This window comes from Melozone crissalis, unplaced genomic scaffold (genome assembly GCF_028551555.1).
Source record: "Melozone crissalis strain CALT ecotype California unplaced genomic scaffold, PUWL_Pcris_2 ptg000045l_1, whole genome shotgun sequence".
NCBI classification, from domain to species: Eukaryota; Metazoa; Chordata; class Aves; order Passeriformes; family Passerellidae; genus Melozone; species Melozone crissalis.
The window spans coordinates 22,056,973-23,194,073 of NW_026535823.1; the positions used below are offsets into that span (position 1 = coordinate 22,056,973).

At 47.2% G+C, this 1,137,101-nt stretch overlaps 26 protein-coding genes across 50 annotated transcripts; 16 read left to right on the top strand and 10 right to left on the bottom strand.

Annotated features, from left to right (window-relative positions):
* Positions 1-27,373: 27,373 nt before the first annotated feature.
* Positions 27,374-33,489, bottom strand: PIF1 (PIF1 5'-to-3' DNA helicase). Its single transcript, XM_054286112.1, has 11 exons — positions 33,016-33,489; positions 32,630-32,939; positions 32,380-32,533; positions 31,739-31,853; positions 31,558-31,664; positions 31,019-31,158; positions 30,274-30,380; positions 29,409-29,496; positions 28,730-28,875; positions 27,668-27,859; positions 27,374-27,430 (listed from the first exon to the last, which is right to left on the bottom strand). The coding sequence occupies exons 1-11, from the start codon at positions 33,487-33,489 to the stop codon at positions 27,374-27,376; spliced, it is 1,890 nt and encodes a 629-aa protein (XP_054142087.1).
* Positions 33,490-33,662: 173 nt separating this feature from the next.
* On the top strand, positions 33,663-36,624 carry CFAP144 (cilia and flagella associated protein 144). The gene is made up of 4 exons (XM_054285746.1): positions 33,663-33,792; positions 34,508-34,567; positions 35,386-35,489; positions 36,500-36,624. Exons 1-4 carry the CDS (start codon positions 33,663-33,665, stop codon positions 36,608-36,610), a joined length of 405 nt encoding a protein of 134 aa, XP_054141721.1. The 3' UTR covers positions 36,611-36,624.
* Positions 36,625-36,654: 30 nt separating this feature from the next.
* Positions 36,655-41,505, bottom strand: EBNA1BP2 (EBNA1 binding protein 2). Its single transcript, XM_054285745.1, has 9 exons — positions 41,419-41,505; positions 41,252-41,335; positions 40,844-41,001; positions 39,974-40,097; positions 38,763-38,852; positions 38,460-38,535; positions 38,118-38,208; positions 37,631-37,811; positions 36,655-37,286 (listed from the first exon to the last, which is right to left on the bottom strand). Exons 1-9 carry the CDS (start codon positions 41,497-41,499, stop codon positions 37,236-37,238), a joined length of 936 nt encoding a protein of 311 aa, XP_054141720.1. The 5' UTR covers positions 41,500-41,505; the 3' UTR covers positions 36,655-37,235.
* Positions 41,506-41,593: 88 nt separating this feature from the next.
* Positions 41,594-63,784, top strand: CFAP57 (cilia and flagella associated protein 57). Its single transcript, XM_054285497.1, has 22 exons — positions 41,594-41,777; positions 41,858-42,174; positions 43,460-43,743; positions 43,912-44,077; positions 45,013-45,165; positions 46,235-46,374; positions 47,045-47,210; positions 47,600-47,713; positions 48,214-48,426; positions 49,062-49,235; positions 50,460-50,621; positions 51,051-51,206; positions 53,258-53,351; positions 54,021-54,211; positions 54,604-54,777; positions 55,910-56,068; positions 56,460-56,603; positions 57,708-57,824; positions 58,863-58,997; positions 59,081-59,224; positions 63,011-63,137; positions 63,421-63,784. The coding sequence occupies exons 1-22, from the start codon at positions 41,594-41,596 to the stop codon at positions 63,585-63,587; spliced, it is 3,681 nt and encodes a 1,226-aa protein (XP_054141472.1). The 3' UTR covers positions 63,588-63,784.
* An 8,522-nt stretch (positions 63,785-72,306) lies between these two features.
* Positions 72,307-75,939, top strand: TMEM125 (transmembrane protein 125). Its single transcript, XM_054286004.1, has 2 exons — positions 72,307-72,409; positions 72,519-75,939. Exon 2 carries the CDS (start codon positions 72,825-72,827, stop codon positions 73,485-73,487), a length of 663 nt encoding a protein of 220 aa, XP_054141979.1. The 5' UTR covers positions 72,307-72,409; positions 72,519-72,824; the 3' UTR covers positions 73,488-75,939.
* A 2,321-nt stretch (positions 75,940-78,260) lies between these two features.
* CUNH1orf210 (chromosome unknown C1orf210 homolog) lies at positions 78,261-80,399 on the bottom strand. The gene is made up of 3 exons (XM_054286267.1): positions 79,988-80,399; positions 79,196-79,342; positions 78,261-78,853 (listed from the first exon to the last, which is right to left on the bottom strand). Exons 1-3 carry the CDS (start codon positions 80,397-80,399, stop codon positions 78,504-78,506), a joined length of 909 nt encoding a protein of 302 aa, XP_054142242.1. The 3' UTR covers positions 78,261-78,503.
* A 5,358-nt stretch (positions 80,400-85,757) lies between these two features.
* Positions 85,758-98,648, top strand: TIE1 (tyrosine kinase with immunoglobulin like and EGF like domains 1). Its single transcript, XM_054285798.1, has 23 exons — positions 85,758-86,220; positions 86,686-86,973; positions 90,288-90,398; positions 90,505-90,660; positions 90,751-90,882; positions 91,171-91,311; positions 91,516-91,644; positions 92,010-92,155; positions 92,288-92,432; positions 92,690-92,848; positions 93,023-93,160; positions 93,278-93,568; positions 94,594-94,884; positions 95,412-95,605; positions 95,827-96,037; positions 96,190-96,300; positions 96,404-96,594; positions 96,721-96,834; positions 96,999-97,069; positions 97,322-97,362; positions 97,485-97,581; positions 97,830-97,929; positions 98,089-98,648. Exons 1-23 carry the CDS (start codon positions 86,175-86,177, stop codon positions 98,158-98,160), a joined length of 3,375 nt encoding a protein of 1,124 aa, XP_054141773.1. The 5' UTR covers positions 85,758-86,174; the 3' UTR covers positions 98,161-98,648.
* A 1,349-nt stretch (positions 98,649-99,997) lies between these two features.
* MPL (MPL proto-oncogene, thrombopoietin receptor) lies at positions 99,998-105,501 on the top strand. Its single transcript, XM_054285498.1, has 12 exons — positions 99,998-100,100; positions 102,174-102,303; positions 102,643-102,818; positions 103,017-103,270; positions 103,347-103,503; positions 103,662-103,791; positions 104,050-104,222; positions 104,326-104,468; positions 104,598-104,757; positions 104,918-105,005; positions 105,125-105,212; positions 105,298-105,501. The coding sequence occupies exons 1-12, from the start codon at positions 99,998-100,000 to the stop codon at positions 105,499-105,501; spliced, it is 1,806 nt and encodes a 601-aa protein (XP_054141473.1).
* A 617-nt stretch (positions 105,502-106,118) lies between these two features.
* On the top strand, positions 106,119-110,922 carry CDC20 (cell division cycle 20). Its single transcript, XM_054286100.1, has 10 exons — positions 106,119-106,315; positions 106,862-107,007; positions 107,639-107,735; positions 108,262-108,390; positions 108,746-108,942; positions 109,271-109,365; positions 109,680-109,911; positions 110,021-110,146; positions 110,317-110,434; positions 110,744-110,922. The coding sequence occupies exons 1-10, from the start codon at positions 106,123-106,125 to the stop codon at positions 110,920-110,922; spliced, it is 1,512 nt and encodes a 503-aa protein (XP_054142075.1). The 5' UTR covers positions 106,119-106,122.
* Positions 110,923-114,175: 3,253 nt separating this feature from the next.
* ELOVL1 (ELOVL fatty acid elongase 1) lies at positions 114,176-128,104 on the bottom strand. 2 transcript variants are annotated; one of them, XM_054285809.1, is made up of 8 exons: positions 128,082-128,104; positions 117,844-117,905; positions 117,219-117,409; positions 116,977-117,057; positions 116,714-116,770; positions 116,281-116,386; positions 115,997-116,133; positions 114,176-115,603 (listed from the first exon to the last, which is right to left on the bottom strand). In XM_054285809.1, the coding sequence occupies exons 2-8, from the start codon at positions 117,887-117,889 to the stop codon at positions 115,349-115,351; spliced, it is 873 nt and encodes a 290-aa protein (XP_054141784.1). In that variant the 5' UTR covers positions 117,890-117,905; positions 128,082-128,104; the 3' UTR covers positions 114,176-115,348. The 2 variants fall into 2 exon arrangements, with proteins under 2 accessions (XP_054141784.1, XP_054141783.1); XM_054285808.1 differs by lacking the exon at positions 128,082-128,104 and adding an exon at positions 119,747-119,871.
* An 11,919-nt stretch (positions 128,105-140,023) lies between these two features.
* On the bottom strand, positions 140,024-149,593 carry MED8 (mediator complex subunit 8). The gene is made up of 7 exons (XM_054285754.1): positions 149,548-149,593; positions 146,817-146,935; positions 145,678-145,822; positions 145,224-145,364; positions 144,731-144,812; positions 143,501-143,749; positions 140,024-140,493 (listed from the first exon to the last, which is right to left on the bottom strand). The coding sequence occupies exons 1-7, from the start codon at positions 149,551-149,553 to the stop codon at positions 140,429-140,431; spliced, it is 807 nt and encodes a 268-aa protein (XP_054141729.1). The 5' UTR covers positions 149,554-149,593; the 3' UTR covers positions 140,024-140,428.
* Positions 149,594-149,639: 46 nt separating this feature from the next.
* On the top strand, positions 149,640-202,153 carry SZT2 (SZT2 subunit of KICSTOR complex). 4 transcript variants are annotated; one of them, XM_054285565.1, is made up of 72 exons: positions 149,640-149,674; positions 149,899-150,024; positions 150,175-150,348; positions 150,695-150,865; positions 152,681-152,812; positions 154,778-154,937; positions 155,411-155,517; positions 155,673-155,883; positions 156,918-157,088; positions 162,110-162,341; positions 163,005-163,134; positions 164,363-164,505; positions 165,057-165,209; positions 165,557-165,671; positions 168,185-168,390; positions 168,777-169,001; positions 169,435-169,513; positions 169,801-169,898; positions 170,151-170,319; positions 170,810-170,924; positions 171,412-171,525; positions 172,017-172,214; positions 172,336-172,448; positions 172,974-173,115; positions 173,635-173,793; positions 174,399-174,603; positions 174,806-174,918; positions 175,408-175,666; positions 177,002-177,167; positions 177,252-177,344; positions 177,524-177,605; positions 177,737-178,018; positions 178,383-178,521; positions 178,760-178,876; positions 178,985-179,048; positions 179,408-179,593; positions 179,666-179,998; positions 180,126-180,315; positions 180,713-180,787; positions 180,947-181,085; positions 181,321-181,441; positions 181,682-181,811; positions 181,918-182,070; positions 182,187-182,289; positions 182,645-182,762; positions 182,992-183,103; positions 183,520-183,638; positions 184,105-184,269; positions 184,952-185,036; positions 187,288-187,476; positions 187,589-187,786; positions 188,125-188,294; positions 188,470-188,636; positions 189,051-189,148; positions 189,964-190,096; positions 190,207-190,334; positions 190,629-190,759; positions 190,949-191,131; positions 191,558-191,828; positions 192,027-192,106; positions 192,408-192,533; positions 194,249-194,454; positions 194,573-194,666; positions 195,992-196,072; positions 196,477-196,551; positions 197,422-197,635; positions 197,912-198,095; positions 198,394-198,516; positions 198,754-199,255; positions 199,575-199,691; positions 199,773-199,841; positions 201,997-202,153. In XM_054285565.1, exons 1-72 carry the CDS (start codon positions 149,645-149,647, stop codon positions 202,138-202,140), a joined length of 10,905 nt encoding a protein of 3,634 aa, XP_054141540.1. In that variant the 5' UTR covers positions 149,640-149,644; the 3' UTR covers positions 202,141-202,153. The 4 variants fall into 4 exon arrangements, with proteins under 4 accessions (XP_054141540.1, XP_054141541.1, XP_054141542.1 ...); XM_054285566.1 differs by having other exon boundaries at positions 194,576-194,666; XM_054285567.1 differs by having other exon boundaries at positions 181,324-181,441.
* A 1,195-nt stretch (positions 202,154-203,348) lies between these two features.
* HYI (hydroxypyruvate isomerase (putative)) lies at positions 203,349-206,241 on the bottom strand. Its single transcript, XM_054285569.1, has 8 exons — positions 206,046-206,241; positions 205,858-205,969; positions 204,623-204,737; positions 204,398-204,476; positions 204,173-204,222; positions 203,930-203,999; positions 203,634-203,768; positions 203,349-203,443 (listed from the first exon to the last, which is right to left on the bottom strand). The coding sequence occupies exons 1-8, from the start codon at positions 206,239-206,241 to the stop codon at positions 203,355-203,357; spliced, it is 846 nt and encodes a 281-aa protein (XP_054141544.1). The 3' UTR covers positions 203,349-203,354.
* Positions 206,242-258,908: 52,667 nt separating this feature from the next.
* PTPRF (protein tyrosine phosphatase receptor type F) lies at positions 258,909-633,744 on the top strand. 10 transcript variants are annotated; one of them, XM_054285901.1, is made up of 36 exons: positions 259,112-259,214; positions 347,859-347,939; positions 388,722-388,883; positions 439,472-439,617; positions 442,284-442,425; positions 526,843-527,031; positions 534,557-534,574; positions 543,241-543,351; positions 559,709-559,978; positions 562,697-563,278; positions 563,809-563,942; positions 564,915-565,059; positions 570,208-570,513; positions 573,383-573,576; positions 579,775-579,801; positions 582,020-582,137; positions 584,340-584,918; positions 585,543-585,640; positions 590,831-591,084; positions 591,830-591,920; positions 594,878-595,090; positions 598,208-598,362; positions 601,537-601,652; positions 604,369-604,401; positions 607,258-607,355; positions 615,111-615,234; positions 617,171-617,346; positions 623,258-623,377; positions 624,420-624,574; positions 625,859-626,144; positions 627,809-627,987; positions 630,424-630,550; positions 630,755-630,880; positions 631,508-631,662; positions 631,795-631,930; positions 632,065-633,744. In XM_054285901.1, the coding sequence occupies exons 3-36, from the start codon at positions 388,799-388,801 to the stop codon at positions 632,131-632,133; spliced, it is 5,757 nt and encodes a 1,918-aa protein (XP_054141876.1). In that variant the 5' UTR covers positions 259,112-259,214; positions 347,859-347,939; positions 388,722-388,798; the 3' UTR covers positions 632,134-633,744. The 10 variants fall into 10 exon arrangements, with proteins under 10 accessions (XP_054141867.1, XP_054141876.1, XP_054141866.1 ...); XM_054285892.1 differs by lacking the exons at positions 259,112-259,214; positions 570,208-570,513 and adding an exon at positions 258,909-258,966; XM_054285891.1 differs by lacking the exon at positions 570,208-570,513.
* A 4,716-nt stretch (positions 633,745-638,460) lies between these two features.
* Positions 638,461-661,372, top strand: KDM4A (lysine demethylase 4A). 2 transcript variants are annotated; one of them, XM_054285902.1, is made up of 22 exons: positions 638,461-638,551; positions 638,853-639,005; positions 639,199-639,374; positions 640,522-640,636; positions 641,397-641,590; positions 643,001-643,050; positions 643,550-643,653; positions 644,711-644,848; positions 645,736-645,986; positions 646,765-646,955; positions 647,901-648,247; positions 649,935-650,055; positions 650,616-650,794; positions 653,045-653,249; positions 653,547-653,623; positions 654,326-654,381; positions 655,161-655,269; positions 656,121-656,309; positions 657,012-657,182; positions 657,632-657,751; positions 658,345-658,437; positions 659,445-661,372. In XM_054285902.1, exons 2-22 carry the CDS (start codon positions 638,868-638,870, stop codon positions 659,583-659,585), a joined length of 3,165 nt encoding a protein of 1,054 aa, XP_054141877.1. In that variant the 5' UTR covers positions 638,461-638,551; positions 638,853-638,867; the 3' UTR covers positions 659,586-661,372. The 2 variants fall into 2 exon arrangements, with proteins under 2 accessions (XP_054141877.1, XP_054141878.1); XM_054285903.1 differs by having other exon boundaries at positions 638,461-638,547.
* An 11,439-nt stretch (positions 661,373-672,811) lies between these two features.
* ST3GAL3 (ST3 beta-galactoside alpha-2,3-sialyltransferase 3) lies at positions 672,812-846,241 on the top strand. Of its 5 annotated transcripts, none has more exons than XM_054286318.1 (13): positions 672,812-673,543; positions 677,993-678,137; positions 712,521-712,568; positions 714,342-714,476; positions 721,655-721,697; positions 739,749-739,841; positions 777,915-778,009; positions 790,527-790,590; positions 798,332-798,427; positions 802,762-802,948; positions 821,976-822,122; positions 831,161-831,307; positions 842,067-846,241. In XM_054286318.1, exons 2-13 carry the CDS (start codon positions 678,023-678,025, stop codon positions 842,154-842,156), a joined length of 1,260 nt encoding a protein of 419 aa, XP_054142293.1. In that variant the 5' UTR covers positions 672,812-673,543; positions 677,993-678,022; the 3' UTR covers positions 842,157-846,241. The 5 variants fall into 5 exon arrangements, with proteins under 5 accessions (XP_054142293.1, XP_054142292.1, XP_054142295.1 ...); XM_054286317.1 differs by lacking the exon at positions 672,812-673,543 and adding an exon at positions 677,223-677,276; XM_054286320.1 differs by lacking the exons at positions 672,812-673,543; positions 714,342-714,476 and adding an exon at positions 677,223-677,276.
* A 3,651-nt stretch (positions 846,242-849,892) lies between these two features.
* On the top strand, positions 849,893-854,367 carry ARTN (artemin). The gene is made up of 4 exons (XM_054286322.1): positions 849,893-849,938; positions 852,869-852,939; positions 853,071-853,260; positions 853,630-854,367. Exons 1-4 carry the CDS (start codon positions 849,893-849,895, stop codon positions 854,067-854,069), a joined length of 747 nt encoding a protein of 248 aa, XP_054142297.1. The 3' UTR covers positions 854,070-854,367.
* A 970-nt stretch (positions 854,368-855,337) lies between these two features.
* On the top strand, positions 855,338-886,344 carry IPO13 (importin 13). Of its 2 annotated transcripts, none has more exons than XM_054286315.1 (20): positions 855,338-855,443; positions 864,776-865,512; positions 870,888-871,028; positions 871,178-871,319; positions 872,292-872,458; positions 872,818-872,938; positions 873,231-873,378; positions 873,523-873,704; positions 874,575-874,601; positions 875,277-875,411; positions 875,642-875,785; positions 876,169-876,249; positions 876,836-876,973; positions 877,048-877,144; positions 878,970-879,022; positions 884,845-884,911; positions 885,085-885,143; positions 885,260-885,349; positions 885,499-885,680; positions 885,795-886,344. In XM_054286315.1, the coding sequence occupies exons 1-20, from the start codon at positions 855,378-855,380 to the stop codon at positions 885,892-885,894; spliced, it is 2,877 nt and encodes a 958-aa protein (XP_054142290.1). In that variant the 5' UTR covers positions 855,338-855,377; the 3' UTR covers positions 885,895-886,344. The 2 variants fall into 2 exon arrangements, with proteins under 2 accessions (XP_054142290.1, XP_054142291.1); XM_054286316.1 differs by having other exon boundaries at positions 885,798-886,344.
* Positions 886,345-886,794: 450 nt separating this feature from the next.
* DPH2 (diphthamide biosynthesis 2) lies at positions 886,795-890,475 on the bottom strand. The gene is made up of 6 exons (XM_054285988.1): positions 890,324-890,475; positions 888,884-888,996; positions 888,551-888,771; positions 887,720-888,358; positions 887,413-887,598; positions 886,795-887,323 (listed from the first exon to the last, which is right to left on the bottom strand). Exons 1-6 carry the CDS (start codon positions 890,468-890,470, stop codon positions 887,193-887,195), a joined length of 1,437 nt encoding a protein of 478 aa, XP_054141963.1. The 5' UTR covers positions 890,471-890,475; the 3' UTR covers positions 886,795-887,192.
* A 256-nt stretch (positions 890,476-890,731) lies between these two features.
* Positions 890,732-897,137, top strand: ATP6V0B (ATPase H+ transporting V0 subunit b). 2 transcript variants are annotated; one of them, XM_054285731.1, is made up of 8 exons: positions 890,732-890,868; positions 893,770-893,818; positions 894,293-894,376; positions 894,813-894,890; positions 895,466-895,535; positions 895,815-895,866; positions 896,253-896,443; positions 896,820-897,137. In XM_054285731.1, the coding sequence occupies exons 1-8, from the start codon at positions 890,802-890,804 to the stop codon at positions 896,841-896,843; spliced, it is 615 nt and encodes a 204-aa protein (XP_054141706.1). In that variant the 5' UTR covers positions 890,732-890,801; the 3' UTR covers positions 896,844-897,137. The 2 variants fall into 2 exon arrangements, with proteins under 2 accessions (XP_054141706.1, XP_054141705.1); XM_054285730.1 differs by lacking the exon at positions 890,732-890,868 and having other exon boundaries at positions 892,911-893,818.
* A 2,612-nt stretch (positions 897,138-899,749) lies between these two features.
* B4GALT2 (beta-1,4-galactosyltransferase 2) lies at positions 899,750-906,309 on the top strand. 2 transcript variants are annotated; one of them, XM_054285721.1, is made up of 7 exons: positions 899,750-899,853; positions 902,060-902,446; positions 902,806-903,041; positions 903,113-903,303; positions 903,579-903,701; positions 904,771-904,875; positions 905,009-906,309. In XM_054285721.1, exons 2-7 carry the CDS (start codon positions 902,131-902,133, stop codon positions 905,157-905,159), a joined length of 1,122 nt encoding a protein of 373 aa, XP_054141696.1. In that variant the 5' UTR covers positions 899,750-899,853; positions 902,060-902,130; the 3' UTR covers positions 905,160-906,309. The 2 variants fall into 2 exon arrangements, with proteins under 2 accessions (XP_054141696.1, XP_054141695.1); XM_054285720.1 differs by lacking the exon at positions 899,750-899,853 and adding an exon at positions 899,904-899,976.
* A 506-nt stretch (positions 906,310-906,815) lies between these two features.
* Positions 906,816-924,111, bottom strand: SLC6A9 (solute carrier family 6 member 9). Of its 3 annotated transcripts, XM_054285973.1 has the most exons (14): positions 924,046-924,111; positions 921,484-921,627; positions 913,038-913,194; positions 912,751-912,882; positions 911,439-911,691; positions 911,227-911,359; positions 910,665-910,799; positions 910,483-910,586; positions 910,170-910,407; positions 909,949-910,083; positions 909,558-909,657; positions 909,210-909,310; positions 908,851-909,021; positions 906,816-908,634 (listed from the first exon to the last, which is right to left on the bottom strand). In XM_054285973.1, the coding sequence occupies exons 2-14, from the start codon at positions 921,511-921,513 to the stop codon at positions 908,422-908,424; spliced, it is 1,902 nt and encodes a 633-aa protein (XP_054141948.1). In that variant the 5' UTR covers positions 921,514-921,627; positions 924,046-924,111; the 3' UTR covers positions 906,816-908,421. The 3 variants fall into 3 exon arrangements, with proteins under 3 accessions (XP_054141948.1, XP_054141947.1, XP_054141946.1); XM_054285972.1 differs by lacking the exons at positions 921,484-921,627; positions 924,046-924,111 and adding an exon at positions 917,152-917,260; XM_054285971.1 differs by lacking the exons at positions 921,484-921,627; positions 924,046-924,111 and adding an exon at positions 917,140-917,260.
* A 31,507-nt stretch (positions 924,112-955,618) lies between these two features.
* LOC128943170 (Krueppel-like factor 2) lies at positions 955,619-958,785 on the top strand. The gene is made up of 3 exons (XM_054286007.1): positions 955,619-955,716; positions 955,972-956,947; positions 957,732-958,785. Exons 1-3 carry the CDS (start codon positions 955,624-955,626, stop codon positions 957,905-957,907), a joined length of 1,245 nt encoding a protein of 414 aa, XP_054141982.1. The 5' UTR covers positions 955,619-955,623; the 3' UTR covers positions 957,908-958,785.
* A 5,515-nt stretch (positions 958,786-964,300) lies between these two features.
* Positions 964,301-994,409, top strand: DMAP1 (DNA methyltransferase 1 associated protein 1). Its single transcript, XM_054285650.1, has 10 exons — positions 964,301-964,339; positions 964,712-964,867; positions 967,416-967,507; positions 967,896-968,091; positions 972,399-972,557; positions 973,663-973,830; positions 974,771-974,956; positions 977,809-977,880; positions 988,748-988,820; positions 990,640-994,409. The coding sequence occupies exons 2-10, from the start codon at positions 964,766-964,768 to the stop codon at positions 990,984-990,986; spliced, it is 1,395 nt and encodes a 464-aa protein (XP_054141625.1). The 5' UTR covers positions 964,301-964,339; positions 964,712-964,765; the 3' UTR covers positions 990,987-994,409.
* Positions 994,410-997,317: 2,908 nt separating this feature from the next.
* Positions 997,318-998,437, bottom strand: LOC128943186 (translation initiation factor IF-2-like). The gene is made up of 2 exons (XM_054286028.1): positions 997,856-998,437; positions 997,318-997,746 (listed from the first exon to the last, which is right to left on the bottom strand). The coding sequence occupies exons 1-2, from the start codon at positions 998,174-998,176 to the stop codon at positions 997,351-997,353; spliced, it is 717 nt and encodes a 238-aa protein (XP_054142003.1). The 5' UTR covers positions 998,177-998,437; the 3' UTR covers positions 997,318-997,350.
* Positions 998,438-998,454: 17 nt separating this feature from the next.
* ERI3 (ERI1 exoribonuclease family member 3) lies at positions 998,455-1,126,558 on the bottom strand. Of its 2 annotated transcripts, none has more exons than XM_054286029.1 (8): positions 1,126,482-1,126,558; positions 1,116,725-1,116,999; positions 1,102,693-1,102,809; positions 1,096,563-1,096,622; positions 1,094,256-1,094,347; positions 1,074,496-1,074,568; positions 1,033,441-1,033,540; positions 998,455-998,885 (listed from the first exon to the last, which is right to left on the bottom strand). In XM_054286029.1, exons 2-8 carry the CDS (start codon positions 1,116,974-1,116,976, stop codon positions 998,803-998,805), a joined length of 777 nt encoding a protein of 258 aa, XP_054142004.1. In that variant the 5' UTR covers positions 1,116,977-1,116,999; positions 1,126,482-1,126,558; the 3' UTR covers positions 998,455-998,802. The 2 variants fall into 2 exon arrangements, with proteins under 2 accessions (XP_054142004.1, XP_054142005.1); XM_054286030.1 differs by lacking the exon at positions 1,126,482-1,126,558 and adding an exon at positions 1,126,456-1,126,478.
* Between the last annotated feature and the right edge of the window lie 10,543 nt (positions 1,126,559-1,137,101).

Genomic DNA, 1,137,101 nt, shown 5'->3' on the forward strand with positions numbered 1-1,137,101 from the left:
CCCAATGCCATGGCAGAGGGAGAGGATGAAATTATTAAGAAAACAGCAGGTTAAAAAATTGAACAGGAAATCTTACCAGGTTATGCAAATGCTACGTGAAATTTTAATTTAAAACTCATGATGATGCTGATTTTCCAGGTAAGAAAAAAAGGCTTAATGAAGCTTGACTAATTAATTTTAGAGGTGAACCTCTGCTACATTCTGCAGTGCAGAAGCTGAGGAGAGCAGGTGGGGCTTGTTACAGCCTAAATTCTACTGTTACTTTTCAGAGCATCCTTACAGCTTAAAGCAAGCTTGCCATGTGCACCTTACTGAAACAACCAGTATATATTGCCCTGCCCAGATTCCTTCCCAGCACAATTCATCTGAACCTCACTCAGCTGCAGGACAACCCAGATCCATTAAAAAAAAAGTTTTAGTCCCTGAATACCTCTGCATGTGTTCCTGGCAGGAGACAAGGAGTGCTGGGCACCATTCCTGCCATTGGAAGTTCAGCTCCTCACCTCCCTGTTACTCAGTGTCATGGTAACAATTCAGCACAGCCACACAGCACTTGCAGACCTGGCATGTCCTGGTGTTCCCCCCCAGCCCCATTCTAATGCACACACACAAACTCTCAAATCAAGGCCTCCTAACTTTATTTCAACTAAACATTCTTTAAAAAAATTATTTAAGAATTTAAAAATCAATGTTGGCCGCACCTAACAACATGTAAATATGCAGAGATCAAAACAGAAAGGTCTGTAGAGGTTCTTGGAAGTAGAAAAAAGCAAACTCTAGAAATCAGTAATCTTTTCAGACTGCTGATATTTTATTTTCAATGCATGCTCATCTGAGAGCTTCAGGTTTCTGTTTTCAAATATGCTTATTAACCAGTGATCATTTTCCACTGAACCACATATTATTGGGATTTTTTAAATATAAATGAAAAAGTGCATGTTTTCTGTTATTTGTAATTTATTTTTAATTAAATGTGTTTTAACAAAAACAATGGCTTTTTTTTTATGCAGGGAAGAAAAACCAAAACAAAACAAAAATCCCACATGCTTAGAAAAGAACAGTGTCTCTCCCAGACAGCTTTCCTCTAATTAAAACAGGCCAAGCAACTCTGAAGGAGTGCTGTGTCTGCTTATGCCACTAAACGTTTTGTCTGTATAAAAATAGTACAATAATCAACTCTATGAATTGCTGCAGCCTCCATGAGAGGAAAACCCACCAGTAAATATTCTGAAGGGTGTTCAAAAGCTAAATGATGTGTTTGAAAATGCTCTGTCATTTGCAAGTAACTGTTGACTGGAGAATATGGTTGGTCAATAGGTATTTCTTGTACATTCTTCAGTAAAAGATGGATTTGGTTTTTCCACTATAAAGTTTTTACATTCTTTGCTGTGTTATCAATGCTTTACACTCCCACTATTTTTATGAGCTATAACTAACATCACAAAAGTACTGATACTGTTTCACACTGAGATATGGCCATGTCACTTTATCCTCTAATGAGATTTTATCTGGAGAATACAGCTGAGCACATAAAAGGAGCTTAGGAAAAGGAACCAGCCCAACTTCAATCGTGGCATGGAAGGCCTTAAATTGGAACAAAATTTAAATGCAGCATTTCAGTTTAGGAGAATGCCTCCCCCTGAACTAAGGAAGCAGAGACACATCCTGCCTCCCTCCTCCAAAGATCCAGCCTGTTTTTGTGGGCTAAGCTCTGTCCTTATCCAAATGGTTTGTCTTAAAAAAAAAAAAAAAAAAAAAAAGAAATAAAACCACCACACCTCTCCTTCTCCCTTCCCAAGGCATTATCTAATGTTTCATTGCACTTGAAAGGAAAAGCTTCAAAGTGCAGCAGGAAAGACAAATATATTTAATTCAGGAATGAATTCATTTTGGTGCAGGGCAGGGGAAGGAAGGGTGGAGATTTTCACCACTCTCAAATAACATGGAGAGGGTCTCACCCCCAGCAGTGCCAGAACTGAGTCACCCTGTTCAGCAGCATCCTGCTCACACCATCACAAAACAGGATGTAAACTACCCGCAAGTGCAACTGCTGGTCTTGTTTCAGGGAATTATATAAATTAGCATTATTTTAGCATGCTATAAATGAATCTTTAACCCAATTACCATAATTTTAGGAATAAAAAAGGCTTTCACGGATTTTTTTTTTCCTGTCTTGGATATGTTTTGTTCAGTTATGGCCACAATGTTTAGACATGTAGAAAAGAATTTGATTTGTGCAACCACAAAAGTAAGCAATATTTTCTCAGTAGCAAAGGTGTCATATGGAAATATTTACAGAATATGGTCAGAAAGTCCCAAGAATCACCTATTCCTGTTCTTAAGCCCCATTCTGTAGCTGATTCCTGAGTTATGAAACCAATTGAATTATACTGAAATCCAACTCTACTCCTTCCATTAAGATTCTCTCTGTGAAATTCTGTTCTTGGCAAATTTAATGTCTTACCTAGCCACAGCATGAGCAACAGCAAAAGCTGCTTTTAGATCTGGAATCATGAGTTTACTTCTCTGAACCCAAATAAGTGCTACCCTACTGCTCTGTTCAATCCACACTCTCCTTGGAGCCTTCAGAGGCTCCAAGCAGCCACCATGCTGTGCCCTAGTGCCAACAGACTTTGCTCCACTGGATATAAAGTGAGGAAAATAAATTGTTATTGAAGTTATTTTCACCCATAAAAGTTGCCAGTAGCAAAGTGCTGCCATACTTTGAAGAGTCCACCTCAAATTATTAATATATATACACTCAAGGAAAACACCTTTACATCTTTTCAAACATCTGAAAAGTCTCATGCAATTTTTTAACAAAATCTATGCCATGCAATTGTTTAATGAACAATTTTACCAGTTTACAGCTGACAACAGCCTTGCCTTCGACAGTTGTCCACACTGCTGTGCAATAGTGAACAGGAAGATAAAAAGATGCATTTATAAGGGGATCTTAAGGTGTTTAATAAATTAAAGAACTTGTGAATATTGCCTTGTTGGACAAAACAGCAACCTTGAAATCCAAGTTTCAGCACTGAACACAAGACTAAGTAAATACAGGAATTCAGCCTGAGTATACAGATCTCAGAATTGTTTAATGACATTATCACACCGTCCTTTCCCCAAAGGAAGTTCTGGGATTCCGGGTTGTTGTTTGGTTTATTTGTTTGGGTTTTTTTTTTTTTTTTAATTAGAGTGAGGTTTGGGGTTTTGGGTTTTTTTCCATTTGTCCACCCTTTTCTAGTTCAAAAGATGAAACTCGCAAAAGAGGAGTTTGAATCAGCATTACATGAACATGCTGTTTCCTACAGGTTCACCACTTCATTTACTAGAAAAAGAATTATACAGTGCATGAGAAATGGTTTTAAAGAAAAGCTGCAGAAGTCTGATGATTTAAATCTTTGAAAGAAGCTGTGAAGAGGTGGATTTTGAACCTGTCTCTAACAGAAATCCACTGCAATGGTCTTTGATTTAATAGCTGGGCACTGATATTATTTTTCCTCATTTTCTGGACTTGGAATTTGAAACCACAAGGGCTTTTTTACCAATGCACTGGGTATTGCAGCTGCAATTGAAGGTAATAGGAGTTGCAGTCTGATCACATTAATTGATACATAATGCTGAGTGCTCTGAACAAAAAATCTTAGGCACTCAATATTGGACAGAAGCATAAAAAGACACATTAATTGTTTTCCCTGTGACTCACTTTCTTTCCTATAAAACAGTAATCATTTTTAATGTCAAGGTGTCATATTGCAGTGAATGGCATAAGAGTGTCCATTAGGAAATTAGGCAACCTGCCTTCAGGAAGAGCTTTCACTGTCATGAGTACCTCGTGGCACAGAGCCACACTGGGGCATGGTGGAGCAAACAGAATATTAAATAGCTGCTCTCCACCTGCATCTGACCAGCCCATGAACATAAATAAGCCAGAACCACTAGAACAAAAACATGTTATTTATAATATAATTTAAAACTATGTTTAGAAGATAATGAGACTCATAATTAAGATATTAAATAATAAATAATGTAAAATAATTAGGGCTGCAGAAGTAATCCCACTGGCATTTTAAATTTTGAATGCTTAGGTTTCTTACTGTTTTTGTATCCCAAAAGTCAGAGGCACAAATTCCATCTCCTGCCATTACTGGCAACCCTGGGATATACCACTGTAAATTTTACTAACTTCCAGAACCATTGAGGACTCCCACTCCTGAGAAACCAACTCACACAAAAGCAGCCACTTCTAGACCCACGGTCCAAGGCACATCCTTCCCCTGATGGGTGGTAGCAGCAAAGAAAGGAAGATGCTGTCCTGTGGCACACTCCAGTCTAGTTAATACTGAGTGCAGGATCCACCAGCTCAGGCACTGAACAGGACACAGCCTGAGCTGTCCCTGTCCCTTGGGACTGCCCTTTCTCAGTTAGAAACTCTAATAAGAAAGCCTGCCACTGCTATGCTAACTTTGAGAAAAGCTCCAACCACCTCCACATTATTTTAAGAGTCCCAATAATGCAAGAAACAGAAAGACTCTGAGTAAATCCATTTAACAGTCCAAATAAAGTACATACAGTGGTCCTTAGAAAATGACAAAAGCGATGTTCAGTAATTTTGATATTTTATGACTTCTGGTGACCCTGGTATTTTGCTCAAAGTTGTTTCTGAATTTTTGAAAAGTCATTAAGGTCTCTGTTAACATCTTGCCCAAACTGAAGACTGAAGATTCACACATCCACTACAGTGACAAAACACTAAGATTTGGCAGTCTAACTGTTTTTAAAAACCCTTTTTACAAGCAATGCAATCCTGCCATAGATCGCTCCAAGCCAAGTAAGAGACTTTACGGACACAGTGGCCTTTGATGTAAAAGACCAAGTTTTGCAAAGTCCTCACTGGAAGCAAGTTCCATATCTCCAGGAGAAGTTGATTAATATTGCTCTGTACATCTCAGGAGTAAAGGAATCAGAACTTGGATCCAATTAACTTGAGAACATCTAAATGAAATGTGTTCATTATGCAGATTTTTAAAATTAATGGGCATGACAAATTAAGACCTTTCCTGCCCCTATATTTTCAAGATGATTATCAGCATCTCATTTTTCTATGTCTGTTCTTAATATTGAGAGCATACCACCAGTGTTAGCAGGTCACATAACAACCTATTTATTTTTCACCAAAAGTAGAAGTAATGTTGCATGTCAACATCCAGGACAGGCAAAAATAAGCCTAGAGAGACATAGTTTTTGGAAATAAAATTATTTTAATCATCCTCAGGTGGGTAAGACTCCTCATTTCATTTTCCCCCAGAGAAATATTACTAGAATTAGTGTTAATAAAACTACAGTATTTCTGTTAATCCACCAGAGAGCATCAAATTTTAAAATAGCTTGTAATTTATTATGCACAGCATAATACAGTTCTGTAACACTTTTATTGTTTTTGAGACCGTATAGCATTTTCCTTATCAAAATATGACATAATTCTTCCCATAGCTCAGTTGTCTCTTTATAATGCTGCAGTACATGATAAAGAAAATACTTTATAGCTGAGGATAAACTTACTGAGTCTGGCTTTCCATTTTAATAAAATTTACAACAGCATTTGGAGAAACTGCAGTACCAGATTTCACTGACTGAAAAAAAGCACACATTGGTAGCTAAGATTTACTTTACACCTGTTTTGGCATTTTGTATAACAGTCATGGAAGCAAGCTGTCAGGACAATGTCCATGAAGGATTTTAGGACAGGCTTAATTGAAATTCAGGGGTTCAGATGCAAATGGGATGGCTGCTAGCACTGGAAAGTGTCAGAGCACATGGGTTGCTTAGATTTTTTTTTTTTTTTTTTGCATGACACTAAATGCAACACCTACCTACAAACACAAAGTTCCTGCATTTTATTAATCCAAAATTAAGTTATCTTTTGCAGTTAAAGGTCGCTAAAGTAGATTTGCATATCTTTGGAGCTGGGATAGAGGGAGATTTTATTATATTGGACTAATCCTCTCCTTTAATTCCCTTAATGAACTATCATTGCAGAAGCAGATGCCATGGGAGAAATGACCAGATCCACTGAACTTTGTCCAGGATGATATTTATATTCTTCCTGGTATAAATCAAAATCTTTTGAAAGTTTTCATGAGAAAGAAGAAATAAACCTGACTGTTGGGTGAAGTCATGACCAACTGAGAGGCAACTGGGTCAGAAGCTGAGTGGGAAGAAGGAGGGACAGTGCTCATAGTTCAGACATAGCCTTTGTATTCTTGGACAATTTGCTTTGCAATTTAACATTTCTGTATCTTTTTCTGATAAGAATAAATAAAACTGCACATTGCTGTGGTAAAAATCTTAGTTTAATGTAATAGCAACCAGTAAAGAGTTCCCCTTTTGGAAACACCAAGGCCATCACACTCTCCTCCTGTCAACCCTGCAGTTTACTGCTGTTGCTGCAGTGTGCCAAGGGTTGTAACATTAGTAAGGTTTCAGCTGGGACTAAAGGCCTTGGAATCATTAATAGATGATGGAGGTGATAAAAATGACAATCAGAAATTACCATGTTGCAACTCCAAGAGCATTTCCTTCCTTCCTTCCCCTGGTTGCTATTTTTAAATCCCACAAAGGGAATCATCAGGAATTCCTCCAAGGTGACAGCAGCTCTGTGCTAGAAGGGTGAAGGCACCAGGCCACTGACTGGCACAGTTCAACAGAGCAGCACCAGGGCTGGGTAAAGAGCTGACAGATTGCTGTTTAATTCTGTTTTCACAAACAGAAATGGAGACTGTTTTGCTAAAGAGAAAATCTCTTCCTTTAACATAGCTTCCCCAACAGAAGGCCTGACTAAGTGAGAGCAAATCTGTGAATTTTCAAAGCAGTTCCTTAAACTCACTTGAGGTTTTACTGACATTTACATTTCTAGAGCATGCCCAGTTTATTTCCAGCCAGCATTCAGAAGCCATTATTTGCATCGCTTGAAGCTTTTCTTTTGCACAGTCAAAACACACACTGCTACACAAAGTGAGTTCACTGGAGGGGCAGGAGAATTTAGCTTCAAATACATTTCGAACAGGAGCTCTGCTGTTCTTTGAACAAAAAACTTTTAGAGTTTTATCATGTCTCTCCTTGAGAGTAGCTGCAGAAATAACATGGGGTTCTCCCCAACCTTCCACCTGCTTTCCTTCATCCTTCCTTCCCTGTCCCCAAACAGGGATGCTGACCACAGCCAAACTAGAAAAGTATTAGAGATCACCCACATGGCGGCATATTTATATACCCAGGTAAATGCTGGGAAAAAGTAATTTGATACAGCAAGGGGAGATGGGTTGTTAGAGGAAATAATATCAGCTGGGGAGCAAGCAACAATCTACAAAAAGCCAGCATTTCTGTTTAACTGCTTGCTTGCTGCAGGTGACAAAAATAATGACTAAACTCTCATGAGGCAAAATGAAACTAGACCAGGACTCTGCAAGTCTGCATGGAAGAACCTGAGAGAGAGAAGACCACGAGACAAGGCTGGTAACACACAGATCTCACCATGACACAGATGGAAATTTAAAGTCTTAAATATTTTAATTTAATTTCTATGTTAATTTAATTACTACTTCAAGGAGGCATTTGCTCAAGCGTTTAGCACACATTTGCGGTTCCTTTCTAAAACTACAAAAGAATTTTCAATGATGTGTGAAAATAACTGGGGAATATTCTCTAACAAAACATGAACCTATTTACAGGAAGTCAAAATTCACCTATTCCAAGATTAGTCAGAAAATTTCCTTATTGTGGCTGAAATGCAAGTAAACAGTACTATGATTTAGCCCACTGAGAAAGAAAACTCCAAGAATTTCTCAGGAACTTCCTAAACGTGCTATAAAGTAATTCACAGAAATCAGGATCTGCTCTAAACAGTTTAGGAATTTAAGACACTACTTGTTGTTGCTGATTATACTGCATGTGATGAAATCACAAAAAAAAAAAAAAAAAAAGAAATAAAAAAGAACCCACATCTCTTTGAGCCCAGATTTATATTGGCTCTTTCAGTTCTCACTTCAGACCACAGTGTCAGTACTGGAACATCTTATTCCAAAAGCAAATCATTTACACATTGGAAAAACAAGCCTCACGAGGTGGTCATGTCACCCACCCCTTCCACAGTAAGTACATGCATTTTTAGTGAGGTAAATGCAAATAAATCTAACAGCTTGCTCCTCTGGCGCAGAATTCTTTCCTAAGAAGAAGTTATTTCAACATCTTCTGTGCCAAGTGAATGCTGTTGGCTGTTACTTGTGCCTGAGAGCTCAAGGCATGGCTGCGAAGCAGCACTGGCTGAGCTGCAGCCTGGATACCCTCACAGCACCAAACAGCAGCTCCAGGAATGGTGGCCACCACTCACACAGACACCAAAGCACCTTCTCTGTGAGGGCCAGCAGCTTCACTAAGTGTATAGCTGGCCTAGGTGCATGTCATGACAAACTAGAAGGGTTTCTCTCTTCAACTTGGATTAGCAAATGTCACATCATATATTCCTATGAGAACACTGCAACCCAGAAGAGGATAAGGATCTAAAAGAGTGTGAGTTTATTTAATTATCTACAACATAATTAGCCACAGTGTGGGTACATATATATGTCTGCTTTGACACATGTATGACTGTGGGTGTACGTATATGAAGTCCTCATATAATTAGCTTCTTTCTATGGCTGTGAACACACTTGAGTTTTCTCACACTAGCCCTCAAAATTGTTTCAGGGTATTTTTCTCACAGCCTTTAATGGCTTAGTTACCAAATGAAGTAACAATTTAAATAGTGAACACTTAGATTTGTTTTGGAAAGTGAGAGAGAAGAAACCTTCCCAGAAGGATAACAAACAGAATTTGTAGTCAAACAGCCCTCTAGCAATAACAGAGCACAAGAACAATGGTAGAGCCAGGCACTGGCCACCTCTAAGACAGATTATTTGTGATGGGGTTATGCTGTGCTTTGAGACAGAGTGCTCAAATTTCTACAGCCATGTCTTTCCTCCTCGGGGTTCAAAGGCAAACCATGGGAGAAGAGTTAGTACATTTTGGTCAAGATTTTAGCAGAGGGCAATGAAACATAAAATAACATAGAAGAACAAACTTGTTACCACTGAGCTCTCCAATTCTCACGGAATGCTTTTGCTTGGGAGCACGAATGCAGCAGCATTCAAGGAATGCACCCTTTAAAGTGACAAATTCAAAAGCCACCCAAGCACATAGACTGACCTCCATTCCCCTTCATGGTGTTTGGTTGGGTACAACAGCTCACTGCAGTTCTTAAATGCCATTCACAACTACAACAGTGCAATTCATGGCTGGTACTTAACAGTGACTCTCCAGGTGAGAAGATTGAATTACTTTTCAGAGTTAGAGTTTTCTAACTTGCCCTCTCTAACCTTGCTGCTCTCCTCTCCTTTCCAGCTGTCTCAAGTGCAGCACTCTGATGGCACAGAATATCTGAACTCAGCCTGACTTAGCCAGACATTTTGTATTTTTACATTTTCAAATAGCTCCACCAGTCTAGATAACAAATCAGAATCAAATATTGCATTCATATTCCTATGTTACTTGTGGCCCAACCAGATTATTTTTATTTAAAAAAAAACCCTAACATAAAAATAGTTTTTAAAATATTGGCATTCAATGGTATGGACCACATCATCAGTTAGATTATAAAGCAAAAACTGTCAGGGACAGACACTGAGGTGACCAGGATCACCTGGGCCTGTCTGGTCTTACTTTGAAATCAGTCTCAAGAGGAAGAGAAATAAGGGAATAATAGACATTGGGCATCCTAGGGCAAATACCAGTAGCATGTTTTGTATGGACCAAGACCCAATCTACCATTTCTTCTTGGAATTAAATAATAGAATGGGCTTGTCTATCTGAATTTCCCACTTAAATTAACTGTTGGAAAAAACTGATTGTTTCCACTAAAGTATTCACAGTTATTAGGAGATAAACCACAGAAAAATGCATGCAAATAAAACAAATAAGCTTTTAATAGTCAGAGTCATGATTCAAATTGGATCCTTCAGTTTCTGAGGAATGACTGCCTTTTCTGTAGAGCTGGGGGATACAAATCATGGCAATATTCCTGTCTGTGACCAGCCAAACATGATGCAACATCACAGGAAGGAGGTACCACCCCTTTGTAATGATCTAGTTTGGATCCTCACAATAAGAAGATATTCATATTGCCTCCATATGTTTTCCATTTCATTTTTCAAAATTCCCCTAAGTTAATCTGTTGTGTCATCTGGACTTTATATCGCTCAGTCCTGCTGTGGCAGCAGTTCATAACATACATATGAGAAAAGTGAATTATCTCACCGGAATTGCTGTCCTTTGGAATTAATTATCTTTTTGTGATCCTCCCTGGAAGGTTTTTTGAGAAAAGTACTGTCTCTGTTTGCCCCCTAGCTGATCCTCACATACCCTGACGAGTGAAATTTCAAATCAGTTGAAAATTCCTGTTCTTCTAAGGAACAGATGAGAAATAGACTGTCATTGATGAGGATTTTCAGATTTGTCATTTGTATCCTCACAGTGTTTGCCAGAGACCCTCCATGTGATTGTTCTCTGGAGCTGTGAGTTCACAAGTGACCCTTACCAGCTGATAAAAGCAAAACAAACCAAAAAGCCCTTGAGCCATTCTGGATTGACTCCATTTATAGGAAACCCCCTGTAGGAAAAGAATAATCACATATGCTTATATAACTAATTGAGTTAATTCCAGATTTTCTTTCCCCAAGCCTAACACTCAGAACCTCATAGGGAAGCTTTTGACAGATTTATTTCTTTAGCAAGATTACAGCCTTCACCTATTACAGCTCTTACTCTTCTCAGTAATCAAGTGACAGTTTCCTGAACACAAAGCCTCAGACACAACCCTAACACTCCTGCTGCTGAATTTCATGATCATATTTTATACCAATTACTTGTTTTTCTGTCATTTAGGGGGGTTAAGCAGCCTTGAATTGGCTGATATTATTCTCCAGAGAGAAGGTGGATGTGGACAGTGGTTATTGCACAAATTAACATGCTTCCGTTGTACTACTCAATGATTCCCCCACCCTTAGCTAAAATGATGCCTTGAGGTTGTCACAAAACTCTATAAGCCATGTCTGTGAAGATCTCACACAAGCACTTTCTGTGGTCACACACTCCCAAGGATAGATACCCATAACTCTTTTGGTAAAAATGTGTTTCATTAAAAGCAGGGGAAAGAGTTATTGCTGCCTCCTTCCTGTGTAATAGCCAGCTGCAGAACATCTGCCAGGGCAAAAAGAGACCTGTGCAAACCTTCAGAGAGAACATAACAACCACCCTAGAGTGCTCTTCCATGGGGGCGTCTCTATCTCACACACCCAGCTTGGCCATGGCAGGGTTACCAGGGAAGGGATCCATCTCCAGGTGAGGGCTTTGGGTCATCAAGCAGGTTTCAAGCTTGCCTTCTTTTCCCTGAAAGCTGAACTAGGATGGGTGTAGAAGTCACCCAGATGCACCAGTGAAGCTTGAGCAGCATCCACCTCCTCCTCCAGGAGCTTTAATTGTTGGCTGCTGCTGGCAAAGCTCTGGCTCTTGCATACAAGTCACTAAATGTCTGGGAAGCACCCAAATACTGACTGAGGCCATAAATGCCAGGCAAGACCCTGGGGAAAAACCTCAGCACAGTTTCAGTGCTGCCCATCTGCCAAAACCTTTTTGGCAGCCCATAAAAGGGACTTCCAGCACTGACCACCTCTTCCTAAAGTTTTCCTTTGCCAAAGTCTCATAAAGGGTGCACCTACCCACCAATGCCAAGCACAGCAAGTTAGAACATCAATATTGACTCAACTTCAAACTGAAACCTTGCAGTGACCCAAAGGGGGACTGAGCTGCCTGGCTGTAGGAAAAATACCCAACGCAGCATAAAGATCCAAGGCTAGCTCACCCAGAACACAATAAATACATGCTCTAAAAAACTCTCCTGATTTTGCTACCTAGATTTCCTGGCCAATGCAAGGCTCTCTACCCACTGCTGCCATCCCTGGATCTTTTCATGCTGCAACCCTCAGTTACAAGTTCTCCAAATCCAGCACACTCTCACATAAGGCATCAGTTTCATTAACTAACCAGCAAAAATAGTGCTTAAATTCTGCCTAAGCTTGCAGGCAATCAAGAATTTAGATTTTCACTCCATTTCATGATTTAGAGAGCCCTCTAAAATAGAAAATACATCTTATTATTGATATTTTCTGCACATGACATCATGTTTTTGGCATGGTACAAGCATTCTATGTTTTACAGTGCTGACAGCTGTATTCTGTCAAAATATATGTGCAAAATCTGTGGAGAAAGGTGAAGGAAAAGGCTTCAACTATTCATTGGCCTTTCATTCTCTTCAGAAGTGCTTGCCCCTTTAAGAACACATTTTTCCCTTTCTTTTAGAACATCATTCCAGTATCCTACTCAGAATGCGTTACAAGGATTATTCTATGTCAGATGAAGCATGGTAAAACACTGTTATGTGAAACAAATAGAAAATAGATTTGCGTCCATCTTTATGCTGATTTTGTAAATCACAGAATCAAACTGATATAAGCTACCACTTATGCTGCTTGGAAATGTTCCAGCACACCCAAGAAGTACTGTGTCTTCCTGAGAATACACAGCAGCAGATGACACACAGTAAGACTAAGGCTATACGAATAACTGATATTGCAGGTTGCTTGGGGAGCACAAAAACTCATTTCTGATTAGTCAAAAATATTCTCAGTTCTTGGGGAGGAAAAAAAAACAGAAGGAAAACAGAAGGCAGCATTTCATACCGAAAGGTTTTAACCCTCTGAAGTGTGGCTGCAGAGACACTGCCAGAGAAAACACTTTAAATGTTGCTTGCATATTCTACACAAGAGTCATTAATACTGGTTTTCAGAGAGATTTTAAAATGTTCTGTTTAAAGAGAAAAACTAGAAACACATCAATCCATATGCACAGCTATTATTAAGTTTCCATTCAAACTTTTCATTAATAAAAGAAGGTTTGCCACATGGGTTTTATACCTGCTGCATAGAATACAACAGCACAATCCATATACTTGTATCCCCTGAAGAAAACTGAAATTAAACTCCAATTTTTTTTTTTCCTCCTGGAGCATATTTAGCAGAATACTTTAATCTGTTAATATCTGTGTCATATCATTCTGCAGAATGGTATTTGACTTATAGGAAGAATCATACCCCTTTAATCTAAGGCCTGTTCACCTGTATTTCCCTGTCCTCTGGGGATGGAGTGCAAATAGTAAAGCTCTGGTGTCTTCGCTCTATTGGTTTTGCATATATGGATCAAAATTTAAAACAACAAAAAACTATAAAGCATAAAAAAATTATATCTGTCATCCATAAGGACATAAGAGAGTCTCAGGCCAAAAGCTGGGCTTTGACTGCCATTCCCATCACCATCCCTGAGGCATTCTAATCCATATCAAACTCTAAAGGTTTTTAAGCAACCAGAAAAGAGATATTGTTTTCTACAAAGTCATTAAGTTCTCTACTAGTCATACTATGCAGTTCTCCATGGCTTTCATTTTACCTTTAAATAACAAACTCAGCATTATCTAACACAGTGCCTCTAAAAATTCAATCAGAAACACTTTCTTCCCAGCCCATATTTAATCTTAGCACTTGAATAGTATTCTACACCTTCAAAGCAAGCGCAGTAAAAATATTTAAGCTAATCCTCACGACACTTCAAGATCTACATTTTTAAATGATTTAAAACAAAGCGAAAGATTTCTAATACTAAGAAAAAAATCATTCTAAAAAGGGGAAATAAATACAACATACATTCATTATCGTGAACATGCATATGAAACTCCAGGCTTGCATGAGAGACAGCATAGCCCACACGAGTGAAGATATTCTGAGATGTGTTAGTAGTAGAAAGGCAGCGCTGCACACATAATGTCTCAAAGAAAAAGCACTCCCAAGAGCACCTCACCAACCCAGCTTCATTTGCAAACCAGCTTTTATCAGCACATCCCACTCCTTCCACACTCACCCAGAACAAAGCTCAGCTCGGTCTCCTGAGTGCAAAGCTGCTGGAGTAGGAAGCAGCTCCCTCCCCTGGATCTCAGCCACATCAACCATGGATGGGGCAGCAAGTAACCCCAATAACCCACCCCACCCTTTCCTGGGAATCCTGGGCAGCTGGGACTGTCACAATCAGAGCTTCTGCTCTGCAGCTGGTTGGCAAAGCCAGTGTAGTCTTGTCCTACCTGCTCACTCCTTTAGTAACTGTGCTAGGTTTACAAATTCTGTGACAGCTGTATGCATTTAAGCATTTGAAGATCGGGTTTTCAAAGGTATTTAAGTATTTAACTCATTTGCTACAACCAAAATCAGACACCTAACTCTCTGCAGCTGTAGGCCTTAATTCTGTGCAAATATTGTCTCCCAGCTCGTTAGTTAATCTGATTATTTGGCACAAACAACTCGTTTGTGTTACTTTCTCCAGTCAGGTTCTTTTTGCTTCCTTTCCCTGGCTCTCTTGGTGTGTGTTGGCTCCTTCTTTCCTTCATGTTAGATTACATAGCTCAAATTGATCCCCACTTGTAGCTTACTGCTGGGACTCCACTTGGTATCTCATTTCACATTTAATTTCTTTTTGAAGTAGATGCTATAAAACCAAGGTGGACAGTTGGGATCTAATTTAAGCAATCAAACTATGCTGATACTGCCATCAGCTCACCACTTACAGAGACCATGAGAAACTCTTCCAGTTCATAAACTGTCCAAGTTTATTAAAAACAATTTTGTTGCACCTGGCAAGGCCACCCCTTTCCCTCCCTCACGTCTCTCTGGAAAAATACTTCAACCACACAGGAGGAAAATGTGCTCTATGAACTTGTTTAGGACTGATAAAGCAAAGCTCCTCAGTTCCTCCTGCAGACACAAAGGGTCTGGGGCTGCATTTGCAGTGATGAACGCTGTTCTTAACCACAAAGCCACCCAGAGCAAATCACTGTAGAGTCACTCATACAACCAAGTAATCCCTAACTTCCCTTATCTTGATCAACTGAATAGCCAAATGGAAAAAATCAACAATCTCTTTTCTTGCCCTTCTTGCCAGTTGTATCTGCTATGTCAGAGAATCTCTCCCAAATCCTTTCATACAAATTGTTTCCCAGATCTGCAGAGCTGAAAACTTGACTGCAAAAGGGAAAGATGTGGAAGGCAAAAGACACAGATGTTTTTCCTGAGGAAGTTTAATTAATTGTGTTTATAACATATAAATGATGTTAAAATTCTTTGGGAGTGCCAAGTTCTTATTTACTATCACAAGCAGTAATGGAGAACAAGAAATAGCATGACCACTGTACTTGGTGGTGATTTTAGGTTGTGACTTAGGTGTTCTGTAGCCTTTTCTTTCAACAGATAATCACAGACCACATAATACAATAGTGGAAAGCTCTTCTAGTGCAAATAAAGGATGGGGGGGGGGACTAAAAAAAAATGCTCAATTTCTGCCCCCTCTAATATGTTTCTATGGTATTGGAACCTCAACCCACCTTTTAGCTATTCATGTCCATGCTGGTTTTATTCTGTTCTGGAAATATCTTTGTTCCATTAGAAGGCACTGCTCCCAGGTGAAATAGATAAATACAAAGGATGAGTTGGCAATTAAACATTGCTTTTCTTCCTCCAGCTTCTACAGAGGGTTTGTCCTTGCTGGCAGTCCCAGCTGGAGGACCACAGTGCCATCTCTCTCTCTGAGCAGTGTTTGCAGCACTGTTTAACCTGCCTTGGCCACAGGACAGAGTTGCTGTCAGGATGAATTATGTTGGTGAATGCTAAGCAGGCAATCATTGCAGCCATTGTGCATCCCAGCATCCCTTTTATATAGCTACAAACAGTTGCCCCACAGCCATTTTGCTGTGGCCATCCTGTTTCAGCAGCACCTTAGTGAAAGAATGTGAAATCCCGTTAGTTACCATCCTGTGTGCAGTGTGATTGAAATACTGCAGTCTGTAGCATGCCAAAACAAATGATTCCTGCAGAAACAATGGGGCTGGAGTACAGTGGAATGCAGGTGAGACAAACAGGCTCAGCTGGCACAGCTCTGAGCAGCTTTGCTGGTGAGAACATTGGGCAGGCTGGTAACACAGTGCTGTGTTCTGGGAGCAAGCACAAATGCCTGCAGCCAGCACTCCTGACTGCCACCAGCTACCAGCCTGAGCAGAGGCAAAGGTTCAGTGCCTTAAATAGCAAAGAAGAGATTTCTCAAAGCAAGATGGGAACTTTCTGGGGAATCTTGCATATCAGGCTCAGGAAGCTCAGCCCTAGAGATGGTGAGGTTAAATAGGTTGCAAACTGTGTGACCACAGAACTGCAGAAGCAATCTTGGTGTGTTAGGTCTGTGCACTGCAGAAAATCACTGATTTTTGTTCCCACAAGCAGTTATGCAGTTAAGCCAATATGATGTAGAAATTGTCTTTGTCAGCCTTAGGTTGCAGGTCATATGAGGTGGTGATCAGCCTAAAAAGATGTGTCAGGAAGACGTGGGATGAAGAAGATTACAATTCCAGCTAGTCCTGTGAATTAAAATTCAGTGAACCTGTACAGATACTAGTGAGCAGTGCATGACATCATGCAAACAGAGTTTAAAACACAAACCCAGCACATCCTTTCCCTTTGTCTCTCACAAGACAAGGATTTTCCCATACAATCATTAACTCCAAAAGGAAATTAATTGTTCTTCAGTGATTTAAGATTAAGATCAAAGCTACTAAAGCAGCAGCTCAGCTGAAGTGAGCCAGTGCTTAGGAAGAACACATGCTACCAGTTGCACACTTGGAGACTAATTTACAGTAGTGCTGAGTGCTCTCAGTGCCAGCTGCAGCCAGGTGCCATGGGAGGAGATCAGCACAGCAGAAGATCAGGCTCTTTGATTTAAAGAGCCACAGAAAGACTACCTGTGGGATCAAAGTATGGATGACAATGACTGTCAGTAAGAGTCAAGCATTTTGGAAACACAAGTTGAAGCCAACAAAATAATCTGATCTATGCCCCACTCCTCAGAAAGGCATGAAATTCAGCACTCTAATAATCTGGGGGTAAAAAACATCTGTGGAGAGGAAAAAGTGGTGTTGCAGTAGCTGAGTTTTTAAGGTGACTGCTGGACAGATGCTTGATGGGTGTGCCTAAAGGAAGGCTATTATGTCCTCCAACTGGTAAAACCCATCTCTGCAAATGGTTGGTGTAGGAATTCTTGTATTCTTGCAGAAGATAAAGCACAAGCAGATACACACACAGCCCTGTGACTTGTCTGCCCAGCTGTTCAGCAGTTTCCAAATCTGCATAAATATAATAAATCGTATTTTACTACAAAATATATTCACTCTAGCACCCATAAATACGACATTTTATTGCAGAATCTTAATTCAAGGGTATTTCTATGCCCTCATTTAGTAATTGCCTCACCCCCTGACAGCTACAGCTCTATCAAGATGATCCTAGTAATATTCATTATATAGTTATTTATTAAAACTATGTCACACTCTACTCTTTCCCCTTTCCAACCAAAAAGGAAACGTGGCTAAAGCTTTGTGGTTTTGGTAAAGACAGAGGAGGAATTGAGTACACCAGGAACATGCTACAAGTGCTTTGGGTTTGTAAATTCCCACTTGTGTCAAACTGCAGGCTCTGGATTGGATCAATGACATCCACAAACGTGAAAATGAAGGAAAGTATTTCAGATTGTTTTGTCAAGCTGGAAAGATTCAATGCTGACCTTCTTTTTAACTTTGCCCTTCCTCATCCTCAAGACCATGAAACAGTGGATAATGCCTTCACCTGTGCCCTGCTGCAGTTTCTCGATTGTGATCAATTTTTTCTGCCTCTGGAAATGCAGAGGGAGCCTGAGTAAACTGGACCACAGCAGTATGTAGCAGTAAAAAAAGCCTCATTCTGTTGGATGTAAAACATAAAACTGGGAGAGAAAACTAGTTTGTAGCTCATCCAATATTTTTAAGATAAAAGTGTCTCCACCTGTCCTATCACTTATAACAAAAGTTGATATATCTACATCTGGAAAGAAGGATGCTCCCAGAACCTGTGAGAATCACTGCACATCCACATGAAGCTTTTCTTTTCTCTTTTCTTGTTTTTCTTTTCTTTCAGTGTGATCCACACCATAAATCTTCCAAACAATAAACTCCCAAAGCCACCCTGATTGCTTGCGTTCAGAAGGCAACTGCAATGTACTGCAGAGGGAGAAAAAGCACAAGTTAATAGAGCCTCAAACACCTTTAGATAATAGAGGCTTTCATCTGTCTGGAGAAATAGATGGAGGCAATGCATTTAACCTGGGAGAACAACTCCAAGATAAGCTTCCCCTTGGAAACTGGACACAGAGAAAAACAAGGTTATTCCAGAAGGTAAATAGGATATTCAGAAGAGGCTTGGAGGACAGCACATGGAAAGGAGGTGCAGTTTTCTAGTTCTTCAGGAAAGATAATCTCTCATGGCTCCCTAGTCACTGGATGCCAAATACTGTGATAAGTACATTGCTGGCATGCTAAAACCCCAATTAAACAGTTTATCTCGTCACACCAATGTCAAGTCAAGTCTCACACATTGCAGTAACACATTTTGAAAAAACAACATTTATGGCTCTTTGTGGAGAGGAGATGGATATAAATGCCCATAATTTCTTTGCTGTGTTATGCATTAATGCTTATTATCAGTTGTTGCCAGAGCTGAGCAATTTGTGAATATGTTAAGCCACCCCTGCTGCAGCCTGTAGATGCCTTGAGTTTTGCCTATATTTATGCAATTAAGCAGCATTTAGGTTTCCACTGCCAGGGGTGATTTCTGTGGTAATGTGTTGTGAGCTTCTCTCCAGGACAGGCTTTCAATAATAAAGATTCAACTAAAGTTTTAGTGTAAACACACTGTTGAACCTTGAGGATTAAATGCACAAGATTTGAGCACTGAAAATAAAGGCAGGTTGGGTATCTGCCTTGTTTTTTCTTGGCTGGCTGAGCAAGCTTTGCTGAACAGGAAATGATCTTGCTATGAATTTAATCAGCGTCGCATTTAGTGTGCCCTAAGTTTCACATCTTTCCATATTTTCTCTGGCTGTAACTGTTTTCCAACAGCTGTTAGTGAAAACTGCAAGAAAAAAACCATATTCTGATAGCCTCTTAAATATATACCCACAAATCTCTATACAGCTTCTCATATGCCTTGACACAAATTTGGATCAAATGGACTATAGGTCCTACATGTCCTCAATTTTCCCTGTAAGAAATTGAAGGAAGAGGAATAATTAGAAAATAAATAGCAGTATTTATTATTTTTAATAAATAGCAGAACATATAGAAGAATATATTCTTCTATATTCTTCTTGGAATTAACAGGTTTCTCTAGGATAAAGAAGGGCATAATAGTGCCATTAAATTTTGCATGTTTATGATGGATCATAAAGCTGAGTGCAAACCCTTGTGCAAAGCTCCCACTGAGGCCCACATGGGATGTTTAATGTCATTTACCCATAACAGTCACACTTGGCATAAAACCTAATCAGTAAATTGATAAAATACACTGAGGCTACACTTGCTTAGCTTGAAATATCCAAAGTAAATGTCTAAATAGTGGCTATGTCTGACCAGAATGAAGCCAACACAGTTTACTCCGTGCCTCCAGGTTCCCAGCTGCAGTCCCAACAAGCCTGATGCACCTTGCCCAGGAGCTTGGACTGCAGTTGAAACTGAAGACCAGCCAAACTCAAGAAAATGTATGTCTTTCTAAGCACCAGTTTCCTTAAGCAACTTAAGGAAAGGGTTTTAACTGATGCACTTGAAAAAGAAATGTGAGGAATTTATGCTTTTCCTCAGCTGATGTACAGGGAAAATACCAGATAAGATGGATCAGGTAAAAAGTTCTACCCATTGCAGTTAAGAGAAACTGGACACAAAATATTTGCAGAAATTGTTTGTTTTAAAGTGCAGTAATTAAACCTGTTGTAGCCATGTCAATGTGTACATGTTTTGAGGACACTGTACTCTCACCTTTCAGGGAAGAAGCTCAGGGCTTGCAAAAGAAAAAAAAATCAACAAGGAGTCTACCCCTCGTCCCTGAACAAGTGTAGCTGCTTTCTGAGTGATGTAGATTGGCATACTTGTAGAAGGGTGGTCCTTCATTCTCTGCATAACCACCTTATAAAACAGCAGGCATTGCTGAGGGCAGGAAATCAAACTTGATGTGCTGATGGAATATGGCAATTCCTAGAGCACTACCAGTGGTTCATTTCCATACAAAGTCCTCCAGACAGCCAGATAAGAATTTCACCCTCCCCTGGATATCTCTGTCAACAGAATTTGCATGGCATGCAGTATTTATGGCATCCTTCAGGCATTCCACAGGACTTGTCTCACACTGGCATCTGCACTTGCCCAGGTGCGTGTCACATTCCCTGACAGGTTATGGAGGAACCCCTTGGCACAAGAGCTCCAAGAGGCAGTCATGAGACTAAGTATCAAAATGTTTAGTTGGGATTATACTGAGACTGTAAAATATTATGAATTAGCCCTGTGAAAATACCTATTCAAGGCAAAAATTGAGACACAGCAGGCATTCCACATAAAGAAACCGTCTGGCACACCAATAGCTAATTGGTTGTTATCGTTTAGTATATTTGCAGAATGGAGCATAAGGAAACAATTAAGCCTGCATACCACTTAAAAGCTGTAAAGTGATTTTTGAAAATCTTGTTTGATAGAAAATAAGAGCAGCTTCCAGCCTGCTAAGTAGGCAATGCAGTTTTCTTCTGATGTTATATCACTTACGTAGCATTTAAAATCAGAATGCACACTCTTCCCCTACTTTTATTGTCAATTATCTTCTCTTTAATGAAACTGCATATTTTAGAGGGAGGAAACAATCCCACACTTCTAAAAAAGTGAACTGAACAGGGGCTGTTTACTTTAGTGTTTAGTAACATCAGACCAACTTCACACAAAGAGCTGGCTTGTAGTCTATTTCCTGAGCAGCGTTTTCCATTCAAATATGTGTTAGGTAGCATTTTCCCCCTCAGTTATTGGAAAGTATGCAAAACAAAAACTAGAAAAAATGTAGTTTTCATTTCACTATAGAAAGCATACACATTTAGGGGTTTATCACAAGTAAATTCCCTTTGAAATAAGGAACCGGCAGCCAAAGTCTAGATAAAGGGGGAAAAAAGGAGATATAAAGCAGTTTCCTCCCCTGTCAGCATGCTAAGCAGAAAATTCACTTGTTACTTCTAGCAAATATTTTCAGTGAGAGCAAGATGAGAGGTAAAGACAAAATACGTTTCACTGAGCTCTGGCAATAAAATATCTTCCCTTTTGGTAAGATTTACAGGGGGTTTTGTGTCTTTTTCCACTTGTTTGGGATGAAATCTATTTGTATATAACCAGCTTGTGGACACATCATCATTCTATGTATTTTATATACTTACACATTGCACATCCTTTTTGTCATCTCTAAAATGTCCTAGAAATGCCTTCTCCACCCACTTCCCCCACTTCAAGGAGTCCATCACAACAAAACATAATTCATGTGAGTCAAAAGAGATTTACTGAAACATGTTGCTAGGTTTTCTACTGTTCCAACACTTGTCCACATGTGCAGTGTATGTGCCCCTAGCCACAACTTCTTTTCAGAGCTCCTCACCATCTCCTCAAGGACTGGGATGATGAGTAATTTGTCTGCCCCCAGCACCAACTTCACCACAATGCTTCCTAATGGCTTCTGAACAGCCTGTCCATCTGCTGCCCCCAGGTGAGCTGACAAACTCTTCTGCAGCAGGGAACAGCCAGCAGCTCCTTTGGAATTGGAGCTGCAAATGCTGCTGAACGGCCCTTGCCTGGGTGCTGCACCTGTCCCTCCTTCCTCACGTCATTAGCTGTATTTTTATACTTCTGGCTATGCCACAGTGACACCAAAGGTGCTAAAGGATGATCTTGTGCCCGACCCTGCTCTTTCAGACACTTATGGACCATATTGGATCTCTTAACTATCCCAAGGACACACAGGCGTTATTGAATCTGGAAAAATACTCAGTAACTATTTTAAATTTACCTCTCCTGCACTCCTTGATCTGGACATATTGCTAGTGATTCCATTCCTCTGGCTCTAAACAGCGTTCTTCAGAGGCTATGTGCCCTCTTCATCTTCCGTTTTGGACATAATTTTCACCTCAGCTTGATATCCCACTCCCAGCACCCTGCTTGGAGCTGTTAGAGCCTGGTACAGTGCTGAATCTGGTTTTTTGCAGAGGTTGGGTTTTTTCTGTTTAGTTCGGGGGTTTTCCCCATTATTTTTTTTCCAAGAACATCTCATGAAATCCATAGCAAAGGCTATTAAGGGCCTCTTTCTCATATTAGTGTCCTGACCCCAAAACTGAGCACTGCAAGATGATCTACACTTTACAGAGTAATTGAATGAATATCACACATAGGAGTTTTTGCCTGAAGCTTTTGAGGTATTATATTTTATGGAGGCCTTGACACTTTCAGGACAAGTGTCAAAACCTGATTATAATTTGTTTTGACAATATTTCTGTTAAAATATATAGGGCATCACAAACAATACTTTTGACCTTGTACTGTTTTGAGATCCGAGAGCGCACAAGACTTCACAGCAATCTGTCAAAAATATTACTGTATCTTGAACATGAACTTAAAATTGTTTCTACAGAGCCATTTTTATATTTTATTTTTAAAACAAAAGGAAGACATGTAGTATTTGTCCCAAAGTTTAAACTGACAGCAATAATTATGGCTAATGAAGACAAAAGGACAAGATTTTATGAAAGTTTATCATTTTAACCTGACTGAATCATCTGATGTGTTCTATTTTCAGTGGGGATTTTATGTTAAAATAACCATAGCTTGCTACCATCACATGTAAAAGGGTTAAGGTTATTGCAAGGTCTCTCTCATCTGGAAAGGAAATTGTTTGGGTAAAACTCAAACAATTTCAGAGCTTCCTTCTTTATTATTAAAGCTTCCTTCTTTATTATGACATTAGATCTGGTAACATCCCCCTGCATTATGCATTGACAGTCTGGCAAGGAATTACTAGTACATTGCTGAAGATTCAAGATCTGTTTTTAAAATTTACTTTGTAATTCCAAGTGTCAGTTGAAAGAACCTGGTGTTATTATGGTCAAATATTTTATTGCAAGGTGTCCTATTAATCCAACACAAACACAAAGGTAATTTCTCTGGAATTTTCTTATGGAACAACCTAAAAACTGGCTGGTCACTACATACTCTCTTCTCAGATAAATCACAACCTTTAGAAGTTGCTTTTTAATCCAAGTTATTCTCATTAATTCACATCCATGTTTTTCATATTTGATCTGTTACATTCAGTAAATTTGTCCAGCCTTCACTTGGAAATACTAAGATATGTGATGCCTTGTTTTTGTGAATTATTATCTATTGGAATAATCTTAAGTAGGTTTACTTATGTTTTTAATTTAATGTCTGGCATTGTCTTCAAATAAGTTGTACCCTTTGTAACATGATATTTAATTAGAGGGAATCACAGACCTTTCAGTAAACAAAAGAGAATCCAAAATCTGAAGATCTGGACCAACTTGCACAGACCTCCAGCTGAAAGTCTGTGCAAATCCCCCTGTAATTCTCAGGGTGTTCATAGTAATTCAATAAACAAAAATTAAGTGTCCTACAGAAAACTGATATACAGCCTAGTGGCTTAAGAAGCAATAGATGGAAGGTGTGGTTCCTGTACACATTCACTTGTCTGTTGACAAAAAACACATATTTTGAGACATAAGAGCGGGAAAAAACCCCAACGAAGTCCATATAATAATTTTCAATAATAATTTAAAAACCTTAATTAAAAATCTTGAATTTCTGTCAGAGACATCTTTATCATAGCTGTCATTGCAGAAATATTGTGATAAACAATTTAGTAAAAGCATGTACTACCTTGGAACCCAGTTGCCCACCTGTGGTACCAGTTAGGAAGCTGTTGGTGCCTACAGAGCTGCCACTCCAGGAAGGCTCTCATACATTCTTTGTCACATCTGACTGCCCCCTGTATCAACACCATAACAAATTTAAAAGAAAAAAAATAAAATAGTGTAGTATTCAATAATTATAAGTGAAAAACTACTCTTAGACTTCCTATCAACTTATTTTGCCTCTATAACCAGATTTCATAAATTAAAACTAATCAGTAGCTCAGCTAAAATATTCCATACAACATCTTATGATTTTTAATAGTAACAAGCATAAAATAGTTATATAGGAAACAGCAAAACAGAAATTTTACACATCTAAATGCAATCTCTAGCAATTCAGGTCTTTTCTCGTGCTAATAATAGTACTGCTTAGATTTAACAGCAGAAGACAATTACATGTCACGGAGTGGCCTAATATAAAATGAGAAACTTGTAATATCTACAAGAAAAAATGACATTATTAGCATTGATAGCACAACCAATAATGTACTGTATTTCCATTACTTAAGGGTAGCATTTTTTAATCTATTCAGAGCAATCCTGGATATGAAGGTCTAATTCCTGGACACAATCTTATTACAGCATCCAAATCAACAGGACTCTTGCTGCCTTTCCTGTGCTCACAGGACTTGTGGGCACAGGCTGAGGACACATATTTGTTTAATTATAATGAAAATGTCACATAAAGAACAGGAAGGATGTTAAATCACCATACAAAGACTTAAACTGGAAGCTGGTAAGGTTTTAATAACACTCTGTTTGTGAATTATGCTTCCATTAACACATAAATGTATTACGGAGCTTTAGCTGGTATAAAGCAGTTTCTTATGGTTTAATGTATTTGAAATGAGAATGGCTGTACTTTGTGGTAACAGAAATACCAATTATGAATCAAACTCTTAGTTTCATTCACTTAATAATAGCTGCAGCTAAGGCAGATGTTTAAAGGCTTAAATTATAAGTATTGGTTTTGTTGTTTTGCTTTTTTTTTTAAATCCCATGGTGGTGTACTGAGTTCTAGCTCTAGATAGTACCTCTGTAAGAAAATTTAATATGGAAGAAGGGATATTTATTGTATGACAAGATTTTTTTTGCTCATGTAGGAAAGCATTATTCCATTTTAAAAATGCCTCATCATAATCCCAACCCAAGGGGAGCCATGACAGAGCCTGCCAGCTCAGATTTGTCCTAACTGCTTCTTTTCGGATTCAAATAGCAGCTTTCAAACTCAGCACCCATCCATATATCTGCTCTAGCTGGAAGTGAGAACATCCAGGGTTTACACAGAGGGACACCTTTTGGCCTCAGAGCAGCTGCCAGCCTTTCAAAAGCCACAGTGATTCTGCTTCCACAGTTCCATCACTGAGAATGCATCCACAATATTTCACGTAGATTTAATACTAAATGAAATATTAGCCTTTTCATCTTTAAGTTCTGTTTAGCATTTTATCTCAAATTGGCACCAACCCACCCCGCCATACAACTGCAAAGATTTCAGTCCCTAAGTCCATGAAAGCTGCAGTTAAGTGAGTTACTGCACAAGATCATAATTAAAAGTTTATTTGCATTGCACATAATCACAGTCTTACACTCTGAATTGTTTTACAATTACAGGGGTACTTATTAAAGGATTTGAACCTGCCTTGTTGCTCTTACATAATCCATCAATAAATCAATTTATTGTCAATGACTGGACTTGCCTGGCATAGTCTTCATAGCTGCCTATCCCAACAGTAAAACTCACTTTAGCATTCTGGGCATTTTAGGTCCCACACTTTAAAGTCCAATGCAACATAAATCCCTGATCATGCTGCAGCATCCCATCTTTAAAAACTTACCAGAGTGCCAACTGAAACCAGCCCCCTGTCCAAGCCCAAGGTTTGGGATTTGCTTCCATAGGCTCCAGCTCCACCTCCAGGTACTTCCATACACTCCCCATCAAACTTCTTTGAAGAAACAATATGCTGATACATTAAGAACCTCTCTAAATAATAGCCACACTGCTGTCTTACACTGCTGCTACCTCCAAGACTCTACCTTCTCAAGCCCAGAAAAAAAATTCAAAACAAACAAAGAAACCCAAAAGAAAACAAAAAATTACTAAAAAAATACATTTTGAAATCCTATTGAAATCTGTTTTCTGTTATGTTAACCACTGGCTAGCCAACATCCTTTCCTGGCCTTAAGGAGAGCAGCTGCTAAGAAATGGCCTTCAATTTGCTTACACTGCAAAGGCTTTTTTAGAGAATTCCCCTGCATGCAAGAGATAAGTTCCAGATGGATGTTATTTCATGTTATTCCCATATGTAAAACATTTTAAAAAATGCAAGTTACTTTGTATTTTAGCACTTTGCCTAAAGCTAAAGACCAAAGCTTCTCCTTTATTAAGAAGACAGCACATTAGTTCTGCTCATCTCTGCTTCTGCTGAAACTAGTGAAGTTACTTCCCATGTCCTTAGCCATTCCTCTATTGCACACTCAAGTTCCACCTTATTAGTCAGACATTTTTTCCAGGAGAAACTCCCATCTGAATGGGCCTCATGTGTTTAAACAAGAGGGGTCCCACCAGCACCCATCTCCTCTAACCCCCTTCTTGCTCATGGGGTAATGAATCTCCACAGTTCTTATAGTTCCATAATTATGGGTACAAGATGTAGGATTTCCTCCTATTTTTAAATAGTGCCAGCTCATCTCAAAAGGTTAAGAAAAAAAATCACCTCATTGTATGCAACAGATTAATAAAAATGCTATATATCAGCATAACAGGCAATGTGCAACTCTGACAGTTCTGCTTGTGGAAGAAGTTATGCAGACTCCTGGAGTCAGGCAGCAAGGACAGCTCTCCTCTTGCAGGCAAATCAAGTATTCCAGATATTTAGCCCTGCTTTCCCTTGTGTCAGCAGCTCCTGTGAGCAATCCATCCAAGCAAAGAGGACACTTTCTGTCTCTGCACAGTGGTAAACTTGAATAAAAGCACACAGGCCTCAGTCTATATGTGTAGATAATAAAATACAATTAGCAGGCAGGAGAGAATGGTAGGAAGGTCCCTCAGACTGGATAAAACTGTAGAAATGTCCTTGTTCAGTCATTTTGTTTGCTAGAGTTGCATTTGTGACACAGAAGTACTCAAGGCTGGGGGCTCAGAAGGGTCTGCAGAAGCCTTCCAAATTCCAGAGATGTGAGATGGGAATAGTTCTACATATCCAGAGTCAGCTGAATGAAGCAAACATCCAAAAAATCTCCTTTGACTTTGTGTTATCAAATATACACAGCAAGATTGTTGCATCTCAGCAGGCTGAGCTGACACCTCACAGAAACTAGAAGAGCATTCTCAGTTGCATTTCCGGTTCTCCTTCTCATCAGTATCTGAATAGGTGTGTAATGAATCCTTTGATGAGAAAGAAAAAAAAATACCATAAATTTATTTAGTGCCCACTTCTCCTTAATTCCTTACTGCAAGGGGAGGATCAAAGGATCCCAACCCATCCTTTCACCCACAGGACCAGGTAGTGTTACACAACCCCAACATCACAGGAGTATTTTGCCACACCAAGAGCTGCCCTGCTGCATGCCCTCTCTGCAGTTCCATCTCTCCTGAAAATCCCTGTGTGGGATTTTCCTTTACCTGAGCTGGAAGCTGGTGGTGCCTCAGGTGCCTGTAGAAGTGCAGCACAGCAGGGTCAGCTCTCACTGCTTTGGGGTCGAAATCCAGGACACGGAGCCCCGCGAGGCTCCGGGCGCGGGACAGGGCCACGTAGGCCTGGCCGCTCTCAAAGACACGGGACAGGGAGATCTCCACACAGTCCAGAGACATGCCCTGCCAAAGGCACAGAGGGCTGGCTTACACAGCAAACAAACAGCATTGGGATGTAGCAGCACTAACCTGTGAGTCTGTCCAAGGTACCGTCTTTTGATTTTAAAAGAAGGGAATCAGCAGAAAGCAAAGGCATTTTTCCACTGTCAGGAAATTTCTAGTAGACAGTAGGATCCACTAACTAACTCCAGTGAGGCTCTTCTTTTGTGAAACTCCATAAATCTCATCTAATCAACATAGCAGGGACAGAAATCCTGCTGGTTTCACTCTTAGTAGTTAAGTGGAGCAGGCACCTTTCTCAAGCAGTCCTCAGGGAGACCTGAGAGAGTTTGGGTTGTCCCAGGTGCAGCAGAATTCACAGCATGGTGTAGCTTAAACTGTGGCACAGGAATAAACTCACAGGTCACAGGTCTCCAAGACCATATTTATCAAGTATGAAATCTTATGGAAAGGAAGGAACTTTTAAAATATTACATTGTTACACTGAAAGTTATATTGAAAAAAATCCCCACTGCACACCACGAAAGGGTGAGTCCAGCCCAAAAGAGCACAGCTGTGGCTCCAGCAGCCTCCTCAGTGACACTGCAGAGCTCAGGTCCCTCATGCTCTCAGGGGAGCATGACCCTCATCAGCCCACAGTGATAAATAATGCTGCTGTATAGCCCAACTCCAACTCTGCAGATGGCAGTGCCCTTAGGGAAACCCCAGCATCACTGACAGCCCCACTCTCTGCAGCTAGACACATATTCTGGAGTTCCCCCCAGCAAGGGCCTTTCAGCTTTCCCCCCTGTTTCACCAGCAATACAAGCTCACCCAGGAAATAAGGTTTGTAATGGTGTAAAGGTCTACAGACAGCTGTACAACAACACCCACCTGACTCTTGTGAATGGAAATGGCCCATGCCAATTTTAAAGGTAATTGCTGACGACTCAGATGAACTCCTGATGGTCCTTTGATGACCCATTTCTCCATTTTTATGAGCTGTGTGACCCCACAGAGAAACCTCACCTTAGGCAGCCCTGTGGGAATGGGAGCAGGAAAAAAATCAGGGATGTATTCCTGACACTCAACAGCCAGGATGCCAGCAGCTAAAGAACACCTTTTTTTCTGCCTAAACCTAACTTAAATCCAGAGACAGTTAACAGCATGTCCTGAAATGATGTTTGACATCTACTTAAGCAGAAGAATTAAAGGCAGATATTTTACCAGTTGACGTGCAGAGAAAAATACATTTTGCAGGTAGCAGAACATTATTCTTTGAGAAAAACAAACAAAAATTAATCAAAACTTGCTTCAGCAGAACAAACAGGAAATTCAAATGAGCACACACATTTACATACAGACTACAGAACACAAGAGGCCTACAGATAGCTGTAGCTGATGCAGTGCCTGACATCACAGCTCGTGAGAGCCCCAAGCTTGCAGAGATCTCTCTGCTTTCCCTCAAATTATTACCAAGCTGTAAACAAATTAAGAAGTCATCAGCCACCAATGACACACTGTTTTATTATTTTCCCACTTCCTTCAACAAAAGATCAAAAGACTTACTCACCCTTCTGTTCACTTTCAAACCCTACAACAACACCTCGTGCCCCATTCACCAGCCCTTGAGACACATCAAGGTTCTTTGCTAACATCACCTACAGAGAGAAAGAAATATCTTCAATGCACTGCTTCTACAGCCTGTTCAGCTACCTGCAGCTAAACCTCTTGCCAGGAAGCATGAGCACATCAGGCTGATTTGGCCAAATCATCCTATCCTGCCTATTGCAGCACCATCTCCCATTTGATTGGAATTATTTCATAGCCTTTCCTTCCTAGGATTCCTAACTACATCATTTTACAGCACTGAACATTTTACTTGAGTTATTTCTCTGTGAGCTCAGATCCAGGGAGCAGTTTCCCCTTCACCAGGCATCATCAGCCTATGCTCATACAGATTCTGGGAACAGCAAAGGAACAAGTTTCCAAAGCAAACAGTACTACTAAGTACAATCCCACATCCTTTCCATTCTGACAGCCCCAGCTCAGAGCTAGGTGCCCAGTCCAGCAAATGTGGCAAGCTGTGCCCTACCTTTACAGGTGGGGAGGGCTGCTGTACCTGGAGCTGAGACTGCAGGCAATGACTGCTTATGCTCTCTGCTACTGGAAAGCTTCTAAATTTGACTGGACATGTCTGTCAAAGTCACAGCAATCACCACTGTCCTCAGGACATGGACCTGAACTCATCTTCTGTCTGGATAAGACTCTAAGCAGAAAAGATACAGAGATTGGGATCATCTGTTGGCCTGGCATTGTCATTCTAGACTGAATTGCATTCTAATATATTAATCTACTCTATACATTTCTCTGATATTCCTCCATTTTTCTTATGCCATTTGTTCTGTTCTATCACACATGTATGCACACACACTTACCTGAGCTCCAAGCTTTAGCTCAACTCTACCACCCACAGGACACTGAGCATCAATTAACTTCACTAGCATTGGGTCACTGTCCAAAGCCTCAAACACATGCACTTCTCCTGTTAAGGAGAGAAAGACAGAACTTATAACTGTTGAACTTACTCTACACAGCATTTCAGGAGGTTCAGCATTTATTTCTAACAGCAATTCCTTTTTTAACATCCATTCTGCTCTGCTGCTAGGAAATCCTCACACAAACCTAGTCACATCTAACAGCAGAGAGCTCATTATTGCCTCTCTTCCCTATCTAACTTCCAGAGCATGAAAAGGCACAGGAATGAAAGGTCAGCAGTAACTAAGAACTGAGCAGACAGCATTTTGAGCAGTTTCACTCACTACCAACAGCAGATTTCCAAAACAGACTAAGGAAGAATCCAAGGGCCAGCAAGGGAGACAAAAAATTAAATAGTCTTTAATTCAAGTCATGGCTGGATAGAACATGGCCTTTCTAAGATGCTATAGAAAGAAAAAGTAGGGGTGTGGAGGCAAGCAATGAGCTTGCTGTTTCTTACAAACCAGTGACATTGTGGCTTTTTAAACAAAAAACTGAATTTTTTTCCCCAGACACCTCAACTCCAACACACAGAGCTTGGACTGGTGCTGCTGTGATGACAGAACACTGGTCCCACCCCAGTACCCCCACTGCACCCACACAGAGCTCAGCCCCAGAGCCAGGAGCTTCCTCCACCGAGTTCACCTGGGAGCTGTTGCAAGCGTCTCTCGTTGGTTATTTCTACATCATCTTTATGGGTGCACAGCCTCGTAGCCAGGATCCCATCACGCTCAGACTTGTGAGCAGCTGTCTGCATCAGCTGTCTGGTAACCTCCTCTGTGCACCTGGTAGCCAGGAAAGGGGAATTCTTCTTTAAAGTGATCAGGGACAGGTTTGAGCAGCAGTAACCTCACACAGCTAGATCAGTCTGTGCAAGCCACAGGCCTCCAGAGAGGGCAGAGAAGGACACCTGCATAAAGTGAGAGAGCAGAGCCAGTGTGTGCCCCAGCCCTCCCAGCTCAGGATCCTTCGAACTAATTCACAGAAATTGCACAGGGACCCTAGGAAGTGTCCTTCCTTACCAGAGCAGCATATATGAAACCTATCTATGTTAACTAAAGCACTTATAGCTTTTGCCCACAGCCACACAGTCCTGACAGCATACAGAAAAGTGAAAAACTGCACCTTACTCTGATCCACCTGTGGGTAGCAGGGATTACAAAGAGAGATGAGTTTATCCTCACCTGCCTAAACGGATTGCACTCAGGATTGAGACAAAGGTCTTGTCAGTCTGTCTCCGCACTTCAGTCAGCTCCATGTTTACGTGGATGCATTTCCTCCAGCTTTTTGCCTGGAAAAATCATTCTCTTGTTAAGAAAGAGGCAGACTTGAAGTATGAGAATGAGTTTAGGAACAGTTTTGTACCTGGAAGCAGAACTTGGTTTCTTCATTAGCCTTGCAGACTGGGGGTAGCTGTAAGAAATCCCCACAGATAATTAGCTGAATTCCTCCAAAAGGCTCATCCCGTTTTCTGACGGCCCTAAAAGGGATAGAAGAGAAGTTTTGAATGTCTTCCAGAATCTGGACATAGTCAGGTCCCAGAAGTTACTTCTCAATCTGTCAGTATATTCAAACCTGGACAACTGCAGTGAAAGATGCTTATCCCCAGCCTCTGAAGAGCTCAAATAATTAAGCAGTGCTAGTACAAGACATTAAATTCACATTGCTTGCCTAGCCCAGAGGTCATTACCAGTCTTGGTTCTTTAGTGGCTGTTATACTACAGCTACTTCTCTCTGCCAATAGAGACCTTTTGGACAGAGCTGTATATTCTGGACTCAGCTCAGGAGATGGAGAGAACAACCCAAACAGCCACAGCTACGAGTGAGGAATGGACATGACCAAAATCTATCTCATGGTAAAGATCGACCCAGATGCTATGATTTCATGCTTCCTTACAGTCCTGTACCAGTAGCTGCCTTGTATCCATTCACAAAATGAAAGAATGGTAGCAGACTGGAAGTTTAGGGAAATTCATTTCTGCTAGTTTGACCTGACAATTGCTCACCTTGCCACCGCTTCCAGCTTGTCAAAGAACTTGCCATCCACCATTGAGATCTCGTCAATAATTAAGTGCTGGCAGGCCAGCCAGTGCTGGCGCACCCCTGGCCTCTCTGCCAGCTGAATGCACTGTTCCAGCGGTGCCTTCCCAGAGCCGATCCCTGCCACAGGACAAAAAAGCAAAGCTTTAGGATGCTCCCGATTCTTTGGGAAGGGAGTAAGAGCTCCCAGCCCCTCGCTGTCGGGCAGGCCATCACCTGCAAAGGCGTGGAGAGTAGTGCCACCGATGTGACAAGCCGCCACTCCCGTGCTGGCTGTAGCGTAGGTGATGTTGGGAGGGAGGGACCCCAAGATCCGCTTCAGCAGGAACGACTTCCCAGTCCCTTCGAGAGAGAAGCAACAGGTCAATGGACAGGACTTTCCCCCATCGGGGAGCCGATGAGAGTGGCCGGGACGCTCACCTGCAGAGCCGGTGAAGAAGATGCTCTTGCCGCTCCGCACGGCGCCCAGCACCGCCTCCTGCTCCGCCGAGAGCCTCGCCGGGGGCCGCCTCTCCTTGCGGGGCACCTGCGGGACAGGGGGGGCGCGCTGTGAGGCTGGGCAGGGCCGCTCCCCGGGGCCGCCCCCTCGCCCGGGCACTCACCTCCGCCGGGGGCTGCCCCCGCTCTTGGCGGCGGCCGGGGCTGCCCAGCAGGTCCCGCTCCTGCACCGGGCTGATCACGGAGAAGGACGGCGGCGGCCGCTCCAGCAGGCGGGGGCGGCGCGGCGCGTCCCGCGGCCCGGCGGCCACCTTGAGGCGCAGGAGGCGGAGGAAGCGGCGCAGCGCGTCCGGGGGGCAGTCGGACAGCAGCACCTGGGCGCCGTCCGGCCCCACCCGCACCGCCGCCCGCCCCTCGCCCGCGAACCGCGTGAAGAGCCTCACGGCGTCACCGGCCAGCACGAAGCTCAGCACGGCCGCCGCCGCGCCGCTGCCGCCGGCCACGCGCAGCACGGGCTGCCGCAGCTCGTTGCGGCCCAGCAGCACGGTCGCGTTCCGCATCAGGCGGCGGCGCGGGGCGAGGCCCCCCGGCAGCGGCTGCTCCACGGCCGCCGTGCAGCGCAGCTCCGCCGCCTCCATCAGCCCCGCCGGCCGTTCAAACGCGCCGCGTGCGCCGCCGCCAATCAGCGCCGGGGGCTTTAACTCGGCGGCCAATAGGAGGCGGGAAGGGCGGGGCGCGAGGCGGGGCGCCGCGCGGGCCAATCGGCGGCCTCGCCGGCAGCACGCGGCGTTGCCGGGGCAGCGGCGCGGGCATGGCCGCTCGCCGCGGAGAGCGGGACCCGCCGGACGCGCGGCAGAACCTCCTCCGGGCAGAGCGGGCCAAGAAGGAGCGCCGTTGGCAGCTGCTCTTCACCCAGTACACTGTGAACCCCGTCCATCCTGGTGAGGCCTCCCGGCCAGCCACAGGGAATCGGAGTAAAGCCCCGGGGGCAAAACAAGCGGTGAGGGGAGGGGGGGGCCGGGGCAGGCCCGCAGCGCTCAGCTGCACTCAGGGACCGACAGCCGCAGCCAGGCTGGCAGAGCGGTCGGCGAGAGGGTAAAGCTGGAAAGGGCAACTGGAGCACTTCCCTTTTGCACACTCAGAGACAGAATCGACACATGACCCGCTTGCCTAGATGGTGCCTTCAGTAACCACGTACAAGTGAGGCAACTATTTAGGGTGTGGAATTTACAAATTCAGTGTGAATACAGAGCCAAGATGGGGTAGAGGGCCCCGACACTACACCCTGTTCCTTCAGGTCCTGATCACTTTCTACCTGCTAATTCACAGTCTGTGCTAGCACAGGCAGGTGATGTAAATAGATTCTTTCAGGTCCAAGTTTTTCAATAAAACAACAAAGAAAAACTATTTCCTGAGACTTGGCACTCTGCAGGCCATCTCTTGGCTGGGATGGGACTCTGATATGGCAAGCACAGGCAGCATCCTATTGAAGGGTCTTTAGCACAGTTAATGCCCTTCCCTTCCTAGAGGTTGCCATTAATCAGTATTTCTAACTCATTTTCTTCTATGCACAAGCAGTTCAATCATACATATTCTATACTTGGCTGTGATGCCAAATTCACATTAAAGTCATTCACCTGTCTCATTTCTCTGCAGTCCACATGGTCTCTAGGAAGCCAATGTCTTGGCACGAGAACATACAGGAGCCCATAGATGGTAAGAAGTCTCGGAAAAGCTTGTGATAACTACATAAAAAATTATTAACACATAAGATTTAGTAATTGTAACCAGTCTAAAATAGCATGTGTGTGGAAACACCTCTGTGACCAGATAAGTTAAACTCATTTATAATTTTTGTTTGTAAAGCAGGTTTTTTTCCACTTTAAGGCCCTTTCTCATTACTTTCCATTTTCAGCACATTTGCAATTATACTCTTATTTTTGTTTTTAATTAAAATATAGATAAACTATAAAATAGATAAAATTCCTTATACTATAAAATTTTGGTTGCGAATCTAAACCTCTCAGGAAAACAAAAAGACCTAGAAGCATGTTGCCTGCCATTGCAGATTCTACCCAACCACCATGCAAGTTAAACTGCTGAAATGACTGCCCAGTCTTACTTTAGAGTACTGGTAAGAGCCCTTATAGCAGCTGCTCCCTTATTTCTAACATGCTAATTGTGTCTAAAAACCTTAATGCTCAGGTAAGGTTGGCTGCTCTATTCAAGGACTGGGGAGGGTGGCAAACCAAACCAGAGAAAGGCTGTAGGTCTCAGGCAACTGAGAAAGTCGAGAGCTGTCATGGAGCACTGGTTTGTACTAGACGTGGTGTAGGAAAAGCAAGATGCTGCAGTACAGTAGTCAGGGACACAGAATTACAGGATAGTACTGTCAGGCAAATCTTGAAACTTCCTCAGGAAATATTTGAGTAGAAATGTCACTGTGCATTCTGACAGAATCATTCACAGAAGCACAGGGGCTGTTTTTAAACACACTTTCATTTGTATTTGTGTCCCGTTTTTTAAAACAACAGATGAATTCCTGAAACTTCTTCACCGTGCAGCAGAGGTGCCAAGAGAGAAATACTCAGAGCCACAAACTGAAAGCCAAGTAATTGGCTGGAATACAAAACCTTTGGTGAGTAGGATGCTTAAAGACTCAGCCCTTTACAGGATTCAGAGATGTTAAGCCTGCCACACTGAAAAATACTCAAGCAGGAAAACAATTTGTGACAAACAAGGAAAACAAGAATTACAGGGAATGAGCAGAGCTGTTCACAGAAAATAAGTTTTTACAATTTACACCTAAGAGGACTCTTCACACTGGCAGAGACTTCTGAACAGAGAAGCAGTACACTTCCCCTGAGAAATCTGACTGCAAAACATCTACAGAGACAGTGACAGCAGACTGCCAAGTGCCACAGGTGTACTCAGGGCTGTTTATTAAAGCACTCAGCCATGAGAAATGGTGTAGTGATGTACTGAAGTACTGTGAAAAGAAACGTGCTGCTGCACAGCATCTTTCAAAGTAATTGCAAGCAGAACCATAAAATTAATAATCATGTAAGTATACCCAAAGCAGATACACCAGTGAGGATTCATCTGGGGAACTGTGAATAAACAGGAGGAGAAGAAATATGATTAACAAGCTGAGACATCAATCATATCTGGCAAACAGTTGTGATGATGACTGACTTTGCAATTAGCGTTTTGGGAAAGGCAAATTTTGGCCTGTTATAAAGAAAACTAAGATAAATAAGAAAATAAGACAGTCTTCATTGACTTTTCATATTATATATCAAGTAAAGTAGTTAGTAATGACAAGAGTGGAGACAGACATCCCAGCTAGGCTCTGTGGTATTAAGGAACTGCTGGTAGGATTACTCTGGCAGGGTGGAGGCAACTAAACTTGTGTGTAGGGAAGCAAGTTTGATTCTTAGAGTCAGAACTGATGATGTTTAATTTGTTAAGTTTTCCTTATTCAGCAGGTTTGACCATAACAAAGCAGAGAACAGTACAGTGGTACCCTGCTCTTCTGTCATTTGGACATTCCTCAGCAGCAGGACACCACACATCACTCCCCCAGGAGGGACTCCTACTACTGATTTTAGTAAAAGCCCATGACTGTTTCTGATTCTTGTTTGCCAGGTTCCTTTTGACCGCAGTGATACCAGATTCTACTTCCCACGCCAGACAACTGAAATTACCATCCTTGGCTACCCTGCACCACGGGGACAGATGCCTAAAGGCCAGGAGTAAAGCCAAAGATAGATGTTAACAACATCTAATGTGTTAGGTCCTGTTTGTTATCTAGCAAGTCTGGAAGATTTCTAGTGAGAGACAATAGGAAAGAGAACTTCAATCTGTCCAGATTTACAACCTGACAACAGTGTCACAAATAAACCTATCTGTAAGGCTCTGTATTTGTCTCATTGCTGTTCCTATACCCATCTACACAGATAATCTAAAAAACCACTCTAACATCTCAAAAAGCTTCAGACTTCTTATTTTGACATTGGCAACATGACCCAGAACTCAAGGTCACCAACTTCATCTTAACAGTAGTGGTGGAAAAAGCTGTCAGAATGAAGGGAACAAAGGGCAGACTTCAGCCACCATTCACTGAACAGCTAAACATGAGTTACACATAGTTCTGTGCAAACCACTTAATGCATTCACACAAAACAGGTTTAAGTAGAAAACAATCCTTCAACAAAACAGACAGTAAGAAAAAAATTAAGTGATAAGGCACTGTTTCCACTGGCTTTTTTTCCTTGCCACTGCAAAGCATCCAGCTTGCTCCACAGTTAACTGCTTGATGACAGCAGAAACACATCTTGCAACACAAAGAAACACAGGAACCCCTCTGGGGAGCACAGTTCTCTTAGCGGGCTCTGTTCTTCATTTTCTGCCTTGCTCTCTTTCCAGGTCTCTTCTGCAAAAAAAAAAAGATTTGGATTTTTATTTTCATGTTCTCCATCTTTGTTTTAGCTCTGTAGCTTGGGGAGGATACCAAAGAGAGGGTATTTGTCAGAACGTCTGGACAAGAAGGTTTTGGCACACAGGTAGCAAACAGCACTTTTTAACTCCCTTTCTGATTTTCCTGCTGATACCAAACCACTGTCCCCAACTCTGTTAGTAACTGAATTATGCTTAGCTCCCAAAGACAGGCATCCCTTCCTGATGCTGGAGACACATATCATGCACTCATCTCTCCCTGCCAGACATGGACTGGCTTCCAAGCCAACCAGGATCGTTTTCATGCAACATTTTACTTACATTAAGAGCTTTTTTCCCTCCTTTTCCTCCTCTTCCTCCTTTTCCTGGGCCTTTGTTGTGAGCCACTTTTGCCTGGAAGCTGGATACGTCATTAAAACTCTCCTTTGTGTTCCACTTTGAGCCCTTCTTCTTCCCACCAAAACCAAACTTCTGATTTTTGTATCGTCTTTTGGCATTTGGCCTGAAAAACAACCAACCAGCATCACTGCCTACATTCCTTGTTCCAGAAAGCTCTCAAGACACACAGATATATACTCATGGTATCCCATCAACCATCATAAACCTTTCCCCTCTTAACAAAGATGCAGAAATCACATTTCAGTCTCTGCTCCATTTTGGCCATAGTTTTCTTCTCTTTAGGGACAGAATACCACCTTGGACTTACTTTAACACTAAATAGAACAGTTTTCCAGTTCCCCAAAATTATCCCCTAAAAAGACTGAAAAATCAGACATTCTGTGTTTAACTCTCTCGTTTCTGGTCTCACCCCTTCTTTGGCCGTTGACTTGCATTGCCTTTTTTATTCCCTTGAGATGACGTCTGCTCTTCATCTAGAAAGTCCAGCTTGTCAGAGAGACCTGCAAGAGTGAAGACATCACAGAAAAGACAAATTTTCAGTCTAAGCAAGTAATAGCAACAGGTCACCCTCACTGAAGAACAGCTGCTTGGGAGCTTTTTCACTGCCACAGGCACACAATTCTGCACAGCAGCAGCTTTCCAACCTCAAAGCCCAGAACTACAGACACAGTGACCACATCACACTGCCCTACACTGCTCACACACCACTACTGCCCTTACACATTAGTTCTCTTAGACAGGTTGACTTTACCTTTCTGGTATTTCTTGACTGCATTCAACATATTTTTCTTCTCCTTCTGTCTCCTCTGCAGAACCTCAACTTGCACCTGAGATTAGAAGCAGAATGTTAGTGTTGTTCCTTGCAGTGTCCCATACTTTTTTTTAAGGTATCCTGTGTTTTGTTCTGTTTTCCTTCAGAGCAGCTAGACAGGAGACTAGACAGCTTCTGTGTGTTTTAGCCAGACTCCGGTGGCTACCCTTTTCCAGCCCCCCAGTCAGGCTCCAAATTCTGGTCACAAATCCTTTTGCACATGTCCCTTTTGTAGCTCCTCACCTTCTTGCCGTATTTTCTCATTGCACGGAGTTGTTTTGCCTTCTCAGACCTTTCCATTGCTTCCTGTTTACTCTTAAGTTTCTGTCGAATCTAATTAGGGAATAGAACAGAATTTATCAGTAACACAAAAGAAAAAAAGAGAATTTTATCATTTCTGTACTGATCTATAGCCAAAATCTGGCTAAAAAGACAAAATTCACACAAGAGAGAAGAAAAAGCCTTATAATGGGCTCTAATGGAACTGAGAGTATCATGTCAGTCTATTTGGGTGTACAAAAAGACTTAATAGTTTCTTTCTTGTCATTACTAAAAGTAAAGCACTGAAGAGAAGAAAACAGTCCTGTAGAAAACATTTTTTCTGCTCCTTCCTTGTTCACAAACATTTTTAGAAGGATGCTGCCTTATGGAGAATTACAAAGATTTCAACACAGATCTTAGTGATTCAGTCTAGTGACTCCAGTAGGAGATAAAAACTGTTCTTCAAATGAAATCAGCAACAGAAGAGAACAGTAATGTGCAGGATTTACTTAAGCCTTAGTACCAGCTAATTATCGTTCTACAGCTTATCCAGAAAGGTTCCATCAGAAAGCAGAACAGTGACCCAATGATACAGGAAACGCCCAACTAGACTCCAGCTCATGTTTCTTTAACTTATACAATGCAGACTTTTTTCCAAATCTAAACCAAAATATAGAGTTGAATTTTGAACAAAGACTACAGTCAAAAGGGGAATGTGTGAAAGACTTATTTCCTACATCTATCTAATTTCCTATCCAAAACAGATTCATTCAATAACATACAATTTAAAATCACAGAAAACCAGAGCACACTGACAATAAACAAAAGGTGATACTTAAATAGGAAAAAAAGGATTGCATTAAAGCCACAGCAAGTTTTATGACAAAGAGCAAAACCACAGGTAACTTTACATCCCCTAACACACCTACTAAGAAAAATTCTCCCTTTTTAATATTAAACACATTCAGGACAAAATATAAATCATGTTTTTCTACTTTATCATCCAACCTGTTATAAAAATCCCCACCTAAACAAAAAGAAATCTCCTGTCACAAAGTTTCAAACCCAGTCATTGTCACAGGAATCAGAAAAGCGATGAAGGTCAGTACTCACACATCACACCTTAAGTTTAATCCCTACCCCAGGTTAAAACACACACATTACACTGAAAGAAAACCATTCCCTGCACGTACCTTCTGCATCTGTTGGTCTGATTTGGCCATCTCTGCAAAGTAATCATCCGGCCTCCTTGTGGGAACTTGGAGCTTACGGAGCCGAGGGAGGGCCTCCAGGACAGCTGCCTGTGCCTGCCGGTAGCTGGGAGAGAGCACAGCACCACTGTCACTGCCCCAGCTGTCACTGCACTGGCTCTGTCACTGCCCAGCCCTGTCACTGCACCAGCTGTCACTGCACCAGTTGTCACTGCCCCAGCCCTGTCACTGCACCAGCCCTGTCACTGCACCAGCCCTGTCACTGCCCCGGCCCTGTCACTGCCTGTTGGGCACCTCACAGTGCTGACACAAACTGCTCACACAAGCAGGCTGACACTGGGATCTAGCAAGCATTGGTCTGGTCTAGCAAACATTCAGTGCTACTGAAAGCAGCTTAGGTGCCAGTACAACATTAACATTTATGCCTTGCACATATATATTTATCTTATTTCCAGTTATAGCTTTTTATGTTGGAATATAAAAGGCAAAGCAAAACAAGAGAACTGTAAGAGCACCAAAACAAACCCACAAAAAAAAGTCAGTATCTTGTGTTAAAGCGTTACTCCTGCCGTCAAGGAGCTTTTAAATTAACTCAGCAAACAATGAAGTCTGCTATGAAGAGAGAAATTATTCATTTTAAGTCACACAGGAGTTGAATATACTAGCACTAATTTGTAGTTGTTTTGGAAAACATTCAGAGCCATCGAATGTAAAATAACATGGCCAAGAGTATCACAGTGACAGCCAGTGTGGCAGTCTGCAGCAGTCTGCAGCATACTGGTGAAAGAAACATAACTCCAAAAAGGCAGCAATACAGTGAGACACGACATGAAATGTCTTTTTGACACTTACAAACTCATCTCTCTCTGGAAATCATTCTCAGGGTCAACGGCATCAGACGTAGAAGCATTCTGAGAAACGGGGTCCGCGACCGGGCCCAGAGTCACGTCCAGCCTTTCCACCCATGCGAGCTGCTGCCTGAATTCGGCCAGGCACTGCTTCAGGCCGTCCTGTGAGAGGAGCGCAGCTCAGCACAGCCGCGCACCGACCGATCCGCACGGCTGGCCCGGCTCAGCGGCCGAGAGACCCCGCGGGCTGCTCCTGGGGCCGCCGGGCACACCCGCAGCCCGCCCCGCAGCGCAGAGCGCCCGAGCCCGCCCGGCCCCGGCCCGCGGCCCCGCCGAGGCCCCCGCGCCCCGCTCCCGGCGCTGGGGCCGCGGCCCTGGCCGGGCTTCTCCCGGTCCCCGCGTTCCCGCTCACCGTGTCATTGCGCCGCTTCGGCTGCTCCTCCAGCACCACGTTGAGCCCCGGCTTCAGCGCGCCCTTCGCGAAGGCCTCCTGGAGCTGTGAAAGGGTTCGGTCAGTCCGCGCCGCCGGCAACGGGCGGCCCTTCCCCACCGGGCTCGCCACGGCGGCCACGGGCTCACCTCCGAGTCCGAGAGCGAGGAATCCTCCGAGTCCGAGCCGGAGTCCGAGAAGGAGCCACGCCGCGCCACCGCCGCCGCCATCGCTGCCGCCCCGTGCGCCGCTTCCGGCCGCGTGCGCCGCCGCTTCCGGGGCCGCCGGGGCCGCGGTCGCCACGGCGACGGCGGCCGCGGCAGCATGGCGGAGGCGGAGGCGGCGGCGGCAGCGGCGGCGGCTGCCGTGCTGCCCGTGGCCGTGTTCGGCTGCCGGCCGCGGGTGGCCGGCGGTGTCTGCTTCCTGGAGGAGCGGGTGGTGCTGCACGCCGCGGGGGCGGGCTGCCTGCGGCTGCACATCGATCACAAGTGGCACAACTTCATCCCAGGTGGCCCCGACCCCGCTCCCGACCCTAACCCCGGTGCCGGTCCCGACTGCGGCCCGCCCTGACCGCTCTGCTCCCCGCAGGCACGAAGAAGAGCCGGGGCGTGCAGGCGCTGGCCGTGAGCCCCGACCGGCGGTTCCTGGCGCTGTCGGAGGCGGCGGGGGAGCGGCCGGTGCTGGCGGTCTATGAGCTGTCGGCGGAGCGGGCGCGGCGGCGCAAGGTGCTGGCCGCCGAGGAGCAGCCGGCGCGGCAGGCGGTGTCCCTCGCCTTCTCCCCCGACAGCCAGCTCCTGGCGGCCGCCACCGCCCCCCCCGAGGGCCACCTCGCCTGCTGGCTCTGGGAGAAGCAGCAGCTGGTGGCGACCGTCCGCGTCCCGGCCGCGGGTGACGGCCCCTGCCAGGTAAGGGAGCGCTCCAGCCCCGCCGGCTCCCAGAGCTGCCGAGCCCGAGCTGTGCCAGCGGCCCTGCCCATCGCTATTAACACTCCCGTTCAGCTGACTGGTTCTTCGGGACCATACTCCACTTTTCAAAACTTTGGATAAAACGATCAAACTTTTGGACATGCGATCATCCTTCAGGACGTGTGCACAGTGCATTTTCCCGTGGCCGCATGGCTTTTTATCCACGGCAAGAGGAGGAGAGGGCTCCACACTGTAGAATCCATACAGTTTCTCTGACCTTTCTTGACATCTGCTGTTGGCCTCCCTCAGCAATAGGACACTAGGCTAAATAAAGTTTTGCACTGAGCCATAATAGACATTCTCATGTCTGTATCTGTTATATCACATGAGATTCTCTTACATCACATGAGATCTATGTTATGAGGCCAGTATAACAGGCACTGAGTGTGCAATGTGTCCCTTGTGTCCCTGCAAAAGCACACACTAAATAGATGGGCTGTGCCCAGTAGTAGTAACACACTTCTGGAAGCTCTCAGTGCACCTTTTCCTTCCTGCAGTTTTCTGTGTTCAGAGCGGAGGAGAAGAGTGGCTAGGAGCAGGCTGATGGCACGCAAATGATTTCTGCATTCAGGTTTGGGTGCCCCTTTTTAGGTTCGTTCATGTAGGGAGGTCTGACACTTTCAGTCCATGTGTTGGTTGAACTCCAGCTGACATTTTTTCTGGGGTACAGCTACAAGCAGAGGTTGGCTCAACCACTGAATTCATGAGCTCAATTCCTAAAGAGAGGGGAATGTAAAGACTCTGGCTATGTAAAGTCCCATAAAGCATAAAAAATTAACTTAAACTACCCTTCCTATCCATGTTGAATATTGAGATGGCTATTCCATCATTTTCACAAATAAAACACCTAATTATGTGAATTCATGTACATACTGTTAGCTTGAAACACAGGAATACAGAACTTATTCCTGGCCTTTTGAGAACAAATGGTCCAACTTTTCAAGAAGCTTGCTACTGGAAAAATTTGTTCATCAGTAGTAAAGAGGTATTTTGGCCTTACTTTTGTAATTTAATTTTAATAGACACACTTTTGAAAGGCAGAAAACTGCAGTATGTAGTTATGGTGGCTAATTCTTACTCTCTTTGGTATCCTTGTATGTTTCCCTGAACCATCTTCCCTTGTTTGTATTCCTGTATCTGGTATAGAAAGTCTTCAGAACAGGTATAATAATTGCTTATTTGAACATAGTTGGAAAAAATATTTCCTCTCTTTTTTGTTCCATAGGTGAGCTTTAATCCTCAAGACAATACCCAGGTTTGTATCACTGGAAATGGCTATTTTAAACTTTTCAAGTACAGTGAAGGATATTTAAAGCAGATGAATTTACAAAGGGGAGAGCCAGAAAACTACTTGTGCCATGCCTGGCTGTCTGCGGAGGAAGTTATATGTGGCACTGACACAGGCAAACTTAGCTTGTTTGAGACTGGAGACCTGTACTGGGAGAAAAATTTGGAGTACAGGAAACCACCCAGGAAACAAGAAGAAGGTACAACAGAAGAACATGAGAGGTAAATCTCTTCAATGTTATTAATAATAGTTCCATGCTTTTGCAGGCAGATTAGTTCCTTCCTTCCTGTCCAGTTCATGTTGTCAGTTGCTGCTAAGCATTTTTTGATTTGTGCTTCTTTATTTTTAAGTCTTTATGCATTTCCTAATTGCATTTCTGGTGTTTCTAGTGGAGCGACCTGTGAAGATACCAGTTTACAACAGCATTCTTTGCCTCAAATATCTGCAGTTGCAGCCTATTCCAAAGGCTTTGCATGTTCACCTAGCCCAGGAGTTGTTCTTCTGTTTGAGAAGATCTCTGAAGAGGAGGCCTATGAGGAGAGACAAGAAGTCTGGGTAAGGAGGGAAAAACCTTTTGTAAGCAATATGCAGCAGAGCCCTGTTTAGAGAACTGTGAGTGTTTCTGATTTAGTTATTAATAATAATTTTTAGCACACTGCTAAACTGTATTGTAAGGATTAGCTAACTATCCTAGTGATGTCAAATGGAGTTGCCAAAGGTCACACTGATAGTGCCTGATGACCTTCTGCATGGTAGTTCTGTATGTTTCCTTCCCACATATAAAATGTGCTTTGAGGCTGCTAAACTTCAGGAAACCTTTAAGAAACTTTTATTTGTGGAGACTTTCAGGACTAAGAGATAGTTTACATCAGTTTTGAAGAACTTGGCTGCTTGTTTTTTTCCAAGTAGAGGCTTTTCTCCCTCAGGTATTTATTAGAGCTGTCATGAGACCTATGCACTCTTAAATAATCCTTCTAAATGTTCTATAGCAAACTGTATGCATTGACCTACTGAAATCTCTGGATAAGAACATTTAACTCTAATGAACTGGTCAAGACTTCATACTCTCACTCTAAAAGGTTGGATCTTCCCTGTGCATGAGATCCTCTAATAAGACTTCTACCTTAATCATACATTACAAAGAATTGTTATTCTAATCACAATTTTTAGGCAGTTCTCATTCTGACACTTGCTAGGTTTTTTTTCTTGATATTTTTCTACTACCATTTTAATTCTTGTTTAGTGCAGTACTTCATATTACTGCTGAGATGTCCCCTGATACTTTATTTCAGCTGTAATGTTATGAATGCCATTAGATTGTCCTCTGTTCCGTGCCTTGCAGTATTTATATGCCATTAAATATCCAGATTGTCTTGCTGATATTATGTATGTGCTTATTAGAGGAGCATTACAGCAAAAGTTTGTGTGTGTATGCCTACTGCCAAAATATGGAAACCTGGCACATCCCACAGCATGCCTTTCTTGTGCAGCTGCCTCAGGACTTGTTCAGCACTGACCCAAAAAAGTCAAGCAGACAGGACATTACATGGATATGCTTCAGCCCCTCTGAGGAAGTGATGGTTGTTAGCACAAATAAAAATCAGCTCTACATGTTTACTATGTTCTCCAACAAACTTATAAGGGTAAGTGCAGTTCAGTCACATTGCACAGCTTTCATGTCCAGTATTGTAATGATACAGGCTAGTCAGTGTTGTTTTCTGTGATGTGTTCCCATTAAATCCTTCAAATGAACCCCTAAAGCTCAAGATGTGAAGTGCTCAGTGTGCTTCTCTGAGGGCAGTATTTCTGTAGCCCCTTGCTCAAGGCTCCCTCCCTGTGAGTACCTGATGCTATTCGGGAGGAGGATAAAGAACACTTAAGACCATTAAAGAGTGCCTGTTACTGCTGAACCACTTCACTAAGGCTTTAACTGAGATATCCTCCATGTAACTCTGTGGTCCATGCTCCACTTTAATAGGCAGAAACTTTATTGCAATGATAAAGCTGGAAGAGCCATGGGAATCTCATTCTACTCTAAAATGATAGTTGGTGAAGCCTTAGCTAGAAGTGGAACCTCTCTGTGAAATACAAACATAATGAAAAACCTTCCCTACTCTAAAGGAATTAAATAATACAAGGATAAGTGGAAAATGTATTATCATTAAATAGACTTTTATGGAATTGAGTACCTAACCTGTGTGCAGACATAAGGAAAGATCTTTACAGGAAGAGGGGTTGTAGTTAGGGGTTCTGTTTCCACATGCAGCCTAACATTTTATTGGTGCTTCACTTCCAGCATGTGGTAGCTAGACATCCTAGTGAAGTTTTCTATCACTCAGCACTTGACTTTTTTTTTAGCATCTGCCTGACCAGAAGGTATTAACTGAATTCTTGCAGGTCCGGTTTTATTTATTTATCTAACTTGCCTTTTTTTTATATACCTACAATTATGTTCTACTCTCACAGCTCTGCCCTGCATCACTTTTCTTGATTATTAATTCTGAACTTAAAACTAACAATGTCAGGCTTTTAGCATTTTTATGTTCAGACCAGGGCAGTGAAAGGATGAAGTGGTTCCCTGAAATCTATTCTACAACTGTATGCAAAGACCTATGATAGATAAGTGAAAAATGTATAAATGTAAAAATGAACTCTGCCTTACTGCCTTCAATGAAATATTTGTGATTTCTTAATGTTCTCATTCCTTCTCAGGAGAAGATATCTTATTTTTCATATATGAATTTCCCATTGCATTCTAATTCAATCACTGGTCTGGACATGTGTACTTGGAAACCCATCCTTGCTACGTGTTCCCTGGATAGATCTGTCCGCATCTGGAATTACAAGAAAAAGTAAAAGAGTTGTTTGTATTTGTTATTACCTCTTGCTTTTTTGTATATTGTATTTAGGAGGCAACAGCAGCAATCTCATATGAATGAGAGTGTTGTTCTGGTAAAATTCTTGTGTAGTGTGGGATGTAAATGGTATTACTGACATGATTTGGGGAGTGTGAATATGCAGTGCCTTTAAAACTGGTGCCAAAAGAATACAAAGCCTTTTCTATTAAGCTATTTCTGTGTCAGACTCCTTGTGTTTTGGAAAAAACTCTTTCATTCAGCTTTGTCTTAAGATACTGTTGCCCCATATCCTGCTTCTTAGGCATAGATCTTAAGCAAAATGACTCCAGCTCTTGAGGTTCCCTGGAGGGAAAAACAAATCTCAAGAGATGCTTGTGTAGGATTGCAATCAGCAGTTCATTTACCTTCTTCATTATATTACAGTACACAAGGTTTTGCTCTTGCACCTCCCACACCTTCTCTGTGAACCAGAAAGTCAAATTTGCTTTTGTTTCCTGTAACATCTCTGTGATCATTACTTACCTGAACAACAACACACTTCCTCAAGGACAAGGCAGAGTCAGATTTTAGCTGCAGGCATCCTTGCTGGGCCAGATAATATCCTGTCAAGTGTGCAATGGGGAGTTTGTGCTATTCCATACTGCTCAATGTTTTTCTCTTTCAGCACTTTGGAGCTGTGTAAGGAATATCAGGAGGAAGCACACACAGTATCCCTTCATCCCACTGGCTTTTTCTGTTTGGTTGGGTTTTCTGACAAACTACGATTTATAAGTCTCCTGTATGAGGACATGCATGTTTTCAAGGAGTTTGCTGTGAAAAAGTGTAGAGAGGTAAGGAGTGGTGCAAAAATGAAATTGGAGAGTTATGTGGAGCAGAGTGCTGAAGAACATGACAGAAAATAAAAACTTCTCCAATACATCCTAGTACTATATGTGATATCCTATATCAAAGCTTAGAGAAATTGATTCTGACTATTGGAGAACAGTCCCAGAGGCTGATGTGTGTGGGAAGCAGCAGAAGGGATAATTTGCTTAGAAATACTCCAGAACTGAATTTTACAGGGGAAAGCATTGATTAAGAAAACTGTAAGTGGCTAATTATGTAATAGAGTTTTCTTTTCATGCAACAATTTGATATTAAAGGATGTAATTGAAATTCAATGCATGAGTGTTTTTATCCATTCCATCTACAGTAATGGGTGGTTATGTTCTTTTTGTAGTGCTCTTTCAGTAATGGAGGCCATCTTTTTGCTATAGTTAATGGAAATGTGATTCAAATTTATTCCGGCATCACCTTTGAGAATGTTACTAATCTGAAAGGACATACTGGGATGGTAAGTAAACAAATCTTACACAGTACCACTTATTAACATATTAACTAGTTGCTAAGATGCATTTTGAAGAGGTAAAGTACAATTTTGGATCTTGAGATGGCCCCAAAATGTAAAAACAGAAATAGAAAACTTAGTTTTCATTGGTCAGAAGGCAAAATGTTCATGCACTAGATACACCTGAAAAGTCTGCCCTTAAATTGAAAGTGAACAGTTGGCAGCTGGCTGAACAAAGTAAAATATCCCAGTAATACACCATAAAAATAAAATCTACTACTCCATATTGAAATGAACTTTTTCCTGATAGCGTGTTCACGAAGTAGTTCTTACTGGTTTTGGTTTTTTCTAATGCTAAAATAGAATTGGTTGAGAAACATTTAGAGGCTTTTCAGTAAGACTTTGAAGTATGATTCTAAGTTGTCATGGCTTTAGCAGTACAATGACTCCATGCTGTATGTCTGTAATCTAACATCAAGCTCCTTGGTGTGTTTTACTTTTGCCAGGTACATGCTATTAAATGGAGTTCAGATGACACTAAACTTGTCTCCTGTGACACACATGGTGCTGTGTATAAGTGGAATTTGTTGACAGGTAAAAAGGAGTCAGAGTGTGTGCTCAAGACCTGCATCTACAGCAGCATTTCCCTGACTTATGATGCCAAAATTATCTTTGCTGTTGGATCTGACCAAACTCTCAAAGAAATTTCAGAGTCTTCGGTGAGCTAAGAAACACTCCTGGATTTTGCTACATTCTCTGGGGAGGGTACTGGTGCTTTGCTTTCCTTAGCATCCATTTGGTAAATAGGAATCAGTCTGGTTTTGAAAGCTGTGGTATTTACTGACACTTTTGTGTTCTTCTGTCTTTTACAATGAAAGCTGAGATTTTGTTGTAGTTTCGTGTTTTTGTCATTTTACTTGCATTCACCTAGAAATCTGCTAATCCAAGTAACAAACTAGCTAGGCAATATTGCATCAACTATTCTGCTGAAATACAAGTGTATCTCATCTATCACTGTATCTACGTGCATTTTTTCCCAGAAAAGTAGTAAATTGTATGTGAAAACCATTACATCTTTTAGATCACACATCAGCTTGGCCTGAAATTTTAATACTGGTAACTATAACAAATATAGAGATTTTATATCAAATATTTATCTTAAATACAATTTTTTTTCAATGTATAAAACTTAGTACTAATTACTGTTGAGGCTATACTTTTATAGGCATATAGATTCTTTTAACTGCACTATGTGCTGCAGGCAGAGGTATAACAATTGCTCATGCAGTATGTAATCAAATATGTGCTGTAATGTGAGGTTTGTGTGATGGTTGTGCTGTTGGTTGATGTGTAGATCAAGCATGAGGTGCCTGCCCGTGATGTTGTTTACACCACTGTCGCTGTCTCGCGTTCCGGGTGCCTGGTTTTTGTTGGGACCTCCCTGGGGACAATTCGAGCTATGAAGTACCCATTAACTCAGAAGAAGAATTTCAGCGAGTACCAGGCCCATGCAGGTGCTGTTACAAAGGTAGCACAGAGTTCTTTCTTTTCCCTGTAATGCCAGCTGCACACAGCTCCTTTTTTAGGGCTGATTTTCCTTCTCAATTCATAGTATGTTAAAATTAAGGCTGAGTCTGCACATGGAGAATGAATAGCACAGCATTCATAGGAGTCCTGTCTCTAGATATGTCAGGGAATAAGCTGTTGACTGAAAAGTGGCTTACACCAGATTACAAAACATGGCATATTGGATGGAGAACTTTGATACAGCTCCTTCTGGAAAGAGGAAGGTAATTTTGTCATAGAATCTTTTAGGTTGGAAAAGAGCTTTTAGGTCATCAAGTGCAACTGTTAACCCAGCACTGCCAAGTCTACAGTAAACCATGTCCTCAAGCACCACATCTGCACATCTCTTAAATATCTCCAGGGATGGTTCCTGTGCCACTTTCTCTTGTAGAGGAGAATCACATTCACCCATTTCCAGAGGGCTGAGACTTCTCTAGTGAGCCAGTACTGCTGCCAAACGACTGAAAGGTCTCAGTGAGCACTTGTGCCAGCTCTCTCAGTGTGCTTTGGTAGGTCCCCATTCTCCAGGAAGCCACATGTTCTGTGTTGTTAAAGCTGGTCATAAATTTGGTATTTTAAGTACCACTGTCAACTACAGCACCTTGACTTATCCCCACACAGTCCAATATTAGAATATGAATTTAAATTACTGTAACTCTCACCTCAGCTGTAAGCTGTATCAGCTCCCAGGTACTCTATGCAAGATCAGGCAGCCACAGGAGGTCTGGAGGACATGGCAGCAGTTATTACTACATAGTTCTTGGTGAGCTTAGTTGTAGTTTCAAAAGAAAACATTTAGCCATCTGTTGTTCACACAACTTCTCAAAGAAAAACACTAGAGACCTTTGGAGTTGTCATATAAATGGCCTATCTGTGCTATAATAGTCTAGAAAGGTCTTTTCTGTTTCAGGTTTTCAAAAATCGTGCTATGGCTTTGAGACCAGAAGCAGATCCAGTATCTACACATATTATTTCCCTTCCCTTTATTATTTCAACCAGAGTGGAACAGGAGTAGGAAACATAATCAAAATGTTGGTAGTGGGACTGTGTTATTATTTCCACTGTTGAATTTCTGGGGTAGAAATGAAGAGAGTGTGGGGGTGGGGAGAAAAATGTGGTGTAAAATAAAATTGTATCTCCATTCTTCCATGTCTCCTCTATTATTTTGTTGTCTCTTCCTTCTAAGATGACAGTAACAAGTGATGACCAATTTCTACTGACTGCCTCAGAGGATGGCTGTGTATTTATCTGGAGAGTGCATGATAAAGAACCTGGGGAAGTGAAAGAAGAGCAGAAACTCGAGTATGCTGAGGAAGTGTTGATCATGAGATCAGATATAGATGAGAAGGTAGGAGGAGCAACTTGTGAACATAAACCATAGGATTTCTGTCAATTGCACTTGCATAATGCTTGTTACCAGCCAGTCCAGTATGGCTTTGGTCAAAGAGGTTACAGCCAGTTGCTGCAGTGGCTTGTCAATATGCAAACAGCAGTGTACAAACAGCAAGTGTGGACTAGATTTTTCTCTAATACGTTCCCCAATCTCTTGAAAGCACTTCTAATGGAATAGAGAAGTCAGAAGATGCATTGCTATAAACTATCTTCTAAGACAGCAAAGGAACTTTAGTTCTAGGACTTCTTGGTCATCTGTCTGAAGATTCTCTGTGAAGGCTGTTGTTCATAAATATGTGCATGTAAATAAAACATCCTTAACAAGCTGTTGTTAACAGCAAATATTCCCTCCCTTAAAACTGTTTTCTCATCCATGTCCTAACAGACTCAGGCAATACTAGACCTGCAGAATTGTGTGAGAGATCTACAGACAGAAAGTGAGTACGAGCTACGTCTCAAGGACATATACTGTGAAGAAAAAATAAAATCATTGGAAGAGAATTTCACTCAGGAAATAGACTTCCTTAAAACTAAACACCAGGTATGATTCATGTTGCAGAACCAAATACTAAGAAATCTTTCACTGAAGAGTTGAATTCAAGCTTGCATTACATATGTAGAAATGCCATACAGCATCTGAAAGCATTCCTTTCCAGTTTAAGATGTTCTTGATATTTATAAAGCATGAAACTATCTTTGAGTTAAGTATCTTACACGTACAAGGGGATGCAAGAGTTCTCCTAGGTACCCTGTAAGTATTTTCCACATAAAACCAGCACAAAAAATACTGCCTGAGCCTGAGGATCAGTAGTAGAAATGGCACTGTGCCTTAAAAGCTCCTTTCCATATAAGACTGCAGCTGCTGCAGGATCTAACAGTTATTTTCCTTAATGCTGCCTTCTTTATGTCCTGTCTGCTTAGATTTTTAAGAACATCTGCTGAGGTTTCTTGTATGTTTTTTGAAAACAAAAGTAAAATTTATTCCCTGCATGTCTTCTGTTTGTGTGCTTATTGATTTCTTTGTGGTCATGAAGCAGGGCTCCCCTGAAAAGCAAAGGCTATGATAATTCTTCCCAGTGTCTTGTTTATGTGTGTCTGATAATGCTATTCTGTCCATCTGACTGGTGCCCACATTGGATTTCTGACCTGTAATTTGTTATATTTATGGACTTCTTTTAGATATAGAAGGCAAGGGATCCAGTAATAATTTCTTTGGCAGTGCTCAAAGTAAGGGATTATATATCACATGATTCAATCCTGTCAACCTCATGTTCTTTTTGAGTTTTTGGGTGAATATTGTCCTGTTCTGGTGATTTGTTACTGCTGATTTTGTCGAGTTGTGCATAGTGCCTTTAAGCAGTATTTCTGTTTGACTCCACATAAAGAAGTTCAGTATGAAAGCTTGTCAGGTGACTTATTAGTTGTAGTATTTTGCAGGTTTGTAATTTCCAAGTTCTCTCTTTATACCTCTCTTGTCTTTTGGCCCTACAATTGTTCCAGTAGGTTTTTGATATTCATTTTTTGAGGAGGTTTAATTATTCATTTTAATGTTTTCTTCAAGTATTTTATCAGATTCTTTGGCTTGTCTCATTGTGGGTTTTTTTGTCTAAATAACTTGAGTTTAAACTTTTCTATTTTTCTCTCTTTTGTAGAACATAACCTTGTACAAGAAAACCATTTAAATTCCTCTGTGGATTCCTCTACCTCTGTTTTATCTCTGCTGGGTGTTTTTCTGTGGTTCTTCAGGTCTTTTGATAAGTAGTGCTTGGCTATATATTTATAATAATCTCAGCTGAAAATTCTCTGACTTGTTGATTATAGGCTTGTAAACAAATACCTTTGAAGATGAATATGGTTCTCTAGGCAGGCAAGTTGTACTTCCTGTCCACGTATCAGTACATGTTAAGATTAAACTGAATGACAGCTTTAGACTGAAAGGGCTAAATTTTCTAGTTGTATCCATCAGAAAAATGGAATATTTTTGTTTATGAAAGACCCATGAAGTTGTTGCAAGAAAAAGGTGAAAATATTGTAACTATGGTACAATTCCTAGCATCTCTGGGAAATTTCTCAGCTATTTTCTTGCTCCAGTTCTTTGTGCTTTTATAGAAGATTAAGTAATTTACAGTGGCAGGCTGACATTTCAAGCAAATGGCATTTAAAATTCACTCTTGCTTAGGTTTATGTCATAGTATGCAAATGTCAGCATTTTAGGACCTCAAAGTTGCTTCAAGTGAGACAGGAAGCAGCTTGAACTTTAATATGTGGACAATAATTTATGGAACTGCAAATTCTCCTCAGGCAGGCACACATAAAGGAGTGGAGGCTTTTGTAGCTCACAAACTTTTCTTTTTAGATTAGGATCAGTAACTTGTGTTATATGAACACTGTTTGCTGCTTTTCCTTAGCTTAACTTGTCAAAACAAACTAATATGTGGGAAAACTTGTTTTAGTGACACATGGCATCTCAGTTTTGGTGAGAGATTTCAAACGCATTTCTGCTTTCCTCACCAAGGGCAATAGCACAAACAATTTGGACATTGCTTTGTCTAGTTTCAACTTAAAATGTATTTTTCTTATTTTTTATCCCAGATTTTACAGGAAGAGAAAGAAAAACAGAAGCTACAACACGAGGTTCAACTGTCTGAGCTGATAGATAAACAGGCCAAGGAGGTGAAACAGCTAGGTTAGACTGTAACAAATGTTTGTAACTGGAAACTGGGGGAAATGCTGTATTGACAGCAAGTCACAGGGAGGGATTACTAGAGCAGAGGTGTAAAGAAAAATGGATGTATGTCATGTAGGTATTTGGTGCAGACCAAATGGGTGTCTAAACTGCACCATACATGTGCCTATGATGAGAACATGCACATGGACCCTGTGTCTTTGAGGTTTAGTACTTGAGATTAGTAATTTCTTCATTAATTTTATGCACAGCTCACTGCGCAAGAACAGTGCAGTCATTCAATTCAGCAATGAGGTGCACACAGCCTGGAAATACCTGGACTCCAGATTTGTAGTCAAGATAAAAATACTGCAAATGAGTACCAAGGAGTCCCCCCATAAATGACTCCATTGCCTACTCATACTTTGTAGCAGTTGAGCTCATACAGCTCTGCCATGGTTGTCATCCCAAGGAAGTGCCTAAATTAGTTGTCAATTTTGCATGGCTACAGAGTCTAAAGCCCCTGTATATCTGATGAAGAAAGTAATTTTACTTGTAATTCTACTTGTAATTTATTGCAACCAGCTGCCAAAAAGACAGTAAATAATAAGGCAGTGATAGCTGCAGAAGGATAGGATTCAGTCTTCTTTTCTATTAGTTTTATCCATTCCATATGTTTCCTGTTAACAGAATCTGACAGTAGTCAGAAACTCTCAATGGAAAATGAGAAATACCAGGAGCTTCAGGTGAAATCCCAGAAGATGGAGGAGGAATATGAGAAACAATTGCACAGTTTGGAGGAAAGCAAAACCAAGGCTATGGCAGAGCTAAAAGAACAGTATGAGAAAAAACTGAAACATAAATCTGTTCTGCTGGAAGAGGTAGGAAGCTTGATTTGCACACAGCCTGGAAGAAACAGCAATTCTAATTGCATCAAAACCAGCAATTTTAAAAGATCCTAAGTGATACTGGTTTGTGATTTCTTGCAGAACAAGTTTGCTGATGTTAGTATTTGGGCCAGATTCCTAACTTGAAGCTTTCAAGTCTTAAGAATTATTAAATTAAAAAACAAAAACAAAAAACTCAATGTGTATGTTTTCAGTTTCTAAAGTTGCTTTAATCCACTAAAAAGTTATCTTAGATTAAATTGCTGCAACTGAATATTTCACTAAACATAGATTCTCCCGGGAGAAACACAGTAACAAATAACTTTTTATTTCCCTCCTTTATTGGTCTCTTACAATTCTCTAATGTTTGTTTTCCTTAACTGCAGACAAAGGAGAGTATGATGAAGCAGATTAAAGCACATGAAGAAATGGAGAAACAAATTTATGAAGATGGAGACAAAGAAATCTTCGAGCTCAAAGACAAGTATGAGAAACAACTCTTGGAGGAAAAGGAGTCCAACATCCAACTGAAAGGAGAAATAGGAGTCATGAATAAAAGGGTATCTTTTATTCTGTGCTAGTATCAGAGCTTCACAAGACCTAGAACTGAGGACTGAATGTGATTAATGGCATGTCAGTTTAGTCCATTTATCTAGTCTGTAAATATGTGGCATTTCATATGAGAACAGTAGGTTAGTTTGAATGTTTAGAGTATTTGGACAGAAGAAGAAGCTGTCTGCTGATTGTATTGCTGATATGATTAGAGATAGATGATACAGGAGGTATGTTTTTATTAGTACACTTTCTCTGATCTGCATAGTTTTGAGCTATAAATAATATTGTTCGTCCTATGACAGGAAAGAAACGAACTCTTAATTTTTCTATCATTGAATACTTTGCTGTATTAGTAAAATACTTCTACTGCTTCATTCGATGCAATAATCCCTGTGTTTTGTTTGCATCATCATTTGTTATTGGCTTTACTGGAATTTTTAAGGAGACATAAAATATTTTACCTCTTTTATGGTCTGGGTAGTACATTTGCCTAAGGATGTTAGAGAGACATTTTTTTGTTTTTTGTTTTCTCCAGTATCTATCTGGAGACAGAGAGGTTCTTTTCATACCCTCTACTATCATGGTACTGTCTTTTTAATTTCTTTATCTTTTAGACCTCAAGGTTTTCTTCATGTGTCCTTACAGGTTGTCCAGTGCCATTCATTGGTTCCAACTTTCTTGGTTTTGCAGATCTTAGTACTGAGGCAGGGATTTTGAGGGTACCCAAGAGCTATGAACTGGGCACCCTTCCAGTCTTCCATCTTTAGAGATGTATTGCCTTCACCTTATGAGAATATTCCATGGATTGAGTGTTAGCTGCAGCTGATGCTTAGGTATAATATCCATACCCTTCTTGCTGCTGCATGCAATTTCCTTCCCTTCCTTCCTTCCTTCCTTCCTTCCTTCCTTCCTTCCTTCCTGTGCAGCAGATATTCTTGTCAGAATATACAGAAAAAGCAAAATGGACACTCAACCCCCTTTTGAGTTAGAGGCATTTAACTGATGAGCTGCTCCTTCCTCATATCTTAATTTTATATCCTTTATCCACACTGTCTACAAGGTATCCTACAGAACAGGAGGACCAAGCTGTGCACAGCTTTTGGAGACTGGTAAGTTCTCACTAGTTTGCCTCTCTAGTTGAACAGCCTACAGAAAGAGCTCAAGGACCGAAACAGGGATATTGAGGAAATGAGACTAGAACAGCAGAAGCTGCAAGACATCATTAAATCACTGGAAAAGGATATCTTTGCACTAAAGACAGATGTTAAAGAGAGAACTGAAACTATCCTAGAGAAGGTGAGAAAGTGGACAATTGGATGAGGTCAAAATCCCCTCCCTTAATTAGAGATACTTATTAGTTGTGATAATATCACATGACTGAAGAGTCAGCTTCAACTTAATGAATTTGTGATCTCCAGTTTGGGGTTTTGGTTTTTAGTTGGCATTCTAAGCTTTTTTTGGAGAGCTCAAGTTCAGGATGTTGACCTCCTTATCCCCTGTTCTGGGATCTGTAGATGGCTCAGCATTTTTTGCCCCTTCCCATCTAACCTGTAGATTTGCAACTGGAGTTCAATCTTCCACAAGATCTGTGACTGCTGGTTTTGTCTCTTCCATATTTGTATCTTGTCCTAGGGATCTGTGTGAGAGTGCTGGCTCTGATTCAGATATCTGTACCCATTTCTTCCAGGAGAAGTATGTATATGAGCTAAAAATGAAAAATCAGGAACTGCAAAATTTCAAGTTTGTACTGAGTTACAAAATAGAGGAGTCTAAGAAGCAAATAGAGTCACGTGAAAATGATATTGAGACAATGAAGAAACAGATCAGTGAGGTGAGTAACACTCTCATTTGGCCTCTGCTACTAGGCCCATTGTCTAAATACAAACATGACCCAACAAGTCCGTGAAAGATTCCACCCTGGTTGTTCCTTGACTTCTTTCAAGGATACATAGCACTGATTCAATATCTGTGCAGCTAATAAAAATACCTGTGGAAAATAGCTAATTAATTTTCTATCACATGCTACCAGTGATCCACATAGTTATTTCAGTTCCTGTATGTAATTCTAAATTTTGCTTAAAAATAGATCTTATCGTTATGTGGTTGCCCTCCATGTGCCTTACAGAATTTGCAAGACACTGCTTTTACTGATCTGGCAGAAAAGAGTACATTTCTTCTCTCAGAAATGTTGCAGATTTATGCAAACATAATTCTGCTAGAGGTTAGGTATATGGACAAATTGTATTCATCAGTTGATACATGGGAAATTTGAATGTATTCATACTTAGCATGCAGCAAATTCATTGAGGGAACTTATTTATGATAGAAGCTTACTTGGATCTCTGCATAGATGTATCCTTAGCTCAATCAAACTAGGACTATGGTGACATAGTCTTTTAAATAAAATGCAAACTAATCAACAATTTGTATGTACTTCAGACTAGCAAGATGAAATCCCTGTTGTCTTTTCTGGTCACCATCTTGTGCCATAAGTAAATTCTATAGTACCCTTATTGTTTTTTCCTGCGTGTTCTGCATAACTACCCACAGTTTTCAATCTATTTGTTTCTTTTCAGTATCAGGGTCTAGTTATTGTTGCCCTTTCTCTTTCCAGTATTGACTGTCCATTTCCCCCTCATCCATTTTTTGTTCAGATGGAACGGTAGAGCTCCCGTTCAGCTCAAGGAATGTAAGGGGTATCACATAATTTAAATTAATGTGACTCAGCAGGGAGTTGCACATTCATTTGTGTGGTTTTCTGTATATTCTGACAGAGGGCAGTGTTGTTACAAAATTGACGTTTCTCATGTTGCCTTTCGACCTGAAGGGGGACCTATTCCCTCAAGTCTGTGTTTCCAGCCTCTGGTTTTCCTGTTATGTGTTATTTTTTCACGTCTCCTTCTAGCCCTGATTTCCTCCTCCCGCTTCCTTTCAGATGGAGGAGGAGCTGGAACAATTCCGCAAGGAGAGCGTAGAGCTGAAGCTGAACATCACCCAGCTGCAGCAGAAACAGAAGGCAACTGCTGGAGAGGTGCACAGAGAGATGGAAAAGGTATGGGGTACCCCCACCATGCAGGTCCCCCAGAATGGCATTGGTGGGGACACAACCCTGGTGAAACATTAATCTGAGCAAACAGTTACTGCAGGGCTGCTGTGTCCAAGGACCAGGAGAGTCTCTGCTCAGGGGGGACAAAGACACAAAACTTCCAAGCCTGCAACCAGCTTAGAGCATTCATATTTTTAAAAAATCCAGTTATTTATGAATCAACACATATTGTCCTGAGTTTAAGAAAACAGTGAGGTGAATGCTGAACTACTTGTTCCTGCCCAAGTCTGAAATCTGGGGACACTTGGCCTAAACAGGAGCAGCATGCAGGATACCACCTAGGCATTAGTAGGACAACAGAAAGGAAGGTCTCATTAATGGAGGAGTCCAGGACCCCTTGTTTGACAGCATATCAGACATGAGGAAAGAAAAGGGACTGCAGGGGAAGGTGGAGGAGCTTAGCAAGCATGAGAGCATGGGTGAGGAAGCAGGTAGGGAGGACTGGCAGAAACCAAAAGAGAATGAGAAGGCAGTCTTGATGTGAAATCAGCAAGCTGTGCATGTGTCTGATACGTTTTGTCCCTTGCCTTCTCTCCTTAACTGTTGGTGTGTTGTTTCTAAATAAGAAGGTAGGACAGCATTTGGACAATGCTCTCAGGCACATGATGTGGCTCCTGGGGATGTCCTGGGCAGAGCTGAATTGGACTGGTGGGTCTCTCCCACCTCTGCATATTCTGTGATTCTGGGTTTAGGAAAGGACAGTGGGCAATAGCATAATGAGCCACTGTTTTTCAGTTGTCATCTTTGCAGGTTGTCACTGATATTACCTAATAAAAATATTTTGGCTTATTATTATTCCTAAAATCTATGACTGCTGTTCAACACATAATGCTTACATTCCCAGTGAGTTGTTAATTAATTTTTTTTAATGAAGTGGAAGAAAGTATATGAGAGTTTTCACAAGTTCCACTAGACTTTCTAGAAAATTGCACAATGGAGTGTTCTGATGAACCAACTAAGAATGTGACTGCATTGTTCTTGCAGAGGCAAAATATGGAAACCCTCATCAAACGATTTAAGGCAGATCTTCATAATTGTGTGAGATTCATCAACGATTCCAAAAAAATGAAAGATGGTATCCGTGAGCTCTACACCAAGTATATGCATCAGCCAGACGTGGTGAGTCAGGACCTTTGCCTTCTCCCTGCCCATGACTGTGTCTAGTAGTGTCATTACTGAGACAACATGCTGTGCCCTCTCAGGTGGAGGCTCAAGCAGAAGATGCAGATTTGCAGCAGCAGTACAAGAAACAGCAAGAGTACAACGAGAGGAATTTGGCAGTTTTGAGGAAGAAGGTGATGAAGGATAAGGAAATACAGCACACTGCTTACATGCGCATCGTACAGGTAATCAGCCTTTTCCTCGTGCTGTGGAGTGGGAACAAAGGAAATGCCTGCACATAAGAGACTTAATTAACCTTTCTGCTATGGTTTCTTAGGACTTTGAAATAGTTTTGGTTGACTTTCTTGCCAGAAATTCCTACATTTTTCAAGTGCTTCCATTAACTTTTCTGAACAAAAAGAGTAAGATCTCGGAAGTCAGAGATCAGTCAGGCTTTTGTTTATCTCCCACTCCCTAAAAGGAGATAGGGAACTTCTGTTGCATGGATGTTTTAAAGGAAATTAACGTACCTACTTTTTATTTCAAACAGTACTTATAATTGCCATCATAGTCAATTTGCCCTTGCTTGGATGCCAAGCTATATCTGCTATGTAGTAATGTTTAGGAAGTAATTTTGGAGGAAGAAAAGGAAAAAAAAACCCTTCTTTGTCCACATAGTCCATCCCTACTGGTGTGAATTGAGAAGAACTTTTTGCTTTTCACATCCAAAATTTTCAAGGAAGTTCAGAAACAGATGGGGAATATGTCTATTTGTACTAAGATCTCTTGCTCAGAATCCTTGTTTCTTACAAGGCAAAGTAAACTCGTGACTGCTGGGGTCAAAGATCCAATTTGTTTTTATCTGGAGTGGGAGGACCTAGAGCTCCACACCAGACATCCTAGAAGGACAGCTTTCTAGTCTCTTCTTAACATGCTCTCCTTCTGCTCAGTCAGCATTTCCTTTTCCCCTCAGTAGCCCTTTCTACATTGTTACTTTATTGTGCTTCCTCAGGATCATTAAATCTCCTCCCCTCCTAAGTCATCTGTTGTTTGCTATTTATTCATAATTTGCTTCTTCAGGGCTAGACAGCAGCAATCTTCTTCCTTGATGCTATTTTAACTTTTTTTTTTTTACTCTTTCTGTGAGATAGATGTTTCCCTTGGAACAAAAGGAGATGGGTTCAGAAAATAACCTGAAGAATTTCCTTACTGGAATAGGGTGACAGATGGTGTTCATAATGATAATACTTGATGTCTTGGATCAGTAAGCCTAAAATGAAATGATGATTAAAACCAAATTAATAAAACATCTGGAAGATGAAGATATCAAAGATTCTAACCAGCCTGGTTTCTTCAAAGAAAAAGCAGTTCTCTGAAGTCCAGTAGATTAATGAGATTTTATAACCAGCAGGAATTATCATGGCCTTCCAGTCTTTCACAGTGGCTTTTAAGACTAGTTTAGACAAACTTCTGTGAGGATTTGCTTTGAAAAAGCAAATGACATCTTGACAGTCTTCCAGCTCTGTATTTCTATTATTCCTCAGTTGCAGTTACATTTTCAGAGCTATGCCCTCCTCTTTGAGAGATTATTCATAGGTACACTCCACTAGTGACTGCTGCAACAGATGATTAGAACTGTCAAGATAATTTTAGTTATTCTTACCAGTTGACAAGTTGCCTGTTATTCAGCTATTAGTTTTTCCTCCAGCCTTCTGTATTTGTAATGGTTTCTTTGGATACATAAAAACAGAGACACTGAATAACCTTGAAGTAGTGCTGCTTAAACTGAAACCCATATAGGATGAAATGTTCTATATGTCCTACCTGTCTCTGACAGTCAGCACTGTAGGGACTTCCTAGACTGTAGATTGCATCCATATGACATGTCATTGTACCTGATGGCCTCATTATCCATGCATTTGATCAGTCCCTTTTCTGAAACAATTGGTTCTTTGACACAACCTCCCATGACAATTAGTTTTCCCATGAATATTTGTTTTATATATCCATTCTGTGACGTTGCATTGCAGTGCAAGCATTCTGTCAGAATGTAAATATTGAATTAAAGGCTAATCTCTCTGGAGAAAAGGCCTCTTCAGGAAAATATTAGCAGTGTCAACCAACAGTCTTTTAGCATCAAGCAAACTAAACAAGACATTTTTACATAACCCAGATTGCTTCATCAAAAGACTCTGTATTGTATTTTCTGATAGACCAAAAGCAAGATCTTCATTTCACAGCAGCAGGTAATCACTTGGAACGAACATATGAAGGTGGTCATGACTAAAGTGCACCTAAAGGCAAATGTTATGACCCAACCCTGAAAGCTGGTTAAAAGAAAATTACCTTGACTGATTATTGGAAGTTACCCTCTTCATGTGCTCTTTCAGGATCAAGCTCTGGAATAAATGCATGGAGTCAAATTTCATCTGTATTTAAAGGCTTGCATTAGAGAAGTCAGACTCAGCAAAACATTACAGTTCTAAAGCTGCCTGAGCACACCAACTCCTGCTGCATTTCTAGTCCAGCATAAGCACTGCAAGAGCAACTCTTCTTGCCCAACAAGTTCAGAACTTAATGAATCCCACACTCTTCCTCCAGTCAGTGATTCTCAGCTGAGGAGAAGCTAAAGCACAGCTGCTCTACTTGTCTTAGTGTGAAGTCTTGATAATCTTGCCCCACACATGCCCTGAGCTACTGCTGCCAATCTGAAGTCCTTGAGTGCAGGCACAGACTGAGAGGTGCAGTGGGCTTTGTACTTCACTTCTGACCAGCCTGCAGTTGTGTGGTGCCAACACTTTATAAGGATACTCAAAGGAACTCAGTCGTATGCTTTGCACAGTCTTTTGTGGCAACATAATTATCTCTATCAACCAAAATTATCATTAAAACAAAAGTAGAAAATAAGATTTGAAGGCACCATTTTCATGGAAAAATTTCATTTATCCTTGTTCTTATCTCCTGCTGTTTCAGTGTGTTCCCTACTGCTTGAGACTGGTATTGTGAGGTAGCCTAAACATGCCTTTTTGCCATCTATCTTTTTGAAATATTGCCATTGTGTTCCAAAAGTTCTAAAAAACACACCTCAGGTAGCTGAAATAGTTGCTGAAGTAGTTCAAGTATGATGGCAGCTGTTCAACATTTGCCCTAGTTACTGATGTGTTATTTCAATGTCCTTGTAAGAAGCAAATATACAATTGTACTTCACTCTCTTGAATACAGAAAAGAAATATTTAGTTAATGGTGCTCCCGTTTCTAAATCATGAGCAGCAGTATTATCATCCTTAAATAGTATTAACCATACTGGTTTTGCTAAGTCTTTGAATCTGTTGCAACAATAGGTAAATTACATTTACTGGCACTTTCACAGCTCTTTCAGGAAGATGCTTCATGGTAGGCTACTAAAAAATTAGAGGATTGAACTCTTATGGGCTAAAAATGGACTTAAAAAAAGAATAAGAGATTAATACATTGTCAACTTTTCCTTATAACAGCTTGTTAGCAGTAGGTACCTCAAGTCTCCACATGCTTTATAGATTTTCTAATAATTTGGAAGGTGTGTGGAAAAGTAATGTCTGTCAGAACTAATGAAGAGGGCTTTGACTAATTCCAAAGAGATAAAGATAATTTAAGTGAACAAATACATAGTGACAAATGAAAAGTAAAATAATACACACTGGAGGGAGAGACGGGAATTCTTTGCATTAATTCTGAATTAATTGGATATATTTAGGAAGGCCCTGAGCTTCCATTTGGAATTGGCAAGGAAGATGATACCTTGGAGTGCAGCTGCAGTCAGAAAAGCAAAACAAATATTGGTTTTTTGAGCTTACATGGTTTGAATACTGTCATGTACTGAGTCACATCTACTGTGATCTTACCTGAAATGTTGTGTACTCTCCTGATTGCCCAACACCTGCTTGTGATACTGATTCTGTACTTCCCAGTGTCTTTCTCAAAGATATGAAGATACATCTTGCTCAGCCAGATAGTGCCTGTGTCTTTCCTTATGAGCATGTTTGTTTTTGCAGGAAAATATGAGTCTGATTAAGGAAATTAATGACTTGAGGCAAGAGCTGAGGGTGGCCAACACGCAGGTGCACAACCTCGAGTCTGCACTGAGACTAAACAAGAGCAAAAAGGCAATTCAAGACACAGGTGAATAGCTCTTGTATATTTTCCATATTGTCAGTACTCATGGCAGAAGCTCTTTTGGTCCTTGGTGAACAATTTTATTACTGTCTGTGTTTCATTCTAACTTGTCTGCCTGGTGGTACCTGGTACATTTTAATGTTAATTGTAGAAGCTGCTAAATCCTGCAGATTCTTACTATTTAGATCTACTCCTTCAGCCCTGAAAGATTCTTTCCTTTGTTCATGCCCAAGAACTGTATGAGCTGGACCTTTTTACTGTACTATGTCCTCTCTGTTTTATCCTCTAGCTCCCTCCGCTGAACTTCCATCAGGCCCAGCTGTCCTGAGGCTGAATCCAGAGATGGAAAGTGAAAAAATCATAGAAATGCAGCAGCTAGAAATTCAATATCTGCGAGATCAAGTCCAGGAGATGGGGAAAGCCCTGAACTCTCCAGGTGCAGTCTCTTTCAGTTAGAAATCTTCCTGACCTGAATCTGGGAAGAAGCCACAAGACACAGCAACACTGATGTGGTTCAAGGATGCTTTATGTTATTATATCCTCCTGGCAAGATCAGAAATGCAACAGCATAGACTTACATCATCCTATACTCTTCCTCTAGGAGCATTTATTAAACAATCAGTGCTCTGAACACTTCTACTTTCCTGAAATCTGCCCTTTTCATGAGACTTAGAAGCCTGAAGAAAAAAAAATAAATTCATGCTAGTGTTAGACTAACCTTTGTGCCTTCATATTAGGTATTCATCTTTCTCCTGGAAACTAATGTGTCCTAATTCAGAAGAGCTGGTCAAACTGTAGGCCTTTTCTGCTAGAATTCTAATTTGGTGTCATTGTGCTGCAAAATTCAACATCAGCCTTTTGTTTTCCACTATTAAATTGCCTATGTCCATACAAAGGACTGCTGCTCTTAAGACCGATGTCATTGTTATTCCAAGCAGGTATCCAGTCACAGATTAACAATCAATTACCTTGTGAGGACAACCTTTGACTCATGCACACACAAGCTAGAGCCCTTGGTAAAGCCTCTGCTTTCTGTCTAGAGATGTGCTGTCTCATCTGCTACAATTATTTCAGCAGGACAAAAAAGGCAGCCCAGTTTCAAACTCCCCAAATCTGGAATAAAGTCCAATCCTTATGCCATAATTCCTATAACTTTGATAAACTGGTTTTTGTTTGTCTTTTTTTCAATATCTGCAATCCCTTTTTAGTTTTTCAGTGAAATTCTCCTAATAAGTCACTCTACAAAGTACTCATACACAGAAAAAGGCAGGGAGTAATTTCTTTAATAATAAGGGGGGAAAAAAAACACCAGATTTTTCATCCTTTGTTGTCACTGCATGACACACTGTCCCACTGAGGACTATTTCACATCTATCAGAAGTTTGAGCTACTGGTTGAGCATGGAACTATATAGCATTACAACAGCCAGTATATTTCTGTTTCATTTCCTATCCTGAGTTGTGGAAAAGTGATAAGTACTTTTAATATACTCCTAATATTATACAGAAGAAGGTGGTGCCAGGGCTGAGTAACATGTAAGCTGCAATACCATCAGGAATACCACTCATTGCCAGGGCAATACCATGGCAAAATAGATGGTTCCATGAGCTCCAATGATTTTGGAGACTTCAGCTGAGTGCTTTGTCCATGAATGTGGAATTAACTTTCTTTGGTCTATTTTTTTTTTTCCATTTTGCATCTTTAATCTGTATGGAGCATAGGTTTCACAGGAGCAAAAGGAAGAAGTTAATGGTCTGTTAATGGGCTAGCTTAACACCTTTTCTTCCTCCTCCCCTCTCCATATAATCATCTTGATACATCCTGTAGAGAAAGAGGATGTAATTAATGTAATTAGTAAATATTTTAGAACCTAGTTCCCTCTAAAATTTTCAGGACACACCCATTTTAATTTGCTAGGCTCTCGTGTGGTATAATTTTCTCCTCTCTCTGTCAGGACAAATTGAGTGCTAGAATCATACACCACACTGGTTTAATAGTTGTGGTTTAGAGAAATGAAATCAACTTGTCTAAATAAGAAGAATCTTTTCCTAATATCCCAATACAGATAGTGAATTATTTCTAAATGGTGACTGATATGCTTAAAAATATATCCCTATGTCACCCTTGGTAGCAAATTTTAAAGGCAATACTCAGCCTGTCAGATGAAGCCTAGGTAGCTTCAGCTGCCAGACTTAGGCTGAGGAGGATTTTGAACTTAGTGGCCAAGGGGCAGCTAAAACATTGCTTGTATAGAGGAGCATTAAACATCAGGCACAGCAGTGTTACAACTAATCCTCAACAGACCTGCTGGAAGCAAAGTAGATGTACAAGCCCCTTCCATACTGGGAAAAGCAGACCAAGGTCAAACTCCCACACACAAACTCTATAAATGTTTTAGAATTAATCTGTAACTGGATTATGGTTTTGTGTGCTAATAGTCTTCTGAATTCTCTCAGGGTGCAAAATCATTTTCTGCTTTCATCCTCTCTTGACCTTCATTGTTCTGTTTCTCCTACTGGTATCTCCCTAAAGGAGCTGGTAAGGATTTCATGCTCTTATAAAGCTACAGCCCACTTTTTAAAATGACTACATGGCTATCTGAATAAGGTTTCCCCTTAGATAACATTTTTGCTAAAAAACCCAGGTTCTTCTGGATAGGGTCAAGCTCATTGTTCAAAGGTGTTTGTATAGGAAAACCTATCACATACCATTTGTTTTTTTATGTGTAGGACAACATCCTTTGGACTGATGATATTTCACAAGTCTCCAAAGACATATCAGATTTTTCTCATACAAATTCCTGAACCTGTCACACTACTTGGTTTCTATTTGATTAGCATGTCCTAAGCTTCCCTTCTCACAGCCTGATAAAAAAGTAGCATGTGACTTAATAACCAAGCCTCCCTTTCCATTAGCCAGGCAAGAGCTTTTGTTCAGTCCTGTACTCTTCTTCCTGCATTACCCTGTAGATTTTCTAGCTGCTCAGACTAACAGTAATGATCCCTTCTGCTATCATGAAACCTAACCAGGAAGGAGGGGACATTGATCAGTCTGGGAATCCCATTCCCCTACTGAATTCAACATTCCTGCTACTCCCTTTTGTTATTCTTCAGCTCTTAAATGAATGTTTTTCTGTTTCCCTGATTCCTCTCAAAATAGTTACCCTTTTTTCCCCACTGGACGACCAGGAAATCAGCTCTTCTGCAGCTTGGTAAACTTTGCTGGTGCTGATGTCTCCCAGGGAGGGGGTTGTGCAGCTGCCTTTTGTTGGGAAGATGTGACAGTAACATCTTGCCTGACTTGAGTGCTTGCCTGAACTTCTGCCACAGAAAGAAGCAGTCCTGATATGACTGGATGGCCCTAACCTATAAAGTAGAGCAGGAGCTATTTTATTTAATACCAAATACTTGCTGAGTGTGTCAAATGTCCCCTAGCGCTGCCCCGTGCTGCCTGGGAGCTGCTCTGGCACCCGTTCACCTCCAGCTGGGAGGAAATGAGCCACCTTCCAGGATCGGTGTGTGGCCAGAGGCCAGATCCTGCCCGGGGAGGGAGGGGTAGCACCTGCACACCGGCGCGGTCTGGAGCGTCTCCAAGAGCAGCAGCAGGTTTGCTGAGACGCCACCCAGCTGGGGAATGCACCTGCCCGGGCGGGAGGCGAGGGCTCCGCCGCACCGCGGGGCTGCCGCGCACCGGCAGCGGGAGCCTCGCCCGGCTCCTGGCAGGCACTGGCAACAGCAAGGGAAGAGATTTTCCCCGTGGGCTCCCTCGTCAGCTGGATCCAGTGGCAGGAAAGCCAGGAAAAGCCATTGCTGCCAGGCTGGAGCAGGGAAGTGTGCCGGGGTGTCGCATGTGGGCAGTGTCTGCTGCAGGTGAGTGATCCCTTCCTCCCTGGGAGCTGGGCAGCAGCTGCTGGCAGGTTCGAGGCTGCTTCAGACTCACTTCTTAAGAGACCCTGCTTCTTGCCTCCAATTGATTTCTTCCTTGTGCTATTGTTTCCTCTCAGACTTGGGAGTTTCTTGTTTCCCTTGGAACTCCCAGGCCACCCTTGTCAGAGGTGTATCGGGACAGGCTCTGCGGGGCCAGGATAATGGATGCCTGTTGAGTGTACAAAGAGGAAGGGGAGCGTGACATTTCACAATGGAGTGTGCCAAAGCTGTCTAGATCTGTGTATAAGGACCCTGTTACAAGAAGCCCTCCACCACCCCTAAGGCCAGAACCCCTAGGCTTGGGGAAAGGAAGGGACAATCCACCATCACTCAGGGCTTCCCAAATGGGGTCTCATGGCAGGAGCACTGCTGGGACAGATGCTCACTTGTGGGACAGCATTATCCATCTGTCAGGGGAGAGAGGGTGGGCTCTCCCCAGAGGTGCAGATCAAACTGCACAGCTTTGTATGGATCCTGAGCAGCACAGGAAAGGAGGAGCATTGGGAATTGGTGGTTGGTGTGGCAGGCAAAGGAGTGTGGATCTCTAGTTAGGATTTTGGGCAAGACACATGGATGCCACATAAAAGCCCCACTACTCCCATTCCTTGCAGGTTCCTCTATTCCCAGCCCTGAGTTCTCAGAGAGGGAACCTTCCCACATGCTCCCAGGTGCACAGACAGGCCTCAAGCACCGTGACACTCAGAGCTTCTGGTTTGTGCACTAACAGTAATTCAGTCATAAAACAAGATACATGAGCTGCATTCTCTTTGAGCCTATAGGGAGTTAGAACAGAATCAAATATGCTTAGGAAGCATTTCTTTACTGAAAAGGTGGTCAAACACTGGAACACACTTCCTAGAGAATTGATTGATACCCCAAACCTGTCAGTATTGAAGAGGCTTCTGGCCAATGCCCTAAAACACATTCTTGAATTTGGTCAGCCCTGAATTGTTCAGGCAATTGGACTAGATGATCATTGTAGGTCCTTTTCCATTGAAATACAATAGAATAGACAACGCAATAGGCTAGAATAGACAAACTAGAACACAATAGACAGAAGAGAATGTACTGTTTCAGTTGGAAGGGACATGCAACAATTCAGGGCTGACTCTCTTGGTAAAGAAATGCTTCCTAAAGCATTGGGGGTTGAAAAAATTACATGGAAATTATGGGGAAATGTTTATGCCTATTCTGGACTAAAGATTTTTGTGAGGCACTGAGTGGTGGCAGGTCCATTCCAAACAGGCTATGGACAGATCAGGCGAAGAAGCAAATAAGCTGTGACGGACTGGGAAAACAGAGGGCTGAGATGGCTTGGATTTGCTTGAGATTGTGAAGCTCTGCTGGCTCTCATCCACACTGCTCAGGTAAAAAATTTTATGTATTGTTATTTTATAGGAAATCTTGTTCGACTCTCCCAGTCTCCATGATGCTTATAAAGTCCACATAAAAGCTGCATGAAACCCTTCCAAGGCTGGAAGTACAAGGAAGTGCTGCAGGAGCCTGTCTCATCCTCAGACTTCCCCTCCTAAACCCTGTGGGTAAGCATTGTTTCGAGGGGTACCCTGGGTTTGAGAAGAGAGGGAAGTGAGAAACATTTCAAGAGCTGAATTGCATGTGGTTCTGAAATTGAATTGTTAATTAATGTACAGTCTGTGGCCTGTCTGCCAGTTATCAGTCTGTCAGGCACAAAAAGTTTAAAAGTTACTAAATATATGCATGTATCACTCCGAGGCATTCAGCCAGGGTACATCTCCCACACCTGAAGCCAGGAGTGGCCAGGAGCACATTGACGATGACCCTCAATTTCCACTTAAATGTTGTCAGAGCAGGGAAAGAAAAAAACAACCAACACAATGGAAAAGGAAAACCATGAATACTTTTGTTTTCCTGCATTCCTAGTGCTTTCCTGCTCTTCCTCCACAGCTGCCAGCCAGCAGTGGGGAAGGACAGAATGTCACTTTTTTCCTGAAATGTGCTCTTTGGACTTAAAGCATTGTGTGGCTGGGCTGGTCCTCTCCTGCTTTTCTCTTGCACACAGAGATGGAAGCACAGAAGGTGCTGGCTTCAGTAGTGAGTAAACGTAGAGATTGATGACCCGTGATCCACACTATCAAATACACCAATCTGATGGGCCACTGGCTTATTATGGCCTGTCCCAGACCAGTGAGACCAGTTAGCCTAAAGAACACCAAAAGAAGGGGCAACAGCTTTGGGTGGCTGTCCTCCCTCATGGCAGAGCAGACATCTATATTCCTTCCTTCCTCTCAGTCTGATCTGGGCAAAGTGATGTGCTGCACAGTGCCAAGAAAGCAATCAGCAAAGCTGCTGTGAGATCAAGGTTCATCCCTTCTTCAAGGAGTGGTGGGTGACAGTCCAGGATAGCTTTGGTTTAACATAGGAAGAGTTTTCTGAAGAGGGTGGGAGGCAATGCACCCAGCCTGAGGAATGAGAAACTGCAGCTAGATTTAAGGAGGAATGTTTTCATGGTGAGGGTGATTTAACTCTGGAATGATCCCTGAGGGGCTATAGATTCTCCTTCCTTGGCATGTAAATGAATGGGGCCCTGACCTGCTCAGTCTGACTTCTAGGTGAACTCTGCTTTAAGCAGGTGACTTCACAAGGTCCCATCCCACCTTAATTATTCTGTGATTCTAGGAGTAAAAATACTGTTATTAGCAGCACAAGCCCTCAGGGTCTAGAGAAGCAAGTGTGGATGGTTTTAGAGCAAAAAATTATATTCCCAGAACATTTCCAAACAGATGCAAGGAAACATGAAAGCACACTTCAGTGGAAGCCTTTGCCTCTCCAGTCATTTGTTTAACAGAGGTTAATGCAACACTGGGAAACTCTCCAAATAATCTGCTTAATAGAGGTTAATATAACACTGGGAAATACATGCTTGTAGAGGTGATACCCAATTTTGTTCCTCGGCCAGAAGGTCCTATGGTTTTATTTTGCTCTCTTGTCCTTCTTCTGAGCATATAAAAAACTAAAATGGTTAAATTTTAAAAAGTAACATGAGAATGCAGTGCTGCAGCCTGATTTTTGATCACATTTTCCCTCATTGTGGTTCATGCTGCTGTGGTTTCCTTGTTTACTGTTTGACTCGTGTAACTTGGGTCAAGCAGCAGAAGGACACAGACTTTGCACTTCTCCAAGCTTTATGTTCTCTTCAAATCTCAATCTAATCTATAAACATGCTACCTACTAGACTCACCCATTCACTGCTAAGGAGGAGATAAGGCACAAGAGAGAGCAATGTTTAGAACCAAGCTGATTTGCATCGGCTAAGGGAACAACTCCAGACTCAATGTCTCCTTGCCTCTCTCTACTTTAATAGTGCCTCGTGACATCCTCACCTGGGGACTTGTGTCCTGGGCACACACAAGGTATCTGCTGTCTCATGCAAAATCAGAGTGCAACCCAGCAGGCACAAACCGACAGGCTCAGCCACAGCTCTTTTCTCTCTCTAACTGCTGCTTTCTGATGGCTCTGGCTCCAGCCAGGAGCTGTAGGACTCCCATGGTTCTCCCTGTCCCCTCTGTGTCCTGGGTGTCTGTGCCGCAGCCATCGCTGCCCGGCTCCCCGAGCTGGATCAGCCCCGTGCGGGACCCGCCGTGCCCACAGGCTGCCCATACCCGCACCCGGGCTGCCCATACCCGCACCCGTGGTGCCCATACCCGCACCCGGGCTGCCCATACCCGCACCCGGGCTGCCCATACCCGCACCAGTGCTGCCCATACCCGCACCCGGGCTGCCCATACCCGCACCAGTGCTGCCCATACCCGCAGCCGTGCTGCCCATACCCGCACCCGGGCTGCCCATACCCGCACCCGGGCTTCCCATACCCGCACCCGTGCTGCCCATACCCGCACCCGGGCTTCCCATACCCGCACCCGTGCTGCCCATACCCGCACCCGGGCTGCCCGCACCGCGCCCGCACAAGGGCTGCCCGCACCCACACGAGCTGCCCGCCCCGTACACGGGCTGCCCGCACCCGTGCAGCGCTGGCAGCGGGCCCGGAGCCAGGCCACAGTGACCTCATGCTCCATCGCAGCCGGGGAGTGACTCAGGAGGAGCCCGGCCTGACACTGTCAGGCCGTGTCTGGTTCGGCACTCCCCGCACAATTGTGCTCCCTCTCCCCCCGGCCGTGTTGGCTGCGCCCCGGCACACGGGTTTGAGGTGTTTGCTGCCCTGGTGCGTGCAGAGCTGCCACGTGTGGAGGTCATAAATTGTCCCTGCCTGTGTGCAATGAGCCCTGAGCCCAGTGCTGAGCAGAGCAGGGTACAAACAGAGTGTGTTTGACATGGCCTGATGGGCTCCTGAGAGCCATTTCTAGCAGGCAGGGTGGCTGTCCCCCTGCCCAGAAGTGACACAGCTCTGACACAAGGGACCTGAGTCAGTTCCTGTCCCTGCCATGGGCTCCTGTAGGACTCAGAGCAGTTCATGTGTGTGCCTGTGGTGGTCAAGAGTGCATGATCCTGTCTAGGAGGTGACTAGAGAGGCCGTCCTTGGGTCTCCAGGGCTTGCCCTGTGTCTCCCAAGCTCAGCCATTGCTGACATGCTCCTGTGCTCTCCTCCCCAGCACCTCTCCATGGTTTGGGTACCAGCTGTTCCAGAGGGCCCCTGTGGTGCTGTGGGACCAGCTGGAGCACTCACATACCAGGGACACAAGCCTGGGAACCAGGAGTGCTGGGCTGGGACAAGGTGCTGTGATTGGGGAGCCCAGCTAAGCACAGTACCTCGGAGCCAGTGCTGCCCTTCCTCTGCTCCCCTCCAGTGGCAAGGTGCTTCACAGACCAGTAGCAAGGAGAGCAAAATCTCAGGGTGCCAGGCCACAGCTAAGGGCTCTTCCCAGGGAAGTGCTGAGATCACTGGACATGTAGCTCCCAGATTTCTGTAGGGAATTTCTGAGGGGAAACCACCGTCAGTGCAGGGATGAGGACAGGGCTGAGAACATGCAGCTATGGCAGATCTCATTCTTCCAGCCACTGGAGTGGAAGGGTTAAACCCTGGTCCTGACCCCCACCTCCCCTTCTGGGCAGCAGAGCCAGTTGGTGACAAGAGGCTGATGCTGATGAGGGAGCATGTGAAGCCAGAGCTGTGAATGGGGCTTTATCCCAGAAGGGACCTGCCTCTGCTCCGTCCCTGCCCTGCTGCCAGCACCAGCTGCAGGCAGAGTCCCTCGGGCAGCAATGTGCCAGCAGCCTCTGAGCAGGGCACACGGCACTGGGGAGGCAGGAGACTCGCCCTCGGGGCAGCCTGGGGTTCCCCCACAGCACACACAGGTCTCCCACGAGGACATGCAGCTGAAGCACACAGGGCTCCTGTAAGGGAAGCACAGCAAGGTCTGCAGGCCAGCCTGAGAAACCAAGGCCCCAGGTTTGGCACAGGATTATTTGGTACAGGGGAGCAGGGTCTCTGGTTAATGACATCTTCTCTTCTTGACTTTTTCAGATGAAAGACACAGCAAAGGAAGGAGACAGCCCTGGCAGTTCCCCTATGGTGCTGCTCCAGGAATGCTCCATCATGTTTCACAGCCCTGTCTCGGTGGTGGGTTCAACCCCAGCATGTGGATCATAGCTCTCCAGGTGGCACCACTGCAAAAGGAAATTCCATCAGGATCCAAAGAATGAGACTGAGACACCACTGCTGGAGAAATGCAGCTGCCTTCACCACTGCTGCTGCACTGACCCTCCATTTGCTCTAAGGGTGCAAATTCATCAGTGCCACCTCTGTGCCCTCTTCACCCAGCTGCCCGCCATGCCAGAGCTGGCAGAGCTGAGCAGCCCCCGCACCCCTGCGGATGCGGACCACATCCAGAGGAATATCTTGGAAGAGCATGTGGAGCTCTGGTGGTTCCAGGACCCCAAGAAGTCCATCCTGTGCTACGGGATGGCCGTGGTGCTGATCCTGGCCTGCGGGATTGGGGGCATCATCCTGCTGTACAGCACCAGCAGCCGCTCCGGAGAGTGGCGGCTCGCCGTGGGCACCACGCTCTGCCTGCTGGCCCTGCTGGTGCTGCTGAAGCAGCTGCTGAGCTCTGCGATCCAGGACATGAACTGCATCCGCAGCCGCGATCAGATCGAGCTCCTCAAGAGCGGAGGCTTCTCGGACTGCCTGGTGCTGCTGCTGAGCGCCCTGGTGCTGCTGGTCTGCGGGGTGGTGCTCACCATCCTGTCCACCACCAGCATGCAGCTCAGCCCTGCACGGCCGCTGGCCAGCATGTTCACCAGCGGGGTCATCCTCCTGACCGCCGGCAGCGCCATCCTCCTCTGCCTGCTGCTGTACCTGCTGTGCACCTCCTGCCGCCGGGCGGCTCCGCGGAGCCTGGAGGCCGGCGACATCCGCGTCTTCACCATCTCCGGCCGCCTCGCTGGAAACAGGCGGCTCCCCCCCACCTCCAGCATGGCCAACCTGATCTGACCCAGGACACCTCTGCGTGAGCCTTAGCGGATACAACCTGTCAGTGGTGGCCTTTCCCAAGGAAGGGCGAGAGCTGCCCTGTGTTTCTGCTGGAGATGACTGGCATGTGCTTTGCCCCAGGCTGATGGCACAGCACAGACTCAGGGCACCTGGATGGGCTCTGACCTGGCTGGCATTTTATCTCCACAAAGCCTCCTGTGTCAGCTGCTGCCTGCCTGGCTGTGACCATGTTACAGAGTGAAGGTGAGCCTGTCTTGTACCCCGGGAACCCCAGTACTTGTTTGGTTCCTGCAGTTCCTGGAGCTGCGTCACACACTCTCCTGGCAGGAGAGGCTGTAATTGTGGGTGATATAAAACCAACCCGTGCTCTGGGCAGAGCCTCCAGCTCCTGAGTGAAGTAGAGCCTCTAGCAGCTGGTGAATGGCAGGAGACACTTTGCGTGTCAGCAGGCACGAGGGAGCCTGGTGGGAGGTATGGCTGCAGGGGCTGCTCCCAAAAGTCACCGGTGTCTGTGGGAGTGAGTGTGGGATTTGCATAGGATTGTGTGTGCCAGAGCCACAGCATGGCTGCACCTCACATGAAATGCTGTTTGTGTTTGCGAAGCCAGGATCTGTTCCAGTGTTACATTTCTGCAGCCCACCATCACCTGTGGTTTATCAAAGGGGTGATCAAGCAGTGCTGGTGTCAAGGCCCTGATGGGTTATCTGTGCTGGACTCAGTGTTGGGGCTGTGTTATCATGCCAGGATGCTCCAGCTACAAACAGCAAGGTGCAGTTGCTGGGGGATGGTGATGAGATGCCCAAATCCTGGGGCTGAGGCCGCCCTCTGCAAAAGCTGTGCGAGGGGAGTGTGCTGTGCCCTCCCACAGGAGTTTCCCAGGCAGAGGCAGGAGCCCTGCAGCTCATCCCAGTCCCTGCTTGTTCCCATGCTGTTTCTGTCTCCCAAGTGCTGCAGCTGCTGAAGGGCAGAAAAGTTCCTCTACTGTCACTTGGGCCTTACCTGGAGTTTTTTTGGTGTTTTATCTCTACAAGGTGTCTTGTTTTATCACCAAGGTCTCTCTACCAGAGGCAGACTAACAATTCACCCCAGGAACTTGTCCTGTGACTTAAGTCTAATTTACCTGACAAAATTCTCATTTTCCTCAGACTCACTAACCATTTCACTGCCCTTTCCATAGACATAGATCCCAACCTCCTGCTGAAGATGCCCCTGCATGACCTTCTCTTCCTCTGAGCCAGTTGGTCAGAGCATGGTGCTAATAACACCAAGGTCATGGGTTTGAACCCCATGTGGGCCATTCTCTTAAGAGGTGGTCTCTGTGATCCTTCTGGACCCCTTCCAGCTCAGACTGTTTTGTGATTCTTCATCTTGTCTGCTCCCATCTTTCCTTCACCTGAGTTGCTCTGCCCCAGATGTTGGTTTTGCTCATTATTTGCCAAGTGCCCTCTCCAATGAAACAAGACTGAGCTATTGTGTTTCAGTGCCTGGTAGCAAATTTTTTGGAAAAGGAAGGTAGCTGATTCCCTTGCTAACAGCACAAATCACTGTCCATGTTACACCTGGAGGCAGTGTCAGAGCTCACCACCAGCTGGTCAGTGAGGGCTTCACCCCTTCACAGCTCCAGACCAACCATTCCCAATGCAGTGAGATCGCATGAAACCACATCTGTATTCACCTGCTCCTGTCCTGCTACTGCTGACTTTCCTCTGCCTGAAGCCTTGGATTGTTTTCCCCAATGTAAAGGTACATAATCTGAGCTTTTCTCTCTGTATCTCTGTTATTGCTACATTTTCCTCTGCCACTTTCACATCATCTGTAGATGTTATTAAACTGCTGTTTCCTCTTCTCTCTGCATCTCCTCCCTTAATCTGCCCAGGAGCTCAGAAGGTGGTGGTGAGCTCAGATCCTCCTGTGCTAAATCTCTTGAAAGATGAGCTTTCCCTCTGGGCTGTTTGGCCTCAGGCCCACCAGGGACCCCTGTGGTTACACAGGAGGGAACAGGTCAGAGCTGAATGCTCTTGCACCACCATCACCATTGCTGCTGCTCTGCAGGTCTGTGTCAGGGCATGGGCAGTTATGCCAGCCTGCCCCCCTCTGCCAGCACCAGAGGTCCAGCAGTGACTGCCAGCTCCACAGCCTGCACGTGCTGGCAGGCCACAGCTGCCTGCACACCAGCTGTTTTGCACATCTGGGCATTTCTGTGAAGAGGCATGACTGTGCCCAGCTCGCAGCTCCGTGCTGCCTGCATGTCAATGTGAATCCTGTCCCCTCCGCAGCCCCTTCAGAAGGTGCCCCGAGTGCCTGTGACTTGTGCCAGGAAAGGGTGATTGACTGTGGGCCAGCAGCCCAAGGAGAAAATGGCTAAGAACAGGCTGTGCCTGAAGATGGTGGCTGGCTGTCCAGCTGCCCAGAGGGACAGCCTGTGCAGCCCAATCCCTGACTCCCCTGTGCAGCACAGGTGTGGTTTGTTTTGGGTTCCTGTGTTGTGTGTGGACATACATAATAAAGTGTTACAGAAGTTGATTGTGTTGAAGGCTGATACTTGAGTGCAGACCTCTCTGCAGAGCAGAGGTGTCAGGGCTGGCCTCAGCCCAGGGCAGTAATCACAACAGCCCAGGGTCCCTCGTGTGGCTGTGGTTCTGGATCACCAGCTAGTGTGGCAATGCCACCACAGCCCCAAAAATGCATGTACTTCTTTCATGATACACAATTCCCACTTCCAGATCCATATTAATCTCTCTCTGCTTAAAAACCCAGACGTATCCAGATCCCCTTACCACCACTCTGTGAACCTGAGACCTTGCTATGCCCCTGAAAGATACTCACATGGAGCACACAAAACCTCTGAAAATGTCAGTGCAGGCTAGCTTGTTTACAGAGAAGCTGTTTCACCCTGTGGCAGGGCTGAGCCTCACACCTGGAACCAGTCTGCCTGCATACCTGCCCCTGCTCCCAGCCAGGCCCTCATGGCAGCTTCCTGGGTGGACCCCTGGAGAAGGATCCTCCTTCTCATGCTCTGACCCTTTGTATTCCCAGCTCTGCATGCCAGATGTATTTCCCCCCAAACATGAGTTGCCAGGTTCCTGCACTGCAGCTGCCTGAGGGCAGAAAATGCACACAAACACACACACACACACACACAAAAGAAAACCTACCATGTCTGCTTGGCTAAAAAATAAATGGATGGACTTATGAGCAGGGTCAAAGTAGACAAGCCATCCAACCACTAATGCTGAGGGACTGGTGAGTAAGATCCTGGACAAATAAGCCTGGGTGCTTGTATTTTTAACTTCTTTTAAGACATCACCGAGACTAAAAAGAAAAGACTGCATCCAGCATAAATTCCTGTGATGTAAAAGTATGTTGAAAAGCCCAGCAAATACCCTCCAAAAGATAACTGAAATGCTTTTTCCCAGCCCTCAGATTTAAATCTCTTACCCAAAAGATATTAGAAATTTCCAAAAATACTGTGTATAGTGTATTTTCATAGATAGCTGATGAGCCCAGAAGACAAATTATGAGACAGTAACTGAAAAAGTAAAGCTCACTTTAGAAATATGGCATGTAAGAGCAAAAGTTGGCTAACCACTGAAAGAAGCCAGCAGGTTTTCCTCCTGCTCAAGGCTTCAAGTGCCACATTTGCTCTCTACCCTGTCTCATCCATCCAATGCCTGACCCATTTTCCCCCTTTGGTTTGCATACTCTGAGGTGTATTATTTACCTTTTTTATACACTAAATGTTATAATGAGTGGAGAAATAGAAAGGCAGCTAGCAGTGAAATAGAGATTTAAAGGAGGTGGGGGAATTAGCTGTGTGGCAGAGCTTTGAGAAATGCTGTCCTGTGTTATCTCATGCTCTGGAGCATGACAAAGAGACTCCTGAGCTATCAGGGATGGTAATGACTGGGCTGTGCCCTGGGCAATCTTCCCAATCAGTTGGTACCAGCCTTATGAATCACTTTCTAAAGGTGAATGCCACTGCTGCTCCCTGCTTTTAACTCCAGAGTAACCCATGAAGGCACGATCAACTCCAGCAGAAATAGCTTGCAGTTACCTGTGTCTCATGTGCTGTTCATCATACCACAAAGATGACAGGAATGTAAAAATTATTGCATTTGTGCAACTCCACAGCTGAAGAGACACATGGAACTGTGTAATGGGTGCTGGGGACAGGGTCACCTCACCCCAGTGCATGGGCCTGGCACTGCAACTGGCAGCACTGATGAGTTTGCTCAGCTCTGCATAGCTGACAGGGAAAGGTGTCTTTTAGCTTGTCTTCCTGGAGAGGAAAGAGAGAAAAGAAAGAAGGGCTATGGCTGGAGAGACATGCACAGAAACCCTGTGATGGTGCATTAGGGCTGCCTACACCACAGCAGGTGAAATATTTGTTTGGACAAGAGCACTCATTGTGCCACAGATGTGGTCTCTCATCGCCACAGTTAGAGCAATGTATTTATGGCCCTTGAAAGCACTTGCAAAAAAAGCTGCACCCCAGCTGTGGGGCTGGGGGTCTCCTCCCAGCACTGCCACTGGGAGAGTCCCACCAAACCACTGCAGGCAGAGGCAGGGCTAAATCATGCTTTAATCACACCTCAGAGTAACAATGCATTGAGGGACAGAGCAGGGCTGAGGCTGGCACCATGAGGCAGTGGGGCCAGTGCCCAAGACCCCATGGCAGCACCCGGGCAGGCTCCTCTTCCCACTTCACCTGGCTTCCTGGACACGGTAGGCACCACCTCCTTCATCCTCAGCATCCGAGCAAGGCTGGGAAAGCAGCACCTGGTTTGGTGTCCCTGTGTCAGTGCAGCCTACTGATGTCATGCTGGGACGCTCTGGGACCAGCTGCTTTCAGCCTTCATCATCATTCCTAGTCCATCCCTCTCTCCCCTCCTCTCTGCTCCCTTCCTCCTGCCCCAAACACGTGGGGCCCAAAGCCAAGGACAGGTAGGAAAGGGGTGGAGCTAGGGAGACAGCAAGAGGCCGCAGCAGTGGTGGCTGAGCTGTAAGCTTGTAAGCTCAGATGGAGCGATGCAACTCTTGCTCCTCTTTTGTTGGCAGCTGCTCACTGGGCTGGATGTAGTTGTCCTCGATGAAGCCATCATCATCCTCAGCTTGCAGGTCAGCAGCATCAGTTATGGAATGGCTCCCACAGGAGCCCCTGTCCCAGCTGCTGCTGTCCTCCATGGGGCTGCGGCCGATGGAGCTCATTTCAGGCAGTGGCCGGTGGCGGTAGCTGGCGAAGTTCTTGTGGGCAAGCTTGCACTTGGCAGCCAGTGCAATCAGGATGGAGATGCCAATCGCTGTCACCAGGAATCCCACCAGGTATGGCCAGCTCCTTCCCCCCTTCCCGGCAGGCAGTGCAGTGCCTGTGACACAGGAAAAGCACATGGTCAGCCTGTGGCACACCCAGGGGATGTGAACACTGGGGGCAAAACTGCCTGACAGCTGGCTGGTACTGCTGCCCATCACTGTGGAGTCTGTGCTCCATGTGGCTTCGTGGCACCTGCTAACTTCCTGTCACAAACCCAGCAAACACCTCCAGGAGTTGGCCACCCTCCCACCAAGCCACTGCACCAGTGTGGCCGAGCAGCCTGGGCCTCTGGGACTGTGGGGCAGAGCAGGGGGTCTCCACCTGCAGCCCCACCCAGTATGACGGAGGACAGGAAGGTGCTAAACCTTATGGACACCTCTGAATCTGCTCAACTTACTGTTGTTCTCAGTCACTGTGATATTCTGTGGTGTGGTGAGCTCACGAGCAAACCGCTGCTTAACCTGGCAGCCCAGGTGCTGAGAATCCAGAGCTGCAATCTCCCGGCCCCTCAGCCCCGGGGGGGACACGCAGGTCACCTGCACAGCTGGGAGACAAATGGGCTAAGGTGGGATGGGGGTCTGCACCCATCCCCTCTCCAGTTTAGAGAAGATGATCCCCGCTTGCTCCTGGGTTGATGGGTTGCATTGCAAGGTGCTCCTGGCTCTGCCTTACAGACTCGCTGACCCTCAGCATATTGTAGGAAACAACCAAAGGAAAAATCCCCTGACCAAGGAAGTATGTGTGACTCTGATTAGCAGCTCTTTTAAATTGGATACAGACAAATTCATGGATACCCACAGAAACCCCACTGCTCTTACTTGGAGCTGAGCTCAAATGGTTGGAGCCTGACCTGGCTCCAGAGAGGGAGCTGCCAACTCCTCAACAATGAAAATGTGGTCACTCTACAAAGACACGTAAAGATGGATTTAGAGGCCAAATTGTACATGCAACCCATTTCCCAGAAGAGTAGCCAAATTATCCTGCTGACATTCTTAGAAATCCGTGGTATCCTGTGTAACTGCAAGCAAGGAACGGACACATCACCTTTTGGTTTGCTGTCCCTCAGCAGGGTAGGACAGAGAGCCATCTCAGACCTTGCCCAGGGGTCAGAGCAAAGGGATCAAGCAAGACTCCTACACTCGGGGTTCTGCCTGCCCGACACACTCCCTGCCACCCACCCTCCACTCACCTCTCCTGCGCCGCAGCCACTGCTGCAGAGGGTGCGCGCTGCAGTCGCAGGCCCAGGGGTTCCCTTCCAGAAGGACCTGTGGGACCGTCTCCAACAGCTGCAGGCTCCAAGGGTCCACAGAGACCAGCGCGTTGTGCTGCAGGTCCAGGTGGAAAAGGGCCTTCAGCGGCAAAAGGAAAGGGACATCAAGCTCTTGCAAGCTGTTGTTTCTTAGAAGCAGGGTGTGCAAGTTTCCCAGGCCCTTGAAAGTGTCCATGTGGATGTGGGTGATGCTGCAGCTGCTCAGGTCCAGCAGACGCAGCGCCCCGAGGTTGGAGAAGACTGCTGGGCTCAGCGTGAGCTTGGCATTGCTGGACAGGTTGAGAGAGTGCAGGGAAGGGAAGTGCTTCAAGAGAGTCCTGTGATGGGGCATGACCAAGGAGTTGAAGGAGAGGTCCAAACTGGTGATGTTTCTTGGAAGGGAACTTGGAGTGTGCTGAAGGTTCTTCCCACTGCAGTTGGCCCATCCCTGGGAAAAGAGCTGCTGTTTGAGATGGGCTATCCATGATGGGGAGTGTCTCCATAGAGAGACTGCTCAAAGGTTCAAATGTCTTAATTACCCTTGCAGAGTTTAAAAAAGCAAAGACACACACATGTTTAAAAAACACATGAGCTACCAGACTGGAGCGGGCCTAGATAAATGGAGAAAGATGAGCAGGACAGCCCAGGACTGAGAGCAGCTGACTGAAACAGTAAAGGAGGAGCATGCAGAGCTGGAGGAAAAACCCAAATGGATGAGTGCAAAGGCAGCAGGTTGTCACCTCCCTGTCCTTCCATACAGGGCAGTTGTCATACAGGGTCAGTTTGCAGAGGGCCTTCCTTTTCCTCCCCTGGATCCCCACCTCCAGCCCCCTGGGAGCTCTTGTGTGACACAGGGGCATCCTCCCAGCTGGAGCAGGGAAGCAGGCGAGCCTTGCCTGTTGCAAGGGCAGGCAGGAAGCTGACCAGGCTGCAGAGCTATAGGCACCTGTACCAGTCACCCGTGCCTGGAGCAGCTCCCTGGGGCCTGTGCAGGACAGAGCACCAATGCTTCCATCTATGCCACATTCCTGAGGATACACAGTGGGTAGCCATGGCTTACTGCTGGCTGGCTGTGTCAGTATTGGGAAACAAAACCTTAGGCCAAGCACCATTCACTGCCCCAAAAGACCAGCAGAGCAGGATGGAAGGATGTCAACCCACATAGATGGATTTATTTTTTTTACCAGTAAAACAGGGTGCCCCAGCTCAAACAGTTCTGAGGAGCAGACTGCAGCATGGGTTACTCTTGCCTGGGCTTTTAGTGGGAGGGGGTCAAGTGTCCAAACTGAAGCTGCCAGACAGCAGGTCAGCAATTTAAGTTTGGTTTGGCAGGCACAAGCTCCTGCTAAGCACTGTGTTTGGACTTTGCAAACAGAGATGCTGTGCTTTAAGTTTACTGTGGTCCATAGTCCTGGGTTTCTGTGTTGGCTACATTCCAGACAGCTGAGCTTTCCATTTCCTTCACCTGTCTTTTCATCCTCCTAAATCTCCTATCAAACCCTGCTGCTCCTGCTTGGCAGAGGAACAGATATGCCCTTAAAAACCTCAGGTGCTGAGGACTGGGTTATAATTGGGCCAAGCCACAGGGGCACCACATGGGCCCTGTTTCCAGCTCAAACACAGCTGGGCTCAGGGAGGCTTTGGAAAACAGTGCAAACCTTTGGGTGGAATAACTGAGAGCTCAGTGGAAAGGTCAGTGGCCCATGACAGCCACTTTCCTTCATTCTCTCAGCTCCTGCCTGATGCAGCCAAGCTGCTGGCTGCAGTGCTTGTCCCAGTGGCTTAGCAGTGTTTCCTGCTCCTTGCCGGGTGCTCAGGGATCCTGGCCCCAATCACCCTGGCTGCAGTCACTGCATCACCATGCACTGGGGAAGGGAGTGAGGGGTTGGGATCTCCCCAGGGATGTGACTCATGGCTGCTTGCCTTGCACCCCTCATGGGCAGCTGTGTTACACCTGCAGCCAAGAGACCCCCACAGCCAGAAATGCCATGACTCAGACAAGGCTCTCCCAGGCTGTGCTCTGAGAACAGGCTGGACAACATGACACGTTCAGCCCAAGGCTGGGAGCAGGACAGCCAGGCTTTGGGCATGAGCAAACCACTTCTGTGGCTGGTGGCCACTGGCACAGCACATCTCCCAGTTAACTCCACTGCCTCCCGTGGGTTTTCATCACTCATCTTCTCTTGAGCCGTGCAGAGCAGGAGCTGCCCGCCAGGCCCCGCTGCCCATGGCACCCCGGCTGTGCTGGCAGGCCCAGGAGCCGGCCCTGCCCACCCCGCTGCTGCCCGCGCCGCAGCCCCCACGGCCCCCCTACCTGGTGGTCAAGGCTGCAGGGGTGTCCCGTCACCACTGACCAGGCGCAGAGGAGGCTGCAGACCCAGCAGAGCAGGCAGGTAGGAGCCATTTGGCTCCAGGAAACTTCCGGCCAGAAAAACAAGTCTCGGGGAAAGCTGGGAAGCCGGCAGAGCCGGCCCTGCCGGGCGAGGTGTGGCCGCGGCCGCTCGGCTCAGGGCCGCCACCGAGTTCTCACAGGCCGGCCCCGCACTCAGCAGCGCCCGGGACCCGGCCCGGCTGCCGCCCCGGCCCCGCTCCTCCCGAGCTGGTGAAAGGTAGCGGTGCCAGTTACACATTAACAGCCGCGCCCCATCACCTCCCAGCCGTGTGGCCGCCCGTGATCGGCGACCAGGACTGCGTGCTGCGCTGTGGGTGCCGTGCGGGCTGCCGAGGTGGCAGCAGGATCCTGGGAGGCTGGGGAGCCTCCAGAGGGAGGAAGGGGCACGGCTGTGGCATCTGCCCTGAGACGCTGCACTGGAGGAGAGCAGCCTGAACCTGGTCCACGCACCTGGGACAGGGACATACAGCCAGCCCCGTCGGGGGAAGCTGGGGCTGAGGCAGCAGGGAAGTATCCTACAGGAAAATAAAGGTCTTGCTGGAATTCCAGCAGAAAGGTGTTTAAAGCATGCAGCAAACTGGCAGGTCGCTGGGCCCAGCCGCAGCAGCTCAGTGAACAACACCTGTTCATGAAGGTCCCAGAGGATGGGAGTGCCCCACCACCTTCAGCACTCTCCGTGCAGACCTGCCAGTAGTTCTCCCTTCCAATCCTGCCGTGCAGTCAGTGAAAGTCTGAGAAATCAGCATCTCATGGGTGTTTGCTGGCATGCCAGACCTGCTCCTGTGCCCACGGGTGATGGGGCGGGTCAGTGGGCAAGGCTGGCAGAGCCACAGGCCAGGCAGGGAAAGAACTGCTACACCTTCTCCTGGCTTTGCCTCTGAAGCAGGAGGGAGCCCCAAGCTCTCTTCCCTGCTCCCCTTTCCCTGGTCCCATGCCTGCTCATCGACAGGAAGCCGATTGCCAGCAAGAGCACTTCGGAACTGTCGGCAGCTGGGACAGGATGGCCCCTCCTCCCCCAGCTGCCAAAGGTCCCCTCCACAGCCGCACATCCACCCTTTCCTCAGGGAAACGGCTTCCCAGCAGCCTGTCCCTCATCCTGTGGGCATGTGCTGGATGGCAAGGCAGCAGGCAGCTCCTGCTTCCCAGCTGCCTAGGCAGGCTGGGGATGCTCAAATACCCCACTTCCCAAATGTTCCTACGCCTGGTGCAATCAGTCCTTACCCCAACTTTGCACACAAAACAAAACAAATATCCAGAGAAGCAGGACTAGAAAGTGTTGCTGAGGCAGGCCAGTCCAATGGTGGGTCTGCAGGGTGTTTGCATTTCCTATCAGGAAATGTATCTGTGCATTATGGTTTCTGACATGAGGTGCCATGCATTAGAATGTGCAAATGATAACAAAAAGTGGTATTTTTGTCAGTCTTGGGGGGGGTGGGGGGTGTTTTGTTTTGTTTTTTTAGTATGTTGTGATTCAGCAAAAAAGCTGAGGATCATGAAATCAGCAGATATGCAGGGGCTTGGAGTGTCCTGTGGATTGGGCAACTGGAGCTTTCCACGTTGCAGGAGAGCAAGTGTGGAGAGCTGCTTCGGCTGTGCTCAGCTGTGCCTATCCCTCTGGTGCCTCTCCTGGAGACAGATAAACTTAAAGTGGAGCTGTAAGGTCCTGCCTGGCCACAAAACTCCCCAGAAACGTTTCCTACCCTACCTCCAGCCAAAGGAATCTGCATATAGCTCAGCTCTTATCCAGGTGCTTCTGGAAAAAAACACAAGCAAACAAATCACATTGGATCAGATTCCTCAATGGATCCCTGAGATCTCCTGGGTATGGCCTGGTGCAGAGAATGACCCCATATGGCTTCCATTCCACAAAAATTCTGCGTAAATAATCCCATCCTCAAACGGATCCTGCCTGAAAGAGGGCATTTCACAGAGTGCACTCTAACTCGGGCTCTGTGTGATGCACTCCCCCACAGCTGCCAGGGAAGCACAGAATGAGTTGCACATGTAAGGACACAACTCTGCGCCTGACTGGCCCCTACAGCCAGCTTCATTTTCCAGGCAAATGGGGGCAGCTGCATCTGGTATCCACCTTTTTCAGATCCTCTCCCCGCTCCCTGCCATGGGGTGGCCAGGCAGCTGCACTGTGAGAGCCCCTGCTCACTGCCATCCCTCCCTCGGCATGCCATGGGCACCGCGCGGCCCCAGAGCACTCTGTAAATAGTCGGAAGCGATGAATGGATTTCCCTTTCCTCTCCATGTGTGCTTTAGATTTTTGGCCGGATACAGCATGGGCCCAGGACACATCAAAACATGAGACTCACTCCCTGGCAGCCCTGGCTTTTCACATGGGAACAGTTTGATTTGTGAAGCAGTGTGAGGTTTGGTGCGTGAAGCTTATGGAGATTTCATGGGGAACGTTTTTTGTTTGCCAAGCAAAGAGCCTGGAGCCTGCTGGTGGCTGGCACAGCCTCCATGCTGGGAGTGAGACACTGGGCCTGGGCTATAGCAAGGCCATGCTCTGCTGTGCCCATGCCACCACTTTGCATGGGAAAGCACTTAGGGAAAGCCAGGCTTTCTCTTTCTTCCCCTTCCCCCCAGACATGTTTACCACAAACCACAGGGTTTTCTCCTCAGGCAGTGGCCACCCTACCGTGTGAGCTGGGCAGCTCGTTGGCGCCCTGCCCGTGCTTCCACTCAGCCCCTATCAAGCCGGACAGTGTCCCCCGATGGGCCCCGCAGGATGAGTCGAGCCCTGGCACCGCAGGGAGCCCGGCTGGGCCCTCCCTCGCACCCCAGAGCCCGGGCGGACCGTGACTCGCACTCCAAGCCCGGGCGGAGTGTGACTCGCACCCCGAGCCCGGGCGGGCCGTGCCTCGCACCCCGGAGCCAGGCGGGCCCTGCCTCGCACCCCGGGGCCCGGACGGGCCGTGCCTCGAACCCCGGGGCCCGGGCGGGCCGTGCCTCGCACCCCAGCTCGTGGCGGCGGGAAGCTGAGGCGCCCCGAGGTGTGCGCGGCCTCAGCCCCGCCGCACGCCGCTCCCCGGGGGAGAGCCTGTGCAGGGCTGCTCCCGACGGCTCCTGGAGTCAGGGCCGTCTCCAAACAATGGGTGGAGAGCAGGAAACGCCGCATGGGAAACAGGATTTGGCTCCGCTGCCGCCGCCAGCCACGGCCCCTTGGCCCCTTTCCTTTCCCTGCTCCAGAGAGCCCTTCCCACAGCCATCGGCCACGGGGCTGCACCGCGGGGATGGGGATGCCACTGCCCGGGCGGGCTGGGGCATGAGGCGCTCTGAACATTGGACGAAAAGCGGGGTCGGGACACCTCCTGCCCGGGCCAGGGGCTCAGCATGACTCAGGGAACCCTGAGCACGCAGCCCTAGCCCTGGAGAGGTGGGCGGCTGCCTTTCCCTGGAAGAGCTGCCACCAGGCAGGGGATCCCAGCGGTCCCTTGGCCAGCAAGCCCTGCTCCTGAGCATCTGGCTGGCCACAGAGCCAGAGAAACGGGGGCATCTCTCAGTCCGTGTCCAGGCTATGCACCACAGGAGGTGGTCCCAGCTGCCCTGGAAGTCAAGCAACAGCACGGAGAAGAGATGGGGGACATGGGCAGGGAGCAGCGGACCTGAGCTGCTGCTCATGTGGAGCTCCTAGGCAGCCACAGCCTCCAGCTCTGAGCCCCGTAGCCAGGAAATGCTGGGGATTTTCTGACCTCTACCAGATTTGGAACAAGCTCCAAGGACATGGGACTCCAGCTTTATCTTCTACTTCTCTTCCCACATCTGGCAGGTAAATTGCTCCTTTTCATATCACTTAAGTGAGCAGCCCCTGCCTCAGAGTGGCTTGGTGGGAAGAGGCAGCTGTGGAAGCTCAGTGGCGCCATCGGAGCAGGGTTGGGAGGGAGGAAATGTCCCTTTGTGATCAGCCATTTGGAGCTCTCAGAGGCCTCTGGCTGTCTCTCTCTGACATGGGAGGAGAGTCACCCCAAGAATCCCATTCTGATGCATGCTTGGCTCATGCTGGGGAGCTGATCCAGCTGGGGTCTCTAAAAGGAGAGCAGAAATGTGAACCGTGTCATCCCGATATGTCTGCAATGCGCCTTGCTTTGCCTTGGCTGTGCCTTCAGGGCTGGGGATGGCAAAAATGTTCTGGAAAGGGGGAGACATCTGGGTGACAGGATCTGGCCCCGAGGCAGGGCTGGTGTGGCCATGCTGGTGCCCAGCTGTGATGTGCCCTTGTGTTCCCTCACCCCAGGGGCCATCCTGGACATCACCCTGGTCGCCAACGTGCAGAGCCTGTCCCACTCTGACTTCTTCCTCTCCTGCGTGGTGGGGGAGCACGACGTGAGCTACCTGCAGATCGAGCGGGAGAACAAGATCGTGATGACTCACCCCAAAATGAACTTCCAAAACTACCGCAACCGCAGCAACCAAGTCCAGGCCAGGGGCTTCTCCAAGGCTGACCTGGTGGGGATCCTCTACTGCCTGGGGCGCACCCCGACCGAGCAGGCCCAGGTGGTCTATGTGCACAACAGCCACAATGGTGAGTGCCTTCTGGGGGCAGCAGGAGGCCCCTGCCTGCCAGTCGGGTGCACAGGGGACCTTCCTGCCCTGTACTGCGCAATCCCAGCACCAGGCAGGGAGGTAGGGGGACAGTGGTGACCCATAAGCTGGGTTTGGGGTCGACCAGCCCTGGTGGCAGGGAGATGGAAGGGAGGTGGAAGGGATGTTCAGCTGGAGGAGCATGGTCGAGCCCCATGGAGGAGGTGTCTGTGTTTATAATGAGGCTTGGGAGAAGGGCAAGGTCCAAGAGGAAGCTGAGTGCCCTTGGAGGAGGTTGTGGGGTCTGGAAATCATTAACCAGAGCAGGGGGTAGCCCTTTGGAGCTGTGCCAGCCCATTCCCTCACTACAGGCTCAAGGGGAGGAGGTAGTGCTGGGGCAGATCTTTGGCAGCCTCTCAGGTGCTGGACAAACACCATCCCGGGGCAGCACACCACCGTTCCAGCAATGGGGCTTGCTGAGAGGCGCTGCCAGACTGCACTGTAGCCAGGGGCAGTGCTGGCCTCATCTCCTGCTCCTGTTTTGGGCTATAAGAATCCAAAGGGCCTCCCTGGGCTGACCAGCAGCAGGGACACCACCTGGGGCAGCATGCTCCCACACTGCCCCTCTGACCTTCCCTCCCTGTGCTTGAGACTTTGCAAAACTGAAATTTTCTGTGATATTTGCCTCAGGATGCTTTCTAGCTCTTTTTTAGAAAGTCTAGCTTAGACAGTGTCCTTTTGCTCAGAATAAGAGGAGGGGATACAAGTTTCCCTGCCCGTGTTAAGACAGAGCTTCAGCAAGGATATTGACTGTCTCCAAGGTGGGGCACAGAGGCTGCTGGTGTGGCCTAAGCATTCCCCAGGGAGCAGGACTCAGCTTTTGTCCTTGTAAAGAGGCTCAAGCTGAAAAATGGCAGTGGTGCTGTTGGAAACAGAGCTGGATTGTCTGAGCAAGCAGGGTGGCACTGAGGAATGGAGCAGAGGCCAATGGAGACAGTGTGGGAGACATGACCAGCAGCACGGGGTGAGGAGCACAGAGGGATTTCTGTACCCCCAGATGTCTTTGTTTATAAATCATGGATGGAGGTGATGGCTCTGGGGCTCCATGTCTGGGACAGTGCTTCCCATGGTGGGGTGTTCTCAGTCAGCCCCCACTCCTGGGTCCTCTTAGCCAAAAAATAAAATAGTGCTTTGGAGGAGCCCCTGTGGGAGTTACAAGTGCCAAAAAGGTGTCTCTTTCACAAGTTTCTAAGAACCTTCTATTGCTGTGTTTAGAGGAGAAGGTAAAAAAATAAAGGAATTAGTAAGCAAAAAGTTGACATGTTTGCAGGGGAGCTGGATACAGAACCCACTGAAGTGGCTTGGTGTGTGCCATCTCTCCTGTTTAGCCTGAGAGAACACCAAAGCAAGCCAGGGTGATTAAACAGTGGGTGGGGAATGCTGTTAGAGGAAAGCTGGCAGCTCCCAAAAGGTCATGCATGGAGAAGAACTTAGGAAGTTTGATAAATTTTGGAAGGATTACTGAAAAAACAAAGTAAAGCAAACCAAAGAGATCCTGAGAAGCAATTTCAGAAGTGTTTAAATCTGTCAATAAACTATCTTTTACACTTTCCAGAGCAGAAAGACACCCAGAAAAACAACTGCAGAAAACCAACATTTTAAAAATTTTTGTATCTGTGTGTACAACGGAAAGGGTGGGAAAATTTGCTGGAGGATCTGTCTAAAATGCCACTGTTGTTGGCAGGAGACAGGTGATAAATTGCAGAATGGAGCACCAGACATTGCCAGGCTGGGTGTGCAGTGAGCAAGGCTGTCCTTGGGAAACCAGACCTTCCTAAAACTTCTGGGTAGGGAGTTACAGGCCTGAAAACTCAAGTCTGAACCTGGAAAAATAGCAAAACTGTAATAAAGAGCAGAATATGTGGTGGCATGGTCCCTGAGAAAGGGTTTGCTGTGGTAGGGTTGCTGGGGTGGCAGCAGTGATGATGCTGTGAAAAATTGATACTGTCTGCTCAAATTCCTGGAGAAAACTGGGAAAAATCCCTCTCCGAGGTTCTTTGAGAGAAACTTTGCACCCAGGGGGTGGCAGGAGTGATCTTTGCATGGGTAAATAACTGACTAAAAAAAGGGAGAGTAGGAATAGGAGCAGTTCTTGTCACACGAGGGAGTTCCCACTGGCATGGCACGAGGTCTTTGCATGGACCTGTGTCACCAGCTGTGGGTGCAGAGCTGAGCAAGCAGCCATGCTGCCTGCTGTCTGTCCCTGAGCTGCCTGGGGAGATGATGAATGCACTGTGGAGTGACAGAGAGGGAAGAGATGCTGTCTGGGAGGGCTTCAGTGATGGGGTGACAGGCAAATAAATCGGTGTGCACAAATGCAAAGCGTTGCATTTAGGGGTCCCCAGGGAACTGTTGCCTTTCATTCCAGGGAGTGAGGTGGATTGAAACAGAGTGAGGGCCATATCTGTGAGCCCACCACTGAGGGCTTCAAAGTCCATGGAACAAAGATCCCAATTAGAGGGATAGATGGGGAGGCGATTCTGGGAAATGACTGCCAAGTGTGACCTGCGGTGCCCTTCCCTGGGCGTCTGCAGCATGTGCTGCTTCCTCCTGGTCCTTGGCCTCAGAGGGGCGGGACACAGGGCTGGATGTGTTTTAGCTCCAGCCTGGTGTGGCTCTTTTAGTGTGTGCAAGCTGGAGAACTGCCAGGCTCCAAAAGCCAGCAGCCGCCTGTGTCCTCCTTTGTGTCTGTCCTGGCACGCCCAGGGCTTGGTTTCCCAGGCCTTAAGGTATTTATAGCCCTGTTTGTGCTCAGGCTGGGGTCTGGCTGACTCACATTAATACTCCAGGGGTTCATTGCTGCTGCACACCCCAGCACCTGGGGAATCAGGAAAACAGCCGTGACAGGGCTGCTGCTCCTGGGGGCTGCAGTGCAGCCTCCTGCACACTTAATTCCCCTTACCAGCCCTGCTTTCCCTGCCTGCAGCACTCCACACCTCACCAGCAGGCAGGGTGCACCATGCACACTTGTTCAGATGTCACCTCCCCAGACTGCTGCCACCAGCATCCTGTGCAGATGGTGGGCTGGTCAGAGGGCAGGGTGCCAAATCCCATTCCTTGGTGTCTGCCTGAAGGGGCTCAAGGGGCCAGGAAGGGAGCCCTGTTCCTGCAGAGCCTTGGGGGTCCTGGGTCCAACATGGAGCAGACAGGGAGATGTGTCATGACATTCCAGCAGGAACATGCCAGGGTATGTCCTGGTGTGAGTGCCCTCAGGGGGTGACTGCTGTGCAATCTGTGCCTCCTCCTCCTCTGCAGCCCACCTCTTCCCAGTGAAGGCCACACAGTCTGTGAATGTGGCCGAGGCAGCCACCTTCTCTGCCAGGATCCTCAAGAGGAAGGAGACAGATGTTATGTGGAAAAGAAACGGCAAGTAGTTCCAAGAGCAGACCCAGGGCTGGAGCTGCTCCCAGCTGGTGCCTGGCACTGGCCCCGGGGCACAGGAGGTCACAGATAACCCTCTGTCCCCTTGCAGGCACCTACTACCAAACCACGGACCGGGGCGAGGTGCAGGATGACCACGTTGTCCTGACGCTCCCCAATGTCAGTGTCAACGAAAACGGTGTCTACAGTGCCACGTTCATGGGGGACAGCCCTCTGTGGAGTGCCTTCTACCGCCTCATCGTGAGAGGTGAGCAGGGCCCTGGCTGCCTGGGACTGGGGACAGCCATACCCTGCCCTGTGGCAGGTGGCACTCTGGCCCTCTCTGCTCTCTCTGCAGCCTGCCCTGCAAAGAAATGGGGACCATCCTGTGACAAGGACTGTCCCGACTGTCTGAACGGCGGCATCTGCCACGACCACGTTGGTGAATGCATCTGCCCTCCAGGGTTCATGGGCACCCGCTGTGAGAGAGGTGGGTTCCCCCTGCCCAGCACTGGGTGCTGTGCCCAGGGCCTATGTGGGGGCTCTCTTGCACCCCTAGATCTGAGCACTGCGTCTAGAAATGCCATGTTCATCCCCAGCATCTCCCTACCCTCGGTGCCCTCTCTTTCTGGGCCAGGGCTGGACCAGCCACATGGGTCCCATGTTTCCTCCAGGTGGTGATATGGGGCTTGGGGCACCCGAGCCAGCTCTGTGCCATGCACAAGCAGTAAGGGCATGGATGAAGGGTGGGTGAGGCCAGACCATGCTTCTTTTCCAGCCTGCCAGGAAGGCCAGTTTGGCCGCAACTGCCAGGAGACGTGCCAGAGAGCCCAGGGCTGCCGGGGGCTGAGCTTCTGCCTTCTCGACCCCTATGGCTGCTCCTGTGCCTCGGGCTGGAGCGGCTCCCGCTGCGACCAAGGTACAGGGACATGGGTGTCCATCAGCTCTCACCCAGCTGGGCTTCCTCCAGGGCCTGGCTGCTCTCCAGCAGCACCTCTGCAACCCTCTCCTCATCTGAGGGTCAGCACAGGTTGAGCAGTACAGCTGCCTGCATCAGCTGCTTGCTGTCTCTCTGATCCTGTGCCATGGCCAAGGGTAGCAGTGAGCTCTTCTCTTCCCACAGCCTGTCCCTCAGGATTCTACGGCCCTGACTGTGCCCTGGAGTGCACCTGCCAAAATGGAGGCAGCTGTAACCGCTTCAGTGGCTGTGTCTGCCCCGCAGGCTGGCATGGGCAGCACTGTGAGAAGTCAGGTGAGGTTGGCATAGGGCTGTGGCAGGTTTCCATCCCCCACCCTCTGGTGTGTGCTGGCTCCTTCCTCAATGGCTGGGAGGGCCATTGGCTATTGGTCTCGCCAGCTGGTTCAGCAGGACCCCTTGGCTATGGAATTAGACTCCAAGTCTGTAAAACCAGGACATTGCAAGGGCAACATCTGGTCTGGATCCCAGCATTATCTGTGCTGAGAGTGTTGCTAAGCCCAGCATGTGGGGTGGGGATCAGGGCTGGACCACAGCATCCATCACCTTTCCCTTGGCACCATCTAGGTCCAAGAAAAGGTGCCAGGCTTTCTTGTAGGGGAGGAGCAGGGCCAGCCCTAATGTTGATTTCTGTGTACCAGACCGGTTCCCCCAGATCATCCAGCTGGCCTCAGAGCTGGAGTTCAACCTGGGCTCAGAGCCCATCATCAGCTGTGTGGCCATTGGCAACCCACTGCCCACCAGGGACAGCGTGGAGCTGCGCAAGGCTGACGGCACTGTGCTCAAGGTACTGCCCCTTGCCCCTTGCCCCACCACCACAGCTCCCTCACGAGTACATGCAGCTGCTGGGCAGCCTCACACTCATGGGGGCTGAGCCAGGGGCAGAGTGGAGGGGCTGACAGCACCCTCTGTGCCACAGGTCATCAAAACCATCATTGAGCCAAAGCAGATCACCTGTGAGTTTGAGGTGCAGCACCTGACAAAGGCGGACACGGGGCTCTGGGAGTGCCGGGTCTCCACCACCGGGGGCCAGGACAGCCGGAAAGTCAAGGTCAATATCCGAGGTGAGGAAAGTGTGGTGGCAGGAGCAGGACAAGCCAGGGTTGCTGGGGGAGGCTGTCAGCATGGTGTGCAATACCACCACTGCGCCTGACTGGGTGCCTCCCATCGTTGGCTGCAATGCCAGCAGACAGGTTTGGGTGATTATAAAAGACTCTCCTGACAAAGCTGGAAGGAGCCAAGAGGTGGCAGATGTATTCATGCTCTCTGTGCTCCTCGTTGCTCCCAGTCCCACCAGTGTCATTCCCTTCTTCCCCCCAAGTGCCGCCAGTGCCCTTGAGCGCCCCCCGGCTGTTGGCCAAGCAGAGTCGCCAGCTCGTGGTGTCACCTGTGGACAGCTTCTCTGGTGATGGACCCATCACCTCCATCAAGCTCTTCTACAAGCCCAAGGATGACAATTCAGCATGGTCATCCATTGTGGGTATGTGCCTGCAGGGCTGAGGGACACAGATAAAACCTGTGTGTGGGTGGGTGAGGTCTGGGGTGGGCAGATGTCTCCATACCAGGCCCCGTGTGGTGATGCTGAGGAGGATGCTGGTGGCAGGGCAGGCTGTGGATGATGGGCATGGTTTTGACATGTTTTCTTGGCCAACAGTCGACAACAGCGAGAACATCACCCTCATGAACCTCCGGCCAGTGACCGCCTACATCGTCAAGGCGCAGCTGAGCCGGCCAGGGGCTGGTGGGGAGGGCAGCAAGGGTCCTGAAGCCATCATGGTGACTGACTGCCTTGGTGAGCCTCCATCTCCTTGGCCCTGACCCTGACCCTGGCCCTGACCCTGCACAGCACAGAGCCTGAAAGGTCTCACAGCTGACGTGCTGTGAGATTCTGCTGCCTTTTTGTTTGCAGAGCCCACAGTCAAACCTGTGATCGAAGGCTGGTCCGTAGAAAAGAAAAATATGCTTCATGTCACCTGGAAGTTGCCAAGCAACCATGAGCCAGCACATGGGTTCATTGTCCACCTCTTTGACTCTGCAAGGCGGTTGGTCTCTGAGAAAAACATCACATCCATCTCTGTGCTCTCTGCCCGCATCGGGGGCTTGGAGTTTAACAAGGAGTACAGGCTGGAGGTGCTGGTGTACCACTGCACCAGCCTGGGGCCACCCTCTGACCCTTACAAGGTCATGATCAACAGTAAAGGTGGGTCCAGTGGAATGCTGGGAACTGTAACAGGGAATTACAATGATAAATCAGTTATAATTGTAACAGCAACCATCCCCAGGTCTGGCTGCTCCTTCTCCCATCTCTGATAGAACATGAACAGCTGTTTGGGGAAAATGAGCCCTCCTTTCCCCACTAGATCCTGCAGTCTCCAGCACCAAGGAACTGAGAGACATCCTAAGCTGAATGTGACATTCAGATCATCCAGAGTGATGGTCACAAACAAATCTGTTCTCTACACCCTTGCTCAAACCCTGATGGACCTGTCTATACTTGCAGCCTTTACAATACCCTGTAGCAACTAGTTCCTCTATATCATTATACTTTGCATGAAAAAATACTTCCCTTTTGGTTTGCGTTAACTCTGCTGCCAGGTAATTTTGTTGTGTGGTCACTAGGGCCTGGGGAGCCCTGCAGTCCCACCTCTGGGCACACACACTCACAGCCCCTGGAGTAGGTAGAAGACCATGCAGAGATGGAGCACCAGCCTGACCAAGCTTTCTGGCAGCCAAGGGCAAAGGCATGCATGAGGCCTTTGGAGGGGGGCTTGGCACTGTACAGTACACATTGAGAGGACTGATAGACATCAGGCTTGAGGGATGGCAGGTTTCCTCTGCTCTCTGCTTCTAAGAGCTTTGTATGATCTGGAAATTAAGGGTTAGGGATGTGGGCAGGCAGGAGAGGTCTCAGAGGAGGTGGTGGGCAGAAAGTATGTGATGGAGGCCTGAAGGAATAAAAAGTCACAAGAGCTAGTCAATCACAGGCATTTAGACCTCAGATGGTGTGGCTGGAACGTTTGGGAGTACAGTCCTGCTTCACTGTGGTACATGGAGAGCACCTCCACCTCCTCCAAGCAGGGGCTGGGGTCCCTGAAGATCCCTCAAAGCTGACCTGGCTCTGGTTGCCCATTGCCATCCTCAGGGTTCAATCCCAACAGCAGCACTGAGCCTGGGCAGCACGAGGAGCCCCATTCTGGGCCTGACACTCTTCTCTCTTGGTCCCAGGGCCCTCCTCCCCGCAGCTGCTCTCGGCAGAGCCCGTGTCCGACACCGCGGTCAGGCTCTCCTGGCAGGTGCCTGAGTACCCCAACGGGGGCATCACCAAGTACATTGTGGAGCTGCAGCAGGTGGGGGGCACCAGTGAACCCCAGTGGATTGACACCGACAGCGGCGCCGAGACCACCAAGATCGTTGGAGGCCTCAATGCCAGCACCAGCTACCAGTTTCGTGTCCGTGCCAACTCCCATGTGCCAGGGGAATGGAGCCTGCCCGTAAAAGCCAAGACCCTCGGGGACGGTGAGAGGGGTGTCCCAGCAGGCAGGGGGCTCACAGCTCTGCTGCAGCTTGGGCTCAGATTCTGATCAGCAAAGAATGATCGGGGTGCTTGTGGCACCTTCTGACCATGGCTCTGAAGCAGCAGCCAAAGATCAAAACTCTTGGTGTCTTAAAACCTGCTCCTCCTAGTCCTACAGGGGCAGGGGTGGCATGATGACGTCATGGCACCTACAGAGTGACTCTGCCTTGGGCAGCAGGGGATGTGAATCAAGGGGCTGGGGGAGCAGAGCAGAGCAAGCATTGGAGGAGATCATGGCTTGACCCAAAGCTGGTTGGAGGTCCAGAAACCAGTGGTTCAGTGTCAGGAGCTGGGCTGTGACACTTTCCCCTCTGTGCCACTGTGGTACCGGGAGCTCAGGATGTGGTTATGGTATCTTCATTGGGGATCTTGGTGCTGGGAGAGGGCTGCTGCCATGGTGGTTGGCCACTAGTGCAGGCCAGGCAGGGCTTGACCATGCACCACAACCCTCCATCCCTCCTTTTGGCAGGAGTGCTGAGCGTGCCGCCCAGCCTGGGCAGCCAGGGCACTGAGCAGGCGGGAACAGACCAGCAGCTGCTCTTGGCCATTGTTGGCTCTGTGTCCGTCACTTGCTTCACCATCCTCTTTGCTCTCCTGGCACTTTTCCTCATCAAGAAGAATTTTTTCCACCGGCGCCGCACCTTTACGTACCAGTCTGGCTCGGTGAGTGCCGCCTGCCCCGCCAGGACCGTGTCCCCTGCTCCCCAGGTCCCAGCCCGCTCCAGGTCACGTTCCATAGCCTCCAGCCCGGATGCAGCCAGACCTCACTTCCACACGGAGAGGGTGCGGAGCCCACCCTTGCCCATGACTCCTGTCCTGCTGGGACTGCCGCGTGGGCGGGCAGGTGCCCGGTGCCTCTAACCTCACCCGCTTCCATCTGCCAGGGGGAAGAGACCATCCTGCAGTTCAACTCAGGGACCCTGACCCTCACACGCCGGCCCAAGCCGCAGCCTGAGCCCCTCAGCTACCCCATCCTGGAGTGGGAAGACATCAAGTTTGAGGACATGATCGGGGAGGGCAATTTTGGGCAGGTAATCAGGGCCATGATCAAAAAGGACGGCCTGAAAATGAATGCAGCCATCAAGATGCTGAAAGGTGAGTGCTGGGGGAGGCAGGCAGGGTGGGCTGACTGCTGCAGCTGTGTCCTGAGCCATGCTTGTGCTGGGGAGCATCAGGAGTGTTTTGCAGAGAAGCAGAGGAAAAGCCCCTGTTGTAGCCCGAGGTGTTCATCCCCTCTTTGCTTCCAGAGTTTGCTTCAGAGAATGACCATCGGGACTTTGCTGGGGAGCTGGAGGTGCTGTGCAAACTGGGCCATCACCCCAACATCATCAACTTGCTGGGTGCCTGTGAGAACAAGGGTGAGGGCTGTCCCATTCTACCCTGCCCCACCACCCCTGTCCAGCTGTCTATTCCTTTTTGCTGGGGAGAGCCCCAGTAGCCCAACCTCCTCCTGCCCCCCAGGCTACCTGTACATCGCCATTGAGTACGCTCCATATGGAAACCTCCTCGACTTCCTCCGCAAAAGCCGAGTCTTGGAGACCGACCCAGCCTTTGCCAAGGAGCACGGCACTGCCTCCACCCTCACATCCCAGCAGCTCCTCCAGTTTGCTTCAGATGTGGCCAAGGGGATGCAGTACCTGAGTGAGAAGCAGGTACATCCCAGCAAGCCCCTCAGATCACCCTCTCCCTGAGGCCTGGGGGTTCCCCATCAAGGAATGAGATCCCTGAGGCCAGCAGGAGGGAGCATGTAGCTCCTGTTAACTGCTCTTCCCTTTCAGTTCATTCACAGGGACCTGGCAGCAAGAAACATTCTGGTGGGAGAAAACCTGGCCTCCAAAATTGCTGACTTTGGCCTCTCCAGAGGGGAGGAGGTCTATGTGAAGAAGACAATGGTGAGCCAGGAGTGAAACATCCCCATGGGGCCTGCACCAGTGTGGTGGGCAGGATGCCCACCATCGGTGTGACCAACCCACCATGGCAGGACTGGCTGGATCACAGCTGTCTTCCCCCCAGGAGGCACTCCTCCAGCCCTGATGGTGGCTCTCTCTTTCCCCAGGGCCGTTTGCCAGTTCGCTGGATGGCCATCGAGTCCCTCAACTACAGCGTGTACACCACCAAGAGTGATGTGTAAGTGCTGCAGGCCGGGGGCACCGGGCTGGGGCATGGCTGTGGCACCTCCACCCCTCTCTGGTGCAGTCAGAGAGGCAAGGCTATTGCTCTGGGTGCTGCAAGGGCAGGAGGTGATGCTGGTGCATCTTCCTGAGGAGCTGCTGGCTCAGCCCAAGCGCTGGCTGCCTGTTCCACCCTGGGCTTTGCCCTGTGTCCATCAGCGGGGCACAGCTGGGCGCTCTGTCACAGCCTCGGCTCCTCCCCTTTCAGGTGGTCATTCGGTGTCCTGCTCTGGGAGATTGTCAGCTTGGGTAAGGCTCTTCCCTGTCCCCTGCCTTCACTCAGGTCCCTGTAGGTCTGGTTATCCTGGGGCCCTGGGGGGAACACCCTAGGGACTGTCACCTCCTCAGCCCCTGGGTGTCTCTGGCTGCAGGGGGGACACCGTACTGCGGGATGACGTGTGCCGAGCTCTATGAGAAGCTGCCGCAGGGATACCGCATGGAGAAGCCGCGTAACTGCGACGACGAGGTGTAAGTGGACAGAGCCTGGGCTGGTGGTGGCACCAGGTAACCCCACTGCCCCACAGGGCTCGCACCAACTTCCAGTAGCTTCTGCCTGGTTGCCTCTGCATTGTGGCTGAGGAATGGGCTGGGGTCCCACACCCAAACACCTTTCCTCGGCTTTAGTTTCCCGCCTGCTTTCCCCATCTCCCGCAAGGAGCTTTTCCGTCCCCTCTCCTCCCGTGCTCACTGAGCCGCCCACGACTCTCCGCCCCCAGGTACGAGCTGATGCGGCAGTGCTGGCGGGACCGCCCCTACGAGCGCCCTCCCTTCGCCCAGATCTCCATGCAGCTCATCCGCATGCTGGAGGCCAGGAAGGTGAGTGGTGGCAGCAGAACCATGCGTGGGGGTTAACCCCACCATCACTTTTTGGGTGCAGGGACACAACAGGGCACAGTACCCGTGAGCATGCTAGTGGGGACAGGAGGTAGATGTGGACATGCTCACAACTGGCTCCTAACTGGGGTTCCCCCACAGGCCTACGTGAACATGGCCCTGTTCGAGAACTTCACCTACGCGGGGATTGATGCCACTGCCGAGGAGGCGTGAGGCTGCGCTGGCCCCAGCCTGCTGGAACAGTGCTCTGGGGACAAGGGGCTGCTCATCCTCTCCAGGGCCAAGCAGCCAAATGGCAGTGCCCCTTCTCAAGAGGGCCTTCCCTGCAGCAGGACTGTGCCGTCCCCTCCCTGGCATGGTGCCAGCCACTAAGAGCCCCACACTGTTGGGACATGCTGGGGTGGCCCCCAAGGACAAACAGCAGCAGGGTCCTGGCAGCAGAGCAGGCAGGAGAGGGCCTCCCTCAGGAGCCAAGGCACTGCCTAAGCCCACGGACACAAATGCTTAAACTTTGGGGCAAGAGGAGGAAGCAGCAATACAGCTGCAGCCCTCAGCATGCTCTGGGCCTGAAGTGGTGCCAGGGGCTGTGAGCAACGCTGCTGGCATGGGATGGGGCCACCCTGGTGGGTGCAAAAGGACAATGTTGGCTGTGCACAGCCTCCAGCTCTGCAGTGACCCTTTGGAGATGTCAGCTCTGCCTTATGGACAATAAAGATCATGCAACAGCCGGGTCCAGAGGAGTATTGGTGGGGACCCACCTCTGCCCCACTGACAGCACTGGGGAACAGGATCCGCTGCTGTGGTGGGCACTCCTCAGAATCCTGTTCCCACTGGGGTCCTGTGATAATCCCCAGGAATGTCCCAGCATTCCCAGACAAGTCCTGGGTCTCATCATGGCATGGAGATGGGTTTTCTTAGGATCCAACTGGGATCTTTTCCCACACACACAATTAAGACTTGGTCTTGTCCCCAAATGGATATGAAGAACAGACTAAGTCCTTCCTATGCACAGCTGCCACTTGCATGCTTAAAAATTGTTCCTGCAGCTTCCCCCCAGCTGCTCCTCCAGCTGGGTCTTGTGCTCTTTGGTGTGACCTGCAGCCCTGCCCCATCTCTGAGGTCCCCAGTGAATGGGGACTGACCCTTACAAACAGCCTGACATGTGCCACTTCTTCTGCACCCCCTCTTCTCCCAGCTGGGGACAGTGTCTGGGGCAGTGTCACCAGTCCTGCTCACGCCTAGGTCTTTTTTTGACAAAATTTGTCTGTGGCAAGTTGGGGCTGGCACTGCTCTTCCCTCAATGCCTCTACTGCTGTCCTCAGCTGCTGGGCTTGGAGAAGCAAACCTGGCCTTGGTGCACAGGGGACACATGTGCAAGTGGCTCCTTGTGCCCTGGCTGGTGCTCCCTGTGCTGTGCAATAGAGCTGTGCCCTGGCAGGGTGGGAGACCCTCCAGCACCAGAAGTGATGGACTGGTTGAGCATGACTGTGGGACCTCACTGTGGTGGCCCTGCTCCTGCACCACTAGCACTGGCACCTCTGAGGGCTTTGCTCCCTGTGCCTGCAGCTCTGCTCCCAGCACTGCCACAGACACAGTGCTGCTGGCAGAACACACCTGGAGTACACCAGTGCCAGGTGGCACAGGACACCATGGAGGCAGATCAGCTGTGCCACATCCCGTGCCCCTGTGTGGCAGCACCCCCAACAGCCTGCCCTGCCCCACACAGGGGCCTCCCTGGTTCCTCGGGGGTTGTTTTTCTTCCTACCCCATCCTCCCACATGCCAGCAGCCACAAGGGCAGGAACATGCCGCCTATCTGATAGGAGCAGTCTCTCTTGGCACTGCGGCCGGCAGCAGGGGGGCTGTGGCCTTGTGGTTTCAGGCACAGGGAAGTGCTGGTGATGGGGTGGGGGGAGCCCCCAGCCAGGCTTCCTGAGCTGCACAGCCACCACTTCCCAGATAAAGGTATCGCCTGGAGGAGCCGCAGCAGCTCCCAGGACACCGGGAAGGGACGAGTGCGGCACGCGTGGCTCCGGCACGCAGGTTGCAGGATGGCAGCCTGCCTGTGCCAGGGCTGGCAGCTCTCACTGCTCCCTGCCATCCTGCTCAGCCTCCGCAGCCCACCGTCAGCCCCTGAGCCAGTGACATCCCAAGGTAGGTCATTGGGGCTATTTTGTCTCCCAAAGGATGGGCCAGAGAGCGGCTAGAATGCCAGGTGTGGGCAGCGAGCAGCCAAAATCTATGGGATTGGGAAGGGGCCATTCCAGGAGGGTGTGCAGGGAGTGTTCAGGGTGAGCAATGGAGCGTGCTTCTCACTTGTGGGACATCCTGAGATGCTTGGAGTAAAGGAATATTCATGCTCTCTGCAAGCAGAGCTTGGCTGCCCATGGGCTGCCCCTGAAGATGGCAGCCTGGTGCTCCCAGTCCTGCTGAGGTAGCACAGGGGCTCCTCACTCATCAGAAGTTCTCAGAGTTATGACGTGATGAGGGTTTGAACAAGACTCAACATCTGATGGCACAGCTCTGCACCACGGGCAATGCAGTGGCACTTCCAGGCTAACCCCAGGGCTCCTGGAGCCTTGCTGTCATGATCTTACTGTCCTGCTGGACATCCTCATCTTAGCTGATCGCTGGCCCCAGCCTGGCACACTGCACCTGCCAGAGCCACTCCCCAACTTTGTCTCATTTCAGAATTAAATAATGCATTCTTTAAGCACCTCTTTAGCCCCTTTAGAACCTTCTGTAACACCATAAAAAACATTAATTGAATAAAACCCTGTTGATCTGCTTGTCTCTCCAGCCCCACCCCAGGTTTCTGGCCAGGATAGACTTGGGAGCACATTTTGAGTCACCCCCCTAGGGGCAGTGGGACGAGGGTCAGGGTTGGACTCTGCCCACAGCCTCTGCAAAAGGGCTCTGTGCCTTGAGCCCTCCGCTGGTTTGGCAGCACTGCCCAAGCATGGCTGGTGGGGGCTGCAGAGCTGGGCAGCTGCCCCTCCTAAGAAATGGGCTGTGCTCAAAGATGCTCTGATAGTCCACAGGACCAGGGTGGGCTCCCACTGATGCCATGGGTCCCTGTGCCACCGAGCTACTGGGACCTGGGCACTTCCTCTCCTGGTGCTCGGAGCTGGGTGAGGCCATGGAGCCTGCATGATGCCTGGGGTGGGGTAATGGGGGAAAAAAGAGAGAAACGGGTGGGGGGGCTGTGGCAGAAATGGGACAATGGGAATGGGGAAGAAGGCAACACAGGTCTGGGAAATGAGGAACAGGGTTGGAGGGGGTCAGGGCAAGAGAAGGGACAGGGTGAGCAGAAGGACACCAAGAAGGTGACAAGAATACTGGGAACTGTGACTTATTCTTTGCCCAGGGTGGGCTCAGCTGGCAGTGTAGAGGTGTGTAGTAGAGAATGGATTTACTCAGCAAATGCAGCAGACATTGGCAGTGGGCTTGTGGGGTCCCAACGCTGGGGGCAACCCCTGGGGAAGGCAGCAAATGCTGGTAGGAAGAGGAGGAGGAAGAAGGCTGGAGCAGGTCACAGGGCAGAGGGAGTGGGGGGAGAAGGGACTGCTGGAGCAATGCTGGGGACAGCAAGACCACCCCTGTGCATCACACATCTGCACCTTGGGGTTGTCCCCCCTTTCACAACAACAAGAGCAGACACCCATATGTCAGCAGAGCTACCTGTGCTTCAGAGAGAGATCCTGCAGGGTGTGATGCTCCAGTTTGTCTGTGTAACGACAGGGAGCACAGCTTACTGAGGGGGACAGCCATGCCCCCAGGGCAGGGGTTTGGGTATCCCCCCTGCTCAGGACCACATGCCCCCACACCAGCCCCCAGGCCCTTTCCCTTTCCCTGGGGTGCTGCTCCTCCTTATCTCACTTCCGTGCACCTTCCGGCATGAGCAGGGCAGGGGTGCTTCCCCCTGATCGCTGGGCCCTGAGCTCCCCCCGCCGACCGCAGGGCTATTTCGGGATGTTTGTTTGTCCTCAAGGACCTCGTGTACTGAGGAGGGGGCGTGGTGGGGCCGGGGGGAGCCCTGCACCAGCCAGGACCCCGGTGCCAGCCAGCAGCCAGCACGGGTGCCGTGTCCCTCCCCAGTGTGCCAAGCTGGTGGAGAGCACCCGTGCCACGGCCATGCCCAGGCTGCCCCGCGTGCCTGAGGTGGAAGCAGGTGAGATGGGGATGGGTTTGTGCCCAGGGGCTCCTTCATGGCCACACTCCTCCCAGACGCTGCACTGCTAGCAGGCGTGTCCGAGGACATCCTCTGTTTCTCCCGCTGCTTCGAGGACCTCACCTGCTTCTGGGACGAGGAGGAGACAACAACTGGGATGTGCCACTTCTACTACTGGTACAGCAGGTAGGAGATGGTGGGGGCACTGCCCAGCCTCCTCCTTGCTGCACAGAGAGCAGCAGTGGCAGTGTGTCACAGCAATCTGGGCCATCCCAGTGGCTCCAAGCTGCAAGGAGAGATGGAGAGCCCACGGAAGCCATACAGCAGCCACCCCACACCCTGCAGCAGGGCTGGGGCCTGGTTGTGCCTTAGTCCCATGGGGACGGTGCCCTGCAGCGGATTATGGCACGGGAAAGCAGCTGGTGACACCGAGGTCTCGGTGCTGTGCCCCACATTGCCTCTCCTCAAGCCTGGCCCGAGGCAGGAGGTGTGAGGTGCTGCAAGATCCCACTCTCCGTTCCTCAGGGATGTGCCCACAGCGTGCGTGGTCTCCATGTGGCCCCGTGGGGCTGGTGGGAAGCGACATGTCTGCGTCTTCCCCAGCCAGGACGTGCGGCTCTTCACCCAGCTCCACCTCCGTGTCCTGGATGCCACCACAAACCACACCAAGTACTGGCGGGAGCTCAGCGTGGACGCCGTGGGTGAGTCCCTTTCACTGGGCAATGCCCTGTGATAACTGGACAGCCCCCAGCTCTGGGTCCCCTGACCTTCTGCCTGCCTGGCAACACCGTGAGTGGTGGAGCCTGGGAAGGGACTTCCATGTGTCCCCCAGCAGGAGCAGGCATTGCCCGGGCTGGGGCTGCTACAGGAGGACAAACACCCTGGCATGTTCTCTGCAGGTCTCATTGCTCCCCCAGGGAACATCACTGCCCGCTGGGCCGGGGCTGCGGGGCAGCTCTGCGTGTCGTGGCAGCCACCACTCACTGACTTCCCCAACTTCTTCCTCTACGAGGTGCAGTGCTGCCCTGCCAGCTCCCCAGGGGTGCCCTGCAACACCACATTGAACCCCGGTGGGCAGCACCCTGGGGACCCCTCTCTGCAGTCAACTGTTAGCACCCACACACCCAGGGCAGCCTCCTCAGCACTGGGACAGGTACGTAGAGGTGTCAGGGATGGGCAGGGGGGTTTGGAGCCTGCAGTTGCTCCTCAGCTTGGCCCCTCTCCTGCAGAGGCTGGTCCAGGCCAACACTTGGATGGTGCTTCGGGACCTGGAGCCAGGGGTGAGGTACCACATCCAGGTGCGCAGCAAGCCCGACGGCACCTCCATGGACGGCGTCTGGGGGCCCTGGTCGCAGGTTCTGGCTGCAGAGACACCCCGCTCCTCGGGTGAGCAGCCATCCCCTCTGCAGGGTGCTGGCAGTACAGCAGGGAGACACCCCTGGGGCTGCAGGGGGTGGGGGTCCTGTTGTAGGCAAGGTGTGACTCCCAAGTTCTGGGGGCCATGGGGAAGCAGCCCCCTCCCTGTCCTGGCTCTCCCTGCCCAGGAGACATCGGGCTGTGCTGCAGTACCCCCGACCTGCGGCACGTGCGCTGCGAGTGGAGCTGGGACCCTGCAGAGCCCCACAGCTCCCACCAGCTCTTCTACCGGCCACCTCCGAGCGGGGCTGGCACAAGGTAAGGGGCATGGCAGGCAAGGTGGCACTCGGGCAGGCACATCCCAGGGACCACTGGTCCTGCTGTGTCCCAATATCCCACACTGAGCCCCTTGCCCATACCCTACTCTGTCCTGTCCTTCCACCACCAATCTCATATCCCCTCACCACATTGCACCTCTAACTACAAGCAGCAGTAGCTTTCCTGGGGAAGAGCAGGAGGAATGCTGGCTGTGGGTATGCTTTGGTGGGACTGACTGGCTCCCCACTCCTCCCACAGGGAAGATGCATGGCAACAGTGCGAGGAGGTGAGCAGGGGGGCACAGGGCACCTATGCCTGCACCTTCCAGCCCAAGGCTGGCAGTGCCATCTCTGTCCTGGTGAATGTCACCAGGACCCGCATGCTGCCCACACTCAGCTACTTCAAGGAACCCTTTTGGCTGCACCAGGCTGGTGAGTCCCAGTGCCACCACAGCCCCTGCCTGGCTCACAGGGGACACAGTGTCCCATGTCCCGTTTCACAGGAGCGACAAATGCCTATCCCCAACACCAACAGTGCTCACAGATGCCCCACAGCTTGTGCAGGCAACAGTGTCGCAGGGCCGGCTGAGCCTGCAGTGGCTGCCGCCCCTGGAGCTGCTGGCAGAGCACCTGGACTACCAGGTCCGCTATGCCACGGAGAACAGCCATGACTGGAAGGTAAGGCCTGCCCAGGATACCCCGAGCAGCGCTGCTGACACACAGCAGGCGCGGGGTCGGGCAAAACGGGACCCGCCCCTTGGTGCCAGCCCACAGCAGCCATGCCTCCAGCTCGGCTCTGCCCCGCAGGTCCTGCAGGTTCCAAGAGCAGCGAGGAAAGAGGTCCTGGACCTGCGGCCAGGCTCCCGCTACCACGCGCAGGTGCGGGCCCAGCCCAGCGGGCCGTGGTACCGGGGCAGCTGGAGCGCCTGGTCCAAACCCGCTGTGGTTGATGCCGTGGCCGATGCGGGTAAGGGACAGGGCTGGCGGCCGCAGGAGCCACACGCCTGACGGCAAGAGGCGGAGAGTGCTGGAAATGGGCTGGCGAGCATGGGGCAGGGGGCTGCGAGGGGCTCAGAGATGGTGGGTCTGGGAAGGGCTACAGTTCTGGCGTTCCTCCTCCGATGCAGGCTGGCTCATCCCCAGTGTTACGGTGGTGCCGCTGCTCTTCTCAGCAGTGCTCCTGGGGCTGCGCTGCACCTTCCCCTCCCTCTACAGGTAAAGGGCTGTGCCGGGGGCAGGCGGGGGGGTCCAGCACCAAGCCTGGGCACCTTGCACGGGGCATTAGGGCACCTCAAGTCTGAGGGTAAATTCGATGCCCCTTCCTCCGTACCCAGCAATGTGAAGCAGAAACTCTGGCCGCCCGTTCCCGACCTGCACCGTGCTCTGGGCAGCTTCCTCCAGGAAAGCAGCAAGCACGGCCAGGTGAGTGGGTGGGCAGGGCGGCTCAGCTGCTCCCGGGGGCAGCTCGAAGGGCAGCCCCTACCTCGTCCACTCCGTGTCCCCCCAGGCCAGCGCCTTCGACAAGCAGCCGTCGGAGGAGGCCGTCCTGCCCTGCCTGCTGGAGGTGCTGCCCGGCCCGCGGCGTGAGGCGGGCCCGCCGCCGGAGCACGGTGGGGGCCGCCTGTCCAGCACCGACATCGCCAACCAGTCCTACCTGCTCATGAGCGGCTGGGAGCCGCGGGCAGCCACGACCGCCCCCACCCCGCCATAAACTCCTGTTCCCCACGAGCCCCCGCCTGGTCCCTCCTTCACCGCCCCGCCCCCGGCCCGGATCGCCCCGCCCCAGCAAGAACGCTCCGCCCTCGTCCCGCCTCCAGTCCCGCCCCCTCCCTTCACGCGCGGAGCGCCCCGCCCCGTTCCGTGGCTCAGCCAATCGCGTTGCGTCGCGCGGCCGTCGCCTGGCAGCGCGCGGCCGTTGGGTTTGAAGCGGCCAACCGCGGCCCCGTAGGCGCGCCGTTTAAAATGCTGCCGAGCGGGAGGGGCGGGCGAGCGGCGGCGGCGGCGCGGCCGAGGTGAGCGTGCCACAGGGCCGGAGAGGCTGTGGTGAGGCGGGCGAGGGGAAGGGAGCATGTCGCTTATCGGAGAGAGCCCCAAAGGACGGCTGGAAGGGGTGTCGGCTGATAGAAAGGACCCCCGAGGAGGGGAGGGAGGGCGTATCTGCTGATGGAAAGCGTTCCGAGGAGCGGTTGGGGAGAGCGGGGGTGTCCGTTGGCGGGGAGGAGCGGCCGGAGCGCTTGCACGGTCCGGTGGTGGGGAGCCCGGCGGGGCCTGTCGGAGTAGGCTCAGCCCGGACGGTGGGCACGGTTAACGCCGCCCGCCCGCCTGCAGGACCATGGCGCAGTTCCTGTTTGAGGCGGACCTGCACGGGCTGCTGAAGCTGGACACGCCGATCCCGAACGCGCCGCCTGCGCGATGGCAGCGCAAGGCCAAGGAGAGCGGCCCCGGGCCCAGCCCAGTCGGCGTGTCGCCCATGAAGCCGGCCAATCGCTCCCACAGCTCCAGTAAGACGCCGTCCAAGACACCCGGTGAGCGCCGGCCACCAGCGGCAGAGGTTGAGTGCGGGAGCCTCGCCCAGGCTGCACGTCTGTAGCCATGGGGCTCTGGGCTCCCTGCCACTCTGCCCTACCGGCTGCTGCTCAGGCAGGAGGAGGTGGGCTGTGCTCCTGACAGCCACCCACCTCCTTGCCAGCGTGAGGGGCAGAGCTCTGAGCCCTGGGGCTGGCGAGCTGCTGATCCCCCAGCTGAGCCTTGCTGGCACAGCTGCATGCTGGGACAAGTGTGGGCGGGACTGTCAGCTGACAGCTTTACATCCTGTGAGCGTTTTTGTATCTTCTCCTTATCTCTGGACTCTGGAATTGTTGCACTAGACCCAAGGAATTGCACCACATAGTCCCTAACCAACTTGGTGGCAAGGAGGAAAATATAAGTTAGTTGTGACTGGGTGGTATGAGATCTCAGAGTCCTACTTGTCTGGCGGGTGTGATGTGGAAGAGTGCTGGGTTTGCTCCCGTGAAAGCTCTAATACAGGCTGTTAAATAGCTGTAAGACAATATTTTCATATGCAAATGCAGGTAAATCTGGATCCAAAATTCAAAGCACTCCCACAAAGCCTGGGGGGGATCGCTACATTCCCAACCGCAGCACTATGCAGATGGAGATGGCAAATTTTCTCCTAACCAAAGAAAATGACCCTGCTGAGGATTCCCCTACCAAGAAGGTGAGCTTGTTGCTAAGTTACAATTACTTCAACAACCACTACTCCTTCCTGCCCCTTTACAGAGCAGTAAACTATAGGTTCTATCGAGTGGACACACGAGACTGACAAGTCCCAGCCATCACTACTTGCAGCTCTGGGCTTCAGGAGCCTAGGATGAGATTGAAGCTGTAGAGACTACCATGGACTCTAAGCCTATGCTGCTTCTGGTAGCAAAATTTAGCTTTTGACTAATGAGATTTTAAAATGTAGCAGGCAACAAAAACACAAAGCTGTAAGCCTATGCAAAGTGAAACTGCTGGTGGTAGCTATTCTAGGACAATGTCTCCACAGGGAACACTTCTGGAATGTTTTACACTGTGTTCTGAAATCTGTTTATGAAGCATTTGGTTGCTTTGTGGCTGTGGCTTTTCCCACTGGCAATGACACTGAATTTGCCATTGTGTGAAAATGTGAGCAGGACGATGTATGAAAGTCTGAGGGAAAACTGCTTTGACCTGCCTCTGTGTGACTGATCCTTGCAGCACAGTCAAACATCTTCAGATTCTAAGAGAAGGGGACTTAGGTCTCTGTTTAAATTGCATTGTGGGAGTTGTTTTAAATGCATTGCACTGAGGGTGATTTGTCTCTGTAGGAGCAACAGAAAGCCTGGGCAGTGAATCTGAATGGTTTTGATGTAGAAGAGGCAAAGATCCTCCGCCTCAGTGGAAAACCACAGAATGCTCCAGAAGGTATGATACAGGGTCTGTGTGAGCTGAATCAGCAGGAGAGATCAGGTCAGGGGAACAGCAACACAGAGGCTCTGTGTGTGGTCACAGGAGAAATCAACTGGTTTCTGAGAGCTGTACAGGCTGGAGTCTCCTTTCTTAAGGTTCCTGAGGTGGAGGGAGGGCATAACAGTTACAGTGAATTTGTTTAGGAAAGTTGTTATGACTGCCAGTTGGTCACCTGTACTGCAGGTTCCAAACCTTCATGAAGTCTGTAAGAGCATCAAACTCTCTGCTGTGCACTTTCTAGCTTAAACTGCAACTAAGTATAATGGGATTCAAAAACCCAAGTGTTTGTTAAATTTGTTTCCATGAATGAGGAAATCGTTGCCCCTGTTCAGCAGTTCATACTGCCAGTGATTTTAGTGCACTGCACACTTGTGTTTCTCTTAGGACTTTATTTTCACTCCAAGGGATTCCTAGTTGGGTGAGCAGCACTCAGCTGGGAGGAAACTAACTCAGGTTAACAAACCTGTTCCTCTGCACACAGGCTATCAGAATAACCTGAAAGTGCTTTATAGTCAGAAAATGACACCTGGATCCAGCAGGAAGACTAGCAGATACATTCCCTCAAACCCAGACCGGATATTGGATGCACCAGAGATCCGCAACGACTACTGTAAGTAGGGTACAGGGTTGAGTGCTGGGCACCCAGAACATTCTGCACTGGATTGCTGTTCCTAGTTCAGTGTAACTGGGCTGTCTCTATTATTTTGTGTACCCAGGCTAGCACAGACCACTTCTGCAGTGTCCCTGTGTGGCCTTACAGGGACAGTGGTCTAGGGCACGGTGTAGGTGCCTTGGAGCAGGGTACATGGCCCCAGCAGCTGGGCACAGTGACACTCAGAAGGCTGCCCCTCACCTATACGTGTGTGTGTGCACATGTGCACCCACACCTGCTGCATCAGCATGGGTGAAGGGCAGGGCTCTCTAGCCAAGCATGGTGTGACCTGCATTGCTCTTTCAAATTGTAGATCTGAATCTCATAGACTGGAGCTCCCAGAACTTCCTGGCAGTGGCTCTGGACAACTCTGTTTATCTGTGGAGTCATGCTACTGGGGAGATTATCCAGCTGCTGCAGATGGAGCATCCAGATGTGTACATTTCATCTGTGTCATGGATTAAAGAAGGAAACTACCTCGCTGTCGGCACAAGTAGTGCTGAGGTTCAGGTGAATGCAAGAGTAAAACTAGAGGTGTTTTCTAGGGATTGACAGAACTGTGGGGCCTTGGAATATAACCTTGGCTGGCAGAGGAAGGATGCCATGCACCTGACTTGTCTTCCCTGGTGTGGGGTGGAACTACCCAGTGTGCAAGGCAGGGTTTGGTTTGGGGGCTTTCTGATAAGTAGCGTTACCTTCTGTGCTATAGTCATGAGATACACAATTTCTCTGTTCCCTTACTGAGAAAGCTGAATGCCAGAGCCTGTGCAGTGAGGTTCCTAGAGCATAAAAACAGGATTGGGTTTCTTCTGAAGAACTTTTTGCTTTGCCTCTCTAGCTATGGGACATTCAGCAGCAGAAACGTCTCCGAAACATGACCAGCCATTGTGCCCGTGTGGGAACCCTCAGCTGGAACAGCTACATCCTCTCCAGGTAAAGCAGTGGGTCAAGGGCAGTTTCCAGTTGTTGCAAACTCCTATCCCTCAATCTATGTGTGGCATGGGTTAGGGATGGCAGAGAGAAGTTTGTCCTGGCTTGGGATTCTTACTCAGCCTTATCTGTTTGGGCTCTGAGGAGAAGGCCTCTTTCCTGTATTGCAATTTGTGCTGAAGTTGTAAAGAGCTTGTGTGGGTGTTTCACTCACACCAACAGACCTGTGTTGCTGGTAACACAGTCTTGCAACAACAAAAATGGATTTGGGTGAAAACGTGCAGCCTGACCCTGCAAGCCTTCTCTTCTCTCTGCAGTGGGGCACGGAACGGGCACATCCATCACCATGATGTCAGAGTGGCTGAACATCACGTGGCCACCCTTGCTGGCCACACACAGGAGGTGTGTGGACTCAAATGGTCTTTAGATGGGCGCTACCTGGCCAGTGGCGGCAACGACAATCTGGTGAACGTCTGGCCATGCACCCAAGGTGGGGGTGGAGACTTTGCTCCCATACAGACCTTCACTCAGCACCAGGGTGCTGTCAAGGTGAGCACAGAGCTGCCACGGGCAGATATGTGTGTGCAAGGCAGGCATGCAGCCCTGGCTGGGTGCAAGTTGCCTCTTGTATGTTTTAAAATGAACTCTCCTCTCTCAGGCTGTGGCGTGGTGCCCGTGGCAGACGAATGTTCTAGCCACTGGAGGGGGCACTAGTGACAGACATATCCGCATCTGGAACGTCTGTTCTGGTGCCTGCCTCAGTACCGTCGATACCCATTCCCAGGTGAGATATGAACATCAGCTTGGACACAAACATCTTCTGGCAGCACACCTACACAGACCTGCTGGCTCCTCAGGCCCAGAGGCATGGGGAAGGAGGGGATCATGCTCACCTCTGAGTAGTGAGCATCAGCACAAGCCCCCTGTCTCACCTGTGTCACTGCCTCTTTGCAGGTCTGTTCTATCTTATGGTCGACTAACTACAAGGAGCTGATTTCAGGCCATGGATTTGCACAAAATCAGCTAGTTATATGGAAATATCCAACAATGGCCAAGGTTGCAGAGCTGCAAGGTAGGTGGACAGGGCCTGGGTGGGAGAGGGGGGGCTGTTAGAGGTTGAAGACAGCTGCACTCCTTGGTTTGAGCCTGCAGCATCAACTGATACAGGACAGTATCTGGGGCCATGCTGCTAGGAGTAAAGCATGCCCACGGGCTGTGGAAGAGATACCATTGCTCCAAGTGTATGCTTGGGGTCTGAAATCACGCTGCCACAGCCAGTGGGGGGACAGCTATGCAAGCTGGCAGGGCTCATGGGAGCATACAGGAGTAAATGTGCATGTGCTGATCAGCTCAGCCCTGATTGCACACTCCTCCTCCTCAGGCCATACTGCTAGAATCCTCAACCTGACCATGAGCCCGGATGGTACAACAGTGGCATCAGCAGCTGCTGATGAAACGCTGCGGCTCTGGCACTGTTTCGAGATGGACCCCATCAAGAAGAAGGAGAAAGAGAAAGCAAACTGTGCCAAAAGCAGTATTATTCACCAGAGCATCCGCTGACAGCATGGGATTGTTGTGGGGAGGGGTATATTTTTGGTTTAAATGTTGTACAGTATTTTAAATGTTAATAAACTGCTTGACTTTTCCTTAATGGAGTCTGATGGAAGAAAAAGCCATGGCTCCTAAACCCAAGTCCTTCTCCCCGAGGCTGGGGATCTGGGCAAGGAGTGGAGACCTAGGTCTTAAGGGCCAGTTTACAGGCCCCTGAGCTTAGCACAGCCTAGAAGAAGGATGCTGTGCAAGGGCTGTACTTCTGTTTCTGTCCTAGTGGAGACAGATATGTCACCTGCCCCATCTAGGTGCTGACTACAAGCACAGCGGTTCCACCACGGGCTCAGCTGAAAGCACAGCATGGCTGTGGCCTCAGTTAGTGTTGTCCTGGCCTGTCTCACCACCACAGGGACCTTACTGTGGCTCTGCAGGCACATCTCAGTTTGTCTTGTTAGCTACAGGCAGCCATCACTGCCTGCTTATGGTGCTGGAGTAGAATAGCTTTTGGAAAAAAAAGGAGGGGGGGAAACATAGAGCAACAGCTGTAATCACCCCAAAGGCTGGAAAGGGGCTGGCACTGGCATAAAGCCTGATGCAAAACAAAAGGTAACTGACACTGCCCCAGCCAGCCTGGATGTCATGCAAGAGCCACGCAAAGCACCACCAACCCTGTGCTCAGCCTTCAGTCACGTATTCTTCCAACAACTCTGATCTCCCTTCCCCTCCTGCTGACAGGAAGCCCTGGTGCCTCACTGAGGCTTCATGCAGGGGAGCAGGCACCAGGGCTCAGCTCACATTTATTGGAGCTTGACTCCCCTACACTTGGAAAAATGCCTTTTTTCCAGGCTGAACTGTGCTGGAGCAAGTTGCAGGAATCATATTTGAGCCCTTACCTGACCAACAACCAGCTCAGCCATGCTGCTTTGCACGGTGGAGCCACAGTGTCTGAGGTTGTGGGGCTGCACCAGACCCATCATGCCTGTCCTTCAGCTGCACCAGCATTGCCAGGGGCTGCTGGGGACACTGCACAGCTGATAAGCACCTTGGCCTGTACAAAGCAGCTCCACCAAGCCTGTGCCTCCCATCAGCCCTCAGTGATTAACTGAGGGTGGATTATTAACTGTTTTCACCTTTCCCTCAGCACAGTACCACACTGTGCCTAGCACCAGCTCTGCCTCCTGAGTCTTGCAGCAGCAGGAACCTTCAAAGGTTCCAACTTGTGATCTGCCAAGGCCAGCGAGTGTGTAACCACACCCACCAGAGCACATCCCCCCCCCCCCCCGCCAAAGCTGATATGGGGGACACAGTCTCAAAAAACAACTGAGCCAGCACCTTCCCAGCAGTGCTGCTGGTGCATCCCCATCAGGCTACTTGGGGACACAAATCCTCGGGCCACAGCTGTCTCTAAAGGGGAAGCAGGCAGGAACCCAGATGCAAGGCTGGGCTCTTCCACAGAGCTGTGCTGCTGCTGTAGGAGCCCTGCCCCACACCCCTGCACTTGGTGCTGGGAGTTAGCACAGACTTGCCCTGTAGGGCCACAGCTGATTAGGCCTTCCCTGGTCCCTGACCTGGAAGGAAAGCTTTATATGCCAAAAAGTTGCTGTCATTTTTTCAGTCCCATGTAAAAGCAGCTCAGCTTTCTCACAGACTCTTTCTTTCTCCTTAGCACATGCCCCACACCCAGATGCTGTGCATTACACAGCCCTTAGAGGACATCTGAGCATTACTAGAGGGTAATGATACTGCAGGGTCTTTGACCCCATGCTGGTCTCTTACAGTCCTGGAGTGAGGAGGAGCTGAGGAAGGAAGTGGGCACTGATCCAGCAGGCCCAGTAAACACAGCCCTATAAGGTGTGAATTCAGTTCACAGCATGACAGCATATTAATTACCAAGTGCCATGGCCAGCCCATAGAAGAGCACAGCTAACAGGAACAATTGGAGGAAGGGAGAGCAGAGCACATGCAGGGAACAGCCCATTCTAAAATACCAAGCATAAGTAGTTTAAAGCATTGTTACTATTTTGGGCAAAAGCAAAGACAATCCCATCTTTAGCAAGAGCCAGCGGGAGGGGAGAAGGAGGCTTGACAGGAAAAGGTCAATGTCAGCTGGACCATCACCTACAGCTCCTGAAGTGGTGACTTCTGAACACTGACCTAACATTACACACCACTTCAGCATGGACAAGAACAAATTCTCATCCAAGTCTTTACTTCCAGAGAAGCATCAACAACTGGGAAAACACTGCATGACTTCTTACAGACAAGCACATTGAGTGCTGTAGAAGAGGGTGATGGCTGTGTGCAGCTTAGCCATATTAGTCACACCAGTTCAGGGCACTTGAAGATGTTTTCCTACATTTCAGAGCATGGCCTTGAGGTGTACAGCAGCCCAGGTCAGAGCAGCAGAGCTCTCTCACACCAGGCTCTGCTCCAGGGCTTTAGCTGGACATCCACCAAAGCCCTCCCACCCCACAACCCAACCCTACAGTGAAACTCAGCATCTGGAGGCTGCTGATCTAACACATTCCTCCCAGCCACATGCTGCCCAGCTGGCTCCCCACTCTTCTTCCCAGGCTTGAGTCAGCACCCAGGCTGCCTTCTGGTCAAGAGGGCCCCAGTCATGGGGGGATGGGAAGGCAGCCCTACACCCCAACAGCACCGAAGGAACCCCAGAATGAGACAGTTGGAAAAATAACAAAGCCCAGCCAGGCAAAGACATACTTCTGCAGCAAAAACAAGACAGCAACATTAACCTTCCTCTGACCAGCCTGAGCTACATTGTGCACAGATCCATGCTGCAGGGGCATTCACAGATAGCAGCAGTTTTTGCTTTGGCAGATTCAGAAAGCAGCAAACTGCTGTTTCTCAAGCACTCAAGTTTCCTGAGTCTCTATTCCCTGCTCTGCCATACCTCAAATCCCCATAATTTCTGAAAAGCAGCAGTTCCTCCTGGGCAGGTGGCCCAGGACCCAGCCCACACCCACACTCCACCCCAGCCATTTTTTGACAGGGTGGAGTCACTTTCACAACAGAAGCCTTGACACACATCCAGCCCTGAGCACTGCTCTACCAAAACAGTTGGAAACAATCTGCCATCTGCTTCATCAGCACACAACCATCACCCTCTTCCCCCAGCACAAACCTGCTACACCAGCTGCTTCTCCCAGCCCTGCCTTCAACCACCCTGGGCAGGACCAAGCACCTGGAAGAGCTTTTGCTTATATTGAGTCAAGAAAACAAGAGAACAGAGCCATTTCTCCTTCTGTTTGTTTATTTGTGATAGAAGAGCAGCCCAATCTGACAGGGCCTGGCTCCTTCACCTCGTCCTCGAGGCCATCAGCATGTTTTGGTTACAATCAGAGCAGGTGTTGGGCACCAGGCCAGGAGAGCTGCTGCACTGCCTTGCTGAAGGACAGAGCACATCTTCACACAGGCCCAGTCAGATCCACAAAGGCAAGACGTGCTCACTTAAAACTGCCCTCAACTGTGCTCAGGCAAGGCCAGAGCAGGGCTGGATCTGAGCAGGAGAGCCCAGGAGCTGATTTTAGGGGCACTTATTGCTCAAGTCTTGAATGAACAGGAGTGGAAGTGGTCCAAGACTTGGCTGAGCTTGGTCTCCCCCACTATGGAGCAAGCCACCAGCTGCCTTAGAGGATCAGGTAAGTGTGGCTTAAGCCCACACTGAGCACCCAGCCCAGGCACAAGGACAGCAAGGCAACCTGGGCTTATCACAAGGGGGAAGCCTTTCAGGCTGTCACAGCCCCTGCTATGTACTAGGCACAGGGCATGGGTACCGTACTGGGCAGGTCTGGGCCCTTAAGTCCCACAAGTACTGCCCCTACGTTCTCCACTGACACCTGGGCACAGATATGCCAGGGCAGGGCTCCCAAGCTGGGCACACAGGGACCAGAAGGGACATGCAGCACTGTGGCATGGAGCAAAGTGGCACAAGGCATCATAGAGCAGGAGCACTCACATGAGCTGGCAGTAACGAGCAGCCAGGGATGAATCTGCTCATCCATACAAGCTCTTGTGAGACAGGGAAGAGGAGAGGGCACCAGGACAGGAAGCGGTCTCTTCTTTTGGTCCTACTCAGAAGGAAATGGCCCCTAGGCAGAAGAGCCAGATGTAGGCACTTGGGGAAAGTTCCTTTGGAAACACTGGAATGGGACTGCAGCCCCACAGCTGTGATGCAGGCAGCTGCCTCTCTGCTCAGCAACACTGAGAAACAGCACAAGCCCTCCCAGGAGCAGAAGTGGCCCATAGCTGCTCAGAGCAGAGGGGCTGAGCGTGCAGACAGGGGGCAGCAGGACTGGGCACAGGGGTACAACAGTCTGTAGGCACTTGACTTGGCTAGTGGCACCCAGGAGCAGAGGGACAGGTCCCAGCTGCCTCTGCCCCGGGGCTCTCATTGGCTCTGGGAGCACTTTACCCTCTAGTTGGCTTTGACCTTGCCATTGGTGACAGTGCCATTTTCATGGATGCTGCTACCGTTGTGCTGGGCTGCTTGTTGAGCCACCCTGGGCAACCGCTTGCCCTTGGTGTAGGACTGGTACCAAAAGTTGGAGAAGAGGATGAAGAAGATGGTCCCATAAATCCAGATAAGGTGAATGAAGATGGGGAACTGGTATTGGCAGTTGGGCATGAAGTAATACTGGGAGATGTGGACGGAGACAATCACAAACTGTGCCTGGGAGCAAGGCAGAGTAAGAACAAGTTATTAATGGGAGCAGGGTCAGGGAACCCACTAGAGACCTTATTTTTAAAGGCAGCACCTAGACTCCTTTCCCAGTCTAAAGTAGAGCTCCTTATGGTGAGGCATTCAGCAGCAGCTGGAAGAGGCAGGCACAAGTCTCAGAGCAGCATGTGCCTCTCACCCTCCCAGCACAGCTACAGCCCAGGAGCTGAACAGCACCCACACCCCAGCCAGGCTGGTAGGGCTATCAGAGGGCAGAGCTGCTAAAAACTCAGAGCAATATGCTACAGAGGAGACTACTGCTGCTGGGGCTGCACCTTTCAAAGGTACAAGGGCTGGCCTGCCCTTCACATCAGGCACATGTTCTGCTCTAACCCACAGACTCACCAGCTGGATGGCTGTGATGTGCTTCTTCCACCACAGGTACTTCTGAAAGGCAGGTCCTGCTGCTGAGAGCCCATAGTAGAAATACATGACAACATGCACCATGGAATTGATCATGGCATGGAATGAGCCCATTCCTCCTGTTAAGATAGATTTTCTTAGTGTAAGTCAATACTCAACAGCAATCAGCTACGCAGAGCTGCTAAAGCCCAACAGGGCCAAAACCCCTTCTCAGCATGCTGGGGTAACCCTACCCAATCCTTGCACCCAGACAGTTGCCATCTTACCTGGACCAAACTTGGCTCCCCACCACCAGCTCCATGGCAGAACAGAGTGGTGGAAAAGGTGCAGGAATGTGACCTGCTCATTCTTCTTCCGCAGGACAAAGATGACCTGCAATGAAAGCCCAACAGCATTAAGAACCTGCAGCCTGGGAGCAGCTAGAGCAGGCTGGGCCACTAATCCAGTGTGTGCTCTCAATGATGCTTCCCTCCCCCCCCACTCATTGTTATCACCCATTAGGTCACCCCACAGCTTCCAGAGCTGAAGCATGTAAAGAGTGGCCTCAGCACCAACATTCCAGGGTGGCCTCCTTGGCAGTGATGCCAGACAGAAGCACTACCAGGTCAGACTGGAAGGGCTGCAAAAGCACCTACCCCAAATACACTGGGCTCAGCTCCCTGCCCAGCAAGTGGTGAAAAGGCCTTCTCAGTAACTCACCGTGTCTGTCAGTTCGATGAACTTGGAGAAAACAAAGAGCCAAGCAACACTGACCATCTGTAACAGAACAAGTTAACATCAGAGACCTGCCCCAGCCTGAACAAGCCCAGAGAGTGAAGGGCTTCATACAGTTATCCTGGCATGAAACCAAGGCCCAGAGACTACACATCCTCTGCCTCAGGAAAGGCAGGAGCTGTGACCCTGCCATCCAAACAGAAGCACTAAAAGCCCCCCCACTTATCAGGAGAGGGATGGGGACTCACCCTGAGGGCCTTGGGGTCCTGTGAGAAGTCCACAGGGTCACATCGCCAGGTGTACCCAGTGAGCCACCCTGCCATCAGGAACTGCAACAAGAGCGTCATCAGGGTGAGGCCTAACACATCACCCACTGCACATCAAGTTCTGCACAGAAGGACAGGGAACAGCCAGGAAAAGGGCTCCCCATCACCCACACAGCCTGCACACACTGCTTTACACATGCCCGACCAAGCTACCAATAACTCACCTCATAGACTATGTAAAGGGAGAGTCCCACCAGAAAGAAGTTGTATAGCACCATGAACTTCTTCAGGTTTAGAGGCTTCCTGTTGGCCATTAGCCGGGGACCCAGGGATAGGACAAAGTAGACATATCCCAGGAGGATGCCCATCACGAGGAACGGGGACTGCATCAGCGGGTAGTCAGCGATGCGGGGGTCTGCAGAGAGAGCCACAGTGCACAGCAGTCAGCATCCTCAGCCCAGCCTGCTGCCAGCACTGCTACTCCACAGGGGAGGCAAGGGCACGGCAATCCTGCTCCAGGACACGAGTGCAAGTAGGGAAGCAGTCTGGGAGCAGAGGCTGGTGAAGCCAGACTCAGCACAGTATAGCCTGAAACCATGCTGCAGGGCAGCCTGGAGATCATCTGCCCAGGAGAACACAAGTGCCCCAAAACAATTTACCCAGGCACTGATGCAAGACAGCCTCATAACAGACAGTACAAAACCCCCAGAGTTGCATCTGTGTAAGGGCAAAGGCAGGATGCAGTTACACCAAGGAATGCCTCAGGGATGACAGACCACCCCCCAGTGCCTCTGGCACTAAAGCATGTAGTGCTACCTGTCTGATAGCTGGGCAGAGCCAAACACTGACCTGCTTTCTTCATGAAGTCCTGGTACATAGTCACAATCCCCTCCATGGTGGTGGCAGTGTCTCTGTGGAAAGAGGCAGGGAAGATCAAGAAGCTGTTTTCCCAGGACAGCAGCCTACAGAGCACAGCCCTGCAGATCAGTAAACCCCAAGCCCAATTTCAGAGAAACAGTCATGCATCTGCCCAGTGTTGCTTTCAGCTGATCACACACCAGAATCCACTTTCCAGCTGAGCTACAGGCCACCCCACTTCTCACAGAGCCTGGCTCTGTTTCTCTCCAGCTCTGCTGGGAACCCCATCATCAAATGCCAGCAGTCCTTCCCCTCACTCAAGGCAAGAGCCCAACATTTCAAGCCAGCTAGGAAAGCTTCCAACCTCAGCACTGTATCTCCAGCCCCTTAATCTTGCTCCTGCTGTACAAGCTCAAGCGTTATCACCCACAAGCATCACGACACTGCCAGCAGCATTGGCAGCCATATCACTCAGCACTTGTCTGTCTGACCCTGGAGCAGAGATGCAGGGCTGGCCCACACTCTCCACAGCACAGTGCCTTTATGGTCAGCTTTGGGCTCCTGCCAACTGATTGCCACCACAGAAGCAGCACATCATCACTGGCAGTCCCATTACATGAGGAAGGAAATCCATAGGTTCAGAAACAAACATCAGTTTCTGAAGTCTAAGTTCCTGGTTTCACATCCTTGCACAAAACCCTCTGGACAAGAAACTACTACCACGTAACCTAGTACCTCAGGGGCCAGGTGCATCCTGCTTGGCAATGGCATTTCCACTCCCCTCCAGACAAGAGAAAGCCATGTGATGGAAGGCTGCAGGGAGAAGGACTGGCACTCCCCACACTTGCTCATCCTCAGTATGAACACACACCAGAAAGTGATCTGGGCAGATGCTGTCCAGAAAAGCAGGAAGGGCTCTCACTGTTGCAGGCAAGTTTTAAACACCCTCACCCCTTCCCTGTGCTCTCCAACCTCTCCCCAGCCCACAGGACACCAGAGCAGCAGGAAGGGAGGCAGAGCATAGGCCCAGCCTCACCTGACTCATCCATCTGCAAGGGAGGCATTCCCCACAGCTGCTACCAGACACTCCACCTACCCCTTCCCTCCAAGAAGGTGCACTGGAGTCACAGCCCACACATGGCCTGGGAAAATGGGTCCCCAGCCCAGTCTTCCCAGGAGGTATATTGCTGCCACCACCAGGAAGCACATGGCCTCTTCCAGACCAGCAGCCAGCAAGCTGAAGCCAGAGTACCCCTCTTCCCAGAAAGGTCCCTGAGTACTCAGCAGCCACTGCCACCTCAAGCCCTCACCAGCCAACACCAGCACTGCTCCTTCAGCTTCACAGCAAGAGGAAGAACTCACTGCCATCTTTGCTGCAGGCAGGGTGGCAGCAGACACTTCCTGTGCAGAGCTACCAGGCACCTCCATGGCAGGCTTTACCAGCAGTAATATTCAGGGAGGCCTGGCACACACCATTCTGGCTCACCATTCCCTGCAAATCAGTTTGGTGCAGCAGTGGTGCTGGCTGTGTGCCTGCCCAGTCATCCCCTCTGCATTCCTCCAGACTGGGGAGTGCCACCTAACCTCTTTGCAAGGGCAGCAGGCAGGAAGAGGTCTCCTCCTTCACCTCCATCCTCCAAAACACCCATTCCCCCAAGCAAGGCTCCAGAGCAGCCTGCACAGCCATGCAGCCCAAGCACAGAGCCCAAGAAGTTTTGCTGTGTTTCAGAAAGCACAGAAGGTGGCTCCTTGTGCCATCTTGGAGGCAGATAGAGCAACAGGGCAAAGCCCATTTAGACTGATCCCCCCACATATCAGGGGCACCTCAGCAGCACAATACCTGTTCACCCTCCCAAGCAAGGTTTCAAAGGGCTTTATAGCAAGTAATACTCACTTGTAGTATCACTGTGATGCAAGTAATATTTAAAGTTCTGGGTGCTGCCAAGATAATCCACTCACCATGTGCAGCAAAGGCCAGCTGGAAGTGTAGCAGGAACTATTGCATCCTTAAGAGACACTCAAGGCTCAGCTGTGGGAAACACAGTAAGCACAAGTCTGGAAAGCTGCTGAGCTTTATGTTGCTCTAATGGCTAAGAGCAAGCTCCAAACTTGTCTGTCTAGTTTCAGCTTTCAACCACTACATCCAGCTACACCTTTATTTGCTAGATTGAGGAGCCCTCAAGAGTCAGTTCCCAGCAGAGGCACCTGACTATTCAAGGTCTGTGTTTATCTTATCAAGGTGAATGAGTCAGCCTTACTACAGGTCCAGGGCAGAGACAAAAATCCTGCTGAGTTCTTGCCTATTTTGAGCAGGCCAGGATGAGAAGAGAGTGCCAGCTGTCTTTGAGCTCAGAGCTGCATCTCACACTGCAGGAACACACTTCAGCTCAGACACTATGGATCACTTCCCTGACCCCAGGCCAAAGTCTCCAGTACCACTGGCCAACTAGGACCCAGCTCAAAACAATGCAGGGGCCATGACAGCTATGCCCCCCAGCAGGGGGAGATGCCCATTTCAAACCAGGACTGGCACAGAGGTGCCCACCAACATGAACAGTAACAAGTCTGCCTTATTGCTGTTTTGTGAAGCACCTCTACACTCCTACAGCCACACATGCCACAGAAGTTGGGAGGCATTGGACTTGTCCTGAACACAGGCTCTGGGCAAGCACCAGGATTTCTACAAGACAGAAATAGTAGAATTATGCTACTAGTACAATTATAGGCCCTTATGGAAAGGACCTATAAGTTTTCCTTGGTTTCTCTAGGCAGAACAACATCCTGCTAAATTAAGCTAACAAGCAACCACATCTCCAGAGAAACCCCTGAGGTCTTCAGGTCTTTGGGAGACCTGGCATCTGTCCCCACTGGCATGCTACATCATCCTACATCAAAGTGGCCAAAGTATGCCTTGCTCAGTGAGCGGATGCAGCTATGTCTGGCCCTCCTCTGTCCCTCAAGGGGCAGCCACTGACCTTGAGGAGTTGACAGCTGAGCAGCAAAGTGGGAGTTGCAGGGCACACCCAAGAGTTACCTGCACTAGGCAGGGGGGTGTGAGGTGCACTGCCTGCCTAAACCATGCCTGCTCCATGCCAGCCTTCCTGCTGCAGGCAGGGGTTTTCCAGCACAGAGCACCAACTCTCCAGGAACCTGAGCTCTTTGACACTTTGAGAGGGGTTCATCATCCAGACAGGCATCAGCTCTTGCTGCACTCCACATCACACACTGCAGGTGTCCACAGCTCAGTGGTTGGATCTGTCCTCTCTGCACATGGGGGACACTTTAACTCCCCCTAAATCCTGACCTTCTTAAGCAAGGAGTTGGGAAGAGATGCAGAACCCAAAACCGAGCCTTGAACATCTGAAGAGAAATCAAGCAAATAGGTCCAAGCATCCCAAATGAGCGGGAGCCCTAGGGGCCCAAACACACCCTAGATGATAGAGAGAAACCTTGCAACACATCTCCTATCTCTCAGCAACAGGGAGTCGCTTCCCCACGTCACACAAAAAGTTCCCACTATTTGCAAACTAGGGTATCAGGCCACAATCTGCTCCAGTAACCAACACCAAGGATTAAATACTTGCTTACACCAAGCAATGTGTAGACTGCATATTTCCAGCAAGCTATACAGCTAATTAGTGCAACTTCAGCAGCAATAGCAAGGCCTTTTATGAGCAGCCCCAGTGAGGCCACAGCACTGTCAGAACCACGACACTGACAGAGACCAGAGTTAGTTTTGTTACCAGCCTTGCAGGGCACACATCTCCCCACACAACTATCTGCAAGCACAGACTCTGCCCCAGACATGGAACACTCCTACTCCTCAGCATTCAGGTCAGAAATCAGTCCTGTAATAAGTGCAAAAGCAAACACCCCCATCTCCCCACTAGTTTAATTAAAGGCAGCACCAAAACCATCTGGTAGGTGGCCACAGAGCTGCCACCCCAGGGAGAGCTGGCAAAGGGCCCTTGCTGAACTGGCTGAAGCAGGCCTGGCCCTGTAGGGCTCCCCAGGGAGTAGCAGCCCTCAAAGGTCAGGAGATAATCAGTTGGCCAGATGTGAAACTAACTCACATTCTGACCTACAGGCTGGCAACAAGGCTTGCTGCCTGATGCAGCTTTGAGCTCCACCACCTCTCAGGAAGAGGTATCTTCCTCCCCCAGCTCCTCACCACAGCACCTACCCAAGTGCCTGGCATTCCAGAAAGTCACCATGGGGTCCAGCAAAGGCTGCACACAGCCCCATGTGCTCATGGGCTATATTCCCCTGCAGAAGAGTGGAACTGATGAAGCCAGCCACGGACAGGGGTGTGGCTGCACACACAAGGCTGGCACCACTAAACATCACCACCAAGAGCTGACAGCCACAGCTCCAGCAGCTTTCCTGAGCTCATGCACATTTATCTGCCCCAAACAACACACAGGCAGCAAGGCAGTCAGAGCAAGACAAGAGAGAGAAGGAGCCCAGCCAGCAATAAGCTGCAAACTCCTGTTTTCTATCAACTCTGCAGTGGGATCACTCTAAGACTCAAGTGTACAGTGAGGCACAGAAAACTGAATTTGGATCCCCACTGCCTGCTGCTCTGTGCTCAGTGAAAGGGAGAAGGGCCTGTAACCCGGCAGTACACACTTATTTCACACACAGCATCTCCTAACACCTGCTCAAACACATGCAGCACAGGCCACTCAACAAGAGAACTGTATTCAAGTACACTTGCATTCCTGTTAATAATTTCAGCCATTCACTGAAGACTCAAGTTAAGATAGCATTGTCCACATGCTTCCAAAGTAATGTTTTTTTCTCAAAAGAAATCAGTATAAAGACATGCGTGTCACCAGCTCATCAGCCACAGAAGACAAGTCTGGCAGGACAACCAGAGCTTCTATGTTAAATGTGGAAAGTCACACCAACAGATATGGGCAGTAGAGCCACTCTGCTAGCCTGGCACCTCAGCTCTGAGGACTTGGGGCAAACTCTGATTGGAATTTGAGAACAACCATTCCCAGCACTCCAGTCACAACTTAACTACAAAGACTGCAAGGAAATTTTATGCTAGCAGCACCAGATAAGTTTTCCTATTTGAACCCTATCCATTAGTCACTTCCTCTGGCTTGCATGCTTCATGCTGAGTGCAAAGGACATGGCTGACAACCTGGTACCCTGTGCTCTACACCAGCACATTGTGAAGTCAGTACAGGAGGCACTGTGAGACATAAGGGATGCCAACTCTCAAAGCTGTGATATGTAACAGCTCTTGCAAGAGCTGCCATTGCAACCAGTGAGGGAATCACACTGGCTGGGTGCTGCTCCTGGCACATTGGACCCAAGTGGCAGGAAGTGCCCTGCCTGAAGCTGGGCAGTTTCCTCATCCTCACCAAGTGTGTGTTAATACCCTATCGCTCTCTCACGCAGTGCCTGTAAAACCCTGAGGCCTTTGGACAGCATCCTACAAACAGGTTAAGCTCTCCCCTTCCCATACTCACTGGAAGCAGGGAAAGCAAGAGGAGACTCCCAGATTAGCAGGAGAGCTCTGACTGACAGTCAGTGTGGCACCTCACAAGCTTTCAGGGAAAGGGGACATCCATTGCAATAGGGTTTGGTAACCTTGTACAAAAATCAAGGCAGATAACCAGAATTCAAGGTCCCACGTGAGCACACCAAGAGCAGTAAGAGGTTTAATATGCACAGCACACTTTTTGCAGAGGCAGCACCTCCTCAAGCTGTGAAGAGTAGGTTTACTCCTTATCACATTCAAAGCTGGTGGCTGCATTTCAGAGAACTGGTATCAGTAGAGATGACAGCAGATGACAGGAGAAAAAAAAAACAGAAAAGGCAACATTAGAAAGAAAATCTGACATAGCAAAGAACAAGGGAGTAAAGAAGTGAAGGAAAAAAGAAACAGTATGAGATACCAACAGAAGTAGGAAAAAAAGGCATTTCCTTTCTGAATAACCATATTGATCTGTGTCACTCCCTCATACAGCACCAGGGGAAGGTAGAGATGGCTGAGCTCCCTCTCTGAAGTGAAAGCACCCAGCAGCTCCCCAGAGTGCACAGAGCACGCTCAGGAAGGACAGAGCTAGGCCAACTCCTAACACCTGCATCCAAAATCAGGTCAGCCTTCTAAAGCCACCTAGCAAAGAAACAGAGTACCTCTATCTGGAGGTGGGACAGGCTGTACCACAGCACTCATCTCTGGTTTTAATCACTATGCAAATGCCTCAATACAAGGCTTCACCTCTCTTCTCACAGCCCTGGCTGTAATCATGACACAGTAATGATTAGTGTGCTCTGCCCCACTCAGGCCTGTGCATTAATTAGACAGGTACAGCAAGACAAGATGGACATCAAAATCTACAAGGCAAGATGCAGAAAGGAAAGACTCACAAACTCCCTCCAACAGCTTTGACTATTCAAGAAGACCAGGCATGAACCCAGAGACATTTCTCAACAAGACAAGGGGCCACTGCCTGGAACTTACCATGGCACCAGCTTTGGGTCCTGCACCCTCCACACCAAGAAGGCAGTGCAGTCACACAATCTTCTAACAAGAGAGCAGGACGTTCTCTGACAGAATGAAGATGTCATAGTCCAGTAGCACAGTACATGCACCTAGAACCCAACATGCCTGAGGCTTAATGGTTACCACCTTCGAGGAGGTTCACAGCCTTCCAAGCACAAAGAAAGTGAAGTGTGAAGCCTGGCTATCTCACCACAGGTGTAGATTGACCGCTCAAAGTCAGTGCACTTGCTTCTACAGCTGTACCGACAGGGAAAGCCTCTAGGGTTAAATAGAAGCAGCATGAGTTCTAGAATGTATGTGCACAGAGCAAATTTTAAACTATGAGATCAAGCTAGCTGGTCTGATCCACAGGCTAAGAGAGCTCCTAGCCACAAAGCTGGAGAACTTGCTGCCAGTGACAGCTCACCACCCCAACCCATCCCAGAGCAAAGAATCAACCCTATGACACACGACATCAAGAAACATCAGACCCAGTTACCACCTCCACCACCCTCAAGCCACTGAAGGCTCAGAATGCAGACAACAGCCTGATGGTGGGGAATAGGCTGTGGCAGCTGCAACTTGTCATCTCTGAGCAACAGCAGCCCCACAACTCCTGCAGGGAAGAGTCCTGGCTCCTGGGGACCGTCTCCTCCCTATAAGAGCCCAAGCTGCCTCACCTGTTTGACTGGCAAGAACCAGACTTTCCAGCCCAAGTACTCCCACCATCTGACAGCCAGCAGGGCCCAGCTACCAGAACTCCAACACAAAAGCACAGAAACACAGAGCATCTCTTGGGCCATCACAGGCACCACTCCCAGTATCCCTCACAAGCATCTCAGGCTGAGTGTTCACTGTGCTGTAACCCCCAGCAGAAAAGAAGAAAGCATTCACCTGTAACATTCAAGGACAGCACCCAGTAAAGCACCTGCCCCTGAGACCAGTTTCAAAAGTTCCTCAGGATGCAAAGCTTTTCTCCACCAGGAGAGAAAGGAGACACTATCCAACTTCAACAAGCTCCCTTACATGTGGTAAGAGACACCTCTAGGTCAGAGTGAGCTTTTACTCCTTAGTGTCAGTTTTAACAGTACTTTCATATTAACACTTCTTCCCTGAAGGACCTCATTATCCCCCCCCTCCCAAGTGGCTTTCAGGAAACAAAAATAAGAATACAACATAAGGCAGGACCACAGAGGCCCAGGCTGTGTGGGTGGCACAGCTTAATCCCCACAGCAAGATGTAGCAAGTAGATGCTGCAACAACTGGCATCTTGCTGTTTCTCATAGGAACAGGCTATTAGCAGCAGCTCACACCCATGAGCTAGAGGGGCTTCCTAGGAAAGAGATAAGGCACAGCAGCCTCAGCCAAGCCCCAAGGACTCAGCCAGCTGTTGGACTCTAAACCACCCTAAAGAAGCTGCCCAGCAGGTCTGGTGGGAAGGTCAGCTCCATCCAGCTAGGAATCTGCCCTGGCTGCATTCTGGTAGAAGAGAAGGTGGTCAGTTTGGGACAGCACAGCAGGACAGATGCACTGCTGCACAGGCAATCCTGGCCTCCAGGAGGGGAAGAGATGCTCTGAGGAAATGCACTAACAGGTAAAACACCCAGTGTTATTCCACGCTGCCCACTGAGCATAGGAAGGAGTATTCGCTCCACTTCTCCCTCCCTGCCTTTAGGACTTCAGAACCGACATGATCAGTCACAGGGAAAGCACCTGACAGCCCCTCTGCAGGCAGCAGCCCAGGCACCGAGGCATAGACTGCCACCCCCAAAGCTTAGCCTCTTGTTGCAATGCCTATTTATGCTGCCTCATTTAGTCTGTTACAACGTAAAAATAAGTAGCTTTCCCAGCTTTCCCTTCGTTACAACAGAGGAACTGGCCCACGTAAAGAGTTCTACACACCATGCCCTGAACTGCCAGGGCTTATCGAGCCCGCAGTGGTCAAGGAAGCACAGACCGCTGTGAACGACCACACCAGTGCCAGGTCAGCCCGAGGCCAGGCAACTGCTGCTACCAGGGGGGTGACAGTGACTTCCTCCTGCTTCTGCTACCAGGGGGGTGACAGTCACCGTCTCCTCCTGCTGCTGCTGCTACCAGGGGGGTGACAGTCACCGTCTCCTCCTGCAGCCACGTTCCAGAGCGAGGGCCAGCGGGAGGCCAAGCACCTACACGAGCCGGCACTCAAAGCTGACATTGTGTCGCAGCAGCGGGGGAGGCCTGGTACTGCCACCCTGCCCGGGGGAGGAGGGAAGAGCCATCTGAATGGTTACATTGATGCCGACTGCTGGGGAAAAGAAAGCTGCCCGGCCGCCGGGGGTTGCTCGCGCCCCGCTGCAGAGAAGCCCCAGGAGACCACAGCCCTCGGCTGCTCGGCGTACCCGCGGCTCAGCCCGGAGTCCGTGGCAGGAGCCGGGCAGAGCCCCGCTTAGCCTTGCTGCCACCCCTGCCAGTCCCTCTGGCAAAGGCCCCGGCCCCGCTGCCGCCGGAGGGAGCGCCGGGTCCCCCCGCCCGGGCGGTTCCCGGCCCGGCTCGGGTGTGGCGCCGACGGGCCCGGAAGCGGGGCCTGCGCGGCTGGAAGGGCCGCAGCGGGCCCACAGAGGCCCCGCGCCGCCGCCGCGATGCGCGCGGGTTCAGCCACCTTCCAGCGAGCCCGCGGGGCTACTCCGCTGCCTGTGGAGCTGGGACGATCCCGCCAAAGCGCCAACAGGGCGATGCCGATCTCGCTCCTGAGGCTGCGCAGCCGGCGGTCCCTGAGCCGGGAAGCAGGCGTACCCCGGGCTCGGGCCACCGGCCAGCAGCGGCGAGGCAGCCCCGTCACGGCCGGCACCCAGCGCGGCCTCTGGCAGAGGCCGGTGTTTGTGCCACGGAACACAGCGTGGAGGAACAGTCCTTGCCCCCGGCCGGCCGAGAAGGCATCCCAGCCTCGCATAGAGGGGCCGGCTCTGCCCCGAAGGAGAGCGGCCGACTGCTCAGGGAACGGCACCCTTCCCTGGCACCCTGGGTGCGCTGAGACAGCGGCACCAGGCTGTGAGCCAAGGAGCGCTACAGCTCCTCACAGGACCCTGTTGCTTTTGAGAAAAAACCACAAACCCAAAAACCACTTCAACACCTCAACTCGGACTCCACTTGCGTCCCTCCGTCTGACACGGGCAGGTTTGCACACCGGTGGACTTACCACACGGTACTGCGGGTGCCCCCCTTTCCGGAGAGGTGACAGCCTCTACAGCCGCACCCAGCGTGATCGCCCGCCATGGGCACGTCACAGCACCACAACACCCATCCCACCCATCAGGCCACGGCCTCCCCACCCTTGCGCTGAGGAGACATCACACACCTCCTCCCATGACCGTGAGCATCCCAGGTGAGGGGAAAATGGACATATACGCACACGAGCCTCCTCCAGCACACGAGTTAACAGGTGCCAAGCAGCACATGGCATCCCCGGGGCAGGACCCACCATTCCCCGCAGCAAAGCTTAATTCCCCAAAGCAGCTAAACCCTGCTAAGGCCTCCTCAGCATCCTCCGGCTCGGCAACCACCTTCCGAAGCCGCCTCAGCACATCCCAACGACCAGCCTCGACCCACCGGTAACCTCGGACACCTCCACCCAAACTCCCCCTCGCAAACACGCCAAATAACCGCTAGAACAGACCAGACACCTCCCAGCCGGGCCCCTACGAGGCCAGAACGAGCCCCACACCCTCCACCCCACGGCCGCCGCACTCACCGCCAGCCGCACCCCGTTCTGCCGCCGCCACGGCCGCCCCCGCCATTAAAGCGGGAAGCCCCGCCCCTTCGTCGCTGCCGATTGGCAGAAAGTGCAGAGTCCCACCCCCTTGAGAGTCGCGGCCAATCAGCGCGCCCATCGCGTCCCGCCCGTTCCGTGGCCACGCCCACCGTGGTGGGGCTTGAGGGTCCGGGCGGGCTCTGCCTGTGGAGCCAAGCGGTGTGAGGGGAGAGTGGAAAATGGCTGGGAAAGGATACGGGCTGCGGCAGGGTCAGTGAGCGGTGCGGAGCGCTGGCTCGAGGGTGGTGGTGACGGCATGAGGGAGACCCGTACAGGTCCGTAAACCTGGGGCTCACAGGCTTTTATCCCCCTCGTGACACCGCAACAGGCACCGCGAGCTTTCGGAGACACCGGGCAGAGCCCAGACACGCCGGCCCGGACCGCGGGCAGTTTCCAGAGCGTTTCCGTCCTGTGGCGCCTCCACAGCCAGGCCAATCTGCATCCTAAAAAGTGCCCGGGACTTGAGTCGCGCTCGTCTGCTCTGAAGGCGTTTTCAGAACTCACTATTCTAATTGTTAGGAATCATCTTCTCATTTCCAGCTTAATTTGATTCACGGCTGGTTAATAAACACTTATTCCTGTGCCAGTATTGTAATTTATCTCACCACGGTCCTGCCTTGGTGTTCGTGCTGCAGTGTGTTTGTAGACTGCAATCATCTCCCTCTCAGCCATTACAGGGAAGACTAAACAAGTTTTTCCAGCATTTTCTTACTAGTCTCCCTGTTCCTGCCTCTAATGCCATGGTAGCTCTATTTGCTGTTCACATTTCCCCTCCTGAGGATGGGTGACCAGGAGCAGTTACACACTTGTGCTCACCTAGTGAGAGTTTCCCACCTGGACACAGGCAGGGCTGCATTTGCAGAGGCAGGTCAATGTCTCTTCTGGTGATTTTCTTGCCCTTTTTTGGTGGTACAGCATTCATTTACTTTCCCCTACATTGTTAATGCACTACAACATTCTGATTTCATCAGATTACACCTAATATTTATGCCAGTCCTTAAGGAAAATAATTTATAAAAATATCCACAAAGTACCTCAGTAGTAACCCGTGTGTCCTGATATGCTCCCTTTCCTCAATCTTTGCTTTTGTCTTGACCCAAACCACTCCTTCCCACATGGAATTCCTGTGCTTGTTTCTGCCCCAACACCTACCATGGTACCTAACTGGTCAACTGGTCCCAAGGTTCAGAGTTGCTTGCCTGGAAGACACACAGGGCCTATAGCTTTATAGAAAGGGGGTTTTTTTAAGCTATCAAGTTAGTCGACAAAATAAGTGTTATTTTATCCTCCATTTCATGCCTGTGTTCTGTGTTACTCTTTAACTGGATACTGTTAACACCAGACTGGCGGAGCCAAAGCAGTCTAGATTGCTTTTCTCCCTTGTTAAGTATAGGCATCAGCCTTGTTTGTTACTCTTCACTGTTTTTCTTTTTTGTTCTTTTATTTTGCAACATTATTTTTAGCTGATTTGTGTTCCAATTCAATGGAAACCTTGCTACAAAGTTTGTCATGAAATTAGAGATCAGTGGATTCCTTCTCACTTTCTCATACTGGATTATTTTCCACCTTGTATCCAGCATCACATAGCTTTCTCCAAGCATTCCTCTCTCGTCTGGATCCACCCTTGCTGGCAGGCTTGTCAGGCTCTAACAATGAGCCCCAAATTGCACAGCCCAGCCTCTTCCTGCTATTGGAATTAATTTCCAGGTCACTGTCTTTTCTTCTGCTTTGAATGCAATTTATTTCTCCTCTCTTGGTCCTGGACTCTACTTCCCTGTTGTGTCTGCCACCTCCACCATTATTTCTGTATGTTAGTTAGCTCATTAGTTTTTTTCATTTCTATTGCACCTTCTGCTTCACTCCTTAATTCTCCAACACATCTAGTAGATTTCACCATTTTACTTCTCCTCCATCAGTTTGTTCTTCTTTTCACACTCACTAGCTTTGATGGGTTCCCTTTGTCTGCACATTGGCCTTTGTTTACTTCCCATGCTCAGCAGGTGTGTGGGCTCCTTGGTGCTCACCCTTCCCACAGTTGGCAGTGCTGCAGCAGCCTGGGCAGGAGCTCCAGCTGGAGCAGGGACCCTGGGCTGCAGGAGGACCCTGGCTGCAGGGACATGGATGTGGTGCTGTGCTCTCCAAGGGGTGGTGCAGGGTCCCCTCCTAAGCCCTGGGGACAGCCTCCAGCAAGGACTTGACTAATGTGGTACGTGTGGTGGATCTGGGTTTCTGCCTTCCAGCCTCTTTGGAAGCAGGGTAGCACAAGAACACATAGCAAGGAAAATCCCTCAAAAATAAGGGAGGTGGGGGACACAAGTGATGTGACCTGTTGTGTACAGCCTGATCTTCCCCAGGTGTCTTGGGACAGAATCTTTCATAGATGAGTAATCTTCTGCTTGCATCTTGAATCCTGCCCATCTGAGCTGAAATCTGGGGAGAGAAGCTGTTTGCAGCCAGCCAAGTGTGTCACCCTGACTACAGTCGGGACCACCAGACCAGAGATGATCCTGTCACATGCCTGCACGAGGGAGTCCTGCCTGCCCTAGCCACTCCTGCAGCTGGCACAGCCCTACAAGTCATTAATTCTTCACCTGCAATGCAAGAAACAACCTGAGCTGGCTCCCAGCAGCCTGGGCTGCACCAGGCTCCTGTCTGGAAAAGCTTAAGCTCCTTCCTCTATTTCTTATCCTGGAGAACAACATACCATTTTCACTTTAGCTTTAGTGAGGGTCTCGCTGGTCCTTCTTAGCACGGGGACCCAGTCAGATGGAGGTGGGTGGGAGCCTCTGCATTCCTCCCTTGCACTGTTGCCTCCACTGCTCCTTGTCTCCTGCTTTCTCCTTGCTCCTTGCAGAGCCAAGGGCGCCTCTCTCCCCTCACAGCTCTGCCCTGGTGCAAAAAGCAGGCGTGGGCTAATGTAACTTGCTGAAGGCACAAATACTGAAGCCATCCTCGGTGCACACAATTACCAGACTATCAGATGGGAAGGTCTGTAAGAACTAAGCAATGGAAAAGGAATGAAGTTCATTGAGAGGTTATGACCTCAGGGATTAGTAATCATAATTTTTTTTCTGCATGTAATGAGAGATGCTGGTGCAGTGTTGCACCTTTTCTGGTGCCAGTCTTGAAGACTGGCTTAGGCTCACCATGCACCTGGGTGGGAAATAGGAGGTTTCAGTCTCTTCAGGTGTCCAGTTTCTCAGTTTTCTGACAATTTAGAAATTCTAAAAATATTTGTTTTCTGAGGAACTAAAATATCCTTTTTATCATGCCTGGTTTATATAGTAAATTTGTATTCTCTTGTTCAATGAATTTACAGCTATGAATTTTTTTTAAATACTGATCAATTGAAGTAAAAACTTCAAATTAATTCAGTGAAATTAAACACATAAACAATTGGCCCTGTCATTTTTCAGTAATGTATTTGACACACATAGTAAATTTACACACCTTAATACACTTGAGGAGTGGAAAGATGATTTACAGATCCTCCCATCCTTTTCTATTTAATCCTGAAAAACCAAAAATTTTGCATGTGATCAGATAAAAACAGTGAATGCAAATTGGCCCTCTAATGTTGTTGTACCCTTCTCCCTTTCCCTGAGGTTGGGCTCTAAAGCAGTATCAACCACAAATCATTGCTGCACACTTTCTCTGTGGCTCCAAGGAAAAAAATGGTAAGTTGAATTTGCTCACAATCTCAACGCATCCAAGAAATGCTCCTACAACACCTCTGTCTATACTGAGAGAATCAAAAAAGCCTTTTATGGCCACTAAAAGTGGTGAGAGATGACACAACTCAGCACCTGAAGGCCCATTAAATGCCATCATGTCACTCTGCAATTCCAGTAAGTGGAGGTGGGCAGGTAGGCCATGCCTGGGCATGTGTTCAGGCTGATATCAAGATCAAGTGACTCACCTTGTGAAAAATTTTTGTTATTTGTGCTGATTACATTGTAGTGGCAGTAAAGGCCAAATACCCCATCACTGTTGCCCTCTTCCCTTAAGCCAAAAGAAATGCTTGCATTCCTGGAATCTGAGGTCCCTATAAGCCCCTCAAGCTACCAGCAAACAACCCACAACATTTCTGTAGCCAACAGGCACGAAATGACCCGCTGAAACCCCCGTTGTAACATGACACTGTAGATTTACATTAAAATGTCACCTGCAAAAAGGCACTCTCTGAGATGGAAGGGGCAGTGTGAGCATCACCTGGGATCTTGCGGGCACTGTGGTGGTGCCCTGGAGCTTTGACAGCAGACTTTCACCCCGGCGTGTTTAATTGCTGGACTTTGCCTGCCAGCTGGGGTGGGCAGCACACATGACTGTTGTTTCCTACTGGGACAAGAATTCTTTGTCAGCTGCATGGCAGCCTCTCCAGCGTGAGCCCTGCCACCCACCTCCATGGGCTGGCAGCATCACCCCAGCAATACAGGGCACCTTGGGGTCCTCCACAGACGTGCCAGAAGTTTCAGCCCACTCTGGACCTGTTAAAGCATCCTTACTTGTTCCTGTGGCCTGGAGGATAGTTTTATGGAATAATGGTGCTTGTTTCAAATCCACCAAATCATGGGGCAGGGGGAGGGAAAGAAGCCGAGCCATAGCCACAGCAAGGTGTCTGAGGGTGCTAAAAGCCTGGAGAAGCCCATTCTTCAGTGTCTCTGCAGGGCAGCAGGCATGGCAGGACCACCTCAAGGCCCAGAGTGCACTGGCAGGAGGCTGGAAAGGGTCAGGAGGTCAGAAGGTTTCAGGACATGCAGCTCAACAGGAGTCCTTGGTTACTGTACAAGTGTTGGTGCCTGGCCACAGGCCACACCTTGGCAGAAGACCACAGGAACTCTGGGAGCTCTGTCTCTTGTAGGGACATGAAAACTGCCCCTTCTCAGGGACCTTTCAAGGCTGGGCACATGGGCACATGCTCCTGAAGAGAGAAAAAGCAGGTGATGAGAAAGCCATGGCCCTGCTCATCTCCAGAGTCCCCTTTCCATACAAAGTAATTTCATTTTACCTGTGATTTAAAGCCCACAGGAGTTGATCATCTCTGGCAACCTGTCCCAGACTGCCTGGAGCCTGAGGGAGCAGCTTGGTGAAGCTGTGTGACCTCTTCACTCAGGGAGCTGGGATCACAATCAGATTTGGTGACTCGACACCCATATGCCACGCTCCACAGCTGTGTCCCAGGACTGTCCTCCTAACTTGTGGAACAGCGGTGCCATGCAGCTCCATGGAGTGACCAAAGGTAGAAGAAAAAACCCTCTCAAGTGCTTCAGGCTGTGCTGGGGACTTTCCTGAGAAGATTTTGCCTTGACCTTAAGCAGCCACAGAGTCTCAGCAGAGGCTGCCCAGGGCAGGGGTCGCAGGTGCTGCACCTCGGCCATGGGGCAGTGGGGTGTGAGCTGCCAGGCATCAGGCTGAGCACACTGCTGGTCACTCCACAGGGACTAAGCCATAGAAAGGATATTGTCAGAGCAGAGGATTGTTCTGGGAGAACAGGCTGCACAAAGAGGAATTGTTTTGCCATGAAATGAGGCCATGTTTAGCTCCAGCCAGGGCTGGGCTTTGCCTGCCTGTCTGGGCTGCAGGCTGGCAGGGGATACTCTCCTCTCTGGCCTGCCTGGCATCTTCTCTGCTTCTGAGGTTGTCCATTGGCACAGTCGGCAGCACAAGTACATGTCCTGAGACCCACAGTGGGTAGGGAGAAAAAGGAAATGGAGGGATAAGAAAACTTGTGGCAGGTCTGCCATGGCCCACTGCACCTGCCTGGCAGGTCCAAGGGGCACAGGGAGAGGGGAGAGGAGGAGTGGGGCAGCTCCCATGGGGAGGGGCTGCACTGTTTCTCCCAGTAACAGGTGTATACTCACCTCCCCAAAAAGTGTTGTCAATGGCCTCCCTGAATGCGTGTGAGGGGACAAGCATCTTACACCTGAGCTCCAGCAAGACACACCAGGGAGCACAGGACACAGAGGCAAAGGGAGAGGGAGCTGCGTGCTCAAAACGTGGGTTGGAATACTCCTGTAATTTCCTATTGGTTTTACTCCCTGTGTGAGTGAATCCCAACATTTGAGAGGAATGGTGGTTGCACCCACAGCAGCATTCTGTGAGTCATTACTTCCCCAGCAGCTGCAGTGGGGCTTCCGCAGCCCAGGGCTGCCCGGCTCCTCCCGCCGTGGCCCCGGGGCTGCCCGGCTCCTCCCGGGGCTGCCCGGCTCCTCCCGGGGCTGCCCGACTCCCCCCGGGGCTGCCCGGCTCCTCCTGGGGCTGCCCGGCTCCCCCAGGACTGCCCGGCTCCTCCCGGGGCTGCCCGGCTCCTCCCGGGGCTGCCCGGCTCCTCCCGGGGCTGCCCGGCTCCCCCAGGACTGCCCGGCTCCTCCCGGGGCTGCCCGGCTCCCCCCGGGGCTGCCCGGCTCCCCCCGGGGCTGCCCGGCTCCTCCCGGGGCTGCCCGGCTCCCCCAGGACTGCCCGGCTCCTCCCGGGGCTGCCCGGCTCCCCCAGGACTGCCCGGCTCCCCCAGGGCTGCCCGGCTCCTGCCCAGCTGCGGGGGGGGCTGCACACGTGGGAGCTCCCGCACAGCTCCGTGTGCAATCAAGTCACAACCTGGTGCATTGTTCTGCTGACAGAGCAAAACAGGCTGTGCCATCGTGACAACGATGATGATGAAGATGATGATTGATGCTGTTTCTACTGCTGTGATGCCCATGAGAGCTTAAACACACTAAAACAAGACAGCCAAAATTGGTTCCACAGTTGCACTTATGCAGAACATGTTTCTCAGGGGGATGCAAACAGTTCCTGTGTTAGCTACTGCCACGGGTTCTTGGGGCAGTGCTTTGAAGTCCTGCCATGATGCTGCAGCAAAGCAGGAGACAAGAGCTGTCTCTCATATCACACAGCAGGATCCCGACTTCAGTACCAAAAATAAACTCCACATAAACATCCGCTGCACGTTTCAAAGGCAAATTCCCATGGAAGCAGCACACCTCTGCTGCAGGCCAAGGTGGGCAGAGCCCAAGACTGGGAGGTGGCAGGGGGAGACAGACATGTCCCACCAAAGCCACCTGGCAACAGGCATAGAGGGGGGAGGTCTGCCTTCAAAAGAGGAACACCCTGGGAAATGTTGCAGCTTTGAAATAGCACCCACAGACAGCAATGCCCCAAAGCATGGCCTTTACCCCAATGCATGGCCAGCAAATAAAAAACTTCATGCAAAAGTACCCTGGGGCACAGTCTTTACTCAGAGGAAAGCAGCTGCCATACCAGGCTGGACTTAGCACCCACTGCTATTTCAGTGCAGAAACTGCTTGGACACAATGGTAGCAAAGGGAGAAGGCTTAGAATCAGCAGGTAAATCAATGACAGAATCTGAGCAGCAGTGATAAGATAGCTGCAGCAGGAACTACAGCTCTTGAACCCCTGACTTTAGAAAATATGCATCTCAGTTAGAAATATACATGCAGTAATTTCCTTTCTTTAAAAAACACACACCAAAAATATAAAAAGGACAAAGGCTTCTCCTTCAGAGGAGCCAGACAGCATGCTTTGCATTATGCTTACGTACAGGGTTACCCCTAGGGAAATTGCAGAAGGTTTTCATTAATTTCTAAGTGCAGGTTTCAACCAAGGCAGTGTTCCTGGATCCAGCCAGAGAGCTGCAGTATCATAGGAACAATAAATAAACTGTGGAATCACATCAGGTTGAACTATTTTTATGGCATGTATTACAAACACATTCAAAAGTCCTGTTTCTTGAGCATGAGCTTTTACCACCACAGCATCTCTGTGAGGTACAAAGTTGTAACATTTTGTGTCTAAGACAGTTGAAGATTTATTGCCCTTGGGTGGAAGGAAGAGATCCATGGGATTTTTTGAAAGCAGCTGTGTATTCATTTGTAGGTACCAGCTGTCAGAGAGACAGGCTCTTCCTCCCTTGGGGTCACCAAGCTCATGCAGGGAGCCCAGGGAAAAGCAAAGACCCAGACTGGGGAGCTGTTTCCACCACTTGACCGCTTACCCTGTGGTTGTGCCTTTGACTTCCAAGCAGTCTCTGAGCTTTTCAGAGGTCAGTTAAAATGCATCTTCTGCTGCGGTTTCCATGTGTTTGTCTCTCCTCAGTGAGCTGCAGGTGAAGCTGCTTTGGAAACAATGCAGATGAAAAACTTGGCTGAGCACCCTTTGGCAGCACTCACCCCATTATCTTGCTTCTTAGCATAAAAAGTGCTCTGGCTTCCTCAACCCAACCACCACAAGACCTCTTCTTTGGTCCCAGATGTTTCTGGCAGAAAGATCCTATCCTAGCAGGAGGATGGAAACCAACCCTGCAGGGCACACCAAAACCCTGCCTTACCTGTGGTACGGAACTGAAGAGGTTCCCCTCACTCCTCTGTCCCCCTATCTTTTCAGTTGCTTCTTCCCTCACACCTCACACACTTCACTTCACTACAAGGCTTAATGACATCCACTGAAAAGATCTGTAGGTTAAAAAAACAAACAAAATGTTATGTTTTGCTTGTTTAAACAGAAGACATCTGTGTGCACATCGCTGCTTGGGGATGGGACAAGAGAACAAACAAGCAGCAGGTGTTTGTCGTGCTGATCACGGGATGCAGAGAGATGCAGGGAAGTGGTGGCACCACTCTGAGCCTCATGGCTCCCAGGGATGATGCAGCCCAGGGCAGCAGCAGGACAGGCTGTGGGCACGACCCAGCATGGCTGCATGTGCGATACAGACTGGGAACAGTGGGCCTGTGGGTAGCTGGGCAGGAAGGAAAGGCAATAAATATCTCTCTCCTGCATTTGGGAGAAGGTCAGATGAAGCATTCCTGTCATGAGGGTGAAGCACTTTCCACTCTAACAGTAACTCAGGAAGATGTTAAAAACAGTTGCATAAGGCAAATGTTGAAAATTCTTCAGTCTGGGTATACTGCATCTAAAAAAATAACACCCATTTTTAAACATCCAAACTATTAATGCTGAGATCCAGCAACACAAGGAAACCTGGAGAAGCTCCAGAGAACAAGCAAGTTGGTGTTATGCCAGCATATTAAAAGAGTAAACAGGATGGCCTGGTAAACAGGTGTGTCTATTCAATAGACATCCTATGGAAAAAAATGACCAAAAAATATGTGATCATATTGATAAAGACTTAAAGCAGAGAAATGTAAATACCAATCAACAAGGATTACAGACAATAAGCCTGTCAGACTAACATGATAAATTTTTTGGCACATTCTTCAGTATCAGAGTGCTGGTACAGCTGTGTGCGCAGTCAAGGAACAAGCTCATGGGTGGCCTGGCCAAGTGTGAGGCAGGAGAGGAGCTGCTCCCCTCTGGGAGCAGGTACTGAGCATATGTTTGCAGCAGGGTAAAGCTGGTTACAGGTACTGAGGGGAGGCTTGGGGGGCCAGAACAAACCTGTGCCCTTCTCCATCACTCTCCTGCACCTGAACTGGAGCCCAGACAGCCCAGCAGCACCTGCCATGCCAGGGCTGAGCTTCCTTCCTGCCAAAATTATCCTGCTTGGAAGAGATGAGTTCAAAAGGGATTGGATAAGGCAGGGGAAAAAACACAAGAGTTCAGAATGGCAGCACATCCCATGCTCACAGGAAGTGTGCTTCCCAATCACCTACTTGGCTGCTGCAACAGCAGGACACAGCCTGAGCCTTTGCCCTGACCCAGCAGGTCACACTTTTATTCTGACACAGCGCACTGGGAACAGTGAATCCCTGTTGGACATGCAGACCACAGTGACAAGCAGTGGACCATGAATTCCACAATAACTTTATGGGTAAAAGGCTTGTCCCTGTTCCATGTTTAAACATTCAAACACTAGCAGCGACTGGATAAGGAGGTTAAAGTCGCTCTACATCTGAAATTCCCATTCCCACAATTAGAATAGCATGTCCTAGTCCAGTGTCCCAAGGGACACAGATGCATAAGAAGATTTGGATGTGAGTCAAGAAATGGAAAATATGCCTTAAAGCAAAAGGGACTTTCATCAGTTCAGTCTGTCTTAACAAAGGATCAGGAAAGCTTGATCATAATATCTGACTCCTCTGGTACTAACAACTCAGAGGCTCAGTTCCTTCCTGAGAAGATCCACTGACTTGAAGGAAATTAAAAAAATGCAGCTTCAGTCTAAGGTGAAACAAGGAAAACAGTTTCTAGAACAACCTACCAGCCACTGTAGCAGGGACACACCAATTTAAAATCAACTGTTTTCCTAACAACAGTGCTCTAATTTACACAAGAACTAATTCGAGGCAGCATGTGTCATGCAGGAAGTTACGCTGGGAGCCTGGGAGCCTGGCCAGCCTCCTTGCTTTATAATCTACGGAAAAAAACCTGCCTGTGCTTCCCTCCCTGCAGTCCAATTGTGTGAAAGGTCTGGCCTGCCCCACTGGAGGCGGTTTGGGAGGTGTTACTCAGGCTGGCGTGGGCAGCAGGCAGCCATGCCCTGCCTGTGTCCTGGGCTGCCCGAATCGCTCCAGGCAGCTGCTGGCCCTGCGCTCTGGCACCGAGGCATTTTAGCTTTATAAGGAAGCCAGTCTGAGGGGATGAGGCAAAGCAGAATCCTAGAGCTGAGGCTCCATGAATGATGAGTGCCAAAGATCTGACACATACAGTATTCTGCCTTCCTTTCCAACCAAAGCAAGGACATGAGACAGAGCAGGGAACAGCCATCCCCATGGTTCTCAGCATGCCACAGGAATAGCCCTGCAGACTCTGATTCCCCGGCTGCCAGGCTTGGTTTTGCACAAACCACTCACACTGGAACCACTAACCTGCCTCCCCACCAGTTCCCTGCTGTAGTCAGTGGCATCCTAGAGAACCAGGACCTCTACCTTCATTAGGAGCAAAAAGCAATTGCACTAGTCTGGCTGGGATGCTGCCACTGCAGACAGACTCATTTGTAGTGGAGCAGCTTTGCTATCGTATAAGCTGTTTGTGCTTCCAGCTCAACTTTCTACTTCCCAGCTCAGAGCTTTTCAAGGGCCAGCATGTCAAAATGGGTCAATAACTGCCCTAGTGACAGCTTTGCGGACGGTTTTGTTTTGGGAGAACAGCTCACAGCCTCCACAAATAAGCTGGATCTGATTAGCTCAGAGGCAAGCAGTGCAGGAGCAGCTGCAGGCTGTATCTGCTGAGTGGAGATTTCCTCACCCAAAGATTGCTGACAGATGGTATTGAGTAAAACATACTGCTGGCTTTCAACACAAGTCAGAAGGAAGTCCATGCAAGAGCAACCATAGGCAGGACATTTGTCCTTTAGGATAGTGCTGTATGTACTGACAGGCTCCATGGGCATGTGTCCCCACCCTTTTCTCTCACGGGAATCTCTCATTAGGCAGATAATATGTTACAGCTCAAGAGCATAAAGTAGAACAGGGATGGCTTCACAGTGCTCAGTTCCTAAGAGAAATGGGCCAGACTTCACAACCTGGCCCATCCAGAAGTGTCACAGTCCTGCTCACCTTGAAATACCTTTCTGAAGTGATAAATGACTCCTGAAGCAGCTAATAAACTTTATAGAAAACAGATGCAGAGAAGCACAGAAGTGAAATCAGATCCAGCTGGGATTTGCTGCAGCATCAGAATACAAAAGCTCTGTGCTTCTGTTCCTCAAGTGCTGTCTTCTTGCTGTGGGCCTTGAAATAGTCCTTCCCAGTATTTTGCTTTCTGGAGTAGAGCCATAATTGGTTTTTGATGCACAAGATGTTTGCTTCTTATGTTTGTACCCTGCTGACTCACTCTGCTACACCCCTTTACACACAGACCTGCAGCTTAGCCTCCAACATTTTCAGTGTGGTTTAGACTGGTGCTGCTCTGTAGCCTTACCCAAAGGGAAATAAGAGCCCTTATGAGCAAAGAGATGGACACAGAGTCTCACAGTGAGCATAACAAGGTCTTTATTAAACAAGACCGAGTAAAGAAAGAACATACCAAGTGAACAAGCAGAAACAAGGAGCTCTGTGCAGCTCTTCAAGTTCTCTGTCAGGAAAGGGTAGTGATCCTCCAGAACAGACCTGGAGAAGATGGCATCCATACCAGAAGCAAAGTCCTCTGCTCTGGCTGAACAGAGAAGTACTTGTGTCCAGGAGACATGGCCAGCAGCAGCTCCACACAAGCCACCCAGCACTAAATAAAATCCAGGGAAGGGCCTTATAAATCCTGTCTTCCCAAATATGGTGTGTGGATATGTGAAGGGGACTTGGAAGTCCTAGAAGGAATCCAGGTGGGGTGCCTGCAGCAGTAACAAATGTTGCTGTTCCCCGGGTCTGGTTCATCTCAGCTCATCTCTGATATGGATGCATTGAGGCAGATTTTATATTTGTTTTTATGCCACTCGGCATTTTTCCTGCAGAGAGAAAAGAGAAAAAGCAGTACAAAATCAGTAATATGAGAGGACATTTGCTCAGGAGCACACAAGACTCACAACTACCCTGTCTGGGCTTTTCCAGTTCTACTCCAGGCTCATTTGCTACAGAACCTTTCAGCTTCTGACCTACACGATCAATCTCTTCCACAAATTGGCATCTTTCTCTACTGACAAATCTCCTTGACAATTCCTGTGTCCCCCTGCTATCCCCTTCAATTCTACTATTTTTTCATCCTCAGCAAGCCTTTCCCTTTGTCAGGAGGGTCCTGCAAGAGTGTTGGACTTAGTCTCACAGAAGCTGCTGGCAGCAGCACACACAGAAGACCCCAGACTGTGTCCACTTCCATTTCAGAGTCTCAGTAGCCCCTTCCCTGCAGCATTATTTATAGTCAGGGAGTATATATAAATTGCTAAGCCTCTCTCAGATTTCGTAATTTCTTGTAACCACATCCACCTCTTGGGCATTATTACTCTCTGCTGATAGCAATCTCACATGGGAGTGTCTTCAAAGACATCTTACTAGCAGCTTACACTAAGTAAGTAGAGTGTTAGACAAAACTGAGATGATCTGAAAAATAAATAGTGATTAAAGAGCAGCACAGAGAGATATTAAAAAAACACTCCTTCAGTGTCTTCAAATTGAACCAGAAAAAAAAGGGTAACTTCTGAAAGTTAAAGTTATAGTGCAGCAGGATGAGAAAAGATTTGATAAGCAAAAGCCTAAACCAATAAAGATAATTAAACTTTCTCAAACATATTCATAGTGGGTCACTCCCAGCAATGAATGGACAGGTACCTAATAGAGATCTAACAGTAACTGATAGATACTAAAAATCAGAGACAAATACTGTTAGATATCACTCCAAAAGCAACAGTGAACCAAACTGTATGGTTCACCCACATCTGAGACACTGTGAGTGGCTGTGGTCTTCCCAGTCTTGAGAACAACCATAAAAAGTGCATGTAAGAGTGAAAAGGAAGATCCAAGTTATAATTTTCACACAAAGTCATATTAAGGAGAATAGGACTTAGCAAAGGGAAAACCACCTAAAAATAGATAAAGGAAGGAGACATGACAGATTTCCAAAACATGAAAACTAGTATGGAGGAGGTAACTGAGGAATGGTTATTCACCATTTCTCACAACATGGGTAAAAAAAGAAAAATGCAATAAAATTATCAAGCAAAATATTCAAACATCAAAAAGATTTTAAGCAAAATGTGATAAAACTGTGGGACATACTGCCATGGGCGTTGTAGAAGTCAAAACTGCAATTCAAACGGGAACTGCAAAAATTAATGGCTCCTGGACCCAATGGTATCAAACCAAATTCTCGCTTAAAATCCCTAATAGGCAACTGTGGTAAAGATATACTTTGTTCTTGTATTCTTTCAGGCTCAGCTATGGACACTATCAAAAGCAGAATAGTGCCCTTATCAAGAGGTACTTTCCCCATCACACAGGCTGGACAAGTGCTCTGGTTATCAGTGCACTATCTGCTAGCCCTACAGAAGTGACTGCCTCCCCAGCCCGGATACAGTATCTCTGGGTATTCAGGAGGAATCACAGGAGGTCTTCTTTGTTACCAAATTACAGGGGAAATTACTTTCTAACTCTTACATAAATACATATTTAACTCAGGATCAATACTGTTGCTCAAGTACACATCTGAACAACAATCATTATATACAGGCAAGAAAACATCAATTAGGATATGGGATATCCTAAACTGCAATTAACATAAACATTCTGACAATACAGGGTTAGCCTGCAGGTCCCCCAGGCCAACCCCATTCCTGACAGCAGAGGATTTTTAAGTAGGAATACCAGAATAGGGCAAGCCTGCAGTGACATCCCTGCAGAATACCTATTCTGCTTCTAACATATTGTGCCTCAGGGCCAAGGAATCAGAGTTGGTATCCTCAGGATTAGATGTCGACTAATTTCTCTTCCAGAAGTCTATTTACTTACTTCTTTTCCCATCTCATATAAACATTATCTGCCTATCACACACTAGGCAATGTGCTCTACACTGTAATTATTTAGTATTCAGAAAAGTATCTCCCTTTCATTCTAAATCTACAAGCCCACATTTTGATTGGTGCAGTTTCACCAATCTTTCTGTATCATGGGAGGCAAATGAGGCCTCCTGCAAATGAGGCAAATCATTCCTCATTTGCCTGCTGTATATAATTTGGGATTTTATATGCTTCCAGTTTCTTCTCCCTAGCCCAAAGCTATGCCCACTAGCACAGGAGATATCAGGACTGCCCATAATATTGCAGATGTGGCTACCAAATGGATTTACAGAATAGCCTAAAGATATCCTGTTTCTCTGTTCCTTTTCTAGAAATTACTAGCATTTGGCTTGCATTTCTGCCCCAACTGAACACCCAATTATTGTCTTTACAGAACTCTTCTATCATAGATGTATTTCACAAACACAAGTAACTAGGTAAGAGTCCAGGTCCTGGATGTGTAGTCAAATTTCTATGCCTATGTATTTCACTTTATATTCAATGCAAATGTCATCTACTGCTGTTAAGCAAAGTCACTTTGTATAGGAAATCCTTCTACCTTTTTACAGAAAACTTTCTTTTCTTACCTTAAATAACTCATTATCATCAAACTTTTCCATTTTATTACCTACCCACAACTTAAATTTCACAGGAAAACCCCCAGTATCCCTGAAAACTACACTGTGATCTCTCTCCACATTGATTCCTATGTTCACTAAGTCTATTATTAAAACAGTATTGCAGTGGGAGTTAAGAAGCTGAAGCTGGTTGGCTGGGATCCACCTTACCCTCTGAGCCAATTTTAAACAGGTATTACTCCTCAATTATAACCTGACTCATATCATTAAGGCCCAAAAGGAACCTCACACTTAGTCACATCTAAAAGGTGACTGGGGAGGAATCTCCACATCTGCATTTGTCTTTCCTGGTCCCTTGGTTTCAACTGATCTCAGATATGGAACTTTACCTGGCTGTCCTGCTGGTGCCATCTGCACTCCTGCCAGCATTGGCTGCTGCTGAGCTGGAGCACCTGTCATTGGGACCTGCTGCATGCCTGAAGCACCTGCAATGATGGCCCCAGCTCCTGGCTGGCCTGACTGGACAGATGCCCCAGAGCCCGGGGGTCTGCGGTTTGACAGCCCCTTCCCAAAGGCCACAGCTGCTACCAGGGCATTGGTGTCTGCAGGGTTGAAGGTCTGCTTGTTCTGTCGTAAACCTGTGAAAAATGAAGGTAGTTTGGAAGTTATTTTTAGACTCGGCAATCAGGTCTAAGAAGTAGCATAGCTAGTCCTGAATTTACTTTTCGGCTCCTTTAGTGCGTGCAATAGAGATCAGTTTTCTTGCAGGCTGTCCTACAGGAGTCTCAGCAAGGTCAAAGAAGCTGCAAAATCAATGGACACTGGTGATCCAAGAGCTGTTTCACTGACAGCAGGGCATAATCTGCTCGTGGAAGGAGGATAGAGTGACCTAACTCCTCCATGCCCATAAGGAGCTGCCACTAAAGGCTATTGCAAGCTGAATCCTATGGCAGGTAACACTGTGATTCAGACAAACAATAGCAACACCCCCTTTTGGAAGCTCATAAGCAAGGTGGTGTCTGCAAGTCTTTTTGCCACACATGTGTCCAGTTACACTGTTATTCCCAGATAGTGGACAGAATCTGTGCTCAGGTCCTGCGTCAAAGATGAGAGTAAAAACAATGCCATTGTCTTTATGAATAGTGTGTGGCACTCCCAGGAATAGTGAACACCACAACCAGAAAACCATGAGCCCGAAGCACCTATTATCTAGACAGGATCACATGAGCCTGCCAACATGGGGACTCCTTCAGAACATAGCTAAAGGGTTTCTCATTCACTGCTGTTGCATTTTCACAGCTATTTTTATTAATTAAAGTTGATTGGGAAATTTTCTTGGTAGATACTTATCACCTCCTTAAAGGTGGATGTGTCAAAGGGCTGGAGTGACCTTCCTGCTATGCACAGGTCACACAAGGAAAACACACTGAACCCACAGGCTCCCTTCTCAAATTAGGGGGCTCCAGGACAGCCAATCTTGCATCTTCTGGAATGTTTTCATTTGTGCTGCTCAACTGTGTTTGCCATACTTCAGTCTCTCCAATATACTTATTTTTCCCCTCTAATCTCTCAAATTTGCTGCTTAGACTCCATATCCCACTTCCACCTCAGTGACATACCTCCACTTTCAGATTCACGCTCCTCCTTACTGATTTTCTCCAGCAAATTTGAGCACATTTTATTCAGACTTTGGATCTGTTTCTGCAAAATGAAAACTGTCAGAAACTGCCAGGATACCTCCAACTCAGTACAAATCAGCAAGATAAATGAACAAGCTTTCCCTTCCCTGGATCCATGTAACCAAATATAAGTGTTTTGTAGCTGATCTTAGAGTGCCCAGTGCTAATGCAGGAGGGCACTATGGAGATGGGATAGCCTTCACCTCTGACTGGATGGAGGGCACCTCCTGTGAACAGACAGAGAGCTGAATACCCTTGTGAAACTGTGGAGGAAATCAAACCTCAGCTATGGTCAGCTGGAGAAATCTCAGACAGGAAAGGACACAGACGAGAAAAAGAAAACTGTCAAATGGAAGGGTGGAGGAAGCAGTTAAAAGGCATCTCATGCCCTAGGGGTAAGAGGCAGAAGTATCAAACCCTTCTGTTTACCTACCTGTGCTGCATCAGGGCTGATTCGAGCTGCATCTGTGATCAGCTGCTTCTCCTGCTCCTCCACCTCAGGGTCAGGCTTAGTTCGAAGGTGGTCGGGCACCACTTCATGGCTGAACACCGGCACACGTCCCTCTGTCTGCCTCTGCAATGGGGCACAAACCTCACTCAGAGCCTCTCCCTCCAGCCCAGCAGCAGGCAGCTCCAGACCAGGGCACAGGCCATAGTGCTGGACAAGGCTACAGGGAAAACCTTGATCTGGGGAGCCTTAGGAAGTTTCAACAACTTGTCTAGGAATTTGCACTGTGCTTGTTTAGTAACAACAACGTAATTATTAACAGCAACACTTCCTGTAAAGTATATCCAGTGCAAGTGTTTGTAGGTGAAAACCCCACAGCAAAGCAGCTCTCAGGCAGAAGTACTTCTTGCCCTTTCTGATACTCAGGGGACATGCTTACCATGATCTCCTCATCGCGGTCTGGAGACAGCACCAGCGGGATGATCACCTGGTTCCGCAGCAGCGGCGTCTTCTCGTGCTTTAGCACTTTATTCAAGGTGTTCAGCTGTCCTGAGAGCAATGCAAAGCTGTCCAGAACTGAAGGCCTGGAAAAGCAAATAAAGAAGATAGAACATGGAAAGGGGATGTCACATAGGGCTTTTCTCTCTTCTTCACTCAAATGGCTGAGGAGCAAGGAAAAAACACTACTAGTCCTCAAATCAGTCTGCTCCAGATAGTAAGCAGTAAAACCAGGGCTGAACATGCAGGTGTGGACAAACCCCAGTCCTAACTGGAAAAGGCTCAAATGGAGCAAATATCTCAGGGACATTACAAGCAGTACCACTGAAAGTGGCAGTTGTGTGGGATTTCAGTAACACACAGAGAAGCACTTCTTTCCTTTCACCACCTCTCCCAGTGAAACTCTGGAGCAAGGTCTAAGAAACAATTTCATTCTGAAGCAGTACAGCCAGGGCAGAAGACATTTGTAGCTTGGTTATCCAGACTAAGAAACAATGAAGCTAAACAACTGATTATCTTTTCAAGGAGGTTCTCTCCAGCTTAGTCTCTGCGCTGGATTCATCAGCTCTCCTGCCTTCTGCAACATGAACTATAAACGCTAACTTGTCTGGGAAGCTTTGCTGCAGTGGCAGACACTAAGATTACCATATAGTTTATTAAGCTGCATCTATAACATCTTTATGTTCCATATTCTCCAGGAAGAGAACATCATCTTGCAAGGCTCTCAAACTGCAGCAAAGCAGAATCAGCAAAACACAAAAGCTCAGTTTACATCAGAGCCACAAAAAGCCAGAAAAGGTCAAGAAATGCAGAAAGAACCATTCCTCATTTTATAGTGTATGTGGGTCTCTAGTTCCCATCAAATGTCTGGATTAAAAGGTGTTAGTGTGACTCTAATTACTCTATGGCATGAAGCCAATGGACTTCAACTGGTTTTCTTGTGGAAGATCTGTAATGGTTCCTCCAGCACAAATGTAAAAAGAAAATTTAAACCTATGGACAAGAAGCTAATGTTTTTTAATTAATCCTTTGAGCCAAGTCTGAAGAGCTCTGGCAGTGATCAACAGTGAGACACCTTACCATGTGAGTCGATCATACTCGTTTTCCAGCTTGTAGATAAAACTGACCAAGGAGTTCTTAAGGTCGGCCACCTGACTGATGAGTGCCTCCAGGGTCAGCTCCAGCTGCTTCTCCTCTCTCTAAAGAAAGGCAAGACAGACAGGGAAGAGAACAAAGAAGTTGTGAATCCACACCCATGCATCCATGATCCAATCTGTCCTACAGGCAGCCTCCTTTTCAGAGAAAGCAGAGGCATTGGAGATAAAAATCCCATTATTTCACACATCAGTGTGACCCTTTCCCTTGGGTCAGGCTACTTAGGCAAGAGACTTGGGCCTGAGACAAATGCTTGGCCAGCTGTCCTGCTAAAGATCTGGATGAGTGTCTGAAAACACAATCATTTACACCTGCTTTTCACCACATCAGGCCAAGTCACCAAAACTAGCTCACGATACCTTTGTAAGCCACTTAAGCTAACCCAGATCAAAGTAGGCATTCCCTCAGCCTTTTCTGAAGCAGCTGTGGGTGCTGTGACGTCTTCATCCAAAACAGTCTTTGCAAAATGAGTACCAGGACCGTGGACTACTGAAGACTCCAGTCTGTGCCGTTCTTTACTTTCTTTCTGCCCATGTGACACCTGCAGCTGGCAAGGAAACTGGCAGCTCCTCCTGGCGCTGCCCTGCCGTGACACAGACTGGCACTGTACCCACACACACCCCTCACCTCCTGCCTTTTGCTGGGATTATATTGCTTAAGAAATCTTCCCCACTGACATCCCCTTCCGGGTGAGGGAGGATTGGTGACAGACAAAGTGTCAAGACTGGGGATGTGCTGCTGAAGACATCAAGGCACGTCCTTGACTCTTCCAAAATCCCTCCAAACTCATTTCTACTCTAACTTACTCATGCGACAGTGTTGTGCAAAATATAATTAAAGTCCCAGCCCTAAGGAACTGCTCGTGTAAGTTGAGAACTGTACAACAATCCAAGAGGAGGGTGGGACAAAGCAATCAAATAATAGAAAGGGAATACCGATTGGAGAAGCAGATAGAGTGACTCACATCGTTGGCATGCTTGCTATTGGGTTTGTTGTTGCTCTGTTCAAACACACTGGCCCAGGGTAAGCTTCATAGAGAGATTATCAGGCACCTTCCATGTTCATGAGAACACAACATTATTCTATTTTATTTGTACTCTGACAAGTCGGTAATCACTGATGGGACTCCATTTCACTTTAACCACCTTAAAACAAACAGCTGAATAAACCTTATTAAAATGTGATCCCCAGTCCATGGCGTGGACTCATGAACAGATTGCTGCTGGCTGTTCCACCTAGAGATAAAAGCACTCTCCTTCATCTCGCGACGGGACTAGTCAGTTCCTGTCCAATTAAGAAATGTGCCTGCAACAGTTTGTGTGCCCAGTGTTTGTGCAAGGAGGTTAACTACTGCCTACATTACAGGCCGGGCTGGCAGCCAGCGTTTTACTGCAGAGGTGCCAGGCTGGGCACCCACGGCCATTGCCCTGGCCCCCTGCCCGTGCTGATCCAAGAAGGCCTCAGGAGGATGAATGAAACCCCATTGCACAAGGAGCACTCTCACGCAGCAGGGCACTCCAAGCCTCCCTCCCCAGGCTCCTCCCAAAGCCATCGGGAGCTGGAGGCACACACAAGATGTGCAAGAAGCACACAGTGAGACTGACCGGCGATTCCAAGGAACGCTGTGCCTCCCCAAGAGGACACTTTGAGGCGTTTGTTAGCAATGTTACATTGGCCCGAGGTAGTAAAGGTAGGGCTTATGGTAAGGGCTCTGAAGGACCTCCTGATATGGAGCAACTGAGAGGTAAAGGTGAAATACAGAGTAGGTAAAGGTAAAACAATGCAGAAAGAGAAACAAAGGAGAAAAAAAAATCCTGGCTGGCAAAACAAAGGGGGAAAAAACCCCATGACTTTCTGTATACAACTACATTATCTGAGCTGATAACGTTTTAACTCTATAAGATCTCAGGATTATCTGAGGGTAACCCATGAAAACATCTGGCCAGTCCTGGAAAGGCAGTCAAAGAAGTAAAAGCAACCACAGAAGTTATTAGAAAAGCAACAGAAACTAAGCATCATTATGTCACCACATAAATACATCCCTCCTTTACATCTCGAATACTACATGTCACTCACTCTTGTTCCCCCCACTGCAAAGGAACAGAGTAGGAATATGTACTGATAAAGGTAACGAGGATGATGAATAGTCGTAGTTCCAAAAGAAAAAAAAAAACAAACCAAAACAAAACTTAAAAAAAACCAAACAGTGAAAAAGCAGTAAAAAGCCTGGTATGACTAAGTGGCTGAAACAAGGAGAGACAATGTAACAAGCCCTATAAACGAGGAATAGCGGGACAAGCTGTTTTCACTTCCTTTTCCAGCGGGACAACCAGAACATCTGTCTGAGGCCAGCCAGCTGCGCTTTCAAACAAACCAAAGGAGGTGGACCTTGTCCTGTCAACCTGCCCTCAATGCTCTTTTCTCTGGACAACGCGGATGCCACAAATTCACAGCACTTCATAATTCGGTTCTTTTCCCATTAACAACGTTTCATTCAAGCGGAACGGGGGCACTCAGCCGCACACACGCTCACCCCACGGCCGGGCAGCAGCAAGGGGCCGTGCACAGCAGAGCACCGCACCGGCTGCTCGGGGACGCGCTCCCGGCAGCCCCGGCTCGGCTCGGCTCGGCTCGGCCCGGCTCCCCCGGCCCTCACCTGCATGGCGGCGGTAGCGGCGGCGGCGGCGATGGCGGCGGCGGTCCCGCCCCGTTGTCCCGGGAGAGTCGCACTTCCGGGGCGGGGCCGCGCGGACATGGCGGCGGCCGAGCGGCCCGACGGGGAGGTGGGTGCGGGCCGGGAGCGGGGCTGGGGGAGCCGAGCCGAGCCGAGCCGAGCCGAGCCGAGCCGAGCCGAGCCGAGCCGAGCCGAGCCGAGCCGAGCCGAGCGCGCAGGGGACACGGCCGCCATGGGGAGCGGTGGGGCCGAAGCAGCCCGGGGTGAGCGGCGGCGCGGGCGCTGTCCGGGGCTGCTCCGGGGCTGACCTGGGCCGCTGTGCTCCCGCCGCAGGTGGAGGAGGCCGGGCACGTGTTCCTCCTGATGAAGAAGGACTATCGCATCTCCCGCAACGTGCGGCTCGCCTGGGTGCTCAGCCGCCTGCACCAGGTGATCCGGGCCGTGCCCGAGCCCGAGCTGGTGAGTTGGTGCTCAGGGCCGCTCGGTGTCACCGCCGCTGGTGCTGCACCGCCCGGCAGCACCTGCACCCTGCAGGGCACTTTCCTTTCTCTGAGTCTTCCTTTGGTGTGGCTCGATGTTCTGTCATGTTCCGTTTGCTTGTTCTGGCAGGTAAATTCAGAAAATGAGCTTGATGTTCTCAGTATCCTGCCTAATGGGTGGCAGCCAGACGAGCCGGTCCAGCCCAGGCCCTACCTCCTCGTCCCCTCTACGCGGGTCACCTTCCTGGCCCGCCAGTACCGATTTGTGATTGAGCTTGATCTGAGCCCTTCCACGGGGATTGTGGTAAGAGCAGAAACTGCCTCTGCCTGGGGTGTTCTACATTAGAACAGAAACCCATTTCTATTTGCTGAGAAAAGGTTTATTGCTCTCAGTGTCAGCCTGAACTTTTGCAGAAGTCTTGCTTTTCCTGGGAGGGAGCCATGCTGTGCCCTTGGCTGGGAACTTAATGGCAAATCCTGTTTCTTCATTGGATGCATAATGTGTGACTGCTGTTTACAGGAGTTGTCACTTTAATCCAGCTGCCATTGCAGAAGGATGTTTGTGGTTGACTCTGCTCTGTGGGACGACCACCAGTGAGACTGAAGGTCCTAGGAGATGAAAAAGCCATTCCCTTTCTCTGTTTCTGTAGGATGACTCAACGGGGGAGATAATTTTTGATGAAGTGTTTCATGCCCTTTCCCGATGCTTGGTGGGATTGTTGAGACCCTTTCGTATCCCTGGTTCAGACATTATCTACCAGCCAGAAATCTTTGTCACCATCCAGGTGTATTCCTCCATCATTGGCCTGCAGTCCCACCAGGTAAAGTTCAGGCTCTGCCTTGGCACGGCGTCAGCAGCTCGCTGTGCTGTGCAGGTGTTCTGTGAGCACAAGGGAAATGGGGCAGGTGGCAGCTGGGCTCTGCTGCAGGTTGTCTCACTAGAACACATGGCCTGGCATGATGCAGTGTGTGTGTGAGCAACTTCTCCTTCCTGGGCAAGAAGCAGAGGTTTCTCTGGAGATTGCTGCCCTCAGGCATGATCTTAGAGTTGGGCCACAGGAAATATTTACCTCATGTTGAATGTGTGCTTATTGTTGTTGTTCTTGTTTTGTTGTTTGGGGGTTGTTTTTGTTTTTAATTTCTGTTGGTTAATTCTTTTTGCCTGTTTTAATTAGCTTGAAGCATTCAAGAAGAGCTTGTATGACCAAAACCTTGTCTCCCTATTCCAGCTCTGTAGCAGTGGTTAATTCAAAGATAATTGCCTCTTCCTACAAACCTTATTTTTTTTGCACTGGTCTGAATATGCTTCTTCTTGCTGAAGGGAGCAGCCAGCCCCAATATTGAGATTTATCAGTGAGATTTTACTTGTGTCATGTCAGGTCTGTTTAATAAATTTGAGTCTGGATTATGGGGCCAGTGTTGTTTTTGAAGTCCATCCTTGATCTCTTCCACCTTTCAGTATTTTCACGTAACTTATGTGTTTATGGTGGTGAATTCATCCCTTTGCTACCACACCAGGGGAAGTGTGTGGTAACAGGAGGAGCCTGTTAGTCTGTGCTTGTTCCCTGCCTCCCCTTCCCCAGCCCTCCCTGCCTAAGCCTTCTGCCAGGGTTTGTGTTGTACCTGAGGAGTGTGGCCATCACTTTGGTCTATTCTGAGGTGCTACTGGAGTGAGTGCTGCAGGAATTTTTCCATTTGCTATTGATGTTTCATCTTATCCAGCAGTCCTGCAGACCATCACGCTGTGCCTCAGTATCTCCCCTATTTACACTATACTGAGCACCCTGAAGTTCCTACATTTTTCTTCTTTGAACCTCTCTAAATTCCTGCTTTGTATATGAGGCCATGAACTGTGATTCCTGGGAACAACTGGATAATTCTGTTTCTTTTATGGAGGAAAAGGTGTATGTGTGTATGTATTGCTCATCCAGGAAAGACTCTCTGTGGTGATAATTTATTTCTCCTGTGTCACTGTGAGGCCTTGCCCATATGAGGCTGAGGGATGTGGGTAACATGCAGCACCCCACCAATCTGCTGAAGTCTCTGTCTGCATGTTGTATCTTTGTGTCTGGTTGTGGACAGGGATTGCCTGTACCAGGGTGACATCTGTAAACACAGGTGTCATGCCTGTCACCCTGGGGAGTTTCTGTGCTGGCAGGCTTACTCTGTCACATCACTCAGCTTCTTGTAATGTCCACTCTAATTGTTTCTTTTCTTTATTTTAATTTGCTGTTGCCCTTGGAAGATAATTTGATCAGTCTATAGGTAAGGTAGATTAGAATAAACAGGCTTTTCTTTAGAAGCATCAGACTGCAGTTAATGGTTTTTAACAGTGATCCCACATCACCTTCTTCTAATAACTGCTTATCCCGGAGAAAGTCAGATGAAGCAGAAGTTTCTTGCCCAAGAAGGAGACTCCCCAAAGTGTCACATAGGCATCTGCTGTGGCATGCACAGCAATTGCCATGGGGTACCACTGCTCACAGGCAGGTGCTTTTGAGCAGGAACAGAGAGAAGTGGCCTGTGCTGTACCTGTGCTTTGTCAGGGATGTGTTTGACCTTCACTGTGCAGAACTGTGTTCCTGTGTACCTATAAAACCTTAACTTGATGCCTGACATGTGTGTCCTTGGGCCAGGTACTGTTCCAGGGCTGTCAGCTGGATGAGACGAAGCGTGAGGCCTTTCTGCACCAAGTTTACACACAGCTCTGTGCCTTTGAAAACAAAGTGGCAGAGATGCTTCAGCAACAGTATGAGCCCAAACCACAGGTAAGGAGGGCGGGGGTAGCTGGGCTCTCTTGGCTTCCTGGAGATGTGCACTCTGAAACCCCTCTGGGGTGGGGTGGCAAGAGGAAAAGCAGCATAGGTGTGCAGAAGGAACAGCTAAGGACTTGGTGAGATAATGTTGTGGGATCCAGCAATGAGACATGAACACTGAGGAAGCAGAACCATTAAGTGTTTAGAAGGACTGGTGAGGGTGGTTACCTTCCCCAAAGTTCATGTGCTGTAAGACAGCCTAACTGTAGGTCATGGGAGAAATGGTAGGATGTGCTTTCTCTCTGAAAAATGTGGCAGGAGAGGTGATTATGTCCATGTAATTAATCTATAAATAGCAGCAAATACGCCCTGTTACATTTCTTGAATGAAAATATTTCTTTGTTACCATGAAAACTGGCCATGAAGCTGAATAAACAGCCAGTTTTTTCAAGTTCTCCTTGAAATCTGTGACAGATGTTGCTTAGTAGCCATGGATATATGTATCAGCAAATTAATGATAGAGTCCTAGTATGGTGTGGGTTGGAAGGGACATTTAAAGATCACCTCCCTTGACCTGCTGGCCATGCTGCTTTTGATCTTGTTGCAGTCAAAGTCATTGCTGGGCTGGCTGAGGTTATTTGGTCCTTAGTCAGCATTAGTTATTAGAGTTCAGGCAAAAAGGAAAAGAAAAAAGGCCCAAAATCAGATGACCAAGAGGCTGTTGGTGATGTATTGCAGTTGCATATCTGAAGTGCTTGGAATCTCATATTCTAGCTGCAATTTGTATGTTTCAATGCTAAAACTGCTGGCCCTGAAACAGAAAGTAGATTGCCGGAAGTAAATAACTCAGCTGGTGAGTCCAGATGGTGTTTTTGCAGTGCTTTGTATGCATTCCTGCTTGATGCAATATTTCTCTCATGGTAAACTACCCTGTAACTTCTTCCATGCAAATGGGGGAGAGAGACGCTCTTGCAGGCCAGAGGGACTGGTGAGTCCTGCCACAGGCTCTGGGGTGGAGGTGGGAGGCCCCAGGGGAAGGGCAGGGACTGAAACTTTTTTCACTTTTGAAGTTGCACTTGCTGTATCATTGTTAACAAGTATCTGAGTTTAAGGCATCTGGCAAATTAGAGTGAGGGACAGTCAATATTTTTTTCTCACAGGCACAAGCTGCTCCCATTTGTACATAGCAAAAGTTTAGTTCTAGTTTTATTTTCCCAGCTCCAATCATCTGTAGCTTTGTAGAGGGGTGGGGGTCTCAGCCATTCTGTGCATTAGCAGTAAAAACAAAGCCATGTTTTATTACAGGGTTGGACTGCCAGAGCCTTGTGGGGATTAAGGGACTATGAATACAGTAGGTTTCTCACTGGTGTAATTATACAAATTTCAGGCTTTGCCTAGGGGATATTTTTCATAGAAGGTGCAGAAGCTTACCTGCATTTGTTTATATCCACACTGCATAATGAGAGCCATTTGAGTTAAATGCATAGACACTAGACTTTGTCTTTAGAAGGCTCCTTGCCCCCTCTGCTGCAGAGCTTCACAACTGAGACACAGCTGCCTCTGCCTTCCAGTGTTTCTGAGCTGAATATAGTAGATTGAGTAGATGCTGAATAGCTGCAGCTTCTAAATGGCAGGGGGAGAAGGAGGTATTCACATCTCTTTAACTGGGAACTGCTTTGCTCCACAGAGGAGTTTTAGTGACCCCAATTTCCCCTTCTATTAGAAATCAGCTTTGTATAAAGCTCTGAGTCTGCTGTCCCTCCACCTTCAAGCAGCCTTGCCCAGCTGCTCTAAGGGGCCCAAGTGACCAGGATTTTTAAAAGCACCTGGAATTAAAGCTACAGATGGAGTCTGCTGCAGTGCTCCAGAGTACCATGGGACTGCCAGACTGAAGGTGTTTGGAAGAGTGAGAACCAGAGTTGAGCTGAAATCTGCCCCATGGGGCCTTGTGTTTTGGTTTTTTTTTAACTTTTCCAGGTGGATTTATCCCCCCTGAGCCAAGAGAGCCCTGGTGATGTGCAGGAGTCATCTGGGAGGAAGCCCAGTGTGTCTGTGGTCACTGCTGACGTTGGCCTGGTCAGCATGGTCCGGCAAGGGATCCTGGCCCTGCAGCTGCTGCCCTCCAACTCCAGCGCAGGTTGGCTGCGTCCTCGGGGTTAAGGTTGGCCTGGTTGTTTGTGAAGGGTTCTGTTCCTCCTGCTGTAGGCTGAGGTTGATTTTATATGGGCTGGTGTGTACATGGGCCTTTCTGTTAGGGATGAAATTTCAACTGAGGCGTTTACTCTGCATTCTGGGGGCAAATTGTGGTGGTGGGAATGGGGAGGACCACACTGTGCCAAGTGCTGTGTGTCAGTGTTGGGGAGTTTGTGAGGCAGTACAGGTGTGACTGTTGCTCAGGGCAACCTGGGCTGTGAAGAGCTGTGCCCTTTCTGTGTGCTGTGCTATACCTAATCAGGATGTTTGCCAGCTCCATAATGCTTTGGAGGCTCTAAATCACCTCAGGATTTTCCTTCTACTTTTTCCCTGCCTAAACTTTGTCTGGTGTATTTCCTGGGACAATGATAGCTGTTTGAGATGGAGGATGGCACTAAGGTGCTGCCTTGTTTCCAGGTATTATAATAATTACGGATGGTGTGACCAGTGTCCCCGACGTGGCTGTGTGTGAGACCTTACTGAACCAGCTGCGCAGTGGCACTGTGGCCTGCTCCTTTGTGCAAGTATGTCTGCTGCTACCTACCAGTGTGGGTACCACAGGGACAGAGGTGGTGGTGGCATTCACCTCCAGAGGGGAAATGTGGGTCCTTGACCAGCTGTCTGCTTTGTTCTCAGCACTGCTGTTCTCTCTCAGGTGTCTCCTTTATCCATCCCATAGGTGGGCGGTGTCTACTCCTATGATTGCAGCTTTGGCCACGTTCCCAATGTGGAACTGATGAAATTCATTGCCATGGCCACTTTTGGTGCTTACCTCTCCACGTGCCCCGAGCTGGATCCCCTGAGCCTGGATCTGAATGTGTATCACAAGGCATTTCTGCTGTACTCCTTTCTGCGTACTGGGGAGTCCCTGAACCCAGAATATTACTGTGGTGAGGAATGTGCATGTTCTTGTTCCAGTAGATGGATGTCTTAGAGCGCCTCTCTTTGGGGTGACTCTCCAGGCTTGGTTATGCTGATACTCTCCCTTGTCATGCCTTCTGTAGGCTGTGGGCACAATGGGTCACACAGCCTCCCCTCTGGGTTCCAGGAATTGGGTGAACCAGGGAAAACAAATATCTTATTTTCCACCATTCCCCTAGCTCAGCAATCTGCAGTTAGGCCCACTGTGTTGGGATGTGGAGGGGGTTGGAAGCTCTTCCTTACCCTTCTGTTGCACACTGGCTAGCTCTCAGGAGGGGATGTTCTGGAGAGCTTGTCCTAACAGGGCTTGCAGATGGCAGTTTGGATTGAAAAACTAGACCCCTAAGAACTGTCCCAAGTGCCTCTCCTGGCTGTTCTTATTTTGTGACTGTTAGTGACTGAGAATGTGCCAAGAGAGATTAGTTTAGTTACCAGTAAGACATGGAAACACCCTTTCATGTCCCAGTGATATGCTGGTGCCATCTGCTCTTTCTGTAACTTGGCAGCAGAAGCCACATTAACTGGCAAGTTTGAAGAGTGTTGGCTTGGGACTTGAAAATGTTGAATCTTAAAAAGATCAGCTGTTAGTGGCTTAAGCTCCACATCCTGATACCTTTTAAAAAGCACCTGGGAGCTCAGGATTTTCCAGGGAAATCAGTGAAGCCCCAAAGCTTGCTGTGTGACTGTTGAAACAGATGTGCAGTTTCTGCCTGTCTAGGCTGAATGTGGAATTCCAGTGCGTGCCTTATCACAAACGCTGTCCGAGAAGAAGCAGTGCCTGACACCGCACCCTGTCCCTTTCCCAGGCCTCTTGGCCACACTAATGAAGCTGTTTGCAGTATTGCAGAATCAGGAGTGGGTGTAGGTGGTGCCTGAAGGATGTACTGTTCCTCAGGCGAGCAAGTGTTCCTGGCAGCTTATACGAAGCTCTTGGGGAGACCTGTTCCTACAGGATGGGGCTCAGGGGAGCTGCTCCCTCACAAACCCATCTCTGCCATTGCAGTGTCCCAGCACAGGCTGTTCAATGAGCACCTGGTGTCTGCAAGCAGCAACCCTGCTCTGGCCATGCGGAGGAAGAAGCACACAGAGAAGGAGGTGCACGCTGACCTCGTCAGCATCGTTTCGGTCCGGCTGCGCGAGGGCTACAGCATCCGGGAGGTCAACATCACCAAAGGTGACTGCTGCCTTGGGGCTGGACACAGCTGGGACTCTGCTCTCAGCTGCTGAGAGGAAAGCACTGGGTCTGCCATCTCAGCAGCGCTGGTGTTGTGGAGGAAGGAGCCATTTTCCCCAAACTCTGTTTTCATGAATAATTGCCTGATGCAGGGCTGCCCACTGTTGTGCAGTTATGTACTTGCCAGGCTCACCCTCTGGGCAGGGACAGCCAGTGACGCTCTGTATCTTGGAAATGATTCCCCACAACTGCAGAGAAACTAGTGACAGAACTGGGGTTTGCAGAGTTTTTTTCAGATTTCATCTCTAGTTCTCCTTTTTTCATCCCTTTCTATTCTCTGCTAGAAGCACTCCAAAATACTAACATGAAGTTGAGCCCTTTGGTACAACAGACTTAATGCCTCCAAACTGCAGTCTTCCAAAAGAAGAAATTGGGCAAAACAAGGATATTGTTAGGTGAAAATGTCAGATTAGTCAGGACCATAACCAATTCTAGAAGACCATAATACCTTCCAGTGTTCCTGCTCTCTTACCTGATTCATTAGACATGGCACCTGGAGTGTGAGAACTAGCTGCTGACTGGGGACCTTGAGGGGTTTGATTATCCTTAGGAGTGCCAGTAAATCCTACCTAAATTTCTATCTCCAGTTGTGACTAGTGATAGTACTTTAACTTAAGGGGAGATGAAAAAATCCAAAAGCAAGCTTATTAGTACTCTAGAATGTGTTTTATATCAGACAATCAGTCTGTGATCTAACTCCAAAACCACTCTAAACTTGCCATGTGATGTTTTCTGTGAATTTACCGTGGTCTGCCTAAAAAACATATAAATCCCCTCTGCCCCTCTCTGGTTGGAAGGCTGTCCCAGAGCTTCATTGCTCTTTAGCTTCCGTTCTAAACTCCCCAAGGCCAAGCTAGACCTGTGTGACTATCATCTTTAATTAACTTTATCCTCCTTCTCTGACTTGCACGAACATATTTAACAACATCTTTCTCCTTGTAACCTTTTGGCAGGTTAATATTAAGCAAGCCAATATTTCACCTTTCTCTTGTAAGGGCAGGCTGTATTGTTTATTCAGGTTAATAGCTCTTATATTTTTTCCCTTAAGTTGTTTTCTTTTCAGTTTGATCTCATATTTCTCAAAACAGTTGATGAGTGTAGTAAGTGTGGTTGAATCAATGCCTTGTTCAGCAGTATTAATATTTCCCTGCTTCTGAAGTAAAATGCCAAATCTGATAGATGAGGAATCACGTGGGCTTTCTCCATGACTGTATTGCAGAAATCCCTGAGTCTTTCACACACCTTTTCTTTCAGCTGATGAGTCCTTGGAGATGTTTTTTGGGTTTTGTTTGTTTAGTAGTCCCTAAATGTGCTGTCCTTCACATGATATTATTCCTAAGTTTATCTTGCTCAGTTCACATACCTGTTCCTCTGTGATGCCTGGCAATTTCAGTTTATTTGCCTTGATGCATCTTACAAACTGAATGGATCTAAACCACCTTTTTGGGGGGGAAGATTGCTAACAATCATATTAGGTGGGATAATTCCTAAATTTGGTCTTACATTAATCTCTCTAGTTTCTTGTTTCAGGAATTTTCTGCTAAAAGTAATTCTTGTTTCAGGAATTTTCTGCTAAATTTTCCAGGTGAGACAGCTGTTCTGGTAATGTCTGCGAGTTGTTTTCACTAATGTAGGTGAGGCATGAGATTACTTCCCTTAAATCCAGGCAGATGAGATCCATTGCATTCTCCTTGGCTAGAAGTGTCTGTGAAACAGTGTGACAAGTCCATTCCTGTCCTCAGTGTCTTTTATTCTTCTGTGCACAAGTTCACTTACAGCTTGAACAGGGCTGGATAAAAAGCCTTTCTCTTTAATCTGGCAGCAATGCTGAAATGCTTTTGATGGCTGTGTAGTCCTATATAGAAATGCTGGAAGAGCATTCACCAGGTATGAATCATTCAAAAAGCAGTCAGACAAGTTCATGTTGTATCTTTTTGTACAAAGGTATAGCTACAACCTCTGGGTCAGGATATTGTAAAGCAGTGAATTCCTACACTCTGGAGGAATGGATTAGAAATATCACCACATGTTATTATACTCCCTGCATTTTCCTCCAGATATTTGCCTGCTGGCTTTTACTCCTTGGAATGCTAAATGGATTGGTCTCCCACTTTTACAAGAGCAGAAGAGCAGCTGGATCAGAGTGACCTTCTCTGGTGAATAACTAGGGGCAGGTGTACAGGGAGGAGTAAGAGCAAGATAAACACACATGATAATAACCTCCATTCTCCTTTACTTTTTTCTTCCTTTGAAGACAGAAATAATTTCTGTGTATTTTTTTACAAAAAATTTAAAAATGAAATGTCAGAGGTTTCAAAAACATGGAGTGTATTTCTATGCAGCCTTCAGACTAGTAGCAGATAATGTTACTTAATACTTGGGAAAGGCTAAATGCTCTGGGGAGTTGGTGAAAAATTTGCTGAACTAACAGGTTAAAGTAGAGTTGAGAAATTATTCAAGACATTTAGACATTCAGCACTGCCTTTGCTAAGGAAAAGCGTGTTTGGCTAATCAGGGTTCTCTGAGCCATTCTACAGAGAAGTGTATAACAAAGAACAGTTAATTAACCTGGATTGCCAAAACTTGCCAATTAAGGGCTGTTAAGGAGCCAGCTGGCTGTGAAGCAAGAGGAAAAAAGTGTAGCTGTGGACTTTGACACTGTCAGTTTTCTCCTTCACTTTACCAAAAACAAAATAGAATAAAAAGCTAGCTTTGTGCTCAGAGTTGCCTGGAGAGGTTGTTTGTGATATTTATAAGTACTCTGGTTACCCTCACTGTTTGATTTTTAAATATTTAGGTGTTTAGGAGGCAACTTGGTTATTTAGGAATGCAGAAGTGCATGTGAAGGGGAAAGGATTGGAAGGTATGGAGGAGAAAGAAGCTTTGGGGTTATGGTGTGTAATGGAGCCCAGTTCTTTTACTTGCTGGGACATTGTTGGGGGATCTCCCTCTATAACAAAAAAAAATTCTCACTGACCATTTTGTGTTGAGGACAGCCTGGAGGACAGTCTTCAAAATATAATCTTCCTCTGTGAATCAGTCCAGCACCAAAACTGGCTGGGTACTAGCTGAGCAGTGAGAATGGCTGTTCTCTAGTGACAGGAATCAGGAAGACAGAGTGAGCTTTCTGAAAAAATCAGAGCTGGATGTTGTGAAGGAAATCAAAGTAGAAAAAATTTTATTTGCTATTAACTCAGGAACCAGAAAGATATTGCTTTGCAGTAAAAAAAAAACCCTAAAGATTAATCTAGATGTAACTTCAAACTAAGTAAATATTTTGCCTGTGTTTTTAGTTCTGCTTGTGTGGGATCACAGGAGTGAAGCCAGGATGACTAATGGAAACAGAAGTGGAAGTAGGAAATATTTTCATTTATGATCTAAGCAAAAATGTGGGAATTTATTTATCATGTTTGCTGTTGATGAAGTAGAAAGGCTTTATTAGGAGAACCAAAATATTGTGCAGAAAGCAGTGGATGAGCTCTAAAGCAATAAGAATGAGGTGACAGTATGAAATAAAAAGAGATGAATCCATAAATTCTTGTTTAGCCTCTCTGATAAACAAGACATCTTCATAGGAAACAACAGATGGTGCAGTCCTGGCAAGTGCATTTGTGGTAACACAAACCATCCATTTTAGAAAGTATTACTGACTTTAAATAAAATCCTACTAATCCCCCAGATCAAGTACAGGTAAAATACACTACACACTTTTGATCATCCTTGTTCAAGAAAGGTGAATTCTTAAGGTGCAGGAAGGTCTGGGTGTGTTAAGGGGAATGAATGTTCTGTCACAGTAACAGCTGAAACTGGGAATGGATTTCTCAGTACTGCACACTCCTTGTCAATGTTATGGAAATGAAGTTTCTCAGAATAAAAATAATCTAATCAAAAGAACAACCAAGCATGAATTTGGCATGTACTCTGGAAGGTTTCTTCTAAACGTTGATGGGGGAAGAGTCCTTGGAAGGTGCCTCCCTGCAGGGACCATGAGAGCAAAAAGATAGCTTTAAAGTGGAGCTCAATCAGCCCATGAAGGAGATGGCATGATGTGTCTATGACAGCAGCAAATGCAACTCTGCAGGAAACAGAGCATCCAGGCTGATGATCTGTTCAGAAGGTTTCTAGCACATCCAAACACTTATCACACAAACCCTGCAAGTCTGGCAAACTGTAGAGCAGGCTGGACATAGAATAGATGATGGAGCAGTTGAAATCACAGCGTGGTCATGTGTTTCCCTGGGATGTTTCAGTACAAATACATATGCACAGTCAGCAGGAGTGGGATAGTTCTCTGCTCTTTTGGCTCAGCAAGGCCTGCTGTCAGGTGTTTCTGTTAATCTTGTTTGACAGGCTCATTTAAAGGAAAAGGTTAGAAGAAGGATAGGTGAATATTCATTCTTAACATCTTAACTTCAGGAAGAGAAGGTAAACATGTTGAGAAGCTTTGAAGATTGAAATTCTAGATTGCATGAAATACAGTCTGTGCAGGATGAATAGAGATTAATTCAAGAATTAGGCCTCATCTTCCAGGTTGTTTGTGATCTGTGTCCATCAGATACCTGTGTTTCTGCGATGGGATGGATTAACTCTGCAGTGTGGATGACAAAACTTTACAGTTGAATGGCCCTGCTCATCTGTGCAAAAAACCAGTTTTCTTGGAAACAAAGATGAGGCTGTGAAGAAGAGAGCCCATTGCAAATGTCAGCACCTCCTCTGAGTTTCAGTTACCTTCTCTGGTGTAGGTAGTGCATTGCAAACTGATTGCCAAGTGCTTCAGTGCAAGCAAAGCCTCCCTCAGTTGGAGAGGAGAGAGAGTGACCAGCTAAAGCAAACAGTTGTTAGATTGCTTTGTTTCCCTCAGCAATCAAACAATCTCATGGTACTCATAAATCCCTGGTCAGAGATAATGCTCAGATGTGTACAGAACAAGAACCTGAACTTTCTCTTCTGCTCCCATGCAGGTGGGTCTCAGCTGGAGGTGAAACTAGTGCTGCTTTGGAAGCATAACATGAGGATTGAGTACTTAGCTGTGACACCCTGGCCCCTGGACCCATCAAAACGCAGCACTTGGGTGGAAGTGACCATGGAGGGAAGCTATGACATTTTACACGACATCAGCTGCACCATGAGGAAGCCCATCACCAGCCTGTACCGCACCACAGTCATCCGGCGCTTCTGGAACACCCTGCAGAGGTCAGCTGCACCATGCCCAGCAGTTTCCAGTGCCACCAAGTAATTCCTTCCTTGGCATGCCACGATGAGGGTTTTGCAGGTGGCCATCCCAGCCCACGGTTCAAAAGGAACGTGCTCTGAGGAAGGGGAATGACTCATGACTGATTACAAGCTTGCTGTCTAGCCAAGGAAAAGATTTCAATTGGTCTGTGATCTAGTTTGTAAGAATGCTTCAGGGTAATGGTATTGCTGCTCCTGGATCTGGATCCTGGGATGCAAACCTTGCCTCTGACTGCCATCCCATGGAGATCATGTGTTCTTATAGCACAGCCTTACAGCTGTGCTGCATGGTCACACTGGGAGCAGTAAACAATCACACAAGTCTCTGGGGCTGAAGTGCTTGTGGGTCACAACTGTTTCCTGCCCAGGGTGACTGTTACTCCCAGATATCCAGCAGATTGCTCTTCTAGCACTTCATTTCCAGCTCTGATCATCCTCTACGTGGATGAGGCTTCTACACAGGAGCCCCTCTAACACATGGAATCACAGCATTCCCTGTAAAGCTCTGTTGGTGTAGATGGGCTTCCAGGACACAGAGAGTGCTGTGTGTGCAAGCCCTGTGCTGACTGGGGCAGCAAGGGGGAGAGCATGGGTTTTTGTGGCTAACTGCCTCTTCTTTTCCAGCATCAACCAAACAGATCAGATGTTGGTACATCTGCAGTCTTTTGACACAGTCCCAGAACACTTTACCATTCCTGAGAGCACCAAGAATGGGGTGCCCCTCTTCTACATCCCCCCAGGCTCCACCACTCCGGTATGTTCCCTCTCTCTCAGTTTAACGTGGGACAGGTTGTCTCCCCTGCCTATTCTTGTACTCAGGCTTCATCTCTTTCTTGTCTTATCTTCATCTTATCCTGCTCTGTCAGAGAGTTCAGGTGTGGTGCAATGAACATCCCATGCTGTACATTTCCCCCTCTGAGACATCACCCTATGTCTTAATTGTTGCAGCTACACCTCTAAGCTGAACATCAAGTCTCCTAAGTGTGCTGTGAAACCTTCTCCTGCAGTGCTGTGGTGTGTGAGACTGATAGGAAGGCTGACACTCTTGCTTTTGCTGTGCCTTTTCAGTGGATACCCCATAGGCATGGAGTTGCTGCTGGCTGTGCAGCCAGTGCCCTGGAGATGTAGCTCAGGACTGTCAGGTGAAGATGCACTGTGTGCTGAATAGTTGTTTAATAGGCTCATTGCTCTGAGCACTCATGTGGAAGGTGCAAGAGAGATACTTGTCATCTGCACAGCAGAAACTAAACAAAATATGAGCTAATAGTTTCCACTGCAAAATTCAAACTCACTGAAACTCAGTAAGTAGAAGAGCCAGCATGTTACCTGTTCCCTGCCACCAGTGTCCTTGGCATAGATGGAAGAGGACTAGGAGATCTTAAAGCTAGGAGAGCTTTACCTTCAGAGAACTATCCCTTTTATTTTATTGCTTAAGCTCTTCTTTAGGTTTACCTAGTCCATTTTCCCTATGTAGGGCTATGTCTCCCACAGTATATCTGGGGCATCCCATCTTATGGGTAACCACCACTGTATTTCTATGTCAGCAGAGTTGCTGTAGTTGGTGGAATCAATGTCACCATATAAACCTATCAGAGTTGCCCAGTGCCACCCATTCTGGCACCCTATTTGCCTGAGCACTTTCAGATGAGTAATCTCAGTGTTTAATTACTTTGCTGACACAAGCCATATATCCCACTCTCAATCAGAAGGCACACCATTACATATGCTATCTTTTTCATGGTTGATTTACTTGATGCTAAGTAGTTAAATTCCTAATTAACTTGACATTTCAGGAGCCTAATTTATTTTTGCTTACGCTGTACTGCCTGTTTCAATGTGAGCACACTTACTCTGTTCAGAGGAAATTACCCAAAGCCAGAGATGTGACCTTCTTATTCTGCAGCAGCTCAGCTGCTGGAGAAATTCTTGCTCTCTCTGGATGGAGAACTTTTGTGCTGAATATTGTCCCATCATTTTCTCAGGTATTATCTCTGCAGCACAGTGGGTCTGACTCGAGCCATTCCCAGTTTGCCTCCTACTGGAAGCCCATCCTTTCCATGGATGCCAACTTCTGGCAGAGGTGGCTGCACATGCATCGTATAGTCGTCCTTCTGGAGCATGACACGTATGTGATGGGCAGGGCTGAGCTGTGTGCTCACTGTGGGCCAGCCTGGGAAAGCAGGGTGTCCAGGGAAGGGTCTCACTAGTGGGGCCTGATGGATGCTAAAAGTTTGTTTATCTGAGAGGGGCAGTAGGTTGGGAAGTCATCTTTGATTGGAACAATAAGTTGTTTCTCAAGTCCCTCTTGGGTTTTGATTTTCTGTTTGCAGGGCGTATGGGGCCATTCATTTGGGAGCTAACCCACAGTTTGCTGCTTTCCCAAAAGCATTGCTTTCTTGAGGCTGGTCCTAGTTGCAGAATAATGTGAATCATAGCCATATATTGCATGGAGGGAGATAGGATACAAGGGATATGCTCTCTGCAGCGTGGAAATTCCAGTGCACTCAGGAGTGTGACTCTCCCCAGTGCTTGGAGAGGTGCTTATTCATTGGCTGTTATGGAGGAAAAAAGGCTGACAGCCCAGTCAGAGTAGGATGGATGTAGCAAAGCCCCTGTGGATTTTGGGGGAAGGAGAGACACTGCAGCTCTGCAATGACTGTGTGTCCCACGCTGCAGGCCTGTGCCCAAGCACCTGCACACGCCGGGCAACAACGGGCGCTACAGCACCATCCAGTGCCGCATCTCGCACTCGGCGCTCACCTCCCTGCTGCGCGACTGGAGCAGCTTCGTGCTCGTGGAGGGCTACTCCTACGTCAAGCTGATCCACGGGTGAGTGCTCTGAGGCACTGCTGTGTGGGGAGCTGGGCCTGTGGCCAGACCAAGGAGCTGGTTAGACCAGTGTGTGGCTGTGGGCCTGAAGCAGATGTTTACAGGAGAGGATGAGAGCTAGACAAGAGGGTATGAAATCCTGCAGTTTCTGAACTGTTCCATTGTGTTCAGGTGCAGCCTGGAGGGAGAGAGAAGCCAGCTGAGGGGCTTTGCTTGCTGGAACTGATGTGTGTTACTGTGAGGCTGTGTGAATTGTTTGGCTCTGTGGAGCAGAACCTCTGCTTGGTCTGGCATGTTAGCAGCAAGATCCATGCCATTTCAGCCTTGTCCTGATCCCTCCTCCCTAGGTCTGAGGATCTTACCCCTTCCTCGTTCTATGTGGTACGAATCATCTCCAAGGCTCCTTGCATGGTTCTCCGGCTGGGCTTCCCCATTGGCACACCTGCACAGGCCAGGAACAAGGTGAGAGCTGCCTGTCTGCTTCATGGGGTGGGGGCAGAGCAAGAAGTTCTGAATGTGGAAATGATGGGTAGATCACAGGCAACACTGTAGGCAGCTACCCTCTAATAATAACTACCATGTTAAGGCTTAGATGGGCTTGAATCTACTGTAACAGAAAGGGTCATTTGGGACAAACTTTGTTTGTTAAGTCTATGAAAGATCTAAACCCAAAGACTCGAAGATCAATAGAATAGCTGGTCACATGGGTGTTTTTCCCACTGCTTAATTCAGTTGTGGGGCTTGAAATGACTCAGAGGTTATCTAGTCTGTCCTTCTGACCGAAGCACAATCAATACCATCTGTAAAGAACAGCAGATACTTGTCTGACTCATCTGCAAAGACCTCTGTGATAGATGTACTGCATGTTCCCTGGGCTATCTCTTCCAGGACACATATATTGAATCTATTGGGCAGGGAGGAAGTTAATAGTTAAAATGCAAACAATGCCCCACATAAGCAGTACAGGGAGAGAAAAAAAATTAGTACCTAGGAAGTGTTTTCAGGATAAAAGTCTGTCAGATAGACTTTAATAACTTTTTTGTATCAAAATAAATGAGCTGCCCTAGTCAGATGCAGAAGGTGAAATTGCTGTTTGAACTCATTCCCCAGTTATAATGTCTGAGACAAGTCTAAGTGTTCCTAGGTAAAGCATGAGAAAGATACCCTGCTATTAAACTGTGTGAACTTTTTAATATAAACAAGAGGTTTATCATTAAATCTAGATCTTTTATCTTCATGAAAGAAATCTTTGGTTTGGCTTAGCTTTAGTGTTAGAGACTAGTCTGAGGAGAAGCTAACAAACATGGGAAGGGCCATCTCTTTCCAAGATAATGAACCCAGATAATGCTAAATGTTCTGGCACTCTGGCAGATCTGCCCTTTCATGACTTCAGGGGATCCAGGACTTGGGCACTTGTTGCTGGGTCAACATGTGGGCTTGGTAATGCCAAGTGACAGGTTTTTTTTTTGGAGTTCCCTCTGCAGGTGCAAATGAAGAAAGTATGAGACAGGCACCATACCCTGCAGCTATGGGCAAGCTCCAGGTCATTGCAGTAGGAACTATATGTAGATCATTAATTGTATCAGCCATAATATTTTTTTTTTTTTTGCCTGCTATAGAGCTGATTAACTACTTAGTGTGGAGGATGGCAGTAGAACTTAGCCTGCTTTGTTTAAGGGAAAGGGGTTTTTGTGCTGAGCAGTTCAAATTTCCAATGCTGAAGGAAAGCACCTCATACAGTCGACTTTCAGAAAGATTTTTGGTGAGACTTTGCATAGGGCATGACTGTAGAACTGTAGGAATGGGATGTCATAAAGCAAACTGCCTTGGGGAACAAAGGAAGGAAATTGAAAAGTGCTCTGTTTCATCACAGCAGAAGCTGTTTGTGATTTTCCCAATCTTTTTTCTAGTCCAAGGGTAGGGAACTCATTTGCAGAAAGGTAACATGAGCTGAGGAAATGTGCAGGTGGCACAAAGCTATTTCAACCTCTGTGCTTTGGTGACACCTAAGTAGCACAGTGGTGGCTGGAAGCCAGTATGGATAACTGCAAAATAGTGGGATTTGGGAGCTTAAGCACCATTAGTGATTCTGTAATACCAATATGAAACCTTGAAGGGCACCCAAGTGGCAGCACAGTGCAGGAAAGAACTCTTGTTTAACATTTGGGTTTGGAGACATTCCTTTCCTTGAAAAAGACATAGTAATGATGAGAAAAGTTACTGAAATAGTTAGTGTTGAGGAAAATGGAGAGCTGCTGTTCTTCTGTTTAACTACAATGGTAATAAAAATTGAAAAAAGTTGAACAGAGATCATGAAAAGAAATCTAACTATAGAAATTTCAAAGAAAACACTGGGCTATTGTGGGAATCAGATGCTGGTGTGGGTTGAACTGTATTCAGAGCTACGAAAAGCTTAAAAGAGTAATCAGGAAGTCATTGTGAAAGTATCTTGGAAAAAAATAACCTAAAAAAATAGCTCAGGCTCCTGAAACCTTTTGCCATAGAGGTTTGACAAATGAATATGGTAGTGGGGGAATATGTAAGACAGAGCCAGAGCTGTTCCCACAGCTGATATGGACTAGTTTACATTTACTGTAGGTGTTGAGGGGAGGAGGAGGGAAGAATGAGGGTGCATGCTTGGACTGCATCTGTGGAGGAGCTGGCATGCAGTTAATTTGTTTTTAATCTGAGTTGTGGAAGGCAACTTCTTCAGCCTTGAAATAGTCTCTGGGGGGTTTTTTATCTTCCTTTTGCTTTTAAAAATACTTAAAATAGGGACCAGAGAGCCTTGTGTCATCTTGATCTTGGTCTTGCTAGTGCCTCAGAAGTAAAATTACCTTCAACTCCTGCTCTTCTGTGTATTCAAGGAGTATTCTGTTCCTTTTGGTCAAGCTCTTGTTCTAGACACTTATTTTGAGTGGTTTATGTCTCCAGATAAAGTTGGTCATGTTTGCCTTTTGCTTTTGCCATGACAGATAGTGGAAGAGTTACGGGACCGAATCTTGCAGCTGCGCTTTCCCCACAGGGTGCAGAGCAAGGAGGCAACTCCAAAAGCAAAGAGGAAAATGTTGGGCAGTAGTTCTCCCTCCAAGTCCCCACCTGTGGCTGGGGCCCAGTCAGCCCTCTCAGACAGACCCTGCCTTGTTGTGCTGCACAAACCGTTGGAGAAGCTGCTGATCAGGTAGGGATGGGGTACCAGGCTGTCACCACCTTGCCCTGTGAAGGGGGAAGGAGGAAGATCTGTGGATGGTGCTGTCAGCTGTAGGATGAGAGTGCTGTGAATGAAACTGGTGCTTGTTGGGGTGGGTTTGGATTGCATGGCTGTGAGTTGTAGCAGGGATTCTTAGTGGACAGGTAGATTTATCACTCCTAATGAAGTACAATGTGGAAGTAATTTAGGTACTGCTCTCTGAGCAGGATCCTGTGCTGGGCCAGCACATTCTGCTGTTGGAAGACTCTGTCCTGGGCCCAACAAGTGGGCTGTGAATCCAGACAGCTCTGACCCTAAACAAAAAAAAAAAAATTATTTTTTCCATGTCAGCATGCTACACTTCTGCCCTCTCCCAGGTATGAGAAGCTGCCTTCTGACTATCGAGCCCCCTTCATCCTGAACCTGGAGCACCCCCCCGTGTCTGGTCCCCTCACCATGGTGGCCAATCGCACCGCCTCCTCCACCCTGGCTTCCCTGTCCCGCTACTTCTACCACCAGCGCTGGATCTGGAGTGTCCAGTCAGGGCTGGCACCCGCTGTGCCCATCACTGCTGTGGCCCAGCTCCTGTCCACACTCACAGAGTAAGTTGCACACCAGACAGGGGTCCTTTCTCCAAGCTGGTCCTGGGGGTACAGGGAAAGCAAGGTCAACCTTGCTTATTACATTTATGAGGCCTTATAATAGGTAAGAGTTAAAGCTGCCATGCAGAGGGTTTTGGTTCTGTATGCAGCTTCTAGAGCCACTTGGGTCAGTGCTTTACCCAGTTCTGCAGCTGTAATTGGAGAAAGTGAGAGAAAATGTCCTGGAAAACGTGTAAAAGGTGTTACTGTACCTGGCATGTGCTGATCTTCACACGGACTGTTCTGGTAGTGTCATATCTCCCCATTCTCTGTGTGCAGCTCCCTGTCTTGAGAAGGACAGTGTTTTGGGGTGAAGGGTACAGTCATTCTTGCATTTAAAGCTTGCAGTATGGGTGGAGAAGTCCTGCAGGTCTGACTTCCTCTCTGTTGCAAGGGTTCGTCTGTCAGAGGGTTTCCACTTTGCATCCAGTGGGGATGGCATTATCAACATGGTGCTGGAGCTGCCCATGCAGGTGAGCCTGGCTGCTGTCCTCATTGCTGCTCCTGGGGTGGATTCACCTTCCTGTGGTAGTTTTATCATCTGCACACACCCCTGACACGTACAGGGAGAAAGTAAAGCCACTTGTGGGTTGGGCATTTTTCTACCTTCAGCTGCATTTAGAGAGCTGCTTTGTGGTAGCTGCAGTGCTGGAGGAGTTCTTGGGGTTGGGACAGCCTTCCTCTTTTCATCAGTGCTGTTTGATGGGGCTCTCTGTATAAGGGGATACTGGCTAGGGCTCATGCAGTGTCTTCTCTCCAGATTGATGGCTCAGGTGAGAGCAGCAGTGACAGGGAGAAGCACACCTGTGTTGTCCAATACATTCTCTTCCCTCCCCACTCTACCTCCACCAAGGACAGGTGAGGCTGCTCTTCTGCTCTCAGGGGGGGTTGGCAGTGGAGTCACAGCTCCAGACTTTTGCAGCCAGTGTGGAAAGGAGGGAGACCTCCACCATCTGGTACAGATAACCAGGTGTCATTGATCACCAGGTTGCTGGGGCTTTGCCTGCCACTTTTGGGTTCCTGTGGCTGCTCTCACAGCTCTGAGAGAAACTGCAGTGGGCTGCTGACTCTGTGCCACCTCACAGGACTTTTCTTTTGACTTCCCTCCAGCTTTTCCACAGATGATGACAATGATACAGAGGTAGAGGCCATTGAAGTGGACACAGAACTGAACTTGGTCACTGAGTGCTGGGTAGAGCCACAGAGTGGCCATGTGCACAGCACTGCTGAGAACTGGAAGCACCTCCATGGCTTGCCTTACCAGAAAATACCCAAAGCGGTGAGTCCCTGAAAGGGGAGGGGCATGGGCTCTTTTGTGGAGGGAGAAGGGTTCAGGATAAGTGCACCACAAAACTTCAGGTAAATACTGAGGGCCAGAAGAGATGGGCATGCTAGTCACAGAAGTGTCTGAGAGGACTCTAAAAGAGGAACTGGCCACTGGCCATAGGAGGTTTCTTGATTGCAGTGCAGTGGATGCAATGCTGCTTTGGGATAGCTGGGAAAATACAAATTATTTTGTGAAAAGTCATTGCATTGGAGGAGAGCAAGCTGGACCAGAGCAGGGACTGCAGGTCGTGCTACCAGAACTCCTCCTGAGCAAGGTGAAACCAGGCTAAAGGGCTGGTGGAGAAGGAGGGAGCAATGAGTGAGAATAGGGCAGATCAGGGAACAGGATTATAGGTGTTCCTTCTCCTTGCTTTTTGACTCTTTTCTTATGCATTTGTGGGTATAATTCTGCTGCATAAACTGACCCTTAACTCTTACTGCAGCTCTATCCCCGGGACCTTGCGTGCATTGCCACCATGCTGACCTTCGAATACATCAGCCAGCTGTGCCAGAACAAGGAGTGGGTCTGCCCTCCCTCAGACACCAAAGCTGCTGAAGGTGAGTCCACCATCTGTGTCCTAGCAAGCTTGATGGAACAAAGAAGCAGCTAGGTCTTGAATATCTTTAGGACCCACAGAAGGTAGAACAGGTATTTTGACAACTTTGTAGACTTTGATGGCTGTGGGCTACTTTTTTGCACTTATGCTAAGTTGGCAGAGAAAGGCTTCATCCTGGGAAGGCTGAAAAAGCACTGAGGCTTTCTGCCTAGGCTGGAGAGGTGACAAGGTGACCTCGCTTGAGCAGGGAGGTTGGTCCAGGTGACCTTTCCAACATCAACCATTCTGTAATTGTGTGAGAGCAGCTGACTTCAGGAGCAGGGGGAAGATGAGCTCATCTCTTCAGTGATAGGGCTGGTGTGCCTGGGCAAGTGGTTTTATAGAAGTCATAAAGGATATTAAGGAGGAGCTCCTCTGTTCTCAGTTTCAAGTCACAGTTCCCAGAGCAGTTTGTGGAATGCTGATGGTCCTGTTCATCTCTGTTGCAGATCCAGACATGGGGCCTGGCTTTCGAGTGCATGAGATCCCATTCCAGTTCAACCTCATGAAACTCTTGCCCAGGTGCCAGCAGGTGGAAATGTTCTTTCTAATGCTGACAAAAGGTAGGTGCCCCTTCACCACCTGCCTCCCCTTGTGTTTCCTCCATGACTATGGACAGCCTGCTCCACGTGCTTGTCTCCTTGGGCAGCAGTATGTGAGCACTGCCATGCTTCTTTTGGTAGCTCAGTGCTGTTCTTCCCAGCTCTCAGCCCCAGGCTGTCCAGCTATATTGCTGCCTTTCCTGGGATGATAATTTGTAAGAGCTGCTTTTGAAATCATTAAACCTAGACAGCAGCTTTGTGATGGTGGTTCTTGTGTGTACCCCCAGCATCTCCACAACAGTTAGAGTAGCAGGGTAGGTGAGTGCAGGGTAACTAATGATGCCAAAATTCCAGGGCCGCCTCAACACTATCCAAGTCAGTCTTGCAGAGGTGCTGGGGAAATTCCTGGCTATGTGGAAGTGTTGTTTTGCAAAGGGCTGTCTCTTGGGGTTGTGGGCAGGTGGTGGCTATGGAGGTGCTGTCTCTGAAGCTGCCATGGTTCTGTTTTGAAGCAGAGAATGAGGTGACCAAGGACTCTTCATTTGTGCCCAATGAAATGCTACTAAACCTCTTCCATGGCTGCCTTCAGCATGACCTCAGTGACAGGGAGATCCCCATGGCTGATGCTGATCATGTGGCTTTCATGGAGCAGGTTCTGCAACGGGATCGTGATGGCCATCAGCCCCCCTTCACGCTCCCTGTCATCAGAGGTAAGGACCAGGAGTGTGGCAGTAGTGACACCAGCAGCAGTGAGGTTTTTCAGGAGCCTTGCTTTCAAGTCTCACCCTCAGCTGGGGTGTCTCAGATTGGTTTCTCTGTGCTCCATTTCAGAAGAAACCCTAAAAGCTTCTGGGACCCTGGAGCAGCAGGATGCTTCTGCATCCTATCATCTTGTTGGCAGCAATGGCACCAGGGATATGACTGGCTCCACAAGTACTCTGCAGGTACTGCTGTGCTGCTGTCCTTCTCCTGAGCCCCCTCAGAAACCAAGGCAGCAGCTGATAAAGAGCAGGAGAGTTAAAAGGGCTGAGAAAGGCTGAAAGGCAGCTGTTCTTGCCCACCTCTGGCAGTAGTTTAGGCTGTATCCTGTGTCTGAAGTCAAACAGGAATCTAGAAGGTGTGTGGGTATTTGCATTCACTCTGGTTCAAGCCTGTTACAGCAGCACTGGTACTGTGCTGCAGGTTGTTCTGAAACCATGGGCACTCACTGCCTAGAGTCAGAATTAGCCCCAGCACAGCTGGCTAAGCATCTCCTGACTGTTGTGCTGTACTTCCTGGAGCCAGGCTGCTCCCAGAATGGTGACTTCTAGAGCCAGGCTGCTCCCAGAATGTGCAGAGGTGACCAGGGGGGTTTCAGTGCTGTGCCAACCAGCAGGCCTGGAATAACTTGCTCTGTGGGCTTGCTACCTGCCTCAAGGTGGGCCTGTGCCATATGCCATGAGTTTATCCAACTTCTGCTCTTCCACCAGAGCCTTGGCAACACAGAGCTGCCTGAGGATGATGTGACACTGAGTGACACCTTGGGGCTCTTTCCCCCTCAGTGGCGATGTTATGCCAAGCTGGTCAACCCGCAGCACGTGTTCCTGACCTTCCTGCCAGCCACCTTCTCAGGTGAGGGGGTCTGTTGTGGGGAGCAAGAGGAGGCAGCAGTCCTGCACACCTCCTCAGAGAAACAGAAAAACCATAGTCAGCTCCTGTAGGGTGGAGAGAAAATTGAATAGCAGAGTTCATGCACAGTCTTTTTGCACCACATGGCCAGGAATAGAATAGTGCCAAGTGTTGAATGTCCTGCTCTTTCCTCAGCATGGGGTGCTGCCCACATAGGGTTTTTAGGTGGGGGATGTGGTGTTAAGTTGTTTGCTAGCTGCAGCCATTTGGACTGTTTTCCCAGTGGGGTTGTTAAGGAATGGATTAAGGAGGTTGCTAATGGGATGGTCTGGGAGAGTCACTGCTTCTGGGCATTGGCAGTGCTCTGGCTTCCACTGAGCCACTGGTGAAGGCTGCTAGGCTCAGATGAAGTTGCTTCTACACACAAAAAGGTAGCAGGAAATCTGCTCTCTTGGGAATGTAGATTGAGAGGTTAAGCTGTTCTCACTGGTCAAAGGATGATTTTATTTCCTTTTCCTCCAGATGTGCAGAAGCTGATGGCTTGTGGGTTGGACAAATCTCCAAAAGATGAGAGTCGATCTGGAGAAGATACCATGGGACCTGTCTGTGCAGAGCGAGTCAGAGCTGAAGAGGGGGATGCTGCAGTGCCATTGCCAACCCTCAGCATAACGCCAGCTCATGGTACTGACAGCACCTTGTTAAAGTATTGGTATCCTTGCTATTCTTGAGCATACTGTTGAGCAGATTAAAGCAGGAGGAGTAGCAGGCTGCGGCAGCCTGTCAGCTCCTGCCTGGCAGTCAGCAGAGTTGAGACAAGAGGCACAGTGATGTTCATGGGGGCTTGAAGGAGTGTAATGTGAGTTGGGTGCCTATCGCCTAAGGTTTATTCCTTGTGGGCAAGAAGGTTGCAGGTGAGATAGAAGCTACTAGGGATGGCAGTAGTGGGCTGCACTGGAAAGTCAGTGGCTCTCATTTCATGATCCAGACTGACACTGTCAGCAGCACACTGTCTTAGGGAGAAGAGCACAGGTCTTAAGGTGTATGGGATTTGATTGCACAGCCCCTAGGGCAGATCAGACATGCTCACAGTGATGATGAAGGGTTGTGCTGCTGCACGAGGTAGTGGTGGTGGTGGTGATGAGCAGTCATGGCTGTAAAGGGGATCAAGGTGGCCAAAGCACTGAGCTGAGTGGTTGGATGCTAGGCAAGAATGAGTGGTGAGAAGCTTGAAAAACCAATATCTAACAATATCAGAGGCCTTCATCTTAGAATTGTCGCTTTTGCAGAGGTGAGCCAGGACGCTGGGGAGCAGGGTGGCCCCTCACGGAGAGATGTGCACATCTCCTTCTGCCGGCAGAACTCGCAGTCTGAGCTGGCCGAGAGCCGCCGCTTCCGCTGCCCCATTTACATCTACAGCTGCTCCCTGGAGCTGCTGCGAGAGCAGCTCGTCAGCCCGCGGGCACAGCGCCCTCCTAGGGACATCTTCCTCAGGTAATGCCCACCATACTTGGTACCTAGACAGGAAACAGACAGGGCTGGCTCTGGCCCTGTCTTCTTGGAATGGCTGGGCCTCTCTGCTTTATAGCAGCCACTTGCCTGTGCATGCCCTAGGCTCTGCTTCACTGGCACCAGAGCCTTTTACAGTCTAAAATGTGCTTCACTGGTGCTAAGGGCTGTGGTTCCTCTTCTCCAGGTCCCAGTCTCTGGAGCGTCCTCCAACTGCTGCCTGGCTAGACCACAAGCACAAGGAGTTGGTGACTTACTGCACCCTGCTGCAGGAGCACTCCCACCAGTGCTATGTGAAAGGTGAGCAGCAGCACAGTGGGACCTGTGGCAGGGTTGGGATTGGACCCTGGATCTTCTTCTAAGAAAGCAATGTCTCACTTTCCTTTCCTTTCCTTCCTAAGAAAGCAATGTCCTCACTTCCTTCTTACTCCAAGCAAAGGGAGGAGCTGTGGGACAGATGTACCACCAGGAGGGATTTAAAGATGCCTCTGTGCATTCCCTATGGGCCTTACAGAGGCTGTTCTCAAACCTGTGGAGTGCTGTGAAGGAGCATCCCTGCTTTGATGCCTTCCTCTCACCTTCAGATGCCGTGGGCACTCTGGTGTCACCCAAGCCAGGCTAACACATAGCATGGGTGCCCTGGCTGCCTCCTGACTCCAGCACCAGCACTGACTCCAGCTCTCTGCTGGGGCTTGGTGAAGATCCATCCATATGTGCCCACTGCCTCACTCCCACAGCCTCACATCCTTGGGCTGCCATGGGATGCTCAAGCACTGTGTTTATCTCTAGGGCTGTTCAAGAGCCTTCAGCAGTCACACAGCATCAGCTCCCAGGACCTGCTTACTGCCATGGACTACTGTGAGGAGCTGCTCCAGGAGATTGACATCACCAACTTCCTGCTGACGGTGTGCAGCCACGTGCGCTCGTTCCGAGAGAGCCACCAGCATTTCCACACACACTCCAAGGCAGCCAGCTTCCAAGTGGGCAGCATGGAGCAGGAGGAGGAGCAGAGCTCTAGGGAACGAGGTGTCTTGGTCTCTGAGTCAAGGTAGGGACCCACCTCAGTCTTGCTTCTCTTCTTAGCATCGTGCCAGGACAAATCTTTTTTCAAGCAACTTCTAGTGCCTGCTAGAAGGAATGCTGTAGGGCAGGGCCACACAGAGGAGCAGATACTTACAGTGAGATACCCACCTGGTATGGTGTCCACCAGGACCCTCTATTTTTTTACAGTCTCTGATGACATCCATCCTTTCTTTCTCTGATAGTCTGGGCTCATTGCTGTCCCATCTGGCCTGAGCTGGAGGGCAGTTTGTTTGCAAGCCTGCAAGACTTGTTTCTGGAGAAATTATGCATCTCCTGCTGCTGCTTGACTCATTTGAGTTTGCTGTTGACTCTGGTGTGAATGACAGCTTTGTTATCCTTTTCTAATGAATAAAGTGTCTCTTTTTAAAATTAAAGCTCTTGGAAAAAATGCACAAGGGAAACACCAAGGCAGAATTGAAATACGCTAAACTTCTGTCCTGTTCCTTAGGGTATTTATGAGGTTTGTATCTCCTCTGAAAGCTTAAGGGAGAAAGAAGTGCTGTCCCTTAGTGTCTGTCAAAGAAACAGACAGTTTCTTTATGTGAATTCACTAGCATTTGTTGGGACTATCCAGTGCTATGTCATCTTGTACTGTAAATCATTGAGGTGAGACTGTGATTTTGAAGAATTTTCAGTGTTTAAAAAGTAAGGTGACTTCAAGTGCTACTTTCCCCAAGAAAAACTGTGGCTTCCTTTTTCTTGTTGTTGTTTATAGGGTCTTATGAATCACCTATCTGAATGCAAGTTGCCTAAACTTTTACTGAAGTATGTATAGCTTGTAACACATTGCACCCAGATCTGCCATCTGTATCACTAATTTGAGTATCAGGGGAGTGCTTTGACCAGTAAACATCCCACTCCTCAGACTGCTTTTCCTGAGTTTTAGGGAATAATTCTGTCATGGAACTGCTGAGTGAGCATGGGCTGAGCTTTGCTGCCCAGACCCTGGGGTGCTGATGTGGTGGTACTTGCTGTGAGGTGCCCTGGACTGGCTGCTGGTAGTTGAGGTTGCTGCAGGCCTGTCCTGTAGTTAGTCTGTGTCTCTGTTTCCCAGGCAGGGGGTGTGTGTGGTGTACAGACCTGGAAATATGATCAGCATGGTGAAACTACCTCAGGCCTGGCTTCAGACAGCAGCTGGGCACATGGGTGGCTGCTGGGCTGTGGGTTTGTGGGTGTTCAGATTGTGTTGACACAGATGAGGTTTGGGGAGTTGGGAGGTGGGATGCTGGCAGGATGGATAACATGTAAAACTTGTCTTGTTTCTCAATCTACCTGTCTGACCTGTCCACAATCCTGTCAGTGCTGAAATGGAAGACTACAGTGAGCAGGACTCCCATAACATTGCCAGCCCCACAGAGGAGCCAAAGAGCAGTGTGGGCACCAGCTGCTGTTCAGAATTTCCCCTCTCACTGCTGGAAATTGGACAGCCCTGCCAGGCACACCCAGACTTGCATAAAATTATCCAGGTGAGGAATGTGCAAGCTTGATCTGGCTTCAACAGGAGTGTGTAGAGTAGGATGTCTGTTTCATACTTGGGATTTCTCTTTTAGGAAAAATTCCTGGAAATTGGAAGTTTACATTTCAAGCCAGTGCCATCAAATCCTCACTATTTCTTCTACTGCCCACCATCAGCCAAGAAAGAGGTAGGCATGAGGCTGTTCTGGAGGCACCTGGTCCTTGTGGAGTAGCTTTTCTTGGTATCAAATATGGATTTGAGGCTGGCAGACCCATGGGTAGACTTAGTCCCTGGAGCTCCCATCAACACCTGATGATGTATTGCTTGGCATGGTTGTAGTATGTGCCCTTTCTCTCTCCATCTCAGGAAGAGGCATCTCGGGATCAGGCAGACAGGAAAGGCAGTGAGGACATGGAGGGGTCAGAGGCAGAAATGGCAGCTGAAGAAGGTAAAATGTGCTTGCTCTGTCTTGGAAAAGAAAATGTCTGTCCATGTGGTGATGCCTTTCAGAGCTGGGTGTGTCTGGTTGGGTCTCAGAGGTGTGGACCTGGTTTGCTGACAGGGAACTTGTATCAACAGGAGCAGTGTCTGGGTGCTGCATTGCCACAGAGAGTGACCCAGAGCTGGAGGTGGAGTACCGTGAGAAGCTGGAGCACGAGTTCCCAGACACAGATTCCCTCTCAGACTCCAACACAGTGAACCAGGATGATGACTCCTTCAGCGTGCTGGGAGGGGACTCTCTCAATGAGCAGGAGTTCCTGGAGCAGGAGATGCCCCCGCTCTTTGTGCACCTGACCTGCTCAGTGAAGCTGCGCAGCCAGCACAGCTCCATGCCCGTGCAGTCCCTGCCAACCTGTCTAGGTAAGAACAAGTCTTGCTGGGGGGTTAAATGGCAATAGGGCTTCTGTCAGGTCCCTGCTGGGTGAGCAGCCCCTGGAACAAACATGCTGTGTCTTAAACAGCAATCTCCCTGGACCAGCCTTCACTGTAAACCCTCAGGGTTTGCCATCATCAGACAAGGGCTTTTCCACCAGGTCTCCCACTTGCTGTGGGATTGGTCATGGAAGGTTGAAAGGATCATGGAAGATGATGGTGGCCTTCTTGAGCCTGTCCAGGTGTGTGTGACAGCCACCTCTTGCAGTCTCTGTACTTGCCACCAGGCTGGGTATGTGTGCAAGCAGAGATGTTTGTTGCTTGAGTCCCTTGGTTTGTGATCTCTCCTCAGGGGAAGTTCTGGGCTGCCTGGAAAGCTGCCAGGGCTTGAACACCATTGACTTGGGGGACCTCTGTGTGACCCTGGACATCTTTGTGTTGACACTGCCCCTGGAGATAGAAGTTGTGAACACAGACATCCTTCACAACAGGTAGGTGGAAAGAGGCCCAGCCACCCACCCTCTGCCTGCCCTAGCCAGACAGTCATTCTTGGCTCATCTCCATGTACTGAGGCTTACAATTCTTCTGCTCACAGAGCCCGTCACAGCCTTAAGAAAACTAAAATATTTCCTAGATAGGCTCACCTTCCCTAGAGATCCCTTTTGTGCTCTCTGTGTCTGTTTATCCTCTCTGGCTGCAAGGCTCAGGCTGCTCTCTCTCCTGTGACAGATGCACCTCTGAGAGCAGCGTGTCCTTCACGCGCTCTCCAGGGCAGCCGTCCTCCTTCCGCTCGGATGAGGACATCATGCACAACCTGGAGCGGCTCCCATCCACTGGGGATGAGAGGTATGGCCCTGCACAGCCCTCACTGCTTCCTTTTACTGCCTGGGAGCTGCCCTGTGGGAGCTGCATGAGTGAGAAGGACTGGTTGATTGTTTTTCTCCTCTTTCCTAGGCACCCTGCCCTTTCCAACCTCCCTGGAGTGCACAGGCAGGCTATTGAAGCCACCATGAATGAGGTAAGCCAGATTTGCCTCCCTGCTTCCAGCTAGAGCACTCAGCTGCTGTTCCACACTTCCTAGCCTGCTCCAAGCTGCAACCTGTCAGCTGAACTGACTGTTAGGCTTCCTGGTGTCACATAGGCTGTTATCCTTGTGGTTCCCAAAAGTGTGGGATTACCCTGAGAAAATGCTTGCTGCAGTTGGGGTGGGCCAGGCAGAGCTGTCTTCTAAAGGCCTTTTCTTAGGTGCATTCAGGAGATGAGGGATGTGGCTGATGAGAGAGGCTACCTTCATCCTGTTGGGTCTTGGGTGAGAGTTGAGGGAGGCTTGCAAACTCAGGTCACCTGGATGTTGTTCTGTGTCCTTGCTGTGCTCAGATTCGCTGGCTCCTGGACGATGAGATTGTGTCAGCGCTGCGTCACTCGCAGGTCATCAGCACCTCCATCCTGCACAGGGTGGCCACCCACATCTATAACTCCAAGGGCAGGCCCAGCTGCCACAGCGAGGTGGTGCTGCTCCAGTTTGTCTTTGGGCCTGAGCACTCTCTGGAGAAGTTCAAGGAGGTAAAGAGAAAGCCCTGAGGCAGCAACATGCTTTGCTTGCTAGCAGGATGCTTATTCTTCTCTGTGTTGCAGGAGTTCAGGAGAATGGCTCTGCCAGGCTACATGCTGAATGCAGAAGGCAACGACTACCACTACATCTCCATCAGCCGCCTGCACTCCAGGAGGACTGCTCCAGAGCCTTCAGGGACACCCTGCTTGCAGCAGCCAGCTGCAGGGGGCACCAGGACGGGTGGTGGCCAGGAGGGGACCAGTGAAACAGAAGCAGAAGGCTCTGAGCTGTCACACCACACAAGCTGTGTCCTCCCAGAAGAAGGCCAAGGTCTCTGGGAGTGGCCAGAGAGTGAGACACGCATTGTGCCAGACACAGGAAACCCTGCAGGTGGAGGCAGCCACACACAGAATGAGGTGAGAAGCACTGAACAGTCTGTTGGTGAGAAGCTGTGGGACGCTGATAACAAAATGTAGAAGAATGATGGGATTTTTAATCCCTGCCTGTTTTTCTGGTAATTTTTGTGACTTTGGCTTTATGTAGGCTCCAGGAGATATGCTGAGACTTGATCAAAGCAGAGCATCAGGCCAGGACTCCATGGAAGAGGCAGTTCCAGAGACGACCCTACAGTCATTGCCATCATCATCCTCTGAAAAGGGAAACAGTGAGAAATCACCACTGGTGACACCATCTGCAGCAAGCCTGTCTGAGTCTGTAACACAGGGCAGGGAAGGTAGGAGCTGCAGTGTGGGCAGGATGTACCTCAACATCAGAAACTTTAGAAGGAAGAGGCCAGTTCTGGCTGTGACATACATAATATAACTGCTACTCCTGGTTCTGTCCCTAAATACCTCGATTAGTACCAGGACTTTGGTCTCTTCCTTGCCAGGGTGCTGGCAATTCAGTGCTTAACAGTACCCAGGATGCTGTGCTGCTGCACTGATATCCCTGATGACATGACTGATATTCCTGGTGGCTTCAGAGTGGCTGTGAGAGCCCCATTCCCCAGCACTGCCTCCCCATGGCCAGCACAGCCTGCGTGTCCTGTGGCATGATGTTTCTCCAGCAGATGGGGCATGTGATGGGGCTTAGCAAGTACTTTCATGGCCAAACCCCTCTTCTCTTTGCAGGCTCCAGCAGGCAGCGTCCCAGCCGTGTGCAGAGCCTCGTGTCGAGCCAGGGCAGCATGGACTCCGACCATCTGGGTGAGCCTGCCAGGGCAGGGGGGCACTGACAGTGACACACAGGAGGTGTCTGTGTGCCTGGGCTGGGGTGAGCCCTGAGGGCAGGGTTTGTGAGTGGCTGCCCTGCCCAGGGAGGAGGTGTTTTGCCAGGCCTAGGGCTGAAGTGAGGCTGCATTGCAGGTTATGATGGGGGAAGCAGTGACTCGGAGTATGAGGAGGCGTTAATGAGTGACCAGGAACCCAGGTGTCCCCTTATGCCAGATTTCTGGCTCATCATAAAAATCCATCAGGACCGAGTGGAGGTCTACTACCATACACGGTAAGGAGGCTCCCCTGTCTGACCACTGCCTCTCTGCACTGTGACCTTGTTGCCACTCACTCATCTCTGGATACAATCTCCTCCTTGCCCAGTGTGGGTGGGAAGTTGCAGGACTTGACTGGTGCTCTATAAGGGGAAAATTGCCATCTTTTCACACTGTGTTCCTGCTCCCAGCACCCAGTGATGGGTGCTGTCCAGGTGCCCTACTGACCCCATCCTCCCTTTATTCATAAAGCAGCCTGAGTGTGGAGAAGGCAGAATCAGCAGAGACAGAAGAGGAGCAGCCAGGGGAGTGCCAGAGTCTCAACCAGGTGGTGGTGAAGAAGATCAGTGAAATCTGCAGGGTTGTCAATCAGGTAATAGATCTTAAGAGGGCACTAACAGACCTGCCAGTGATTAGATGGTTTAGATCAGAAGGGACCTCTGGAGGTTGTCTAGTCTGGGCTTAGCTCAGAGGGCCTGGGGAGCCAGTTCAGCTGGTGGAGTCCCAGCTTGGGGGGGTCACAGGAAAAGGGACTCAGTTTGTCCCTAAACACTTCTTGCTGTCTTCCGTGGCTGTGCAAGCAACAGAACCAATCTTTCCTCATCCTTTGCAGCGCTTGCTGCTGCAGGACCTGCATGACAGCCACATATGCAACTCATTACTGGTGGCAGAAAGTGAGGAGGACATCTGGAAGAGTGAAACACCCTATACTTCATACAGGCAGCGTGTGATGCCCACGGATGGTATGGATATTCCCTTAGCCATGCCTCAGCTGTAGTGCTACAGAGATGCCTAAGAAGATGTTAGCTTCCATGCTGTGGCCCCAGCTGTGTCCTGTGTTCTTTACAGATTACTCTGTAGAGGAGAGCTACCAGCCCCGGGACTACCTGGCTGCCACCATGCAGTTCATGCCAGGGCACTTTGCCTGTGGGGTGGTGTGGAGCACACTCATCCACGTGCACTCACGCCTCAAGATGGGCCCCAACATGGGTGTCTCACGAGGTGCGTACAGCCCAGGCTCCTCTCTCCCCTGTGGCGTGTCAGGAGTCCAGCTGCTGGCTGGATTGGCACTCCAGAGCAGGGTGTGTGGGATAGCTAATGTCCCACATTGCCCACAGCTATCCAGGCTCTTCGCTCCGTGCTCAACGCCTTCTCTGTGGTGAACAGGAAGAATATGTTTGTCTACCAGGAACGTGCCACTAAATCTGTTTTCTACCTCCGGTAAGAAGCCAGCCTGACTTGTTGGCCTTGCTATGTGTGTTACACAGACTGAGAGCTCCTTGGGACAGAAAGTGTCTGCCCAGCCTCAGGGACCAAAGCAGCAAATATCTGATTTCTGAGGAGTCGGTCACATCAAGCAAGACCCATCCTGCTCTCCTTGTGCTTAGCCTTTACATAGGAGGAAAAATGATGGCTTTTTTGAGGGGGCCAGAGAGCAATTTCTCCACAAACTCCATATTCTAAGGACTAGTCCCCACAAAGTGTACAGGGGAGAGCAAGGAAGATGTGGATCTTCTGTGGATGTACGATGTTGTCATCTTTGGGAATGAAGGCTGACATGTCTTTCTGTATTCAGGCTGACTGAAACCACCCACAGTGGGAAGGTGTGGGAAGCAGAGAGCAGCCTGAGTGCATCATCTCGTTCGCTGGCACTGACACGCAGCCAGGAGCCCATTTACACTGAGGATCTCATGGTGAGTCTGCTGCTCTCTGTCACTGGATGTGGGTGCTCATGGTCACAGGAGTGGAGGCAGCTCAGTAGTTCCAGCAACCTGGATTTTATGTGGGGTAAAACTTACACTAGAGATGTGTGGAGTGGGCAGCAGTGGATGGCATCTGCCTGACCCTGCTGGCAGCCTGGGACAATGATGGATCTAGAATTCATATGAAACTACTTCCACATGGCTGCTTTTGTTTCTCCAGGGTTCTCGTTCCTCTCTGGACACTGCCTCTTGCCGTAGTGTGGACTCTGCCCGCCCTGTGGGACAGATAGACAGACACATCCAGCTGATGGTCCATGGTGTTGCCCCAGCAGGTATGAGCATCTGACAGCAGAACTGTGCTGATGTAAAGCAGAGGAACAAAGCTCTGCACGCTGCCCTCTTTGCTCGAAGAGAGGAATCTCACTCCTGGGCAAATAGCTCTTCCTTAGCCCAGAGCTGCTCTCTCTTCTGTGTGGGTGTAAATATAAGGAAAGGATCCATAGTCTACAGTGAAGCCTCCTGCAGATCCTGTGCAGGAGTGCATTTGTCTTTGCCTACTGCACCACCAGTCTTCTGTGATTATAACTCCATAGAAAAAGACGTCTGAAGTAACTGATGGTGGGGAAAGTCATGTTCCCTGTGGGAAGTGTGTGAGGATGGTACATCATAAACAGGGAGGGAGAGGTGGCTGTAGTCATTGTTACTGGATGGGGTGAAAAAGCTGCTGTTACCTGTGCTCCCCTGTCAGGGCCTGAGATCACAGATGAGCTGGTGAAGGTGCTGCGCAGACGCCTGGATGAGGCCACCCTGGACATCATCACTGTCATGCTGGTGCGGAACTGCAAGCTGACCCCAGCAGATGTGGAGGTACCTCACTGCCTAATCTGCTCTCTTCATCCCAGAGCACTGTCCTAGATTTTCACCTGTCTCAGCTGCTCCTGCCCCAGGGGCAGATTGCTACATCCTGTTCCCTGCTCCAGTGCTTGGTCAGGCTAGCATTCACTGAGGGATATACTGTGTGGGTGCCAGGGTAGCTGGGAGATTCCCTCTGCTGGGTTTGTAGCGCGGCAGGACTGTGCCCTCCTTCCCACACCTTGGAATGAATGTCTGCCTGCATCTTGGGGCTGTCCTGGGCAGGGCCAGGAATTGGACTTTGATGATCCTTGTGGTCCCATCTAATCAGGATATTCTATGATCTGTCTCAGGGCACTGCCTAGAGTTCTGCCCATCACACTTCTCCCTTTGCAGAGCCAACTGACATCATTTTTATCAGTATTAGAGCCCCAGGGCAGGCTGCTAGTCCCAGCTGGGTTTTAAAGGCTCCTGTGTGCAGTTTATCCAGCCCCCCGGGATGCCGCCCACCGAGGTCCTGCAGTTCTCGCTGCCGCCCTCGGCCGCGCCCTGGCTGCACGCCGTGGCCCATTACCTGCGCCAGAACCTGCTCATCTTCCTGCACACCCCCAAGTACACTGACAGCAACGTGGAGCACCACTTCAAGGTGAGCAGGGCTGGGGCTGGGACAGCAGTCTGCCCACTTTCAGCTGCTGCTGGGGGTGTTTGTTGGGGCAGCTCAGACACCATGTTGCCAGCTCTGCCATGGAGGGTTGGGGAGAAACTGACACTAACTCCTGAGGCCTGGGGGAGTTTTTACAGGACGGCACATCCTGATGAACCCAGACAGGCCATGCTGGCATGACAGGACAAAAAGCAGCAACTACAAAACTCATGCCCACAGTCATCTCCCAGGAGCATGGGAGATGACCCCCTTTCAAAGCTGAACCTGGCTCCTTGCATGGCTCCCTCAGATCTAAGGACTGAAACATCAGGATTAATAAAAATTTGGGAGCTGCTACCCACTCCTTAGCAGGGCCATAGTAAAGACAGAGGGTAGTAAAGACAGATACATAGTGCCACATAACTCTGTATGAACTGTAAGGGGTTCCTTCACCCCAGTAGTGGTGAACCCTGTGTTGGCAAGTGTTTTGAGTAGATCTGGATTTGATTCTATGGGTTTGAGAATGAGCTCTACAAGCCTCTTTCCATTTAAGGCAAGTTCTCTAATCTTTGTCAGTATTCTTCCTTGTTCTTCTTAGCGTTTGGGAATCTGCTTGTGCACAAGCCTCTTTCCGTTTAAGGCAAGTTCTCTAATCTTTGTCAGTATTCTTCCTTGTTCTCCTTAGCACTACTTCAACCACAACGGCAGCATCCCTGACCAGGATCTCTATTTGTACAACAAGCCAGGTGGCCAAGGCACTGGTGGAAAAGGTATTGTACTCAGTTCTTCTGAAACAGGGTATGGGGGTGTGTGCTGGGAGGTGTTTCCATGCTGGAGAGCTATGAGTGATTGAGGAGGGTCAGTGCTGGGGGAGTGTGTTCCTCCATGGCTGCAAGGTGGGTAAGGTAAGGTGCCTGAGGCGCTGCACACCTCTGCACGTGTGGCAGAGCAAAGTAAGGCCTCTCACAAAGCAACTTGCTAAGCTTGACCTGTTGCTGCAGGAAGCAGCTCTAGACACAGCCAGACCTCAGTGTGGGGCACAGAGGCTCCATGGGGCTGGAGGTGGGAGCAGTTGTGGCAGAAGCCTTGCTGCAGAGGGAAATCTGGGTGTGTGTGGGCAATGTCCTTGTTTTTTCTCTAGACTGCTGGAGAGGGGATTGGTAGGGCCCACCCTGCAGCAGGTTGTCACATCATGTTTTGTCCAGGCCGTGTGGTCTGTCACCTGGCCATTGTGTAACTTGTGCCCCTCGTGCACTGTTTGAATGTTCTTCTGTTGTGTAGGTACCATGTCGGACCTTGTGCAGCACCTCTTTCCACTCTCTCACTTCCAAGGTAGCACCCCTGGCTCCAAGTGTTACTCCATCTCCTTTTCCCATGCAGCTCTCTGGTCCCAGCTGTTTTTGTTCTCCTTGTGTTGTGGCTTCAGCTCTGACTCCTCTGTGTGTTTGTGTGTGTATGTCTATTTAGCTGAGCCCTGTTTCTTGCTGGCTGGATAAAGGAGCAAACAGAACCTGTTGCCTTGAGGTGGCAGCTCAGTGATTCCCAGCTTGCAAGCAGTGAACTCCAAAGTCCTGCATCTTTTTTCCCACAGGTCCAAACAGGCATCTCTTCCCTGAGGAAAATGGGAGTCCTGATGTTTCAAATGTCATTGATGCTCCAGGGTGTAGCATCCTCACTCTCCCAGTGGCTGTGTCCTGGTGTGGGGTGTTCCCTTGCTTAGCAAAGGGCTGGAGTGGCCAGGCACTATTAGATGTGTGCTTTGTAATCCAGTGAGCCTGGGTCAGAGGTGGCTCAGAGTCCCCCACAGATGGGAGATAACAATTCAGCACCCCACCTCCAGTGCAGCAGGCAGTAAGACCCTTGGCAGCTCCTGCTGATGTACCTCACTGAAGCAGAGCAGAGATACAAAAATGGATGTAATAGGGAAATGTGCCAGAGGCTGAAGAGGCTGAGTGTGGGAATTTATCCAGGAGAAGAAAAGGGGAATGGTCTATAATTACTACATGATCATTCAGCCATTTTGGTGGGCCTAGGGCCAACTGCCAAGGCAGAGTGTTGAGGAGTTTGTGCCCTTTACTGCTTAAAGAAAGCAAGTCTGGTTGGTAGAGCTCAAATTCACTGTCATGTGGGGCAGATTTCCTGCTCTGTATTGACACCCATATCCTGCAGAGCTGCCCTGCTGCAGCAAGAGGCTCTGTGGGGGTTGCTCATAGGTGTAGTTTCCTTTCCTCAGTGTGGATGCACATGAGCTGCCCTCTGATTTGAACCTCTCTCCTTTGTGAGCATCTCTCTGATCCCAGTGCGTTCTCCCTTGTGTCTGCTATGCCTTGGAGGAAAGGTTGCTGCAGAGCTTATGCTTCACAGGGAATGATGGGCACTGGGTGGTTTGTGCTGCTGAGCCAACAGGCAGGGACTGAACTTTTACCTGCAGTGACTCCAGGCTAGTCCTGGGTGTGGGCCTGCCTTATCCCCAGTCCTGCCTGGAGTGCATGGAGAAGGCACTTGATCCTGTTCAGGTGTACAGTGAGGAGGGGGCTGTGAGTGTAATCTGCAACAAGGTGTCCTATCTGCAGGGACTATACATCCCTCACAGCCTGGAGGGGGATGATGAAGAGTATCTGGGCCCTGAACTCTGTCCCTTAAGAGGACAGGAATGGTGAGCCCCATCCTGGATCAATCTGCATAAAGGCTCTCCTGGTGCAAATGGAGATACTTTCCTCTTGCATGTGATGCTGGACAACCCAGGAAGCTCCTGCAGGGCAAGGTGAAATCTGCTGTGACTCAACAGGAGAGAGATTCTTGGAATGACAGGGACACCCTGTGCCAAACATGCTTCTTACCCTGGCTCCCCACAGGCACAGCTAGCCTCTGCTCCCCTGGCTGCCTCCCCTCCTGTGGGCCCTGCCTGTGACACTCAACTCAAGTGGTGACATGATGGTCTCAGCTGGCAAGGTGCAGGCAGGCATGTGGGGCTGTACTTGGTGGGTGTTGATGGAGGCTGTCTCGGGTTCTGCCCCGCAGGAATCGCGTGCATTGCGCTGACATTCGTGGATGAGCATGGCAGCCCCACCTTGCTGCCCCACGGGGAGAGGCCTGACCCTCTGAAGCTGCCTTGCTCCTCTCCCATTGCGGGCCTGCTGCAGGAGAGCGACTTTGAGAGCCTCACAGCCGTCAGCAGGCACCAGCCTGGGGCTGAGCCGCTGCCTTCAGGTGAGGAGCTGGCCAGCAGCCGCCATTGCCCACAGCCTGCACGTCCCCTGGGGCACCTCAGGGGCTGGGAAGGCAGGACTGAAGAGCCAGCAGAGCTCCCCTGTCCCCACAGAGCCTTGCGTGCGGGTGCGCCTGGATATCTGGGAGAAGGGCAACATCAGCCTGCTGCAGCTGTCGGAGAAGCTGCGCGGGGCCCTGCGCCACGCGCTCTGTGACGCCGTCATGGAGTTCCTCGTGCTGCCGGCCCCGCTCTGCGTGGAAGCCGCCTGCCCCCTCAGTGCTGCTGACCTGGAGGACCTGAGCTCTGCGGGTGAGAGCCTGGCCAGGATGGCCACCTTGGGCCTTCACCCAGCCCTGCTCCTCCTGCCTGGCCTGCAGGAGCTTGGCTGTGCTGGGGAATCTGGTTGGGTGGGCAAGGAGGGAGAAAGCTGCTCTCCCCTGTGGTGTCTTGGGGAAGAAGCATCATAGACATTGGTGTTGGAGAGATATTTAAGGGTCTGTCTGTTCCCTGAGACTGAATCCACTTTACTGGATGTCACTGATGGCTCTTTCCCTTCTCTCCAGCCAGGCTCTGGCCAGACACAATGGGGTACCCAGCAGCTTTGCAGGGGGAGGCTCTGCAGAGTTTGATTTGCTTTGTCTCCCCAGGAGGCCTAAGGAGGACCATGTCAGAGACCAAGGGCTTGGCCCTGGCCAGTGGGGGGCCTGGCAGAAGCTGTCCTCCACCCCTGCACTTCACCTCTGCACCTTCACCAGGCTCTGGAGAGCCAGTGACACCCACAAACAAGCTGGGACGCCGCAGCTTCTGGGACATGCTGGTAATGTGGCTGAAGGAACAGGACCTATAACGTCCTCATAGTGTCAGAGGAATGGACAGTAGGCATCTGGCTGGGAGTGGGAAGCCAGGCTTGCAGCAGGGACTTTGAGATCAGGGCACTGACTGGGCTGTGTATGTATATAATGATTACTTTAACTTATCCCTTCCTCTCCTAGAGCAAGACAGAGTCCTCAGAGCTGGGCAGCCCCAAGACTACTGACGACATTGTGCTGGAGAGGCCAGAGGAGGCTCGCACCAGGCGGCGGCACAAGACAGAGAATGTGAAGCAGCACCTGAGCCAGGATCGGGCCACAGCCACAGCTGAACTGGAACAGGCACAGAGGCAAGCACAGCCTGCAGGCTGGACAGCCAGGATGCTGTTCCCCCAGTCTGTTGTACATTGCTCTGCATCCTGATGGCCTCTGGACCACACTCCTTTTCCTTGTAGTTTCTCCATTACACTGCAGTTTAGGAAAGCTGCTTTCCACACACAAAGCCTTATCCCTTACTGCTGGAGTGTTGCTGGGAGCACAGCTGTTTCTCCCTGCCAGAGATCCCTTCTCTGCACTGTGGGGCCCTGTGCAACACCTGACACTCATGGCTACTGACCAAGAGTGACCCAGCTCAAGGATTGTGTCAACCCAAAAAGGAGGCTGCCAGGGCTCTGCTCTGGAGCTGTGAGGGGACTGTTGCACTTTTCTACCTTCACTACAGATGGCTGATGTAGTGTAACTGTGCTTCCGTTCCCTCTCCTCAGGCGCCGGGCCTGCCAGTTGGAAGAAGGAGATGTAGGTACCATGCACCCACTCTTCAATCAAACCTGCCAGCAGTGGATGGCATTCATGAACCACCTGGGTATGTGTTTCAGCTCCTCCAGATGGGCTGGGAGTGGGCCTTTCTACCCAGAGCTCTCAGGACAAGTCCTCTTCTGGCAGCATCCATCTTCATTCCTTGCTGATCCTAGTTACACACCCTGTCTCTCCCCAAACCTCCCCAGAGTCACATTGGTCTCAGGGCCAGCATCAGCATTAGAAAGCTGTTGCAGGAGGCCTGGCATGTGCCTGTGCATCAGAACAAGAATTCTAAGGCCTGGGTTATGTCTGCTGTACTCTTAGTCCAGGGCTTGCTGAACTTGCCTGCAGCTGCTTTGGAGAGACCTGGACTCCAGCAACCGGCTGTGGTAGTGCTTGAGCTCCCAGGTGTAGCAGGGATGGAGTATCTGAGCCTCTGCAACATGCTCTGGGACTGTGAAGTTTCATGGGAGACCCTCTTGCAGGCAGGGAGGGAGAGGATTGCAGGGATTTGGGGTTGTATGGCTGCCATGTTGCTACTATCTGGTTGCCTTTCACTTTGGTGTTTGTTCATCCTCTCACACTTCTGCTGGCAAAGTAGAGCTCTCCTCTTCCTCTGATGTGGAGTAAGTCAGGGAACAAGTAATAAGTGGGGGAATAAAGTGCTGTGCTCGGAGCATACAGGGTGTTTGGTCCAGGTCCCACTTTGGGCCAGAACCTGAAACCAGGGGTTAGTTCAGGCTTCATCTTCTCGTCCATGTAAGGTTCTTGTTCTCCAGCTCTGCCTGCCTCAGGCCCTTTGCCCTCTCCACTGCTCATGTGGACAGGATGTGGCTCTGGGGCAGCTTGGCACTTGTCCTACAGTACATCTTCCTGCAGGGTGCCCGTCAGTGCAGCAGTGCTCCTTGGAGATGGTTTCTCGTTTCCTCCTGTCCTCCATCCTAGTGGAAGTGGTGAACCTGGTCACTGCCCTGGCAAGTGACACCTCTGTCAAAGTGTTTGAGCAGATCTGGTGAGTTATGCAATTCATAGGTGGCTGTTTAGCACCAGCAGGTGTTGATCAGCTGTACTTCTACTGCCACAGCTCTACTTGGCAGCCACCTCTGGGGCTTTTCTTTGCAGCTACCATCGGGGCACTGCCTTCCTGCCCTACAAGTCTGGTCAGAATACCAGCGCTTGCCCTGGAGTCATCAGACACTTCATCCTGCTGGGACGCAACTTCCAGCAGTGGCGTTGCAGCACAGAACAGGGTGAGTGCCTGGCTGTGGTCCCTGGGACTGTGCTGGGGTCTTTTGGGGGGAGGACATCAATGAACAGGGGTCCCCTCCTTACTGGGACAGACTGCTTGTGCCCAGAGGTGGGCACTGGGTTGTCTGGTTTTGCCCTCTGAGACCGTACTCTTGAATGTGCTTGTGACAGTTTATTTCAAGATGAGCTGAGCAGTACTATAGCAAAACATCCTGTGATGACATCTTAATAGCATGGTGGGACATAAAAGTATGGGATGAACCAGTACCAAGGGTCATAATTGTGGCTTCTTCCAGTTCACAAAGGGCTCCAGCGCTTTGAGGCCATGGAATTCAGCTCAGCAGAGAGAGGCTCTGATCCCAGCCTTGTTGGTCGAGACCTGGTGCCCCGACAAAGGTTCCTCTTCATGGAGATCATTGACAAAAAGGTAATAATGGCTGTGGCTGGTAACAGGGGACTGTAACTGAGCTCTTGCCATTCTCCCTGTTCCAGCCTGTCATCTGAAACTGGCTGCAGCTGCAGCAAGTACCACCAGAGCACCTGGGGCAGTCTGAGCCACCATGCAGGCTCTCTCTGAGCATGTCCTTAAGTCTTCCTCCCCTTCCTCTCTCTCCAGCTGACCCTCTACACGTACAACTGGTCCCCAGACCTGGGGGCCAACTTGAACTGCTCCCTGACACGCCTGCTGCAGTGGCAGAATGCCCGGTCCCACATCGTGCACTGCCTGATCAGCCAAAAGCTGGGACTCTTCCACCACCACTGCTTCATGGACACGCCCTGGCATGAGGACAGCAAGCAGGTAGGGCACCACTCCAGGCAGGGCAGTCCTTTCTTCTTCAGGAAGGGCCTGGGCAGTCTGGGGGTCTGAGGAAGCTTGCAAGCACCTTTTGTGTCTTGATTGGCAGGGCATCCCCAGACATTCACATGTCCAACTTGACCATTTCCAGCCAAACTGTTGCCCTGCTTTTGGAGACAGGTGATAAGAGAAGCCAGGTCCTTCTGCTGGCAGCACTTATTGGTGACTGAATTACTTAGAGTGGAGGCTGAGGAATGGGCTCCCCACTTCACATTAGAGTCATGGTGGGCCCAGATGTGCTCTTTTTGGAGCTGGTAGTGAAAAGGCTAACACAGATCTCAGCAGATGGCCAGAATTGGATTTACTCTGGGGGTTCTTGCTCCAGGGCTGGCAGCAAGGAGGCTTTCATGGCTGTGTCTGTTTGCTTAGGAGCCAAATCCTTTCCTGAACTCCACTTTGGAGGTGGATGCGCTGATCCGGAGCCCGTGTCCCCCACCCAGCAAGGAGCAAGGCCGGCTGGGCAGCTCTGCCCGCAGCCTCCCGCCCCTGCACTTCCACCCCGACGTGGTGCCCTTCGACGAAGCCCTGCGGGATGTCACCACCATCAGGCGCTTATCCCATGGGCCTGACCTGGGACCTTTTGACCCTGTGGCTCGGCATGGGGCCCAGTTCCTGGAAATCAAGAGCATGGAGAGGAAGGGTAAAGCTGATAGGGGGGGTGATAGCATGGGAGCCTGCCTAATAATCTCACTTCTGGAAAAGGAGATCAGAGCAGAACAAGAGTTTTGTCAGGGGACAGTTCTCTGTGGGAATGGGTTATGGCCTGTTCAGGATGGGAGTGAAGGAGAGTAGCAATACTTGTGGCTTGATGCTCTTGTGACTGCTCTCTTTCCTTCAGAACTGGAGAAACAGATGAAGATTGAAAACCTCTTTGTCACCTGGCAGCAGAGATCAGCTCAGTCCAACATGCCTATCAGTGTGAGTGCAGCCTGGACAGGTGGTGGGCTGGGCCTTCTTACAGCACACTGGGGGCACCAGCAAAGGGGAGCACTGCAGCTCTGAGCAGGGTGTGTGGTGAGGGTGGTGCTAGGCAGTGGAGCTGTGGTCTCTGCTTGAACTTTTGGGCATGGGGCCTCACTGTCCAGCACTGGAAAGGCTGTAAAGTAGAGGATTGGCCCTGGTTATCTCCATGTGAGCAGCACTGCAGTGTCATGGAGAGCTTGTTCCCAGCCTCGGTGAGGGGTGTGTGCTGTAACTGTGCCCCTCTCATGTCGTGCAGCTGGCAGACCTGGAGACTCTGAAGCAATCCTCACGCCTGGTTCACTACTGTGCCACCCCCTTGCTCTTTGACCCGGCCTTCAGGCAGCAAATCCAGACTGACCAGCTGGGCAAGGTCGAGGGGAAGGTGAGTGTCAGCAAGCTCCAGTGGGGTCAGGCTTTGTGCACAGGGACAAAGGAGCTGTCTTTTCCCAAGACAGGGCTGCTCTGCCCTCACTCCTAAAATACAGGATGGATTTGAATGCTGTAAGTTGGAAACTGAGAAAATCCTTGGGTCCTCAAAGCTTTTCTCCTGCAGCTACATTATCCCTGGAGAAGATTGATTTCCTTTTCTACTCGGGGAATTCAGGGCTGAGTCTGGAGAAGCCATCAAGGACACTGTCTGGTGCTGGTCTGTTAAGGAAGCAAAACTTCCCTTATGCATTCAGCAGCCAGACCTGGTGAGCCTTTTCTGGACCCAGCAAATAGCCAAAACAACTGAAGGCAAACGAGCTGAATCCTGAGCAGGTTGCAACCTGACAGACTAACCAGTGCAGATCCTGTAGTGGCTGTTCACACTCTGTATGTGTGTCAGAAGGAAAGAACAGGCTGTTGTAATTTATCAGAATGTCAAAAGGATTTTGACAGTCTTTAAGCAGAAGTTGCTACAGAAATTGAACACTCACAGGTGAAAGGGAAAGTATCATCACAGAATGAAAACTTCACTTTGTTTTTGGAACAGAGGAAAAGGGAAATTGGTTATTGGATTTGAAGAGCCTTGCAGCAGAGGTTTCAAGGTGCTGTATTGGTTTCTGTATCTCTAGGTCTTTTGCTGGGACGTATCAGTTGCCAGGCTTTGCAGTGCTGGAGGGCTGTTCAGATTGGTCAGAATCTGGAAAAAGAATGCAAGGAACTCAAAAGGCACCTGAGTAGCCTGTGAAATAAGAGCTTTTGTGGGAGCTGGGACCTGGTTCACAGTAAAATAGCACAATGTGGAGAGAAATTTGAATCCTCTTGTATTGTACACTCACTGCAGAGCCTGTACAGAGCACACATCTCAGTGGTTTCTGCAATTTGTGAACAGTTGGGTGCAGCAGACACTGGTTAGAGTACATCAGAAAGAGGTGTTAGTGTAATGGGTAATATTCTAATAAATTTCTAAAATACTTGTGTATTAATGTCTTCATCTGGCCAGTTAGTGTGAGACCAAACATCTTGTGGCAAAGGCACTGAACTGGAGAGACTTGGAGAAGGTCAGTGAGTAACTGGAGAGATGCCAGGTAAAGAGACATCTCTTGTGGTTGGTGGAGCAGATGATAGGCAGAAAGCCAGATAGAAACATGTAACAGAACTGCAGGCTTAAAGTAGAGAGATCAAAAAAAGAAACCTTAGTCTCTCTCAGCACATAGAAAAGGAGTATTCAAGACATCAAAAGGAGACCTGAGTGTTTAGAAGGAAACACTGTTCCTTTTCAGTGCTACTGAACTGCTAGGAAATCCTGAGAAGTCAGCAGGATTCATAAGGGGATTGGACTCTTACCATGGTAATAGGAGCTGAAGCTCTGAGCTTTGCATGAGCCAGTTGTGAGCCACTAACACTTTGTGGAAGCTGTTCTGGGGGAGGCAGATGTTCTGGGGGAAGCAGCAGGTTCCTGCAGGTTATTGCAGCGCTCTGAGGTCAGTGCATGGCTGGGTAGATCTTGGATCTTGCATTTTGGTGCATGCACTGGGACAGTGCTTGGACAACCAGATGTTAGTGCTCTCTGGCAGAGAGAGATCTACCTTTTGCTCAGCCAGTGTACCTGGTGTCCCCTGCTGGGGCCAGTCACAGCAGTTGTCCTCAGGGATTTACCTTCTCCTGCAGAAGCGGCACCGCTCCAATGACTCCACAGCGTCGGGGAGGGATCGCAGCCACAGCTGTGACTCGGCAGATGCACTGCCCTGCAAGGGGAAGGAGGAGCCCTGGCTGCAGGAGATGTGCAATGCCTTCCTGCAGCAGTACATCCAGTACCTGCAGAGCATGGGCTTCATTCTGGTCCAGGTGCGGCCACCGTCACCTACCACTCGCAGGTCAGTGCCGTGCTGGGAGCCCTGGTGTTTGGGAAGAGCCAGCACACTGAGCTGTGCCCTGGTTTGACACAATAGGGCTTGGCTCCCTGCTCAAGGCTGTCCCTGCTCTCATTTCCAGTAGCACAAGCCGGATCCGAGCTCTGGCAGCAATGGGAGTGGAGGGTAGAGGGTCCTTTTCCTACACAAAGCCGAAACCAGAGGGAAGTCCAAAGGTGAGTGCATTTCTGTTACAAGAGTAGAACTGGGATGGAGGTCAGGCTGAGGAGTGGGCCAGTTCTGGTTGGCTTTTGAAGTTGTTTCAGGCAGAAAGGATGTGGGAGGGCAGAGAAAGCATGTCTAGAGCAGCACCATCTTTGAGAGTTTGAATGTGATGAGATCTCTTTGCCCTCCTGCATGTCCTCCTACAGGCCTCAGAGCCCTTTCCTGGCATTGGGTGGAACCAGGTCAAATAATCAAAAGACTGGTAACAGCTTGGAGCTGCTCAAAAGAGGAATAGGATGACCTAGGGCAAGGATCTGCTTTTGGGTGAGATTCTGAAGTATTACCTGTCAGAGAACCTTCAGCATCTATGCTTAAGGGCAACTCTAGGGCAGAAGGATCTTTAGTTAGAGTGAAATGAATGCAGAAGTTAAAGAGGTTGGAGAAGATAAGCCTGGAATGGCTCTACTGTGAGAGCAGGCTGAGGTTCCTCATGTATAAAGAAGTGGCAGCTAGGGGGGAACAAGTCAGAGCTCTACAATATTGCAGCTAACCTGGAAAGGGATTGACCCTTTCCTGTCTTATTCAATACAACACCTAAAGACCATTAAATGAAAGTATTTGGAGCCAGTTTTAAAACTAAGGAGAGTGTTTCTTTGAGCAGCAGGTTTTGTGAACACATGAGTTTTGTAAACATGAGCTTACAAGACTGAATAAGTGAGTACCTGGGAGAGGAATCCACTGGAGTCTCTAGCTAAGTAGAAACTACCTATGGCTTGTGGAATCACCCTGGGATGATGGGTGCATGTAGCATTTACTCACCCTTTTCTGATACTTTATTGGCATCTGCCTTTGGCTGATCTTGGTGCAGGACTGCGGGTAAGACAACACCTTGTAGATAAAACAAGAAGAGAGCAATCTGCTGAGCAAGTTAAGAGGGAGCAAATGAATTTGCTGGCAGCTAAACTCTGAATTGAGACAGGATGTCTCTGATTGCTGCTGTATCAGGCAGGCACAATGGTCTGGGAACACCACAGCAGGGAGTGAGGTTCCGTGGACACTATTGTTCCTTGGCTCAGTGTCCTATACTCTAGAGACACCTTGTCCTGAGCAAGCAGGAGGTGAAGGGATTGATGTGCCTGGTGTGTTCTCTCAAAGGCTGTTTATTAGGTTTGTTAGGATTCTTTTCACTGTCAGCTCTGCCATCTCCTCTCTTCTCTCCAGTGAGATTGCTCAGTTGATGAGGCCTCTCTTTTTCCACCTCTGCCACAGAACATTGTGGCAGCTTCACACCCCTGTGAGCCAGAGAACCTCTTCAGCTTTGTCCTTCTCTTCCCAGAGCACAAGCCCTGCTGTTGCCACCTACCATCTACAGAGAGCTCTTCCAGGTGGGATTGTGCTCATGGAGTTGGCCTTCCAGGTAAGAAATAACAAGAAACAAAATATGATCTCTAGGGTATCTTCAGGGACAATGTTCAGAGGTGACAAAGGGAGTGATGAGGAGTGCAGCAGGGGCATGTGATTCTTCATTTGTCCTGGCCCGCTTCTTTCATGGTCCTGCAAGCTTGGGATCAGCTGGAGATGATTCTGCAGGGCTCAGAGCAGTAAGAGTTGCCTGGAGGAATGATAATGAAGAGCTCAGCACTAGTTAGGGTGCTCTGTGCTCAGCCACATGTTGGCTGGTCTGGCTTGGTTCAGACAAGAGGCGAGACAGAACGTGGGGTGAGAGTGTCTGGGCCCCAGGCCAGGTGTGAAGCGTGGGGGCTGTGCTCCTTCCCTGGAGGGGCCCAAGGCTGTGCTGTGCTCACGTGCTCTCTCCTCCAGGGCTGTTATTTCTGTGTGAAGCAGTACGCGCTGGAGTGCTCGCGCATCCCCATGGGCCAGTCCGTGAACTCGCAGGTAATGGCTCTGCAGGCACAGCTGCTGCTCCTCAGGGGCAGGGGATGCTTCGTGGGGAAGAGTGATCTCTGGGACATAGTGGGCATTTCAGGCATAGCAAGTTCTGGAGACCTCTGCTCCCTCCTCATGGAGAAGCAGAGCCTCACAGAGCCTTCTGCAGCCACGTGCCCTCCATGGCGCTGCTTGAGCAGGGCTGGATTGCAGTAAAAGGGGGTGGGAGGTTTGGCAAGAGGATGACTCTTGTCCTAGCTTGGGGAGCCAGACAGAGCAGACTGGGGAGGAATAGGAGCAATTCTGGCAAAGATGCCTGCTCCAAGGAAAGTCAGTGCATGGCTCTCTGCTTCCCCTGGAACAAGAAGGAAGTGGAATGGGAACAGGGATCTGTGAACATGATTCCTGCCCTTTGCTAGAGGATATTACTTTCTGCTCCAGAAAGGCTCCTTTGTACCTCTGTGCCTTGCTCTACAACACTCTGGGGCTGCTTGCTCCCTTCCCCTTTGTAGGGTCAGGGTGTCTCCTGCCTGTTCCCAAGGGCACTGTATGTCTGTGTAGAGGCTGAACAGCCCCAGGCTGTCTGAGACAGGAGGCATGCATGACCATACTGTCCTTTCCAAGAGAGCTCTGTAGCAAGGCTGGATCTTAGATATGCCAGGAGTGTCTCTCCTAAGCTTAGAGCCTTCCAGGATCTTGTCTGCAGATTTGCTGAGCCTTTCTTTCCTGGAAAGCTTGCACGTGCACGGGGCAGTGTTATGAGGCTGCTCTGGTGCCGGGGCAGCTGCACTGGCTGAGCCATGCCTTGTCAGCAGGGCTTTGCAGGAGGGTGTGAGGTGCCTGGTAACACTCCTGCCTTGACTCTGTGTCCCTCCACAGCTGTCTATGCTCTTCACGGAGGAGTGTGACAAGGTGCGGGACCTCATGCATGTGCATTCGTTCAGCTACGACTTCCACCTGCGCATAGTCCACCAGTACCTGCTGGGCTCCCACATGGCTCTGCGCCAAGGCTACCATCTCACCAGCTTCCTGGAGGATTTCATTGCCCATCACTCTGACATCCCCAAGTTTGGCCGTAATCACGTTTTCCAAGGTATGTAGGTCAATATATGATCAGTCTGGGATTGATCACCAGCACATAACTTGGCAAAAGTCCTTTACAAATAAACCTTCCTGACCTTTGGAGTATTCAGGGAGATGACAGGGTGAGGGTGATGGGAGGGTCTGAGCTCCAAGGAAGATCCTTGTTGCCCTGTTGTGGAAGGGGCAGGTTGGTTGCTCTGTCTCCTGGAGTAGATGGGAGGACACTGCTCTGCCCAGGTAAGAGGCACAGAGTGTCTCCTCTGATAGCAATGTATTTTTCCACTAGGCACGCTGGCCCTGCCCACCAACATGATCACTGCACACCAGCTGTACAACTACATTGCTGACCACGCCAACACCTACCACATGAAACCCCTGCGCATGGCCCGACCGGCCACGGGCAATGACAGCAAGAAGGGAACACCAGGCACAGAGCAGAATGAATATGCACTGGTCTCTATTTGGAACAGGTGAGTGCATCTGCTGCAAGTTCCTCGAGCTGCTGGAGATTGGTGGCAACCTGCCAGTCCTGGGGACACTGCCCTAAGGTGCCAGCAAAGCTGATTGTTCTATACAGTGCCAGACAGCAGTTCTGGCCAGTCCTTCTGAGATGGCCAATAGTGGTGTGTATGTATGCAGCTGCATTTGACATTTCCCATGGCACTTCTAAGGACTCCTGCTGTGTGGAATTCCCTGTGTCCGACAGTTCTGTTGTGATCAGAGAACAAAGTGAGGCTTCCTTCATACTGATGTGCTTTTTTATCCCAGCTCGGGCTCCTACAAGGATTCTGAAGGTCTGCGTCACCACGATGACTTCGATGTGTCCCTCCTGGTTTGCCACAGTGCTGCACCGTTTGAGGAGCAGAGCGAGGCAGAGAGACGCATGCTCCGGTGAGCACTGGGGGCCAGGGACAGCAAAGCTTCCTGGCTGGGGAGGAGGGCTCTGGGAGGGACTGGTTCTGTCTGGAATAGCACAGGCAGAGTTGGTGGTGTCTGGGGAGGATCATTGTGAGAACCCGGGCAGAGAAGCATTGTTTCTGACGGGGACAGAGGGGCCTGTGGTTCATTTGCAGTGCAGCTGAGAGGGGAGCAGCCCTTCCCCAGCTCACAGTGTCTCCTTGCTCCTAGGTTGCGTTTCTATGTCATCATGACGAGCCAGCGGGAGCTGTTTCCGCGGCTCACGGCCGACATGCGCCGCTTCAAGAAGCTGCCGCGCCTGCAGCGGGAGGTGCTGGAGCCCGTGGTGGGCCGGGCGGCCTGGGAAGCAGCGGAGCCAGAGCCGAGCCTGGGCCAGCAGCCGTCGGCAGAGCGGGAGCTGTGGCAGGGCGTGGAGGACAGCGGCGAGTTCTATGCGGGGGGCACGCAGGTCAAACTGGGGCCAGGGCTCTTCTACACCTCTCCGCTCTTCCCCCTGCTGGCCTCTGAGGTGGCCTCAGCCCAGAAGCAGCTCAGCAGCATGGTGCAGCTGGCCAAGTGCCACTGCCGCAGGGACAACCTCTGGAAGCGCCTCTTCCTTCTGGAGCCTCTGGCTTCTGACAAGCTGAAGCTGGGCAAGCTCTCGCTGGTGGAGCTGGAGGAGCTGCTTGATGCCGTGCACGGGAAATCCATCGCAGATGTCGACCCCCAGCTGGTGAGCAGCAGGGATGGGGCACAGCACAGCAGCTGCTGTTCTGCTCTGGGGATGGAGTGGGGTGCCAGGTGAAGGGGCCTGCAATGCACATCTCTTCCTGCTTGGTGGGAAGGTAGAGGCAGGAACACAGCTCCTAACTGGCAGGGGAAGGGGGAGGCTGCATGGACCTGCCTATAGAGAGTGAACAGCCCTCAGTCAGCATCCTCAGTGAGCTGTGAAGGTTGCATCTGATTTGGGGTCTGAAAGCTGTTGTAGCATTATGGCTGCTGGTGCCATAGCTAGAGGGAGGCTGAAGATCAGGCCTTTTCTATGCCTGCAGGAATGCTTCCTCACCATGACAGTCTCCTGGTACCAGAGCCTCATCAAGGTGCTGTTGAGCCGCTTTCCCCAGAGCTGTCGGCACTTCCACAATGCTGAAACCGGCACCCAGTATCTGGTAAGACACAGCCCATTGCCCACCTGCAGCCTGTCCCTGTGTCCTTGTCCTTTCTAACATGCTCTGTGACTCTCCTGACAGGTTGTGCTCAACCAGAAGTTCACAGATTGCTTTGTTCTTGTGTTTCTTGATTCTCATTCAGGAAAAACGGTGAGTCCTTGGGAACAGAACAACAGCTATGTGGGTTCAGGCCAGGAATCTGTCTAGATTGATCCAGCAGTGGCCAAGGGCATGTGTGAATGAGAACACGACCAGGTCAAGAAGCTTGTAATGCTTCTCCTAAATATTGTCCCAGCATCTGAAAATCTATAGCTTAGGCCCATCTTGAGCTAGAAGTGGCCTTTGCATGTATTTAATCACCCTCCACAGCTTTATTTCCTTTGGTTAATTTCTGACTTCCTCTGACTTGCAGCTCTGTAAGGCAGCTGCAGTCTAGGTGAAGTTCCTTGGCTTATTTTTGAAACTCTTACTGTTCTTTCCATGTGATGTTCCTTTGTTCTTGTATTAGAAAAGAGTGAACACTTGATCCTCTTTTCCTTCACAGGATTGCTTTTGGATCATTTCCTCAGCTGTCTCTCTATCCAGGCTAAGCAGTCCTTCTGTATTCAGTCCAAAGTCAGATCATACTGAGTCTGGCTGGGAGGGGTCACCAGTGCTGTGGGCTGCTCCTGTCTGGGCAGAAAGGAAGGGGACCTGCACTGTCAGGGTCCTAGCAAACCTGCAAGGGCCTTTGTCTTCACTGAACTTGAGGGAAAAAATACTTTGATTTCAGTTGTGCTTCCAGGCAGGGTACAGGATAGGTCACAGGGAATGCAGCTCCATATGAGAGCAGGGCATCTACAAGAGGCTTCAGTCCACAATAAGGCTTCTGCAGAGACTGCGGAGTAACTGATGCTGTATAAAATAAATCATGCTCCATCTGAAAAGCAGGTAGGGGAGACAGGAGAGGTGGTGCTTGCTGAAAGGCTGCTCAGTGCCTCCTGCCACCTGATGATCATAGTGTCACCTTGTGGTCATCGATATAATAAACCCAGAACCTCCATCCCCTCTCCCAGTGACTCTCATTTTGTAACAGAAGTCCTTTGTTTTCATAACATTGTGTTTTGTGCTTAGCATTCATCCCATTCTTGTGGCCTCTCAAAACTCTCTCAGGGTTTTGGGGCTTTTTTTTTGCATTATCCCAATTGTCTTTTGTATTAGTGCCTCAAATTTTATCAGCATACTCCTCATCTTTGTACCAGACTTGTTAAAGTACTAGGCAACGTGACTCCCAAAACCTGTCCTGAAGGAACTCTATCTGTAACCTCTCTCCGTTTCCCCTTTCAGCATTGCCATGTTTTCATCTTATAATTTTTGAGTTAATTCCTATCTTTTCAGCTTACCTAAATTTCCCATGTGACACCACATCAAATCCGTCCTGAATCTCAGATAAGATGTACCATGATTCCTTTGTCTAGAAATATTGCCTTATCAAAGTGAATTTTAGTGTTAGCACATCACTTTGGTAACACTGGACTGCATTTCCCTCATTCCCTCATGGTTCTGTCTCTCCCAGTCTGCTCTGAAACCTTGCATGCTGCTGGAGCTGGGCTCACAAATAACATCCTTTCTCCTCCTAAATTAATGGTGGTACATTTGCTGTTTTGTAGTTACACAGCTCTCCTCTTGGCTTTACCAGTTTGTAAGGGACCCTGGCTACTGGATGTGCTGCATTTCAACTCTGGAGAACATCCTGTCCCTGGGTCTTGCCTCCGTGACGCTGATCTGAGTGCACTGAGTCACGTTTTTGTTCTGCTTCAGCTCCTGCAACCTCTGCCTGCTCCCTGTTCCTCTCTGCCTTTGCCCTGCCTTTTCAGTAGTCACTAGTCAGAGTGGAGCAGGCAGCATTTATTTTTAGGATTGTGGTTATTACATTTAATCTCCTTCCCTTCCCCATTTGTTGCACTCCTACTCTTTCCCTTAGAAGAAGAAATTTCCCTCTAATTTCCCTGGAAGCGCCTGTTATTGTGGAGGCAGTAGGATCCCCTCCTCTCCTGTGGCTGCTGCCAGGATTAGTGTAACTGCAGATGCATGAGAGCTGGGACAGAGTGGGCAAGTCCTTACACAGAATTTCCAGCAGAAAAATTGGAAGTAGGCTCAAACATGCTCTGTCACAGGAAGAGGCACTAGTGTAGTGCCTTTGACATTTTGGGACTTCTCCCACTATTTGCCTAACACTGCCAAAAAACTGTCCACACACCAGGGCTAGGGATTGCACAGTGCTTGTCTGCATCCTGTCCCCTGATCCTCTCCTCTCTCTTGGCAGAGCCTGACTGTGGTTTTCCGGGAGCCGTTCCCAGTGCAGCCCCAGAACAGCGAGAGCCCTCTGCCACAGCTTGTGTCCACATACCATCACCTGGAGTCAGTGATCAACACTGCCTGCTTCAACCTGTGGACAGGCCTGCTCTAGCACCGGCACCCTCATCCTGGAGCAGCGCCTGTTCCGACCCCGGCACGGCCGTGCCATGGTGACCTGGGGAGGAGCAGTTCTCTGGGGGAACCTGTGTGTGGGCACTGCAGGCAGCACTGCCAGTGGCACCTGTGGCTGCTGGCCCAGGAGCCTGGGGATGTGCATGTCCTCACTGGCTGGTATGGCCCTTGTGTGCTGTTTTCAGTGGGCCTGATACTGAATGGCCTTGAACCAAACAGCAAGGGCAGGAACTTGGCTGCTGCAGCCTGGCTGAAGCAGAACAACTCTCAGGGATGTGGCTTTGGCAACCATAGGTGAGTTCTGCCTGCTGGGAAGGCACTGAGGAGCATGCACGGCACCATCTTCTGCACAGGGCAGCACTGCACAGTGCTCTGGTTTCAGGAGGAAAGACTCCTGAGTGCAGAGCTGCCTGACTGGGCAGTGGGAACAACTGCTTCTGGCCTTTTGCTTTCCTTGGGAGAGCATGAATGGGACAGGAAGGGTGAACTGGATCACAGGAAGGTTTTATGGAGGTGTACATTTGAGCCATTGATCTGTCTGTGAAATAAACTGAACCATATCCCTGCTCTGTTGCTGTAGGCTGTGGAAAGCTACCTGTGGAGGATGCAGAGCAGCTGTGGCTATAGGTTGGGTTTGTTCTGAAATCTTACACTTGCTCCAGAGCAAGAGCAGCAAGGCAGTCAGCCTTGAGTATCCATGCGCAGGCAGCTCCCAGCCTATTTATTACCTTGGATCAGACGTTCTGGGAGGGGACTGCTTGCTTCACTTGCAGCCCTGCTGCAGAGTCAGTGCTGGGCACTGACAACAGCCATGAGAACTTTAGTACCTGGAAGTCCAAAGTGTTCTTTCCACAACTTCAGGCACCAGCTGGAATGCTCCCCTTATTGGGGAGACTTAAACCTCTCCCTGGAAACCTATGCAGCCTGGAAGTTAAAGTTTTCTGTGTACCTGAAGTCACCTACAGTGGTGCCTGGGCCATCACTAAATTGAAGATGCTACAGGTGGTACTTGTGTAGATGAGGGTCCAAGAGCTTGGGCTGGCCCAGTAGAGCCTCGGTAAGGGCAATGACATAGATGCTCCTAACTTCATTCTGGGAAATCATCCCACCCACCACACTCCCCTAGTCCTAGAGAAGACACGTGCTCCTCTGTTAAGCCATTGCTTTGTCTTTTATTCTCATGGTTTTCTCGTTTTACTTGGCTGCCTTGCTGGTCCCACCGTGCTGCAGCCCTCGGCTTTCCCAGTAGGATCGCAGCCAGCCCAGACCTTCCAGGGTGTCTCCTGCAGTGACAGACAAGGTCTCCTGCTGCAGCTGGAGCAGCTTCTGTTCAGGACACAGCCCTCATCCCCAGGTAGGGATGACACCCACTACCTGTGCCCCCCAGGACCTGCCTGTCTTTGCACAGTACCCAGCCAGCTGGCCTGTGCTTGGCCCTGCCCTGGCCTGTGCTTAGACCTGCAGGCCACTCACCCTTTGGAGCATACTCGCACCCCACGTAGCCAGTGTAGCCGAGGGACTCCAGGAGCTCGAAGATGTAGGGGAAGTTCAGCTCCCCAGGGCTATCGGGCTCGTGCCGCCCTGGCACCTGTGCAATCTGGATGTGACCTAGGGAGGGAAGGGGAGAGGCCGTGCCCAAGGCAGCCCTGCCTGCAGCCTTCTTTGGCATGAGACAAGGTGACCCAAGAGCAGCCCCACACCCCCAGCCAGCTACAGCAGAGCCTGGAGTAGGAGGACCACTCCCCAGTGGTCTGGGTGCAGAGTGTTACCGATGAGTGGGAAGTACGTCTCCAGGTTGCGTGACAAATTGCCATCCATGATCTGGCAGTGAAAAAGATCCTGGGGGCGAGAGAGTAAAATGGAGGGTGCAGCTGGCCAGCTGAGCAGTTAAGGACAGCTGTGCTATGGTCCCTGTCCAGTGTCCCCAAGAGGGTGTAAGAAGCCCATGGCCACCAGAACTCTTTGTGGACCTGTGCAAGTTTCTCTCACAGAGAGCTTCAATGCTGACTCACCAGCTGCAGCTTCAGATTGGGGCGTCCCACTTTCTCCAGGATGGCAGCAGCTAAGGGGGCAAGAAATGAGAAACCATTGCCTCCAGGGTGGAAGCTTTGCAGAGAAGCCCCAGTACGCCCTTTATCAACTGTGCTCCTTCAGCATCTCCCTCCTTGTGAGGCAACCTCTTGCCTTTCAGACTTTGGAGATCCTTCTCTGAAGGACACTCTTGTTGTCTGGCTTACCTTGGTGTGGGGTGTTCAGATAGTAGCGAGGGTCAGTGATGCGGTTGTTGATAGGCTCCAACAGTCCAATCATGTCTTCCTGTAACACAGTAATGTCACCCTGCAGAGCCTCCTGTCATCTCTGCAGCAGGAAGCATAACTTTCCTGTGCCAGGCTGGTGGGATATTCCCCATCGTGGGTATCCTAAGAGCTGCACACACAAAGGAGGACCCATTCCCTACTTACCTGGGACAGGAGGTCAGCAGTGTATTTGAGATTCTCAATGAAGGTGGTTTCCATCTCACCTGCCACTGCAGCCCGGTCTGTGCCCAAGGGAACCCGCCCAGCCATCACATGAATCCTACAGGCACAGAAAGATTATCACAGCCAGCAACTGAGAGCAGCTGGCCTGATCTAGTACACCTTCCTCTGCTGATGGAAAAGGGCGCCAGGCTGGGGGAGCAGACACAGAAGGGGGTAAGAAGAACCCTCTCTTCTCCAGGAGGCACAACAGCAGCCAGCGAGCTGCCAGCCAGGACACAAATATGCACCATCCCACCTCAATACACAGAGGGCTGACTTTGAACCTTTTGCCTGACAAAACACAGACCTTGCTTCTTCTCTCTTTTGTTAACTGCCTTCAGCTCTTTCGCCCTGACTCTGGAACTTTCTTGGACTCTTGCTCCTTGGCAGGGCCCCAAACCAGCATGTTGGGCAAGTGGCATGCTGCTTCTGCCAGGGGCCTGTGTCATGTGTGGTGTCACTGCTTGCTGGCTGTGAGCAGAGAGGGGACAGTGCCCCATGCTGGACTGCCCTGCATTGAAGAGCTCAAGCACCAGGCCATCTTCAGGGGGGAAGGCACACAGCAGAAATAAAAACCTTTTCAATGTGCAACCAGTGTGTAAATGGTGCTGGGCAGCCTCTAGCGTGCCTAGCCCATGCCCTCCAGAGGGCTTTGGACTGAATTGCAACAGGAAAGAATGGTGCAAAATAAGAGGAATAAAAGGACCCTGTTGGTTTGCTGAAGGGAGCTGTGCCAGGCTAATTGCATCTTTTACGGTGTCTCTGCTGTGCTGGAGTCAGCGTGGCCTCAACAAAGCAACTGTTGTGGTGTCCTGGTGGAAACGATTCGTGCAGTTGAGGAGGAAAAAGGGAGGATTATCCTGGGGCCTGTTGTGTGGAGGTGGGAACAAGAGCCTCTGCTGCGAAGGGCAGGGTCAGGCTCGTGCCTGGCAGCTCTAGGTCCGAGCACGCTGAGGCCGCGGCCGCGCACAGCGGGGTCTGCCCCGAGCTGGCTCCGTCCGACGCAGCCGAGCAGGAGATGCTGCAGGAAAGGCTCCGTGTCCCGGGGGCGGCGGGCACCGCGGGGCAAAGGGCAGCTCTGCTCGGGCGCAGCGCTGGAGCAGGAGTACAGCAGAGGAACCCCCCGACAGCCGCGGGGCCGGGGCGCGGCCGGAGCGGGGGGCCCGCCTCGCACCTACCTGCGGCAGCCCACAGCCCTGGCGTAGTGCACGGCCGCCTCCAGGCCCTGCCGGAAGGCTGCCTGCCGCCCGGGCACGGCCGCCAGCCCCAGCTCGCCCGCCTCCGGGTCCCCTGGGAGAGAGCGGCAGGGTCGGCGGAGGGTCCTCGCTAGCCCACGCACGGGGGGAGCAGCGGGACGCGGCCGTACCGGGGGGGGTGTTGAGGAGCTCGATCCGCACCCGCGCCCGCTCCGCCGCCGCCCGCAGCTCCTCGGCCGGGCAGCCCGCCGGCCAAGCCGCCTCCACCGCTCCGAACCCGGCGGCCGCCGCCGCTTCCAGCCGCGCCGGCAGCGCCGGGAGCTCCGGGAAGAGCCATGAGAGGTTGGCGGAGAAGCGCAGCGCCATGGCGGCGGGGCGGGGCGGGCCGGGGCGGTGCTCCCGCGGCCACTCCGGGCACCGCGTCCCGCCCGGGCTGCCCCGGCCCGCCCGCAGAGCGCAGCGAGCCCCCATCGGCGGGAGCAGTGTTGGGTTCGGCCCTGCGGCCGCTGAGGGCTCCGGGACATGCCCGCGGCCGTGGGTGAGCGGCCCCACGCCGCCTGTTACGCGCGTGGGGCTCCCGGCTGCCCCGAGGGCCTGCGGGACAGGGCCGTGCTGGGGGCGCGGGGCGCTGGAATCCGCTCTGGGAAAAGGGAGTTTTGCCCTCTTAATTGGTTTCCTGGGGAGCTCGCCTCTGACAGCGTCTCATTATGCGAGAAACGCTCTCTCCTTTTGTCCCATGCTCTGCATATTTTACCATAAAATGTTCATCTCCAGTTCTGCAGAGCCGTGGCTCGGGCGTGCAGGAGTGTGACCCGGCGGTGCCCGCAGGCAGCCCCGCGCTCCCAGTGCCCATTCCCCGTCCCCAGGCACACTCGCAGGCTGCCCGGCTGGGGTGCGTGCCCTGCCCTGCCCATGCCCGGGGGCTCTGCCGTGTCTCACAGAGCGGGTACCATGAGCCGTGGACATTTTGCAGCTCCTTTTGTTTCAGCTTGTTCCTGGGGCCTCCTACCCCGTGCCAGGGGAGCCCTGCATGGTCCGGCTCCTCTGCAGCCCTAGGCAACTGCAAGCCCCAGGAATTTGCTGTGCTGTGGGAGCCCAGCCTGGGTAGAGGCCAGACACAGCAACAGGTTTTTGGTGGGGGGGTCAGTGCCGGGGCAGGGCTGGCGAAGGGGATAACAGTGGTGAAGCTACCCACTAAGGAGTCTCAACTCAATTAAAGCTATTGATTAATCAATTAGAAGAGGCTTGAGTTAACTTCTCAGTAATAATCCAAACTATCAATTGCAGGGAGTGGCATCCATGTCCTCGGGATGCAAAGGGGCCAAGAGATGAAAAGCCTCTCCACAGGATCCAGCACCAACCAGGCTGTACACCAGGACCAGTGTATCCCCATGACGGCTGTGCCCTGAGCTCCATCACCCCTGCTGGGGTGTCCCTCCCGGCTTCCCGGTGTTGGGGCAGGCTTTGCAGGGTGATGAGACCTGGCTGGCTGCACGTACATCCCCAGCTCTCCTCCTTATCCAGCACACATGTCCCCAGGACACAGACTGCTCCCTGCCCACAGCCGCCATGCCAGCAGAGCGCTGCACCTTACACATGTCCTGGGGCCTCACTCTGTGGTGCACAGCAGTTGTCATCCTCTTCAATCTTTTTCAGGAGGCACCCGAGTGCAGCTGTGTGGATGGCAGAGCTGCACAGTCATTGGAATCCCTAGAAAGAGAGCTGGTCTGGGGCTGCAGCCTCACTGGGTCCTTGCACCTCAGAACAGCATTCACTGAGGCCGTGCATCGCCCCAGCAGCCCTGGGTGCATCTCCAGCTGGAGCCCAGGCCCCTGGCAGGGCCAAAGTCCAGGAGTCAGTGTGCGGGAGCAGAAAAGCTTTGCTGGGTGGGGGTGTCAGTGAATAAACACAGAACTGAGCCCCAGCACATGAGTGACCTGAGCAACCAGATGGGAATGCACAGAGCCCTCATGTAAACCTGCCCTGCGATGGCAGGCGAAGCTGAGGGCCCTGTGCTGAAGCATTAATAGCATCTTTATGTCTCTGGTAATATATTGCATTGATTTTCTCATGTTATAACTGCGGTTCCTGCATTGCAGGCCGGTGTTTTGTCACTTTACCTTGACAGGACGCAGAGGATTTACTCCCTGCCGTGGCACACACAGCTCTGGAGCTGTGCCTCACGCTGCTGCTGGGGCCTATGCTCAGCAGCCTCTGTGCGAGGAGCCAGCACAAGGAGCATGGGGGCAGATGGGCCTCGTGTCCCCAAGGAAGATGAGGAGGGGGCCAAGTGGGGCGCTGGAGAGGGAGAGCAGCTCTGTACCAAGCATCTCTGCTGCTGCCCAGGAGTTTTATTAGCCTGAAGAAATCCAAGCTTCTGCACATTTTATTGTCGAGCTGACATTTCGTTGCAGACCCAGCTCTGGCCTCTGTGGTGGCTGGGATGGGGAGGTGGCAGTGCCTTGGGGTGCCCTGCGGTGCCAACAGTGGAAGCTACCCACTGAAGTGGGGACACCAGTCCTCCCAGCACCCCATAAATCTTTCATCTCATTTTGCTGTAGGGCAGGTTTTATCTTTCTCCTTTATGAAAGATGTTTTAATTTAAATTGACATTTCTGTTTTTAACTGCTTGTCCCAGGCTCCCAGGTGGCTTAGCTGGCACCCCGGGGGCCATGAGGGATGAGGTGCTGTGGGCTGGGGTGTCTGGATGGTGCCATCCCACTGACACTTCTTACCCCATCCCTCCTGGGCACCCCCAGACCTGTCCCATTCCCCCTGCACCCTGTGGCTGTGTGAGGGAATCCAGGGCTCAGGCTGGGAGGGGCATCCCAGGCATCCCTTCCCCCCAGGCTTTCTTCTCTCCTCTAAAGAACCCCAATATTTTGCAGCCATGTTTGGATTTTGGCTTTTATAAGGAGTAAATTCTAGCCTCTTTATGTGTAGAAAATGGCTGGGAAAAATAATCCACATAATTTTGGATTATTTTGGAGGCAGCTGTGAGAGTTTTGCTTGTATTAAATCTCATGATTTTTCACCAAAGATGGTCTTCCTTAAACCTATGCCCTCAGGATGCAAAGGGGCCAAGAGATGAAAAACCTCTCCACAGGATCAGCACCAACCCAGCCCCTCCTCCCCAGCTGTACACCAGGACCAGTGTATCCCCATGATGTTCCCTGAGCTCATCACCCCTGCTGGGATGTCCCTCCCAGCTCCCCAGTGTTGGGGCAGGCTTTGCAGAGTGGTGTGACCTGGCTGGCTGCATGTACATCCCCAGCTCTCCTCCTTACTGAGAATCTCACCTGAATTTCTTGGACCTCCTTGTTTCCATGGCCATGGGCACCAGTGGTAGTTTGACTCAAGGACCTGGCACTGAAGAGAGGTGTCAGCCCTGGTGCCCACTGGGGACTCCTTGGTGGGATTGTCACTCTGTCAAGTCCTCCCCTGCTTACCCTGGTCAGTGCATACTGTACAGAGTTAATTTGTTAATTAGTGTGTTTCTGCTGCTGAGCCACCTGTTTTCTGCTGTTGAGGTCCGCTGTGCCCTTCAGCCACCTTCTTGCTCAGTTTCCACCTCCTAAAATCAAGAAGGTACCTTCTGCTGCTAATTATGGAGTGCAGCAGGACTGTGCCACAGCTGGGACTTGCCCTGGTCCTGTGGAGTCCTCCCATCCTGGACCTCCTTTCTCCTCCTCCTCTTCCTCTTCTTCATCTTTGCCTTCTTCTTCTATTTCTTCTTCCTCCTCTGCTCCTTCCCCTCCATCCCTCCAGCCCCTCCATATCTCCTCCATTCCCCTATCCCCTCTGCCTTTCTGTCCCCTTAATTTTTCTGGTTCCAGACACTGCACAGCACATGAGAGATGCAGGGAAAGATGGTAGTCCCTCCCAAAGCTGTGACAAAGATTCCTCCAGGATCCCTAATGAACACGTTGTCCAGCTCAAGCCTTTCTTGCAGTCTCAAAAAACACGTGGATACAGAAAATCTGTATATAAGTCATGGGAAACAAAAGCCCAACCTTTGCCAGCTTATGGCTATTCTTCATCAAGAAGGATTGAACTTGGTGCAAACATGATATAAATCCCAGCAGAGCCAAGTTAAGGACTGAGCACCCCTGCCTCCCTGCAGCTCCCAGCATGGGTGGGCTCTCCATCAGCCGGCCAGGATTTTCTTGCTATTCCAAGATTTTGTAGGAAATTAATGAGGAGGCCAAATTCTCCTCCAGCTCTTGGAGGAGGCCAGGGCGGGCGGTGCCTGGGCCCGCTGAGCTGGCAGATGTTGTTTAACATTCCCGGCAGTAATTAATAGATGGTTTCATCACTCTTGTACAATTCAAGCATGTCGTCCTTCTTCTCTCCAAATACAGAGCAGAAATATTTGTTAAACGTGGCTGGTGTTTTCTCCTCATCATTAGTGCTCAAGCAGCTCCAGCCGCTCCAGGATTTATCACCGTGCCAAAATTTTGTTTGGCCTCATGATGCTGTCACCATCCCTCCCTCCACTGCTGGCTCCTCCTGTCTAGAGGCTCCCTTTATCACGTCCCCTCTGATTGATGTCCTGCTGGTTGCACCCTCTCCTTTACATCATGATTATGGATTCCTCCCTTTTCCATTCATTACACAGCAGGAGGATGGGCTTTGGCCAAACCGTCTCCCTGACCAGGGCACCCTGTGGAATTCAACCCAGAAAGGGTCTGTAGGGATCACTCCCACTACTCAGCACCCATGGTGGGCTGCAGGGGAAGGGCTCCCCTGGGGGTGCTTCATCCCACAGTGTCCAGGTGGGCTGGTGAGGCTGCCCCAAGCAATGGCATACATATGTGGGGACACAGCCTGGGTTGGGCTGGGCACAGCATGGTGACATCAAGCAGTGGCTTGGGAGCAGGACAGAGCTGCCTTGAGGGAAGTGGCAGCCCATTAGCCAGCATTGCTGGCACCCCAGGGAATCACTGCAGATACAAATTAATTGGAACCTCCCAGCTCATCATTAGTTATTAATAGTATGTATTAGTTATTAGCTATTAGTTATTAATAGGAGCCTGCCAGCTTGCCAAGAGTTCACTCCAAACAAAAGCAAGCGGGTTCCCCCCAGGAGTGAGTGCCCTGCTCACGGCAGTGGCATGGCACAGTGTCAGTCCCCGTGCCCAGAGTGGGGACATGGGGAACAGGTGCTCAGCAGTGTCCAACCTGAAAGGGGAAAGCAGAGCCCAGGGAGGGAAGGGGATGCGTGCCTGGCTGAGCTGAGGCTGACCAGGTGCCCGGGGGCTGAGTTCAGCCCTTCCCTGCCTGCAGGTGCAGAGATCCTATGCGTGTCCAGGGCACAGGCAGCCTGGCTCTCACCCCCTCAGTGAGCAGCCCCAGCAATGCCGGCCCCAGCACACTCAGCCCCGTGCCCGACACCGTAGGGCACAGGAGCCGGTCCTCGTGGCCCTCCTCCCCAGCACAGCCCGCTGCAGCCCAGTCACCATGTTAAGCCATCTCTTAATTAATCAGGCTGATTGTAATGTGTTTTTAGGGCATTAAAATTCAATTGTGGAATTCTCCGCTGGCTGGGCTCGCAATGAATACAGAAGTTTGCCTAATTAGAGCTGACACGCAGCCGGCGGGAGAACCAGCCAAACAGCCCCGCCAGGGATGCCCACCCCGGGCCCCTCGCCTGGCCCAACACCCCCATCCCTGCCGCTGCGGGGACCAGCACCCACCACTCTCACCGTGGGCACCCAGCCCCTGCCCGGGGCACAGGGAGGGCAGCTCTGCCTGGCCCTGGTGTCCTTGGGGACAGCCTCATCCCTGCACCCGTGCCAAACCCCTGCCCGGGCACCCGGCAAGAGCAGAAGAGATGTTTCCTTATCGGCAGCATCAGGTCTTCGTTGTCATTACTACGGCAATTATCATCTCATTTGGAGTCTTTAGCTGCCATAATCTGTCTCTTGCACTGATTTATTCCGCAGGTCTCTTCCCCAGACGTGCAGGAGGGAAAGAGTCATCAATAAGGAGTCAACGAGCTCCGTCTCCCGGGAAAGCCTCCTCCCATCGGGAGCTGAGCAGAGGTGCCCTGGGGCTGGACCGTCCTCCCGGAGCAGAGCAGGGCTGCTCACATGGCCGGGGCCGAACCGAAACACCGAAACACCGAAACACCGAAACACCGAAACACTGAAACCCCGAAACCTGCCACTTCCCAGCACCATTGCAGAGCCGTTCCCCCCAAACCCGGTGGGTGTTGATAATTTCAGTTGCTGCTGGCACCAGCACACACGGGCTGAACTGGCTGTACATACTCAGGTGGGCTGGGAAGCACAGGAAGGTGTTCAGGGATGGAGAGGCACGCAGGGGCCACTGGGCAGGGTTACCTCCTGCCTGGCTCTGGCGTGGCTGGGCCAGCAAAGCCCTGCTCCCCATCCTGCTCCTGTGCCCACATCTCCATCCCTGCCAGGAGGGAGCCGTGCTGGCCGGGCACCAGGCAAGCAGGGCTGTGCTGTGGGCTCCAGGCTGGTGCATCCCCTGGGAAGGGCTCTGCAGTGACAGGTGATGGATGCAGTGGGAGCCATCTGCTCACACTGGCTGGCCCCACTGCCCAGCTCTCCCTGGGCATCACTGGGGCCGGAGAGGGCTCTCCTGCCTACAGTGAGCAGCCACCATCTCTCCCCATACACAGGGGACCCCAGGCACAGGGCTGGTGGCAGCAGTCACCCCAGCAGTCAGCAGTCACTCCTGAGCACATGGAGCAGGATATCATCCCTGCAGTGCCCCCAGGAGAGATTCTGTGTCTCCACAGCCCATGGTGCCCATCCCTGCTCCCACCCCCAAACCCTTGTTTGCAGCAGGGTCCCTGAGGCAAGTGTGGTGTCAGCAGGACAAGGGACAGTGACTGAGTTTGGGCACAGGTAGGAAGTCACTGCCCGAGTCCCCACAGCACAACTGAGCCTGGCAGTGGGGCACAGTGAACTGGGGCAGGCAGGGTGGCAGTGATGCCATTGCTCCTCACAGCTCCATCCCCAGTTCAGTGACTCGGCTCCCATCCCACCATTGCACCCACCACAGCTCAACCTGCCTAATGGAATCCACTTACATGCAAAATCCCCACAAAAAGTGGTAATTAATGAAGTCCCTTTCATTACCATTATGCAAATACGATTAATTTCAGCTGTTATGAATATGCAAATATTACAATTATGCTCTAATTGCCAATGTGTGTAAGGGAGTGGGCAGAATATCAAGTCTCAGACCAGGGCTCAGGAGCTTTGGGGTGCAGAGTCACTCCAGGACGTTTCAGGCAGGAGGGGGCAGCCCAGCTAGAGGGGCTCTACCTGCTCCTGTGGGCTCAGCAGAAGGGTGTGTGAGGGCACAGGCAGCAGGGACATACATCAGCCACCACCTGCCTGTGTCATGGATCCTGCATGGGCTCATTCTACCCTCCCCCCAGTGCTCCAGGATAGGCTCCAGAAGCTCTGCACTGCATCGTGACCCCTAGCCCCTCTGCCAGGTAAGCCTGTCCCCAACAACACTGCCCCTCCACTCCCCCTCCTGTTCAGGCTCACATGACAGTCACTGGGCTGCAGGGAGGAGGAGGCAGAGGAGGAGGAAGGCTAGCAGGACACGTGGTGCTACAGGGCTAGAGGCAAATGGCAGCGAGGGGCAGAGATGTGTCGTGACCCTGCTCCCTGCTGGCTGAGGCAATGCCAGCCCCGTGCCCATACACAGTGCCACTGCTTTTGGTAAGCCCCAGCTGTGTGTCACTGGTGCAATCCCAGGATGGAGCCGTTGTCACCGTTGCTGCAAGGGGATCCTGTCCCCTGAGCAGCTGAGCCCTCCAGCCCTTCACTCACCGTTTAGTTGGGGGTTTGGCATGTCCTGGGGTGCTTTGGGCATGCTGGGGCTGGGGGCAGTCAGCACATCACGGGTGCTCTGGCAGGGCTGCAGCGAGCGGGCTGTGCCCATGTCCTGCATGGGGCCGTGGGGTGTTCGCTTTGGGATGCCCTGCGTGCGTCTCCTCCCGCGGCAGGCCGGCCCAGCCGGGCCGGGCCGTGCAGCCGGCAGCCAGCAGGCTGTGCTCCTGCTCCCCACAGCGCTCGGCAGGCACGCCGGGAAGGGCCGGAGCAGGGCTCTGCTCACCGGCCGTGCTGCCGCCTCCCCCAGCGCTCAGCCTGTCCCGGGACAGCCCCGAGCCGGTCCCAGCTGTGCTTGGAGCCGCTCCCAGCTGTGCCTGCAGCTGGCAGAAGCACCTTTCCCGAGGCAGAGCAGGTCACATCTGCTCCAGCGCCTCCCAGCCCGGTCCTGCCGTCCCTGTCCGGCCAAGCGCCCGTCCCGGACCCGCGGGGAGCGGGAGCGGCGCCTGCCCGTCCGGGTGGAGGGTGCTGGCCACCGGCTGAGCTCCGTGCAGGGGCTTTGTTGTGCCACAAAGCACGGGGGTGCTCTCATTCTGTCACCCTAGCCCCCCACTGCAGCCTTCGGTCTCCTGTCCCCACTGGTGCAGGCTGCCATGCAGGGAGGGTGGCAGAGGAATAGGGCTGTGGGGACACTGCCGTCCCTGCAAGGACGCCAGTGCCTGCCCCCCACGGCCCCAGCAAACCCATCTCCACAGCCCAGCGAGGGTGATGGCTCTGAGCCTGGGGAGAATTTTCTTCACCCACCACGACAAGTCTCTTTTCCACAGTGGCAGGGACTGGTTGAAATGCACATTTCCCCCCCCCCCCCCCCCCCCCCCCCCCCCCCGTTCCTCCCATGTGGGATGAAGCGAGACTCCCCCATTACTGCTGGTTTGAGCAGTGCCTTACTGGAGGACTGCTCGCACCCAGGGAGGAGAAACCAAGCAAGGCAGCAGGTAGCAGGGTGCCCAGGGGCTGGCAGGGACAGGCAGATCCCATGCCTGCACCCAGTGGCACAGCCTGGGCTTGTCCCCAGCCCCACATCCCCACATCCCTCTGGCCTCTAACCACGGGGCTCAGCTAAATGAGAAGGAGGAGGAGGAGATTGAGAGGCTCCTCAGAGCTGCCTCTTGGTTTCCAAGGCGATGAGACATAATGGCTGTTCATCCCGGCAGGATCATCCCTCTGTGCTGGAGCTCTGGAAGAAGGGGCTGAGGATCAGCTGCAGCCCCCAGCCCTGGCATTCCAGCTGCCCAGCCCTGGCATTCCAGCTCCCCAGCCTGTTGGGACGTGCTGAGCACCCACAGCCTTGTCCCTGCCGGGGCCAGCTGTGCTCCGTGCAGGTCAGCACTAGCCCAGCACTGCTCAGGGGCACAGTTCACTTCACTCAAGCCGTTCCCTGCCAGTCGCCATCAGGAGGGAGCACGATGTGTGATTCCCCCACACTGCTGCCACCATGCCCTGCGCATGCTGGTAGGGTGCCAGACCTGGGGTGACCCTCAAGGCTTTCAAACCAAGCATGGGCCACCATGGGTGCCGTCACCTCTGTGTCCAGTGGTCCTCCAGTGACTCGCAGCAGGTGCTTGGTGTTCTATTCCCTGGGGTATGACGAAGGCACAGTCACAGCCCTGCTCCCTGTGATGCCCCTTGTGTTTTCCCAACTAATTGAATTCAGAGAGATTTCTTCCCAGCAGTGCCAATCGATGAATCCTGTGTTATCGGGCCCCCCCTCCCCCCCACCCCGGCCCTTGGGATGGATATGGGCAAAGGGAAAAATTGAATTTGCAGCCATTTTCATTGGGATTTAATTGGGCAGTCTCACCTCGTTGCCTTAATCCCGGGCACTGACGTGCACAGCAGAGACGGCAGCTCCCCTTATTTATCACTTTTCAAATATTTGCCTCTTTGCAGTTGTGGGAAATCGATGCTCCTGCCTGTGGCATGCCGGGAGCGACCTGGCCGGGCGGCCGGGCGGCTGGGGATCCATCAGCCGCTGCCATCGCTATCGACAGGGCGATTGGGGTTTAAGAGGCACTTTGATAGCAGAACCGGCACACATTAAGTGCTCGTCATCAGGGGATGATCATGACTTATTACGGCTAATTCTCCCCGCGCAGCGGCAGCGCTGCAGGGCCCTTCCTCGCTAATCGCCGCCCGGCTCCGAGCCGCGGCGCCGGCGGAGCTCTCCCCGCGCTCCCGGGGGACCGGGCACAGCCCCGGGCTCGGTGCTCGGAGCCTCTGGGGGTCCTTGTCCCCGGGGTGTGGGGTATGGCTGGAGGACTGGGCGTTTTCTCTGCCCCTCACCACATGTCCAACCTGAGGGCGGCTGAGTCCCTGCCAAGCTCCTGCCGGCCCGGGTGGGATGGTGCAGGGACTGCAAAGCTCTGGTGCAGTCACGGCCATGGGTGGAGGGGACAGATGCTCACACTGTCCCCCTCACCCCTCACTGAGCCCCGGGGGTGGCTGCGTTTCCTCAAGCCATCAGCATCCTGGTGACCGAGGGTCTCAGCTGGACAGGAGACAGGACCAGCATCTGTGAGGATGGCAGCACTGCCAAGGAGTCCTGTGCAGCTCGTGTGTACCCAGGGATGGAGGACAGCTGGGCTGTATGGTGTCCACGCTTCCTGCAGTCTGAAGTGGGGAGGAAGCTCTTCCTGAGCTCATTCCAGGCAGCCCTCAGTGCTCCTGGTCACTTGGCTCTGGTCCCATGTTCACCTCCGTGGATGCCTCCTCCCCAGGCTGCTCCAGGATCCCTGAGAAAATCTGGGCAGCCTTCAGTTCCCTGGCAGAGATACTGTGGGGCAGCCACATGGGCTCTCACTGTGAAACCAGCCAGATTAGTGTCATCCAGCCCTGTCACTTGGAAGATGTCCAGAAATGAGCAGCCAGAGAGAGAGGGATCCTCAGTGGCAGCAAACAGACACTGCTGTCACCACACAGTGCCTCTGGCACACCAGGGCTACCAGCTCTGTGCTGGCAGAGGGACCATGGAGGCACTTCCCAATGGGCCTGTGCAAGGGATGGGAGCAGCAAGTGGTCCTGTCCTGTCCCCTCTGGGTGGGGAAGGGGGGTGCCAGCCTCCCAAAAGCAGCACTGAGACAGGTGGGGGATGCTCCTGGGTTGCACAGACGTTCCCCAGCCATGGTGCAGAGGACAAAGCTCTTGGCAGCTGGGTGCCAGAGCCTTGCTGGCCTGGGGTGGGCACACCCTGCAGGAAGGACATGTGGAATTTGGAATGGCTCCATGCCTGACTGCTGCAATCTTGATGAAATCCATCCATCCATCCATCCATCCGTCCGTCCGTCCGTCCGTCCGTCCACCCACCCATTCCTCCCTCCCTTTCCTTCTCCCTTTCCAGCCAGGCTTGTCCTGGACTGTCCATCTTGGGTCACACTGGGGCTGGCTGCTCTGGCAGTGAAGACACTGCTTCTAATTTCCAGGTCAAATTCTTCCACGGCCAGTTCAAACCCATCATTCCTACTCCAATGCTGTGCTCCAGCCTGGCAGGGCTGTGCCCTCCTCATCCTCATGTGTGCTCAGAGAGAGAGCCTGTGCCCTCCAAGTCCTGGAAGTCTCCATGGGGACACCCTCAGGTGGACAGTAGGGTGCTTGCAGAGGGTCTGAGCTCAGTTTCCCCCACAGCTCCTTGTCCTGTGCCCTTGCCCTGTGTCCCCAGCCACCTGCCCTGGCAGTTTGAGGTGTGCTGTTCCCAGAGCCACCCCTGGTGTGACAGGCTTCACCTCATGTGCTCATTGCAGTGGGGCTCAGCCCCACAGGTAGCCTTTAACAAGGAACCTAATGAAACACAGGGGTTAAACCAGGCCCATGGGGCTGGTGACATGCAGCTGACTGCTGGCTCCCATGGCCTCGGTGCCACGGCCACCAGTGACTCCAGTGGGGCTCCCCAGGGCTGTACTGCTCATCCTAGCGTGAGGAGCAGCTCCCAGCACAGGATGCTCCAGAAAGGGCACAGGGGCCAGCTTTCCTCCCTGCCACTGCCGTGTAGGAGCCCCTCTCTGGAGATGAAGGATTCAGCAGAGGCTGAGCTGGGGCCTGGGGCTTTGGAGGATGGGAATTTGTTTCCCTGTTAAGAGCTGGGTTTGGCTTTTTTAGCAGCCTGTTTATGGGAACGGAACCGCCCCAGCGTGAATTATTCATGGCCCCTCACAGGCTCATTCTCAAAATATCAATTTCTCCCAGTCATGTCAAGCAGCACTTAAGCCTAAAAGCCTTGTTAAAATGAACCAGTGGCCCAGTGAGCTGGGGAGGGGATGGAAGCAACCAGGAGCAGAGCTCTGCAGGGGGATCCTACCCTTGGCCTCCCCACCCACCTCACGGGTCAGGAATTGCAGGAGAGGAGCTGGCATGGGGTGGAGGGCCGGCATGGGGACGGCAGGCATCACCCCGGAGGGGAGCAGGGAAGGTGATTGCAGTGCCTGGGGACACTCCCTCCAGGACAAGCTGCTCTTCTCAGGCAGAGGGGATATGCAGATCTCCCTGCTCTGGGCACCACGGCAGCACTTATGGAGCCACATGAGGAATTAATCAGGTGGAGGAGCAGGGACAAGTGCAGGCATTAGCACGGGGAGCTGCTGCAGCACACACCAAGACAGCTGTGGCCACAGATGCCACAGTGATGCTCTCCTCCCGCAGGGCTGCAGCTGGGACACTGGGACCCCCCTGCACTTGCACAGAGCCCTGCTCAGCAAATCCTCCTCCCTGGCTGGGGACCATCGATGCCAAACCCTCTGCCCTCCTGCTGGCACAGGGAGAGGGCAGGGCAGGCAGGCTGAGGGCATCTCCAGCTACCCCAGCAGGGCAGCCCCCGTGGCAGCAGGGACCTTGCAGGCAACAGCTGGGCCAGAGCAACACTGCTGGTAATTACTAATTAAAATGCAGATGCTCCCCAAACTGCAACTTTTAGTTTCTCTAGCAACTGCTAAATGGAAAGCAATGAGGCAGGGAAACACCGAGTGATGCTGTGGGCGCCGCTGTGCCAGTGCTGGTGTCAGTGCAGGCAGGGGATGCTGGTCCTGCCCTGGGACACCCCAAACACACCCCACAGCCCCCTGGGGCATTTCCAGCCTGGCTGCTGGGAACAGAGCTGGTGGTGGGCCTGAGCCCACAGGGCCAGCAGGCAGCATCCTGCCCTCCCCCTGCTTCACACAACGCCATTCCCTGCAGCCCCTGGGCAGGAGCAAGGCTGGATTTATTCCTTGTCACCTGCTCCAAGCCCACCTGCTGCAGATTTCTTGAGCCCCACTGGCCTCCAGCAGGCCTGTGCATCCTGTCCTTGCCCTGTGCTCACAGTGATATCAGGTGGGTGGAGAGCCCATGGCCAGTCACAGTGCCCCAAAGCTCCAAAGCAGGGTTGGGAGCTGGTTTTCCACAGAACCAACTGCTCACAGGGAGGCAAAAAACCTAAACAAATAGAAAACTCAGAGATTGATGTGCCCTGCCCACAGAATTGTGTAGAAATGTGTTTCAGGAAGGAAGACACCCCATTTCTCATTAAAGCTATACCTAAGCACATCACCTCATGTTGCAGCTTGCTCTGCTGTGCTTTTCCTGGCACCTCGGGCTGTGATGCTGCAGCAAACCATCTTCTTCCTCATTTCTCAAACCTTCCACACACCAGGGAAGTTTACACTTACATTACCTGTTGCTCCAAACAGTAAACAGTTTTAATCCCCAGGGCCTCTCCTTGGCAAAGCCTTTCTCTGAAGTTTCCCCATTAACAAGACCAGGTAGGGAATCTGTCCACGGGCAGGTTTTTAATCCATCTACTGTGTCCTCTTATTTCCTCATAAAACAAGTTTTTAATCAAAATGTCATGTGGCAATAAGTGAAATCTGAAGGGAAATCCATGGTGCTTTGCTGGTGGAGCTGTCTGTGCCTGCCAGGCTCTGCTCCTGCCCAGCGGCAGTGGGTCTGTTGTACAGAGGTGATGGGGGACATACAGAGGGTTCCCTCTTGGCTTTTTGACATGGCCCCAGATGAACCCTCCATCATTTCACTGAGTTCAACATCTCCCCACTTGGTCTTTGCTTTTTGCACCATCCCTTTTTCTTTGCCATCCTTGTCCAGGGGAAAGCGGCTCTGCCTCCAGCAGGGGATTTGGACCATGTTCCAGGTTTTGGGCACAGCTCTGTTTTCCCCCCTTTTGTCTAAATTAATGTCTGGAGAACTCATCAACAAGATCCCTCTGCACTGGGCTGATCCACCTGCACCCACAGACCTGTCCCTGCTGCAGCTGCAGTTCTTGGCACATTCCCTCCTGCTGCAGGGCTGTGGGTCACCTGCCCACTGGCATTATCAGCACCAAAGTGAGTGCCAGAGGGGCTGCACAGGTGCCCTGGGTGGGAGGATGTCAGCATGTGACAGTGTGATCATTTCCATGGCAACAGCATACGACAGCACCGTGTGCTGCTCCCCGCTGCTGGTGCCGGTGCCTGGAGCTGGGGTGGCCATCAGGGTGTTCTCCTGGAGGGAGCAGCATGGCAGGGACCCCTCCTGCCACAGGTGGGGTGCAGAGGGCTGCCAGGACCCTGAGATCCACCTGAGCAAACCACAGCTGGTCCCTGACCCCCTCTGTGAACGTGGGGCAGGGCTGTGCCCACAGCTGGCTCACTGGGGGCATGTGGAAGGCAGGGATGCCCTTGCCCAGGTCCCCGTGCCCTGCAGGGAGGGCAGAAGCCTCTCAGGAGCACCACAACAAGGTGGGTGCCACAGCTCTGCCACCAGCATGAACTCCTGTCCCTGGCAGGCACAGGACAAGGCAGCATCCCTGTGTGCCCTATGAATGAAGGCACTGACACGCAGACATGCACACCATGCAGACCCTGAGCACAGCACCCTGCTCTGAGCAGAGCCAACTCTCAGCCCTGCTCCAGGGGGGCCTGGCAGCTCCCACTCCCTCTGCTCCTGCCCTTCTGCAGCCCACACTGTGCCCAGGCTGAGCCTCCAGGGGCTGGAGCTGAGCGTGGCAGGGGCTGCAAGGCCAGTGAGAGCAGGACAGGTCGGCAGGGACAGAGGGCAGGTGACCAGCAGGGCAGTGCTCAGCCTTGCTCCTGTCCCCAGCACGCCTGTTGCTCAGAGAGACCTGCCAGGGAGAATGGAGTGGGCACTTAATCTCCCCCTGCAAGTTTAATTAATGGGCTGCAGCACTCATTCTGTGCTGCCTTAATTGGTACAAGCTGCAAACGCTGTGGAGCCTGGAAAAAAACATTTGGAAATGAAAAATATATTAAGCAGGAAACAGATCAATGGTTCTTAATGAAGCTGATTCGGGGGCTGCCTGTCGTCGAGGGGCCAGGACCCGGGAGACACAGCTGCTGCCCCGGGGCCATGGCCCGGGCACGTCCCTGCTTTGTGAAATGAGCAGCCCTGTGCACCGAGCATCAGCCCCGCTCCTGCCTGCTGGAGACTGGTCTGGGGCTCTGCCTGGTCTGTGTGGGGAGCTCTGGGGCCATGGGGCTCTTCCCCAGCATTTTTGAGGGCAGCTTGAAATCTCCTTGCAACAGCTGGAGAAGCCAGCCCTGCTCAGCTGGAGCCCCCTTCCACCCCTGCACAGCTGGAGAGGCACCCCGCACACAGCTGGAAAATCACCTCTGCTCATCTGCAGCCCCTGGAACAGCTGTAAAGACCACCCAGGGTACAGGTGGGAGGGTAATCTCAGCACAGCTGCCCTTGTGGGGCTGCCCCAAGAGCACACCCAGCCCCGAGGGCCCGGAGTGGGGTTGCTGAGGGCTGTGGGCAGAGCTGGCCGTGTTTCACTGAGGTGCTTTAATGGGAATTTCTCCCTTTGCACGGGGAAGGGGCACAGCTGGGCTGATCTCCATGAGGGGGCCAGGGGTGCAGAGCTGTGCTGAGGGCTGTAATTGCCTCAGCTGTGCACAGAACATTAGCTGTGCTTCCCAGATATTTGCTCAGGGGAAAACAAAGTCATAACTCACCAAATAAATCATCTCGCAGGCGCAGCACCCAGGGAGCAGGTGCCCCCTTGCACTCATGCAGCTGGCCCAGCACAGAGCATCCTCCACCATCCCTTGGGGGCTGGCAGGACCCCTCAGGACACACACTGGGGGGCAGAGAGGGTGCCCAGGGAGCTGAGGGGTGTGCTGGGTGCTGGGAAGCAGCAGTGCAACCCTCCCCACTGAGGGCAGAGGGGTGAGACACCAAGGACTGGCTGTAAACAGCCACATGCCCCAGCTCCTGTGCAGACTAGCACAGCTCCTGGACCCTCCAAGCTGCGGGGCCAGGAGAGCCCTGCAGGTCCCCCACATGCCAATGTACACCCCAAGGGCGCCCATTGCCCAGAGTCCAGGCCCATGAGAGCTGTAAATCCCCCTGAGCCCTGCGTGGGAGCAGAATGCCACGTGGGAAATGGGGAGCTCGGCACTGGCCCGTTTCACACAATACATTTCATTTAATATTTGGCATTTCACTTCATTTACTTGACAGCCAGCTAACAAATTAGCACGGCATGGTATCAATAGCTCCAGACTGTGTGGATTAAAATCTGTTTAACCAATAGATCTGAAGAATAAAATAGTAAATGAGAGCAGTGTGGCTGCTCCGCTGGGGCTGCAGCACAGCTGGGAGAAGAGCAAACTGTGTTCTGACATCCAAGGGGGATCAGCCACCAGGTCACCAAGTGGGAGGGCCCTGTGGCTCCCAGTGCTGGCAGCAGCAAAGAGGACACCAGAATAGCTTGGTGCAGCTGTGAGCAGGGAGCTGTGGGGAGGAGCAGCCCCTCCTGCCCCTTGGCTGCCCGGCTGGCTTGGCAATAGGCAAAGGGGTCTTCAGGGACCACTTTGATTTCCTGATGCTAAATCCCAGCCCCACTAATGTGATTGCTAACAGCATGTGGCCCCTAATAGGGAAAGTACCCTGCAGCCTGCCTGCCCGCCTGGTACAAATTGCAAATCTTGTTATGGGGTTGTGTCCAGATTTTTAACGTGATAATAACTCCCCTGCTCAATTATGCCTCTGGCTCAGTGTCCTGATGGTCCCCAAGAAAGGGTTAAGCAGCTGCACTCTTCAGGAGGCAGAGATGGGGAGGACAGGGGTTGTTTATGGGAACTCCATCATGATGCCCCAGGGTCTCAGAGCTGCCCTTTGGTGGCAGCAGCCCCACAGGGTCCCCAGTGATTCCTGGCTGGGGAATGCTGCCTGTGCTGCCTCACACGTGGCCCCTGCCCCATGGATCTGACTCCTGGTGCTAATCCCAGGCTGGGCAGCAGTAGATGAAGCCCAATCCTGCACATAGTTTCCCTCCTACCAGCCTTGGGCACAGCCATGCTGCTCCCAGTCAGCCATGCATAGGCTGCTCCTCACAGTCTAGTTACAAAAAGAGATAAAAAAATGGATAAATAATTTAAAACATTGAATCCTTTGCACCTCTTTAATGCTTTGCACTTTCAAGGCCCGGTGTGCCCATTAATTAATGAATCACATCAAACACTCTCACCTTGCATCTCTCCTGGTCTTGCTGTCCCTGCTGTCCCCAACCCTTCCCAGGTGCCCTGGCATGTCACCAACAGCCCCTTCCCAGCCTGGGGCTCTGTGGTGGCAGCCCTGGCCTGGCCAGACAGCCCCAATGCAGCCCTGGGGTGCCCTCAGGCCTCCCATGACATCCCCCTGTCCTGTCCCCTGCTGCTCCCGGTGTCACTGGGATTACTGGTGGGTGCTGTGGTGAGGCTGTCACACTCGGGCTGACATTACATATTTGTTACTCAATATCTTTTTCAAGCCTTTGAGCGTGTCACAGAATTGAGACCACGTAAGTACGGGGATCATTTTCCTTCTCCCGCCTCCAAAACTCAGTCACCCTGCAACAGGGTGTAATAGCTGTTTAGCAATATGTAGGGATGTTACTCAGCAGGGGGAGAAGGATCCCACATCCCTAAAAGGTGATGGATGCGTAAGTGGAAATTGCTCCATCCTGTGTTTACCTGCAGGAGAGCTGAGCTGGGCCACGGGGGTCGTGCTCAGCCCCCAGTGCGGGTACACGCTGCTCTCAGTTCCCTGCTCCTCCCCAGCCCTCCCTGCTCCCAGGGATCACAGCCAGCCCTGCTCCCAAGGGATCACAGCTGTGTCACAGCCCTGCTCCTGGGTCAGGCAGGGTGCTGGGTGTCCCTGGCTCCCTTGCAGGCACAGCAGGAACAGGCAGGGCTGCTGCCCACAGGAAGCCCTGGGTGTGTGCCAGCTGCCTGCAGTGTCACAGGAGAAGTGGGGCTTAGTCCAAACAAAGAGGTGTTTTCAGAAGGCAGAAATTAATAACACAAACCCTAATTTAAAATTATATTAGGCTATCAATTACTCCCCAAGCATCCAAGAGCTCCGCTGCCAGCATCAAATTGCCAGCTGTGATAAATGGTTTTATTGGAACTTCATAAGGTCTGAATTATTTGCAGATAGGAAATTTTCATAGATTAATTAAAATTTTGTAACAAGCTGGAGTGGTTTGTGGCAATCCCCTTCATGACTGGCCTAGGGCAGGGCTGGGACTCTCATTTCCCCAGGTTGTCGCCAGGGACCACCATGGCAGGGAAGCCTTGCTGGTGCTGTGAGAGCATTGCAAGGAAAAATCCTGTGTGTTTGGCAAATTGGAGGAGACAATTATCAAACCCTGAATGGATGGATGATTGCAACGTGCTTGGCTTGAGCCAGGACTATCCAGTGTCATTTCTTGTATTAGAGTTCTTCTAATACTTCAGTAAAGAGTGAGTAGAGGAAAAAACCACTCGACAGTTTATTCAGATTTTCAAAAAGCCTTTTGACAAGACCCAGCACAGGAGGTTACTATAGAAATTAAGTTGTCGTGGAGCGAGAGGCAAAGTATTGCCATGGATCAAAGGCTCACCAAGAGAGAGAAAACAGAGGAGGAATAAACGGGCAGCTGTCATCCCAGCACAGGGCAGCTGCAGGGGCTTGCAGGCTCTGCCAGGCCCTGTGTCACTTGACACATCTGTGGGGTCTTGGGGAGGAGAAGCAGCCCTTTGAGAGACACCGTGTGGAAGCTCCTGGAGGTTTGGGGCTGTTGCATGTGGGAGGTGCAGTGTGGCAGGCAGATCGTGGCAGCCCTGCAGGGCTGAGCTGCAGCACTCCTGCCTTGCCTGCCCAGCCCTGCTGGTACCCGGGCACAGCAGCAGCAGCATCCAGCTCCTCCAGCTCCTCCTCTGACAGGACACACTGCCAGGACTGGTAATTTCCTGGAGAGATGCTGAGAGTCAGTTTAGAGAGCAGACAGGCTGGCAGTGCCATGCTGCCCCCAGTGCTGCCTTGTCCCTGGAGTCACCCTCTGGCCTGCAGTGTCCAGGCTCAGCACCCAGAGCTGCAGCCCATGGAGCAGAGCCCCCAGTCCAGGGCACACCTCTGTCTGTGTAGGGGACACACCTGGGGATGCCCTGAGCCCCAGTCCTCCATAGGACCCTCTTGCACATGTGGCTCCAGATGCAAGGAGCAAAGGGGGGTTGACACCCTGACAGGCAAAGCCAAGCCACACAAGCAAGAACAGGATGAAGGGTGGCTCTGAGTCACACACACCCCCAGATGAGGTGTCCAGAGAGGTGCATGCACAACAGGAGAGTTGGGCTGTGCTCTGGGGGTGCCCGGCCCACCCACCCGGGCAGGCAGAAGTTCAGCAGGGCTTTGGCACATGGCTGCCCCATCCCATCCCATCCCATCCCATCCCATCCCATCCCATCCCATCCCATCCCCATTGCAGCCCCAGCAGCCAAGCACCGTGCAGGGTCAGCACTGGCGCCAGCTCCTGCTTCTCCCCCTCCAAGGAGAACCTGTTCAGCAGGAAAGGGGCCCCACGGTGCCTCTGTGCAGATAAGGGAGGGAATGTAAACACCCTCCCAGCCCCGGCATCCCAGCTATCTGAAGTAGCAAATGCCTCCGGAGCAAATTCCTCCCCTCTGCCTCCTGCATCAACTGTGGGGGCCTCAAGATCTGCAGGGACATGTCCACCTCTTGCTCTCCTGCAGCCCCTCATTTTCATTCATCCCACACACCTGTTTGCCCCCTTCACGTCTACCTGACCCTTCCCTGGCTCCCTGGGAGCTTTCTGGGCCACCCTACACAGTCACCCCATCCCTGCAGGAGGATGAAGGGTGGTGGTGAGCTACCCCCTGCTCTGGCAGCCTCAGCCTCCTGCCCAGGCTGGTTTTGCCAGATGAAATATCTCTGCCATATGACCCTGCCAGCAGTCAAAGAGCATTTCTCACTGATTTCAGCATTTCTCACCAATTTTGCCAGCTGGAGAACACCCATGCTGAGGAAACAGAGGCCTTGGAAGAGGCTTGGGGTGTTTCAGGGCACCCCAGTATGGGGCACTGAGCATCGCTGCCCGGTGCTTTAGCTGATATCAGACAATAAAACTCCTCCCCCCTCTGAAATGAGAAAATGCAGCTGCTGTTTGCTCCCTTCCTGCATTTGTGGGCTGTGGGGGCAGTGCTGCTGCAGCCCTGGGGGATGCTGCAGGGTGTTGGGAGGAGCCACAGGTGCTCACTGCTTCCTCTCTCACCTGTCTGTGGGCTCCGTGTCCCTCCCGTCCCCCTCAGCACCAGCTGCTGAGCTGCTGCCTTGTGACCATGGCCAGGGGCTGCTGCTCACAGGAGGGATGCAGGCAGGGACAAGCAAGCAAACTGCACCCGGGGACGTGCATGGCAATGAAGAGTCCCCAGGCACCAGAGAGCACTTGGAAGGGTGCAGGGCTGCAGAATCCAGGAGTGCTGGAGCTGGCATCGCAGCATCCCAGAATGCTGCATCTGCAGCGAGAGGCTCCCAGAGAACCTGTTGATATGGCAACCCTGCACGGGAGAGAGCCCATCCCACTCACCTCTGCATCCCCTCCGGGCCCCTCCTCACAGCCCCCAGCCCTGCAGTGTCCCAGCCAGACCCATGGTCCCTGGGGGACACACAGCTCGTGCTTCAGGGGTGAAATACAGGCAGATGTACAGCAAAATGCTGCTCACATCAAACACTCTCGTGGAAAACTCATCCAGCATTCTCAGACGATGCAGGGCTTTCAGTTGCCTTTTGGATAGGGGACCCCAAAGTCCCTGTGGGCTCCTCTCTGCAGTGCCAGTGATGCTCACAAAACCTACAAGGAGAGGGATGGATGGATACTGGAAAAAGAACAGAAACCACGCCAGAAAGGGGTGCTAGTGCAGCAGAGCCATGGGGTGGGCAGTGCAGCTGCTGGCTACCCTGGCTCACTTAGGGACTGAGCACTGTCCAGGTGGGGTGACAAGCTGTGAGTTTTGGTTGAGAAGAAATTCAGTAGCCTGGAAGTCCTCAGCATTCACTGTTTCTCTCAAAACAAGGAGAGCACCCAAATTAGTTGGCTTGGCATTTTTAAAATCAAGGAAATACTTTCTCATGACACAGATTGAAGCTGCAGACCCATGGGTCTGGTGGGGGCAGAAGGGGATCAGTTCCCACCTCCTGTGTTGACCCTTTTTCTGTGTGTGACAGCACTGGCAGTGCCCACTGGCTTCACCCAGCCCCATTTGGCTGACAGAGCCCTTTCCTTTCCCCCTTGTCTTTGGGAATGTGAGAGTTTTCCTGACTGTGAAATGTCTCTGCACAGTGAAAATCCTCCCTGTCCTGCACTGCCAATGTTTGGGGGTTCTGGGGAGGCAGAAGCATCCCCACAGCACCCACACTGGCATTTGGGAACATTCACAAGGTGACAAACATTGCTGGGCACATCAGACATCAATTTTTCAGCTGCCAGCACTGATGTTGGAGGGTCTGGGTGCTCAGGTGCGGGGGGACAGTCTGGTGGCACCACCAGCTCTCAGGTCTGCCTTTGGAAAAGGTGGGAGTCACTGGTGATCACAGATTCTGGCTCTTTAAAATCAAATGGTGCTTAAAATTAAATCTCTTAGCTGGTGACTGAGATTTGATGGATGAAAGGCATTTCTCCACATTTCCAAGAGATTTTTTGATGGCAGCTCTGCCACTGGCCTCCTTACCCTCCCCATGTGTCAGCCTCAAACATGGTGATGGTCCAGCTGCCTTCAGGGATGCACAGGGCACCCTGTGACCCCTGGGAAAGGTGAGCACGGGCAGCAAGCAGAGAATTGCTATGAGATGTAATTAAGTCAGACAAGGAGCAATTCCTCACTGCAGAGCTGCAGTGGGCTGCTTTAGAGTGTGATTCAGATCCATTCCAAGAGCTGCTGAGCCTTTAATCCTACCTGCTAATCCCCTACCTGAACCTTTACCTTCATTTTCCAGGGACTTTGGTGCCTTATCACAGCAGGGTGGTCTCTTCAGAGGGACCCCCTGAAGGTTGGTGCCTCCAGCAGTCCCTTTTGTAGGGGCCAGAGCAGGTGTTCACACCACTGCAGATGTTTCTCTCTGCCATGGGGGGACAGGGCTGTGTCCCCAGCACAGCCCCAGCACCTGCAGCGATGCTTGAGCTGTGGCCAAAGGCTTTCCCTCCACATGGGCTTGTTTCTGCCTCCCCATGGCCTGCTGTGCCCAATGCCACACCAGCCTCAGACATGTTCTGGCAGCTTGAGAGCACTCGAGGACCCACACGGATGCAAGCCCCGGGTGTGGGTCTCAAAGGCAGAACATGCATTGGTGCTGATGCAGCACAACACAGCCCTGGCACAGGGAATGCTGGCCTGTGCCAGAGGGCTTCTCCCAGGTGGGAAAACAAACCTGGATGAAAGGTAGGATGGCTCCTTGCTGGAAACCCCAGCAGTAAGGCTGGCTGGTGGATCCCAGCGTGGTTTGACCTCCTGCAGGCACTGGGGGCTCCCCAGGGGCCGTCCCAGGGCTGAAGCTGTGACCCCCAGAGCAGGACCTGGGGTGAGGCATGCAGGGCCCTGGCACAGCCCTGGGCAGGGATGGCGCCACAGGATGACCTTCAGGAGCAGTGGCAGCACCAGCTGGCAGCCCTGCTGCGGGAGGCAGAGGGAGGAGGCCATTAGGAGTGTCAGATGTCTGCGGTGCCATCGCACACCGGACGCCTGTCTCCGCACCTGGTTAATTATTAACCACCCCGTGCTGCTGCTGCTGCTGCTGAGGGGGCACAGCCAGGCCAGCCCAGCACCGCTCTGTGCAGGGACTGCTGCCAGAAGTCATCTCCAACCCAAGCACAGCCCTTCCTGCAGCACCCCCACTGACTGTGGCATAGCAGCAAGGCAGCCCTTGGAGCAGGGAATCCCACATCCCACAGAATTGCTGTGCCACCAGCCAGGGACAACACACGTTCACAATAACGCCTCTCTTTTCTCCCCTGCAGACTTGTGCCTTTTTTTCTCTTCTTCTCTCCTCCTGGCTTTGCCATATGCAATAAGGAGTAAATAAAGAACACTGATGAAAAAAAAAAAAAATCAAGGGAAAGGCTGGGAATCCTTTCCCTGCAATCTCACTCACACCAGTCCTGGAACTCTGGTGTTCCCTGAATCTGTGATTTACAGGGCTCAGGCACTGCCTGCTCTAAGCCCTTGATGCTGCAGCCAGGAGGAATCAAGAGAGCCAGGAAAGCTGGTGGGACAGCATGGGGATGCCACTCCAGGCCAGATGGGAACTGCAGGAGAGGGGTGACTTGGAGAGGCACAAGAGGTGACTTCCACTCTAAGACACATATCCAAAGCACCGTAGGCATGTTTCTTTTCCTCTAACCAGCCTCATACAAGCCCCAGTTTGGCTTTCAGCTGCTGTTTGAGTGGCTGGTGGGAAAAGAATAAAAGACTTCTGAATTTCAATAAAAGCCCCCTTATCTCATCCCTCTCCATCAAGGCTGCTCCACATTCTCTGCCTTCCAGGCTCAGTGATTTGCATGGTAATGGCCTCTTCATCCCAGGGGCAGATGGGGAATTTCGCTGGAGCCAGACTGCCGGCTTGGCCTTGAGGCAGAGGGCAGGGCCAGGGCTCTGCCCCAGCAGCAAGGCCCGGCAGGAACCAGGCTGGTGAGCGCAGGGGGAGAGCCCTGGCAGTGGGGAGCCCCAGGGCCCCCCAGCAGTGCGGGGTGTGTGGGGAGTGTGCATGGCACGGGCCGCCTGGCGGGACGCTGGAGCTTGGCTCGGAGCGCCGCTTCTTCCCTGCTCGTGCCAGATGGCGGCTGGTGCAGAAAGGCAGAAATGTTTAGTAGATATTTCTGTTCTGTATTTGGAATGAAGCAGGAGGATATATTCATCTCCAGATGATACTGTGGATGGAATATAAATCCTGCCATCTGTAACAATGGGGGATGTGAGGCATGATCTCCTCGAATTCAGCATTTGCAGATCATCCAGACAGCTGATGCTCTAGAGTCTAGAAGGAACGAGCTCAAGCCAACACCACAGCTTAAGAGATCTTAGAAAAATGGTCAAATTCTGAAAGATTAGAGAAATGTCAGTGTAGTTCCACTGTTTGGAAAAATTTAAAGGCACAGCCCAGAGACATGCACATGAACTGGTCGGTTCATGTCTTTTTGTGGGGTCTTTTTTCGGACAGCCTTATAGGTCTGATTGATAAAGGCAAGTGTACCATTATAGCAAACCGGGATTCCCCAAAGCATTTTGCCTATTACCACATGACATTTGGAATGCAAAAACCCACAATACAGAAGGAATTATCAGAGCAGGAACTAAGTGGACTAAAACCCATCTCAGATCTCACCGTGTGGTGGCTGCTGGGGACACTTCAGAGGATGGAGGTGTCCCCAGTGAGACTCCTGGGGGAATCTGTTCCTGTTGGAACAATGTGTATGTTTTTATCCAATGGTCAACCTGACCATAAAAAAGCTGTGATGGTGAAGTCTGCAGGTGATGCAGTGACTGGCAGGGATGTTAATAACGAGCAGGCCATGTTGCTGTTTTAGTATCTTCTAAATTGCCTGGTAATATGGCCATAATCCAACTAAATGCATTTTAATTTGGGTGCATGCAAGCAAAGGCAACTGGGAACAAAGATTGCAGCCTTTATCTCCAGGATGAGGCTTGGAAAGCTGTGACAGAAGGAGGCTCAGGAATGATTTTGGGTAGCTGACTCCACATGAGCTCTCATTTCAACAGCATGCTGAAAGCATCCAACATCTTCCTTGAATATATAACAGGAGAGTATCAAACAAAAGCAGGGGAGCATCTCAACTCTTCACTGTTACTGTTGAAATGATTGCTATGGATGTTATTGGCAACTTGAGTGTCTAGAAGTAAAAAGGTCACCAAAGTTCAGGAAAGGAAAGCCATACGTACTATCCAGGCATCAGAAAACAAGCTCTGGTACAAGAGTGGAATGGTACAAACGACTCAGTTTGCTGGAAAGAAGATTGAGGGATGCTCCAGTCTCAGCCAGAAATGTTCCTGACAGTTCAGCAGTCTCTGTCTCACAGAGGAGCAACGAGATCTGAAGGCTGAAGCAGCAGTTAGAAAAATTCAGTCTGGAAAGGAAATACAAGATACTAGCAGGAGGGCAGGAGATGTTGGATCAGCTACCCAGAAGGCAGCAGTTTTACCAATTTTACAACCAATTCCTGTATGTGAGATGGGTAAATGCAGATTCTGGGGGGGCTCCACAGCCTTGTTGTGCACAAGCCCTTCTGTACCCAGGGGTGCCACAGCTGTCCCAGGGACACCAGGACTGCCTGTGCTGGCCTTGACATGGTCATGGCCCGCATGGCACAGGGCAGGAGGTGGCTCAGGACTGGTTCTGTTTCCCTCTCTCCCTTCTTTCCCAGGATGTTGAGTCCAGCTCAGCAGGGCTGGGCAGCTCTCAGGACACAGGGATTGGACACCCTGCAAAGGAGTCACCCCTTGCTAAGCTGAGCCTTGAGCCCAGAGCAGCACGCTTTGTGAGTGCCCCTACCCAAGCACCTCTGCAAGGATCCCGCTCCTCTCTGAAAGATTAAAATGTCTCATTTGGGGAAAAAAATGCTGTGGATATAAAGCAATGTCTCTTCCTTAGTGATTTTGGGTTGTTTTTTTTTTTTAATTATGAAAATGTATCTATTTCTTTGAAATAAAAAGTTTGGAAGTTTGGTGTGTTATTTTATTTCCCTTGCCTCTTCTCCCATCTCTTTCCTGTTAGTTGTTCCTGCTCTGGAGTGGAGCAGAAGGATAGTGGGTGGGGACTGCCTTATGACTTTTCCCTTTCTAGCTGGAACAATGCCAAACTTCTTCAACTTTGGAAAAGTGACAAGAGAGAAACAAAAAAAAGAAACACTAATTCTGGTGATCTGAAATGGCAGAATAAGAAAAACGGGTTTGGGGTGGGCTGGATTTTTTCCTGAAGAAGAAAATTAAAGCGGGTAAAGTGAAATCCATAAACACACAGGTGGAGAGAATGTGACACAAGTGAGTGAGGGTGCACAGAGGTGTCAGATTTTGGAAACAGAAACAAATTAAGGAAAATATTTCATTGGAACCAAGCAAAACAGAAATAAGATTTTTCATTATGTTGCTTTTCCATTTTTCTCTCTCTGGGCAACAGCTAGAGCCCTGTCAGGGGCACAGTCACATCCCTTCAGGGAATGAGCTCCTGTCCTTTGCCAGGGACATCTCCTGGAGAGCCCTGCACCAGGCAGCCCCAAGCTGGAAGAGCCAAAGGAAGTGTCTCCTTCCTTGTCTGCATGTGGATTTCTGAGTCTGCACAGCCAAGAAAATGTGGTTGTGATGAGATTTGGAAACTTAGAGGGAGAATTAGAGAGGGAATAAGCAAAATATGTCAGCGCTGTCGCTGCATTGAGGCTGGAAACCAAGGGAATAGGCAGGAGGAATGAGAAGTTCTCATGCATGAAGTCAATTGTGATTTGGCTGGCATTGCAGAGGTCTGGGGGGAGGGAATGTGACTGAAATACCAGTGGGACACTGTGCAGGGAGCAGCGCTGGCCTGCCAAGCCCCCAGCAGGCATCCTGAGAGGGGAACCAGCAGAATCCTGGGGAAGGCAGCAAAGGCAGCTGCCACCATTGCAGCCATGGAGCCCTTTCACACCAGGATGGAGCCTTGGTGCTGAGCACAGGGCACATGGGAGGCTCTGACGTTGTTTAGAAGGAAAGCTCATTTTTATTCATAATTAATTGCAATGCAGATTAGTAGTGGATGCACATGTGATGGGCTTAAACCTTAAAGCTCAAACATAGGATTGTTGAAAACTTAGTGACTCATTAATAACAGACAGACTTGTGTGGAGAGGATCATTAAGTAAATGAGTTACAGAAGGCTGTGAGAAACTGCAATAACCTGAACCTCAGCCAGAGGCTTTTGGGGTGAAATTGAGCACGGGCAGCAGGTCAGCTGCTGGGCTGGGCTCTGCACTGCTCTTGCATAGAGATGGGGGGAAAAGCCTGGCAGGCACCAGCAGGGCTCAAATCCCTCTCTCAGAATAAGCAGCTATTTATGCTGCATCGTTTCCAAAACAAAAGGCTAAAAGTGAAGAAAATAAAGGAGGAATGAGACATTTTCTGACAGGCGGGAGTCCCTGTTTACCGAGTTTTGTTGGAAACACAAGAAGAAAATCATATCATATCTAGTCAAATATGGCACAAATGATGCAGAAAATAATTCTCTGTGGTAGTGGTAGAGTTGTGCCAGGGTGATTTCTGGCACAGAGGGTAGAGACAAGATTGCACATGCAGTGAATGCCAGCAGAGCAAACCCTTGTGCAGGGGTAAATAAGCTCAAATGTGTGGTCAAACTTCATAGTGAAAAGAAGGAGAAATGAGTGTGCAGCCACCAGAAGTTGGCAATGTTGCCAAGCACAGAAACCGTTGCCTCCGTCCACCCAAAATATCACATATTTGTCATTATTTGTCTTCCAGCTTCTGAGAAGGCAGTTGCATCAGGTTTTAATGCCGTTCTCTGAAGCTCTGTGGGATAGTAACTTATTTCCCTCCCCTACAAGATAAAATAAATTGGCTGGAACTGGGGAATAGATGTGTTTATGGAAGTATCCTTGAAACTGGAGCCCTGGGCAATGCTGTGCTGAGCCAGCCCTGCCCTGGGGCACAGGTGAGGGCAGGGGGTGATGGGCTGAGGGCAGGCACCTCCCTTGGGACTGGGCAAAGGCATAAGCCACTCTGGAAATCACTGTCTGAAAGCAGCACAAGGTGCTGCAGTAACGGGAATTAATCAAGAGCCTATAACAAAGACTGCTTTGCATTTAGAATATAAAAAAGAACAACAACACACAACACTGTTTGTCTTTAAACAAGCACCAGATAATGAATTTCCAACAATTCTATCCAGAGGCGCCACTTGAGAACCTCTCCTGATTATGAACTTAGAAATATTTTTATTGTAAATGCCACAGGATGACATATAGGGAGACATTCACCCTGTGCCACTCCACACTCTCTGTGACAGTCGAGTCCCACTTTAGTTTAAAGCTGGTGCACAGAATGTCATTTACATTAAAAAAAATCATCTGCAAAGAAGGAGAAACATTTGCTATAATAGGCTTAGCCCGGGAGGATTCTCAGATATCTGGTTGGACTGAGGCTGTCTGGAAAGGGAACACCACATTGAACTCCAAAGGTCAGTTACTTCAATGATCTCTCCAAACCAAAAAAAAAAAAAAAAACCACAAACCCAAGAAACCCCCCACTCTTAAAAGGTAAAGCAAAAATGCAACATCATATAGAAAATCTGGGAGCTGTTGAAAGAAGAAAAAATTTCAGATGGAGCTAATTCTGTATCTGTCACTGCCAAGGCAGCTTAAGGAGGGAGATGCTTTGGTTTACGTTATTTAAATGCAGCTGCAACACATGAACACTGCTCTGTGAAACCACTATGTGACAGGCAGGTTCCCAGCAAAAGGGGAAAAAATCACTGTGAAATGAAGGGCGTTTGCTTCAGCAAATAAACTGTGAAGAGACAAGCTTAAATCTAACTTCAACAAGATCTTTAATATGCTATTTGGATGTTGCAAGGGTATGAGAATGCCCTTTGATATTAGTCCTGCTTCTGAGATATTTCACACAGTAATTGCCTACATCTTTAAGGTACAATGTATTGAAGTTATGGTGATTGCTGTTTTAAATTGGGCGATGGTTCTAAAAAAGCAGAACCGAAGAGCCAGGCAAGAACCGGAGAGAGCGGACGAGACACTTCAGAATGAACTTTAAAAGGTCAAAATTTGGTCTAGCAGAATTACCTGCACTGTCTCTGAGCTGAGCTATGATGGCTTTGTTGCCAATTTAGATAAAATAGAAGCAATAATTAGAATGTCTAGCCTCTAGGATATAAAGCGGATCTACAGAGATTTATGAAAACAATATAGTATTTGGCAATATCTATTCCTAAATCTATGGCCAGTATTTCCTCAGGAGAGAAGTGCTGCAGTCTGAAATTGCCTGGCATCGGGCAGGCAGGGAAGGGAGTGCTGGAAAGGCTGAAGCCGTGGTGATGGAGAGCCTCTCCCGTGTCGTGGGGTCCTGCCTGCCCCTTGCTGCCTGCCCCAGGGCACGGGCAGGGGCCCCAGTGGGTGTGCTGGGCTTGCCAGGGATGCCAGGCAGGAATTTGGAATGGCAGGGCCATCGCTGGAGCCTCTGGGGGCAGGGGCCCCAGTGGGTGTGCTGGGCTTGCCAGGGATGCCAGACAGGAATTTGGCATGGCAAGGTCATTGCTGGAGCCTCTGGAGGGGGTCCCTGGTGCCCACTGGGGCGTGCAGTGCATTTCCTACAAAAGGAGGCAGCAGGCTCTGTAGCAGGCTCCTGGCCCCCCCAAAAGCTGTGCTACCCAGCATATGAACACTTGAGCATGGCTAAACACAAACCCACCCAGGGTCCGGAACAGACGGAGGAGGCTTTGTGGAGTTTTGTCCTGCCAGCTCCAGCACATCAGAAAGGATTAAAATAGGCTGCACACTGTTCCTTCCTTGGAAAAGCTTGCAATTGCTTAAATCTGAGAGGGGCAGCCAAGGGTCCTGGGGGAAGAGCCTTGCTCTGGTTCTGTGGGAGTGTGGGATGCCCAGACTGGTCTTTTCCCTTCAGTCTCTATAACCACACCAATATACAACTGCTGCTGTCAGCATCTAAATTTGGGCTACCAAGTGCCATAAGGAAGCATGTCACACATGCGGGTTCACTTGAAATGCTCAGCCTCGTGAGGTGCTAAGCACTGAACAAAACACAACCAGCAAATGTCTTGAACAGCTCTGGAGTCCCAACACACATAAATTGGATGGTGGTGTGTCAGAGGCCCTGCTGCATTCACGTTCCAATGCTCAGCATCTTGCAGAACCATGCCCATGGTGATCTAAAGAAAATGGCTGCTAACATGAAGCTCCAGGTAGAACATCCTTTCCCCATGTCCTGCAGCCCCTTTGGTCTGTAGCAGATTGGAGCCACCCAGGGTTTTCCCCATCACTTTGCTGATGAGTGGGAGCAAATGGAGATGGTGAGCCCCAAAGGCAGAGGGGCAGCACGGGTGCTCAGCAATGACTTACCCAGCTCCCAGGCCATCCCTAGAAATGCTGCTGCACCTTCATCTCTGCAGTCCCTAGACAGAGCTAGTGGGTGGTGCCAGGGCCTTTGTCCTGTCTCTGTGCGGCTGTAAGTGGCTGACAGATGGTTCTGCCACCCATGGGCAACCACAGCCATGAGCAGGGAAAATTGCAGTGAGCAGTTCTGCAAGGCAGAATTGCAGTGTGAGTGGCAGGGTGGTGAGAGGAGCAATTCAAAGATAATCCACAGGTATAAAATGTCAGACAAGAAATGCGTAGCTAAGAAAGCATTGAAAACAGCAACAAAATTACAGAAGATGGTTAGGAAACAAGAAATAAGAAAATAGCCCATATATGAGGGCAGAGCTGTGACCTGCTCATTTAATCTATCAAATGCATGAACACACCAGGTCCATGTGATGGTAAGCAAGTGCCAAAACAATGTATACCTGTAGCAGCATATGTTTGAACGGTGCATTTTAAACACCCTCCATGTGGACAGCTTCACTCTAGTCACACTGTGGTGTTTGTATATTAATGTTTTCAATTCACAAACAAGAACAGAAGGACAGAGGAATTAGGGAATAAATCCGAGTCTTTCAGCAATTGAAGGCTGAGTTGGGCTGACTCCAGAGTGGTTTGGGGTGGAAAAAACTGTGCTCACCTACCTTCAGTAATGGCAATGAAGAAATTAGGGATTCTTCTTCAGGAAGCAGAGAATTTATGATAGAGCAACTGGAGAGGCCAAGAGCAAAGGATAAACACAGAGATGGTAAAAGAATATCTGACAAAACTCAGCCTACATATTGTAAATCTGCAGGTCCAGACACAGTGCACCTGAGAATTTTAAAAGAAATCTCTGAAGACAATCTTGAAAAATAATCTTCCCTTCATCAGAGGGCTTATCTGGACCCAGGGAGAGAACCATGTGCATCCCATTACAAAAAAAAGGTGAGAAGACAGAACCAGAATCTGTTGCCCTTTTGCCTGCAGCTCTCTGGCAGGAGAGTTTCAAACCTGGTTTCATCCCTCCATCTTCTTCTTTCCTGCTTCTCCTTGTTGCTGCTTACCTAACCCACAGCCTCTGCCCAGGGCCCCGCAGCACAGCTGGGAGCTCGGAGGTGAGGCAGCCTGCCTGCAGGGCTCATCTCTTGCCTGTGTACACAGCCTGCCTTGTTTCAGTCCTTCCCATGTGGCAGGGGGGAATGTTTGCACTCTGCCTTTGCTTTTGCACATGGAGACATTTTTTCCCAAGATCCGAAGGGAACTGAATGTCAGTGGGGAGGGAAAGCTAACTCTATATCTTATTTTCAAAGTCCAGCAGCTCACATAACCAACAGCCTTTTTAAGTGCAGTCCCTGGAAAATAAGAATTTCAATAACCTCTATTCTCAGGTAACCTGCTGAGCAGCCACACATCTCTCCCTCTCCAGGAAGCAGATGTTTTGCTTTCCTCCCCAGCTCTTTCACATTTTGGGAAAGGACTAAGATGTGAGAGAGCTGGCATGAGAGTGGTATGGAGTTTCTTGAGGCTGGGGAATCTGCCCTTTGCCCAGCTCCTCCCAGCACACAGATGAATCACACAGCTCTCCAGCCGAGTGCACTTAGCTGTGGTAATGAGGAAGGGGATGTGGGATGCACCTCGAGCCCTCCACGCAGCTCGTGGTTTTGGGAGTTCTGCAGTAACCGAAGCTGCTCTGCAATCAGTTGCTGCCCTGGACCCAGCCACAGGCTCCCTGCAGCCCAGGGGACATCCGGAGGTGGGACTGCACTGCCTCCAACCCCGTCCATCCCTGGGTCTTACAACTAATTTCCACCTCCATCTGAGCTGATTGCCCTCATTAGCTGCCTGCTCCTCCATTCCCTCTGTGGCCAGTCCTCTCAGAGTTGCTATAACTGAGTTTTCTTAAAGACTGAATGGAAACTCAGTGAAGAACTTGGTGTGGGCTAGAAATTGGTTGGTGAGTCATAGACTCAGATAACCATAAAAATGAGACTTCAAAATTGGGAACAATTTTAGTGACGTTACCACCGGAGACAGGACCGGCACTTGCATTTTAAAGTTTCATTAAACAGAGAACGAGGTAGCACCATTTATTTCAGCATCACCAGTGGGCACCCAGTACAGCCTGGGGTGCATCCAAATCTGTCTGGGAACATTACATCCAAGGGCTGCATGCAACAAGACAAGATCCAGCAGCAACACACAGCAATCTGGAACCTCAGAGAGAGAGGAATGTGATGGGGTGACCCTGGCTGGACACCAGGAGCCCAAAAAACTTGCTCCATCACTTCCCTCCTCAGCTGAACAAGGGAGATAAAATAGAACAAAAGCCTTATTGGTTGAGGTAATGACAGGGACAGATCACTCACCAGCTACCGTCTCATCAAAACAGGCTTGACTTGGGGAAATTAGCTTAATTTGCTAACAATTAAATCAGAATTGGATAATGAGAAATACAGCTAAATCTTGAAACACTTTCCCTCCACCAATTCCTGCCTCCCAGGCTTAACTTTACTCCTGATTTCCTCTTCCTCCTCCCCTGCAGTGGCACAGGGGGGCAAGGAATGGGGGCTGTGGTCAATCCATCACGTTGTCTCTGCTCCTCCTTCCTCTGCAGAGAGGAGATCCTCACACTCTTCCCTTCTTCAAGTGTGGATTCCCCATGGACTTACAAGTCCGGCCAGCAAAGCTGCTCAAGGATGGGCTCCCCCTTCACAGGTCCTGCCAGGAGGACCCTCTCCAGCTCAGGATTCCCATGGGTCACAGCCTCCTTCAGACATCCCCCTGCTCTGGCACAGGGTCATCCATGGGTTGCAGGTGGGTCTCTGCTCCATTGTGGCCCTCCAAAGGCTGCAGGGACACAGCTGCCTCACCTTGGGTGGCACCAAGGGCTGCAGGGGAGTCTGTGTTCTGGCACCAGAGCACCTCCTCCCCTCCTCCTTCACTGGCCTTGGTGTCTGCACTGCAGTTTCTCTCACACACTCTCACTCCTCTTTCTGGCTGTAGCTGCCGTGGTTTTTCCCTCTTCTTAAATTTGTTATCCCAGAGATGTTAGCTACCATTGTCTCTGATGAGCTCAGCCTTGGTCAGTGGCAGGTCCATCTTGGCTCTGCCACACATGGAGGGTGTGTCCAGGACCTTCTCACTGAAGTCACTTCTGTAGCTCCCCCAGTCCCCAAACCTTGCCATGCAAACCCAGCACAAGGAATGGCTCAGGTACTGGAAAGCAGTGAGATCAAGGCCAATGGGTGAGAGCCAGGCTAACACTGCATAATCCTGCAGTTTAACAGCCCTGAACAAAGCTGATGCCAGCTCAGGATGGAGGGCTGGGAAGAGTGCTGGATGGTACCTGCCAGTGCCTGCTCCAGTGTCCCAGCTGGGCAGCACTGCCAGTGTGGTCCCTCACCCCAATCCTTTAGGCCAGCCACATTTGTGTGCCTGCCAGCTGTGCACCACACCTGGGGATGGATACTTCTTGCACTGGGCTCTTGCTTGCCTCCTCATGGGGAGAAGAACCCAAGTGGCCAAGGGGTGGGCAGCCTGTCATTGTGCATGTCCACTTGCCTGAATGCAGGTTGTTCCAAGTTTAAAATATAAAAAACGTCCCTCCATTTGAGAAATAGAAGTAATAGGAATGATGCCCAGATTAAGGCACATGGTTATGAAAGACTGAAAGAACCAAGGTTTTATAAATTAGCAGTGTGAAGAGTCAGAGGGGATGCAGTCTTGCTCTATAAATACCTTCAAGGTAACAATATAAATGAAGGAAGGGAATTAGTTCAGAGTCTCAGAAGATGGTAGGACAAGGAGCCTGAAGTTAAAAAGGAGAAGCTGAGGCTGGATATAAGATTTTCTCAGCAGTGAGCATTCCCAGGCAGGGCACTCAGCTCCCCGTGGCACACAAGGCTGGAGTGATGCAGCAGCCGGATGATGGCAGGAGCAGCCCATGTGCCTGCTCCCCACCCACTGGCAAAGGCTGGCAGATAAAAGTAAGAAAGAAGTTTGAAGTTCTGGCTAACCAACAAAATAATACCTGGCAGAGCAGAGACACAATGGGGGTTGTAGGGTTTGTGTGTTTGCTGCAGCAAGAAGCTCCAGTGGAGGCCCTGGAGGGGGATCTCTCTCCTGTCCCATGTGGAGGTGTGATGGCACAGGGTTCCAGGGTCCCTGGGACGTGCCAGTTGGGTCAGTGCCTCCTTTGCAGAGCAGCCACTCCTGGAGGAGCTGCCAGGGAGGGTGCTGACCACACAGGGCACCTTCCACTCCAGCTGGGGCAGAAGGAGGACAGAGGCTCCAGCAAGACCTGCGAGCATAGCCATCCATCCCCAAGATTGCATCCGAGCAGCGGCTTGGAGGGTTCAGTCCCATGACCGCTTCCATAGATCCAGGGCTTACCGGAGGGAGGCGAGGAGAAATCCGGCATCCAGTGCTGCCACACAGTGGTGAAGAGGCATTTCAGAAAGTAACATCTGCAAAACACCCCTTGGAGGAGTTCTGGTTGGAGCATGAGACAACTCCAGGTTGGCCTCCGGGGACATCTGGGCGTGTGCTGACAAGAGCTTGCAGGCATAGGCCCAACTTAAAGCTCTTTGGTGACCAACTCAATTCTTCCCCTGTGGACATGATGCCCTGCAAAGTGTTCCCAAAGGCTTACCTTCCTTTCCACCATTGGTATTGGGTGTCCTTTGTGGTAGTTATATCCCCATGTTATTTTAATTTTTTTTTCCCATTTGATTTCAGCCCAGAATTCCTGCTTATATCCTTACATCATCCAAACCAAACAGCCTCCCATGTTGGGCTCCACAGACTTCACAGATTCGTAACTTAACAGTTTGTGCTGCCTTGGCAGTGACTCTGAAAAGTGACACTGTACCAACACAGCAGGTTCATAAAGTGGGTTTTTAAATGTTGGTACTCAAATATGCAGAAAGGAGCAAGGAAAACTCCCAAGATGTCCAGGTGCCCAACGCACACCTCCTTGCAAAGCTCAGAGCCCACCAACAGGAAAAATGTCCTTGCAAAGATTTACCTTTAAAACAGGATCTCTTGCCCAAGCAGATTCTATTGAGCTTTGAAACATTGAACAGGGATGGATCTAACACAGGACCCCATTTCCCTGTGGTCTGAATAACTTGCCCCTGTCTTTCCCAGGTAGGGATTGTTGTGCTAGCTCCTGTCTGTACTGGAGAAGTTCATGATCCTTTTGCATTATTTATGTTTTTCACTGGTGTGTACAGCACTCCCAGCTTTGGGATGATCTGCATGCACACCGTGAGCTATTAATACTCCATTGCAGATCATTACTATAGAAGTTAATTAATACTTTCCCTAAGTACTAGGCCTGTGGCAAGCTGCTGGAAGCTCTGTGTAATCTGCAGGCCGTGGTTTACTGTTGCTATCACGCACCCCGCTGGGGTCCCACTTCCCCTGTTCCACCAGTCTCAATTAACTTCTGAGGTATGACAGTAGCTGAGATTTAGTTGAGCACATCATCCAGAGGCTATGAAATTTGACCAAAAGGAATAATGATATCAAGGAAAGAATAAAGTTTTATGTCATATGTATTAATAATGTAAGCTTTATATAATAAAGCAATGTAGATATTATTATATAGAGCAATAAAGAGGCCACACTACAGCCAAGCACAGAGACAATGGGAACTCCTGGCCAGCACTTGCTTGCTTTATTTCTACATACCCGAGTTTCCTCTGCTCTTTTGGCCCCAAACCACACTGGCAGCTCATCTGTAAATGATTCCTGCCAAGACCCATCAGTCCTTCTCAGAGTCACCTCTTCCAAAATCCTCATTCCTTACTCATAGGCATCCATCTTTGTTTTTAGATAAATAATTGCTTATACTGAAACAGATATTGCTTGCCTGCTCCCGTGTTACACACTGCATTCTGGCTGGCTCAGTAATGTTTCTTTGCTGTTCATCACCTGTGGTGCCTGGGAGAGTAGCTGTGGCGGAGCAGCCGCCTCTCCTGGCAGGCAGCACAGCAGCTCATGCCAGTTGGAGGGACCTTCTTTCCCAAAGCAGGAAACTGGCAACAGGAGCACTCACTTTCCTCCTTCACCACCCACTTACCCCTGGCAGGCTGGCAAGCAGCATTTGCTGGGTTCCCTCGCTTTGTCACGGGCACACAGGCTGCTCGAGGCGTCTTCGAAGGAAGCTGAGGGTGAGTAGTGAGGTGACACAGCCTGAAGATGATACAAGATTATTCAGGTTACTGAAATGAAGCTATACACAACCAAAGCTGATTGCAGAGAGCAGAGAGTGATCTCATAATATTGAGTGAGTTTAAAAATTAAATTTAGTATTTGTGGCCGCAAAATATACACAGGGGAAAAGCAACCTTAACATATAAAATCATGGGCCCTGAATGAGCAGTCTGTAGTATGAAAGGGATTGTGGAGCCACTGCAGATAGCTCCGTGAAAACAATACCTCACCACTCACTACCAGTCTAAAAAGTAAATCTGAGATTGTTGATTATTTAGAGAACCAAGCAGAGGAAATCACTGTCATTCTCTAAGTCTACCTTACGACAAATCCGCCTTACAGCCATGTTTTGAATACTACAACCAGAACTGATTCCTTCTTTTTATTTCTTCTTCTTTCCCTCCCTACTTCAAGATCATGGGAGAGGTACAAAAGCCTGCGCTATCAGCAGAGTCACCAGACATTTGGAAAAGAAAGGTTGAACAGTGAAAAGATTTGTTGACAGTGGTTATTCAAGGTTAAAGGACAAGAATTTACCAGGAAGAGATTAGAAGGATCTTACAATTTAAAATGTCTGGACAATAAAATGTCACTAAAACCAATGCAGATATCTGCAAAGTGGTGTAATGAGAATATACAAATCTAATTTCAAGTACATGTGTTGGTCTGTGAGTTGACTGCTACCACACAGAGAAAAGATTTTGAGGTTATCACAGAGAAATGCCTGGAAATGTCATGGCAGTGTTCAGCAGAGATCAGAAAAGCAATAGAATAACAGAGAAAGGAATACAGACCAAAGCACTAAGCAGCAGCAGGTCAGCAGCACTGCGGATGCTAGGTGCAGCTCTGGTTCCACGCTGGGGAAAGCAGAGAGCAGAGCTGGGAAAGATGGGAGTAGAGTACCAGGGGTAGTTCAGAACCCCAAGTACACAGGGGTACAGGAATGGCTGAGCAGATGAGGACTCCTGACCTGAACTGACACAAACCATCCCGAATGCTTATAAGGTCCTTTACAGGCCAGAAGAGATGAATTGGAATTTACTCTCCAATGACTTTTTCAATACCAGAGGTTGGGGCACCAGCCAAGCAACCAGATGGAGGTTCAAAACCAAGCAGAGGAGATGCCCCTAAAGAGGAGAGGCAAATGAGGTGAGGAACTTTGCTGCCAGAGGATGCTGAGCATGATGAAGGGTCACAGCATTCAAGAAGCAACTGAGCAGAATAATGCTGATGTTTTCTGGATGAGGAAAAGCCTGAGTTGTGAATGGTGGGATGAGGGAGAATAGACCAGGAAGGTATGTACTGCTGTTGTCCATACTGCTGTTGTCCCCTGCTTGGTCCCCACTAACTTTTGGGTTGACTCTCCATAACTTTCCTGAGGCATCTGAGGGCAGGAAGTCATGGAAAAATGCCTGTGGAAGGAACAATAAGGATCATGCACCCCGTAAAAGACAGAGCTGAGGAGATGCTATAGAAGTTTGTAAAATCAAAAATGATGTGGAGAAAGTGATCCAAAATGAACTACTCATTCTTTCTCACTACACAGGAACTGGCAAGCTCCCAGCTGAAATGGGTCACAGGTGTAAAACCAACAAAAGGAAGCACTTTTCCACACAGGATACATATAGAAAAATTTGTGGAATTCATTGTCACAAGATAATGCAGAGTATAAATGGCTTCAGAATGGGATTAGACAAATTCATGAAGGATAGGCACATTTGTGGCTATGAAGCACAGTCTTGTGGTTGCAAGTTTTCTTTTAGAAACTGAAAAGTGATGATGTTTTACAACTCTAGATCATTCCGCCCTGACCTGAAGGGCTGGACGCATGTTCTTAGGTTTCTATAAACTCTATAATGTTCTGCATACATATTATAAAAAGTATTAAGTGTAAGCTTATGGTTTCTGGTATATTCTTAGCCTTTGATGGAGAATGAAAATACTATTTTAGGGCATACTGTGAAGAAGGCATGTTGCCAAGATAAGCCTTTGGTGCAGGCTGTCTTCTTTCATCTTCTATCATGGCTTTCTGCATTTCAATACGTCTACAATTTTTATGCCATCGACAAACTAATGATTAACAATTTATATTTTCTGTTTCCTTCACTGCTAAAACGTTCAAAATGTGCAAGGGCAGGAACTGATTGCTTTGGGGTCTTTAGTCACATCTCCTGTGAGCATTCCTCATTTGCCATTACAGTGCCAAACATGTGCCAGAACTGTTGAGGAGCCACCCTCAGACTCATTTAATCTTTAGCATGTTTGCTTGCATGTTTCTAATTTATTAAGGAGAATGTTTGGTATTAGGCAATTAGAAGTCTAGCTGTAGATGGTATTCATAGACTATTGCTTTTTAAAATTGAATTTGTCAGCTATTCAAAAGTATATCAAGTTAGCTTGGTATTTTACATAAATTCAGTGGGGGGGAGTTATATTTGCCAGCTTTACTTCTTCACCAGAGTGCTGTATTTAATTCTTTTGTTGTGGTTAGTTGTCAAAATGAAGGGCCTACCACTGTGTATTTTCGTAAATATTCAAACTATATTATTTTTTAACAGATCCTGAACTTTCCTTAGTTCTAAAACCTCTTGAAAAACCAATGGTAATCATCCAGACATCTTCCTGATTGGTTCCTAAAAGATCCTTGATGCAAATGATCTAAGCTACTGGTTTAAAAATGGTGCTGTGCATTGCCTTCCATGATCAACGACAGTTAATTATGTCCCACCATCATTTAATATGACAGTGTGATCTATCTTTTCCTCAGAAGACAGAGGATGATGTTTTATAAAAAATCGTGCTTTTACAATTTCATCATTTCTAGTAATAGACCAATATTACCATTAGGATTGTTTTCATTCCAAATACACTTTCTCCAAAAAAAAAGGTTTTAAAAATTAATTATCTTAGGCACAGCTTCACAGTTTCATCCTGACTGATTCTCTTTTTAAAAAATGATGAAGATTAGTCAGGATTTCATGTTCTTCTAGGAACATGAAATCTTCTATGCTGATTCTTAAATTTGTTTGCTTTAATATTATGTTCCAGCAGCAAAAAAATACTGCTCAATGCAAACTTATATGATAATTTGAAATACATATGAACTGGAAGAAAGAATGCAAATGGGTCAGTACTGGTGAGAGCTTTCTCCCACTGCTGAGCATGGCTCTGACTTTCAATTCCTCTGTCAAATTCTCCCTACCTGATTAGAAACTGTACATAAAGTTTAATAAATTCATCAGTTATCTCTGTAAATTAGTTTAGGGAAGGGTGGATTTAGTCACAGGGAGCCTGCAGAAGGGAGCTCAGCGGTGGGATGGAGGCAGATGGGCATGGCCAGGAGCTGCTGGGAGAGGTGGAGATGGAGATTCCCACCTCATGGCTCTCTGAGGAGGTGGGAACTGGGCACCAGCCACACGTCCAAGTATCCCAAAAGTACAGTGTCACCCTCACACTATGGCAAAGGGAAGACAGCTTCTGCCACTGAAATGCATTTTACACCTCACTCACTCTTTTCAAGAGTTTGTAATTGCCTTTAACCAAACTCTGCTGGACGATGAATCCTGCCTCAGATTGCATTTTTAAGTCTTTCAACAAATCCATCCTGCCATTTTGCATTTTTCCCAGTCATAAAAACCTCACAGACATAGAGCTTTCCATCATAAATTTTGCAGAGGCATAACAAATTGTATTAGAAGGAATTATCTTGGTCAATTTAAATTAAGAAACTCTGTTTTTCCCAATAATGATGACCTAAAGATTTTAAAATTTCGTGTAACTTAAGTGTTCAAGAAATTGAGTTTATTAGCCTCCATATAACATTAATGATAGATTTAGGTTTCCTTTCATTTAAGTTAGTACATTAAATAATATTGATGTTTATCATTCTGAAGATGGTCTTCGAAATACTGTCTATGAAATTAGTAGAAATTCTGCTATTGACTTCAATGGGCCCAAGGTTTTACCCCTAGCAATTAGCAGTCATTCTACTGTATAACTTGGCTCCCGAAAGGTCTGCAGAGCTCAGCATAATTATAACAGATTGTGTAATCAGACTGGCAGGACATGCAGCTAGCAAGAAGAACCATGTCTACTGCCCTTTTTCTTAAATTTAAAACCAGATATTTCCCAAAAGCATGGATAAAATTAAATGAATTCATTTTCATTATAAGTGTCTAAAATACAAGCTAATGATCAGCATGAGTTACAAGAAAAGATTCAACAAAACATCATGTTTGAAAATATTTACATGTTCTATTTCATCTCTAATGAGGGAGATGATGTGCAGCTAAGGCTGCCAGGCTATTCTGTAATATGACTGAAGTATTTTCTCTACAAATAGGGAAATAAGAGACAGAGGGTTGGGAAGAGAGAAACAGAGACTGAGAGAGAGCCCTGTGAGTATAGAATGGAGTCAGTCTTAAATTAGAATTTCCTTTAGCTTGCGAGTACATTAGACAACCAGCATTATTCAGAAAGATATTGTCAAGGTTGCTGAGCTCCTGCCTCACTGCCCTTCCCCCTTATGACTGTTTGCAAACTTGTTAGGATTCTTAATATTCACTTTCCTCCCTACAAAATGCTCCAATGCTCCTAGTTTAAACCAAACACACAAGGCAAGCCCAGTGTTCCTCTCACTGCAGTAGCCACAAGCACTCCCGTTCCCACCCTAACAGGGGTGCAGCCCGAGCAGGGGGGCTCAGTGCCTGCACTCAACACCCAGCACAGACCCCAAACCTGGTTTGCAAGGCACAGCCCCAGCAGGCTGGAATAGCTGTGCATTTGATGGAATTCAGAAGCAACGCCAGGAAAAAAACCAAACTGCAAACCCATGTGCACGCGCACCAGGGGGTGGCGAGGAGAGGCTTGGGGAGGGAAGGGAAGCAGATGGGACATTTAATTCAGGGAACAAACTAATTTAAATCTTTCAAGGGGTTTGTTATTATTTCTAGAGTGTTAGGAATGCATTTTTTCCCTGCCTATGAAATGCAACATCCCTGCTCAGAAAAGCTCTAAGAAAAAAGCCCAGCAATATAGAAAGAAGAAAAAAAGAAATCCAGAATGTTTTAATGATATCCTTTAAGAATACTACTATTTATGTATTTCACAGATTAAAATAAATAATCATAAACGTGCAGTTGGTGTATGTCTCTTGGGTAAAGGAAAAAGCAGGCATATTTATAAAATGGGTTTATGTGCCAGGGTGATTGTAATGGCTCCTTCTGTCAGGTAAACACATAATTAGGATGTTTTCAAATAAATGTATTATGCACATGATTGAAGCCAATCCAGGCTGCAGTATAAATATTACGCCTTTTTTTTTTAAAGTTGTATAATTACATATCTACCCATGGAGCTTCTCGCCTGATAGGCATCTATTTATGCAACACCACACTGTGGCTCTTCCACAGGTGCTGGAGCAGATACTTGCTGAACATGCAGCCCGTCTGATTTTTAAAGTGCAATATCTCAGCTTTCTCTCAAAATACCAATTTTGCCTCAACTCCTTTTTGCCTAATTGCTTCTTAGATTTATTGTTTAATTAAAACCATTCTTGGGTTATACAAACAACAAATCCCACTAATGTGTGTTTTTTTTCACAGACAAATTATCTTCCAAGGGATTATGCATCTTCAGCTTGGGAAAGGATTCCGTCCTCCTTGGCTGAGCTGCCACTGCCAAGTGCAGCCTGGTGGTCAAAGCTGTAAGTTGAAGTTTATGATGGCAGCGTGACAGAGCTGTATCTATGGAGTCAAAGTGGCAATACTAAATGCCATTTGAAAGACTGATGCAGTCTTTAAGCTGGTGCAATAAAAACTCTTCTTTACTTGATAGCATTTTCACACGGAGTCTCACGGTCATGCACTAGGGAAGCATAAATAAGATGTGAATGATGAGTTACATGAGAAAACACACCAAGAAGACTCTGAGGGACATCACCTTCATGGTGTGCCTTTCCTCAAAGCCTTCCTTACCTGCCAGGGTCCTGTGGGAAGGCACAGCATGGGGACATGCACACACCAGTGCCCACACAGTCTGGAGTGTTGTCTGAACTCCTCACCCAACAACAGTGTTTCTACTCCCAGCCTGCACATCTAGATCCTGTCTTCAGAGCTGAGGTTTAAAGTTCAGCCTCTGTTTGCCAAGTTTTGACAATTTGGAAATCTCTGCTAAAATACCTCCATCTGGAGAGAGTTCAGTGAGACACCCGAGTTTCAGCAGCACAACTGCCCCTCAAAAGGAAAAAAAAAAAAAGGTGCTCAGATATAAACTTTCATTTGGATGTTTGTATAAGAGGAAGACTGGAAAGATGGTTTTTCCACAAGGAGCATATGCTGCAGTTCCTGAAGCAAGAACCCAGCTCTTTTGAGGATTCTGGCTGTCTGCAGCCTTTTAATATTAAAGGGCTCTCTAGCAGATAAGAGCAGGATAATAAAAGCTAATAAAGATGAAACTGGACAAATTCAAACTAGAAATTAAGATACACATTTTAAACCACAATGGAGTAAAACAGCTTCCAAAGAGATGTAATAGGATGCCTGAAGCCGGAGCCCACCGAAGGCACGGCAGTGGTGTCAGCAGCTGGAATTGCAGGTGGAATGGAGGGTGGCTTGGAGAGGGCAGCCGGGCTTCAGGAAGCTCTGGGCTGGAGCAGGAGGCTGGAGAGGGACACGGGATTGTGGAGGGTGCTATGTGCAGCAGGCTGGACGTGTAATGCAACCACTTGGAGGGAGGTTTCTGGGGGCAGAGCTGCCAACTTCTGTATCCCTGTGACAACCTCCTCTTTCTTTCTCCATCCTCAACCCACATCCTACAGCCCAGCCTCTCCCAAATTCTGTAGCTGTCCCCTTTTCCCCCATAGCCTCCATGCTTATCTTCAAGCAGCTCCCTCTTCCACCTGCTCTCCTCCAGCAAGTCAAAGCCTCCAGCTGCGGAGGGGAAGCCTCAGGCTCAGCATCCTGCTGGGAATTTGGGGTAGAGACTCAGATAGGAAATATGAGGAGAAGAAGGTGTTTGTTGCCAGGGTTGGGCTGGGGGGATTGCAGCTGTTGCTACCGTGAGGGGCTGCCTCCCTGCTCAGAGCTGGAAAAACCAGAGGGTGGGGATGATTCGCTCTCTGGCATGGAGATTCTCTCTCCTTTTGTCTCTCAGATGCAACATATAGAAAGCTGAAGTACGTCCCTGATTTACCCCTGTGTGGACTGTGTTCTGCCCCAGTGGTAATGCAAAGCAGCCTCCTGAATTTATAGCTGCTCTACACAGCCAGCACAGAGCACAGCACCCAAAGCATGCAGAGCCTTTGGTCCTACAGATGGAACTACTGATAGATATTTTAACCCACGGAAACCTTTTAAAATCAAAGCAGGCACAAAGCAATACCTTTTAGATTGGGCTATAATTTTATCTATAATTTACAGTGCAAAAGGAAGTGTCAGCTGTCCCACGATGAAAGCAGAAAAGAGTCCTAGTGTGGAAAGCATCCCTGCCTTCTCCCTGCCACAGGTCCTCACCCCAGTTCTTCACTTTGTGCTGCCGCCAGCATAAGCAAGGCTGCATGGGGAAATATATAATTAAAACCTGCCTTTTTTTCCCCCTCCCCAGATTAGTTTTAATCCAGAATTTATTTGATTGATACTGCAGTCACTGCTGTTAATGTAATGGAAAATGTGTTATCAAGTGGGAATAAGATGACATGGATACTTCCCTTGGTGGCAGCACCAGCTTTTTCTGAATTCAGCTGCATGTGAAGGTCAGCTCTTAAAATACTGAGTGTCCCTGGCCACCCTCATCAGGAAAATGGGCAAGAGCTCATCTCGGTGGCAGCTCTGCTCTGTCCCTAATGCTGGGGATGGCAGCAGTGGGTGGCAAGGAGACATGGAAGAGAATGGGCTCATCTTCCTCCCAGCTGCCTGAAGCAAACCCACACCCAACCAGAGAAGCTGAAGCTGGCTTGTCTCCTCTTCTTTGCAGTTTCATTTTTATTAGTTTCGATTGCTCTAAATCAATCCCTAAGACAGTATATGATGCTACAGTGAGCCACCGGAATGCCCAGAGGAACTTATTTGTACAACCATTTTTACAGATCATTTTGCATCTTATGTAAGTGAGATTTTGAGTGGCAGTTTTACTTAATGATCACCAAGATGAATTTTTTGAGAATTTAGGGTTCTTTACCTATTTTTAAAAAATCACTTGGTTCATTACACCTCTCCTCCTGAATTCAGCTGTTAGTTTTCTTTTTCACTCAGAAATGGCTGGAGAATAGGGAGAGCAAAAACTGAGTCCATCACCTAAACCAAATATGAATCTGATGATCACACTATTTTCTTTCAATATCTTTTCCAAAGTGGACTTCTTACTGTAACTAAACCCACCTTCTAGAAGTTATCTTCCTGCTAATATCCCATGGAATGAAAAGTAGAAAAAAATTATATAAGACTATAATTTTCCTGGGTTTGTGGATTTTGGGGGTGTACCTTGAAGAAAATCAAGGAAGATTTTTGGGAAACAGGACACAGAACTGTTCAGACCAGTCCAGCCCAGACATCCATGCAGCCCCATGCCCTGCTATGACCAGCAGAGGTTAATGCGGGGGAAGGTGCAAAAACTGACAGGACATACGTGGACTGCTTTGTTCTCAGCATGTTCTGATTGACCCCTAACAGTTAAAGATCAACTTGCACAAAAACAGAAGACAGAATACTTCAGGATGGTTTTAGCCATTAAATACAATGTCAAATATTCTTGGTATCAGAGGAATGCAGTGCAGAGATAACGTAAAAATTGTGAAAATCTTCAACATACCAGCAGAATACATTGAAGGGATGAAAGAATGAAGATTGAGGGTGACACCCCCTGCCTCTCGCTCACAGGAAAATCTCACAAACTGAAACTTTACCCAAACAAAACAAAGACTCCAGCACAGCATGTGCAGCCCTCCTTCTTGGGAGAGAATGGGGAGAGAGAACAAATCACCCAAGCCTGACATGAGTCACATCAGTTCATGCATGACTGAAAGGTGCTCAGATACTACAGTCATGAGCCCAGGCCAAGAACTTATTTAAAAAACTAAGGCAAGTGACATGGTAAAACTGTTAAAAAGTCATGGAGACAGAAAAATGTGGGGTAGAGAAATAAATGTGTGGGTGACTTCAGCACCTCTGTTTTGTAGTTTGAAGTGGAGGCAGTCTGAGCAGGGAGAGCTTGGAGGAAAGGAGATGCCAGGCCCCAGGGCAGTCACTGAGCTCTGCAAGTGCTCAGTGGGGAGTGCTTTGGGGGTTGTGTGTGTGTGTGTGTGTGCAGGAGGGAAAACAGAGCTGGAAAGAAACGAAAGACATAGACAAGCCCAGAGAGCTGCTAGAATGAAGGTCAGCAGATAGGAACAGGCAGGTGAAGTTTGGTTTAGAGGCAGGATGAGGGGGAAGTTTTGCAGCTTTCTGTAGGGGCCAGGATTCAGGCAAGAGATGGTCAGGAATGCCCAGCCAGCCCATTAGGTGCTGAACTCACCTAACCCTTCAGTTTTGGATAAATGCCATCTCAAGTTGCTTTTAACAACAAACACAAATACGGTTCTAATATTTGCAGAGTGACTATGGGAGCCAACACTTCCCCACTTTAACAGCATAGTTCCACAGAGCAGCACTTTAAAGGATTTTTGCAGATCCTTTATTTCCAAATTTTAACAAAATCTCTACCCTGTTTATAGCCTGTTCCTCACCCAGTTTATTGTTCTTATTTAAACTTGCAGAGAGACATTTTCAAAGCTGGGACACATTTTCCACATCCGTTATTCTGAACACCTTAATGGGAACAGAGCTGAGAAATGACACTGGTATTATCACCACTGAAGCAATTGTATGCTAACAGGCTGCACCTTTCTCCTAGAATCATGATAGAAAGGTTAGTTAAATTCAAACAAAATATATTCCCTGAAATTCCAACTGTCTTTAATAGGAAAAGCTATAACCTCCCTGATGCACAAAACAGCCCTTGCAGCTGATGTCTGAAGCCTGCACCTGTTATTCCAACAGAGGTGACCTCTGAACAAGAAAGCCATTCTATATAAACACTGAGCTAAGTGACTTTCCCCATGTCTCCTCAAATAACACCCAAATATCTTTTCTTGTCAAAATCTTGCACTTGTCCCATAGTATACACAGCAAATCATGACAACCAGTGACTTATTTGAAGGCTGAAGCCCAAAGCAAGAGGTGCTGGGGCTGAAAGAAGTTTAACCAGTCACCAGCCTCTAAAATATTAAGCTATAAAATACAAATCTATTTTTATAAAAACAGTGTTAAATGACCTGTCAAGACAGCTGGTCCCTGCTGTTCTTTTTTTTTCTTTGGGGTAGCGGAAGAAAATAATTGAAGAAAAAAAATCATTAGGGAATCATTTCAGTTTACTTCTATAACACAAGACTTCTGCAATAGGCTAGCAAAATTCTGAGAAGCATTTAAGTCCTGCTCAAGCTTATGAGATTAAGCATCATATATCCCTCATTCTGGCTTCGTCCTGGGTGTGAATCCTGCCCTGTGAGCACTGTGAGGATTAGTCCTGCAGACCAGCGCAGGACTGACTCTTGTACCTACCACAGCCGGTGTTTGTCACGCCACAGTCACACCTTGCAGCGCTGTCACCTTCCCTGACACCGTGACATTCTCATGCTGTTCACACGGACTGGCCACTGCCCTGAACTTGCATGAGGAGCTGTGCACTGAGGGAACTCACTGCTGGCTCCAAGAGGAGTAAGTACAAGTCAGCTGTGAAATTCTACTCTGCCAAGTTCACGGCTGCCTGTTGCACTCCAGGCCAGGGCTGGCGCCTGTAACATTTCAGCTAGGAGATCCCAGCTTTCACAGACACAGCTGGGCAGGACCCAAACCCCTCCTCTGTGCCTTTACTGTAGAAGAATGGAGCACCCAAATGCTTCTCCTTGACTTCTTCACAGACCTCAGCTGTGGAGCAGAGCTATGGTAACCATCCTGTGTCAAAGGGCTCCCAACACCCTCCTGCCATTCACACACAAAACGATACTGAGGATATCTGCTGTGGGGGCAATACTTTATTCTTACCACTTTTTCAGGACTACAGTTCTCAAACACTGGGGTAAGAATATGGGATTCCTCATTTAGTGCACCAGGAAAATTTCAGGTCTGATTTTTCAAGTTAAAGAGAAAATTTTGTAGAGAAAAATTGTGTCAGCTCCTTTTGGAATATAAATGTCAATCCAATATATTTGTCCTGTTTGCCTGTCATTTGTTGCAGCAGAGTTGTGGTCAATGTGATCCTTCTCCCAGTTACTTTTCCTGTATCTGTTCTCTGAAGTACCTTTTTATCTTAGGTGGCTGCTGTCAGTGGATGCTGCTGAATGCAGAACCAAGGGCAGAATCCATCCTGCAGTCAGACCTGAAGTTGATGATATGGTCAAAGAAAAGCATCAGCTGGGCACTCTTATAAAATACTAGAAATTGATGAGAGGTGGAGTTCTCTGAGGAAGCAGAAGCCATTTGGGCAGAATAATTTCTGGCACTGGGGATCAGTATTTTGGGATACTTGCTTTAATGTGAAACATTCAGCATGACTTCACCTGCAACTTGACAGTGAGATGAAAATTTGAGGTGGATTTTTATGGCAGAAAGAGAGTGTGGAAAAATTTAGTCAGCCCAAAAGTTTAACCTTGCTAATAAGGTCTATATGTCTGCTGCACAGATAAGATAATGCCACTCCCTGCTTTAATCAAAACCCACTCCTGTACACATGAGCTATATTAATGCCATTATTTGTCTCATACTTACAATTGAACATGAACTTTCAAAAGAGAATTTTTTTAAGGTCTCTGAACATAGTCTCCAGTATTTTCTTAACTGCTTCATGGCTTCTTTTAAAATGCTTTCAACATCATCTGAAAACTGAATATAAAAGTAGGCAGGACTAAAAATTAATAGGAGGGAAAAAAAAAAAAAGGATTGGGTTGAAATTACATTTCCAGAAGCTCCTGCTTTCACTAGTGTGAAAGTGAGGAAGGGTGTTCTCAGCCCCCAGACAGATTATCTGGCAAGGCTGAAATCAGACAGAGAGCTTTGATCCAATACCAGGAATTGCTGCTCAACAGTAGTTAGGGAAAAACAAAAGCCAAGTCTAAAAGCCCAAAAGCCCAGTCACTGTGCAAACCTGGGCCAGGCTGGTATTTCTGCAGCCACCTGACTTGGAATTCAGTACAAATCTGTCCCTTCCTAGGCTGCCTTGATCTGAAGGTTTGTGCTTACAGTTTTCTGCTGTGGGCTGCCGTGCTCTGAAAGCTCTGAAAGCTCATGCTTTGCCTTTGCACGGGGCTTTAAAAGCCTGTGGGCACTGACAGGGCTTTCAAATCTGAGTCAACCTGTCCTCTGGCACATGGCAACAGGGCTGGCAGCTGATCTCATTTCTCTGCTGTGCCACTAGCTCCTGTGCAACACTAGCTAAGTCAATTACCTTCTACTGGCATCTGTTTTCACCTCTAAAAGGGGGACAGTAGTAATTTCCTATCTCACAGGAATCTTGCGAAGACAAATACATTAGCTTAGGAAGTGCTCAAATACCAGTGTGATCAGGGCTCCTCTCCATCTCTTTGGCAGCCTGTATTTTGTAGCCTGGAAGCCTGTGGTCTGCCAAACCATGAAGGATTGGAGCTGAAGAACACCAGACCAACTCTTGGACTGGCTGAGCACAGATATCTTCACAACAAAAGCCAGAAAAACACAGCTTCTCGGGGAACTGACAAGAATGGAAAAAAACGGAGGAGAAACAAACTTTGGCAGTAAAACACAGAGTGGAGCAGTGACCATTCCAGCACCAAAGCCACTGTATTTTGTGTATTGTTTGCTTTAACTTACATGCACATGATGCATTTTAGTCTTTCCATTGCCATTCATTTAGGGTTAGAAAAGCTGATATTCCTGGGGCGTGAACACATGCAGACCATGCTGCAAATACTCATCTGCAGCATGGCTTTTCTGAGTAAGTGGTTGCATTTTAGAAGAGCCAACTGCCATTAGTGAGCCAACTGCCATTAGTACTCCAGAATTTAACCCTTAGCAGGAGGTCATTTCAATTTTTCAGCATCACCAGGGTCTTCTTCTAGCACATTTTATTGAGTCAGGAGCAGAAAACTGTACCCCTTTAATAATGCTCAAAATAAATCTATACACCAGGACCAAATTTTCTAGTGGTGCTTGATTTTGGTTTGTTTGCTTTTTTCCCTAATGATAGCTTTCTGCTTTGATGTGAGGAGCAGGAAGTAAACGAACTATGAGGATTGTTACTCATGTTTGTGTGCTTTGTAGGACCTCTAAGACATCAGTCAAGTGGGGAGCTCCACTGTGCAAATCCCTATGCAAAGCTACAGTAAAAGAGAGCCCATACCCTGACCAGAACTGGTCAGCCAGCTGAGATAACCAATGCAGCAATGGAAAGCCCCTTGAACGTACTTTCTAGAAAGATACATGAGGAACTTAGGGCCTTGGCCAGGAAACAGAAGCAAATACCACTTCAGCACTGTGATTGTACTATTATTACAACACTGACTGTCATTTCTTCAGAAGTACAAGGTATAGTTAGGCAAAATAAGGGGAAGTTGTTGACCTCCTCTGACAGATTTTTCAACCCAGACAATTTAGTGCTATGGATGAGGAAATATCAAGGCTCTCTAAGGCTTCAGTTCTTTCAATAGGAGATTAACTGAAATGGGCAACACAGATTGTTTTTTTTATTATTTGAAGCAAAACAGTATTCTAATAATCCTGTCTTACAAAGGAAATGCAAGAGTCTTGGGGGTAATATTGAAAAAATGGTGGGCAGTCAGAGTCATGGCCATATGGTCCTCAAGCTGTGCTGTCAAGCAGATCTACAGATGGAGATGTATTATCTTACATGAGCACCAAGTTGAGCATTGCACCAGGCACTTGTGAATCAGACCAGTAGACCTGACAATACAATTGACAATTACTATAAAATCAGGTGAGAAACAGTCAGAAGCAAGAATACTCCCTCAAAAAAACCCAACAGCTAGAGAGAGGACAAGCTTCTGACAGGCTCTGCAGCTTACAGATTCAATCAAGAACATTTAGCAAGTTTCGCAATATCTGAAACAAGAAGGGAAGTTGTTCTGACAAGTCTTAAAAAAATCAGCATCCTGGTCTTTTGATCTTATACCAATTTATTATGTTTAAGGCAAACTGTATCTACACATTAGCTGGCTATCAAGTGGCACACAGGACAAGGGTATGGGTGTGTGCATTTACCCTGAAGAGCTGGATCAAAGGGAAGGAAGAGCCACAGGGAGCAGTGACCTCCAAATGGAATACTGCAAATACACACTGAGACTTTGCTTTCCAAAAAGCTTACCACTGAAATGGCTGAGCAGGCAGCAGCCATGAGAGCTACTGAGATTATACACTTGGGTGCTATGTGTGAAATGGTGGATCATTCTCAGGGCTTTAGGACTCTTGTACAGTTCCTCACAGAATACAGCTCTGGTGACAACATACCACTGTGTCCTGTACTATACAAGACCCTGAAGAAGATGCCTTTGCTTTGAGGAACAGTGCCCCATAACTGTGAAGTCCTCAGAGAGGTAAAGGGGTGACAAACTGGCTCCCCCATATCAAACCACCAGTTTCTAGTGGGCTTACACTATTCATAGCTTCCCAGGTTTTTATGGCGTGCAGGCATAGAGGGCATGGGGGAGTAACAAAGAGTTAAGGGTGGTAGCTGTATAAGAAAACCCTTTGTTTCATGATTCAGATGATTAATGGCTTACGCCCATGGGACAATCATTTACCTGCAAGTCTTGGCTAGAAGCTTCAGGGCATCGAAAGTTTATGAGGCAGCTCTGTGTCAGTCACATGAATCCATATTGGTGAAGGTGTTTAGAAACCTGCATCTTTAGGTGTCTAAAAAGATCTTAAAATTTTATCCTGTAGATTGGCCAGACATTTCAGTGTCTCTACTCAGAAACTCTTAAACATCTGACAAGATTAGTAAAGGAACAACAAACCACACATCTTCAGCTTTTCAAGCAAACGTCAAAAACCTGTTCCTTATACATAAAATGAATGGGGGTTGAGTAGACATGACCCCACTTAAACTTGCCAACAAGGCTGCTAAGGGAGCTGGGGCTCTGGCAGCTCTGTGAATCCCTTCTCTGGAGTAGGGATCTCCCGCCCTGCCCATGGTCTTGCGCTCCAGAGCATCCTGAAGCAAATCCAAATTTTAACACAGAGAGTGGAGCCCATGGGCACTTTGGCAGTGCTGTGTGGCACTCAGCCAGCACCACTTTAAGCTCTGTGGCCTCACTGTGTAATGCAGAGAAGGGCTGTTTTGCAGCAATATTTGGATGCCGCGTAGGAAGGAAAATATCCCCAGAACCAAAGGCTTTAGGTGCCAGAGCTTCCTGTGCTGCAGCAGGGGTGCAAAACTGACTTTAGGTACTCTCAGTTCAGAGCCAAGGCAAGTGACATGTGAGGGGCCAGGCAACACTTCAGTAGTGTGAAGTCCAGTGATGCCAAGAGTGCTTGAGGCAACAATGCCAGGACAGAGGAAGAACCTCTACAAACTATTTGGCTTCTACCAGCACCCTGGCTGGAGGAGATGAGATGATAACGGCCAAAGATCCGCAAAGGAACACAATTACCACACACGAGAAGAAATACTGGAGACCATAGAGGGGGAAAAAAAACCCCAACACGTCGTGGGAAATGCTTGAGTGACCCCAGCACGGTGCGCAGAGAATGGCAGCAGAGCGAAACTGCCGAACACCGCGGTGTTGCCCTCGCTGACGCAACGCCGGCTCCTAGGAAGGGTTGGGCAAGGAGCCGAAGAGCACCAACACACCCGGTGCAAGGGCCTGCCTGACTTAACCCTTCCGCCGTCTCAAAACCCCGCAGAAAATATGTCTTAGTTTCTTCATTTCTCCGTTCAGGGCTCTGGACGGGGGAGCAGGAAGGCCTGGACGGAGTGAACGAGCAGCAGCGCGCTGGGCGAGCGCCCGGGTTGGAACACCGCGCTCAGCCACGCCGCGGCCAAACCATCACAGCCCGCAACAGGTCCCAGCGCGGCGCTCACCCGCTGCCGCCGAGAGACCCGCGGGAAGCGAGGAGGGCTCCGTTCTGCAACCCGTCCGCCGCTCCTCGCACCTACGGGGCCACCCCCGCCATCTCGGCTCTGACCCGCTCCGCGACCCGGGGCTCAGAGCGGAGGGACCGGGCGTGGGCAAAGGGCCCGCTCTGAGGCACGGTGCGGCCGTAGCCCCTTCTGCCGGCAGCCGGCCGAAGAGAGTGGCGAGGGCCCCTCAGCTGCCAGTCCGGCTCCTTCCGGCGGCGCCTCCAGAGCGCCCGCCCCGGGCCGCGGCCGCGCCCTCGCCCGCCCCACCGGGCCGTCCCCCGCCCTCCCCGCCCACACCTGGCCGGGGCGGGCCCTGCCCGCCGGCTGCGGGCCGACTCGGCGGGCAAGGCGGGCGGCAGCGCAGCGCAGGCCGCGGTAGAGCGGAGCAGGACTCGGCCGGCAGCAGCGCCTCGCCTCGCCGCGGGGCCCAGCGCGGCAGCGGGGGCCCAGCGCAGCGCAGCTCAGGTGAGCCCGCGGGCGGCAGGTGGCGGCGGCGGGGCGGGCAGGGCTGGGCTGGGCTGGGCTGGGCTGGCGGCGGGGCGGGCGCGGCGCGCGGCCCCGGCGTGGGCGGGCTGGCGGTGGCGCGCGCGGAGCGCGGTCCCGCGCGGCGGCGGCTGAAGGAGCGAGCGGAGCGGAGCTGCCGGCGGGGTGCGGAGCGGCTTCTCGCGCGGCGCCCGGAGGCAGCATGCGGACGGCGGAGCTCCGGAGCCTCGGTAAGTGGTTCGGCTACGTCGCCTCTCCGTCCTCAGCCCCGTGTCCGGCTCCCGACACGGCGGGATCGTCTCCCTGGGAGCCGCCAAACTCCGCCGCCTGTTGAGCCCCGCGGATCGCGGCCCCCGAGCGATGGCCCCGCCGCCCGCTTCGGCCCCGCCGCCGCCCCGGGCGCTCCGTGGGGGCCGCCGTGAGCTACCGGAGCCCCCCTGCCGTCCGCTGGGGCCGCCACGCGGTTTCCCGGCGGCCACCGGCTGAGCCCCGCGGAGCCCTCCTCGGGTCGGCGGGGGGCAGCCAGGCACCTGCCGGCGCCGCGGTGCCGGGGGCGCGGGGATTGCCGCCGTGGCGTGACCTTCCCGGGCGGGCTGCGGCGCTCGGGGCAGCCCCGGCGGGCGGACTTCTGGGGTGGGCTCGGGGGAGAGGGGTCGCTACCCGCGGGGCGCAGCGCCGACCGCGGCGGGGCGTCCCGGGCGGGGTGCCTGTGCCGTGTGCGAGGCGCGGGGCGGTCGGCAGTGGCCCGGAGCGTTTCCCGCGGCTGGCGCCGGCCGTTCCTGCGGTGGGAGGAGGGAGCGAGGGAGGGCGCTGCAGCGGGGGGCGGCAGACCGCGCCTTTCCCCCCCGGTGGAGTGAGCCGCCGCCTGGGAGAGCGCGGGGCTGCCGGGCGGCGGCGTCTTGGGTGGCGAGAACAAAGGGCCCCCGGCGGGAGCGGGCAGGAGCACCGCCGCTGCTCCCGGGGTGCCAGCTCCCCGGAGCGGGGTGGGGGTAGCGGTGTCCATCCCGGTCTCCGCCGTTCTCCCTCCCTGGGGAGTGCGGCTGCAGCCTCCGCGGGGCCAGCTCGTGCCCCGCAGCCGCCTCCGCAACCTGTTGTGGCGCTGCCCGGTCGGGGGTGCCGGTGGGGCGGGCGGTGCTCCCCCGCGGGACACCCGGGGGGCGGGCGGGCTCCCGTGGAGCGGCGCGGGGTGGGCGCAGGCGGCCCGGGGCGAGCGGGAGGCGAAGGCAGTGGGCGGGTGCGTTTGCCTTCGCCGTGGTTTCTGCCCCCAGAAACTGTTAAGAACCAACTTCTAGCAGTTCAAATAGCTGGCGTAAATGAAATTCAATGAAAGAAAAGTATTTCCGCGCTGTTAAAGGTCTGTTCCCGCGAACCTCTTGTGTGGGAAAGATGTGGTCTGTTTCCAGGAGACTGACTGGGGCAGCTGTTCTGAAGCGTTTTGGAGTTTCGTGTTTATTTCATATGTAACCAAATGAAGCCGTATTGTCAGTATCAAATATAATATTCTCTTGTCAAGTTTAGAACTGAGCTGTAAAAAGTGATTTGGGCTGACGATAACTGGATAATCAAACCTTCAGTTGAATATTTGTTGGCTTAGAGATCTCTAAGGCAGCTAACTTGTGCAGGGACAGTAAGCGAATAGAGTTTCCTTATGCTGCTTCTGTAACCACCTTTGTTCATTTTTCAAGGTAAATGCTAGAGAAATGACAAATTTAATTTAAGATTACTAAGATCCTGTGCTGCAAATGACTTATCAACATGTCTGGTTGCTGGGTGATTGTTCCAAGACTGCCAGTTAGGCTTTGAAAACAGATTTTTAAATAAAGTCCATCGCATTCATTATGATAATGCAGGAAATGCGTGGCTCACGAGGTTGGTTTTATGGAAGGAACAAGTGTACTTTAGTCCTGATTTTATTATTTCTTGTGTGGTGGTTTGCTGTGAGACTGAGGACGTAGGAGTAATAGATATCCGTACTGTGAAGCGCATGATCAGCAATCTGAACTTCGAAAGCAAAGAGTAAAATCTGTGTGGCAAAGCAGCAAGTTTGTGATCTGAATGTGTGGTGGGTGACAGTGTTGAATTATTTAAGTTCTCAGTTTCTGCCGTTAACCACCCATCTTAATGTGCAAGTTTCTTAGCCTGTGTCTAGCTTTTGAAATAGGATGCAACACATCCGTGAATGTGAAGGGGTTAAAACAGCTTATGGCCAAAAATTAACACATAACTTCAGATCAAGAGATTTTTATATTCAGTTTAGTTACAGATATTCCCATCAGCCCTTTCCTTTGCACGTGGGTGTCCATGAATACATCTTGGCTGCATACTGGTTGGGGCCATTAGCAAAATAGTAGAAGCCACAGACAATGTTTTATTCTCATTCATGTTGCCCGTGAAAGTGTCAGTTTCTGGAAAATCAAAGTAGAAGCTGTCCTAAGTTGTATGTTGTTTTGGGGTTGAGAGGTATGCAGGTATTTTTAATTTTATTTTTTTAAACTAAGTTCTGCTTTTGGATATGTGAGACAATTGTCATTGGCAAAAGCAGAGAAGACAGTCAGAGCTTGTGACTATAAAGAGAAGGATCTAAGCTTGTGGGTAACGGAGAAGAAATGTTTTCCTCTTTGTGTCCACATAATGCAGGGCTGTGGGAAGATATGCCTAATGAAGATGATTATTGCTGTGGCTTTCCATAAATCCACTTGTAATGGAAGCTTTGTACAGTTACTTCTGAATCTGTACATTTAAAAACTGCAAATAGCGATAATGGAGTTGGCTAATAGCAGACTGTCAAGTAAGTGCAATCCTTGTGATAATGTTCAGCCATAGATCTCCATTTAAGCATTACTTTTAAGCAGAAAATGTTTCTTGTAGGTCATAGTATATGCAATTGGGAGGAAAAAACCCCGGAGTTGTTGCTGCCTGTTGTTGAATCCAGGTGATTCTAATTGGCCAAAGGGTGCTTTTTCTCTCCAGCTTTTTATCAGATAGCAGGAGATGTACAATTCAGTAGATCCCATTTGATGCAAATTTAGATAGTGGAAAGGAATACTAATAATAACCAGCTTTGAGACTGAAGAAGTTTACCTGAACAGTAAACCTGTGACTGTGTGCAAATTAAAACTTCTGTTGAAGAATTGCAAACTTTCCTGAGAGGTGTTGGAGTGAGCTGAATGCCACCACATGATAGTCTGAGTCTGAGCTGATCTTGTTAGTGGTATTAATCAGAACAAATCTTTCTGTTTCAGTGGTTTTTTTAGTGCTTCTTAGAAACCACGGTTGAGAGTTAAATTACTCATGTCTGTTTTGCAACTTTAAAGGTAAGGTGAGACAGTAGGGAAAATTTTTAATGTGATGTGTTGCCCTAGTACAGAAGGATGTGAAATCATCTATTATTTTCAAGTAAAGCACTTGTAGTAGCTACTGGCTGTTTTATATAGTGTTCTGAATGAATGCAGTTTTAACTTACATAGCTAAGAAACAGCTTTTGAAGGAAACTGACAGGAGACTTGCTTATGTTTATGTTTGGAGTAATTCATTGAGAAATATTTGTGATGCTCTCCATCATTGCTTGCCCTCCTTTAAAAGCAATGCTTTGACTTTCATCTTTCATACGGTATGCGAGGGTTCCTTCTGTGGATTTACTTCTGCTCAAAATCTGACCATAAAAGTAAGTGTTGTTTCTACAGCTCTTAGTGCAGTGTTCAAACCCAAAATATATGCTTCCTTTCCAGTAAAAACTTGTAATTACATGGAGTGGCAGCGAACTGGAAAGTATTGCAAAACGTATGTAAGAATACTGTCGTACAAACTCTAAAACTGACGAATGACTCACTGCGCCAGTGCTATATCAAATTCTATCTATACACAAGGTTTAAATGACAAGTTTACTTTAGGCAGGGAATATGCAATTTTCTTGTACTCTTTCTTCATCTAATGTCAAGTGAGCTTAATGAAATGGTGCATGTGGGCATACAGGAGGTACCAGTTGTAGAGCTTTAATGAGCAAGGGGAACAAGCACTGCTTGGCTCTATTTGTGAAGGTGATATATGTAACTACTCTTACATTAAAATGAAGTTTGTAGTACTGATGCTTATTTTGAGACTTATATTTCTTTTAATTTACCTAATTGTCATTTGTTTATGTGCATTTACTAACGTTGGTTCAATTTTTGTTTTCTATGGGAGAGAGTACTTGGCTTTTTAGCAGTATACATATTCGTCTTTACATATTCATATTAATTGAATCTTTTTACTGGCAGTTTGGCAGCATTTTTGTGAACATAAAATTTGGGTTACTGCCAAAATGAAAATGTTATAATGGTCAGCATAGGGAGGGGGCCCATGATTGTAGGATAAAGAGGAAAAGGCCACTTTTCCGCTGCAACAACACAGGTTTTATTCATGCCTTTGACACTGTCATTATAAGAAGCTTCCCAGAGCTTTGGAGAGCCACCTCAAAAACCAAAACGTGTTAACAGAGAGTAACATCCTGTACTTGGAAAGCCTGTGTGAGCTGGGAGAAGGACAAGAGTGAAGTGTGGGTATCAGGGTTGTGTGCTGCTGCACTCTGTGTCCCACGTGTATGTGTGTGTATCACCTCTGCATGCTGGGGCATCTGATGGAATGTGGGGGGAATCCCAGCCTGCAAAACTAAGAAACCCAGTAACCACTCGACACTAGGAGGAAGAGAAACCCAGTATTGGCTTGGCCCTAGATAGAAGACTTCAAGCTATTCACTTGTAATTTCTCATTTAGCCATTCTGCTGCAAAGCCTGTCCCTTGTGCTCTCTGTTAATCATCATCTTTCTGGGCACTGGGCAAGACGCCTTGGTCTTCGCCTTATGCTGATCATGAGAGCTTTGTGACCAGCAAGTGTTTGCTGTCTGTAGGAAGGTCGAAGTCTCCTGGGACTGTGGAAGGAGGCCAAGTAGGGGAAGCTGGAGCACTTGCTATTTAATGTCAGTGTGCACACAATGTTTATACACCTGTGCCTCGGCAAAAAAAAGGGTGAAACAGGTCTTGCGACTTCAAGGACTCTATTATCTGAGAACTCGATTCTGAAGATCTGAAATACAGAGATAAGTTAGGGTTTTTGGAGCAAAGGATGGAAGCAATGTTTATAAAAAGCTTGGTTGAGATGAAAATTGACAAAAGTACCTACTAATATCTGAGCACTGTACTCAGAGGAAGCTCTGTTTGGATGCTTTAATCAAGTGCAATCCACTGTGTAGCTGAAATACAGCAATACCATTAATCTTGGAAGGAATAGGATGGTCCCATTCTTATTCTCGTCCTTTAGCAGGCATAGAAGCTTCCAGTTTACAACCTGTCCAAAAGACATTTATTTCTTGGCACGAAATTTCAGCTGCAGCTGGCAAGTGGGTAAGTACTTTCTTCCAGTGTTACTGAGAAAGAGGAATTATTTAGGTTGGCACAAGAAGTTTATAGTTTGGAGTTGTCACATGAAATTGAATGGAGGAAAAACATGAAGGCTGAGCATGTGGCATTGTTCTTTCAAAAGCAGTGCTGGAAATCTGGTCATCACTCGAAACCAAACAAAGCACACGTGTGCTTGACCATGGTGAGGAATTATCTATTGTTGGCTTCATGGGCTTATCTTCCTTTTTTTTTTCTTCCTCCTGCAAGTGCTGTGTTTAACGCTGAATTGCATGTGTGTATACAAAGAATAACATCTGTTCTATTTTATGAGATCCACAGAGCAGGGTTGCTTTCCCATCCCTCCTGTGTATGGATTCTTCTCTCATGTGTCATCCTTGCTGCTGAAGGCAGCCAGGCACTTGAGCTTTGCAATGTCTTTTCTCTCTGTAGGAGCAGGAAGTTATTCATGGGATGGTACTTGATTCTTTTGTTAGATTTCCTCACAAAATTAGATCTTACAGTGTTTTGGAAAAGCCGTCATTTTTCTAGAGAGTTTTCTGAGTAGGTAAAGAAGTGGGATGATCTGCATCTGTTTTTCTGGAGGAGTTTGGTAATTGTTATATCAGTGTGTTAGATTTTCTTCTCCCTAGATGTATTTTGGTAGGATGTTTAATGAGGAAGCTAAATTAGATCTGAGAAGTATGAAAAAGGGTAGTCTAGTGTTTAGATTTTAGGCTGTATATTAAAAAAAATATTTTACCTGGCAAATACTGTGTTTCTGACTTTTTGTCTTGAAGAATAGCCATAGAAGTGGCAGAGGAGCCTTTTGGACACAGTGAGTTAAGAACATTTTGAGGTGTTACATACTTCAAAGATGTGAGATTGGGGCAAAGGAGAAAAAATTGACCTTGTTTTTAGATGGAGTTATTAACTTTCTACAAACCACTGTTTTCTTCAAATGCAAAGGAATTATGTTTGTTTATATCTTAAATAACATTTGTTTCACCAAATTTGATCAAAGGTTTAGTTGTTGCAGAATCAATAATAATTCTGTTACCTTAAGGAAAAATCTGTAATTTATGAATGTACTGTCCATTGTATTTTAACTAATTGTACTACAGAATTTGCAAGATTACACAAATTGACTAGAAGATGCACAGAAAATCCAATAATACATTTATCATGTCAAAGTTCAGTGAAATATGAAGTATAATTACCATAAACAAAAAAAATTGGCCTCTTAAACCTATGAACTAGAAGGCGTGGAAATAATTTTGTAATATATATTCTCAGTGGTTTTGTTGAGACTGCTTTGGCACCACCAAAATTTCTTTACAGTCTGTGTATGCTAACGCCTGTGTTATGTGGTAAAAAAAAGTACTCGTAAACTTGTACTTAACCTCAGGATGAAACATGTATTTTTGAACATGAATTTTAGATATTGAATGGCTCCTTGCTATAGCCTTGTTTGTGAGTAGCTTCCCATTCATAAAATGCAGATTTGAAGAGTTACACTTGGGGACCACAGGTATTTCAGCAGATTTTTTTGTGTTACTCCTTCAATTCTGCCTCTTGACACAGAGGTAGGGTTATAAACCTTTGCAGGAAAGTTTTTTTCCTTTGGTATATTGTGAGATAGGAGTCTGGCTAGCAGCTCTTGTTGGTTTGTGTTTTTTATGGATTCTACTACGTCTTTGGATCCTGTAAAACTAAACTTGATGCTTTTGGTTAAGGTAATGTACTCATTTGCATAATGTACTCTTTTGGCTCGAAAAAGAAAAAAATATTTTAGAATAGGCTGTCAATTAGCCTAATTTCCTGAGGTCTGTCCCATTGCAGAGGGCTCATTTTAACACAGATCAGTAAGTGCTGGATCCTGCTTCAGTCAGCCAGGCCAAGACAGGGGGAGCTTGCAGAAGCCTGTAGCATGGCCATGATTTCAGCAGCTGTTTTTGGGTGGGTGCAAAGTGTAAATCTCTTGTTTACAGCTGGATTTTGGATGAGACTGAAGCGACTGTGGGCTCTCCTTGCCCCCACGCTGGTGCTGTCCTTAGCATGGAGGTGCTTCCATCTTGCTTTGCTTTGCCTTCTGTGCTGCTGATTTCCCTGGCTGGCCAGCTGTTTGGCCAAGGCTGTGGTGGCCAGGGGCACCTCTCACCTGTGCCCAGGAGAAATCCACAGAAGGTGCAGCGTGTGCACCTCCACGATGGAACCCCAGCAGCTCTCTGGGAGCAGCTGATACTGCCGGTAACTGCTTGGCTCCTGCCTTGGCTCTTACCTGAAACAGCTTCTTTGTAAACAAAATAATAATCAAGTGTACTGCTACAACTTACCTCCATGCCAGTCTCTTTCTTATGGCTGTGGAAGAAATAAAGAGCATAATTAATTACAAGAAGGAGGAGTTCTGAAGTGTTGTGTGGCAGTCAGCTGTCATGCTCTTCCAGTGATCCCCCATGCTGCTGTCAGGAAGATGGGCATCTTTTAGGACACAGCAGTGTTTTGCTGAAGGGTGATCAAAGGCTTCTTCATTGGCCAGAACCATCAAGGTAGATGGGCAGACGTTTGTTTTAAAATGAGCTGCACAGAGTTGCTGGGATCAGCAGCTTGACTGCAGTGACAGAAAACATCTTCAGCGTGCTAGAAATCGTGAATTGTTTTGTTTGCTCAGATCATTGAGTGTTCAGGGCAGACACTGTGAGTTGTACAGTGTTAAAGAACACATTACAAAGCAGTTACATTGCTGGAAAGCATTTGTAAATGTTAGCTTGAATTAAAGGGATGTATTTTTTTCCCCTATTTAACTTTGAAGAGTTGAGCTTTGAAGACCAATGATTTTTTTTGATGCTCTTAAATGTTGTCTACAAGGAGCAGGTAAGGGATCTCCTGACCTCCTGTTTTGCCCTTTCTTTTGTTTTCCCCCGTGTTTTTCTTTGAGCTGATACTTTTGTGTTGGTTTTAGATGCAACAAGAAATGCAGACATTCTGGCTTTGGCATTTGAGTGATAGGATGGGCTGACATAACTCTGTAGGTTGTAAGTGGAATATAAGCTCTGGAATATTGGCTTTCTTAGTATCTGAAGGGAGTTATCAGGCTCTTGGACTTTTGTTGAACAATGTAATTAAAATAAACACTATAATGCTAATCATTTATGTATTTTTGCCTGTAGGTAAAGTTTTAAATTGGAATTAGCTATACTTTGGTGGAAGTGGATTTTTTTGGTGATGGTGTTTTTTGTTTGTTTGTTTTTTTAATTATTATTATAATGTTGCCCGTTTAGAGTCTAGTGATATTTCAGTGAGTGTATAAAAATATTGCCAGGCAGCTTTGTTTATATTTTTATTGTATATTGTAGTAACGATGTAATTACTGCTTTTAACAGAAATGCCTGACTTGAGTGTTTAATTCTGTCAGGCTCAAGCAGTCGCTGATGAGGTGATAAATGATAGGTTATGTGTAGAAGTGGATTTGCAATTATTTGCTGCTTTTGGGAAAAAAAAGATGCTTTGTTTCTGTCCAATGACTAATGTAGAAAATCAAAGTGGTGCACCAGATGCTTTTTTCTGATGACTGTGGTACAGTGTCTTTTTTTATACAGAGGAGGGTTTTGAGTTTGTCTCTTGGTTTTTGAAGTTTCTCTTGCTTGTTAATGCGGCACTCTTCCACTCTGGACTTTTCTATGGACGGCTTTATGGAAAAGCTCCTTTCCCAACCATTCATGCCTGTCTCAGCTCCCTGTCCATCAGGAGGTGGAGAGGCAACGACATTTTTACAGCACGGGCTGATCACTTCCTTTCATTTGTTTTTATTTCATAGAATTCAAGCAAGAATAAGTGTTTTGCTTTATTTGTTGATGTCTGATTAGGAATTAGTGGAAGAAACTGAATTGTGGGTGTGATTAACAGTAGTTTTTGTTTCTGGTGTATGAAAGGACTCATTGTCTGAGGCTTTTCCTCCATCGTGCTCTGCCTAATCCTGCTGAAATCACACGAACAACGGCAGCGCTTGAGGCTCCTTGTCTTGTTTTCCTGGGTACTTAATCATACAGCTGGAAAAATTCCCTCTTTCAGGGGATGGTTGCTTCTGGTGCTGAATCTGCCATCGTGTCATAGGGGCCTTGCTGTTGAGGTGGGCATTAGTTTGAGGGGCCTGGGGAGGGGAGGATCATTAATCTGAAGTGTGAAAACTGATCTAATTTGTGCTACATTTGGGTTTTTTATATATGGGCCTGATGGTTTTGTTAATGCTATCACCTGTTTCATTGCAACTGTGGCTGAAGGAGGTGAGCTGCCTCATTCCAGCTTTCAGTTCCTCCCACCTTTCTGTTAGATCAACTTTCTATATTTGCTGTGTAGTATATCTGCAGGGAGGAAGTTTAAAATTCCTCAGTATATGTTTTCAAAAGAAATTTTAAAAGTTTAAGGTTTGTAGTAACGAAGACATTTCTAAAGTACATATTAACTACACATAACAGACATGACTGATATTCTTTCAGGAAAAACCCAGGAGAAACACAATACCCCACCCCATGAACAGCCTTTCTTTGCCTCTGAATCAGGTTGTCATTCCAAGGTCTTAGAGTGATTTAAAAATATAAAAAAGACTCCCCTGAGGAATCTATTAAAAATTATTTGGTTCACTGAACATTCAGTGCACGTTCAGTCTTGGAATCCATTACATGCCCATAGAAAGACTTTAAACATCCTCTTTGGCAAAGTTGGTCTGAGTTGTGTCCCTTTGGCAGGTGGGTGTGAGGGAATTTCATTGCTTTATTTTCAAAACAGAAGTGTGTGGAATTAATATTGATTTTTATTATAGCTGCTTGCTAGTGCCACTGTATCCAGAGGTCACATGTCAGGTCTGCATTTGTAGTGACAACTTTTCCCTCTCCCTTTAGTTGAAGTCTGTAGTTGTGGAGCTCTGGAAATAACTGGGAAATGCTGGGTGGTTTTTTTTTTCCCCTTTGAATTCAATTTGTAAAGCTTTATTACCTAAAATTAAGTTCTTATCAGGTTGAAATGGTGCATAAATTCTTGTTGAATGGAGACAAATGCTATTAGAAATCAGTGAAACTAAGCTATATTTTAATCCTAGGTTTATTTTAATTTCTATTGTCATACAATACTTTGCATCTGCTTTGTCCATCCGTTTTGGCAGTTTTTTGTTCTAGTGAGTTTTAATGGTTAAGTCTGGGAAAGATGTGTTAGAGTCCCACTTACAGTGCAGTTGTGTGCTGTGACACGGGTTATATTTCCAGGTACCTAGTGTAGGTGTTGTCAGTTCCCATCAGCATGTGCTGCTTTTGTGTGCTGAAGAGAGTTGTCATATTATTCAGCAAAATTGCTTTTTTTTTAAAAGAACTTTTCCATGTTTTCAGCTTATGATGGAGAGCTCTGGTGTCTCTTTGTTAGGTTTTATGTGCAGATATTCACAGTAGCTCGCAGCTTGGTAGTTTTTCAGAGTCTAAAGTCAGGTAAGGACTTAAAGAAAACACAAATAATGGGCAATCCCTCCGGATATGCAAGTTTATTTGATTAACCCATGTGACCCGCAGCACTGGAGAGCAGTTAAATATTTGGACAGTCAGCAGTCCTGTTAGTCATGTTTCATTAGGTGACGGCCTCCTCCATTTCGGGGCCGCTCTGTTCTGCTGCCGTTGCCAAGTCTTGTGGGATGCTGAAAGGGAGCCATGTGTGGGGGCACAGTGGGGGCTTCAGGGGCTGAGGCTGGGCCAGGCTGCCAGGAGGAGCTGGGATGTGTGTGTCACTGCAACAGCATCGTCTGCACTGGCATGGCAGTCAGGGGCAAGGGAGAAAATTGTTAATTGCGCATTGTCAGCGCCGCAAAGGTTAGCTGGTAGATAAAGTTACCAACCTGGGCAGAAATAGCAGTGCTGCCCTGAGAAGTGTAAAAGACTTGTCAAAACCTAATCTAATCTCCTGCGTTAACTGTATATTGTAATAATGGATAAATGAATTTCCAGCAAGCTGAGATAGTCCAATTTTAATAACTTCTCAGAAAATCAAAGGGAAGTATTGTGCTGGAAGAGGCATATCACGGTTATCCAAATTTCTTTCCATGGAACTGTTTTTAATTTTATGTGAGTGTATACTAATGGTTTAAAAACTCATTTGTCTCCTTGTCAGCAGCTTGACCGGTATTTTAATACAAAGGACGTGTTATTATCTTGAACTGGTCTTGTTTTTCAATGTATGTAGCAGCCAGCTGGAAAATTGTTTGACTTTTTAACTGCTGTGGTTTTGATGCAGTGTCTAATGTAAGAAAGTAAAATTTATTTAAAATCAGTGACGCTTTTAATGGTGTGTTTCCATTTAGATTCAAGGGGATAGGAGCAGATATTTATGCTGAAGCACTCAGTCTTCTCCATTTTCTAAAGATCTGTGGTAATTCTCTGTATTAGAGCTAGGTAAAATTCCTGTACTTAAAATCTGAGGAAAGTAAGTAGGAAACAGCTGCATTTTAACTCAGTACATTTCTGGATGCGTTGCTGAAATCACAAGTCTAGTAAATTTTATGGGTGAAAAACCTAGTACAAAAAAAGCCCAAACAAACCCCACTGGGATTCAAATGTGGTTTTAAAAATTATGATAGTGCCTTTTTGTCTGTTCTAGCAAGAAAAGAGTATGATTATAGTGTGTTTTCATTATAAAGGTTTTGTGAGTGACTAGACGGGATTCAGCTCAAATTCCTGACTTTGGAGTGTCCAAATTGTGCATAATTAACTTAAAAGTCAGCTTTTTGGAGACTCAAATGTTTCACAGGGAAATTAATGAGAAATGTAGTGTAATGTACTGCTCTTTTCAGTATGGTTTTCTCACCTGAAATTACCGAGTTATAAATATTTTAAATGGAAAATGGTTCTGAAATGAGCTAGGAACAAGTATTCTCCTGTATTTTTTGTCTCAAAGTGAAAAAGGCTTTGATTAATAGAGCCACTGCATTAGTTTTTATGGTAGTTTTCTTTGACACAAATGTAGTTTCTAGGTGTGCTTAAAAGTTGTAAGTTTGGCAAAGTTTCTGCCCTGTCTTTTCACCTAATTGCTTTATGAGTTTGCATATAATCTTGTTAATTAAATTGTTTTTGCATGATTGCTGAAGCATCTCAGGATGTGTAAAAAGTGCTCTTTATGGACCAAAGTGTTGATGGTTTGCTATCAGCTGTGTCGAGGGTGTTGGGTGCTGCTGTTAGAGGGGCAGCTCCCGCCTGGGGCAATGCAGGTGTGTGAACTATGGAAAGGAGAGCAGAATTGTTTGGTGTGGTGTGAAATGACTTGCACAGCTCAATTTTGCAGTGCAGCTTTCTGTGTGCATTGGCAGGAGTAACAGATGTGTTTGCAGAGTGGCTTTCTCTGCTGATGGTGAGGTGAGGGCTGGTGCTCTTGCCTTGGTGGGAGGGGATGATGCCAGGTCTCGGTCAGGTTGGCGCTGCCTTCTGACTCTGCTCAGAAGGGTTGGCTCGTTCTAACCGGCTGTGGGTAGGTGGGAGTGAATGACTTCACTGGAGGCCTAAGGGTAAAGCAGGTGTCACTGTCAAGGTATCTCCAGGAGACTGATCCAGGCCCACCACAGGGCTCAGTTTTCTGAGCTCTGGCTGTGACCTTGGATGTGCATGGGTGAACTGTGAGAGCTACTGACAAGTTACAGAAATCCTGGGTGGATGCATGGCCTCTCACTTTGTTTAATAGTGGATTTTTTTTCTTTTTTGAGGAGGGACAGAGACGCAGCTGAGAGTTCCCAGCTACAACGCTTTTCAGTTCCTTATTTGAAAGTGTTTTAAACAAGGGACATCAGAAGCTGAGATACAAAGCAACCTTTTGAAGTTAAAAGTGGGTCTGCATGAAAATGAACTGCTTGTCTGTGAAAAGAGTCAAGTGTGAAAGGATAGGATGGTTTCACTAAATGAATTTGATAGTCTGAATAAGTGTGGTGAGGCAGAGAGGAGAATCTGGAAAGGTCAGGACTGAGCATGTGACTCTAGATGAGGCAGTGGAAAGACATGAAAGGAATTGTGTGGAAGTGCCTTGGTTTACTTTTTTTTAAACTCAGAAGTGATTTATTTATTTTGGTGAAGGTGGTTATAAAAAGGGAACTTTAGAGGCTTGCTGTGGAGAAGCAGGGAATCTGATTCCTTTGGGATCTTGTACCTTTTTCATTCAGCCATTGTGTGGTTTCAAATAACTAGCAGATCAAAGCCTAAAGGAACTCCTTGTTAACATGTGCAGTTGCATTTGTAGGATTTCTCTGTCCTGCATGCTTACTGCAGTTGAGTGCTTCAGCAGCTTTTTGTCCCAAGTAGGTTTCATTTTATTGCTGTCTTGTTTTCAGTGATTCATATAACTTGGAGCTTTTTACTCAAAGAATTTATGACATTTATTTTCTAGGTTCTTGATATTGCTTTAAAGTAAAGTATGAGATATCTGCATTTGATATAGATAAATGTGAAATGATTTGCACTGGTAGCAGGAAACTGAACTTCTTGTACGAAGTTATAGACTCCAGGTTAACCATCCCTGTTCACGGGGTCTTGAGACCCACAGTACTTCTGTCAAGTCATCAGTTCTGTGCTTAGGAGTGATTAAAGAGAGCATATCAAGTCCTATGAAATGCTATGATAAAATAAAAAATAAGATAGAGAACATTATTATGCCTTGTCCAAATCTGTGGTTTGTCCATGCATTAGATTGTAGTTAATTTCCCTTTCATATCAAGATACAGGGCAGCTAGAGGAACTGAGGGGAAAAGCGACATGAGTTGTCAGAGACCTGGGATGGCTTCCATGTGACAGATGTTCCATGTGATTGGGAAAGGTACGGTTGAGGAAAGATATCACAGAGGTCCATGAAATTGTGACTGGCTTGAAGAGAGTTTGGCTATTTTATCTCCTTTATTCAGTGTGTAAGAGCCAAGAAAAAGTCAGAAAAATTTTGATGAGTCAAGTTCATCCTGGCAGGAGGAAGTCATTCTTCATGCACCTAGAACATTCTGCATGTTCTTCCGGCAGTAAGCCTGGAGAACTCCTGGAAAAGGTCTTCTGGGGACTACCTGGTGGACAAATGCAAGTTCAAGAAAATCTCTTCCAGTGAAAGTATTGAAGGCCACAGATGTGCTTGGGGGAAGTGCAGATGTGCTTATCCTGTTCCTGCTCCTCTCCAGCGCTGTGCTGAGAGGGTGTGTTGGAGACAGGTACTGGGCTAGCAGGGCTTGTGGTGTGACTCAGCACGTCTTCATCTTTGTGTCCTGTGCTTTGCCATGAACTTCATGAACTTTGTGTCCTCAGTTTGCTTAACACAGGGCAAGCCCTCTGCAGTAAAGCCTCTACTGTGGAACTTATTTTCTTGGGAAACAGCAATAAATAGTTAAGCTGCAGCTGGCAAAAGCTGAACGCAAGAAGGGGGAGTTGCTACTTTCCCATTTGCGCTCCCAGTTGCTGTGGCTTACTTTATGCTATTTTGGTGTCAGTGCCATTTCACTGAAGCAGCAAAAAATTAACTTCAGGGGGAAGAGCTTAATAGCTTTCTGCTGGTTAGTGGATTAAAGCAGTTCAGAGGTGCAGTAAATGCTGCAGGGAGTGGGACTGTACAGCCCCAGAGAACGCAGCAAGATATTTTCATTTTTACCATTAGTAAGCCATGAGATAGTTTGGATGTGGCACAGCCCACCCATCTCCCAGATGCACAGTCTTCACATGATTATGCTGACTCTGGTGATTTTTAAGCTAACTCGTGGAAGGCTAAAGCCCAGTAACGCAAAGCTAAATTCTGTTGCAGCCCTTCAATTTTTCAGCAAGCCTAAGTAGATCACAAATGGTGCTGGAGTAGGGCTCCATGCTAGTATGGATGATGGCAGCAGTGCCCAAACAGGCATGAGCAGTCCTTTCTGCAGGGGTGGAAACCTCCCTTGCAGAACCAGACTGCTGCTGATGGAAGGGTGGATCTGCCTCCCACAGTGTGGTGGTGACTGCGTTGCCTTTTCCTCTCCAGAGCACATAAAAAGGGTTGTTACCTTTCCTAGGAACCTTGGGGTGCTCTGGAGAAAAGAGAGCCTACCAAAGTGTGCAGGTGGGCAGAAGTTATCTACTCTTGCACTGAAGAAGTTTCCCAAAAGCAACTGGAAAAAGGGAAGGTGGTGGGAATTAGATCTGGAGCAGAGCCTCTTCCTTATTGTATGCAAGTGACAATGTGGAGATGTGGCTTGCCCAGGGAATAGCACAAAGCTAGTTTTTCTGCTTCTGTGAAAGTGGATTGTTTTCTGTCCTGTTGGAAGGAGTGCTTTTGTGCACAAAATGCTGATCTAGGTCTTAACACATTATTAATGTGTGCAAAAGAGCAGTGTTTGCAGATGTGCCCTGTTGTTTTAAAAACAGATGGATCATGCCTTACGCCTCATCCTTTTGACATCAGAACCCCCCCCAAAAGGCTGTGATCTTCAGGACCTTTTATTTAATTGGATAAGTAGCAAAAGAAGATTACTATCCAAAATGAGAGAGATCTGCTGAAGGGAGTTACCTTGTGAATGTCAAAGACACCTATGAGCAGTAACGATGTAGGATAAAGATTTGTGTTTGAATTCTTCTAAGAGAACTAACAGTTGAAACTGATGGAAAAAATGTATTTACTTTTTAAAAATATATTACAATATTAATAACTTCCCACTATTCTGCAAATATCTTCATCTTTCTAGTTAGATTGTTCTACATTACTTATTCCAAAAGAGATTTGCTCTACTGCTTCTATCTAGTGCCTCATGTCAAAATAATTTTTCTTTCGTGGACAGGCCAGCAAAATGTCATGTAGACTTTTTTTTTCCATTATCATTTCAGTACAGGCAGGTCAGCAGCACTTTATACAGGACTAGAAAATTTCCCTGCTTCTGCAAGGCTGTGTAAATAGGTACATCTGTGGCCTACTTTTCAACACTTCTGTAGTGTTTTAGATCCTTACAAACTTAGATTTTGTGTTTTTTAGAAAGCTCTACAATTCATTTTTAAAGAAGTGGTAACTCAGTGTGTCTAACTAGCTGAAGATCATTAATAGCTTCTCAATTCAGTACAGTTATGCAGTAAAACTTGTTCTGGGGTGATGTTATTAAATAATTCACTTATTTTCCTCAACTTTTTTCTCATGGCCTAGCTTTTAAAATCTTTGCTGAAATGTTGCTTGAAATCTTAACATAATTTCTTCTTTAAAGGTTAATTCCATTAGTGTGTAGTTCATGGAGGAAAATGCTTTATTATGGGTGAAACATACATAACTTTTACGATGGATTGTGAAAGCATCAATATGAAGATAGGCAGGAGTGGTGGTAGATAATATCTGTAGAAAAGTAGCCCATTTTGTTTAGCTTTTGGAGTGTATGTGTTAGGATTGTGGATATTAAAGTAGGTAAAACAGGCTACATAAAGGGAAAGGCGTTTAGAGTGGTGGAAAATAAAAACATCTTGATGCACATCTTCTTTGAATTATTTTGATCATAGTCACAAAAGCTTTCAAAATCTACACTGTTTAGTGAAGGGAGTGGGTTGTACTGTGACTCTGACAACCATTTCTTTTGAGGGAAAATTGCTCCCTAAATTTCTCCCACAGCCACTTTTTTGCTGGGGATATGACCTGGAGTCATGGTGTGCTTAGTCACCCGTTTTGGGTCCTCAACCTGATTTTAGCTTGAGATTTCTACTGCATTGTTTCATCATTTTGGGACCTGGTGTGTGTTGAGTGATTTGCAATACAGTAACTTCTTCCACATTGCCTGATAGACCTCTTTATTTTACTCCTTGGTGCACTGCCAGAAATAATAATTAAATCCAAGCCTTTAACAGCATTTTATTGAGGGCAGATTTGAACAGAGATCTGATGAGATCTTTGTTCTTTTAGGATCATTGTGTTTTTTGGATGTTGTCCAAACATGTTTAACGGTCTTCAGTCCCATTTTTCCTGGGTGCAAGGAAGAAATTGCCGTTCCCTTGAGCTTGGTGACAGTTTGCCTGGCGGTGGTTATCAGCCTGCCAGGAATCTTACGTGGGTCTGTGCTCTCTCCATTGTCCTCAGTCAGTTCCCACTGGATGTGGTTGAAGGCACTTTGCTGTTCTTGCTGGTGGGGTGTGACTTTCATCGTGCTCTGGGTCACCCTATGGAGATGTTGGGCTCAGGCAGCCAGCTCCTTACTGTGAGCCTGGGAGAGCTCTGCACCCACAGGAGAGGCAGTCTTTTTTACAGATCACTGTCCCAAGCCTCTCTCACCTTGAGGCCAGGCCTGACTTGTGCTAGAGCAGGGTAATGAGCCTGTGCACCTTTGTGCACCTTGTGGGCAGAAGCTGTCTGGAGTTTCAGGAGGGCTTTGCTTGGCCAGGCAACCAGACCCTGGGGGTGAACCTCAAGGCCTGGTGCCCACAGCTCTGTCCTGGTGCCCAGAGCTCTGCTACCTTGGGTGGACAGTTCCATCCAAGTTATATGAATTTTTACTTACCAGTTCTTCACCATGTTTGTTCTTTTCTGTGCTCCAGGGAGTTGCAGCTGTAGTGCTTGAACCTGGATTTCATGGCTGCCGCTTTCCACCTGTATTGCTCAGTCCTAACTGTTTGTAGCTGCCAGTGATTTGCTGCAAAGAATGCTGTGGAAAGTGAAACATTACCCAGTTGTATATTTCTTCATTGTAGCTTGGAAAACAGCATCTGAGTTATTCATAATATGTAGGAAAATATTTATAGTTCTTGAAACGTTTGTAAATGTGGTGCAGACAACAATATAGGAAATGTCTTAAGCCATGTGAAATGCTGTAATTTATGTGAAACTGCTCCCAATATAAATTTTTGATCTTATAAATACAGAAGACTGACTCAGTGTAGTTCAATCAATGTTACTAATTTTTAAAGTAATAAAAATGGTATTTGATATACCTCCAAGTTTGCCAGAATGCTTCAGTTGAAAGAGAAGTTCTTCAGATCTCAAACTCCAGTAACATTCTCTTTATATAGGAACTTTGCAACAGGAATTAAAAGAGCTGTTGGAAAGGTGGACAGTGATCATCTGTGCCCGGGAAGATTTCAGGTAAAGAGAAGCTGAACTCTTGGATCAAAAAAAGACAAATCAGAAGGAGTGTAAAAAGTCTAGAATGTAATAAATTATTTAGGGAATCTAGGTCAGCAGACTGTTCTTGAATTGTCAGATAGATAAAAAGGAAATCTGAAACACTTTGAGATTGGTCAATTCAAGAGGGGTGAGATGAAAATCCTTCTTGTGATGTGTTCAGGAAGACCACAGCAGGCACTTGTATGAGAAGTCATTTTTTGAAGTTCAGAAGGTTAGATATTTGTACAGGTACTGGGATTTGTGATAACATTTAAAGGCTGTACCTTTCTTTTGTTTGAGCAATCCCTGTTAAAACACTAGGATGAAACTGAACTGGACCTCTGTTGGAGGTTCCTGCATCTTCCCCCAAGCCCTGCAGTGCCTCAGTAACAGGTTGGTGGTGGCTGGGTGGGCTTGAAGGTAGATCCTGCCTTGCTTGTAGCATCCTCTGAGGCTGGACATCTTGTGCACCTCTGTGAAATCAGCAAAGTGCACTTTGTACACTGCTGTGTAAGTAAAAATGAGTCAGAGGACATGACCTTCCTGTGGGAAACTGACAGATTGTGTCAACTATTTGATTGACTTTTTATCTGTAGGTATAACTGTAATGGATTTTAATATTTAGATTAATATTGGTATCTGCTGTGATTTCTGCTGAGTTGGTGCAGAGATTACCACTGACTTCTGTGGACATAGGTCAAATCCCTTAAAAGCAGTCCTTATATCCTGTGTTACCTTATTTGATGGTTTTATACCATTGAACCAAAATATGCTAAATGGTAAGCAGAAATCTTGTATATAGCTAATCCAGAAGGAATTACCCAATTACCATGATCCCAAAAGTTTGCCCAAAAGTCTTGCCCAGACAGGAGTATTTTTAGCAGTCTCTGTCCCTAAAGCAGGTCAAATATCTATGTGTTCTTTTTAGCTACAGGTTACTACTAAAATTTACTTTGTTTTGGGAACACTTCATTCATTTCTCAGAACTGGGGCAATTGCTGAAGGTCATCTCGGAGGAAAAAACTGTTTCTAAACCTTGAAGCTTAACCTTGGGAATAGTGATGGCACAAACTCAGTCTGCCAGGCAGAACTGAGGTTGCAGTTACCCTGACAGAAATTGTTGCAGCAAGTGGTGATTGAATAGGAAGGACAGGAGAAAATACAGGATTTGAAATCCTGTGGATGATGCATTGTTATGTACATCTTGAAAACCCATGTGTCAGATAATTAGTGTCCTTTGTCCTGAAATGACAAAATGGAGTTGTACAGATTTAACTTACCTGCAGCTATTGAAAAATTTGATGAAAAAAAATTGTCATTTTTGTGATTGCAGAGCAGCAAATTGGTCTTTAAATGGGTACATTGCTGGGGAGAATATGTATTTCTTTAAAATATTTTGTCTAATCCACAGTTCAAAATAATATATTTAGAACTAGCGTCCAAAAAATTCTCAGTGAAAATTGGAATATTTCTGGCAACGTTGCCACCCTTATGTTCATTCCTCGTCTCTCTGTGCAGAAGTAACCTGAAAAGCATTTGAGAAAAGCACCAGCTATAAGATCACAGGACTGCAGCCCTGTCAGTGCCAAACCGATGGCAGAACCTCTGTGTTGCAATAGGAGTGTTCAATAAACATCACTTGGCAAAGTTGTTTAAAAGTTGTAGTGTTTGTGAGTTCTAAAATCTCGGTGTTAAATGCACTTGCAATGTTCTCTGAATAATGCATTTTCCTAAAGTGATCTGTGCTGTGGGGAGATGGGCTGGCTAGTCAAGCAGTGTGAAAAGGAATGGGAAAACAAAGTAGATGCTGCAACTCAGCTTTTAGTTACATTGCATTTTTTCTTTAAAACACTTGAGTGAAGTTTGTATTCTGCAGCAGTGAAAGAAAACTAGAGCTCTTGCCCTACAAAGTTTATAACTAGGTAGTCAGTGTCTTGTGACATGCCTGTACTAAATGCTGGGGTGGTATTCTTCTGTTTTGACCAGTTATTTGCATATGTTTATCGATATATATCACTGTTCAAGGAAAATATGTGGATTTTGCATGTAGAGGGCTGATCCTTGACACTAGAAGGAGTAGAAGGAGTAGAATTTTGTGCCTGGTGTTTTTTCAGCCTCCGTCCCAGTGGTGAGGGACGTGCAGTTCCACTGCGCTCCCATTGCTTTGGGTTTTTTTAAGGAAAGCTAGAAATAGATGCTGTGTTAAGATAAAGCAGTTGTCATAAAAATAAAAGATTTTAATACTGTGTATGTGTTTGCTGCTCATGTCTTCTGCATACAAAAGGAGGTTTACTTTCCTCTTCCTCGATATTGTTATGTTATGGAAGTTGTGCTTAGGAGAAAACAAATATTTACCTAATCATATGCTGAGAAATTAATGACCTTCAGCCAACTTGAGAGCCACCTGAACTCGTTGTCTGGCCCAGTATTGAGTTGCTTTGCACTACCTGTATATTCTGACCTTTCCAGGTCTGTGCAGAGGTGTTTGCAGAACAAGCTCATGGTATTTTCTGTGGGAGACCCTTAAGCGCATCTTCAGCTTTCTGCTGCTAATCTCATTTGTGGGAGTGAACTCTTCTTAAGTGGTCGTTTAAGTCTCTCTTGTGAGTCTGCTTGTAATATTGGGGCTTTAGAAAGGCTGTTAGAAGAAAGCTTTCAGACACTAACCCCTGTTTTCCTTTTTAAACATGTCCTTGTACTACCACATACTAGTCTAAATAAGGCTTGTCTTATCCCAGTGGTATTTGCATTCATTTTATAACTGCAGACTTGTCTGATTTTGTTGCTTGCTACCCAAAGTGGGCATATTTAGCTGCTGCATCCCTTTTGCTTGATGTGGCTTTTTTTTTTTTTGCATGTGCAGCCAAGGTTTCATTAATCTTTCTTGCTACCAGATCACACTGCAAACCTTGTAAGAATTTCTTGGCTCCTCAGTTTGTCACTCCCACTGAATATTTCTTTCAGATTATTTTCCTGTTGGATGTCTTCGCTGCACTTTCCCAAGGAGAACCTTATTTTTAATTGCCTGCTTCTCAACTTTCTCTGTCCTCGCTGGGGCTTGCAGCTCCTAAATTTAGTATCATCCACAGATTTCAAGAACACACTCTTTACTCCTGTTCTGCATGATTAACTAAGATTTTTAGGAGAATGTGTTAGAAAATTCCTTGCATCCTTGAGAGATGCTTCTAAAGTTTCGGTATATGATTTTCATTTTCTTTTGAAGTTTGTTTTATTTGTACGATGTTCTGTCCACATCAAAACTGGTTTCTTAAATAATTTTGAAACTGTATAATATGATACAGTCAAGTGGTTTACTGACATCCAAGCATATTTTTTCCACTCTGTGCTTGCTATGAACTACAATTCTCTATAAAAGTGATGGGCTGCGTCAGATTTTGCACATATTCTATAAGCCCCATTTCTCATTTTGGTTGAGAGAAGATAATAATCTTTGAGGAGTCTCAGGGGCTTGGTTTCTCCTATCTTAATAAAACTATTATTTTTTGAGAAGTCGAATTTGCTTCATTATATAATTTCCTTGTGTTTTTCTTCTGTGAAGTTGAGGTCTAAATATATTTCTCATCTCTAAACATTCCATAAAGGAATTAGTGTTTATATATCTACTAAGCTTCTTTGCTAATTTGTCTTCAACGGCTCAACTCCATTGTATCATTTATTCCAGGGAGTGGCTCTGATACGTATGTCTACATTTCCTAAGGCATTTATTTGTAATTATTAATGCCCATTTGTAATGGCTATCAATTGGTACTTTACTGAGGTAATACAGATAAAAGCACGGAATTGCAGTTGTGGGTATTGCCAGGAGTGCTTGCTGAGAAGAGCTGTCTGTCATAATTCCGATTTCTCTGAGGTTTTTTGTATGTTTCTCACTGAAGGTGTCTAAAATGTTGAGTTTTTGTGGTACTGCTCATATTTGTTGCAGCTAAGTGTCTATGTGTGGGTATATATATAAAAATGTTTTATAAGTTCATAATTGCATTCTAATTGTTTAGCCTTTCCTTTATTTTCCCTTTTAGATTTTGAAAGGTGGTCAGTGTGGCCAGCTACTTGGCTTTTAATACCTTCTCCTTCATCATTTATTAATGGCCCAGACTATCCTTGTAATGGTCACAAAGCATTAGCTTGTTTTGGCTTTTATGCTGTGCTTATCTTTCCCTGCAGGCGGTAACTGGCTTTCTAATTCTTGTTAGGGTGTCCTCCCCCTCTCTCACTGGGACACAAATCTGGTAGTCTCCCTACCTGTGGGATGGAATCTACAGTGATCACATCTTGGTTCTTGTGTCCTTGCCTTTGAGGAGGACTGGACTTCTTGTACTTACAGGTTATTCTGTAGATATCACGAGGTTGTATTAGAATGTATTAGGTTGTATTAGAATTTAGAATGTGGTTTCTAAATTTTTTCTTCCACCTTCACACTCTTAATCCTTTTTTCAGCCAGACCTTATTCTGCTTTTAATGCCACATGACTTGTGTTCCTCAAATGAAACTCTAGGACTGTAAACTCTAGGTGTGATTGATGAACCCCTTAAATGGTAATTCCCAGTTCACCTGTGTGCCAAATCTGTATAATTATTTACCACTAAAACTTTTGTTTTCTTGCATCACCATAACTTGCTGTTGTTGGCAGGGAGCTGGTTCAGGACAGTTCCCCTTCTTAGGAGCGCTCATCATAGGTCTATGTGCTGTGCTTTGTGGGCTGTTGCTGCCTAATCTGTGTGTATGTGTGTTAAGCAACAAGAAGCCAATCTAATGGAAGCCCTTCTGGGTGAGTGGTTGTGCTGTGGGTGTTCTGTTGTTTGGGCCAGGAATGTTTTGTCATCTCCCATCACCCAGGCCAGAAGCCTGTTACAAACACTGGTACTCCTGCTCTTTTCTTCTCCCTACTGCTCATGCCTCGCTTTCTCTCTCGCATTCTTTCCTTATACCAGCCACCTTCTATGTCTACAGTTTTTATTCCTTTGTAGTTGGGTAGAACTGCTTCACCTTCCTTTTGTAGCTCAGATTTCTTTTGATAGCTAAGTGCTGTAGTCTTGCTTAGTCATAATATATTTCATTGCAGTTCTCGTTTGTATCAGCTCTCTCAGTTCTGCTGCTTTCTGGGTTACTACATTTTATTGGATACACGTGCTGGCTTACATTTTTCTGCTTTGTGTTTTTATGGTTGAAACTGATATTTTTTTTTTACTTTCCTACCTTAATATATAGTCTCATAGTCTCTGATGGTAGCTTTCTATTTTGTAGACTCTCCCAGAAAATGTAATTGCAAGGCTTATTCCTGTCTCTATATTAAATAAGATACTTAATACAGCCAGACAAAATTCTAATCCCTGTGGCAATGTACTGAACATATTTGTTGGTGTGTAGCATAGCTAACTATTTTAGTCCTTCAGCCATTCTTCAAACCACATCATGGGCTTGGTAGTTACAGTCATGCTGCTTTGGAGCTATGTTTTGGGGAGGAGATCCTCTCCCTTTGTCCCTACCTATATTAATGAGCACTTTATATGGTGATACACACTTGAGCATGACAGTGAACATACAGGTTTGCAATTTTCTTGCTTTTTGGGTTTTATTGTATGTGTGTGTGAAGTGCAAAGCTTGGTAGCCTCGAGTTAAAAACTTCTGGTTTCTTTGGGCCAACCTGCAGCCCCCAGGCATTTTCTGGCTGACCTTATATACCGAAAATGACCGAGAGTGTTCTGCTGTTCATAGTTAACCTCTTTTGGTGGATGGATTTCCTTTTAAGAAAAAACACTATGCAGTCATGAAAATACAGAAGTGGTAAAAGAAAGGGTTGTGATAAATAGGAGGAGGCTGTATTGCTTCTGCTGTCTGAGGATGCACAAAGTGCAGTGGCACTGACCTGCTTGTGCCCAGGGGCAGCTTGCAGTCTGAACTTCCCTCTTTTAAGAAGAAATAAAAATTACCAATTTTTGTTCAATAAGAGAGAATAAAGAAAATTTATTGTTAGATGCAGTGGATCACAGACTAATTTTGTGTGGAAAATTGTGCCTTGTGTTAAGGCCTGTAAACCTACCGTATTTTTTCCTAGCACTGTATTTTTGCTTCCAGTACTTAAAAAAAAAATCAAATTGCTAAACTTAGGAAGGTATTTCTATACCACCTGGATTTGGAGTTAGTAGAGATGTTAAAGCAGCTGTAGCTCACTCTACATCTGCAGACAAAACAGTATTGCCCTGGTTTACATAGTAAATTCCATTTGTGGCCTCATTCATACACAGTGAAGCAATGAAAGATTTATTTTTCTTGTACAAGAAGGAAAGTTCATTTTTTATTGTATATGAATAGCACGTTCTTGAAAGATGATGAGACTGTTTTGACGTGTGGTAGATAGATCTGTGCTGAATCCATCAGGTTTAAGCTACAGAAGAATATGTACAGATAAACCTTGTCCATTTCATGTGAACCCTTTGAAACACTCTAATCTTTTAAGGGTCACTGTTACATACTTTTGAGCTCAGTTCCTGTCCAAATTCAGCTGGAACAAAGTTGGAAGAAAAAGAATCAGTAAGTTAGAAAGGGAAAAAATGCTTGGTGTCAGATGCAGAACTAAAATTGAAAAATTTGTGTGAATATACATGTACATGTACACACACTCAAACAGGCAATACAATTTATGTGGATACTTTATAACATGACTACTTTTTTGAAGTCTGGAGCATAGTTTTAGAAGCAAATAATGTTCACTGGTACCAAGTGATCAATAAGAAACCTCATTTCTCTAGAAAATAGCTGGAAAACGCAAAAGCAGACAAAAATACAAAGTGCTTCTGTAAATTGTGGGAAGGAAATTAATTCTGTTACTCTTTCAAAAACCCAAACATAATATATATGTTAAAGTGAATGATATTAAATATTGAGTGGTAATTTTTTAGTTGGCGTTTGAGATACAAAGTCTGGTCAAAAGGTGAAGAACAGATCAGGTGAGATACTTAACATTAGGATTATGTTTTATGTCTTATCATTAATAAATGTGTTCTCCATCCTTTGCTTTTAGGTAATATGTGCATTTTGTCATGGTAAGGATTTATCCAGTTTACAGTAAGCAGCTTGCATGGTCGTGCAACTCAGGTGGGAGAGGTGGTTTAGGCATGGCAGAAAGTCTTGCTGTGAAGCCTGGTGTGTAAGGAAGATTTGATATGGAAGGAAGCTACAAAAGTGCCTGCAAACATTTAGCTCTCTGCTTGAATGAAGATGCACATAATGTATGCAGGACCATACCATGTAGGCTTTTCAGAGAGAAGCTCCAAGCATTGATTCCATTATGTTTACTGGGGGGCTGTGGGGTGGGTGCTATCTGGAAAAGTTCACAAAAGGGCAGTATTTGGAAGCATTGCCTTGGTGTTAATTAACCAGGGCTTTTCCCTGGACTCCAGCTGTTGTGTAGCTGTGTTGAGAAGGGCTTTCCTGCTGTCATCAGTTCATGTTGTCAAGTTTAGCAGAACCGGAGCTTCAGCTCTCTGGGCTGTGTGGTTGTGCTGGTGGAGCAGATGCTGAAGCATGGCTGAAGCACGGTGTGGGGAGCAGTGTGGGCAGTGTGGCCCCTGGCCCTGCACACTGCTGAGGGCCTGCAAAAGCCTGCTGGGTGTGTGTTGCTGGGGGTTACACACACACTGGCCTGTGGCTGACATGCCTGTTACGGAACACGACATTTGAAAGATGGGTGACTCTGAGCCACGTGAGCAAATCCCAGGGTTTGAGAGCTGAGCTTTAGGAAAATGGTAAGGACACTGCAAGCACTGTCTGGTCTAGATGGCTCACCTCTGTTAAAATACATGCTATATTGATTTTTCTGTGAATTTTTGTAGCATAGCCAGTTGTCTATGTCCATGTGCCCACTATGACGGTGAGTGAACATCATCTACCTGGCAAGTTATGTAGTGGTATTTAAAGTTTATGATTTATATTGTTTAGGAAAGTGGTGCAGTTCCTGGAGGTGGAAATGTATGTTTTTCTTACACTTGTTAATGTGCAGCTCGTGGTTTGTGTCCCTCTTGAACCTGCAGCCCACGGTGAGATTCTTCTTCCTTCCTCATATTCCTGGCCACTGTGTTGCCTTGATGAAGGAAAGAACACACCTGACAAAGGAAGGCATGTTTCAATTGTGCCTTACTATTGTGGTCTGTAACCTTTGTCTGCTCTGTGATTGTAGAGATCTGGGGACAAGGAATTCTTAGGGAGAGTAAATACTCTGTTTTCTTTTTCTAAGCTGCAAAAAAAAATATACAGTTTTAGGTTTTTTTCCGGTCTAATAACTTGGAAGGATTAACTTTGCACTCTAATAAATAAAACAGCCAAGCAGATTTTGTCCAAACGTTTCTTCACCAGACTTAAATCCTAATCCGGGACTAAAATCTCACAGGCTTGTAGTAAAATTGTTCCAGACTAAAACTTGGCAAAGTAAAAGATCTCTGAAAGCAGGGTTCACAATGGAAATGCTGATGCAAGCATAACTGGAGCATTGCAAACGCGACGCCATAAGAACGGCTTTGCATATTGCTCATGAATAGCTCAGAGGTAAAAGGATTAACACTTCTTAATGCTGCTTTGAATCTGCTAGACTTTTTGCTTGCTGGACTCAACACAGATATTCTGTAGTGTATGTAGGCTCCATATATTCGCCTTTTATTCTGATCCCTTTATTTCCCCCTAGCTGAGAGTCCTTTATTGCTGCAAACAGAAGCCTTTGTTACCTCGAATTTCCTGCATCACCTATCAGGATCTGTCAGGAGACAGAAATTAATACCCGAAATAACAATTTGAGCTCAGTGTGTAGCTATTTAATTTGCGGACTAAAGGAACTTCTGCATGTTCTGTATTCAAAGAGAAGGAGGAGGAATGGGACTGTTGGTGAAGAAGAGGAGGGTCTGGATCTCTCGTAAAACAGCATCCATGCTCCAGTGAGGATCTAGTTATGTGGAAAAAAATCCTGAAAATGAAATGCCTCTTATTTTGATGGTGTGACTGAATTTGTGCCTGCAGACGTTTTGGTTTCTTTTTGCTTATAGCTAAAGCATTCTGAAGTGAGCATGTGTTTGTGTACACTCTGTAAATGTTGGTAGGTTTAAAGGCTTGTCTCTTGGAAGATTTTCATCATATAAAAGTTAATGCTGCCTCCTCAGCCCATTTGTTTAGACATGGTTACCTGTTCCTGTGAAAATGAGAGCTGAGAAACATCTTGTTGATGGTCAGTTAAATCAGTTCAGGGTTGTGTGTGTGTATTTATGTGAGCACACACATGCACGCATATGCATAGATATATAAATATCCTATTGCGGTTGCCATAGTCACATTCTTGCTGGGCTTTATACCAGCAAGTGTGCAGGGAGGTGTCAACAAAACATGATGTGTTTTAAATATAATCTGAAACACCATCCAGCAGCAAATCAGATGTTTATTAAAGGTCCCTTTCCTCCATCAAGCGTTGACTTAATTTGCCTTCTCACAGAAGGGAACAAACTTGAAATACTTCAGTGTTTAAGCAAATAATATTTTATAAAAATGGTAATATGCATGATTAAAGATAAAATACAAGGACTGTGGCTGGTGGTTATTTACAACAGGCATGGCTCTCAGACAGCAATGGTAAGAAAAGTGAGTATACAGTAACTGTTAATCCACTTGACAAGTGATAAGAATGGAAATTATGCTGGCAAGAAAATAGAGGTCTTGCACAAACATGACATTATTTTCTTTGACTTATTTTTTCTTTTTTTTCCCCTAATAAAATTAAGTTAAATGTGTATATACATCAAAGTAATTTGAAATACATACCAAAAAAACCTGTAGCCATGATTGCTATAATTCACGTTGTTGGTACTCCTAGCTGTTATGGAACTTAAGTCTTGGTCATTTATTATGGGTGGGTGTCAGAGATTTTGATGTTGTTAGTGCATTTAAGTGTGCTATGGTACCTGCTGTGTGTGGTGCTGTATATGTTAAAACTCAGAGCATCATGGTAGTCTCTAATTTCTTTGGCTTTGAAAATGACTAAGTAAAAAAAAAAGCAAGAAATATACATAGTTAAAACTCACAGTGGAAAGGAAGATCCTTAGGAAGATTTGAGTTGGTCTGGATTATTATTAAAGTTGCTGGTTAATATTTTTAATATAACTTCTGAAGCAGCTTTTATCAAAAGATCTAGGTGCATATTACAGACTAGTTTAGACTCATAATATCCTTGTGGTGAGCTGGGCAAGTATTTTCAAGAAACTGATGTCCAGAGATGGCTGCCATGCTTGCCTGTGCTAATTTGGAAAGCTGGGTCTTGTTTATGCTTGAAGTGAATGCAGATTAAGATAGGATGTAAGCACAGTAGTCATTTCTGATTAATTAAATGTGCAGAAATTCTTTCTCTGAAACAAGAGTGTCTTGTTTCTGGTTAGCATATCCTCTTTGAAATGGCAGTCATTACAGAAAACTGCCCACTCGTGGCTTTAATAAAGAGCTGTTGTGTGAGCAGGAAGGTCGTGGTTCCTGAGGCTGGGCAGAGAGAACGTGGGGTTCCTGCTCCTGGTCCTTTGACCTGTCTGCTGGGCCAGCTGGTCCAACAAGTGGCCAGACAGTCTCAGGGGATCAGTGGCCACAGGGCCCTGGAACAGAGGCTCACCAGTTGTTCTCAGCACAGGTCAGGTGATGTGCCCAAGCCTGGGAGGTGTGGTGCCCCACTGCTGTTGTAGGAGCAAGGCATTAACAAAATCTGAGGGACTCCATTTTGTGTGGGATGACATCGAGTGTTGCAAGGGAGAAAGGCCTGTATTTTGTAGTTGCTGTAGTGAAACCCTACTGCAATTCTACATATAATCCATTTTCTGAAAACCGAGGAGACCTCCCAGCTGTTTTCTGTCCCTCAGTATTGTCCTGGGCTAGTGAGATCATCTGAAATTTGAGTTAATGTTGTTGTTTGTTATTTTCCTTGTCTCACTTGTGGTTCAGCATAGCCAACATCTTGTTTCTGGGTGGAATTTCACAGCCCTGAAACAGCCCCTTGTGATTCATTAAAAGATGTGCAGTTGTTGCTTTCCCATGAAGATGCTGCACGAGTCCTTGTCTGTCCAGGTGTCTATGCAGGTACTTAGATACAGCAACAGTACAGGTTGTTATAAGAAATGTGTAGTTATTGATGGATTTTTATCCTTAATAAATCCCTGTGGAAATAGGATCGTAAAAGCCCGACTTCTTATATACAGAAACAGGGAATCTGGCAGATTAAATAACTTGACATTGAGTTTTCAGCTGAGCTGAGAATAAAACCAAGGTATCTTAAGTCACTGCCTGGTACTATGGTACCTTGTACAAATTGATGTAATACAACTTGCTGGTGTAGATAGATCAGTTTTGGAGGGGTTTTTTGCCTTATTTGGAAGAGATGTGATTTAAAGTGGGGGAGGCCATGGTTGATTTGCAGAATATTGGATGGTTTGAATCAGCCTATGAAGGTCCTTTCCTAAATGTGTCTGCAGCCACTACGTGAAGCAGGAGTGCCAGGCAAAAGCAGCCCCTCTGCCCATCTCATGAACAACACGAGGAGCAGCACTGAATGTCAGTAACCATGAGTTGGACATGGTGACCCTAAATTTTAGTGATTTCAATTGCAACAGGAACTGATTAACCTGAAATGTTTTACTTCAGTCTCTGACTGTCTATATAATAGAATAAAACTGATATATTGCATTTTAATGTTAAAAATTTTCAGGAAACATTCTGTAAGTGTAAAGCAATTCATAATTCATTAGGGATAAGTGAGTGCCTTGCTTCTGTGTTCTGAAGTGGGCATTGCTTGTTCATGCTGTGGTCTGTTTGCTTGTAGTCTTTAGTGCTTGTTTGATCACTTAAACAGCTCCTGAAAGAACCCTCACAATACAGGAGAAAAGGCCAGTTTGAGTATCCCTTGTATAATGTAGAAGATTACAACTAGGAAATACTACACAGTGTTTTGTCCTCACAAAATCCTGCAAAAATATTTCCAGTGATGTCTGTGCGCCGGGATCAGTGGCAGCTTATGTGCAAATGGAAATGGCTTTTGCTTTGCTGATGTTGTGCTTGGAAGGGGCCATCTCTGGGACAGTGCTTGGTGTGATGTTGGTGTCTCTGGAAAATCTGGGAGGTTTAATGTCTCAGGTGTGGGATGAGAATCACATTTTGAGAGCTTTCAATGTTGTGTTTCGTGTGATTGCCTAATACAGCTGAGGATTTTACATGGGTTACAGGAAACATTTTTTGTATTAGGAATAAGCTCCCTCTGCTCCTTAGGCAAGCTAGGTTCCTGGGTTTCCATTCCAGTTTTGAGGCTGAAGCAGGGTTAAGACTTGTCTGTGTTGATGGGGCTTTCTGGTATATCCCCTGGTAGCTGTCCTTCATGTGGGATAATCAGCATGCTTGCAGAGCAGAGCTGGTAAAACCAACTCTCACTGTGGAATAGTGTGTCTGCTGGGGCAGTAGACCCAGGTTTTTTCACCACACTTCTTATGGCAAAAGCCTGTCCGGTGGCCTTATAGGTTGCTGAGGTGGAGGTATAATGTTTTTCCTGCAGTCTTCATTGCTCTCTCAAATTCAATTTTCTTTTCACTACCACATGTCTTAACAGTATCTACAGGATGTGTTACTAATTGCATGTTTTCACTATGGTAGCACAATTGAAAGCAAAAGTTTCCATCATAATAGAGTACAGCTTGTCCTGTGTAATATTTTTTTGTGCTGACATTACATTTTAAGGAGTGTGGAGAAGCCAGTTTGATACCAGAGAAGCTGGAAGTCCAAATGGTTAGGCAGCTCATAGTGTAATTTATTCACAGAAGGCCTCAGGTACACAGGAGACTAAGGTACAGAAGCAATTTTGGAGAGTAGAGATCCTGCTGATGCTCTGGTGACATTGTTTTTCACACTGCAGGTTCTCCAGTTTTCATTTGGCCAGTAAGAGATAATCAGGGGAATGCATGACCGGCAAAGCATAAAACATCCTGGGCTCTGGGGTCTTGTGACACAGAAGTGAAGAAACCTATACAGAGTCATACAGAAGGGCAGTCTGGACGGAAAAGGTTAAAGTCATGACTCCTGGGTTTTTTTTCCCCACTTTGCATGAGTGTCTTTGTTTCTACAGGTACTTTGTTGGCAGTGGTTTAGAAAACAGTAAGGTCATAGCCATATTGAACTTCAGAGGATGATTTTTGCTGTCTTCATCTGCCAAGTTTTAGTGAAAGAATTCTCTCCTTGTCTTTCATCCTGTGTTTGACTCTTTCAGAAGAAAGCCTTCATCAGCCAACAGCGTACATCACATGTGCTGCAGTTGCTGGAAGATGAGATTTGAGAAGATACCTTGAGTGTGGCAAGAAATGTAGATGTAGTGTAGTGACCGATAACATAGAATCAGATAATGACTGCTGAACTGAATAACAAGCAGCCTTAGCTGGCTTCAACTTGTTCAAGAAGTTGAAGTGGAAGAGAGAGAAAATTGATCCTATTCTTCTCCATTGCTCTTTGCATCCTTCTTTGTTCTGTAGTACCTCTGGAGACTCCTTGGGGCCATGAGTCAGTCTGCGTCAGAGTGATAAGGAACTCCAGGTAAGAATTATTTTGTGTTGGATTGAGGTTGAAGGAAAATGCTTCAATGTTTCTGTCTACAGGTGCTGTGATAATTTGTGATGATCTTACGCTTGCAGATTCAGATAGCTGCTGTTTGGTTGATGCTTTGTCTAATTTTGGTTCTTACTTCCTACTTCATGACTTGTTATCCCAGATGAGGTTTTTCTATGCCCTTAGTTCTCTCAAAAGACTCTTAAATATCTTTCAGGCATGTATTTGCTGGAGTGAAAGCAGCAGGGCTTGAAAAAGATAGTGATAGTGCTGTTGAGCAGGCTGCCCAGGAGGTGGATCATTCTGTGACAACCTGTTTGCCTAACATGCATCTATTTCCACGATAGATAGATAGATAGATAGATATATCCCCCAGAAGCCCTTCAGATAAACTTTTATGCATGTGTGAAAAGTGCAGCTGTACACATCAAGGATGGTAAGGACTTCGGGAAGCCTGGGCACAGCTATTGATGCTCTGCTTGGGTGATGGTGACTTCACTTCCCTGTAAAAGGACCTCACTGTACAAATCTTCTTGCACTGCAGGACCTGTCACCCAGCAGGCAGGTGTTAAATACTGCATTCAGAGGGGTTTGTCACCTGCTGTTCTGCCCTGGCTGTGTTAGAGGAAGACAAGTGAAGTTGCAGCTCTTCAGTTGGGGAGGAGTAAAGGGAAATCCACTAATATGGTTGTAAAGTTCAGGAGCAGCGCTTCGTGATTCCTTTGGGATGTGTTGTTAATGTTTGCATTTAGAATTTCATATTTGAGATGGATTTGGATGTAGAACTCACAGAGTGGAGATGTGCAGTTCAATGCTGCATGATTGGAATCAATGGAGGCTGTTCATTGTTGCTGTCTAGTTGACATGACAGTGTCTTAGATCAACATGAATTGTTCTGATGGGCTGTGGGAGTTGTGGACTTGGCTTCTGCAAGATACATAGCTATAGACTGGACCACTGGATGACATGGCTGGAATTCTGCTCTTACGTAACTGTTACCTGGCTGCTGTTGTTTCTGTGTCTAAGTAATGTCTTGAATTCTTCAAGAAGCTAATTTTGTGGAGCATAGTATAGCAACAACTTGAGTGTTAACAGAAATCTGGAGTGTTACATGTGTGTGTAAGTTGCTGCTACTGTAATATTTTTCAAAGCTATGCTGAAAAAAAGAAAACAACAAACAGCAGGAAACATGGATTGCTATCATGGATTTATCCAACCTGAGACAACTCTCCAGCAAGCTTTACTTGATCTAAGGCTGTTTATACAAACTGAGTATTTTGTAACTGTGTCATCTTGTGTGTTATAGGCAGTACAAATTAAAAGCTACTTTCTGCATTGCTTCCAATGTAGGATTGCTGGTGGCTTACGGGAGAGCAGCTACAGTGAAAGGACTCCCTTGCCCACAGCATCTTCTCTCCAACATTATGGCCTGTGTTTATCCCTCAGAGCAGTCCTGGCTTCTGAAGTACTGTACCAGTAGACATGTGTTGCCCATGCACTGATGAGGAAAACAAGGGTAATACATGCTGCGGGGTGTTTTCTATGCATCTGCCCAGTTTTATTTTTACATGATGTATTTATACACATGTGCTATCTTCCCAGTTTAGCTCTAATGCCCTCTAATTCAGAGTATGCAGTTACAAAGAAAGCAAAAATCAATGTAGAGGGAAGAACATGGACCTTTAAAGCTTTGTAGTATATGAAAAATTCCCAAGTCTTCAAGCGTTTTGCACATTTAAATGAATTAATGCTCCCTGTGAAAGTGTTCCTGCTGATAAGTAGGAAGTAAAACTTTGGCTTGAGAACTGTGGCGAAATACAAGGGAGACTCAAGCTGTCTGATTGTAGGCTTTAAATACCCAGAATGATTCATCCTGTTTTTTTGTTGTCCAAACCTGTAGTTAAAAATTTCCGTATATTTTAAGTAAATTCAAGAAGGGTTACCACAGAATTGTGAGAATAAACTTGAATGACAAAACATTGAATTATTTTCAATTCCTCCTTTGTAAGACTGCTCTTACAGTCAAAGAATAATTCTAAGTGACCTGCAGTGCTATCCAGAAGGAGTTTGTAATTTTCAGCTGAGTTGACGCTGAGGATTTAGCAGCTGCCTATGCAAGAAGAGTGGGCGACATAAGTAAATTGTGAAAGTTGGCAGAACGTGGCTTGGATGGCTACTTATTAGATGAAGACTGGTGTGCACAAGACAGTCTAAACAGACTGCTGATAAATTAGAGTGTACCTACTAAGTAGACAGCAAAGAGAAATGACAAGTCTAGGCACTCGTATCTCAGTTTTTCATAAGCGGTGATTAGCAGTGAGCTTAGCCTTTTTATACTGCAGTATTTTTGCTCTTCCTCAATCTTTGCTTACTGAAAGTAGGGGACACATGGGAGAAGCAATAACCCTGTGTGTCTGACTGAGGAAAAATAAGAGAATTGGGTATCTAGAACCGGAAAATAATCTGGTCATGCTGCTGTGTCATCTGGTATGTAGTTAAAGCATTTTTCTGGTATTAAAAGCCCAAGCACCTTTGGTCATCATGGGTAAATGTCAGTTTCTGTTCAGCTGAGAAGTAGCACTTTCCTCTCTTTCAGCTGTCTGGAAGGGTAAAATTGAGAGCCACCTCCCTTACTTCTCCCATCCTATCCTGATTACAGATAGGATGGGATCTCACAGGTATCACAGGAAATGTGTTCTTAGGTGTAGCTACTTGAGCAATCCAACCTCTCCTCCACTGATCTCCCCAAGGCTTGAGAAGAGGACAAGAAATGAGAAGAACTGTGTGCTGGGTTGTGTTTTGGTCTCTGGAAGAAAGCAGAGCTGACAAGGAGGCATTATGCAAGGTTACCTGTAGGATGTAGGGGGATGAGAAAACTGCTCCAGCATGGCTCTGTGGTGAGCTTAGGATGGACCCTACACAGACTCATTTTTATCCTCTTGTGTAAAAGTAATTAATCCCCTATTGCCTCTTCATAGCTCAGGGAAGAATTGAGCTTGGTCATTGGTTGTGGCTTTTAGGTGGGACAATATCTAATTTTCATTCATCCCCTGGATGCCTCAGTGATGATTTCTGAGCCGCAGGTTTAAGTGGTTTGGTAGATCCTGGCACTCCATGGGGAAGTGGCGGCTTCTCTCTGCTTCTCAAGCAAGAAGGGGATGTCAGAGAGCTCTCTATCTCATGTTTGCTGTCTTGGCTTTTTTCTATCTCCCTTCTAAACTTCAGGGCATGTTTTGCAGCAAATCATATGAAATCCATATTCATTGGTATTGCTGTGTAAGTAAGGAAATCTGTTTTGAGACCTCTTTTGTCCTTCTGGGTGAGGAGTGATGGGAGCAGGGGAATTTCAGAAGACCAGTTCTGTGGTTTCTCAGGCAGTGTAGCTGCTGTGTTTTTACTGCACTCAGTTGCTTTGACCTTGCTCCTGGGCAGCTTATAAATAGGGAATAGAAATAAATTATTTCCTCAATTGTCATTGTAAGTGAGATATTAAACAGAAAGTCTACAGTTCTGAGAAATGCACCGATGGGTGGACAGTAGCAGGAGAACTAGTGAGGCGAGAAGAGATTAGGAGCTCAGAATGTTACTTGGGTAAGGATTTTGAACTGGAGCAGCAAGACATCTGAACCTGGCATATTTTTTAATGAAGAAATATCTGTTTATGACTACAGGATGACTAGGGAAGAAAAATCCTTAGATCTCTGTGGAGTGATCTGTGAGTCAGAAAGTTCTGGCACTTGGAGAAGCACTCCTTGCTCACCTCCTACTCCACTCCTCTGCTTTCTCTCTTAAATGACCATGCAGTGGACTGAGAGACAAATCTAAGCAGCACTTGGTCAGGTCCTTAAACAGGACACCTATCGACGTTACGTCTCAGCTGTCCTGTTGAACATTAACTTGTCTCCTGCTTTCTGAGTTTGCAGACTCAGCCAAGGGACAAAGAATTGAATAACCCCTGAAGAATGAGCTCCTTTGTTGCCCACTGAGGCATAGCTGTGGCATTGTTTTCACCATAGGCAGGACAGTGAGTAATAGCGTCGCAGCTGCTTCACTGAGCTCTCTGCTGGAGGATACTTTAGTCTCCTTGGACTTTTCTTTCCAGAACCGTTCACGTGTGGAAAAAGATGAAATACATTTGTAAGCAAGACTTCATTTTTTTTCCCCTAAGTGTAGGGAAACTGAGTTGTACTGTGGAAAAAAAATAAACACACTCAGACTTCACTCAGTAGAAATTTGAAGGTGTGTGGCAAGGAGTCAGCACCAACTTTTTTCAAAATAAATTTTCAAAATATGGATGGAGCTTTCTTTTCATCCTGTGTTCTGTGTCTGGTGTTACTAGTTTGGGCAGAAATTTACCTCTGTTCATCAAGGAGACAGCTCTTGCCTAGGCAGCATTTAGCACTGCTTCATCCTCAAAGCCCAGCAAGGAGTAGACTGCTCATTACATTGCCTCAAAGCATTTACCTCACAGCATTCCACTTTTATGTTTGATATTTAGTAGCACCAACTACCTTCAAATATGTTTTTGCATTGCTCTCTATTCAGTCTGCCAAGAACTCTTGTCCAGTAGAGTTTAAGCTACCTTTTAAGTGTAATTTAGACGTAATTATCTCACCAAGATTGTATCTATTGACAGCAAAACTGTATTAATCAAGGACTCCTTTTAAAATACTTGTTCAAGTGGATTCTTCTCTGTTTTGCCAGACTCAGTGTTCTATGATGAAAGTGATAAGTGTGTTCAGTGTCTTTGCACAGTGTGGTCAGCAGTGATCAAAAAAGAAAACAATTTTATTAATTACTATGAGATGAAAAGAAAACAAAGGCATAATTGCATTTTTGTCTTAGTCTGTGGTGAGTCTTGTGCTCTGAATGATGGTTAGTTTTTAGTCCTCCATGGAGAGAAAGAAAATTTCAGAGAAATGCAGCAAGGATAACCAGCTGTCTTCCCAGATCTTCTGCAGGAGAACCTGGAGGCAAGGGAGATCATGTGAAACTTGACTAAGTCCTAACAGAGAGCAGAAGGGTAAAGAATGGAAACACTTTTTTTCTCTTTCTCACATAAGGACAGATCACCATCAGGTTTAAGATTAAATACTTCCTCCTGTGTGTAGCTTAGGCTGTGAAATGCATGTTTTTTTAACAAAGAGTATTTGACATCCATCAGTGTTGTCATATAATGCCACTATCACCAGATTGTATTTGGAAGAGGAATGCTAGTCCTAATTTGCAGAGCATCATTTAATCATCTTTGTCAAGTAACAGATTTATTATTGATTTCAGGCTCCTAGTTAGTTTAGAGAATTGTATCTTTGTGCTTTGCCTTTTTTCTTCCCCAGAGGATACAATGCCTCTCTGCACATTTTGTAAACCAGCTATGTTAACAGAACATCAGGGTTGAAAATTCAAGTATTCAGTTCAAGCACTAAGAACTTAAGCACAAGTTTCATCTGGTTTATTAACTGTCTGTAGTATGACTTGTGAAAGATATTGTGCCTAGAAATGCATTTAGGAAAGGAAATGTATCTGGAAAAAAGCTGGGCTATTCTAATTCCAGAATGTGTCTTTTTTTTTTTTCTTGTTTGCCTTTGAATTTTTCTGTTTTAAATATCTTTTGCATGTAATAAAAGGAATAGTGTTTTGTAATTCTTGATTTACAGAGAAAGTAAGTTTGGAGGAAAAGCTATCATTTTCTGCAAGTAAATACACTAAATCCTGTGCAGGTTGTCATCGGGGCTGAATCAGAGCCGTTCGCAGTTCATGGTGAGCAAAGAGTAACTAATAGTATTAGTAGATTCCTGTCCTTCAGCCATGGGCTTTAAGGTGGGATGGTGTTGTTAGATGCCTTATCTGATTTGTCTGTCTATTGCAAACCACTTTCATCTGCTCTGGGGTGTTAACTCTGATTTTGTTAAGACAAAATTTCCTAAAGGATATGTTGCCCAAGCTGAAGTTGTAGAGAGGAAGAAAATCCTGTTCAGTTAGTTAATCTACCACTGAGGGCATTAGAAAGGCAAAACTTGTTTTTTCTCTTTTCATCTGAACTAGCTTCAGCATCTAGTTATGGTTTCTGCTTGAAGTTTTCTCCTGTATGTGGTGCATTTGAACCTCTTGCTGCTTGGATATTGTAACCAAGTCACCTTTGCTGACTTCTTGATAAAGATGAAGCGTTGCTCTTCCTGGCCTACAGCTGCATTTTAAGGTTTTTTTTAGTGAGCTCGTAATGTAGGTAACATGCTCTCTCCTAGTATTTTGTAATGTTTACTTTCCAGTTATAATATCAGGTGATAATAAATCATGTTCCACTTGGGTCAGTGTGGTTCTCAGTTGTTTGCTGAGCAGCTTAGGGGTAATGAGATTCATCAACGTTGAATTTGATTTTAGTGGCTCTCACTACACCTTCCAGTTCTTTCTTGCTGTTATCCCTATCTCATCTTCTGCTCTTGTCTGTCCCAAACATCTGCCCTCCCACCTGTGTTCAGCTCCTGTGGACTCCTTCCCGAGTCCACCTGCAGCTGAATCTGGGGGACAGAAGTAGCAGGGGGAGAGGTGTCTTCATTCCTGGTGTTCTCTGAAGTTTCTGAGAGGTAGGAGAGGGAATGGTGAAAGGATCTACTGGATCACAGAGCAATTCAGTTTGTTATCTAGATGAGATGTGTAGTCCAGGGGTGTATCAGTGTATGGAGTAATGTGCTGGTGGGGTGTAGTAGCAAGCTCTGACATAGCATGGAAAGCAGAACTCAATCTGCTCACAGCGCTGACCTAAGAAACTGCAGTTCTGAGGAATGCAACTGAACTTTGCCATTTAAGGTGGTTTTAAGTTGAAAAAAGGCCACTCACATTATTTTAGCTCTGTTTAAGAGGCATTTGACTTTAATTGTGTAATTTAGGTAGGTTGCATCGAGTCAATAATTTTTACATGTAGCAGACTGTTCTTCTTCCAGGAGAAAAGGATATTTCTATAGATTTAAATGATCCTTATTATGAAATTGCAAAATCACTACCATGGAGAATTTCACTTAGGTTGTATATTCAGTTTCCAGAGACAGAATTTAATATTTTGAGGTGGATTTTTTTCCCTGAAAATACTTAACAATTATACAACTTGTTTCACAGCATCCTTTTAAACATTCACACCTCAAAGCTTTTTATTACAATGAGAAGACATTTCTTTGCTCAGAAGCACAGTAAAATTTTCCAGTGGTGCAAATCCTGCTGTCAGTGCTGCTGTTGTGTTTAACTCCAGCTGGCAGCTCAGCCCCACAGAACTGCTTGCTCACTCCCTTGTGGAGAGATGGGAGGAGAATTGGAAGAATTAAAGTGAGAAAATCCATGGATTGAGATAAAGAAGAGTTTAATAGGCGATGCAGAAGCTGCCCATGCAAACAGAACAGGGAATTCCTTCACCCCTTCCTGTGGGCAGGGTGGTGTTCAGCAGGGCTCTATCATGCATAGCTGTGACTTGTGAAGACAAACATTGTCAGTGCAAACACCCTGTTTTCCTTCTTCCCTCAGCTTTATAGGCTGAGCATGGCGTGGGATGTCCCAGTGGTCAGGGGGGTCAGCTGGCCTGGCTGTGTCCCCTCCCAGCCCTTGGGCATCCCCAGCCCCCTCACTGGTGCGGCGATGTGAGAAGCAGAAAAGGTTGTGACACTGGACCTTGCCCTGCTCAGCAATAACTGAAACACCCCCAAAATACCAAGATGGCACAAATCCAAAGCACTGCCCCATTCTAGCTACTGTGAAGAAAATTAAGTCTATACAAGCCAAAACCAGCACATCTGATTTATCAATAACTCAGTTTTCTAAGAAGGGCACTGAAGTGATGGGAGACTCAGCAGGCATTTGTGCTTCATTTTCTTCTTAAAACCACAGAAAAATGGTAGTTTCTGTAATAAAGTGGCATCCATTTTGTTAGGGAAAACACCAAGCTTTTAAAATGGCTTTTTATTATCTTTTATAATCTTAGTTTAAATGAAAATTGCATATGAGAGTGCCAAGCCTACACAGATTTGCCTTTGCAACTTTTAGAATATGCTTTCTCAGGAGACTACAGAAGATTACAAGTATGCTATGCTGTCTCAATGTCTGCCTAAGGGGAGTTTTGCCCTCCAATAAATATAAGTCTACAGATCATAAATCAGCATTTTATTGTCAGCCACCAGGTGACTCTCAAATGTCAAGAAAAGGTGCATGACAGCTCCCAGATTTCTGTTGATGGCAGTAGCTGCCATCATGTTGTATGAAACAGAATTTTGTGAGAGGCAAATGTCACCTTTCCTAAATCTTTCAACTGTACGCTCTGCACACACTTTTTTTTAAAACTGGGACTCTATAAATCCACCTAAAATTTGAACAAAATCTTTTTTGAAACCAATTTGAAGTGTTTGGAAGAGAAAGATAAGCTGGAGAAGTCTTGGTGTTAACTAGAGAAGATTCCCTACTTGGACTGATGTCTCATGCCAATGTTTCGTTGAGGAGCATGAAGAAATTATCTGTTCTCCAGTGTAACCTTGACAGAAGGGGTTATTGAATCATTTCTCGTATTCATTTGTATCAGCATTTAGAAGTGCCATAAACAAGTCTGAGTAACACCTTGGTAGTGATTTGTATTACAGAAAGAATTGTTGTGAAAACAGTTTAAGAAACTGGAGCCTCAGCTGCTGTATTTATTGCTGAGGTGAGAAATTTTTTGTCTTTATTTAAAACAAAACAACTCCATCCCTGGTTCCACATTGTCTCTCTTTTTCACTTCTGCCACTCACAGCATCATGTCACTAAATCATGAAGTGACACAGAGAAAAGTTAATTGTGCATTGCTGGCTATCTGATTAAATCTACTGTTCTGCATTTAGTCTCTAGTGGATTTATGAAGATGAAGTAAAGGGGAAGAAATGACATGACCACTGAGGGAAAAATGAGTATTAATGTCTTTTCAACAACAGTCTGATGAAATGTTATATGTTTAAGCTACCTAGCTGTTTCAATTACCCATGAAACAGCATGGGTTGGTTGTAATTCTGCTTGGTAGTGTTTGCTAAATGCTTCATAAGTGCTTTTAGGTGACCCAGTTTTGGGATTGATACAAGGAACCTGTAATTCTTGAATGTGAAAAAGCACTATAAAAGGCCTCCGCAAAACCCCTGAATTAGGCTGCATACTCCAGGAAATTTGGTACTGGTGCTTTAAAATGACAGATGCCTGTTTATTTGTACAAGTGAAAAATTTTTACAAGTATGTCATTAATGAAATAAATGAGTGGAGCAGATCAATAGGTGAATATTTAAAAGGCTTTTTAGATGATTATGCTACAAGAGGAATTCAGGTGGAAGAAATAGCAGGCTTCTGACAGCTAAATCAAGCATTGGTAATGCAGGTAAGCTTGTCATCGAGATCCCTACCCACATGTGAGAAAAGAACCAAGACAAAATTCTTAAAAAAATTTCCAGGCTTGACTTTGAGCTTTTTTTCCTAGATCATCAGATCTTGACTTTGCTTAAATTTAACAAAATAGAGCAAATTAAAGGCATAAAAGTAATACTGGGAAGCTTCAGACTAAAGAGAATATGCTTTGGAAAGCCCGTGCCTTTGACATGAGGGTCAGATCAGATATACTGCTCTGCAAATTCAGTTACTAGCTTTATTGCTCTTGCTGCATCTTAAACTTTATACACAGTTTCTGAGGATGGAATTTGAAAAAGTGCAAAAATTTGCTGGAGCCTTGCATTTAGTGTGCCAAATCCCAATTGCCATACATATTGCAAATTCGGAGTACGTGAACAGTCTCATCCACTGAATCTTGCCTTATGAATATTTAATAACACTGAAGTGGTTGACTTTTACAGATCCACACCTTTTCTAGAAGTATTTTGTTTTGTAATGCAGCTCCCATCAGCTGAAGTGGGTAAAAGTTCACCAGTGAAGATCATGAGTGCTAGCTAGCATACTGAGATTATTTACTACTTGCACAGAGGTGCAGTAGGAAACCAACACTTTCTCGGTCTATGCTTAGCCTACATCTCCCACCTCTGTGGAACAGATTTTCCTTGCATTATCTTGCACCTCATACCTCATTTAGCCCAACACAGTGCACAATGAGGTCAGTCTTTTGATGTGTGAGGGTTTAATTTTATGGTCACACTTGAGCAGGCAACAAATCGTGGGTGAACTTTGGTTCGTCCAGGTTCTCGTTAGCGTCATTGTTCCTCACCGTGTTGCACCTCGCAGCTGGACCAGAGAGTGCTGTCATGTTTTGTAACCTGCTGCAGCTTCTTGCTCTAGGCTCCCAGTTCAGCTAGTCCTTCCATGTGGTGAGACAGTGGAGAAGGTGAAGAGGTGATATAGATGGGTACTTCTTTAAGGGCAGTAATCATGTAACTTGCTGTGATCCAGGGCTCTGACTTTCACACTCTGTGGCAGCCACGCGTTGGGAAATGTGTGTCAGCTGTGTGTCCTGGCTGAAGCCAGTGAGGAGCTGCATAGGTGAAGGTCAAATACAAGACTTAGTGGCTGGAGACACAGGTTGCTACCTCTCCTTCTCTTAGAGAGATCCCTGGAGATTTCACGCTTGTTAAACCCAGAACATAATGTCCAACATCTATTTTATGCTTTCTGGTAGGATCTCCCTTATGATGGAGATGACTGGTCCTTCCTAGTTAAATAGAAAAGTTTTCCATACCTCTCCACGCATCTCTGCAGTGCACAAAGGTGAATCTTGAAACTTCAATTTCCACCGCTTCTCTAATATTTTGATGTCTCTTGTGGTACTGATGTGTGTCCATGTTCTTGTGAGAAACTTGTGTCTGCTGGAGGACAGCCTTTACTTTGTGGATTGCAGACTTTCTCTAATGCTTTGAAGATTGTTTTCATGGAAGTAATTCCAACATTTTATTTCTCAGTTTATGGATGGATCCATTTGTTGCAACTGTTGGGATTCTCATTAGCGGAAATTAACACAAGCTGTGACATAAGTTTGGCTTGACTTTTCCACCGCAGATCACAGTTACATGAATGAAATAACTCATTACTGAAATCATCTGTAGTTAAGAGAAGCTTTCTGTCAAGTGGATTTGCAGAGAGTGGAGCATGATTACAGCCTGGGGAGTGGTGTGAGGCACAGCACTTACTCCATTGGGGCAGGAAGTATGGCAAGCTGTCAGCTGAGCCTGCATCTCTGCCTTGACAGCCCTGATTGCCTCCTATGAGAACTGAGAGACAGATGCAGGTAAAAAAAAGGTGATGGTGTTACCTGAAAGGGGGCTGTTGTATGAGTGCGTGCTTTTAATGCTATGGAGTTATTGTACTTGCTCTTGGAAAATGTGTTAAAAATCTGAAAGGGTTTTAAAGAAGGGGCAGGATGGTATTGAGGTCTATAGAGCCTGTCTTGACGGAGCTTCTGTAGTCACTCTTGGTGCCTTATTTCCGAGAAGGTTCAGAAATAACTAAGTTACCACCAGCATGCAAGTATGTGCAGGAGTGGGAAATTTCTAGTGGAGAGCTGTTTAATTTAGCAGCAGAATGAATGATAAGGTCAGTTGGAGCAGAAAAAATAAATTACAGGCCATAAATACCCTTTCCCAAGGAAGAGATATTTGCACTTGGGATGACTGAGTGAGGGTGACTGGACATAATCACTCTGTGTACTGCTGGAGATGTTGGCTTTCCCCAGCTGCTGCATTGGAAGGAGAAGCCTCATGAGCATCTGTGTACAATGGTGAAAAAGACTCCCTAGCCACAGGGAGTGGATTTGCTAGATGGAGCCATGTAGTTTGGTTTGCCATAGCCTGTGAGCCTTGCTTCTCTTGACATGTTCTGTATTTAGCTTGCTTTCTGCCCCCCTCCCTTTTTATAAAATTTAAATAGCAGGCATGGTGGTGTGTGCAGGAGATCCTGTCTGTATTGTGAGTCTTGTTTACTCTAGTTCTTGGCTCTTCAGTCACTAGTTGTTTACATGGTTTTACTGGCAACTGTAGTTCTGCCTCTTGTTCAGCTCCTGGCACACTTATTTAACTGGTGGGCTTGGAAGGAAATGTGCTTCTGTGTTCTTTTTTAAGACCTGAGAATAAATATGTGAAAACTGGTTTTCTTACGCTTTTTATATATGGCAGAAGGATGGGAAGGCAGGTGTAATAATACTGTGTATTGATTTTTCATTTAATCAATTTGAAGGTAACTTTTCTCTAGCATTGTGTATTGTTTGTAGATTAATCTACTCAAAAATGATGGCTAATGTAGAGGGAGATACTGTGAACCCTTAAATCTAGTGACGTGGTGGATCCATGAGTTCAGCTATTTGGATTTTGTTGTAAACCTCTTAGATATGATACAGTGGAATCCTCTTAAACACAAATTCCATGTAGCAAGTGACAGAACATAATGAAAGCATAAACTCTTACACAAATAAAACTGTCAAATGCATAATACTGCAGCTATAAACAGCTGTGGATTTCAGCATGTTCCATGGAATTTAGTGAGCTGGGTTAGGATGCACATTTTTGGGTCAGTTTTGATTTTTACAGCAGGGCTCGAAACAGTATTGATACTTGCTAAAATAAACTGTCCTTGCTTGCAAAGGAAGCCTTTCTTGTCAATATCTTAAAATATCTGTACTGCTGACAAATTAGTAGTTATCTTTATATAATGAATTGCAAAAACACTAAATGGACATAAAATGAAATAAATAATAGGGGATGCAAAATGCAAGCTTTTCCAGCAGGTGTGGAACAGCGCTGCTAAAGAATATTTGAATTAAGACTGAATTAAGTGTTTATGCTTTATGTATTTTAAAAATGTGTAAAGAAGTACTCTCAGAACTGTCAGAAGTCATTCAAAGTGACTTTCCAGCATGTCCTCCTGAGGATTTTGCATTGTTGCTGTTGGGCTCAGTGGCCAGCTGGGCTGTGGAAGGAGCACACCCATCACAGGTCTACCCTGTGCTCTGTAGCGGGGCAGGAGGAGCAAAGGAGGTCCTGAATGCCTCTGTGCTCTCTGCTTGCAGTCCTCAGAAGAACAGTGCAGTTCTACCAAAACCCTCCCACAGCTGCAGATCTGGGCGTGTGGGGAAGAGTTTTTAGTAAGATCCCACTGCTAACATAGCTAAGTCACGCTTTCCTGCTCTGCTGATGTTTTCTTGCTTTGTGCCTGGCACACAGTTTGGAAAGGATCTTATTCATCATAATTAAACTTCCCCTGCATGGGAGTGAATGATGGAGGCTTCAGCAAAAGACAGGCAACCTGTTCTCTGTTAAACAAACAAACCAGCCCCACACCATGCAGTCAGGTGGTGCTGGTGCCAGTTCCAGGATGCTCATTCTGGAGTCAGTGGAGGGAGTGTGCGTGGCTGCTGCCGATGGTGCCGCTGGGCACCTTGCCACAGCAACCCTCTCCACTTTGCAGCGTGGTGTTTGCCATGCTGTGAATGGATGTGTTGACACAACTCAAGCGTTCTTGTCTTCACTTTGCCTATCTCAGCTCAAACTCTTCCGTGATGCAGATGTATAAATATCTGAGTCCTGCCTACGTGGCCAGTAACTGCAGATACTCCTTGTGTCTGCAGGCAGATACAAAGCACACGCCTGCCAGTGCTGCTGCTGCAGCTTGGTGAGCCCTTCTTGGCTCAACCTGTGCTGTAAAACAAAGCGTCTAAAATATAGGAGGTGTCAGAGACAACTGACATTTCCAGGTGTGATGCTCAGTATGTTATAGTTGGATATTTGTCCTTTGGATGCTATAAATACAGATTTTCCTGCACTGCAGTGCTTCTGGCCCACAGATATGTTGTATTGGAAGGAAGAATGTAGCTTACTTCAATGGACCTGAAACAGATTAAAATATTTTTAAGCAGCCTGCATTATTTTAACAAGGTGATTTTTTTTTTTCTCCCCAGGAGAACTGTTCCTATGTAAAAAGTAAAGTAATTTGGATGACTTTTGAAGGCATCCAGCTCATGTTTTGCATAACGCTGAGTTTTCAGGTGACCTGCTTTGTGACCCAGTATCCCGTTCCTCTGGCAGATTTGTAAATGTTGGTAGTACAAATCAGTGATGCAGGGCACGCTTTTCTCTGCTGCTGGCAGGATGTTTGCTGCCCCCAGCACAGGACAGGTGCCTGTCACCCTCGTTGCATTGTTGGTGGCAGGCGGCGTGCGCAGGGCTGGGCGGTGGGAGGCTGAACTGCTCAGCTTCCGCAGAGAAGCTGAGGCAAGGAGAGTGGGAGAGCAAAGGGGTTTCAGGGTGGTGGAAAAGCCTGCGTGGTTGGCTTAGTTCTGCTTAGTCACTGATTCACTGCAGCCCCGTGATCTAAAGAGAAGCTTTTTACAAATCTCCTGGAACACCGTCGAGGGGGAAATAATGGCTGGTGCTGCAGTGGTGGTCCTCTTGGAGAAAGAGCTTTTAGGAAACACAGCAATTCCCATTTTGTGTAATTTATGGAGAAGGCTTGTACTGGCTGCCCTGCTCGGCAGGCAGGCAAGAATCTCTTCGGAAGTGGAATCATGCTTGAGCAGTGTCACCTTCAATTATGAAAATCAATCATTAGGACTTCATTAAGCCCATCTTCGTATGTTAAAGTTTATAAAAGTTACTATTAGCAGTCATGAAGAAAGATCTGTTTGTTTTTTTGCAGAGTATATTAAGTATAACATAGATTTTGACTTGAAAGTGTCCAAACCCAGAATTTAAGGCAAATAAAATTGACATGAAGGGATATGTTTTGCTTGCATTCATAAAGATGGTACTTCAGGGATTTATATGAAATAGAAAACCTTCTGCAGGTTGCGTGAAATGTAATAAATCATGCCTGAAAACACCCCCAGTTTGACTATAAAGGCCTTATCTCACCCATGTAAAATATTTATGTGTAAATGCATATTTTATATTTTTCCTTTACCATCCTTGGGTTGCTTTATACTTTCATAAATGGCATCTCTCTTGTTTACTTGTAGTGGAGACAGCAAAAAAAAATCTCATATATTTAATCTGATATTATTACTCTGAGTTTTCTTTTGGTTTATTTTGAGTATAAGGAGGAACAAAAGGCTGATTAGAGTAAAGTGACAGGGTGATAAAAGTGGAGAGTTGGAAATTTTTTGTGAAGATCTTTGCCTTATTGCAACTTAACCTTCAGATAGTTGAAGCCAAATTTTTCATATTGTTGTACGTGTCACTTTTCTTTTTCCACTACTTCTACCCTATTTCGAGTTGTATTTACTGGTGCTCTAAAAGAGTATTACCTTCTGTATCTGATTATTTGATTTTTAAGACATTGTCACTGATTTTGTGGTTAAAAGGCCTAAAAGGTTCTTGAGTTGTAAAGTTGGGAAAAATACTGTCTGAACATTCTAAGGTGATGCTGTCTTAGCATTTGGTAGTGATGTGTTTGCTGTAGGAATAGACATGTCCCGTGTTAATGTCCAGGTTTCTAAAAGCATTCAGTTTTGAGTATTTTCAGTAAAATCTTAAAGAATGATTCAAGTTCGAGAAGCATTTTAGTGAGTGATTTAAAGCTCAAACTGTTCATTGAAGAGAAGGTGAAAAGGTGACATTGCTGTTGCTTAGAAATACTTAAGTAAGAGAAAGAGATCAATTTAGAAGAAAAGGAAAGAAGAAAGCTACAGGAAAAGCTAAATTGATAGTTGAAGCAAGACAATTTGCAGAGAGAACATAGAAAACATGTTTACAGGAGGTAATTAGCAGTTGATGCAATTTTTTAAGGGACTTAGTAGATCAAAGATGCAGTGGCTTTAGCAGCTTTTCACCTAAAAAATTTGTAGCTACCAATTTTATCACAGCATGCTTTGGACTTCCTGAAGTTGAAAAGTTTATTAAAACATTGCCCTCCCTTTCCCCAGTGTCCTTCTAGTAGTGCTTCAGGCTTTGATTGTCCCACGTCATTGCTTTTATCTGTTGTTTCTCAGTGTCACAGCCGAGGCAGTGTAAGGGCTGTTGATGCTGGGGGAGGTTCTGTTCTCGCTGCCAGCCCCTGCTCCTCTCGCACAGCCCCAGTGTCTTGGTGTGCTGCTGGGGAGTCGCTCCCTGTGCTTCAGTAGAAGCAAAAATTAGAGGGGCTTTTAGCTCTTTGCACGAGCTAAACCCAAGTGCTGTGGGTGCTGGGCTAAAGGAGGGACTGGTGCAATGAGAAGAGAACTGGGACAGTGCTCTTTGGTGGCACTGTAGCATGGGTTTAGCTCAGTTGTTGCTGCACCTGCGTTCCCAGAGACTTGGAGCAGCCTGCCAGAGCCAGAGGCAGGGATGTCACTGGTTGAAGGAGTGATCCAGATGGTTGTGCTTCCCAGCCAGTGGATTAATGCTGTGTTTTCAGCAGATGCTGTGAAATGGATAAATTTAAGACTGTTGTTATGCACTTTGCTTTCCAAATATCCCAGTGAAATATTTGCAGAGTTAGTCATCTAGGGAGAGGGTGGGCAACTCCTACTGCTTCACAGACATGTGATATGGGAGATGCAGGATTACACCCTTGTGGTATCTTATTCTAAACTGTTTTTTTCCAAGCTGAGCGTTGCTGAAGAGGAGAGGGTTGGAAGGATTTTTTTGCTTGCAGATCTGGTCTGTGTTTTATCAGCTGTTTTTCAGAGAAACTGAATTTCATGACCTTAAATCCATAGACTTTGGGGATCCCACTGGTCACTTGCTGATAAATTTTCCTTTTAGGATGAATAACTTACTTTTCAAGATAATTCAAGAAAACTTTTTAAGCACAGAGAAATCTCTGGTGTGGCTGTTCTAAATTAAACATCAGGGAATTGTGGTGGTCTAGTTAAGATACTGTTTTCCTGGGTGCTGGAACAAACTGATCCTACAGAGTAAGGAAGTGTAAGGAATTGGTGAAAGGAGAGGAGAGCTGCTGCTGTAGGTCTGGCTGTGCTCCCTGGGCTTGCTGAGCTAGTCAGACTCTGCACTTGGTGCTTTCACTTTTTTGACATGGGTCTTATATATTTTTTTATATATATACATGATAAATACTCAATTCCATCCCATTGGTGTCTAAGTTCTCCAAATAAATAGTTCAGTAGAAGCTTGGGATTGGCTGTTGAGCCATGATAGCAATGGCCAATAGAGATGGGCAATTCTTAGCTGAAATGTGAGCATTAGCCTAGTTGAGTCCCATCTCAAAATCTTTTGAAACTTCCAGTAAAGGAGAATTATTTAATACTTCAAATTCTAAAAGATGAGTTTCTGTTTTTTTCTTTTTTCCCCCCAGGAAGGGGAAAGCTCCCAAATTTATTTAATTTAACACAAGAGGAAAAATTTGTTCCAAACCAGTCTGAGTGATCTGTTGGCTCTGAATTAATCCAAATTTATTGACATTAAAACTGCAAAATACAAGAGATACTGGAAAGCAGTTCATTTTCATATACTGTTGCTAACATGGCTGTTTGAATTTACTCACTGTGTGAGACCAGAATACAGATTTACTCTACAGGCCTCATGCCCTGTCTTTAGGTGGCTTATTGTGTCTGTGTAATTGTTCTTTAGAAGAGGGAAATTAACTTTGATTGTAGAAGTACCTTGAGTTTGGAATTGTTTTCTTAGAAGCCTAGCTTTCATTCTTGCTATTTCTTGTAAAGTCCCACACGTACTGCTGTGATACCTGTGGCATTACAGTAATGGCGATGTTTTAAATTCATTTTAGCCATTTGTAAAGAAATTTTTTGTTTACCTATAGAAGAGGACTGTGCTGACTTTAATAAATCAGTCTCTGAATTGGTGTGACTTCTGTCAGCTGGAGGTTGATGGACACATGGTTAGAGGTGGGGAAGGATGAAAAGTGTGTGTGTGGTTTTATTGCTCCTCCAAGACAGATGGGCCCTGCTGGGGAGCCCAGCGCTCCCAGGTGCTCCAGCCTGTTCTGGAGCTCGGGGTGTACTGATGCTCTGGGCACAACCAGCCTTCCATGAGACTGATGCGAGTGGAATAGGTCCTGAAAGAGACAAAAATGTCTTTCAGACAACAAAAGTCTGTGTATTTCTGCATTTCGTTAAAAAAATCTAAGTTGGTAGAGTGTAGGATCACAGCTTGGTGGGTGCCTGTTGTCCCATGACTTATGGAGATGATGGTAATGGTGTAATGTGTACCTGCATCCTCCTGTGAAAAAATCACTTTCTTGTTAAGGCTGCAGTCCCTGACTCTGTGTGGGTGCAAGGGGCTTTCACTGCATAGGAATAATTTTGTGTTGTGGAAAGCTGGTAGTAGAGAAGAGGTTAATGAAGCTTCTCAGCTCTCTTCAAAACAAAAGCTCTCTCCTCAGCCCTGGGTTTAGTTTTTAATTAGTTTGGATTACAGTTTGATTTAAAGCAGGTGAAGGGATGATGAGTTCATGTGATCTAGAGGTTTGAACATTATGCTGCTATTTGTACTTTTTGGTTAATAATGTATCCTCTGCTAGAAGGATGACTGGTGGTTTAACAGGATTCCTTCCTGTAAAACATTTTTAAAGAAAAACTAGCCTGTTTTTTACAAACTTCATTCCAGATTAGAGTTGCCAGACAGCAGTGCAGAATTGTGTTTTATTGTGAAATCCACTTCTGTTTAGGAAAAAATAAAGTCCGTGAAATACCTAATTCTCTGGTGTTATATTTTTTTCCCTTCTTCCTCTAGGCTATAGAGGCAGCATAATTTTATATACTTCATATTGAAAATTCATTCAAATGCAGTCTGGATTTACTTATTTTTACTATCTCATCAGCAGAATATACTTTTTTTACATGAATGTATTTTATAGATATATAAAAAAGGCAGGTTAAAAAGAATGTTCCTGAAAAATTGTTTTATTGGTTAGCACAATCTATGTGCTTTTAATGCAATTTAGATTGTATCTAGTGAAAATTGAGCTCAGAATTCTGAAGCTGGTGCTTGTTCTTGTAAATAATGCATGCTTTAAGTCAACGCTTTGCATCATTATCTTGAGCAATGGTTTAGCTTTGATATATTTCAAAACACATGTATTAGATAATGTGCTGTATATATATATATGGTTATTTATGAATATAAACTTTCTGATTAGATATTAATGTTAAAATATCAGAGTGTTTGCAGAAGATGTCTTCCTTGTTCTGCCCTTCAGTCAAGACACAGTGTTAATACTGAATATAAGTAATGATATGCAGGTACTAGAATTTGTCAACTTCTAGTTAATCAAGTTAAATGCTCTGTTTCTAACTTGAAGCTTTTTTCCTTCAAAATAGTATATTAAATGATGCATAAGATAAATTTAAGAGGGTATGTTTTCTAGCAAGCAGTTTATTGTAGTTTGATTGTTGAGAAGGCCCCATTTTTTTTTTTTTTTTCTGTTTAGAGGAAGCTGGTCCTGAAAATGTCTTAGTGGAACAAATTACTGAATTGTAGAAAATACAATTGATACTCATTATTTTGGAAGGGGAGCTGTTTTTGCAAGGGACTGAGCTAGCGGTGGTGTCTGGAGAGCATGGCCTTTGTCTAAATGAAAAACCAACCCTGAGAAAGGATTTCTATTGGGAGATTTTGGGAGAGAGCTAAGACACCTATTCTGTCTTCACTGTTATACCTTTACCTGTGTGTTTCTTTCTCTGTGCTTTCTTGATATGCACAAATGATGACCTGTGCATTATACTGCAAAACTACTTCCCACAATTTGAAGAAAGGAGTAAAAAAGCCCTGTTGTCAGCTTCTTTTGCTAGCTGTTATCTGTCTCAATTGCATGGAACTTAGGTGTAAATGCAAATTTAGTAGTTATTGTTTTTTGAATTACAGTTAATTGTTAGTCATTGCTGAGGTTTGTAGTGGTGACATTTTGAAAAAGTCACAGTATGTGGATGTGTTCATCTACTTCCATATGAAGAAGTTTCCTTTAAGCACATCTGAAGGACATTTCTTAATTTGAAATACCATTGTGGAAAAGGTGGCTATGAAGCTGGTTTTGTTTTCCTAATGTAATTCTGCTCACAGCCTTAATTTCATTTCTTTCTTTAGCTGAAACAACTGGGTTGCTGACTAATTATACCTGTAGTGCCCTGGTACTCTGTCTTCTATACTGAAATTAAGATGAGAGTTTGTAGTGTTTATTGAGAGGATCTTCACTGGTCCCAGTAGGACAGTATATTTCTGCTGCTGAAAATTGTCAAGAGCTGGGATTTCCTTGGTAGCTCACTCCAGCAGCTGCTATGCAAGAAACTCCCCCTTTGGTATTTTGGATTTTGTCCATCAGCACTTTCCAGATAGCTTCTTGGGGAAAGCAGATAGTTGGATTTCTAACTTACGGTCACCTGTGAATACTGGAGCTTGCTGATTTCATGGTAAAAGTCTTTGCTAGCAGTGTGTGAAATATAATTGGAACCTTTCCTTGTAATTTCATATATTGATTGCTTGCATATGTTGGCTAAGCCTGCAGCATACCTTAACTCATCTGACTTTGATAACTCTTTGTCCATGGTGGAGCTGTGCAGATGCATCATCCCTCAAGGGATGGTGAGGTATGACAGGGCAGGAGTTGATGTATGAGTTGGTTGACCCAAACTTTCCTCTTCGCAGTGGCACTGGGAAATACAGGGTAGAGCAAAAACATTTTAAACTTTCTGAACCAGGGAGGATCTGCCTTAATGCTGTAGCATGTACTTACTTCATCAAGTTTTTTTATCCAGAGAGTATGCAGGTGTTGCAGGAATCACTGATACTACTTTGTATGTCCAAACTGTTCTCTGCAAGTGAAACTAAGGAAATGCAGCTCATGGCATCAGCCTTCCTGGGGTTGTCCAAGTAGTACTTTGTTTCTGTAGGTAGTGTTCTAGGTGGTATCTACAAATAATTTGATGTAAAAAAGAGACAAATTTAGTTGTGAACTTGTCAGGTGCTAAAATAAATGTGATCTGAAGGAAGTGTTTTGTTAATCTGGTACTTGGGGAATAATTATTCTTTTGTTCTGTATGTTTGCTAGGTATACTGTGAGCTGAGCAAAGAGGGGCCAATCTGTTCACATCAAATATTTGTCTGCACTCTTGCTGTACCTTTTTTCATGTATTTTGCATGTAGGTGTTGTCTAATAGTAAGGAAAACAGTGGGTAAACAGTTGAGTCCAAAAAGCTTATTTATTAAATATTAATATGTATTTAAGAAGGAACCTCAGCCATAGAGCAGAATAATGAAGTTTACATAGGCGCAGTTTCAATTACCGTCTTGGATTAATGGTTATTGATGGTAGAAAGAGCTGCTTCTGCCAAAGTTCCAGTGCTGCTGCTGCTAAAGAATATGAGATGTGCTGTGGTTTCCACAATGAAAAATAATGCATTTCCCTTTTTTTTTCCTTTACTGGAGCTTTGTGCATGGGGAAGCTGGGGGAATTATCCCCAGCCAGTGGTGTCTCCAGCCTACCTCTGCTGTGCCCAGCAAATCCTGCTATCCTCTTGTCACCTGTATAGTTATGAAGATGTATGAGACCCCAGCCTCCATGTAATACAGCTCAGGGCAGTGGTGGATTTTCGCTTGAGTTGCTTTGCTCTCCAACGCCAACATGTCAGATGCAGTTTACACTGTTTGAATGAACATCAGCCCTCTAGCAGGAACTTATAGAAACATTGCTCAATAAAATTCAGCGCAGAGTTGAGGTAGCAAAGATAATCCTCCATTTGCTTGTAGAACAGGTGTATGTTCTATAAAACAGGATGGCACTGGGGATGGTTTTTAAGACTTACAGTTGGGAGGGAAAGAAATTTGTATGGTAGAATGTGTGCTGGATTTCATTGTCTTGGGTTAGATTTGAGCTGAAATTTCTGTGTGCTTTGTGGGGAGTGATCTGCTTTAGTCTCTTTTGTGCTGCCAGCTTGACAGTTCAAATACTGATTTCTCATCCTCACACACCTTTTGACTTCTCTTAGCTTTGAAGAAATTCAGTTTGTAGAAGTGTAATTTCTTTTCAGTTCTCCTCAAGCTGACCCAGGCCCCTGGTTAATTCGCTGCTTGCTGTAACATTAAGCCTCATAAAACTCAGTATGTGGAGCTCTAAACCTGCATTTGCTATTAGCCCTAAAAGTCAAATCAGTAATGGAAAGATCTGTAGTTCCTTATCCCAAAGGATGTGCTATGCTGGTACGACACAGGCTGTCAAGAGTAATGCAGCTGGGTAGCCCAGTTCTGTCCTGGTGTTTGGGTCAGCTCATTGGCACCTCAGGAGAAGGTGGCTCTGACACAGCCTTTTTCTTTGGGGAAGAGGGCAGCAGGAGGAATAGTGGTCTCTGAAGGAGAGCTCTGCCCTTTTCCATAGTGGGGAGATAGCACAGTATGCCAGTGCCAATGAAGCATCTATATCCTGCAGAGTTAACTCTTCCTTTATCTCCATGAGCCTTGCTGGGTACTGATTCCCTGCCCAGTATCGTGACCTCATCCTCTGTTTTCTCCATAATTACAGGGAACAACGTTGTGTTTTTCCTAAAGGCAAGTTTGTTGGAAGTCTTGGCGAGCCCTCGTGGTATTGTGTATTTGGCTTAGCCAGGGAGCATCTGGGCAGGGCAAGGAGGAGGATTGAGCTGTTGGGCAGCAGTTTGGAGCACTGCAAGGCTCAGTCAGGAAATTTGTCAGGGGTTTAGTTACACAGAGGTACAAGGAAATAGAAAACTTGCCAGTGCCAGGAAGGGAGAGCATAGCATTCTATTGACTGCCATGTTTGGACACAACCAAACACTTTCCCCCTCTCCTCCCCCATAAAAAGAGAGTTACAGAGATGTGCTTTCTTGCATTGCTTTGTATGTGCAGATGTGCACAGCAGAGCCTTCCGATGAAGAGTGGTATGCAGAGGGGTTGGAAGTTAAAGGATGGTATGGATTTATTTACAGATAATCTTGGTTATGCTGGCTGGTTTCTGAGTTCAGTCCTCTTGCCATTAATGAGAGACTCTTTTCTGTCTATATTGGAAACATGTGCTGTGTGGCAGCACAGTAGTAGGACAGCAGGTGACAATGCATCATCAGCTCATAGACCATCAGTCAAAAAAAGTAGTGCTTACATCAATTAGATGTGAGATCATTGCAGAACAAAATTGATAGAGCAAGTTAATTATGCAGCTCTTATATTAGTCCAAATACCTCTGACTGTGATGAGTCTACTAGCACACTTATAAAATTTTAAGTGTATGATGTCTTCACGGGAGAAAAAGTCTTTTGAGTCTTTTAAAAATTCTGTTGCCTTGACCACTGAGGTCTGATAGCATGCTGGGCTGTCCATGAAGTTGCATTTTGGGAGATTTGTGTTTCTGTCACTGTTCACAACAGTAATGAATAATGTAATCTTACTGGGTGGTTGTGAGATTTCTGGGGGCTTTTGATTTAAACTTAATGCAGAAAAGTGAAGAAATACTCAAGTATTTACTGGAAAAATGGTTCATATTTTTGATATAAATTTACTTCCATTTGAACTTTTTGCAAACTTAGAGTAATGGTAAGAAGCATTGGGGCATGCAGACATACTTTTTGGGGTGACTGGGAGAATCTGAGCTTCAGCATTGCAGACTGGCTGGCAAATGTGGTGGAGGTAGAGAGATGGAAGACTCTAGCAGAAATGTGTGTCTTGGTATGCTCGAGTTTCCATATGTCCATATGTTGCACTTTGCTCTGTGTAATTGAGCACTGTAGAGATATGGAAAACCCTCAAGTGCCCTGGGTGGAAACACTATTTAACATTTTTCTGTTGTATGAAAGAGATGAGCACTGTTTAGAATTTTTCACAGCAAAGTAGATCGCAGGAACTGTTAAGTTCATGAAGGAATAGCATCTTCAGCAAGTGCCTGTAACATGTACACAGTGTGTATGCAAGCAGAGGGGGAGAAACCCCCAGTTTTACAATTGGCTTGTTTCTGCTGTGTTTTAAGAGGTTATGGATGTGGTGTTGTGTGGAAAACAATGTGTGGTTTATTAATTTTGAAATTTAAGTCTACTCTGAGAGACAGACACATCTAAACTATGTTTGTAACAGTCAGAAATGCAAAGGCACATTTTCCTTAGGTGTGGAACATCACAGATTTATTTCATTGCTTACTCTGGTGTTGACAGATGCTGCAAAGGCTGTAGATGTGGAGTTGAAATAGTGCTCCTTGTTCTGGGTCTCTGGGGTGTCCGGGATCAGCCCTAATTTCATTATAGTCACCGTTCTTTTTAAAGCAGTGACACCTGAAATCTGTAATTTACATACTCACACAGCTTTCACAGTGTTTAGAGACCCCAGGCAATGCTGTCCACCACTTCCCGGTGTTTTAAAGCCTCTGGCAATAGCCATTAGGTAAAATGCATCACTAAAAGCCGTAACCGTGGGGAATGGATTATACAGAGCACTTTGCTGCGCTGGTACTCTGGAGAACTATTGATGGATACAGAGAACACGGACATTTAGCTGGTGTTAGAAGGGGTGTCTTAACACTGTGCCAATAGAATGAGCTATTTAAGGAGAAAAGTTGCTGCTGCTTGTTATTTCAGGTGAATACAAAAGGGAAGTGCCTTAGGGATAGCCGTGACAGAGTGATGGTTTTGAGCGGAGTGACATTGACGATGATGCTCTGTTTCGAGAGATGATGTCCCCAGTGTCACTGGGGGAGGCAGCTGAGCCGTGCACGGGACTGTGGAGTCACCAGTACTTGTTAGTTCTGGCAGCTGTTAGTTAGGGTAGAAAGAAAAGTATAAAACCCAAATCCTGTGGAGGATCCTAGCTTTGCTTTGCTGCTTGGAAATACTTAAGGGTAGCAGCGCTGCAGCTGTACCCCCTCCTGGCACTGGGCAAGCCAGGGAGATGCCTTATTCCCTCCAGATGTGTGACCAGAAGAGAGTGAGGACTTTTTTCTCTTCTGAGAATCACAGTTGTCCAGTCTTGAGCCAGCAAAGAGAGAAAAGCTTTTAAATTATTGTATCTGTAAGGAGATGAAAACAAGGATGAAAACTTGCTTTTCTCTGTGATCTTGGATTGGGAAGAAAGAAGTCTGCTGCATCAGTTACTTAACTGGCTCTTCAAAAGTGTATATAAAACACAATTTAAAAAGAAATCCAAAACTTGAATTCAGCCCTAGTGTCTCCTGCAAAAGATTCATGGCTTTTTATATAGTTTTTGGAACAGCTTCACTCACACTCAAAAATACTACCTTTTCCCCTTTTTGGTAAATTGCATGGAGCATGCTGTGCTGTGAGCTTTGAGAGGACTTATCCTTCTTGGCCAACACTGTCTCCTCAATTAAAAGGAGAAAAAAGCCAAAACAAACCAACCTCAAGTATGGGACATACCCCTAAGGACATGCTGGGAGCCGTGCAGGGTGGAGGAGCTCATGTGTGGATGCTGGCTGGTCCAGCCTGGACCAGTGCAGCTCTGGGTCTGGGGCAGCATCCACCTCTGCCATGGGAACCTGTGGGACAGGGATATTCAGAATCTGCCCTTGGCTCCAGAGTACAAAGTTGCAGTGATGAAGGCAGGGGAAGAGTGCTTGAAATGAAAGTGACCGTGTGAACCTTAATTACTGATTTATCTGCATTAGCTCTGATGTTCCCTGAAGCCTCTGTGTCTTGTGTGACTCTTGGTAGAGGCATCCATCCAATGGGAGGGTTTTATTCTTTGTTCCTATCATTTGGGCATTATTACATACTCTGTTACACCAAAATATTCCTGGTCATCTAGCAGTTCCAAGTCTTTTTCCTTCCTTTTCTTCTTGGATTGCCTTTACTGCTCTGGGCACACTCATTTAGCAAAGTGTTGATGGTGGAGGTAATAGGAAAAATATTCTAATGTTTTAGACTAAGACAAGAAAATTGAAGCTTCCTTCTTTGTACAAAGCCCACAGCATACTCTTACATCTCTGAGTTTCTTTATTTGCAAGTTTTGTATGTGTTTTTTCTCACCATGTCCATTTTTGTGAAAAGATGTACTGTGTTATTGAAAGACAAAGTAAATTAAGCAAGCTTGGTACAAAAGTGGTCATCACAAAATGTATCCGTTATGTGCACTAAGGAGTACCTAGACCTTGGATGGTGAAGAAATAAATTGCTTTCCCTTTTACTGACTTTTAAACTTTTACTGGAAAGTAAACCTGGGACCTGCTGTCCTTCTTACACCATGCTTTCCTTAAATAAAACTCAAAGTAAGATGTGACTTTGTTTCCTATTCTGGTGGAGGCTTGTGTAGCCTATTTTAGATGAGTTTGCCAGGATCTATTTTTGGCACGGATGTCCGCTGGACCCTCAGCAGGAGCTGAGACCTTGACAGGGAGCAGAGCCCTTGGAAGAGGGGGTGCATGCAGGCAGCCACTGTCCCTCTGCCAGCCCTCACAGCTGATCAATTCATTACTCTGCTCAGTGCCTAAAGAAAATACCCTTGTGGCTGTTCAACGTGGCTCCAAAACAAAAATGTGTTTTGCTCATTTAATAATTGAAAATACATTATTATGTAAGGCTTTGTTGGTACTTTGTGGTGCTAGAAGAGATGCTGTTACTGGGCTTTAAACCCATATTTAACAGCCTGCTCTTCTGCAGTCTGAAGATGTTGCTTAAATCCAAGCAATTTTAGTGGCTCTGACCAACTTATTTTTTTCTTTGTTTTTTCTCTTTTAAGAATCAATTATGAGTTTTGGTCTAAATATGTTCTGTGCTCCCTCTGCTGGCTCAGTGGCATGGATTAGTGGTTTGCTCCCCTGGGGAGCAGTGATGGATGTGTGCCCACAAAGTATGAACACTGGAGCAGGAGCTTCATTAAAATTAAAGCAGGAGAGACCTCGCTATGTCAGAAAGGAAAAGGTGGTTTGGGCCAGGAAACACATTTTGTATTCAGTGGTCGCATAAGGTTTTACTAACAGAGATAGAGCTATAATTTGGAAATAGTATGTCAATAAAAAGGTGGCATCTTTTAAAGGTAGTTAGCTTTTTCAAAAAATAAAATGGGAAAGCAGGTGGTATTGACAGGAAAATAACATTTTAGTTGTAAAGTTTGGGAAGCTGAAGTTTGTACCAGGGTTAGAATTGGGCTCTTTACATACAATTAGAAGAGCAGAGGAAATTAAATGCATTTTAGGTGTAATTTGATGCCTACAGTTTCTTTTTCCTTAGAAACCCATGAATATGTGTTAAATTTATCTTGGCACATGAAAAAGATGTAATGACTTGTACTAACAAGATAAAAGAAGAAGGCAGCACTTAATTTCCTAGGTAATACACAAAATAAAAATGATTTGCATGCCTTCAAATGATTATGCACAACCTTGTTAAATGCTGTACAGTACAAAAGAAGAACAATGAGTTAGCCAGATAAGACACATTTTTGTGACTGCAGAATGCCCGTGGACAGGCATGAGGTACAGGACTCATTCTCCACTAGCACTCAGGGTTTTGATAAGCACTGCTGGCAAGGCGTAGCACTGAGAAGCACAACGATGTCAGGAATGTGAAATGGTGATGAAATGTCTGTGTGATATTTCATGGTTACATGATGGTGCTTTGGTTACAGCTGTGCTTGTTCTCTGAGTTTGAATTGAGTTGCTCTTGTCTGTGTTCAGTCACCCATTGTTGGGTAAGGTGCAACCCAGGGGTGATGTGTGCAGCCCTGCTCCTCTTTTCTTTTAGGGACTCTCCTCTTAATATTGCATTTACTGCTGGTATTTTACAGGCAAACTGTGCTCTTTGAGATTCCAGAGGGCATTTGGTGTCTTTGTAGGCTACTGTAATGAGTAATGGTCCTCATATCAGTAGTTACAGCGCTGCTTATATTGACTGGCGGGGCACTGTAATGAGGCGTGGAGAGGAGCTTTGTACCCGGCTCACTCCGTTTGAGTTGTCAGTCACTGCTGCATCATGGTTGAAACGGTTTATTGACTATGACTGCCAAATTTTACGCAGGTGCCAGATTAATTTTGATGTATTGTAGTTGTAGCAGTGACTCTGGACAGTTCGCAATGTGTCTGCTGGAAGACTATCAATGGAAGTGCATAAGCAGTTGGCTAGCATAGCAGTGGTGCTGTAAATAATTTCCTCTAGTATTTTCAAAACCTTTCAAACAAGAAATAGATGAAACAGAAACAGGGCGGAGGTTCCCACTGTAAACAAGACTTCTCTCCAGCTTTGATTGCCTTTTAGATGGGCAGGGGCTGTTCAAAGTGTTGCTTTGCTGCTGTTCCTGTGCCTCTGGTGTGACAAGTCCAATCTGCTTGGGCAAGATGGATATTCAGATCTCCTGCTTCTTCTTTTGCTGGGGTCTTTGTCCCATCCTCCTTCCCTCTCCTGCTTTTTGTCTACTGAAGTGAAGAATAACCTTTGTGCCCACTGTCTTTAGCCTTCCCAGGGGAGAGGTCCTGTTTTCCCCCAAGATCCATGTCTTGCTTTTGGCAATGGATACCTCTCATCAAATTAAGTGACTAGTTCAGACCTCTGGATCTCATGTGATTGACAAGATTGCTTCTTCTCTTGCTGTAGTCTTACCTGACATCCATGCACAGTTGTGTTCATGACTTATTCAGCTTTTGGCATACTTGTAAAACAGAGATATTTTTCCTCGTGTGAGTAATTCGGAGGGGAAACCCGCACCCTAATTTGACAGTGAGTATTAGCCATGCTCAGAAGTTGTTCTTTAAAATGCAGAATTGAAAAACAGCTTCTACTGACACAGTGTGATATTTAAAGCAATCTCTACTGACCATACAAATCACATTAGTGATTTTGCTAGGTTGCTATTTGCCTGCTTTGCTATAATTTTACAGCAAGGCATATTGATGAATCCTGCTTTTCAGTAGCAGCCTTCTAAGAATTAAGCTTCAAAACTGATCCAGCTTTGCTTTCTCATTTTGTAATCATATTCCACTCCACAGTGGAAATTTCTTTTATCTCATACCTTCCTACTGTCCCTCGTGAGGTCGTCTTATCATAAATTCATTAATTTCCTTGTGCTATTCCACTGAAATTACTGACTGGTTTGGTTTTTTGTGTCTGTTTTGGTAAAACTTGCAAAGATTTCTAATGAGTTGAAGAAGCATTTTTCAGAAACTGTGCTCATTTGATTTCTAGCCTGGCTTTTTTAATAGGGTTTTGTAACCTGGGAGTAAGTGGTTGTATTAGGAAATACATGGTGGGAGCAATCTGGGACAGGGTAACCTTATTGGTTTCTTCTGCTTTTAGCTTTTGGGATTTTTTAATCTTCTAGCTCAGACAAAAAAATTCAAATAAAGTCACCAAAGCCCATAAGTTTCTGGAAGCAGTAATTTTTCATTTTTTATTACTATAGCTTTATGGTTTGCTCTTAGGCAAAAATAAGTGAAAGAATAGAGTGCTGATCATGTAATTCTTGTGCAGCCTGTCTTTGGGACAATGCAGCTACAAATCTCGCTATTATTTGTAGGCTTTTTGAAGCTGAAATGTATGGGGTGGGTAATATTCCTGTCTGTTTGTGAAGTATCTTCTTTTTACGGCCAGCTCCAATCTCAGCTGGAGGTTTTGGTGAAGTTTCTGTACTACTAATCTTTTCACTGTGGGCCAGTTGTTCAGCTTTCCTCTGTGAAAGTGTTATAGGTGAAACCAAAGGCGCTACTTGGGGTTAATCAGTAGAAGATACTTGCATAGTTACTGTGGGGCATCCCACCTCTCTGGATGTAGCAGATGGAAACTGAATTTTTTTTCATACTTGCTGGGGATATGTCTGGATATATCTGGTAGTGATCATTTTTAGTTGAATTACTATAATTATTTTGGCACATCAAGAGCACTGTATACGGTGAAAAGATTACAAAGATTGTAGGAACTAAAAACTCACCCTGTTATACCCTTATGAGGGCTGCCTTCATGTCAAGACAAGTTTTATGCGGGGATTATGCATGAAATGTGAGCGATGGTTTTGTAGAGCAGCTTGGTGGAGAGTCCCTGAGAAGAGAATCACATCCTGGTGCAGCTGGTGTGTGGTGGAAGTAGAGCAAAGCCACTGCGACAGCGGCTGTCTTGTACTTGATTTTAGAGCAATAAATCCCCCATCACTGTCATAGGCAACTTCTATAATGAGAGTGACATGAAGATTTTGAAGATGAGAATTCTTCCACTCTTTTCCTTTATAAAGGAAACAGCATTAACAGAGGCTCAAGTGGCTGCAGGATGCCTGGTGACTGTATAACGGCTGCGTGTAAAGAGGCTTATACTTGCCACCAATAAAAAGGTGGTTTTTGAAGTAGAATCCAATATTGCCAATCCAAAGCTGCCTACTAAAAGTAAAAAAGCACCTTTCAGAAAGAGGAAGCCGTCATAAAACAAGGGAACTTGGAAAGGGCATGAATTCTGGGAAGTTGAATGTGAGGATGAAATAGGAAAGTCTACTTTTGAGATTGAAGATCATCTTATTAACGGATGTAAGGAAAAGCCACCATTGAAACCTCATCCAAATAGATTGGCTTCCAGTTGTAAAAGGAGCATTTAATAAAGATAGGAAGGAAAATGTTGAAACTAAACTTTTTCTTTACATGTGAGAGGATTGTAGAATGATTGTATACCTTAGACCCGTTTTCTTAGAGAAGACTTCTCTGAGGAACTGTCTCAAATTGAAGTGTCAGTGGAATAGGATTTATAATTAATTCATGAAAGGAACTGTAACAAATCATCAGGACCAGATGGTATTAAATCAAGATTTCTAAAAGCATTTGAATGTGAACTTGATGAGCTGCTGACTCTGGTGTGTAACCTATTACTTAAGTTGGCCTTGATGGCAAAGAATAGAAGATTAAAAATGGGATGCCAGGATTTTTTCCCTTTTTTGTCTTCTCCTTTTTCCTTCAGAGCTTGATGAGTACTGCAAGGAGATGCAGACAGTAAATGTACAGGGCATATTGATAGAAACTGTAATAAAGAATAGACTTAATGAGAACGTGGGGAAGAGTCAATATTAGCTCTCAGAGAGGAAAGTTGTTTGAAGGAGGCTGCGAGTATGTGGGTGTAGGCGAACAAGCTGGCACGGCAGGCGTAGCTTTCCAGGAAGGTTACCAGAAGGTCCCTTGCTAAAATCATTTAACATTGCAGAACTTCCAGGTAGAGCCTCTGCTTGACCAGTCACCAGTGAGCTATAAGCTCTGTGCCGTTAAGACAAATATGGACAAAAAGGGTAAGAAAAAACACGATTTATGATTTCTAGTGGTTTTCTGACAAGGAAGCTTGTGTCTGACTCCTGCACTGACACTGGGGTTCTGAGACAGGGGTTTGAATGTGCTGACAGGAATACTTTAAAGCTCAAAACAGTCAGATGTTCAAGCAGAGAGAGCTAAAGGAGGGTGGTTAGTGCCTGTTAGATCCTGTAACATGAAAAATCCATAACTGACAATTGTTAAAACTGATGCAGAGAGATTTTTTGATACTGCTACTGTTTTTACAGTTCACTTGCTGTAGGCCACTTTGAGAGCAGGGGGCTTAGCTGTGCTTTCAGATCTGGTGTGGCCACCAGATGATTCTGGCTGGCTTATGCTGGTAACAACTTGGTTAATACAGCAGCATTGCAGGAGAGCACAGTGGGTTGTACTTCGGTGGCATGCAGATATATAAATACCTATTTTCTTCTCAGGGTTGGAAAAGAGAACATATGGGTTCCCCTCTGGGTATTGTAGTCTTAACTTCAGGTTCTGCAGCGCTTGAGGTTATTTGAATAAAAATATTTAAAGGAAAGAATAGAAGCCTTTTAGAGCATGTAAGTCTTGAGCATTATGACAAGATAATGAACATCTAGATTGTTGAAATTATTCCTTTTTTCTGCCACATTCATGAGGTTTAAAGTAAAATGTTCAGAGGCTGCAGAGAGGAGAGGAAACAAAGATGGCATGCTCAAAATTAGGAATTCACATTCCCATGCTTACCTATTTTCTTGGTGTGAAGAAGCAAAAATGGGTTTGTGCCACCTGTCCAAAACCTATTTGGATGTTCTGGCAGTAGCTGTCTATTTAATGCTGTATTTTAGACATTAGATGTCCTGGCTTCTTTCCCTTGCTTCTTGTTATGGTTGAAATGTTGCTTTTGATAATCACTGCATTGGGCATAGAGCAGTTCCTTCAGCTGCATGTGTTGTTCATGTTGCACAGGAGGGGTGTTACACGCTGTTATTCCTATACTGGTGTGCAGAAGAGGGACTGCAAATGCTGGAGTGTTTATTAACCATTCAGCAGCACTTTCACTTGAGGTTTGTGATGGAATTTGCCAGCTCCTATAGGACCACTCTTACTTAGTATTTCTGGCAGCGTAGATTTGCTTTTGTAACAAGAAAAAGCTCACGGAAAGCAGGAGTGTGTTTACAAAATGAAGTGTGTTTCATCATGGTGTCTGCAGCTTATAAAAGGCTTCAGGGACTGAATGTGTGCAAGTCTGTATAGGAAGCAACCTTACCTGGAATGGTCTGTATCAGCACAGATTGTGGTGGGGCTTTCTCCCCTCGTTTTCTGGATCCTGACTCACCTTTATGTTCTTTACCGGGCTGGCTCAGCCTGGGATGACTTCTGGATATTAAAAAATGTTTATGGAAATGTGTTGTTCAATAAATGGCAACTAATGTAGATTATGAATTTCTTTGTTTATATGCAATGTAAGGGCTTCACTATCTTTGTACTGGAAATACATAATTTTTTGTGCAGAACATAATGATATGCATCTTTTGCTTTTCTCAGGTTGAGATACAAAAGACTTAATAGCTCATTTTAAGGGGCTTGCTTTTCCTTTTCATCAGTGGAACTTCAATTAGGTTATTTCTGAATAGGAGGAGAACTTGCACTAGTTAAAATAAGGAAAAGAGAAGTGGAAATAATTTTTATATACATCATATGTTTGTATAGAGTGTGTTGACTGACATACTGTAGAATTAATAAGGAAATATTTACATAGTAATCATTTCTGGAATTTGCTTCAGGAAAGATTTAATTTTTTCCCCTCCTACCACAAGAGATGCCAACCCGATCAAAATATAACGATATGTTTACCAACAGTAACAGATCTGCAACACAGAATAATCTTAAGCAGCTTTTATTTCAGTAGAATATAGGCTTGCTTGTTTGAGGGATTGGAAGCTGCTGTTCTCACTTACCAGTCTGATATTTCCTGCTCGCTAATTTGCCTTTTCCTTGGTGCAGTGTAAGGGGCACTGAGGTGGCTTGCTGGGGGCAGCCTGCCTGCCGTGGCTTTGGCCACTCCAGCAGGGCTTGCTCACATGCAGGAGCCCATCTCCTCTCCCATGCTTCAGGGTGACCGTGCTAACTAGATTCTAGTCCTTTGCAAATTCATTTTAATTCCTCATAGGAGTTATGGAGGCTTGTAGGGGCTAAATAGCTCTTTTACTAGAGGGATGCTGTTAGGTTTATTATCTTATTTTCAGCAGCGAAAAAAGCACAAAAAGCACTGAGTTGTTAGGAATCCATGTGCTGAATATGCCATCCAGCCTGCCCTGGTGTTCCCTGCTGTTGAAGTCTGAGTTTCCTTGTGTGAGGGAGATATTTGGTTGCATTATCTGGGAGTTGTTACAGCAGTCTGAGCGAGGCAATGCCACTGTAATGGTTACTCCTCTAATCAGTTATCTGTTGGAGCACTTGCCTCTGGCATTAGGGTGATCTAGGGGAAGTCTCTCCATTGGATTTGAAAATTTGTTTCTAAATTAAAAAGAAAATAATTTAGCCATGAAGTAAAATGTGTCATTCCTTCTGCCCTCATCTTCTTGTTATTGAAGTGCCTGTAGTGAAGCTCAGATTGAAAAATGGTGTTGAGGTCAATGTCAGGAGCTAGAATTTAACTGAAGAAAAACATTCTGGGAGAATTTATTAGGAAATTAAGAAATACTTCTGACCTTTCAGGTTTGCAGAAGGCACTGGGGGACACCACAGGTCTTACTTATTTTTGGCCAGCAAAGTAAAACAAATCTCTTGCTATTCCGATCACCCTGCTCTGTCTCTTTTCACAAACCTTCTTTTAAAATTGAACTGCTGTCTGAACAGCAGTTTTATTGATATTTTAGGAAGAGAAGAGGATATAGAAAGCTGTCTATTCACTTACCTGCTTCCTATATGATCTGGTTCCTTCACTAGGTGGCCTTCCCAGTTTACCAAGCACCATTATTCTTTCACTGAAGTACATGCTGAAGAAGCTTTAAAGAGAAAAGCAATGCCAATGCCACTTCAGAATTTTCCCTATTTCATGCCCTTTTACCAATACATGTCACATCTGGTCCACTGCTTTTGCAGGCAATTGCATCCGAACCTTCCTTGTCATCGAATCAAGTACCACTTAAAAAAAATTCTCTCTGATGGCTGTTTGTCCTGGGGTGACTGTATGGTCTGGTACACTGTTGCTTGCTGAATGGGTAAAGCATTCAAAATAAATTAAAAAAAAAACCCGTCTGAAATACAAGAATATGAAAACAGGTCCAATTTTTAGTCTAAATGTTTTCAAGGATCCTTCATCTCGAAGGTCTTGTTTTGAGGTAAGGTTTTGTGTTTGTGAGTGACCAAGGCTGTGCTGAGCCTTGTGTAATGTAAGCAGCAAAAATGCTTCTCTGGAGCTTTCCCCTGAATCGTGTAACTTACTTGTTCTCCATCTAATATACCAAATTTTTACTTTCTTAATTGTTTTATGTGTGTGTGTCCCAGAAATTCTTGTTGTTTCCTTTTCAGGTGCATAGTTTTGTGTGTAGTACTAAGTATTTGGGTCTATTATTTGTTATTTGTCCTTAAATTTACAATATTGTTAGTTTGTGACAAATGTTATTCTCTACACTGACATTTAGCAAACTTGAGTAGTGTTTTTCTTTTTGTCTTCAAGTTGTCTTTATTTTTGTTTATGTATGTGTATACATATAAAGTTATAACATATGTGTCTCAGGATAAACCCTTGGGGAAAAAATGTGTTAGTAACCACTACAACCTCTCTTTTCTTGTGAGTGAATTTGACCTTTTAACTTTAGCCTCCTTCTTTATTTGTCTTACAATTCTTATATTCTTTTTAAAATTTTCTTCCACTAAATTGGTTATTTCCTACATAACATTGCAGGGTTGTTTTTTGATAGCTGGATAATTGAGACCTGCCACATTATGTTTAGAAAACACTGTGTTTTATTTGCAAAACATACTGGGAAAATGTGGCATGAATTACTGCTGGTTAACCCAAGCTGTGTCTTATCCTGTTTTTTTTTTCTTTTCCTGTAGGTCTCTAATTATCTGTCTTTTGAAATGTTTTAAAACATTTCATTACTCCTGAGATCAAATCAGCCAACATTTAGATAACAAAATTAGTTTTTCATTTTTTTAAACAGACATTTGCATTTGCTATTCTGTAATCCTCTGGTGCCAGTCTAGCTTGATATATTTGCTATCAGACCTGCAGTAATCACACCCCATGTGAGTGTTTGAAAGGCTTTTTCTGGGTCCCAGATGTGCAGTGTATTGAGGGCTGTAGAGCTGGGCTTACCCTCTGGTTACAGTAATTCCCTGGGTGCCTTCAGCATTCTGCTTTCATCCCCCCTTTCTCATCACTGTTGCAGTCACTGAAGGCTGATGTGAGCCATCCAGGTGGTTTTGGATAATTCATCTGTGCATTGAGCAACACAGTTTTCTTCCAGTTTGCTCACAGGGCTTGAGAACCAACCATTTTTAGTCCATCCCCTCAGTGCAAAAGAAACTGGAACTTTGGCAGTTGCCGTTTTGTTCTTGGGCTGCTTGTTCTTTGCCCATCATTGCTTTTCTCCATTTTTATTTCAGTTTCGTGCTTGTTCCCCCAGTCTTTGTGAAACAGCTCTATTTGCAGCAAGGTGTGGAACGCTTCTTTCAACAAGTTTTTCTCTGGTGATTAGGATCAGCATTCCAGAGAACTTTTACAGCTTTGTTCTAGAGAAACGCCAAGTTTCCTCTTAATATAAAAGTACCAAGTAAGCTTACCTTGCAAGCATGTACGTGTTCATACGTGAGTACCTGTACAAATCATGCGTGCTGCAGGAGCCTGAAATAAAAACACTTTAGTCCAAATGTGCTGCAGAACTTATTTAGGGATAGAGAATGTTTATAGCCAACCTAGCATCCATTAGTGTAGCCTGGCTGCTTTTTTAATCTGACTTGCCTTTCCCCTGGTTGTGCAGATGCTGAACTGGCAGGAGGACATTGACATCTTCAGAATATTAACTGTAGGCTTAATTAGTTGACAGCACTGAGCTTACCTGACAGAGGAGCAGTGCTCAGGGTGTTTCTTGGTAAGTTAATGTACAGCACATTGAACGTTTGAAGCATGGCTCTACAGAAGGCCTCCAGTGAGAATGCATTCCTAATTGCCAGCAGCAGTGGTTAACAGGTTGTCTAAGCAATTTAATGGCCCAACTTTAGAATAGCTTTAATATATTCTTGTCACCCCATGTGAATAAATTGATATACTGATGAAGATAAAGCTGCCTCATTATTCAAATATTGATACTAGTGGGTTTTTTTTCCTATTATCTTTCTTTCTATTTTTATATTCTTTTGAACTGCCATGCATATTCATGTTCATGGCCAATCAGTGGGAATAAAGGACCCGAGGAAGGTCTTTGTCCTTGTCCAAGGAAGTAAATATTTGGTAACTTGAGATAAGTGAGAAATAACATTTTATTTTCATAAAGAATGAAGGCTCCAGGATTTATTTTGAAACAAGGCGTACCTTGGCAGCAGACTTTTGAGACAGTGGTGTAATCAGTAGTATTTGGCTGGGTGCCATATTAGATATATTTTGCTCAGAACCCCAGATTCAGTGTGTTATAGATGGTATTTTTTGGAGGATGAGCATTCAGTAATAAAAAGATTGCAGAACAGAGATTGTATGCATAGTATTTTTAGCTGCAGTTCCTGGTGCTTGGTGGTTATTTAGTGAATAGCGGGGGTTTATCTCTTCACCTGTGATGTTGCAGTGTCAAGTTTTGCTGTCACTGATGGTGGTTTTCTTTTGGTGGTGACCTTACTCATCTTGGAGACAGGTTCTACACTGCAGTGTCAGCCCTGGACAAGCTTTCACCTTGGATTTATAGGATATGATTCCCTCTATCCTCCACTGTAACATGTGACAAATGCCATTACTAGTCCTTAACCTGTTTTACACTGGAAGAACAAATCAGCCACAATGCACTGTGCCTTCTGGGAAGATGAATGTGGTCATGGAAAGCAACTTGAACTTGTGGTTAGTTTTGCTTGTTTATTTGTTACATGCTTTGAGTATTATGAGTTACATTGCTGAGTGTCGTACCGCACTGGAGATATGAAGTTGAGGGATTTTTGCTTAATTTTTATTGAGGTAGTACCCGAAATTGAAGATCTCTTCTCCCAGTGTTCCTGTAATACAGAAGAGCATCTCACTAGGCTTATAAAACTGTTGGTAGTGATGAGAAATGAGTCTTGCAAATAAAAATCTACAAATTTAATTTGGAGGTTTAAATCTGCAAAGGAGGAATAAGACAAGTGGGCAAGGGTGCTCACAGAAATGTGTGGTTCTTTAGATTGCTTTGGTAAAGAGGCAGGTGGCCTTTAGTTAAAGCAGGGAGAAACCTTGGTGAATATAGTTCTTGTTGAAAATGCAGTGAAAGTGAGTGGCTGTAATTCCCCCTTTCTAGACTAGCTGTATCCTACCGGCCTTTAATGAGGGACCTTTGTGTTTTGGCAATATGGGAATGGCTAAACAAACCAAGAGGACTTGAAGGGTATGTATGAGTTCTTGCTGCTTGATCACTTGCAGCAGTTCTTTTTCAATTGTCTAGAAAATTGTAAGAGGGTAGATGGCTTATTATTCCTTTGCCACAAATTGTTAATGTTGAAGATTATATCACATAATGCTAGTTAGATTTCAAAGCATGTAGCTGCTTCTCAGAACTATTTAAGTATTTTCTCTTTAAAGGAGGGAGCTCCTGTGGTAGCTACTATTTTTCTTTATTTGCTCCCTGCCTAGAGGGATTTTTCAGTAGTTAGAGAACTAACTAACTGTGTCTTTAACTTGAGGACTTCCCACTCTTGCCTTGATTGCTCATTGTATTTCTTTGTTGCATCTTGTCTATATTAGATCATAATGTCTTCAAGACAGGAACTGTATGGTGGAAAATCCAGGATCATGGGGTATGATCTTGGTTTAGGACCTTCAGGCAATATTTAAATACAAATAACTATGCTTGAAAGCTGCTTAACATGTGATCTAAACTGCAGGGCAGCAGTTTACATTCTGCTTGAGCTTAGCAATATACAGTCAAGTTCAAACAAGTTGGAAACTGACTATCCTGACTTACAGTTCTTGCTTTGTAATTTACCTGCTTTTCCAGTCTTAACCAAACTCTGTTATCAGCAAATGAAGCACAAACAGGTATGCTAATACAATATTTATTTGGGGATTTTAGTTACAGGAAAGCCGGAGAATTCCAATATTTCCAGTGGTGGTTTCTTCCCGTAGTACAGCTCTTCACAGTGGGATGTTTTTTTATATGCCGAATATGTAGTAGTTCACATTCAGATGCTGTAAAAGCAGTAGAGCTTTATTTAAAGAACTAATTTCTTCCTAAGGGTAGGCACTTAAAAGTTGTACCACAACATTCAGTTTTATGCACATGTTAAAGCGTAGTAAACAGTGGCACTATTGCATTCTGCTTCTCAAATGATCAGATAATGTAATTTTTAATAACTTGTCAACTACCAGTATCAGACAGCTGTGTGCAATTGGTATAGGATCCTCAAAAGTCTTCAAAGTGGAAAAATGTACAATAAAATATCTGTGCAACATGCAATGCATTATTTAACATCATAAAGTGCTGTAATGCTGCAAATTTACAGCTGTCTATAAGGCACATTAATAGGGTGGTAAGTTACCTTCAGAATGAATTTGCCTGGCGTGGGTTGCTCTCTGTGCAGCTGCCTGTGCCTCTTTCCTTGGAGCAGAGCCTGTGCCAGGCTGAGCCTGCTGCCGGCACCTGTGGCACCAAGGCACATCAGGATTTTTTGCACTTTAATTCATTTCTGTGTCCACTGATCTTGGGGTGATTATGAGGACAGTGAAAAAAAAAATCTAGAGAATTGAACAACCTCCACTGGTGCAGCTGGTTGTCCTTACTCAAAAGCCCATTTTCTGTTGGTTGATAGGTTGTCTTATCAGGAATTAAATTTTTCAGCTGAGGAAGCCATCTAACTGGAAATGGAAGAGAAACAGGGTTAAGGTTAACTGAACTGTTGGAAAAAAAAGGTATTAAAAGCATTCTCTTGGCTTTGCAGTGGGAGGAGTTGGGTCATGACTTAACTTTCGTGGGGAAACATTTGGTGCACTGAATGTTACTGAAGAGATTACTGTGTTTGACAAATTTGTGTGTAGGGTAGGGTTGTGTAAAGTCATCAACAGGAGGCCGATTAAGGGACATCTGAAGCAGTTTTTAGGTGAAATTTAATTTAGAGTTCTGTGAAATGGACAGTGCTGCTGCAACACAATTTGTTCTTGCAGCACTGTGTCCTCATGGCCAGCCTGATTGGTTTAGAGATCAGTTGCTGAGTTTTAATACTGGGAGAGCAGGCAGGATTGTTATCAAATAAACCCAAAGTGAGGCAGTGAGTCATGCAGGTGGTTCCTGGCTGTGGTGGAGCTTCAGTCATACCTTGTGGCAGGTATGGGGGTGTTTTGGGGTGAGGGTTTGAGACAGAGGTCTTATTTGCCTACTGGCCATTTATGTGAGGAGAAAGCTGAACTGTGGATTTGCTAGTGGTTCTTTACTTTTTTGGGTTTTAGCTTGATGTGAAACTTTGTGGAAGAAGGGGCCTTTTTGGGGACAGCTCATGATACCTGAAGGCAAGACAGTCCTCTGGCCTGTGTGTGTCCTGTCAGGTGTACTTTGTTGGGTTAATACTTTGCAATTTCTGTCCACCCTACTGGGGTTTTCAATACTTCTTTCTTTGTTTGTTTTTCTTTTTTAAACACTTCTTTCTTCTGAACATTTGGGAATGGATGAAAGCAGGTTGGATAATAAGAGATAGCCATAAAACAAAGGTAATAAGCATGTAATAGATGGAGGTTTAAGGGACTGAGGAATTGTAACCCCCTTGGAAGCTTTTCAGAGGATCATGTTGTTTCACTGGCACATTTCAGCTGTCTATTCCAGGATTAAATTTCCAAATGACTGTATAAGCTATCTTCGTGTCTTTTTAAAGGATGGAATTACATAATTAAAGATATCTTGACAGAATGTCACACCATGTTTATATATAATTTTCTAAATGTGATTCACCCAGGGTGTGAATACAGCTATGAAATTGGCCAGGTAGATAGCTGAATAGTTCAGCGTGAATTTTTGTATTATCACAATTAAAAGGAAGCGAGTTTTGGGAAAACGTGGATTGTTAAGCCTTGATTTTGTTTTGAATGCCAGAGAAATCCAGTATGTTATTGAAAAAGAAAGAAGTAATAGGGCCCTGGGAGTTCTTAAATCTGAATATTAGCAGGATGTTTCTGGGTGAAATCCTTCCAAAATGTGAGCTGTGTCTTGGTGTTACTCTGTAATTGCCCCTTTGTTGGCTATCTGGGAGAGATCACAGGGCTGAAATTATTACTTTGGCCTTGCACAGAGCCTAGTTTGGGCTCTTTCATTGCTATGTTTGCTTTTTAATAAGTAATTCAGTCGGGGAAATTACTTCTCCAGATCTCTGAAATTGGTGAGGGGAAGACTGAGAATTAGGTGAAACATATAAAGATGTGAAATTGAGGCTGAAACCTAATATCCAGAAAGGCTTTCTGTTAGCATAGAAGAAGTGGAGTTAAAGCAAATATAACTTGAAAGTTGTGTAAAGGAGAGGGGGGAAGGAGAATACTTTTTGAGTTTCAGGAGCACCACTTGGACCACTGTGTTTGAGAACAAGAGTGCTGCTTGCCCCTCAGTTTTGTTCTGACTTCGAAGACAAGTAATTTCTAAGTAGTGTTGAGTCTGGTGTAGCAGATGTCTAGGTTATTTCCAAAAAATACAGGGCAATTTTATGATGTGTAGTTGTTCATTTGCTACTCCTGTTGTTAAACTTTGCTTGTATTCAATAACTAAATCCATAAATGTGAGCATAAGTAGCCTCCCTAAAATGCTGCCTCGCAATTTTGAATTTGCATTTGCCTTTTTGATAAAATGGTCAGTTTGGTGAGAGATTTCTCATTGGTATAAGCTTATTAAAAAAATTGTGAAGTACCATTGTGCTGTTTTGTAATTATTAATATTATAAAGTAACATTCCAAAGCAGTAGCATGTTTTGAGTGTTGTCTGCCTTTATCTATATTGAATTTGTACACTGTCATCCTGGTGGGTAAGAGACAGAGATCCTGTTCTCTTCCTTAGGTGTGCAGTTCCAGCATATCTATGCAGGATTTTATACAACCTTTTCTAGCAGTATCTGTAGTGCTGTTGGAGTTTGTTACCTAATGCAGTGCAAGGAGTTTACCTCAGAAGCAGCCTCTTGTTATCGTAGAAATTGCTTGCAGTGAAAAGGCATAAATATTAAGAAGATAACTTTCTGGCTGGATGGTGGGAGGAAGCCTTTTAAGCCTTTCTATTTACCTTCAGTGTTTTGAACTGCACTGTTCTGATAGTGGGAGGAAACAGTGGTGGGGAAGGAGGAGGCAGAAGTTGGCATTACCTGCTTTCAGGTGAACATAGACTGATGCCTGTGTATATAATTTGATTTCACCAAAGATTTGAGTGTACTTTTTTGTACAAAAATTAAAAAAAAACCCAGGAGGCTGGTGAATGCAGTGTGGAGTTAAGACTCATCCACAGGTGTGCCAGTGGGACTTGTTGAAGAAAGAAGTGATGCTTTGCCAACCCCACTGGTTGAGTGAGGACTGGACAGTGTGGGTGAGTCTTGCTTGGGATTTGATTGCCTTCTATCAAAATATGTTGGTATCCATCTTGGTGGAATAAAAGCAGATGCTTTTGATTGCTTAAAGAGAAAAGAGGTTGAACCATATACAGCTGGAGTGTCAGTCTGTCCCAGACCTTGTCTGTCCCCTGTTGGCATCTGGGGTTTGGGAGTGTGCCCTTGTACGGGTGCAGAGGGGAAGGTGCTACCCCGGGCATTCAGTACTCCTTCTGATCAGCACTTCTTTGTGCAAACACTATACAAATATTAAATTACTCTTTGTTTTATTTTGTTTGTTAAATATTTGCCTTCACAATGCAGACAAATTGCTGCTGGCGCAGCTATTGTCTTTGTAGGGTTACTCTTGGGATGTATCTGACAGATCTGTATTGAAACACATGAAGGAAAATTCTGAGTGGTCTCCTCTTTCAGAAAGTGCAAAAGCTTTTCACTTGATTTTGTTGTATTTAATTAAAATAAATACACCCAGAGGCTTGAGCAATTGCTGGATGATTAAAAAATAGAAATAGGAAGATTAAACAATTGAAAAAAATATTATAATGCACAAATGTTTTATACAAAATGTATAAACTTATGTTAATAGGATGATAAGAATTCAGGGGAAAAACTGGCTTGAATATTTAAAAGTGTGTCTTTAGATCCATTGGCCCTTGGATCCTGTGCCCCCAGGAAGAAAAATCGGTTAAATATTTAAAAGTGTATCTTTAGATCCGTTGCCCTTTAGGTCCTGTGCCCTCTTTCAGTATTACTTAATCTTTGTATTTATATTTTAAAATATTTAGATAATTATATTTTATATTGCCTTGTAGAAAATTGGGTTGTATTACACAGGTCCTAAGATTTTTTGTATGTATGCATCTGATGAACTTGGGTTAGAGTTCTGCATGTGTGTTTGATGGAATGTTACTGGTTTTGTTTACGGGCTTTATTGGATTAGGGGATGATGGTTTCTTGTTACTTTCAAAGAAAACCTGTTCTGAAGGGACATGGTTGCTGTTCTTTTATTTGAAATTACAAGTTACACAATTCATCCTTTAGAAGTGAGAAGAAAGGTGAAAACCTAAAACTTTCTGAATGATTTGATGTCTTAAGCTGTCTGCAGGCAGAAGCAGAGTTGTGGCCTTCATGTGCCTCGGCCAGCAGTGCAGGTGATGCTAGCCTCCTGCCCAGCCAGTGGTGCAGGCTGCAGTGGTCCTTGCTGAGGGATTTTATATCTTCTTTTACTGTAGATAACAAAGTGAGTTTGCTTTCTGTGGTCCTCAGCTGTCTTCTGGAAGCAGACTGGTGAGTGCTGCTGAGATGGAAACAAGTGATGCTGGTGAGATGGTCCACAGGCTCAGTGACCTGCTTGCCAGACCTGCAGAGGACTCTCACCCAACTCCCTTGCTTCTGGAGAAGAGATTGTAGGCATTTAGGAATTTCAGATAAAATATTGGAGGCTTTCTCAGTATAAATATTGTCAGCTGAGATCAGAACATTTCACCCTTTGGTGTCAGGAGGTGGCGCGCACTGAGATCTAAGTGGCGCATCTACATATTTCAACAAAATACACTGCCTCTCCTGCCTTCACATTTACTTTTAAGTTTCACTGATAGACAGATTGCCTTTTATGTCCTTTCTGTGCACATTATGCCCGAAGGTTCCTTTGCAGAAAATAAATTTATAGTCACTAGCTGATAAAGGTCTTTCCGCAGCGATCTTGCAGAAGCGTTTTGGAGCCATCCTTCCCGTCGCGGTGGCATCACTCAGCTGTCTCTCAATGGAGGTGACAGGCTACCTGCACTGCTTAATGCTGTGTCTTTCCAGTGTAATTTTTCAGACCACATCAAGGAGAAACTGAAATTTGTAAATGAAGACCTCTTGGATAACTTGGTGCAAACTATTTTGCTGACTTGAGCTAGGCAGTCTCATAAAAATGCTTTTTTCAAGGAGGAGCTGCAGGTTTATGTGGTTATGGGCAACCTTTGTATATGTGCTGAAATGCATACACGTGTGTATGTGTATGTACAATATTTACTCTTCAAAACTGCCATTCAAGCAAAGAACAAATCACTTGTGTTCATGGTGTGCTACTGTGGTTTGATGCCAGTGAGTGCTGGGGCTTTTTGGTGGTTAGCAGTGCCTTTGTTTGCTGAAGTAAGCCCATGTTTTGATAACATTACTTTCAGGTTTTGCAAACTGTAATCAGTTTACATATGTAAGCTATTCAAGTTTTTGAAGTCTATCAAATGTGCCATTTTACATGCTTCCTTCTTTTTGTGAATAGAGGTAGGCAAATGAAAAATAGCCTAGCAATCAGAAATTGTTCTTCACAAAAGGCTAGTGGTGAAAGTGGAGATGGAAAAACACATTTAAATAGCAGAGGTAGGGTATGGCATGATTAAAAAAAAAGCCAACTTTTTTGTCTGGAGTTCAGTTAAATTGAAAAATAGATCTTTGCATACAATGAAACAAAACTGCTTTTGTCTCCCATGTTGCAGCATTCTGAAAAGAATTAAGAAAAAACAAACTAAAAAAGAACTTCACAACAACCGATTTGCTATAATTTGCTGAATTCTGCATCTTGATATTTTGCAATAACAAAATATTGTGTAATCATGAAGTAAGAACTCTGGCTATGCATTTATTGTGTTAATGAGGTTAGGAAAAAGTATTTCAAGGTTTTATTGAAGCTTATCCAGTAACAACATGTATTGTGATGACTTGAATATCTCAATAGCAAATTTTTTGTCTCTTTAATAAGGAAGAAATGTAAGGAATATTATCAAAACAGTCTGTCTGACATGCAGAAAATGTTAAACTTTATCGCATTGCAACAAAAACAAACTCATTTATGGCTGCACAAAAAAAAATATTATGTCCTGTGTTTGCCTGCTATAAATTTGATTTATTCCTCCAGTAATTACAGTTGCTGATTTTGTAAAAGTTGAAAACGTTTCTTTTCTCCAAGCTTAACAAGTCTTCTGTGTTGCCATTGCTACTGCAATGCAATACTTTGAACTTGCTTAGCAGACATGACAAAAGGTTTTAATTAAAATACTAGTGAGATAAAAAAATATCATTTGTCTGCATTAACTTTGTACATTTCTCATAATTCTTTAATTCTTGTAATAAAGGAAAAATACCATGACAGTGATAAGGAGTTGTCCTCCTCCTTTCTCTCCCTCATCAGTAGGAGATTGTGTTGGAGCTCTGGGATGTTTTGCCTAATCCCACTGCGGGCTCTGAAGTATCATTCAGATGTTCCTTGTCGATGCAGGATGAGGAGTATTAGAAGGCTTCAATTCACCAGCAGGAGCACAATCCCAGCATGGATAGGGATATGCTGAAATCTCTTCAAGCACCCCAGCCTTCCCAGCTCCTAAGTAATTGTAAAATAACTCACTCATGAGTTTTATCCCATCTGAGTATTCCGAAATTAAAAGACTATCAGCTGCAAAACCAATAGGATAGCTCAAGGACCTTCAGGAGTACTTCTGCCAAATATATGGTAATTTTGGTATGATGCTAAAAATAGAGAACATTGTCAGAGTTCATTAAATCTTTCCACTCCCTTTTTTTTTCGCTACTTTGTAATAAATATCTCATTCTCTGAAACATGATTTAAATGGTGATGTAAATCAAGCAGAAACTTTGAAGTAAATTGGTTCCTTTGATCTTACTTTGTTACATTTCTCAAAGGGGAGGTTAATTATTAGTAGTTTGGTAATTATTAGATTGCCTTGATTTTTACTGCTAAGTACAGCTTTTACAGTAAGGTAGCACCTTTTGTCAGCCTTCTAAGCGTATGTTATAATTGTCTGGCGATGCCAAATAAGCATCCAGGTACTTCATATTTTTGATAGTCAAATAGTTGTTTAACATTGTGTGCTGAATATATAGTTGTATTGATGTCAAAATTTGAATTCAGTTAAAATGCATGAGACAATATTGTACAGTTAACTAAGTTTTTCTTTAATTTATTTGGTATAGGAATCAAAAGCTACAGGGCATTTTGCTTTTTGAATTGGTAAGGGAGGGCTTTCAAGTTTTAAAATAGTTATTAATTCTAAATAGTGACTAAATAGGAAAGTAGTTTTGGCCCCAGAAAATTTTATAGATGGTAGATTTCATCCTCTTACTTTAAATGTTTAGATTGGAGAACAAAAACAAAACTTCATGCTATGTTATTTCTTAATTGATTTCTTCTTTTGAGCAAAACAGGTCTTTGAATTGAATTAACTGTATAAAGGGAAATTAGGAAAAAAAACTATTTCTGCATCAGTCAAAAGGTCAATCATTATTTAGAGTTGGTTTAGTGCATTAATTTCCATTGTTTAACCTGCTGAATTGCCTTTCTTGAAGACATGGCAAGCAAATGTAGGTTTTTTAAAATATATATTAAATTCACATACTTTCAGTACATAAATTAATTTTAATTTGATGCCTATTTACAAATATATAAAATAAGTTGTAATGCTTTAGAAACACAAACGTAACTTTTATTAAGTATGTTAGGACATTTTTCAAGTATATATTTAAAATAAACATTTATTTTGCTTCTCAAGGAAAAATCATTAACCATGTGAAAAGGGAAATTCATGTATCTGAGATTTTCTTTTATTCTGTGTCACTTATGTAAGCATGTGGATAAGCATAAGGATCAAAAGAAATTAGGATTTCTTGTATTTATGATGACAAGAAATAACTGTGACTATCTAGAGGTGGCCATTGTTAGGTATTGGTACTGTTAGTCATCCATCTGAATATGTAGTGCTGATGTAGCCATTATAAGTAATGTGGGAATCTATGTTGTAGTGTTTGCATTTCAGTGCATGATGGTATAGATGTGAAATTGTAAGGCAAAATAGATATGTGATGCATTTATTTTACTATTACCAGTATATTCAAATTTTGGTGCTTTATTCACATATATAAAATTGAAATACGGGCAGAATTTTGGCATATTTTACTAACCATAAAACTAGAGTGTCTGTATTGTAAATAACTTTTTAAAGTGTTCTTTATTTTAATACTTTCTGTTATAGGAGATCACTCATTGGGGATTATAATTTATGATAATTTTGGTTTGGGAGTGGGGAAAGCTGTTTATTAATTGAAAATATGCTTGTCTAGACTTCATGAGTATATTCATCCACATTTAATATGCATCTATAATAGATGCTCTATAGTAATGAATGTGTGATAGAGTAAATGTGTTAATCTGTGTTCACTTTAGACGCCTGTATTTCAATTTTAAGCCGCATCTCACCTTTGGTAGGGATTGTGTGTTCCAGTGTAATGACTGTTGGAATTCCAGCTCCTGTCAGGGTTGGAAGTGTTGCTGCTATGAAAGGAAAACGCCAAAAACCTTTTGGTTTGTGCAGACTGATGCTGTTTCTGATTTTTGTTACCATTTTGGAGGATGTGAAAGAAAAAAAGCCTCGTATGTTACATAAAGGTGTTAAAGATTGATTTTACATAGAGTGGAGTTTGCTGGTAGCAGTTTACTGGTTTGGACGTTGCTGCTGATTCTCCAATGTTAGTGCATTCTTTGGGTCTTCAGCTTTGTGTCAAAAGCCTTGTGAGAGACAGATAAACATCAGCTCTTCGGTGCAATGGAGGACACACTTTGGCAATGCTGATGTGAGCTTGGTCTGATTCAGTGACCAAGCTTCAGTGTGATGGCTTAAAACCAATCAAGCCATTCCACTGTATTGCATTAATTTTATAACATTTCTTGTAACACAAGGTTTTTTTCATTACAGCGAGAATTTGCTGTCCTGTGCAGTATGCCACTGGGCAATTAAAGAAAGCTGAGAGCAATTAATCCTCAAAAGAGCAATCCTAGTCCTGACTTCATGCTGTCTGTCCTGTTGGTGTCACTCCTAGGAGGTTGTTTGTAATGTAGTTGTTCAGATCTCTTCGTTTCTGTGCGCTAGAGCTGTTCTGCTCTTCTGATGTTGACAAGATACCTGTGTGCTTTTCTCTTGTTCTAAAACCTTTCAAAGTTCTCTAGAGTCCCTTAAAGTCAGTTCTGTGCAGGAGTCTGCTTGATGTGCAATTAAAACCTTGCAAAAGAGGAGGTGGGGAACCACTGAGCAGTGCTTGGAGTGTGCTCCTTTCTATCCTATCCTGGACAAAATGGCAGTAACCACATTCTGTTCTTTTCCTCTTTTCCAAGCTAGCTGGGAATCGGCGCAGCTTTTTCTGGGACAACAGTATAACTGTGGCTTATACAATGTAGAGAGCTGAGATTTTGAGATCTTGTGTGTGGCATGAAATACTCCTTCTGGTTTATCATTGGCGGATTCCAGGGTTGAGGTGATTGTTTGGGGAATGGATACTTTGGATGAAAAGAGATCTATCCTCTCCAATACCAGTTATTCTGTATGCAAGAAAAGATACAGTAGGCTGATGTATAATAGTGAATTTCTTAAAAAGAGTAACTAATCCTAATTACTAATAATTAGCTACTCATAATTCTTGAAAGATACGTCTTTATCCCTTTGATTACTTAGTAGCTAATAATAATTTGTATGCCAGTCATCTGTGTTTCCTCATTCCATACACCTCTGTTAAGTTCTTCAAGATTCCATTCATATTGTACATTTGTCTATAAGCTCAATACTCTGAGGAGGGGAGAGGAGGTACAACATGGGAAACTATATCAGAAAGGAGGTTCCTGCTTCTCCTCCTGATTATTTCAGCACTGTCATGAAGAGGGCAAGTGGATGCCTCTTTGGAGGAGTGAGAAAAAGTGTGAAATGAGATTTCTAGTGAAAATTAGTCTCTTCCAGAGTAATTGTTCATCTCGTTCCAAGCTAGAGCCTTGTTTTGCTTTGCGTCCTCTCTTTTGAGAGAACAGTCAAGGAGCAGTATAGAGTCATATAATAATTTAAAAGATTCTAGGAAACCAGAAGGTGAACCTGGCCTACCTGTGCTTGACGCTGAAAGTCCAATCTGGTTGCTTCAGTAAACATTGACAGCAGCTCTTGCAGCTTAGTCATGGAGAGTGTTGCTCTGCAGGGTTACATGTGCAGGAATAACATGTGCAGGAGAAAACACACTTACCTTCCATCAGCTCCCTGAAGAGCTCCAGCCACTTGTTCTATCAGGCTCGTGTGTGTATTGGTCTGCCAGCCTGCTGGAATACAGGAAAGTCTTTAATCTCTGAACAGGATGACGTAGTTGCTGCCCTTTGGTACTAGCAAGATCTGTGGGCTGAATATTGATGTGCACCTCTACCCAAGTCATGCAGATCCCTGATTGTTCCCACTCCTTTGACGCTATTGGAAATGGGGGTGAGATGCACAGTGGTGCTTGGATGAAATACTAGTGTGCCAGTTGGATGTATCTGAAAAAAATTAGCCCCCCTCCCTCCAGCAGTATAGACAAGATAAGTCTTTGATTCCACATGGGTGGTGCTGATCAATATAGGAAGCACTGTAGGAATTACCTTGTTACAGTAAACGTGTAGCAAGTAAAAGATAGGCAGGGACATTATGGGCATCTAAAGTAAGATTCCTGGTCAAACCTTGGGTTGCCCAGGGTGGGGCATGAATTTCCCCCTTGCCACAGAATCCTCAAAGAAGATAGAGCACATAAGCAATGTTCCCACATTTTGTACAAGTGGGAGTAGTGGTGTCATTTTTCCCTGGAAATCCTTGTAACTTATTCATCAAACTTAGTCATACCTGGTGCTTGTAGGGAAGAGAGATTGTTCAGAGTATCTCAAAAAATGTTTTGCCTTATGTTGAGAGGTTTGTTTGCTTTGTGCCCAGAACTCTCATTTTTCCAGGTTTGACCTGCTCCGAGAACCTACTATCAAAATAACTGATAATGTTTTAAAAGCAATACCAAGAAACCAAATGTTTACCTGCTCCTCCCCCCCCCCCCCCCTTTTTCTTTTTCTCAGAAAAAAGCTGTGGATGGTTGGGTAAAGACATGCACATATTTCAGTAGTCCTGTTTTGGCTGAAGAAACCTGGGCTATTGATGATTTTTGGATGGTGCCAAGGGCTTATCTCCCTTCCGTCTCAAAGGGATTTGGAACTGAAAAGGTCATCAAAATGCTGATACTCAGGGCATCTTTTTGGTTATCCTGAGTCTTAGTTAAGCCAAACATGAAATGTCATCTCCTTCAGCTCTAGAAATACTCATGTGACTCAGTAAAGCAAAGGGCCCTGCAAGTATTTGCCCAGTGGTGCCAGAAGAAGGGACATGTTTGTGCAGTAGTGTTGTATTCTTTCTAACTTCCTTGGTGTGTAAGGATGCTGTATTGGATGGCCCAGAAACTCCAAGCCCGTTAGTGGACATTCTTGCTGTAGTAGGCAGGAGCAGGGTTTCTTCTGAGCCACATGCCTGGGATTTCTTGAGTGCAGCCTTTTGAACCTTTCTGAAGCACGTGGGACTCCTCTATACAATCATGGCTTGCTTTGCCAAGGTCTAACTAGCCCTTCATGTAAATCCTGCATTTTGTTGTCTTTTGTGTTTTGTAGAGATTGAAGACTGAAGCAATTGCTGAGCTGAGAGCTCCCTTGTGACACAGAATTGCATTTTTCATAGAAAGAAACTGGCACTTGAAATCATAAAAGATGGATTTTACTTTTATTTTAATTGTTCTGTCCTTGTGCCCAGCTCTGTTTTACACTTTAGGGGAAACATGATATTCTTTAGATATCCGCAGAGTTCTTGAATAAATTAATGCAGAATTTGGAAAACAAACTGACTTTGTTTATTATCAAAGCAGAAGATGCCTCAGCACTAACTCTGTCTGCATAGCTAAAACCAGTATAGCTCAGATGTGTTCAAATCAAATGCTTCTTCATCTTCTTAAATAAGTTTTCTCACTGATTTGCAGAATATCAGCTTGGTTCTTTATTATACAATATATACTTCTATGAACCAGATAGTCACCAAAGGTAACATTAGACACTGAGCAAATAATTGTTTCCTGTCACACTGCATTAGTAACTGGGAAGAAAGTGTTTCCTAATTTGTATTTGTGCAGAACTAAATATAGCTCTAGTGAAGCTTAACTTCAGCTCCAGCCGTTAAGTCCCTAAGAAATTGAGCACTGTGTTTGTCAGTCACTGGAAAAATGACTCTGTGTGTGTCTATGCTCCTTGCCCTCCCACTTTCTGGTTTTATAATCTTAGAGACTTGAATGTGAGGCTGTCCAAACTCTGAGAAAATCCTGATAGTCCTGGGTTATTGCTGTCTGCAGGAACTGTGGCAGAATTTTTTTTCTACTAGGAGTTTGAGGGTATCAAGCCCTGACTGCATTCTCCATTCCATATTTAGCAAGGACAAGGTTAAATTGTCCTTCCGTTGTATTTTCCAGCAAAAACTGCTCTGACTTTTCATCTAAAATCTGAAATATTTAGTTCTTCTACTCTAGTTTTCTGTAGAGCTGATAGCCTGATGCACAAGATCTTAAACAGTTTAAGAAGTATTCAGATTGGGATGTACCAGTGAAATCATGCTGTTAAGAAAAATCTGATTTTACAGGGAGATGTATTGAATAGATTGTGTCTCCTCCCTGGAAAGCATACACGTTTGTGTCTGTGCCTTGGTATTGAGTCTGGCAGCTGTGGGATAACAACCTTTGTGCTACATTTGCACTGAAAAGGCAGCACTGCTTCGTGCGGTACTGGAAATGCCAAATGCTGCATTTCAGAGCTTGAGTCTTTCAGCTAGAATCTGTGAGGAGAATGCTTCAGGTTCATCTCTTCCAGTGAGGCTAAGTGTGAGCCCCAGGCTCAAAATAGTTCCATTCTTTTTTTGTATTCATTTGGGTTCATTAATATAAACTCATCCTCCCTGGCTGTCTCCCTCCTGCTGGATGCTGAGCAAGAGGAGTGTTCTTGAAAGGTCTTAGGGATCTTCCATCCAGAGTTTGTAGAAAACAAGACAGTACTTCATCATTCATCTATCCTGTGTCACTTCAACCTTAAGTGAACTATTAACGTGTGTGTTTTATCCGTGCTCTGCCCAGTTCCATCAGCACGCTGCCCAACTTTCTCTTGTTATCAGTGGTGCACATAATTAGGAGGAGGTTGTTGCTGGTGGGGAGGAAGAGGAATCCCATATTAGCTGTCTGTCTGCACCTGTACCTCTTACTACAGAGAGATCCTTTGAAGAAGTGATCTAAAGAAATCCAAAGAAAATTGCCAAGGTTTGTAACAGCTTTCCTCCTGGCAGTCTGCGGTTTATTTATACTGTAGGATGTGACAGGCAATTCCTGGTGCCTCAGCTCTGTCTGAAGTGTGAGTGATCGCTGGAAATGCGAGTGGTTGCATTAGCAGCTTCCTTCCCTCCATTGGGGAGAAGTTTGGAGATTGAGCTCTCCCCTCACTGAGATCTTTGAAGTTTGGATCTTTAAAATCATTCTCCAAGCCAAAGACCTACTAGTGCAGTTGTCATCCTTCCTGTGTAAGGAGGACTGGACCAGCCTCTCGTCAGAGGCCATTAAAGCTGCTCGTTTCATCCGCCAGGGAGGTCAGCAGAGAAAGACACAAGTAAGTAATTATTCCCTTCCTCTCCTCCCAGTAGCTGAATGAGCTCCTGAAGTTGAAACATCATTAAATCTCTGAGCAGTGTGGACAGTCTGCAAGCCAGCCATGGAGCCCATGTCACATGGCGGAGGCAGGGCTGAGTAACAGGTGGTATTTAGGAACTAATTAATATTTGTGAATAACAATGTACTGTTAGTAAGAAAACAATTCTGTCTGCTTGTGAATATTTATGATGATGACTTTCAACACTGCTTGGATCATGCAATGCTTTTCCAGCTGCTGCACCTCCTCTTGTGTCACAACGTTTCACACTAGGGTGGAAATATTCTCCGCTTGTGGATCCGTCCCACAGGGCAGCAGCTGGCTGAGCAGCACTGTGGAATACACACTCTTGAAAGAATACTCTCACCAGTTCAGTCTTTGTGGAACTAGATCCCAAACACTTGAAGTATTCTTTGCTGGTGGAGTAAGCCATACAAATTAGCTTGAGAATTCATCCCATTAAGAGCCAAACCATGCACAGAGGTAGTGCTATGTTTGAAGAGAAAGCAGGTGTTAAAGGTTGTTCTGTCTCTTAATGTTGTGTGTGAGTGTTTTACTGTAGATCAGACTTGCCTAATGTAATCTTCGTAATGCTTTCATTTAAAAAGCTCCCTGTGGTTTGTATTTGTTGAACTGAAAAAGCAGAATCTACTTTGTAGCTTGGTGAGGCGGGGTGTTCTATTGAACATGCGTTCAGACTGTCATTTGGGAAAGATAATAGGTTTTTAACCTCTGTCACTGTTAGACTGAGGTATTTATGGAGCTCTGTTGAAGCTGTGCCTAGGCAGGTAACCTTGTGATACAGGTTTTTCACAATTTGCCATTTTCTTGTGATAAGTTGTGGCTTTTCTTGGCCCCTTGCAGTGCTTCTTGCAGCGTCAGCCAGCATGGGAGCTCACCAAGAGATGAGGAATTCCTCACTGTTGTCGATGCTGCGCTGTTGTTGGTAGAAAACTCATCCTTGCTGGTGCTGTCTGTTCAGTAAACACTGTCTCATAGATTGAAAACTCTGCCTTGAAGAGTTCCAGAAAATATTCCTGGCTTGGCACTTGGAAACTGGCAAAACCCATGGAGGTAGTGCTCGTGTTTTCAGCAGCAGAGGTGTCCAGGTGCAGCTGGAGGTGCTGGGCTCTTGTTCAGGGTGCTGCAGGGGACGTGCAGCATGGCACTTACTCTTGGCAGCCTCCCCAGTGCTCCTGACGGCCTTGAGTTTAACTTGTGGGAGGGGAGGAGCTGTATGTAATTCACTGTGCTGAAATCCTGTTGGTGTGGTCTCTCTTTCTTCACTCAAGGCCTCCAGCAGCCTAAATTAGCAGATGGAGACTGCAGCGTGCTGCACAGAGGAGGCTGTCTTCAGTGAACTGCCATCACCACTTTTGTCACTGCTGATTAATTTTTTTTGTTCCTGTTTAATCCTCAGCATCAAGTACCTAATGTTTATATGCCCCTTCCCTGTATAAGCAGACCATCTCCTTTATAAAGTCAGTTAAGACATCCAAAACTAAATCAGTGTAAAATTTTGAATACATCTGTTAGACGAACAGACACAAAGAAATTCAGAGCAGAAATGATCACTTTGATGTGCACAGATCCACTTCTGGCAGGGATTTCCAGGAATCCTCAATTGCTAATTAAACACTGCTTAATATGACAGAGAATATTTTCTAACCTCTTAATCTTAAAATTCTTTGCTCCATGTTAATATTTTCAATGTAGAATAGGTTGTTTGGGTTTTTTTTGGTTGGGCTTTTTTTGTTTTGTTTTGGTTGTTTTTTTTTTTTTAAGTGACATGTTTCCACTTCCTATTCTAGCAGTAGTGTCACTGTGGTGTAGCTGAGAATAGTTGACTTGAACTACCCCTGTTACACACATGCAAAAAGCTACTTAAGCTTTTGGGAGAAAGAAGTTTCTAGTGAAATACATGAATGTGTACCATGAATGACTCTAACTGTGTGTTAGAACTATAGCAAATTCTATGGGGTTTCCAAGGAGTACATTTAAAAGAATGCATAAAAAGCAATGTAAGAATTAGCAGCAGAGACTGATATATTTAAATGAAGTCATTAATTTAAAGTGTTGGCTTACAGAAATTTCAAGCATTTTTATGCATTTAATAAAGGGTTGCTTTTTAAGTAGCTTAAGTATCCTTCTCTGCATGCAACGTGTCCTGGGAATTAACAAACCACTTACTGCTGGATGGATTCCACTCAGATGCAACTGCCATTCCTGCAGCAAAGGCTGATAAAGAGAGTGGGAAGAGCCAGTACTGAAATGGTCATCCTGTTAGTCTGGGAAGAAGGGAGAAAAAAAAAAAATCTGTACCATCTCTTTTCTGTTTGTTTAGTATGCTGATCTGTGCCATGGGCATCAAGGTGGGTGTGTACATGCCTAAAAGAGGGCTTTCTTCAAATTTCAGGGAGCCTGGCAGGAGGTGCCAGGGTGTTTGTCTAAAATTCTCTCCTGAGGGATGGAGATCAGCACTGTGAGACAGCTGAAGGTGGAAATTGGTGATCTGATACTGAGGGAGAGATGCTGGGGTATAAAATTGTGAAAGGAGGAAAAACTCATGACATGTTCTAGATAAAGCAGTTTGCAGGGATAGAAGAAAGAAGGACAGTGTGGTCGAAGTTATGGAAAACATACCGAGGAGCATTGTGCATAGATATTGGCAGGGTAAGACCTCCGGGTTTAGAACAGGAGCACGCTCAGAATAATTACAGTGAAGGCTGCCAGTGTGTGCCAGAAGTAAATATAGTAGTGTAAGCACTGCTACAGAGTCATTGAAGTCAATGCTGCATAACATAAATTGCATAATATATTTATTTGTGAAGGTTATTAGAGCACAGTTTTAAATGGATCCGAGTCCTTGGTAAGGTGAGTGTATTCTGGTTCCCTGGGCTGAAGTTTCCGATACATCCCAGTCTGATCTGGGGGCAAACTGCCAGCAAGAGGGGGGAGGTTGCTGTTCCCCTCCTGCCAGCTCCAATGCTTGTCCGAGCAGCTCCTGAGCTGGTTCCACACAAAGTGCCAGGAGGAAAGGAACTGCCCTCTCCTCTCAGAAATGGAAAAAAATGGGGGTATTTTTGTTGTCCTGGTCAGCTGAGTTGTTGAGGGGATGAGAGAGGATCTCCAAGGGGTTGTGTGTATGAGGGGGCAGGTGGAGGTGTTTCTGAGCACAGGGAACACTGGGCAGGCAGGCTGTTCAAGCCTCATGTCCCACCTCAGAACTGGAGCAACCCCTCTCCCACCAAGGCTGTGACGATCAGTGCATGATGCAGCAACCTCAGACATCCAAATTTCAGGGCACTATCACACTCTCCATAAGAGTGAGATATGCATACTTTGTAAATGATAAAGACTAAATAATGTATTCTGTGCATTTGCATAATTTTGAATCACTTATCCTTCTGAGGGCTGTAGTCATTTGGCTCATGTTAAAATATGCTTAGCGCTGGAGTTGAGCTCAAGCCATCAGCTGTGGGTTGAGTTGACACTGAAGATGGGATTTATGTTTTAAGACCATGCAGGATCCCTGTGATGTCCCTGGCTCCGCAGAGCAGTGTCCTGAGGGCTCAGAGGTGAGACAGGTAGGAGCCATGGTCAGTGCTGTGGAAGGTCAGGATGTCTTTGAGAAAGACCTTGAGACCCAGAGCAGTCGAAGTGGGAGATCGCTCCTTGGTGATGCCATGCCAGGTCATAACCTCATAAGGCATTAGGAGAGAAGCTTCTGCTCTGCACTGGTTGGGATGGAGAGGGTTCCCAGCTGAAAATGCTGGAGAAACACATGTTGGGGCAGTTGCAAAGTGACAGTGGGCCACAAGGATGGGGTTGGGCAGAAGATGTTGATGTGGGGTGATAAGAACTTGCTTGATTTGGGTGGGAAAATGAGCCCTGACAGGGAGGTGGTGTAATTCATTTTTTATTGTCAGGGAAATAAATGTCAGGGATAGGGAAAAGCTGTGTGAGCTGCTGGATCAATGTTGGCATGAAAACAAATGGATAAAAGCTGTTCAGGAATAAGCGTTAGGCTGAAAGTTTTTTAACTACTGGAGGAGCTCAGCTCTGCAGTTAGGATTGGATGTGGAGGCTGAGGAAGAGCACTGTCAGTATGTGGGGCTCTGTTGCTGTGGTTGGGGTTCTTGGATGTGATACCTGCCGTGGAGGGCTAAGCTAATGATGTGTAAACATCTTTCCTGCTTGCGTCTGGTGGTGGATTGTCATGATTGTGTCATGTGCAAGGAGAAAGGGGGAATTGTCCCTTGCTGTCACGGTTTTTAAAGTGCTGTATGGGAATCTGTGCTGAACTGAACTGCTTCTTCTCCAGGGTGAAGAATTCATGTCATTAAGCAAAGTTTTAATTTTTGCTGTACCTTTAATCTGTGAATGTCTCTGCTGTTTTGGTCGCTTCTGACACTTATTCTTATGTTGTTTGCTTTTCCCCTAGGTATTTTTATGGCCTCTGTCACAGTGGTGTCTCAGTGTCTTCCAGGCATTTATGGATTTATTCTGAGAACGTTCCTGTGAGGTAAGGAAATATTATCGCTTGGTTTTACAGACTGGGAACTGAGGCAGAGGGAGACAAAGGTTGCAGGAGTCTTGTAGCATAGCCAGCAGTTAAACCCTGGTTGCCAACAAGTTCATTATTGTCCTGGTCCCATACCCAGCTTCCTATCTCTGGCTCTTTTTCTTTCTTCCTCTTTTTACTTCTTTGGTTTTTTTCTTTTCCCTTCTGTCTGAGTTTTAGTAGCAATAATCTGCAAGGAGCTGGGAGGACCTGTGGAAAATATGATTAGGGATACTGGTGTCCTTTTTTTAACATTGTTACTTATGAGTTGAAATTCCTTTCTATAAATATCAGCAGATCTGTTTATGTTAAATGATTAGCATGTTTAGACTTCCACAGATAAGCTGCTGTGCCTTTTTGAGTCAGTAACTCCTTTATCCTACCTGTCTAGGCTTGTGGCTGTTGAATTCTTACCTTGCCTAAGCTAATGCCATCCCAATCACCTAAAGCAATGCCAAGAATTTCATCATCCATGCAAAGATCTGATTCATGTCAAGACAGGTGTAAAGTTTCTCAAGCACACTTATGTATAATTACTGTTTAAATTTATTTTTCAAAGATCTTTCCTAGCCAGCTAAAATGTACAGGTTTGAGCTCCCAGATTCTCCCAGAAATTGGATTTCAGTGCCTGATTAGCGATGCTGATCCCTTTCAAAAGTATTGCAAAGTTCCTGACACATGTGTGCTCTGAATTACAATTTAGATCGTAAAATCAAATATCATGAATAAGAGATTGAAAAATGTCTCTTTTCCCCCTTTTAAGTAAGGAATTTTTTAAGTTTGGTCTCCCTTGAGCCTTTTTTTTTTCTTCAAGGTGGTATTTAAAATGTGACTTTTACTACTTAAAGAATTTTCTTAGAGTTACAGCAGTGTTGCAAGTTAGAAATACACCAGCAGACTCTGACAAATATTTTTGTTTGTTAAAATCATCAGTTATTAAAAATATAACAAACATTGCAAAGAAATATTTAATGCTATCTTTCTAATTTCACAGTCTGTAAAATACACGTACTAGATCACATTTATGCGCTTTATTAGTGTGTATTACGTGTCCTTGTGTCCCCAAGAATAAGGCCCTAATGACTCATGAACTGTCTCAAAGTGTACTAAATAAAATTAAAGAGCTGGCCAGTGACCTTAACAGTCAATTAGCCTATAGGTCACTCAGCCTAGTATTTGTTGAGTGTAGAAGAGTAGCAAAAATTCATTAGCTAAGATGCTGATGCTTGAAACAAGCAGGATTTCTCTAGCATCAGAACTGGTGTTGCTGCCTAAGTGGAGATGGAAGCACAAATGGTAGGAATGTCTCTGTGTGTGTGTTTTAAAGCACTCCTGATGTGGTCCTGGGGCGGGGAGAAAGCTGCTCCAGGGCCTGTGGGCTCAGAGCCTTGTGGAGGAGATCCTGCCAGCACCTGGTGCTGGGCTGGGCAGGTGCAGTTGGAGATGGTGCTCAGGGTTTGGCATGTGCTGCCTGAGAGGTTACACAGAGACAGCACAATGGGAGGGCTGCTTTCAGAAACCTTGTGTTTCACAGCAGCAGGGCAGGGAAGGGTGTGTTGCTGTGGTGTATGGCATGCTTGGTTTTGCTCAGAGGTGAGTCCTGGTTGGTGTGATTGCATTTGGGTGCAGGCAGGAGGTGAGCAGGAAGGCTCTGGGCTCTGTGCCCGTTGAAGAGCAGAGTTTGAATACTGGACCCCCTTCTCCCTTAGCTCAGAGACGTGCCATGAACAGTGCTGAGGATGCAGAGGTGCAGACAGGTCAGACTCCCTGTTGCCCACCAGTTCCTTGCAGGCTCACCTGACCCATGGAGCTGTCAGCATGAAGCCAGGCTGGCAGTGGGCAGCAGGGCTGAGCATTTCCCAGAGATAGGCAGGCTTGACAAGCTGCAGACCTGGAGAGTGTCTGAATTATGGTAGCATCTGTCATCTTAAGCTCACATTTCTTAATTAATCATTTTGTTTTGTATTGTGTTTGGAAGCATCCTAGAGCTTAGTGTGGAGATGGCCACCCCCCTGGGAGGGCACTGTGTGGTGACAGAACTGAACCAGGAGAAGCGACATTACACGGGAGCCTAGGTGGCAGCTTGGTCATGCAACTCCTCAGCAAAACAGCTGTCCTTGAAGGCTTCTCAGTTTTATAGCACTTCTTTCCTGGTGTGTGCAGTTATGAATGCTTTCAGCTGACCCTGAGGAGGTCTTCTGTCATTCTTAAAGTAAACTTAGGTTTTAGGAAAGAAAAGATGACAGACTCAGTCAATAAAAATGTGGCTGAAAGTACAGTTTGAATGGCATGCAATAATATCGTTTAAGGTAAATCAACTTTCTGGAACATAAATTGGGCAGAATTTCCCTGTTCTAGGTCATGGTTTATCTGTAGGGTTTTCTTTTAAAATAATTTCCTTAATAATGATTTGGGGAGAGGGGACAGAGAGCCTGGGAACAAAGTAGATGAATGGGAAAAAAAGAAAAGGAAGCCTTTTCAATCGAATCAGGCTGAATCCAAAGCATTGAGGAATGATGTTACAGAAGAACCCCTGAAGATAAACTGTAGCCTAGATTAGCAGAATACAGATTAAGTTTTCAGGAGTTTAGAGACAGCACTCTGTCCTGAAGCAGTGTTTTGTCATTCATTTAAACTAAAATTGTTGTGTGGTTGCATTTTCAGGGATATGCAAAAATACCTATCTATTTGAATGTTACAGTAGTGAAGTTAAGGAATTTATTAAAGTGAGTAATTCCTGAAAAGATTAAAAGAAAAACAAAGTTTAGATTTTTCATTTGAACTGGCTGTTGCTAGGGAGATACTGTAATATCTATGTGATCATGTTTAGGGATTTTTTATACAAGCAGCATTACCCCTGGAATTGCAGTTGAAACTGAGCCTTCTACATGATTAGTCTTTTTCATTCTGACTTGAAAGTAAAAATGTTGTCATTGAGTCACATTGTCCTCTTACAATACTTGGAACAGTTTTATTCTTTAGTTTATTTACATTTTGGAAAATGTGGTACGATACCATATTGTAATTGAAGGATTATTTTCTGTAATAGAGTTTACATATTTCTACAGAAAGTAGTGATTTAATCAAAGTGATTTAATTGTGTGTTAATGCCATATTGGCCAGAACATACTTATAATTAATGCAAAACAGTGAGTTACCCCTTACTTTTCATCATAATCCAGTGAACAGGGTTTCTGGCTATGCTTAAATGATAGGCTCAAAAGGGCATTGGCAGAATTTGTTGACATAATTCAGCCTTATTTATATATGGCTATGTATTTTTTGGACTTAACAGTCTTTGCAAGTTGTTTTATCTCACAAATAAGTAGATTGCTTTAATGTATTATAACCCAAAGGGCACAGCTACTGGCCTTATACCTGGCTTCACATGAGTGTTGGAGAATGCATGTGGAGATGGAAGGGTGGGGTTTAAAGCTCCAAATTTGCACTTGTAAAATTCCCTTCTGCTTTGAAGGTGTTTGCTTTAGCTGTCTACAGGGATACATATTTTCAGAAGTTTATTTATGAAAAAAAGGCTCAGGAGATGCTGGGGATGTTACAAGGTTTAACCATATTTGCAAAATTGAACATGAGCTTTAGCCCTCTGGTCTTTTCCATTTCCTTTTTGTATTTTACGATGACTATATTGGTAGGTGGCTTTTGTGTTGTCACTTCACCTGTTTAATTTAAATTTAGGTATCTGAGGGTTGTGCAATAAAGGTAGAATCTCCATAACTGGCAACATAACCTTGTCATCTTGCAGAGTCAGCACTTGCTCACGCTCTGGCGCAACGGCTTTGAATAGCTGCCACCCCGTGTGTGTGTTTCCTAAACTCGAGACAAGTGCTGAACTCATTAAAAATACATGCTATATAAGTTAATGTGCATAAGGAGTTTTGGTGCTGAGATCTCCTTTGAGGCTACATATAACTCTAATTAACTTGGTTTCATTTTGTCTACTGTCAGCATAGGCTTGGCTGAAACCCGCCAGTATTGGTTAAACTGTGGGTTTGAAGCAGAGCCCAGCGGGGTGATGGATTCAAAAGCAGGGAGTTGTGACTGTGCGGGGGTTCCCGGTGCCTGTGCCAGCTCCCAGGGCTGTGCTGGGCACGAGCACCAGCTGTGCCATTCCTGGGGCACAGTGCACAGCAGGCGGGTACACATCCCATCCTACGCTGGGCAAAACTCGGGATTTCTAAAGAGACCTGAAATAATGAGGTTTGCTGAGCTGTGACTGAACAATTGCATGACACCAAGCTCCTCTGACTAAAATAGAGTCTGAATTTTTCCACTAGTGGAATAAGGAACAGCAGCAGAGACTACCAGTATTTTACTGTTCTGACTGTTCTCTCTATTTGTACCTTGCTTTTATTCATATTAACTCAGGGATGAGATCCAGGGATTCTGCTAATTATAATCTGTTTTTCAGGGAGGCAGGCAGCAAGACAGGGATTACTGATGGTGGCATTTGCAGTAGGAACAAGTACCAGCAATATATGGTTTGGAAATATGGGGTGGGTTCTCTGTCCTGACAGTGTTGGAAATCAAGCTTTATATTATGTCCAGTAAAGTAGGTTTCACTGAAAGCTGATTATAGTATTTTGTGAGAGAAGGTTTTCAGTGTATCACTCTGGAAGAAAATACTCACGGATTCATATCCAAGAGTAGGCTGCTGTATTTTATGTAACTGGAAGAATGCATGGATTTGTTGCATTTTCATCACAGCTGGCGAAAGAAAATTATTTTCCCCTTCTTTTGACTAGTACTAGGGCTTTCGTTTTGCAAAAGGATTTTCTGTAGAAATACCAGGTAAAATGGTTTCTGGATTTAAACACCAAGTGGGGTGGAACCTCTGCCCAGCAGTTTTTGAGTCCAGAAATTTTTCAATTTCTTGAAAATTGGACCTTGTAAAATATTTTAAGTTGGGTACCCAAGAAATTGAGGTATTCAAATCACTAACTGCTTTTAAAAGTGACAGCCAGAATCTCCATTAACATTGCATCTTCTGCCTAGGGGATCACAGAACAGAGCCTTGATGTGTCTTTGAGGATGGAAATGAAGCAGTTTAAGAAGTAACTGTGCTTCAGCTGAAATGTGCACGCAACCATGTCTAGTTCATTTTGCTGAAAAACAAAATAGAAATCACAGAGGATGATCTAAGGCTGTCTGTTTTGCTTTGCATAAAAGCAGACTAGCAGTGATCCCATAATATCTTGCTACATCTCAGCCATGGGGATGGTAATTTGCAGCTGATGAAAGGTGAATTACGGCTAGAACAGGTGGATGGATGCATCAAAATTGAATGTGCTTCAAGATACCTCTGTGTTCATGGAGGAGTGGGACTTGCTGTGCTGGCTTGGACCAGTGGTCAGTCTGTTCAGTACACTACCCCTGGCAATGATCAGTGCTGGATAACTTGGGCAAGCAACAGGAAATTGTGCATTTGATTATCAAATGTTTTATCTACTGGGGAAGTGTTGGATAATTTTTCTTTCTTTTAACTTATAAAACCAAACCAGGCTGAACTTAGTAATTGATAGAGTCCTTTCTAAAATGCAGTTAAAATTTCTCTTTAAATCTTCCTGCACAGACAAAGAGTTTGTTGACATTTCTTAGTGTTTTCCCTTCAGACACCCAGCTTGAGGATTGCTCTAAACCATTTGCAATCTTCAGTCCAGCTCAGACCAATCTTCCTAAATGTTCTTCTGTATCTCCAAAAGGCCATAGTTACAGTACATGAATAATGTGGAGTTGGTTTTTTTGCTAATGTTTTAGCTGAAAGATAAAATATTAAATGGATATCATGTAGTTATTGTATTGCTTGACTGTGTCTTCACATTAAATTAATTTAAACAAGGTGATAGGAGTAAAGTGCAGAGTAGAAAAAGGAGAGATCAGAAAAAGGAGATAAGATAGGTGTATTCAAATAGGCAGAGCCTGATGAAATTTGCCCTAGGGTACATCAGCAACTAGCCAAGCAACCTTTGAACCATTTACAATTATCTTTTAGAAATTGGGAAGGCTAGGAGAGGTCCTGAAGGACTGAAAAGGGCAATGGCATTACCTCACTTTGAAAAAGGGAGATCCAGGGAATTACAGACTAGTTAGTCTAACTGCAGTGCTTAGAGAATTGGAACAAAATTTTTAATCAGTTTCTAGGAATCTAGAGGATAAGCAAATAAGGACTCAGGGATATCAGTACCTGTGATGTTAGCTTGACTTCAGTAGTTTCTGATAAAACTTTGTGCCACTTCTCTGGAATAAGGAAATATATGTATCTAATAATATGATAAACAAATAATTGTATAAGGACCATGTTTAAAGTGTAGTTACCCATAATTGACCATGAAAATGAGGGGAAGAAGGGAGATGGCATGAGGCATATGAATACACCCATGTTTGTCTTGGGCTGAGCTTTATTTGCTGTTCTCTTTGCTGGTGTGGACAAGGGAATACTAACTAAATCTGCAAGTAAGTCCAGACTGAGAGGTGCTCAAGCACGGCGAAGCATAGTTCACAGTTAAATGGCTGTGGTAGATTGAAAAGGCATGTGGAAATCTGCAGCTTACAACTTAATGAGTTGAAATGAGGAAATACAAAGTGGTGAGGACGTGGCAGGGCTGCACAGCACAGGAAGACTGCTTTGGGACAGGCACTGGATCACCACCTGTGCACAAGCTGACAGCTGCAGAAAGGACAGGCTGTGTCTGGAGTGGATGCCCAGGACTGTAATTAAAGGTAATGGTGCTGCTGAGGCCCAGCTGTGGTGCTGTGTCCAGCTGCAAGGATGGTGCATCAGGGAGTGTGGGCTGGCTCCAGGCTGAGGACTGGGATGAGAAGTGGGTATTGTTGACCCTCAGCCTGTGGGTGAGGAGACCAAGTGGTCAGCTGCCATCTCAGCCAAGGGATGGACAAGAGGTGGCCCTAGTTCATGGGGAAGCTTGAATCCCACTGCTGGTCACAAGAATGAGGAAGGCAAGTCAAGCAAGGTGCCAAAACCAGGTGAATGAGGCAGAAGACAGGGGGTGGCTGGGGACTGAGCAGGAGATGTGTGAGTGGGGTCCAGGGGAGCAGTGCCTCCCAGGCATGGGGGAGGGAGGGTCTGAGCATGGTCACCCACCCCAGGGCAGGTGGATGGGGTGATGGCAGTATCCGTGATATCCAGAGGGAGCCCAGTGAAAGGGAAAGAGGGAAAGTGCATGGGGTGCAGCAAGGAAAGTTCTCTAGCTCAGCTTCAGTGTGAAAGAGCACTGAGCAGGAGTCCAGAGAGCTCATAGTGCTTCCATTTTAGAATGTATTCAGAAATAAGCTGGGCAAGGCTCTGGACAGCACAGTCTGACTTCAGAGTTGCTCCTGTTTTGAGCATGGATTTGGACATGCCGAGGTCCTTTCCAACTTGCTTTATTCAGAGTTTTAATAAGCTATTTCCTTCCTCCTTATCTTTAGAGGATGAAATTTTTGAATGATATAGTGTCTCAGGTGAGTGGTAGTGCTTCTTCGGGTAACCAGTGGTTCAGAAGGGCCAGATACTACTAGGATTGCTTCCCTTAGTATCTCTTAATAATGTAAAAATGTTTGTTTTCCTCAATCAGGTGTCAAGAGGAAACAATGTAATCAAATGTTTAAATTTCTTCTGTACTTCAGCATTTTCTTTGTTAGAAGCACCAGTGTATTTTCTAGGGCACAGGTGTTTAAATTCCTTCAAGCCTTTAAGAAACGTTTGTGTCAAGCACGTGGATTGGATTGGGTGCTTGAAGGAAGTTGTTGCCTTATAATATAATAAACATGTGCCTAATCAGAGAAGCTGATTATTTCCCATCACAATAAATAGAAAACATGTGATCAGTGACATCAGCATCTATTTTTTTCTTAGTGTTTTGCAAAAGTAACAGCTATGAGCTTGTAATAGTGATATGTAATCTCTAGCACGCAGTGGTTAAATATTAATATACACTGGCTGTGTTTAAAGATCAGGAATGGTTTTTTAGGCAATGAAACGTTAACTCTCAACCTCCCTCTAATTTTGTAAGGTGACCTGTAGAAAAGAAGGTGTGTTGTTATCAGAGTGGTCATGTGTTGCATGAACCGTAGTAAGAATTCTATGCAATTATTAGAATATTGAGAAATTGACACTTAAGTTTTCTGTCAAGGTCTGATTTAATCAGTTAAAAACATAACTTGACAGGCTGCTTGACAGGGATCACATGAAGAATTCCCAAAGACATTAGGGTCTGTGTAGCTCATCTATCCCATTTCCTTAATCATGTTGATGGGGTTTTGTTTGGATTTTGAAGCGGTGCTGTAAAGCTGACAAGGCCACTTTGTTCAGAGCTGTGGCAGTCCAGGGTTTATTTCTGTGATACTGGGAAAGTCTGTAGGGTCAAATAGTTACAGAGCTGCCCCATTTTCCCTGTTGGGACAGTCTCTCCTGGCACCTGCACAGTGGCACAGAGACTTTAGGCCATATGTGTAATCTCAGTTAATTGTGTTAGATATTTGTTCTCCTTGTTTAATGTTTGTCAAAGTCTTGTAAATGAAGTTGTTACAGTGTGAAATTTTATGGTGTCCGAGTTGGAAATGATCCTGCTTATCTTGTTGACTTCCTTCCAAGCTATTACTTGTGGTGGTTCTGCTTTGTAGGCCAGCATGCAGGAGTGGTGAGCAGGTCTTCCTCCTGAGTTTTACCTGATAGTCATTAGCTCCAGATGGCAAATATGATTTTATGCTCTTGTAAAAGGTGTTTTGTTCAAAAGGAGTTCTGTAACATGAGCAGTGGGATTGAAATTTTTGAAAATTTCCGTTTATCTGTTTATCTCAGGAGCACCAATTATTAATGTTGCCAGGGTGGAGACCCTGACTGATGAGGCACACAATGAAGAAGGGCTGATACAATGTACACTACAGATGGTATGACAAAAATGTCATATTTTTTTTCTGGATAGCAGTGACTGATCGGCTGTAGACATTCCTGACACTGCCTGACAGAAAGGGTTATTTTATCTGAAAACAGTGCAGTTACAGATGAGAGACCTCCTGAAAAACATCACTCACTTTTACTAGCGACATCCATCACTTCCTAATTATGGGTGCCTCCAGGTGGAGAAACAAGTTCTTTCCATTGCCCCTCCAGAGCTTTTCTTGTCCTTCCAGCAGTAGCATAGGGTTAAAGTTGGCCTTTTATCCAGGGGCAGAGGGACCTGTGGATTAAATTAATGTATATTGATGTCTGTGTGTGTTAGATGGGTATCCCGCTGTTAAAGGAATGGCAGTGGCCAGTAACTATGGAGAATGAATAATTCTTTGTAGCTTAACACACCTGCTTTGAAGCACAGAAGATCTGTTAAACTTACTTGTTTGGAAGTCAGGGCTTTTTACTGTCTTCCAAAAGCTGAGTCAGATCAGAGCAAGTCATGTGTCCAGTGAAGAGAAAATTCCCTGATCCCTGCTGAGAAACAGGAGTGTGTCTCTGAATCTCAGTTTTCTAACATGTGCTAATTTTGGCAGCAAAAGCAAGGCTTCCCTTAAGGGTCCAGGAGCTCTCACTCCTCTGGATGTCCCTGGAGCTGCCCTGGCCATGGCACCTTCTTCCCCAGCCCCTGCTGGCTGCAGGTTCCTGCTGCCCCCATGCACGGGGTAGGGAAGGGTCTTCTTGCATCTCCTGGCCTGGCAGACAGCACTTGGCATTACTGCCTTTTGGTCCACGGCCAGGATGGAGCCTAAAGTGGGATTTTTTCAAAAATGCTGCATCGCCCTGACCTTTTCCCACTGAATTTGTTGATCTTGGTACCGTACTGTAGAATTTCTCAGAAATTCACATACTTTTTTTTTTAAAGCCATGTGCATTTTCAGTGCATACCCTAGCGCTGCCTAGAGATCTGGTGTTGATTCCAAACCCTCTACTGCTTCCTGGCATCAGAGCAGACACTGGCAGCTGTATCCACTATACAATGGCCTAATTGATTGGAAATCATTGTCTCTGCAGGAGCCCTTTCTGTGGCTGGGTGTCTTGCACTCCAGTGTGCTTCAGCCCAACTTCTGTCCAGGGCTTGGATTTTCAGCTCGGCTCTTAAGAAATTTACTTTCCTTTTCCATACTACATAATTCTCTTCTTGCAGCCTTAGAGCAAGAGCAAGCAAGATTTACTTTCTCTATGTGATTCTGTTTACATATGGATAAAAATAACAGTTGGTTGAAGTAGTGTTTGTTTTTATGTATAGACGAGCCTTTGCTCCACCCATGAGTGTGCCTCCGCTTACATTTCTTTGTATTTACTTTGTGTGGCCCGTGGATCAGGCAGGTGTGGAGATGCTGAAGATTCCATAGCAGTATGGTCAGCATAGGTGCCTGTGTGCATGGTGTGGCCAGGGAATAAATGAGCATTTTAAAAATTGTTAGTTAATTCCAGTGACTCTGCAGATGGCAAAGTATTTACAGTTGCTGGAGTAATCTCTGCTGCCCTGCTCTGCCTTTTCTCTTTGAAGAGTAGCTGCCTTGCAGCCCTTCCCTGGCTGCTGGTAATAGCAGTAATTAAAGCACACCTGGTAATGAACACAGACGTGCTGTACCTTCTGCTGCCGAGGACACTGATGTCCTGAGGTTGGGAGTGCCCATTGCTGCTTAATATGAGCCCTCAATTTAAATATAGGCTCAAGGTTAAAACCACAGTCCACAGATAAGGTGGGAGTGGACAGCTCCATTCCCCGAGTACATCCCTGGCTTCCTCCTGAGAATTGTAAGTAGGGCAGATACTGTCCTGTTGAACTCAGTTGGTATTCTTTTGTCCTTAATTCTGTAGTGCTACAGCAGGAACTTTTTGCAGGAAGACCTAAAGCTATGTCTGTTCCTTCAGATATAAAGAGGGAATGCAAATGAGATGAAAGTAATTTAAACCAAAAGTGTAGGCTTGGTGATGGTGTGGTCCCCAGACTTGGCAAACACCTGAGGTGCTGATTGTGGATGAGCATTGCCCATGGGTTGTATCTTCAGAGCTCTGGATATCTTACACATTGAGTAAAAACCCTGAATGTTACTGAAGTTCCAGAGAAAGAAGTGAATTACTCTTATGGCTAAGTTTACCTTTTCCTGAAAGCATGGTTCAGAGTTTATTTTACTTTAGGGAAAGGGGATGGGGGAAACAACAAGAACAAGACCCACCCCAGAACCCAAAATACCCCATTGCCCACTTTTTTGAAGTCTCAAAGACTGAACTGGGTGGTTATCTATTAAGTCTCCAAAGACTAATTTGTGGGGATGGTGGCTCCAGAGCAGAGCCTTTTGCAAGGAAAGTGTGGGAGTGCCCATCTGTCAATATTATTCTTACTACTTTTCCAATGCTTTTACAAATTGATAGTTTGGGAATTGTCTCTGCTGCACGTAAAGCCACTTTCAAGCCCGTGCGTGCTGATATTTTATTGAAGTGAGACATGAATGCTCTGGGGGAAAATGGCATTGTGAGATAAAGGGCTCTGATACATGTATATAGCTTGAATGTCATCTTACAAAAAAGAGATAAAGCAGATGTTAATTGTAAAACTGTACTTTATGTACGCTCTTTTCTTATTAAACTTATTTAATTCAGCATGTATAAACACATATGAGGTTTCTGTGTATCCATCCTAAAAAATGCATCCTTGAAACTGTTCTGTGATTGTGTAAATATATAGTTTTAATTGAAGAGAGAGTAGATTTAGTCGTCTCTGATTAGAGAGAATATTTTTTCCAAGATTAGGAGTCTGAAATAACAGTCGATTTTATCATTTGTTTTGAAGGAGAGCATTGCAGGTACACATTTTCTTCAAGGTTTATATAAGCAGTCTGACTGGAATAGCAGTTTTAGTCTGTTTTAATGATGTTTTTCCAATGTGAAAAGCACCAAGAGATGCCGAAGTCCAAAGGTCTCCTGGTAATGGTTGAAGTGATGGGCGTTGTTTACAGAACATAGTGACTGGATTGCTGCCTCTTGCTAAGAGCATATGTGCGACCTTTGTTCTTGGCTTAAAGTATAATTAAGAAATGCATGTCTATGTGTATTTAAAAACAATAAAACCATCCCATTTGCTGTCTGTAAGGTATTTAGGGTTGGCAGATGCAGAAGCATTCCAGTGAGTGCTGGTGTTAACTGTTGTGTTATTGCTGATGTTGAGATGCCTTTCTCCAGTGCAGTGAAAATGAGGTCAAATCAAATCTTTATTAAGTGTTACTCATAGGAGTGAGGTAATCGCCTGTTGTCTTATCTGTATAGGAAAAACTCCCATATTTTTTAGGTTGTCACAAAGTGAAAACTGAGAAGCCTCAGCCTAACCTGCCTTTTGCCTACAGTGCAGGCCACGACTCTTGCAGATTTGTTATGGAGATACTTAGTAGGCTTTGCTTCTTCGTCTTGCTCTGATAGTTGTGTGCTTTCATAATGTAGAAACCTCAGAGAGGCAAAGCTCTGGGCTGTTCACTTCTGAAATACTTGAAGAATGATTTTAATTCTTTGTATTGTTCCTTAGTGCCTGAAATTCCTGTGGCAGTCAGGCTTAACACTGGTCACTTTGTTGACAAACCATCTTTCTTAGTCTGTTGTTTTGAGTTTTTACAGGAGGAACTTTTTGCTGCTCCAGCATTTGATGCTGTGTGTCTACAGCCCCCTTCTTATGTGGGAAACAGAGGAAATCTATGATGCATGGCAGGCTTGAAAGGAGCAGCTGGGAGTTGCTTGGAGGTTTTGCAAGTGCAGACCTTATGTGCTAGATGCATTTCACAAAGCTGTGCTGTCAGCCTGCGGTCCGTAGGAAGGCAGTGCTTTCACTACACTCAGGGCAGTGATGAAAAAGGCCAGCAGGGCACTGGGGTTGGCAGGGCCTCGCTGCTCCTGGAGCTCCCTGCCAGCCCTGCTGGTCTTGTCCTTCTGCCCAGTTTGCTGCTGACCTCTGCCTGGAGGGATGCGTTGCCCTCGCAGTGCTAGCTCCCTTCATCCCTCCTTGCTCCCTAACAGCAGCAGCAGAGCCTATGGATGGGTTTGATGGAGAAGGGCGTTTGCTGCTGCTCAGGTACTGGTGTGGTCCAGGTGTGCTGGTGCTTTGGCAGGTTGGGCACACAGGAAAAGTGCCCATCCTCAGCCCTGGGCTTGCCAGCTCTGCAGCAGATGAGCCGTAGTGACTGGGAGTCTAGCTGGGCAGGGTTCTGTGTCACATTGAATTAACTTAAGTATTTTCAGTAATGTGTTTATGTGCATAAATATACTTTTTTCTAACAGCTGCAGTTCTTGAACCACAAACTGCAAAGGGGGTAATGTAACACCTTTAAAACAGAGTAGGCAAGCAAAGGAAATTCCTTAATTTAGCCTCTTTTAGATGGATTGTGAAACTTGATAAACAGCTGCCTTAGCATATGGGAGGAAAAGGGCATCACGAAGAAGGGGGAAAGGACTTGAAAACAAATATCCCATCTCATTCCCCTTACAGCAGAATATCAGCTGGAAAGAAACCTAAGCTCTCTATAAGAGGTTAAGCAATAACATTATGGAAGTGGGTATTTCTTCTCCCTGGATACAGCCACAGTTTGCTGACAACATGAGAAAAGGCCTCTGGTGTGTAAATGTGGTAAATGTAAATGTTCCTTCCTTGTGGTGAAGGAACTCCAGATCTACTGTCTGTACTGTGCACTAACCATGATGCAGACCTCCTTTTCTAAGGGTTGGTAATAAATAGAAAATTGACAACTTCCAGCGAATTTATTAAAAGGAAATACTTTTTTAAACTTTTTTGGCCCACTTGGAAGAAAATCTAGCCAGGGATCTTTCTCATCTCTCTTGTTGTGATCCAGGATTAACGCCCAGACACTTTAAAGGCTATTAGTACAAGGAACAGAAGTTAAAAGAAAACAAAGTCTTGTTTTCAGTTGCTTTCTCAGTTATTCATTTTGGATTCAGTGCATGAACGACTTGTAGTTCACCCAGGGTCTGAGTCACAGGATCAAGGCTACAATGGAAGTATTGTGATCACCTTTCTCTATCCACCACCCTGTGCAGCTGAGTTGAAATCCTGCCTTTTGGCATCCAAGCTGTTGCTTTGGTGACCAATTATCACTCCAGAAGTATACATTGTGGTCTCACTCAATAGCTGAAAGAGAATAAGGAAGAAGATAAATGTGTTCAAACACAGCTCTGTTTCGCAAGCCTTCAAGGTGATTCAGAATAGAGCTGTTGGCATGTTTGATTTAACGTGGTGTATCAGTGCAGTGTTAGGAATTCAAATGTCAGTGTTACAAATCCAGAAAACATAATTAAAGGTGATTTAACACTCAGAATGCTGTGCCCTTTACATACACATTATAATTACCTCTAATTTTTGTTAGCATGGAATTCTCGGTTTCTTTAAGCAGCACTGTTTCTCTGCAATTATTTAATTTTAGAAATCATTACGTGTTAATCACTCAAACCTTTGTTTTCTAGAAACCCAAGGTGCAGTCTGTAATTTTGGTTTAGTGGGTGCATCTTGTGCTCCTTTATCTTATTGATGGTCCTCAAAGTCTTCATGTGAACCCTACAGAGTTGTATAAAATATTTTTGGAATCAAGAGGGAGTTTTGTGAGAGTAACATGGCAGGGGTGAAAGAGTGAGGAAAATGGTAAGTTCCATAAACACTTGAATATAGTAAAGGAGAAAAAAAAAATCAAATTAGTGTACAAATACAAGAAAAATGGGTAATTTTAGGGAAAAGAATCACATATAGTGGTTAGGCAAAATTTTCTTTCTTTGAACATTTTCAGCAATGTTGTTTGCAGGATTCTTTCATTGCTTCCTAGGATGTTGAATCTCCTTTTCTGTGTGTGGTTGGTGAAGTCCCTGGGTTGGAGATGTCTTTGTGTTCAGACACCCCTGTCCATGTCACTCGCACTCAAAAGTGACAACAGTAGTGATTCAGTGACTGTGTCCTCTGTAGCATGCTGACACCACAGGTTACAAATGCTCTTCCTGGGCTTGGGAGTGTGTCTGCTGTCCGTGCTGGGGAGGTGCTTTGTTTGTCCTTCCCAAAGACTGGTGTTTGTATTCCCTTCATAAAAGAAGAAGCATTCCAAACATGTATTCCAAATGAAAACTCTTGCAGATCTGGGGGGTGGAACAGCATCACTAATAGCAGCAGATACTTAAGTAGCCTATTTTCATAATCCCACAGGTAGTTGTTAAGAGCATTTTCTCCTACTGGGAGAACAGCTATCCTTCTGTTGAGCTTTTTGTCAGCTATCTATGTATTTATGACCTTAATGGAGCTTCTAGCAATCATACCAAGATATAGTAGGATCTATGTATATCCATAATTCAGTATTTTATTTTACACTTAGTAGCAACTCATGTTGGTGTAGATGAGATATTTGGGTTGCATCTGTACTGGTAACACAGACCTTTGCCATGTCCTCATAAATGTTCTTCCTTGGTGGTGGATCTAAATTTAGACTAGCTTTGTAGCTGCATTTTGCTCTTCTAAATGAGATGATTCTCTTGGGCTAGATGACATCTGGTACTGAAGTGGTAGCTAGGGCAGAATTAGTAAATCAGCCTTTTCAAAGCATTTTCCCAAAATCTGCTATGTGGAGGAGCATAGATTGACAAACTGGTAACTTCTCACTGGGGTTTATGGAAATTATTAAGTCAATTACAGAGTGCAGGAAAGCTGTACAGTGCAGCTCGTGTTCTTTTCCTGGTATGGTTTTTAAATACATTGCAACAGTTTTGAACTGGGAATGGCATTTTAAGAGATGCTTTGGTGCCACTGTGAGTGCAAACCACACAGCGCTGAAGAACCAGATTGTGCAGAGGATTTCAGAAGCTGATAATAAAAGACTGTGCTCATTGGTGATACCTGCTATGTTGCAAGTCAGATTGCAATCTCATTATTTCAAAACAAAAGTTACCTGGGATACATACTCTTGTTTTGATCAATATGCCAATCTTGTGAAATATCAGAGTTTTACCAGGAAGAATTAAGACTTTAAAATAATGCATCTGTTGCTGAAATCTGAGCCTCTGATCTCTCTATTTAATCATTTGGTAGAGCGAAATACAATACTCTTCCAGGTTATTTAGTGTAGAAAAATACCTTTTTTTTTTTTTTTTTGCATGTTGACCACCAATTTGTAGGCTGAGAATGGGATAGGAACCCTAAATATCATGACTTAACATTCTATTAAAGCTTTATAAAAATGAGCATTTTGGTAGGGTGCAACCTTGTTGCCTTGAACACTTGTTTACAAAGCAACATCTAAGGATCAGATGTGAATCATGTACTACATCAGGTTGTTCTTGTCAGAGTTTTCTGATTAACAGTTTGCCACTTCCCAGAACAAATGGGAAAATATTTTAAGAACTTTTGCAAACATGTTCTTTCCATGGGTTGTTAGCCATGGTTTTCTCCAGCTGTTAGGGAACTACAGGTCTTTTCTTGCCGCTGCACTGCCATCAGTTGTGATTCCCGGGTCAAAGGACGGGGCACAGACACAGCCTTTGGTCTGGCTGAGAAAGGAGACAAATCCTCAAAAGTATCTTTTCAGAGAGGGGCTATTCTCATTAATAGATCTTTATCACATGTGCTGCTTGAAAGAACTCGGTTCAGGTGAGCTGTAAATTCTGAACAGTGTGGTCTCTTTAAGTTTCTCATAAAAGGTAAGGAAGCATGTGGCAGTGACTCTGATCTGAAAGAGAAATAGAAAGTGATTTGCTGAAACACAACACTTAGCAGAAGATTCTCCCTCTGGAAAGCTGGCAAAGGCTTTAACCTCCTGGCAGTGTTGATGATGAGGGAAGAGCATTGTTCTGGCTGTGGAAGAGTGCTGGGGTTTTCCTTAAAGGTTGTTTCCTGCAGAGGGACGTGGGTTTTTAAATTATTTTTTTTCTGATGTTATTAAAATGTAACTAGACCCTAGGTGGGAGATTGTTTTGCAAAGGAAAATCAATCAAAACACTGCCTTGAAATTTTTTTTAGAGGTTTTACAGTATGCAATAATTGGGCTGCTGTGGTAGATAGAGCCTTTCTTGCAGAGATGATCTGGGCTTCACCAGTCTCTGCCCATCTCCTCCTGCTTACTCTAAACCTGTTTTGTCACTAGCAGCAGGGTAATAAATCAGAAGTCTGCTTCAGGTCAAAGAGAACTGTGTTCTTTTTCTGCCTCTTAGTTATTTTTAACTTGGACTGGTTCCCCAATCCAGTCCACAGCACAAAACTATTGCTGTGTTGGGGGAGCTGACTGGACTTGGGCGCTGTCACTGCTTTAGCCCTCCATGTTGCTGAAAGATGTGCTTAGCAAATTATTGCCTCAATTAGGAGAGGTAAATAATCTGTTACACTAGAGACTGCTGTGAAAACTTGGGGACTGTGTGCCCTGGTAGCAGTGAGCTCAGTTGATGTCCGAGAGTCCTGCTTCTCTTATAAGAACCTGTTATGGGTTTTGAAAGCATTGAAGTAGAAGTTAAACTATCTGGAAGCACATGGTTGCACTCTCAAAGGTTTCAATGCTAGTACTGACCTATTTTACTGAAGAGTTTTGGCACCGTGAAGTCAAACCTCAAAAAAAAAAAAAATTTTTTTTCTTTTCCCCCTCTCCTTTGTAGATATTGGGCAGTTGGCTTTCAATGATTTGCCAGTGATACTATCACTTAAAGCTTTTTTTGCATGAACTCTAGATTTTTGTTCAAAATATTTGAAGTATAAAGATGTCACCTCAAAACATATTGATACACTGGCTCTGCAGCAAAGGCTTGTAATTGATAATTTTCATCTTGAAGAAATCTTGCAGGTACTTTTTCCAGAAGGTGCATGCACTGGTGGCTGCAGTTGCATCTTGCTGTCCGTGTTATCCAAGAAGACAACTGGTCATTACTGGAATAGTGCCTTAGTGTTTTGAGATGGGCAGTGAAGAGTCTTGTGTTGTCCATTAAATCTCTTGGAGGACATCAACTTCTAGATGACTGGAAAATAATGGGAGGTAGTTAGATTTTTAAACTTTATTCTTAAGGAATAATTTTCATTTCATTATTGCAATTGGAGTGATGAATAATGCTGAAATCCTGTTTGTCCATATTAACTGGAAGTTGGCTGATTGTGCCCTCTCTTGAAGAGGTAGGGACATGCTTTTTTAACTTTGAGAGCAGATCTATGCTGAATCTCAAATGACTAGACTCATATATGTGTAAAGCACCTGGCTATAGTAATAGCAATCATTTTATTCTGCAGATTTCCTAGCAAAAATAAACTAAATCTCACAGCTACATTTTTATTAAAAGTTTCAAGAAAGAGACGATATCTTACCTTTATCAGCTCCCTACTCCCTCAGCACAGTCATGCTATGCTTGATGCTCCTGATGATGAGATTTATCATTAAATGGCTATTTTTAAGTTGTTTATATGAGAAATAGCATGCTGTACTCTGTAATATTACTTTGCTTTTTACCTCCCATCCAAAGATCTGAACTTGGCATTGCAAAGTACTGGTCCTAACTCTTGTTTACAGGTAGCAGAGCTCTGGAATGCAGAAGTGGAGCAATCATGTTCAGTATTAAGGAATGTCTTAAAAGAACAACAACTAATTTTTTTTTAATTTTTTAATCTTGTCTTGTTTGGGGTTGTAGTGTTGAGGCAGTGCCTGGCACAAAGGCATGATGCTTTACTTGGGTGAAACCTATGGAGTAAATGTATCACCACCAATGCCTGTTTTCTCATCTTCACGCTATTGTTCCATACCCCTAAGAAAAAGATTAGGCATTATTGTTTGCAGGTCATGAGTGGAGTTATTGTTGCTTTTCCTTCATTTTCCCCTTTATTAGATGCGAGAGTAGCCTGTTAGGTAATTTAAGGCTGCATTGTTATATGCTCTACAGTCACATCAGCCTTGTAGGGGCATCAGTTTCAAGTTCTGTTCATGCTGTGGGAGCCGTGATGTGCTTTGGGAGGGCAAAGGGGACGAGGCCATCGCTCCCTGCCCTTGGACTGGGGCTCTGTCCCTCTCTCAGCACCAGCACAGCCAGTGCAGGTGGGCTCTGCTGCTGCACCTTGGCTTGTGAGGGACAGTGGGCTGCAGTTTCTTTGGTTCACTTAGGTGCTGAACTCTAATGGCCAGGCAGTGCTGATGGTGTTGAACCAGCAGATTTTGGGGTAAGATAAAGGTATGCAATTTTTTTTTTTTTTTTGCTTGCACACAAGAGGCTGAAGCCGTTTCATGTGAGACATGTAGGAGGATGGGTGAGAATCAACATTTGCCAAGTAGAAAGGGATAAAATCTGGTGGAATAACAGAAACTTTCTGTGAAGCTAAGAGAAAGGCAATAAATAAAAAATGAAATCCTTGAAACCTGAAGAGATGTGCAGGGGAGGAGAGGAGAAGGGGAGCCGCAGCATTTTTATGTCTGAAGTCAGTTCACGCAGATCAAGGAGTGTGCTTCTAGAGGCCACATGAGTGTCTCTGAATAATGTGTCTGAATATTTTGATGATTAGATTTCTCTTTTGTGTGTATATGTGTGCATATTACAATAATTTTCCAAAAGTACTTGGTCACTGAGGCATGCAAGCTGTGCAGCAGTTTGGCAGTACGTGCTTTGCTAAGTCAGTGGGCAAGCACTGTACTGGCATTTGAAAGATTTTTTTTTTCTTCTCTCTGAACTTTGGGTTAAAAACAAGCTCAAAACCAAACTGGCTATGAGACCCAGGCAGTGTAAAGCTGTCTCCAAAGCATTATGTAAACAGGCTTTGCTTATAGCTTAGTTGATTCATTTTTTGGTGCATGTCAGAGTATCTTTATTCTTGTGAGGCTGTGTGACATCATCCACTTAGCAGGGGGGTGTAAGACAGCAGAATAGTGTATGAGGTTGTTTGCAGCTGTCCAAGGGGTAGAAGAAAGCAAAACAAAACCAGCTTTAAGGGCGGTTGGTTTTTTTGTGCTTCATTGGAGAAAGTGTTAAAAGTCTAAATTACACTTTTCTTGATGGTTTTTTGGCCAAGGCTGTTGCTGAGAAATGTGTGTGTGTGTCAGTGGAGTATTTGTAAGAGAGTGGCTGCAGGAGCTCAGAGGTCTGTTTAATTCTTCTCTTCCATTAGCCCATGAAGCAAAATGAGTGGGAGGTCTGTGAAGCCAGATCAGTGTTGATAAGGGAAAACACAGTTCCCAATGAAAGGATTTAAAAACTCTCTTTAATACTGCATGAAAAGCAGAGCAGGAAGGTGTGACTGGGTGTGAGAGCCAGCAGTACTCGGGCTGGAATCAAGGCACATCTCCCAGGGTCCTGTGACAGGGCAGATGCAGAGTAGTGCGTCCCTTCCATATCATGATGTCTGTACTGGGCATCTGTCTGGATTCCTCCCATACTGAGTCCAGATTTGCTCAAGTCAAACAGGATTTGGGTTCAGGATAGTGGTAGTTGCCTGAAATGTCATGTGCCCAAGGTTGTGAGAGGCTGGGCTAATAATCCAGGCTAGTCTTCTGACTTGGGGCACTGTGAATCTGAACTGGAGTGCTGTGCAACAAGCACCGCTGTCTTTGGCCATGTGGATCACGGCAGCACTGCCCAGGGCTTCCCCATTATAAAACAGGCCACCCAAGAACCCAAGGTTTTCCTCTGTGTGCACCTGAAATGGAGTGATTGGAACGTGGATGCTTCTGGCCTTGGTGAGTTTTTAGGAGAATGGTCTGATTTTTCTGAAGAGGGAGCCACATGGTTCAGGGAAGATCTGGCTCGTGTGTGACTCTGTGCGTGGTTTGTTTCCCTCTCCGAGGTATCTTTGTTTCTGTTTAGTATTCTGTCTGCTGTGCTGAGACCTGGGTCTTGTTTAATCAGTTTGGTTCTGATTGCTTCCTTGTATCCATGGGTCTCATCTTGAATTCAGTGTTTTGCATTACAAATCTGCTCTCCAGAGATGGACAGGATATATAGCTCCATCTGCCACATCCAGTTTTAGCCCTTTTTCATGGGGCCCTGTTAACAGGTGACATGCACAGTCCAACGAGATTCCAGCTAATTGTTGGTGTGTAATTAGGAAGATGAGTGCTGAGTGGACACTCCTCTGCAAAATGGAGGAACTGCTGCAGAGATTGGGGGTATTGGCAGAACCTCCTGGTGCAGCCTCCATTCTCACTCCATCCCGGAGCCAGCCTTGGAACTGAAGGGTGGGATGAGGCAGGAGCTGCATTATTCTCCTCGCGTGCCAGCTTCTAAATGCCAGAGGAGACACAGGGAAGTAGATGTATCATTTGTTCTCTTTTGTTTTGTGACATTTGGATGACAGTGTTCTTGAAATGGTCATTTATGCTGTTTGTGTTGTGAGGAGGAGGTTAGTCTAAAATCAGTATGTGGAAGTGCTAAAAATACAGTGTTTATGCACTATCAGTGGATAGATGACTATTTTGATTTCGTATCTCATTGTTCTGCTAGTGCAAAACCTCTTCTTGCTACAGGATTATAAGAGAGAAACTGTATTTTTAGGCTTTTCTTAAGGTAGAAAAACTAGAATTCAAATGGTTTGCAGCCTTTCTTTCCAGAGTGGTGGTATAAGTTGTTGCACTTAACACTTAAGGTTTAATGTAATTTTAAGGATAAAATTAGTCCAGAAAATGTTTGCAGGGTGATTTTGTTTTTGTAGATGCCTGGTAACTGGAGTAACCATCTATGTTTTCAAGATAGCAGTATTTGCTCTTCAGTTTTGTAGTGGATTTTGTTTGTTTATTTTTCTGGTTTTTAAAATCTGTTATCACTAAATAGTGTCGGGGAGGCAGAGTGTTATCACTTTGTAGTTGGGGAGTGCAAGGTGCAGAGATGAAGGCACTTGACAAGGCTGTGAGAGTCCTTGCACTTGAAAGCAGGGTTGTGGCTCTGCATCTGCCTGGATTCTGCAAAAGCAGCCACTCTGTTCCACTGTATCAGATAGAAAAGCAAAGCACAACAGGGGTTTTGGAGACTTTCAAAAGAAAATTACAATGCATTCACCATAAAATACATGCAGTGTCTTTTTTTTAGAAATATGTATATACAGATGTAAAATACACACAAATGATGTGTTAATATGTGTGTGCATCTTGTTTAGAAGTTCTTAGGAAAGAAACTCTTAGTATATCTCTATTGGAGCCGAGTAGAAAAATGATATCTGCTGGTTAAGTAAAGTCTGGGGAGCCACAGCAGCTGGGGCTGCCATCAGTGCAGAGGAAGCCTAAGAAGAGCTCATGCACTGGCTCATCCCTGCTCTTAGTTAAGGAACCTTTTTGAGATTTTATAACCTTGTGCTGCAGTCTCAGAGCATGGACAAAATCTGGTCATCCAGTTTAGGAAGGCCCCAGGGAAGGAGTTGGTGAATTGTATTTTGAATGCAGTCAGTGGTTTTGTATCCTTTATTTTTAAGTATATACATTCTTTTGTATACTTGATGACTTGGACAGTTGAAACTAAAAGCTTCCCTTGAAACAATATATTGAGAGATGAAAGTTTTGAACAAGGGCTCTGGCAGGTAGTTCTGAAACACAAGTGTAGTTTAAAGCTGTTCTAAAACAACTGTAATGACAGTACTATCATATATTGCTGTCAGAGAAAAACACAATTTCTTCCTCTGTGGGGAGAGGGAAATAGCTTGTTAACAGCTACAAACTTACCTCCCGAGATTTACCTCTTCAGATGAAGTGTTATGGAAAAGTGTGAGGCTTTCTTATCAAGTAGATATTGTTAGCTGTATTTGTTACTTGCTTTGCTGCCAGGGTTAATGAGGTGACTGGAGGCCAAGTAAACGTAATGTATTCATGGATAGTGGTATTAAGAATGAAGCCTGAAAAGACTGTCTGGCAGCCAGTCTGGGGTCCCCCTTTTCTCACCATTCCACTTGGAGATAAGCTGTGAAGAAGAGCATCTGTGAGAAACGGGAGGTGAGGCAAAAATGTTTAAAGTTGTAGCTTACTATTTAATTTCAAACGACACTAGGAGGGCTGGTGCCTGTTTGGTAGTTTATTAGGGAGTGTACTGTAAAGTTGTTTCAGCACAGGCAGCTGTGGTCTATCAGAGTTGCACTTACCACTCACTTCCCACGGCTCATGGAAGCTGATGTCTGACTTGACCCAGTATTTCTGTTGATCTTGAGCAGTGCATAACACTTTGCAGCAGAAATATAAATTTATCATAAAATTAGATCTGAAGTTTTACATAGCAGCCTGGTGCAGAACATAGGTGGGGTGAATTTTATTAATATTTATATCTATAAAAGTTAATTTTAGAGATTGTAAAGGGTGAGAACACCACTGTACTGGATTTATGGTGTTTCATGAAAAAAGATGTTTGCATCTTCAGATTTAGAAAGAATGATGGTAGAGTGTGGCTTTTAAATTATTACTTAGGCTGTTTTGCCATCCTAGTCATTTATGGGGTGATGCTTTGTGTTTTTAATGTATATTTTTGTTTTGATTCGTTCTAGTTTCACAGCTACGGCCTTATGTAATTGTTCAGAATAATGCAAATCTGTTTAGGTTTCATCAGCAGGGCATTTAATGTCCACACAACTGCTAATCATTCTTCAATTTGTGCAATTAGAATAAAGCTTGGGTTATAAGTGGTAGAAATATGAACAGATCTGATGCTGCTATGCTCTTGTCTGCTCTTGGTTTATGTGCTGTGGAGGTGATTCTAGTCTGCTCCTGAGCCAGGGTGTATTTACTTCAGCTTAATTAAGCACCAGCCCTCCCAGTGCTTCACCTCCTAGTGCAGTCACTGATCTTGATTCATTGGTTGGTCTGGAAGAAGATAACAACCATGGCATAAAGGATGGGGTGTTTTTTTCTTGCTGGTATGTGCTCATCACTGCTAAGTGCTTCCATTGATTACAGCAGCATGAACACAGCTGAAAACAACACGGTTGGTGGTTTCTAGGAATGCTTGTGCTACCTTTACCAAGCCCTTGCCTTGTTGCTTGAGGACTTTATTTTGAAACAGAAGAGGAAATGTCAGGCAAACATGTGCAAATGCTTGTTGTGATTGCTGTTTGGAGGGGCTGCCTGCTGACTCCCAGCTGTACATACTGAGCATCCCTAGCAGGCAGGCTCTGGTTGCTCTTGGGGTGTTACTGGGACCAGTCTGCAGGAACAGAGCAGGTACACCCACAACTGGGGTAGCTGGGTGGGTGAATGGAGGTGTAGACTGTGCTGCACTGGTTGTATGCGTGTCATGTCATACTAGCCTGAACTTTTAAATGGCAGGTGAAAAGCTTCAGCTAATGCTCCTTTAATAATTAATTGATGTGAACAGGCACATCTTTGAGCCATTTTCATTTTATATGGTATGATAGACTTTTGATTAATTGCCCTAGCTTGTACAGTTGTAACAGATTAGTGTCTTACTTAAGGGAAGGAAAGGCTGTACTTTCCTTGTCATTGACCAAGCACTAATGGATCAGGTAGGCTGAAGTGCATGCACCCTCACAGGCACACAGCACCCCTGCCATGCCACATGAAAAATGTCAGTCTCTCTTGAGTGCATCTGTTTACTTTGCTATGTGTTTGGACTGGGCACACCACCATAGGCACTGCTGGAATAGAAATTAATTCTTGTGAAGGGGCAGTAAGCTAATTTAGGCCCTTTCTTTCTTAATCAATTTGGCTACCTCATGTTGTGCCTAATTGAGATTACAAATTGCATCCTCTCAACTATTTTGGTATACACTTGAGCATTAGGAAATGCATGAGGAAAGATAGCAAAGGGAGGGGAAATGCAGACATAGCAGTGATGTATGGCACCTCTGGGGCTAGACCTGCTGCTGTCAAATTGCCCATGTCGGCTTCCTGATTAGGCTGGTTGCCTCGATTAGGGCAGGCCATGCTCTCAACAAGGTCTTAAATGCTGCTGCTGCAAGACCCCTTTGTGCTGGACCTGTTTAATCTAAATAAGAACGGTGTATTTTTATTGAATTTAGTATGAAAATGAATGATACAGTGGCCTCTAGGGCACTCTTCTAATATAATTTTGTATAAAAAAAATGGCTTTTCTCTTCCCCATGTTTTTGTGAATGGACAAAGTAAAGACAGCCCTTTTCAAACTAGTGTTGAACGGGGAGTGTTTGCAGTTTAATCTTCTGACTCCATCCATCTCCATCTCCCCTAGATACTATTAGTCTGAGATAACTTGGCAGTGCTTGGCAACCTTTCATCTCCAGCACACGTACAGCTTTCCCCAGGATGCAGCCATTGCTCTGAAAACACAGCAGGGTCAGAAAAAGGCTTGAAAGTGCTTATTACTGGTTCTTTGGTTGTTTTGTGGGTGGTGTCCCCCACAGGCAGGGTAAGAGAGCCCAGGAGTGACAGAGGTGCTCTCGGCAGGGGTTGTATCAAGCACCTGACAAGGATTTTCTGGTAGCACCATGCTGGAGCTGGTCTGGTTCAGGCCATTGTTTCTCGCTGTTCCTCAGCTGTGTGAGCTGAGATGAAAGGGTTTGTTATCTGATGCTTTCTCCAGAAGTTAATAAATGTAAAGGACATTTTGCATTCTCTCTGCCCCCTAGATTCAATTGCTGAGCGTGGAATGGTTCAGAAGACTTTGTGTAGTTGAGGATTCAAAGCCACTTGAATAAACTCAGGGTTTAATAAACAAAAGATGGATGAGATGGTTCACTGTTTTTCTCTGCACATTTGCCTAAGGCTTTCAGCTGTCCAGAAAAATGACAAACTACATCAAACAGAACCAGTTATTGGTAGCAGGGTGGTGGTTTTTTTAGTATTTCATTTCAAGAAAGTTGCTGCTAAGGTGTTTTCTATAGCTTCTGATACACTCTATTGGCAAAAAAAAGTCAAAAAATACTGTTTGAAAAACAGATAAAGTCAGTGGTGATAATTATGAATTTACAGAATGTCTCTTGATAGAAATCTTTCTGTATGAATGCTAATTGGAAATGTTTTAAAGATAACATTTAATAATATTTTAGGACTGTCACCTGTAGTAGGATTTTGACCTTTTCATTGCCCCCGTGGGCCTGGGTTATTAATCAGGGAAATTGCACATGAGACATGAGGAATGTCTGAGATAATTTACCAGATTCTGCAGGTCCTTTCTTGTGGACAAAAATACCTAAAACTTGGACTTCTTTAATTCATAGAGGAGTCAAATTACAATAGTTGTACATGGTGTATGCTTTAACTCCCAGCTTGCTAACAGCTCAGCCGTTGCTGGCTGCTCTGAAAGCTTGGGAGGATATGAGTACGTGCTGTTACAAACTTGGAGGGGTTAAGAGGGCTTGTAGTTAATCCAAAATATAAAAATGCTACAGCAGCAGAATTGCTTCAAGCTCTTTTAAAAGTCCTTTCAAGTTAAGATGACATTGCTTTTGGTTTAATATAATGAATTCAGTAAAGCAAGAAAGCACTAGCTGTTCTGCTTGTTCTCACTCTCTGGTGAGGAAAAGGGGGCTTATAGGATTCTTGTTCAGCTAAATAAAGTTTGACTTGCATGTAGTGTGATAAATTCAAGTGGCATGCCTTCAAAGGTAAAGAGCCAAGCGTCTGCAGCTTTTGTGCCTCCAGTAATTTGCAAGCAACTTTTTGGACAGTTGATGGAAAAGGTTTTGGGGATGGTGGTCTTTCCCAGGGTAGTTGGTCTGTTGGAAAAAAATAATCAGCTTTGCCGGGTTCATGCAAAGGACTGTCAGGAGTTATTTAGTGTTGGTCTTAGCGATGGCTGCTGCCTCTGAGTCGGCTGTGCCTGTAGTTTCACTTGGCCTTCCTGGAGCATCCTCCCTTCAGGCAGTGGTTTGATCAGCTTTCCCTTTCCTGTTTGCACAGCTGAAAAATGAAGTCCTGCTGGCTCCACTTGTAGTGCTGGTGCTGCTGGGCAGCGAAGGCTCGGAGGAGGCTGCGGGACGGGCGCCTGCAGGTTGTGTGATGGAGTTTGCAGGGCCTTGAAATGGTGCCCTCCTCCCAGCCATGGTACAGAGCCAGGATTGATCTTGTAGCTGAACACCAGACAGGACTTGGGGCACAGTGCTGCTGTGGATCCCTTCCTGGAGGAGGCTGTCAGGACAGGCATGTGGCAGTGGTTAAAAGTCTGGCGGTCAGTGGTGAACTTCTCGGTGATAGACACTGCAGTATATCCAAAAGCTTTGTCCTGCAATCAAAGGTTTTCCATGTTTGTTGCAAATAAAGGTACAGAGGGATGCTTGCATGTGTAAAGCCCTGACTCTTTCAGCCCTTGGGGGCTCTCCTCTTACCTTTGCTCAGAAAGGGTCCCATTTACCAGGGATGGTCACTTTAGTTCAGCTAGCCCTGAGTCTTAATTGGTTTTTAATGAACATTGTCAAGGGAGAGACATACTTTTATTTTGCATTTTTAATAATCCTCTCAGACAACAGATCAGCCTGGCTTTGTCAGGACGTGCCACGTCTCAGGCACACTCATTTGGACTAGTGCAGGTTCACTTGACTGTAGCCTGTGAGTCTTGGTGGAAGAGCAAGCCCAGATTACTTTCTCACAGAGATCTACACCACCATTACCCATCTGGTGTGAGGCTTTAGTGCTTCTGTGGCTGGACAGAAACACACCAGAGCAGTGGGGAATCTGCAACACCTTAAGCTGACTTCTCCTGCTGGCATCCTCACTGTGACCCAGAGGGCTAATCTGTCAGGAATTATGTTGTCTGTCAGCTTGGAGAACAGAATAAGCTTTGTTTTGAACAGCAGTGCTTCATGAGGGATAGCTATTCAAACTCCTCCTTCATGTTCTCTTTTTAAAAGAGTTATACACAAATTATGTCTCATAAACCACCTGCATATAAAAGCACATTTTCTGTTGCCAGCATCTCCTAGGGTTGTATTGCTCATGTAGCCCTGACAGTGCCTGGGGTACTTCATTCTTCTGCTTGAAAAGCTGACCATTGATACTTTTCCAAATGTTTACAAGTCGTTAATGTCAGTTAAGAATATCTAATGCATTACTCCTATAGACAGAGAGGATACCAGCTGCATCAGCAAGTTCCTGTTCTGTTGCCTCCTCCTCTAGAGTCAGGACTAGTCCCTCTTCTTTGTGGAAGATGTTTGAGATTCACTTTCTTTAGAAGACACAGGAAAAGTGGTAAAGCAAAAACCAAAAGACAGATGCATGAGTCTGTCTCAAAGCCCTTTTCAGAAACCTTGTCTAACCTCTGAAAAGAGAAAATTACCTTGTACATTGCATATAATTTAGGCTGAGTTTCTTTCCTCACATTTCAGCTCTCAAAGAACGTTGTTTTTTTTTTTAAGGATGAAGTACGAAAATAAAATTTAAACCCAACCTGTCAGTAAAGGGTAATGCATTCTGAAATAAAGCTTCTGGGCTTTGAACCTTTGCTGGCTGACCCCTAAAACTTCTAGTGGGGTACTTCCTTCCTACAACTATCTCTGAAACACTTAGGGATGCTTACCAGGTAGAAAGGCTCGGCTTGCTAGCCATGGAGTAAAGAAGCAAGATTCGTCCAAAAAGTTTCTGAGAGAGCATTCAGGTCAGTGGGAGATGTCCTAGAATTTATGACAAGAAATCTGTGGCTCTGTCTACAGTATCTACCTTTCTCCTGCTTGGAAGTGTTGGATGATCGAAAGATTAATTTTTTTCAAGCAATAGGTGGGCTGCCTTTACTACAGGGAGTGTTACAACTTCTGTCTAAGGAAGAGAGGCTTCTTCATTGCTCTGTCCTCAACCCATCCCATTTTGGGGTCTTTGCTACATGAGATGGGTGAGAGCACTTGATTCTGCTGGAGCTGTCCCTGCCTTCCCCATCAGTGACACAGTGTTGGCATGTGTCACTTCACGTGAACTTTACACTGGCATTGTGGGTGGTGTGTGAGGAGCAGAGCTGTCCATTTCCTGACAAGGCTTCAGTGATACAGCAAGTCCTGTTCTTGATGGGTGATAATCCCTACACTTTCTAAAATGTAATGCTTTGATGAAGAATTTGGGGAATGAGTACATTCCAAGCATAGACTGGCCTCCCTTTTGCAGTGTGCATTCTAGCAGCTCCTTCTGCAGGACTGTCCTGACCTTGTTTATTTTGGACTTAGGCACCGTAAAATAGCTTGTTAATTGCTGCTCATTTAGAATTATAATTAGGTGTTACCAGATGAGTTCTGTAATACACAATTAAAATGTTATAAATTTTTTTGTGGCTTTTAATACTTCATTTATTGGTTAAAATTTAATTCAGAGTACACTGATTGCAAGCTCTCTGTGTATGTGCATAATTACTAAAACCCACAAGGGTAAAACCAGAGCAGGTTTGAGTGATGCAGAATCCATGCACTGCCTGCATGTCAGGCAGCTAGGGACATGAGCTCTAGCATCAGATGACTTTGTCCTGCTTTTCTGTAGGCTGATTAAACATAGGACTGGCATGAATGTGGTGTTGTGTGCTCTTGCTGGTTGGGTAAAACCACCAAGCTCAGACCTGGCTCAGGTCCACTTTAATGGGCTGGGCACACATCTAGAAGTGATGGGTACAGAGCTGCAGGCTTGGGGCGCACAAGCTTTCAGAGGGAATGTCATCAAAGCCACTTTGCATTCAGTCTGCAGGTAAGAAAAAGCTTGGACATCCGCTGGCATTGCATATCCAAAAGTAAGTGGTTAAAACTTGGAGCATGTTCCCCATCTATTGCTAAGAGCTTCAGAGCCACTGTTGGCAGCTGAGGAGTTGCTTTGCTGCTGTTAATTTATTATGTTTGGTTTTGATGAACAAGGTGCTGCATTTTGTGTTGTCAGCCCCACACCAGCACCAGCCATGTGGAGGAAGAAGGGGCTGTTCTTTTCTTGGAGCTGTACTTAACCTGGTCCACCTTAAGCTTTCCTTGTTTTTTCGTGAAGCTAGGTAATATCTTTCCCCTTTAAGATCTGTCCTGTTTTTCTGCTGGAAGCTTTTTTCCCCTTCAGGATTTTACATTCTGGCAACTAACAAATTAAAATAGCTTTCCTCCTAAGTATGCTAAAACGTACATTGAATCTGATTTCAATGGCGCCAAGTATGTGTTTCAGCACACTAATGCACGAATGGATTGAAAAAACAGCCAGCAGTAATTTTCTTTCCTTAGGTTTTACTGAATAGTATCCCAAGAAGCTGCACATAATGTGTTATCCTCTTTATGTGTTACTCAAGGTCATGTAAAGGTGAAGGCCTGGAAGGAGAGTGAATAATTTCAATAATAAAGCTCAAAGTTGCTGCAGATGGCATATGGGACGTCTTATTTTTCAAAGGTCTTTCCATCTGCTATTGGCAGAAGCCTCCATTAGAAAAGGGCAGTTTTGTGTGAGGTACATAATTTATTTATTTTTCAGGTTGATCTTCTTTCAGAATTCAGGTTTGTCTTGACTCAGACTGTTAGCATGGGACCATTCTCCTGGTAAAGAGAATGCACAGAAGTTATAAGGTCTGAGTTACATAGGAAATGCTCTCTAAGTTTGAGGAAGAGGAGCTTTTCAAGCTCCGGAATTATAAAAATCAAAAGCAAGCTGCTGTCTTGTGGAAGCAGACATGTTGTGGTGGGTGAAATTTTTTGTTTGCCTTTTTTGCTTTGAATACTTTACTTAAGGTTGAATTGCAAAACTTGAGTTTTTTTTAGTGCCATAGGATGCAATGGAGGGCCACCAAGAGGTGAAGAATGCCCCATATGTCTCTATCTGTGCCTTGTGTGTGCTGTGCTGAATGTGAGAACTGATCTCTCCTGCTGCCTCTCCAGTGCAGAAATAACAAAGCCATTGGAAGTAGCTACATAACTGCCATGCACTGAATACCCTTGGTTAGCAAAGCATGCCTTTTCTAGTAGTCAGAAAATTGCTGGATATAAAAAGCAAAGTCACACATAATCTGTGATAAATATAGCGTGGATTTTATGGTGGATGAGGAGGGTCTGTGGGAGGTTCAGGTTCATGCAAGATGCAAGGAGCAGCAAGTGCTGTGTAGGGGTGGTGATGTACCCAACTTACCTGAGAGATGGTAATGTTTGCCTTGGCTTTATGTTTTGGATTTCTTTCTGAGGTTGGCAGAGGCAAATTATTACAGGTTCATTAACATGTGCAGAATATTGTTAGCCTTCCCACCTTTTTCTCATCTTTCTAATCCGAAGCAGATGAGGGTTGTGCATCCTTGATAAGGTGTCAGGCAGCACGGATCCACAGCCATGTGGAGCCTTTCTGTCTGCTGCCTGCAAGTGCTCAGCCCTTGGCATGTGGTCCCCGTGTAAGGATTTACTTGCAGAATGTGAGTGTGGAAGCAGATTTTGGCCTGTTTGAAGAGTCCTGGCATTTGCTTTGTGGCATGAAAGATGGAAGATGTCTGTCCAGAAAGTGTTGGATTTGCTGCAGCCTTGATGCAGCTGTTATCTCAGTCCCTCTGGACAGGAAATAACTAGGAAACTACTGCTTTGATTTGACAAACAAAGAAGACTTGTAAAATACATTAATTGATTTTCTTCCATCAAAGAGTTTTGAACACACAGCCTCAGATCTGAGTGAGAAAAAATCTGATATAAATCTGATGTGTATATGTTGTGTGTCTTACTATACAGAATGCCATGCAAAAAACCTGAGTTTAATTTTTAGCCTGAGGTGCTACTGAATTTTTGGAATAAAAACTTAGGAATAGAAATTCTTGTAGTAAGAGTTAAGATTGACTTGCTGCCATTAAATCAGGAATTTGACAATATGCAGACCTGTAGTTTCTTCATCTTCAATAAGCATTATATTGCTCCCAGAGCTTTTTTTATTTACATCTCTTTAATATGGCTTAGGTGCTGTGTCGTATATGCCACCTCAGAGGCTGTTTTCTTATGGCAAAGCAAAGCTAGGGGGGCCTTACTAGAAGGAAGAAATAAAAAGGAATAATCATAAATTTAGCATCTTATTACAATAAGCTTGATTGCATCTAGGTTTCTTTAGAGGTTACAGAAACAGTTTTCATTTTTCATACAGAAGGCAATTGCATGAAACTTGTGCTTTCATAGTTCTTGCTTATTAGTTGCGGAGGGAATTTCTGGGTGCTGTCTTCCAAATGCCAAAATGCCTCCAGAGCCAGCGAACTGCAGGATGCTGGGGGCGTTCTGCATGGAGAGAATTCAGTTTAATAAATGTAATAAGTCCGTTTACCCCACTGGGCTCTGTTAACTACCTGCATATAAACTGAGCATCCATAATGTTTGGGCAAAGGTTATAGAAGCAGTTTGCAGGAAAGGCTAGCTCCAGAGCACACCGAAACAGCAGCTATTCTTATTTTAGCCCTCAGTAACACACACAATAATGGGGTTCAAGCAGTATCCGTGGTTGAGGCAGTAATAACAACTATGATATAATTAACTTCAAAGCCCTTTGGGAGAGAATAATTCCAAAATCTAGCATTGAAAATGTTCATAGTTTCACAAGATGAGAATTACAGGAAGTTTAATTGGATACATAAACCCTCCAGTAGGGCATAAGTTGTCTGCTAAATGATGGCATTAGGAAGAAGCCATCCCTGTGGCAGGCTGCTGCTGCCTTGGTTGGTGCTGGCTGACAGAGGGTGGCTGGGACAGGCAGGAATCCCTTCTGGTAGAGCCCTGCTGCTCCTCAGCTGGTGGTGCCCATGTCTAGAGAGGATGGCAGCCAAGATGTATTTGAGCACTTGGCACTTGGTGTGTGCTTGGTGGACCTGTGGAAAAGGATTATTGTCTCTGTGAGCAGGATCGAAGCAGTAAGTCCTTTTGTACTTGATTGCCACGTGTGACAGCGGCTGCGAGACAGTGGGTGGGGGGTTTGTCACCAGCATGTGTGTTCTTTCCAGAGCCTGGCTTAAAACACATGCAGACACAAGGAGTTGCTCAGGATTATTTAATCACTCCTGGCTTTGTCAAGATGCTGCAGCATCAGCAAGGTTGAAGGTGTTTGTGGGCTCCTAACATACGTCTTCATGAGTGGCCATGACAGTGGTGAATACAGGACATGAATACATCATTGAGCTCAGAGGGGTGAGGAAGATGAAAATGATGAGAATGATAGTAAACTTTAGAAAGACTAACTTGTTCACTTTCTTGTAAGTTAGCCAAAGCGTCCCTAATACTGTAATGGGAAAAAGTAAAAGTAGAGAAGGAAAAAGGAGGGTGTAAGGGGGGAGTGAATCAGTTCCTTGATGTGGTTTGAAATCAGTAGGGGAACATAAGAAAGCAAACTGGGAAAAGCAGTTAAATTAGTAAGCAGTTAGCTGGGAATAATTCACTCTAGGTAGGTGGCAGGCTTGAGAAGCTGTTTGAGATGAAAATTTGGAAACCCAACTCCCATTTATCAGTAGTAGAGTATATAAAGTAAAATGAGTATAAAAGGAAAATTGAAAGATCCAAGGTGGGCTTTGAAGAACTGCTGACTATACATAGAAGATAAATTATTTAGGCAAATCAGCACCATTGTCTTGTGTGAAAATTTGTCTTGGTGGATGACAGAAGGTTAAGGAAGGCAGTTAAGGAACAGGAGTGTGCTGCGTAAGAGGGAAATTGTTATTTTGCATCAGTTTTTAACCACTGAAAACATTGTAGAACACTTGCTACTAGTTTTGTGCCCGGTATTTCTAAATATAAAAGCTAAGCAAATTCCAGAAATTGAGGTCTTGGCAAAAGCAGATTTAGAATAAGCTGTTAATCTGAAAGGCATTAAGTGAGCAGACCCCAGTAGTATGCTATGTTACATAAAACATAACTGAACTTCCAGCAAACGTAAGGTATTTTTTGTTAAAAAGAACAACTTTTTTTCCCTCCCCAGAAAAAAAGTTCTTTATGTATCTTGTACTCTGGTTGAAGCAAAAATTACTGCAAAAATAACACAATACCCGAAGATCGTGTTCTCAGAGGGGCCAACTTTGATGGATTCTGCAAAGGAAAATCTCTAGAAGTTGCTCAAAATTTCCAAGCCAGAGGAAGAGCTTGTTCACATTTTGGGAGGTCTGAAAATTTTTGACACTGAGGCCTTTAAGGAGGCTGAGTAGGTATGTGGATAGAGTAAAAGCATTCTTACGAAGAGGAAATTGATTTAATTTTGAATTAGAATTGATTTAGGATTGAGTTTGACTTCAAGCCATTAGACATCATGTAAATCCTTGAAAGGATGGAAGGACAGGTTATCTCTCATCTGGCCAGTCATTTGCATTCTTGCAGTTTTGGTTAAAATTAGTTCTGGTGCTCAGTGGAACTTAGGTTCTGCTCTCCCTTGCATGTTCTGTCAGTCTGAGAGATGCAGAACCGTTGTGTTTGACACTGCTGGTTCCAGATGCAGCAATGACAGGACCACAGCTGTACAGTCAGTGGCACTCAGCTGTGGTGTGTTGTAAGCAGCAAGCCCAGAAGGACTGTGTACTCAGCTCTCTCTCTCTTTAGTTTAAAACCACCTGTCTGCACCCTGGCTGTGCAGAACTTAATGCCCTGGAATTGGGTTTAGAGGAGAGGACTTAGTACCCAGTGATTTTAGTCCTTGCACTGTTCTCTATTGTGCTGAATTCAGTCAAGCCTGTTATAGCACAGTCATTTTCATTAGGAGTATATTGTCACGTGTACAGTAATTTGTTGTAAAAGCACAGAAATTCTTGCTTTGTGGAAATGTCTGACTAATGAGCATGTTTCTTCGCATGAGTGGAGTTTGCTGATAGTTAAGGAATAGGTGAATTTAGTTTTATTTTTTGTGGGACTTTCTACTGCCCTGGATCTGTAATTCATGCATTTGGATGCAGTGCTGGGCCTATTCTGTAAATGTTAGAGACTTCTGTTGAAAAGCTGATATGCAATAGTTTACTTCTTTTAAGGATACTTTACAGCAGGCATTAGGAGCCTTTACACTTGGGTAGGGTGATCTACAGCAATCTGTGCTTAGTGCTCACTGTGAGTGATAGCTGGGCTCGTGAGACTCAAGGCTGATCTATATTTTAAGTGGACGTTTTAACTTATCTCCATAGTTATTTAACGGGCCCTGCATAATCCTTGTTCCAGTGGAAAAATTCCTCTTTCTTATCTAATATTGTCTGCAGGCAATGACACCTTCAGAAATTAATGTCTTCGGAACCAAATGTAGCCAATAAAGCTGACAGGAATATTCAAGTTGTGCTTGTATTCTGCTTCAAAGTGGCTCTGCTCCTCTCCTTGAGTCAAGCTGGGATTCCGTGTTCAGGATCACAGTGACCTGTAGCTGGGCCAGCTTATGCTTAAATACTTCTCACTTTTTTGTGCTTTATCAAAATAAGAGGAAACTTTTAAGAGTACTTCTGAGTTGTTCTTGCTGTTACATATATTGCTCCATACCAATCAGCCTGTATTAGTTTGTTGGTTTGTTTTGTTTTTTTTCTCCCCAGATTATGGGATATTTTGGGTTTTCTTTTTGGCTTTTTTTCCTACCTCATTTTAATTTTTTTTCCAAACAGGTGATGAAACATTTTCCTTCTGGGAAAAATACTTTTGGGGAAGGGTGTGTTTCCTTTTTTTTTTTTTTTTTTTTTTTTTTTTTGACTGTTTACTGGGAATAATCTGCATACACTTCCGTTTGCTTTGTCTCATTCTCATGGTTGCATGCCCATGACTAATTATACTCCTCCACTCCTTTCTTGGTGTTTTGTATCCTTCTTGTACTTACAGATAGCTATCAAATCCTTAGCAGTCTGTCTAGTGTTTGTGATTTGACAGAGATTTTTATCCTTCCTGGTTCTTAAATTGCTTTGTTCATTCCTTCTCTCCAGATGGTTTGAGCGTCTTGTTACTGAGAGCACCAGACTGATGCTCTGGGCCTGCTCACTCCTGGGTCCCAGAGGTGGTACCTTTGCTCATGTGGCAGTTTCTTTAGCTCTTGGCCTTTTTATTGTATTGCAAGCTCATAGGAAGTTCCTCCCTAAATCTCTTCTAGTGTTGCCATCATCACCATCTTCATATATCTCCCTGCTGAATCTCTCTAATACATTCCCTGCATGTGGGAGTTCGGAGTGAAATGAGACTCATTTTGTCTTTTTTGGCCATATTGCTGTACTCCCCAAGTCTCTTTATATTATATTTCTTGCAGAAAAGCACAAAGAAATCTATGCTAAAGGAATACTAATGTAGTGAAGTGAAACATTGAAAAGTCATTAGCTTGTGTGTAACTGCTTCCACAACTTTTAATGTGTGCAATATGATGGTCTTGAGTTATATGGTGTGTCATGGTTTTCCTGTTCCTCCTTCTGAGCACAGATGAGGCATTATGTACAGAGCGAAGCAGCTGAGCTGTAGCCAGTTATTGTTCTCACTTTTAACAGAATAAAGAGCTGCCTTATTGCTCTGCGTGATGCACGATCGCCATCGCTGATGTGACACCCCAGAGTCGATCAGGTGGTGGTGTGTTGATTGTGTCCCTCTGGAGCACTGGCTCCCTTTCAGATACTGGTGTAAAGTAAAGAGGGTGGGACTCCAGAAGGAAAATTTGGTTGTGTTGCACATGTAGTAGCACTGGGAGAAGCTGATGTAATTTCAGCCCTGTCTTTACCATCGTCTGGGTGTGCCCAGTTGGTGTTTTCTGACCTGCATCCTTGGGCTCACCTTGAAAAGGCTCAGGAAGTTTCCGCCTTGAAAAACAAACACAATTGTTTCAGGTTACTTTTTGAAAAGACACTGTTACATCTCCAGGTCAGATAAGGACGTTGCTTCTGGACTGGGCTCACCTTCCCACCCTGTAAGTTTCTCCAGAGTCTCTTAACGATGTTTCACAACAAAGGCAGTGTCAGTACTCAAACACACGACGAAACCTGGCAGTTCCGTGGATGTACAGGGGTTCCTGGAGGGAACTTTTTTGTGCTGACTTCTTAGATTCTTTGGGTTGCAAAGTAGCTTAACTTAAAAAGCGATTTTAGTGCAGTGTTTTTGTCCCTGGTTTTGAATGGGCAGGCTTGCTTTGGGGATGCTGTTCTTCACTGTGCCACTCTTGGCTGGTGACCCACTTGTTTCAGTTCAGTTTATCTTACAGAAGAGTTCATAGAGGACAGAAGCTATTCAGTGCTGGTTTGAAATTCCTCTTGACTCTTTAAAGTTGACTGCTTTTTCTAATCTCATTGCAGTCTCCTGTGAGACGTACTCATTGCCAGAATTTCTTAGTACCATATGAGCTGTTTGTATTCTTGGCTCTGTTTTAAATGAGTTCAGCTTTTTCTGCCTGTCTGAAAGAATCAAACCATGTAGGTTTCAAAAAATGTCCTCAAGACCACCTCTTTTCCATCCACCTGCCCTGCAGCAAAAAACTGATATATTTAAATGAAATTGCTAGTTTTTTGTTGTGCTTTCCTGCTTTCTAGTTTTCTGCCAAACTAGCTCTCGGTAGCTCTAACACTGAGTTTGGAGCAGAGGCAGGAGTTTAGCTTGCTAAACTCAAAGCTGTTTTTACAAAGCCATCTGGAGTGCTTAGCCTCAGCTAATTTTGGGTTATGTAGTCTAGAGTTTATAATATTGCCAGGACCAGATGCAGAAGAAGAAATGAGAATGTACGTGTGTTTTTGAAAAACCTTCTTGTACAGCGTCTGGGCTCCCAAACACAATATTAGTTGTGAGATGTTGGCCAAAGCAGTGAGATTAAAGGAGGTCTTCAAATGAAGGGACTGAGATCATCTGGTGCACAGGAGTCAGTCCAGAAACAAGAGAGAGCAGCCTGAAGAGGCATGAGTTTGCTGGGGACACATTAAGAACTGTAGGAGCATTATTTGGTCAGTGGCTGTTGTACTTGATTTTGCCAAAGCAATACTGACTTTGTATTTGTTTAGCTTGTTGCCAAAAATCCACCCAATATTATCCGGTTTTTAGCTGCTTTCCATCCTAGGCTGCCTTCTGCCCTGGTAAAGGAAGGCTTTAGCAATGGTTCAGGATTGCTGTTTAACACTGTCAGGGTAACACTGGCCCTTCTAAGGGTTAACTGAACTTCAGCTGACACCCTTGCTTGGAGCATTGGGTTGTCTCCTTGGGAAAGCTGAGCCACTGGGAGAAGCTTTTTAATATTTTCACTTTCAAAAGAGAATGACAGCTACTGAGATTTATAAAATTTTAAAACATTCCAATTTAAAGCTCTTTAATTATTGAATGCAGACAACTTTTCCATAAGCAGAGCAACCATGGAAAGAGGAAGTGGCAAATTTTGATCCTGTTAAAGGCCAAAGGTGGTCTATTAACTTTGGAGGGACAGACATGAGTCTGGCATAAGAAAATCTGGCTTTGCTACCAGATGGTAAATTATTTAGAGCACTAAACAGTTGAAAAAGATCAAGTCTATGAAGCATCTGGTAGGATATCTGACAATTCACCAGTTCTGCATAGTGCATACTGTATGTATCTCATGGGATGGAGAGGAAAGTGAAAAATCTGTTGAAACTGGAGAGAAGCTTGATCACAGTTACTGAAAGAAGAGAGAAATCAAGAGACAGACCTATTCTTTAACTGAGGTTTTTGTGTTCCTGAGAGTTACTTCTGAAAGAGGGCTGTGGAGGTGCTATTGACAAGACGCTGAGCAATCTGTGCTCAAGATACACCATTAGATGAGACACTTTTGTTGCTAATGGAAGTGAATGAAAGAGGAAAAGCTCTCTGAAAGCTACTCACCCCCACTGTGGTCTGACAAATACCTAAGATGTTTCAGCACCACCTGTAAAACTCATTCTCTGTCCTAATCTTACAGAGCTTGACACACATGATTAGTTTTGACACAGTAATTTCAACCCTTGGTGTCTCCCACCCCCTCCTCAGGAAGAGTAGCCCTCTTAGGATTCTGGCTGCTGTTGAGCCAGATGTAATGCTGCTTAAAGTGCCTCAGTGGGTTCCCTTTTTCAGGCAGCACAAATTACCCCTGTACACGTGGAATTTAGAAGCATAATCATCACTCTTGATCCAGGCATTTCTTCCCATTCCTGTATGGGCTGTGTCTGGGGAGCTGGCTGGTGCTGGGCCACCTGCTTGGGAGCTGCTCAGTTGTATCACTGGAATAGAGCTTAGGCAGCTATAAAGATACAACTACCTGTATCTGTCTTGGCTATGTAAGACATGTAAATGGTGCTTGTAGTAATCCTTTGGTGAGAGTTGAGTGAGGATGGGGGAGTTGTAGGGCAGCAAAGATAACTGAGTGTGTGGCTGGTACAAAGAGCCTCTTCTGCAGCATTCAAAATTTTGCTGCTGAGCTTAGTTAGATTTATGCCTTCTCATTGAGACAAAAGCAGGATGAGATGATCAGTATTCTCTCTGCATCTAGGTTAGAGCTAGGTTATTTTGTAAAGTATTTTCAGATGTCTTGGCTGGAGAAGATGTTGCATAAATAAAGATTTCTCTGTGTTGTGTGATATTATAACATGGGAAAAGATTTACTGTGCAAATACAGTAACAGAATGGAGAAGAATCATGATCTCCTGTTTGTTAGTACTGTGCACTGTAAATATTTGCCAGGGTAGATTCTCTTGAGATTTCTCATGGATTTCCCTAGGCATGATCATTGCAGGCATTCTTTGAGCACTGTGCTTTTGTCAGAAGTAGACGTGTTTGTAACTTGTGATACTTCCATCAAAAGCTCAGCGGTTTCCAAAAAACAATACGCTTCCAAACGTAGCAAAATTCAGAAATATCTTTGTTAGAGCAGTCCTGAAGGTGTGTTTGAAATGTCTGACAACACGAGTAAGAGTGGCATGTTGGGCCACAAACAGTGTGAGTGTGCACAGTTGCAGCTGCTTTGCTTCAAGGATACTCATGGGGTCCACTCAGGCTGACATCTACCAGCATGAGATTTTTTTCACTAATAATGCTCTGTTGGTAAGTTTGGTCACTTCAGCAGCTTAGTGGAGAATAACACATGCTCTTAAATAACTCTTGGGCTTTCATTGAGATGCCTGGCACTGAAAGCATGAGCCCCTGTCACTGCTGAGTGTGGTTGCTGAGGGCATGGTGCTTGCTGGCTCCTTTAAGGTCTGTTTTAATAGGTAGACCTTAGACTTTGAGATGGAAGTACAACGAGTATATTCGCATTAAAAGAAGGCAGATGCACAGAAATTGTGTCCTTTTTAAATACTTACCTTTTTTTGGTTGGTTTTCAAGAAGTTTTCTGTATTTCAATATTCAAGCAGATGCCCAAGTTAAGGCAATTTGCAAGATGATTTGCATTGTTTTGGAGAGGGAATATCCAATCATGAATCCTTTTAGGTAGTCATTGCCTCTGTTTTGGGGAGTTTGAGGCTGAGGTGTTTGCTTTGGGTAAAGCTTCTCTTTATAGACACTTTCCTCAATAACATTCTGCTGTGACTCTCACCCTGTGAGCTGACGGCTGATCCAATTCAGCTTCTGTTTCTTCTGCTGGAACCTGCTGAGACTTGCCTGGTGCACACCAGCCCAGCTGGATGGTCCAAGCTGTGCTTCACATGCAATTTGATCACAAACCCTCCCTACACATGCAGTCAACCACGTCTGGCTAGGGCATGTGGAAGGAGACTTACAAGAGCTTAAGACTGTTCTTTGAGTGTAATGTGCAGCTTCATAACTATTTGTTGTGAGCAACAGCAACTAAAGGATGCATTAATGGGCCATAAACCAGATTGTACATGAAGGTAAACTTGGAGACAGGTGCATTTATGCCTGCTGACCCTTGAAATCAGCTTATTGAATTCGGAGGCGTGTGTGGTGCTCTACTGCTCATGCAGGGAAGATAGGTAAATTTCTTTTTAAAAGTGTCTGTAATGATGACTTTGCAATGCAGTTTGATGTACTGGCAGTTAACTGTGTGTCATAATAATTTTCCTTTTCTTCCTTTTTTGGTTTGCAGGAGTAAGTCTGTGTCTGTAACACTGGATGTACTGACCACTTGCCTCAGACTGAAGAGGACTTGCTCTATTTTGGAATATGGTGCCTAACTTCTGCATCCCAGTACTCACTGTGCCAGCAGCCATCCTCTGCTGCTTGATGCTGCCTTTAGCAGGAGCGGACAGTAAGTAACATTTGGTTTTGGAAAGCTTGAATGCTTTGCAAAATTTGTTTCCAGAAATATTAAACCTTCTTTGTTTCTACTGGAAACTGAAGGTTAAGAGACAACTTCCCCCCAGTCTTCTATTTCCCAGTGTGCGCATTGCAGATAAACAGGGTGTGTGTGAAGGGGCACAAGTAGAACTAAAAAGACTGACAAAATTTATTCAAGTGCAGAAAGAATTTCTGCAGAAGCTGTGAGATCAAAACCTGACAGTTTGATTTCTAACACGCACAGATGAGTAAAGAAAATTGGGGGCGGAGGAAGAAAGAAGTATTGGGGTCACAGTAATCCCTGTTACTTTTTTTCCCTTGTTCTTTTGCCAGCTCTCGTAATTTGTGTAGCACTGAGACATCTCTCCTGAGTCAGCAGGCAGTTGCTGTTGGAGAAAGCTGTTGGGGAAGAGGGTGCAAGTTCTTGCCTTCTGGTGTAGATCTCCTACACCTATATTTTGGCAGAATTGGAGTACAGTGTTTCCTTGTGGTCATACTTTTAGCTGTTGTGTCCTTGCTGTTGTCCTGGTATTCCCATAGAATTGTTGTGACTGGCTTTAATTAGCCCCATCCAGCTAAGGGGAAATATGTGCACAAAATGCTATTGTGGGTGGACAAGAGGACAAAAACATGCTTAATGATAGCCTACTGAAAAGGCTATCATTATAGTAGGAATGCTTTATGGAATGGGTTATGCAGAGAGCAGGAAATCTCAATGCTTTTTTTGCATACTTTTGAGGTCTATATTTGTTAAGGATTTCCCAAATATTTCTGCAGACCCTCTCCCTTTTTTTTTAGCCTGTACCCAGATTTTCAGTGTCCAAATGTCTGCACATTCATCACAGACTCTGGCGGTTGTGAATACTTGTTGCCTCTGAAAGTACCCAGGGGTGCTCGAGTTAGAGATGAGGTGACCATGATGCCCCTCCTGAGGTGCCAGCAGTCATGTCTTTCTCACTGCAGCTTTAGTCACCAGGCTTATAATTAGATGTAATTTTGTGAAAGTTGAAGGAGATCTTGTTTCATGCTGGTAGGAGCCTGGCTGAATGTAGGAAACAGACTGGGGGTTCCTAAATGTCCTGGACTGAGAGGAAGACCTAAACTTAGGGAAGCTGGAGAGAAGAGTGAAGAAGGGATGTGAAGAAACATACAAATTCAGTTATTTTGTTTTCATTAGGGATCACTTGTACAGGCAGCAGATTAATATGGGGGGTCTGTATGAGTGAGCTGCCCAGTTATACTGGGGGCAGCAGCTGTCTCCTTCCTCAGCTTGCTTTGCTGTCTGCTGGTGCTGTTGAAATGTGCTTATTCAGATCACTTTATGTCTGCCCATTTTGGAATCTGGCATAGAGAAGCACTTGTTTAGTATTCTGAGGTGTATAAAAATTCCCTGAAATTTATTATCTTCATAGTGGCTCCTGCAAAGGAGAGAAGCATCACTCACATCACAGATGTGCCGAAGCTGGTGGAGCCTGAGATGTCCCAGGACAGTTCTTGGCCTGAGGATAGCTTGTAGTAGATGTGGTTTGCTAATTTTGTGCAATAACTCCACATGCTTAAATTTGACAGAATTGGCTCTGTTTCTGTATGGTGTCTCAGATGTGGAACATTTCTGTGTTGAGCAGCAAGTTTATCTGTATGTATGTCTTTTTCTCCGGTGCAGACTTGCTCTGAATTGCTTTTTCCTAATCTGGAAGGCAGCTCTGGAGGGCACTGACCTTTTAACTACCACAGCCACCATGGATTAATCAAGGGTTTCCTAGAATGGAAAGTGGTTTTTAGCAAGTCCATGTATTTTAGCAACTTAGAGTTTTTCTATCATCTTACCCAGTGAATCTTACCACCGACCCTCAGAGGCTGGGATCTGTGTGAAAGGACCTGTCTGCTCTGTGACTCTGCAGGGCTAAAACGTCAACCCCAAACCTGCATTTTATGGGGCCTGGCCATCAGTGATGCAAACAAGTGATGCAGTAATGAATCTGGCATTGCAGAGTCCTGATTTAGGACAGTAGTGAAGGGCAAGGGGAAGATACGGACACTGGAGCTTCCAGAAAAAGCTAGAGGGATGCTGTGGAAGGAGCACCTCATGTGCACACTCCTCTGTTTTTCAGTCCCCATAGCATCCTGTTGGCTTCAGCAAAAGAGCATTTATTTATTACTCTGGTTATGGCTGTTCCCAAGAAATCACTGTGATTCTTCCTTTTCCCCATTGCAGTGCTGCTTGGAGTCAGTGGAGGAATAGGCAGGCTGTATAGCTGCAAAGCACTCTTGCATTTGCCTTACTAAAAACAACAGGATAGTAAGAGCAGGGTTATCCCTGGGTTTTCTGGAGTCAGTCCCCAAATTGCTTTTTTGGGGAGCAGGAAAAGGATGGCTGGGGATGGGTTGTGCTGCATCCCTGGCAGCAGCATGGCTCGTGGCTGGCTGCTCAGGGAGCACCCACGACTGGGTCTTCCCTGCCTTTCCCACCTGCTGTTGCTGTACCACATCTCAGTGTCTCTGCTGTAGCTTCCTGACAATAAAGGCAGCTGGCAGAAAGCGGGATGTTAACGCCTGAGATAAAGCAGATTTAGTGTGTATTGCCTGGCGGAATTAGCCCCGTGCTGTGCCGGTGCCTCCCCTGGAATCGAGGTCGCAGGAGCTGTGAAGAATGTCAGTGATGAGGAGTGGAAGTGGCATCCAGAGGTTAAACTGGGTGGCAGAGTGTCAGAAAAAGAGGGGCTCTGTGGGTGCCTCCCTGGCAGCAGGAGGGGAGTGGTGCTTTCCTGGCTGATCCAGTGGGTGCTGGGGGGAGAAGGTGAGTGGGAAGGGGCGCATGTGCACCAGCGGTGGATACAGAAGTGCTAATTTGGCAGACAGCTATTTCAAATCCTCCCCAGCCTTTACAGACTGCAATAAGAAATTATTAAATTTTCTCTGTGATCTGACTGTGTTTCTGTCAGGGTGACCCTAATTCCATTAGAGCAGCTCAGAGCTGATTCAGGATGGCTGTTTTACCCATTCTCTCTCAGCTTGCTTGTGTGGTTTTTTTTATACACTCTGTGCTTCCCTGTCTGTCATCTTTTGATTGTGCATGGGAAAAATGGCTTAGCAGATTTCAGTTAATGTTCAGTGCAATTGTCAACTAAAAGGTACCTTTTTTCAGCTTTTGAAAATGTGTTATTTATTCTAATAAAATAAAAACCTAAAAAATCCCCTCTCAAAACAAAATGCAGAGAAAATGAGGAAAAATCAATACTCTCATGAGAAATCATCAGCAATGTCTTTTGTTCTTCTCTTGGTTTTTTAAAAATAAGGTTTTGTTTTTGAAGTCCTGGGAACAGGTTCCATTAGCCAAAGGAGGAGACTTGGTGACCGATCCTAGGGCTTTTCTAACTGCGGTATATTTTGGTTTGTCTTGCACAGAATTTCAAAGGGCTTAAGGAGTAAAACCACTTCAAAAGTGACCTTGTAGAAGGAAAGAACTAAGGTAGAATTAGGCCAACTACCTGTGAATTGATACCTGGTAAACAAACAATTTGCACCTTTTGATTTCTAGAGGTAGAGCAAACTTGGCTTTTATTTGAGGGGGTAGATGAACGTGCCTCAGTGAGCTGGTGTGGCCAAGGCAGAGCTTGGGCTCCCACCACCCCTGGCCAGAAGGGACCCCGAGTCTGAAACGTCTCAAGGCTGCCCTGCCCTTGAAATGAAGAGTTAATTTATATCCAAAAGATGTGCATCTTGTACATGGGAGTTTTTTGTGTGTGTGGTTTGGTTTTCTTGGTGTTTTTTTGTTGTTGTTTTTGTTTTGGTGGAGGTTTTTGTTTTGTTTTGTTGAGGGTTTTTTTCAATCGGTGTTTCTTGGATGCTAATTGAATTGAGGAGATTAAAAAAAGAAAATGAAAAGATAGGCCTCTGATGCTTGTGAAGGCTGGGAAAATAAAGATTACTAAGATGACTTTTCTAGATATGGTGTCCCAGAGTCAAAGAATAGTAGGATGGTCTTTCTAGTTTCAGGTGAGCTGTGTTTTGCCAGGGATTTTGCACTGTGCCTCAAGTGCTGTCTGGAGGTTTTGTGTGGAAGAGCACTGGAGGGAACATGTGCTTAGGCACTAGTTTGTCTTTGTCCCCTAACTCTGCTGTCTGCCTTTACTGTTTTGTGCTCCCAAGACCACAGTGGCTCATTTTGACTCCCTGATTCAACTCTGCTGCTTTTGCTTCATGACCTGAATGATGCCTCAACAACAGCTCAACCCCAAACAGAGCTGCTCCAGGCCACGCTGTGAGATAGACTTGCTGTTGTGCAAGCCTGGAAAATGGCCACTTTGCAGAGCTGGGCAGCAGGATCCCATTCCAAAAGCTGTCCATGAGGCTTCTCCATTGCTGCCTTGCATCAGTTTCTGTTTCCAGGTTTCCTGTTTGCATGCCTGTCCCCAAACACTGCATCTAGTGATTATGTGTAATTGATGCGATTGGATCCAGGTATTGCAGCACAGGTAAATACTAATTTTCTGCAATTCTAGCTTGACTAGCTTGACACATTCCATCAGCAGAAACAACATGGAAAATACTGTTTAGGAAAACCCCTGTACCTGAGGCATTGAGGTAGTGTCATTAAGGGATGGGTTGAAATATTAACCACAGTTATTGTGCAGTGTTTACTTTTGGTGTCCTTACTCATCAAATATATATATTTGGGTAGGAATGGATTCTACACTTGTGTGTAAAATACCTAAATGCTGCCTGCTTCTAGCTAAATGTTGCAGACATCAAGGTAGAAGGAATGCTGTGAGGACAAACATCATGTACAGAGTAGACAAAGGACCTTTTTCTGCATTTATAGCCATTTTAGCTCCAGCACTTGCAGAGAGTGTGAATTAGTTTGAGTTGCTACCCACAACAAATCGCAGCATGATGATTTGTCTTTTTTATGTATTGTTAAAGCCACCAGCATTCATCAGTCAATGTTAGCTGACAGGTCAAAGGTCTCCTTAGCCCCAAATACTTCATCCCATAGTGGTCAGTACAAAGACTTATGGAGGATGTAAAAGCAGAATAAATATATAGTGATTTCTTCTTGTCTTCTTGGAGCCCTCGGTGAGTGCTGGCCCCTGAACCCAGAGAGGTGCTGGAGCAGCTGCAGCCAGGCTCACTCTGTGTTTTGCTCTGGGGCGGCCCTGAGCATGTGCTCAGTCTGCAGGGACACCTGGGGGGCAATGCTTTGCATGGACACCCCAAGGTGTGGGCTCTGACTGTTGCCTCCCCTCCATGGCTCCTGGTTCAAGCCCCTCACTGCTGCTGTGCAGGGCTGAGCATCCCCACTTGCCGTTTGCACCTTTTGGACTCGGCTGCACAGCCAGAGTTCCTCTCCTGCCTTCACAAGGCGCTTCCTGTGATTCAGTATCTGTGTAAATGATCCAGCACAGTGACAAATGTTGAGGGGATGATATATTTAATACTTGTTCTTTGAGAGAGAGTGTGCTTATTGGCTTGGTGATTCAGAAAACCAATAGAACTACCTGCTTACAATTTTATCTTCAGTGTAGATTCATAGATTTTAAGGCCAGAAATCAGATCAGAGTAGTCTTTTACTCTGACCTGTGTAGCACAGGCTGTATAATTTCAGTGGTAATTTCTGTGTCTGCTTTTACAGCAGTGGATGAGCTAGCACGTAGCTTTTGGGAGGCTGTCAAATCATTATTTGAAAACTAAATGATAGAGAATTTACCCATCTCCTATATGATCTGTAAAAATGGCAAGTAATCATTACTTCTCCAAATGTGTATTTATTTCAAACTACCTTTATGCATTTTTAGGGTTTAGACGCTGGATATTAGAACATCTGTCAGTGAGACTGGAGACTCCTGCTGTTTAATGTAATCTCCTGGAGAAACAACTTGAAGTGGAAGAGTTAGAGAACCTGGAAGTTTGTCCTTTTTGTTGTAGAAGAATGGACACATCTTGGTTTTTTTCTGACCAGATAAAATTTTTTTTGTTCTTCACTAATCCTCCAGACTTTTCAATATGTTTTTTAAAGTCAAGGGACCAGGACCAAGACAAGTGGCTGCATTTTCCAGCAGTACAATGGCACATTATGTTTTTTACTCCCAGCATTCAGCTGGGAATGTGGTCCTCCATTGTGACCTCTGAATTCCTTTCTGGACCTCTGATTCCCAGGATGCAGACTTCTGTTTCATTAGTGGGATTTGGCTTTTTGCTCATGAATATCTGCCCCTAGATACATTAAAATGTGTTTTGCTGGATCCCAGCTCATTTAGTCATCTGAGTAATTCTTTAAAGGTAATTTTCCCATTCTATTTGTAGCTGACTACCAACCTTGGTAAAGCTTACCCTTTACTTTCCAAATCTAATTGCAAGTTAGTTGCATTCATTCACAGATGTTAATCAGTTTTGGCTATTTGCAGAGGCTGCTATGTGTATTTTAAGGAGATATTTAAAATACCCTGTAGTGGTGATGGTAACATCCTTTGCAGATGGAAAGGAGTGCCAGAAAACCGATAAAATAATATGGTTTGTCGTGATGCTCCTGGCTATTACTACTACTGATGTCAGAAAGGGAAAAAAGTGTAAGATCTGCCGGAGCTTTCAGTGTTTTAGCTGAGTAGTTGTAAAAAGCAATGATGTGGTAATAGGAATGGTTTTTTTAGTTTCTTTGATTATCGCTTCATTATACTGGTGCTTCAGAATGATACTGTAATATAAGATGATCAAGCTCATTTTTGTGAACAACCAAGAGTATGAAATTTGTTTGCTCAAAATGTTAGTCAATCTTTTTTGATGTTGAACATGGTTTAAAAAGGAATGGGAAAAAAAGCATCTGTTCATGGGTGCTTTTTCTCTGGTAAGTTGTCTATCTTTATGTATCAGGAGCTGAAAAGCAGTGGTGTACTCTTAATTGAATGCTCTGTTTAGTCCCTTGTGAGAATCAGTGCTTTGTCTGTGCCAGAGACAAATCTCATTTATTTTGTTGGTGTGAAAACACTGTAGGGTGCTTACTGAAACTTCTAACTCATAGAAATGTCTTTTGCCTTGCACACTTTACTGACATATGATCACTGAATTAAATCAAAGCACTTTTTATAGTGGATGATGGCTTTACATTTGTATATGAATTGTAGCCTGCAACGCTAGAGCTTTCAATGTGTGTTAGTGTTGTCTTTCTCTCTTGCATCATAACATTAAGCCTTCACATAAGGGGCATTGATGTAGTATTAAAAGAAATAATTACAGAATATATTTCATTTAGTGTAGTACAGGCTGGAATGACTTTGCAGTCCTGCTGTGCTTTTCAGATGGTCCTTCATTGTTTATATTACTCATTGTTTCCCCCCCAGTAATTAATAATGGAATTTCCATGAAATCTTTTCCAGGAAATCTGTGTTTTGTAAGATTGTATTGAGATGTATAGGTAGTACTCCACAATTTTCCAGCAGACATTCATTGCACCGAGGGTGACTCTTCGGAGTTGATACTTTGAATAAAGTCATCATGTCAGGAGGAGATTTGGAGCTGGTTTGTGTTTGCTACATGAGGTTATTCTACTTCAGCTGATAGTGGATTCTCTGGAAGTACCTGGGGTCCCATGGAAAGGACCATCATCAGTCCACTATTGGCACTGGTAAATGCTGCAGATTTAAAAGGAATCACTCAGAATTCTTGCTTGCTTTTGCTGCTTTTCTTGCAAATTGTTTTAAATGTTTTTACAAACTCTACATGTGGCAACTTCGTTGGCTCACCTCAAAGATGAGTGATGTAAGCCCTTGGCAGTTAATTGTCTGACAAGAGAAGACAGTAACTGTTGAGCCTCTGCTCTTTGTTTTAAGGATGCAGAACACCTATGTGTTTTCTTTGTGTTTATTTTTAGCCAAATCCACTTCAGCTGTTGTATTACTTCTGTTAAAGGTTGTTTTGAAGGGGGGTTTTTAGAGGCCAGAAAATACTCACCAACTTTACACATGTAGGGATTTTGCCCCTGAAAAACTCCACTTTTAGTGATCATTTTGAGCCTTAGCATTAGCACAGCTGTGCCTGGCAGGTGGGGCTGTTCCTTTTCACCCATTTGTCAAAAGTTGGGTACTTATGTGGGTGGGAGACAGAGTGTGTTGCAGAGCTCTCACTTTGGTGTTGCTCCTAAGACAGGGCATTGCCTTGGTTTTCAAACTTGAAACTGAAATTCTGTCTTTTGAGGTAAACGTGAGAGTCACCATGCACTGATTTCTGAAAGGGTTTCAATCCCTGCATTTGGGGGAAAAAGACATTTTGGAAGTGAGGCAGCTATAGTGTATTGTACTTAGAGAATGTTTAATTTACAAGAAGGAAGATTGATTGAAAGAACAGAACGATGAGTATTGAGATTCTTGTTACATGCTGAAAATAGTTAAAATACTGATCCGATGATGATGACTATGTACTTTAATCCTATTTAGGATCAAACAGAAGCTTTCGGTTTTTCCAGGACACAGGAAAACCCTTAGAGAAGCAAACTTCTCTCATAAGCAAATACTTTCATATTCATTTTTAAAGGACTGGAATGTGTGGTCCTGACACAGTGTTCTCAGTCTTGGCATGCTGAGTACAGAGTTCAGTATGGCTCTCAGGAGAATGATGAGGGTAGGCCAAGACCTAGAAAGGCTCCCTTTACTCTTGTTTGATGTAGCAGGTAATGGTCCTAGTTGTTGACTTGTCATTTATACTTGCTGTATATAACTTCTAATATCCTTTTTTATGCTCCATTAGACACAGTTTATCAGGGGTTAACATGAAGTTTCTTAGTTATAACCTGTTCTTTTCAGCTTTTTATGAGTTTGTTTCGTGGCTGAAATGTGCCCTGCTTGGTCTTCAGGCAAAGTTCAAGTTGAGGGGACTGTATTTTATAAGGTGGACATTTGTTTTTGGTTCTTTCTGCAAAAGTTGTCTTCGAATGGCTCTTAAAAACAAAGACAGTGGAAAAATACTTTTGTACCCTTAAAACTGACTGTGGTGATATTTATAGATCTCTAGTCTAAAATGTCTTTGAAAACATTTGACCACCAAAGCGCATCTGTAGCTGTGTCCAGAGAGAACAGAACCTGATTTGTGGAAGGAGTGACCCATAGAAAAACAGGCTGCTGAATAATATAAAGGGAATTTCACGCTGGATCACTCTGTAAAGGAGGCTGTGTGAGCTCGTGTGTAACTAAATTGCCTGTGTATTCATTCTGTGTGTAGCCAGAGCTGCTGTGATCTCAGCTTCCCAAGAGCCAGAGGTGCCCAGGAGAGGCGTCCTGCAGGTCCTGCAGCGCCCAGCCTGGAGCATGGGCAGAGAGAATTAATTCACACAGACACCATGAAGTTCCTCTTCTAGTGCATTTGTCTGTTTCTTGAGGCAGCTGTGGAAATAGGGAGTGTTTTTTGTTGAAGTTGCTCTATGGTTGTACTGCAGGGCACAGGGGCTCGGTCTTGTCTTTCTCGGCAATGCCTGTCCAACCTTTATTCTGTCTTAGTAAATGCATGGAACATTTAACATATTTAACTGCCAAAGTTTTGTTGGTTTTTTTTTTCTTCCCCTCAAATGCTAAAATACATCACTGTCTGTAGAGTTGTGTGCCCTATTTTAAAAGCAGAGTATGATTTGGGGGTTTTTTACACTTTAGGACAAAATCCCTGTGTTGTTCAGTCAGCATCTATGCAGTGCTCAACATCTTTTCCATTAGACACTCAGCCTTCTGTTGCAGATAAAGGGTTTTTTTAGAGGCCAGTTTAGCTCAAAAATTCTAGTATGGTCTGTAATCTGTAGTGCTTTGTGTGAGAAGAACTTCCCGTGTAATTTTGTGGAATTTAAGGAATACTACTTAACATATGAAGAGTTACATGTAGTATACCACATGGTGTTTTCCAAGTTTATGTTAAATTGCAGAATTATTCTGTGTTACAGTAATTGCTGGATGGTGTCAAACTCTTAAGTCCATGAGCTTCCAATGATGGCCAACAAATGCTAGATGTTTTAAGGAGGTACAATAAAGACCATGTCATAGTCTTGCCTTTTCTCCCCACCCACATTACTTCCCATTTCCTATGTAAAATTAGAAGCTGTTCTCAGAAACTGGACTTGTATTACTCCTTCTGTAGAGCTTTATTAATTGCAACAACTCTAAATATTGTTTTACCCACATGGGCAAAGGAATAATATCCAGTATACGTTTGTCAAGGTCAGATCCATCTAATTTCCTTTAATGACAGGCTAACAGGCTTTGTGAATGGAGAAGCAGTAGATGTCATTTATCTTTAGTAAAGCTTTCAGTGCTCCCTCATGAGACTTTTTCCTGTGAAACATCTGCTCATAGGGTGGGTATTTGGCAGTTTGGTAGCATTCAGCATTTGCAGTAATGATCTCTCTGATAGAATAGAGAACATGCTTATTAAATTTGCAGGCAACAACAAGCTGGGAAGAGAGGCAAGCATGTTGGAGGACGCTATTAGAATTCAAAATGATCTTTACAAATTGGCGAAACTGTCTGAGAGAATGCATGTCAATAAGGAAAAATGTGGATAGATGTTTGAAAATAGGAGTAATCAGCTACATAAATACAGAATGAGAGACAACTGCCTGGACAGCTGGTATACAGAAAAGGTCTTGCAGTGCTAATGGATCATAAGCCATACAGGAGCTGAGAAAGCAGTGCTTTTGTGAGGGGGACAGACATCACAGTGACAGGCAAAAATGAGGAGTACCATGCTGAGGACACATTTGATAGTCTTTATTCTCTGCTCACATGGGTGAGGCTTCTGGTGAGGCATCTCATTTTGAGCATCCCACTGCCAGAATAGGAAGAGTAACTGGGGGGAAGGTAGTCCACCCATCCACTGCTAGGATAAGAAATAATGTGCTTGAATTATAGCTGAGAAGTTCAGGTCAGGCACTAAGCAACGGTCACAGACATGCAGGATTGTTGGAATTGAATTTCCAGAGGTATTTGTGGAATTTCGTATGCAAACAGAAAGTGTTCCCTCAGATATGTTCTGAATAGACAGTGTTATTTTTTTTTTAAATGAATGTTTGTCTTCATTTATGAACCAGGAAAGGAGCAGTCTTGTAGCCTGTCTTCTCTAGGTCACCTAATAACTCCTATATCTTTATCCTGTCCTTTTTTATCCTCCTCCCAAGTGACAATCACTGTCTTTCCTCTGACTATGTAGCTTTGTGTGAAAATGTTCTCCAGGCCCTTAGTCCTCTTCAGTGCCCTTCTCTGACTTTGTAGCTCTGCATTAAATGTGCTGGTGGGCAAAAACAGGGGAGAACATGAGACTTGCAAACATCCACTGGTTTTCTCATGAACCGTCATAGATTTGCTATCGTTTTGCCCACATCTGTGCATGACTAAAGGACAGCTGCCTGTTCCAGTGTGTGGTTCATCTTCTGAAGCCATACAGTTAACTCTGCTCTGTGAATTGTAGCAGGTTTTTTTCTCTGTGTTTGTTTTTTTCTCTCAGTACATGTTATTTATCTGTATTTATCTGTAGGTAACTCGCTTCCTGGAGACTTGTCCATGCTATTCAGCTGTTCAGAGGCTGGTGTCTGAGCTTTGAGGGTTGCAGGGGCTTTGCTTGCCAAGGCAGGGCTCTGGTGGGTACCTGGTGGTTGCTGCTGTGGTGTGCAAGAGCCCTTCTCTCTGAAAGGCACCAAACATCCAGGCTGTTCATTGACTGTCAGATATTCCTGAGAAGGGCAGTGTGGTTGTGCCAGCCCATATAACCCAGAGCAGCAGAGCAGGTTGGAGGGTCTGCATGTGGACCACTCTAGGCAAACAATGCTGCTTTGCTGTCCAGAGCAGCACTGACCAGCAGCTCTTTGGGGCAGGGGGAAGGTGGGGATTGAAACAGCTTCTGGCATCACAAAAGGCTTTGAGAAGCAATTGCAAAGGATGCTGTAGGTCTTGCAAGACCTTCTGATTCAAATATGTTTTAATGTTTATTTATGTGTATGAAAGGGAAAATGTATTAAAAAGTGTATTTGTATAGAATGCTTTTAATGTTAATGGTAGTGGAAGGGAAGATGGGTAAGGTTTTTTACCTTCTCCTTCCAGTAGTCATTCTTGCTATGAATAGCTATACATCAACTCATGAATTCCTGTCTGAGCAAGGTCCCAGGGCTCTATGAGATGGGAGTATCTCCTGCTTCTTGTTAAAAGATTACGGTTAATTTATTGCATGTTTGTTGTGGATAAGAAAAAGCTATTTACCCACCTAGACTTTTTCTTTCCTGGGTTTCATAAAAGAGCCGTGTACTTCTTGCTAAAGAAGTACAGATCAGAAGAGATTTGTCTTTTTAATGAATTGATTTAAATCAAAATGCAGGCCATTACATGAATTCCTGAATTCTGGAAACTCTAGCATTATGTTGGGTGTTTCTTTGCCATCAGACTTTGACTTCAAACTGCAATTATTTTTCACAAGATGAAGAATGAAGTCTGTTGCCTGTTATGAATAATAGAGTATGGTAATATCACAGCTATATATGCAAACTCTGCAGACTGGCAGCACAGCTGCTAAACGTTACGTTTTTAAAATATGTGCAATCTGTTGTCAACAGAATTAAAACCAGGAACATTACATGATTTGTTTTGTAGGGAAATTTAGTGATGAATAGTTCTACATTTTGACCTTTAAAGTTTTTTTTTTAGTCTCTGCACCTTATAGTGAACTGGGGAGATTCTCAAATTAAGACATGGAATTCTGATGGCTACCCTGACATTCCCTAGGCCTGGCTGGATAACTGGTCTTGATTAATTTTCTAGTGTACCTGCACTGCCAACTTGGAGAGGCTCATCCTCTGCACAGCTGTACTTGAAGTGATTGCACTGTAAACCTCATCCAATTAAAAGGTGAATCCTGTTCTGGTACTGGAAAGTTGTTTTACTGCTCCTCTCCCCTGATATGGATGCGAGTGAAAGTGTTGAAGGGAAGTGTTATTGCTGTTGCTTTTGTAGCTTGTTATCTTCCATCTTCATATACAAAAAAGTGAGAAATGCAGCCTGCCCAGCTATCTGAGAGCGAGGGTGACTTGGCAAGATAAACCTTCACTGGCTGTAATGGGCCTGACTTCAGACCATCATTCAGCCCTTCACTACCATCTGGTAGTGTCCTGGTTTGAACCACAAACAGCAAGAGAAATAAGGCGGAAATAGAGCAAAGAACAGCAGTCCATCATTTTGGTGCTGAGAAGGGAATAATGCACGCTCAGGACATGTTCAGCTCTCCTCCTCCTGACTGTGGAGTGGGAGAGGGAAGAGGGCGGAACCTAGAAATGTGAGGAAGGAGTAAATGTGAAGAATATAGAACATTTAGGTTTACTGTCCCTCATCAAAACAGTCTTTGAAGTCCTGCTGCTTGGGAAAAGATGCAGACAGGCACTCCCAAAATGCCAGTTCCAGGGTGAGAAAGCCTGGCACTGCTGAGCAGCTCCTTGAGTGTTTCTGTGCACCATTCCTCTCACCTGCAGAAAGAAATGCCAACATTAGCAGATCTCTGATTGTGTCTGTGCTGGCAGAGGGTCCCAGAACTGATTTATAGCACTTGTTCAGCTTTCAGCGAGCAGCAAATGCATTGCTTAATTATTCATGGCAGATGTATTATTGCAGGAAATTAAGACATCGAGGAAACAAGTAAAAACTATTACTGAATAGAGCTATAAACAAGGGAAGGTGAAAGGGAATGCAGTAGAAAAGCTCTCAGATGCTGGAAATCCCTCCTTCTCAGGAACGTTTCTCCCCTTTCCAAAAATAATTGTTTAAATTCCCAGATATGCAAGTGATCGTTCATAGTACATAATTAAATATTCTGTTAGCTAACAAGTTGGGTTTAATTTGCTACATTTGTCATCTAAATTACCACATTTGTGAATGTGTGGAACCTTCTATGGCTTCTTTCAGTATATCTACTTACATAATGACACAATTCTCTTTATGTCTTTGACTTCCCTGAAAAGATTTGACATTTTACTTGTGCAGGAAAATTTAGGTCAACCTTTGGAGGTATTGCTGTGTAGTGGTGTGCAGTGCTGCTGCAGGGAGTGTGACCCAAGGCCCGTCTGCTGGCACTGGATTTCCATTGTTTGAAACCCCTCTGCAGGCAGGCACACATACATATCTTTCAGATGCTGCTGTAGCATTATTCAGAGATTTATTTATGTGTGTTGATGTCCTGTGCTATGAAGCTGTTCTCTAACACACTCACACAGAGGCCAGAGCTGTTGGCTTTGAGGAGCACCAGCAACTTCTTGCTCATCAGGTGGCATAGGAGGTGTTTGATCACTCTCTATATGCATAGAGGGAGTTTCTCATTATTGCTGCTCCAAGTTCCCATTAGCTTTAAACCTTGCACATTTCATGACAATTTTTCAAATATGTAGTCAGTAACTGACCACACTTCGCTGAGAAGAAAGTGGTTTAAAGACGACCCTTTCAACTTCTCTTTCAAGAACAGAATTATTAGCTTTATTATAGAAGTTATGGGGAGCATCTCTTATGTTTTTGTGTAACCTCAGGCTTCTGAGAGTTTCCATTTCATTACTGTTCATAAGCTCATAATTTTGGTACATATGTAGTAATTTTGGAGCCCTTTACTTTTTAATTTCAATTATGTAGTTTGAAATGTAATGATATTAGAAGCCTTGTTATGGAGAATTCAGAGCAATTTTAAGGCAAGCAAATGAAATTTAGTGATAAAATAGCCTTGTGTAGTTTATTCCTGTGATAGGAGGTATTTTAGTCCATTTGCAAGCTTGGCTATTTGGTGATTACAGATACAGGTGATGGAAGGAAAATGCTCTGTAACTTGCCCTATAGGGTTAATTGTCCTGACTCTTGAAAGCATGGTCACATATGTGTATATAACACTTCATACAAATTGGGCAAAAAAGAGATCTTGCAGGCATCACACCAAACCATCAGCAGTGAGGAACGTGCTCCCAGTTGTGTTTTGCTGTTCTGCACACGTGCATCTCAGGATCGCCTAAACAGAGCTGTGCTTCCAGACCTAATCAATTGGTTCTCGAGCCGTTTAGCTTTTTAATTACTCTTGTCAACGTGAAAATTATGTGAAAGGACTTGACTGTGCAATTAGCTGCTGAACATTTTCTGCAGCAATAGTGGGAAAACAATACCAAGTCCCAGAATAGCAGTAGATACAACCGTAGGAACAAATCTGCTTCAGCAGAGAAAGAGATATTCTAGTAACTAATCTGAATGAGAGATAATTTATTTTTTAAATATGCATATATTCACAGATGTGAGCAGAAAAGGCTGTTTGTGTGAGAAAAGCCTGGCCCCAGCAGAATGCCAGGTTAGTTATCACTTGCTGATTTCCCTCTGATTTGAGGGCCCTGCTTTTCATAGGCAGAGGCTGCAGCTCTGTCCTCAGTCAGGGCTGAGCAGGTTGGAAGAAGTGCCAGCTCTTTGACCTCCAGACTGGTGGGGGCTAAATTTTAGAAAAAAAGGATTCACCTTTCCTCTGCTGCAGCCATGGGAGAATGCACAGTGTGTTTCTTCAGTGGACAGCAAGAGCCTATTTAGTGTTCATTCAGTGATCTATAGATCATCTGTTCAGACAAATTATATGTCTCCACAGCTTCACACTAAACTAATCTGGGCATTCAAAAAATAAATAAATGAGGCAGTGTCTATAAAGAGCTTCCATCTAGGGAAGTGGAGCAGTTGGAGCCTGATTAATGAATTCCATTTGAACACCCTGGCAGTGTGTTCACTGCTCCCCTCTGCTGAGCTCTGTCATCCAGGACAGCCCTTGCTGGAACACACCGTGCATTGCTGGCAGCTCTGCTGGGACCACGGGCCATCGTGGTGAGGATGGGACTTTCACCACCTTGGTTGGTTCATGGCCCCAGTGCAGAAGCCAGAGCTTGCCCAGGATATCCCTACAGCTGCTGGTACATCTCAGGAGCTGCGTGGTGCTCTCCTGGTTCTTCCATGTCCAGGACCAAAGTGCAGAGGCAGATTTTGGGGAAGTATCATTTGGGGAAGGATCCATTCAGTGCTGGTGGCCCTCAGAAGTGTATCTCATTGGCCTTCACCAAGCTAAAGCAGTGTTTTTACAAGTGAGATTGAAAACACAGGTTAGATTTACTGGCTGTTAAATTGCTGAGCTGATGGAACGGAGCTGAGTCACTGTGTGCTGACTGACTGAGCCCACACTCCTTCCTTGAGAACAGCGCGGTGAGGGCAGCTGAACAAATCCTGGTACTCGTCCTCCTGTGTTTGGAAATGCTTAATAGATTTGGAGGCTCAGAATTTTAATGCAGTTCTTTTCTGTATTGACAGAGGTCTTTGAAGTCACTTGAATGCTTTACAAAGCATACATAGGAGAATTTAGGTTCTTTGTATCAGTGCGCTGATGGTTTCCCATCTTCATTAGGCTGTGTACCAGAAGGTCAGTGTGCATGCACACCTACATGCCTAAAATAATTTATTCTGCTGCCTTTTAGCACCTGCTGTACGTGGAGGTGTTACTAGAAAAGGAAATTGTATCTTTTGAATAGTGAATAACAAAATTTCGCTCAAGACACAATGTTTTTTACAAGGATTCAAATTCCAGGAGTGTACATGGATGAGATTTTTTGTTTCGTTTGTCCAGGAGGTGACGAGGGCAAAACCAGCAGTAGCAAGACATCCATTCTTTGTGAAGGTTTGAAAGCAGGTGAAAGGGCTCAGAAACCAGAGGGATGCTTTTATTACGTCTGAAATAGTCAGCACACCAACATCTGGTTTTGGATTATAGCTAGAGGCAGCAAGATATGAGTATAGAAAGTTATTTTTAATTATGTAGAATACAGTGTCTGGGTCTGTGTGCAAGCTGGCTGCAGTGAAATCAAGGAAGCCAACATATTTTAAGCTTAACTGTATTTTTTTAAAAATCTGAGAACAATAAGTATGTAATAGCAGCTCCTTTTTGTGTGTAATACCTATTTAATTCAGTGCTTGAGACAGAAGGGCTTTGGCAGGGAATGGTCTGTGTGCAGGGAAGGACACAGGTACTCTGAATTGCCAGTTTTTCTTGCCGGAGAAGCTGGAAGGAGTGTGCTGGGGTTCTGGGAGGGAAAAGTCTCATAGTTAAAGCAATTTTTGATGTCTCAGAGGTTTGAATTTGTAATTGTCTGTAATTGTCAAAGAGCAGTAATTTTTTTTTTAAAAAGTAGTGAAATGTAGCCTAAATGCAGATGATATTGCTATTCCTCTTACACCAGGAGAGCATTTAGTAGCAGGACAAAACTGCCAACAGTTTTTGGATTACAAGGAGTTCCAGATTGTCTCCAGTACTTGCTACTGTGTGAATGTCAGTGCTGAGGTGGATATTGCAAGTCCCTTGCAAGAACAGTGAGGAGCTGCATTCTGACCTGAGACTCGATTAAAATTATGGAGAGTTTGAGACTAGGCTGTGAGTATCAAGTTTTAAAGCTGCAAAAAGGGTGAGTAGGAGGGAAAAACTGCATTTGCTTGAGATAACTTGAATACCTTTTCTCTACATGTTTGCAGATGGATCACCTTAAAGGAATGTGAGAAAGATGTGCATTTTAGGGCCCTGAGAAGTGCTTGAGAGATGCTCATATCCTGTCTTCATTCCCCTCCTCCCCCTTTGCTTCTTGTCATTTAACATTTTTGAAGTTCTTTGGGTAGTTACATTTTTGTCTCTGTAATAATTATCAAATTACAAATTATTTTTATAAGCAAACCCTCTTGACTGTGGATAAGCAATCTTCATAAATTATTTGGTGGGATACTTAATTTGAAGTTTCTTCATTGCTTATGACAAGATGTTTCTGCTGCTGTCACAGTTGATGACTCATAGCTCAAGTGAAGTGCTGAGCACTTCAGAAAAGTTGTAACACAAGCAGTCCTACTCAAAGTCTCTCTATTTATAAAAAGAAAGAAAAAGAGAGAAAAAGAGAGCTGTGGTGGACTGTGCTGAAATGGTGTATGAGCCTGGTCTGCAGGACTGGCTCCAAAACATGGAGAGGGTGGCAGGGGCTGTTCACTGATACTGAGTCAGAGAAGAAACTGAGGTAACACATGTTCGTAAATCCTTTATTTTCTCCTAAGCACATTTATGAACAGTCAGGGGAGTTTGTGAGTCTGCTAGCTTTTCTGTGTATGTGGGAACAGGGTGCTCCCTGCAATCCCATGTGATTTAGGGCATTCTGCTTGACCAGCTGGACTCATAGCACTGGATTGCGTGTTCTTGCTTCAGCCATGGGGGTTCTGGGGAGGTGATTAGGAGGAAGTGGAAAATGGAAGAGGCTTTAGACTGGTTAAAGGAAAAAGTGCAAGGTGGGCTATTGAAGTACTGGCACCATTTAGTTCTGGCTGATGCTGTGCTCAGTCTATGTGACTCTGTTGGAGCAAAAAGGGATCCCTATTGAAATTTCACAGACACAAAGCTCAGACATTTTGGGGGCTGGAGGAGGAGGTAGCTGGCTGTTGAAATTCCTGCTGTTTTGCCATTGCTGATGTTTTTCTTGTGAGAAGCTTCAGTGAGGAAGTCTGACAGATGGCAACAAAGGGAAAGGTACAAACAAGGCTCTCCTGCAATATAAACGTAGGGCTTTAACTGTTTCCCTGAAGTGTTTAAAACACATGTAAGAATTTGGGCAGAACTACACAGGCACATTACAGCAGCTAGGTGAAATTTCAGAAAAAATAGCAGTGACAGTTGTTTTTTCCCCAGCCAAGCTGAATTCCAAGGATGCCACTGAGAGCAGCTGCACGCACTGAATATTGATGGGCAGCTGGTGCAGGTCCTGCGCCCCCGCCAACTTCCTTCATGTTTCAGGAAAACTCTCCTGATCTTATTTCAGCCATCACATTGTAGGAGTGCATTTGCAGCTGTACAAGTTCAGTGAAAAGAAACAAAATCAAGAATGAGCCAGAAGAGTATAAGGGAGCTGGAATCTGGCTGGTTTGGGGGCTCTGTACTGGCAACCAGTTGGGATTAGGACAAATTCACTTGTTTCAAATGATTATTCCAGATTTTGGTAGGTGTTTAGCTGTTTGACTACTCTTGTCCTCATAGAGGGTGAAAGAGACTGGGAAATTGAAGGGTTTGTTATTGAAACTGGATAAGGTAAATATAAGTGGAGGAAATTTTAGATAAATGGAGGAGTTCGTAATGTGGGCTGTTTATAGGTTTCTGTCTTTTAAATTGAAAGTATTGTAGCTGCTGTGTGTTTGGAAGCACTTAAGGTTTGAGTGGACCATAAAAATGCGTGCAGATGTTCTTCCTTCTTGACTCTGAGCATTCAGGATATTCAAACCACTGCAGTGGCTTTCTTCAGGAACTGTTTTATGGGGATCTCCGCAGTATTTTAAAACCAAAACAAGATTTTCATGCCACTATTTAAACTTCACTAGAAACACCATGTAAAAAACCACTCCAGTGTGTGTTTCTGTACATATAACTTGCACTATTTACACTATAAAGAGAAGTCTTTTTAGTCAAAAGCAAAAGGTAGTGAGGTGGAAAGGTGAGCTGCTGTCCCTCCACATCACTGCCTGGTCTCTGAGTGCTGGGTTTCTTAACCCCAGCCTTGTGCTGCTGCTGTGGAAGGTGTGGCTTCAAGCTGGACTTAGGCTGGTTTTGACTGGGGATGTTTGTTTGGAAGTCAATGTGGTTCTATTGAACACAAACTCAATTTAAACCCTCCTTGGACTTTTATGGCCTGTTGCACATTTGCCTGAAATGCTGACAGAGAAACTAATGTTCTTTTTTAATATTAAAGAACAATAACAGCTTATTTTACACTGAGTAAGAAAGAGGCTTTAGCAGTGATGTACTTCAGTGAAATAACGAAGATATTTCTGTGAGCTGCTCTACATCAAAGCTTTATGAAGCAGGATTTCTCTGCCACAATGTGACCTCTGCAGTGCTTCAAAGTGCTGGTTCTTTACACATCAGCTACCTCCATGTTTTTACTTTGACTGGTGGTATTCCTGCTTAAACCACAGAAAAGGACTTTTATCTAAGCACTTTCTGGGAAAACTTTCCTTTACACATACGGACTTTGAGAATCAAATGCCACAACTATTTTCTCAGTTGCCATATGAGCATACTTGGCAGAGATAGAAGGAACTTGAATACAAGGGAGCTTCTTAGGGAAGAAATTATCTCTTTTGGTGATTTCTGCAAAACTGAATGCCTGTCCTTTCAGTGGTATTAATTTCTGCTCTTTTGGAGTATAGCATGTGAACTTGAGTGGTTTTGATGTACTGCTCATGTTTTAGCACTCTCACTCATCAAGAAGCTGTGTCTCATTTGAACATGCAAGCTTTATTTCTGCACATTGTGTCATGAAAAGTGAGAGTAATTTATTGTCTCTGTTAATGGGATGTGAGATGTAGATCGAAGTTCTCTTGAAACCCATAGCAGCCAGCCCTTTATCAGTTGATGTTGACCAATATCCTCCATTTTCCCTACAGGAAATGAAAATGTTCCATCGTTAGGCTGGGTGTGTAATCGGGTTTCCTTCACATTGCTCCCTTATCTCCATATTTCCATCATGTGTTACTTTGCACTGGAGACCACTTGCATGCTTATGTAGCTTGGGTTTTTAACATAACCCGCAAATCTGTTTGTTTCCTGTGATTTTTACATACTTATAACTTCCAAAAATCCTGGTTCAACCCATCAGTCTCAGAAGCTGTTCTGTTTTGGTTGGGATTCCCCTTGCAGCGGACTGTATGGTAGGGTAGCTTCTCCATGTGTCCTTGGGAACTTCTTCCCTCATTGCCCTTTCCCAGGCAGGGCTCGAGGCACATGCCCATGGTACATACATCTCCTTCTATCAAACACAGATAAAGCCATTGGTACCCCATCCATTTTCTTCCTTGAAGAAAGTAGATGAAAACCAGGAATGTCAGTTCAAGCGATCGGTCTTTGTACAGACCCGTTTTCTTCTTCCAGAGCCACTGAAAGCAGATGTGGCTTGGGTGTCACTGCTCCATCTGGATGTGCAGACAGATTTGGATTCTGCTTCCCACTCTGCTTTTGGCTTGTTGGGAGGAGGAAGGACTTGGCAAGGATGCTCCTAGTGACACAGACTTAGTCCTCCTAGACATGGGAATTAAAATGCCTCAGCATTTATGGAGGAAGGTAGTTAACAAGGTTAGTTACAGTTAGTCTCCTTATGCTGATTTCCTTATTTTTAGGTATATTTTCAGCTATTGCTAATAAATTTCAGAAACAGATGAGTAATTTTTGCTTTAATTAAGAGTAATCTTGTGATTTGAAGTAATATGTTATTTTTTGCAGTGGTTTTTTCCGCTTTTAAAGCTGATATGGAGAAAAAGCAGCTCAATAGACCATTTAATGAAGGGTAGAAATTATCAGGTCATGCATTCTCTCCTTGTATTGTTCGACCATAACATAACATAATATATATTCTGTCATTATTCCCACCCCATCCATTAGCCATCACAGTTCAGAAATAAACAAATTACCTGCTCCCTTCTCCATTAAATGTAATTTTATAAACTGCATTATAACAAAGCTAACTGAGCTATAAGTAGAGAAAAAAATCCTTAGTTTTCAATGTAAACGGCATAAATTTGGTTGTGCGGAGAGGATGTGTGGGAAGGTATTGTTGCTGTAAGAATATTAGATGAAAAAATTTTAAAAAAATTAAAGAACTGTTTTGAAATTCAATAGTTTCAATCAAGAAGTAAAATTTTTTGAGAGGGGAAATGGAAATGCTTCTGATCCTAGAAGTGCATACTGGAAAACGAAAGAGTCAAAAAATCACAGTTTGCAGCCAGATGAAAAATATGCGGGAAAACTTTTTCATGGTGAGTGGTTCTCAGTTGGAAGAAGGAACAAGAGAGGCTTGGGAGTCTTCATTTGTGGAGATACTCAAAGTTTAGCAGGACAAGGTCCTGAGATAGCCTTATTTAAACACTGTTTTAAAGTTAGTATTTCTCTGAGCAGGAGGTTAGATTAGCTGACCTGCACATGTCCCTTCCAACTTAAATTATTCAGTGCTTTGTACAAGAGATTTAAACAGTTCATTTACAAAATTTGGGACACGCTTTTTTTGGTGCTGTGAGCTTCTGTATGGATCTACTCAGAGTACATTGCAGCAGGGTGAGGGGTGATGTATTTCCACTATACCTTGTTTGCAGTTTCCTGGGACACGTGTGTGAAAAGAGCAGATGAGTTGGAAATGCAAAAATAAAGCTTTATATCTATGAGAATAGTACTGAATAGAATGACCTTAAATTTTACCTCTGTTCAGATGTCGTCTTTTTTGGCTGGGGAGCAGGGGAGATGCTTCTCTTCTTTCTCAGCTTTTTGACTGCATTTCTGTTTTATGGGGATGATGAAAGCTGGGGCATAACATTATTCAGTACAGCATGCGGTGTGCTGTAAATGAGTTTGGATATCTCCTTTCTGGGTTTTGCATTATTTATAGATCAGCCTCTGCATAATTGCTTTTGAATACTAGCAACTAGTCATGTTTGCCATAAAAATAGAAAATGCGTATTTCAGACAATTTCTTTAGAAGTGTTTTCTCTTTTTTCTTTTGGTGTCCCTGTCATTCTGAACTTAGCTAGACCCCAGCTCCTCCTGAGTCTCTGCTGAAGTGATAGCTGCTTTCCAGAGAGAGCCTCCAGCACTGTTGGGGTACTCATGGCCCTGAGCTGGCCTCAAAAGTGTTGTTTCTTGTCCCGTATCCCAAAACCATTGTGAAATACAGTCTCCTGGTGCCCTCTTGGGCATCCTTGTCTTTGGTGATCCAGTGCTTTCTCCTGACTGCTGGTGCCAGGTTTTGTAGCCATACCATGGAGCTGACACTGCTTCCAGTGGTGGGGGTGTCATCTGGCCCCAGTATTTCTGCTCTCATTTGAGTCACCCTGAAGGTTTTCCTCTTCCATGCAGATCTGATTGTCTCAGCATAGAAGAATGTGTGTAGAAATTCAGTCTTGGAGCAAATTTGGGAAAAAAGGGATCTGAGGTAGTAGCCAATAGTTCAAGGGAGAGCTTTTGGGAAGGTTGAGGTTACTGCTGAGTGTTTGCTAATTAGGAAGGAAGCGCTTTGCCACAGAGTGACTGAAAAGCTTCAGACCTGCTTCTGTATATGCATAATGCCCGTTGTTGTGACAGAACTCTTCAGAGTGCTTGTGTTTCCACGGCGCTGAGCTGAGTCGTTGTGCCACTTGTGTCCTCCTGACTGATCAGTTTTGTTTCTGTAATTGGCAGGCAGTGATGAATGCAGTCTTTGAGCAAGTTGCTCTTGATTTTCCTGTGTTAAAAAAACATCAAGTGGACATGTTAAATAATGCCCTTGCCTTCACTTCTGTGGTTTTGAAAGTAACAGCCAGTGTATGGCAAATGAGTTGGGTGGCTTTTGGTCTTTCAGCAGCCTGTTTCCTATAGGGAAGGCATGAGAGCTTTTCTGCTAATTCTCTGCTGTTACTGTATTTATATAAAAATATTCATTTTTTAATCCCTCTCCCCACCTCCAGCCCAAGTCCCTAGCCCTGTGTGTGTTTTCTGTGTTGGGAAGGGACTGGCTGCAGAGACTGTCACCATCAGCCTAAAGCTCAGGTGTCTGCAGTGATTAAATGTGGGACCTGATTATCTTTTCAGGGGCAGAAGACAATCAACATTACACCTAATTACAAATGTGCTTGTTTAATCTGTTAACGTTTCTTGTTTGACCTGTGTCATGCCTGATCCTTCGAACCCATGTAAATGGTGTTTAGGATTGCTGCCTCCTGCTCACTGTGCCTTGCTGCCCAAGCGTCTTGGCTGTGTGAATCCCAGTCAGTCCTCTCTTTTTCAGATTGAGGTGAAATCCATTTAAGGTAAACAGATTAACACATTTTCCCATGTCTAACGTGAGAGCAGCAAGTCTGTCATTTCCCTAAAAGCATTACATGCGACAGGTCCCAGATGCTGAGCTTTTCTGGGCAGCTGTGTTATTTGCTTGACTGGATGGGTTTTACAGCTGGTGTCCGGCTGTTCTTTGTTATGTTTATCTGCAGTCTCTGGGGCTAATCAGATTAGCAGATAGCATAATCTTGCTAAATATCTGATTCCCTTCTGAGCCTCTGGGTGTCAGCTTTGCTGGTCCTTGTGGTTTCTGTGGGGGGCTGGTGGAGGTCACTCGGAGGCAGCAGCTGCGTCTCGCCGCTCCTGCACTCGAGTCCAGCTTGGGCTTGTTCTGGCAATTTCTGGTACAGCTTTGTGCAGTCTGTGTGTACGTGAAGATAAAGTCAGCTAAAAGGAATTAGCTTGGATGATGGGCCTGAGGATCTGTCCTGGTCCACATTTTAAAGGTTTTTACTGCAGGTTCTTTGACACAAGTTCCTGTTGCTCACGTGTGTTGCTCACAGGCTCTTGGGTTTCCAGGAGCACTGCAGGTGGCTTGGCCTGTTTGGAAATGGCAGCTGGGCCCATCTCCCTGCCTTCTCCGGAGCCTTGGTGTGGGCTGCCAGCATTACTGGACATGGCTATAAAGATGTCACAGGGAGTAGGGCTGGGACAAGTCTGCTGGTGGGTTGTGACTGAGCTCAGTTCCAAAGTGTGTTTGATGGGAAGAAGGAAACAAGTGGAGATAAGAGAAAAGAGAAATACAGAATCCACTCTACATCTGCAGAAATTGGAGGTATTGGCATGTTTGATTCATCTGCAAATGCCATGTACTGAAACAGAGCACAGCACATCTTGGCCTGAAGAAAATAGTTTTAGTGACTGTAAAGCAGAATTAGTGTGGCAGCACTGTGTGTTTTAAAGCACATCTAACACATGCAGTGAGAATATTTAGAACGCTACTCCTTATATATAAAATAGGTTTCATTTCTTTCATTTTTGAAGAAGTGTGTCATGCTGTTAATATAGCTTAGAAGACTACGCAGATTGAAACTCTGTTTTTTAAAAAAAAGTTTTGGCTACCAGAGTCCAAAGTTGCAAAAGCCCTGTTTGTAGTGGTCAGTGGATTTTGGCTGGAAAGTTTTGCTCAATGTATCCTGTACTACCTACTTCTGCCCTCTTTGCAACCAGTACACAGAGCCCCCACATTTGCTGCAGACTTGTCTGAAGTGGGAAAAAGCTCACCAGTGTTGATAATTGATGATAATACTCAGGTAAACCCAGTGTGGATTGCTGACTTGAGGAGCACTGCTATTAAACAGACTTTACCTGCTGTCATCTCCCCTTGAAACTGTGCCAGCTTTGTTGTTGGTGGATGTAACTTAAATAGTTGGCAGTCTTTTATGGGATCATAGAGTTTGTTAGGGTTTTCTGATTGTATAGAGGACCAGAGGTGACTCTGTAGGCCTTTCCTAAAGCCTCGGTGCTTCCCAGAAAGGAAGGAGGGTCCTTATGCTGCTGTCAGGCTCCAGTTCCGTGAGCCCTCAGTACAGACTGATGCTGGTTCTCCTGGAGCAGCAGCAGCAGCATCTTGCCTGTCTGTGCAGACTCCTGCCAGCTTAGAAGAAACTCCAGTGTCTCTCACAGATGCAAGGATCCTTTTCTTCTTTTTCCCTTGTAGCCTTAGGAATGTCTTTATGGGGCTTAAACAGAGAATTGAACATTTGGAGAAACAGAAAAAAGTGATGGAAGGCTCTGAGTAGAAAAAGTACAGGGCTTATGGACTTCCTAGTGCTGTCAGGAGTTTCCAGTCATGCTGCCTCCAGCGCTGGAGCTTTTTTATCCATATTTATGAACACCTTCATTGTGTAACAGTAGTAGGAGAAAAATCAGCAAGACTAGTGAGATCTCCTGAAGGAGGACACAAGTTTTGTGCTCAGGACCTCTCCACACAAGGTGCAAGGGGCACTTCATGATGCACATACCCCATACCTATTTATTTAAACACTTCAGCTACTCCAGCCTGCAGTTTCTGTAGGAACCCCACTATTGTGTCTTGCTGGAGTTTGCTCTTTTATCCATCCACAATGCCATGACTGATCTTCATACCGCAGATCTCTGACCTAAATGGTTGCCCTTTAAATTGAACTGCTTTTTTGAGCATCTCTAATTTTGGGGACAGATCATTGTTGTTGATTAAAAGGGTTTCCAGTACTGGAATATATTCCTGAACTGGCAGTAAGTACTGAGGTCCTTCCTTACAGAAGTGTTTAATAAGCTGGAGAGAAAGTTCAGCGTTTCAGAGGCAGCCGAGTGGAGGGAAGGCACTTGCCCTGCCCTGATCAGCAGGAATCAGGTCCTGCTTCAAAGATCAGACTTGATCTGTTCCAAGCTCCTCTGAATCAATTTTTTTGTTTATGTTCATTGAAACGTAGTTTTTCCATCAAGGAGACTTATGTGGGGTACAAGTGGAGCAGTGCAATAACTTGGTTGTACATTGTGGTCACCAAAGTGCTTTTACTGGACTCGTGTCCTGTCAGATTCCAGTGAGGTTTCTGTGCTTTGGCTCAGGGGATCAGGCACCAGAGGGGAGCTAGCATTTTAAAGCACTATACATTTTTTCTCTATTTGTCTGTCAGCTGTCATCAATATGTGAGGGTGTGGTTGCTGCTGCGCTGGCAGGAGCTTTGCTGTGACAAATGACAATGTGGCTGCTTTTGTTCTTGACCAAGAGGTGTAAAAGTGATGGATGTCCCTGTGCCTGGTTTCCACCATGGCTGGACACACGAGCAGAGGCAGTGGAGCAGGGGCACATTCTCTGCAGCTCTGGGGTTGTGATGCAGGAATGAGTCTCCCCCTCTCTTTCCTCCATCCCTGGATTTCACTGTAGGGGCTTCAGTTACTGCTTGATTCTTGGACAGGTAAGCTGACCTTTTTTATTTTTTAACAGTTTGTCACAGAGGTATCAGTCTGAAGGAAAGTGCATCAGGGTAGGAATTGTTGCTCTTCATTTCCATAAAACCCACAGGGAGTTAGAAACTGTTGGAAGCTATATAGATTAAAAAAAATAAACCACTAAGTCTTAGGTTCTTATTTTCTGAAAGGATCCCTTTTGGGCGGATCTTAATGCTTGTATTGAAACATATTTAAGCTATGCAGTTCATAAGAATTAACCTTTCCCGAGAAGAGGTCACCCAAAAGCTGAACCCTTCTAAAATTAGGAATACAAATCCTCCCTTTTTTTTTTCTTTCAGTGTCACAGAGGTGAGGATAATTTAAAAGAAATAAAAATAATAAAAATGTTGTTTGCTTCCTGCGTACTTCTGGTCCACAATTGCTTAAAAATGTACGTTTGGCCTGAACATACTGCCATTCCAAAAGCATTAGCTGATGGGGAATGGTGTGATCCCATCATCTGTAACATAAAAATATTGCTGATGTACATCCTGGAGAGCCACGCACTGCATTTGTGGGTGGCCTCAGAAAGGTGCAGCCATACCCTGGAAGGGGTCTGGAGAGGAACTTTGGAGTGTGCTTTCCTCACCTACTGCACGTGCTCAGGTATCATTTCCCATTTCCTGCTTCTTGGATTATTTGACACAACTGTAGGGTTTATTTAATTCCTGACACTTGGATCTCAGCTCAGTACTTCATCAGCAGATCTTGCTGAGCCAAAATTTGCATTACAACCTCTTTAGAGCCTCTGTATTACAAGCTGCCTCTTTTGACCTAGCAGAGAAAAGCCTAACAGGAACCAGAGGCTGGAGGAGCTGGATGAAGCACGTCCTGTGTCACAGTGGAGGTCAGGCTGGATGATAGAGTGGACCATTCAGTCCTAAAAATCTATGAATATTAATATGCATCTATTATAGTATAGAGTACAGTGAGGTCGTTGATTAATGCCATTCCTGCCCTAAGCCGTTGTCCTGTAGGGGAATTCTCCAAGCCTCCTGCTTCTGCTGCTGCTCTGGGGCACCTCACTGACTAGAGGTTAATTATCTGTTGTGTGGCTATTAAAACAAAAGACTTACTGTTTCAAATTTATCACTTTTACGTTCAGCTGAAGTACTGTTTCTCTTGCAAGTATGAAATGGGATCACCCGTCTCACTCTTTTATCGCAGACACTTCTCTAGAGTTTTGTCAACCCTGCTGTCCAAGGGCAAGTCACAGTTGATGTAGGTATTAGATTATTTTGCCTTAAAAATAATATAGTTCTGTCTTCTTCCAAGTCCATGTCTGTGCTCTTTCTACTTTTATGACCAGAACTGCACAGAGCACCTCACTGAAAGCATCTAGGTAGGCACCTATGTCCAGTGCCTTTCTGAGTGGTTACAGTTAATTTCAAATCCAGAAGAGTGTTTCGTTGGTTTAAATTGTTCCTTACAAAACATGTTACCTTTAATTAGACAGTGCTGACTTTCATCTACCCTCATTGACCATTTATGCAGTTTGTTAGGGTAAATAAATACCCACCCTACTTCATAATGATTCTGATTTAGTTCCATCTTGGAGAACTGGCTTGTGCTCATCCACTTTTCCTAATTGAGTAATAAGCTCTGGTCTCAGGTAGAAACTTTGGGATTCTACAGTGCTGGTATTTTTGCTGTGCTAAAAATTAAGTAGATCAAGTTGCACTGGGAATTTCACCAAGAAGCAAACAGGCCCTGAGTTAGCTTTATGGAAATACTGCTCAGAGGAAATGGCTACTCTTACATCATCACAGAAACCAGATGTTGCTGTGTCTTTTGCAGAGGACTCAGAGGGGAGCCCTTAGGCATGAGTGGGAGGGAGTTGTGTCCGGGCAGCTGCTGACGCCAACAAACCTTGGCTGCTCACTGCCGTGGGATGCTGCCAATGGTTCATCCAGGTCCAAGTGCCCGAGTTTGGGGACAAACCCAAATCAATGCAGAGACTGAGATTATGCCTCAGCAACCTTGAAAACAAGCAATAATGTGGGCACTGTTAGTTCCTGTGGGTGCTGTTCATCGTGTGTTGTTGGCCAACCCTTATGGTTAAGACTTCCTCAGATGGTTTTCCTGTTGTCTGCAGGAGCCTTCCAGGGCTTCCCAGGGGCCGGGCAGAGCATCAGTGTCAGAGGCCAGCACTGTGTTCCACAACAGAAACTGATGCTGCCAGGGTTCAAAGGGAAAGAGCTTGTAGAAAGTCCAGTTCCTGGACCTGAAAGGTTTAAGTTGTTGCTGGTTTCAGGCTAAAATAATAAATAAATTCAGAATTAAGGTAATTATTAAAGGAGTAGTCCAAAATATTACTGTTTAAATGTTTATTTTTTTTAAATACATGGAGGACTTACTGGGATTCCTTGCATTAGAAATTCTTTCCCTCTAGCTCAGTAATCCCTTATGCTGCTCAGGAGTTTTCCCTGTATAGTTTATAGATTTAGTAGTCTGATGTAGAGCTATGAATTCATAAACACTCCTGTAATCTGGTATAAATCTGAGGTTGTTTTGGCTGCAGTCTGACTAAATGAGGAACAGGAGGTGGGCTGCCTGCAGACCATGTCCATGTGCTCAGTGTGGGACTGCCCTTTGCAAGGGACACTGCTTTGGTGGCTCTGGAGGCTCACCTGGTCCAAGGGGGCTCTCTTGTCTTCTGGAGCAGGTAAAATATTGGTAATATGAGGTTACCATTTGCCAGTGCCAAATATTGCCATCCCTGTGGAGCAAAGGGACGTTGAGTACCTGGCAGCCCTGTAGCTGCAGGAACCTGAATCTGCTTGTCTTTAGCTGTCCTCCTGCAGGTACATTGCAGCCCAGAGGTTGCATCTGTGGGCAGGACTGAGCTTCTCTGCAAAATTTGAAATAAAACTGTTTCTTGAACTTCAAAAAGGAATAGAAGATTTCTGCTTGCAGCAAGTAGTGGTGGAAGGGAATTTCATCTCGCCTTTTTCTGCTCAGACAGGATTGCTCTAAGCTGTTTACAGCAGATATTTGTCTAGCATGTCCTTAAAAACTTCTGGTGAGAGAAGAGCCCACCATTTTTCCAGCAAGCTGTTCCAGTGTTTAACTGTCAGTATATTTATACCTTGGGAGTATGCTATAGAAGTTTTCCCCAAACATCATAACCTTAAACTCCCTTTCAGCAGCTTTGTGACTATGAATCGTTGACCATTTGCATGACATGCAAAAAGGAAAAAAAGAAAAAAGTTCCTTTTCATCTTGCAGGTTTTTTTTCCAGATCCTTGAAGGCTGTTCTCACCCTCCCTGCTGCCACTACTCCTCCTTTAGTTCGTAAGCAAGATAAATTTCATCATTGTTGTCACCTTGTTTCCCTCCATTCTCATCCAGCCTTTCCTGACTGCTGAGACTCTCCCTGGCAGTCTCCCCTCTGGTTGTTTCATCCACAGTTCATGTGAGCTATCTCACACTTAGCTGGAGTTGTTGGGTGGGTTTTTTTTCTGCTCATTTGCTTTCTCACAGTAGCCAAGGTTCCCTGCAATATGCAGAGTTTGTGACAGTTCTTAGTAATATTCCTGAAAACCATGTCTGCTTGCAGTCAGTATGATACAATCTACTGTTGGAGACACTGAATTTCATTGGAAACAGGGACAAACCAGGAAGATAACAACTGGCTTGATAGGAAATAATTCAGAGGATTATACCAGTAGTGAACCTTGAGCTGTTGTTAATTTCTGTGTGCATACAGGTTACAGCCCATGGCTTTTACCTGTCTGGGGTTGTTCCTGCACACCTACTGCCTTCTCCACAGAGCTGCAGGAGGGCCAGCAGGCCCAGCCTGGCTGCTCCTCATCCCTCCCATCAGAGCCTGCTGCCTTGCTGCTCTGTGCTCTTCAGCTAATGGATGTTAGTTGCTGTATTTAGCGGCATCCTGTGGGCAGCCTTTCTCTAGTGGCTGACCTTACAGCGAGATGGAATCACTTGTCATGGTGGATATTTCCTCAGTGCAGGGGTTGAATTGCTGTGGCTGTTGGGTGGAGCAGGCTCCCTCATTTCCCAGACTTTCCAGTGAAGCTATTAGGCTGCTTCTACAGTTAATATTTTTCTTTAGAGAGGGCATATTTCTTGACAGTTGATCATTCCTTCTCCAGGAGGATGCAGCAGGTGAGAAAGGCCCTTTTTTATGCCATGTCCTGGGTGTTTAAGTACTAGAATAAAAGGATTTGCCCAGCCTGAACACATTCGTCAGCCCCCTCTCCAGCCAGCTGGTTCTCAGTCTGAGCTCCCAGACTGAGCTGTGCAGACTTTAAGCCTTAGCAGCTCTGCTAGCCTCAGTAACATTTCTCTCCACCTGAAAGATTTAATAACCTCTTCACTTGCACCACACAAAGCAGGTTGTCTTAAGGATCCAGACAAGCCAGGCACATAGATCCTCCTCCAGCATGTAGGTTATTACCTGGAGATTGCAGATGGGCACTTCTGCTGTCTTTGCAGAGCCCCTTCCCTGTTCCAGAGAGCAAGGAGCTAGCCATTATGAGAGCACAGCAAATACCCTTGTCTGTACACCCTGAGGGATGGCTAATCAAGGAGGACCCTTCCACAAATGATAGACTTGACTAATTCTGCCTCTTGTTATCACTGAAGGATCCCAGAACTGCCAGGAAAAAGTCAGAGTGCTGAGAACAGGTGGTGGTTGCACATTGACAGTTTCTCTTGTCAGTGCTCAGACTTGAGTCCTTGTCAGTCTAATCATTGCCTGCTGACTTGTACACAAACCTCCATAAAGATCCCGTTGTACCACACTGTGTCTAACACAGACTGCTAAACTTTCCCCTTCTGCGTGCAAAACAAAGTGGCTTTATCAAGTTGAAAAGCAGTAATAGCTCAGCTTCTCCAGGGAGGAGTTGGGAGTTCTGACCATTAAATGCAGTTTCTTCAAAGGCAGGCAGAAAAAAAGATGGAATGGTGCTTTGGTTTTGTTGGTGCTGTTTGAATACCCCCATCAGTGCATCCTCCTCCAAATGTTTCTCTAGAATCTCCGCTATGCTGGGGTCACTAGGCCAGCAACATCCTTACTTGTCAAATTGACAAGAGTGTCACATGCCTTGTGTGTAAGAGTGAGAAACCAATAACTGCTTGTCATTGCTCACCTGCTTTGTTGATTGATACTAAGAGATCTGATGATAAAAAATGTGGTGTTGAAAGTTCACTCCTTGGTATCCGTGAATTATCTCTTGAACCTGTATGTGAGGGGGAATTAGAAATGTCTGTAAGAGCTGGCTACAATGGGAAATGAAAGAGCACTTGAGAAATCAAGAAGAAAGATCTGTTTATATGAAAAACATGCAATATATTGCCTATTGCATTTAGTTCTTGTGATGGTGCCAGAATTGAAATAGTTTAATTTCTCGTGGGCAAAATTAAAGTAATTCTTGTGTTAGAGGGAAAAGATTGTCTGCTGTGTTTGCTGCTGGCAGCAGAACCTGGTCTTTCCCTACTTCCATGGTCACATCCAGTGGGCTGGGGAGCTGCTAAAAGCAGTTTCCTGAAAATCAAGGCTTGGCAACACTGGCCTCTGTATGCTGCTGCTCTTACTCACCACATGGCTCTTGATAGTGTATGAACAGTCAAAAATAAGTAAAAATACACTGATGCAAAGAGTTAATGGAATCGCCAGTCTGGGATAGTGGTCTCCTGCTTTCATTTTTTCATGTCAGAACTGGTAAAGTTTGTTGCAGTCATCATTCACTTTTGGTTAAGTGATACAGCCTTCTTTTGAGCGTTTTATATCTCAGATGTCAACCTCTCTTTTTGCAGTGACAAAAGGTTGGTTTAGTATATCCAAAAAAAGGCAGTGTCTATTGTTTGTGGCTCTAAAATGCTCAGTTACTTGATTACTTACTGGAAGTTGCAACTGGGATTCATTTGGTGCATAGACTTAACATAATAACTGAATGTAAATAGATGTGATGTGTTGTAACAGAAGTGGGAAGTGTCTTTCAAAGTGTTTAAATGTTAGTACTGTGTGTAGCAGTCCTGTGTAGTGGGAGCCCTATTGAACAACTTTCCTTTTAGAGTGCCGGGGATTCTGAAATTGTAACAATTGTAACCCCCACATTTAGTGATGCGCTGTGTGAGCTTCGGTAAATACAGCAGAGGAATTGTTTGTCTCGCAACCAGTAGAGCAGGGAAAATAAATAGTAGAAATCTGATTAAAAAATAAATAGAAGATGTGTTGTCTAGCCAAAGGTGTGAGGAATATGACAAGCACCAGGGAATAACACTGTTCCAGGGTACCTGAGAATAACACTCTTCAGGGGCTTGCCATTCCCTGAGCTAGGGTTGCAAGATGTGAAAACATTGGAAATAATTGTAAGTGAAGTTTTTTTGGAAGAGATGTGGCTGCTAGTCAAGTAATATTTCTGTGTAAGAGAGATAAATTTGCAGGTTGATATCCTGCACTGTTCATATGGTCTGGGAGGTATTGTAAGAAGTCATCTTTCATTAGCAATGGTCATACTTTATGCTTACAGCAGAGAGCTTGTAGATGATTCTGAACACACTTGAAACATTGGAGAGCTGGACTGACTCCTAAATGTAGCCCTTCCTGCTAAAGGCAGGTAGCAAAAATTTTATCTTCTGATGAGGGAAGGAGTGCAGCATCATGGGCTGGTGTCTGGGCACACAATACAGTGGTAGTGAGCTGGCTGAGGGGATTCTGGAGCCCCAGATGTGCCAGGCAAGGTGGGAGGAGATGGGTTTGTTTGGCCTTAGGATGAGATGGATGCAAATGGGACCTCACTGCTCTCTTCAGCTGCCTGATGGGAGGGGCTGGAGCACAGGGTGTAGAGCAGGAGTGGTCAGGCTCTTCTGGCAGGTTTGTGGTGATGTGATGAGAGCCAACAGAGACATAAGCTCCAACATGGGAAATAGTGATAAGCTATAATAACAATTTTTTTAAAAAATTCCCTTGCCATGAAGATGGCCAAGCATCATACCAGAGCCCCAGGGATGTTTTGGAATGGTCACTATTGAAAATACTCCAAGCTTGACTGAATGGGGCCTCAGGAAACCTGATCCAGCTTTGGAGTTGAACCCAGCTTTGAAGTTGGCACTGCCTTAAGTGGATGTTTGGAAAGGATGACCTTCAAAAGTCCCTTCCAAACTAAATTGTTGTATGAATCAGAAGCTCTTGACATGCTCAAAACTGTGGCTGTGTGTGTGTGCACAGAATGTATACGATGAAACAAATTCAATGTCCATTTTGTTTAATTTCTTTTGTTGTTTAATCCACTGCATTTGATTGCACTCCAGTTTTTCTTTTATCTTTGAGACATATGGATGGAGTAGAGCTCAGTGTTTGTTGAAGCCAGTCCCTGCTGCTGCAACATGCATCCAACCATGTCGAGGAATCCAATTAATAAGTCTATTGATGTGGTGATTAGCTATGTTTGAAAATAGTGGGTTTGTTTATTTAAACGTGGGCTCTGATGGATGCATGCAGTCAGAGTGTCTGCCATCTTTAGTCATCCAGTTGCTCAATAGCTGTCATAATAGATAAGTTTAGCAGAGATGAGGTGGAAAGACAGAGGAGATTGTATTGAAGTTCTCTATTAATAATTGAAATAAGCTTTTCCTCTTGGAGGGCAGAGCAGACTGGAGGAGGCTGTTTAACAAGGTGGTCTGTTCTCATTCCTCAGAGCTCCCGAGGTTCAGCTGGACGTCACCACTGCTCAGGTGATCTGGTGCTGGGGAGGGTTCCACTTCAAGCAGGAGCTTATACTGGACACTTCTTCTTGAGGTCCCTGCCCAGCTATGGTTTTATGATTGAGTGGAGTCTTTTCCATGAAGAATGGAAGAAAATAGTTTGCGTTTTCTCCCCTTTCTCTTCTGTATATTGTTGCAGAAGTGGTTCCAGGCTCCATGGAGACAGTTATATCCAATCCAGCTTTTATTTGTGCTGCATATTTTTCCACCCTTTTCAAGTGCACCTGTCAGAAGGTATCTGAAAACACACAGTTTTCTCAAGTGACTAGGACAAGAATATTTTAGGAAGCTGTCACTTAGGTGAGAGGAAATACAGTCAAGTTTATTTCAACATTTGCTCTGTTTTCCAGCCTGGCCTATAGCATGGGACATGAGGGTTCAGGATGTCATTACTGGCAAGCAGAGCACATTCTGGATTCTTGGTGGTGGATGGGAAGAGCTGAGCTGCTCTTGGAGCAGTGAATGTCTTGCCCTTTCAGAGAGCAGTTATCTCAGCAGCATGATCTTTCTTGGCTGTTTGTTACCAAAAGTTAATGGAAGATGATAGAAACAACACCACTTGTCTCCTCCTAAATTCCTGATACTAAAAAACTGCAAGCATCTAATATTTACTTAGGATATACTGGCTAAGATTTAATAATACAATTTTCTATGAATTTATTTAGAAAGTTAGCAGAAGGACAGAAAAAAAGCAAGTTCGAGGAAGTGTGTGTTACTACTACTGCTTTGCTATGGCTTCCTCCAGATAACAGCCCTTTTAAAACTCTTTATGCAGGGTTTTCCTTGTTTCTTTCATAAATGAAATGGCCTTCTCAATGTTAAAGAAAACACAGTGAAACACAAAAGGTTTGCAGTACTCTTGAGTCATTTAGCTACATTCATTCTCTTTAAGTCATGCCAAAAATGGCAACAAACCTGAATTTTAAGGAAACTTCAGAATTCTGAAAGAGGAATTACAGAGCAGATGTCCCAAACAGTTGAGATCTGATTCCTCAACAAAATGATAAGAGTTGGAAGAGAGAAGGGGCGTAAAAAGAATGTGTTTCTCATTAATCCTGCTTGTCAAGTCCTAAATTCAGGTTTCTCCTTCCTGTGCAACTGCAAACTCACACTTGGGCAGCAGTGAAGCAGCGATGAAGCTGTTTCTGTCCTCCTTCCTTTCTGTAGCACACTTGACAATGTGTGACAGTTCTGCATTCAATTTAAGCTGTTTTAATTTTAGCAGTCAGCATTCTGACTGATCTTTTCAAGAATCATTATTCCAGGAAGGAATAAAGACACCACATCTCTGCATTCAAGAAGGAGATAAGAATCAGAAGAGCACCTCCTGAGTTTTTCTGAAGCTCCAAGGTCTGTGTTAAAGAACCGCTGTCCTTCTGCCCTAGGTTTCCTAACCAGTCAGCTGTTCTGCTATCCAGAAGAGATTCCACGAAGGGTGAGCTTGGTTGCAAGCCAGCCCATCAGTGCCACACTGCATTATGTGCAGTGTGGATACAGTGAGAAGCCACTCTGCATGAATCACATACATGGGTGCCTGTTAATACAGTAAGAACAGCACTAATATTGCTCTATATAATTTCGTGAAGTTCAGTTATTCATAGGTGGAGCACCAAATTAGCAAAACAAAAGTGCCTGTAACATTAATAGTTATCACAGCAGTCTGAAAGATAAATCCCTGTCTGCTGCAGTGTCACTGTTGAATTTCTAGTACTTTCAGTGGGGCTTTCTGATACTTGGAATTTAAAAGGCTGGCCCCCAAATACAATTTGGTGCAACTCAATGAAAACACTTAATAGATTTTAAGATGCCAGGAGTAGGAGACTGTCTTTCCTTAGGGTGGTGGACTGGTGTGTCACTTCTGTCTGAGATGTGGTATGTGATGGCTTCAAAACACCAAGGCAGTTGGAATCACACATTAACTTAAAACTTAAGTTTTAAGTTAATGTGTGATTAATTTCCATACTGTCATCATCCTTTTTCAAACCTTTAATTCATATGCCAGCTTTATCACTAGTAATAGTTGTAAAATGCTTGGCTGAAGGAAATGTGCATCTCGGATTATGACTGGTGATTTGGGGGATTTCAGCACTTTGCAAATCGTGTTGTCAGCCTTGGTTTTATGCTCTAAGCACACAGAATGTGGGCAGCTGCTCTTGTGCTGGTGGCCTTGTTCTCCCAGATTACCATTCATCTGTTTTTCTACCTTTATCTCACATTTAATTATCTGAGATTATTTTCTAACAATGCTGAATTACATGTTCTGTATGACTCGACAGCATAATTTTGAATTTGCACAGTAACCGTGCCTTTGAGGCTGCTAGTAAGTCATGAATAAATTTTTTTGTTCCATAACCATGGTTAAAATGGAGATCTGGACGTTCACTTGAATGTGCAAGTGCAAGAGTAAGTTTCTAAGTAGTCTTGTTAACAAACACTTCTTGCACATGATCAGCAGAACTGCAAGTTCTCTTGAAGCTTGAAGTGGTATTTCATAAGGACATTAAAATTTGTTCTTATAAATTAAACTAAGACTGAATGGGTTCTGGGTTCATTTTAAGTTACACAGAACAATTAACAAAAGCCATATCCAGCTGCATAAGTTAATTTAAAAAAAAAAAAAAGAGGGAGTGAGAAAATAAGGTGATGGGAAGATGATGAATGGTGATCTCAAGATGCCCAAGCCCAAATGCATGTTTTTAATAAGATGATGGTGATAAAGTGTTATGGAGTCTGTCAGAAGAAAGTATGAAGCAAATTCAAAGAATTCTACACAAATCAACACACAGTATCTTTTTCTCTTTTGTTTTGGTTGTTTGGCACTTTTTTTTTAAATGAGATCTCTAGTCTGTGGAGTCTCAGGGGTTATGTAAGACAGAAACATTTTACTGTTTTAAGAAAGGCGTAAAAATGGGTCTGAGGAACATTTTGGAGGAAGGAGAGAAAGGCACAGAGATGGAACATAACCTCTTTCAGCTGAAGGATTGTTTAGTGTGCAAACAAGTGAATATGAGTGACAACAAATGACTCTAAAAACCAGTCTGTTTCCCCACAGTGTTTCCAAGACCATAATTTTGGAACCGTTTTCCAGTGAGAAGAGTGGTTGAAACTCAAACCTGTTTTAAGCTGATGCATGATCCCTTTACAGAAGAGGTTGTGCTCTGCAGCCCTGGGGAGGCCGTGGGACAGGACTGGACTTGAGAGCCTCTTCCAGCCCTCTGTGTCTGTACATTTTGGCTGTCCCATGTCATGCTTGCTCTGACAAGCTTCAGTGCTCAGTTGCTGCTGCTTAGTGTTTGTGTTTCAAATTCCTCTTTGATAACAGTGACAGGCAACAACCCATTTGATACCCTGTTGGTATAACTAATTCCAGCTCAGCAAATGGGGAGCCCCCCTTTGATAAACATTTATTCTTGGAGAACACAAGCAGAGTTGGCAGGCACCTACCTTCAAGTCAGACTTTAAAACACAACATGAAAATCAGAGATTGGTGATAGGCAGGGGATTATTCCTGCATGGGTAATTCTTAAGCAAGATCCATTTTCCTATATAAAGGTATGCTCTTCTCACTGTTAATAGACCTGAGCGACTAATAAAATTCACTTGAGGCAGGCATAATTGGACAGGCTCTTTTGTCTCATCCTGTTCTTTCTAGGCTGTGTTATGGTGTAGCAATACGCTGACTTGCAGAAGGTTCAGAAAGGCTGACATTCTTTCAAGCCTCAGATTCACAGAGTTTTATGTTTTATCCCAGTGTATGTCCTTCAGAAAACATACTGGGATGTCGTATCCCCCAGGTGAAACACTGCCTTCTTTCTCTTGCATGCAAAGCCTCAGGGGTGCAGTTAACTTGCTCTGAGGTAGCTTGTCATCCTCTTTGCTGGTCTGGATTTCAGTTCAGCAAATTGAGTGTGAAGCCAGGAACCTTGGGACTCAGTCAACAAAGCAACAATGGGTGAGAGGGACTTAGACACATCAATCTAGGAGTCAAATTTGTTTTCTAAATATATCCTCTGCAGTCTCCACAAAGAGCTTAAAACCAAGCTGAACCTTGCAGGTTTGACATCCATGTCTGTGTCCCTTAAGTTTGTAGCATGTGATAGTTTTGTCTGGCAGTGAGAATGAAATTAAGTGGTGTAGGCAAATACACTTCTGGCAAATACAAATATGGCAAATCTCTGTAAGCAGCATGCTTGTCTTCTCGCTCTTGTGGCATGTGCAACCTTCTCTGTGTTCATTCCCAAACCTGAGATGCACAAACATCTTTCCAGGCTGCTTGGTAGCTGGAGATTTAACATGTTCTCCTTTCCTGTTTTTAACTAGGAAAGTTTGTTTCTGGGTAGCAAGCAGTGTTCTGGCTTGGTGAGAATAAAGCACACTGAAATACCCCCTCCTTGATGGAATATGTGTGCTGCCTTGCCAAGATACCTGCTGCAGCGGTGATGTTAACTGGTTTTCCCTTTTCCCAGAGACACAGATATTGTCAGAGGTGCTGAGAAAGAGATAATTCATGACGTGGTAGATTTTTCTCCTTTAGACAGATCAGTCCCTGCTGAGCTGTGCCCTGCTGTGGAGCCTGTGGCATAGCTGGGTTCCCCAGTGGCACCCACTGGAGTGGCTCCCCAGCCTTTCCTCTGCAGTGCACCCTCCAGCTTGTACACGCATCTCAGCCAACTCAGCACCTTGTGGTCCCATTACCTGATCTGCCAGGCTTCAGGGTAAACCTGGTGGCCACAGCAACTTTGTGCAGTGTGGTAAATGGTAACTTCTGCATGTGCACTTTGGCTTTCTGCATTTCTTGCAACTCTGTGCATAACTGGGTAAAATAATGTAAAAGTTTTGTGCGAGTAAAAGGCCACAGAAAAATAAAATCTGGAACCGTGCCTGGTAGCTGGAGATTTAAGAAACTCAGTTTAGAAGCTGAGGCTGAGCTGATTGTCTACACAGAGGAAAGTTATTAAAGTGAAAAGAGGTTTTCATTTTATCTGTTAAATTCATAACACATCAAGGAATAGGTGCTAGAAAACTTAAACCAAGGATGCAGCAAACATGAAGGTGATTAATTTTGATGTTTTTCTAGAACTCAGTCCTTTCTGAACCACAAAGCCTAGGTGGTGGAGGGAACCAGGCACCTCCTGGCATGAAGCACCTGCCCTTCTCTGGGCACAGGGCAGAGCTGGGTTGTGGCAGCTGTAAAACTCCAAATCTCTGACATCTGCCACTGATTCTCTTTACTGTGGATAAAGAGACATCCATGTGGTTGTATGGAATCAGAGGTTTTCCACCTACATACGGAGTCATTTGGGAGAGCTCAGGGATGGATCCTGGGCAGGGCACAGTGGCTTCTGGAGTTTTCCTGGCTCTGGAGCACCTCAGTCTCCCTGCAGCCCCTGGGCACTGCACAGTGTGGCTGTGACACTCTGTGCAGTCCTTGTCTGCCCAATGTGCAGGGTTGCAATTGCTCAGCAGCCCCCTGTAGCACAGTCTGGCTGCCAGGTGGAGATGACAGCCCTGATGTTGAAATTCTGCTCAAAGGGCTTTTCAGGTGTGTGAGGCTCTGTGCCTGCATTGCAAAAGTGCATCATTACTGGGTAAAAAATGCTCAGTGATGTCTCCCAGAAGTGCTCAAACATTAATTTTTGAACCTCTGTCCAAGCTTCCAAAGAGACTGACTTGGAGGAAGCCTTTTAATGGGGAAATAGACCTGTTTTTCAGGGAATTTCAGGAAAGACTGTATCAAAACTATTGAGACCCTGAGATTAGCTTCCTTGCTTAGAGCATGGTGCTGATCACACCAGGATTGTGGGTTTAATACCTGTGTGGGCCATTCACTTAAGAGTTGGACTTGATGATCCCAGTGGGTCCCTTTGAACTCAGAACATTGTGTGATCTACTTTTTCTTTCCCCCACTTGAGAGTATTTTGCTTGGATACCTAGGCCCGTGCTCTGGCAACATTTAAATGTGGAAATTATATTTCTTGGATTTCTGCAGACTGTACTACAGCTGCTGCCTGAAGAAAGAATTGACACAAATAGAAAAAAAAAATTAGTGTATTACAAAAGTGCCAGCATGCACTTGCTATCATTAAGCAGAAAGTGTTCGTCTTTACCAGTAGATGAGGCAAGAATTTGGTTCATTACTATAGGAGGAGGACAGAGCAACATACAGTGGCATTAAAATGAAATGCAGGTCCCTTCCTGAGAGCCCAGAATGCCTTTGCTTTAGTTACAAATATTCTGAAGAGATCATTTACTCTGGCTCCCAGTTCTGTTGGAATCATTCTACTATGGTATCTGTTTACAAAATAAGGTTTGCACTTGCTTTTAATTCTTAGAAGCAGAGGAAAAACCTGAACTTGGCAAAGCCTTTTGAACTGCTGAATCAAGAACTAGCTGCTTAGAAAAAAAGGGATTAAAACCTTTTAATCCTTTTGTGTAAAAAAAAAAAAAAAAGGTGTTTAATGTGGTAGGCATGCTGGCAAAATTAATTTTCATGTTTTTTCAAGCACAATATTTCAGTTTTGTCTGTTTCCTGGTTCTGCATATCTTAGCGGGTTCTTTACACTATGCAATATGCTTTATTAACTTTGAAGTTTTGAAGAAATTTGCAAATAACAAAATTCAGATATGGAAGGAAAGGTAAGTTGCTAGGAGCAGGCACAGCTGTTCTGTGCTGCATTAGGCAGTGTGCTGATGACTTGATTTTAGAGCCCCTTAGATGGGGGTTTTGTCCCTTGTACATTTTGTGTGCAAGAGAGAAGGCAGCCTGAATTCAGGTGCTGAATTTTGTGTATGATTAAATGAATGTTCTATATGTATGCATTTGAAAGCCCCTAAGTGAATGTTGTGTAAATGGTGATAATTGGAGACTGTCTCCCTGCAGTCCTTTCTCAGGCTGAATAAGGTCTAAGGCCAAAGGCCCAAATGCTTAATTGTATTAAACACAGAGGCTGAAAAATTTATTAACTCAGAAAGTGTGTATTACCAAGTTAATTGGAAGTGCCTTTAAGCTATTACCAGGTGGAAATTTGACTTCAGGTTTCAGTTTTAAATTAAAGCAGAAAACCATTCTGTGAGGCTGCTGGAAGGTCTGCAGTTAGAGCAGCGCTTCTCTCTCTCCTTTGTTTTTCTGCTCTGTGTAATGCTGGGTATAAATGCTGGGAAGTTAAAGCTGAACCCATATATAGCTCTGGCTTTTCCCCAAAATATGTAAAAGGCTGCACACACAAGCTGTGAGTGCTCTGGGGAAATGTAAAAGCAGAAGATGGAAATGAAGGCAACCTCAGGTTCTAGAAGGATGTTTTACTGGGCTGCCTTTCTGCTTTGTTTTTAATCAGTATTCTTCAGTTGTAAGCAGGACTGCTTTATGCCTCTTAGAATATTTTTCTTTTTTGGTTACGGTATTGGAAGCAAGTAAGAATGATGTCATAGCAGAGGGATTGATTGATTGATTTATTTCCCCCCCACCCCCTTCCCATGGATGAAAGTCAGTCAAAGCCCAGGGATTAGCCAGAGTTTGGGATTTTCTTACTAAGATGTAAAGCAGCTCACACTGATAGCTAGCCAGGCACTTTGAGAAAGACATTGCAATTACGACAGCCTGGAAAAATAACGGAGAAAATTTGCCACCCTGTGTGCAAAATCTGTAGGCCCCCTGCAGATGTGATATGGAGAAAAACCACCTCCCCACTGCGTTAGGTCTAAGTTGTCTGCATAAAACTCCACAAATAAATCAGCACCCAGAATGTGCCTTGCACAGCATCCTCCTGTGATGGCTGCCTGAGACAATTCTGGTTCAGTATCGTCAGTTAATTTTAGGCGTTTAAACTTTGTCAACGATTTCCATGATTCATAAAGAGACAGAATTAGAAATTTACTAAAGTGCAATACTATGATGACAGGCTGTTGCTGTAGTTTATTAATATCCTGTAATCATGGCCTTTGCACTTGAATGAGCTAATGGCTTTTAACCCATATTGCTGTGGAATAAGCAGGTTTATTCAAATATCATCATTTAACAGGGAAGGCTGAGTTTCTGTTGGTGAAGTTTGATGTATATGTAACTGTCCAGACATGAACTAGAAGTACACAGGGCACAGGAGGTTTTAAGATGTTTCTTCAAGAAGAAAATTAAAATTACTTGATTTTTACTTAAACTTGTGAGTATAAATCCTGTGCCGGCAAAAGGGAAAAGAGAGCTTGAAAATGCCTGTCTGGCCTTCAGCCTGGGCTTATGCTCAGGAAAGAGCCTCTTTGCCAAGATGGTGAAGAAGCAGGAGTTGAAAATTGTCATAATTTCTGAGTTTAAGTCATTACAAACACTGATAAATGTATATGTTTAACTTTACACGTATCTTTGCACTAAAATGAGTGCCTTGAATCTTAGTTCAGTGTGTTTGCTGCTGGTGCTTAGGGAGAGGCACAGCTTCTGCTGAATGACTGCTTTTGTTATTTTTGTAATGGGATTTTTTTTTTTTACTGAAAGTTACAGAGGTCATTGAGCATGTTAAAAGATCTACTTCTTGGATTTTTGGATATTAATCATTCACTTTATTTGATTTCATTCTGTACAAACTCAGAAGTTATCTCTGAGTAACTTCATGGAAGTCAGGAGAAGGCGGCGAGGAGAAATGCAGCTTGCTCTGAGATAATGTTTGTAGATTTGATTATCATGGACATTCACACTTGAAGCTGGAAAACTCAACCACTAAAATCGGATTGAAATAGCAGAATCATTTGTCCTAGCTGTTGGGAATCTCTTAAGCATTAAAACAAAATAGGATCATAAAAAAAGAGGCAATATGCAGGTAACGTGAGGTAACGTGTAATTCAGATTGATCTGAGGAATGTGTTGAATTCAGAGTGCTATTTTCTGTGATTGGGGTGCTATTAAGTGGTTTTTTAAAGTGGATGGGAGAAAGGGTTATGATCCATATCCTGGATAAAAAGAAAATTGTGGAAGTAGCTGAGCATGCAACACCCCACCACATACATTTGCATTTATTTAATAAGTACTTTGCACCAAACAATAAAGAACAGAAGTTTCATTTACAAAGTGCTGTCACCTTAGTGAAATAAAACCAAAATAGGAGAAATAAGGAATGAATTAGGATTGTGCTCACTGAGACCCACAGAGGCTTTGCTAAGCTGTTGTTAAAGAAATGTTATTACAAGGCTCACACAGGCTCTTCCTACGTATAAATTATCCAAGAATAAAAAGTGCAAGTTTGAAAAATTGTATTTTGCCAAACAGTATTCCTGCTAATCACAAAGGGGCAGGAACTACATTTAAATAGTGGTGGGTATATTGCAAGGAGAGCATAAGGATGCTAAACATAAGGATAGCTGGGGAGCCCACTGACTTGTCTCCTGCCCTGCAGTGGATGCTTAGGAGAAGAATCACTGATCAGCTTTCTCCAGAGTATCTTTCCAACAGGCATCCATCCATGCACAGAAATCAATCACCCAGGATCATAAAGGAACCCTAGAAATACTGTATAGCTGTATATAAAAGCTTGGGCCACCTTTGTCTTCTAGACCACTTCATTTCCACTTCAAAGTCAGTCATGAACACAAGAAGGTCTGTGTCATTGTTGGTTCCTTCCCAGTGTTATAGCTGAGCCACATCATCATTTTCCGCGTATTCGTCCTGACAGCAGCCGTGTGAGAACAGCAGGTTAGTTTTACAAAGGAAGGTGAGGCACAGTTGTGCCTTTGTGTATGTGACAGGGAAGGTTAAAGGCAGGGATTTAAACCTGAATTTCACAATTTCCAGGCTCAGGAACTGATTTCATTGTGATCTGTTCATTCCGGTGTCAGTAATTTCTTAATATTCATTTAGGCCAGGCACCTAAATAAGATTGCCTATGCCTATTGTATGTCCTTATCCAGTTCATCTTATATTGCAACTGTAATTTTTTTTGTTCACAGAGGAGTCTGCTTCCAATCTTAATTTAGCTCAAGTCGTAAAAGCTTTTGGATAAAAATATAAGCTTCCCTCTCCTACAACACGAGTCTTATTTTTGGCTGCCCATCTATTTAGAGTAGTGAGAACTTGTACCATGAGGACACAGATTTTTTCTTCAAAATCTCTCACAGCAGGTGGGTGTTCATAGAACACTTAATTGTAGACATGTTCAAGAATACATTTTTCCTCAAACCTCTGTGTGACCCTTTGAAAAAATGGCATCCACAAGAATAGAAGGAGCATTATGTTTCCAGTCTCTGAATTAAAATTTTTGAATGAGGAATATTTCATATGGGTGCTAAATCCTAAAAATGCAGATTCCATTTAATTTTCCCATTTATTTTAAGAAAATGACAGGTCTTTGAAATAAAACAAGTTAACATTTGTGTGTATTATTACAAGGAAACATATTTTATGTGACAATTGTGTGCTTAATGCGTATCAAAATGCAAGCATCTGTGATAATTACCCAGGACCCAGCATTGTTTTTCAAGGATCTGGCTGGGATTCAAGTCAGGTAGTGCAGATTGTGTGTTACTCCTCAAAGACCATGGTTCACATAAAAGACACTTTGCCAAGTTAGAGGGAGGCTACACCCCTGTCCTCAGCCCTGAAGGAAATCTGACAAGAGACACTTTTCTCCCTGGGAAAGTCCTTTGGGTTCACTAAGAAGCTGTGCAGCCTAAAAACAGCACATGTGATGAAGTGACTCTGAACTTATCTGCTAAAGAAAAGAAAACCTGGGAAAGGGAACTGAAATTTTACTCGTCTGCTACAGATGTTTGGTAGGGCAGATTTTAAAACAGGTGCTGAGGTGGTTTTCTGATTTATAAGGATTGTTTCACAACAAATTTTCCAGAATAGCAGGGAGCAGCAGATTTTATATATAACATACAGGTGAGAGAGGCATCTTCATGGCTGTGCCTGGCTCTGAAATATCCTGCAGGAAATGTGTCAGTGGCTCTCCAGGATACCTGAGGTTGCCTTTGAGGGCTTCAGGTTCCCCTCCCAAGCCCCTCACCCTGTTTTGCAGGGAAGGGCAGACAACAGCCATATTGGTTAGAGCATATCTGACTGGCTCTGGCTTTCTTTGCACGTTCTTGCTGACCTTTTAGAATATAATTCAAAGGAGCTTTTCTTTTGAACCCTTCACACACCCAGCTCAGCACACTGCATGAGTTTTCTGCTATTTTTCCAGGATAGCTCAGTGTAGAGCACTGTGTACCTAAATCTCTGCAAGCATCTTGTGCATGCCATGAGGCCCTCTTTGGGATTCACTTTACAGGATTATCCACAGATCTGTGCTTGCTCGGCAAGTGGCTTTTTCAACACTACCAAATGTAGAAGGAAAGTCCTTTTCTTCTGAAATGTTGGTTTTTTTGGTTTTAATTTCTCAATGGAGAGCATGTCTGAGCAAGTTGTTATTTTTCTGCCCCCAGCCAAATAAGATGAAGTCAGTTTCTTACAAGAGAAAGAAATACTCTATTTGTTACAGTCTTCCTCCTCAGAACTGTGTTGTTCCCATAAGCTTTCTAGAATAATTTTGTTTTGAGCAAAGACAAACAGAAAATTTTAGCTAAGAAGGTGAAAGTTTTCCCATTCTCCTGCCTGAAGCTTGTGAGTGAATAGAAATGAGAGCAGTGACTTCTGTTCCTGGTGTAATGAGGAGCATGAATTAGTTCAGAGTGTGAGGCCTGAAAGTGCTCCAGGTGTCTGTCACCAAGCAGAGAGGCCAGGGAGAGAAAGACTGGAGTAGTTTGGACTTGTGGGAACTGTGCCAGTCTGGAGTTGTTGCTCCATGTGCTGGAGTGAGTGAAGGTGGGTGTGATGGGCACCCAGCCATCCAACACCTCTCCCTGCTGTCATCCAGGACTTCCTCAGGAGGCTCTCTCAAGCTGGTAGTTCAGAGATTTGTCTTTGAAACACAATAGGTCTTTTTCCTTTCCCCCCGCCCCTTAAGCTTTCAACAGAAAATCTACAGATTTGATCCACAGGTTATCAGGGAAAGGATAGGTTTTCACTGCAATAGACACTTCAGCTCCTTGTATTTTTATGTAGCATGTTTGAGTGATAAGCAGTTAAATTAAAACTTCATATGTGCATAATCTTCTATGGACCCTCTGCTCATTTTGAATTTAAGGAGAGGGAAAGGACAACATGTAGGTTATTCTGTGTTTTCAGTGCATTCTTATTTTTTCTGACTTTGTTTCTAGGGCTACCCTAAGAGTCCAAAGCTAAAATGGGCTAAAAAAGCTTGTACCATGATCTGGCCCTCTGCCCAGTGTTCCCCCTCGGAGGGAACTAGTGATGGTCTCATGACAGCTTCCTCTGGGCAGTAGAGTTAGAGAGATGTTGGTTGGAAGGGAGATGGGGAGGTTGTCTAGTCCACTTAACATGCATTTTTCCCAGACACCAGCAGTTTAGTGGATACTCTGTTGTGCTTGTGTTAGCTCTTACTAGGATGAATTTTGGGATTTGCTGTAACAGTTACCAATCAGTATAAAAAATGTACTCATGCCTGATTCTATTGTCCTGGGGCCAGGACTCAGGATTATAGGTTTGCTTAATTAGTACTTTCCTTCCATTTCAAAATGTCAGGGCATAGAAATGTTTAAAATGCCTTTGTAGAAATACCTTTTCTCAGGCTGAGAATTTGGTTTATATACAGGTGTACTTCTGTGACCAGTCTTGAAGGATTTAGATTGTTTCCAGAAATCAGTGTCACTCAAATATGCAGGGGAAAAAGGTTCATTGCAACTATATAAAATCAAGGCAGCAAGTTTTTTACCTTTTACTGCAAGTGAATGTTCAGTTTCCTTTTGTTCTGGTTTTAATAGTATTGATCTTTTTTAAATGTACAAAAGTAAAGTAAGTCCTCAGTGTATGTGCTGGGGAGTTAGTGTAGAGTTAGAGTATAATTGCATTGTATTCTTCAAGGACAAAAGTTTTTGGATTCTGCTGTATTTGCCATTTGAAAAAAATTACACTACTAAGATCACAGAGTAAATAACAGAAAATCAGAAAACCAAATCAGCTGCTGAAGTGCAATACAAGGCATCAGCTCAGCACACTGCATAGCAAAACAGTCAATCACAATGCCATCACTAGCAGCCTGAATGGTAAATTAACATTTCTCTGGAATAGATGAGAGGTGAATAAACAGAGATATATGTAAATACAAACTAAGTAGAAATAGACATGATTATAGATGAGTAAATATGTGGAATCAGCATCAGTTAAGCAAGCAGACTTAATAATTGCTTGCTGTTCATGTCAGGACAATGTGCCAAAGCCTTTAGACAGCAGCCATCATGTCTTAAAAGGCATTTTCTGGGGTTTGAGCACAGTCCTGGGGACTCTACACCAAGGATGGCAAAATTCAGTACACTTTTGTGAGGAATTTCTGTGGTGAGGCCAGGTCTGTGATACTCCTTCAGAGAAGCTTGTTGAGGACAGAACATGTGGATACATGTGTATCCACTTCTGTGCTGTCCGTGCTGGGGCTGCCATCTGCCTTTTGGCCTTTTGGAAATCAGGCTGAGCCAGCAGCAGCAGCAGAGGTCTGGGTCTGCAGTGCAGTGTGTCAGCTGTGACCCCCAGATCAGCCAGGCTGGGGCTGGCGTGCCCCCACGTGGGTGCTTGGTGGCTCCCCAGCCCAGGGCACAGCCCATGTGGAGCAGTGGATGTTGCAGGTGTGGAAGGGTCTGCTGTCCTGCTGCCTCCACAGTGGCTGACTGCCAGCCCCCTCTGCTCTGGGGAGCCTCTGCTGCTGGGTCTCTCTCCAGGTTGGTGACAACTGGTCTGGCCTCGTCCCTCACTCTGAAACCAGTGGGTTGTCCTCAGGCTGCCAGGAAATGCCTGCCTGACTGTGGTGTCTCCATGGGCTGCAGGGCAGTACCTGCTCAGGCACTTGGAGCTCCTCATGCCCCTCTGGCTCGGTGCTGACAGGGCTGTTTCTCACTTTTTACCTCATTCCTCACTCCTGTGAGGTGTTCTGCCTTTTCTTAACCCATTACCTCAGAGGCACACCACCATGACAAGCCTGGCTGTGCCATGCTGTGGGGGCCATGGTGGGACCTCTGTGTCCAGCACAGGGCAGCCCTGGCTTCTCCTCACAAAGACCATCTGGCAGCACACCTCAACACTCCTCACCTCTCAGTGGTGCCATGTAGGAGAAGCAAGAAGCATCCTGGGCCTTTGGCAGTCTCCCTGGCCTGGGATATTGTCTGGATCAAGGCAGAACCTGGTCTCTGGACTTTGTCAAAAGCAGGGAGGGTTGAAGGGTTGAAGTAATTTACTTGGTTGAGTGGCTGTGTGTGTTGTCACACCATGCCACACTGCCAGGACAGGGCTCAGCATAAGCAGTTAATGTGGGCTAAACCAGAAGGTGGAACTAGGGTTGAGGGGGTGCCACAGTTTCAGCCAAGTCTCCCAGGACTGCAGTTCAGGGGTGAAATTGTGCTCCACAGTTGCTGAGAGAAAGGTGCTGTCTCCTGAGCTCTGCCTCATCCTGCCCTGAGCCACTGCTCTCCATGCCCTGTTTGGAAAAGAAGAAAAAAGCATCTGTGCCAGGTTAGGAGCCCAGATCTGTTCCACAGAGGCTTTGATGATGCTGGGGCTCCTTGCAGGATTCAGGTGCCTGTGTCTGGAGGCAAGGAGGGGCATGAGGAGCAGAGCACTTGCCCCTGCCCTCTCCAGTCACTGCCACTGCCTGCCTGGTTTGGCTGTAACTGCAGCTGCACCCAAAGAATTTAAATCTCTCATGCATTAGAAAAATACATTTAAAGGCTGTTGTCTTTTGAGATCACTGAATTTGTATCCCTCCTAGATCAGGGAAATTCAGCCCTCAGTTTGTCCAGAGGTCAAAGCACTTGGGCTGACAGATGTCATGCCCCTCTCCCTCAGGAGCACACTCATGGATGTGTCTGGAATGTGAAGGTGTGGAACCACCAGCAGCTCTGCTGGGGTCATTAGTTTGTTATCTTGGGGTTGAACAGGTTTCTTCTTTTACTCAGGCTCCTTTCTACATGCCAGCAGCTGTCTCTGACCTGTTTATAGGTCAGGTTCATCTTTGAGGTGGTTGATCAGAATTGTATTTGAAACATGGCCATAGTGTGACCTGTGTGTGGAATGGCATCATGGGTGGACTCTGTTAACTCTTCCTGTGGAGTTAAATGTTTTAGTGCTTTATAGGAATATGGCTTCATCAAATGCTTCTCATGAGGACAAAGCAGTGTTTCAAGATGATCCTCAGATCCCATGGTGCAAAATTTTCCCATACAGAAGAATACTACAACCATTCAACCTGGATGCATAGTTTTATCCATCTGAATCTGTTATGTAAATCTCGAAGACACAGCTCTATTTTCATGAGGCTTTTAATTGATTATTTAAATGTTATTTGATACTTTTTTATTTTATTACTTTTGCCAAGTCTTTCATGCCTGAATGCTGTTTTGGTTTCTTTTCTGACTTTCATTTCTAGTGATTAGTTTCTTAACAGGCATAGGCTAGCCTCTGCAGGTTTCCAGATACTTAAACTGTAGGATTTTTATGTCAGTCCACATCTAAAATGAAACTAAAAGTTGTTATTTGTATACTTAAAACTGTATCTGTTAATTTTTATGGATGTGTTAACAGCTTTCAGTTAAACTAATGTCAGGATACGGTACATTTCATAGGTTTGGTGTGTCAGCTGTTCTGTAATTGCCAGTGCTATGAGCGTGGTATAAATCTGCAAAAATCCATTTATTAAAAAATAAACTGTAAAATGGTTCCAAATTGTCATATACCTGAATGAATGCCCAGGGGGCAGGGGGGAGCCTTCTATTGCCCTCATTTATAGGCAAGCCAGATGGACTTTATCCATTTCAGGAGAAAAAGGTACTCAAGCAGAAACTGTCCTTGTCATGCTGCAGTCTGCACTGAATTTGTGTGGCTGAGGCCATTCAACCTGGATTTGTAGTAAGAGCACCAGTTACCTTATAATTGAGATTAACATGACACATTCCATGCTTATCTGATGTTATGTCCTCATGGGGGTGATTTGGTTATTTTTCCAGGCAAGCCAACGTTTATGAAGGCTCCTGAAGATCAGATTGGGATTTCTGGAGGAGTGGCCTCTTTTGTGTGTCAGGCAACAGGAGAGCCCAAACCTCGTATCACGTGGATGAAGAAGGGGAAGAAAGTCAGTTCTCAGCGGTTTGAGGTAATTACCAAAAGAAAACAAAAACCAACAAAAAACCCAAACCTGAAAATTTGGTGATCAATCTAATCCTCACAGGTCTTAATTGCACAGTAATCATCACTGCAACCTGGGTATCTCTTCATCACTACAATACAGAGTGTAAAGCTTTAGTGTAAAGCAAGTTTCCTTCCCTGCAGCAATGCAATCTGTGGAGCAGGTGGTGTCCTTTGAGCAGGATGCTGGAAACACACCAACAGGACATCCTCCTTCACATGGGAGACTGGGGCTTACAGAGAGTTGGATGGCAGATAAGAGCTGGATCTAGCAGTATTTTTCTCTTTTCATTGTCAGAATTTATAAGGCAGGTCTTTGACCTGCAATCCCCAGTTGAATTCAAAAGTGAGATACCAAAACACTACTGGAAATCTTTCTAAGTGATGGCTATTGCCATCCCTCCCCCCAGAGGTACTTGGAAGGGGAATGGTGAAGGGTTAATTGATGTCCCTGTGAGCTAAAGTAGGAGAGGAAGGAAGGGTGAAGAGCAGGATCAGAAACATCTGTGAAAAGGGGAAATTTGGTTTATATTTTACCTAGCAAATACATTTTCACTGACTTTCTCCACCTTTTTCTCTGCTTTCTTTTTTGGTGTTGGGCTCTCTTCTCTAAAACTGCCCTTGCAAATGTGACCCTTCTGCAATTCTGCTGCCTTTCCTCTAATCCCCTGTCTTTGATGTTTTTGCTTTCCTGACTGGAGCACAAGATGACTTTGCTGCCCAGAATGGATTGATTCAACTCACCAATTTTAATCATGAATTCATATGTGAGCAGAAAACCTTGATTAAAGTAATCAATTTTAATCTTGTTTTACATTGTTATTTTTCCCTGATAAAGGTTTTGTTGTATAGTAACTATCTAATTTGTAAGTAGATACAGCCATTATAGTGAATTTGGTGCTTATTGTGACTTACCAGAGGGCTATGCCATATTATATGCATTTATATTAGCAATTTCCTACCTTTGTTCACATCAGTTTGGATGCATAGCTTGTGTCAGGAGATAGTGATTCTTTTTTTCCTAAGTAACTATTAATTTTACTTCATTATTAGTCCTAATTAGGGAAAATTTGGAAGTAAGTTTTAATGGAGAAAAAACCCAAATCCGTTGTACACATGCTAAGTTGTGTCACAGGAGAGGTATCCATTGTTAGCAAGTTAACAACATTTTGGCCTCAGCATCTGTCTAGCCCTTAGTAGTTGTAGCTCTGTTCCTATCACACAGTGTTGGTTCAAAGGATAGTGAGGGCAAAAGAGATTTCTGCTGTTTCATCTCTTAGCTTTTTAGTCCTTATCACTGAACTGAATTAATCTCTGTAGCTGACTTTGTCTTGTTTTAAAATTTAGCAGCAGCTCTGCCCTTTGTAAAAATTTAGTATATTGTCACAGTTTCATGTTTAATTTAAAGATAAGTGTTTTTTAAAAATTAATTCTTTAAAGTGTATTATGGTGATATGGTGATAGTCATATTTCTCTTTCTTTACCTGACTGCATTAGGGATTTCTTCTTGAAACAGAAGGGCTATTCCTTCCAGCATGAGGAATAACAGATTTTTTAGTGGTCTTGGTTACCTTTTGATTTCTTCCTATTTCTCCTGTCACTGCAGTCTTGTGGTGCATTGTTTTCCTCATTCCTCTTTTGTCCTCTCTTTTGATCTTCACACTGTGGGAAGTGCTCCTAAACAGGCCCTTGAAAATAGGGTGAAGGTTTTGCATGGGGGTAGCAGCCCTAGGCTGACATCCATGTCTGGAGCAAAGGATCCTTTAAGTCTCTTCATGTCCCCCTCAGTTCCCAAGGGACAGGAGTGGGTGGCACCTGCCTCTCCCTCATGCTGTCTCTCTCTGCACATCAGGTGGTATTTCCAACTTTTGCTGCACTCTGTAATAGGAGAAGGGTGAGTTTGGCATTAATAGTGGCTTGAGGCTTTGCCTTCACAGCCTTGCAGTTATGAAATAGTGTATAGTGATCCAGCTACAAACTAATAAATACCTTTTTCTTCCATGTATAAGTCAGAGTAATGCATTTTGCAGCTTAGCAGGATGGATGGAAAGACAATGATTTATTAAAGACTTAATTTATTTATGCTGAAGAAGGAAGTGTAATTACATCATTGTTGATTATGCCAGAGTTGCAAAGTACCCAGTTCTGAGGAGCATTAAAACCCCTCACTGCTGGAGTTAGCATGCACTGAAGGTGCTCAAGGTTTTATTCAAGTTTTGTTACTGTTTCCGTGCAATCCCACAGAGTATATCATTCTCCCCTTCCATCAAGGTGAAAGTTGGTACTAAATTGTTACCAGTGATTAGTAAAATCATTAGTGCAAATATGGCTCAGATGTTTTAAATCATCAGATTCACATCTTTATTACCAGGTTGATAATTTGTCAACCTTAATTGATCCATAAAGAACCTCATTGGATCTTCATTTGTTCTGGCCTCCTCAGAGGACAAATACTTCTTGACACTGAATTTTTGTGCTACTGCATTTGGAACACTTAACTCACTGCATGGTATTTTAGGGCTTACAGGACTTGTTTTGTTCTGGTTTTTGTTCTCCAACCCCTAGATGGTTTTGACTTTCAGTGTTTGTTGCAGAAGATAGCAGTAATGAAGTGCTTTCTTTTCCTTTCCAAAGGTGATCGAGTTCGACGATGGGTCGGGGTCGGTTCTGCGGATACAGCCCCTGCGTGTCCATCGGGATGAGGCCATCTATGAGTGCACAGCCACCAACAGCGTGGGGGAGATAAACACCAGTGCCAAGTTAACAGTGCTAGAAGGTAAGGGGGAACTTCTTGCACTCCTTAAGTGGCAGGAGACAGCTTTGGCAGCTACATGTTGATGTGCTGCATTTAAATGGCGTGGTGATATTCCAGCTTGATTGGGTAAAGCTGTGTTCTTCCTGCAGCAGTTGATATAATTTCTTCTATAATAGAACATCATATTTTTGAGGCAATCATGGAAGGATTGCAGATTCTGAGCTGTCTTTAGCGTGTTTTTGTTGCCTGATTGAGAGGTGTCATTTCTGACTTGGAGGGCTATCTACAGAGACATTTGTATACTTTTCTCATCTATTTGCTTTCATATAATACCCATCTTCAGTGTATCTAAGTATTGTATCTGACAATCAGAAACTTAATCTATGCTGCTGTACCTTCTGGATTAAATCAGCACATAGATTTTCAGGTTACTCTTCAGGTTTTTAATGTGATGTGAAATTTAGTTGTGTTTATTCTTCACTGTACTCACAACTTTTAGTTCTGTCTCTCCTGTTAAGGAATAGATTTTCCTCCTTGTCTGCTATATGAGCAGGTTTAATTTTCCTTGCTATTTTGTTTCTGCTAAATGTTTGTGGGAAAACAGTTTATTAGATATAAACAGGCTTGTGAACACTTGATTTTTTAAAATATTAAATTGTCAGAATTATTTTCTGCTTTTAAGAAAAGATGGGATTTTTCCAGCACATAAATGTGTTCTATCATTTGTTTATATATAGGAATTTGTAAATGTACTGAGATGTTAGAAATCTGGGGCATTTGGCGGAATGGATTTTTAACCCTTGCATTTTTACCCCTTACAAGCAGGAAAAGGCTTAGGCAAATTGCTTGTGGTTTATAGATTGATGTAGAAACTTGTAAGTAGTGAAAAAACCAGACTGGAAAGTGTTTATTGTTGTAGGATTTTGAATCAGAGGAGAGTGGTTATCCCAGTGGTGAGTGTGCCAGCCACACATGACAAGTTGCCTATTGTTCCTTGTTCTCCCATCCCCATTTATAGCATAGAGGTAATCATATTTTCCTTTCTGCTCTGTGACAAAGAATACATTAAACAACTGTAATATGCTCAGGCACCGTGGTGATGGGAATCATAGAAATCATTCAATACCTGATGTGATTGTGTATCTTGTTTCTGGAGGTGGGGCATCTTAAAGATCAGCTTGCTCTCCAGTAATAGTATTATTAAGAATACGGTAACAAGTGCTATAGACTTGAAAATTATTGGGGGACAAAAATCACATTCTTTTTGTTACTTCTGCCTATGCAGCAGTGTATGTGAGTGCATAAAGCTCAGTGGAGCTCTTTCAGCAGTTCATGTGCAGATCTGCATTTAAATGCTTCCTGCAACTGGATTTTTGTGATACTGGATGCCTGAATACCACTCTTCCTTGCACATTCCTGTTTCCTTTGGTTGTAGTTGCCTTTATGCATCTTGGATATGTATGCACGTGCACGCACACGCTAATAATTTATTTGCTCTGTGTTAAGTGTTCAAAGGCCCACAGAGACATGCCTTGCATCAAGGAGCACAACAGTATTTCTTAGCTCCATGGTTCTCCTGCTGATTTCCTGATGAGGTAAAGCTTGCAGACCACCACATAAATAGGGAATGTTAGGAAACACCACAGACAGGAAAAGACATGCAGGCACACAGTTTAACAGCTGCAGAAGCAAAAGTCAGTAGCAGTCAAGCACTGAGCCTGCTTTTCTGTTTGGAAAATTTGTTTAATTGGGAGTAATGATAGTTGAACATGATCCCATCAGGTCAAAAACGATCTGCAGGCTGGGGGGGCTGCGTTTTCCACTCAGACTGAAGAGTATCGACCCCTTGCTGGGCACTCTTGTAATGGGCAAAATTAAGAAACATTTGCTGCCTAACAATTTGTATGTACTCGTGCATAGAGAGCTTGACTGCAAGGATGAAGAGCTACATGTGCCTTTTATGTTGGCTCAACTAACAAAGAAGATGGGTTCTGTTACGATGTCTTTGTATTTAAGAAAATATGTTTTACGTTTCCCTTTTCCGAGACTTTCCTACAGACAGCTCTGTAATTTTCCAGTCACATTATCTTATTTTTCTGCATTGTCTGATAGAGATTATAATGTTTCTGCATTTTGTGAATATGATTTTTTTTAAAGTTACTATTAATATTACTTTGCTTACACTTTGGTGAAGTAGATGTTGCCCTGATTGTGATTGTTTACTCTCAGTGGCTTCAAAAAATAGTGTTAAGTGCCCAAATTCTCTGTTATGCCATCACTTTTCTAACATTAATTTTGTAGAGGTATTTGAAAATTACACATTTCATGTGGAACCCTTGGCACTCTCAAGACTGTCAACTAGGACTGGATTTTTCCCTCTGCTTTTGGGGTTAAAATAATTTCCGTAATTGGTCTCAGATGGCAGTTTGAATGATACAGACATTCTGCACTTCCTTTCAAGAATTTGACTAATGCAGTGGTCCCTGGTGCATGACAAAGCTTATCATAGGCGTCCTCATGGTTACATGCTGCTAAATACACAGCATGTATTGATTTTTACATTAAAAATCCTTTTTAACAGTAAGTTTTAATGCTCCTTCTCACAATTTGCCTTTAGAACATAGGCCTTAACATTAAATCCAGAAGTCACAGTTAGGGTTTATCAGGCTCCTTACTAGATGTCTTTGTAGCTAACTAAGCTGGAGCTTTATTTTATTTAGATTTCTGCGATGTTTTACAGATCAGAAGCAGGTTATCCTTTCTAATTGCCAACTTACTTCATTTTGAGTATTAAGAGAGAAGAATGAGTCCAGTCTTCCTGGGGAATCAGGAATTCTCACATAAGTGAATCTCTTTTAACAATTTGGTTCCCTACTGCCCTTTTATTCTTTGCTTCCATGTCTCTCATTTTTCCCTTCTAACTGCAGATCCTGTTGTGACCAAGCTACGTATACTTTGTGTAACTGGAAATTATTTCTCCTGTTGATAGTAGAAGAAATAGACATGCGTAGACCTTCTCTTCTCATTTCTCCTGGGTAGCTGATAAGCTGAATTATGTATGAGTCATATTGAACATTTCTATCTTTTTTCCAATTATGACCTGAAGCAGCACAGAAGTATGTTTCTGCTTGGCAGAGGGGGAAAGCAGTGCAGGGAGGGGGAAGGCTAGAATCAATAAGCTGACACACATTCTCAAGAAAAGCCTCAGGGACAGTTAGTGGCACTAACAAATTAATAAATATATTATTCAGTGGTAATGTTGAGAATTACAGAGCATTTTAAATAGGGAGGTTATATGAAATATAAGTAGGAAGGATGCCAGCGTGCACGAACGTAGCAACAAGCTGATGGCAGGAGTGCAGAAGTCCATGATGTCCTTCCATGAGACTGCTTGTATGCTCTGCATTGCAGCTGTGTTGGGAAAGGTGATGGTAACAGTGTTTGTCTCTGGGTGCCTGTTCACCAAAGGATGCCTTCAGTCTGTTTTCCAGCAGTTTCCACCCAATGGGAAGATAAGGAAAAGCCGTGGAAAAAAAGGTCTTCAAGGGGCAAGGAGAAGTATATTGATTCTTTGGGAGAAAAAGGCAGCTCAAATACAAAGTATGTTATCAGTCCCTTCTCCCAGGGCTTTCCAAATGGGACATTGAGTTTTGTTTTCCAGAACTGGAAAACCAGTTAATTGCAACTGGTCCTTTATTGCTTTACAAGCAGTCTTTTTTTCACTCCCTTGTAATCCAGAGCATACAGTCATATGCAAGACACTAAATATATTCAGTTTCATTTCCCTTTGTTTTTAAGTAGGTTAAATGAAAATACCATCTCCAATTTCCATTCTAGATCTATGCAAATCCCCTATGCCTCTATCCCAGACTCCTAATCATGTGGCATGTAGTTATTTGCCTGGAGAGTGCTGCTGGGCTCCACAGGAGAGCAGCTCCTGGTAAAGAGGACAGACAGAAGAACCAAGGAAGTTCTTGCACAGTGGGTTTCAGTTTCAAGGTAACCTGGAAAGTTAAGTTTTGCTGGCTGTCTTTGTGCTGACAGAATTCAAGGAAGTTTAGGAGCATTTCACTGCAGCCCTGGTGTTTTACTGTGAACAGAAACATCCTCATGGTATCAGCATTGTGCTCAGCAAAAATCCAAAACACAGCCCAATACAAGCTACTATAAAGAAAATTAAGTCTATCCCAGCCAAAACTAGCACACCTAGAAAGTTTCTGAGTGTAGCAGTTGTCCTGGGGTGGCAAGCACTTCTAGCATAACATAATTTGCTGTTTACTGAACCATGTCATGAGCTTAATTTCTTTCACCATCTGCCAGCTGCATTCCAGTTCCTGGGGTTACCCTGTTTGAAATGCTGTAAATGGTAAACATTTGACTGTTACAAATGATTTCTGCGGAGAGCTAGATCTCAGAAGGCCTGAACCAATATGCCCTTTTGGTAAACATCCATCTAAAAGTGATTTTTGTCATTCATTGGAATAGTAAACAGAAGTTAGCTATGTTTAATCCTTGTTTGTGTTTGGTTAGTTACAAAAGGATCAGTTGGATCACTGTACTTTGGCTTCATTGCTTTTCCATCTTTTTGCCAGGAAGAATTTCTTGCAATTTGTTGTAAAATTGAAACAATTACAGAATGGAAATTGAATCTGTTTGCATGACTGTGTAAATGAATTAAAGCTCCCTGTGCTCTGCTGCTCCTGGGATTGGTACTATTCTCTTCATGTTTCTGGTCAAGAGAGGACAGGTCTTTCTTCTACATGTGTAATGTTAATTAACTGTTCCAACATGCTTTGGTCTCTCCCTGGGAAGAAGGACTGCTGTGATCCTCCTGCAGAAGTCCTACTCGTGTTCTTAGCTCTCTGCACAGGCAATCCCAATAGCACTTCCTGCAGGAGGCAGGCAGTTCATGGAACTCTGCAATTATGGCTTTGCCAAGAGCTCCAGCACAGTGAGGCTCCACGTGCTTCCCTGCTTAGGGAAGTGTCCTAACATGCAGTGATGCACAGGGAAATGAGGAAGCCTGAGTCTGCTTGCCATTGGGTCCTGGCATGTGCCGTGCTTGTTGAAAAGAGAAACATTAAGCCAGCTACTCATGGTGGCCTCACTGCAGAGTACAGGTTGTCACCCAAAAGAATCTAAATCTGAGCTCATGTGGACTTGTGCTATTGAGGCCTAAATAGTGTTCACAAGGAAAGAGTGCATTGTGCTGCCTGAAGGCAGGTTGCCCAGTATTGGTTGGGTCAATTCAGGAGCCCTCTCATCATGCTAACAACTCCAGTTATTTCCCTGGCACTGACCAGTGTGGCTAAAAGGATCCTCCAAGGGGAAAGAGGTAGTCTCTTAGTCCCACTGCATACAGAAGATTGAGGAGAATTTGTGATCAGTTTCAATTAGACCAAGAAAATTTACAGAGGCTGTTTTACTTACATCACCATTACATGTCATGCTGCCAAAACCTAGACTGCCGTGGTATCTGAGAAAGTGTTTCAGCTACTTAAGTTTTGGTATCTGTAGAGCACCTATAATTTTAATCCAGGTGTGCAACTCCTGGTTCTGTGCATATTATATTTATTTGCTGTTAAGATTGGATTCAGTAACATTAGTCCCACTAAACTATACAAATAGTTTATTTTTATAATATTTAACAAGAAAGACTTTCTTGGCTGCTAGTGAAAGACAAAGAAGTAATTTTCTCAGATGAAGAAAAGTTTTAACTGTTGTTGGTCTCTCCTTCAAACAGGAGAGTCAGCAGATCTTTAGAACGTATCAGACCCAAATGCCATAATTTCCATTTCTTATCTCTGTTTAAATGATTAACTAATGGCACATAACCATGTAATGTATCCGTGATAGCAAGTTCCCTCAGAAGACTGCCATGCTCTAAGGTTAACATCCAGGTTCATTCCACAAGTTTATGAAGCAAGAAATACAACCTTTGAAAAGTTTTATATGAAATATCACATTGTTAATGCCAAGCTGAACCCTTTGGAGCTGTGCACTCCCATAAAACCTTGTGTCTGAATAGGTACTGACCTCTTAATCTTGAGAAGGTTTTTCTTTTGCAGCAAATGGCTGTTTCTGCATATTACCTCCCAAATGAGGTCCTGTGAGATGACATCTGTAACTGGATGGGATGTTATCACATTCTTAGCAGCAAGTTTCAGTGGTATTGCAATGCCCAAAAGCAGCACCTGTGATTTTCCAGATAAAAACAAGTGAACTTTAAGTGTCAAACAAACAAGAATAGGAGTATATTCTGCAAAAGCTGTGACACAGGGTTTGTATTGCCAAGTAGCTTGAAGTTGTAATTGTGTGGTTATATCCTGTAAAACACTTCTGAGAGCTTCTTGTTTCACATAATAGATTTATTCTAAGTTTATTTAACAGTTTGTGAGTTCTGACTTTGGTACTGGAAATGATGTTCAGCTAAGAAATCCTGTTGCCAGTAGGAGTTGTCTCCATTTTATTTGCTCCATTTCTGAAGTCCCTCATGAACACATTCAGAAATGTGCATGTTTATTCAGAGCCTTGTGGCAACCCACTGGTGTCTTCTGTCTGTTATGAAAATGAATAATTGAGTGTTGGGCATTATTTTCTCTTTTTTCTTGGGCTCAGGGTGTTGAGACAAGTTGCTTCTCACTCTGTTACCTTAGAGCTTCCTGGGAGATTGTCATGAAAAGTGTGTCAGGCTGTTCTAGTGCTGCTCTGCTGTCAAAACCTTCAGCCTATTCCAATAGGTAAATGAGGCACAAGCGGATTAGTTGAGCTCTCTGGCAGGGATGTGCTCATGCAGGCAGGTTTCTGTCTTGCTGGAGAGGTGTCCCTGTGGGTTGCCATCTCCCAGCTGAGGCCAGGGATGGCCAGATGACTGCTTCTGCCTCTCTGTTCCAGTTTGAAATCAGACAGGTTAGATTAAATTGTCTGTGGTTTAAGCTAATCTGTTTTGACTCTCTGTTGGAACAGATCATGGGTCCCAGCTGGGAGGCAGCAACCACCAGTGCTGTATTTCATATCCCTGCAGAAGGGCTGGCATTCCCATGTGCCCTGACCCCCCCGTGGCCAAACCATGTCTGGAAAGCTTTGACAGCACTGGGATCTTGGTGGTGTCAGTAAGCAGTAAAACCAGGGGGAAACAGGGCACAGGCCTAAGCTAAAAGGAGAGGTGGTTTGAAAATGGCAGGAGAATGGAGCAGCAAAGTGAAGGCTGCCAAGGAGGAGGTGGGTGTCCTGGAAAGTTCTTGTGCTAGGTATTATGGAGGAAGAAAAAGCAAAAGTAACATGGGTTTAATGAAAATATTGTAAATTTTGAAACAGAATATTTTGTTGGGAAAATGAGTGTTTAGGTCCTAGTTAACCAGAAAGGAGCAACTAAGCCTCCCCTTGCTGTAAAATCCTGCATGAGTTTCATGGAGGACAGTCTTCTTTTTTGTTTTCTTGGCCTCAGTGCTTTCTCCTATTCTGCACCAGTTCCTGTTTGATTTCAGGAACTTTTCTGAACATGCTCTACCAGGGATGTGCACAGAAGGAGTCTTGCAAAGGCCTTTTCAAAAGCACTGATGAATTGCTGAATTTTAGAGATAGATGTTTGAATGGACTCTAGGATCGTAGCTGCTTTTTTGATTCAGTTGGCCACTGGCTAGCATAACTTCTCTGCATTTATCTGATCCCTCTCCCTCTCCTCTCCTTTCCTTCCCATGTTTCCAAGCAACATGTGCCAGCCTTACAGCAAAAATTCTAATTATTTCTTATCTTTCATACTATTGCTGTCACTTAAGGTGATTTGGCTCTTCTGACTTGATTTTTTTGACTGTCATCTTTATTTACAGCATCTCCACAGCGCTGTCAATTTAAGCTCCACCTTTGGTGCAAAGGCTGCTAATGAATCTCATCATTTCAAAACTGATGTTCGAGGAACTTGTTGATAGGGACCATTATTGCACGACTAATAAAAAATAGCTAACAAGAGAGTGGAGTTGATTAGGTGACAGTGAGCCCTGATTTGGCTCTCCAAATGTTTATTTGGTAATAACTAGTCTGAGGATGGACCTGGTGACTCGCAGATGATAAAATTATTTTGGAGGACTGGCAGCCAGAAGAAAATAGTTTTATTAATGAACTGTGTATGCAGTGTTCTAGAAGTCTTTCAGAGAAGGAGAAAAAAGAGACATGAAACCCCATAATTATAAATTAATCATTTACTCATTGTAAAAGGCATTTAATGGAAATTTATTTAATTCATTTAGAGCAGGCAAACGCGAACTTAATTCCTTTAGATAATTTGTGTAACTGTAAACCTTGTAAGAATAACCCACACACATTTCTTGTCAGATTCAGCTTCTACTGGTGAACATTGGAAACTAAAATAAGAGGTCTTTATCATCAGATGTTTCAAAAGACCTTTCTTACGGCTGGATCTCTTTCAAGATGCCTTGTTCTGAGAGCATCTGTGGCAACCTGTTATTGACAGATGTGCTCTCCATAGCTGGTATCTCAGTCCTGCTGCTGTCTCCTGCTGACTAATAAAGTTTGTTGCTGGTGTGCAATTCTAGAGTCTTTGAAGTCTGTTAGGTTGTGGAATAGCCTTCTGTAAGAAGTAGTAACTCATCGCTTAACTACTGGAAATTAATCAGAAATGCTGCTTGATAATGCTGCGTGGATTATCTGCTTTGCTTCCAAGGATAAAATGGAAGGGCAAGAGCAAGGTGTCTGGAAAGCCTTTCTGGGGCATTACCTATTTTTGCACAATTATCTTTTGTATCTGCTCATAACCAAGAGACTGCCCACAGCTTAGTGGCCCGTTGTCATTTACTGGCATGCCATGGCTTACACAGTCACTTTGGATGGTGATCTTCTGTACCTTCTTCTGCAGAAGTGGGAGAACATATCCCCTTGATAAAACTAGAGAGTAAGTTCTTAAAAGAAAAACAGAGATTGGAGAGTATAGAATGTGATAACTATGATGTGGGAAATGCAGTGCTTACTGCTACAAAAGCAAAAACTCTGCGTGCAAGGAAGGTTCCATCCAACCATCTTAGTGTCGATGTCTTATCTTCTTCCTCTCACTAAAAAAATAAAGTCACAACCCCAATTAAGTAATTCTTGAAAAAATCAGCATTTTAAAATGTAAGCCAGAAAAGTGTGAAAGTGGAATATAAGTACACACTAATAAATCTGTAGCAACAACAGCTGTTCAAAAGAGAGCATGTCCATGTAGGGAATACATGTGTTTCTTACTGTACCTGTGGAAGAGAACATTCAACAAGTATTTTAACTTTCTCTCCTGTAGAAAAAGGAAAATCACATAACTGTTTCTGATAGGCTGCCTTTTGGTCTTAGTCTGAGATGCAAAACAAAGCAGGTTTTGCACTGAAGACCTTTAATATTGATCATTCCAACAGCTGGTTTCTGTGTATGATGCTTTTTCACAAGTCTCACAAGTAGTTGTCCTTATGATCTCTTGTTGGTCTTGTATTGTTTATATACAGTATGATGTCAGGAAGGCTCTATAATTGTGATGCTTATTAAAATGCAGTGCCCAGATAATGAGCAAAAGGAATAATTTGCCCTAATTTTGGATGCAATAAGTTATTCTTGTGAACATTTGTTTTTAATTTTAACTTGAGCTGCTAGTGACTAAAGTATGTTTGGTATCAAGCACGATAACCTAAAATATATGCATTCTACATGCTGTCTTAGAATCCCAGTGTTGTAGCAGTAAAATACCACCTTCCCCATAGACTTTTCTAACAGCTGTTTATTCTTGTGGTTATTTCAGTTGGATAATAAAGTAAGTGACTCTTTCTGGCACTCCCACCTGCTCAGATTCTTTCTGCCCAGAGCTCTGGAATAGCTGTTTCAAATCCTTTATCCTAAGGAAACCAGCAGGTGTGAGGTATAATAAGATCTGTCTTTTCAAGATTATCTGGTGCCTTGATGAGGTAGGTTGGATGTTGCAATGGGAAAACACTGCAATGTATTCATGTGTTGTGCTAATCCTGTGCTCTGTTCCTTCAATCCTTTTATCACAAGGGTCCAGCACGGATGAAACCTTTCCAGGTTCTTGGGTGTTAGAGTTGAGTGGAGAAGTCTAAATAGCAATCAGAGCTATAACTTCTTCCAGCTGTAGTGTGTGAATGTTCACCGTTATGTTGCTATTCCAAGGGGGAGCTGGGGAAAATTTCCTTGTGGTAAAAGTGCCTGTCAGCACAGGATGCAGAATGCTTTAAGTAAAACTGGCTGCACAAAGTGCTACAGGCAGTAGAACTGGTGTTATGATATTTTAGCTTTGATACTACTGGAAAGGTGTTTGGAATATTAACCTGTTGGAGACCATAAAAACACAGAGCCTTGCTTTTTGGTACTACAGCTCCAAAATGGTGTTTTGTTTACAAGCAAGGCAATATTGGAATTTATTTTTCTGTATCTCTTTGGTTTAGACATTTCCACAATTGGTCCCAGTGAGGAGAAAGTCCTTGGAGAGGCACAGAAATGATAAATATAGTGATGAAAAATGCATAAGCTGCACACGGGGTGGTACTAACAAAAGCTGCTGCAGGGGAAGGTAATGAATTGGGGAAGGCACAGTCCAAGGTGACAAGGCATCCAGTGTAAAGAAGGTCAGGAGCTGGAACAGAATCAGCCTTCTAAAGAGAGCCTGTATCTCCTTCACTTTGAGTCCTAGGAGGGAGAGTAGTGCATGCCAGCAGTGCTACAATTCATGGAAGTGCCTTCCAGATGGAGCTCCACTCTGAATGTGTGACAAACAAGCCAGGCTAAGCAGAGCTGCCTGTTCCCTGGAGCCTGTCTGGAAGGGAGACAAGAGTCCAGCTGAACCCCTGGCAGGTATTAATGCACTGAAAGCCTACATATGGTAGAGATTAAAATGGTTTACCTGGAAGAGTGAGGAGGTCAGCAGGGAGAGCCTTTGCTTGATGGACCTTGCTTTGTAAGAAGATGGGGTGCTGTTATCTGTCTCCTGGTTAATTTGGACAGAGATTTTCTGTAAGAATATCACTGATGTGGAACCTGTCTGGATTTTGCATGTCATCAACAAACTCAGCATTGAAGCTGTTGAATGGATTGAGGCCAGGGGGAAGCACAGTGTGTGTTCTTTGCAAATAAATTATTTGGTTGCTTGACTTGGACGTGCGTTTGTCCCTTCAAAAAGTAGTATTGCAGAGACTCTTAGCTGATGCTTTGCCTGCAGGAGTAATCTGGCCTTGTGGAAAAAACAGCAGTTGTTTTGCCTAGAGGTGGTAGGCTCAATCAGAGTCCTCCTGATTGGCATGTAGTGCACATCCCAGCATTGTAACTTCTGCTGCCATGTGTTCCTGGTCCTGAGGAGGAAACTGCTGATCAGATGAATAGTATCCAGACTTGAATTTAGCAAACATGAATGAAATCTTTATCCTTTGCAGTAGGACTTTCAAAAGGGAGGAAAAAATAAAAGGGTTCTGGAGAATTCATGTTTTTACTAATTAGACACTAAAAATTATAGAAGTACTAAAAAAAATAATAAAATAAACCTTTAGCTCTTGCCCCAGGCATGAATTTACTAGCTTTAGTTTGTTGTGCAGTTTGGTTCATTGATCTTGTCACAATTGATGATTCATTAAGTTGTGACTACTGTAGAAATTACAATGCACAGATGTAGCTGAACTGCACATCTGTGTGTTCCCAGTGTGTTAATGATTTAAAAATGCACTTTCTCTCTGGCCATCCACTGTGCTTCAAGTGCCAACTGACATTTTGTATTACTGAGCCATTTGTTGTGGTTGGCAGAGGGAAAGTCTTTTGGTTCTCCTTGTACTTTTTTTGTGGCTTCTCTCTGTATTTCAGATAGCTGGATTTGATTTTCTCAGCAACCCTGGCCTTGCAGAATGCAAGTTGATGTCTGTCCCTTTGCAGGCTGCCACTTTTTTCAGTGTCACCTCCTTCTTCCTTTTGTTTGCTTGCAGCATGGGGAATATGTCAAACTCAAAAGCAGGATTTTCTGGTTTACTTACTTCCCAGGATTCTGAATTTTCATTTTTGAAGTTTGTGTGAGGTGGTGTTGACTTTTGAGAAGACCTCAGAAACTTTCAATGTATTGACTTACAAAATAAGACAAAAAATGTCTTAATTGTTAAACCTACCCCTAGCCTCTTCCCCTAGTTCAAACCAGTATTCAGACTGGCCCTTATTAGAGGCTTGCATTGGATAAAAGCAGAAATCTGGAGTTGTCTGTCTAATGGAATGTGGCTTTGCATTGATGAGGCAAGCTATAGCCACTATTAAATCATAGTCAGGTTATGGCTGTGTTGTGTAGTTAATGCATTTTCTTGTGGTTGCATTCTGTCTCTAACACCACTTTCCAGAGCAGCCAAGCCCATAAGGCTCCTCTTGCTTCAGGCCTTTAGGGAGTGCCCAGGGAGAGCAGACTGCCTTTGTTCCAGCACGTACAGCCAGTGTACGTGGCTCTGTGGCCACTCCAGTTTATCACAGGCTCTGGGATAAGAGGGTCTGTGTCTCATATCTCTTACATCCTCTTTGGTTCAGCCATGCAGGCATTTCTTAAAGGCAGATTAAAGGATGTCTTTAAGAAATTATATACTATACCCTCCAAAAAAAAGTGCTAAGCAACTATAAATCCAGCACTAACTGGTCAGTTTACTCCAATCATTTATATATAATTCCATTGCTGAAACTGTATAATCTCAACTCCAATCCAAGCCATTTGTCTCTTCTGAGATTGTAAAACCTCTTCTCTGCCCTGTGTCTCTGAGATCCCTTTTTCCACGTCAGCTTCTGTAAACCCTCTTCAACGGGCTGAACATTTGAGCTCATTAAGCTCCTGTTGTTTGACTTATTTTCTAGCACCTGGCTTCCTTTTAATATCATCTTGAAATTCTCTGTGCTGTTTTTGTGCTTTTCTAGAAGTACATGCATTGCAATTTGTACTGTATTTTGCTGCCATAAGACACACCTGCAATGATTGAAACTGAAAGTTAGTCTATCCCACTCTTTTTTCTCTTTTTTTTTTTCCCCTTTTTTTTTTTTTTTTGCCAGGAGTCAATTATGAGTGCCAGAGAAGTTGAGAAGGACCATGCTTGGAGTGATGTGTACTTCAGTGTTTTTCGAACTAAAGGCAGTGGGTTTAGTCAAACTAATGAAAGAAGAATCTAGTTATGCTTTAACTTCTTAACTTCATAACTCTAGCTATGCTTGAACTTTAACTTCTGGTGTGCACATAATATTGCATATAGCAAGATGTTTCCCAGCTTCACTGTGTGGTCTGTAAAAAAGACAATGTTAATGTCCGATATCATTTATGACCTGCAGTCTTTGTACTAGAAGGGACAGTGGGTTGTTGTTATTATTATTAGAAGGGACTCTGGATTTAATTTCTGTCTTTGCATCCATGCTTGTGTCTTCATGCTGAAAAGTGCTGTTATATTTAGTTGTTATTTAACCTATGTTGTTTGCAACAGCAAAATTATGTGTCCTCATGTGGTAGAAGCAGGGCTTGGCAGCACTGTGGAGTAGCTTTGCCTTGTCTGGCACAGTATTGAATATTGTGAACCCTTTCAATTGCCATCTTCCAGGACTCCTTCCATCTTGCAGGTTGAGCATATGGTTTTGCTCATTCCTGTGTCAGCTGAGTACACATCTGCAAGACTCCAGGAACCCTTTTTGTCCAGATGATTCAGTGTACGGGGTCAGACTAGACAAAAGATCAAAGTTCAGGAGGGATTTTGTGATAAGCGGTAGGAGGGAACTTGCCTCGGTGACTCAGGGTATTTTTTTTTCAAATTTCTTGTGTTCAGATGACTTTGTACTCTCTTTTATTCAGATGTAATAAGCTGGATGTTGCGTCATTAATCCTGCGCAGTTTGTAGCAGTAGCTTGTCTTTGTTATTTATAATGCAGGATGCTCCGTGCTTGTGAGGCAGGATGTGCTTTGCATCTTGCCTCGGTAGCTGTGGTGAGGGTGCTTCCCTCTAAGGCAAGAGCTTAGCAGCTGTGGAAGGCTATCTCCAGATCTTCCTTGCCTTGATTTTGCCAGCAGAAGCATGCACATTCCCCATCTCCAGACTTAACTGAGGGCTTTTACTCAGCAGAGGCAGATTTCAAAAGCCATCAAGCACCAGGACAATTTCTCACTCCCTACCCCACTAAAATTCAGCCCTGGATCAGTGAATGTGTCCTAGTATTCAGGATCCCCAGTTCAAGATTTTGAGCTGCTTGATGCAAATGAAGGATGGTAAATGACAGTCACCCATCAGCACGTGATTGAAGTTTGTTTCTCCTTTTTTCTTAGAACATTTATACCTAACACTTCTGAGCTGTTATTTGTGAGGTATACAAGACCTAAGCAGTGCTGCAGTAAATTGAGGAATGGAGCTCAGCCAGACAGAACAGGCTATTTTGATCTTTTCTTCTGCTTTTATATACAGAAAGGCAAGAGAAGTCAGGAGTGTCCTGTGTCCCATCTAGTCCTGTGCTGCTGAAGAGTGCCTTTATCTGACCAATGGCAAATACATAGTGTTCATGAAAAAAATAAAAATGGCATGTTTAACAAAACTGTCTGAAACATAAGTCACAAAACTTGACAGCTCATCTTCTCCACCTTCCTAACAACTGTGTCACTAACACTCATTGAAGCACAGAATTGAAATGCCTTCTCTTATCACTTAACCTGTTCTTTTGTGGTATACCTTTTTTTTTTAAGAATTGCAACACTGTTGGCCTTTAGATCAGTGCTGCTATTCTAAGCCTGGCAAGTGCTGGTTTTCTATGGCTGAAAAATGAGTCTGCAGAATCTGAATATAACCTAGTGATTCATTACTTTATGCACTTTTCAATTTGAGATATGACATGCTGAATTTCATGGAAACTGGACCTCACTGCCAAATAACAGAGTTTGAACTTGTTCTCCTTGTGGCGTTAATTTACAGCTACTATGGAGGATCAGATAGAGGGGTGCAGACACAAGATTCACAGTGGAAATTACCCAGATTCCAGTTACAGAGTTAACAATGACTCTGTAGTGCTGTTAGTGTGACCCTTTCAGCATTTTTAAAATTATTTTGGCATTTCTTTTAGAAGGCCATTCTGTCTTCGTGACATTCCTGACAGATACTCATGGAAAACTGGGGCCTTTAGAGCTGAAGCTCTATAGTTAAATACAAGTTTCAGCAGAGTTTTGGCTAAACCATAGGAAGTTTCACCAGTGTTTCATTCCATCACCAGTGTGTGCTCCAGGCTATTTTTCATTCTCAGTTAGGAAGGGAAAGTGAATGTTGTTTCTAATTTAAGTTCTACTGCATTTCCAGTAAGCAGCATTTAAGAGAGTGCACAGAAGTCCAAAGTTTGTTTAAAATTGAGGTGCAGCTCTGTAGGTTGACTGTGCTTATCTTTAGTATGCTAGTCAGCTGCCTTAGATGATAACCTTTCACTTCAACAATAGAATTAAAAGCAGCTTTTGTTTATTCCTCTACCATAATATTTTTATAAAAGAAGTCTGCATGTGATCTGCTAATGCTTTTCTTGAATCGGAAGTATACTAAATGCCATTTTTCAGGACATATTTGTGTGTTACCATGTCAGCTGCTTTGTGCAGCAGTGCAGGGTAGGCATTCTGCTTGCTGTTCTCTCAATAGATCTGTTGTTTTTCATAAAGATACTTTCCAAGTTCTTTATCAGTCTGCCTTTTTAAGTAACATGTAGAGGGTTCCTTCTGTGAACTCTTGAGTACTTTCCAAAACAAATAAGTTGGAAATTACATTTGGCAGACCCTAAATTCTGAATAAGGCAGGTGCAACAAATAATTTTATTCTGTTTCCTTCAGTTAGAGCTTAATTTCTTGGTGCTGAGCATTTCCACCCGTCAGAGAAGTGCTCCTTGCTCCAGCATCTAGGTGCAGTTGGGTGATGCTACTTGAGTAACTGAGTCCAAGGTGACTCTTCTTCATTTGAGTTTAGCTCAGTACTTGATTTACACCAGTAATGCCATTTGCTGCTCCAGTTCTTAGATTATGCTAGGTGGAAAAGCTCTGGATAAAAAAATGAGCCTTGCACCATCTCACTTGTGCAAGTTGAGTCGTTTTCCTGGGTGGCAGTGGAGGAAGGAGGCTCAGCTCACAGAGGGGGCACAGCAGCCTCGTGTGCCATTGCTGGCTGTGTCCTTAGAGGAATGAAGGCTCAGACTGTGGAGCCTCACAGCAGAGCCCCTGAACCAGCATGGCCACACAGGCCAGCAGGCTGCAGTGAGCTCTGCACAGCTCTCTGAAGTCCAGGGAGGAGACAGAGCAGTAGGTGGGTACACACAAACCTGTGCATGTGACATGAGATAACACAGAAACAAAGTGATAGCCTGGAGTATCACTGGTTACAGCGTCATTGTTGCTTGAATCCTGAAGAGATCCAATTGGAAAAGAAGGATTTGTTGTCCTGTGTCTTGGTGAATGTGCTGTGGAGGGACCTCTGTCTTGGCATGGGAAAAATATGTGAAGAAGCTTGTGTGAAAATATGAAGTGTGGGTGATGAAGCATTGCAGGTGCCTGGTGAGAGTCAGCACCTCAGTGGAATGCTGTGTATCAGGGAGAAGCATGAGTCTTTCAAACAGAAAAATAGTGGAGTCTGTTGTCTCAGAGAGCTCAGCATAGTAGCTGGACAGCCCTCACTGAATGGTCAGGCCTCAGCAATTTAATATTGGGTAGCTTCACAGCTCTGCCTGACAAGGATATACTTTTATTCTGTTGTGCATTAGTGTAATCCGAAGAGAATTTCCAAAGAGCCTCTGAAACCTTTTTAAGATAACTGCTTTTGAGGCTGCGTGACATTCAGAATGTTAAATGCTGAAAAAAACCTTAAAGGAATAAGACATTTTATCATGTCAATATTCACATTTTTAATAAAATAAAGCAACTAGTAATGGAAGGACAGGAAAAAAGAGACAGCACAGTCTTAAGCAAATGACTGGCAGAGTTTCACCAGTTAAAAACAAGGAAGATTCTGAAGTGTAATGGAGTGAATCACTTATGACCAGTTTTACGGTAGAGTAATCTGACATTTACTTTCAATGGTAAATACAGAAAATGATAGTGAAATGCTGAAAATGCGTTGTCATAAAAGTTACGGCCTCCTCATCAAGTTTATTATGCTTTGGGAGATACAAGGTCTTGGTTGCTCCCTGGAATAGTTAAGATGTTTGAAATTTAGACACTGAAAGGCAAACTAGTCCTTTGCTACCCATAGGTTTCAAATGGTCAAATATCAGCAGAATTACGCAGCCAAGCAGTTCTGCTCGAGTGCCCATTGCCTGCAAGTGGCTGCACATCAGTTGGTTGTGATCTGCAGGTTTCCACGGAAACTGCATGTACCACTACCTGTGAATAATTGAGAATGGCAGCTGTAATGAGAGAATTTGGGGCAAATTGTGTAAATACTCGTAACTAGATTACAGTGGTAAAATATTTTCACTCTAGATGAAGATTTAACTTCCAGACTTAAGGAGATTAAACTGAAGAGGTCCAGGAAAGAATCTGTCCTTGTTAAATCTGGGGATGAGTGTGTTTTAAAAGCCATTGCAAATTCCCAGAATTTTTGAGCAGGATTTGGGAAAGTTTTTCTTCTGTGTGCTGCCTCAAGGGTCTGATACCCTTTGTATTTTAGTTCTTGGGGGCAGGTAATTGAAAGGCAAAAGCACTGAATTTGTTGCAGCTCTGTTGGCTGGGAAGGGACTGCTCAGACCCCACTGCTTAGGGGCAGGTGCCTTGTTCCTGTCCTACTTTCAAAGACATGTGAGGATACACCCGAGGTTTGGAATAAAATACCCAGGTAGCACCTGCCAAGTCTCCCCTGATTTTCCTCTTCAGCTTATGTATTTATTTTTTTTTTTTAAGTTAGATGCAGTAGCTTAATATTCAGAGCACTCCTCTGCTCTTCAGTGTGATCTGCATAAATCGAAGGAGAGATGCTACAAGCTAGCTTTTTCTATAAAGACAGCTTTGTGTGTAATAGAGAGGAAAAGCCAGCTGGATGTAACAGGATTCACTGTGCTTGCTGCTCAGATGCTGTAGACGTGTATTTATGTTGGGTTGAAGTGACCTGAAGAATTTCCATTGCCCATCTCTGGACATCCTGTCTCTTGCACTGAGCTTGCAGAAGAAATGTGTGCAGTCATGCCAGCAGGAGATGCTTGTGTTTTCTATTAGCATAAGGTTAAAAAGAAATGGTGACTGTTTTGTGTGCTGCAGCTAATGAAAAGGTTTGAGCTAAGACATCATAGTTAATTTTATACAGAATTAATTTGCCTTTGAAACTGGTTTTGTTTTATTTTCTGCCAGCAACAGTGTCTCAATGCTGGTAAAGCAGTAGAGTCTATTTTTGTGTGAGCCCAGAGCAAGCCAGGGGGTTGGCATTACCTGTTAGAATATCTTCTTCATCTGGGAAGCTTAAAAAGTTGGTCCTAGACTCCCAGTTGTTCTCATTGCCTCTCAAACCACAGGAAGAGCAGAGAAGTAGCTGCTTGTACAGTTTAGAGAGAGAATGTTAATTGGTGTAACTGAGCTTTCCTCCTCGGAAGTAGTGAACTCTGAAAAATCCCAAATCCTGGATGTTGCTAGGCTAATTGGATGGTTAAATTTAGCAAAGCTTCCACTGTGCCTTACTGAATAAAACAGAGCTGCCATTTATTATTTAAATGTCAGTTGTGACATGAGGCGGTAGCTCAGGGTGGGCTACCTTGCAAACCAGGCCATGTAGTAAAGTTATTATTGACTTGAAAGATGGAGCTTGTCATGAATTGCATCTGCAGTGTTGCTGTCAGTTAATTTTGAGCCAGATAGCTGTAACTAGCTTTCATTCCACTAGCAAATACCTGGGGATATATGGGTTATGTACTGGCAGTGCTTGGCTGAAGAGGAATTAGTTTTGTCTTACAGTCAGTGATCCACAGCATCCAGCAGCCTTAATAATTAAAACGAGAACATGTCTCAAGACTCTGATCTGAGTATGTAAAAAGGAGGTACCTTAAACTCTGTATTTTGTTTTAAAAAAACCTCAACTCACCAAAGAAATGCTCTGCTGATGACTGAAAGGTTTAATAATAAAGAAGGTTAAATGGGAGGAAATAGTCTTGCGCAGGTTTCCCTCTGCTCATGGTGCCAGAGCCTTGTCAGAGTGAAATATGTAACACTGACTGAATGGCTGAGCAGCTTCCATCTGCTTCAGGATGTCTCAAAGATAATCAAGAATGATGAAAATTGTTTCTTCATTTTTGACCTCTAACCAACCTGTTAGCCTTATGTCTATAAAGCAAGGGATGTCTCCAGACTGGACATAAATTGTAATGCCAGTGTAGATCACAACTCCTCTATCAATATTTGAACTGGAAAGAGCCTATATCAGTACAGCAGCAGTTTATTGTATTCATGAGAGGAACTTTGTACCCTTAAGACTCATTAATTTGACAGAACCCTAATAGCAGCTTGCAAATCTTACTGCCATTTCTTGCAGGAAGTGAGGTCCTTCAGGATATGCTGTCCCAAGACTAGAAGAGCCATTTGCAATGTTCATAGCCCATGCCTGCCATCCTTCTGCAAAACAGGAGATTGAGTCTTTGCTGCTACAAAGATTGGTTTCACTGGCTTTACTGATGCTTTTTTTCCCCCCCTTTTTTTACTTTATGCTGATGTGTAGCTGACCATATAAAATAATACATTATCTCATACCTCTCATTTCCGCAATTCTGGTTTTAATTTCTCTACATGATCTGTGTGCTTTGGGCTCCAGGCACCCTGAGGAGAAGGAAAGCTTCATGTTTAACTCCATAAAACCCCATGCAAACTGTTGGTAAGAGGTCTAACAGCACAGGCTTCACTCTGGAGTACCACATCTGTGTAGAAAAGCTTGCTTGGAGCAGAACAAAGCTTGTGCTAACTCTTTAACTTCTCTCCAAGGATGAGTGTCATCATTTTCTGGAGATTTCTATCTTGTTGCAGAACTTTTGCTACCCTGATGTGCAAATGGTGCATTCCCATGGCAGCCTGTCTGTCTTACACTACCAAGCCCCTTGCAGTCTGAGCACAGTGAGTAGGAATGTGGATGTTTTCATACATCTCCACCTCACTGTCAGACCTTCCCAGCTGTCATTCAGGTGTCACTGGCTGCCACATACTCAAGTCTCATTTGCTTGCATTTCTTAAACTCGCTGTGGTAACTCTCAAGGGTTAATAATTTTTAAAAAAACAGTTGAATCTAAATATTTTGGGGAAATCTTGGAGACTGGTAACCTATTGTGAGAGTGTATTGGCTTAAGAAAGATTTAGAGGCCTTAGGTAACAAAGATTATATTTGCTGTGGAAGAGGAAAAAACCCCTTAAATATTTTTGCAGTAGATGGAGAAATCCCTGGAAAATTGAGTATTTTGGCACAGAAGTCATTGAACTATACATGAACCTGAAAAGGCTGAACTGGCATACACATTGTCCTTTCTGTGTTACCTCATGGCCAGCATATCATCTGGGCCTCATTTTTAGTGTGGAATGAAAGGAAAGTGCATTGCTGTAGTTGCAGAATCTAAAGAAAGAGAAACACCTTTCCTATCTAATATTAAAAAAGGCTCAAATCTTTGAGGCAGTGCACAGGCTGGTGTTAGGACTCGCCTCTGGTGCTACTTGTTTTGTCTGGGACAGATAGTCATTACCCTGAGGTCTCTTTGTGGCTGAGTTTCAGATGGAGTACCTGTCCTGAAGATGCCTTTGGTATGGCTTGGAGATCTCACTGTTGGAATATTTTTTTCTGACAAACATGAGAAGTGAGTGGTTCATTTGAAAGGCTTGTTTGCTTGGTGGTCCCTCTTTGGTAATTATTTGTGCTGACAACACAGCTGTTGGCTGAAGCAGCCAATGTGCTGCGGGCTTAGTTACAGGCAGCAGTGCCACTGGACTCCTACCAGAGCGATATTTGTTCACCTGTAGCAATGAAGTGAAATTGTGTTTATAATCCTTGCCATTTCCCTGCAGAGCTGTCTCATCCATGCACCTCTGGGGCTTATGTGAAGAGACGCTGTTGCTCGCTTCCCTGCGCCAAGCAGCGAGGGAGGGGTCATCTATTGCCGGGCTGAATTTGTCTCCTTTCTTTGCACTGCCTTCCACAGAAGCGTCTTTCATAACACTCATGTTAGCTTCTGCTCCCTTGGAAAAGAGCAGAGTCTTGTGGGACACTGGCTGTGCTGTTCTGAGCCCAGTCCTTGTGTCCCCCAGGTCACTGCTTGGACTGGTGGTGATAGAGACCAGGTGTGCCTGTTACCATGCTTGTGCTAAAGGTGTTGTCCCTGCTAAGGGAAGAGATGAGCGTTTCCCTGCCATGTCCCCAGGATATGTGCCAGTCCAGCCTGTAGGAGCTTGTGTTCTTTGATCTGCTGCAACACATCTGCTCAAAAGGATTAACAGAAAACTCCCTTCTCAGCAGCTTACAGTTGTCATATATTGACACCTGTATTTTGGTATTTGCAAGCTAAGCCTTGCACTTATACAAATAAGCAAGCTCAGTTCTACATGGGTAAAATTGTAGGATGAGCCTGTTTTAATTAGAGTTGGTGAGACTCCTCAACACTCCTGCTGTTTGCTGTCATAAACATCCTGCATATGTTTGCAGCACAGTGAAAAAGACAGACTTGTGGGGCAGCTGCTTCTTTTAAAGCAACAAATCAACTCCCAGATAATTGAAAAAGCCACAGTTGTTTTGAGAACAGGTAGAGGATACAGAAGGAAATATCATTGCCAAACATCTGGTCTGCAAATCTCATGAGAGAAGAGTGGGGAATGCCTTCAGTCCTGGGTTTCCTAGGATGTTTGTCTTTGGAGTTCAGACTGTTCCCTAGGGGCTGCTTGGTAAGCAACTTTTCTGATAGGTTTTAAAGCAAACAGGTCTCAATGCCTGGATTTTTCTTTCAGGATCAGCCTAAACTTTTTCTGTGGTCAAATATGGATACTTAACATCTTTCAGATTTGTTGATTCATAAATCAAACTGGGAAACACAGTACTAAATAAAGACTATTTAAAATGTTCATCACAGTATCACAGCTGTACCTGGGTTCAGTCCCTCCTGTCAGGGCCTGCAGCAGGAGCTGATAGCATCTGCCAGTCAGAATAGTGAACTTGGTTTTTTACCTCAGAACAAAACTAATGCACTATAGCTTCTTTATTGCCTGTTGTTTCACTTGGTCTGTATGAAAGCTCCATTGGCCACCTCTTCTTTGGACATGTCAGCTTTCTTCCTGGGTAAACGTCCTACTTTACCTTAATGTTATTAGGTAGTGGGTTTCTTCCTTCTAATTTTTTGTGCTTGTCACTTTAATTAAGCCCTTTGGCTGTATGTTCGTCAATGTGAGGGGAGTCATGCTCATGCAATATTACTGTTGATATGGGTGAGTTATTCTGTTTTCCTTTCTGAATTGACTTGGTTTTGCTGTTCTGAAATCCAGCACTGCTGCTCTGCTGCATTTGGAGATTATGGAAGTCAGAAAGCTGTGATCTCTCATGCAGGCTTCTCTGGATTATTCCTGTTTGAACTTGAAAAGATATTGTAGAAAAGCATCCCATCATAATTTGACAGGTGTCTGCAATGTGCAGTCCTCTGCAATTCCTGGGATGTTGTTTCAATTGTTAATGAACCTGTTAAAAGTTTGGCCTTTCAGCCTTTTATCTATTAAGTTTCTCTAAACTCTAATCACATTTCTCCTTCCATGATGGCATTTAGTCACTTTGAACTGGTTACCTTTCAGTCTTCTCTTTGATAAGGTGAACAGATTGCGACCCTGGAACTTCTGTAAAGTGCAGTTTCTCCATGCTCACACCATTCCCACATCCCTGGATTCAGCGTTAGCAGGATCCTTCTGGGAGGGGAACCAAACCTGGAGGAGGCAGTGCAGTGTGTCTGCTCATTGCCAGTGTCTGGGTGCAGCCAGAGCTGTCTCCTATGGTTTTCTCCATAGAGACCGGGTTACAGCAGCATGTGCTGTGTTCAGCATGTAGCTCCCTTTCACAGAGAGGCTGTTCAGACACAGTGTCTGTAGAAAGAGATAACAATTTTATTAGACTAGATAACACAGATGGAAAAAATGAATGTGAAGCCCTTCATCAAATAAGATCCTCCTCCACCCCTGCAAACTTAGCTTTCCTTGCATCTTTTCAGCTGCCTGGTTATACCAAAACTGGTGGCAATTACTTTGACCTTTGTTTTCAGCCTTTATGCTATGCTTTTGCTGTAGGATTCTTTTGGCCCCACCTTTAGCCTGGCAATGAGGCTCATCATGTCAGGTGTCCGCATTATTTAAGGGATCATGATATTTCTTTTGCTGGATTGCAGTTCTCCCTGCCTTGAAAATTCTGTAGTTGACATTCACTCCAAGCACTGCAAAAGCAGACTCAAACATAGGAACTAAACATGCATAGCACAACACAGAAAAAGGCCCTTATCTCTTAGCTGGTTTTTCATTACCTCCCGTGGCTCTAATCTGATTGCTTTGCATATATTAATAAAGAAAGAAATAAAATATTTGTAATAATTGATGCATGGCATTCTGAGATTGATTATTTTCCAAAAAGGCATGTTGCAGTATTTACACCTTTAGGTAGCCTTGGGATACTGGTGGTAGTTCCTTGGCTGTTCTTGGGGCCATCATGATGCACTGAACTCTGTTCCCTGGTGGCTGTTCTTTTTATAGGATTACCAGTACTTGGGCCATGACTTTGGTTTGTGGTTTTGTTCAATACTTTGTATACCTACAAAGGAGAAGCCTCCTCACACAGGAATTTCAGAGCCATTCCTCACAGAAACTCCTTTTGGAATAAAGGGCGGAAATTTAGCGCTGCAGACACCCCTCCACCACACCCTGGAGACTTGCCTCCAATTTTGATACTGAAAAATAAATGCTTGAAAAATCTTGATACTGCTTACTTAATTACAGAAAGCACAAGGGAAAAGCCAGAGGTATTCCAGCAGACACAATGAGAGAAGGATCCAGGCCTTCCCTTTCTGGTCTCCTTCATGAGCACCAAATTTTTTCAAATCAGATTTACATTAGCGAAGAACAGATGCTTGCACACTGAGAATGTGACTGATTTTAACATTATCCAGGGCTGTCAGTGGGTGTTGAATATTTATATGCTGTAAGGAAAAGGTGATGGACTAGTTTGCTTTATGCTAGCTTTTTCTGCAGGAGTGAAAAAGGCAAGAATTCTCAGATGAGGCTTCCTGTTAGTTGTTTTCAATACATGAATAGCAAGGATCATGTGGAAGATTTTGTGGGTGATGAGAGGAAACTCCCCTGGGTTATGTAGAAAGAGGTTGGGGCAGTTCTTACCTCTCAGCATGTTCTTGGTTTGACAGTGAAAATAAATAAGAAGGACCTAAGAATGAGAGTTCTTCTATTTCTTAAGGAAGCCTATGGAAGAGTTTTGTATCATATTTTGTTACAGTCTATAGAAGCTGACATCCTCTGATTTTAACCTCTACAGAGCTGTAAATGCCAGAACATATTCTGAAGGCACGATGATCGTTGGGTCACTGATTGCCTATGGAGATGTGCCTTTTCAGACACCTAGCTGCTGCCCTGGAAAATCATAGCATAGCTGCCTCACACTTGAAATGTTTTTGAGTCCTCAGTTTCTTTTCTCTCCCAGTGGTGATAAGTGTAGAAATATTGAAGTGAAAACATCCATGCCTTCTTTCTGTAATAGGTGAGATCCTGAGCAGATGGAATATTTTTACCAAGGGCCAGGTCAGGACAGTCTTTTCACAGTAGGTGTGTGCTCGAGCAGGTCCCTGTTGATGTGTTTTCATTTCCCCTTGAAGGCAGTTTATCTGCTATGAGTGGGGTTGTCGTAACCCTTCCCTTTGAGGGGGAATGTGAGAACATGCATGCAGGCCTGTAGCTCTGTCTGGAACCTGCCCCTGTACCATGCTGCTGCTGCTTGCCCATCACCTGATTTTGACTGCTGCCTTTGCTTTCCTGAAGACTTATCCATTAGCTGTTGGCAGTCTCACAGGAAAGTGTGCTACCTCATAGTGATGGATGATCAATTAATATCTTTAATCTCACCCAGTGGTGCAGAAAAGAAACTGCTGGTGAGAGGAAGCTGGCAATGACAAGTGAAGTTCCCTCTAGAAACAAAGCATTAAACATGACCTGCATGCATCTCTGAGTCCTGTCCTGGCTCTTGTGATGGGGAGGCTGATCCCAGTGCTGGGGCTGGGCAAGGAGAAGCTGTGAGGAGCAACACAGGGCTTGTCATGCTGGATGGGTGGGGCTGTGGTGGACACACAGCTCAAGCTGCCCCTGTGTTCTCAAGGGAATGGGATGGTCTGTGCCAAGAGACACCTGGGGTACCTCAGGAGGGTGCAGCTGAGGGGTTTCTCTGCAGGAAGGCAGGAGATGGGATATGGGGGTTATGGATCCAGGTTCTACCTGGACCTGACAGTAACTATATGTATGTCGGTCTGAAGGATAACATTGAGAGTGTGTGGGAATTCTATAAACTTGCTAGAATGCTTTATGAGAAGTAAAATTGCCTGTGTTTATTAACTATTATTAACTTTGTTCATTTGCAAACTAGACTTGCTCTGAACCAGGTATTCTGGGACGGACTGGTTTCCACCAGCCAGTCTGCATTAACTGTGTATTAACACAGCTTTATCACAGATCAGCCTGGTGTTTTAAGCAGAAGGATGGTCCTAGGAAATATCACCAGTTTCTCAACACGGGACTGATGGGCTCACTGAGCTTTCAAGGTTTTGCCAGGCGTTGCTCTGTGGGTTAGGGAGGGTTTGGGATGGAACAGATTTGATCTCCTAGTGAAAATGATGGCTGCTGTGTGTATCGCTCTCATTCTCTGCTGCAGTGAAAGGGGGATTATGGCTGTGCTTTCAAATGTCTGCAAGTTGTTGACAGGGACAGCAAGAAATCTCAGATGCTATCTGGATTGCTGGATCTCAGTTGTTTTATTCAGTTCTAGCTGCAATAAATTTCAATGAGGAGAGGAAAAAAAATGGCATGTCTGGTCCCTCTATTCTGATTCAGTGCCTTTTGGGCAGCTCAGTGTCATCCTTGGGCTGTTAAGCCATTAGCATTTCCAGTGCTCAGTTTTTGGAAGGCTGGGGGTAGGAAGAGTTGCCCAGGAGCCCCAGTGCTATGTGCCTTTCATGACCCCAGCCTAGGGCTGGCTGATGTGCAGCTGTGTTTCACTTCCCTTAGCAGGAATGGAAGTTGGGGTTGCTTCCCTCCCTTCCTGTGGCTGGCAGGCAGGCAGGAGGAGGGCTCATCCCATGCTTTAGGCATGGAGATCCGCCTTTCCCTGAAGAACAGGAGTTTTGGGAGCATCCCAGGGGAGATGGGGCAAATTCTCATCCTCAGATCCCCGGAGCAGGGGATGGTTGGTCCATGAGGGTTTCTCTTCAGGCGGAGCAGTGCACACACTGATGTAGGAGAGAGGCAAGCAGCACCAGACAGAGCTCAGCTGGTTTGTTCATGCTCAGGGGCTGTCCTGACCAGCATGTCATGGAGGAGATGGAGGTGTGCAAGTTGGGATCACGGGCTTGAGTGTCACCCCACTCAGGTGGGAGGAGGCCAAGGAGAGGATGTGCCTCTGGCACGTGCCTGTACAGTACAATCCCTTTGGACTGGGAATGCATGGCCAGCTGCCCATGGCCAGGACCAGCAGAACAGAGCTGCTGTGGCTGTTCAGCTGTCCTGTACCCAGAACCAGCCTGATTCCTCCACACAGGGCTTTGAATAAATCCCTCATGAGTGGAGTGGGGTTGACTTCTTCATAAGTGCTTGCTTGAAGGCATGGTAGGTTCACTCCCATGGAATAGATGGGAGTAGTGGGGGCTGTTTGAGGTGTAATTGAAGTACAATTGCATTCCTTAGTCTTTGACAATCTTTTGGTGCTTATATGAAACCTTAACAAAAGTCACTTTACAAGCTCCTGCCTTAGGAATCCTTTTACCTGAAAGGCACCAGATTCAGACTCTAAATCTTAATCTTCATTTCATGAGGCACCTGCTCATTTTCAGACTGTGTGTGACTATTTTAGAGAACCTGGAGCTCACTTTTAAACCCAAGATCCTTCTAGGAAAGGTTTTTAACTTTGGCAGAAGCTGTACACAGTTGTAACACTTTTCCTTTGGGAAAGCTGGCACTGATCATTTATGTTCTGAGAAAAGACTGGTTTTCATTTTACAAAAGAAAGGGAATTAAACCACAGGTTAGGAAGAACAAGAATAAAGAATTCTCCTGCTTTTGTTTGTACAGGCCACATACTTCCTTACACAGCCCCAGTGGCATGGAAACCCTATGGTGACCTTGTCATTGTGCAGCACAGAATGGAGATTAATCTGGAGAGCAGTAGGTAATGAAATGATTAGTTTTAGCTTTTTTCATTGTGTTTGCAGTGAGGTTATTAAGGGTTCTAAGTGAGAGAAATACATTGGCCACTCTTTTGGGGGGTGTTTACCTGAAGAGTGAGCTTAAAACATCATTATACAGAAGTCTGCAACCTCTTCTATTTGTGTGTGTGTTTTGGTCAAAGACCAAGAACTAGGAAATACTTGTTACCAGAAGGAACTGCAGGTGTTTAAGGCTGTGGTATTAACTTCAGCCATTAGGATGGCAAGGGACTGAAGGGGTTTTTTCCCAGTGATTTTACTATTCAGCTTCCTTTTGCCTGCTTTTGTGTTCCTTAATCTCTTTGTACCTGGGCTTCCTACCTGTAAATGAGAGTGAAGATTCCTGCTAAATGTTCTGGTTTCCCAGAGAGACAATAAGAACAGACAAGTTAGGGCTGGTTATTCCTGGCTAACAGCATGTTGGAGGCTGGAGTTTGCAAAGAAAAATGCTCAGCTGTTGTATTTGCTCTGCAGTTAAATTGGCCTCACAGAGCTTCCTGATTAAAAAAGAAATCTCTGATATTGACACACGACAGGCAGTCACACTCTGGGACAGACACTTCATGGACTTGTAGCAAAGTTTGTTGTGCTGCTTTAAGCTGAGGCCAGTGGCTGCACAGCCAAGTAGCCCACTCTCTCCAGGGAGCTGTTCCCTTTGCAAACAGACAGCACTCACTGGAGATCCTGGAAACTGGACAGGCTCTGCTTGGACTTCTGACACAGTGAGGTGCCTTTGGACAAGATCCCAAACTGCCAGTCTCTCTGAAGTATATGCAAAAAAAAATCTGTGTGAAGGTGTCTAACATCTTGATAACTTCTTAAAAAAAAATCTATTATTTTAAAATCTACATGATGTAAGAGTGAATGTTGTGTTATTCCTATGCTGGTGTCTCCTGGGATGACACTCACATTATATGGAAGTGATGATTTGAAACTAGTCTCTTTACTACTTCTTATCTCATAATCTTTCTGTTCTCCCTCAAGCATCTCACACCAACCTCCTTTTTGTGCTCCGTTTCCTTTGTGATTGCATGGTTCTGCATCCTGAAGATTCTCAAAACTACCTAAATATGTACAGGCAGAAAGGGTTTCCAGAAATCAAAATTGTTTAATGTCTCTCATTAGCAAAAGCTGCAAGGGAGGGTAGAAGGACCAAAGCTGAGACTCTTCACAGCCTTGTGTGTGCTTGCTTTCCTCAGTCCCTGGCCCAGGAAAGTGTCTTTGCATTTGGCTATGGGCACAGCAGCACTTGTGTTGCTGAGCTTTGTAACCAAAGTTTGGTCACTCAGCCTTTCTTTCAGGGCCCATTGTGCTCTGTAGGTGAGGTGGAGATGCTGCTGTGTGCTGCAGATATTGATGCTCTTAGAGTCCTCTCAGTCCTCTCCAAGGCTGGCAGTCCTGAGTTGTGATGCGCAGTCTCATCCCTCCCATCCTGCCAGTGTTTGTGACCAGCACCTGCTCTTTCTTCACACAAGGTTGGGAGCAGTGAATGCAAGACTTACAGGAAATTGTTCCTGGGCTGGAAACATAGCAGAGGAGAAGCCTGCCACAGCCAGACAGAGAAATTATTGAATTAAAGACTGCTGTCTCCCACTGAGCACTGGGTACATGTCATTTGCTGGTCAGACCAGTACTGACATATGTTACATGGGGATTTTGGTTTCTGCAGCTTTCTCCCCACTGCCTTGAAAAGCCAGTTTGGAAGTTTAGAGCCCCAGGGTGAGTAAGTAGCTGTTCTGGGGAGAGGGTGAAACTGGGAGTGTCGCATGTGAGAAACAGGAATCCCACCTTTTCCAGGCCTCTCTGATTTTTTGTGTCATTGGGTAGATAGGACCAGGTGTGCTTCTGCTCTCTGCATCCCTTCAGGGCTTTTATTCTGAGAGTATGCTGCATTCTTTATGACAGTGGCCTGTGGGAAAAGCATGACAACCATGATAAAAAAGAACTGGAGGAAGGAACTGGGATTTATATTGCTTTTAAAGTAATGCCTTCTCTTCCTTTTCATGTTGCCCTGCTTATCTGTGATGTTGGCTCGCTCCCTCACAGCACCTCAGAACAAAATGAATTGTGCATATGGCTCTGCACTCTGGAACAGGCCTGTGGCAGTAATGTCTGTTGGGCTGTTTGCATGGGTGCCCAGCACTTTTCCTTTCTGCTTCTAACATGTGGACAAAAGACTGAAATGCAGAATGTGTGTGCAGTGACCAGGCTTCCCAGCAGCCTGCACGTGTTGGTGCATGTGTGCACAGTTCCCTGTGGGCAGAACACTCAACTTTGTGCCCATTGGTTTGAACTTCATCTTTGAGAGATGTCATGAAACGAGTGTGATGTGGCTGAGCAAAAATGAACTCTTATTAATTGGAGTGCTTATAAAAATCGAACTTTCATGGAGAAATGCTTTTGTAGCCTTCATTTTATACATCCTCCTCTGCAGTTAACAAGTTATTATCAAAGCATTATAAAAACATTATGTGCACAGTACTCATGCTTCACATAAACCCAGCATAGCTCAACTGCTCCCTTAGTCCCACAGCGACCGGACAGTGAAAAGCTGATGGAAACTCAGCTTGGAAAGTCGAGATAAGGCTTTACAGTAGAAGGTTAACCAGGCTGCTTTTGTCTCTGTGTTGAGGGTTCTGTGCTCTAGCAGGACAGGCTGTGTGTGGATGGCAGCTTAGTTTATCTGGATCCCATAAGAGGAGTTTAGCTGCCATACAGATCCTTTCCTGGGAGGAAGGTGTCAGGTGTGCTTTTCTTTTTAGTAGCTTGTTATCTTAATTCTGGGACTGGAGGACAGGAGGAAACAAGTTAGAAGAGCTTTGGAGGTGACCAAGCCCAGCCCCCTGCTCAGGCCAGGGCCAGCTTCATTTGGTCTGTGACAAGAACTGCTGCAGACTGGGTGGTGCATGCAGCCTCCCAGGGCACAGACATCTGCCAGGAAGGGGTGATGCAAATTCCTCTCTGCATGTGTAATGAATCTTCTGCCTTTTTTGTAATTAGGTGCTCATGCCTGCTCTTCCCTGCAAACATTAAAGGAGGTGGCTGGCTTTTAAAAAGCCAAATACTAAAGAAAGGAAGCCTGAGAAGTGCAATAATGGAAGTCTTTTTTTCCAGAAGAAATAAATTTAGGCTAAGTTAGCAGTTAGGTGTTCTTTATATGCATGAGGTGTAAGGCAGCTCATTACATTTCCAGAGCTGCAGGTGAAGAGTGCTTATGCAGGTGCTGACTACCTGGAGCATTTTGGTTTTCCCTCCCAAGGAAGGTATGCCTGCAAACCACAAAGACCTTCTGGAAAAGCTGAATTGCTTGAACCACCTGACAATGCTCTGGGAAAGCAAACTGCAGGGTCCTTGTCTAAGAGTATAACAAAAAGGATAACCTCCACTCATCCTCTGTTTCAAACCACCTTTTGAATTTAACAGGTTAAAATCTCTCAGAAACTCTGACCCTTGCTATGGTTGTAATTGGTGCTAATTAGAAATATTTCCCTATTAATTGTGGGGATATGTCCAGGTGCACTACCTGGAGCCTGAGCTTTAGCTACTGAGCAGTGTTTCCTGTTGCCTTTTTCTCATGCCTCCCTCTCTGAGGAAGCTGCAGGTGGGCGTCCCCTGATTTCAGAGAGATGGAGTCAATCCCCCCAGCAGTTTAGTCAAGAGAGTCCGTGTTGGTGCCTGTACTGTCTTCACCAGTTATTAAGAGCAGCTTGCACTCAAAGAGATTTCAGAGGGTAGGCAACAGTTAGTTCACTTTTGAGTTCAAGTACAAACAAAAATTATAAACCAATAGTACTTAATTTCTTGAACTTTTCTGCTAATTGGTGATGCTGTAAGAAGTAGCTTGGAAAGGTGAGTCAGGACTGATTACCTTGATGCATACAGGGTTGTACATTAAGTATTTCCATTGAATCCTTTGCCCTTAAATGTGTTGCTCCACAACACTGCTGGAGAAATGACACTTCAACTTTGGGTGATGAGCAAAATGCATTTTATTAAACTTCAGCTTTATTTAGGGATAGGATAGTGGGATAGTGGTTTTTTTCAGAATTAACAAAGCAGAGCACGGGAAAGATGATGCTGTCCACCCACAGTCCCTGTCTATGCACACCTCTCTTACAGGCAATCTGTGGGCTATAAGAAATGTGACTGCAAGATTCAGTAAATGTGTGCTATGCACAAAAATGATGCAAAGGAAGGGAAGGAGAATTCAAAGACGAATATTCAGTAGGATGATAAATCAGAAGGCTGCATATTGTAATGAGGAGTAGCACTTCTAGATTTTTCATGGGGTGGTAATTTCTTCATAATCTGAAATAATTGAGTCAAATGGTATTTTTGTTTTTCCCCCCTTCCCTAGGGAGAATAGAAGGGACTGTCTAGTTTGGTCCCACCCATTCTTCATTCTTCTGCAATCTATTTATAGCCTCTGCAGAGGGCAGGGAAGGAGGGAGACCTTGGAGAAACAGAGAGGCTTAGCCTTGTTTGTTTTACCGCTGAAACCCTGGCTTTAACTCCTTCCCTGCTCAGCTGCCCCAGGAGTATCAGAAATCTTTTACCTTTGTCAAATAAACAAGCACATCTCTTGCTGTCGGTTCTAAAAATGAAATATGTATGTTTTTAATTCCTCATTATTGCAGCGTGAGTGCCCCTCATTATTCATGAAGCTGCCGTGTGTTGATGTGTGCCGGGCTTCCCTGTGCTTGGCCGTGTGTGTGTAGCACACACGGGAAGCTCCCACCCTCTCCAGGGATGCTCTGCGGGTGAGAGGAAGAGAGAGCCCGGCTGATTCTCTCAGATTCACTGTGCTGAGGAGATAAATGGAATTGCCAGAGGGTTACTAATACCCTTTAAAAGAAGAAATATTCTCTCTCCCAAAAGGATGTGGAAAAAATTAGAGCAATTACATTTGTATCATGAACCTCTGTACTGAAGGGAATGGGGAAGGGGAATAGGGAATGCAGTGGAAGTAACAGTGTGGAGTTCCCATTCTGTGCTCCACGCTAGATAGCTGGGCTTAAAACTGGGACAGGAGAAAATATTTATCAGAAATTTTCTTAAATATGTTTTCTCACAAATGAGATGGATGAGCAGGGGGTGGATTTCCAGTATCACCAAGATGCAGAGTGTGTTACAGCTGCATATTCTGACACAATTGAGCACTGCTCCTGTGCAGCACCGTTTGTGTACACAAAGAGAGCAGCTTTTCTCCAGCACCCTGTGTTGGTAGAGCAGCACTTCCCAAAGTGGGAATGAAAGCAAAGGTGGCTTTTTTTCCCAGGTTAATGCCAATTGATTTTTGCTTGTTAAACTGGGTTGTCTCTGCTGCAGCCTTTGCCACAGCGTAACTGGAGATGCCCTGCTTGTAAATGTCTGGGAAGTCAGTCTATTTTCCATCTGTAAGTAATGTTTGAGCGTTTAATGCAATTTATCTTCATTCACATCGCAGAAGATGTCAACACTAAAACATTTGCTACAGACATCATAAACTCAAGACATTGGCAGGCACTGCTGAACAGAGCAGAAACAGTGGCAGCAATTACATACTTTTAAACCATCTGGTATGCAAGTGGTGTTGGATCAAAAATTAACGTGGTGTAAAAAACTCACCACTGTTTGTCAGATGACCTTTGGGCAGTCAGCAGAGAAGTTGGTACTGCATATAAATGCACTTGAAACAGTACAGTGTATCTCAGTTCATACTTCTGGGCCCTGTTCCCTCACTTGCCAGGTTTTGGAAACTAATAGGCTTATTTAGTAAGGTTTAGAAGCAGCTCAGATAAACGGGTGCCTTGAGGGCTTTGCGCACCACTTGCCTCTCTGCATACGCACTTCCTTCCCTCTGTGGCCTGCAGGGAAGCAGAGTTTTGAGAGCTGTGGGTGGGAATGATCCCTTTTCTTTTTTCTCCCCTTGTGTGTTTTGATGTTTAGCTTTCAAGCCAGTTTTCTCTTTATTGGGAGCAGCTTCCATAGGTGGTGTATACACGTGAATGTGTGCTCACCAACACGGGCACCACTCTGTATTTGTCTTTTTGCTGTACGGCTGTAGTGGGAAGAGGACTCATGGGGCTCATCATGTTTTGATGGAGAAGCCCCTTGAAAACAAGTAGCCCTGTTATTGCCAGTCTTTGGCAGAGGGTACCGTATACTTCAGCAGGGACATCTCTGCAGACAGCTGTTCTCAAAATAAATGTTACAAAGTCTCAAGATTTCTCCCCTTTTCTTCCCAGAGGATTTCTAGCGCATTTCTGACCATGCATCAGATGAATGTGTGTTTACTGCTTCCTATGAGCAGCAAGCCAGCATGAGAAATTGTCAAATTTCTCAGCTAGCTCCTAAAGCATGATTGAAAGTAGGGGCTCTACAAGCTAAAAGTTTGAAAAGCTGTGTGTGCAGTCTCCCTCAGTTACAGGTGTCTCAGAATGACCCCAGAGAAAAGTTGCCCATAGCTCCTTTCATGAAAAAGGCAGCTTCTACAAAAGGCTGGCCACCCCCACACACAGCCACCACAATTCTGCTTTTAATGGTTAAATTAGGCTTTAAAATACACCTTGTAACAAAGATTGCTTAGAATTCAAAATGAGGTAAAAACAATAAAAAGAAAATGAAGCTACCATCTTTCTGGAGTAGTCTTGGGTTGTCCTACAGCATCTCACTGTTTATATGCATTTTGATGCATATAAAATAGCATGTCCACAAGAGGCTTTTGAGACAAACACCCCATTACTCCACAGGCATATGAAGAAATCCTCAGCACCCCCACATTTTCTTTTGCTGCAGCTTTCTCTTTTCCTGTGGAGAAAGAGGTAATTCCCAGATTAATGCTGTCTCTTTGTGAACAGACTTAACTAGGTTGCTCTATATCTCTGTCTTGGAGGCTGAATAATACACAGTGATAGCAATAGGAATCATCTGCTCCATTAAAAGCAGCTGATAATACATTTTCATTAGGAAAAAATGAAGAGGCTCAGTATGGATTAAGCACCTGAGTTTCACGGTCCCTTTTTGGTAGGTTTATGTGTACAGGAAGGGCAGCAACATCTCCTGGAACGTGAAGTTACCCTGAATTTACTGTCATCATTTGGAAAGTTCTTCTGTGGACAGATATTCCTTGCTGGAGGAGAGTTGCAGAGTAGGGGGGGAATGGATGCCCAGGTATCTTTGGGATTAGGAATGGGATATGAAATGGGACTTCTTCCAGAGCCCTTTGCAATCAGGGGACACAGAGATGAGGAAATAACCGAGGACTGGACTTGGCTGCTGCACACAAGCACTAGCAACCTCTGGATTTCTGCAAGTCTTTTGACAGAAATGCACATGAGCTACACATTCTGCCTCCTGGGCCTACTGAATCAAATGGGGAGGTGCCATAGGCTGTGCTCAGGCATTCTTAGATACTGCTTTCCTTATTCTCATAGGAAAGGTACTGATATCATGGAGATCCCTGGTTCAGGCTTTAAATAACTTAGAACCAAGCTACAAATCTATTTTTAGGTGACTTTAAAATATCCTGACATGTTTACCAAGCTGGCTTCAAACCAGCTAAAATGTGTAAACAGTTAATACAACATATTGCCAAGACAGAGAATTTTTGCTTTCTTGCAGTGCGGGTTACAAAGTGCTTTTCTTCACCGCACAAGCACTAAAAGGGAAGGAAAATGTAAATGTAAGCAACAGTGACACCTGACACAGTGTCGGTCTCCAAGCATCCTCCTGATGCATGCTAGCTCCACAACACCTTCTCCAAAGTCACATTTAGTATTCAGGCACACATTGAAAAAAATGAAACAAAACTACAGTGCACAGCCTTCAGTCTAGCTTTCTAATGCTATATTGCTTAATAATTTAAGGACAGTGATAGCCTAAAAATTGCAGTCTTAGCAGCTTCACATAACCTACATTAGACAGAGGAGGAATATCATATTTATTACGTACTCAAGATGTCTGACTTTATCAGGACAAAGTCTTCCCTGTGTTTGCCACTATATCACTTAGAAGGGCTCAGCTATATGTTATGTATTACTAACAAATCCATCTATAATCGTTTTAAGAGGCTGGTATTCATGGTCTCTGCTTTCCCCAGTGCTGCTTATGGGGGCCTCACTGAAATAAAGAGCAGATCTTCTGGGAGAGTGGAGCCAACTGGATTAGCACAAGCCCTGGTGTTGTGCTGTCCTGGTGTCTTGCTCCTGATGGTTTTCCCTTTCCCACAGAGGTGCCTGCCCTCAGTGGATCTCTCTGCCTGGCAGCTGTGGCACCAGGAGAAGTGTGGCTGTGCTGTCACCAGCTCTGCTGCTTGGGTGCTTTGCAGACAAAGATGGTATTTTCTGGTGTGATGCTTTTGGAAAGCATCTTTCCAGTTTTGAGGGGTTTTTTCCTGTTAAGGAAAATGTTACATCAATGCAGGACTTAGAGGTCATGGGAGTCACTTTTTAGCAAGGTAATTTCTGAGTTCAGGGGTCTTAGTATTCAAATTATAATATATCTTTATGTTCATACACTGCTAAGGTTTTATCAGTACTAAACCAGAAAAATATATTCACCTCTTGAGAATGCAGATGCTTCATGGGGCCTGCTATTGACTGTAGCAAAGAAAGAATGTCATTTCTGGGCTTAGAAGATCTGTAGAAAGAACTGATCCCCTTGGGAGATCACAATATTTCCATAAATATGGTGGGGAATATTGTGGTATTGGCAGTGACACACAAAAATCTGTCTTCTTCCTCTCATACTGGTTTCTTCTTGCAGGCTTTGTGACTTTGTATAGGTTTTGTTTTTCGACTGACAGTCATCCTACAATCTTTAGCTCAGCTGGAATTACCTGCTTGGATTCCTCTTGATTTTCTCAAAGAATTCCCAGCCTTCTGGATTTTGGCATTACTGTTAAATGTTTGCCACCTATCTCTGAGCTCTGGATTATGCTGCCGGCTGGCTGAGTTGGAAGAGTCTGTTCCCCTTTTATAGTTGTGATGATTAGCTGTTAATTCAGGTGCACTGTGCAGCCTCCAGATGCCTTCTTTGAAAAGGCCTCTGCGTTTCAGGAAGGATGGAATTACTCTGCTCAGAAGTGTTTCATCTCCCCTGTTCTGTGCTGCAGGGGGGCAGCAGCCTTTATTTCCAGCAGGATGGCGTGAGAGTCGCCTGTCTCAGCTCAGCTACAATGCCATACAATGCACTCGCCAGCCCCAGTAAATCAGCACAGCCACTGCTTGCTGGGCTGCTGTCTGATTCAGTGTATAACTCTTTTCACCACTGCAGAACTCATTCCTGAAATGTGGCATTGGTCAGCTGAATTTGCAGGACAAGGGATCAGCTAAATGTCACCAAGCCACGATAGCTCACATTCCTCTGTAATGTGGCAGCGGTGACAGCGTTATTAATAGGTGTAGGTACCTGTTCTGGATGCTTTATGGGAGCACAGTGGGCATAAATGGCAGTGAAGGGATTTGTTTGTGGGTTGAGTGACTTCACAGGATAACAAATGGTGTCGGCTGCCACGCTGTCAAGGACACAATTAATTCTGGTTGCGCGGTACAGTTAATTTGGTATGCATCTCAAATGTTTTCAATGAGCTTTGCATGCAGATTCAGTGGACCGTAAGAAAAGTTTCTTTTTAGCCCTCAAATCTGCCTCATCTATTTTAACGTGATTCTAAAGGGACCTGACAGTGTCCCTTTATGTGAAACAGAGCTGCTGGTTGAAGTCAGAGGCACTCTGCTCTGTGCTCTCCCTCTCCCTGGGGGCACTTGGGCTGATTGCCTTTTTGTAAGACTTCAAACTCTGCGGTATCAGCCTCCTAATCAGCTCCTAGAGCCCTCTGGGTGCGGGGCCATCACCCACGAGTGGCCATCTGTAGCCTTCGGGGAGCTGCAGTTAAAGAGTGATGCTGGCCCTTATTAATGGAAATGAAAGCCTGGTTTAACCATTCTGTTCAAATCTCTCGTGTATTTCCAGGCCATCACATATAAAATTGAAGTACCTAACACAAGAACTCAGCTTCGTACATGTTGGAAAAAATGTGCTGATTTATTTATTACTATTCTTATTTAATTCATAGTAAGGAAATGGTAACACACAGAGTAACAGATTTTTAATTACCATTCTCCCTAGCCATCTCTGTCTCTTTTGTTTTCCACTTAGGTAGGAGAAAGTCAAGTTTGTTGTTGTAACAGCAAACTCGGTTGTAATGGCAGCAAAGAAAGAATGAACTCTTTGTTTAGGAACTCAAGTGTGGAGAGGGGGAAAAACTCCTTGTAAAAAAAAGGAAGATGGGGAGGGGGTAGTAACTTAAATGCAGCTATTAAGCCATATTATTGGGACCCTGGGTTTGTTCTTAATGGAGGGAAATTAGCAATGCAAATATTTCTAGTCACCAATTATCCATGATATAAATAGGTCGGAAATTTGCACTGTTAATACCAGCCGAGTTGAAACCTTTTCTAAGCAGTTCATCAGCAGAGAGATTTTGGGTTTTTTTCTGATTTGTATTCCTGTGGCTTGTTAAAGGCTTGAAGAGGGGGAGGAGAAACGGAGTAGGAGAAAAACAGGTTTAATGGGCTGTAAGGAGCAAAACTCTCTTCTGTTACTTCTACTGTAAACAAAACAATCAGCTGAAGCCTGGCTTTGTTTAAAAAAGGAAAAAATGTAAATAGCAGTGATTCTCCTGTGCTCTTCGATGCTCTAAGTGCCTTCCATACAGGGTTTTATGCTTTAAATATCAACCAAGAGGCATTAAAGGCACATAAGTGCCACAACAACTCTCCCCAGCCAGTATTTCTGTAGAGGGTTCAATAAATCCAGGCTGTGGTGAGAGATGTGGCAAGGTTGGGGTGCCATGCTGGTAGGCACCATGCCTCAGTCTCCAAAACTCTTCCTTGGTAGGTCTTCAGAGCTTTTCAAGGCACCCAAATATTAGAAACTACTTATACCCAACAGATTTTACTGAATGAAATATCTTATTCAGGCACCAGATGTTTCTGTTGCAAACTGAATACCCACACAGACACATGGAGATGCGCCTGCTTTCCTGTCTGCTGTTTAATTTTTAATTATATGAATTGAGCGATTGTGGGTTGCATGTTTTGTTCCAGTCTGCTCTTTCATGGTGAATTCCCACTAAGAAAAACAGCAGCTTTTCTGGTGCACAAAATCACGAGATAGCCCAACACAACTGTACTGACAGAAAACGAGTTTTTGTGAGTTTGGCATTTGTATTATGGCACACGGTAGCTCAGGCTGTGGAATAACTCTTCTGTCCTTCAACATACTCACTACCTCTCCTAGAGAGGTGAGGTCCTCAACCCTGGGTAATTCTTTGAAGTAGCCATACATTTAGAATTTTAAAAATAAACAAAGGGGAAGGTAAAGGAATTTTTAGTCTTGCGTTTACTGTCTTCTTCTGGAGGCTGTAAGTCTCTGGGTTACCCCATGGGGAGAGGTAGGCCCTAAGCTTTTGTTGGGACTTCTGCTGGAATAGTAATGTTCTTCTTTATGATATGTCACAACTGCCCAGTGAACTAGGAGAATGGAATTAAAGACTGCAGAGATAGCTTGAGTGCTTTCTTCCTCCTGCAGATTCCTAGCAGGTGTACAGATAGTGTGTGTGATAGCTGTACCTGCTGTGAGGTGGGTGTCATGTTCTAGCACTGATGAATTGGGAATTTTGCTATCCCTGAGGACCATAAAGAGACACAGTCCAAACTCAGGCTTAAAGGCAGAAAACCACTCCATCCTTGGTTTCATTCTACCTAGCAGACCTTGCTGTTGGAACACAGACACAAAGTACTGTAAACTTGCTTTTGGATTGTTCTGTGAGCAGTTTCTTGGCTTGCAAAGGAAGTGTTCCAGGTGAAGAATTGGTGTCAGTGATACTTTTGGAGTGACAGACTAGGGTTCAAATACATGTGCTGCTCTGGATGAGTTTTCCCTGCAAGGAGGGATGGTCCCATTGCCTTGACATTTTTTACCACATTGGCTTATGTGGAATCAGCAGGGACGCTCACGGACGTTTGTCAATGTGGCATTGAAAAGTCAATAACCTGTGCACTGCACGACACCATTTCCCTGTTGCACTTGTAAGAAGAGTTTGCAAGGGCTTTTCAGTAGTGCTTGGATATGCTGGCAGGCCAAGCCAGGCTGTGATCTGTGCCTGCAACTGGTCTGGTCTGGTCCCATGCACGACCAATTATTTGACAAGGGTGTGAGTTTCACCTGTTGTGAGTCTGCATATTTGTCTGAAGCAGGTCAAAGCAAAGTGGTCCTTTTTCCTGATTGTATTAACCTTGTAGTTAATAAAATGTTCTGCATCAATGATTAACCACGCTCATACATACAGGAGGTAGCCAGAGGCTTGGGGCTTATCCTGCTGGTCAGTAGCTGTGTGGTCTGTGCATTATGGATCATATAGTTTTATATGGAAACATACAAAACTATACAATACTACTTAATCTAAACTCACTTTTTAAAGGAACTGCACACAGGGTGAGGGGAAAGTGGTGTTCAGAAAGGCTTGTGCTCCTCAACCTTTGCCAAGAAGAGATGTAGCATCTGCTCCTCTCCCGTGGCTGTTGGCTGTAGGATCCTGCTGCTCTCATTACTCTCTGTTCTCAGCTGCCATGTCAGATCAGGCCATTGGTCCATCTACTGCAGGTCTGTGCCTGCTCATGTTTGAGAGCTCATCCACACCACTCCTGCACTTAGCTCAGTAACCAGCACCGAACATGCAAAGAGGATGAATTTCTCCTGTCCTCCCTGTCCTATCTCCTGGCGTCTGCTTGTGCCTCAAAGGACTTACCCTTCAGTGGCAGCTGAACATGATGTGCTGCCACAGTGCTTCTGCTGGCAGAGAGTCCCAAGACTTAAGGGTTGCCCTGTCATCCTCTTCTGTGAATCCATCATGTGGTCTATGTGCACCTACGTCTTGGACAATTTGGGAATCCACATACCTTGAGAAGGTTTTATTCTAGTGCTTTAGAAGGGAGCATTATCATCACTTGTCAAAAATAAATTTTCAAGGCAGCTTGTCTCCACATGCTTAACCCAATGAGGGATAACAGCTCTCAAGGGATAGCAGTTCCTATTTAAAAGCTAAAGAATGATAATTTTCATTCAAATATCCTCAGAGATTTACATGTCATTAGCCCATGCTCTCAAAGCTGGCAGACCCCAAAACACTGAGAAGTGAACCAGAGCACTAATTTCTTCCTGAAAACGAAGATGACAGAGATCCTCACACTCAGAGGGTTAGGAAAACAGCACAAGATTGCTGGGGAAACTAAGCAATTGCAACCACATTGAGCTCCAGGAAGGACAGCTTTCCCCTTGTGTTCTGTTCACTGTGGAGCCCCCTGCACAGTCCAAGGGATAACCTGTATTAAAACAGGTAATAATTGGATCTTGGATGTTTAAAGGAAAATTAACACTCTCTGGAGTGTTGCTGGAGAAGTGACAGCAGGAGTTGGGAAGTGTACCCTGCTTGGGATGAAATGAGCCTGTGATGGCATTGCTGGGCTTGAGTTGTGTTGGCTTTAGGGCAGTTCAGGGCAAGCAACAAGAGCATGAGGACAGAAACCCAAGGTTAGCAGAGAAGCAAACTTTTTGTTATGTAATACAACTCTGGGTTCTTAAATCTGTGATTTGGTGATTGGGGATTTTCCTGTCTGCTTGTTTGATGGGATGCAGATGTCAGGCAGGTAAATGTGAAATTGTGGCAGAGAAGGTTGTTGATGGCATCATCAAACCATCTAAGTCATGTACTTCTGCAGAGAGAAAGTGATACTACTAATTCACTTAGTCTGTGGAGCCAAGGAAGTCTGGATAGCCCCCAGCCAGGAGAGCTGATTGTGAAAGCACTGCCAAGCGATGCTTTCAGCACACTTTGTTGGCATGGCAGTGTGACAAACTTCTGGAAGGGGCAGAACTGAAGAAGAGAGAAATTGCCAAGTCCATGTGTACTGGGAAAAGTATGTGTATGTGTGAGTTCACCCACAGAATACTGATAACATCTCTTTCCAGCATGCTGAGCCAATTGTCACTGTGTGCCAGTCCCTGAATTTCATACATTGATGTCTTTGCCTAGCAAGCTTGAACTTCTTATCCTTCCCTTCAAGGTTTTCTTGCTTGCATCTTGGTGCTTTTGTCTATCTGTCATGGCCTCCTCCTGTCTCCTTAAAGCTGCCTTTGTCTTTTTTCACACACAACTTCACTTTTCCTGTCCCATGATGGTGACGCTGGACTAGCTAGGCTTCAATGCTCCGAGTGCCCTGGTGGGCCAGGGCCACTGCAGTACAAAGTGGTGGTGGAGAAACAGCCTGCAACATCTTCAGTCACTGTTCCAGTTGCTCTTGATAAGGGTGCAAGAGGACCTGGGTTTGTATTGTGTACAAATGTTGATTGGTGCTGTTTGCTTAAAATGAAGGATGGTACAAGTCACATACAAAGGCTGTGCATTTTTAAACTTCTAAAAATTGGAAGCTCCTGTTAATAAAACTTAAAATGCTACCAAAGTCCTTGTTAGACTAATATTAAAAAAAAAAAAAAACAAACACGTGGCTGACCCAATTAATTAAGCCTAATATTTTTGTTATATCAAAATATTTTTTATTTTGTGACAGATTTTGTCTATAAAGACCCAGGGTGTCTTTATAGGCAAAAAAAAAAAGCCAATTCCAGTTAGTGTAGATTTATAGAAAGTGTTTCCCTCTTTTGAAACTGCAGGTTTAATTTATTAAGATAACTGTGCAGTAGTGACATACTAACTTTTGTAAGGCATTTGACTTAATGCATTGATTGGAATTCGTGGTGCTGAAAGATAGTGTGTCACCTTTGATCAGTGACCAGAACTAAAATCCATTCTTGTTGGACAGTCATCAAACAGGGATGTTTCTAGTGGGACATGGCAGGGACTGGCACTGATTCCAAGGCTAGGCAACTCCTCCATCAAAGAGAGATGGGGAATAAATCTAGTATTTGTGCATGACAAATGTAAGGAGATGATTGGTGCAGAGAGTAAAGTTTTTAGATGGCTTTATAACTAAAAGCTTTTCCAGAGCCATGCATAAGGCTGCACAGTCTTTGGGCAGAGTAATCCAGCTTTCCATCATACAGAAGCAGCACTTTTTGATGTGGTGCCTGCAGCTGGGTTTTCCTTGTGACTTGCTCAGCATTTCATCCTGGTGAAAAGGACTACAGTGTGTCCTTGGACCTAGACAGAAAAGTCAAAGGAAAATCCTCCTTTGGTACAGGGAAGATCAAAAGAGCATTTAGTTCTCTGTGTTTTAAGAGGAGCACTAAAGTGGAGGTAAGAGAGGTGCAAACATAATCTGAGATCGAGAAAAATGTGATGTAATAGTAGACTGGGGGAGATCAATTTGCTTGCTTTATTAATATGAAGATGATGAGGGATTTGATTATGGTTTATAAATCATTTCATGGGGAGAAAAAGGACTTTTAAAGGGTTTCTTAATCAAGTGAAAAAATGTATTACAAGGACTTAATAGCTGGAAACTTTAAATCACAGCAAATTGAAATGGAAGCAAGGCACAGGTCTCTAGCAGACAAGGTGGTCAAGGTGGAACAATCCAGCACTGGAAGAGAAAAATTCTCCATTTTCATGTGACTTTAGTGTTGCCTGGATGATATTCTTGGAGATATTTTAAAGCATATAGTTTCTGTATGAATAGCAAGAGTGTGCTGCTTTACAGTCTGTGATGAAACAAGGTATCAGACTGATGATCTCGTGTTCCCTCAAGACCTTAAAATCTCTTTTTGTATCTGGGTATACGGCCCTTCTTTGTATTCCTTGGCTGGTATATTGAATAAACTGGGAGGAAAAACCCCAAGTGAATCCGGCACTGTTTCCAATTCAAGGAGGTTCAGGAAGGTCAGCATGTAGAAATGTGCAGGTGACAGCCTTAGGCAGAGCTTTGCAGGAAAATATGGAGATCTTAAATGTGTAGGGGTAAGAAAAGCAGAAGATGGTGCAGTGCTTCCTGTGGGAAGGAGCTTGAGCAGAGCTCACAAAGCATCACCTGAGCAGCCAGTAAGGATGAGGATTACTTGCTGCTTTCTTGGGTGGATTTAGAAGATCAAGAGAGGAGCTACTGTACTTGTTAGAAGACAATCAGTGCGGTAACTTCACAGGGTGAAGATCAGAGAAAAATGGAGTGATTTTAATGTAATATAGGATGGGAGATGCAGAGCAGCCTGGAAGGCCAAGGTAGAGGGTCCTCAGCCAGGACAACAGGGACAGCACTAAATCTGGCAACTTCCAAGGAAACTGAAAGGAGGAAAAGGAGAACTGGGGAACATGGGCTGCTCAGCCTTCATCGTGATGATGCTGAGTGACAGCAAGGCAGAATGGAGTAAAGAAAGGCTTTGGAGGGAGTCCGGCCATGTGATGCAGGGAGAACTTTGAGATTTCTGCAGACCCTCTGCCTCCCCTGCTGTGCTGTTTGTATCTTCTGAAAGGGGTTGCAGAAGCTGTGTTAAATAAGTATGGTACATTATAATGCCCCTAATGGTGGCTGTCAGTCAGCAGGGATCTTGCACCATAGTAATGTGTTTACACCACAGTTATCAGAAACTAAAGGGCCAGGGAGGAAGAGAATACTCTGCCAGTAATCTTGGCTGCTACTTAGCTAAATGACAGATACAAATCCTGAACCCAAAAAAAGGAAAAGTTATCTGGGCAAACAGCAGTAATTTGTCTGTAGATTCATTTTACAGCTAATCAAAGTTGGATATAACAAGCTTGTAGCATCTGGCAGTCAGTAAATGGTGTGATGAAACCTTTAACTCTGACTTTTTGACAATGCTGCTGTGATTTAAACAACTCTCATGTTAAACACAGAGGAGTGAAAAGACAGGACAGAAAAGAGAAAATTTTTCCATTTTGGAGTGTTACATTTTTCGCAGAGACTGTTGTCCTTTCATGCATAGAGGACTCAACAGAATGAAACTCGGATCTTCTGCAAGACCTCTTAGTTTTATAGACACCAAAAACCTACAGCCCTAGTTCTTGCCCACAAAGTTCACTGAGACAGAAAACATCTTGGAAACACATTTTCATCTTCAGGAATTCAGTTCATATCAAGTAATTGTTAACATAAGAAGACCTGCAATTATGTGAAGTATAGTAAGACTGGCTGCTTTATAGCTTTAAAAAAAGTCCTTTACCAGAAAGTGTCACCTTTTAATACCACCCCAGCAGACAGAAAGCTATGGTGTAAACACTCAAGTAGTTAAGTTCTCTGTTCCTTCTGAGGGAATTCTGCTGGGCAAGTCATAGGTGTGTTGCCTGCAGCATGCACACCACTGGGAACTGTGTAATTTCACTGCTTCTTAATGCAGTAGTCTGGATAGAAAGGAGTGGAACCTGTGAGAAGTAGTGACTTAAAATTAGATACAATATTTTAAGGCTGAACGATGTTTTGCTTGGAAGAGTAGTTTGAGGCTTTGGCATATGTTATGCCTGTACAGATTTGCAGCTAACCTGGTAGCAGGAGAGATTATGGGGGATATACAGTGCTTTTTCTTATCCATTTTTTATTAATTCTCTTTGTGTGTATCTCTCTTTCTCCTTGATAGATGCAGAAGGGTTTCCTTAGTGGTGTTTGTAGCTACTCTTCTTTACTCTTCTTATTCCTAAGCACTTATCAGATAAAGTTCCCTGAAATTCTGATGCTGTTTTAATGTGGCTCTTCATCTTAACTTTGCCTTGTCCATATGTAATCATCAATCATTATTATAGCTCGTTAAGCACTGGTAATGTGCTTGGCCTTGTACATTGCAGAAAAGGAGAATGACTGCTGGCAAGATGAGCTGATAGGTTAGGGATGTGCTGGGAAACGTCAGAGGAGGGAGAAATGTGGGGAGGTCTTTAGTTTTGTATGATTGTTACTATTGACTCCCTTTTTTTGGCCACTCTGAGTGAGATTTGAGGACCTACCTTTTTTTGCCTATCCATCCAATTACTTTGTTTTTTTCCTGTTTTGTATTTTACATTATGGCAAACTAAGGTGGAGGAGGTTTTTGTGCTGCATTTCTGCAGCTTTTTATAATTCATCCCTGGTTCTGTATAAGCATGGCTCTGCCCCAGCATGTATTTGTGCAGAGAATTTGGAAGCGGTTCACCGAGGCTTTCCAGTTGTCCACCTGTGTAGCATGAATTGTGTAGCTGTGAACAGAGCAGGCTCTGTCTCAGGGGAGGACAGGGACTTGGGCTCATATTCAGAGTGATTGGCAGGAAACACCATTCTTAGAAATACAGTAGGAATGTCACACCAGAACACTTTGGAAGACAGAGATATATATAGAACTCCCTCTCATTCAGCTATTGTCTAATGGAGTTTCTGCCTATTACCTGAAGCTGGGGAGTGTGTTCATTATCTAGTGCATAATGTGGTTGATTGCAGGCTTTAAAGTAGGCAATGGTGTTTATAAATCAACAGAAGTTGGCCAGAATCAAAGCTGAAGTATCCGTAATGATGTGTAATCAGCTATTAGGAACAGTTATAACAGCAGTCCTCTGTCAGCTTCCCCTAAAACAAAGCACGTAATCTGCCAGTAATAATGATAAATGTCCTCAGAGATGTTATGAATCGAACCTCGGTACTTCCAGTAATATTTATTGAAGATTCCATGACCTGTTCAGTGTCCCCTTATGCACCGCTTATCTTCCATTGCTCTTTGTATCCAAGATCTGTTTTGAATTTTTACAGAACACTCACTTCAGCCGTATTTTTGAAAGGGAACATGACATCTAGTTCCCTGGAGTCCTCTGAATGAGCATTTTATCAGTGAATCAGCCTTGAAATGTTACAATGCTGGCTTAGTATTTGTCAGCATCCGTATAAAACACGCACAAAGCCAAACCATAAAGAACTCAACACTTAAACAAAGAACAGTAAGCATCTGAATTGCCCTGAGAGCTTACTTGAGCTTCAAAGATTACCATGGGCATTTGTTTCAGTGGTTTTTCCTGGCTCTTGGTGTAGTTTGCGCCTTTGCTTTTGGCAGAAAGGCAGTCCCCCTTCTGTCAGAATAGCCCAGAAACAAGTTACTGGAGGAGCACAGCTTTTCCTAGTCACACTAGAGTACACTGAATTGGTAAAACTGCTGAATGCAAGGCTGAACTATCCTAGCTAACAATAGTTTTTCTGATAGAACGCTTGATTCTGATCCTGTTGAATTGATGCCCTTTTTTGGCCTCTCTTAAAAGTAGGAGTTACAGTGGATGTCACGTTGCTTTCTTGAATCACAGAGATTTACTCCCACCTCCATTTGATCTAGCTGTAAGCTTGCTTCGAGCTGGAACAAAGCACTCCTTAAGTTGGGGCAGTGATATCTTGAGCTACTGGAAAGGGGCCAGTCCAAAGCACTTGATGTCAAGGAGATATAAAGTTTCTCCTCAGAAGAATGTGAACTTTCTGCCAAAGGCCTTGATTGAGACCATTTCTAAGCCTGTTGGACATTGTCAAATGCCTTTCTTGGCGATATAATTAGCTTTGTAGGAAAGTTATGTCAGCTCAGAAAAGAAATGTGGAGAGAGGGTATTGCTGGCTTTCAACCGTATGTTACAAGTGTCATGTGAGAATTCAGTTTTAAAAGCTTTTTTTCAAGTATTAGCCACATTTCTCATAAATCGTCGAGTAACAATTTCAAAATTATTTTATACAGGCCCTGCTGAAGAAATCTTAAATGAAAGCTTACATGAAATGGTAACTTGGGGTTTGCCTCAAGTGTAGGCATTGTGTGACCACTACATGCTGGGGCATGGCAGAGCAGGTCCTGGAGGATCTTTCACAGCGGTGAAGTAAGGAGGGAAGACAGGAAAGCTGGTTGGAATGCAGCTGCCAAACACCATCTCTGTAGAGAAGGCAGGGTGGTATCTCCTTTTGTAAGAGGAGCCGTCAGTAGAGCTGTCCCCCACAGACACATCCAGGCTGTTCCTCGGGGCCCTTGCAGGCAGGGTGCTGCTCTGGCACTTCAGCCCTGCTGTCAGTGTGCCAGCTTTAAAGGCAAAGTGGAAACCAGTGCATAGTCCTGCCTTGGTATGGGACAGCTCTGCTGTCCAGCTTGGGCAGGGAAACAATTTTGTAATGTGTACATCTTGTAGGAGTGGAAGCATCGTGGGGTGCTGTCCTGTGTGGTAGAGAGCAGAGCATGAAATTGGGTCCCCTGCTGTGTGGGTGAGGGACAGAGAGCAAAGCATGGGTGTGCTGGAAGCTGAGGTCACAGTCTGTCACTGTGCTAGTTGTGTGCATCACTGCAGCATGAGCAATGTACACCTGTCCTCGGGTAGGATTATAACCAATGCTCAAATATTATTGCTCCATACATCCCTTCAAATCATTAAGGCTTACATCTCTCTTCTGTGATTGTTTCTGGGCAAGGCAGACTTTTTTTTTTCATACAGAGAAGATTAAAACCTATGTTGCCATTTTGAAAACATAGATGATGATTTCTTCGTCATCTGAAATGTGCTGTTTTCAAGTATAACAGCTTGGCTTGGAGGAGGCAGCAGAGGATCCCACCTGCAGCATGTCTGCACACTTGCACGCAGTCTTTACCAAACGCTGACTCCATCTGTCATGATAGAGTAAAAATAATTCCACAACACTCTATGCTCTGCAGTCTCACTAATATAGAGTCATGCTTAGTAATAAATCAAATGCTTAGGTGTCATGTTTCATCCCATGCAATTAAACTTCATAAAACCTCTGAAAAATGTATTTTCACATAATAGCAGTTCACTGTGAGAACCTCTAGTGTGTGTTTGTCATGGTCAATTCAAAAATTCATGTGATGCACTGAATGTGACAGTGATGAGAGGATTGTCATTTCAGTATTCATGCAGCTTCATGATTATTTAACAAAGTTCCAGGTTAGCTGTATGGAAAATGCCAATCTAACCTATTCTATATGTGAAATAAACATACAATTTGGACCATATCAGGTCAGTTGGAGTAACCAAGCACTCACTTTGTTTTTTTCTGTGGAGCAGCATATAGTGACATTTACAGTATTGGGCTGCAGTGCCTAAACCCTTCCTTAAGCTTCCTGGGTCATGTTTGGAGTGTTACTTAACCTCATCCCATTCCTTGGAATGCTGGCTGTTTAAAAAACACCCAGTGTAATTCCTGACAATAGGGAGCTTTTTCTGCATGCTTCACTGTCTTACAGAGGGTCTTTGTGATTTTTGACATTTCTTTGATGAAGCACTAAGTAGTATAAGTTTGAGGTCATTAGGGAAAACAAAAAATAAAATTTGCATGCAATTCCTGGTTGTTTTCATAGCTGGTGAATAAGCTCTGGCATTAGGATGTAGTTGTGATTCAGTCAAGTAAAAGGTCATCAGCAGATCAAAATGAGAGCTAAATGCATTGACAAAAGTAACTACCATGGGTCATTTTTTTTTTTATTTCTTCTGTGAGCTTTAGTTCAAGAAAGTATTATAATAGTCTCTAATATGTAACATTTCTACAGTGAACAGGAGCACTCTTATTAGTGCTGTAAAAACTGGCTTGCTGCTGAAATGTTCTGTGGTAGGGAGAACCCCAACAGTGTGGTTTTTCTTAACAAAATAGAAACACAATGAAAGCACTTGAAGGACTTTCCTGGCTATTATTTTTGTATAACAATATAAAAAAAATTAATGTTTTACGGTAGCCTGTGGAGTTACTACTCATATTCTGTAAATAAAATATTTTGACACCATTGTGATGTGGAGTGTCAAAGCTGTCTGCCTCACATGGGCACTGTGTAATTACCCATCCTAATCGCAATTATGTAATCTAGTGTGTTGTTACAAGATTAGGGTATCTATTTATGTAGCTGAATCCCTGAAACATTCAAAGCGCCGAAAATTACTGTGGGGAAATGAAGGAAACATAAACATTTGAAAATTCCATTTAGGAAGGGCCATTAGGGTTAGACGACATGCTGCCAAAATCAAGGGTGTGTGCAGTCAGAGGGGAGACAGCACAGAGCAGCGCCGCGCCGGTGCCAGCCTTGCTCTGTGCCAGCCAGGCAGGCTCCTGCCTTGCAGGGAGCTCTGCAGTCATCCTGGCTGTGCCTTTCCAGCCACCCAGAACCCCTCATGCTCACAGGGCTCCAGTGGTTCTGCCCTGGTTGATCATCTCAGAGGGAAGAAGCCCCAGCTTAGTCTTTGCCACTGCCAAGGAGTGGCTCTGGCCAGCTGCAGTGTGAAGGCTTGGAGGTTGCTCCTTTCTCTCTAATTGTCTGCCTCATCAAGGGAAGCTGTTCACTTCAGGTCAAATCTTGGTGCCATTTTCAAATTAAAGTTCATCGTTGAAGGCTCAGGTCTGAGGTTTGTTCTTCTGTGATAGTTTTTCAGTTAGAAGTGCAGTGACTTATTCTCCTGCTGCTTCGCTTGCTAGGTAGGCAGTGAATAGATTACCCAGGGTTCAGCCCTTCTGCTGGGAACAGAAGCTTCTTGCTCAAAGGGAGACTGGTCATTGTATGCCTCGACCCAGCCCATCATGTCAGGCTATTTCACTGAGTACAGAGGAGGCACATAGAGAGAATTCAACAAGGAAAAGTGTTTTGTGCTTTAGGGAGACAGCCCTATAGCAGGCTGGGAGAAGAAGCAAAAGAATTATTCACAGTGCTTATAGCTCTAAGGGTCTCAGAAGAATAGAAGTCTTAGACTGGAGGCTTTCATCGTGAATGTGGATTTGAGAACAAGACCAGGTTTTTGACCTAACTTAAGCAATGCACACAGGAAAGATACCCTTGCAGAAGTGGTTAATGCAAACAGAGGGGATGATTAAATGAGTTAGACCTTGTAAAAGGATCCGTTTATCGTGGCTGTGTACTGGGGGAGCTGCCATCCTCAGGAGGCTGGCAGAGGGATTTGCAGAGCCTTGCTTTGTAGGTCATGGCTTTCAATTTGTCTTAACTTGCTGCTGATTAAAAGTTAACAGTGAATCTCCTTGTATGAGCTGTCTGAAATGAACTTGTTACCTCAGTATTGCTCCAGCAGGTTCAGCCTTTTCAGTGTAGGAGTTGCCATCACAATGGCCATCTCCCCAGCAGACTCAGCAGACAGCTAGAGACACAAAACCCTGTTTGTCTCTCTGGGCTTCGGTCCCCAGAGACACTAAGGGTGTCTGTGGCTCCACAAGAGATATTTCCGGTGACTCTAGAAAATTACTTTCTTTCACAGGGCTCCAGGTCTGTCCAAGGGGACTGTGGTGCATCCTCTTTTACAAACCATTGAGCTCTTTTGAAGGAGTAGTGCCATGCGAGAAACATGAAGGCGGTGGGGAGGGATTCCTGGAGTGCAGAGACAGTGCACAGGTCACACTGTGTGACATGCCTTTTTTGGTGTATTTTCTAGCATTTTTTATATCTGGTCCCCAGCACCAGCCACTTGTGAGATGCCCTGACAAGGAGCATATTCCCTATGGAGGGGAGTGGGGGGCTAGCAACTTCTCCTGAAGTCATCACTGTTTCATCATCAATGCCAGAGCCTGTGCATCCAGAGCAAAAAGTGGTCCCTTGGAAACCCAAGAGAGGCAACCAACAAGAATATTGGCAATAGCAGATCCCTTGTCCAGAGCTCTTTTGTTCTTTCATGCTCTCTATGCACTTTTTTTTTTAATGTACCCAGTATTTCACCTCTAAACCAAATACAGTTATTCATTAATACCAGTCAAGACTTGCGATGGAGTTTTCAAATGAGGCAATTGTGCTGAGTCAGATGGATGACACATCCTCCTTCTCATGTTACATTGCCTAAAATAGAGATCTTCTTAGAAGCAGAATTCGAGTGAATCTTGTCTCATACTTGCACAAGGATGCCAAAAAACTCCTTCTCAGGCCACAAAATGATTTCACCGCAGATTCAAACATCTCCTGTTTTAATAATATATCTTACATGAGTGACTTATTTCAGGTGTTGAAAGGGTAGATAACAATGGTTTAGAGGAAGACTTTCCCAAAGGCTCCAATAGCTGCTTGGTACTTATCTCCCCAGTAGATTTTAATGGGAATTAAGCACCTACAAGTCTTTTTTTTGCCTTAGAAAATCTTTCCTGCAGGCTGTAGAAGAAGATTGGTAGCATTAAAAATGATGACATTTATCCAAGAAATGGCAAAAGGGAGCACAATAACCCTGCACTTCACAGGTGCTTTTCATCAAAAAAGAAACCCTGCATCTTCACAAATCCAAGATACAAATGTTGCTGTATGCTGACGTTTGACCAATTCGGTGAATTCTTTAAGACCTTGTATCAATGCTGCGTGCCAGCTAAAGGCACAAAGTGAGGTGTGTGTGCTGCCTCATTTCTCACTGCAGTGTATTTTGACAGTGAAGTCAGAGCTGTGATCCGAGCAAGCAGGGTGAAAATACAATACAGTCTGAAACATTTTATAATCCCAAGGAAAGTATAAGTGGTGTGTAGGTTATCAGCATAGAAGATTCTGATGCTTCCTCCTCCCATTAGACTCTGGGTGGGTTAGTGGTTAATTATAACCTGCCACTTGGGTTTTCCTTATGCGACTAGCAATGATTTCCCTATTCCTAGATTAATTAAAATGTTAAATAAGATCTGTCCCTAACACGAGTCTCAGGGATAGCATGTTATCATTTATCTTTGCCCTTTAGTTATGGACATTTAGTAAGTTTTCTGCCAGCTCCACCAGGATTTAATCCCAGTCAGCTGCAGGTTTTGGAATGGTTTTAAAGAAGTGCCATAGCACCCTTTTATTCTGTTGACTGTATAATCCAACCAGAAGGAAAAGCTTGCTTTACTCTTTCTCATCGCTGTTTTTGTATCCCAAATGAGTCCTGCATTCCTGCTAGCTCTTCAATATAGGCAGTTTTGTCATTCATATTTGTTGTTACAGTGTTGTCATTACAAGGCAGTGATTCCTGGATCACACTTTTTCCTTCTTCTTGCAGTAGGTTCTTTTGCTTTTTGGATTCTCAGATGACTTACATCTCAACATATTTTAGAATAATTTCAATTAATACAGTAAATTTGTTAGCTAATTCCCATAACACGTTGGCATTAAAACTGAGTTTTCTTTCCTATACTTCTTTTTTAAGTGCTGAGCAGCTCAAGCACTTGAATCCTAAATGAAGCTCTGTTCTCCCTTTTTTACCAGACCTATTTTCTGTTACTTAGTTCAGCTATCTTCTCATTTCCCACAACTTCCATGGCAGCACTAAGTCATTCTGGATTTTCCACTTTCTTGATTTGTCTGTGCTGCTTTTTCTTGTTTTGATCCTGTGTTGTTTCTGTCATGCTTGGGGTTTTTTTTAACTGCTTGTTTTGTGGTGGAACCACGCTGCCCTCCCCGTTCCCACAGACCAGGCTGACTGAGTTGGTGGGAGAATCTGTCTACAGAGAGCATATGTAAAACAAATTTAGTTATTAATAAATGACTGTATGACAGTTACTATTTCTGTACTGCTTCCTTTTGGAAGAGCTGCATGTCAAAATCTGCACATTACCAGAACGCTCTCTAATTTCACTTTTCTTGTGACTCAGTGGCAATAGCATGTACTCTTTTATTTGGCCGTCACAGGGGAATGGTAATAGATTTTCCTTGAAACCATTTTCCCTCATCATTTCCCGTTACAGCAGGATACTTGGGCTTATAAGGATTTGCTCATACCCTTCTGCTGAAACAGTTTTTGTACTGCAGAAATGATGTAGCAGAGTTACATTTGCCTTGAAACTGTCTGAAGATTTTCATACTGGTTTTTTTTAAGTCTAAATTCCATTTTAAAAAATAACAAAGGAAAACCTGGGAGGAGGCAGAGGAAGGTGGTTTATTTCTTGTGATCCCAAATGGACATTCCTCTGTTGTCTCACACTCCAATATGTTGGATGTTCTAAAACCTTTTCAGTTGAAATGCAGGGGGAATATGAACACACATTAAAGCTGGTTTCCCCTGAGAACTGTAGCAATCATGTACTGGTTGTTTTGAAAATGGAGGATTGCAGTAAAAACTAATTCCACTCTGTGATGCCTTAGCAGTGCTTTGCGATTCTGCTAGTGTAAGAAATGATGGGCTGGTGAGATTTAAGAGCAGAAAGATGCAAGCACCTAGGAATACAAATAAAAGGGTTTCTGACTTCACCTTAATAATTGTGATCAAAAATATATCCTGGCATTGATAACGAAAGCAAAAGAGCAGCTGACAGAAGTCATCTGGAAGGCACAAGGATTACCTGGTGACATTCTGATCTGTACAATTATGTGGATGCTATTAACATTTAAATAGTTTAAAAATCAGCTCGCTGAAATACGGAATTGTGTGCTTGAGCTGAAAAAATGCTGTCATTCTACCTGACTCAGTGATAATTGCCTAGTAAGTGCTAAACGTAGTGAAATTGCAGCAGAGGCTCAGAAATGCAGTGTAGGAACCAGGGATGGGAATGAAAGCAGCATTCATCTTAAAACAAATTCAAAATAGCACTGAGTTTAAAGGAAAAAGAAAGAGAAAAAAAAAAAGCAAAACAAAAACCACCAAACCAGAAAACAAGCTTTTAAAATGCCAAGTTTGATGCAACCAAAAAAGAAAATAAGTGGTGGTGGATTTCAACTGAAGGAATCAAGAATAAAGTCTTCACTTGTGAGTATAGCTGTTTTCTCACTGTCACACACTCATGTGTGTGCATGTGTCTGCTCATATGCATGCTGGACCCAAAGGGTCTTCCTGCCTCCCCTCATTTTCTCAGCCAAAGTCTGTGCAGATGCTTGAGTTTGCCTGTGTGAAAGCAAATTTGCTGCATAAATTGCAGTTCTGTTTGGCAACAAGTAACTGCTGTTGTTAGCACATCTGAAAACTCACTTCTTCACTTTGCATCTTTGTTCCTCACATTTGGCTTTGCCTGGCTTGGTGAAGCTGATCTGCCTCACTGGGATGGTCCCCTGGAGCTGGGCTGCCCTCTCTGTGCAGTAGAACACAGCCCTGCAGGGCTCGTCCCTTCCAGTGGCTTTGCACGTGTGCTGAGCCTCCTCCGAGCACAGAAAGGCTCCTTTTCTCCAGATACCAACTGCAGGAGAGCTGGACACAGATGTGGAGATAATCCAGAGGGTGTCACAGGAATACAGGAGATGGAACCCAGTGGTGGCCTCTCCAGATAAACTCATGGCCCAGTGACAGGGCACACTCCCCGTGCTGCTGGGCTTTGGTGCAGCTCAGAGGGCCAGGCAGGACACAGCAGAGGCAGCGTTTGCACATTCAGCCTGACTGAGGAATTGCTGTAGGCACCCCAACAGGATAAAGAGCAGCACTTTTTTCTTCCTTAATAAGAAAGGAAGCATGTATGGGCAGCTGTGACTGTCTCTGTCAGCTTCATTGCATGGTGCATTCCTCACACAGTTAATGCAGCAGCACCTGGGTGGAAATATGGTCGAAGTCACCCACAGGCTCAGCCAAAAGAAGCTGAATCAAGAACCATCTTGCTGCCACCCCAGCAGCTGCCTCAGTGTGAGAACACCTTGGTAGGAAGAGAAACTGTCAGTGTGTGCTTGGAGATGTGTCTGGATTCAGAGTGCATCTCCCTAAATCCATTGGCTCTATTTAAGGCATTTTGCTTGAACATACATGCCAGCTCTTCAGAGTAGCTTGCTTTTTTACTGTCACATTTCTGCAGAGTTCATCGTACTTGGAAGGGCGGGGGATGTTTGTTACTTCCATCTTTCACTCCAGATAGGGAAGAAGAAAGGTTTTGACTTCAGAATGAAAAGTTTGCTGGTAGTAGTCTCTCTGTTACCACCACTGCAGGCTCAGTGAAAAACAGAGTAAAACTGGGATATGACTTCAGTGATACAGCAATTCAGGATTTTGCATGTAATTCTATTAATGATGTATGAGCCAGAATAGATGCCAGCCTTCTCTCCTAGAGCTACATTTATTTTGCAAAACAATAGGATGGGAAGATGTTTAGCTTCATTTTTGTAAATATACTTAGCAGACATGACTGATTACACACAGGGAACAGAACAGTTATGTTAAAAAAATGATACAGTCATTTTTTCTGCCTATAGCCACATTTCAAAACCACAAAGGATTATTTGTAGATCACTGAGAAGTATTAAATGAGTTCATTGAATATTCTGTTAATATGCAGAAACGCAAAACCAAAAGATGCAAAGGTAAGAATTTCTTTGCATCTTTACTTTTTCATCAGAGAATACCACAGACAAACAAGACATTAAAAAAAAAATAATCACTTCTTGCAGGTTTGGGTAAGGGAGGAATTAGAACTATTCCAGAGGGATAGAAGAAAATTTAGATAAAATAGGACAATTTTCTTTTCCTTGCTTATAGCAATAGGCATTGACTATTGTGAGCAGACTGCCAGGACTGCAGAGCTGAGCTCCAATGCAGAGGCTCTCCTGTGAGAGTCACCTCAGCAGCAGATCCTCAGGCCAGGAGATCCTTGATCCACATTCAATGGATGTATTTCTGCTGTGGACAGTGCATCAACACTCTGCCAGTGCCAGTGGAGAAGCAAAGTGTGTTTTGGTACACTGCCTGGCACAGATGGGAAGATCCTGTGATCCTCACATGTGTGCTCTATATTTCTGCATATCTGGAAAAGCTGAACTGTACCACTGGTTTTGTCAAGAGATTTCATAGTGATTAATATTTGACCAGCTCTTAAAAGGTAATGGAAACTTGTTGTGGTATCTTCCCTATTCAACTCCTGCCACACACATCTGAATTTATTTTCTTCCTGATTGGCTTTAAAGGTGTGTAATCATGCGAGGCTTAGGCTGTTGACAGCACAATTTTAATTCTTAACAGCCAGCCAACAGGCAGTTCTCCTGCAGCAGGAGCAGAGTGCAGGTTCCCACTGTCCCCTGGCTTTAATGGATGCTCTGCTGTCTCAGTTCCATTAGTTGTCTCCCCTCTGGATGCAGCATTGCAATGTTGGCAGCTTTTCTCTTGGTGTTTCACATTGCTGCCATGCCCGTGTGCGGCGGGCAGCGAGCTGGCTGCATCCGTGTAAAGCTGGGGACACACCTGCACCACATGGTGTGGCTCAGTACACAAGTGCTCTGCTGGCTCCCAGGAAGGATCTTGTTCTGATCTTGTGGAGATAAGCATGGGCTAATTTAGCCTGCTTGGGCGCTGCCCCAGTTCAGCAGCGGTGTACTTGAGCTGTCTGCCATGGCTTTGGGCTCCGCTTTGATAGACTTGGGCTGTGCTGCTCCAGTACAAACAGGAGATGTTCTGCAGGGACAGAAGATTTGGCCTCACTGGTGTTCATATGTGTAGCAGGGACAGTTTCCTGCTTTCCTGTGACAGTAAACAGTCCATGGGTCACAGCTCAGCCGGGACAGGAGTCCAGTGCTGACTCTGCTGTTGCAACTCAAGTGGAGCTGCCTGGTGCCCTGAAGATTCTTTTTGCTGTTTGCATTAGCTGCTGTTTCTTTATTTTCTTTGCTTATTTTTCAACTGCAAAATACCAACAATGTCTTTTATTTTTTTCTCTTTTTTTCCTTTTACAGCACCTTTAAGTGCTTCTAGCTCTTTGACTTTAGACATATATCTATCATCAGGCAGGCTGTTTTAGGTCTGCCTACATTTAGCCCAATGCATAAAGAGAAATATTACTGCTGTTCTCATTTTCAAATGTTCCTAAGAGGGAAAATGAAATTATTGTGGGTCATTTTGAAGCAGGAGCAGGGTTTGTAGTCTGAAGCAGTGTTTCAGGGTTACTGGGGGGAAGTGAACTGATGACAAAACCAGCAGTGGGAAAGAGGCCTTTGCTGCTTCTAGCAGTACCCTGTGCATCCACCTGCACTGTCCCCAGCCTCTCCAGTGACTGGAGACACTGTGTTAATAAAGTGTTCTGGGCAGCCTCAGCTCTGTTTTGAAGGATCATCTTTGAGAAACGTTGATTATCAATATTTAAAAGGGCTCAGTGAGAAGTTCAAGCATATTACAGAGTGCAGCTAACAAGAGCCATGGTGGGAAATACAACAGCACTCTGGTCATGACACTGTTATGGCATCACAGTTAATGACCAAAATATTAAAGAACTTATTGAAGTTCAATCATCAATCAAGGTAAATTGATTTTTCTGGCAAAGAATGCAAATGTGTTCTTTTGATACTGTGTGAATACCAACAAACTACCCAGGCTTGGATCATGCTCATTTCTATGGTTATCAATTTATAAATAGCTGTGTGAGCCATGGTGAAAGGGAGAGGGGAGTAGTAATAATTAACATTCCATTTTACTAATTACTTGCTGAAGTTGTCACCATAATCCTGATCGCTAGATTTTTGCTCAGAGTGTTGCTTCCTCCTTTTTGCATGTTTTCTCCATTACCGTCTCTGTTGAACCTGAGGCTAATTTCAACAGAAGAAGTTGAAGAGGGGATGAACAGTTTAAAGTCTTTCTGCAATCAGTGTTTCCTTCAGACACTTAATGTGTGTGAAAGCGAGACTAAGAGTCTGTCTTGGTCAAAGTTGCCATTATAATCAAGATATCAGTGGAGCAGAGGCTTGTTCCCCTGCTGTCAGGAGGTCATCAGTGCCTCTTCAGATCCTGCTCTGGTTCTCTTTAACCTTTCTCATGCAGTTTGCTCTGTTGGGCCCTGCACTCAAAGGTCTCACACAACTTTTCTTCTCCAGTAGTTTTTTTACTTAGTTCTTTGGCTGTGCCAGTACAATCAGCCTTTTACTTTGCTCACTGGAGTAGATTTTGCCTGTATCTGTGGTGTCCTGGGCACAGAGGTTACCTGACATCCCCACACTCTGCTGTACACCTGGGGTGTTCCTCCTGTCTCTCTGAAACCCATAAGCACAAAGCCTACTACTTCAGTATGATCCCTCCTTCTCCTCAGATGTGTTACTGTCACGTGGGGTAAGTTTTGGAGGTTCATTATGTGTGTCAGGACAAGAGGAAAATCTTCAGAGGCTGCAGCCAGTTTACACTGGCTGATGTGACACACTGCAGCTCAAAACATGGGGATTTCAGACATTCCCATGCTTGCATGTCCCCTGTAACCGGCACTGCAGTAGTGGAGCTGAGCCACCTCTCAGTAGCACCACCAAGGTGCTTTGTTGGTTTCCCGTGGGGGCAGCGGGATCAGACTGTCCTCTCACCTGAGCCATTGCAGAGGCCTGGTAGGTGTTAATGATAAACACCGAGCTCCTCTAAGGCTACTTACAGAAATGTCACATTGTACCCTTGTAATGACAACCAAGAGCAAGCCTTTCCTCACCTTGCAAGGACAAGGAGCTGGCACCATGGCTGTGGCTGGCCACTCCTGAAATCCTGCCAGGACTGATAATATAAAAATCAAAATTGCTGTAGAAAGAATTACATTTGTTATATTTCATAAAAAATACCCTCATTAAACATTTTCTCTGAAAGACCAAACTGTCAGAAATAGACCTGGGTTTATAATTGATTTTTCCTCCATGGACTGCTCTCCATCCCAGTCTTTGAATGAGCCTTATTTGTATGTGAAGTGCATGTTGAGTATGTGTAGGAGCTGTGGAAGAAGAGGACAGAAGAGCCGAGTTGTTGCTGGGAAAGGAGGAAGCACAAATGAGAGTAAGAGGTCAGCCATTCTTCCTAGGAGTACAGATTGTATTTAGGAGATGGTTCTTGTCCTTTGTTACACTGCCCAAAGTTACCCTAAGGACAAGTGCAGTAACAAATGTTTCACATGCCCACCTTTATATCTGACAATGAGGAATGCAGGCCCTGACTACAATATGGAGTATGCAAAAGGGCACAAGAAGTAATCTGCAAATGAAAAAATATGCGATGCAACAAAAGACTTGAAGCTCTGTGTGCTACACTTAGCAGGAAGAGGAGCAAGAGGTGAAATATTTGTGGAGTACGAGTGCCTAAAGTGAGAAAAGGTGCTAGCTGCAAGGAATGGCTGTTTAATCCATCAGACAGAGCCAGAACAAGAATCAATAACTGTAAGCTGAAACCAGAGAAAGTGAAGCAGAAATAAGGCTCAGATCTCCAACAGTGGGACTGATTTGCCACTGGAAGTATTGGCTTCTCTCTCCCTTGATGTTACCTGACTCTGAACACATTTCTGCCAAACCTTGCAGCCCAGTATATGTGGAGATAGAGCACAAGGTGAGTGTGAAGGGCTGCCACATGAAATTTGCCATGGCAGGTCAGGCAAGGTGACCAAATACTCTTTCTGGTCTTGTAATTTTTACCTGAAAATATAGCAAGTAATTTCTGGATTAACTGAGTTTTGTGCCTCTTGTTAGATCTTTTCCTTGGAAGCAGCAAAGAACTGATTTTCACTTGGGTTATTTTGAAGTGTCGATGAAATTAAATTTGTGCTTATCAGTAAGTAACGTCTGATGGGGTGGCATGGAGAAAAACCAGAAAGCAGTCCTACAAATTAGCAGTAAATCGCCTTTTCCATCTTTGCGGGCACACTGCTTCAATCACAAGGTTAACTAGGTCCTTCCATCTTGCAATTTCATCTCTGCATCAGATGGCAGCTTAAATTCCTCAACAGTAAAAGTGCAGGTCCCTGCTCTGGGGTCCCAGAAGGATTTTAGCTGTGCTAAAGCCTCACACTGCTGGATCAGCGTGCCTTGAGTCTTAGCGGGATATCCAGAGTGAACGTTCCTGGTTTGGGTGAGAATCAGCCACGGAGCTGGCTCAGCAGTGATCCTGGGAGGCTGCTGTAAAACAAACAGTATGCAGTGCTGGTTTGGGACTTGCCAGTAAAGCCAGAGTAAAGGGAAGGGCTGGCTTTTGAGACCGTGTTCTGTCAGAGATTGACCGCTCACAACAAACCCCTATTCTCCTCCCGTTGACATGGAACATAACTGAAAACAGCTCGTTCAGGAAAGGAGAGCAGGGATAGATGGGCTATGTGTATGCAGGGCTCACATGTCATCATTTTTCCAGAAAAGGAATCTTTCTCAAGGTTACTGGAGAGAAATTGGCAGCCCTGAGAGTGGGAAATGATGTAGCTGCAATACTGCAGCTGGTAGAAAATGCTGTCAAGTTTCTTCAACTGTCAGTTAGGAGGAAAAGAAAACATAGCACAGAGCTGCCAGCACATCTGGCATAAACTAAAGGTTTAACTAAAGGATCCATCCTTCAGCTTGGCTGGTTACACACTACCCTAGAAAAAACTCTGGAAAACCTGACAGGTAACAGATGGTGCAGGCAACCTAACTTTGCTCATTGGCATAGTCATGCTCCAGCTAGCAAAAGCATCGCTGCTCACCTGAGCTAGGTGGCCTGTAGGAGCACTGCTGTGGGCTAAGCTAAGCCTTTGCCAGCAGGGTTGTTCTCAGGTTATTTGACACTGGCTGCCTTGTTTGGCATGTCAGTAACCTCAGTTGTCAGGTATGGATTTTGATATGTCCCTTTTTCCTCTGGTAATGGCTCATAACTACCATGTCACTGTTCCATTTTTAGGTTAAGAACACAAAGCTCACCCTTTCTCCTGCAGTCATTACTCACTATTGGGCTATTTCCATCAAATTATTGTATGTCTCCTATTGCTTGTATCTATAGCTAAGATAACACAGAAGGATGTTAGGGTCATTTTCATGCTTGGTGGAGCCAAGACCCAGACCCCAGTGGTCCCATGATGTGAACTTGTGTTTCAGGTCAGTTGGCCGTGCTCAGGCAGGAGCAATATCTGCTGCACTGAGCAGGAAACAGCTAGTTAAGAGTAAATGGAGCACTCAGAGATGGGAAGCAGAAATATTCCACCACTTATTATTACCATCTGCTTTTTTCCCATTGAGGCATGTGGCATACTTCACTTGAACCTAATGCCAGCTCTGCCCAGAGGGGATTAGATGAAACATGAAATTCCTTTCTTCTGAATACTGTGTTCGTAAAGTTGCCTGACCATAAGTCTTTGTCCTTTTCCCCCAAGGTGAAAACCAAAACAAAATTTAAAAAGTAGTGGGGACCCTGTTACTTTCTACGTCTGTCTGCATTTCCATAATGACCTAGTGCTTTCTGGTAATCAGATGTGGTGAGTGTAGTTTTAGAGGGGATGGCAATAGTTGCATTTGTGTTGAGACTTCGTACTTCATTGCTGGCATCACAATCAGCTTATCTGTGCAGTCATTGGGATGGTGGAGCTGTGAGTTACTTCAGCTTGGTGCCTAGTTAGATTCTTTATCTCTAGAAAGATGTTTAAAGACTTACCAAACCAGTCCAGTCAATTGTGTTCCCATCCAGTCTGTTCCCACTGAAGAGAATGTGGGAAGCAAACTGGCAGCTGTGGCCATTTCCACCTTCTGAGCTGAAGAGCATCTTTGACACTCTTGTGGACTTTAGGGCTGTGGGGAGCCATCTGGCCCAGCCTGCACGTTCTTGTGAGTTCTTCTTTCAGTTGGTGCCTTGCCTACCTCTTCCCTGCTCTCCCTCCTTCTCCCATGTAAAATGATGGAGTTCAGTGGCACATTTCCTCATTAGCACAAATTTCTGTGGTGGCTGAATTGTGTGCAGTGTGGCTATGGTTGTCGAAGCCAGGATGCTTAGAAAAGAATGGCTTTTTACAGAGCCATATGCAGCTCAAGCAAAATTTGAAAAAGAGAGTCTGTCAGTAAAGACAGCACACACTTAACTGACTTTTTTTTTTTTAATATATTTTAGAGAGCCATGCTTACAAGTATCTACTGTAACCACAGCCCCAGCTTCCTTATGAGCATGCATAGTGGGCAGTAGCTTTCCCTGGGCATTTTAGGATATGTTCCTTGGGGACAAGGCAGCAGCTTTGTAGTAGACACACAGCAGCAATGTGTGGAAGCTGAGTTAGGCAGTAGCATGTCCTAAACCCCTGTTCATACAGAGCTGCATTGCTCAGGACTGGCAGTCTTGCCCACTCTCTTTGGATGTGCAGGGGTTAATGAGCTCCATGTGCTGCTTCAGCTCAGCAGCTTTCCCTCTCCTGCCCTGTGAACTCTTCAAGCTTTCTCTGTGTCCTCACTGCATTTTATAAGCTCTCTCTGCCAGGGATGCTTTGGAGCACCTTCAGCTTTAAAAAAAGAATTGTCAGGAGTATTTTTAAATATAGACAGCCAGGCTCTTAGAAGTACTCAAATACAGATTGTTAAATGAAGAATTCAACTGGAATGCTTTGAGATAGTTTTCTAGGAAAGCTGGGAGAGTCTGCAGCCTTCTCTCTAACTTCAAGATGCATATTTATTTGACTTCAGAATCCCTTCAAAATTTCTGCTTAGTACCTTGTACTAAGTGATTCTTCCACTTGAAAACAGTGCAGGTAATTAGTCATAAATATGCAGTCACTGGCCAGTCGCCATGGGTAGATACATACCACTGAAATGCAATCTGGGAATTTTGAGATTGCTGTAGGTGCTTTAGAACATTCAAAATTAATGTCCTTAAATGAGTATCCCATGGGAGGTTATGGTAATACTGATGTCCTCTTAAAGCTCAGGATTGTTGAAAACACACATGAAATAATGGGTAATAAGAATTCATATAATCATCTCTGAAAAGTTAAACGTGGATCAGCAAGAATTGATTGCTTTAAAAGACAGGAGTTTAATGATCCAAAGAGCAGCAATAGTAGTACTGTTCTGTTCCTCAGTATGTAGCCCTGCAGAAAGAATTACCGTGATGCCACATAACAAAAACGTTAGAAAATCTAGTACAACTGTTTAAAACGCCAATTTCAAGAGGTTTCTGATGATTATGAAAGGAATTGCACCAGGTTTCTGCTAGTGCAATAAGTCCCTCTGTAGTACAATAAATGGAGCTGTGTGAACTGTGAAGCATCAGGATTGCAGTTTCATAGAAAGAGGTGCATACCATGCCTCCTACTACATTATGTATTCCCCCCAGAGTGCTTCCTCCTTGATGAGTTTCAGGGTTTCAGGTATGGAAAAGACAAGCTGTTACACTTGCAAAAAATCACTGCCTACAATCAGGTATCATTCCAAGAGCTAAGTCTCAGTAATTAGGAGAGGGAGCAAAGTACTTGCTGTGTTGCTGTGGTACAAACTGGTACGAGTCAAATGGAAGCAGGACAGTGTGGGTTTGGATTGTGTGTGCATGGGACAGCTGCAGGTGGTGTCACAGCTGAATGTGTCTGTTACCATGTGGTATCCCTCCTCTTCAAAGTGTTTTATGCTGGGCTTTTGGGGGTGTTGCCTTTGCTGGCTTGGAGGTTTGTACAGGCAATAATTCCTGTACAACCAGTAGTTGCAGATGCCAGTCCTTTGCAAAGACAGCCAGCTAGGGCAGATCCCTGCACTCTTCATTTGGTTTTTAGTACTTGTGCACATCCCCAGCAAGGTCAAGATGGGGCCTTGTGCTCACTTGCAATAGGCTGGGCTTAGTCTTTGGTCACCAGCAGCATCCCATAGCAGGGCTGTGAGGCTTCCTGCAGGGCTGGACACTGAGTTACCTCCAGCCACCGTTTGGGAGCTGCATAAAAGAACTTGCTTAGATGAGATGTCTATGAAAGAGGCATTCAGTGTCCCATCTCCCTTTCTCCCTACAGGGTGGCTTAATTCAGAGACTGCCACCTGTGGAGAGGGGTATCATTCAGAGTGAAATTACAGACGGCCGACACCATCCCTGTCCTCATAAATCCCTAATAATTGTGACAAATGTCTGGAGCACCGCAGGCTTGCAGTGCTCTGCCAGCAGCCTGTGAGGCAGTGTCACTGTGGCCCTGTCCCACAGCAGCCTGTGAGGCAGTGACACTGTGGCCCTGGCCCACAGCAGCCTGTGAGGCAGTGACACTATGGCCCTGTCCCACAGCAGCCTGTGAGGCAGTGGCACTGTGGCCCTGTCCCACAGCAGCCTGTGAGGCAGTGGCACTGTGGCCCTGTCCCACAGCAGCCTGTGAGGCAGTGGCACTATGGCCCTGGCCCACAGCAGCCTGTGAGGCAGTGACACTGTGGCCCTGGCCCACAGCAGCCTGTGAGGCAGTGGCACTATGGCACTGTGGCCCTGGCCCACAGCAGCCTGTGAGGCAGTGGCACTATGGCACTGTGGCAGTGTCCCAGGGCTGCCAGGACTCGCTGCTGTCACCCAGACTGGGCCTTTTCACTGTTTTCTGGCAGGCACAGAGGATCAGGTCTGGTGAGAGCAGCCGAAATGGCAGCAGTTGTTTCCTGCTGCCCGATTCATTCATATTGATTACAGACCGCAGTGGAAACCCACAGCTGAAATAGCAGAGTTTGCTGCTGGTTTCTCTGCATCAGCAGAATCCTGTGATTTTAGTAGCGTGAGATCAGAAGGGAGTTTAGGTCATCTGTCCCAATGCCTTCCCATCTCATACAGTCACCAGATAGTCCTGTGATACACACAGGCCTGTTGTTGTGCAGGAGCCTATCCCAGCAGAATGGAAGGCTCAGGGGAGCTGCTCATACCAAGGATCCTACAGAGCAAGGGGGATATTTGCAAGGGGTTCATGCCATGCCTGCTGCACTGGACTGCTCTGGTGGGGAAGCAGCCTTTTCTCTCCCTCAGGCTCCATCTGCTTTTTCTCCCCAGAGATCTGTTACTATTTCTGATTCCTCAGCTTTCTATGGGTTTAATGGGATCATTTCTGATGCCACCCAAACCACTGCTCCCAGCAAAAACAGGAAACAAAGTATTGGGCACGCTACAAATAAAATTCTTCCCTGGGCAAAGTAAGCAGTTGTTGGAAGCCCTGGGCTGCAGGAATCGATGAGAAGCCTCCAGCCCTCTCAGTGGTGTGCGTGCTGCATTGGCTTCACAGCCCAGGTGGCACACTCTTGCCCAAGAGCCCAAACTTCTGCATGTGTGCACTAGGGATGCAGCTTCTCCAGCAGTGAAGGAACTGTTATTAATTTTTTTAATCTCCTCTGAAAAATCCCAAGCAACAGTGAATCCATCATCCTTCCTGGTGATGACTCAGTTTTGACTCAGCTTTCTGAGGAGGGTTTGATGCCTGTCCCCAGGGTATCATGTGGTTCTGAGGATGGAGGGCAGCAGCAGAGCCACACCAGTGCCTGGACATCCATTGAGTCGACACTGTCAAGTGCTGTGGCTGTGTGGTGGAAGGAGATGCAGTCTCTATGATACATTTTCTTTCATGCACTCATATTTGACTCTAATTTTAGCACCTGGTAAAATACAGCCTAAAGGAACATGTGGGGTTTCATCCCAGTATATTGTTCCTCTCCTTTTGACGTTGCATTGAACTGGTTTACTCAGGAATGTTTTTATTTCTGAATTAAGGATGTGAAAATCCTCTCATTTTAAGATTTTTTTTTTTATAAAGATATTAAAATATCTATGGGGCTGCCACATTGAGATCATTTCCTCCAGAAAGAGTGGTATTTAAAGCTAATCTTGCTTCAGTTTGTAAATTGCTTATTATGTGTGGTGCTTAGGTCTTGGATCGCTTTTCTTGGCCAGGGTGCTAAGAGCTCTAGGGGAAGAAGAGGAGTGTGAAAGGTGCAGCTGCATTTAAAATTGAAGTGCTCATTTTGAAATATCTTCCTGTAGGGATGGGAATTTTTCTCCCCAAAACAAGTATTTGGTTTCAGGCTGACTGGAGACACATCCTTGAGGAAATAAAAGGAAAAAAAAAAAACTGTCTGCAGATTCATTTTTCCATTACTTGGAAGTCATCTTGTATATAATTTAGATGGGTCTTAACGAGGCATAAAGTCACTTTGAGAAAATTGATGACTCTTCGTTTGCTTCTCTAAAATGAGGGCCTGGAGCCTTCCCTTTGTTCCTTTGGTGGGATCATCAGATCTGATTGCAGAAACCCGATGAAGCTCTTAATCCAAGCACCAAGTAACCACAGCTCTGGCCTTCTCCTCTTTATTGATCTTGCGGCTGGGCCACATTTCTATTTCAGCCTGGTGTATACTCCATGTTTCCTTATCTCTAGTGAAATTCATCCCCGGCCTTTTTGGGTCTGTTAACTCTTTAGTCACCAAATGTTGTCTTGTAGGTTTCAGAGAGTCTGGGTGTACAGAGAGGACTCCTGCCATCTCCAGCTCTGAATTTGCACTCATGTGGATAGAGCAAGACACAAGGCAACCAGGGAGTTGGGATCTGTGCTAATCACAATATATTCATAGCCTCCAGTTCCACCTCTTTTTATCTCTTTCTTTCCTACTGCAAAGCAGGATGCTGCAACTGTCCTTGTGGCCATATCATGGTGAGTCCCTGGCACTTGCCGTGTTCATGACTACAATGGATTTGCCTCAGCAGGTAGGCAATCCTAAAGGATAGCCAGGGCCTCTGAGAGATGCTGCATGTTGTACATCCCCTGGCTCATGATTTGCGAGTTCAAGCTCACCAGAGATGCTGGAGGTGTGAATTTTTCATGGCTCTGTCCTCCCTGTGCCCCAGCCTGCCGTGAGCTGCAGTTTGCCAACTTGCTGCTTCGTAGCAGGAAAGGTCAGGAACCTCATAAACAAGGTGAGAAGCAGAGTGGGGCGGGCACAGCCACCCGGGCTGCTGATTCCTCCTGACATTAGAGTGCTAATGAATGTTCTGTCATGGTCCCGTGAATATTGCAGGAAGCTTTCGCCTCCTGCCTCCCCTGCCTTCGAGTTACCAAGGTTACCTGACGTGACTTTCCCGGGAGAGAGGAGCGATAGCTGCAGGTTGGCTCTCGGGAGCATCCCGCCTGCACAAAGCGTGGGGAGTGTGGCCAGTGCAGCCTCGCCACCCTCCCGCTCCCTCTGGCTGCTGCCATTCCCCTTGCTCCTGCCCCACGCTGCCGAAGGAGTCACCAGTTTCATTTTATTTTAGAGTTTTTTGAGTAAGGATCATATTAATTTTGTTTTGCTTGCATAACCCGGACTGTTATCATCCGACTAATTACTCACATTTTCCTTCAGACAGCAAATGGGAGAGATAAAACTGCAGCAGGTTTATGTGATTTCTGCTTATCAAATTACTGTAATTATTTGAAGAATGGCTTAAAATTGTATGGAGTAATGAATTTAATTATGAGTTTGCAGCAATGCCTTGTGTTGCATGCAGCTTGCAAATGGGCAAGTTTACGAGGAGCTCTTCACAAAGCAGCGGCAGGCGGGATTGCAGAACGCTCCTGGGAAGAGCCTCCAGCACCTCCATACCAAGGGGGGGTGCGGCACGCCTTGCAGGCTGGCTTGACAAGCGGTGCTCATCATTCACCTGATCAGCTCGCTTAGTCCAACGCTAATGCAAAGCAAGGCGAGACAAAGTGCCGGCAGCCACCTGGTTGTGGCATGCTGCAGCTGGCTGCCTGTGCTGATCTCCTCAGCCCCGGGGCGTGCGGGGGACCGGCTCCTTTCCCGCGCCTCCACACCCCCGTGCTCAGAAGATCAGCCTTAAGGGGAGCTGTCAGGGAAGGCAGCCCAGGCACTGCTGACAAACCTGTCCCGCCAGAGCCACATCCTGTTGCAACCTGCTCCAAACATTCAGAGGAGAGTTTGCCACCTCTCCGCTCCATGCTAAGAACAGCAGATTTTTGCACGGCAACCTGCCTGACTCCTGTGAGCTGTGGAGCACATTCTCTGCTCCCAGGATGTCCCCAGACCCTGCTAGGCAATTAATCTTCCCCACCTGCTTGTACTTTTCTTTACACCCCTGCTTAGTTCCAGGTGCTCTAGAAACGTGTGTACTGCACACCACCAAAGGGCTCCAGCCCCTCTTGAGTTTGGCAGATGGGGACATGGAAGCTCTGCATCCCCATATCCACAGGGCCAGGTAAACAACTCCACATTCCTGTGAGCTGATTCCAGCTGCTTGTGCACAGATGTGGAAACTTTGTGTTTCCTGTTAGTTGAGGTAGTGACAATATATGAGATTTCAGTTCCTTGGTCTGTTGACTAAAATACAGACAGCAGTGAGATGGTTTAGGAATAATGAGATCTACAGGCAGGCCATTTGGACTGGACAATATTTTTAATGCTTTCTTTCATTGCATGCTGCTAGTATTTGATGAAGATGGTGCTAAGTAACTGGATAAATAGCTAGAAAGGCTAGTCCAGAAAGGTGCAAATCCAAATGAAATACTGTCTTTCAGAGCAGGATTGTTTAAAAAGCAAGAATGTGTTCCTGAGAGACAGCCCAGCAAAAGCGGACCACACTGACATTTCCAGCAAAACTATTGTGGAGATTGACATAGGGCCAATAGAGTGAAGAGATTTAGGATAGATGCAGATAGACAGTGGAACAAAAATGCAACCCCAGAGAATTGAAACTGGGTGTATAGGAAGTAGAAAAACTGGTGGAACTTCAGATCTCAGCTGAGATGTTTGTTGATTCATAAAGGATTATTGTTTTATCTGGTACAACATGACTGTCATCATGTTCTGTGGGGCCTCAACCCTCATAAAAGGGTTGATAGTTCAGGCTTAATTAGTTAAAATATCACATATAAAAGGCAAAAGAATAAGTGTCCACAGGACATGCAATGTCTGAAACCTTTGCAAGGACAAAATGGTTTAGAGATAATGCTCATAAATGGCTCTTAGTCTACAGCACAGTGATTACACTGTTAATTTTAGGAGGTTTTAAATTAAAATAGAGTTAACTACCTTAAGAGGTTACCAAATTTTCTAAGCGCAAGCCTGCCCTAATTTGAGATGTAAGCAAAACAGGCCTCGCATGCAAAGACAAGAAGGCATTAGCAGTCAAAATCCTTGTCTTTCTTGACACGTGAATAAGGGAGTTTGTGTGCAGGATGGAGTTGTACATGATACTGTGTCTGTCTAAATGCAAGGTCAAAGCAGATTCTAAATGGTATTGACTTTTCAAAGAGCATGTCACAAGGCAAACCTGAATTCTGCATAATCCCTGCAGTTTTATGCAAGTGAGGAAGAAGTACAACGAGGGCGCCAAAAAGAAATGTTGTTGAAGCCATAAACCAGGTGCAATTTTTGGCAGTCTTTCCACAAACCTGCTTAAGGCAGGAAGAAAGAAAAGCCCACTTTCATTTGGAAAACTCATAGAGATTTGTGCAGCGAGTGCTGCAATTGTGAGTGTATTGGTGGTGGCCATAAATACGGGTGAGTGAGAGGAGCTTGCAGGGTGCAGGGCTTGGCTGGCTCTGGCTCCCAGCTGACCTCCAGCCGTGACAGCCCCTGGTTGTGTCCCCAAGGAGAGGAGAGTTGTTTTCTCCTCCCCATACTGATGTGAATTGTTTCCACACTTCTGCATGTGGCACAAGCGGAAGAGAATACTTGAAGCACCAGAGTGTGAGGTCTCATTACCTTTGGTGTTTTTAGCCCTTTTAGCTACAATAGTTATTAAATATCATGAAATTGACCAGGTTTATTTAAGTTCAGCTACAGCACTTTTCCCAATTTGTGCTTAGATGAAAAAAGAAGACAGCAAAGGCTATCTATGAAAAAATGAGAAAATAAGAGTTATCTTAGATTCTTAAAAGAAGTTTGAAAACATGAAACAAAATTAGCAGTAATATTTTGCCGACAAAGCTGCCTTCAGGAGGGATCTGTATCAGAACAAATAATGATGGCTAATGTTTTCTTCTCTCAGTCATTTTTAAAGGTCACTTCATGATCAAAATCTACTTGCTAATTTAATTTCTATTCTCAGTGTAAGTGTAAGATGATGCTGTTATTCTGTTTGCAGGTGGTTTGCAGGGGAGGATCAGTCCTTTGTGCTCGATGTGTCGTGATTTGGGTCCAAAGCTTGTGCCTGTGGCAGCTCAGCTTCTCAGGCTGGTAGGGCCTATTTCCCAACCCAGGGTTTCTCAGGTGTTTTAATCAGAGGGCTCTCTGGCCTTTCTGGAAAAAAAAAATAAATTACACTATCCAGTGTAATGTTGCCTCATGGTACCAAATAAAAATTGTATTTTCACATTCCTATTTATTTTTCTGGTTTTGCTTGCTGCTGTGTGGGCAGGCAAACTGTTGATTTGCCATTCTGTAGCAAACCAGGGTTGTTCATAAACCACAAGTTGAGGGGGAGCTTTCTTGCTCTCCCTGCCTCACATTACCTTATAGATTTTCTCTCCCTAGCTCTTTCCATTATTTTAGGATGCATGTTTCTGTCACAAGGCATGGAATCAGTTATGTTGCTGAGCAGAGTTCAGCAAAAACGAGAGAAAGAGAGAAGCCTAGGAAATGAAATGTTTTGGAGAGTTGTATTAGCTTTGTGTCAAGGACTCAACAGACAATATGAAACTTGGGATTTTCAGCTCTCACATGGCAACATTCATGGCTTTTTGTGGGACATTTCCTTCCTGATTTGTCACAGGCAATGCATGGGTTCTGTAGAGCTCTGCCTCAGGTCTGCTGCTGTGGAGATGTGGTGAAATCCCAACAGTTGCCTGTCTGTCTGCTGGAGAGCCCTGTCTGCATTGTGAAGCTTCAACAGCAATTAGGTCAGATTGCATGGGTTTGTGGTTTCCCTGCCATTTCTGTCTCCTACAGAAGCCCCTGAGATCTTCCTCCAGATGCTGAACCACGGGTCTGGTCATGAGGAACTGAATGTTGTCTGGAGAAGACTGGGATTGTGTTGGTTTTCACTGATAGGATGAGAATCTGCTTTATTTTCCCTCAGGCAGGTCATGGGTCTAAAAACCCCTGTGTGAAAGTGAAGATGGTATTTTCCCAAGGAGTCTGAGCCCCCTGTGATCATCTCCACCATCAGAGACTCTTTGTGCAGGATGTCTCCTCCTGGCATTTTGTATTGTTGTTGGCTCAGTAAAAATGAGCAGCTGAGATTCAGCCTATTCCACTTCTTTCCTTGGAAAGGGTGTCCTCTTGTCCCAGGCAGGCTTGAGGTTGGCACCCCGTCAGCTCTGAAAATCCCATCTGAGTCTCTAGGGCTGCAGTAGAGTTTGTCCTGCAGAGTTTCCTGCTGATACTCTGAAAAGGGACACAGGGTGTTGTTTACTTGGTGCATGAAGGATGCCTAAGGCAGGAGTGCCAGCACTTCTCCTCTAGCTGAATTGTCCTGGCACCTGTAGCCTATGCACTGTATGGTGAGCTGGGAAAATAAGGATTCACATTATTTTTATCTGCAAGGAGATACCTGCCTCTGACATCCTGGAGGAAAGACTTACAGCAGCCTCTGCTCACAGAAAGTTTTCTTTTCTGTTAGTGGTTGCAGCTGGGAAAGCCATGTCTCATCTCTTGGTTGTAATTACGTCAGTAGAGTGTCTTGGGAGAAGGTTAAATAGTCTTTTGTATATCAAATAAAGCCAGTGAACTTCACTGAAATAATTTAATGAAAACAGTCCTGATTATCTGTATATACTGCTGTGTGGTATTTTAAAAGAAGATCTTAAAGGGAAACATGGAATTGTTTAAGGCCTCTAAAGACTATAGTGCAGAGGCTATGCAGCAAATGCCTTTATAATCTAGGATCTGAAGTAGGCTTTGAATCCAATTGTGTTTTTTGCTGTTGTAAAACATGAGAGATTTTGATACAGTAACTCACATTTGATACAGAATTTTCTTATTAACTGTTCTTCATGCACATCAGATTTTAGAGACTGAGCTAAAGGGCTCTGCGCATCAAGGATGGAACTGACTCAAGGACAGAGCTATTAAGGTGTGTAATAATCAAGAGAGGAGAATTAATTGTCTTTAATTTGGCATAAATCCCAGGGACCATAACTTAGGTTATTAGGAATTCAGGGCCTATTTCCAATTAGTTCTACCCAAGCATGCTCACACATCCAGCTTGAGGAGTGTAATCCGTGAGAGTGTTAGCACAGCACTGGCTGACATGCTAATAAAGGACAGCACTGCCTGACCCCTGCCTGTGTGGTCACTGCCAGCCCGTGTTTGCCCAGCAGTAAATCAAACTGTGCCATTGCTTTATCATTTCTGACACCTTGCAGTGAGCAGCTCAGTGTGTGTCAGCTGCTTGGGCAGTCTGTGCAGACAGAATCACCTGGGCCGCGCTGGAGCAGGTCAGAGAGGCAGCTGTGCCTTTTACACGCTGTTTTAGTCTTGGAGCTTCCCCCTAAGACATCTGCTCCAGCACAGCCCGGGTGTCTGCCCTTTAGGTATATGAAATGTAAACAGTGCAATTGTTATCTGTACCAGAAAATCTGGTCTAACCTGAGCTGGGTTAAAGAAAGATGTGGCAACGCTTTTCTGAGTTGGCAGCAGCAGCAGAAGCGTGCACTGCGACTGCGTGGCTGCAAATGCATCACCTCCATGCTGAAAACATGGGAAAGTGTGAGGGACTGCTCAGCCATGGCAGCCAGTCACCCCTGCACACACCTGAGAGTGGGCACAGGTGCCTTGTCCTGCCACACAACGGGGCTGGCTGCTTCATACCCACCAGGAAATGGAAAAAACCACAGTAATATCACCCTTATTGTAAAGCTCTGTGTAAACATCTGAGGGTTTTAAGGAAATATGGGCCTGGAGAGGTCTTGCAAGCTAGGCTGGGTGTGGCTTCCATCAAAACACCAAAAAAGGGCTGGCAGGAACAGCTGTGGCCAGTGTGTATATGAGGGGTAGAAGGAAAGATGGTTCAGAGCAAGGGAGACAAACCAATTCATGCACTCAATTCCCCCTGTAATCATTTTCTGAGACCTGCAACCCCATGGAACTTTAGCCCATGTCTGTCAAATGCTGCCTGCCAATCATTCAGAAATGAAACCATACTCAAATAGGGCAGGAGCACAGTGTCCCCTTATAGCTGTTCTCAATTTTGTTTATCCTGAACCTTGACTTTATTGCATGAGTAGATCCTGAGAAGTCCACAGTGGTTACCTCCTCCTTCTGTGATTTCTCAAATCAAAAAGAATAAGAATTAAGGAAACCTCAATAGCTACTGTGAAAAGTGCTCTTTCCAACCACTAATGTATGGAGCTAGTGCAGGAATCTTCCTAAAAAAAGCTGGAATGACAATGCAGTTGCAAAATAGCAGGTTGTCTTTAAGATTTCAAGGCCAACAATCCTTCCATTTTCAAGAGAGGAAAAACCTTTTTAAAGCTTCCCTTAATTTAATTTTCCAGCACAGTGAAGCTGAAGCTTGCCAAATCCAGGTATCTGTGTAGCTTTCTTAGTTTTATTTTGCAGACGTAACATTTTGGGGGAAAAGGCAGGGACCATATTTACAGAAAATGCAACCTTCCACCTGACAAGTCAGAGTTACATGCCACTAAACTGTGCAGCCCTCCTCACTTGCCAGGGAAAAGCAGGGGAAACCTACAATTTCTGTGAGAGTCATTTGATAAATTGAACCTTTGACTACCAGCAAATATGTCTTTACTTAGGGAATGCATTTTCCCTGATCAGGAAAGGAATTTCAGCTGATTTCCTGCATTTGGTTATATTAAGATGAGTACCACAGGAGCCAAGAGGTGCCTTTTTTTCTTTTTTTTTTTTTAATCCACTTGGTCTTGATGTGATTTCACTGTCAGCTTTCCATTTATCTGTTGTGTGCTCTTTAATTCATGAAGGCCTGCACTGGGGACTTGTTTAAAACCTTGGCTGAAATTGTCAGCCACTCCTTTTATTGCGCATCTTTCTGAAAAGATGGGTGTTGTGGCAAAGCAGTAAATAGGATATTGAGCCTGTGCAACACTTGCTATCTGTAAAAAGAAGAGTATGTCCTCTGTTAAACTCTGAGTAATTACATCAGCCCAGCATTAAAAAACCATCACTTGTCTGGCAACAGTGTCTTACTTGTGTTTGCATGTAGCCATTGGTTCACTGTGGGCCTTTCTACATCCTCCTGTCTCTAAAGGCTGTTACGGTAACCAGAGTCTCCAGCTAAAGTGATGTTGGAGGCAGTGCAATTAATGGATTTTCTAGAAAGTGATGGTTTAACATAAGACATAAAACATAATAAGAGGATGTTTTTGTCTTTGGCTCTGGTCAAGGCTTTCTGTGTTTTACCTTTTATAAAAAGTCAGTGCCCCACCAAGTAAAGAAAGTTATTTACCCAAGATATTTTCTGTGATGGAGTTTTTTGAAACTCCTGCATGGAAAGCAGTGATGCCATGTCACTGATCTGTTGAGTGAAGCTTTTTTTACAGTTCTTGAGGAATTCCATGCTAGCAGACCCTCTGTGTCTGAGCTGGCTGCAACAAAACAAGTCCACTGAAACATCACATTTATTGTTTCATTTGAAAATAGAATTTCTCCGGAAAAAGGTACCAGAGAAACTTTATCAGCATCACAGAGCTACCATATGTCAATATGTGAATATTTCTTAGATATTTTTAAAGGTTACTTTCTTTCTGAATACTACAAAGAAATAATGCTTTGGACTATAAATTTAATTTGTGTTTTACTGTATTGGCCTTTACTGGGACTGGTTCTATGTACTGTTTTTGCTAGCTATTTTATATGATTTATGAGCATTTGCTCAAAACACACTTTGCTACAAGTGAGGAAATGGCAGATGGAACCACGTGCACGAGAATCTCAGGATAAGGGAGGAGGGGATGGTGCTGGAGGAATGGTGTGGAGTGAGGGAAGAGGCAATATGGAGAGGGAGCAGAGCAGGCTGTTGGGCACCTGGGCTGGTGCTTTTCAGCTTGTTGGCTGCAGAGGAGCCTTGCTTTTGTAAGAACTGTGCTCATCCTCCTTTCCCACACCCACACACCTTGATTGCTGGCTTTGGGATTCAGAGTTTCTCAGCATCACAGAGCAACTCCGTCCCATAGCTTGGCAATTTTGGGGGTTGATTCCAAAAAGTTTCATTTTAGTCCTTGAGATCAGAGAACAAAGAGGTGTTTCAGGAGGACATTGTTTGGGAGCAGAGGGAATCCTTGTTTTCCTTTAAAGCTCTGGCTGGTTGTGAATGCCAGAAGTAGAGTATTTTTGTGCTTTCTCTAACAACTCTCTAGCTCCTCCCCAGCACAACTTTAGGTTTCCATTTCCAAGCTGGGCAGCTTTCCAGCCACTCTGCCCCCAGCCCTAGCTCTGTGTGGTATTGTTTTGACCCAAGTGCAGAACCCAACATTTGGCCTTGTTGAACCTCACAGTTTTGGCTTCAGCCAGTCAGTCCAGCCTGTCCAGAGCTCTCCTACCCTGCAGCAGATGGACACTTCCACCCAGCCTGGTGTGGTCTGCAAACTGACAGGGTGCCCTCAGTCCCCATGCTGTTTGCTCAAGGGGCTTTGTTTGGGGGTGCTGGGGAGGGTGAAAGACAGACAAGAGGGAGGTCATTCTCTCCTGAAAAAGTCAGCAGTCCTTGCTCATCCATGTTGTTTGAATACCTTCCTTTTTCAGTAGCTTAGATGCAAGGAAAAGCAGTACCTTTTCTTTCCCATGTTGGAGCAATTGCTGGAAAAGAAGACTTTTTCAGCAGGACATTTTGTCAAAACACACAACTTGTTCACATCCTTGAACAAAGTTTTTGCTTGAGACTTGTTGGCCAGTGATGCTCTGACAGGCTGCAGTGTTCCCCAGAGCAGGAGAAGCCTGGGTTGGCAATGATGCAACAGGCTGCAGAAAGGAAGCAGATCAGATTTTAGCGCAATCTAGCCCTTTCAGAAGGAGTTAAGTGACCGAAAATCTTACATTCTGGCCTGTGAAGTGGAAATGAACAGATTTAGTATTCCAGCTGAGTGGCAACAGGAATGCTTCACTTTAATGTGAAACTTGATGTTAGAAAGCGTGGGAGAGCTCTGCTGTCAGATTAGCTCCGTTCTCATGCCCTTTTCCCTGCACTGAACTGCAACCAAACATACATGGATCAGAAGTCAAATGCTCTATTAATTTAACCACACGTTGGATTTAATGGCATATGGTAATGCATTATTGATTGCACATCTTAAAACTGAAAATCTTTATGCTAATAGCACCTCACATCAGGGCAGGTAGTATGAAAAATGCAGTGGATTAATAAATGACTTTGACTACGAGTAAGAGCTGTTGCCATGCTTTTCCTTGTAAAGATTGAAGTTTTGGGTGTGTTTTAGCGGGGGTGTGTTTATATATTTTGTCACAGGGAAATGTGCAGTAGCAATAATTATGTTGCATTTCTGAGTATAAAATATTAGAATGCAACAATGGTTTGAAAACAGTTCTACAGGCAGTTGTATTCAACAGCTGGTACCAACAAATGGCACAGTCCTGCCTGAAAGCACAGCGTGGTCGACTTTTACTGTTCTTTTACTATGGAGTCTTAATAGCTGGCTGCAAAACCCTTCTGAATTCATGCTTTTGAAGAACTTTTGTGAGTTTTTTCAATGCATACTTCCAGCTGATGAGGGGTTTTTTTTGTAGTAGTTACTGAAAGAGCCTAGCCTTATTTATCAGCTGTTGGATATGACCCAGAAAACTCTATTTTTACCTATTTGAAATCATGCTGTAATTTTGAGGGAGGAAATAAATTTTTTTTTTTTTCTCACCAAACAAGGATTTTAAAAAGAGTGCTTGCTCAGCCAGGGAGTCTTGCAGATATGTTCTATTTCTGTGCAAGCTCTTCCTCATCCACATTTTTTGGCATTTCTTGATGTAGTTTTTGCTCTGCTATACAATGAACCCTCAAATGACTCTCAGTGCCATACAGTCTAAGCTCTTTTAGTTCTTCACTAACATGACCAACTAGATGCTCTGGTTTTTCAGGAAAATGCTTGTTTCAATGTGTCTTCAGCTTTGAGTTGTTTGTGAGCAGTGCTTTACACTTGTGGCAGAGTAGCAGGCTTGGGGCAGAGGTCCAGGCTGTTCCTCACATCCTGAGGCTTTGTATCACACTTGCCAGTGCTCTGTGAGGCTGTGTCATCACCTTGGAGAAGCTCTGCCCTGTGGCACAGAGTTTGTTTGGCCTAAGCAGAGAAGTTTCTGCTATCATCTTTCTTCTGGAGTTTTTAAATTCTTTTAGAGATATTTGGTATCTCGGTCTTGGAAAAACTCAAGTTTAGGGCCAAGGCTACAAGTGTGATTGTCATTATGAGGAAACCAGAATGGAAAGCCAGAAGAGATGGCTGGGTTGACAGAAGGATGTTGTGGTGGTAGGGATTTCGTAAATGCCACCTCTGACTGTTGCAGTCTAATCTGATCAAGCTGTAAATAATTGTTTTCTTCCAGGATGGGTTGAGGTCTCCTAGTTGGCAGCAGACTCTGCAGCTGACACAATACAGGGCAGAAGTTGTTATTACTTGGGAAGATCCCTAAACTAAGAACTGCAACAGTGGGTTGTGGGTGCATACCTTTAATTTGGTCAGGTTTGTGACTTACCTCTGCTCTGAGTCAGCTTCAGCAGCTGTTAATCATCTTTGTGTTGCCTCTGTTGAGCACAGGGTTACCTGTGAAGGAGAGAGAGGAATTGCCTGTTGCCCAGTGCCAGTGAACATGGCAGGTGAGGGGTGCTCAGCCCTGGGAGGGGACAGACAGGTTGCTGCAGTGACTGTGTGTTACCTGAGCCCTGTGTGTGGAGAGAAACAGTGCAGGGACTTGGCAGGAGCACAGCCTGGTTCCTCATCAGAGCGAGTTGGGAGGTGCTGCTGTGTCTTACTCTTGGGAGCACCTGCCTCTGCAAAGCCATCCTGCTCCCTCTGAGATAACCAGGTGCTTGGGATGGCCACCTGCACTGCTGAGAAATGATTGGTAGCTTGTAAATGGAGATAATTGCTGTCCAGACATGAGAGGCCAATGTCAGCAGTGCCCTTCTGGCACTGGAAGGGTAGCCCTGTCTCCATCAGGTGTTTTATGGGCTCATAAGCTCTGGAACAAGCAGGTCCCGTGAGCTCCCACACTGTGAGCCCCTGGAGCAGCAATCTGCTTGACAGTTTATCCTCTTCTGCCATGTCTAGTCTCGTATTTTCTTGAATTTTCCTTACAGTACTTTCTTTGTTTTGAACTGACTCAGATTCTTTCTTTTGTGAGCTGTTTTGCTGGTGCTGTGATCTTTATAAGAGATAGCAAATACTTTGTTTACTGTAAGCTCTTGTGCAGTAATTCATGTGGTTACACCATGAAACAGAGAAGTCCTTCTGGAGCTTGTTTCCACACCCACCCATTCATCTGTGCCCTTCTCCCCATTTTCAGTTCCCGGCTTCAGCATGTCACGTTGGCATGATGTCATACAAAGCCAGCAGATTTGTCATTAAAAGCCTTGTCATCAATAGATGACTGTTTGTATTTTCTGCCTGCCTGAAACTGTTTTATACTTACTAACCCAGTAATTAAGACTGTGCTGCCTTTGAAACAGGTTGGTTTCACTGCCCCACCTTTTCCCTAGGCGATTACGAGGCGGTGCCAATGTCGAGGGGGGTACTCATTAGCCGGGATGAGACTTGGCTCCGCAGCCAGCTCGCACAAACGCGCTCCGCCCGCCACTCCCACACGGGCGGTAGCACAGTACCGGGCAGCCCTTGGAGACCGTGAATTTGGATGATATTTGTGGTGCACCTCTTTAGGGACTTGTGTAAGGATGCAGAAAGAGAGCATTGCCTCAAAATGGCTGATAAAATGCTCTTTGTGCAGCTTCGGTTGAACCTGAACAGAGTGATGTCAGGGTTTTCTTATCATGTAAAGTGATGCCGTTCTTCAGGGCCGCTGGATTGCTCAGCTGCTTTTGATTGTCTTGAGGTAATTGAATAGCTGTGCCGTGTAACCTGTGCTGAAGGAATCAGGGCTGTTTATTCAGCAAACAGATGTCCTGCTTTGTGGTATGCTCACAATGGTACTGGCTTGCGTCTTTCATTAGTAAATATTGCCAACTTCCCAGGCTATCGTCCTTGCGCTGATAATTCTGCGTTTGCAAATGCGTTTCTGTGTCGCAAAGAGAGATTTGGAAGCTTGCAAAATTCACAAAGTAATTCCTTTGATCCATCAGGAAAGAGTCTGTCAGTAGACAAGGGTTATCCCTGCAACATCCTGTGCTACGGTGCATCAAACCACCACATCTGGGCAGGATCAGTTCAGCCCTGGTGACGTGAGCTGGGTGTGATCCCAGCCTGCCTCACCAAACGGATAAGGAACATGTGAAATAGCTTTTGGTTTGTATATCCTGCTCCTGTGCAATGCTGACCACAGTCAAACACATCTATCAGAGATCTCTCTGCCCTCAATCCATTTCCTGGCTTGTCCCTAGCACCACACACTCCTGAGTGGTTTCAGATAGCTGGCAGAACTGAAAACAAAGCAGCTTTGTGTTTTAATCATCCCTGCCGAGACCGTAAAATTGATGTTGATCTGGAAGTTCCTCAGCTGATGGAGGCTGGCGGCAGCCAGTGGCCCAGATAAGCCATTTCCAGCCCTGTATGGGGATAAGGCCCAATATCTCACTTGAAAGGAGTTGAGAGCACCCCTTCCACAGGGGCAGTGGTCTTGATGGATTGTAAGAGATTTACCCTCACAGCTGTAGCTGTAATGTATAGAAAAGCTACTTTTTCCTATTTTCAAATTATATTTGGTATCATTTTTTAACTCTCCCTCAGCAGTCTGAACAATTGGACTCATGATAGTAAGCAAGCTTGGCTTTTATAGGAAGAAGAATGTGACAAATAACTCCCATAAACATGTTTACAGTTTGCACTATCATTTCTAAAATACCATTTCCTACGTTGACACAGAGGAAATAAACAGTGGTAGGGGGAAGGTTTTACAGGTGCCAAGTCAGGATATGATCCCCCAAAACACAACTGCTTGGCTGCAAGAGCAGTGAGTGCTGTGCAGTGTTTGTGCTGCTAGCAATTTGATATTCAGCTCCTCCAACTTTTCTGTCCTGTGGGAGATTACAAGTTTTCAGCAAAATCCTGGGGGTAATCCTGCAGGATTCAGCTGTCAACAGCTGTGCTCACCACAGACTCCTCTGCAGGCCATTTTTGCAAGCAGCTGTTATCTACACACCATTCCATGCTGGGGCTGATCCGTGCTTCTTGTAAGACGTAAATTGCAATTGCCTCTATGTCCCTTATCATCACTTGATATTTCGAGTGATGCAGAAAATAAGGACACACCGAGGGGTATGTCTCTCACAGCAGCATCCTCAGGAAAGGTAGTTTTCTGGGGAGCTGGGGAACAAGCCAGGTAATTGTAGCTGCTCTAAAGGAGGTCTCCACTCCAGTTTGGGGCTGTGGGAAAGGTTTCTTACCTTAGCTTTTCCCTTAAAGATGAGAAATCTTTGGCACAAAAGAGCTGTATGAGAGCAGGGGTTAGATTTCTGTCACCTCAGAAAGAAGATTAGCAAAGGGAGCTGTCAAGTGAGAGGAGATATCCTCTGCCCATGCTGTCATGCTAGATGCCAGAGGGACATTCCTGTCTCCTTGGTGACTGCTGCTAGCCAGACCTTAGCCTGGTTGTGGATTTTCTAAGTTTCAGTTTGTAACTGCAAAACCCACTCGTTTGTTCTTTTCTCTCTTTTTATTTCCCTCTCCTTTCCTCCTGCTTCTCTCCTCAATTCCTGCTTTCCTCTGTCATTTCTGCTGCTGCTGCTCTACTCTATGGAGGCAGTTAGAGCTTGCAATGCCCCCAGAAATCCTGTTGTGCCTACATTTTGCCTGCTCTAACCTAATGTCTACCTTCTGAAAGTACCTGAAACCCAGAAATAAAAGCTGGTTTCGATGGTATGCACTTAAAAGCAGATTCATAGCCAGTTCTAATGTGCAGTGAAGGCACACTGGCTATCCTCAAATAAAACCAAGTGCTGACAACCTCATTTTCTCAAATAAGAGTATCCTCGTATTGGCTGGAATAGGAGGTTGGCTATTACTGACAAGCTCTGTGTGCAGACAAGTTAGTACAGAGAGCAAGGGCTGAAAGGAGCCGAGGCATGACTGAGCCTCATAATTATACCCAGATTAGACTATTGCCTGAGGGCAAGGCACGGCAGGAGCAGCTCTGAGCTGCTGTCGTGGTCTGTAGTGTTTGAGCACAGACACATCCCTTGCAGTCCCAGTGCAGTCAGCAGCGCCAGGCCCGGCTGGAACACAGCCCTGTTATCTCTCCAGGAGTGCTGCTGATGGGGCACGTGTGGGCTTGTTCTGGGCTGGGCTCTGCCCTGTGGCCAGCTCAGGTTTGCTCCAAAGCCACTCTTTTCCAGGAGGGTTTTGGGGGGCTGCCAGAGACACACACAGTACAGGGGAGACCTGGAGTGGTTGAGGCTCCCCATTTCATGATGGCACAGGGACACCTTGGACCACCTCTCTAGAAGGTGCTTGTTCTCCTCTTGAGTATATCCCCAGATGTTCTGAGCTTGTCCCCAGCACATGTTCCCTGAAGCCACCATGGAGCTAACAGCAGGTGAACTCCAGCCTCTGGGTGTCTGAGGTGTCATCAGAGACCAGCTGTCAGATTTCCCTAGGCATCTCATCACACAATAATGTGACCTGGGACTACAGCCTCCTGGAATCACACTGCTGCTCTTAAACACCAGTGCTGCCTTTGTGTTTGATTGACAAGGGATGCCAGCACTGCTTGCAGGAGTTCTTCCAGGCTTGCACAGAAACTGGGCTGTACCAGTACCAGTGCTAGCCCAGGAAACCTGCTGTGGCTCTGACTATGAAGGATGCACTGTTTCTCTACTAACTGTCATTTGCCACAATAGTTTTGGGGCTGGCATGCAGTTAAGAGGGAAAAGACTGTGCACTGCATGAGCCTTGCATGGCTGTGCTTGTCTGTGTCCAGCACAGCGTGGGGTGTGAGTACTGTGCCCCTCTGTTCAGCTGATGAGTGCCCAGTGTTCTCAGCTGGGGTCTGTAATGACTTGGCGCTGCAGGGGGTGGATGGTGGGGGAGCAGCCTTGTATTTAACTTCAGAGTGTAGAAAAGGCTTGAGCCAAGAGTTCCAGTACAGCAGAGGCTGCTTTGCTTCTGGGTGTTTATAATCAGTGTCTCTCTGTTGTACTCTGTGAAGTCAAGGTTAGATGGTGTAATTTCTACTGGTCTGTGGCTCATCACAAACTGCTAATTCTGATTGAACAGTCCCTCCAGTGCAGCAGATTGGTCGTGTACCTGTGGATCAGACACTGTGAAGGACTCTCTGGTCTCTCTCCTGTCTGTGGTCAGGGATCACTGCAGACAGGAAAGAGATTTCATGTACAAATGCTGGTTTGTTTCAGGTTTGCTTTTAGCTATGTGCTAAGCCTCTACACAGACTTTGGATGAAGTTAACTGGGTGATACTTAGCTCAGTGCATTCTTTGTAAAATCTTGTGCAAACCAGAAAAGATTGTCAATGGTAATCGTGGTGATTAGATTAGATCACTTCAGGATTTCGGCCTCCCCAGAGTAAACATCTGTTTTCAATACCCTAAATGGCAAAGTGCTGCACTATGGGCACACTTGGTCTTCCTTAATCCAAGGGACTGTCTTTATTTACTGCTTTTTCTGTGTATCTTCCTTTGCTTTTAAGTCTGTACTGTGTTGTACTTTTGTGTGTACCCTTCTTTTGTTTCTTTTCAGCCATGTAGGAGTATACATTGTGGTTGCTCAGTATTGAGTGCTTCTGTTGCTTGCTATTGAATGCTGGTGCTGGTGTCATTCCAGTTAAGCTCTATGTACCTTTTGTCTCTGAAAATCAATGGAGAGCAAATTTAAAAGGAACTAAATTTCATAGTACCTTTCATTTAAAAAAAATAATTCCATTTATGTTTGCTCATGATGAGAGAGGTTCTCAGGAGGTCGATCTGGAGACAAAATACAGTTTGTGCTTTTAATAAACATCAGGAGCCTTTTTTCCTGTAGAAAACCTTGAATGCTTCATAGTCACTCTCATCTAAATTATACTCCCAGGCATTTTTTTGTTTCTAGCAGATGTTGCCTTGTGCTACAGTCTTGATGTGCCAACAAGTCAAGGGTCTTTGGAATTCTCTAGAGATCTTGGGTAGACATGTGCAAGATTAGCTACCACAGGCCATGTTTGTGCTGCAGGTGTAGCAGTAGAGGTAGCAGGAAGCACCTGAGGTGACCTGTTGCTGGTATCTTCCTGTGAGCAGTACAGATGTGCAGTGATAGCAGGAAAAATCAGATTGCGGCAAGTTCAGACTCCTCTGGGACTTGGGAAGATGCTAAGGTCTTGTTTGTTTAAACACTGGGCTGGAAGCCTTACAGAGTAGAATTTGCCAAAGAAGAAGTTTGCTTAAGGTTCCTTAAAACAGGGAAAAAAGGAACATACTGAAAATAATTGAGTTTCTGGTGCCTTAAAAGCTTCTTAATGTTCTTCAAGTTCTTTTTTTCTGCGAAAGTATGTTCTTTTGATTGCAGTTCAGGCTTAGCAGAGTACAGTACATCTTGCCACAGAATGAATAAGTGAGCTCAGTTCTGCAGCTGCTATTGAATGATGATGTTGGAGCATGCCTTGTCTTATCAGTGAAGGCTGCCTAATGTATTCCACCCAGCCTACCTGAGCGTGCTCTGCAGCAACAAACCCAATTAACTGTTTTTCTACCCACTGTATGAATGATTTCAGCAGTTAAGGGGGTGCTTTGTTTCACAGGATTGTAGTAAGCCATGCCAGAGCATGCACTGGCCATTTCTTGCACGCCTCTGTTGCTTTCTACAGCCCAGAAAATGCACCAGGAGCTTGCCACAGCACATCCTGGCCAGGCAGCTCATGAGCAGAGTGTGGCTCATTAGCTTTACATCCATTAGTTTCTAAAAGCCTTCGGAATCAGATTTGGAAGCTTGAGGAAGGAATTTACAGTCTATCCTACCAATGTGACAGAATGATGCAAGTCAAAAAAAAAAAAGGAAAAAAGAAAAAAAAATGGGCCTCTCTGGGCCTTTCTAAGGGATTTTATTGTTCAGTAGTTGTTTTTTGAGATGCCTCAAACTATTTGGCTTTGTGTTTGTCTGTTATCTTCAACTCAGTCCTCCCACAAAAAGTCAAATACCTGCTTTTACTGAATTATTAACAACAATGGATGGAGCTTACGTATCAATGAAAATTATGAACGTTTCCCAAGGCAATTGATTTAAATGGAGTTAAATTTAGTGGAAGCTTCTATTGGTGTAATGAATGCTCATTATAGAGCCTAATGTGCTTTAAGGGCTTGATAACCTTCTCAGTAGGGAAGTCAGGCTGCTGTTTTCCAGCAGAGGCACAGATGCTGTAGGGTGGCACTGCTGTCACTGCAACTGTATCCCATTGCTGGGCTGGAGCGTTCCTCTTTAACCTTGTGTGTTTTTTCCTCTTGCAGAGGACCACCTCCCAGCTGGCTTCCCCACCATCGACATGGGCCCGCAGCTGAAGGTGGTGGAGAAGGCCCGCACGGCCACCATGCTCTGTGCTGCCAGTGGGAACCCTGACCCCGAAATCTCCTGGTTCAAGGACTTCCTGCCCGTGGACACTGCCACCAGCAATGGGCGAATCAAGCAGCTCCGCTCGGGTAAGGTAGCCAAGCAAGTAAGCCTCCCCAGCCTCCTCATCTTCCCCCCTTTTCTCTTTACATGCTGCTGTTATATTTTCACTGAAATGCAGTTCTAAACCCAAATGTCAGTTTGCTCTGAGCTTGTTTCTTTTACGATGTGAAAGCAGTTTTTGGAGCTGATCCTCTCTGGCAGGATATCGTGGCTTGTTAAAATGTCTGTTAGAGTGGACGTGCCTTTTGGAACATTACCTGAATATCTTCTTCCGTAGAGCGTCTTGATATTGCCCCAAATCTTTGGTAGGCTCAGACATTTCACTACCAACTCAGTGGGTCTCAGGTGTTTTTAACAGGAGCACAGCGCAAATGAGGATAATGAGACACTGGTTGAGATTTTACAATGTCATATGCAACTTTACTCCTTATACACACTCTGCAAGACAATGCTCTGCTTTCCATTGAGCTCATTGCCATCCTTACTATGTGACACCACAAGCAAAAAGAAAAATCAAAAATGCAGCAATTCTGTGGATTTCAAAGGAAATGGACACAGTTTTGAAATATACAATTTATTTTTGATTCTTTTGTGTGACAAGCCAAATACTAGCTTTTGAAATACAGATGGTTATTTCTTGGAGGTGGCTAAGAATGCACTCATTTTAGCAAGGAATTCTTGTTTTTCTACTGCACTGTTCAATCTCCCAGGACTGTAAGGCCCATTAGAGAATTAAAGAAAATAAAACATTGCTTTATTCACTGATGAAGTGGAGCTCCACAGTATGAATTAGAGTGGCTGTTTAACAAGGCACAGCACAACTACACAGCAGCTTTAGTCTGGGGAAAAAGCCCCCAGTGCCCTACACAAAGTACAGAAGGGACCAGAGCTGGAACAACTTTGGTCTGGACAGATGTCATGCTTAAATATGAAGCAGACTGCCTTGCTTGGCCACAGTTTTCTGTGGGTACTCAAAAGCTATTTGTTATGAGTGCTGCTGCCAGGGAATCACCATCTTCTAACCAAGGTGAACATTTGAAACATTTCTCCATAGCAGGAGCCTTCTGCATACATTTGATGATGCTTGGATGATAAGTAGGTTTGCACTTGGAGGAGTGGGTAAGTGAGACATCACTCTCAGCAAAAATAGAACCCAGCCTGACACTCCTGATCCCACCTTGATGTACCAGTGAATGCTAATTATACTAATGCATTTATAGTTTATGAAATTTCCCAGTGACCTTTAGCTTATCTCCCCCACAGCATGGTTTAATCTTGATCTGTTTGTGCTGGAAGAAAATATCACACTTGTTAATTATTCTGAGAAGCTTTAGGAAGCAGCAATAGGAAAGTGCACATGGATGTGTTTCACTTGGTAGCTGACTAAATCAGCATCAGAAATTACCATAAATGAGCAGCAAGGCAGCCTCTGATGCACTTGCTGTACGTTCTCCAGCCTCCTTTTCACAGGCACTTGGCTGCCTCTCTACCAGCTGCTTCACAAGTTTGGTGAGATAGAAAGTTTAAAAACAAACTAGTAAAGCCTGTCACAGTGTCCAAGTTTTGATTCCTGTTTGCTGTTCTTCAGCAACATCTCAATTGAATATTTCACCTGGGATTCAAACTAGAGCTGGCGCTTGCCGAAGTCACAGTAATTACCAAGGGAGGTGTCAAGGGAACCTTTTAGAAATCAATGAGCAACACACATCCTCAGACTCACAAAAGAAATTGATTAGCTCTCTAATGTAGTATGGGAGGTTTCTACAGTTCAATGCAAGAGATTTCCAAATATGAATTTGAAGTTTTTCTTTTCAGGGATCTGGTGCTATAATGCCAAGATTCACCAAGGCTCTGCTCCACCCTGGCATGAGTGGGGAGCATGAAGTTTGCAGCTTCTCATGGGCCAGAGATTCAACCCCTGTTTGCATTTGTGGTTTTTTCCTCTATTTGTAATGGTCATAAAGTAGAGCCTGCACTTTGAAGTGCCTGAGTCCCACTGAGGTGACTGCAGCACCCTGTATGAGCAATGTGATGGCTTGGGCAGTTTCCTATTCACTCTGCAAGGTGTTAATTGAGCTCTCCAACACTACACCATAGTTGGGCAGAGTTGCTTTTCAAAGAAAAGAGTATTTAAATAGATACCTCATTATATGGTAGAGTTTAATAGTTTGCAAAGTCTCTGCTCCATTAAGATCATATCTTATAGTCAGGCTGGCATATCTGCATGAATGTCAGTTTATACTATCTCAATCTTAATATACCCTCATTTAATTTCGTTTAATTAAAACCCAATAAAAGCAAGACAGATGTAATATAGTTAAAATAGCTGCAGCACATTGTGAGCCCAGTACTGTGTATATAGTGTCCGACCTTCAGTGAGTGCATCATATATTAGTATTCACATGTACCAAATTTAGGTCATGAAGGTCAAAGCAGCTTTGGAGTCTGATGTAGAGAGAGGGCTGAGGGATGACTCTGTTTCTTCAGGCTCCTAGTATGGTATAAATAGTTAGAGGTAAAGAAGCAGCATCTTTGGGAAAGGTGCTCTCTTCTGACACTCACAGTTATGTGGGCTGGCAGTGCTCTGGGGGCTTCAGGCAGGTCTTTGAACTTGCATGCAGTCAGATCATGTGCCCCAGGGGGCTCTGAACATCAGTTTCTAGAGTTCTGTTCATCTTCTGTCAGGGTACTAGAGTTTGTGGTTTAAGACATCCAAGCCACCATCACAGGCTTTTTTAACCCCAGCCAGCTGGTGTTTTTGTCAGGAGCAAATGGAGAGTTTATAAATCTGCCTTGTATCCTACTCTCCCTCTTTTAGTAATTGTATCTGTATGTGTGTATATGCACTTCCCCTATTACACCTTCTGACAGGATAACTCTATATTTGGAGGAGGTTTTAACTATTTCTTGGCATTGCTTAGTTTTTTCTTCCCAACTAAAGCTTAATTCCATTTTAAATCCAGTTCTTAGGTAGTTTTGCAAGTAAATGTTAGGCTAATAGCTATAGAGATGAGAACACAAATAAATACAGGGTTTCATCTCTATTTTCCTAGATCAAGGCAAAAGCAAGGTCTCTCTCAATGACTCATGCTGGTTGTAGCAAATTCTCCCTTGTTCATCTTGCTAATACTTCCCACCTCTTGTGGGGAGGCTGCTGTTCTGCAAGTGCAGTGACTCAGGACAACTCCCTGTTCTCCCCCGGGGTGTGTAGCTTCACTCATTGCCTCTCAGTCAGTGACACAGGATCTAAGGCCAGCTCTGGGCTGAGAAACCTCCCCATCATGCTAACACATTTAAAATTTGTTTGGCTGAACTGATTTTAAAACTGTCCGGGCACTGTAGTGTTGGAAGTGATGACACACATGAGTTCTGGCAGCCAGAGTCAATGCTGCACCTCTAACCATGTTTTAAAATCAGTTAATGATGTGGTGGAAGCTCTCTCAGTATGGATCAGATTGTGCTGATGCTTTACAGTTCTTCTGTACAGATTCTTGGATCAGAAGCTCCTAAAGGACTTCAAAGCAACTCAGTTGTAATTCATACTCTCAAAGTTCTTGAACGTCTCCAGTGATTTTCATAGCTGAAGAATTGCTCTTCCACCTTGCTCTTCAGAAAACCTATGAACAAAATGTCAAATTAGAATAAATAGCTATTCTGACTGTTAACATAATTTTTTGCCATGTAAGGAAACACCAGAAATTCAGAAAGTATTATCTTTCATCTAATAGAGAACTTGGTGTTACAAAAAGTATCATTCTCTTTTAATCACTTTCAATTAACTCAGTTACAGAACCGTGCCCCAGATCCTAGTGTGACTTCCAGACAATTAAGTGCAAGTACAGTATCAGAGAGGACTCTGCAGGTGACTTCAGTCATTCTCTGGAAAAGTGAAGCTGCCTCTAACACAGAAGCAGTGGGAGCTAGCTCACCATATCACCTTGCTGCATTTGGGCTCTCAGAGTTACCAGCAAGCATTTTCATTTAGGCTTGATCCTATCAGTAGAAACACTACTTTCTTGGAAGTAAAAGGAATACCCAGCATGCACAGAGCTAATATGCAGAAAGAGGTGGTGCCTTTTTGTCCCAGTGAAGTGGCCATGATGTCCCCATCCTGCCCCACTGATAGTACCCAGCAGTCAGTATCCAGCAGATGTTCAGCTCTTAGCAAGGAACAGCTTCGAGTGCAGACATCAGATAGGCATTGACATGGGACAGGATGTAAGGACAACATAAAAGAATGGAGATTGGGTGGTTTTATCCAAAAGGATCAAGGAGCCCACACAAGATGGATGCTCTCTCAGAAAGGACTGACTGGAAAAAGGTTGAAGCAATATAGCGGCCAACAACAGCCAGTTGACACCTGAATTTTTGTCTCCTGGAAGAACCTAAATGCACACCTGGGTGTTGCTGTGTGAGGTGCACACAGCAATTGTGGAATATCTTCAAACTCTGGTGGCATCTGGTGGAAAGTAGTCCTTGACTTTTGAAAGGAGTTTCCCCATGACCTATGCTAGGAAGTAGCCAAAAGCACTCTCAGAGTTCTCTGAGATTCAATGCTCTAGTGCTCAGTTGCTGCTAGCACGAGCCTTGGTTTCTCTGCTGATGTTGCTTTGGAGTGATTTTTTGGTGGTTTAGGTTCCTACATGGAAGTGGTGTGTCAGTAAGCCTGTGGTGAGTTTGTCAGCAGAGTGAAGTCCCTTCTCCAACAGAATTCTCTGCCCTGGGAAATACTGACACAAATAACCCCAGAGGGTTTTCCAGTATATCAACCTAAGTTTTTCCTTGCTTTGGGTGTCTGACTGGATGCTTCCTGTACACAGAGAATATCAGGGCCAGCACTCATTCCTGACTGAGGTGAATGTAGGGTTTCTCTGTGTCTGGTATCATGAAAAGGAAGTAAACTCTCCTTCCTTATGAGTGTTTCAAACATTTCAAACACAAGGAATGCGGTTTGAAGTTTGGTCTTGGGATGCCCTTTGCATAAAGCAGCCTGGTGATCACAGGGCACAAGTTGGCCTCAGTAACCATGTGAGTGATGGCACCTTCATCACTTGATGGATTCGTACGTTGGCACTCTGTGGTCTGTGTGCTGTGATTTGTCCCTTTGAGGGACACCCTAAAAGGACAACAGCCAGAGATGAATCATCATATGATGTGAAGAATAAAGGGAAACTTCAGTTTGTTCCTTGTGGAGCAGGAAAGTTGGGGTCCAACTGAAAACCCTTGTGCACACGCTGTAAATGTTGTCCTCTGAGTGAAAAGTGAATGTCTTAACTTTGTAAAGGTGAGAGAGACATGGAACAAACACTGCAGTAAATACAGCAAGCCTCTGTGTTGCTCCCACAAGGGTTGTTGGATTGCATTCAGGAGCCAGGAGGATTGGGATTCAACTCATAAAAAATTAGCTAGCCACATTTAACATTTTAGGGAATCTGCTTCAAGTATGCAGCTGCCTCTAGAGCTCTGTATGGACAATTGCATAATAGAGAAAGGGTTGAGCCTCTGCAGGGAGTAGATAAAAAGATTTCCTGCAAATCTTTTCAGTTCTAGGACAGAGCAACAAACCCTATTTCAGCCAGATGAGAGATAAGGATGTAATGTTTTCGGCCCCTTGGGCTTGTACTCTAAGTCATTGCACCATTCCCGTGGGAAGTGACACATGGTGGTGATGCTTTTCTTAACTCTGAAAATTGGAAGGGATGGGGTGGGATGGGGAACACACAGTACACCAGAGCAGGAATGCCCTTGACCAAACAGGGCAAAACTGTCACTTGGCAAACTTTCCAAACAGGCAAAAAGAAATAACCCTGTTTTCCATGGCTGTGCTATTCCATGCAAATATCTCTGGGTATAATTGTTCTGTTAAGGGTAGCAGTAGTTACTAAGATACATAAGTAAGCAGCAAATTATTATTCCAAGAGAGAGATTACCCACAACTTCAGTCTCTGCAAGATTTTTCCTGATGCTTCAGTCATCTCTGGATAGAAGTCATCAGAAAATATAATGAGACATAAAGTTAAAACGGGATAATGTCATCTTGGCAGAGGAAAATGCTAAAATGAGTAGTTTGAGTTGCTCTTCTGCTTCAAAAAAGGGACTCTGCCTAAAGGAAGGGTAGTTAGAAAAGAAAAAGAATAAATATAAATATTGTAATTACTTTTTAAGAGGCAAGTTAAATGTGCTTAAAATATGCCTTCTTTGTATTTACAGAAATTCTTTTCTGTCTTTCTTTCCCATTGGGTGATCATTGTTGTGGATAATGGAATGAGCTGTAAATCTGAGATACACGACACTCTTGTATGCATACTGGTATTTATTAATCAATACACTGAACATGATTTGACACACTGTGTCCTGTTTAACCCTATTTTTCTGTCTGTTTAAACTCCTCAGTTTTCTTTGGTAAGTGCTTGGTATTCAGATCCTACAAATCTGCATAAAACCAACACATACCATGAACTGCCTACAGATTAAATTTGCATGAATCTCTCCCTTATACTAACAGCCTTCATATGTGCAAATTAAGACCAAGGGGACAAAAGTGAGGATTAGAAGGGTTCCCTGCCAATTTGCCCAGCTGGAGCTTCTCCATCATGCTTCAGTATTGATTGTACACTGAACTCAAGACACTGACCAGTGGAGCCTCCACTTGCTAAATACCTTGACCTCATAAAATGAACCTTTAAAGATTATTGCAACAGGATAATTTAACCTTACTCTCAGAGAAGCCCTCCTTATAAGATACTTTTCATTACAGCATGTAAAATTATCTCCAGTGCCTTATAAAGAGGGTAGGGATTCCTTTCTTCTGCAGACATCCAAATTAGACAGGAACAACAGAGATCTGGCTAGCGTGCCATTGTAATGTTACCAGAAACCACTTCATTTCGAAATATTTCTGTATGTAAAGTTAATTCTGCATGACACCAATTTCTTTGCCGGGGGAACCCAATGCAAGGGTTATGTGAATGTGGAGAATGACTCAAAACTGATTTATTACCCTTTCCTCTTAGTTTAATGTCTTTAAGCGAGCAGATTTTGTCCCACTGGTCATTCTAACCTCAAAGCCAAATTGCACCGAGTGCCCGCAACCATGCGCTTTCCACCCGTCCTGCCCAGCACACTCAGAGTCACAGAGCCCCAGGACACACCCTCCTTGTTCTGTATGAGGAATGAAGGGGACTGCACCATCTCCCCAAAGTGTCCTCCATCTCAACTGCTTGAACACTGGTGTGGGTGAATGCGAGTGGTGAGGCCAGCCAGCAGTGCCACCTTGGCAGCTTAGTTTGGCCCCAGTTCGTGAGGGTGGGGGTTTTAATGGCAAGATGCAGGGCTGGATGCTGCACTCCTGAAAGCAATAAGCTTTACTAACCTCCTGAGAGTGTCACTCTGACTTTTATTGCACATCAGTTTCTTTTTGTTTATTCCTGTCGCGCTAATACAAATTCTAGCTTTAAAAAAACTTTCTGCTTTTTAGTTATAATTTTCTTCCTTTCCTCTTTGTACTAATGCTTCTCTCTAATCTTATTTGCATTCAAATTACCTCACCAGGTGGTACACCGATCAGAGGTAAGAATGCTGAAATGTGCCTCCAGTTGTCACGTCACTCCATCTCCTGTCTGCCTTGTCCCTTCTCCTCCGGTGTTTCTCATCTCCAGCTTTTACTCTCAGCCCTAACTCTGCCAGTGCTCTCGTTCATCTGCACTCTCCCACTAGTGTGTTTATTTCAGTTGGGTTTCAGTGTGATTTCTTGTAGACTCATCCATTGCAATTTTGCACTGTTGAAAGGGGGTTATTCAACGGAAAGTTTGCAAAAGTTTGGGAGATGCTCCCAGGCCTCTACCACAGGAGAGTTGACATCTATTGCAGCTCCTGAAAGTCTCTGTACTTGCCACACAGTTGTGACCTTCTGAGGTCTTGTGTCTCGGGGGGTTTTAGATGGATTGCTCTGGTGTAAGTGTATGGAGGTAACATTTTCACAAGAGAATAGTCAAATTCATCTGTGCTGCTGGTGATGGTCATGAAACTATAAATGGAAAGAGAAAAATTATTGAAAGGTTGAGCAAATGTGGCTCTGGGATAAGAGGCACGTTTGTGTTCCTCATGCACTCACCCTCTAATGTGATGGCATAGTGGAGAACCACTGACCCAGACTCCCCTTTCTGAGCTGGACATTCTGATGTCGTTTTGCATCATTAAGGTTTATTTTAAATAGATAAATCAGAAACATGTCTGGCTGTTTAAGCCCTCATTAATTAAACCCAGCCCTGGTTTGACAGCCCAGCCCAGTCTGGTGCACAGTCCCTGTAGTAGTTTTCACAGCCTGTGTGCACCAGTAATGACTTTCCAATTGGACTGTTGTTTTTTCTAGCCTAAACACTCAAAGCTGTCTCTTTAGATTAACTTTAGCATGTTAATCAGCGTTATGTGCTAAGGCCCTTCTGAATTCTCTTGTGATTTTGGTTACCCCTCTTGATTGACCTCTGGATTTCTTGACAGAATGACTGCTACCTATAAATCAACACAACCTCGTTTGTTCGGTTTTCCCCCTTCTCCCTTTTCCTCGCCCTTTTCCCTGAATCACTGCTGGAAGTTAATAATCTTACTCTTGGAACTGGTTCTGTTGCTGGGGGTTAATGTTTTCAGCTCCTGTTAAGTGATCTTAGAGTAAATGTGAACTGGTGTTTGATACGTATTTGCATTAAGTTGCATTTGTAGCAAATCTAGGTCAGGGAAGAAGACTGCAAACCTTATTTTTATATGAATGGGCTTATGTATCTGTCATTCCTCCCTTTGGAACACTGGAGATTGACAGCTGTGATGTTGCAAACTCCTTAAAACTATTTCTTCATCTCCTGTTTCTACTGGAAATGCTAAAACGCAGTGACAGATGGAACGCTAACTCGCCATCCGCTCTGAGCTGCCGGCCGAGCGCGCTGAGCGTGCAGCCATCCCGGGGCCTCCCCGCACGCTTTGCTGCATGCCCCTCCTAGCTGATGGCATTAGTGACTCAGCACCAGAACCACATGGATGCTCCATACGTCCTGCTTGGGAACCGATGGCATCTCTGTGAAAAGAACCATCCATTTCATAAAACATAAGTTTCCCGCACCCCCACCCCCTTCCCACCCCCGTTTGAGTCCTGATGAGGTATTTTAAGAGTGTTCTTGACATTATTTAAAATATATGTGTCCTGTTTGAATGTCAAATATGGCATTTCTTTGAGAGCAAACAGAAGCCACGTGCTGCTCTCTGGCTTCTCCTAGAGGATTTCTGTCAGCCTGATGCCTTTTATTTAAAATGGAGGTCATTGAATTTCTAAAGATAATGACAGATTAGATCAAAGTGCTTTTATGATGGTGAGGTTGTGTCCATGTAGAAGTGACTGTTCTGCCATGTTCTATACCCAGCTGCACTCTTGTTCCTCATTAAGGTAAGTTTGATGCTTTGGAATCCATTAATTTGGTCTGAAAGGAAGGGTGAACTAATTAGTCTAAATGAACCCTTTTGGTAATAATGTTCGGGGGGAAGGGGTGGTTTTGGTGTGATTTCATTGCTGCTGTGACTGTGTTGCTAGGAGTTGTGTGTCTGGAGTTCTTGGGATGGTATCCAAGGCATTTCTGTCAGAGCAGTGGCAAGCCCACCTGGAGGGAACAGCCTGTGGTTAGACAGAGGATGACCTGAGATAGTCTACCATGCACCCCTCCAAACACAAAGATATTTTTATCTCTAAACAAACTCTTTTGACCTTACCCACATATATTTGGTCCTTTCTGTCCGAGACATCTCTGGCTTCCCTTAAATGGGAGGAACTCCCATCCATAATTCAGAATTTCCATTTGTAGCTTCACTCTTTACCCCTCTGGGACTGCCCCTGAGAGTAATTTAATCTTGAAATCACTGTTTGTTCATCTGAAAGACATAGAGCTGGCAAATGCCTGTCAGATTAGGCAAGAGCTGGCTTCTTAAGGTGACCCACAGATAGTATCAGCAAATCCATGTTTAAGCAAGTTCTGCCCCATTTATATTTTGAAAGTAGGATGTAAGATGTTAATTTCCAGTGTTTCTCTGCAATTTAACTCACTCAACCCTTTGTGAAACCTGGCTGCATTTTCCTGCTGTGGCCTGTAAGAGAGAGGAGAATGCAGTTGTGTTTTCTGGTGGGTGCTGGACTGAGCAGGCACTAGATTGGATACTCATGAGGAGGTAAAGAAACATCATCATCTCAGGCATTATCCCTTTCCAGTCAGATTTATTTGTTACTTTTCTGTCACCACAGGAAATATCAGAGGTTCCTATACATAAGAGTATTTCTTCCTTGCAGACGTCAGCGTAGCAGAGGTCTGTCTGAATTAACTTTAGATCAGCTCACTTGGGTGTCAGAAGCTGTCTGGGAAGCCAGGTAAACACCCGCACCGACTTGTGTATAGCTGCAGCTAAACCTTTCCAGTCCCAAGTGAACTGGTTTAAATATAGCTCCCTTATTTCAACGCTATCCTGCGAGCTGGAGCGTAAAGCTATCCAAAGAGATTAGAGGAAGCTAAAAGAATTTTGCTGTCTCTTTTTGAGGATGTGTTTGTACATTTGGTTGTACTTTGTGTATTATAGGATTTTCTTCCTGTTCCTTGAGCTTTTCCAGTCACCAAAGGAAAGCAAAAGAAAAACAATTTTAAAATGAGATCTGCTTGCAGGAGAAGTGTCAGGGGGAGGCTGGGTGGGGTAGTGCCTGGAAATGCCTGTAGTGCTGTTTTTCTTACTGTCACATTCAGATTGACTCATGTCCCTTTAGAAGCACACAGAGGAGTTACTGTGCTTTTGACAGTGCTGTAGTTTTGCTTCTGAGGCAGAGTCCCCTGAGATTCCCTGTACCTGCTAGTGAGGGATGAGAGCATCCTGAAAATCTCCTGTCTAAGAGGAGGCCTCACGCTGCCGAGAGTGTTGGGTCTCCTTTCCTCCCTCTCTGCCTGAGTCCAGCTCCTGGCAGCAGTCAGGTACTATCAGCAGCTGCCTCTGGTGCTCAGAAGAGTGATTTCTCAGCAGTGCTGCCATCCAGAACAGGCCCCTTGTATGCCAATCCCCATCCTCACAGGCATAATAACCATAATGAACACTAACAATGAAAATACATTTGTAGTTACCTTGTTTTGCATATTTGGCAGTGCCAGTAGCTTGTGGAGGCTAGGTACAATCCTCTAGAACAGCTGGGAGATGCTGCTGTTATAAATTACCAAAAATAGTGAATGTGGGAAATGCTTATTTTCATTTTTAGTGACTCTCACATGGTTTGGTGTTTTTTCACAGCTCCCACAGCAAGTGTTTGTTATCTCAGGCAGCAGCCAGGATGTCAGAGTCCAACTCTCCTATTGTCAGGGCTTCACATTGTGTCTTTGTCCACCATATTCACATTTATGAGTCCTTATTTGGTCTGGGATTGCTACTGCACAGCTGTCTGGACTTTATTAAAGAAATTCTCCTTCCCTAGGAGGAAATTTCTAGCAAAAGGGATTGAGACCCACACCTGAGCACTTGTTGAAGAGGGAACTGGCTGAAGAGGGTGCTAAGAATACTGCTGGAGAAGAAGTCAGTATTTTTGTGAAAGAAGCTGCTGGGAAGCAGGGGTTTAGGATAGCCATGTGCTCTAGTGTGCAGGTGGGCTAAATTTGCCTCTGCTGAGAGGAAGGGCCCTGGTCAGGTAGCTGGGTTCATTGCATCTGCATTACAAGTCCTTTCCTTAGATGAGTGCTGTGTCTGCAGCCTGGTTTCTCTGACTCCTGGGTGCTTGGAGGAGCATTTAATTCCACATCTGATTTTATAACCAGGGCAAAAGGTCAGCCCCGGTTGTGAGCCCAGAGGACTGAGACTGTGAATGCCTTGGTAGAGAAAAAGAGCTGTTCCCACTGCTGGGGATGGAGCTCCAAGCTGAATTGATAAAGAAAAGCTTTACCCCAGGAGCTGTGGTGTTTGGCTCTGTGTGGTGCTCTCTGGAAGAAGAGAGCACAAGCTCCCAATGAGCTACAGAGCAGGATTTCAGAGAGATCAATTTGTATGGCAGCTCAGAGCCTTTTACATTTGCGTTGTCACCTGGAGAAGAGAGTGACAAGCCCTCCATGGCACAACAGTACCCAGCACTGCCAAAAATCGTCCCTTATCAGGATCTGCCTTCCCCACGCTTTCTCAGTGCAGGGCACTTTTTAAATGCTTCTTTTAACCACTGTCACTGCAACTAATGATTCTGCCTGAGCACAAGTATATTTGAATAGATAAGTATCTTGGAAAGCTGCTAACAGGACTGTTGTCTGTGCCCAAGTTAAAGAGCAAAAGCAAAGCTAGGAGAGAAAAGGGAGAGGCATCCAAGAAGATACCAGCACAGAGTAAGGAGGAATAAGGAATATAAAGTAAGGAATGCTTGTCAGTCAGCAGGGCTGACTCCTGCCCTCAGCCCTAGAAAACTCTGCCTTGTCACCATTCTCCCTGGCACGGGAGAGCTGCCAGGGGTTTTTCTCAGGAGCTGTCAGCTCTCTGATAAGCTGAGATGTGTTATCAGGAGCAGGTCTGAGGCACAAGCAAGGCTGGCGTGACACGGCAGTGTGATGAGGAATTGTTCCCTTCTTCCTCTGGAGCCCTGCTGCAGAGGAGCAGCGGGGGTCAAGTGGTGCTCAGCAGGGACAGGTTTCACTCTGATGTGCATGTGCTGCTGCAGAGCCCCCCAAGCTGCCAAACAAGCTGTTCACTGCTCCTGTGTGCTTGCATCCGTGTCCTGGTAGATGGTCCTCACACATCCACCAAAGCCCTGCTGTCTGCTTGCACGTCGGGACTCAGCCACACGAGTGGGAACAAGGCACCTGGCACAGGAGCACTGGGGGAGTCCATGTGAGAACATCCTGCAGTAACATCCTGTGTGAACGAGACCTCACTCAGCAGCTTATGCAACATAAATCCCAAAGTAATGAATAAAAGTAAATCAGCCTTTCTAGCCCTGGTTTGCAGAGGCGCAGAAGATTATGAGATGTTGACAGGGCTAGGAATAGAAATCAGATCCTTTGCACTTGTCAAGGCAAAGAATTCACTGCGCTTTTGAGCGTCTTTGGATGCATCTTTCATGTATTTCAGGGAAACATGCTACTCAGAGCTCAGCTCTTAGCTTTCCTGTACTCTATGTGTCCTGTCCAGCCTAGACATGAACCCAACCCAAGAGATGATGTCTTTCTTTCTCTGGGATCACTGAACTAGGGCTGAGAGCGTTTTTAGGAAGTTTTTTCCCAAGTCTCAGATGCATGTCTGTCTCCAGCTTTCTGATTCCAGAAATGTCTGAGCTTTTTAACTTTATTCGTAAATCTTTGTACTCTGAGACACCCTACACTGTCCTGGATCCATCACTTAGTTATAGGTTGTCCTTCAAGAAAACCCCTACAGCCCTGCTGACTGCAATCAGTTTACCATGATCCTTCCAGTTTCTGCTGGCTGTCAATTATGCTGCAGGATCTGTATGTTTGTCTAACGATGATTTATTGCAGGACCTATTTTCTTTCTGTTTCATATGAAAGGTTTGTGTTAACTTCCTTCTGCTCTGGGTTCTTGTCTTCTTCCTGACACACTGTAATTTGAATAGTTGTGCCAACCCAGACAAACCCAGAGTCCCTTGCCCAATGTCCCTGAGCAGTTTGTAGGCAGTTGCTGACACGTTGCACGTTTATAGTATGATTTTAGAAATTGGTCCATGTTGACACGCAATAGCAGCATTTCTTTTGAAACTCCTCTCATTTTCTTCATACTCTTTTTTCTTTCCACTATTGAGGTCCCTAAAGATGAAAAACAGTTTGATTGACATTTAAGAGACATGGTGATCACGAGTATAAAGGGTAAAAAAATACCAGTGATACATATTAAATGGCTAAAAGGGTCATATGTTTATGGCAGAATTATCTAGGGATCTTACTTTTTTCCTAGGCAGACACTACTCTCACTTGAAGCTGGCTCTGCTTCCAGCCCAGCCAGTTGGGTTTTTTATTAAGCTTGGGTGTATTTTGCAACAGACAGCTTTTCCCAGACAAACTTGATGGAAGCACTTGGAATGAGCTCTGCAGCACATGCATGCCCAAGGAATGATGAGCAGAAATTACAAAGGGGGGTAATATACGGTGAGTTCCGAGAAAATCTTCCTGACAGAGAGCATAACCAGGCAGTGGCATCAATTCCTTGAGGAAGTGGTGAAAGACCTATCACTTGGCACATTTAAAATGGAATTGGACACAAGACAAGTACATTTACAACAGGGAACTATCCTGCCCTGGCCCCCAGGGATGCACGAGGTAACCTAATAGGTCTTTTCCATTTCTAGATTCTCTGATTCTCTGTATCTTGTCAATGCTGGGAAAGTTTGTCCTGCTCCACTGCCTATCATGCTGCTGTCTGCTTGAAGATGTTTTTCCCAGACAGGATGTAGAAATTCACTGTTTTTCCTTGAATCAAGCAGCAGAGCTCTGTAGGCTTCAGCCTGCGGGTGTCCGGAGAGGGCTGTGGCCAGGCAAGCCGGCAGGTCCTTTTGTTAGTAGGAAATACTTTTTGCAAACGAGCTTTTTCTGTCTAGCCTCATTTCCAGCACTAATGCAACAATAGGGAGGGCTCTGTACATCATTTTTATTATATGGCAGAACCCAGGGAAGTTCATTTTTCCCCATGACATATAGGCTTATGCTACAGTCTCAATTTATCCTTCTAAATAATGTAGGTGGCAGTGGTTGATTCACATTAGTTTTTCTTCTGTTCTGATGATAAGAAAAACTGAGTTTGACCTCTGCAGCTTGAACCAGCAAGAAGGGAGAAGGCAATTTCACCAGCTATTCTCAGTGCAGCTCTCAGTGGTCATTTTCAACCGTGGCAGGCAGAAATGAGTTCAGATCATTACAAGCAAAGGGGTTAACATTTTTTAGTTTGGTATATGGTTTGTGAGCAGAGTTCCCTTCTTGCAGGCAATACTAACCAGCAGAATCTGAGCACTTGGAGGCACTTAAAAAATTATTCCCACAATGCCTGGGGAGGAAAGCAGGCTGAGCAGCCGCCACTTCAGTGTCTGGCCAGAGGCCACGCACTCCTGCAGTGCCAGGTTGCTGTCATATGCATCCTGCTTCTTTCTTTCTCTGCATCTCCATCTTTTAGTCTGCATATGGAGCCCAGTTACCGGAGTTTAGATGTGACCAGTTGTGCAGTCATCTGTGCTGGGCATGAATTTGGATGAAAGGCCAGGCTGCCAGGCTGAGTGCTGCTGGACACCAGTGGAATGCGCTGAGTAGATTGAGAGGAAACCAGCTTAGACCATGGCTCACTTCCACATCACTGGCCTTCCCCAAGTAAATTGCTACTGTGTGCCCTGACAATTACTGCCATTATTTACATGAGCCCCTCATGCATTTGGCACTTTGGGGATGGGATCAGATCGTATCCCAAGGAATGTGCAGCCTGGGATAAACAGCTCTTCCTGACCCAAAGCTGGGGGAGCAGGCACAGCTGGGACAAAGGGAGGGTGACCTTCACATGAGCACCGTGCAGCATTTGAGGGTGTGCTGTGTTGGTGGGTGTCTTTTGTGTCTCAGACTAACTTTCTAATGTAGTTATATTGTATATGATGAAATCTGAACAAATACGGAGAGCACTAACATGGAAAAAAGTTGACGAAAGGCAAAGTGTTTTCTCAAAAAGAGCTGTCTTTTTGAGACATCACCAAGGAAGAGTGCTGAGGTGGGAGGGATGGGACTCTGCCAATTTCTGCAGGAAAGTTGTAATTTGTTGAGTGTTTGCTAGGCTTTGTGTGGATCAGATAAGAAACAGCTACAGTTAAATGTGCTTTGTGCTTGCCTGTTTTGATTAAAGACTTATTAAAGGTCCTTTTATTAGGCAGGAGTCCCATATGAAGCTGTAATTAATATGTGTGTAAGTGTATGTTTTCTTCCTTTATTGAAGCAAAAAAATAGAAGTGGTTGGGATGGTTAGAAATAAATCAGTAATTTGTTCCCTGCACATTAGAAAAATAACAATAATCAATTTCACAAGTTTCTAACAGCAGACTGGGTACCTTTGGCTGCATGCTGGTATCTTATGGGTCCAGGGAACATCATGAAATATTTATCCAGGAGGATACCTTAAAAGTGTGGGGCATGGCCTTCCTTTTCAGAGGCTGTTAGTCTGATTACCAGATTTGCCATAACCTGAATTGTCTGTTTCATCTTGTTTGTGTACAGGAGCTCTGCAAATAGAGAACAGTGAGGAGTCAGACCAAGGCAAATACGAATGTGTTGCAACCAACAGTGCAGGAACCCGCTACTCTGCCCCAGCCAACCTTTATGTTCGAGGTAAGAGCAGCTTCCACCCAAGGAGATCATTCTCCTCCTTCCCAAAATCTCCATGGTTTTCAGTGACAGGAGAACGTTCCCTGCCTTCTGCCCTGATTACACTGTGGATTGGGTGATGGGGTCTTTTGTTCAAAAGCCACCAAGCTAAGTTCAATGGTATCTTTGATCTACGTTGTGTTTGACTCACAAAGCAAATCTGTTTTTGCTGTTTATATGGTGTTATGTAAAATACTGAAGCATGAGCAAAATGGGAATTCCTTTCTCTCTTGAGCTCCTTAACTTCTGTGTCATAGTTATCTTGATTGGGATCAAGGCATGGCTTAATTGTTTCAGTATAATCTAACCTTTGGTGGAGTAGTGTAAAACTGGTCATGCTCTGACCAGCCAGAGGTGCTCAGTTACACTGAGCCAATATTTAGGCCTCTGCTTTGGAATGTGTACCTTTAAAAACTGAACAGTTTTTTGGAGTTGTCCTAATCCATCTTATATGCATCAATGATTGAGCCTCGGGGTATTAATGGCTCACGCTGGGAACCTGCTGGAAATTAGCCACAATTCATGTAAGGCAATTTTTCTAATGGTTATGCTATGTTGCCAATTTAAAACTGTTTTCAACATACCAAAATAACTAGGTTTTATATTAGGATAGTCTCCTGGCAGTTTTGTTGCTCTACATTGAAGGTGTTTGAATTAGCTTGGAGAGAAGCAAGTGCTAAATTCCCTGTACACTTTCTGTTAATTTCAGCAAGAATAAAAAAAAGCTGCTTCATATCAAACTCTGTAGAAGCAGAGTCATTGGTCAGGAGCCCCTGGGAAATGTAGTTATGGGTTTTCCCAAGAAAAGAAGGAACGTTCTTGTGCTGGTGCTTATTAGGAAGTTAGAACCAGATTTTATTTCCATATAGTAAATCAACAGACTAATAATAAAATCTCATATTCATTTCTTCCTTCCTCTGATTTAAAGAAAGAAAATCTTAAGGCTGTATATGCATGGGTTAGTATGTAAAGAGGATGAGAGAATGATAAAGTCTTCTCATGCTGTGTGTTTGCTTCTAGGGGTGGCTTCTGGCATTGTTTTTGTTTCTTATTATGGGGGACTGCTTTTTTTATTTTGCAGCCTAATTTGGATTGTAAGAGTCTTTGGAAGACTGAAGTATCCAATTAAGCATATTCAGAAGATGAAGCTATATCTGTGCAGTGGAATCACTCATTTCACTCTCACAATGTATTCATGGATGATTTTAAATTCCCTGTATTCTTGCAATTTCATTTTCCAGGCAAGCTGTACTAAAACTCATCCCAGATTGACCCTTTGCTCTCTGAGAGAAAGGATTCTAGTTACCAGGTTGGCTGTTCTTGCATAGATTTGTGTGGATATCCAGCTGTATTGCTGCAGTATTTGGGATGCTTTTGCTTCCTGTGACATGCTCAGACTGTCAATGTTCTATTTTCTATAGACATGTGGCTGAAAAAGGCACAAAAGCTTCAAGAGGTAGAAAAGCCTCTTCTTAACAACTTTACAATTTCTTGCTAATGAACGCTCTTTGTTTAGCAAATGAATCCCGGAGGACTGAGGAGTTTACTGGATTTTACACTTGGCTTGTGCTCAGCAAGGTTCATCTGTCTTGTTGGGGCTAAGCATGGGCTCTGGGTGGTCTGCACATGTGACAGGATCCTCATGTTCACCAACAGAAGCATGTTCTTTGACATATGTTTTGCTGTTAACTGTCACTTGTTTACACATAAGTGTTTGGAACAAGCCTTTTTCTTGCACATAATCTTTACAATGTGAATCTCCAACTTACATGATCCTGATGAAGTGTTTCTGTATATTTAAGACATGACACCCCATAAATTATGATGACATTATCAGATGATGTTTCCTGTGCATACTATGTCCTAGATGGTATTTTTGCTTACAGTTTCTGATAGCAAATGTTGTACAAAAAAATAGGTCTTACTGTTACTACATTGGTTAAATACTTCCAAAAGGTGTCCCAAACCAAGAACAGTATATTATTTCTTTAATGCAAGGAAAAAAATAGAAATATCTTACTTTCTCAGGTCTGGGTGGCAGGACAGAAATCCCTGATTTTTTCTTTTTGTGATAGTCCTACAGTTATGTCATTAGACACATCATCGACTTGTAGTAGGATCTTTAGAAACTGCCTGCATGTTTACTAGAGGGGACATTAATTAATGCTAAATTACAGTGGAAATTAAGTCTGTGGACTGCACTGCCACTGCTTGGTGGTTTTATAATGATTGACCTCATTGTAGTGAGTACCCAAGCAGTCGTCCACTTCCCTGGGAAGCATGGCTGAGTGCTGAGCAGCAGCACTAATTTCCAGTCTGTGTAGTTCCTGGGACTGCTTTTGCCTGCTCTCATTTACAGCATATTGCTTTTCTAATAGTTCAAATGTTTGTTTGTCTCTTGACTCTGGGGATTTATGTTTTTGATCATATTCTCCCCTTTCCTAGCCTCCCAGGTAATCCTTTGTGAGTGGGCTGTGTTAGAAAGCACAGGCTCATTAGCATCTTTATACTTTTCATGCTAACAAAGGAAGAGACTGGGTGCTGAGAAGGAGTATCTGGGCACTGCTCTGGGCTTTCTATATCAATGGAAAAACAGGAGGAGGAAGTAGCAGGCTACACCAGTGTCTTGTCTCTGTAAATCCTTTAGAGCCAGCACTTCTGCACAGATGGACTTCATTAAAAGTTAAAACATTTCCACACCAGGGATTTGTAAAGGAAAATGGATGCATTTTCCTTGGAGCTATTATTTTCATCTTACTAAGTGTGCTGGAAAGCAATCCTCATAAGCCTTCTGCTTCTGGACTGATGGGTCTATCTGGCTGCTGCTGCTGAGCTGGGAAGGGGCTGGAATCAGCACTGGGAGCTGAGTGCTTCCCACTGCTGGAGGGTGGGCCAAAGCATCCAGACCATCAGAGGAGCAAGAACAGAGAGGATGCCAGGGCAGGGTGGCTATCTGGACCCAAGGACTTTGAAGGGAGCACAGTGGCATATTCATACCCTAGCCTTTAACCACAAGCACATTTGCCAGTGCTGGTCTGGATATTATCATTACCACCATGAAGAAACAATCCTCCTTTTGTGGTCCATGGTTACATCTACCAGAGTATATTGTAACAATGATTAGATGTGGGACTTGATGGTGCTGCAGGGAGAAGGGAAGGGAATAGAAATATGGAAGATGTGATTCCTCTAATCCAGAGAGTTCACTGTTTAATTTAGCAGCAAAAAATCCAAGATGTTGATTCAAGACATTTAAGAAATTGATTTAAGAGTAGAAGGCAGATTGGACGTAGTATGGGGAAAAAAAGTGGTATCATTTTGTCATGCTCTCTGGGAGTATAGTGTAATTGCACTGATTCACCTATACTATTGAGTTTTTAGGAACACATTTCACTTTTCATTTGCCTATAACTTCAGGGACATCTGCACCAAGAGAAGAATTTTCAGCCACAAGTCTTGTCCTATGAAATGCCTGTGAAGGTGGTGGCCCATGTGGTGCACCCCACAACAGATGCACTGTTATTTTCCTCTTTCCCTGTGTAAAGGGGTTTTTTACCCTTTCCTGTCTACATATGGAGCAGATGAGTAGGAAGAGTGTATGTAAGGATACACTGTGGAGTTCACTACAAGTGTTCCCCAGTGCTGCTTACAGCAGTGAGCAATGCCAGTGCTATTAGAATAGTACTTACAGGAGCCCTGGCTGCATACTTGCCATCAAATGAGAAATCTGCTGCCCAGTTTTCTCTTTTTAAGTGCTGCTTTTCAGGCCTTCAAGGCACATCCCAATGGGGCAAGTGCAGTGAGTTCACTAGCCCAAAGTGCTACACATACTGTAGAGAAGGAGCTGCGCAGCTACTTTAAAAAAAAAGGTAATTTAAAACTGAATTATCTGCTTTGTCCCCAAATTGCAAACTAATAAATCAGACTGCAGTAAATAGAAATGGTATTACTGCAAAAACCTGTGCTTTCTTGATCTGCTTTTAGAAAGGCCAGGCTAGTATTTCATTTGGCAGTAGGGAACCCTGCTTGGAGTCTGAAATTTTATTTGCCAAATTTCACCAAGGAGCCATCACCCAAAATGGAATTCGGATTGCTGCTCCTTCCCTAGCAGCAATTCTCTGGCCTCTGCAGGGTTTTACCCTTGAGAACTTGGCAGTAGCTTAGGCTCAGACACAGAGGGAGCTCACTGAAATGGCTACTTGTGGCTGTATGGTACTTACTGCAGCAGGGACCTTGTGTAAATAATAATAATTCTGAATGACTGACACGGGCCTGGAGCAAGAAGACTTGACGCCTTTAAAAAGAACATTTTCTGCTTATGTAATATTAAAGCAGCTAAAATAGCAACAGCAGTCAAAGCTCAAGGCTATTGCCAGGAGAAGAGTAAAAGCTGAGGACAGTGGTTGAACAGTCAGCAACCAAAACTAGAGATGTCTGAAAAATGGCTAAATAACAAGGGAATACATTTGTTTACAGCCTGGCTGCATGCACACTTCTGGCAGTGTGCTCTGCTAAACCTGCCTCTCCTCAGGGTTGATGGGGGTGACAGTACTTGACCGGAGAGGGGCACTGCCAGTGCTTGAGGGCCTGGCAGGGATCACAGGCAAGCAGAGACTGGAGAGACTTGTGAGGGAGATGTCTGGATGACAGGAAACACAAAGCAGCAGTTGAGTCAGACTGGGTGACCCTGCCTGCTGCTCTGCACAGATGTGTGCCCTGGACCATCAGAAGAAGCAGAGACAGGCTGTGGTAGAGCTGCAGAGCAGAGCCCTCAGCAGCTGCCACATGGCCGAGGAGGCCGCGGCTCTGAAGGGCCACCATGCCCCTGAGTCCCTGCACAGTCCTGACCACGCTGCAGTGCAGCAGAGACCAGTGATGCTGCTGAAGGAAGGCTTCAGCAGTGCCATAAACGTACTGTTTATGGGATTTCAGTACTTTTAATTCCATTTCCTCTGCCCTCAGGTGCTTCTCCAGGCTGGAGCTGTGCCCGTGCTGCTGTGACCCATGGCCCATGTGGTGTGGCAGGCGCACTTGGCTGGCTGTGAGGGGCCAGCACAGCCAGGGCTGTGCCACACATGATACTGGCACTGTGGCTTGTGGTGCTGTCAGCTTCAGAGCCAGAGAAGCACATGGAGGCTTCTGACAAGTTTTCTCCTCCCCAAATATTACTATGAATATTTTTGTCATATTTTCTCCTGGCAAGGAAGCGTGTTCACCATCAGTGTGTTTCTGTGAGCATTCTGCTATGCTGTAATACTTCTAATGATCATGGTTTAATAAATAATAGTCCTTTGTCCTTCAGCTAGCACATTCCATCAAAGATTCCAATGTTCTTTATAGAACTCAACCAAATAAGCTTAACAATTTTGTTCCTTGCAAAGCCCTTTGATGGTTCAAAGTGCATTGCAAGGCTCAAGTATTATTATTTGTAGAATGACCTTTGTGGAAAATAGAAGGAGAGTGACTGGTGGCTCAGTGTATGATAATGCAACACAGAAATGTACTTGAAAACCTCTTTCCCCCTCCTCCCCATATGACCTGCACAGACATCTGTGGAACAATTAGGCCTGCATATCTGTGCCAAGTAGATGTCCGTTTCCTCCCCTTCCATATCCACTTGCACAAAGGACTAAGAAATACGTCTCTGGTGCTCTGAGATTTTCTGCTCATAATTGAATTCATGCATGCATGTTTGTGCACTATGAATGGGGAAAGGATGGTTGGGCACCCTGAGCATCCTGTCTGTCTCTCTGGGATGGAATATACTCATCACTGTGGCATGAGAGCATTGTTCATCGGATATAATGGAAGGTTGTCTTATTCTCATGTAATCTGGCGTAAAAAAGACAATCTGTCCTTTTGTTCCTCTATACCACTAAAAGCTGTAAAGGATAAAATTTGATTTATGTGGAATCCTTGAGACACAAGATGTGCTTTTGGAGATAAGCAGGAACAGGTTCATCCCCCTCTGGGTTTTTGTTAACCTCTCTGTCTTTTGGATTCCAAAGTGTAGGGGTTGGCCTTTATATTAATGCCTTGTATAGTGCCAGAGGGTTTTCACACAGGACAGATTCTGGCGGTTCCCAGTAGAATTGCAATACCAGTTTGGATGATGAACTTTCTTTATGCTTTCAGGGAAGTATTAGCTTCCCACTTTGGTAATGTGTTCCTTTGTTTGAGTTAGTGATCTAAACTCTTAGACCTGTGCATTCATATTCTGGCCACAGCCCCCTGCCTTGTTTCAGGTCGCTAATGACCAAGACTATTCAAAAGCAGAGTCCCCCATAAATCCAAATACATTCTTTCTGCAATAAGCTGCTGTGGTTGGAGTACTGCTGCTGCTGCACAGACAAGCACATCTGTGGCAGAGTAAAAGCCAAATTCAGTTGGCATAGGAGTTTCTGTCTGTAGATCATGAGAGCTGTCTGACAGTCAGGACTGGCAGACATGTGTCTGATACGGCCTTGCTCTTTGCTTCTTTGCTGTTTCAGCTTGGATCTCAAATGGAGCCCTGTTTTTACCTTCTAGAGTTTGCTATCCTCTGATGGCTTCTCTGCTGTGACTTGGCTTGCACTTAGGCTGGCATGTTCAGCTTAGCTGCCAGGCAGCTCAGGTTCGTGAGGACGCAGCAGCGTGCCTAGTGAGCCGTGGTGTTCTGCACAGGGGATACTCTGGGTAACCCCAGGCTTAAATCCTCTGCCTCTGTCCCTGCATGGTGGGGAGGCAGATGTTATTTACCATCACTGCTCAGTCATTTGTTCTGTAAAAAAGCAGAGAAGCCGTTGATAAAACGTGCTTTTTACCTTAGGAGTGACATGGATAGAGGACTGGAGATAAGGGATCATGTGAATGGAACCTGTAAGGAGATGAAACTTTCAATTTACCATTTATCAGGTTTATCTCAGATAAAGCAGCAGCTGTTTAAGCCTTAACTAAGGGAAGAGCAGAGAGAGCTTTCTGCCCTGTTGCTTTACAGCTGTTCCAAAATAGCCTGCTACTGGTTTTTATTGCTTATAAACCACTAATATAAAATGAGATTACGAGATAATCCAGCAATTAATGACAAATAGCAGGTCCTAAACTTGTTCGTGTTTGACAAAGCAGAAAGCTGTCTATTTGAATTAATGTGTTTCACACGTGTCTCCTCACCTTTCCAGCTCTAATCTGAAGTGTCAACACCTGTGGAAAGCCACTGCTGGAGCCTACTCCTGTCCATACCCACTGATGCAGTATGGTCCCTGCCAGATTCCTCAAAACAAAGCTGCTGGCTGTCCCCCAGCTGGAGCAGCACCCCTCACTTTGTCCCCAAGCAGGCCAAGTGGCAGCACAGTGAGCCCCCTTGGTCTGGCCAGGGTCTCTCAGTCCCTCCCAAGGAGAGGGGTTGGCTCTGGTGCTTCAGCAGCAAGGATAGGTATTCCTGTAGCTGTTCCAGCAGCATCCCCCAGTCTCACACCCTTTGCCAGCCTCGTGCCCTTCAGTCTCACAGTCCCAGTGGGTGCAGTGGGTTGGTCCACACGGGCAGCACTTGGAGTTTGTGTTGCCCTATTGCAATATTAGTGCTGCTTTCCAGGAATGCAGCCTTCCACAAGCACACCTGGTTTGCCAGAAGCACTGTCCTTCCTGAGCAAGGGCAGGAAACAAATCCTCCCTGGTGGGAAGAGCTGAGCAGGAGGCAGAGCCCCTCATTGCCTGCTGAAGCCATGCAGATGTGTTATGCTCCATTAGATTTGGAAATAAAGTGCTGGCTTGGGAGCAGCAATAAAGAGGTTCCCTCCCATCACAGGGTCTCACAGGATCAAATGAGCCTTATGCTAAGGTTTTGTAGAGCAAGAGCTAAATCCCTTTCCTCAAGCAGGATGGAGGAAACCTGGACTTTAAACTTAGGATTGTTTCAAAGATGTCTTGGTGGCGCTCTTTGCTGGATATGGCCCTCACAGGTCAGTTAGGCTCTGAGTTGGGTGGCTCAAGTTTCCTGCTATCAGTTCAATTGAAAAAAAATGTAAATAAATGTTTTGCTGTTCTCCAGCAAGCTCCAGTTCACTCCATAAGCCACTGTGGTAGCTGTTACTGGTAGCTTGTTGCCTTGCCTGTACTGTGTCAGTGTTGGTTAAAATCCTGTCCTCTGGTTGCTGGAAATGGCTTACTGTACTGTTGCACTGTATAATGCCACATGCTGCTCTCTAATTTGCAGTGTTTCTGCTGGAAAGCAAATTCCTTCCCCCACCTTCTCCTTCCCCCATCAAAAATGTGACTCATAAGCAGTCTTCAACTATCAAATCCATTTGTGTATTCTCTCAGCGAGGGTTCGATTACAGCTGGTATGCCACAGATCTGTAGCTGCAGTGAGGTCACTCCTGCCAGAGAAATAAGATCTCCTTTGTCTATAAGGAAAATGCAACTAACCTTCTGCTGTCTCTCCCGCAGGAACAAAAACTGGGACCTGCTCAATTCTCTGGGTGTTTTTGTCCTTCTGATTCCTTGTCCATCTCTCACTCGCAGCACATTGTACCAATAAGGCTCTCAAAAGTGAGCCCAGCTGAGACTGTGCATGTCTGTCACTTGCCTAATACCTCTCTGCTGCATTTAGCTCTTTGTTTGGAGAGGGGAAACAGCTCTTCATGGTAGAAGATTTTCGATTCACCACTTGGAACATTTCTTTCATACTTTATAAAATTCGGATTTACATACACGGTCTTCCTAGTGTGTGATCAATGGTTTAAAGTGCCTTTGCCATCATCTCTGTAGCTGGAGTGAATGTATGGGAGCACATGTGTGATGGCTGGAGTCCTTTGCTCTGTGTATGTGTGATTGTTCTGCACATGTAAACATGTCTGTGTGTCCAGCATCTGGCCCAGAGCAGGGATGTCCCTGAAGCACCCTCCGTGTGGGGATGTGTGGGATGTGCAGTCCCCTCTGCCCCGCAGCCAGGAGTGGTGAGTGGGTCAGGGAGGCAGAGGGGCCAGCCCTGCTCTGGGCAGAGCAGTGTGAGTGTGGCCTCTCCTGTCCCTGCCGTGGAGCGCTGTGTGCGTGGTGGGAAGTCATGGCTGACCTCTGTAGTCTTGTCTTGTCGTTTCAGTGGTGTGCGGACAGATGAAGCTTGGCCTGTTTTTACTCTCTGTGTTTTTCCTTGTCTTTTTTTATTCCCTCCTCATCTTCATCGCACTCTGCCATCAAACAAAACAAACTTTCATCTCTCAGATCAGCGAGAAGGTTGGTCCTTTTCACTTCTTATCCATCTACAGTACGCCACGTCAGATGGGACTTTTCCAGTAGGGAGAGGAGAGCCATCCCCAAAAGGGGAGGGGGCCCTGCAGACTGGCTCCTTTCCAGGCACAGCCACAGTGTGCCTGGTGAAATCTGCTTACTGTTTGCTGTGACTCTGGTGATGGCTTTGATACTTTGCTTGCATGCCTTTGTTGCTTGAGATTTAAAGTGCACAGAATATATTTTGCATGCAAATACCAGCCAGGGCAGTTTTGTCAAAGGCAGGGTAGGAAGAAGTGCATGCTGCTCTCTGTGGGGTCCTTTTCTAACCCTTTAGTCGTGCTAGGTGCAAGTGTAAATCCTCTAAACTGCTGCTGCTTTCTGGCTGGAGAGCAAGAACAGTCTTTGGAAGCAGAGATCAGAATGATCAGTCCCTTCACAAGCTGCTGGAGAGTGTGGGTTCCCTAATTTCTCCTGAAGCTTTAAAAGTTTTAGCTTTCTCTAGAGGCAAAAAGCTTACTTTGATCTCAGCTGGAGGAGAACCCAGCATGGTGCCCTCCCTTGCCACAAGGCAGCAGGGGCAGCTGGCTGAGATCCAGATCCCTTGTGCTAAGGCAACATCCCTGCTCCTCAGCACTGGGGTAGCCCATTTTCCATGCTCTGTCCGTGCTCAGACAAGAGCCCTTTGCACAAGCAGGTCTGCCTCTCCTTCCTTCTCTGGGGCTGGGTCTGCCTCTGCAGGCAGGAGCGCTGGGAGCTCTGGCAGTGGCCCCAGCCACACCAGAGGTGGCTCAGGGAGGCCCATGGTGACACGCACAGGAGCTTGTAGCCACTCAGCAAAACTGACTGGTGCTTTGCTCTGCTCTGTCCTGCTGCTCTCAGAGAGCCAGAGGTGAATAAAGGGCAGTAGTGAAAGGCAAATCCAGCCTTTAAATTAAATCTAGCTCCAGACCTAGCTCAAGGCACTCGTGATTTCATGCTGAGGAAAGCTGGTGTTTCTGGCAGAAGTCTTGATTTAGTTTCCAGACATGATTCCTTCACTGAACAGGTTCTATGGGAGTCTGTGCTTCCACACCCACTGAAAGTAGGGGATGCTCACACCGCTCCCCACGTGGCATGGGGAAGAGACCCTGTCTTGTCTCACACAAACTATCAGGCAGCTGGATGAATTGTCTTATGATCATCACTGGAACAAGTTTTAACAAATTGTCATAGCAGCTGTTTCAGTACACTGAGTTCGATCCCGTTTCTCTCCCTGGAACATGCTCTCATTTAGATTGTACTGAGGAACGGGACCTTTGTTGTTTACCTTCTAAAAATAGATTTTGTGGAGGATAAAATTACCTCAGCGCAAGACAATGATGAAAAATGAGAACAAGGAAGAAAAGAGAGGAAATCAAAGCCAAGGCCCAAAGCCTCCCAGATTTCAGTGAATTTGCAGCACTGCTGTGATGGCTGAGACACTCTGGAGACTAAACCTTTGACAGGGCACTTAAGTGTTTTAGCCACATGGTTTAGCTGAAGGGAAGAGGCTGAGAATGGGTATAAGGCAGCAGGAGTCAAGAATTTCTCATTCTTTTTGTCAACCCTTCCTTCCCACTCCACCAAAAATACCTACATACACAAATATTTAATGTGAAGCCAGAAATTAGTTTCTAAATATTCCATTGGGGTTTGCCATGCTTATAATTTGTTTGGCACTGATAATTACATCGTACATTTTTCCAGCTTTACTTAAAACTGTGTACTGCTAACCCATGCATTTAATTATTGCTCTGTGACTGCTACAAGGTTATTTATTAACAAGTTTTTTTATCTTGATACAGTGGATCTTTTCTCTTATTCCCCTCCTTAATGTTGTGTTATTTTCATCAGAGAAATTTCTGAGAGCAAATGCAAATTGCAGAGCTCCACAATCTTGCTCTCCCTTACTTTGCTATTAGTATGTCAGTATGCTGAATGCTGATGTGTCTCCAGTGCTGCACCACTGTAATGATATATCCTCTTTTATATGTGGTTGTCAGCACAAATAATTAGACCTAAAAGTTATAGCTGAAATATAATCTAAAAATGGCAATGCCCTGTTTTGGAAATTGTCTATAAAATGTCAGCACTCAAGGATACATTGGGAGCATAAATAGTACAGCATTGTTTGAGCACAAGATTAGACTGTAAATGCATTTTTTCTGGTTCCAATTTTTCCTCTCCTTCTGTTGGTTCTGTCAATAGGTTGTGAGACTTCAGCAACTGCCTTTCTGTTTGAAGTCCTTTTGTAAAATGATAGCACTGGGGAGAGATGAAAGGTGTCTACACATGAGTAAACCATGCAGATCAATGATCAGATTTGAGGATAGCTCCTAAACTCACTCCTTCCTGACCTGGAGGAGGTGGTTCCTGAGGAAGGCAGGAGTTTTGGCAGGTGACCAGTCTGGCAAGGGCAAGAACACACACTGTTCACCAGGGATCCTTCAGCTTGCCTGGCTCGAGTAATGAGTTGGACAGTCTCACACTCAGAGATGTGCCCCTGCTTTGCACTGTGCTGCTCATCCCAGCTGGGAGGTTGGAGCAGAGCCCCCTGACCTTGCCCTGTCTGTGCTGGGACTGGGGAGGAGCAGCAGAGCAGGCAGTCCTGGTTCTGCTTCAGAGCAAAAGGGACTTCTGGCTGCTGCTCCCTCGTGCAGAGGACAGGCAAAGGGGAGAGGATGTCAGGACCTGAGCAGCTGGAGTTGCCTCAGAGAGGAGCAGAGAAGTGTGCAGAGCACAAGCACAGCTCCATCACCATGGTGCAGCACCCAGTGAGCACACAGGAAGGGGAAAAATGAGGCCCAGAATTAGATGCCAGGCAGGCATGTTGCAAAGGAGACCCTGAAGCAGGAGTGGGCAAATAGAGGTGCCTGACTCTCTGCAGACCAGAGGGACGGGTGTTAGCATTGTCATCTGCTAAGCTGTACTGTGGCCAAGGGAAAATTTGGAAATTTGGTTTCCCCCTTCCCTAGCAGCACTGCACGCCTTTGGAAGCCTGGGCAGTCCTCCTGGCACTTTGTGTTTCTAGCAGAGCCTCACTGGATCCAGCAGTGTCTCAGCACATGAGAGGGACTAACAACCCCAGCCGGAGAGCCCTGAGCTTAGAGCCTACAGCTTTGGCAGCCAGCAGCAGGCAGGACGGTGTCCCTGGTTCTCCAAAGGGGTAACTTCACCCTCAGAGGGAACCTGAGACGTGTGGAAACAGCCACTCTGTGCTGAAAGGAGCCAGGCAATCGATTGAAGCTCTTTGCTCTCAAGGCAAGGAACGTGCATGTTAGTGCATGCTGAATTATTAACATTTCTCAACCCTTGTGGCTCTAGTGTTGCTTGCCCCCCTTCTTCCCCCAGCAGTCCCCCCTGTGAGTGGGGAGCCAGACTCCACAGTGTCTTTTCTCCCAGTCCTGTGAGATCCAGGGCATGGGCTCAGGTTGCACTGCACTCACTGCTCCGAGTTTCACTTCACTTCCTAAGGAATGCTCTCTGTGGGGAGATATGCAGAATAGTGGGCTAGCACAGAGCCCTTATGATGCCTGTTCTCAGGATGAATTATAATGAATCTCATTTTTGACAGTCTGCAGGTTTAGTTAAACCCCTGAATTATAGTATTGTCCATATTGAAATATTTTTAATATTCATAGTAGTTTTCCCTGTGCTGTTCTTGCAAAACCTCTGAACCATCTTCTTCTGATCCTTATCCAAAAAGAGGATTAAAAAAATTATTGCAAATTCTAGTCAAGAAAATTGTAATTAAAAGGGAAATTTCATTGCTGCAAAAAACGAAGAAAACAAAATTTTCTGGAGCACTTGAGGTAGAGTCGTGGAGTGTAATAACCCATGTGATTTGACTTGTAAATTGGACAGAAATTCCAAGAATGTTGCTTTTTGAGGAGTTACACTGATTTAAATTATTACCAGACTCTTATGCTAGAGAAGCTAGCAACTTAAATTGCTGGCTTGAGCCCGAGGAATGTGTTGATGGTGCTCTGCAAGCTGCTGTGAGAGCTGTGCCAGCTCTTGCTAATGCTAACTGACAGCATCTCCCCTTCTCCCTCCATACTGACTGGGACAAGAAGCTGCCAATTATCCCCCAAGAGGATGGGAGGCTGATGGAGCCCATCCCTTCCTTTGCATATACTCCTGACAGAGCAGTGTCTGGCCAGATCTCTTTCTGAAGGCGCTGCCCTGACCTCCTCCCACCTCTCATGTAGAGAGCTGACCCCTGCACAGGGCATCCATTTTTAGCAGCTGGGTGCCTTGGGCACTGCTGCTCTCTGGTGCAGAGCAGCAAGCCCATCTCAGCAGCTCTGCCGGTGTGCAAATGAGGGGAGGATGGCTCAGCCATTCTGGATTGCAGGAATGCACCACAGAAGCCTGTTTAAGCACTCCTCTGTTGCCAGGCTGGGGAGCTGAGGCTCCACACAGCACCTGCAGGGTGTGGTGTGCAGGAGGCACAGCCCGTGTCAAGGCTGGTGAGGGGGTCTCATACTATTTGATCCACAGGAGAGTTTTCCTTGCCACTCATCACTTTTCTAAGCACAGGAATGCACCAATCACCTCTGCTGCTCCCGTGTGTGTGGCACAGGGGGGAGAGTGACTTCCCATCACCCTGCAGAGTGCTGCAGCAGGGCCCTGAGCCCAGTGAAGTGCCTGTCCCCTCCCTGCAGGGGAGCAGGCAATGTCAGCCCTGACATCCCTCGGGAGAGACAACACAGCCACCACAGGTCCTGCCCCTCTGCCGGACACATCAAGGGTGACACAGCACCAATGGGACTCACACAGCCCCAGGAACACCTGAAAGCAGGAGCTTGGCATGGGGACTCAGTGTGGAATGCAGGGGAGTCTGCGGCAGGCTGTGCTGCCTCTGGTCTCACAGGGCTGGAAGTGAAAATCTGTTTGTGCATGCTGGGCTCTGAGCTTTCTGCATGGCCTTGTGTCCTCCAGTTTATTGTCTTTCTAGGTCCTTGTATGTATTTGTGTGCCTTCCCTCTCCCTGTCCTGCCCTTCCACCACTGTCTGTCTGACTTTGTAGTGGCCTCCGGTGCCTGCCAGCCTGTTTGCCTTGTGCATGTGTGTGAGTGCTCTGTGCACACCTATGGCATTATCCTCAAAGTTTGCTTTTTTTCTGTTTTAATACAGCTTGGGTGGGTGGGTTTGGTCCTTTGGTGGGGACAGAACTTGAACAGCTTCTACCTGGAATAATTCGACGCCATGTTTATTGGAAAATAAACCTGACTCTTAATGAATGGTGCTGGGATGCTTTGGTTGGAAATACATGCCATCATGTTAAACCATTGCCATGTCCATCAGGTTAAGTCTGTATTCTCATGACTGCATAGCATCTGAGTACGCTTTCAGTTGTCTCATTTGGGGAGCACTGCCCCGTTGGTCAGGTAACACTTCACTGGTGATTGCTCATGTAGGTATTGATTTGAGATTTAATAATTGATTAAAAGAAGCATCCAGCAAGACTTTGGATTTATATGCTCAAAAAAAAAAAAATTGCAAAGGAAGTTATCCTTAAGTTATCCTTACCCTGGTTGGTAAGGAGCTAATGAGCCCTGTTTTGTCACTGAGACGATGTGTAGTACACACACAATGTTGACAGTATTGTTTAATTTATCACAAAGTCTTAGCTCTGTTGTACATGCAAGTGTGGGGGCTTCTGTGTTCAGTCTATTTCTGCAATCCTGATGGTTTGGGGATGAATCATCAAAGAGAGCACTAGTGAAATTTGATTTGGGTAGAGCCAGCTTGGCAAGCGGAGCTGACACCTCTGCGGCTCACGGGGCTGTCAGCAGCTTTGCTGTCTGCGGAGATGCCGCGGTGGAGGAGCCAGCCCAGCAGAGCTGTGAGTCCCCGGCCCCCATCGCCCGTGGGGCTGGCCACACCCGTGGCCTGCTGTGACCTGGCCCTGCTGAGGCTCCTGCCCCGGTCCCAGCTGCCCCCAGCACTGCAGCAGTCGCTGCCCCGCCAGCCCAGTGCACGGATGGAGGAGCACAGTTGGCAGGGAGAGGCTCCTCGCAGCCGGGCAGTCGTGACCCCGGCCGCTGCTCGGGGCTGCTTTTCCAGTGGAGGAGGCTAGAGGAGAGCAGAGCTGCTGGGCAAGATGCATCCAAGCAGTTTCCCTTTTTAACTACAGACTGAAATGAGCTTGCCCAGAGGAGACAAAGATTTAGTGAGCACAGTTGTTTCTCTACCCTTGCTTAAATAGGCCCATAACACTAACCCTGAAGAAGGGACCTCATTTCTCAGTGTCATTTTCCTGACGGGAATGCATATGGCAGGCAGCTTTGGAGCTTTATTGTAGCTGAGAGTTGCTTACAAATAAGTCTTGAATGAAATACCCAGCAAGGGATTGATAGGAAGAGAAGCTGTGCAATGCAATAAGGAGGAATACATCTCCCAAAGAGCTGCCATGAAGGTGGGAAAGGTTCTGCCAGCCCAGCTCTCTTCTGTCAAAATGGATATGATCTCACATCTGTCAGGATTAGTTCTCTCCTGCCCAGCAAGGTGATCTCTTCAGGCCCTGACAATGTCATGCAGCTCGGGTGACTATTTTCTGAGCCAAGGTAGAACCTGAGTTACATTTTGAAAGGAATTATATTTTATTTAGCAGCACATGTGGGCTGATACAAAAAGAAACCCTTCTGCTGCCCCTGCCCAAACCCTGTGAGGTTTAGGGAGTCGGCTGCTTTGCTACAGAGGTAATAAATTGAGCAGGTGATTCCGTTTTGTGGAGCTTCAGCGGGCCCTGCGCGAAGTGTGTGACTGGCATTTGTGCATGCTCTCTAATTAGAAGGATGTAATTTAAATGGAGGAATGTTTCATGTTAGTAATGATTTCAAAAGGCTACATTTGGAGGGAAGGGATTGAGCCATCTCTTAATGAGTTGTGCTAATAAGATGCCAGTGGCTAAGGAGGGATAGCAAAGTGTGTGCAATTTGGCAAAGTAGTGAACAGCTTTTGCACTTCATTTTATCTGTCCTGAGGGATAGACAGGCAGAAACGTTGGCTGCCCCTTGTACCCCCACAGTGCAGCTGAGTGCTCTCTGCTGGTGCTGTGGCCCTACTAGCTGTCTCCTCCTTGTTTCAGTGCGGCGTGTTGCTCCTCGATTCTCTATCCCTCCGAGCAACCACGAGGTGATGCCTGGGGGGAGTGTGAACCTCACCTGCGTGGCAGTAGGGGCTCCAATGCCCTATGTGAAGTGGATGGCTGGTGTGGAGGAGCTGACCAAAGAAGATGAGATGCCCGTCGGTAGGAACGTCCTGGAGCTCAATAATATCATGCAGTCTGCCAACTACACCTGCGTGGCCATCTCTTCCCTTGGCATGATCGAAGCCACAGCCCAGATCACTGTCAAAGGTAAGCAACTATTACTTGCAGTGCTCCTGTTTGGGTTTCAACAATGTACCCTTTGCCAAAGTTTCTTGGCTGCAGCCAATTGACTGCTCTCTTCTGTGACTTTTCCAGTTTGCAAGGGAGGTTCCTACACCCACAACTTGGTTTTTTCCTGCTCACAGTATGATGAGATAGTCGCTGTGAAGGTCATTTTCCTCTCTCCCTGCAAGTGGCATGGTAGACGAGCTTGTGGCAGGCCAGGTCCCTGTCATGCCATGAGAGAACCTCACTGGGTCTGTGTTGGTCTCAGCAATGTCTGCCTTGTTCAGTGCATCAGCAGGATCAGCTCTGCACAGTGGTGGGCCATGGGTGTCCTGGGGCAGGGTCTGTGGATGTCTGCCATCAGAGATCTGTTCACACAGATGTCCTCTTGCAATAAGGGTGAGACAAGAAAGTTAATCCCAGCAATGTGAAGTGTCCATGAGCCTCAACAGAATGAGCATCCTCCCTCCCTGCAGGGAGGAGCTATATGAGTTCATTTGAAATTTGTTACATAATCCTCTGTAAATGTCTTCCCTTACTGCTCCGCCCCTTTCCCTTTCTTTTTCTTGTGTTGCTGTCCTTCAGCTGTACTTTCTGCTGACATTTCGCAAGTAGCTTTGCTCCAAAGAGGATATTGTTGCCAATTGCTGACCACAGGGTAGTCCACCCACTAACAGGAGGCTGAAGGTGTCCTGCCTTTCCCATCTGGGGCCCATCAGAGCCACAGTATCTGTTTCCTTCTCTGCTTGCAGTTGATTTGTAGCTCAGATTACCACAGATATGTCATCTTTTGAGTCTGTCTGTTCTTGCAGCCCCCTTCCTGCACTAAGGCCACCTTTAGCACAGAGTTCCTCCTTGAACAAATCAGAGAATTGAGTGTTAGCCCTCTCTGACCTGGAGATAACAGGAAATTCTCTGGGCTAGTCAGAGGATGCTTTTAACCTCAGCCGCACCCAGCTCCCTTTACTCACAACACCTGCTCCTCAGTGCCTTTTCCAGCCTCTCTTCTCATACAGAGCACAGTGGTTGCCTTGCTATAGCAGATACACAAGAGCATGTAGGAAAAAGGGCCATGATGGGATGGTGGTCTGGTCTTGGAGGGAAGAGGTGGGAACTGCGCCCTCACACTGATGCTTTGCAGCATTTACCTCTTCATAGCTGTAATGCCTTTGCCTCATCCCTCACTGCCCCAGGACAGGGAGCAATTTGCTCAGCTCCTTTTGCCCTTCACCTTCCTCCTTGTGTCCTTGTGTGCTTTTTCTACACCTTTATTCTGGATGTCTTACTGCCTCTGTCTCAAACTCCTTCACCCAGTGTTACTTCTCCTGTGCTTGCTGGCAAGCAGAGCATTTTCAGTGCAGACAGGAGAAGAGCAAGATCACACAGAACTGATTGCACTTAAGTGTGTTGAAAGTGCCAGACCTACCCTTGCTCACATGGAGGCTGCACACCCAACAGCCGTCAGGAGTCAAACTTGTGGCTCTTCAAAAGAAAAGGAGTTTCATCTGTCCTTGAAAGCCTGAGGAAGGCTGCCAGTTTCTAGGATGCTGTAGGAAATATGTTTCTTGAAGCCATAATACTTTGCAGGTTGGGTTTGCCCTGAGTCATGGGTAGTGGTGGGGTGTCTGGCTGTGGGTTGTGTGTCCTCCCCTCACATACCAGTTCAGCCCTGATGATCTTCTCAGTATTCATGGTAGCACTGGAGAAGGCATTCTCTCTGGTACTCAGAGCAGGCATGCCTTGTGTTAAGGAGCTTGCCTTCCTCGGCTGAACATGTGAAAACTAGAAACCTGATGGCTTTGCCAAAGAATGAAGTTCTTGAGTATCTTAATTTGGGTTGAGCATTTTCCCTAGTTCCTTCTCAAGCATGGCTGCATTACAAGTCTCTAATTACTTTAGAGTGGTTTGTAGGAGGTTTAAACTTACTGTAGACTTTAATTCAGTCATTGTACTAAAGTATTTGTGTACTCTGCAAATCTGTCTCACACACAGTCATTCTTTTTCTTTGTTCTTGTGGTAAAATGGTAAATCTGGAAATGTGTGTTTGCGGTAGTTGTGTTCTCATTGACACTTCAGAGGTATCATTGTCAGAGTTCTTGTGTAACAATTTACTGTCTGGTTGCAGTTTGACACACCACCCAGTGAAATAGTGGATATGAAAGTTGGTAATTTCTCTGGCTGTATCTCTCCTGCATGTATTGTAATACTTACAAAACCTTGCCCCATCAACCCTTCTAACAGCATTGTCCATAAACTGCCTTTGGCCTAAGATACTGCCTCTCCGGAAACAAGAGCATAACTCCAGATTACTCTGGTGCTCTGATTGCTTTACTGTGTAAATCAGCTGTGCACCTGGCTTCTGGGGCCAGCCCAGCCCAGCAAGCATCTTCCCACTGCCGGGTGAACCCCCATGACAGAAACATTCCTGCATCCCCGTTGAATTACTTTTATTTAGCCTGCTGCTGGTAAGTGCGTCAAGCACATCTAATAACATGATTGCTCTGTTTATCCTTCCATTAAGAACCACTTCAAGCAATATATGGTAATATAAAAATGCATGTTATAGAGTATGAAATGATTTCTGCCTTTTAAAGAAGAATGTTAATGGGAGGTGGCAGCTCCATTTTTATCCCCGTGCACATTGCAAGGTTTGAGCTGACTGAATTATTTAAATCACACCTCTCTGCCTTCCAATTGCAGCCCTGCCAAAACCTCCAACAGAGCCATTAGTGACTGAAACAACAGCTACCAGCGTGACCCTCACCTGGGATTCAGGCAACTCTGACCCCATTTCATATTACGTCATCCAGTACAAGCCCAAATCCCTGGAGGGCCAGTTCCAGGAGGTGGATGGTGTAGCAACCACCCGCTACAGCATAGGTGGGCTCAGCCCCTTCTCCGAGTACGAGTTCCGGGTCATCGCAGTCAACAACATCGGCAGGGGTCCCCCCAGCGAGCTGGTCGAGGCCAGGACAGGAGAGCAAGCTCCTTCAAGTCCACCTCTCAAAGTGCAGGCACGGATGCTGAGTGCCAGCACCATGCTGGTGCAGTGGGAGCAGCCGGAGGAGCCCAATGGGCAGATCCGAGGGTACCGCGTGTACTACACCACGGACCCGCACCTGCCTTTGAGCATGTGGCAGAAGCACAACACTGATGACAGCCACCTCACCACCGTGGGCAGCCTCATCACAGGCACCACCTACAGCATCCGTGTCCTGGCCTTCACTTCGGTGGGCGATGGGCCCCCCTCGGACATCATCCAGGTCAAAACTCAGCAAGGGGGTACGTATGGAGGGGGACAGGGGGCTCAGCCGAGTGTCTGACCTGCACCAGGCATCAAAACTGCACTTGCTGCTCAAATGAGTGCATGTCAGAGAGGGTGGGGGGGCATTGCCACCCCACAGCCATCGGATTTATGCTATCAGATTGTCCTGGGAGCTGGTATCAATCTCGGTACAGGTAACAGCCCACAGTTTTGTCTGAGATACAGTGGCTAAAAACGTGGCACAAGGTCCCGGACATGGATGTCGGCACTGTGTAACTGCTGGACCCTTCTAGGGTCTGAGTACACATGTGGAAGGAAGGATCTGGGATGCAGTGAGGGTCTGGAAGTGAGCATGATCCCCATAGTCACCCACCTGAGTGACAGAGACACTTGCTTGTGACCTGAGATGTTCTAAGAGCACAGTACAGGAGACAAGGAATGTTCTGGCAGAAATGAAGGAGGATCCTCACAAAGGGAAATGCTGACTTTGCTAAGTCATGCAGCTCTTCTCTCCTCTTCTGGCACTAACCATGTCTTTGTTCCCCAGTTCCTGCCCAGCCAGCTGACTTCCAGGCAGAAGCAGAGTCTGATACCCGCATCCTGTTGACATGGCTGCCTGCCTCTCAGGAACGCATTACTAAATATGAGCTGCTGTACTGGGAAGGGGAGGATGGCACTCAGGTGAGGATCCTGCCTGGCAGCTCTTGTACCTGGACATGGCAGGTTACTAGCTTGGAAAGGGTGTGTGCTCGAGCCAGGGTGGTAACAGAACTGTTTCTTTGTGTTTCTTCTGCCTCAGTGGTGTGCAGGAACAATAGGAACATGGCATTCTCGTTTCTGCATAAGTGACTTCAACAGTTCTTGTTCATGCTAGCAAAGTAGCTAGTGACTGGTTTGGGACTGGAAAGGCTCAGAATGTTGTGACAGCATCCCTGAGGCATGCTTACTGCTGGCGCCTGTGAACAGTCACACTTCTGGGCAAGTCTGAAATGGACTCCAACATGTGTCTCTGGCCCCAGGACTGGTTAGATGTAAAAAGCAGGCTGAAGGTAGCCTAGAGAGAGCCCTTCCCCATTTACTGCTGGTCCCTAAAGGAAGTCTAGTTCAAGATATATCAAAGGTAGTGCTGGCTTCAAGACAGCGCAGCAAGAATTGTGCCATGACACCATCACAGTGTGCCCATGGTCTTTTCCCTTTCCTCTTATTATAGTGGCGTGAGAGCTGCCAAAAATAAATGCCTTTAAGCACTTTTCCAGCAGTGTTTTGGTGCATTAGAGATCCTGACTGCTGCAGGACAAAGGCTTTACTCTGTTTCACAGGCAATATACTGTCTATTGGGAGAAAACAAACTTGTGTGTCCTGTGCCCCTTGTCTGAACTTGTATAGCTGGATCCAGCATTCCCACAAAGCTCTAGACCAGTGAGTGCAGTCTGGACACCAGACAGTGTAGCCTGGCTGTGGCAGAGGTCTGCTGCCCTGCTTCCCTGCTTCCCTGGTGTGTCACCCAGGAAGCTCCGTGCTTTGGAGTCCTGCAGGACTGCAGGCAGGTTTGGCAGCGTGGCTGGGAATTTTTGTGGATCCAGAATGGCTGCACACCAGCTTTTCTGTATTCTCCAACTATACCAATTAATTTGTTTCCTTTTTTTTTGGCAGCAAAAGGTGGAGTTTGACCCAACCTCCTCATATGCGGTGGAAGGTCTCAAACCAGACACGTTGTATAAGTTCCGTCTGGGCGCCCGATCAGAGCTGGGGGTAGGAGTTTACACCCCCACGGTGGAAGCCAGAACTGCCCAATCCAGTAAGTGCCTGACACTCAACACTGCTGGAGACAAAGCAAAAGCAGTCCATTTTCCATCTCCTGGGCACAGAGAAGCCCAGTGCCTCTGCCCTTGTAGGTTTGCAGAGATGCTGGCATGCAGTTTGCTAAAGGGAGTAATGGGGAAGCCAGCTGGTGTTTGGATCAGGGCTCTTTGGCAGAGTGGGTGCACCCAAGGGGTAAGTTGTTTCTTTGTGTCCCTTTGATCATACTGTCTTTCCCTTAGGGTAGATTCATAAAAACTGATGGAGGAATAAAACAGGCTGGGAAATTGCTTTGGAGAGATTGATTTGAGTGGGTTTGTGCATCTTTATGAATTTACTCCCATGCAGGCAAGCTGTCTGGACAGGCAGCATATGGGTATTTGGCTCTAAATGTGACTGTCTCCAAACCATTGGATTCTCATCCCTTCACTCCCCATTCCAGCTGCCTTGCTTACACAGGAGTCCATCCCTGGCCCATACAAGGTGGCAAGGTGAGGCATCCTGTGAGGCCAGGTGTGTCTGTGGCTGTCAGGCAGCTGGAAGAGTCATTTTGGAGAAGTGGCCGTTTGCCAGGGTTGTGTGAGAAGTGAGGCTGCTGCTTCTGGGACTGCAGTGCTAGGGGAAACCAGAGCAAGCTGCAGTTGAGTTAATAGACAGGCTCAATAATGAGGTGACCCAGGCAATATCACTTTCATCCTGGCTCTGCCCTGTGTGATCACAGAGCGGGAGTTTGCACTGCTCTGATTGGCAGCTCAAAGTGCTGCGCATAAGCAGATTAGGGCTATCAAAGGGCCCTGCGATAAGCTCGTTTTCACTAACGATTTTTGGGCTTGCCATTATGCAAAGGGCATTAAAAGGGGGAAAAAAGACATTTCTGTTAGCACCGTCTGTCTGGGATTTACGGCTCTGTGGAGTGAGCAGTTGGCACAGGCAGCCAGCCTTCCCTGCAGGGAGGGCAGCAGCATGCACAGCAACCAGGAGTGTGAGATGGCCATTAGAAAGGGAGCTCTGGCAGGGAAGAGCAGCTCTGCTCACTTTTAGAATGACCTTCTCTTTGAGGAAAACTCAGCTTCATTAACATACCAGTCCCAGGCATTCCTCCACCTCGTTAATTGAGCTAATGATGTCTTAGAGCTGCACAATAGGCAGGTATGAAAATGGAGAAAGGTTCAGATCATGCGGTTATAAATATTTGAACACTGAGAGCAAATTCTGAATATGGGGATTTGTATATCTGTTTCAGATAGCTTTTGTATTGATAGCAAAGGTTGAAGTAATTCTCCTGCCATGTAAATTAATTCCATCAGTGGATGCTCTTATCCTTGAACACACTTAATCAGAGACAGCTCCATGCATAAATGAGTCCTTCAGAATCTCACAACAGTCCAAGTAAGAGAAACGTTTGTTTCATGGACCCATCAAGGCAGACATCTTATCATGACCTGCTCTACCTATTGTCTGCTCACAAGGCATCTCACACCAGTCTGGTATTAAGGTTGTCTCTTCACTGACCAGTGGTGCAGTAGCTGAGTGGTTCTGGCTTCTGTTTAGTCAGAGAAATGTGCATAGGCTGGAAGAGATTTGGCATTTAGCCACAGGAGAACTTAGTTTGACCAGCGAAGCCCTCCTCACACTGAAGGACCTAAGAATCCTTGGATTGACCCAAGAAGTGACCTGGGTCTTGGTTTACAGGCCCCTACTTGAAAAGATTTCTGATGGCACTCTGGTCTATGACAGAAGCCATTGGCAGTTGCTGAGCTATTCATTGAGGGTGACAAACCACTGTCTGAACAGTCCCAATCCCCTTGAGTACTGGGGGACTCAGAATCAAGTAGGTCTTTCAGAAAGCTGTGCTTTACCTTGGCAGAAGTTGTATGTGCAGTACACAACTTCCAACACTTTGTATTAGATGGTTCAATTGGTCCCCTTTGGTCTTAGAATTTGCTAATCTAGAAACACTTACAGCTCCCAGCTTCAAATTGGTCTCCTTCCTGCACTTTTCCATCTAGTTACCCTGAGAAAGGCTGTTAGATCGTGGAGCTTGACACGTTCAGGTGGGACACAAACTGCAGGAGCAGTCAGATTCCTGCTTCCCAAAAAGCCTCTCTTCAGTCTCTATTCCTGTCCCTGACAAACCAGTCATGGGGCCGGTAGGAGGCCCATGATCACTAATGACTCACTAAGGGCTGGAGAAGGATGCTGGTTGTGGCACCCCTGCTCAGGAGTAGTGGCCATGCTTGTGTGCATGCGTATAAATGAAGAGGGAGGCAATGCCCTTTTGAACCCTTCAGAAGCACGGCTGATACCTCATCTCCTGAGCAGGCAGCTGCTTTCTAGGCTGTCTTTCCTGCTAAGCTGCTCACTTAGTTGCTGGGCACCCTGCAAACAGTACAAGCAGTGCTGCTTTGAGGGCCTGAAGAGCACGGGGGAGTTTTCCAGGAGTCTGCAGTGCCTCAGGCAAGAGGAATGATGCAAGAGAGAAGCATCAGCTCTGTGCCCATTAGGCTTGGCATTAAAATGCTGTTCTCCCTTGAAACACTAAGGTGGGTCCTAAGTCTGCCTTTTCCCTAGCCTGAGGAGCAGGTGGGTTGGATGGTGCACAGAGTTGCTGTGGGCTGTCGTGAGTAGCCTGGAGGCAGCAGAGGTTTGCACAGTGTGTGTGGGTACATCTGCATGTGTGGGTGCATGCTGGCCACCCAGTCTGCTCTTTGCTGGCCCCAGGAGGGACACTTCAACTCCTTGTGCATTTTAAGTTGATCCTGCTCATGTTATCAAGTTTTATTTTGCTTTCTTTAAGTGTTAATGTGAGCTTTTGACTTGCACATCATATGTGTGACTCTTACCCAGTCAACAGCCAACTTTTGACTTGCCTACACTGCTATCCAAAGCTACCTTTGGAGAATGAGCTCACTGCTGCATGCCAGGGGAAGCTGTGGAAGTTCTGTCAAAGCACATCTCTTCTGTGAAGGGCAGACAGTGGCAAAGGAAAGGTTTGCCAAGCCCCTTGTGTCTCACCTGTCTGAGGAATGCCACCAGGCACTTTATCCACATGATGCCCTCCATTGTAGGTGTTGCTTTGGTGCTATATCTTCCTACTCTCTTCCCTGCCACTTCTCTGCTGATTAACCAAAAGAGTGTGAGGATTCACTTTTTACCCCTGCTCCCTTTTCACTATACCAGATGGCAGGGCTGATCCTGTGCTGCCTCCCTCACGTAGGCAACTGTTTGCTTCCACGCATTGCTTTGACTTCTCCTTCCTCCAATGCAGCTCCCATAGCAGCAGCCTGACTGCTCAGGCATCATCTCCTGCAGCTCCATCACTATCTACTCTCCTCCATCTTTCATCTCTCTAGGCATCTGATCCCAAGCATCAGGAATGTTCCCTGCTCTCTGAGCACAGGAGTGGGCATTAAAAGTTACATTCATTTGCTGCAGCTGTTTCTGCAAGCAAGTGGGCCTTGTTCCCAGCAAGGAGAGGTCACTGGTGGCATTGGGAGGTCCTGCTGCCTTCTGCTCTCCCAGATCTTCTGCCACTGCCATCCTGTGCCCAGCAAAGCTAAGGCACCATTGCTGAGTGCTTGAATTCCCTGAGGTCCTTGCTGCCATGTGGAGTGATGTAGGTTCAGCTGTGAGCAGGCAGGGTTGTTCCTGTGCCCCTGCAAGGCTGGCTCTGCTGCATTGGTGGCTGCAAGGACTGAAGCATGGGGAAGGGCAGCAGGCATTTCTATGTTTCTGGATGCTGTGAAGAATGGAAGCTGCCTTTCACCTTGACCTGCCATGGCAAAACAAGATACTCTGTACTCCATTATTGCTTGGCCACACAGCTTTCCAGACTTATTAGACGTGCTTTTTTTTTGTTTTGTTTTGTTTTTTGTTTTGTTTTTTTTGGGTTTTTTTTTGTGATGATGGCCTGCCCCCTCTGCTTAGGGCTGTTTCCTTCTGGATGAGCACCCAGGGATGGAGCCATCTCCCTTGTTCTTTCCCTGACTATGTGGGCTCCTTTCCCTCTCCAGACTTGCACTCTTGCCTTCTGTGCAGGCATGCTGTCAGCAGCATCCCAGGGCAGTGAGGCCAAATGACAGGGGGCTGATGCTGCTGTGAGAGGGTTCCCATGCTGCCAGAGCCCTGCTGCAACCAGGCAGCAGTTCTGCAAGGCTGGAGAAGGGAATAAACCAGGCATATGTCCTAAAGATGCTTTGCTTTGTCCAGACCATCTCTCCTTTCCCGATCTCTCTTTGCCCACACGGATTTGTTTTACTGCTCTTCCCCAGTGTGCTGTGTAGAGACACTTCTCTCCCAATGATCCCAACGAGAAGCAGCTGTTGCCTGGATCCCATTCCTCCTCCTGTGGACAGATAACATTGCCAGGGCTTAGAAGTTAATGCAAACTGCAGGTGCTTTTTTGCCTGGGAGGGGGCAAGACCTGCTTCCTTTCCACTGTACAAATCCATAGGCCAGGAATTTACTGAGGCGGGTAACCAGTGCGGCAGGCATGAAGCAGTCAGTCCCAGATTCCAGGGACATGTGCAAAGCAGCACAACCACTTTATCTCCTGTTCCTGCATGGTGCCTGGCCCCACCTGTTTAGGATGCAGCATACAGCTGATGGTCATGATGGCCATGAATCCTACCAGGACAAACTCCAACCTCAGTCACCTGCTTTCCTTATCCACTTTTCTTTCCTCTGCTTGTCTAGGAGTGAGTTTTCACAAGCCTTCCTACAATCTGCTGTGTGAGCTTTCCTTCTGCCACTCTTGCCTTCTGCAGCTTCCTACTTTTCTGGTTTCCATCTGCTTCAGATCTTCACTGAAAGCATCTTTCTTCTCCCTACCAGTCTCTCTCTCGCACCCTCCACATGCCCCACTTCCCTTACTGCCATTTGTTGTGTTTGGTAAAGTGAGTGTCCAGAACTGCTTTGGGACGAGGTGTTCTCTGATGCAGAACAGCACTTCCATCTCCACACTGCTCATCTGGCCTTCAAATACAAATTGCCCTCCTAGTGCCATCTTTGATGATCTGTGAGGATGGCAGGCAGTTGTCCACATGTCGTTCAGTACTCTGTTGGCTGGGTAAAAGTTCCCTGTGCATTTTGGTTTGTCCTTCCATTCATTTCCCTTCATCTCCCCACTTCATTTATTTGTCCCCAGCCCCCTCCGCCCCACCCCAAGAGGTCGAGTGTGTAAGCACCAGCTCCACCACCATCCGGGTAAGTTGGGTGCCGCCGCCCGCCCAGAGCCGCAACGGGCTCATCACCCAGTACTCCATTGCCTACCAGGCAGTGGAAGGAGATGACAACACCAAGCATGTGGTGGATGGCATTGGACGGGAGCACTCCAGCTGGGAGATCAAGGACCTGGAGAAATGGACAGAGTACAAGGTGTGGGTAAGGGCTCACACCGATGTGGGGCCGGGACCGGAGAGCATCCCCGTGCACGTGCGCACTGACGAGGATGGTAGGTGCTGCTGAAAGCTCCTTCAGCTACTGCCATGGGTTAGCCAGCACTCTGCTAAATGGGTTGCTGGAAAGGGGGGGAAAGGGAGGAGAAGGGACATTGACCTGGGTGTGCCTTTCAAGCAGGACCAGAGGGTGTCAGGAGCAATGCTCCAGGGAGCAGATCTCAACAGTTGCCCTGGAGTGGGGTTGGGGAATTGCTCTGCTGGCCCTTGTTCTGCCTCCAGGTTGTGTCAGATATCTCATTGTGGTCCTTCAGGGTCCTCTTTGTGTCAGCAGTGCTTCCTGTGCATGCAGGGAGGCATTGCTCTGCTTTCTATTGTGGTTTACAGTGGGTGGTGGTGGATTTGTTTTTATTGAAGGTAGAATGAGCTCTCCCTGCCAAAGGCTTCTCTTGGGAGATCAGGACTTAAAGTTTACTTGTTGACCTGAAATCCAGCAAACTAAAGAGGGGGAAAGCAATCCACTTGAAAGTTGTAGATACTGCAGGAAAGCTGCTTCCTGCTCCAGCTTCCAGGCAAGCCACAGCTTATATAAAGCTTCTCTTCCACTCAAGAGTCAGAATACCACACGTACAGAGCACTTTACTGGATACGACAGCTTTAAAGAGAAATTGCTTTGTATTAGCAGGGCTGTCAGTTATGTCATCATGATTTAAGCCATTTCCTTTGAAAGTGCCAGAGCTCAGGGTGACAGTAGGAGCTCCCGTGGCTTTGTGCTGACCCAAGAAAGCTGCAGATTTAATGGGAGAAGAAAGAGATGGAGCGTCCAGGCAAAGAAAGCATGATCTCTGCATTACCCAATCAATGTAGGAAATTGAAACCAGACATGTTACAGTTTCCCTAAATGGGCTGCCACTGTCCCCCATGTCTCCATGGCTCTGAAAGTGGCATCTGGGAATGCTTGCTGACTGCATTCCTGGGCTGGCAAACACATCTGTGTGTGTCCTGCTGCCTGTATTGTTTGCTTCAGTTCTCATTCAGCAGAATTGTAGCCCAGGGGAAGCTGTTACCCCAGAAATGTCGCAACAAGCTCTCTCAGTTAGTTTTTGGGCACCATGGTTGGACATTCCAGCTTAGCTGTCAGGAGTGATTTTATATTCCTCTGACATGCTGATGCTCAGTAGATACCCATGATGAAGCGATGAGAAATGCTAAACTGTGTTCTGAAAACAAATTGAACTTTCCCTGTTTGGATCTCAAATGCAGCACATACTTCCCATAGTGAGGCAGGGCAGAGTTCCTCAAAATGTTGTGGTCTGCTCATATTCACATCTTTTTGTGTCCCTGCAACATCCCCATATCATGTCCTGCCGAGGCCTCCCGCCTTCCTCTGCCAGCAGAGCTTGACACACAGCTTCTGTCTGGCTCTCAGGGAGGATCTTGTTTTCCACTTGGACTCCCAGCTGTGTGTGTGGGCAGGTGTCTTGCCAGGACAGGAGAGCCCTGTGGCTGGTGCAAGGTCACTGCACTAAGTGAAATGTGGATTACAGCATAGGCTGCTCCAGGCAGAAGGGGGTAACTGTTCAAGCACAGCCCCCACCATTCCCACACCTTGAGTTGGCCTCTTGGTGCTAAAATGCTCTGTTCCTCCTTTCTGTATTTTATTAAATTATCTACAATTAGAAGGACATCTGGGGAAAAATAATGAATTGCCCTGCAGCTTAAAAACTGTGCTTGCCTGCTGGGTAGCTGTTTCTTCCCATTTAGTTGGTTGGAATAGCAATACTCATTACATCTGCTTGTCAGGTATCCATCCCTAATTATCTAATAGTGATTTCTTGCTGTGTTGAGAATTGGGGCGTGTGAGGTTCCAAACCTCCAGATTTTCCCAGGGCAGTGGAAGGTGAAAAGGGTCCTGCAGATGAGGTGATAGATAGGATGGAGCCCAGGTCCTTCACTTGGTGCTGGGCACCTGGGTAGGATCAGTATCCTCCAGAGACTGAACACCTCTACTCCCAGCTGCTTCAGCCAGAAGGAGCTTTCCAGGAGCAAGTGAGAAGCTAATTTTTTAGAATTGACATTTTTGTCACAGTCAATGCAAGAGCGAAATATAATAAGGAGGTAATTTTTCCAAATGGTAAATAGGGTATAAATACATTTTTAAATGGGCCTCACCTTGCAAGAAAATTGATATTTTCTGGGCAGTGTAATTTTTCATTTTATTATCAAAAAGCATTCAGCTAGCCGTGCATGAAATACAGTCCCCAGAGCTGTCACAATCCCCACAGGCCCCTTTATCTGGCTGAGTTCAGTGACTGCTGTCTCTGAGCTCTCGGTTATTGTTTTAGGATGGTGCTTTTCCCCCTCATTAACCTCTCACTGTCACAGGGGAAGAGCACGTTTGTGCTCTGGCTGGTGGCAGGTACCAGGGCTCCCTGCAGAAGAGGCTCAGCACCCAGTCATGCTACCTGTGGCTGTTGGGCTTCCTTCAGATGGGTCTGAGAGGAGGTGTTGTGTCAGGCAAGATGCTGAGAAGGCTTTAAAGCTGGGCCTGTGCCCCAGGGCATCCTGAGCTGCAGGGGCTCACCTTAGTCTTTACATTCTGCTGTATTCTTGTATTCTTCCTTGTTCCCCTACTGCTGGAGATGAGAGGGAGAGATGGACCTTGGGTCTGATTCAGCACAATGACTTTCATATGGAGTGCTCCTGCATATTACAATTGCACTCTTTCTTATTGAGAGCAGCAAAAGGGAAGGGGTCAGAGATGTGGTCATGCTGAAAGACTGCAGTGTCATGTCCTGGGCAGGTACAGGGAGGTGGTACCAGCAGGGCCGTCCTGGCAGGGACCTGGGGGAAGGTAGCAAGGCAGTGAGAGGCAGTGGCGTGGTTGTGTGGTGCCTGCTGACTGGTGTCCCGTGTGTGTTGCAGTGCCCAGCGCCCCGCCGCGAAAGGTGGAGGTGGAGTCTGTGAACTCGACTGCCATCCGGGTGAGCTGGAAGCTGCCCATCTCCAACAAGCAGCACGGGCAGATCCGCGGCTATCAGGTTACCTACGTGAAGCTGGAAAACAACGAGCCCCGAGGGCAGCCAGTGATCAAGGACGTCATGCTGTCAGAAGCACAGGTACAGTGTGGGGACCACCAGATGGTGGGCATGGCACCTTCCCTCTCTGCAGAGGGCAGGCTGGCTCGGTCCAAGTGTTTCTTGGCCTCGTGTTGCAGCTCCTGAGTGTGGGACTCAGCCTCCCTGAGCAGGGCAAGCAGTTTATCCTTAAACTGTGGCTTAAACATGGGCAAAAAAGTTTAATCAGGGAAGGATTACTGTAGAAAAGATGATGTATTGGATGATGTTTCTCTCTTACCCCTTCTCTGATATGTACCTCTGCCTGCCACATCCTGTGCACAGTCCAACTGGAGGAAATTGTGCTTTGACAGTCTATTTACAAATGGTCAGAAAGTTTTAAATACGCCTTGAGTCTTTCTTTTGTGATGCTGATTATGTTCAGGGCAAAGTGTCTTTCTTGATAGCATCCACCCGGGTGCTGCCTGCTTGTAGGGCACATGGGTGGCTCTGCACCCCTGCATGGGCACAGCATGGAAGGCAGAACAGTACTCCTGGCTCAGTAAGGCCTCCCCTCCCTCATGCCTTTGCAGGGCAGTGACTTGGTGTTGCATTGGTTCTTGAAACAAAACTGTAGGAGAAGCCAGCTTAGTCTGGGAAAGGCTGGGGAGGAAGAAAAAAATGAGGTAGAGGCCCACATCCCCTGTAAATGACTTTGTCTTTGCATTCCCCACACAACAATCTGTTCATATTTAGGCCATCTTGTGGATACCTCACTGTCTGGGAGCTGCAGCCCCATTCCCTCACACTGCTCCAGGCACAGCTGTGCACTCTGCACAGCCCAGGAATGTAAAGTTGCCTTTTTCCTAAGGTCCAGGGAAGTTTTTGGTGCGCTGTGTGCAATGAAATACAACTCTTCCTTGGAGCAGGGGTCCTTCATCCTGGATGACCCACGCTGTTCTCAACTAAGATAATCGTATAAATGAAGAACAGGATCTGCTGCTGTTGGAAGCAACGAGGAATCGATTCAGAGCTGGCTGGCTTGAATGATGCCCAGTATAAATACTGGAGAGCTGCAACGATTAATTGATCTGTCTCCTGAATGCAGCTGTGAATCATTTATGCTTTGTCAGTGGGGAGTGCAGTGCACAGAGGCAGCTTTAGTCCCCATTCATATTCCGAAGGATAAAACTCAGTAATAATGTGGAAGGGGAAAACTTTAAAGAGAGAAAATACTTTGAGGGTCCTTGCAGTGTTGTCTGGGGCATGTCTCTGTTTATGTTTCAGATGTTGCTTTGTTGTAATACTTAGAGAAGCTGCTTACTGCCCTTTACTTATGCCAGGAGGATATAATCTTCTGTGTTGTTAGAACAATCGAGGCTGTGTTGTTCAGCTGGAGTTTGGAGTTAATGGGTTGGTCCCAAGTGTAGGTGGGCGAAGTTGGCACTGTTTTTCTTCTTGGTGTTTTCAAATATTTTATGCTTGCCCAGCCAGTTCTGCTTTCACTCCTTACTCATACATTTCAGAGAGAGAAATCCCATGCTGATGTGCAGAATGAGGATGCCAGAGCCAGAAACTTTTGAAGGAGTGCTGGATTTTGCTTTAGTTTCAATGTGTGCATCAAGGAGGCAAGTCCCTAGAAGTTTCCTGGCCTCTCAGGCCGTTTGTCAGTCTTCCATATTTGGTGAATTTATGTGGGAAAGTTCTTGATTTCTGTGATATTTTTTCCTGCTGTGTATGGTGGCGAACTCATCCACTGTAATTTTTGGAAGTAAAAATGATAGTTGCAGAGAAGCATCTACTCTGAAAGAGTCATGTCACTCTTGGGATAAACTAACGACGACCCTGCAGGGAAGAGGTTTCACTGACTTGGCAGAAGAGATCTCTATTTCCCAAAAGAGTGAGAAGCCAGGCATGACCTGTGCTTGTGATGAAATACATCTGCTCCAGATGCTGAAGAACCCTGTAAGAGCTGCCATCTTTCAGTACAGCAGTGCGTATCTTTGCGAGCAGCCAGATGAAACTTTAACGAGTGGTCCTGAAAGAGTCATTTTCTATGAAAGAAAACAAAAAGATACACTGGAAAACCTGCCCCTGAAGGTCATAGGATGAAGATGGCCACAGTTCAGTACTCATAAACACTCACAAACATTTATACCAGTGCACAGGGAGAGAATTAAATGGATTGAAAATCTTGGGGTCAGAGAAGAAGGTAGGCAGAGCCCCTCCTCCTGCCTAGCCAGGCTGTGTGCTGATTTGAGTAGGTATGTACCACATAATCTGCTGCCTGCAGACAGTGTGAAGACACTGATACTAAAGCTGACTCATGATTTTTCCTTATTGAAGATGAGAAATGGAAAGAGAGTAAACGAAGATGAAAGGAAAAAGGCGAGGGAACGGAGATGTTAGCTATGCAGATAATGTGGATTTGGAGCTTTCAAAACCGTTTGAACGGAAAGGACTGAAACATCAGCAGAGACGTGGGGGCCCTGGTGCTGGAGAGATCACATTTTATTTTACAGCCTCCTGCCTCGGCAGAGTAATCAGTTGTTAAGAAGGTCCTGTGATGGAGCTGAGGCCTCTCCCTCCCCTCTGTGGCTGTGCCTGTGACTGATTACCTCTGTCAGGATTCTGTGTGCCTTCCAGTCTGAGCTCTCACCTCCTACTGACAGCCTGATGGACAAGCTAATGTGACCCTACCCTGTGGAGGTGCAGCCAGGGTTGTGCAGCTGCAGAGCTGGATCAGGTACCTGCAGCACCTCTTGCCTGGGCCGTGCCTGTCACGGCTCAGCCGGGTCCCGAGGTGGGCAATGGCAGAAGATTCATCTCTGTGCCCTGGGGCTTGCAAAAGGCACCAAGAGAGGGCTTTTGAAAGGAAACCAGAGCTGCACTCCACCGCTACTTCAAGTCCTCACCAGCTCTAGGGAGCGAGGGATAGCAGGGCCAGGGGACACCACAAGCATTAAGCTTGACAGGGGCAGATGGGGCCCACCTCATTTCCTTGGTCTCCAATTTCTGGGCAGCTGCTGGATGTTAGGAGGGGCAGTTGGCTTTAACCCCACCCTCCCTGCAGATCCAGCCTGCCCAAATAACTTTGCAGGACTGGCTCGGGACAGTTGGCTACTGGGAGGTCAGGCTTTGCGGAGAAGAGTTTCAGGCTTTGTGGAGAAGAGTTTCCTGCCACCTTCTCCTCCTGCTGTGCAAACAGAGTCATGGCACAGGAGAGGTATGTGCTGCCCACAAGAAGGGCTGCAGGCTCACAGGAGGGTGGTGTGGTCTCTGCAGGCAGCACTTCACCAACCAGCATGCAAACTAAGTGCACATCCCACCAGCTTGCTCCAGAAGAGCAGGAAGAAGAAATGGCAATCACTTCAAGCTATTGGATTGAGATCAAAGGAGAAAGCAGACTTCAATTCTCCCTGAGCAGTACCCACCCCAGGCACAACACAGGAATTTGCAGCCTCCCTCTTCCGTGGTGTGATAGTCAAGATCTTTCTCTAAATGTACTTGGAACATCTCATACATGTGTGCTTGTCTAGGTGGGAATCTGGCATGGAGCTGGGATGTTCTCTGCTTCCTAAGTGGAACAAAACTGTAAGGCATCATCCGAGAGGTACTTCAGTGAAGGACCAAGATGAAGTTCTGGTACCCTCAGACTCCTCTGCATCTCATTGACCAAGTAACTGAGTTTATGTCTGGAGTTGCACTGTTGCACCACAGTCACCGAAGAAGAGAGGAAAAGGATCTGCAGGAAAACCAATATTGGCTTCCCATAGCTGGGACTGTTGAGGGCTTGAATCTGTCTTTTGCAAGAGCCTTGGTCAGGGAAAACAGCCGTTCCCTGGTGAGACATGACTGTGCTGTGTTGAAGTGTAAAATGAAACATTAAAGCATTGCAGCTGCCATAAATACACACTGTTAGCTTTAGCACTTCCCAGAGCCATCCTGCCTCATGCACACAGCCCTCTCTCAGTTCTTTTTATGACTGCTCCTGGGCTTTTCAGATCAATTTGTCTTACTGACCAACCTTGAACAGTTAAGAAGCAATTGAGCTAGTTTAAGGAAGGAAATGTTTTGATCTGTAGATTAAATTTTTGTAATGAAACTGAATTTCTACCAAGGTATTTATGCAGGCCTGGCTTTTCACAATCGTTACTCCAGCACAGATCTCAAGGCATTTCTTTACACTCTGATCTAATGCAAGATTAAAGTCCACTGAAACATTAGAGCAAGCAGAGTTTGAACGTTAAACACTCAGTTTAAAATCCTAGGGCATGATAAACTCCCTGCTATGGTGTGAGAGGCCTCCTGAGCCCAGCTCTGCTCTGTTGTTCTTGCAGTGAGGGGTCACATTCATCCCCTGTAGCTACAGGGAGGCAGGCTGGGTGTTCCCAGCCACGTGGCTTCCACCCACCAGGGACATGCTTTTGTGGGAGAAGTGAGTCCCAGGCCTGGGATCCTTCCTGTGGCAGGACTTGTGCCAGTTTTTAGATAGCAGGAAGGAGTGTGTGGCTGCTGGCTGTGGTGTGGGCAAGCTGGCACGGGTCGGACATAAACAGCAATGGCTTGGGTTCAGCTAAGTGTGCAGCTGTGGAAATGGTACTGAGGGTGTGTGGAAAGAGAGCCTTTAGTGACCGTAATACTTAGTGAGGGTCTTGGCTTTATAAAAAATATGTAGGGGAAACTTGACCTCTCTGCTGAAATTTACTGTTAGGATGGTTTAGGGAATAATTGTACTGAAGTCTCATGGCACCTAATAAGTGAACTATAATAAAATCTTAGAGAAACATTTCTCCAACAGCTTCTCTTTTTTTTTTTTTGAATTTAGAGAATAAAACAGCAAATATTTTGAAAGTATGCCATGTATTTTACTGCTGAGGTGAGTACTATGCCAGTGTGATAGGCTGCTGCCTTCGAAAGCCACCTCAAATAGCCTGAGTTCAAAATCAAAAGGCAACTTGTATCTTTGATGCCTTTTAGTGCTTGTGTTACACTTGCAGCTTCCCAAACACTTCAGCAGTGTTCGCTGAGCTTCCCAGGGTCCTGAGGAAGTTGGTATCTGAGCAGTTTCACAGCTGGCAGGTCAGGCTCAGAAGCAAGGTTTGCCAGGTCTCACACTGTGAATCAGGGGCAATAATACCTATCTTCACTTTCATCTCTGTGCTTGAACCCATGGGCCGGTGCTTCCCCCAGGCAGATTTAGTAACGTGAGCTGTAACACATCACCTTGGCTGAGGGAGTTCTGTGTGATCTCTGCAAGCCTCCTTTGGAGCACCACCACAAAGAACACTGCTGTGGGCATGCGTGCCAGCAGCCAGGCTCTGCTGTCTCACCACCCCAACGCAGCTTTGATGCCCTGCAACCCAAATCCAGCCAGAAGAGTTCAGAGCCTGTATTGAGCCTGGATGGCCAGGAATCCATGTGAGCTTTTGGTGGGGATTAGTTTGTGTAGAAGCTTTCCCTGCAGGGCTGCTATTGCCAAATGAGTGTTTGCCGTTTGGTGTTGTGTAATTGGGAGTGAGAAGCTGTTTCCTCAGTACATGCACAAGTTTGAACCTCTCTCCAAACCACACACCACTGTTGGAGAGGAGCAGCTTAGTGTAAGCTCTGTGTGAGATCTCAGCTTCTCTTGCACTGTTGATGACAGATGGCACTTTTTGGTTTTCTGAAGTCCCCAGAGCATTTTGCAAATGATACAGGAAAAAGAAGCTCTAGAAATGCCGTATTGGTGCTTCCCTGCAGAGAGTGTCTCTGTTTTGTGTGTTGAAGTCTTTGGTTCTCAACAAGAGATGGTGACTGGAGGATCACTAGAACAGAAACTGGAGATTAGGCAACAGAACTGTTGTGAGTGACTTGTGAGGCAGCAGTCACCTTCAGAGCCTGGTTGGTACAACCTGTCCCTTCTTGCTTCTGCTCGTGGAAGAGGCAGAAAAATGCAAACAAAGTCAGAAGAGGAAAGTACTGCAAAGTACAAAAAGTAAGGGGGGCTCTCCGCCCGAGTGAGAAGGAAGCTCTTTGTCTGTTTGTGTGAATGATCTCAGACTCATTGCTCAGGCTAGCAGCATGTCAAAAGTTGCTCTATGCCATTTCTTCCCTTGGCACAGCCTGTGTCAAGTGACCCTCTGTGTATAAGTGTTGTAATTCCCCCACCCAGTTCTGCTAACCCCTGCTGTTGTTGTCATTGTCATCCCTTTCCTACACGTTGCCCCTTAAAATTCTGTGTCTCCATTTTTCTCTCCTCCTTCCTTTCTCCCTCGTCAGTGGAGAGCTGAGGACTCCGTCGACCATGTAAGTACCACTTGTGTGAATTCCAGGTTGGAAGAGAGGGGTTTGGTAAATCGATTTGTGAATTTTGTAGACACAGTACTGTCAAAACATTCCTTTCACTCCCTTAATGAGGCTGGAGAGTCACATTGTGAAACCTTCCACAAGCAGCAAATCCAGGAAAAATTGGCATTTAGATTGCTCCTAAATGCAGAAAAGCAATTGACATTTCCTATAATCTGTATTTCCAGTTTGTTGCAGTGTAGTTTTAGGCAGGTTCAAATGATCAAGTCAGGAGACTCATCCTGCAGTAGTTGGCCCACCAAGTTATGTGGTAAAATTAGATACATAATCTTTAAACCGCATTGATCGTAGTCATGAGAAATAACCTACACCCTCAACCATGACCTTTGGTTGAAACACAGATAGTAATAAGAAAACAATCACATTTAAACAGTTAAGTCCAATTTTTCCCCACATAATTTTGAGATATAAATTTGGAGGAACAAACTAGAAAATGACCTTTTTAGAGTCAGCAATTCAATTACATGCCCTACTGTGAGCTTCCCCAGCACGATGCATTTCTCCTCCTGCTTTATGCGGAGCATTCTTGCTCGGAGTGGCTGTGTCATGACAGCACTGTGTTTGCATTATGCAATCAGACCTTCTTTCATCCATCCCTCGTCTCTCTCCTCCTCCCAGCTTGCTTGCTTCGCTCCCGGTGGCATGCTTCCGCGTGAGAACTTCTCTTTGCATGGGTTTGGGAGGAGTGAATTCTCCTGGGACGTTCAGAGTGTGCAGGTTTTGTGAGAGTGCTTCCCCCGGCTCCACTGGCCCGGTGGGATGCGCGGCCGCTCACCCGCACACACCATCTGCTGCAGGGGCGGACTGGGGTCGGACTCTGGTTCACACGGTGATTTTGGCGGGGTTCTTGTTGGTGCTTGTTGATACTTCTCTGGGCTGGCTGGTTCTGCGATGGTAACGTGGTGATTTGGATGAGTAAGCCTGGGCAGGGAACCTGAACCAGCAGCACTGACTGGAAATCAGCAGGTTTAATAGCGTGGGTGTTTGTGCGAGTGAGTGATGGGAGAGTGGCTGCAACCACAGGCACCCCTGGTACCCCTCCGTCTGGCAAGGATCCCCTAGGCAGGGGTCAGACCCTTGGAGCAGCTTCTGACAGTGCCCATGCTGCCTGTTCTTAGCAGCTCAAACTTAACCTGCTCCATCTCTGCTCATCGCCTTGTCTGAAGGGGTAAATAACCAACGTGGAGCTGCTGCCTCCTTTCCAAAAGCTTCCCCAGCCCCTTCTCCAGCCTGCTCATCTCTTGCTCCCTGACCCAATGGGTTATTAGTGCTAATGGCCCAGACACTCCCACAGCACCACAGATGAACGCTGCCCAGGGGTACCTGCCCAAGCTGCTGGGAGCTGCTGAGCTCGCTGAGCTCACTCCTTCACAGGCCTGGCCAGCCAGGCTTGGCACCAGTCACATTGCTGCTGGAGGCCAGGAGGGAGGAGCGGTGCTCCTCTCTTTGATCTCAAATTGAAGCGTGGAGCCATGCCCTCCTCCTGCCCAGAGGAAGCCAGAGCTTGCAAGGATGCACCCTGTGAGTCCTCCCCGCTCCCAGACCTCCCACGATGGAGGTTTTCCCTCCAGGTCTTGCCAGGGCCTTGCACTGACCTATCCCATCCCTGCAACCCAGTGCCTGGCAAGGAGGGTGAGCACAATGCTTAGAGCTGCAGGTGCTCCCTGCCCGGGGCCCCCACCCCTGCACTGCCTCCCTGTGCTCCCCACGGCTCTGCTGCAAGACACAACTTTAAAAACCCCGGAATTATCCCCTAAGAGGTTCTCACAGCCAGGTGAACTGACTTTTGCTCTGGTTCACAGCTCCACAGTCCTCTTACTTAGCTTTCACACAGGACCAGATCTGGATCAGATCTCCCTCTTGGCAGAAGCCGTGGGAGAGCAGAGCTGCTGACATGGGTTGCTGGTGGGTCCCTGGAAAGGCCAAGTGTTAAAGGCAGGGGTTGAAACGAGGCACGTGAGTGTTGGAGTGGCAGCAGTTGTTTGCTGGCTCTGTGCAACATGTGTGTTTGAGCACGATGCATGAGTGTGAGCCAGGGAGTGTTGTCAGTGTGTTGCTGTTGGAGACACTGACCCTGGTGCCTTCCTTTGGCTCACTCCAGTAACAAGGATTTACTCTTCTCGTTTGCCTCCTCTCTGCCTCGTGAATGTGCTCCCAGGAGACAGTCATTGGAGGCCTGCTGCCAGAAACCACCTACTCCGTCACAGTTGCTGCCTACACCACCAAAGGAGATGGTGCCCGCAGCAAGCCCAAAGTCATCACCACCACAGGGGCAGGTGAGTGTGGGGAGCAGTGCCACAGCCTCGTGGGGTGGTGGTAAAACCTCCCAAGAGGTGCGTGGGGAGCATGGCCAAGGCCAGGAGGAAGCAAGAGGGGTGGAGATGCTGCAGAGGTACAAACTCTTGTGATCTCTAGCCCGTGCTTAACAGACTGCCACTGGATCACCTGAGCAAACTGCAGCAAACGGATGGAGATACTCTACCAGGGCTGGTGAGAGAACATTGAAACTCATGGGTCTGAGCTCATCTGCATAGTCCAGAGACCTGGGAAGAGGAAACCTGAAAGTCCAGGCTCTCCCTCAGCTTTGGAATCCTGGCCAGTCCTCACTTTGTTCCTTTAGGCAAGTGCCATTTCTTGCTTCCTGCGGTGACTGCAGTGCTGCCTGGAAGGGCCCCTGGCACAGCAGGCTCCTGAGAGGGGCTTCTCAGCTCCCCTCTGCCATTGATACTGCTTACATGGCTGAGCCTGGCTGCTCCTAGAGCCATGGTAAAACCTGGAATGCCACAGAAGTGCTGCAGACACAACTTCTAGGTCCTGGTGATCCCAGCCGGTTTGGTTCTGCTGTCTCAGTAGGTTGTACCTGCGCCTGGAGCTGGAGCACCCAGGAGTCATCTGGCCCTTCCCTCCAGGTGTGGTCAAGCTTGCCTTTGGCAGTGGTACCAACTAGTTGACACTGTCTTGTCCATTCACTAGCCTGTCCTACAGCCAATAATCCTGCTGCTTCCTCACAGCAGCCACGGGAACAGCATTTACTAGTTGTTATTATGGGAATGCAGCTTGTGCAAACCGAGAGCATTTGTTCCTGGTGCTTTTAAACAAGGAACAGCTTGCTGTCTCCTCAGCACTGCATATGGGGAGCTCCAGAGGTAGTTTCCACTGTCACAATCTCAAATGCTGTCTCCCTGGTGCCTTGCCATGATGTATTTTCTGTTCATCAAATTGCTACAGCTGTCCTATAAACAGGAAGAGCTTCCTAAACATCCCAGTGTTGTACTGTAAATCACAGTGGATCTTCCCATGTTATGATGCACATTTTAAGGTTAATATTTGGAATCAGCTTTGAAAATACTGTGTCCCTTAATACTAGCTGCTGTTAGACGTTGTATTATGAGTGCAAGGAGGATGGCACTGTCAATGGCAATGTAATTATATGCCTTAGATACCTATAAAACCGCTCTCAGGACCTTTGTACAGGCTCCACTGCAGGCATGACCTCAAAGGGGAGCGTTGGTGTCGCCCTCTGATGGCAGAAAGCGGGCATCATTCTGGCAAATTCAGTTTTCTCTCGTGCTCGACTGTGGGCTCACACATTTCAAAACTCTGCAAGGATATTTAACTAGGTTTGGCTGCAATCCCTTTTCTTTTTTTTTTTTCTTTTTTTCATATCTATGGCCCCATGCCATTGATTCTGAGTATCTTCCCTATCAGTTGATTTGTTTACAAATCTGAGCTGATGTGAAGACGCATCCTTTTTTAACTGAAGGAGATCAAGGTATTAAACCATCAATTTAAAGCCATCAGTTCCTAACCAGTGGCGGCGACACCCCTTGACTTGTGCAGCATAAGCAGAAATCCTGTGGAACGCTTGTGTTCACCTCTCCCATCAACACTGACATCACGAATCTGCTTCTCAACTAAACCAAAATATATTCTGATGGCAAACAGCCCACCCAGCTCTGCTCGCTGCCTCTGCAGATGCTAGAACTGCAAGGTTTCAGGATGAAATTTGTCTGCCTACAGACAGACCAGGGTGCTGGAATCGGGCTTCGGGGTGTCCCTTGTGGTGCAGTGCCTCAGGGCCAGCATGGCCTGGTACTGTGCACTGGCTGGAGTGTCTGAAGACCACTGATTGGGAGGACGGGATTCAGATCTTCTCTGAGATAAATATGATGCTTTGAGGTACCTTAAACATTTTCTGTAAGAGGGGATGAATTTTGGGGCTGGATATGGCTGAATTTATTTCCAGTTTAAATGGCAGCACATGGGAAAATGGCAACCGAGAGCTGGCTGGCTCCAGCTTCCCTCGCCACTGGATTAGGGTCAGTCTGCCTCTATCCCTGTGAGTTGTCTGTCATCCTCTTCACCCTGTTGTCTGAACTTTCCCACTTTCCTCACTCCTCATGGACTGAGCAGCACGGAAGCGGTCCTTCCTTCCCTCCTCCCAGGCTATAGATGGTCATTGTGTGTTTATGTTGCAGTCCCGGGGAAGCCCACCATGATGATTAGCACGACAGCCATGAACACAGCCCTCATCCAGTGGCACCCACCCAAGGAGATGGTAGGGGAGCTGCTGGGTTACCGGCTGCAGTACAGACGTCTGGATGAGGAAAAAATGAACACGATAGACTTCGGGAAGAGAGACCATCACTACACAGTGACCAACCTGCACAAGGGGGCCACATACCTCTTCAAGCTGTCTGCCAAGAACAGAGCTGGCCCAGGAGAGGAGTTTGAGAAGGAGATCACAACTGCCGAAGATGTGCCGAGCGGCTTCCCGCAGAACCTGCGTGTGGTGGGTCTCACCACGTCCACCACAGAAGTTGCCTGGGACCCACCAGTCTTGGCAGAAAGGAACGGCAAGATCGTCAACTACACAGTGGTATACAGGGACATAAATAGCCAGCAGGACCTGGCTAACATCACCAAGGACACGAGTATCACTTTGACAAATTTGAAACCTGATACCACTTATGACATCAAAGTGAGGGCCCGCACCAATAAGGGGGCTGGGCCACTCAGCCCCAGCATCCAGTCCCGGACCATGCCTGTAGAGCAAGGTAAGTGCCCCTATGACAAACCCCAGCAGGAAGCTCTGCCTCCAGGACAGGGACCTTTGCTTTGGTTCACGAGGCTTCGCTCCCCTCTGCTCTGACTGGTGTGATCAGGTACTGTGTGGCTCCCCAGTCTAAAACTATTTCAGTGAGGGAAAGCTCAGCAAAGATTTTCTAAAGTTGCCATTTGGGGGGAGAGGGACATTGGTGGTACCTTCATTGCATCCACAGGCACACTTGGATGTTTTATCTGTACATGAAAGGCTCTTGCTTGAACTGGAGCAGGTGACTGAGTAGGATCATCTGCAGATCCAGTACCTGAATTACACTGCTCTTTGATCATGACAAAGGGCCAAGGGAGTGTGAGTGGAGTGGGGATAGAGAAAGGCTGCAGCTCAGCCTACAACTTCCTTTCTGTGATGCTGAAAAGTGTAGTCAAAAAGCAGAACAACTCTGGAGACTGTAGGTTTGGTAAAAGGCTGCTGCTCTCTTCTCCTCATTTCTTACTTCTGTGCTGTAGCTGAACTCTTTGACCTCTGCTGCTGAGTTAGACAAAGAGACTTGGAGTCGAGCTGCCGCTCCCTCCTGACTTGGCTTTGCAGTGCTCAAATACCTTGTTTTTCATTCCAGTGTTTGCTAAGAACTTCCGTGTCAATGCCGTCATGAAAACATCTGTGTTGCTGAGCTGGGAAGTGCCTGACTCCTATAAATCTGCAGTGCCTTTTAAGGTAAGGGTGGGATTTGGAGGGCAGGGAGCTCCATGTAGTAGTGAGCAGGACAGTGAATAGCAGCATCAGCTGGGTCCTGTTGGTCAGGCTCACCACTGTAGTTCCATGATGGTGGTCACACAAGCTTGTCCTGATGCCTGACATGGAGCTGAGGTGTGAAAAGTTATAAATTTGATTTAATCACAAGAAATTAGCAGCTAGTGAATAAAACTAACTCCTTTTACAAGTCCTGTCTCAAACATCCATATCACCTTCATGAGTTACTTCAGAGTATCAGGGCAGATGCATTATCTCAGGGAGTGAAGGGAAGAAGCATCATCAAACTTCCTGAAGGTCTTAAAGTGTGAGCAGCACAAAATGAGTCAGTGTAGAGAGAACTCTGCAGGAATGCTGCTCTGTTTTCACCAGTACAGTTCAGGATGTGGTGTCATCCAGCAGGCTGCAGACAACACTGATGACTCTGCCTTCCTGCTCTTGTCTGACCCCCAGTACTTGTCACTTCTGTGGGTAAAAGACTGGAATATGTAGATCTCAGTGCAGTTTCTCTCCTTTAAGAAACAAGACCAACATGTCACATCATTGAAGATAACCTTCCCAGTCTCAGCACCAATCTGCTGCCTCTGCAAAGGTGCTAGGGCAGAAGCAGTGTGATTTCTCTTTCTCCTTGCCCCCTGCCATGTGTGCCTAAAGTGCAAATACAAGGCCTGCATGAGCTGTGGGTGATCCATGGCCAGGGGAATGAGGGCAAATCTTGAACTGCATCCACATCAAAGTGTATGAGTACCTCCCCTTCCTTGTTACTAACTCTCCTTGTTTAAACCCTGAAGCTGAATTACCTTGATCAATAGCAGGCACTTGTTAACATACAGTTTAGCTGAAACAGACAAGGCTTTTGTGAAGACCTTGTGGTATTCAAAGCTCTCCCAGATGTAGGGCACATTAGGATCAGTGTTCAGATGTCTGGCTGCAAGGAACTTCACAGAGCCTGTTACTTGGCACTCTGCTGCAGAGCCAGTGTGCTGCATTTTGCCTTGTCTCATGGCCCAAAGCCCACATTGCTGTCTGGCAGTGCAGTGCTGGAGAGGGACAGTGTGACCCTGGGAGCATTCCTACCGAACAGGGATGGGAGTGGCTGGAGCCAGGGATGTAATGCTGATGCCCTGTCTGTCTCCTCTCCTGGCTGCATAGCTGTGATTGCTATCACAAGGTGACTCAGGGGCTGCCCCTGCTGTGGGTTGACCCTCAGCTGAAATGGGAGATGGCATTAGCCACTTGTTAACTAAGAGCAGTCATGCAAACCAGAGTGTTAGAAGGATATTTCTCTAATAGTGCCTTCTTTTTATGAATATTCCCAGACTTGCAGACACACGTGAGTCAAGGCCAGGAGCTGAGGATCAGCTCTAACTCGTTGATTGTGCCAGGTGAAAGAAATCCTTAACCTTCAGGATTCTGTGTTTTTATAAACAAGGTTCACCTCTCTCCTCCAATTCAGGCACATGGGAGGCTGAGGCCAGAGCCTAATACTGTAACTAGCATAGCAGATAAATCTCCATGGGAACAATTAGTATTATCTACACTTGATAAACAGTCTCATGCTAAATCTATGTCCCAAAGGGTGTCATATTCTACTTTAACAGATTTAATTAAAGTAGATATTGTTCCGACAATGAATAGTGAGGCACAGGCAGGACTGGTGCTTTTTTTATTAGAGAATGAACTGAGACCTTAAGATTTTTCATTGCTGCCAAATCAATAATGAAGTTTTGAGATCTCTTTGGGGAATTTTCACAGCTTCTTCTGGTCCAAGAGATAAATTCCTTGTAAAATGTTGCCCAGCAGTTGTGGTGGAGCAAAGGCACTATTCCCTTTTTTTATTCCACCTGCAGAAGGCTGTTCTGGAGCTTTCTTGGAAAGTACAAGATAGATACAACCTTCTCCTTGGGGAAAGGGCATTTTCCTGAGATACATTCTTCAACTTAAGTGTGGGACAGAGGATATATTGGTTAAAAGCAGCATTACAAGGTATTTTAGAAATGGGCAGAAGGAACAGTGCCTTTTGAAAATTATAATGATCTAGGTTTGGAAATAACCCTTGAGAATGCTGGGCAGTGCTTTCTCACAGTGTGTCCCATAGAATGTAGTAATTACTCCTGCCTGCAAATACTCCAGCCTTGTCTACTTTTCCATCGAGTTGTTATCTTTCCCAGTGTTGCACACTATGTGTCTTTTCATCTTTTAGTTCAATACATTCTGTACTGCCTTGAAATCAAATATGAGAACTTCAGCAGTGACATTTGGACCCACCTAGCTTTGCAAATCTTCTCCTGTAGGTAGGAGCAGCAGAGATGACATTTTACAGCAATCTGTGGGCTAGTCAGCACTGTTTGGCAGTTCAGAGCCCTTGGGCCAGATTTGCTGCTGACTCTGGTAGTTACCAGTGGGCCATGATGCAACCTCTAAATAGCATTCCTGCTTGAGCTTCCAGGCATCTTCCAGCTGCACATGGATGGCTGTCTCTGAGCCCTTACATTGGTGTAAGGTTTACGTAGAGGCCTTAACTAATGGTGCATAACATTTGAGAAGACAATGTGTTGTGGCAGGTAAAGGGCCGTGGAACTGCTGCAGCAGCTGTGAAAAGGAGGGATGGCAGAGAATGCTTCAGGAAAGCATTGCAAATGCCAATTTCACTGTCTTTGGATGCAAACTCCTGTGCATGGCAATAAAAATCATCATCTGGTGTTAGCACTTAGATTCGGAGGCTGTGTCTTTGCCAGTTACAGGGCAGAGCAGGCAAGGAAACTCGGAACTGAAATGCTTACCATCTCTTCTGCCTCCTCCTGCTCTAGGAAAATGGCTCTGTCCCCAGCACATGCTCATGTGCAGGCAGTTGGTGGGTGTCTTCCCTAGAGCACACTGAGAAGCAGTTGGTGATGCCTTTATTAGGGAAGAATTCATAATGAGAAATCTTATCCAAGAGGCAGCAGAACTCTGTGGGCTTATCATCCTTTCAGCATAACTTTTAATGTTGGAAGTTTGGTTTTGTTCAAATCTGTGTGGGAGCCCATGAAAGAGAGGTCTTGCTGCTCCCCAGAACATGCCCTGGCTTACAGGCACTGGGTGTATCCAGACCTGTACTGTTGCAGTGTCATTGGAAGGGCTGGTGCTGGTCCAGACAGCAGAGCTGCTAAGATGATTTGAAGTCTAGTAGTCCTGTCTTTGGTGTATCTAATTCTGTGCCAGAGCAACTACATATCTGATTCCAGTGCTGCAAGAAGCATTTCTTCATTTTGATTTTTCACTCATTTTAGCACTCAGCTGATGCACATGTCTTTGGAGAAAGGAATTAAAACCTGGGAGAAAATACTATCAAGAGGAGTCACAACAGAAAACAATTCTGTGGCTGTTCTACTATGCCACCTTTGACAGCCTTTCTCACATGTGGAGCAGCAGCAAGGCCTTTGTCCCTGCAAACCTGTTGCTTTAGTTACTCGGTGCTTACTTTCACAGTCCATTCCTAAAAACTGAAGCACGTCAAGAAATGAGATTGATTGCATCTGTTCTCCATAGTTGCCTTCTCTCTGTTGCTGTGTTACGTGTTAGGAGTCTTTTCTCAACAGCAAAGCTGGAGCTCTTTTCCTATCCTGATCTCCATGCAAAGTGACGTGGAGAGGATTGAAGCATGCTGTGGGTGTTGCTGTTTGGATAACACAAAAGCTGAGCTGCAAATTCTAGGCCTAGCCAGGTCCTTGTGCTCCGCTGTCCTTCAGATCTCTTTCCAGGACCTCTCTTTTCCTTCCAGCTCCAACACTGAACATTAGAGCAGTCCTAATCGGCTGCCCTTGTCCTAGAATGCTGGCAGCTTTCTGTAGAGTTCAGCCACCTGCTGAAAAGGGGACTTGAAGGAAAGTTTGGTCCCCCCCTTGCTGCTGGCATCAGCCTTAACAGCGGGCTCAGCTGGTGAAAAATTATTTCAAGTAATTAATCTTCCACAGAGCTGTCTTCTCTCTTTCAAGGCCATTGTTGAAACAAACACATTTTACCATGGGGTCTCTGCCTGTAACACCTAGTAACTGGCATGGTTTAACATGCTCCAGCTCTACCATTGCCAGGCTTTGGCATGCTGTCTCTACATCACTGTCAGAAATCCAGCACTCCCCTGCCATGCTGGGCAGTCACCTGGTGCAAAGAAATGTGCTGGTTTTTCACTGCTGGGACACAACCTATGGCTTCTCTAGCTGTGTACACCCCATTGGTCTCTGTCTCTGGGAGCCGTGTGAGTTCTTGCTTTGCAGAGGCAGCACCCAGGGTTTTGGGGTAAGGAGTTGTTCCAGCAGGATCAGGATCAAGGTTCCCAGGGCAGATGGGCTGCTGGGTGCAGCTAATCCAGCAGTGCCCAAGGCTGGGGGAGGTGGGGTCCTGCATATCTGCAACAGGGCATTGAGGAATGTTGCTAGCTGAGGGGTCCACAGGGGGAGGCTGTGTGTGGGGGCTACCCCCAGCCAGCAGCAGCTCTGCCCTGCCCTGCCCACAGCCCTCACTGCAGGCACGGCAGGGAAGAGCAGCTCCGACCTCCTACCCACGGCTGTAGCGCCAGCATCTGTTGCCATGGCGACAGGGTGTCACACCTGCAGAGCCGCCATCCTGGGTACCAATTTGTGAGCCCTGTGCCGGATTTGTCAGATCATTGGTGAGGCGTGTAACCCCCTGGTCACCTTGCTGGGAGGGGGATGATCTGCCTTAAGCATCCAACCAGGCATCAGCTGGCAGACATGGGAGTGACACCAATTTAAAGCAGACAGGATTTTACACCACAAGCCTCATGAGACAGCAAACAAAGACCCATTCATTTCCACATGGGGGCAAGGCACAGCCATCTGGATTCCTCCCCCAAGTAGGTACTGAAAAGCAGTGCCTGGGGAACCACCACCTTCACTGCTGGCCTGGCCACCCAGGCTGAGATGACCCCTCTGTGCTCCATCACTGCGAGGCACAGGGAGCACAGCTCACCCACCCTCTGCTGGGGGTTTCTCTTCTTTAGCTAAAGATTTATGGCTGTTTACAAAGCATACAGTAGCCAAACCACCTGAGGGAGGGCCCAGAGCCAGACTGTCATCTCTAGCGCTGCTATTTTCAGTGTGAGTTTGCAGCAGCAGCTGTCAGCTGCATGAACATGTCCTTTTCCTGTTTCAGATTCTCTACAATAGCCAGAGTGTGGAGGTGGATGGCCACTCGATGAAGAAGCTCATAAGTGACCTCCAGCCAGACACAGACTATTCCTTTGTGCTAATGAACCGTGGGAGCAGTGCAGGGGGGCTCCAGCACCTCGTCTCAATCCGCACTGCTCCCGATGTCCTGCAAAGCAAACCCATCGCCACAAACAAGTACATACAGGAAGGAAAATTCACACTAACTCTTCCCAAAGTGCAGACCACTGTGCCAGTTCGGTAGGTGCCATTCCTGGGAGGAGAAGGCAGGGTGGGGGGCTAGGGGTCGGAAGAGAAAGGCAGGGCAGACCTCTGCCAACATGAGGATTCTGTAACCTGGGAGTGAATTTCCAAGCAGTCTGTGGTACACAGGCAGGCATTTACCCACATTATGGATCATGGTCTTGGCTTTTTCTGAACAAATATTGATGTGTAATAAAATTAAGACAATTCTCTGACAGTTTGCCCTCACCCTGGTGGGTATATTCCAGATGCTGCCGGCAAAAATACAGTTGAGGATCAGGAGGGACTTTCTCTGACACTGTATAATATCCTTTAAATAAATAATGCCTAAAGCCTCAAGGAGATTAAAAAAGCAAGTTTGTGGAAGTCTTATTCGTTACTGTGGTATCCTTGAGCTGAAGCACAATTTCCCCAGGGTTCTTGCTACAATCCGATTATATAAATGTCCTTCTCACAGCTCCTACACCACCCTCTGGAACCCAGTCTGTAGATCTTCATTATCCTAATGAGTGGTAATGGCAGTATTCTCTTCTCTAGTGCAGCTGTAAGCCAGCCTTTTCCTTACTGAGCTCTTCTGCTGTTTAAAGGGTGGGGAAGGGAGTAGGTCATCCTTGAGTCATATGGCACACATTATTTGGTGACCTGCCAGATGGTCAGGGACACCACTGGGAGATCTGCCAGTGGTCAGGGAGCCTGAGATGGCTCAGGGTCCAGTGTTTACACTTCCATCCTTCCTTCCCAGGTGGTACTACATCGTGGTTGTGCCAGCAGACCAGAGCACCAGCACCCTGACTGCTCGGTGGCGGACGCCTGATGAGATGGAGCTGGACCAGGTAGGAGCCTGCAGCAGCTGCTGTGAGGGAAGTGGTTCCCAAAGAGCCCAGCACACTTTGCCCAGGCCTCCTGGCAGCAGCAAGGATGCCATAACACAGGTGCAGGCTGCACATCAGGCATAGGGACTGTGGGAGGGGTGCTCCCTCAGCCTTTATTCATGACACTATGTAGGAAGGAGGCTGGAGTCAAGCTAAGGAGGAGCCACCTCCCAGAATGTGCCCCCTTAGGAGACCACGCCTGAGTGTCTCAGAGCTCTGGCCAGATCCTGTTACAGGTTGTACAGTCCTTGCAGCCTTTTTTGGATAAAATGACCATGTTGATATTTTAAACAAGCTAGGGGAGAAAACTATTGGTTTCAGTTTATTAAGCTTTTTTTGTCAGGAGGCTTTTCCCTCTCTGGACAGGACCTAAGCCTGCAGTGTAAATAAAGAGCTCATTCTTGTGTCTAACAAAACCCACAAAGCTCCCTTCACACCTGCTTGTTAAAGGCTTGGAGCATTCACCGGCCATTACCCCAAGAGGCAGCTTGTGCTGTGCCAGGAGTGCTCTGACACCCAAGGCATGGAACATGTGCAGGTGTCAGGGGACTCCCACACAAGGGCTTTGTGGGCTCTTTCTTCCCCACACACCATCACCCCCAAAGTGTAAAGGAAAAATTCCAAGAAGTCACACACAGAAAGATCCATTGAGATAACAAAGATGCAAGCTTGAAGCACTCAGAAATGACAAACAGCCAGAAGCTGCAAGTCAGCCCTTGGCTTTATTTACATGACCACACAGTCATTCTTGTGAGGTTCCAGCTCCACAGTTGTATTTGTGGTTCTGTTCTGCAAGTGAAGGACAGCTGTGTGATGGAGAACCATCACCCTGCATATTTTCATTGCAGAAGTTTTCCAGCATCACAGATGCCACAAGGAAAAGAGGACCAGCATGAGGAAGGTTGCTTTGGTCTTCAGCTTTAGATGGTTGAAAGCTATGGAAAGAAATAGTTTCTGTCTCTGTCTCACCCAGCCTCAGGCGAATTATTTAAGCCAAAATTTTCATTAGCAGCCAGTGTCTTGCATATGTGATGTTTTTGAGTGCTCAGTTTGAGATCCTGGAGCTCTCATTTGCAAAGCCTAAGCATCCTCAGCTGCAGAGAAAGTCAATAGGAGCTGGATATAGTCAGTGCTATAAAGAAAATACTAAGTTTTCTCAAAAAACAAAACAAGCTGATGTCTTTTCAATTTGACATTCAAATTTAGTGGGTTTTTTTTACATTAATGTTTCAGTATTTCTGTTCTTCATCTGTAAAATTGGGATAATCACTTTTATCTTGACTCATATGGGTGTTTGGAAGATAAGATCATTAATGTTTGTGAAGAGCTTGTAATAATATAGTGATCAGCACCATAGAAAGGCCCATGAGGAAATTATTAATTTTGTCTTCAGAGCTGGATTTGAATAGTAAGCAATAAACAAGGCCTCAGGCTGCATAATGCAAAGAAGAAAACAAAATGTGGAATATCTGCTCTTTGATTAAGCACTGTCTGTCCTGTGTATTGAACAAAGCAGGACTTACAGAAAAGATAGTCTGTGACTCTGCAGTCAGGGGTGCAGCACAATGCACGTACATGAGACAGCTGAATTAATTTTGCACAGGCAGTATTAATTTTCTAATTTTTCAGGATCTGAACTTTGCAGGCCTAGGAGTTTTCTGATGCAGTCTTTTGCTGTGCATTACATGTATAAGTGGCAGAAGCCTCCAGCAACCTTAACCACAGTTAGAGCTCTGTGGTTTTGTGTACATGCACATAGAGCTGCACATTCTGCTCCAAAGAGCTCAGCTATAATCTCAGCCAGATTCAAGAGATGGGTGTAGGAAGCAAATTCCACACTCCAAAAACTATCTTTCTGCTTTTTCCCCTTGGGATTACAGTGACATTTGTGAAACTAAGATTTCTCCAGCCTCTTTTTTATTTCTTTTTTTTTTTTTTCTGGTGATACTATAATGACAAGGTATAGTTTTCCTAAATTGCTTCTATGTGAGTACTGATAAGAGGACAAGGATGGACTATCAAGGGGAAAGAGTAAGGGGTTTCTTAGCCAGCTTCTCCTCCTCAGGGGGAGTAAGCCCAGCTCAGCAGTGTGACTTTGTGTGCACATCACCATCCCTAGCCCTCTGGTGTTCCCCATCTGCCCTGACAATGTTGCCTTGATAAATTTCTGTGTGAAATGTATTTCATCCCTCCTTCTTCCCTTTGAATTAGAATTTCTCTTCCAAACTTGATGTTCATTTTTATTAATTGGAAAAAAAGATCTTTAACCATTTGAGAGTCATTCTTAGCAGTGCAATTGGATTTTTGTGCGTTGTATCCTTTTTCATTAACTTGTGGCTATGAAATTTGCCATTTTTACTCTGAACATTGCTTGGAATCTGTTACCATTCTGTGTGGTTTAAACAAAGCTCTGCCTGCAGCACAGCAGCAGGTGAGATACAGGGGCACTGGCAGAAGGAAAAGACACAGCAAATGTCACTTTTTCCCTGAACATTGGCATCAGCTGCAATTCACATCCAGCGTCTGTAGAGAGTGTGAGTTGCTGTCCATACCAATAATTATGCCACAGAACATGGCTTGGTTCTCTCAGAGCCCATTGGGATACATGACTCAGAGGGACAGTCACAACCAGGCTGTCTCAGCCCTAACATTTACCATGTAGCTCCTCAGGACTCAGGACACTTCCAAAGCTGAGATCCTAGTGGAGGTTCTTGCACTGAGGTTCTGTGACAGATGGCCCAGCAGTGCCTAAATGGATAATCCCTGCCTCTGGCTCCTTAATACCACCAGATACAAACCAAACCCAGTTACCTTTTCCTCCCTTCCCTTCACCCTGCCGAGTGCCTCAGCCAGGGAGGTGGCAGTGTGAGGTGGTGCCATGCTGTCCGCAGCAGTGATGGCACTTTGTCTGTCCCCAGCTGCTGGAGGCCATCAGCCAGGGGAGCCAGAGCAGGCGGCAGCGGCGCCAGGCAGACAGACTGAAGCCCTACATTGCTGCTCAAGTGGATGTGCTGCCTGAGACCTTCACCCTGGGGGATGAGAAGAACTACAAAGGTTTCTACAACAAGCCTCTGTCCCAGGACCTGAGCTATCGCTGCTTCGTGCTGGCCTCGCTGGAGGATGGGGACACGGTAAGGACCTTCTGGGGACACACAACACAGCCTGTCCTGGCAGAGCTGGGCTGGGCTCAATGCAGGCAGGGAGGATGGGGACACGGTAAGGACCTTCTGGGGGACACAGCACAGCCTGTCCTGGCAGAGCCTGAGCTGGGCTCGGTGCAGGCAGGGTGAGCAATTGCTGCAAGGCAGGATGACAGCATTTTCTGTGAAGGAAGGAGGGAGGCTGCATGGCTGGCCTGAAGGAGCAGAGGCAGCCGTGGGAATTGACTTGATAAATGGTGTTTTTGGAGGGAAATGGCACCGTGTGCTCCGCATAACAGATGAGTGTGGAGGACAGTGTCAACACACACGCTCTGCACAAGCTCAGTTCTGGCTTGCAGGCTGTGCTCAGAGCCTTGGCACATGATTGGGATGGGTTCTCATTCTGCTTTGGTTCAAGTGTCTGCAGAAAACAGTCCACAAATCCTACCCTGCACAGTGACTGCAGTGAACAGGGTGTTCTCCCTGCAAACCTGCCCTCACAGGCGCTTCTCTGCCCAGAATTTCACTTTGAGATGACACCTGGAGAAGCAGACCTGTCTCCCATCACAGTGGATTATCAGCGGGGCAAAGGTGCAGAGTTCCCTGCTGTGTGGGGATTCCTGCTCCTGCACGTCTCCCTGCTGGAAAGCAGCAGCACACAGGCCTGGGCACGGGAGGGGCTGATGCAGGAGCATCATCAAGGAGCAGCTCTGCAAGAGCTGGACATCAGTGCCCAGCTGTAAACACAGGGCAGGAGTGGTGGTGGCAGCAGTAGCAGCAGCCAGTGTGTAAATAATGGAAATTACAGAGATGTGTCGAATCCTTTGGTTGGATTCCAAACTGTGGCTTCCTTCCTCAGCCTCATCTGCTTGTAATGGCTAATTAGGGCTGGTCAGGTTCTTCATTACTCATCCAGCTCACATGTTCTTGTGGCAAGATGCGCACACTGGTGAGGGAAGAAGAGTCACAGATTAACAACAAGGTAAGGCAGAGGCCTTGAGATGACAATCCTGACAATCCCTTGCAAGAAGAGGTGACCTTAACTAGTTGATACCAACTATAATCATCATCTCCTCACTAGCATAGACCTGCCACAGCCCTCTAGTAAGCCACCAGCCAGCAGCAGAGCTCCTACAGACCTCCTATATTCCCTGCTCCTGCAGACCACCTTTCTGCATCCCCTGCTGCATCACATTCCCTTTCATTTGGAGCAGGAGGCACTGTCCAAGGCTGTGCCCTGTCTCCCCCACCCAGCTCCTCTGAAATTGCTTCCTCTCTAAGTGTCAGCAGGAGAGCATAGCATTGCCCTTCTTCAAAAGCAGAGGAAATGTGATTGAAACACTGTCTCTGGGAGCAGGGGCACCTGCACCTCTGAGTCTGCCTTTGGAAATGCCACTGAGATAACAGTCCTTCTGATCTCTCCTGCATCTGACTTCCCTTGGAAGGCAATGCCTCCAGAGTGTGTCTGAAAAAAGTATGAATCTCTGCCTCTTACACAAAGCTTCGGAGATGGTCAGACCTTGCTGCACACTTGTGTGGGCTCCTTCCCTCCCCCACCAATGCACCTGGACCTTCCTGGGCAGTCCCAGGCAAAGCCTGTTTGCTCCCACACAGAGCAGCCCCTTGCCCAGGAAAGGGGAGTCACAGGCTCTCCTGTCTGTGCCACGCTCAGAGCTGTCGCTGGCTCCCTGCCCTGTTGTTTGAGCTGGACACAGGGCTGTAGGAACAGTCTGATGGGTTGCAGTGGTCCTGTGCAGACATCCTCTAAGAGCAGCATTGAACCAGGAGCTGGCAGCTAATTCAGCTATTGAAACAGGCTCTTGTAGGGCTGAAAGGTTTCACAAAGTGGCAACCACCCCCCACACTTCGTTCCAGAGAGTGGCACCTCTGCTGATAAGTCTGAGGAGAGCAGCTGGGATGCTGAACTAGTGCGTGCTGCCAGAAGGATGTCCCAGATAAGAGCATTTCCTCTACTCCACACATGTTTGAAACCAGCCTGGCTGGGATCAAGGGCACCTGTGAGAGTAGATCAAGATGTGCATTTGTGTGACAGCAGCAGGCTTGATTTTTCCTTTTCTTCTCCTCACATATGTGAAGACATGAAGTGCACGTTTAAACTCCAGCCTTAAAGCAGGAGATTTATAGATCCACAGGCACCTCTTCTGTGACCAAAACTCTCTATGGCAGGAGCAGAGCTTTCTAACTCCTTAATGCCTGGCAGCAGGTGCTGCTCAAAAGCCACAGGCACGGAACTGATACAGCTCTGGCTCTCTCTAATAGGTGGAAAGGATTTGTTTTTGCAGCATTTAACCCTTCTGACCCAGCAGCTCTGCGCTGTGAGGATGCAGCACAGCTCTGTAGGCCTTAGAAACAGCAGCAGAACAGCAGGTGTGGTGTCATTTTTCTGCAGGAAGGGTTTGGGTCTCTGCTGATTCTGTCTAGCTGGTGGGGCTGGAAAGCTGTCCCTTCAGGTTATAAATCAGTGGGCTGCCACATTGCAGAAGGGAAAGGAACCAGTACGAATGAGCCTCTTTCTAAGGTCTGTTTATCAAAGACATCAGGTAGAAAACGTTCCTGTCATTTCATTCCTTTAAGAAAACCCGCCTCACCCAGCAGGGGTTTTCCTAATATAACTATCCTGAAGAGATGTGTTGATATCAGCACAGCAGGTATTGTAAACCACTTAGGAATCCTCAGCCAGCCTCATTGTGCAATTCTTTGGGATTCAGAAGCTTGTGATTTGGCTCCAAGAAAGTCCAGGGCTGGCAAGGGGCTCTTAGCTGGGCTTCTTGAATTTTGCACCTCCAGGTCGGGTTTGTCAGCCTTGAAGTTGCTGGCGCTGGAATGTTTCACAGCAGCAGAATTGCTGGCACCCAGAATGTGTCAGGGCAGGCAGAAACTGTTGCCACAGCGTGACCTCCACCGACGCCAAGGGAGGGAGTATCTCGAGGGAGGGAGTATCTCCTGGTGTGTTGCTGGGGTTTGAGAAGTGTGACCATTCTCTGCTAGCCAGCAGCAAGGGCAAACCTCAGCATTTCAGGGATGTAGCTGCTGCTTTAGCATAATGGATGCTTGCTTTTCTCTCCCTCTCCTGCCTGTGGTGTTCAGAAGAGATATGCAGCCAGCCCCTACTCGGATGAGATTGTGATGGAAGTGGCATCAGCGAAGCAGCAGGATGAGCCAGAGATGCTGTGGGTGATGGGACCCGTCCTGGCTGTGATATTGATCATCATCATTGTCATTGCCATCCTTCTCTTCAAAAGGTGAGATCCAGTCTGGGACATGGCCATTATGGCATGAGCACTGGAGGTGCTGGCACCTTCAGGGCCTTCCAGGTACAGGGAGCTCTGACAGACAGTCCTTGGTGCCATGGGGAGGAGGAAGGTCTCTACCTGGCACAGCAGAAGGCTCCTTTGTAAGGGAGCAGAAGGGCTGGGTCTGTAGAAGGGAGTGAACACCAGCCCCAGGACACAGCTGCTGTGGGCTCTGGAGGCATATGAACAGTGGGACAGAAGAGAGCAACTTTGTCCCTAAAGCCAGTCTGACTGCTCTCTCATCACAACTTGGATTGGCAGCCTTGGGAACTTCTCTGGTACTGGTTCTCTGTAGAAATTGCCTGCTTGATCTGTGGGACCTGCCTTCCCTCCTGTGAATTTTGACTGAAGAGTATGACCTTGGTGGTGAGAGCAGGGCATGGATGTGCCAGGCTGAAATCAGAGTGGAGCTTTCTTCTTAGGGCCTCTCAGTCCTGACTGCTGGATCAGGACCACCCTCACACTGTGCTCCTGTGGGAGCAGACACCTCCTCCTGCCTGTCAGAGCAGTCCTGCTCCAGCTGTAACTGCAGCGTGTGATGATTGTTCATCCTCTGGAGGAGCCATGGGTTGTATTTGCATGTGTTCATGTAGCCTGTTCAATTACAGTAGGTCATTCTCTATCAGCTCAGCTCTGAGGTTCTGCTCCTCCTGGGCTCTCTATTTACATATATCTCTCTAGCTGGGGAAGGGAGCTGCCTTTGTTGTCTGATTTAATGGAGCTGTGCTGTGCATGTGCAGTCAGTGCCTTTCTGTGTCAGTGATCATCTCCTTTCTTCTGTTCCTGCTTTTCCCTGGATCTAGTAAGCAAGAAAGGTATGAATCCATTTTATCTTTTTGTTTTCCTAAAATTTCAAGTCTATTTCCCTTTTTAAAAATCCAGCCTGAAGCTACTAAGGGGCATCTTTGTTTTTGGGAGTGTGGAGCATGCCAGCCTTAGGAGTTTACAAAGACTCTGTTTCCTCAAAGGTATCAGCGTCCTAGCAGTTGCCAGCCTCTCACAGTTCTCAGGGAGAAGTTCCAACATAAAGGCTTCCCAGATTGCTTTTGCAATTAAATTAAAAATCAAAAACCCCCGACAATAACAGAAGTTATAGGGGCTCCTTTGTTTTCTCAGTCACTTCAGACTGAGAGCTGTTCCCTCAAGAATGCATGTGCATTCCTGCAGTCTCTAATGAGGAAGCTTTGAGGGAATACTGGACAACTGTAAGAAACAGCATGTTTGCTTGTCTTTAATGAGAGAAAATGGACCCAGAGGAGATTTCTGTGCCAGAGCCCCATAGAAGGTATTCCCACCTTGCCTTAGCTTTGCCTTGTCCTGGAGTCGTGTGGGTGCACCAGGGAGCTCTGGCCTGCAGTGCCCAGAGCTGGCACATGTGTCCCTGCTGCATCCTCACCCATGGGAGAGCAGCATATCCTCTTCAGCACCACCCATGTGCCCAGAGTGATGCTGTGGTTTGGCTGCCCAGCCTCTCTGAGGAGGCATTTTCTCCCAAAGATATCTGTGTATAGAATTCACAGTGCCCAGTCTGTAATGGGAATGGATTGAAGCTGAGCAGCAGTGGGTAGCTTGGGATCTGCAGGATGGTTTAGGAGTTTCCCTGACTGGGCTAATGAGGCAGAGATAAAGTTTAATTATGTTCTGTGCCCATTCCCCAAAAAAGATGGCCCAGTTTGCTTGAGGACTGGTACAGAGCAGCTCATTGCACATCCTGCTGTGCTCCTGATAGGAGGTTTATTTGTTGGCTGTGTATTCTCCATTCTTTCTGTCAATGCCCTCAGTCCTTCAGCTCTTTTGTCTTGGTCCAGGCGGCTGGAAGGCTTCTGAGATGTTGAGATGCCTCAGAGTAGTGTAAGACTCACAAGCTCGTTCTCTCCAATGAACAGCTCCAGTGTTTGCTGCAGCCTCAGGCTGCAGATGGAGCTCACAGGCTGGGCCACACAAGGAACACACGCAGGTTTCACTCGTGATTGATGCACTGTGTCTTCTCTAAGTGCCTCTCATTAGTGGCAGCCCAGCATGCCCAGCCTCTGATGGAAGTGAAAGTGCCCTGTGCCTGTGAGAGCATTTGGGATCATGCATGGTTCAGGGTCATTACTATCCAGGGATGCAGCTGCCTTTGTGCAGAACCTGGCAGCCCTTCATTGTGCTTCCAGGGGCCTCACAAGGAGGACCAAAGCACAGACTGATTGTTGCCATTTGCAGGCTGGTAAATGTGCTAGCATTTGTGTACAGCAGCAGTGCTGCAGCTCCCTCTCTTCCAGGAAACATCAGGTCAGCAGAGGGGTTCAGGCAAAATCCATCTGGGGACTGCAGCCAAAAGACAAAGTCTCTGTGTATTCCTGCATGCTCAGTCTGTTGGCCTGGTGCCAGGGTCAGCACAGGCTCAGATGAGAAAACTGCTGTGCTGCTCCTGCCCAACACCCTGCTGCAGCCCTTGGGTATACCCACCATATTTGTAATCTAGAGCTAGAAGTGGGACCAAGAGATTCACCAGAAACTCTTCTTGCAGTATTATATTTTCCTTAATATTCACTTGTCCACTTTTTGATTGGATCTGTCCCTGCTTTGCCTGTGAATTCCAGTAAGAGCCTGAGGTGGTGGCGTCGCTTGAGGCATAAATATAGCATGAAGAGACAACATTGTATTTTATTGTTCCATTAATACACGCCTTGGGTGCCTTCAACCATTCAAGACGTGTATTAATGGCCCAATAAAACACACCCTGAAGAGCCTTTACACTATTATATTACAGCATTCTATATTTAAATATTTCTAATACTTGAAAAAAAATTTTATTATATCCTTCCACTACAGGAAATAGTTCCTATAGACAGTAAGAGGAAGCAGTATTTTGCATCTATCTGCATTTTCTGTAATAAATACTGTGCAGAATACCACATTTCAAAACTGCCTCACTAATCAAACATCTGACATTGCTTATATATAATCTTTCCTGTTTCATAGAGGGGAAATTGGAGGCACAGAAGATGATATGACTTACCCAGAGCCCCAGGGTGCTCCTGACTGTCTGGGACACAGGCACCCAGACCCCTTCCTAGGGTGATTCATGCCAGTCTCTGCCAGCACTCACCTGCTTGTCTCTGCCCTCTCTGTCCACAGGAAAAGGGCACATTCCCCCTCTTCCAAGGATGAGCACTCCATCGGCCTGAAGGACTCACTCTTGGCCCACTCATCTGACCCCGTTGAGATGAGGCGGCTCAACTACCAGACTCCAGGTAAGGAGCAGCTCATCCCCTTGAATCCTGCTTCCTCTGGTTCCCCTTCTCCATGTCCCCATCCCAGAGGCAGAGTGCAGTCCTTCCCACCCTCCAGGAGATCCACACCTTCTCAGTCACAGTGACACAGAGTGGGCTTTAGACCAAGGATGTCCAAGTATCTCCTCTCTGGGTTGCAAATCCTCCTCCCTGGGCCTGTCACTGCAGGCACATGAGGCTGGGGAACCTGGATGGGGCTGGCCTGTTGTGTGGTGTGTGTCAGACACGGTGTGGAGCTCATTACACTTGTCCTGAGCTGGGAGGAGCCTCCATGCTATTGGGAGTGTCCACACCTGAGCTTCAGTGCTGAGCACAAATCGTGCGGTGTTGGCCACAGGGGCTGCATCTGGGGCAGTCAGGATGTACACAGAGCTCTTACATTGCTGAGGGTGCCCCAGCAGCTTCATTCTGGGATCTTTGGTGTGCTGACTCTCCTGCTCTGCTCAGCTAAGGGTCAAGACAAGAGCTCCCTGCAGACTACAGTGCTCTGCAGCCAGTACTGTGGCCCACTGAAGGACTCTGCTGATCATGGTGGTCTCAGTGCAGAGGATGATAGCTCAGTAAAAGCCATTCTCTGCATGCTGCTTTCACTGGCCTGGGATGCCTCAGGCTGTAGCTTTGCCAGCTCATGGAGGCAGCTGTACTTCCCACTGCAGAAAGGTCTTGTGCTGCTGCTTTGTGTCTGCACGTCTCTGATGGCACCGCAAGCACAGTACCTGTCATTGTAGTGATCAGAGACAGGCTCTGCCCTGACTCGTTCAGAGCCTTTCAGAGAGTCCAAGTCCTAGATGAACTGAGGGAGCACTTGGGCTTTTGTGTTGGAGGGAGCAGTTCAGCAGCAAATGAGGCACATACAGTTCTGTTCTAACTTGCAGCTCCTCCTGGTCTCTAACCTACTTTCCTTTTCCTCCTGCTGCTCATTCATCTAAGGGCTTTCATCTAATAGGAGAGTTTTGAAGGGGCCATTTCCTGATGTAAAACTGCTGTGTCTGGCGGGGGGGCAAGAACAGCCTTTCCTGTTGCCACTCACAGCAGTCTGGCTCACATCTGGGGTGAGCTACACCAGCACATCTTTTTCTGTGCCAGGGCAGCTGTCAGGGGTCTGTAGTTAGTGCATCTCCCAGGCAGAACCAGTGGCAGATCTCACGTGTGGGCAGCAGCAGAGCTGGCACATTAATTGGTCACAGCACAGCACAGGATGGTGTCACAGCATGGGAGGGAAATACTGTGGGGAGCAGGGAAGGCACGTGTGCCAGAGGAGGAACATCTCAACTGGCAGATCACCGGGAGCAGCACTAGGGAGGGGGTCACACACAGTCAGCAGCAGCATGCAGCTTCTTGAGGAGAAGCACAGTGTTAAACAGGGACAGCTGTGCATGGGGACAGGCCTCTGTGACATGTCTCCATGTGGGTACAAAAGCCATCTTTGCTGTCTGCTTGTGGTTTGCATTGTGTGAAGAATTGTGACAAGTCGGGCTTGCTCCCACCTTCAGAGAGGTCAGGGTGTTTGCAGCAAGGGGGTCCCTTGCTATACCTGTAGCAAGGTTCAAGAACTGCCATCAGAGAAACAGGGAGCCAGGAAATTTCCTTTTCCTGTCTGTGAGTGAGGATAAGCCAAAGATGCTGCTCATTTGTTAAGTTTGCAGAGCTCTCTGGAGAGACAAAACCAAGCCAGAGTGTGCAGTTCACTCGAGACAGCAGCAGGACCCTGGGATACTGCCAGACACTGCTCCCCCACCAAGAGACGGCACTCTGTCCTCCTCCCCTTCCCCTCCTGCATCCCTTGTGAGTTTCTGAGGAGTGGAAAGGGGTGTTGTGCAGCTTGAAGTGACTGTTCCACTCCTGACGAGCTTGTCCTCGTTAATGAGGCACATGAAAGCCACCAAGCCCAGTGGGCCCAAGCTGCTGCCCCTGTCACCCGATGGAGGTCGAGGTAGTGCTGTGAGGATGCATTGACAAGAGGTGCTGGCCACCAGCCCTGGTAGTTGGTCTCCCTGCTGGAGCTTGCTGAGCAGGGAAAACTTGTTTAATGCATAATTAATTGGTCTACTGTTATTAAATATTAAGCTTTTCATTTTTGTGGTTTTTACTTCAGACAAGGGTTATTCCCCACTGCTGGCCGCCCTGTACCAATGTACTGCCGTGCCAAGTCACTGAGAGGATACAGGCCTGGGCAGTGTCCCAGTACAACATGAGAGGAGACTGAGTTGTGCTGCTGATGGGCTGTGAGCGAGCTGGAGGATCAGGGGCACTGAGCAGAAGTGGCTGAGGCTGAGTGCAGTGCCCCTGGCCATCGAGTAGCACAGGTGCTCCCTGTACCTGCCATCTGCTGGCCCTTCCCTGGGGCGTGGCACTGGGGCCAGTGGTGTGCAGTGAGAAATGTAGCTCTGAGTGTCACATGAAGGCCTGTGGACTCACTGCCTTGCAAGTAGCTCCAGGTGTTTGCCAGTGTCAGGGGCAGCACTGGCCAGAGCCAGCAGCTGCTGTGTAACAGCCAGGTGCAGGGCAGCCCCAGGGCCAGGCAGCCAGTCCTGTGCTGGAGGGGAGCTCCCAGTGCTGTGGTATATGGTGCTTTCCTTTTCATCTTCATCTCGTTGTGTTTCCATCTCTGAACCTCTGCAACGATGACTAAAGGCTAATGGGATTTCTGTTCTTGCCCCATTTCTTTTCTTTGCAGGTGCCAGTGTCCCCTGTTGCCCGAATATCTCAAGTTAGTTTTACCTCCTGTTTTTATCTTTCGACACCTTTTGCTTTTTCTTTCCCTTTCTCTCTCATATCTGTATTTTTTGTTTCAATGTCATGAAGATCACCTTCACTCACAGCAGACTATAAAATGGCAGTGATTCACTTTCTGACATGATGTGTGGGGCCAGGCTCGGTACTGCTCGCACGGCACTAGAGCAGCTCACTGCAGGACAGTGCAGAAGGGAAGGTCCCGAGGGATGGGCTGCCAGGAGGCCTCTGCAGCAGCCCTTTCCCTGCTCTCCAGCCTCCTACCCCCTCAGGGTGGCAGGCCAGGCTCTGCCATGGTGCCAGGCCTGCAGCTGGCCCTGCATGGGGACTGATAACCTTGGCCATTCTGGAGGGAGCCACCAGCTAAAAATCCCAGATGGACAAATCGAAGGGGGCTCTTCATTGGTTGAACACACTCTCTTCCTACCTTGGGCAAACTGGTTTCCCTAGGCTGGGTCACCTCTGTCACAGACAGAGCACATGACAGACAGACAGGTCTCTGGACTGCCTGAGTTTGGGTACCAGAATCCTGGGCACAGAGGAGGCGCTTACTGCTCTAGCAGCTTGGATGGAGTAGTACCAGCCTGCAGATAAAAGTGCCCCCTTATCACTTGTCTTCTGAGCTCAAGTTCATCCTCAAACAACCATAAAAGCATGGCCACCCTGCCCTGGGATGTACAGGCATCTGTGTATGCACACAGGAATGGGAGATGTGGGATAAATACTTCCCCTGGGAGCAGAGCCAAGGGCTTTGCTGTGTGTCCCTGCAGGCATTGTGAGACCTCTGAGCTCTTCTGGCCTCGTGGTGAGCTCACTGTCGTCTTGCAAGAGCACTTGGAAGAGCTTGTGGAAGTCCTGGCAGTGCGTACAAATCTCCATCCTGCCCTGCACTGTCAGTGGCTGTTTTTTTAGGTTCACCATAATGGGATTCCAACCACCTCTTTCTCCCCACCTGCTCTTGCAGCTCTTTTGTTGCTGCAACACTTCTCTGGCTGGCAAAACACAAGTTTGGAGAGACCACCTTGTGTTTCTCAGCAGAGATGAGGCTCTGCAGCTCTGCTGTGGTCCATGGCTCTGCTGTACTTCGTACATAACCGTGTTGGAGAAGCACATACTGTGGCTGTGTTCCAGTCTCCTTGTCCTTCCTGTCCCACACTTCTGTCTTGGTGCCACACTGTTCTCATCCTTCAGTTGCTCATGAGTGGCAGCTCTGCAAAGGCTGCCCCTCAGCTACAGCCTCAGAGTTCTGGCATGAGTGAGGAATTTGTGCCAAAACCAGCATCATCTCTGTCCCTTTGAGGGCTTGCTCAGCCACCTCGGGGATCCTGATGGGTGAACTAACAGGACCATCTGCAGGAGGACCTCAGCACAAGGCAGAATAGGGGTATTTCCTTCTCCACCTGTCTGTGTGTTCTCAGGCCATCCATGGGTAGCTGTGCACTGCCAAGCAATGGCAGGATGAGTGTGTGTTGGATTGGGTCTTGCTGTGTGCAGTGATGTCAGATGTTTTATGCAGAGGTCTGAGGGTAACACACTCCCATGTTACCACCTTGTGACTTGTCACCACCGTGTGAAATGTGTGTACCCAGCCTGGAGACTGCTCCATCACCTCTGTGGCCCATCACTGCCATCTGTGGCAGTGTTCAGCCTCCTGAGCAATTGAGAAGCTTCTGGCTGTGCTCCAGCCTGTCTCCCTGGGTGTGAGTCAACAGCTTCAGCCTATTAATAATCATCATTACCCGTGTGGGGTTTCTGGGAAACCCATAGAGCAGCCGATGGAGTCACGAGCCTTGGGATTTGGATGACGTGTTTCACAATCATGTTCCTGCCAGTTCAACATCTCAGCATCAGAGAAGGAGGTTGTGATGGTTAAGCTTTGAGTTCCAGGGCCTCAGGAGGGCTCCTCCCAATCCCACATGCACACCCCCACAGTACCTGTCCCCTGTGTGGGATCTGTGGGATCCCTTCCTCTGGGCCTTTCTGCTGAGCAGGGCTTTAGCTGTGCCCGGGATGAGCTGTGATGTTGCATCCCTGGTTTAGGCAGGGCAAGACTTCTGCCATGGCTTGAGCTGCATCCCAGCTCGCAGCAGCCTCCCAGAAGCTGCTGGAGGGCACATCCCTGCCCATGCGCCTTGCATGAGCCAGCCCAGAGGAGCTGGATTTTGGGCCCTGGAGCAGGTCCTGCCTCTGGAGCATCACTGAAGAGTTATGCAGCTGTGGGCAGAGCTGCTCCTTAGCTTTCAGAACACTGTGCAGTGTCCTACCAGGGAATCAGCCATTCTTCTGTGGGACCCTTCGCATCCTTCTCTAATGCCCCGGGGACTGTGACAGCATCTGGCTACCCAAAAAGCTGTGCACATGCACTGCAGAGGTTTCACTGCAGGTCTGGCAGAGTTTCTTTGTGGCTAATGCCATTGTTAGGGGTAAGCAAGAGAATCAGCCCTTGGCGGTGGGAGCACCAGTGTGTTCAACTTCAGCCCATGCGGGAGCCCAGGAGGCGCAGTGACAGCAGTGACAGCGCGTCCTCGGCCTGTTCCTGCCGGGGCTGGCTGAGCCCTGCCCGCTGCGTGGCCTGCTCAGTGTGCCCGTGGCTGCACTGTCCGAGCATGCTCACCCACCATGCCCATCCTGCACATCACCTTTGTGTTCTGTCCGCGCCCCGGGACTGCCGCATGCCCTCAGCTCCCCTCCATCCCGCCGGCGCTTCCATGGTCACACGTGTCCGCCTGCGCCCACCTCGGGGTTTGCTGTGCCCGTGCTCTGCTGAGCCCTCCTCGGCCGTGCAGAGCCATAACTGTTCTCCTCTCCCTCCTCCCTCCTTGTCTGCTTGCAGGCATGCGTGACCACCCCCCCATCCCCGTGAGCGACCTGGCTGACAACATCGAGCGCCTCAAGGCCAACGATGGGCTGAAGTTCTCCCAGGAGTACGAGGTGAGCCTGACAGCGTCACGGGCAGCACGGTGCAGTGGTGCTGGCCAGGGCCCCAGCAGAGAGGGCCTGCTGAGAGCTGAGCTGTCCCTTCCCTGCAGCAATGCTGTGTGGTCAGTCCCCCTGCCAGCCCTGGGAGCCTGCCAGCTCTCCCTGCCAGCCCCACGGTGGTGGGAACTCGCCCTGAGCAGTTGAAGCGTGGCTGGTACAGGGAGAAGGCCTTGCAGGAGAATGCACAGCAGCCTGCCATGCTGCCACCATGGTTAAAGTCTTAGGAGTGAATGGGAGCTCATGTCTGCCTACCTGGACTGCCACTGATTACTTTGTTCTGTTCTGTGAGGGCTGCACTCCATCCAGGTTGGCTGATGTATTTTGGTCTGCAGTATGTGTGCCCATTCACTTCCATCTGTGTTCAAAGCTTTGCTCTCTGCACCATCCTCTGCTGCCAGCAAACATGCCTTGTGAGTTTTCATTCCTGCTTTCCCCAGCTAATCTCCCACTGGACTGTGCTGGCATTAGCCTGTGCCGTCCAGCATCAGTGCCCATAGAAACTCTGCTAGTGTCCCACTGCACTGGAGTAGTCCAAGCTCCCCTCCCACACAGAGCTTTCTGTGCCTGTGACCTGCAGTTACGAGCTGCGAACCTGCCTGCAGTTCTGGATCGTGCTGCCATCGTTGTCCATGTCTCTGGTGCAGCCCCTGGGTAGGTCCTGCCTGCATTCACCACGATGCCGCCTCTGCTCACACACACAGGCACGTGCTGGGTGCTTGGGGAACCCCTCCACTGCACCTCTCTCAGCCCAGCTCCCTCCAGCCCTGCCCTGTCCTCCCTGAGAGCAACTTGCCAAAGGGAGGGAATGTGGAGGGAAAGGGGCTGACCTACCTGAGGGCTGCCTCACCTTTTCTGACGCTCTCCAGGCTGCGTGATTGGGCTGCAACTGTTTAAAATTGGGAAAAGTTCCTCTGCAGCCGTGAGAGCAGGAATGGCAGGATGATGTTTTGCTGTGCTTATATGCAGAGCCCTCTTGAGCTGCAGGGGACTTGTAAATAAACCCCCCACTAGTATTAAAGAGAGAATAAATTTGGGAAGTGTTCTTTGCATGTGTTATCACTTCTGTTTGAATTGTTATCTGCCTGTGCCTGTGGCCACCCCTTCCTGCACCGTACCTACACTGATTTATGAGATGAGATCAGAGCATTTGCCCACAAGGTAGGATTATATATGCCAGGAAAGGGAAAGCAGATCTCAGTGTTGAGAAGGTAAGAGACAAATTCCAGCTAGTTCAAAGGGTGTGCTGCTTGTATCTGAGGAAGGCACAGAGCTCTTTTTTTGCTTTGGGATGCCAGGTGGAGGGTCTTGGCATCCCTGTGCATTTACTGTCTGAACCAGAGAGATGAGCTACAGCATTACATTGTGACTTGGGAAATGTTTAAAGGGGTAACGTGCTTCCCTTGCAGTTACCTGTGTGCTCATGTGTGTCTTGCCAGTGGAGCCAAAGTGTGCAGTCATATGTGTCCGCCTTGGCTTTTTGTTACCAGTCCAACTGAAATGTTAAGCAGGGCTGTCCACTCTGCCACAGGCAGGCTGTGGTTCTGCTGCACAGTGGGGATTCAGCAACATCCAGTGTCTCTGCACTCCCATATTCACATTAGGCCTGTGCTCAACAGAGCCTGCAGCATAATACTGAGCTGTGGGAACTGTTTTTGAAAAAATGAGCATTAAATAAACTCTCTTAGCTGCTTTCATGAGCCTCTCTCTTCTCATTTCTCTTTCTTTAGAATATCATGGCTGGTTGAGAGCACCAATCAGTTGTACTTCTCATGTTGAAGCAGCTATTAAGTAGCTGATTGTTGCACATAATTTTTTTCCCCTGGATTCTGCTGTGTTTGACTCCTCATCATCAGAAAATTCCTGAACATGACAGGGTTGTAGAGTGTTTGACACTAGGACGGACCCAAAAGCAGAAGGGGTTGCACCTTGTTGGCATGTGGGGATCAGTGCAATCATTTCCCATTTGAAATGCCAATGAGAAGAATCCTGGACTGAGTTTGAAGAGAGCAGCAGCTGCCTGTGCAGGGCTGCTGTGGCAGCAGGTCTGCTCTCATCCTGGCCTCTGTGTGTGTGGGTTTGGCAGGGCAGCAGCTCCCTTTGATTGCAGGGCAGGACAGGCGTAGTGTGTGCTGCTGACTAAGGGAATCTGCAGAGTGGGTGTGGAAAGAGCAGAGGTGGGAGGGGAGCAGCCCTGTGGGAGCCCAGGAGACAGGAGCCACACCTCAGCACATGCTTGCATTTGCAGTGAGCATTGATACAGTCCCAGTGCTCACCCTGGGGCTCTGTGAGCCCCAGACCTTACCCAAAGCTGAGTGGTGCCCAGTGCTTTGAGAAGTGAAGGCCCTGCCCCTGTTTCCCCTGGCATAATGGTGCTGCCAGAATGGGCATAGCACAGCTGAGCAGGGAGACACAAGGGAGGAAGGCATGGCAGGTGAGCCCCCAAGGCCCATTTGCTGTTTGATTGTGCTTCAAAACAGTTGCATTTTAAGTGTTTTTGTAGAGCAGCCTGTCAGCCTAACATCTCTGTGGGGTGCAGGGCTGTTTATAGATGGCTCGCATTCCAGGAGCAGTGGCACCACAGGCAGAGAGCAAATATTTAACAGCACTTTTAACCATTGAGGCCAGCTGGCCTAGAGCCATCAGTCTGGCACTTGCCTCGGCTGTGCAAGCAATAGCAGGGTAACCTAGACACAGGTGACATGAAACAAGACCTGTCAGCACCTCCCCACGTGCCTGGGAAGGGGGCAGGAAGGGTGGCAGAGATTTCTCACAGCCATCTGACCTCTATTCCCACAGTGAGAGAACAAATAATATTGCTCACACCAGTGTGCCAGCCTGCCTGGCCGTGCAGCCCATGTCACAAAGCCAGCACAGAGCAAGCTGAGGGCTGGCTGCAGTGAGCAGGCTCATGACTGTGGGTGAGCCCTCACCCCTGGCACCTGGGAGCCGTCCCAGCTGTACCTCCTGGTACCCCTGGTGCAGCAGGAGAGGCTGAAATGCAGCTGCTGGGAGCTGAGCCGTCTGCAGGCACAGTTCAGTGCTGCCATCTGCTCTGGCACAGGGCAGAGCACAGAGCACAGCCCCACTACGCTGCACAGGCAGGCAGCAAGCTGGGGAGCAGGGCACCAGGGTCTGGCAGCTGCTGCTGGCCTGGCTGCACCGGGCGAGTATTTCATTTTTAGTGTACAGTGAAAGCTGCAGCGAATTTACAGTGTGGGATTAATGGAATTAGATAAGCAGAAGGAAGGCTGAGCCCCTGACTGTGGATGTGCAGGTGGTGGCAGGCGCTGCCGCTGTGTTGGAGCTCCTCCTGTGGGCACCTTCCCACGCTGCAGCCTGTGCTCCCGGGGTGAGATCCCTGCCTGGTCGGCACGCACACCACATCTCACACTCCTGCTGTGGGATCCACCAAGCTGAGCATTGCTGTCCCCTTTGGTGCTGTTAGCAAACACAGGGCAGGCTGGCTCCAGCCAGCGCTGCTTCCTGCTCTCTTGTATTGCCTTAGATCCTGCATCACCTTCCCAGAAGATTTTTTCCTTATTCCTTTCCAAAGTCCATCCTGAGGCTATTGCCCCTCATGTCCATCCAGTGTGTGGCCCCCAGGAGCAGAGCAGAGCAGGTGATGTGAGCCTGGCAGTGTGGCACTGCCTGGCATGTTAGCTCTTAGTAATCTTTAGGTTGTGTGAGATTTCACTGTGCTCCTGCTTCCTAGTGTGGTAGGGAGGCTGCGGACCTTTCCTCACAGTTTCCTGTGGAGAGAAGCACTGGTGGTTTGCCCAAACCCTGTATTCACTTCCATTACCCATAAAGCCTCTGAGGACACTGCACCTCCCATGCCTGCAGCCCTGGCAAGGCAGGTCAGGTAGCAGCAGAGGTGCTTGGGTCCCTGGGGCCAGTGAGCCCAGGAGGATCAGGGTGGCACCCAGGGAGCTTTGGTTTAATGGCTTGCTGGGTTTAATGGCTCATTGGAAGCTGCCTGGCAGGCACAGGGCGCTCACATTCCAGTAATAAGAATAATAAGGCCGAAGTGCTGCCAGCCATTGATTCAGAGGCACATTATGTCCTCATTTGAGGCGTGGTGCAGATTGACAGTGGTCAATGCCCCTGTAATGTGGTTGATTTCACAGGAGGACAGGAAGCATTCACTCCCTGTGCATCTCCCTGTCCCCATGCCCTTGTGCAGCTCCCTGAGCTGCTGTGCTGCCCCCGGGCACTGCCTGCCTGGGCTCTCCATGCTTGCCAGCAGCAGAGGCAGCAGCAGGGCCTCAGCATGCAGAGGGATTTTGGAACTGCACTAAGGAAGGGGAGCAGCAAGCCCGAGGTGGATTGTATGTGAGAGTCAAACTGGAACTCAGGGATGTTTGCAAGGCATTTGTAAAGTGCTCTGGAGTCTGTCGAGGAAAGAGCCTTTTTCCAGTCCTTTTTCAATGGTCTGATTCTGTCTTTATGGCAGTAGCAGCAGGGATCCCTGAACTGCTTTGGTGAAATTGTTCCTTGCACTTCCATGCTGGGAAGGAGGAGTTTTACTAATTGGGCTTTTTCTTAATTTGCACTTGCTGTCTTACAGCATCTCCCTGTCACTTTAAAGCAAAGCAAAAGTCATGGTGCTTTTAAGTTTCCTCCTGGCTCATTTCCTTCCAATTTCCCAGCCCTTCTGCTTTCTAGGAAGAGTGTGTTTGTTGGGAGTGTTACTCTGATCAAGTTTTGGGATGAAGCAGTGATTCCATGAGCCCCCAGAAAGAAACAGGAGCAGACTCCTGGTGCCAGGGCAGTTGTGGAGCAAGGTGGGGAGACGAGGCAGTGCTGCTGCAACAGGAGCTGCAGAGCATTGTACAGAGATGGGACAAGACTTGCCAACCACTGCTCCATGTAGGGGCTCCAACTCACTCCAAGCAGCCCATCATCCTCCCATTTATTTACTCATTTGTTTGCCTTAAAGGGGGGAACAGGTGTACATTAATTCATCACCAGAGTTTAAATTAAATCATTTTACTTCTAAATGAGTCACTAATTTGCAGGAGTATTTAATTAGAGCCTCTTTGCACTCAGGTGCTGTAGTAGTTCTGACTTTCTCACCTGTTTGCCCTCTTAAGAGGCTGATGATGATTAGACCATTTCTGCACATACTCATTGCACATCAAAGCTATTAACCCTAATGGCAACACCTTGATGCTCCTCCTCCATTCTGGAGGCTCTTGGCAGCCTTGCCCTCCCCCAGGAAATAACCCTTTCCTCTGCTGTGGCAGGACACAGACTTGCTGTGCAAAGCACTCTGCACCCCACAGCTGGGTCAGCCCTGCAGCCTTTTGGCAGGGATTTGCAGCATAGATTGAGCAGGAACAACTGCACTGAGCTCTGCTTGCCTCTGCTGCAGGGGTAGGGCTCACTCCAGCACCACCTGTGCCCACTGAGAGTGTTCACAGAGTGCAATTATAGCTGGCTCTTCCTTGAGTTGCTTCTTCACAGCAAGAAGGTGCTCACTGATACCTTCAGAGCCACCACCAGCTAGTCAAGTCCCTTCATGGGCTGTCTGTGCAGACTAAGGCCACCTTTCTGAAAAATAGGTGTTATTTATGTTTCTAATAGGCATTGGTGGGTCCATATTTTCCTCATTAGTTTGTCTATTTGTGCTTCTCCTTCCCTGTGCTTCATATTGATCAGACTGATGTCAAAACCTCACTTACTTATCTCTACTCCAAACCATAAAGTCCTTTATATTATATTCCTCTTTTTTTTTTTTTTTTTTCATGTCTGATCATTTCTGCATTCCTCTTGTGCAGTTCAGGCTCACTATTGGTGGGCAGCATCTTCCCTGCCACACACCTGAGAGTGAGGAGCATCTAAAGAGCAGATCCCCTGAGCAGCCTTTACTGAAAGCAAAATACAGGTGCCTGAATGAAATGAAGTGACCCAGAGAGCTGTGAGCTGTGCTGAAATGTGTCTGTGCCTGGGCAGAGGAGTGTGCAAGGCCTGTGGCAGCCAGGCTGTGTGTTTGCAGCCAGAAGTGGTGCTTGCAGCCTCCACTCCCAGCATCCTGGCTGCAGCGCCTCTGAGCACAGCGGCTGCCTGCTTATTACACTGATAATAGAAAATTACAGGTTTTCTGTAGGAAATGTCTATTTACATCCTACATTTCCCAAACTACCTATTAGCATCGCTGTGATGTCACATCCTCCTGTGCCTTTTCGTCAGCACTGGCCCCTCTACCTGCAGGCAGCCTGGGCCACACCTGGGCACAGGCAGCTGCCACCTGGCACAGCACTGGCCGTGCCCTGCATGTGCTGCAAAGCCCTCAGGGCTGGTGCAGCAATGCAGGCACTGCCTGTGCTCCATGCTCAAGCAGTGCCCACAGCCACTGCTGGCTGCTTGGGAGGCGCCTGCTCCACAGCACAGGAGCAGAGGGGACATCGATGGGTGTCACTTTGTGCACAGCTGGTGGTTGGTGGAACTGAGCAGAGGTACCATGAGAGCTGTTCATGTCAGCTCAGTCAGGGAACTGTGCTTCCCACCTCAGCCTTTTGCTCACAGCAGATCCAGAGCTGACAGGCATTTCACTGCCTGAGAAACCTTCTGACAGGGCTCTTCCAGGCAGTGAACACAGATGCCTGCAGGGAGCACAGCATGCAGTGCTTCCCTTGGCCTATTCCCCCTGTGTTTTGTCCATGAGCCAGCAAAATTTCAGAGACCCCGAGCTGGAGCAAGGTTTTAAGAAGGTTTTGACAGTGTTGTTAATTTTGGGGGGAAGAGGGTTCATGGGATGACTGATTTCTGGTGTAGCTGCTTGCCCCCAGCTTGCCCAGGGCTGCATGTGCAGAGCAAGTCCCTGCTGGAGGCAATGTCTTACCTGTGTGTCTCATGTGTCTCTCAGACAACAAGAGCATCCCATCTCAGAGGGGATGGTGCTTTGGGGATGGTCCTTGTTCACCTTGCTCTGTGCATGCACTGAGATGATAGAGAAGGCTTTTGGAAGAGGCTGCCTGGCCATGGAGTAGCCACTTCCACGAGCCATTGGGTGCACCAGCACGTGGCTCGTGGAAGAAGCACTGGGTGCTTCCAGGTGGGAGTGGGATGTGTGCTTTTCAGGCAGTTGCATAGTGTAGGCCAAGATTTATAACCACGTCTCTTCTCCAGGTTTATAGTTTCTTGTCACTCTATTAACTCAAACGAGAGATGTTTACATTGCATAAGTAGCTGGAGCAGTGGATAGTAACCTATTAATTTTCATGACTATTCCCTGGCAAATGCTTATAGGCTGTGTTGCAGGACACTAATACCAAAAGCTCCTAGGGCACAAGACACCCAGGGCTTGCTGTATTTCAAGAGGCTGCAGTTCAACAGCTAATAAAACTGCTAGGTCAAGATCTGCGCACTCAGGTCTCTCTGGAATCCTGGCAGAAGACCAAATTTCTGCTGATGGGTAACTCCAAAGGAAAGGATGAGCATGCAGCAAAGATGAAGACTCATCTGCAGTAGGCTGCCCCAGTGAGGGACTGCTTTGCCTGCAGATAGTGGGATGCATGTGCCACTGGAAACTGGTTTTCAGTGTGGTCTGGCTTGATGCTGCTGCCATGGACACCCATGGAAGTTGTGTCTGGCCTGGGGAAAGGTGTGCAGGGCAATGCAGATTTCCTGACTGAAACCCATGTGCTGCAGCACTCCAATGTGCTGGAACCGCTACCAATTCCTTCCTTCTCCTCCTCTCCACAGTCCATTGATCCTGGACAGCAGTTCACCTGGGAGAACTCCAACCTGGAAGTGAATAAACCGAAAAACCGCTATGCAAATGTGATCGCCTATGACCACTCGCGTGTCATCCTGACTTCCATCGATGGTAAGAGTCACTGCACTGGGCACCCAACAAGCAGCTGAACCTGACTGTAGCAAGGAGACCATCTTTTTGTGTGTTCTCAGCTGAGCAGGGACAAACACCAAGCATCAGCATGATCAGATGTGTGTTCTAGCTGGCCAGAAGAGAAAGGGCACTGTAAAGCTTCCCCAGTGTCCTCAGAGCAGTGTGTTCTGTGTGGTTGCTTCTTAGTACTGCTGGCAGCAAACATGTCTGTCCCAGCAGTCCCCTCTCCCACTGTCCTCTCTGTGTGACTTCAGCTGCCTTCCTCACTACATGGTGAAGCATGGCACTGTTAGTGCCGTTGCCACCCTCTGTCCCAACACAATTGTAGGGCCAGTATCTTTCTATCTTTCTCTGAGACTTATCAATATATGGGCCCAAATAAGTGCCCAGAGTGGCACAGTGTGAGGGGTGCTCCTTCCCCTGGGACATCAGACTCCATCCATCCCTGTCCTCCATGGGAGCATCAGGCCCTGGTGTCTGTAGCACTGACCCCCATGACTCCAAGAACCAGCCCCACATCCCTGGAGTTTGGGCTAATACACGTTTCTAGTCCTTTGCACACAGAGGAGCTGGGGCCCAAGCTCACCCATTTCCCTTGTTCTATAAACCAGCACCCAGCTGCTCACCCAGATCTGAGCCCACTGATGGAGGATGGGGAAGATCCAGCTAATTCAATGCACCCTGCTTGGGGAAGACCTGGCTTTGTGCACAGGTAGCACTCCAGTCACTAGCATCCTTTTTTGGGAGATGGAAAAGCCTTCTCTGATGGTAATGCACTATTCATCCTCTTCAAGAGGAGGAGAGGCAGCCAAACAGTCCCTCACAGCAAGCCCTGTTCAGCAGCAGCAGCAGCAGCAATGTGAAGGCCTGGCATGTCTGCTCATGGGCAAGCCCTGGCCGACAGCTGTGGGGTGAGCACACAGGGGAATCCCTGCTTTCCAGGCTGACTCAGTTGCTGTAAGTAGTGTCTGTGCCTTCCTGGGAACTGTTCCCAAAGCACCCTGCCAGCCTCGTGCCGCCCATGCCAAGGAGCCAAGCGCTGCACTCCAGCTGCTGCCGCCCCCAGCGCTGCCAGCACTTGGTGTCTGCTGGAGACTGCTGAGACCTGGAGAACAGAGCTGTGGAGTTTGCCCCAGGACAAAAGGACGAGGGGTGACCCCCAGCTTTATTTCCTTTCTCTAATGAAATGCAGATGCTCTCTCCTGGGGAGACAATGAGATTCCTGCAGCCTGGGCAGCCCATGCTGAGCAGGGTTTGGAAGCAGCCTCAGGCCTCTGCTTTGCCAAATTTATTTTAGTAACTATGTGTTTGCATTTTAAAGGCCTTTACGAAAAAATCCTTTCCTTAAAGTGGTGGAGGCCTCGTGGGGGCTGGAGCAGCCTCTGCCAGCAGGCAGCAGAAGGGGTCTCACACTGAAGGGTTTCAGTGGTGGTAGGAGGAAGATCTCTGGCTCCTTGGGGATAGTTGTCCCTGCAGGAAGAATGGGGGAACATCCTTGCCTGACATCCCTTGCTAACAGAGACAAGCTAATAAAGGAACCTCATTTTTAAAAGGTGCTGTAGGACCATAACAAATTGCTGGTGAATTTAAGACAATTATTTCAGTCAGTTGCTTGGGGCCGTATGAGCTCCTTAATATTCCTGACTGTGAATTTTCCTTTGTGTGCGTGTGGCAGCTGTCTCTCTGCTTTGGTGTTGCCTGCTTGTTGCATTAATGTGGGAGTTATAAAGGATTCTTCTTTTTTCAGGCACCATCCCTGTGCTTTGCAGGATCCCTGGGAGAGATCCTGACATCACCCTATAAAAGAGAGCCTTGTGAACATGCCAGCCTCTCCTCCTGCCTGTGGGGCCAGCAGAGCAGTAGGTCCAGGGCTGTGGGCTTACCCCAGTAACTCTTGTGCTCTTTCTCCCCGCAGGGGTCCCAGGCAGTGATTACATCAACGCCAATTACATCGATGGCTATCGGAAGCAGAACGCCTACATCGCCACGCAGGGACCGCTGCCAGAAACCCTCAGCGACTTCTGGAGGATGGTGTGGGAACAGAGAACAGCCACTATAGTCATGATGACCAGGCTGGAGGAGAAGTCCAGGGTACAGTGTGTGCTTTCTCTCTTTTCTGGAGCTGTTGGGGGGAAGAAAGGAGGAATGGGAGCTCTTCACAGCGTAAGGCATAAGGGCACCGGGGGAGGGGCAACTCCAGTGATGTGGCTCGCTGCTTCCTGCAGCCCAGCAACAAATGCCTTGTAAGCATATCCGTGTGGGGCAAAAGGGTGGCAAAACCTCCTGTTTGCTGGCCTGCTTGTTTAGCTCTATTTTGCCTGCATATCTGCATGTGCACCCATCCTTTCCTGCCCACATCACATCAAAGGGGGAAAGGAAAGCTCTGAGGTGGAGAGTGTGGACCACCCCAGAAGCTGAGAAGCTGCAATATTTGGGTGGGACTGGCAGCATCCAGCAGCCTGACAGGGCCCTGGCATTTCCGGTAACACAGGGGAATGGCTGACAGAGTCTCATTGCAATAACAAGACTAATTTGTGCCTTGTCCAATGACAACATGTATAAATTATCAGCTTACACTGCCAGGATTACATATTCTGATGTAATAAACGCAAAGCTGCCTGCAGACCATGAGGAAGGCAAGAGCTGGAGAAGGAGTGGGAGCCCTCACTGCAGATGATACATTTTTCGTGACAGAGGTTCTTACTCAGCCCCTGAAGCAGGAGTTTGTAAGCTGTGACCAAGTGCTCCTGCACCCAGATGCACCCTTTGGGCAAAGCCTGCCCAAGGATGAGGTAGCTTTGAATCTGCCTCTCATGATTCAGTTTGCTCCTAAAAGTAAAATTTTAGCAGTGAGCATTTGTACTAGCAGAATATTTTAGTGTTGCCATGCCAACAGCAGAAGGGGCTTGTGCACTCAAGCTGTGAAGCACTGATTATTTTTAGCCCAATAAGCTCATTCTTGAGAAGCAGAAATGGTCAAGTTTGGGTTTAGTTAAAACTTTTGCCTGCATGCTCTCCCTCCTTTTCAAGGCTTTAGCACCGAAATGCTCACAGGGGTGTCCCAGCCCACCCTGACTGGGAGGAAGTGACTGGAACCACCAATCACCATGGCAAAACTGATCTGCTTTTCCTAATGTGCAAAAAACCGGCATTGTTGATGGGTTTCCTGACATCTTCAAATGCCCTACAGCCTGTAGGAAAAAAGAACATTCCTTGGAGATGAGCTGTCTCTAGAGATCCAGCCCCAGCTTTGCACTGTGCACTCCTGCTGCAGAGCCCTGGCTGTTCTGTCCAATGGCCACTGTCACCCACACAGGGTGACAGGGAAATGATTCTGACCTGCCCTGTGGCTCAGGGATTAGCACACTCTGGGCTAAGCAAGATCAGAAGCTTCTGATGAACTGTGTCTGCAGCTGAGGGTTATATGGGGACATTTTTGTGCCTTCGCATTTCAGTGATGGAGCATATATTTGAAGAACAAGGAAAAGCCCTTCTGGATTGCCAAATAAATCCATGCCTGGAATCTTGACTCCCTTAACTTCTGGGCTTCTTAGTTATGGCAAGGCACTCCAAGGTGCATGTTTCTTGATAACAGGTTTCCTCTGACCCCAGAGGGACTCGTCTTCGCCTGAGGTGTCTGTGCTGCTGAGCTGTGTGTTATCTCCCCCCAGCACACCCCATCCTATCCTGCAGTATTTTGTTTGTCTGTCCCAAACACAGTGTGTGTGATCAGGGTTTTGGTGACATTGAGTCCTTGTTATGGGCAGGAGGTGACCAGAGCCCTCAGAGAATCTCAGGCAGCCTGCCTGATTGGGCAGACTGCCCAGGGGCTCCAGGCTGACCTGACCAGACCCAGACCCCTGCATTTGCTCCCTGGCACTGCCTGCCCAAGTCCTGCTGCCTCTTTGGCACATGCCCAGCACTAATGAGAAGTGGGCAGTTTTCTCTGGCTCTGTGGGACAGGCAGGTTGCCAGGAGAGGCAGTGGAGAAGCCTGGTCATTCCTGAGTTGGACAGTGATCTACAGCAAGGACTTCCCTGGATGTGTTTGCTGTACCCTGGAGGTGTCTCCAGGCATTCCCTCAGAGCAGGGTTCTGGTGGGGAGCTGTGATGTGGACTTCCAGGAGATTATTTTATCTGGGGGTTTTTGTAGTCTTTTTCAGCATCTTCAAAAGCAAGATTGCTTTTAGCCACCTTCCTGCTCTGCTTTTCCTCATGCCCTTTTGGTGAGGGCTAGAGCTCTCTTGGGAGCACACCTTTTAGGGACCAGTGAAGATCCTAATCCCAGTCATTGCCCATTGCTCCAAACTTTCAACACGAGTCACTGTTTTGCAGTTCATTCTGCTCCAGAGACTTCAAACTTCATCTGATGTAACCCCTTGGGTCCCTGCAGCATTGCTGCCTGCTGCTGCTCATGCTGCTGTGGGACAGCACTGCTCCAGGCAGTCACATGGCATCCCAGCGTTACCCAAGGGTGACCTTGCTTGAGAGTCCCCTTGCCCAGGCGCTTTGGCACAGGCACAGGACTGTGTGTCCAGCTGCAGAGCCCGGGGTGGGCAGCAGGGCCTCATGGAGAGCTGCCCACTGCAGAGCAGGCTCTGCTGCTTTTCCAGGCGAGCTCCCCAGGTCACCCTCAGCACTGCTGTGATAAGCCAACCAGGACCAGCAGCAGCTTGGCAGCCCTGTGGGGGTGACACTGCTTTAAAGGATTCCTGAGCTGCAGAGGGGAAAAAAAATCTTTAAAGAGCATCAGCTTTTATGGTCTGCAATTTTAGCTGGCGTGATGGTCTAAATCATCCTCCCTTTTTCATGTTTTCACAAAGTGAGAAGCACATAAAGGATAGAAATGGCTGGATTGTGCAATTTAGCTGCCTTCAAAGCTTTACAATCAGTTTCAGAATCATTTGGTGGCAGTTCAGAAACACACATTGTAGATTAGCTTTCCCCAAGCTGTGAGCGTGGTGTGTCCCTGCCGGGCTGTGTTGCCAGGAGAGAGGTATTAAAGCAGGATTTCTCCTACCCTGGGCTATCCCCTAGAGCCTGGCAGAGCCAAGTCTCCCACAGCAGTGCCGTGGGTTGTTCTGTTCCAGCCCAGAGCACCAAGCAGCCTTCTCTGGAGTGTGATGTCCCCTGGCATTTCCTGTCCTCGGGAGGGGGTGTTAAGAGGCTGGTGCTCAAGGGCCCTGGGGAAGAGAAGCCTGGCAGCCACACAATGCTCCAGCCCTTCTGCTGACAGCAGTGCCATCTGGAGCTTGTGAGCAGGGCTGGGGGCAGAGCACAGCTCTCAAGCTGAAGAGAGGTGCCCGGCTGCTCTTGGGCTCAGGGCATCAAAGGGGAGGAACAGGAGCCACTCAGCAAAGCTGCAATAAATGGCTGTTCAGGACATTACTGTGCTCCTTAAGTTAATGAGAAACAAGCACTGCCAGAAGAAAACATCTCTTATCTGCTTTAGTGCCACAGTGCATCGGCTTCAGCATAAAATTTACAGAGCTTGAAAATGGGGCATAAACATTATGGGTAAATTTGGCAGAAAATGTGACTGACTCTTATCTGGTCATGAATAAATAATTTTCAATTACCAGCCCAGGCATTGCTATTATCCCACACAGGGAACTCCTCTGAAGTTTGTTTTGTGCTCGAGTACACAGCCTTGCAGCATGTGGGTGGCAGGAGGGGACTGCTGTCCCTGAGGTGTAGGCTCAGGCACAGGAACAGGCTGTGCTGTTCCCGTGAAACATCCCCTGGAAAGCACAGCAAGCAGCTGTCCCCAGCATTTGCAGGATGCCATGCTGCTCTTCTAGAGAGGGTCACAGTGTCCCCAAGCTAGGCAAGACAAACTGAGACCTCGTGGAGACAGCCTGCAGGTGGCACCCACTCATGAGGATGGGATCAGTTTAGCTGTGAAATAACATTTGTGACCTCCAAGTTGCTGGTGCTGCAGCCAGTCAGCACCAAATGCTCTTTGCCAAGTGAGGAAGAGGAATCCTGAGATTATTGCAGGGCCTGCCATGTTGCCACAGATCCAAGGCAGGCCAAGCAGCAGGAGACCCTGGGCAGGAGGCAGCAGAGCTGTTCTGCTTGCACAGGCACCTGCAGTACCCCATTAGGCAGCCTTGCTCCAGGCACTTCTGCCAGGGCAGGCCTTGCTGTGAGCAGAACCCAAAAAGCAGGGAGAAGTGCATCCCTCTGACTCCAGGCTGCTGCCCTCCAGAATGAGAGTGCAGGATGAGGGCTCTCAGCTTTCACAAGCCCCACCCTGCTGCAAATGGTTTCAATTAAAAGGCAGAACTTCATTGATTCCTAATTAAGCTTATTGTTTCCCTTCCCACGCATTCCCTGTAAACACATTCTGCTAATAATGAAGTTTACTATTCCTTGACAAGCACAGATGATCTCCCATTCACTCCTCTCTCCTCGGGTGGGAAACCGTTTTCACTGTGGTGCACATGGGTGGGAATGAAGTCTTCCTCCTGTCAGCCAAGCACTGTGGCTCTGCAGGGTGGGGGAGCCAGGTACCTGATGAAGCAGGGATGCTGAGGGTGCCAATTAAATAGGGAGCTTGGGGCTTCACAGAAAAAAAAAAAAGAAATGGAGGAGTAGTTTGGAAACATTGAGCTGTGAAGAGGAGGAGGAGAGCAGCAGCATGTGAGCAGGGAGGGATGTGCAGGGAGGTGAAGGGGGCAGAGGGATGGGCCCCTGGGGATGTGTTTGGCTGTCTGCCAAGAGGGATGCAACAAAAGCTGTGACCAGTAGCTCAAAGCACCCTGACTGCAGAGTTGGAAAGGGATGATAAGGATGATGCAAGGCAGGAGGTTTCTAGGGAGCAGCAGTGTTTTCATGATGGGACCGTGCTGCCTGCAGGAAGGGGCTGAAGGGATAGTTTGGCCACAGTCTGTCGTCTTGCAGAGGGAGAACAAGATGTGTCTGTATCTAAGTTGCCATCTGTTCCTTGCAGAGCCATTTTGAAACACCTGGGATATGTAGAATTTCAGGGATGTGCCACATGTCACAGGGGCACGTTGGTGTTGCTTGGTGATGCTCAATGCACTCAAGCCTGCAGCAGGGCAGGGAGGGTGGATACAGCATCCAGGCTGGAGCCCTGGCATGGGCTGTGTCCCACCTGTCTCAGGGGTGGTCTGCTGCCCAAGGCCATGCTGGCAGGGCACCCTGGGAGACTGTGGATGTTATGGGAAAGGTAATGCCTGTTGCTGTGTACTGTGCTGGACTCAGCTCTGTCCTGCCACAGCTGTGGGTCAAGGATGCCAGGCTGGTGTAGCTGGGAGCTGGTGGGGATACAGACTGCATCTCATTCACCTCAGCTGCCCTTTGAGTAGAGCAGAGCCCACAGAAACCACCATTTCCTCCTCCCTGCTGCACTAGCTCTTCCTTCATTATCCCACAGCTGCCCACCCTCTCTTCATCCAGGTGGAGCTCAGGCAGGGGTGGTTCAGGCAAAGCCTCAAAGATGCCCATCTCACCAAACCAGAGAAGTACTACAGCAGGCACAAATCACTGCTAGGAATTGCTGCTCACTGTCTTGGTATCTGGTGTTGCTCTTGTTGCTCTTGTCTGGTGGCCTGGCCCCCTTTGCCACTACCAATGGCTCCAGGGGAAAAGGAAAACCCCTCTTTCAATGAGTAGCCACTCACTGAGATCAGCTCAGTTGGTCAGAGCATGGTGCTAATAACACCAAGATTGGTTCAATTCCCATATGGGCCATTCACTTGAGAGTTGGACTGGATAATCCTTGTGGGTCAGTTTAGCTCAGATTATTCTTGTGATTCTGATTCTGTCTTATGGAAGGGGTCCAGTGGGTGCTGCCTTTTTGCTGGGGATTGGGACACTCTGGGGGAAGGAAATCTGGATTTTAGAGTCCTCCCCTCCTCTCCCCGCACAATGAGTCATTTCTGTCTTTACCCTTTGAAGAGCAGAGCCCTGTTCCTCATCCCAGATGCCCCAGCCAGCAGCCAGTCACTGACCCATTTTCCTCACCTCCCTGCAGGTAAAGTGTGACCAGTACTGGCCGAGCCGGGGCACAGAAACCTATGGGATGATCCAGGTGGTCCTGCTGGATACAGTGGAGCTGGCGACCTACACCGTGCGCACCTTCGCGCTGTACAAGGTATGGGACTGCCTGCTGCTGCTGCTGCTGCTTCACGTATGGCAGAGATGCTTCCCAAGGCTGCAGGGTGCCCCACGGCCCACAGGCGGTGGCCACTGGCTGCACCTGGCTCGGCCAGGCGTGAGCCATGTCTCACAGATGGGCTGCAGGAGGCAATCAGGTGCAGGTTGTGCATCTGGCTACCACTGGACTCTGGCCAGGATAATTGATGCTCTTCTGTGTACTTTCTCTGATGGGCCCAGGAAAAGGGCTGTTCTTGCCTCTGGTGAGTGTACAGGTAGCAGCTGTCCTCCCATTAGAGAGACAACATGGGAAGCAGTGAATTTTTATCACTCCTGTCACTAATAATGCAAATGGAGGGGCTATTTCTGACATGAGCATAAACCCTTCTCTCCTGCCTGCTGCATTCCTCATTAGTGTTTGGAAATCCCTGGGGGCAGTGCCAGCAGCAGTGTCAATGCAGACAGGCTTTGCAGCAAGTGCTTCTGTGCGTGACTGAGTCTGGGCCAGGAGCCCAGTGCTCAGGGGGGACACACTCGTGCCCCAGGAAGGCCCCAGCAACCACACAGCCGTTCCTACCCCTTGCTGCATAGATCACTCAGCCAAGCCCAGAGAGGAGCAGGCAGTCTGCAGTCACAGGCTGGTCACCCAGCCCTGGGATACCATGATGCAGAGGAGCAGGGAGGGAGCTAGCTGCTGTAGCCCTTCCATGTCCAGTGGCTATTTTCCATGAACATGCAGTGAGTATGCAGGTAGTGAACCTGTGCTGTGCAGAAAAGTGTCTTTCACCTTCCCTGCAGTCTGCTCCACCCCTGCAGAGATGCTCTGTTGTCTGTAAAACTGCCTTTCTACAGAGCCTCTGTATGTATAGGAGCTTTGCAATAAACCTGTGTTTTCCCTCCAAATTTTCGCTGGTGAAAGCCCAGTACATGCATCATCACACAGAGCTTTGCGTGCCTGTGGCTGTTGTTGCCCTATCAGTGGGTTCCTGCATTGGGATGAGATGTTCTCATGCAAAACAACTCCTCTTTGTCTTCGACAGAATGGCTCCAATGAGAAGACAGAGCTGCGGCAGTTCCAGTTCATGGCTTGGCCCGACCACGGGGTGCCAGAATACCCCACCCCAATCCTCGCTTTCCTGCGGCGGGTCAAGGCCTGTAACCCAACAGATGCTGGGCCCATGGTTGTGCACTGCAGGTAGGACTGTGTGTTTGTCTTCTGGCTGTAGGAGCTTTAACCTGTCTGAAAGTGGAGTCTCCCCTTCTTGTGAGAAAGGTTTCATGGTAGCACAACCTGCCCTGCATGCTTGGGCTGGCAGCAGAACAGGCCCAGCAGCTGTCAAGCAGTGATGGCATTTCTGTTGCTACTGCTGTATCAGATTAAACAGCACTGCTATATAGAGAGCCTTAGAAAGCACATTTTCCTGCAAAACTGCAAGTGCCATTTAAAAATTAAATTATCTGTGCCCAGCATAAGTGGGTGGTACCTTCAGATGCACATCACTGACAGAAATGCATGCAGTGACCTCTACGAACATTCATATGCAGTATTTACAGCCATACTCTTTCACAGGGTAGAAAGGCAGCTCTTAAGGCAAAATATTAGTCTACTAAGGCTCAGCATCTTACCCAGCCAAGATTTATTTGTAGCAGCCAAGAGGGGACTGTTAGTGAACAAACCACTCCATCATTGCTGTTTCAGCATACGCCTTACCAGCAGTGTTTAATGCTCTTCTTTCATGCTCTGTTTCAGATGGTAGTGGGGTGTAATTAACACACAAACAAGCTGTATTAAAGCCTTGTTAAGGATATGACTTGCACCATAAATGAGGGAATGCCTAGCTCCCTACCTCTGTCTGTGTTTACATGTCACAACAGTGTATCTGCTGTTTCCAGGGTGCTCTCAGTGTGAGTAGCTTGAGGTTTGCTACTGCCTGTCCAGCAGCTGTGGAGAGGCATTTAGTGCTTGAGCAAAGGGCTCAGCACAGTCATGCATAACCTCAGCTTTCTGCTTCCCCTCTCAGGCTGGCCATGCTCATTTTATGGGTGAGGAGACAGTGACCCAGGTTAGGGGACAAGCAGGCTGGAAATTACTGACTTCACTGGTGTTACGGCCCGGCCTGCTCTTCATGTCTTTTGATTTCACACATACATGTGTGTCACTCTCCTGCCTGTTAAGCACATGTCTCCTTCCCTTGTAGAGGGGCTGCCAGCCACCACAGGGATCAGCAGGGTGACACCATGTCCTTTCCACTCTAGCAGTGAAAGGGGGACAGCAGGAAGGCTGAGGAGCCTCTCACATTCTCCAGTGATTCTCTCCCTCGCTCCTCCTGTCACTTCTTGTTTGGAGGTTCGCTCACAGAGAGCAGCCTTTACTCCCCTTGTGTGCCCTAAGTCTGGGTGATCTGTGAAACACAGTTGGAGCTTGTGTGACATCTCCAGGAGACAGTGTCATCTCAGACCACGTGCTTTGCTCCTGCAGTGCTGGCGTGGGCCGAACCGGCTGCTTCATTGTCATCGATGCCATGCTGGAGCGGATGAAGCACGAGAAGACCGTGGACATCTACGGGCACGTGACGTGCATGCGCTCCCAGCGCAACTACATGGTGCAGACAGAGGACCAGTACATCTTCATCCACGAGGCCTTGCTGGAGGCCGCCACGTGCGGCAACACCGAGGTGCCCGCGCGCAACCTCTTCGCCCACATCCAGAAGCTGACCCAGGTGCCGCCAGGCGAGAGCGTCACTGAAATGGAGCTGGAATTCAAGGTTGGTGGCAGAGCCCCAGCACCCCACTTCTCTAGTGGCCCGTCTCTGCCCACAGAGCTCCACAGGCTGCTCATCCAGGGGTTGGGAGAGGTGGGCTATGGATCATTACAGACACTTATTGTTTTGTGTGTTTCTAAAGCGGGTAGGCAGTGATTTAAAATACATTTGAATTGTAAAGCTTGTGTCGGCCATGGTCCCCCCTGGATTGGCAGCTTCTGGGGATGACATAAAAGGCAGATGGATGTGCAGTTCCCAGCAGCACATTCTGCTCTAGGTTCACTGTGCGGCAGGAGCTGCATCTGAAATCAGATGCATATCATGTTAGTGATAATTGATGTTACTGTGAACAACTTGTCTGGAAACAGCTCCAATTTAAATATGTGAGACATTTCTGGTCTCATTTCTTCAATGCTAAGCTCTCTAATCTTTTAACCACCTCAACACCAAGCCTCACTGTCTAGAATTGGTGAAGGCAGTGTTTTAAGGCACACCATTTTTAAGAAGCCAGGCCCACATTTTTCTGCCTGTATCTGTGTATGCCAACTGCAGATATTTATTACAGCCTTGGAGCTGAAGTGAGCTCTGTTAAGTGCCCATATTCTCAGATGAGGTGCATTAGTCCAGTGAACTTTTGCAGGGGAATATAGCTCACGCAGGGAGGCAGCAGACCATGCAGGCTGTGAAATGACCTGCAGCAGTACACCTTCACCCTGGGGATTCCCTCCAAGTGACAAAGGAGCAGGAGAGGCAAAATACTGACTTTCCATGTAAACTGGGAATAGTTGAGAAGCTCTGTCCTGTGGTTATCAGAGCTGCTGGTATCCTGGGGTTGGAACAGTAAAACATGCTGCCTGACTATCTCATAGTGACACTCCTCAGGAGAGCCACAGAATTGTGCTCAACTCAAGCAATTCTGTTGTAAGAAAGACAAAATTTTACTTTCCTTCCATTTCTCCAAAGGTGTCTTGACAACAGTAGTGAAATTGTCCCTCTCTGTGCCGTGGCAGTGTCCACTGCATGGGAAACCCTGGGGAGCAGGATATGGGAGGGCCTCCCATGGCTGAACTGCTCCCCAGAAAGCAACTCTGTCCCCCTGCAGAGAGCTCTCCTGAGGTCAACCTGCCACTCATAGAGAGAAGGGTGGTTCTGGAGATGCTTCAGGCAGTCTTTTGGGGAAGGAAAACAAAAAAAAAACCAAAAAAAACAAAAAAAAAAACGAAAAAAAAAAACCAAAAAAAAAAAAAAACAAAAAAAAAAAAAAAAGAAGCTGGGGGAAGGAAGAGTGACTTCTGTTTGAATCTGCCAGCAGATCTAAGTAACACATTTACCATGACTCCAGTTTACAGGACTCAAAGATTATGTCTCACAGCAGTAACCCAAAATATATCTTCTTTACCTAAAACTGTCACAATTCTCACATTTTCTTGGGTTCTTCTGGGGTGAGAAGTAAATAACAAGATATTGTTGGAAGAGGAAAAGCTTTGCTTCCCTGCCACCACCAAGCCTACATCCCTGGCTCAGAGAGGTACGAAGCTTCTTGGCTCAGTGTGTCAGAGAGCTGCTCTGGGTCTCCCCTGCACTACATGGCTGCTGCCAGGATCCCAGTTCCATCCCCAGACTGCTGCATCTCCAGCAGGGATCTGATGTGTCTCCTCCTCTTCCAGCTGCTGGCCAATTCTAAAGCACATACCTCACGTTTCATCAGTGCCAACCTCCCTTGCAACAAATTCAAGAACCGCCTCGTGAACATCATGCCATATGAGCTGACAAGAGTCTGCCTGCAGCCCATCCGCGGCGTCGAGGGCTCTGACTACATCAATGCCAGCTTCATAGATGGCTACAGGTAAGGATTACCTTGGGTGACAGTGCCAGTTTGGCCTGCCTGCTTGGAAACCCAGGCAGAGCTGCCTTCTCTTCCCCAAGGACTGGTCCTGACCGGCTGGGGACCACTTTGTTGCATTTTATCTATTTCCATCTTCTCAGACACTGCAGTGTGTGTAGTTACAATATGTGAAGACTGCCTGTGAGTGAGTGCTGCCAGGCTGGCTTGTGTTGCTGTAGACAGATGTCCACATGGCTGGAGTGGCAGGCTGTGTTGGCTCCTGTGGAGGTTTTATGGGATATGCTGTAGGCATCCCTTGGCTTGTGTTTTATATCTACAGTACCTAACTCAACCCTGTCTCCCCACTGTAGCAGCTAGAGTTAGGAGTGTGCTTCCACTGAGTGGCTGATCCAGGCAGCAGCTCAAGGCATGTTCCGTGTTTTGATTTTGGGAGGAATCTGGATCCTCAGGCAGGGCTGGTGCTGGACACTGGAAAGCCCATCACCAGGTTACTCTCTCCAGAACACAGTGTAGAAAGAAAAAATAAGATCTAGTGGGGCTGTAGTGCTTAAGTTTTCTGTATCTGTCTCCTGACATCTCATTCTCAGATGCTAAATGCCAGGAGAGAAGAATAGCCCAGTGGCCACATCCCCTTCCCAAACAACCCCTAGACAATAATCCCACCCAAATCACAATGATGCACATAAAAGGCTTGTTCCTGTCATCTGTCTGTGCACCATCACTGTAAGATCATCCCTCATGTGCACCATCATCAATTCTGGAGTGGGGAATGCAGTGATAGATGTGGCACATGTCCCTTCCAACTTGGCTTTGCCTATCTGCCTCTTTTGGACTGGTAACTTCCCAGATGCAAAAGGCACTGCCAAAGGGAACAAATGTGGGTGCAGCCTGGCCAGCAGCTCTGTGCCTTGTTGCTGCTCCAGCAGCTGAGCCCAGCAAGAGTTCCCGGGGAGAAGGGCTACATGGAGGCAAGAGTGGACAAGGAGCAAAAGGGGAGAAAACCTGGGAGCATCCCAACACAGGAAAACTGAAGCAAGCCAGGCTTTCTCAGGGTGGGATAGAGTAATGGGGAGCAATGAAGGGGCTGGAGAAAAGCTGTCACAGAGCAGAGGGAGCCTCCACTACCTCCTGAGTGTGTGGCACAGAGCCACCACCACCAGTCATTAAGGCCACTGCCTGGCTGCAGCCTGAGTCTGACAGATGGATTGCAGCCACTGTCCTGGCTCCAGAGCTGATGGAGAGCAATGCTGGCTTTGCCTCTTGGTGATGCTACAGAGGGAGGGAGAGAGCTGCCATCACAGCAGGTGGTACCATTCCATGTGCTACTTACCCTATCCCCAAGTTCTGTTATCTCTTCCCATCCCTTCCTTTGAGCCATCATTATTGTGGTTATCTCAAGAAATCAGTTGGCTCTAGGTCCTGCAGATACCACTGATGCTGCATCTTTATTACCTTTTTCACTTCGTTCTGCATCCCCATTCCCTGTTTTTTACTATGTGTTATAAATCCACCTTGAAGCAGCCCCTGTCTGCATCCCGCATGTTACAGCTGCCCTGCAGCACGTTCATTAATTTAGCACCATTAAAAATAGCACCAGTAGAGGGAGGAAGGAAGAACGGAGGGAGGAAGGCAGGATGGAAGAAGCCAGCCCTGGTCCCGCGGGCTCCAGCGCCCCGCAGTGGTGGAGCCAGCCCGGCTCGGCTGTGCCAGGCTGGGAGCTCAGAGAGCCTCAGTACCAGCATGCCAGAGCTGAGTCCAGAGCACCAAGGGGGCTTTCTTCAGGCTGGGGGCTATTCTGGGGCAGGTGGCACAGAAAATTAGGAGAGGTGCTCTGGTTGGCAGTGGAACCAAAAACAAATTCTGAAGCTTTAGAAAAGCAGACAAAACTGTATTCATGGTTTCCACACTGCCCTCGTTACTGTCTGGAGTGTGTAATCCAGATGACCTTGTTCAGCTGCTCTGTGTTTTCCCATGCAATGGGAGGGACGGCAGGTACTGCAGAGAGTAAAAGTGCAGGAACACAGGAGTGCTGCTGGGATCATCCCCAAGCACAGTCCCTCTTTCCAGCCCAGGTGGGTGCTGACAGCCTGCTGGTGGGGGCCTGGGTGCCAAGAGGGTGCAACAGGCAGGGGTGGGGACAAGCCTGCCCTTGACAAGAAGCAGCAAGAGGCAGGGCTGGGGATGCCATCACCCCAGCAAGGACTAAGAGCTTTTCTGGATCTCCCAAGCTGTGCTCACTGTGTCTGTGGGGAGCACTTAGAGGACAAGTGCTGGACCAGCTCACCTCTCTCCCAGAGCCCATGGCTCATCCTATAGCTGGATTGTCAGACTTGCTCCCTGGTACCATGGGGCCCTGCCTCCAGCTCACCCAGCCCCCAGAAGCAGCTGCTGTGCATCTCTGAGGAGCTGCTCTGAGCACCACTTTGTTTGTCACAGGCAGCAGAAGGCCTACATTGCCACGCAGGGACCACTGGCTGAGACCACGGAGGATTTCTGGCGGATGCTCTGGGAGCACGACTCCACCATCGTGGTGATGTTGACAAAGCTGCGTGAGATGGGCCGGGTACGAGTCCTGCTGTGGGGACAAGGGGGCTCTGGGGCTGCTGTCTTTGGGCTCACACCCTTGGTTCACCCCAGTCTGTTTGGCACCACTCACTCTGTCTGGTGGCTGACCCTGTGGCCCCACAACCACATAGGCACTCAGGGAGCGGGAGGGAGGAGCAGCATCTTGTCAGTGCTAATGTCTTACCCTGCTGCTCATCCACAGGAGAAGTGCCATCAGTACTGGCCTGCAGAGCGCTCTGCCCGGTACCAGTACTTTGTGGTGGACCCCATGGCCGAGTACAACATGCCACAGTACATCCTCCGGGAGTTCAAGGTGACGGATGCCAGGGTGAGTGCATCTGCTGGCTCCCCAGCTCCTCTGCCTCTTGTGCCTCTGCCCTACCCTGGCCAGTCAAGGGAGTATGCAACAGCTCCTGGAGAAACGGGAAAGCAAATGCTGCCTTGCACTGCAGGCAAAAAGGGCTGCTACGTACCACCTATTGCTCCTCTCTCCACAGGTTCCTGCCCTGCCAGCTGTGTCAGCCCCATGAACAGCTCAGGGATCCCTGTCAGCACCAGACCCTGCCTTGCCTATGCTGCTCACTTGAGCAAGCCTTTAACCCAGGTCCCCGTCCCCCTGCACCTAGAGTCTGTGTGTGCAGCATCTGACCGGGCACAGGACTCCTGTGTTACAATAAATATTGTTCTAGGGTGGAGTTGGGCCCCAAACACTGACCCAATGGACTCTGTAGGGGCCCAAAGGCCTGCTCAGCTAAGCTACCCTGGGGTGAACATGAGAGAACAGAGACAGGTCCCAAACATGCAGTAAATGATCTGCCTGGGCTCACCTGTGGCCTGTGCATCTTTTCACCTAGCTTGGTTCAGGGGGTGTGAGAGCAGGTCAGAGCACCAGTGCTGAGGGGAGTGAGATCAGGCCCTCACCAATGGTTCGCATCTAACACCCCTCTCCCTGCAGGACGGCCAGTCACGGACCATCCGCCAGTTCCAGTTCACAGACTGGCCTGAGCAGGGAGTGCCAAAGACAGGAGAGGGCTTCATCGACTTCATTGGGCAGGTGCACAAGACCAAGGAGCAGTTTGGGCAGGATGGGCCCATCACAGTGCACTGCAGGTAAGGACTGCAGCCTTGCCCCAGTGAGCAGGTCCCTGTGCTCCAGGAGCAGCTTGCACCCTTCCTAGGAGCTCTGCAGAGCCTTTCTGGGGCTGGCAGGACTCACAGCGGCCCCTCTTGCTCCCTGTGCAGTGCCGGGGTTGGGCGCACGGGCGTGTTCATCACACTCAGCATTGTGCTGGAGAGGATGCGCTACGAGGGCGTGGTGGACATGTTCCAGATGGTGAAGACCTTGCGGACGCAGCGGCCAGCCATGGTGCAGACAGAGGTGAGCTCCCCTCCTGTGCGTGGAGTGGAGATCTGTGGGAGAAGAGAGGGCCCTGATGTCTCTGGATGTTGGACCCTACAGCCCACTGTCCTTGTGTCCCCACTGCTCATGTTTCCCTCGTTGGTGCCTTGCAGGACCAGTACCAGCTGTGCTACAGAGCCGCACTGGAGTACCTTGGCAGCTTCGACCACTATGCAACGTAACAGTGCTTTCCTCCAGTCGCGGTGGGGATGTCTAGGAGTGGAGACGGGTCCCTGTGAGCCAGAGCCGCCCATTCCTCAGTCCTTCTGTACAGGTGGAGGTACTGCCCAGGCCGCAGACCTCCACGCCAACCAGTTCTGACCACGGCATTTAGGAACTTAGCCCCAGCGCCAAATGAGGGAATCCGACTCCAAAAGCATTTCCAGTCTCTGGCTGAATTTCTGCTCATGTGCATCTCTCACCCTCTCTCATGCCGACTGCATTTCACAGCAAGGCTTTAGGTGGGTGGAATGGGATCTTTTTTTTAAACATGTAAAATAGTTACTAGTGGTTTTTATAATCTTCTCTCTCTTTATTTTTTATTTTTTGCAAGTCTTAATGTTTTGCCCAAGCAGAACTGGACCCGCCAAACCTTTGGGAGTTGGGTTTTGTTTTTTTAATTTCCTTTTGCTTTTACATTTTTTACTGCCCTGTGTTTATTTCAGCCCAGTCACTGCTGGTTCTGCCCATTTTAGTGCAGCTTCCTTGGTAATTCGCAGCAGCTGGCTTGTGGTTCCTGCCCATCTACATTCCCCATAGGCTTTTTAATCCTCTGTAGAATATGAAATTTCATGGAACTGGACCTAAGCTACCAATTATTTTTTTAGTCTTCTCCCTCCGCCCCCCATTATTTCCTTAGTAGGTTTGGGTTTGGGAGGGCATATAGGGTCGCTGGAGAAGCGTCCCTTTGTCAGCTGGAAACTGTTCAGTCCTATTACAATACGTGTTCAACCAATCCAGTGACCGTGTGTATTGGCAGATCCTGATATGACGTGAGTTGTCGTCGCCTTGTTTGTGAGAGACCCGAAATCCCGGGCTCCAGGCATTGGAACCTCTTTTTGTGTGTCTTGCTGGAAAGGGGGCAGGAGTAGTGAGGGGGTCCCACAGTTCCCCAGGGAGGGGATGGAAAGAGCAAGACACGGCCCTTTGTGTTAACCCCACGGTTCTGTGCGTGCAAGCGCCATCCTGTCACCTCTCACCGGTGGAGTGCGTCAGAGCATTGACAAAGGCAAGGAGCACAAGCCCAGCTGATCCACAGCAGAGCTGGACCATCTCGCTTTGGAAGCAGGGTACTGCAGGGAAGGGGAGGGGAGTACACATGGCTTCAGAGGTTGGGTGTTTCTATAATTTCTGCTATCCTGCAAATGTTAAGAGTCACTAGAATATTGTACTTTCCGCTACTTCAGGATGTTCTAATGAACCAATGTGGCAAGACTACTGGACTTAATTTAATGGTACTATATATTAATACTCCTTATTATATCACGCTTGCACTAAAGATGGGGAGTGAGCAGCCCTCTTTTGAGTGCATTGAGTTATGAATAAAGGTGGTGGAAGGGTATCTAATTGTATTATCACATGTATTCCGAATGTTAAGAATCCAAGCTACGTTGAAATCAGCAATCCAGGGTTGGTAATGTTGGAGGACACATTCATTTTTACCTTGTGGATGCATAGTGCTGTAGGGGTCACTGTTGTATACAGTCTGTTTTCTATTTGTTAATAAAAAAAATCTACAGCATCATTGCATAATTCTTGATGTTAATAAATTTGAATAATTGGGTTTCATACAAGCTGGCTTTCCTGTCTGTTTCTTCTGAAATAAGGAGAGGCCATAGAACCCTTTGGCAGTGGGCACACTCCTCAGCCCTTGGCAGGTAAGTTCTTTCCCACAGGTATGCCCCAGCCATGAGTGTGCCGCACTTTCTGCAGGGACCCTGTGCCTGCAGGGAGCTTGGAAACCTGCTGTGACAATTCCCTTTGTGCATGTGTGTGCTCACCTCCTGCCCACCTGCAGTTGTAGGGGAGTGCACTGGCTGGATGTGCAGGAAAGAGAGGGGTCAGTGGTGATGGCTTTGGTGGCAATAGCAGTAATTGGCACCCTTCTGGATGCTGCAGTAACCCTGCTCTGTAGCACTGAGCACAGTTGTGTGTTCAGAGTTAGTGCTCAGCAGTAAAGCTGTCACACAGCCCCTGACTGCAGAGCAGCACCCATTTGTTCAGGTGTGAAACCTGCCCAGGCTGCCAGCCTTGCCTGCTCTGTGTGGACAGCCCAGGCCAGCCCTGCCCATGTGTGCACTGCAAAGCTGAAATGTCAGCTCCTGGAGAGAGCAGCACCTGCACACAGCACAGGTGTGTGAGGGGAAACCACTGCAAGGGGCAGAACCACATGGATCAGGGCCCTGAGGTATTTCCGTCCTTCCCAAGGGAGCCAAATCTGCCCTGGCCAGCATGTCCATGATGGGTGGGAGTGCATGGCAGACTGATGAGCTTTTCCTAGTGTGGCTATGGGCACCAGGGTGATTCCTCAGTGACTGCTGGAGCTCATTCACACATAGCATTCCCTGCCAGGCCAGACCAGTTCCTGGGTAGGTGCCAGATGCAGGAATGTTTTCCCCTTGTCTGGCTCATTGTTCCTAGTGTTGGGCAGCCTCGCTGGGGATGCAGATCCAAGGGCAAAGCAAGCTCCTGCCCTTGTAAGGCAGCACATGTGTTGCTGGTGTGTGGGGGCATGTGCCAGTGTTGCTGGCAGTGAGATGCTTGTCATCACTGTGGGGCCCAGGATGGCAGAGTGGCACAGCCAAATACATGAACCCCTGCTCACACACAGGTGTGTCTGGGGAGGAAGGGCACCATGCTCAGTGCTGGCAGCCAGCCAGCTGGGAGATGGGCAGTGAGCACCTGCCTGTGCTGCAGCAGCAGTGCTCGGGCTGTGCTGCCAAACTACAGGTGGTGACAATGCTTCTGCCACTCACTGAGCACTCACCAGGACTGCCACACGGGCAGCACAGAGCTTTAGTCCATGTACGGCCTTGAATGCAGAGATTCTCACCAAAAGTTGCCAGAACACTTACAGATATGCACACATGCATGGACCTTCTTTCTCCTCGTCCAGGAACACTTTGGACTTCATTCCCCACCTGTGGGCTTGTCTGTGGACTGAGTAGAAGCACAAGGAGGCAGAGAAAGGGTGAAGAATTTCAGCATGGAATGCACAAAGAATAAGATGAGTGAGCCCAGGCCTCAGAGACAAGGCTATTGCTGGTAGCCACATGGCCAAAGCCTCATGCTGACCTCATAGACCAGGAGAGGCTCAGTGCACAAACTGTGAGGATGTGCCATTTGGCAAGGGGACAGGCTCCCAGAGGTCAGCAAAAACAGCTCTGACAGCTTTTCTCCAGCCCCTTTTGTCCACTCCTCTGGCTGCTCACGCAAAGCCAACACTTCTCCAAAGGGAATGGACTCGTATAATTTTAGAAACACTTATTCTTTGAACATTTATTTCTCATTATTTCTATGTATCTCACAAAATAAAAGGGGAACAAAAAAAACATGGTGCATGGTGGATCAACAGCAATGCCAGCCTGATCTGCCCCCTGAGCCAGCACTACAGCTTGTGCCACACTGCAGGCAGAGCCACCCTGCTTCCTCCCAGGGCTTGGTACTGACATTCCTGAGCTGCACTGCTCAGCTTTTCCCAGTTAGAAAGGATTTACCACAGCTGTCTGGCTTTGGGGTTTTTTTGTTTTTTTTTTTTTTGGCATCATTTTCTTTGGTATCAGCCTGAGACTTTTCCCACCCTCTGGTATCAGTACCACACTGAGCTCCAGATCTGAAGGAATGGTCTGGAGATGGTGCTGTAAGACACTTTAGCTTCTTGTGTTTGGAGTCTCAAACAGACCAACCATTATTGCACTAAGCAATGGAGCTGGGGTATTACTGCTGCTTTTTTTTTTCCCCTGGTGAAAATTTTCCATTCCTTGGTTATACCAGGTAGCCCCAGTGCAGCCTCAGATAAGCAGCCAGCTCTGTAAAGGCCACAGTTTGGCAGGTGGGACAGCAGCTAAATGGCAGCCAGTCAAAGGTGAATTTCTGGGCACTGAGGTGCCCTTCTGCTCTTTCATATTTTTTATGCATACCATTGATGCTTGTAGCAGGAGCTGTGCAGGCACTGCCCAAGCTTGGCTTGCCTCCTAGTGATATTAACTCACAGGATCATAGAGCAGTTTGAGTTAGAAAAGACCTGTAAAGCATAGCTACTCCAAATAACATCCTGACCAAGCAATATCCCTTTGGGACTCCATTGCTTTAAATTTTGTTTTTCAAAGGCAAAATACTTTTTAAATAAGGAAAAAGAAATAGCTGTAACACTGAAAAAATCTGAGCAGACTCTGCACAGTAGCTTGGCAACTCCTTCCCCCACAGTCCTCAAATTTCTTGTCCTCAGCAACATTGCCATTTTCATTTGTAACATTTCCTAATTGAGAGTTACTTTTTTTTCCCTCTTTTTTCCTTTTTTTCCTGTTTGACCTGGTTCATTTCTGAGGGCAGGAATAATACTGATCCTTCCAATTAAAAGCTCATTGTTGCCCTTTTGCCAGTTATAATAAGCAATCTCAGTCCCCAGTGACAATTACGGGTTATCTTTCATGCCTACACGTTTCTGCTCACACTCTGCCACTTGTCATCTTGAAAAGGCTGACTCGTGTCTCCTGAGGGCAGCAGGGCAAGGGAGGTGATTCTGCCCCTCTACTTCTCTCTTTTGAGATCCCACCTGGAGCTCTGTGTCCAGCTCTGGGGTCCCAAACACAGGAATAACACAGAGCTGCTGGAGCAGGTCCAGAGGGGGTCACAAAGATGCTCAGAGGGCTGGAGCACCCCTCCTGTGAGGACAGGCTAAGAGAGCTGGTGTTGTTCAGCCTGGAAAAGTGAAGGCTCCAGGGAGACCTTACACAATTTCCTGTGCCTAAAGAGAGAACTGGAGCAGGGCATCCACAAGGGCCTGTAGTGACAGGACAAGGGAGAATGGCTTTGAACTCAAAAGAGGTCAGGATTAGATTAGATGAAAGGAAGTAACTCTTCCCTACAAGGGTGGTGAGGCACTGAAACAACAGATTGCCCAAAGGACTTAGAGATGCCTCATCCCTAGAAATGTTTCAGGCAAAGTTGGATGGGACTTTGAGCAACCTGGTCTAGTGGAAGGTGTCCCTGTCCAGTGCAGGGGTGTGGAACAAGATAATCTTCAAGGTCTCTTCCAACTCAAATCATTCTATTCTATGATAATAGAAAGTTTGTGTTCCTTGACTAAAGGATGACAAGTGCAGCTGCCACCAGAAAGGCCAGAAATGCAATTTGTTTAAAAACTATTACCTGACAGTTGTCTGACTGTTTATAGGAGGCTGTGTGTCATGCCTACTGCTGCTATAATCCACTTTGGGGGTTTGGTCTGTATATACCTGGCAATTCAAGATCTGAGCAGGTCAGAGAGGCAGCAGACAGGGAAAGCCTGTGTTGGAGGGATGTTTTGTCAGGCCTTTGGGGGCTGCTGCCCACCTGTAGCATGACAGCAAAGAAAACAGGTATTAGGAAAAATAGTGAACTTAGGGTTTTATTTAGGCATGAGGGAACAAGTGTGATCTCTGAGGATAGCTATGAGCTTTTTCAGGTGGGTTGTACTTACTTTCAAGGTTGCTCAGTGGCACTTGGAGATTTAGAATGCATTTAGCACAGCACAGTGTGAAAATCGCAGCCAGTCCGAGGCAAGGAGGGGTCAGTGTCCCTAGGCAGGCTGTGTTAAGCACTCAAAGGCCCTGTACACGCTCAGTAAAGCCGTACTGCCAGGTCCCGGTCCCTGACACGGACGGTGTTGGATCACTGGCAGCACCCGCAGGCTGCGGCGGCTTTTGCTCGGTTCCGGACGGTGTTGGCCGAGCGCCCGGGCGTGGGCCGGGCCTGGTGCTGCTCCAGCCTCAGTCTGCGTTCGCGGCCAAACCTTTGCCAAGCATCCCATTCTACTCCGGCTTTGTTTACGCACGGAAGCTGTAGGTGTGTGATTAGCGGGGTTCGTGTGCTCGGCGGGCAGGTGCCTGCTGGGTGTCACCGCTCCGCGCCCCAAACTCACCCGCTCGCTGCAACACCCGCGTACCCGGGGTTAGCGTCCACCTCGCGCTGGGCACTAGCAGGACCGGGATCGGTTTCACCCGGCGACACTGCCCGGGGCCCGGAGGCGGGGAGCGGGCGGGACACAGAGGGGATGCAGGTGGGCTGCGGGCGGCCTCGGGCCGGCGCCCCCGCCGTGCCTGCGCGGGCTGAGGGAGCCCCGGCGCGGCCCCCGCTCCAACGCCCCCTAGCAACTGCCCGGGCCCGCCAGCCTAGCAACGGCCCCGCGCCCGGCCTCCTGATTCGCCGGCCAGCCCCGGCCGGCCGTCGAATTCCTATTGGCTGCGGAGAGGGTAGCGGGCAGCGATTGGCTGCGGCGGCGGAGGGAAGAGGCGGGGCGGCCGGGCGGGGTTCGGGCGGAGCGGAACGGCCGCGGTGGCGTCGGCGGTCCGCAGGATTCTTTGGGCGCGTGGTGCGGAGGGATACGTCGGTCGGACGTAGGTACGAGGGTCGGTCGGGGGCGGCGGAGGAGCGGGACGCGCTGCCGACGTGAGCACGGCGGGCGGGGACTCGGGTTCCGCCGCTCCGGCCGGGCCGGGCCGGGCGGTAGGAGGGGGTGAGTCGGTGGCGTTCTCCGCCGTGAGAGGGAGAGCGAGCCGTGGGGTCCTGACGGGCACGCGGCCTCCGCCAATGAGGAAGCAGGGCCGATGCGGACCCCGCGGCGATTGGCCGGCGGGCGGGAGGGGCGGGGCGGGCACGGTGTCCCGCCCCCCGCAAGGACACCCCCGCCTCCTCCGCGCAGGGCCGGCCCGGCATCATGGCCTCGGAGCTGGAGAGCCTCAACCCGGGGCAGCGCATCATGACCTTCCGCCCCACCATGGAGGAGTTCCGCGACTTCAGCCGCTACATCGCCTACGTGGAGTCGCAGGGCGCCCACCGCGCCGGCCTGGCCAAGGTGCGACACTCCCTCTCCCCTCGGGCGGAGGCCGCGCCGCCGGCCCCGGGCCGCGCACCGGCCGCCTCCGCCCTTTGTTTACGCCGCGGCGCCGGTGGGGCGGGCGCGCCCCGGCCGGGGCTCGGCCCGAGTTCCCCGAGTTTGACGCTGTCCCCGGCCGCGGCCGCCGGTCCCGGCCCGTGTGTCCCCGCAGATCGTGCCGCCTAAGGAGTGGAAGCCGCGGCAGTGCTACGATGACATCGACGAGCTCGTCATCCCCGCGCCCATCCAGCAGGTGGTGACGGGGCAGTCCGGGCTCTTCACGCAGTACAACATCCAGAAGAAGGCCATGACGGTCCGCGAGTTCCGCAGGATCGCCAACAGTGACAAGTACGGCCGGTCCCGGGCGCTTAAGTTATGGAATGGTTTGGGTTGGAGGGAGCATTAAATACCACCTGGTTCCCCGCTTTGTCAGGGGCAGGGACTCTTTCCTCAAGTACAAGTTGCTGAGAGCCCTATCCAAGCTGGCTTTGAACACCTGTAGGGATGGAGCATCCACAGCTCCCCGCAGGGACCAGGTCCTCGGTACGGTCTGGGGTCAGCAGTGTGAGCATCATGCCCCGGGCAGTTGAGGTTGCTTGTGCAGCTCTGTGCATGGGGACCTTTGTCACCTGTGCAGCAAGATGGTGTGTAATGGCAGCAGAACTTTTTGTTTGTGCTGTGGGCTCCCTGTCTGTCTCCAGTAGCTAGACCATTGAAATACTTACTAAATAGTGGAGAAAGGAATGTTCATGACATAAAAATGGAGATGAAGATCACTTGAAAAGGAGTTAAAGCAAAAAAGCCTTTGCAGTAATTAGAAATAGCATTGGAATTGCCAGCTACAGTCAGTCCATCAAGGCTTGTTTTAGTTTTCAAAAGCAGTACAAACCAGATATTTTAAAGTTGTGTTTAATAGAATAATTTGAAAGTTTTATGTTATGTATGTAACTGTCTGGAATCTATGTATATAGACACACATTAAATAGGTGTTAAGACTAAATTTGGCCCCCCAGAGCTACATATAGTCTGGTGTATAGTTAGCAGGGAATGAGCATCAAGAGCAGGTATTTTGCTGGTAAACAGAGCATGTTTAGCTATGGTGAGTCTGTGCGGGTTTGTTAGTTTCACAGTGGCAGAAAACTTTGGGTTTGTTTGGGTTTTTTTTTTTAAGTTGTTCTTTGTATCATTTCTGGTTTTGACTGCGTTGTTGCTTCTAAGTAGCTAGCTAGAAGGTGAAATTGTTCTGACCCCGGAAAAGTGCACAAAGCAAAAATGAAAGTAAACTGCGAAATGGGGAAAGTACTTTTCTTCCTGATACTTTGTTCCAAAGTGTAACAGAAACAGAGCCATGACTGCTCTCGCTGCTCTTCTGGCTGGTATCACGTGTTAGGTATTTTTATTGTAGCTTTCTGTTCTTTCAGTCGAGGAAAACATTGGCTCAGACTTGTCAAATATCAGGTTGCAAAGTCTGTAGTATCTTTCTTGTTTTTTTCAGGTACTGCACACCCCGGTACACAGACTTTGAAGACCTTGAACGAAAATACTGGAAGAATCTTACGTTCAATGCCCCCATCTACGGGGCTGACGTTAATGGCACGCTCTACGACAAGGTAAGGAAACTGTTCTGGTTTTCAGGTAACAGTTATCCTGGTACATTGCATTCCATAAATACTAATGTGGCATTTGACTCTTACCTTTTGCAACAAGTTAATGATAGTCTTAGCATAGTTTGAGCTTCTGGAGTAGGCAGCTGACAGAGGAAGCGTTCTAAGGGACCTCTGCCAGCACTTCAGTGTGGGGAAGCAAAAGCCACTATTGCCCCAGCACTGCTTTGTCCTGAAAGGCTTATGGGGGTTGGAAGGGCAGATCAGTGGATACATGCTGCTTTGGTATCCACTGGTTTATGTATTTTTGTGGGACAGCTCTATAGCCATTAGGTGGTAGGATGATAACTGCCCAAAGACAATTTGCATTCTGTTTGCTTGTGTCCTAAATTCTCATGATTTATTCTTTTAAAAGATATTTGGAATGAAAAGTGGTTTTGTTGAAGAGGGTTCAGACATCAGCTCAAACTCAATCAACATCAGCTATTGTTCTCTGCTCTCTTAAGGCTATAGCTTCATGATTATTTCTCCTTTGTAATCATTACTTTGACTGGTATTTTTTTCCCCTCTTTAAAGGCCAGTAAGCAATCACTGTGCAAGCCACCATGCAAAACTTCAGGTTTAGGTGAACTAGCTCACAGCTTGAGCTGTGTCAGTCTGTGATGTGCTGTTTCAAAGTATCTCTTAAGCTTTTACAAAGTCTCCTCTCAGCTGTGTGATGCTGTACTTTGTAATCCTTGTTTGACATGAGGCTTGTGTTTCTCAGCATGTAGATGTGTGGAATATTGGCAGATTGAACACAATCCTGGATATTGTAGAGAATGAAAGTGGCATAACCATTGAAGGAGTGAATACTCCTTACCTATATTTTGGCATGTGGAAAACTTCCTTTGCTTGGCACACCGAGGACATGGATCTCTACAGTATTAATTACTTGCATTTTGGGGAACCCAAGTCATGGTAAGATTTTTTTAAGGAATCTTCTGCATGTAGAAAATCAGTACCATAAATTATTGGAGTCAGTCACAAAGCTAAGAGCTCACTAAAATAATTATCAGTTTTCCAGCTTTGCACTGCAGTTCTCTGTGAGGACAAGAACACATAAGGAGCTGCAGAGCAGTGCATGTCCTCAGTAGAATTTGTTTGGTAACCTTCTAGAAGGGTCTGGTTGCTGTCCCGATGTAGGGAGTTCTTCTGAATTACAGTATGGACACTGTCTGCTGTGGTAGGGCCAAAACTTGGCCAACTTGTTTATCATTTTCTGAGGCTCTGAAATGACCATGCAGAGGTATGGTCACACAGGCACTGGGGGAACAGGCAGTTTTTAATAGACTTTAACCTGTAGCTGTTTATCATATATCTAAACATCAGGCTAGTGTATGTCACTGGGTGGTTTGTCCAGTGTCTGAGATTTCTTAATTCTTTTTAGGGGGCACCATGGGTTGCATTTTAAGAGTGAATCATGCCCTTCTGTTCACAAATGAATTTTTCAAGCAACTTCAGCAATTGTTTCCAGAGCACTTTTGTTAGAAACTAGTATTTTTGGCTGCCTTTTATTACAAATTTGAAGAAGCAAATAATAGCTAGCACAATGTAACCCATGAACAAGCCCATGCAGTGGCAGCAGCAGAGAAACATGAAACAGAATAGTTCAGTCTGTTGAACTATTTGGCCATTGCTTCTTCTACAGTAGTACTTGGAAGAAGTGAGCTTTTCTACTATCTTGATTAATTTAGCAAGGAATCTGTTCAGAGTATAGCACTGTATTCCAGAGTGAAAGCAAACTAAGTGGGTTGATTTATTTATTGTAGTCATAACAGGCAGGAGTTTTGTGGCACCCATAAAAAGGTGTGTACAGGGAGAGATGTAGCTCTAAAGAGCACTCATGAGTTGTGCTCATGTTAAGGATGTGGCACCTAACCTAGTCCCATCGTTGTGTGAGCAGCTGAAAGAGGTGGTTCCATTTTATCTCTTGCCCTGTGTTACTCCTTGCACTGAGTATACTGAGGTTACACTGCTGTGAAATGAGACAGTTCAGGAAGTGCTCTTCCCTTTCTTGTTGCAATTCATGTTCTGCTGCACAGATCTGCTAATTATGTACATCAGACTTTTGACTTCCTTGATTGCTTTAGCAAAAGTTGTTAAAAGAAATGGTCAGCTTTTGCATGTTTATTTTTCTTGGGATAGAAAGGTAAAAGTCCTCAATGAAGATTTTTAGGTTTACATCAAACTTTGAAAAAGACAAGTGTAGAGATAGAGAAATTTTTTAAAAAGTAATTCACATCTTGATGACTGATTACAATTTCCAGTCAGACTTTGAGATTTTGTTGTTGTCACTTGAACTTAACAGACTTGTTCTTACAACTGCAGGTACTCCATCCCTCCAGAGCATGGGAAGAGGCTGGAGAGACTTGCAAAAGGTAATCAGACAGTTCATGTCCTGCCTTTTTCTACAGATGGGAGGGACAGCTGCAGTGGGTTTCTGCTGTTTTAGAGAGCATAGGTTGGCATGACTGCACTGATAATTTGCCTTTTAGACTATAGATTACATTACTTCTGAATGTTTGCTTGCAGGATACACACAAGAGAAATTGTCACATTACAAATAATGAACTTGTGGTCTGTCTGACCTTAAATGAGAAAATCCTTAGTTATAGATTATTAAAACTGGAAAGTTATGGGCAAGGGAGGATCCTTCTATTTGAAGCCTTTTTTATGTTCTTTCAAACTGGCAGCTTTAAAAGATAAATCTTAGGGGTTTGTCATTTTTCTTCAGCATGCAAAGTAGCACACTTCAAATAAGGTGATCCATATTTGTAGGGGAAAAGTGTCTGTACAGTAGTTTTTCATAAAACTGCTGAAAAATAAATGTAGTTTGAGCACAAAGGTAACCTCTCTCCTTGTCTTCATTTTAAATAGGTTTTTTCCCAGGAAGCGCCCAGAGCTGTGAAGCATTTCTCCGTCACAAGATGACTCTCATCTCTCCATCAATTCTGAAGAAATATGGAATTCCATTTGATAAGGTGTAGAAAAGTAATCGTGGTTATGCCAGCTTGATCAAGAGATTCCTGTAGCCTTGTCTTGCTTCTGACAGCAGCCAGTAGCAGATGCTTAGAGAGGAAAATAGAAACAGGCAGGGTATAAGGCAATCCTTCCTATTGTACTTGCATTTGTCTGGCAATTGGGACCTGAAGGAGTTTGAGACTGAAAAATCTGTCAAGAGCTCCTAAAAACAAAAGCTTAAGTTTCTGTGATTTTTTTTAATATTTTTTAAACTTAAAACTAAACATTATCTCCTCTGTTAGATTCACTTAACTGTTTAGATATGTATTCAGTGAAGTGAGATTTTTCTTTTTTTGTTTCCACTTTTCCCCTGTTAATTTTGTTTGTTGCAATCTGCTTCCTCAATAGAAAATAAGGCTTGTCTCCTATTTACTTTTTAATTACATTAGTAACTTTATAGGCTTCCTCACTTTCTCATGTAACAACCTGCCATTCCCCTTCCCACACAGAGATATTAAAATGTAGTCTTTGAGCTCTTATTCAGAAACACTGTATCGTCTGCCTGGGCAGCTGAAGGATTTTGTTGCCATAAGCCTTTACAGGGGAGAAATGCTGAAGAGCGAGCAGTGGAAGGCTGACTGAGAGTTGTACTCTAATGTGAACAGCAAAAGAAAACAACAATAAATTTTCAAGTTCTGTGTGGGTAGAAATTTATTCAAGCTTAGATACTGTTCAGCCAAACCTGTAGCTGATACAGATAAGTATCTTTATGAACTTCATATAGCTGGTGACAGAGTACTTTGTATGTATAACCATTTCTGTGCTAAATTGACCAGTTTTGTTGTGTATTAGTAAAAACACTGTTGAGCATGCCTTTTCAGTAAACAGGTATTTAACATAAGTAGCAAAAAAGTGAAGGTCAGTAGCAAGTCCATTGCAGAAGGGAGCTCCAGCCACCATCTGTGAGCTGGATTTTTGGGTGTGCTGCCGAGAGGGCTACAGGAGCTCCTTTTCATCACATTCATCAAAACCTTCTTAAACTCTGAGTAACACTGTGATGTCTCAATTGTCTTCTAGGTGACACAGGAGGCTGGAGAGTTCATGATAACCTTTCCTTATAGTTATCATGCTGGCTTCAACCACGGCTTTAACTGTGCTGAATCGACCAACTTCGCTACTCTTCGGTGGATTGAGTACGGGAAGCAGTCGGTGCTGGTGAGTGGTCTGTTGCCATCATTAAGCCCCCACTGTTTGTTTTAGGAGAGTGGTTTCGAGCCTTTTAAGATGTGATGCTTTCTCATAATGTAGCAACATCCAGGCAGAGTCCTGCTTAGTGCCTTGTGTCAACCATGGATAGCATGTAATGTGTTTTGTAACTTTGTAACTGTTTTGTAAGTTTGTGCAACTCATGCGAGGCTTCAGAGAAAAGCATAGAACTGGTTCTCTTTCCAGATGTGAAAGAGTATGCTTGGTGGACAGAGCTCATCAGCATTTTTCTCCAGTATTTTAACCATTATTTATTGACTGTTTAGCCTGGAATGCGGCTTTGTAACTTAAATGACTTATCAAAATAAGTATCTTGGCTGAGCCTTTAAAGTGAATAGTGTTACATCCCTGTAGAGGTGCCTGTCAGACAAGGTTTACATTTCCAGAAGCTACATTGAAGTGGATGCTTTGAAGCACTAGTTGTAACCATGCCTGGGGGAAGGTAACCTCTACTGCTCTGGGTACGCCGGGAGTTTGTGTGGCTCTGATTTCTTCATTATAGTCTCTGGTTTTGTGACCTGTTTCTATATGAGCTCATTTTAAAATACCCAGCTTCAATCAGCAATTGTGTAAAAAGACTGATGAGTTTTCTGTCCTAGTTGTCGTGATAACATCTGGTTTTCTGTTTCATGTTTTTTGCTGGCTTTTCTGCCATTTTTAGTAACCTAATATATACATTTTTGATTTTTCTGGGAAAGAGTCTTGAGAGTTCTGAGGCTGAATTATATGTAAGTGTGGGATCTTTTTCCTTAAACTCTTGAAAGCAAAATGCTAGAGAAATGCAGAGTGGAATTGTTGAGTATTTGGCCTTACCTTATTATTTTCTGTGACTTCAGTGCTCCTGTCGGAAGGACATGGTGAAGATCTCCATGGATGTGTTTGTGAGGAAGTACCAGCCAGATCGTTACAAGCTTTGGAAAGCTGGGAAGGACGTGACTGTCATTGACCACGCTCTTCCAACCCCAGAGGCAGCAGAGTTCCTTAAAGGGGATCTCATGCAAAAAGTCAAGAGTGGGAAACAGTGTGCTGAGGAGATGGAAACAGAAGAGATGTGTAAAGAGGAAGTGGATGGGGATGAGACAAAAAGGTACAGCTTTATATAGTCCTCTGCTTTTCTCTTGGATTCTTGGAATTTGAACCCAGTTGCAATTAAATGTTTGCCATCCTGATAGAACAGTGAAAGTTAGCAATAATCTTTTTTTTCCTGGAAGAAACAGGATTTAGTCTTAGTATTTTTTTACTGTTTAAGTCCACATTAATAGATAGTCTGTGGTAAGCAGGAAATACACCAGCTTGGAAGGTAGTTCTTCGTCTTGGGACAGACTTCCAAAGCCTGGCTTGGCAGTGTGTTCCCTGCACTGACAGGCCAGTAGAAAAAGGGGTTGTATTGAGATCATGGGACAGTACTTGCTAGCAAATTCTGGTCCAATCAGTGCTGCAAGCTGTGGTATTGGTGTGCAGTTCTTGGTTGCTGAAGGTTAATCATCTTACATTTTGCAGTTAAATCTTTTTTGATCAGTGCCAGCTACCATTCCTAAAGCTGTCTTTAGTCGTGAATTTTGTTGTTGTTTGGTTTGATTTGTTTGGGGTTTTGTTCAGAGGGGTTTTTTTGTTTAAGGTAAAGAACACCGGCTAGAGAGAGCTGCCTTAATACATGATTAGCATGCTGAGAAGTCATGTCTAGGGATTACTGACTTTTCCTCTGTAAAGCAAGGAAAACACTTCAGAATAATTTGGAAACTATTTGGCTTTCCAGAGGCTGTCTCATAAAACACTGGTCCAAACCAGACTGTATTTTATGCATTCACACAGAAACGTAACACAGTTATGTGTTTGCTAACCTGACAGGGATTTGTCTTCTGCAGCATCCCCAAGCACCGCATAGGAACAAAAAGGCACAGGGTCTGCCTGGAAGTGCCTCAGGAGGTGAGTGAGAGTGAGGCCTTCCCTAAGGAGGAGCTGAGCTCCACACAGTATGAAGCGGACATGGCAGAGCCTTGTGAGAGGCCCACGAGTGAATTTGTGCAGCAAGGTGAACAAAGGATCAAACTTCCAGGTAACTGTGTGCCACGCTTGTCTGGACACTTTTCAATATGATGCTAGTTGGTAGGATGCTTTTGTGTCCAAAAAAGCAAACACTGGTTTGTCAGAGCCATTGGTAGCACTTCAGAAATTTACTGTTATAGGACTTGAAATATTACCATTTCCTAGTTTTTGATATTTACTCTTTATTTTGCCTGCCTGCATACAGAATTATATGGGATGCCTCAGTAGTCTAAGCTCCTTTTTATCTCTCTTGAGCAATGTGACTTGTTTATAGGAATTGCTTAGTAAAACACATGCACACTTCCTGGTAGTGTGGGTCTGGTATGCTTTATAGGTGTGTTACTTGTAATTTTGTAATAAGTAGGCTGGACAAAATTCTTGTAGGTTGTAATGGATGAGTTATCCTTGCTGTTAGGGGAGGAGCAAGAGGCACATGGAGCAACACAAGAACAGGGAAAACATTTGATGCCCCCTCTTGTATTTTGTTTTCCAGCCCCCTCTTGTGTTTTGGTTGTGGTTTTTTTTGTTTGCAGCTTGTATTTAATAATCTTTTATTGGGTTGTGGGTTTGTTTTTCTTTTTCTACTAAGTCTTCCATGAATGTTTGTAGTCACTTACACACAGCAACATATGGCCAGGAGTTGGGCTGTTTTAACTACATACACGTCTGTATAAAGGATCATCTGTGTTTATTTGCATTCACTGTCTGCTGCTTTGTTTTATGTACCCTAGTTCTTGTGACGGGAGAGGCAATGGGCAGATGCCTTTATTCTCTCTCTGACTAAGCAATGTATGACTTTATAGGTGTTTGAATTAATCATCTACTCTTTATATGACGTGCTGTTGCTTTTTTGTGTGTAGTAGTTTGCTTTTCTGTTTGGCATTGTGCAAATAGTTCCACAAATGTTCTCTTTCTGCTCAGGCTTCAGAAAAAGTCAATCTGTCTCTTCTTCCAGATCATGTGGACTCAGCCAAATTTGAAGAATTGAAACCGGTGAAGCTTGAGGAAGAAGAACAAGAAGCAGCTGCACTGGATCTCTCCATTTCACATGCTTCAAATTCCACTTCAGTGTTGCCAGCTTCAAAGCAGAGTGCTGCATCCAGTGTTCAGTCCAGCTCACCTTGCTACTCTTCAGACTCGGAATCGTGTGATGCGTTGGCGAAGCGAACGGTTCCGGGGCCAGCCGGGGTGTTCACTGTGCACAGCTACGCCAAGGGTGATGCCAGCGGCTCCGACAGCGAACACACTTCAGGGAGGAAAGCCACTGCCAGCTCCAGTGTCACTGAGCAGGAACTGACAGAGGTATGAGAGGCAAAACACCTGAAAGGTGGAGGGCTGTAATTCCATGGTCAGGAATTTGCTGCGGCAAAACTTCCTATCTGTGCAGATGACAGTTTCATCTCACTGGTGCAGAGCAGGTTGCAGCTCTGGGTTTTGCTAAACACACAAGAATTCAGATGAAAGTCTTGTATACTTAGCCCTTCAAGTAAGCAAGGAGATCACCTGTCTTGAGAACTTCTCTAAGTGCTGTAATGGAAAGGATAGCTTAATGTTTTTGACACGGTAGTGTTACAGAATGATTTAGGTCCTTCTGTACTAAGAGACACCTGTTTGTACCTAAAATGAATCTGGTTTGTTCCAGCCTTTCTTGCAAGCACATTCATGTGATGAGGGGTTTTTAATATAATATAAAATTGCATACATGGATACATCTCTGTGTCCTGTTAAAAGAGGAGAAAGGATACAACAAAAATACTGGTTGAGAGAATGTAAATCTGAGTGTTCAAAAGCTGCCAATGAATGTTTTATTAAACAGCCTAAGAGAAGAGTTAGAATCTTATCTGGTAGTGTCCTTCCAATATTTTGTTTTCCTGTTTAAGTCTGTGTTTAGAGAATGGGAATTACACCAAAGGAAGAGCAGATAGACCAATCTTGAGAATTAAGCTGAAACTGAGAGAGTTGTTATGGCTATTTAAACTGAAGACATTCTGTTGCAGATGCTGATGTCTCCATCACATGCTCTGAACAGGGAAATGGTGAAATTTTGAATGGGTGTGGATTGTTTTCCCCAGAGGGGTGTACTTTGAAATAAATTTTCCGTTAGGTGGTAACTGTGAATGCTAAGTTCAGTATTTCTTACAAGTCTTGTATGCAACTCTGTGTAAGAGAACGGAAGTCATGATTATTATGCTCTCTTCTGGCTTCATTTATGAAAAGAAGATATTTAAACATATGTAGGATGTATTTAATCCAAGATTCACTTCTTTAAAAATAATAACAGATTTTAAAAAAGGGTAGGCTCTTACCTAGAGGGAGACTTTCTGGACTGTTGAAATCATTTCCTTTACTGACCTGTTTGTCAGGTTAGTAGTAATTTTGTTAGTGTGTCACTTGTTTTTGTATGGGGCTAAGGGAAGAGGAAATAGCTGTTCTTGCAATCTCCTTCTTCCAGTCTGTCTGGTATGACATCAAGGCAATTAATAAGCAGAAAGAATTAAAGTGTCCTTCATTTAAAATAACCCTTTTAGTTTGACATGTCTATGAGCTCTGTATTTTTTCTATTTTATTTTATTTTTACTTTTAAATTTGAAATATTTTAAGTGACACACAAAGTGAGGCTTCTCCAGAATTCATGAGACTTCTTATCATGGCTCTTTTAAATTGAACCATCCAACTTGTCTTTCTTTGTTTCTGTCCTTTACATGATTCCTTAAAGAAACAGACATGCATGAAAAGCTACACTGGGACCTGTGAAAAGTGTCCATTCTACTGACTCGACAGAATTAGTACAGCTCTGTCCAGTTTTTCATAGCAAAATTGCTCTGAGCACTTTAAAAGAGAGTTTAGAGCTGAAGTTACTTTGTTGAAAATGAAACTGGAAGCATGTGTGCATTTTGAAGTAATTTCTCTAAGTTCAAAGTAAATTCCTTCCAGAATGGTGTCCAAGGGGCATATGCTAACTGACAGCTGAGTTCCTTTCCTGGTCCAGGTGGGAAAGGAGTACTTAAGCTCCCAGAAGGAGAGTAAGAAGTCCAAGGGCCGTCGCCAGCCATTGAGCAAACTCCCCCGTCATCACCCACTCCTGGTCAAAGACTGCATCAGTGATGATGGTAAGTAAAGCCTTGTGCTCTTTGGGAAATTGGAGAGAGGGTCTCAGCTTCTGTGGGCAGTGTGGGATATTCTAGTAAGTAACTGGTGATAAACAGGAATCAGCAAGTGACAGCTCTGCCTCCTAGACAAGGTGCATATCTCATTGTATCATTCAACTTTTCTCTCAAATGTTGTCATCTTTCTTTCCTGTATTTTCTTTGGAAAGCAAAATTAAACCAGTACCAGAGACTGTTGCCTAACTGCATCTACCTTAGAATATTCCAGTCACTGATGTAAATGTTTGGGATTTTAAAAAAACCCTAATGCCAAAGTGTTTGGTGGATGACTTTAATTTTGATATAGATGTAATTTGGAGCTGGTTCTGCCTTGTTGCTTGATTAATAGAAGCCTCTTGGAAAGGAGACTGAGTTACTGGCTTCCATCACCCTTCTGTCAGTTTGCTTTCTGGCAGTCTTTCTTTCATCTCCATTCATAGCTTCTTGCCTTATTTAGTTTCATTTACAAGAAGAACGTCTATAAAAGGCCATATAGTCACTGAGTGAATGCTCTCTTATCACAGAGGCATCAGAGCAGCTAACTCCTGAAGAAGAGGCTGAGGAGACAGAAGCATGGGCCAAGCCACTGAGCCAGCTGTGGCAGAATCGGCCGCCAAACTTTGAGGCTGAGAAAGAATACAATCGCAGCATGGCACAGCAGCCCCCGTACTGTGCTGTCTGTATGCTCTTCCAGGCATATCAGGTATGAAACCCAGACTCTTCATGCTGTCACAGAGGTAACAGAGTAGGTGCTGCTGTGGTACATAGTTTCAAATATGTGGGTTTGCATATTGCCAGTTAACAAAAGCTGTATCAATGTTGCAGCCTTCCCCAGGAGCTGTTCCAGGAGAGCACAAGTGGGTGAACATGCTCAGGCCTGTGATGGGCCCCTGTGGGTCCCCAGGGGCTCACTCAGCTGTTCAGCAAAAGCTTTTGTGTTTTGTGGCTTTTGCTCAAACCACAGAATGGAGCTTAAATGTTGCTGGAACTGACTATAAAACATCACTTCTCCTTTCCAGACTGACTCCTTCACTTCTAAAATGTTTCTAAGAAAACACTTCAGGTCCTCTTATAGTACATGGTCTTTGAGCTGGCAAGGAAGAAAACCTTTTACTTAAAAGAATTTAGAGTTGTGTTTGTAGATGATATAGATTGAAAGCTGTCTGGTCTTGGAGCATATCCATGACAGTAGCATGGGATGAGGTGCAGAAGTCTTTTGTCATGCGGAGTAGATGTGTAGGCAAGAGTCCCTCAATTAATTTTTTTAGATACCTAAGATAAATAATTTTAAGGTAGCTTGATAGTTGTCTGCATGTTTGACCTGCAACTTTGAGGTAGTTTGACCCTTCCCATACACTAAGCATATTTGATTCATTTGTGATGACTTTGTAGTTGTGGTGGCACTAGAAACATGTTCACCACAGTTTTGGAAATAAAGACCTCACATTTTTGTAGCAGATTTATATTTCATATGGTTCCTAATTTTAATGAAAACCACAGACCATAGCTTCTGTTCAGTCTTGCTATTTCTATCTGAGAGTAAGTTCTTAGAAATGGAAATACTACTTAGGAACTGTATGGTACATGAGGATTTTACTAGTGCTGAAAGGTATAAAGTTAACAATTTGAGAACAGTTGAAGTTCTCTGAAGATTTTTTTTTGTAAGTTGCTGCTGAGCAGAAAACTCTTAGCTGCAGGTTTTCAAATGTCTACACCAGGCAGCGGAGCAGAAACTCTTCCAAAATTTGAGCTGTGGTTAGAGTCTTTGTTCCAACTTCAGAAAGTCTATAGCAACTCTGGAAACTCACTTCAGTTACCCGTTCAAATAAAAAATTGGCACAGAATGCCAGACAAGTATGCACTTTCCTTGGGAAGAAGAAGAGTATTTGCTGCTTAGGGGAAAAAAAATTGTTTTGTTCTTAAATTTTGTTACAGATTTCCCTCAGTCATTTTGTCTTTTGCTTGACATGCAATGTAAGCTTAAATCAGTAAGTTTTACAGAATTAGACTGAACAAGACTTGTAGAAAAAATGTCAATTTCCTTCCTACTGTGAGCATTACCTGGACTTTTTCTCCCTAGCTTTTGAGGCACTGTAGGAGAGACAGTGCAGATTCATTCTGCTACTGCAATTTCTACTAAAAGTCATTTTAAAGATTAGGCAAGCTACTTTTGTGGTAGCCTAAAAGGTACATAAGGTGAACATTTTTTGAACATTTTTTCAAAGAGAAAAATTAATTTCTGTTTAACTGTTCAGAGGAGTAGGTTTACTGGAAATACACATCTGTAAATTCTGCATGTCTTAGCTGTTTGATTTGATGTTGATTTAGAAGAATAAATTATGAAAGAGTAGCCTGAAGTCTCCTGAGCTTTATATGGGAAATTGCATTTTCAGTCTGTTTATTTTCCAGGAACAAATTAGTTTTAAAGCCCATTGGACTTATTCAAAATTACACTGGGAAAAAGTAATGGGGATTGTGGTAGGTGTCTATTTGTGTGTTGGTAATCCTTCCATATTGAGGTAAGGTAAGTGTACACTGATGGATAGCAGTGTTGTGATCCTCTGTATTACAGGGGGAATATGCAGAAGAGGTGTTGCCTGTAGAGCATGAGGTGGGCTTGGTGATTCTACCTCTTTTAGAGAAAAAAAGCAGTTTGATGTGTATTTTGTTGCTCATTAGAGGGATGCAATTCAGACTTTCAGTGTAGTATTAAGTAGAGTAGAAATTAATTTCTTTCTGAAGCCACAGCAGCAAAGAATTTTATAAATATAACTATAAATAGTTATAATAGTTATAAACATAACTCTATTTTCACCTAACCTACCAACTCTATGATCTTTCACTACCTTAATTTTTTCTTTAAACTGGATATAAGTATGAAATAATGTGTGAGTAAAGATAATGTGAGACCATTTTACTTGTAAAATTTAAATTCCCTACCCATCCCTCACAGGCAGAATGTGAAGGCAGCAGTCAAAACTCTGGTGTAACTCCAGCTGCTGCAGATGGGAAGATCCGAACTAAACCCCTGATTCCTGAAATGTGCTTTACTGCAACCGGCTGCAGCACTGACCTCAATCTTTCAACTCCCTACCTGGAGGAAGATGGAACCAGCGTACTCATCACCTGCAAGAACTGCCACGTCTGTGTTCATGCCAGTGAGTGCATCCAGATGTTACCCTAAGCCCTGGTGTTCTCCATACTGAGCCTGTACATCACAGCCGGCTTCTGCCAGTTGATCTAATGTACAAATAGACCAAGTTCAGCCCTTAGCCCTTGGAACTGAGTATATACTTACTTGTTGGCCTGTGGGGTAGGCAGTTGGCTGCTTGGGGGGCTTCAAATACACAGCATCATCCTGGGGCTTATTGATTTAAACTCCTGCTCTATTTCTGGGCCCAAGAGAAATGAGTTTGAGTTTAAATAAACTCTTAAATGAGATGTGTCTGTTCTAGGTTGTTATGGTGTGTCCCCTGACAAGGCCACTGAAGACTGGATGTGCTCCCGGTGTACAGAAAATGCGTTAGAAGAGGTAAAGTTTTTCACAGATGGAGTCTGGTACATCTGGGAACTTGGCTGCAAAGTTAGTTCACTTAGTGTTGTGGGTGTTGGTTCTTTTAATTATCCTGTGAAAAGAACACAATTTAGAGAATGTTTAGCAGCCAGTCTCTTGTGTTTTGGTACTTTTAAGCCATAATGTTATCCTTTTAACTAATGCAAAGCTGCTGAGCTCAGAGGGAAGATGTTCTGCATGAGTGTGGGGATAGCTCCATTGTCTGAGTTTAAGGTAGCTACTGTTTCTAAGCCAGAAAATAACTTGTGTTAATAACTAGGCAGGTATGTACATGTGAAGAAAGCAAAAAGAATGGGATTCCCTCAGACAGCTACACAGACTCTAGATCAGTGGAATGGGTCAGCCTTTCAATTATTTCCTCATGTTTGCTCCAGATCCTGTTGCACATCCTGAAAGAATATGGGGTATTGCAGGTGTAAAAGGAACCCATAACAAAAAAGTTGACCCTTCAGTAGTAGGTTCTGCTTGCTTTCAACAGATTTGGAGTCTATATTTGTTGCCCTAAGGGCAGCAACTTTTGAGAGCTGAGGAGTTGATCTGTACAAGGTAGTTAGCTCTCTTCTGACAGCAGAATAATTTTCTTCCTCTGGATATGCATTTTGAGGTGGAAGTTCTGCAGCAAGTGTTGTGCACTAGCTAATGCTTTTTTCTTTACTCCAGGACTGCTGTTTGTGTTCCTTACGAGGAGGAGCGCTGCAGAGAGCCAATGATGACAAGTGAGTGTTCCAGATTTGTTTGATTTTTAAGGAGAGGCTCAGTTCCTTAGTATCTGAGGGCAAGGTGGTAAACTGCATTTGGTGTAACAGAGTGACCAACAGCACCCATCACACTTTGTGTGTTCAATGTCTTCTCACACAGCACTTCTTACCTCTTTAAGTTATGCCTGGTTCTCATTCTGTTGATAGCAGCTGTGAATTGCTTTGCATGTGATAATGCAGAGCTGTAATTTGCAGAGGTATAACATACCACATAAAAAGAAGGTTCCAAATGAATTAGCATCTCTCAGTACCTTCCCTACGGAGGATTTTGATTTTCCGTCTTATCTGTGGTTACAGTAATGACAAAGGGCAACCATAGTTTTAAGCAGCACAACTTTGAAATTCAAGGTACCTCTACAGCACCATGTGCATACAGCTGCCTGTCCTGTGTCCCTTTGGGTGGATCATTAAAGTTATTTGATGCAATGTAGCAGTGAGGCAGACTTGTAGCACCCTGGAATAACTGAACCTTGGCCATGCAGCCTTTTACCAAGCAGGAGTCACTGAGTTGCTTTCCTGTTAAACCTTTTAGGAGTCGATTTTAAGTATGAAGAAATGTTGGGCTTGCCCTACATGTGGCCTGTTAGTAGCAGTAGGATTACACAGATCAAACTCAGAAGTTATTTATGGTGGTTTGTATGGCAAACTTGAACAGAACTGTATTTACTTTAACTCCAAAGCATCTTCTGTTTGCCCAGTGCATATTAATTTCTTTTTCCTCTCTTTTGCCCTGACAGGTGGGTTCATGTGATGTGTGCTGTGGCTGTACTGGAGGCAAAATTTGTGAACATTGCAGAGCGGAGTCCTGTAGATGTTGGCAAAATCCCCCTGCAGCGTTTCAGACTGGTATGGATCACCTGTGCTGCATCAGTGGTGTCTCTGGTCCATTCAGAATCTGAGGGGTTTTGTTTATCCCATCAAACCCAAGTCATCTTGGTTCAATCTCCAGACTGAACTGTATAATCTGCTCAGCTCTGTGTATGAGAGATGGCAGTTATTCCTATTGCCATTTTTTAAAATTTTTCCTTGTTCTAGTATTTGTTTATTCACATGAGGATCTAGCAAAAGGGTTTTCAGTCTGTGGCAGGTAACATGCTTGTTTTTCTCCTCCCTAGTATTCAGTTCGCTTAGTTGACTGCTGTCAAGCACTGAGATGCTTCAGGATATGTGAGGCATTCCTATAATGGGTGAAGGTCTTCAGCAGGAAAACAACTGTACTTAACTCTTTTAACATTTGTGTTGAGGGGACAATGACTCTGCTATGCATATGCATTGCAGATAACATTCTTTTCCTACAACTGCCCCTCAGGCCCAACTGAGTTGTGACAGAATTTTAACTGTTACTACTGTGGTCATTTCCCATTATTCTAATCTTGTTGCTTGTATTTATGTAACTTTTTAGTCAAGTCCTGAAAGGCCCTATTGACTTGGAACATTGCAAGCTGATCTAAGATCTGTTACTGGCATCCTTGAGTTGCTTGCTTTGTTCATGTTGAGCTTGATTTTACATTTTTCCTCTATTGCATTACTTTACTTTTATTAATTATTTTCTTGTCATAAACTAAAACTGGTAGCTGCCTGCTTCTGTTTAGTCAAAAAACAGCAAATGGCACAGCTATTATATGATAAGCTGTTAGCTAGCCCTTGGTGTGTGATAAAATCTAGTCCCAAAATAACCTCTAGTTTCCTGTCCACAGAAATGCATCTTCTGCAAGAAAAGGAGAAAGAGAATTGCAGGTTGCTGTGTACAGTGTTCACATGGTCGGTGTCCCACATCCTTTCATGTCAGCTGTGCCCAAGCAGCAGGAGTCATGATGCAGCCTGATGACTGGCCATTTGTTGTCTTCATTACCTGCTTCAGGCATAAGACTCCATCTCAGGCTGAGGTGTGTAGGTGTGTTATTCCAAAGATTGGAACTGCAGTGTCTTGGAGGCACTGAGAAGTTTTTGATTGTGTGATTATTTTGAAACTTCATTGAAGGTTTGGCTGTCTCACAGTAGATAATGTAATCTAACCGTGTTTGTCTTGGATTCTGATCTCAACCTTGCTGCTACTCTGATCTTAGTCAGGTGCTTTATTATACTTTGGTTTGCAGACCAGAAAGACTGGAAGCATCACATCCTTCCTGTGGCTGTTGAAATGAGAACACTAGTGAGATTTATGCTGTGATTCTTAATATGCAGGAGTTAGTGCTGGTACTACCGTGACCACTCATCCAGTCTGAATGAGTCGTCACAGAATTTCACATTTAAGTGATTGATTAGTTTCTAAAGTTGCCATGCATCCTTTTTAACCAAAACCACAACAGTCTATTAGAGAATGTTTTCTGTAAGGGCTTCCATTGCTCTGAAGAATGAGAACCTAATTTACTAAGTAAATTAAGGACAGTGGCACATAACAGATAAGACTTTAAGTATTTAACATTCCAGAGGCAGAACTTCTCTAAAAATGTTGCTGATGATGGCTGAAATAGAGTAGCTCACCTGAACTAAAATGTTTTGGTTTGTTGTCTGCCAGCACAGCAGCCATGGTCTTCAACACATTTGTTATTGAATCATTGTATAAGAAGTGATTTTTCTCTTCTCAGCGAGCTAAGGCTGCACTCCAGGATCTGTCTCCTGGACAGATTGTCATCAGCAAGCACAAGAATGGTCGCTTCTATCAATGTGAAGTGGTCAGCCTTGCAAAGGAGACTTTCTATGAGGTCAACTTTGATGATGGCTCCTTCAGTGATAACCTGTACCCAGAGGACATTGTGGTATGTTGTGCTATAGGACAATGGTATGAGTCATTTCTTGCTTCTGTGGAGGATCAGGGGATCTGGTAATTGTTCCCTGGCTCCTGTAGTGGCTGAGCTGTGCTGCAGGATGGCCTTAGGGATGTTACCTGAGAGTGACTTAAGTGAGGCCATATAGGGACAGGTATAACAGGGAGTGTAGCTAATCTCTGGCTGCTTAGCAATGGTAGGTCTGAAGGAAAACTTGCTGATACTTGCATGCCATCTCCACATCAAATACTTTGAAGTTACCACTGTTGGGATTTAAATGCAAATGACATAAATGGATGTCTCTCAGCCTAGTTCTCTATCTCCTGAAATGGAGAATTGTTGGGGTGGTGTGCAGTGTGACCTCTTGGTGGTTTGCTGAATCTTCACATAAAGAGGCTCCTTACCTTCCTTGTCTCTCCCATCTTCCCTCTTTATTCTAGAGTCGAGATTGTCTTCAGTTAGGTCCCCCTGCTGAAGGGGAAGTCGTGCAGGTGAGATGGACAGACGGACAAGTTTATGGAGCCAAGTTTGTCGCATCACACGCTATCCAGATGTACCAGGTATAAAACTGCTGTCTAAAAACTCATCACTCAGAACAAGCCAATCATGTTAACAGGGTTGCTGTAGGGGTGTCATGCTTAAGCACTCCAGGGTAACTTATTGGCACTGTGATAGCAATGACAGATGCTGGCAACAGTTGCTGGAAGTGATTGCTTGCAGCTGTATGTACCTCTGGCAACCTTGAAAATGTCCACTTCTGAAAACTGCTTGTCTGCAATTCTTCATCAGACTCTTTCTGTAATTTAAACTACTTAAAATAAGTTTATTTTCTTTTTTTTTGGTGGGAGTTCACCATGCCTTTCAGGCTTCCAAAGGGATGAATAGTCAGGCTGTATTAAAGTGAACAGGCAGACTGTCTTGTCAGGTGTTAAAAGAATATCCCAAAACTTGCTGGGCTATTACTGTCATGAGATTATTGATGTTTTGATTCAAGTATATTGCAGTCTGCATAGCTGCATATGTATGTTATAAATTTCAAGTGGTAGAAGATTATTTCACGAGAGAGCTCTGTGGGGAGAAGGCAACTTCTAGGGAGCTGTGGCAGGGTTCTAATTTGAGACTTCTGACAGAACAACTTCTGGTTCTTTTCTAGGTGGAATTTGAAGATGGTTCACAACTGATGGTGAAACGGGATGATGTATACACTCTTGAAGAGGAGCTTCCTAAGAGAGTGAAGTCAAGGCTGGTAGGTAAACAGGGTGCAAATTCTACTAAAGTAAAATTTGTTTAATTTTATGCTTGAGCAGCAACCTGAGCATGTGGCGGCAGCAAAACACAATCTGGTGCACTCTTTAATCGTTGCAAAGCTCAGTAGTTGATCAAGCTACAAAAACTAAGTTCTGTCTCACTCTGGAGAGAATTTCTCCTTCTGCAGGGGTGTGAGTTTGTATCACAGAGTCACAGATTGAGAGAGCATACCTTTTCATACTTGTATTCATAAGTTCCACTGCCTTCTTCCATTTCAAAGAATGGTCAAGCTCCTTCACTTACCCTCTGTTCTGAGCAGTTCTTAGTAGGGTTGCATCAAAAGAGCTGGCTGTTTCTTGACACTGTAAAATAATTCAGGTGGGAAGGGACCTCTGCAAGTCTCCAGACACCTGTTCCAAACAGGGGTAGTTTTCAGAAAGGGTTGTTCAGGGGTGTCTCCTAATTAAGTTTTGATTATCACTAAGGGTGGATATCCCACACTCTGTTTTACCCCACTGCTTTACACTTCCCACTACAAAAGTTGCAGTTACAAAGAGCACACTGGGGTGTCGTGCTTTACAGCACAAACACACACACCCTGATGCAGATCTGTTGGCAGGCACACATACTATTAGAGGCTTAAGAAAGAATGTATTATAGCTGAATTCTGTGACCAGGTGTTTAAACATGCCTGCTCCATAAAGCAGAAGTTGTACTAGATTATTTGAAATTTGGAGCAGCTGACTGTTTATTACTCTGAGAAGTGATTGTGAATTTAAATTAAGTGCTCTGTTACATTTTAAACTTGAGATTCTTTAGATCTCTAATTACAGTTCACTTAAACCTATTCCCAGACTTGTAAATCCAGATTTCTTAAATATTTTTCTTTTTGTGTTTTGTCAGTTTTTGAAGAAAGCTGAATGTTCCCATGTGTCTTGGCTTGGAGGATGTGGAGACAGGGATTTCATCTGTGCTCTAGTGACTAATTCTGTCTTTTTCTCTTAGTCAATTGCTTCAGATATGCGCTTCACAGAGATCTTCGAAGAGAAGGAGGTCAGTCAGGAGAGGAAGAGACAAAGAGTGATCAATTCACGCTACCGTGAAGATTATATCGAACCTGCCTTGTACCGGGCCATCATGGAGTAAACACTGCCTGTGGCAGAGGAAGAAGATGCCCACCTCCCCCAAGGATTTAAATGTTCCAGTACAACAGGCCATATTTGGATGCTTTGAATCCAGGGTTTCTTCTGGGGTTTTGTTCTTTTATATTTTAAGGAAGTTAAAAGGCTGATGCTCTGCAGTAGCTGTAAGGCAGCTGTTGTATAGTGAAAGAGATCCCATTTGCTGAAGCTGATGCCTGCAGACTGCTGGTCTGAAGTTGGGTCCTTACCAAATAAGCCAGCTTGGGGATGTTGCTTTCATCTTGTTGAGCAGTCTTGCTTTTTATTTAGAGACAATTCTGACAGGTGGCAAACTCTTTGGGGAGTTGTTGCCAGGAATCCTGGCAGCTGCAGAATAGTGTGGTCTATTGTTTTAACTGAATAATGTTCCTGGAGTCTCCCTGGTGACCGCAGCTGGGCTTGAGCAGGCAGTATTACTGGTGCTGGAAATGGAACCTCTTTTATATTTATATCCCTTTTTTTTGTCGCAAGCAGCTTCAGTCTCTTGTTTCTCAGCACCTCCTTTCTGAGGTTGAGCTGTAGGCTGTTCAAATCTGAACAGACTGGGGGTGCTTGTGTGAACAGGTGAAATGTGAAATTGAATCCTGTAGGACAAATTATTTAACCTTCCATTTAATATTTTTGTTCTGATAGTGCTTTTGACTTACTTAATCATAAGTTTAATTGTTAATAGTATGTGCCTCAGAACCAGTGAAATCTCTCTGGAGCCTTGTGAAGTGCAGCCTTCTAACAAGAATAGGTGTTCAGCTCCCAATAGACATTCAGCTCCCAAAGAGTTTGTTTTGAGTTTCTCTAAGGCAATATGACTATAAAGGGACAGTCCTAACTCTCCCTTCTTGAGATCCAAGCATCACAGTGTTGGGGATGACAGGGCAGCGGTATCTGAAGCAGTGCTGCTCTGGGGCAGCACTGTCTATCGTGTGTCCACGGGCTTTTGCTTGCAGCAGCTAATACTGGGTCTGAGACAGGTGAAGTGTGCACTGAGCTGTGTATTCTAACTAAAAGGCTGTGCAATGTTCTTCTGAAGCAGGAGTGCTGCCGTGTTGCTGTCTGGCAAAGGTTACTGTAGCATTTTTATAGAGTATTAGGACACATCTCAGTTGTGGTGGAGAGAATTTGCTACCCCAGCCATAGGAAGCTGAGTTGAGCTGGGTAGTTGGTGTACCTGGAAGATGTGCCAACTTGCTCCTAATAATTTAAGCATTAACACACCACAGTAGGAGCAGTGTAAATACATGTTCCTTTCCCGTTCTGTAGGAAAGGGATTTTAGGCTGTGGAGCAGATTGGCCACCTTCTTTTTGCATGGAATGATGGGGTGGATTTTCCTACTGGAGAAAATCATGATTGTGTGTTCTCCAGAAACTGTTCAAGAGGAGAATTTTCTAATGAAACAGACCTAATGCATCCCTGCTTCTATAGGGACATGGCAATGTGTCTGCAAAGTCTGGATTTGTAACTTTTTTCCTTTTGTTACATAGGAACGCTATAAACCAAACCCTTCTGAAACCCCGGTGCATCAATTTGTGATTAGCAATAAAATGTAGTATTGAATAGTGATACAACTCTTGATCAGAAAAGAAATAAACTGCAACTTTTATACAGAAAAACTTTAGCCCTATGTTTTTATAGGGTCAGGAGGATAAGTAGCAAAGATTTGCACACTGTTTTGCATGGAGGTAATCTGTCCTGTTTTTGTGGTGGAATGCCTTGTTCATCAGTATTGGAAGGCTTAAACAGCTTCTGAAAGGAGATAATGGTGTGTGGGGGGGGGGGGGGGTGGTTTTTTTTTGTTTGTTTTAGTTTTTTTTCCCTTTTACCATGTCCAAAACTCCTGGTCTCAGGATATTAAATGACTTTTTTGATGAATGAGATAGTTGTCTTGATGAAACCAGGATCTGTTAAGACCTGAGTCTGGCAGCCACAGTTAATCTGGTCCAGGCAATAGCAATGAAACTGCACTTGGACGTCTGAGCTTGTATGTAAACCTCTGAAGTGATGTGCTGTGAGCAAATGTGAAGAGCTGGCAGGGCCTTAACAAACTTGCCTCTGTTCTGTCAGAGTTAATTTGGTATTAACTTCTCATAGGATGAACACTACCTGTGTGTTACTGAAAAATACGCTCCTTGTCTCAATCTGCCGCTCTCCCTCCAGAGAAAAGGTGCCTGCATTCAGTCTTTGTCCTCAAACTGCTGTAGAACTTAAATGCACCTTTTAGGTGCCAGATGTTAGACTACCTCTGCTGCAAACACCTGGCTCAACAGCTTCATCCTAAAATGATGACCTAGTAGGAAATAGCTGGATTTGTTTGGTGTGGTGTTCTTGGAGCTGCTCTGTGCAGGGCCAAGAGCTGGATTTTATTGATTTTTGTGTGTCCTTTCCAACTCAGGATATTCTGTTGTTCACCTGCAGCAGGTTTTGCCACTCACCTCTGACAGTATTCAGTGATTTCAGGAGCTCCTATGCATAGTATTTGTTCTGGAACAGGAGCTTTGTTATCTGTTTCTGGCATGTTTTCTGCAGGTGCCAGATTTGCTCTTGTTGACAGTTGCACAGTTAACTGCCCTGTTTGGGAAAATGCTGCTATCCTGCACTCTGAGACAAAGGGCCTTCCCAATTTTCCTGTCAGTTCTTGTGCTGCATCATTCAAATGTGAGCACACTGTTTGCTGCAGGGACTAAACTGTGTTTTAGGCTTCTCTCCAAACTTAAGATCAGTGACCCTGATGTTTAAGTGGTCTTTATTATCTGACTTTGGAAAAGCAATTTGGTTTATGGCTTGAAGCATAACAGATAACAGTAAAAGTTCTGTACAGAGCAGTTGTCTCAAAAGTACATAGGCTTTCCATTACCAAGACTTTTATCATATCTGATAATTTTCTTCAGTGGTTTTGGCTTTTTTGAAAGTGTGTTTATCCTTTTTACAGCATCATTCCAGTGGGGGTGAGGGGCTGCCAGATTATCAGCTAGTCAGGTGCTTCTTGAGTATGTTAAGTACAAAATCATGCTCAGTGTGAGCTCTGGTGGCCCTTTGTTGGGTCCATTGCATGTGGTGCTGCAGTCACCAGACCTCTTCACTTTTCATGGAGCTTCCATCTGTGACTGGTTCAGGTTGGACCCACAAGGAGCAATTTTGTATAAACAAATAGTGGCTTGGCCTTAATTCAGGATGAGCTTCACAAGTCAATGATAACTTTTCCTAGGATTTTAAAAGGTGACTATATTCTTTGTAAAGCACCTGATTGCAGTAATATTTCTGCCTGTGACTTCTAGGAGACCTTTTTTCTATCAGCAGACTTCTCAGACCAGAGGCAGTACTGTCAGTAGTAGGACCCATTCTCCTTTCTTCTTCTCTCTCTTTATGGTGTTTTTAGCTGGGATGAATTGATTCTGCACTGTTTGAGGAGCATAGTCACTTATCCTAATGATTCCAATGCATCTCTGCTCTTCCAATCTTTAACTGGGTTCCTTTTGTCTGACATGTCTGCAATTGTGCTTGTTTTCTAATGAAACATGGGTTGAAATCAAGACTGGTAGCCTGTATATTGTTTTCAGTTTCCTCAAGAAATAAATCTAATTTCAAAAAAGACAATCTGTAAACTAATTTAAGGACTAAAGCAATGGGACTTGGAAATTCTCATCATGCTTTTAATTTTTCTGTTAGCATTATTCTTTTCTAATATTCATCTTCTTAATGCTTATCTAGTGAGTTCTCAGGTGTCTTTCAGAGACCTAAGTGGAGTTCTGTTATTTAAGGACTCAGTCTGGCTTGGCTGTTTAGCTAGAACAGAGATGGCACCACAGAATCATCTCTCCTCATTGAAATACAGAGCTGAGACATCTGCAGCAAGAACTGAGTTGCCTTAGATTCCTTTTGTAGCTGAGAGTGCCAGAAGAGGAGTCATCAGAAAATCTTACCTGGGCACAGTCTCAGACAGCTCTGTTCTTTACTTTGGTGTTGACTCTTGAATTTCACAGTGCTGGTTAAGACATGCTGAACTGGCAGTCAGGGAAAAGAGATTCTTCTACTTTAGCTCAGGGATTTTTGTTACTGATACACCTAGTGTAACAGTAACCTTGAGGAATTTGCTTATTGGAGTGTTATTTCAGCTCATATCTTTGGAACCTAATGTGCCAGGTATTCCTGTAGCCAGCTTTTGTAGTATGGGGAAAATGATAATGGCTCCTTTTCCCTGACAAATTCGTAGCTAGTACACAAAACCTATCAGTGTGGGCATTTAGATTAGTGTAAAGTGTGTAGTATTTTCAGCTGAACATGAACAACAATATTGTTGTATTGCTAAAAGTCAAAATAAGCCTTTTTCCTCTTTTCCCATAATCAGTCTTTGTTTTTCCACATTGGTGTTAAAGCTGTTGAACAGCTGTAGATTTATCCCTTAGATGAATGAAGAGCACAACATTCCAGGTGGCATTTGTTGCTTGGTTCCAGTAATGAGCGTAGCTGAGGGTGTGTATCTGCAGTTTCCTTTGGCCTCACAGAATGGTCTCCAGAGGAATGGGAAATATTCATCTGATTGCCCTCTTTTCATGAAGCTGTGGCAGATCCATGCAGAAGCATTGCCACAGCCTCCTTGCTGCAGCATGAGTAATGTGACAATGCCAGCATCAAAACAGTTCTGACAGCACCTAGCAAATGAGGGAAGTGTGTGGGAGGGTACTGGAAAAAGATTTAAATGGTATAGTATGCATGTTAATTTTGAAACAAAACTGAATGAGGTAGGAGAGCCTGAGAAGAGGTGTCTTTGGCCTGGAATTTTGCATTTAGGAAACGTTCTCACTGTTATGAATGGTTCTAGTGGCTGTGAACACCTTCAGTACACGATGCAGGAGAGAAATGAAACAGGCCTGTTGCCTGGGCTCTCCTACCTCCCATGAGTTACTGCCTGGCAGCGTGGGCTCCTCATGCTGCCCTACACCCCAGGAACTGGGATGCTCTCACAGTTATCCACACTGCTGGCTGAAGGAAGAGCTGCCTCCTCACAGGCTGTAGGCAAGGTGGGTGGCTGGTTTTCATATCCAGGCTGAAGTCCTCCATATGGAGTTAAGAGCAAGCCTGTCTTTACAGCCCAACGAGTATGCTATAGACCAAAGCAAACTACTTCAAGACATATAGTGACTCAATCCTACAGTCTTGCTGAATGTAGGGAGGCATGGCAGTGTGTTGTACCCATGGACCTCCAGGGACACTTCAGACATGGAGATCAGATGGTTGTGAATGAGCTGATATTAGCTCATATGCTTGGACTCTCATTTCCTCAAGTGCTGCTGCTTCTCTTGAATACAGTATCTCTGCAACTTTTGAGCTAATGTTCTTTAATCCTCACAGCAGGGGTTAACTCAAATTTCCTTTCTGATAGCCCCAAGCAATTAAAAAGAAATTGCCGTGTCTTGGGTGCAGGATAGCGTGCATGGATGCCTTTAGAGTGGGTGCTGGGTGCTGATGGGCTGCAGGTACAGGTACAGAGGAGCAGCTAACTTGCAGACAGTTCCATGGAAAACAGAGTGATGTGATACAGGAGAGCAGGGAAACTGGTGATGGGGAACGGCTGCACCAAAGGGCTGAGCAGCCCATGTGGTTTGGAACTGTGGTTGCCTGTGGTGGATGGCTGCCCAGGCTACTTGGCTCTGCAGCAGGAACACAGCTTTACTTGTTCAGGCCCAGGAGAGCCAGGGCAGGATGAAGAGAGCAGTTGTGTTGGCAGCCAGAGATGGGTCTGTCCTGAGTCCTCTCTGGCCTTCCCAGTTCCAGCTGGATAGATGTTTCCACACACTGTTTAACAGCTGGTGTCCACAGGGACTGGCAGAAGTGTAAGTGCTCATATTCTGCCATTCTCTCTTTTAGATGCAGAAGTAGCACAGGGCATCCTGTTTGGATCCTCAGCCATCCACACAGTGGGGCTGGAGCCAACCCTGCTTTTCCTCGCTGGTTGGAGGGTGACTCCTGTGGGAGCAGAGGTCTGCAGTGCTGTCACCAGCAGGGAGACCCCCAGCTTGGGCCCTCAGCACTGTGCAGAGCCTGGCAAGGGGAAAGGACAGAAAAAGAGATCTTGGCTCTTCTCCCTCCCCACTAGAAGCAGGTGAGGGGCTGCCAAGGGCTTTGCAGCAGGGAGAAGAAAGACGGCGTTCATGGGAGCTGCGTGACTCCGAGCTGGTGGGCTGGGAGCCAGGCACGTCAGCACCTGATGGGCCAGCGCAGGAGGAAGGGCTTCCTGCTCCTCACTCCTCACCTTCTCCAGAGGAGCCTTTCAAGGGGTCCCAGCCCAATGTAGTGATGTCTTCTCCAGCCCAGAACAGGCAGGACAGTGGGGCAGGACTGTTGCCTGTGTGGGGCATTGCACTGGCACAGTGTGCTGGGGAGGTCTTTGCCCAGTAGCCTGGTTTGTTCACTGCTACCCTGGACCATGCTGGCTGAGACAGCTGCCCAGGATCCCTCCTGCCTGCCTGTGTTCTCCACCAGATCTGGGGGACCTGGATCAGTCATTTTGCCATCTTTGCAGACTCTGCAAAGAAGCAGCCTCCACTTGTGCACTGGCTGTGTGGTGGCTGCACAGATCATTCCCAGAGAGAGTGCAGGGCTAGGGCTGTGGGGGTGACCCTGGGGGATGGACAACCATCCCCTCTCACAGCAGATCCCTACCCCTTCTCCAGGCAGGCTGGAGCCTGCCTAGAAAATCCTTCCTCCAGAAGCCACTGGACAGAGGAGCCCTTGTACAGCCTTTTTGGAGAGGTGCCTGGTACCTGCTGAGGCAGACTTTCCACTTCCCAGTGAACAGATGCCTGGCTATGGCTGGGCCATATGGTGTTTTGGACTCACTGCTCTCCCAGCACAACCTCTCCTCCAGCCTTACAAGCAGGTGAGATTGCTCAGGGCTCTGATCCCTGGCGACAGCTCCCTGCAGGCTGTGGGAGCTGCCAACAGTCTGGTGCAGGGGGAGGTGTGACAGGTCTGTGCTTGGAGTGTGTGCCTCTGGGAAGTGCCACCTAGTCAGTGTGGCCTTGATGCTGGGTCACTGTTCCTAGAGAGGTTTGGCTGTGCAGGGGGCTTGCCCTGCTGGCCCAGGATCTGAGGAAAGCACACCATGTGATGAGGGTGAGTAAACAGCACTTCTGGTTTGTGGTCAAGGTTGGTTGTGACATCCTGGGGACACCTCTGAGGCTGGGATGAAATCAGACTCTGCCTGCCTGCCAAGAGGCTATATCAGAGCCAGAATCTTTGGATTCACAATCTTATCCTGTAAGCCATTCTACACAAGCTGCTACATCCTTCCTGACTTCTCCAGCAGTCTCTGCTGCTTTTCCCACTCAGTCAGGTTTATTGGGTGAGCGATTGCCCGAGGCTCAGTGTCAGCAGTTGTGCTCACTGTCAGGCCATGTGGATTTGAGATGGGAAGGGAGGAGCTGGCAGCTTTGCCCTTTGGCAGCATGTTGCAGGGTACAAAGCCAGCCAGCCCTCTTCCTTGCCAAGCTGTAAATTTGGCCCCTTGCTCCAGTGCTTCTCTGGCTTTTCCTGTGGGCTGAGGGTTCATCCCACTCATGCTGTGGCTGCTCTGCTAACTTGTCCTTCAGCTCCCTGTGCCCTTATGCTTGCACACGGTGCTGTCAGCTCTGCTGCCTGGGTGCACTTCTGACTCATCATGTACTGCCTGGGCAGCTCCCCATTTCGTTACTGTTAGGAGTTCATGGCAGTGGGCTGTGAAACTGCATTCCCCTCTTCCCCACCGTGCTCAGTCCCATGCACCCAGGAGGGACAAAGCCTATGGAGCTGTCTGCCCTGACCAGGATATCCCTAGCAGTGATGCTGTGCCTGGCTGGGATGCTCTGTGCCGTGGTCTGTCCCTGGCACCTCCCTCCTATGGAGATTTCTGCAGCACAGCACAGGATCCCAAGATCCTGTGCCAGTGCAAGGCAGAGGAGCTGGTGCTTCCCCAGGCATTCTGGCAGGGACCAGCCATTTCCATCTGCATAATGGAGACTGTAGCACAACCACCATCAACCCACTCTGAGATATTTTTAGGCCTGGCTGTGCTGATGAGGGAGAGATGACAGGCTCACTCCACATCCAGACCATGCAATGCCTCTCCCAGCTGCGGCCACCTGGTGCAATGGGAGAAGTGTGGGCTGTTCTCCCAGTGAAGGCAGCACTGACTGGGTGCTGTGGCTCTGGGCTTGCTGGGAGCAGCTACTGGTGCTGGATACCACCATCCTTCTCCCTCTGAACTTGTTCAGCTTCACTGCTTTTGAGAAAGCAGCTTAATGAATTCCCCAGGCCTCACTGGCTCTTGACATTAAGGGTATTTGCTGGCTTGTGAAGGAAAAGGAGGGATGAAGCTGTGGGACTGAAGCATGGCAGTGACACACTTGCACATGGTCACTTGCTATCACAGAACTGGGGAGCCCTTTCAGCTGAGGAGTTTGGCTTCTCTGCAGGGCCTGAAGCTTGCTGGAAAGTTCTATGGAAGAGGATATGAAGGCTTCCCCTTTTCATCAGAGCCCTGTGTGGGGCTCCAGCTGGTGGAGTGGGAGGAGCAGTAGTTTGGAGGTGACTGGGGTGAGTTGATGGAGGACAGGAGATCTGGGGCACAAGGCTGTCTCCTGTGGCCAGGCTTGTCTGATGCTGGTCCCTCAGCACTGCTGGGGAGGCCTTGCATGAAACAGATCCCCAATGCCCTGGACACACAATGACACAGTGCTGCTGGGTGGTGACATTGCCAAGCCATGACTGTGTTGTGGGTGCTGGCAGAGGGGAGAACTGTCCTGCACAGGGTCTGTGGCTGGGTTAGAGGGGAGTTGGGCTGGACTGGAGCAGGCTGCTGTACCCAGCTTCACACCAGGGCTCAAATGCCAGCCTGGGTAGGTTGTAGGTGCTGGACTCTGAACACAAGACTTGTCTGGGTGACTGCAGGAAGCAGTGGTGCTAATCTTCCCCATCCACAGGAACCAGTCTGTCACTGGTACCAACACCTCACTGTGTTTGTCTTACCCCATCCCTTCATTGGAAGGACCAGTTCAGCTGCAAACCTCCCTCAACTGGCTACTGAGACCTGGAAAGCTCCAGCCCTGAGCAGCTGCTTCTGTCTGACCCTGTGGATCTGCCAGCATCCCCCAGCATAGCTGTGGCTCAGCTGATGGCTGCAGAAAGTTCATATTCCCTTGGCTGTGGCATAGGAAGTTGGTTCCCATGGAGCAGGGTAGAGAAGCTTTGTTGGAGAGGCAGACCTTTGTCCCCACCTTCTTGTGGCTGGGTGGGATGGGCTGCAGCTGAAAACAAGGACTGCTGGCCTGGCTGGTCCCCCATGACTGCTGGGGCAGAGGCAGAGCCCTCCATTGGCTGGCAGCTCTGTGCATTCATTGTTTAGGATCCCACTTATTACACAAGGATCCAGTGTTCCCTTAGTCCTGTTCTCACTCATACCAACACAGACTTCTGTGACTTCGAGTGACGTACTCAGGGGGGGTTGAGGTGTTTTGGCAGCACCTTTCTGCCTGTGTCCCCTGCCTGTGGCTGGCAGCTGCCTCTTCATGGCTGCTATTAGCCCACATCCTGGCAGCAAACAGAGCACCCAGAGGCATTTTCCCCTGGCTGCTCTAACTCCCTGTTATGAAAAGCAGCTGCAAGGATGCACAGCTTGAATCTGAATCTCCCAAACCAAGCATGTTCATGTCCTGCAGCAGAGCACAAACCCTTGGCTACATCCTGCAGCACAGGGGTCAGGGCAGTGCAAACTGAGCCCTCAGCCCCTGCACCCTCTCACACAGCTCCTAATGGCCCATGCCATGCTCCTCTCCTTTCTTCCTTTTCCCAAGAGAGACCAGATAAGCCTCAGCACCCAGGATTGGGGAAGAAAGGCACTGGGACATGGTAGGGCTACCTCAGCTGGCAGCTATCCTGCCAACCCAGTGCCCCAGGCCAGGCAGCTGTTCTCATGACCAACAGGAAGCACCTCCACCAGCAGCACCAGCACTTCCTTCCACCACCTTCCCAGTGGCTGACAGTATTTGAGGTGGTTGGTGCTTTCCCTTCCTCCTCCCTCTCCTCACCCTTGCTACTTCCCATGTCCTTGACCCCTTTCCTGAACATCATGCTTGCCCTGGTCTCAGATGTGTGGGAGGTGGGATGCTTCCAGAGCATCTCTCTGGGCTCATGGCCCTGCACCCTAGCAGGTGTTGATGTCCCTTGGTGCATGACAGGGTTTTCAGAGGGGCAGTCACCCACAGGGGTGCAGCCTGTGGCTCTGCAGACAGGACATGCCCTGGGAGTTGCTTGCCAAAGGCAGCATTGCTGATTATTTCCTTTGGGCACCTGGGGAGGAGATCAGAGTGACCCAAATGGGGAAGGTTTGTAAACCTGAAGTGGACACTGACTCAGGCACTTGTGCTGCTGTGCTTATGCTGTGGGTTTTGGCATCAGCTCACTTGGGCATGTATGGGAGAGACAGGTATGAGTAACAGAGTTGGTTGCTGTGCTGTATGAAGGTTGCTGGTGCATTACTTGGGGTCAGAAGTTCCAGTTCACCATAGAGCAACGGAGAGGAGGTTCAGGCTGAACAGGATGAAAAGAGGAGCCCATGGCTAGTGGCCCCATCACCATAGCAGGCCAGCTGAAGGTACACAAGGGGTTGCTCCAGTGCAAGTAATTAAGTACTAAAGCTCCAGGCTGGAAATTACGCATTCCCTGGGTCAAGGGCTGGCAATGAACAGTGCTGCAGGTAGTGTAATGCCACAGAGCCAGCTCAGGCTGTTGTACCTGTTTTTAGAAAAACATGTGCATGAGCTGGAAGAGCAGGTGAACAAGATTGTCCTCAGGCAGAGCCCTCCACACCTTCTCCACTGCCTTCTCTGGCATGCAGGAATCAGTCCTGGCCTCCTTTTTGCTGCTGGAGCTGTTTGGACAGGAGATCAGGCGGGGTGCTTACAGGTCAGGGCAAAACAGCAAGCACGTCCATGCAGCATCTCTTCTTCATGCCTGAGCCACTAATGTCAAAAAATTCAAGTTGAGATCTAGTTGAGATCTAAACTTATTTTGCAAGCTGCTTCATGGTAGGGATGGCTGCCCCTGCAACCTTCAGTGACCATGCTGTACTTAATTCCAGGCTTCAGTTTTTCCCATCTTCAACTTCTCACCTTTGGCTTCTGCCCTTCCTTCTGTCCATAGCAGTACTCTGCTCCTTCTGGCAGTGAGGAGACCCTCTCTTGAGGCAATGAAGTACCTTGTCCTCCTCACAACATATGCAGCCTTATTTGTCACATTTCCAACTCTTAGCTCCTTTCTTGTGGTGGTGTTTCTGCTCCTTTCGATTTCTGTGCCTGTTCTGAAGTTTGGATAGCCGGACCAGACATCAAGTTGGCTTTGCCAGAGCTGTAGCTCTGCTTGGAAATCCTCTCCATGTCCCTCTGACTCATGGCCGTCAGAGCCAAGGTACTGTGCTGCAGGCTCATGGCAACAGTCATGTGTGGGGACTGCTCTTTTGCAGCCTTTTTCCTTAATTTCACCTCCCACCCTCACTTTCAGGGAGATTCTCCATCCTGTGGTACAGCCTGTCTCCTCCATTCCCAAGAACCTTCCTTTGCAGCCCATCACTGGGCTGGGGGCTGTTATAATTTTCCCAGGCCATTCAGCTCATGCTGTAGCAACAAGCAGCGTTCAGTGTTTTATCAGCCCCAAATGTAAGCCTTCATCTTGTTATCCAGATTATTGATATTAAGACCTATTAAATGGCACTGGACCAGGGGTCACTGGGGGTCTAGGTAGGCTTTCTGTTGTTGATGTCTCCCCATTAAGCCTTGGCTTACTGACAGATCTCAGAATGCAGCTGTTAATACATGTAGTTGTTAATCTACTTGAGTCTTATTAATTCTTTATAATACATACTTTTAATTAAAATCCTGCAGCATTATTGAAAGCAGTGGAGAAGGCAAAGTGTTCTCTATAAATGCTCCTACTCTCAGCACCCAGAACTTTCCTTTTGCCCAGGAAGAATTTTCCCTGTGTAACAACCTCAGGATGCCTTTAGCTGTGCTTTCACCTACAGTCTGGGGCTCTCTGCCATTTCTCTGCCCATGGCTTTGGCCCTTTAGGTTATGCTGGCCTCCTACCAGCTGACCATTCATTAAAAATTAACCCGTGTTTGGGACAGTCTGTGATTAAATCATCAAATTGTTTGCAAATTACTTGGGCCTGTAGCATGAGTGTGGCTGGTTTGGGGAGCTGCAGCCTCTTCTTGTGCCACTGCTTTGCTGAATTCCCTCCTCCCTGTGACAGCATGTGAGATGGAGTCACTCCTGCCATTCCCATTTGAGAGGAGGCAGTGGCTGGATGGTGCCTGCCTGCCTCACCTGACTCTCCCAGCTGTTTTTATGGTATGAAAGGGGATGGGGTAATGCCTGTCTGGAGAGCTCAAGATGAAGCCATTGAGGTTCACAGCCATCACAGTTCTAAGCGTCTCAGAAATTCAAGTTTATTCAGCAATCATCTCAGAAATTCAAAGACAGCACTTCTGGCTTCAGAGAGGCAGCATGGCCACAGCTGGAGCTGGGTTCATTCAAGGTTTCTGCAGCACTGGCATGAAGAAATGCACTGTGATATCCAGTGATGGCACCTGGGCTGAGCAAGACTCCATATTTCACTCCCAGATCTCAGGTAGGCTTCACTGGGGAGGCTGCTGGTGGGGGGGGAGGTTATTTTACCTGGTTTCTTAAGGAGCAGAATTAAAGAGGAAACCTTCACCTAGCCTATTATTTTTAGGAGGCTGTGTTCATGGTGTGCAGCCTGGTAACTAGTCAGTGCACAGATTCTACGGTGACCATTGTCACTCTGGACAGAATGGGTAAAATATTAACAGGCATTGCAAAATACTTCCCAGACAGTCAAACCAGCCTGCATGCCAGCAGGCACTGCTTGGTTCTGTGCTCTCCTCTCTTGCATGGTGCAGTAACCTACTGGGGGCAAGATATTTGCTCCTGGACAGCTCACCAGGGCTTAGCAAATCTTCCTAAGGCCTGCCAAGCTCAGCTCTCTAAGCCCCTCCAACCATGACATCCATGATTCTAGGACAAGGGAGCAAGTGAGGGAGGTGTGTGGGAGTGGAGGTGTCTCCAACCAGCAAACTCCATTCCTCAGTTCCTGGATGTGCAGCTGAGATACAGGTGGTTCTAACCTGCCAGCAGGGGGTCTGGAAAAGATTTGAGACAATCCTGCCAGAATCCTTATCCTGATGCTGTGGTAGAAAGGACTAATGCAGCTCTTTAAGTCAGAAAATAGGAAAAGCAGATTAAATCCCTGTGTCAAAGCATTAGGGAGGCTCATTGTGGGATTCTATATCTTGAAAAGGATTCAGGAAAATCAGAGAGGCTCTGTAGAGCAGAAACACAAAAAATGGCTTGAGGGTGGGAGGAAAAGCCTGGCAGAAAGAGAATTAAGCGACTCAGTATATTTAGCTTTTCAGAAAGACGGATGAGGGGGGGTTTGCCTGCAGCATATGTGTAGTGTCACAAAGAGAAAATGCCAGGCTCTGAAAGGCTCTTTAATCAAGCAGAAGGCAGAATAAAATGGTATGTCTGCAAGCTGAAGCCAGACACAGGGAGGTGGGATGCTCTTCTGAACGTGAGTGTGAGGGACTCCTGAAACAGACCCAGAAAAGTGGGAGTCTTCAATGATTGTCTTCAATGCAAGCCTACCTCCTCTCTTGGAAACTCTGAGTGAACCAAACATAGTGTATTGGAATTACTGCAAGGAGATGAACTGCTGAGCAGGGTGCTGGCCAGGGGCTTGCACTTGCATGACTGCCTGCCAGGTGGGACCATTGGGTCACATCCTCTGAGGAAGATCCTTGGAAAGCTGCTCCACTCAGGCAGAGTACTTGGGGAGGCAATCAGGCAGGCTCCAGATGTTTACCTGCTCCCAAAGTGGTAAGTGTGATTCTTTGCTGTTGAAAACATATGGAGGGTGGCAGAATTTTTGAGCCAAGTTCAGATTGTTTTAACTTGTTTTGTGTGGGCCTGGTGCTGATGCTGTTTAACATTTCTGTTCTTAGAGTAGCCAGAGCACCAGATATGTAAAGTGTTCTCCACAGTCTGACCACGTTCAGAATCTGCATTTAAGAATAATACATAATGAGTGTGTGAGATTAAACAAGTTTGGTCAGAGAGATAAGACAAACTACAAGTGTCTTATAGCCCAGATTGCATTCCTTGAGCCTGTGCATCAGCAGAAGTAATCTCTGTCTAGCCATTACTGAAAGAGATCTTTGCTGTGGTATAGAGTGGTATGTAATTAATCATAAAATATTGCATTAATTAGTATTGGGTCTGATTTGATGACATTTAATTTGGGGAGAAGGATTACAGTGTGAGTATTAGAATAGTAATTTTATAGGGTAAAGAAACAAAATGAGATTAGAAGTCTCTATGAAGGAAGCCTGGAGGCTGATGTGTATATTTGGCATCTGATAGTTACAACCTAACTTAATTTTCCGGATGGGAAAAGATGCTGCTCAGCATCTCCTCATGCACATGAGGGGAATTTGCAGAGCAATTCTGGCATGCCTCAGGTGGGCTCCTTTCAAAAGAAGGGCTGAAGGAAGCCTTGCTTATGGTCATGGTGGTGTGTCCAAGTCATGCTGAGTCCAACATGAGTGTCTCTGCAGCATTGATGCAGGGACACAGGGGTAGGACCCCTCACTGCCTGCTCCAAGCAGTGACCAGCCCTAACTGTTTTATGCTACCTGCTAATGCAGCCACCAACTGTGCCCTCTGCCAGAGCCCTTTTTCTCCAGATCATGGCCAGTGCTGCTGTAGGAAATTCTCTGCAGACATGGGTAGCTACAGGTTCAGCTGGTTTGCTGCAAGTGGGTTTTGTTGAGCAGGATGGGCTAGATCACTTGCCTGATCATTTGGTCAGTTTGGCTTTAAAAAGCTCCAGAGCATTCTGGAAAGCAGCACAGCAATATGATAGGATTTAATCAGACTTAATTATTCCCCTGCTGTCTATCTCCTAGCAACATCCAGCTTGACATCTGCCTGCGAATGAAATGTGTAAGCTAAGTAGGAACATGTTCAGACTAAAGTCCTGCTACTTGAACCAAATCACGCCACTAATCATTGCCTTAATTCATCTCATGGCCATCAAACAGCTGCCAGGCGCTGGTACCTGATTTTCCAAGATGCACAGCGCTCGCCTTCCGAGTTTTTTCCAGGCTGGCAAGGAGGGTGACTTCATCCCGGGCTCTTTGCAGCACACTGACACCTGATAACGGGGTTAGAGTTTCCTGAGTGACAAACAGGGCTCAGGGGCAAGCCCCAGACTTGTCGCTATTTGGCTTCGTGCTGTAGGTCCCCGCTTATCTCATCAGTGAAATGAGATCACCTGCTGTGCCCACACACCGCGGGGTTCAAATGCAGTACGGGGGCGGTTTAGGTGAAGCCTGGGGACAGCTGGAGCAGATGTGGCGCAGTGGCAGCAGGCAGTGCAGCAGCTCCGTGTCACAGGGACAAGGGCGGTTGAGGCAGGGAGATGAGAGCCAGCTTACGCAGATGGAGGGATGAAGAGGGGAAGAGAAGAGTAGGCATAAAGCAAGCGTTTGTGAAGCAAAACTGGGTTCCAGCCAGACATGATGTGGCACAGGAGTCGGTGGAGCTGCTGGAAGAAATGAGCCCGGCAGCAGAGCTGGGGCCATAGGAGGAGGCTGCCTGCACCAGCCCTGGCTGCCAGCTCGCCTTGAAGCTGGAGGGAAGGGAGCTGCCTCAGAGAAACGAGCGTCCTGAGCAGGTCAGCCCTTCGAACTGGGGGTTAATGGGCCAGTAGCTTGGGGGCAGATCTACAGATAGATAGGGCTGCATGAATGTGGTCGTGTCCCCTCTCCACCTGCCTCCTCACCACATACCTCCTCACGGGGATATTGGTGTCAGTGGTACCTGGGTGCTTGCATGAGCCTGTTGGTCTCCTGTGCTGTCTCTAGAAATTGTTGGCATTCAAAAAAAAACTAATGGTGTATCAGTGTGACATGTGTCTCCCTTGTGTCTCTGCAGAGGAGAGTGGTAGCTCTGGAAGCCTGGCTGCATGGGTGCCACACTAGCAATCAACTTGTACCGACTTCATTTGTGCAGAGCACCAAGTGGGGTTTCTGGCTCTGAAAATGGGGCTGCATGAGCCCCCACCAGCTCTCCCTGTGACCAGCAGGAACTTGGCCTTTTGTCAATTCCCTTTGTCAACAGAGCTCAGCCAGCTCTGTGCTGTTCAAGGCAGTGTCTGCCATTCAACATCAGCACCTGGGCTCACCTCAGTGGGAGCTGCCACCATGCCGTACCTGATTTTACTAGGATTCCCCTAAAATCACCTTTTGTTTTCCTTCTGTTATCAGTGACAAATGGAGGGTCACTGGGCTGGTCACTAAAGATGCAGGTTTATTCCTCACCATTTCTTTCCTTTCAGATGACTTTCCCCTTCACGACTAATAATTTCCCTTTGTCATTCTATTCCTGAGAGGTGTTATATTGGAATTTGTCACTTGCCCTCTGCCTAAGGACCCTTAGATGGCTGTGGGGCCAGCAAGAACGAGGCAATGCTGTGGGAAGGTTGCGTTGCAGGCTGTTCCCAGTGCTGCTGTGCTCACAGGGCGGCTGTGCAGTGAGAAAGGTGGAGACTGTCACACACCGGGAAGCGGTGGAAGCTGCACTGTGTGCGTGGCATGAGCTGTGCTGTGCTGTGGAAGGGCAGCTGGGGGGGTCCGTGCCGCCCGGCCTGGTGTGGTCCAGTGGCGGAGGCTCTGCCACAGCGGGGAGGTGGCGCAGAGCCGTGCAGGGGCTGGGCAGCACCTTGCTGGGTGTGCAGTGCTGGGAGGGTTTGCAGGAGGTGTGAAGGCATTGGCCGGACGGTGCAGCAGGGACAGGCGCTGTGCGGGGCAGTGATGGAAGCAAACTCAGGGCTGCGTTGCCGTGTCGCGGCTGCAGCTCGGCTGTGCAGAGCGGGGCAGGGCCGAGAGGCCATCGGAGCAGTGCTCGGCGGTCGGGCAGTGCAGGACCTGAGGGGAGGCGCAGCGCACTCAGTGCAGTGCCCGGAGGGCGGGCGATGCCGTGTCACTGCAGGGGCAGCAGCTGAGGTGCCTCAGCTGGCGGAAGGTGCAGCGCTGTGGGGTGACAATGCGGCGCCTCACAGCGGGTACAGTGCTGGCAGGGGCCAGTGCCATGCCTGGAGGCACCGCAGTGCTCTGGAGGTGCCGCGGCGTGACTGGAGAGCGGTGCCGGGATTTGGAGGAGGAGCGGTGCCCGGCGGCGGCCGTGAGGGGGGAGAGGGCCCGGGCCGTTCACCGCGGCGCCACCGCCACGCGCTGATTCTGGGGGGCGCTCTGCGCACGCGCACCGCCGCCCTGCCGCAGCGCTCCTCCGGCGGGGACCCCCTGCCAGCGCGCCATTGGCTGCGGAAGCCTCCCGCGATTGGCCAGGGCGCGACCCCCCCGTGCCGTCCCATTGGCCGGCGGCAGCCGCTATGCGGGCGGGCCCCGCCCCGCCCCCGCGCGCCATTGGCGGCCGCGGCGCCCCCCGGCGGCGGCGGGTCCCGCTGGGCGCGCCTGGCATGGCGGCGCCCGCAGCCCCGCGCCCGGGGGGCGCAGCCGGCGGTCGAGCGCCCGGGGCCGGCGGCGGCCGGGTGAGGAGGGGCGTGGGGGAGCCGGCGGGCAGGGCCGCTCACGGCAGCTGGCGCGCCGAGCGGGGTCTGGTGGGGCGCGGCGCCGCGTAGCTCATAGCGGAGCACGGCGAGGCGGGGGCAGCCCGGCGGTGGCGACGCCGCTGCCCGTTCAAACCCAGGCTCTAGCCGGCCGCTGGCGGCTGTCAGCTGGCGGGCAGCTGCCGTCCTGCCCGGGCCCGGCGAGTCCCTCTCCCCGGGCGCCGGTACCCCTCTAGGGCAGCGCGTCCCCGCAGCGCGCAGTGCCCGGGGCTCCGCGGGGCTCCTGCCGGGAGCAGCGCCGCGCCGGCCGCTCCCGCGGGCCCCCGACCGCGGGACACCCCGGTGCTGGGGGCTCGCTCTGTGGCGTGTCGGCAGGATGCGGTGCTCGCCAGGCCTCGGCGGCCAGGGCCGCGCTGGGCTCGGGTGTGTGAGGCGGCAGGAGCGCGGCTGATGCTCGGTCACAGCGTGGCGGTGACCGCCGGCTCTCCGGAGCGGCGCTGACCCTGTGGCGGCCAGAACGGGCGGCTGCCCGGGGTGGTTCTTGTTCCGCTGCTACGCTTTGGGGGACGCGTGTGTTCTATCTGGCGGAGCAGCACGGTTTGGGATCTGTGCGTTATGGTGGGTATGGGATTGCGCGTTTTGGAGAGGATGCCCATTGGAGAAGGTGGCTCTAGCCTCAACCTGTTTTTCTTTCTCAGGTCATGTAGAAGAGCAGATTTAATGTGAAGATGGGACTCTTGGTGTTTATGCGTAACCTGCTGCTAGCCCTCTGCCTCTTTCTGGTTCTGGGATTTCTGTATTATTCTGCTTGGAAGTTGCACCTTCTCAGATGGGAAGATTCAAGTAAGTAGGGGAACGGTGCAACTGTTTCTGGGCTCCCTAAATCGCCTGTTAAATAGTTGCAATAGTGGTGAGGTGGTTCCGATTTAGTAGTATTAGAGGGATGCGATTAAGCCCACTCAAGTGCTAGAGCTTTTAGTATGCTTAAGGGGTCGAATTTGTGACTACCTAATGCTCTTTATGGCTTTACTTTTATTACTGGGTACAAGAGCAGATTCATGCTTTATAAATCTAGTATTAGAGATCTCAGTTCTTGGAATATTTTGTTAGTTTATGATTCCTAATTGTCAAAATAAAGAGTTTGTATGTTGAGGCTTTTATTTCCTGAATCCTCTGTGCATTTTAACATATCTAAGAAAAGTTTGGTTTTTTCCCTCTGGTGAGTTTTGATTTCTTTCTGTAATCATCTGTGCTGGTTATCTCATCATCTTACTTTGTCCTTCAGAAATCCCCATCTTCCATTTATCTTCCATGTTATTATCTGCCAACTATCTGTCATCTAAAGGATGTCTTTCAACCTTTTTAAGTCCAAAGAGACATCTGACCTCATTGAATACAATCTGCGGATTGTACTGTGCAGTAAGGCCATAGAAGGTTACAGTTGCAATGAAATTAGGCTGAAGTTTGATTGCTCAGTTGCTGCTCTTATTTTTGTTTGTGTTGATTTTGCCTGCATGCAAGAACTGTTTATTTAAAACATAAAAACAAGAAAACAATTCCCTCCTCTCCCCTCCTGCCCAAAACACAAGCCAGCCCTCCTTGCAGCTGTTCCACAGGCTGTTTCAGATGTCTCAGAGCTGACTGTTGCTCCCTGGATCAGCAGCTGAGAAACACTGATCCAGAACTGACAAGAAGCTGCTGGTCAAATTTCTTCTTTGCTGTACTGTGTTTTTGTGCATACTGATAGAGGTTTCTCCTGCAATGCTTCTTAAACTTCACATTTTTTCTACTTCTGTGTGCTCCAAATCTGTTGTTGTGTGCTCTTAAGAAGTTTTGCATGATGACAGATGATGACTTGGTTATGACATTTGTGCTGATGCACTGATTTTGACAGGGAACTACTAAGGCGACTTGGACTAGAACAAGTATTGTAAGACTAAATTTGTAAAAGGAGATGCATAGTGTTTTTCTGAGCAGGGATTTTTTCTTCAGGTTTGTGCTTCAGAGAGGGAGTTAAAAACCTTCATTATGTGTTTCTGCAGAGTAGTACTTTTATTGGCAAGATGTAGAAAACCCTTCCTGCATGAAAATAAGTACAGTTCTGATTAAAAGAACAGTTTTTACATATCTGCTATCACATGATGATCTCTTATGAAATTATACCACCTACCATCCTTTACTTCCTTCACGCCACCAGGAAATCACATTGGACTTCCCAAGGCCTGCAAAAAAAAAAAAAAAAAAACTTTCATGCCACAACTTGCGTGTGATCTTTGTTACAAATGAAGAAGCAGCTATGTGTTTATGTGTTATGCACCACGGTGCTGGGGAGGGTTCTAACTTTCTGCAATCCTCCTCAGATTTTGTGCCTTTAGCTTTGTGTGCTGTTTGTTGTTTTACAGTCCCTGGGAGGTTTTGTGGTAACTTTGGGTTGCAGTGCAGTGTTGCAAATCTGTGTGCAGACGCTGTGGATTTCTATAAATGGAACACTTTTACCTGGAAAGATGACTCTTAAGTTGCAGCCTAGTTAGAGTGATTTCTGTTGAGTGCATTGGCTGCTTTTGGGTAACCAGGATGTTCTGACAGGAGCACTGTGAGGTGGCATAACAGAACTTTGGTTTGGTGTGTCTCCCTTTTTCTCATCTTCTGTGTAAAATGTGTCATTCATTTATTCTTGGAAGTTCAGTGCTTGCATTAAGCTTCTCCAACCTGTACAAAGAGATGATTCTAGCTTGAAGATTTAGCTTGCTGTTCTTTATCAGTTGCCAGAATTGATTTAGGCTGTACTGTTGTTCCTTCTAGACACTTTTGTGGATTGTGTCTTAAATATTGGATGAAGTTCTTTGAAATATTAGCATAAGCAGCAGCCTAATGTAAAGGGGCAGATGCTACTTTTGAAACAGTAAGGATGGTACCTGTTTTCAGTTGGTCTTCAGACTTTTTTATGCATCATAACCCATTTTATTTATCATGTAATTTAACACAGGACGAGCTTATGCAAATATAAAGTAGAAATTTAAAACCCCATTTTGGAAAACTTCATATGAAGAGTTAATGTTAAATAAATTATGTTCTAGAAATCCGCTTTGGAAGTTAACAAATGACAGATTTGAATTACTTATTTAACTGATTAGGCCTTCTTGAGTATGTGTAATATGATACAATGTATAATGGGGCAATTATACTTTGTATTTGCTGAAGGGGAGCCTTGCTTACTTAAGTGCCCAGATAGGTGGTGCGTAACTCTTGTGGTTTTATTTCCTGAATTACAATGTAGTGTGTGACCTTGTAAATTTCCTTAAGATTGATGTGATAATGCTGATGTCCCCAAAGGCAAAACTAAGTCAGATGTGTTAATTTTGGGGTCCTTAGTAATCAAAGATTTTTGATTTTGTGTGAGTTATCTTCTTATTAAATGACTTTCATTTTTCTTGTGACTAGTGCCTTTCATCTGTTTAATAGTGACTCCCTAGCTTCAGCAGTGACGTTTTTGTTCTGTTCTTTGTGCTAGAGGAGGTATGAAACTCAGCTGATCCCAGCACCTGACACCTTTGCAATCTCTTCAGAGACTGGCTTTAGTAAACTTGACACCTGTGTTTAATAATGGAAATAAACACGTTTGTTGTAGAGTATGGTGGAAAATACTTGATCTGCTTATTTGCTGCTTGTGTGGTTTGATCACTTAATGTTTTAGAAGATGCCTCTGCTTATCCATTCTCATGGATGAATTGAATGGTAACTGTTAAGTGGTTTACTGTGTAAACTAGTCTCCCTGACACTTGGATGTTCATGTATTTAGCTGCTAAAGTAAATAAATAGCTAAATTATTTTGTTTATATGTACCTCTGACCTCTACAAGAAAGGAGGCTAAACTTAGAAATAGACTGAAAGATACACATCAATGTTTCTCTTAATGTTCCCTTAACATTGAATGTTCTCCTCTCAATGTTAAATCTGTCCTCCTTGAGTGATGCCTTAGTGAGTACTGCAAGATTATTCTCCTTCTTGTATGACTCTCCACCTTGCCAAAATACAAACGAGAATAGGAAATAATTAATTTTTTAAAAGACTTATCTTTACTGTGACAGGAATAGATTGGATTCGGCTAATGTGAACTAATTAACATTGAATTAAGTTCAACTCCTTCTTCTGTTCAGACAAACCTCCAGTGATTGCTACCCTTCTCTCATCCTTTTAGTGAATATCATGGCTGGCTACTCTTCCCCAAGCCTTGTTTCATGTCAGTGGCAGAATGTTACTTCTCAGAGCAGCAGCAAAGTACAAAAATAACGGGTGTAATGCTGAATGCAGAAGGACCCTTGAGTTCTGGTGATGATTGGGAGTACATGAGCAGGGTTTAGGACAGATTTCCTTTTTCTCTTTCCTGATGTTTGTAATGCAGCTTCAGTCTCTGACAGTAGTGGTAAGGGACGTGCACTGCCCCTGCATGTTCTCCCCAGGCAGGCAGTAACAGTGGATTCACAGCTCTCTGAGGAAGTGTTGAGTTGCATGGAGGTGTGCTGAGCACATAGAACTGATAATGTGATGTGGGAGACAAACAAGGAAATAACTAGTTTGTAATCAGGCTTAGCTGTCCTGAACATTCTGGAAGGAACTCAGAGGAGCAAATAATTGTACTGCTGTTCTTTGTGTTTCTGGCCACTTGGTTGTAGGGGAATTCTTGCAGAGTAATGGTAGTGATAGGAGCAGGCCTTGAAGGTCTGAGACATGTACAGCAGCTCCTTTCCTACTAACTTCCCATCCTGTTCCTTCCCTGATGCATTTGGCTCTGAGGGGGAAGGATGGTGTTGTCTGTACTAGTGTGAAGATACAGCTCGTAGGAGGGTGCACTGTTGTCTTTGAAAAGTATGGTGGGAGATGGAGTTACTTAACCTGATATGTGTGTAGCTGATTTTGCAACTTCAAAATGAATGTGTTGTAAGGAATGATTCCATTACAAAGCATCCTGGCAATGGAAATATTGGACTCATTCCCCCAAGTCAGCTTTTACTTTTTCCCTCTCTTGCAAAGTATTGAAGTATACTTGGGACAAGGACAGTGATGCTATTTTCTTGTTCTCTATTGTATTTCTTTCTACATTAGTATTGAACTAATTTAAAGAAATATATACTCTGCATGAAGTACTTTTGCCAAAACCCATGTTAATACAGTTTGAGCTTGTCAGTTTGAATGTGGCTTTTGAGACATCTCCAGGTATGTTCTGTTGATGTCTCCTTAAAAAAAGTCAAGTCACTATTCTGTCATCTGTTGCTCTGTGTTATTTTCAACTCTAATTCTGGCAAAGCAGCCAAAGAGATAAAGCTTTGGGAGGAGATTTTCCAAAGGTATTTCAGGACCCTTATCCTTTTTACTCTTTTTTTTTAATGTCTGTTTCCAAGGGAACTGAGGAGACATAAACAGGCAAAACTGACTCACTTCTGGTTGCAGGTTTTTAATCTGCTTGCATTTCCATGGAAACCAGTCATGCAGCAAAAAAGGCTGAATTAATCAAAAGCAATCAAACCTTTATTATCAATATAAATACTGGTTTATCTCTTTCAAAGCAAAATGGTACTTTTGTCAATTCTTGTATTAGAGTCTAACAGTGTACTGAAGAAATGGATCTTCTTGCAAGGACTTGGAAAATGTTTACTCTTAGTCAGGTGGCTCATGGATGTGTGTTGGTATCCAGGGTGGATGGGTACAGCTGCTGTGTCTTGGGCCACTGGGAATGTCACTTGTTCTGCGTCAAGGGTGTGGATCTTACGTACACGGACATCTGACTTCCTTGTGTTCTTTGTTTAGTGAAGAACCAATGAAAAGACCTTCAGTTGGTGTGTGAGCAGCTAGGCCATGGGGACAAACTTTTCCTCTTTGTGGAGAGAGTCACGTAATGGTTTTGTGTTCTGCTCTGACTGTCCTACTTGCCTTTGCCAGAAGATGTGAATGCAGGAGTGCTCGTATAAAAAATAACAACTCCAGGCCAGCTCAGCTTGGCACTGGGACCATAAATCTAATGAAAGTGGCTTGAGCTGGGATGGCTTGGTGGTTAGGTGGTTGAGGGAGCATATTTTTTGACAAGGCACTCACAGCGCTGTTGTGAGTGGTAGCAAGCAAATGGTGATGGTAACAATTTTAATTGCTCTGTATCTGTGGCATTAGCTTTAGAGGGGGTATGTGTGTGCATTCTTTAAAGTAGACCTTACTGCTGTTGCCTCTGCTTCCCAGTCTGGAAAGCCTGAGAGACTAACCTTGTGGGCATTGCTTGGGACAGTATTGTGCAGCACTCTAAGCTTCCTGAAACAGTTGGGGATTTTTTTTTTTGGTTTGGCGTTTTGTTTTGGTTTAGTTTTTTTTTTTTTTCCTTTTGTCGGGTTGTTTTTTTTTAATTTGTTTGTTTGTTTGCTTTGTAGGAAGAGACCAGGTACAGCACTGAGATGGATTATTGTGAATTCTTTAATGTTTGAGTTATTAGTAACTTCAAGGTTTGTTTCATCCACTTAGCTGTAAAGTGTATTAGTGCTGTACTTTCTGCACCAAAATTGAGAACAAATGTTTAGAAAGTTCTTGTAACATGGATCCAGCTACAGTTTTATGGATCTCTTTGCTAGTTTTCAGATGCTTTAGAGATTTGAGGATCACAGTGATGCTTTTTTGAAATGCTAAAAATAGCAAGTAGTGTTATTGAGGCAGCATGCATATTAGAAACAAAGATGTAAAAGTAGAACTTAAAACAAGAGTTGTCTGGTAAAGTAGCTTAACTTTTCTAAGTTTTTCTCATATTGAGCTGAAGTATTCCACTTGTGTTCAGTTAGAAACTTAAAGCTGAAGTGTACTAACTATGGTGGATAATTCTTTTATGTGTGCAGAACACAGGAAAAAATTGATCTGGTGCCCAGAAATTGTCACTGCTCAAGTTACTTTTGTGTTCCCTCTTAGCCTGCCAGAATAAGGAGCATGGCTAAACTTAAACTCCAGCAACTGCAGGACACTCAGTTGTGCTAGTATCTTTCACAGCTGTAATTGTGCCAGCTATTTCTCTCTTGGCTGGAGCTGGTGTGTGTGTTCCTGACTGCTCTTGCTGCGGCTGTTGAATGTAACCGCACGGAGCTGCTGCCCGCCTCAGCCACGGCAGCTGCCCGTGTACCACCAGGACAGAGGAGACAGTCTGCTCTCTGAATGTGAATCACCACCCAGGAGACTTAAAAACCAATTTCAGAAATTCGCGAGTGCCTCTCTGTCTTTTAGAAGGCAGGACTTCACAGGACAGACAAGGAACATAGGGGAATGCAAGTGCCTCGTCTTTTTCTGGTCTGTTACTGCTTATTTAGTGAAATACCCAGCATTACTTTATGACCCAGCTGTCTCTCCAGGAATTTTGAGTGCTGCTATAATGTTAGCAGTACTGGACAAAACTCTGCAGGGGCAATGGGAAATGATGCATGACAGAGCTGTTGAGAGAGGAAGCAAGTATAATGTGCCTTGTCCTTGGGATTTCTCCAGAGGAGGACACTGCATGAACAGTCTTCTGGCTTTAGGAACATATAAGGAGCAGGTTTAGTGAAGGTCATTAAGGGCATAACACCCTAAGCATGTTGTGGCTTGAGGGGTGGCTGTAACACTATCTTCATTTTGGCTTTTTTGGGTTACTGTTTTAGTTGTGGATGAGTACTGACCTTTTAGGAAGATGGAAAAGTGAGGTGCAAGAATACTTCTCCATCTCCCTGCTTATGGCTGGGCCTTAGTTTTGCATTTTGAAATAAGTATGTTGCTCTTGCTTCTCTTGACAGCGACTGTCTTGATGCTATTTTAGTCCCTTTCTCTTTCCCCCATCTCTCCATTTGTGTTATTAGTCATGGGTGCAATTGAGGAATTTGCCCAGTTTAAAACTGAGTGTGATATTTGTTTGTTTCACTCAGTTGACCTCAGCCTGGCTTGGTGTTTCACTTGCTTCACTTTCTCAATTTATGCATTTTCTCCCCAGCCTCCCCACAAATTTTTGGGAAGGGTATGTTCCTGTGACTTTAGATGTGTTCATAAGGAACAGTATTTCAGTGTCTTACATGCAGCCGAAGCCGTGTCCTCCCGTATGGATTTGCAGAGGTCAAAGTCAGCAGTTTTCCATATTGTGGAAAGGTACATTGCAGTGAAAGCACTTTACCTCTGGTAGCAATTGCTCTGCAGCTGAGTGCTTTCAGAGGTGAAAGGATTTATTCATCTCAGCTGACTGTGAACCCCTTAGCAATGTGTTCAGCTGGAAACAATACCTCCTTGTGAGAGCTGTGTCATCTGTGCTAGCGAGTGCTGCTCTGCCTCTCGTCCTCACTGTGCATCCTCCTCCTCTCACCTGTACCATTGCAGCACTGCCTGTAGTGATTAAGGTATTGCCAACCTCAATGGGAGCTCCCCCCACCACTCATTTGATAGAATAGATGGCAATTTTCCCCTTGACTTTAATACAGACATGCTGCCTTTGGGCACCTTCCATGCTCATTTCAACTCTGTTTCACATCAGTTCTGCTGAGGCTGGGACAAAGGAGGTAATTTGTGATTTGTCTCAAGTTGGACAGCTGCTGCTGCTGCTGTGATCTAAGTGTGGCCTTGGTACTGATTCTAACTGTGCCTGTCACACTTAGGGATGTTTCTCAGAGATTTTTCCTAGTTTGTTATCTTCTGTCAATACAGCATCTCATTTTTTGTTGTTGCAGTCTGGGTTTACATCACAGTGTCAGGCTGAGGCAATAAAGCAGCCAAACAACCTGGGTATGACTTGCAAGGACAAGTACACTTGGGTCATGAGGTCTGGCTCTCTATGAATTATGTATCTCTTCTGCACTTCAGAAGGAATGTAATTGTGCACCCAAGCAAAAAGTAATTTGTACTGTGCATGCATATCCTGAATGGATAGTTTGAACCTGAGGTAGCTGATTTCAAGTGGTTACTCCTTCATGGCACTGGGTGATTACATTGCTCTTGTATGCATTGCTTTCCTGAGAGAGTAACAGGATAGTGCCAAAATCCTAGTCAGGTACAGAAACTACAGGATGTTTCTTAAGCAGTCCTTGGTATTTTGCATAACCAAAGGCCTCAACAATCCAGGAAGTGTATATCTCTGAGGGTCAGAATTTAGCACTCCTTGCTCAGTTCCAAAAAAAAAAAAAAAAAAAAAAAAAAAAAAAAAAAAAAAAAAAAAAAAAATCAGAATGTGATAAAATCATCAATTTCCATTTTTAAGTGCTTATAACCATGCATTTTTAAAACCTTTTTCATATCCTGCTGGGATCCCTCCTACTTTAACTCAGTTCTGTTAGACCATGTCACTTTTTCACAGTTGTTACCCTGTGAGTTTCAGTGTTTGGACACTGATTAAATGCGAGTATGCGAGTCATTAGAGCTGCAGCAGTGCAGGAAGTGTACTCCTTAATCACTCACAGAACAAAAGAGATAATAACTACAGAAAAGTTTAACTGATATCTTATCTAACTACAGTGAGTATGCATGTTCCAAGGAGGATCTTCTTTCAAAGCACTATGAACAGATGCATGTATGCTTTAAAAGAAGTAGTGAAAAAAAGATGGCACAGAAATTAATAAAAACTGAGTTTTCCTAACAGATAAGTAGCTGATGGCTTCCTACTTCTGAAGGCTTACCCTTACTGTTGCAATGTTAATAATTTATAAGTGCAATTGCATTTATTTGTCTTTGTTACAAGTTAATCAATCTCAGAGTAGCTATAAAATGCTATGTAAATATTTTTTCTCAGCTGTAATTGTGCCCAGACATACTAATGGGAAAAATGTACTGAGGCACATGTCTTAGGATGAAGGGTGATGAATAGACCTGACTCAGGGAGGCAGAGGAAGCTGAGGCACTGGAAAGTCAAATTTTTCTACGTCAGACAGCAGCTCAAGGGCAGAGCTATGAATAGAATAAAGGTCTCAAGGTTTTTCATCTCAGTCGAGTTGGCCAAATGAGACTCACTGTCCTATAATTACACATTCTGTGTCTCTGGTTTAGGAGGGCAGCAATATGTTGAAGTTGCTTGCTTGTGGCAGAGGTCACCTGTGGGTGCTTGTAAAAGCACAGGCAGTATTTCAGAGAGCTGCACTGATGATAAAGCATGGTCTGCATGGGCAGTGCTGCTGGAGTGGTGTAGGGGCTGTAATTAGGGTGTGATGTGGCTGCTGTGAGTTGCTGCTGGAAGCTGCCTCAGATGCATCTGTGCAAGTGCCTTCAGAACTAAGTGTACAGCCTGAACTGTTGTGAATTCTGGCCTGGGGCTTTTCAACCTTTGAAAGGGTTGATTTGCCCCATCAAAGGCCCTGTACTTCTTGCTTTTTAGCTGCTTCAATACCGGGGAGTATTTTTTTTTATAGTGGAAAAGTTTAATTTTGCTCTCCATAAATAAGGTCAAGTCTCTCTGTTATTCTAAAGTTTAAACATTAAACAAATACATGTTCAGGCAGACTAAACTTCTAGAATTTCTGCTCAAACAATGAAAGACTGAGCTTTCGGAAAGAGAGGAACAACGAAACAGTTCAGGCTGTTTTAACCATAGCAATCATTAATGTTCTGGGTATAATTAGAAACCTAATTACTGTGAATTTACTTGCAAAGACTTTTCAGCCTTTTGAGACTTGCCCCACACAATTCTGTCAGGTTCCAAGTGGAGCATGGGTGGTTCTCCTTTAAGCTGCTAGGAAATTAGTAATGCTGCTTTTTTTTGTTAGCACTGCTGCTATAATCTCTGTTTAAAAGTGCCTTATCTGAACAATGGAAAGGCTTTTATTATTTTTCATTATGATATATTTTAATATTGTTTTCTATATATTTGAGTCCAGAGCTTTTGTGTTTGGGTCAGATACTTCATTAGAGGCATAAGCCTGAGTTAATGCAGTGTGATGACTGCAAATTGAATTACAGTGGAAAAAATGTATTAATTTTTATTGAATTTTCTAATTTTGCCTTTTTATTTAACAGTTCTTCAAATATAATTTTTAATATTTCTAAACTTTTGAAAGATAGGTTTATGCATTGATTTCAGTTAGGTATGAGGAAGAAATTCTTCACTGTGAGACTGGTGAGACTCTGGAACATGGCCTGGAGATGTTGTGGATCCCCCATCCCTGGAAGTGTTTAAGGCCAGGCTGGATGGGGCATTGACCAACCTGGTCTATTGGAAGGTGTCCCCAGCCCACAGTGGAGGAATTGGAACTAGATGATCTGTGCCCTTAATTTTTTTTCTAATGAAATACTTCAGTCTTTGTAAAGATTAAATAACATGACAGAGTAGGTAATGTGAAACAGGATTTCTGTACTGGAAAGTCTCTGCAGAGCTTCTGTCTAAGCAGCTTCTGCTCTTCTGGCTTGCGTTCAGATATCTAAAAAACTTGTTTGTGTAGTGAATTAGTCCAGGGAACTGATATTGTGTGAAAATACAGGGACCTTCTCTTCCTTCCCCCTCCAACTCTAGGAAATGTTATTTTAAATCCGTCCTGGACAGACAGGCATTCTTAACTCAGGATTTTTACGGAATCATCAGGATGTTTGCAGAAGCATCAGGATTTTTGCAGAAACATCAGGACTTTTACAGAAACATGAGGATTTTTAAGGAAACATCAGGATTTTTACGGAAATATCAGGGTTTTCCGGGGAGCTCCGCGGAGCCCCGCGGGTGAGGAAGGATGGGCGGCCGGGCCTGCAGTAGCGCCCGGGTACCGCGCGGGGGCAGCAGAGGCCGGCGCGCCCGCCACGTCACGGCCGCGGCAAAAATGTTGGGTTAAAAAACCACGAAAAACCCCAAAACCAAAAACCCAGAGCACTCTTATTTTCATCGCAGTTACAGAATGGCAGCTGCCGTGGCCTGGGTGAAAATGAAGAAAACTTCCTTGGAGTAATTTGATTTTACAGTGCCTTAATTTGGAGAAACCTTGCTATTTAAATCCACTTATATTTAACAGTTCATTACTGTTGCTATAGCTCTTTTGATATTCTGATCATTCAGATGACGTCCTGTGACAAATGCATGGTTTTATCTCCTGACACTGGTCTTCAGAAGGTCTTTCCTAGTGGATTTTTTTCTTTTGCATTCAATTGAAATTCTGTATTTGTCCAAAGAATCTGGAGAGATCACATAGGAATATAAGGTTTTGAGTACCATGCTTGCATTATTGCAGGGAGAAGAAAATATAGACAAATCTAAAATTTTTAGGAAGTCAGACTCTGTTACTTCATTTATTTAAAAACCAGCTCATTCTATTTGAAGGACTTCTGCCAGCTGAGGAGAGAGAAGAAAAGTTCTTACTGTTTATTCTTATCTCATGGGTTGCTGCTGTGGAGAAAGTCTGGGTGCTTTTAATCTTGAATAATTGAAAGGTCTAGAAAACCTGCAGATCCTTCTGCAGAGGTTGAAGCAGGAGGAGAAAAAAGATAAAGACACATTTGATAATTTGAATTGCTTTCCATAAGGTAGAACTGATACGGGAACTGAAAATGAAAATATGCTGCAGTTCTCTGACAAGTGATGATGGCGTGTTTATAATTACTGAAATAACTGCTGCTCTTAGTTTCACGTACTTTAAAGAAAGAAGTAAAATAAAAGCTTTGGGAGACAAGTTTGTGTTAAGAAGCACGTCTGTTGTAAATGTCTCTCATGGCAGAATCTGTGCAGGTGAGTTCTGCCCCTCTGGCACTGGTGCCCGTCTCGTGTAAGGACAGATGGGCCTGCTCGGGCCAGAGGCACAAGCAGCAGACAGTGGGGTTAGCAGGTACTGTTGTTTCTCCCATCCTATTCTCCTCTCTTCCTGCAGTGTGTGACCATTGGTTTCCTGAGATAGATATGTTATCTTTTTATATAATAGTGCCTGTTAAGATTTTCAGACATAAACTTGTCTGACTGCTTTGTAAACCTAATGAGAACTTCTGTTACCGTCTTCACATGGTATTGAGCTTCCCAGACTAATGGTGTTGTCTGAAAAAGCACCCCTAACGCCTAGTTAAAACATAAATGAGTTAAGAAGATGGGGAGATAATTAATGTTTTTGAAATGCTTGATAAAATTGCCCTAAATGAATGGCAAACTATTCTCTTTCTTTATGTTTTATCAAAAGGTGTTTAAGAAGACAGGGTAGTGAGCGTTTAACTCTGTGTAGAAATTACAATGAGACTCTTAAGAATTTACTTGGGTTCCAAAAATAATTTAGTATCTATATAGAGATTGGAAAGGCTAAGAATGTGTGACTAACCAAGATTGTAGAAAGCCAGTTTAGGAAGGAGAATGAATAGTATTTCAAGATACTAAACTTTATGTGAACTTACTTGGAAAAAAATATATTATAATTGAAGCAGTACTTTTCCAAATGTTTCCTGTACTGTAAGCACCTGAAAGATTAAGTGCACATACTACATTATTTCTTTGAAAGCAGCTAATCTTTGTACTACTTAGGTTTGCACATTGTAACTGTTGACATGAGATCGGCTTGAAGATGAAAGTAGATTTATTCTAGCAAAGCAGGGTGAGACTGTGAATTAGTCTTGGGATATATGAGAATTAGCCATATTCATAAATAGAAATATTAGATATGTTCAGAATTTCCATCTCTATTCTGTTGTTTAAAGCAGCATGTTTTTGCATCTTTCACCTGAGTTATGTATATATTTCTCTCCGATTCTGTTTAGCCATTATTGTTGCAGGCTTAGTAGTAAAAAGAGCTCTTTTACTAAAGGTAACTGTAGTACACTCTTACATTTGTGTACCTACATCTGCAATGTGTAAATAGTGGGAAAAATAATCCTTTCCATCTTATGTGTCCAGATATGGTAAGCTAGAGGAAAAGAAATCTACATGGATTAGTTTTAATGTTTGATTTGTTCAAGTTTAAAATACTTTTAAAAAAATTTTAAGTGTTTTTAAGAATAGAGCAAGACTTTGCAAAATTAGAGGATAATAATAGTTGGAATGAATGTAACTAAATTTCTAGTCCAACCTCTTGGTCAAAGCAGCATCAATTATTGGCTGAGACCAAGTCTTTTTCCAGTCAGGTTTTGAAAACTTCCAAGAATGGAGACTGCACAACCTTTCTGTACAGTCTTTTCCAATATATCACTGTCTGCATGGTGAAGAGATTTTTCTTTACATCCAACAGTCCCAACCTCTCATTTCAGCTTGTGGCCACTGCCTCTCATCCTCCCACCGTGTGGCACTTTGGGAACCAGGCTCCATTTCCTGGGGAGCCTCCTGCAGGTGCCGGAGGGCTGCCCTTGGGCCTCCCCCAGGTGCAGGCTAAACAGGCTCATTGCCTCAGTCTCCCCTCACAGGCCTTGTGTCAGTGCCCTGGTGTTTGATCATCTGCACAACCCCTGCACAATCCCTTGTTTGTCTGTAGCCCTCCCTAGGGACCAGGCATGATGTAGTAGAACAGAGGGTTCATTGTCATCTGGAGTGGTTTTTTATATTTGTGTATTCCTGTACCCCTTTTCCTAAACTTTTTTGCTGTTTTCTTTCAGTTAAATAGTTCTATATACTTTTTGGCACATCACCTTATGTTTCACACACCTCTTTGTCATGCCTTTGTTGTACTGGAGGTGCTCATACTGGAGTTGGTTGAAGAAATGTCAGGTGAATGAAGGGACACTTAACATGGAATGTACAATATTGAATGTATTGAATATGCAATAACAATGTAGGTATTGATGTTGCTGCCACAAAGGCTTTATGCTTCTCAAGGGGATCAGTCCAAAAGCAGTTACTTTTAAGGGAGTATAGAACAGAATGATTAGTAGAAAAACAGACTTCAGGTACCAGGCACCCTCTGTGGGCAGCCTGTTCCATTGTGCTGTGGTAGAGACATTTTTCCTAATGTCCAGTCAGAACATCCTAATCTGTAACTTGTGGCCATTGTCACTTCCTTCCCCTGAAGGACTTGCAGGATCGAGTGAGAATTGAATATGTGATCCATATGCTACACTTTTTTTTTTTGTTTATAATTGTGGGTATAAAGTGAAGACCAGAAGACAGTGTGAGAAGTAATTAACAGAGTAATCAGAGCTGCCTCTCAAAATTTCAGAACTCAACAGATGAGAAGGTCAGTGAGGAAAGGCAGTGGCTGTTTGTGCAATACTTCTCATTTAGGCTCTGAGTGCTTGACACACAGCTGTTTAGTAAGCTCAGAATAACAAAGAACTGTTTGAACGAGGGTGGCTGTTACTGACTGCTGTGAAATCAGAAGCTGAGGGCTTGTGAGAAGATGATGGTTGCAAGGGGGACCATACATGTTGTAACTGGCTCCCTCTGGAGAAGGCAGAGCTGCTGAAAATGGCTGGGTTGGGTGTGAACACTGATGTGTTTTAACAACTTCTGCTCCTACCAGCTATTAATGATAGGCATGTCTGGATTGTGACTAAAATGTGGAGATATCTGGAGTGTTGAACATAGGTTTGTTTAATATTGAAGTGACTATAAATTTGGGGTTGCAACCTGTTTTAGAGGCAGTTGGGGATTGCAATGTGTTGCATCCAAAAGGAGTGGTGCCCTTAAAGTCTCCCTTTTGTACTTTTGCTTGGTTTTTCTAATCCTTTTGAGCATTTGTATTGCTTATTTGATCATGCTTCAACTTTCTGCACATCTTTGTTCAGTTTTCTTCAAGTTCTGGTTCCTGGTGTAGCACAGATGTTGTTTTTCAAACTATTTTTGAGGTAGTTTATTTTTTCAGGTATCCATACTAAGCTCTTTAAATCTCTCCCATGAATTGCTTCATTGATTCAAAACTCTGTGGTATAGGAACACTGGAGGTATTTAATGAATTGTGCAATAAGATATATGCTGGTGGCAACCATAGTGTTGTATGTTGCAAATTCCTTTCCCTTTTGAGTCCTTTTAGCCATTGCACACAAGTGCCTGTCTTTCTGCTTGCTGTGACAGCACCAACAGTAGTGGTTGTCTCTTCCTCATAGCACCTCCACTTACTGTCCTTGAAAGGTGAGATTTCCAAAGCTATTAATTCAAAAGAAATAGCATAATTTCTTTTCTTTTAGTAGGAGTTGAGAAGTAAGTATACTCCTTTTCTAAGATATTTTATCTTATTATATTTTTTACCAGTTCCTTCTAGTGTGTGCCTGTGTACACTTTGTAACACATTTTAATTAAAAAGCATTATTTGTGGTATTTCCTTTGTCCGTGTCCAGTGGGATGAATGTTTCCAGAAGGCTTCATCTTGCATGGATTGCTGGGTGGTTCCCTTCCTGCATCCTGTGCAGTGTGAAGCCTCATCTCTGGAATGTCTGTCTGGTCCAATAAAGTGTTTGGGGAATGCAGTTACTTGGAATCACGTGGGGTATAAATCCCCTGCTATTGCATATTGAATGCTGGGCTCTGTCAGGATTACAGACATGTGGAGGTGCTTGCATATTGCAAGTTTCATCTTGAAGATAGAAGCAAATCTGTGTTTATAATTTTTAATTCTCTTTTCTTCCATGTTGTTTCTCCATCAAGGCAAACGTTTTTGGCTTCTTTAAAGAACAGGCTTGAACCAGTCTCAAATTTCTACAGGGATGTTGGTCAATTGTACTGAGAAAGAAGTTACATTGTTGTGATTGTAACCTTCTTAGGACTTGGGTAGTATTGAAGAATAATGTTTCTTTGGCCATAAAGCAGAAGCCTCCTTTCTTATTGCGGTCCTAATGCTAAAAATGGTTGCAAATTAATATTTTCTTTTTTTTTTTTTTAAGCACTGACAGCAGCAAGATAATATCAGCAAGTGAGAATAACAGTCCTGAACAGTCAGTCTGTAGGTAAGAAAGGGATAGTTTTAAGAGGGATAGTGTTAAGCTCCAAAATAATTATTTAAGTTTTGAAAATATAATTAGTATTTATTTTTAACTTATTTTCATGTTTATGTTATGTACCTCAGTGCTGTTATCTTGCATTTTTGTACTCCTGGCACTCTGGCATTTAGTCCAGCTTCCTCACTGGCATTAAGAAACAACAGGGAGTGAGCTGGGTGTACAAGGCAGTTTCCTTTCCTTCTGTATAACATTTAAGTACTTTCTAAGATACTTTAGTAAATATTTAATTTGAAAAATAATTGTCCTGTGCTTTTTTAAAGTGTAGATTAATAGGCTTGATTTTTAGTAGTGTGCTTTCTTGATTATCTGACCTTAAATGTTACTACTTATTTTAGAGGTTGTATATTTTAATAATGGCCATTCAAAATGTTTTCCTTCATAGGAAATTGTAGCAAATAACACTGGAAAGAACTACCTCAGGTCTTTCTCTGGACTTTTAGAAACAATATTTTTAACATCTTTTTATTCCAACATATGTCATAAGTACTCTATAAAATCTAATTAGGGGAACTGGTACAATCTGTCCCAGTGCTTAATTGTTCTTCCCTCTAGACAGATTTTTCCTGATGTCTACTCTAAATCCCTTTGGCCACAATGAAGTCAATTGCAAGCTTTTCTGACTTTCACCCTCACTCGTTTTAATTTTTTTTCTCCACTCAACATGTGTTTGTGAGTTTTAGATTAGTTGATAAGCTTCTTGCAGTCTTACTTTCTTCAGATTTGGGCTTTATAATCTTTCTAGTGGAAATTTTTTAAAAAAATATTAAACATTGCACTTCTAAATACTCTCTAACATGTATGTATGTTTCTTGGCGTGTGGTGCTCCAGCATGTATTTCTTTGGAATGAGTGGAATAGAGAAATGTGGTTTGCAGTTGTGCTCTAGCTGATGCTTTTCAGTGCAAAGACATGAGGGTTTCAGTGTTGTGGTGCCAATTCAGATCAGCTTGCTGTTCACTGTAACTCCTTACAACACCATTGAGTCCCCTTGGAAGCACTTTGTTCCCTTTCCAAGATCAAATATTTGTATACTTGCCATACACTTGGAAGCCGTGTTGCTGTTAAATGTATGAAAATTTGATTCTAAGTCTGCTCGTGATGGAAAGACATGAAACCAGCCTTGAAGCTTCAAAGTTGTGTCCTTTGCTCAGAGGCAGCTGACTGCTGTCTCCCATCGCTTCAAAAGAAGACACTGAACTGGGTGGAACTGTCCTGTTGACAATATAGTTAAGGACAACATGTTTTCTTCAGTTTCTTTTGGTTTTAAGCTCTGTAGACATTTTCTGTCATGTGTCACCCTGCCCTGAAAAGCTTTTGAGTTCAGGCAGTAGAGGTTTCTTTTCCATTGCAAGTTGTACAAATTTGTTTCTTCTCTGTACTGAAAGAGTTCTATTTTCTGGTTTGTTTGTTTTGAGTTGTTTTGTTTTTTTTTTTTTCTGTAGTTCTGGATTATACTTCAGTGTATTCATTCACAGTTCAATTTTGGCATGGTCATCTTAACTATGTAATCTAGTTAGAGCATTCCTTGTTCTTGTATGTCTTTTCCTCCTTGTTCTTGTTCATACAGGCTGCCTTGGTGAGATGCCTGTCCCTCAAATCCCACTTGGGGGCATATTTTCCCCTGTACTGCTCATACAATTTGTGCCTATCCTCCCTGACATTGCCTTCCACGTGAGGGGACAAGAACAGTAGTACACTCCATTTCTGAATTTCTCTGCTGCTGGTGATCATCAGCTGGACACTCTGAGGGTGGTGTCTCCTCAGGTTCAGGGCTTTTCCTGAAGCTTCATGGTGACCCTGTGTGGGTGGGTCTGGAATTTTCATCACAGGGGAATTCCCTGCCTCGCCTCCCTGTTTCTGCTCTTGCTGTGCTGCATCTGCAGTGTGATGGTCCTTCTTCCAGCATGGGCATGCTGGGTTATCAGAGGATATCAGAAGTACAGGAGTCTTCCTGTGTTGTTTCCCCTAGGGCCATTTGCCAGATGGGATGTAGCCTTCAAGATGCGTTTTGAAAAAACTTGTAGTAGAATATCTGATGTGTGGCTGTTGAGCAATACACTGATTTTAAAATCTAAAACCCCCTTTTGGCTTTACAGAAATGTTCCAGAAAATATTATTGTGGTGTTGACTGGGTCTTGTCTTCCTTAGAGGATAGCCTTCCATTTATTTTGTTTTTGTTAATTTTAAAAGATTAATTTAAAAATTATTTCTAAGGCTAAAACTGTGTTTTTCTAATCACAGAAGAAGGTTTTGGAACAATAAGTATATTAATATTATAACCAACCCAAAACCTGTCTCGTTAGTAGGAAGTAACCAATACATCTGGAACATCTTTACAGGAATTGGGATAATTAATGAATAAAGCTAGGTGGATGCTTTTGATGGATGGAGTATTCTGATGGTCAGGGCTGGATGTCACCTTATGCAGTGCAGCTTTGGAACAGCAGAGGGTACTGTTGGTGCAAGATAAAAAATGAGGTTTTTCACACCGAGTTTGGAATTTTTTTTGATTCCTAATATGTTACTCATTGGAACTGTTGACATGTTATTGGTCTTTGTTGGATCACTGCCCTGTCCTCCTAGCATGCATTTATGGATTTACTAAGTAGTTTTGTGGAGAATCACCCAATTAAGTACAAATGTTTTCTCATTAGTTCTGATGTCACAAAAAGTGCTTCAACGATGTGTACTGATACACATCGTTGTTTGTCCTTCAGTGTTGTGGAAGGACTGTTCCTTCTTTGTTCTAGATTGAGGAGTTGATTATGCTGGAACTTTCCAGAGAGTTTTTCTTCTGGAGATAAACTATAAAAGAACCAGTAAAGGTTTGGGGACAAAGTTGCAATTATTCCATCTCTTGTTGGACAGCCTTGCTCTCTCCTCCTGTGTTTTATTTACCACATTCTTGCACAGTCTCTGGCTGCTGTTCACCAGAGTTGTGTTTTATTTGAATGTCAACAGGTGGGCTGTTATTTAAGACCCGCTTTTAAGGAATGTTACCATTTTGCCAGGGATCATTTCAGTTCTGTGGAAAGGACCTGAGCTTTCCAAATCTAAGTTTCTGAGAGTACAGTTACATAGTGTGTTGATTTTGGTGATAAATCTGCTCTAAGTGACTACTTAATAGTAACATTTTTAAGGACTATTTTTGGTGATTTTTGTCCCATACTTTTTCAGTGATCCAATTTACCACCTCCCCTCTCCCTGTGAGCAGTTGTCATGGCACAGCTGTGCTGGGGGCAGTTGCAGTGATGTGCTGGGCCACACAGGGTGTGAAAATCTCCTAAATTTTACTTTGCTGCCAAAGTATCCTGTCTGGCCTTGAGGCTGGTGCTAATTTGGGGTTGGAATTGGTAATCCTGATGGAAGTGAGACATCTTCAGTTTGGTCACTGCTGTATTCTGACTCTACTGTAATGCACCTATGCTTACAGAAATGGTTTCAAACTGAAAGTGCAGGTTTAGACAGAATATTAGGAAGAAATTATTTACTGTGAGGCTGGTGAGGCACTAGAAGAGGGTTCCCAGAGAAGTTGTGGCTGCCTCATTCCTGGAAGTTTTGAAGGCCAGGTTGGGGTTTGAGCAACCTGGTCTGTTGGAAGTTGTTTCTGCCCATGGCAGGGGGTTGGAACTATGGTGGTTTTTAAGATCTAGATGGTTTTTAAAACTAGATGGTTTTTAAGATCCCTTCCAAACCTAAACATTCTGTGATTCCATGGAATTCTGGTATGAGCTTATTTGATATGAAGTTGGCAAAAAGAACTGCTCTGTGAGTGAGGTTTTCTGCTTTTCCAAGTGATCTAAGCCACGGTCTCAGAAGACACCCCTTGTAGGTACAAGATATAGTAGGTATAGTAGCAAACTCACTGAAGCACTTTGTGCTGAATCTACCTCTCATCATGGTTTGTCCTCATGGATAATTTTACAGGTACTAATTACAATGTGATTTCATTGAGAGAAGACTTTATATAGACAGGCTTGAAAAATAAAAAAATATTCAAAGGCCACAATAACTCTTTTCCCGATCTGTCTTCATTCTTCTGCATGTTTCTGGGACGGAATCTGTTGGGAGCAGAAGACAAGATTGCCTGGTAGGAGTAGAGCCACAGTGAAGGAGGAGTGGATAGAAAGGTATTAATGTGCCTTTGGCTGCAGGAAACACTGCTAGCACTGGCTATAACTGTGTTTTGGAACATCACTCACATTCTTTGTGCTTCAACCCTAGCCCTTATTTCTACAGCTTACCTTGAGCCAGCTGTTTCTGTTTGACTGATGGCATGGCAAACAACGCCAGCCTACTGCAAAACAGCAGAAAACCAAAATGGAAAGTCTGACCTTTCAGCCATGGGAGTCTTTGTGATGGCCCAAAGGAGAGGGCCTAGGGGAATGGGCTGTTTGGGGCTGTGATGGGAAGCTGTGCCTTCTGGGCCATCACTATGTAAATTTTCACTAGCAGAATGCAGGACATTAATAATCCACCTGCTTGAAATCTTCTGAAGGGTGAAATTTGGTGGGGGAATTTGTCAGTGTGGGACACTTCAGTCATGTTGAATATGTTGAGCAACTGTAGAGAAACTGCCCAGATCCTTCTAGCTCAGTTCCTGACCAAAACACTCCAGTGTGCACGTTGTATTTAACTGGCTGCTCCTCTTGTGAAAGCCAGTAGTAAAACCCAGTTCATTATGGGTAATAATCATGACCTCAGCAGGATTATTGGATTTTCACTCCTGGACTCAAATAGTAGCCATTAACAATATATTTCATTATACTGGGAAGGAAATTCTTTGTAAATGAACCCTAACCTTGTAGTTATTAGATTTACCCTGTGCTCCATTTGGGATAAATTGAGTTCTCACTTTTTAAAGGCATTTGTTCAGAATTTTTGCCTGACGTCATCTTACCAGCAGACTGGAAGGTATGTCTTTTTTTGCAGTTGATTCCTCTGCATTTAATTTGTTCTGAATCAATCTCAATTGAGGGGCAGTACTTGCACTAAAATCCTAAGAGCAATACTTATTTAGAGCACAAGGGTGTTTCAGAGTCACAAAATAGTGTAACTCAGTGGCACCCCCATAGTACAGATGTGTTTTTTTTATAAGGTTTAAACAGAATTTCCTGCTTCTCACTTTGTTCCCATTGCCTATTGTCCTTTCACTGGTCACCTCACCTCTGAGCCCATCTCTGCCTTCAATCCTTGCCATCAGGTTAAGTTACTAAGATCCCTCTGAGCCTTCCCTGCTCAAGGCTGAGCAATCCCAGCTCTCTCAGCCTCCCCTCGTGGCAGATGCTCCAATCCTTTAATCATCTTAGCCTGCTGGACTTGTTCCAGTGTGTGTCTCTGCAGAGGGGAGCCCAGCAGTGCCCCAGCCCTGCAGCAGAGCCCCCCCAGTGCTGAGCAGGGGAAGGGTCCCCACCCTGGGGGCTGCTGGCTGCCTTTGTGACCAGGGCATGCTGCTGGCTCGGGTCAGCTGCTCCACCCGGATTCCCAGGTTCTTCTCTGCAAAGCTGTTTTCCAGCAGGTTGGCACCCAGCCTGAAGGGCATAGTTATTCCTCTCCAAGAGCAGGACTTTGCATTTTTCTTTGCTGAACTTCATGTGATCTGCCTGCCCGTTTCTCCAGACCTTTTCCATATTTTTTTCTCAGCAGCAGGCCTACATTTTCTCTAACCTTCTTTTTACTGCTCTATTGCTTGCAGAAGCACTTCTTGTCCCTGGCTGTTTTCAGCTCCAGGCAGGATTTGACCTTCCCAAGTCTGTCTTTGCACACTAGGGCAGTGTCTCTACATTTGTCCCTGCTCACCTGACCCTGCTCCCACCACTTGTGTGCATTCTTTTTATATTTGAGTACTGTCAAAATCTCCTTGTTGATCCGTGTGGGTCTCATGGTACCATATCTTGATTTTCTGCACATTGGCTCTATGATTCTTGAGCATGGTGGAGGTCATTCTTCAAAATGAGCAAACTCTCCTGCACCAGTGTTCTCCCAAGGCCCAAATCCCGTGGGCTTTTCTGAAGCTGGTCCCTGAATTCTGCTCTTGTGAAGCTCATACCTTGAGTGAACCAGACAGACCGGGTGTGGGTACATGCTAAGTGTTCCTGCAGAGGGCTGATTTTTTTTTCTCCATGTTCTTGACTTATTTTTACTGATCCCTCTGTTCCTTATGTGTGTTGGTGTCACATACCAGTGCTGGTACTGATACCATTAGTGTCTCCCACTCCAATTGCCGGTCACAGATCCACCTTAGAAAAAAATTTCCCTGTAGTTAGATGCCATTAAAATTACTGCTTTTCTAGACCCTTTCTCATTCCCCTAACGGGGCTTACATTTGCACAGTCTGGCCATGCCCTGGATTGTTCTGACATCCTGGTATAACCCAAAGCATTTCTTCATGCTAAACCTGCCCTATCCTGCATGTATCCATAAAAGAAAAACTACACAACTAGCCTGGAACTTATATAGGTCATTCTGTTTGTTGCAGCTCCAAAATCTCCTCAATATCCGTGTGATCATTTACAGGTTTCATGTACCATGGGCATGGCCAAGGTATTACGGGATTCTGGCAAATGATCTACCTGCTTTTTCAGGAGTGGTTTTCTCAGTGGATTTTATCCAATGCCTTTCCTCACGTTCTGCATCTTCTCCCCACACTCCATTATCTGTAAACAGTGGCTCCAGTTACATGTAAGCAGTGACTGTACCAGGTGATTTTAAAGGAGAGTGGATACATGGCTTTAAATTGCTGTACCTCAGACAGATCCTAGTTAGTATCAAGTATCCTGGTTATCACAGATGGTGAAATGCTGGCAAAAATGCTTGCAAAGTGATTTGGGAGGGCTCTGCTTGCTGTCAGTCACTACTGCCAAATTAGCTTAATTAAAACCAGCTGTGGGAAAGTGCTCTGCTGCAACTGATAACTTTGTTTCCTTCTCTGAAGTCTTGAGGGCCTGGGGCTGGTGATAACGAGTTGCTCAGATTCAGTGAGGATCTTAAAGTGATTGCAGTTCTCTTACATATATACAGTTTTGAAGTTGGCCCTAAATCCTGCTTTTGGCATTTCTCCATATGGAGTCCTTGGCCTTGAGATGCTGAGGTTTGTGTATTGCCTTGAATAGCACCTACTGTGGTTAGTGTTGCCATTTCTTGATCTGATTTGGGAGAGCTGGTGGCCATGTTTGTTTTAGTATGGTTTAAAAGGAATGTCAAGGTTATCCAGCCTGAGAAAGACACTCTTTTATTATGGTTTAAAAACATTATAAAACCCAAGAACCTCTTCCTCTACAGCCAGTCCTTGACTTTATAACCCAACAGCTAAAGCCATTCAATGCAGTTTGCCTTTTCTGAGTGACCAGCAGCCCTTTGTGTTTTGTGAACTGCTGTCTCAGGCTTCTGCAATATTCTTTATTTGTAGAATGCCCTACTCATTGCTATCTCCCTTTCCTTAATCCTCTCCTCTCTTTCCCTATCATCTGCTCAGTTGTGCAGGCAATTTCATAGTCAAATTTAGGGCCAAAAAGTTGCCAAAATTGATGACTTGTCACAAATCAAGAAAAGGCCTTTTCCATTTCTGAGTTGATCCCAGATCTGCCAACATCAAGCTGTTGGGTTTTTTTGCCAGTCAAAAGAAGTTGTGTTGGATGAGGCAGCTGTTTTAGAATAAGGTTAATAAAATGACTGTTGCCTTTTATAAGGAGTTCTGCTAGTGGAGTAATCCAGAACTGGTAAAACTCTAAAATTTGTGAATCCCAGTGAGCCTGTGAAATCCTGGCTGGAAGCACACATTGGCAGGTGGCTGGAAATGCTAATAAGGACTGGAGTCTGTTGTGGAGTGTTGTGGAAGTTTTGTCTTTCTGAGATTACAGTAGATTTTCTTTGTGGAAATTGCCTTAGAAAGGGAGTTTTTCTTGGCATCTCTCAATTTCTGAAGTTTCAACTTTTAGTGAAGTAGAGTTGGCAGTTTCACAGGATCTTCAACAACAACAAAAAAATTGATGCTTCAGTGATGCTGCTGCACTGCATGCTGGATTACTGTTCTTAAGCAAGCTTATCCCTTGTCTCCATATTTTCCTTAAAGTAGTCCATTGATGTAGATTGGGGTTTCGGCTTTTTTTCTTCTGTGTTTGGGGTGGGTTTTCTTGTTTAGCTTTTTTTTCCAGAAGAATTTTGATTGCTTGTTGCAAAGATGCAAGAGACTTTGTGGCTTTCCTGGGTTCTCTGGTATTTTACTGCCTATTCCAGTTTTGCACACAAGTTTTGTGTCACTGTAACCTTCAGTCTGGCTGACAAAGATCTTTTTGATAGAATTTATCCATGGACAAGTAAAAGTTCTTGTAGCTGGAGGTGACATTGGTATTTTTCTTACGTCCTTTTCCTACTTAGAAGAGCGGCTGCTGATTTTTAATCACTGCTGACTTGGAAACTACCCTATGAGTTATTTTTTTTTAAAGGCTGAAACACTTCAGGGATGTGCTCAACAGTTTAATTCCATTGATCCCAGACTGCAACCGATGTTTCTTCTTATTTAACCTTCTGGGTGCCTTGGAATTATTTTAATGCTTTATTTGGTTGGTTGCCTTTTCCCCCCCTCCCCTCAGTGGCTTGTTTCTCTGCCAAGTGCTAATTTAAAGGGATTCATTGTATTTTTCTATGTGGTGTGATAGAAGGAACACTTTTCCTTAGATTGTCTCCAGCTGTATTTGTCCAGGGGCTGAGTGGTGTGTGTGGTGATCAACTTCCACTCCTGCAGCTGCTATTTCAATAAGTTTTTCATTGTCCTGCAATTTCTGCACATGGAAATGAGGCACTACTGACAGTATTTAGTGTACCCCTGAGTTATTTTTCTTATGTTTTGATGAACTCTTTTATTAAAAATTAAAATCAAACACTTCTTTAAAAGAAAATAATAGGAAATGAGAATATAGGCACTGTTCAGTAACTGTGATTCTTGTTTTGGAGTTTTTTATGTTTTTTTTGTTTTCCTCTGAGTATGGGCACTTTCATAGTCAAGTAGATACTCTGGGAACACCTTTATTTCAGATTTGCTTGTGTCAGTGTTTGGTTTAGGATGTGAAGGCTTTTGTAAATACATAATGTCCTTTGTAGGCCAGTTAGTGTGTCAGTAAGGTCAAGACAAATTGCTCCCCAAGCCATCAGCTTGGGTAGAACTTCTGCTCCATATCTCTGAGTCTGTCTGCTACCTATAAAATCACATATTGTTTAGGATCTCTCAAATCAAAATTTTCATTTGAAAGTCTCAGCGTGTTTTGGAAACTTACTAAGTTTTAGGATTTGATGAGCCAGAAATCCCTTCAGATTTTGGAATCAGTTGTGGCGATGCTGTTAAAAGTTAAACGAATTCCCACAAACTTCCCCCTGGCCCCAAAGTGCAGAATAAGTGAAAAATGGTTTCAGCAGACTTTCTGTTCAACATCACCTTTCATGTTAATAAATGATCTAGATCCTTGCTATGCAAAAGAAATTCAAGTGTGGTCATTTTCTGGACAAGATGCCTCTAAAACACTTGTATTCAGGAGATGTTTTAGGTTCTTACCTCATACCTTAGTCCTTCCTGTAATTTGTTTGTGCTCCAGGCAGAGTCAGGAGAAATGACAAATCTTACTGTAAAAACTCTACATAGGAGGTTGTTGGCAGTTATTGTGGTAGTTGGGCCAGATATTGCGTGCTTTAAGGTTTTGGGAAGCTTTTGACCACTGGCTAAATATCTTAAGTTGTAGATCATTTTCAAAGAAACTCAAGAATGTGAATTTCCTGATGGAAGTATTTGTACTTCTGCTTTTGAGAAAGGAGGGGTTCCTGAGAGTTAGCTTGGAAAAGGAAAGGGTTTTTGCATGTGAAGGAAAGGGAGGAAAAAATGGTTAAGTGGCTCAATAGGCATAAAACCAAGACCAGTCTATAAAATAGTTGTTGTCCTAATTGTCATTAATTGTGTGTAGATATCTTCATTTATGTAAACCAAAAAATATTGTGCATCATCCTTCCAGAGTTCTCTGACAGCTGTGTGAGTATATGTAAGTTTGAGACACAAACTGTGTTTTATTAAGGTAAAAGCCCATGTCCATATTTAGGAAAAATGCTACAAGACTAAAGCAATTTATTTCAAATTATAAATGCTTTGTGTTTTATAGTATCTAAGCTAGCAATATATGCTTTTTTTGCAATATGAAAATACAGAATTAATTTTCTCTGTGCTGTGTAATTCCCCAACTGCCAGTACCTATTTTCTGTCTTGCCACGTAGATTGTTATCTTCAAAGAGAGAAATTATACTGCTTTGTAATTTATTGCATGTTCTTCTATGGAATTTGGGAGTATGACTGACTTTTTGCTACGGTAATAATTGAAACCAAAATATGAGGCTTGTCTTAGGAGATAATGAGCTCCTTAAAATACTGAGAGTCTGTTTGAGATTAGCTATAAAGAATTTCTCATTGTCAAGAGAAGAACTTCTTGGATACCAGCTTTATTGGCAGAGTTTGGCCTGGCTGTTTTTGTGACTTTATGATAGTTCTGTACGTTCTCTGGAGTTGTGTTCCTCAAAGCCAAGTGTATCTTCATTAATGCCTGCAGCACCTTGATCTCACCTTGTCCTTTGTCTCTGGGAACTGTCCACCTCCCTTCTGCAAAGTGCAAGGTGAGAGGCAGGAGCTGTTGGCCTTCCCCTGGATCAGGAGCTGTGATGGGCATGGAGGAGCTGCCTGTCCCTGATGCTCAGTAAGCACCATGCTCATCATGGCTCTGAGAAGTTATGTAGTAGATCCAGATAAATACTGATCTTATGAGCAAAACATACCAGCCCTTCCTGCCACCAAACAGTTATTTGGGCACTGCTGAAGACAATAGCAATGTAATATCCTTCTGAAGCGTTTGCCAGCTGGCGCAGGACGCCACATCTTTTCATTCCATTCATTCATTGCAGAATAAAGAAAATTGGCATGCTCAAACCATTTTAAAAATACATCTGTTCAGAACATGAGTGTTGTTCAGTTAATTTACCACTTCATAACAAACGTCCTGATGAAAGAGGAGTAATGCACAAAACAGCAAGTGTAAAAAGGTTGGTTAGGTTCCATGAAATTCATAAAAATTGCCTAAAGGAATATTACTACTTCTCTCAAGTTCAGTATCACTAAGACAACTGTATTTTCAATTAAATGACAGGAAATTGAGAGGTGATAGAGAATGACTTTTCTGTTTACAGTGTAACCAGTAGACCTTGATGCCACATTAAATTCTCCAGACAAGTGATAATACTTTGCCATATCCATTCTTAACTTTCAAGCCTTTTATCCAAGGGTCTTTGGAAAAAATCAGATTTTAATTTTGTGGATGAGAAACAATTTAATCAAAGGACTTGTTCAGGGCTGCATGGGTTATAGCAAAATTACCCCTGTTGGCTGTGGCTTAGTTTGCAGAGACTCACTCAGAGCCAGCTGTGCCTGCCCTCCCCAGCAGAGCTTGTGCTGAGCCTCAGTGCTCCGTGTCAAGTTTCCCGGTGTGAAAGCTGGCTGGCTCCAGGCTGAAGCACAGAAGGGACCTCATGTCTGCACAGAGAGGATGATCAAGGAATCTGGGTTCAGATCTAAGCTTGGCTGTGAAGTCAGCTGTCAATAAAATGGGTGTTTTGGGTGAGCCACAAAAATGGAGAGAGAACCTATGGATCTTCAGTACTGTGTGCTTTGTAAATGGGAATGGTATTCCAAGAGATAGTGGCTAGAGCAACATGCAGAAACTTTTACTTGTACAGTGCATAACTGAATTACTGTTAAGAATGAGATATTTCCATTATCATGATGTCTCTCAATGATGTGTGTTCTCAAATGAGGATGAATCTTCCCTCACAGATAAGTTATTTGAAACAAGCATTGTCCTATTCCCACATCTCCATACCAAAATAAGTATTGTCAGGTGGCACACAGGACAGGCATTCAAATTTAGTGTAGCCTTGTTTTAAGACAATTTATTAAACCCAGAGTTTATTGGAAATGTTCTTTACAATCGGATGTTTCCTGTTGCTGAGTGACTTTTCTCTTCCCATAAAGGGACTAAGTTTTGAACTTTGAACCTGGATCTCCTATCAGCTGCAGACAGCACTGGACTGAAACTCTGCATGTGTTTTGCTTGCCAAAACTTGCAGTTCCTTTATTTGCTGCTATTTGCTCTCCCATCTGTGATTAGGAAGTGTGCCTGTGCTCTGTGTGTGTCATCTTTATACGTAATTTCTCATCTTAGATATTGAAAATGTTAGAATTATGCTGCTCAAACAATACACTTGAGATCATAACTCCTTGTGGCGTCTAAACACAGGAGCAGTACTGATTATTTTTGACTAAGTACGTGTGTAGGAGCTGAAATTATCAGTAAGAGTGGTATGATATGTGTTTCCTTTGACCTTCACTGATGCTGTGTGAAGTGGAGCTTAGGTGGTGTCTTACAATTAGTGCCTTGAGTTTTAAATGATGAATATGAGTCATTTGGAACATCCTTGAACTGTGGTACAGAAGATGTTATTGTAGTGACCAGTGCCCTTAACACGGAGCCATCTCACTGTGTTCAGAAAAGGAGGTGTCAAGTAGGAAAATCCTTGGTGCTATAGAAGAAAGAGCTTAGCAAAGCAAAACAGACCAAGCTGGGGGAATGGGGAGCCCAACATTAATGCAAAAGTAGGATACTTACTAAGTTAGTCAGATGGCATTTGTCATTAAACTCAGTAAATTACTTAGCCCTTTCCTGAATCCATCTTCAGCATGCAAAACAATGTGTTAGGAAGTGAAGGTTGCCTTGTCAAGGAATTTTTAAGTGCAGGCAGTTATGTTTTACTGAATCTGAGGAAGGATATTCTACTTTAGATATCTAAGTGAGATCTCTAAGACAGAAATGAAATTATTCAGTTCCTCTCAGTTCTTTGGGTATAAGAATTATTCAGTATGATGCATAGTCATCATAAGATAGGGTCTTATTCAAAATATTTTTTCTTTGGAGCGGGAGATGTTCTAAGATCTTCTTGCCAAATGAATCTCAACAGTAGAATGTGCTTGAGAGTGCTTTTGTATGCTTCATTTCCTGACTAGGTGAAACATAATAATAGTTTTTGTTGTTATTGATCTCTTTGTCAGCAAGTTATGAAGAGTTTCAGGCATTAAATATTCCTTCTCTGGTATGTCACATTCCAGAATATTGATCTCAAATAGAAAATAAACTTTGATGGCCCTTGGGAATTTTGATCCTATACTTTTCAGTACTCAGCAGAAAAAGGGAGACAGATGAATGACAGACCCTTAAGAATGTTCTTCTAATTCCTTGATTAAAATGAAGCCCCTCTTTTTTTTCCTTTTCATTCTGACTCTGAATCAAAATTTTGTTGGGCAATATTACTGCAGTTGCCATCCCCAGGCCAGCTGATGGAGCCCTGCAGGATATCTGGTCTCTGATCAAGCTCTGGAGGTATAAATTACATTAGATGTTGTTAAATACAGGTTGTAGTTCTGTAGGAATCCATCAGAGTATCTGGAGAACAGAGGTATATGGAATGAGAGACATTGATAATGCATGTAAGAAAGCAAAGCAGACCTCAGAGCTTGAACATCTGAAGAAGGATGTGCCAAATCACAGCCTTATGTTGTGATGTGTTCTTGTATTCCCTGTTTGGCTTGGCCTGTGGAGTGTATTGCTGTAATGGTATGTGGTACTGAGGCTGTGTTAAGCCTTTATTATTAAACTCTTATAACTCCAGTGGGACTGACAGCTTGTGGTTTCTCAGGACCATTTCCAAAGCAGCACGCAATCATGTTGTTTTTTTTTGGGGAAGTTACTTTATTGCTGAAGTCTGGTTTTGCATTTCATTTTCTTTTTCTTTAAAAAACCCCTAAACAATCCTCCCCTAAAAAAAAAAAAAAAAAAAAAAAAAAAAAAAAAAAAAAAGGAGAGAGAAGTTATTGGTTCAGCTTCTTTGGTTTCCAATAGGTTGAGACAAATATCTACAAATCCTTGCAGGGAGAATCTGTAAAAAGCAATAAAAACTTAGTGACTTCTCAGAGGGACTTACTATAAAAATCTTAACTGAAATTTTGAAACAGCACTTAGGTAAACACACAGTTTATGTACAGTTCTTGTTTGAATGTGGATTATATTTGCAGTTCTCATTATGTGTTGTCACTGCTTATGTTTTGGTTTGTATATTGCATCTTCTTCAATTATGAAATCAAAGTAAGGATAGTATTTGTGTTGGAAATTAATCCATGTATTTGCTCCTGCGTGATTTTAAGAACTTGACACAACTGGGCTTTTAAGAGCTGTTTCCATACATCTCTTCTGTGCAGTACCCATGGTAAATGTTTATCTAGGGATGTGCATGGAGTATGAAACTTCAGGTGCTTTTCAGCATGGCTTTGTCTCCTACAAATCTGCAGTTGGTGCGGGTCATCAGTCATTTGTGAAGACCCAAATCTGCATTTATTTTTCTGTTCAGAAACCAGAGTACTGGAAAAGATACAGCAATGTGTTACAAGTAGCAGTTAAATACTAGTCTGGTGTCCAGAAATGCCCTGAGCTAAGGTGCACAATATATGCAGCAAGATGGATGATTTAATTTGTCTGTCTTGGGGACAGGGGAATGTGGTGCACAGTTATCCAGGCCCTGGATAAGGTAAGGTAAGGGGTTAGCAACACTTGAAGTTCATCCCTTGCCTTGAAATACAATCAGTCCACATACCTGGATGTCTTATCTGGAGTGTGGTATAAGTGCAGCAATAAATGTAGTCATCAAAGATTAGCTTGCATATGGGTTTTGTTTTTGTTTTTTCTTTTACTACAGAACAGGTCTGTTGAAGTCCTGTTGTGTTGCTTTGAAGGTGCATTCAGCTCTGGGTCCTGTATGGACCATTGTTGGAAATGAGTTTAAATTTGTTCCCAGGGAAGCATTGAGGGTCTTTGCAGAGTCTGTCTTCGAGCTCCTTTTTCCTGAATGAAATGGGACCCTTGTGTTGGTTTCACAGCAGTGGAGCAGGGTCTCATGAAACACTGCACACTCCAAAGGGGCTGTGGTGGAGTGCCTTCAGGTAGCCCTGCACAGCGCTGTTTTGTGGGGGATGATGGAGCACATTTGTATATTGGTTCAATTTGTGATTCTCTAACTGGATGGTGGGAGTGAGGGGAAGTGACCCAGAGCATAGGTCCCAATGCAATTTTGGGTTTAAGTTGACGCAAAGTGACCCAAAGCAACTTTGCAATCTGGCTGGTGAGGTCTCAGCCATCATTATTCCTGGCACTGAGTGCCTTCTAAATTGAGTGAGTGCTTGTGCTGTCTTTGCTTCTTCTGATGGATTGGATAAGATCCAGAATTACATTTGGATTTTGCTATATCGTGTTGTTTTGGGGGTTTTTTTTTCATTTTCTTTTTTAAGCTGCTAGAGCCACTGAAAAAAAGATTGTAGTTAACATGAAAACAGATGTAAAAGACTGGCACTGTGGCATGTGCAGCCTTAAGCTGTACATATTGGCAAGTTACTGTGTGTCAGATTTCATGATTTAGGCATAAAGGCTGCCCTTCAGTTAAGGCAGGAGGACAAAAATTTAAGCTTATTTATGGAAATAGGTATCTGAAAGGTTGGGGATTGCTCCTTCAGGCACGAACACTTCCTGGCACCTAAAGCAAGGGTGCATGTAAGTGGGTATGTTTTACATTGTATCTTAATGAGTTTTGAAAGATAGAGCCTTTGAAGATTGCCTTTGAAAGGTAGAGCCCACTCTGGGGCTTGGGGAAAGGCACTGGGCACAGACAGAGCTGCCACTTTGTCTCAGCAAAAAAGACCCCCTAGAAAGTCGGGGGATTTGGAACTGAGTGATGACTGGAAGAGATTTGAAAATAGAAGCAAAGAAACTTTTCTTTTTGAGTTCTGTGAAGCAGAACTCAGTGTATTTGCAAGTAAATCTGGCTTGCTTCAAAGAAATGTTTATCTCCATCAAATTCTGACAGAAATAACCTGTAGCTCTGAGTTTGGATGTGAGTAGGTTTTGGGGGTAGAAGAAAGGCGACATATTATTATCTTCTCAGCCTTTTCCAGGTTTATAGTTTCTTCACTTTTGGAGTGTTAATAACAGAAATAAACACAGTGTTTTAATAAAGATCCATTTTTAGTGAAATTACTTCTGGAGGTCTAGGGGGAGTTGACTATAATTCAGGTTATTCATAGTGAATTTGATTAGTTGAAACTAATAGTAGCATGAAGGACTGGATTGGAAAAGGGAGCTCCTAATCTGCTTGTAAATTGTTTTTTTTTAATATGAGGAAGATAATGTTCTCAGTTAAGGGAATGAAACATTATGCTATTTTGTGGGTTGCAATAATGTTATTAATTTGGTGCTTGCAGTGCTTTTCAGCCATTCTCAGATAAATCCTAATATTTCATGTGCAATGTTTGAATGCAAAATATATTTTAGGAAAATTAACAGCTTTTAAATTTGACATTAACTACAAAGCAGTACTTTATGTTGATAAAAATCTCAACAGTTTTTTAAAAGTAGAACCCCACACAGATACTTTAAAATTGATGACAAATGAAGTTAATGCAGTTAAAATGAATTAAACTCCTTGCTATTTAGAATAATATAATGATGTCTGAATTTTATTCCCAAAAGAGGAAATACAGTTGTTAAGTCCAGATGGATTTTTATTTTTGTTGGAGTGAGTTTTGAGACTAGCAATATCTTCTTTTTAATTTTTTTAACGTTACTACCATAGTGCTGGATCTGTGACAGCACAGACCTCCTTTTTCTAAATTCTTTTAAACCCAGTCAAATTAACAGTTCTTTATTAAAACAACAGTGTTTATTTTGAAAATTAGCAGTTTCTTATTGCATTTTTAAGAGTTGGAACATAAGCACCAGGATAATGTAAAATATAAAGAAGCCAAGAGCTCAGTCCTGTCAAGTTATTTTCAGCTCTAACATGGTAACTGCCTGTGATTGTAGCCTGCCTAAATTTCAAGTGATGCAGCAGGAGGTTAAGCTCTTCAGCAAGCTAAGTCTTCTTGTGCTTGGGCTTTTTGCCTTGCACTGAGGGCTTGCATCTTGGCAGCCTTTGTGGTGCTGCAAAGGATGTGTGGTGAGTTGATCACATCTGAAACCTGAGTGACAAAGAGAAATGTCAAAGGATTCAGACCATTTGTTTAGGTGAAGATGAAGGGCAGTTCAGCTATTGTTGTGTCAGTTTAAAGCTTCTCAGGCCATACAATTATTAATCCTATTGTGGTAGTTTGTTCTTTTCTGTGTTTTGCCCATTGGCAATTTGTCTCTAAGTTGTGGGCCCTATTTTGCTCCACTGTTAGGGAAATAGAATTTGGTCATCTTTCTCCTTCATTATAGGACTTCCATGAAAATAGATGGGAATCCAGGAGGCTTACTGCCAAAGTAAATCCTGGTTTGTCTCAAATAAGCATAAAGCTGGGAGAAAGTCCCATTATTGAGCATAACATAATGCAACTCCACTTGGAACAGATTATCAAATCATTACTGATAATTTTGCAAACAAATTCTAGGTTGGAAGGGTCCTATGTGAGGAAAATGAATGACTTATAGAGGGGTCTGGATCATGGGGTGAGCTGAGTGCAAGCAGGCACTAAGGGTTTCTATGGCCAAATGTCAAGTTGTATATATAAAAACTATGGTCTTTAAAACACAGTTGAAGCAAAGGGTGCCCCATCATATGAAACAGTGACTAAAAGTGTCAGGCATTAACTGGTGAGCAAGAATTGCCACTGCAGTCGTGGATAAAAGCTTTGTTGTGATTCCCAGATAGAAAAATAAAAGGGTATCAAGTGCAGAGGTTATATTATCTTGATGCTTGGCACATGTGTTGCATATAGTGCAAAGGTGAAAATATATTGATGAATTGAAATGCATTGAGTTGGAAGCCACTACTGTGAGTAAAGATATGGGAAACTTGGTGAGCATGGAGTGCAAGGAGCACAAAGTGCTTGGCTTAGCAAACCAAGTGTCAGGGAAGAACTGATCATAACAGACAAGTCCTCTAAGTGGGGACAAAATATTGGGAATACATTTGATAAGAAAAAGCTCTCTGGGCCAGCAGTCAAAGCATGTTATGATTCAGTTGACCAAGCTTATTAGACATTAAAGTAATTTATTTTCAATGAATTGTGGCTACTTCATTGGTTAACAGCACTGTGATTTACTGCATACTGCGTTGTTCTGCCTTTGCTAGGTGCCTGTTTTCTTTCTGGTTGGTGAAGAAGTTGTTCTGCTTCCTGGCAGAAGGGAGCACAAGGAATTGCTCGAGCAAAATAACAAAAAAAATGTTACAGCAAGAAATGCTGCTGAAAAAAAGGGGAAAATGAACTTGTACTCTTGTGTTACAGATTCAGTGGTTCTTTCCTTTGACTCCGTTGGACACACAATAGGCTCAGGTACAACATTGCCTTCTTCTCTATCTCCCACCTCATGACAAGGCTTCTACTTAACTGGACATGGTAGCCATGTTGGGAGGCAGGACACTGAGTCAGGCTTCTGTGGGAATCAACCATTTAGCCAAAGGGTAAATAGATCCTTTCCCAAGTGCAGTGGGAGTTTTTAGAGCCTTAGTACAACACAAGGATTAACCTGCGGGACTCTTCCCTTTCCCAGCGAGGAAGCGACCTGGACACGTGTTGATGATGCAGTTTGTGCTCCTCTTCTCATGTGAAAGGCATTAAGATGATGTCACCTACCAGCTGAAGAAAAACTGTTTCATGCTACTAGGATAGTTTCCCAGCTAAACAAACAGTTGAGTTATTTGGGGAAAGACATGAGGAATGCTTCCAGGAAGGAGAAGATGAAGGAGTCGTAACTAAACCAATAGGGCTGGAAACTTTTTTTTTTGGGTGGAGATTGACCAGCATTATTGAACCTCAGGGCAAATCCTTCCCAATCTCATTTTGTTTGGAACCTAAGCATGACTTACAATGAAACTGAACCAGAAATTAAAAATTCTTTTGTGCTAGGAGCACTTCACTAGATCAGTAACTCTCCATTTGGCTGCTTGTAATGTGCAAGCTGCAGCCAAGACACACCACAATGAGCATGATACTTGATGAAATTCAGTTTAAAGTGTGTATATAAGGATATATGAAGTGCAAGGGAAAGACTAAGAATTGCTCCTATAACTTTAAACCCCTTAACATTTAAAAGATGGGCATATTTATTGTCTTCCACAAAAGACAAAACCTTTGCTTGGATTTTTTTAATCTTGCTTGCCAGCCTTTCCTCTTAGGTTGATAGGGGGAACATGCTGCCTTCCAACATAGCACCTGTCTTCTGCCTGCACACTTTGAAAGAGAGCCTGCTGCCTGACACTAACATTGAAGCTTGAACACACATCTGATTTACTAACCCCTCAACTACTGGTAGTAACTTACTTTGTTTAGAACACCTCAAACTTTTTCTACTCTCCCTGTATCTCCTCTAAAACTTGTATCTGGAAATAGATCTAATCTTAGTGCATGATCTGATGTGGGAGTATCTCTAGGGTGCCAAATGGATATGATTTTGTGTATATGGGGGGAAGAAATCCTCTATTAATTCTCTCTTACTAATTAATGTGTCATAACTGAAGTGTGTTGTTGCCTGTCTCCTGTATTGGGTGGTGGTCTCTTCAGCCTGCAGAAGTAGAGAGGAAGTTGCATAGGTTTGAGATATCCTTGCTTGAATTTTAACCACAGGTTTTGTATCTGTGAAGTTAACCATAAATGTTTCCACCAATAGGAAAGTAAACTTAGTGATTAAAAACAGTTCAACTGCTCTTTGTCTTTTGGAGTTCTGTTAATCTGGAGGGTGGGAGACAGACTCATGTGAGCCATTGGACTGCCTGGGTCTGCTTTAAAAGAACTGGTCTTTGCTCTGCTTGCATTTTACAACTCAAGCTTGGGTTGGTTAGGAATTGAGCCAGTAAGACCTGATCTTTTGTAAACCCTTTCACTGCAACAAGACTGACTTCCTTCATTGAAGAAATGTGAAGAAAACTCATATATTTGAGAAAGGAGGCTCAGAAATGCCCGAGAAAGCTGTATGTTTATTGCTCTTGTGTTTAGTACTTTGCACTTACTGTGCTGCAAGGTTCACCTTGCTCTGAACTGGTATGTTTAATAAGATGTCAAGATGTGTGATATCTATCCAACTGAGGGATAGCTTTCCTTGTTGAACAGGAAGGAGAGAGAGAAAAACTGTGGCTATTGTGCTTCCGCTGTCCATCCCATCTCACCTTGCTGCAGACCCAGGAAAAGACAGAGCCCAGAAAGAACCCACAGAAACCATGGCAGCTCCAGGCCCAGCCATTCCCAGTAGGTGATGTTTCAGCTAAAGTTATATGCTTTGAAACATAAAATTACATATACCTTTTTCTTTATTAGTCAAAACCAGCTGAGAATAATAGTCTCCCTGTTAAGATTTCATGCTGCTTAAAACTGGTACTTATATTTGCATATTAAACACCTTAGAAGTGCTTTTTAGTACCTGTTAGTCATGCCATGTGAAGGGCAATGTCTTGTTGCAGCTTCTGTATCATACTTGAATTGGCTGTTTGTCCTTATCTTGGCTTTCCCCTTCACTTTGTCCCACATGCAAGTCTCAGTTTTCAGAAAAGCTGGAAATCTGTCCTTATGCAACTCAGATTAATGACACTGTCTAGGTTTTTCTGGATGAACTTTCTGAACTGAGTGTTCAGAAGCTCATATGTCTATGGAGCTTTAAAGCTATGGAGCTTCATAGGAAATTATTGGGTAGAGGGCATGTGAGCCAAATGTGTTTTGAGTGAGGCTGAACCATGAGGTTCACGCTGTGGTCCAGCCTTCACAAGTCCAGATGGTTTTGTAATTCTCTTCATGGCTGTCTGTTCCCTTAAAAGATAAAGCTTGAGCAGCTGAGATAAGTGTTTGATGTTATGTCTAGGCCAGAGTTTCAGCTGAAACCATTTCAGAAAGAAGGGTGTCATGCTCTGAAGTTGGGGAAACAATCAGGACACAGGGTGTTTAAGGAATCCTAGATTTCATTCACTTGCCATAGACAGCTAGTGCTTCTTTTTTTTTTTTCTTTCCTCTCTAGTTACTTTGTTTTACTTTGTTGCTACCAAATCAAACATTGGACCTTGAAAGTTAGATTTATACCCCTGCTATTTTTGTTCAAGACTTTTTCCTACCTCCTGTGTCTAACAGCAAGCTAAATTTTTGTTCTCTAAGCCTTGGATAGGAGTGCATTGGATGTGCAAGTTTCCCAGATGCTACTGAGCTTGCTGAAAATACTGAATGCCTTTGGGCTGTAGGCTTATGCTCTTGTCAGATGTGTTTGATTGCAGTACTGACCACTGATTCATTGCAGATATTCTCACTTGCAGGCTTAAAAGGTGCTAGTTCTAACATTACAAGCAACCAAGTGTTATCTAGGTCTTGCTCAAATTGTTTGCATGTATTAACTCTTCTGGATTCCCAGACTTTGGTTTAGAATAGCTGTCTGCTGCAGCTCACGTGCTTGTGACAGCCCACATGTAAAACCATACTTCCAAGTGCTGAGTTCACACTGACAGTGGAGTAATCATCTGAGAATTTAAATCTGCTTCTTTTGGAGTCTGCTCTTAGTGATTCCTTAAGTCAAAGTCCATAAACCATTTTGGGAAAAGCTGTGAGAACTATGAAGGAAACTTTCTCTGTTCCATTCAGCTGCTGAAGATGCTCAGATAACCATTGTGTGAAGGATGAGAATAACCCTGTGTCTGTCCTTCCAAATACAGCTGCAGAGTGAATTTGGTGACTGCTTGCCTATGTTTTAGATAGAGAGTGGTATGGATGGAGACCAGGAATAGAAATGCAACTGAATGAGGTATCAAATCTATAGGGTAGTGATAGATTCCTAGCATAAGACAGAAACATTGGTGACTTGCAGAAGATTCTTTACTGTTCATTTGATTTCTCGATGATACTCTGAAAGTACAAATGTCTACAGTTGCACACTCTGATATTTCCTGGATTTTCAGGTCAGTGGTAATTAACTTTAGGCATTCTTAGTTTGAGGAAAGCAACTTTAATTAATGTTTGGAGCTGATGTGTTTCTAGAGTGTTGGGGTTTTTCACCCAAATTGCATTTCTTTCTTAGCACTATGTGATAATGATGTGAAAGGAGAGATGAAATTACTATGCTGTATATTTCTTCATTCCTGTAAGGCAGAAAGAAAAAAAGGAAATACATGTATTCTCTCTGATGGTTTAGTTGCTTTTTTTCTGCAGAAATGCTTTTTCCTTTTCATTCTTGATTAATGAAGTTCTACTTCATTCTTTATTTTTCTGAGTGTAGACTGTGGAAGCTGCTTGAATCTTTGCCAGTGACTGTCATGAATAGTCCTTATGTGACTTTGCCAGTGTGTTCAGTATCATCATCTATCTTCTTATTAATGCTCTATTCCTCCAATTGAAAATACAGCTGTGAATGATTTGAGGTGCAAATGTCAAGAAGTGGCTTAATGAATGCCTCAAATTAAGAGTATTTCAATGTGATTTTTCTTTCTCATGTGACATCTCTGCATCAAATCAGCACATCTTGTAAGTCACTAAAAGCCAATATAGATTACTGGTTTGTTAATATTGTTCTTGACTTTTATTAGGAAATATGATAAATTTTATAGAATAAAGAGTATGTTGGGAGACTCAGTAGGGCAGCATTAACTCCATTTGCCACGTGGACTCATGGCATTAAATGGAACAACTGTTTAGCAAAGGCTGTAATCTGTCTTGAAACAGATGACTTCCTGGGAAAAGTGAAAGGGCATATGCATATCAAAGGAGGAAATTTTTCATCTTCCTATTGTAGTCTTTCCTAAATTCAGCTTAAAGCAGTCAGTTGCTTTTCTACCATTGGAGGTAGCTATAGTTTTATTACGATGTGCAGATGCAGACTGCTGAGGTAAGCTTCTGGTGCTGGGCTGCAAGGGCTGAGCACTTCTGCTCCTTCTGTGATTGTTTAGGAGCAGGGAAAGGCACCAGGGACTGGGCTTTGTCTTATCAGTTTTCTTGGTGTTTTTCTTGATGTCACTTGGCAACCTGGAGAAAAAGGTTGATAAATGCATATGCAAAAGCATGAGTGGGGGTGAGGAGGAAACTGAAGCATAGGCCTGCATGCAGTCCATGCAGGGCTGTGCTGAGAAGCTCGGGTGGCCTCAGCTGTACCACTCCTGAACTTGCCTTTGCAGTCTTTTTTATTCCCTGGTTATTTAAATAGAAGATAATGTTTTCACCAGTTAATTCCATCACTGAAGAGGTTAAAGGGAAAATCCTATGGAAAGGATGTAACATTAAGTCTTTGTTTATCCAGTACTTTGGTTACTCAGTAGTCCTGACTGCTATTTTTTTAACCTTGCAATAAAAGCTTTCTTTTGTCCTTTTCAGTTGATCCATTTAGCATGACTTTTTTTTCATTAATTCTTTCTTGTCTCTCGAGTTCTAGCAGAATTATTTTACATTGGTGAACTTTTATAACTGTCCATATGTGTTTTCTTAGTCCAAGGTGAATGTGATGTGTTTGGCCTTTTTCATTGCAGAATAAGTTCTTTTACTTGTGGCCTTTGCTGTAGATGTAGAACTTGCATGTGAATAGTGACCAGGGCTTGGCTCATATAGATCCTCAATTCTGCAGAGACCAAACTGCACTGGACAGGATGAAATGTATCAGGGTGGTCTGAGCATCCTTGATGCTCTTAAGAATCATCCTTCTGTCTCTTAAGAATCATACTGATTTCTTTGACAAACACAAACATTTTGAATAAAATAGCGAAATTGAATCTTCTGCCTTCCCTCCTGTAGTTGCAATTAGCAGTTAAACACAGAACTAGAACTGCATGTAGCCTGTCTTTTAAAAAAAAAGGTTTAATTTTCTATTTCTGCTTCTTTATAGCTATATTGGCTGCAGATGCAAGAGGCAACTTGAATAATGCTAGATACTGTACACTGGACTTTAGGCTTCCTGGGTGGTCTGCATGGAGTTTTCAGACATGAGGCAATGCATCTCTCACTTGCAGCCTGGTAGCTGGATTTCTGTTGGATTCTTTGGAGGAATTTCCATGCTAATGCCAACATTGAATTTGGCACAGGATTTGCATAATTTATAGAAATTGCTATGCTTGGCTCTATTTCTGTTCATGTAATCCCAATTACATGCTTTATTATGAAATAGTTGTCAGTTCTTAGATTCTTATTCAGTTCTGATCTTCCTGGAAATGTAGAAATGCATTTTGGTTTTGACCTAAGATGACCTCTTGTTCTTATGATGCAAGATGGTGCATGATGAAACTTCATTTTCCCTGTTTGTTCACTTCTGTGCACTGCTGTACCACATTGTCAACTGAGATCTGTAGGTCCTTAGCACAGGTGATTGTGATCTTTAGAATGACTTGTGCTCTTCTAATAATGTTACTTTTATCCTTCATGGGCCTTCTGTGGGCTGATAATATGAAGTCTTGTTCAGATTACTCCATGATGTTCTTCCAGGGGATGCAAACTAAGTTCTTTATTACCTTTACTCATCTTTTGCTTTAAAAGCAGATCCTGTGCCACAGAGCATAGAAGTGTCTGGTCTGGAAATTGGTGCGTCAGACATGGCCTGGGCTGGATCAAACCTGCCAGCATGCTTAAATGTGAAGGGAGTTTTCCAGACTGTACCTGTGAGTGGCTCTGCATTGTCCTTCAGTGCAGAGACCCCCTAATGATTGGGGTGCTGGGGGAGAATCATCCTGATGATGTTGGTGGAGGCCAGCATCAAACCACACTTAACATGGCCAGCTGGTCCAAGCTGATTTTTGGTGAAGTCTTTTTACCTTATTCTCTCAGACTATTTTGATTAATCTTCTCTAATATTCCAGCACTTATTTATTCCGCTACATGAAAAAGTGGAGAAATATTTCTGTATATCAAGGGGTTAACTTGGTGAGTAAGGCTTTAAACTAAGGTTATGGGAGGAGGAAGCAACCTGTAAGGGCACAGAGAGATGGCATGAGTGCCAAGACAGGCTATTGCCACCTTTGTTTTCAATGGAGAAAGAGGTAGGAATGGGATTGCCCCTTTCTCCAGTTATGAGCTGTGTGATCAGTTCAGTTCCTCTCCTGTAATTGTCACACCCTGACCAAACTGTATTTTAGATTCAGTTGTACTTTGATTGTGTGGATCTGTGTTTCATCTTGTTTTAATTTAGACACATAACTCCAGACAAGGATTGCCTTTTCCTGCAGCTTGGCTCTGTGTGTTTGGCTTTCTTCAGATATTTGGGACTTTATCTGTCTTTTGTGAATCCAGGTCACTTCCAGCCAGCATGTGGGCAGACTTTTGGCCCCTGTATTTGTAGTGATACAGCTAAATAACACTGGAAGTCTGTAGCAAGACCCCAATTTTTGCTAAAAAGGAAGATATCTTTGAATCTGTAACTTTGGAGGGTCCTAGTGTCTTTCCTGGGGAAACAGCATGTGATAGAGATTGATTTCTAAGCTAATAGTAATGCTGACTTCTAAAAGTGCCCGTGAGGGTGAGATGGCCCATGGTGAGGGCAGCATTTCTTTGCCTGCAGTAGCTTGCACATCTCACCTGCCAACAAGAGGAAGGGGCATGGATGCTTCTGGTTTGATGTTACAGCCTGAAACTGTACTTACACCCTACTGAAAATCAAGAACATACCCCTGCATCTGGCTTGAAACCAGAAATATTGTTTTGTTTTGTAATACTTGTTTTTGGAAGTGCCTGTTGCAAGGTAGTGCAAAATAATTTCAGTGAACATGAAGACTTAAAGCCTAGGAAAGGTGAAACTGTTGTGACAAACAGAAGATAAATCTTGTGAAACATTGCAGTGGAGGTCTGTCCTTAGTGTTTAGCTCATATCTTTGGTTGCAAAGCTGATGAAGTGCTGAGTTAATAGAAAATCCAGGATGTTGTTGTAGTTATGAGGTTATGTATCTCTTATTGCATTTCCTCTTTTTGTATTTCTTGTTGGGAAGAAGGCAATGTTGGTTTGAATGAGATAAGACTGATGACAGATGGGTCAGTGGCTATAGATGGTTTTAAAAAAAGAGTTATTAAAAAAAATTCTTTGTGGTTTTTTGCTTAGTACAGATGTTAGTTTTGGGAGTCAGAAGGGTTAATAAAAATTGGAGGCATGTTTCTTTTTATGGAGTGGATACCTTCCTATGCACAATCCTACTGGTGGAGGAGGTGAGGTTGTACAGGACATAATTTCTTGTGGGAGGAATAAACTGGGAAGAAATTATGAGGAACACAGCACATGGGGGAAACAGAACTGTCAGTACGTGAAGAGTGGAGGAGAGATGCACAGGTGGAGTGGGGATGGTGGGTGGCACTCGGGTGCTGGCAGGGAACAGACACTATGTGCCAGTATCAAGCGTGCACGTGTTCTGCAGCTTCTGTTACCTAAGTGATGTCAAATAGAATACTTCCTTTGGCTCAGGAATTAAACCTTAATGGGATTGAAACCAATGGCACAGTTTACATTGGCCTGTCTGGTGCAATCATTGTGTCTGAGGTGCATGTCTAGGCTTGACTGTTCTGCTGGTAAATGAGAGTGAAAAGCTTGTGATCTTCAGTGGTAAACTACTGCACCAGAAATCCTAGGGGTGTCTCATGAGAAGAGTAATCTTGTATTTCCAATGAGGTCTTTCTAAAAGCTTGTGAGAATTTTTTTCTTGTTGTTTCTTTTAATCTCTGACTGGGTTATCTTTTACTTCTCTGTATTTTTTTTATTGTATAGCTGTGAGACCCAGGGGTCCTCAGTGTGAGGAGACCCCCGAGTTTAACCCAGCACTGCACCTTTTCCTTCTGTATCTCATGTGAATTCTAATAGTTTTAATTTTTGTATCCAGTGTTTGATTTACAAGATCACAAAATATTCAGGGATGTTGTATTTTGTACATGAGTTGCATATATTCTGAGTGATTTTGTTTCTGTAGCTGTCCCCTGTTCATGGCATAAACTGACTTTGCAGTTTTATGCAGTTTTATACTGAAAACACCTGAATTTTTAAGCATTTTTGCCACTGTGAGTGGCAAAAACCTTTCTCTTGAAGAAGAGCTGCTTGATTATGAAGTTGTGGGTTGGAATGGACAAGGAATGAAGAAAAATTTCAAAGCTCTGCATATCAGAATTTAGGAGGTATGTTTTTCATACAGTTTAGTGTCAAGATTATTTGTACAGCAAGCAGGAAAGCTTTGTTTATCACTGCCTAAGTGGTTTCAGTAATACTTTTTATCGCTCTGGATAGCTTGCTTAATTCTAGTGATTTCTGAATTAATGGTTACCCATGTGTTCTCTTGCTGTGGTATTTCCTGGAGACTGAGAAATGTTAATTTAGGAATACTTTGGAGTAACAATAATCTGTTAACAGCTGCTATAAGGACTTGCTGCTGTTCGGTTTTGGTGCCTTTTGCAGGGGAGACTCTTGCAGCTTTTATGATATTGTGTCCTTTGCTTTTGTTTTCCAGAGTATGACAAACTGGGCTTTCTCCTGAACCTGGACTCAAAATTGTAAGTAGAACAGTAGGATTCTTCTTCATTTCTGTAGTTACAGCTTTATGTTGTAAGCAACTTTTATGTCACCTGGGAAGCTGGCTCACTAAATTCTGCACTTCTTCCTGGGACAGCCAAGTCCTGCAGCAACCTGGCAATTACAACTCCTTTCCTTGCACTAGGCTTTGCAGGCCAGCTTGGGTTGTGGTTCACTGTCATTAATTCCTTAATAACTGATCAAGAGTCTATAAATACCCACTTGAAGCCACGACTGTCACTCTGCTCTAGATAGCCTTCTCTTAACCTTCCAAATGAAAAATGAATTACAGATGTGAAAGCAGAAGAAATGGGAATCTACAATTTCCTGGGATGCTTAGGAGTTTATATTTCTTTCCTACTTGTTCCTTTCAAAATGGATATTACTATTTTTGTTGATGAAATAGAGCGGAAGGAACCTCAGCGCAAGGCGGGGACCTCTTGCTATGTCAGAGGGACGCTGCAGTGCTGAAGGATGAAGATGCTTCTCGTGCTTTTTGCCTTAAATCAATCGAATTGAGCCTGGGTTGCCGAACACTAGGGGTCAGTAGCCACCCTGTTTCTGGGGTCAGCAACCTGACGGAATTTTTTGGTATTGGGAGCAAAAACACTGCTAAAAGCCTTCTACTTAAAAGGGCCCAGAACCAATCTCATGGCTTTGAATGACTTGAGAATCATCCCCTGCACAGAATGTCATGTCAATATGAACCCCATTCTTAATGTTTTGAAAATATCATTGTACCTATAGGGTGAAACAATTTAGTTTAATAATCATGAGCAGCCTGTGAGCTTCCATAATGGAATAAAAGCATCCTAAGTGTGTTGGGAATTGCTACTTGCAGGAGATGAGAAAGTTTCTAGGTAGGAACTTCTTTTGCAGATGCAGCTGGGTACATAAACTCAGTTATAGTAACATATGGCAAAAAGATTGCAGAATGCATATGAGAAAGAAGGAATATTGATTGTTTATTAATTTTCCTCCAAAGGCTCTGTATCTTGTTCAGTGGTCAGGAAGGATAGTGTTGACTGCATGAATAGTTCAAGGTTTCTTTCTGCTCTCATTCAATGTAGTGTTCTACACAGTTTTTGTTGCATGCTGTCTGGAACCCATGCTGGTGACATATTTACCCATTTTCTTTGTTAAATTTTCTGTGTTGGGACATCCTAGTGATTCAGGAACAATAGTGTGTGTACCCATAGATGAGATTCACATGATACATTATCTTCAATTTATACATGTAGAAGTCAAAGCAGAAAGACAAATTCAAAATTGTGAAGTCGATAAAGTAACCTTTGAGTGAATGTCTGGGTGTTGGACAGGGAAAATTTTTTTTAGCTTTTTAACTAGACTGATTGTTTTTTCCAGGCTATTTCTGTGTATTTTGTAATGTCCAATTTATTGAACACGCCCATTGACTGTCCACACACAGTTGTCATCCCAGTCTGTGCTGCATCCAAACCACTGCTTCAGTCTTCCTCTTCCTTCTCCTTCTGCTTGCACTGTCCTTTTCATTGTGCTTTTAGCAAATCCCTTGAGTCTTCCTTCCCCTCAGGCCTCTGTTCCATTCTTTTCCTCCTTCTTTGCTGACTTACCTGTTTGATTACAGCACTCCAAAGCACAGTCTGCTTTTTCTTATTTTTCAGCATGAGGCCAAGTGAGGTTTTTACCTGCTAGAGGGCTTCCAGAGCACTGATTTATTTTCTTAAAACCTAGCCTTTATAAACTTTCCATTGGTTTGATTAAAAAAAGATTTTGTTGACTACTTAAAAATATATATTCTAAATATGCACGTTTATTTTTCAAAGTCCTAGAGTTAACTTCTAGAAAGAGTTGTAACAAAATCAGCATGATTAAAATAAATACTACAAGTTAGCTTAAGGAAAAAGAAAGCAAGTACTATATGTAGGTGAAATAACTTTTTTTTAACTGCAGCTTTGTTAGGTGTTTGGGTTTTTTTGGTTTTTTTGTTTTTTTTTTTTCTTTTTGTTGTGGTTTATTTGTTTCTTCTGTAAAATTAAAGCTGATCCTGCTTTGAAAATAGAGCTGATGACCTGCAGACTTCACTTCTGGCCTGAATATTCTGAACTTTTTGGTTTTTTTTCTTTTTAATAGCATGGAAGACAGAAAATACCATAAAATGTAGGAAATAAATTTGGGAAGAAAAATGGCTGATAGTGTAGAGCTACCATTAGCTACCATTCTACAAGTTCACCTTTGTTGGTCAGAAATTTTGTGGTACCAAATTTCTAAGTACATACTGAATTCAGTGGAACTTAGTGGTTAAAAATACTTGCTGTGACTGAGTCAAGATGGTACCATCATAGAAGCACTTTCTGGTTTAAAAAAATGCTTAGAGTTGAAAGGGGTAATATGTTCTGCACTGATGACTTTACTGGCAGAAATAATTGAATTGTGTCTGTTGTTGTGATATAATCACTCTGGTGGAATCTTGCCATAAATCATAACTTTATAGGGTTCACTTAATTGACAGCATGTGAGAATCTTGTGTGACTTGAAGCACTTAGGGCAACAATTAGTTTTCTTTGCATTCTTTTTCTTAATCTTTCATTTGCTCAAAACCTGTTGCTGGCTGTGTCAGTTGATGTCATTGAAACTAGTGGCCCATAAGACCAACATTTTCTGCAAAGGTAGATCTGCATTACACCTTAAGTGCTCTGACTTGCATTTTGGATGTCATACAAAGGAAAACATTTGACATAACTAAATAGTAATGTGTCCATTTGCCTTTGCATCTTTAGTTTTTTTGTGCATTGCTGCTTGAATGTCCTCTACCCTGCAGTTGTCAGGGCTTTTATTCAGATGTAGTACAGTCTGCTGTGGTTACAGGAATGTGATGGCTTTGTTCTCCCTGAATTTGTGGGAATGCTAATGAAACCAGATTTGTTCACTTTGGAAGGAATTCTGTCAGAAGCACTTGAGTAGTGTTTTCTGTGGGATCTGATAAATGCCTGGCTGTAATTAGGGAGGCTGGCATGGACAGGAATCTCACCTGTGAGGGAATGGCCACTTTTAAAGATGCTATATGGAGGCTTCATGGAAATGACAGCTTCTGACCAATCTTGTTGGGAAGAAGAGTATTAAGGTGGAAGATGCTTCCGTTCTGGTGCCTGAGCCTGGGAAAGCTCTTCTTTAGAAAGTCTAACAGCTTTTAAAGGGCAGGATGGTATCCAGGTGGGGACTGTTAATGACACACAGGATGAATGGAAAGCTGAGGACTTCCATACACAATGCAGTTTATGAATGAGTTGTTCCCTTAGTCAAAACAAGACCTAAGTCTCCTTATGATCAGGTTAGTGAAAAAGATCTGTTGCAAGAGGAATTTATCTTTTAGTTATGTTTGTAATAACCATAACATCGTTACCAGAATTAGAATAGCAAAACAAAATATGCACTAAGTATAGAAACAGGCCAGTTGCATCTGTTTCTCCCTGCTAAAGAGTTTTCCCAAGCAGCAGGAACCTTTTTAAAACCTGTAAGGATACATTTGCTGGTTGTGCAGAGAAAAACACTTATACAAAAACTATGATAGAACTCACGGATTTTCATCCTTGGGGGGGTCAATAGTTCCTGAACAACTTAAGGCTATCAATCACTTTGATGACTCAGCCAGTGGATTACTGGGTGCCACCAAACGCCAAGATTTGCAGTCACTTCTAACATCTGTGCTTGGCAACGAGTTGCATGCTTTTGTTATTATTAAATATTTATATTGTAGTAGTTCTTTGAGACTGGCCAGGTCTTAGAAACAAGAGTCTCATTCACTACAAATTCTGAATCATTCCCCATGCAGAATCTATGTTTGCATTGAATTAAATGAGATTTCCAAAGGAGGATCATGAACGTGGAGTTAATTATAGACTGTATTTAATGCTTATTAAGTGGGCCAAGCTGAAGGTTGTATTGTCATTCTTCTGTTACTTAGTACTCTCTGAATGCTGGGTTTAGTCACCTTAATGACTGCTTTGTGTCTGCCTTGGCAGATTGCAAGTGTAGGTTCACTTGTGTTGAGCATATGAAAAGTTCATTTTTTGTAACCCATGTTATTTGGGGGCTTCTCCCTTGCATTGTGCTTCTGGGCCACCTTTCCTTCCTGCTCTGCTGGTCTGTCATTTCCTCAGTGGGATGGAAGCTTAGTGATTGCTTCTGCCCCTCTTTCAAACTCATCCTGCAGAAACTACTTTCATAGAGACTTCAGCAGGTACATTGGGGGTTTGATGCTTCTAAACAGAGAAAAGTTCCCATTAGGAACTTGGCAGATCTTTTCACCTTCCACCATAGTCAGTTCAAAACCTTGGAAGTCAAGATCTCAGCTAATGAATGATGGAAAAATCTTCCCAGGGCTTGACTTTGACTGGGGAAGAACCAGTCCCTCATAAAGTTTAACGAATGTTAGGAGATACACGTGAGTTTCATGGAATCATTTTGCACTTAAAACAGGGGGTCTTATCATTTTCTTTCAAGGTAGGAATAGGAAAAAAAAAATTGTTGCCCCTCTCAACTGGAAAAATGGTTATATCATCACTATGGTTAATCACAATAACATAATATTAGCATATATGAGTACACCCTATTAACTATATGATATATATTTATTATTGGTATATATTTTATATTGTGTACTTTGGGAATCTTTAGGCAGAATTTAACTAAAAGAAGGAATATTTTTTCAATAGGCTTTGTGTTTTGCTAGACATTTTGTAATGTTGTGTATTTACATATTTCTTCATTATGGAATAGATTGGGAAAGTGCAACAAAGATTTTTTGAATATTCATGATGATTTCAACTTTGTGTTAAAAAGAAAAGACAAAAAAATTGTCTCTTGTGGGGGGGGGAAGGCAGAAATAACAACCTTCACCCTGCAAACTCAAATGAAACTTGATCTAGACTTTGAAAAGACCATAAAAATGGAGGGAGTTTGGGCTAGGGAAACACACAGATTGGGTTACTTATGTTTGTTGAAATTTCTTTACTTCAGAGCTTTAATAATGAAGAACTGAAACAGAGCCCCTTCCCCTCATTTTCTTTCTAGGCTGGGAGACTGCTTTGAGACTGTTTGTGTCTTTGTGTGGTACTTTGCCATTAAACACTGTAAAAATAAGCAGTAAACGTGTTGGAATGCTGGACTTTCCCCATGCCTGGTGCTGTGGGATTTCTTTCTGCCCTGGTTTTTTTTTTTGGTTTTTTTTTTTTTTTTTTTTTTTTTTTTTTTTTTTTTTTTTCTCCTATTTGTCTTTTTGTATTCCTGCAATCCTGAATGAGGTACAAAAGAAAATAATTGAGAAGTCCCAATGATATCCTGCCCTGTCCAAGGCTGAGTGTCTCTCACAGGCTAAGTGAAAGGATTCTGACCATCACATGAAGAGTCTCCTGATGCTTTTTCTGAAAGATTATTTAAAGGCTTAGCATGCTTTATGACACTGGCATTTTCCTGGCAATTATTTATTTCTCTTTCATTTCAGATTTTTACTTCATCTCCTTCTTCCTAATCTCTTCTATTCTGTACTAATTGTTTGAGCATTGAAATAGTTAAGAAAACTAACCAAGCTATTTATAGCAATTCAGTTACCTGGCTGTTTGTTGTTCATCCATTGAACCTCTCCCACATTTGGGTGGGATGTAACTGCCATCCCTGGTTTTGTTTTGCTCTTCTTAATTCATTTCAGTTTGTTTCAATTTTGATCCTTTGTCATTCTGATAAAGATTTCTTATGTGAGTCTTTGTTATGTAACTTTGGGATTCCTGTGTTAGACACAGTCTCAGTTGATGAAGAAGGAGATAAAAATTGTAGAATTCAGAATTGCTGGCAGCTTAGATAGAATTGATTCATTGCTTGATTTGTTAAGTGCAAACAAAGTCAAGAACTTATGTTTGGTGCCTTTAGAAGGGCCAGTTTCCTGAAGCTGGAAGTAATTATGAATCAAACCATGTGGGAAAAGCATGTAAAGCAAGAAATATGAATGGCTGGGCATTGTTTAGACCAGTTTTATACTGTTTGCCCCAAAAGTTCAGTTTCATAAGAAAGAAATGCTCATGGAAAAATAGTTTTATTGAGAGTATAAGGGGAGACAGTGATATGGTATTTATAGAAAAGGTAGAAGTGTGCAGTAAATGCAGAGTTTTGTTCAGCTTGGATGAAGGGAAAAAATGCTCTCCTTAATATTAACAATAAAATTTCAAGCAGTAGATACCTAAGTTTATGTGCTTTAGAATTGGTATGTCTGGATAAGATTTTTGAAAGAATTTCTGAAGAAATAGCAGAGGACTTTTTGGACTACTACAGAGTATTAATAAATCTTTAAACACTAGGGATTCTCCATATCCTTGGCAGAAAGTTGAAGTGCAAATATTTTAAAGGCAAAAGGCAATGACTCATAATCTTTTCAACCCATTTTTGATTTTGATATCAATAGCACATTTGCTACTATGAGTTTCCACAGAGAAAAAAGAAGTAATACCTATTGTTCCAGTTACTGTGCACACTAACAAATAAACACTTTTTAAAGATGGGTTTGTTCTTCATGTGAGTATCCATGAAGGTGCGTGCCTGCTATGTGTGAGATTGATTTCTTTCTTGATATGTTTGTCTTAGGACTAAGTTTGTACATTTTGTGTTCTTCTAACCAGCCAGACGAGTTGCATAAAACGTGAAAATCTCAGTTCTTTTTTCCCTCTTTGTATGTCTGAGGTGGAGTGCTTACTTTGCTTGTAACTCTTCGCTACAAGTAGCATCAACCTAATTAAATGTGGGTTTATTTGTTTTCCAGGACGGAATATGGTTACAGCTAGTTACAAGTTTCTACTTTGTTGTCCTGCTACTGTTGCTCCTGCAAAAGTTTTTACAGTTGTTGCATTCAAAGAAGGCTAAATTAGTAGCAAAACTCTGTTTAGGAAATATCTAATAGCTCATAAATGGCATGGAGGTCATCATGTTCCTTTGTTTTCTTGAGATAAGAGTTCATTAAAAGCTACACTTAATTTTCTTCCTTCAGAGATCTGTTTTAAAACTCAGAGACAAAATATCTTCCTAGAAAGACCTTCTTGTTCCTTGAATAACTTCAAAAAATTGAATGAATTGGGCTATCTAAGCATTGGTTATTCCCAAAACTTCAGTTAAAGAGATTTTGGTTTTGATAGAAATTTATGCTAAAACGCTGGCTTTCATAATTTTGTTCTTGATCTTGGTCATAGAGAGCAAAGCACCAGCACACATTGTGGAAACAGGTGATGTGTTGCTGCCTGTATTGAATTAAAGCAGTTATGAACTTATCCTCAAACTGATGCAAGAGCTTACTCTCTTGAAAATCCTGAAGGTGTGTGTGATCACCAAGCATCAACCCTTCTGTGCCTGCCTGCAAGGTCAATGATGTTCCACCTCCAGAGGGAAACCTGTTTCCCTTTTGTGTTCTCTTGGAAATGTTGTAGGGAACCCTCATCAGATGATTGAGTGGGAATCAAGTGTATTCCAACAGGTGAATATTATCTATTTTATCAAGCCTTCCTCTGAACCTTGTCACTTACTCTGAAGAGCACACTTGCTATGGTATCCAGACACAGCTCAGTTGGCAGCCCTTAATTTATAAGCTGGCTCTGAGGAGGTTTTGTAAATGGAGTGTATGGGAAGAAACATATATAGTATACTCAGCCTGCCTCTAATTTTGTCTTCTGCATTGCTATCATGTCACCAGAGAGATCGAAGCTTTGCTGTCTGCCTCATTCTGCGAAGATTGCCACACATAAATTTTGGAGTATGTGGTAGATCATCAGGGCAGCAAAGAATTTAGTGGAACAAACACATACAGACTTCTTGTGTGCTGAGGAAGGCCAGTAAAACCAAGACCTACTTTTAACAGTTGTGATTAGCATCTGTTAGGTAAGAAAACAATATCTTATTATGCTGTGAGAATGGAAGAAGTCTTAATTGTTGTGCTTGAGAACTGTCTAGCAGAAGAGAGGAATGAAGGAACCCTGTTAAATGTAATCCAAGAGATATTTTACTTTACTTGTTCTGTTCTCAGTCTTAAGACTGGAAACCTGGTAGTAAGTAGTGATGAGTAAAGACCTCTTTATTTGATTGTTCAAGGACTGAAGGACAAGGTAAGTTCTTATTAGATTGATAAATTTAGGATGTGCTTTTTCCTTCAGAAAGCATGATGTTGCTGCTGGCATCCTTGAGAAATTTGCATTGGAGAAGTACTCCAAAGGACCCCAGACCTGACTAGGACTGGTGGAAGAGATTATGGGGTGTGATGCCCATTGCAATAAACAAAACATGATGAAGGCTACTTTGCAGCAGGAAGGTTAATGGCAGCTGTGTCTGATGTGACATGTTTGGAGAAGGAGTCATATAGCAGTTGTTGCTGTAAGATGTTTTTGAGGTTATGGGTGTTTAAATAAATTATGAGGCTGAGGTGAGGTTTTCTCTGCTTGCTTTTGAGAAAACCAGGCAACTGAATTAATTTTAATTAAATACTTTTTACTCTAACATTACAGAGAAGCTCATGTGATTCTTTCTCAGTTCACAGCAGAAATGTAAACAGGCAGAAATGCTACTGCTAACACTAGCTTGCAGTCCCACTCCTGCTCTAAGAAATCAGAATCAGGACTTAAAAGGGAGGGACAGAAAACTGAGAACATGTATGTACTGTTCCTGCCTTGTCTGCCGTGCAATCTGTTCCAACTCATCAAAGAATAAACTGAAAAGCCAACAAACAGTGTTTTAAATTTCCATATTGAATGTGTTTGAATAATTCTGGTTGATTTCAGACTTCTAAATTCCTATTTAGAAATATCTTCTCCCTGGCTCCTTAAAAGAGTTAATCTTGAAGACCTCAAAACTGTGAGTGGTGTCCTGTACAGCTGCAAAATGTCAGGTGCCTTCCTCCTGTCCCCTTTAATGTTCAGTTAGTGACCCTTTTTATATCATTGAAGGCAGAAATTCCCAAAGGTGGTTGTGTCACTGGACTGTTTGAGTCAGAGACCCTTGATCAGTACAGGAGTCAAAGCTGTATTTTAACATCTTGGAACTTGGCTCAGATGATTTTGTCAAGTGTTACTATTTTGGTGGATTAAAAAGGAGAGGATAGGATTTGTCCTGCTAGCAAGGGAAACCTATGGCTCAGCCTTGGAGCTCTCCTTTAGCCTGTTCTCCAAACAATTTGGAAAAAACATTTCTCTCTCTCTGTCTCAGAGCCACGAATAACCACCTGATCTAGGGCTGGTGTTCAGTGGAGTTATGATGATACAAGATGAAGGACAGTCTGATTAATTGGACTATTCACAGTTCTTTGAGACAAACTTTATTGAGTTCTCTGACTCATGGTGCTTACCTATGGCAGTTTGGGCAGTTGGTTAGGCAGCCTTTTCAGACAAACAGCTGCTCTTTGAAGCCAAGGAAGGAAAAAAAAGACATTTATCTTAGCAGAAGAACATTCACTAGAACAATGTATGGAGTAAACAGCAAGGCTTTTTTGATCTGAGTGATTCTGCAGCTGTTCTTACTGTTAAAGGTTGCAGCTATTCTCTATTTTCCCTAAAGCAATTTGGATTTTGTTTAGTTTTGTGGGGGCACTTTTAGTCACAGTAATTGCAAAGGTTCTTCCAGGACAGGGTTGTGCTCTGTATTTACAGCAAAGTTTCTGGAGGAAACATTTTTCCTCCTGTAGCATTCTTCTTCTTAAGGTTTCAGTGTGGTACTTACTATATTAATTGATGTCTGCTTGAATTCATGACATCTGTCTCTAATATAGGTCAGTGGAGACAGCCTTTTTTGGACTACTGTTTCAGAAAGAGGGGTGAGGAATATTCAAAACCTCGTGACTATATACAGCATTTTGTAAAACTACTGTTAAACCACATTCCCCAATTGTGAGGTCACCTCTGCATACCATCTAGAGCACTTTATTCACTGACCAGTGAATTTCTCTGAATTTCAGCCCAGTCTGGAGAGGGGGGAAAGCACCCTTGCCATATCAAGTTGGCTTTTTCTTTTGTTTAGAGGAGTTCAGTTGTTATTTTTTCCCAGGCTGTCCAGACCTTCCAAAGAAGAGTTTAAAGGGCAGCTTTTATCACCCTTGGCCCTGGAAAGTTACTGAAGAAACTGAAAAGGGAGGATGTTGTAAAGTGTTCGTGTTAGATTTCCATCTCTGTCAGTTGCTGAGAGAGATCTTTCCAAGTGGAGTTCATTCCCCTAAGGTTTGGTGTCTTCCAGCTGTCTGTGCAATAGATCTGCTGCTGCAACAGAAAGGGTTGAACTTCTTTGGAAAATAAAAATGGCCTGACGAAAGACTCACCTGCTCCAATATCTTGTCTCAAAATGCACCCCTAGTTTAGAGAAGGAGAAAAATACACAATTGTGATGCTGTCCTTGCTCCAGGGTCTGCTCTCCAGCTTCAGAGGGGAGGAAGCTTTAGAATTCCCAAGTTAGGGATGTTGTTAAACCTCTTAATAGCTTTTGATCCCGTTTATATATCTGGTGTCTGGTAACATACTGATGTGGAGAAATCTGCTTATTAACTGTGTGTTATACAAGTGCTTCCTTTTGTCTGTTTTACAATCTTCAGGGTAATTATGCTTGATGTTTCAATGATACAGGAAATAGTGGATAATAAATCAAGGTGGACATATTCCATATTGTTCTGCTGTGCCCTACACCTAGCAAAATGCTGAGTCCATAGCCTGGTTCATTCTACAATGAAATGAACTACATTTTTCTGAAGGAAGATTTGGTGATTAAAACCTTAGTGTGACTGATGTTCTCATCTGGCATTTAGAACTGCTAAGCACTGGATTTTGACACTCAAATCTACTAAAGTCTATTATCCACAGACATACAACTGTAATTTTGGCTGTGCTGCTCCAGGAATTCTTAGGTGACCTTTTTTCTCCCCATAGCTATAGGCTTTGGGGAAGTATCTTTGTTTTCAGATGCACTGATTCCTGTTAGTTTGAGCAGAGGATTCCTGGATTCTAATTGGATTGAATTATTTATTCTAATCGCTTTAGCATTTGTTTGTCTCTTCTGGACCTACACTGCTGAGTTCATTACACTACAAGTAGAAAAACCCTGTTCCCTATCCAAAGAAAGCATTGCCTATTTGTAGATGTAACAGATGAGTGTTGGTGAGGAAGATTTATGGGTTACAGCAACAAAATTATGACACTGCAATTTATCTTCCTTCATTCCTTTGTTTGGCAAAAATTGATGTGATAGGTGAGCATTTTATTTCCTATTGGGCTTGTAGTTGCTTCATTTTTTATGGCCATTGCACTAACAGTGGTTTTTAAGAGGCATTTAAATAGCTAATCTAAACTAAACTAAATCTAATCTATCTAAACTAAATCTAATCGCAGCATTTAGTTTCTACAGGCTTTGAGAATACATAGCTTAATATATATCAGGGTGCAGTCTAGTTCCTGGCTTTGGAGAAACAGAGACATTCTTTAGAAGGTTCTTGAAGAAGGAGTTGAGCTAGGAATCCCAACTGACAGCTGAGAGAGTTTTTATTGGCTGCTGAGTCCTAACACATCCCATCTCCAAACAGTGTGGTTATCCTCCATTAGGTTATCCTTGTCTCCTATCTGTAAAACCAGAATGCTGATAATTATCACTGAGGATGGAAACCCAGTAATTTTTGACTTATGGGAACTAGAATAGATAAAAGTCTAGTAATATACATTGGGAAATTGTGTTGATTGTCAGCAAGTTGCTTTATTATTAAGTTATATGTTTTTTGCCCAAAGATTAGTAAGTAATCAAAAACTCAGGGAGCAGTCATCTTCATTTCTTTGTCTTTCTTTGGTAAACAGCTGCCTTCTGAGAAATTAAAATTTCTGGAGTTCATGCTTTTTGTTTAGTCTAATAATTGGTATTCTAGCCAGCTGTTTTTTCCTTTCCATGTTTCTTTAAAAACACAAACAAACCTGGAAATGGACTGTTTTCTTTGGTCCTCATCTGTGTCTATTTGAACACAATTCTGCTTTTTCTCTGGGCTACTAGTCTTGAAGGTAAGATGTAACCAAAACAGATTTTTTTTTTTTAAGGGAAAGTTTACAGAAACCAAAGGAGATTGGGAGATCAGGGATATTACTCAATCTTGAAGGAGTATGCAGCATGAGGTCACATACAAAATGTGCCATGGAGTTTGGTTGCATTTCTTATCTTCATCCTTTAAATCTGTTTTTTGTTAACGTCAGGATTTTGTTTCTTTATTTACTTACTTAAACAAATAAAAACTCTCTACCTTGAAAGCTTTTAATTCTTTTTTCCACAAGAATCCCAACACTTTTTTAGGTATTGGTAAAAGGTTGTTACTTGAGAAGCTCCAGGCAGGGTTCTTAGTCCTTGGAACTATAAGGGATGGTACAATGAGATATTCCTTTCTGATAGAAAAATCACTTACAGCTGTATTTCTTAAGATGTTTATGTATTTAGCATGGCTGAGACTAATCTGAAATTATTTCTTCTGCCTAGTGGTCTAATTTCTACTATTGCAAAGACCAGGAATGGAATTTAGTAAGGAAGTAGGATCCTCATGACTTTTTTTGTGGGTGGAAGCCCTTTCAGTGTGTTGGTGCAAAGATGGCATTTCAGAGGGTGAATGGCATTTCAGTGTCACTGCTCTGAGCTGTCCCTGCCCCTCTGCCTGCCCTGCACTTCCCAAGGGCAGAATTGCCTTCATGTCACCTCTTCCTTCAGGGATGTGAAGGTAGGTCGTGGGTTTTGGTGAAATGTCTTCAAAACTTTGTTTTCCTGGGCCAGTTTAATGTAACCTAATCTTCTTCAGCTGCTGTTCTTGAGTAGTCCAAATAAATAAATAGAACTATGTGTTGATTATCCTTGTAAATTAATTTTGTGGGAAGCCACAGCTCTTGATAGAGAAGCAGAATTAGCCATTCATCGTGTCATTTTAGAGACAGGGATTTGGATCATCTTTCCTTGTATTTGGCCATACAACCTCCCTGAGGAATTTGCTTACATACTGGAGTAACATTTAAAATATTTACATTTATTTTGCTGGCTATAGGGCAGTAGATGCAGTTCCCATCTCTTTCAATGTAAGCATTTTGATTTTCCTCTTCTATCTACTCATTCCTTTAATTTGTTTACTTTTTCCTCAGCTGGAAAATAGCAAATATCAAATGATCAGGCTGTGTAATGCTTTGAACCCAAGTTTGCAAACTTGTAAGAACTGTAATTGGAGCTTCTTAAAATTCTGGTTCAGTGTTTCCCAAGCCATACAGGTGAATGTGGATCTCCAGCCATGTACCCAGGGGAGGGTTTTGTGGTGGTGTCTTCACTCAAAGAGATTCCACAGAGTGACATGATGCTCACAACTCTACTTATGAAGGCAGAGGTGGAGATGCAATTTTCAGTGCCCTGGTGTATGGGATTGACTACCCTGGAGGTGAATGTAAATGACTTCTCTTCCTCAGGCTGAGTGGCAGTAACTGAGGGAAACTGAACTGAAAGTTTTTGTTCCAGGAGTGTACAAACTTGTCCTTTGGCCAACACTGTGCCATGACTGAATATGGTGGATATGTCTGAACCAGGGAGTCCTACCTAAATTAAAATGCTCTGAATCTTACAGGGTATAGCTATGGGGTCTCAGTGTCATTAACTACTTTGATTTAGTGATGTGCCAAATTATATACTATTATTTCATTATTGTTCCATAATACCTCGCTATGTTTTATATGCCTTCATTTCATATTCTCATTCCATCTCCTATTCATTCTTCATGTATCATGACAAAAGCTTTGTAGAGTTGCTGTGTAGGCATAAGACCCAGGTTATTTTGAACCAAAGAGAAAGAAACCCCAAGGAGAAGGATCAGCCTAGAGAGCACATTGCCAAGGACTCCTTTTCCTTGTTTGAGAAATGTGTCAGTTTATATATTTTGTGTGCAAGAGTAACAGGAAGGGACATCAGTCCTCAAATAAGATGATCTCAAGTAGATAAAGTTTTTTGATTTTTACAAGCTGCAGTTTAAATTCCATGTGAAAGGCAAAGTAACAAAATCTGTCTCTTCAAGTAGATTTTGTAATATTCAATTACATGAGCTTAGTTGTGGCCATTTTTTTAGTAATCTAAACACTGAGTTGTATTACTAATTTCTTTTTTTAAAAGGATTTAGATTCCAGTCTATGAGGATGACATGCTGTCCCTGATCAGGACACGATGAAGGAATTAACCATGGTGACGTTTTCATATTTGAGATTAAAAGGAGACACACATCTGCCAAATGCAAGCAGAAGGAAAAATCTTGTTACTTTTTCTAAATCCTCTGAAAGCAGCTGGATTTTTAACTTATCCAAATTGTGAAATTTTGTTGAGATTGATGTCCACATAACAGTGTAGAGAAGCACAGAATATCATAAGAATTCAGGATGTGTGCTGGTCTCATAAGAGAAAAGTCAGAAAAAAAAGCAAGAGTGCATTTTCTCTTCAGTGGAATAAGCCAATTACTTCCCTTCAACTTCACCCTCATGCAGGCACTTGTTTAAAAACAGCAGATGTTTACAGTTACTGACTGTGACTTGTTTTTCTCATGTATTCTGGAGAAAGTTTTTACTTTACTGGGTTTTTCCTGCACAAAATCTGAGCAAAATTTAAAGGGTCCACAGTGTCATCTAATTACATTATTTCTGCTGTCTCCACTAGCTCTTTAGCTACCTCAGCCCAGTATGAGCATGAGCATTGAGAGCTGGAATAATGTATCTGGACCTGGAAGATGTAGGGGAGATTTGCACTCTTCTGTCATAAGTGTCACTATGCTTCTGGCTGGCTGACTTATCAGGATGGCCTTGGAGTCCAGGCTCAGTAATGGGGCTAGTGAGATGAAGCTATTACTAGCTTCTAAAGCACTAAGAAAGTAAAAGTGTTTGGTTTTCCCGTTTGGAAATAAAAGCATTGTCAAAGAGGCACCAATATATGCAGCAGTGTAGTAGATACATTGTCATCAAATACAGAGGAGATGTTCATTTGTAGACTTGAGTTCTGTGCAGTCCTTTTATTACAGAACCACATAGCTACAAACACAGTGTGATTTTTCAAAGTTGAATTTGTTTGAAAGATGTGTAGTACTCTATGGGATGCTTCATGCAGGATGTTTTACACCCTGATTTGTGGAACACTGCTCTCTGCAAGATTTGTGGATCTCACAGGGAAAAATACCAGCAAAGCAAATGTGTGTATCTAAAATGAAGTCAAATTGGATAGCTTCATCTGGTAGCAGAATGGTAAACAGCAAGGCTGCACCCAGCCCTACTCTAACTTTGCTCTGGGTTACACCTACTAGGAGCTTATCATTACGAGCATGTTGGCACTGACAGTATGCAGTGCCTATTTCAAAGAGATTGAACAAATAAAACATGTCCCTAGATGGATTTAAAATGTAGAGTGCCCCTTTCTAGTTTTCTGTAGCTTGGTGACTCAAAATGCGGCACCGAGAAAGGAGATGAGCAAATGTTGAATGATATGAGATGGCAGCTATGGTTGGCTTAGAGAACTGTTCTGCCTCTGGCACTTTGGATCATGAACTTCATCACATCCAAGAAATGTTAACAGCTCGGCCTGGGGGCTTTAGCAGCTCTGGGAGTCTTTGTGGGTTTGTACTGACAGCTCCCCTCCATCAGTATGCAGCGATTGGCATGCGGGGGGCTCACATGCAGGAGGGTCCCAGCCTGCTATTCTTGTGCAGAAACACCATGATGGGCATCTGAGTGACGTTTTAATTTGATAATGAAAGCACCATTAAATCAGAAAAGAGAAAAATGCCTGTGTTTGTGGCTCAAGATATTTTGTGTGACCACTGAGATCATTTGAGACAGGCCTGCTGTTGAAATAGTTATACAAGTTTGCCAGCAATGACTCACTACTGTGGTGGCTACAGATAAATTCCAGTTACTTTCTACTTGTTTTTGGAGATTTTGGTATTAGGGGTTTCTGTACTTTGCCTAAAGATGAAAATTCTAGCAAGCTTAGATTCAGTTGAAAAAAGTTAAAATTTCCCCCATTTCTTCATATCTGAAATGCTTCAACAAGCTGTGTTCAATACATCCTGCTGTGCCTTTTGTCTGTGTCAGAAGGGGATACAATATACCTTTTGTTTTGTCAGTCCTTCATGTACCTATTTATAAAGAGATCCTGACTGGCATAAGAATGCAAATAATTTTGGATACTCATTTCTCAGATGTTTTCTCATCTCTCTCATTTAAAGAAATGTATTATGATATCCCATCCTCACCTATGGAAACCAAACTCACCGATTTGGGTTGTGCTAGATGATGTTACACCTCTCTTTCTCTCCATGTCTATATCATATATTTAGAGATATCTATACTTTATTGTAAATAATTGGCAGTGTAAATGGCTAAATGTATTGTTCTTCCATCCTACAGATGAGGATTTTGGTGGTAAAATACGGCATATTTGGACCACAACCATGCAGGATATCTGTGGCAGAATTCAATAGGATCTGTGTTCTTAAGCTTTTTATGGTGCTTTTTAGCTTAAAAGATCTTACAAAATTAAATACTTACAATGACTATTGATCTTCTCTTGGTTCTTTTCCCTTCCAGCTGCTGAAGGTTTAGATTTTTATTCAGCAGAAATAGATTTTATTCTTTAAGAGCCACAGAGGTTCTGTATGTATGTATATATGCAGAATTGCAGGGGTTCTGTATACAGAGAGACCATTCCCCTACGGTTTAGGAGCTATATAAGGTTTTGTACTCTATGCAGCTAATTGTAAAATTAATTGTCCATCTATTGTCCATCCATTTGGAAGGGGCTACTGGCCTCTTGAGAGGTAATGCAAGACCAATATAAGAAAAATAGTTACTATCAGTTCAGCATGGAGTTATTGTCCTTCCTATATGTAATTTTGAAACTCTGAATTCACATTCATTGCAGATAGTAGTAGTTTGCTGGTTAAGTGATAATGATGATGCCTGGGAAAGAACAATGATTGGGATAATAACAGACTCTTCAGAACTGATTTTGTGGTTCTACTCTGTGGGGCTGCATTGTCATCTTCATTTGAGTGTTACTGTTGAACTGGAGGAAGAAACCTTTCATTACTTGCCTGTTGCTGATAATGATGCAGCAAGAACAGTGTTATTGATGAGTCTTTGCAGCTTCCACTGAATGTTGAGCGTGGAACTGTAAATGCTTTTTTGGTTGTTCTTTGAAGGAATATTAACAATCCTCATATTGTGACTGACACTAAGATATCTAATGTTACTTTGAAAGCGCAAGTGAATTAATGACCCTTGTAATGCTTTAATGAAATGGATGAACGTAAAAATTTTGCAGGTGATGAATAGGGGACACAAAATTAAAGGTTTTTTTCACGTAACTTAGTAGACCTATGGTAAATGCATGTGCTGGACTGAAATATCTTTGAGTTGCTACTCTTGTTTCTGTACAGAAACTGAATGAAGAAACATCCATATATTCTAAATTTGGCCAAAGAGTCACTAGCCAAGCTGAATTAAGACACTTCAACAAAGCAGCAGCAATGTCATCTGTTCCAAATCCTGAAATCACTCATCCCTTAATGATACCCTGCCAATACTGCTTGAAGCTTTGTTTCAAATTCCTGAAACTATCTTCAAGTAATCTTCTAAATAATACTTTTCTATAATTTTAACTTCGATCATAACTTAGAAAAATAGCCAAAGCAAGGTGCTGTTTATGTCTTTTTTCCTTTTGAAAGGTGTAAGTCTAAAATGATTATTGATATTTTTCTTCCATAAACTTTACCTTGCTAGCTATGAAAATCTTTCAGCAAAACTAGTGGTTTAGTGGTATTTCAGATATCTCTACCTCTCTGCTTTTTTTGTTGTTCTTCTGTGATGCCATAGTGCAACAAATAAATAATGGTTTGTGTTTGCAATTACTCCCTGTGGCTCTTTTCTGCAAAGCTGTGAGGAGAAAAATTACTTGGATGATTGCAAAAACTAGTTCATAGCCAGGAGAGTCCTGATTCTGTACCTGTTTTTTCACAGGCCTCCAGAACTAGCATCAAAGTATGCCAATTTCTCTGAGGGAATGTGCAAGCCAGGCTATGCATCAGCGCTCATGACTGTCATCTTCCCAAAGTAAGTAATCACTGTGGGAGTTTTTCCCCACTTCCCCCGATGACTTCTCATTCTTCAAGGTGGGTGATAGGCAGAGCTTGTCTTGAAAAGTGTCATTGCTCTGTCTCTTGATTAGTTCATGGACAGACCAGTGCTGAAATTCTTGAGAGTTTGAGTGGTCAGTGGCAATGGCTTAGTTGACTTCAGTCTGACGAGGGCTTTGCTCAAAGAGTAGAGACTCCTGGGTGCTGAGTGATGGAACAAATTATGTTTTCAGTGCATGATACAAATGTGTGGTCAGGCTCACTGCTAGTGCCAGGTGATGCAATGCTTGGGGAGCTTTGGTCATGATTAAGTTATCTGGAGTAGATAGCAAAGTGTGATGTTTTGTTGTGGTTGATTTTGTGTTTTTTGTTCCTGGGAGAACAGGGTGAAGCATCCCTCAGGTGCCTGGAGTTTATAGAATTGCTGGGAGACAGTTCAGAAGATAGATTGGCAGAAACATTAATCTGTTGAGGTTCAAGCATTTCAGTTTGGTGCATTGAATGGAAAATTTGACCAAGCAGTTTGACCATTGTACAAGCTTCTTGTTCACGTGGAAGAGATGCTTTAGTGCAGTGATCTCTTTGGCAAAAGAGATTGTGGACTTCTTAACATAACTGGCAGTTTTCCAAAAGAGATATTTAATTTCTTTTGAGGAGGGAATTTCTATGACCTGTGCATTTAAATGTTAGGTTGAGTGATCATGGCCTTCAAGCCAATCCTGGAACTGGTGGTGTCTTCTGTCTTTGTTTTTGTTGACAAGCATGGTGACTGGAAGCTTTTTTAAAATAAAAAAATACATCTGACGTTGCCTTGTAACCAGTAGATACTAGAGACATGCCTTAAAAACAAAACAAAACACTGAAGTTCTCCATCACCAGTGTAAACCAAACAATTATCAGTATTATCTTCTGTGAGAATTTTGGAACTCTGGGTAGAGTATAAATACTAGAACTGAAAGTGAGTGCTTTTAAATCTGTGTTTGTGTACATGCTAAATGTAAATAGTAGAGAGTAGAATGAACTCATTATTACAAAACTATTAATCTTATTTTAATTTTTAAAATACTTTGGCTTTGAGAAGGAGCTTTTTAGCCTCCTAGAAGCTGAAGTGATATTTATTCTCTCCCTCAGCAGCTGCTAGCAGATCTCTGTTCAGTCACCTCCCAGTAGATGACTGCATTGAACTAATTCCTTGCAAAGAGGTACAAACATGTCTCTAGTCGAAGGAAATGTTCATACATTGAAAAATTGTATTGACAATTTTAAAGACAGCATGGACCTTAAAACTTGACTAATGTTGCCTTTTTTTCCTGTGATGTCTTTGATTTCTTTACAAATTGAATTCAGTGTTGGACATTTAATTATTTTGCCCAGTTCTGCTGTAAGGATGACTGACCAGTAGTTCTGAAAGAAAAATCAAGCTGCACTTAAAATTCCTTCTCCTCTGCAACTTTCCTTGTACTCAGAGAACTATGAAAGTTAATATTACCAAGCCAGGTATTCAATATATTTAGTACTCTTAAAGCCAAATTATCATGCCTGTTCATTTAAAGATTGGAGCTGCATGATTTGTTTTATTCTAGCTTCTGTTTTCAGTTGATTGTGTCATTAGGAAACCATCATCTCTCCAACTGACGTTTTTTAGGCGCGGTCTTTGTGGTAAAATGTGTGTTTTTGTTGGGTGTTTTTAATATTTGGATAAAGTTGGTTTGGCTGTTTTCAAGCATGAATGAAATGAATAAATGTTTTCCCATTTTAAGGTTCCTGATTTTAAGTGCAATTTTAAATGTGAATAGGCACAATATGGTGGAAATAGTTGAAATAGAATAAATGTTTCTCAGAGGATGTAGCTGTTCTTGATGCTTTTTTACTGGTAAAAATGAGAATTCAGACTTTAGCAAGCATAAGCAAGTGCTGGATGGATTAAAGAGCAATGGCCTGAGAAATACCAAAATGTGGTTGATGGTAAAGAAAGACTAAGCATTTGTTTGTTTGCTTGTTTGCTTTAATGAGGTCCTCAGTTGATCAGTTCTCATTCTAGCAATGCTTTATCCCTTCATCAATAATCCTATCTGGAAAAAATCCTAGGTTGTGAGTACTAAATAAAGGGTCAGTTATTTCTAAAGAACAATCTGGATTGCCTGATTTAAATGGCCACAGTCCAACAAAATATATGTTAATATATCCTCCATGAAATAAAACATCTGGGAGGACCAAATACAGATTTTACCTTCAAGATAGAAAAAAAATCCTCTATCTTGGAAACAGGCAGAGAAATCTTCATGTCATCTTAACAAAATACCATTTCTTAAGTGCTATTTCATATGTGCACAAAAAAAGTTGAGAATTTTGTGTGAAACACTGACTTAAAATTAAAATACAGAACCTCACAGTCCAAGATTTCTAGACTACTGTGTCCAGTTTCAATGGTAAAGTGTGAGAAGGGAGAGGAAATAAGAGATGGAAGAAAAGCCACAAAAATGAACAACGACTTGCTTAAACAGTAAAATAAACAAGACTCCTAGAAATAAGTCATCTTTCTGAAGCAGAAGTTGCATCCAAATGAGGAGAATAGGAAAGAGCATTAACTTTGGCAAGTTAAATATAAACCATAATGAGGTAGAGCAAAAAAAATGTTGAGGAACAACTTTGTAGAGACTTTAAAAAAATAATAAAGCTTTTTGTCTAGCTGTCAAAGGCAGAGAGCCTGTCAGAGATCCCGATGAGCTGATAGAGGTTCCTAATATTACATGTGAGCTGAGGGAAAGTAAAGCTGGTGCAGAGAAGTTATTTGCATTGCTATTCACTGCAGAACAGTTCCCATGTGGACCCTTCATTTCCAGGGGACAGGCTGGGGGAATGTGACAGAAGCTTGACGTTTTGGAGTGAATTCCAACACAAAGAATTGCTAGGAAAAGTTCTCACTTTGTGAGGAGCTCGGTGTTGATGTTGCCGAGTTACATACGGTTGTGTGTAATCATTGCTTAAATTGGCCTTAGAATGGAGGAATGAAAAGCAGTAAACGTGCTGGGCTTTTCAAGAAGGGTCTGGGGGGTTCTTTGGGCAAGTGGAAGCTAAGAGCAAGCCTGGTTTCTGTATCAGGCTCCTCTTAGAACCTAAAATTAAAGAATAGCATTAGTGTTTGTTCACAGATAGAGAGGAGACAAGTTGGCTTCTGCAGCAGGAGCTTCTACCCTGTAAATCTGCTTGTGTTTCAATGACTGGATCAGCATTTGATAAAGGTGATTTAACTAATACAATACATCTGGATTTCTTTAAAAAACCCATAATACATGCATAAAAAAAACCCCAAGCAAACAAACCCATGCCCAAAAAACCAAAACTAACCAAATAGTTGCTGTTTGAAAGATTTTTTGGCAAGTTAAACTGGTGTAATGCTGTGCTGATTAGATAGTGACTAGGCAAATAGTGAAAACTGTATGGAAAAGATAAGAAGATTGGACAGTACAGGGATGTTACTCCTGGCGTCTTATGGAAGAAAGTGTGCTGGGATCTCTGGTGTTCTAAGTGCTCATGAACTACCTGGAATGGAGGATGAATAATGAAGCACTAACACATTTTTCCAGGTGGTAAGACCAAAAGCTGACTGTGAGCAATGTCAAAGGGATCTCACAGTGGTAAGTGGTGGGGCAAGAAAATGGCAGCCCAAATTCAGTTCTGATAGAGATAAAATGGTGTTTGTGGAGAAGACTGATCTGATAGTTTGAGGTGTGTGGTGGACTTAGTTGTGCCTTAGTTTTACTCTGTGAAGCAGAGCAAGCAGAGGGTGTTCACAAGCCTGTATAATGTAGTGAGTGATGTGGTTTGACAAGATTTGGAGATATTAAATGCAAATATTGTGCTCTGGGTTTAAAATAAATAAAGGTAAGTGCTATTTCATGTTATTTCCGATTACATTTTTCTGCAAATGGCTCCATAGTGGGCAAAAGATTTTTTAAAGTATATTTTATGTACTTAAAGTACATAACTCTCTAAGTTACATCCTAAATGGATGTTGAGGGCAGCATGTGGCTTGGTGTAGTCCCTTTTTCTTAGGCTTTTTACTGAAGTGTTGTCCCATGGACTCAGACATCAGGTGTTGGACAAAACGGATGGCTGTTCTAATCCCTTGTGCCCATGCCTTTATTTTCTGGGTTTTTTAATGATAGCAGAGTGACTTAGCTTCAGAAAAACATGCTGTAATCTGAGTCACGACAGTGGCTCCACACCAAGAGAAGTGGGTGCATGATCCCAGAACTGCATCTCAGTGTAAGGTCAGGCCAGCTGGGCTCCTGCTCACTGTAAATGAAGGAGCTGTCTAGTTTCTCACTTTCCAGGACAATGAGATTCTGCCTCTTGCAAATCTCTCAACAGCAGATAATGACTCAAAGTGCCTGAAGTGAAGTTACTGGTTTCAGAATGATACAAAGGAAATGGCAAGTGTGTTTGGTAGAATGGCATCAGTAGGTCGGTGAATTAGACTACTGTGTTCAGTGAATTACACTATTTTAGTTGGTCTGAGGTCACCTACGAGTCTGGAGTTAATGCTTTGACCTTTTTGTAGAAGGCACTAACTTGTATTTGCAGTGGTAACACTGCAGTCTCCTGCGTGTCTGGCCTTGCTGTGGAAACGATGCTGCCTGTGTACAGCTCTTTCTATGCCCTATTCTTTATCAAATGAGAAAAGAGATCTCTGCCCACAGTTTGTGGCTGACATGCCAGCCTGGGACAGTTCAGCTACTCAATACTCAGCTGCAATTTTCCAACCACAAGCTCTTGTAATTTGGCAGCTAATACTAAAAATTAGAGGAGGCGGTAAATAGAGAGGGAATGTCTGCAGCCTGCAGACTTGTGTATCTGTGTGTGGTAGGGGAACATGGCAAAGAATTATTTAAAGAGTATCTGAAAGTATTTCAGAGTAAGGGAGAAAGGAGAGGTTCAATACACAACAAATCTGTTGGTGTTGTGACCAAAATAGTGAATTTATGATTTGTGATTCAGATACATAAGACTGTTTTTGCACCAAGGATAAGATTGTAAGCATTTTCTAGTCAACTGGTGCTAAGAAATAGCCTTATATGAATCACAAACCTTTTAAAGTCACTTCAGATATAAAATCAGTCTGATTTGTTTGATTATTCTGGTTTGAACTTCTATTGATTAGCAATTGGTATTTTCTTTACAGTTATATTTTTCCCCCTCTTATTTTTCAATACTGTAGCCTGCTCATCACTCAGACAATAAACAGCTCTCCTGTAAAGTCTTCTGGGTTTATATTTTCATGCTGAATTGCTTCTTTGTACATAAAGTTCAAAAATTTTAAAGCTTTCATATCAGCAGAGAGTGCATGACACGGATTTATGCCAGCCACAGAAATTTCAGTGGCTTTCTCTGAAGTCATTCTTCTGTGGGTTTTTTTTCTGATGTTTAGTTCCCCCTTGATTTTGTAGGTCACAGACTCATGTGCCTTTCTCCACTTCCACAGGCTGGGGGAGTATAGATAGGGGAGCACCAGAAGTCCATTCTTTAGAGTGTAGCCTCCTGTCTCCTTCACATCAGAGCTTGGTAAAATTTCTTTGCCGTTTCTTTCTTACAGATATGGTTTTGCAGTTTTTATGCTTTAAGGAAAAAACCTCCATTTTTATATGCAAATGGGGGATAGGGACTTTGGGTGGAAATGGAGCTTCAGCAAGGGCTTTAGTAGGAGTCAGGATAATTTAAAAATGTGGTCCCCTGATCCTAAGTATTTCCACATTCATTTCCATATCTCCTTTCAGGAAGCTGTGCTTCTTATAACAGGCACACAATAGCATCTGTCCATCCCACACGTTTCTGCTTTGTTGTTTAGATATTCAGAAAAAAATATTTCAGAAAGAGAATTTTTTAACCCTCTGCTTGGAATTGACTTTCTGCATGTCTGACTGTCTCCATGCCTCATGAATTACTGCCATACCCAGCATGGGCTTGTACTGAAGTGACAGGACACCAGCTCAGTGCTTAGGGGCTGTCAGTACAGGTGATGGCTGCTTCCTCTGTGATTAACTATTTAAGGAGAGCAGAGGAAGGCGAAGGATGGCAGCTTCATGTGGCTCCTGAGAGCTCCTGAAGAAATAGGCTGGATAATTAATGTGCCACTGAGGATTGCTACAGAGATTCAAAACTGTTGCCTGACTGTAGTGTGGGGCATCTGCTGCATAGCTTGGGGTCTTCTCAGGTGCAGTGGACAGTATCTCTTAATATTTTACAATATATAAAATTGTGTGTGTGTGTATGTATATATATACATATATATATATATATATATATATATATATATATATATATGCTGAATTAGTAATTGTAGTTATTGATAGTAGGGGTTTTTTTACTTCTAAGTTTAAATATAATGTGCATCTCATTTTGAAATACACTGAGCTGGTTCATTTTGTTAATGTGAGCTGTGAAAGCAGCTCATGTTCAACGAAGAGTACACACATCTCAAGACTTCCACTGAAGTCAGGATCCCTGTGTCAGACACTGCTGTGAGAGTTTTCTGCTTTCCTTCAAAACAGGATTGATGCTGCTCTGGGAATGGGGAGTACTCTAATCCCTGTCCTTTCTTTCAACCTCTTGTTCTGTGCCTGTACATTCATTTAGGAATAGTGTGTGATGGTGACAGAGATGGTTTCAGAGCTCACAGTTACATTTGGAGTCCCAGTAACTGCTGTAATCACAGCTCTGGAAGGACCTTCCTAGGTGCCAGTGCCCAAAAGGGTGTTTAGGGAAGCTGATCTGCTGACCTGGAATCTTCATCACACCTCCAACCTGTCACCACATCAAAGACTAAGAAAATATCATTGTTGCATTATTGAGGTTTGAATTTGAAGGGACAAGTTCATGCAGGTGTATTTTCTGATAGGCAGCACTGAACATCATCCATTTCCTTCATTTTAGTGGTTAACTGTGGCTGAAAGGGTTCAAGACTCACAGGAGGGGAAAGGAAGGGTGAAAGAGAAGTTGTTGGTGCCCTGGTCACTTGAGCTGTCAGGGTTTTCCATTTGTCCAAGCTCCAGGCTGTTAAAAGCCTGCCTGTGCCATGCCAGGGGATTGAAGCCTGCTGCTGCTCACCCTTACCTCCTGTCACCTCCTTGTTCTGTGTTTTGTAAATCCTAGGCTAAACAAACATGCAAGCCAAAACACACACCCTCTCAAATCGCTTCTGGTGTCTGGGTAGCACCTCCCCACGCAGAGCTCTGTGGCTTTTCCAGCAACACATCTTCCCATGCAGTCAGCTGCTGTTCCACTACCACTGCTGGCAAAGGCAATATTTTGTGCTTTCCTACCTTTCTTTCCTTGTGAATTTTATGAAGTGGTGCCTTTTTTCTCCTTTATATGTTGGTTCTGGAAAAACTTTCTCAGCTTTTTCACCTCTGCAGTTAGTGTGTCAGGTATTATATATAATTTGAAAGCAGCTTCTAAGAGGATGATTTCAAAAAGTATGTATTAGTGTCGATTTTGAGTTGGGGTCAGAGTATACAACAGATAAAATTCCCATGTTTGTTTTATTGTCATGGACTCATTTGAGATATTTAAATCTCTCATACTTCGGCCTAAAGGTGACAGGTATGTTATCTCACTAAATATTTTTGCAGAGGCTGGCTCTAGTGAATATACAGCACAGTCTGCTAAGAGATGTTTGCTTTCAATGTTCAAACTAGGATTGTTGTCTAAGCTCTTGGTGCTATTTATAGCTGGGCCAATTGGATTGCCCTTTACAACACCCTGACTGCTTCAGTCCCTTGCACCTGCCTTGTCTGTAGGAGGAAGCTGGGATTAAGGAGCAGCATTTGTTCACTCATGTCCAGAGTGTTGCAAACCTCTGGTACTGAAGTGGTGGTAGCTAAAGCTTTGTTTTAAGTGTGGTCATTTAACTTAATTTCTCTGTGGCAGATTCCCTACGTTCATTTTTTATTGTAGAGAACAGTGCTTGGGAACGTAATTCCAGAGAGGAGCAGATGAATCCTGACACATAACTTCACTGCTAGCTCTGAAATTCATGCAATGGTTGACCAGCTGGAGCTCAAAACACTTTGTACTTTAAAACAAAATTCAATGGCAGCAGCTCATTGCCTCACTGCTGGTGATGCACATGCTGCTGCAGTCAGGTTGAAGTAGACATGGCATAATGTAAGAGTAGATGTAAAAAAAAAAGAGGAAGAAAAGGAAAAGGCTCTGGTTTTGTTTCTGCATCCCTAAGGAGTTCGTGCTGCTTCATCACCTGAGTGAGCAGAGCTGCCTGTGCACAGTGCAATGAACTGGGTAAGTAAAGTAATCCTTAGAGCTGAACATGAGTTTTCCCTCCCCCATCACCTACTCATTTAGTGCAAGATTATTTTAAATCCAGACCAGTTCACTGATTCAGTTTATGGAGTTTCCATATCATTATACAAACCCTGCCAAGGGTGCAGCCTGAGAATTGAAGAGCTGAGGTGATGGCACTGCAAAAGCTCTGGGCACCAGGACAGGGGTGGGGGAGCTGATGCTCAGGAGACAGAAGTATGGTTTCACCTTCAGTTCATGTAGGTTGTTCTTTCTATCCCATGTTGAATTTTTAATTTTTAACCAAATGTGTATTGTTATACATGCAATTCCCACGTGCTGATCATGACAGTAGATTCTGTATCAGAGCCAATTTTGGTGCTAAAATCTTTCATGTTTGACCTCTCTCAAGAGTTTAAAATGAAGTAGGTGAATCCATGTGATGTGCAGGCTTTGTGACTGAAAAGTATGTCTTCAGAGTCTTTTTCGTGACTTTGGAACTAAGTGAGACTATAAAATGAAAGCTGGAACATGGACACAGGGACTTTACTGAGTATGTGCCTTTCTGGCTTCAAAAATGATGCAGAGCATATGTGTTCTTGCTTTAATATGAGTACCCTGCATCATATGTTAGAGTGGGAACAGGACAGGTTTGGTTGTTTTGAGGGTGGCTTTTTTTTTTTTTTTTTTTTTTTTTGCTTGTTGTTTTGAGTAATCTTGAAGTTATTTTAAATTGTGGACTGTTAACAAAAAAAAAAAAAATGGAAGGAGAGCTTTGAAATGTACAAATAAATAACCATATTTGCGTGAGCATGTAAGATTGTAATAGAAGCAATAAACTTAATTTGTGCTACCAAATGAGCATATTTTATTGTGCATGTGTGTTTGGGCTCTGCTGCTGTGGCCCATCTGCTCTTAAAGCTATACCAGCAAGAATGTTTGACTTCCAGGAAAATCTTGAAAATCTTGCAGGAAAGATTGCCTGAGGTTCTAAATCCATCTGAATGAAGGAAAATATCAGTGAGCATGGAATGCAAGATATGAAAAATATCAGTGAGCTTGAAGGTTAATCTGTAATATCACTGTGATTTCTGTATACAAGCCTTACCTTCTTCTCTCTTCCTCACATTCCCATAAGAAATTGTTTTTATCTTTTTTGATTAAAACTCTGACTTTGCCTTTCTGAAAGTCCATATTTATTGGTTCAGGCATCATCTCCCCAGAGCCCCAACAAGTTCCTTGGTATCTTGAGACTCTGTGTCACTGGTGATTTCCTCTTGCTGTAGAAAAGTGTGCAGGTTCCCTCAAAGTTTTCTGAATTGTACTCCAGAGTGGATAATTGTTCCTTCTGAACTCCCTACTGGTGGCTTTCATCACATTTCCTATCTTTGGGTAGATTTCAAGTCAAATTATTTTCCTCTTCTATCTTTCCCTCTCCTCTATTACTGCTCACTTTGTTCTATTATTGAAACATTTCAGGAGTGTCAGTGCATGCAAGTGCTGTCACTGAGCCAGTGTACTTTGGCTAAGAATAAGGATGAAAAGGCAGCCTGATAATTTATGCAAGATTATTAGACCAAATTAGAAACAGTCTGGGGAACCCTCCAACTCTACGTTAGGCAAACGAAGGTAAAAACTGCAAAGATTATAAATTCTCTTTGTAACAATTTGAAAAGTCACTTGAGAACATTGTTCAGATAATGTTGTAGAAAGTCTGGCTCCACCACAGAGAGAACAGCAAAAACTCTTTGGCAACTATTTTCTTGCTACCTTTACTACAATTCTGAGCTGAGTCTGTAAATGAATTGCTAAATACTATCAAAGCAGTGCTGTAACTGTTGCAGTAGTGCCAGGATCACAACAACTTGGTGAAGTTCCTGTAGTTTCCCAAGTTTGCCCAACCCAACACACACGTAATGCTGGAAACCAGGGCAAGGGCATTGCCACACACTGCAGTGGGATAGCAGATTTCACTTGTATTGCACACTGTGGGTTCTTATTCTGCTTCTGTCTTGCAAAATTCTGGAGATTCATGCATTCAGTAAAAGTTGTTTCCTTTTTGTGTAATCTGCTGTACATTTAAGAATGATCACATCCTTTTTCTCCTGTAGCACTTTGAGTTACTTGCACAGGAATTTCCTTTGTGCAAGTCAGGGCTGTAGCTTACTCCAGTGTCCAGCCTGAAAATGAGGAAAACTGTGTCCAGCTTTCTGGAGAAATGTTTAATTGTGATTCCTCTGAAACTCACTGCATCTGCCATGCTAACTTGCTCTTCTTTCAAGCATAAATAACTGATGTAAACTTCAGGATTATGCAAGTTTCAAGTAACATGCCTTGTACAGTTCTTGGAAAAGAGAAAAGAAGATTTGAGGTTTATATGGTTTCCCCTTTCTAAACTGATATTTGTGTCACACCAATTTTAGCATGTCTTATCTGTTTATTAGCTGTGCTAGCCTAGGTTCATGTTCACACCGGTGATATCAGTATGATAAAGAGATTGCTGAGAAGTTAGTTAATTTATCTTGGAACTAAACAGATCAAAACATGTGCGACATTCTGAGGGATCTTGGAACACCTGAAACCAGAAGAATATATAACTCTGCCAGTGCACAAAACCACAATGATTTTACTCCTAGATGAAAAGGTCTGAGCATGTGATTTACTTGGGGCTTGCCTCTGTTAGTAAGAGTCAGTCTCTGGTACTTTTAATGGAAGGTGATGCTCTGTTAGCCACCAGAAATGTTTGTTTCTGGGCTTGGATATTTTTTTTTAAGCTGTTTGTGACCCAGTGAGTTTCCCTGTCCCTGGAGCCATCCCTGGGCTCCATGATGTGCTGTCCTGGGCTGGCCTCAGCATGAGCAAGTCCATAGGATGGCAGCTGTTGTGGTGGGAGAGTCTTGCCTCCAGTTTGGAAAGAAAACACCAGCTTTGGAGTGGCCTCAGGGATGTTCAAAGCCACACCAGCTGCTCCACCAGGCAGTGAATTAGGGATGAGTAGCACAGCATCTATCTGTCCTGGGAGTTGTGTTTATGTTTTAACAATTTGTTTGTAAACGTGTAACCTCATGCATGGATACAGTATACAGCTCCAGGCAGTCTTAGTGTAACCTGTGGCAAAACAAGCAGCTTCTCAGAGCCAGTGGTGGCCAGCTTTTTTTGCTTTTGATTTGTTTCTTAAACAGTGTCTGTGGGGTTTAGGCATCTGCAGAGGAAGATGCTGGTCCCAAGGGTCTGATTAAACAGGCCAGCTCTCAGTCTGCTGTTGCTGACTTATTCCTGCTGTTCTGGGAACGTCTGAGAAAGGATGTCCAGAATTTGAAGGAGGCAAAATATGCTTACAGGTTCTGGGTTAAGGAAAGAAAACTAAAATAAGGAAACCACAACATTTCTCTGAGTTTTTTTCCCTTGTTGGGGATTTTTGTCAGTATATGTACCAGGCATTTCTTCTCCTTAAGGCAGTTCTGATCTCCTGGGTAATAATAACTATTTATGGAACAACAGGATACCAAGCAGTTTATAAACACTGGGCTTGTTTACTTTTGCTCTGTGACTTCTCATTTCACATAGGGGTTTCCTCATGTGTCAAGGGTGAAGAAACTTGTCTGAGTAGACACATCTGTAAAGAAGTAATTGGTCTTGCTCTGCCATAGTAGCCTGGTGGAAGATCTGTCCTGCTCAGCCAAAAATTCCACCTGTGCTCAGTAAGGAAGGTATTTTAGCAGGAAAGTGGTCATCATGTATTTTCTAAAAGGAAAGGAGGAACTGTTCTGCTTCATTCTTCCAGATCTGGCACCTGCTGCTAATGGAGGGTGTGGGTTTGAAATGCTGAGCTCTGTCTCTTCTCTGGGAAGCAAATTGTTCATTCTTCAGTACTGCATTACTAGGATTTGGAATAGCTGGAGGACTCCTAAACCATGCCCAGACAGGAAATTTAAAAAAACCAAGCCTAATAGTTTGGGTGGGTTTTTTCTCTTTATATTAACAGGACTTAATTTCCAGTCTTTTGCCATCTCTTGTGGGTTGGACAGAAAACATGGAGGGGAAACAGCACTTCATTCTGTGAAATTAGCTGCCAGACACCACACCCTCCCTGAGGATATGGGAATGATGATGGTTCCAGGCCATCCAGGAGAAAGAGAAGAGTAATCCTGTGAAACAAGCCATGTCTGGAGTTCTCTGAGCTACAGAATAATTCATGTAGAAATGCAGAGCTGTGTGAGATGTGCAGTGCTGACTGATTCACCCTCTGTCTCCATCTAAATGGTGGCTGTGAGATGATGAACTGCTGAAATGTTTTGACAGATGCCAGTCAGAGGGATGCTTTTGACAGGTTTTTTGTAATGATTAACATCACTTGAAGCAGTTGTTTGGGTTTCTGCATGTTTGTTTTAATTCATCTCCTCTTTGTTTCCCTTTCACAGCAGTGCCCAGTTTACCATAATGAGATTCAGGAAGCTGGAATCAGTCTCAATTAGGGAGGTTACTGTAAATATTTTCACTGACAGAACTGTCTTTATTCAGTTAAGATCTCAAAATACTTGAATGTCGTCTTGTGTTAAACAGAAGATCCAGGAATTCAAATAAAGTGATACCAGGAGGGCAGTTTATCCTGAGATAATCCTGTCTTTAGCTATTCTAAAGAAATTGTGCTCCCTGAAGATGCAGGAAGCCCAATGAGAGTCAGAGAGAGGTGCATGAGGGAAAAGATTCCTACAGACAGATGTACCAGTATTCAACAAGTTGCCTGGCCTATTTAGAAGTGCACAGGCACTGTTGTTTGCAGTTGCTAAACTGAGTAATAATTTGAGTTTTCTGTATCTGGAGAACTTGGAGCAGCCATGAGGGGCTTGTCACTTCCTTAGTGAGGAGAGGAAGCCTCGGTATCCCAGACACCTGGCTGTGGAGGAGCCCTCAACAGCTTATTCACAGTGACCACTGCAGCTAAGAAGTAAAAAATTAGGTGGGAAAAGCAGTGTTAAACACTTGAGACTTTTCTACAGTTGTGGAAATCTCTTGCTTCTAGAAGTTATTTTTTAGCATAGCACAGACTTTCAGCTGCTACTGAGGTGTTTCTTTTAATACCCAAGACCTGGCATGTCAGCTAGAGAGTTAGACACACAGGAGGGGAGGTTTCCAGCATTGTTCCAGTTTGTGAGTGTTGAGAGGCTTTGTCTGCTACCTTTTACTTTGAGTTTGGTTTGGGGTTTCTTGGGGATTACAGTGCACCTCTTCATGTCAGACCATTAAACAAAATTTTTAAAAAACAACCTGATTTCTCTAGCAAATCAGAGTTGAAATTCTTGATCAGAGCTTGAAAATAGCTACAAAACAAAGCATACAGTTAGCCAAGTGCAAAATTCTGAATATACCTGGCATCAATCTCTTCATTTCATCTGCTGCTAGAAGATTTTGGAGACTTGTCTTGACTGTGGAAGCCAAGTGTCAACTCTTCAATATTCTGACTTCATAATGCTGCCTTTCACTGCAGTGCTAGGGAAGGAGATGCTTGTTCTCTGTCTTGTCCCCCAGGGTTTGTTCTGTGCTGTAGTCCTGGGCTGTTTTCTCACACATGCAAGGCAATAACTTCTCTCCTTCTCCTGTTTGTTTCCTCAGAGCTCTTCTTTTGGCCCCATCTGCCTTTCTGTGTGGATGGAGATTGTGTCACACAGATTGTGTCCTTCCTTTATCTCTCTGGACTACATCTCTGTTTACTTTTTTTGTTTAAATAAGGTGGTAAACCTTGTTGTTCACAAAAATTTAAGGCTCCTACAGCAGTTTGTAAATCTTGTGACAGATGTCTCAGGTGTTTTTTTGGGGGGAGTTTTGGATGGAATGGGAGGACTCAGAGGCAGCAGAGAAGAATAAGAGATCGTGTACTGGTGGACCAGAGGGTTCAGGCTCTCTGGGGCATTTCAAGGGAGCACAAGCACCACTTTGGTGGTTTGTAGGGAGCCACTGCAAAGCTTTGCCTCCCAGGCCCTGGAAATTCTCTCAGTTCCCACTAGCAGATAGAAACTGGTGAGTTTCCTGTAAGCATTGCTCAGGAAAAGACCCTGCAGTTACCATCACCCCTGGAGCATGACAGCCACCTTCACTCTGCTGAAATGCAGGGAGCTGATTTGTTTCCCAGCAGACTAATTGCTCATGGCTTATTATAGAGGCTATTTGGTGCCCTGTTCTGAAGACTCTTTGTTCTGGACAGAGTGTTTTAGAATATGTTTGTATGTGCTGGCAAATTTTTTGAGTTGTGCTGTTTTTTTTTTTAAAGGTCACCTTAGGTTTAGGAGAGTTTAAAGAACTACAGCAGCTAAATAGATACAAGAAATTCAAACAAATCCTGAAGGTGGTTAGATTGTGGAATTCTTTTCAGCTTTTCAGTCTGAACTTCCTTAAATTTGCCAAATGACTCATTTACATCTGTATTCTAAGACCTTCCTGGCTTTATTTCCTACAACTGCCTTAGAACTTTCCAGGTTTTCTTCAATTACAGTGTTTCATTAAAACTATCCTTGCAGGATTGCCTTAGTTTCTTCACACTGTGTCACTTCATTCTGATCTAAACCTGTTTCTCAACTATGGAGCTAAAATAGCTACTAGCATTGTGCAGTTCCCTTTCTCTGTGAGATTTGTGTTGCCTTTGCCTTATCTGTCCAAATGAATGACAGATGTTTTTGCATGGGCTGGTCCCTGGTTTTATGCTGCACAGCACAATAGGACCTCAGCTTTCATCCTCGACTCTGTGGTGATTAACATTGTGAGTAACATTCCTGGAGTCTACTGGGTTATTCTGCTGGCAAAAGATTATTCTGCCCTTTCTGTGCAAGGTATTTCTTCCTGTTTTTGCAGTTTTGCACACTGTGCTCTTTGGGTACCTCTGGGCACTATGAGCCAGTGCTTTATCTATCCTTTTCCTTCCATGGTAAAATCTGTTTATTCTCTAGACCACCATGTCTCCTGGTATGCTGCGATACTGCAGTGTGATACTACAAGAATGAAAACACTTGTCAGCTCATTCTGCTGAGCCACTGTTCATGATTTCTGTAATTGTCTGCCTCTGAACCTGTAGGAACTATTTGGCAGCTGGATGATAATGATCTTACTTTAACATTTGATGTGATGCCATGTTTTTTTTATTTGGAATGTATATTGGAAACAGCAGAAATGAGTTTTGGCTGGAACTTCAGTGCAATCTTGCAGGCAGTAAATAACAAAGAGTTTAACAGGAAAAGAGAATCCAAACACTTTGTGTTCTGGGTTAGCTTATATGAATCAGCAAGTCTGTGTTGCTAAATAACAAGATCAGATTGCTAAATGTAACCCGAATAGAGCCATGTAGAGACATAACCCATGGGATTCTGCTCCAAAACTGATCTACAAAAAACCAGCAAGCTGCTTCCTTTTCACATAGCTGAACCCTGAGCTGGGACTTTCTCTTTTTAGTATTATTACAGTGATGTGCTGCTTTCTTCTCTTGTTTACACTTGTATCGCTCCTTTTAGTCTCTCGTAAAACTGGTATTAAGTTCATCCTTCCCATTTGTCATACTTTCAGTGACAAGATCTGCCTCCTTTCACTAACTCCCTCTTTTCCACTCTATTAAATTCAGGCTTATTGGCCTCTGCAGGACTCTGGGGACAGTTACTGCCAACCACTTAACTGTTAGCTGAGTTAAACGTAAAACCTTTTTGTCTTTCCAAGGAAATCTGGGAACATTCTGACAGCTCACACAAGCTGTTTGCAAGCCTATAGTGGATTTAATTGCAAAGATAAATTATTACATTATACTTTCCTGTAAAATGTTCAGAATTATTTAATCCTTGTATGCGGGTACCTGAGATAGGGAGAAAAACAAGATAAGGCAGAAGAGAGCTCATCTGTCTGACTGAAGGAAAAGGAGACTAGATTTGAATTGCATCTTCTTTGTCTGCCAGATGTTGCCACAGAATGCCCTACGAGTTTGAATGTGGCAAGTTTGAGCAGCATGTTATGTAATGCATATACACTTAGCATGAAATGGTGGGCATGAACCTGCCTTTGGAAGGAGGAGAAGCTCATCTGTGGCTCCTGTGCCAGAGCTCATAAGCCTCATGGGTGGCTTTATTCTCTCTGACATGGCTCTCCTGCTTCTGGGAGCAGGCTCCTACCTCGCTGTGGCTGTGCGTGCCAGCTTGTCCCAGCAGCACAGCTCTGTGTTACACAACGGGGATGTGCCACCAGGTCCCTGACTACCAGGTGGATTGGAGCATCCACTGGGTGTGATGTTGCATTTCTCAGTTGTGCTCACTAATCAGAGGGAGGTGGAGTCTAATATATTGTGAGCATCTTGAAGGAAAAGTCAGGGCATTGCAGAAGAGTAACACCATGTTTTATTAATGAGTGATAGAAGTGCACAACAGTGATGGAAATAATTGTAAAGCAAACATGGTACTAATAGAATAGAGGCTATAAAAGTTAGAGTTCAGCCTCATGGGAAATTTGTAAATGTTGAATCCTTTGCTGCCTTGGCTATTTCTTCTTAGAATTTTCATTTCTAGATGCTCTGAATTACATTGATGAGGAAGGAAGAGAACTCCTTACTTTTCTTGCATTTCAATTTGCAGACAACTAGCAAAACCTCTTGACCAGAGGGAAAGTGAAGAGATTTTCTTCTTGCCTGTGTTGGTTCAGTGTAGTATTCTACTCCTTGAACTAAGCAGGAAAGAAAAAATCAATAATGGGAGTTCTTGTAAGCTGCTAATTTAGTGTGTTATGTCAATGCTTTCTGCAATGCTTGTACCATCTGAGTTTAAGTGATGCAACTCTGAATTTACTGTGTTGGTTTGCCTACATTGAGGAAGTAATAAAAAAAAAAAGCCCAGTAGTTAAGGTAGTTAAGTCTGTGCTTTGGTATGTGGAAGAGTGAAGAGGAAGCTAGAATAATTCAATTACAAGCATAAGAGGTTTGCCTGCTGGGACCTGTGCCATGGAAAAGTATAGATTTCATTTTTTCCTAAAGCACACATCTCCTGCAAGTACTGTAAAATGTACTTACAGGAGGAAGGAAGCCAGCTGAGGTACCTGAGCAATAGCCAGAGTGTGTGTCACCCCTGAAAGCACTAGGAATTATGTAGGAAAATAAGCATTAGCAGAGCTCTGTGGAAGCAGGCAGTGTATTTCATAGCAGACATTCAACAGTCCATTAGGACTTCTGGTGACATTTCCTCAGTGTCTGAGGTGCTTATTAAAAGCACGTCCATTATGGATTATGCTTCAAAAAGGAGGCATTTGTGGGCATGGATCCCCCACTGCAGTGTAATATTAATGTTGGTTTTTAAAATTTATTTTAAAAGAGAGAGAAGAATGTGCCCAATGAAGGTATAGCTCAATAAATCTTTGCTGTGTGCATGATGCTGTGGCATAAATGTGCTAAGAAAAAATGCATAGAAAATATTTTCACAAGCTGACTCTAATTTCTTTTTGTGATCGGTTTCAGATCCTTGACTTTAAACCAACATTTCTGAAGTTTAGTCTATCCATGTTTTATGAACCTAGTCTCTTTTTTTAAAGCTATATATGCTACAGAGCTGTGGGAGCCGAATGCATTCAATACCTCAGAAATCTAGGCCAAAGTTTTATAGACTTATTTTACTTAAATTGCCTTAGAAAACTGAAGTCTGGGTAGCCTATTTTGAAAATGTTGACCTCTATGACTGAAAGCTGCTAAAGCACAGAATTTCACACAGTGATGGAAAGGCATTCTTCATGCTGACCATCCCTTCAAATGGTGTAATGGGGTAATAGTTATGAACAGTTTGATAAAACTTATCTCAAAACAATTTCTGAGTCACTCTTGGCTTAGAATTATTAATTCAAGAGAAAATAGTCCAAGTAATAGATAGTTTATGAGTAAATTTACTTGGCTCCTACTTTGCAGACAGGAAAAGGATTAAGTTCAGCTTTCTTCCTCCTTCTCTCGGAATAGGGAAAGATAGTGAAGTGAGGGCTAAGGAGTCTAAGGTGCTTCCAGAATGTGGTATCAGGCCCCCTCTAGGATGGCTGCTGGGAAGCAGGAGGGACAAATCTCTGAAGGAAAGGCAGGCTGTGCCCTGTGGATTACAGAAATGGGAGTAATTTGTGGGTTTGCCAGCCTTTCCTAAACCACTTTAGGTGTTTGTGTTGTCAGGAGCCTTGGCCTCATCAGAAGGATTCTGTCTGGGATTGTTATAGGCCTAAGTGAATTTACCCACTCTTTGGATGTTCACAGACTACTTCATGCTTAGGAGACCTCTAAGTGCTTTTTGGACTCAGGCTTTGATAGTACTTGTGGAGAATATAACCTGCCATCTAGCTGCCAGCATAACCCAAGTGCTGGCTGTGTTTTCTGTTCTCCAGTCTCTTGCTTAATACCTGTGTTAGATCAGCTGGATTGATGCTGAAATTATGTAGAAAAGAAGCCACAGATCAGATAAACTGAAGTTCCTATTGTTCCTATGGTGTGTTTTTATTCAAGAAATATTTTGCTTTGTGCTGTCCAAGATGGCTCATGAGTATAAATTATAAAACCAAATCACATGTCTGGGCACATAATTTTCAAATTTCTGACCTCGCTGCCATGAGGCTATTGGGGAGCCTTGACTAATAAAGGGATTGTTCAATTATTAATTTGACTCAATCACAAAAGTGAAGCATCTTTTCTATTTGTGCTTATTAGTTGTATAAGTTTATGTTAGTTGCATGGTCCTGTAGTTTGTCAGATGACTGTGCTGAAGAGTAGCTTAGAAAAAAATAAAATCAAAACATTAGGGAGAAATGGTAGTCACTTTTGCAATCTGTTTCCTTTGCAACACAAGTTAACATTTTAAACAATGCCATGATGTGCACACTCACTGGATATGCTGAGCTTTCTTGTTCTTTTAATCTCTGCTCTATGACTGTCCTTTTGTCCTTGCCTGCAGCAGCACTGCTGGCTGTACCACAGCCCTGAGTCTCCCAGCACAGACAGTGGTGTCACACAGCTCCGGTGCTAACTTATTTATCAGTCCTACCACTCCACTTAAATTGTGAGTGGTGTTGGGTGTTTATATACATAGGAGAGCTTTGACTAAACAGCAAATACTTAGACTTATCAAATTATCCTTGTGTGGTTTATGCCAGGTAAATATGACCATTAGCAATGGGATGACATTAAAGCTACAGATTTCCAGTTTTGTTGAATGTCAGATTTCAACTGTCATTTCCAGAGGATGAAATCCTCTATTTTTATGCATTAATCCAGTTTTCAGGAGCTCTTCATAGCCAAGCATTAGGTCAATGGAATACCTACGAGTAATGATCAAATTAAAGCCCTTTTTTTTCCATTTTGTAATCTTACCACTTGATTAGGCTGATTGAGGTCATCAGGAATTACAGCACTTGTATAAAATGGGGTTTTAGCAGACCCGTGTTTCTGAGATTTGACCTGGATAGGAATTGAGCTCTTGCAAGTTTGTTGTTCCTTGCTTCATGGGGAGAAGGATCACAGCATCACTGACTAGGAGGGTTGGGCAGGGACTTCTGGAGGTGATCTAGTTCAAATCTCTGCTCAAAGTGGGGTCACAGGTTGCTCAGGACCATGCTCAGTTGTGTTTGAACAACCTCTCTGCTCAGCCTGTTTCTGTGTTTGACCACCCTAGCAGTATTATTATTTCCAATGGAACTTCTAGTATTTCAGGTTTTTCCCCCATTGCCCTGTGTGTCCTGAGAAGAGTCTCTCTGCCTGCTTGACTGCCCTTGTTGGGTGTTTATGCACACTGATCCGAGCCCCCTGAGCCGTCTCTGCTCAAGGCTGAGCAATCCCAGCTCTCTCAGCCTCCCCTCGTGGCAGATGCTCCAATCCTTTAATCACCTTAGCTTGCTGGACTTGTTCCAGTGTGTGTCTCTGCAGAGGGGAGCCCAGCAGTGCCCCAGCCCTGCAGCAGAGCCCCCCCAGTGCTGAGCAGGAGAAGGGTCCCCACCCTGGGGGCTGCTGGCTGCCTTTGTGACCAGGGCATGCTGCTGGCTCGTGCTCATCTTGCCCACCAGGACCCTCACCTTTGCTTGTGGTACAGCCAGTGCCCCCTCTCAGTGATACCCTGAATAAAGGCCTCATTCATCTTTTGAGTTATCTTGCTTCCTTCAGTTTCCTTAATTACACCCTTGCTAATCATTTAGAAAGAACCCCATTGATCATGATGTAGGCTACCACGGAAGCTGCCACTAAAACTGCTTGGAGGGTGGATTCTTCGTCATGCTTCTGCCCATAACAGCAAGTATTTTTTGTAAGTTAGAGGCATTTTGTTTTCATTTGTACAGACAGGAAGGAGGTGGAGGATAGAGTGTATTTGACTGAAGCTTTAGCTCTCCTCCCTGTTGCAATTTGTAAAGCTGCTCTCCTATTTTTCAGCTTTCAAGCCTCATATGCTGAGAAAGTAACTTCAGAACAGTAAAATACCTCTGAGCAGTGTCTGGTCTCTCTCACACCACTAAACTAATCACTGCTAAATCACCCATCCTAGGCTGTATATATGCAGGAATTTTAAAGGGGCTTAAGAATGTAAAGATTGAGCTGCTAACCAAAATGAGCAATCTCTCATTAAAATCAGACTTTCAGCTGCAGGAATGAAAGAAAAAAATGTATTACCTAAACTTGCCAATAGACTTGAGAAACCACAACACAATAAATATGCTCTACCAGGAAAACTCTTTAAAAGGAATGCTAAAAATAGAACTCCAAACATCCAGGTGACCATGGAATGACGGATCAGCAAGGCTCCTGTAATTCAATGTGATGCAGTGGGAACCTATTTGAAGTTTTGCTATATATGTAATGGCTCAAATCTCACATTTCAATTGCCTTTTCTTCTTTGCTATGACCTGTTGCGTCACTTATGACAATTCATTGTGCTTTTCTTATACTGCCTTGTATTGCTTTTCCCCCCTCCATTTGCAGCTGTTTTGTTCTCCCCATCTTCTTTTTACTTGCTTCACTGCTAAACTTCAAGGACTAATCTCAGATGGGGTCCTAGCAGACTGTAGAGGTGTGACTCTGAAATATGGTTTTAAAAATTAAACTCTCTAGTCCAAGTCACCAGAGAGCCTGTCGCATTGTCTGTGGAATCCTGTATTTATGGCTTTTCTTGTTATGTCTTCCTGGTGATGTTTTCTGAGCTGATGTGATGTGACTTTACAGGAGGGGATGGAAGAAGACGTGTGACATATTAAAACTGGTGGTCTTTTAGGTTACTTCAGGCAACAGCCGTTACCACTGTCCAGCTGGCTCTTCTCAAAATGTGTTTTTTCGCTGCATTCCTTCACAGGTCCTTCAGAAGCTCTTTCACACCAGCTCTGTAAAGCCCCCTTTAGAAAGAGGCCCAAAGTGCTCAGGCACTGGTCCTGTGCTCTTTCTCCTACCCTGTGCTAAGAAGATGTAGTGGCAGAGAAGACCTGTGTGTCTGCAAATCCACTTCAGATCTGATTTCTGATCTACTCCAAAATAAAATCACCGCATGTCTGTCTAGGAAGGACAGGTTTTGTATGGACAAAAATGTGATGCATTTAGTTTGCAGAGGGAATACCATAGGTGTGTACAATTTAGTGAATTTAGTTAGAAAAGTGGTAAATTGCATTAATATTAAACCTTCTTGGCTTTCAGTTGAACGGAAATAGATCATGTTTCAAACTAGTCTTATGTTATACACTTTATTGAGACAGAATCTGAAAGAGAGATGTAACATCATAAACTAATACTAATATAAAAGTAATAAAACTTTTATAGTTACAGTAGATTAAAAAAAATAAGAATGTGAATTCTTGCTCTTTAGGGTATTAATTTTGAAGCTGATTGGGGTTGAGAAGAAACTGTCTCTGCTCAGTTTATTCCTCTATGGCTTAACACAAAGTTATTTTACATTTGTGGGAAGTATGTTGCTGGTTTTTGTTTTAGGTGGGAATGCTTATCTGATTTGGTGTAGCCTTGATGTTTGGAGTAATACATGTCCTACTGTCATCTAATTGAGTAAAAACATTTGCAGCTGCACGCATCTTATTCATAGCCTCTTTCCAAACCTACCAGCTAATCTAATCTCAGTTAATTGTTTGAGTGATTTCAGTGTCTACCAGAGGTAATTTGTCAACACTTCCCACACAAGACTAGGTTTTAAGTTATTATTGCTGAATCAAAGCATATGTATTCCTGTACTTCCTGCAGGTCCATAGGGACAACATGTGAATGTCTATACTCAAAGTACAGAAAATGGGAGTGTGTCTCTATGGGCAACTACTTTGTGCTGTCATATTGAGACTCTGAAGTTGCTCAGTTGGCCAGGGTTGTAGTAGCACTTCTCTTCTTCCTGTGCCTGACTTGTCCACATGCTGGTTCTTTGACAGCTGCAGGACATTGCTACAGAGGAAGTTTTCTTTTGTCTGAGCTTCATTCCCATGCTAGCCAAAGCTAAAGAGGAGGAATGTGGCTCTTTGTCATTGGTGTCTGGGCAGACCTCATCATCTCCTGAAGAAAGATGTCTTTTTGAAAGCTGATGTTTGACTCCTTGTGTGCAGCTGCTGAAGAACATTGGCCCTCTCAAAAAAGCAGGAGAGGATCTCTAGAAGCAATTGGTAGCTGCCATAATTGCTGTTTCTTATTCAGTGCAGTCTGTGGATGTAGTGACTTCATGTTTTTCACTAGCTGGAAGCCCAGACCATTTCCTGAGTGTGCCATGATTTCTGTGCATGTGCCTGGTTTCCAGAAAGCACCTGGAGTTTACTGTAATTGTATGGATGGGTTTTTCTGTATGTGTGTGGCCCTTCAGTCCTATACAGATTGTAGAACCATACAAGGGTTTGGGTTGAAGGGACCTTAAACATCATTGAGTTCCACTCATCCTACCATGGGCAGGGACACCTTCCACTCGACCAGGCTGATCCAAGCCCCATCCAGCCCACCCTTGAACACTCCAGCCCTTTATCATCTTCTTGGCCCTTCTCTAGGCTCGCTCCAGCCTTCCATGTCCATGTCCTTCCCTGGAATTTCTAATGGTCCTGTCAGGAACTGCAGTGTGCAGAGAGAGCTTTTCAGCCATAGGCCATAAATGTGAAACTCTCCAGCCATCTTAGCAGCCAGAAGCATCTTAGGAAAGCTGTCCTCTGTGAACACAGGAGGTGGTTGGACTCCTTATGAGATGGGAGAGGCAATACTGCCTGTGGTACTCCCCAGCTTAAATGTTCCTGAGTGGTCTGCCAGGCCAAAAAGGAGAAAGTGCTCACCTGGTGGGTAGGAGCACATGGCTTGAGGTGGACATCAGGGGAGCCAGCTGGAAGCTTTAGGAGATACAGTATGAACACACATAAGGAACATAATAAATTGATGATAAAACTTCTGTTGTACAGAGGCAGAGTGTACTTCCCAGATAAGAGCTGCATGAAAAAAAATTTCTTCACGCTTGGTAATATCAGATCCCTAATGCAGAATAAAGGAAGACCTTGAGGGCAAAGAGGGACTGAGAGGTAGGGGACAATGTGATTGCTGAGACAGCTGGAAGGAGATATGATCTTTCGTGGGGAGTCTTCTGGTTGAGCTGCACTAAATTTACCTTTGGCTTTTACTACAGAGAAAAAAGGTAGAAGGGAAAAATCATTGATATAGTCTTTCTGCATAATGTGTTTCTACTTACATGCATCAGAACAAAAAAGATTCAGTTCTTTGTGCATCAGGTCATATACCTGGGCAATTCCTTGCCAAGGCATGTGACAGCTGCAAATTGTCTGTACGAATTCCAGAGGAGTCTGAACAAACATTTGGAGGAGGGATCCATTGCTGGGAGGGAAAGGGGGGTTGCTGATTAGACAAACCACATCAAGCTCAGGAAATCCACTCAGCTGAAAATGTTTGAAAGCTGTGTGAATGTTAGGGAGGAAATATTTTATCTCTTTGCCCTGTTCTTGCTTTACCTTGGACATCCATTTATTGCCATTTTTGGGAAAGAGATTTTTGAACTCTGATCTGCCCCAGCACAGTCTCACTCACATTGTTAGGTGGGATTTTCCTTACTGCTGGGCAATCAAGCTGATGAATTCTTATAAAAATAATCCCAAGCTAAAAATCAAGCAACACCTTTTTTTCCCCTCTCCCTCAGAGACAACTAGTTCTGGTACAGTGACTGTAATTACCAGGAGAGCAGAGCTCTGAGCCCTGTGCCTGTCCTGGGGTTGGTGTTGGAGGCTGGCGCTGGCACAGCTCAGTGCCTCCAGGTCACTGCCCTCAGTCCAGGCTCTTCATGTGCATTTCTAGAAGCATCCACAACATCTTTTAGTGGGTGATAACTGTGAGTAGAGCAGGCAGATTGTTCAGATTTGTGCTTTGCACACATTCAGCATGCTCTTGGTACCAAAAGAAGCAAGCAGCCATGGAACAAAAGCTCCCTCAAAGTGTTATAGATTCTCCAAAGCTGTGCTGGCCCCAGGTAGGTTTGGAAGCAATTTGTTCTTGTTTCTACTAAAGCTGCTCTTGTATTTTTATTCCTAATACCAGTTTTCAGGGAGATACTAATCCCTCTAACTAGGGGCACCATTTTTCAAAGTTCAGCTGATAAAAATCGATGGGAGTGGACCTGTTCTGCTGCCTCTAAAGCTTGGTATCAGCAGAGAGGCTGTCAATTTGATTCACTCCATGACTGGCCAAGATATTAAAATGAAAACCATTGCTGCAGAGCATGTATCATGTTGTCATGGTGGGAAAACATGTACTGGGAATACTCAGAAATAATTGCTGCAAGACAAGTACGGTAACATGAGTAACCTGATTTGTTGAGGAGACTGGTTATTACACTGTTGCTGTTGAATTTAGCAAAGTGCTGATTGTCTCTGAAAATCTTCAGTCACTTGTAGCCTGTGGTGTAGCAGTGACATTTACACATCATTGATGAGGATCTGCAGGTTTTATAGTGGTGCTGCTTGTGAACATCACAGCCAAGTGCACTTAGTCTGCAGCTCAGGGAAAGCAAAATGTCCAGTGGAAAGGTACAATTAAGGAGGACTGAGCATGAGCATTACAGAGGCAGGGAGAGTAATGTGGGATGATCCTGTACTGTTTTCTCACTCCACAGCTGGCTGTTTGAACACTTGCCCAAAGAGCACCCATAAATACTTGTGGGAAGTTCTCCTTTTGGCCAACAGCATTGCTATTTTGCTGGCTAATGCAAATCTGCTATTTATCTTGTCATTGAGATCAGCAGATACTTGGCTAATGTAGTCCTTCAACTTTTCTGTTTAGACAAGGAAATTTAAGAATATCCTGAGTTAGATGGGGTTGTGGACTTGAACTTTTTTTAGACTACTCTAAGTTATATGGGAAAATAATTTTTAGAAAAATCAGTATTTAGGAAAAATTTTGAAGTGCAGTCACCACATTTTGTAGGATTTTCTTACAGCTTGGAAAAAAGTTATTGATTGCCATTATTCATTTATTTAGTAGGTTGAAGCATAGCTTTCTTGTTATTTGTTGTACTTTCCATCTCTAAGTTCAAAGAAGAGACTAAGCATTTGTTGATTTATTGGAGGGTAGAGATATTTAAGACTAAAAGATATTAGAAATAGTTGGTGATTAAGATTACTCATCTTATGGTCTTCATTTTCTTTGCCAGTGCATTTCAAAGCTTTCACTTTGCAGGCTGAGAGCTTTCATGCCTTTTTTCAGTTTTTCTTAACAAGATGATTGTTTTGTTAAAAGTAAGATTAAATGAGAACAAAATGACTGCAATTTGTCATTTTAATGGAGAGATTTCTTGCCCTGTCACACCAAGCGTGTCTGCTTCCAAAACGTCTGTGGTGAAAAGTTTAATACTTTTAAGAAGTGGAAAGAAAACACAGAACACCTTCTCTATGACAGATGTAAATTGAGAGTAGTTGTTTGTGGAGTGCCATCTAAGTGGTTAGACAAACATAAGTGGGCAAATGAAAGAATGAGAAAAAAACCCCCAAAACTGGATGATGTTAAGAAAATACAGAGAATGGACTGAATTCCAGGCCTTGCTGGTGGAGACTCTGGAGGACAAGTTCAGTGAGGAGCTGTTGAGGGAGCTGGGGGTATTTAGTTTAGAGAAAAGAAGGCTCAGAGGGAACCCCATCACTCTCTATGGGATGAGAGTCTGAAAGGATGTTCTAGTGTGGTGGGTGTCCTTCTCTTCTCCAGGATAGGAGGAAATGGCCTCAAATTGTGCCAAGGGACATTTAGATTGGATATTAGGAAAATTTCTCCACCTTCTCCAAATTCAAGCAGTGGAATAGGCTGCCTAGGGAGGTAGTGGAGTCACCATCCCTGGAGGGAGCTAAAGGACATTTAGATGTGGCACTTGGGGACATGGTTTAGTGATGGCCTTGGGAGGGCTGGGTTAATGGCTGGATTCGATCTAAGAGGTCTTTTCCAACCTAAATAATTCTGTGATTCTTTTGTGTCTCCCTGGTGGATTAATGGAGATGCTGAGTTGCTCTCTGTACTTTGTTCCGCCCACACTCTAAGGGTATGGAAAACTCCCGGGTGTGGCAGGATTTCTGTGTCAGCTGGCAGTGCTGCACACTGGAGCTGCTTCATGTTGGTTTGCCTGAGGGGGTCACTGGGAGAGTATCAATTGTAGGAGTGAATTTATTGATGCTTTCTACAAAGGCTCAATGCAGTTGACGCAATTAAACGTTGCTACTGGGACAAAAGTAGTGGATCAGCAATGTTCACTGCTCTTTGTAAAATTCAGGAGCAAATACAAATGTGGATGATGAATACGCCTGCAGCATTTCTTTGCTTTGGAATTGGAATCACGCAGACTGCACTTTGTCCATGTGTAGAGCTCCCTTTGATAACAGCCAAAGATGTGTAATTTTCACTTCAGCCATTGTGTCTTGTTTTCTTTCCCACAGCTGTAGGAGAAGTGCTTTCTCTATCAAGGATACTGAAAGAGAAGGCATATTTGTGAGAAGTTTTTATCCCCTCATCTTCACCATAACCATTTCCTTTAGTAGCTAATAATATTTAGTGTTTGTTTCAGTGGCTTACATCAATCTCAAATGCATAAACCAGCAGTATCCTTTTTTCTGCAGTTTTTTTCTTGTGGGAAATTGTTGAAATGAAGTATCTCATTGAAAAACTCCATTCCTGGAATGAGGACTGCTGTACTGTTCTTCAAGTGGAGCAAAAAGAACTGGGAGGGTGTCTCTGCTTTGATTAGTGAGGCAGGGAGGATATCAGTTCTTCCAGGAGATTTATAGCATTTTAGAAGGTAGGCTTTTAAGAGCATACCTTGTGCTTGAGTCCCTATCAAGGGTCTTGGCAGAGTCCTTTGAAGTTACTGCTGTGGGTGCTGTTGTTGCTGCACGGTCTCTTGCCAGATGTGTGATGAATTTGGACATGGGGACACAGCAGAGCAGAGGGTCCTGGTTGGATGAGGGCAGTGAATGTGCTGGCTGGAAGGACAGGCCTTATTTTTCACACCTGTTTTTAGGTAGGACAGGAGAAGTCCACATGGCTTGTGGTTCTTTGCTTCATCAGAATAGTCAAGTCTTACCTCTAGTCTCTTTTTCCTGCCTGATCTGTAACTCAAGCCAGACACTTTCTGTGTGGGGTGATGAGGAAAGGATGGAGCTGTCTGTGCTGGCACTGTTTGCAGCTTTCTCCACAGCACCCACTTGCTCTGTGAGTCAGTAAATCCTTTTGGTTTTGTCAGGTGGCCTCTTGCATGGAAACTCTTCCATGTCCAGTCTCTGTGCCTTATCTCTGGAAACAGTACCTAGAAAGAGATTTTACAGAGTCTTACCCTTGGTTTGTTAACATACTTGTTTATTTTTAGAACCATGGGACGAAAGGGGAGAGGCGTATATTAAATAGTGCTGATATTATCTGGAAGATTTTAGTGCATGTTGCTTTACAGATTCCCACTCTTAGGCTAAGAGCTGGAATTAATAAGGTGACAGAGGAGCCAGAAAATTACATTAAACTGGACATTAGGTCGTGTCAGCCCTATCACGCATTATCTCCAGTTACAGATGTACCTCCTGGCGCCTAGGGGGATAGGTCCCTCTGAGAACACTCTTTCCACTTGGGCTTTTGGGTTTTTTTTTTCTTTTGTTCAGGCTTTCAGTGAAGTCCTTGGAGGTTTTTGCATCTGGTTAAAGGAAGAAAAAAGCCTCTGTCTGAATCTTAAATAATAACAACTGGCTGCCCTCACTTTGTCCTGGACTACAATGTGAAGTCTATTGTGCAGCAGAGAAACAGAAATGCATCTGGAATTTTTCCCTTTGAGATTGATATAGATCTCATTAATAGCAGCTTTGTGATCTTTCTGTAACTGTTTTTCAGTAAGTGAAATTATTCTGGTAGTAATGTTTGGGGTTTCTTTGTGTACATTCTACAAATGCACATCTGGTGGCTGCACCTAGGAGATGGCACTTAAAGCTACATTATCCTGTTTCACCTAATAGAAGGAAAAAAGCTTAATCTTTGGTTGGATGAATGATGCTGCTTTGACTTCTTGGCAAGCTTGAAAATCACATAATTGCTCCTTGAACAACTTCCTACAAGAAGGAGCATGACAAGCTAAATTGTTTAGATCTTAGGAATTTGTGCAATAGAGAACATTTCCACTCTCACTGTTTTTTAATTTAGGATGTCCAACTGCTGAATGGTGCAAGCCATGGTATGGATTCCAGCCAAAAAGCATTGCCCAGTTTCAAGGTGTTTGGGGAGAACTGTGCTTGCCCAGCATCTCCTGTGCTTGCCCAACACCTCCTATACTTTCAGTCCCTTCTTGTTTCCACTGCAAATTTTGTTCTCGTTTCTAGTTCATATCTTCCTGTTTTCTCAAATGAGCTGCAGACCTGATTTGGTCATTGCTATGCCAGTTTTTCACATGAAATGCACATTGTGATAACTTTAAAAAATATTCTAAAAATAACTGACAACAATTGTAAGAAACATCTGTATAATTGTCTTTGAGCATCAATTTGTGGTGTGCAAAGAAGATTCGCTTCTTGTCTTTGTTTCTTTGCATTTAATTGTCTGCCTGTCTTGTGTGCTGTAGGCAGCTGTCAGAGCAATAGCTTCCGCAGACTTTTTTTGCCTCACATTTACTGTTTTCCTCTAATTTCCTGTTGGTGTGTGAAAGCAAGTTTGGCCCTTGCATGCATTTTCATTGAGGAAACCTTCTGTGGATCACCTGAAAATCACTATAGGGAGTTGCACTGATGAGAATTGCAACCAGCAAATAGTCAATAATAATGAGTCAGGACAGAAAATTCACGCAGTTGAAAAAGAATGGTTTCTTTTTATTCCTCCTCAGGTTTCTGAGCATTTATTAGTTATTGAGGTCTCATTTCCAACTGTAAGTCTATAAAATATTTTTTTATTTGCTGTGAGATTTTTTTAACATGAAGGCTGAAGATTCTCCCAGGAGTGTGATATGAGGAACTGTGTTCTGTAGAACTTTTCAGAATGTTGCCATACATGTAAGAAAATCAGAAGAGCTCACAAGACTTCTGTTAATGCCATGTGTATTTCACAACAGACTAATGTTTTCCATATTGTGTTAATAGGAATTTTTTGTCTAGCTTCTAGAATGGCATTGGTCCTTCCAGAAGTGTATGAGCTTTGAAAAAAACTAAAGACTCTTTTCACTCAGATCAACCCATCTGTTTCAGTTACAATTATTGAAACATTGACATTTCTTCTGCCAGCATCCTCACTCCTGTAAGACTTACTCAGGGAACTTTTGCCCCATGTGGATTTTTGAGCTGGACAAGAGCAATGGGCCAGAGGTGAAGGAACATCAGGCATTCAGAAACTGAATGAATGATGAAGTCCAGTCTTCTGTCTATGCAGACACCAGATCATACAACCCCTTTCATAAAATGACCAAGCTTCACATCAAGTAATTTGTTTTGTGCTTTCCTGTCTTCATTAGCTGCCATAACAAAGCTGTTCTGGATTTTTTTTTAAAGATTGATGGCCTTATTTTTGTCTTTAGCTGGTTGTATCAGGATCAAATCTCACTCATTTTGTGCTTAGCTGTTCATTAGCTTCAACAGCTCTTTCCCTTCTGTGCCACATCCCCTGTGCTGTACATCAGCAGAGCAGTCACATCAGTTCTGTGCTGGGCTGTGCTGAGCAATATGTGCATTTTTGGCTTAGCTGATGGTGGAAGGCTCTTTATCATCAGTGTCCTGTTCCCTACATGTATACCAATCTCTTTACAGCATTGAGTGTTCCAGGCTCCTTCTGCAGCAACATAATTACTTGTGAAGTAATGAATGAAGGCCACTCAAAATTTTACTGTCCCCTCCAATGATTTGAAATCTGAAGATTGGTCTGAGACAGTAGGATAACCTCAAGATAGGCATATACATTAAACAGTGTGGTAGGAGAAGATGAGATCAGAGCTTTTGAAACAGAGAAGTGCAATTTCTTGTGCTCCACCATAAGACTGCTGGCAGCTCAGGACAGTCAGACATGGCCAGTGGTGGCAAGAATGAGCAGTGAGTGGCAATAACAGGGATTAACTTCTCTCTGCAGGAAGGATAAAGAGAACATTAAGTTGGCTTTATAAAAGTACCGTGCAGTCACTGCATTTAACAGACTGGTTAATTAGTGTGATGAAAGACAACAGGTCCATGCTGGGAACTGTGCCCATCCTCCGCAGTCTTTTGGAATTTGTTAGATCTTCACCAGAAAAAAAGAGATCCCTGGATACCCTGCCTTTTGGGAGTGCAGCGTTGAAGAGCAGCAGACCCTCCATGACTGCTCTCCACTTGGTGTTCATTAGAAAGCACAATCCCCTTCCTGTTCCAGCAGAGTATTAGCAGGAACATAATTGTGCTAAAGCCTGGCCAACTGGCAGAGCTTCTGGCTGGCATCTTCTATGGGAGCTAACTCTTTCTTCTTGGGAGAAGTGTTGGACCTTTCACCTTCCCTCTTCATCTCGTTTTTTGTTTGCACAGAAGGCTTTGGAAACCCAGGCAGTAATTGCAGTCTGCTTTCGCTCACCTTCATCATGTTTCCAAATACCACATAATCTCATCTATTTGGCTCAGTGCTCCCTCAGAGTTCTTGAACCCCCCACCTGGCTTTTTGTAGGAAGAATGAGCTGTAATTCAATCTTGCATCATTGACAATAACACATGAGAAACAAGCCATGACATTGAAATGATGTTAGAAGACTGGTTTTTAAACTAACAGAACCCTGTGTTGTTGAGAAGTTAGCTTTTCACCCTTGCATAATTGTGTTTTGGTATTAGAGAGTTTTGTGAACAATGACAAATTTTGCGTGTTGTCTTATAAGCTGCTGTATGAGGCAGGTCAGGACAAAGTTTCTGCCTGGTCTGAATTTTATAGTTTTTTGATTTGTTTGTTTTGGTTTTTTTTTCCAAGAGGAAGCCAACCTTTAAACCAAGCTTCTTGTTATTTTTGTGCATGCATGTGTGTTTTCAGTCTGAAATGTTTGGAGAATCAGGAGGAAAGTGTGAGGATTTCATCAGAGCAGGCAAACTGATTTCTTTCTGTCTTTAATATTTAGTTTATCTGAAAACTTTTCAGTCCCCTATGACTAATTGCATTATGTGGGTAAGCTGCTCAGGACACTTAGTTGGACTTTATGCATGTCAGAACACAGTCAGTGAGCAGGAGGGACCGAGCCAATGTTAAATCATTCTTTGATTTTGTGCCTTGGTGGTGCCATAAGCCCAAGACATTAATGACTGCAGAAAGGTTAAACTTTACGTGTCTTCCTGTTTATCACAAAGGTGCGGGGTACAAACAGAAAGCACTCTTGGCAGGCAGCAGGCTGGAAAATCCATGTGCTGCTTATCTGCTGTGATTGTACTGAAACTTGATTACCATATATGAAGAGAAATACTTAAGAAGTGCAAGGATTCTGAAGGGCAGCTCTTGATTTCCAGCCCAGCTGTAGCTTGGCTAGTTGGTCACCTCCTAGCAATGTTAGCCCAGTATGAAAGTGATTTTAGATGAAACAGACCTGTGCAGACCTTCAAAGATCATCTATTTGCATTTCCCTCTAAAAAGTAGGCACAGCTATGGCTAACTGGTATTTAATAGATATAAACTTGTTAAAAATATTACAATCAAATCAGAAAGTGGTGTAGTTGATGTGAGTTCTGTAATCCTTGTCCAGACAGTAGATTTCAATGTGTAATGATCCCAAGCATAAGAAACATTTTTTTAATGATTAAGTTTTCTTTGCTGCATTTTAGGACCAGTGTTACTACTTCTCTTTACCAGGGATGTAGAGATTTTATCTTTCTCTTTTGCAGCAGCCTTGTAATATTTATCATGTACTCCTCCAGTTTTTTCTATACTAAACAAAGTTGGTTTTTTTCCTAGCTTTCCTCAGACATCATGTTTTCTAGACCTTAGATGTTTTTCAGAGTCTCCTATGGCCTTTTTTTCAGTTTGTTCATGTTTTTCACATGAGGCCCAGAATTGGACATGGTCTTGAGTTGATGCTTTCTGATCTTAAATAAAGTATTTAACAGGTTTTACAGCTGTAATAGTTACATTTTTCATTCGTGATAGGATGTTTATCTTTCCTGCAAGAGTATAATAATGTTCTTTGTAAGAACCACAGCACTGAGGATGGGAGTTTTTTAAGATACATCTTGGAGCAGCTGGTCCAGCTCTAAATAGAGCAATGAGAAAATGAGAAAAGGGCTGCACTGATGAGTTTAAACAACCTACTAGGTGATGGAGAGCAGAGGGCAAGAAGGCTGAAGATCTTCCAGAGTGCCTCAAAGGTACAGAGCAATCACTCACTGGGGAGTAGGCAGGGCTAACTGCTACATGGTCTGTGGTGTTTGGGTTCAGTTGATTTTACCTGCCCTTTCCTTTGCTTATGGAATAAAGCCTGTTCAAAGTCATCTTTTTGGAGTGGTGGTGACATTTACTGCAGAGCACTGTTCTGCTGTGTCATTCAGTGGTGTCAGAGTGGGGAGTGGCCACGTAGCTGAGACCTTTGCAGTCTGAAAGAGGCAGCTGCAGATACACACAAGGGTCTGTAAGGACAGAGGGCAGGGGAGAAGATGGGTGGGGATCTGTGGCACGCACTCTCTTGTAAAGAGTTAGGTGGTCTCAAATGGCACTGGCAGGGTGCTCTGACCAGCCATTCCTCAGTGCTACATTCTCTCTGCCATATTCTTTTATTTTAGACTTCTGCAGTTTGTTAAGATCAACTTAATTTTTGACGCGATTTCTGCTGTTAAAGAAATTCTTCTTGCGGCCATCTTTTTTGGGGGGGAGGGTTGTTTGCTGATATAGGAAAACTGGTTGTAGGATGGGGTTAATCCTTATTAATGCAGTTTCTTAAATTTTTCAGCTCCTTGAGGAATCTTTGAGCTACTGGGATTTTTGACAGAGGATTAATGTCAATAAGAAATGTAAAATCAGGATGTCACAAACCTCCTCATTCCTATGCTGTCACACCATGTGGCTCCCCAGAGAAGGGAGGCAAGGGAGACAGCATACTTCTAGGTCTCAGTAAGGAAAAAGGAAAAGGTTAGTTTAGATTCTCTCTCTCTCCATAAATGCCTGTGTCAGGGCTAATGATTCAGCACCCAAGGGCTTCAGTGTGTATTTAATTAATAACATTGGTAGACTTTGTGCCTTCTGTCTAACCATGGATGCTTTTGATCATCGGCAAACAGAAGATAAAAGTCATGCCAGGGTAAATAAATAATTTATGTGTGGTTTAGAAAAAGAGAGAGAAGCTGTTCCTGCCCCTGTACAAATGCAGTGTGCAGGTTCTGCACAGCATTAGGTTCTAGCACTGTTTGGGCTTTTTTTTTCTTTCAACTTTCAGTTTTCCAGCACTACTGATTATTAATTAAAGAATAAACAAAAGCACAGGTCAACTTAAAGGAGGATGTTTTTAAAAAAGGGAATATCTGAAATATAAGCTCACAGTGGAGCTTGGTGGCTGCCAGTCTGCCTTTCCTTGGTGTCGTGGTTCCTTAGAAATGTGATGCTGTCTTCTCCTTGACTCATTCAGGAACTTGACCTTTTCTTCATCCCTCCTTGTTAAAGCCAAAGACACATAAATCAGTTTATTTCTTTTTCTTTCTCTGAGATGTAGCTTTTTATCTTCTACACATTTATGTATTAATTGCCCGGAAAGCAGCAGGTAAGGAGTAGGGAGCAGATTCTGGTCAAGATTTGATGTCTAAAATTGTCCCATAGTTACCTTGCCTAGTGACTGCAGGGTACTTTGGGAGGTTAGTGCTGCTTATGCTGAGTACTTCTGTGCTCATCAAAGAGGAGCAGCTGTGAAGTGGTCTCAGTGTCAGGGACAAAATGGAATGGCTGAAAAACTTGGCTGGGGAGCTTCTGGCAAGCTAGCTCTGCCTTCAGAAATGCTTTGGGGTCACAACTCTTCTTGTCAGGGAGGAAAGAACTGGAAATGTAATGTTTTGTCACAAAAGCCAGAGTCCTTTAGGCACAAATATATATCACATTTTTGTGTGATTATAGATTTCTGTTTAAGAACAGTTTCTGGCAGAACGTTCGCTTCCTTTTGCTGTGCGTGGTGACAAATTGTTAGAGATTTTATTATTGCTTTGCATGAGGAATTCAAACTTGAGAACTGGGAGAGATTTGTTTTGTACCTCACAATTATCATGTCAAGCATTTAGTCCATTTAGATGTCATTTGTGTTTTAGCAGGGTATGCCATTCAAACTAGAGATTGTAGACGCTTGACATTTCTCTCTCAAATTACACAGGTCATAAGTGTGTGCCACAAGCAGCCAAATTCCTCAGCTTTTCAGGGTGTCAGGTGCAATGAGATTGCAATATGTCTGTTCTGGAATTTGGGGTGGAATAGAGAGGAAGTGCTTAAAATTTAGAACTGAAAAATCAAAACTTTTACTTTCTGTGCTGTTTTCTGAAGGAGCACAAACCTGTTTTGGGTCTGGAGCTGTGGTTGCCGGTGAGGCCAGCCTGCCTTTAGGCAGCTGTGACAGGCAAAATGCAGCATCCCGTGCCCAGTTGCTCAGTACATGCAGAGCTTTAACATCATTCAGAAACATTTGCCTTTTCTGTTTGACAGACTCCCATGCATTCCTTGGAATGTATTTTAGGTGCTCTGCAGAGAGCATTCCCATGGCCTGTTTGAGACAAATCCCAATATTTCCTGAAGGGTCCTGGAGTACGCCAGATGCAGTTCAGAGCTGAGACAGAACAGCCATGCTCCTGGAGAGTCTGGCAGACAGCATTTCCCTGTCACTGCTGGACATCAGCTCTGGCTAGCTCTGATTTATTGAGGTGGCAAAGCGCATGAGCTTACAGTATTCATAATTTCTTAATATTTCCCAAACGGAATTACTTTCAAGATTTATGGGAGCAAAATATCTTCTAACTTGCTCCCTTTTTCCCATATGGATATAATATTTCCCTAAAACTGTTCTTCCTCCTTAAACGAAGCAAAAGTATGAATTAAAAGTCCATTTCTCTGCCCCTGTATACAGGAGTATTAAATATTACCAAATAATGGTAGCTAGTCTAAGGCTGTCATGTTCTTTGCTAGAAAAATCCCTACATTTACTTGTAGCAAATGCAAAAAAAAGGCCAATGATCATTTCACCCCTTCTTTGGCATCACTTTGGTGCCCTGGTTTTCACATGCAGAAGCAATACCACAGAGCATTAGATCAGTCCTGCCTTCAGCTTCAGCTGATTCTGGGGACTCCCCTGGGGTCCAGGGAGTCTTAGGAGGATCTGACTTCCCTCCTGGTTTTACCAGGCACCTTTTGTAAATGGAAATCTGCATTAGGGAGAGGCATTCCTTGCTCCCCATCAGACTACTGTAAATTGGCTTTTCCAGATGTGTCACTTGCAAACAGAGCGTTATTTGCATGTATAAATAACACTGCTTCTGAGTTAGGCTGGTGCATGAGGAGAGCAGGGACCATTCTGTGGGACCTGGCTTCTGCTGAGATTTCAGGGGGTGGCTGTGGAGGAAGGGCTATGAGCATCCCTGTAGTTTATAAAAGCTCTTGCATTGCATGACCAACCTGCAAAGATTCCTCCTGTTGATGTCGGAAGGGGGTGGAGGTAAGTCCTTGGAGACACCTCAGGAATCATAATTATTATATTTTGGTGCACCAAGATGTGCGAGAAAACATTGAACTAATTTGTCAGGTTATTGAAGTTTTTAGGATATTTTCAGGGTAAATGTGTTACAGTTAATGCTATATTGCTCTTTATTTGTTTTTAAATTGGCCTGTGGGGTGCTTTTACTTAAAAGCTTCAGAAGCTCTAATATATCTAACATACCTCCTCCACCTTTTCCCAGACAAAGTTATATGTTTTGTATTCTCAGCTCTGGAAAAAACATTCCTTTCCTTCTAGATCAGCCATGTCATCTGTGCATCTTGCTTTTATGGTTATAGATGATCTTATTAAAGATTGCATGAGTGGATGTGAAGCAGTATGCATGGGTGAATCTGAGACTTCTTGTTTTGTTAAATTCTCCTGATCTCTTTCCCCTTTCCATAGATTTCTGCATTTGTGATTTACTGGGCATCTATGATAGGACTTCACTTTGACCAGTTGATAATTTAGATTTCATTCCATCCTTTCCTTACTGTGCTGCTCTTTGAAATTGTTGCTTTGTACCTGGATGTGGCATAGTGTGGGTGAGTTTATCCTAAATTAGTTAGTTAAAGGGTTGTCTGACTGCAATAAGAGTTGCATGCTGAGTTCAGAAACAGCCTGAAGGGAGAGCTAAACCCATGGCTTACACCTGTCCTGTCCCATGTGTAGGTTGGCCAAGCTGGATCTATTTCAGGGGCATGTACCTTACTCTGTGGTGGAGGTGTTTTCTCTGACTCTGAACATGTAGAACTTTCCTTTTCTTGGTGGGATTGACTTTGATCCAGAGCATCTCTGCTACTGTTTTGATATGATTGAATGAACAGATTTCTAATGGTATTAACATACTTTCTAGTATACTTGATACACTCAGAAATGGTCCCATATGGAAGTTAATGTTTCTATATTTGCTAATTGTTTCCTTTTCTCTGGCCACTGTAGTAATTGTTTCTAGAACAGATAAATTTTTACTAGCTGCTGTGTTTGTGTGTTGAGGGTATAATTAGGATAATGTATTTCCATAATGACATGGTTAAGAAGGACTAGGTCTCTTTTTTGTAAGGGATTCTGGATAGATTGTAACTGTTTGGTTTGGCAGGAACCTCTCTTGAATCATTTATATGTTAATGAATGCTGAAGAAGGCACTGAATTTCCATTTCCTTTCTCTGTAAGCTACAAACTGCTTCATGATCTCCTGAACTGTTTTCTTGCCTGTGTGGTGATAGCTGCTGTGTGTGTGCACAAGTGAGGCCAAAGCAGACTCCTCACACACTCACACAGACAGCACAGAAACTGGCTTGGGCTCACAAAGCTGGAAGTCAAACTGCCTAAACCCTGCTTGCAATTTACACTTTCTTGTAGCTAAATTAATAGCCAAACAGTACTGGGGAAGTTTTAAATTCTTGAGTGGAAGTGATTGCTAGGTCCATGACTTGAGTGATTTGAGTGGTGACACAAATTCTGGCACGTTTGTTTCACCTTTGGGTAAAAGTAAAATCTTCTACACTACTCTGTTGCCGGTGACAATGTAGAATCACCATTTAGGTATGGATTCTCTCAACATTCCTGCAGAGGTTTATCCTTCCTAGTTCAGGAGTTAATTTCTTTCTCATTTTGGTTTTCTCAGGTTCTCGAAGCCGGCACCAATGTTCTTGGACGATTCCTTCAGGAAATGGGCACGTATCAGGGACTTTGTACCCCCCTTTGGAATTAAAGGACAAGGTATGAGAAAACTGCAGCTGTTGGAGCAGAAGGTGGTCTGCACATGTTTGCCCCATTTTCTTTTCTGTTTTGAAAACTCAGGTGGTCCTTTGGGCTCAGTTTATTTCCTGTTTGAGAGAATTATTGTATATGTAGTTCTGAGAAATGCAGAAGGGTTTTTACAGCTGGACCATAGACCTTGGAGGCTGGCCTTAGGGAAGATGGTTTAGTATATGTGGAGAGTCAGTGCAACAATGGCAATTTAGACCAATGGCCACATTCTAGAAAGAAGCATTTTGGCATTGGCTGCCAGAAGACCTTGTAGCAGCTTTGCTGACAGCAGCAGAGGGTTCAAACTGGTTTGAAGTGCCTTGGGCTTGACCACTGATACAAATCTTCATTTTCTTATCATAGAATTTTATAGTTGGTCTACTTATGTACTTATATAACAAGTAAAAAAAGTATGTTCAGATGCTTTGATGATAATTTTAATATGCCCTATCCCCCAGCTAGAGCGAGGCAGAAGGGGCTGTGTCTCAGGTGTGCTGTGGAAAGCAGGAGTTGTGGCTGGTGGATGAGATGGGAGCCAGTAGCCCACTCAGAAGATGATCTGTTTTGGGGTGCCAAGCTCATACTTGTCCCACATGTGCAATCACAGCCTCTGTCCAAGTGGTGCTGGAGCAGAAGGCTTGTGCTCACTGCAGTGATTTACTGCAGACTATCTGAGGTCCTGTGTACTTAATAAGTTTTTGTGGCATTGCATCAACTTGGAATTTTTTTTTTTCACTGACAAACTCAAGATTACAGATAATCCTGTAGGAATTTAAATACCTGGTGGAGTAAAAACTGCAACCACAGAGAGCTTGGCTCTGTGTCTCTCCCTGGAAGCAGGTGTGGTAGTTATGGAACAATCTCTGGTCAAATCAAAGGCTCTGCTGACAAATTGCTTTTGGCTTGCATCAGTTCCCTTCTTTGTTTTGTCCATTCCTTGTCCAGTCAGTCTTTTGCAGTTCAATAGGAAGCTAATTACTGTCCTCTAAATCAGCCAGCAGGATTTGCAGCACAGAACTAACAGTGGCAGCACAAGTGGGAGGCTGCTGTGACCACAGCAGGGCTTGTCCCCTTCTAACTAGCTCACAAGGTATACAAAGCTAGGGCAAGATGCCTGACCAGTGTGGAGGTGGGATTTACAGGTTACGTGTGATGTCAGCTAGACCTAATAAAAATTATTCCATTAAACTGAATCCAAGTAGAGAAATTCACCAAAAGAGAATGACAGAATGGCTCTGGCAGCCTTCTCTCTGGGTTTGTTGCCAGCTTGTATCACCACTGCAATGTTATGTAAATCTGGTGTTTTATATTGGATTTCCTCAGTTAAAAAGAGAAATGAGAAATTGCCATTATTTAAATGGCTGTGAGCTGAAGCCATGGGACGGAAACCGTTGAATAGGTTATTTTTTTAACACCCTCCTGGGACTGAATTTTGTGCCAAGTTTCAGTCTGGAGCAAGTTCTGTGTGTGGGAGGGTTGAATTATAAATCTGTGTAGCCCCGGATTTCTAATGGCCCTGCTGACAGGCTGTGAGTCCTAGCGATGCGAATGGCGCCCTTTCATGTTACACATCACTTGGAATTCTTGCTTCAGTCTTTTCTGGCTGTCCCATGGGATGCATTTGGGCTCAGACAACTGATTGGATGATGGAATCAGCACCTCATTAGGGCTTTCAGTCAGGGCCATCTAATGATATCCAAACAAATGATCCAGGCAGGCAGCGTGGAGCTCAGTCACGTTCTGGTGCAAGGTGAAGGCTGTCAAACTGGGATGTGCATGGGAAAAGGAGTAGTCAGGGTGACTGAGCAAGTGTAGAGAGATGTGGCTGCGTTGAAACAGACGGGGCAGGAGCTCTGCTCTGTGTGTTAGGCAGCCCCATGACACTCTCAGCTGGGATTTCCGATGTGCACCACACTGGGAAAGGTGGTTGGTGTTTGTAGACACCGACTGCAGCTGAGATGGCAATGGGAAGACCTTGCTGAGAACTGTGGTGAATATCACCTGCTGTTCTTAAGTCACTGTGATCCGTTCCAAGTGCAAAATGTCTTCTTGTTTGGGTCTTTTTGGTTTTTTTGTGTTTGAAATACAGCTACAGGATGAGCTCACTTTCAGTGATGCTGTATGTTCCAAGGAACTTCTAGAAACTAATCTGTGGTAGCTTGAAAATGCTACAGTTATGAAACCAAGGGATTATTGGTAGCTTGGAAGCTAATCCACCATTTCTACTTTCTTTTGTTAAAGTTTCTATTCTTACCTAAGTTTTGCTTTGCTTTGTCTCTGAAAAAAAGCTGAATTAAGTCCTTTTTTATCCATCACTTTGTGTTTACTGGTTCAAGAAAGGACAGTTCCGAGATTGCTAGAATGAGTCTTGCAATATTTAGGGGAAAGCAGCTTTTGAGGAGTATTGTCTACTGGGCTGCACTAATCTGGAATAACACGTCTCTATAAATTACATGTAAAAGAGTAGAAATGGCTCAGAAATTTTCAGGGCAGGACTACCGCTCTTTAAAGGTTATCATATCAAAGAGAAGGCAGTATGCTGATCATTTTGACACAGTCCATCAGAGATTTTCATTTTCTTTGATGAGAATCTGATTGTAAAGACAGCTCTCCTATCTCCAGATGCTTAAAAGTACTCAGTACAACATAGAAAGTTTAACAGTGCTTCTTTGTGAAAGATTTCTTGCTCCTTCACTCCAGTGGTTATTTTCTGATTTGGCCATCAGCCCAGGCAAGGAGGTTTTATGGACAGAGTGCTCCATTCTTGGCAAGAGCATTTGTGTGTAGAAGCCCTCAAGGTGAATAGGGTCCTGAATATGAAAGTTTTTAGACTTTCCCTGGATGCTGCTGGTTGTGAAATGGGCTATTGCAGTAGGAATACTGCACATCCTGTGTCAGATGGGAAACTGCTGCTATTGTCAGTTAACAGCCTTAGTGATTACTTGCATTCTGTGAAAGAGGCACAGAATAAGCAGGTGGCTACCCTGCTGCTTCCTGAGATGAGGTGTGTGTTATGAGGTCTTGATTAAACTCTCTTTGAACAGTGGTTCTGAGAGTCCTCAACTAGTTATTAGAAATAGATGAAGAGGAACTGAAGAGCAGCTGTTGTACCTTTTTCTTAACCTCTCTTAAATGGGTAGAGTTTTAATACTTGTTGTTGTTGTTGACTCGCCAAAGATCTGGACCAAGGATTGGTTCTAATTACTTGATCACAATGCCCAGGAACCTGGGACAAAAGCAGAGGTGAGAGCTGTCAGGTATGTTGGAGCTGATCCAGCAGTTTGAAGATGTTGTTGCATTCATCATAGGTGTCTGTAGCCCTTGTGGAAACTCTGTTTCCTCCGTGTGCAGAGGATAGGGGAAATAATAGGTATGAAGAGGTGTGATTATGTTTGGGCACCTTAAATGGTTACTACCAGTACCTAGTTTGGCCATTCATGTAACAGTGGCTCTAGCTTTTGCCCAGTGACTTCTGCAGCTGGCTGTGAACCCATGAGATTATATTTCAGAATCTGGATCAAGATTTTTTAAATGAGGAATGCCCATGTTGACAAACCGGCCAATGTCATGTTTGACTGCACTTGCTTTTAGAAACTGAGATTGTCTGCCACATCAAACTTGTTGTCCCCTACTGTGGGATTTGACAGAGTCTGGAAACGGGATGGGCCACTCCAAGTGCTTGGAAACGATGACTCCATCTCTATTAATAAATAAAGTGGTTGTCCTGTGGTCGTGAACGCTGTTGAGCTCATTGTTCAAACAGATTAACTCCCTGCCCCCCACAAAAATAGAGTGGCTATGTCCAGGCTTCCTATCAAGAAAGGTCACTGGCCTGTATTAGCCTGTGAATGCGTGAGAATTGTAGAGGAGGATGTTTGTTGGCCCTGGTGAGCACATCTGGGACTGTGCTAACACTTTGTTAGTGTGGACTCGAGGAGGACTGTGCAGGACCATGCCCTGCTGCCAGTTTGTTTGCTGGTGTGGTTTGTTTGCTGGTGTGTTTATAGCCAAAGTGAGGAACATGATGAAATTGGTCAACTCTCATAGTTGTCAAGAAGATCAAACTGCAACAAGATGTTGGAACTCTAAAAGCTCCAAATGTCAAGGGTTCCTGTGGGGGACAGCTCCAGCTGCTGAGCACCCTCCTGTGTTCCAGGCTATTGTTTTGGCATTAACTTGCATGTTGGAGTGCCTCCCATATTTCACCATTTGTAAGAGTATAATTTGCTTGTAGGAATTCTTTCCCAGCACCCACCAAGTCTGTTGTTGCAACTTTTTTCAGTCAAGAGCAGGGAGACTGCAGCAATCTTGGGCTCTTGAACAAGTCACATGGAGTTTTTTTTGAATCTAAATTGAAATTTCGTCTTTTGGATTTGCACCTTTTTCTAGCAGTGCTTCTAGCAGGGCTCTAATTATGGAGGTATGAATATGCCCATGCTGTCCACGTAGTTGCAGAGATTCTCTAGCATGTGCACTGCTCTCAGGGTTAAATTTGTCAATGAAGAAGCAATGGAAAAATTGTTTATAGTGTTAGTAAGATTATTAATCCCAGAGGGCCTCCTCCCCAAATTTACCTCTGTAGCTAAAGCAAAAGGAAAGAGTTATTTGGAGAAGGGCAACAAACAAGACTGAAGAAATACCTGACTATTAATAGCATTTCTCAGTACATGTGGTTTGAAGAATATAAAAGGCTTTCAGAAGGAGTAGCTAGTATCTGGCAATCTCTCTGTGTAATGAGGACGGGAGAGTTGCTGCAATTTTTTGGTTTTTTAACTTAAATGAAAACATATGGCACAGCATACACTAAAAAACTAAACAGACGTGATCAGTGTAATATGCCTTCCATGCATTTAGTCAGTAATTGTGTCACTGCTTAGCAATAATTGTATGTCTTCACTTCCACCTTTGTTCCTGCTCTGTTGTTTTGGGCAGAGAGGTTGCTTTGTTGGCCCTGAATCAGTTTGTCTTTGAAGGCGATAGTTACTTCTTAGGGACTGATTCTGTTGTCACCATCTCAGAATTTCCCTCCCATCAAGACGCTAGGAAGCAATTTCTTCTCCATGATGATAAGAGAATATTAAGAACATGTTTGAAAAGTTACAGTTTTATCAAATATAATATAAACTACTGGCCAGGAGACTTTGTATTTTCACTTGATACTGGAGGGATGTCTGGAACTGGTGATATATTCAGTGACAAAGGAATTAAGTCTTTGTCCAGACCACCAATGCTAGTGGATTGCTATTGTGCAATGATTAACTGTTCTTGTACTTGGTTTTATTTGGATGTTTTCTTTTGTGTCAGTGCTCCTGGGAAAAGCCGTGGTTCAGTGCTGCTCAGCAGTTGTTCAGTAGTCTCGTGGGGCGGAGGTCATTCATCTCCAGTGAAAATGTTGAGTTTTCAGGCCTGCAAAAGTTGGCATATCACAATGTTATTGGGAGAAAATCTCCTCTCTTTCCATGCATGCTCCTTCATAGCTTTTTCTTTTCCATTGGCTTTCTTGGCATGAGCAATACTTAATCTCTGAGAAAACATATGCAGTTGGACATGACAATTTACAGCTGATTCAAGGAAAAAAAAAACCATTAGAAAACTAGGACTTTTCTAACCTAATCTTCTTGCTCTTTGTAGAGACTGGAGTACCATATGCAGTAGTCTTCCCTGCATTTGACTAGGTCTGAACAAGGCATTTTATGCTTTAATTCTCCAACTTTTTCCTCATTTTGTTAGTGGTACTCTATTGTACAAATGATTTTCCTACTATAAGCATTCTTTTGTTCTTCATGTCTTATTCCCCTAACAAAAAAGCAGAAGAGCAGGCGTGTACAGAAGAGCCATTAGTTCTGTTCATGGTTGGTATTAACAAAGTTGTTGTTTCTTCCTGAGTTGGAGGCACATTTCTGAACTAGATTCCAGTAGAATTTTGCATTTGACCAAAATTGGTAATAGTTGCCATTATCACGTGGGAATATAGATATAAAAATATTGATGTTTCCCCAGGGAATTTTGCAGATTTTATAGCCTAAAGAAATTAAATGAGTGATTTGAAGAGGAAAAAAAATTGAAAGTTTCAGATGAGGTAGAGGGTTGACTTTTCATTACTGAATAGAACTTTAAAGGGAAGTTATGTTGTGAATTTTGAAATTAAATCCCTTCTCATTCTTGAGTTCTCATGATGAAAGTACAACAGTGCAGTCCCTTATTTCAATCAAATCTGATGCTTTGCTGTTGAGTGTGCCTAAAAAATAGTCCTGCTCCCAACTCATTGAGAAGGAAGATGCAAACCTTTGTAAGGTTTCATTTAATTGGATGACTCCATATTGGAGTTCTTCACAGAAGTCTTGAATTGCAATGGAAACACAGATATGATATTATTCCTGTTTTCTATCTCCTGAAGAGAAGAGCAGATACTCTCTGGCTGTTGTGTTTTGAAGTGCCATTTATTAATGCTGCTACAAGGGTCAGAAGAATTAGGAATCACTGTAGTAGTTACTGAGATTTTTGGCCTTGAAGGTATTGCCTGGCCACCTGTGAAGGGTCATCAAAAATGTAGAGCCCTCTATAACAACTGTATTTATTTTCCTGCTTGTCTTTAACCAGCATGCTGTGAATCTTTCAAGGACTGTTTTTATTTGGCGTGAATTTGCTTCTTTCTATGGACTTTATTACTTCCTGTGCATTGAACTCAAGTTTAGATAAAAATTGTTAATGCGTGGTTATTGCAAAATGTTGCCCATTTTTTTTCATAATTGTTTTTTAAATTAATGTTCCAACTTTCCAAGCCCTGGGATTATGTTGGGAACTAAGCTTGTATTCTGAGAAAACAATCTCTTGGTTGTGAAGAAAAGCTTGGAAAAAAAAATCCCCGAAGGCTCCAAAGCGACAATGTAAATGAAGAGTCTAAATGTTATGTATTTTATTTATATCTTGTTATAAAAATAGGCCTTAAGGGCTTTAATGGAGCTTACATTTAATGCATGCCAGGTTCTTCTAAAATTGCTAGGCAGGATACCATGCACATTCAGTCTTTTTTTTTTCTTTTGCTTTGTGTCTAGGCAACAGTACATGCCTCTTGTCTTAATACCATTAAAAATTATCAATGGAGATCTTGTGAGGCATGGCAGTTGTAAGTCCTGCTGTTAGTAAAGTGTATCTCCAGCAAACCACCTGAACCTGGTACAGCTAGTGACCTCATGAAACCACTCTCTTGTATTTACACACGAGTTTTGATCTGGGGACAGATTCCTCAGTTTGTAGTTAGTTGTTTTTGAGAGCCAGTTCACATGTTTGCAATGCACAGCTAAATTCCTGAATTCTTCATCGCTGCTTTTTCCTGCATTGACCTCCTAAAGTCAGCTGATCAATAATAAAAGAAGTGGTGCAGGGAATTTCAGACACATTGTGGTACCTGTTATAAACCACTGGATTCCCAGCTTCACAAAGGTATGAATAATATTGGCTGTCTACAGCTGGACATGGTGTTTCTGGGAGAGAGAATAGAACATGTGGTCAGACTTGGGTCCATGCTGGGCACCAGGGTGGAAAATCATAAAACAAGTCAGGATGGCAGGGACCACACTGGGTCATCTGAGCCAACCTCCCTGCTCAAGCAGGGTCATCTCAAATCACATTGCACAGGATTGTGTCCAGATGGCTCTGGGATACCCCCAGTGAGGGAGATCCCACACCCCCTCTGACAGCCTGTCCCAGTGCTCAGGCACCTGCACGTTAAAGAAGTTCTTTCCCATGTTCAGGTCAAACCTGGGAATCAGTTTCTGCCTGTTTCCTCTTGTACCATTGCTTGGCACCGCTGAGCAGAGCCTGGTCCGTCCTCTGGCACCTCCCCTCAGAGAGTGACAGATATTGATTAGGTCCCTTCTCAGTCTTCTCTTTTCACCTCTGAACAGCCCAGCTCCCTCAGCATTTCCTCATAAGGGAGATCCCAGTGCCTTCATCATCTTTGTTGCTCTCCACTGGACCTGCTCCAGGAGCTCCATATTTTCTGTCCTGAGGAGCCCAGGACTGGACACAGCACTCCAGATGTGCCTCACCAGGGTTAAGTAGAGTGGAAGAATCACCTCCCTTGACCTGCTGTAAAGATCATTCCAAAGATGTGAAAATTTTTCTGTTAAAGGTCATTCCTCAGCTCCCATATGGAGCAAGACCTTAAGGTAAAAAAATGCTGAAGGAAGAATTTTATACAGAGCTGAACTTTTGGGTAGTATATTGAAAAAAAGTGTATGCACTGGCTTGTGCTAAGAACTTGTTTGTAAATACTGTGATTTGTTTAATCCATAGCATTGGTAGTGTTTAGCTTACTCTCCCCACAAAGCTGACACACCGTGGCATTCTGTTATGGTGGGATGGGGACCCATGTGCAGTCTCCTGGCAGGCTGCATGGGATGTCAGTCAGCCTCACTCGGGTCAGGCCATTCCCAAAAGCTGGAGCTGGTGCCCAGGACCTGCAGCAGTGCTGGCTGGAGGGATGGCAGCTGTGTGACCACCAGGGGAGATGGGCACTGGCCCTGGCTCCCAGGGCAGACACAGAGCCCTGCAGCAGCACGCTGTCCCCTGGCTCTGAGGCAGGACATTCACACCTTACTGCAGCCACCAGGATCATGTGGGTGTGCTGGGTTTTGAGGAAGGTGGCTGGTACACACAACTTGAAAAATTACAGCCTCTTCTCTTGGCCACTTGAGAGTGCACAAACATCCCAGTCTGCCTGCTTTCAAGGCAGGCAGAAGGTAGACCCTGCGAGATGCCTGCAGTAAGCCCTGTGGACTGGAAAGGCCTCCCATCTCTTTTTTGGTGATACAAGCAAGAAGTTTCTGCATTAGAAACAACAATTTTAAGTGTTGTTGACATTTAGAGTGAAGGTCTCCTCCATTCCCTTCACATAAATAATGGAGAAAAAGGCTAGAATTGAGACTTAGGCTGATTCTCACTGTGTGGTCACTGTCTGCCTAATTTCTAACTATTTAGTTTTTCCAAATGTCTGAAAATTTCAGGGTCAACCTGAAGTCAATATGTACTGGTGTTCAGACAAATCATGAAGTACCAAGCTGGCTTTTGAATCTTCTGATGTTGTAAGGCCAAGTTGATATAATATGTCAAGATAACTCAGGATTCTTAGATAAATGTAGTTGACTCCTCCTCTAGATGGGAGAAAAATGTGCAGAGGCTTCTTGCTTTGTTTTTATAGTAAGAGTGCATGCATAGTGGTTGATAGATGAATGGGTTAAATAATCTTCCCACTCTCCCCAATGAAGTAAATTCTCCATGACAAAAAAAAATATATATAATAAACAGGCTATGGCTGCAGAAAACTGTTCTATATTGCTTGCCCTGCTGATGCTTGTGTAGACAACTTGGCCTTTCTTTTGTCCTTGCACAATTTCTTTCAGTCACTGACTTCCAGGCAGTGGCTGTGCACAAATCCTGTTTCTTGAAGCAGGAAGGAATTTTTCTTTGTAGTATTTGTTACGTGTACTTGCATTTGCATTATTTTCACTCAGTACATAGGTGTCTAAGGCAGACTGTGCTCATCACGCCTTCAGTTTCTTACCCTGGAGAGAGCATGTCTCATCAATTGACTTTACATAATACAGCTGCTTTCCTGGTGCCCAGTTTTCTTTAGTCACAGCCTGGAGGTGAGCCCTGATATCGGGTACCTGTGATAGTCTTTGCAGCGGGTGATTGCAGGTGATCCTCCACCTTGCCCCAGCTGTATTGAAAGATCCTGCCCGTGGTTCCTTATTGCTCCTAACTGCTTTGTGGTCTTGTGCAAGGTTGCAGGTCAGCCACAGCAGCATCTGGTGATCCTTCAAACCTTTCCCCAGGAAAATACAGAAAATACAGTAACTCCTTCTGGAGGAGGTCTTGTCTTTCCATCCTCATGCCAGCATCAAGGTTCAAGTGCAAGTGCCCACCTTAGCAACAGTGCAGTAGAGTTCCAGCTTAACCACAAACATCTAGGCCTGCGCCCTGCCCCAGACATTATCTTTTCCTGGCTTGTAGCTCCTGTTCCTGCCTTCCAAAAAGAGGGCTAGACCAGATGAACTTAGTGCCACTTTCATTCCTGATGTGGGTGAACACTTGACAGTGAAGTACTTTGTCTTTTATTGGGCTTTGTTTGGCAATTTTGAATAGTAACACTGAAATTTGTGCAACTTCCAAAACTTTTGGATGCCATGTATTGTTGGACTGTGGAGTCTGCTGAAGAGCTTTTTCCTATTTGTCCCTTCATAATCTGTTCTGAATGCTCGATATTGTTGTGTTTTGTTTTTGTTTGGGAAGCACCTCCATTCCAAATGCTGCCATATCCACTCCTAAAGTAGTTTTATTTCATTCCTGAGCAATCACTGAGAGGGCATTGCTAATTATCTTGCAAGATGAGTAAACCAGAATCATTTGAGTGCATCACTCAACTCTATTCTTTTAATGTTTTTTCTAAAATAGTCCATGGGATGCTCTCCAAGTAGTGCAGGGTGTAACTTGTGGGTGATAGAGCAAACCTGGCATAACAAAAGCTTGGTAGATGGGAGGTTGCAGCCCTTGACATGCAATCCTTTGATGTCTTCTCTGAGAATGTGGGGAAAAAAACATCAGTAAAGTATGCTGTCCAGCAAAAGCCAAGGTGTGAAGCAGGCCAAGGAGAGGACTGTGGCATGATGCCATAAGAGGTCACAGCAACCTACTGCTTTTAGGGCAGATTTAGGGGAATAGCATTCCTGTTGGAGGGGAAGCCTACTGCCCATGCATCAGAAGAAATTCTTGAGATGAAGGAGAACTAAACACCACTATTTTGTTATCAAAGTTGCTTTTACCCTTATAAATTGCCTCGTCCCTTGCTCCACTCCAAACTATGATCTGAAGGTCATCACACTCCCCAGCTTGCAATGGTTGGCAGGTGCTGTCAGTGCTGCCATATCAAAAACTCCCCCAAATCTCAAAGTAATTGTCAGAGTTTTCTGTTTATCACCTTTGTGTGTCTGGCCAGCTTGTTGTCAGGTTCAAAACTCTTTGACACATGGGCTGCCTTGAGCTCCTGTGTTTATCCCACACATTTGTCCTGTTGCTGCTGAGGAGGGACGCAGTGGAAAAGAACAGAATCTCCCCTAACTGTGCTGATTGCAGTAATTTGTGTCTGTCAGGAAAACTGTTTAAGATTGAGGTGAAAAATCACTTGTTGTCAGTTTTCTTAATGTTTCTGTACCGTTTTTAGTCTTTCATAAAGAAATGAGACTTATTTGTTCATTTTGACTGGTGTTTCACAAGAATTCTGAATTAGTTGATAGATTTGAGAATATTAGAATATTTGCTATCTCCCAAGCAAAGATGGAAGGGGACTAATTGTTCACAATCTTTCTCAGTATAGATAAAGCTCAGAAAAGCCATATTCAGAATTGCAAAGGGAAGTGATTGAATGTCCATATGGATCCAGGAGAATTCTGAGCTCATGGAATAGAAATCATTGCAAGTTACTAGATACAAGGAATCTATGTCTGATATATGAAATCCCTGATTTGAAAACAGTTAAATAGCAGTAGAGAATTTCAGGGAAGTAGATCTGTTTGCTTTGGTTTTGTTCTCCTCTTAGACATACGCTTAAAACCACAGGTAGAATCAGAATTTGGAGGCAGATGGATTTTTTGTCAAACCCTGTATAGACATTCTGAAGTTACTGATACATTTGTAAATACAGACGAGCCAGAGCCTTGCTGCTTCTTGGCCCTGGTTGGGTCATGGAAAGGAGTTTGGATCTCTCTGGGGGAGAGAGGTGGAAAAATTAGGGACAAATGAAAAATCTAGAGGGAAGCAGACTCTAAAGTTTCCATAGCCAATAGAATTATATATATGTAATCACTGTGCTTCTGCAACTTAATGCATTTAATTTGTGTGTGTGCCTAAGCTTGCATAACTTACATCCTCTGGTTGCTGCAGCTTTTGCAGGGTGTCAGTGTAGGCTGCAGTTCCATGAGCATTTCTTTATGCAATTATGGTGCTTTAATTGTAGAAAGACAGACTGAGGAACCTAAACTGAAAGTAACCCACAGAATAAAAAGCATCCGTTTTAGCCTGGTTCTGTTTCTGCATCCAGTTCACCACTCAGCCACATAATAGCTTTTCTGAAGGCCAGCAGTGACAGTGATGCTGACCTTTTCATGTCTGAAGTGTTTGTGAGACTGTCATCTCAGGGCAGGGGATATGAAATCACTGCTATAAAACGGACGGTGCGTGTTCCCTGTGACACTCTCCGTGCAAGGCAATTGCACGCTGCATCAGAATTTGGCACATAACGTGTCTTTGCAGGCTGTGTGTGAAGGTCATTGTCCAGAGAAAATAGGAATATTCAGCTTAGTGTTCCTCCCTAATGAGAACCTTTCAGTTCCTTCAAGTAACTGCTTCAGATGCTTTACTCCACATTGTTCCTCATTTCCGTTAGAAGCCAGAACTTGTTCCTAATGTCTTCTTCCTTTCTCCCCAGATAATCTGATCAAAGCCATCCTGTCAGCAACCAAAGATTATCGTCTAACTCCAGCTCTTGACAGGTAAGATGAGACCTTCAGAACAGAAGGAGTAGAAGTGATTCTTTTCCATATGTCCTAAATAAATTTTGTTAGACATATTTTGCCAGAGATTATTGCGAGTACATTTGAATGTGGATGAGTAAGTCAGGAGGTGAAAACTGAGTCCTCTTTAGAGTAAATCTGCAGACTCTGGAGACCTCTGTCAAGTCAAACATAAGTAGAAAAAAGCATTTAGCTTTTGACTATTTCCTACTCATTTGTTTCATATGTTGTTCCAAGACATGCTCTTGCCCTGTTTTCAAATAGGTAAGTAGCAGGTTTTCAATAAACACTTTGCTCTTTTCCAGCCTTTCTGACAAAGCAACAGAATCACAAGGAACTTTAGAAGGAAAGAAAGGGCTGGCTTATTTCAACAATGTTTTTCATTAATACCTCACTCTCAGAGTAGGAATGTTTGGTTGTGTTGGCCAAGCCTGTGCTAGGATGAACAGGATAGCAGCCTCCTGGGTCCTGTGATATTTGAATTGATGCCTTTAGAAGAAGATCCTTTGATTCTTCAGTTCTATTGTAGAGGTTGTTTCTGAAACTCACTGGCATGTTTACAATCAGCTTCCCAGTGATAGTCCTTTAGTCCTTCCTGTCCTTGCTTTTCTCATTCCTTCCATTTTTCCTGCAGGTTTGGTTTAGTGCCGCCTCCCAGATTAGGGATAGTTTTTTTCAGAAGCTGTCAGAGGTTTTTACTCTGGGACCTGAGCTCTTTTCTAAGTCCTGGTAATACATCTTTTCAGTGGTACTTAACCCAGGCTGACAACAGAGTTCCTGCTTTCTAAACACATGGGTTTTATTTCCTGGCCCAGCTCCCCTTCTGCCCACTTTTGGTGACAAAGTTCATAAGCTTAACCAGTCTTTCTGTAGGTCCCTGCATCTCTCATGCTGATTGTAGAGCTTGCCTGCTGTAGTTGGGAGTTACTATCTGCGTGAAAGCTTATTATTAGTCTTGCACAGTCTATGTGTTAATTTAGATTTCTTTGAAGTTTGCCTTGCCTCACAGCAGTGCCAGATAGGGTTAGCCTTCAGACTTTGGATTTGAGAAATTATGTCCAGAAGGTAAAACCATTTTACAGATGACCTTCTTAGGGATTTTGCGCACAAGTGAGTCTCACCCATCTGGGGTTTATCTCAGTTCTGGTTGGAGACTTAAGATTTTAATCTGTTGAAAAATCCACATATAGACTCTTTCAGAAGGTTGCTCATATGAAATTAGTGTTAATGACAGAGGGCAGGTGGAAGATTCTTGCAGGGAAGGTTAATGTAGTTGTGACCCTTGCTGCTCACCTGTTTTTGAGAATGTTTCAGGCTTTTTAAAAGTAATTTTGCAGGAGATTCCAACGCATAATGACTCTGGCATGAGCTGCTCACCTTGGTTTGTGTTCTTTTTAATGAGTTTGGTGCAGAGGTAGGAAAGATCTTAAGGCTCATAAAATGTATGCAAAATCCATGAGATACCAAGTGCAAATGAGACCTCAGGAACAGGCTAGACATTTATTTCTCTGGTTTTGCAGCAACAAGGCTTGGTGGTGTGTAAACACACAGATATCTTGGGGCAGTACTGCTTCCTTGGGAATTGGGATAAATCCCTATCAGTGGATGTTGGTTGTGTAGCACATATGCATCACAATCCAATATGTCCCAAAGCCCTCCTAAGTGAGCATGTCTTAGGAAGGATAAAAACAGAAGTGTTTATGAGAGAAAGGGACTCAAGGAGGCTTGGGATAGCAAGCTGGAAAGTGAGAACCTAAAGAAGGAGGTGGATGGAGTTGCAACAGAGGAGTTTTATTAGGAGATAGAGCTTGAGAACTGTAGCAGGTGTTAAGTCCGCCATAGTGCTGCTCTGGCAAACCAGCTTGGTGAGTAGGGCACAAGTGAAGACTTGGGTATAATTTCAGAAATAATCTTCATTTGTAGTCATCACTGAATTCCAGTGCTGGCAGCAATGGGTATCTGCCATTTTGGGTTCCTAAAAAGCTGGAGGAGAAGACTGGTGGATGAGGGCTAGCTCCTTTCTCATCTTGTCTCAAGCTCCAGGTGTATCCTAAGAGTTCCCCTCCATGGCAGCACCAGTGTGTCTGGGGCAGAACCTTGGGTTTGGCTGCTCCCTTCCTGCTCACTGGTCAAGGAGAAAGCCCAACCTCTCCCCTTTGCTCAACACCTTGAAGCAACTGGAGAAAGCCTGACTTAGAGGACCTTGAAAGGTCCCTTCCAACCTAAACCATTCTCGGTTCTATGATAGAGAACTGAGAAAATGTCCTCTTGTGGAAGAATTAGATAAGAGACACAAGTCAAGTCTGTGAGGTTCAAGGAGTTGGGCTTGGAAGATCTTGTGAACCCTTCCACTTGTAGGCTCTCAGAAGTCTAGTGGGCTGATTCTAGAAGCAGGAAAAAGGCTCCAGATTCACCTTCTTTTCAGAATGGAGTTACACCAACGTTTTCTCTGTTGGCAAGTCTAAGAAGCCATATTTGCAACTGGTCTAAGAAGCCATATTTGCTACTGCTGCTCCCCTTCTCCTTGTGCTGCTGCTATTGTTTAAAAGGGGACTTCAAAGCAGATCAGTGAGATGGTTCCAGTTTATGAGCTTTTCTCTCAACCCAGGTCATTCCAGTGACTTCATTTCCAGAGTCCCCTCCCACTGAAGAGTTGTGTGGGCACAGAGCTGAAACGGCAGCAGGAGAGGCAGAGGCTGGGATGGGTGGGGAGGGTGAGCACTGCCCAGCCCATTGGAGTAAGTGTTCGTGTAACTATACACTGAAGGCAGCTTTCCCAGGGGAAGGGTGGGAGAGGCAGGAAAGGTGAGGTCAGAGCAGTGCGTGACAGCACAGAAAGGAAGGAGAGGATTAGAGTTGTGTGGTGGAGGATCTCTACACCAAGCCTTTGGTTTTGTTCCTATCCAAGCTTCTCCATTTCTGCCCTCCTTCACAAAGCTGGTCCTCGAGAAGTTGCATTCACTTGCCTCTCATAAGCCCTGGAAATGAACTTTGTTTGATTATTCCTGTGCTAAAGGGCATCCTGATGCACCTTTCCTGACACAATGTACTGACATGGTGCTGAAATGAGGCAAACGTGATCCTTCCAGGTATGCGTGCACTTTTCATCATCCCACAGCAGCTTTGCCAACTCACTTCTACTAATCCCTCCATTGTGTTGTAGCTAGCAGCAGCTGGAGGGCATGTGCACAAAGGCTGTGGTTCACACCTGTAACACAGTGTGCATGGTGCCCTGCTTTCTCCATGACTCCTTATTACAGCACCGTTGTGTTGAGTAGTAACCTGCTCCTGCTCCGGGGCAGGGGGCAGGAAAAGCTGCACTGATGTTCAGGAGGGCAGATACAACTCACCCCTGGGCTTGTCTGGAAAAGTTTGGAGATCCAGGAGACTTTCTCTAGAGCCATTGACCTCTTCCTTCTGAGCTGGCATGTCTTTCTCCCTAACACAGGTGTCAGTGGGTCTTTGAAACTTCTTGCCCTCCATTGGCTTTTCCAGGCCCTCTTATATTGCTGAGATTCTCATTGCTTGATTTAGTGGCTCCTCCAGTGGCCTGTCCCTCATTCTGCAAATGGATCAGGACTTGATTTATAATTCCACAGCCCATCTGCTGGCTGGACTTCAGTGGATTTTTGGGTTACATCTCTGTGGTGATGACATGTAAATTTCCTATGAGAAGACATAAATATAAAAGCCTGAGTGATGTTTTTTGTATTGCCTCCAGCTGGTAATGAAAGAATGAGAGTTTGAGCTTATAACTATCATAGTCTTTACAAATGCAGTATATTACCCGAACAAGTGAGGAAAGGATTTGATAGAACAAGAGTGGTGTGTGTCCCCCTCTGGTTCAGGCTGATAGCACCCATTTAAGTAACAGAGTATGTTAAGCCTCCTTAAGCACCAGCTCCCCTAAAGATGTATTTTTAATTATTCTGTTATATCTTTCCTCAAAGCCTTTAGATCCAAAGTTGTGTTAAGAAAGGCTTTGTGGTTTTTCTCCCCTGACAAATCCCTAAAGCACTTTGATAAGAGAGAAGAGGAAGTGGGAATCGCTACAAAGTATACACATGTTTACAGTTCTATATTGTTCAAGAAAATCTGCATGAATCCTGCTTTTGGTGGAGATGAACTGAACCCTGGAGTATCTGTGTCAGGAGTCTGTACATCTGGCTGCAGCTCCCAGCTTAGGGCTTTAGGGAGTATCTGTTGTGGAAAGTCCATGACCGTCCTTCATACCACCCTGGTAGCAAACTGAAACATGGGCTGTGTCTGATGTGCTCAATCCTTGCAATCTTCTGGAAAAGAAATAGGGCTTTGACATACTGTGTAAACAAGCACAAAGGTGTTTGCACACTTCTTTGTGGAGAAACAATTGATCTGTAACTGATGCTGCTTGCACTGTGTATTTCTTCACCCAGACACTTGCCCGGAGCCAGCAATGACTGTGCAGGTTTCCCATGCTCAGGCACAATCAGTAGACAGAGTACATTTGAAAGAAATTTAAGCTGTTAGAAGATCAAAGATGAGACTTTAGGGTCAGAAAGTTACTAATGAAAAATCTTACCTGCAGACTTAAGGAAAAAGGAGAATGCATTTAAATATGTCAGAACCATGAGGGTAGAAGAGTGGTTCAGACATGAAGCTGGGCAAAAGTGATTAACCTATCAATTACAGTGAGTAAAGGCAGAACCATTCAGTTAAGAATTTGTTTCATTTTTGGGAGTAAAGATAGAAAGATGTCTCATTTTGCGGCAACAGTGAAATACCTAGTGATTCTTTTATTAGTAACTACAAGGATATTAAATGACAATTCTATGTCTTTTAAAGTCAGTAAGCACTGAAGAGTTAAATAAAGAATTCTTGTTGTTATTACTGTTTGCTATTTAGCCCTTCCTGGAATATTTGAGAGAACAGCGAATGTTGTGCCATTCCTGGAGAAACATGGGAGATAATAAAGAGGTAGCTGTAAGTTGATTCATTTGGTTTTGCAGGAAAAATCCTGCAGAGGATAGAGCCAGGATGGCAGCATAACTGATGTTTTGTTACTTTGGGTTTGTGGAGATTAAATCTTGCCATACAGAAGATATATTTTTAGAGGAACTAGAAGCTTGAATGGTAAAGGTAAACTTTTAGAAGCACACATTAGTTATTTGTCTCAGTCCATTATGTTCTGTTTCTATACTACACCATTTAGAGGTATCCTTTTTAGGAATAGAATATGTTACACAGCTTAAAAAATTATTGTCAGTGTGGAGAATTAATCCTTTAGTGACACTTGTAGTGAAATCCTGCTGGCAGGTGTTCACAGGGGCTAAACCAGTCTGGAGTAAATGTGAAATTCCACTAGGAAAATTTTCCAGAACCAAAGACTGGGAAAGTAACGAGCAGAAGGGCCAAGTCAGTCCTGACTATTTTGTTGCATCCTTCACTGGAGCCAAATCAAAAATCAGGCATCACCAAGGCAACGATTCAGGTCATGTTTACAAGATGAGGATTAAATTCTGCAAACCAGTGACTGTAAGAAGAGGATTGGAATGATGTAAGTAAAATCTCTGTGTAAAAGGCGCTCTACCTTGAGCAGCATTAGCTCTGAATGCTGGTCTTCCAGAATCAGTACTCAGGAGATCTGGGAAGAAGTTGAGAATTGTCCAGGGACGTGCTGCAAGTGTGAGTCAAGACCTAGAAGAGCTGCCATACCGTGCAAGATCTCATGAGCTCACTGCAGTTTGTTTGGTGAACAGAAGATTAGGAGTGGGGTTAGATCAATCGATGAGTCCTGTGTGGGAGCAGGGCCATGAAGCTGCTGGAACAGCTTTGGCTGGTGGAACTGGTTCTTCTGTCTCATGTGCAGCAGCTCATGCTCACCAGTCTGCCCTGTGAGAGGCAGATATTTGTACACAGTGCTTTCTCAGTCCATGGATCTCATGCAGATGTGGAAGGGACTGCTGACAGTAGATGGTGCTTTAATTTAGCAGGAAAGCGAAGAAGGTGATTAAGTGGTTTGAGGTTGAAACAAGCAGATCTCTATTCAGAATTGGTAGGAACATCCTAACAGTAAGTGGGAAGAGGATAGAGTGGAGTGCCTGGAGCCTGCAGCCTTTGGATTTCAGCTCTTTATTCTTCTTCAAAACAGAAAATTCAAAAGGAGTCGTAGCTGAGAGACAGCTGAGTAGAGAAGGTACAGTATTTCACCCAGAAGTTGGTTTTTTAGGAGGTTAAACTTTCCTGTCATAATCATCAAAAGAGTGTGTTTCCTTCTGAAATATCACTTGGCCAGAATTGAACTATGTCTCTTTCTCCCTCCTACAACACCTTTTCCTTAAAGGTTTTGACAAAGCTGCTACCATCTTTGTCACTCATTTTGGTGTACTTGGGGCTGACTCTCCCTTCCCTCTTTGTCACAATATACTGCCTGAACCAGATCTTGAGTCTGATTTCTCCTCATTGCCAGAACTGGTTTGCTTGGGGTTTTTTTGCTATGCCATCATCTATAAAATTCTTTCTCTATTGTGGTTTGATTATCATAAACACACACATTTCTTTAGCCCTTGGGGATACTGGGCTAATATGTTCATCTGCATGAGGAAGTTTTTTCTTTTGGAAAGGCTTGGATCTGCAGTGGAACTTTATCTGGGCAGGGGAAGCTGTTCCTGAGCATTTCTTGGTGCTGTTAATTCTGCACGTGTCTCCAGCTAATGCCTCTGTCAGCAGAGTGACCTTCAGTGGTTTAGCTGAGTCTTTTCAGTGCCCTCCAGCCCTGCTCTGCAAAAAGGGACCCCACATAAACACAGCTTTCCTCATGCTGGCTCTTGACACTTAACACAGAGAGGACAGCCCAGAAGCAACCAGTTGACTGTGCCTGGGACTAGGAAGGCTGCCTAGTTCAGGAATCTGCTCCAAACAACTGATTGCCTTGGACCCTTTCCGAAAAAGGCTCTGCAGACACGTATTCCTTCAGTGAACTACCAGAGCCGGAGGCACACTGCCAGAAGAGCCAGCTGCATTTGGGATTAGATGGCTGGAAAGAAGTCCTTTCTCTGTCTTCAAAACAAAATCGCTTTTTAACATCTGCTGCAGAGTTCTCGTGACTCAGGGTTCCACGAGAAACTGTTCTCTTCCTTCTCTTTCCTGTTTCTTTGTTAATTAAGGTTATTTTCCTTCCCTTTCCTCACCTATTGTGTCTCCATATATATTTCCTGCTGGACAGGCATGTGGGGGGGTGTCTTTTTTTCTCTCAATTGAATGTTTTTCTGTCTCTTGAAGTCTCACCATAACAGCAGCAATTTTGCTCTCAGCAAGGTGAGCACACCCCAGACACCTGGCAAGATCTGCCTGCACTCATGAAATCACTTGGAGAGAAGACTTCCTCACTAAGCCTTTGGTTTATTGTTGTTTCAGTGCTGAATGAATAATGAGATGGTTCAAGTAAACAGATGGGTTTGATTCAAGCCCATCATACCAGGGGTGTGGGGGGAGAGGAGCTGCTTGTCCTGACAGCTCATTTCATTAGGCCACACGTGGTGTGAGGTGTTGAAAGCAATTTATCACATGTAATGCCTGGGCATGATGAGGTGAATTGAGGATCAAGTGTATCTCTGCCCCCCTCTTAATTCTTCATATTTACAGAGGTTTTCTGTAGTTCTCAGATGCATGCAAACTAAATATGTGCTCTCTGTGTGTTTGAAGTTCTGCTACAAAAATCACTTCTCTGTTTCTTCCACAGTCTCAGCTGCCGGCGATGTATTATTGTGGGAAATGGTGGAGTACTTGCAAATAAGTCATTGGGGTTAAAAATTGATGACTATGATGTTGTTGTCAGGTGAGTCTTTGGCATTACAGTTCTTTCCCATATTCAGTTTCTGTGTCAGTTCACTTGCTATGCAGGCAGACTTTAACCTGTACTAGTGACAGTATCCCTTTGTATGGAAGCATTAACTTACAGGGAGAGTAAAAATAGACATGAGCTTAAAAAGGTTTGTTATAAATGACGATCACATCAAAGGGTAAAGGCATTCCTCAAGCTTTCTGTTTTCCACAGCTTCTTGGGAATGTGGTCTCTTGTATGATATCATTTGAACCTTCCCTTCATAGCTCCTTTCTAAAAGCTGCTTTTGTGATGCCCTTAGGTGGTCAAGCAGTAACTCACACTGCTGGATCTGCTCCCAGATATATTCCTGTGGTAGCTCAGGACAGTATTAATGGTCATACATGTGTAGCATTCCCCAGGAACTGCACCTCACAGGATGGGCAGGACTAAGAGTGGTGCAGCATAGGGTGTTAGGAAGCAGGAAGCCTTTAAGAGAGAGGACCCAGCAGTGATTAAACACCTGTAAGTGTGCCCTAGAAACTGGCAATACTTTGGCTCTGTGTCTCTGCAGATGACAATGTTGAATAAGGCAGCAGAAACAGAGTGGTGGGAGTGCCAAGGACCACAGTCAGAGTCAGGGCTTCTTGCTTTTGCTGAGGACCTGGATCATGGCCCTCTCAGAATGCCTGAAAAACGTGCTGATATGTGAAATCACAGGTCTAGTCATAACTCTCAGTAATAAATCTGTCAAGTCAGGGAGGCGTTCTGGGTGACTGGAGATTAACAAACATAATACCTGTACTAATGGAGAGTGAGAGAGTGCGTGTAGGAGGGAGGGAGGATGTGCTCTAGGGAGCTACAGACCCATTAGTCTGACCTGAAAAAAAATGCACTTTTCTATCAGGTTTTGAGTAACAAAATATTATTATGGTAAATTGTGAAAGTGGGATAAACTGCAATGTAAGTTTATAAAACTGGTTTAACATAGTATAAGTTGGTATTTTTTTCTTAGTGCAATAACTGATTTTGTATTAAAAGAAATATATCTGATATAATCTCTCTCAATTTTAATCAGCTTTAAGACATGGTGGCAAATAGCAAGTTCTTTGCTAAAGGTAGAAGAAAGAAAGGGATTAATAAAGGAATTTAAAGCAGGTATTATTTATCACAGTCTCTATTCTCTCCTATGTGTAAGGAAAGAATAGGACAGACAAAGAAAAATAAATATCCTCTAACTCTGGACAAATAGACCAAGAAGATCCCTTTCAGTCTTTGGTTCCTGTGAATGGTTCCCTGCTTCTCCATGAGTATGCTGGACACAGGGATGGCCATTCAGATCAGGACAAAATTTTTACAGCCCTTCTCCTAGCTCATCCCACTATCAGTTGATAACAAAGAGCTCTTATTCCTCATCATAGTCGGGTGACTTGTAGTTATTTCAGCTGAATTAAAATGCAGTTTTTAGCCTTTCCTTGGGCTCAGGTTATTAAAAAAGTAGCAAAAGAACAGTTTCAATCCATCTGGCCTAAGCCACCCACTAAGATTTACATCAGAAAGGCCACTATTTAATTTTGAAATGAAAACTTCAACTTTTCCTCTCCACATCAGTAAATCTATGTCAGTTTGCAAGCTGGGAGGATAAGAGGGCAGCTAAGCACCTGTGCTGTTGGTGGGATGGATAAAGGAGAGAGAAGTCAACTGTAAAGGTTAAATGAAGCCAGGTGCTTGGATATGTATCCAACTGCTTGCTTTATTCCTGTGGAAGCTGGGGAAGTCCATGTATTATAACATCCTTTTTCATACACTGAAGAACTTCTTTGAAGGATGATATTTGGGACCTAGGGAGTGAATTTTAAATGAAAAAATGTGGTACATTTGTGGACAAAGGAGTGATCCAGCAGTATGTGGAGTTCTTTGATGCCTTCTGTGTTACCATGTGAGGATTGCTAATTGCAGCAAGAAATTTTGTTCTTTGCAGTGAAGATAGTCCAATTCAACTTTGTCAGTTCTAAAAGAGCTTGGAGTGAGTTACTGTTTTTCTTTAGCTAGACACTATCAGATTTCAGTGCAGATGTTATTCCCAGCTGTCACGCCATTTACCTGGCAAGACTTATTGCAGCAGTCAGTTGTCAGTGCTCTGAAATGACTCCTTAGAATAGATTGCAGACTGGGCAAAAATAAGTATGTATCAGAAATTCCTGATTAGAACCAGATAGGGATTCACCTGATGATGATACTTGAGTGGTGTCTGAAAGGATCTCTATGGTGGCAGGGTTAGGAGTTGGTGTCTCCATATGTAATCAGTGAACATAGACAGAAAAACCCTCTGGAACTTCTTGTGGAAAAAACTGCCTGTCCACAGGCAGTACAAGGAGGCCTGAGATCCTAACTGAGGTTTTCCAAGATTCAGCTGTGTTTATAAGCACAGTGCATCCTGCCTGGGAGGGGTTTGGGCTGTGGAGTCTGCACCTTTGGGTGCTGTGGCTGCCTGAACTCTCCCTGCTCCATTGCCCTCGCTGCCCTGGGCCTTGGTGGTGCTGGCTCTGTCACTGTGGCTCCATCAGCAGCTCACACTCTGGCCCTTTGCTGGACACCTGAGTTCATTTCCCTTGGGGGAAATGGTTTGGGTTATTTCCTGTCTAGATACTAAGCAGGGCTCCCAAGTTTTGAGAGTATTAGCAAAGTTAGCAGCAAAACAGTGAACCCAGCAGCTGGGGATGGGAAAAACCCCGCCAAAGAGTGGCACAGTGACATTTGAAACAGCTGCAGACACCTCCTCACCCTAAAGAAAACAGATGAAAATATGTAAAACTTGCTTTCTTTGCAGAATATTGGTAGTACTCTGTTACCTTTAGAGCTGCATGCTTTTGCTCTGTATAAGGTCATGTGCCCCAAAGAGACACAACACCTTAAAGTTTAAATACTCCCCACAGAAGAAGTGAGTGGTGTGTGAATGTGCCATCAGCAACAGAGGAAAGAGCAAGGGATCAGGCTGGCTGGAAGCATTGTATTCAGGTCTAGTTCCTCAAAGTCAGGCTACAAAGAATTTATAAACCATGGGAAGAGACTTCATCTGCTGTATTCATTGTGGTGGTGCTGATTCTTAAATTGTTTTGCCTTTAATATTTTATTCCTGATGATAAAATAAGTATTTTTGCTAAAAATGCTTAAGAATGTATTTCTCTAGATTTGCATATGATTTTCAGATTGTATAGAGATTTTTATTCTACTAAAGTTTTCCGATGTAAAATGCTTACCCAGGTTAAAAAAGACAAATCCAACATTCCTACATGGCAAAATTTGTAGTATATTGAACAACGCCAAATTCAGGAATGCTGCAAAAATTCAGGCAGGCAATCCTGTTCTATCAGAGGCTGCTGTTTGATGTCAGCAAGATTTGTATTCCAAGTTACGTGAAAATTCCTCAGCTTTGGGTTTTTAGTCTTGAATAGAAATTCTGAAAACTTTAATGTCATTTCATTGTGGCTATTTGGCTATAAGCCAAAGCAGTTTGCTTTTTCAAGGGAAAAAACTTTGTTCCTAAGGAATGTTTTAACAAAAGCACAGCTAAATACGTAGCATCTCCTTAGAAATCAGTGTCCCCAAGAGCAAAGCTGTGTGACTGCTTGAGTGTTTTCAGAGTGGGATGCACTTCCACTGCAGAAACTCCTTAGAGCTCGTGAGACTGCAGTGGTGCTGAGCCTTGCCCCAGCCCAGCCTCTTCCTTTGTGCTGGCATTGCAAGGCAGCTCACCCTCCTGATGGACCAGTTTGGGGAATTAAAGAGGTGCAGATTGATCCTATGGGATTTTTTTTTGAGAATTATTAGTGGCTTATTTCCCTGTGCAGCCTCACTGCAGGTGAGTGGTGTAAGCTCTGGGCTGGGGTTGGAAAATGAGACTAGTTTCAGTTTGTTTAAACTGATGAGGAGCTTCATCATCTCTTTCAGCACAGCCTTGCAGAATCCAACTAACACATCAAAGGAGCAATGGGCCGTTAAAATATTAATGCTTAGTTTGTTACTCTAAATGTGCAAGAACAATATTCTTCACTTTCCTTTTCCAAAGCCTCCAACCCTATTTAGATCACAGGAGTTGATATGCAGAAATGGTTTGCATTATATTCAATGATAGAATTTATGTAACTTCTAATTAAGCTGTCGTCACTTGGTACAAACCTCCATAAGTGTTTGTGATGAAGAACTGCAAGAATTAAGATTTGCTACTGTAGCAGCTGCTACAGGGAGCTCCTGCCCAGCAGTGATTGCTGTGTCACCAGCACACAGGAGTGCAAGTGTGAGTGTAAGTGGGAATCTGTGACAGTGTCTCCTCTCTGGTTGCCCTGCAGGCTGAACTCGGCTCCAGTGAAGGGCTTTGAAAAGGATGTGGGTGGCAAGACAACACTCCGGATCACATATCCCGAAGGTGCAATCCAGAAAATGGAGCAGTACGAGAAGGATTCCCTGTTTGTCCTGGCAGGATTCAAATGGCAGGATTTCAAGTGGCTGAAATACATTGTTTACAAGGAGAAAGTGGTAAGAATGCTGTCAGCTGACACTGTGAAGGTCACCTAATTGGTAATGATGGGCAGACATTGTGTCACCATCATATCTGCCACATTTTGGTCTGAGGAGAGTTCCATTCTGTGTCCTGCTGCATTTAAGTGAAGACTTTCTTTACCTACAAGGACTTTAGCTTTAATTAAGTATATTTTACAAAGACATCGCTGTAATCTGTTGCATCACAAATGAGGCTTGCTATTCAAGATTGTTAGTGTGTACTATGAACAATTAAATTAATTTTTAGTTACCTTAAAGAGTATTTAAAAGGACCAGCTTTTGCGTGGATTTTATGGACTCTTAGGATTTGAGAGCAGAGGAAGGAAGAGAGCAATGGGAAAGGGAAGAAATGGGAGTTTGGGAACATGGATGTGATATCACAGGAGGGGAGGAGGAGACAGCAGCAGCACAACTTGTTGAAAAGGCTACAATCAGCCTTAATGTGACCTCCTGAATTGCACAAGCCATTATATTTTGCTCAGTTACTGAGATTCATGATTTGTGTTTGGTTAAAGTATCATCCAGAACAACAGTATCAAGTCTCATTTTAAAACACTGAAATAGTGGATACACTGCCTTCCCCATGTAAAAATTTTACCCCCTCATTTGCATGAGTGCACTTCTGAAGCACCATGGACCTGTTAATAATCAGGGTTGCTCTCTTTAATTCACCTTCCCAGAACAGAATCAGGTTGTGATCAATTACTTCTCATTCAGTGGATTGTTTGTCTGTCAGGAAATCCCAAATAAATAATGTGTATAGTTCTTGTTTTACAAATCTTTTATATATACATATATGTATCTGTTTTCAAATGTTGCTTAATGACTTTTCAGCCATTAAGCAGAACTGGATCAGCATTCAGACAACTGGATCAGCATTCAGGGCATGGCATATTATATTGTGTGTTTAGAGACAGAGAGAGGAGGTTGGCAGCTCACCACATACATAACTAAACAGTCTGGGAATATCATTGTATACAGTTGTTACACAGAGGGCCTTAAGGGCTCATACTCTGCTCTTGTCTAACACTGGCACCAACTTGCAATTATTTTCTTGCTACCAGACAGATGAAGTTACCTGTCAACCTCTGGGCAAGCACAAGTGGGCTTTCATAACATGAATAATTGAGTCAAAAGTAATTTTCTTTGCTTTATGTCAGGCTCTTGTTCCTCATTCAGGGAAAGGGAAAGCCCTGGCAGTGTCAGTGCCCTGCAACCCAAATGCAGTTGCAGGGACTCCTAGTGTTTGGCTTGAAGCTCAAAGGATGGGTTGGTTTGCTTCAAAACAAATTTAATTTTTCCCTGATGCTTGCAGTCAAGTCATCATCAGTAGATTCTTGTGTGGTATCCCCTGTTCTTGGAAAGGTGCAGAAAATAGTCTGTTAAAACCTGCTAGACTGGGGAGAGTGATTGCAGTTCTCTTAGCTGCGTGCATCAGTGCCCATATTGGCAGAGAGCAGAAAGAGCTTCAGCTTTGTGCATTACTTCAGTGTTCTTCTGATTGGCTCCTTACCCTTCAGTTCTTCAGAATAAACACTCTGAGGTTTTTTCAGTTTTTTTGGGTGATGTTTTCCAGATCTCTTAATTCCTGTTGCTCTTTTGAATGTTTGTAGTTAATTCATCTTTTTCTTAAAGAGCAGTGCCCAAAAATGTACAGACTGCAGCAAAAAGGAGGAGCAAACAGATAATTCATTAACCTCACAGTTCTCATTCTTTATGCATCCACTGTTTCTGTGGCCTTTTCCACAATGGCATGGAACTGAAGGTGAGTGTTGGGTTCCTGCAGACTCCAGGTCTCAGGAAGAGCTGGAGAGCAGCCACTTCCCCCACTCCACACCCTGTGCTGGTGCTGTTGGCTCCTCGTGCCAGAGAGCAGCACTGTGCACTTGTCCCTCCTGATCCTTCCTTCCAGAACACTCCTCCAGTTTGCCAAGTTCCTTTGGCAGACTTCCCAGCATACGTGCCATTCTTTCCAGATTCATGTCCTCTGCAATTTAATAAACATACTTTTCACTTCATCATCCAGGTTGATAATGAAAACACTAAACAATGTTGGTTCCTAGGCAGACCCCAAAGTATTAACATCCTTCCATTCCTCGAGTGAGCCCACTGAGCCTCCTGGATAGTTTTTTGGCCACTTCTGGACTTGTATCACACTTGTATCATCAATAATGCTTTTGGCATGTTTGTGAAAGTGATCTGTCAGAAGTTTTACTGAATTCCAGTTCGTGTCTTACTTCTCCCCTGAGATAATTTTTTTGTCTGTATAAAGAATTTTTTAAAAAATAATTCTCTCTTGACAAATCCACCTGGGCTGCTACTCAGTCTGCTTTGTTGTTTTGTTGGTTTTTTTTTTTTTTCAGGTGCTTACAAATAATTAATCCTGCTATTCTGGGAATTGAAATCATAATTCAACTCTCTTCCCTTTTTTGCCTTATTAAGTCTAGGCACTACTTCTGTCCATTTTTCAATCCCCCTACTTTTTTTTGGGTTTTGATACCCCAAAGGGAATCAATGCTAGTTCTTGAGACTGCTGAGCCAGTTCATCAAGTACTTTAGGATGCAGCCCAGGTGGCTGGAAAACATCTGCCTTGTGCTCTCTTGTGCTCTCATCTGATTTCTCTCTACTTGAGGCTGAGATCTTGCTGTCACTGGCTTTAGCTGCAGGCAGGTGGCTCACACAGCTGCATTTTCTGGAGGAAACCAATGCAGAAAGTGCTGTCTCTTAGACAGGAATGACCCAATGGAGGATGAGCAGTGCTATGGGAATAGCACGTAGGCGTCTGTTTGTTCTGGTAGTGAGTGTTGGTATTTTCATCAGTGTGTGGTAGGTTCAAAATGACAAATGCTCACTTGTGTGTCAAGAGTTTGTTTCTCTCTCAGCTGATTTTCCAGAGAAAGGGGAGTTTCTTCCTTTCCTGGATTTATGTAGAGGCACTTGCATGACCTGAGAGCTCTGTATGCCACTACTGCTTATTCCTTATCTGACATGTGCATCTGCAAGACTTCGTGCAGACACACTGCAAACCAGTGGTTACAGTCAGGACTCTGGCCTCAGGATGGAGAAAAGGAAAATGGAAGCATTCTGCTAAAGAACAAAACTGCTGTGGAAGTTGATGCATTCCTCGAAAAAATGGGCTGATCTCTATCCTCTGATGTTTCCTTTGTCTGTGACTGTTGGTGGCAACTGCATCTGTCCATGGTACAGTCACAGATGGGTAATGAGACCTTCTGAATTCCTTCAGGCACCTGGAGCAGCTTGGACTTGCTTGACCAGGTACTGGGATCCTTGCTTAGTCCTCTCTTGAGTAAGTGAAATCAAAGGGAGCTGAGTGGAGAAAGAGTAAATGAAAGGCGAGTGGCTATTTATTGCTGGGTCAGTGGTCAGATCAGCTTATTCTCCCTGCAGCTGAGAGGGATTTGCTCTGTGTTGTGTTGGTCTTTTAGCAGCACTTGCATACTGAGAAAGGGATAAGTGCTGTGTAGAGAGGAGGATTTTCAGGAGATGTTTTAAGGAAAAAGAATTAATGTGATGCAGAAGCATTAGCAGAATAGTGAGGCAGGGGATTTTATGTGTTACGTACAGTCTGGTGCAACAGCCTCCCTGATATTTGTTTGGTGCCTTAGTGCCCTGGGAGACACTGTGTCCAGAAGGAGGAGCAGTGGAATTTGGACATAAGGAAATGTAAAAGCTCAACTACTTTTTATTTCACACTAAACCAGAAAAATCTGGAAGCAAGTAAAAACTTGAGAGAAAGCATTAACTTGAGAGAAAACATTAACCTAGAAAAGGGTAGGTTTGGCTTAATGTTCACTGTCAACAGCAAAACAAATGTAGTCTCCATCACAGAGTTCTGGCTAACCTGGCACTCCAGATTGAAGTCTTGTAGGAAGATAGAGCATAATGTATCACCAGAGAAGGTAGACCTGCCTTTAAGAAAGGGGAAGGGTGAGTGAATCCAAGTGACTAAAACACTGGTAACCTGATTTCAATCATTTGACAAGCATTGGAATAACTAAAAGAGAAAATCATAGCACTGGTTGCAGCTAGAAGTAGTATGGGATGGAGAAAGGTGGCATGATTAGCAGAGGGGAGTATTGCACCATGCTGACCTAATAAGTCAGTGTCCAAGTGGAAAGGAAGTGGGCTGGAGTCCCAGAGCCTGCAGTTCCATGAACTCATGGCTGTTGCAGAAGGGTCACAGATGTGAGCTGTTCGTGCCTCTGTGGTGGCTGGTCTGGCTGTGCTGACTTGGAATCACTGCTGTAGGAGCCTGTGACACATCCAGGCACCCCTTTGCTGATGAAACAACTGCTGCCACTGCATCACCAGAGCGGGATTACTCATGGACAGTCACTCAGAACAGTTAAACTTTCTCCTGGACTGTTATTTTTGCCAAGAGACATGATCTATATATATTGTAACCCACTCCAATGCTTCCCAGTGCTTGTACTCCTGCATCTGCCTGGGCCTTTCAGTGACAGAAACTCTTTCTGAATACACAAAGTACCAGAGGAATTGCAGAGGGATAGAGGCTTGGTCATATGTTGCTTCTTAAAATAATGGTCAAAAGCTGAAAGTTTCTCTGCTGCATGGAGAGTAGATGCTTCCTGAAACAAACAGGACTTTACAAGCTCCAGATATGCAAAGCAGCCATCTCAGCCTGGTACTGAGGCCAGCTCCAGGGTGGTTTCTTGGCTGTCATTAGTCAATTAGAGGGAGCTCTCTGGCTTGCTCACATCCCTGAACATCTGGCACATGGCAATGAAGCTGCCAAGTGAGGGCAAAGGTGCCACTCAAAATTGGCAGCTCACAAGCTTCCTGCTCATGTGTTAATGAGCCTGTGGATGATCCCAGTGGGAATCTCTGCAGCCTTTGCCAGGAGGAGTCACTTGTGCAGAAAGTGCCTGTGGCACCCAGAAGTTCTCTTTGATAGTGAAAGTCACAGGAGCAAGTGAGCACCTGCCTGTGAGTGAGGCCAGGCTGGGCTGTCTGTCCCTTGCAGGGACATGTCTCTGACCACTGGCACACAGCAGTGGTGCCCAGCAGCCACCATCCTCCAGCAGTGGGCATGACAGTGACCCCTGCTCCTGTGTCACAGCATGTGACACTTCAGAGACCTTGTGGATGGTTTTATTTAACTTTTTATTGGGGAACTACATTGTTGTATTAACCCAAGAGCACACTCCTAGTTGTGGTAGAATGTGTGTTATGATACCTTCCTGCACAATCAGTGAGTGTTGCTGTGCTGCAGCCACGGCCAGACTGCTGCCAGCACTTGTGCTGTCTGCTGAGCTTTTGTTTAGAGCTCTTCTTCCTCCATCAGTTAATGGCCCTGTCATGCTGCATGTTTGCTGGGGCAGCCTGTGAATGTCGCAGCCCTGTAGTTCACTGTGGATTCCTCAGATTATGAAACAGCCTTACCTGTGGGCTGGTTTACATCCTGAAACAAACCTGAGGAGCCATCATGCTCCTCCTGTCATCTTCAGGAAAGCAGTGAGGCTGTGAATCTGTTGTTGCTGTCCCATCCCAAGGAAAGCTTCATTCACATGCCTGTATTTTCAGCTTGTTTGGAACTTGAGCCCAGCACTTGAGCAGGTGGTTTCTCTGGGTCTGCATTAGGGAAGGAAAATCTGCTTTTTCCAATGCTGTCCATTGCCTTTGGTGACAAATTGAGTGGCTGCTGCTACTGGCAGATTCACTCCAGAGTTTGCTTTAGAATTACAAATATTTTCTTTCCCTTTTCTCCTCCAAGGGGCTTGTTGCTTTAAATGTCTTGTGTACAGTGGGTCTTTTCAGGTTTTCATGGACTGTGAGAAAGACATGTGGGATGAGTCTTGGGACAGCATTCTGGTTTGGTGGAGCTGTAAACCCACTGCAAGTTTTCTTAATGCATTGTGAATGCAGAGCTTGGTTACAGGTTTGTGGTGCCTCATCCTGTACTGAAACACAGCTTCAGCCCCTCTGCTTAGAGATGTGCCAGGGTGGGCATTGCCTTGTGTCCTCCTGCTCTCCTTGGACTCAGCTGGAAGGGAGCAGAAGCTGCTCCATCATAAGCAAGAAAAACTTTTGAATTGAGAAGTCAGCTTAAGGGTTGTTTAATTTCTTTCACAAATTTGAGTTTTCACCTAAATAGCTATTTATAAGTAATCCCTTCAGAAGTAGAATTGAGGAAGGCATGGCTGGTGAGTAAGGCAGCCAGGCTGCTCAAGGGACGTGATGAGGCTTGCAGTGAGGAAGAGGCAAGAAAGCCTTTTCATTAGTGGTTGTCCTGTGGTCCTAGCTCATGGTTTAAAAACCATTTCTACTCACAGAGTGTGGGGGAATAATTCTAGGAGGAATTGTAGCAGGGAATATCCTACCACATCATCAGGATAATTCAGTGTCTCAGTCAAGGCAACTGAGCCATGACTAAATGTTGAAGCACAGGAAATGCTTTGTAGGAAAGTGAAAACATGAGGCAGACTTTTCTGGCTCCTACCAAATCTCTGACTGAGAAGATGAGGTGGGAGAGTCTCTGTGATGCATTCTGTGGAGAATATTCCATATTCCTTTGCCAGAGAGTACCTGGAAGTTAGCTTGTGTTTCTGGTAAGATTGTTTTGACATCATTGTTTGGGTTTTAAGGTTTTGATCTCTCTGGCTCTGTAGAAGGCTAGTCCATACTGCCTGGGGGGCTGTGCTGCCATGGTCAGGAGCTGTTTCACCATTGGAGGCATTGGTGGGAATGGCCCAAGAGAGCCATGGAGGACTTGCTTATGAAAAAGAAAATCCTTTCTGTGACTGGCCTAGGAGGTCAGAGCAATTTCCAGAAGATTTAAGGAGAAGTATGAGCACTGGTGCCCTGTGAGAGAAGGTAAGCCAGTTTCTTCTAGTCATGGTTAGAAGAGAGGCTGGAAAATATGCAGATGTGCCATATAAAATGTTGTCCCTGTTGACCAAGACAAGGAGATAAGTTTCGTTGTGTATTTTGTGATTTTAACAAGCTTTCAGGTAGCACTGTGGTGAGGACCATACAGAAACCTCAGTAGGCAAATGACCCAGTTTGCAATGTGGGCCTTGGGGGAGACATCCTGGCCAGATTCCCAAGGGAAGGTTGTTGGTGTGGGAAGTGCAGGCTGGAGCCTGCCCTTCATACATACCTGCCTGCAGCAGCGTGATGAGATTAGGCAGGTCACTGCATAGCTGAGAGCTGCTCCTAGCCAGGCATGCACAGTGTGGCTGTGAGTGCCCTGCCAAGCATCAGCTGGTGGCAGGGGCTGCTCTGGTGCCTTTGCAGTGTGCCTTCATGGCATTCAATGGTGCCAGGTGGATGTGTCCTGGACAATGAAACTTGTCCACCTGGATTGGGTAGCCATTAATATCTACAGTCTGTAACCATTCACTTAAGTTCATGGGGCAGATGAAGAAATTAAAAAATAGCCATGACCACACTATTTCCCGGATTAAAAAAATCCAGGTGTCAAAAGTTTGCAAAGTGTCTATACTTGTAGGAATGACATCATTGATGACTCAATTTTTAGACAGTTTTTCTTTAAAATTAAAATGCAAATTGTTGGTGTGTCTGGCCTTCTAGTCTTTTCCACACTATGCATGGGTTTTGTCTTTTTTTTTTTTGTTCCTTGCTTTGCTTGCTGTTACCTAACAAAAGTCATCCTTGCCCTATACTTTTCTTAATGGAGGAGAAGCATTTAGCCATGCTAGGCATCAGCAGTCCTTAAAGAACCTTTATCCCACATCTGCCAAGACAGCATCATCTTCATTTCTAGCTCAGTAATCCCAGCTGTAACGTGAAAACCAGAGAGCTCCAGTCAGATTTTTATTTCTTTAGTTTCTATTCCTGTACATCATTCTTAAATGAAGAGACCCAAACAAGATTTAGCCCTGAAAAGACTGTATCATTGCCCTAGCAGGACATCCTTTCTGGGATTGCCTACACATCCTGCTTTATCCTGAGACAATTTCTTCCTAATATTGCCACCATCTAATCTCTCCTGATGTCTGTGGCCATACAACTGACAGCTGCTGCTCTCTCCTAGATATTTGATCACTCCTTCCTTCTCAATTAAAGTCAAAAAAGATGGGCAATTTAGAGTTCCAGTTTTTCCACATCTTGAAAAGTCAGTGTGAGGGCCAGCTGAAGAGCAAGTGCAGATGTCTTGAAAAGGCACCAGGAGGGTGCTCATGTTGCACTCACTTTGTTTGGCAGGCTCTGGCAATATTCAGACACCAGTTTATGCAAATCTCAGTGGGTGCATTTCAAGGTCACAGTGCCTGTGGACTCAGCTTGCCTGCCTTGACTGGGACAGCTGAGCCAATGTAAAGAAAGAAATTCCAAATCTGAGGGTGATCTTAATGAAACACACACAATTCCATTAACAGCAGAGCTAACAAAACTGCCTGATTGCCTGTGGATTTGTGTTGTGCTCTCTTTTGCGCCGCAGTGCTCTCGGATGCTTGCATGGCCTCTCCAGCAGCAGGGTGTGTGTCTGTCCCCCCAGCCACAGTTAGTTCAGCCACCAGTGCAGCCCATGAGGGTGTTGCATGGTGTTGCTTGGCCCACATGTGCAGCAGATGTTCCTCCATGCAGCAAATCCAGCACATGGGAGAAGTGCCAGGACAGTGCCAGCAGTGAAACTGAGATGTCACCCAGAGGGTGTTGGCCATTCGTGCAACTGCTGGTAGAATGAAGATGTTCTGTGTTAACACTTCACCACAGGAATCATTTGAAGTCTGCAAAGCCTCCCTAAGGCTGAGAGATTTGAGTTCAATTTATTTAGTTACGGAGTTCAATTTATTTAGCTTATGCATAGGATTTTGGGGGGATTTACTTGTAGTCTCTCTCTCTACCTAGAGGGAACATTTTTTTCTCACAAGAGTTTTTAATTTTGTAGGAAGAAGCGTATCTGAAGCTAGGCAAATGACCAAAAAAGGCAGCACATTTATATCAGTATAAGTATTTTTGCTACATCTGCCCTACAGGCTTGGTGAATTTGCTCTTGATTTCTTGAAATCAAGGCTGGATATCTTGGTCAAGTTCCACTCAAACAGTGTGAGAGTGAAGGACTGGAAGGAGAAATTGCTGATGGAGGAGCACTGCTCCCTGCTATGCAGAATATCCACAAGGATTTCAGCAGAGTTTCTCTCAGCCTCTCAAGCCGTGCTGAGAAGAAATAGCAGAATGTGGTGGCTAGAAGCTCAACTAGAGAAAATCAGTCTTAACACACGTAATTTCCTAGAAATCTAGGAAATTGTCCCTGCAATTGTCAGATGACATACTTGCAGAAGGGAGCACTGACTGCTGACTCCTTTTTGCTGTAATGCAGACTTAATCCAGTATCTGGGAAAATTCTATGTGCTGGGAGTACAAAGGACAGGGCTGCACTCGTGTTGCCTTCCCACCCTCCTGTTCTGTGACTCTGGGACCCCCTGTCCTCACTTTCTATGACCCATTTGTTGACTGTGGGGAGCAGGGTAGCAAGCCAGTAAAACACCTGACAGCTTGTCATGGACGTAAGTTATTTGCTTTATCCAGTTGTCTGCAAAGGTCACAGCAAATTTTTCTCTTCTTGGGGCACAATTAGCCAGATCTGTTTCTGCATCCAGAGGGAGAAGGCTTTGTGGAGTCTCTGATGTGAGCAGCCTCCAGCATAACAGAATCCCCCAGAAGAGCTCTTTGGAGAGCATTGCAACACCACAGGATGCTGTAAGTTCACCAGTGTGAGGTATGAAGGCTCACAGAGTAGGGGTAAAACACTGATTTGATTTTGTAAATAAAATCACATGCTTTCTGTCAGTGGCCGAAAACAGACTCCCCTTTCACAGCTCCAGGAATTTTGCTATCTGCATTTTTTATTTAAAGTGAGGAGGGGGGAGAAAGTCTGAACAATAAATATTTATCCAAGATGTGTGGCTGTTAATATGATCCAGTCTTCAGTCATTTTGAATGGTGTCATGATGACAGATGTTAATTCAGAAAGGAATAGATTGGACGATTTATGCCCGAAACACATGTGTTCCTTGGCAGGCTCCATGGATTACTTGCATAGTTAGAGCTGTCTGTGCAATTTGTAACATTTTCTCTGCCTCGAAGCACCGAGGGCTCCAGGACAGGGGGTTGACCTTTATCTTCAGTCTGCTATAATAAACAGAGGTAGCTAAACTCCCCGTGTGCTTTTATCTTCCTAAATTTATCTCTCCCCCTGTGCTCCAGCTGTGTGTGGTGCTTCTGGTTCTACCCAAGAGGAATGGCAGTTCTTTCTGCAGCAGAGCAGGATGCTCCTGTGTGTGAATCCCTGACCTCCTTCCCCTCCTGCCCGAGCAGCACCCCTGCCTCAGCACTCACAGCTATTTAATGCCAACACTCGTCCTGACAGCAGAAGTGAAAATAGAACAAGCCACGTGAAGGCAGTAAGCAAGAGGGATTCAGGAAAGACCTGACTTTTTTTGGTAGTATTTCTATTCTTGCAGTTGTGATTTTATGCCATGTTTCTTCTTTCTTAATTAAGACAGGTTTGTAAAACTGTTAATGTCTTAATTTTTATTTGTTTATTTAGTCAGAGGCATAAAATTGGAGCAAAATGGCCAAATTGTTGGGTGCAACAGAGCTTGGTACGTCTACTTAGAAGTTCCTCTCATCTTGACCATCTCTTGTATTCTGACCATTTTTGATTATATGAACTTTGCCCACAACTGACAAGGACAGAAAATACAGAGCCTGGCCCAAGCCATCAGCACTTCTGCAATTTGGAAAAAAAACCTCTTTAAATGTAAATGTTCTGTTTGGATTATGGTTTATTTAAATTCTAATCTTTTAAGAATATTAAATAATCTTACTTAAAAACTCTTCTTCTGTAAAACACTAATTATTAATGCAAGTCTAGAAAACAAAGTAGGGCAGGAGCTTCCTGGCATCTTCCCAGTTTCTTGTTATTTTGACCTTTCTGCTTTCTCCTCTTAGAGGACACTGAATAATTTGTATATATTCTATATGAACACTCAGTGAATATACAAATGATTTGGCTTCTCATTTCAGCAAAGATGCCAAAATAGGAGAAGACAGATTTTCTGTGTACTCTTGCTGTAAAAACAATGTAAAAATTTCCCTGGAGTCTCACTTTGAGATAACTTCAGAAAGCAATGAGGGCTTTTAGGCCATAATTCTTCCTGTGGTGATCCTTTAGCTTTTTTTTGTTGTAATGTGCCAAGAATTTAGTCTAAATATATGTTGTTTAATGAGTTGCTGTTTGTATTCAAACTCGTGAACCAGTTCAGCTCCCCAAAAAAGACCTTGCTGATGGATGTCCTGGGATGCCCTTGTGCTTTGTCACCCAAGCCTGCAAAGACAGCTTTTTAAATTTTTTTTTCAATTTTTTTCTTCTGAGCAGGCATATGGTTGTAAGTGGAGCAGGTAGCTGGGCTTGTAGTTGGGATCATGGTTGGGATCACCTCATATTTTCTGTTATAAGTGATGGGGAAAATGCTTTATCATTTTTATCATTTTTGCACTGGCATCTTTGAGCTGATCTTTTCCGTGCCACATGTTTGGCACAGCTGGAAATTTCAGCTGAAATTACTCAGCTGTCTCAAGATGAGGCTACTGAAAATGTACAATTTAAAAAAATGTTAAAAAAATTTAAAAAATATTTTAAAAAAAATCTCCCACCCTATTTTGCAGAGGTTGTCCAGTTCTCCAGCCTGGTGTGGCTGCTGTTGTTCTGTAAAATCCCAGGGCTCAGTCTGATGTTCCATGGGCACTGTTAGATGCTCTCAGTCCTGCTGTGGGTGCCCTGTCCTGCCTGTCAGGTGTCCTCCCACAGTTAGTTGGGATGCAGTATCTCCAGGGATGTAAGAACCAAGTAGGATTTTCTCATCAGTCACTTCTCCACAAAGAGTCTGGGGCAAGGGCAGCAGACCAGGGAGCAGGGAACATCTCCTGGGCTCTCAGGAGCCCCTTTTCCTCCTCCCTGCCATCTAGGCAATGGGAGGGAGCAGTGGTCTGCTCTGGGACAGGGCAAGAGCAGGAGTGATGAGGACAGCAGAGAAAGGAAGGGTTTATAACTGGCAGGAAATTCCTAAAACACTGGCACTTTAAGACTTTTTAAAGTGCTGTATGATTATAGAAATCAAGCTGCCAGAAGTTAAAAAAAGCAAAAAATAACATTGCATTTTCAATGTTAATTCAGTTCTCCTGTGCAGATGTTATCCTTAATTGCCTAATTATATCCTGGCTTGCTTGGAGCACAGCTGTCTATCTAGTGGAGAGGGAAGACTGAGATTTGGACTAATTTCTGTAATGTAAGGCATTCAGCCTTGTATGAGTAGTTGTAGGAGCTGCAGAACACGTGGATAGCAGAGAGGAAATGAGAGGAGGAAGATTGGTCTCCTGGTTACAGACACTGAGGGTTCCTCTTGAGGAGATGTTAAACACACAAAGTATTGCAGAGATGCTCTAAATGTGAAAGCATGGTTTGTAAAACCCTTAGATACATGGTGATATAAGAAAAATCTTGTGGAAAGATTGAAAAGCCAGTGTTCTCAACAGCAATCCTGAGCTGAAATTGCAAGACAGTCCTACTTCAGCAATTACTAACACATGGATCTGACCCTTTCAGCCCTGGTATCCTTTTAATGTTATATGAGTATGACATTTAATAAACTATGTCATAAAAATAGTAACAAAGTAAAGGAGGTGGTCCCTTATGGGAATAAAACACCCTAGATAATGTATATAATGATGATATAGAGCCTATTCTTCCTCAGGACTTTTCTGAAACTCTACCACTTTAGATATTTTTTCATTGAAGGATAATTATTCACAGACAAAAAAACCACAAAGCAAACTTAAGTTATCTAAATCCATTCCTTTCCCTAAAAACTTGCATGTTTCCTAAGATGTCTCAGAACAGGAATATTTCTTCAAATTTTGGCTCAAAATCCAGGTTGTATTTTGAACAAAGGAGTCTGCGGGACAGTCTATCCATCACCCTGTTTGTACAGAGAAGACACATCTACTGACATGCCATATGTGAGACATCTCCTATGCTTCAACTTCTGAAACAGCATTCATCAGAAAAATCTTCAGTTTTTCTGCAGCTCCTCTGAATGTTCCAAGTTCCATTTTCTTCACAGGACAATCTCTTTTTTGGCGGCATTTTGTTATCTTACAACTGTGAACCACGTTTTGCTCTCAGTTAGGTGGATAAAACCATGAGAATACTTTTTTTTAAGAGGAATTCCTTTTTATTTACAACATGTCATAAAAATAGCTTTGCTCTCCTGACTCCTTAGAGCTGGTCTTGGCCTTGTGCTGTTTAATCCTGTGAATCAGAAGACAGCAGCTGGTATTAGAGCAGCCACACAGGAGGCCCACGTGTCTGTATTTGGGTTAGCTGTGGCACTAAGTTATGTAGGTCAGATGGAGCTGGAAATTCAGTAGGCCTGTTTGAATATGCTTGTCTGCTTATTCACAATATACGTTTGCAGGTAAACAGGGCAGAAACTTCCTGACATCCATGGGAATGAGAACATTGCTGAGTTACAGCAAGCTGGTGTGTGACACAGCAGTGCCACCCTCATGTCCCAGGTGGATTTTGTCACCGCTGGAGTTGCTGCTTTCTGAGCCAGAATCTGTGCATGGGACAGCTTCCAGTTTCATGTGCAGCCAGGGTGCTGTGTAAGTTACATGTCTGGCACAGTATTTAAAGTTTGCAGCTGCTGCTTGGAATAAGTTTCCTTTCTCTTGTGGTTTCTGACTTGGTTATCCAGCTTAAAGAAACTTATCTCTAGCCAATGTAGTGAGCTATTAGCTCAGCTCTATCAACAAAGAAAATACTGTTGCTTTAAAAAGAGAAAAAAAAGCTCTAGTAGTGCCATGTTTTGAGGTGCTTTTGTCTCCATTAGTAACAACATTATTAAAAACTAAATGTGTGGCCTTTATAACCTGCCAGGAGTTCTTTTAGGTGCTGTGAGGCAGTTGGCAGATGGAGCATACTGACAGGGGAATGACCTGGTGAATTACAGCCAGTTGATTTTAGACTTGGTCAGGGGGAGGCTGCCTTGGGAGAAGAAAGAAAACTGGTAAAAAATTAGAAGTATCATGTTGTTGGGTAGTCCAAGAGCTGCATCTCTTTTGACAGCAGAACCAAGAGAAGATGAGGGAGAGGCTTGAGCAAAGCTCCTACTTCAGGCAGAGTAAGAGCTTTTCAGTGGGGCAGATAAGAGTGGAACTGGTCTCTAGAGCATTTCTAGGCTCCAGAAACTGAAGATAGGTTCATTCAGAATGAATGCTGGCCGTCAGAGCCATGTGCAGAGGATGGTGAGGGGTTCTCCATAGCTTTGAGAAAGTTGGGTAAATATGCTTGAAGTGTGGGCTAGTGGGTCTGGCAATTGACCATTAACCCAGACTGCAGGCTCTCAGCACCTCTGTTCTTGTTGCTAAAAATTCCTTGTTGCTTTGATAATCAGTGCAAATGATGCAACTTCATTTATATTACCACTTGCAGAAGAGCATTTTCTTGGCCTCTGTGTCTACTTGACCCCTGAGAAATGCAGAACTGGCTGATAAGATGGTTATTTTCTAGTGGAAACACACCTTCCACATCTAATCCAGTCATGCCTGAGCAGAAACCTTTCAAAAGCCTCTGCAGATGGATTGCAGTGGTTTTGTTGTACCTTGTTTGTGTGACAGTGAGAGCTTGTGGATGACTGGTAGAGAATAAACCACATTCCAGCCTTGGTGGGGGCAGAGATTCCAGTTAACAATGTGTTCACAGGCACCATGAGGTCTTGTGACTGGTGCATCATCTCTTGACATTTTTTTTGCCTCATGTCCTTCTTCCTCTCCATTTCTGGTCTTAGCAGAGTTCAAAAGAGCAGTAATCTCTGTAGCAAGTATTGCATACCCAGACTTCATGTTGCATGTAGGTGACCTTTGCAATCCTCCAGTCCCCTTTTCCATCAGAGCTGGAATCATCAATGAGCTATTGTGCTCATAAATCTGGTAGTGTCACAGAGGCAGCTTCTGTATCATGTGGATGCAATGGCATTACCTCTCTTTTGTTCAGTATATAAAAGTGTTGTTATTGTGGGAGACTCAGCCTGCTTCTAGTGGTTTGTATTTTCCACTGAGGTGCTTTTTGGCTAAGGCTCTGAGTTTCCATATCTTATTTTAGAGAGTGTCGTGATCTGCCTTGGTAAATCTGAGAACAGGAGATGGAAAACTGAATGGAGACAAAAAATAGTTTACAACTGGCTGTGCCTATTAGCCTTCAGTATTCTGCAAATGGACAGAATGAGGGATTGCAGCTGGATTGTCTTGTCCCTGGAGCTATTTGGTGAGCCCAGCCACTTTTTATCCCTTCTTCCTAATCTCCTATCTTTGGTCTGTTATGTCTGTACCAGTTTGTTCCTGGAGTGGTGTCTATAGAGGTGGTGTCTGTTTCTGCCTCTCTTGCTGGGTGAGAACTGTGCAAGAGACTGACTTGAAAGTCCTGGCCTATCTAAATTCTTTTGTACTTTTAAAATACTTTCCTCTAAAGCCTTTAGCGATGTCCTTTGCAATTATACAAACTGGAAAACATTCCAAGATTGCTTAAAAATGTCGTGGCCCTCCTAGATGTGTTCTTCAGTCATGTTCTCCTATCTGCCCATTTATGTTGCTTGTTTCTTTATGCTTGTGTCATGTCAGCTTCTTTTGGCAGCCTTTGGCACTGATCTGTGCCTGGGACTCCAGGTGCACAGTAATACCAAGTAATAACAGTGGAAGCTTAACACAAGGATACACAATTTCCAGCCTGTTCCTTCTGATTTCCACCTCGGTACCAGGAGGTGATGAGGTGCTGCAGGAACATTGCCTAAGCAGTTTTCAGACTCATTTTCTGACTGTTTATCATTGTGCTGATCAGGACAGGAGTTATTTCATTGTGACAAGCCCACCCTTAAGCACTGCATGTTTAGCCACAGCAGACAACAGAGGATGCCCCCAGCCTCCAGCTACGAGTCTGAGCTGTCAAATCTGGCAGGAAAAGCGTGCCCTCCCTCCCAATGCCTGCTGCTCCTCGGCTCTCCTCCCAGCCAGAAGAAGGGACAGCGTTCCCCGACGGCAAGGGATTGCTCTGGAAGCCTCTGTGAACATCTGGGTGCAATCAGGCTGACCATGCATCGCACAGAGCCTCGGCAGGGCTGCGCTGCCGGGGCCGTGTCTGGAGCAGCCCTGGGCTCGCAGGGCTGGGCTGCACTCTGCAGCCTGCCCGGGACACGCTGCACAGCAAAACCACCGCACTGGGAAGGGAGCTCAGGGCTATAGCACTGCAGAGCCAAACCACAAGGCTGGGGTTTCAGTCATTATAAGCCAGGAAAGCAGTTTTGGTTCTTTAGCGCTGCGCGGGGCTTTGCCTGGTCTATAGGTGGAAGTGAGAGCTGCCTGCTGCGACTCCGTGTTCCTCCCTGTAATTGTTTTAGAAATTACGGCGGGGAAAATGCACCAAAATGAAAGAATCCCCCAGGTGTCCCTCAAAACTAATCTCAGTGGAGCTCCCCAGTGAAGTTACAGGGAAGAGCACAGAGCAAACAGAAATGACACACAAGGGAGAAGCCAGAGCAATTTCAGAGCAGTGTGATAGCTGAAGGAAATGCTTAGGGAAATAGTCATGAAGAACAACAGGAGAAACAGCTAAATAGAAGGGAGTAAAGCAGACTGGTTGTATTTCCAGCTAGGGATAGGCACCTCCATTTATTTTGCACTGGCATTGAATTAGCTGAGGGGAGCCCAGGTGTGGTCCTCATGGTTCACGCAGCACTGGGAAGATGGACAGCAGTGCTATGTCTGGTTATTTCAGCTCCAGCAGCAGCAAGCAATAAAACTCTCCAATGTTATAACTTTTCTTCTTTTTCTTTTCTATTTAATGTTTTATGTGTAATGTAAAAGCCATATAAAACCTACTTAAATCCAAGAACTTATGTAGAGTCCCCTACGGAGTGTATGTCCAAACAAAAGGCATCTTCTGTCCACTTTAAATAGCTTGCAGACCTTTGGCTTGAGTCATTCACAAAATTTGGGCAATGCCATATTTAGAGGTGTATGTGAAATCGTAATTGAACTTATAAATTTATTTTAGTTTCAAGGTCACACACTATTTTTCCAGGGAGTGCCTGCTTAAACCCCTGATAAGATGGTTTCACTGAATGAGTAGCTGTTCACAATTTTTGTTTATCATCTTCATTTTTGTGAGACCTGGAGCATGCTTAATGCAAGTGGAGTCTGTGACCCCTTTTTATTTTTCCCCTTCCTTTCCTGGAACTGAAAGACCTCTACTTTACGTGTGCCCTTAGGAAATTCCAAAGGTTTAATATTTATCCAATTTTTAATGAATTTTCACAAGGAGGCAAAACCCGGCTGGCATACCAAATCCCTCAAATCCCTTGGTCAAATGGATGTTATACTTTATTAATATTTGTAAAGGTTTTTTTCTGGTTTTTTTTAAATGCTGGGATCACTCAGTGGCTGAAAATGTCTTATTATAATGGAAAGTGTTAGACTACTTTGACACCAGGCATTCTTTCTAATTCTACTATGATGAAAGAACGTGAGTGATAATTAAAAAATTTTTTCCATTTAAAGTCCAAAGGGCACTTGGCCATTGATGAAATGTGAACTTAAACCCATGGGATGCTTGCCCTGGTTGTCAAAATGTATTGTATTTGGGCAGTTTTGAGGGGGAACAGATAGCAATGGGATTTTGCTTTCCTGGAGTGTTGGTTTGGATGACAGTGTGCACCCTCCTCAGGTTTGCTCTGTAAATGCCTTTTGTAGCACGAGCCATCTGCCAAAGTTTCAGTTTCAGGGTATGAAATTCAGCAGCTAAAGATATCCATGGGATTGTTCCATAAAAAACACTCTGTAAGGTGTTTAGCAACACGTGGTGTGAGAGTTCGCAGGAGCTGAGCAAGGACAGGGAGTGTGTGAAATGCAGCAGGCATTGGCTGAGGCAGAATTCCAGTCTGTAATTACAGGGTTGATCACTACTGGGCAGAGGAAGCTCCTGAGGATTTTGCAGTGGATAATCAACATTTTCATCAGTGCCTTGAGAGCAGCTGTAAAGTCACTGCTAAGCTGCAAGCAACCCAAAATTGGTGTGTATAATGAATTCCAGAGTGTGTCCTTTTTATGTAGTGTAGTTTCTGTTTCTTGTCATGGAGATCTCAGGGAAGATGGCTCAATGCTTCAAGGAGGTGTTCAATCAGATTATCCTGCCCAAGAAGCTGGTCAGCAGATTAGTATTCCTTCCATCCTCCCGGTGCCTTGCTCTGAATTAACCCAAACAGAAGTGAAACATTGGAACACAACTGCTCCTTAAGTCCTGTGAGCACAGAGCCTCTGGTTATTTTGGGGGCACTCTGTGCTGTGCCTGCTGACACCTGGAAAGGTGTCAGTGATGGCAAGCAATGATGCAAAGCCATCAATGAGCAGGGATGGGAAGCCATGTGGCAGAGAGGCACCAGCCCCTCCCCAGGCAAGGCTGTCTAGAGTGCAGCACACATCAAGGCCATTGTTCTTTCATGTGTGCAGAGTGAAAACTTGAATTGGGTAAAAATAATAGACATACTTAGTTGTCTCTTCCCTTGTACTGTGAACATTCAGGACTGTTCACAAGACAAGATGATACCTCTATAAACTTACAGCTTAATTCACATAAAACCTAACAGGAGAGGACAAATATAGGATAACGTGGGAGGACCTGGCCTGTCTCCCTCAGTTACTGTCCAGACTAGCTCAACTACATCAGTCCATGCTGCCACTTCTCCATGAGACACACATTCCCTACAATGTCATACTACTGCCCTGTGGCAGTGAGCAGAGACAATGGGAACTGCTACAGAAGTGCATTATAATATATTTTTAAAATAAAATAACAGAAATCTGCTATATTTTGTATATAATTCTGTTTGTTTTTTGTTGTTTTATCTTTTTCCTTTTTGTTTCTGTTTTTGTTTTTGTTACCAGAGTGCCTCTGATGGCTTTTGGAAGTCAGTGGCAACCCGTGTGCCAAGGGAGCCCCATGAGATCCGTATCCTGAACCCCTACTTCATCCAGGAGGCAGCGTTCAGCTTCATTGGACTGCCCTTCAACAACGGCCTCATGGGCAGAGGGGTAGGTACAGAGCAAAGGGAGCCAAACCTCACAGAAGGATGTGAGACCAAGCAGCACAGGAGGCTTACACTGTTCTTATTTTTCCTTTGGGCCTCTACTGTTGGACATTGAAAGGGAGGAACTTTGGTTCTGTTGCAGTCACAGCTCTCAGACTCCTTCAAACCCTTCCTGATCTAAGGATTCTGGGGGGATCATCAACATTTTAGCAGTGCCTTGAAAGCCACTGTGAAGTTGCATCCCAGGCTGATAGTAGAAGAGGGTAAAAGTTTGCTTTATGAGGCCTTTGGTAAGAAATTCTGGTCTTATCCCAACAAGTTTTATATGTAAAAGCTCTCAAAAGAAAACAATGCAAACCACAGTTTTAGCTCATATTTATTAACAAAATTCCTTAATGCTCATTCTTGTACCTCTTACCCCCAGTGCAGCTTTTTGGAGTGTTAGTGTTGGAGTAGGTGGTGACTTGGGTTTTCTGGATTATCTCACATTGCAACACTGTCCTCAGAACCTATTTATATTTGCTCTACGTAATATATCAACCATTAGAGTAAGTATTACTTGGGTGGGTAAATTGCTCATGTACACATGTGATATAGTTGTTGATAGAGACCACACGTGACATTTTTGGGCACATTGGCACAGCTGACAAACCCAGAGAGAAGCACTTTTGCTGGACAAGGTCTGCTTGGTCTGCCCCTGGCATTGTCCTCCCACTGCTATCAGGCAGGAGATTTGCTGTGTCACCGCAGGGATTTGGACAGAATAGTGCCTCATTTGCCATGCTCAAATAATTATATCATGTAGACTTCTGGAATATTAGAGACTTTTGTTTTGTGCAAGTCAGATGGGTGGATGCCTCAAGATAAGACATTTCCTTCTTGAAATGCAAAATGCAAGATGTGCAGACAGATTCAGCCGCATGGAATGGTGCTTTTGAAAAATACACTGCTGTGTACAGAAGCTGTCATGCGATTCTGGGAACTCTGGATTTTTGTTCTGTGCACTGAAGGTATCTTATTGCAAATATTCCAGTCAGCTAGGAATTAAGTTACTTCATCTCTCTGCATTCTCCAGAACTTACCCTTAGAACAATGTGGTCTTGATGTGTCTTCCAGAAAATCAGGAGTGGTGTCCCAATAAAGGACAAAAATCATCATACTTTACTTTTTCCCCCATTTATTTTTCTTTTTAAACACGTTATTTTAATACACAAGTTATTGCTTAAGCTGGAAGGAGAAGAGAGAATCCGGAAATGAGAATGCTGTGAACTGAAGTTTATGAGGTTTTGATAGGTTGTTTAACACACATCAGATTGGGAAATGAAGGCATCTTAATTGAAACCTGATGTTTCACTTCACGAAAGTCTTATCTGAGCATTTAGGAATAGTTTATGGCTCTTTAAGGCAAGCAGTGTTTGCCTGTGACCCCTAGACTGTGTGAATTGCAGTTTGTTCCTCCAGGTGGGACAGCAGGAGCTCTGCAGGTGCCTGTGTGGGGCTGAGATGTCAGTGTAGCCTGGGCGGCCTGTGCAAGGACCCTGGTACAGGGATGCTGCCAGAGTTTAAAAACAGAGTTTCTAGCCTGTGGCTACAATTTTGCTGCAAACATCAGCTATGGATTGCTGTCATGGAGCTGCTGGGGCTTCACACTTTAGTGAATTCTGCTGGGCAGGCTGCACACTGCAGGATCAAGGCTGGGGATGCCTTCGTAATCAAGGCCAACACAAAATCCTCATAAAGAGCAGTAATATTCCACTCTCCTTTGGTTCTGTTGCCTAAATAAACTTCAGTGCTTCTCTTGCACACCACATATGGTAACAATGTGCTGCCAATTAACTTTGTAATTTGGGGGCTTTTCCAGCAAGGTTGAGCAGAGCTAGTAAAATAGTTTGGGGCTGATCTCAAAGCGTTTTTCCCAGGATTCAATAAAGAATGAATGTAGTAACATCCTCTGCTTTGATAATATAATTTGGGCCAGATGATCCTGGAGTATAGTAATGGGGTACAACTCAGATGTGCATTTTGATTGCCCTCATGGCAGTGGTAGCCAAAAGCCTCAGCAAGGAACAAAACTCACACCCACAATGAATAGTGATTTCTCTCTGGGACTGGTAAAGCTTTTTAGAAGTTGTCTTCAATCCTACTGAAGTCTCAATAGTAGAAGAGCTGTTCCATACTGTATGTGGACTTCTCTTTCATGGGGTAAACTGATCATAAAGAACAAACTTTGGGCTCCTTGCAATATCTAGGGGAAAATAATTGTTAATGCCTGAAGATGGGTAAGCACAAAAAAAGTATCTACTAAAGGCCCTCTCTCTGATTAAATAATTCTGTTAATGCATGGGTGGGGGTTGGCTTTCTCACTAGCCAAAAGTGATTTTTGTTCAGGTAGAAGTTTTGTACATAGAGATCTTTGGGGCTTGAAACCAGACATCACTGGTAGTGCAGCTGTTGGTTCAAGCTTGCAGCAGCACCCCTTACACTGCAGGCAGTTCACTGGGGGACAAGCACGAGCATCAGCTCAGAGTGTCACTGCTGGGTGCACAGCCATCCCTGGGGTGGTCACTGCTGTGGTGCCTTTGGCTGTGTAGTGAACTGTCCTGTCCAGCCAGCAGCCCTCAGAGCCATGGGAGCAGTGTCCTTCTGGCTCCTGGGAGCCCTGAGCCTGGTGTGAGGCAGAAGGGAGAACACTTCAGGTGACACAAATTATCAGAAGTCTGAGGACCCCAGTGCAGACTGCAATGTTTGTTTCTCTCTCTTTGCTGGTGCTGTGCATCCATGGATCAGTTTATGATTTAACTCAACTCTGTAAGCCTTTTGTTTGTTCATGTACTGGAAATGGTTGAATCTATAAACTAAAAAAATAAAGCATCCTTCTTTGGACTTCACCCAGCCTCAGCACTAAGCTGGTGAAGGAGGAGCCATGTGCAGGAGGTGCTGCCAGGCTGATTCAGGCACCCAGCCATGGATTAGCACCTCTGCAGAGTGCTGACATCTCAGGGATTAACCTCTGATGCTGGAGTGTTAGCACGTCCTGGCCACAGCTTCTCATAGCTCTAAGATGGTTTTTCCTGTGGGCAGGCTCTTAGATGTTTTTTCCTGTGGGCAGGCAGCCTTTCTGGAGGTGCCAGCAGGAATCCTCTGCTCCTTAGGCACTTTTCGGCTCCCTTGTCTCATCATCATGACCTTTTCTCTCATGAGTTGCCCAAGTGTTAGCAAACTTTGTCTCCTGGGCTGTTCTTACTGGACTGTGGCTTTCTGAAGGCTGTGTCTTGGAACCTGCTGGGTCTTTGTGGGGTAGAACAGAGGTGGGCATGGCAGGAGCAGAACTTCCACTTAATCCTTTCCAGTTATGCGGCTCTCCCTTTTTTGCACCCTGCTGGCATCTTCTAAGGCAGGTAGAGGGACAGGTGAGGGCCACTGCACTGCAGTCAGTTAAAGGTAGGGACTTAGTGTCACTGTAAAGCTTTGGGTTTGCAGGGCACCACATCTGCTTTGTGGGCTGGGCTGTTCCTCCCATTGCCACTGCAGTGGGACCAGTCCATGAGCTGCTGGGGAAGGGATGCTCACACAAACTGGTGCTGGGGGGCAGGTAAATGCTCATAGCAGCTTCTATGAGCTTACCAAGGTACAATCCCAGCCATCTGCTTCTGCTCCTGAGAGATGCCAAGGAACTGAAGGGAGTTTGCTTCTCAGTGAAGAGCAGGCCATGAACTCCCATTTAGCATGGAGTAAGGGTGTATGTGCTTATCACAGAGCAGGTAGAGTGCAGTAAAGTCATGCCTTTGGTTGCATTCTGTTAAGTCCTTACATCCTTTAAAAATACTCCCTGCACTGCACAGGAATCTGCTCTATGGCAAATGGTGAATCAGAGCTTGTGCATCAGGTTAGATGTGATCAAAAATACTTGGACTGGGCTTGGGTGTTGAGGAACTGAGCAGGGAAGTGGCAGAAGGGAGCCTGCTGGGCTGGCCTGTCTGCAGCCACCAGCTGCTGGCCCTGCCCTGTGCTCAGCTGCAGACAGCCATTCCTGGAGGCTCTGCCCCACTCCCAGCCAGGGACAGCCAGGGAAGGGCACTGAGATGCTCTGCTGTGTTTTTTGAAGCCCACTCTTGCAGCTGTTTCAGGGCATGGGTGGAGGTAGCTCTGGGAGCAGCAGTGTGCATTGTAAGCTCCTGTGACAGACACCACTCCACAGAATGCGGGCACTTGCCTGCTCACAATAAATGACACTAAATTGCTTTCTATGCCATATTTCCACACTTTTCAGCTGAAGGAAACAAAGGGTAGGTTTGGGTTTGCTCTGATGCAAACATAAAGAAACAAAAGGGATAGTTCATGTATGTTGAGATGACTATCATAGTTTTGTTCTGGATTTCTTTTGTTTTGAAAACTTCAATGCTATTAGGTGATCAGGTTTGTAACTGATAAAACTAAGGTAAGAATTTTTCCCAGGTAAGCAAATTTTTTTATTTTTTCTTCGAATCATTTAGTATAGTAGTCAAACCAATTTGAATATCCAGGTGTATTATTGTTTGTAGGGAGTTTATTCTTCAGTAACACTTACCCTTTTATTGAAAAAGGTAACAATTGGAATAGTCTGAACAGTCCAATAGGTCTTACCCTGAACTAAGTGAAATCCCATAAATAACTGGAATTCATTTAACATATTAAGGGAGTCAAATATTTCTAAAAACAGATTTACAGCAGTCATTTCCTTCCAGTCCAGCAGGCAGTGACACAGGAATGACCCAGGCATGGAATGAAAAGCAGCAAGAGCTTTTCACATGCACCAAGCAAAGAGCAGTTCCAGCCCTAGTTCAGTCACCAGCACTGGATCTTCAGCACGAGCCCACGAGGTAATGGTCAGCCTCAACAGAGTCCAGAGGAGTTCCAGAGTTCATTTCTGCTGACTGACTTCTTTCCTTATGTGAGTAGAAGTCAGTCTTTAAAGCCTCTTCAGGGGGCAGAATGGAAGATGAAACATCCATGTCTTGACAGTGTAGGAGCAGTCAGGAGAACCTGTCCCATGTCTGTACTGCTAAAGGCATTTCTGGTCCCCAGAAACCATTGGCACACAGCTTGCAAGGCCAAGATCATGACTTGTGGCAGAGAATTGTGAAGGAGAGAAGGCTGCCTGTGATTTCTGGGCTTTTTTGTTCCCAGCTCACACTGCTTGCTGCGCACCAGTTCAGGTCAGAGACTCATCATGGCCACATCTGCAGCAGAGGTCATGTTGGACCTTTCCAGGTCTAACCTGCACTGGGCAGTCTCTGTGTGGCTGGAGGGCGTCCCAAGGGGCTCCTGCCTCAGCACTGGCTGCTATGGGGCTGCAGCTCTCCAACCATTTGGTTAAAGCAGCACTCCTTGGTGATACAGGAACACCCAAGCACACAGAGAGCCATGAGCAGGAACACAGGCTTTGAACAGGTCTCACACTAGATTATTAGTCTGAGACAAGATAGTACAATTTGGGGGGGTTTGTCTTAGCAAAAGCCTCAAATAGCGAGAGTCCTGCTCAGTTGTTTGAGAGAGTTTTATTTTCATGACTCAGCAGAGGAGGTGTGGTGGTTGCTTTGGTATGTCTTTGGGGCACGGCTCAAGGGTGTGTGTGGTGAGATAGCACTGACACATTGTGCAGGGCATTGCAAGCCAGATTTGGCACAGCCATGTCCATGATGCTTAACTTCTTTTGGAGTCACTTGTCCCCCAGCTTGCCCTGTAGGTTGTATATGGTCCATTAGGTCCAGATTAAGGGTTAGTAGCTAATGAACGTAAATGTACAATCAGGAGAGCTTGGAAGCTCTGTAGATGCAGGCAGGGAGTAGTTATAGCCACTTCCTCTCTAATAATGTGTCTCCTCTTATTTGGCACTTCTTTGCTAAGAGGAAAGGAGGGGAGAGCCCTTTCCCTTGGACCTGAGAGTGCTGCTCTGCTGCATTCTCTGCAGCACAGCCTGGGAAATGTCCCTAGATCCTACAGGGTGTTGTCTTTCCCATGCCACAAGCTGGGCATGAGGCAGTGCTTCATTTTCAACAGGCAGAAGGAGTAACAGAATCTCAGCAGGCTGCCACAGGAGAACAGGGCTCAGTTTCTGTAGCTTAAACTGAATCAAGATTAAAGTACTGACACTAAAGTAATGACAATTAATCAACAATTGTACTTTTTTAATCATGTTGTTCAAGGCAGCTCCATTTTCTTCAAGACTGTCTAATTCCCCAGTTACTGTTCAATCCCTCTGATGGTTGCTTCTTTTTTAAAGATGAGCACTTTGGAGCAAGTGCCCAGTTACGTGTGTGTGATCTGGTCATGTGTGGGTGCACACACACTTTGCACCATGCTCTTCTCTTAGGCAGGTGCTGTTATCCACACATTTGCTGTGGGTGGGTTCTGCAAGCACCCCTGTGCTGCCCTAATAGTTGCTGCCCTCAGTGAATAGCAGGGGTGATCATTTTGACAATATTTTCAAGAGGCACCTGCCTAGCCCACAGGATTCTTACTGCAGCAGTGAGATTGAGGCTGCATCTCACCACTGAAGGATGCAGAATGCTGCCTTCAAGGGGAACACATATTAAACTACAGCTACTGCAGTGTTGGAGGTTGCTAACATCAGTTAGGCATAATTAAGAAACTGTCATCAGATCATCAGTTTCCAGATGTGATTTTTAGGGTAATGCAAAACAATTTGCTAATGACGTCCTGCGAATTTCTGGTAGTTATAGAGGCCAAATCAGACACATCCACTACAATTCAAGAGGTTAGGAAGGTAGGTAGTCTCTGGTATTTTAATAATTTTTGAGAGCAGAACAGGTGGTACTAAGATAGTGGCATGTCAGGAACTACTGAAGAATTACCTTGTATTTTTCCATAAATATCATTGGATGTATTGTAGAAAGAGTAAAGTCAGACAGATATTTGGTGACCAAATGAAAGTTCACTTTCAATTTCTGTCTACTGTTATTCTCCAGACAGAGTATGCCTGAAAGAAAGTTTGGCAGTCCTCCCATAAGGTTGGGTAATGTGATTAATCCTCTGTGGTTTGCAAGACTCACATTAGAAAGTTAGCTCTTAAATGTTAAATTGGCCAGTGAAATTCCCTCCAGGCAAAGACCCCGTGTCTCCCTTGAGCGGTACCGTGGGAATGGGCCCAGTGCGAGTGTGGGTGTTGTTAGCACCACGGTGCTCCCAATGACGACACAGTCCCCGGGATGTAACCATTCACTCACTGTGTTTTGGACACTGTAACTACAGCTCTGATGAGGGAAAGGGTTTTGTGGCACGTCCACTTACCAGCTGATGCAATCCCAGTGACATACAAATGTCATCTTCTATGCGAAACATTAAGCTGAGAAATCAGAATTAAACTGTCGTGTCTGGAAAGACAGGATGTTCTTGGATATTTTGAAATTTGGGGCAATGTTCTTATCCTTTCCTAATAAACTTTTTCCATTTTTTTGAAACCCCTACTTGATATTTTTTGGCTCCCAGTGAATTAACAGTTACCTAAAGTGACTAAAATAAAACCAGTATTGTTTTTGTGAGTATCAACTGAAATTAAGCAGTGAGAACTAAATTACTCTGCTGCTTTTCCTGACATCTAGAGCTGGAATAGCAGGATGTAGAAATATCTTGTAATTTCAGGTGTGCTCTGTTACTGTTGTGCTGCAAATGTTTGAACTTAATGTCTCATTGATTTAGCCATAAGCAGTTTTTGCCTGTTTGTTTTCAGATTAGAGTAATTTCAGTGCACTGTAGTGGAGTTCTACAAAGCACACGAGCTGTGCTCCCAGATCTGCGCATCTTAGCTGGGATTTGGGTGGCATTCTTTGCTTGGAAAACATTTTCCTTCAGACTGGTCAGGCAATCAGAAGTGAGCATAGTCATGTGCCAACAAAACTCAGTTCCTTTGAACGAGAAGCAGAAACTCAAAACATTGTTCCCAACCTTTATGAACATGCAATAGCATTGCTCACCAGTTCAGGGTGAGCAATTTATTTTGTAAATTTCATTTACAAAACCATTGTAAATTAAAAATATAAGAGTGCAGTTGATTTCTTCATCTCAGCTAAGAGCTGTCACCCTTGGTGACTGTCTGAGCATGTCCTCTGAATTTGTGGTATTTCCAATACGGCCAGTCTTGGATACTCAACAAATGAAGATGTGGGTGGATTTCTCAGCCTCTCCCTAGGCCCTGGGGCAAAGTTGCCTCTGGATTTATCTATCTGGCTAAAAGGGAGCTAGAAAAGTCAGTGAGCTAGGATTTTACACTGGAAACACTTTGCTGTCCCAGCAGAACACACAGGAGCTGTGCAGCACTGCTGTCACAGTGCCAGAGCCCAGTGAAATGGGAAGGGCTAAGGCTGGACATCAGTGCACATTGCAGGTCAGCAGATGGGAAAGGACAATTGTGGTGTGCCCTGGATGCTACCACCCATCTGTGACTGGCTTCCCACTGCTCCTTGTTTTCCCAGTGTGTGGTTTGGAGGGAATGGCACAGGCCAGAGTGCCCTGCACTGTCATGGTGCCTCTGAGAAAAGGAAGGGATCTTGGAACACACTGCCTGATCTCCATCTCCCAGAGCTGTTTAACAGCCTTAAACTGCATTTGCCATCAGTAAAATAAGGTGTTTGTGCTGTTCCTCAGTTTTGCTCCTGTGTGGTGACCTGTTTGGGATAAGTATTCTTCCTTAGACTAGCTGGAAGCCAGTTATGTTCATTAACATTGTAATCCAGTCTACATCTGTTTTAATTTCAGAGAGCTAATGTATCCACTCTGATTCATCCTCCAGCTCATCTGCTGCCCTGTTCTCAGGACAGCAAAGCTGTGGAAGGGGAGTCTGACCATTTGCATTAATTTCTTTACAAGTTGGGAGGCTATCATCAACCCTTTAAGCTGGCAGGTTGAATATAGCCAAATACCACGTTCCTGATTTTCTGCTTAGCAGCAGCAGTGCCCCCATGAGCAGAGACAATAAGAGGAAATGTTTGATGATAAAGATGACAGCCTGCTAATCCCTTCCATTGCTGCTTTTTCTCCTCCCAGAACATCCCCACCCTGGGAAGCGTAGCAATAACCATGGCGCTGCACAACTGCGACGAGGTGGCGGTGGCTGGCTTTGGCTACGACATGAGCTCACCCAACGCACCGCTGCACTACTATGAGAACATCAAGATGTCTGCCATCAAAGAGGTAGGCAGCTCCTGCCAAGCACATCCTCCTCCCAGGCCCACTGGCCACCCCGACTCCAGAGCCTGACTGGGATGGTGATGTCAACTTACGGCTGTGCTGTGTGGATCAAAACTCAGCTCCGCTCATGCATCTGCTTGTAAAATTCTAGACATTCTCCCAAGCTCAGTGTGTGTTAAAAATGGTTATTACTGCTGGGAAAAGTTCTCTGGAATGTGTATATAATGTAATTTCTTCTTTGAGTGGCAGGGAAAGGATTCACATAAATGTTAACCCAAAGAGTGTGAAAGGGAGCAGTTCTGCTCTGGGGTTGAAATGATGCACCCTCTCCTGCTTTTTGATCCATTGGGTTGCTCTCTAATCCATAGGCTTCCTTTGTGAGCTGATCCCCTCCTCAGGCCCTGGGAAGCATGGGGAAGGTGAGATCAGCCTGTGTACCTGAGCTCCCAGCTGGCTGTTCAGCAGCACCTCTCTGCTCTGAGCACCACTGGGTCTGTGGAGACTGCTCTGTAAGGACAGGTCCACGTTAAACATGTTTTCTGCTACTACCACAGTGAGACAAACAGCATTTTTGGAGGAACTAAAGTTCTCATATCGGTATAATGCAGCAGTATAGATACCTTCAGGTCTGTCCATTTCCTGTACCAAACTAGAGCAAACTTGGACACTGGACAAAGCTTCTATCGTGGGAAGGTTTGCTGCCTTTATGGAAGAGCTCCTTCTTTCCCAGCACAGATGTGATCCAGGGCTTCCTAAGATTGCTTCTCCCTCTTCTCTAGGTAGGGAAACTTGGTCTATCCTACTCCACACTGTGGAAAGTTGTATTGTTCATGGACAGTAGCTGTCTCCTGGCACCTGGCATTTGTTCACCCCAAGGACTTTACCACTGATTCAGACCAGGAGGGAAGCTGGGAAGTTGTGTTTTTTCAAATCACAAGACTGTACGTGTCTTAGTACTCTCACAGGCTGCAGGCTGCATGACCCTAGGCAGAGTGAGAGGAATTATAAATCAATGATTAGTCAGCTTGAGAAATGAGAAGAGTGTGTCTAATTATCAGAGTAATGAGACTTTGAAGCATGAAGCTCTCAGCAGAGGCTAAGGGAACAGAGTTTAGGAAAAGGCTGTGGGGAGGTCCTCAATACACCAAGAGATTTGACACAGTGGTCCTGAGGTACCTTCTGGGCCTGTGGAGGTGGCAAGAGAGTCTGCTTAGCTCAGTGGGGTAACCATGGATTTAATTAGTCCTTGCTGGGGAAATGAGTACCTATTTGAGGATTTAAGGGGTATGTCCAAAGAAGTAAATTGAATTGAGGTGATGTCTGGCTTATGAAATCCCTGAATGGAAAATAGCTAAGAAATCTAACTTTTGTAGGAGTAGAGGAGGTATCACCATCTGCTTATAACCATTGCCAGAGACAGGACCCCGGGCTCCCCAGGCCCAGGTCTGAGGCAGTACAGCTGGTCCCTTGGTCTTACAGCAAAGTGATGGCTAGGCCAGAGGGAAAATGGCTACAGATGTCTGAATCCAGCAGGGAATACAGAGACTCTTCAAGAAAGTTTCAGGAAAAGCTTTTAGTGCCACTGTTTTCAGTCTGGTGAATCAGCTGCCTTTGGTGGAGAATCACTTTTGCCCAGTTGTTCTTCCTGTCTCATAAGGATGTCAGTCCCACGGTCAGATTTTGGACATGAGGACACCACTGGAGCTGACAAGAATGAAGTCTTCTTTTATTTCATCCTTAGACAAATCAATGGGAAAATTTGGCATAGAGCTGGATAACGGAGTCTGTGGTTGAAGTTGCAGGTCCATGTCACTTGCATCTCTGAATTTGGAGGCCAGCACCCCAAATGGGATCCAAGGTTGCTGGAAGGCTGGAGGAGGTCATTCTTGGACATTGTATGGGGTCTGAGGATTAGTTAGATGAGGATGAACACATGAAATGCAACCAGAGAAGTCTCTTAGAGAGAGCAGTTGGTGCTGATTTGCCAGGGCTCTGCTGTCTGGAAGCCATCAGTCATCGTGTCCTGTACAGAGGTGAGGGAGCGTTGAAAATTCTGGTGAAGCCTCAGTATTCAGATGTCAGCGGATTTGTTTCTGCAGCTGGGGCTGTTGTTGGGAGCTCTGCAGCCCAGTGCAGCTGGTTCTAGGAGGAAGGTTCCTGTTCCACCTGAAGGCTGGTTACCTGATCTGTGTCTGCCCATCCAATCCTCACATCCTCACCCATAGGCTCCTCTTACATTTCACTGCCCTGCTACAAGAAAAGCCATCTGTTCCCAAGTATCAATAATTAATGCTCCTCCTGCCTCTGCCCCTCCCAATATGACAAATTGTTTGTGATATTGTGGAATGTGAAGAGCAAAGAGAGGATCACATTTCTTTCTCTCCTATTTAATATTAATGGTAGCTGGTAATTGTTAGTCATCTGAGGGTGAAGTTGAAAGGTGAAGGGCATAATAGCTGGCTTGTGTCTTCTGTAGTTGCCTTCAAAGAATGCAGAAATAGAGATTTGCCCCACTCCAGACTGGAAGCACCTGCTTGATGGAAGGGATTTGACATTGCTGCATGGACCTGCATGCAGCTTGCAGATGGGGAAGCTGGCCTGCACTGGCACCCTGTGTCAAACCTTGCCCTTGTATTAGTGAAAGAATACTGACCCAGAGCCAAGATCCACCAAGGATTTGTCTGTTCCATCTGCTCTGACACCCAGAGGTCCAAGAGCATCCACAGGATTTTTCTCAGTGTTTCTTTGGACCTCTGGGATTGTGTCCAGGCCTGGTTCTTCCTGGTCCTCCTCTACATTTCAGCCTCTAAAGGAGCCACTAAAGCAGGCTTTACCTTGAAATTATGCAAGTATCATCTTTGTCCTCTGGTCTGCAGACCCATGGAGGCTGGAGTGCTCATTCCTGGGCAGGGGAATGGAACAGGTTTGCTTAACATGGCATCATCACAGCACTGAAATAACTGCAATGGGATACAGCTGTTCCACCACAATGAACATCCCAGGCAGGAACCCCAGCAGTTTGACCAGGCTTTGGTGGGGCAGAACCTCTATTTCTGAAGTTCAAATCTCTTCAGTGACTGCCAAGCTCCTCCAGCCTGAATGTCTGAAAATGTTCAGTGTTTAAGCCTAGAGAGCAGCTGCAGGGAAGCACTCCAGCTCCACCCTGAAAACATCACTGTCTTTACAGAGGAAATGTAAACACCAGCAGTGTCCTGGGCCTGGAGATGCCACACATGTGTGTGTGGACTGTGGGAGCCTGTTGGGTAATATCCCTCTAGCCCCATCCCTCTCCTTGTATCTGCAGGGCAAATGGGCTTGCTGGTGAGCAGGAGTCCTCTCAGCAAGGTGTGTCACTGATTTACACTTGAGGCTGCTTGACATCTCTCTGGACACCCTTGAAACCCTGTGAGTCATCTCCAAGGAATTTGTTCTGATTATATAAAAAAAGCCAGCAAAATGCACTCACTTGCTCACGGCTGGGTGGAGATGCCTCTCCCATGCCAAGACTGAGGTGATAAAATCTCTGTGGAAATGAATCTGATTTTTCCTGTTGCTCTGTGGCACTGGCAGCTGAATTTCCAAAAGGAGAAACAGGCCTACCCAGTCCATAGTTTAGCCCAGCCTGTGCATTCCCCACAGGAGTAAAAGCTCTCAAGGTCCAAGATTGTGCTGCTATTGCTACCACAGAAACCAGCTGCCTGCACTGAGTCTTCTAGGATCTCCAGCTCCTGAGGGCTGGACAGGCATTTCCTGCCCCAGAAGAAGAGGATCTGCAAGGAAGGAGATGCACTGGAACTCAATCACTGTTACTAGTCAAGGAGAAGTGTACGATCTTGGGACCCTGTTCTGTAGTATGGCTGCAAACATGTGTGGATTTTCCTGTGCTTGGGAATGCTTGTCAGAGTGAATTTCTCTAATTTGGTACTGGATACCTTCTTTACCCTCTCTCCAGGGTAGCTCAGTGTACTCTGGCCAGGGTATGTCCAGGCAGAGCTGGTGGAGGAGACCCTTTTCTGTTGCTCAGTGTGCTCTGGAGAGCTGGAAGCACACTGGGGTGGTGCTCTCAGTTTCAGGTGTGAGCTGGAAGATCAATGCAATTGAAACTGTGCCTCAAGGCCAGTTCTTGTGTGTCTGCACTGCTCCCTGCACAGTGCTGTTCTATAAACTCTCACAGGTGATTTTTCAGCTCCTATCCCATCTCTTTCTTTTAGCTTGCAAAATGCAGAATGGCCAAATGTGTCACCTCTGTTCAGTTACTATTTTCCCTATTCCAAATAACTTTGCAACAGCTTTTGTCCCTTGCCTGCTTCCATGAATGCTGTACAAAAAATTGAGTCTTTGCCAAGGTGTCTGCTCACTTGTTTCTGTTTTCATGGCAATGAATCTATTGGAGTTGGATTTTCATATACTTTATTGGATTTTTATGTCTTGCTCAGGTCCTGTAATGCTTCGTGGCCAAGCACTCCATAAAAATGTATTTTTGTCACAGGTCACTGTCTTCTCTTAATGTAGAAGTGTCATACCCACTGGGAACATAGCGAAGAAAACGTGGAAATGGTGGTGAGGAAAAGGAATAATTTTAAAATAGAGTAAAATAGAAATTATTTAAGGATGGGAAAGTGACTGTTTAGAATAGTAAAAACAGATCCATAAGCAGCTTATGAAACTGAGAGAGCAGGGGGCTGTGCTAAATCATGGGAACGAAGCCCAAGGCAGGCTCCCAGCATCCCTCCTCCATGTGCTCTGCCCCAGCACAGTCTTCCCAAGCCTCATGATCCAGAGGTGAGCTTCCATCCCTGGTCATTTCTTGCAGGAGCAAGAATGTGAGTAAGGAGTTACCTCTGGTACCACACAGGGAACATCCTGGGCTGTTTTCTCAGCTGCAGACTGCCTCATGCACTTAGGAGTGGCAAAAAGGGCGATTCATGTTCAAAGCCAGCCTTGCTCATGCAGAGCTGCCTGCAGTGTTTGTGTCCCACAGTGGAGCTGCTGGCGGGTCTCTTTTTGCTGGAGAAGCAGGTCAGGCACCAGCACTGCTGCTGGAGGTGTCAGCTCCTTTGATACAGCTGTGCCCAGCACCTCAGTGACTCGGTGCCTGACCTGAGGGGGAGGTGGCGGGGCAGCCTTTGATGGCTTCCTTCTGATCACTGCCCCTTCCCCAGCAGGTCTTTGTGGAATGCTGAGGACACCATCTTGTAACACTTCTCATTCAGGCTGTGTAAGGGCTGTCACAAGGGCCAGGGGAGGTGGCCTGCAGCACGCAGTGACACACAGCTTTGTCTCTGTCTCTCCCCGACAGCAGCTACCTCTCAGAATAATCCGCAAACATCGAGTTTGGAGTCTTGAACCATAAAGGCACAGACAATGGTGCTTTATCATCATCTGGGCTCTCTCTGGGAAGCCGCCTTTTGCATTTTAAATCAACACAAGTTGCTTGGGAGGGGGTGGTAGGGCTGCTTCAGGCTTCCAAGTACCTTAAAGTTTGTGGTAGCCAATGAGAAGAACAAAACTCCTTTGAAAGCCGGGCAGATGTCTGGCGTGGTGATTTATAGACTGAAAACATGGCTATTGGAGCCTGGCTGATGAATTGTGATTGCAGTACAAGGAGTGGTGCAGACTGAAATGGAGGTCAGCTTTTGAGGGGGAGGTTAGGGGCTGGGGCAGGGGCACCTCTGAAAGGGCAGTGCTTTTTCTTGGGGCCGGCAGTGATGACTGATGAAGTTTATACATTTTTGTCTTTGTTTAAAAGCCACCTGTTTGACAGCGTTTGGGCTGAGCAAAGGCCTCACATGCTGTTCCTGTGCATAAGGACTCTGTGTCTATATAACAGAAATCTGGAAAAAATTGTTGGAATAGCAGCCCTGACCAGAGCACAGGTATTACCTTGTTCAGAAAGACAGAAGTACTGTGACACTCAGGATGTCACTGTGCACCAAGAACAGCAAGGAAAGTACAGCTGTAGAATGGACAGAAGCAGAATTGGGGTTTGGACAGTTCTCTGTAGGAGAAGGCAGTAAAAGAGCTACAGAGGTGGGTTAGAGCCCAGCTGCTGACCCCAGCACTGAACACAGCTGTCTGTGGGGTGCTGGGTGCCCCCAGAAATGGCACTGTCAGGGATGTACAGTGGGATTGTCAAAAGGAGAGCCCAGGTATTCCCAGGCACAGTGGCTGGCACAGCTCTTCTCACCAGCTGGGAGGGCACAAGAAGAGCTGTGGGCCTTTCACAGCTGCTTTGGGCATGTATGAAGGCCTTGCAGAGGGACATTTTAGGAAATAGTCTTTGATCTAGTGCCTCCATGGTTAAATTAATTGGAAAGTCAACAGAAGGGATGATATAACTCAGATTTTGCTCCCAAAAGGAGGGAGCTTTATAAGCAGGGCTGTATATAGACTCAGCAGGGGTGGAGGGGTGCTCAGTGGAATTGGGGCATGCATGCAGACTCTGACCTCTCTGGATTTAGGCCTAGCCTTGGAGAATGGGCTGCTAAAAGCACATTCACTGAAGAGTTCATGGACTGATTGTAGACTTGAAGTCTTGTTTGTGACAGTACAATAATTATCTGTGATTCATATTTGCAGCAAGGGGAAAACTGGGAGGAAAATGCTGTAAATATAATTTCATAAAGAACTGCTTCAAAGTGGTGTTAGAAGTAATAGAGGAGTGAGGAAGACCATCAGAAGACTTCACTCCTGATGGCTGGAAGGGACGGAGATAAAGTAGAAACTGGCAAAAGTCAAGTTCAATTAGATGTTGCAAAGGAAAATTAGCGAATACTGAACAGTGTCACTGACAATTAATAAGGAAGCAAGGAAAGAATTATCAGGACTGACATCCAAGGAGGTGAAGGAAGCAGAAGTATTAAAGTAGAAACCACAAGAAATATATATATATATATTACCTCCATCAGGATGATATTATGAATGTGAGGGAAAGGGTCGCTTACGGTGAGAAGTTCACAGAAAACGAAAATTACTGGGTCAGCACTGAAAGGCAAAAGCTGTTGAAGCTAATGCAGAAGGTGTGAGAGCCCAAGAGATCTCAGTTCCACTTTGAGCCAATTAAGCTGCAAGTGCAGAGGAAAAGGTCCACAATAAATCTATCAAGTTCCACAGGATTAGCTTGTAGTGGATATAATACCTCTTTTTCCCTTCTTTTTTTTTGGGGGGGGGGTGGGGACTGGTATGGGAGCAAGTCAAGGAAAATAATCCTGTCCAATTCAGAACTCTTAAACCAACCTCAGAGGTACTATTCAGAACTTCAGAGCAAAGTTTAAATGAAAGAATATTTAAATCCTGAAAGCAAACACAACATGGATTTACCAAAGGCAGGTTACAAAAACGAATTTAATATCTTTATTTGATTAAAAAGAAATTCATTCTTGGGACAGAGGAAGTGTAGCGGTCCCGCCTGTCAGAAGTTCAGGTAAGCGTGCAATCCTGTGAGATGTTATCATTAGTTCAGCTTCAGGAGCCAGGGCTTGGTGCAACACCTGTACATGAATAGTCTCTCTAAGAGAGAGCACAAAAAGCAGCCCTGAGTGGACAGCTGGGAGTTCCTCTGCAGGAGGTTCATGTTTAGTGTTTGCTTTAATGATTTTTGGCACAGAAGGCAATGGTGTGCAAGTGGAATTTGTGATGAGACAAAACCAGGTGTGGTCAATACAAGGGAGGATCAAAATACCATCCAGGAAGGCCATGAGCACCTTGAGAACAGGAGTGAATTGGGTGGCATGAAAGCTGAAAGCTAAGATTATGAATGGAAGGTTATGCTATTTGGGGCAATAACAGACATTCTGACTCTAATCTGGGATAGCATTATTTGGCAATGGCAGAGGAGGAAAGTGCATAGATAGGTACAAATAAATTGCTGAATTATTCAGGCTGCCAGACTGTTACTGGGGGGAAAAAAAAGACAAATGCAGCTCTGGAAAGACTAGAGGAAAGGACTTCTTGTTGAGTGAGGGAATTGCCTCTGCATGAGGCACTGGTGAGCCTTTTTTCCTAGCTCATGAGAAGTAAATCTGTAGTAAATAGGGGCAGAGGGAGCTACTATAATTCTGTGAGATTTCCCAGTTTTCATGGTGTAAATGAACAGGTTGTTTTGGTAGAAGAAAGGCGTTGCTTGTTTAACTTGGTATAATGAAGACTAAAAAGAGATACAGTTTCTCTCTCTGTGAGTGTAGTAAGAGTAAGCAGGAGCAAAAACAGCTGGTGTTGGAAAAGTTGGTGTAAGAATGACTGGGCATAAGGGAACTGTGAGTAAATCCCCTGAAGACAAGAAGGTGAGGGTGCCCAGCCATCCCTTTTGTTTCAGTACGTGCGAACCCCAAGCAGTTTCAAGCACAGTGGGGCAGACTGATGATGAAAATTAAGCAGCTCCAGAAACAAGGCAGTGAAAGTTGAAGACAAAGATAAATTAGGACTGAGGGAGACTGGAAACCGACTGTTGCCAGTGAAGTAGCACTTCTTGCTCTGCTCTGGTTTCTGCGCAGGTTTTTGTGGAGAAGTGCTGCTGACACACAGAAATACAGAGGATGTAACAGAACTGAGAAAACTTCTTCTCTACAACTTGCTGTTTTTCTTGAATGCATTCCTCATTGACTCACTCTCTAATTTAGTGTTCCTGTATTTAAATTGCAGCATGCTTGATAAGACTAATGTGGTCTGAAGCTGAGGCATTCCTCGACTGTAATTGATTACAGACAGGGAGCTTACCTTCCTCCTGGGTTTGTCTCTGAAACATTTGCTTAGGCTTAAAATATTCCACTTGGCTTTTCTTGAAGCGACAGATGATGTTTTGTGCTTCTTTGTGGAATTGTCAAGATAAAAAGGATAGGTGGTTTGGGGCTGCTGCATTTGCATAACCCTGAAAGGTGGCTTTAACTGATGATAAATTTTCATCTAATAACTGTGACCAAGTCCTCAGAGCCACTGCCACGTCCCTGGGATAAACAGCCATAACAGTGCTGGCAGAGAAACTCTGCTCCCTCTGCTTTGCTCTCCACTGGGAAAAGCAAAAAGCAGACCCAAAGCACAGGAAATCCCAGCCTGATCCCTGGAGAACAAGAAGGGGTCTGGAGCCTCCTGGGATGTTCCTGTTATAACTCTCAAAGGTCATTGCTCCAACCATGGGCTCAGCAAGCAGCCTGTTTGATTCCACAAGTGGAAGCTGCATTGGATGCGAGCAGCAGAGGAGAGAGAGCAGAGCCAGTCTGCCAGGTTACAGCAGTGGTGGTGTGCAGGGACAGGAAGGTGGAGGTGACAGTAAACGCTCCAAACTGCTCCATCACTGTCTTTGAGGTGCAGATTGACAACAAAAGAGCTGGAGTTTTCTGCTGGCAGTGTGTGCTGTTTAAGGTGTATACCCATGGTTCTGTTTGAGGTGTGTACACCCTGAAACCTTCTGGGGTGTAGGGTGTATTTTGTTGCCTTTTCCTGTCGGAGCAGCAGGACTGAGGTGCCTGCTTTCCTGTCAGTTTTGAGAAAAGTGCTCTGGCTCTTGTCCCCACTGCTGGTGCTGGAATGCAGCTTCCTCAGTCGGATCAGCTCAGTCTGTCAGTGGGATGAGTGAGTCCCTCTGGGTAATCAGTAACTGGAGCTGGTGTTGGAGACATGCCTCATCCCTCCTGCCCCTGCTGCTCATGGGGGAGCAGCACTGCACTGAGTGCCCTGACAGTGCTCTTTGGGAGGGATGAAAGCGTGTTCTCACGGGGGAACCTCTTCCTCTGTGGGCTTACATTAGCCACAAAACATCAGAGAGTACTGATGTGGACATCACTAAGATCCATGGATCCGGTGGGAGGCTGAATGGCCTTTTGTGTGACTGCTTGTAAAAAGGAGTTAGTGGCAGTGCCTGGGGTATAAAGCAGCCTGGGTGCTGAACAACCACAGGTTGGTAGGTCTTGCCAGGAACTTTGCAGTGAGTGCTGGAGCCAGACCTAGCTGTAACGTGAGAGACTGCAATTGTGTCACCCAAAGTTTTGTTATCTACCTCCTGAACTTAAATTCCTGCTCCACTTGTACTTTTCACAAAGCAGATTTCCTCCTGCCATCAGATAAGGCATTTGCACGTGGCCTGAGGTGGCATTTTAGGTGGTTTGAGTTTGCTTACAAGTGGCTGCTTCCCCAGTTCATCTGTACAAAAAGCAAACACAAACTTGGCTTCTCAGACTGTGTGATGAGGCTGAAAGGTGTGGAGGAGGGCTCAGATTGTGCTATGAGGTATCAGGCTCCTGGTGCTCCAGGCAGGTTTCAACAACCATCCCAGCCAGATGCAAGTGAATGCAGTGAGCTGGTGTCCCAGCGTGGCCTCTGTGCCTGCAGGCAGTGCTGCTGCTCCCTGCCTGTGGGCAGGAGCTCAGGCTGAGCCTTCCTAGAAATGGGCTGTGCTGGCACAAGTGACACTGCTGCATGGCAAGGGCCAAGCCCAGGGCCCCCAGCTGACATGCCACGTGTGGAACTGTTTCCAGCACATTGGGGGATCCTGGCTCTCTGCCTCCAACACACGCTCGGCCCTGCTCTCCCAGCTCTCTCTGTGCCACCATCGTTCCCACTGCTGCTTTCTGGAACTGATGTTTTTTTCCTTTTACAAGCCTTTGTAACCCTTATCGCCAGTGCCACTTGTCAGATTCTGTTTTTACATTGCTTTCATCCCTCCCAAAGAGCACTGTCCGTGCAGTGCTGCTCCCCCATGAGCAGCACGGGCAGGAGCATGCTTGGCCAGGGTCGTTGCTGACCTCCTGTCTCTCTCATTTTCTTCCAGTCCTGGACGCACAACATCCAGCGGGAGAAGGAATTCCTGAGAAAGCTGGTGAAAGCCCGAGTCATCACTGACCTCACCAGTGGGATCTGAGTGGCTGCAGCCACTGCATCCAAGGGAGGAGATGAAGACATGCTGCAGCTCTGGGAGCAGGCACTGGCAGCCCCCTGCAAGAATCCCACCTCACTGAAGACACACAGAGATGCCCAGGTGCTCTGGGAAGACCCTCTTGCATTGCCAGTCTGCATGAGGGTTACATCTCCCACCTCCAGGCCCAGAGCTGGCAGGAGGTGGGCAAGGGGCTGAGTGGACAGTTCTTGAACTCTGCATCGCAGACAGATCTTCTGCATCCTGAATTAGACAGGAAAGACTCAGGAGAGAGAAGAAAGGTTTGTGAATACAATGATCAGTGCCAAATGGGAGGTGATGCTGCCCCGAGGCAGCAAAGCCTGAATGTACAAAGTATTATTTTTTAAAAGACTCTGCTGGAACCATACTAGAAATACCAAGGTACAAGACAAAGTCTGCTTGCGCACAGCCCTGTGAAAAACCTGGCCTCTTCATGCTCCATCTGCATTGTCACCAGCCTCTGACCTTTCCCCAGGAAAACAAATCCATCTAAAACTTCAGTGTCATTGGTGCTGCTATGATTCAAAGGGAGAATAATGGCTTCCTCTCATTCTCCACTTGGAGCTCCTGGATGGAGATGAGCATGGGTTTGTTTTTCTGCATTTTTCCTCACATCCTCCACAGAGGCAGCAACAGCAGCCACTGACTTGGCTGTGTTTTCCATAGCCATTTGCTCTGCCTCTGCCCTGACCTGAGGTGGAGCAGGGAGCCAGTGGCTTTCTCTGCCTACAGCAGACCCTCCCCGCCTTCCTGCCTGCCACGATGCAGAGGAGCCTGCCCCATTGTGCTGAAGGCTTCCAGGCCTCTTGGTTTGTGCCTGCTGTGCAGGGCCCCTGAAGAGTCCGTGCAGACTTGTGTCACTGTTTCTGGACAGCATCTCGCTTTGGTTTTGTGTGGGAGGGGAGTAATTTATTCTTTGGAAGGAGGTCAGATCTTGAGCAGAGATCTCAAGCTTTACAGTTTGAGAGCAGACTGCTGAAGATGTTTGTTTTACGTTCCAGACTCAATCATGTTCCCTATTTAAGCGACGTGTGACCTCAATGATGATGGAACCTGATGGGAACTCTCACCCTCTGCTCGGCCCCTGCTCACTCCATTTCCAGGCTCCTCCTGTGCTGCTCTAGCACTGCTGCTCCTCCTGCTCTCAGGAGCACGTCCTTCCTTTGCCCTCTTGGTCCCAAGATGCACTATTTGCACATTTGATTTGTATACGTATTTCAGAGGAGCTGGAATAAACTGATCAACGTGGCCAAGTGCGAGGGCAGCAGGGTGGTCTCGTCCACCTGAAGAGCGTGGGCAGAAGGGAGGTTGCCAAGGGAATGAGCAGTTCCATGTGGAAAGTGGCTCCTGTGCTCTCCTGGCCTGGAGCAGGCTGGAGTGCACCCACAGGCACTGTCCCAGTACCTGGGTGTCAAGGCACTGGCACAGACCAGCCGGTGCTGGGGTCAGTGGAGGGGGATCCCAGAGGGATGTGGGTTGGGCTCATGGTCCTGACACTGTGTCTGACATAGCCCAGGGATTGCAGTCTGCCTTGCTCTGGACTGAAGGGAGCATGACCCTGTCATGGGCAAGGAATGCTCGGAGCAGGGCTCGCATGGCTCCCCTAGACCAGCTCTGCACCTGCAGGGGTTGTGGCTTTGGACCTGAGACCCCCAAGGGGGTGTGCAGGAGGGGCAGGCAGTGGCCCAGGCGTGGGGCAGACCAGCAAACAGTACAGGATGGTTTGAGAGCAGGCTGCAGGCAGAGGCAGCTCCCAGGACATGGCGCTGAGTGCTGCTTACAGAGCAGTGTGGGATGCCTCCCTCAGGAGCCTCTCCTGCCTGCTGTGCCTGTAGCCAAGGAGCTTGCTCAGGGGCAAGTCCTGCCCAGCTTCTTGTTGTGGCTGCTGTTTTCCTTGTTATCTGGGAGCAGCTCAAAGTTCCTGCTGCTTCTGGGCTGCAGAAGGCATGCTGGGAGGCTCTCCTTCCCTTTACCCTTCCCATGTCCCATCCCCACTGCTCTGGCCTCCCAGCCGGGCAGTCCCCATTCCCCCAGGGACATGCCTCCTTTCAGGATGCTCTGTGAGGTTTGCAGCAGGTTTTTGAGCATATGCTGTGGCAGATATTCTTTTTAAATATCTCCCAATTTGTTTATCCTTCTTGCAGACTCCATGGGACTGAATTTCCATGGATCTCACCAGACAACCCTCCCTTTGCAGTTCCTGGGTGTCAGCCTGGCCTTGGGACCGTCTTCTGTTGAGTCCCAGCCATGCTGGCAGGGGGAATGCTTGGTCTGGGTCTGGCTGAGGCTGTGGCTGGGGAAGGGTTGACACCTACTCTCTCAGTCTTGGTGCTTTGACCAGCTGCCATGAGAGCCCTAGGGCTGCATCCATGGGCTGCAGTGAGCTGAGGTGGCAGAGTGGGCAGATGCATCTGCAAGGAGGAGGGAAGAGCCTTTGGTGTCTCTGCTGGGACCCCCACAGAGGATTATTCAATTGCATTATTGAACACTACAAAGCTCCAGAGCACTTTTATCTTCCAACTCACTGGCTCCAGGTCCAAGGACACAGCATGGCCTCTGCTCAGCCTTCCCTGTCATCCCAGCTCTCCATCACAGCCATGAATAGGTCCTGATGGGAAGTTGACCCTGCAGACAGGGAGGTGACTCCAAGCCCTTCCCTCCACCTTGACAGGGATCTCCAGGCAGAAGAGTCCAAGTGGAATAGATGAATGCATGGTCCATAGTGACTGTGGTGGGTCAGGATGACCTGCATGCAGAAGGAAAGAGCATTTTGGGGACCAAGACTCTCCTCTGGCTCACTGACACCACAGAGCAGCCCGTGGCCAGGTGATGGGGCTCCAGCTGCAGGAGCAGTGCACAGCACTGGGTTTTGCTGCTGGGTGCTGTTCTTTTGGCTGCCTCCCCAGGTGCACCTGCAGCCACCTCCCGCCCTGGAGACGCCGCGGTGCGGGTCAGAGCAGGGTCAGTGGGACGGATGTGAGTCTTGGCCTCTCCCTCACAGTGACTCACCTTGTCAGATCGGAAGGGAGAGCCCAGGGGAATTCTCCACAGCCTAAATATAGAGCGGGGTTGCCTGGTGCCTCTGATGCGCCGTGGTGCAGAAAGGCCACTCGGGTGGCAGGGAACTGCCTGGAGACAGCCCAGGGAAACACAGGGAGACCAGGGGCAGTGACCACTGTGGGTTTTGCTCCAGCTAGTGCAGAGAGCAGGTCTGGGGAGCTGCAGGGCAGCCTGCATGTGCTGCTCTGGAGGACAGGAGGTGCTGGAGAGCTGCTGCTGCTGTCATGCTGACCACACCATGAACTGCTTGTGCATTTCTGTCAGTGCCCACCACACTGGCACTGGGATCCCACCACCAGCTCACCCTGTTAGGCTTGGCCATGCTGTGGCCTCGAGCTCACACGGGCCAAAGGTAAGCACCATGGCCAGGTAGCATGAGGCAGCAGTGGGATCCAGCCCAGCATTCCTCATCCCAGCATCTCTGGGCTTCCAGTGTCTCCTTCCTTGGAGGGAGAAGTGGAGAGGTGCTGCCTGGCCATGCTGTGCCGCCCCTTGAGTGTGAGCACTGCTGGGAGGGGGGGAAGGTGTCAGGACAGGGCCATCTGTGTCAGATGGGCACAGTTGGGTTGGGTACAGGCAGAACTGGACACGGGCAAGGGCTTCCAGAGTGTTTGGCAGGGAGGCAGCCACCATGCTGAGCTCCATGGGCACCAGCACAGTGTGTGCTCTCAGTCCAAGTGTGTGTCACTCACAGTATTAGAGACGTGTCCTTCAGTGCAGGAGCCCCTTTGGGGCACAGCCCAGCCCCTCTGGGCTCTGGCTCCTTGCACAACCTGCACAGGGTCTCGAAAAGGCCAGTGCATTTGCCGGTACTGTACCAAGCCAAGATGTAAGAACTCAATGAGTTTTTAAAATTAGTTTTAGTTTCTGCATTTTTTTTTAAATTTTCCCTCTAGGCAGGGAGGGTAAGAGTCTTGCAGGCTCCTCCAAGCCGGCTTATGTCACATCAATTCAGTCATATCACAGAAGCAATAAAGCTATCAAACAAGCTTGGCTGGCCTCTTTCTTCTGCTGCCTTGGGCCTTTTGTATGGGAGGCAGAGGGATTCCCCTGGTTGGGCTGTCCCCTGCCTGGTTTCACTGCTGACTGCTCTGGAACAGTAACCCAGCTGCCAGGAGCTGCAGCTGGCCAATGCCACTGGCCTGGTGCTGGGGACGGGAGAGGTCTGTGCTCCTCCTTTCAGGTGACTTTGAGGGGTGGGAGAGGGGATTTTGGGTTGGGTTCATTTAGTGTTGGAAGGCACAGGCACCAGAGCTTGTCCTGCCTGTGACTGTGGCTGCTCTCCTGGGGACTCCCTGCCAGCAGGATGTCTTCCTGCCAAGGGTCACAGCAGCAATCGGGCTGGGCGCGACCCTGACAAAGGCAGGTGTCCAGCCAAGTGACCTTCTCACCACAGTGTCCTGGAAAAGGAAATGGTTTAGGAAGCCAGGACCGAGGCTGTGTCCAGCTCTCATACCTGCCAAGTCCCAGCTGGAAGAGTGTAACTCCTTAGGCAAGCCCTGGTGATGCCACCAGACTCCCAGAGGCACAGGATATGTTGGAGACAGTTCCATCCCTTGCAGGCACGGGAAGGCTAATTCCAGGTGAGTGACTGGTCTGCCAGACCCCCCAGCTTCCAAACAAGGTGTGGGTTGTTGCTAGCACCAATGGGGCACCAGAGAAGCAACTGCCCAGCCCTCCCTGATGCATGGTGGCAGGTTTCAAGGAGATGCTGGAGCAGCTCAAATCCTCCCTTTGTCCTTCCTCTTTTTATAGCATTTAAAGAGCTGGGCCACCACTGCCATCTGGCTGAGCCAGCCCCAGGGATGGCCCATGCCCTGTCCTGGCCGTGGGAGGGCGGAGGAAGGAGAGAGCACAGAGCCTGGGACCAGGGCACACGAGGACGTTCAGGTCAGCTGAGACAAGGAGCCTTGTTCAGAGATATCCCTGAAGGAGCCACGTCACTGCCGAGATGGGACACAGCCTGCGTCACAGCTCTCTCCCACGTAGGTTGTGTCACACCCAGCCATGGCCTCGGACAGCAGTCACGACGAGCTCAGTCCTGCCATCTGGCTGGCCTGCATCACCCCCCTCCTGCCGCTTGCAAGGGTGGCACCTTTAGGGACAGATGTCACAGCAGGTCCTGGCTCAGCTCAGCAGGGCTTATTGCAGACCAGACAAGGCACCTGTGACACCCCAGCCCCAGGGGTGCAGGGGCAAGGGCTGGCACAGGCAGTGCCCTGGGAGGTACAGAGGAAGAGGACAGAGGCCAGGCTTTGCACAACCACCTCTTCCACATGACTGGGAACACTCTGGGCTCACCTGTATGAGTGCCCTGGATACCCTGTGCCATGCCCCACATAGCCCCCTGCATACAACCAGCATCACAGGCTCAGGACTTCCTGGCTGTGTCCTGGGGACATGAAGACCTGCCCAACCTAGGTAAGGTGGGAGGGGATGGGGTGACCCCTCTGCTGAGCCAGCCCCCGAGGCTGTCTCCAGGCCCTGAGGGTTATCAGTGGGGGAGGCAGCCTTTCCCTTCATTGGCAGCCCTCTCTTCCTGGGCAGCTTCCCTAGTATGGGCAAGGCTGTGGCCAGACCCAGCTCCATGGGGACAGCCAGACAACCTGGAACAGGACATGCCACTCACATTGAAATCTTCCAAGCAGGCAGCTGCATTAGTCCGTAGCCCTGCAAAGCAGAGGAACCTGTTCCCTGTCTCTTTCTCTACCCCAGGGAGGCACCAGGGCCTCCAAAACTCTGCTGGGCCAAGGCATCCACGGGCACTGCTTCCGATGCCTGTGAGGACATCTCAGATGGGAGCGGCCGTGGCCGTGGAGCAGCAGTCCCACGGCAGAGCCCGTGCTCCCACGCAGGGCCACTAGCAGCCAGGGAGCCACCCAGAGCCTCAGACCAGGTCAAGCTGCTTGTGCCAGGACAGGAGTGGGGGTGAAAGGGGGGGGTCCGGGGCCGCACGGTGCCACTCCAGGGCAGGTGAAGCAGCAGCTCCGGGCCGCGTGCCACATCCGCTGTCCCTGCTCGCGGTGGCAGGGACGGCTCAGTGGGCGCCGCCTGTGCCCGCACACTCCCTGGCAGGTGACGTCGCAGGAGGACGCGGGAGTTGTGACCCCCGCGCCGGATAATCCGCGGAGATGAGAGCAGGCGAGGCGGCGGCTCCGCAGGTGGCTGCAGGAGCGGCCATCCGACCCTTCCGCGGGGCCCGGGCTGCCGGGCAGGAGGTTAAAGCCACGCGGGTGGCCCGGGGTCGGGGCGACCTGAGCGTGCAGCCGCGGCACAGCCGGCGACCGAGCCGCTGGCCCCGCTCCAGCCGGGGAGTTGCATAAGCCCGGGGAGCAGCGCCGGGGCGGCAGAGCGCCGCCGGGGCAGGTGACACGGCCGGCGGCGTAGCGGGGCGCGCAGCCCGCCCGGGCGCCCTCGGAGCCCGCAGCCATGAGGGCTGGACCCGGGGGGCTCGCCTGGCCCGGGGCGCGTCCCGGAGCTCGGCTCCGGCCAGGGGAGCACGTGTGAAGCGGGGCCGAGCGGAGGCGGCCCCGGGATTTGGCACGTTCGCAAGGAGCACTCGAGAGCCCCGGGATGGACGCGGAGGGCCCCGGGCGGTGACGTAAGGACTCGCACGGGCTCGGCTCGACTCGCCAGCCGGCCCCCATGTCCCCGGGGCCAGCGGCGGCCCCGGCGGAGGGAGGCAGGGCGGCGGCAGAGGTAAGGAGCCCGGTGCCGGGCGGCCCAGCCCAGGAGGAGCGGGGCGCGGGGCGCGGGCGGGCGGGAGGCCGGACTCCTCCTCCGGCGCGGCCGGACACGAGCGGCAGGCACGCCGGTGCCCCGAGTCAGCTCGGGATGCTTGGGACGCGGGCCGGCCCCGCCGCTGCCGGGAGCCGTTGGGATAGCCCTGACCCTGCCCGAGAGCCCATCCCCGCCGGATCCCCACGTGTGCAGGGAGTGCCCCGCGGGCTCTGCTCCCGGAGCGCTCCGGGAAGGGCTGAACCCTTTCCCGACGGTGTCCGTGTGTCCGTCCGGGTTGCGCTGTGGTCGCGCTGTCGGGGCAGGAAGCACCGCTCACGGGGCGTCCGTCCGTCCAGGCTGCGGGTCCGCCTGCCCGGGAGTCGGCCGACGGGCAGGTGGCGGTAGCGGGGGTCGGGCTCCGGGGGTCCCGGTGCTGTTGCCGGCGGGGTGCGAGTTTCCGCGGGAGCTCGGAGGCGGTGCGGATCACGGCGAGAGCCGGTGCTGAAGCGGGTTGGGCTGCGGATCCTGCTGCTGGCGGGATTCCGGTGCCTTCCTGATCCCGGTGCGGTCCAGGCGCCCGTGCGGGTCGGAGTCCCGGTGCCACTACGTGCGGATCGGGGCGCCGCTTGGTATCCTGGTGCCAGTGTGAGTCGGGGTCCCGGTGCCGGTGCCCGCCCCGCCGGTCAGGTGACGGTGGCTGGAATTTGACACCGGCAGCGACGACGGGAGCGGGATGGAGCCGCCGGTGCCCCGCACTGCGCGTCCGCCTGACGCCGCCGCCACCGCACCCCGAGACGCAGCGGGAGCGGCCCCGGGAGCAGCGGCGGGAGTCGGTGCCGGCGGGGCAGCGCCGGCCCCCGCCAGCGCCCCGCCCCGGCGCAGCGGCGGCGGGCGGCGGGGGGCGGCGGGGAGCGGAGGCGATGCGGGGCAGCGGCGGCCCGGGGGATGGTCCCCGCCGCGGGCACGGTGAGTGCGGGCCGGGGTGCCGGGCGACAGCGCCCGCCCCAGCCTGCCGGCGGCCCCGAGTCTCGGCGGAGGCTCGGACCGGGACTACGGGGGGGACGAGGGGAACCCGCTTCGCCGCCCACCTCCCGGCAATATTCGCGGGCCGGTGAGGAGTCTCGGGCCGCCCCCGGGCAAGTCCCCCCCGTTAGGCTACGGGGTGCCGAGCCCGACCCGGCGGCGGGAAGCGCTGGGGGCCGCGGCGGGGCCGGGGCTCCTGCCGGGGCGGGGAGAGGCGGCACCCCGCTGCGGGCGCCCGAGGGGCACGGGGACGGGCTCGCCCGCCTCTTCCCGGGGCTCCCGCCCGGCCCGTTGGGCGCGTAGGACAGGTGTGCGCCCCGGGCGGTGGGCAGGCGAGAGGCAAGGGGCGGGGGTACCCTGTGCTCCCCGGCTCTGCTGTCCCTGAGTTGGGGCCGAGTTTGGTCTCTGCCGTGTGTCCCACGTGTCCGAGTCCTCATACGTGGGGTTGATTTCTGATCCCCATCACTTCTTCTACCACGGTCAGCGCGAAGGGATGCAGGGCCTCCGCCGGTGCCCGCAGGTGTCCGAAGGGGTCTCTGGGCATCCCCCCGCGCTTCCAGGTGGGCCCCGCGGCTGCAGGGCTGCCACAGCTACTCCGGGATCCGAGACACTCACCGCGGACCTGGGGACACTTGGCGAGTGTCTGTGCCTCCCCGGGGGCCTTGGGCAGCCCGGGACATGCTCTCCCAGCGCCCCGTGCACAGGGCGGGCAGCGGCGCTCTCGCCGGGCTCTGCACTAGTGAGTGTGAGGTGGCTTGCTCAGGGATTGCGCCAATAATTGCTGTTGTTTAGCCCCGGGCAGGGGACACGTGTGGCGGGGGTCCAGACAGGTGCTCATATGGATGAGCTCTGTTCCGACCCCGGGAAAAAACCCTCCTGTGTCTATGAATCGCCCGGCAGGGCTCTGGCAGCCGTGTCTGGGGGAGATCCAGCCGGATTTCCCCGTGCAGGACATGGGGGTCTGCTGTGGGGTGTGCAGGTCTGGCACCGCCGTGGGGTGCCCGGTGCTGGGCTCAGCCCTGCCCGCGCTGGACGAAAGCAGATGCCGAGCGGGGCCAGCGTGGGCTGCGGTCCCGCGGGCTCGAGGAGCTGCCCCGTGGACGGGGCCCCGAGTCTGAGGAGGCGCTGCTTGTGTTAGTCCGGGCGCTGGGGCTCCCGGAGGCGAAGGGAGGCTGCCCTCGTTCGGCGCCCCGCCGGCAGCGCTGCCGCTGCAGAGTCCGGGGCCGTGCTGCCGCCGGACGGGAGAAGCCTGAATTGCACCGGCTGATCCGCCCCGTCCCGTCCCGTCCCGTCCCGTCCCGTCCCGTCCCGTCCCGTCCCGTCCCGTCCCGCCGGGGTGCTGGAGCCGAGGGGCCGCAGCAGGGAAGCGAGGACAGGGGAGTCCGTCCCATTCCAGCATGGCTCAGGGATCCTCGCCTGGCCCCTCCGGCCTGGGAAATCCATGACCTGGCGGCAGCGGCTGGCGTGTGGCCACGGCCACCACGGGAGCGAAGGGCAGCGTGGGCTGTGTTTGCCCGGGCTGTGGCGGCTGGTGCGGCCGGGGGGCGGTGCGAGCCCTGCCGGCACCGGGAGCGCATCCCGCCCGGTGCACGGCCCGGGAGCGCATCCCGCCTGGTGCACGGCCCCCGGAGGGGACGCATGGGTCTGGCAGCGCCCACTACAGACCCCTGGCACATGTGGCCAGTGCAGGGTGGCATCAGATTCCACAACTGGGATTTGGGGACCATCCCAAAATGCAAGAGGGACTGGAAGAAATTATGTTTTCTTCTTGTCCCAGCAGTGCCCAGGTATGTGCTTTCACTTTTTTTTGGTCAGGAGCGCTCTCCTCAGCATGTCTCCATCCCTTATTGCTTCCTTTGCCATGGAAACAAATGGGACGTGCTTGGGCAAAGCCAAAGTCATAGAGTCATTGAATGCAGAATGCCACTTAACTCCAAGGGGACAGTCCCCTTGAGAGATAGGATATGCAGCAGATGGGACAAGGAAACTACAACCCCTTTTGGAACCACTTCTAAAGCCCTTCAAAGCCAGGGCATCCTAGCTTTGGACACTGGGGCACCCCTGCTCTGCAGGTGGGGAAGGAGGCAAAGATGTGGCTGCAAACGGGAGTTTTTTGCTGCGGCACCTCTTGGGAAACATCACTCCCCTGAGACCGTACTTGCTGCTCCTCTGGGACCACACACAGCAGGGATGCAGTGCCTTTCTGTGTGTCAGGGCAGTGGATGCCAAGCTGTGGTGTTGTGGTGAATCACCACAGTGAGCCCAGCGTGGTGCTCTGTACCCTGCTGTGTCCCCGCAGGACCTGCCTGAGCATCCTGCCCCTTGCAGTCCCACTCATCCAGGCTGCTTAGGGGATGTGTGTCCCAGCTCGGCGCAGGCAGCAGCCTGGGGAGCCAGCACGGGGCCAAGGGGTGGCTGCACCCAAGGACCCTGTGCTAATGGACTTGGAGTTTCCAAGGTCAGGCTCCCACTGTGAGCAAGAAAAACATTCCCAGGGAAGGGCCATGGGAAAGGGCCCCCCTGCGCAGCACTCCCAGCCCAGCCGCTGCCTCACAGCCCTGCCTGGCATCCCAGGCTGTTCACACAAGGACATGGCTGCATGGCCCCTGAGGAGATGTGCTGTACAAAGGCTGGGTTGCCCAAGCTGCCCAATCTCTTGGAAGGGGAGTTCGGTGTGGTGAGGATGCCTGGCTATGCCAGGGGAGGAGAGGGGTAGGGGTGGGCCATGAATGGGGTGCAGGAGATGTTGTGAGGTTCTGGGGGGGTGAGGAACGGGGTGGCGGGCTTGGCCAGGGCAGGGAGGCATGTGCCAACTCTGAGCCAGCTTTATACCCACCCTGTGTGGGCACTGACCCCAACCTCTGTACTTGCAGCTAGCATGGACCAGCGACAGGGGCCACCAGAGCGAAGGCCTGCAGGACCTGCCACGCACCTGCAGCCCAAGGTGAGCCCAGGTCTGTCTGGCTGCCATGGCCAGGACTACATGACCCTATTCCCAGCTCGTGGGGCCTCATTCCTGGTGTGGGGAATGAACCCTGGTTGGGGCTGACCCTGCTGTGCTGTGATTCCTTGCAGGAGGGGACACTGTGGGGGTTCTTTGCCATCCTGTCGCTGCTGGCTGGGCTGGCCACAGGCACCCTGCGAACGCCCCACTGCAACGAGACGCTGGACGCAGCCCCCACGCCGCGGGGCACGGCCACTGCCAGCCTGTCTGGGGAGGATGCTGTGGAGGCGCCCCTTGCTGCTGCCTGGAGCCAGCTGTACGGTGCGTTTTGGGACAGGCCCCCAGCCTGGGCATGGCGGTCCCGTGTGTGGGGCACGGGCAGGTTGGGACCCTCTGTGGGGAGCCCCAGCCCATGCGGGGCTGTGGCTGCACTTTGGGGCTGGGCAGAGGGGATCTCAACACATGGGGCCCTGAGCTTCATGCCGGGCAAGTGGCAGAGCCCTAGAAATAAGAAGACGAGAAGATTCTTGGCTGGAAGTATCTTCCCACCAGCACAATCTCTCAGGCACCAGTCATTGCCATGGTGGGTGATCAGGAGGGACCCGTAGGTCACAGCGGGGACCGGCAGGCTCAGAAGGAGGGCGATGGGTGCAGGCTAGGTCATGACAGCGCCATCTCCTCCATGTGCAGGGGACAACGCGACAACAGGTAGCCCGGGCACCGCAGAGCTGGCGGAGGACCTGCTGCTGCGTGCCGAGCGCTCACCGCCAGGTGCCGGCAAAGCCAGAAAGGCGCGGCCGAAATCATCCTCGCAGCGCGCCCGCGGGCGCAACTGCCACATCCGCAACCTGATGGTGAAGGTGCGCGACCTGGGCCTGGGCTTCAACTCGGACGAGATCGTGCTCTTCAAGTACTGCAGCGGGTCCTGCCACCGGGCGCGCAGCAACTACGACCTGACGCTGGGCAGCCTGCTGCGGCAGCAGCTCATCGCCCCGGGGCCGCAGGAGCGCGTCCTCAGCCATCCCTGCTGCCGACCCACCCGCTATGAGGCTGTCTCCTTCATGGATGTGGAGAACACGTGGCAGACGGTGGAGAAGCTCTCAGCAGCCGAGTGCAGCTGTATTGGCTGAGGAGGGGGCCGCTGGCTTGGCCCCAGCTCGACACATGCCGACAGACTCCAGCTTGCCACATGCGGTGGCACTGTGGCTCAGAACGAGGGTTTGGCAGAGGCTGGTGCCCCTGCTGTTACGTGGCCACAAAGAACCGAGGTGAGACGGAGTCGTGACTGGAGTGTGGGTGGCCAAGCCCGCCCCTGCTCAGTGCCAAGCAGCTGGTGCCAGCGGCTACGTGGGGTCCTGGCTCAGTCCTGGGAGATGAGCTGAAGAGAGTATGGACCATCCCTACCACTGCCAAGGGTCTGCCAGCCCAGTGTCCATCAGGGACCGAGCTCCAGGGACCGAGCATCACCCAGGCTTCAGAGGGGGCAAACTCTCCCTGTCCCCTCGGGCACCCTGGGGTCAGTGGTGCAGGGAAGGGGTGTCCCTGAGGGCAGGGATGCAGTGGGGCCAATTTGCGCAGAGTGGAGTGGGAGCTCTGCACCTGGACCAGCAGCAGACCCTAGTATTCTGCAGGGTGTTTGTTCCTAGACACCCACTGGGACCCCCACCCCTGCCTGGTTCCCAGGATAGTGGCAGGGTCCCCGCGCTGCTCCGTGGTGCTGTGGCACTAAACTATTTATTACTCTAAATTATTTATTTATTGTTCTCGAGCGGCAGCTCCTATTTATGACTTTGGGCCCCCAGCGGCCGGGTGTAATTTAACCCCAGCGCTGCACTGAAGCCCTGGGCAGCGCCCCGTGCACCCCCGCACCCTTTTTCTATTATTTGTAAAATTTGAGGGATAAACTCTATTTTTGTACAGCCGCCTTTTCCTGTAGCAATAAAGCGATGGGCTGCGCGTCCAACCCCTGCGTGTGCCCGTGATGGGGACGGGGACGGGGGTGTCCCTGAGGTGGCAGCGGGAGGGTGCGGAGCGGTGCTGCGGAAGGCTCCGGCCGGCGCTGCCCGCCCCGCGCGGGGAGCGGTGCCGGCACTGGTGCCGGTGCGCGGTGCAGTTGCGCGGTGCCCAGCAGGGGACGCGCCTGCGTCGGAACTACTGCTCCCGGCGTGCGGCGCGGCGCTGCGGCAGGTCCTGGGCTGCCCGGTCGCGCCTGCGGGGCCGCGGGGAGAGGTGAGGCGGGGCCGGGGAGAAGCGGAGCGGGGCGCCGGGGCTGCTCGGGGAGTCCCGCGGGCGCCTCCCGGCCCGACCGCCGCGCCGAGCCGCGCCGCCCCGGTGCCGCCGCCCCCGTCGGGGCGGGAGGCGGGTCCCACCGCGATGCGGCTGCCCGTGCGCCGCCGCCGTCGCCCGCCCGCCGCCGCCTCCTGAGCGCCGCCGCAGCCATGGAGCGGAGGGCGGAGGCGCCGCCGCCGCAGGGCCTCGACTTCACCGTGGAGAACGTGGAGAAGGTGAGCGAACGCCGCCGGCCCGCGGGTGGCCGTGGCGGGGCGGGGGGGCCGCGGCGGGATGCTGCCGGTGCCGCGGCGCTGCGGGGGATGCGGCTCGGGGAGCGGGGGGCACCTGCTCGGCCGTGCCGGGCCCGGCCAGGGCGGCGGGCGGCGTCCCCTGTGCCCGCCCGCCCTGCCGCTGGTGGGGTCCGGACACCGGGCTGGAGGGGGAGCCGCCGGGGCAGCCCCGGAGGGAAAATGATGTGGCAGGAATGGGAGCAGCAGGGAGGGGTTGTGTTTCTGACTGGCGTCCTCTAGGTCGCCAGCTGCAGCGCCGGGCAAGGAGAGCCCACGGGTCTGGTCCTGGCTGCTGAACCAGCTGCATCAGTGTGACACCCATTATCAGTGTCTCCATTAGGCACGGAAGGAAGGAACTTTTGCCAGGTGCTGGGCATTATTGGGTATTACGGTTGGGAAAAGCCTTCAGTACGTGGATGGCCCATTGATACCTTTCTAAACCAGGAATCCATCTCCTTTGCTCCTGCTGGAGCTCAAGGTCTTTCAAAGTATCTGCAGGGCAACAGGAGTGAGGCTGATTGCTGAAATCTGGGATCCAGGGAATAGCCACGGCAAACCAAGGCCTGCTGGCATTACACTGCTATTGGAAGGAGCTCTGAGCAGCAGGGGTTCATCCAGAGATTAAACAGGGCACCTCAGTGAGCACACCCGGGAGGGCAGTGGGGCAAAAACCTCCCCTTAGTCACCTTGGAGGTGATGGGGGCAGGGCAGCAGAGGATGCATCCCTGAAGGGCAAACAGTAAGTGCATCAGTCTCCCACTTACCCTGTAGCCAGACATCCAGCAGACATCCATAGCTTGGTCCTCAGACAGTTAGTGGGAATCCCAGTGTCCTCATTTTTCCTCTATAAGAATAGACTGAGATCCTTGCCAAAGCAGTACTCATGGGCGTACTGGTGGGCACATAGAATCATGGAATCATTTAGCTTGGAAAAGACCTCTCATGTCCAATGGTTAGTGCAGCCCTGCCAAGCCCACTGCTAACCCATTTCTGAAAGTTCACACCCAGTAGGTTGCCTGGCCTCACAGCAGGTGTCAGGTCAGGGATGTCAGGTCTGTCACTGGGTGCTGGTTGCCTTTGTGGCTGCAGGTGAGACACAGCCCACCTCTCCCAGGGAGATGGAGACAGAGCACAGCCAGGGGATTAACCGATGTCTGGAAAATGCTACGTTCGTGCAACCTTCTGCAGCTTAATCTGCATCCATGCAGAGCTGCTGGATGATTTTGCCTCTGACTCCCTTTCTTTTCATCAGGCACAAACCGCTCCTTTGTTTGCACCAACAATGAGGCACACACTTGCCCGGGGAGGGTGGGCAGTGCCAGGGTGGGGGCACCCGGCGCCGGCCGCGTGAGGTGCGGCTGTGCCGAGAGGCAGCTCATCCTTGCCAAGCTGCTCGGGATTTAGTCTCCCAGTGCCTGGGAGGAGGCAGAGATGCCCTCCAGGATGCTTCGTCTCCCCTCCCCCAGCCTGCCTCTGCCTCTCCTGATCTCTGCAGGCTTTGCCATCGCAGTGGTGTCCTCTGAAGGTGCAGCTGTGGACTGCAGTGGGGCTCTGAGCTGCTGGTGGGGGCAGCAGCACAGTCCCTGAACAGGGGAAGAAGCATGGGGTGGGATCAGAAAAAACACAGAGGTTCAGCAGGCTTTTCCAGGAAGGTCTGTGGGGTACCAAGTGAAGGAAAGATGGGCTTTGCTGGGAGCAGGGTTGGTGGGAGGCAGGTGGGTAGAGCCGCTTTGTCAGTGGTGATGCTGGCAGATTAGTGATGATGCTCCTACTGGCCTGGGTTCTTCCACCTGCCAGATTTTGTGCATGTCTCTATTAATAATACTGAATACTGATTTAAGTCAGGGTTTGACTCCACTCTGAGTCACTCAGTGATAAGTGCTGGGGTTAGGAACAGCTTGAGGAGCTGGTTATCTCATAAGTCAGAGGGCTGAAGCCTGTCCAGGTCCCCTGCAGTGGAAGTCTTCATGTGTGACATTTGTAGCTAGGGCAGTCTGGTGAGACTGTGCCTGTCACACTCTTCTAATGGTTTTCATGGAGAAGACTCTGTCCCTGAAAAATCCTTTTGTACCCTTACTGTTGTTATGCAGTGGGGCTTTGCAGGGCTCTGGGGTGCTGTGTAGCTGAAAAGGATCATTACTGTGTTTATGTGTAACCAGTGCCAGAAGGAGACACCTCCAGCTGTGAACAGTGGTTTCAGGAAGACAGGAGGGTGCAGGTGCTGGAGGCAGGACCAGCTGACCGGTCTAAAGGCCTGTGGACAGGTGCCAGGTTCAGGTGCTGCACCTCAGGAGCCATCTGAAAGTTGCTCCCTGTATTTGTTTTTCCATAGGGAGCTCCTGTGGCACAGGAGAGGAGGCGGGCTGCACTGGGGCTGAGCTGGTTTGATAGGGTTACTGTGTCAGCATCCCCCAGTCCTAGCTGAGGGCTGCTTGTCTGCTTTTTGTTTTCTTCTGAGCCTGACCTAGATGCTGCTCTGGCTTCATCACAGCTAGAGCTGGCTGGCATGGCCACGCTGTGCTGGGAGTCCGGCAGCTCTGGACTGGCTCTGCTTCCTCTGCATCTGCTGCTGAGTGGGGCTCTGTTGCTGTGTTTGGAGGGGCTGGAGGATAGGGAAGGCTGGGAAAGCCAAGGGCTTCAGGCTGTGGGAATGCTCAGCCTTTCACTGCCTAAATGGTGCAATCTGGTTTGTGACCTGCGTGTGCTTTTGTGTGCCCAGGAGCTGTCCCTGGTGTGACTGGCAGCCTGGTGCTGGGGTGAGGATGAGGATGGATTGCAGATGTTTAGTCCAGGCTGCTCTGTCCATCTGAGAGGAGCAGTACACAGGCAGGACTTGTGCCCTGCAGTCTTGGTTTCCCTCAGCACTTAATACTGCAGTATTGGACAGGAGAGGAAGAATGCGAGACCCTCTTCACATGTCCTTGGTGCAATTGAATCTGCTTCAGCGGTATCACCCTTTTTGAAATAAGAAAAAAGACAGTGCCATTCCTCCATGAATTTCCCAAGTGCAGACTCTCGCCCTCTTTTTTTGTCTAATTCCTTCCAGGTCTTTCCTCCCTTGTCCTGCCTCTGATCCTCTGGGGTGTTTGTAATATTCGCTGACGTCTTTTCCCTAGCACATTAGCGGTCTGGCATCTCTGGGCCTTCCAGATTGCCGTGTGCCTCTCTGGAGATGCCTGATGAATGCACGGAGTCTCTCTGGCAGGATGGGTAGGCGGGGTGTCATGGAGCTGACATCCGGAGCCTCCCGCGATGGGAGAGGGATGGCTTTGATCACTGCTCCTCTGAGATGCTGAGCCTCGGGGATGTGGCAGCTGCTGGGGCTGCCTTCTGCCCAGGAGGATGGGGAGGAGGAATCAAGTGCATCTGGTTCCTCTGGAAGGCTATTGCCTGTCTTCAGAAACCTGATCAAGAGAATTACAAATACTCGAGGGTGAGGGAATGGCATCCTCTCTCTGGTAGTGGATTGACCACTGGGGCCTTAGAGGCAGCCTGCATGTGTGGGATGTGGCAGCCACACTGGGGATGGTGAGCTGGGGGCCTTCAGAGCAGAGATTCCTCCAGAACTGGGGGAAGCAGGGAGTCACCTTGTTACATGTTTAAGCAAATGTTCTTGCAGAAGCAGATTCCAGCCAGAGCCAACCTTGGCTGAACACACCTTCCTCTGGTGTGGTGGTGATGGGATGAGAGGGCAGCATCTTGTTGTCCAGTGCTGGTCTGAGCCCCACAAGGGCCATTGCTGGTGCCTCATCTCAGCTGTGATGTATTATGGTGCAGGAATGGATGGGATTGGTGCCTGGGCTCCAGCAGAAATTTCTCTCTCAAATTGCTTGTGCACTCCATCATGGAAGTGTTGGGTAGAAGCAAGGGATAGTGGACTGGGGTGTTTGGCTCACCCTTGTAATTCATCCTGGGCTTTGCATCTCCAGGGTTTCTCTCTGGTCCTGCTCACCCTTTGCATTTCCAGGCCCCTGCCCACTCTGGCTGGGAGCACGCCTGCCCCACAGCCCCTGTCCCTGCTGGGGACCACACTGTGCTCTGCAGAGGGCTGATGGCAGTGAAGCAGTGCGAGTGATGCCAAAGCTGCTGAGCTGTGTCAGGGCTGCAGCCTCTTCTGGACAGCCGAGGACTTGGTGTGAGCAAACTGGGCTCAAAGAGGGGCTTCAGAGTGGCAGCATCTTTTATTAGGAGAGGAGAGAAAACCCTTTTCTTTCGAACTGCTGGCAAAATGTGGGTCCTTGAACAGGAGCAGCGTGCCCGGCGGCACACACCCAGCTTCATTTTGCATCCATTTGCTATTGTGGGCAGGCTGCCGCCTTGCCGGGGCGCCGGCTGCTGAGCCTGCCCCACTGGGGCCGGGGGGGCCAGCTGCTGCAGGCAGGGGAGGCAGGGATGGTGGTGATGATGTTCCCTTCGCTTGGCAGAGCCGGGGTAATGGCTGTGCTGCTGCTGCAGGCCTGGAGCACTGACGCTGCGAGTGCGCTCAAGTAGAAAGGACAGCGAGAGACGGCAGCGGGGACATCCCGGGGGTGCTGCTGCAGGGGGCTGGGGGTGCCACGGGGCCGTGGCCACCGCTGCCCCCGCCGTGCCGTGGCTGTGGACACTCTGTGAGGAGCAGAGCAGGGATACATTTTGCAGCTTTCTGTTTCCCCAGCTGCGATGCAGACCTGCTCAGAGCTGTACCTGCTGTCAGCTGTGTGTGCTCAAGCAGACTGGCCATGGAGCCCCCAAGAACAGGAGGCAGCACGCTCCTGCTCTGGGGTCAGAGTTGTGTGTCTGAGGCTCATCTTGTCACCCCATAATGGCATGGAGACAGCACCTCCCTGCAGGGTACCCCATGGTAATGTATTTACGCAGTGCAGTGAGGGAGACAGCCTGCTGGCACTGGGCTCCCTGCAGAAGGGTGAGAGCTGGGGGCTCTGTGCTTGTAGCAGATCCTCTTCTCTTGCTGTGCCTGGGTGCAGCCTAAGATCAGATGCCTCTGCTTGTCTGTATCTCTCCTTGGACTGCTCCCATTCCACCTGATGGAGGAACCAGCATGGGGTCTCTGACCCATGTGTTTTGGGCAGGCTGCCCTGCACCAGAGCAGCTTACTTGAGGGGCTGATGTTTCTCTAGCGACTAAAGCCTGACTGAGGCTTTGGTCACAGCTTTTTAGAGCAGGGAAGAGCCATCATAATAAGCTAGAATTATTTTCAGCCAAGCAGAGCTGATGTTGGAGAAGGCTCCTTCCCCGGCCAAAGGGCATAGCTGACAGCCAGGCTGTTTACCAGCTCTCACATTACAGGTCTAATTGCGGAGAAGGCAGGTCTGGTGTCAGCCACCCGTTCCAATTGGAATGCACAAAGCTTCCCTGTTAGATGTCACCTGATTTCATGCCTTCTGCTTCTCCCTCTTGGCACTAATGAGTTCCCCTTGTCATCTCCAGTGCCTCCTAATGGGCCCCAGGGTGCTGGCCAGAGGGGTCACACTAAAGTCCAGCAGCAGCTGATGCTGGTGCCTGGTCTGGCATGAGGGCAATATCTCCTTGCTGAGGAGGAGCATGCTGAGGTGTTCACATGCCCTCTGTCCCTTGCAGTCCCCTGCCCCATGCTCCCAGCAGAGGATGGTACTCAGCTGATGTGCATGGTAGGTCAGGGAGAGAGCCGAGTCTGCTCCCAGGGGCTTCTTCCACTGCTTTGAGCTCAGGATGGTCCCAGTATTTATGCCCAGCCTTGGAGGTCCTCTGGAAGGATCTCCCATGTTGTACAGAGTACTGGATGGGCTGTGCTGCTGGTAGCCCTGGGCCACATGCTGCCTTTCCTTTCTACCTGGTGTCCTCCATGCAGGCAGGAACAGCCATGCTTTTTTCAGGAGCCACCACAACTGATCCCCTCCCAGGCAGGATACTTGCAAAAGGGGGCTGAGATAGTGAATGGATGCTTTTTTCCAGAATATTCATCTGACTTCCAACAGCTTGTAGCGTGAGCTCTCAGCATTAACTTTGCTTCCATCCTCTGAATTTCTTTGTGTAGTTGGTAGATTTTTTCATCTTGCCACTCACCTTCTCACCCATGGTGGAGGCTGCAGCATGTCCTTGGGGACCTTTGCTGGAGACCTCCCCAGAGACTCCCTGCAGGAGGAGCAGGAGGAGCAGGGCTCTGGGCTGGTGTTGCTGGGTGTGGACGCCTCTCCAGAGAGCTCACTGGTGATGGTGAGGATGGTGCACAGGGTGGAACGTGAGGGATGCAGGCAGGATGCTGGGATGGTGGTGATGGGAGAGCTGTCCACATACCTGAAAAGCTGGCCCTGCCTGGGGAGGGGTCTTGCAACCCACCTGCTCACTGTTGCTCTTATTGCAGAGGTAGTAACATCTCCCCAGCCCAAGTATTGCGACGAGCAGCTATGACAGTGCTCCCTCTGTCATTGTTACAATGCAGCAGCTGGGATTTTTTAGCATAGCCACTGCTGGAGTCTCTGACAGGGCTGTGTGCAGATGTGTGTGTGCTGGAGCTGTGTGCTGGATCTGTGTGTGCCGGATCTGTGTGTGCAGGACGTGTGTGTGCTGGAGGTGTGTGCAGCATGTCTGTGTGCAGGATGTCTGTGTGCTGGAGGTGTGTGCAGGATGTCTGTGTGCACCTGCTTGCATCTCACCTTCATGTTGGGCTTTTCCTGGTTGCTCTCTCCTCTCCATTCAGCTGGATGATCACATGGCAGCACCAGCACTGCTGGCTTGAAGCAGATCCTGTTGGCAGCATCAGGCCTTAGCCAGCAGCACTGGCAGCCCCAGCCAGAGGAGGATGAGCCCTCAGCTGCTTCCCAGCAGGCAGACTGTGTTTGCCATCCCCTGCTCTGCTGCCCTGCCACGGTCCCAGTCACTCGTGGTGCTGTGCAAGTCTTGCCCTGCAGGTTCATTGCTCCTGGGGCTCACTGTGGTGTGCCTGGAGTGTGCACAGTGCTGTGCTTTGCCTGGCAGTTTCCCTGATGTGAGACTGGCATGCAGCAGCTCTGTGGCCAGCACAGGCGAGCAGCTGGGGAGTTTGTGGGTCAGGAACCCGATGCTGTGGGCCAGGTCCATCTTGCACACATGGTGAGGTTCGTGTTTTACAAAGCCTGTGCAGGTTTAGAGGTTAGGGCTCCTGTGTACACATTGTGCCTTATAATATATGATGCATAGGGATTTTTCTCCCCACAATTTTCTAAGCAGTAGCACCATTTAAAAGAGAAGAAATAAATTCATTGGGAAGTGTATGGGGATGTAAAAGTAGAGGCTGGGAAGAAGTGGGGAAGGATGCTGGGCTAGGGAGCATGCAGAGGGCACTGCTTGTTTCACCTTGTGACAGTGCCCAGCAAGCAGGGAAGAGAAAGAGTGGGCTGTCACCATTATGGGAATCTCAAGCGAGATTTATTTGAGAAGAAAAATAAGCAGCAAGCTCTGATGGGAGCAAGAGACTGAGCTGGTAATGGTTGGGAGCTCCAGCCCTGCTGCAGGATGACTCAGTCCTTAGCACAGCAGCAGGGGTAGGAGCCAGGTTCCTACCCCCAGGAGTGGCTGAGCTTTTAGCACATCTGCAGCTGCTGCTCTATAGTGAAGTAAATTGTTGCTTTGCTTGGAGATTACAGTGCTTACCTCTGCCCCAGCTGAGTGATGCTTCCTGCATCCAAGTCCAAGATAACTGGGAACAGGGCAAAGGTTTGGCTAACTACTGAGAGCTCCTCGTGGTCTCCCCTTGGCTTGCTCTGTTGGGACAGATTTCTCTCTGCCATGTCCTGCTTGTGTAGGGTTAACCTTTTCTGTGTCAGGGTAGGTGTTTTAGTGGGTCAGACGCTGTCCTTCTGCAGCCCATGCTGGCTGACTCCATCTCCTACAATGCACTTCATAACCTCTTTCTTAAAAAGATCTTTCTTACAAAGAGGTTATCCTCATTTTCCCCCATCAAAAAGTCTTGAGCAGCAGTGATTCAAATTATGGCCCAAGCAATGCCGACTCTGTAGAGTTCCTGCCATATTGTCCTGCTCCTTGGTCTCACACTGGGAAGCAGCAGGAGCCACAAGCACTTGTTTGGGAAGCTCGTTCCTGTGCCCAAGCTGCCAGTTCTGCATGCTTAAAAATAGGGTTTAAATCCTCTCCTGGGCACAAGAACCACAAGAATTTCATAGGGCTTTTTTCTTTGGGGGGGGGAGGCTATTTGAGACCTGGAGCCAGGGTGGGGACACAAAAAAATCCTCTGCACCTGCTGCAGCCATCCTGTGATTTGCTGGTGGGGTGTGATGGGTGCCTGATTGCCCAACAGGTGCCATGGATTTTCCTTGCTCCTGGCGTGTGCAGTCAGCAATTTGAAATGAAACGTGCAGTGCCAGGCAGAAATCCTCACTGTTGGAAGATGGAGTCAGGCAAGGGATAGTTATTCTTCCCCTCCTTGTGTGAGGACATCACTGGTTGCTGGCTGTACCCACTCAGGATAAGTAGCTAATTAAGGTTGGGCTTCATATCTGTGTAATATTCCTCTGCAAATAAAGTCTTGTAGCCTGTGTGAAGCTGTTCATGTGGATCTGAGCTATGCAAAGCAGTAACTAAATCTCACAAAGCTGCAGGAGCAGGTAAGTGATGTTTCCCTTCTCTATATGGAGAGATGGACTAAGCAGCACTGGATGTTGCAGAAAGCAGTGGCAGAGGCAGGGCTGAATGCCAGCTCTCTTGGTTCAGCTGTAACTGGGTGGGCTTGGGAATATTTTGAAGGTGCTTAATGGAGAGATTAATCCCTGAATTTAGTGACTGTAGATTTTCAGGATGCTGCATAACCTGACAACAAAGATCTGCAGTGGCTCTTGCATTCCATGGGCTGATGGATGCAAGCTGTGGACCACAGCACCTTTCAGAGAGCAGGTGTGAGTGGAAGGCAGGAGTGCTGGTCAGCCACATCCCTTACAGTCCTCATGTGGAAGAAGGGTCCTGTGTTCACCCCACCCCAGTGATAGCACATTAGCAGGGAAGCAGGCAGATTCAGCATGTGTGAAGATGGGAAATGACTAAAGAAAAGACATTTCTAGAGTGAAGCCTGAGAGGAGGGAAAGGATGCTTTGCAGGTTGTCTCCTGCTGCCAGATCACTCTGACTTCCCTGAGAATGGGAAGAGGGAGGCGAGCTAACTCGGGCTGCCCTGGGGAGGGCAGCTGTGCAGGGCAGCCTGGGCACCGGGCTCCATCCTAGTGAGCCTTCCTGGTCAGCCTTTCCCAGGCAGGACAGGCCACAGTGCTGCTCCTCAGCTGCTCTAGGGTGCTTCCCTCTCTCTTCCAGGCTCTCCATCAGCTCTATTATGACCCAAACATCGAGAACAAGAACTTGGCTCAGAAATGGCTGATGCAGGCACAGGTGTCCCCACAGGCATGGCACTTCAGCTGGCTGCTTCTCCACATGGACAAGGTGCCCGAGATCCAGTACTTTGGTGCCAGCGCTCTCCACATTAAAATCTCCCGCTACTGGAACGACATCCCAGCCGACCAGTACGAGAGCCTCAAGTCTCAGCTCTTCACGCACATCACGCGCTTCGCCAGCGGCTCCAAGATCGTGCTGACGCGGCTGTGCGTGGCGCTGGCCTCCCTGGCGCTCAGCATGATGCCCGAGGCCTGGCCCTGCGCCGTGGCAGACATGGTGCGCATGTTCCAGGCCGAGGACTCCAACGTGGACGGGCGGGCGCGGTGCCTGGCGCTGCTGGAGCTGCTGACGGTGCTGCCCGAGGAGTTCCAGACCAGCCGCCTCCCCCAGTACCGCAAGGGCCAGGTGCGCAGCGTCCTGGCGCAGGAGTGCGGCTCCGTCTTCCCTTTGCTGGAGCAGCTGCTGCAGCAGCAGGACTCCCCGGGTTTCATCAAGCAGAAGGTGCTCAAGTGCTTCTCCAGCTGGGTGCAGCTGGAGATCCCGCTGATGGACTGCGAGAACCTCATCCAGGCAGCTTTCACCTCTCTGCAGGACCCAGAGCTCTTTGACACAGCGGTGGAGGCTGTGGTCAATGCCATTTCCCAGCCCGATGCCCAGAGGTAAGGGCAGCCTCTCCTGTGTGCTGCAGGCTGGTGCTCCTGGACATTAGCAGGGAAACGGGGTGGGAGGGAAAAATCTCAGGCTTTTTTTTCTAGCTGCTGTTGGCTCTGAAGGTAATGATGAGAAGGTTTGGAAGTGGGAGAGTATCAAAAGCAGTTGGAGGCTGTTGGTTACTCATGGTTGTCCTGGAAGGCTTTGCACTATGGTTGACTAGTAGGGACCATGAAGTCTTGGCAGCTGCAGCCCATGTCCACGCTGACCTCTGATGGTTCTGGCTCCTCGTTCAGATCCTGCAGCAGCCAGCCAGAGAGCAACTGCCTGACTCCTGCCAGCAGGAGTTCAGAGACCTTCCTCTGCCTTGCACTGCTGGTCCAGCCAAGGAGCTGATTAAATGCAGAGATAATAAAACCAGATCTGTCATTTTTCCCCTCCTCTTGGCTCCAACAGCTTGTGCCAGCCAAGGACTCATCCTTTGTCTGTGGCCATGGCTGCCCTGGGAGCAGCTGAACTGGTCCTGCTGGGGCTGTGCTGTGGGGCTCCGAGCTGTCTGCTTGGCTGCACTGCCTGAGCTGCTGTCAGCTCTTGGGACCAATGCCTGCAGAAGGGACAGTACATCTCCAGCTCCCGTGGCCACATCCCTTCCTGGCTGCTTAGCAACCTTCCCCTCAAGAGGAGAGTTTCCTTGAAGGCTGAGCTGAGCTGCTGCCACTGTGCATGCCCCGTGCATGGCTGTGCATGGCTGCACATCGCGCAGGCTCTGACCCTCCCCAGCCTGGGAATGATGCTGCCACTGCATTTGTGAGCCCTGGTCCTCCCCTTGGCTAAGGGCAGGGGCAGCCTGCACCTTCCCCAGTTCTAGGGCTGCCTGGGGCAGTCCTTTTCAGTGATAAGGAGTTGCATCTGTGGACTGCAAATCCTGGTGCACAAAGGGACCCAGAAGGATTTTAATGTGTTGCTGGATGGGATGAGGGGTTGCCTCATTTGCTAGTGTTTAGAAAGTCACCAGAAGCTGTTTCCTCTTGTGCCTGGCAAAGGCTGTGGACCAGCTCAGACCCTTGTAGCAGGTCTGGGGCAGGAAGTGAGAAGGTGTGAGGTGTGAGAAGGTCACCTGCAGTTCTGAAACGTTGGACTCTGTCTTCCTGCTTTCAATTTCCCTTGAGTCTCAGAAGTCCCTTGGCAGTGATTCCATACCTTTGTGCAGAAGCCTGGCCCTGCAGTGCTGCTCTTTAATTGCATTAAAGGCTGAGTTTTCTGTTGAGCTTTCAAAGTGAATTGTGGAAAGGTGTGACTGACAGTGGGGTTTCCTCTCTGCTTCTGTGCTGACCCTGTCATGCAGGTTTTTTTGTCCCCATTCAGACCTACCATGCTGGGTGCTCCCTTACAGAATCTTCAGTACTTTTTCTCCATCCTTCTTCCTGGAGGCATCACCACCCATGCAGAGCACCCTCCTGTCTGTAGGTGTGTGGGCAGTGGCCAGGACAGGGCAGGCAGCTGGCCTGAAAGGCTGTGCAGTGTGTGAGCCTGGTGCAGCTCCTGCCCTGGCATGTGGGGACAGCGGTGGCATTGTCACAGGGTGCCCTGCCAGGCAGTGTGTGGTGTCAGCTGCTTCCCAGCCCTGGTGGGTGCTCTCCTCCCCTTTGTTTCTTGTGTCCACTATAATGTGTTCTTCCTCCTGCTTCCCCTAGTGCCAGCTGTCCCACCCCTCTGGCTTTGTCACTCAGCCAGAGTGGATCCAGCTCTTTCCCAGAGCCCCCAGGGAGTCTCCTGACCTTTCTGTCTCTTATGTTGATAGTCTGGGAGATCCCTGCTGCTTTTCAGCGCTGTCTTGCTCGTTGGTCTCTCGCCTTTGTTCCTGCAAGGCCCTTGGCTGCAGGCTCAGAGCATTCTTGGCACTGGGCTGCTGGCATGGTCCTCTCCAGAGCTTATTAGGGCATTGCTCCATGAGAGGGTTAGTGTTGGGGCTCACCACATTGCCATGGGTTCCCTGAGTACTTTCTGCATTGTGTCTTTCCCCCTTTGCTCCCTCCCAGCTGTCTTCACTGACGTTGCTGCAGAGGTGATGATGCAGGTGTGCTTCTGCCACCAGCAGGAGTCCTGGTGCCTCATGAGCTTGGCTTCTGACTTTGGGGGTTCGATAGTTTGTCAGCCATCCTCCCAGGGGAGCACCACCTTGCAAGGCAGCTCTCCTCCTGCAGCACCTGTGTCCACGTGGCCCTGGTGCTGCCTCGCTCTTGGGTTAGTCACTTGTGCTGGCAGCTCCAGTTTCCCTGCTTGCAAGGAGCAGGGAGTGGTTTCCCGCCTCTGAGGTGTTACTAGAAATGATGCACCAGAGATGTGTAGGTGCAAAGTGTTTGATCTCTGTACCTGCCAGGTGGGTGGGAGCCCTGTGAGCCCAGAGAATGGGTTGTGGAGTGGAGTCTTGATGCTGCTCCTCTGTTAGGACATGGACTTCCTGAGAAGAAACCTTGGAGACTGGCCAGGAGTTGGAACTGGAGCATCTCTGAGCACACCTCTGCCCTTGAAGGTGGTGGGATGCTCCTGAGTTGCAGGAGGGGAGGAATGGAGATGCTGTATGTCATCTGCACAGGAGAGGCTTGAGCTGTATTTTCCATCTCATTTGAGCATTATCCCCTCAGCTAAATGGGTCAGAGAGCTTGGCAGCACGTGCTGCAAGGGGGGAGCTGATGTGTGGCATTTGGCCACTTGGCCTTCCTGTAGGGCAGTGGGTGGCATCAGAGTGGGGTAGGGATGCACCTAGGATGCAAAAGGATGCACCTCCTTGTGGTGTTTGCCCAGCGTGGATGTTGGGCACTGAGTCTCCTCTCTGAAAGCAGCAGGGTGTTGCTACAGTGGTGGACTTGGCAGGACTGCAGGTGATGTAGGGGATTGCCTGGTGTCTTGCCTGCCATGTCTTTCTGGTCTTGGCACCTGGTGCTGAATTTTTGAAGAGGAATTTCACTTGAGTTTTCCAAGAGCTTAATTCGAAACAGGTTTTTAGTAAGATTGGGTTATTATCTCATCAAGATGTGGTTCAGATTTTGGATCAGGAAGGATGAGATTGTCCCATATGCCTGTATCTTCCCTCTACAGGTTGTCCCCACAGTGGTGCAGTTTGCAGAAGGTTGTGGGAAGAGCAAGAGTAGGTGCTGGTCCCACAGAGGGGAGCTGCAAATGCTGCAGTTCCCTAGGCTTTGAGGAGGGACCAGACAAAGTCATGAAAGCAATATTTGCTCAGCTCCTAAATACCAGGACTGCAAATCTTGCTCAGGAAGGCTAAGACAAAATCACTTCAGGGAACTGCATGGGCGGGAGTCACCATGTGGCTGCCATGTTCATGTACCCTTTCACAGGCATTCACAGGTTTTGGCTGCTGGAAACAAGCTGGGCATCCAGGGGCTCTTCTGAGCTGGGATGGTTTTGTCTTGTGCCTGACAGTGGTGCAGGGGGTGGGAAGCAGTGGCTGGCAGCATCTCCTGGGGCAAGCTCTGCACCTGGTCAGGGATGTGGCATCAGCTGGTCCCTTGGCTGGAAAGCAGCACTGACCAGGTGGAGTGACCTGGGGCTCTGTGCTCCTGGATGTGGAATAGAGCAGTTCAGCTCTGCTTGACTCGACCTCAGGTCTTGTGTGACTGGTTAAAACAACTCATCTAGAGCAAGCATCTCCCTCCTGGCTAGGGATCTTGCATCCAGGATGCCCTTATGTCTACAGACCAGTTAGCAGAGCAAGGGGGTGCTCAGGAGATGTGGTTCACCCAACATTTCCCAGAAGTCTTCAATAATATGGGATTGAAGCATGGAGGCAAATCTAGGTGTTTATCTCTGTTGGCTGTGAAGGGATTTCAGAGGATCAGTTCAGGTCCAGGCACTGTGAGCATTTCAAGGTAATTGGCAGAAGCAGAATCCTTGTCAGAAAAAGTCATGAAAGTCACAAAGCCATAAAAACCTCCCTAGGGTACTGTGAACCCAGTGCTGTGGAGGAAGGAAGGCTTTGGCTTACACTGGAGCAGTGGAAGGTTCCCTGTGGCTTTTGTCTGGGCACTGCCCTGGTTCCCTTGGGCCTACCCTGCATGCAGCATTGGTTCCCAGGGAGAGGAGCTATTGAATTTCCAAATTCGCCATCATCACATTGTTCCCATGCTGCCACATGCATAACTCACAGGGCATCAGAGGCTTGGAAGTGGTTTATGCAAAAATAAACCCTTTGCTGTGTGGTTTTCTCTGGGGGAGAGGGCAAGAGGAGGGTGACCCCCAGCAGCACTGAGGGAGTGCTGGGACAACAGCTGGGATTGTTGACATCTTGTTTCCTCTGTTTTCTCTTGCTGACCCTGAAGGAAAGCTGCCACCATCAGCACAACTCTGTCCGTGCGCTGGTGGCACCAATGGCTTTGTTCTCTCCGAAATCATCCATAGCAAAGCCACCCTGCCACTCCGGGGTGGACGTGTGGCTGTCCTGGTGTCAGCACTCACATATCTTCCCCAGGGTGGGCACAAGAGAGCTGGAATCATGTATGCCTCCCACTCCAAGCATCCTCAGCCCCACACCTGCATGTCGGGGGCGGGCAGGGAGCACAGGCTGTGGCTGCAGATAACACGCCTGGGCGGGCAGGGAAATGGCAGGGAAAAGGCAGGCTGCTCATCAGCCTCCAGCACGGCCTCTCTCCGGGGGCCCTGGGCTGCCTTTCACCTTGGCTGCCTCCTTCTCGTTGCCTTGGTTACCATCCCTTGCAGGCAGCGGAGGGGAGGCTGACGTGCGGGATGGGATGGGATGTGGGAGAGCAGTGCTGCTGGCCTGTGGCAGCATGTCCCTGGGTGGGACTCCCCAGCGGTGGCTGCCCGGTGCATCCCAGACATGGGGCACAGTCTGGATGTGCCCATGCTGGAGAGTCGAGTGGTTTCCCACTGGCAGCTTGGACTGACTCTGTGCTAATCTGAGGGCACGGTGGGAAGAGCCCACAGGTCTGTCCTCGCTGCTGTTCTGCTCCACATCGATGCTGCTGGGCACAGGCACAGCTCACCCAGAGCTGCTTGTGGCACTGGCAGGTTGGAGGTGCTGGCAGCCCTGCTGGCAGCTGTGGGTGGGTAGAGGCAGGGGGGCTTGCCCAGAGCTGATGGCCCCTGGCTCAGCACTACACTTGCAGGGGCTCTGCTGCAGCAGTGCTCAGGCTGCAGCTTTTGTCCTAATGCCACAGGCTGCGAGGAGAGTTCATGTGAGCAGTAAGGGCTCCTGTAGACAGGAGCCCTAACCCATTGCATAAAGCAGCCTTCAATAGGCAGAGCTGGGCAGGAGCCCTGGGAGAGCATCAGGAGGGACGGATGGCATGGCAGCCCATGCCAGGGAGGTGATGCCTGGCACTGACCCAGGCTGTGCTTGCAGGTACGTGAACACCCTCCTGAAGCTGATCCCGCCCGTGCTGGGGCTGCAGGAGCAGCTGCGCCAGGCGGTGCAGAGCGGGGACATGGAGACGTCGCACGGGATCTGCCGCATCGCCGTGGCCCTGGGCGAGAACCACTCCCGGTGAGTGCCGGGGATGCTCCCCAGGAAGGGCACTGAGCTTGGAGCAGCCTGCTCTTCCCCACACCCTGCCTTGTCCAGGACCTGTCCTGCACCCAGTGACACGTGCCAGGGCAGAGGAGCTGGCTCTGACCATGCTGTCTGCTTCCCAGAGCCCTCCTGGACCAGGTGGAGCACTGGCAGAGTTTCCTGGCCCTGGTCAACATGATTATGTTCTGCACTGGAATCCCTGGACACTACCCCGTCAACGAAACCACCAGCTCCTTGACCCTCACCTTCTGGTACACGCTGCAGGTCAGTGACTGTTTGGACAGCCTGCCTGGGCTCTGTCCTCCAGGCAGGCCCAGAGGCACCAGTGCATGGAGTCTGGGGTCTGGCCTGGGTTTAATTGGTCACAGGGATTTCTGATGTCCCCACTCCTTGCCCTGCACTTGCAGCTAGGGCAGGGCACATACCTAGGAAATGCTGGCTCTGTGGCTGGCTCTTTCTGCCACCAGTCCTCCTTAGAAGTGTGAGCCATCCTTTAAGGGCCTCTGTAACAAAACTAATTAAAATTTCATGTTAATTCTTTTCATCCCAGCAGCAGACCTGGTTGTTTAGCTTCCTTCTGCATGCCTGCAGCACGCTAGAATGAGAGCATGGCTCTAGTGGCAGCCCAGTGTGTGGTCCTTCTCCCATGGTCAGTGTTCCCTGGATCAGCAGAGCAGCCCTGCCACACTGTGCTCTATTTTTAGCTCCCTTTCATCCCTCAGCTCCATTCCTCTGCAATCCAGTGGCGTGGCTGAGCGTGGGCAGGGAGGGGAGCAAAGACAGTGCCGTGCCAGCAGCTCCTGTGCTGCATGAGGCCAGGCTGAGGCTCCCACGACCTCTTGCTGCTTCTCCAGATGGGTCTGACATTACAGGTGCATGCAGGAGGGGGCTGTGCTCAGTCAGCTCTCTCACAGCTGTCTGAGGCACCCATGCTCCTGGTCTAGGGGTGCTCCCAAGGGTAGGACATGGCAGGACACTGCCACCCCCTATGACAATGCTGTCTGAAGGTCCACCCAGCTTCTGGGGCTTCTGGCATCTTGCCTCCAGATAATGCTGCCACTGCAGAAGGGCACAGCATCAAGTGAATCTTAGGGAGCTGGAAATGCAGCCTTCCAAGGTGTGACAGGTCCCACTAGCACTGGGAGATGTGCCTGAGTCCCCTGTGCAGCAGGCATGTTAGCTCTGTTTGCCTTTCCCCGCAACACCTGATGTGTTTATTCCTGCTCCTGCCTCCAGGATGATATCCTCTCCTTTGAGCCAGACAAGCAGGCAGTGTACCAGCAGGTCTACAGGCCTGTGTACTTCCAGCTGGTGGATGTGCTGCTGCACAAAGCCCAGTTCCCCTCCGATGAGGAGTACGGCTTCTGGTCGTCGGATGAGAAGGAGCAGTTTCGGATATACAGGTACAAGCGGGAGATTTGGATTTGCTTGTCAGGCTGGTGAGGATGCAGGGGCAGCATTCTGCCACCCTGGAGACTGAGTGCTGTATGATGAGCCAAGGAGGGACACAGAGGAGATTCCTTCCATCAAGAGCTGTTTTGGCTGTGGTGGTAATGTGAAAATGAGCTGGTTTGGCTCATTTGGCAAAATTTTGGCACAGCACCGGTTACCCTGCCCAAGAGGCCGTAGGATCACTCCATTGGTTGGGATAGTGTGCTTGTATGAGCAGTGCCTGTGCCCTGGAGAGAAAGTGACGTGTCCACACATGGAGCTCTCTGCGTGGGCTGGGGACAGCATTTGGAGACACCCATGTTCTCTGCAGGGTGGACATCTCTGACACGCTGATGTATGTGTATGAGATGCTGGGTGCTGAGCTCCTGAGCAGCCTCTATGACAAACTGGGACGTCTCCTGACCAACACGGAGCAGCCATCCACGTGGCAGGTGAGCAAGGGGACCCAGGGCTGACAGCTCCCTGTCCTCACCCTCAATGGGGCATTGAAAGCAAAGGGACGTGACAGAGGTGAGGAGCATGAGCACCTTGCCAGCACACAAACAGTCTCTCTGGGGTCTGCTGTGGAGAGGAATAGATCTTCTGCCTCCCTGTCCTTAGTTCTGCCAAGGGATCAGCCTCTTCAGCTACTGTGGGGATGCTGAGCTGGTGCCTGGAGCTGGGGCAGGGTTGGGCATCAGGGATCAGTGCAAGACTCTGACAGTGCCTCTCCCACCCTGGCAGCACACGGAGGCCTTGCTCTATGGCTTCCAGTCCATTGCTGAGACCATTGATGTAAACTACTCCGACGTGGTGCCCGGGCTGATCGGCCTCATTCCCCGGATCAGCATCAGCAACGTGCAGCTTGCTGACACCGTCATGTTCACTATTGGTGAGTGGGCTGGGCAGGGAAAGCCCCCCTGAGACCACATCTGCCCAGCAATACCAGTGGTGAAAAGCCAAGCTGGGCATTGTGGAATGCAAGAGCGAGAACCTGTGGTGCAGCCCTGCAGTCTGACCCCATCCATGTATGCAGGATCCCTGTCTGAGTGGCTGGCTGATCACCCTGTCATGATTAACAACGTGTTACCACTGGTGCTCCAAGCCTTGGGCAACCCTGAGCTCTCCATCTCCAGTGTCTCCACCCTGAAAAAGATCTGCCGAGAGTGCAAGTACGACCTGCCACCCTATGCTGCCAACATTGTCGCTGTGTCACAGGTAGGAGCTGAGTGCTGAAGGTTTTGGGTGACCTGGGATGTGCTCTGTGCACGCCTTTTCCTTTGTAAGGACCAGGGCAGGGGGACAAAAGAGCAGCTCAGGGCATCTTGCTTGACGCAGATTTCTTGCCAGTTTTGTTCATAGGCTAGTAAACCCATATGGCAGGCCCTGTGTCCTGCTGTGAATGCAGAAATGGCAGCCACTGACAGACATGACTGCCAGGGGTCTGCTGGGGTTGCACGTGGGTGTCTGTCCTTCCCCCAGGGTTTTGTTTGCCTTGTTGGGAGCAGCAGTCTGCCAGCTGTGCACCCGCCACGCTGCTAGTGCCACTGCTGGGCATCTTGGAGGGCAGCACCCTGCTGTTCAGGCCTCTCCTGCAGCCTGAGCTGATCCCTGCAGTGCTGGGGCAGCTTGTTCCATGCTCCTTCTTGATCCTCAAGATTTGTGGCAGCTGGGGCTCAGAATCCTGAGGCACCAGGAGAAGGGCTAGACTTGGGCAAGCTGCCAGGATGCACATGGGAGGAGAGAGGTGAAGGGCTCTTAAAAGCATCTCTGCTTTTAGAGCCTGGGGAGCACTCTCACTGGAATAAGGAAACCCTGGCTGAGGTTGACTCCTTGAGCAATCCTGCTGCAGAGCCCATCCAAGCCAGGAGCTCCTCTTGCTGGGTGGCTGAGTGGGCTGGCTCAGGGGACAGGAATTTTAGTTCTTGCCTGTGGCAGGTTGTGGGGAGCACACAATGTTTGTGCTCACACTGGTGTTACTTGTCTCAGCCTCCTGTGTCAGTCCTACCTCCTGCTGTCAGTCCTGGAAGGGAAGGACCTTTCTGCAGCACTCACCCTTCTCTTTTCCTCTCCCTTTCCCTTTGACAGGAGGTGTTGATGAAGCAGATTCACAAGGTAAGAGAGGCTGACTCACACCTCTGCTGGTTCTCCTTGCCCCCCCCGTGCCCCCTTAGTCATGCTCAGCTGAAGACACAGAGCTGTCCCCAGAGGAGAACTCAGCACTGCATCCATGGTGTGCAGGATCAGGAGATCTGCTGGCTGCCTCTCGCTGCTGCTGGGCTTCACTTCCCCACACAGCCTGGGGTTCTGCTGGGAGGGTATGTCCTCTAGAGAGGGAGGAGGAGGAGGCTTAACTCTAGCAGTTCCCAGTCTCTCCAAACCCAAGGATACCTAGATGACAGGCATGTTTTCAAGAGGAGAAAGGGAGATAAGTGTAGGAACTGAGCCCCAGCCTTGCCTGTGCCTAGGACAGGGTGGCTGTGACAGGCTGTGCAAAGGATGGTGTGCCAACTTAGGGTGAGTGATGCCAGCTTGGAGATCTCTGGACACCAGCTGGTCTTTCCTTGGCAGGTGCTGGGAGGAGGCCAGGTGTGCTGAAGCCAGAGCTCCTGTTCCCTGGGAACAGATGCTGTTAGGGAGCTGTTCCCCTCTCCTGCAGTGAGATGCACCTAGAGGGACTCAGATAGAGCAGCTCAGGAGCTGCAGCACACCCAGCTGGGACCCTGCAGCTGTCAGAGCATGGGCTGTGGGCTAGGCAGTGACCTCCCTGTTGTGTCTTCTCTGTCCCAGACAAGCCAGTGCATGTGGCTGATGCAGGCTCTTGGTTTCCTGCTTTCTGCACTGCAAGTGGAGGAGATCCTGAAGAACCTGCACTCCCTGATCACCCCCTACATCCAGCAGCTGGAAAAGCTGGCTGATGAAACGGTGAGTGCCTGTGTGCTGCCTCCATCCAGAAGTGGTTTCTCCTGCTGGCTGTAGCCCTGGGGCTGCTGTGCTGAAGCAGCACTCTAAACATGGGCTCAAGGGAAAGTGCAGTGCAGGGAACCCCTCTCTGGCACTTTGCCTCTGCAGTTCAGTTCCTCAGCATCCCAAAGACATGACTGCGATTGAGTAGTGCAGGCTGTGTCATACTTTGGCTTTATTTTCCCTGGCAGCCCAATCCCTCCAACAGGCTGGCCATCATCCACATCCTGGGCCTGCTTTCCAACCTCTTCACCACCCTAGACATCAGCCACCACGATGACGACCATGAGAGCACCGAGGTCAAAAAACTGCCAGTGCAGCAAGGACCCAACCCAGTGAGTAGAGCAATAGCTCCAAGTTCTCTGGCCAAAGCCTCACAACTCACTGCACCAGAGGGGGTTAATGGAGAATGCAGCATGTGCCAGCAAGAGGGTGGTGCCGGTCTATTCCAGCTAAAATAGCTCCTTCAGCTCATCCCACCACTCCTGAGGTGGACAGAGCTGACTTGCCTCTTGGATGCCTCTTGGCTAGGTGCTGCTCTGGAGGGTGGCCTGGGTGCTACCTGCCAACTGTGAGCAGTGGCAGGCTGCTTCAGAAATAAAGCTGTCCAGCTTTGGAGAGGGATGGTGCCTGAAGGTTTGAGTCCAGGCCATGCTTAGTCTTGAATCTCCCTTTCCCAGAGAGGCCAATTCTCTTCAGTGTCTCTCATTCCTTACAGGTGGTGGTGGTTCTGCAGCAAGTCTTCCAGCTCATACAGAAGGTTCTCAGCAAGTGGCTGAATGATGCCCAGGTGGTGGAGGTAACCAGGCTTCACCTGTATACTGCCTGCAACTCTGCCTGTCCTTGCTGACCTGAGCAGGGGACAGCAAAAGACAAACTCTGTGTGATGGCCTGTGAGAGGAATGTCTTGCTGGGTTATGTGGACCAGTGCTGCTTGCTGTCACCAGCAGCATCAAGTCATTCTTGTCTGTCTTGTTCCTCCATCAGCTCTGCTTCTCTCCAGTAGCTGGGGTCCTGCCATGAGCAGGGAGGTGGGATCTACCCAATCTGTGTTCCCTAAGAGAACAGCTCTGTTCTGAACTGGACCTGTATCATCTGGTGCTTGTCCATTTGTTCAGTCCAGTACTGCCCCTGTGCAATGTCCCACCAGCCATTTCTCCCTGGCCCTTGGGGACCCTTCCTGCTGTGGTGGGAAGGGTGTTTCCTGGTCACTGGGAGCATCCTGTGCTGCAGGGCAGGCCAGCAGTATCAGAGCAGGTCTGAGCCCTTTGCCTGGCTAGTCCCTGTCCCCAGTGCCAGCTCTTTGCTCCCCTGGGATCCATGCATTAAGCCATGGGAGAGGTCTCCTCATGCCCATTGCTCATGCAGTCCCTCTCTTCCCACAGTCTGTCTGTGCCATATTTGAGAAGTCTGTGAAGACCCTCCTGGATGATTTTGCCCCCATGGTGCCTCAGCTGTGTGAGATGCTGGGGCAGATGTACAGCACCATTCCCCAGGTCTCTGCCATTGAACTCACGCGGCAGGTACGCAACTGTGCCTGGGAGGCCGGGGACGTGCAGGGCCAGCAGGAGCTTCAGCCCTTCTCTCTCTTTTGCAGCTGGTTCACATCTTTGCCCATGAGCCTGCCCACTTCCCTCCCATCAAGGCCCTGTTCTTGCTCGTTACCTCAGTCACACTGACCCTGTTCCAGCAAGGTACGTAGGATTAGCTGTCCCTGCTACAGCTGGGGCTGTTGTCAGGCTTTTGCATGCGTGGACTCTGGAGGCCTCTTACCAGGAATGGCTGTTTTCACTCCTAGCTAAGCTAATTGGGGCCATCTCTGTTTCTTGGATTCATCCCAACCCCTGGAAGGTGGGTACCTTCCCTGCAGGCAACAGAAGCAGGAACCCCTGGGTGCTCTGGGCCTCTGTACTGTTACAGCAGCCCAGGCTGGATATCACATGCAGCAAGGCTCGATCTGGAGCTGCAGTCCTGCTTGGCAGGGAGGCTGTGCCCACAGGAAGATCTTGGGGCTTCTCTGGGGTCCACTGCTGCTTCTAGTGGCCTGAAATCAAGCCCTCATATGAGCAGGAGAATGTGTGTGTGAACAGCTGGGAAATTACTTTTTCAGAGTCACTGGTGGCCACCAAGTCCCTGCTGTGATGCTGAGGATGCTGGTGTTCTCCTGCAGGGCAGGGGCCCATCTTTGGCTCACTGCCCACCCTACAAAAAGCAAATGGGGTTAGAACAGGCTCCTTTGCACCATGGCTCCCCTCAGCATCTTAGTGACCTGCCCTGTGACAGAGACAAATGTACATTGGAGCAGCTGGATCTGGTCCTTCAGCATTACCACATGTGGCCCCCAAGGGTTCTGATCCTTTGCTCACAGCGGGGCGCCAGGTAGGGGGATGCTGTCCCCCAGCTCAAGGCTCAGAGCTCTCTAGAGAGATGGGGGGAGAGACACCAGGAGCCCTGCTCATCACCACACCACAGTCCAAGCAAATCCCACTGTGCTCAGGTGTCACTGGGGTCAGTGACAAGCAGGCCAGGCTTCCTCGGGTATCAGGTCCCTGCTTGTGCCAGTGGCGTGTGGATGTGTCTGTGCTGGAGCCCTTTTGCCTCGGTGCTGGGGAGCTGGCAGTGCCTCCAGGCAGGAGCAAAAGGGAGGGGCCAGAGCCCGAGCTGTGCCCTCACTTGGATGCAAGCTTTGCTCAGGCTGTTCAGCTTGGTGTGTGCCCAGGACTGTCCCCTTGGGAGGCCAGCTCTGAGCAGGGCGAGCCCCTTCTGCTGAGCCCACGTGTGGCAGGAGAAGGGGGGCATGCCTGAACCTACAGGGACCAAGAAGTGAGTGTGCACAGTCAGATGCCAAGGTAGGGTGAGTGGTGCTGGCACAGAGATCTCTGGGCACTGAGCTGCTCTCTCCCATGAGGATGCTGGAGGAGACCTCCAGGAGAGTCCTGGACTCACCGTCCTGGAGAGCATCTGGGAATGGGGTGGGAGGGTGTCTGTGCCAGGGTCTCCTGAGCAGCTGGAGCTGGTGACAAGCATGTGCACGCCTGAGCCCAGCCAGGCCTGTCAAGCATTTGCTGAGGTGTTGTCGTTCACTTGCAGTTACCTTCCAGGACCAAACAGTGCTCTGAAGACACCTGCTCAGTCCCCAGAGTGCAAAAGCTCTAATTCTCCTTGTGGAGATGGTGCTCAGCTAGCCCCTGCTCCTCCTTCTCTTCCTCCCCAAGGAAACGAAGAACTCCTCCTTGGCTCTGCAGCACCCAGGTGCTAGCTGGAGACCCTGGGGCTTTAGACCCTTTCCTTTGCAGTTTCTTTCTGTTCTTGGGTTCTCCAAGTTTCATGATTTTTTGTATGTTTTGTTTCTTTAACTTGCTTCAAACTGCTCATGTTGCCCATCCCCTTCCCCACACACCCCTCCTCCCTTACACTCCTGTTTTCACTTGTAAATTCTTTCTGTATCACATAACTATATGATGTTGAGTTGCTGTTTGTATGATTTTTCTCTTAAGTTACATCTTTATTATATTTTAGGGCCCAGGGATCATCCTGATATTGTTGATTCATTTATGCAACTCCTGGCACAGGTGTGTTTTAGTTTCTTATTCATTCACTTTCTGTTCTCTCTCTTTCTCTTTTTAATTCAATTTAAACCTATTTTTAGCTTTCTGTTGACAACGTTTTTTTTTCCTTTTAGTTGAATATCGAGTTTCTCCATCTGTTTCCGTGGAAGTTGAAAACAAAACATTCTCCTTTAGTTCTGGGTTCACACCATCCCCAGGGCAGTGCCCTCCTCTGCAGGCAGCTCCAGCTCCCACCCCCCTGCTGGGCTGAAGCTGGCATGGGGTGCTTTGTGCTGCTGCTGCTGCAGTCACCCTTGGGTGACAGACAAATCAGAGCATTAAGTGGATGTTTTCTAACCCGTTTACCTGCCCTCTGATGGGTGCTCTGGAGCGGGGACAGGCTGAGCTGGCTGCCCTGCCCCGGGGCCAGTGGGAGGAAGCCCCTGCCCTCAGGAGCAGGCAGCTGCCAGGGTTTGGCTCTGAGCAACGTGCTTGTGATGGCATCTGGATCTGGCACGTGCCACATTGCCTCCTGCCCCAGCAGCCGCTCTGGGTGGTGGCAGTTCTGTGCAGGAGCTGCTGGGGACAGTGGGCCATGACGTGGCAGGGGCTGTGGGCTGGCACTTGTGTCACTGCTGTGGCGCTGGGCAGGCAGGGCCAGTGCTATGCTGTGTGTGTATATACACCTGCCCAGGGTGCTCCTCAGCCCCCCATGGCCCTTAAGGGAGAAGCCCTGATGTCCTTGGTGCACTCAGTGTCCCTGGCAGAGATGTGGGTCAGGGTGGGTCTGTGGTGAGAGGGGCCTGGCAGAGTTGCTTTCTGCTCTGTTTCTGTGATGGGGAGACCTCTAACCACATGTGCTGGACCAGTGGTTGTGCAGGAGCACTCACCCAGGCTCCTCCCAGAGCTGTGGCCATCCTACCCTTGCTGGCAGCCCCGGGAGGGTGCCTGGCATGTCCTGGTGCTAAGCTGTCAGACTCTCCCATAGGTCCTGAGGGTTGGAGTGGGCAAGAGGGTTGCACCTGACCTCCCCCAGGCAGGGTCTTCTCCTCACAGTTCTCACCTTGATGCCCAGAGCCTGCTGAGACCCATTGCCTCTCAAAGCCATATTGCAGCCTCTTCCTCCCTGCTTTTCACCTTGAAAGACCTAACATAATCAAGGCTATCAGACTTCTGCTCTGCTTTTGGTTTTGGAAGCTGTGACCTTTTAACAAGGGTTTTGAACATGATGGGAGGGTGGTAAATGGGGTCTGTGCATGAGGTTCTTGGTGTGTCCTCACTGCTAGCTAGGACCTCCATTTGAACACTGTGCCTAGTTTGGGGCACAACATTTCTGTAGATTTATATCAGAGACAACTGAGAAAAGTATCTGGGAAGATGGCCACCTTGTACACATGGTGGGGAGGAAAAGCTGATGGGAGCCTGTGGAGCTGAGTGAGTCTGGGAATGTGTAAAAGGTAATGTGGCAGTTGTAGGTAAAAACAACTGTTCTTCTTGAGTGGGACAATCAGTAACGGGAGGAAATCATGATAAAGGATCCAGGTCTGGCAGAAGCAAGTCTTTCTAAGAGGGCAGGGAAGCACTGGAAGATCCTGTGGAGAGCTGTTGTTGCGTGGAATTCTTGAAAGGACCCAACAAGCCCATTGCTCTTGGAGGGTAGGTGGAAGTGATCCTGCCAGGGTGTAAGGCATTAGGTGACTCTGAAAGACCCTCCCAAGGCTACTTGTGCCATGTGCTGGCAGCTGGCCCTGTCTCGTGTGTGGATCTCCAGATATCCATCAGAAGCACTCCTGCAGGAGCAGCTCAGAGGCTCCTACCTCCATGTCTTCTCCATCTTGGATGACTGTGAGACACCTGACATGATGCTGCCAGCTTGACACCGCTCACTCAAGACCTGTTGTTTTCCTGGGCTTTGTATTCCTGAAACTCCATGGAGACCAAAGGATCCCATCCCTGTCTTCTCTCTTCACATATAGAGCTCAAGGTTTCCTCTTCCTTGCCTGACCCTTCTCACAGACTGATGATCTAGTGAGGTGCTTTAAAACCCATCAAGAACTGGCCATAGCATCCCTGATTGACTCCTTGCTCTCAGGACTTTGAGGGCTGTCTGATGGCAGAGATGGGTCCAGCCTGTCCTCTTCCAGAGGACCATACTCTGCAGTGATGCTGTTGAGGATTTGCAGATTGGAGGATTAACTTCAGAGGGAACTGCAGATCTCTTCAGACCAGATTTTTGTGTGGTGAGAGCTGTGTTTTCACCCAGCCTGCTCTGCCTGCAGACCTCTTGGCAAAGTAATGCATCTTCCGGAGCAGCAGTGAATTTGGACACAAGAGTGTGTCAAGGTGGAAATTTCCCACTTCCCTGACCATCTGTTTTTGTGTTTTGATCTGTTTTGATTGCCTTGGAGGAAATATCATCTTCCCTGTTTCAAGTTTGTCAGGTTCCTCCTTGCAGGCACTGTTTCTGCCCTCTCTGCCAATAAGTACTGTCCTGCCTTCTGGTAACTCAGGAGAAGTTCTTGGGGCCTACATATCAGCTCTCTGTCACCAGCACACAGGGAACCATCTCTCTCTGTCACAGGATTCCTGCTGACTTCATCTTTGGGCTTGGTTGCAGATTATGGAACTGCCCAGTTGTTGCAGGTGATCCTTTTGCCACAATGTTAATTGGCAAATCATTCTGATGGCTGGCTGATCGTGGGAGCTGCTGGCTTAAGCCAAATCACAAAGTAGCATAATGCTCAAGGATAAAATAACCAGTCTGCCATAAGGCTGCACAGGGCAGTGCCAGCATCCTGTTCTCAGCTGCTCCCTCCTTCCTCTGCTGCATGCTGGGATCAGTGCAGAGCATTGCTGCTGCAGTGCCAGGGTGAGCATCCCACCTGGAGGGCGTGGGGCTCAGTTCCACCCAGGCAGCTGGAGCTGCTCTGCCCAGGATCACGTGCCATGGTGGCTGGGGCTTGCACCCAGTCTGCGTTGGCAAAACCAGGCAGGTTCTGAAGCTGGGGAGCCAGTGGGTATCACATGTGTGCTCCTGGTTGCAGGTAGGATTTTGGGACTCTCCAGCTTGCATTTCCACCTCATCCACCCCACCCCAGCAGGGCTTCTCACCTGCAGACCTTGGGAGTGTTTTGGTGATCTTTGGGGCAGTCTGGGTGTGTGGGGCCTCACTGGGCAGATGACTGACCTCCTGTGATGGCACAGACAGTGCCTGGCCAAGCACAGCCAGCTTCATCCCCACCTCCCTCCCTTTGGGGTCTGCTCCAGGCTGCATGCAGCAGTCATTGAGCTCTCCACCTCACCTGCTCCAGCCAGACTCAGAGAACCCCATGGAGGACATGGGTTCAGCATCCCCACGCTGAGGCTCACTGCTCCTCCTGGCCAGCCTTATGGGCTCTTTTCAAAGCAAGAGGCTCTGCTCTGCCAGGTGTGGAGTCTGGGAAGAGCCTGGATACTGGGCACTTAGGCTGTGTGTTCTGGAGAGCTGCAGAAACTGGCAGTGCAGCCCCCACTGTCCTCTGTCTACTGGAGGAGTGGGTGTCCCTTCCATGCCTATGAAGAAATGGGCACAGAAGAACCTGCTCTGAAGACTTCTCTGGTAGTTTCTGAAGTGCTGTGGAGAAGAACCCAACGTTCCCTCAATGCTATCCTGCAGAACAGTTGTTCTTGGAGAGTGAGTGCCTATCTCTGCAGTGGCTGCTCCTGCAGAGGATATGGGAGGGATGTTTGAAAGCATTTCAAGACCCTCCCCCATGTGAGCAGAGGTGCTGTGGCAGATGACCGGGAAGATGGGCTGGCAAGAAGAGGTCCTAGAGCTGGAGCAGGGTTCCTGGTGCTAGGAAAGAGCAGCTAGACATACCTGGTGTTGGGAAAGTGTAGCTGGACCTGCCTGGTGCTGCTTTCTTATGGGAGAAGCTCCAGAGGGCCACACCTTGTGGGGGTAAAAAGCATCTCTTTTTACATTAGACTTAGGTATGTGTACCCAGGTCTGCATTGGGCTTGCACTCTGCTAAGTGTCCTATGGGAAGGAGCTGTCCCAATACCGACATCCTTCCCCCCGGCACTGTTGGAGTGAGGAGCAGATGCTGCAGTGAATCTGCAGGAGAACTTGGGGGGCTCTGCCTGCAGCAGGTCTGGTTTGGCTGGGAGAAGCACCCTGCAGGTAGGTGGGAACCTGAGCACATTGGAAGACTTGTGCCAGATGGAACACTTGGAGCATGCAGGACTCAGGTTAAAACCCATGGACGGGCAGGGTGGAGGAACCTGCAGCTGGGTGGTTATCATGGGAGCCAGCTGCCCTTGAGCAACGTGCTGCTGGGGAAAGGCTCACAGTCCCTGCTCTGGAGCTCACAGCAGGGCCCCAGCAGGGGTAGTGTTCCAGGGCTAAAACTGTAACATCTCTTGCAAGCATTTGTCATGTATGGGGCCAGCTGTACAGGAGCAGCCTCGATGAGTGGATATGTTCCTAAACCATTGCTCAGCCAGCAGCTCACCTGCTGATGTTGGTGCCAGTGCCTCAGGAGCAGTGGTGCACAGCCTGTATATACACACACAGGTATAACGTGGCCCTTGGTTGCCCCATGAAGCTCTCTGCTTGTATCCAGCAGGGAGAGGTACCTGCACTTGTGCCATCTCCACCTGGTACAGTGATGCCTTCTGTGCCCAAAACTGAATCCTCTTCTGCAGTGTGTGATAGGAAAGGTCAGAAGGGAGATGGAGTAACTCTGAAACCTGCTCCTCAGCTTCTTGTTTTCCAGCATCTGCACTGGGCAGATGGCTCCTGACTTTCCTTGGAGAAGATGGGGTGGGAATTAAGTCTGTTTTGCTCCAAGTATAGACCACAAGGGCAGATGGCTGTGTGTCCTGGGTGCTGTTGACTGAGAGCTGTCCCTGCTTTTATCCCTGGGAAAAGGCTCAGAGGGTAGAAGTGGCCCCACACAGAGCTCAGCCCAAGGGCTTTCTGCCCTGGTATGCTGCTCTCTGAGCTCCAGGCACACGGCAGGGCTGCTCCCGTGCTATGGCTGCTGTCCCTGGTGTTGCAGTGACAGCAGGGCAGGAGGCATGGCTGCCATTCCCAGTGCTTTTCTGCAGCAGTGGGCATGGTGGTCAGGGTATGGATGTGGCTGCCTAATACAGCAGGGCTCACTGAGGCAGGTCAAAAACCCTTCCCATTGAGCGGAGGGTGCGGGCTGAAACATTTCCACCTAGTAATTGCTCAGTGCCAGCACCAGGGGGACTAAGTCATTGCACAAGGTACTACAGCTCAGGGTGTCTCCAGCAGCAGTGCCTGACCCGCACAGTGGCTGGTGGAATCATTGTGTGGCATTAAAAAACCCCAAGCTTTCTTGATCTCAGACTTGCTGCTCAGGAACTGCCAAGAAATGTTGGCATCTCATCATCTGGTGCAGTCTGGGGTTACTGCTTGAACTAGTTGCTGTGACCCCAGGGATGCCAGCATCTTCAGGAGAGAAAAGTACATGGGTGGCTGGTCTCTGCTGAGCCCTGCATGGCTGCCCTTGTCCTGGGAGCGGTGCTGCTGCCTGATCTGCTCTGATGGGACAGGAGCCCTCTGTGTCTGAGTGTTTGCACACCACTGTGGCACCTTTCCTCAGCTCCTGAGGTCAGCAGATCCTGGGTGTAGCAAACTGCCTGGCTGTTTGAATTATATTCTGGGGAGGGGTAAAGTGATGGTTTCCTGCTGTACTGTGTGAATCTGCCCTTTCCTGGGGGTGTGCTCAGGTAAGTGTGTGGCCAGGCAGAGGCTGTCTGGGGCACTGGGTTCCTTGGAGGCTTCTTGGCTGCCTCTGCAGCGCTGGGTTCATGCTGCCTGTCTGTGTGCCTTGCAGGCTCTGAAAAGGAAGCCGGATCTCTTCCTGTGTAGCAACCTGGATGTCAAAGCAGTGTTTCAGTGTGGTGAGTACCATGGGCATGGGCATGTGCTCCAAATTACCCTGAGGAGAAGCCAGCCTGCTCCTGCTGTAGAACTGGGTGCAAAACAGGAAGGGCGAAGGGCTGGGGACCACAGGGCTGATTTGGGATGGCCAGGAGGTTTTCTGGCTGCTAACCTGAGTAATTTTTGCCTGCAGGTGTCCTTTCACTCAAGTTTCCCGAGGCCCCGACAGTCAAAGCATCCTGTGGCTTTTTTGTGAGTATGATGCCATCGTGGAGTCTTCCCTGAGAGCTGGGCGTGGGGCTGAGGTTGGGCAGTGCTGCAGTGTGGAGCCTTTGCTGGCACTGAGCAGCCTGGCCTCTGTGTTGCAGACGGAGCTGCTGCCCCGCTGTGGAGAGATCGCCCCGGTGGGACAGGTCGTGCATGAGAATGGCAAAGCGCTGCTGCAGGCAGTGCTGGAGGTGAGAGATGCTGCACCACGGGCTCCCCAGGCAGCACTGGGCTCTATTCCTGAGAGCATGCCTGCAGAACCAGGGGCAGAGAGCCCAGCAGCGTGGGTGGGAGCAGGGAGTGACAATGTGGGCTCAGCGTGTCGTTTGCTCCGTGGCAGGGCATCGGTGGCCAGGCTTCCCGCAGCCTCATGGATCACTTTGCAGAAATCCTCTTTGCCTTGAACAAGCACTGCTTCAGCCTCCTGAGCGTCTGGATCAAGGAGGCCATGCAGCAGGATGGTTTCCCCTCAGCCCGAGTAACTCCAGAGCAGAAGGAAAACTTCAGCCAGCAGATCCTCAGGTTTGTGTGCCACTTGCCCTGGCAGCTGTGCCCCACATTTCCCACAGGAATGACCCCCCTGCATGGCCCAGTGCAGCTGTCCCACTTCATGTTTGTCCCTTCCCTGTGTCTCAGCAGAGAGCGTGTGAACAAGCGGCGAGTGAAGGAGATGGTGAAGGAGTTCACCTTGTTGTGCCGAGGGCTGCATGGTACAGAATACACAGCAGACTACTGAGCACCTGGCCAGGACCGTGGACGATTTGCCTGGACCAGCTCTTCCCCACAAGGAAAAGCCCCCCCATCCTCCCTGCCCTGCTGCAGTACGGCTCATAGAATAACCCTCCACCTAGAATTAACCCACTCGGGACGCTCCTCAGCTAGATTTGGTGGCCACATCTCGGTGTCAGCATCTTTGTTTCCCCCAGCATGCTCCCTCCTCGCAGGGAACAGGAGTGCTGGCTGCAGGAGGTGGTGGTGGGGCAGGGGAAGCCTGGGCAGAGCTGCCCCACCACAGGCTGCCCTGTCCCTGGGCTACCAGCCCCTCCCCAGCCCTTCCCCGCAGCAGGGAGGCCACCCTGTGCCTGCAGCAGTGGCTGGCTGGGCAGGGGGATTTGCCCCCTGCTCGTTTGTACGTGTGGTTGGGAGGGGGGAGGCCCTGCACCTAATTATATTAAGAATATTTCTATGTTGTGGCTGTCGTTATTGCAGTGCTCAGACCTTCCGGCCTCTTCCCTCTGGGGAAAAAACTGAGTGGAGGGGGTTAAATCAAGGCTGGGACACCTCAGTGTCTCCCTGGCTTTGGGAGGGATGGCAAAAAACAGTCTGTCCTGCTTGCCCAGCATGGAGCATAAACAGCCCTGCCTCACATGAGGGAGGCTGGGCTCCACCCCTGCCAAACACAGGGTCCTTCCTGCAGCACAGGATGTGCGCACCCCATTCCCATCCATAAAAGCAGTTAAGGGGCTTGTTCATGCTCAGAGTTCCCCTGCCCTTGATCTAGTTCCCCAGCCCAGCCTGTGCTTTTACTGTCAGAGGTCCTGGTTCTGGTTTTCTGTTCCCTCTGGCTGGTGTTAGCTGACACACAGGGCTTTGCTCCCCAGTGGGCACTATGATAGCTTTTTCACTTTGGGACATCTGTGCTCCTCAGCCCATGTTTTATTCTAAAAACCAGTTCATTCACAAATCCTCTTCAGCTCTAGTTAGCAGCAGTAGTCCACAAAAGCCTCAAGTCCCAGCACTATCAGCTCTTGCAAAGTTGTGACCTTTCCATGTAGGGACAAAGCTGCCCTGGATGAAGGAGCCCTTGGAGACTGGCTCTGGGCCAAGTGCCGTCTCTCCTGGCCCTGCTGCTGCCCTGGCCATGAGCCTCAGGGTGCCACAGGCATTCCTGGACACACATGCAGCTCCTGCTCTCCCACTGCAGTATTACTGACCCAAGGCTGCATCCAGCAAGGTGCTGGCAGTGCACCCAGTGGGAGCCAATGGCAGGGCCCCACACAGCCCCACTCCTGGCTGGGTGCCAGTGCTGCTGAATCAGCCTTGCTCACACCCTTCATCTTCATAGGCAATGGCAATCCCTCGTCGGCCCTGCACCGCCTTGGACACCGGGGTCTGTCCCAGCTGCTGCTCCAGGCCCCGCCAGCTGCGGGACTCCAGGAAGGAGGCTGGGAGGAGAAAGGGAATTGTTATCCAGAGCAAGCAGGTGGCACTGCCCTGCACCAGTGCTCAGCCCCACCACGGCACCAACACCAACCTGCGGGGCTGATCTCTGCCAGCGCCCGTGTCTGGTCCCTGCAGGCCAGGGCGGTGCTGGGGGGCAGCTGAGAGGAGGGGGGGTCACAGAGGTGGGCAGCTCGCATCTTCCCTGAGATCAGCGAGACATCGGGAACTGCCTCCTCTGCAGGAACAGCCGGGGGGAGCTCAACATGCGCACAGGCACCTGCCAGGGAATGGTAATGTCAGCCTGGCCCATCTGTCCTGGAGCAAGCACGGCTTACAGGCAGGGCAGCTGGGTGCAATGTGCCCTGGGAGGGTGTTGGGCAGCTGTCTGTAGCTGTTACCTGGCAGCAGGTCTCGGAAGTCTGTGAGGTAGTTCCCCGTCCACTCACGGGCTGGGTTGCAGGCCAGCTCCAGCTCATAGGGGGTCACAACAGGTCTGTAGAAGTCACTGGAGTCCAGGAGGGAGTTCTGAGCACAGGCCACCAGGACGAAGATGTCCACCTCCGGGAAGTTGGCCAGCTTGGCGGGGTTGGGCTTCCCCACGGCCAGCGTGTAGCTGCGCTTGCCGGCCCGGGCCAGCAGCTCCCGGAGGTGCTGCAGCACGCTCAGGTAGCCCGCCACGCCGAGGGTGCCCACCAGGATGCCCACCACGCTGGCATCCCGGGCACGCTCCACCAGGTACAGCCGCCGCATCAGGGCCCGGTTGACGTTGAGGGTCTCGCGGCGGCCGCAGCCGGTGCTGGGGTTGAAGGAGCTGAAAGGACAGCGGTTCCAGGTCAGCATGAAGCTGGTGAGGGCAAGGCCCTCAGCTCCCACGTAGAACATGGCATAGTCCTGAAGCCCTCCTGCTGCTTCCACCAGGAACTGGCGACCAAACTTCCGTTCCTCACCAGGAACTGCGGGGCCAGGAGGGTCTCCCCACACCAGCCTGGAGAAGATGACATTGGGGTATTCGGGGCGCAATTGCTGCTCCAGCTCACCTGAAGAAAGAGAGGAGTGAGAACAAAGCTTGGCCATAGTCCTGACGTGGAGAAGGTGCAGCAGATCAGGGGAGAACACAGAAATCAAACCTGCCAGTGTCTGGGGAATGAATGCCTGCTTGGTCTGACCCTGGCAGCCCTGCAGAGCTCAGAGCAGCACCAGAGCCCCCCTCCCTGCCCCGGAGCACTCACCCATCGCATGGGCGTACACCACATCGCTGAGCACCACCACACGGCTCTGCTGCTCGGGGTAGAGCTCCCGGAACGCCTCTGCGCAGCGCCGCACGTCCAGCGGCTGCTGCCCAAAGATGTGCAGCACCGGGAGCTTCCTGCAGGGGCTGAGGCAGGCCGGGCCGTAGTGCAGCACTGCCTCGGCACCCACGTGCTCGGCAGCCACTTCATCCACGCAGCAGCTGCGAGGAGAACAACGCGGTGTCACACAGGCTCTGCAGCGCGGAGCCCTCTCCCCTCCCTGACACCGCCCCGTCCCTGCCCGCGAGGGAAGCCCGGGAGCCCCACACGGACCTGCCGTACGTGGTGTCTCCCAGCACGAACATCTCGGCCCCAGTGGCTGCCTCCAGCCCACCTGCCACCTGCACCGCGTCTGCCAGGAGCTCGTCAGGGAACTGCAGGGCAACCTGGCGGAAAAAGGAGAGAGGCAGACGGGAGTGAGGCACTGGGGAGGGTGAGGTGAAGGGACAGAATGGATAGAGTGGATAGAGTAGACCCTCGGCAAGTTTGCTGATATGAAATTTGCTGATATGAAACTGGGGGGAGTGGCTGATACACCTGAAGGCTGTGCCATGCAGCAGGACCTTGATGGGCTGGAGAATTAAGCAAAGAGAAACCTAATGCGGGTCAACAAGGGCCCTTACAGCCAGGACAGCCAATGGGATCCTGGAGTGCACTGGCAAGAGTGTGGCCAGCAGGTTCAGAGTGATGATTCTGCCCTCCTACTTGGCCCTGGTGAGGCATGTCAGGAGTATGGTCTCCAGTTCTGGGCTCCTCAGGGTAAGAAAGACAAGGAGCTGCTGGAGAAGGTCCAGCAGAGGCCACATGGGGGTCTGGAGCCTCTCTCTTGTGAGGAGAGACTGTGGGAGCTGGGCCTGTTTAGTCTGGTCAAGAGAAGACTGAGAGGAGATCTGTTGTGGTTTAGGGATGTAACTCTCCAGTTCAGTGCTCCCAGAGCCTCTCCAAACCACGCTGCCACTCCCTTGCTCCCCCCTCTCCTTCCTCCTGCAGCGGGATGGAGCAGAGAATTGGAAGCACGAAGCGTAAAGATCTCAGGCCAAGATCAGAGCAGTTTACTGGAAACAGCACATTAAATAAGAAAACCAATGGTAACAGCAGCACTATCAATAACAATGTACAAGAGACAGATGATTCACACACAAGTGTTCGATGCAGGGCTCTGACTATACCTGACCATGCCACACTCTGGGACCCGGGAAGGACCCCTTCCCTGTCCCCAGAAAGTGATGGGAAGTGGGACAGAGTAACCTCTGGGTCGTGGCCATGTCCCCTCCTGGCTACTGCAGAAATTAACCCTGTCCTGCCTGGAACGAGGACAAGATCTCGTTAATAATATAAATATTTCAAAGGTGGGTGCCAAGAGGACAATGCCAGATTGTTTTCAGTGGAGCCCAGCAACAGAACAGAGGAAGGAGCAATGGCCATAAACCAAGGCAAAAGAAATTTCACGTTAACACGGGAACGAGTTCTTTACACTGTGGGTGGTAGAGCACTGGAACAGCTGCCCAGGGAAGCCGTGGGGCCTCCATCACTGCCGACATTGCAAACGCATCTGGGCGCGTTTCTGCACAACCTGCTCTGGTGCCCCTGCCTTGGCAAGGGGGTGGGACAGGATAATCTTCAGATCAGCCTTCCAGCGCTAACAATCCTGTGAGGCAGCGGGAGAGGGGGCGGCCGCAGCCCCCCGCCGGCTCCACCCTGGGTCCCACTCACCTTGCGGAACCCGCCATCCCGTACGAAAGCGGCGGCCCGGCCCATCTCGTAGTAGCCGTCGAGGTCGCTCCGCGGTGCCGCGGCCACGACCGTGCACAGCTCCCGCCTCAACGCGGCCTCCCCATCGCTGCTGAAGGCCGCGGCCATGGTGACACGCGGGACCCGCTTCCGGGCTGCGGCGCGGCGTTGGCCAATGGAAGCTCGGCTCTGCATTCCCCGCCCCCATAAGCCCCGCCCACAAAGGGGTGGAGATGTAACGGCAGCCAATGGAAATACGCGCTGATCGCGATGCATTATGGTGTGTGTAGTTTCCCCGCCACTGTCAAACCAAGCAGCCAATAAGCGGGCGCGGTGGCAGCGGTGGCGTTCCGGTACTTCCGTGCGGGAGCTGCAGTTCCGGTCAGGTGCCGCGCGGGGGTCAGGTGACCCGGCCCGATCCGCTCCCGCCGCGCCGCCCGGTGCCGCTGCCGCCGCCGCCATGACGGGGCTCGTCCTGCTCTACTCGGGGCTCGGCCTCGCCTTCTGGACCACGCTGCTCGGCGTCGGTCAGCGCCGGGGCGGGGAGAAGGGGGGTCCGGGGGCTGCGCTGCGGGGCTGAGCCGGGGGGCGGCAGGGGGTTCCGGGCCCGAGGGGCGGCTGCGGCTCCTGCCCGTGCTGCGGAGGGCGAGAGGGTTGCTTTGGTGTGCGAAAGGCAGCCGGGCGGTGAGGGGTGCAGCGTTGTCGGGCCCCGGTTGCCGCGGCGCTCCCTGGGGCTGGCCCGTGCTCTCCGGCAGGGCCGGGGGTGCTGCTGGGGGCTCCCCTGCCTGGGCAGCGCCCTCGGGCCTGCAGCTGCTGCCCCGGGGCCCCGGCGGTGCCGGGTCACCCCCAGCGGGCCTGCGGCCGTTCTCTCGGAGTCCCAGCGGTGCCGGGTCACCCCCAGTCGCTGAAGGATGGGCAGCTCTGAGCCCGTCTGGCTTGAGCAGTTGATTTGCTTCTCTGTGTGTGCGAGAGCAGAAGGGTGCCGGTGCCGGTCAGGGGGTTCGGTAGATCGGGGCAGGTGAAGGCAGGAGGAGCCCGGTGCTTCAGACTCTGCTGGTTGATGTCTCTCGGGTGGAGAGATCGCCTTGCTCTGCCAGGCTGTGGCAGCATGAGAGAACATGCAGTTTGGATGGTGGTGGAGCTGCTTCGTGGCAGCCCATGCAGTGCTGCTGAGGGTGTTGGGCTTTTGGAGGATGGATTTAATGCCCTAGGGCCAGCAGATGGATTTTGTGCTGGGGCTGCTGGTTATTTTCTCTTAGCACAGAATGAAGTGACCACAAACCAGGCAGAGGCTGGGGAAACCTTGGCCATTGCTTCAGTGTTGGGGTGAGGGGAGAGAATGAGTCAGGAGTGAGGGGTGTCTCACTCCCTCGTGTTTCCAGGGCCTGGTGAATCCACTGTGGGCCCAGGGCTGCCTCCCTGGGCTCTCTGAATCATGTAGCTCACAGCAGTGCACATTCACGTTGTGGATGTGAGACTGTTGGAAAATCTTGCTGAGCTGAGCCCAGTTAGTCTGAACTTCCCCTGCCCTGTTGCAGTCCCTTTTTGAGAAAGACCACGAGCAGGAAGTGGTCTTGCTCCATGCAGTGTTGCAGCAGTGTCTCTTTGTGTTTTCTATCTTTGTCCTAGGCCCTGATTTGATCCTTCAGTCCTGCTGCCCTGTCTTCTGTCCTTCTGGTTTCAGGGCTGCAAGTCAGGGCTCACAGGAGAGTGTCCTTTACCCTGTTTCTTTTGCATATGAATCTAAGGTTACACCTGCCCTGAGGACCTGCCCTGAGCTGGTTGTAGCTCTCTTTTACCACTTCTGGGGAGCGGAGGCAGCTGAGGCTGGCTGGGTTCAGTTCCTGTTCTGACATCCAAGCAGCAAAGCCAAAACACAAAACACCAGTAACAGACTGGCTGGACCCAGCACTAGAGGACATCCTTGATAGTTGTCAGACATGCAGGCTGGGCTGTGGCTTTCCTCTGTATTCCCTGGCTGTGCTGGCACCATTCTTCTTTCTTGTGTGTCTCTATAGAGGAGGGGGCACCCCAAATCTGTGGCACAAAGAGTGATCAGCATTACCACCTCCCATTATGGGGCCTGACAGTGCTTGTGTGCTCTCCTGAGGGTGCAGTGTGGGGTGCTGAGACCTGGGCTGCTCATGGAGGGGTGAGCACACAAGAATAATGGGGACATCCCTGCTGCCAGGGATCTGCAGTGCTGAGCCCTTCCAGTGGCATGAGCTGTCCTGCTGTGCTCAGGGAAGGGCATGGTCCTGCCCCTGTATTTCTGCTGGGCTGATTGTCATCACCCCCTACTTCCAGGCTGCTGCTCTGGGGTGGAAGGGAGCAGTGGGATATGGGCAGTGACCTCTCTGCTGCATTGGAGCGTTCCACAGTTCTCCCATTTCCTCTTTTCCCAACCGTTCACAGGATCAGTGTCACACAGACAGGGACTGGTTACAGTCAGATATGGCAGAGCTGTGCCTTCCCCCTGTGCCTGGCATGGAGCACACAGTGCCACGATGCCTGTGCTTATCTGTTCCTTAGGGCTGGTCACCCTCCCTTTTCCAGCAAAGAGCAAGTGTCTCTCCTGGTCTGCAGCCACGTTTCCTATGCAGGAGCTCAGAGTTAGGCAGGGTTTTGGTGCAGCACCTCTGCATGTGCAGGGATGTGACTTGGCTGTAGTTCCTGGTGGGAGATGAGCACAGCAGGGCAAGCCCTCCTTGGAAAGGAAAGGCTTTTCTGAGTTTCTCAGGACAGTGCTTTGGTGTCTCCCACCTGTGTTGGAGTATGAATTTATCTGGAAATTACCCTGGGGGAAATGCTGAGAAGAAAAGTCCTGTCTTGAACCCACAGCCTTGGAAAGGGGGTGTTGGAGGGAAGCTGGAGCTTCTCGTGTTGGAGGGCTCCTGGAAAGCAACACAAACACTGATGGGATGGTGATGTAGCAGCATGTGATGGTCAGTCAGGGCACAGCCTGGCTCCTCTTGTCCCTTCTGTGGCAGGGAAGAGCTCACAGCTGGTCCCTGTGGCTCTCCAGCAGGGCTGAGCCATTGGAGAGCCACAGGCTGAAGATTGTCCTTGAGACCCTGTAGCTCAGCATGGTCTGTGGGTGCTCAGCACGGCCAGGGAATGGAAAACGGGTGTGACAACAACCATGATCATCTTCTGGGCAAGACTGGGATGGGGTCTGACAGTACCTCAGGCCCAGGCTGTCTGTCCTGTGCTGATGTGGAAGCGTTGCCATCACGGGGGTAGGATTTGGAGGGCACACCCTGGCCCACAGCTCTGCATGCTTGAGCCAGTATTCCCAGTACCCCTCCTTCGTGCTGTGCTGTGCTCCTGGGCCTTTGCCTCGGGGCTGTGCAGGTGGGGGAGGAACCAGCAGTGCTGGGTCCAGCTGCTGCCTCCTTGGAGGTTTCCATCTTGTTCTTGCTTTCCAGGGATCTGCTACACAATATTTGACCTGGGCTTCCGCTTCGATGTGGCTTGGTGAGTTCCCTGTAAGCTCGGGCACCCTCAGGGCTGTGTGAGAGGCTGGCAGTGCTGGCAGGGCCTCCAGGAGCAGCACTTGCTTTTGGGTGATGGGCAGTGGTCACTGCGTGGCAGGAGAGCCCGAGCTGCAGTGAGCAGGAACTCTGCTCCCCGGGAGGTGGGATGGATGCAGCCCCTGTGCTCCTGTGGCTGGCTCTCTACAAGGTCCTGGTGCAGCTATTGCTGCTCTGCCCTCCATGTCTCCAAGCCCAGGCTTCTGCTTCACAGTGAGGGCTTGGGAGGAAGCTCTTGATCCATGCAGGTGAGGGTCCTGTGTTTCTGGCTGGCAGTTCTCATGTCCTGCTGTCTGGCTGCCCAGCCCATCTTGGGCTTCATGATTTGGTGGAGGGGTACCTGGTTTGGGATAGGCTGTGTGGTGTGACTGTGGGGGCTCAGCCTGTGTGCTAACTCAGGACATTTCTTCCTCTCCAGGTTTCTGACAGAGACCTCACCCTACATGTGGTCCAACCTGGGCATTGGCTTGGCCATCTCCCTGTCTGTGGTGGGAGCTGCCTGGTGAGTGGGACTGGCTCTTGAGCACTCTCCTGCTGTCCCACCTTGGCAGCTGTGTATGCACTGCAGTTTTCCCACAGCAGAGCAGGGTAGAGCAGTGTGTACATGTAGGACTGTGGGTCACCACACCACTGGGGCTGAATTGCTGGACTGCTGGGGGGTCTGGGTGGACCAGCCCATGGGCAGCAGTGGCAGTGGAAAGACAGGGAAGTTTCTGGAAGCTGTACCCTGAGCCTGGGCTGTCCATGGTGGCTCTTGTGCCCCAGCAGTTCTGCTGGTGTAGCTGGTGCAGGCTGTGGCCACCCATGCCCTGGGAATGGTATGAGTGCTCAGTGCCCCCAGCTGCATGCCTGATTCTTTGCTCAGCTGAAAGATCCTGGCTTCTGTATAGAATTCTGTGAGTGCCAGATCTTCTACCAACCACCCTTGTCTGCTACAGGGGGATTTACATCACAGGCTCCAGCATCATTGGCGGTGGAGTCAAAGCCCCACGGATCAAAACAAAGAATCTGGTGAGGTAAGCACCCACACACCTGGGGTTAGTTCTTGTGCTGCACCTGAGTGGGGCAGGTCACAACCCAGTGAAGAGGCTTCTGTCTGCTCTCTAGCTGGGTGCTGCTGGCAGGCTGCTCCTTGCTGAGCTGCTGATGCTGTTTGCTTTCAAAACAAAGAGCCCTAAAGGAGCCAGAGTGCTGCTTTGAAGGGTCACTGTGTGATGTCACACTGTGAATGAGCCCAGTGTGTTCAAAACAAACACCCTGAGATCACACATCCTGCCCAGGCAAGGGTTCTTGCACAACCCTTCCACAAGGAGCAGAAACGGGCTGGTGAAGGGCAAGGCTTCCCAGGCGTGCTTCCAACAGGATCCTTGCAGCTTACTCAGGTGCCCCAGCAGAACCAGCATCCAGCCTTTGTGTTTGGCAGCTCCCCCTAGTTTGAAAGTTAAGCAGTGGGTAGCTTCCCATATGGCTCTGGAGGGGTCTGGCTGGCTGGGCATGAACTGGCAGGGGCTCCTTGGGGTGGGGTCTTTCCCCCAGGACACTGGTGAGACTGACTGAAGTGCTGTGCTCAGGCTTTGCCTTTCTCCCACAGCATCATTTTCTGTGAGGCCGTGGCCATCTACGGGATCATCATGGCAATAGTCATCAGTAACATGGCTGAGGTATGGGAGCACCCGAGGTCATGGGCCAGTATGGTGAGGGGTGGCCCTGTGGGCACTGGGAACACTGTTGTGCCTTTGGGAGCCCCTGGACTGGTGGTCTGTGTAGGGAATCCTTGCCTGTGATAGAGAGGGTTGGGAGACCACACACAAGGCTGATTCCATGAAGCCATGACGTTGAATCAGGGACTGGCTCTGGCCAAAATGAGGCTTATTAGGGACAGGTACCTCTTCCAGAGACCACAGCCTTGTCACTAACTCAGGTCCTGTGCTTTCTCTCAGCCTTTCAATGGAGTCACCCCAGAAGAGATTGGAGCCAGGAACTACCACGCAGGTAAGGACTTCTGGGTCCCTGGTGCTGTCACTGTGAGCACTGCCACACCCTGACCCCACCTCTGACCCACCCATGGTCGGCTGCTGGTGTCTGAAGGACATGTGACTCTTCTGCCAAAAGGCAGCTTTGTTCTTACCTTCTAGCACCTCCTGTGCCCAGCAGGCTGTGCTGTGCAGCAGCAGCACTGTTCCTTCCCTGGGTGGAGCAGTGGCCTGGCACTGTGGGACCTGAGGCACGCCTTGGAGCAATCCTGCTCCCCAAACAGGGCGCTGCTGGGGCTTGGCAGCTCCTGGTATTCTGTCACCTTGAGACAGAGCTTCTGCAGCATGTCCTGGGTGCAGGTGGCAGGGGTTACATCCTGTTCTTGCAGCATTCCTCTCTCACAGGTTTCTCCATGTTTGGAGCTGGTCTGACCGTGGGTTTATGCAATCTCTTCTGTGGGGTCTGCGTGGGCATCGTGGGCAGCGGGGCTGCCCTGGCTGATGCCCAGAATGCCAGCCTCTTCGTCAAGATCCTGATCGTGGAAATCTTTGGCAGTGCCATAGGGCTGTTTGGAGTCATTGTTGCTATCCTGCAGGTACCTGCTTCCTGAGGCCACCAGGCCTGAGTGAGCACAAGGTGCTGTCACCCTGTATGCTTTCCAGTCCCAGGGAGACGCACCTGGGTTTCAGCACAATCGTCTGCATTGGGATGGGGAGGCTGCTTACAAGGCTTGGGGTGGCACAGCTCTTCCCAGAGCTTACTGTGCCTATTTGTAACATTGGGAACCCTTCTGATGGCCCTTCTGTCACCGAGAGTGTCACCTTGCATACACCTTGTGTGGCACTCATGTCTTACCAGTGGGACTGATAAACTGTCAGCAGCTTCTGGATGGTCCTGGGGTGCTTGGGTGGGACTGGGGTGCTGAGCTGGGGTTTGTGGGCCACAGCCTAACCTCTCTTCTTTCTTTCCAGACATCTAAAGTAAAAATGGGCTGAGCCCTGTTGCACTCAGCCTGTTCCAGCACACCCCAGGAGGTTCTGTACATACTTATTTAATGTTTCTATACTCGGTTGGGGTGGGAGATGCTGGCACCGGCAGCAGGAGCCTGACCGCCTAGAGCCCCGTCCTGCAGATCAGTCGGCCCCGTGGAAGAAACAAATTTCTCTGTGTGAATTCTGCCCCCAGCAGCCTGGCCCAGCTCGTGGGGCCCTGCTGCTGCCCGTCCCCGGTGTGTAGAATTGACCATCAGTGCAATCCTGTGTCAGTGAAATAAATATGGTTCTTGTCCAGCTCTTTCTCTTCGCTGTGCATGCTGGGGAGGTTTGCTGAGAGAAGTGCTGGTTTGGGCTCCCCCAGAGATTCCTCTCTGTGCCTCTGGCAAAATCCCTGTCCTGTTCCAGGAGCCTGGTGCTGTCCTGCCTGTGTGGTGTTAATTCTGTTGCTTTCTCAGGCTGCAGGAGCCACCCTCTTTGGGCTGTGGGAACGCAGAGCTGTGCCTTGCTGCCTGGAGCAGCTACAAGGCTGTTGGAACAGGCAGCAGGCAGCTCTGAATTGCCTCTGCCGGGCTCCTAGCAGCCCAATGTGAGTCCAACACAAGCTGCTTTGTGCCTTTCAGCTCTCATCCAGGTAGTTTAGTCTAGGAGAGTGTACACAGTGTCCATAGCCCCATTGTGTAGCTGGAGAGCACCAGAAGAACAAAGTGAAACTTCTGCCCCTTCAAAGGACATCCTCCAGCCAGGAGCTCCCTGGTGGGACTGGGCTGCATGCTGGGGCACTCCAGTCTGCAGTGCCCCTCTGTCCAGGTAGAGGTCCCAGGGGTGGGGACACTTTGTGCTGGCTCTGTTCCCTGTCCCTAGCTGTGCTGAATAGTGTGGGGAAGCTGGCTGTAGACAGCTGGACCTGCAGCTCATCTGCTGCTTAGGGGAAGGGAAGAACAAGGTCCTTCTGCATGTGCTCTGCTGAGAGCCTGGAGGCTGCTGCATCTGCTGTATCCAGCACAAGGCCCTCATACTGTTCTTCTACCAGTATAGCTTCATAGAGAAAGCACTGATCTTCCAGTGCTGTGTCAGAGCAGATGCACTCTTGGAGCTGTCCTCTCTTCCTGTGTGGATGCCACAGGCTGGGGCAGCAGTGGGACTGCTGGAGCCTGCTGATTCTTGCCCTTGAACTAGGGCAGCTGCCTCTGCATGGCCCCTCTGAGATCTGCTGCTCTCCTGCCTCTGTTCCAGACTGTCCTATGAGTTTTGGGGCTGCAGTGAATTTCAGCCCTGGTTGCATGACAGTTGTGGGAGGAAAACCAAGCCACTGCCTCTGCTACCTGTGCTGGATGTCCCCTGGGGCTGGGGGCTCTCACAGGAGCAATGTGACACCTGTGTAGTGGCAGAACACAAACTGGGCCCTGCCTGGTTTGAAGAAAGAGTGTCAGGTGTGGGCAGACTTTTGCCTGTTCTGTGTGGGCGCTGCAGAGCCATTTCATCAGATCCACACCAAGCTCAGGAAGATGTCTGGAGCTGGAGGGGCTGTGCTGTGCTGGAGTTAGAGAAGTTGCTGTGTGGGTTAATCATCTTCCTGGTTAGCAGCTGTCTTGAAAGACTCACCCACTTGTTTTTCAAGGATGGGCCTTGCCCTGCCCTGCCCGGATAGAAATGCATCTGCTATCAGAAATGTGCCTCTGTGAGGTGCTTTTCCACTCTCCCAATCCTGCCTGTGTATATGACAGCTTTGGCAGGGGAGTGGGCTCCAGACTTGCCCACAGGCCTCTAACAAGAACATGGGACCCATCAGGGCTACTCTCAGGGTGACCCAAAGCCTGCCTACCATAGCCAGCAGTGATAAGGTGAGCACACCCTGTGGTTCTAGGTGTGCACTCTTGGGTTCCAGGACTTGGACTAAACACCTGCTGCTCAAGCAGAGAAAACAAAGCTAAAACAAGGCTCCAGGATCTTATACCTAGTCTCATTTAGAACCAGCAGCAGCAGGAGTTAAAAGATATTTTGGTATCCATGTGTAGGTATCGATGATAAAAATGCCACCTGCTGAGAAGCCAAACCAAGAGCTGGAGAAGAGTTGGACTGCTTTCAGCAGGGCTTGTTTGCAGGGGTGGAACAGGGCTGGGCTGGGCAGGTGCCATTCGGTTCTCTGCTGAAAGGCTGTCTGCTGAAGGGAGCTGGAAAGCCCTCGCTTGGGTGAGCAGCCAGGCATGGCAGGAGGAGGGGGCTCGGGGCACAGGGCTGCTCTAGATAAGCACAAGTGCTGGGGCAGGGAGCTGAGCGAGTGGCAGAAAGGAAAGGCTGCAGACAGTGCAAAAACTCCTTGTGGTGGGCCGAACTTGTGGTGGGACCAAACCACCATCTTTCACTGATGCCATTGTGGTAAGGAGAGTGAGATTCCCGGTGTTTCCTAGCAATGAAACATAGAAAGGGTGGTGTGGGGGGGAAGGCACCACAAATAGGTTGCAACGGTCGCTGAGCCAGCACCAACGGCCGGGAGCGTGGGAGTCGCCGCAGGTGGGTCCGTGGAAGCGCTGCCTTCCGGCAACGAGGAGCCAGGGAACGGAGAAAGGCCGGGACACCCCGTGCCGGTGTCCCGGCGGTGCTCGGAGGGTCCCCGCTGCTGCGCCCGGGGCCAAGGGCTGAGCATCCCGCGGCGCAGCCGGAGGCATCGCGCACCCCCGGGTGTGTCTGCATCCCTGGGATCCGCGCCCCGAGGCCTCGGTGCCTGCGGGACTGCCCTCCTCGGCCCGCGGCTCCGGGGCGGGCGGCGGCGGCGGCGGCCCCGCCCGGTGCGGCGGCGGCGGGCGGAGCCGGCGTGCGGGCGCGGCCCCGTCTCCCTGCGGCTCTCGGCGGTGCGGCGGCCCGGCCGGCTGGGCCCCCCGCAGCCCCGGGCATGGGAGCCCGCGGGCCGGCGGCCGGGGCTGGAGGAGGAAGAGAAGGAAGAGGAAGAGAAGGAGGCGGCGGCGGGGGCCGCTGACCAGCGCCGGGGCGGCGCGGCAGCCCCGAGGCCGCGGTGAGTGGAGCGGCGCGGGCAGGCCTGGCCGGGCGGGTGAGGCCCGGGATGCGACCCGCGGGATGCCATCCCGGCCACTCATGGGCGGCACCACTCCGGCTCGGGAAAAAGACTAATTTTGAGGTTGTTTCTCATTTTTTAAATAAGTTTCTGCATGTGTCGGGGACTGGGAAAAATTAGGGGGTGGGGGAGTGTTAGTTGTGCTGAATGCGGCCCCTCGCCCCACTTTTGGCCGGCAGGTTGTCACCTTTAGGGCGTCGGGGCCACCGGGTCCCACTGTGCCTCCCTTCTCCCAGGCCTGGGATGTCTTGAGGGAAGAAGGATTGAGTGCACGGGGTTGAGCACCCACTGCAAAACGAGCATCACCGGCCCCATGCACATACTGCACTGGCTTGAAATCCTGGGGAGCAGCTCCCCAGCCCCAGGTTGCTTTTGGCCTCTCACACCCTGCACAGATGCTGCTGTGGGGGGAGATGACATCATATTTCATAACCCCCTCCTTAGCAGTTTAAGCCCACTCATGTTCATGGTGTCCTGTGGCTGCTGCTTGATGGAGTGCTTTGCTTTTGTTCTTGCTGAGTGTCACTCCCTACTTGCCTCATGGACCAAACCAAAGGGCCCCTATAACCAGCTCTGATTTTTCCCTATTGCATCGCTATCTGGCTGTTGAGGCACCACCACTCCATGCACTGCACAGGTGTTTGGGAGGGCTTCTGGCAGGTGCTGGGGGCAGGCAGGTTCCTGTGTCACTTTGTGTGGGGTGACAAGGCACTGTGCTCCGGGGGAAGGTCTGAGCAATAACAGCAAAGCCAGCTTTTCTTCAGAGGGCTACTTTGTAGAAAAAAAACTGGATGTGCTGCTGACACATGCCAGGACCCCCCTATCCACAGGGGTGCTGCTGTGCATCCTGCAAAGGGAGGGTAGGCATGGTTGGGCCGTTGGGCTCAGACCTTTTTCCAGCACCTCTCTGGCTGCGGTGGGTTCCAGGGTCTGCCTGCCAGGGTCAGTCCTGAGACTGAGAGAGGACACCCCAGAGCAGGGTTGGGCGCAGGATCCTCCTTCACATGTCAGCTCCAATCTCTGTACCCATCCAGTGTGGCCATCACTGCCAGCTCAGTGCCCTGTGGCTCCCTGGGGAACCCCTCTGGACAGGGCTGGCAGCTGCCAGTGACCGGTTGCCAGCACTGTTGGGTGCTACCTGCACTCCTGCTGGGAGTCCTGCTGCAGACCCCCGGCCACCAGAGTCCCACAGGGACCAGGCAGCAGCTCTGGCCTGTCCCGAGATCCTCAGGGCTTTGTGAACCCCAGTGCCTGTCCCTTGAGATTGCTTTGCTGTGTCCAGCAGCTTCCCTGAAATCAGGGACTAGCAGGGCAGGGCTCAGGGCAGGAGCTGGGGTGCGTGGCTGTGCAGTGGCAGGGCTGGGAAAGGCCGCATGGTTTGACTTCTCTGGGGCTCTCCAGTGACTCTCCCAGCTGGCTTCCCAGCAGGGCTCTGGCCTGGCTCCAGGCGTCATGTGGGAGATAAGGGGACCCTGACTTCCAGCAGTCCAGTGTCCCAGGAGGCCTCACCATCAGGAGGAGGGGAGAGGATCTGCACCGCTGGCTGAGTGCCAGACCCCCCTGGATGTGGCAGGGAACACTGACTCAGGGGGCTGGGATGTTCTGCTGGACTCAGCCTGGCGTGACTCTCATTGCTGCCCCACTTTGGTGCTGCTGCTGGGGTGTAGCTCTGTGGGGAGGGAGCAGGATGGGGAACAGGGAAGTGGGGTGCCTCAGAGAGGGGCGGCAGGTGGGGACACCTGTGGTGCTCTTGTGACATCCCAGGTTGGCCATGTTTTTGGAGAGTGTAGCCTTCGTCAAGGGCTCAACTCCCATGGAGGCTGTTTGTGGCATGTCTGGAGGTGTCTGCATGCTCTCTCTGGGTGGGAAAAAGGGAAAGGGAGTGGATCTGTCCTGTTCTGGTCTTGGCCTAGGAAAGCAAGGAGGTGATTTGCTATGTGGGCCTGAGGACCTCTCATATCTTCATGGTTGTGCCTTCAGAGCAGGGATCCAGGTGCAGCATTCCCCCTGGGGTGCTCTCTGGCATTCCAGCCTGCAAGCCCTTCACGTCTGCATCAGGCCTGTGCTGCCTCTGCTGTCCCAGTGTCATTTGGGCAGGGCTGGGGGCTCAGACTCGTGGTGTCCTGAGCGTGAGATGTCTTGGCAGGATCAGGACCGTGGCTGGAGCCGCCCCCCTGCCCCGCCAAGCGCACATGTCCGCCTGCCCGTGCCCAGAAGATGACCAGGCTGCTCTTGGGGGTGACCCTGGAAAGGATTTGCAAGGCCGTGCTGCTGCTCTGCCTGCTCCACTTCGTCATCATCATGATCCTCTATTTTGACGTCTACGCGCAGCACCTGGACTTCTTCAGCCGTTTCAACACCAGGAACGCCTCGCGCGCCCACCCCTTCTCCAACTCGTCCCGCCCCAACGGCACCGTTCCCAGCTACGGGCCAGCCGGTGCTGAGGCCCCATCCCCCAGCACCAAGCCCAGCACCAACCAGTCTGCCACTGAGAAGCCCTTGCAGCCCTGCCAGGAGACACCTCCTGGTTTAGGTGAGACATGCTGGGGGAGCATTTGGGATGAATTTGGGCTCTGACTATGAACATGGGGCTAAGGTGGGTGCTTATGGCTGAAATCCTTATCCCATGGGCCCTGGGTATAGCTTTCCCATGAAATAGTAGAGAAACCCCAGCCTGGAAGTGTATCAGGACAGCTGGTTTCAGGTTTTGTTAGCCCAGTCTCTCTGCCCTGTTTTAGGAAAGGTTCTGAGCACTCTCTGCCCTCAGCAGTGCCGGTCCCCCCTGCAGGTCCCCCTCGCTGTTTGCTTTGCCACTCTGGGCAGGAGCGGCAGGTGACCGTGACCCTGACCATGTCCTGTCCTGCGGGCATTGCCCGGCCCTCCCTCTCACAGTTGGGCGCCTGCTCATCGAGTTCAGCTCTCCCATGAGCATGGAGCGAGTGCAGCGGGAGAACCCTGATGTGCGCCAGGGTGGCAAGTACACCCCCCCAGACTGCCTGCCCCGGCAGAAGGTGGCCATCCTCATCCCCTTCCGGCACCGCGAGCACCACCTCAAGTATTGGCTGCACTACCTGCACCCCATCCTGCGCCGGCAGAAGGTGGCTTACGGTATCTACATCATCAACCAGGTGAGGGGGCAGGGGCAAGGGGTGGCAGGGCTGGGGTGGACAAGCAGGCATTGCTGAGCTTTGCCCTGCAGTTCGGTGAAGACACCTTCAACCGGGCCAAGCTGCTCAACGTGGGATTCATGGAGGCGCTCAAGGACGACGAGGAGTATGACTGCTTCATTTTCAGTGACGTGGATCTCATCCCCATGGACGATCGCAACCTCTATCGCTGCTACGAGCAGCCACGGCACTTTGCTGTTGGCATGGACAAGTTTGGGTTCAGGTGGGTGCCCTGGGGTGCTGGGGTGTTTCTGCGCAGGCAGGGCTGGAATATCTCTCTGGGATGACATCAGGGCAACCACCCTTGATTACCACCTGGGGCAGGCATGAGGTCAGTGGCTCGAATTGCGGACCTGAGATGGCAGAGACCTGAGATGACAGAACCCTGGGTAGGAGGGTGACACAGGGAAGGGTTGGTACTTGTACTTGGGATCCCCATGGTGCTCGCCTCCATGTTTGCCTGTTCCTGGGGCTGACCCATTTGCTGTCAACCTGCAGGCTGCCCTATGCCGGCTACTTTGGCGGTGTCTCTGGGCTGAGCAAGTCCCAGTTCCTGAAGATCAATGGCTTTCCCAATGAGTACTGGGGCTGGGGAGGAGAGGACGATGACATCTTTAATCGGTAGGTGCCCAGCCCCTCACTAGCACTGACTGGTTGGGGTGTACCAGGCTCCCCACGGAGCACTGAATTAGCACCCTTACAGCACCGGTGTTTCCAGTTTTGTGGGGGATGTACATGGGCTGTGCCACATGTCAGGGAGGGATTTAATTACACTCTGGCTTTGGGGTTGTGACCCTCATGGGCGGAACTGGCCTTTCCCAGGGTGCTGGGGGGCTGCAGGACACTCCTCTGCCTCTCTTGTGGCTGAAGCCTGCAGTGTGGTGTGCCTGTGGGCTCTGCTTTATACAGGGGCTGGGATGCTAGACTTGGATGTGTCTAGGGCTGAGATTAAAAACTTGGAAACATTTCAGTGGTGGCCGTGCAGCAGCCACACAGTGATTCCTGCCAGCAGCCGGCAGGCAGCAGTACAGCTGCAAGCTGAACAAAGCCCAGTCTCCCCACACCCTGTGTTGGGTGCCAGAGCTGGACAATGGCCACCTCACCTCCCATGGGTTCCCCATGGTGCTGCCCAGGGAAGCAGCACCATGTGCAGCCAGTGGGGTGTAACCAGCCTGTAGTGGCCAGACTAGCAAGGCACCCTTGTGGGAGCACTGGACATGTGGCACGATTGTGATTTCCACACAAGGTGGGCTCAGGGTGGGGGACAAGAAGTGTGTGGAGCTCTGGAAGAGCTTCAGGCGGCCCTGGATCTGAGGGGAGGGCTCCAAGGGACGGGCTAGGCAGCGGCATTCAGGGAATGTAAAGGGCAGGGGCCGCAGGGAGGGAGGGAAGGGAGGGAGGGAGGGATAGCTGCACATGGATGGCTGCCTGTGTGCAGCACAGGCTGAATGCAGCTGCTCGTTCCTCGATGGGAGTGGTGCTTTGGGCACACTGCCATGGGGCATTGTGGCACCCTAGGTCATGACACTGGCCTGGGTGGGGCCTGGCTTTGCTTATCTTGGCTTGGCACAGCTTTGTTTAACCAGGGACAGGTTTATTTTGCCTGAGGTCTGACCCTGGAGGTCTCTGGGCTGGGGAATGTCCCACCCTGGTGCCCACACACTGATCCCAGCCTTCTCCTGGCTCCCAGCATATCCCTGAATGGCATGAAGGTGTCGAGGCCCGACATCCGCATTGGGAGGTACCGCATGATTAAGCATGAGCGCGACAAACACAATGAGCCCAACCCGCAGAGGTGAGTGAGCCGCGGGGCTGGGGCAGTTGGGACACTGGGAGGTCACTTGGCTGCTCACCCCCACAGAGGTCCATCACTGCTGGCACTACAACAAGACATCCCTCCATCCTCATCCTGCTCTTCTTTCCGCCAGATTCACCAAGATCCAGAACACCAAAATGACGATGAAGCGGGACGGGATCAGCTCGCTGCAGTACCGGCTGGTGGAGATCTCCCGCCAGCCCATGTACACCAACATCACGGTGGAGATCGGCAGGCCCCCGCCCCGCCTGGCCCGCGGCTAGGGCTCCTGCCACTGCGAGCATTGTGCCTGGGGCTGCCTGGGCATGGCACCTTTTGCCCCAGCTCAAGAGCCAGGACTGGACAGGGATGTTTTCTCCCTACTCTGCTGCCTTCTGGAGACGGCTGCCCCCCAGCCGGCCCTTTGGTCCCTAGGATTTCTCTGTCTCCCCCATCCCCACGAGTGTGTTTGCAGGACCCCTGCCCCATACGTGGTGTGTTGGTGGATGAGCCCAGCTGCCCTGCAAGCAGCTCCTGGCACAGAGGGAGGGGGCAACCCCAGGCCTGGCAAGGAGCCCCCAGTCCATGCCGGCTCCTGCCTGCACCCTGGGTGGGGAGGGTGAAATCCCACTGCTCTGTGAGAGCTGGAGGGTCCCCACCGGCGCTGTGAGAAGTGGGGTGCAGGCTTCCCCCTTTACCAGCGCTGGAGCCACTGCTGCCCCAGCTGGGGATGGGAGCAGCCTGGGGCCCCCAGGCAGGCAGGATCAGGGCGAGGTTGCTGCCCTGGCCAGGCACTGCCCCTGCTGCTGGGCACACAGACGTGGCTTGCTGTCTTCCTCTGCTTTAGTCTGGTGCTTAGAGCCGGGCCCTGTCTCAGCTCTGCCAAACAGAGACCTCTGATTAGTGAATGCCCCTTGCTGTGCCTCAGTTTCCCCAGGGCTAGGGGGATGGCAGCTGTATCCCATCCCCCTTCCCCAAAGGCAGGTGCTGTGTGTGTGTGCAGCCCCTGCCTGCGCCTGCCCTCACCTGCCCTCCCCCTTTGGTGGGGGAAATAGGGCTGATTTGAACCCCCCAGGGCCTCTTGGTGGGGGCTGGTGCAGCCCCCCTCTAGCAGGGAGGGAATCTTCTCCTTGAGGTCTCCCCTTGTCTGCCTTCCCGCTTCCAGGCCAGGGGCAGGGCGCTGCAGGCAGGAGAGGCTGGCACCATGCAGGGCAGGAGCCCTGTGCCCCCCCATGGGACCGGGAGCCCCAGCACCCCTGACGCTCCATGGGGGGCTGGGAGCAGTGGGGTTGGGAGCAGGGCAGCTCGCCAGGGCTGGGGGGCACCGGCGACTTTTGTACATTTGAATGTCTGACCCTTTTTTCAGCGTACGTTGAATGCAGCGTTCGGTCGTAGAGACCGGGGGTTTTGTATTTAATAAAAGTTTGAAAAGTTGGCAGGCTTTGTGGGGGTGGGAGAAAACACCATCTGATGAGGAAGTGGGATTGTGGAGTACAGAGGGGAAGTCCTGTCTGCTGCCTCCAGCTGCTGGCTGGAAGGCAGAGCCCCTGAGTCACCCCCACCAGCCCTTGGGGGATCCCCGAGCTCAGTCAGCAATGCAGGGAGGCCTAACAAGGTGCGGATGTGGGGCAAAGTGTACAGGGCAAAGCCAGCTACCCTCACTGTGCCATAGGAGGATATTTGCTGCCTTCCCGTCCATTTGGGGACAATGCTTTCCCCCAGCAGGGATAAGCCCGTGCTCCATCCTGTGCCTTACCTCCAGCTGGTTTTGTACGTCCAGATAGGGCAAAGGAGAATGCCCCAGGACCTAGCTGGCCGTTGAGTGCCAATACCTGGCATCAGAGGGGAAAAGAGCTCCATGCATTAATTGTGGTTCCCCACTCTTCAACCCCTCCCTCCCCTCAACATGGTTCCCAAAGAAGGGCACAGCAGGACACAACTTCAGGAATATAAATCTCATTAAAATCTAGGATACTTTAGAATTCTACACCAGGAGAGACACTGGCACAGGCAGCGCTGCCCAGGGACACTGGCACAGGCGGCGCTGCCCAGGGACGCGCGCGTTATTGCTAACAATTAGAGGTGAAGAGTAGCGGCGTGACTCGAGGGGCAGGGCACGGGCACCATGCGGGAACCTGCGCCCCTCGCCGCGGCACGACGGGGGGCTCGGGACGGGGAGCTGGAACATCCTGCTGGGGCTCGCCGCCCGCTGCCTCCCGCCACCGTGCCAAGCTGTGCCGTGTCCCTGTGCCAGCCTCGGGGCTGCAACATAGGGAGCACAGGGCACCGGCTGGGAGGGGAGCAAGCGGGGTAGGAAGGGTCTCATCCCATCCCCCCCAAATCAAGAGCTCCAAGCCCTTTGGCTGGAGCTGGAAGACAGATTTAAAACCGCCCCGGCCTTTGCCAGTGCATCCTGTTCCACTAATACTGACTGGGGACTGAGCATCCCCAGATGGCTCGGAGCGAGTGGGCTGGTGCAGCCCTTCGTGTCTCCGCTGGTACCTCTTGCTAAGCAGCAGCTGGGGGAGGCCGGTCCATCCTGCTCCCCCTTAGCACCGTGGAGGGTCCTCCCCTGCCAGTGCTGGGGCTGCCAGGGAGAGCTGGACCTCATCCCTGTCTGGTGACCCCCCGGCCAGGCTTTAGTGCTCCCCCAGCCTCCTGCCCCACTGTGGGGCAGGCAGCAGCACTGGGCTGTGCCCATGCTGCTTGTGGCTGTGCCCAGCTTTGTAGGCGATGCCTGGCCACCCAGAAGGGCACCCACAGACCCCAGTGGGGCCACAGGGTGGAGGGGTGCATGGAGGGGAGCATCCCAGCTCGCTGCCTGCACAGCCCCGGCGTACTGTGCATATGTGCATGCTCACGTACGCCACATCTGTGCCCATGCTGTGTCTGTGAGGGACACACGTGTACATACACACGTGTGCTCTAAGTGCTTGTGTCTTGTGCCATCAGATGCCCCTGCCGGTGCAAGCAGCATGCTTGCCCCCATCTCCCTGTGCTGGCCTCGTGCCTGGCAGCAGCCCTGGGTGTGACACACCCAGCAGGCTCTGAGCCACAGTGGGTGTGCACCCAGGCTGGGGGTCCCTGCAGTGCCAACCCCTCCCATGATGGCCTTGTGCACACACAGGCCGCAGGCAATACTGGCGTGCCCAACCTTGGTCCCACCCCATGGCAAGGTCAGGAGGGTGCCCCATGGCAGGGCAGGCTGCCTGGCTTAGGGAAGGGGGGGTGGGAGCCTGGAAGCATCCCACCCCCCTCATCCTGTGCATACCCCCAGGTCAAGGCTCCTGCAAAGTGCCTCTGGCTCCCAGCCCTCCCGGGGCTGCGCCCCCTCCTCTCTTGTCCCAGCGTCGAGCACAAAGGTTACCGTAAACACGAGGGTTAACAAACGCCACGGGGGCAGGGGTGGGAGGGGTTAACCGGCGAGGAGGTGGGGGGGTCTCGGGGATGGGTGCTGAGAGCCCCCGTGGTCCGGTGCGCCCGGAGCCAGGCTCCGCCAGCGGAAGGTGCAAGAGGGGTTAGAGGGGGTGCGGGGATTGTGGGGGGTCACAGTCTGGAGTCCTGGCTGTGGGCTGAGCCATTGCTGCCCTGCACGGGGGATGCAGCCGCTGCCTCACTCTGGCCCTTCTCTGGCTGCAGGGGCTGCACCTCCAGGTGGGACTCGGTGGACGGGCTGAACGCCGGGGCGTAGCGCCCGCTGCGGTGCTCTGGCAGAGCTGGGCCCCAGTCCTTGCTTGCCTTGGTAGCATTTTTCAAGCGCTAGAAAGGGAGAGGATGGAGGCAAGGTTAGCACCCACCATGCTCCCCTGCACCAGTCTGCAGCAACATGCCAGCAGCTTCCAAAGGCACGCAAACGTGGTGCCTTATGCACGCTGTCTGCACACAGCCACTGCTGACAGCTCCAGTGAGGTCAGGGACAGCCTTGATGGCAGCCCCAGGGACATAGACAAAGGGGGGTAGCCCCTGGCCACCCACCTCAAGCAGTGTGTCCCCCTCAGAACGGCACACTTTGTAGATGGCGTAGATGGGAATGCAGATGACGGAAGAGAGCGCCATGAGGAAGCCGATGCTGATGGCCCAGGTAGGGTAGACATAGTCGTTGTAGGAGATGGGCCGGTACTGGATCACTGTGAAGACCAGGATGAACTGGGAAGGGATAGGCAGGATCAGCCAGTGGGGAGCAGCCAGATTGCTCTGTACCCCCACAACTTCCCTGCTCTACCCTATTGCTGGTCTCCTGAGCCCAGCACCCTCCTCTCCAGGGAGTGCCATGTCTAGGTGAACTCCTCACTCCCTCCTCCCACAGCCCAAGGCCTCATGCTTGTGATGCTCACAAATATGATGGCAGGTGAGATGAAGCGCCAGCAGATCTGGAAGAAGAGTGGGGGGGGAAATCCCAGCATCATCTCAATGTCCTTGAAGTAGTTGCGGTGCCCTGGGGAGAAAAGTGACCATCAGCCCTGGTGGTGACCTGAGCTGCCTCAGCGCCCACCCAGCTCCAGCACCAGCGCCATCGGGCGGGACCCATGGGCCTCCCGAGGCTGCAGCTCCTGACTGGGCAACAGCCTCCCCTATGTAACACAGAGCAACCTGCTGATTGGCTAGCTGTTGGGGCAAACCCTTCCCCATTGGCTGGCTGGATCAGCCCTACCATCCGATTGGCTGCAGGCAGCTGCACCTACCATAGATGTACATGATGGCCACACACATGATGCAGGAGATGACCACCAGGGAGAAGCTGGCGGCGTAGTTGTCCATTAGCAGGAGCCAGTAGATGCCGGCCTGGAAGACAGACACATTGGCACAGCTGCCCTGCAGTACCACCGCTGCTGGCAGGGCACCAGCACACCACACTGACTGTGCTGGCAACGCACAGCTGGGACACCACAGCTGGCACAGCAATGCCTCATGCCGGAGTCAGCATGGAGACAATTCTGGGTACCCTCCCCAGTGTTGGCATGGCGAGACCAGGCCCTGTCTGTCAGTACCATCACAGTGGCAACAAAGTGGAAGTGGCTGCTGAAAGTGGCCATGGCAATGGCACCCCGTGGCAACAGTCCCATGATCACGTACCTGCGTGGTGAGCGGGACGCCCAGCAGGAAGCCAGCCACAGCCACTCCCAGCGTTACAAAGGTCTTTTTGCGGATGATCCACTCATTGCCCACCTCATCCACAATGGCCGTGACCAGAGTCTCCAGCAGGCAGAACTACACGGGGCAGAGGGGGCAGCATGTCACCACCTTGGCCCCACCACAGCACCCCATCTGAACATGCTGGCCCCACCATGACCTACCTGTGTACCCAGCCCCAGGAGGATGAGCATAAAGAAGAAGAGAATGGACCACAGTGGTGAGATCGGGAGCAAGGTGAGGGCCTCAGGATAGGCGACGAAGGCCAGGCCTGGCCCGTGGTCAGCCACCTTGGAGACATCCACACCCAGGTGGTTGGCCATGAAGCCCAGGATGGAGAAGATGACGAAGCCAGCATAGACGCTGGTAGCACAGTTGGTGATGCTGATGATGATGCTGTCCCTGTGGGAAGAGGACAGTGTTGGCAGTGGACACGAGGGCGGTGGCAGGGCTGGGGGACTGTGGTCGGGCACTCACCGGTAACAGTTGTTGTTGAACTTGTTGTAGGAAGCCATGGTGATGAGCCCGCCCCAGGCACAGCCCAACGAGTAGAAGATCTGTGAGGCCGCGTCACCCCACACCTGTGGCAGTGGGATTGTCAGTGCTGTGCCCCCAGCCCCCTCAGCCCTGGCTGCCTGCCACCCTTCATCCCTGCTCACCTTGGCATTGAGGATCTTGTCCCACTGGGGTGTCAGGTAGTACATGATGCCAGTGACAGCCCCCTCCAGTGTGATGCCACGCACGAAGAGGATGGTGAGCACCACGTAGGGGAAGGTGGCAGTGAAATACACCACCTGTGGGGCAGCACCTCAGTGAGAGGGGATGGGGGCAGGGCTGGGGACACAGGCAGGTATGGCTAAGGTGTGGCTGTGGACTGGGGTTATGGTCCAGAGTGTGGAGAGACAGACCAGGAGGAGAGGATATGGTCCAGAGAAGGGACTGTCCTGAAGGAGGTGAGACCATGGCCGCATGGGAGGAGCTGTGTCCAGAAGAGATGCGGCCAGGTCACAGGGGTGTGGCCTTTCCCAGAGTGGGAGGAGCACATAGAGGGCAGGGACAATGCTAAAAGAGGAGTTGCGCCCAGAAAGGATTCTGGGAATGTCCACAATGGGAGGTTCAGTCGCAGTAGGGGTGGGGCTATGCCTAGAGGGGACATGGCCATCTATCCTGAAGGCACGCCCACACCCCCAGGAGGGGCCCAGAGAGGGAGCACACAGGTACCTTCCCCGAGGATTTCACGCCCTTGATGAGGCAGAGGAAGACAACGACCCAGGAGACACCAAGGCAGCCCAGGAGGGGCAGCCGAACCTCGCCCAGGTTGCCGATGTCATCCGACAGGTTCAGCACATACCTCCTGTATGGGGAGGGGGCAGCAGCGTCAGTGGGGCCCAGCCATCCCCACCTCCCCCATCCCTGAGCCCAGGCCCTGGTACCTCCAGTACTCCTCGCTGGGGCTGGTGCGCTTCTGTGTGGTGTTGAGGAGCTGGCTGATGTTGAGGGCAGCCCGGCTGGAGAGGTTCCCGTCCAGCACCCCCACGCAGTCGGGCGTGTTCCAGGGGTTGCTGCAGTACGTCCAGGGCAGCACGCGCGTCATGGACACAAAGAAGTAGTAGAAGGCAATACAGATCACCACGTTGTAGTAGATCCCGATGTATGTGGACACCACCATCATCCCGTAGCCCACGCCTGGGAACAGCACCGGGGAGGGGTGAGCGGCAGGGTGCGGCGGCACGGGCACGGCGCACAGCACCGGGGTTGTGGCACGGGAGGAGTGGGCTGCATGCCATGCTTTCAGCAGCCTTGCAGCCAAGCTGCAGCTCAGGGCCTGGCTTTGCCACAGGTGTGAGGAGCACTGTGCCTGGGATCCTCTACCTCCAAATGATCCTAGTGGTGCTGAGGGTCCCCTGGGACACATGGCAATGCATACAGGATCCAGGCAAACCCTTGGGGTCTGCAGCCCGAGAGAACAACTGGGTGGGGGGTCACTCCTGGCTACGGTGACTTTAGGCCTGCAGTTATCTGGTGGCATGTGACAGGTCACATGAGCACAGGGAAGTGCACCCCAGGCTCAGCATGCCACTGTGCAGGGCATGGGTGCATGGGCTGCTTGCACTCAGACATGACATTGTGGGCATGTCACCTGGCAGGCAGCCTGCAGGAGGTGTGGGCCAGGGGAGGCAGCAGCAGGGGAGCACACTGGTAGGCCAGGAGATGCACCTGGAGCAGGGTCCAGCCATGGCAGGGCAAGCATGTGGCAACAGCACCTGCTACCTATGGTCCAGGGAGACGACTGCAGAAGCATCCACACAGCTGGACATGCCACAGTGTGTTCAGGGGACCCGAGTGGCCTCTGCAAGAGTGATGTGCTGGGGACACGTGTGGCATATGCAGGGATGTGTGTGTAATGCCTGCAGTGGATGCCAGCGCAGGGCCAGGGTTTGCGCAGGAGATGCAGCGCGTGTGCAGGGGCACGTGTAATGCGTGCAAGGGATGCCAGGCAGCTGTGCAGGGCAGCGTAGCCAGGGGGGGAATGGGCACAGGGGACCAGTGCAATGCAGACTGTGATCTATGCACAGGGCATGTGTGTGCAGGTCTGCACAAGCTGCAGGTGCCTGCACTGGGCCGTGTGATGTGCCAGAGGTGTGCATGCACCCCGTGGTGTGTGAGGGTCATTCCAGCAGCTGGGCACTGTGACAGCAGGTGTCCCATGCTGGCCTGTGCCAGTACGGACAGGCAACTCCTTACCTTTGAACATGGGGCTGACCCTCCAGACGCCAAGGCAACCCTGGCTGGCAAACTGCCCAAAGGAGAGCTCCATGAAGAAGAGGGGGATACCGCAGAACACCAGCATGATGAAATAGGGGAACATGAAGGCACCTGGTGAGCAGGAACCAGAGGATGAGTGAGCACTAACCACAGGCACGACTGTTCTTCCCACACCCTGCATTTAGCCCATGAAATACCATGCAGGGCCGGGGTGCACACCCCACACCTGCCCAGAGGAAGCCCCCTCCCCTGGCCCCGACACCCACCTCCCCCATTGCGGTAGCAGAGGTATGGGAAGCGCCAGACGTTGCCCAGGCCCACAGCATAGCCCACGCTGGTCAGCACAAACTCGATCTGGTTGCCCCAGTTGCCGCGCTTGACGCTCTTCTCCTGCTTGCCCTGCTCCCCGGGCACGGTGCCATTCTGCGGAGAGATGCCATGGGATGTGTCAATTGGGGACCCCCCTGCTGGCCCCATTGGAAGGGTGACAGCCGCCGAGCGGGACTGGGAGGTCCCCGGCATCCTTCCCCATGCCGCCCCCCTGCCTGTCCCCGCCGCCCGCCACGCACAGGCAGTGCCAAGGAGGGGGAGGGCAGCGGTGTGGGCCCCCCCCATGAATGGCTCTGCCCAGAGCCCGGCTGCAGCAAAGGGAGAGCCTGCAACTCATACAAAGCAGATCCAGGCGCCAGAGCACAAAGGGGCCTCTGTTCTCGTGCCCCCCCTCCCTGCGCCCAGGGAGAGAGGTCCTGCTGGGTGGCCACTGCCCACGACTGGGAGGGAAGCTGCGGGACCCCCGGGTTGAAGCAGAAGCCCCTCTCAATGGCTGGAGCTGGCAGGGGCCTGGAAAAAGCAACCTGCTTCAGCCAGGGTCCTGCTGCCAGCTCAGCACTAAGCAAGGGCACCCTGCTTGGGGCAGCTCACAGGGGTCCCATGCAGTTGGGTCCCTTGGGTGGGCAGCCCCAGTGCCCAGTTGTCTCTCATAGCAGGGGACTGGGGGGGCGGGGGGGCAGAAGGGGGCAAGAAAGGGCGCTTTGTGACACTGCCACACAATGTGAGCTCACACCAAGGACGACAACAACAAAGCTGATGAGTGCCTGTCACCGCAGCAGGGATGGCACCCATCACCCCATGGCTCTGCCCCAGCACAGCCCTGGGGTCGTACTAACGTCCTGCATGGACGCTGTGGAGCTCTGGCACGTTAGACTGAGGGCAGATGGCATTTTGCAATGCAGAGGTGCCCCGAGCCCTCCCCACCTGAGGCCAGGTGATGGATGGGTGCATGGGGCGAGGGTGCTGGCTGCCAGTCCATAGTCCCACAGCATCCATGCTCCTACAGGAGCAGCACAGGGGGCAGCAGCCCTGGGAGCCTGTTGGAAGTCCACAGCACTGGTCTCAGCACCACGGACACCCCAGCGCCCATGCCCACCTCCTGCCTCTGCCCCAGCTGCCCCCACAACGGCTGAGGCCGGCAGCGAGCGGGCACAACCGGGAGCCGTCACTTTGGATCTGCTCAGGCCGGCGGGGCGGGCAGCAGGCGCGGTGCACCTAACCGTGTCATTTGATTAGGGCGGCACAGGCGGGACGTGATGCCCAGCGACTCCGGCACGGCGCTGCCAAACAAAGCCATCTGCTGAGCGGGGCCCGCACGCGCCGCGGGCCGCGGGGGGAGCAGCGCAGGCCGGGCAGCGCAGGGCACTCGGGGCAGGGGTGCGGGGGCAATACCTGCCCTGCCCAGCCAGGAACCGGCGTGCCCCCACCCCACTCTGTGAGCCAACGTCAGGAACCAGCTCACGGCAGCTCCAGGTGCTGCGGGACCTCCCTCCCAGCAGAGGGTCTTATTGTGGGGTGCTGTGCAAGAGCAGGAGTCAGAGGTCCCCAAAGCAGGGGACAGGACGCTGGCAGTGTCCCCATGCCAGGGCACACTGCCCACTCGAGCAGACTGATCCGATCGGGAAGCCTCCGATTAAGCTGCTCGCACTAACGAGGCTCCTAATGAGCAGCACAGCCAGCAGGAGTGAGGGCAGTGCTCCAGCCTCCCTGACCAAGGGTCTGGTGAGGAGACCAGAAACACTCTATGGCCCCAGTTCAGCCAGGAGCCCTGGTGCCCACGGGGGACCTCATCCCTGTTCCAAGCCATCGCTCTGCTCAGGTGACCCTGCCTTCACTCCCAAGCCTCACGGAGCATCCCAAATTTGAGTTGCTTGGCACCAGTGCAATGAAACTGCCAGGCCTGTGCTGCTCCCTCCTCCTTTCCTGCAGCACTGGGCTTTGGTGCACTTGTCCCCAATAAGGGGCAGCCACATGTGTGTCCATGCATGCACAAGCGAGCACACGTGCGCAAACACTTGCATGCTCACCCATCAGCTCGCTACACCCCCCCTCCCCAAATCTAGGAAGGTCATCCTGTCTTTTACACTCATTAACCACCCTCCCAACCCCACATGGTAAAAAAAGGAGGTTGATAGAGAGAACCCAGACATCTGGGAAGATGAAACTCCCCCCCTTTCCCTGCTATGGGAATGGGACAGAGCTGGAATGCAAAGGGAGAGCGGCCACCCAGCAACAGTGCAGTCTCTGGAGGGACCAGGTCCTGCTTCCAGGCCCCAGATTTTCTGTGCATGTAACCCAATGCAGCTTCAAAGCATGCCTGGCTTGGGTGATAACATCAGGGAGGAGGAAGGATGCCCCAGGCACCCCAAATGTCTCCAGAAGGGAAGTTCCAAAAGGGAATGTCCAAAACATCCCAAAAGGGGACGTTCGGGGTGCTCAGGGCATCCTTCTTCCCCCTTCCCCAGGGAACCCCCCATACATCACGGCCAAAACTTCCCCAGCCCAGCAAAGCAGGCATCATCCATCACCCTGCCTGGCACCAAGGTCTTTCTCATGCTAAGCAGCATCGACTCACACAATGACAGCTTGGCTGGGGTGCCCGGATGCGCCCCACTTCCCTAAGGGCCCCTGATTTATGGCTGGTGAGCTTGTGATGGTGGCAGGGTCTCTCCCGGAAAGGGATGTCCTCAAGGGAGGTATCTCCAGCATGAACCCCCTCTTCTTTTTTCCCCCATTCAAACTGTCTACATGGGAGTATGCCAACCCAGCCCTCTGTGGGGCACAAACCTTATCCACCCCCCATTAACCAGTGAGGGACCCCCAATCTCTCCAGAGGGTGCCCTGCAGCCTCCATCTCGAGGGCTGTCAGGGCTGCTCCTGCAATGCCAGCAGAGGGTACCAGTACCCCTGATGTCATCAGCCTGATGTCATTGCTCATTGCCATGGCGATGGCAACAAACTCACGGCTGTTTTAGGCAGGGTCTGCTGGAAGATTGAAAAATACACCAATTACATAATTTCCACAGTAGTGGCTCTTCCAGGGCAAGAAAGAGGGGCGCAGGATGTTGGAGGCAGATGAACCCCAGCCTGAGGTGAGAGTCCCAAGGGATGGAGGGATGGGGTCACTTAGAGAGGGTGTCCTGGGTACCCTTGCTGACTGTCAACTGATGCTGGGTGCTGGGGGCCCTATAATCAGGCCCTGCACTCCTTGTCCCTGGTGCTTGGGGTATGAACCCACAAGTGTCATCCCTGCATCTGAGATCACTGTGCCCTGCGCATCCTGACTCTGCCAGCCTCACCAGCACATCCTAACTCTCCCTACCCTCTCTCTTTGCTGCTCAGCCCCATGTTTGCCCCTGTCCCACTGCAGCAGAGACATGTTGTGGGAGAAAAGGCATCTGGCACGGCGCTGGGGACAGTCCCAGGGCTGGGGTAATGCAGTGATGAGGGGCACGCCCAAACCGCAGGACCTCCCAGGAATATTACACTGCCTTCACCACCCCTCATTGCTGAGGGCTGTCCAGCCCCAGGGACAGCCCTGAGCCTGCTCTGTGAGCCACCAGTACTGCCCTGGGGTGCCACAGGGAAAATGGGGCAAACTTTGACATTGCTCACTGATGCCCATGACAGGGAACAGGGGATGGGGGGGACAAGGAGGATCTTTGCTACACTCTGCCCCTGCAGCACTGAGTTGCAACCCAGGTGCTGTGCACCCTTTCTGCAGAATCAGTAGATTCCAGGGATAACAAACACAACTGTCAGGCAATCTCCTCGTGCTCCCAACACAGCTGAGGCCATGGAGGGGTTTGGTGCCATACTCTCCCCTCCCTCCCTGGAGCACCCCACATCAAAGGCTGTAGGGCATGGGGGTACCTCTCCAGCATGCCATGGCACAAATCTACAGCCTCAGCTCCCCCCTGCAGAGCCACCACCCCAAAGACAGTGCAAAGGGTTTCTGAGTGGTGGGGGGACAGCACTGGCATGGCCACCACTCCGCTCGGTCCGCCGCCCACTCTGCCCCCCAGACGCTGCTCTCACCTGCCCACTGACCTGCTGAGAGGGTCCGAGGGGGCCTGGCTGCTCGCAGCTGCCATCCGGGGGCCCAGGCTGGACGGCTCCGGGAGTCCCCAGCTTCATTGGCACCTCGGGCTCCGGCGCAGCAGCAGCCACCCGCCCTCCCGCCTTCCCCCGCCCACTGCCTCCAGCGCTTGGCACCGCTCCCCCCTTGCCTCCCAGCCAGGCTCGGCCCCCTGTTGCCCGCCCTGATGCAGCACCGGCACCCCACCATGCCACCTGCCCTGGCACCATGCCTGCCCGGCCCGCCCGCAGGCACTGCAGGGCTCTGCTACCCCCCACGAGCTGTACCCCCACAAACCAGGTGCCCTCCCTGGCTCGGTAGGCAAGGCAAGGCAAGGCAGAGCAGGCTGCACAGCGGGCTCAGCCCTGTCCCACTTAATGAGGCCTCATTAGCGGGGTCCAGCTGCTCACAGCACTGCATGCTCCAGTGGGCAGCACTGCCCTCCCTGCGGGCACCGCTGCCCGTCTGGTCGGGGCCAGGAGCTGCTCTTGGAGCATAGCAGAGGATGACATTCCCTCAGAGCCCCCTGTTTCCATGCCTCAACATCCCGAGCCCCACACATGCATTCCCGCCCCTACACCCATCATCCACACAGCAGCTTGGCCCTGCAGCCCAATCCCAACCCTGGGCATCCAAGGGCTGCAGGAACAGGGCACAGCCCTGCTTGGGGATAGGGACACAGGGACAAGCCGTTCTGCTGGCACATCCCCAGCCTGGTGCCATGCTACTTCACTCAACGTCATATTGTTGGTGACATCATGGGCCTCCATGGCAACCCTCACAAGGTCACTGCCCCCAGGGGGACCATCTGGCTGGCAGGAGGGCTGTGCCACGACCCCTTCACTGCCCAGGCACCCCACAGCCTCCCTGCTCACCCCTGTGCAGTGCGAGGTGGGACCCTGGTGGGGTGCTGTGTCCCACAGGAGGCCGGGCAGAGGGTGCCCTGCAGCCAGGCTCGGGGTGCCCCAGCTGCTGCCAGCCCCGTGTCCCGGCTGGGGAGCGCGGCCAAGGCGGCAGCGAGGCATGATGGCGCGCGGAGGGCGGGGGGACGGGCGGCGCTTTCGGGCGACCATCTGGGGTCCGGCAGCAGCGGCCGAGGGCGCACACGTGAACAGCACACGTGTGCGGGGTGGGCACTCCACCTCCCACATGCCAGCACCCAGGGCTTGTTGCTGTCCCCTCCTGCACCAGCCACCCAGTAGCTTGGGAGTAGCCTGGGACATGCATCACCCATGGGATGGCAGCACCCAACCATGCTCCCCCAAAATGTGCAAGCCAAGAGTCACCTCATGCTGTGCCAGCCCCAGTGACCCCAGCCCAGTCCTGCCCTACACACAGCCAGGCAGCTCTGTGCCCAGATAGCCTGCAAGGTGTGTGGGCACCTTGTGAGCACCCCTCCATGACCCAGTTCAGCTGCAACACTTTGCGTGGGCCACCTGTGTGCCAGCACCATGTTTTGCCCTGGGCATGTTGCATCCCCTGCCCCTTAGAGCAGCCTGAGCACATCACAGCAGGATCCACCGCCCTGTCCTGGGGATGCCAGACCCTCTGCCAGCCTTGTCCCTGTGGGAGCAAAGTGCTGCTTCCCTGGCAGCCCAGCCAGTAGACAGAGGGGACAGCCAGCTGCATGGAGGCACACTGCTAGAAACAAAGGATCCTCACCTAGCCTGGCATTCTGGTCCCCAACCTGGCTGGCTCCTGGTGCTGAACAAGAGTGACAGGGGAGGATGGGTGCATTGGGGGTGGTCCAGAGGTCTTCCAGCCCCTGCAACGGCTGCAGGGTGACTGGGGTAGGAACGATGCCTAGGGACCTGTCCCAGTGCCACTATCGCCTAGCCGAGTGCTTCCCGACAGGGCTGCCTTTCTCCGGCCCCATTCTACCAGGGCAGACATGATTCTCCCGGGGCGTTCAGGCAGAAAAATCCCCCGCCAGCCCCCCCATCCCTGCCCCTTGGTATTCCGGGAAGGGCTCCCGCAGCCAAAAGCCACTTCCGCAGCTCCTGCCGCTGGTCAGTGGCACCGCGCCGCTGGGGGTGTCTGCAACGGGCAGGGACCCCCCAGCCCTTCCCCCGGCAGTGCAGGGGGAGCAGCCCCAGTGTGTGCTCAGGGTGCTCTTGGGTGGCAGCAGGAACCTACCTGAGCTGGTCAGGCTGCAGCCAAAGGCTGCCTGGCCGTGCCAGCAAGGCAGCCCCAGGAGTCAGGAGCCACTGGCAATGTTGGAGTCTGAGCAAAGCACTCCGAGGACAACAAAACAAAACGTCCTTAAAGGCCTGGGAGGGAGAGACAGCCAGACCCTCCCCTGTGGCTCGCAGGGAGCCCCTCTGCCCAGCTACACAGGGACCGATCCAGCCCCTGGAGCTGTCCCACACTCTGCTGGGTATCTGCAATCAGAGCGTTTCTGGGGGTTGGGAGTAGCAGGGCGGGCACAGCCCCTCCCAACTGCCTCCTGCTCTGGAGGAAGCATTCAGAACTTCACAGAGGCACCCAAAACCACAGATCCTGCAAAAGCAGTACACATCAGCCTTGTTCTCCAGGCCTCAGGTGACAGGTGGGGAAACTGAGGCACAGCTGCACGTCACCCACCTGCTGCCTCCATCAGCTCTGTCCCTCCCCAGGTGGGGCACAGCAGGCACTGTAAACCTGTCCAGCCCCAGGCACTGCAAACAATGCTGGGCAGGGGTTGCATGGTGAGAGCCTGGCTGGACTGGGAGCTGCAGGGAGGGATGAGAGGACAGGCAGGGACCAAACTTTACGAGGTTACTGGCAGGGCCCTGGAGGCAGGCCAAGGAGATTGTGTTCCTTTCCCAGGGCCTCAGGCAGCTCAGTGGTCAGAACCTGGCCCACTGCAGCTCCTCCTGGTGCTCACAGGATGTGGGAACGGGGATACTTCAGGAGCAGGGATGCTCTCACAGGAACCTACCCTTCTCCCCATACACCCCATAGCACAATGCCCTGTGCAGTGGTATCCTTGCACCCTGCAACCAGGGGAGGCCCAGGAAGAGGTCTGAGAGCCAGGGCGGCCAACACAACACGTGTCAGGTTCTGTTGCATGTGACACCCTGGCCCTGGGGTGGGCTGGTCAGGTACTTCTGAGAAGCAGGTTAAAGATTTATGGGGAGTGGGTGGGCTCTCCAATGGCTGGCTCCTGAGATGGGCGTCAGGCTCAGCCCTCGCCCTAGCGCGATGCTGACTGCTCTGGTCATTGCAAGAAAACATCAACAGCCATGGTGAAAGCCATGTGCCGAAGTGTGTCCCCATGACAGACCCCTGACTGTGCCCACATATATCCTCAGCACCTGCCTGTTACCAGCCCAGGGCTTGTCCAGAAGAAATCTGCCTTCCTATCCCACCAGCTGCCCCAAACCCTCCTCTGTTGGGGGCAGGATGGGCGCTGGGCTCCCTGCTGCAGGCACAGCCGGCGGGGCCACGCTGGGACACACAAGCAGAGGAACTGTGTGCATGCTGGAAGCACTTGCTGGAGCATGCCGCTCCCCGGCTCTTGGCTTCCCAGGCAAACCCTGGCTCCCAGCCCTCCAGCTGGAGTGTGCAGCTATTTCAGGAAGCCCCCCGGGAAGGGGAGGGCCCGGTGACCGTGTCAATCTCAGCATTCAGCTCCTATCCTTTGGGAAAAAGAGAAACCGCCAAGCCTAGCCTGGGGGCTCACCTGCCCAAGGCAGCACAGCATCCTGTCACAGGAACCTGAGCTGCCACAAGCATGGGGCCATCACAGCCTTCCAACAAAGACATGCAGCGGGCACATCCCACATCTGCCCAGAACACCAAATCCACCCCTGGCACAGGCAAGTACACAGCACCCTGCAACACACTGCTCGTGAGGATGGAAAATCAGGCACTACAGCGGTGCCCAGAGAAACCTTCCTCTGCCATTGCACCATCCTCAGAGAGCCCACTGGGTGAAGCACCCACAATATGCCCCCTGGGGGCACCTGGCTTGGAGGAACACCTGCACCCTTTGCTGAACAGCAGGCTGTAGAATTGCCTGCCTGCAGAGCTGGGGTGGGTGATAATGCTGGGCAGGGTGCCTGAAAACAGGCGATAGCATCTCCAGGCACAACGAGACACCACACCCGAAGAGCCCCACAGGCAACAGGCTCATGGAGAGAGAGCATCAGCCCAAAAATCATCGTGCTGGGAGAGCACCATGGTGCCACAACCCCAACTGGAAAACCCAGGAGGGCACACCAAGCCCTACGACAGCCTCAGCGTCTTGCTGCCTGTGCCAGGCTCTCTGGTCCCCAAGGCAGTGGTGCACACCAGCCCGCTCCCCATACCCCTGCACTTACCAGCAGCCCCTCGCTGCACTTATCGGCCATTCCTGGAGGCTGGAGCACGGTGCTGGTCCCGTGCAGGGTCCCGTGCCTGCCTGCTCTCTGTCACGCTGGCTGCGGCACCAGCACTAGTGTCCTTCAATCCACCGGCAGAGCGAGCTGGGCAGAGGGGAGAAGACACCAAGAGAGATGTGACTGGTGGGGTGGGCACATCCCCACCCCAGGCCTCCCCCTCCCTCCAGGAACTGGGGGGCTGTGCCAGGCAGGTTGCTCCGCTCTACCTGCCCGCTGGGTAGCAGGACTCCTGGCGGAGGACGCGGTGCCTGGGGCAGGGTGGGCAAGCGGCGGGGTCTCCTGCTGCTGGCTCCCAGCCCCTGCAGCGTCTCTGAACCCCCTGGCACCCACACGAGCGGCGGCTCCCAGGTGTTTCCCAAGAAGCAGTTAAAGATTTACCCGGTGTGGACAGACGACCTTGCGGCCAGCTGGCTGCTGGCCCCCCGGCAGGTGGGCGTCAGGGGCCGCGGGCAGGAGTGGGGGCCCCTTGAGCTCTCCCCCAGCGAGAGATGAAGCTGAAGTGGCTGCAGCACACGACAGCGCCGGGACTGGGCGCAGAGCGGGGCCAGCGCAGGGCTCAGCTGCCGCGCAGGACACAGATGGGAAACGATTGCCTTCTGCCCCGGTGCATCGCATGCACGTGCAGCGCAGGGGGGCCGAGCCGCTGGGCTCTGCCGGGTGCCAGGTGCTGCTGGACAGTGCACGGGCACGGGCATCTGTCTCCCTGGCCCTCACCCCGCCCCAGCCTGGGGCTGCCGGAGGCCCCAGGGGAACACTGAGGCCTGACCTCACTGGAAGGGACAGACGCTCTTGCAAAACACCGGTTTGATTGTCTGTGCAACAAGCGCTGGTGTTTGCAGATCCCACACCAGTGCTCAGTACCCTTGTTGGCTGAAGAAGGACCCCTGACCCGCACTGAGGGTCTCCGACCACCACCAGCAGCAGTCAAACACCCCAGGGCCTATCCCCAGGTTGCCATGACTCTGAAGCAATCAGCAGAGACCTTAAGACATAAGGAAGGCGCTTGGGCAGTGTAGATAAGGGCAGGAATGCAGGGGCTGTGGCGTGAGCCCCCAGCCCCTCCAGCGCAGACAGGCTGCTGCGGGCAGATACCGCAGATGCTGCACCTCACTGACAATGCCCTCCTCGGCAGCGCCTGCATTTCCAGGGGAGCTGACATGTCATTACTGCCACAAACCGGGCTCCTCGCATGGCACAGGGACCTCTCAAAGGTGGGAGGTGCAGGCTCAGTTGGCAGACCTCCTCCTCATCACACACCTACCGCCAGCCAGCCAAAAGCTGCCCGCCCTCCTGCGGCCCTGAATTCACACCGGGAACTAGTTCCGTGCCCTGGGAAGGGGGAGTGCCCAAGGGGCCGGACGGCTGCCACTCCCCTCGGGGTCTGCCAGGTGCTGATAAGCCTCCATGAGCACCGCAGGTGCCGCTGGCATTGGCTCCCAGCCTGACAGGGCTCGAGCGGGAAGCCAGGGGTGGTGTGGCAATGGGACGGATGCAAGGATGTCGGAGGCTGCATCATCCCCTGGGACAGCCCAGCAGGGACGAGGTTGCAAAGCACTGGTGCCACGGGGTGGCTCTCCCACAGCTGCGCGATGCCGTGACGGACCAGAGGGCAGCGCAGCTCGTACCTAGAGCCGGCACAGGTGACAACACCTGGAAATGGGGACAACTGGGCACCCACAGGGGCTCCCGTACAGCATGTCACACCTCGGCTCGGGGACGCAGCGCACGGCACCCAGCAGAAGGCCACGGATGTCCGACCGAAGGATGGAGCGGGCCCCCGTCCCTTCTCGCCCGGCGGGAGGGCGGCCCGGTGCACCGGTGCAGCCGCTGCCACCTGCGAGGCCATTTCTTCCGCCAGCATCCGCCGGGCCCACAGCAACCGGGCCTCCCCGGTGCCGCGGAAGGCGGGAAGCGAGCCGGCCTGCCGCCGCCATGCTCCCCTCCCGCCCCGCGGGGGCGGCTCCGGCGGCGGCCCCGCGGGCAGCGCCCGCCGCACGGCTCCCTCCCGCCGCCGCCGCCGCCCGGTGCAGTACGGTGGCGGGGGGGCCCGGTTACATCAGCCGCCACGTGGTGACTGCTCCGCCGCCCCGCCCCGGCACATGCCCGTGGAAAATTACCGCCAACCCCCCCGGCCCGTCACCGAGCCGGGCCGCCCCGGTGCCCGGCGCCGTTCTGGGAGCGGCGGCGGTGGTCCCGCACTGCGCGCCGCACCCCCGCGCTCCGCCGGCACCGCGCCGCCGCGCCGCGAGAGCAACAGATGCCGGACCGCCCCGCATCCCGTTATCCCGCTCTTCCGCTCCCGACACCATCCTGACGGGTGGCCGCTCCCGGTGCCGCCACCGATGTCCCCGACCCCGCCGCTCCGGAGGCCCTCGCCGCCCTCGTCCCCTTCTCATCCCTGCTCGGCAGCCAACCCACTCCTCCTCCCGTCCCATCCCCGCCGCTGCTCCGGCTGCCGGACGGGCCGGGCACCCGGTGCCGGCGGAGGTGCGCGCCCCTTACCGTGCCCATGCCGACGCCCGGCCCCTCCCGCCGCGCCGGGTGGGCCCGCGGGTGCGCCGCTCCGCCGCGCCCAGCCCGGTGTCGGTGTCAGTGCCGGTGTTCCGCCAGGCCCGGAACCGCCGCCGCCGCCGGTGCTGCCGAGTTAATGAAAGTTTGGAGGTCGGTGGGGGCTGGCGCCGCCTCTCGCCCCCGCCGCCGTGCTCCGCCCCCCGCTTCGCCGCGCTCCCCGCGCCCCGCCTCGCAGCACCGCGCCTCGCCGCACCGGGGGCACCGCGGGCACCGCGGAGGGCGAGAGCGCACGGGGTACGGCGGGAGAGCGGGCTGCCTATGGCACACACACACGCGTGGGCACACGGCTACACGCGGCACACACGGGCGTGCTGCACGCATGGACATGCACGGGCACTCTGCACTTGGCGCACTCGGGCACGCACATGGCATACTTGGCACACACAGCCATCGGTATCCCACAGGCATGTGGGCTTGGAGGGGCATATGCAGGCTTGCACGGGCGTGTGGTGCATGTGAAGGTACATGGGAGGTATGGTCACACAGAGGCACCCCCTGGGCACACACGCATCCCCGCGCACACACATATCCCTGCCACACGCGTTTTCACACACAGGGGAACCGCCACACACAGCGTGCACACACTGCCAGGGCACAGTGCCATGGCAACCCCGGGCAGCAGGATGGCCGCAGGCTCCAGCCAAGATGTGTGAAGTCACTCTCAGTTGTGCATGTGTGCGTTGTGTGGGTGTCTTGCACACGTGCGTGTCACACAGCTGTGTGTGCATGTCCGTGCTGTGCATGCTGCAGCAAGTGTGCTGCTGGCACATGTACACACATGTATGTATGCACACTTATCCCTATGTGGGTAGGGGTGTGTACACATGCAGTTGTACATGCTAACATCCACATGCACACACACGTCTGGGGGTATCTACATGTGTGTGCAAATGTTCATGCCTGCGTTTGTGTGTCTTTGCACATATGGGCACACATGTACACATGTATGGGTATGTGGCACACGTGAGCATGCATGTACACAGGTGTAGGTACATGTACTGATTCACATGTACCCATAAACACATGTGTGTGTATGTTTCCCCACACCCATGTGCTTGTGCACACATGTGTGTGCAGCCAGTGCACGCCCCCACATCCCAGGCCAGATGTTTCCAGTAATGCATGACGAGTGCGCCAGGGGCCACCCCTTGCTTGGCCTCTCGCCGAGGCCTCTCTTCCCTCCCCTCTCCATCCCAACGGGCTTCCCACATGCTGGGATGTGTGCCTGCTCCCCAGCCCTGCTCCCTGAATACCTTCCAGTTCCTGCACCTCGGGGCCTTGGCACTGCATCCTGTGTCTTCAGGAAGGAGCTGCTTTGAGGACCTTGGCAGGGGCGCAGCGCAGCACCCCCAGTGCACCAACAGCACAGCCTTTCCCACATCCCACTGAGAATCCTTTCCATCTCCACAGCCCTGCACACCATCCCGGGGCTGACCTCGCAGTGTTCCAACCAGCTTGGGAAGCACCCCTTGTCTGTCTGTCCACAGATCCCTGCTCTGTCCCTGAGGCCTGCTGCCTGGTTAGGGAAATCCTCCACAGGGGCGGGGCAGTGATGGGGCGGTGCCCCAGGTGTGTCTGTCCAGGCCCCAGTGCAGCAGTCTCACCAGCTGCTGGGCTGCAGGAGGGGAGCAGTCATGAACCAACACTGCTTTCGTTTTGGAAGTGTGGTAAAGCCAGAATGAAGGCTCCCACAGCAGGAAGGGGAAGGCAGCAGTGAAACTGACAGTGCTTAGGTCCTCCCACACATTCCCAGCACCTACACATGGCTGCTCTACACAAGGAGCCAGGTTTCTCATTAGCACCCTCGCTCCCGGCTGCGTGTGGCCTCACACTCCAACCCTGCAGCCCAAACACTGCAGCCAGAACCTGAATCCAGCATCCCACACCTGGCTTCCTGAACCCAGCATTCCACACCCAGCATCCCGTGCCAGAGCCAGAATGTGGCTGCAACCCACACCCCTGCCCCAGGATCTGAGCTTTGGAGAGGAGCTGCCAGCTGTGGAGTTGCAGACTTGCTCCTTAAGGGTTGGATTTCCACGGATGAAACTCATGCTTTCAAACACCCTTCATAGGATCTCTCTCACTTTTTATGCATCTCCTCTGTGCACTCAACAGGAGCTCAGGAGATGGGGAAAGAGGAGGAGGGGGCCTGCAGCCCCAAGTGGGTCAGCAAGGGGTGCTCCTTCTCCTCTGCAATCTCTGAGATGCTGCAGTGTTTTCTAGCAAACACCTCCTTCCCAGGGGCCTAGCTGCTCTGTGCACCCATGGTCATGGTGCTACCACGCCAGTCAGAAGTTTCCTGAGCTCTCCTGGTGCCCAGAGACACAGCAGGAGCAGAGGCCAAATGTGATCTGTGGGGGGAGGCTGCAGTGCCAAAGGGGTTTAGGAGCAGTGCTCCAGCCTGTACTCATGCACCTTCAGCCCTCTCTGCCCATCTGGCAGCAATCATGCCCCCATTCCCCATCTTGGACCACTCGTCTCTTTCCTTCCTCACTATCCCCCCCATGGCTGACAGGTGTCACAGCGTCCCCCAGATCCTTGCAGGGTGGCGGGGCCACAGCTCCCCTACCCTAGTGCCATTCCAGTGTGTGAGGCTGGAAGCTTCCGCCTCTGTGGGCAGGTGCAGCGACCTCCTGGCGTCAGTGCCATCTCTGTGGGAGACATGGGTCAACTTGCAGGTGGCACCGCTGCCTAGGCAGCACAGCCTCTCCCCTCCTATCTGCACGGGTGCTGTTGCCTGGGAAACCATGGGCAAAATGCGGGCAGGGATCCAGAGGGTTGAAGGGTGGAGAGGAAATGCCAGCTCCCAGCACCTTGAGAGGGATGGGCTGGGTGAAACACAGCAATCTCTGAAGGTTTCCCGTGCACCAGGCCGGCAGCACGGGCCTGTGATAATCCCCAAGTGGCTGAAGCCCTGATGAGTCCAGGCCTTGTCCTTGAGTTCAGATGTGCATCAAATGCAGCAGGACTTAATGCTGTCCCTGCTGTGTGCCTGACATGGAGGTTGGCTCTCCACCTCCCCAGACAGACCCTGGGGTTGTTTCCCAAGCATTTCCAGAGCACCATGAGCCCCAGGACTGCTGGGTCTGGATCTGGCCTTGATGTCTCCCTATGGTGGGATGCTGCATGCAGAACTGGGGGCTCCTTACCCACCCCTCCTGGAATGACAGCTCCAGTGCTTGTGTGTATCCTGGGGTAGGAGGCAGGGGAAAGTTTAAGTTCAGCTTTGGCATGATGGTCCATCACCAAAATCAAGCAATTTTATTTTCTTTTAAATAATCTTCTTGGAGGCAGCTCACATCTCCCCAGGCTGCAGGTCAGTCCCAAAGGGCACAGGGCTGCCTGAGGAGCTGCAGAGACTGGGAGACCATACGCTCTGGAGTGGCTGCCATCTCACTCCCCCAAATTTCCACCTGTGCACTGGAGCCTGGAAAGGAAGTGAGCTGGTGGAGAACAACCTCTGCCTTCAGGATGGGAGGAATGGGGATAGAAGTCCCCACACAGGCTGGCTGTGCCCACTCTGGCAATTTCACAGCTGGCCCTGTATTATCAGGAGGGATGCTGCAAGAGGAGCAGCAGAAATGCCACAGAAGAGCCACCAGATTGTGTTTTGTCCTCCCAGCTTTCCCATATTTCTTTTCTCTCTGGCATATCATCTCCATCCTGCCTGACACATTCAGAGAGACTGAACTGTTCTATGACAGCATGTCATCTCCTGCCCCAAAACACCCATGATAGTATCAAAGCTCTTGGAAAATCCCCCAAATTGTCCCTGATTTGCCAGCAATTCAAAGCCACCTCGTGAGAGCTGCCTTGCTCTCCAGCATAGATCTGGAGTGAGGGCAGTGCCATGATCCTGCTCTGGCACCCCTCTGCATGCTGTCACCCCATCCCTGCTGTGCTGCCCTTCCCCCAGCCCTGCCCCAGGCTTTACCAGCAGCTCACACCCTCTCCAGGCTTCCACTGAGTGCCCACAGCCTGGGCCAGTGCCAGGACAGGCAAGTGACATCGGGAGGAAATACCACAGGCATCAGTGCTTGTGGTCACAGGGAGCTGCATCCCCAGCAGCCGCAGCTCTTGGGGACTTTCCACTCCCGTGCCTGCGTGCCTGCTAATGACCTAGGAAAATTCCTCCACAGATTATCCAGACAGCCTGGGAGAAGCCCTGGCTTGGATGGGCAGCAAGATGGGTGTGGATGCCCAGGGGACAGCAGCCACAGGGGTTGAAGCCAGGCTCCTACACTGCCCCATTGTGCCCTCCCTGCAGCTTTGGTGGCACACACAGCACCCAGCTCACAACACAGAGCTTGTGTTTGACACCACGGTTACGTGTGCCTGGTGGGGACAGTCCTGGCTACAGACAAAGATTTCTCTGCTGCGAGCTCATACTTTGGCTTCAGGTCCCGAGGCTGTTGTTCCTCCTTCTGCCCTGGTGACACCTGTCTGGGAGGCACAGAGCCATCTGGATGGGTTCAGCATCACCCAGGTCAGCCCTGCACTGGGCTGCCTTGTCCCTGGAATGTGGCTCTCCCCAGGGCATGGGGGGCAACAGGGTGCTGGCCCCCTCGTGGGAAGCATGTCCTCCTCTCCCAGGGCAGTGCCCAGGTCCTGACACGACAGCTGTGGTGAATTGGGCTGCCCAAAATAGCTGTCCCTGGTTCCCCACTGCCTGGCCATTGGAAGCTATCCCATGACAGTGCCCCATGGAGCTGGAGCCAGCTGGAAGTGATCACTGTAATTCTCAGCCTGCCACCCACGGGCTGCCCAGCACCCTGGGCTGGGACAAGCATCACCACAGGGCCTGTCTCCTTGCCACAGCCCGGGGCACCCTTGGGCACTCTGCCTGGGGAGGTTGTGTGGCTGTAGCCCCGGGCCTTGTCACACCCACCTTTGCCTCCCAAACAAGGATAGCTGGGGCCTGGAGCTTCAGCAGAGCTTGCAGAAATGCTCCCATCTCCTGTTGCAACTTGGCAGCCAGCCACAAGCTGCAGGGTGCACACCCTCCATCTCCCAGCCCCCATCCCCTTCTTCATCCCGTTCCCCTTTTGCCTCAGGCACCTTCCTCTCCCCAGCCTGGCCAGGTGGCTCTTGGGCCCTGGCAAAAGGGGGTGGCACTGCTGCCCTCTGGGCTGGTGCTGAGTCCCTAGGGGGTGGTGGGCAGGCAGGGACCCAGGCATAAATCACACCTGGCTGCTGAGGCTGGGCTGGGCAGCGTCCCTGGGGTAGTGGCACTCCCACAGAGAATGGATTGAGGGACAAGGGACAATGGCTGCAGCAGCCTGGCCAAGCAGCCACCAGTACTTGCCCCAAATGACGTTTGCCCGTGCAAGTCCCTGGAGAGAGGCCCCAAGGCTATCTCTGTTGCACCCTCAAGGGCAGCGAGCAGGACGAGGTGCTGTCCACCCAGCTTACCATGCAGCCTTCCACCCTGCATGACACAGGGGTTTCAGTTCCCTTTGGGGAATGTCTGTGACATTTCTCCTCACCCATCCTCTGACTTCTGAAATTCCCTTCGGGGAAATCAGCCGAGCATCCCCACGGAGGAGGGGCACAATGACATCAGCCCTAGGAAACAGCCCATTTCCCTGCAGCCCCGACAGACTGCAGCCAGGGTGCTGCTGTGGCCCTGGGCTTGGTGACCCATGGGACAGCAAGCCTGCACAGACCCAGACCTATGCTGTGGGCATCCCTGGGCTCCAGGCTAAGCTCATCCAGGTTAGAAACCAGCCTGTAACAGAGAAGTCTGCAGGGAGCTCATACCTGGTACCTGTCATGTGAATATCTGTGCCTTTATCTGAAACACCAGCAAGAAGTTCTTACATCAGCATCTTTGTTTTTGGCAGTAAAATACTGAATAGAGCTGTTTTCTTCTAAGGAAATTTTATAATAGCTCAAATGTTAAACTGACATAACCCTTTCTACTGACAGGGTCTGCATGGTGTGCTGTGTGTGGACTGGAGGTCTGTTCAGTGCTGGGCTACCCAGGGTTCCTGCATGTCAAGGCATCTAAGATTATCTACAGTAGTCACTTTATAGTATGAGCTTTATTAAATAGCATTTTAAACGTCACTTAAGGAATCTGACTGCCTTTCTCACTGGAATAATGACAATCCAGCACATTCTGGTGCATAAAGTACATCAACTGCATTAGGAGTGGAAGACTCAGAGTGTGAGGGAGCTGGAGAGCTCCATGGTTGAAGCCCATGGACCTCGGGCTGGAGGGGGAGGATGTCCCCAGCACACATCCAGAGAGATGGAGGCACCCATGGCACATGGACAGAGCTCAGGCGGGACCCAGCCTTGCTCAGTGAGGGTCACCTCTCTGCCGCCTTCGTCCCGCTCGGTGCAGGGGACCCCGGGGGATGCTGAGCACTCGCACTCACGGGGCCTGAAGGGGAACTGCCGGCAGCAGCAGGAGGAGGAGGAGGAGGAGGAGGGCCGGGAAGGAGCCGCGCTCCCTCTGCGGACAGCTGCTGCTCACTGCAGCCGCCGGCGAGGCACCGGCACCACGGCTCTCTCAGGGATGCTGTCCATCAAAGGCGGTGGGCTGCTGGCAGATACCAGGGTTTTGTGCCCCTGGGCTGTGTCCCACGCTGGTGTGTGCCAGCCACAACGGTTCATGTGCAGAGCCAGCCACAACGCTTCCTTGTGCAGAGCTTGTAGGAGCTCCATGTGTAAAGCTGGAGGGAGGGAGAGCAGATAAAATCAGATATCACAGCAGATAAAATCCAGATATCCCTGCTGAGAGTGTCCCCAAGTCTGAAAGCAAGGTCTGGGATGTCTGAGGACAGGGATAAGCAGCCTCCAGGCAAGGCCAGGCTCTGCCATGCAGAGCTGCCTGTCCTAGGGACACTCACCCCAACAAGCTCCAGCGTGCAGCTTCGCAGTTCTTAATGTGACTTGGCAGCAGTAAGGGAAGCAGGGGACAGAGGGGACAGCTGGAAAAGACTGAGAAGGATGGCCCAGGCCCGGGGACCGGCCAGGAACATGGTTCTCATAGGATGGGGTGCAGTGCTGGAGAGATGGGCATGCAGGCACTGTTCAGGCTGGCCAGCCCTAAGCTCCCACTGCTCAGAGTCGTTTAGGACTTCTTCTGATCTGTGAGGCAGGGATTTTAGGACAAGCTGGAGGTAAAATGCTTGGTGTCAGAGTAGAATGAAGAGCAGCACATTTATGGAAAGACACAGGGCTGGCTGTCTTAGCTGTCAAGGACAATCACAGGCTGGTGGGCATTGCATTTGTCCTGGAGAAACAGCAGAGTTTGAGATGGGATCTAATTAATAAAGACTGAGTGGGTAGGAATCCTAATGCACGTTGCCTTTGCCTCGTGTAAACTCGACCTTGCCTGTCCAAAACTATTGAAACCCTCTCCAAGACAAGGAATTAACCTATTAGAGGCACTGAGTAGACCAGCAAGGAGTCTGGTGAGATGAGCACGGTGGCACGTCCACAGAGCACAGAGCTGCAAGTGCCAAAGGGTGCTCGGCTCAGTGCCCATGGCACGGCACAGAGGGTCCACATGGGACAAGGGGCAGCCAGGTCTGTGGGTGCCTGGACGCTGCTCTGTGCTTCACTGCAGAGCAGGGGAAATGCCAAACCTGTTCTCTCCAGATGATGCCGTAGCAACCAGGACAGAGCCACACATGGAGCAGCTGGAAACTGGGAGCAAAATGCCGCGTTTCACCCAAAGCCGGGTGAAGAAGGGGCAGAAGGGGACAGCGGGCCTGGCTGACAGGGGACCGTGCTGCCTCGGCGCTGAGGGACCGCCAGCCCCGGAGCTCGGAGCGGCGGTGTCCGCGGCCGGCAGGGGGAGGCAGACACCGCGGCGGCGGCGGGGGATGCTCCGCACGGCCGCAGGAACAGGAGCAGGGGGACAGCCCGCTGAGTCGGGGTGGCACAGCGTGCCCCACGGCCCTAGGCTGCCCACAGCCCACCCGGCTGAGCTCCGGGCTGTAATTTCGGGATGTAGCCCCAAGATTGTTTCTGACCCAACAACCAGCCTCACATGGCACTGAGCGCAGGGATAAGAAGGTGTCAGTTTGTGTTAGAGGAGATGTGGATCTGCCCGGGTGGGCACTGGGGTCCTCACTGCATGGACACGGAGCCTGTGCCATCATCTTTGGAGAGCCTGTCCCGCTGGGGTGCAGCCTCATCCTGTCTCCATGGGAAGCGCTGCTGTGCCCCCAGCCATGCCCCTGTGCCTCACACCCACCGTAGATATCAGTCCTGGAGGTGACAGTTCCAGGGCACACCTGGTGCTGCTGGTGCAGCCACTGCCTGAGTTGGTGTGCCAGCTCAGACTGCACCAGGAGTTCCCCACGGCCGTCAGCACTGATGGGGCCTGGGTGTGTCCCCAGCTAAATTTAAAGGCCTTTGCGGTATAAATATCCTCAGTCATAAATAAACAGAGGCTAGATGTTTATCAGGACCTTCCTGGCAGCCCCAATCCAACATGCCAGGCACCCCGCACAGCCTCTGTGGTCCTCTCCAGGCTGTCCCCCATGCCAGCAGCACAGCCAGGTCTGGTACAGCCCTACAGGGACACGGTCACAGGATCCTGCCCCACACCATGGCCCTGCTCTGATCCCACCAGGCCACCAGCAGCAAAGTTCCAGCAGGCACTTGCTCCTGTGGGGATGCTGAATCTTACAGTTTGCTGGTGGGAGTGGGGATGGCCCCAGACCCTGTGCTGTCACCTGCCACCAGCACTGTTTTCCTGGTTTCCTGAGAACAAGTTTGTGTGGGGACACTGGGGTTGGCATCCTGGCGCCTGCTGTTGCTGGTGTGGGCACCACGGTAGGGAACTGTGCGACCAGTGCTGGTGCCCCGGGGACCCTGAGGCATCCTGGGCCTAGCTCCAGAGCTCGTGCATGGAGTGTCCTGGGCTGGGCTGGCACTGCCCCTTGGACCCTGACCACCATGGGACCACTGTAAGACAAGAGCCACTGCCACCATTAGGAGTGACCACAGTGGGGGAAGGAACCACACTACAATGTGGGGTGGAGTTTGAGGTGTTGTCAGAGAGCCAGGAACACATGAATGGGAGGTCAGGACCAGACAGAGTGGCAGAAGCAGCTTCTCAGCAGTGGTAGAAGGCTCCCACGGGCTCAGCACCCTTGTTTCTCCTAGTTGTTCCTGGACTACCCATTTCCAGCCCCTGTCCTGCATCCTGCATGTCTCAGGATGTCCCGCTGTTCACTTTCATGGTCCTCAACCAACATGATCCTGCACAGCCTTCCTACCCACAGCTCCCATCATGAGGCCTCTGAAATCCTCCTGTAGCTCACAGGGGCTGGAGCATCCCTCTACAAGAGCCAGCATCTTCTCTGCATCCCACAGCTGTGTCAGCAACATGGGCTGGGCTGAAGGGGGATGCTCTGAAGTTAAGCCCCATTTTGCTATACTGTGAGGCGGAGTCAAGATTTAACCCCAGCTGCCAACTAAGTACCACACAATTGCTTCCTCACTTTCCCTTCCCATTCCTCCACCAACAGCTTGGGGAGCAGGATCAGGAAAGAAACTACAGTAGAACTCATGGGCTCTGATAAGAACGTCAGCCTGTGGCTATGCTGAGCTGTCAGCAGCTTGGCCGCACCTTGCAGAGGTGTGAGGGGAAACCTCTGGCACATCCGCTCCTGGTAAAAGGTCACCAGAATTTGCTCAGAGCTGGTCCCCAGCACTGTCAAACTATTCCTGGCTAGCTCAGATCCATCCTCCTCACCATCTGCAGCCCAAGGTTAATGAGTACCTCCAGGGTACACAACTGGAGGGTCATTAAACAGCAGTCGAACAAGATGGGGCTGCCAGCAGCACTCGAACAAAGAGGGCTGATTCACTGTTTGCCCTGCAACAATATTTACCATGGCCGGGAGTGAGGGAATGTTTGTGCGGGACAGGACGGCGCGGCGACACGGGGACCAGCAGGGGAGTGTGACAGTGCTGGGCAAAGGACTGCTCACACTGCTGCAGTCCCACCCACTGCAGGTAGGGTGCCTGGCACGGCCACCTCTGTCCTCAGCTCAGCAGGGTGTCCCCGTGTCCCTCTGGTGTGTCTGTCCATCCCAGGGAACCAAATCCACCTCCATAGGTGCCAGCCTTCCCCTTGCTAGCAGCCTGCTCCAGCATCCTTCCTGGCATGTTGTCCCCATCATCTCAGCCTGTTTCCCAACGAGGCAGAGAGCTGGAGACAAGGACAACAGGGATGGATGTACCTGGCTGAAGGTGGGGAAAATCCTCCCCCAGGAGACCCTGGCGTGAGGCTGCTTGTGGCTCAGGTGTGGCTGAGAGGGATGCTATGGGGGAGCATGTGTCTTCACTGATCCTCATTTGTCTCCTTTGCTGTCCCCAGAAAGCCAATGCTTTGCTGATCGGCTCACTACCTAATTAGCCCTGACTGAAGATGTGTCACGTGCCCAGCCAGAATGCTCATGCTCAGACATATGTGTACACACACACACGTGTCTGTGTGTGCTCAGCAGCCTGAAGGCCAGGACACCCTGAGAGGAACACGTTGCCTCTCCTGGGAGATGCTAAGACACGAGAGGAGTTCAGCAAAGACGCTGCTTCATGCCAGGGCCTGCCAGGCAGCCAGCTTCCCTAGCACAGCAGTGATGGGCTGGGGCACGCAGGCCATACCCTCCCCATGGGCCCTCCAGCCGCTCTGGCTCCCAGCCCTGTCAGCACTGCCTGGCACAGCCTATTTCCAAAGCAGTGCATGTACTGCACCTTGCTGGGGCCTCGAAGCACCCCACTGGGATCATGCTCCCCCTCACCTGTGTGCCAGGACAGGAATTGCTGGTTCCAGGCTGTCAGTGGCCAGGAGCTGGTGGGATCAAGAAGCACCCACAGCTCATTCCAGCACGTGCACCCAGCACAGGGACAGTGCTGGCTGTGCTGGGTGTGCATGTTCAGCTGCAGGGTGGGTGAGCAGCTGGCACCAACTCCAGTTTCCTCCCCAGTGTCCCATCAGAGTCAGGACTCGTGTCGGTGGGGCAGAGGGGACCCACGCAGCTACGGCAGCGCTGCAGGTGCCCTGCCCAGTGCAGGGTGCTGCCTGCCCTGCCTGTCCAGGCTCACAGTGCAGCAGCCCACCTGCACACCCCTCCCTGCCCCTCTGGGCCCTGCAGCCTCCTGGGCTGAGGGCGGAGGGGGCAGATTCCTTTCCAGGTGGAAGATTTCTCTCTTCAGGAGCGGTGAATTATCCTCGGCCTGTCGCACGCAATCTGTCTGCCTCTCCACTCTGCTGCTTGCCAGGTTGCAGGCACAGCACCTCTCCCATGGGCTGGCTGCACCAGGCTCCCACTGCAGCGTCCTGCCTCTGCACACCACATCCATCCTGGGTTCCCCACATCCTTGCAGCCTCACAGGGTGCAAGACCCCAGCAGGGCTGAGGTACGACCAAACACTGGCTGTGTGATCTTGGTTAAAGTGGGGACCTCCCTCCTCCAAGGCCTGAGAGCACCCTCAGCATGCACAGGAGTGGGAGCCCATCCTACTCTTCTCCTGGTTCCAAGTACAATGCCCAGCTCAGCCCACACAAGAACAAGACCCTGTTCCTGGCTCCCAGCATCCATGGGCTCCAATGTATCTCCCAAACAGTGCTGCCTGATGTGTCCCCATGCTGGCCCCTGCACAGGTGAGCAGTGCAGGGGGCAGCTGGCCCAACGTGCCTCTGCAGCCTGTGGCACTGTGGCCCAGGGCCAAAGTGAATTGGAGCCTGCTGTCCACGCATGTGTCCCATCCTGCTAAACCCTGGCCACTAGAAATGTGGTGTCCCAAGACAGGACCTGATAGCTGGATGAGTTTCCCAGCTGGGACCAGGATCCTCAGGCCTGGAGGTGACAGTGCTGGGACGTCGCCACAGCTGATACACTGGGCCTGGGCAGTTGAAATGGAGCCAGGACTTCCAGGTCCCCAGTCAGGCTCTGGCAGCAGAAGCTTCCTCTTAGCAGTACACTACAGAGGAGTGGGAACAGCCAGGACTTGCTGAGTTCAGCCCTTTGGTACCCACTCCTTGCTTGGGGCATCCTCATCCTCCTGCCTCTGTTGGAAGCAGGACCAGAGGGGACAAGAGCCTGTCATTACCTGGCCCAGGGTAACCTCCTGTGCCCAGAGCCAGCCCCCTGCCCTGCTAATCACATTCCCTGCATTAGCCAGCCCCCATTCAGTCCTGACCAAGGGGAACAGCAGGGTATCCAATTAGAGACAAAATGACAGGCCAGAGCAGGGATCCTGCTCTACCTGTCCTGGCCCCAGGCAAGCATCACTCATGGGGTGAAGGCTCTGCTGGGACAATGTGGAGGACAACAGGAACATGGTAGGTTTGTTTGCATCTTAGTGTCCAGCACCCTTGCTCTGGACACTGATCTGATGGCACTAGAGCCAGGAGAGGGGTTGCAGGTGCTGCCCACATGCTGCTTCAGGGAATCTGCACATCCCTGTATGCGTGTGCCAGGCATGTACAGCCCTGTGCACAGGTGTGCCAGGCTCTGACACCCTCAGGAATAGGTGATGAATATTGCTGCTGTCCCTTCTGGGGCAATGCACTTGGCTCCCTTACACCACAGCAGGCCCCTGCCACTGGCTGCAGTGGCAGACCTGCATCTCAGATATGCACTAAGGGTGCAGCCTGGCCCTTCCCACAGCCTCATCCCTGCACCTCCACCCTACTGCCTTGTGGGTCCACGGGGTCCTTTCGGTCTCTCCAACATGACCCTCCCCCGAGCCATACCCTGAGATACTCGTGGGGCTGGATGGGACCACACAAGATGGACAAATCCTGGCTCTGCTAGGGCACCCAGACTTGCCAGTAGCCCTGAAGTCTTGGTCCCCTATGGCTGGTGCATCCCCATCCTCCACTTGCCAGCCAGGAGAGGACACAGGGCAGGGTGTAGGAGCCCAGGCTGGGAAGGGTTACAGCCACAGAAGGACAAGGTCCCAGCACCTTCCCAGCAGGAACTACAGGGCTCATTAACCAGATGTCTGTGGCAGGGGTGGGAAGAACTTCATTAGGGATGGAGAGCAGAGCTCAGTGGCCCAGCCTCTGGGCACTGAGGGGCTCTATCCCTCCTAGATCTGGCCTTGCTTGCCAGGGAGGACACCCTGAGTTGGCAGTGGCCCTGGTCAGCCCCGCTCCTGCATCCCTTGGGCTAAGCCAGTGATCCCCATTTCATTTGCTTCCTGCCCCTGATGTCCTGTGCAGTGGCTGGTGGGACACCATAGCCAAAGGGCTCCTGGAAACACCAGGAATGAAGAAAACTCTTTTTCCCTCCAATGGGGATGCAGCCCCTGGGTCTCACAGGGTATCAGAGGGGACTTCTAGCCTGGGGGTCCCACTGGCTCCCTGCAGGGGGATTGTCCCCTCAGGACCATGCTCCTGCCATGAAGAGCTGTGGGTAATTACAGACCCTTCCAGCAATGCTAATCACAGGTTGTGGGAATAAATTGAACAGCTCCAAATGCCTGAGGCCCTGCACTTCCCCAGCCCCAGCCAAGAGCCCATGTGGCCAGGAGGGCACAGAACCACAGCTTAGCATGGCTTGAGGGACATGTGCCCAGGGCTGTCCCCTGCCTGTTGGGGACGCTGAAATGGGTCTGGCATTACCACAGTACCTGAGCTGCACATTCCAGCTCTCCCCAAAGGATGCTCTTGCAGTGTGTGGGGTTGGGCAGGGCTGATGGCTCAGTGCCCACAGCTTCTCTGGGACTTAACCCAACATGTCTTTTCTAACACACTCTCTGCTTCACTTTTCCTTTGTGCAGAAGGAGGGGTGGGCAAGCAGGCATGTGAGCTGTCCTGCTGCCAGGGTAGGAGTGGTGGCATGGTGAGAGTTACCTTGGGCAGGCTGCAGGGACAGCAAAGCACAGCAGGACTCAGCACGGCAATAGGCTTTCACGAGCCTGCCTGTGGCCAGGGCTACACCCTCTGCTCAAAACTGCATCCTTACCCCCGGCACGGAGCTGCGAGTGGCTCCGGGCAAGGAAGGGATTTTCCATGGACAGCGTGAGATCTGGCCTGTCCCCAAGGCTGAGCATCCCCATATGGCCGGTGCCATCCTGCACAGTGGGAGGGAGAGCCGAGCTCACTGGAGCCATCCCAGCCCAGCTCCCAGCCCCGGGCAGGCCTTGCCCTGCTGCCCAGCCCCTCTGGGCACCTCTCCCCAGGCTCCAGCCCCTGGAGGTGCCCATGCCCACCACGCTACTGCTCCTGGCACGTCCCACAGCCACAGCGGAGAGCGAGCAGCACCCGCCCGAGCCTGACTGCCCCAGCCAGTCCCGCCGCCCCAAGCACCGGCAGAGGCGGCAGCTTTGTCCCCTTCGTGCCTCCCGCCCTGCCTGACTCAGGGCCCGCCCGCAGCCCCGCTGCCTCACCACCCCCTCAAATCACCCTGGCAGGGAGCTAGCCAGCACTGGGGAGGGATTCTGAAGCCAGGGCACGCAGGTGGAAAGGCGGGGCAGGAGCCGAGGAGATGTGCTGCCCCAGCCTGGTGCTCCAGGAACTTGTCCATCCGGATGGGGAAGAGGAAGGTGCCAAGCAACCATCCGGGAAATCGCAGCAAGACCCAACACGACTGGCCTGACAGGCTGGGAAACAGCCGGAAAGAGACAGCCTGGCCCCTGTGTCACGGCTTGGAGCCACCGCTGTGGGGAGAGGCACCAGGAAGGGCTCAGGGCTGCTCCCCAGCCACCTGCTTGCACGACAGCTCGCTGGCTGCTGGCACCGAGTGAGCCAGCGGTGCTCCCTGGAACACTGCTGAGTGCTGGCAGCTGCTGCTGTGGACACTTGCCCATGTCTATGTGTGGCACAGGTGGACAGACACACACCTGACATTGTGTGCACCTTGCAGTGCACGTGCTGTGTACACACACACACACCCACCACCCAGGAGTGAGACACATGCCCAGACATAGACCCCACAGGCCTGTACGGGCGTCCCACACCCCTCCAGACATGCTGTGCATACATCAGTATCCCCCCCATGTATCTGCACCACAAAAATGCCCCCATAGGAATGCATGTGCACCCCTCACATGCATGCACACCCTACACATGTATATACATGCCCACAACATGCCTACACATGCCCTACACACGCACACAGCACATACACACTCACCATATCCATGCATGCCTGGGTGAGCCCAGACCCCACACCATGTATCCCCCCACATTCCCTATGCCCCTCACATGCTAACCTCCATGTGCCCACTCACCAGCCCCCTTCACTCCTTTCCTTGCCCCCAGCCACATGGGCTCAGTTTCGGCTCACATGTGCCTGCACATCACACGGGGATATGGACACATGGCCCACCACCATGGACAGCCACAGAACACACACATCCCCATGCTCCTGTACATCCAGCACTCACACTGCTTCCCCTCCTGGCTGCTCCCCCAGGGGCTGTGTCACTGTGGGGCTGGTGGGGTGCTGTGGTGTGCTGATCACCCAGACTCCTTTGGCCATGCAGCCACATTGCCCTGGGCTTAGCCATGGCTTGGCAAAGTCATGCACACACCGGCACCGGTGTGAGCCAAAGGCCCACGGTGGGGTGGAATCACATGCATGCTGGGGGTCACACATCGCTCTGGTGCTGGGTCTTGGCAATCTCAGGCATATTTGTGCCAGGCTCCACAGTGGACTGAAGAGCCAGGTGACAGGAGAGGCATGTGCAGTCCTTGCTGACTGAGCCATGTCAAGCTGCTGCCAGGGCGTTGTGGGTGGGAGCCCCACACATCTCTGCCTCTGCACCCCACTCCCACAGCCAGCACACAGAGCCCCTTGTCAAGTGCTTCTCATGTGCCTGAGCACCGGTTGTGGCTACTTTTGCAAATGCCAGTCCAGGCCCAGAGCTGGTGGGTGGCACTCATTGCTGGCATGTCTGGATGGGGACATGGGACAGTGCACATGGAGCTGAGCAGGGGCTGGGGCAGGGCAGGCTGGCTGCCAGCAGGGTGAGGTTGCTGGCAGTGCTGTTGCAGTCTTTGAAAGAGTCAAGCACCATGGTGAGCTGGGACAGGAGGCACCAGCAGGTTAGGGACACAGTGCCTGGAGCTGGGGAGCTGGGGAATGGTGGCAGCGGATGCAAACCCCTTCCCTGAGTTGCTTGGGGCAAAAGGTACAAAGGTGGGTGTTCCCCATGGGGTGCAGGACCTCCAGCACCAAAGCTTCCCCAGAGCAAAGCAGGAGCATTCCTGCAATTCTCCTGGGGCCAAGGTTGGGAAGCTCATATCTGAGGCAGAGGAGAGTGCCCTGGAGCAAACACACAGGGATAGGTGCCCTCACCTCGCATGGAGCCATGCACAGCCACTGGAGCCAGCCCTGCCTGCTGGCACAGCCAGGCACAGGTACAGGTTTTGGCAGCAGAGGTGTGGATGACTCAGAGCGGGGCAGAATGTGGAAAATGCAGCCCGGCCGCAGTGCCACGTGAGCAGCAGGCAGGGCTGGGCCTGCGGGCGGCCTGGTGCCGCGTGCCCGCGCTGGGTGAGGGCCGCGGGCCGGGGCAGCCGGGGCGCTGCTGACGAGGCACCGCCGGGCCCTCATTACCCGCGTGGGCCGTGGCCAGGACGGGCTCAGCTCGCCCTCCAACGCAGCGTTGAGCAAGCCTGAGGGAAGCTGCCACGGTGTGGCTGCCCACACGGCCCACAGCAGCAACCAGACAGGATGCTTGGGGGCCCAGGGGCCACCAACAAAGCCCCGGCCCACTGCAGCCCTGTGCTGGAGGTGGTGGTGGGTGGCAGCTCCAGTGGTGATCACCAGTACGTGGGCTGGGTGAGCAGATGCTGCCTGGCCTTGCAGGGTGGGCAGGTGTGGAGAGTAGGGACCCCAACTCTGTGGTTTTGTCTCCCCATGTGATGTGCCACTGCCCTGGTGCCTGTGGATGCTGTCTGTGGCCATGCTACCCTGTGGTACCACAGCCCAGCCCTCCCTAGGTGTATTTGCTCCCAAACAGACACGAGGATGCTGGAAGAAACTGCCCAGGGCCACTTTAGTCCTCCCTGGGTGTCATTTTGAGGTGGCATGGGCTGTTCTTTCATCCCAGCTGCCTCCAACCACCTCAGGACAGTCAAAGAATGGCCCTGGAGACCAGCTACTGCTGGCAGGACCAGAAGCACCGGCATTTGCAGGTGATGTTGCCTTCAGCCAGGGATGGTGACAGCAGCAGCTCCTGCGTGGCCAAATTCTTCACCCAGGGCAGAGCTTGCGAGTCCCTCTGGGCAGGGCCAGCATGTGTCCAAAGGGAAGTGGCCAAGGGATTTAATGCCACAGGGAGAGGAAAATGCTCAGTGAGGTGGATCCTGGATGGCAGCTTTCCTGAAGCATGCCAGGATCACAGGCAGGACTTGGGCTGGCTGCAGGGACAGGAACGAGGCCGGCTGCAATCCAATTAACCATGGTGCTCAGTCACTGGGTCAAACGCTGGCTGAGGGAGGCCATTGACTTAGTGCATGGGCTGAATCCAGGCTGCAAAGTGTAAGTGTGTCTGTTGGCATCTTCTCTTCTACTTAAGCCTGTGCTGAAGACTCCATCTTGGACAAGGGACAAGTCCTTGGATCTCAGTGGGGTGCACATAGTGTCCAGAGACTGGATTTGAGGGGAACAGCCATGTGACACTGCTTCTCCTCTCCTAAGAAGGGACAATTTGAAGAAACGAAGTCCCAGGAGCAGAGGACTTCAGGTACCAGGGAGCACTCCCAGTGGAGTGGTCTCAAGGCCATGGAGGTGTTTACAAGGAGGACTAGTTTGGATGTCTGGAAATGGAGGTGAGAGTCAAGAGGTGAAGTTGTAGCACTTATGAACATCTGGGGACAGAGAGCACCCTCTGGACCACAGGCAGTGAAAGGTGGAAGGGCAGGAAGCTGTGGGGTCAAAGTGACTCAGGTGCAAGTCATGGCCAAAGAAAAGGTGAGATGCCTGGATAAAAACCGCAGCTGACTCAGAGTTTCCACCTCTTCCAGAGGGTGACCACAGAGAATGGCCAGGAATTATTTGGTGCTCCCTTAGCATTGAGGCAGTGTTGGGAGGAGGTGGCAATTGCACCCCGATGCCTTTGGGAACCCAGAGTCCAGATCTGTGGTGGGGAGCAGCACCCACCGACCCCCCCAGGACCTCCACCTAGTGTCAGCTCCCGGAGGAATCCCAGCAGGAGCCCAGCAGCCAGGCTGGGAACCTGGGCTGAGAGCCCATACCTTCCTGGAGTGCCTAGGCAGAGGCTGTTTGAATTAAATAGGAGAGATTTCCCCCTTATTAGCAGGCTATTAATCACGTTCAGGTTGGGCTTTTTTTTTTTTTTTTTTTAAATTGAGCTGTTGCACAACAGGTTGAGTAACAGCCTAATAACAGGCTGTAAATCTCAGTTTGCTCTTGGGAGATTACAGATGTTAATAGCAGATAATGACCCACAACTCACGAGCTTCTCCACTCCCCCACTTCTTTGATCCCTCTGCTCCTCCCCTCGCTGTACTCAGCTTCCCAGCAGGGCTGCAGGGAGACCCCCAAAAATGCAAACCACCCTGTAATCCCCCCATCACCACCACCCAGCAGAGCTGATGTCCAGCTTCCTACCTCTCCCTGCCTACCCTACCAGTTTCCACCAACCACATCATCTCCTGCATCTCCCAACCATCACCTGTGCTGTCACCCCACACTTCTCTGGAGCGCTGCTTTTGGGGTCCTTGGCTCTGTGCGCTGGTTCATGCAATGAATCTTGAGCCATGGGAGTGCAGGGAGAAGCAAAGCATCGGTGCCTCTGTATTCTTGTCTTTGCATCAGTGCTCCTGCAGCCTGTGGGTCCTGGCTGGGAGCTGGGTGCCTGCAAGACACGTGCAGGAGGACAGCTGGGCCAGGCAGGGCTTGGGCCCAGCCCCCAGTCTGCTCCTGCCAGACCCTGGGCATCATCCCACGTCCTCCCTGCTGCAATCAGTGTGCAGGGGCCAAGCCCCATGCACACTTAGGGGCTCCTCTTGGGCTTGCTGCCACTCTGGATGTGGCAAGAGCAGAGCACAGCACATCAAACGCTGCAGGAGGCTGTTGCTCTTTAGGGACCCATTTGCTTCCACAACAGCTGTGCAGGGAGCTAAACTCTACAGAACCACTGGGGAGGGTTCCAAAGCCAGTCCTGTCCCCACCTCCTGCCTACTGCCTCACCCCTACTGGGCCCATCTGCCCCTCCCACACCCACAGCCCCTTTCCCAAAATGGCAACTCACAACTGGGACACATCCCAACGTGACTTTCCGTTCTCCCTGGATGCATGCAAACGTTGCCTGCATCCTTCCCCCAGGATGCACACACATCCCTGTGAGCCCTGGGGCAGCTGGGTGAGGTGTTGGCTGAGTAGGGCTCAGCTCAGCCCCAGGTACTGCCCTGGGGACCACAGCAGTCCCAACAGGGCTCCCCCTCTCCTTGTCCCATGCACTGGTTGGGAGCAGGAGGATGGAGGGACCCTGTGGAAGACATTGGGGATTCCCCTTGAGAGGGCGGAAAAACAGGGAAAAAGGAGTGGAGGATGACTTTCTTTCCCCCCTGTCCTGAATCTGGCACCATCAAGTAGGGCACAGGAACAGGGTGTCAATGGCAGCCTTGGCCATGGGGTGTGGGGTCCCCCAGGCTCAGGGGTTGTCCCCCATGGGTGGCAGCCAGCCCAGCCAAAGGATCTGTGCCCATGGAGGGAACAGGGACTGGCAATAGCAGTGGGATGGGTTGCAGGAGGAGTCACCCAGCAGGCAGGGCTGGTGAGGGTAGTGAGTCACTGCCCGCTTTCCCTGCCAGGGTGGGACCGCTGCAGCCACTTGGCTTCCCACTGGTTGCACTGGGAACACCAAACCACCAGCAGGCATGAAAAAACCATGAAAAAACACCACTGTGCCCCAAGTGCTCCCCACCACCACAAGGGGAGCAGCTCCTGACTGTGCCAGGAGCCCATCCCCATCTCCAGCAGGCCAGATCAGACATGGCTCAGCCAGTGGTGAGTCCCCATCCCTTGTACAGGCACTTGAGGGTCCCCACCCTGCTCATTGCCAAAGGGTGCGGCCATTTGGAGGGTGTTGTGCCCCCCTGAGTCCAGGCAGACCCCAGGGGAGTGCTCCTGGCACACTGTGTGTACCCAGGCTCTGTGTACACATCAGCACCGTATGGCAACAGGCTCTGGCGCCAGGAGCCGGGCACGGAGAAGGATGGGGAAGCAGCTGTGTTTGCCATGAGCAGCGACTGCTGGCCAGGAGCTGTGGGCCAGCGCCCTGCATGGCACCCAGCCAGCACAGCCAGCACCCCTGTGCCTCTGACAGGTGTCCTATGTCCCTCCAGGAGCACTGTGCTGTCCCTTCAGCAGAGCGAGACCCTGCTGTGGATTGAGCAGAGCTGTAGCCAGAAGCCATCCAGGGAGGGCATGGTTTCCAGAACCTGCCTGTGGGAAGGGTTATCCAGTGACACAAGGGTGCTCTAGGGTCTGCCTGAGCTGGAGGATCAGGGCCACCAGCCCGTGGTGTGGGAGTACCCAGTGCATGCCTCTGGATTCAGGGATGGCTCAGGTCTGTCCTGCCTGCAGGTGCAGCGTGATATCACCTTGGGCAGTGTCCTCTCTGCTCCCAGGGAAGGTTCTCTGTGGTGACCCTGGGGGTGCAGAGGATGAACAAGGAGGAAAGCACTTTCCCAAGAGGAGGAGATGCTGGCTGGTCTGCAAGCACACCCTGGGGGATGTAGCAGCCCCAGGCAGGGCACCCTGAGGGCCTGGCTGAACCACCCAGCTGAGCCTCCAGCATCCAGCACCCTGTTACATGCATGCCAAGCAGCGCTCTCCCTGTTGGTACGTGGCACCAGGGCTGCCAGTCCTTTCTCTAGGGACACCTTGCAGTGGGATGAAGATGGTGCCACTCCCAGGTGCAGAGAATGTGGGGCAGGGCTGCCTCAGCCAGTTTCCTTTCGGATATTATTTGTAACCCCATTAATGAGTCAGTGTTTGTGGGTGCTCCTGTCCTGTGCTGGCCCCACGGTTCCCTCGGGTCAGTGGTGGGGGCTGTGGCCCCCTCCCCAGTCTCTCCATGGTTATGTTCCTCTACAACATGAATGGGGACAAAAGAAGTCCTATAGGGAAGCAAAGTACAGCAGTGGGGGAGTGACCATGCTGGATGGGGCTTTAAGCAGCCTGCTCTAGTGGAAGGTGTCTGCCCATGGCAGGCAGGGTGGAACTAGATGGTCTTTGAGGTCCCTTTCAACTCAAATAATCTTACGATTCTGTGAAAAGGGTGCAGGCAAGGATGCAGCAGTGACCCCATCCTGCATTCAAGGAAGCCTGGTGGCCCTTCATCATCCCTGTTCCTTGGACTTATCCCAGCCAGGGCTCCCCAGGAGAGGGGTGACAGCCACTCTGGCAGTGATGAAAGGTGGCCGAGGGGAGGTTTGTGGCCGGGAGGCTGCTATAAGGGAGCCGGGGATCTTTGATGTGCAGAGCCCGGCCCCGCTGATTGCATTAACGGGTTTAGTGCCCGAGCAGGCTCCCGGCCCCTATCAGGAGCAGAGGAGCCGCTAAAGAGCCCAGCTACCATTTTAGATGCAAATGACCCTGCAATTGTGTACTTGGAGGGCAGAAGAATCCCCACACATCACCCTCCGTGGAAGCAGACCCGGCTGGAGACTAAAAGTTCCAGATGGCTGGAGTGGCCCGTAATGGTCCCACTGATGGCTCCGGTCCGGGTTTCCTTCCCGGAATCAGCCCCTTTATGGGAAGTGCAGATTCCCAGAGCAATCTCCTACCATCCCCACCGGCAGCCGGGGCTGCCTGGATGTCCCCCTGCCTGACACTAATGTCCCCGGGGCAGGCGGCCCGTGCTCCTGCCGGGCTTTGAAGTGCATCAGATTGGGCTGGAGGGAAGGTACAGCCACCTGATCCACACCGGAGGGCTGGAGGAGTCATTCCCCGGCCCAGGGCACAGATGCTGTGGGGGAGGTAACCGGGCATGACTGGGTACCCCCCAGGTCCCTGTGCCCGTGTTGGCCCCGTGTGCACCAAGTGAATTGGGACAGGTTTGCTGGGGCAAATCTGGGTTCAAGTAATTTTAGGGGCATCCTGGCTTCCTAAATCCAACCAAGGCCTAAGAGCGAGGTTGGGCCACTAGGATGGCTGCCCACCAACCCATGGATCCTATCCCCCACCCCTGGTCTCTAAGTTTGTGAGGGCAGGCTCCACAAAGGGCTTGGTGCTGGGGAAAGCCTGGGATGCAGGGCTGGGCTCTCCCCATGTGATCCCTTGCCCAGTGACCCAGGAACAGCCCAACAAACTGTCCTGTGGAGTCCCCCAGCTCCATGGAGAGAGCTCTGCAGTGCAACAGAACTTCACTTCAGCTCCTTAGAAACTCGCCCTGCCCCCCAGCATCCTCCCCTTCAGAACAGAGGGAGGGATGCAGGGTCATGCATGGGGGGCAGCAGTGGGTTGGGGTATACTTACAGCTGTAAACCCCTGAGATCCCCTCTCCACCCCCTTCAGTTCTTCCCATGCTGTAGGCGGAGCAGCCTCCTCACCATCACATGTGCCATGAGTTCAGTCAGACCTCATTCATTTTAAGTGTCTGGGAGGGGAGATGGATTTAGGGTAATCGCTGGGAAAGGAAAGCCCCCCGGCTCCCTACACCTCACAGTACATAGGGCACTGGTGGGGGGCAGGAGGGACTGAAACAACATGGTGTGGAGCAGGGGACCTCAGTATCCTGCACAGTGCCTCATGGTCACTGCAATTTTCCAAAACAAGAAAGCAGCCGGGCAGGTGCACAGGACACAACCCTCATGTCCGTTCCTGTAAAACCATGTGGTTCTGCTTTGATGTAGGTGGAAAATTCCCTGTTTGGCTATGAATCTGTGGGGCTGGGGACTCCAACATTGGCTATGCTCAGTGAAGGCTTAAAAGGGTGTTTTTTGGGAAAGATTTTTCCACTCTTGATTGGGGAGGTGACATCCGAACTTTATTTTCCTTTCCACGCTGGGACACGTGCCAGTGGGGCCAACAGGTCCCTGGGGAGCCACGGGACACCACACTGAGCTGGCACGTGGGAGGCAGTGGCGAAGCAGAAGTGAGGCAGGTCAGGGAAGATGGAGCCAGGCAAAATGGAGGCCACTAGAGGTTGGGTTTGGGCTCGAGGCGGATTGCCCGTAGCCAGAACACGCGCTGAGGTCGGGCAAGGAGCCGGCTTGGCTGTGGGTTTTCAAATAGAAGCTTGTCTGCCAAGGACCCTCCTCCTCTGCCAGGGGCGGGGTGGATCCTGCCCCGCTGTGCACCTTGTGCTGCTGGCGGAGCGCTGCACGCCCGGCCGGCTCCTCTCCAGCTGCAGCTGCGGCGGGGCCGGGAGGCAGGGAGCGGGGCGCTGGCTGTGCCTGCCACACGCCGTGCACCAGCTCAGCCCAGGGACAAGCAGCCTGTCCAGCACTGTCCAGCCAGGGGACACTTATCCCTGGTCATCCTCAGGACAGGGTGTCGGGCTTCAGCTGGAGAGCAGCATCCCCGTGGCCAGGCATTGTCTCCAGCAGATGAGTGTTCCAGGGACCGTTCATCTGAGTGGTCTCTGCTTGGGACCATAATTGTGGGATGTCACTGCCCTTTCTACCTACTTCCCACAAGGCACTGGCTTAGGGCAGGAGCAAACAGGGTATGCCATACCAGAGCCACCCAGGGAGCCAGGAGGACAGTGGGATGTGAGTGCCAGGTCTGGAAAGGCTCAGGCTTCCCCTAGTCTCTGTCCCAGGACATTGGCCCACTATCCCACAGGTTGCAGAAAGCAAATAGGTCCCATCTGGAGCAAAATCTTATGAGAATCACCCCCTCAAGAAACATGATGCCCTGCCAGCCCTGTGGAAAGCTGGGGGATTGAAGGCTGTAATAAGGATCTTCCTTTGTCTTTTTGGATGTGGGTGCTGCTCTGGAGGCACATCAGCAGTGAGGCATAGACTGTCCTGGAGCTGGGGTGCTGCGGCCCTCACTCACTTGACTGCCTGGGGCAGTGTGTGCACACTCCCCTCTGGATGAGTTTGCAGACTTCCTGGGGATTATGCTCACACCACAAATCTTCAAAACTTCATGGGTACTCCAAGGCAACCCCTCTCCATCCTCAAAAATGGCAGCTGCCCCAGGGAAGGGGAGGGTGGCACTCCAGCTCGGGGTCTGCAGCAATCCTTCTTCAGTCCTCTCCTGCCTGAATGGACTTATGTCTATCCATCCTTGGACAAAAAGCCCCCTGGGGTCCCCTCCATGCCCACTGTCCCCAGTACACACAGGCACAGCCAGCACTGCCAGGGAAGGTGACGCAGCTGGTTCTCTCTGGGTGACTCATGCTGAAATACATGACGTTCACCATATTTCAGGGCTTTCAGCTTGGATGAGAAAAACATCAGGGCTTAAGAAAGTTTCTTTGCGAACTGCTTTTAAAACACTGGAGGGACTTCTCCTCCCACTTGCTCACAGTCTACGTTTTTGGGGGAGAAATGCAGCCTTTTTAACAAACAAATCTTTCTGATTGTTTATAACATGGAAAATAGATGATTAAGTAACAAGTTTTGCCTTGATTTATAAAAAAACAAACTCCAAAAGACCATCTGGGTCCATCCCAAACAACTCCTGGCTGCACACAGTGAACAGCCAGTGCATGGCTCTTCAGCTGAACGTGCTGACTCCACCACCTCCTCCCTTTACCTGGCCCCTTTGGCTGAGCTTTCGTGTTGGGCCAGGGAGCCATGTGGCCACTGTGCCTGCTTGCTGCCAGCCTGCCCACAGGGCCATGCCGTGGCCACAGCCAGCAGCGCTGCCCATCCCGGCACAGCTCTCCCAGCAGTTCAGTGTGGTTTCGCTGCTGCGTTTGCTCGCAGGGTTATCTGCTCTGGAACTGGTGTTGGTTTTGGCACACAGCACCGGGACCACACCTACTATTTAAATACCGCAGCTAAGGGCTTGGAGGGGAAAAAAAAAAAAAGGGAAAGAAAGAAAACGAATATGAAGTATTTGTTGCGGTTTGGAGATACACACACACATGTACACACAACACAAACACACCAGCCTGGCTCCGGATTGCTGGCAGTCGAGGAAGGAAGACTCTGGCTAAGATTGTCTTCTAAACCACCCTGGCGGCAGAGTCTGCTGAAGGGAAACCCTTTGGGCCAAAATTAGTGCCTGCCACATGCCAAGCTGGAGCGTGCACTGCCCTGGGCTGGGGAAGCCGGGGCAGCCCCAGTGGCGCAGCTGGGGCCAGGGAGCCATGCCAGCCCTTCCCGGGTGGCTCCCCTCCCAACAGGCTACAAAAAGCTGGGGAAAGGGTGCAAGAAATGGAAATCCCCAGAGAGGCACTGCTTGTGGGGCTGGGAGGGTTTTTCCCCCACAGTAGCATGGAATCTTGTCCTAGAAATGCCTGGGTGGCAGCACTTGCAGTGAGTCTGGGAGTGGAGACCGGCAGCACTACCCCTCGGTGCTGGCTTGGGATACATGAGTGCCCAGTAACTAAGGATGGGCTGGGGCTGGGAACAAGGAGGATAAATCTCCCATGGGAGCAGATGTCCTTACTGGGACAGGTCTAGCTGTACTCTTTCCCCATTTTGGACCTACTGAAGCAGCTTCTGGCATGAAGCCACAGCAAGGTAGCCCAAGAGGCACTGAGTGGCTGTGACACACCATGCCATGCAGTGCCACGTTGTGCCATGCAGTGAGGCCTGCTGAGGCGGCTGGGGCAGGTGGATTACTGCACCTTCCCTTCCCCAGGCCCCTTTGTGGAGAAGTTTTCCTGATGATCTCACTGGATGCACATTTCTAAATCGTTTGGTTGATTGTTTCATCATCGGAGGTCAATTAAAAGAAGGCGAGTTCCTGTCACCCTGCTCCGAACCCCTTCACTGCCAGAGCCCCAGAACAAAGGGAGGAATTGGGCTTGGGCTCAGCAGCTTGGATTCCCATTTGATTATTTCCAACAAGGGAGTGAATCTATTTTGGAGACGATATTCCCAGGGGATGAGCTCACCGGCGCAGAGCATGAGCAAGGCTGGGGATAAAAAAAATGTAATCCAGCCTTTTGTAATGTGTTGGAAACCTATTTACTACCAGGAGGCTGGGTAATTAAATGCCACTTCCTGGAGCAGAATGAAGCACCCTATGTAATGCCAGTGCAGAAGGGTTTTCTCTCAACACAGGGAGGCCACTGATTCTGCCAGACACCCCACGAGTGTTGTGGGTGGGAGGATGCAGTTTTGTGGGCTGCTTCTGTAAAACCACTGCAGCAGCCACATGTGGCTGACTGTGATTGATTTCAGCATCCTGTGCCATAGTGGTGCTCTTGCTGCAGTGTCCCAGGGGCATGGGATGGTGGCAGGATGAGTTTTCCATGCAATATGCTATGGTATGTGATTTACACTGGTGGGGGGCTCTGGGCAGATAGCTGCAAGGGAGGAATAACAAAACCAAATTACCTGGAAAACAGTTTTCACACAAAGTTCTCCAGCTCCCTGTTTGTTCTGCTGTTCCCTCGCTGTCCCCCACTGCCTCACACTGAGCTGTGTCCCCCCAGTGACTCATGGTGCAGATCAGTCACTCAACCCTATCCCACAGCTCCCATTGGAAAATTGTTCCCCCACTGGCCTGGCAGTGCCTGGATACTGCAGCCACAGCAGTGCCCAGCTTCCAGGGCTAGCCAGGCTTTCTCCGGGCTGGCAAATGGTGTATATCTGAGTGGATCAGGTCTGACCAGCAGTGGCCTTAGCATCCACACTTTTCCTGCCTCTGTGCATGGTAAGGGAGGTTTTCCTTACTCACTGAGAATCCAGGTCCACTGGAGACTGAATACCTCAGAGTATAGCTGGGAGGAGGGATGGACACTGCTTGGAAAAGAGTGGCAGAGATGTTTACCCGGGCCATTTGGAACTTTTGTAGACAAATTGCTTTTACATGATGTACAGCTATTAATCTCCAGCATGTGAAAGAAGGGTTCTAACATGCACATCCCGTGGGCACTGCAGCCATACCATGATATCCTCTGCAAAACTCCCTGTGCAACTCGTTGTGGCTTTTTTTTAAAGATTAAGCCAGAAATGTTGGAAAAATATCTTGTGTTCCTCCTCCTTGTTGCTCACAAGGAAAATAGCAATTCCTGCTGTTACTCCTGGAGCTGCTGGGGTGTCACAGGTCTTGTCCAGCACTTTTGTGAGTGGCAAAAGGGAACGGCTCTCATGGCTGTGGTCCAGTCCCAGCTGCTGTGGCTGGGGCCAGAGCATTTGCAGGGCCAGAGGGAAGGAAGGATGGGCCCTGGGCTGGCACGTGAGCACACGTGTTTGCACGTGAGGCTGCTGCTGCGAGGGCTGCCCGGATGCCTCCAGCGCATCGCACTGCTGATGGAGCCTGTGCTGTGTGCTGTGGGGAGGCACAACTCCTGGCACCACGCTGAGTGCGATGTCCCTTCCGAGTGGGATACCCCGTCCGCTGTGGTGCTGGACCTTGCGGGTCTATGCAGAGCCTGGAGCTTTCAGCTTTTCTGTACCAGTGAAAGTTAAGAAGTGGAGGAAAAACGTTGCTGTATGTTATAGAGGAAGAGAGGTAAAAAGGGCAGGAAATTTGCACCATGTCCATTTCCCCTTGGCCCCCGGCTGCTGCTCATTCCGGATTCGGGATTTGCGTAGGCAGAGTTAAAAATAACAGGGGTATATAAAGAAGGACGGAGAGGGCTGCACTGGCCCCGCAGCCACCAGGGCACAGCCAGGCAGCAGGCAGAGATCAAAGCAGGACGCGGTCCAGGCGATGCAGTGGGGCTGGGACTGTGTGCAGGGTCTGGGGGTGCTGCTGGGCTGCTCTGCCAGGGGTGGGATGCCAAGATCTGCCAGCCCAGCAGCCTCCTGGCCAAGCAGCTGGGCAGCACCCATGGAGGATGAGGCCGTGTATATTCCCATAGGCAAAGACATCTCTCATGGACCCTGTCCCTCTGTAGCCTTCACTCTGTGCTGACATTCACTGGGAGCAACCTGACCCATCTCCCATGGCCAGAGAGCTGCTCAGGGAGGCTGGATGTGGCCTCCAGCCAAAGCACCCTGTCCTGGGACTGAGCTCCCTGTCAGTGCTGCCGGGGTGCTGCCTCGGGTCTCCCAGAGCCCCTGTCAGCCCTGGTCCTCGGCCGTGCATCCCGGTGCTCCCCAGACCCCAGGGTAGGCAGGGCGGACACAGCAGCTTGCTGGGCCGGTGAAAACGAATCTGCCCTCTGTGCCCTGATAACATTGTGTTTGTTGCGGAGCGGGAAGAGCCTGCCAGCACACGATAAGAGCAGATGACTTTACTCTGGACCCGCTCCGGATTGAATTATGCTTTAATTTCATTTTCAGTTCCTCTTTTCTTTTCAGGAGGGGAAGGGGGCTTTGGGGGTACAGGCAGGTCTGGGGGCTCCTGGACCTTTCTCTAGGCAGGCCAGTACCATGCAGAGGGGAAGACAGAGAGTAAAACCCAGCCAGATTAATTTTCTGCTCTCAGGGATATAACCCTGAAGTGTCACCGTTGTTTAGGGTGTTCTGCGGTGTGGATCTCCCACAGCTCTCATGGGGTCCCCTGTGGAGATTTTGGGACTTGGGTTTTGCCTCCCATTGGAGCAGAAGCTCTCTGGACTGTGATGCTGTAGGTGGTGTTGGAGAGGGGACACTGGAGATGCTCCAGAGGAGAGTCCTTGGGTTTACTCCAGTCTCCCAACTCCAGGTGACAGCACAGAAAAGGATGCAGGGCACGTGTTTTTCAGTCCCCAGTGTTTTGTGGGGTAGGGGACCCCTCTGGGTCTCCTGGGAGCCCTGCTGAGCAACCAGGGCACCAATTCCACCTCTGGCAGTGCCCCAGGGCATTGTCCCCCTGCCCATCCCACCCATGCTGTGTGCACTGGGGAGGGTGCCACGGCACTGTGGAAGTGTTGGCAGGGCTGACAATGCTCTTGTTTTGACGGGGCGCCTCTGGCACACCATGCTGGGCAAGCCACTCTCCTCATTCCTCTGCTGCCAGATGTGTCAAAAGCAAGGATAACCATTAACCCTTTCCTCTTTAGCCATCACCTGGGTGGGTGGCCCTTCCCACTTTCTGTTTGCTCTCTTGCCTGGCTGCTGTTTGATCTCTTGAGATGCCAGGGACTTTACAGTCTGCCGTAGTGGCGCGGGAGATAACCCACGTTTCCTAAATGGGCTTCTGTCAACAGCGGGCTGTGCATGCACTGTCTGCTCCTGCTTGCCTCCCCTGTGGCCCAGGGGCTGACAGGGCTGTGGCAGGGACCCCCTGTGCCTATCCCATGGCTCAGAGCAGGAAAGCCCTGCCCATGACGCACTGCTGGCTCCCTGCACACTCAGCGCTGGCAGTGCCTGTGTTGCTGCGGTGCCTGGCATGCTGCCGCTCCCCGCCGTGCCGGCCCTCCTACCGGAGCATCAGTAAAAAGAGTTTCCTGGGGAATATCCCACATTTGCAAGAAATATTGGCTGTAAAAATTAAGCTGATCTGTTGGCAACGCCTCTCAAAATAAGTCAGCACGGGTGCAAATGCCAAAACTGCCTGGAAAAGGGGAAAACCAAGAGGAATTAGTCTGTCTCCGATGGCATCTTCTCTCACTTATCTGTAAAAGTCTGGGGCAGGAACTGCCTTGCTATTAATTATTATTTGGCCAAGAAACAAGTAATGGGATTAACTGGTGACTTGAATAAACTACTCTGGGAGGCAAGCTAAAAGTAATTTCAACTAATGCCCACATGCTTCTTTGCTACTTTGGTGGTGACTTTTTCTGAGGAAGGACTTTGGAGCCCATGTGTTTTGACCCAATAGGTGCCATTAATAAACCTGCTGCCTTGCCAGCAGACAAGCAGATGGGGCCCAGGCAGCAGCCCAAAATGTGCTCTGGAAACCAGGGCAGGGATTCTTGGTAAAAGGGGGAAGATCTGAATTGTTGTTGTTCCACTGGATTACTGAAATAATTTATTGCAATGCTCCACCCTTATAATTAAAGCGCGGTGATGAAAGCAACTGGTAGAGTAGCTTTGGATTCAGAAGCGGCATGTGCGTGTGGTGTGTGTGCACACCTCACCTTTGGTGTTTATATTTGTTTTTTTTTAAATTGACTCCTTGCTTCTGAATAGAGCAGGCAACAGCCTCAGTTCTTAGAAAGGTATCTGGAGATGGACAGCTCCAGAGAGCAGGGAGACAGGCTCCAAGAGATAAGGGACATTGCTTCTCCAGCGCAACAGCAGCAGGGCCATTCCTGGTACTGGTTGGATGGGGGCCAAATGGAGAAGATCTTGCTGTGTGAGCCGGACAGGGAGGCAGAGAGCCCCCGGGGAGGCCTGCCCAGTGCCCTGGGTCTCTGTGCCATCACCCAACTAGCTAGAATAGGGTGGGTGACTTGAGTGTCTCCTTCAAAGCAGGATAACCACTTTGCATCCTTGTGTCCCCTGCCGTGGGAAGCCTTCAGGACAGCGCTGTCCCAGGGGCTGCTCAGGGTGGGCAGGGTGGGAGAGCCGGCCCACGTCCCCCTGTGCCAGGGCGGTCGGAGACTCAGCCACGGCGCTGGTCCGTAGGGAGGGCAGACAAACGTGTTGTGGGGGCTGTGGGGCGAGATGAGGCAATGTCGGCAGGGTGCCAGCCCCCGGCAGGGTCGAGGAGCAGTTATCTCGGCTCGCACACGCACCCTGCACGCAGCCAGATGCGAGCTGGTACGCTCTGTGCTGCTGATTGCCTCACCGACAGCAGCGGCGCGGGAGGACGCGGCTTCACGGGTGCGCTTACATGAAACGATTCGCGCGGGGGTGTGGGGGCACCGGGGCTCGGTTATCTGGTTCATCTCCTATGGAGGCACAAGCACACCTTTTTTGGGACTGCACCTTCGCTCGCTGACGCTCTCGGCGCCCCCGTGGCGAGTGTAGTGCCCGGCACAGTGGCTGAAATGCTTTTGCCTGTACGTACCCCTGCGCCAGGGTGCCTGTGACAGAGCCATTGCCATTGCCCCTGCTCCACTCGGGACAGGGTGCCGGGGCACCTCCGGCTTTGCCACCTACAGCCCCCCACCCCGCTCGTAATGTGGGCAAGTCTTGAGGGCGCCGCTGCCCCGTTCACGTCGCGGGCAGCATTCTGGCCTCCGCGACCCACAACAGCACCCTCGTCTCTTCTCCTCCGTGCAACAGTCTCGCAAAGCAGGGCAAAGCGGGACGTGGACACCGGGACGCGGAGCTCCCGCCGCTCTGCCCCGTCCTGTCCCGTCCCGCGCGGGCTCCGAGCGCGGCCGGGGCAGCGGCAACCGCCGACCCCCGCCCGCCGGGGCAGCCCCGCCGGAGGGGGCGTGGCTCGGGCCGCAGCAGAGCCAATGGTAAGTGGCAGCGGTGAATATCAATGCAGGCCGGACCAATCGGGGCTCAGCCATGCTGTTAACAGCTTAGGGGCGCGGGGCGGCGCAGAGCAGCGCTGCTGCCACGGGGAGCGGAGCGGAGCGGTGCCGGGCTCCGCGCACCGCGCTCCCCCAGCCCGCCCCGGCCCCGCTGCTTCGGCCCGGCTCGCCATGGCGGCGGCCGTGGACGAGAGCGCTCTGCCCTCTATCTCCACTTTCGCCAACTTGATGCCGCTAGAGGAGCGGCCCGCCGACATGCTCCACGTAAGCACCTGGCACCGGGGAGAGGGTGGCAAGGTGGGTACGGGACAGAGCGTTCCGGGCGGGGGCTCAGCCCGGCCAGGGAGTGGGGGGCGGGCCGCCTTCTCGCCGTCGGAGGGCGCCCCGAGGGCGGCGCAGCGCAGCCGGAGTGGTGCCGACCCGTCGGACGGGTTGGGGGGAGGCGCGGGCCGCGGTGTTGGGGCGGCGGGTGCCGCCGCAACCGTCTCCTGCCGATCCTGACGCTTCGTTTTCCCGCAGAGGATGCTACAACAGGATGGCCCTGCTGCCGTCAAGCGGGAGGAGGATGACTTGGGCAAGTTCGTGGACTTGGACTTCATCCTGGCGCACACCAGCAGTGGCGGGCAGGGGCCGACCGGCCCCAACTACCCCCTGCCCGAGACCCCCGAGAGCTGTGGCACCACGTACGACAGCGACGGCTCGTACTCCACTCCGGGCAAGTTCCCGGCGCCTTACCCCGAGGGCCAGGGCCACAGCTACGTGGCTGAGCTGCTCACCCCGGACCTGCCCGGCCACTACGACCCGCAGCGGAGGGAGTACACGGAGCTGCGGGTGCCCGGCGGCCCCCACCACCACCCTCACCCCCATCACCACCCGCCCCTCCACCCGGCCCTAGCCCGCCCACTGCCCCTGGACCCCGCGCAGTCCTTCGGGCCCCGCATCAAGAAGGAGCAGCCGGAGGAGCGCGCCTGTATGCTGGGGATGTCTGCCGCCGAGTACCTGGGACCGGGCGGCGGCGAGCACAAGCCACGCGTGGCGCCGGGTCCCGGGCCGGGACCGGTACCGGGGCCGCCGCTGCCCTACCCAGGCTTCCCCCACGGCCGCTTGGGGCCCCCCGAGGAGCCGCTGCCTGGCGCCGATCCCCACCTCTTGGCCGACCTGCCGCCCCACTACGCCGTGGCCCCGCACCGCTATGCGCCCCACTTCGCCCCCCAGCCGCCACCGCAGTTTCATGGACATTTCAGTGTTTTCAGGGAGCCCCTGAAGGGGCCGGGCCCGGGCCCGGCGGGGCTGCCCGGGCTGCTGGTCACGCCGCCCAACTCCCCGGTGCTGGAGTACTTCCCGGCCGGGGCTCCCGCCGAGGACTGCAAGCCCAAGCGCGGCCGCCGCTCGTGGGCGCGCAAGCGAACGGCCACGCACAACTGTGAATACCCGGGCTGCGGCAAGACCTACACCAAGAGCTCGCACCTCAAGGCGCACATGCGGACCCACACGGGTAAGGGCGCGCCGGGGCGGGGACACGCACGGAGGGTCCCGGGCGCGGGTACCGCGGCACGTGGTGAGACCCGCGAGCGAGGTTCCGGGGCTGGGAAGGGGCGTCGCGGGAGGTGACACCGGGAGTGGGGGCGTGTCGCGTGGGGAGGACCCCTGCGGTGGGTCAGGGAGTGCACGGTGGGTCCCGTGGTAGGGCTGTGTGAGGGCACCCAGGGATAGCCTGCATAGAGGCGTTCTGCGTGTAGGGCAGGGGGCAATGGGGATGGCCCCGAAGTGCTCAGAAGGACCCCTTGGTGGCGCTGGGCAGGGACACATAGGGACCTGGCATGTAGCGAGACCACTCTTGTGGCGCCTCCAGTTGCTGGTTTTGGGGCCCGGGGGGGCCTGAGGTGGTAGGACTGAGGGACATGGAGATACTCTCTACTTGGGCTAGGGACAAACAGAATAGGGGACATACTGGGGGTTGTACGGTGAGACCCTCTGGCCGAGCTGGGACAGGGCACACGGTGCCAGCCCACAGCAGGGGACCAGCCACAGTTTAAAGTGAAGCAGAGGCACAGAGGAGGGGTGCTCTAATGGGGCAGGGATGCCCAGAAAACACATCTTGGCACATGGGGAAAGGCAAAAAAATGGGGGACAGAAGGGGAAAGAAAGCTGAGCAGGCAGAGGTTCGCAATGGGCCTCCCATCCCTTTGAAAAGGGGATGCTGGGTAGGGTAGCCCAGAACTGAAGGCACAGGGAGGGTGGGAACCGACAAGCCCACTGACACCCCCTCTCCTCTGCAGGCGAGAAGCCCTACCACTGCACCTGGGAAGGATGTGGCTGGAAATTCGCCCGCTCCGATGAGCTGACCCGCCACTACCGCAAGCACACAGGGCACCGGCCGTTCCAGTGCCACCTCTGCGAGCGGGCTTTCTCCCGCTCGGACCACCTCGCTCTCCACATGAAGCGGCACATGTGAGCGGTGGCTGCGGCCGGACTCGATGTCCCCGGAGCCAGCTCACGGTGTAAATAGTGTCGGGCCAGGGATGGCAGTGGGGAGCAGCCTGGCCACCCAGCCCCCTCCGCTTGTAGTTGATAACTAGTTTTCTCCTCCTGCTCCTGTGAGAGCTGGCCCAGCCAAGTGGTGGGGAGGGGCTGCTTTGGGGATGTACGTGGGGAGCAAAACTGCAAGAAACATCTGCCCAGTCATCACCACTCAGTTCCCCATGCCTGGAGGGTTCCCCCCAGCCAGGTACCCAGTGAGTGGGGGAGCTGGTGCATAAAGGGGTCTGTCCCCAGAACTCCTGGCTTGTATTTGGCATCAGCTTAACCTTCTTCCCCCAGATTCTGGCACCCCCGTGGCTCTAGGGGCTGTGGTGGCTGACTCTGGCTGCTTTTTGGCTGGAAAGCCATGCCAGTTGGGCGAATTGGTTGTGTTGCTGGGAAATGGGTTGCTGGTTGTCTCGGTTGTGATCATCAGAACAAACCTGACCCAAAGCCCAGAGTGGAAGGGGTCAGGGTGGGATTTGACTGGCTCATGGCTATAAAGGTTTGCAGGTGTTGGCAGCACAGCGTCACCTTGCACAGAGGATAGGGAAGCTCCTGTCACCAGCCTGGGACCCCCCTGGCCATTCCCAGTTTTCCACTCGAGAGCCTAAAATGTCTCTCCTGGCTCTTGTCTGCTTTATTTTGTCTTGTTCTTCCCCTCAGGATGACACCAGGTACTGCTGCAGCTGCCTTCCCCATGCTGCTTTTTAAAATTTAGTATGTAAAGGACAGTGAGTCCAGCTATGAATGCCCAGGTCTCTGCTATACTTGAAATTTTTGTAGGGGGGGGGATAAAAAAGAAAGCTCAAAAAGAAAGCTCAAAAGAAAATGAGTCTTTTTATGTGCAGCTTCTGCAAAGCAAGTTGTAAATTAAACAAAGCAGTAATATATAATGTTTCTCTTTTTTTTTAATATATTTTTTCCAGCTGGGAACACAGATGAGTCTCAGCTTTGGGAAGTGCACTGTTCCCGTCTGTGTATATTGTTAATTAACATTTCTCTGCTTGGGCACGTTAGGTCTCTTGCACTCTGAAATGTTACTTTTCTTTATATGCAAACTGTTGAAATATTGTGATCTGCTGTATAATAAATAAACAAGATGTAAACATGAAAGAGCCAGGAGAGTTTACTTTAAAGGTTTCTTCTAAGAGGAGAGGGTGAGGCTGAGCTTGTTTGTCAGTAAATATTTACATCGATGTTCATTTCTGCTTAAGTTAGCTGCGGAGGATCGATGGGGAACGCCCAAGCCTCGGCATCTGAGTAGCATCTCCTGTGCAACAGCTCTTGAGTCACCTCACTTCCCTGTGCCTCAGTTTCCCTAATCTGCAGATGGGGCAATTGCGGCACTGGGATGGTGTGACTGGTCCTGCGGTGAGTCATCTCCGAGGAGAATGGCAGCCGAAACTCCACTGAGAGCCCTTCTGGTCCTGAATTCTTCCTGAGCAGTCCTGTCCTGCTGTGCCTCACAGTGGGAGCTCTGCAGTACTGGCCTTGTGGTCACAGCCAGCAGGGAGGTTGGTGTCAGCTGGTCCTGGGTGCTGTCTCTGCTGTCCTCCTGGGGATGGCCTGGCAGCTTGGCGGGGTTCAGGTGCTTGAGGTTTCCCTGCGTTAATAGGTGGTGACTCAGCACAAGCATGCTGGCAGGTCCCGGAGCTCAGCAAGCAGGTCTGGCTCCATCCCTCCCTCCCTCCCTCCCACAGCTGATTACCTGTGATGCACGAATCCCTCTGAAGGCAGGAACTTGTCCAGACCTGACACCATGCTGGCAGTGCAGGGAGCACACAAGCTGTTTGATGCCCCGGCCCAGGGTGGTGGTGGCAGTGGCTCCCTCCTGCTGTTCATCTCTGTAACCCCCAGCAGCTGGTCAGGGCTGGAGGGTGCCCTGGGGCTGCTTGCCCTGCAAGTGGAAGTGGGATGTAGCTGGGCTGATCCCACTCTTTCCCTCTCAGATGGGAATGGCAGAGCAGGTCTGATGTTCCCCTGAGGAGTGGCTAATATTTTGGTGTTGGACTCTGTTCTGGGACCAGCACCCACCCTTGTGGTCTGCCCTTGAGCCGGTACAAAAGCATGAGTGATTCCAGGCAGGGTGGCAGCAGCTTGGGACATCATGTTCTGCCTGTAGGCCTGAGATCAGGACCACGGGGCTGCATCCACAGGTGTCACAGATCCATCAGGTTCAATCACTTGTCCTTTCCACTGCTGTCTCCACCCTCTGCTTGCCCCACTTTCTGAGAGGTGCTTGTGTAGGGGTGACTGTGCTGGGACACATGTGGTCTGTGATGAGGTACTGGGGGTGTCTTGTTCCTGAGACCACCAGAACCCAAGGACAAGGCTACAATGCCAGGGGATAGCTGGGGCAAAACTTCTGCCTCTTCCCTGGAAACTTGTTCAAAACGTCACATGGAGGGAGAGGGAAAGGTGTGGGCTGTTTGAATTAGCGATGAGTCAGGCTGGCAAAGCCAGATGGGGAGAGTGCGTGCCTGCGTGTTTGTGTGCATATAAGTAATCTCTGGCTTTGTGTTTTTATTATGATTATTATTTTTATTTCCAGGGGAACGATGAATTTCTCCAACCATCCTGTCCCACTGGAAAGGCTGGCTCTGCTGTCCTGTCCTCCCTAAGCATCCTGGGAGCTGGAGTGACGGTTCACGGCTGTTTTGAGGTTCAGCTCTGAGATCAGAGCACAAACCAGTTCTTTCTCGCCTTTCATCATTGCTGTGCCAGGGCAGGAGTGAGGTCCGGCTCTGCTGCCACTGCCTACACAGGGAGGCAGGAGCAGGGGAAGGTGCTTTGGGCTCCTCCAAACAGATCTGCTCTGGGTTTGCTCCCCTGTGCCTGGGGCAAGGCACTCCTTCAGGCACATGATGGGGCACGGCAGCCAAATGGACCAGCAATGCTGGGAATCACCACTGCATGGCTGGGGAGGAGTGGCTGTAGTGGAAAAGACAATTACGGTTAATTTGTTGTTAATAAAAAACACCCTCTTCCAATTGCCTGGGCTTAGACACACTCTCCATTGGAGAAGGGAGGCCAGTCCTGTCCCCAGTAAAACCTGCCCTGCAAAGTGATGAGGGCAGCAAGAAAACACCTTTGGCAGCACTGAGGGAGGCACGGCTGGGGTGCAATCCCTGTGGTGTGTGCACCTGCTGTCAGCGGGAGAACCCTAAGCTAGGCCATGTCTTCCTCCCTTCCTTTTCCACCTTGGTCACTTCCTGTCAAAAAGGACCCTGGGAACTGCAGAGCTCCCTGAAACTTCTGTAACTCTTTAGCCCCAAGGTTTTGGGGTACAGCTGACCTGGTCCAATGAGGAGGCAAGGGAGTAAGGGAAGGAGCAAGGTATGGAGAAACACCTCCCAGCAGAAGTGTGAGTCATGGCCACAGTATGGCCTGGCACCTGCCAGTTGGAGCAGGGCCCTGGGGTCTTCAGAGCTGGAGAGGGGTGAATGAGAAGCTTGAGTGGGTTTCTGTTGTCTAGGGATGACCCAGCTCATGGGGGTCCCCCATGCTACAGCCAACAGGTCCCACAGCTGGTCTGGGAGGGTTGATCCATAAGGGAGAAGGTGTGTTGCAGATTTGAGGGTTTCTTAGCCAGGGCTTGACCTTCAGGATGCTGCAGTCCATGGGGACAGCACAGAGCTGGGGAGGGGACCAGAGTGCTGTGGGTGGGATGCAGCCTGGGTGCTCCAGGGTGGGAGGATAATTTGGGGATGCTTGGAAAGGCTGACACAGACCATTCCTCACCGTGAGGCCAGAGCTTGAGTCCCTAGGACCAAGGTGTCTCTGCTGAAGTCTGCTCCCAGGGCTTGAGTCTCCCATTGGAGGAGCAGTGGGAAGTGCCCCATCTCTGCCATGGGGGGAAGGTCCAGCAACCTGTCCCCGTGTCCATGCTGCTTGGGGTGGCCAGGTGCCACGATAACGGGGCTGTGGCTGTCACCGCACCCTTAGGAAACATTTGGCTTCAGGCACCTGAAGCCCCGGGGAAGCGATAACTCCCGGCTCCCTTGCCCTGCCTGGACCCACGCCTGGCGCTGTCGTGCCTTAGTCACACACGGAGAGTTTTTCCACTGCCGGGCCCCAGATAACCTTCTCCTGCCCCACTGGCCACAGTGTTTGCACTTGTCCTCCTCCGCTGGTGCCAGGCTGGGAGACACACACGCCCTGAGCTCTGGTCAGAAGGCACGCACACCTCTGGCCTGGGGCCACCTTGGGTCATGCCTGGCAGCCAGGGCAGGGGTAAAGGGCATGAGGTGAAGTGCATCCTTCCCCAGGTGGGTGAGGAGCTGGCCTGGAGGGAGCCTTCCTGCCAGGGCTAAATCTGGGGGCGCATCTCTCCCCCAGTTGCTTGGTAGCAGATCACTCTGGACATTCCTGGTATCCAGGACAGCTGGAGGTGGGTGATGGTGTTGCAGTGACAGGACAGTGATGCCAGCGTTCCAGGGCACAGAAGCGCTGAACTCCCTGTCGCTGCTGGCTTTCCCTGATTCCCTGCATTCCCTCCATACTCCCTGTGCCCTGGCGAGGCAGGACCCTGGTGGTCAGATCTGGGCACAGGCCCAGTACAGGACTCTCAATGACGGGCCAGGTACGTGACTCAGCCTTCCAGCCTTTCCCCTTTGCTCTGTGCTAGCTTGGGGATGCAGTGGCCATTAACAATAACTCCAGGCCAGAAACAATAACTGCGGGCCCCCCTGAAGCAGTGCTAATTGCTCTGCTGATGAGCCCATTAGCAGAAGCACCCGGCTAATGTGTTTCACCTGCGGGTCCAAACAGCTCCAGGTGGGACACAGCTCCCGAGGCCCACTGAGGTGTGGGGGAGGCAGGCCAACAAGTGGGAGATATAATCAAAAACCAGAGCTGAATGGCCCCATCTGTCTCAAGGCTTTATTTTTGGAACTGGTTTTTGTTTTCTTTAAGTGCCGTTTTAACACGATGAACGACTGCGAACAACCGAACAACCCGTGGCAAAAAGAGAGGCCCCGTTTTTGGTATTACAAAGCTGTCCATGAAACCGCAGTGCCAGGCTAGCCAAGCAGGCAGAGACCGCAAAAGTTGGGAGAGCCTTGTGTCCTTCTCCATGCCCACCTTGGGAGAGTATGGACCCCACTTCCCGGCCAGCTGTGGCAAGAGAGCAAGGAAATGTGCTAAATATATTATCAATGTCCACACACACTGATGGGGGAGGACTTTGGTAGATGAGGCAGAGCTGAGAGCAAATAGGGCAGGCAAAACCTCAGGATCAGCTTTGTCCTTGTGGGAAGGGTGCTAAAAGCCATCCCTTGTAGTGTGGAAAAGGGATTAAATACTTTCTGGGGACAACAGATGGTACTCTGGGGGTGTCACCAGTTCCCATTGTGGCACACAGGCATTGTTTGTGCCCTGCTACAGAGGTGATGTGCCAATCCTCGTGGGAAGGGCTCACCAGCAGGATGGGAACGATGGTAAATTCAGCACAGCCTGGCTGGCAGTGAGGGATTCCATGCAAGAGCAAGTGGGGTTCAGCTCATCCCAGGGCTGCAAGGAGAAGCGATTCCCCTCAGAGGCGCCCCTCTCCTGGGGTGGCGGGCAGGTCCCAGTGTATCTCTGTGCCCTGTGCAGAAACCATCTGCTTCAGGCGAACCCCTGTCAGGCAGCCGTGCCCTGCCTCGATCTCTCGCAGGAAGGTGATTCACCTGGTCCCACACCACTGTTTGCTCCCCTTTCCTTCTTCCCCCATCTCTTCCCACAGGGAAGAGGAAACAGGACATTATTATTAATAAAACTCTCGCTCCCGGCTGCCTCATGTGAGCCGTGGCTCTGGCTGGCTCCTGGCACGGCTGCCGGGGAGAACGGGACAGGGCAAAGCCGCCAGCGAGAGCCTCGGGAAAGGAGACGAGAAAACTCCTGATGAGAAACCGGGGTCGGCCCTGGGACCCCGGGAGAGCAGCGACCATCTCAGAGTCCCCGCGGGAAGGGGGTCGCGGCAGCTCGGGGTACGGACGGCGCGTTCGCGGCGCCCCCTCCCCGCCGTCGCGGGCCGAGCTCGGAGGCGCCGGTCGGGCGCGGCGGTGCTGCCACCTCCTGGCGCGGGAGCGAGCTGCGCCTGCGGCGGGCTCTGCGCCCTGAGCGGGGCGAGGGGTGCCGGGACCCGGCTGGGCCTGGGTGCTACCGCAGACCCGCGGGGACAGCGGCGCCGGCGGCCTCGGGTTAGGCGGCCACGACGTGCCAGGAGCGGGACTCGAACCCGCCATCCTTCTCCCTCACCCCCGCGCGGTGCGTTCCCCAAAGCGCTCCGGGCACTTCCGGGCGCCTCTTGGCGGGAGCGGAAGCGGCGCTGCCCGAGCCGCCGTATGCGCCGCACGTCCCGGTGGCCGCGGAGCCGGCGCCGGTGGGTGCGCGGGTCCCGCTCGGAGCGGGGCGGCCGCGGCCGCGCGGGGAGCGCCGCGTCTCGCACACCCTCCCGCGGGCCTCCCGGGATCCCCCCGCGGCGCTGCGGGCCGCGGGCGCGGCGTGCGGAACCCCCGGGACCCGCCGGGTGCAAGGCCCCGTTGTTGGGCCTGGCGGGGGGATGGGAGGCGGCCGAGGGGGGTGTGTGTCTATGTAGATATAAGTGTGTGAGTGTGCGTGTGCACGGATACGCGTGTGTGTGCGCGGATATACGTGCGGGTATGTGTATACACACGCAGCCACGCGTGTTTGTATGGGTCCGGGACACCCCCGCGGGAGTTAACCCCCGACCCCCGGTTTCCCGCCCTCCCAGAGCTGGAGGGTCCGGACAGGACGGCGCAGAGAAGGCCAGAGGGCAGGCGGAGCCATGGCGACGGGGGCAGATGTACGGGACATCCTGGAGCTGGGAGGCGTGGAGTCAGAGAACACGGGCACCATCAACAAAAAGGACATCATCAACTCGGATAAGGTGAAGTGCAGTGCCCCGAGGGGCTCCTGCGTGATTCCTGGGCACTCTCTGACCTTGCATGTGGTGTTTGGGGTGAATATTGGAAGAAAGGATGGAATTAAGCGTGTACCTTCTTAGTTACCTGTGCCATGGCATCTGGTGTGGGATTTAAGCTGGAGCTGTGTAAGCTGTGTCCTGCTGAGCTGGGCCAGGCTGCAGGACATTCTCAGATGTGTTTAAAACTCTCATTTTGTGAAGTATGTAGCCCCAAAGCAAATGGAAATAATACAACACAGTCTTGTTTTAGAAGACAGAAAATATTGTCTGACTCGACTGAATGACAGAAGTCTTCCAACCTGTGTGGGGAAGGTGTGTGGCTGGGGTTTGGGACAACTGGGATGCATTGCCTGGGGGAATGTGGCAAGTTAGTGAGCTCTGTTAAGGATGTGTGACGTGATGTGCTGCATTCTGTGTGGTAATGTGCTACAGTAACTTGTGTTCTGTGTTTTAAATTTGGGCAGGGTCATGGGCGTCCCATGTTTTGCAAGGTGTTGGGAAGGTCAACTTAGGAGTAGTTATGGGATGTGGAGGTGCTTCGAAATGAGCTCTCTGGTACAGATATGGTCTGATTTGAAGTAAAGCCTGTGTATTTGGGGAAAAAAATCAAAACAGAACTGAAGGAGAGGCACTGTGGTTTCACTGCCCGGCTAGGGCACACAGTGTAATTGGTGTGATGGAAAACCAGTGAGTTTCAGTCATTTAAAGGCTGAAATGTTGGAATTGCTGGTCATGGGCTGTGTTGGTGAACAGTGGCTGGTGAGCAGCCTGTTGGCTGGATTCAGCCTGAGTGTTGCCACTGAGTGTTTGGAGTTGTGAGTTCTTTTGGAGTTGTGAGTTCTTTTGGAGTTGCGAGTTCTTTGATTTAAATGGGTCTGTGTGTTAGGCAGCAGAGAGCCAAGGGAGTGCTGGGTGCTGGCTGTCTCTTTGGAGCAGGGATGGTTTTCTCCTCAAGGTTACTGTAATGGGAAGAGAAAGGAAGGGAAGGTGCAGTGAAAAGTTCTGGGAGGCATGCAGGAGGGATTGAATGAAACATTCTGAATTTCTGCAAAGTACAGAAGTGAAGCCAAACCAAAGGTGTAAGCTGTTATCACATGGAGAGTGCAAAGTTGCTCATAACAGTGCAGCTCTCAGGAAATAGATCTGTTCTCAATTAGAAAAGAAACAGATTGATGTCTTGAAATCACAGGAGAACCATGAAGTACTTTCCAGTCCATTAGTGACTGAGAATGTTAAAATAAAAATTACTAGGCATAAAAACATTTAAATCAGCACGACCAAGTAATTTGTTCTCAACTCCTAAAAGGGCTGGCTGAGCTGATCTCTGGCCTTCTGATATTAACTTTTAATAAATCTGGGAACTTTGGGGGAGTTCCAGAAGCCTGTGTTCATACAGGGTGTGTGGTGACCTGTGGGTAGCTGCCTTGGTTGGCCTTACATTGCTGCTGGGCAAAGTGATGGACACACTAGAGAGAGGTGCTTGGTTAGGGATGAAAAGGTGCTGATATAATGCATGTCTGTCATGAAATTTTATGGAAAGCAGCTGTAGTCCAAGATGACAGGGACTTATTTTTTCAGTGGAATCTTAAATTTGCTTGATAAAGGTGACTGTATGGATTTAGCACAATTTATGATGCAATGTTAGTTTTACTACTGAAAAATACTCTGATTTAAAATTTGGTAGTGATATAGTAAGCAAGTATGTAATAGTAGTGTCTGGGGTAGTAGTTATAAAGATGGTACAGTTAGACCAAATGCTCAGTAAACTTTTCCCTCTTAAATGAAATGTAACTTTTAGTGTGGCTGTTACTGTACCTACCTGAATCCAAAGCTGGTCACCTGCTACAGTTGATTGCTGATAAACTTGTGTATGGGTATGAGCTGGGCTGTGTCTTAGAGACCATCAGTTCTGTCAAGGGTTTAGGGGCCAGGTTGAGTTTTGTACACTGAATTTCTCTTATGAGGAAACTGTAAAAACTTTGTTTGCTGTGTAAATGGGAGAGCAGAATTTTGAGGACCAGAGAACTTTGGTAGGTGACAGTGGGGGTTTTGCCAAGGGGCTACTGCAAGGGTGTAATCACAGATGGTAAAAACTGAAGCTGCTGCAGAACAAAGTGACAAGAACTATAAAAAGCTGGGAAGACATTTCTTACTTGAAAACATAGAGAATCACATAATTAAATGCATTAATACCTCTGAGGGAGGACAGTGCTTGCCTAGTAAGGAAAGACTTAATGCACCAGCCCCTGCAATCTACAGCCAGATGTTCAGCTGGGAATTTAAGTGTGTTATCAGCAAGAGCAAATGTGGGTACTGGTCAGCCCTATCACTGAAAGTGGGTACATTTTGTCTGTCAGTGTCTTCCAGCAGGAATAGGCACTTTCCTGGAGAAATTCAAGGTGTCTAAAACCAGATAAAAGTAAAAACCATCACAGGGCACCAGGTTATACAGTTTTAGTGTTCCCTCAGGAATTTCTACTTCTGAATCTAAAGTGCAATTTTTTTGTTTCAGAAAAAATCCAAGAAATCCTCAGAGACATTGACGTTTAAGAGGCCAGAAGGAATGCACCGAGAAGTTTATGCACTTCTCTATTCTGACAAAAAGTAAGAGCACGTGGTCATCTGTGCAGGTTGTGGGGTGGCCTGGGCTTTTGGTGGCAGGGCAGCATCCTCTTGAAATCAGGGGCAGTCTTGTTTCCCAGATTGATTCCCCTTTGTGCTCGGCCCATGCTTGTGCTCTTCTCTTAGTCATGGACAGTGTCTGTTTTCCCTCTTCTGAATTTGAGGGGTTTGCTTGATATAGGAAATTAATTAGATACAGGCAAAACAGTCTAATGCAGACAAACCAGTGCTCTTAGCCTTCGTATCTAATTCTTTCTTAATCTCAGCTGGGAATAGCACCTGCTTTTCTAGCTGCAAAAAGAGTTCTGAGCTTGAAATCTCTTTGGGTTTGCTTCTTGCTTCTCATCACCAGCACTTTTCTCCCCCACAGGGATGCACCTCCGCTGCTGCCAAGCGACACAACTCAGGGTTATCGAACAGTCAAAGCAAAACTGGGCTCCAAGAAAGTGCGGCCTTGGAAGTGGATGCCTTTCACCAACCCAGCGAGGAAAGATGGAGCCATGTTCTACCACTGGAGGAGGGCAGCAGAGGAGGGGAAGGATTACCCTTTTGCCAGATTTAATAAAGTAAGTGGGAGCACTTTCAAACAAAAGCATGTGAACAGCAGCTGGAAAATACCCTTCAGTCAGTTCCTTGGCTGTCCAGATGGGAAGTTGGTTCTTTCAACACGTGAAGGCTGAGTTATATTTGGTAATTGCATTTTGAATTGCAGCATGACCTGCAAGCTTGTGACCATGGACTGATGTCTCCGAATCATTCAGGCAAAGCAGGCTTTGTATGTGGTCAGAGCTTGGTAGAGACCCTGGTGTTTCAGGTGTGCAGTCATGGATTTGGTGATTTGGTGAGGGGAATTCGTGATACCTACCTCTGTTCCTGACCAACATCCTCCCCCTGATTACAGGCTCAGGATAGTAAAAGGTATTCTATTCTGAGTGAGACATAAAAGTCAGAAATCTTGCTATTTTGCTCAGTATGAAAAAAATGGCTTGAGCTTCATGGCCAAAAAGGTGGCTTGGAACCTCTTGGCCAGATTCCAGCACAGATGCTGAATTACTTTGTGTTCCCTCTGAAATTGCTCCCGTGGTATCAGTGTGGTGCAGTCCCCTGTTCTTTGCATCTTACATTAAATTGTCACAATGTGTTGTTGTAATCTCCTGCTGTCTTTTGTCCCAGATGTATCTGCTTTGAGTGGCTTTGCCTTTTATGTGTATGCACAAAGAAAACTACATCAAGATTTATACTTCAAAGTCAGGACCTCCAAAGTTAGGAAGGAGCAGAGTTAGGGTGCTTCCATAATGTAATTTCACTCCCTTCATGATGCAAATATGAAAGAGTGAGAAAACCGTGTGCTAACACGATTCCACAAAAGCTCTGCTTGTGTGTAACCGTATACAATATTTTAAGTTTGTAACCCACAGAGCATCAGCTCTAACAAAGCTTGGCTTCCTGCAGAGTTAAGTGGTTGGTTGACCTTATATGTTAGAAGGCTCCAGCTCTGACTGATGCTTTTCCTGTAGCTGGGACATTGGTAAGAGCCTCCTGTGGTATCTCTTCTCTGATGTCTGGGGTGGAAGTCTGAAGTATGACTCACTTAGTCAAGGCACCTACCTAGCTGTCTGAGTGAAACTTTGTGAGGCTAATTGTCTCTAAGACTCTACTGCTGGAACTGGTTTTGGCTGAGTTCAACTGAGTTTATCAGAGGGGGCCACACATCACATCTGGGTGTTTTAATTACATGATTCTCGTTTCCTTAACTTTATCAGGTACTGTGAGCTGACAGGCAGAAGAGCCTTCAGCAAGGCTGTAACCTTTAGATTAGTGATACAGACCTCTGCCATCTGCAAATGCACAATTACCTAATATCAGGAGCAAGTTGTTACCCTTGTGGTGCTGTAGTTGAGAAAGTTGAAGGCACTGATGAAGAGTTTTGCAGATATTTGCTTTATCAGAGGAAACTTACCTACTTTTCCAGACTCTTGTGGGTTTCTTCTCACATACTTGATACCTCTGCCTGAATCTTTCTCTCCCCTTGCCATGAGCCTGTTTTCCTGTGTAGTCTGTCCTGTTGGTCACTCCAGCTCTTTAACCAAGCTCCTGGGTCACTGCTCAGTTGCTTTCCCTTTTCTCTGTGCTTCCAGACTCCAGTACAATTCCCTCCTCTTTGCTGTGAGATCCAAAATGTGAACTTGGGTTTCACCATGTACACTGAGCCTTGTTTCAGGCTGTGAAGTAAGAGTATAAAAGCAGCTTTGCTGGTGTCAGAGCAAAGCCCTCTCTCAGTCTATACTGTTTTTTTTTATTACCATCAGTAAAGACTTAGTGAAAGAGTATGAGAATGGGGCAAATACATATTTTCCTATTTTCTGGTGGTCTTTAGCTTAAGGATTTCTTAATTTGAAATTTGTGTTTAATAATTCTTGCTAGGTACATTCAGGGCAGAAAGCTGCTTCGTGAGTAACCCCTGCTAATAAGTTCTTCAAATTAATTTTGTGTGGTGTGCAAAGGTGCTTTACTCTGTTCATTTCAAACTGCTGCCTGGAGGTTTAGTCCCTCAGAGATCTTGTGTTACATGATGTAGTAAATTGTCCTTGCTGTGTACTGTGTTCTCTGTAATGTGACATGCCCTCTTGTGCACTCTCTTGTTCTCAAATATCCTTTCTTTTTAAATGTGTGGACTAGGAGTGAGTGTTCCACTTAGGAGAGCATGGTGGATTTATGTGGGCTGTTTTTCTCTATTTCTCTCATAATTTTTACTGTTCAGTTTGAATTTTTACCACTATTAAGCATTGTGCTGATGCTTTCACAGAGCTGTCTTGTGGCTCCAGGATCCTAGCAGTTTCAGCTAATTTAATACTGATAATTTTGTGAATTTATAGTGTGAAATGTTGGACTGAGAGAGGTTTTCTGGGCTATTGAATCCTCCTCTTGGCTCTTTCAGGTCCTCCAACAATCCAGTCCCTTTCATAAACTGATCAAGTTCCTTTTGAATAGCACTTGGCTTTTCCTGCCCCTGTGCTTCCTTGGGAAGCTCTTCTAGGCTGTCTTTGCTCCATTTCATTTCCAGGTTAAATTTTCCGTGTTAAATTGGCATTTCTTTGCAAGTCAATTTCTTTGTTCTTATTTCAGTTGTTCTTTTCTTCCCATGAGTATTCCTTTCATTTCATCTAGCATACTTGAAGCCTGCAGTCAGATTCTCCTTCAGACTTGCTTTGCTAGGCTGTGTTCCCTTCCAGTCTGCTCTAGGAAGGCAGGCTCACCACCCCATTACTCATGCTCTTCTCTGTGCTTGTTTCCATTTCAGTGCACCTCTCCTGACCAGGGATCAGTAGTGTTGGAGTTGCTATTCCTGCCAGTATTCTTGTTGTGCAGTTGAAACACTGCCAGTTTCTGCTGGAAATCCTCTCTGGGGATCATATTTGCCTTTTCATGGTTATGTTGCATTTGAATGTATTGTCAGCCCATGGTTGGCTCAAGCTTTCCATCTGTTCCCACCTTCTGATTTCTTTCAGGGGTTCTCTCTTGAGCAGCCGTGAATGGGGCTGAGGAAGTGTTTTGGAAGTATCTTTGCTCTTGTCACATTCTCTGCTGAGGCATCTGCCACCTTCCCTTCTATCTACTGCAGAGGGCCCTGCTGGCTCTTCTCATGTGTGTGTGTGCTCCTCTAGAAATTATTTTTGTTTCATGATGTGCATGGGACATCCTTATAGTGTCTGGTAAGATGCTTTGCTCCTGGTGGAGGTGGTACTTGAAGGTTGAGGTTCAGTGCATCCCCAAGAGATCTGCTTCACCTTTGAGTTTCTGTGTCTAAGTGATAGAGGAAGGGCAGTAGACCTAAAGAAGCTGTTACTTGGAGGCTCAGAAATGCTCCTCTGAGCTCCAGGGAGTTCATGAGGATGACTTTCCTGATGACAGGACACAAAACCACAGAGGTGTTGAAGCACACCTGCTTGCATGCACACTGTTTTCTTCTGGAGGCAGGACCTCCTCAGGCTGAGCAAAGTTTTGCTGCAGGAGGGAGTGAGAGGCAGTAAGGGAGGAAAGCACAGGGTTATTTACACTTTTGCTTTACCACATGCTAGGATTTCCCCTAATGTAGTAAGTATTTTTGCTGTTGCTTTAGTACTCATGTGACACTTGTGTTCTGGTAGAGGCCTTGCAGAGCAGTCCCAGGCTGGGGACAGGAGTGTGGGCTTGGTCCTTTAGGACACTGAGAGTTGGACTGTCACTTGGCTCTGTCATTCTGCTGGGGAAAAGATCTATGGGAAAAGGGAGGGACAAAGTTATCTGCCAAGTTTATAGCCTTCAGTTGTACAGTACACAGTCTTTCAGATCTTCATGATACTGTCTGCACCAAACATGAAAGAAGTAGTCTGAGTATCAAAGCAGAAGGTGTGCTAAAGGCTGGGGATTACTGCCCCTTGCCTTTCCTGTTCTTCCTGTACAAGTGAGCATGTCCCAACCTAAGAGTCAACTGTCAGAGCACTTTGTGCCAAGGTATTGGTTTTGCTGGATGGGAGGAATGCAGGGAGGCTGAATCTTGGTTTCACTGTCATGTTGGCCTGAAATTTTGAAACCCATAGTCAGGATGTGGGTTGCTGACCTCTGCCTGTGTAAACCATCTGAAATAGGTTTCAGCCTCCTAGGCAGTAGTTCCTGGTAGGCTTCCCTGAATGTCACATTATGATCTTGGGATCACACATTGCTCCATTTCAGGTCCTCTGCCTGCTCATCATGTTTCCTATCCGGCCTCATTGCTCAGGGTGCTGGCAGCCCTCTCCTGTCAGCGCTGTGCTCACGCTCTTGGCTCAGGTATCTTGGCAGTGAGGAGGGCAGTGCTGCAGGAGAGCTACCATGGTTTTCTCTCTCTCCACAGACAGTGCAGGTTCCTGTGTACTCAGAGCAGGAGTACCAGATGTATCTCCACGACGACGCGTGGACCAAGGCTGAGACAGACCATCTCTTCGACCTGGCTCGGCGCTTCGATCTGCGCTTCGTGGTCATTCACGACCGCTACGATCACCAGCAGTTCAAGGTGAGTCCCGGGGGCCAAGCAACCTGCTGCCACGGCATGTGCAGGGTTTTCTGCACTTGAAAGACCAAATTACCCTTTATATCAACTTAATTAGGGGAAAAGAATGAATTATTGGCAGCAAGGAATATTGAATTTCCAGCACAAGGCATTGCTGCTTGCTTTGTTTGTAATTAAATCCACTGTGACTTGTTCTCATTCCATGTTGTGTTTTATTAGAAAGTTAAAAGGTTTGCACCTGCCAGGAGAACAGCTCGTTGTCCCTTGAAGATAAGGCAGCTGGAGAGTTTATTTGAGCAGGCTAGGTGTTCTGTATTTCAGTCTAGGCCCTTGGAGAAGGATCTGCCAAAACCCTGGGGACTGGGACTTCTCCCTGGTGCTGCTCCTGACTTGTGGTCTGACATGGTGCAGGTTTCTGTCATCTCTGCTGTGAAACAGGGACTGTCAGTGGTCTGAAATTGCAACCCTGGTGTCATGATTGCTGATCTGCTATACTGGTTCCATGCCTCCTGGTGACATAGGGAATGATGTGACATCTACAGAACACCTCCTTGTTATCCTCTGAAATGCTCACATGAAGAGCAAAGTAAAATAACAAGAGTATGCCCAGCTAAGCAGCCCAAACATGTTTTGGGCTTGGGTTAATGGGACACAGCTCAGACTTCATGAAATGATGGGCAGTGAATTGATGCTGCTGATACTTTGGCTGTGACTTGAATGACCATTGTCTAGAGCAACTCAGAGACCTGCACATTTGTTGCAGTTTCCTGCTTGCAGGCTTCCTCCTCTCAACTCTCCTTGCATCCTTTTATCTTCACTGCTTGGGATGCTCCACTGCTGTATTGTCTTTAAGCCCTCAGCACTGTTGGATCTTTTGGTGGGTATTTTTAGAGCAGTAGCTGTAAACCCTGGCAGTTAATTCATGCAGCTCACTGAGGAGCTCCTCCTTCCCTGTCATTCCCCTGGCACTGCAAGGGTCCCTCTAGGCCTTCCCCCCAGGCACTGTCTCTTGTACTGTATGTGACATCCTTGTGGTGCTTAGGTGGCTACTGCACAAGGTTTTGCTTAGTTCTTCCATAATGTTGTCATGCTGTGATGTCTTCCACAGAAAAGGTCAGTGGAGGATCTGAAGGAACGGTATTACCACATTTGTGCCAAGCTGGCAAACATTCGTGCAGCTCCCGGCACAGACCTAAAAATCCCAGTCTTTGATGCTGGCCATGAGAGACGAAGGAAGGAACAGCTGGAAAGGCTTTACAATAGGACACCAGAGCAGGTAACTTGGGGAAGAGAGCATCACTTCTCCAGAAGATTGATAAGTTGAATCAGGAGGTGTATGATGCAGGCCAGAGGGTGGGAAAGGTAAAGAAGGGCTGGACAAGAAAAAAGCAACACCTGAGTTCAGCTTTTATTGTTGGGTTAATGTCCCTTTAAGGAGTTCAAAAGGACAATCATTGAGAAACCTGACTATCCAGGAGAAAGGTCTACATGAACAGAGTAATGGTCTGACCTTCTCAGTGACACTGACTGTATTAGTCCTCTGATAGAAGCAAATTCTCAATGTTGTTATGAGTACCAGAGTCTCATGGAGAGAGAATTATTTGTCTGAGAGTAGAATTCTTTCCAGAAACATCAAAGACTAAATCTACATGCTTAGTTCTTCTCTATGTTGAAGCTATGTAAGGGTCCTACAGTTCAGAGATTAAGAAAGTGTGTTCTCCATCAGCTGGGGGAGAGCATCAGTTTCAGTTTTCAGTTAGTTCCCTCCAAGGACAAGTTCATGTGTGACTTACTCTGCTCCTTCACCCCACTGACAGGTGTCAGAACTAGGCAAAGCTGTTCTAGATTCTATATGCTATGACTGGGGAAGGGAGTTTTTTTCTTTTCACAACACTGTATTTGCAACTACAGCATATTTGGGCTTTTTAACCCTTCTGTGCTTTTGATCTCTGGAAGATAGGATTAGTAATTTATGGATTGTTTAAGGGTGCATCATAAAGGTTGTGTTGCAGTACCTGCCAGATTGTAGAGTGGCACTGCCGTGGGTGCAGGGTGAGGTTATGGAGTATAACATGCTCTGCAAATCCAAGAAGTTAGGCAGGAGCATGAAATCATTCCCGGGCTGGCCCAGGGCAGAGCTGCTGTCTGTAGATGGCCCCCTTGCCTTGCCAGGCCTCCTCTGCTCTCTGACTGCCCTGACGTGCTCTGGTCTGCAGGTGGCAGAAGAAGAATACCTCATCCAGGAGCTCCGTAAAATTGAAACCAGGAAGAAAGAGAGAGAAAAGAGAACCCAAGACCTGCAGAAGCTCATCACAGCTGCTGACACCACCACTGAGCAGAGGCGTGCTGAGCGCAAGGCTCCCAAGAAGAAGCTGCCACAGAAGAAGGAGACAGAGAAGCCTGTAAACATTTATCTTTCTTTTTTTTCCCCTTTACCCTGTTTATGCTCTGGCTGGGTAATGTTTTCTGCAGCGGTCCTGTGGGGATCAGGCCCTTTCTGGGCGGTGGGAGTAACTGCTGGCTGCCTTCTGGCAGATGTTTTTTGGTTACACCTTTGGAAGGCAGATTGGTGTAAGGCAGCCATTGTCTGAATCCCCTGGTGTGCTCTCAGTCTCTCTCCCATTTGAAAAATGCTGGTTTAAGTCCTGTTTATCTTTCCCTGCCTGAGAAAAGGGATGAAATAATGCCAGCTGTTAATGCATCATGGCAGGGAGAAGCATGTCTCCCTGCTTCTTCCAAGTGTATTCTATTGCTGCTGTGTAGGGTTGGCCCACAAACCCATTGTCTTTCACCTGCCTTATTTTTCTAGTTCAAGTTTTCCTTTTGTCCCCAGCTCCTGGATCTCAGCAGCATCTCCCCAAGCTCAGTACATGCCTCTCTCCTGATCCTCAGCTGTGATCAGAGCAGCCTTGCTGTGGGACTCTTGTATTCTGGGAGCTATTGGCTATTTCTCCATGAGCTGAGCTGCATTCTAAGGAGCCCAGAACACAACTTCCACTTCACAGTTGGTGCTACCTCACCTTCCATTACTGGAAAGAGGTGGACAGCATGGACTGATCTAAATTCAGTACTTTCAGTAGGAAAGGGCTGTTAAAAAAATCTCAGATGTTTCCAGTGAGTCCCTCAGAATTCTTGTCCCTTCACCTTGTGAACAGAGAGTACTTGAGTAATTTTTCTCCAAAAGGTTCTGTACAGAGAGCAGGGAGAAGCAGTGAATTCCAGACAGTTATTGCTTGAAGTGTGCCTAATGGCCACCATTTCCTCAAAACACTCTTTTGGTGTGTCACGTCCTGTGTGTGTCCCTGCTGTGTGATGAGTATAATACCACCGGGCACCTTCTGCATTGAATTCCCCAAAGGGTTGTTCTGGGAAAGCTCAGCCATGGTTGGCATACCTCCCTGTAAAGAAAGCAGTTTGTCACTGGTGGGAATGAACAAAAGGGGGCTAAAGAATGGGACTGGAAAGATGCTGAGGGTGCCAAGGCAAGGGAGTTCACCCCTAAACGTTGTCTAGGACTGTCTGCAGGCATGTAGTGCATAGGCACACCAGGGTGGGCAGGGCAGCAGTTTCTGTTGTTGCAGTAGCATCATTTCATCCATGACAGAGTCCATTAGGAGTCAATTACCAACTATAGCCAGGAAATGTTAAGAAAAAAATTGCATTTTAACTAAGAATTTGAATCGGGAGCTGCATCAGCATCATTTCAACAAAGGAAAATCATTTAGCAAAGAGTCAATTGAGGTTGAAGCGTTTACAGCATGTACAGGCACATGAGGCAAAAGAACCCATTTAATTGCTTATTGCTGAATGCAAGTCAGAATTGGCTTGGCTGAGGCAGTGATGCTGATTTCCCCACACTGCTTGTGTCAGGGTGTTCAGCAACAGGCTGAGGGGCAGAGTTCAGGGAGTTTGGAAGCCAGCCTTTGTGCAAAGGAAGCAGACAGGATTGGTTTTTGATTGCAGGCTTGTTTGTCTCTAATAAGGCAAGCAGGGAGGCTGTATCCTACCAAAGATCAAAGTGATCTCTACAAGTTCATTAGCCCTATTGGTAGTTAGAGAATACTTTTTCCTTCATGGTTGTGTTTAGGAGTCTTTTCCCACGTCCTCTCTTTATTGGACAGACAAGAGATAACTGAAATAATCTTAATGCCTGGCCATGCAGAGTGGTTTGCAGGGTGCCACCTCAAAACCAAGACCTAGAGATAGCTGATAGGGATGTGAGAGTTATTGGCAGGGAACTTGAGAAATTGAGTCACTGTCCTTCAGCATCTCTTATGATCTTGGGGCAGCCCTGGCTGTCTCAGCTCTGGAACAAAGAAAGAGCAAGCTGCAGAGCCTCTCTGCAGAGAAGTCTGGGTACAGCAAGGCAAATGCTGTTTCCAAAGAAATGGGGAGATTTGAGGTGACTTGCTTTTGGAAAAACACAATTGTGCATGTGTTTTGCAGAGGTTGTGGCTATTCTTAGCTTGAATCATAAGTATTGCTGATCCATTCAGGGGAACCCAAACCATTCACTGCACAGATAGCCTGGTTTAGTATTTTAAAAGTCTGCTCACCTTTTGCTTTCCTCATCAGCATAGATTTTTAAGGGATTGTATTTATTTTTTTCCATTTCATTGAAATGCAACTATATGCTCCACTGTTAGCAGCAGAAACATGGAAGTTTGCTGCATTTTAATGCTGTACTTAAAATATGAAGAAAGAAAGAAAACTGTCTAATGAGTGGACAAATGGCAAAACACATGAACAGCAGGCCTCCCTGGGAGGGGGCAGTCCTTGCATCCTCATTAGTGGCCTCGGGTCTGTACAGATCAGAGGTTTCTCAGCTCATTCCTTTGAGAATTTACAGTCAAAAGGCAAGATTTAGGGAAGTCCTGGGCTGTTTTGATCAGTGAAATGGGTCAAATTTGGATGAGGATGATACATGTGCAAATATGTATAAATACCATGTGGGGTCAGGGTTTCTGTGTGGGTGGATGTAAGTCTCTGTGCAGAGCAGTGCATTTAAACCAACTGACCAAAAATGTTTGAGCTTTCCAAAGATGCCTTGAGTAGTTTTCTCAATGAATTGCTTGGGATTTTCCCACTGAATCCTGTTGTCTGGGATTTTCCTCTTGCCTCAGCTCTGACATGTGGCCGTGGCAGGTGGTTCTCTGTCATAGGAAATGGTGTTTCCCCTTCAGATCGTCTCTGTATGAAATGTTGTGTTTCTTGTGTTTCCTCCATCAACACATCCTGTTTCAATCTCTTTCAGGCTGTTCCTGAGACTGCTGGCATCAAGTTTCCTGACTTCAAATCTGCAGGTGTCACGCTGCGGAGCCAGAGGGTAGGCTCTTGTCCTGTTCCCATGGGACCTCTGTTAATGTCTTTCACTTTGCCTGCCTCTCTCCTCATCCTTTTATAGCTAAAGAAAGTCGAGTTCTTGCCTCTAAAATAAGAAAGGAATTCTATAAATGTGGAGACTCAGAAACCTGGAATGCTGGCTCTGTGGAAGCCAACTCATTGCCTTGCAGAGGCACCTGAACTTGCTGGTGTTTGTCACTAGTGTGCCTGCTCTGCTTTTAGACACCTGTGACAGAACCAAATGGAGCTCTCTAGTCCAAACAGAGCTCACAGCCAGAACTAATGGGCCTCTTGGAGCATGTGTGTTGCTAGCTGAGAGGTTCTTTTGGAGCGGTTTGAGCTGGAAAGGACCTTAAAAATCATCTAGTTAAGATGATTAAGAGCTGCATGTTCAGGTTGTATCTTGAAAAAAGCCAGAAACACATAAACATGTAGAATTTTTAGCTTTTCTATTTACATTATCTTAGAAGATATTTTTTTTAAAAACCCCCATGTTCAGTCTGTTGCAGAGATACTGCTGAGTAAAGAACTTTCTTGCTGTTTTTGTATTGCTTTCATATATCAGCAAGACTTGACACCTGCCTCTTTGCCACAGGTTTTGGGATATCAAGTAACTTAAACCTGCTTGGTCAACTGAATGTTTGCAGAGAAGTTTTGATATCAAAATCCTGTGTGCCTGTACAAGTACTTTTTGCTTTTCTCCTAGAAAAAAAAAAATTAAATTGCTTTATTATAGCAAAGTTGGATGAGTACATTCCTCGCCTGGCATCCTCACTTGGCACAATAAATTTAAATGACTGTTGTTATGGAATGCTCTTTTGATATCAGACTGGTTGCAGATCTTGCTGGCTGTTAATAGAAATGTGTTTGGGATAATGCTGCTTTGATGCACTGGTGCATGTGTGTGTTAGAGGTGGGATGCCTCAGCAGGGCCACTGCTGGGGGTCCCTTCAGTGTGCCAGTGCCACCATCTGCAGGATAAGTGTTTGAGTGAGAGGCTACAGCCTTGAGGAAGTCACAGTCCAGAGACAAGCAAGATTGCAGTGCAGGTGTTGAGATTTATTGAGACATGGCAGATGTGTTCTCCAGCACTAAGATAAATAGAGTAATTTATGGAGATTGATTTGGATTTTGAAAACTAATAAGTAATGGTTGATCTTTTCTATTTTTTTTACCCCCTCTGGAAGAGAAGCTGAGCAATAATGTATCAGTGATAGAACCATCTGGCAAAGCCAGCAGCCTTTTTGTGTGCCAAACAGGCAATTCAAATCCCAGCCTTCATGAAAATGGGTGCTACTTGCTTTTATCTGTTCCCTCAAGCTCACAAGATGCAGTGTTAAGCTGAGGCATGGCAGTCTGATTCAGCAACTTTTAGCCTGCAGTATCCAAGCTCCTGGAGTGACCTAGAGCAACTTTCTATGTTCTTCTTGAAATTTTTAAGGAGATAAATGCTGTTCTTAGAATTACCAGTGGTTTGTGAGTTAAAAAGATGGTTCATCGCTGATCTAGGTGAAAAAACAATACTTTGCTGTTTGGAAATGTGAAACCTACCTCTAAGCCAGAAAAATGAATTAATTTGTGACTTTTAGCCAGTCACCTGGCTTCCTTATCCAAGCCTTCCCTGTTTTTAAAATGGAAGCTATGAGACTCACTTGCTTCAGAGATGCATGATGGGGAGAATTAATTACATGAGGTCAGTACAGGCCTTTTGAACTGGCAAGAGGTGCTGAAGTGCCAACTGTTATGGAGTTGACAGTCCATGCTAATCCAAATTATTTTACTTGTGGGATTTATATGGTAAACCCTCTGATCTCCAGTGATGTGGAATTGATCAGGGTGGAGGCTGATAGGACTAAGCAAGGAATTGGAATGAAGTGCTGGAAATTCATACTCTGGCAACATCCAGCATAAGATGTTCTGCCCTTAGCACATTGAAAAATGATTTCTAAAAGCTTGTTCTGTCCTGCAGTAAGTTCTTTTGCCTGAAGACCTAAAGAGTTCCTCACCTAAAGGCTTCTGTTTTCCTCCTTTGTTTCATACTTTACTACTGTGCTTTATGCCTTTCGTGGTTAGGTGAAGTTGGATTTTGCAGTGAGATCAGGGCTCAACCTCTGTCATGTGTGAAAAATGTACCATATCATCCCCAGGATAATAGCACTTACTCTTTGATTAGAGATTTTTTTTCCCTGAGGATTTACAATTAGTCTGAAATCTGAGTTAAAATTAATTTATAGAAATGAGTCCTTGAAGAAAAAGTTAGAAATCCGTATTCAACTTAATTTGTTCCCAGTAGTTTTTGTGACAATAGCCATGGCTCTTCAAATTCCCTGTCATTACAGCTTACACAATCTTATGGACAGGCTGAATTTGAGGACTGTTTTTTTTCTCCCCCTGTGAGGATTAATGGTCACTTAGAGCCATTATTCTTCATAACTGAAAGTTTCTCCTTCAGCAGACGCTGAAGAGTAATCTTCTGCAGGGACTTGGACAAGCTGGCTGCTGTCAGACTGGCCTCAGTGTCCCATTGTTCTCCATGGGACTGTGGCCACAGGCAAAGGAGGCCACAGCCCCCGTGCCCTTGCTCTGCTTGGGATTTCCCTCTGCCTCCTGACAGCACAGACTGCAAGTTTCTCTAAGGCAGTGGCAAGCTGGGCATTATGAAAAGCTTCCTCTTAATTCAAGGCAGTGTATTGCCTTGGTGCCCCTGAGAACAGGAGGCAGTAGCAGATGTTTGGAGAGGGGTGAGCCTTCTAAGAGTTTCTTGAAAAGAATTTTAGATCTTTGCATTTGATGTTAGTAAAACAGTGTTATGAAAATAACATCAGAAGTGTGTTATTAATCCTAAGCATTGCTTCTGGAAAACTTCCTGTTATACCAGCTCTGCTCAGCTGGGAGGTCAGACAGCCAAAGAGCCAGAGGAAAAGGGATGTGCAGGGAATTTGAACAGGGAAAGGTGAAGAAAAGACTAAAGGGAAAGCAGGGAGCTATGAGGAGGGAATGCTTTGCTGTGGGTTTGCCTGAAGGAAAGGAAGATGGGAGCTGTTGAGCTTGGATCTTTTCCAGGATCCAGACAAACAAACAGTAACCTCATGTTTGTGATCTGGGCATGATGCTGCTTCAGTAGGGCAGAACTGAGTTTGTTCTGATTTCACCACAGTGTTTCTGTACCATGTGTGTTCAACTTTCTTTAAATTTAACCTTTGTTGTGTTCAGAGCACTTGACTTTGGCATATTTAACATCTCTGCAGTGTATTTTAAGTTCTGTCTCAGCTCTGTCAGTGGATTTTAACTTACAATTTTGGTAATGCCGTTGAATTGTTGCAGCAGTGGTTTAAGAAAGAAGATGATGCATGGGAAAGGGTGGATGTTTGTACCCACTGCTGCATATTGAGGTGTATGTCTGTGTCCTTGCTCAGTTCTCATGGGTTTGGAAGCAAAGGAACTGGAAGAGAATTGATTTAAGTGGTGTCTCATCTGGAAACAAAACAAAACCTTGTGATGAGATGATGTTTGTAGAATTCTCAGTCTGCAGGAAGGATTGAGGGATGCTCCAGCTTAGTCATTCAAAGCTGGCCTCCTCCCCTCAGAAAAGGCTTCCAGCCAGCACCCTGACTCCATCTGCTTAACTGGGATCTTGTAGACATTTGCCAGTTGAACAAATTAAGAAAGAAGTAAAGGAAGGAAAATTACAAGTAGAGCTTTAGTACCCATTGATTCAAATATTCACACTCACCAGCTTTTAAATGTTTAGTAGCCTTCTGAGCACTTTTTTAGCACTGATTAATGAATAAGAATTTACTGTGGTTGTGTGGGGAAGCATGTGTGTGAGTTCTTCCATTTTTTTTTCTTGGAGTGAGAACTAAGTGCTTCCTGCAAGTCCAAGGTGAATGATATTTCTGGAGGAAGATAGGTTGTATGTATGTGTTTAGACATGTTTATTCTCTACATTTGGTCTGACCAATAATTACATGGCCAAGCATGCTGGCTGTTTACCCTGCACTGGAGGCTTCTGGCTTCTGTTCCTTCCCTGTCATTAATGCAAACCCAGACTTCATTGGCAGTGAGCATGTGACACATCTGTCTGTCCTCCTGCGATCAATACCGTCCCTTCAGAGGTTCAGCTTTTGAAAGCAGTTCCATAAAATACCAGTTATTCTTATTTGGATTTGATAAATTTAATTACTTGAAGCAATTAATTATTTATTTGCTTTGTATTGATTGCACTCCAAGGCGTTCTGACATCAATCTCATGGAGATCAGCACACCCTTATTAGGTGGGGAAAGTTTATGTTTCCAGCTCTGAACATCCCATGGATTAGTTAGCTGAGATGTGCTTGTTGCTTCTGCTAGCAATTTTTCATTAGTGAAGTTCTATGTTTTGCACTCTTGAAGAGAGTGGCTGGGAGTAATGTCCACAGGGAGTCTGACAGGTGTAGAAGGGAAGTAGTTCTCTCATTTCTGTGAATAAAACTTATGAAGAAATGATGCGGGCTGGATCGAATTCATGTTGTGGCATTGCCATCTATTTGTTGTACTATATGCCCTTTAATTAGGGCCAAGAGAGTGCTGGTGCATTTCCTAATCAAACTCCTGTCTGTAGAGAATGAAATAAGATGAAAATATTGGTGTATTTATTTTTAGAGAGAACTGCAAAGGATACAAAATCTTGAATGAACTAGAGAAGGTGAATCCAACATGCCTTTTCCTCCATTCTTGTGTTTAGCTAAACCAAAAGGCACTTAATGTTAAATTCCTGAAAGAAAATCCATCCATCACCTTTTTTGTGGAGGTCATTGATGTGGGAGAGCATCTGGACCAAAGCCTTTGTAGGTTCTTGGGTATAAGCAGAGCACTCTGGCTACAGGAGCGGGATCACTCTGGGTGCAGGAATGGGATCTTTAAAATAAATTGCAGTTCTGGAAAGGACACTTCGTGTTGCTGCTTCTGTTGAATCATCCAGTACCAAACAGTGTCCGTGCAGTATGAGGCCTCAGGGACCTTTGTCAGTCCTGGATTTGAGAAGCTTTTAGTACCTTTGTGTGCCTCTAGTGACACAGTCTGGGGTGTCATTCATCAGCCAGTTTTATTGTGTGTAACACATGCAGAGCTCCATATATATCACTTTTTTCTTTCATTAGTGTAACCAATATAATGATTGGACTGTAATTAGTCACTCTGTTGTTGGTATTTGTGTAAGTGGAGATTCAGTTAAATTATTTAAGAGAAAAGCATCAATTCAAGACTAGATGCATGTGTTGCTACACTTTGCTGTGTCTGATCTGGAAGTTTACATAATGTTCTTGTACTATAGAGTGTCCTTGGAATTCCCCCTCCTGTGGCCAGTCTTAGGGTCCTCCCTGCAATCACAGCACACACTGCTGTGCTCTTGGTTTGTTTCTGTCAGAGGCTGCAGCCATTTCCATTTTCTGCAGGTCTCAGCTTGGTCTTCATGCCTGTAGTGAGAGCAGGGGTAGGACTCTCTGGGAATCTGCAGATCTGCTTAAAGCAAACTACTGTAGTGCCATTCTGGTAATGTACTTTTAGCATAAAATACCCCCAGTAAAAATGTCCTGTGCAGTTCTTTCTTCTGCAGCCCTTCAGTTCCATGCAGTGAAGCACTTCAGAATTTCAGAAATGTGCAAGTTGAAATCTAAAACTGAATTTCTCAGCTGAGGTTTTTCAAATTCCAGAGCTCTAAGACTAAAGTACTTAATATGGTTCTTTCCTTCCTTGGGTCTTAAAACTGTACAGGAGTGGAGGCTCTCTGCTCCTGCAGAGTAGAGCCATGCAACTCAGGAATGTTTGACCTTCAGGCAGAAAATGCAAAAAACATTATTCATCTGAAACTTTAGCACTTCTTCCTGGAAATCCACTAAACCATTCAGTACTCTAAAGATATCCGTGAAGAAAGTGCCTGATGAGAAAGTTTTCTTGCTGCTGAAATCCATAAGGAAGGTGGTTTTCAATGTCAGTGAGCTGTATTATAATGCTGAACAATACTGGTGCATAAAACCACATGTACAGCTGTACAGGCTGTCCAGGCATAGGTCAGATGTGTGGAGATTTTAGGGTTAATGTTTTAGGACAGTTATATTGTTTAGGATTGGGGAAGGCTGATTTTAAGAAAAAACTTACCTTAAAATTGAATTAAAATGAAGTGCAGCATCAGGGAGGGTTCATGTGAAATATTTAAATAACCACTGATTAATTTTAAAAACCTTGTATTTTGGTGATAGACCAAACAAAAGGTTTCAGCACAGAGGAAGATTTTTTTGGGGAGGAGTGGGAAATTGGGAGCATCAGAAGAGGAGCATTTATGTAGAAATTGGTGGATTGAGAGCAGGACATTTAAGATGACCACACAAATACAATCACTCACAAGGCCCTGATTGAGTTGTAGATCCTGCAGACCTCTTCCATTCCTACTGCAGATCCCCATGACAGCCTCTACCTGCCAGGTGGTGATGCTGTGAGACATAACAGGACTGTGTTGCAAGCTCTGCTATTATTTAGACTTCATTACTCCACTAAAATAATTCAAATACATTTACAACTATGCTTAAAAGTATTAGCATAAATCATGAAAACTGAATGGCACACAGAAATAAATGAACCAAGTCTGTTTGGGGAGGCTATATCTTCAGTTATTTCTTATCCTGTTTGTTAATTTAATGAATTTTGCCAATTAGCAATTAATTTGCAGTAGGTCTCCTAGTCATTAGTGTGAATTAGCAAGGTTTTGTTGGCAAAATGCCTCGAACATTAAATAAAAACCCTGTATCATGCAAAACCTCAAGGGTAATCCATGGTGAGATCCTGTAGAGAAATTGAGCTGCAGAGGGTCCACCCCAGTCCCAGCCCTTGCTGTAAAGGTGTGGTGGCTGCTCTGGTCTGATCTTTTTAAACTGCTTGACCCAACTCTGGAGCAATGTCCTCCTCCTTCAGGGGAGAGCAGGGCAGGTCAGTGCCCTGTATTCCATGTCTCCCAGACCAAATGCATTCCAGCAGAGGCTGTGTATCCCAGGCTTCTCTCTGCACAGGCAGGCTCTGGTACTGTGGCTTTGTGGTGTTGACTCACAATTTTCTGTAGCTCTTTATTTTTCTCTTGGTACACGCAGTTCATGTGTTTAATGCAGGTTGTTTATAGCAAGGACAAAGGATTACAGTCCTTAAATCAAAAGTGATGTTGGTGTAATTATAAGCACAGGCTAGTGTTGCAAAGAGGGCTGTAGGGAGAGGCTGTCAAAGGAGAAGAGCATCCAAAATATAGTAACCTCAAAAATCCCAGCTAATCAGTTTTCTGACGGGAGCAATCTGTTTCCCAGGTATTATTATTATATGGGGACTTTAAAGATAATAAATAACAATAATAGTCTGCGATGAGGAAGGAAAGAAAAGGGCAAATGCCATTCACCTCAGAAGCTGTGGTTGCTCACTGGAGTTCTCAGAGGAACATAATTTTCCTCAGCCCCTGTGGAGGCCTCCATCCATGACAACACCAAGAGCATCCCAGGAGCTGTGGTGTCAGCAGTCAGGTTGCCTGAAGGGGTGCTTTCATTAATGCAGAGATATGGCCCACAGAAACCACATCTCCCAGTGCAGACATCATGAGCCAGAGAGCTCTTCTCTGGGCTGCTGGCTGGCACTTGTGGCCCCTGCAGATCGCTTTATTCCTTGGGAATGAGGGGCAAGTGAGCACCACTTCCAGCACTGTGCTGCTTCCCTGCATATCTGCTTGAAAGACCAAAACAAAGAAGGGTTTCTGAAGTAAGCTTGGTCTTACCAGAGCTGTACAGAGCATGAAGACTTCTCCCTTGCAACAAGGCAGCCCAGCTAACGGACCTTGGCTAACAGATTATCAGCAGCGTTTGAGTAATAGACTGCTCATTTAGTTTTAATACATTTTGCATAGAGAGCAATCAGCCTTCATCAGTCTTAGAGATGAATTGGCTTAGCCAGCTAAATTCTAAAGATATTAGTCCGACAGCAGCCACATAAATCATAACATTTTCTTAATGATGGTAAAATTAAAATATACTCTTGCTTTGAGAAACCAATGAAGCCTTCCTGTTTGCAGGCCAGATCCTCCTGCCTGAATTAACAGGAAGCTTAATTGATGTGGTTTTAAACTAAAAGTCCTACTCTTCCTCACAGTCCTACTCTTCCTCAGCATCTTAAGTGTTCCTTTCTTTGAAGTTAAATTAATTTGTCCTGCCTCCCCCTGCTCCATCTCCTAATCTTCAAGAGTGTCAGTGAAGACCAGACTCCTGTGGGACATGATCCAGATGTGCACATCACAGCTGAAGGCTTTGCTTAGTGGAGGCCTCCAGGAGGAAAGCTTGTGCTCTTCCTCTGACCAACAAAACAAGAGTTCCTGTCTCTCGGCCTAGCCTAGCCAAGGATGAACTTTTCTTGTCTTTTGTTCCTGAAGTTGGCTTGGTGCCCAGCGTGCTTTTGCCAGAAAGGAAATTAACAGAAGGGAATCCTGTCTTTGGCTAAAAAGGCTTCAATGTCTGGTGTTGGGGCAGGAGTGAGGACACTCAGGGCTGTGATAGTCACACAAGTGTTGTGTCCACAGGCATTTCAGTGGGGAGATGCTGGGCTTGTTGTGTCCCCCAAATTAAGGGTAACACTTCTGACTAGGTCAGCCCTTACATCCCCGAGCTGAGGCAGAGCTGGGTATGTCACCCATTTAAATGTTCTGTGTGATTCCTCATGGCACAGAACAATTCTTTGGGCTGAATCCTCTTGCTTTCAGGGATATCTTCCAGATGTTCTAGACTGACTGCTCAGTCTTCTGCTGAGCTGTGCAAAGTGACCTTTCCTTCCTTGGTCTCCTGCTGCTAGCTGCAGCATGGCACCCATGGAATAAACAGAACATCTCCTGTCCCAGTGCTCTGGGCTGCCTTATCTTAGGGCTCTACCCTCTCCTTTTCAGCAGAGCCTGTGCAGATAATCTGTGCAGGAGGGCTCCTCAGAAGACCTCTTTTAGTGAGGTTCTGCTCAAGTTGAGACTCTGGGCTGAAGATTTGACTGAAATCCAAATACATGATAACTTTGACAGCCTTTCTTCTGCTAAAACAATCATTTTGTGGTGAACTGCAAAGAATTGGTTTCTTTACAAGTAGGAAAGAAGTATGAAATTGACTGCTGTGCAGAAACCACAGCACTAAGCCAAAGACCTTTGGGGTAAAAAAAAAAAGGCAGGGGCAGGCTGGTTTCTTAGAAATCATCTCCTAATAATCCTATAGGTCCTTTGCTGGAGTTTTTTTTGTGGTGCTAATATCTGTCCAAAAGGACCTGGTGCTTCTCAGCATATACTGTGAAAGGCCCTTTCCCCTGGGGTGCTCTATGGCATCCATACTCTGGTGTCTTGGCTGAAGTGATGTTGTGGAGAAGGCAGGACCCTTCTGGTCCTACACAGGTCCTACACTGGTGTTGTGGAGCAGCTGATGGGACACAGCCATAGCTGAGTTAAGTTAGAGCTCTCACCATTTGGGGATGTGTGTGTGCATGCAGTGCTCCTGCATTCAGAGGAATTAGGAAGTTCCAGGCGGAGCCTCTTGACATTTTTGTGTTGGGGCAGCAAACACTGGAAGCAGTGGGTCTAATCTGGGAGACTGATGTTGGGCTGCCTGCTTTGGGCAGCTTCAGCCTGTGGCTTATGGCAAGTACGGTGACCACAGGCCCTCCCAGTGAGCTCTCCTCAGAGGCCACTTTTAAGGTGGGGTGAATAATGTTCCTTCCTTCAGGTCATTCCCAGCCACGTTGCAGACTCGTGGCTGGGGGACTCGCGGCTGAGGTTTGGGCCCCTGGTCAGTAAGTGGTGTGTGCAGGATGGCTGCAGGGTGCTCCTGCCTCCTGGCTGCTCCGTGGCCTGCTGGGCAACTTGGGTTGGTGATTGGGATCCCCAGGTTGAGGTGTGAGGTCACCTTTCCAGGGCTGGATGTGGAAGGGCAGCCTGTGCCTGTGCAGAAGGGTGTTTGACAATGCAGTATTGGGAACCATTTCTTTCCTGGTGTGTCTTCTAGCCTAGCCAAGTGCTTTCATTTTTTCTTGAATATGTCCGCGGGGCTTGGAAACCTGTTCTCCCTGCCATATTGTGCCAGCTGCATTTGTGCTACTGGTAATCTAATAAATGCTTGGTCTGAGCAGCTAGCACTCCTGCTAGAGCCCAAATGAATGCAGAGGAAGGACCCTGCTAAGTGTGTGCATTCTTCCTCTCCTGGCCAGCTCCAATTCCCTTTCATAGCTCACATCTGATGCTTCCTCTCTCACCTAGCCCCTTAGCTCCGATGTAAATGTGTGTGCACACTTCCGCCAGTCAAGTAACTGTGCTCTCTCTGTCTCTCCCCTTTGTTACAAAGCCTGCTCTGTAAATGAATCCCACAGGTCTGGGGCTCAGCAGGTAAAAGGAGAAGTGAGTCTGTTAGCGCATGAGTCTAATCAGGCCGGCTAAAGCGAATAAAGTAGGGCAGCATTGCACATTAGCCGCTGTGTAAATGAGCCCTTTGATGGGCTGGGCACCGCGGGAGAGGGTTTGAAGCCAAGAAGAACTTTTGTTGTTAATTCAGTGACACATGGAAACTGTAAAACAGCGTGTCTTGCACACACACGAGAGAGAAAATAAAAGCCCTCACGACCGGGCTTTTCAATACCTGCCCTCAGACCTAGTCTGAAAACTTTCAGCCCCTGTCTCCCTCTCTTACCACTTGATTTTCCTTTCTCTCCCTTTCTTTTTTTTGTTCCCCCTGCACTATAAAAAGAAAAGCTCTCTTGCCTTTTGAACTAGACGGCTGTGAGTGAGGGCTATCTCTGAGCTGTGTGGCTCTGTTACCTTTGTGTTCCAGATGAAACTGCCAAGCTCGGTGGGACAGAAGAAGATTAAAGCCCTGGAGCAGATGCTGATGGAACTCGGAGTAGGTGAGTAAAGGGGGCACGCGAGAGAGAAAGAGACACACAGAGCTAGCCTTTGTTCTCGAGATGGGCTATTTTTTCCCCTAGTAATACAGCCAGTTTCTTGAATAACAGTATGTGAATGGTTTTTAAAATATTTTATGTGTTTAAAAAAAAAAGAGAGGGTAAAAGCCAGAACAAGATGCACAGGGTTTTTTTTTTTTTCCTCCCAGTAGAAAAATCTTTTAAAAGATCCTTTGTTTCTCTCTTGTTTGGGCCTTTTTAACCATCAAGAGAGGCAGCACAGTATTAGGAAGGCAAATCTCAGCCTTGCCAGGAGAGGTACTTCTAAGTGTGTTAGTGACCACGGCACGCGCATTGTTCAGGGCTGCCCTGTCTTGCTTTTAAGCTTCATTTCCTCTTAATTTACTGCTCACGGTGGCAAGTCCAAAATGCATCTGGGACTGTTCATCCCCCCTTTATAGGTTGCATGCTGTGTGAAAATCTGGAGCATCTCTGCTGAAAGGCGAGTAAACACACATCCCTCACTCTTGAACTCGAGTGTCTAAGCAGCTGAAAGAAGGGTTCACTTAACATGTACAATACCTGCTCGTGGCTGGAGGGGGAGAAGTGCAGCCTGTGGCCAGCGGCTGCTCTCCATGCAGTGGGGACAGTTTGCAGGTATTACAGGTCCCAGCATGCAGTGTCTCTTGATTAGACACCTGACGATCCTTTCCCTCCCCCACTGTGGCTAGAGAGACATTTAAAGATAGGAAAAGAGAAAAATAGAAAGAAAAATAGAGGCCTTATTAATGATTTACAGGAGATTACTGAGCCTGTTTCCAGCACTGACTTCAGTTAAGTCTTGTTAGTTTTTTGGGCCAACTGGTTTATGGCTTGATATGTTGTCTCAGAGACTGTGCCATTCTGAAGGCCTCCTGTGGCTGGTGAAAGTGGCTCAGCCAGGATGGTTTCCTCTTTCTGCTGTAGAACTAAGGGAGTTGCTGTTTGTGCTTGCTGGGGAAGCCTGAGGGAAGCATGTGAATGCTTCTTGGAGCTCACTTTCCATGAGGGTAAGGAGGGGTTCCTGACTTCCCACTCCTGCCTCACAGAACTCACATATCTTGAGGGTCTCTTGGGGCTTTGGCCCTGCTGTACCTCAGAGTGCAGAACCACACCTGGGCTTTGTGGGGGTGAACCCAGTGCCAGCAGGAAGGGGGTCAGGTGGGCAGCCCTGCAGACAGGGGCCACTGCTGTGTATCAGGGCAAACACACAGAGCTTCATCCTTTCCTTCTGCAGAACTTGCAGCTCTTCCTGGCTCTGTGTGTGTGCATGGTGGGGTGCAGCAGAATGCAAGGTAGCTGCTGCTACAGACAAATCTGTATCACAGCAGCCGAGCAGTTCTCTGCCTTGGACCTGCCCTGGGAGGAGCAATAAGAGAGGCAATAGAACTGAGCCTGTCCACCTGTTGTTGGTGAAGGTGTAGGGAGCAGCAGGAGCTCTTCTGTCCTTTGCAGCAGTGTGGATCCAATCTCTCTGCAAGACAGAGCTCTCTTCATGTGACCTGGTGGGTGGCAAGATTCAATCATCTGGTCTTCCATTATCCTTCCCTTTCTGAGTTCTTGATTTTGCAGGTCCACCCTTAGTCCTTGGTCAGAACCAAAAGACAGCCTGAGAAATAGGGGTGCAGCCCTTAGGGATACCAGTTGCTACTGATCCATGTTATTGGAGCGAGGCTCCTGGCACATCTCTGTGGGAATGCATGAGCAGCCGAGACCTTTTTAGGGATTTTTCATTGTAGGGCTGTAGGTCTGGGTGTTTAACAGGCGGTGTTTTTCTCCCTAGATCTTAACCCTATGCCCACAGAGGAGATTGTACAGATGTTCAACGAGCTGCGGAGCGACCTGGTGCTGCTGTACGAGCTGAAACAAGCCTTTGCCAACTGCGAGTACGAGCTGCAGATGCTACGGCACCGCTACGAGGCCCTGGCCAAGGCTGGGAGCATCGGCCCCCTCAGCGTGGAAGGCGCCCATCCCGATGGCCAGACAGGGCTCGGCATCGAGGAGAGCAAGGGCGATACCAAGGACCAGATCATTGATGTAGTAGGAGCACCACTGACCCCCAACTCGGTGAGGAGGAAGGTCGGGGGGGCAGAGCAGGGCGCACTCAGGTCTCCGACGCAGATGCCCTGACAAGCGCTGGGGATGCTGCCCTGCTCTCCTTCCAGGCATGCGCGTCCGAGGGAGCAGAACACGCCTGTTCCCCCCCAAGGCCCAGTGCTGCTCTCTGGGCTTGTCTCCTGTGCTGGACAGTGTTCTTGGTGCTACAGGTGGGGTCAGCAGGGCTTTCTACATCCTGCATGCAGGCAGATGGCTTGGTGTGGGTGCCACTGTGGACCAAAGCGGTGAGGCTTTGGATGATGAGAGCTTGTTCTAAGGCAGCAACGGTACAGCTGCAAACCTGAGGCATTTTCCCTCTAGACCCAGCCTCGTAAGGGTTGCTCAGCAGAGGGAAGCAGGTGGGGAAAGCAGTCTTCAGGTGATGAGACATGACCTGCCCGAGACCCTGGAGTCAAGCGGTAGCCCTGCCTGGAGCAGGAGGCGTGGAAAGGACAGAGGTGTTTGAAGAGCAAAGGAGGGTTTTTATACCCTACTTCTAGTGCCAAGAAAGAAAAGCCTGGCCTAGGGCTTCTTCCAGTGCAAGCCCTGTGGCAATGTCCTGTGCATGTACCTCTGCAGGATGTGAATCACCGGCCTCTCCTCCCTGCCTCCAGGAGGGCAGGTTGCCCAGCCCCTCACCACTGCCTCAGGGCCAAGGGTAAGCCTGGGGATCAGCTGAGGCTGCTTTCCCCTCTGTGCAGTCCCCTGGCACAGCTGAGCTGAACTGCCTGATGAAAGCTGCCCATCTCCACACCGTGGCATCCCCGACGCCTCCGACGCACTGCCCCTGGTAGCGGCACAGACCTTTACTTTCTGAAATGTATAATGTATTGCAGGATATTGAGAACACCTTATCTGTCAACGGCAGAGGCGACACGTTAACCTGGACTTGAGTAATGTCCTATTTGATTGTGACAATGTTGAGTCGTAAGGAAGAGTTCCACTGAGACAGGTTCATGTTTGTAAAGGAGTCTTTTGAATTATTATTTTTTTCCCTACTGCATTCAATCTGGAATCTCACCCCTCCCTCCCTGCGGTCTGGAGTGTCCTGGTTTGCAAACTTTTCGGGCTGATTTACAGTACAGTTGGTCTCCAGTGAGAACTGGCTTGTTGGGAAGGTGGGAGAGATGGTGGTGGTGGCCGTACCTGTAGGAGGAGGGAGCCCACGTGTGTGTTTCTGACCACATTGTTCCTCGGTGCCACCTCCTGGAATTGGAAACAAAGGCATGGGCCCAGGCAGCACAGAGAGGGTTAAACTGACCTGGTCTCTGACATATTTGAAAGAAATATAATCAAGTTAATTCACTGCAAGGCAAATTCAGTACCTAAAGGGCCCCCATGTTAAATACAGCACTGACCTTTACCGGCTGATTACACAAAGACGACACAATTAGATTAGTCCAAGACAAAAGGTCAAGCACATTCACACTGTGACCATTTTTTGCTACCTTTTGAGGGGGGGGAACTACATCCCAGCTGGAGGGGTATTTTGGAGAGGAAGAGAATGGGGCTGCTGTACCATGTTCTGCCTGGTTCAGATATGTTTGGAGAGTCAGGCAGGACCTGGCAGCGTGCTTACCCTGAACCTTTCTATGGTTGTTGGGCTATGTGGTGGTGGGAGAGAGATCAACATTCTGCAGCCCACAGCCAGCTTTTCCCAAGACAGGCTGAGCTGAGTAGAGGTCATGTCCTGGTGATCCTCCCTGCCCTGCCCAGAGCTGGCAGATCCAGATCCAGTGCCTCTTGTCCAGCATCATGGCTGAAATTTGCCTCTGGAAGATGGTTGGGCTTGGTCAGCACTGAGAAGGGGAATGGCTGATGGGTGCATGCATGTGTCCCCACCCTGCACAGTGAGGGCCCCAAGGTGTCCCAGGCTGTGGTGGGGACAGCAGGGCCAGGACATGGTGTGGATGGCCCTTCCTTCCCTCTCCTCCTGCAGCCATGGGTGCTTGGCCATGACACCTGCCCTTGGCCTGCTGCAGTGGTTTCACCCTGCCATGCCAGCCTTGAACTCCCGGGTTCCAGCATGTGCTTTGCCACTGAGCTGCCAGGGCCTTTGGGGGAATCATTTAATCTCCCTCTTTCAAATTCCTCTGAGTTGGAGAATCCCTTTGTGCTGTCTAGCACTGCCTGTCCATGGCACTCTACATGTTGGATTAAGCATGGATTAGTTCAGTCTCCAAACCAGCTGCTCCCCTGAAGCCAGATTTGTTTCCCTGGAGAGACGTATCTTGCTCCAGATGTTGGAGGGAGTGAGTGGCAAAGCCAGGAATAGGACTAGGAGTCCTGAGTCCTGAGCGCTGCCTGGCATGTCTGGATTCCTTTCCAGGAATTGGAATGAATGGGCAAAGGCACACCAGGGTCTTTTGAGGTACTGGTTTTGTCAGCAGCTGTCTGCCACCAGCCCGCTTGGCCGGCAGTGGGGATGGGGGACATGGCAGCAGGGTGTGTTAGCCAGGCTGGGACAGGCATCTGTCTCAGAGCCCCTGGGGCAGTGGGAAGCCTGGTGCTGTCCTGCCCTGCTGTGTCCAGCACTTTCCTGCTCCCCTGGTTCCTGTCCACGCTCCCCCAGGGGCTGCAGTGCCCATTGCTGACCATTAGAGCTGAGCTGGGATCCCCCCAGTGCTGTTTGAGGCTGACCCCGGTGGGGACTTTACTCGGGGCCTTTGGGAGGTGAAAGGTGAGCCGAACTCGGAACAAATTAGTTCCAAGCAGAAGTTCAGCCAGTTACTCCAGATTGGATCCTTTGATTTCCGCAACTCAGACTCCACTCAGTGATCTGTAATGAGTGACTCTCAGAAATCCTCACATTGCAGCACTTTGTTCCTGAGCTCACAAGTCAGCCCATTAATGGGTAAAGGAAAGGACCTTGAGTCTAAGAAGTCTCGGGTTCAGAGTCAGAATTATTTGACTTTTAAGCTTCCTTTATCTGAACTCCTGCTGACTTCTTGTTTTCTGAGCCTGTTTGAAAGCTAGAAGTTACATTGTTAAGATCAAACATTCTCTCTTTCCAGATGGAGTTACAATATCTGTCTTTTATATATATATATTTTAATATATATAGTGTATATATACCAGGGTGTATATATATTCTTCTCTTTTTTTTAATCGTTCTTTCCATTAAAAGAAACTAGACTTGTAAGCTCTTGTAAATTATAATGTAAAACATTTTTTTTAACCAGACAGTTCCCAATTTTGCCCGAGGCAACTGGAATAGCTGTGCCACGGAAGGCAATAGGAAGGTGATTAATATGAATTTGTGACATATTTGAAAGATGGGTCTTTTGCCATATAAAGATTATCAAACACATGTGCTCTTCCCCATTAATTCTGCAGCCCTCCCAGGAAAGCCACAAAGCCCAGCTCCTTTGTTTCCAGGGTGGGTTTTTGTTTTTTTAAATGTACCTTTCGGTCCCCTTGATTACCCTGTATTTGATTTTTATAGGGCATCTGCTCACTCTGCTGTGTGGGTTCTCTGGCCCTTTTATTTCCCCGTTAATCGGATCCCACGAAGGCAGCGGTGCCAGGGCCTCTGACGAAATCCGTGTGTGTGTTGTATTTAACTTTCAGCCGTGCAAATTCCATGCTCTGTTTGCCGTCTGCCCGGCGGGAGCTGGGGGCCGCTTCCCGCCAGGGAGGCAGCGGGGCCTCCCACGACGAGCTCTGCTCTCCTGCCGCGAGCCGGCACGGGCAGGGATGGGCAGGCCTGGCTCTGCCTTGTCCGTCCCCTGGGTGCCTGCGGGCTGGGGCAGGGGCTCTGCAGGCCTTGGGAGCAGGGGAGGGCTCTGGGCCACAGCAGGCACCGGACTGCACTCCCTGTGCCACTGCCTGCCGTGCCTTGTGCCGCGGGGCCCCGGGGCTCTGGCTCCTCGTGTCCCCGAGGGTACCCGGTAGCTGTGCGTGCCTGGGGCACCCACACACAGAGCCCAGCTCCGGGTGCTGACCCTGCCATGGCTCAGGGTCCCTGTGGCGTGGGCACAGTCTCACTGCAGGGCACTGATGGGGCTGGGGAAGGTCCCACCTGGTGACAATGGCTTTCCTTGGGCTGGGTGCAGCCCTGAACCTTCTCTGTGCAGGGGAGTTCCTGGAGGTTGCCAGCCTCGTTCAGGCGTGTTGGTGTGCACTGCCCAGAAAAGGGGTGGGTGTTCTGAGGAGCCCTGGTTTTCTGTCAGCCTCCTGATCTGCTCCCAGGCCACATCACAGCAGGTCTGGATGGCAGAGCAGCATTTCCAGGCTCTGCCCTGTCCCATGTCAAGCATCTCTGCCACAGCTGCCCATAGCACAGAGCTGTTCTGCCCCTCTCTCAGTGTCCTGCTCCTTAGGGCTTGGTGCATGCTGGCTTACTTGGTCAGGGCTCCTGGGGCCACTGAATTCTTGCAGAGCTGAGCCCCTTCCTCCTGACCATCCTAAAGCCCTGTTCATGTGAGGGAGGTGACATCGCCTGTGAGGGTGCCATCCCACCCCCCGTCACTGCTGGATTAGCTCTGTCCCTCCTGTCATGCAGAGAGCTGGCTCTGCCTTCAGCCAGGCAGTGTGGTCCATTTGGCACTGCCTGGAGTGATGCTGGAGCCCTGGGACTAGCTCTGAGACAGGTGAATGTGTTTGCCACAACCCAGGTGCTCCCACCTGCTGGTCCTGGTATTTTTTTTTCTTTCCTGTCTCCCTTTTGGAGCAGAGGAAGTGAAGGGAGTTGGCTTCCAGCCCCTTCTCCATCAAGAGGGTGAAGAAGTCATGACGGTGAGGATGAGGAGGTGCAGGGTTAGTGCTGGCTGTCCTGGAGGCCCTAGGGACAGCTGGCTGCTCCCAGCCATGGGACAGGACAGGAACCTTGCTGAGACAAACACTGCAGTGCTCCAGAGAAAAGTGGGAGCTTTCCCCTGCCCAGGGCCAAATCCTGACCTCATCTGACCTCTGGAGCAGTGCAGCCTCCAGGCACTTGCAGCAGGTGCTGAGAGCTGCCCCAGGGCTGTGCAAAGCTCTGCCCTGTGGCCACTAGCCCTGGTGCATGGAGCTCTCTCACCCCGGTCCCAGGCACTGACCCTGTTGGGAGCTGCTGGCTGTCCCTGAGCCCATCTGCCTCAGTCACCAGCTGGCAGCTGGGGTTGCTGCAGCCCCTGCTGCCTTTGAGGCTACCATGTCCTGAGCCAGGCTGCTCCTGTGCTGCCCACACCAGGCTGGAGAGCTCCTTCCTGCATCCCACCCTTGTGTAGCTGCTCTCTTCCAGTAACTCTGCAAGTGCTGCCTTGCCTTCATAAGGGGCTGCCCCTGCTGGAAACACTCCTGTTGTCCCCAGCTCACTGCCAGTAGAGTTCCTCCTCCTGCTGCCCTGCCAAAGGCTCCAGTCTGTGGTGAGAGGGGCCCCTGGTTCCTGCATCTCACGTTTTGGAGGGGGCTGAGGCAGTGCACTGGGAGCCTGGGTTTATGGGCTGCCCACTGTGGGCACTGGTGGCCCTGGCTGTGTGCCCTGCTCTGGCTGATGCCCATCTGCCCACCCTGTGTCCCCTACACCTGCCTTCTAAGTGTAGCTTGCCATCATTGATCCCCCGTGACAATGTCCTCTGAGTCACATTCTCGCCTGCAGGAGTAGAGGGCAAAGGCCAAGTTCTTAGTTTTCATAAAAAACTAATTAGACCACTCCCATCGAGAAAGGGTCAATAAAGCTGATCAGGGGCTGCACAGATGGAACTGGTAAAACCCCTGTGACCTTTGCATGGAGCAAGTGGGCTGGACTGCTCCTGCCCTCTGGGAGCTGCCCACTCGGTGCTAGCTGGACACTTGCATCCCTGTCACCCAGTGGCACTCTGGCACGGGGCAGGTCCCTTGGGCAGCTGGATGCAGTGGTGGTTCCTGCACAGCTGGGTATGGCTCCTGCACCCCACAGCATTGCAGTCGTGGGGCAGAGCAGGTGCCCCAGGGCCCCGTAGAGCCAGGCGGGCTCCATTCTGTAGCCAAGATGCTCCAAATGCAGTGGCAGCTGTGTGGGTACGGTGTGCCAGGCTACAGAGTGGGGTGGCAGGTGCCAGTGGGATGTAATGGTGGCTGTCACCCTGCACTGGGCAGAAAACTGTGTGGGGCGCACCCATGGATAAGGCCAGCAGTGATGGGCTGGTGGGATCCTCAGGGCAGAGCTGCCTTGGGGCACAGGCAAACCCGAGGTGGGGCTGGGGCTGGTGCCCACCCACAGTGCCCATGCTGGAGAGTGGGGCAGTGCTCCCAGCAGCAGGGAACCTTGACCGTCCTTTCACAGCCAAGACCCTTTGATGGGGAGCATGGATGTGCCATACTCCAGGGAGCACCCTACTCCCACATATCCAGGCGGCACTCCCCTCCCTCTGCCCCCCATACAAACTTGCACATGCATGGGCACAGCCCGGGCTCCTTTACCCCCAAACTTTATTCATGTGGCACATTTACAGCAAGGATTGGAATAACTAGACAATGAAAATGCTGGGGTTGCATTATCGGTTGGTTTAACTGGAACACCACACACCATGCAGTCATGTACCGCCAAGTTCAGTGCCTGTATTGCCCTTCTGGCTGCCGTCACCGGCTTCGCTCCAGGCCATGCACGCACGGGCCTGGGGCTGCAGCCTCCCTGCAGGTCAGTGCCCGGACGAGGGCTCCATTCAGCAGGGCCCCGGGGCTGGGTGACACCGAGAGGACGTGCGCCCTCAGCCCGCCCCACGGCTCCCCCCAACCGCCCTGGCCAGCCGGGAGCCCACCCAGCCGGAGGGGATGTGCTCGGCAACTCTCTCAGGCAACAAGCCAGCTGCTGCTGAGCGTCCGCGGGGACCTGTGAGGGGCACAGCACGGCGGGGCTGAGCCTCAGCTCGGAACCGAGGGAGGTTGGCGGGGAGCAGCCCAGGGGCCCGGGGCAATTTGCAGCTCCCCCGCTCAGGTACCTGTGGGCCGGGGGCCAGCGCGGGCTGGCACGTCCACCACCGGACACGGACACGGCGCTGTGGCGGGCCTGTCCCCATGGAGCTGGAATTGATCGGCGGGGACGAGGCGGGGCCGGGCATCCCACCCAGCCCCGCAAGAGGCACGAGCAGACGGAACGGGGACGGGACGGGGCTCCATGCGGACACTGTCACCTCCCTCCTGCCGCCCGCCTGTCCGCTGGGCCCCTGCCTCACTGAAGGGAGCCCTCCGGGACCCTGCAGCCCGCGGTGGGGCTGCCAGGGGCTCTGCAGCGGAGAATACAGGCACTTCACCTTGAACATAAAGAGACGGATCGCGTTTGTCACATACAGGAGTCAGAGAGGGGTTAGTGTTGACTCAAAAAGGGGAAAAGGCGCTCAGGGGAGAGGCGGGGGGAGCTGGCGGGGAGGGCGAGGGGCCGTCTGGACACACTGAGCCTCTGTGAGTGCTGCCCGAGTGCAGGCACACACCGGCATCGCTGCAGCAGCTGTCGAGGCCTGAAAACATAAAACCAGAGAAGAGAAAGAAGGGAAGGTGGGTATGGCCCATGCCAGGGTGGAGATGGGGGGTGCTCTGGCTACGGGGTGGGAGAGGGAGGACGGGGTGGGATATGGAGGGAGGGACGGAAATCAGGAGCCAAAGAAAAAGAACGAACTACAAGTCTAAAATGTGGTGCAAGCGCCCTACGCGGCTGTCCGCTAGCATGGCATAATGTCCGGAGCAGCCCAGAGAGGGAGTCACATCAGGTCTACACAGATTTGCCTTCCCATATATACAACCTCTACTGGAGTTAACAGCTGAAATTGAGATTTTTTTTGTGTCGGTTCCTCTGGCCTCGGTTGCCGGGGTTTTTTTTAATGCTGGAGCCCGTCCTCCCCGCCTCGCCGGCACCGGGCGCATGCAGCCCTTGCCTGGCTTGCCTCGGGGATCAAAAAGGTTTGGAGGTCTGCTTGAAGATGAAGCCTCTATGGGCCAGTGTCTTCATGATGTTGGCAATGTTCTTGCAGTCGTCTGAGGAGAAAGCACAGAGACATTGGGTTAGAGGTATGATCCAAACAAGAGTTGCTGGAGCAAGTTCTGAATCCCACCCTGGGCTGTGTCCTCTCCAGTCCAGGCACTCTGTCCCAAGGACCTTGCAGTGATGTGGTGTGATGGCAGAGTTCCCAGTCCCAGCACTGGCCACCTGCATCCCAGAATGACCCAGTGTTGCCCTGACATGGATCCATGCCCTGGACCTGAAGGTCGGGGTCATCCATGTCCCCACCAGAGCCAGCCCGTGGTGCCTCGCTATGCTCACCAACCAGAGTTTGACAAGTGGCAGCTGGCTGGGATGGCAAGCCACAGCCACTCCTGGTGCTGGGCCGTGGCAGAGCAGCCAGATGGGAAAGGGGAAGGCTCTGGTGTTATTTACCTGGGACTAAACTCAGGCACCGTTTGCTAAAATAGAAGCTGGGCTTAAATTGATTCCTAGTGTCTATATTTCATGTTGAAAATTGGCTTGTAAATCCATGTTTTGATCTATGAGGGCCGTCTCCTTAAGAAAAAGCAAGAGTAAATGTGTAATTTCTCCCTTGACAGCACACGGCGCAGAGGCGATCCTTCTTCCCGCTCCCCTCCGTTTCGGGACAGCTCCACTCGTTCCGATTACCACTCTTTCTTCCTCGCCCCACGCCTTGATGTCTCCATTTCATTACCGCCCGCCCATTTATCAAGCTGTTACCGTAAGGGTGACTTTGCCCACTTGCGTGTGGCAGCGGGGCCTGGCTGACACGGGGAGAGGGTGCCCCGGGAGGGGGGTGCAGGCGAGGCCCCCCTCTCCCCGCCGCTGCTCGATGGATGTTGTGGTGGAGGGAAGGCTGCATCATTACTGATGTGTAAATGATAAAGAAGCCTCCACATCCATCTCCCAACTGTAAATCCAGGGAGTGCTTTATAATCAAGCTACAGCGATAATAATGTGAAATTAGGTCTCTCTATCAACGGGAGGAGGCCTTTTAATCACAGCTTAAAGGGTGCAAACGCTGTTTATCATAATTGAACTGTATCCGGGCTAATTGTGGCCATATTTCACTGTCTAGGAGACAGCAGGCTGCCTGCTGACAGTGCCGCGTGCCGGATTGAGGGCCCCCCGCAGCCGGGCAGCGCCGTCCTGCTGCCAGGCATCTGCCCGCAGGGATGGGGCTGCCCGGCCTCCTGGGTGCTCCCTGCCACAGCAGCAGCACTGCCCAGCCCCGCTGTGCCCAGTGACCCGCTGGCAAAGCCATCTCCTGTCCCCCAGCGTCTCTTGGAAGTTCAGGATTTTCCCCATGTGCAGCTCCCATGAGCTGCCAGGCTCCTGGCTGATGGCTGGCAGTGAAAGAGATGACATTCCCATCAGTGCCACGTGCCTCTGGAGTGTCCCCTGAGACCCTCCTGTGGCATCCCTTCCTGTCACTCGTGTGCCAAACAGGGGACAGCAGCTGGGCATGAGGACAGCCCAACAAAGGAGGGGGGTCCCCAGCCCACTGGGTGGCATGGGGGCAGAGGTGAGCCCATCTCTCTGTGCCTCTGTCCTCTCTGCTGCCCAAGGTGACACTGATGGCTGCACAAGGCCCCTGGAGGTGACAAGTGTCCTGCCCAGCCAAGCCACAATGCCAGCTCCTGCTGCTGTCACTTGTTCCCACTCAAGCTATTCCCTCACTGCCCTTAGGAACACCTGCTCCACCTCATCCCCCAGACAACTGAGCCCCTTGGAAAGCCCTCAGCCCTTGGAGCCAGCTGCCCCGGGATCTAACAGGGTAACAGTGGCTTGAAAGCTGGGGAAACGGAGGAAAGAGTGAAACTGTCTGTGGTCAAAGTTCCCCCACCCAGCCAGCCCTGGCCTGGTACCCCCAAAAAGTAACAGCAAAGCAAGTCCTGGAGCTGTGGCAGGTGGGTGGCAAGTGAGCAGTTTGGATGTGAAAGCACAGCCCCAGGTGTCCCACAGCCATCCTCACAGCCTGCAGCCTTGCCCTGAGCTGGAGTGGGCACTGGGGCTTGACTATTGCTCCATATTGCTGAGGGGGAGCTGCACAGAGACCTGGGCAGCTGCCAGACAGGCAGTGAGACCCCATGGCACCTCCTGGGACTCCCAAGCTGGTCCCTGGGACACCATCTGTGACTGCTGTCTGCTTCCTGCACCCCATCATCTGTCTCCCCAAAACCCCAGTGTGCTCTGTTGCCAGGTGCCAGCGCTGGGAGACACCTTGAACTCTGAGCTGCCACCTTGCAGAACTGGTGGGACCCTGTTGGGTCAATGCCACCCACATGGCCATGCTGCCAGGGCTGTCCTTGCTGTCCCAAACGATGCCACGGCCCCTGGCAGCGAGTGTGCCAAGCTCGTCATACATCATTTAGTGAGACTCATTCCAAATCAGCGCTAAGGTAAACACTCTTATTATAATTATCCATGTAAAAAAAAAATCAACAACAGCAGAACAACTTTCTAATATGCAATTACAGCCATCTATTGATTTTACAATGTAATCCGCTCCGATTGATTTAATAACACAATTATAGGCTGGCTCTCGGGATATTAGAGTGGGAGATTTTCATAAACTCCAAAGCAAAAAACTAAGCGGCTTTTAAAACAACACAGTCAGATGGCTGTTTGGGGAATTATTAACAATATGAAATCCTCTAAATCTGGCCGTCGTTACCTTGTGAAAGGAATTTCTATTACAAAAATGGCAATTGACAGCCTAAGAGAGCGCGACCGGGATTGCTCTGCTGCTTTTCAGTGCTTAATCCATGGCAGAGGTGACCATGGGGCAGGGGACAAGCAGAGTCCGAGGCTGGCAGGAGGGCACAGGCAGCCCTGCCCCCGCCCAGCCCAGCTCTCCTGGGGGGCACATGGCTGTGGCAGTGCTGCCCTGGCACCCAGGCTGGCACCCACCATCCTGTCCCCTCTGGTGCCCCTGCCTGGGGCCGGGGATGCTGGCAGGTTGCAGAGCCCCCAACTTGATCCCCATCCTGGCACACTGGCTGTGTCCCAGCCCCAGCCACCTGCAGGGGCCTGAGGGGTGCCCAGCTGTGCCCCGAGGCTGAGCAGGGCCATGGGTGAAGGTGGTCCCAGGCTGAGGGCCAGCGTGGCTCTGCACAGGCGCACACACGCACGCGCGCCCCCGCTCTCCTCCCGCTCACTCCCTCAATGTATTCCCGACTTTATGGGCACATTTTTCTTGTCAAGCTGACAGGGTTGCTAAGTGGATTTCTCCCTGATATGCGGACGGATTATCACATTACTCCAATGTCCTACACAAACATATTACTTTATATTCAATAGCCCTAATGAATATAAACTGCTTTTTCTTTTTTTTGGGGTGGGGGGTAATCTATAGATTTTTAATGAGGGCACTATTAACTCCCTCCTCTTTAAAACAGACTTAGGTGCAGCCTCTGAGTAGAAAATCAATGGTGTTATTGTAGGAATATTGTATATTGATATTGTAATAATAAGATGCAATTGATTTAGGGGTGTTGTGCGGTGTGTGTGAAAGGGGTGAGCCTGGGGTTATCATGCAAACAGAGCAGTGGCTCTGCCCTGCCGCCCTGCCCCTCACCTTGCTGTGCTGCTTCCGAGCATCGCCCCATGTCCCGGCGCAGTGGCCCAGGATGGCTGGGGTTGAGGTGCCCTGAGGTGCTGGGTTCCAGGGCTGGCTACCTCGGGGACTCTCCTTGTGTCCAGCTGCCAGCACAGTGTGGGGTGATGCGACACCCCAGCCTCCACTCACCCTGGCTGGCTTAGCCCACCAGGTTTTAACCCTCCTGCCCCTGTGTTTCAGCAGTACCCACTGTGACACCACAGTGGCCTGACACCCTCATTTCAGCCCTCTCCATGTCCTGCCAAGCTCTCGCTGCAGTGATAGCCAAGGACAGTGACACGTGCACACACATGGGGCAGCAGGACGCTCTCCTCAGTTTAGGCTGGAGTTTGTGGCCGTTCAGCATCACTGGCTGCCTTGTCATTGGAGGGGCACAGACATTCCCATTGCACTCCTCTGCTGAGATGGCAGCAGAAAGCCCCAGCCCATGGCACTGGGCTGACTGCCTGGCATGTGCCCTCCCACCAGCCACTGCATGGCAGCACTGCTGTGAACCCAGCGTGAGTTTGAGGATTCCATCAGCTGCTGGATCGGGCTGCCAGGAGCAGCAATGCTCACTCCAGGAGAGCATCACCTCCACACCAGCCCAGGCACTGGGGAGGAGGGTAGGGGCTCTGTGTGCTGCCCTGCCAGCATTTCTGCCACCTCCCCACAGGTTCAACCCACACAGACACCTCCACACGGGGGCTCAGGGGCTGAGCGCTGCTGCAGCTCCGTGCACTGGGCCGAGACGCTTCCGGAGCATGGAGGGAGCTTTTCCATCCCAGCAGCTGCCCCGCTGGGCTGTGGGTGCTCAGGGACTGCAGGGCCCCCCCAAACGGGCTCATTTGGAGGCAACCCCACTGCACCTGTGCTATGGCCGGGAAGACGGATCACCCCCGGCCCGAGCTGAGCAGGTCCATATTTAAACTGTCCCCATGCTTTATGGGCTGTACCAGAACTGATGCTCAGGCGCCGAGGGGCCATTTGTCAATGTTCTAATGGCAGATTACTGTTAATGAATAATATCACTGCTGCCTTTGTATAACAGCTCCCTGCAAAGCGGAAACAGGCCTGCCCGGCCACCGCCATCCCCCCGGAGCGTCCCCAGCCCTGCCCCTGGGTGACAGCAGGTGGCCCTGTGAGCAGTGGCTGCTGTATGGACCCCAGAGATCTCACCGAGTCTGGCACTGCTGCTGGCATCCCCAGCAATCATGAATGGGTGCTGTGTCCCTGCAGTGGGCTGTGCTGCTCCTGTGAGCAGGAATGTCACTGTCAGGGCAGGGAGGGACAGCATTTCCCCAGCACACAGAGCTCTTGTGTCACTCACTGTGTCCACACTGGAGATAGAGGGCAGTTTCTGTCTGATCTGAATCCATCCCCACCATGACATGCTGGGCAAGGTGGGGACACCAGGATGCCCGCAGAGTGGTGACAAGGACGTGTCACAACCAAGTGCTCCCAGCTCCCAGGGATCCACAGGGATGCCAGGGATGGTCCTGCCGAGCTGCTCCCAAATTAATGGCCTCATAATCCCGTGCACGGGGCAAGGGGCTGAGCGTGTCCCGCACAGCCGGCAGGTATATTAGGTGGAGCTGACAGCGACGTGCAGAATATTAAGAATAACTTACCTCATTATCTGCAATTACGTTACTGCCACACACCTCATTTCTTCATGAAGAAAAGAAAATTAGTTTTATATTGACTTCATCCCAGTGCCTCCCTGCCTGCCCCGCCACAGAGCGCCCGCACAGCCTCTGAAGAGGGGTTGGACACGATTCATACTCATCCTCCCTCAACCTGTGTCTGTCCCAGAGGGACATGATGCCTGTCCCACTCCCTGCACACTGGCGTCAGCAAGACCTCCAAATCCAGTTTACCCCAGCACTGGAGCAGGGAGGGCCCATCTCTGGCAGTTCCCAGATCAGTAGGAAGAGAAGCAGGAGGGGACCAGTCTTGACCATCAACCTGCTGCCTTGGGCACTTTCTTTCTGCCACCCAGGCTGGTCACTGTCACCCTGTGGGAGACAGGATGCTTCCTCCCATCCTCTGCACTGGGAACCACTCTTCCCATCATGCACCCACCATGCTGACCCTCTCCCAGGGGCTGGGGCCTCTGCACTGCCAAGACACCCAGCTGCTGAGACACCTTCCAGCCCCACAGGCTGCTGGACACCTGGCACAGGCGATGCCATGTGGGCAAACCATGGAGCTGGGGCATCCCTGCTGGAGGGAATGGGCAGCAGGGGCTGAGCTTGCAACGTTCCCAACAACTCCTGGAGCCATGAGCCCAAAGGGCACCAATGCTGCTGGGGCCAAGGGTGACCCAGGGTGTGCAGAGACCTCAGCTTGCCCTTCAGCCTCTGTGCCTGCTCCTGCATACGCAGCATCCCTGGCTGGCAGCCTTCCCTGAGCAAACAAAGCGAAAGCTGCCATCGCCCTGCTCCTGGCTGTGGCCACTCACTGTCCAGGAGAGCAGGGGAGCGGCGTGCACAGTAATACAGGGAAAAAAGCCAATTTCATCTTTATTAGAAGGAGATTTCTCTTTTAGTAATAAGCACACTTCAAATAATTAGCGTGTTTTACGTAATAATGAAATTATGGAAATGCAGGCCACTTATTCAAACAAGTCACCATTACCATATTTTTAAATATTAGACTTAATTAGAGTTTATCACTTCAGAGAAGTACGAGGAGTGGAGATTTTTTTCCTTTACAAAAAAAATCCTCATAAAGTGTTTATTAAGAGCGGGTAAGAAGGGGATAATGATCTGTTTGGAAATTAAGGCAATCAAACATTTAATGCTCTGCACTCCTGTAGGCAAAAGCATTCAAATGAGTCAATTATACATCCATTATCCAGGCACGATTAAACAAGGCAGGACGGGGAATTTGTCCTCTGCATCATGCGATTGTCGCGAGGACTTATGTCCACTTAAAGGCAGCTAATAAAACACTAAACTTGGGAAGAGGAGGAAAACAGGACCCAGCCAAGGGAAGAAAAGGGAAGAGAGGCAGCAGGTCAGCAGGACTGCAGAGGGGTGAGGGTGGGAGGTGGGCAAGGATGGAGCTGTGTCTACATCCCAGCCCTTCATAAATCAAAGTAATTAAGTTAACATGAAAATCAACTTCACCATCCCGTTAAATTACAGCATTTGCATATTAGGACTCAAATGAAGTAGGTAGCAGGCAAGGGGGCTGGGAGGGGAGGAGGAAGTGGGGGGGTCAGGGGAGAAGGATGGGGAGAACAGTGCACCAAAAAGGGAACCATTTATTACAGTGAATAACTAATTTCAGAATTTATAGCGCTGGATTTTCGTTCCTGTGCCATTTATATTACAGAAGGAAATTAAGGGGCGGGCAGGAGGCTGGCTGGACATCTTTCTGCGTTATTGCTTGTCTGCCATTTGCAAATCATTATTAATTGTGGCCCGTGTCGCTGGTGCAGCAGGGCAGGGTGCCTGGACAGCCAGAGCAGACACACATATCTCTTCATCAGGACCCCAGCCGCTAGCCCTGGAGAGCCAATTACCCCTCCCTGATTGGTATCAGATAAGGAGGGAATTTTTACAAATTAGGGAATAAATAGAATTTCCACACGTGAAGCAGGGAGGGCTTGAGAGGCAGTAATGAAAAACGATACATCACCATCAGCCAGACAACCCTATTCATACGCCGATGCATTACACTCACTACTCATAATCCCAGCGAGTGACAGACATCCACCGAGCCGCCCGAGCCGGAGAGAGCGCATCCCGCATCCCCATCCCGCATCCCCATCCCGCATCCCCATCCCGCATCCCCATCCCGCATCCCCATCCCGCATCCCCATCCCACATCCCGCATCCCCATCCCTCATCCCCATCCTGCATCCCGCATCCCAGGCTGGGCCGCTCCGGAGCACGGAGCTCTCCAGCCCCGCACCCTTGAGCAGGCCAGGGAGGTCCCCGTCCCACCAGCCCCATGGCACAGCCTCTGCCGGGACCTCGAGGGCTGCCCACAGCCTGCACGGCATCGCTCCGCTGCACAGGCAATGCGGACTGACCTCCTGGCACAGGAGCCATCCCTGCTCCGGAGCCCAGCAGGACAAGCCTCCAAACTCAGCCCCGAGTTTGGTGGTTACAGTCACCCAGCTGAATGCAAGCCTCTCACCAGTGTCCCACATCCCTGTGGGTAAAGCACATCTTCCCCAAAATTATCCAGTCCAAACTGTGACCTGAAGAAGAGTGCCGCTTCCCTTGGCGGCTCACGGCAGCATGCTGCTATTACAGGATTCCTACCCAATTTCTGAATTGTACTTGCCTTTTTGTACTCTTCAGTCCCCAAATCAGCCCCCACAGCTCTCAGCCAGTCCTGGGTACCCCAGAGCAGTGAAATCCCTGGGCTCAGAAATGCCATAGGAGCAAAGGATGTGCTCCTATATGGCTCTGCTCCATTAAGAATGGGCTCAGGATAGAATATCTCCATTTCCCTTAAGCTGCTGAGGCAGCCCCAACACCAGGTCTTGCTCAGGGCAGCCCCCAGAGCCACCAGCTGCCTGTGTCCCCCACACCAGCACACCCACTTTCTGACTGTGTAATCTCCCTGTGGCAGCTCAGTCCTTTTCCTGGGCTGTGACAGTGCTGGATGGCCCTGGGAAAACAGCAGGCACCCGGCTAACGGGGCCTGGCATGTGGCTGGCCTCAGAAAGAGCAAATCCTGCAAGTGCAGGGACCCGGTGACATTGGTGAGCCCAGCCTGCTCTGCGCTCCCAGCACTGGGGCCGCTGCCTCCGTGCCTGTAATTAGCTCTCCCTTATGACAAGCACGTCACTAAACAAAATGCTGGGCAGATCAATCCTGCCTGTAAGTCACGCAGCCTTTAATTTATTCAGCATACAATGTCGCTCCACCGCTGGCTTCCTGTAATTTATACCGTACACTGTCGTGTATTATTTAACTCGTCTGAGTGTTTTACAGCTCCCCTCAAAGTCGCCATGCAAAACAAAGTCACGGCGGGGCACTGGCAAGGTGCAGGGAGGGTGCAAACTGCCCTCCTGCTGATATGGGACCCCTGGGCTGGCTCAGGGACAAGGTGATGCTGACAAGTTGCTGCAGAAGTTGGTGGCTTGGGCCCTCTGTGTGGGTGGGAATGAGAATGGAAGATGGAGCCCCAGAGGAGCCCAGTAAAGGGCTCCAATGCTGGTGATTCCCTGGAGGAGGAAAGAATGCTGGCAGGGGGAGAGGGCAGCAGGACTCTTGTCTGGCCCTGAAAGCAGGAGGGAGGTCCTACCCCAAAACTGGGGTGAGGACTGGGGTTAGACTGGGCTGAGAGGTGGCCAGTAGCTGGTGCAGCTGCTCTGAGCAGTTCATCAAGGGCTTGTCTTTGGCCGTGCAGCTGAATGGAAACAGTCAGTGATGTAGAGCTGGATATCCTCCACAGGGAAGGTTAAAACCTCTGTTCAGTGTAAAGTTGCCATATCTAAGCACTTATGATCATGATATTTATGGCTAGTTTATTCCAGGCTGTTAAAGGCAGCAGTAGTTATCCACAGATAAAGGGAATTCGACTCCCTTGACACCTTTTCTCCCTGCAGTGAAGGCATGCCTGGCAGAGCTGGGTGCTCATGGTGTTGTAACTCATCTGATGGTCCCTGCCTGAGGCAGCACGGGGGCCAGACATGCAGCTGCTTGGCATGGCAGGGATGGTGGCTCTGTTTCTCCTGTGTGGGAGCTGTGGGCACAGACATGGGAGATGCTGTGTCCCTGCCCCTGACTGATGCTGCTGGGGCCAGGTGGTCCCTGGGCTGCAGGGAACAGTTTGGTTTGACCTCCACCACTGCTGCTGGCTCTGTTCCACATCCAGCTCCTGACATCCAGTCCCTTCACTGGGATTGGGACCCTAATTAGGGAGAAATTTCAAGGTAGAGATGAGTGAGTTTATAAAGCTGAGTTTCTCCTGCCTGAGTGACATGAGATGTCAGAGAAAGGAAATAAAAGGCAAGAATGCAATTCCAGTGCTGCCAAGAGTGTGTCGCAAGTCCTAATGGAAAGTTCTCCTGCTCTTTAAAGCTTGGTCAGATGGCCTAGTTATAGCTTTAAAAGGACCAAGAATCAAACTGCGACGCTGCACTCGAAGCCTTCAAATAAAGCGAGCTGTGTTTCTGCAAGTCCGGCGAGGCAGAGGCAGGCGATTACACAGAGGAGGGCAGGTCTCTCTATCTTGGAGGGAGACCTACCTATTTTTAAACATTAGCTCTAAATCAGCAGCTCACCTCTTTGTCTAACCCAAACCCTCTCTTGCCTTCTGGAGGAGAGATCAAACACCAGCCCTGCTGCCATTGTTTCTCTCCCAGCGAGATGGATGCGGGACTGTAATCTTCCCACAAAGCTGCACGCTTCAAAGCTATCAAAAGTGCTTATTAAAAGTCCTTGGAAAGTAATTTAATAACATCCCAAAAGGCTGGAAAAATCAGCGCTGGCAGCTCAAAATATAACCTGGCAAAGGAGATGGCCCCCTGTTCAACATGACAGTCTGTGGGAAGCTGCACACAGGGCCAGGGTGCTTGGGCACACAGACCTGCTGCCTCCCTGGGCTGTGCCTGCTCTGCTGCTGTCAGGGAGACAGCCAGGTGAGCCAGAGCACAGGGGACGCTGTGAGACCACAGGGGACTGGGTCCCCACCAAGGGCTTTGCTGGGCCAGAGATGTCCTCATGTGGTGTGGACAGAGTGCATCTGTCTGCCCCGGCTCTGCTCCCCTTGTTGGGCTGGAGAGCGCTGCACTGCCCCAGAGGCAGGATTTCAGGCTTGCCCCTGGAACATAAAAATATTCTGTGGGTTTTCCAGCCATCTCAGCAGCTGCTGGAGCAGCAGCTTTGTGCAAGGCTTGCCCAGACTGCTGGGCTGGAGAGAGCCACCTGCAAAGTGGATGTGTGACAGTCCTCACCTGGCACAGACGGGGATGTCAGCCAGACCTGCAAAGCCATGTGAGAGGGCTGTGTGCTGTGTGAGACAGAGCTGCACATCTCTGCAGGGATGGATGGTACATGTGCCTTCCCACGAGTGCATACGTGCAGCAGGCACATGCTCACAGCCACAGCAGCATGAGGGCTGTGCTCCTCTCTATCCCCCCGAGCCAGTCCCTGCTCCCAACCTCAGGTAACACACAGGACCCTGGGGCTGCATCCCATCTGAATGGTGCAGGCTCCCGAGGAAAGGGGCAGGGGATGGAAATTAACGCTCCAGCCTCCGTCTCATCCTGCCCATTAGCAGGGCTGTTTTACTCCGGATCATTAAATATGTATATCTTATTACACGCCTTGTTACAGTATTGAGCTCTATTGACTGATAATAAATTCCAAACATCATCCTGGTCATAAATTTATCTGGAGATGATGAAGACTCAATAATCTAGTCATGCAGATAATATGATAGGGCCTTAAAAAAGATCATTACATTATATGCCAAAATTAAAAGTGAAATACACTTTATTAACACTGTTTCCACACTTGGGGCCATTACTTGTTATATCCCCTCTTGCCCTCCCACCCACCTGCATACCATCCCTCAGGTCAGCCAGAAAAGGAGAGACCAGGCAGAGCTGCCACAGCTGTACCCCAGCAGGAACCTGGCAGAAGGGTAAGGGGTGGGGCAGCTGGCACACACAGGGCATCCCAGCTTGACTCCAAAGATGCTGAGTCCTGCTTGGTACAGCAGTGCTGCCCTGCCCATTGGGCAGTGGCTCCTGAGCATCCAGGTACTTCAACAAACCCCTACCTGATGGGGCCTGCAGTAATTGGGACAAAATACAGCCTTGTGTCCCACAACAAGGGTTCCTTTTTTAGAAGGAAGAAACAACTTTCTGCAGCTTCAGGTCTCCTGAGAAAGCTGCCCACCCACTGGGGCTAACCCAACAGCTCCCACCTGGCAGCTTCTCTCGCACAGGCTTGGGCAAGCTGCAGAGCCAAGACAGGGGTCCCCTCTCAAGCCTGGCCATGCTGCAGTGTGGCACAGAGAGGTGTGCAGCAGAATTGGGGGTGTGGGTGCAGTGGGTGACCCCTCTGAGAGAGCAGGGTGCCCTGCAGGCTCCCAGCACCCCAGTGCCAGTCTCACTGAGCTGTCCCTTGGTGAGATGGTGAGGGCTGGGCAGCTCCCAAACACCTGCCCCAGGGCCTGGGGTTGGCCCCTTCCTCCTGCTGGCCTTCCAAAGACATTCCTCTCCTTTAATAATAAGGTCACAGCCGTTTAAACTCCTGTGATGAGGGCAGGCGGCCCGTGCCCTCCTGCCTGGCAGGGCTGGCCTGGCCATGCTCCCGCCTGCAGATCAATGGCACACAGCAAGTTTAAAGCATCCCCACGCCAGCCCCCCTTCCTTGGGCCACCTTCCTCTCCAGACACGCAAGGTGACAAGCGCTGGGGGGCCCGCGGATCAATGCCGCGACACGGATCGGCCGCCGAGAAAAAGCAATTGCAGATCAGATGGAAACCGACTTCTTCTTGTATCTGCCCGGCTCTCTCAGGGATAGATTGGCTGGAGAAATCCGATGGTGAGAAGAGACAAAGGGGGAGGTGATGGGGAGAGGAGGAAAGGGCTGATAATGCTCCTGCCGCGGCTCTAATCTGTGACAGCCCGAGGATTTGCTGAAAACCATTATCACACTGCTCTCCCTTCTCTTGTCCCTGATAAAGCCTCGGCTAATCTGTTTGTTGCAGGTATTGAACAATGCATTTAGCGAAACAAGGGGTGTGTGTGCCCGCCGAGCAAATTTTTCCCCCTGCACCTCCGGCCTCTCTGAGAGGCGAGAGCAGGGATGGTTTTGGGTGCAGACTTGGTGTGCAGTGCAGGCTGAAGTGCCATGCCTGGCACAGGGAAACATCTCTGCTGACTGCCCTTAGCGAGTTTTGGAAGCGTTTCTCCAGGCACGCTGTTCCATCTTTTAAAACTCAATCGCGGAGGGTGATGCAGCAGTGCCCTGACAATCCCACAGGAATTCCAGCGCACACCCTGCCACTCCCACGGGGCACAGGGCCGAGATAGGGTGACACAGCGGGTCTGTACCCCGGGAACAGCTCCCGGGCCACTCATCTGCTGGAGTTTGCTCGGCGAGTGCCTGCCTGTCCCAGGGCTGACCTCGTCCCTCCCCTTTGTGAGCGGCGCTTTCTCCGGGGAGGAGAGATAATTCAGTGGCTGTGAAAGCCCAGACCCGGGGCTCCCGCAGCCGCCTGTTACAAACAGTTCTAGTGGAACATTAATTATAGTAATTTAGCCGTGGAACACTAACTGCAGCCAGTGCAATAGCATTCAGTACATTAGTGGCTATAACCCACTCCTTAAAAAAGACATTTGGTTACTGACAGCTGATAAAATGAGTTGTGAAGCATAACCAAAGGGGGAAAAAATAACCAGAAGTGTGCTGGGAACGAGCTGTGGGGTGGAAGGGTGGAGGGCAGCACCCCACAGGGTACCGGGGGTCACAGGAGGTGCAGATGGAGGGCAGGAGGTGTCGGGGGCCGCAACAGGCGCCGTGCTGCCCGGCACATGGCCCAGGGGCTCCCCGTGCCTCGGGCAGGGCCAGGCGGGGCGGGGGCACGGCTGAGGCTCGGCAGTATGTCAAACAGAAGGACATTTCCTTCTATCTCCCAGCCGCCGCCCCAGGGCACAATCCACCTACATTCAATCTTTACTCCACTACACATGTTTCCTTTCCAGCCTCGGATTATTTTTTATCATCAAATTACTGTGGTGATAAGATGGAGTAGATGTGATAGCGAGCAGAGCGTCTGTCCTCCCCTCTTTCCCCCGCCTCCCGCAGCATTCCTCCTGCCTCCACCGCCCCAGCCTCCTGCCCTGAGCAGGCAGGGCGGTATCCAAATGATACCATGAGGAGAGACCCCCCTGCAGCGGGATTCGCCGGCTGGGACCAACCCGTGGCCGACAGGGAGTGCCTGGGTGGAGGCAGGCGGCAGGCGGCAGGCAGCCATCAAGCTGCCTGGGAAAACTCGCAGGTGCCCTGTCGTGGTGTGGGACCCTGCCAGCAGCCAGAGCCCAGCATCCGCTCCCCACTGCTCTGCTGCAGCACCCCGACTCCCTGAGAGCTCCCAGTGCCCCACGCTGGCACCAGGGGTGACAGCACAGTGGCACGGGTGAGGCAGCAGGCACACCCTGATGCAGGGCTGGCCAGGAGAAGTACAGCCACGCTGCTGCCAGCCCTAGAAGCGCTGCGAGGCCCTGCTGTGATGAATCCTCCCCTTCTCCTTGTTTACTCCAGTCTGCAACAAATGAGTCCCTGTCTGTCCACGGATAGCTCATCTGGAGGAATGCTCTTTCAGACCTCTCCCTCTAATCCCTATTAATTTAAATAATGCTTTCCCACTCTTCTCAAACTATTTATTATTTATCAGGTTTGTTTATTTGTAGCTAACAGGTAGCGCTCAGCATGCGTCCCCGGCACAGGGACAGGGGCTGTTCATCACACTGGCTCCCCTGCCATCCACCATCCGTCAATTACTCCTGCTTCCTTTAATTAGTAATGAGGACTAATATCTCTGCCTGGGATGGTGGCTGAAGCGGAACTTCCTCCGGTGGCATTTGAGCAGCACAAGGGAGGGGATGAAAAATAAATAATTGCGCCAAGCTGTGGCTGCTGCTCCCGACCGAGTGGGGTGCTCGCCAAACCCACACACCCCTTCACAGAGAGGCTCTGGTTCCCTGTACACCAGAGGCTCCTGCCCAGCAGGGCAGGGGAGGTGATGCCTGCCAGGTGCCGATCCACGGGTGCCCTTTCCTGCACAGCAGGGCCACCCCAAACCACGAGGGAGCCCCTACTGAGTCCCAGATGCTGAACTCTGTGTGGGTATCAGCACGGGAAGCCTAAATTAAATGCCGATTAGAGCCTCTGGCCTTGTCCGGCAGGCCTAGGGAGCTCTGTATCAGAACATGCCATCCAGAGGCAGCCTAATAGCGAAGGCAGCACATGATATAAATGGAGCCCCTTTGATTTATTGACTGGGAGAAGTTTTTACACGATAGCCCATTAAGACGGACGGCTCTGTTTACAGCCAGGCCATCTAGCTATAGGGACCCTGCACTGGATGGTGTGTTTTGCTATTGCTCTTCAGGCAGACATCTCATTAAGGGGAACAGCATATGGAGCTCTTTGGATCTATACTTCACGAGTCCTGAGGGAGGCTTTTACCATTTTTAATAAGCGGGCAAGGTTAGCAAACCTGCAACGCAGTGACCTCCCCTCCCTGTGCGATGGATCTCCCTGAAACACAGAGAGCCGGACTCACCGGGTGCATGTGGGACTCCATAAATCACCTCCCCACTGCCAGCCAGGGAAACCAGCTGGGGGGGATGGCAATGGGAGCATGGAGAAGGCAACACCACAGCCAAAACGGGATGGCAGCCATGCATGGCTCAGCCAAACACACTGGGGGCAGGCAGCTTGGTGGGCAGTGGTGTGGGGTGTGCACCTGCCCACCGTGTTGGTCAGGTGATGGGCATCACGTGGGTGACTCAGCTGGCAAAGGTGCTTTAAGGAGAGAGTGTTAACATGATAGCCCACGGTGAAGGAAACAAAACCCCCAGCTGGATGTTGAGGGGAGATTATTCCATATTCAGTAACATGACTGTTTAGGAGAACAAGTAATCTCTGACAAAGACCTCTGGCTCTTCTCCGATCTGATAAAGCCTTGCAGCCTACAGGCAAGCTGGTCCCTGCAGGGACTGCCACGGATGAATGCCGTGGGCTGGAGCTGCTAAGGCAGGAGGAGGATAGGGAGGGCAGCCACCATGGGACATGGTGGACATGCTGCAAACAACTCACCCAGAACACTTCTCCAAAGCAGAAAGGCTTGTGCAAGGTTTGGGTGTTACTGCTCAGGCGCCTCTTCTACCCCCAGGGACAGTGGCACAGACACACGGCCTCAAGGCAGTGGTACACAAGCTAATATCAGAGCTCCCACCATATACTCTGGCCTGGGTACACAGCTGTGTGCCCACTCACTCCCCAACAACAACGGGCTCTTGCCCGTCAGCCAGACCTCAAACCCCTGTTTTCCACTCTTGCAGTACCAGCTGAGCACTATAATCATCACCAATCACGTGCATTTAACTTAGACACGCAAAATTCACACCAGAGGAAAACTATCAGAAAAGCAGCGAACTGAGAATGTGATTATTTCCTTTTGAGAAGTCTGCTTAACTCTGGTTGGGAAAGAGGGAAGGCAAAGAAGGACACACAGACAGACATGGTGGCATATTTGGGCTGCTTTCCAGCAATTCTCTCACAAACAGTCTGAGCATCTTTGAAATGAAATTTTGTAGGCGATTAGCTCACAATGTGAACTTAATTGCTTTTGGTATTTAAAAAAACCCATTAAATTAAATGGCCGAGATATTAAGGCTTAAGCGATGGCTGCTCCTAATGCACAGTAAGTGCCAGCCCCATTACAGGGACATCACATCCAGCGGCACAATGTGCACACCCTGTGACGTGACTGGTGCCCATCAAATGCTCCCTCCCTGCTCGCACTCTGTGGGCGACAGGATCTTCAGCAGCAATGAGAGGAGGATGGCTCAGAGCATGGAGCATGCCAAGCTCCTGGTTCACCAAACCTTCCTTGCTGGACAAGACAAGCCAGACCTTGTCTGGAAGCCAAGGGAGTATCAGCCTCCTTCAGCTTGACAAGAGGAGCAGCTGGAGTGGCACAGTGCCACACTGCAGGACATGCGAGCCCTGCTCTTCCAGGACATGGAGGTGATCTCCACCAACCCACTTTGATTACTGTTTCTTGGGGATCCCACAGCGCTTGCACTGCTCACACTCGGAGTGATGCAGATGCACAGCTCCCACGGGTGACTGTGAAGTGATGGGACCTTGGTTGGTACCATTCATCCCCACAGACAGCCCCTAAGCTGGTACCTTGCACCTCTTTATGACAGCGCTGTGCAAAGGAGCTCTCCTTCACCACAGGACTGGCAGCACTGCCCTGCTTTGCATTTAGTGCCACAACACAGCAGTGCTTTCACCTTACTTTACTTGTTTGTTTAAATTATTTACACTCCTTAGATGCAAGATTGCTCTCCAAAAGGAGCATCCTTTGGCTGCTGCAGCTTTAAAATGACTTGCATCCATCACTCAATCGCTTTCAGGTCAAACACACGCTCCTGACTTAATGACCACATTTCCGCAGCAACAAATCTGTCACCGCTGTTTGTTTAAAGCCAACAATCTGTAGGAGTACTGTGTGCAAGGATTGAATTAACTCAGCATCCGAATGACTGTGGTGCCAGACCATTCAAATTGCACCTTTCCTGAGATCTTCCAGCAATGTTAATTAATGTTTCTTGGGTAATGTGCAACATGCTGCAGTGCACAGGGCTGCTGGAGAGAGCAAAGCCTGACCCCTGTAGGCCCAGAGACATGGGAGCTGTGTTCCTGGCTCCCCAACCCCAGAAGCACATGGGGGATGTGTGCTGGGAACAAGGAAGGGCTGGTGGCTTGCCCTTGCTTTGATGTGACCCACAGTGATTTTCCCCAAAATTCAGTGATTCAGCTGAGACATTCCATGCTGGATGTTCAACTCACACTGAATTCTTTTCCCAGGAAATTCCAGCCCAAACCATTAATACATTGCCATCAACAAGAATGACAAGAATGTCACTACTTCCCTTAAATTCCAGTCACTTGCCAGTGCAAGGTTTTTTCATATTTACCATGATGTTTCAGAACAAAGCCTTGACGTCTGTTGGGAAGGTGATTTTTGGAACCCAGAATGTTTTGGATTTCCCATCAGAGTCAAGCCAACTTTGGGCAAAGACAGCTGCGTGTGGCCCTGGGCAGCTGCACGCGCACTGACAATCATCCCAGTGCTGGCCCTGCCTCCAGCTGCTGCAGCCCCCCTGGCACCCACCCTACACACCTGCGTGGGAAGTGGGACCCGGCTTTCCGGGTGTTCCATGACTTCCCCAGGAAGTGCGAGAGAGGAAACTGTTCCATTGAAACACTTGCACCAACAAGGGCTGGAGTCAAGGCACAGACAAGCAGGAGGAAACAGGGATGGGGAGGGAGCTAGTGGGGCTGGTGGTGGGAGCAGCTGAGATGATAGCAGGACATGGGGGAAGGGACAAGAAAGCAAGGACAAAGAGCTGGCATGTGGATGGAGAGGCAGATTGAGCTTGGCAAGATGTGCAGAGAAGGAAGGAGGGAGTGGGATTCAAACTGACACCAAATCGCCTAGGTCTCCTGCTACCATCCACAGCCTCCAGCTACTCCAGCCCTTGCCCACCACCAAGTCCTTGGCACAAAGTCCCCATCCCAAGTCCCTGGCCATGCTCCCTGTTTTGTCTGGGGCATTCATATCTCCATGGACCAGAACCGGGGTCCAATGAGGGGTCCTAACCTGGAGAGCTGGAGCCCTCCCCCAGCCTCCACCTGTCTTGCTGCAGTTAATTGGGCCACTGCTCTAATCTCTACCTGCCATTGATTTAAATTCAGCTCCAATTTTCTTCTTTGACCTTCTCTCCTCCAGACCCTGCTCGCAAACAGAACACAAATCCTCAAACATTCTCTTCATTTTTCCTGCAATATTCCAGCATGCCCCAGTCCCAGGGTGGGGAAGGCTCAAACCAGTGTCTGTTTGAGCCTAGACACACACACAGAGGGATGGGCACACAGCTGCCTGCAGAGACCTTCCCCAGGGCACACTCACCCCACTCCAGCATGAAAATGGACGTGGTGATGCTCTGATATCATCCAAATGGCAAGAGAAAAGCATGATAAGGGGACTTCCAGATGGTTTTCTAGAAAGGACAGCTGCCTTTTTCTAGGAGCCTGTGAGTCCAAGGAGGGCATGTGGGAGGGCTCCTGACTGTGCCCGGGTCTCAGCTGCTGGTTTTGCATCCAGCACCCATCCAGCTGGGGGATCTTTGCTCACCTGGAAACTGATCCCTCTGTGCTGAGCCCCAGCCCTCTCTCTGTGGGCTGGGATGCTCCAAGGGCTAGTGTAAGGAGATGAGCCAGCCATGAGCTAGGGGAAGATGTCTCCTTTGTTGTGTCTCTGGGGCCATGGATCAGGCACAGAGACCAGGAGCACCTGCTCCCAGCTCTGTTGTGCCCCTGGTGCTCTGTGCTGTGATCTGGAAGGGGAGCCAGCCACTCGGAAGCAGTTAAAATCATATCACAGTGTGCTGCTGCAGACAAGCAGGGGAGGTGAGGGTCCAAGACAGTGCCTTGGAGATGTCCCTGACAGAGAGACACTGCCAGCACCATGAGGAATGGGGGAGGACCTGCCAGGGGAGTTCAGGATGGGAAAAGCATCATCCCTTAACACCCACGCCTTCCTGGCCCCAAAATGGGTGGAAAACCTCTGCCAAGGCTCCTTTCTCAAGAAATCCTAGATGCCAAATTTCAGAGATCCTGGGGTCCTTCTTTCCCTGGCAACAATTCACTATGTAAAGAGGCTGGATATTTATAATTATGCTCAAAGTGGCCACTTTGAAAATCTATATATCTCTAGGCTCCTTGTACATCATAATGTCAAGTCTGTGAATGGAGGCATCCATCAGAGGCCTCACATCACAGACCTCGGAGCTGTGATAAACACTTGGGAAATGCTCGCTGAACCCCGTGTCCCACTGCTGCCTTCTGGGCAAGGGGGGGTCTTTGGGGGGTGCCCCCATGGTGACTCCTCCAGGAGGGATGCCACTGGGTGTCCCTGAGTCACTGCTCCCACATGGGGATGGGAGCAAGGTCTGAGTTCCTCTAACCCAAACCCTTTCCTTCTGACCCTTGCTATTCTCCAGGAAGGGGGGCTTTCCTTCAGGTGGGACCATCCCAGCCATCACCCCATTTCCACACTGTGGGCACACTGTCTGCAAAAAGGCAGCTTCCAACTCTCTGTCTGGGAAAGCCCCAGTGCTGGGAGGGTGGTGAGCTACGAGAATAAGATACACCCTTCAAATGCCAGCTCCACTCTCAGCCATCAGAACCCCACCTTAGAAACCCCAGGATTTCCTAGGTCTGACTGACAAAGACTAGGTCAGTGACAAACACAGGGCTCAGTCCCCATTCTCAGCAGGGCAAACAATGCAGGGAGCTGAGCTCTCCTCACCAGCGAGATGCCTGCTGGAGAACAGGAATGCCCCTCTCTGCTGACAGCGCGTGAGAGGACGCACAGCCTTTGCTGACGCTTTGCCCGGGCTGTTTTTAAAAATTTATTACTCTGTTGCAACATGAAAAATAAGACAGAGAAGTAATCATTAGTATAACTATAACTCCCCGTGCAATAGTCCCACTTGTAAATTGAGATTTATGATTGCAGCTGCCGATATTTTAGAGGCCGGAGCAGGCAGCGGTGGCAGCACAGCCCAGCTCCGCGCTGCCCCGCCGCAGTTACAGTTTATCACAATCTGCAGAGATTATTGCAATGAATAATACACAACAGCCTGGCAGTGAAGAACTATTCCTGATCAAACGCTTCTGTAAACAACTGAATAAATAATATTGCTCAGCCCCTCTTTAGAGCCCTCGGAGGCCCAGGGAAATCTCTCATTACTCAGCAAGAGAGGCAGCGGAGGGCTTGGAGATGCCATGAGGAAGGGATGCAATGACTCTGGGCAGGCACTGGACATGCCAAGTATGGGCACTTGTCAAGCAGACAACTCACTCTCTCATTTTCTGTCAGAAAAGGAGACTGAGACACTGAAAAGACCTGCTCACGGTCCCATGTTTTCACATGCAGCCATGAATAACTAGCTTGGACAGACTAACGCATGCAAGCTCAGAGAGGTATTGCTGTCCTCTCTTCTGCTTGGCAAGGCTTTTGCTCACTTCTGATATTGAGTTGGCAGCAGGTAAAGAGCAGGTTGTGGGGCAGCCTGGCCCGCAGGCAGCTGAACCCCATCCGCAGCAGGGATGGGACATTTGGGACTGAGCCCACTGGCAGCGGGGCTCCATGTGCTCCCTGAAATGTCACTAAGTAATGCAATGTGATCAGGGTTGTGTGCCAACAGCTGCAGAAAGGGCATTTCTTACACAGCTTGAAAGGATGAAGTTCAGCTCCACAATGCCCCAGGTTCCCCCACCACAGCGAGCTCTGGCTCGGTTGCCACACTGTGGTGCCACAGGTATCAGGTCTGCAGAAACTCTCACCCAGAGGGGGAGCATGGAGGACTCATCCCTTCCCTAGCACCCATCATGCAGAGGTGCTTCATTTACTCTCCAAATGTCTACACTCAAAATACAGTCAGCACAGTGGGAGGGACTTGAAGGCAGCTAACGAAGAGCTATAATCCTCCTTGTGCTATAAACTAGCCCTGCAGCAGCTCTCCAATGTTTCAGATCCTTCATACTCTGCTGTTCACGTGGGATGGGTGCCCATGTGCCTCTGCCCAGACACCTGCAGGCAGGGAACACCCCTCTGCATCTGTGCCCTGCCTGCTCCAGAACCAGACTCTCACCTGTGCCTTCCCTACAGGCTCTACCCACAGCTGGGTCCTGGGGGAAGGCAAGAGGAGAAAAGCAGGAAAGTTTGCATCCCCGCATGCACTGCTCTACAGTGCCTGTATGTGCAGCAATCAGCTCCAATTAATCCCCCCTCAGCTTGGCCCGCCCGCTTCATTACCTCCCCTTGATGAGAACCATCAGTGGGGCCTGTAGGATTTTGCTAATTAGCCTCACTTCGTTTATCATTTCCATTTTCTCCCAGAGACGCTTGGCTTGCTGGGCGACAGCTTCATCTCCTGCTGAAACAATGCGGCCCCTTCTGTGCCTGTCTCACTTAGCGCTGTCACCGCAGCCATTATGAAATTGGGGTTTCATTTACACACTAATTAAACATTACAGCTTGTTCACAATTACAACATGGGGATGAGGAGGTAACTAATTACTTAAGAAATGAGCTAACATTTATCTCTGATTCTTCCCCCCCAGCCCACCGCCCTCCTCTCCAATCAAGATTAGAAATTGTTGTTGGATGGCAGCAGCCCAGCAGGCCCCTGCCCGTCTCTGCGTGTGCCTCGTCCCTTTTAGGGTGCTGTACTGAGACCCTGGCCTGGCGACAATCCATCAACCCCTAATTGCAGCTGGGATTATGGGGGGCTGTGGCAGCAGTGTGTGGCACTGTGCCAAATAGGCTGCACAGGGATGAACGGCAATGCTAGGGGTGCATCAGTCCCACCTAGATGTGCCCAGCAATGAGGCATTCCTGGGACAACCCAGCCACAGTGGGGACAGGGACTGAGGTACTCCCTGGGCATCACCTTCCAGGCTCCTGCCCGCTGGGTGAAGGCCTGGCTCTGCACAGAGGTTGGGGATGCGAACACACCCTCCATGTCTCTGCTGATGGGCAACTCATCCTGAAAAGACATTTTCTTCAGGGAGGAATTAACATTTAAAACTGAGAACCATTAGAGTAAATAAACCAGGCTGTCACTCAGATCAAAAGGCAATGTGAAGTGTGGGCTTGGGACAAAATGGGCCCTGGGGAGCAGGCAAGGAGAGAAAGGGGCAGGCATCCCTTCGTCCATCCTTGAAGGTGGGGTGGATGAGATGGGCAGGCCAGCACCTCGTGTTCAGCCCAGCAGGTTGGGTGCTGTCACCAGGAGAGCAACAGCCTCCTTCCACGGGCAGCACGGGCTGCCATGTGCTGCTGCTGCAGGCCAGCAGCCCCCTTGGTCCCCATCTCCCTGCAGTGCATGCAGGTGGCAGAGGCTGTGTGCAGCGACCAGAGAGCTACACATGGGTTAGAGGACAGTGGAGATGGGTGACAGTGACCAGGATCATCCTGAGATGGATGCATGGCTGCTTGCAATGATGGTGGGAGACAGGCTGGAGAGGCCAGAGATGCTGCTGCAGTGCCTGAACACTGCTGCAGGCTCTGGGAAAAGGATCCACAGTATTTGAAACACAAGAGGCTCCCCCCACAAACAGCCCTAAGCACTGGAAATGCTTTCAGAAAAAAACATCTAGTTCAGCACCAGACAATTAAGGTTCTTTTGCAACTCTTAACCCATGATTTTGAGACAAAGAATTTGGTGCTGGCATAATTTGAACTGCTAATTGCTTTCCTGATCTGTAGTCAGTGAACTGAGCAGAAGTGGACACAGAAAATCACATTCCCTGTCTGGGGGAAATTCAGAGCTGCTCTCCAGGGGGAAAGGGATGCACTCTTCTTCCCTCTGAGCAGCTTAAAATATAATGATCAGGAAACAGTTAAGCAAAAGGGGGGTGAACTGGTGGTTTAAAAAAAAGAAAACTCACACCACTTTATAATAATAGAAACAACTCATTCCCATAGTTTTTATCCTTCCTGTCTTTAGCCCACAAAAAAAAAAAAAAAAAAAAAAAAAAAAAAAAAAAAAAAAAAAAGAAAAAGAAACCCTGAGCTAAACTACTGACACTGGCTGGGAGCTTAGAACTGCTGCATCAAACAGAGCCCTTGAATCTCCTGAACATAATTGTGCTGCCCTCTAACCTCAACCTTCAATCAGTGCAGTGTAACTATCTCATTTTAGCCTACAGGACACACCCCTCTGCTAACTAGCAGCCATATTCTTCTCATTAGGAGATTGCTCTGGATGGGAGCACGGAGGCAAAGCTGGCGTCTCTCCTTTTCTCTCCCCTCTGCCTCTCCTGGCTGTTATGTATGTACTTTCAGAGGGGGAGAGCATGAGCAGGGGGCTTTGTGGGTGCTGGAGATGACCCAGATGCCAAGCCCTGAGACTCCTGGGCATGCACACAGAGCCAAATCAGTGGCTCTTGCTGAAAGCACACAGCATGGGAGAGGGGACCTGGCCCAGACACCTCCAGCATTCAGCAGCTGACAGCTAAGGGCTGGAGTGGGCTTCCTGGTAAGGTGGTGCTGCTGTGCCCTCCTTAGGGCAAAGGGCTGGGGGTCCTGCTGTGTGCAGGCTCACCCCATCCACAGAGCCCCTGGGGAAAGGCTCCTGAGGTAGCAGTGCCAGGGCACAGGTCCCCTTCCCTCTGGGGCCTGGCTGAGAGGTGGCAGCAAGCAGGGAGAGGCACGCCTTGGGAAGCCAAGGCAACCAGCAGCACCAGTGCCATGCCTTCTGCTGAGGTGGGCAGGAGACAAAGGGCAGTGCAGGGCTGGTGCACTGCAGGAGGGTCTGTGCAGAGGCAGCCCCTCCGGCTGCATGGATGCTACCCCTGCACATCACATGCCTGCAAGTAATTAACAGTGAGGCTAATTATAGTGGGAAAAGTGACCCAGGACTACCAGGCACTCTCCATCACTGTGGGGTTTGGATCACATCTCTGGGTAGGGGTATTCCATGGTTAAAAATCAGCTCTGTGCCATGGGGGGGATAAGGAGGGACAGCTCTGCAGCCCACCCTGCATGATAGCTCAGCCAGCTGATTCTGCTGCATCCCTGGGCCATCAACTGGCCAAAAACTCATAGGAGCTCTTGAGCCCCTCCTTCATGTCATCTCTTCAGAGACCTCCAAGCACACAGGACAGACATGTGAGACTACAGTCCTGAACATGGAATCTTGGTCCCAGCAGCATGGACTAGTACACCCACCCTTAGCAGTGACCATGACCCTCCCCTCCTACCTCCCATCCAGGTCCTGTACACTCACAGCCCAGTTCAGAGCCCAGGCTGGGAGAAGCTGCTTGGGCTCTTCTGTGTTAGAAGAATGCAGCTCCCACCCAAGCTGGAGCAGGATTGCTCATGACTCTCAGGAGCAGATGGAAACACTGCCATCGTGGTGCAGCCCACTGCGGGTCTCTCCTGCAGAATCAGGAACAAGCCAGAACTCGGGTGATTAATGGCACAGCTGGGATCATCCTGTGCAGTGGCAGCTTCGCCTTTGGGAAGAGTCTTAAGCTATGGAGGATATGAGCAGATCCCCTCTGATCCCACTGCAGACCCACGAAAAGAGCAAGGCCACACTGGGAAAGGGCAACAGTTTGGCTGGTGCAGCTCTCCCCTCTGGCCAGTGCCCTTTGCCCTGGGATTTCAAAATGTTAGCAGCTTGGGAGTGAGGGAATTACACTGGTTTGTGTAAGGACAGGGAAAAACACAGTATTGGATAGACTTTTATGTGTCAATGCCCGTCTTCCCCACCCTGCAGCATCTTCCCCATCCAGGCCTTGTCCCTAGATCCTCTGCTGAGCTATAGCAGCTATTAACACACTCTGAGTTCGTTATCTTAAACAGGCCACTCAGGACATGGGGCCACGATCCTGAAACCAATTAATGTGATCCTTTGATATCAGGGGAGAATGAAGAGGGGACTGTCAGCGCCACGGCGAGGCAGGAGTTACGGGTCAGAGCCTAACAGCACAGAGGTGCCCTTAGCTCGTCACAAGAGGCGGGGGTGGAGGGCAGCTGCCAGACCTGGCTTCTGTCAGAGCTCTTCTCAGCATCCTCAACCCTGGCCCGGTGCCACTTCTCAGGCTCGGGGTAGAGCAAAGGAAAGAAGCATCATGGCACTTAATGGGGGTCCAGATGCCAAAAAAGCCACTGCTGCCCTGTGCCTGGGTGAGGGCTGCCCAGAGGAAGGCAGTGGTGGTACCACATCTCGGCGCTCATCCTGGCACAGCAGCACACGGCACGGAGGAGGCTCCCCTCTGCCATGGTGGGAATGGCCACAGTGCTGGCAGTGCTCAAGCTTAAGGCTCCAGGCACCCTGGAGTGCCAGGGGCAGTATTATCCTGCAGCCCCCAAAACTTTTGTTTTTCTTTCTTTCTTTCTCTCTTTCTTTCTTTCTTTCTTTCTTTCTTTCTTTCTTTCTTTCTTTCTTTCTTTCCTTGCTTAGCTGTTTTTTAAAAGCAGAAGTTATCTTAGCCAAGTCTTTTGGGGGAGGTGGAAAGAGAGTAGGAAGTCAAAGAGAATCGTCTTGCTAGTCAAAGCCTTTAACAACTATTTTTAATATCAGGCAGAGGAGCAGGATTTTGAAATGAAACAGACAGTGCCTCTTTGATGGGCGAGCTATAGATCTTGAAACAAGGTCCATTCCCTCCTCCTTCACTAACTAACAGCCATATTTCTCTCATTAAAGACAATCTGGCTGTATTTTCAAACTTCTTAACAAGGCGATCACCGTAATTTGAGATTTCTATTATCCATGCTCCTATTACAACTGTCTTTTAAGCAGCCAGCTTTTTTTTTTTTTGCTTTCTTTCCCTGACTTTGTCTCTCCCCTCAAACTGCCATTAGTGGTAATGACGAGCAGGAAACGAGCGCCAAGAACCACCTTTTTTCCCCCCCTTCTTTTTGGTACTCGGTTGAGTGGGGGGAGCAATAAGGAATAAAATAAAAATCAAAATGAAGTTTGGTTATCTCTTATCTGGAGTTTGGCTTTTAATCCACCCAGGAGTGCAAAGGAAGCCAATGCAGTACCTTATCTCCCCTGTCGATCATGGACCCCCCTTCCCAAAGACCCCCATCTCTCTCCTCTTCCCAAAGGTGCCTGGTCCTGGCCCCCTCCCTGCCCCATTAGTCCTTTACTGGGCTCTGCCAGATGGATGCAATTTGCATAATATCACCAGTGGAGGCTGGCAGATCAACTGGGGTCAGGCTCTGACATCCCCAGCACAGTCTATCTCCAAGTGCTAATTTGGACTGCATTGATCTCTCTTTCTGATTTCTTTGTCATTTACGTCTGCCACGGTTTGACAGGAGATACAGAGACAGACAAGAAGGGAAAAGAAGGAGGGGGGGAAGAAGAGGAGAGAAACAAAGATTGTAGTTACAGATGTCTTTAAGCGAAAAAACAGATTAATCCAAGGACTCCTCTGAGGGTCGCAGCTTTGAAACATCCTAATTATCCTATTCTTATGAATTCCTGTACAGACTTCGAGGGGGGCCTTATCAGGGAACTCAGGGGAATGAAAACTTGTTAAATTGCAGTGGAGTCTCTCTGGCTGACTGCTACCCCCTGCCCTCCTGCACCTTGCAATCGGTTCTCATTAGGTGAAGCGGGGCAGCTCCAAACCTGGCATCCCTTGCTGACACAGCCTTCCCTCTGCACCTCTGCCATCATTCTCCTTAAAGGCAGATCCTTACTAAAACTTGGGCAGGCGTCTCTCCTCCTCACAGTGGCAGACCACAGTGCTCACCAGCCCTGTACATTCTAGGGAGGACAGAGAGGGGACAACATAGATGCCCAAACTCTGGAGACGTGAGAGGGACAGCAGCATGCCTGTGACCCCCTGGGATGCAGCCATGTAAAGGCAGATTTGGGGACATTGCTGTTGCAGGACAGTAGGACATTAAAAGACACCTTCCACCAAAGTCCAGTGTGGAGCAGGGCAGATAATCTGTGCCCTTAACTGAGATGTTTATGTTCATTAACAGGAAACTCTTCCCCTCCTCACAGGTAAGGGAAGACACGCCACCATTTAGCCTCGTCTGGGACACGTTGCAGAGACACCAAGGCACCAAAAGAATCTACAGGAAATCAAAATGTCACTCGGTGTTTTACGTTGCTACTTTCTACAGAAAAATCTCTGTAGAAAGTTAATGATCTTCCAGGGCTTCTCACCTAACACATCTCACTGTGTCAGAGGTGCATCACGGTGCTTGGGAAGTGCTGTCTGTTACAGGGGCAGGAGAACAAATGCCAGCAAAGATGTTCTACCTGCCCAGCACAATATTGGACAGGGCTTGGGCAGTGCGAGGGTTGTTCCAGTAGTCTGTGAGGGAGATATTTTGCCAGGCTCAGCCACAGACAACTAAAAAAACTGGACAAACAGCCAGGAGTGTGATGCGTACAAGGCAGTGCAAGGGTCACTACAGCACAGATCATTCAGGTTTGCACACTCCTGGTTTTGGGACTGGCTGATCACTAAAACAGAGCAGACATAATGCAAATAATACAAACCATCAGCCTCTCCCAGTGCTCCCACTACAAACGTTGAGAGTAATATGAAAATATATTTGAAAGGTTTCTCCTCTATAACTGGGGACAGAAATTGGGCCAGGTGTTGGGCTGAGAATCACAACTGGCATGGGTGGAAGGGAGGAAGGGAAGAATTCTTGCCAAGGGAGACAGTACCAAGCACTACTCCTAAAACCAGAAGCCAGAGGAAGAGGGTAGAGCCACTGCTGTGCCAAAGGGCAGCTCTAAGAAGATGGCAATGCTGTCCTGCTGGGGATCAGCCAGATCTGAGGCTTGAGACAGACTTGCCCTGGTTTGCAGCTGGGCCTCCCAGGCACTGCAGCACAGCAAACAATCCAGAAATCCCTCTTATTTCTTCAGTCTAACCCTGGTGCTGCAAACAACTGCTTCCAGCCAGAAGAGAGGGACTCGAGCATACCTTCCACACATCCCCAGGGAGCAGGCACTGCCACTGCGTGTCTGGGGGCTGGGAGAAGCACATGGAAGCACCCTGACTTTGCTCAGGCAGTTGAAGTCCCTGCAGCCATCACACTTCCTCCAAAGGCTGCTCTCTGGGGACCTCGAGCCCTCAGCCAAGGACAAGGTGTGACAAACCCATCACACTCCTGTCAGGCAGTCAGGGGTCAGATGGGCACACGACCAACTTTTGGCAGGGTAGGATGGAGGGGTGAGTGCAGTCAACACAAACACTCAATCATCCTTCCTTTCTTTCTTCTGTGCCTCCTTTGTTAACTGCAGGAAACAGCTGAAAGACCTTGAGTTTCCCATTGTAGCATGTATGGGAACAGAGCTGCAGTGATCAGAACATACCCCCTGCTGCTCCAGGGGAAAAAGGGAGAGCAGAATCCTTTCTAAAAAGGGTTTACGATTAGAAGAGTGTTCTGTCACTCTGGCGCGCAGTAATCCACTGCGCCACCAAGTCCCTTCAGAGAGATGTCGAAAACTTAAATGACTGAAAGCAAAAGAGCCCCGGCTCAGGTTCCCAGGCAGCCAGACATCCTAATTATCTTTAGATCCACTCCCACATGGAGGGGAGAGAGCACACAAGAGTAAAAAAAAAAAAAAAAAATAAAAAAAAGGAGAAAGAAAAGAAAAAGAAAAAGGAAAAAAAAAAAAGACTGTCACATTGCTTTTTTCTTTTTTTAAAAGCTTGTCTCTGCTCACTGCTTTTCCAGCTGTGACACCTCTCACGGTAGTTAATTAGAATCATGTCACCGCGTTAATGTGCTCTGACTGGACTCTGACAGTTGCTCGTCCTCTAACCGGCTGCCCCGGCCAGCCCTCCCTCCCCGCCGCTCCTCAGGGATGCGGGCCCGGTGCTTGCAGCCGGACCCTCACCCCGCAGCCACGCTGTCCCCGTGCCCACGGCCCCACGGGTGGCCGTGCAGGTCCCGCACCCTGCCTGGTGCCGGGACACGCCGCCTGGCTGCGACACCCGGCACGCAGCCGCTCCACCTGTTCTGGGTCTGCCTGACCTTTATGAGCGCTAATTTAAAATGACACTGCTCATTTGGTGACATTTCTGTTGATTTTTACTTAAGTCTCTTTTAATTATTTAATTCAGAGTCCTTCCCCTTCTGCCTTGAGCAGGGGCCACTGTGTGCGGGGCAGTGCCCCATTCCACAGGAGAGAGCCCCGTTCTCAGCTCTCCCTCTCAGGATCCCTCAGCAGAAGGATGGTGCTGCGCACGGGTCACCTCTGCTGAGAAGTGAAGAGCTCCAAAAGAATGGGGCATGCCTGCTCTGGGGGAGCACAAGGTTCTCTGGGGCTTGTCCCACACCCTGGGACAGACCAGAATGGTGGGACTGGTTCTGCCACATGGGGTGGGATTAAAAGTAGTCAAAAATATGAAAGGAAGTTTCACAAAATGCTGTCCACCTCCTTATTCCCCCTGCCCTGATGCAGGGGAGGCAGGTGGGTACCAAGGATGACCGAGGATCCCACAGATGCTGGGAGAGGCAGGAAAGACAGGAAACGAAAACAGGGAAGAGTGAGAGCAGGCAGAAATAAAGCCAGCAAGCTGCCAGGACCACACACCTCCAGCACCGTGCAGGGTGAGGCACAGCCTCATCACCCCCACCAAGCTGCAGGGGGAGAGCTGGCGCTGACAGCCCCAGGCCCCATTGGGGTGGGTGGCCCGTCACCTGCCACTGTCGCCCGCCACCGCACTTGGTGAGCACAGCCCTTGCCGCCCTCTCCCGCAGCCCAGCACAGCGAGACAGAGCTGCAGAGAGGGATGGCTGTGCTGGGCAGGAGGCACCCTGGCAGGCGCTGCCCCGGCTCCCCGCGGCGGTGGCAGCTCGAGGTAGTTAATTAGAATCGTGTCACTAAGTAAATGCGCTCTGACTGGACTCTGACAGACGCTCACCTATGACATTGGGGGCCAGGAGACAATCCACATCAAACTACTGCAGTGTGACCCTTTTAACACAAAGAGTAAACTCACTGCACATCGAGTTGAAGCTCATTAAAACTGTCTACTCTGCGAGCATCCCATTAACCTCACTGTTAAAAACACGCAATTCCTCTTCTTCTTTCCGAGGCCTAATTAATGCTCTGGATCAGGAACAATATCACACCCTAACCTTCCGAGATTTCCAATCAGTAAATGAAAAGAGAGAGATGGAGCCAGGGAGGCACGGTGCCTTGCTGGGTCGCTCACTGCATGGGCTGCTGACCTGCCCAGGCAGGTGGGGCTGCTCTGTTTGGCACAGGCACAGATCCCCCCACAGAGGGAGCACGGCACCGCCCCGGCAAGGGAACTGCGGAACGGGGAAGATGGTGAAGCCATCTGTCAGAGGCTCAGGGCTCACAGGGTTATGACAGCTGGTGTAAAACAGCCCAGTGAGGGCACCATGTCAAGACGGGTGCTACTATGGGACCAGATCTCCTGGTCACCTGGGATGGTACTGGGAGGGTTCACTAGCAAGAGGCACAGCAGCCTAGTTACTGTCTTTCCCCTAAAAAGAAAAATAAAAACTAAACAAACCCCAAACCAGACATTTACATCTAAATCTAAAATCACAATAATGTATGTGCTAAATGCTAAACTTTAAAGATTCAATTACATTCAATTAGATTCAAAAAAGATCAGTAGCAAGGAGTAATGTCATGTTTTAAAGACAGTCAAAGCACTGGAGAGGGAAGCAGAGCTGACAAATGAGAATAAAACTTTCCCAGTAGGAGCTGCTACTTTTGCAGTTTTGGAAATTTTTTGCTGGTTTTGGTGTATTTTCAGTTGAAGAACTGGCTAGTTCAGAGCTGAGAAACAACAAAGGATTGAAAATAAAAAGCTTTGTCTCTTATCTTTCCATAATAAGTGAAGACAAACAAACCAACCAACTAAGGTGAGAGAGGATGAGATGTACTCATTCTAATACCTTGAACGGCTGGTTTCCAGAAACACTCTTCCAGCCCACTGGTTTCATGTACCAGGGTTTTTTTACCTAAAAAGTATTCTGAAATTTACATTTCCTTCCATAGTGAATATTTGCAAGGGAAAGAGGATTTTCCTAATAAAATCAATTCTAACTACTGTTGAGGTACTTTAGCATGGCATTACAGTTTTCATCTAAAAGAGCAATCGTGAGTAATAATTTAATCACCAGCTCTTCAAGAACAAACAGTAATTCACCGTTTTTCTAATGTAAAAAATATTTAAAAACTAAGACTGAAGGCATATTATGTTACATAATCAATCAAAATAAATGTAGCAAAAATAGAGTATTGGATGAGTAAAAGAATAACCAGATTTAACAACTGGGCAGTAGTAAGGAAAGCTGCACTTGGTTTGATAGGTGCTGTTCAGTAAAACTGACCTTTTTTTCAGGAAATATATTAAAAAAAACCAGAAGAAAATAAATTTCTGAATGTGGGTGATCTGTTGTCTGATTTAAATCACAACTAAAACCTGAGATTTTAATCCTTAATTCTGATTTGCATGAGTCTCTGACTCCCAGCAGAGAGACCCCAACACAGGTACCCAGCTCCACTGGTGTGGAGCCTGTGAATGCTGATCTTTGCCTGCCAAGACTCCCATTAAAAGCTGCAGCTTGTTTTTGGCAAGCACTGCCTCAAACACATGTGTTACGAATGGCAATGTCCCCATATATGTAAGACTGAGTAACTTCTTGGCAAGACTCAACTTCATTTTGGTGAGGGCCAAGAAAACAGCAGACAAAGAGAAGTTCCTCACCCCAAGATTCTACAGCCCACTCTGGAGATGACACATATCTAACCCATGTTAGAGAAGAGATGGAAACTGCATAAAAATATCCTCTCTAGTCTCCAGGGACACATTCAGCCCAGAAGGAATCCTTAGAGCTGAAACATCAACCTGGGAAAGGGCATGAAAGAATAGGCTTCATATCCCTTTTACTCCTTTCTGATCTCCCAAGGAATTCCTGCATCCTCACCCTCTGGAGCAGGACTTTTCTATCTCCTTATCCTGAAATATTTAAATTTCCCCCCTTCCTTTGCCTTTTCCCTCTCAAGAACACGATGACACCAGACCTGCACCCATCCCACCCCAAGGCAGCTGTATTTGCAGTGTATGCAGCTACATCTTGATGTATTTAGGAACACAAATCACTCTTCTAGCCCCTTAACAAGCTTTGCAGCTCACTTGCTCAGGAACAGAAACCAGACAAAAGCTAGAACATGAGCTCTGTGCAGCAGCTTGCTGTATGTGCAACTGTGTATTCCAGGGAATGGAGGGAGACTCCAGCACGAGCCCATCCTGCCTGTATCCACTGGATGCTAAAGGTGGCTCCCATCCAGGACGTGGCCTTGGCCCTGCAGGCTGTCAAGCACCCTGAACTCTGCAGACATTGAATACGACGAAGGAAAGAAGATAAAGCATAAAGCAGGATTGGCCCCAGAGCATGTCAAGTGCAGGGATTTGGAACAGGTACCTGCTGAGACAGTGAAACAGAGAGTGATTTGGAAACAAAGCAATACAGAATCCATCAGGCAAGATGGCAAAATTCCTTGCAAATTGTTTGCAAAAACAAGTGGCTATCCACTGCAATTTTTCTGTCAGATTTGAAGGGAAACATCCGTGTTGTGCATTCCTGTGTAAGCGTGCTGAGGCTCCCCAGACTGCCAGGAAAGGAGCTGCACAGACACTCTTACACTTCATGCTACCTGTGAAACTGCTGAGACTGGCTCTCAAATCTCCTTCCTGCTCCCTTCTCAGTCCTCTTTGGTTTGCAGATTTTTGGCCATCAGTGACCCATGAGGGCCATAAAAATCAGACGCTAATCCCCCCTTAGATGACCCAGGAAGCCTCCTCTCAGCTCCCTAACATTCCCTCAACACTGCTGCACTCCAGGGCTGAGCACAAAGAGAAGGGAGGCTCTCGATGGCATGGGACCATCCCCAGATCCACAGCCAGCTCCTTGTTTCACTGTGGGCAGTGAGAGGCCAGCAGTCCTTTATTCAGCTGAGAAGTAGGGCTGTGTTGGGATCAAGGCTCTTTACAGGCAGAGAGAGAAGGGAAGGGCAGCCCTGAGCAGGGAAAGGGATGGATGGGACCTCCCAACCGTGATGCATGGGCAATCAAAAGCATGAAGAGAGAGGTAAGGGAAAGGCAGGTTCATTGGGATGGAGTGCTACTCCCCAGAGGGAGTTTGGCAAAACTCTCCTAAAGGACTGGAATGAGGAGGGACATGAACAGCAAGTCCTATAACTCTGTCAGGCAGAGGATTCACACCTGTGCAAGACAGCAGTACTGAGATAAAGGGGCAGAAACCAACAGAGTCAGATGATACTCCAGAGAATGGGGACACTTTGTTGGAGTAAGGGATGACAGCAACAAGAGAGCTCATCACACAAATAAAATGAGGAATGATGAGGCAGAAACCAACTCAACATCTACTCAGAAACCCCAGAAAAAAGCCCAAGTCCCTGGAGCAGGACATGCACACACAACTCCTGCAGCTCCTGCTCCCTCCTCATGAGCCTCCCAACATGGCACACAATCCAGGCAAATCTGCTCCCAGGCAGGGAAGCAAATTTTAATGCTACCTCTGTCAATAATGCAACCAGATCCATAGTTCAAAAGGACCCTGCTAATTAAAAGCTGGTGAGCTTTAAATAATTCATCTCCTTAACTTGGATTGATTGGAGAGTTTAATGGTTAGAGTCTTGAAACAATATTAAACAGCCTCTTCAAGGCCAAGGTAGCCAGTGACTTTTCCAAGTAAATCTTACCTCCTTGCAAACTTTAACACTCAAAAGTCACTGTGGATGAAGGGCTGGGAGACAGAGAAAATACCTGACCACTGGTCTCCAAGAGGTGATCTACTGCTCCACAGAGAAACAAGACAGACAAGAGTGATGCAGCCCTGAGTCACAGCCCTGTCTACAGCCCAGTAAATCTGAGCTCCTGCCTGTACCACAGCCTGCTGCTGTACCAGCTCTGCATCCCCAGTGTTAAGCAGCAGGCAGATATATGGCCTCAGTGTTCTGGGCCAGGTCTCCCTCATATCACTTTGATCCCTGGTGCAGAGGAGTTGGGGGATACATGGAACTCTGCCACTGTTCATCTCAGAGCACTGTTGATCACTTTATCTTGGAGCACACTTCAGGACCACAAAGCTCATCATATGTGTTAACAAACAGGATGATGATTCAGTTTTCCAGCTGGGATGTCACATCTTCACTCTGCAGTGTTTCTCCAGCCAGTTCCCAAGCCAGGCAGCACAGCCTCCTTTCCAAGGACTGCAGCATCTAGAGCAACTGGAGGACTGGTCCAACAGGGAGAGCATCCCACCCAGCCTGGGGACCCTTGTGCTGTGCTCCAGGCACCTAGTGCTGACCACATCCAACCCTAACCCAAGCACTGCTAGAGCAGTCTAGAGGAAAAGCAGCTCCCCAGCCAGAGGGACAGGCAGGTATGTCTGGTACACCAGCATGTGCAAGGGACAGAGAAATCATCCATGTGCCCATTCTGCCCTCACACATCTTCGTCCCTTCCACCAGCTGGGGACTCTTCAGCCCTTTGGCTTGTTCTCAGCACCCCAGACTGGACAATGTCTTAGGGCTGAGGCACATCCCACACACTTGGAGCGGCAGCTGTGGAGATGGAAATGGCAGGGGCAGCATCACTCACCTATCCCGCTGTGAGGCCTCCCTATGTGCTGTAGGTTCAGTCCTTTGTTCATGTCTAAGAGCCCGTTCTTTGGCCAACTCCCCATGGCAAAGCTGTACGCCTGGAAGAGAGAAGCAGAGGGTCAGACACAGCCCATGTGCAGGCATGATCTGTTCTTGCCCAGGTCTGACTGCTCCTGGGGCTGGAGAGGGTCTGTGTTCAGGGGCTGGTGTGTCTGTGCTCACCATGTTCAGTGTGGACCCACACATCACCCTCGCAGCTGCTCTTCAGGAATTGCCCACACAAAGTGCTCTCACCCTGCCCTGTGCCCCCTGATTCTCCTTAGAGGCATTCAGAGCCTCTGGTGGTGTCCTGTACACATGAAAACCCTTATGATGGAGGGATTTGCATCACTCAAGGCCACCTTTGCCATGCTCTGGGGGGCAAGCCAAGGGCTATAAACTCGTCCCCTATGTCCCTTAGTTGCTCCAAAAACATCCATCCACTCCTGCCTTAACAGGATCACCAACAGGGGTCAGGGGGTTTGGAAAGGGGTGCTCATTCCCAGGCTGGCCTGGCCAGCAGGCCCCTTCTCTTCTGGCAAGCACAGCCCTCCCAGCTCCCTCTCCTTTCCACCCCCAAGCCACAGTTGCCCCAGTTCCCTCCATCACTGGGACAAATCCTGCTGGGAGCCAGCACTGCTCACCCCACTGCACAGAGCCTGCAGCCTGGCCGGAGGGAGCTTCACACCCATGGCATCCCCTGGCAGGGCTTCCAGAAGGAGCCAAGCAGCTGGGAACCCAAGGAGCACAAAAACCCACTGGACAAGGCAAACATAAAAGCAGCCAGGCCTCCATGTCACACGCACGGCTGTAATTACAGCCTGACAGCCACGTATCTTCTTCATCTCGAGGAATTAAGCTTGGAACGCATTGTGAGCAGTAAGAAGGGTGCGTGGGCTTAGCGTCGCTCATGCTGGCGCTATCTGTGCTGCCATGAGGGCCATTGTCCCCAGATGAGATCAGGTCAATCCAGCAGCCCCTATCTCCCTCCTGCAGCGGGGGATCATCGCTAACCGCAGCCACAGTGTGGCAGGCATTGCCGACACCCTCCGCAGGCTGCCAGGGAGATGTTCTCTGCAGCAGGAATGGGGATGAACTGGGTGACCAGAGCTGAGAGAGGTGTCCCCCACCAGCCACCTGCCTGCCGCTGGGACCTCCTGCCAGCCCCTCTTTCCTGCTACCTGCTGCTCTGTCTATAGCAGGCAGGTCTAGCCCCTGAGCAGCCCCTTCTGCTGGCAGCCCCCCGGGAGCCACGGGGCTTGGGGGAGTTAATTTATTAGTGGCCCATGTAGCCATTCATGCTGCTTTGTTACTCGTGCCTTAGCAAAACAGAGGGCTCCACAGATAATTAATAGACAGCATTGCTAATCCTGTTGGGAGATGATTAGCAATTAAAACTCCTAATTAAGTCTATGCATAATTCACTGAAATTACACTTTGTGTACACAACGGGGAGATTTCCTCGCCTTTGACAAACACGCTCCGGTATGTTCCCTGCCACGATCAGGATGCAGGCCAGCCAGCCACGGGGTGGGGGGAGCCAGAGGTTGGGGTGCAGGATGGGACCCTGCCACCCAGCTTCCAGGTGGCAGAAGTGGTTCCACCTGTTGTTCCCTCTCCTGGGCACCATCCCACAGGGCAAACCCAGGCAGAGCATAGGAAGGCTCCCACGCTCAGCTCCAGTGGATCGGCAGCAGTGGGGGACATCCCTGGGGAAGCGGTATCATGGGATGGGGAAGGACCGGGGGTGTCCCTGCACAGGGAACCACCACATTGCAGGCTGCCTTCCCAGCCCAGACATCCCTTGGACTCTGGCCAGCAGCAACTGAGGTAGCCCAGAGGGATGCTGGCAGGATCCCGGGAAAGCCCTGGGGACAGCTTTGGAAAGCTCCTGGCAGCTGGGTGCTACTGCCAGGCTCAGCCTGCCTCCCCTGGCTCTGCAGCAGCAGCAGCAGCAGCAGCGAGCTGGCAGCACGTGCCCCAGCCCCCGGATCAGCACCGGGCCCATCTCTGCATCGCCTTCTGCTTCCCTGATCAAGGTCATTCGGTACAGCCGCAATACCTGAGCAAACTACCTAAGCAGCTGGGGTGGAAGTTGGCCTGACCACTGAAGGTCAAGTGTGCACTTATGCATATTCAAAGCTGCCTGCAGGATCGATCGGGTTTTAATTGTTTTTCCTGGGGTTTTGGAAGGAAGTGCCAGGGGCATTGATCAGTCCCAGACAAGGCTGCTCACACTCAGGGGCTGGCAGGGACCGTCGCTGCTGCAGGCACGGGGAAGTGCAAGCAGCGATGATGAAGGGATGAAGGCAGGGGAGAGGTCAGCCACCGCTGGCCGAGAGGAGGAGCCACTGCTGGGCTGCGCTGGAAAATAAAGTTTTTTAATTAAAAGTGGCAATTCTGAGCCGCCTGCTGGCAGCAGCCACACAATCAAGAGCAAGGAGCTTTGCTGTTTAATATTTAAAGACAACGTTTAATCTTTAAACAGGAAAGTTCTTCCTCTGACTGTTAAAGCGAGGCAGAAAGTGTCGGTGGCTCCCCAACACCAGGGTACCCAGCCTGCAGGGGTGGCTGTGGCCACTGCCTCACTGGAGCTGCTGGGACACTGGTGTCACCCACTTTCCTGCCAGCTCTGTGATCACACAGCCACCAGCAGTGGCACAGACCCCTGTCCCTTCAGTGCCCATCCCTGTGGCAAACTGTGAGAAAGTCTGAGATGCCCCTGGTTCACTTGCAAGCCAAAGGATTTTTTAAAAAGCCATGAAACCCTTCCTGTGAGGAAATTGCATTACTTTGTACCTTCCTCTGGTTCAGTCTTAGTGTTGCAGAGACTGGGTTGCTCCCTTTTAGGTCAGACACTGAAGCAGGGCCAAGACCCTGTGGTGGTTTTTTATTTTTATCTGCATTTTAATTGATAAAAATGCAGGCATCTTTTGAAAAAGCTATTTTTAAATGGTTCTGACCAAAATTCCAATTTAGAGAGAAACACAGTGTTTCTGATCTGCTTTAAAAACCACTTGAACAATGTTTACAGAATAATTTTCAAGCAGCCTGAATACAATTATTTTCATTCATACCATCTCCTAGAAAGGTTTTCCTCTTTTCCTGATTTTGTTTGTAATCCTATGAAGGCTACATTTACCTCCCTGCCAATGCTGCTCCGAAGTCAGATGATTATTAATTATATTTATTTACTTATGCAATCCCATAGGCACACACAGCAGTTCACAGACAAATACCGCCCTGGGTCCCTGATGGAGGGATCTCGAATCAAAGGTAAGCAGATATTCCTGTGATAAATGTGAGCTAATAGCAGCAGGAGATTAGGAACATACTGTGTTTCCATGCATAGAGCAAGCACCACGGATAATCCACACCTTGTTAAACAAGTGCTGGTGTGGGGAGGTAGGTCATTAGGTAACCTGCAGCCCACGTATCCTGAACAAAATCCAAAAACAAGAAGTGGGGATACAACATGGGGCATGGAGATGATGCACACACAGAATCACAGCATTTGAGGCTGGCTTTATAACAGAGCAAAAAAAAGGTCTGAAACCAACCTCCTGTTGTACCAGGTGACAAACCTTCCCAGTAGCTGTGACACATCTGCCTCAGATGGCAAAGAGGCTGAAACAAGAGCTCTGTCTCCTATTTCTGCCAGCACTGGGTACAAAGATGGTCCCCTGTGCTGGGACAGAGGGTATGCTAGTGAGGCTGGGCAATCCCATGGTGGTGGTTGCTTGTGCAGTTTGGCACTGAGTTTGGCTCACCTGCCCTTGCTGCAATCCCAGCGCACACCAGCACCCATCCCCAGCAATGCTGGGGCCAGCAAGGCAACAGCACCAGCACAGCTGGGTCCTGATGTGCTGCTCTCTGGAGTTTGTTTAGGCTGCACACCATGGATTGTAAGCAGCACAGCTGCAGAGAAGATGTTCCAGGGGGTCAGAAAATTCCCAGAACTGGAACCTGTCAAGCTGATGTATTGATCTAAGTGGACTGAATAATGCTCCATCATTTATTTATGGAAAGTGCCCAGCACACTTCACAAAAACTGGTGTTTGGCAGTCAAATTAAGGCAAAATTAAACACCCCACAGCATATAAACAGGCACCTGCTCTGAAGGGAGCCCCACAAATCTTCCCCACATGCAGAGGGAGGAACAGAGCTGGTCCTCACAGAGCTGCTGGAGCTCTGCTAGGGCAAAGTGTTGATGTCTGCAGAGCCAGCCTTGTTCTTTCCACACGTGTCCAGGCTGTGACCTGCTGGCCAGCTCTTGGCACCTCTGCCCTCCCCTACAGCTGCTGGCATTGCACAACCCTGGATGCTTCAGCTGAAGGGCAGGAGGGAAATGGACCTTTGTGCTGTGCAATGACATGAGCATGTTCACAAACCACGGCTGCAAGAACTGCCAGGACTGGCACAGGGTGTCCTGCCCTGACCAGCTGAGAAACTCTGTCATTTTATTTTACGTGTCCTACCAAGAGGTTTTAAATGCTATGTTTCATCTGCTAATTGTAATTTTAATATTAATACAGACACTTTCAGGCAGGGAGAAAATATTTCCTTTCAGAAAAAACCCTTCCAGGAGCAAAGGGGCTTAAGCAGTCTGAGAAGAAGCTGAAGGGTGGGTACTAAGGAATAAGAAAACTGGTGGGTTTTGCTGACAATCTCTATTAAGAATTTCAAAAAGACACATGAAATATACATGGTTTTAAATACAGAGAAAGAAGGTGTGAGAACTCCCAGCTCCCCTTAGCTTCAGCAAGCAGCAGGTACCAGCTGTGCTCCCCCAGGATCAGGCTGGGCACAGCTGCCTCCTGATCGAAGGTGAACCCCCTGACATTTCTGCAATGGAGAAAATGTCTTTGGAACAGCAAAATCATCTTCCTCCTCCTGTCATGTCAACTGTGCACTGCATCTGCCCAAAATAAGCATTTCCCATCTAACTGCCCTTATTCCACTGCTGCCACAGTGAGGTGTCAAGATTTTATATTACCGTGTATGGAGGGAAGAAAAAAGAGGTCATGTCTATGACTAAGTGGGCTTTTAAACATGGCTTGAAATGTTTTTAGTGACTGTGAGGTTTTGGGGCTGGGACAGTCTTGCAGGACATCCCTGAACAGCACTCAGGACCCTGGAGGTTCCAGAGTGTTCCCATTTTAATTGCATGCCAGTCCAGGAATAGGAGGTGGACAATTCTTGCTGGGGTTTCTTGCCATGCAAATTTACCAGCACAATATGAGGCAAACGGAACACCACTGAGGAGCTGACCCCACCACCAAATCATTTAGTGGGAGGCTCCTGAACAGGGCTGAATGCAATTAAAGAAAATCAGGTAATGAATGAGCAGCTTGCCAAGCCAAGCTGACAAGAGCAGAACTCCTCTGTGGCAGGGAAGGCACGGAGGAAAGCTCGCCCGGCAGGATGGAGGCACGGAGCCCGGGATGGCTCCGGCAGCGCTGGAGCCCGCTACCCTCGCTGGCTGTCAGCAGGCAGGAGCTAAGCCCAGGTGTAACGGTGTTCCTTTTAAGCAGTTTAGTCAGAAGTGTTGCCACATTCACAGCTTTTCAAGTATTTTTAAATCACTTACAAAAGCAGGATTAAATGATCAGGAATTCCATTTAATAGGACAAATAAAGAAATAACAATCTACTCCATCAGCCCTGTGAAAGGCAGGTTTGATTTAAGAAGAAAATAAATAAAAAAATAAGTATAAAAGAGGGAGACAAAAAAGGAAAGGGAGGTGGAAAAAAAGGATAATGTGTGTTTACTCAAGCAAAGAAAAAAATATTTAAGTGATGTAGGGGAGAAGATTGCGGTAACTAGTGAAGAATAACATCGTCTGCTTTGCTGTCAAATCACACAAGAATTTCAGTAATAGATTCTCATTCTGACACTCAATTCAATTCGAAGGTGATCCTGCTTTATCCCAACACATCAAATATTAAACACTCGTATTAGCCAGGGTGCCGTCGCCTTTCCCGGCTTAGACGCGGCAGGAAGCTTTTCCCCCTACTTTCCCTCACTCGCTATAATATTCTCAATGTTATCTAAACATGCCTTCATACACTGGGGTTCCTTATCAATCCCATTTGGGGAGGGAGGGGGGTGTACTTAAAACGGTATTAGTTTGGGGGGCTTTTATTATTATTATTTCCAAAGCTTTTCAATTTTGTGTGGAAAAAGCTTAGAAAAAAGAGGTGGAGGGAGGGGAGGCGGCGAGAGACGGAGAGGGAGCGCGGGAGCGAGAGAAAGTATAAAAAAGGGAAAAGCAGCCAGCAGCTCTTGTTTGACTGATGCCTTTCAACAAGGGCAGTCTAGCTTGTCAAAGCCCGGGCTCGAGATGAATTGGCATATCTATTCAGCCTGCCTCTGGATGTCATGCAATACAGTTTCATATTCCCAGATAAGGCACGATAAGCAATTGCTGCCCTGACACCAACTCCATCCATCCCTGCCTTTCTGTCCACGCATATTAGAGATCTCTGCTGCACCACTAACAAGAGGCATTTAATTTTTACAAACACAATGGTGAGAGGGGCCTCCAGACTGACCAGGTACAGCATCAACACCACTCATGTTTAATTAGTTTCTCTCAGTGCACTGAGAACACTCATGAGGGTGCACAAAAACAACTTTTGCCCAATGTAGCACCTGTGAACCTCAGCCTTGAATTAAACATCTGTGCCAATCATTACTGGGCAGGGGTGACAAAAGCATTTTGTCCTTTGCCAAATGTAACTGCAGTGCTACTGCAGGACATGGTTTGGCTGGGGTTTGGACATGGGAGGATGCTGGGGAAGAAGTGAGCAGTGCCCTTTCCCGGGGAACATCACTGTCCAGAGCACAAACCCTTCGAGAGGTGTGGGGGGAAGGAGAGCAGCTGACACACTGAAAAAGAGGACACTGTGCATGAGGTCTGGCCCCACCTGAGTCAAAGTAAGGGAAAATTGGAAATTCCTGTCAGTGAGAGAATGAGATCTGGACAAAATCCTCTAAGGTGTTGAGGCTTTGCTTGGTACTCTGTCCTCCTCACACAAGGGCTTTCCACAGATCAGTGCCACACAGCCGGCCTCCCTTGTGTTCTGGATGCAGCGAGCCTTTGGCAAGCCCAGCTGGTGTCCACTTCAGTCCATTTGCAAAGCTGCTTGTTAGAACAGAAACAACTTTATGCCTCACATCCAGGAGTAAATTAAGCAAATAAAATTATGAATGGTCTGTTTTTTGAAAGGTGAGCACTGGGCACACAGGAGCTGCCTGGTTCTGCCCACCTTTGGGAAATGCTTTACAGAGGGTGAGGTGCTCCCAGACCATGGGAGGAGGACAGGTCAATCTTAAGGGAAGACATCAGAGAAGATGCAGAGGATGCAGCATAATTGTATGTGCTTTCTTCTTACTAAAATAAGCAGCCCATGCCTTCAGAGCTCTGTACATAAGAGCTCTGCAAAAGGGAAACTGAGGCACGCTGTGATCTCTTGCCTTGCCTATTCCCATTCAGACACATCTGAGCAGCCTCATCCTGCTTGTGTCCTGGCAATATCTCAACTCAGCCACAGCTGTACAAATTCACTGGTAAAACTCATCTGAACTTCAGGAGGGGCAGAGGGGACGCTGCAGCCACCCAGAGCCCCTCTCCAGGGAGCGTTTGGATGCTGTGGTCCCACCAGGCAGCAGGAAGGTGTCCCTGCTGTTGCGTCCTGGCTTAGGCTGCAATAGAAACACGCTGACTCCAGGGTGTCAAAGTGCCAAGCGGTTTAGGCTTCACATTTCCCTGTGTTTGAACAAGAGCAGTCTTTGCCTTGCTCCCAGGCTACGGATTATCCTGGATAAAATGTTCTCTACCGCTGTGTGCTCTGCGGCTGGCGACACACTGGGTTAATGCCGGGGAGATCTGGGTCAGAGCCCTGGGTTTGGTCACAAGCAAAACAAAACTACAGGTCTGGGTTCCTGGAGGGCTGGGAAATAGAGCTGGGGTGTGCACAAGCCAGTGGTGGCCCAGGAGAGGGGACAAGCAGAGCTATAAACCACCAAGAAAGCAGCACAAGGATGGGGGCTGCTAGTATGACCAGAAGGTCTGGGAGACACATGCCCAGTGCCTTTCCCAGGCACTGAAGTGGCAGGGCTGACTTCTCATGGTGTTCCTGGTGGCACTGCAGGGTGACAGACCCAAGCTGGGATATTCTGATGTGTGCAATTGGCTCCCAGCACTAAGATACACAAGCAGCTCCTGATTAGTGCCTGAAAGGCAGAGACACATGATGACATGGCAGACAGCTTCCAGGGAGTACCTACACGTGGCTGATTTACCCTTCCAGCCCTGCAAGGACAGGCTCACGTCCTGCAGTGCTATCCCCTGACCACCCCAGCCCCTGTGGGGCCAATTCAAGCAGGAAAGCAGCACTAAGCCTTTCCCTACCGCAGCTTTGTGGCCAGCAGAGCGGGAAGCTGGCTATGATACCAAGGAAAACCCACAAGCTCACTTCATGGATGATTCACCACAGGCACAGAAGCCTCTCCATACAGATAGGAATGGATTGGTCCAATTCTGGCTGCTCCTGGGGAAACTGGGGGTTCACAGAGAGGGAGAAGATGCCTCTAACTGTGCTGGAAAACAGGAAAATGTTGACACTGCCCTGTAATCAGACCCAGCATCAGCCACTGTATACATGAAGACAGAAATGAGTGTGATGGCCCCAGCAGATGCACCTCACTGCAGAACTGAGATGTCAGGGCAGCTGCAAAGCGGATACATCTCACCCACCTTGGATTTAACTGGAGATTAACAACCACCAAAGAGAGCTGCAGTTTTGCCATATTACAACAGGGTGGGTAACAGTATCCATGCATTACTCTTCTCTTTCCAGGGTCAGACCATGGCTGTGATGCTCAGACCTCCCCACACACCCCTTTAACCCCAAGCCTTTCCCAAGCAAAGCTGGCACAGGGCTTGCTGTGAAAACCTTCAAGCCATTCAAGAGGGGGTACTTTCCCCCCTCAATTTCTATCTTTACAGACGCACACGCTCGCCTCTCCCTTGCTCGCTGTTTAATTTCCGTGTGAGAGGGAAGCAGGTGCCCGTGCTCCCGTGAGCTCTCCCTTCTCTAGGTTTTTTTTCCCTTTTTGGATCCTGCCCCATTAGTTTAGTGCCCAGCCATCTGCGACGTCTCCTGTAATGCTGTCCCCCTTGTGTACCAGGGAGCTTTTCCATTAGCGCCTTTAATATTCTGACACCTTAGCACAGGCTGCTATTACATTCAAACACTGATCGCCCTGTGAAATTACATCGCAGGGCTTGCTAAAATGGAATTGTGTATAATCAGGCTCCTCCATGCACTGTCAGTCCCATCACAAATACAACGTAAAGCAGGCTTATGGATGGGCTTAGCAGCTGCTACAAGTGTATTTTTTTTAATAGATGAAGTATCCCTTATTTAAAGCATTTCCTTAAGAAAAAAAACCAAAAAACAAACCAACAGTGAAAGACAAATCAACAGCTGCTGCATTATGTTAACCATACCACTGGTCTCTTAAAACATGTTATTTAATAAGGTAGCTATCTGTTTATCTATAACTATATCAAACAGAGAAGGAGGGTGAGATAAAGATAGTTAAACAGACAGCCAAGGAGATATCTGCCACTGGGAAATAATAGCTAAATAAAAAGTACCATTATTTACTCCAGAGCAGGGAGGAGGGAGAACCAGCAATTTCCTCCCAGTGCTCCCAGCTTCTGGTTCATGGGGCAGCCTGTGCCAGCCTGCATGTACCCCAGCTCATCTTGCTCCAGCCTGCTCATCTCCTCACTACTGCAAAGATAAATCTGTGGGGAAAAAACCCAACTCAGGACCCACATACTGAGGGTGGAATGCAGGAAAGGCAAGAGAGTGCAGGAGAGCCATTCTGCTGCCAGGAGCTGGCCTGGTGGGGCAGCCCCCCATTTCCCACAGACTGAGACCAGCTCAAATTAAGGCAAAATCAGCTACAGCAGAGGCTCTGGGTACATTTCTGCAGGACAGACTAGCTTTTGTGTGGCCAGCACACAAGATACCAACTGCCCAGATTATTTTTTTTTTTTTTAATTCTAGCTAAGGAAGTGATGGATTAGGACAAAGGTATTTCAGGGGGATGCAGGAACTGGCAGGGACACAGATGATGTGTCAGAGAAATGAGCTCTTGAGCTCCCCAGCTCAGAGTTCAAAACGCTGCCTCTTACCATGCCCTAAAGGTTATTCTGTCTGTCTGCTGTGAAATGCGACGGCACATCACCTGAAGGGAGATTTCCAGAGGCGCTGTGACCCTTCTGCTATCTCCTCCGAGAAGCCTCCGCAGGAATGATGAGATTGTAGCTCATTTCCACACACCTTGAAAGAGACGGGCTGGATCAAAGGTGCTGAAAGCAGAAGCAACACATCCTTGGCAGGGAGTGTGCTCTTGCTGTAACGGGCTGGGAAACTGCGTCCACCCCACTGAAAGACCAAAGACATTACCTTTGATCCTAAGCCAGGATGGAAAAGCCAAAATATTGGCTCGTTTCACTGTGTGGGAACAGTTCTGCTTGGGAACCACAAAGTAAAAGCCAGTGACAGAACTGCTGCCCTTTGGAAAGGAACAATCTATTCCTGTGCAAAACACTGCTTTGACTTTTTGACTCCAGTTTTCCCAGTGCAAAACAAAGCATTTTTTGTCCAGAGCAGACACACTGCTCCTTTGCACCACACACAGCATGTTTCAGCATATGGTGGTCTGGACATTTCTGGCAAGGATGCCTCTGGTGATGGTTCAGCTGCTGTGCACAAACATGCCAGATGGGAATGATGGGACCACAGAGGGCAGAGACCCACGGACAGGTTACCAAGAGAAGAGCACAGGGGAGATGATGTACAACATCACATCCATTCACAGTGCAGGTGCCAGACAAGGCAGCTCAACTGTCTGGTTTCCACTGTCATTGCCAAGGTTAGGTGCTTGCAAGGTGGCAGCAAGGGAGGGATGCTGGGTGACCAGCATGTTCACATCTCAGTTTCATAATCTGTTTGGAAAACCCAGGTCCTGGAGGATGGGAAAGAAATCAGAGTGATCCTTCAGGACCTTCTCACCACTTCTATCCTGCATGTTTTATCACACACCTCTCCCTCAGCTCACATCCTTCGATCCCTTCCATTTTCATGTTCAGCAGGTCAGGTCTTCTTGGGACAGATACATGACCTCTAAAACACCTCTGGCACAATGCAGAGAAACTGGTCCATAACAAACCAGAAGGGCATGGAGATACCTGCCCTGCTCCTTCTTACCTTCTCCTTCCAGACAGCAAACACACAGGAGCAAAACCCCAGTTTTCATTGCAGAGCAACAATCTAACAGCTGTTTGAGTCTCTAAGTGCTGCTGCTGTGCAAGAATTGAAAAAACCAGTTTCTCTGCACTCCCACAAGATGCAAACTGCTCAAAGGAGAGGCAGCTGGAAGAACGAGAGAAAAGCAAGAAATACAATGCATGAGACATCAGGGAAAAGATCAATAAAGATTACTAGGGCAGCAGCCCATCCCCTGCCCGCATTGGAGGCTCTCATGGCTGCAGAAAAGGAACACCAAGGAAAGCTAACAAGGTGCTGCTGTGCCAGTGCCTAGGGATGATACCTGTCTAATCAAAGGTAGAGTTTACACTGGATCATCTAAGCATCAGCTCTTCCTCATGATTATTGACTCAGGTCAGGGTTAAGACTGAGGAGGTTAAAGCAGAGGCGCCGCTAAGAGCTGTGATGGATGCAAACACCAGGCAAGCAGCCCAGCTAGCAGAGCCTGCTGGGGCACCAGTGGCAAAATTGAGGTTTCCCAATTTCAATGGAAGAACAAACAGAAGGAGATGGTCTGAGGGGCTGGGCAACACATCATGAGAGAATCAATTTGGAGAGAGGTTACGAAAGCAAAGAATAAAGGGACTTGCAAGGAGAACATGCCAAGGTCCTGAGAAGAGGTTATTACAGGAGGCATGGGGGGATGAACCACAGAAGCTACAGCCAGGCAGGAGACTGGGGCAGGACTGGATAACTGGACTGGAAAGGGGCAGCACCATATTATAGTCTTGAGAAGGTGACAGAGAAGATTGTGTCAGAGTTGACAGAAATGAAGGCCTTTGGGTCCTCAAGAGCTCAACTCATGTCTTCCAAGAGAGCTTAAGACACCTCCACAGTTCTTTGGTGCCACCAGGCTTCACTGACCTCCAGCCAGGCTGGGCCCCTGCAGGGAGCCAGGGAGCCACCTGCAGCCAGCCAAGCAGGGTCTAATTACGGGGCAAGCTGGGACATTCTCTGGCTGTGGCTTTTAACCATGTTTGCAATTCACCTGTAAGGTGCTGGGAAGGGCGGTGACACCCAGACATGTGGATGCCCCTGGGTCCTGCTCCCTGTGAAGGCACCAGCACTGCTTGCCACTGCTGAGGCCCAGATTCTGTAGCAGGGCTGGCTCTTTGTGGCCAGTGAGCCTGGGGAATGCTGGTAGGATTTGCCTTGCTGCCTGCTGGTGATACAAGACCTGAGGAGCACGTCCCACGATCTCTGCCCAATGTTACTGTGCATGTGCAGCAGAGGGATGGTCCCCATGCAGCCATGGTGCAAGAACAGAGCTGTGGGCTCATGGAATGCTCATCCCACCCCCTCAGCATCCTCCAGCTGCCCTCTGAACCCATCCCTAACCTACATGTTCTGTCTCAGCTCTGACTGTGGCTGGTGGAAAGATGAGAACCAAGAAGAACCAAATGTCCCCAGAGAAGAGCTGGTCTGCAGCTGGCGGTTGCAGGGCTGAGATGTGATGAGCAGGTCCATGGGCTGTCCAGAAGGTACTTGGCTGTGGATTATTTGGCTTTCCCAATGTGGAACCATGGCAGGCAGCCTGCCCACTGCCAGTGTGCCAGCAAAGAGCAAGAAGCTGGTGTGGAACAAAGTGTCCCAATTAGTTCACCACTAATCTAATTAGATCTCCATGGGGAGGAGTAGAGCTGGCAAAATGACACAGCTGCCTCCTTGACCAGACACTCAACCTCTCCCACCTGCAGCATTTTATTTTACAGATTTTTAACCTGCAGTACTGATTTTTGTCTGCCTTGGGTCCTATTGCTTCTCACCAGCAGAGCACAATTACATGTGTACACAAACAGGCATTCAGTGATCACACACAGCATCCAAGCTCTCTGCTCCAGTGTCAGGGAACAGCTGCTGGGGCTGCAAATCACAGGTATAAGGAGACATGGGGCACCAGAAGGCAGAGCTGATCAGGAGGACATGGCAGAGTACACCAGGTCCCTCTGACTCCCTTCCTGAATGACAGCAAGCCATGTAAGCCTGCCTGCCCTCCCCACTGCTGCCCTGCACCACCCCAGAGAGCTGGCAAACAAGCTTCAAACCAGACTGCTCCTTGTAATCGGAGTCAGTCAGTGTGTGTGTTACGCTTCAGTTGATGGCTGGTGTTAAATTCAATGCCTTGAGTATTGATTTCCTTGCACATCCCGGACTTTGTTAAAGGGTTAGCTGTGAACTGAGATCAAAGGGAGGTTAACTCGTTTCTCATAAGTGGTAAAGCAGACCTCTAGCAAACCGGGCACCAGGCCTCCTCCGCAGAGGATGCTCCTTGCATGTTGTTAGCTACCCCAGTCACCTCAAAAGCCAGATAAAGCCACAAAGCTGCCGCAAAGCAGGGAATAAAAATGATCCCAGAAACTCCCCATGGACCCCCAAGCTATTATGAGTGCACACTGGGGACAGACAGCATGAGTTAGCTCTTCTTCTCCCCAGACTGTCCCCCACCACAGGGAGCTGCTCCCCTTGCCTGGCCACTGAATAAAGGGGGGAAGCAAATGTTTTCTAGCTGCACCCCCAAAGAAGCTGCCCCTGGGGGGCTCGAGAGAGGAACAGAGCCCTCCCCAAGAAGACTGGGGTGTCCTAGAGCTATGGGTAGTAGAGAGGGAAGGCAAAGTTGCTGTTCCCCAAAGGACCACCTGGCAGGAACATGGCACTCTCCCTGCCATGGCCAGGTGTAGAGGACAACTTGAGCCAACGCTGCCATCAGCACCACCTCAACCTGTGTGGCAGCATGCCTGCTCCATTTTACTTAACTCTCTTCTTGGCTTTCCCTGCCCCACATAAAGAAATTTTGCCACCGACAGCACCAAAATCAGCAGGTTTTGCCAAGGCAGTAAGAGTTAAGTACACAAATAACATGACACTAACAAGCTTTACCTTTGTAATTTTCAAGGCATGGAGGCAGGGAGAGAGGTGTAGGAGACAATCTGAAATTGTTATCGCTAGTATTAATGAATGCCCAGAGGCACCGAGCAAGAAGCATCCATTTCAGATGAACATCTGTCAACAGTAAGTGGTAAAATTTCAGAAGTAGCTAAGGTACTTCAAAGCCTGATTGCACCAGCTTCCCAGGAGGCTTAAGCACCCAAGTAATTTCTAACAGTAGGGCCCCGGCCCCTAAGTCATCTGGGCACCAATGTTATTTCTCAACTCCTCTACTCCAAGATCTACTTGCAGCACAGTACAGCCTTCCAGCAGCCACCCTTTTCTTCAGACATTCACTGGGTTCCACTGGCTCTGTACCTTCCACCCCAGGGTGGCAGCACGTCCAGTCCTCACCTCTCCCAGTAGCCAGGCAGCTTCAGTTGAAGAAATTACAGTACACTTTGCCCTCACATCCCTAAAAATCTCAACCCAAAGCACCCTGCAATGCTGGTGGCATAATTCCCCCCGTCCTGCAGCATTGGTAGGGAAGAGGGACCCATCACAGCCCATCTTGGGGGTGAAATCCTGAGTGGGAGCTTCATTCCTCAGCACCTATAGTCACATTTAATTACGATGTCCTCTGTATAGTGCTAAACAGGTAATGCCCTGCCCCTTCTCCCCTCTCCCAAACTCCTGCCACCCAGCACTGCCCCCGCAGCCTATTTGTTTTAAAGTGAAAGGTTTATACCAAAGTGCTTAGGGAATATCTGCTCAGTGCCCAGCATACCAAGTGCTGAAGATTTCACTTAAACTCTCAGCATCTGTGTATCTCAACTAAATTAAGCTATTTGCTATAAAAGAGCCCAATGACAGTAATGGAATAATAACAGCATTAATAAAACACAACAATCCTCGAATGAGAAGTGGACGCATCAGCTAGCTTCAACCAAGAGAAGAAGGCTATTTTAAAATCACACACAAAAACCATCTGGGGGTGGAGAAAACCAACAAAAGCTCCGAAATGCAGAGGTCAGACTGAAATTATGTTTTTAACCTCAAAAGAAAGATGCTTGCCAGAGTCTTCCCAGCCAGAGAGCTCCCATGCCAGCTGGAAATTAATTTCCACAGCTCCCAGAAAAGAAAGGGCTTAGAATGGGTATGCTGGCTCCACAAAAGAGAGGTGGGAGTGCTTTTTGGGGGGAGGACACAGAATTGAAAGCCCAAAATAGAAGTGATCCCTCAAGCATCAGCAAGGTTTGTTTTTGGGGACAGACACATTGGAGTTGGGGGTGATGCTGTGCTGAACATGTCAATGCTGAGCTAGTGACCAGGGCCAGATGCTGCTACATCATTATGCAAACATCCAGATGTCTCAAGCTCACCACACTGCCATTCCCCTCTTGGTGGGAAAGTCGCCTTCACTCTATGCACAAATTCTTCCTCTTTCCTTTTTTTTGGATGAGGGCAAGATTAAACACATTCCCTTCAGTTTCAAAGTCACCTAAACACTGTCTGTTGCAAGGATAAAATAGCCCTGGGACCTGCAGTAGAGGTGGGAACAGGTGCACCTCAGGCAAAATCACATCTCTGCCCCCTTTACAGGATGAGATTTAGTACATGGTGATGATAAGAGCAATTAAAGAGCATTAAGTATGCTGTGCTGTGTCTCTGAGGTCTTGCTACAGCTCCAATCCTGTCCAAAGCAACACCCCAAACTTGCTTTGTGGGGGATTGGGAGGGTGGGTGACCCTGGAAGGGGAGAAGATGAAGGAAAAGGAGACCTCTGTGTTCACCACCAGCTTCTTATTGACCACCATCTTGAGAAGTAGCAGGCTTGAGCCAGCAGCAGGCAGGGTCTTTGTGTTTCTCTCGCATGTAAATTCCTCCAGCTCAGGCCTTGCCCCAGGGGCAGAGAGAGCCCAGTCCCTTCCCTGGCCAGGCTCTGCTGTAGCTGGCTGCCCCTGCACAGGGTACATGAGAGCTGCTCCTCTCCTCACCCCAGCTGCCCAAAGCCCCCGTGCAGATCCCCTCGAGAATAATGTGGCAGAGACAGATGTCACCTCTTCTCACTGACATGGGAGGAAACATGACCCAGGTCACAGTTGTGCAGGTGGGCACTGCCTGCCCTTCCTCTGTGGCACAGCCTGAGCCAAACAAGAGGCAGCTGAGTTATCCCTGACTCCAAAAATGCCTCAGGGAGTGGCTGGCTGCCTTTCCCACAGCACAGTGAATACCATCTTTGCGTCCACTTGCCATTTAAAAAGGAGTGAAGAGGGACCAAGAGGTCAGAGGTGTAGTGCCCATAGTGCCAGGCTCGTGTGCTGCAGGATGGCTGAAGCCTTCTGGGTACAGGTCCATAGCACAGGTCCTCCTGCTGGTCCCCAGAGCAAACAGGTTCAACTCAAATGACCAATCTCCAGGTGATCCTCCAAACTTGTGCCTTTCTAAATTCCTATGGAGAAAATGCCAAAGCAGCCATTGCCCCACACTTGAACAGGCTGCAAATTTCTTTGTTTTCATTACAAATTCCAATCCTGATGCCTTTTTATTTTTTTTAGCCATTTCTGCTCTGCCCCCCGGAGGTGCTGCTGTGATTGAATGAAACACAACCCCAGGCTCCAATAAGTGTATTTCAATTACATCTGTCACCATGTAACAATGTAATGATATATCATGTGATATTAAATCCATGGTAATCATATCAGCGATTTTTTTAATAGTGCACTAATCACATTATTACATCTCAATAATTAACAACAGAAGGCCTAAAAATCCTGGATACAAACCAGAAAGCTCAGAGGGTGCCCAGCTCCTGCCTGGGAGAGCCCAAGAGAAGAGCAGGATGGCAAAGTGCTGCCTGGTGGGCATGGCACGAGGCAGCAAGGGCACAGGAGTCTGGCACCAGCATTGTCATGCAGAGCATGCAGGTAAGGCCAGATTCTTTCCCAGTCACAGACTAAAGGAGAATCAAGTATTTTGGAGCTAGGAAGAGACACTTGTACATCCCATCTTGCACAGCATTGCTCCTTTCTCTTCTGCTGCTCCTGCACTGCCCCTTTTCCTCTAACAAACCAGCTCCTCTTCTCTGGTAAGTGCCTTGTGAAGGTGTCATCCTGAGGCAGACAAGCACTGCTGGTGCCCCACTGCAGAGGGAAGGACAGTGTCTTGAAAAGGAGGGATGATCCTACCAACACATCCTTACCAGGCTGCAGGAAGAATTACACCATGTTCCTTCTCCCCTTGCACCAGCTTGAGATGCGATTGAGAGAACCCCACCTCACAGAGCCCCTTGCAAGGCTTGAAGTGACTGATTTATTTAGCAAAACAAATCTGTCAGCTTAAAACTGCAAACTGGTGAGAGCCCTTTGTAGGGACAGTGGTCCTCTGGCTCACCCCCTCCGCTCCAGCTCTTGCCTGAATGGCTGGAGCAAACTGGGGCTGGGGTCCAAAGCACCGACTGGCATTGCTTGTGTGGATGGGAGTCACTCAGTTTGGTGTGAGCAAGCTGCTCCCCACAGCTCCCAGCTGTATTTTGCTCCTTGCAGGATGAGGGCAAAGGCAGCAGCTGGCACAGAGTGCCGGAGTGTGGGGAGTTCCGTGCCGCACCGTCCCCGGCTGTGACAGAGCTTTCTTCCAGTTGCAGCCTGGTCAATCTAGCACTTTCCACATCACAAGCTGATCTGAAGAGAGCCTCATTACCTGCCTTAAAGTTCCAGCCAAGCACTTATCTCTTAAAGACAGGATTTAAGAAAAATTTGACTGATCATTTCTCTCCTCATTTAGTTTGGCTGCTCTGAACCAATTCAACCTGTGAAGTTGAAATAGTGAGAACAGGAGGAAAAGTGTGGGCAGGCAGTCACACCAAACTGCACACAGCATCCCAGCTCCCCTGCCAGCTCTTCCCAAAGGGTCACATCCTGGCTCAGCCTGATTGACACAGCCTTCTTCAGTGCCAGGAGTGGCCAAGGAGCACTTCCCAACACTAAAGTGGAGACATCTCTTCCTCCCCACCCACAATGGGACAGGCATTTGGGAGATCATTAAAACCCTGCTATCCAGACCGTACCTTTATGTATGCTTGGAAATGCCAACTGCATCAGTCCCAGATCTGGGAGAAAAGGATGAAGAGAGGGATGAGCCAGGACTGACAGCACCACCATCCCCAAATCTTCAACTGACTAAGGACAGGATAGTCCTGTGTCCTTAATCTCATTGTACATCCTCCTGCTATCCCACTTTTCAGCTGCACTGTGCCCACAGCCATGCCACACAGCAGCAGGTATGTGACACCCAGCAATGCCCTGTTCTCTCCCCACTGGGCTCAGAGCCTGCAGAGAGGCTGGGGAGAAGGTCACAGGGAGGTGAAGGGGCTCTCAGGGCCAAAAGGAGCTTCAGCAGCAAGCAAAGAGGCCCCACTAGCCATTTAGGGGTGACACTGCCAAGGGCAGGCAAGACAGATGGACGCACACCTTGCTGGCCAAGGCAGTGCAGTTGGACTTTCTCTCCTTCCCTCATTTCTCTTCTTTTTTTTCCCCTTTAATTTTGTCTTGGAAGCCACGATCCTTTAAAGATGTGCACGTCTCATTAGCTCTACCTTGACAATCATTACTGTTCCTGCCAAGGCAGGAGCAGAGCTCAGCCTGAGCGTGGGGGAGTCCATTACCTTGTAGTTAAAGGGACATTGACAACTCTGGGCTGCCTGGTGGTCTGACTCTCCCTTGGAAGCAGGATTGCTCCTGCACTGTGTTGTTCCCCCTCCTCTACTGAGAAATAACCCCCAGGCAAGATGCAAACCTTGCAGTGATGGGTTGTACTGCAACCATCACCAGGCACATCCCCCTGGATGGGGACTTGTAGGGCCAAGTCTGTGCCCACAGCCTCTGGGGCAAGGGGCACTGAAGAACCCAAACCTTCCCAACATATTGCACATGACCTTCACACAACCACATCTCACTTCAGCAAATGCATGCTCTTGGGTGGGAACACAAGACCCAAGCCCAGCCATGACCAAGCAGGGAGCCCATCCACAGAGGCCATACTAGAGGGTGGAGTAGGGACTCCCATGAAGGACCCTGGGACAAAGGCACAGTCCCCACATATGAATGCCTGGTGGCATAACTTCAGCAAGTTCTGTCCTTGCTTCAAAGTGCAACATGACCTACACCTGTGAGTTTGTCCCTAGCTTTTCTGGCTCTGCAGGGTGCCACGTGGGCCACCACATACTCACAGATGGGGTTGAAGAAGGATTCAAGTGGGTGAGTATGCAGTGATGGGTGAACCCAGAGAAGAACCCTACTCACTAAGATGCTGTCCAGTGAGTCTTGTTTTGGCCCATAGCTGGGGGCTGCTACTCTCTGAGGATGTTCCCAGAGCCTACTTTGCCCCACCCCAAGGTTGATAACAGGGAACCTGGCGCATGTTATTCAAGGGGAGAGGAATCCCTCGCTCAGGAGATTTCAGGGCAAAGACTCCAAAGCAACTTTTGACGAAATAGCCCCTGCTTTCTTCAGCTCCACAAGGGCTTTGAAGCCTGGTGCAGCCCTCAGGAGGCAAACACAGCAGGGTGCAGCCCTATGAAGATGATCCTGCTTCTTTGTGCCTTTCAGGATGGGAGCTCTGCTGCAGCCACACTAACTCCTCGCTGCTCTCTGCAAAGCCACGGCAGGAAACAATAACACACGGCCATGGCTCCGAGCCACACTCCAAGGGAGGATCCCACCTCCACACAAGGCTGTCCAAGAACTTGACAGGACTCTGTTTGAAAAAGATGTTGAAAGAAATGATCTCTTTAAGTGCAATGGGAGATATTTGTCTCTGATTTACCCTTGGCTTTTTGCTCTGGTTCAGGTAGGAGCGGTGTGGGATGGCTGGCAGATCTGAGAGCATGGCACGCCCCAGCGGGCAAAGCGAGCAGTGCGGAGGAAGGCGCGAGTCAGTTTGGAGTGCTCCCCATTTATCAAACTCACGCAGCCCGCCAGCAGAGCGAGTCTTTCCATCATTACAGCTCTCAAAATCCGATTCATACCACTAATCCTGCCTTCATTCTCCCAGATTAATAACATCTCTTTCAACCTTCACAGTGTGATAAATAGACAAAGAGAGAACAAAAGGAGAAACAGAAGTGAGAGAAAGAGCCAGAGCAACTCCACATAATAAAGAGAACCAAGAAAGGGGAAAGGAAAAAAAAGGGAAAAGAAAAGGGAAAGAAAGGAGACGGCACACTTGACTCTGCCATTTACTTTAGCAGATTCTCCCCAAGAGCACCCTGCCATCCTTAAAGAATGTAAAACATTGCTCAAAGGAAAGGCTCGTTAGCAACCCTGGCCAGCCCAGGTTTGCTGGAAATCTTTTTACTTCCAACCTCTGCTCAGGTCAGCACTGAAAATGAGTTTGTTGGTTTCTTGTTCTGCTCCTCCCCAGACTCCCACAGAGGCAAAGCCTCCAGCATAGGCTCGCTCTCTCCTTTATTTAAGGCACCAGCTTCTTGGAGGGGAACAAGAGGCCTTGGATTGTGTGTCTGTTCCAGGGGTGTCCCAGCAGCTCAGCAAGACCAAAACAGGCTGGCAGGCAGCAATGGGCTGACACAATAAGGGCCGTTCCACAAACCAGGATCATGCATAGAACTTGGGATGGGGATGAAGACCAAAACCATGACATGGAGCATCATGCCATCAGTCTGGCTGGAGGGCCAGAGGAAAGGAGATGCCTGCATGAACAGAGCAGAACTGTAGAGGGGTGTCATAAGCCCAGCTCCCCAGGCTACACTTCTCTGTCCCCTGCCTTGTTCCCTGTCAGGGAGCTCCTAACCCTGCCTGTCTTGCACATCCCAAATCCACATTTAGGCCACTGGAGTCCCGCTGATGATTGTGGAGCTGCAGTATGCTCATGCCTGCCCAAGAAAGGGGATGGCACTCACAGGTACTCTATCCCTAGCACTCCTCTACTTGTTCAGAATCAACTGAGCCCTGGGAAATGCTGACTCTACAGCCCAGGACCCCAGAAAGCCAACCCCACTGGCCCTGAGGCACATGGACAGAGATATTTAGCTATTTCCCACCCACAGCCTTCACTGGAGTTGTGCTGTTCAGCTTTTCCACTCTGCCACGCTGTATCGAACACTCCATACGCTCTCCGAGTTATTTTAATAATTAAATGTTTATTGGCACATTTTTCCCATACTGCTTCCACATTTGCCTGATTTGCTTTCCAATGAGTGACTTCCCTTGGTTCAGTCCTTCCACAGGAAGCACACCTGCAAAACATTTCCTCTGCTTTCCCCATAAGGAGCATCCATCCCCCTTGCAGCCCATCCCTGTGGACTCCTGGCAGGTGCTGTGCATGCTGAACTCCACCATGCCAAGCCCAGATGAAGAGCTCAGGCACAGCCCTGGATTTCTGGCCAGGATGGTGCTCCATTATGGCACTCTCAGCCCCTGTGCAGAGGCAGGGCTAGGTTGTTTTTTTTCCCCTCTCTTCTTTTATACTGTTCCATATTACTCCAGGCTTTGAAGTACAGAGAAAAGCAACACTCAATGTGCCTTTTTTTTTCTCCTTAAACCTACCTTTATCATAGCAAATCTTTTCCTTCTCTGCTGTGTCGCTGGAGATAGATATCAAGCAAAAAAAATGTCTCCCCTTCTAACAATGGGTTTCCCTTCCCTTCTGAACTTCAAATAGAAAACTCTTATCTACAGCCACAGTTGACCAGAAGAAGAAAAGAAATGAAAACAGACATATGAACTGAACCTGGGCTCTCTTTCTATTCACTCAGAAAAGCTGTGCTGGGTTCTTCACACAGAGATGCTCTGAACATGTTTATAGCAAGTATTTACTCACTTCACTAGCTATCCACCCACCATGGAAACCCACCTGTCCTCAAGCACAATTCTCCTCTGCTCCACGTACCCTTTTCAATCTCTTCCTTGCCTAGCAAACTCCATGCACCTGGGCCATCCAGCACAACAACACCTACACCTAAAGCTGGGGACAGCAAGAGTTCTTCAAACTCAGCTAAGAAAAAGTGCAGCGGTGCCCCTGGCATACAGAAAGCATTGCTTCTGTATAGTGCAAGTTCTTTAAATGACAGGATGGATCATGGGTCAGACCTTGCTGGCTGTACTTGCACAAGGTGCCTTGCAGAGGCTGAGGCCAGGCACGACCTACCCACACACCCCCCATGTGCAGCATCCGTGTGCCACTGCTGGTGCCAGCCAGTTCCTCCATGTGTTTTAACACTCCCCTTTGAATAATCTTCTTGCCTGTGACCAAGCTGTTCCAAGGAGAAACATACAGAACCACAGAACTTCTTTTCCTTCCCCACTCTGGATCCTGGGTACAGACCTCTCCTGTCCTGGCTTTCCTCCCCTTCACTGGCTTCATCTCCAGAGAGGCACTGCCAGGTCCCAAGCTGGGTTGAATACCCACAGACTGGGACTCACTGAGGTCCAGCTGCTGTCAAGCCACCTCTCTGGGCTCTCTGCCCAGTTAACAGAAGTTCAAATGTGAGCACTGTGCTTGATAGATTGTGTTTCTCCCATGTCACAGTGCCAGGACCAATACACATAGCATGAAACACAAGAAGGCAGGCACTACCTGCCACGTCCCAGTGCGTCCTGCTGGGCTATATGTGCTTCTTGAACCCTTTCTGCTTTCAGCCTTGACAACCTTGTCACACGAGCCTTGGGGAACCTGGCCTTACAGCCTGGAGCACCTCCTGGCTACAGCCACAGAGCTCCTATTTCTTCTTACCCTCTAAAACCCTCCCTGAGCTCAGTCACAAATTCATTCACAGGAGACTGCTGGACAGACAAACTGTCTTCCTCACCACACATGGCATCATGGGCTCTGGCACCAGAGATGGACACAGCTACTGTCACATGTTGTCCCCCAGCCTGCCAGGGGGACCAGAGTCAAAGAGACTCGTTGCTGGATCCGGAGTCCAATTCCCAAATCAGTTGGAGCAGAGAACTGGAAACTTTCCAGCTAATTCTCCATTAGAAAGAAGAACTTTCTTTCATCAAAACCCAGATCTCATTCTCATCCGGGGAATTTGGAGCTCCTGGCCAAAGGGAGGATGAAATTCCACCTGAGACATGGGCAGAAATCCTCCACAGTCACACCTGGGACAACATCCAAGTCCAAGCTCTAACTCATTTGGACCGGGGATAACTACCTGGTTTTGGTAAGTATCTGGCTCAAAGCAGCCCTCAGCCAGGAGAGCCCAGCATGCTCTAGTGCAGTACCCCACAGAGCTTCCCAGGCAGCAGCATTATTCCCTCCATGTTGAACCCTGTAAGAGTCCCCAGGGCTCTTCCCATGGGGCAGTCCTGGTGTTGCAGAAGGCTCCTCCCTGTGGGGCTACAATGGGAAGATCCATCAGACAAAGCACCTTCTCTTCAAGCTGCCTGATGACAGATGTTCAGCCAACAGAGCAGTGGCATTGGCAGAGCACTGCAGAAGTGCTTTATAATTCCTGCTCCTCTCCTCCTTGCTCAGCCTCTCCTGGGAGCGAGGCGATGATGAACAGTGACATAACTGACTGTTCCCAATCAAGGTAATGTAAGTAATGACAGCTGACGTGATTCCTGGAACATGCAGGCGCTCCTGGCCCACGTGCCTTGCCTACCACAGGCAGCACCAACAGAGCTTGTGGAGGGAGAGGAGACCAGAGCATAAAGTCTGGCTGGGGTACAGGGGAGAGAGAGTCCCAAGACAAGAGGCTGTCTCCAAACCAGCTGCAAATAACTCATTACATCAGTCTGCAAACAGAGCAGGAGCCAGGGAAGGTGGATAGCATCTATGTCATGCATCAAACCCTCCCTGGCCTGTGTACAATGCCTGCCCCACACCTGGACACCATACCAGAATGATACCTGAGACTGCAGCACCCCTAGTCCTTAGGAGGTGGTGTGTGGGGATCCTGCTTGGTCCCTCAAGGTTCAACAAGGCTTTTATTGCTCCAGCCCTGCCCCTGCTCCCCCCATCATCCGTGACTATCTGGAAACAGGAACATTACATCGATAACCCAGACCTCACCTCCTCATGCAGCTGCTGCATAAGCAGAACTATGTCATCTAAACTCCAAGCAAGGGGGTGCAGCAGCCACAGACTGCACACACGGGTGTTCAGAGACTCACAGAGGGAAAGAAAATACTGTACAATCTCATACCCACAGTCCTCTTCCAGAGCCTTGAAATTAGTAGGCAAATTTAACATGCAGAGAAACGACCGATTAATAACCCAGCATTGACTTAAGAAGACCCTGAATAATACATAGTGCTTGTACATGGAAGGGGAAGAAGTCAAGTCCTTCTGCCTGTCAAGTGTATCTGCCTCCCAAGCACCGACACCTGATGAGAAACCTCCCTGCCAGCCACACACAATTCTAAGCAGCTCTCCAGAAATGGCTTTTTTTAAGAGGAATGGCAAAACTTTGCACCAAGTTAGGCTGGCACTTGGACAAGTCCAAATATGGTGTTATTTTAAATGTAATTAGTACTGCCTGTTAATAAAGTCCCTTTACACCTGCCAAGCAGAGGATGCCGCTGAGCGTTTGGAGCCTTAACCACGAGGCTGCCCAAACCTCTCCTCCACCCTGTCTGCACTGCAATCCTCCCAGCAGCTCAGCCATGTCAAGAAAAAGTCAGATCCAAATAGACAAAAGACCGGCAGAAGCTCAGTTGCAGGTGCTGGGCTCCACCACACCATAATGACAGCAGATGAAGCTATGAACGGACTATTCCCTTCCACAGCTTGATTCCTGCTTCTGGTGTTTAATGCTGGTTTTGGTGTGAGCCACTTGAGCAGTGGCATCAGTATTCCTGTGTGGTGCTGTCTACTTTCCTAAATAATCATGGCTGGAGAAAAATTTGCTCCCTTTTTGAGAATATTCCAAACCAGATCTAGCAGGAAAATGGTGTTTATGTTGGCAACAGCCATTTTTGTGTAGGGACTACATATAAAATGCCCATTCTGAGAGGGGTGAAATGCTGCAGAGCACTAGGGATTTGTGTAGGTAGCATCAGGGAAATACTGTGTATCTCAAGTGCTTTAATTTTTGAGTTGGGGAGAAAACCTGAACGGCAGCTTGGGCAGAGGCTCCCAGCAACTGGTCATTCTGACTCTTGTGGCTGAGTGACCCTCCTGTGCAGCCAGCCCACAAGGATGCTGCATGGATTTAATGCCTGCAAAGCAATTTGAAAGTGAAAAGCCTCACAAACAAGCCTTGTGGCTGAAGTCCAGAGGCAAGAGAGATGAGACCTAATTTCTGTTTCAATCTCTGATATGGATTCACAAGAAAATCATCCAATTCCCCATGCCTCAGTATCCCCACAATAACATCTGTTGAGTGGTATGAGCCTGAATTCATTTATGTCCTTAAAGAGCTTTAACATCTACTACCTGAAGACCAAAGGACCATCACTACGCAAAACACGAGCTGTGTACAGCACAAGGTCAGAAGGCATTTTAAAAAGAAGTCACCCAGTGCAAAACACAATGGAAAAAAGTGAGCAGGAAACAAGATTTGCCTTCTTCAGATGTAAATGAGTGCCAGCTAGGAGCAGAGCTACAAAGACACCCATTTTAGCACCAAAAAGAGTTTCTACAAAGGGACCCAAGAAAAAAAAAGTGATAAACAGGCTCAGTTCTCAGAGTTTGATTTCCAGAGTAATAAGCACAGAAACTGAGCCCAAAGAAAAGATCTGTATTAGAATCCAAATCCAATCATTCTGATAATAAAGAAAAGACATCTGAACTGGTGCAGAACTATTTCCAGAGAGAAGTTTGTCTCCCCATCCCTTTAACATCCTGCAGTGGCTCAATGGAAAAATACTTAAGAAGTTGCAAGTTTGGTCATAATGTGTAAAAAGCCCCTGAAATGCGACATCATTTACTCTTCTGTGGTATTGCTCAGCAGAGCTAATAAATCTTGCATGAGCAGAGCTGATTCTAATTTTCTAATATGAAAAGGCATTTGGATTGAGAGAGAGGGGAAGATAAAAGTGATTGAATCTCCAATAGCCCAGCGTCAGTGACAAGAAACATCCTGCTATGGACCCCAAGGAAGAATGGCTCCCCCTCCTCCCTGAACCAGAGGCACACTCACCTGCTTGCACATCCAATTCTCCCTGCTTTCTGCTCGCCACGTCTCAGTCTCCCCTATTGACAGGACGTGGTTTTAAACACAGTTACACAAGTTATCATTTCTGCCTTTTGATCAATCTGAATTTTCAGGACAATTACCCTCTTAATCAATGATTGCTATCAGCAGCCCCTTGGATTCCTCAGCAAGGCAATCGTGCCGCCGGGGCAGACAGCGTGTGCATATGCAATGAAGCTGGGGGAGGCACAAGTCCATCTTCCCCTGACGTAGCCATCGCCTGAAAGGGTGGAGAACTGTGAAGGCCACTTCAAGGAACACCTGACGTAAAAAATAAGTGGAGGGAATGAAAAGGGACGTTGTGTGAGGTATCTGTGGCACAGCTGGGCTGGGGGGATCAGGGACCTGCTGAACGTAACACTGAGTTGAAAAATAAGCCAACTAACCCAAGAGATTTAACATCCACCGAAACCATATATTTAAGAGCTATCTACAGCCAGTACTAACCATTCCTAATGAGGCTAATAAAGTCAGTTTCCAATTAGAAACTGAAACACTAGAAGAAGGAAAGGCAGCTTTTAAAAACCTCTGAAGATGTGGGATTTGGATATGGGGCGTTCTTTATTTTTTTTTCCATCAGAAATTACTTAATATCACCAATATGCCCCTAGGATTTACACACACAAAGCAAGCCCCCCGCTGCTGTTCCCTGGCAGGGTATGTGCTTCAGTAATTGATGTTTGCACAGAACCTCAGCTCTTGGAGGATGCGGCTCCTTTGAGGCATCTCTCAGCACCACAGAAACATGGTCTCAGATATTTAGACAGCACAGGAAACCTCAAAGCAGCCAAAACCCAACTGCAGGGGCTGTGGGCTGGCTGGGGGATGAGGCTTGGTATCCCTGCTCTTGCAAGAGCACCATGAGGCCGCTGGCAGGTTCATGACACTTGGCTTGTGTTTCCAGACGAGGCAGGGCAAAGGAATGCGTGGCTCCCACCCGCACATCTCTCTGGGCTGCTCCCTGGACAACCTTAAGTGCTCCCCCATGGCATGGGACTCCTTAACACAGCATTCTGCCCAAAAAATACCTCAGCCAGACCTAGGCACCATTGTGTCTTCCTGAGCAGGTCAGCAGGTAGAGAGGCTGCATCTTTTCTCAGGTTTGGAAAGCATCCTGCACCTCTTATGTGCTGTGTCAGCAGGAGGGAGCTTTGGGACCTGGATGGCAGCAGGAAAACGCTGCTGGAAAGCAGCTGAGCTCCTGCAGAGGAAGGCATTGTGGTGGCTTCACCATTTTGACTACCAGATCAGGCTGGCAGAAAGCAACAGAGGCAGCGCCAGGTGAGGCTCGTGGGCCAGCTGCCTTTGCAGGCTGCTGGCTGGAGGAGCTCTCTGAAAGGCACAGTATTTCACTAGCTATTTTGCATGGAGAATTGCCGACCAAAGATATCCCCACTGTGTACTCCAGAGCAATAAAAATAAAAAAAAAAACCACAAGAAGAATTCTTTAGGCGGGTAATGGGCATTTTATTCCTTTTTATGACACTAAACATAGGCAGCTGGCATAATTACACCACAATAAAGGCATAATGTGCACCTAGCAGAACAAACTCATACTTTTGATAATTAGGCAGAGCAAACACAGTCTGGTATTCAGTCACATGGCTTTACTGTCTCCTGGATGTGTCAGAGCCCCTATCCCCACAGCACATCAGCCCCATTCTTACAAATGGATTTAGCTGGGCCCCATAGGGAAGGCTGAGCAAGGAATGTGTTGCTAGAACTCTCCTGCACCAAGAGGAATGACCATGCACCTCCACTGCTTAGAGCAGACAGTCCATGTGCAGCTCTTGGGAGGTTGCTGGAAACTGTGTGTGGCAGAGTTACCAAAAGAGGATCAGTCACCTCCTGATCAGCACAGACTGTCCCCACAGGGGAAGGGATGGTGCAGCAGAACCAGCTCCATACGGGAAAAACATGCATGGTACAATGGCAAAGGGAGACCCAAAACACAGGAGAGACTCAGAGCTGTTTCTGGGTTGGCAGCTCTGCCAAGACCAGCTCCTTCCTACCTGGAAGGGCTGAGCAGAGGTGTGGGGACACCCCTCCACTGCAGGGGCCAAATACAGCTGGTGCCAAAAGGCAACAGAATGACATGTCCCAGGGAGGCTGAAAGACCTTTACCTGCAGAAATAAAGGTCCAGTCTGGACCTGCTGGAGGCCAGCAATTAGCTCTTTGAAGGTTTTGTGCTACCCTGAGTCCTGGCAGACCTGCCTCCTCCAAAACACACAGTCAGGCAAGAAGTGCACTCCTCTGGCAGCTGCAGCATCCACACAGGACAGCTCTTCCCTGAGTGAGGAGCGCAGCCACAGCAGAGATCCCAAACAATCTCTCAAATATTAACAGCATCAATCAGGGCTGGGCTGACAGAGGTTACCACACTGGAGAGCACAGAGAACAGGCTTTCCTGAAATTGGCACAAACCCATACAATAAATATCTACAGTTTGTTTAAAAACACATCTGCAGGATGCACACAGGAGGAGCACTGGGAGAACAGTACACAGGCATTTCATCTCCACACCACTAAAACCATCAGGGATGTCAACCAATGCTTGGAGGAGGGACAACAGCTCAACAACACTCCATCCTGCATGGCTTAATGTAGGTCATTTGCTTTAAGGTATTTTGAGTGCAGTGTTGAAATGCCAGTGTCCTGGCTCAAAGAAAGGTGAGGTGGATGGAGCTGATCCATCAGCCATGAGTGGGACCTACAATTTCAGCTGTGGAAAACATCAAACAACATGATTATGAGCTTTTGCAACATAACATTGAACACAAGGAAGGAAAGGTGCATGTTTGTCAGTAAATAAAAGCATCTTGCCCCACCACACCTACTGACACCCAGAAGGGACTGCTGAGAGCTTGATGGGTACTGAGCAGGCTTGGGAATGGCCATTTGCTCAGGAGCTTTGATGCCCTATAAAGATGGCAGCAGCACTCATGTCAGATGGTCCTTGTCTGTAGGAAACAGTGCCTAGACAACTGGGAAAACCAGTCTGGGCTCATGCTTCAGAGTGATGAGAATTGCCCTCCCCAGCAGGCTACAAAATAAGAGAAATTTATGCCCAGACAAGGGCAAAAGATGGATTGTTTTCTAAACAAAAGCAGATCATATCTGTAGACTTTTCAGCCAGTTCTTAGAAAAGCCACTTTGATAGATTCAGTCCTTGGGCTGCAGGCAGAGCTCAAGCACGGAAACCTGCAAGTGGAAAGAGCAAAAGCCAGGATGAAGCCAGAAGTGCTATGCCAGCATGGGGGAAGGGTGACAGGAGACTTTTAATCCTAACTCTGAAATCAACTTCCTTAGTAGCCTTGGGGTTCTGAGGGATTTAATTAATTAATTTAATGAGTGTGAAGTACTGCAAGTTATTAATATACAAATTCCACTACTGTATCTCCCATCTCACTGCTCACCATCTCTGGCTGCTTTATACTGAGCCCACAAGAAGCCAAAGGCAAGCCCTGGTATGCTTCTGTGCAATGGGGCAGAGGCTGCACACCCACACCTTACCAGCCAAGACACCAGTAGCAAAGTCCCAACCCTTTCAGTAGGACAGTGCATCACACATGGCACAGGGCACCAAAAGCATCTCATAAAAAAAAAAAAAAAAAAAAAAAAAAAAAAAAAAAAGAAAAGAAAAAAAGAAAAAAAGAAAAAAAAAAAAAAGAAATTCTGTTCTTCTCACTTACATGTAAGCCAATGGCTACCATAAACCAGCCTGCTGTTGCTAGTGGTGATGGCAGCAGCCACTCTCCCTTTTGTAGCTATGCTGGCTTGGTAGGACAGTGAGGAACAAACCAGGTAGTGTTTTAATTCCCAAGACCAGAAGATCTGATAGCCCATCATGCCTTCCTGGAGAACTGCAAAACCCTATTTTCATGCTCCTACATGGAGCTCCTGTCTTTCAAATAAATGCTGAGAAAACCAGCTCTTTTCTCAGCCACTGGGCAGCTGTGCTGGTACTCAAGTAAAGCTCCAGATGAAGGGCTGGGATGCAGGGATGCTCTGTCCCTTGCCTTTCCCATGGGACTCTAGGAAAGGCCATTTTTCACACATTTGTGCCTTCAACTCCCAGCTCCTTCCTCAACCTGCAAGCAGCAGCCAGACCTGAGGAACAAGGGTCTGAGCAGTATGTTTAACCTCAGCAGCAGCAGACACACACAGCCAGATGGAAACCAGGAGGCTCCTCGGTACAGGGGACAGATGTTCAAATCCCCAGCATGGGGAATGCAGGCACAGTGAGGTGCAGCCGAGCAATATGGCACTCAGCAGGAAGAGCAGCACACAAGGTCTGAGCAGCTGCCTTTCTGCCTTTTGCCTGCAGCTAAAACAATGTGCATAGAAAGAATCACAAATGCCAACCTGCCTCCAACCACTTGCATAGACAAGGATGGTTTCGCTAAAGTGACCATGGCGGTGTGCTCAGCAAACCACTGCTCAGAATTTCACTTAAAAGGCAAATTTTTTGCCCCACTTAAAAAAAGCTCAAAGGCAAAAAAAAAAGCTCAAATTCTCCTCTCTGCTTCGTCCAGTAGCTGCAGGCTACACGGGGCCAAGGAACATAAGTGTGCTCCTCAGTTTCTCTTGAATCAATACCTTCCGACCTTACCTGAGAGCCCTCTGTATCCCATGTGGCTACAGGAGGCCCTGGTTCTTACTTGAAGCCCAAAGGCACTGCCAAATAATAAAGTCTGCCTTGGGACTTTCCCTGTTCAAACATCTGGGACTTGGGCAGACAGCATCAGGAGGGGAGTGGAGACTGTATATGGCACCCAAGGGAAATACCCCCTCTTTCCCTGCTCACTTACTCTTGAGTTTCAGTGATGTGTCCCAAAGAATGCAGACAGCCCATGTCCCAATGCAAGGGCAAAGGAAATAGTGTCATAGCACACAGGGCAAGCAGGAGGGGAGAAGTGATGACTGACTGTCTGCTTCAAGGCAGGACCAGCTCTACCCACACCATCCTCACCACATTCTTCTGAAGTCACAAGAGCTAGAGGTCCCATATTCCTGCTCTTATCCACTGCTTACTGATATTCCTGCAGCAGGTGAGGGTGTGATTGAGAGCCATACACCAAAACCAGTCAGAAATTGAGAACTTTCATTCCTCAAAAACAATTTCTGCTTAGTCTTCTCTAGGCTTAATATCTCAGATCACAGAAGCAATTAGGTTGGAAAAGACCTCTAAGATCATGGAGTCTAACCTATGACCTAACACCACCTTGTCAACCAGACATGGCAGAGTGCACATCCAGTCTTTCCTCAAACACCTCCAGGGATGGCGACCCCACCACCTCCCTGGGCAGCCCATTCCAGTATCTGATCACCCTTTCTGTGAATAAATTCTTCCTAACGTTCAACTTAAATGTCCCTGGCGCAGCTGGAGGCTTTGTCCTCTAAATCCCTCATTCTTCCTCTGGAGGCCATGTCTTCCAGTACTCTGACCCTTCTGTTCCTCTCTGGGTTTTTCCACCTGTGGCAGGTCCTCCCTGAATGCAGTATGTGAAACTCTTTTGTTCCAAAGGCCAAGACCAGGCTGCAAACCACCCTGCTTAGGAAAAGAGGTGAACTTTAACGTGCATCTAGCACATTTTATAATGCATTAGCTATGAGAAGGACAGAAGGATGGAAGGAAGTTTCAGGAAGAGCTTGTTGTTAATAGGACCAAAATACTAAGACATCCCCTTTACCCTGGAGTAGATCTAAGTAGCTTCCATATAACTTACATGAACCCTCAGGGGATCACATCTTTCCTGTCTCTTTGTACAGACACAAGTTCCACACAAAATTGATCCTGTGTTTTGATGATGTAATTTAGAAAAAGCCACAAAACCAAAAACCAAAGGAGAGGGAAACACAAAATCATTTGATTTAGGCAAAAATGGATACTCTATTTCTGCCCTCCTGAGATGGGCATGTATGTTATCGTTCAAGTAATCCAAAACCAGTGAAGCCTCCAGGCTGCATCTAGAGCCCCTCTCAGCTGTAGCAAGACCAGCTCCTGAGACTGCAAGGAAAGGAAATGAAATGTGAGGCTGGGATCATTACTTTGAAACTATAAGCTCATGCCACTGAGCCAAAGCCTGTTATATCGACATGGGTTTGTGTCACCCAGCAGCAGACATCATTCTCCATCTCTGCCTGCTCAGTTCTCCTCCTCCCAGGACAGCTGGCAGCATGGCCATCCACAATGCTCTGCAAAGTCTAGCTACAGAAAGCTCCCAACACCTTGCCCAGCACGTTAAGTTACAGGACTGAGCTACTTCCATCACGTTTGGAAGCTGCTGGCAAAGCACAAAGTGTAGAGGAGTAAATAGTAAAAACCTTAAGCTCCCTTCCCTGGGAGCCCAGAGGGAGGTGTTGTTTAAAGCCTCCAACGTTTAAGAGTCACTGAATTTGTACCTCTGCTGTCACAGAAGTTACTTCTACTCTGCGTCTCCAGTCACCAGCCTCGGCAGCAACTCTGAGGGAGGGGGACAGCCTTGCCTGGCAGTGAGTCCCAGGCTGAGAATGTCGGCAGCAGAGCCCTGAACAACAACTACTGTCCATGTGGCCCACATGCTGTGCCTGTGCTTTCTTTGTTTTATGTGAAAGAGGATGTCAAAATCAACCCTGATGATTACTCCAGATTATGTGAGCACCCTACCTTAGCATGTATTGCCCAACCCCTTGGTCCATTTGGTTAAAATTTGTAGGGAAACCAAGACATCAACCCATGCTGTACATTCTTCTAAGGAATCCAGGAAGACAAAATGAAAAGACTGCCAAGAACTTCCAGAATTGCCTGCCTATTGGTTTTCCTTCGAAGTACGTTTTTGCTCAGCACTCTTATTAAGTAAGAAAGGAAGGACAGGTTGCTCTGCAGAAGGACAGAAAGGGCTGCTCCTTTAAGGCCTCTCCTGGATGCCCTTTCCTGTTGAGATGACTATCCTCAACTCCCTCCTCATCTCCCTCCCTTTGATTTAAGAGTTCCTCTCCTGGCCCTGACAGTAAGGTATTTCTGTCCCACAGATTATAACTCACTCTGGGCTATTATTCAACTCCCAAGCCCTGGCCCTGCTGCATTTAGTCCAAACATAATATCCTTCATGCATATATTATCTGTCTCCCTATTATCTGGAATCATTTCGGAATTAAATTTCAGTCCCGCAATATTGGCTTGAAGAGCGGCTCGCTTTATGGGCTAGTCAAAGGTTAGAATACCAATCAAAATAACACTGCCGATGCAGAGAGACATTTTAATATTCCAAAACCCGGTAATTGTAAAAGGACATAATATTTTTTCCCTGATTACCCCAAAGGCAACACATGTTAACAAGGCGAGGGAGAGAGTGAAAGAAATTTCAGAGTTCAGACAGCTGCATGACAGATTTAAAGGAGAAGTCGTGGATGGCTGCTGTGCTCCAGCCCCGGAGCAGGAGGGCTCCTCTGACCGTGCCAGAGGTGCTGCATTCCCCAGGATGCTTCCCCCTGCCTTCCCAGCCTTGTGTTGTTTGTGCTGTCTGTGCTCACCAAGCCAGGAGCCCTCGAGAGTGCTCTCACTGCCAGGAACAGAGCGGCCAGAGCTGTGTGAGACGGACGGGCAAAGATCATCACGACAGAAGAAACAACCATGATTGGCTGGCCTGACCTGCACAGGCCACAGCACTGCCCCAAATTCCTGTCTGAACCACAGCTGGTGTTTTTAGGAAAAAAGCTTTTCCTCCTGAGCTGGATTATCCACCACAGCCTTTGGTAAGTTGTTCCAAAGGTTAATTACCCCACACTTAAAGATCTACACCTGAATTACCTTGCTTTGGCTTCCAGGAACAATAACTGCTTATGCTTTTGTCTGCTTCCATGAAGGAACCTCTTGTCACATCTCCCTTTAGATATTTGGCAACTACAGCCCTTACCCTTCTCTGGTACCCTAAATGGCTCCCAGGGTTGTTACTGCATGGCGAGTGCTCCTCAGGTCTTGCAGTTCTCGTCCAGTCTTCAAGTTTCTAGAATTCTTTGTGATGCAGATGGGATCCCAACATCCCACTGGTCAAATCAAACCCAAAGAAAGAAATGATCCAGCCCCTTTGCTCCTCCTCACCATTGCCTGTTTATAAATCCAACAGCAGCCACTTTCTAGATGCAGTATCTGCACATGTTATCAAAAATAATTTTTATGTTTTCTTTCAGGGCATTGACAAAAGTGTTAAATACAAGAGGTCTGAGAAATAGATCCCTGTGGGACACCACTAGGAAGACATGCACTCCACGATGATTATCCATTTACAATTAAATGCTAGGAGCTGTCAGTTTGCTCTTTCTTAATCAATGTAATGTGTGCCATGTTGATTTTGTATCACTCTTGTTTCTTAATCAAAATGTCATAAGGTACCAAGTCAAATGCCTTCTAGAAGTATATTACATTGACATGGTTACCTTTATCAACCAAACATGTATTCTCATAAAAAAAATATCAAGTTAGTTTGAAAAAGATCTAGTTTCCATAAATCCACATTGATTGGCATTATATTACCCTCTTTTCATTCTTTATTAATCAACTATGATATCTGGCTTTTCATTACTTTGCCCAGAATTAATGTCAAGATGATAGGGCTATAATTACTTCATCGGTCATCCCATTTGCCCTTCTAAATTACTGGTACAACATTAGCTTTCTTCCAGTCCTCTAGAACTTCCCCCATGTTCAAAGACTTATTAATAGTCCAGGGCATCTCAGCCAGCTCTTTAAAACTCCTGTAACCAGCTATGCAAAATGCCAACCAATTCACCACTTGGCTTTTATCAGAAAATTGTGTTGTAACAGCAAACCTCTTGCTCAGCAATATGGAAACCTCTGCCTTTCTGTAAATACAGAGCAAAGTATTTATTAAACACAGTCATTTTGCTGTTATAAGCAATTCCTTCCATTTCCTTCCAACTGTGAACCAGTGCCATTCCACAGACACTTTCCCCATCTCTCTGAAAGAGAAATCCTTACTTCCCTAGCTCTGGAGTCACACTTCTTCTTGTGTTTCCTTTCGCAACCTCTCCCATTTCTGCCCTCTAAGACTTTCCAAAGCCAAGAGCTTCACTGATGGGGCGAAGAACCAAGCAAGCCCAGATGCCACTGAAGGTTTGACAGGGTGTCAGAACAGGCACCCACGCTACAAACCAGCAAACCCTGGGCCCTGTTCTTCACAGTTAGGAGGCAACATTTATTCATGTGCTTGATGCTGTGGTCATGAAGCACTTTGCCTGAGGAGTCCCCCTCTGGCATTTCTAACCATACCAGGCATTTTATATTCTCTGCAGCCAGTAACTCAATAAACAGGAAATTGATAACAATCACTCTAAGTCCTCAAGAAGTTAGACCCCACAAAAACAACTTCCAAATATATGGGTTAACACATAAACCATTTCTCACCCATTTCAATGATCTTCATCTATAGCACTCAAGACACTTCAGCACCAAGTGCCTGAGAAGTACTCACAGCCCTTCCTCCCACCCCAAAGGCAGAAGGAATTGTTAATTCAGAGGAGAGACAGAAAGCTGTTAGCAAATCTTTGTTTGTTCAAGATGTGTTTATTTCTAGTAGCCAAATATTAACAAAAACATCCTATTACATGCTTCCTCTGACAGATTTCACAATGCAAGTAGGTGACCTTAAAATATTTGTGGATGTGTATTAACAGTTCATTTCCAAACAGGAATATCTGCAGATCAGTAAAGGCCGGCCCTGGAAAAGGCCAGCTCTGTGCACAGCCACAGCACCCAGCATGGTCACACTGTGCTCCCCAAGGCTCTGTCAAGCTCTGTTTCCTCATGCCCAGAGAGGGAAAGTTACATTCCTTCAGACACATCATTCAACTCTTACCTTTCATAGAAACTCCCCTGAATTTCAGGAGGATGTCAAACTAAGACCAGTCTTCTCTCACTCCTAAAGCAGCCACTATTACTGTATCTAAAGACATGCTGTACCCTCTGGACAGAAATCAAAGATGGTCAAAGATGCCAGGACAGCTGTGTGGAGAAAGGGACAGCTCTGTGATGGGTATGAAGATTGTCTTCTTTAACAAAAAATAAAATAAATATAATTTGAGAAACAAGGAATAAAGCAAACCCTTAGTGGATACATAAACCGCTCCTCTTATCTTTTAACTGCAAAACATCCAGAGAATAAATGGCAGACCAGGAAAGATAGTGCATACATGTTAAGAATTCCACAAGCCAGTTCTAGAGTCACAGAGCCCACAAGTGCCTTTGTGCAAGCCCTCCAACAAGTTTTGCTGTACTGAAAAAGACAATTGAGCAAGAATATGATTGAGGTCTCAAATCAAGAGTAACACCATGAAGAAGAACTAGAAACACATGTTTTTTCACACAATGCAAGACCTAGGTCAAAGAAAATAATCTGACAATAGGTTTAAAAGAAACAAAGGGACCTGCATCTTCACACAATGTATGAGTAAACAGAGTATAATTGATGCATAATTAAATAGCAAAAGTCATTGCCACAGGATGCTGTAGAAACTGAGAGCATGATCAGATTCAGAAAAGGGTGTACAAGTTTCTGGTAGACAAACTTTGCTAGATACAGTGGTCCAGGGACAGCTCTCAGTTCTTGAGGAGACAATTGCTGGGAATCAGAGAAAGCTGACTCAAGCCATGCTCTCCCTTTTACATCTTTGAGCATCAGCTACTGGCCTCTGGCATAAAGATCATCTAGGTTACATATCTGGTCTGGCCATTTTGATACCCTCATCATCTTTCTAACATCCTTCTTGCACAAGCTCATTGTAAGAAAATCTATCTTCACCTCTCTTCTTCCACCTCCTCCCTCCTTTAAACCACTCTCCCTTCAGTGATGTGCTCCCAGACCAATGGTGCTCCTATAACTCCTACTGCCTGCTGGGTTTCCCACTCCCAGGCTCTTGGACACCCTGTGACTGCAGGCACTGTGTCCTCAGCCAAGCACAGCACTGGTTCCACCCCAGGGGTGAGGATTCATCATGGGACCAACCATGCTGCTAACTCTAGTGGGACCTGGAAAACAAACCACAGAGGCTCCTGAAAGTGCAGAGGGAGCACAAAAGAGAGTTGATCCTTATGTTAGAATAAGCAGCAATGGGTTTACCCAGGCTACCTGAGGATACTCTTGGGGCAGCACCTTGGTTGTAGCCTGCTAGCTGCAGCAGTTTTCCTTTTTGCATAAATCTTGACCCATGGCCTCCTGCTATCTGCACACGTTACTCCACTGGTGCCCCTCTCCCCTGACATGAAGCCCTCTCTGTTATTTCCACCCTGAGCATCCAGCTCCAGTGATGCAGCTCAGGTTCTGCACCTCAATCCTAACCCACGGGGCCTCTGCAGATCAACATGACAGGTCCCTAAGGAGAACTGGCAGATGGGATGGTAGTTCTCTATTGAGATGGTTTAGGGGGATATCTGAAATGTTGCAGCATTCCAAGAAAGCCTCCTCTGCTTTCTGCTCCCCTCCCACAAGCTGAGCTAATCGAAGTGAAGAACATGATAAACTCTGTGCCCCGAGTCAGCTCTACACTGACAGTTCACCAGAGATACGAGATCGCTCAGTGACATTAAAAATGTCAGCAAACACCGACCAGGCTTGACAGAAGGGATGCATTAGCAGGCTGGGGGGGCACAGGGCAAGGTAAAACTTCAGCAAATGTGGTCAAGTGCACAGGCAGCTTTTCTCCCCCCATCTCCTCCACAGAAGGCTTTTTTACAGATCCCAAGGCACTGTGGCCAGCACTGCAGCAGTCAGATGTGGAGCTCACCACCACCTGAATGGCCAGATCAATCCAACGACGTTTGCCTGAGGCAAAGTAATCATGACAGCTACTGGGGGCAACTCCTGTCTCCAGCTTGCCCAAGAGGCAGGTCTTGGAAACTGTGAAAGCTGCCTGCAGGCACGAAGTTCTCACTTCAACTGCTCCTGCAGCACAGCAGTGGAAAGGGACGTTTATTGGCAAATGAACTTTCAGAAAGACTCTCTCACCACTGCAGGAAGAAGAGCTCCTGAGCTCTGGAGCATCCCATGCTCTGGCAGAGGGAGTCCAGACAAGGACTGTTTTTTAAAATGATACAAAACAAGAAACAAAGAGGACTGGAAGCTGGTGTGTGTGCCTTGGCAGAGGAATCTGGAACCTATTTTGTTGCTACTGCAATACACACAGGTACACAAACTTGTCTATGTGTAACCCTACTTCAGCATAGCCTGGTAGTTGCAGCAGGAGCTCCCTAATTCAGACAGGTCCTCTTGTTATCACTGCTCATAAGCAAAGACTCAAAGAAGATCCAGCAGGTGCAGGTGGGGCCATCCTTCAGGAACTGCTCTCTGTCATATGTGCCTGTTTTCTTGAGATCTGAAACATTCACGTCTCTGCATTATCTGTGACCTAGAAATCATCAGTTTCACACTGCAAGTCCCACCCACCTTCCAACACCTTCACTTACTTCATGGATCAGGTCAGAGGCATATTCAGCCTAGGAGGTATTTCTAGGTCAGGAATATGCCAGAAGGAGGGGGAAAGGGCCACCTGAGCTATGCAGGGGTGAATGGAAGGGCTAGTTACCTGTCCACTCCTGTCTCACACTGGGACACATTCAATAGAGACTGAGTCTCCACTGGGTCCATCTGATTCAACAGCATTAGTTACCTAGGCAGGCAATTCTCTCTTGTGAAAACACACAGGCAGTTGCCTCACAAGCACCTGAAAGTAGTGCATGGCACAGAAGGATCATCACCCCAGGTTAAGTCCTAGGAGAAGCAGTTCTTAGCCACAAGACAGGAGAGGCCTCTGGTCTTCTCTGCAACATGGGTCACTTCCCAGAGGGACACAGGGTCCCTGGAACCATTCTGTGTTCAGAGGGTGTCAGGTATTACAGTGTCAGAAAAACTTCATTGTTTTTAAGGGACTAGAGGCCTGGAAGAAGATCAACATCTCTCTCTCACATCCCCTTTCCTGCACAATCTGAAGGAGGTTGAAGCTTTACTTTCCAAGTAACACATCTGCAGAGGAGGACAACCCAACCCACGTGCCCCCATCCTACATGCTCAGGGAGCTGGATAGAGGAACATTTCACTGTAACAACTTCCCTCCTGCTCCTGCCTTTAGCTCTGTGCTTGGGACTTCATGGATGCTTAGCAGCCCTCAGTTTAGTATCACAGTATTTGTTGACATGCAGTACATGAATGCTCACCTTGAATAAGAGACACTTGCCTGGACATCTACATAATGAGGAATCCCAGCTCCTAACACACGAAATCCAGAAGCCTTGAACTATGGGAAAGTGCCATAAGTCATTCATCCCAAGGCCCAGAGGAGGAGCATGGCTGGATCAACCTACTTCTTAGCAAACATCACAGTAGACAGGGATTTTTTTTTTTAGTATTATTATTCTGCAGCCATCAACCTGCTGGTTATATAGCTGCTATCCATTCACCGGAAGTTTAGTGAACTTCAAATGGCGATCATTAATGGTCACTGAACTGCAGAATGCCCCAATGTGCTTTCAGATTTCATTTACCAAGGACCAGCAATCAGCCAAAAGATTTGCTCTGACAGCAGGGAAATACAAGACCCTTTGACAAGTTCAGCCAGGAATGTGCTGCCAGCATCCCTTGTTAAGTTCATGTTCTACCCTATTTGACGGAACAGATCATGCAAATTGTCCTTCTGCGGCCGCTCAGCCTGTCACTCACGCTTCCATTTAAAACAATAAATAAATAAAAGAACAAAAGAAAAGCCCGCAAGAACAATGAGCTGTTTATAAGAAAATTCCCTTACTGAGACCCTTAATTACCAGGAAAAGGCATAGAAACCCAAATAAAGCACTAAATTGGATGGGGGAAGGGAATCTTACTCATCTAAAGGTTTAACCAGGAGGGCCAACCCGATTTCTCTTGTGCACAGACTGCAGCCTCCTCCCTCACCCTGCTCCTGCTTGTAATCACACTTGTTCTTTCCTTCCCACTTCGGATTGTGACTTATGGCATCACCATGTTTTTCTGTGCAGATGAGCAGCTGTGCCAGGGGTCCCTGTGGATGCACAGCATGCTGCTCCTTAACCACCCAGTGAAGGCGTGCAGCAAAAGACAAGGCACCAGACAGTACTCAGTCCAAGGCATTTTGCTTAGCAAAGTGATCACTGATCTCTTAGGTGGATGTGCTGCTGAGACAGCTCCCTTTCCCCATGCCACAAAGAGAAATGCTGATTTTTATATTGGAGTATTTCCACATTTATTAACCGGAATTTCATCTGACGGGAGCCATGCTCCTAGGAGCCTTATATGGCTGCAAAACAAAACAAAGTCAGCAATACTGGTGACAACAGAACCTTCACTGAAAAGGGGTCTCACAGTGTCCCAATATTATGCAGACATTGCACTGTGCCTGCCACAATGGGATTCTCCCCAGCTGCAGAACACATCCCATCAAGTACAGTAAGACTCTATTAGAGGAGATACAATAGGGAGCTGGAGGACTCGCTCAGCCCAGCTTCTGAGAAAATAACTCATTTCAATGCAAAACAGCAGTAGTTATTAGACACCTCCTTAAAGAGGAAAAGTGAAGGACAAGGGAAGAAGGGAGACAGGGAGATAGGAACCATGGCAGTTTGCACAGAAGTACCTTTTTCAGATTAATCCACTGTTTGAAGTAATCAGCAACCGGCAGCCCTAAGTACTGGCATTGTCCTGGTAACCTGTAAGAGAGAAGAGAGAGCAAGTTTGATTTAATCAGTGCCTTGACAACACAAACTCTGTTTTCTTAAGCGCATTTTGTTCAGAGATGGAAAAGACTCTCAAGTCTGCTGCAACATCATGCTGCACATCAGAAACACTATAGCTCTTGGCAAAAAAAATCTCACGGGAGTACAGCTTGGCTTAAGACTTACATACATCCAGGCTGCTGAAACCTTTTAGACTAAACACTTTGAACAGTTGTGTACTGAGTAGCACTCAGCTCTTCTCCACAATGGCTAACACACAAACACAACTGGAGTATCCAGGCTCTCCTTGGCTAAGTAAACCCATCACAAATCCCTGCAAAACCATCCTGCTCTGCCAGCAGCTTACAGGGCAGACAGGACTGACAATTCACCTGTCATGCCCTGGTGCTTCTCCATTTGGCCTTTATGGTTAAAACATCAAAAGAGATATAAGGGAGGGAAGGAGACACCAAAGCATTCATTTTTCAGACAGCAATGCTGTAGTGCTAAGAAAGCAGAGGCTGTTTCCCAAGCAGGTGCTGGGAAGAAGAGAGCAGACACAACTCTTAGATACAAGGTGGTGCACACTGTCTCACTAGGGATGTGAGCACAGCAGCCAGAGTTGTGAGCACACATATTGATTCTCCCCCTTCCTACAGCAAGCTGACGGAATAGGGCTCAAAACAAAACAGTACCAGAAGGGGAGGTGGGTTGCCTGAAAGGACAGCAGCAGCTCAGGAAAGCTGCTTCTCCCACTCTGTGCCAATCCCAGTGTGTTTGCAGGACAGCGAGGATGAGCCCCTCAGCTGGGGAACGCTGAGTCGCAAACCGTGTGGCTCCAGCCAAGCTGTGCAGGGACATGAGTTATGGGAGTATTTCCTGGCCACTTTGATCTGATCAAGAGTAATTGATGGATCTTGTTCATTCACATACTGCTGAGCATGCCTGGGGCACTGGTCACAGGATCTTTAAGTGAAGCAAAGGAACATCCCAAATAAATATGTCAACTAAATAAATGACTAAATTAGCGCTGTTTGTGCATGTTAAAAGTCACAACCTCAGGAATCAGCTTTTGCAAACAGAGAGGGTGGGGAATCTCCCAACTTCCTCAGGCACATGGGGCTGTAGGAAGAGATTGTAGGGGAGGAGAAAAAGCTAGAAGTGCTAGCATCAGCTGATCAAACATCTCAACACAGACCACCATGTCCAGGGCAAAGTCTTCTCTTGCTCTCCAAGGAGGAAAGCATGAATAGCCCAGACTAGCCTTCAGACTCAAGACTGAAATACAGGAAAAAGTTCTGGTGAGAAGTGGATACAAGGTAAACACCCCAAGGTGCACCATCAGTATCCCAGGCAGTACCTGAGTGGTCAGCCCAGCTCCAAACCCTTTGGTGAACAGAGAAGCATCTCTCCAGACACTTCCCCATGTAAGGAGATGAAGGAGCAACACAGACAATGCACTTGCAGATAATGTAAGACCCAGGGTAGTGCAGTACCAGAGCAGTCTGGTCTTGGTCACTCCTCCATTTCGAGGAAAAGAAAAGGAAGAAAAGGAAGCTGGGGAGCATATCCAGAGGAATCTCCTGGGAATATGTTGCCAACAGAGCCAGCACACATTGGGACCACCTGTGTACTACCTTTGCCCTTCTTAGGCTAACAAAGTAGTAAATTTCCAATGCCGAAGTCAAATGCCTGGTTCTGAGAAGATGTACATGTGATGATTCAGGACCAATCATTTAAATCATACAAACACATTTGAATAAGAATGCCCAGAGGAATCTCTTTGAAAGCAGGAAGACTTTCAAAAGACGGAGCTTGCAAGGAGCGGGGCCATGGCATTTGCAGGGCAAGTCGTGCAAGTTGACAGCACAGTCCCATCCCTGAGCACAGCTCATCTGACTCCACTGTGCTGAAATAAAGCACCTGGAGTCACTCTTCACAATTGCACCCTGTCACACAAACAGCAGCCTAGCCCGTGGACTTTACAGCCATTACACAGATGTCCATGATGTCCCTTAGTCGAACAGACCCAACCAGCCCCAAGCAGCATGCTGAGAAAGCTCTTTCTCCAGGAAAGCTGCTTTTTGCTGCTGCCCAAATCAAGAATCACAAGAAAAGGAACCATCTAAAACAAGCAACTGGTCTAAATATAGGCACTTGATTAGCTCAACCTCTTTCAGTCTGCTCACATTTAGCTAGAGAAGATGATAACAGAAGTTAGCAAAAGGTATGCTACAAAAAATTAGTTTCTCCTCCAAACCCAAGAGGCTTTCATTAATACAGGTCTCAGCCTAGCTCCAGTTAGAAGAAAAATTATCCATTTACCTAACTTCTGGATAGGGCCCAGAAGAAGTGAGAGAAGCATTGTTCTTGTTAGCCACAGGAATTGACAGCAAACCACCCACTGCAACGAATGACATCTAAAGCACTGCCATCCCTGTGGGACCAAAAGGCCCAGCAAACTGGACAGTCTGGTTCTATTTTCACCCTGAGACTGATGGCAGTGTGCCCTGGGCGCTGGACAGTGGGTCTTTAATTGGAGAAAATAAATGCTCCAAATAAATATGTCAACTAAATAAATGACACATTTTTGCAAACAAGTAACAACCCCAGAAACTGCCTGTGAAGCTGTGTGACCTCAGGACATTCCCCCTCCCCCTACAAGCTTGTGCTCCCCTCATTCCTTGTCAGCAGCAGAGGGGCTTCAAGTTTTTCAAGCACCAGGAGACCAACACTCCCGCTATAACCTGGGCGAGCTGTCAGCAGCACAGACCAAAACATCAGTCCATGCCTGAGCTGGAAGGTGCAGTGCTGGTGGCTCCAGGCCACTGGGGTCACAGCCACTGAGCAAGGATTAGCAAAGGATTGCTATATGGGGCTGGTCTAGTCTGAACATACAGCACTCCAGGCACAGGGAACCAGGGGCTTTCACTGCACAGAACCCAGGTTTCCCGGTAGGCACGGGGAGGAAAATACCCCTGCAAAATCTTTTCCCCAGCTCCAAGAAATCCCTGCAGTGCTCCCCCCTACTCTTCAGCCTTGAGACCAGACAGGAGTTTCTCTATCATCTTTTCCAGGCTGGACTGAATAAGGCACATCTGTGGCTGTCCTGGGGAACAGAAGTACCATGGGCTACAAGGAAGTGTGTCTATTTATCAGAGCCACCATTCACTTGAGCATTCACTTATTTGAAAAATAAGCTTTTATGCTCAGTTGGGCTTCTTGCTCTTGCCAGAGCCAAACTTGCTCACTGAGGGCAGCTTTGCTTTAGCAGAGAGCTCAGGATTTGGCCCTCCCTCAGGTAAGGGAGAAATGATGGCACATTTTGCTGCGTTCAACATCCCATGATCCTGCCAGTTTTTGAATGAGGTCTAACTGGCTTCCCAAACACTGAAGCTCTCACTCCTTGGGAAGGAAGCTGTCTTTCAAAAACCACCCCATCAGCCAAACTGCATTTAGTATAGAGAAACTCGAAAATGGCTGTGGGATTTTTCAGCCTCCAAGGCAGCTCTGGTGCTCTGTCCTCCCAGAAGCAAAGATGGGAGCACATAACGTCTGCCTGCTCCCAAAATGCAGATCACCTTTGCTCAGAAGAGCAAGTGACATCAGGTAGCACACTGTCCTCCATCAGCTAAGCACATCTAAGTCCTTCTTAGGCATGGTCAGCAGTGGCAACTCCGCAGCATTTTCAGAGAGCTTTCACCACCCCAGGCTCAGATTTCCATCCAGCCCTGCCTCAGCACCCTGCAGGGTAAATGGAGCCTGGAGTTGAACGGGATGCAAATAGGAGGTGAGGTGACATGGCTGCATTTCTGCTGTTGAAGCCAGCTCTCTCCAAGGCAGCAAGAAGCGCACAGCTCGGCGGTGATAAACGGCCTTGCTTTAGTTATCACTTTCCTTAAGTTAAGGAGAGCAGCCTGGTGATGGATGGGCTGGAATTCGGTTATCAGGGAAGGCTGTCAGCCAGAGTTGCCTATCTCCACACACATTTAGCAGGGCGTCATTATGCGATGGCATGGAGTTAAAATATGACCAAGGGTACTGAAAGAAAAAGAACAAGATTAAAAAAAAAAAAAGGCAAATTGAGCAACAATAAAGGAGCGTGAGGCAAGAACGTTATCATACTAGTGACACCTTTTATCTCAGTCTGGTTAGCTAAAGCAGGGCACAAATTGGTCCTTCCTCCACTATTGTATCCTCTTGTACAAACAGAGGCAGATAAAATGTGTCACCAGCGCGATAGCATATCAATTTAACCCTAATTATCTAGAGGGTCAAACGAAGAAATAGGGGTTTCTGGTTTCAACAGGTCCCTCCATCTCTGCTCAGAGCCAACACATTAATATGGAAGGGGGAGGGGCAGCCATAATTGATTTCCGTCACTCAGGTGGTTCTGGCGTATAAAAAATTAATGCTTGATTCTCCCAACTAATCAGAGCTGGTTAACGTCCATCTGCTGCTGGGTTCAGGATGTCAGGAGACAAAGAAATTGGGCCACTTGCTACACACAGGGTGTATTGATATTGAGGCAGTTAAAAGAACAAGTTCCTCCATGGGAAGATAAAGGGATATTAAATCTTGGGGTTTATAGACCTGATCTTAACCTTCCAAAAAAATCCATTCCCTGGAGACCTTGCATTGTATGAGATGCAGAACATTTTAATTGTGTCCTGGCCAACACTTGTGCACTGGGCTGCAAAGGAGAGCACTGGCAGGCTCCTGCCCTGGAAATCCTTCACTGATGAAGGAAGCTGCTTGGATGCTGAAGCAACAACAGCACCATGGTGAAAGAGAGGAGCTGTCAAACCACCTCAGCTGGGCCCCTTCATTCAAAGCAAGGCTGGTCAACACTCTGGACCACACAGCTCAGAGGTGCTCCTCTGTTTTGATGTAGAGTGGCATGTCTGCCCAGCCAAGCAGGAAGCTTAGGTGTCCTCTCCCAACAGCATGAGCTAGCAAGGGAATAACAGCCTATGTTAAGGCACCTGAACTGATTTAGCAGAGAAATGGCACTGCAACAGGCAAAGCTGCACCTTCTGCACTTAACCTGCACTTACATGAGATGGGGCCAAGCTAGGAATTCAAAGCAGTTTAGGTAGGTTCATACTCTCCCAAAGAGGCAGCTGCAGACTGCTGAAACCACAGTGCCAAACCAGGAGGCCTCTGTCAGTGTGATGTCACAGCACCCACACACAGTAGAGTGGCCCACGCACAAAGAACAACCCAAGCCACACCACAACCTACAAAAACTGAAGCATGCTGACATACACCTCCACAAAAATCCCCAAACCCCAATCCCTCATACCAGTAATTCTGGTTAGACTGGGGCAACTTTCCTGTGTATCCGGAAGCTTTGGCAGGGAGGTGCTGGAGTCACTTTGCCACTCAGTGCAAACATGTTTCTGTCCAAAATGAAGCACAAACCCTGTGCCAGACCTCTGGCTCCCCACTCACAACTTCTCAGCCCCACAGACCAGCCAAGAGGCCAGAGGAGTCCACCTGCTCTTGCTTTCCACCAGATAAGCTCTCACAAGCACACACAGTGCCATCCCTCTCTGCCCCCCATCAGTGCCGGACAAACCACATCTGCCTGGCTGTTCTTAAAATTCACAAGCAGTAGCTGTGGAAAGACAGTACATCTGGAGAGGGTCTGAAAAGCCCTGGCTTTCACAGAAACCCTGAGACAGGTCCCATCTCCCTCCCTCTTTGCTTTCCTTCCACCCTCTCAGTTCTCTCAACCACCCCCAGACTTGTCATAGTGCAACAAGCCTATGAGCCACACATCAGCTTTAAATATCAGCGTGCATGAAGCAGGGACATGAGAGCAGGGAAGTGGGAACAGACAGAGCAAGCCTCCATCGCCTGTCAGGTAACACTAATGAATTTCAACACCAGCAGCCATTGCCTCAGACGGGCTGGTGAGAGGAGACAGAGTTACAGTGAGAAGCCTTTGCAGGAGCAGCCTGCCTTTTTTCAAAGCCCCCTCTGTTAATAAATGTCATTGTTGAGCAGGCTGCAGCAGTCCTCGAGCCAGGACGGTGTGGGCTCAGGGAGAGACAGGCAACTGACAGCACTCAGGATGCCTGGGCAGCACAGCCTTTTCTTCTGCTGCTTCCCCAGACAAGAGCCAGGAAAGGGAAGAAGACAGGCCATTGCTATTGGCATAAAGCTGTGTTCCATTAAGGCCCCAGTTCCCCAATAACAAACCTCCACAAGGAGCCACAAGCGCAACCCCAACACCCTCCAGTCCTGTTCACTGGGATGGATGGATGGAGGCTCTACAGCAACCAGTCCTGGAATGGGCAGAGGGATGCAGAGACACCCAGCCACACTGCCTGCACTCCTGACAGCAGCAAAGGGTTACAGAGCAGTCGGTCCCTTTGCTAACACAAATGCATTCCCGAGGCAGCACAGGGAGAAGCATCCAGCACAGGGCACAGTACGGCAACTGCACCGATGCACAACATGAAGGTCAACGCAAGTCTTCTTTACAAATGTCAACCTGTCATCTCTGGATATTAATGAGGGCTGACCAGCAGCTAAAATGCATCCATGCTCCATTAGTAATAAGAGAGACACAATGCAGGAGAAGAGCACACACCATGGCACATGGAGGCACCAGTGGGTCTGCAGGGCCTGAGGAGGTGTGGTGATGCACAACATAACTTAGGCTACTCCAGATGCCCAGGAAGGAAAGCAATTCCATACAAACCCCTTCACTGGAGTGTGTGTTATCTTTTCCCATCAACCTTTAATTGGATTAGTGTAATGAGGCCAAAAACACAGGCTAAGCAGCAAGGCTAATACCTGACACTTCCAGATATTTTCTTTTTCTGTGATGCCAATTCTGGACAGACTTGCATTCTCCCTCTACCAGACAAATTCCTACCTAGGAAGCCTAAAAGTCAAACTGCAACCCTTAACACTCGAGACTCAGTAGCATTGGCTGAAATACCTGAACACCCATCATATGCTAACAGTGTGATCCCTATGCTCTAAATTTTTGCTGGGTACTAAGAAATTTGAGAGAACCTCAAGACCCTTGCTTTCCAAGCCACTAGCCAGTGAATGGAAAAGGGTGTTAGCCTTTTGCAGCCAGAGCAATGTATACACTAGGGACATAATTCTGCCACAAAAAGCACATAGGGCAAGTGGCTCGTTGTGACTCGCTCGTCCTGCAAAGCACTGTGTGCTTTCCACTGCCATCAACCTTAATGAAACATGAAGGCATTTAACACCAAGTGAGATCTGGCCCTTTTATGAGTATCTGTCTGTGCATCAGCAAGATGCTGGCAGAGATGCTATCTCAACATTAAAAGCAAGGCTGTAACACAGCAGGTATTCAGCCTCCAACAGAAGATGTTCATCAACAATTGCACACACATGATGCTACAATAAATCTATGTGCTACTTCTTAACAGCTTCTCTTAAAAAGATTCATAGCTCTATTTACTGGGCCTGATTCCGCTGCTAGGCATGTGGGAGTAAATCTAGAGTAACTCTACCTGGAGTTTGTAAACAGACAGGGATAGTAGAATCAGAACTGAGCTTCTTGATTTTTAAATAAGTACTTAATTACCATGCAGGAAACCAGAGCTTGCTGGCTCCATGGTTCAGCTGAGATTAGAAGTGAAGCAGGAGGAAGATTTGCACTACTGCAGATTGGCGGAGGGGTAGAGCAAATGCTCTCACCAGCCCTTCCAGACATGGAGAACAACCAGGTGGACTTCCCTTTGACATCAGAAATACATGACACTGCTCCCAAGAAAAGAGAAACTGCAAGGTCTCCAAGGCTGAGGTTGCCTCCCCAGCCTTGGGAACCTGACCTTACGAAAAACCCCTACAAACAGATTTTTACACATAACCTTGGTGTGAGAGTCTGTCTGCTTACTAAACGTGACATTATACAGCATCTTATGAAGAGAAGTGTACAAAATTGCACACTGTGTTCTCAGTGAAAGTCATGCATCACGACCACAGGCTGCAGCAGGTGAATGTCCAATTTGTCATCAGGAAAAACTCTTCACCACGCAGGTAATAAAGCTCTGGAACAGATTGGTGGCAAAATCTCCTCCCTGGAGACATTCAAACTCATCTGCAGAAGACCCAGAGCAACCCAATCTAAGTTTGAAGTTAGCTCTACTTTGAACAGGTGGCTGGATTAGAAATCTCTATTTAAATTATTCTGTGAATCATGCTCCAGCAGATCCTGATTACACATAGCATGTGTCCTTTCTCTGTCTATACAGCCTGTTAATAAGCCTTTCATACAGACACTAATGTAGTAATCACCTGGTTCTCTGCATACCAGCTGCTTTAAGAGGGAGCATTCAGACTCCTGCTGCAGAACACTGTAATTATGCACTGAGTAAGGGAATATATCTGATGAAACGAATGTACCTATCATGTCTAAGCCCCCTTAAAACCAAAACATGCAGAAAAACTAAGTTAAAATTAAATATTATTCTCCTCCCACTGTACAAATCCCATTGCAGAAGTATTTCTTCCCCAGGAAACGTGAACACACAAGACCTAGATCCAAGGTCTAAACTAAGAAGACATGTCCTGTGCCAGGCCTTCCTTAGATCTGCTCTCTGACAGGCAGGAGGAAACCTTGCCTCTCCCAAGCCTGGTCTGTCTGGACCATTTAGCAAATAAACTCTTCAGGACAAGGGCTTCTCTGCTATGACTCATAAACTGTTTAGTGCCTAATGGTAAAGCCTATAGACGCTTAACATAATACAATCATGTCACTTAAAGGCCATTAGTCTCCAGTCTGAACAGCACTTTTCCAGTCGCAGCGGGGACCTGCCAACCCAGCAAAGCAGGATAAGGGACGTGGGTGGTCAGTCAGGTCACTGGACTTGCAGACATCTGATATGAAACCCCAAGCAGGACAGAGCCTAGCTAGAAAGCATGGGGGAAAGCCATGGTAGCTCTAGCAATCAAAAGTTTTGTCTTTTGTGCTTTCTTGAATCACTCAAATCAGCTGAAAACCTGTCTGCCAGGTCTGTCTCCACCTTCAGCCATGGCTGTACCACTTGCATGGGGAAGAGCCCCTCATCCACAGAGGGAGCCTCCAGCCTTCTGCACCACCTCTCTTTCCACTCACCGGAGTAGACCATTTATCTACAAGAAAAGATGCCATTCTGTTTTGTGACTCCGTTTGAACCCCTCTTCTTTCCTGGCATCATCTCTGTCTTCTTCTGGCACCACATCACCCAGTTCTATTCTCTCAACTGACTTCTGAGATTGCTTCTTCTTCCCACTTCCCACTAAAGGGGAGAGAGAAATCCTAATAGGAGCCAGTGGGATGGGGTAAACTGCTTTTCTGTGCCCTGTGATGATACACAACCCAAAACTGCAGGCACAGCAGCTTCATGGGCTCTCATGCTGTCAGCACTGGGGAGACCGGCACGCTGGGTAACGGGGTCTGAGCACAGGCTGCTATGCAAATTACACAGGCACAGAAAAACACAAAAAAACACAAAACAAGTTTGTGCTTTCCTCGTGGGGAAGAGACCGCTCCCACCCCCAAGCACAAGCTGCCATTAGTATTTGCTTCGCCGGAGAGAAGGAGCAGCGAATCCTCCAGAGCAAAGGACAAGTGCAGCAATTAGGATGCAGGGGCTGCGGGAGCTGTTTAACAGCACGACCCAGAGGTCAGTGCCGCCGACACCCAGCCCTGCATAAATATTGTATGAGCTGGGGAGAGGGGCTGTCACGGCCACCCTCAGCGCCAGCCCTCCCCCATCTATCGCCACTCTGCATCCTGCTAGATACGCCAGCAACATTATTTACAGATGTGACAGTCAGGAAAATCACTTTAGTAACTACGGGAATGGGAATGAAGACTGCACACTAGAGCAGGCGCCTGGGAGCAGGCTCCCATCCGCGCCTCCTGCCTCCCCTTACAGCCCTGCCAAACCACACGGCCTCTTCTCAAACTGAAATACCACCAGGAACAAGGAGGGGAGGGGAGGCTGTGAGCTCCCTCTCAAAGCTTGCCCAGGGGTTTGATTATCAATGCTGCTGAAGGACACTTCATCCAGCACCTGCCTTCCAGTTTCCTATCAGTATCTCTGCTAGACCCGCCCTTTGGAGGGAGCTTTATATCAATATAATGAGAGGCTTTAGAGGGAGCTTCCCTCAGACTCTGTGCAGACCTGCAGAAGGGTCCCCACTCCAACACAGCCACAGGGGCTCATCCCTGCAGAAACTCCCCCAGATGCTCTATTTGGTACCATCCACCTTCCTCACACGTGACCTGCTCACTCCTTACTCCCTGAAGGATTGTCTTCACCTGCAGCTTCAGTCACACTGAATGGCACCATCTCTACTGTATCTTGGAATATCCTCATTCTTCTGCTCACGTTTTTTGCTGGACATGCCAGGTTACTGCACGTTTGCTGTGATGCTCTGCACAAATACAAACCTATCTCAGATTCACTGAGACTGAAGGTTCCTGAGGACAAGGACATGGGCCATTCTCCAACTGTACCAGCAGCCCATGAATTCCTAGGGGCACACTGCTAATAAACATTACTGCCCAGGGCAACACACGAGAGCTGCAAGGTGGAAAACACAGCTTGGATGTGCTTCTGCCCATGATAGCTCTCTAGAATTTTTTCATTGTTCTGTGTCCGGCTGCTGAATCCAGGGAGGGCAGAAGCCCTGTCTTACAATTAGCAGCTTTTCTAGACTCACTGTGCAATTAATGGGCTTAATTATTGATGGCAAAGGCAGGGAAGGGAGGAAAGAAGGAGCCAACGAGGAAGGAACGACGTGGGGGTGGCAGGCGCCAAAGGTCTCTGAAGATCTTCCCTGAGTCTAGAGCACAGAAAGAGCCCCTAGCCGCTCTGCTGCTCCCACGGCCCTGCTCTAATGCTCCCTGACATGCCTCTGAAGACAGCGAGCTGTTTGCAGTCACCACCGTGATTTGTTAGTAATTATTTTCACGGTGTCACATTGCTGTCACTCTCGTAACAAAGAGACAGGCAGCCCGAGGCTGCCTGCAAGAAAGAACCAACAGAGAAAAGCAATTGTCAGGCACCCAGGGATCCTCTTTGCTTCCTGGGTTTCACAACCAGAGCCCTTACCAGCTTCTGAAGCAACTTCTGAGGAGAAGTGGCAAGTCAGAACCATCTCCCATCCTGGTCACAGGAAGAGGAATTAATTACTTAGCACCTTCTCAATTTCACCTTACCTGTAAATCCAGTGCAAGACCCAGGTGCTTAGAGCCCCTTAAGCCAGCAATTTGCTTCAGGCCTGCAGCAAACGCAAAACAACTTCGGCAATTGATGACTTTTAGTGCTCTCCTTGCAAGTCCCAATTTCTTTTTATGTGGTCTTGCCATTAGAAAGTGCTTCCCAAACACAGCAATCCTGATGACAAACCCCTGCCTAAGTCTATCATCCTCACACATTAACCCTCCAGACTGTTCACATGTGCTGTTCCTACACCAGACTCATTAATTCCAACACACTGCTGTGCTCCACATGGCAGTAACATTTCACTTGGCATTTCACAATGCCAGAGGACCTCAGCAGCTTCCTCACACCTGAAATACACAGTCTAATGGCTTGCTGCCTCTGTTTTCTCATACACAGCACAGTGACTTGACAAAGAACTTCCCTGCTTGAATCACCTCCAGTCCATCCATCCATCCATCCATCCACCCATCCAACCTTTGGCTGACCTGTCAGTAAGTCCAAGGTAATCACTCCTTTCCCAGTAAACATGGTGCTTGCTTGGGCCCCCAAGGAATGGAGGCTACTTTGGCACCTGAAGTGTCACACAAAATAAGGATATAGAGATGAAAGACTGAGACACCTGGCCAGACAACCTTTAAAGCACTCTTGAGCTTTGTGCAGAAATCAAGTGGACTTCCTCCAGAGCATTTCCAAGTCTGAACTACTCCCAACTTGCGTTCTTCCTATGCCTGCTTACTGATGGTGCACGAGGGTCAGTCTCTGCAGCCATGGGGAAACCTGGGTACTAATTCACGCTCTCAGCATAGAGAGAGTTTGGAAATATTAAGCCTCACAGTCTAAGGAAAACCTTCCTGCAATTAACTGTATGGAAGAGCTCTGACTCAGAGGGCAGCTCCTTTTCAGGGGTCCTTTTAATAATCAAGAAATGGCATATACATGCTGTGAGGAATTAGGATCACCATTGGGAAGCTAAATGGTCCATAAAATGTAAAAATTCTCCTCAGAGCTGGGAGCACTGTGGGCTGGAGGAGAGGTCTTGGCAACCTCCCACCTGCCTACTCCATGCACCCGGTTTGCAGGGACAGACGTGGCTCCAGGCAGGGTTGAGGAACTGAACTCAGCTGGTGCCCAGGCACCTTGGGCACGCTGGCCAACAGTCAGCACCGAGACCTGGTTCAACATTCACATGGAAAAACTGAAGAAAGGAAATTAGAGATGACCAAGATGCACCTACAGAGCAAAAATGAAGGGTGTTGCAGAGTGCCAGGCAGAGAGGAGGAGAAATCCTTGCTCCAAGACAGGCAAAGCTGGTAGGACCAAGGCAGGATGAAGTCCTGGGCAGTATGAGCTTCCCGGACACAACCCTGCCAGGACATTGCCCTCTGTCTTCTTCCCACAGACTTCTCTATTCTGCTTTCTTCTACTACCACCTCCACATGCCTCACATCATTGCTAACACCTGGTCCACATCAACGTCTGAGCATGTGACACTGCCTTTGGGGTGCCAGGCTGCTGATGGCAGCACCTGGGCCAAACATGGAAAAAGGTGACTCCAACATGAAATGGACTCAGCTCAAGAAGTTAGTCCGCAGCTCCAGCGTCCTCCCAAGTCCTGCACACACCTCATCATCCACTCCTGAGGATACAGAGTGTCACTGGACAAGGCACATGAGAATATGCTGGAGGGAAAATACCAGGGATGACCTCAAGATGGCCCAGTAGGTCTTTGCCAGCCAGGAGCTTCAGGAGGAAAGGGACTGAACCCATCCAGGAAAATGGCTCCCAACAGGAAGCAAACATCCCAACAAAATAAAACATTTTCAAGAAAGCTATAGACTCACACAGCAGAGCAAGTGAAAGAGGAAGGATGCTGCTCCCAGGCTGGCAGTATTCTTCAAGCAGAGCTCTCTAGGCAAAGAAGCCATAAGCACATCTCTCCCAGCCAAGCCACTGAGAGGGCAGCACCAGTGCCAACACGCAACCGCTTTGCTCCAGCTGCAAAGTAAGAAGAGCTGGGATCCAAAGGAAGACAGCTGACATTTCAGACCCAGCATGAAACACTATGGCTGTCTAACACTAGAAAAATTAAGCTATTCTAAGAAAAAACAAACACTTTGTGGAACTAATCCTGTTTCTCACACATGCCACAAACAACAAAACTCAGACAGCAAACAGCCCTCCAGTGATTGTTCACTGCAGTCCCAAGCCAACCAGCCTTTCAATTCCCCAAGGCACAGAATCACCACAATCCTGAACTGCTGTTAGAGGGCTCTCATATAGACAGAGGCTAGGTACCCATTTACCAGGTACCTATCATAGATCCATTGATTTTGAAACCATTTTGCCTGAATTCACTAAAACCCTGGACACAGAATTCACCCTAGTGATTCCTGGTGCAGAGGACATTATGGTTCCCTACTCCGTGAGCAGATGACATTGAGACCATTGATTTACATCCAGTTCAGTGTGACTGTTTTCAAACAGCTTGAGTTAAGTTATCCAGGGGTAGAAAATCTACCTTCTCCACTTATTACTCCATCCCAAAGGTTCAGTGTTGGAAATAAAGTACATGATGCAATGCCTGTGTCATTCTCCCCCAGTCTGCAAATTTATTTGTAAATTTCTCCAGACTCTTTTCACGCTGCTTCCAACTTCTTTGGTCTTAATTCCCAGGTAGAAGTGTCCTACTCCCCAAAGTGCACCAGGCACCACAGCTCAGTAAATCTGTAGCCACTACAGCCCTAATATGACAAATGTTTTTGCTATCATGTGCCAGATAAGGAACAGACCTGAAGGTGACAGTCCATTGCATGATGATCCCTATGCAAAGATTTAATGTCCAAAGCTTAACCCAAAGACATTCCCAGACATCTAGGACAATGTGACTTGCAGAAGTCCAAGCAACCAATTATTTCAAATAAAGACAAGAACAGGAGTCAGCCAGGGTAACTGGTACATAAGGATAACAAAAGTCAAGTCTGGTATATTCATTTTAAATAGGAGTGTACAGAGGGGGAATCTTAAAATCCAAATTTTTTTTTTTTTTGCATAAGTGATATCATTTTCTTTAAAAACAAAAAGCTGGACTGCAGGGTCGCAGAAGTGAATGGGGTCAGTGCTATTCCCTGTAAGTGCTCACAAGGCTCCCTTGCTTAGCTCTGGCAAAGCACTTTAGGATGTAATTACATGAACAACTCCATCAGCAAAGCTGACTCAAAAGGTTCCTGACCCTGGATATTCAGTCCCATCCCTTCACTGTAGTTCACACCACACTCTTTGTTCAGCCAATGTAACCGTGTGAAGAGATACAGCATAGGCTTGTTCAGCAAAATGATCCCCACTAAAAAAGCACCACCAAGCTAATATAAAGATCTTAGTTGGAAAGGAATTGTTTTATTAGCTTTAAATGCAGGTGACTACATTATCTTTCGGTTACCAGATCTTTCTTGTTACTCTCAACTCTGAATATACCTCTTGCCCTGCTGCCACACAGCCAGCCCACCCCACACCTTCTCCTGCCCTTCCTCATGACTACCCAAGCGTTCCCACTCACCCCAGTCAGTGGCCATCTGCAATTTCTCTCTGAGGCAGAGGCTACCAACTCCCTCCTGGTCCTGGGATAAAGAACAGCATGTACAGAGGACACTAACACCAACAATTCTTTTCCATGCATGACCTTATTCTGATGTCAAAAAAGTCCAGGACAGAAACCTGGAAAGAGCAACCCACCACCACATTTGGAGCTGGTCAGAGAAGACAAGCATCCTCCCAGCCTGTGTAACTTGCAAGAAAGAATTAAAACAGTAACACAAAATTAAGCAATGGTATAATTTACTGCTCAGAATTTACTAATATCCAACCTAGGAAGAGCACCAAGGGCTATAAACATTTCAAGACACTTCACTATGTTTTATCACTATATTAGAGAGTACTTGCCTTTTAACACTTATTTAAGAAAATAAAAAACTTCTGAGCAGTAGTTTCCTGTGAAGACATAAATTAGCATGTTCTGATCAGCCACAGTAAGTGCAATTAAAGCATCTTCATGTCAGAGTTATATAGACCAAAGCCTACATGTCTTTTGGCTATGCTCAGTGCATTTACAGAACAATCCAAATCTGGAAGGAGAAGGATTAACAGATGCTTCTGACATTATGGTGCAGGTCTGAGACCTGGGACATAAGACTTCAGCTCTGCCTCTGCCTGCCTGCACAGCCACAGGCATCTCACTTAACCTCACCGTACTTCAACTCTGTATCTATGAACACATGGTAAAAATACCTCTTTTGTTGCCAAGATTAATTCACATTGTGTTTAAGAGCCCACAAACTGGTTCCACACACAGGGGAAAGCAATTTGACATTTCAGCAGAGATAAACTACACTAAAGAGCTTATATTACAAGGGCTCAACTGTGGCAGATACTAAGTACCCTCTTTTCCACTAAACCCGTCTCCTGCAGTCAGCAGCTCCCTCAGCCCTTCAGAGGCACATTACCCTCACCACCCAATGCCACATCAATGCTATTTGCTTAATGACTAGTGTCAGTTCCAACCTAGGTGCAGAATGAGGTCCAAGCACTAAAGCAGACAACATCAGGTATCTGAATCCATCCCTGGAGCTGTTAAACTTGGACTATAGCTCCTTGCTACAGGCTAAAGGAATCCTCCCACTGAGCATGCAGAGGCCTGAGGACCGTGTGTCTAACGAGGCTGTATCCCCACTCATATTTTAGCTTGGCAGGTCTGGTGCTCCTTTCATCTTTTGCTTCAGGTAGCTCTCTTTAATTAATAACATTTCTGAGCCGACACAGGGAACTTTCCACCCAGAATGAATGGCCCTCTCTCATTAGAACCATGACTTGTCATGATGTATTCAAGAGCAGAAGTGTGATTCATTCCCTTGTCTGGGAATGAGGGGTGTTGCTGGGGGGTGGGGGGGGAGCAGAGTCTCTGTAATGAGTGACTGATATTTGCTGAAGTTGATATGCGACTCTGTCGGCTTGAACTGCCTTGTCAGGACAAGCCTTCAAGAAAGGTGATGTTCCTACTCAAGAGGTTTTCCTCATTAAAGAAATTGCATCTTAACAAGAGGGAAGGGGAGGGCTGGCAGGAGAGCTGCTGCCTCCCCAACTCCAGCCTGATTCACACACACACACCAAGAACTGAAAGCAGGTTGATCCAAGCACAGCCAGTAGAGGATCAGCGCTTCATTTAGGAGCCCTCTCACACAACAGACTCTCTCCGGCAGCAACCAAATCCCTCCAACAGGTGCACTTCTGGTGGTGCACCACATCCACAACAAAGCCTTTGGCAGCATGGCCGAGGACCTTGACTCATGCTAAATCTCCATAAGCCCTTCTCAGATGCTTGGTGTTCTGGGCACCCAGCTCCTTGTGACTAGTGCTCCCTGTTGTCTGAGGGAAAACAGACACATAGTTCTGTGTCTTCCAAGGAGGCTCCAAGTGCTCAAGAGCAATCAAGTCTGTAGCCTCATTTCCTGAAGATCCCTGAGCCAAGCAGAAGCTTTACTGATCCTTTAGCAGCTGATATTACATCTTGAATCCTGCAGACTCAGCAGTGCCAGACACCATCAGCAGAGAGCAGTACACTGACAATCACTATTTCTCTGGTGCTTTTGTGTGAGCTACACACATTGCAACTCCTGGCTTAGGCAGGGCTATTTCCCTAACTTATCCCTATATCCAACACTGACAGGCTTGAAGATTCCTCCTCCTTGTTACTGCCACTTCCCCACATCCAGCTTGCTCATCCCACTGTGCCTCCCTGGCTCCTACCACTGGCACCTACTGGAAGCCCTCACAGTAGACAGACCAGTTCAGAAGACACCATATCTCAGCTCTAGAACAGCACATGCAGACAGAAGCCAAACTAAATGCCCAGATCACTGCTGGAGAAGCCAGGAACAAAGCTGCATGGTTTACCAGCCAAGCTAAGGACAACGGAGGACAGGAACTCCAAACCACTCAAGATCTGGGTAAGAGGACTGCAGCTATGCAAGCAGCTGTCATTACTAAGGAAGCTGAGAAAAGAAAGAGCAGAGTTAGGAGTAAACTTGTCACAAGTGGTGGCTCTTAAGCCAGGAAGTGTTGCACTCACCTCAGTGTCCTCAATTCCTCTGGAACCCAGCCAGGTTTCTACCATGCAATGTTCCAACAACACTCCTCCAAAAGTGGACAAACAGCACCACCTCCCTTCCTGCTGCCTTTTGTGAGACCAGCGTGTGGTCTCAACGTGGTAGCAAAGGGCATCAGCTACACCACAGGTCTTGTAGGGAAGCATGGAGGGTTCCCTGGAATACCTCACAGATGTTCCACGTCTCTGAGGCTCTGCCTCCCTGTCTGAGCAGCCTTGTTTCAGCTCTCCGCTTTCTCTCTTTAAAAAGAGATGCTCAGTTCTGCTTTGCTAAACCCTATTTGGCAATGTGTCTAAACACACGCAAACTTAATTAGTTCAGGAGGGAGACTCGGCATTCGTGGTGACGGATAAAAGTAATGGGAAATGAGACAAGTCAGAGCTGGCAGGGAGTCCTCACTCCAGCCTCATCCACTGGCATGGTGCTAATCAGATGTGACGCTACACGCTGCAGCACCCAATCGGCGACGGAGCAGCGTGATGTGCTACTCACCAGGCGGCTGCAGCCAGACTCCTGCTATCCATGTGCTTGGAAACACAGAATGCATTTTCTGCTTTGCCCTGAAGACGCTTCAGGATTGAATTCTGAAGTTAATGGTTTAAAAAAAAAAACTTAAAAGGAAGAGGGAGAAATGAACCACTCTCAACAACCTCATGGCCAGGAGTGGAGTCTTCTTTTCCAGCTGAGTAGTGAGGGACAATCCATGCGAGAGACCACTGCAAACGGTGAATAGTGTATCTCCACTCCAGAACAGCGCGTCCCTCTGAGCCAGCTCACCTCACAACACCTATGGCCCACCACTAATGGGAGTCATCTTTACCTCTATTTGCCCGCTGTAGAGCTCTGAAGAAAAAAGGAAAAAAAAAAAAAGCCACCCAACACATCCAGGTTGCTCTTTCCATATGAACACCAAGTTAGGATATCATTACCTGGGAATCTTGTCAGCCCACTGTAAAAGCAATGGAAAGATGGGCTTGGAGCAAAGACAACTGTTTCTCAGAACCATCAACAAAGTGGTAAATTGGACTCACAACAGCAATACAGGAGTAAAGAACAGAGAAAACAGAATACATGAGAAACCAAAGTTTAGTGCAGCAACTGTGCTGGTCTCTAACAGACACTTAAACATTATATATAATGAAAAATAACTCATTCCTAATTTAAGCAACTAACACAAGAACTTGCAATATATATGAGCTCTGGACACGGCCTGAGCAAAGACCAAGATTCTGACTATAAAATTCAAATACCACCCCTCTGTCTCTGTCTGGAGGCAATTTCTCAGTACCACTAGTGCTTGTGCTGAGCTTTGGACCCCATATTTCATGTTTCACTAATTACACAAAGAAAAGGCAAGGAGCTGCCACTCTGCAAAGACTACTTGTCAGGGAAGAACTGGTGCTGATTGCTCCTAGACTATGTGCAGTTTATTTAGGCTTCCAGCTTGGGGAAACCAATGTCACAGTGAGAACCAAGTAACACTACTAACGAGTTGTGGCTGTCAGTTTAGGATGGGATGTGTCAAGCCCATGCTTTACTGCTGTGATAACAACAGGAATCTTTATCCAGCACTACAGGCAAATGAAAGTTGAAGCAAGATTATACTAATCCAAAGGAATTCAGCTCTATAGGACACTGATCTGCAAACACTTTGGAGATTGAACTAATTTAATTTTTGGACATTTAGCTCCATTCTTACAATAACATTTTTAGGTTGTGGCCTAGCTATTTTTCTAACAAAACATGCACATAAACTAACATTTGCAGATCCCAGTGCAGGCCCCCACCTGGTACTTGCCAGATATTCACCCAGCTGATGAAGAGGACCTTAACGATAAGAACACCACTGGAGCATGCCAGACCTGGCTTCTATTCTGCTTGTGTTCTGTTCCAAAGACTACTCTGTGATTCACATTGAATTACTGTGCCAAGATGACAGAAAAACCCTTAAATGCAGGAAGTCAGGTAAGGATCATTACTTGATCATCCACATATGCACTCAGAAATATTCATCCCTTTGGAAAGTATATTGGGTAAAAGGCAAAACATCCCAAAGCTCCAGTTTAAACTTTTCTTGGGGTCCTGAAAGGCTTCATTTGCTACAGGGAATATCCTAGGCAGTGATCTTGCACCATGCCCAGCACCCATCTTCTGAAACAACTTTCCTCTCCCAGTTATGCATGGCAAACAACAATTTCCCTAAGAAACAATAAGTAGGGACAGTTGGAGGCTTGCAAGGACAAAGACATATGCACTACAAGCAAGAATGGAGCAATAAAGCCCAGGAAAATCTCCCTCCCCTCCCATACTCACATCACTTTCAAATCCCAGTCTCCACAGGTCACAAAAATCGACTTGACGCTGGGATCTAAGAGTCCTTCCTTTGCCATCCACTCGTCAACCCTCTGAAAGGAAGGCAAGAAAAGAGGATGAGTTTTGCAGAGACAGGCCGAGCCACAAGAGTTAAACTCAGATAAGCTGCTTGCAATCAAGAGAGAAGAAAATTGTGATCTTATCCAACCTCTCCCTCTCTCTCTTCTCTCTTTGCTTGCCATCTCAACAACAGCACGTTTGGACCTTTGAAGATTTCTGATAGGAGACATCAGGCAACCAGAGGAGAGATGATCTTATCAGACACCGCAGCAGCTCTGCTTGTGGAGGGATGAAAGTTGTGCAGCGTTAACGGGACGACACAACCGTGCTGTTACCTGGCATTTCTCCTCTCCCTGTACCAAAGAGGCTCATAGGAAACATAACTTTTGTCCCCTCCAGTGAGGAGAAAAGACAGGTATTTTGAGATGGCATCCCTCCCCTACAGCATTTCTCACATACACCAATTCATATAGCAGCAGGGGGATATGGGAAGGGGGAAAAATGGAAGGGCTGGGCACACACAGGCGCTGGGTGGCAGTAACAAGCAAAGCCAGGTGTCCCCTTCCTCTCCAGGCTGGATCCCTCTTTCCTTCTTACAGTTCTGAAGAAGTGCTTGTTCAGGGTAGCGTGGATTTAAAGAGGATCCACTATTCCTGATCAATTCCCAGAGGGACAGACATTCTGGGTCCTTTTAAAAAATGGGCCGTGTTAACCTGGAGGATGCAAGCCACCTCAGGGATTAAGGAACTAACCTAGACTAGAAGCCCTGCACAGACAGAAGCCCTGCATACACACTCAGTTCAGCTACAACTAGCAGATGATGTGCCCAAAATCTTGCAGTGGCAGGCAATCAACTGTTATTATGCAACCTCATTAGCAGCATTTTCAATGCTTGAGCAACAGAAATTCCTCCTCTTTTCCCTTGCTTGACACCTTTCATTCCTGAGCAAACCAGCCTGCCTCAGAAGCTGCCTGACCTGAATCTCATTTTAACCTAGAAACATGCTGCTGTATGAACACCTTTTCTGTCCAAATAAAAAAAAAAATCTACATAAGTGTTTCCACACTCTAAGAAGCTTCCATAGAAACAGAATGAACCATTTTCTGGAATACTCCAGTGGCAATCTACATTCACCCATCCAGGCAAAGAGGGCTCTCCCTCCTGGGGGAAACAGGCTCATGCATCCATGTGTTTATGGACAAGCAAGCCTGCTGTACACTCTCTGGAGAGCTGGGGGTTTGCACGGATGTGAGACACCTCCTCTGCAGAGCACCATCTTCAGTCTCATGTCACCAACACAGCCTTTCCTGCCAGGGGTCAATGCTTCTTCCTGTGACTGTACAACATCTCCCTGAGTAAAACTCTCCAGAAAAGCAGCATCCAGCCTCTTAGCCACACTCCCTTTGGCTGGCACGATCTCCCAGCCAGCCTCACATGAGCCTGCCTGGAGTTGGGGACAGCAGTGGTAACCTTTCTAAACTCCCTGATGTGAGTGCCCATCAAATGCTGTCTCCATGGAGGATTTTAACACCTTTAATTTGATTTCCTCAGATAAACAATTGTTGCAATTATTCTGATTAGGAACAATTAGGTTACACAGCAGTGGAAATCCTGACAGAGATGACGCATCAAACACCAACCTGCAGCCCAAGTAGGCTCTGCTTGAAGAGGTTTCCTTCCCTATCTGACTACCAACAAAAGCTATTGATGGAGAAATACTTCCAAGTTAATTAAGCCTTAAATGCTCCAGGAATTCCACATTAAGCAGAAGGTATTATTAGGGCTGTATCTGCATTCACACATCCTTTAGATTAGATTTCAGAGGCCTTTTCTTTCTATACTACATGTATTATTGAGCATTTAAATAGGTAGAAAAATAATTTAATAAAGTGCTGAGAGAGGGGAAAAGAAATGAAAGCAGAATCTCCAGGAGCAGTGGTCTTGAGCAACGTCTTGGTGCTTTAAAACTGGCTTAAGAAAGAATCGCCTCTTCTCCTATCTACTGGCAGCAGTTTGGATATCTTGTCAGCACCCTTGACATGAACAGCTGGAGATGACAGATCAATGGTTCAATAATCTCAGCAGCGTGTCACCAGTGTGACAGCAAATGTTATTCTAATGAAGCTGTAATCATAGTCAAATTACGCGGTTCGATTCTCAGCAAGGGGAGGGTGCAGGGAAAGAGATGAAGAGGGGACTACAAGACCAGAGGTCAGAGTTTGAGAACTAAAGGTTACTCTGCTTACCTCAAGCACTTGCTGGAGGCTTGGCTGCCCATCCACCATGCCTTGAATAATCCCAGTCAGCTGAAACAGAGACAAACGGAAAGCAGTCACCAGAGCGGCACTCAAAAGATCATTAGAGAGGTCTACTCTCCTGTCCATCTTTCTGCAACCAAAACATGCTCCTGTGACCCACAGGGGTGATGATGAGGAACCAGCCACAGCAGAGTGACCCTGCTTGCTCCCCAGCCACAGGCAAGGGCACAGCTCTATCCCAAACACAGAAATGTAGTGGAGTTCCTACCCACACCACAAAACTGCAAATTCTCAGCATGGCAGGATCCATTTGGGGACCAGTATCATACACCAGCATGATGCCCTTTTTCAACATGCCCTTCAGCAGTTTTGGTGTAGCCTTGATGTACACAGGCAGTGGTGACTACCAAGGTCTCTGGACATTCCTCTGCTGTCACAGTGACACCACAATTTCAGTGTCAGATGAACCAAACAGAGAAGTATTGGCAAGTGAGACCTGGAGTGGACCCAGTCATCCTCCCCTGAGCTGGGCAGACAGCATGTCCATGTTCCCATAGTCCATCACAGCATTCCTCAGCTGTTCAAAATTGTATTCAAAATAATGGAATGAAATCTGAAGAAAAGCACTTTCTTCCAGAGCCCTGTCTAGTCTGTTTTCCAGTAGGTTCCTCAGAAGAGGTCCTGCCAACAGATACTCCTACTGACGGCTCCTAGACTGTCCAGCTGCTCAAAGCTAAACACATGCATTGAAAGATGCAGTCTCACAGGCCTCTGCCTGTGTCTGCCCAGGAGAGCTTGAGGCACATGGAAAACTGATAATTTTTCTGTCTGCCTTCCAACTGACAAAACTGTCTTTTAACATATTGAATATTGGAGTTCAGTAGCTTGCCATCAATGCACCCAAGTAATTAAAAAAATCATTATTAGAACAAGTGCACACTATGGGATTTCACTTCATATGGCACTTTCCTGAAGCTACACATCTCACACATTTTCATAAAATAAAGGTCAAGCACAGCCTAGAAGCATCCGTGCCTCTGGAAGCCACAGCATCCAGCTGAGAGATACTGATGGCCACACCATCAGCCAGGAGTAACTGTTACACACAGACCAGCTCAAACTACTTGTACAAGATAAGTCCTCTCACAAACCAGAGGGCTCTGCTTTATTAAGTATGTGGCAACTGAAGGAAGCTAAATGGTTTCTATCTCTCAGTTTCTTTGGCTGCTTGGCTTACAGCACTAAACTTGGAGGACAGAAAAAGAAATTATAATAAACTCCAATTAAACTGTAATTACATTTAATGAATACCAAATACCTGACTCACTGAATAAACTGTAAGTGGAAAGATTATTTTCTCATAGTGACTCCATGAAATGGCAATACATACCTTTTAGGGGAAGTATTTTAATTTTAAGAATGCAGAGTTCCTCTAGGTGTGTTTCTCAAGTTCATCAAGCCATTATGAAGTGGAATTTTAGGAAAGTGGAGGGACATAGACACTCTTTTGTATTTGGGAAATTGTTTTAATAATAATCTCTATTTTAATTGTGTTAACAGCTGCTACCTACAGACTTCCATACTCTGAGAAGCAAATAGATTTGAGGAACGAATGCATGGCTCTTTAGAGCAGTTTTTAAAACTCACTGGTGTGGTTTTTGCTTTTCTTGCCATCTTTCTCTCCATGTGCTCTTCTGGCAGAGGTGGAAGGTTCACCTATTGCTAAGTGCTGGTTCTGCCTTTCAGACAGCAGCTCAACCCAAATCTCTGGAAGTGACTGAAAGGTGTGTTCAGAAAGGAACACAGAATCATAGAATAGTTTGTTTTGGAAGGGACCTTTAAAGTTCATCCAGTCCAACCTCCCTCACAGTGAGCAGGGACATCTTCAACTAGATCAGGTTGCTCACAGTCCCATCCAACCTGACCTTGAATGTTACCTCTCTGGCAACCTGTGCCACTGTTTCACCACCTTCAATGTAAAAATCTTCTTCTGAACACTTAGTTGACTAGTTAAAGCCATTATTCCTTGTCCTGTCACAATGGGGCCAAGTTGAAAAGTCCATCTTATAGGCCCTCTTAAGTACTAAAAGGTCACAATAAGGTCCCTTGGGAGTATTATCTTCTCCAAGCTGAACAGCCCCAAAGCTCCTAGCCTTTCCTCACAGGAGAGGCGTTTCATCCCTCTGCTTATTTCATGGCCCTCCTCTGAACCTACTCCAAGAGGTCCAAGTCTTTTCTGTGCTAAGGATGACAGGTGACCTTTCACTATCTCAGCCAGTACTGGTGCAAATGGTTTCTACCATTGCAGGCACCCTCAGGACAGTATCTGTGGATCACTGCAGCCCTGATGCCATGGCAGGACAGGGTATAATGGACTCACCCAGACATTTCCCATCAGGAGGAGGGAGGGATATGGAGGCAAATGCAGAGGTGCCACCAAGAGTCACTGCTTATTCTTGCCCAAAACTCCTTCTGTCCTTCCCTGCCAGGCTAGCAAAGCACCAGCCTGTCTGTACAAGGACACATTGCCAAGCATACACACACAAGATTCATGCAGCAGAAGTCACACACATGAATACAAAGGAACGTATCTGCTCCATAGGTACATTTCAATGCAGGTCAGAGTGCTCAAACTGGACCAGATTTCTACTCTCTCATCCTTTCTGATACTTTTTGTTATCAGTTATGTCCATCTACCACATCCAACCTAGTGCATTGGATCTCTGCAGCATTATCTGGTCTTGCAGCTTTGAAAAAGTATAAAACATAAAACTGCAGAATTGTAAAATTTCACTGGTTATCCCAAGAAGTATGAGGTACTTGGGAACATAAGCAAGCTATAATGCCTTTATCTTTTTGTATTTTTATTGTCTACTCCTTCAGGAAAAAAATCAATAAAAATTAGTCATAAAAAGAGAGCCAACTATTGTGAAAAGATCTGTACAAGCACCTTGCACATAGAGGGAACCTCTCCTTATGCTCCTGGCAAGAACTTTCTTGGGCACCAGAAAAATCATCTGCATCTTCCAACAAGGCATGATGAGCTTTATACACCTAGTAACAGCTTTTAACAACTTTTCCACCTAAGTATTCAGCTCTCCCCTCACAATAACCAAGGTTCATGACCTGCTCTTTCACAGAAGCAGGTCTGGAGAAAGGGGACGAGACGAGGTCTCAGAGTGGGCCAGCACTGGAAGACAGCTCCTGGCCATTGATGTGGGGAATTGGATAAACATCCTGTAGCCAGGGGAGAGCACAGACACACCAAAAGGTAAGCAAAGCGATGTCTTGAGGGAGGCAACAAGCTCTCCATCCTTCCAAGTACCCTTCCCATGCTGTGCTGTTGTCTTCAAGAAGGAAGAGTGATGGAAGAGGTAATCCAAACCCAAGGAGTAATGTCAAACAACCCCAGTAACCCTTCCACACAGAGTCTACACCAAGCAGCTCTACTGCTTAGCAAAGGCAGGGGGGAGAGGGGAAATCAGCAGCAGCACAGCAGACAGGCTCCCATGTAATGTCAACATCAGTGCTTTTGCTAGAGAGTTTATCTGGGAAATCATCGTATTTCTACTCCAAGACAGTTTGCTGATTACCTAAGCACTTGTCTCTGGTGTACTATCTGATAATCAGGCCTGGTCTTTCTTTGTAGACAAAGAGGCCAATAAATCTCAACCTTTGTAAGTAGAGGTGCCTAGACAAAGCCCTTTACTGGCATTTAGCAAAATTAGTATTTTTCAGAAAACATAAACCAGCAGAAAGTCGATAACAAGTGCTGGAGCAGTTCAGGCAGCAGCTCTGCAAGAGCACATCCTGGCTGTGTCCCTGGGGTCTCAAGCAAACCTACACCAGTGGCACAGGGATGATTTCTGCACCTTAGCAGCACCCCACTGTTTAGTAAGGTTCACCAGTGGCTCTCAGGGTAGGGTTTCAAACTCAGCTCCATACACAGGCCCCAGGAACAAGCACATCTCCAGCCACGATCCCACTCTTGGGGATCTGTAACAGGCCAGGGGACTGCCTGGAAGCCAGGAAGGACAGGGGCCATGCTGGGCACCCCTACAATGTAGGGGTGACCAGGAGCCAGTGACATCACAGCTAGGATTAAATCCTAATCCATGCTGTTAACAACAGAGGACTTGCCAAACCTGGTAGTGCAGCCTTTTTGCACCATTGATAGACACAGGTGGGGGTTCTGCAATCATTTTGCCTGCTGGCCTCAGTACCGCCCATTTTCACCCAGCTCTGGGCTTGATGCCAGACTGAGGTTCATGGCAGAGTCCGCAGCAGAATGCTGACCTGGGACACCTGTGCCCATCCTGCAAAAGCACAGCCATCACAGACACACAGACACACTCAGCTTCACTTGCTTCGATGCTCCACACAGGAGACACAAACACCTTGTCTAGACCCCCAAGAGCAAGAGAAAACCAAGAAACCATCACTGCAGTACAGGAGCATTAGATGGGCTGACTGTTGGTCACAAGGTCATCATCTAGAGAAGCTCTGAATGTCCCTAGACTGCAGCAGGCTGGAGGCTCTGTTCAGCTCACAAAACTGAACCACAAGCACACAGCAAGCAACTCATGCAGACTCTTGTGCAAGAACAGAGCTGCAGTCTTTAGAAACAGGGGAAAGCATGCAACAGAGACATTTCCAGAAAAAGGAGTTTTGGTGGGAGTTAATGAGACAACTTCTCTCCAGAATTTAGGTGACTTGCAAGGCCAACATTTTGGGCTCAGCTCTAGAAGATGACGTTATCTTTAGCAAAGATCAGGTGCAGGCTGTGAGATTTATCACATTTGTACAAGCATATGTCCAGCAAGTCTCATGGGGACAAGGACAGCCAAAGTAGTTGCCCAGCCTTCTAGCATTAAGGTTGCAAAACCATTTCCATTATAACCCTCTGTTCTCACACATTTATAGGTTTCTGAAAGCTCTTCTCTGGGGAATAATGTTTTCTGGGCTTAGTCTTTTTTGGTTTTTTTAAGTTTAAATAAAATACCTTCAGATGGTTTTGAGTTACAGCAGAATAAAAATAAGTATTTGTTTTTACAATGTGAAAATATGGAAGGGGCTGGTTGGTTCTGGAGGGGACTCCACCTAACACAGAGGAGTCATTTTTCATCAGGCTAGTACAGGTGGGACAAGCCCTCCACGGGCTTAAGCCTGTAGCCACAGAGGCACAGGAAAACACATCATGGTGTTGATGACAAGACAGGGACAGAATGAAGAACTTGAATACACTGATTCCCACAGTCAGTATTTTAGTGATTGTGCTGGCCAAAATTGAACCATTGGACTGACAGGAAAAAAAGCTCAAAGCAAAAGGAACCTAAAGTTTCTTTTGGTGATTATGGCAAGGAGGGAAAACACACTTGGAAAAACAGTTAACTTTTTTGGCTGAATAAAAAAAACAAAACAAAAAAGCCACTCCAAATCAACAACAAAACCAAACCCCTGCTCCTCAACTCCTCTGAACCATCAGGGATCACATTTACCACCTTAATTCCGTATCTGGGGAAAGGTGGCCACTGCTCAAAAGCAGCTGTCCTCAGCAATGAGAGTAAGCAAGTAAAGAGCAATCATTTCAAGTGGCCCACAATTACACCATCAAAAAGAAAGTCTTAAAAATGCAAACATGTATTATCCTACCACTCTGAAGGACTCCCCAAATCCTAACATGCAGGTCCACAGGAGAGTCATTTAGTGCCTCTGAACCACACATCTGCACAGCACTGTCTTTCCTCAGTCCATGCTCTCTTCAACCTCCCCCACCACAGAGGAGAACAGCAAAATTTCAAGAGCCCATAAAGAAGTTACAGGATTTTGAACATCAGCTAACATGTGTTTACTTGGTGGTACCCAATTCAGACATTTTTTGGATGTAAATACAATTATCTTAGTTAGCAGATCACAGCTAGAGTCATTTATGAATCCAAACTGATGTCTTTACACATTACTGCAATAACAAAAAATTATTCTCTTTGTCATAAACTCAAGGCTGGCATGACACGCTGCCTTGCAGCTGCACCGTGAAGAGGCGACCTGAGTCCCTGGTGCAATGGAAACCTGCTTCCCAGAGAGACTCTCGGAGCACCAGGGAACCTTTGCACTTTACCTCTGTACAGAAGGGCGTAAGCTGGGGATGCACCACAGGCTGAACATACATGTGAAAGGTGGATTCGATCTCCATCGTCCTGCCATTCAGCTTCAGGATAGGGAATTCGATGATTTCCTGAATAGGGCAAAAAGAAAAGCAGCTGTTCATTTAAAACAAACAAGAAATGAAGATGGAAATGATCCCATCAAGCAAGATGGCCTGATAGTCCCAAACAAAAATAAACTCAACACAAAGCTCTGCAGAAGTGGGAAGGTGGTGCCAGAGCATAGAGCACATCCAACACCACCAGAACAGATGAGGATGGTGCTGATGCTCATTGCTGCAGGGACAGGCTGCAAGGAGGTCTCTGTGCTCAGCACTGCAGCTGCACACATCACTGCCTAAGCTGAACCCAAGGAAGGTGGTCTCACACCAGTCCCATGTGCTACCCAGAGAATATGAAGCTGTGCTCACAATGGGCTCACAGCTGTTTGGCAAGGACATGGCAGGGGCTGTGCCCTCCCCAAGACCAGTCTCAACCCTTCCAGCCCACCATCCTTTTAGAGGACACCACCACACAGACAACAGGGACTACTGCATGAAGCACCTCCTTCTCTGGAGAGGCTGAGGAGGACTGCCCTCCTCCACCAGACTGGGAAGAGGAGCTGAAAGCTTCCCCCACATTCATCCCTATGGGATACAGCACAGTAGCAAGCCCTGCTTCATTTTCCTCTTTGTAGCCAATTTATGCTGATAGGGAAATAAAAACGTTCCTTCGTCAGAAGAATGTTCAATTATTTGAATAATCAGCAATCAAAAATTTACATGAACCTGTTAATAAAAAGTTTAAAAAAATCCAGTTGCGATGGATTTCTCAATTATTAAAAAATATACATGAAATTAAAAAAGCCACCCACTGAATAAAAGCGATAAAATCCTTTGTGTTCACCCCCCTCCTTCTCCACTCCCTTTCTTCCTTCTAGTTTAATGTAAGAGGAGAAGTGACAATTTGTTTGGTGTCTTTAAAGAATAATTTGTCTATGTTATTTAATAGAGATCCATGGCACCAAGGTTCTGGAGTGCAAATGAGCCTGCTGAGTGATATCCATGCAACAAGCCTCTCAAATCACTTCTAGAGAAAAACAGAGAGAGGGAGAGAGAATAAAAAAAATATTGCTTTTTAATATTCAAAAACAGTTTGCAAAATTTAATCAAAGCAGAGCAAAAGCTAACATTTTTACCACTTTGACATTTTTATTAGTGCTTTCATAAATTTTTAAAACATGAATGGAATTAGTTTAACAACAAAAAAAAAACTGCCTGAAAACATCTGGAAGAGACAAATAAGAAATAATAAAAAATGGAAAAAAAAAATCCAACTCCTGTGAGTAAAATTAGCATGTGAAAAATGCAGCCGCTGCAGAGGAACTAACACACTTTTTTGGAGCGTGGTTGCAACCCTCATGACCTGCAGGCGGAAATTATCGTGAGGTTACACATATGAGCTGATGACATCACCACCCCACCAGGCAGCAGGAGGGCAAGAAGCTGGGTGGGTAAATGGAAACAACAGATAATTTAAATAGCCAGGAGAAACACCCAATTTCCATGGTGGGCAGAGCCCAGAGACAGAGCAGAGCAGCTCCCCAGTGCAGCAGGGCACAGCCCAGACCAGGGCACATGGAGAGCACGTGCTGCTGAGATGGAAAGTTAGAAAAAAATGTAAAAATCAAATAAAGTGTTAACAGTGTGGAAATGCCCAGGTGTAGACATTGAGCAGTGAAGCTGCACAGGATGCATGGCTTAAGCATTTCCTCATGGTCCGCTGTGCCACTCCCTGTGCACGCTGTGCTGGATGAGGCAGAGTGGATGGATGGGCACATCCTTCCCTACTGCCATACCACCCCACTGGGAGTCACCAAGTTTTCCCAGGAAAGAGAGCAAACTTGACCCACGGGCTCTAAGGCAAGGAGAAGGCACACACCAAACACTTCAGTATTAGCCAATTTGCCTGTTGTGGTGCAGCCAAACTCAGCAGCTTCAGCCACCCAAGAGGACCCATGGAAACCCAAGAGAGTAAGAAATGCTGGATACAGCTGATCCTTCCCTCAAAAGGGCCACCACAGACCACAGGCTCTGAAAGCAGCAAACTTGTGTTCAGAAGGAAAACAGACTGCAAAGTTTGAAGTCAACAGACAGGCTGCCATAATAGAGCCCGGCTTAACCTCAGAATAACACCATTTCATCTTTCAAACGGGTCTGGGGCATCTCACTGCCCCTTAGGCCTGCATCCCACCCAGAGGGTGACCATGGAAGCAGGCAAGCTCACGGCAAGGCAAGGCAAACATTTCCCCTTCCAGAGAGGGACACACACCGGCTGGATTTCAGAGCAGGGCTGTGCTGCAATGCTGGGATGTACCCCAAGGGACCACAAACATCCTCAGGGGCCATCAAGTGGCTGGATGCAAAGCCAGACTGAAAGACAGCCTGCTGCTGATCTGATACACAAAGGCGTCCTCGCCTTCCAGAACCAAAGACAAAAAGCACTTCCAGGAGGGTCGGATTAAGACAGACGGAGGAAATAAAAAGCCATACTTTAAAAATGTGGAAAATTTAACAATATTCAGAATTACTGTAGGTCTGTGGGAAGTGCCTGGCCAGGAGCAGGGGTGGAACCCCAGAGGCAGCTAGAGCATCTTAGGAGAAAGTGCTGCCACTCCCTTGGGCTTACTGGGTCAGTTTTTGAAACAAGTGGTAAGGAACCTTTCCCAAAAGGCAGTTTATCTGCACGCTTCCTACAGTGGAGATTTTTCCAGTCTCTGGCAGTGTTTGCTCCACTGGTATCTAAGGCAACAGATACCAGCCCCATGAAATCAGCCCCACTCCTCACTAACGACGTTAGCCAGTCCTGCAATGAAATTTAACCTGTGACACTGCTGTACTTTTCATTTAAACTTTCATTTGGAGAGAAGCAGTGTTTGGAGACCCTGCAGTTTGTCCTGCTAATAAAGACAAGTGTTGGGACCTTTAAAGGTGCCATTCATCTTTTGCCTTTATTAAATTCAATTTTCTTAAGCCCATGATACATCATGAAATTAAGAGTTGACATTCCTGCAGAAACAAAAATATCTATCAAACATAAACAGAAAGGGGGGAGAAAAGAGGCCTCTATTACCAAGAATTTATGACTTAAAGTAGATCTGTTTCCACTTTTTTTTTCTCTCTCTCTCTCTTTTTTTTTTTTTTAACAAGCATATGGTTTGTTTTAGATATCTGAAATGTTATTACAGATCTAGAATTTCATTAGTAATTATTATGAAACGGTGAGCACTTAGACACTCATACACACAACCCCCCAAGAGACTGTGATGCAGGAAGGCAGCCGGGTGCTCTCTCATGTTTCACAGCAGCCCAGTGAGCTCAACATGCTCAGCTCCATCTCCACCATTCAAGGACCTTCCCTGCTTCCTCCCAGGCAGGAAAGGTGGAGGGAAGCAGCATGAAGGAGTTAAGGGCAGAGATTCACTGACACTTCCTTTCTTCTATCAGAGCCTGATCATCCCCAAGTGTTACCTTGAGATCCTCACCTATATCCACTCCAACACTGAGTAAATGTTCCAACTTTGGCAGTGATTTGTGCCAGCAGCATTTGGGGCTTCTAAGCCTTCCCTCTGCCCCCACTGCCAGCTTTTCCTTATAGCACAACCAGGAGTTATGGATGTGCTAAAATAATGCTGAGGGTGTCCAGAGGCTGCAAATAGCCGCGAGCTACCAGAAGAACAAATGTACTCATTTGAATTTTGCGAGCACTGCAATTAGGTATTTTATTTAGCACTGCAAAGTAACTTGAAAGGAAATCCAGGATTCAAACCACCACCAATAAATAAGCGGCTTTTTATTTTCCTTTCATTGTCAGAGAAGTTGAACATGTTTTCTGTTGAGAAATTCTGCACAAGGCTCCCAATTACAGGCATTTGCATTTATATTGTTGGAACACAGAGCTTCTAAAATCAATATTAACACGCTTAAAGAAAAAAACATCAGCACCCTGTCCCTCCCCTCAGCTGTGCCCCCAAACACAGTAACAATAGGAACCTACAGAGCCAGAGGCTTATACAGATCCATTACCAGGTCCACTCTCTTTATAACACTCCTACATTTGCTATTCCAAGGTACTCTAAGCAAATCTATGTGACAGCTTCCTCAGAACTCTTGTCCTTCAGAAAAACCAAGGGTTTAAAAAAAAGTTCCAGGTAGAAGTCTCCTGTGTAACCTGGCTGTCCCTAGCCAGTGGGTTGAGCAGCAGCAGGGTAACTGTGGAATGGCTAGGGACTTTCTTCTAAGAGGGATTTGAAAAATTCATAATGGCATGTGAAAGCATTGCTATAAACCCAGTCCTTCCTTACCCAATTGTCCTATACGAAACTGCCTTCCCTTTAACACCAGAGCAGGGATGCACCAATTCAGCTGTCTTGATCTTCTTGCTAATAAAAGAAATGAACAAGCACAAAACTATACTTGCTAAATAATTTCCAGTCAGAGAAGAAAGCACCTGAAATTACCCTAATTCCCATAGAGGAAGCTTATTGCTTATCCTTTTTGCTTATCATTATGGAGAAAGAACAAAGTGCCAGCAAGAGCTTCCCAGCTCTCAAAACCTTTTAATCCAGACACCTATGTACAAAGTGGACAGAGCACGCTTCAGGACACAGTTATACATTTGAGGAGGACCGTATGGCCTATTCAGTTCAAAAACTACCAGAGAATAATTTATCCCTCACTCTAACCCCCATGTGAAGAAGTTTAATAAACACAAGAATAAAAGATGCCCATAAAAATCAGAGCTGACTGTTCAAAATGCAATAAAAACAAGCAGAGGCTGTTGAGAGAAACGGATTTTGTCTGATAAGGAAAAGCATAAAACTTCTTACCAAAAGAACCATTTACACCTTCAAAAAAGGTAAGGGCAGAAGAGACAAGGGAGTGTCTGTGGAGGGACAGAGCTTAACACCAGCTCATGTTGTTCAGGGATGGTTTTCTCCCCCTCTTCTTTAAAGAAAAAAAAGTCATTTTATGCACAAGGAGCTTATTTCTTAAACAAACACTCGTGTTTTTGATTTACACCACGGGCTGCTCCTAAATAATTTATGGCGGGTTAAATTTATTGCACAGCCCTGGCCGGCTGCAAATTCGAATTGCCAAATAATTAGATTTTAGGGCAATGCTTATAAATTATCCGCCGATTTGTCCGGACTTGTTTGTCAGTTGCTTTGTGCTTCGGGTCATCTTTGGCATTTCGCTGTTTGTGTTTTAATTGCTGATTTACACTTTGACAGATGAGAGTTGATGCCTCCAAGATCGGGGAGAGGGTGTGGGGGCGTTGAAGAGCAGAGAGAATCAGAGCTTTTAAAGCCTTGTGATTTTCTTTTTTTTTCCAAGGCAATTAAAATCGAAAAGGGACATAGTAAGGACAGCACTAGCCTAACAGATCTGCCTCCCCAGTTTCCATCCTCTGCCTTAATTATTATTTTAACTAAAGCCATTTCCAAGTGAGCAGCCTTGCACTGGCCCTCAGGGGCAGTAACCAAGATGACCTCATAGGTCTTTTCCCCACTTCTAAATTTTTATTAAACTAACCAAAACAAGTACCATAAAGGCAACACCTCTCCAGTGTGGAACAGCAGGACTTCTGCTGAATCAGGGCTATGCTGGCTTTCCAAAGGATATCTGCCTGCACACACACTGTGGAGCCTCTCAGTGCCTCAGTCCTGGCTAAGTTACTCTGTGTACTGATTAAACCTCTCAAAAGGTCTTTGGGGAAACAGCTGACCTCCAAATTTCTTTTTTCCATCACTACCTAGCTTAAAATACACATAAGCATACATCTAACAAATTGATACATTTAAAAGTACTACTATATCCTAGAAAAGCATGAAGGGAAATACACATCAAAAACAAAACACAAGAGAACTGGTGGGAATATGGGAAGATCATGAAACACTGGGATAGGATGACGTGAAGAAAAATTCTACTCTCTGATCATTGATTATCCAATATTTCTTCTTCCCCCTGCTCTCAGGTGAATCACACTTCCTACCCCCAACACTCAGACACTGAAGCCCAATGTCAAAGGCTAGATTTCCTCAAAGATAAATGTTGAGTTGCATTTTGGGTTCTGCACTGACATCAAACGTGGCTCTTGTTTCCCAGTGCTGCCTTACAACTCTGAGGGTGAGGGACCATTTCTCTTTCTTTAATAGAAGCTGAAATCCCCATCTAATCACATGCCTCCAGGAGCTTCAGCTTTAAAAGAGACATCTAGTCCATGCACCTGCCTGAGGGCAGCATCATCACCCCCTAAATAATTTCTGACTTTGTCTAGGCTGTTTTTACCGACTCCAATAAGAGAGACTCACATACTCCCCAGGCACTCACTCTATCCTCCTGTTTCATTAGTCTTATCATTGGGAAGTTTTTCCTAATGTCTCATCTGAATTTCCCTTGCTGTTGTTTAAATTCCCAACTGTTCTTCATACCCACAGCAGACACAGGCCAGAACATTGCCTTCCTCATTTTTGCAACAAAGACCTCATCTTATATACACCTCTCATCACTGCATTAAACACAACCCCAATGCCATCCAGGCTGCACTCACAGCTGCATTTTGCAGACCCCTGATTCTCTTATTCTCACTGATTCTGTTATTCACTGTCTTGAAATAGTATCTTTTTTTTCTTCTAAAGAGTATGGAATACAAAGTGAAGGGCTTCATCAGCTCAAGTCCCTTCTTAAAGGGCCAACAAAAGGAAGATCCACATCTCACAAATGATGCTTTTCTCCTAAACTTACCACTGTGGTCCTTGGGAGTTTTTCATGCCTGCCATTGCACCTGAAATCTTGACAGCAGGCTCACAACCCATGTCCTGCCATTCATAACAAAACTTCCAGTAATCATTTTCTCCCAGGCTGGTTCCTACCTCTCACCACCAGCATCATCTTTCCCTGCCAAAACTCACTAAGCTATTTTGATCTTTCCAGCAGGACCCAGACATCAAGAATAAGGCAGAATTTCCCTCTTTTCACACATGGGATGAGAAATATAGACCATCAGACATCAACACTTCAATGTGTTTCTTCAAGCACTATTGACATATATTTAACCACCCAGAACATCTCTACTGACACAGCCAACAACAATATAAGCTTGACAGTTTGGGGGAAGTTTAGCACTCAGACCAAGTTAAAAACAGCACACACACACATTTCCAAGTATTACCTTTCCACTGCAAGATGGCAACTACACTATATCCTTTTTCACATCCACTCCTCTCTATGGCAGACAAACAGCCTGTGCAGTCCCTGTTGCAGAATTATCAGATCATTTCAAGTCCCAACCTCTTCACCTGATATTGAGCAGGACAAATGATCAATGTTCCCAACGACACTAAAACATCTGGGATGGGTAGAAAGGGCACATTAGTGCATGTAAATGAATACCCAGGGTTTTACAGACATCACAACTAGCTGCTGATGGCAGCACATTTCTGCCTGACAGAAAGGAACTAAATAATGTTATGAAGAGTTATTTTGCCAGCTAACAAGTGCACAGATCAACAAAGACAACACAGGGATGGTTGCACAGCAAGCTTGGCATAAAGGGGGAAAAGCCCACAAGATTTAAGCACGTCCTGTGTCCCTCTCACTAAAAGAGCTGAGCTGCATTGCTTCTTTATCAGGAAGATTTTGTTCAAAGTTAAGACAAGATCACTTTAACACAGCAAAGACAATTTCCCAGGAACCATGGCAGCCTGAAAAGCATCATCCCCAAGTAACACTAGCTGGGCACCATGCCATGACAGAATACTGCCTAGTTTTCAAACATTATGCTGGGAATGATGCAAAATACTTCCCATGCCTCAGAGGCTGTGAAAGAGCAGCAGGCACACACCGAGCATCGAGAACCACACCAGGCCATGCACACGGCAGGACAAGCACAGCAAATATACAAACCTGGATATACTTCACATCCCCTTCACTTCAGAAATGCACATGATGGGAGTATTTCAAGAAGCACACGTAGCCCTCATCAGTGGCTTTATGGAGAGGCAAACATTCCAGCACACTTGCACATTCCTGAGCCAGCTTGGATCTTTTTCTTTCAGGGTGACTGCCGCTCAACTACTTTCTGCTGTAACAACAAGTCTACTTAACTTTGCAACTTGTCACCTAAACGATGTGTAATGTTTGCACAGCTAAGGATACAGTGTTCAAACAGCACAGGTGGGAAATTGCACTCTGGGATGCATAACTGATGCGGGGTCTCCGCACACTGTGAGGGAAAGGGCAACATGACTGATTGCTTTAAAGTAGTCATCTCATCAGCCTGTCAATAACCAGGCAAAAGCTGAGCAGGTTAGGTCAGGTTAGGACTGCAGCCATTGGCCACCTGAGTGCCTTGGTATTTTAGAATTGTTGCTATAATAATGCTGGGTTTATATCTTAAAATAAAAATTTGCTTTGATTTTTTTTTTTTTTGTACATCAGATGTCTTGCCTGGTGGTCTCATGGTTGTGCTCTCCAGGAGACTTGGGTTCAATAACTGTTCATGTTCTCTAGCTCATCAGGTTTAAAATAAATACTGCTAATTCTGTTGCCTGAAGTCATAACCCACCCTGTCAGATTGACATGGGTCACAGCAAGGTTGTCCCCACTTACTGGGAGAATGAGGGAGGTCTCCAAACGCAGCTCTGACACCAGGTACAGTGCAACCCTCTAAAGCTACAAGGCCTAAAGAAGTTTGTTCAAAAACTCAATGCAAACAGGAAAATGCATTTGAAAGGGCTCTTATATGAACTGTTTCCTGCCACTCTAGAAATTTAAAGCATTCTGATGTAAGAACAATAGCATAATAACAGCCATAACTGACAAAGAGGTGATAAATATATATATATTTACTTGCCTATAGTAAAAAGAAAAAAAATACTTTTAAGTCACTATGTTACATGTATTTTTAACAGCATTTCTCTACAAACAGCATCGTAAGAAGCTGAATGGAGAAGAAGGTTATTAAAACTACACCCAAGCCTAAGATGCATGAACATAGGTAATTACAGATTAATATTCTACTGTAATACTTATGCTGAGTTAAAGTTGCCATGGGAAACAAGCCTGAATTTCTTTATTTTTCAGCAACTCATGATCATCCTCAATAAAGGTTTTGGCAGGTGATTTCTAGTGCATTGAGCTTAACAGCCACACAAAAACAGTGCAAGAAGAAAGCTGCTACGTGGGGATGTCTAGCTAGAACAGGCAGGCACAGGCACACACTTGTCCTTTATCCACCTCGGGGTAGGATTGTGACAATGTCTGTTACCGTGTGAGACACCTGCATTCCCATCCTGGCCTTCAGCTGGGATTGCCTGGATTCAGCCTCCACAGGAAATGATGTGGAAAGCACACACAGGGTACCTTGCAGCCTGCTCCCCCGCAGATGAGCGATCCCTCCATCGCCTCTTCCTGCAGCAAGTTTGTGATTTCAAGGACACATTCCTCCCACAAAGTTCCTTCAGCTATGGCTCCCAAGGCAGCTTCCCTATCCTCTATCTAGTCACCCTACACAGAGAGCTTGGCAGGGACTGCACATCTGTTGATATGGCCTAAATTTGGTGGAAATCAGCATCCATTCCCATTACAAGGTCAGCCTATAAATCACAGCAGCTCAGGAGCAGACACACAACTCAGTTGTCCCTGCTGCAGTAACAAGATTGCAGACAGAGCAGGACAGGCAGCTGCACAGATCATCACAGCCACTCCAGCTGTACCTGCCCATGGCTGGCAGCTGGATGCGAGACTGATGTTCAAGGGAAAACACATGTAATGCTCTTTTACAGCAGCACTCAAGGAAATGCACACTGAATCTGATATAACCTTCTCCTGCATTTGTACTAAATATTATCTTACAGAAAGACTGGATCCTATTTGTTAATACGCTTTTGCCAATCACAGTATGTACTGTGATCATCCAGATTTATTTGAACACCAAAAATAAATTAGTAACTGAACATCTGCTTAGTCTGTGTCAGTGTTTATGGTTTTATGTTGAAATGGTGAGTGATGTTTTATATTTATTAGTATATCCAGTTTTATCTGACAGCAATTATAATTAAAAATTTTCCCAAAATAACCATCTAAATGCATGCTAAACAGAGTTGAAGTATCTAGGATACACTAACAAAAAAAAATCAAGATATTTTTGCATTTAAAAAGTACTGTTTAGGAGGACACAGAAAACATTGTCTGTAAACAATTTATTCTTCTGCTTCTGGTCACAACCTTCTTCAGCAATAAGAAGATCTGAACATTTCATATTTTCCCTTTACAGAGAGTTTGAAAGAGGCCAATTACTACTTCCCAAATGATTACCAATTTGACTGAATCTGAGACAATGAACACCTGAAAAAACTGACATGAAAAAACGCGACTTAATCATTACCAAAAGCTCATTTAGCAGCTCAGCTACTCCTAGATTCAGCTCCTTCTAGCAGGTCAGAGATCTGATGCTCTTCTATGTTTCCCTGCAGCAGACATACAGAGCTTGAATTTTATTTTATTTTCATTTAAGTGGCTTTAATAAATTAGAGTAGAGATTAACATCATATATAGAAGGCTAATTTCAAATTCAGCTTTGAACAGATCTGATTTCTACCGTCAGACTTTTTATATTTAAAACAAATAATTTATTTTCATCCGCTCAGCTGAAGTTGGAGGCAAGATACTTGGCTTGCTGACAGAAAGAGGCACACCTTCCTACTGCATCAATAAAGGCAGCCACAGACCTGAGTCTGTGGAGCTGCTTAACACAGCCACTGAAAGCCACCATCATAAACATTGGTGTCTACAAGGACGAAGGGACAAAAGAGCAAGACTCCCACTTATTAATGCATCTTCTCATGAAGCTAAAGCTCCATATGTATCCAGCTCTATGGGCTGACAGTGTATAAAAGCAGGTACTTATAAACTCTTACCAGACAGTAAAAGAAAAAAACACAGAGCTGAAAAATGAAATACACCACCACCATTCAGGGTCCACTGACCTCTGCAGAATGACAGCTCCCAGCTGACCCCAGTGGGCTTCAGATCACATTCCAAAGGCACAAGGTAAGCTTTAAAGAGATGCGAGAGGCCAGCCATAAACATCTCTTGCTGCCAACCCCTAATGACCTTTGGCTGGCTAAAACACTACATGACACAGACTGTGCAGTTAAAACCCCCACACCTTCTTTTCTCTCTGGGATGGTCCCATTATTCATGCATACATCCAGAAAAGCAATAAAGCTGAGCGGTTTCTATGTGTATGCAAACAAGCACTGATGGAGGGGCGTATCTTCTGAAAGCAGCCAGAAGTCAGGGCTGCATGGACGCTCCCGTTCCTTTGTGGGTACAGGGCAGGGAGCACGAAGGACCCTGGATGCCTGACACAGGAGTGAGTGTAAAGCACAGGGCAGCGGGCACAAGGCACTCAGGCAGCAGTCTCAGCCACCAGAGCCACAATGCAGATGGCTTCCCAGGGGAATACCACTGTCCTTGACCCTCCTTGATCCCCATTACAGAGGCCATAACACGAGACCTCAGAGAGAGATGGGGCAATGTGAAAGGGAATGGAAATGAAGGGGTCTTCAGGGCTCACGAATGAGCATGAAGGACTTCCCCAGGGATAAGGGCAGCAAGGCTGCCAGTTACAGAGGAGCACGAGTAAATACAGCGGGAGGGGGGAGCAGATGTGGCAGTCACACGTCTTAGTGCACATAAAAAGATAGCTCTTTCAGTAGTTTCTTGTAAGAAGCCAGAATATTTTGAAGAACAGTGAGTGAGAAATATAAAATGTGCTGTATGGTGGCAAGTGAACTCTTGCAAGATTTTTAGGCCAAACTGGCTAAACTTACAGCTATGCCTACCCGCTTGAAGTAATGTGGATCACGTTACTTTAGATCTGTTACTTTGGATCTGTGTATACAGAGCTAAGCTTAGCTCAGCTCTGTATACACAGCCTTCTCATCAAATCCCACTGCATTTGAATTTCTTTGTATCTAGACTTCTATTTTGCAGGTATTAAAATAAAAGCAAAAAATTATCAGTATCACAGTGAAAATCAGCACATGACCATTTCTAGCTCCCAGCTCTGACCTCAGACCAAACCTCCAAAACCTGTCTATCAATCCTGCAGTGAAAGATTCTGTCACTAAAACTTTGCAGAAAACATCACTGAAATGCATGGCACAGATTGCTCACCATGACATACAGCCTAGCAGTGAAGAGGACAAAAGCCATGCTGGTCAGCAAAGACATAAGAGGTAGGTAAGGGCATCAACTGAAGTCTCATTTTATACCGTTTCCAGATTTTGGCAGGCACCTTCAGCCTTTCCAGCTACATTGAGACCCATGTAGCAAAGGTAATTTCTTTATTTGTCAAACTAATTTGTTGGTGAGGATGTGAGGGACTGACAGCCCTTTCAACACATTATACGATGCAGACAGGCACTGAACACAGCAGACTGGAAAAACAACACTGAAGAACATCTCCACCTTAAAGGTGCTATCTCACCAACAAAATATATAGCAGATCTGCATTGGCCCAGACCATTACTTTCCCTGGCAAGGACTTGGGGACAAAGCTCCTTAAAACAGTAGTAATCATATTCCACTCATGCTCCTTTTTACTGCCAGCTGTAAACTAGCTCCACATGCATCATGGTTTTGCATCAAAATGTGCACAGACCAAGCCCATATCCAAAGGGACAAGGTAGATCCAATTTACAGCTTTGACAGGTCTGTGCACCCGAGGCAGAGCATGCAGGAAATAGCCTGATATCTCACTTGGGGAGCGCTTAAGAGCCTGCTAGTAGAACTGGAGGCAGAGCCACAACAGCCTCCCACAAAGAGCCAGCAAAAGAGCAGAGAATTTGCCATCCATTTTTCAAGAAACACAAAGAACAGGCAGCACCCGCCAAGGCACTACTGGGGAAGACAGGAGTCAAGTTTGATCCCAACTTGCAGCAATCCTTTGTTAGGACAAGTGCAAGGGAAACCACAGCAGCACTGGGAAATGCATACGCTGCATTGAGTCACCTCAGTAATGAGAGACCACACTGAAAACTGCTTAAGTCTTTCATATAGTTGAAACAAAGCAAAAGGAACTTGTGACCCAATGCAGGTATTACTAACATATGCAGAGCAATTACTTTGCAGAGGAGGTTGAGTCCACTTTAGACCCAGAAATTCTGTTTGCTCGCTAACAACCTAATATCAGGGGTTTTTTTTCTTTTTAGTACAGTTTTCCAGTTAAAAACCTAGGCCTATCCTGATAACAACTGAGAATATTTTTACTAATCTGCTCTACAGCACTGTGGATGAACTGTTTGCAGATAAGTTCTGTACTTCATATGGATCTCTGTACGTCTCAAGTGGCAGAGCACTAGAAGATCCCTCTGAAGCTGAACTCTTCCTGTGTCATTACACTCCAGAGTTAAAACCCAGGCAAGGTATCTGATCTTGCTGAAATTATCTAAAAAACTGGTTTTCCTCTCTACTTAGGTTTTCCTCTCTACATTATGTCGCACATATTCCCATCATTCAAAATATTCTTTTCCTAAAGCTGTTTGCTACCAACAGTAGAATTTTTCCTTGCAGAATTAAACACGGCTGCCATCTATTAATGCAAGTTTCCAGCCAAAAACTTTTAAGACCCTTTCCAGTTCAGACAAATGACAAGTATACATGACTTAAATAACACATATGAATTGTGTTTTCAATAACACATGAATTGTCACTTCCTTGATGGAAATCAGACTCCTTTATTCATTCCCACCTAACAGTCCTGGCATTGCTCCTGAGACAGCAGGTGACTGGCAAGTGCCCTGGAGAACCAGTATCAGAAAGGAGGTGGGACAAACCAGAAAAAATTAGTGAGCCAGCACTGTGGTTTTTTCCCTTTTATCTCTCAGAAGAGCAGCAGCAACTTGCAAGGCAACAATTAACATGATTAACTATTTACCTGAGGATGAATCTGCGGTTTATCACATGTAGCCTCAAAATCCAGCACTAAGAAGTAGTGATATCTCTGTGGAGGGAAGGATGACATTGCTGCCATGGAAGCTCCAAAGCCGTGGGACGCCAGTTTCCTGCTTACGATGGAGCAGAACCCTTCGAGAACACCAGCTGGGAAGAGGAGGGACACAGCTTGTCTTGACCTTGGAAGTAAGTTTGGGGGAAACTTTGCTGCTCCAGTATGGAGGAGTGCTATCATTGAACATCCAGAGGCATCTGAAACTGAAGAGAGACTCATGTTACTCATGCACACCTACATCTCACCTCTACTGGTATCTGTTCACTGTCCTCCTCTGACAGGGATTCCCTTTGTGCTCCCCAGTGGAGGTTCCAGCATCACAAACCTGAAATAACACAGTAGCCTGCTCTAGCACAACAGATGACATTTGGATTGAGCTTAAGGTGTCCAGAATCACAGGCCACTGAAAATTAACCTCTGCAAATAACTCTAAATTAAGAACTATGAGATGCACAACAATGATGGCTCCAGGCACCAGATCACACCCCACTGCTGATCCTCATCATAACAGAACATAACACAAACCAACTAAAACACAGACTATCCAATCTAAGCCCTGTTGAAATTTCTGAGGCCTTTTATCTTTTCATATACAATGCAGTTTCTGATACATGGTAAAAATTAAACACAGCAATACACATACCAACACTACAACTCATCCAAACAGCCTGACCCTGAAACACCTGCCAGTTGCACCAAAACATGGCATTTCCACTACAAATCCAGGTGGCTGGAGGCTGGAAGGCTCCTCCCCAGGAAAGTTCTCATTTCCTCTGTATTCAATATTTTTCAGATATGTGATTTTAGTGCTACACTCCACTTCTAATTTCAGGTATTTCTCCCAGAGGAGGCTATCAGTTCAACGCAGGTACTGCAGGAAGTGTAAAATGCAAGCAGGACTCTACAGGCTACAGTCTTCCTCCCAAAGAAATACCTCACTCAGCCATCACCTTCTGATACTTTCATCTAACAAACACTATTAAATAAATTGCATTATCCATATTGAAACGACCTGGATTTCCCCTCCTGCTACTTTTCCTCTGAAACTTTGCAGGAAAAAGTTGCCAGGATTGTCACTATCCAAGATGGGTTGGTCTCAGGGCTGTTAATAGATCTACAGGAATAAGAATTCAAGACTAGTTCATGGTGTTACATGGGTGGGTACAGGGACTGATAGCTAAACAAGCAAATTACACCAACTCAGTCCTCTTGAACAAGGATAGGAGTACTCCCTCTAATTGTGTATGCATATATATACACACACACCAAGCTATATAGAATATTTAAATCTATCCCCAGAGCTGGTCCCGCTGCTCGTGGAAGAACTCCATCACTTGATATGCCACCCACCTGCCCTTTTATGAGCTTGTCCCCCCACACCTGTGCTGGCTTTCTGCTCTGCCATGAAGGGATGGAAGTACCCACCATGAGACATGGAGACAAAGTGGCCACAGCAAAACAGGGACTTGCTGCTCACAAACAAAGTCACTGTTTGCACAAAAGACAGCATTTGCTCTCTCCCATCCGTTAGTCCGTCAGGTAAATAATGCATGTGCCAAAACACACACTTAATGAGGTAAATAATATGCCTTGAAAAACAGCTAAATCTGTATTTACCTGCGAGACCAGAGAAACTTGGAAGGACCAGATTAGGAGATAATTGCAGCTAAGCAGGTTGTGTGCTTTGAGTAAACATGCATTTGGTAACCTTCCCCTTCCAAGCTTTTGAGTGAAAGGCAAAAATCAAACAAGTTGAAATGTTTAAGACCAGGCCAGTGCCCACACTGCCAATTCCACGGATATATGCATTGCCCTTGCCTCAAGGCTCTCATATTTTGAAGCCATTTGCTTTATTAAAGCACTATGCCAGAGAGCAGGTACCTCAAAAACTGAAAACTCAAGTTGCAAAACCAAAAATGAAGAGCCCAACATGGCATTTATCTTGAAGGGGCTCAGTTCTACCTACTGCTTTTTCATCTACAGCTTTGGCTGTCATTCATAAATGCTTCACAGCCAAATGGAAGTTACTTATATTTTCTTCTAACATGTGCCAGATAACAGATATTTAAGGTATGCATGCTTTAAATCTTCTAACTACCATGAGTCTAAAGGCCCATCACAACAAATATAATATCTCAGAATAAAGCAGCTTGTAAGTTAGTTGCAGGAAAACCTGGTCTTTAGCCTACTGCATCAAATAAAACCCACAATTGGAGTGGGGGAGGCAGACAGGCTTCAACCCCTGTATCAAAGACAGGCAATAAAACATGCATTATCCACCCACCCACAGCAGGATCTCTTGTCTAATGTATCTAAACTGGCAAGACCAGGGTATCTGACAGGGCCCCCATGAATCTTCAGGCTGGGTTGCACTACACGCAGTGGTGCTGAGGTTTCCAAGCCACTGAGTCCACGGCAAAGGTAAACCAGCCACCTTGGCAGGATTCAGGCACATCCCCATGCAGACACAGCAGCACCATGGCAGACCCTGCCATGGCAGATCAGGGTCACAAAAGTACCATGTGACATCCGTGGAGGAATTAACAGTGCCTGTTTACACTAACAGCTTCTGCAGGGGTCCACATTTAGCAACAGGATCGGGCTCCCGTGCTAAAAGCAGCCTCCCTCCCCAGTCTCCCGTGTAGCAGAGGGAGCAGTGCTCTGAACAAAGGTGTGTGAGTGGGCTATTGCATGATTTCCTTACACAGGCAGCATACAAACAAGGGCAACCCCACTGCAAACTCTGCACCTTCAGCCAAATGAAGTTTTAACGGTATGTTTACCCAGCCACTGCTCTGGGTGCCCTGGGAAGACCTCACATCATCTTCTTTGGCAAGGTCAGAGTGCCTCAGAGCACAAGATAGCTGGTGAGCAAACACACTTTATTAGATGTCATGTAAAGCATTTATAATGGCTATGACAATGCAAAGCACTAGTAATTATCCTGTACTTTTTTCTAAGAGAAAACGATGCAAGCAATGCAGCTTCAAAAATTAAAAACCCAGCTCTAGCCATATAAATCCACATGTTCAGTGATTCCATTTCCAAACCTACATAAAACACCATATATATATTTCTTATACACACAGGATCAGATTATAATCTCAGACAGTGCAAGCTGTCACATCTGGCAGTCAACCCTACTAGGTTAATATTTCATATCACACGGCTCAAATTCCTCACACAGATACGTATGAAATGTAATGGGACCATGAACTGAGGTTGGACCTCAGGAATTATTTTGACAGATTGTACACAGACCTAGGAAAATGTGATAGCACTTTACATTTGCTACACCCAGTAAGATGGGAAATGGCTGCATGTGGTGGGTTTCAGCTGGAAGATAGTTTGTGTGCTGGGCTGTGTAACACTGTGTGTCCCATATGACAGTACTGGCTAAAATCAGCATCTACATTTTAAAAATAAATTAAGAAAAAAATGTTCTCTGGACATCAGCTGCAGGTACTAAGACAAGTTCAGGCTGAGCACAGCTCTTGCTTCTTTAGCAGTCCAAGCACATGGTACTAAAGCATGGCAGTTTGATCACCAGCAAGGAAGGAAAGCCAAGAGAAAGGCAAGTGTCATCTGTAGCCACCAGCCTTGCCAGGGCCCCACTGAGTGAGAAGCAGAGAATCTGCACTGGCGGCTGCTGCACGCCAGGCTTCCCACTGGGAAGGCTGCTTAGGGACAACCAAACAAGACAGGGAACTCCTGCCACGTGAAGAATGCTGGTGACAAGAGCCAGCAGGGCAGTGCAAATGCTGTCCCCCTGTATACAGGGCAGCCCCAAAGCCACAGAGAGAGATGTGCACCACACAAGCTCCAGAGGAGTCAAATTCATCAATGGCAGGACAAATTAGTCTACTAAGAACTTGAGCTTAATGACTCCTGGCACATAACATAAATATGAACTTTTTACAACTGCATCTAATTAAAATTACAGTTTGCCTTTGAGCCCAAAATATTCCCTTTTACTTTCCAGTTTGATAAGCTGAGTAGGGAAGGGGCAGGAAGACAACACCTAACTTCACACTGGCAGGGTGACCCAAGAAATTACATTTTATGAGAGCCTTCACTCACATGTTAAATTACTTCATTATGACAAGACAGCCCTCCACCATATTACAAAACAAACAAGTAAGAAAACCCCCCACTAACCTAAACTACAAGAGAAACTGAAATTAAAAAACAAAAGCAAGCAAGCTCTGGGAGTAAAATGCTTCAGTTTATTATTTGTGCAAAACCTGGGTAGGGGCAGCTGTGACTCCTGGCCTCCAACAGACAACTGAACTCAAGGCTAGAGCAACGAAAACCAATCAAAAATGTAAGTCAGTTTTGTCTATTTTATTGAATTGTGGAGGAAAAAAGTTAGGGTCATAGAGATGCTTTCTGTAAAACAAAATTGCACACATTTAGTGACACCTGGAACACAGTATAACAAAAAATGCAGGACTTCAATTTTGGTAGCTGTTCAAATGCATACTCAGAGGTCAAATGTGAGCCCATATTTCACTTGTGTGAAAACATAACTGAAGAACAATAGAGATAACTCAGGGTGTTTTTTAATCAACCTTAACCTAAACCCAAATATTTCATTAGATGAACTACAGTACAAAAATGACAGCACCTGGCTAGCCTGTGAGGCAGGAAACAAGAGACTATGAACAAGACCAGCTTATCCACTGTCACCACTCAAACTTGCCAAAAAAAACCAACCAACATAAAGTAAAACAAATAACAAAAGACAAAGCTTTTAGAACTGTTTAATAAAGTAACACAATTTTAGACAGGTAGATTTGCTTCTTTCTTTAATTTGTTAACCTCACAGTATCATCACTGGAACATGAGAACAGTACACTTCACGGCTGCACTCCCTTCACGTTTGGCTGGGTTTGTCTCCAGCACTGCCAGACAACCACACCTCTGTTTTGGAAAATCTGTACTGTCATGGCACGTCTATATGCTGCCCCATCATTACTCAGCTCAGATACAACTTGGCATTCATCATTTTGTTTTTACAGTACTCCACAATCACACCCAGGCTCTTCCCACTGCAGATGAGGAGGTCCCTGTTCTCAAGAACTTACAGTCTAAAATTAGAAGCAATACAAGTGAGGGGAACAACAGAAAAGAATGAGGGGTACAGGAGGAGAGCTGGGCAACTGCTCATCTGGGAGAAACATGCATCTTGGTAGGTCAACTGAAAAAAATAATTCACCCTATACAAGCACTGGTTTCCCTCTGTATGGCCATTATGGAAGAGATAAGTGAACATGGAAAAGGCTGACTAAAGGATGGAGGGCACTCTTGGGTTAAGGAAGGTCTCTCCCATTTCTTGAGCTCATTCTTGCCGCTGGGTTCCTTGGCTGATTTGTCAAAGGCACGAGCACACATGTCACAGCACCAGAATCTCTTCCATTGTGACATCACAGACGCGATGGCTTGTGAGATCACAATGTGCAAGGCCGAAGGCGCTGATTACTTAGGGAAGCGCTTGCTGCAGCTATGGCACCCTACAAAGCTGGGAAACAAACACATCTCAGTTCACTTGACAACACAGCGAAACCCACATGAGACTCCACACCAGCAGGACACGAATTTGTCTGAACAGACCACCCAGAAGCCGTCCCAAAGATGCACAGTACAATTCCACTCCAATTTTATTAGGCCACCTCTGCTAGGCAACCCACTTTCGTCAGCTCCTTGACTGGTCTCCTAAGACAGGCTTTGCTGTGTATTTTTAAACCTTCTCCAAGAGTAACTGCAGATGAGCAAACGGGTCTAAGCTGGAGTCTGAAGAAGTTCCACACAGCAAAGGACTGGTCACTTAGAAGAAACGTAGAGAAAGGAAAGAACAAAAATTAAAACAAAGAAGCAATAACAGGGACACATACAGCAAAAGCCAAAGAGGAAGAACAGATTTGCTATTAAGGAAAAGAACAGTTGCACGGGATCAGACCAAAAATCCTTTGCCTGGGAGCCATAAGAAAATGCACCAGTGTGAAACTACACAAAATGAGGTTAACCAAGCCAACAGCTCTGGGAGGCCAAAAGGAGGCAGGCCTGTCCTTCCCTCTCAGCCTTGCTCTCCTGTTGATTACATTACACCAGTTCCTGAGCTTGTCTGGCCCTTCTGCGAGCTGACTCAACCACAGGAACCTATAAAAGGACTCACACAGCCAGAATAAAACACAATTAAAACAAGATAGTTTCTGGCTGGTTTAGTGAGACGAATTAGCTCAGGGCCAGGCTGGATGAATAGCAAAGCTCAAAGAAGAGGAAGAGCCCACACTGGCAGAAGCAGGAATGAGATGAGCCACTGGGGCTGTTGGTCAGCTCAGCTGCTCACCAACCCATGTACTCAGACCAGGACAGAGACACCTGGGATGACATGGCACTTTGCAGAGAATGGAGAAGTTATCTTAGCTCTAGCAGCACAGACACATTAAACTTGAATTCACAAAGTTTATCCACCAGACCATCTGGTCTCAGCCTCATGGCCCTAAAGTTTCCATTTCCTTAGTTGAGCCCAAAGGCTTGAACATCTTTCAGAAAAGTTTCTGGCCTTGAATTGCAGCATGAAGACTGGAGCTTCCCCTCTACCTTCAAACAGCTCGTTCCAATGGTCAATCCATTCGCTGTCAAAAAATAACATGTCTTAGTTTTCATTCAAACTTTCCCAGCCCTGGTCTTTGAGATAGGTTCTGAAATTTATGGCACTTCAGTGCTCTCAATCCTCAGCACAGCTCCCAGTGCCAGGAGCTAGAGATTTGTAGCTACTACCCATCTAGTCAGGAAAAGCTACTATTGCACATTGGCCTAATTTAGTGGAAAGGAGACACAGTAGGCCACCCTTTGTTTAATGGTATCTGGCACACATAATTACTTCATTTTCATACACATGAATGCCACAGTTCCTCAAACCACTTATACAGCTGCACATCTTCGTTATCTGAAAAATGAAAGTTAACACCTGAGAGTCCCAAATGAATCTCAGCCTGGATTCAGGGAAACAAGATTGGCATTGCTCAATTCACTGGTAACTTCTGATCTTCACAAATGAGCTCCAGAAGTGTTAAAAGCAAGCCAAAGCTGTGTCTTGGTACACTGGCAAAGGCTCCAAGCAGGGTAGCAGCTACAGTGGGACACGGTTTCCACACAACCCAGTCTCAGCCCAGAAAATCTGCCAGGGAAGATGTTCACCCTAATATTCAGCCACAGAAAAAATAGATTGTAACAAATACAGTTAAAATTAAAAAAAAAAAAATTGGTTGGAAGAGAAGTAGCTTTACCTATACAGCACATCTAGGGAGAATATAACTTTTCAGCTGGCCTGAGATGAGCTGAGATCACTTCTCTTAGGGAAGGGAAATGGCCCAAATGGTCCCTAGCACAGCCAGCACCTCTGCTCTAGGTTATGTCTTGACAGCCTCAACTTGTCCAATTCTTCCCTTATTCCCCCGCTTGCCACGGCACCACACTGGTATGTTAGCTCATCACTACTACAGTGAAACACCAGGAGTCTCAGCAGGACCATTTCTACCAAAAACACCTTTTTCAGATCCAAGAGAGACCTGTGACAAAAGCACAGCTGCTTACAGCCTTCCATGCTCCCCTGTAAGCCCAGGCCCCATGGGCAGTCCTGCAGCATTTACCTGGATGTCACCACACCTGCACTCCACAGCCTTGGGGCCCTCCACTGCAGGTGGCCACAGCACTGACACAGAGACAGGGTAAAATGCAAATACTCCACACATTTAAGCATCTTCCAGAACTCTATTTCCAAAATTTAAGAGGGTTAAGAAATAAATAAAAGCAATGCCTACCAAAGTTAACAGAATCAAAACAAGATAAGCACCAAACCAGCTGTAATCAGGCCCTCTGAAGAAAACAAACTGAAGTATGTCCCAAGTGCAGAACAGCAACTTTAGGTCCTATCAGTGTTTATTCAATCCAAGGTCTTCTTTATTTAGCATCAGGCACATGGGCATTTTTAAAAAGGCTTTAATCACTTTCTTCTTTTGGATTTTGGTACCACTCAAATCTGTCTAGACACACTAACTTTACAAAAAAACCCAAACCAAATGCACTATTCATGTAGAGCAACCCAAAGTTTGAGATGAACAAGAATGCATAAAAGGGCCACAGGGCGACTCTTTGAAACAAAACAAACATTTGGTCCACACTGTAAATTAATGTGAAAAATCAGTGGCAAAGGGCAGAATCCAGTGCTCCAAAAAGGAAACAAAAATATCTGAAGTAAAAAACACCATCTGAAATCAAATTTCCCAAGCCTATGCAGTGGGGACTAATCAACTAGACTTTGAACATACTACTGAATTTCAGAATTATTCATTCTTTAATAAAAGTTCAGATGCCAACTTTAATATCAAGCGATATGAGATGCTACAGTGTGGCAAAAAGACACTACAGGACAAAATCTACTCAAGTCACCATCTAAAAGAAACCAGGTAAAATCCTCAAACAGCTGTTAACAGCATCGGATGGGACAGGTGTTTTGGAGATGTACCTTCCTGGAGCCCTGCATACCTCATCCTTCCGAGACACAGTGCAAGCATTAACATATTTGAAAACTTGCTTGGTCCCCTTGCATCACGGCTGAAAGAATATCAAGAGTTCAGACTACACAGCAGCTGTCAATCTACCATCTCTGGAACCAAAAGCTCAATAAAGAAACTAGGTAAGTAAAGAATTAGCAAAACAAATGTCACACTTATTAGCAAACAGGCCAGCAATGACCACGTAAATCCACCAGACACAGGACTTGTAAAAGACAGAACATCAGCAGTAAATGACAACACCTCTTTATACATCTCAGTTTGGAAGAAACACCTGTAACAGCATAGCAGCAAGAAATGAAAAGGAGAAGAAATTCCTACTGCCACTCAGGAAACAAGTAAATAGACTGTACTCCTAAGCTTTCTCAAGTTTACTTCACTCTCCAGATCTGAGACAAGTGATCAGTTCGATCCCATATGGTAAAAAATATAGGGAAAAAAAACCAAAACAAGCCTCCTACTCCCTGATTACCTCCACCTATGAACCTCCACATCCCAAAACATAAAAAAATCCTTCCTCCTGCTGCTGCTGCTGCCTGCAGCTCAGCCCGTGCCCAGCCCCCGGGCACACGGGCTGTTTTCCCTTCCTCAAGCCCGGAAAGCGACTGACGCCGCTGCAGCTGGGATCTGGGGGACTGCTGCCACAGCCACCCTCCAGACCTCCCCTCCGGGCCGCGCCGGGGCGCGGAGGGCCCGGCAACCCGGGCGTCGAGCGGACGAGGCGCCCCCACCCCGCGCCCTCCCCTCGGGCCGGGGCCGCAGTCGGTCCTCACCGGCACCAGCACCGGCACCCCCGCCCTGCCCGGCCCCGCCCGGCCCGGCCCGGCCCGGCCCGGCCCGCAGCCCCACGCCCCCGGTTCGAGCCCCGCCGCCGCGGGGGGCCGGGCCGCGCCCCCGCTCCGAGCCGGGCCTTTCCCCCCCGCCCCGGGCCACGACGGCCCCACGTCTCCGCCAGGCCTGAGGGGCCCCCCGCGCCGGCCGGGCCCCGCAGGGCTGGGCCGAGCCGCCGCCCGCCTCCCGCACCACCCCCGCGGCGGAGCCGCCCCGGCCCGGCCGGGCCCCGCGCCCCGCACTCCGCACCACGAGTGCCCGGCACCGCCACTCACCGCCCGCACTCTGACCCCCGACCCCGCGCTGAGCGGCAGCGCCGCCGCCCAACCGCAGCGCCGCCCGCCGCCGCTGGGGGCGGGGCTTCCGACCCGCCGCGCCCCCTCGCGCAGGCGCGTGTCTCGCGCCGCCCCGCGGGGCACGCTGGGGGCTGTAGTTCTCCGCGGCCGGCCCCGCCGCGTGGCTGCGCCTCGACGCCGCGCCGGGTGTGGGGGTGCCGGTTCCCATCCCCGGTGCCCGGCGGGATCTCATCCTCTCCCCGCCGGCCCGACTCCTCGATTGCCTCGGGGCCAGCACTTACCCGCCTTGTGTCCTCAAGGGCCATCCCAGCCCGTCGCCAGGACACCTCCCCCAAGTCCCAAGTCCTGATGCCTCCGTGCCTCTGTGCTCCCTCATCTCTTTCAGCCGAAACCTGTCCGAGCCGTGCCTGCTCTTTGCTTGACACCCCGAGCTGTGGCACCTCCTCCCCGATCTCTCTGGCTGTCACCCTCTGCCAGGGTTCTGAGCCCTGTCCCTGCCTGCTGCTGCAAGGAATCCTGACCGGGCTGGCCATGGATTGTCCCTCCGGAGACATCCGAGACTCACCTGGAGGTGTTCCTCTGTCACCTGCCCTGGTGACCCTGCCTTGGCGAGGGGATTGGACTGGGTGGTCTCCAGAGATCCCTTCCAACTCCAACATTCTGTGATTCTCTGAACTTACCTGCAACCATACCCAATCTTTAGCCTATTGGTCTATCCATAACTCTTGGAATCTCACTGCAATGACAAGTGTTCTAGCTGGGGCCATTCCCTGCTATTCATTGCTTCCTTCCCCGCTTCTCACATTCACCCACACCTCCACACTGCAAGCCAGCAGCTCCTTTGCACACCCCTGACACTCCTCATATGCATGATGAACAAACTCAGAGCACTGACTCATGCAAACAAGACTGTGAGGGATTCTAGAGGCTGCCTCACCCATCATTTGCCTGCAGGCAGGAGCAATCCTACCTCTCATGGTCTCCTCTTAAAATAATTCCTTAAGCCTTTCTCTGGCTCCATGTCTTAAAATACTGGACAAAGATAAGTACCAGAGTGCAGAGATCACTGACTGATGCTCCACATGAGGTGGGCTGGCTGCCTGACTCAATCTGCCTGGTTCTCCTGCCTTTCACTGAATTGCTGGCTCTTCAGGCTGGATTTATCCTTTCCTCTGTTTGTGTGCAGCCTTGAACTTGAGAGGCCTGAACCATGAAAGTATCATGTCAGAACTATAAAAATACCAACAGCAAACCATTTAATAATAGTAAGAGTTCCTTTAAGTCCTCTTAGATTTGGCATCTCTCAGCTTCCCACCCACATAAGCAAGGATAATGTGAAATTTTACTTCTAAGCTTAGCTATATTGCTGTGATTTGTCAAGTCATTGGTGACTGATGTATGGATTGTCAGGAGCCCAGGAGAGTGAATTGAAGGCCTTTGCACTGTGATTCCTTGAGCAATCTGTCCCTGGCCCTCCCTTAGCAGGGATGGAAACTGGCTGAAATTACACTGCAGTCCCAAAGCTTGAAATTTAGGCCTCACAGCCTGCATGTGTTTCTAAGAGGATGAAAGAGAAGAGGCCTTTCCTCTGCTGACCTCTGCATCTTGCAGTAAAATGTAATTCCTTGGTCTAGACAAACGATGAAGGGCTCATAGAGGTGTGCATGCCCTTTTCTCATTGGCCAAGCCTCGTTTCCCAGCAGGCGGATTTCCTCCTGCCCTGTTCACTGGGGAAAACCCCTTTTCCCAGATGAGTTATCTGCAGTAACCAGGGCCACACCTTGGCTTCTGCCAGCCTCTGTGACCCAGAGACTGCAGGACAGCAATGAGATTCCTTCAGCAACTGCACTTTCAGAGGGCCTTTTTTCTGGCACAACTATCAGCACCCAAACCAGCTCAAAGAGAGCCATGTTTTACAAAATATTGTCACTGTTTCTGTATTGTTCATGTCTGAGCCTGTCTTATGCCTCAAATGAACACTGCAGGCCACTGAAAATGTCACCTACAGATTAATCTGGCTCACTCCAGGCTTCTGGAAAAATAAATGAGGGTGATCAATAGCTATCCTGTGGTGTGCCCTTCGATGCACGTGGCCCCTGTAGCATCCTGGCTGGGAACAGCTCCCCTGCCCAAGGGACTGTGCCACTAAAGCACATGGTCAATTGCCATGGGGCCCGAGGCAAGGAGTGCTGACAAACTGGGTCATGCAGGTGGGGAACAGTGGTCAGAAGGGCTGACAGTTGCTCATTAGGGCCACCTTATTTATTCCAGGTAGCACAACCCATGTCAGTCCCGTGACCCCGTTGCCTCAGGACCGGCTCTATCCGAGAGCAAGCGAGCGTGATTCAGGAGTCACTCTGGTGTCTTAATTGCTTGCCCTACTTTACAGATTTTGAGATGGCTAGAAGAAGCACATAGGAAATAGGGTCCATGCTGGGGCAGTGTCTGCTCTGTCCTAATTTACATGAAAGACTGTCTTCAAACCTTGGGTGAAAATCAACTCAGATTCCAGCTGTGACCTTCTCTCCTATGGCTGGATCCCTCTGCTGCTGCCAGCAACCTGGTCTACAGTTACCTGAAGTTTTATTTGTTTTAAAACCCCAACAGTTTCCAAGCAAAGCATCATTTCATGCAGCACAAATGTTAAGCCACCACTGGGCTGATGGATGGACAGAGCTTGATTAGAAAGCAGCAAACCAGTGGGGCAGGGTAAGGCAGAAAATACAGAATAAACTCCCCTGGCCCCAAGTGGCAGCTGCAAGGGATCCTCTGTGTGAAGACAGGGCTGAGCTTATCCTAACCCAAGATCAACTGTCAGGTCTCTGCCTGCTGCTGGGTCAGCACAGAGAAGGAGGGACATTCCCTCCTTCTCCCAGTGCCTCCCTCCCAAGGGCCCATGGAGCACAGCTCCTTTTAAAGCAATGGGATTTTACATTATTGTGGCACAAAGAAACATCAGATCATTTTAAAGGCAACTCTGTTAATACTGTTCAGCTGCTTATGCTGAGTGAAACTTTTAAATGCCTTATAATACACATGACAAGTAGTTTTGTATCACTGTTTTCTACTTAACAAGTTAATAACGTGCCAACCCAAATCCTTCAGTTACTAACGCCACCGGTGGGACTCATTAACCAACGTGAGTACATATTTAAGGGAATACTAATATTCACAATGTACATTTTTATATTCATGTTGTCATTCTTGAAACCACAGCTCAGTTCACGTATTCTGTTGAAACATTTGTTTGCAGAGGATTTCTCTCTCCCTTTCCCTCCAAACACAGAGACTATCACTGGGGTATCATTCTGGTGAATGATATTAATGACAGCCTGTCATCATGGAAAGCTATTTCGAGCTGTCAATTAAAGGATGTTTTGAAAGAAAGCAGCTCATTCAAACCCCGTGGGAGCAAGTGTGTCTCATTGTCTGACAGTGACCCCCTTGATGAATTTGGGAGCAACAGCAGCTCTGTGGGGCTCGGAGCTTTGCAGATGCAGCACAGGGCTCTTGGATGACAATGACAGGAGATTTTAAAGGTGCTGATGTCCTTAGCAAAGAAAAGGCAAAAGAGTATTTCAGATGATAAAAGCAATCCACAGGTAGGAGTATTGGTCAGGAAAGAAGTCCCAGGGATAGTGAGCCATTCTCCTCCATCTTGTAATATAATTTCCTCTCCAATATCGCAATTTATCAACCTCCATCTTCAAATATGTCTTTTTACTTGCCTATGCTCACCCAAGTAGAAGGCTTCTTCAGCTTTTTTTCTACCTGATAGATGGAAAAACCTCTAATTCCCAGATAAAATGTAATTATAGCAAGTTTACTCCAATTTATTCTGGAAAAATGATCCTTTGATTTAGCTTGGTTGGTTTCTTTCCCTCTCCTGGTGTATTCATAGGCAGCTCTCAGATCCCAGCCATTTTTGCCATATTTGCTTTGGTGGCCTAAACAAGCCACTTTTTTCTCGTGTCTCCTTAGCATCTTATCTTTTCATTTCCCACTCCATCTTAGTAGGCCTCCTCTGCACCTGCTTCAGTTTCAATTAAATTTTCTTGAGCATGAGTGCCCAGGCTGGTATGTGGTATTCCTGAGCTGGGCTCCAAGGCCTCGTACAATATATGTCACTTGACCCTATAAATATCACTCAAATAAACATGCTTGATTTCTACATTTCCCCCCTCAACAGGGTGGTCCAGTCTCAGGGTTTTCTCGTTCCTTTTATTTTCCTAAGCACTCCTTGCGCAGTAATAAAAATGTACAGACTCAGTGGGGATCTGTTTTAACTTCAAATGTGCTGATTCAGTTCAAAAACCATTAATTCAGCCAGAATCAGGGCCATGGGGTGGAAATCCTTTTCCAGTTAAAACAGAGGTGAGAGGGACAGCCTTTGGCAGGCTAGGAAATAAAGTGCATTAGAAAAATGTTGCAGGACATCAGAAAGTGGCTATTGACTGGGCTATGTTAACAGAGGACAAGGGAGTCTTGGACATTTCACATCAGGATGGGATGTTTCCATAGGAGATCTGCTTGGATTTCAGCAACTTCTGGGGTTTGGTGCATGTGAGCATTTTATTTCTCTAGTCTGTGCCTTGCTGGAATGGTCAGAATCATCCCTGCTGGACCTTCTATTGACTGAGCACACAAAGCTGGTCAGACAGGCTGGTCCTGTCTCCAAAAAATCCCACTTTAACCACAAGTGCAAGAGGATGCAGAGAAATGCAAAGCAGACAAACAACTGTGTTGCTCAGGCTGTAGATCAGTGCCCTTGCCCTTTGTGTGGCTCCCAGTGAAAGCAGCTTTTGCCTTTCATTCCCACTTTGTAAGTGGGATGAGCAGAAAAACTGAGTGTGTCAGGAAGGCATCAGCACCAAAACACAAAATAAAACGACCCATCACGAGCAAAGGATTTCCCCAAGACACTTGACCAAAGGAAAACGGGCTGAGCATCAGGAGAAATGTCCTGAGGCTATGATGCTTTAAACTGTGGGATCAGCTTCCGAGAGGAGCGGTGGGAGCCGTGAAACCAGCCACTCACAGCACTGTAAAACGTCCCATTGGTGCCAGCGTGATCTCAGCTCAAGGGAGCTGCACTGAATCATCCACCATGCCTTTCCCGGCTCCTGCTCCTAAAAATCAGACCCAAGAAGCACAAAGAGAGAAGGGCAAACAGTGATGTCAATTTGCTAAAGAAACACAAGCTTTTCTACATTATTGTACGTCGTAAAACCCTTGTGCTCGCACTGTATACTTAATCTTGATATTTCAATGCCATCCACAAAGAAATTCAGGCTTAACCCTGGTAAAAAATATTGTGCAATTGGGTGCAGTTTATTCTTTATATTTTAATAGCTATAGCAAAGCTCCACTGCTAACTAGTAAAAAAAGAAAAAAGGAAAAAAAAAGTTAAATGTGTTTTACAGCTATGTTGTCATGGGAAAGCTGTATTTCAAAGTGAGGGCATCAACAGCAGTGAAATGGGAAATTTTTAAGCATTTTAAACATTTTTAATGCGACATTAAAAAAAAACCAAAACTCTTCATTAAAATGTCTTTGCCAGTATTTTAGCTAATAGGGCTGCAGTGTATAAAGGAAGGGTTGACGCCTGCACAGGCCACCCAATACTGAGCTGCTCCTCAAGTGTCTTGAACTCTAAGTGTAAATGGAAAAAACATCTAAAATTAAGCATTTCTCCTGGAGGAACACATTGCTGATAAAGCAAATCTTCCCATAGGACAAGCACACCTGCTGGAAGGTAGAGAGTCGTTTTTATGTGTGGGATTTTAACTTGAGATAAAATACTTTTCAAGGGCAGTCATATGGAAGACAGCTGGCCAAAAATAATAACAGAGGAATTTGTGTCCCTTGGGAAATTCTGAGGTTTCAAAAAAATATGATTTTTGACCTAAGTTGGGACAAACAGTTTAGTGCTCGGATTTTTTTTGTTGTTGTTTAATGACATATTCCCAAATAAAAAAGTGTATTTCTTTTCACTTTACCACTTTGACATTTCTTTTGTTTTATTTTTACATCATTCTAGAAGCCCAAACCATCCATTACACCACACTGTTTCCTTTCCTCATACTGTAGATTACATTGACAGGCATAATCCCCACCCTTTTTTAAGATTCCTATTAAACCAGCTAAATGTCTTTGTGAAACTCAATATCAGGATCCCTGCCATAAGCTGGGGCAACAATGGGTTTTAACAATTATTTTTCAAATGTGCCTTTAAAAGGTGGACATAAGAGGCTAGAGCAGGGGGAGGAGTGCCTGGCACAGTCTGAACAGCCCCAGGGAACATGATTGTTCCTGAAAAACCTGAACTACCCCTTGGTCTGATGGCTGGCAGGCAAAGGGCCTGGCACAGGCCTGTCATCACTTGTGGTTTGTTTGTTTGCTGTGGGCAGAAAAGCAAAACTTCACAAAGGAAAAATATTTTACCCAGAGAGCACCTGGTTTCCCCCCAGCTCAGGAGATTCCATGTTTTAGGCCAAATGCTTGGACCAAATTGGGTATAAATGTAGAACAGGAATAAAACAATACTGTCAGAAGAAGATGGGAGGAGGGAAAAAGAGAACACCCCACATATTAATATTTTACATAATTTCTCAGCAAAAGCTTGGATAATGTTGATACACTTTAATAAATATTCCCAGTTATTCCAATCAGTGTGTTCTGGTAGAAAAAGACAAATTTTCTACCAGAAACCACTGATTGGAGTAACTGAGATCTAGAAAAAAAAATTACTTACTCTACCATTAAATCTCTTAGGTTCATTATTTATTTGGACTCTGTTGTGATGCTTTGTGCTATGGAAAACTTCCTGGATTCAACATTCCTCTAAACTGCCCCATTGAAACGAAATCATTACTTGGACAGCTCTAGCCCCTGCTGCTCCAAGTGTCCAGAGCTGTGCCTTTGAAGTAGTTCCTAAACTCCTGACCAAAGCAGCTCCTTTCACCAAACTTTATCTCCAGGAACACACACACCTCCAATGGACAGAATGGACAGCTGAATTCACCAGGGAGGGGAGTGAGGGTTGCTGCCTGCTCTGGGAGTCAGACCCTTGCTCTCACATATTTCTGCCTACACTGCTTTCATTTCCCCACTATCTCCCCCTCTGTTTATTCTAATTTTTGCCTCTTTGTCTTTCATCTCCAGTGTTTGCAGACCCTCTTTCCTTTTCCAACCTCTCTCTTCCTCCCATCACTTCCCCTAGCTCGCTCCTTCCTTCCTTTCTTTCTTCTTTCTTCCTTCTCAGCACTCTCCTGGAATTTCTATTCTCTCTTCTCTCCTCCCTCTCTTCCATCAGGACTTCCCCTGATGCTGCAGGAGGTCCCTAGTCTGACAGGGGTAGAGAGGAGAAGGACATGCCATGTCCAGAAAAATCTGAGCTGCAGACATCCCGCTTGCCAGGGGACCATTCACAGATCCTGCTTCTGCTGCTGCTGCTTTCAGTCCACAGGTGCCAGCTGTGTGGATTGTCACACAGGAGTGGGAACACCTAAGGGGTCCTGGGAGACACAGCATGGAGTTCAGAGGCTGGAGACCTTGATCTGTGTGCTGGCAATTGTCCTTTGAAACCCAGGAGAAAGAGCCTGTGGAAGTGAGCGGTGCGTCCTCCCCCAACCTCCTCCTTTGCTGCAGCCCTGAAAGGAACTGACCTTGGAAATATCAGAATTCCTTTCCCCCACCAGAATTCTCACTCAGATTGGCTGCCATCAGAAAGCACAGCTGAGACCACTGAAATCTGTCACACCTGTGACCCACAGTGCATGGTTGGGAAAGCTCCTCCAGCTGAAGAGGCCAGCGTAGTAATGTGCTACCTTATCTCTAGTGCCACCGACTTCAGTCTATTTAATTTTCCCTTTGATTTTAATATAGATTTATTGAAAACAACAGTTATCAAAACAAACTGCACTGGCAAATTGGTGTTCGTCTGTAGCTGTACAAGCACCTATAAAGCTGCCAGAGTATGAAATAAATGGTGCTATATGGGAGGTCAGTTATTGCAATAGAAGTTCCCCAAGGATTTGCACTGGGCAGTTTAATATTTTTCTTATTACCCTCTTTTCTTTTCTACTATTTATGTCTCTCTGTTTAAATTTAAAGCATACAGCCATCTGCTGAGGCAAGCATCTCTGATAAAATCATCTCTGGTAAACCTTTTCATGAGTGGGCTTTCCTCGGAGTACCAGCAAATACTGTTGTCTCACTTAAAATGCAGACAAATTGAGACAGGGAGGCCAATTTTTCCAAGGGTTTGCCAACTAGGCCAGGTCTTTTTTTCCCTCCTTTTGAAAAGGTTTGTCCTTACCTCATGCTCCTTGAAAAAACCCTACTGATTAAAGCCCAGCTTCTTGCCATGTTATTTAACCTCCATTTAAATTCCGTGGCTGTATCCCACCTTACACACATCATACCTGGTGTCTGTGGGCTCCTCCCTACACACGGTTCTAAAAAAATCAAATCCAATCATGGTCTAAACCTGCTCATCAGAAGAGATAAAAGGGTTTCTGTACTAAGCTCCACATCAGGAGAACACAAATCAAATAACATAACCGTCAAATGAGGAGACGGGGTGTTTAAATGCCTATAGAAACAGGAACTCTAATTACAGAAACATCTATAATGTAACTAATATTATTTACATTAGAGCAATGCTAATCCAGATGAGGGTAATGTCCCTGCTCCTAAAACATTACAGTTTAAATAGACACGAGACTGAGAGAGGATGGAAGGAGCATCAGCATGCTCATCCCTGCTTGAAGATCAGGGTTGGAGGCAAACTCCTCACCACAGAAGAGGATGAAAGTGAGCCAAAATGTGCAATAATGAAGATAAGTTTAGTGGCAGCCAAAGAGAGAAAACGACTTGCTCAGCCTCACACCAGCTGCCTGGGGGCGTGGCAGAAAATGAATAGAAACCATGGATGGCTTATGTGAGTCTCCTACTCACAACAACATTACTCAGCAGTGGGCAGTGCCTGGATCTCACTGAGTCTTGCACTGTGCCCTGCAAACATCCAGTTCACTGGGAATGAGCACCTTCTGCCACTTCCTTAAGTCAGGCTGTGGGTTTGTAGGCCAGGCTGCTCTGTGTGGACCTTTTCCTTCATGTGAGAGACACAAGCCATCCTTTTGGTGGCTCCAGGGAACAAGGCATCTTGCTTTGGCTGACAGAGACGAGGGAGAGCAATAAAACTGCTCCATCCCCTGGACTGATTCCCTGGTCAGCCCATCAACATGCAGACAACCCACCACATGCTCAGAATTGGACCTTTGGGCCTTAAAGTCTGCACCCTGGAGGAACTCACTCCAGGTCAAAATCCTCCTACTCTTTATCAGTCTGTACCAATGGGGTGCAATACATGCAAGTGCCTTGTCCTTCATCCACTGTGGTGTCCAGCTCTGGCAGCTGTTTCCCAGCTTCCCAAAGTGCTGATGAGAGGACATACTCTCCTTCTCCTCCATCCTGCCCCTTCCCAGTCTCTTCTTAGTGCAAAAGCTCAACATTCAACACTTGCAGCTCCCAGCAGTTTAGAGACCACTTGCAGTCCTTCCTGTCTGTCCCAAGATACCCTACTACCACCTCAGGTTAGAAATTACCTGTTTATTGAAGTGAATTGTTGAAATGAGTTATAAACAGAAAGTATGAGCTTCTCTAGATAAAGCTATTGTAATATTAAATATAGCCCTGATCTCTTAAAGGATCTCACACATTTCTCATCCCCTTCAGAAACTTCCTGTGAGAATAGCAGTCCTACACACCCAAAACGAGACACAAATCTGCATTTGGAGGGAAAGGATCCACACGATTTGGCACTGGACCCAGCAGGTTTCCCAGGGCTCTGGTAACAGCACAAAAGGGAAAGCCAGCAGGTGAGAAACAGAGCATTAACAAGTCTGAATGACACATGCAGCCAGATTGTCTGCTTTGCTGACAATTGATGCCATTCCTATTACTGGAAAGATCTTGTAAGCATGCTTCCCTAATGGCTGGCAGCCTATTGCTTTGGATAGCCAGTTTCTTGTCATGGCTTATAGCTTCTGTGAGCTGGTGTAAAAAGGCTTGGGGACAGCAAGTTTAGTGGTGAAGGCTGCCACTGCACAGCCAGAATGTGCCTCTCCAACTATCTTGTATGCTTTGGGATCCTGCAAAGCAGCAAGTGTGTTATTAACACTCCTGTGGCACAGCTAGAGAGTCTTTCTTCTAGAGAAGCTCACCATTACATCTCCCTGCTGAGCATCAAATACCAGACAAGGGAGAGAGAATCCCACAAACAAGACCCCCTGAACCAGGGGGAGCACATGGATTTCCACAGATGTTCCTCTAAACAGGACCACTAGGAGTCCAGGGCTGAGGTATTTAAGTTGGACAATTTATTCTCACCATGTCAAGGAAGGGTGAGTGGGGAGACTGGGGACAGCAGCCAGTGGACAGCAGAACTGTGCAGTTCAGGACAGCAGCCTTGGGCAGGCAGAGGATGGCTGATGGCTGATCCAGGCAGGCAGGGACTGCAAGTAAGGATCTGCTACAGAAACAGTTGACAAACAGAGTGCTAGAGCACTCCCCTTGTTTCTGCTAATATTCCCT

Excerpts from the sequence above, each read along its gene's own strand:
- PIF1 (XM_054286112.1), bottom strand. The coding sequence starts at position 33,489 with ATGGAGGCGGCGGAGCTGCGCTGCACGGCGGCCGTGGAGCAGCCGCTG. Across the intron at positions 32,534-32,629 it reads TACTCTCCACGCCTTTGCAG|GGATCGGCTCTGGGAAGGCA; the intron begins GTGATGGCCTGC and ends GTCCTGTGGCAG. Across the intron at positions 29,497-30,273 it reads AGCTAAAGCTTGGAGCTCAG|GTGATGTTAGCAAAGAACCT; the intron begins GTAAGTGTGTGT and ends TTCTCTCTGTAG.
- CFAP144 (XM_054285746.1), top strand. The coding sequence starts at position 33,663 with ATGGCCGCTCGCCGCGGAGAGCGGGACCCGCCGGACGCGCGGCAGAAC. Across the intron at positions 33,793-34,507 it reads TGTGAACCCCGTCCATCCTG|TCCACATGGTCTCTAGGAAG; the intron begins GTGAGGCCTCCC and ends ATTTCTCTGCAG. Across the intron at positions 35,490-36,499 it reads GCTGGAATACAAAACCTTTG|GTTCCTTTTGACCGCAGTGA; the intron begins GTGAGTAGGATG and ends CTTGTTTGCCAG.
- EBNA1BP2 (XM_054285745.1), bottom strand. The coding sequence starts at position 41,499 with ATGGCGGCGGCGGTGGCGCGGCGTGGCTCCTTCTCGGACTCCGGCTCG. Across the intron at positions 38,536-38,762 it reads TGAGAAAATACGGCAAGAAG|GTGCAAGTTGAGGTTCTGCA; the intron begins GTGAGGAGCTAC and ends TTCTAATCTCAG. Across the intron at positions 37,812-38,117 it reads AGTCAACGGCCAAAGAAGGG|GCCAAATGCCAAAAGACGAT; the intron begins GTGAGACCAGAA and ends GTTGTTTTTCAG.
- CFAP57 (XM_054285497.1), top strand. The coding sequence starts at position 41,594 with ATGGCGGAGGCGGAGGCGGCGGCGGCAGCGGCGGCGGCTGCCGTGCTG. Across the intron at positions 47,211-47,599 it reads CTGTGAAAAAGTGTAGAGAG|TGCTCTTTCAGTAATGGAGG; the intron begins GTAAGGAGTGGT and ends TTCTTTTTGTAG. Across the intron at positions 56,604-57,707 it reads TGAAGAAACAGATCAGTGAG|ATGGAGGAGGAGCTGGAACA; the intron begins GTGAGTAACACT and ends GCTTCCTTTCAG.
- TMEM125 (XM_054286004.1), top strand. The coding sequence starts at position 72,825 with ATGCCAGAGCTGGCAGAGCTGAGCAGCCCCCGCACCCCTGCGGATGCG.
- CUNH1orf210 (XM_054286267.1), bottom strand. The coding sequence starts at position 80,399 with ATGCCCCATCACAGGACTCTCTTGAAGCACTTCCCTTCCCTGCACTCT. Across the intron at positions 79,343-79,987 it reads GTGGCTGCGGCGCAGGAGAG|CTGTGCAGGTGACCTGCGTG; the intron begins GTGAGTGGAGGG and ends TTTGTCTCCCAG. Across the intron at positions 78,854-79,195 it reads CACAGTGACTGAGAACAACA|GCACTGCACTGCCTGCCGGG; the intron begins GTAAGTTGAGCA and ends CCTGTGTCACAG.
- TIE1 (XM_054285798.1), top strand. The coding sequence starts at position 86,175 with ATGGGACTCCAGCTTTATCTTCTACTTCTCTTCCCACATCTGGCAG. Across the intron at positions 90,883-91,170 it reads GGGCACCCGCTGTGAGAGAG|CCTGCCAGGAAGGCCAGTTT; the intron begins GTGGGTTCCCCC and ends CTTCTTTTCCAG. Across the intron at positions 96,038-96,189 it reads AGCCATCAAGATGCTGAAAG|AGTTTGCTTCAGAGAATGAC; the intron begins GTGAGTGCTGGG and ends CTTTGCTTCCAG.
- MPL (XM_054285498.1), top strand. The coding sequence starts at position 99,998 with ATGGCAGCCTGCCTGTGCCAGGGCTGGCAGCTCTCACTGCTCCCTGCC. Across the intron at positions 102,304-102,642 it reads TTCTACTACTGGTACAGCAG|GGATGTGCCCACAGCGTGCG; the intron begins GTAGGAGATGGT and ends TCCGTTCCTCAG. Across the intron at positions 102,819-103,016 it reads GCTCAGCGTGGACGCCGTGG|GTCTCATTGCTCCCCCAGGG; the intron begins GTGAGTCCCTTT and ends TGTTCTCTGCAG.
- CDC20 (XM_054286100.1), top strand. The coding sequence starts at position 106,123 with ATGGCGCAGTTCCTGTTTGAGGCGGACCTGCACGGGCTGCTGAAGCTG. Across the intron at positions 108,943-109,270 it reads CAAGTAGTGCTGAGGTTCAG|CTATGGGACATTCAGCAGCA; the intron begins GTGAATGCAAGA and ends TTGCCTCTCTAG. Across the intron at positions 109,366-109,679 it reads AACAGCTACATCCTCTCCAG|TGGGGCACGGAACGGGCACA; the intron begins GTAAAGCAGTGG and ends TTCTCTCTGCAG.
- ELOVL1 (XM_054285809.1), bottom strand. The coding sequence starts at position 117,889 with ATGGAGGGGATTGTGACTATGTACCAGGACTTCATGAAGAAAGCAG. Across the intron at positions 117,058-117,218 it reads CCCTTTACATAGTCTATGAG|TTCCTGATGGCAGGGTGGCT; the intron begins GTGAGTTATTGG and ends CTCTTGTTGCAG. Across the intron at positions 116,134-116,280 it reads GGGAGCCAAGTTTGGTCCAG|GAGGAATGGGCTCATTCCAT; the intron begins GTAAGATGGCAA and ends CTATCTTAACAG.
- MED8 (XM_054285754.1), bottom strand. Across the intron at positions 145,823-146,816 it reads GAGTATGATCGACTCACATG|GCCTTCAGTTCTGGACAGCT; the intron begins GTAAGGTGTCTC and ends TTGCTTTTCCAG. Across the intron at positions 144,813-145,223 it reads TCAGCCCTGATGCAGCACAG|AAACAGATCCAAAGTCTGAA; the intron begins GTAGGTAAACAG and ends TTCATTTTGCAG.
- SZT2 (XM_054285565.1), top strand. The coding sequence starts at position 149,645 with ATGGCGGCGGCCGAGCGGCCCGACGGGGAG. Across the intron at positions 169,002-169,434 it reads CTCCTGTCCACACTCACAGA|GGTTCGTCTGTCAGAGGGTT; the intron begins GTAAGTTGCACA and ends CTCTGTTGCAAG. Across the intron at positions 171,526-172,016 it reads CTTTCTAATGCTGACAAAAG|CAGAGAATGAGGTGACCAAG; the intron begins GTAGGTGCCCCT and ends TCTGTTTTGAAG.
- HYI (XM_054285569.1), bottom strand. The coding sequence starts at position 206,241 with ATGGCGCTGCGCTTCTCCGCCAACCTCTCATGGCTCTTCCCGGAGCTC. Across the intron at positions 204,738-205,857 it reads AGGGCTGTGGGCTGCCGCAG|GATTCATGTGATGGCTGGGC; the intron begins GTAGGTGCGAGG and ends CTGTGCCTGTAG. Across the intron at positions 203,769-203,929 it reads GACGTACTTCCCACTCATCG|GTCACATCCAGATTGCACAG; the intron begins GTAACACTCTGC and ends TTCCCTCCCTAG.
- PTPRF (XM_054285901.1), top strand. The coding sequence starts at position 388,799 with ATGGTGCCTAACTTCTGCATCCCAGTACTCACTGTGCCAGCAGCCATC. Across the intron at positions 585,641-590,830 it reads AATCTGCAGTGCCTTTTAAG|ATTCTCTACAATAGCCAGAG; the intron begins GTAAGGGTGGGA and ends TTCCTGTTTCAG. Across the intron at positions 604,402-607,257 it reads CTGTTGCCCGAATATCTCAA|GCATGCGTGACCACCCCCCC; the intron begins GTTAGTTTTACC and ends GTCTGCTTGCAG.
- KDM4A (XM_054285902.1), top strand. The coding sequence starts at position 638,868 with ATGGCCTCGGAGCTGGAGAGCCTCAACCCGGGGCAGCGCATCATGACC. Across the intron at positions 650,056-650,615 it reads AGACTGCATCAGTGATGATG|AGGCATCAGAGCAGCTAACT; the intron begins GTAAGTAAAGCC and ends CTCTTATCACAG. Across the intron at positions 654,382-655,160 it reads CAGAGAGCCAATGATGACAA|GTGGGTTCATGTGATGTGTG; the intron begins GTGAGTGTTCCA and ends TTGCCCTGACAG.
- ST3GAL3 (XM_054286318.1), top strand. The coding sequence starts at position 678,023 with ATGGGACTCTTGGTGTTTATGCGTAACCTGCTGCTAGCCCTCTGCCTC. Across the intron at positions 798,428-802,761 it reads GACTATGATGTTGTTGTCAG|GCTGAACTCGGCTCCAGTGA; the intron begins GTGAGTCTTTGG and ends GTTGCCCTGCAG. Across the intron at positions 822,123-831,160 it reads ACGGCCTCATGGGCAGAGGG|AACATCCCCACCCTGGGAAG; the intron begins GTAGGTACAGAG and ends TTCTCCTCCCAG.
- ARTN (XM_054286322.1), top strand. The coding sequence starts at position 849,893 with ATGCGGGGCAGCGGCGGCCCGGGGGATGGTCCCCGCCGCGGGCACG. Across the intron at positions 849,939-852,868 it reads TGGTCCCCGCCGCGGGCACG|CTAGCATGGACCAGCGACAG; the intron begins GTGAGTGCGGGC and ends CTGTACTTGCAG. Across the intron at positions 852,940-853,070 it reads CCACGCACCTGCAGCCCAAG|GAGGGGACACTGTGGGGGTT; the intron begins GTGAGCCCAGGT and ends GATTCCTTGCAG.
- IPO13 (XM_054286315.1), top strand. The coding sequence starts at position 855,378 with ATGGAGCGGAGGGCGGAGGCGCCGCCGCCGCAGGGCCTCGACTTCACC. Across the intron at positions 876,250-876,835 it reads ATGATGCCCAGGTGGTGGAG|TCTGTCTGTGCCATATTTGA; the intron begins GTAACCAGGCTT and ends CTCTTCCCACAG. Across the intron at positions 879,023-884,844 it reads TTATGCAACTCCTGGCACAG|GCTCTGAAAAGGAAGCCGGA; the intron begins GTGTGTTTTAGT and ends TGTGCCTTGCAG.
- DPH2 (XM_054285988.1), bottom strand. The coding sequence starts at position 890,470 with ATGGCCGCGGCCTTCAGCAGCGATGGGGAGGCCGCGTTGAGGCGGGAG. Across the intron at positions 888,772-888,883 it reads GGAGACACCACGTACGGCAG|CTGCTGCGTGGATGAAGTGG; the intron begins GTCCGTGTGGGG and ends TTCTCCTCGCAG. Across the intron at positions 888,359-888,550 it reads GGTGTACGCCCATGCGATGG|GTGAGCTGGAGCAGCAATTG; the intron begins GTGAGTGCTCCG and ends CTCTTTCTTCAG.
- ATP6V0B (XM_054285730.1), top strand. The coding sequence starts at position 893,484 with ATGATCATCTTCTGGGCAAGACTGGGATGGGGTCTGACAGTACCTCAG. Across the intron at positions 893,819-894,292 it reads TTCCGCTTCGATGTGGCTTG|GTTTCTGACAGAGACCTCAC; the intron begins GTGAGTTCCCTG and ends CTTCCTCTCCAG. Across the intron at positions 895,536-895,814 it reads TCATCAGTAACATGGCTGAG|CCTTTCAATGGAGTCACCCC; the intron begins GTATGGGAGCAC and ends GCTTTCTCTCAG.
- B4GALT2 (XM_054285721.1), top strand. The coding sequence starts at position 902,131 with ATGACCAGGCTGCTCTTGGGGGTGACCCTGGAAAGGATTTGCAAGGCC. Across the intron at positions 902,447-902,805 it reads GGAGACACCTCCTGGTTTAG|TTGGGCGCCTGCTCATCGAG; the intron begins GTGAGACATGCT and ends TCCCTCTCACAG. Across the intron at positions 903,702-904,770 it reads GACGATGACATCTTTAATCG|CATATCCCTGAATGGCATGA; the intron begins GTAGGTGCCCAG and ends CCTGGCTCCCAG.
- SLC6A9 (XM_054285971.1), bottom strand. The coding sequence starts at position 917,238 with ATGAAGCTGGGGACTCCCGGAGCCGTCCAGCCTGGGCCCCCGGATGGC. Across the intron at positions 913,195-917,139 it reads CTCAGCAGGTCAGTGGGCAG|AATGGCACCGTGCCCGGGGA; the intron begins GTGAGAGCAGCG and ends ATCTCTCCGCAG. Across the intron at positions 911,360-911,438 it reads CCCAGCGAGGAGTACTGGAG|GAGGTATGTGCTGAACCTGT; the intron begins GTACCAGGGCCT and ends CTCCCCATACAG.
- LOC128943170 (XM_054286007.1), top strand. The coding sequence starts at position 955,624 with ATGGCGGCGGCCGTGGACGAGAGCGCTCTGCCCTCTATCTCCACTTTC. Across the intron at positions 955,717-955,971 it reads GGCCCGCCGACATGCTCCAC|AGGATGCTACAACAGGATGG; the intron begins GTAAGCACCTGG and ends GTTTTCCCGCAG. Across the intron at positions 956,948-957,731 it reads GCACATGCGGACCCACACGG|GCGAGAAGCCCTACCACTGC; the intron begins GTAAGGGCGCGC and ends TCTCCTCTGCAG.
- DMAP1 (XM_054285650.1), top strand. The coding sequence starts at position 964,766 with ATGGCGACGGGGGCAGATGTACGGGACATCCTGGAGCTGGGAGGCGTG. Across the intron at positions 974,957-977,808 it reads AGAAGGAGACAGAGAAGCCT|GCTGTTCCTGAGACTGCTGG; the intron begins GTAAACATTTAT and ends AATCTCTTTCAG. Across the intron at positions 977,881-988,747 it reads TCACGCTGCGGAGCCAGAGG|ATGAAACTGCCAAGCTCGGT; the intron begins GTAGGCTCTTGT and ends TTTGTGTTCCAG.
- LOC128943186 (XM_054286028.1), bottom strand. The coding sequence starts at position 998,176 with ATGTTCAAGGTGAAGTGCCTGTATTCTCCGCTGCAGAGCCCCTGGCAG. Across the intron at positions 997,747-997,855 it reads CGCTGGCCCCCGGCCCACAG|GTCCCCGCGGACGCTCAGCA; the intron begins GTACCTGAGCGG and ends TGCCCCTCACAG.
- ERI3 (XM_054286029.1), bottom strand. The coding sequence starts at position 1,116,976 with ATGATAGCACTCCTCCATACTGGAGCAGCAAAGTTTCCCCCAAACTTA. Across the intron at positions 1,094,348-1,096,562 it reads GCCTCCAGCAAGTGCTTGAG|AGGGTTGACGAGTGGATGGC; the intron begins GTAAGCAGAGTA and ends CCTTCCTTTCAG. Across the intron at positions 998,886-1,033,440 it reads GAGGCCTCACAGCGGGATAG|ACGACTGCAAGAACATTGCC; the intron begins GTGAGTGATGCT and ends CTTTCTCCTCAG.